This window comes from Staurois parvus, unplaced genomic scaffold (assembly GCF_062004578.1).
Source record: "Staurois parvus isolate SC_StPar_1 unplaced genomic scaffold, SC_StPar_1.0 ptg000549l, whole genome shotgun sequence".
NCBI lineage: Eukaryota > Metazoa > Chordata > Amphibia > Anura > Ranidae > Staurois > Staurois parvus.
Window position 1 is genome coordinate 1717458 of NW_028318345.1, and position 1153433 is coordinate 2870890.

At 40.4% G+C, this 1153433-nt stretch overlaps 3 protein-coding genes across 4 annotated transcripts; 1 reads left to right on the plus strand and 2 right to left on the minus strand.

The window, feature by feature from the left end:
* The first annotated feature begins 2770 nt into the window (after window positions 1-2770).
* SMC5 (structural maintenance of chromosomes 5) lies at window positions 2771-120519 on the plus strand. The gene is made up of 24 exons (XM_089691060.1): window positions 2771-3054; window positions 9174-9315; window positions 16745-16797; window positions 23876-24038; window positions 24577-24711; window positions 25987-26127; window positions 27875-28036; window positions 30999-31070; window positions 31422-31677; window positions 32380-32534; window positions 34360-34473; window positions 36477-36571; window positions 38172-38304; window positions 45841-46014; window positions 47960-48129; window positions 51614-51737; window positions 58833-58955; window positions 69367-69492; window positions 88837-88932; window positions 89285-89389; window positions 93188-93307; window positions 93970-94149; window positions 94230-94325; window positions 119485-120519. The coding sequence occupies exons 1-24, from the start codon at window positions 2942-2944 to the stop codon at window positions 119620-119622; spliced, it is 3186 nt and encodes a 1061-aa protein (XP_089547186.1). The 5' UTR covers window positions 2771-2941; the 3' UTR covers window positions 119623-120519.
* A 21556-nt stretch (window positions 120520-142075) lies between these two features.
* KLF9 (KLF transcription factor 9) lies at window positions 142076-158179 on the minus strand. Of its 2 annotated transcripts, XM_089691061.1 has the most exons (3): window positions 157134-158179; window positions 150666-150873; window positions 142076-144594 (listed from the first exon to the last, which is right to left on the minus strand). In XM_089691061.1, exons 1-3 carry the CDS (start codon window positions 157735-157737, stop codon window positions 144534-144536), a joined length of 873 nt encoding a protein of 290 aa, XP_089547187.1. In that variant the 5' UTR covers window positions 157738-158179; the 3' UTR covers window positions 142076-144533. The 2 variants fall into 2 exon arrangements, with proteins under 2 accessions (XP_089547187.1, XP_089547188.1); XM_089691062.1 differs by having other exon boundaries at window positions 142076-150873.
* A 208889-nt stretch (window positions 158180-367068) lies between these two features.
* Window positions 367069-867597, minus strand: TRPM3 (transient receptor potential cation channel subfamily M member 3). Its single transcript, XM_089691063.1, has 25 exons — window positions 867226-867597; window positions 610543-610622; window positions 602605-602809; window positions 600848-601061; window positions 593000-593124; window positions 582822-582993; window positions 554092-554266; window positions 530088-530211; window positions 521448-521520; window positions 518468-518568; window positions 518173-518307; window positions 507227-507277; window positions 486211-486351; window positions 482162-482191; window positions 452688-452977; window positions 444104-444332; window positions 439142-439309; window positions 428030-428167; window positions 414154-414282; window positions 405082-405333; window positions 400493-400667; window positions 377933-378083; window positions 374176-374375; window positions 369872-370004; window positions 367069-369240 (listed from the first exon to the last, which is right to left on the minus strand). The coding sequence occupies exons 1-25, from the start codon at window positions 867313-867315 to the stop codon at window positions 367800-367802; spliced, it is 5022 nt and encodes a 1673-aa protein (XP_089547189.1). The 5' UTR covers window positions 867316-867597; the 3' UTR covers window positions 367069-367799.
* Between the last annotated feature and the right edge of the window lie 285836 nt (window positions 867598-1153433).

Consider the following 1153433-nt stretch of genomic DNA (forward strand, 5'->3'; position numbering starts at 1 on the left):
GTGACTGGTATTAGAACATTGGTGCTTTCATCCAAACTATCTGAAAAAAAGTGTGTTAACCACTTGCCCTCCAGAGGATTTACTCCCCTTCCTGACCAGGACATTTTTTGCGCTATAAAAAAAAAAGACCGACAATTTTTTTTACTTTTTGCTATTAAACATTTCCAGTAAATACATTGAAAAAATCCAATGTCATCATAAATTTAGGCCAAAATGTATTCTGCGACATGTCTTTGCTAAAAAAAATCCCAATACGTGTAAATTAATTGGTTTACTTGAAAGTTATAGCGTCTACAATTGGCAGTACAGCTACTGGGATCATTTATTTAATTGTTTTTACTAGTAATGGCAGCGATCAGTGACTTATATCGGGACTGTGGGGGGCGTTCTGACACTGGGGGGAACTGATTTGGTGTCACTGACATCCCCAGTGACACCAATACAGTGATCAGTGCTAGAAAAAAAAAAAAAAGCACTGACACTGAACCATAACAGGCCACATGCCCTCAACATGAGAGGGGCCTTTGGGGCAGGGGGGGCTCCCCGCCCAAAGAACATTGTCTCCAAGGGCCTCTTCCCCACAACCCAGGCCGGGGGTTGTGGGGGTCTGCGGACAGGGAGCTTATCAGAATCTGAAAGCCCCCTTTAACAAGGGGGCCCCCAGATCCCAGCCCCCCCCATGTGAATGAGTATGGGGTACATGGTCCCGCTACTCATTCACAAAAAAACAAAAAGTGTAATGAGAAAAAAGAGAGGACACGGTATTTGACAAGTCCTTTGATTAAAAGAATAAAAGAAAGTCCGCCGCAGTAGATCCAACATCAATCATGATGTCCACCAACGACCCAAACTGTCCGGTGGTTTGACAGCTCTTAAATATGTAAGGGGCGGGGCCACCCAGGGATATCATCATTGATGTCACATGGGGTGGGGTCACCATGCTTGATGTCCCTGGGTGGCCCCACCCCTTACATATTTAAGAACTGTCAAATCATTGGAGCAGGCAGACGGCCAGGAGCCATTGTCGAAAGCGGAGCCTTTTTTTTTTTATTATTTTTTCGGGTCGGCGGACATCATGATTGACGTTGGATCTACTGCGGGGAACTTTCTTTTATTTTTTTCTTTTAATAAAAGACTTGTACTGTCTTTTTTCACACTACACTTTTTGTTTTTTTGTGAATGAGTAGCAGGACCATGTACCCCATACTCATTCACATAGAGGGGGAGAGGCAGGATCTGGGTGCCCCCTTGTTAAAGGGGGCTTCCAGATTCCTATAAGCCCCCTGCCCGCAGACCCCAACAACCACCGGCCAGGGTTGTGGGGAAGAGGTCCTTGTCCCCATCAACATGTGGACAAGGTGCTTTGGGGGGGGAGCCCCCTGCCCCAAAGCACCCACTCATGTTGAGGGCATGTGGCCTGGTATGGTTCAGGAGGGGACGCTTGCTCACCCCCCCCTTCCTGACCTGCCGGGCTGCATGCTCGGATAAGGGTTTGGTATGGATTTTGGGGGGGACCCCCACGCCATTTTTTTTTAATTTTGGCGTGGGAGTTCCCCTTAAAATCCATACCAGACCTGAAGGGTTTGGTATGGATGGGAGGAGGGACCCTACGCCGTTTTTTTTATTATGGTGCCGGTTTTTAAATGTAATTACCGCTCTTTTTTTTTTCTTCACTATAGCTCACAGAATCAGCTGTCACTTTCCCCCGACTAAAAGAGAAAGTTTCCTTTTAGTTTATTTCCCCAAGTTAAAAGAAACAATGTTTCATTTTAGTTTATTTCCCCAAGTTAAAAGAAACATTTCCTTTTAGATTATTTCCCCAAGTTAAAAGAAACAATGTTTCCTTTTAGTTTATTTCCCCAAGTTAAAAGAAACAATATTTCCTTTTAGTTTCTTAAAAGAAACAAAGCTTCCTTTAACTCCAGGGAAAGCAACAGCTAATTCTGCGAGCTATAGTGAAGAAAAAAAAAAGCCAGCAATCGCATCTAAAAATCAGCACCGACATACACTTCGTATTGCAAAAAAAATTTGTAAACCGAGGCATTATTTTCAATGGGTTTTCATTCATAAACTGAAAATGACGTTAACCGAGGCGTTTGTAAACCGAGGTACGCCTGTAATGGAAATCGCACTGCAAATTGCAAAAAATCATTGAAAATCTTCACAAGTAGCAATAAAGTCTTCTGAAGAATCGTGCTGAAATTGCACACAAATCGCAGAGGTTTGACCGATGGCTTACTGTTGTTATTGTCCATGTAATTTGAAAGGGTAAAAAAAAATATTTTTTTTTCTTTCAATAATCCACCCCAGTTTATGTAACTACTCTCCTTCATTCAGGACTGCAGTCCACTCCCAGAAGAATGTGAGGCAGTTGAGTCAGACACCAGCAAACACTGGGGGGGATTTACTAAAGCTAGTTCACTCAGAATCTTGTGCACCTGCATGGTAGCCAATCAGCTTCTAACCTCAGCTTGTTCAATCAAGTTTTAGCAATAAAACCTGGAAGCTGATTGGTTTCTATGCAGAAGTGCAGATTAGTAAATGAACCCCACTGTACACTTGTGGCCCCCTGTATAGGATCTCTCCTCTCAGTCTAATCTCCCGCCTCAGTCTATTCCTCGCTCTCACAGTACCCAATCCCAAAGCAGAGTTTTTAATCTCGCGAGAACACTCATTTTCCCGGCTTCCTCTCAGCTCTTCTTTAGAAATATCCAATGTGCGGTGTTGTTCTATACTTCCACCGCCAAATGACTCCTTAGTCTACACGACTATCTGGAAATTGCAGGCGGGCGGAAACTTTTGTTCTCATCTTTTACCGAAGGATTTAGGTGCCCTCATTAAAAATGGTCGCTCCTGTAGAATGACTATGAGTGACGTAGCAGGAAGCTGTGGGTAGTGAAAACATTGGGTAGTGAATGCTGGCTGGAGGTAGAGGGTTCTGATGGCGACCCAGCTGGGCAAAAGGAAATCGGACGGCACGAGACCAGGGCGGCATGACGAGAACAAGCATCATGTGGAGGGAGCCATCGTCAGGATCAAGATGGAGAACTTTCTGTATGTGTCCGGGTATTGTGCAGTGAGAGGTTCCATCAATGACACAGCTCTACATGGACTACTCTGTCCGCTCCGCATTCAAATGACGGCATGGCTGATTAAAGGGGAGCTCTAGGCAGCACATTCTTCTTCAGCCTGACCATACACTATACAATCTCATCTATGTAGTGTAAAGTCTGCCCAATCTGATCCTAATAGAATGGTTGGCTTTGTCGTCACATTGTAAAGTTTCACCATACACGGTCCAATCAACTTTAGAGTTACCAAAACTCTGTCATACGAGGACCCATCTAATCTATCCGATCACCCTGTATTCATTCAGACAGGCCCTTGTACTCTATAGTTTTTGGTAGATCTAAAGGAGATTGTACAATCAGATTGTAATGCATGGTGAGCTTTAACTCATTCCTGCCTGTGTAACACATATGTCTGGCAGCAAAAGGGTGGACTATAACGCCCACCCTCCAGACATATGAGTCACCGGGTGGCCGATCTGTCTATGTTGAGAGCACATTCACTGCTGTCAGTTATCTCAGTTGTCACTAACAATCAGTAGTTGGCAGGACTGGCTCCCAGTCATGTGACCATTGTGACAGCCAATTGTATTGGTCACATGATTGCTGATCCTCCGTGCCCCCCACCCCAGGCATTCAAAATCTTTTAAGCCAGTTGCACACGGATGTAATAATTTACTGTTGTTTATTTTTTTATTTATTTCAGGTACTTATATAGCGCCATCAATTTATGCAGCACTTTACACATATATATTGTACATTCACATCAGTCCCTAACCCTCAAGGGGTGTACAATCTAAGGTCCCCAAGTCACATTCATACATACACGTACTAGGGCCAATTTAGACAATTCACCTGCCAGCATGTCTTTGGAGTGTGGGAGGAAACCGGAGTACCCAGAGGAAACTCATGCAGGCACAGGGAGAACATGCAAACCCCAGGCAGGTGGTGCCGTGGTTGGGATTCAAGCTGATGACCCTAGTACTGCCAGGCGGAAGTGCTAACCACCTAGCCACTGTGCTGCCACTGTTGTTTAGGCATTATGCACACTGATCACAGCTGTATAAAGTTGCATTAAAAACATGAGAGTTTTCGCATCTTTTTTTAGCATTTTTGAATTAGTGTTTAGCTGTGTTTTTTCGTGTTGGTATTTGTTTTTTTAAAAAAAAATGGCTCAAAAATGCTGGTTTGCCACATTTTATAGCGTTTATCAGCAGAGCATTTTTACAGCTAAAAAACTCTAGAAGTCCTCATGCACACTGGACATTTTGCTGTTTTTGGCTTCTGACATTTTTTTTCTACAGCTAGTAAACCCCCCAGCATGTTATCCTATGTGTCCATACACGCATAGACTGTAATCAACGTTTTTTTTGCTGAAAAAAAAAAAACAGGACTAGTGAGTTTCTAGAGAAGTTTTTTAGCTGTAAAAATGCTCTAATGCTGAAAAATGTGGTAAAACGCCGCAAACTGTCGTTTTCGGATTTTTTTTTTTACAACAAAACGCAAACACAGGAAAACGCAGCTAAATGCTAATGCAAAAAACGCTTAAAAAAAGCTGAAACGCTCAATTTTTTAACGTGACTTCACACAGCAAACGTTACCAGCGTTATCAAAACGTCCAGTGTGCATGAAGGCAAAACCCACTAGTTATGGGATTTTTTTCTGCCAAAAAACGCTGATTAAAGCCTATGTGTGCATGGACACAGAACAATATGCTGGGAGTTTACTGGCTGTAGAAAAAAGCACCAAAAGCCAAAAAACAGCAGCTGTAAAAACATCCAGTGTGCATGAGGACTTGTACTCAGGATCTTGTTGATAGAAAGATCCTGGGCAAAATGTTCTGTAAAGACCTTGCATAAACGCCTAGAGGCGCTGGCACCATTGCCAGTATACATGCATATGCATATGTTTATGTATGTTTACAGTATGTATGCAGAAACATAAGCAAATGTGTTAACCTGCATATGCACATAAATGACTGCACTCAAACATAACATTTTCTAGTTTTCTTCTACAGCTCTGTACTTATTACTGTATCACTGATCTTTATACAGGTGTGTGCATTGTTCCATAGACAGCAATGCACCTGTGTCCAGATCAGTGAGACTACATTCACACCAGCAACATAGGCCAGTGTGAATTGTAGCAGCAGGAGTCTCCTGATTCCTGCTGTGGCTAGGTGTGGCTGCAGGCCCCATTCACTATAATGACAGGTCACTGGTGGCCACAGCTATTTGCAGCTCTCTACATAGCCAGCGATTACTTGATTGTACACAAAATGCATCCAGCAGCGATTTATCACAGGTAATCGCTGGCTGTGTGGACGGTCATGAATAGCTGCAGTTGCCAGTGGCCATCCATTATAGTGAAAAGGGCCAACAGCCACGTTGAGCCGCTCACAGCCGTAGCAGGAATCTGAAGATTCTTGCTGCTGAAATTCACACTGTCCTAAGTCGACGGTGTGAGTTTAGCCTTTTTTTTTTTTTTTTACTCCCATGTGCAAGAGACCTTAACTTTTTGGCACTGACAGTACACTCATATTTGGCCTTTCAGCGGGTGGGCCCTAACACTGAAAGGCTGCATATATGCTTATCAGAAAGTAAACACAGCTGTGCCGATAGCGCACTTCGGATTGCTACTTGCGATCAGGAGCTTTCTGGTCATGTGACCACCAATAAGGCAGTCACATTTATTTATTTTATTTCAGGTACATCTATTTTAAATTTAGGGCCCCATTATTATTATTATTTCAGGTACTTGTATAGCGCCATCAATTTATGCAGTGCTTTACATATACATTGTGCATTCACATCAGTCCCTAACCCTCAAGGAGCGTACAATCTAAGGTCCCTAACTCATATTCATACATACACATACTAGGGCCAATTTAGACAGGGTACAATTTACCAACCAGCATGTCTTTGGAGTGTGGGAGGAAACCAGAGTACCCGGAGGAAACCCACGCAGGCACAGGGAGAACATGCAAACTCCAGGCAGGTGGTGCCATGGTTGGGATAGAAACCAGCAACCCTAATACTGCCAGGCGGAAGTGCTAACCATTTAGCCACTGTGCTGCCCACATGATCATAAATCTCGACCAGCCCCTAAAGGGCCTGGTGGTGCTGGCACCAAGGGGTTAAGGAACACTCAGGTGGGTGGGAGGAGCTCCACCCAGAAGGGGAAGTTCAACTTTAAGGCCTCATCTGCGCTCCCTGTTAAGGATTTGCACCTTTGGAAAGTGGGTACCCTCCGTCCCCATAGTCTTCTGGGACACATGACAGGTCCCAGAAGACTATGGGAGCATTTATAAGGCACAGCACTGCTTACACATGTGTAGTGGACACCCATCTGTGAAGCCACAAGCTGTCATAGCCCACATATAAGTTGCTATCGCCAGGAAGAGAGGAAGGCTGGTGAAACCGGATGTGATGTGTACACAGCTGGATCGTGGGACAGGTGAGTGACTTTTTTTTAAAAGTCAGCAGCTACAGTTTTTTTTGCTGCTGACTTATTTTTTTACATTTTGACTGGAACTCTGCTTTACTGAAAATTGTAACGTGTCGTGACCTTTAAGGTGGTTATAATGGCCTGAGGGTTTTTTACCTTCATGCATTCTATGCGTGAAGGTAAAAAAACCTTCTGTGTGCAGCAGTCCCCCCAGATCCCCTAATGCTTACCTGAGCTCAATTGCAATCCAGTGATATGCACAAGAGCCGTGACTCTCCCTCCTCAATGGCTGAGACTGTCCCAGCCATTGAGCCAATGAGGAGAGAGGGGGTGGAGCCTAGTCGTGGCTGTGTGTGTGTGTGAATGGACACGCAGAGCATTGGCTCGGGAGCAAGCCTGCTTAGGTGCCCCCATAGCAAGCTGCTTTCTCTAGTGGCAATCGGCAGTTGGGAGGGGCCAGGGGACCCGAGACGAGGTGGATTAGCGCTGCTCTGGGTAAAACCACTGCACAGAGCAGGTAAGTATGACCTTTTTTTATTTTATTTTAAAGCCTTCCTTTAATATCACTTTAAGATAATCTGAGATTGCACAATAAGATTGTATAGTATATGGCCAACTTAAGCTGTTCGTAGGTAGAGTTAAAATATCTATTAGGTCTATATTGCTGTGTTCTCCTTGTTTACTTCTTTCCTGCACCAGAATCAGAGTTTATCTCCCCAAAATGATGGCCAGTCTCACTTTTGTCAGTTGTCACTGAGAGCCTCCACAGAAATGTCCCATGTGCTTGTGTTCTGTAGACATCTGTAAAATGCTAGATTTCCATTGAATTCTGTCATTTGGCAATAGTCATCAAGACAAAATGTAATCTCCCCAATGGGGTCACAGACTGCAAATAGATAACTGGCAATATTCTAATCCATGCCCACTCTAAAACTAGGGAGAAACTGTTGGCTGAAGCTCTGTCATGAGAGAATAACGGGGGCTGCCATTCTAGACCTTCTTTGAAAAATGCTATATGCCTGGCTGTTTCTGATTTCAGTATGTTTCAGTCACAGTCAAACATACAGTAAATAAGCATCAGACCTTTTCTCTATACACATTCCAGATCACCGACAGCTTTGGTGTCGGAGCATCAAAATAACAACCAAGGAACTAGTTTTCTCAAAGCAGAGTTTAGTAATGGCATCCTCCATTAACCTCCCATGACAGTGTCTTTTTAGTGACCAGTAGTGCTGACCATATATATTTTTTGTTTTTTTTCTTCATTGACCCACTAGGCTGAACAAAAAACACTAAGCAGATTCCTGCATCCATATGATTGAGGTTGATAAAGGAATGCTTGTTTGAGAGTATTCTGATAGCGGGGACTCTTCCAGTGTCAGAATACACTAATTGGATATGGCAAATGATGGTTGGTAAATTAAGCGTTGTATGTAGGGTTAGTCTGCTGACAGAGTAGCAACTCTAAGGTCCCATGCACACTGGGCATCAAAAACGCTGCTTTGAAGGATCGATTTGATTTTTTTTTGGCTTCTAAATGCCCTTCCATGTTAGCCTATGTGTCACTGCACATTTAGGTGTTTAGAGGCAGAAAAAAAAAATATCCCCTGTATGTTCAGGCAGAAAAAAACCCTGACGTGCATAAACTCTGTCGTATTTAGTGCTTGTGCATTCAGTCATTTCAGTGGCCAGAATAAATTCTTTTTTTGACCAATGGAGTGAATGAGCACTCAAACGCTTGACCGGCCTAAATGCATTTGCAAAATTCTGCTTTGGACGTGTTTTACGATGCTTTTCTCCTGCCAGGAGAGAAGGCATTCTGAAGAGCTGGGCAAACGCCCAATGTGCATGAGGCCTAGGGGTTCATCTACATAGGGTTTATGCAGGCATTTTAGATACCTGGTATGATTTCCTGGCGTTTTACTGAGCCTGGTGAGCTGCACATGCATAGAAGTTATTGGCTATATGCAGCTGTGTCTTGGAAGCGCCGATGCATAGCCAATATATTTTACAAAGCAAAACTTTCGTGGTTACATAGTTAGTCTGGCTGAAAAAAGACAAAAATCCATCCAGTTCAACCATTAAAAAAAAAAAAAAAAAAAAGTTGTAATCCTATACCCACAGTTGATCCAGAGGAAGGCAAAAAAAACCCCAGCAAAGCAGGATTCAATTTGCTCCTGCAGGGGAAAAAAATCCTTCCTTATCCTCCGAGAGGCAGTTGAATATTTCCTGGATCAACTTTACCTATAAATGTTAGTATCCAGTTATATTCTGTGTATCTAGGAAAGAATCCAGGCCTTTTATAAAGCAATCCACTGAGCTGGCCAGAACCAACTCTTGAGGGAGTCTATTCTACATTTTCAGTGGTTGCCTCATTGGCTAGTAAGGACCCTCTCACTGTACTGCTAAGTTTTGACCAAGATTGTACCGTTCATGCTGACTCAACATCTGAGCAAGATTAACTGCTTTTTGAAGAAATCCTAACTGCTTGGAATCAATTTGAGGGAGACGAAGAAAAATGAGCACGCCTGTAGATCTGGAAAATCTTAATTCTTATCTGTAGTATTTAGATACATTTGCTTTAACATAGTAATTTACATGTATTTATAAATATTGTTCTAGATGGTGTAATCTTTATTTGTTTTATCTTTTATGCAGTACATATGACTTGTGTGAGGTGTTTCCTGGTCCTCACTTAAACATGATTGTTGGTGCAAATGGAACAGGAAAGTCTAGCATCGTTTGTGCTATTTGTCTGGGATTGGCTGGAAAGACCTCCTTTATTGGCCGAGCCGATAAGGTAACATTAATTTGATTTACCATGTAGATTTTATACACATATATTGTATTAAGACCTTTCCACTCTGGTGTAGACTGCTATCATGAAAATATTCTATAGTGTTGTGCAAGAGGCTCGTCCAATCTGGCAAAAGTTGGATTAGTTCTGGAAGATAGGGGGTAGATCTATTAAACTAACTGCTTACAATTTGCTTCCATCTCAGATATGCCCTATCCCCTAGTGCAGTGGTCGGCAAGCCGCGGCTCTTTACACGCTTTAATGCGGCTCTTGTGTGCCGGGCGCCCGCTCCCCTCCCTCCTCTCGGGCGGCAGGGACTCTGCAGCGTGATCCAAAAAAAAAACAGCCAGGGCAGCGCGCTCAAATGCAATGATTGGCCAGTCTCGCTGCCACTCACATCCTGATAGCCAGCGATTGGCTGTCAGGATGTGTGTAGGCGGGGCAGCGTGACGAACGTGAGAGGAGCTAGGCTCCTCTCACAGTTCGCCCTGAAGACCGGAACGGCGTGGGAACACGGCGAGAGGAACGCGCGGAGCAAAGGTAAGTGAATTGACACAGGGGGGACTTGGCTTACTACTTGCTACTTACTTACTACTACTATATGAGGGATGAATTACTATGGGGGATGAATTACTATATGGGGGATGAATTACTATATGGGGGATGAATTACTATGGGGGATGAATTACTATATGGGGGATGAATTACTATATGGGGGATGAATTACTATATGGGGGATGAATTACTATATGGGGGATGAATTACTATAAGGGGGATGAATTACTATGGGGGATGAATTACTATGGGGGATGAATTACTATGGGGGATGAATTACTATATGGGGGATGAATTACTATATGGGGGATGAATTACTATGGGGGATGAATTACTATATGGGGGATGAATTACTATAGGGGGGATGAATTACTATAGGGGGGATGAATTACAATATGGGGGATGAATTACAATATGGGGGATGAATTACTATAGGGGGGATTAATTACTATAGGGGGGGTGAATTACTATGGGGGATTAATTACTATATGGGGGATGAATTACTATATGGGGGATGAATTACTATATGGGGGATGAATTACTATGGGGGATGAATTACTATATGGGGGATGAATTACTATGGGGGATGAATTACTATGGGGGATGAATTACTATATGGGGGATGAATTACTATGGGGGATGAATTACTATATGGGGGATGAATTACTATAAAAACTTATTGAAACTAAAAACAGTGTACCATGTATTTTCAGTTTTAAAAATGTGGCTCTCAAAATAAATTTCAATCGTGGTTTTGGCGAGATTTGGCTCAGTTGAAAAAAAAGGTTGCCCACCACTGCCCTAGTGAATCTCATTCTTACAATATGTGTATCTATTCAATGGGTTGTTGCATTGCACTAGAAAACTTCCACTGTACCCATCTCCCTGGTTAACTTGAAAATGGAATCCATTATGCTAATGACAAGATCTTTCATACATTAAATAACTCAATGACATTCTTTGACAACAAATGTGATTCTTGGTTTAAATATGACTACATCTTCCAAAGATTAGTTCTTCTCCTTCCCTCAGCTCCTCCTAATGTATATTTTTCTTTGCACCTATTGATGACTTATGATATTTTAGCTCATTACTTTGATTTTGTCATGCTCCATATTGGCATATTTGTTGTACCATTAAATGTTTTCAATATTGCTTACTGGATGTTACATATCATCTTTTCTAGGCTCTAGAATAAATAGCTTCATCGTTTTTGTTTTGTACTTTTGTGCTATTTTGAATTCTGACTTGTATCTATGCTGGTACTTCTGTACAGTTGTATTTTATTTTTATGCAAATCAATAACAAGTTTGTAAGCAAAAAAAAAAGAAAAACTCTATAGTGTTAATGTACTTGCCTTCCCTGCATTCAAACCCAACACCATACAGCCTGGAATTCCTCTGTTTCCACTTGAAGAGCAAGAACAAACGTACATGGAGTAATGCCCCCCCCCCCCCCCCACTCACTCGAATCATTCAGTTGGGTGTAATACGTTCCTCTACACCTGGAAGAAAGTTATTTGTTTGGTTGTCTGGCAGCGAGGGATAGCAGGGAAGATATATACTGAAATGCACATTGGGCGTTTTTAACGCTGCTGTTAGGGGCCTCTGTCTGTTGGGTTTTTTTTTTGCCTTTAAATAACCCTGCATGTTAGCCTATATGTGCATGCACACATAGGTATTTAGGCCCCATTCACATCTGAGTGCAGCATTTTTGTTCTTTTTTTTGCATGTTTGCAAATGTTTATGCGTGATTGGTTCAGGCGTTTTTGGGCTTTTGAGTTCTGGCGTTTTTGTATTAGCTAATAGAAAAAAGTTATCTGTGACATCAGTTGTTGCCATGCCAGAAATATGCTCTTGGTCGCGTGACAGCGCATGAAAATGCATGATTTGCGTGTTTCCATGTATGAAAACGTGCCAAAATTGCATCAATCTGCCCGAATGGAGCAACAAATATAGCTCCAAAACTTTTTTAAGCTTTAGGCTACTTGGAGTGGAGATGTGAACCATCTCCTTAGATCCTTAGAGCAATATTGATTTTTTTTTCCTCCCTGAGCGTAATAGAGCTTCACACTACAAAGTGCTGAGGTGTGAATGGGACCTTAGAGGCAGAAGAAAAAAATCCACTGCTAATGCGTCCAGGAGCAGCAGTGTTTTGGCAAAATAAACGTGTTAACATAAGGCATGTTTAGCACTTGAGTGTTAATTTCCATAGTCAGAATAAATGATTATGAAAATGAATTAATGCTAAGAGCTCGACATGCCTAAGCACGTTTGCAAGCATCTTTTCTGCCAAAATCCTGCTGCCAGGAGGAAAAGGAGACGGCCAAATGTCCGGTGTGCATGACGCCTAACATTTTTCTGAGAGGAAATGACATTGATGAATTACGTCAATGTGGATCTGTTTAAATAGAGAGATGAACTCATGCATGTTCAGATCCTGATTCGATCCCACCTGAGCTATCCTACAAGAAAGCTACAAACCACCAATCGTAAGCGGCCGAGGCATTCCCCACCCCACAGACGTATGTATACACTCCTTGTTTATGTGTTACTGCGGGTTGGGAAAAGCCTTGGCCACTTATGAGCCTTGGCCTGAGATTATCTCTACCAGTGATCGAGTATCTTCAGTGCTAATTGCAGTCTGGTTTTGAGTTGCAGATATTGAATGCCAGTTACCTATGGTTTTGTAGTTCTGAAGCAGATCACTCAGTGTGATCAATGTACAAGCTACCACAAGAGACTGTGATCTTCATGACGTGCTGGGACTAATACAGTTGCAAGAAAAAGTATGTGAACCCCTTGGGATTACGTGGAGTTTTGCATGAATTGGGCATAAAATGTGCTCTGAACGTCATCTAAGTCACAACAATAGAAGAACACAGTCTGCTGAACATAATACTACACAAACATTAGATGTTGCCATGGTTTAATTGCACATAACATGTAAACATTCACAGTGCAGGGAGGAAAAAATATGTGAACCTTTGGACTTAATAACTGGTTGACCCACCTTTGGCAGCAATAACCTCAACCAAATGGTTCCTGTAGTTGCAGATCAGACCTGCACAACTATCTGGAGTAATTTTGGACCACTCCTCTTCACAAAACTGTTTCAGTGTAGCAATATTCTTGGGATGTCTGGTGTGAATCGCTCTCTTAAGGTCATGCCACAGCATTTCAATGGGGTTGAGGTCAGGACTCTGACTGGGCCACTCCAGAAGGCGTATTCTGTGCTGTTGCAGCCATTGTTTTGTTTAATTACTTGTATGCTTTGGGTCATTGTCCTGTTGCATCACCCATCCTCTGCGGAGCTTCAGTTGGCGGACAGATGGTCGTACGTTTTCCTGCAAAATGTCTTGATAAACTTTGGAATTCATTTTCCCATCAATGACAACAATCCGTCCAGGCCCTGAGGCAGCAAAGCAGCCCCAAACCATGATGCTCCCTCCGCCATGTTTTACAGTGGGGATGAGGTTTTGATGTTGGTGTGCTGTGCCTTTTTTTCTCCACACATAGTGTTATGTGTTCTTCCCAAACAACTCAATCTTGGTTTCATCTGTCCTCAGTATATTTTGCCAGTAGTGCTGTGGAACATCCAGGTGCTCTTTTGCAAACTTCAAACGTGCTGCAATATTCTTTTTGGACAGCAATGGCTTCCTCCGTGGTGTCCTCCCATGTACTCCATTCTTGTTTAATGTTTTCCTTATTGTAGATGTGTCAACAAAAATGTTAGCATGTGCCAGAGATTTCTGTAGGTCTTTAGCTGACACTCTGGGATTCTTCTTTACCTCATTCAGCATTCTGCGTTGTGCACTTGCAGTCATTTTTACAGGACGACCACGCCTAGGGAGAGTAGCAACAGTGCTAATCTTTCTCCATTTGTAGACAGTCTGTCTTACCATGGACACATGAACATCAAGGCTTTTGGAGATGCTTTTGTAACCCTTTCCAGCTTCATGCAAGTCAACAATTCTTGATCGTAGGTCATCTGAGAGCCCTTTTCTGCGAGGCATGGTTCACATCAGACAGTGCTTCTTGAAACCAGTAAACCCAAAACAGGGGTGTGTTTTTTAAGGGCAGGACAGCTGTCAGCAACACATCCAATATCATCACACTGATTGGAGTCAAGGTTGGCTCACTCCTGGCTCCAATTAGCTCTGGGAGAAGTCATTAAGCTAGGGCCTCACAAACTTTTTCCTCCCTGCACTGTGAATGTTTACATGTTATGTGCAATTAAACCATGGCAACATCTAATGTTTGTGTAGTATTATGTTCAGCAGACTGTGTTCTTCTATTGTTGTGACTTAGATGACATTCAGAGCACATTTTATGCCCAATTCATGCAAAACTCCACGTAATCCCAAGGGGTTCACATACTTTTTCTTGCAACTGTATGTGCAATAGCTGTTGCAAGAAGCTGCTATTCAAATAACATACATAACACTAATGCAATATAGTAGCCAACAATTTATGTACCTGTCTTTTTTTTTTTTTCTCTGGATTTCTAAAGGATTGCTACATTTGTACAAATGGCTACATGCTGTAAGGACACAGTGCTACAGCAGTTTTCTATTGTGGTTCAGATTAAAGTCAAACAGTAGCTGATACTTAGTATCCGTTGTTCCTTGTTGAACAGAGCCCTGTGTGGCTGTTTCCCTTTGCATTAACTGGCTACAATACATGCTGCAAGCACACAGAGCTCTATGGCAGTTGTTCTTGGTGGAGGGAATTGAATTAAAGCATTGTAACATTTATTTTTTAAATACAAATATTTTATATTTGCTTTCTATGTGCAATGGTATTACAGACAGTGGCCCTGATTCTCCTCTTCTGTGATCCCTTGCTGGAGCTTTCAGCTCCTCCTCTTCTTTTGGGGCATGTCCTAGAGATTAATTTATTACCTAAATCATATCTAGCCCCAAGAAACATAATTTTAAAGCTGAATTCCAGGTATTCAGTCACTTTGTAAACTGTGAAGGCACCTTATGAGTTAAGTCCAAGGAGGTGCATGACAGGTTGCATCTGACAGGTTTATTGCTGTGCTGGAAAGACACTCCTGGGATCTGAGAGGAGATAAACACACAAAGCAGCTATACCCACCCCTCCCATCTGCTGTCTATTCACAGAAGTCTTTGTGTTTTGTGAATTAGTTCAATATAATACAAAGGCTTTTGTGATTGTGCAGTCATTGCAGCTACAGTATCTCTACTGTTGAAGATGCTCAGATCAGAAAGATCAGCATTGGGCTTTCAGAAATACAGTGATAGCTGTCTTCCAGGAGTACCATAGACCCGTGAGATATAAATAATAGAGATAAGGCCAGGAGATGTCATGCATCTTGTTGGACTTGACAAATAATGTGCCTTCACTTTTTACAAAGGAGCAAAATTTCTCTTTCAGCTTTCATGTATTGCAGCTTACCAATCGTAATATGTGGTGGCTGCATTAGTTGTTTTTATTTAGGCCTTTTCATTTATTTTCACCTAGTAATTCTGCCAATAACATTCTATGTTCTCGGATGAAAACACTTACTGATTGCACTGTATCTATGGAGGAGCAGTGTTATCATCCCAGAAGTTCACAAGATTGCAGCTTGCCGTCCTTCCCTTTTTTTTTTTTTTTTCTTCACTGCAATGCATTGCACTGCTTTGTATTAGTGTAAACTATGCCCTGGATAACCCGGATTTTGGGCTATCTAGAAGGAATCCATTCAAAAACACATCCCACTGCACTTGGTGTGAATGGGCCCTTACATAGAGTGGAGGTGTTTTTCAGTCAACAAAAGATGGCTGAGAAAACCGATGACATTCTTTTTAGTCCACAGGAAGTTGAAATGGCACATATTTTCTGACGGGATTGACAGGTATTTTTTTTTTTGTGCTTGTAGTCTGGGAGCTGACATTTACTTATGAGCATGTGACACTCAAATGTACACAACAAATAGGTCAAGGCCAAATAATATGGTACAGGTATTGGCTGATTTCCAGCTTCTGTAAAGGGTTTTTCTGATGTCTATTATTGATAAAGTTTGTAAGCGTAAAGGGGAACTAGAGTTCACTCTACTTGCCTCCCCTCCCGTGATACCTGCTAGCGATTTTTTTTTATTTTTTTTTATGAGGTTCTGCTTAAAGAATATGTTACTCCAACACTTCATATTCCTGATATGTGTCTGTTGTACCATGTTCTTTTATGGAAAAGTATCCTGTTCTCTCATGCAGGCAAAACATGGGCCTCATACAGGTGTACGCTTAGGTATGCCCGTGTGAAGAAGGCTTCAGAGAAGTTGAGCTCCTTCTGCACTGTTTTTATCTGATGTACCATTTAGGCAAGCTGAAGATCAGGCGGTGTGGGAGCCTGCTGCTAAACCCCACACCACACATTCCTATTTTCCATGACTATGATGGGCAACCTCGCTGGCAAATATGAACGTGCAGAGGTCAGGAATGTGGTGGGCCATGGGGCAGGTATGCGCAGGCACCTCTAGACACATGCTGCATTCTCCACCCTGTAACTCCCTCTAAATGGAGCCTTTGGTTGCCTGCTGCTATTCCTTGCTTCATCTTCTGAAAATGCTAGTTGTCTGGCTATCATGCGGATCCAGTGTCTAATACTTTCTTAGGCACTGATCTTGACCAATTATGCAGAGCAATTGGTTGTACTTGCTGATCTGGGAAAAGCATGCCGATTTAAAAAGCTAGCAATTTTAAAAGACTGTCAACAAAGACAGGCCCAAGACTTCTTTCATTACAGTTTTTCTTTCAAGTTTGAGCCTGATTGGTAGTTGTGGGAAAATAAATTAGTGTGATACAGATATGATGGTAATCACATTTTATTTTGGGAAAGAAAACTCCCTAAGCTCTTTTTTTATTTTGCAGGTTGGCTTTTATGTGAAGCGTGGATGTCAGAAAGGCATGGTGGAGCTCGAATTGTAAGATTTGTTTTTTTATAGATACATTTGGATGTGTGTTAATGCAGGGAACTCATATAGTCCAACATTACTTGGGTTTGAAGTGAACCTGTGAATAAATCATAAGTAATAAACCAACAGCAGCAGTTTAGATGTTTTAAACTGTCAGCAAATACTTGTTGATGCCAATAGATGCAGTCCAGTGTCACTGGAAAACTGGCATAAGGAAAAATAAAAGTACCTTTCTTACTTTAATACATAAGAATAGGCACCCCCACAGAACACAACAGTACAAATACCCCCAAAATAAAGAAGACAGTTCAAGGTAATAGGCATGGCAAGTTTTTTTGAAGTAGTAATTCTTTGTTACAAAATTTTGGAAAATGAAGTTAAAAAATAGTTTTAGTCACATTTTCATCAATAATTTTTTTTATTAAATTTATTCAAATTGTTTTCTTTTTTATTACAATTTTGTTTGCTTTTTCTCTCTCTCTCTCTCTCTCTCTCTCTCCCATAACAAAGCCTATTGGCTTTGCTGATCACTGCTCTAAGTGAATCTATTCTGACCAAAAAGTACATTGGGTTAGGTTACATCTTGGAGTGCCTGCTAATACTGCTTTAGTATTCAAATTGATCTAGATATCCCTTTGGAGACCATTGGATCCTATGCCTAGGGCTTTTTAACTGCCAATGTCAGAGCCTCTGTTGACCACTGATGGTTTAACACTTCATAGCGGAGTTATAGTGGCTGGGTAATAGCATCAGGAGGTGATAGGGCTTAATATTGACTTGAAAAGAAGATGAGATCCTGAGTATTACCTTGGCCTATGGTCCATTGAGTTCCACAAATGCATAGGGTTTGATCTGAAGATGAACATATGTAGCACCTTGGTAATGTTGCTGCCTTAGCCACTTTTTGTTGCAGTTCAGGCTTCTCTTAATGCCTAAAGCTGGGCATACACTACTGAAATTGTCGGCACCTCCCAGCTCGAAAAAAAAGTTGATTTTTAAATCAACTTTTGTTGGAGTCTGTCTGAAAATTTTTTGCCGAACAGCACTGCTCAGGTATTCAGCAACCTATAGAGCAGTGACTGCTGAATATATTAGCCTGGCAGGTGCTGTTTCTTTATACACAGTACTTGGTATGCATTGATTTCACTCATTAAGCCCCATGGCTGTGTGGTCAGCTTAACTTGCCTACAACAGTGGTTGTTATGATTCACATTTTTTCTGTTTATGTGAATCTTTTTTGACTGTTTCCTTCATGTACAAAGAAAAACATCACATCTGTGAGTTGCAGCCTTTCAAACTTGCTGTGGTAGAGGTGCAGTATTTGTGGGCTATTAAAATAAAACTTTTTTTTTTTTTTTCTTTGTTCATTTTTGATAGAGCAAGGGAGGGTTATAACTCCTGTCAGTTTTTTTTTTTTCACCATCTGTGTCCACAGCAGAGATTTCCATTCATGTCCTGTCCCATAGCCACACAGGAAGCGAGAGGAAATTCCTGCAAATTAAGGGAATTTCTTGGGGATCCCCAGGTCACTAAAACTAGTGTCCCTATTTGACATATTCCCTCTACTTTTCTGGGGACAACCCAAAATATGTGATTTTCTTTTAACTTCTTTTTGCTTTTAACCACTTGCTAACCGTGCTATAGCCGGTTGTCCAGTTCCGGGAGGGCATCAGATGACGTCCTCCCAGAATGCGCCCTCCCGTGCGACCCCATGGGCGCGCTCCTGGCGATCTCCATGATTGCTGTGTCCTAAGGACACAGCTGATCATGTGATGTGGTAAAAGGCCAATCACAGTGGGATCAGCTGTGTCCACTGACACAGCAGATCAGCAGTAAATGCCGTTGCCGGTTAACGGCTGCACTTTCCTCACACTGTCACAGCATGAGTAAAGTACTGCCAATAACCGGCAATTGTCAGAGGATGGATCGGCACCTGATGATCAGTGCCCACCAGTGCAGCCCACCTGTGCCCAGCACTGCCACCCACCCACCAGTGCTCAGCAGTGCCCTTAATCAGTGCTGCCCTTCAGTGCCGTCTATCAGTGCCCATCGTTGCATATCAGTGCCAGCTCATTAGTGCCACCTATCAGTGCAGCCTCATCAACGCACATCCGTGAAGGGGAAAAATTACCTGTTTGCAAAATTTTGTAATAGAAACAAAGAAAAACTTTTTTTTTTTAAATAATTTTTTGCTCCTTTTTTGTTTATAACGCAAAAAATAAAACACCCAGTGGGATTAAATACCACCAAAAGAAAGCTCTATTTGTGTGAAGAAAATGATAAAAATTTCATATGGGTACAGTGTTGCATGACCACGTAATTGTCATTCAAATTGCGACAGCGCTGAAAATTTGGCCTGGGCAGAAACGGGGTAGGCAAGTGGTTAATGATCATGGTAAACAGAACAAATAAGAGAAGGTGAATATCTGTAATGGGGACTCGAACAGCAATACAAACTGACAGGTGTTCTAATCCATCTCCAATCTATCCAAAACTAAAAAAAAGTTTTGCCTTTTTAAGACTGTTCGCTCACAGCTAGTTCAGAGCTTGGCAGTAACAACACTGGTTTCTATATAGTAATCATTGAAGTCCCTAAAGCAGGTGGGCATCTTAGTTCCACTGTTACTGTGGCATACTTTTTCTTGATTTGATGGCTATGCTGCGTTGATTACCAACCATCTATCTGGAGAGACTACCTTTTACTAACCACTGAGGCAGTCTCCTTTAACTCAGGAACACTGGCAAGGCTCAACAGTAACAGCAGGCATCTTGGAGTGTGGATTTTTACTTAAATTTCACTTTACGTTGAAATAGTATATTGTTTACAGATAAAACTCAATTCACTAAGCTGTAATTATTATTATTATACAGGATTTATATAGCGCTAACAGTTTGCTCAACGCTTTACAATAGAACGGGAGACAATACAGCAACAATACAGTTCAATACAAGAGGGAAAGGAGGACCCTGCTCCTTGGAGCTTACAATCTAGGAGTAATAGTAATTTTGCATAGAGACTGTTGTTTTCAACAAAGGAAATGGAAAAAAAAATATCTCATGGCTAGAAATAATCATTGTTATAGCAGACAACCTAGTTACAGTCAGAGTAATTGGAGAGGCATGTAGGTGTTGTATGATAAAATGGTGGTTACTGGAGAAGTGCATGAGTCCAGTGGAGGTCAATAGAAAGGTGTGTGGTCAAAGGGGCTGCTACTGGAAAGAAAAATATAGGTCTGGGGTGGCATGGGCTTTGAAGTTAGGGCCATCAGAATAGACACCTGCCTAGAAGAGAAAACTTCCTCTTCTCCCCATCTCTTTGTCATGTGTTATGGCAGGGGAGTCCTCATTTGGCACTCGAAGTACACCGTAGATCACTTGTTATGCCATTACCAAGGACAAAAGTCAGCAGTACATGTTTGCAACTCTCAGGTGCTAAGGGTCACAAGACCTGCTGCCACTCTGATAGGCCAGGAGGGGAGAGGGAGCTCAAAGCTAGATCTCCATCTCATTTCCTAGCTTTGTCATGTAGCGCTTACCCCGAAAGTAGCCACTGTGAATATGCCCAGGTCTCCCTTGCTAGTACAGAAGCTGCCGGCCACAAACACAGTTCCATGCACACCAATATTACTGGCTTAAGTTGCCAATACTTTATACAATTTCCCTGAAATGTAACTTTAACTCTGTAGTGCAAGGGTCTGCCTGATTGCTTACAAATTGAAAGTGTTTAGGTTTGACCTCATATTAAATGATTTTGTAAAAAACTATAAGAAAATTGTACAAGAAAATTGTATAATGTATGGCCAACCTTTAGCGTAGGATATAAACAATAATTATCTACCTGCACTTGTGCAATTTATTACCCCCTAGCTATCAAACACCCTCTAGTATCAATAACTTATAAATATTTTTGTATACTGCACTAATAAAAACTATTACCTTAATACATTATATGCAAATATAATCATCTTAGTGTCATAGTTAATCAATATACTCATACTCCACGTACCACAAATATCATGTGCTGCTTCCTTAAGCTGGCCATGGATGGATCGAATCTTGGCTGGTTTAGCAGGCTGATTGTACTGAAGTCAATTCATTAATCAACTATGGTAAAACTAGCCTGTTGGATTTTTGTTTTAATGCATTTACTGCCAGCAGCTGAAGCCACCAGCAGTTATCATTGTGTTTTGCTGGCAAGGAAGGCCCGCCGCTGGCAGAACACAAACACGCAATCAGTGTTGATGGGGGAATCAAGCAATTTTCTCCACGAGTGGAAGGGGAAAAAAAATTGCATAATCTTTGGGCTACTTTAAACTGCCATCCAGCTTCCGCACTTTTCAGTGAGGGAGACAAAAAAGATTGTCTAGACCAGAACTCCAGGGGAGTGCCCTCAAGCAATCTTTTTCTCCAGGACCTCAGTCCAGCACCAGCTGAGGCCCAAACTGAGGCTCTGGTCCCACACTAGCTGCCTCCCAGGGGCCACAGCCCCAGGAAAACTGGAACCCTCCTAGCAGAGGAAGAACTCTCTGCTGTGGCCTCCCAATGATTTTATCATTTCTCCAAACACCTTTTAGATGCTCCCTTCAAGGGTTTGGCTGAGGCATGATAAATGTTCATGACTTTGACTCTTACAAAACAAACATAAAAAGAACCAAGGTGCTCAACCACTGTGGACAATTAAAACAAATAAGTCCCTAGTTGAGATCCTACTTGGGAATAGGAGAAAAAAAGAAAATAGCACACAATATTTCAGTTCAAAGACTCGAAGAATTCCGGTGGTTTATGGAGCTGTGAGATTGCTGTTGTAACATGTAATGTTCATACTTGTGGACACATACCAAAGGGTTAAAATCAATCCAGAGCATAAGTTCAGAACAATCTCCACACTGTGCAGTTAGGATTGTAGAACACTTTCTCTAGCATCCGTGGTGTGCAGTATACACTGTGCATAAATTCAGAACACGGTGGGGATATATAGCAGAGGAGCACTGGTCCCGAACACTCAAACCTGCAGGTGCATGGTAATCTGCAATCCAAATTGAAGATGAAAGTAGCAGGGAATCCGGCTGGCTGAGACACCAGAACTGCCACGCTGGAGCAAGCAGATCAAAATTGCAGCACTGTGAAACCGTAAGTCTAGCAGACATTAATCCGGAGTCCCCAGCAGCCAAAAGCGTCTCTAGTCTCCAAATGACATAGACTGTGTCTCGAAACATGTAATCTTGAAGACCAGAGAAGATTGATGTCTGCTTGGAGACCTCCGGTTTCACAGTGCAGCAGTTCTGGTTCGCTCGCTTTGGCATGACAGTTCTGGTGTCTCATCTGACCGGAATTCCTTGGTGCTTCCGCATTCTCTTCGGATTGTAGATTAACATACGCTTGGGTCAGGTGTTCAGGACCAGTGCCCCTCTGCTATGTATCCCCACCGTGTTCTGAATTTACGCACAGTGTATACTGCATACAGCTGCTGCCACAGTAAGCGCTCTACAATCCTAACTGCACAGTGTGGAGTTTGTTCCTAACTTGTGCTGTGGATTTATTTTAACACTTTATTGACTCCTGAAAAACAATTCCTTTAACCACCGCCCGCCATATAGTAATATGATGGACGCAAGGTGGTTCTCTCGTTCTGGGAGGACGTCATATGATGTCCTCCCATTCTCACCGCGCATGTGCGGCTCCCAGAGCGCACAGCGATCGGTGGTGCGCTGTGTCCCTAGGACACAGCGGATCACCGATCCACGGAAAGAGCCGAAGATGTCAGCTCAGTCATGTGATCAGCTGTGTCCAATCACAGCTGATCACATGTAAACGGGGAAATGCCGTTTATCGGCATTTCTCTCTTCTCGAGCTGTCACGCTGAGGTGCTGAGGAGAGACGCTAATCGGCATTCCGCGGAGGGGACATCTACACTGATCATCAGAGCACTGATGATCAGTGTGCCTTGATGATCAGTGTAGCCCCATCAGTGCCAGCTGTCAGTGCTCATCAGTGCCAGTGCCTACCAGTGCACATCAATGCCACATATCAGTGCCCATCTGAGCTGCCTTTCAGTGTCACCCATCAGTGCCAGTCAGTGCCACCTAACACTGCCAGTCAGTGCCGCCTATCAGTGCTGTCTTTCAGTGCCCATCAGTGATGCCTGTCAATGCCCATCAGTGCCACCTACCAGTGCCTCCTCATCAGTGCCACCTATCAGTGCCCATCACTGCAGCCTCATTAGCGCACATCAGTGAAGGAGAAAAGTCATTTATTTACAAAAACTAAGAAAAAACTTTTTTTTTTCAAAATTTTCAGTGGTTTTTGGTTTAAGAAAAAATAAAAAACCCAGAGTTGATTAAATAGCAACAAAATAAAGCTCTATCTGTCACAAAAAATGATACAAATTTCATATGGGTACAGTGTTGCATGACCGCGCAATTATCATTCAAAGTGCAACAGCGCTGGAAATTGGCCTGGGCAGGAAGGGGGTATAAGTGCCCTGTAGGCTTGAGGTTAATATGTCAATGATATTTGGACAATTTGTTCCCAAGTTAGAACATTACATGTTAGAACAGAAAACGCATAACTTCATAAACCATGGGCAGCCTTTGAGTCTCTTTGTGCTGAGATATTGTATATAACTTTGACTCTTCCTGCCCTATATTTTGGATGCTTCTCTAAGAAGCACATAGGTGAAATCAAACACCCAGTTTAGAAAGCTCTGACCAGACAAAAATAATGGATCACTACTCCACTGGCTACAGTGAAGTCAACAACTAAATTTAGCCTAACTAAAGGAGGGCACTACCTCATTAACAGTAACTATAGGATAAGGCTTTCAACAGTTAAAGCTGAACTCCAAGGAAAATAAAAACCCTTGCAGTTGAGATCCCTCTGCACAGCAAGGGTTAAATACTAATTTTTGCCTTGGGTACCAGGACAAAGGACATTTTATATTGTTGGTGAATTGAGCATACAGTGTTATAAGTGCGTGTACTTTAAGGTACCCTTTAAATGTCATGTGCTTGTAAATGCATTTTTATTTATAAGGTCTATTCATAAAGCTAAGTTTTCGCTGTTCAATGAGTATTACTTGTTACACTAGGTACAAATCATCTGGGAATCTGATCCTAATGCGTGAAATTCAAGTATCAAATAACCAGTCAACATGGTACATCAATGGAAGGAGTGCCTCCTTAAAGTTGGTTGAAGAGCAGGTAGCTGCATTGAATATTCAAGTTGGAAATCTTTGTCAGTTTCTGCCACAGGTATGTAAATGATAACGAGGTGCCCTTGTGCAAAAAAAAAAATAAATCTTCAACTATGTCTATTCTAGGATGGTATATGCCTTGCATGATATTTTAGCAAAAGTGTTAACATTGATAATGCTTTGTGGATCTTGATAGGTCATTGAGAAAAAAGGTGGTAAATGGCAATTATATATGCATATGTTGATTTAAAAAAAAATTAATAAAGCAGAACCAAACCCAACGATTTATCTGTTTCCCAAAACCGGTAAATTGCAGACATGCAATGAATGATAACTGTCACAGCTGCTTTTATTATTTATTCAACCAAACTGTCAAGCCCTCAAATGGTTGGTGTCATAAGTGGTCACCTTAGTGCAGCATCATGATAACTGAAATAGAAGCTAAGATGGCAGTGCCCTTGGCTGTAAAGGAGAGGAGGGTTTTATTCTGCTTTAAGTTTATAATGACATTTTACCAGATATGTCTTTAATAAATAAATGGCTGTGGTCTGTGATTTCTTAATTGTGATTTTTATCAATGTTCATTTTTATTTTAGGATAAAGTTGGAGAATTTGCCAAGCTATCTAAAACTGAGCTCTTGGAAGCAACAGAGAAGTCTGTTGGACCTCCAGAAATGCACCGATTTCACTGTGAACTAAAAAACTGCAGAGAAAAGGAAAAAGAACTTGAGGTACTTTTTGAGCATGAGATATTTTATGTGGATACAAATGATACATACTAAATTTGCAGGCTTAGCTTGTTAGGCTTCAATTAAAGCGCAAGAAAAGAAAAAAGGAAGCCCCTTACACAACGGTAATTAACATCTCTTCCCACCCGACCAATTGTAATATGATGGCCAGACAGGAGGTCCCTCATTCTGGGTAGATGTCATATGACATACTCCCAATAATGTGCCTTGCATCGTGCTGTGGCTTGGTCTGTCACTGCGGTGTCTGGTGGATGACAGATCAGTGTACCTGACCACTGCTGGTACCATGTGATTGCTGGGACCAATCACAGCCGGTCATATGTCAATTGTACACAATGGATGGCTTCCATTCATAGCCATTCATTGTGTACTATTATGTTGCTTGCTGTAATTGGTCACAGTGATAACTTGCTACAGCCTGGGTCAATCACAGCCCATCTGTACCGTGTGATTAGCTGTGGCCAATCACTGCTAATCACAACAATGCACAATTTATGGATTCATGCACAACAAATGGTTGCCTGTAACAGTGATTATCACTGTTATAAGCGATCATGGTGTGTGTCTGTGCATGTGTAAAACAAAAAAAGAAAGGTAAACAAAATGTAATAAAAAAAGAACAATTGTAAAAAAATAAAAAAAAAATTGTAACAAAAAATTACTACTTCAAAAAACTTGCCATGCTTGCATTCAATGTAGAACCAACAGCATTGTAGATCAGCTGACAGGATCCACAGGTAATAAAACTATATTACAGGAGGGAATTTGTTACGTTAATGCTAGTGACAGACTGCATCATACAGTATGTCGTTTGTATATGTCCCAATAGTTCCAGTTTAAACTCCTAGTGAAAGCAGGATTAAAGTGTAAAGCTTAGATCCAGCTCTGCAGTCAGTCATGCTGAAATGGACTGTTTCTTAGTGGAGGAACTGTAGATGCACCTTTTAAAATGAGTGTCTATAGAAGGACTTACTGTAACAACAATTCCAATTCAGAGCAGCTCAGTAGAGACCTGAACAGGTTTTATTTAAATACCCAAAGCTTACTGAGGGTTTATATATACTTGTATGAGTTTTTGTTTTGTCCTTTCGTCTTCTTTCTGCAAATTCCCAGCAAAATGCCTGAAAATCCATGTAGTGTGAATGAGTCCAAGTCTTGTATCCTTGCAAAGCTTTTTTTAGATAGGGAAAACAATGTCTAAAATAGTGGCAATTTCAATAGCTCCCAATGACTTATGCAAATGTTTGAATTCTACAGAATAAATGTAAAGGCCATGAAGAGGTTTTGGAAAAATTGAAGCAAGGGAATGAACGTTATAAGCAGGATGTTGAGCGATATTATGAAAGGAAGCGTCACCTTGACAAAATCAAGATGCTGGAGAGGAAACGGCCTTGGGTGGTAAGATTCCCATTTGATTTAAATTTGTTGTTGACTGTGCTTTTCATACATGATTAAGAATATAAATGCATGAAATTGATTGTAGTCTTTTTGTCCTGTTGTACTGTGCTCAAAACTATACTTTGCCTTTATATTTTTAATTGGGGAACCTTATATTTAAGTGGGGAAACCTGTACTGGTGGCAACTATGTAAGATGGGTCTTCCCTCTTTTTAGAGAGGTTTTCTTATTAAAGTGGTTATAAAGCCTAAACAATTTTTACCTTAATGCATTCCTTGCATTAAGGTAAAAAATGTTTAGGCATCAAAATTCAGTATCCCCCCCCCCCCCCCTCCTCTACTCACCTGAGCCTGCATTCGATCCATCACTGTGCATGCCTGCAGCTCTTCTCTCCCCTTACTTATTGGTCTCACTGTTTTGCTGAGGCAGTGGGATCTGTCAATCAAAGCTAGTGCAAGGGAGTGGGTGGTGGGTTCGAGTCCTGCTGTCTGCGACAAGAGATGCAGACAGTGAGGCTCAGGAGTGAGCTTGCACCTAGTGTCCCCATAGAAAGTGGCTCTCTATGGGTGCTCTCAGAGGAGGGGAGGAGCCAGGTGCGCTGGCAGGGTACCCGAGAAGAGTAGGTTCGGGGCTCTCTGTGCAATTCCATTGCACAGAGCAGGTAAGTATAAACCTGTGTTTTTCTGTAAACAAAGCATTTACAATCCCTTTAAATCCTGCTGTGTTTCTGGGACAGGAAGTAAAAATAAACCGGACACAATAAAATAGAACTATAGGCAAAGCTTTTTTTTTCATTTGGAATAGAGCAAGGGAGGGTTATAACACTTGTCAGATTTTTTTTTTTTTTTTTTGCCATCGATGTCCCTTTGTGGAGATTTCCCTTTATTTCCTGTCCCATAACCAAATAGGAAGTGAGAGAAAATTCCTGCAAATTAAGGAAATTCCTTGAGGACCCCCAGGTCACCAGAACTAGTGTCCCCATTGGAAGATTTCCTCTCCTATTATTTTTCAGGGACAACACAAAATTTGGAATTTTCTTTTACTTTCAGTGATAATGGTAAACAGGACAAAGAAACAGGGTGAATCTCCCTAATGGGATGCAGACCGCAATAAAAACTGACAGGTGTTCTAATCCCTCTCCGCTCTGTCCAAAACTAAAAAAAAAAAAAAGTTTTGCCTTTAGTTATAGTTTAAAGTGTAATGCCACTAAAAAATGAAAATTTGACCATGATTGCTAGGTCACATAACATGAAATTTGATATTATCCATTTTGTGGATTGCTGATTGTCTAGATTAGAAACCGTAGTCTAAGCTAGACAATCAGCAGTCTCTTGTACTGTAAGCATTCCAGCAGAGCTCCAAGTAGCCCTGCCCTCATCCCTCCTGGTCATCCGCACCATGTTCTGCAACTAATGAGTCCCAGTAATGATGATCCTAAGGTGACAGGAGACATGCCTAGCAGCTACTATGGTAAACTAAACCCCGAAGGTTAAAGGTCACGTGACAGGCAGACTTTAAAAAAAAAATAAAAATATTAAGTGTATTCCAAAAATTTTAAAAAAATGTTGATTTTATACCATTGTGGGTGATAATTGTCTAGCGATGAATCAACTTTCCTTCCACTTTAACCTTGTTCTGTTTAAACAAACTATTTGACTTTAAAATTCACTAAATTTTTTTCTAAAATTCAAAATGTAAAATATATTGTGGTATATTTTAGGAATTAATGTCATACTTTCCCTCATAAGGAATATGAAGATTGCCGTCAACAATATGAAGAAGTGAAGCAAAAACGTGATAAGTTAAAAGAAGAGCTTAAGAGAAAACAAGAATCTCAAGCACCTCTTACGCAAAAAATCCAGCAGTATGATAAGCAGCACAAGCAAATTGATGGACGAATTAAAGAAAAAGTAAGTTCCAGTAGATGAGGAAGCTTACAAAAGTGGTAGCTTACAGAGTGCCCAAAGTCTTGGGATGGATGGGGGCATGGTGGTCTCCGTAGAGTTTCAGGGGCAGTAGGTGGGCACCTGGAGGTGCTTGTTATTTTTAACAACTGCCACTTCAGAGATGTTTCTCCCTCTGTTGATTTCCTTTGCAGTTAAGCTGTATTAAGTTTTTAGAAACATAAGCAAAATGTTTGCCTAGGAGCTGATACAACAATACACTGTTGTTATCTATATTCACCAGGAAAACATCTGTACAGCTTCCTGATGTAGTTTCGCTTATACAACTGCCTTACTTTCACTGGAAGGAATTTCAGTCCCTTGTTTAATGAGTGAGTTAATGGACCCTGAGGCATTCTCATTGGACAGTGGAATATTCCTGACAGGGCTTAGCCATTAAGGTAGCGCAAGTCTCAGTAGTGAAGTAAAATTAAATCAAAGAAGGGCACAGGAAGTAGCTTTTCTGGCTAATGAATGTGATAACAGACATCTTGTGAATTCTACTCTTAGGTAGGACTTTACCTTTTTTATAGCTTTAAAACAGAGCATTCAGGCCCCATTCATGTGTGGGTCATGTGAATGCTTGTTTTTCCATGCTTTTGTTGCGTGTTTTTACTTGAATGGACTGCCATGCATGTGACCAACATGCCAAAAGAAGCTCCTGCACCTTTTTGGGCGTTGAGCTTTGCATGTTTTTTTACCATGTTGTGGACTGTGTTTGAGGTGCCATTAACAATCAACAGCACCGCAAGCACGATGCAAACTTTTTGCATGTTCCAGGAATGTGCAGATGTGAGTACAGCCTTAAAGTATAGCTAAAGGAAAAACTTTTTTTGTTTTGGATAGATTGCCAGAGGGATTATAAACTAGTGATGCACCAATTAATGGGCTGAAAATAGGGTTATCAGCTTTTTGAACTTCAGTTCAAAAGCGCGTCCCATTGATTTCAGTGCAAAAATGCGTCCCATTGACTTGACTTCAATGCATACTCGCATCCCATTGACTTGACCTCAATGAATAATCTCATTCCATTGACTTCAATGCATAATCGCGTTCCATTGACTTCAATGCATAATCACGTCCCATCGACTTCAATGCATAATCACGTCCCATCGGCTTCAATGCATAATCACGTCCCATCGACTTCAATGCATAATTACGTCCCATCGACTTCAATGCATAATTACGTCCCATTGACTTCAATGCATAATCATGTCCCGTTGACTTCAATGCATAATCACGTCCCATCAACTTCAATGCATAATCACGTCCCATCGACTTCAATGCATAATCACGTCTCATCGACTTCAATGCATAATCACATCCCATCGACTTCAATGCATAATCACGTCCCATCGACTTCAATGCATAATCACGTCCCATCGACTTCAATGCATAATCACGTCCCATCGACTTCAATGCATAATCACGTCCCATTGACTTCAATGCATAATCACGTCCCATTGACTTCAATGCATAATCACGTCCCATTGACTTCAATGCATAATCACGTCCCATTGACTTCAATGCATAATCACGTCCCATTGACTTAAGTTCTAAAAAGCCACCCATTGACCTTCAATGTAAAAACGCAGCCCATTGACTTCAGTGACGTTAAATCCACCTTTTGAGTTTTTTGACTGCGCAGGATGGAAAATGTTTCTTCAACAAATTATGCTATAACTTTGAATGTGTTTTTTGTTCACGAAAAATTGCATATATTGTAATGAAACCTGTTTAAATACATCTGCTATTCCATTCAGACAACAGGTTTGGACAAAATTTTAAGGGTTTTTGAATGCGATTAGTTAAACTGGAACTTCAATCAATATTGACTATTTTTTAGGGGTGCACCGAAATTTTGGAGGCCGAAAACACTCCTATTGGCCATTGGCCAATATGAAAATAAGCCCCGATACAGGTGCCGAAAATAATCCTGCCCCCTCGGCGCCGCTGCCGCCACCCTCCGCCGCCACTCTCCGCCGCTCGGTGGTTCTCAGCCTTAATTGAGAAACCACCGAACGATCCTGGCACTGGAGATAGAGACAAGTGACGGAAAGATGACCTCCACTGATCTCTATGCCCTTGGAGGACTGGAGCGATGTCCGTTATGGCTCCTGCTCCTTGTTAACAAGGTTATTTTTTTATAAAGCACTAGATCAATGCTTTTTTTTTTTTTTTTATATAATGCTTTACATTGTGGAGGAGAGATGTGGGGTCTTATTGACCCCATATCTCTCCATAAAGACCTGTCACTATTTCTATGACAGGGGATGCATGCATTCCTTGTGATAGGAATAAAACTGATTAAATTTTTTTTTTTAAAGGGACAGTGTAAAAAAAAAAAAAAAAAAAAAAGGGAGTATTTGACACACAAGTTTTTTTGCCTGAATGCATAGAATGCATTCAAGTAAAAAAAATCTTGAAGCTTTAGATCTACTTTAACTCAATGATGGCCATAAAGAATGTTCTGACAAATGATTTTTTAGGAACATTTGAATGAAAATCTTACCTTGTGTGGCCACTTTTAAACTAAAAAAATAACTAAGTTGATTTAGGACAGCCTTTCTACACCTTCCCAACACAGTGGAACCCTTGAAATAACCTTTCGGTCTCGGGAACAACCGATGATACATTAGTGAGATGGTCAGTGGGAAGAATGCTCCTTACACTTGTGGTCACTAGAAAGATGTAACCCCTTGTAGATGGATAAAAAGATCATTGTCAGTGTCAGTGGGAACTTATCTGAGAGGTAAAAATTGCTCAAGGAACACCTAGCAACCTCTGGAGGTTGAGAAACCCTGATTGAAGACCTATACAGTTTGAAGATAGTTGAATGTGTTGTAATGGCTCATATCAAGATGACCAATTGCTAGTAGTAATTAAAGTTTATTATAACATTTTACAGAATGTTTTATTGTTTTAACAGGTGAGTGAAATTCGTGAAACTTCACAGAAGTGCAAACAGACACAAGAATTTTTGGAAAAGAAAGAAAAGCAGGTTTGTATTTTAATGCAGGTCTCTACGTATCACAAATGATGGGTGGGGCTCCCATGTCCTTGTTGCTATCCTGCTTCTAAAATTGTCGCGATACTTCTGTCCAGTTTAGGTTTTTATATACTATCTTGTTAATACTACCTCTTTGCTGTGTGTACAAAAAGTGTTGTGTACAAGTTGCCTATTTTCCAGATATTTGACCAACACAACTTTTTGCCTTTCTTGTTTAATGGAAAGTTTCATTTCACAGCTTTTTGTTTTATTACATAATTAAAGTGGCTTATCGTTTACATGAGTATTTCCTTTACTTGCTATTAGCTCATGTGGTTTGTTGTCTTTAATATTATGGAACAGATAGAAGATGTTCAACAAAAGCTGAGAATGAAGAGAGATGAAGAACAGGACCGACAGAAAAAGATTGTTAACATTCGTAAGATGATTGAAGATTGGCAAAATGAGTTGAGCTCAATGGGGAATCTAGAGGCATTTCAGCAGGAGATGGATGTGATTGGTCGTGAACTGACTCAAATTCAGGAAGAAAAAGCAAACACAGAAAATGAAATGAGTGACTTGCGTATGGAGAGGCAAAACATGGAGAGAGAAAAGAGAGGTGACCTTGGATTAGTTATTTCCATTTTTATGTGCTAAACATGAATATAATTTTTTTTTTCGCTTTCTTATTTCTACGTTAAGTGCATAACAGCAGTTTTACATGTTGGGTACCCATTTGCTTCCAATATCTCAAATGCTCATAGCTAAGACCAGCTATTTCAGAAAGCTTTGTCGTAAATACGTTGAGTATTTATCTTTGCTGAAATCATGTCAGTTAGGGCTCTTTCACACTGGCGGCAAGGGTCCAGTAAAAACAAGTGGCTGAGCTATGGTTTTACTGCCCCCAGCCACCCACTGGAATTCTAATATTACAGTTTGACAAAGCTTATACACATGCTGTGGCAATCTTAACTTGGACTGCAGAATTTGACAGACTGTCACCTGTCAGACTCGGCCATTGAGTTCAATGGGGCCACACCACAACTTCAAGCCAAATACTTTGCTTGCAGTTGCGTTGTGATCCTACATTGTAAAAAAATAAATAAATAAAAAAGGTAAAAACATTAAAAATGGATGAAGCCAGCAAATTAAACATAATCCATCATTCTGCTAAAACAGGGCACATACTGTGATTAATCTGTGATGCATTTAACCCCAAGCAGCACTTATTCATAGAGTAATGTTTTGTTTTTCTGTAGTTCTTTAAAATATATATATTTTTTCTTTTTTTTACATTAATACGCATTTTTACTTTTCACAGACAAAGGTAATCTTCTTAAGCAGCATGATAATTTACTGAATCTAAAAGAACAAAACCTGCAAAAGAAATTTTCAGACACTTACAATGCAGTTGTTTGGCTTAAAGAGAATAAAGATCGGTTCAAGAAACGTGTCTGTTTTCCCATTATGTTAGAGGTCAGTCCATTTCAGAAAATGTTTGCAATATACTTTCTCATGCTAAGCATCTCTGAGTAAAATCTACCAAGCTTTGTTCAGACAAGGGATTCAAGAAAAACCTTTTAACATCATAGTTCAGCCAAATGTGCAAGCAGTTCTGGAATTTTACCCTTAGAAGCATGATCACAACTTTTTAAAGTACTACTAAAAGCTCCTATGAAGTACCAGATCTGCTTTCTATGTCGCACACAAGCCTCGTAAATCAAAATCATCCTTTATCGTCTATCTCCTCTGACTTGATCAAATCCTCCTTATTGTGTCTCACATAGCCCCCTGCATGTCTTGGCTTATCAGAAAATGATAGGCACTGCTAGGTGTGACCAGCTGGATTGGCAAAATAAAGGCTTTTCAATGAGTAGTGATACCCCCCCCCCCCCCCCAAAAAATAACCCCTTTTTGGAAAGTAGACACTTCAAGGTATTTAGTAGGAGGCATGGTGAATTTTTAAAAGCCTACCCCCCCACCATTTATTTATTTATTTTTACATACTGTCACCAGTGCAGTGCCATGTCATCATGTGACTGGTGTTGCAGTGTTTTTTTTTACATACTATGACCTGAGCACTACAGTGTTACCATAGTGCCATAGTGCCAATGTAATGCTTTGAGGAGGTGATCAAGATTTTTTTTTTTCTTTTTTTCTTTTTTTCTTTTTTTTTTATAGTATGATTGCTTATTACAGTGATTATCACGGTAATAAGAAATAATTTTTAAGGATGGCATCCATTCATGTACTATTGTGTTAGCTGCGATTGGCCACAGCTATCACATGGTACAGGTCCGCTGTGATTGTCCCTGTCTGTACCATGTGATCACTGTGACCAATCACAGAGATAACAATGATCACAATTGTACACAATGAATGGCTATGAATGAAAGTTATTGTGTACATTTGATATGTGATCGCTGTGATTGGTCACAGCGATCACATGGTACCAGAGCTGGCCTGGTACAATTATCTGTCTTCCTCTGTGTCCTGTGGACAGATGCGGTGGCAGATCGCGGTTCTGCATGGCCTCTAGGATGTGCACAAAGTGCTCGCTCGACTGGGAGGACATCTACCTAGAAAAAGGAAGCTCCTGCCTGGCCTGCGATAGGCTGGGCAGGAGGTGGTTAAGTGCTGCAGTGCTTTTAAGTGCTTTTTTATTTAATAAGAGGCCATAGTTCTCTATGAAGAAAATCTTCACTACACACTTTATGTACAGGCACTGATGCTGTACTCAGGACAAACACAGAAAGCAATCGTTGGAGCATGATGCATATCTGCCCTTTCAAGCACCACTGAATGGTGGCTACATGTGGCTACAGGACTTTGCTATACTGTTTAATATTATCTAATTTAGGGGGACAAAACCCTTAGTTTTGTGCTTCCAAATTAAGAGAAGAAACAGAATTCATGTCTTGTGGAAAACATTGAAGGGGGAGAGCTTCTTGATAGTTGGGAGGGAGGGCTTCTTGATAGTTGAAGTAGCTTTTTTGGCTATACTTCTGTAGGTCATAGAAGTACAGTTTATTCTGCATTTCTGTGACCCATTTTCAGCTGACAGCTGAAACAACGGTGTTTGATCATTCAGTTCTCACTGCAATGTCGGTGGGGGACAGATGCAGCTTTGGATCGATGCTGCATTCGCCTAGGTGAGTATAAATGTGGGGGGTTTTTTTGTTGTTTTTTTTTTTTTGGAAACACTCAAGTGAATATACATTTTTCTTTTTAAATGAGCACTAGAGCATATGTGTTTGCAGTTGATAATTCACGACTATTTATTTATTTTTTCTCACTACAGATTAATGTGAAAAATAATAGGTATGCAAAATATGTGGAAAATCACATTTCAGTAAATGACATGAAAGCCTTTGTGTTTGAAAGCCAAGAGGATATGGAGGCTTTTTTGAAAGAGGTAAGTGTTTTTTTTTATGTTCGTCGTTGCTCTTGTACGTGATCATATGCTGCCCAAATAAATCCACAGTATTTGACTTATTAGTGACAGTTTTTTTTTTTAATTGTCTTGGAAAGGTTGACACCTCTGTCTGGTTTTATGTCCCATAAGTGAATCCTTTCCTTCACTTTTAGGCTTGGTGGCAATCATTGCATTGCTTTCAGTAGAGCATCTTTTACCCCCATCTTAAAGTGGCATTAAACCCAAAAGCAAACATTTATTATTTTGCACATTACCATTTCTTAGATGTGATGGCTGCATTATTTTTCTTTTTCTAGGATCTTTTTCTTCTATTTTCAGCTGGTGATCCCATTCACACCCCCCCCCATTACCCTTCCCTTCCCAGCACAAACGCCCCACCCATTCCTTCACAAGCCCCTCCACCCCCCTTTCAATCTTACAGGCTGAAACTACAGGAGTAGTGAGCAGGCTCTGGAGAAAAGGTGCAGAAGAAAAACATGCGGTCCAATAGAACCCAAACGCGTGACTTAAACCTGTCCCTCACTAAAATCATCAATCATAAATCAAGTGTGAAACATAAATGTCCATATAGTACCATCATACATGCTAATGGAAAGAGTAACACAATAATTTTCTCCTTATACGGGTGCTCCAGTGTTAGTGCAAGTGGTGAGTGTAAATCCTAAACAGCCAGCATGCCCGTTACACACTTGTTTTTTTTTACCTTCCTGCATTCTATGCAGTAAAGTAAAAAACCTGCATGCAGATTTCCCTGCAGCCCCCCTAAATACCTACCTGAACCTGATCTTGATCCAGCGATGTGCATGAGAGCTGAGGCTTTCTTGGCTCTTTCACTCATTGGCTCAGATACAACAGCAGGAGCCATTGGCTCCTGCTGCTTTCAATCAAAACTAGTGAAAAGAGAGCAGGGAGCGGAGCGGAGCCGAGCCCCACTCTGTATGTGTCTTATGGACATGGGAGCAAGCATGCAAGTGGCTTGCTATGGGGGCAATCTAAGGAGTTTGGGGGGAGCAAGGAGCTCTGGGGTGGGACCCAAGAAGAAGATGATTGGGGTTGCTTTGTGCAAAGCGAAAAACAATCCTTTAATATTACTTTAACCACTTGCCTACTGGGCACTTATACTCCCTTCCTGCCCAGGCCAATTTTCAGCGCTGTCGCACTTTGAATGACAATTGCGCAGTCATGCAACACTGTACCCATATGAAATTTGTATCATTTTTTTCATAAAAATAGCTTTCTTTTGGTGGTATTTATTCACCGCTGAGTGTTTTTTATTTTTTGTGCTATAAACAAAAAAATTTGAAAAAAAAAGTTTTTCTTTGTTTCTATTATAAAATTTTGCAAACAGGTAATTTTTCTCCTTCACTGATGTGCGTTGATGAGGCTGCACTGATAGGAAGCACTGATGAGGTGGCATGGATAGGCAGCACTGATGGGCACTGATAGGCAGCAATGATTGGTGACACTGGTAAGCTGGCACTGATGAGGCGGCAGTGATACTGCTGCACTGATATGCAACAATGATGGGTGGCACTGACTGGCTGCACTGATGGGTGGCACTGGTGGGTGGCACTGGTGGGCACAGGTGGGTACCGATCATCAGGGCCCTGATGATCGGTGCCAGTCCCTGCTTTGACAGTTGCCAGTTATCGGCAGTACTACAGCGTGAGGAAAGTGCAGCCGATAACCGGCAACTGCATTTACCGTTGATCTGCTTTGTCATTGGACACAGCTGATCACGTAGTAAAAGGACGCTGTGATTGGCCTTTTACCACATCACGTGATCAGCTGTGTCTACAGGACATGGTGATCATGGAGATTGCTGGCTGCACACCCCCAGGGGGACAACCATGCTGTAGCTGTCATTTGGCTATAGCGCAGTTGCCAAGTGGTTAAGATCTAGAAATACTATTTGGTGTGCATATTCATGTGGGAACATGTCTTTATTGCCTATTACTATTGACATTTTTATTTTTTTTTAGGTCCGTGACAATAAGAGATTAAGGGTAAATGCCGTATGTTCACCTTCAGAACACTTTGCAGACCGACTGCCAATGAAGCCAATCACAGAGTTACAGTGAGCTGCCATCTTTCTTTCCCTTTTAAAAAGCATCAAATGTGCTATATCTGTTATAACAAAGGCGCTTAAACCTTTTTCTTTAACATTAACCCACTCTGGGTGTTCTCTTTATTGGAAACCTGTTCTTGTAAGTGAAGGAATGATGTTCACCCAGTCCTAGTTTTTGTTTTTTTTTGTTTTTTTTTCCTTCTTCATTAATATTTTTCAAGAAAAATACATGCACAATAGGTTACAGTGGTTCTCAGTACATAGTTACAAAAAACGAGAAAAGTCTCCCAGCAATAAAGAAAAAACATTACAAACATACCATCAATAGGCATCGTGTAGTAGAAATCCAGAAATCGTCATATTAACACTGGTGTAACCCTGTTTAACAGACTGAATAGTACATAGTCCATAAATCTCACATCAGTAACAATATTATCACGTTAACCACTTCAATACTGGGCACTTTCACCCCCTTCCTGTTTGGGCCAATTTTCAGCCTTCAGTGCTGTCAAACTTGTCATGCAACACTGTACCCATATGACATTTTTATCTCTGTTTTGAGAAAGATAGAGCTTTCTTTTGGAGGTATTTAATCAGCGCTGGGGTTTTTTATTTTTTGCTAAACGAACAAAGTCTGAACTGATGAGGCTGCACTTATGGGTACTGATAAGGCTTCACTGATGGACACTGCTGGGGCTGCACTTATAATCGGCACTGATGATCAGTGACCTGATTACCAGTGTAAACAAATCACTGTCAGGATTGCCAGTTGTCAGTGATCCTTTCCTCACACAGTGAAAATGCTGAAGAAAGGAAAAGCCAATAACCAGCAATCTATTTACATTTGGTCCACTGCGATTGGACACAGCTGGTCACATGGTGAAGGGCCCTTTTATGCGATGCGCGTTCTGGAAGGACATCTATAGAAGCCCTCCCAGAACAAGAGATCACCCTGTAGTCGTCTTTCGGCTATAGCGCAGTAATGTGGACTTTAAAGCTGTGTAGATAAGAATATCAAAACATGACTTCGATTGTTAGAGTGTATATGGAATCAGAAAGAGATGTCCGCTGAAAACTGTGAAACCAGGTTGTAAATAAGGAATATAACAGAAGAAAGAGGGACAAAATAAGAAGAGAGAGAGTGAAGCCTGGTACACACGGGCCCAATATCAGCCGGTTCAACTTTTGTAGAACGGGCATGCCGGAAAAAAAAAAAATCTGATCGACATTTGGTCAGTGCTCACAGCCAATGCAAGCCCTGACTGGGGTGATCTGGGTAGTCTCCCTGTTACAACACAATAATTCAGCGGAGAGATCGCTGTACTAACATTGCATAGTTAGTATAGAGACCTCCTTGTGAACTCGTTTTTTTTTTTTTTTTTTTTTTTATTTTGTTCAGCCCGCTGAGCTGAGTGAAATCAAGCTCATAGTGTGTTCCAGGCTTAAAAGGGGAGAGAGTGTGGGGGGAGGGGTATGATCTTCCCTGCCAGACAATCCCAAACATCCCCAGGTGGTTTAATAGAGTATGAGGGAGGTATCTCTAACTAAATTCTTGATGCTATGTAATTTAACATGTGTTTTTTCTTTTCTGCTCTGACTCTTCCTACAGACAATATGGCTTTTTCTCTTACTTGAGAGAGCTGTTTGATGCTCCCCAGCCAGTGATGAATTACTTAGTCTCCCAGTATCAGGTGCATGAGGTTCCTGTGGGAACAGAAAAGACTCGACATTTGATAGAAAGAGTAAGTGGTGAGAAATTAATTTAAAGGTGCTTGCAATTTAGAGTGCATATAAAATACATTATATGACTTTGAATTCTGTCAAATTCTTTAACACTATACCTATATTCACCCTTTACTCAAATGTCACCTGTACCCTGTTCTGTTTTCTCAAGCAATACTTTTTTGAAATATACAAGCGTTAACAACTATTTACAAGCACATATATCTTTTACTGATACCTAATTATGGCTTCAGCTCAAAGAATTTATAGTAAACTGAAACTGATTTTGCCTTATTTCCTACATTTTATAATGTCAAAACAACCTAATTTAGTGACAAAATGCAGATCTTATTTTATTATCAGTAACCGATCTGTCTGTCTATGGCTAGTTATTGACTACTGTTACACTTACTGCTGAAAGGGATGTTTAGTAAGAAGCAGGGGAGGGAGGTGAGGAGAGGTGCAATAGCTACTTTAAGATATGTATACTTTTAAACAGATTTGGGTATGTTGCTCTGTTGCAATCAGTTCCTAACGCTCTAGTAAACCCAAAACCAAAAATGTATTTAGTTGCAGCTTATTACTTCTTACATGTGGTGGCTGCATTTATATACATATATTTTTTTTTTTATATAGACTGTTTCCTTTTATTCCAGTAAGTCTGTTATTTTTGAACTTTCTTTAACCACTTTACAACCGCTCTATAGCTGAATGACGGCTACAGCTCAGTTGTCCAGTTATGGGAGGGTGTCATATGACTTGCTCTCAGAAATCACCCCCTGCAGTGCTCACCCGACACTGTCAGTGATCACTGTGTCCTATGGACACAGCTGATCACATGACTAGGTAAAAGTCCAATCACAGCGGCCTTTTACCACGTGATCAGTTGTGTCCAATAACGCAGCAGATCACCGAGTAAATACAGTTGCTTGTTATCAGCTGCACTTTCACCACGCTGTCGCAGCGTGAGGAAATTACTGCCAATAACCGGCAGCTGTCACAGAGCAAAACAGCACTGATCATCAGGGCACTGATGATCAGTGCCCAGCAGTGCTGTCAGTGCCACCGATCAGTGTTGCCTATCAGTGCAGCCTCATCAACGCACATCAGTGAGGGAAAAAAATGACCTGTTTGCAAAATTGTGGTATCATATGGCTCCCTCTCAGAATGCGCCCCCCCCCCCCCGCAGAACGCACCTGGCGCTATCACAGCAGCCATTTACCACGTGATCAGCTGTGTCCAATGACACAGCAGATCACAAAGTAAATACAGTTGCCGGTTATCGGCAGCACTTTCCTCACGCTGTCACAGAATGAGGAAAGTACTGATGATAACCGGAAAATGTCACAGAGCAGATCTGCACTGATAATCAGTGCCCAGCTGGGCCCAGCAGTTGTGCCTAGCAGTGCTGCCAGTCAGTGCCGCCTATCAGTGCAGCATTATCAGTGCCCACCAGTGCCGCCTTATCGGTGCAGCCTATCAGTGCCCAACAGTGCTGCCTATCCATGCCACCTCATCAGTGCCCATCAGTGCTACCTATAAGTGCAGCCTCATCAACGCACATCAGTGAAGGAGAAAAATTACCTTTTTGCAAAATTTTATAATAGAAACAAAGAAAAACATTTTTTTTCCCAAATTTTTTGCTCTTTTTTTGTTTATAGTGCAAAAAAAATAAAACACCCAGTGGGGATTAAATACCACAAGCAGCTCTATTTTTGTGAAGAAAATGAAAAAAATTTCATATGGGTACAGTGTTGCATGACCGTGCAATTGTCATTCAAAGTGAAAGCTGTAAATTGGCGTGGGCACGAAGGGGGTAAAAGTGCCCAATAGGCAAGTGGTTAACAGCAGAGCAAGTTGTCCAGCAAAAGTGGCAGTTAGAGGCTGAGACAAACCAGTCAAGTGGAACTAAAACCGAACTTGTAAAAAGCTGTGAGTAAGCAGCTCTTTATTGCTGAAGAAACCTACTGTGTCTCTTTTGCAATACTGCCTATTTACCTACCTGTTTGCAGTCTTCCTTTGAATGTACACTGAGTTGCGCTGTAACGACTGACCCCCGTGCTCTCCCACCGGCTAATTAAGAGGCCAAAAACTCAGCACCTGGAAGTAGCCAGGGGGGTGATGACAGTGACTGACAAGGGATGCAGTCACATTGCTGCAGAGGTGAGTAGTGTGGGAGTTTAGTTACACTTTATCACTAACAGGAGTGTCTACTATGCTTGTCATTTATTCATTTATGTATCCCAAAAGGAAAAACTTACTGTTGCTGTATATGCTTAAAAAGTGTTAACTGGAGATCAGCTTTCATTTATTAGTTAAGATTGTCTAAATCTATTGTATCTGACAATACCCTCTCCCCAGACTGACAATGCAGCTGTCCAAGGGGGCTCTTTTGCTCCTCCATCTAAAATGGAGACACATGAAGAAAGAAGTGTATTACGGTGATAAACATTGCATTGATAAGCGGTTAAAAGTCCTTTCTTAAACTCTGTTCTTTCTATCCTGCCTTCATCTTCATTGTCATGGCTGTCTCTATACTTTATCAAACCATGGCTAGTTAAAGTCTCTAAATGAGATTTCACCAGTGGTGCAGCTGATTCTTAAATGTGTGTAGCAAACAGATGTGGCTTGAAATTTCAAATTGTAACAGTCTGCTTAAAACACCTGATCTCATGTTAGTACGCATGCGTAGGGCAGGAATTTGCTTCAGGTTTTGGACTGTGGAGCTTATGCGTATGAAAAATTTGAGCCACATGCTACTGGTGGTAGGACACCCATCTTCTGCAGAGGAGGAAACCTAGGGAATATACCGGGATGTCTCCCCCTGACAGTTAAGTATTGTTCTTTTTGTTTCCTCATACACTCAAATTCCTCATTGAGACCTTCCATGCTTGGTCCCCATCCTCTCGAAAGATCTGGCATTCAAGTCTTCCACATTCCCAGATAAGGCTTCTTTTGCATGAAGGTGTGTCCCTACTTTCCAGAGCAGAAGGATGTTTCTGAACTTTTGTGGATGCTTGGCCAACTTGCATCTCCAATGCATGGTGCAGAAGGTGGTATTCCAGGGCTCAAAACCGCAGTTTCACTCCCATTCCCCCCCAGTTTCTCAACCCCGACCTCCCTTTGTCACTACACAGCTTAGGGGACCTCCAGTGAGCACTTTTGGACCAGGATGTCATTGCCCCAGTTCCTGTGGCAGAACAGTTTCAATGATTTTACTCCAGCCTGTTCTCTGTTTCCAAGCCCGGAAGGAGAACTTACCTTACTTTGATCTCAAAACTCTAAATGTCTTTTTTTTTTTTTTTAAGCTCAGAAATTCTGCATGCCACCAAATTTGTCACTGACTCCCTTTACCAGGAAGAATTTCTAGCTACTATGGACATCAAGGACACAGGCCTGCATGTCCCCATCTTGTCAATGCCCCAAGGTACAGGTCCCAGTATTAGCCCTGGTGCTTTCTCGTAGTACCTCCATTGTAGAAAACTTAAGACAACCTTCTTTTGATGGGACAGTTGGCACAGGCTCTGTTTGGGTGATTCGAACAAATGACCCTAGTCCTGCCAGGCATAAATGCTAATCACTAGGTAGCTGAGTTATGTTTTTATGAGAGGAGAGGGGCTAGGGGGCTGCATTGCACGTGAGGACTGGGGCTCTGTGCTCTGTATAGGGTTAGGGAGCAGGGGGTTATACTGTGAATGTGAAGAGAAGGTAGGGGGCCTGTACTGTGTGAGAGAAGGGTTGCTATGGGGCTGTGCAGTGTCTGAGAAGAGGGGGCCAGGGGGCTATGTTTTATGTGAGGAGAGAGGGCATAGGAGCTGTACTGTGTCTGAGAAGAGAGGGCTGTATTGGGTGTGAGGAAAGGTCCAGGGGGCTTAGCCATATCTGAGGAGAGAGGACAGGGGAGCCGTATTGTGTGTAAGGAGAGTGGGCAGAGGGGATGTGTTGTGTGTAAAGAAAGGGACGGGGGGGCTTTTTGTATGAAGAAAGGCAGCAGACTAAATACACTCACCTGCCCCATCTTCTCACACACCATACAGTCCCCCTGCACCCCTCCACACATATAACACAGCCTCCTAGACCTCTCTCCTCAAACAGTACAGCCCCCCTGACTCCCTCTCTTCATACACTGTACAGCCCCTGGCTCTTTTGTTTGTGAGGGGATTGGGCATAATATCTTCTCATCACATAACAGCCCCCTGGTTTCCTCTCATTAGTCAATGCTTTAACCCCCCCTTCCCCAAACCACACACACACCTCACATGCAGTACAGCCCCCGGCCCTCTCTTTCTCACATACAGAACTGCCCTCCAACCCCTCTCCTCACACATGATAGAGCCCCTTGCCCCCTCTCCTCATACACTGCCTTAAAGTATTCATACCCCTTGAAATTTTCCACATTTTGTCATGTTACAACCAAAAACGTAAATGTATTTTATTGGGATTTTATGTGATAGACCAACACAAAGTGGCACATAATTGTGAAGTGAAAGGAAAATGATAAATGGTTTTCAAAATATTTTACAAATAAATATCTGAAAAATGTGACGTGCATTTGTATTCAGCCCCCCTAAGTCAATACTTTGAAGAATCACCTTTCTCTGCGATTACAGATGCAAGTCTTTTTGGGGATGTCTCTACCAGCTTTGCACATCTAGAGAGTAAAATTTTTGCCCATTCTTCTTTGCAAAATAGCTCAAGCTCTGTCAGAGTGGATGGAGAGTGTCTGAACAGCAATTTTCAAGTCTTGCCACCGATTCTCAATTGGATTCAGGTCTAGACTTTGACTGGGCCATTCTAACACATGAATATGCTTTGATCTAAACCATTCCATTGTAGCTCTGGCTGGATGTTTAGGGTCGTTGTCCTGCTGGAAGGTGAACCTCTGCTCCGTCTCAAGTCTTTTGCAGACTCTAACAGGTTTTCTTCTAAGATTGCCCTGTATTTGGCTCCATCCATATACCCATCAAGGATAAGTTCAGCTTTAGTAACATGTTACATGTTAGATCCATACTTTGGGTGTAACATGTTACAATGTAGCACCCCTGTTACCCCACCCCCAATGAACGTAAGCAAGGGTCTTCTCCCTGCCCTTGCTGTCACATTTTAAAAAAACTTTCTCCCCCAAAGAGCTGTCATTCATTCACAGATATCTGTGAATGATTGGACTACGAGTCCCATCTGGCACTGCTGAAGACATGTAGTTGACAATTTAATTTATTTCTCAATGCACTCACAATCCACTGAGTGTGCAGTTCTTTGCAGACTCTAATTTAAAAAAAAAATTAAAAAGAAAATTTTTTCTGTACCTGCAAAATCATGTGAATTTTATAATTTATTTATTTTACTAAAGGTTTACTTAGCCTTTAAAGCTGTTCACCCTTTTTCTGATCAGCTGTAGTGTACACATGCTGATTTTTTTTTTTTTTTTTTTTCGCTCAACCCAGAATGGCAATAAATGCCTAAAGTGGTAGTTTAACTCTGTACATGAACTCGTTCACTGTCTAGGAGATATTCACATTGGCAATAGCCGATGACCTCGTAGGACGGGAGTGATGTCATTGCGGTTTGGCCATTAAAACAGCCAGTGCCCACAAACCCGGAAGAAGACCAGGTGAAAATGGAAGCCCTGTCAGCAGTGATAGTGCACCGCTTCAAGGCTTTGAAAGGTAGGTTTGTCATGATGTGCTAGTATGTGGTGCATATGAGTACATTATGGCATAAACCTGCATGGGGACCAGTTTTTTTTTTTTTCACTACCGCTTTAAAGGAAATCATTCCTGAAAACAACATAGAGGTGGCCATTGCCAACATCTTTCTGCAAATTCTAGTTGGTGCTTTTTGCCTGATACAGTTTCCATTTAAATGAATATGTCATCAACATCCATGCTCAGCACTGCACAGTACAAGTCACAACCAGCTGACATGTTGGGTTTTGGCATATTTCTCTTGATTTCAATGGACTGTGCACCAGGGACACATGCAGGCAGAGGTGTGGATCCAGTTGAAAGTCATGTTGACAGTTGGGAGGAGGTTTGACAGGGAATGCTGGTGAGTCTTGACTCTGTTGATAAGGTTGTACCCCCTTATTCACAAATTGTCCTGCTTAACCCCCCTGGCGGTATTCCCGAGTGTAGCTCGGGGTAAAGTTTCAGTACCAAAAGCGGTAACCCCGAGCTACACTCGGGCTTACCAAGTGGCGCTGCTTTGGGATCTGTTCTTCACTTATGTTGTCCTGCGCTCCCGCGATGTCCCTCCTGCAGTGTCCCCGGCAATGTCCTCCAGGGGATGATGGCATCTGTCATCCGGGTTCCGTCCCCTGCGAGCGGCGGGACGTACGGGGGACGGAACGGCGGGAAAATTGAAAATGACAAAAAGTGACATTCACTAAATTCACTAAAATCACATAGTAAAACATTACTGTATAAAACCATTTCACATACATTTTGTCCTGAGTCCTTTGTCCTGTGCCCTGCCTGCATTTTTAAGGTTCTTTCTGCCTGGAAACTGAGAAATGTCCATGGTGTCCAAAAAACGTCCCTTTAGGTCAAAAGCGGTTTTAGACCAGCTAGAGAACAGCGATAGTAAATCAGAACCACTTGCAGAATTGAATGACAATGATTCATGGGGAAATTCGTCATCAGACACTGAAAAGGATTTTGCGAATTTGCTCAGTGATGTGCGAACTTGGCGCTATTTTTCAAATTTCAGTGTTTTTGGTTTGATTATATTATTGAATTAAATTTATTGAATTAAATTTATTATTATATTATTATTTTTTATGATTATTTATTAAATTATAATTTATGATTTCGTGTTTCAAATTGTAACATACCCGGGATGTTTACTAGACTCTTGTTTGGACAGATTTCAGTGAGTTATTCCTAAAAATTACAGGCCTACAATAAAAAAAATGCATATTTCCATGCAAAAAAATGTACCGCTTTGAGCACAGAAATATGGACATAATCAGACCGCTAGGGAGGTTAAAGTAGAATTCCGGGTAAACCTAACTAATCTAAAAACTGTCCCCTCCCTCCTCCTAACACCTATGCTGACTAACCTAAGAAAGAAAGAAAGAAAGAAAGAAAGAAAGAAAGAAAGAGATCTATCTATCTAGTTTCAGCTTGCTCATATCCAATCATCTGATCCTGTTGTCCTTTTTCAGTCAGTGAGGACTGTAGGTAGAGGAGGGAGCGCCGACTGTAGATGGGACATGGGAACCTACCAGAATTTCCAGCCATCATCAAGCGCTCTCTTCTTTGGCTGACACAGTGGAGCCATATCATGTGACCAGACCCAAGCACACCGAAGATAGGTAAGTATATACAACATATGTGCAGGAAACTAGCTGAGTCATCTACCTTTTATTCTACTTTCATTTTATTGCCTTATGTTTTGGTAATCAAACTTTCATAACTATATCATGGTCCATAAACGTTCCTAAAACCTCTTTCACATAAACCAATTTTTTTTAGATTAGATCATGTACAGTATATGTTAGTGGTTTTTGTAATACTTCTTTGTCAGTGATTACATTTATCCTTCTCAATTTTTAGGTAATAAGAGAGACTAAACTCCGCCAGTTGTACACAGCAGAAGAAAAGTACTCCACAAAGGTATCTGCGTATAGCAACAGTGTGATCTCAAGTAACAATCCTTTGAAGGAAGCCAGATTTCTCACAGTCACGGTGGATCCGGAGGAGAGGAGACAGGTTCTTGAACAATACAAGGTAAGAAACAGAGATTGTGTAGTGTAAAGTGGCAGTCTCTCCAAAAGTATGCTGTTTTGCAAATAAATGGTTATACCTTCAAATAACAGCATTTAAGAGTAACTCCACCTTTCTTGGGAAAAAAACAATCCCCTCTGGGTAATCAATGTACGTTTGAAAAGCTTTTCAACAAATTTTGTTGCAGATTCCTACCTTTTTTTTGCTCTGAAGGTATAGCTCATGTCTTGTGCAGGACTGATTCTAAATGTGACTAATTCATTAAAAGCTGCTAATGCACTTCCAGGGTTCTGATGCGAAAATTTGCAGTGTCTGCATCCCTTTAGAAGTATTTAACACTTAGAGAGTATCTCACCGAAAATGACATTTTTGTTGCAGGAGATGCCTAAAACTTGACTTGTATCTTTGTGCAAACTTTCTCAGTCAAACAGGAAATGACATTTCTGGGGGCGTTGTGTACACCAGCTGTTTACAGAAGGCCTCCAGGTTGCCATATTGCATTCAGTATATAGAAAATTACTGCAGATGCAGATTTGAAAAGGACAGGTAATTTTTTTAATAACAATAAATTACAACATGTCTTGTTTATCAATGATATATGCTATATTATATTTTTATTTGCTGTTTTTTTTCTACAAAAGTGGAGTTACCCTTTTGATAGTGATTATCCAAATGAATTGCCATATTTTGATTTGTTGACACTAGGCAGAAGCATTGAACCAGTAATCTTTGGCTGGGGATATTTCTAATAATTTATCCAGAGCAACCAGCATAGCACTGCGCTCACAACAGTCCTGTACAAACAATACTAACAAGCCATGTAACTACCTTTTATAAGGCCTCATGCACAATGGAGGTTTTGCTATCTCTCCTAGATGCCTTTCCTCTTGGCAGCAGAGTTTTGGCAGAAAAAATGCCATAATAATAATTTATTCTGGCCTTTTGAAATTAACGCCCAAGCGCTAAATGTACCTAGCCTTAGAGCACATTTAGACGCATTTACAGGTGTCAAGTGTTTTTTTTTCTGGCAAAATGCCGCTGCTCCTGGACACACTGAAAGTGTTTTGTTTTTTCCCCATGCCTATAAACTCCTCTAAACACCTATGTGAGCATGGACACATAGGCTAACATGCAGGGGCGTTTAGAGACAAAAAAAAAATGCCAGACGTCCCTGTTAAAAACATCTAGTGTGCATGAGCACTCAGGGGTAAGAGGTAAGGAAACTGCTAAAGTGTAGACACCTTGTTTTGTGTGCATGTATCTGTGTTTAGTCTTTATATGAATCCCTTGGGGCCTAGGCTGAGTATAGGCCCCAAGGGATGCCACTACATGCTACTGAGGTCCTGGCATTCAATTGCTGAATTGCAAAGCATGAAGTTTAATATCAGGAGAAATGGGGCTAAGTGCTAAAGGAATGTTTGTTCTTTTACATAGCCAGGCATGAAGCTGTGCTACAGTGAAATAGAAATTGACTTAATTACTGAGTTATCTGTATGGAACACAAGGTGATGAGGAGAGGGATAGGAGACTAGATTTTAGAGTGGGGTTTCACCATCATTGGGGAGAGTCTTACAATATATGTGGAAAGTGACAGCTATGACTGGCAAGACGAATGAAGCATGGAGGATGAAATAGTAGAACAAAAGTTAGAGAGACAAACATGGACTATATACGATAAAACATCAAGTCATTCTCAGTGGACCGATGTACCTGGATGTGTATTCATGTATTACCTGCAGGTGTCACTGTTGCTCTGATCGCTGCATGTGTATGTAAGCTGTTTGAAAAAGGATACACTTATTTATAGATGAAAGACTATTTGCTGCTTTATGAATAAACATAATAAAATCCTACTTTACTACTTAAGCACATGTTTGTTTATATGGTTTGTATGAAACCGCTATTACTTCACTATTTATTTATTTGCAACTTGTGATGGTAATTTTAGGAGATCGAGGAAAGGTGCTCAGTGTTAGACAACCAGATGCGTGAGCTAACTAATAGTCAGAAGTTGCTGGACAAAAGAGATAATGAACTGAGGTCACGGAAAAAAGAAATACTGGATATGAAAACCAAAAAGCGACAGCTAGAACAGAGAATTAGTACCAAATTTGATAGGTAAGTTAAGAAACTTTCATTTGTAGTGAAATGTCTATGTACACTGTGGTTTTTGAACTTACTATATGTTAACTAAATTTGAGCTCCCTGCAGAGCTATATTGTTTTTCCATAAGTCAAATGTGCTGCTTTGTTAGAGTGAATGTGGGAAATCAATTGACTAATCAGTACATTGTTGTCACAAATATATTGCCTACACAATGAATAAACGACTGAAGTAGTTTATTCATTGTCATAATAAAAATAAATGCTACATCTTTTTTTTTTCTCAGAAAAAAGGTGCAGAAACTCGCCCCCCTCCCCTAGGCCACGCTTGTCTCTGCCTCTAGAACCGCTCCCTTTAGAGAAAAGAGAACCAAGTATAATTTGGGGAGGCTAGCCCTTAGAGTTTTTGCAGTAAAAACAATAATAGACACACTACAGCAAGAATAGATTCCTCCAGCAACAACAGACAGTCTCCCCATATATCCAGCAAAGAGACATCCCCTTATATTTAACAAAGAGATGGCCTAATCCAGCAAGAAGACATCCCCATATATTCAGCAAAGAGATGGCCCAATACAGCAAGGAGACATCCCCATATATTCAGCAAAGAGATGGCCCAAAACAGCAAGGAGACATCCCCATATATTAAGTGTAGAGATTGCCCAATCCAGCAAAGGGACGGCCCCAGGCAGCACAGACCCACATCCAAGCAGCATTAACAGACCATGTTACTGCTTGGAGGATATTTCTCTCTTGCTGTGCCTTTTTGTTGCCCTGTGGGCTGTGTCTCCTTTGCTGTGCCATATTACCTCCCTGAGCAACATTCTCCCATGCCATACCATAAATAAAAAAAAAAAAATATTGTGGTGCCTGTTAAAAACCCTGTATTGGTGACCGTGCTGTAATCAACCTGAAGAATCTTCCAAAGGCAGTAGTAGCAGCGCTGTTATTAGTGCTGTGATACATTGTTATTATGTAGACTATTTCTCTGTACTATGTCCTATCATTGCCCCTTCTGTGCACTCAAGTTCTGCAATAAATGCATGCACATCGGGTTCCCTGTGATTAACCTGTGGGTGCTCTCTCTGCGCTCCTAGTCTGTCACACTGATTACTGCAATGATTAAAGCTAGGAAGTCTACTTCTTGCAAGATCTTCACACGTGAAAGGCATACTTGTCCTGGTATGAAAAAAAGATGTGTTGCATTACCCCTTTAAAAGTGACTAATATAATAGTGAAAGTCAAACCAAAAAGTGTGTTTTTGTGAAAATCAACAGAATAAAACCTTTACCATCTTGAAAAATAAGGGTACATTTACTTATTTTTCAAGATGATATTTGGTTTAGATTGTGGACGATTACAAAAACACTTCTTGATCAGTTTATGGCCTCTACTAAAATCATTTTTAAAGGGGGTAACAAAATATTTTTTTTTTTTTTTTTTTTTGATTATGGTGTATTCAGGTAATTGAAGTGTGATTTCCCAAGTGGTGCACATTTAATATATTGTTTTTGACTAGTGCAGACTTTCATTTGTGAAATACTTCTCCTAGTGCAAGTCTCAGGGCTTCCACCCTAGGAGATTTTCCATGGGATAAATTCTCTTTTACGCTGCTAGAACAGTGTTTGGCTCTTAGAAAGATCAAATGTTAGGTCTCTGCTGGTGCTTTCCCATTTTAAAGACCAGTGTTGTCTCAGTATTTAATAACTTGTTCTTGGAGTCCCCCATGTAGCTCCCCCTGTTTGCTCCCATCTGATCTAAATCTGGTACTCTCTGCAGTTCAAAAACCACCAATTGAACCTTTTAGAAACATCACCCTCTCTACACTTACCCACAAGGTGTTGTTTTATGTAGCCATTACCTCTGCAAGGAAAGTGTCTGAACTCGTGATCTTATCCTGCAAATACGTTTTTTTTCCCCTGGTTTTGTACAAGTACAAGGGGGTATTGAGATACAAGAAAGCCAGAAAATCATTCATCTCCATGTTTGGCCCCATGTTCATCAAAAAGAGATTACCCTCTATTGTTTGTAAATCGTTCAGGCTACAAGAGTCTGTTTCTCAGCTACTTCTGATCACAGATCCCCTGCTTGCCGTCCTGGATGGTCCCCACAAGGGAACACAAGCTTCTTGCTTGCTTGAGGTGGCTCAAACAGACCATTATTCAAGATTATGGTCTCAAGGATTGAGTTCCTTTAAGATAAACAAAGAAAAAACATTTTGTACTTGCCTTAACATCTTTTCCTTAGAGTTCATAGATGGACACAGGTCCTACCCCACTGTGTTAATGATCATACTCTCAATACTGCTTGCTACGAAACTGAGGCTTGCTGGTAGTATGGGCTATACACTCTTCCAGCTGATGCTCTCATATAATATATATTATGAAAAATAAAAAGGTGGGACCATAGTGCTTTCTATTTGTAAAACAATTTATTAGCGCCCAGATAAAAACACTTACAAGATGTAAGATACAAGCCAGCATAAAAAAGTATATCTCATTACATGGCTCACCACCCCACTCTCCCGGATGGTCATTAGATAAAATGTCTAGGACTCGGCTCCATCCACCCATATACGTTATGCCCCAGATTCAGGCTTCCTCAGTAGATAGGGGAGCCTGCCAATGTGGCGCCCTTAACCCCTTGAAAACGCGCTAAAGCCTAATGCCGGCTACAGTGCGGTTGTCCAGTTCTGGGAGGGTGTCAAATAATGTCCTCCCAGAATGCACCCTCCCGTAAAAGGCCAATCACAGCAGCCTTTTACCACGTGATCAGTTGTGTCCAATGACGCAGCAGATCACCGAGTAAATACAGTTTCCGGTTATCAGCTGCACTTTCCTCATGCTGTCACAGCGTGAGGAAAGTACTGCCGATATCCAGCTGCTTTCCAAGAGCAGAACGGCACTGATCATCAGGACACTGATGAGCAGTGCCACCCATCAGTGCTGCCTATCAGTGCTGCGTACCAGTGCAGCCTCATCAACGCACATCAGTGAGGCAAAAAAATTACCTGTTTGCAAAATTTTATAATAGAAAAAAAGAAAAACGTTTTTTCCAATTTTGCTACTTTTTTTGTTTTGTTTATAGTGCAAAAAATAAAACACCCAGTGGCGATTAAATACCACCAAAAGAAAGCTTTATTTGTGTGAATAAAATTTTAAAAATGTCATATGGGTACAATGTTGCATGACCGCACAATTGTCATTCAAAGTGTCAAAGCACTGAAAGCTGAAAATTGGCCTGGACAGGAAGGGGTAAAAGTGCCCAATAGGCAAGTGGTTAAATAACCCATGTATTTCTTTAGTGCTACCCCTGGAAATGACATAACACGGGGTGAGGGGGGTGCTGGAACATATTTACATTTTACAACTTAAAAATGTGTGCAACATGTAACATGATCCAAAGCTGAACTTTAACTTCAGCAGAGTTTTGTACTGTTTTCTCCAGAAAGCCTACATCTTAAATTAGTCAATAAAGGGTATTTCTGCTTTAAATATTAGCTTGAAACAGTTGGAGCAAGAAAATAATAATTTGGAAGAAGCTGAAGAACAAGCAAATGCCAAAATAAGAGAAGTTAACCTCCAGAAGGCAAAACTTGTTACAGAACTCACCAGATTAATTATGGTAAGCTTTTACTAGTTTTCAGTGATTGAGTTTACATATACTTTAATGTCAGTAGTCAGTTTTTATGTATGGGAGAAAAACTAAATTAGATTTTGTGGGAAAAAATTGAGAAATAATTTACAATATATGAAATATATACAACATATTTACCTGGTGGGGGGTTACCATATTTGTTTTTTCTGTTGCTTTGGATATATACAGTATTTAAAAAATAACTCTACTTTTGTTGAAAAAAACATTCCCCCTTGGTGTTTTATGTACAGTGGGTATAAAAAAGAATCGGCCCTCTTTAAAATGAATCACATTTTGTTGCTTTGCAGCCTGAAATGAAGACAGACAGTTTTTGTGTCTGTCTTCATTTCAGGTTGAAAAGCAATAAATGTGATTATTTTAAAGGGTGTTGATTCTTTTCTATACCCACTGTACATTGCAAGGATTTTAACAAACTTGGTTGCAGATTCCTCCATTTTGTTATTCTGAAGGAAGAGCTGTTTGTTTGTCTGTGTGTCCAGGTGCAGCGTGAATCTGTATGGGAGTGATTTTATAATTATCAATCAGCTGCTGCACAGGCAGGGCTCCAATGAGGAAATTTGCAGGGTCTGCATCCCTTTTGACGTGATTTCCATTTGGGATTATCTCACAAAAAAATTAATTTTTTTTGTTGCAGGGAATGCCAAAAGTACAAATTGTATCTAAAGCTGGCCAAACATTATACAATTTTCTTCTACAATTTCCTTTAGATTTACCTTCAACTGTATAGTGCAAGGGCCTGGCTGATTGAATACAAACTGAAAGTGTTTAGGTGTGACATCATAATATATGGTTTTGGTAAACCTAAAAGAAAATTGTACAAGAGGCATTCAAGTCAAACCAGGACTTTTAATTTTACAGGTATAAAAAGGGATGTTAGTGTGGCGGTACTACACACAGTAAATGGCAAGTGCTTCCTTTTACTGTTAGGTGGTGCACATGTCGCTAGCCAGTCCAGAGACCGTTATTCAAGATGGCAGATGGTGTTAGTGCATGCGGTGATGATGTTTATTATCAAAGGTGTAAAACCCGCAGATATCTACAAAAATTTTCAAGCACAGTGTGGTGATGAGACGCTCAGCCGCAGTAAGACATTTGAATGGTGTCAATTTTTCAAAGATGGCTGTACATCCATCAGTGAACCATGGTGGTTCCCAACATTCTCTACTCCGTGGTGCCTCTATCAATAGTGAATATTACTGTCATGTTCTGAGTGTTGTGCATACTCGTCTGTGGAAAAAATGGCCTGGTTTGATCACTAAGGGTGTCCTGTTTCTCCAGGACAATGTACGAGCTCATACTGCTCACTGCATTACTTGCACATTACAGCAACTTGGCTGGGAGGTATTGTCACATCTCCTTTACAGCCCAGACCTCGTCCCAAGTGATTTCCACCTGTTTAGACCCCTAAAAAGAGGTCAGCATTTCAGCGCTGATGACGAAGTGAAGCAGGGGAGTTATTATAAAAACTCAAAAGTCCCGATTTGACTTGAACGTCCCTCGTATAATGTATGGCCAGCCTTAGTGAGGGTTCTGAGAAAATCAGTAAGCCAATTACTAAAGCAGGAAATTACATTTTCGGGGATGTTCTGTTCACCATCTGTGTACAGAACGCCTCCATGTAGCCATATCGCATTGCATGTTACAGAAAATTACAGCGTTGCACATTGAAAAGCAAAGATAATTTTTATTAACATTCAATTACAATATTAATTGAGTTGCAGTTGTAAATGTGTGTGTATCTATATGTGTGTGTATATATATATATATATATATATATATAGTGAGGGATTAGCCCAGTAGCGGGTTGTGCTTGACCCCCTGAATGGGTCAGAACACCGTGAAAGAGGCTCAGCACGACAGCAGGATCTTGGTGAAAAGCTGTGCTTTATTTACAAGTCTGGTGAACACACGGTGCATATAGTCAAAACAGCAAAAAAAATACAAAGAGAAAATAGAACCTTGCCACACTGGGCGTCTCACTCCAAACACAGGTTTCCTATCTAGCTGTCTGAATACAGCCTACTGCTGCTCAGACACAGGGGGGTTTATTTACTAAAGCTGGAGAGTCCAAAATCAGACTCCCTTCTGCATAGAAACCAATCAGCTTCCAGGTTTCATTGCCAAAGCTTCATTGAACAAGCTGAGGTTAGAAGCTGATTGGTTTCTATGCAGAAGGGAGTCTGATTTTGGACTCTCCAGCTTTAGTAAATAAACCCCAGGGTGTTCACACAGTCTAAGATCACACAGATTATCTCTCACCACAGGATGGTTTTGGTTGCTTCCCAGTCTGTCCTGCACAGCAAACTGGTTCCAGGTTGGAGCATCTTTCCTAAGTAGCCTGGGAGTTTTATAGAACCCAGAGCCCTTAACTCGCTACACCTTAGCTCATTAGATCATCAGTGAGCCAGACAGGCTCACTACACAGCACCAAAGGAGAAACAGTCAGTGTAAAGCATGAACCTGGGACAAACATACCTCCCATCCTGGATACATCCCTTAGTTCTTCCTGACCTCCTGTCACAATAAATTATATATATATATATATACACACACACACAGTATATACACAGTTAGGTCCACATATATTTGGACAGAGGCACAATTTTATTTATTTTTTTTTCTTTCAGGTATTTACCAAAACATATTCAAGCTATAGTTATATAATGGATATGGGCTTAAAGTGCACACTCTCAGGTTCAATTTGAAGGTATGTACATGCAAATTGGAAGAAGGGTTTATGAATTACAGCTCTTAAGAGCAGACATCCCCCTTTTTCAAGGGACCAAAAGTAATTGGACAATTGAATCAAAAGCTGTTTCATGGTCATGTGTGGGCTACTGCTTTGTTATTTCTTCATCAATTAAGCAGGTAAAAGGTCTGGAGTTGATTCTAAGTGTGGTATTTGCATTTGGAATCTATTGCTGTGAACCTACATCATGCGTTCAAAGGAGCTGTCCATGCAAGTGAAACCGGCCATTGTAAGGCTTCATAAATGAAACAAATCCATCAGAGAGATAGCAGCAACATTAGAAGTGGCCACATCAGCAGTTTAGTACATTCTGAGGAAAGAAAAAGGCACTGGTAAGATCAGCAACATAAAAAGGCATGGACATCCACGGAAGACAACAGTGGTGGATGATCGCAGGATCCCCTCTATGGTAAAGAAAAACCCATTCACAACATCCAGACCAGTGAAGGACACTCTCCAGGAGGTGGGCATATCATTGTCAAAGTCTACAATCAAGAGAAGACTTCACAAGAGCAAATACAGAGGGTTCACCACAAGGTGCAAACCATTCATAAGCCTGAAGAATAGAAAAGCCAGATTAGACTTTGCCAAAAAACATCTAAAAGAGCCAGACCAGTTCTGGAAAAGCATTCTTTGGATGGATGAAACTAAGATTAATCTGCACCAGAATGATGGGAAGAAGTGTATAGAAGGCTTGGAACAGCTCATCCAAAGAGCACAACGTCATATGTAAAACATGGTAGAGGCAGTATGATGGCATGGGCATGCATAGCTTCCAGTGGCACTGGGTCATTGGTGTTTATTGATGATGTGACAGAAGACAGAAGCAGCCGGATGAATTCTGCAATGTTTTTAGAGATATACTGTCAGCCCAGATTCAGCCAAATGCAGCAAAGTTGATTGGACGGTTCTTCACAGTACAGATGGACAATGATCCAAAACACACTGCAAAAGCAACCCAAGAGCTTTTAAAGGAAAAGAAGTGGAATATTCTGCAATGGCCGAGTCAATCACCTGATCTCAACCTAATTGAGAATGCATTTCACTTGCTGAAGGCAAAACTAAAGGCAGAAAGACCCACAAACAAAGAACAACTGAAGACAGCTGCAGTTAGAGCCTGGAAAAGCATCAGAAAGCAGGAAACAGTCTTTGGTAATGTCCATGGGTTCCAAATGTTAGGCAGTCAATGCCAGTAAAGGATTCTCAACAAAATATCATAAATAATCATTTTATTTATGATTATATTCATTTGTCCAATTACTTTTGGTCCCTTGAAAAAAAAGGGGATAGCTACTCTCAAGAGCTGTAATTCCTAAACCCTTCCTCCAATTTGAATTTACATACCCTCAAATGAAACCTGAGAGTGTGCACTTTCAGCCCATATCCATCATATAACTGTTTTGGTAAATACCTGAAAAAAAACAAAATTGTGCCTGTGTCTAAATATATATGGACCTAACTGTATGTGTATGTATATATGTGTGTGTGTGTGTGTATTTATTATTTGCTAATTTTTTTTCTCATGAAAGTGGAGTTACCCTTTAAAAGTCTCCAGGGACTCATATGTTATATGTTCCATCATCCTTTCCCTGAATTTTACACAACATATTCTTATCTTAACCACTTGCCTACCGGGCACTTTCACCCCCTTCCTCCCAGGCCAATTTTCACCTTTCAGAGCTGTTGCATTTTAAATGACAATTGCACGGTCATGCAACACTGTACCCATATGAAATATTTTAAAACATTTTTTCACACAAATAGAGATTTATTTTAGTGGTATTTAATCACCACTGGGTTTTTTTACTTTTTGCACTGTAAACAAAAAAAAAAAGAACATTTTGAAAAAAATGCGTTTTTCTTTGTTTCTGTTATAACATTTTGCAAATAAATAATTTTTGGACACAAATTTAGGCCAAAATGTATGCTGCTACATCTCTTCGGTGAAAAGAACCCAAATCCGTGTTTTTTATTTAGTTGGTAGAAAAGTTATACAGTCCGCAAACTATGGTATATATCTAAAAATTGATAAATGCTAATATACTGCTGGCTGATTTAATTTCTTGAGGCCCAAAAATGCCAGGACAGTACAAACACCCCCAAAATGACCACTTTTGGTCATTCGTAAGAGGCATGGTGAGTTTTTTTGAAGTTGTAATTTTTTTATCATATTTTGAGGAAAGTGAAGAAATGAAAAAAAAAAGTTTTACAATTTTTTTTTTTAACATACTGTCGCCAATGCAGTACAGCGTCTTCATATAACTGGCGCGGCGGTGCTCAGTGACAGTGACTGACAACAGTAGAAAAAAAAAATTACAAATAATTTTTTTTTTATTACATTTTTTCAATTATTTTTTTCCTACTTCTATGACCAGAGCAATACAATGTTGCCATTGTAACATTGTACAACACTGGGCAAGTGATCAGAATTTTTTTTTTTATACACATTCTGATTGCTTATACCAACAAATTACATTGGTATAAGCAAGCATTTTTACTGAATGAAACTGATTAATTCAGTAGTTTTTGTTGTGATTGGCCATAGCTGATCACATGCTACAGATGGGCTGTGATTTTCCCACTCTGTACATGTGATCACTGTGACTAATCACATCTCGCAGATACATTTGTAAGCAGTGAATGGCATGAAAGGAAGCCAACTTTCGTGATCTGCTGTAATTGGTCACACACAGCAATAACATGATACTGGCAGTGGGCCATTGTAGTGATCTTTCATCGGCCGTGTCCCATAGACACAGCCGGTGACAGATTGTGCCGGAGTGTGGCCCGATCCTGGGAGGACATCATATGATGTCCTCCCAGGATAATAGGGTTCCTGCTCAGCCGTCATCGTACAATAGGCAGGGCGTCAAGGAGTTAATCATACAGTACAGGACTGGTAATTTGAGACCATGGGTTATAAGATGTTATCCTCAGCTGATTGGACTCCGGCAGCAACTTTTGCTGAGGCTGTTCCTAGAGCATATCCACATAATTCCTAGATTGTGAGCTCGAAGGAGCAGGGCCCTCCTTTCCCTCTTGTATTGAACTGTATTGTTACTGTATTGTCTCCTGTTATATTGTAAAGCGCTGAGCAAACTATCGGCGCTATATAAATCCTGTATAATAATAACTCCACCCACTCCATAATGCTTCTGTATGTTACTAGTTTTCTTAGGTAATGGACGTGTTCTCCTCCCAGAGAAGTATTTTTTTTTTTTGTTTTAAGCCATTGAAGTTTTTTCATCAAAATAGTCTACCTACTAGTCTAGACTGCTTTTTTTTGCCTTGCACTGCTAACAGTTTCACGATTGATTACACTGGGTGTGCACCTTGTAGGCACTACCCAGACCCCAGTTCATTTATAGAGGGCAGAGGTACACAACTCAAAGCTATGCAAAATAATAAAAATGAAGGTGTCCGAATTGAGCCTTTTTGACACGTAGGCAGCACCTCTGCCCAGATTAGTAGTGTCAGCTGCAGATGTAAGCAGATAGGTGTTTTTACTGCAGTACTACTTGGGACATGAATTGCTGACAGCAGCCACTGTTTTTATAGAAAAATATCCATACAATGTATACTCTGCTACAGGCCAAGGGATAAGAGGAGTGCCAAAGCTAACTCTCCCGCTCAACTCTTGGGTGTGCATGACCACTTTTGGCACCAGTGCTTGCTACTGCTACCCTCCTACTGCATGGATGCAAACCCTTGCACTGAATGCCAGTGCACAGACATGGTCTCTTGCATCTTTATTATTCAAATATGTGTTATCTGAGCCATGGAAGTTTGCAGCTCCATGCTAATTCATTTTATAGGGAATAGGATGGGTGGGAGACCAATGAGATTTGTTTTGTGTGCTTTGTTTGTAACAAGTAAACAACTTAATAAACACTATTTGATTAACTAAAAAAAAGGTTTTCTTAATGTATTCACTAAACCTAGCAAGGATTCTAAATTCTGATTAGGAAATGATGACCCAGAGGTTTAAAATGATCTTTTGGCCAAGCTCTAGACATTCGAATATTTACATATATTTAAGAACCAAAAAACAAGCCTGTAGCTGAAGGCACTATGGAAAATTCTTCTTCAAAGTTTACAACAGCACCAAGGTCTTCAGACTCAGTCAGTATCCTGCTATCCCCTCTCCAAGAACACCTACTTTGTGTTGACGTTAGAAGTTAGATGGATAAATGAATGAAAGAACAATTCTGCATCATCTATAGAGGTCAGCGATAGTGTCTTGCTTTATTTACATATAGATTCACATTTAGTTCCGTATGACCAAATATTTTACTTTTTTGTTTTCCCCCTAGAAATGTGTATTGCTAAGTAAAGAAAAAGTTGACCTATCTCTGCAAAGCATGACCATCTTGTGGGAAAAACAAAGGCTTGAAACTGTATGCAAAGAGGCCATATCCAGAATGAAGGAGCTGGAGGTAAATGTTTAAGGCAACATATGTTTTCAGAATTTCATACCAAAACTGTGTTTAATTCTAGCCTTGAGAAGTCACAACTATAGGTGCCTATGATCTCACATATATTCAACAGAACAGCTTAAATTGGGTTGGTTGAGGCTTATAGGCTATTGGAAGAGTCATAGCTCTCCAGAATAATGAATGTGTTAACCTAGGAATTATCCGTATGTTCTTACAAGTTGAAGACGAGAGATTTTACTTAAAACTCTTTTTTGTAGAATTTCTTTCTTTGATGCAGGAATGTGGGACAAACTAAGTGGAATTAATCTTGAAGCAGTTTCCTTATGTTTGCTATTGGGCACATCTACCTAGTACTTACCATTTTCTTAACAAGTGCCAGGTAAAGAAGAACTATACGCAAAACTTTTTCTTTCCATTTTGGATAGAGTAAGGGAGGGTTATAACCCCTGTTGTGTTTTTTGTTTTATTTGTTTTTTTGTTTTCTTTAAGCTATCTGTGTCCCATTTGGGAGATTTCCCTTCACTTCCTGTCTCCTAGCCAAAACAGAAAATGTGAGGAAATCCCTGCAAATTAAGGGAATCTCTTGGGGGCTCCCGGGTCACCAGAACTAATGTCCTTTATAGGAAGATTTCCCCTCCTATTACTGTTCTGAGGACAACCCAAAATTTGGAATTTTCTTTCACTTTAAATGGTAATTATAAATAGGACAAATAGAGAGGGTGATTCTCCCTAACAGGGGCAGAGGTAGCAATAAAAATCTGACAGGTGTTCTAATCCATCTCAACTCATTCCTGGAGAAAGTGACCTTTAAACATGTTCCGAAGTGCTGAGCTGGAAAATTATGTAAGGGAATATAGCTTCTGTAAACAGAATAGCTGGGGAATCATTTGATTTAAATTCTTAAACAAGCTGAGGGTCAAAGAAATGAAAGGGGCTCATGTGGCCCAAAGATCACCAGTTTGACATGCCTGCTGTAAATAAACAAAAAAGCATCTGCAGAGATCTTGGGATGCTTTGGTACAGCACCTCTGTTGAAAAAAAAAAAAAGGAATTACCTCTTTCAAACTACTTTGGTTTTAGAAGGCGACTTCAACCATTCTTCTTACCTTTTGTTGGACTATGATATGGGATTCTTACTTAGTCTCTTCCTGATGTCATCAACGCTGTATGCTTCCCATTCTGGGGGTTGAGTACTGTATACGATATTGTTACCTTATATTGTTTTTCTTATTTGAAATGAACTTGACTTCAGGTGGAAATTACTTACTGAAAAACAGAACAAACTTATTTTCAGGAACTGCTTTCAGGTAGCTTGCATATGGGTTTAGATTAAAAGAATACAAAGAATAGTTTGCTTGGCTTGGTAATCCATGCATCTTAACTGTACAGGACACAGGACTGTAGTCATAGATCATGGGTTAAATGAATGTTACCTTCAGGTGATTGGACACTGACAATAACCTGCTTGGGCAGTCTTTAGTGCATGCTCATGTAATCCCATGAATCTCATTTTTGCTAGTGTCATAAGGTGATGGATCTTTTCTTCTTTTTGGTGTGTTTTTTTTTTTTATCCATTCCTTTTGTTCTTCAGACACTATTATCATGGTTTGACTGCTTATCTAGAATTTCTGAGTTGGTGACCAATGTTGGTCTACCTTGTGGACCATAATGGTACCACCCTGTTGTAGGCACTGGATCCTACATTAAGTGATCACCTTGTTGCAATAAGTTTAGTTTGCTGCACGGTGATATACAGGTCCGTGGTCCAGGGCTATGGTTCCCAGACCCTGAAGACCCTTTTCGGATGGGCCACGTCTGGACCCCAACCTGGCCCAGTGACATGGGCAAGATAAGACAGGGTTTTCCTGTAATTTGGATTTCTGGCTATACACAATCTGTAGTGCTTAGTACACAAGCAGCTGCATGGGTGCAGTTATTGTGCCAATCTCTTCAGACGCCTGTGGTGTTATGGGTATATTTACATTTCATTTAAAATTTTGGTAGTATTTTTCCATCTGTACTTTGTCTCAGGTTGTCACGTATGCACCATTTACCTAAAACCCCTATATTGGCTGAAAATGTGCACACCATGTTTGCTGCACTTCCTCCCACCTTCTGCTTCAGAGACTGCCTAGGAACACGGTCAACTTCTGGGCTATAGCAGTTACAGCAGTCATCTGCACGTTTCTTACACCTCTCTACTGGAATTTTGGACTACTCTTTTTTTCACCAACTGCTCCAGGTCTCTCAGATTGGAAGCTTTCCTTTTCCCAGCTGCTGTTTTGAGTTCTATCTACAGGTGCTGTATGGGATTGAGATCTGGACTCATTGCTGGCCAGTTCAGTACTCTCCAGTGCTTTGTCGTAAACCATTTCTGGGTGCTTTTTGGTCGTTGTCCTGCTGTAAGACCCATGACCTCTGACAGAGACTCAACTTTCTGACACTTGGCCCTACTTTGCACCCCACAATTTTTTAGTAGTCTTCAGATTTCATAATGCCACGCACACGGTCAAGACATCCAGTGCCTGAAACAGCAAAGCAACCGCAAAACATCAGTAAATCTCCAACATGTTTGACTGTAGGGACTGTATTTTTTTCTTTAAAGGTCTCATTGCTTTCTATGAAAACAGTAGAATGATGGACTTTACCAAAAAATCTGTGAATTTGTTTTATCTGTCCACAGCACATTTTCCCAAAAGGATTTTAGCTTCCTCAGGTAAGTTTGGCAAACTCCAATCTGGCTTTTTTATGTTTCTTTGATCAATTTTTCTCTTTCGGCCACTTGGAGATTAGCTACAGTGCCATGGGCTGCAAATTTTTGACAGTGTTGTTCACAGTGGACAGAGGAACATTAAGATCTCTGGAGATGGACTTGTAACCTTGAGATTGTCCATGCTTTTCCACAATTTTTGTTCTCAAATCCTCCGACAATTCTTTGCTGCTTTTTCTCTTCTCCATGCTCCATATGGGGCACAGAGACACACAACAGAAGGTTGAGTCAATTTTTCACCATTTTACTTGGTTGTCAGTGTGATTTCTATATTGTCAGCACCTGCTAATTGATACAGGTGAGTTTAATTACAAATCACAGGAGCATCCTAAACTTGGAATGCAATTATTTCTTACAATTTTGAGAAGGTGCCAGTAATTTTGTTCAGTCCATTTTTGGAATTTTGGGTGGAATGTGTCAGATTTGGCTTTTTGTTTCTCCACTTTTTTTTGTGTCATACCAATACAAACAAAAGAAATAAACATGCAAATGCCAAAACCATGTGCAATTGCAATTTTTTGTGTGAAGTGGTGTATTATTTGACAGAAATGCAGTGGTGCCAATATTTTTGGCCATGACTGTGTATTTCAGACATGTAAAACCTCTTTTCTATGAATCAAGTCTGCAAGTATACCACCAGAGATCCCCCTCGCATAGCAATGGTGAATCATATGCACAAAGTTGTTGAGACAAAAGTTCAGAATAACACACACTCTTCTGACAAGAAATGCAACCCAATGCTCAGAGTGATAGCTGTTCTGTCGTCCAAGAGCAGGTTCCCATTATATCTGAAATAGGAAGCGTTCTGCACTTTTTTGATTTCAAGAGGCCAAAAATGCTACACTGCCTCTGTTCTCCCCAAATCTGTTCATGAATCAGAGATGGATCCTCATAACCTGTTTTGAGGATGAAATGGAGGAAAGCAAAGGGTGGTGCAGATATTGTAGCAAAAGCATACAATTTGTAACCCCTGCATTTTATAGGGTACATGCTATGACTTCATGCCAACTACTCTCCACCATCAACTCACTGATTGATGCAGCGCGAAATAGTCTTTGCCTAGAAGCACCTGTGTCTTTATAGCCCAAACTAGCTCCTATGGGCGCTAAGCAAATGGCAAAATCAAAGACTTTTTATGCCCGTGCTAATATAATGGAATGTGCATTATGAGGATGAGCCTATTCCTGAAAGGACACACAATTCTCAAGCTTTTTTTGCAAAGATTTATCCTATGGAAAAGGAATTTAAAGTGGATGTTAAGTCAAAATCCTACCTAAGGCTAAACCTACTCCCACCTCAATTCGGTATTTGTTTACACATTATCAGAATATTGGGACTTTTCTCCACGGTTTTTTTTGTGGACTTGATTTGGGACTATATGTTGATGTTTTTTACACTTTCTTTTCCTTTACTTATGTACATATTTGTAATCAATGCTGGTTTAACGGGGTAACTTATTTATGGTTATCTATACACAATTTATCTGATTGCTTTGCCAGCGGCATATTTTTCATTTTTTACTTTTTGCGCTGCTTTCTTGCCATTTTTTTAGACATATTGGCTGCCTTACAAAAACTTCAGTCCCAAGGGGTGGTTGTAGTAATTTAAGGTGGTTTTTATTCAAACATCCATTCCCAAGGCCAGCACTACTATTCAGACTTCCTGTGCACCTTGAATGTTTAAAAAAATTGCCAGCTCTGCTTCTTGCTGTTCTGGGGACCCAGGGCATCCATGTCACTGTATATCCATGGATGACTCCTCCGTAACAATGTTGTCCGTCAACATCCAAAGGACTATTCAGGTCCTTCAAATTTTTGGTTGGTTAATCTTAACCTAGGGAACTTATGAACAGAGGACTAGGTCTTGCAAATCTGAGATACAGATGCTTGGTGCTAGAAACTCAGACACCAATCGATTTAGAGGAATGAGAACTAATGGGGATAGGAGGAACTCTGTCCTAAAAGGTTTAAGCCCTGATAAGTTGTCTGATCCACCTGGCAATGGTGGAGCAGGAGGCAGGATGTCCTCTACAAGATGGAGGATTACAAAATGGAACTCAGTCTCCTGAATAGAAGCCATAGCTACTAGGTAGACCGCTCTGAAAAGAGAGGGGTGACTGTCAGTCACCGCTGTCTGCTTTGCTCCAGGCTCTGGAGTTTATCCCGACTTTAAAGTGACGTCAGCCAACAGCAGGCTTCAGACCACTGTCAGGTGAAAATGGGACCCAGGAGTATGGAACAAACTGCACTCCTGTGATTCACAGAAAGAGCTTTGGCTGTACTTATCCTTTTAACTTAGACATTTTAGTTGAGTAAATAGATCATATTCTATCTAGTTTACTATATCATGAGCAAAATGGTCGACATGTGGATAGTTTCAGATTGGATTCTTTTCTAAGTTGCATGGCACATAAAGAATTCAGTACCATACAGTTTGTTTTAATTCATTATAATTAAAAATCAGGTTGTGTAAAATGTTGGTTCAGATTAGGTTGCACACTGCTGCTTTTCTTATTAAAATATAGAATCATTAATGAACTTTAAGGATGTGGCGATCATAAAATAGCAGCAATACCTTGTATTATGCATTTTGCTAACCATTGAGAGTTTTATGTGTTTACATTTGAGGCGCATTAAATTGTTGATGCAAAGAGATTATAATTTCTAAACCAGTAGCCCAGGTATAGATTTCTGTTTTCATATTTAGCACATGGCACACTTGCATAGAGCAGTGTATTTTTCTATGCAAGCATTCAAAGCAGTCACACATTGATAAGCAAACCCACTTATATTTATGGCATTCAGTTTATACAGTTACTATAAACAACTGCAGATACACTTTTGGCCTTTCATTGAAGATGTTTCCTCTAGTGATAAATATTTATATATTAAATAAAATAATTAAAATGGGATTTGGTGACCATATAACTGTACATGGCTGCAAATTGCATTTAAAGGTCACAGAACTCTGACCATATACTAGTAGGTTTACAAACAAACATTCATATGAATATTCATACAAAATTTGTATTGGACTTGATGAATGTAGTTTGATAGCACTTCAATTTTATTAATAATAAAAGTAAGTTGTTGAACAGAAACCACATTCACTGTTAGAAACTTGTTTGCTTGAGAAAATGTTTCCATCCCGCTTCTTCGAATTTCCTCATCATTGTGCTTGAAACTGTCATCAATTTGACCCCACTAAAAAAATTTTAAATTGGAAGAAAGTTCCTGAAACACAAGTTTTCAAGTAAAATTCTTCTAGTCTAGTGTATGGCCTGCTTAAAGTGGTTCAAACATGAAAAGTGAAACATCCCCATAGTGTGCACTAGCCTGAATCCAAAGAACCTAATCTGGCCCCTGAAGAGACTTTTAGCGAACACCTCAGCCTCCCAGGAGATGGCCCTCTGGCCCCAGCACACATCGGGTGACTCAGGCTCAGCTTTTTGTTTTTCTCTATGAGCCTGTTAGAAGAGAGTGTATCCCCTTCCCTCCAATCATTAATCAGATTTCAGAGTGTTGTGTTCTAGCTCTGCAGTGTGTTAGGTCAGATCCTCCACCCCTGCTTTCTGCTGCTGAGAGAAGTATGTAAGACTGTAGACAATAGAGTGTTTGCAGATAAACAGGTACAACTTATGTAGGTGGATTTGTTTCATCTGTGTCTCACATGAAGCTAGTCTCTTCAGTAGCTAAAGATAAGGGTTTACAACCACTTTATCTACCTTTCGTCAAAATTACGTGAAGTCTGTTCAGTTAATTTTAGGCACTTTTTACACAAGCAAGCCAGGGACAGTAAGTAAAAACCACAACAATAAAGCAAAAGCAGGCCACCAAAGATGACACGAATTACTAATGTCATTAGCATATCTCCGACTCACTTGTATAAGTGTGGATACATAAACCCAAAGAACAACATACTAAGCAATATGATAGTGTGACAAGGACACCCCTATCTGAAAAAGAAGGTTTCTAGATGATCCACGCGGAGTAATATGAATTCAAAAAGAATTTTAACAATACTTTATTTGATCACATAGATCATAGGGAGGTTAAACATGAGCACGGTGTACAAATGAAAAAAATAAAATCATGTTAAAAAACACTTAGCGTCTTCAATTTAGGGTCATCTTAGCCACCAGAGCACCATATAAGGCAGAGTTGTATAATGATGAAATAGTTATCCTGGGTTTCCGTAGGTTTCCCGCTTTATATTTGAGTGAACCATGTATTCAGTGGGTGTGTTCCCAATATATGTCAGGGACCTCCTGGAATGTAAAAGCTGGAACACAAAAATACATAGTATATGTATAAAAATATGGAAACCAAATCACATCCAAAATTCACCAGGCCTCCCTCCACAATAGTCAATGGATACTGCTGTTACCTTCTCAATAGTGAGACTATCATACCCGCTTCTCAAGTGTAGGGACTTCCTGGATAGCCACCCCAAATGAAACAAGGTCCACAGTACCAAATGATTCTGAGGATGTATATAGAAAAGGATAATAAATGTATAGATCATGGGCATCAGGTGACCCCGAAAACAAAACACACACAAAATGTGGATATATTACCATCAATAAGGATCAAGAAGACTCCTGTCGACTTGAAATAAGATCAGGTCCTTGATGCTTCTTCAAAGATGCATATGGGGGTGAGGAACCAGGTATACACGATGCGTGGATTTCAAACACATATAATGTGTATGTAGCATATAGCAGGCCGTAGATACCTGAGTTTAATATACCCAATAAAGGGTTTCCAAAAATTGCTCAATTAGAGAAGGTTATTTGCGGTTTTATAAGGATGTGGCTATGTCACAGCAAAAAATACCTGAGTAGGATAGCGTATATATATATATATATATATGTAGATTCTCCTCCAAAGAGGATTTCCAAAAAATTCCCCGAGTATACAGGGTAAATTAGTCCCATGAAACATGCCCTATTAACACCATGTAGGCTCTGTAAATCTCAACAGCCGTAAGCTTTAAATAACTTGCCACCGGTGGAAGGTATGTTTCCCTGAGGGATTGCCGTTTGCGAACCGCTGTGATAGTAGCCCACTGGTAGTTCTCAGAGGGTCTAGGGCCTACCTAACAGGGAGCTGTGACACCGCCGTTCCTTCCCGCCTCGTGGGCACTGCACCCAGTGAAGACGCCGAGCGTAGTGACGTCAATACGTTGACGCGTTTCGTCCGCCAATCACCGCAGACTTCGTCAGAACGTTCTGACGAAGTCTGCGGTGATTGGCGGACGAAACGCGTCAACGTATTGACGTCACTACGCTCGGCGTCTTCACTGGGTGCGGTGCCCACGAGGCGGGAAGGAACGGCGGTGTCACAGCTCCCTGTTAGGTAGGCCCTAGACCCTCTGAGAACTACCAGTGGGCTACTATCACAGCGGTTCGCAAACGGCAATCCCTCAGGGAAACATACCTTCCATCGGTGGCAAGTTATTTAAAGCTTACGGCTGTTGAGATTTACAGAGCCTACATGGTGTTAATAGGGCATGTTTCATGGGCCTAATTTACCCTGTATACTCGGGGAATTTTTTGGAAATCCTCTTTGGAGGAGAATCTACATATATATATATATATATATATATATATACGCTATCCTACTCAGGTATTTTTTGCTGTGACATAGCCACATCCTTATAAAACCGCAAATAAACTTCTCTAATTGAGCAATTTTTGGAAACCCTTTATTGGGTATATTAAACTCAGGTATCTACGGCCTGCTATATGCTACATACACATTATATGTGTTTGAAATCCACGCATCGTGTATACCTGGTTCCTCACCCCCATATGCATCTTTGAAGAAGCATCAAGGACCTGATCTTATTTCAAGTCGACAGGAGTCTTCTTGATCCTTATTGATGGTAATATATCCACATTTTGTGTGTGTTTTGTTTTCGGGGTCACCTGATGCCCATGATCTATACATTTATTTTCTATATACATCCTCAGAATCATTTGGTACTGTGGACCTTGTTTCATTTGGGGTGGCTATCCAGGAAGTCCCTACACTTGAGAAGCGGGTATGATAGTCTCACTATTGAGAAGGTAACAGCAGTATCCATTGACTATTGTGGAGGGAGGTCTGGTGAATTTTGGATGTGATTTGGTTTCCATATTTTTATACATATACTATGTATTTTTGTGTTCCAGCTTTTACATTCCAGGAGGTCCCTGACATATATTGGGAACACACCCACTGAATACATGGTTCACTCAAATATAAAGCGGGAAACCTACGGAAACCCAGGATAACTATTTCATCATTATACAACTCTGCCTTATATGGTGCTCTGGTGGCTAAGATGACCCTAAATTGAAGACGCTAAGTGTTTTTTAACCTGATTTTATTTTTTTCATTTGTACACCGTGCTCATGTTTAACCTCCCTATGATCTATGTGATCAAATAAAGTATTGTTAAAATTCTTTTTGAATTCATATTACTCCGCGTGGATCATCTAGAAACCTTCTTTTTCAGATAGGGGTGTCCTTGTCACACTATCATATTGCTTAGACAGTAAGTAAAAAGCCTTTTGATCCATGTGTTTTACTGCCCATCCAAAAGCGAACACCTTGCCACTTGGAGCCTTGTATCGTGGTGTGTCAATTTTAACACCACGCACAGAGTTTGACAGGTGGCACTGCCTGTTAGACTTGTGGGTACAGTGTGGCCCCATTCACTGGCAGTCGCTGCACAGTCCAGTATATAAAATTGCACAGTCCATGAAAATTTGCTTTTTGGCAATTAAAAAAAAAAGGAAAAAAAAAAAAGGTATCAGGAGGTATCCCCTGCTAACATCCTTTTACCACCCACCACAGAACACTTTTCTGGAGGGCTATAAATGATAACACTAGTGTGAAAGGAGCGTTAGTGTTACGTATAAAGAGACCAGCTTGGTGTAAACAATGATGATGTCTGAGTGAATTCTTAAAAGAATAAGACTAGGGACACAAGTGTTTTTTATTAGCCCTTCTACTAAATTGCCAGCAGTAGTAATCACTACACATAGGAAACTCATGACTCCCTGTGGAATGTGGTTCACAAACAGAATGTTTTGCGATTAAAGCTGATCTTCAGGTTTCAGTTAACAAACTGGTCCAAGCAAACTGTTTCCTTTACTAACCATCGCAGCGACTGTGAGTCTCCGCTACATACTGTATACAGCACTGTGTTCTGGCAGTGGGCAGAGACCTTACCATCCTGCTCCCACAACAAAATTGAGTTGGGCTGAGCGCTGCTTAGCCATCCCCAGAACTCATATTTTATGAATGAATACAAAGATTCTTCTGGTTGGCTGAGGTGGAGTTTGTGATGTCATCAGACCATCCCTCCATTCATTCACAGAACATGGTACATGCTGCTTTTCACATTATCCAAGTAGTCTCCATTATAATTTGGTTTTTGTTAGCCCCTTAATTTTTTAGCTTGTAAAATTTTATCATCAGAAATGAAGATCCTGACTGTACCAAATTACAATGCCTTTTATATTCTGTGTATTGCTTTGACCCTCAGAAAAAATTTAAATAAACCCAGTATGACAAGTGTAACTCCCTCCAAAAAAATATTTTTTTTTACATGATAATTACAAATTTTAATATTTCTTGTCACCCTTACAAGAGTCAGTTTGTTACTGTGGATGGATGCAAGACCTCTCTTTTGGAAAATTGCAAAGACCTCTTGAGGAAGGCAAGACAAGCGTGTCAGCTTGGACCCAAAGATGAAGTTCCACAAGAATTTCAAACTGTGAGTACTGCTTTATTAAATATTTAGAGCTTATTATAAACTATGGCAAATAAATGAAGCTCAGACATAGAAGCATTACCTCAGTGCGATACAAGTATACAAACGCACAGGAACAACTCAAAATGGATTTATAAGACACCACATAGTTGTCTTAGGTAAAAGAAATCCTATGCCTTTTATTTATGTTTACACACTTACATGCAAGCAATTGACCTCATTTGTCAATGTCTGAAGCAAGAGCTATCTGATTGACAGCAATTGTTCATTTTCAGAACTTCTTTGGAAAAAGCCATTTGAAAGATTAAATCTGCTTGGGGTGTGACAATAAACACAGCTTGTATTTCAGACACTTTTATAAATGAGACCATGGGTAATTTATGGCAACTAACGTAATGGAAAAATATATATTTTAAATATATATATATTTTTTTGCCTTCTGCAAACAGTAGTTTACCTTAATTTATCAATCATACTGGGAAAAAATGACATCTATGATTTCCTTAACTGTGTGTGAGTGTATTGCCTTGGTTTCTGTGTTCCTGCATTTACACTCTTCCTTAGCAGTCATCATCTGTGAAAATATCAATGCTGCTATTTAGATACAGTAGAAGACAAATGTTTTATATGGTAGAAACATAAAGGCTGACATTGCTGACTTCCTTCTAAAAATGTTAGCTGCCTAGATGTCATTCTGACCTTGTAGTTTCCATGCCTTCTGTCAACTAGAACAAGCATACAAACAAGGGGTTCTGACCTTCATGATCATCTTACTTGTTCCTAGTCACTAATTCTAAGTAAAGCCAATGGATCAATACAGCAGCTAGATAAAAAAAACATTTTCAGAGTGACGTCAGCTCTGGTAGCTCCAACTTTACTTTTGAGATATTTCTTCAAACCATAAATTCTATTCTATTCTTAATGGGATTCAGATTTTACAGTGACTGCATTTTGATGTGTTTGTAATCATTTTTGAGGAAGATTTGCTCAATTATTTTCAAGCTTTATTTTATTTCTTTTGGGTTTTTTTTCAAAATGAAACATTTGCATCCTAAAGGTATAGTTATCTGCAAATCTCAAAAATGTTTCTGTAAAAGTCAAGCATGGCCTCTACCTTCTACATCCACCAAGCCTCCTCATTGTTATTGCCCAATAAAGTTATTTGGAGTAGGCCAAAATTAACTCTCATGGTAAAAGTTAATATTTGCTAATGCCTTGAATTACTATATATCAAGGTTTTCCATTTTGCCATGTGATTTTTCATAGAAACCAACTTCTGTCTATGTATGTTCTTCTCAGATGCTCAGTCCAAATTGCATAGGTTTAAGATAGATTTAGTCTAGATCTGTCTGGACAGAAACTTTAAAAACATTTAGATTTTATAGTGGCTTGCTGTCCCATTTTAGCTAAACAGAGATCTTCTATTCTACCAATACAAATGTTAAAAACTTTAAGACTGTGTAACAGACCACATCCTTGTTTCTTCAAGGATGTTCAGAACCGCTACAGTAATTTCCTTTGTTACCATTGAGCCAAGTTTCCAATCAACATTCGTAGGCACCTTTTTTCCTGGTGGTACAGACCCTTAAAACGTGGATCTTAAAAGCTGCAAAATATTTGCTATTGTTTAAGTTCTTATGTTTCATGGCTGCATTATTTTCCTTTTTTCTAACAAATTTCCTGTCCTAGGATGGAAATGCCTGGACACTGTACTATATCTTAGCTTTGTTGTTCTATTTTAGTTTTTTTGTCCTTCTCTGGACTCTTTCCTGTTCAAGGTCATCCTTCCTGAAGGTCGTTGACCAAAACTAGACCACATACTCAAGTTGTGGCCAAACTAAAGTTCTGTAAAGTGATAGAACTATAGTTTTATTTCTTGAGTAAATGCCCTTATTAATGCATGCTAATAATCTCCTAGCTAGAACTCCCAGATCCTTTTCCATCCTCGATTTCCCCTTATCCTCGATAGCTTGCATGCATATTTCTAACTCCCAATTGCATTACTTTATATTTTTGTAATGTTAAACCTCATCTGCCCTATAGCTGCCCACCCCTCTATTTTAACTAGGTCTTCTAAAGTTGCTATATCCTTTTGTGAAGTTATTGCCTTGCTTAGCTTTGTGCTGTTAGCAAACCCTGAAGTTAAACCATTTTTAATCAACCTCTATATCATTTATGAACAAGTTAAATAGTATTGGTCTCAGAGCAGAGCCCTGGGGTACCCTGCTCACAACTCTAGAACATTCAGAAAATATGCCTGTAATCACCACCCTCTTGTCACGCTCCTTTTAACCACATTTCTATCCAGGTATATACTGTACAGTATCATCAATACCAAAAGTCCTCAGTTTGTAAATTAAGCATTTCTGGGCTACTGTTTCAAATGCCTTTGTGAAATTTAGATACACTATGTCCAGCGCCTTCCTCTATCCAAATTACAGCTCATCTCCTCATAGAATGCTAATAGATTTGTCTGGAAAGAACAGTCTTTCATAAATCCATGTTTACTGCTAATGATACTGTTTTCATCAGCAAATTCTTGGATATGGTCCCTTATCACTTCTTCAAATAGCTTACACATTATTGATGTTAGGCTGATTAGTCTGTAGTTCCCAGGCATATGTGTATATTGGCTCTTTTTTGAATATTGATGCCACTTATGGTTTTCTCCAATATGCTGGTACCATTTCAATCAAGAAGTCACCATTTCCTGATTTGGACTAAAAGCACTTCTTCTCTCCTCAAGTACATAACATAAGGCAAACTGTTTTTAAGTTCACAGGAGGACACTGCTTTTATGGCAAGACCTCCAGGCATTTTTCCATACTTGCAGAATTGTACCTAGCCTCAGAAAAAAAAAAGTTGCAATATATTACCTTTTTGTTCTTGAGTTTAGATATACTTTTGATCAGGGGTAGGCAAGCTTAAAGAGGTGGAGATCTACCTGAACATCATGGGAGAAGTCATAGATCACCAGGCACAGTCAGGGCCAATCAAGACCAGCTACTTGCACCCCCCCAAACAAAAAAAAAAAAACTCCACTTGTAGTTCTACTTTTATACTTCACCGCTCCTAGCACAAATCCCCCTAAATCCCTCCTAGCAAAGCCCACTCCAGAGACCGCTTGTGCCGCCATAGAGAGGGACGGCTTGTGCCGCCATAGAGAGGGACGGCTTGTGCCGCCATAGAGAGGGACGGCTTGTGCCGCCATAGAGAGGGACGGCTTGTGCCGCCATAGAGAGGGACGGCTTGTGCCCCCATAGAGAGGGACGGCTTGTGCCGCCATAGAGAGGGACGGCTTGTGCCGCCATAGAGAGGGACGGCTTGTGCCCCCATAGAGAGGGACGGCTTGTGCCCCCATAGAGAGGGACGGCTTGTGCCCCCATAGAGAGGGACGGCTTGTGCCCCCATAGAGAGGGACGGCTTGTGCCCCCATAGAGAGGGACGGCTTGTGCCCCCACAGAGAGGGACGGCTTGTGCCCCCACAGAGAGGGAGAGAGAGAGACCGCTTTTCCCCCACAGAGAGAGACTGCTTGTGGCCCCCCAGAGAGAGAGAGAGAGATTGCTTAAAAATTAAAAGTTCTCCCTTGCATTGGGGCTGCAGAAGAGCCTGCAAGAGTGGAGGATCAGGCAATTATTAGTGCTCTCTCCTGGTTCTCCTCCTACCTATCCCAACGCTCCTTCAGCGTCACCTATAACACTACCACCTCCCCCTCCCTGTTAGAGTCCCCCAAGGCTCTGTCCTCGGACCCCTACTCTTCTTCATCTACACCTCCTCCCTTGGCAAACGAATCCACTCCCACGGCTTCAATTATCACCTCTATGCCGACGACACACACATTTACCTCTCCACCCCCCACCTCACCCCCTCACTCTCCGCCCGCATCGCCCACCTCGCCCACCTCCTGAACGACATATCAGACTGGATGTCACTCTATTTCCTCAAGTTAAACCTGTCCAAAACCAAGCTCCTGGTTTTCCCCCCAGCCCGCGCCCCCCCCATCCTCTCCATCACTACTAGCAACGCCACCATCATTCCCACCCCACACGCCAAAGTCCTGGGTGTCACCATGGACTCAAACCTTTCCTTCCAACCTCATTTCCAATCACTATCAAAGTCATGCAGGCTCCACCTCCGCAACATCTCCAAGATACGTACATTCCTCACCCCAGACACTACTAAACAACTCGTACACTCCATCATCTCACGCCTGGACTACTGCAACTCCCTTCTCACTGGCCTACCCAAACAAACGCTATCCCCACTCCAGTCTATCCTGAATTCAGCGGCGAGACTTATCCACCTCATCAACCGCTCCACATCTGCCTCCCCCCTCTGCCAATCCCTTCATTGGCTCCTGATTGCCCAACGCATTAAATTCAAATTACTAACTCTGACCTACAAAGCCATTCACAAATCCGCCCCAAACTACCTAACTGACCTGATACCCAAATACCACCCTACCCGCGCCCTTCGCTCCTCACAGGACCTCCTACTCTCTACCTCCCTGGTCTCCTGCAGTCGGGTGTGGGAGGAGGACTTCTCCAGGACTTCCCCCATCCTCTGGAACCCCCTACCCCAATCCATCAGACTGTCACCTACCCTCCTCACCTTCAGGCGCACCCTGAAAACCCATCTCTTCAGGGAAACCTACCCCACCCTCACCTAACAACTGACCTCCTCCACTTCTCCCACCACTCCATCCCCCACAGCCACTTCCTCCTGTACCACTTCCCCTCCCTCCTAGATTGTAAGCTCGAAAGAGCAGGGCCCTCGAACCCCTCGTGTATTGTATTGTTACCGTTTTGTCTCATGTTCTGTCCCCCTTGCTATTGTACAGCACTGAGCAAACCCTTTGGCGCTGTATAAATACTGTATAATAATAATAAAAAGTAAAACTGCTTTACCCAGTCCCTTAAACATAAAGGAGCAGTTGAACCATGCAGTGTGGACCTTTATTTTTCCTGGAGTTCAGCTCTAATATCCCTAAATCATAAAGGAATAACTTACATGGCTTTAAGCACTATCTTGAATGCGGAATAAGTGCTCTATCATATTTTTGGGGATTTGTGATGACGTGAATACCTTCTGTTTAAGGATAATTTACTCTGTTTTGCAGCAGTTAGGCGGAAGAATTCCTTAAAGCATATCTGTCAGACACATATGAGAAATATTGGAGCGGCCATTGCTGACTTTTGAAAGCACTTGTTCCCTGGCTGACTCATTTGCTTCCTCATTTTCTGTTGCTGATCCATAAGAAAGTATGCATATTAGGACTTCTGACTTCACTTGCTACATGCTTCTTGTGCTCTAACTCATCTCAGTTCTTTTTTTCCTTTCTCCTTCAGGAATTCAGAACAGGAAATTCTTTTTTGGCTAATTCATTACGTGACCTTTCAAATTCTGGTGTCTTTAAGGTATTTAGGGAAGCCACATACATCCTATTTCAATACATTACAGTATTTACTAAAACTGCCTTTTCTTTGATGTCCTCCTTTTACCATTCTTACCAAAACGCGGTGCTGAAAACCCGCAATCGCATGCCATGTTTAATATGCACTGCCCTTGCGAACTGCAGCAGATGTCAATGCAATGCGCATGTCATCCTAAACGCAAGTTGCAAACTCAGTGAAGTTGCCTGCAGTGCGTTTTTTAAAATACTGTATGCACTACTTTTGGTGTAATGCGGTGCGATTTCAGCCCATTCATAAGAATGGCTTTAAAATGCACTGCTCTCAAATCACACAGGAACGCGAGTGCATTCCTGTGCGTTTCCTGATGTGAACCAGTCTTTGTTTCTTGTGTTTGTAGAACACAATTTTTATACAGACACCACTGATGTGATTGAACATAAAACATAACATGAAAAAGGGGTTAAAGTAAGTGGCCATAGATGAAAACAATGTATAGGTAGATATCTGCTCAACCTGGATACAGTTTTGAAGCTCTGGAATCCACAATGATCCTTTTCCCCATGATGAAAACAGAATAAACGTGGTTATCTCCCGTTACATAAGGAGTACCTCCAAGGAGATCACAAAACATTTTTAATCGTACATCACAGGACACCGGATCAAGGACTAAAGCTGGCTATACACTGATCAAAATTTAGCTGGTTCAGCTCCACAGAAATCGATTGTTTGACCAACATTTGTTGTCAAAATGTGTCCTGGCAGGGGAATTTCCTCCATCTACCTCATTTTTGTAGATTGAACCCGCTGGCTGAATGAAGTAAAAATAAAAAAAGCTAACGGGACAGCATTAGTCCATGCCTATGCAGCTGCCTTCAGGTGTTTAGACAATGACAAACAAAGCTGTAAGGGCAGCCCGAATATAACTACTCTTACTCCCTACAAGCCACAGCTTTTTCAAGTGTCTTTTGTTGATCCATGTAGATGATTCTTTCTCTGCTCTGAGCGAAGAAACACATTTCGAGCTGTTATTTTTTCATCAAAACTCTTGCAGCAAGATTCCTAGCTAACTCTGCTTTCCCTTAGCAAATTTCTGTATTGGTTGACTCTTTAGCTGAGACTTGGGGGCTCATTCCCTGTCAGCAAGAAGATATGGGGCTGGCCTGTAAGGTTGCTTCAAGCACTGGATTCTGCATTAGGTGATCAGCTAGGCACGTAGTGGAACACGTTGAGTTAGGCACAGGGAGCTATAAAGAGCTATAAAGGCTCTGATCCATCCACAGGTGGAAGCCTGTCCCTGAAGACCCTTTAGGGGGTATGCCCACTAAAAAAGCAAAGATTTGGATGGGACTTGGTCTGTAACATCCACCCTTGGCTGCTGGGAAGATTTCAAGACTGGTGCAGTAAGCCAGGGCTACAGAGAGCTGTTGCTTCAGTCCCTAAGGGGTTACATGTGGATTTCTGGATGCAACTCTTACAGTCACAGCTAGATGCAGAAGTGGTTTGTGTGCTTTGAAACATTTTAATTTGGTGATGTTTTGTTTGCTATGGTCTTTATGCTGGGGTCGAATTATGTCTGAGTATCCACTTTTTTTTTCTATGTCACTAAACATGAGCGCAGTTGGTTTCTCCTCTGCTCCCTGCCTCACTACTGCCATCCTCTGCCATACAGCAATCCTCTTTCTTTCTGTCTCCAGTGAATGTTCACAGAAGGCTTAACCCTCTCTCCCCACAGTGTTGGCTGTGGGCTACCCTTTGTGGGATATCCCTTACTACACATGATTGTGGACACAAGAGAACTAGGTCAGCAGGGCTTGCCATCTCACACTTTGCTAATGGCTCCAGGGGGGTTGTGTCATCTCCCCAAAAGGCCCTGATTCTGTTATTCCTAACCTTTATCCCCAGTTTGAGTGCTCTTGTTTATCCAGAGAGGTGTCCTCAGATACTGTGTGTGAATTTATGGGTAGGCTTTCAGTTCTTTTATAAGCCCCAGATCGTATAAGTCACAAATGGGTCCCCCCACCATTTCCTCCTGAGACCATGTCTGCTTTTCAACTTACTGCTTGTTTCCTGACTAGGGGGAATGGTACCTTATCTGTTTCTGGATTCAGCACAGGAGGAGACCCAGTATGCTGATATTCTTCCCAAGCTAAAAGGCGAAGTTTACTTATGGTACAAAAAAAATTGTAAATGCACATGATTTGCAGTTAAAAAATGTGCGTTTTTTTCTACACAGAAGCCTGCAAAGCATTGTACTCATGATCAGTTGATCGCGGGTCCAATGTAGGACTCCTGCAGTCACTGCCTACAGCTTTCTGCCTGTACATCTGTATGGGTAGATAGTTACTGAGCTGCATAATGGACTAGAGGTCGCTGATCAGTGCACACGTAGTTCATTGAGAACTACAAGTCTATCTGCCTTTGTGGCAAACAAGACTAAGAGTTCATTCATTTACATATTGAACCTTAATGGTCCCAATTGAGCATATCCCTGCTTACAAGGACTCTGTAGATAAAAAGTTAGAAGTCCTCTTTTAGGCCTTCTTCTCCTTAGCTGGTCCAGCTATGCAACCTGCCAGTGCGACCATATTAGTCTGCCAGACTTTATCTGTCTAGGCCAAAAACATTAATTCTGATGGATCAATCTAGCCTCCATCACCTGGAACTCCTTCCATGGCCTTCCACTACTGTGTTGATGGATTAGCAGATATATATCCGCTCTTCCCCATCTAAAGCTCCTTTCTTGTCTGCTACGCAGGGTCAAGATGGAGGGCAATTCAGTGGTCCCCATTGCACTGAACTGACCCAAGGGTACATAGTACTCGGACACATGGTGGACTCCTTTTGGGGTTCTTTTGGGTCACACAGATCTTTTGTCCCAGGGGACGCTCCTCCAGTCTGTTTTTTGGCTGTTGATTTCATTGGCTTAGCAGTTGAGGCCCAGGTCCAGAGGGTTAGGGACCTGTTGGATTTAGTTATGATTATCAAAAATATATATCCCAGCGCCAAAAAGAAAATACTAAGTGAATATGCAGCTGTGCAACAGTGAAAAACACCAATAATAAACAACAAAACAGCGCAAAATCCAAAAACAAAAATTACATAAGTGAACAAAAACAAAATTAATAATAAGTGTCCATATAAAAATAAGTCCTTATTCCCATCAGAACCAGTAATAAATATTCAAAATGAGTAATAAATATTCAAAATGTGATAGGTGGAAGCACATTTTGAATATTTATTACTGGTTCTGATGGGAATAAGGACTTATTTTTATATGGACACTTATTATTAATTTTGTTTTTGTTCACTTATGTAATTTTTGTTTTTGGATTTTGCGCTGATTTGTTGTTGTTAGTTATGATTATGCTCTAATAGGCCAGGAAGTTGACTTTTCGCAAAGTTTACTAACTAACCTAGAAGCTTTTTTGTGTGATGTGAGGCTAGGTAGTTCCATCCCAGGAAGTACGTAATGATTTTCCTGTCTTTTCTTCAATGCAGCCTGGATCAGCATTTGGCCTTGTGTACCCTCAAGAGTCATATCCCGTCCCTACTCATTCTTTTCCAAATTCTTTTTTCATTAGTGAAAGCTTTTGTGCAGAGAGTTGCACGCATTTATCTCCCTGGACATTCTTCAGTGGCACTGTGGGATCTTTAGAAACTGTCCTCCAAGCTTTTAGGAATATTCCTTTGTCTACCCTTAATAATAAGGTTGCCTTCCACATTGTTATCACCTCTGCGAAGTGAGTCTGAGTTACTGGCTTTATTCTGTAAAGAGTTCTTCTTAGTGCCACACAGGGATAAAGTTTTCTTGCAGCCTACGGCCTTATTTTTTCCCAAGGTGGTTTCATCCTTTACCAGGACATTGTTCTTCCCTCCCTTTTTCCTGCTTCAACACATTCCATCTAGAATGGTACGTGCTGTGCAAGTCTTCCTCTCAACAACAGCTTCTTTTAGACAACTCATTTCTGAGGGTCTCTGTAGGGGTCATTCTGCTCTTAGTTTCACTATTGCAAGCTGGATTAGACAAGTCAGAATCAGAGTTTATAGTCTAAAAGGATAGGTTTTCACCCTTCCCTGTTAAAGCAGAACTTCACACAAAGGGGGAGTTCCGCTTTTCTGTCTCCTTTCCACTCCTCCTCTAACACCTTTGGACACAATTTTTATTTCTGCAGGGAATGGGTACCTAGTTTTGACAGGTATCCGTTCCCACTTCTGCTTGGATTGTCTAGGTCCAACATTTCCAAGCAGAAGTTTGGCCCTCCCCTCTCTTTCCCCTCAGCTTTATGGGACACATCACAGGTTCCAGAAAGCTGCTGGGCTATTCCCAAAGAGCAGCGTGGCTGGCATAGTAGAAAACTGGTTTTGAAGCTGCTAGGACTCGCCCACTTCCCATAGTAAAGATACTGGTGTCACGGACCCGGAGAACTATGAAGAAGTGGTTTGGGTGAGGAACGCCACTGGATTCCTGGACAGGTAAGTGTTTTTTTATGGGGGGCTGCTGAACATGCTCTTTAAATTCTTCCTGCCTGGCCATTTGCATTTCTGCGGCATTTCGGCGTGTGGGCTTTAACAGCGAGAGGCTGCATATATGTGTCCCAAACATAAACAATGCTGTGCTGACAGCGTGGTCCCGGCACAGATACCGGCGGGTAACGGAAAGCTCTCAGTACTACTACTTGCCATCGGGAGCTTGTTGAACATGTGTTCTCTGTGACAGCCAATGACGGCTGACATGATCAGAAACTTGGCGGGAAGGGGTTAGGGCAAAATCAACACAATCTGTTAGTGCTCCATGGGTTTTCAGCATCAGACATCTGTTTCCCTGATTTTCAAGGCTACTATCTGGTCTTTGTTCACACGTTTAGGTTTTACCAGCCAGATGTTCAGGCCACTTTTAATGTCCTTTCAGATGTAAGGTGCTTCAGGCTGCTATTTTTTTGACCTGTTATGTAGGCCTGTTTTTTGTTTTTTTTGCTGTGTTTTCAACCTCTTGATTGAACTATTTTTGTTTGTCCCATGGTCTAAGACTCTATTCCTGTGCCCTGTAATGTCTGATAAATTAAATTTCTTTAATGCAAGCACTTTTGTAATTTGGACCATCCGCTGTTGCCAACAAGCCATTTATGGCTATCCTACATAATCTGCTACAATATTCTGTGTCCTTTCAATGAATCTTCCATCAAAATGTAACTTTTAGAGTGGTAAGATAATTGTAGTACATTTGAGGTCAGGCACCTTAAAGGCATCATCTGTTATTAAAGGCTAAGTTCACCTTTTTGGACTAAATTTCACTTTTCATATTAAATAGAAGCCTTATCTAATGTCTTTTCTGTCCAAGCTATCCCAATGTGCTTATCTTTCACTTATCTTGTACATGATAGCTTTGAATTTTTCCATTTCTGTTTAAAATGTAAAATTTTGCCTTTTACTTTCATCACTTCCTGTAGATCATGTGACATTTCAGGAAGCATCATCTCCCATCATGATTTGCCTTAGCGCATCACAGAATAGGGTGTGTTTTCCACTCTACACCACCCCCCTCATTACTATACCACCTCTTGTTTTATTACCACCCACTTTACTACTTCTTCCCTTAAGGTGGTCATAAACTATAAAATCTGATTATACAATCTCCGTTAAACCTTCCATCAGCTATGGAGTGCAAGGGCCTGTCTGATTTAATACAAATTAAATATATTGTTCAGGTGGGTCCTTCTATTTCATAGAGATTGTGCAATCAGATTGCATAGTGTTTGGCCATCTTTATATAAGTACATAGGAGGAAGTGAACAGAGGTGTCAGGCCCTATTCACATGACAAATGTCCCACAGAAGCTCCAGTAGTGGAAGCGCACGGTTTTTGACCCATTTTCCCTACAACATGCATAGGGCAGCCCATTGATTGCAATGGGCTGCCCAACACATAGCAAAGTATCCCATGGGACATTTGGGCTTGTTGCAGTTTGCACGGTTGTTATTGTGTGTTTTGCTGCGTTTGTCGCTTGTTTGTTCTTGCAGTGTTTGCCTCTGTGTTTGGGATGCCATTAACAATTAATGGCACCAAAAAAGCAACTAGTTCATTTTAGGTGTATAAATGTGACCATACACTATACAATCTGATTGTACAATCTGCTTTAGATTTACCAAAACTATATAAAAAGGAAAGGCACACCTATCTGTCCAATCACTCTGTATCCAATCAGGCAGGCCCATGCACTACATAGCTGATGGTAGATTTAAAAGAGATTGTACAATCAGATTGTATGGTGAGTTTTACAGACTTCCAGGACACATTTCTGTTCTCAATACTGCAGCTCTGCTCCACAAAGGCTGTTCTCTGTTTGTTCAGCTCCTGTACACTCTGCCAAATGAACAATCTATGCAAGATGAAGGTACAAAATAATCACACTGGCTGTGTCTTCAGGGAAAACAGTGCTCAGTGAGTGCATTGGAGAGGTATAAAATTGCAGAGGTGGGCCGGAACAAGCTCTTGGAGGGGAGGGAAAGTGCAGGTTGTGTTCATGAGGTAAACTGCTGAACTCCTTCCTGAGTCTCTAAGGACTTTCCCAACCTAAGGGATGGGTAGCAGGAACTAATGAAGGAATTTTCTATTGAACAAACTGGAGGGTGGTGTAGGGCCTGTCCTAGGACATAGAGAAAGATTTTTCCTTTCTGCAGCAGAGGTACATTAATGGTAAATTGGTACATAGGGAAGCTGGAACTTGGGAAAAGAAAGGTGAACTTAGCCTTTAAATCTTCAGCTAAAGTGTCAGGCTCAAATATAGTAGTAGTACGTAAGGAGGAAATTACATTTTTCAAGTAAGCCTACACAGTTAATATAATAAATTACTAAATATTCAGATTCCATCATAAGTCCAGTCGTGATGGGTTCTCTTTAAATTAAAAGTAAACTACCATCCAGTCACACCAAGAAATTGGTACACAAAGCTATATTGGATTTTTCAGCAACGTTACCATCTTTTAGGTAAAGTTAGTCTTGGTAGTATGCACATCCCACATTTGGCTAAAAAAAAATACTCTGCTTTATTCTGCTTTTTTACTAGAGCAGACATTTCATTTTCATTGTCCTTTTTAAATAATTCATAAATATTTTATTATTTTAAATATTCATGTAAAGCATTCTCTCTTCTTGTTTTCCTGAAGCCCACCATTGGGAGTTTCAAAAATAGTTGCATTCGGTCCCTACACAAATGTATGTAACTGTGGTAAAGTGACATCAAGCTGTAAACCCAAGAAAAGGAGAGCACATTTTCTAAACAGAAATTGTATTTTTAAACAGCAAGCAGCAATATAGGCTTGGTATATGAAAATAGTCTTGTTTTGTGTGGTCTCTTGACAAAAGATTCAAATATAACCATAACATAAGTTTTAGCTTAGGGGGAAGCTACACCGTGTAAACAAGCATGTGGATATGATAGCTTGTGATAATATACATTCCAGTTAGATAAATGTGATAATTCATACTCATGATAGAAACAGTACTGCATCATTTTTTTTATCCACATGAATCTGTAATGTCATCTTCAATTTAGTTTTATGCTGATTATTATATTAAGCCCATAAACATTTTTTTCACGTAGGAAGCTCTGATGCCAATCATTAGTTCAGAATGAGTTTTGTGTAAACATCTATGGTCATATCTCCCTGGTTTTCACCTTAGGGCCCATTTACACAATTTGCATTGGCGTTGATTGCTCAATGCATGGTCAGTGCAATATCAATCTGAAATCGATTGTTTCCAATAGGCTTAGTTCACACTAATTCCTTGAAATATTATCTAGCACAGCACTGTTGGCTGTTAGTGTTATGATAGGAATGTGATTTGAGGAAGGGAGACCAGTTTTAAAATCTCATGTGCTTTTAGGCCCCATTCACACTGACTGTCCAATCAGACCATCCATAGTTCTTTATGGAGTGACGAGTGGCAGCAGATATGTGTCCGCTGACACCCGCAGGCATCTGATCCGATCTTGTACGCTAAAAACAGGCGGGTGGGGATCTTTTCCCCATCCGTCCGGCAGATTGGATGACAGTTGGATGGAAACAGACAGCTTGTCCATTTCCATCTGACCACCCCATAGAGAACCGCAGGCTGTGTCTGCTTTGCTTAGCGGAGCAGACAGACACTTGTCATCCGCCTGCTTAGCATTTCCATCCGACCACCCCATAGAGAACAGCAGGCTGTGCCTGTGTCCACTCTGCATAGCAGCGCAGACACAGAGCTGTAATCCGCCTGCTCTGCGGGGTTCAGCGGAGAGATCCTCTACTGAGCAGGTAGATCTTTTTGACAGAGTCTGCCCCGTCTGACAGGGGCCTTTATTGTCAAATCAGTTGGTTGGGAGTGGGCCTGTGACTACTCTGTTTTACTTAACTGCATTGGAGGAAAGTGAGATCACATGCCAAGCTAAGGCCTGTTTCACATGGGCTTCAGCTTGTATAAGAGCAGTGTCAACAGCAAGCTTTGACAGAGCATTTGCAGAGCTTTCAGGAAATTTTGTTGAAGCTTTTTAAAGCACCATTCAGCTCCATTTTGAAACTGTTACACACAAATCCTAACTGGAGTGTTTTTTGCCATTTTGAGAAAGCTGCTAGGCGACTTCAGCAGGCTTTCAACAAGCTTCTAGAAATGCAGGCGCATGCTAGCAGGTTATTTAAACTGGCGATTGGCACTTCCATTAGGTTCTATGTTCAGCATTTACAAACTGGAGCTGTATAATGCTTTAAAAGCTTCAATAGGCTTGAGTGGCCAGGGTTACCTGATTACGAAAGTGGTTGTACAGAATTACACATCTTTTTGGAATTTAGACATAAAATATATGTAAAACTAGGTATCTAGATTTTCTGTTGTTCTGCCTGAAGTGACTTCTTTGAAAGTCATTAAATACTTTTTGTACAAGCAGATAGATAAATCAGCTTTTGTAATCCACACACTAGGTAATACCACGTTAACTGATAAAAATTAAGAAAAAACAATTTTGTACATGGATGGTCAGTTACATGGATGCAAATTTTCTTGTAGGAGGGCTCCATTTTGTTTCCCACCTACACGAAAGTGAAAAAGTATTTGCCCTTCCTGAATTTTTATTTTTTTGCTTATTTGTCACACCTAAATGATTCAGATCAAACAATTTTTTTATTACACAAAGATAACTTGAATAAATAAAAAAATGCAGTTTTTAAATGCTGATTTAATTTATTAAGAGAAAATGCTGCCTGGCCCTATGTGAAAAAATAGTTCCCCCCCCCCCCTTTTGCTAAGCCACTAATGAACTGAGATTACCCAGGTATTTTTTGGAAAGTGGAGTTAAATTTCACTTGCCACGCCCAGACCTGATTCATGTCAGACCTATTGAATCAAGGAATTACTTAGTGTTACTAAACCCAGGACCCTGCATTCACTATATCTGGTCTCCCACAGTACAAACAACATGGAAATGCAATTATTTTAGCAAATATAAACTGCTAAATACCTTTTCTCATCAGCAGTTAGAGCAGTCTTGTGACTTCAGCAGAGCACTGGTTAAAGTTTGTAGGAGGAGTTTTCTTTCTGCTCTAGGAGGATGTGAAACCTCTGATCCTCTGTTTGGACAGTGCTGATTGGTCCTGTGCTGATCACATGCACCCTCCCAAGAAAAAAAAAAACCTCTAGCAATATACACCAAACTGAGCATATGTGCATGTGACAAAGGGCTCAGTCTGTATCAGGTGGTCATTTCAACAAGAGGAGGGGCAGAGAAGAAAGGATCAAACAGCCTTTTAACACAATGCAGGAGATTAACCCCTTAGGTTCCACAGTGAGTCTAACAAGCATGCTTCACTGCATATACAGACTGATTTTACTGTTGTGGGTTTAGTAACACTTTGAATAGAAAGTCTGACAAACTGAAGCATGCTAAAATATCTCAAAAAGCAACACATCATGTCGTGATCTAAAGGGATTCAAGAGCAGATGAGAAACAAAGTAATTGACTTGTATGAGCCTGGAAATGGTTATAAAGCCATTTCCAAGGCTTTGGGACTCCAGCGAACTGTGGTGAGAACCATTATCCACAAATGGAGAAAACTTGGAACAGTGGTGAGCCTTCCCAGGAGTGGCTGACCTACCAAAATTACTCTTTAGAGCACGATGACGGCTCATCCAGAAGGTCATAAACTAACCCAGAACAACATCTAAAGAACTGCAGGCCTCACTTGCCTCAGTTAAGGTTCGTGTTCATGATTCAACAATGGCCATGGGAGAGTTTCAAGGTGACAGCCACTGCTGACCAAAAAGAACACAAGGCTTGTATCGCGTTTGCCAAAAAACATCTTGATTATCCCCAAGACTTTTGGGAAAATATTCTGTGGACTGATAAGACAAAAGTTTAACTTTTTGGAAGGTGTGCATTCCATTACATCTGGAGTAAAACTAACACAGCATTTCATAAAAAGAACATCATACCAACAGTCAAACATGGTGGTGGTAGTGTGATGGCTCTGGGGCTGCTTTGCAGCTCAGGACCTGGATGACTTGCCATAATTGATGGAACCATGAATTCTGCACTCTACCAGAAAATCCTGAAGGAGAATGTCTGGCCATCAGTTTGTGACCTCAAGTACGCTTGGGTTATGCAGCAGAAGAATAATATGAAACGCACCAGAAAGTCCACCTCTGTATGGCTAAAAAGAAAAACAAAATTAAGGTTTTGGAGTGGCCTAATCAAAGTCCACACTTAAATCTGATTGAGATGCTGTGGCATGACCTATAACAGGTCATTCATGCTGGAAAACTCTCCAATGTGGCCAGATTAAAACAATTCTGCAGGAGTGGGCTAAAATTCCTCCTCAGCGATGTGAAAAAATCATTGCAATGCTTGATTGCAATTATTGTCACCAAGGGTGACACAGCCAGTTATTAGATTCAGTAGTTTCGTGGGAACCTTTTCCAATATGACTAAATACTTAATTTATGTCATCTTATGTGTAAAAAGCAGCCTACAATAGGTTGAATGTACAACTCGTCTGCTTAGAATGAGAATTGGTGAACACTATTATGGGAAATTTAGCCCCTCTGTCTCTCATCCTTCAAATGTGTCCAAACATTTTTTTAAATGAACATGATGGTGACATGTCCTCCTCGCTTTCCAGGGCATTGAAAGGCTTTTTCCATCCAAAAGTGGAGGCAGGTTACACAGGAGACTTCTGGAATGGGAGGCACTGTGGATTTTGCTGCTCCAGAATATTTCTTGTGGTGAATAACAAGTAGAGCATTAAAGTAGAACTAAAGGCAACACATTTTTCTTTTATGTTTTTTGCCCTCTGTATCCTTTGGGGAGATTTTACCTTCACTTCCTGGTCCATAGTAAAAAAACAAAGTGAGAGAAAATCCCACTAAAGTGAGAGTGGGCTGCATGATTGCACAATGAATGAAACCATCATCTGCAAAGCCTGGCAAAATAGACATTTCTCTTATAAAGGATCTGTCCTCTGTCATCCAACAGATGGTACAGGTTCTGCAGAGCTTCAGTTAGTTCCTGAACCTCAAGAAGTCACTGCTGGACCCATCTCATAGATTGGAGTACCTTCTTTCTAATGCAAGATCCCAGAGAAAGCCTTGATTTGTGGGTGCAGAGAGTCTTGGGTCTCATGGCGGTCACCTTCCAGGCTGTGCTATATGCTTAGTTTCACTCCAGACCGTTGCAGTTCAACATTCTGACCGCATGGGAAAAACAGACTTCTTGGACTGTACAATGCTTCTGAACCCCAAGGCCAGACTTCCTGATGTGGTGGATTTTCAATCTGGCGCTGTACTTCAGAAAACCTCTTCCTCCACATGTTCTGGATAGTTCTGCTGATGAAAGCTAGCCTGTTGGGCTTGGGAGCAATCCTGAACACCTTCTCTGTACAGGGAACTTGGCCATCGGAGGAGGCTTGTCTTCCAATCAACATTCTGGAGCTATTTGGTTGTCCCGAAAATGCTGGGCTCCTCTATGGCAAGGGTGGGCACCTGACCAAGACTACAGTCAAATCATGTCATAGCCATGGCATACTTCAATAATCAAGGAGACAACAAAAGCCATATCTGTCTTGGGAAAGCACACTTAATGCTTCATGCTTCTGGAACAGAAATGCAGCAACTGATAAGCACAGCTAAAGTCTTCCCCATGCAGTGGCCAGCAGGGAGGAATATGCTTGTCTAAAGGGATGTCAGGCATGTATTTTTTTTTTTTTAACTCAGGCTCATTACTTGTCATCACACTCTCTGCTATCATTGCTTGTAAATGGGAGGCTACAATGGGGAATGTTGATTTGTGCCTGTGTCTAAAATTTCATTCTGCTCTAAGGAATAGAATACAGATGGGGGTCTCTGGAACCATTCTAAGGTGTCTGTGGGTACTAAATATATATACTGTACAGCATTTTAAAGATACAGAATTAACCAATTGAGAAATGAAACTTACAACATATATGTAATTTTTTTTTTTTTTTTTTTGTTACTTATGCTTTAGGAATTGATGCTATTTTGCAGTCCCATAAACATTTTTGGGGCAGCATTTGAGGCCCTGTATATTTACCAACTTCACCGCCGCTGATTGTAGGATGAACAGCTTATCCTCCTAAAATTGAGAATTGAACACTATTGCTTTTTATTACTCAAATGCTTTCAAACTTTCAAATATGGTAACATATTTGTTTCATTTTTCATAAAATTAAGGTCTTTCCACCCAAGGGGGAGGGAAAGGTGGGTGTTTACATTGGAGGCTTCTGGAAAGGGAGGCACTGTGGATTTTTAAACTACTCCAGAATGCCTCTTTGGGTTAAATTATAGCTGGGACATTAAATCACATATATAGGAAGTGTAATTCATTTGAATGGGCTGCTGAACCCATGTTTCATGCAAAAAAAGGCGCATGCACCTTTTCCAAAACTCATCTGTAGGGAAACGGCATGGACCTTTTGACCATGCAGTTCCCGCACCCTCAATCACGCTGTAGGCTGAGATGCGTGGGGGAGCCATTCAGACTGAATGGCGGCTCCGCACATCTCACAAGAGCAGTGTGATTCAGCTGCGGGTGATTGTGGGTACGGGAACAGGTGTGATTCCTGAACCTGCCACTAGCCCGTAGCCTGCGGCTAGTGTGAACCAGGGCTCAGATGATCTCACGCTACAGACATACAGCTACAGACAAGAAGGGCCCTAGGCACAGTGGCATGTCAGGATCATTTTTTAGGAGAAAATTAAGGCAACAGGGTACTGCTTTGTCAAAATAACTCTTTCTTTATACTCCATGTTAAATAACAAATCTTCACGGTGTGTGTGTGTGTGTGTGTGTGTGTGTGTGTGTGTGTGTGTGTGTGTATAGGTCCAGTTAAATTTATGTGCATATATTTAGCTTCTTTACTGCTGTTAATGATGGCGTTGTACACATGATGGCAAACCATGATATTATATTTATTATTTGCATTTATTATTAAGACTACATTCTTTTTCTAACAAGCCTCTGTTGAGGCAAAGAAACAATAAATGGCATCAGCTGCCAGCATGTTTTTGCCCTTAACGAGTTCGGTCTTTCTACAACAAGATGGGAAATGTAAATTCTTACCTGTTTGCATGTATAATGAACATATGTTAAAATATATCTTCTTAGTTCATTGCTATTACTATAATGACATTGAGATAGTTCAGGTTAGAGATTGATTTTGCAGACACCTGATTTGTTCCACTTCTGTGATTTCAAATGTCGACTACAGTAAAAGCCATTTTTTGTTTCTTTTTAAAGAACTTTTTTTCCTTCTCTATGTTAAAACTGGCAGTATTCTTTCTTCAGTTTGTGTGGAACATTGTTCTGTTTGCACATGATATTATTACTCCACAACCAGCAAGTGTCATGATTATTTTATATTAAATAAGAGTTCTTTTCTTCTTTTGCAGGCCTTCCAGTCTCTTCCAAATACCCTGGATGAAATAGATGCTGCATTAAATGAAGAACGGTCCAGAGCCTCTTGCTTCATGGGCTTAAATGCTTCTGTATGTTGTCTAGTTTTTCTGATAGTACTTAACCCTCCCACGCTGTATTAAAGCTCAGTAATAATAAGCTAGGCAGCAGGAACAATATGTTTGAAATGCCAGAATTTGAATCTATTAGAATTTTAAGTAGAGTCTTTAAGAAAGAACAGAACATAATGTTCCCTTGCACCAAAAAATACTGTGCCTAACCTGGCAACTGTTGTTTACGTTGCCATGTGTCATTTCATCTTGCATCCAGTTCTAAAACACAGACCATAAAGCACTGTAAGCAATGTGTTGTGAAAAGTATCTTAATGTTTCCCTCTGTTTAGTAGTCCTTGACTGAATTATTTTTCATTCTTTATTTCAAAAGGTTGTGGAAGACTACACAAAACGAACTCAAGAAATAAAAGTCAAGACTGATGAGCTTAGCCAAAAGAAAAAAGAACTGGAAGACTACAAGCAAAAAATTTCAAAGGTAGAATCCTACAATTTTTACACTGCAATTGTTAAGAGTAATGCTGCTATTGCTTGGCGGCTTAAGCAAAGATTGACAATATTCTAAAGCAGATGTTTGTAAGTTTAAACATCCATAATCAGTCTCTTTAGATGGAAGTTTTAGACTATGTGCTCCTTGAAAATCTTTACCAATGAACAGTCTGACCTAATTTTTTTTTGCAATCCTTTTTCTACCTCTAAAGCAAAAAAAAAAAAAAAAAAAAGGGAAGTCAAGCAATGTGTAACTTAGTTAAACTATTTCCAGCATTTAGATAAAAAGAAAAGGTTTTAGTTGCATACACTTGTAAATATACTTCAAGCCACAGTACCATGGCATATCTGCAATTTTTAGTTTCTAACTCTAAATATATGAGCTCCTAACATGGGATATACAGTACGTATATAATGACATAGCATTGAGCAAGCTGAGGGCAGGCTTATCTTGGAAGTAGCCCCATTATTCTGAAAGGTAAGATCACATACTAGAAGCCCAGACGTGATCAAGGCAGTTAACGACTACCGGTGTGTGTCTGCCCCCTGTGTGTGGGTGGCTCACAGATAATGATGATGCAATTCACTAATTATAAAAAATAAGGGTTAATTACAGATAAGCTCAAAATCTGTTTGGAAAATTACTCTGAAAGAGTAAGGATTACTTCTACATGCTTAGACTTGGAGTTGTATTTGTAGGTTTAGATTTATTTTATATTTGTTTTGTATATTATATTCATATGGTCTAAAAATGATGTACACGAGCATGAATGACTTGTAGGTCTAATTGTAGAAGATTAGGCTACATTATTAAAACCAAGGAAACACTTTTTTTTCCTCCTCTTTATGTTTAATGGCACAGTGTATTTTGATTATTTTGTTTTTGCATTATTCTGTAGTCCTCGGGACCTAAATATCCATACTGTGCCAGTCTTAAAGGATAATTTCACCTTTGAGAACTTGTTACCTGTTCCACTTGTTTTTAGGGTGGAACATGTAACATGTTCCCACTCCCGGAGCCATTGCCTGCTCCGCTGTAATTTGTGACAGCTAGTGGGGGGGCCTGGCCACATCATTTATTCACAGAATTCTGTGAACGGGAAAACTACAAGTACTGACAGCCTTTGCAGCTGTCATCTGCTTGTTCTCAATTAACTACAGTGGCACTGTTGAGCACTGTGGAAGTTAATTCTCTCTTCCTGTCAGCATGTATCTGCCTGCCCGTATGAGGTACAATGACAAGTCTGCAGATGTTCTGCATGGCACCTGCGATCCGCTAATCATGGATGCAATGCTTTCTAGGCTGCAAATATTAAACAAAAAAAAATAAAAAAGATGATAATAAATGTACAAAAGATGTGCATTTATTATTATTTTATTTTTTTAAAGGTGAACTTCTCTTTTAAATGGTGCTTAAATGTATCTAAACCCCAAAATTTAATTTAATTTAGCGAGTACAGAAACTTTTTTCTTGCCAGAATTGAAGCAGCCTTGTCACACCATGTTAGCTAAAAATTAAAAGCAAAAATCTTATCTTTCCGGTGTAAACTGATAGTCTCATCATCTTCTATGTAATGGAGGTGAACAAAGACAGACATATTTGAATTCTATCCTGTGTGTCCACTATGGCTGCCTCCAAAAATACAGTGGGTAAATAACTTTAGACATGAAGGGACAGGAAGTATGCAATTCACAAGAATACATGGTATAAATAAATGGGAAAAGTTAAAAAGTGAAAACCATTGTGGCCAACTTATCTAGGAATTGGTAAGCTGCCATGTATAGCATTTGTGTTTGTGTTTCCACATCCACTAACAGTGAAAAGTAAAGGGGCTTAGTAATGTCACTATATTACGCTAATGAAAGCGGAATTCTAATTGATCACCATAGGTTATTGCATTCTCTTGTGAATTCTACTAGTCCTCAAGTATGTGGGCCCTTGCATATGGGAAGTAAGGTTTATCCATCACATCTTAACAGCTTGGATACATCTAACCACTTCAAAACCAGGCCAATTCTCACATACATGTAAAAATCTGCAAGAAAATTATTTGGAACCCCCAACAATATATATTTTCTGAAATCAAAGTCCATGGAGAATAAAATGGTGGATGTTAATTTTTTTTTTTAAGCCACACAAAATTTCCATAGCAGTTTATCAAAGGCAAAGTTTCAGCAAAAAATACATGGATACAGTGGACACAAACACAATAGAATACCCAATTTGTTTGTAAAATATAAGAGAAATTGGCTTGGTCAGATACGTTACAAACTGGTAACAGCTTGTAAACAAACAAATCAAAACTGGAATTGACAAATTCCTCATTGCGGATTTTGATGTCACAGAAGGGGAAGAAACAGTGGAAGTCGCTGCCTAAAAAGAATGCAACCACAATCCAGATATCACCACCACTTCCCAAGGGTGTATGTATACATATGTCGATCAGGAAGGCATTACAATGTATTTCCACTTCTGCAGTCAAATTGGGATTATGTCTTCTTTATATTAGTTTCTGTTCGCATACCATAACATGGAAAAATGTCTGCATAACTTTTTTGCTTGCTTAAAGAGCCTACTTATCTTTTCTTCAGTGCAATGTTAAGGAGGGGCTGTGGAGTTATGTTGACCATATTTAACCATATCTTCACTGTGCTGGCATATCTCATTATCAGTTTTAGTATGGATGAGCACACTGTCCTAACAAAGGGTTAAAGATCTTAAAGTGATTCTAAAGGTAAACTTGGGAAAAAAAACCGCAACATGCTATACTTACCTGCTTTGTGCAATGGTTTTGCATAGTGCAGCCCCGATCCTCTTCTTCTTGAGTCCCCCGCCTTCTTCTTGAGTCCCCCCTGCCAAATGCCTTCATAGCAAGCCACTTGCTCTGGGGGCACTTGTGTGTCTTGTTCCCGAGATGTCTCTAGGTGTCCATTGACACACAGAGTTGGCTCGGTACCACCCCCCCTTGCTCTCTCCTCACTGGTTGTGGTTGACAGCAGCAGGCGCCAATGACTTCTGCTGCTGCCTCTCTGTCCAATGAGGAGAGGGAGAGCCACTGCTTTTGTACACATTGCTGAATTGAGATCAGGCTCCGGTAAATATAAAGGGGGCTTCTCGTTGAAGGTTTTTTACCTTCATGCACAGCATGCATGAAGGTAAAAAAAACCCCAAAAACCTTGGACCTATAAATCCACTTTTAACGCTTAGCCTATAGAGTCCTATGTATAAACCTACTCAAAACAAACTAGAAAGGTAAGACATATTTTTTAATCATCTTTGGGTATACTGTGTGAATGGGAACACCTAATAAACTTTTATAGTAAGGGTTTCTCAGATTTGGCTGCAAAAGTAGAAAAAAACACTTTTTAAGTGCATGCATATAGCCCTAGTTTATCTTAAGAATGTGGCTGAATATGTCTACATGTACAGGAACAAAGAGGTAAATTCAGGGTTTATATGCATGCTGATGTGTGGACTGTGTTGGATGCAACAAATGTGAAAATCTTTGCAAGGTATGTACTTTCTACTTTATCTCCCTTTTGTCTACACAACATGGTTATCATAATCTGTTAGGTCACTCATATTCTCCGTTTTACTATATTTTCCACTGGTAATCTTCCATTAAGTATGCAGTCACACCTCTACAGGTCTGAATTTTTACTGGATCAATCCACCTTTGGGCCAATGCAGGCACAAATATGCATTAAACATTTGGGAGTTTCAGAAATCTCTTTTAGAACACTATTTTAGTTTATAGTTGTGTGACAAACGGACTTTTTTTTTAAGGTGAAACAAGACTGGCTCACACCTTTAAAGCAGTTGGTGGAGAAAATCAATGAACAGTTCAGCAGCTTCTTCAGTTCTATGCAGTGTGTAGGTGAAGTTGATCTTCATACTGAAAATGAGGTAAAGCTTTTGGCTTAGTTAAATAAATTACTAAGTATTGTCTTAATGATTAGGCTGTAATCATATTATTGGAATATGATATTTTAATGCTGGCGTTTATAGCACATTTGGATATACAGACCTATAGTTTATTGTTATGATTTCACTAGAGAGAAATTCATTGTCCTGCCCTTAGTAGATAAATTAGGTCCCTTTATTGTCTCTTTATTCCAAAAGTACATCAAAGTTTGTAAGCTGTTATATATGTATGGAAAAATGCATTAATCTAATTTTACCTGCTGATTGCAGAACTGTGATGTTTATGCTTTCATTAGGAAGATCCATGCACTTTGGGGTGAATTATATATGGATATCATCCAGTAGGGTTGAGTCCCCTTGTGAAAGTTAGGATCTGCCTTCATTATTACCTCTGACCTTGTTGATACAGTGAAAGTTTAATTACTTCTTCTCCTTGAGGGCCATTATATTGCTATTTCTATCCCACTGGAGCAAGCTAAGTTTAGGATGTTCATCTGTTATTTTGTTCTTATGAACATGATATGCTATTTATTTGACCAGGGGCCATTTTACTGTATCAGTTACTAAAAGATGTGTGAAATACTATTTTACATCAACATTGCTATAAAGTTATTATCTGTTTTTTAAATGTGGGTTCACAATAGGAGGACTATGATAAGTATGGCATAAGAATCCGCGTAAAGTTTAGAAGCAGCACACAACTTCATGAGTTGAACCCCCATCACCAGAGTGGAGGAGAGAGGAGTGTGTCCACAATGCTTTACCTTATGGCTCTTCAGGAACTCAACAGGTGCCCCTTCCGAGTGGTGGATGAAATAAACCAGGTAATGCACTAGTCACATTTTGAATGTCTTCGTACTGAAGTGGTGTTTTACTAACAAGATCAATCTTTATATTTTTCAAGGGCATGGATCCAGTGAATGAAAGAAGAGTGTTTGAAATGGTGGTGAGGACAGCCTGCAATAACAGTACTTCTCAATATTTCTTTATCACACCAAAGGTAATCATGATATACATGTGCACAATAGCAATGGACTTTGGATGCCCAACATCCATAATGAGAGCTTTTGATAAATATTTGTAGTCTACTAGTGATTGGTTGCAACCAGTTACATCGCTTCAAATCAAACAAAGTTTGTCTTGGTATGGTTTAAAAATGGTTTTTCTCTGCTGTCGGAACAGAATAGAAGTCTGATGGCATGTTTAACCACTTGAGCGCCGCAAGGTTTTACTTCCCTTCATGGCCAGGGAATTTCTTGCTATTCAGCACTGTGCTACTTTAACTGACAATTGCATGGTCATCAACACTGTACCCAAATTAAATTTATATTACTTTTTCTCTTACGTTCATTGACGGACACAGCCTCTCTTCATTTTTCATGACCAAATAGGGTTTTATAGCCTCACCTACAAGAGTAGGACACTAGGCAGAAAATAAAAAAGACTCGGCACCTCCTATGGGCAGTCCCATTTTGGCATAAAACCCCCTCTTTGCTATAGGCTCAAGTCAGTCACAAGCAGTGTCAACAGAGAAAACAACAATAGAGGGGTGGGTACTGTGTCCGTCAGTGAACTGCCTAGTGTCTTCAAGAGAATGAACATACTTTTTTATGCAGGGACTACTTGTCGCATAGCTTTCTCTTTATACTTTTTTTTTTTCTGTTTCTGTGGAGATCTTCCATCAAGAGTCGGGCTGGGCGATGGGTTGGATACTCTAGATCCAGTGGCCTCCCCAGTCTGACCAGCGTGCACAGACTGCTATCTCTGTGCTCAGTCGGCCGCAACAATGCCCCATCCTGGACCGGGGGCGGCTAGCGAGTTAAACATCTCATATGACCAGCCGCCTATAGTCTGTGTCACAGTGTTACCCTGGCCGATTGACCCCACTTTGGAGGAGGATCTGTCATGGGAGTCTTACCTGCACGCTCCAAAGGATTGATAAGTAGTTGCCCCCCTCTTCCTTCCCTGGAAGCTGTGTGGGGTGCTCCGGGTACTCCCTGGGGTGGTCGGTCCCCTCCTCCCATACAGGGCTGGGCTCCTGGACTACCCCCCTTCCCTGCTGTGATGGTTGGGTGTACTATGGTGGGGTGTTTCTCTGAGGCTACAGTGTTGCCTTAGATTGGGTTGCCCCCCTTCCCTTTCCTACCTAGGTTGCGGTACATCTCCTGTAAGTCTCTGCACCATACGGTCTGGCCTTCCCCAAAATCTAGCCCGGAGCTTTGCGGCCTATATGATTGGGTAGCGGCACCCTACCATTTTGCCTGTGCCCATGCTCTGTCCAGAGGCGGAGGTGCATGGGGCTGGCGCCATGGGCTGAGGGGTGGGACTCAGTGGGCACTATTCTGGTGAACGATCACGCCCCCATCTTTATTGTGGGCACTTTCCCTTCTCCACCTCCCAACCACGGCGAGTCCTGCTGTGTTGGCGCAGGTGGGGATTATGCTGCTGCATGATGTTATGCTTGTGTGCTGAATGTGCTGCATATGGTTGGTTGCTGAGGGTCTTCTGCAAGCCCTTGACCTTCTGAGCCAGCTGAAGGCATGGGGTGACCTGCAGGTTGCAGATTCCCAATCCCAGCTAGCAATCCTTTAGGCATACAAAAAAAATTAAAAATTACAGTAATGAAATCCGTTTTCGGCCAGTTACCCTAGCAAGTGAGTGTGGACAGTACAGTGGCTGGATGCTTTGTCCTTCTCGCTGGGATTACGCAGACGCTGGTGCCATGTACATTCTCATGGACCTAGTGTGTTTTCTGGGCTCCCCTTTCAGGTTATGTGTTTGAATCTCGCATATGACCTGCGTTTTTGTATTTCGCATATGACCTGCGGTTGGTTCTCTGCTGGCACTGCTTGGGGGGCTCAGGCTAGTTGGATAACTACTCTGTGATGTTGCCTATGTAGCAGCTTGGGATGGCGGATGCATTGCATCCAATTATGGCAATTGGTGGTGGGTCTTTGCCTGGTAGGGGTCATCTGGGCTTCCGTGGTGGTGGCGGTAAACCACACCAGGTTTGCTCTTGCCTGCTCGGCCCTGCAGCCAGTGTTGGCCTAAGCCCTAGTGCCACAGGCACTCACTGGGGGGACCTGGCTGTTGCCTCACGTCTACTGCAGAGTGGTATCCTCAGCCATTAAAGATTTCCCCTCCTTTAGGGTCCCTGTAGGTGCAGTGCGGGGTGGTAGCCTGTTTTTATCTTCTCTGTGGCTCTTCAGCAAGTGTGGCCACAACCCTGGTGTTCCAGACACTGCCCTCCTGGACTTTGGCCTGCGCTAAGCCTTGCCTAGTCGGTTCCCCAAGCGTATAGCGCACTATTGGACTATATGGTCCAGGGATTGATGCACGCCTGTGACGTGTCCCTCATGCAGTTCTTCACCTTTCCAGACTTGCCATTGCAGCTGCGGTGCTTTGGTGGGGTCCCTTGGCTAAGGGCTCCAAACCCTTACAACCGATTGGTGCCACGTGTTCCTGGCCCAGGAAGCCCTCCAAGTCACTGGCTGTGTCCTCATGGGCATGTAGGTTTGCCTCCTCCCATTTCTGTGGTAAGGGGTCCCTTTCGCTGGTTTCAGGTCCATGGACCATCCTCTTTCCTGTCAAGTGGGTCCACGGAGTTGTTCCCTTTGACTGTGAACTAGTATTCCTCTCGTTCCTGCCAGACAGAATTTGTTTCCAGGCTGTTAAGTTCCCAGGAAGGACAGGATTTGCTGTTCCAGGTTCTCAAGGATTTCCATGCCTGCATGCGGGTTTCAGAGTTCCATGTGGCCTCCGTTTGCTTAGGTTTGGCCTCTCTCCACTGGGAGATTGTCTGGCTGCCATAGATTTCTAGTGCACTTCCCTGCACATTCCTATCTGTTAGGGACAGCAGTGTTTCGTACATTTTACTTGGGGATGTGCGTTCTTACCTGGTGGCGCTTTTTTTTTTTGCCTGGTCATCCTCAGGTGCTTACCAAGGTCTTGGTCCCAATCCTTTTCTTGCTGGGACAACGAGGGATTGCAATGATCAATTACCTGGATAACCTGCCTCTACGTGTGAAAACTCGTTCGTCTCTGATGAACAGTGTGAAGATCTCCAAGCATTTCCTACAGGACTTTACTGGTATCCTGAACCTCAGGAGGTCTGTGTTGACCCCATCCAAGCGCTGGGAGTATCTGGGGCTGATGCTCGATTTAGAGCAGGCCGAGGTGTTCCTCTCATCAGACATAATCCAAAAGATCTGGTTGGCGATCTGGCGGCTCTTATCTGACAAGTGGCCCTCCCTACCTTGTTACATGCAGGCTTTAGATCTGATACTGGCTATGTTCAAGCAGTTCCGTATGCCCAGTTCCATACGGGAGTTACAGAAGGAACTCCTATCCACATGAAACAGGTCTGCCGCTTCTTCGGATAATTGGATTCCTCTGGAGCAGTTGACAAAGGCCTCTTTACACTGGTTGCGGTCTCCATCTCTACAGGCCGGGAAGTCCTTTGTTCCTATGCTGGACAGTAATCGAGACGGACACCAACCAATTAGGTTTGGAGGGTAGTATTTGCACTCGAGGTTGGCCCAAGACCTCTGGACACTGGAGGAAGCTTGACTACCGTTTGATGTCCTGGGGCTTTGAGTGATCGGGTTGGCCCTGGCTCACTGGACCAGCAGTGCTGGAGGCATCTCTCATCCTTATAGGTTCGGAACGATGTGTTCCGACTCTGTCCACTGTACACATTCTTGGTGTAGAATACTATCAGGCTGATTATCTCCGCTGTCTACGCTGGTTCAGAGGGAGTGGTCCCTGCACCCGGAGGTGTTCCATCAGCTCTGTCTTCGCTGGGGGGGTGCTGGATCTGGATCTTCTGGCATACTGCCTCAACCGGAAAGTTACGAATTCTGTGGCGAGAACGTTGGATCTTTTAATGGACGTGATGGATGCGCTGGTAGCACCGTGGGAGCAGTTCCGTCTTATCTACCCTTTTCTGCCTCTGAGGCTGATTCCTCATCAGCGGCACAGGAATGAAACCAAAGGAATCCTTGTCATTCTGATGTCCGTAGACTAGTTTTTGTCACGCGTGGTACACTAACGTGGTGCAGTTGGTGGCAGATGCTCCCTGGCAACTGTCCTAGAGACCGGTCTTACAGCCTGCATTACTGTTGCCGGCTTTTATAGCTTTTGCCTATTGAGAGCAAGGTTCTAAAGGACAGGGGGTTGTCTTGTGCGGTAGGGCGTGGCGTAACGCGTAGATGTGCTGTAGTGTCGTGGTGACGCACTTCTGATCCAGCGTCATCTTGCTACACCAGAGTGCCTCAGTACACCCATGTGAGGTGTTACAGGCTTTATCTGTCTGTGCTCAAAACGTGAGTTGTTACTTGGCGTTTTAATTTATAATAAATGAAGTATACAGTTTGCACTATGGAGGATCTCTGTGCTCTTATTTTATGGCCATCACTACCCCATGAGTATTAAAACCTAATAACAGTGGTACCTGTCCATGGAGGAGTAGTATATGGTGGAGGAGAGAGTACTGAAGAGTGTGGAGGAACCTTTCACTCGGAGAGAGCGTGCAGGGTCCAGGGGTGACCTGTAAGGCATTTTGGCCCCTGTGGGTCGCAGGGGGAAGGTGAGCGGGCATGCTAGCCACATAAGGATTATCACCTACCACCTGCACTGGCACAGAAGCATGTGTTCTCATTGTTCCTAGTGTGTTCAACAAAGTATAATTCACACTGAATATTGTGGACATTTTATTATCACTGCTACTATAACCACTGATAAGAGGAGACCTATACTCCATAGAGTGAATCACTGTGTCACGATATAGTTGAGTTGCAGATATTTAAGCTCAACACATAGTGCACCGCTCACGGTTAAAAGCCACCGTACCTGTTTTGGATGTATATTTGATATTTACTGAGCATTTTTGTTTGGGATTGACTTTTGAGAATATTTTAGCGCTACATCAATATTTAATCAATTGCATGTATAAATCCATCTGAAGGTGAGGATTGGATGTTAGCAGCTGTGTGTACTATTCACAATAGATCTAGCAGCGCAGGTGGATATATTATTTATTTAACCACTTCCTGTCCGGACACTTTTACCCCTTCCTGTCCAGGGCAATTTTTAGCTTTCAGCGCTATCACACTTTGAATGATAATTGCGCGGTCATGCAATACTGTACCCATATGAATTTTTTACCATTTTTTTGAGACAGATAAAGCTTTATTTTGGTGGTATTTATTCAACGCTGGGATTTTTATTTTTTTTTACTATGTAAATGAAAAAGTTCAAAAATTTTGAAAAAAAAGTGTTTTTTTAAATAAAATTTTGCAAATAAATAACATTTCATCATAAATCTTAGCCAAAATTTATTCCGTTATTTTTTTAGTAAAAAAAAAAAATCCAAATTAGTTTATAACCAAAAATTATAATTTTTAAACTTTTTTTTTACATTTTATTTTATTTTTTTTATATTATTTATTTTTTTTTTTTTTACATACTGTCACCGTAGCAGTACACTGTCATATGAATTTTTTACCATTTTTTTGAGACACATAAAGCTTTATTTTGGTGGTATTTATTCACCGCTGGGATTTTTATTTTTTTTGCTATGTAAATGAAAAAGTTCAAAAAGTTTAAAAAAAAGTGTTTTTTTTAATAAAATTTTGCAAATAAATAATATTTCATCATAAATCTTAGCCAAAATTTATTATTTTTTTAGTAAAAAATCCAAATTAGTTTATAACCAAAAATTATAATTTTTAAACATTTTTTTTTACATTTTATTTTATTTTTTTTATATTATTATTTTTTATTTTTATTTTTTTTTTTACATACTGTCACCCTAGCAGTACACTGTCACCATGGTGACACTGTACTACTTGTGGAGGGTGATGAAGATTTTTTTTTTACACTGATTTCTTTTACACCCATATAGGATGTAAAAGCAATCATTTCTCTTTCTCTCTGTCTGCATTCTTGCAGTCATTGAGAATTACTGAGTGAGCTGTGAGTGGTCACAGCTTGTCACATGGTACAAGGCTGTTGTGAATAGCCTTGTACCATGTGACCTCTGTGATCATTCACAGATTTCACACATAGTAAGCAATGATGTCACAAGTGACATCTTGCTTACTACTTTGCATGTGATCACTGATTCGCCAATCAGTGATCACATGATCGGGACCTCGTACAGAGGTCCCGTCCGATGATCGGTGTTTCACTGTGTCCGGAGGACACAGCGGGCACCGGATCGCGTTGGTGCGCGCTCCCAGTGAGCGCGCACAGCTAGAAAAGGCGGGTGCCGTTTATGAACGGCAACCCGACCCTGGACTGCCACCGCCCTGCCGTTTATAAACAGCAGGCGGACGGCAGGAGGTTAATAAGTGTATATTAATTGGTTTATGCGAAGGTTATAGCATCTACAAATGATGGTGTATATATACTAGAATTTACGCAGCTATAGACGCTATATTGTAATGTTGATGATCAGCGACTTATAATGAGACTGTGATAACATGACTGGCAATCTGGTGCTAACAGACACTAGCTGGGAGTGTCATTAACTGACACTGATGTTGTTTGTGACATTAATACAGTGATTAGTGATAATACTGTACACTGACACTGTACTAATCACACTGGCTGGGAAAGGGTTAGCATCTAGGGGCAATCAAGTGGTTACCTGTGTGCCTAACAAGTGTAATGTGTCTAATGTGTGCTGCTTTTACTTACTAATCTGGCTGTTTTTTCTCCCTGCTTTTCAGAGAGAAGAAACAGCCAGATCGCTGTTCCTATGTACACAGAGTTCTGTGTGTGTGTGTGTGTGTGTGTGTGTGTGTTTTTTTTTTTAAACAGAGAACTCTGTGTGATTGGACACAGCCAATCAGCAATGTTCAGCTGAAATCTGCTGCTAAACCCATGCTGTCCAATCACAGCATGGGTTGGAAGGGGGTGGCCACATTCACACACCAAACCCAGTGGAAGGGTGATCACGTACATGTACGTGACTCTGCCTGTACCCGCAACCCGACCGCCAGCCTGCTTGCAGTATATTTTCTGTGAGCTGTCGCCAGCTGGTTAAGTGAAGAATGTCAGGAAAAGGCAGGGTCACTGCCAATGCTGACTTGTTAAAGATGCATGCTCTGGGATTATCACCTTCCATATTATATCTTTACTTTGTTACTTAGTAGGTCACTGAGTATAATGCAGCATGAAAAGTGCCAGGACACCTGACATCAGCACTTGTGTTTCAGGGCAGTGACTCACTGAAAAGCTGGTGAAATGAGGCTTTTTGTGTCTGTTAATAACTCTTAATTTGTTTACGCTGAAATTAATTATTAATAGATTCATGTTTTAACCCATTTATGCTGGCCTCACATGTATATATGGGTTGTCACTGAGGAGACGGGAGGGGTTCTGAGGTGCCTCATGTGCAATGGCGTTTATGTTAGAGGTTTGCTTCAGCACAAAGACTGAGCTGTCACAAAACAGCTCCTTCTCTTGTATGTACGATAGGAAGATGGCAAACTCACCTCCCATACATGATTGGCTAGCACAGTGATCACTCAGGAAAACCCACTCTAAACTTTTCTTCACCTTCTGAATTGAGAAAATAAACACTGAATCTTTTTCTCCTAGTCAGAGGAAAAAAGTGATTATAATAATGTTACAAAAGCATGACTGGGGTTAGTATATTTTTTAGGTATGATAATAAAAGTGCATTATTGTTTCTAAGCCTTTCTAGAAACAATAGCAAAGATATAGTCCTGGAAGCTACAGGCCAGTCAGTCTAACATCAATAGTATGTAAACTGTTGGAGGGGATGATAAGAGATTATAACTAAGAGTTTGCACATGATATTAGTAGCATTAGTAATAATCAGCATGGATTTATGAAGGACCGTTCTTGCCAGACCAATCTGCTAACATTTTATGAGGAAGTGAGGTGTAATCTTGACAATGGAAGGCCTTTGGATGTGGTGTAAATTGATTTTTCAAAAGCATTTGATACAGTTCCACATAAATGCTTAATTTACAAATTGAGGTCTGTTGGCTTAGACCAGGGGTCTCCAGACTGCGGCCAGATGTGGCCCTTTGCTTGCTTTTATCTGACCCTTGGGGCATTTTTCCTTCCACTGATATGAAGCATCATTCCTCCCACTGACACCAACGATGGGGCGCTATTCCTCCCACTCACACCAACGATGGGGCGCTATTCCTCCCACTGACACCAACGATGGGGCGCTATTCCTCCCACTGACACCAACGATGGGGCGCTGTTCCTCCCACTGACACCAACGATGGGGCGCTGTTCCTCCCACTGACACCAGCGACTGGGCGCTGTTCCTCCCACTGACACCAGCGACTGGGCGCTGTTCCTCCCACTGACACCAGCGACTGGGCGCTGTTCCTCCCACTGACACCAGCGACTGGGCGCTGTTCCTCCCACTGACACCAGCGACTGGGCGCTGTTCCTCCCACTGACACCAGCGACTGGGCGCTGTTCCTCCCACTGACACCAGCGACTGGGCGCTGTTCCTCCCACTGACACCAGCGACTGGGCGCTGTTCCTCCCACTGACACCAGCGACTGGGCGCTGTTCCTCCCACTGACACCAGCGACTGGGCGCTGTTCCTCCCACTGACACCAGCGACTGGGCGCTGTTCCTCACACTGATACCAGCGACTGGGCGCTGTTCCTCACACTGACACCAGCAATGGGGCAGTATTCCTTCCACTGATACCAGAAATGGGGAACTAATTACCCCACTGACACGAACGATGGGGCACTGTTCTTCCCACTGACCACCAAACCTAGGGTATTGTTTACTCCCACTGATGCCAATGGGACTCCCACTGGCCACAATCTTGCCCTCCTAAAGTTTGAAGGGCAGTAAACTGGCACTTTGTTTCAAAAGTTTGGAGATCCCTAGCTTAGACCATAGTATATGCACCTGGATAAAAAAATGGTTACAGGGGTGAACACAAAGGGTAGTTATAAATAGCAAGTACTCAGAGTGGTCTGGAGTGGTAAGTGGGGTACCCCAGGGCTCTGTCCTGTTAAGTTATGCATAAATGATTAAACAAAAATGTGATGCGCTAACTCCTCAAATTGTGAAAACATAAACTCTAAAAGAAACATGCAGTGTCAGTCCAAAAAAAAGATTGCAAACATGAAATAGTATCAGTCCAATCCAACATATGTTGTGCTATCATCTAGCAATATTCAACGCCATGCTTGAATTGTGGCCCCACTCCCTGCTCACCTTGATGTTTGACATATAAATTATAATAGGCCAAACGCGCTTTTAGAAGGGCTATGTAGCCTCCAAATTTCTGATCCATATAGTGTTCCTTCTGTGTGCTATATCTTCATAGGACCTTTGGCTCCAAAACAGAAAATATACCATAGTGCAACACCATTTTTATAGAATTGCTAATTATACGCACTGAGATATGCTATCATATTAATGGAAAAAATGTGCTCCAAAGTGTAATAATCAAATGGTGGCATTTCTCCACCATGCCGACTAAACCATAGTGTTTCCCATCACCGAATTAGGTGCACCATACACTCACCTTCTTCCTTGACCTATCAAATAGGTCACAGACACTTAGGGATACTGAATGACTTCTGCTGATCCACTGCTGGCCTTTAGTGGCTATTTCCTTGACTCTGGCCCTTTAAGGGAACGAGCTCCAGGATATCCAATAGGATTATGTGGTATATGATCAGGGAGGAAATGAACAGATCATAGTGCAACCCCAAAAATCATACACTGCTTTATTTAATTAGAAATAAACTCACAAGGATATTAAAACTAGCATGACCATAGCTATCAATCAAAATGGTTCCTCACATCGCTCGGGCCGGAAGTGATGGCACCAGGCTCCGCCTGACGCGTTGAAACACTGATCATGTGACTTCTATTATTCATAAATGATATAGAGGTCGGCATCCAGAAAGTATTCACAGCACTTAACTTTTGCCACATTGTGTTATGTTACAGCCTTATTCCACAATGGATTAAATTCATTTTTTTCCTCAACATTCTACAAACAATACCCCATAATGACAACGTGAAAGAGGTTAGTTTTGAACTTTTATTAAAAATAAAAAAAAACGGGAAAAAAACACATGTACAGAAGTATTCACAGCCTTTGCTCAATACTTTGTTGAAGCACCTTTAGCACCATTATCAGCCTCAAGTCATTTTGTTCCTGCCACTGAAAAACATCCCCACAGCATGATGCTGCCACCACTGTGCTTCACTGTAGGGATGGTATTGGCCAGGTGGTGAGCAGTGCCTGGTTTCCTCCAGACATGACGCTTGGCATTCAGGCCAAAGAGTTCAATCTTTGTTTCATCAGACCAGAGAGTTTTGTTTCTCATGGTCTGAGAGTCCCTCATGTGCCTTTTGGCAAACTCCAAGAGGACTGGCATTGCCTTTTACTGAGGAGTGGCTTCCATCTGGCCTCTCTACCATACAGGCCTGATTGGTGGAGTGCTGCAGAGATGGTTGTTCTTCTGAAAGGTTCTCCTCTCTCCATTGAGAAACACTGGAGCTCTTTCAGAGTAACCATCGGGTGCTTGGTTACCTCCCTGGCTAAGGCCCTTCTCCCTCGATCGCTCATTTTGGCTAAGTGGCCCACTCTATGAAGATTCTTGGTGGTTCCAAACTTCTTCCATTTAAGAATGGTGGAGGCCACTGTGCTCATTGGGACCTTCAGTGCTGTAGAAATTTTTCTGTACCCTTCCCTAGATCTGTGGCTTGATACAATCTTGTCTTGGAGGTCTACGGACAATTCCTTGGACTTCATGGCCTGGTTTGTGCTCTGACATGCACTGTTAACTGTGGGACCTTATATAGACAGGTTTATGCCTTTCCTAATCATGTTCAATCAACTGAATTTCCCACAGGTGGACTCCGATCAAGTTGTGGAAACAGCTCAATTTTGAGTGTCATGGCAAAGGCTTTGAATACTTATGTACATGTGTTTTTTTTTAGTATTTTATTTTTAATGAATTGCAAAGATTTCAAACAAACCTCTTTCACGTTGTCATTATGGGGTATTGTTTGTAGAATGTTGAGGAAATAAATTAACTGAATCCATTTTGGAATTAGGCTGTAACATAAAATGTGGCAAAAGTTAAGCACTGTGAATACTTTCTGGATGCAATGTAGCTCAATTTCAGTAGTGTTTGCTGACGATACAAAGCTAAGCAGGGCAATAACTTCACAGCAGGATATAGAAGACTTACAAGCAGACCTCAATAAAATCATGGTGTGTGCAACTACATGGCAAATGAGGTTTAATGATGAAAAATGTAAAGTAATGCAATGGGGGGGGGGGGGCAAAAAATATGAAGGCAATTTACTCGCTAAGAGGAGAGCCATTGGGGGATTCAAGGATCGAAAAGAATCTGGGGGTCATAGTAGATCACAGGCTCAGCAATGGCATGCATAAAAAAGGTGATTTGCTCAAGAGATAAAACTATAATTCTACCACTTTACAAAACTCTGGTTTGCCAACATCTGGAGTATGTGTCCAGTTCTGGTCACCTATCCTTTGGAAGGATGTGCTGGAGCTGAAGAGTGTCCAGAGAAGGGCAACAAAGCTAATGAGGGGGCTGGAGGACCTCAGTTATGAGGAACGACTACAGATATTAAACTTGATCTCCCTGGAGAAGAGACACTAGAGAGGAGATATGCCTCAATGGTGATCTCAACATGGTGAGAAGCTTCAGGGAGGTTAAGAAAACACATGGTCACTCCATAATATTGGAGGAGAAGCGGTTTTACCCTGTCCCAAGAACAGAAAAACCTCTCTAGCAATACACACCAAACTGAGCATGTGCAGAGTGTCTCCACACCATATGTCTTATCAGAAGATAAGAGGGGGACACTGGAAGAAGGGGAGGATCAGAAAAGTCAGGCTCAAACAGCGTTTTTACACAATGCAGAGGATTAACCCCTTAGGTTCCACAGTGAGTATAACAAGCATGCTTTACTGCATATACAGACTGATTTCACTGTTGTGGGTTTAGTAACACTTTAACTTTGCTTATTGGATATGACACAGCACACGTCAGCATTACCAAAATCACATTTTATTTCAGTAAAAAAATAAAATAAAATAGTGTCCCTTTTTTGCTATGAATAAAACAAATTCTGGTTCTTCTTTCTACAACCTAAGCAGCCTAGATCACATGGTCAATGACAACCAAAAACATTAAAAAGATAGTAGTTCCTCTATGCTATTATGCTGCAAGCAAACATCTGAATGCACAGATAATATATATTAGGAAGAACATTCTCTTTCTATCCTTCTGGTCCTGAGACTTTTTCAGCAAGACAGATCACTATTACAATTAAGGAATGCATTGCTAACACAACCCTGCATTAGCCTGTTAATTGGACAATGAAGGAGCAGCAGGAGAATTATGAAATGTTTCATCTGCTTGACTGGCTATCCCCTTCTGCCAGCATTTTCCTCATAATTTTTTTTCACCTCACCTAATGGACTCCAAGTGCTGCTTCTCTCTCTCTCCCAGGATAAGTGCTTCTGTATAAGGGATTGTAAGAGGCAAATATCAAGTCAATGTAAGTACTTACAATGGCTGCATTTAAGCAGTACAGTTACCAGCTTATTAATGAATACAGAGCTCCTTTAAATTTGTGTATTTATATCTGCTGGAGTTCAGCCTTAATGTTAGAGAAGAAAATGCAGAATTGGGTGATCAACGCTACTACCTCTTTTAGTGGTAGTGGGACAATGTATTGTAAAATCTTGGATGAGAACCTTCTTCCCTCAGCCAGAAGACTGAAGTTGGGTTGTGGACTGTTCTTCCAGCATGACAATGACCCAAAACATACCACCAAGGCAACAAAGGAGTGGCTCAAGAAGGACATTAAGTTCATGGAGTGGCCTAGCCAGTCTCCAGACCTTAATCCTATAGAAAATGTATGCAGGGAGCTGAAGCTTCATGTTGCCAAGCGACAGCCAAGAAAAAGATTTAGAGAAGATCTGTAAAGAAGAGTGGACCAAAATCCCTCCTGAGATGTGTGCAAACCTGGAGACCAACTACAAGAAACGTCTTACCTCTGTGCTTGCCAACATGGGATTTGCCACCAAGTACTAAGTCATGTTTTGCTTTGGGATCAAATACTTATTTTACTCACTGAACTGCAACTCAATTTATAACATTTGTATTGTGGTTTTTCTGGATTTTTGGTTAATATTCTGTATCTATCATTTAAAATTCATCTATGATAAAAATTATTGACCCTTCATTACTTTGTAAGTGGGTAAACTTACAAAATCTGCAGGGGATCAAATAATAATTTTCCACACTGTATATGCACATTGCACTTTTAGATATTGTTCACACTATAGATTTTGTAGGGATTAAGAGGTAGTCGATCTGTTCACTTAATTCTGCATAATTTTGGTGGTATACATCAAACAGGATAGCAGCCACACTATATTTTTTTAACCCATTAGTGAGACTATGGCACAGTTCTGATTACTTTTCTTGCATTAGAGAAGTAATTATCTGCCTGATGTTCTGTTTAGTGTTTCTACAGAAGCCTTCAGGTGATCTGGAGAATATGTTAACCCGCCTTGAAATCTTGATGATACACCACCTCTTGTCCTATTAGAGTAGTCTAGTGTGAATAGTTCTCAGCAATCTTCTTTTTGAAGGGGAACAGCATATATATTTTTCTTCTTTTTTCTTGGAGAACAGATTGACAAATATTAACACCAGTACTTTCAGGAAACTAGTGGCTTAAAGGATACTGCCCGAGTTGTCAGAGCAAAATACACCTTATGGCACAGCTGGGTATGCTGTCCTTCCTGAGAGTTGTTTGTGGCAGAGCTTTCTTTAAAAGAGAAGTATGGTCTTGTACAAACAAACATTTATACTTGCCTAGGTGGATGCAGCATCTATCTGTTGCTACATTTGTTCTCTGCCGGCTCTACAGTGAGAACTGAGAAATCAAACACCGTTGATCGCTCAGTTCTTCTCTTTCTGCTCTGAGCAGAGAGCCATGACTGTCAATCTCTGTCGCCGATTCAGGATACTAGGTGGATCCTGACCATTTGCTTAGGATCTTTTCAGAAATGGCTTTGGCTATACTTCTCCTTTTTAACCACTTTACCACCACATCAATTCTGACACTTATCACATATACAGTGGGGAAAATAATTATTTGATCCACTGCAGATTTTGTAAGTTTGCCCACTTACAAAGAAATTAAGGGTTTATAATTTTTATCAAAGGTGAATATTAAATGATATAGACGGAATATCAACCAAAAAACACAATACAAATAAATTAAGTTGCCGTTTAGTGAGTAAAATAAGTATTTGATCCCCTACCAACCAACAATAATTCTGACTCCCACAGACAGGCTATGTGCTCCTGTGGTACACAGTCCTGTCAATTTACGAAGGTGCTCCTAACGACAACTCGTTATGTGTATAAAAGACACCTGTCCACAGAATCTCTTTCTTCCATTCAAACCTCACCACCATGGGCAAGACCAAAGAGCTGTCAAAGGACATCAGGGACAAGACTGTAGAACTGCACAAGGCTGGAATGGGCTACAAGACCATCAGCAAGAAGCTTCATGCGAAGGAGACAACTGTTGGAGTGATTATTCACAAGTGAAAGAAATACAAAATAAGCATCAATCACCCTCAGTCTGGAGCAAGATTTCGCTTAATGTGGTAAGGATTATCATGAGAAAATTGAGGGATCAGCCCAGAACTACAAGGGAGGAGCTTGTGAATGATTTCAAGGCAGTTGGGACCACAGTCACCAAACAAACCATAGATAACATAATACGCCATCATGGACTGAAATCTTGCAGTGTCCGCAATGTCCCCCTCCTCAAGAAAGCACATGTACTGGCCCACCTGAAGTTTGCTATTGAACATCTACATGATTCAGAGAAGGATTGGGAGAAAGTGCTGTGATCAGATGACACCAAAATTGAGCTCTTTGGCGTTAACCGACTCACCGTGTTTGGAGGAAACAAATCTAAGAATACCATCCCTGCAGTCAAGCACGGAGGTGGAAACCTTATGGTTTGGGGCTTTTTCTCTGCTAAAGGTGTAAGTGCTTCTGTGTAAAGGTTTGTAAGAGGCAAATATCAAGTCAATTTAAGTGCTTACAATTGCTGCATTTAAGCAGTACATTTATCAATCTATAAATGAATACATTTAAATGCTGCTTTAAATTTGTTTATTTTATATCTGCCTGGAGTTCAGCATTAAGGTCAGAGAGGAAAATGCAGAATTAAGTTATCAGTGCTACTACCTCTTTTAGCGGTAGTAGGCCAATGGACGGGGCCATGTATTGTAAAATCTTGGATGAGAACCTTCTTCCCTCAGCCAGAACACTGAAGATGGGTCATGGATGAGTCTTTCAGCAGACGTTGACCTAAAAAATACTGCCAAGGCAACAAAGGAGTGGCTCAAGATGAAGTACATTAAGGTCCTGGAGTGGCCTAGCCACCACTCCAGACCTTAATCCTATAGAAAATTTATGGAGGGAGCTGAAACTTTGAGTTGCCAAGCGACAACCAAGAAACAACAGATAAGTTCATCTTTGGAACATGTTACCCCATAGCCGCAGCCGCCCTTCCTCCCTCTGATAGTACGGGGAGAAGATTCCCCATACCATCTGTCAGATTTGAAAAACAGTGCGACTGTGCGGAGCTCCGCCCACATGACCACTTCACTCATTTACAGTGTTCTGTGAATGCGTGCCTACAAGTCCTGACAGCCTTAGCGCCTGTGGGCTTGTAGTTTTCAGTGAACTACCACAGTGTTGTGGAGTGCTGTGGTAATTCATTGAAGCTTCCTTGGCAGTATATCAGCTTGCTCGTACATCCCGTACAGCAAGCAGATATTCTGACAGGTCTGCAGGAGACCTGCATGGCATCAGTGATATACTGATCGCTGGTGCAATGCTTTACAGGCTCCTTTGGCCAAAAATAATAAATGCTTTTTTTGCAGGTAAAAATGTGCATTTATTATTTTTGTTCAAAAGGTGAACATATCCTTTAAGGATTTAATGAAGTTCTGTAAGGAAGAGTGGACCAAAAGCCCTCCTGAGATACAGTACATGAAAACATAGTAGCCAACTACAAGAAACGTCTTACCTCTGTACTTGCCAGCAAGGGTTTCTCCGCTAAGTACTAAGTCATGTTTTTCTTGGGGATCAAATACTTTTTACTCAATGAACTGTAACTCAATTTATAACATTTGTATTGTGTTTTTCCTCTGGATTTTTGATTGATATTGTGTCTCTATCATTTAAAATACACCTATGATAAACATTATAGACCCCTAATTTCTTTGCAAGTGGGCAAACTTACAAAATCTGCAGAGGATCAAATAATAATTTTCCCCACTGTACACTATATTGCCAAATGTATTGGGACACCCCTCCAAATCATTGGATTCAGGTTTCTGACTGCACACACGTGCACAAAGCAAGATCCATACACTTGGATGAGCGAGTTTGGGGTGGAAGAACTTGACTGACCTGCACAGAGTCCTAATCTCAACCTGACAGAACACCTTTGAGATGAATTGGAGTGGAAACTGCGAGCCAGGCCTTCTCGTCCGACATCAGTGCCTGACCTCACAAATGCACTTCTGGAAGAATGGTCAAACATTCCCATAGACACACTCCTAAATCTTGTGGACAGCCTTCCCAGAAGAGTTGAAGCTGTTATAGCTGCAAAGGATGGGCCAACTCAATATTAAACCTTACGGACTAAGACTGTAAAGCGCTGCACAAAGTGTTGGCACTATATAAATCCTGTATAATAATAACAGTAAGACTGGGATGCCTTTAAAGTTCATGTGCGTGTAAAGATTTTTACATACACTATATTGCTAAAAGTATCAGGATGCCTGCCTTTACTCGCACATGTGTAAAATTTTTCTTAAAGCTATTTTTTTCATTTTTCTTCAGTCAAGACTTCTCTACAAAGCTGCTAGAGCTAGATTCTGTAGTTCTAGTTATCTGGACATTGCCTCAGTGCTTCTCCTGTCTCTGACAAATCACTGTGTGAGTGGGAGAAATCAGGCTGAACATCTGGAGCTACCTCATCTGTTTGGTGCACCGGGCGCCATTAAAATACCAGCTTTCAACTGTAAAAGATTAAACCTGAGGGACTGAGCACTGATATGCTCCACTAGATGGAGTGTGTCACGTAAGTGATCTGTGCTCTTTCACACCGTTCGCCACCAAGGAAGCATCTCCCCACTGCTGCTCCTGCTTTGCAAAGATGTAGATCTTTGATTTTCAGTCCATTCCTGCTGCCTGACAGCTAAAACCTTTGGCTATCGGACCCTCCCCTGCTAGCAACAGTTGGGTTATCTGAGTTCCTGAGGCCTTGCTTTATACACTGAGCTTTACATTGCTTCACTGCCACTCGGATGCAACATGTCTCATTTTATAAACGGGGCAGTCTCACTGTTGTAGGTGCCCCCAGCTAACTTTCTACTAATGGCTCTATTGCTACTTACAGCCTGCCTACTGATTCGGCCAATGTCTGCAGCCTGGAACAGTGTTGTTCCTAGAGTCTCTCTGAAATTAAAGAATTAGCCTGTTGCTTCCACCAGTGCTTTAGGGCCCCTAACACCATCAAAACCTTCCCACTGATCCAAGCCTTCCTCTCTGGAGTTTGGAAACAGTCCAACAAGATGTTTGCTTCCCCAAATGCTCATTTGTTTTGTACCCGTTTAAGAGGACTTTGTTAAAATGTGGTCTGCCCTCACTATGGATCCGGCAGTATCCTGTCTTAACTACTGTTCTGGTAGAAGATACACCTGTCTTTTAGGACTACAATTATAAGTGGTTAAAAGCCCTCTCTATAGCTATGTTCTTGCTGGCAGGTCCTGCTCTTCATACTCTCTTAGCTGTGACTTTTGACTGTGCCAAACTCTGGCTGACTGGTCAAAGTCTATTAAAAGAGATCTAGTCACTGCTGTGGTTGATCCTTTGGTCATAGAATGTTTGTTGCAAATGGTTGTCCTGTTGCCCATCTCTCCTGCATTGGTTTTGTGTCAGCACACAGTCAGAGATCACTGTGGTTTAGGTGTTATACTGCATAACATACACCTCAACTGCATGCTCTGCATTGCCATCGAAGGACAGCATCTCTTCGGTACTACTCTGGGTGCCATTGATGGCAACAGCACCTGTCTTCCCTGGACAGAGTAGTCCTGCAGGGGCTTAAATATCAGAGAAGTCTTGTCTTCTAATCAACATCTTGAAGCTTTAGGAAGTTGGCAATTAGACTATCTGGAGGGTCATCAGATCGAGGTTAAGTGAGACAGTGGCATAAAAATAACCATCAGGGATGAACCAGAAGTTTTTGGTGTTTTTTACTGCATGTTTTGCTATTGACATATTGGTAATTATTTGAGAGTCTCATTTTTGTGTGCTGGCTCCTTTTTGTGGGTTTGGGCGATGTCGCTGTTCATGGTTTATATGGATCAGACGAGAAAGGTGAAGATGTGGGATGGATAATTTGACATACTGTATGCAGTAAAACTCCAGACAGACTGTCCATGGGCTCTTCCAGATCACCTGGATCTTCTGTCTCAATCACTGATTCACCATCCTGATTTACAATCTCTGGCTTTACCAGCATGGCCATGGAAACCCAGTTTATGAGAGGGGGTATCTCTGAATCGGTGATTCTTTACGATTTTAAAAGCTAGGATTACTGCTTTTTTTAAGGTCTATCATTGCACATGGAAGGCATACTTCACCACCAGTGAGTATTGTGGCTTCCACCCTAGTAGGTCCTCCATAGGATGAAACCTCTACTTCCTAATACTGGGTCTGGACCAGCATTTGGCTTTCAGCCTAATTAAGGGTCAAGTCTCTTTATCTTGCTGTGACAGTGGCAATCTCAGCCTCACACTGCACAGAAATGTTCCAGCTCAAGGGACAACAGTCTTAAGTGCCAGCAGATTGACAGTGATCATCACTGGGTTTAGTTAACTCTGCAGTTGACTCTTCACACACAGACAGTAACTGCTACCACGCTTTACACACAAACAGTAGTGACCACTACAAGTTTTAATGTACCTTTCGCAGTATTTGGCATAGCAGGTCTGACCTTTAAAGGATAAGTTCACCTTTTATAACATGCTACCTGTTACACCCATATTCAAGGATGTAACATGTTACAAATGGACCAATGGTTTACATCTTGTGGTGAACCTTCTGTATTCACTCTGATGAAGTCTTCTCTTGATTGTTGACTTTGACACACATACACCTACCTCCTGGAGAGTGTTCTTGATCTGGCCAACTGTTGTGAAGGGTGTTTTCTTCACCAGGGAAAGAATTCTTCGGTCATCCACCACAGTTGTTTTCCGTGGTCTTCCGGGTCTTTTGGTGTTGCTGAGCTCACCGGTGCCTTCCTTCTTTTTAAGAATGTTCCAAACAGTTGTTTTTTCAGCCTAATGAAGGCTTGCTTCACTGATAGTGACAGCTCTTTGGATCTCATCTTGAGAGATGACAGCAACAGATTCCAAATGCAAATAGCACACTTAACTCTGGACCTTTTATCTGCTCATTGTAATTGGGATAATGAGGGAATAACACACACCTGGCCATGGAACAACTGAGAAGCCAATTGTCCCATTACTTTTGGTCCCTTAACAAGTGGGAGGCACATATGCAAACTGTTGTAATTCCTACACCATTCACCTGATTTGGATGTAAATAACCTCAAATTAAAGCTGACAGTCTGCAGTTAAAGCAAATCTTGTTCGTTTCATTTCAAATCCATTGTGGTGGTGTATAGAGCCAAAAATGTTAGAATTGTGTCGATGTCCCAATATTTATGGACCTGACTGTAGCTGCAGACTTGGTTAGGTGGTTATGATACTCTGTTCTGATCAGACTTTCAGCAGATGCTCCATGGGCTTTTCTGGATCGTCCTGATCTTCTGTCTCAAGGACCAATTTGCCATCCTGATTCAGGTTTGCTGGCTTTAACGGCATGTCTGTTGAAGCCCTGGTCTTGGGCAACTCTGATTCAGTGATTCCCACAATACAAAAAAAAAAAAAAAAGGAAGTGTACTTCCCATAAGGTCTGTCATTGCACTTAGAAGGCATACTTTGCTTGGTGTAAGGATAGAAACTTTCACCCCTAAAAATTTAGTGAGCAAGATGTTATGCTTGGATCAGCATCAAGGAAGATCCTCGTGTAAGTGCTTGTGATCCTTTTCCCAGGGTGTCTCTCATGTGGTTCCCCCTGTGGTTTGTGTGATCTGAATGTAGTTCTCTTAGTGCTTCAGAAACTGCCTTTTGAGCCTATCGGGCATATTCCCCTTTGCACTGTAACTCACAAGGCTGTATTTCTTGTCATCATTACCTTTGCGAGGTGTGTCTGAGCTGTTGGCTTTGTCCTGGAAAGAATCCTTTTACAGAGAGAAAAGTGGTGTTAAAACTGAACTCCAAGAATTATGGTTTGCCTATTTATGTTGGCCAGGTGGACTTAATATAAGTATGCATATTTAATATCCTAAGGGCCTCTGGGGATGCCGTAAATCACTGTAGTAGTCTCACAGTATATATAGTGAGAGCCATGATCATCTGGGTTTTATGTGAGCAGCTTCCCTATTGCACATTGACCACTTGGGGCCACTGGCTTGGAACCCTGCGCATCCATGAAACATCTTGTATTTTTTTCTATTATTGAGCATAGCAGAGATTGTGATACCATCACTCCTTCTGTCTCCTCCTTGTCCAATCAGAGAATGTTTTGTATAGAGGGGAAAAATACATTCTATAAATAGTTGCGCGACCCCTGGTAGTCATAGTGTAGAGGGAAAGCTGCTCTCAGCTTTCACTGTATGTAGCACAGACTACTACAGTGATTTACAGCATCCCCAATGACCCTTTGGGTATCAGATATGCAGACTTTCATCAAGGCAAGCTGACCTCGTGTTAAGTATGCAAAAAATGTTAATTCTTGGAGTTAACGCCCAGAACCTTCTTTCTTCTTCAGGTAATTTTGGCCTTTCTCCTCAACCAGAACATTGTTTTTTCATCTCGGAGAGGTCCCCTTGATTGCCTGTCTCTTTGTTTTACCTGATGGTCCCTGTAAATTGGAGCTTGCTTCCTGTTCGTCCATTTCTCAGCAGCTGACAGATCATCATTCAGGCCTATGGTCATATAGGATCTTTTTCTACCCTTACTTGTCAAGATGTATTCTACTAGATCTGTGCTGCTTCTTGGGGTTTTTTTTGGCATCAGGCTATTTCCCAAAACTGAAAGTCTGTCACCTGGGCTCCTGTTTATAAGTTCTCATGTTTTACTAGGTGGTTGCTCAGGGCTTTTCCGGTGCCAGGTCTGGACGTAATGTCCTGCAGATGGCTCTTTAAATTGCAGGCAGTAACCAGTTCGGTTGGGTTTTTTTGTGGGCCTGTTAATTTTTTGCTGTTGTTTCCCACCTCTCAATTGGACTGCGTTTTGGACTTTACAACAGTCTCTAAATGCCTATGTCCCTCAATGAGAAAGATAAAGAATTTTTGTACTAATAATAAAAAAAGATTGCAACAGATAATAGACATATAGTACTTGCAGAGGAAAGAATACCACTTAATATAGACGGTGAAACGATTATGTGGCCCACCTCTCAAAAACAAATTTAGTTGTTGAAAGTATAAAATGGTCATATATCTGGGTGAAGATTTAACATTCCATGTGGCATCAGTGTAAACTACCAGCCAACGTTTATCAGAGAAAAAGCAATCGGTTACAAATTTGGGGCTGCTCTGTGCAAAACCTCCCAACAGAGCAGGTAAGTATGACACGTTTGTTATCTTAAAAAAAAAAAAAAAAGTTTACAATAACTTTAATAAGTCAGAGCCATTGTTACTTTTAGTGAAGCAAATGATATTACAAGAACCCAGTAACTGCTGAGGCACAATTAAAAATCAAAAATGGAACCACAGAAGGTGCATACAAGATATCACACGTGGCAAAATTGTGCTAAAAAAGGTCAGATGTATCCCAAAGGCAAAAAGAGCAATTGCCATGCTAAATTGTGTTGCTTCAAAGGTTTTCAGTATATTGATGCAGAATCTGATGTTGATTCAGGTCACTTGTTTGTTGAAATTGTAACCACTGCAATCTTCCTTTGTAAATGCACTCAAAAAGGATCTCCCTGATCATTTTTTCACAGAAAAATTAAGCAAATTAAGTTCAAACTGAACACAGGTACACAATGGAATTTAATACGTTTTGAATGTATTACAATAGATTCACATGCACGTTCGCAAAAACGGGGAAAAAAATGTACGTTGTGCTTTCTAGTGTAAACCGGGGCTAAGGCTGCTTTCACAATGATCCATTTTCTTCCGCTTTTTTTTTTTTTTTTTACGCAAAAACAGAAGGAAAATGCATGCATAAATGCTATGGAACTCCTCGCACTGTTAAGTTGCAGGTCTGTTCCATTTTTCAAAGGCCTGCTTGCTGCATTTTTGGTGCATGTTTGGTGTGTTAATAAAATTAAATGGATTCATGTGTTTTTGCAAATGAGCAGTGTGAAAGTATCCTAACCCCTGGTTCACACCTGTGTGGGTTTTGCTTTAACTTAGGAGCACTAGCAGTAGACTGTGACTCCTCAGGGGTAAGCTCATCAGTAAAGGATTTGAGCAGCTCAGCAGCAGACAATGGGGTTGATTTACTAAAACCAGAGAGTGCAAAATCTGTCCCTGCTGTGCATGGTAGCCAACCAGCTTATAACATCAGCTTGTTCAATTAAGCTTTGACAAAAAAAATGGAAGCTGATTGATTTCTATTCTGAGCTGCACCAGATTTTGCTCTCTCCAGTTTTGGTAAATCAGCCCCAGTTTCTGAGTTTCTGCTGCTGATGGCTCAGAAGGAACGGATTGAAAATCAAAGTTCCAGGTTGCTCTTTGCCAATAAGAGCAGCAAAGAGATGTTTCATTGATGCTGTATTGAGGGAAAGAGAGGAGCGAATGTGTGGCATTCTTTCCAGCAGAGCCATAGCAAAGCCACTGAGAAATGGAGAATAAATGCATGCAGCGACCATTAAAAAAAGGAGAGAGCCCCTGGTGCTTGGCCCGACAGGCCTACTAAGTGTGTCTTCAAAGAATACTGCTGGTATATAGTTAAGCGTAAACTTTTCTAGATTTCAGTGGCTCCAAGTTCTATTGCTCAAACCTGGTCAGGATTATCCACTCCATGTGTAGAAGATGACACACTGGGAAAGCGGTACATTGTAATACCTGTAGTTCTGTGAATTACCATAAGGAACATGGGAAGAAGGAAAATTTCTATTTGCAGTTTCTGTTTGTGTGTACCATATTGGTGGGACCAAATTACATGTTGCACCCTAAATAAGGGTGTAACATGCTCTAATGAGAATCGGGGCTAGGGACAAAATCACATTTATCTTCTGTGGTAGGAAGTGAGAAGATCCAAGACTGTGACAAACATTTTCTGTGATCTACATTATTGGCTAGTATTGATAATCAAAATAATCAGAACCATTCAGATCCAGGATTATGGGATTCTACAGCCTGGCTCCAGAGCACACAGTGTGATTTAAAAGTGGCTCATTTCACTACAGCAACAAATTGTTTTCTGCATCAAAGTTATCTACATAATTGGCTAATCACGATGATTATGTGATCAAGAACCACAAAGGACAGTTCCTATTCTTTTTTTTAGCCGAAGGCTGATAGTAGCAGCATGGTTCTACAGATGGGGGCTGGGGCGTGGCATTCTTCTCCTCAATACCATGTTGTAGGATTTTGATAAAACTTGCAGTACAGTGGCACTGTACTATCCCCTGGCAGATGCATGGTGGACCCACAGACTCTCCCAGATGCTCACTTTTAAACTGCTAACAAAAGAAGGAGGGGAGAAAAAAAGTCTTAAAACCCGAAATGAAGAGGAATGCGTGGAGATCAAAAGACAGGAAGTAGCTGTGATCAGTGGGAGTGGAGGCACAGAGTGTGAGCTGGGGCAGGGGGAACATCACCAAGCAGCATTGTACTCTTCTCCTGTTGTGTGCCATGGGTCAGAGACTTCCTGCCAAACAAACAGGGTGAAATGAAGAAAACATTGAGCTGGAAAAGTAGCATTGGTTGGCACAGTGCTACCAGTATGGGATGGGAGGAGCGCTGCCCAGTCCCGAGACTGGGGTTCATCAATCTCTGCTCTTCTGATTATAGCAAGATAGTGATCATACTGGACTGTGGCCAGTCTGGGTGCCGATCCCCATGTCTCTTGGCTTCACCAGTAAGAACTTGAGACCTCCAGCTGACCAATCTCAGCGGAGAAAACAACAACAATGTGTTTTGTATATTCACTGTTTTCCCACTAGATTAACTGGAGTCTCCTTACTGCTCATCCTGTACATGTTTCATAGGCAAAGTGAAAGTCAGAGGAAAAATATTTTGAGGGTCAGATCATGCCTGCTTGCCATACCATCCTCTGCTGGTTGTGTTTAGGTGCTGCAAGCATTCAGTGTAAGGTTCTCTGTGCAGAAGAGAATTTTATCTCTAAGGTCTTTCTCACCCTAACATCAATTAACCCTCACTCACCCTCCCTTCCCCAAGTCTGCACCTAAGCAGGAAAAATCTAGTAGCCTGTATGGAGCCCTGTGATTTCCTAAACAGGTCACCAACAATTTTAAATTCCTCTCATATTCCTCTCCAGTGTTTACACCTATCTGTAAAGAGAAGTCTTGCATCTAATAATTAGGAAGATCTTCTATTCAGTAAATTGATAGAGCTGAGCTTCTTTGAAAAATAAAACTGGGGAGAAGGGGCAGTTTGGCATCTCCGCCCTGGGCACTGGATAGCCTTATCTCCGCTCTGCTATTGATGAGCATTCTTACTGTAGTAGCTGCAATTTCAGAGGCATAAACTCTCTCCTGGCACCAACAATCCATTGGGAGGATATTCTTTTACAATTGCACGATCAGGAAGGCATGAGGGAGAAAGGTCCTTGTTCCTTTGCGCTATCTGTAGAGTAGGGAAATGGCCCTCATACATTTCCCCACACAGTAGAAATATTAGACTGAACATTGAAAATATACAGTAATAATTAGAATATTTAACACAAATGTCTCTATGAATGTTCACAATATTTTTTTTTCACACAGCTTCTTCAGAATCTTACTTATGCTGACAAGATGACTGTATTATTTGTCTACAATGGACCGTGCATGCTTGAACCCACAAAATGGAACTTAAAAGCTTTCCATCGAAGACGCCGAAGAGTAGCTATAGCGGCTGAGTGACCTTGGATTACCATCTTTATAGTAGATGTCGTCAGATAGCAAAAATGTCAAGTTTTTTTATACTTCAGGGCAGCACAGTATATTTGATATATGCTATGCATTTTTTTAAGGTTTAAAAAAGCACACCCTCTAAACTTGATGATTAGGTTTTAGGTAGAAGGTCACCTAAATGACAAATTTATACTTGCATCTTAGATTTCCTGACTCTCCAGCCTAAAAAGTCTAGTTATACAGCCAATATTTTTGATGCGTGGTTATATTCAATGGCCTAAATGTCTTGCAACACATGGGCAGAGGAAATTACAAGGGGAACAAGACTTTTGTAGCTTAGCATATCAGAACTCCAGCCCATACTTTTTTTTTTCTTTTAATTTCATTTGGAAAAGATTGAGTGTGTATCTTTGTCCTCATCTGGCTGTTTTGCTTGCACTTCTTTCCCTGTGAGATGGCAGGAAACATGTAGAAATCTCAAAGTAAGAGAAAAGCCAATCTCTTGATGAAAGTCGCTGGAATAGCTGTCTACCTTTGAAGAATATCCCTTCTATTTATCTACTATTAAAAATTAATACATTTTAGGTTTCCTATTACATTGGTCTTTGTGACATTTGTCCCCATGATTATTAGTGAGGATTGATCTCCCCAACACAATGTCAAAAATAAATAGTTAAAACATGTAAAACCCTTTCTCACTGCAACTAAAAATACATTTTTGTCTGGTGCTCTGCTTTATCTTATCCAGATTCATTATCAATGACCTAATTAGTTATTAGTTGAATGGCTACTTTAATAGTTTTAAGAAAAATGTACATTTATTTTTCAAATGTCTGTTGATGACTTCAAGAAAAATGCACTTCAGTACACAGACTTAAATAAATGCAAATATCACTTTATTGCCAATATTATTGCACTTGTTTCTTGTTTTACATATCTCTTCATTCTAAAAAAAGGAATTCTAAATGTTCTTTAACATACCGGTACCTTTATGAATAAAATAAATGTATTGTTACATATTATTTAATACATTTTTGATGACCATAATTACTTGACTAGAAATAAAAAGGTCACAGCATACACATGTAATTAAAAGCTGGTCTTGTGGCAAAATAAGAAGTTTGGACTATGCACTTTACTAAGATTTATGGTGAGTAGTATTCTTTTACTTCGAAATATGACAAAGACTCAGATATATTCATTGAACTAGAGTAAGTATATTATTTAGAGTTGAATAGTAGGGCCCTCTGTTCTCTTTGTAATGGAACAAACATGGTTTAGCTAGGATTGCTTATTAAGTTAAAGTGGTAGTAAACACTGCTTGGACTCTTGTACCCAGAGGTCAGATTATAATAAAGCTGACCTTGTAGGTACAAGGAATCTGTGCACCGTTTAGGAGATATTCACTGTCTCTACAGCTGGTGCACTTTGAAGGGACGGCATATTTATGCTGTCCCTTCACAGCTCTGTGCGCTTGTATGGGAGTGACGTCATTGTGGCTTGACCATTCAAACAGCCGGGTCCCGCAAACCCGGAGGGAAGACTGGGTGAAGCTGGAAGTCCTGTTAGCGGTGACAGTCCGCTGCTGGAAGGATTAGTTTTTAGGCAAGTCTTTCATAATGTGCTTGTATGTGATGCATACTGACACATGACATTGTCAGGCAGGGAAAAGCGTTTTTGTTTCGTCAGCCTTTACTACTGCTTAAAGTTTTGTAATTAAGAGGGCTATGCTTATGTTACTTCTGTACAGTGTTTTGAAGCAAGTGTCTGTTTTATGAGAATATGGTAGATTTGGAAAAGTCAACAGTATAGTTGACATTTTAGGACATTTGGACATATCTGTATGCCTTGTCTTGTTTGACTTGGTTTAGAGAGCACACCCACGATTTTAGGTCTGGGCTACTTTTACAGCTTAAATCTGGTGAGTGTATTGATGATTGGCACAATCTAACTTTGTCAGGCAAGATGAAAGTGGTATTGTGCCTAGACTCATTATAAAACCCTACTGCAACTAAAGAAAAATAATCCTTTTTTCTCTGCTCCATTTTAAAAACCGTCTTGGCACTTTTAGTTCTTTTTAAAGATTTGGTTGCAAAGTTTCAGGTTGCATTAGGTGATATTTTCAAGCAAGCAGCAAGACAGCATTACAGAGATTTCAACAATACCTGAACGTAATAAACCAAATATACTTCAGCACAATTATCACCTGTTGTTATACTCTCCTTATTCGACTGCCACTGGTACAATATACTATAATCTTCTCCACAACTTTATCCTTGACCTGTCTGGTCAATTATGTGCCACTTTGTGTTGGTCTGTCACATAAATTCCCAATAAAATACAGTTACGTTTTTGGTTGTAACATGACAAAATGTGGAAAATTTCAAAGGGTTTGAATACTTTGTCAGGGCACTGTATATCACAATCTAATAGTATCACAGTGCAGAGCAGTCATTGACCATCTTCAAAAGATGTCACATGCATTCTTTTGCTCTTACTCTTGGGGCTAAGGCTCTCCTTGAAGGCAAAACAGAAAAGTTATTTTTGTGCAGTACAAGCAGAAAACAGCTTTATTTGTGATAGAAGTACTACTCACAAGTGTACAGTCCATCCATGCATTCAGAAGGGGGCCAACTCCCCAGTGGTTCCCACCTTAACCCAATGCATTTCGAAGGCCCAGACACCATCAAGGTGTCTGGGATTTCGAAATGCGTTGGATTATGGTGGGAGCCAAGTTTCTGTGGAAGAAGGGGACCTTAACCTGTTGAATTCCATTTTGGATTGCCTGCCCCAACCAGGTGTTACCAGTGGGGAGTTGGCCCTGTTCTGAATGCATGGATAGACTGTACACTTGTGATTAGTACTTTTATCACGAGTAAAGCTCTTTTATGTTTGTACTGCACAAGGAGAATTTTCCTTTCTGTTTTGCCTTCAAGGAGAGCCTTAGCTCTCAGAGTAAGAGCAAAAGAACGGATGTGACAGTGCATCTTTTGGAGAGGCAGGTCAGTGCAACATCAAAGGAAGTAACACTGGTGAAAGCCTGAGGCTTGGTCAGTTAAATGCCTGTGATGTAGAGTGATCCAGAGAGAGGCTTGGAACTCAGGAAGCTGGGACAGTGTCATCCACCAATTGTTGAGGCTTGGAGCACACTAAGCTGGGGCTGCACTAATCCAAACAAGCTCAGTGTGGTCAGACGTTTGACATTTTTACTGTGGAACTGGTGTGCTATTTGACATAATGTTTTACAGGAAGTGTGTTTAACAGAGAAATCTAGGAAGAGCAGAACGAAGTTAAGACTGCTTCCAGATAGTAAACATTGTACTTGAGATATTTTTTTACATACAAGATTAGGTGGGCGAGACCTATTTGCTCCAGGTGGGAGAAAAGAGGATTAAGGAGCGCTGTCATTTTTCTGTCTATTATTGTCAATTTTGCCCAGAAACTGATAGGAGTTGGTCAGCAGCTCCAACTAGCATTTAGTGCGATTTACATTGTATACTATTGGACCCTTTACACTTATGCTTGTTGACACATTTGTGTGCGTTCAAGCAGCCCATTTATTTTGATATGAATGTAGACGCACCTTATCTCAGGAAAAGACAGTCGCAGCATTTTTAGCATTAAAGCTCATGTACGTTAAGAAGTTCAGTGCATCCAGAAAATATTCACAGCGCTTAACTTTTGCCACATTTTGTTATGTTACAGCCTTATTCCAAAATAGATTAAATTCGTTTTTTTCCTCAACACTCTACCTACAATACCTCATAATGACAATGTAAATGAATTTTGTTTTGAAATCTTTGCAATTTATTAAAAAGAAAAAATGAAAAAAAAAACATGTCCATAAGTATTCACAGCCTTTGCCATGACACTCAAAATTGAGCTCTGGTGAATCCTGTTCCCACTGATCATCCTGGAGCTGTTTCCACAACTTGATTGGAGTCCACCTGTGGAGAAATTCGGTGATTGGATATGATTAGGAAAGGTATAAACCTGTCTATATAAGGTCCCACAGTTAACAGTGCATGTCAGAGCACAAACCAAGCCATGAAGTCCAAGGAATTGTCCATAGGCCTCCAAGACATGATTGTATCAAGGCACAGATCTGGGGAAGGGTAGAGACAGAAATATTTCTGCAGCATTGAAGGTCCTAATGAACACAGTGGCCTCCATCATCCGTAAATGGAAGAAGTTTGGAACCACCAGGAATCTTCCTAGGGCGGGCCGCCTGGCCAAAATGAGTGATTGAGGGAAAAGAGCCTTATGCCGGCCATAGACGGTTTGAAAATCGGCCAATTTTCTCACTGTTAGTGGGTTAATTGGTCGGCCGGTTTTCGGGTTTTTTGCACATTTTTTTTTTCGGTCATGTTGGAAAATTTGCGGCCGATTTTGACGATCGGCCGATTTTCCCGGCAATGATGGGCAAATCAGCTGTTCTTTTTACCGATATAAAATCCGTGCATGAGCCGTGACCTGCAAGGGACAGAAGTTATGGGGTGAACTTTATGATTTTGTCAGCCGAATTTTTTTTTTTTTTTTTTTTTACCGATGGTAACGTCGGCCGAACGAACGATCAATTTTTCGTTTTTTTTTTTTCGAAAAATTGGCAGATGTTCGACCCGTCTATGGCCTGCATTAGCCAGGGAGGTAACCAAGCACCCAATGGTCACTCTGAAAGAGCTCCAGCATTTCTCTCTGGAGAGAGGAGAACCTTCCAGAAGAACAACCATCTCTGCAGCACTCCACCACTCAGGCCTATATGGTAGAGTGGCCAGACAGAAGCCACTCCTCAGTAAATGGCAAATGGCAGCCCACCTGGAGTTTCCAAAAAAGCACCTGAGGGAGTCTCAGACCATGAGAAACAAAACTCTGGTCTGGTGAAACAAAGATTGAACTCTTTGGCCTGAATGCCAAGCGTCATGTCTGGAGGAAACCAGGCACCGCTCACCACCTGGCCAATACCATCCTTACAGTGAAGCATGGTGGTGGCAGCGTCATGCTGTGGGGATGTTCTTCAGTGGCAGGAACTGGGAGACTAGTCAAGATCGAAGGAAAGATGAATGCAGCAATGTACAGAGACATCCTTGATGAAAACCTGTTTCAGGGCTCTCCGGACCTTAGATTAGGGCAATGGTTCATTTTTCAACAGGACAACGACCCTAAGCACACAGCCCACATAAGAAAGGAGTGGCTACAGGCCAACTATGTGAATGTCTTGGAGTGGCCCAGACGTCAACCCAATTGAACATCTCTGGAAAGATCTGAAAATGGCTTTGCACCAATGCTCCCCATCCAACCTGATGGAGCTTGAGAGGTACTGCAAAGAAGAACGGGTGAAATTCCCCAAAAATAGGTGTGCCAAGCTTGTAGCATCATACTCAAAATGACTTGAGGCTGTGATTGGTACTAAAGGTGCTTCAACAAAGTATTGAGCAAAGGTTGTGAAAACTTATGTACATATTTTTTTCATCATTTATTTTTAATAAATTGCAAAGATTTCAAAACTAACTTCTTTCGTGTTGTCATTATGGGGTATTGTTTGTAGAATGTTGAGGAAAAAAATGAATTGAATCCATTTTGGAATAAGGCTGTAACATTATTATTATTATACTGCAGTATTTATAAAGCGCCAATAGTTCGCCCAGCGCTGTACACTACAAAGGGTGACAGAACATGTGACAGAACAATACCAATACAATGCAAAACATGAGGGGATCGAGGGCCCTGCTCTTTCGAGCTTACAATCTAGGAGGGAGGGGATGGTGGCACAGGAGGAGATAGCTGTGGGGGATGGAGTGGTAGGAAGAGTGGAGGAGGTCGACAAGTTAGCAGGGGGTGGGGTAGGCTTCCCTGAAGAGATGGGTTTCCAGGGTGCGCCTAAAGGAGAGGAGAGAAGGTGATAATCTGATGGGTTGGGGCAGGGAGTTCCAGAGGATGGGTGACGGAGAAGTCCTGGAGGTGGGCATGGGAGGAGGAGACCAGGGAACTAGAGAGAAGGAGGTCTTGTGAGGAGCGGAGTGTGCGTGCTGGGCGGTACTTGGATATTAGGTCAGTGATGTAGTTCGGGGCAGTATGGTGGACAGCTTTGTACGTCAGTGTTAGGATTTTAAATTTGACATAACATAACAAAATGTGTCAAAAAGTTAAGCGCTGTGAATACTTTCTGGATGCACTGTACATGTGTGCTGGGATGCCATACTAAATAATGGTGCTATAATATTTTACCATCTGTAAAAGCTTAATAATAAGTTGCCCATTACAACTACATTTTTTATATCTCATTAGGACATAAAAACCTTATTGGTTCCGATTTTCCACCAGTTTTTTTGAAAATGAGTCAGTGTATGCAGCCTGTAGAAAATCTTTACTAGCAAAGCACACTATGTAGTGGTTGTTTTATTCAATTTTCATGAGGTCCTGAAGCGTCTTTTTGCTATTTTTTTTTTCTCTTTCCCATCAATTTCATGCACTAGTTACCACAATGTATGGTAACACACATTATCATGATGCAGTGCCATTTATCCTGATTGGCAGCCAACACACCTTCCTGGCAGATGTTTGTTGCATAGCACTGCAAAAATGCTACATGCACCTTATTTAATGCATTAAGCAGCTTGTTCAAATGAATAGGCTGCTTTAATGCAATGCAGCACAATGGTGTGAATGGGCCCTCAATAAAACACTTATATTAAAATATGTTGGTGAAGATTTTGATACATCTGAACATTTAGAGGATGCGATCTTCAGTGCACCCTGAAGACATACACTGCTCAAAAAAATTAAAGGAACACTTTGAAAACATATATTTCAATTAGGAAAAATACTATACTATATACTAATATGTACTGGGTGATAGGAACTTAAGGATGCCCCATCGTTTGATGGAAACTTAAATTATCAACCTACAGAGGACTGACTTCAAAGACACCCCCAAAATCAAAGTGAAAAAATGATGCAGCAGGCTAGTTCATTTTGCTGAAATCTCATTGTAGCAACTCAAAATGGCAGTCAGGGTTATTATCTAGCCTGTAGAGGTCTGTGCATCCCTCCGTGGATATGCCTCACCAGCCCATCACTGACCTACCACCAAAACGATGCTGAACAATATTACAAGCAGCGTAACATTCTCCACGGCTTCTCCAGACCCTTTCACGTCTGTCATGTGCTCAGGGTGAACCTGCTCTCATCTCTGAAAAGCACAGGGCACCAGTGGTGGAGGTCATTTTGTAGGGCTCAGGCAGTGCTCATCCTGTTCCTTCTTGCACAAAGAAGCAGATACCTGTCCTTCTGATGGGTTAAGGACCTTTTACGGCCCTGTCCAGCTCTCCTAGAGTAACTGTCTCCTGGAATCTCCTCCATTCTCTTGAGACTGTGCTGGGAGACCCAGCAAACTTTCTGGCAATGGCATGTATTGATGTGCCATCCTGGAGGAGTTGGACTGCCTGTGCAACCTCTGTAGGGTAAAGGGATCGCATCATGCTACCAGTAATGACATTGACCCTAGCCAAATGCAAAATGGTCAGAATAGATGAGTAGGGATAAAATTGTCAGTGGCCTCCACCTGTAAAACCATTCCTGTTTTGGGGGTTGTCTCAATGTTGCCCACCTAGTGCACCTGTTGTTAATTAACACCAAAGCAGCTGAAACTGATTAGCAACCCCCTCTGCTACTTAACTGGTCAGATCAATATCCCAGGAGTTTAATTGACTTGATGCTGTACTCTGATCAAAAAAGCGTTCCTTTAATTTTTTGTGCAGTGTACAAAACATATTTTATACTGTGTTTTGAGCAACCAATGTTCTGCCTTCGCAGTATATGGAAACTGCAGTTGCAGTTACATGTATAGCCTAGGTCAGGGGTATCCAACCTGTGACCCACGGGCTGCATGTGGCTGAAGATGACTATGAATGTGGCCCAACACAAAATTGTGAACTTGCTTAACCACCTCCCGCTCGCCATATAGTCTAATGACGGGCGCAAGGTGGTTCTCTCATTCTGAGAGGACGTCATATGACATCCTCCCATTCTCACTGCGCATGTGCGGCTCGGCACAGCAGATCGCCGATCATGGAAAGAGCCGAAGATGTCGGCTAGGTCATGTGATCAGCTGTGTCCAATCACAGCTGATCACATGTAAACACGGAAATGCCGGTTATCGGAATTTCTCTCCTCTCGAGCTCTCACGCTGACAGCTTGAGAGGAGAGGAGAGCCGGTAATCGGCTTTCTGCAGAGGGGACATGTACTGTACACTGATCATCAGGGCACTGATGATCAGTGTAGCCACAGCAGTGCCACCTGTCAAAGTCCATCAGTGCTAGCTGTCAGTGTCGATCAGTGCCATGTGCCAGTGCCACATCAATGCCACATATCAGTGCATACCAGTGCACATCAATGCCACATATCAGTGCCCATCTGAGCTGCCTTTCAGTTGCATTCGTCAGTGCCACCTATCAATGCCAATCAGTGCAACCTATCAGTGCCAGTCAGTGCTGCCTATCAGTGTGCATCAGTGCCAGTCAGTGCCACCTAACAGTGTCAGTCAGTGCTGCCTAACAGTGCCATATATCAGTGCCATGTATCAGTGCTGCCTTTCAGTGCCCATCAGTGATGCCTGTCAATGCCCATCAGTGCCACCTACCAGTGCCTCCTCATCAGTGCCACCTATCAGTATCCATCAGTGCAGCCTATCAGTGCCCATCACTGCAGCCTCATTAGCGCACATCAGTGAAGGAGAAAAATCACTTATTTACAAAATTTTATAACAAACACTAAGAAAAAACTTTTTTGTTTTCAAAATTTTCAGTGGTTTTTGGTTTGTTTAAGAAAAAATAAAAAACCCTGAGGTGATTAAATACCACCAAAAGACAGCTCTATCTGTCACAAAAAAAATGATAAAAAGTTCATATGGGTACAGTGTTGCATGATCGCGCAATTGTCATTCAAAGTGCAACAGCACTGAAAGCTGGAAATTGGCCTGGGCAGGAAGGGGGTATAAGTGCCCTGTAGGCTAGTAGTTAAAAAAAAATTTTTTTTTTTGGGGGGGGGGGATTTTTTGTTAAAATGCATTTAAACTTAGTCTAGAAACAAAGTCAAATTTTTCTTTGGCTGCACGTATTCACTAAGTTTTATCTTCCCATAGAAAATTATCCCACTCTTCACAATCACACCTTGTTAATGTCATTAGTTTTCGGAATCTTTGTGAGCAACCATTTTCAAGGATGAAGTAAATGAAGAGCAAAATTCGTACAAAAATATCTTGAGATTTCAAATCAGCTACAGTGATACCTCGGATCACGAACGCTTCTGTTCACGAACAACTCGGTTCGTGAACAGAAGAGTTTGCAAAAATTTGCTTTGGTTCGCGATCTCCACTTCGGTTGACGAACATGAGCTGCGGCCATCTTCCCTGCTCTGATATATGGCCCTGACTTCCTGTAGGCGAGATCGTGGTCACAGACAGACACTGAAAGTATACTGTGAAGATACAGTACTAAGAAGCTTTTTGGTGTGCTTTTTAGCACATACTGTACAGTACTGTACTGTACATCTCTGTGCATGCGTGCTGTAAAGCTTTTTTGTGTGCTTTTTTAGCACATACTGTACCGGACATCCAGTATAGCTCCAAAGAAAATTCAGAGCAAGCATGGTGGTAAGAAGAAAGTGCGGAGCGGTAATGAAGGTGAGAAGAATGTGCAGAGCAAGCATGTTGTTGTAAAGAAAGTGCAGAGCGGTAATGAAGGTGACAAGAATGTGCAGAGCAAGCATGTTGTTAAAAAGACAGTGCAGAGTGGTAGTGAAGGTAACCAGAAGCACCACCCCAACATAACTATAACGAACAAAGTGTTTAATCTGATGAACTATAACGTGGTCTCTCATTTCCGGAGGGTTATGCAGTGTAGGAAAAGACAATTGAGATTGGACGGATTTTTCACCAAAACTGAGCCTGCAGCTAAGAGACAAATAAGAAAGCGGAAACCCCTGAAGGAAATCTCCCCAATGTCCTTATGGAGGGGGACTCTCCCTCCAAATAATAAAAGCCTCCCCCCTGCCTTCCTGTTCTCCATGCCAGAAGATGTCTCAAGCAAGGTTAGTGTTCTCTCTCTTCATACCGTACTGTACTGTACTTTGTTTTATATTTTTGTGGTTCAAAAACAAAAAAGTTCACGGATTGACCTTATGGGAAAATTTCATTCGGTTGGCGACCAAATTAGGTTTGTGACCTCGTTGGTAGGGATCAGAATGGATTAACCTGATTTACAATGATCCCTATGGGAAAATTTGCCTTGGTTCACGACCAATTTGGTTTGCGACCAGAGTCGTGGAACGAATTAAGTTCATGAACCGAAGTATTACTGTATTGATTAGTTTAGTTTGATTGATTTGATTAGTTTATCAAAAACAGTGTCAAGTATCACACTCGTTTTATGTTGCCCGCTATTACTTTTATAATAAAAAGTATTACAAAAAAATTAAGTTTTATTACTAGATAGGTACATTATGTATATCAGTGATCATTAACTTGTGATCTGCCCGACTTTCTGCTCATCGGCTATTCTTAATGTTACAATTCTTTCATTGTGGCTCTGGAAAGTCAAAAGGTTTGAAACCCCTGGCCTATGTTGTCCTCTGGTTAATCGTTCATTATGCTTTTACCTTGATATTTATCTGTATTGCATGATACTTTCTCTATGGACTTTTGTAATACTTCCTACTTTACAGGACACACATTGGGGCTAGGAAAGCCAATACTCCTTTCTGACTGCCTAAAACACTTCTATGTCAGGCCTTCCGCAACTTATTGTATTGCCACTAAATAAAGACATTCGTGGATTTCAAGTGTTTGGTGAGTTCACCTATCTGCCGAAAGTTGTTTGCGGTGGGTGTCTGTGCTATTTTCAGAACAGGCATAGAGGTGTCAGGAAGTTTTAGTCACTACCTTCAACCTTGGTTTCATCAGACCAGAACACATTTTCCCACATGCATTTGGAAGACTTCAGATGTGTTTTTGCAAAATTTAACTGGGCTTGGATGCTTTTCTTCATCAGAAAAGGCTTTCATCTTGCCACTCTACCCCATAGCCCAGACATATGAAGAATACAGGAGATTGTTGTCACATTTACCACACAGCCAGTACTTGCCAGATATTCCTGCAGCTCCTTTAATGTTGCTGTAGACCTCTTGGTAGCCTCCCAGACCAGTTTTCTTCTTGTCTTTTCATCAATTTTGGAGGGACGTCCTCACTGTGTTCCATGGTATATCTAATTCCTTGGAAATTCTTTTGTACCCTTCTCCTGACTGATGCCTTTTAACAATGAGATCCCTCTGATGCTTTGGAAGCTCTCTGCGGACCATGGCTTTTGCTGTAGGATGAGACTAAGAAAATGTCAGGAAAGACCTACTAGAACAGCTGAACTTTATTTGGGGTTAATCAGAGGCACTTTAAATGATGGCAGGTATGTACTGACTCCTATTTAACATGATTTTGAATGTGGTTGCTTAATTCTGTACATAGCTACATCTCCAGTTATAAGAGGGTGTGCATATTTATGCAACCACATTATTTTAGTTTTTTATGTTTACTTCCCCCCCTAAAAGATTTCAGTTTGTTTTTCAATTGAGTTGTACAATTTAGGTCACATTAAATGTGGAAAAAGTTCTGACATTATTTGTCTTTGTCTCATTTTTTTTACATCACAGAAAACTGACATTTTTATATCCACTGTACCTTTGTATGAAGCCACTGACAATTATTCTCAACCCTAAACTTCTCTTTCTTATTTGGGACCCATTCACACTTGATGCAGTCGGAAGTCCAAACTGCAGGTTATCCTATGGGCATAGTTCACACCATTACAGTGCAGTGAAAAAGTACAGCAGACCATTTTTCTGCACTGCAAACGCAAATAATGCACCACAATGCATTGCAGTACACATAAAAGGCCAAAGAAAGAGGGGACCTCAGAGGACAAATGCAGATGAGAAAATGCTCATCAATTGCATGCAGACATGCATATATTCATGCAAATGTGCATGAAAAAACACGCAGTAGGTGTGAATGAACCCTTATTGCTAGGCTAGTCTATCAAAACATGTTATCCATTAGTTGCCTAGTACATTCCTAACATACATTTCAAAGTTGCCACTTTCTTATTTTCTTTTCAAGCGTCTAATGAAATGGCTTATGCAATACACACTCCAGTGTATTATTCAAATCTTTTTGTCTTCTTTAACCAAGAAAATTATCGGGACCCCATTATATGCCAGTTCTGTCTGTAGATTTATATTGCTTGTGAAATGTACTGTATAGCCAGTGTGAAGTGAAAGCAACTAGGAATGGATACATTTGAAATAATAAATAGTATATAGCTGTGGCATCTGCAAATTTAGGTGTCTGAACCAACGGTAAATGACCACTGCTCAGTTCTCCGGAATTCTCGGAGAACACAGTTCTCCTGTGAATGCTGTTTATGAAGCGGTGTAGATCAGTTTTCCGAACGAAGGGAGAACGGTCTACAAACGCTGGAAAACGGCTGCTTTTACTATAATCTCGCGAGATTACAGTAAAATCAGTTTACTAAACAGAGGTAAATTATCACTGCTTAGTTTGTGGTTCCTCCGATGCTCCAGCTCTGGGCTGGAGAATCTGGAGGGAGAACACAGATCTCCAGTGAAGGGCTGAACATGTTCTCTGCTGATCTCCTGAGTGTCATAAACTGTGAATGACCAGAGAATAGCTGCGATCCTCTGAATCTCAGCTATTCTCTGTGTCATAAACGGACACCTTAACCTCTTGCTGCTTAGAAGGCCCAGCTGTTCAAATTAATTCTGGGAATTACTATTGCCCACAGCTTCCTAATTTCTTTATTTACCAGGGAATCACGGTTTGTAAAAGTACTGTATATGTAAACCCAATTATTCACATCTCATTTATGCTTCAACATGTTAATGTCATTTTGAACATCGTCTTCAATATTATTAAATCTTTAGCTTTCATTAAAAGAATACCTAGTGAATCTGCCATGGAGGTCTTTCTTCAGGCACTTCCTCATACAGAGTGACAACTCTCTTTGCTGTCTCCTAATTGTTCTCCTGTATTGTCAATCTGAGAAATGCCATGCAGCTGTTGCTGTGTACATGCACATAAACAGGAAATTACTGCAAAGAGGTTGCAGGAGACCAGTAGCGCTAAGAATGCCATAAATGATTGGAAACATTTTTCAACTATGTTTTATTAAAGTCATATCAAATGCAGTTTTTTTTATAAATAACAAGCATGTTATACTTACCTGCTCTGTGCAGTGGTTTTGCACAGAGCAGCCCTGATCCTCCTCTTCTCAGGTCCTCCGCTGATGCTCTAGGATCCTCACTCCTGCCAGGTGCCCACAGAGCAAGTAGCTCTTCCTCCTCATTGGCTCACTGGCTGTGATTGACAGTAGTGGGAGCCAATGGTTCCAGCTGCGGTTTCAGCCAATGAAGAAAGAGAGTCCTCGCAGAGCCGAGACTCTTCTCAGGTCCTCTGCTGTTGCTGTAGGATCCTTGCTCCTGCCAGGTGCCCCCAGAGCAAGCAGTTTGCTATCACACACACAGAGCCATGGCATGGCCCTGCCCCCTCTTCCTCCTCATTGGCTCACTTGCTGTGATTGACAGTAGTGGAAGCCAATGGTTCCAGCTGCAGTTTCAGCCAATGAAGAGGGAGAGTCCCCACAGAGCTGAGACTCTTATGCACATCGCTAGATTGCAATGGCGTTCAGGTAAGTATTAGGGGAGGGGGCTAATGCACACAAGGTTTTTACATTCATGCATAGAATGCTTGGCGGTAAAAAACCTTGAGCCTTTATAACCACTTTAAAAGAAAAAACTGCAATTTTTATGATACTTTACCAAGTTTATGTAAGTAAACTTGCCTTCCTCAAAATATGTTGAAATTTTAACATTTGACAGGCCTGCTTTAGATCAGTGCTACTCAACCCCAGGCTGATATTTTGTTGTACACCAGTTCACCGTCGTTCATCCGCTCTCCTCCATTTACAGAGTGCTTTGCTTTTCGTTAAAGAATACTAAAGGTTCTGTGGGCAGCACAGTGGCTAAGTGGTTAGTACTTCCACCTACTAGCACTAGGGTAAATGGTTCAAATCTCAACTATGGCACTACCTGACAGGAGTTTGCATGTTCTCCCTGTACCTGCGTGGGTTTCCTCCGGGTACTCCAGTTTCCTCGCACACTCCGAAGAAATGCTGGTAGGTTAATTGGATCCTGTCTAAATTGGCCCTAGTATGTGTATGTATGAATGTGAGTTAGGGACCTTAGATTGTACACCCCTTGAGGGTTAGGGGCTGATGTGAATGTGAAATATATAGGTAAAGTGCAGCGTAAATTGACGGTGCTGTGTAAGTACCTGAAATAAATAATAGAAGACGGGGGGGGGGGGGCTTTACAGCCGCAGTTGCTGATCTTAAATCCCCCCCATAAGCTCTGGAAGATCACTGCTGTGGAAAATGTCCAACATCAGTGGAGGGAATATTTTTTCAGAACAGTGGTGTCAAACCAGCGGCCCTCCAGCTGTTCCCAAACTACAGGTCCCATGAGACATTGCAAGGATGACAGTTAAAAGCATGAATCCTAAGTTATGTACAATTGGTGGCAGCAACCTAATTCTGAGCACCTGGAAATCAATGTGCTTTTAAACACTTGCCCTCCAGAGGATTTACCCCCCTTCCTGACCAGACCGTTTTTTGTGATACGGTGCTGCATTACTTTAACTGACAATTGTGTGGTCATGTAATGCTGTACATAATTATATTTATGTCCTTTTTTCCCACTACTAGAGCTTTCTTTCGGTGGTATTTGATCACCTGTGCGTTTTTTTATTTTTTGTGCTATAAACAAAAAAAAAAACTATTCTGGAAAAAATATATTTTTTACTTTTTGCTATAAAACATATCCAGTAAAAAAAAATTAAAAATCAAATTTCTTCATAAATTTAGGCTAAAATGTATTCTGCTACATGTCTTTGCTAAAAAAAAATCCCAACATGTGTAAATTAATTGGTTGATGTGAAAGTTATAGAGTTTACAAATGGCGGTGTATATATATTTATACTGGAATTGTGTTTTTTTTTTTTTTTAATATACTAATAATGGTGGCGATCAGCGACTTATAGCAGGACTGCGGCGGGCATTCTGACACTGGGTGGGAACTGAGTAACTGCCACTAACATCCCATTGACACTAATACAGTGATCAGTGCTAATAAAAAGCACTGACACTGTACTAATGACACTGGGCAGGAAGGGGTTAGCATCTGGGGCGATCAAAGGGTTAACTGTGTGCTGTTTTATATCATGTGCTGTGAGTGTTTTACTAAGGGAACATGCTACTGTGTATTTCTCTGCACAGCAGAGAAATACACAGCAGCATGTCCTTGCTGGCAGGAGAGATCTGTGTGAGAGAGACCTGTGTTGTTTACACACAGTTCTCTCCCCTGTCAGTTTTACTCGGCGAGCGCCAGGTGCCGGCAGGGAATCTCCGTCCGGGACCCGGTGATTGACATCCCTAACCACCAATGGCGACATGGGCAGGATTGTGCGTGTGCGAGCCCCCTACTCATTAATACAAATCATGTTTATACGTGACTTTGCACAGCCCTGCCACCCTGTATCAGTAGTTCTACTATAGGGCAGCGGGAAAGCGGTTAATGAAGTTGTCAAGTAATAAAATCTCTTAGTAGCAAGGGAACCTAATTGTCTATGTAGCCCTACTAAAAAAATATTGGAAGCATTGACCCTGATTTACTATAGAAAGAGCAAGCTATTTTGTAAAAAATATCCAATCATGTGCAAGGAACATTAAAGACAAAAACGGTCTTTGCTTGAACATGGTTGGGTCATTGAAGTCAGCATGTTTACCACATTCCTTAATCTAAGTGAAAACTCACTTTGCAAAGAAAAAATGCACTTAGCTCAAGGAATGAGAAGAGAAAAATGTGTACAGCTGAGACGGCAGCAGTTAACTGAATCTTTTCTTTATAGAATAGCGGAGATGCTTACATTTTCTAGAAAAAATGATGCTTCAAATGCCCTCCAATGCTGCTCACATAACAAAAGGTGACCTCAGCTTGTCAAAAATGTGATCGTCCCCTTTAGCAGAGATCATGAAATAAAATGCTTTGCCTTTCTCTACCTGAGCAGCACTGGAGGAAGCATGGAACAGTTTTTTCTCCATTTATGGGAAGCATTTTAGCTTTGATGACTTCCTACCCACTTATGTAAGGCTGTTCACATGCATTTATGTTATTATTTCAGCATTAGCCTGCTTTAACCAAGCTGCTAGTGGTCATTGGGGTGGCCAGCATCAAGTCTTTTTAGTTTGGGAATACTAGCAACAGTAATTTATCACACCTTTAGTACTTTAACCGTTTACTTTTACATGAACTCATTGCTTTTTAGTACTTTAAGAAGCTCATCACTGTTAGAAGAGCCTTTTTCTACCTTTTTCCACTGGGGACTGCTTGAAATAATTTTCAGGTCTCAGGGAATCCCTGCTAAAAAAAAAAATCATATACTGTAACTATAGCACATCGAACATTAGCATATTCAGCAAGTTATAGATATAATAGAATGACGATTATGGCTTACCTAGTATATGTAACATCTTCCTGCACTAGACGAGCTTATTCTCTATAATGAACAATTGCCAGAAAGGGAACGCAGACTGTAAAAAAAAAGTGTAGAGTCCCTTTACATTGGTGGATGGTAGAAAAGTGCTAGCTTACATTGGAGGTGAATAGAAAATTGTTCCCTTATATTGGAGGACCACGAGAGAAGAAAAACCTTACACTGATGCTTCTTGGGAATATTGTCCTGTTACATTTGGGAAAAAGGAAAACATGTTTGTTACATTGGTGGTCAGTAAAAAAGGACCCTCTTATATTGATGGTCAGAAGGAAGACTGTCCCGTTGCATAAGGGGTCAAGGGAAAGAATGACCCATGCATTGGCAGTCAGTGAGAAAAGATCTTTACATTAATGGTCACTGGGAAGAATGGCATATTACACTGGGTGTCAGAGGAAAGAATATCTCCTTACATCGGTAGTCAGTAAAAGAAGGTCCTGTTTACAGACAGCTGAAAAAAAGTCAAAGGTTACTTGCCTGGATGAAGAGAGGCTCTACTGGTCTTGAGCCACGGTCTCTGCCAAGCCACGTCTGTGACAAAGCTATCCAGGCACTGTCAGATGGAAAATTAAATTGCCATTGCTCTGTCCTGATGACATGCATTTATAGTGCCTTGAAAAAGTATTCATGCCCCTTGAAATCTTCCACATTTTGTCATGTTACAACCAAAAACGTAAATGTATTTTTTGGGGATTATATGTGACAGATCGACACAAATTGACACATAATTGTGAAGTGGAAGGAAAATTAAAAATGATTTTAAAATTGTTTACAAATAAATATCTAAAACTTGTGGTGTGCATTTGTATTCAGCCCCCCCTCCCCGAGTCAATACTTTGTAGATACAGTTTTTGTAGCTGATGACTTTTAACGAACACAAAAACGGTTGGAACTCCACTTTAGGTCACCTAGATCTGAATGGGTGCCATTGAAAACAATGGTCTGCAACTTGTCATGCGGCTCTATGTGCCCAAAGTCGCATGACAAGGCGTGCAAGTGTGAATGGAGCCAGACAGGAAGTGTGTTACTGACCAGACCACCTGGGGAAAATATAAAAAAACAGACTAAAAACAGAAAACTAAGGCATCTACAATATATAAGAATTGATAGGTTACAATATGTTATTTTTTTGTTTTTGGGTTTAGATAAGACCAACTACATTTCACTGTAACACACCAAACAATGTTTTCCTTCCTCTTTTCTGATAGTTCCGCTTCTCTTTATTTTTTCTTTTATATTCCTGTTCCTAGGCAATTAGGATAATTATGTACTGAGCCTCCAGTCCACTTTGAAACTGTATTTATTTTATCTACACCTGAAAGATCATACAACAGTTTTTGATACACTTATCTTATGTTTTTTTCACAGTTTAATGAATTTTGAAAAACAGATTAAAGAAAATCTATGGTCACAACATACACTGTAATTTTATAACATCAGCACTGTAATAACAATACAAACAATAGTTATATTTGACAATCCAATATAATGTTACTTGAAAAATCTCCTTTCATGCTGTGAGTTCTGCCTGCCTGCTGGGCATCTCTTTCCACAACTTCCTGGATTCCCTGCATGCTTTGTAGCTTCTCCTCTGCTGTTTACTTTTAATTTCTAAGGACTACATGTCCCATGTTTCCTTGCTGAAACCCCTTCTCTTCAGAATGCAGGCTCTGTGAAATGTGTGACACAGCAGGGCCTAATTACAGAACATAGTGAATAAATGTCACAGAATTCAAGGAACTACATTTTTTGGGATCTTCACAAAGTAAGTTTACAGTCTTTATGTTGGTTCAGATTAACAGGAGTAGGCTGGAAATAACTGAAATACAATGTGGAAATAAATGTTTCTACATTTTGGCTATAGATATTGTTTGAATATTTTAAAATATGTAAAGTAGAAGTGTACCCAGACCAGTTAACATTGCTAAAACCACTAAGAAAAACCATTTTATGGGGTCAGTGTGTTTACCCAAGATTCACATCTTTCACATATTATTTGATTAGAAAATTGTTTGAATCTAGGGTATAATTTAAATTGTAGAGCCTTGCATGTCCACACTACAATATTTAATTATGGTCAAAATTTTGTTTTATGTGTAACTCCACCTTTTCCCATTTCTTTCCAACAAATTTAATACTGTAACAGCAAAAATTTGCCTATAAAGGTGGGTTAAAGTGTTACTAAACCCAGGACCCTACTAAACCCAGGAGCCTGCATTCAGTATATCTAGTCTCCCACAGTACACACAACATAGAACTGCAATTATTTTAGTAAATAGAAACTGCTAAATACACTGTTCAACAGGTAAAAAGTTTTGGGCATAAAATTAGCTAATCTTACATAATTTTGGGGTGCTGAAAACGAAAATGACCCTAAAAAATGTTGATTGGCTCTAGTTTCCATGATATATTCACCCATCTAATGACGTAAGCCATTCAAAATTATGATGCAACTTCAGCTGCATATTGCGCAATTGATACTGGTGACCAATAGAAAATTGCATGTATACTGAGATGATGCAATATTAGCCTTTAATTGCATCACTTCACTGCATAAAAGCTGCAGTATCTGTAGCTGATTGTAGTTCGACAGCGTCTTTACATTTCGTTTTATGCTTATATAGGCTACTCAGTAATGCCTCGAACTTGTGTGAATAAAGCAGATAATTTCTGCTATATCTGCGGTGAAATAACTTTTATCTCACAAAAAAGGAGGATAACAGGAATGATTAAGAAAGCCTACAACTTGTATTTTGGCTGCAAGATAGGAGACCAGGACAAGAGCTGGGCACCACATGTATGCTGCAATTCTTGTGGGACGGCACTGGAGCAATGGTTGAATGGAAAAAAGGCATCTATGCCTTTCGCTGTGCCAATGATTTGGAGAGAGTCAACAGATCATGTTAGTAATTGTTACTTTTGTATGGTGCCTCCAATTGTAAAAGGGCTAAATAAGAAGAAAAAGTTATCTGTGCACTATCCAAATATTCCATCGGCAATACGTCCAGTTCCTCATGGAGAGGGGCTACCAATTCCTAAAGCACCAGAATCCTTTGTGGTTGAGTCAAGTGAGGAAGAACCTGAAGCGTGTAGTCACGTGCAGTTGTAAGAGATAGCCCTTTCCTCGAATACAAGAGAAAAGCCAAGAGAAGCAAAACCGACACAAACTGAAGACAAAACTAGTGAGAATCCTAAGTATTAAAATGATTCAACTTAGCTTATGGCTATAATTTTTCTTGGTAATCCTATGCAATATATTATGCCATTTAGGCTTTGTTATGTAATCAATATCACTGGCTTTATATTTGTGGAAAGACATCTATCTATATAATTATTGTGCATTATGTAGTCATTACGCCTATAGTAGAAAACTTTCCGTTTACAGAAAAACTAGAGCCAATTGACAAATTTCATTGTTATATTTGAACTCAGAATGTGAAATTCATTAAGAAATGGATCCTTTTGTTTCCAAAACTGGCAAAAAATAAAAATTTGTTGAACAGTGATATCTGTGCTGATCACATGCACCCTCCCAAGAAAAAGAACTCTCTAGCAGTACACACCAAACTGAGCCGTGTTCTATCAGGAGATGAAATGGGGAATGTGGAAGAAGGGGAGGGTCAGAGAAGACAGGATTAAACATCCTTTTTACACAATGCAGAGGATTAACCCCTTAGGTTCCACAGTGAGTATAAGAAGCATGCTTCACTGCATATACAGACTGATTCTACTGTTGTGGGTTTAGTAACATCTTTAAGTATTGGCTGTGGTTAAAATAAGGTGTAATTTAATGATAAGGTGAAACCATTTGAAAAAAACACTTGAGTATTAACCAGCTGTAGACCTAGGCATTAATGGAAATCTCTAAGTCTATCTTCCACTCCTTTCCCTATTTTTCTTCATTTCCTGTTCTATCCTTTTTATGCCTTTCCTCTCTACTTGTTGAGTAAATGGGACTTTGCCTTCATGGCACTAACGATCAACAGGAACTTTTTTGATGATGTGTTTTATGTAGAAGAAAAAAACCTAGACTCCAGTTTTCACAAAACTTTATGCTGAATTGCTTCCCCAACCATTGTGCATTATATACATTGATTATTGTTTATTTTCATTCTGTATGTGAAATAACTATAACTCCCTATTTGGATTGATTTACAATGGCCCTATCATCTATTGCTTATTTAAAAATATTGAACGTAAAATGTAGCTTTTTTTTAAAGCATTCGTTGGGTAAAACTAGAAAGTGTATTTTTTGTTCTTTTTTGTCTTGAAATATGTAAAACGTTTACAAAAAAATGGAATAGAATACTAAAAAAGGAAGGCCCTTTTTTTTCTAAAAGCAATATTGCTTTTGGAACAAAAAGGGCCTTCCTATTTTAGGTAAGGTTAAAAGGTAAACCTCCAGTCAAAATTGAATATTAAAACAGAACTCAACTATATCCGAGCACCACAAACTGAAAACCCAATTTATTTCATTTTTAATATTCACAGCAAACCCACCCATCAATCCATGTCTCCATGCTTTATTTTGTTGTAATGTCACTTTGAAAAACGCCCCCTAGCATTTCTTGCTGTGCCCATCTTGGATAAGGGCAGATGATTCACGTAGCATTTACTTCCTGGAATCCATCTGCCTTATCTCTGGCTTGCAGGAGGGTGTGCTTAGTTGAGAAAGTCCATCCTCCAGATGAAAGAAAAAAAAAATGGCCATGAAGATTGCAGGGATGTATGACATCATTTTGGCCTAGGCCAGAAACCAGGAAGAAACTGAAGATGTGTAAAAATGGTTAAAACAAGTAAAAATAATATACCTTCCTATCTATTTAGTAATGCTAGCAGCATAAAAGATTAAATATAGATAATGCTGATTGCGAGTTTTTAGTTCCACTTCAAAATCTGTGCTGCATGCAGGGAGCAAAATCCATCTCCTGAGTAGTTATATTTTTCATCCAGACATTGCTGTACTTCAGTGGTTCACCAACCTCCTTTTGTCTGCTAGAACACCCTCCTGTATCACAGCCACCAATCCAATGTAAAGCTACTTTTAAAGTCTGACAGTGAAGATGCAAGTAGCAGAGCAAGAGGAAGTTACATGACAAAGGCTTCTGGAAGAACACTTCTACTGCTCTCAGATTGACCCCATATGAAGCTCTGTGGTTGTAACCCTTACATATACCCAATGCAGTGAATAGCCTCAGATAATACACAGAGTTGAAACCAATGTGCCTACATATGTTGTACCCCTGTTTATTTGCAGCATTCTCTTCTCTACATCAGTTCAGAGTCCAGAATTTATAAAGCTTGTCTGAACTTTAGGAAAATAGTGGGCAGAGAACTGAAATTATACAAAGTAGAGCTCAGTGAGAAGAGCTCTGAGAGCTGATTGAAGGGAAGGGATACATTACCCTTCACACAGCAAACAGAGCAGAGACTGTCAACCACAGGCTGTGTGCTTGAAGTCCCTCCCCTGTCACCATTTTTCGCTTGGTCCAGGAAAACGTGTCAGAAGTAATTCATGCTGATAGCAGTGGAATGAAGCAGCAGACAGAAATGATGCTTAGTGATTTGAGACAAGTACACCCTATAGAGGGGTATGCTTTGTTCATATTTCATGTCTGAGGTTTACAATCACTTTATGAGACCATTCACACCATTGCACTGCAGTAGCAGGTGTTACGGTGCAATATAGGTATATAAAGCCCAGATTTCCCTACTGATCACTACTGTGTCACCTTAAAGTTAACTACTTGTTATAAATGCTTCTTTAACAGAAGGACATTTGACAAAGCTGATTCATATTTGAATGGCATTTTTTATTGGAACAATTTATATACACTTGTACAAAATAGGGTTGTTCTACCATTTCATTAAACAATTCCATTTGCTTTCCAAAACCAAAAGACAGCAGAAATAACTTATGAAACTATACAAAAAACATTGTAAAAATTAAACAGTTGCAGAAATGACTATGCTAGAAAATTGCAAGTTATTGATCTGCATTTAACCTCGGTAATATCTTACCACTCTTTCAGAACTGGTGCTTGAGTAGCAACTATTCTGGAAGACTAGACGTAAGATGATTGGATCAAACAGAACTGGAATTTCCAACGAGTAATTCTTCATTATTTAATGTCCTTTACAATATCTGTTGTAGCAAAATCAATTATTCAAGTTTTTTTTTCAATTCTCAACAATACATAATGATCTTTTTTTTTACTATAGAGTGCTATAACAAAATTGTTAGATTCATGACATTTAAGGTTCATAACTCAGCAGTATGCTACAGATCACTGGCCACAAGAGCTCTGAAGGACCTCCAAGTTATGATATAACAATTTCCAAAGAAAACAGTTTTGCCAGTTAAGTTGGTGCTTTAAAATCATGTGAGGCCTCTAATTACAAGTTTCTGGCACTAAGTGGAGCACCAGTTTTCCCTTTTCTAAAAAGAAATCCTTGTTGCTGCAAAGCAAAATATAAAATAGTGAATTATCTTTGTGCCATACACAGTTAAAAATGTATTTGCTGCACCATGGTCCTGATTTTATTGCAGAATTCTATATGGATACTTTACACACATTTGTATTATGATAAGTGGAGTGTGCTGATAAGTCTTTAAAAATGAAATAAATGGGGTTTGTAGTTTTATTTATAGGAAAGGAAGGCAGGAAATCTTGTTCTCAACACTTTTTCTATGCTGGTTTGGCCAAAAGTAAGCTCATATAAAAATGTTGATATTAGGGTGCTCAATTAATAGTTTGACAGATGGAAAGGGATATAAAAACACATTTAGGAAATATCAGACATAACAGAACATACAGTAAATCCAAGATATAGCTGAACATGTTTAGAGCAGTGATCCAGGAAATGTAACTGGAAAGTTAAAGTTATGAGTTAAATACATTTACTTCCATACTGTCCTGTGTGAGATCTGTCCAAATTGTAAATGCGGAAGTACCTTTAAAACAATGCTTATTTTCCTGATGCCTTCTACTTCCAGGCCTTGCAATTTTGGAAATGGAACTAGTAACGTTTAGACTTCTATTGCTGCAATTAATTCCATATAAAAAGAAGCAACAAAAAGTAGGTAGGCTGAAAGCACTGAACTAGCAGTCCACGGCAATTTGGGCAGAAATTTAGTAGCCCTGGATCTCAGACAGCATGGAGGTAAGTGGATTTAAAACATTACACTTCTTGTTTTCCTTTACAATTATATTTCATGAGGCTCTCTTGTTTAACTCTTTGACGCTGAGAACACACAAATCTGCAGCCTCTCAGCAGCTGGGCCTTAGCGCCGAGGGGCCGCATATTTGCATACACAGTGTAAACAAAAGATAGGCCGAGAGTGCATGCCCTGCACGCTCCTGGCACATTTACCGATGCCTCACAGAAAGGTCCCGATCGCTACTTGTGGTTGGGAGCTTTCCGATCATGTGACTACCGTGACAGCCAATCATGGCGGTCACATGAACCCTAAACCCTGACCCGCCTCCTGGTGTCACAAACCCCTTAAAGGCCCGGGAGGCGCTGGCGCCAAGAAATATAATTATAAAAATGTCAAAACTCAGGCCTCCTATTTTTATTCAGGGATCATCAATTTTGTATATTTTATTTCTTTTGATAAAGCTGCACTAGACAAACATATTTGAAAAACATGAAACATGTCCAGCCAAATCTATTTTATAAATATATTTAGCCAATTAACCAACAAGATTTTGTTATACATTTAAAAAGTTATGGATTCATTTTTACCACCCCTTACTTGGTATAATTATTTTGTATTGAGAGATCTTAAAAGAACTTCCTTCAAGGCAGCGTCAATGTTTCTTTGAACTATATTTTGCCAGTTTTTTTTTACTTTTTAGCATTTATAAATTTCACTTTTATATAGCAACTGTCCATGTCAAACATTTTAAACTTATAAAGCAGTTATCTTGATGATCTTTATAAAGGCACCCTTTTGTATGTAGGTACCACAAGTGGAAAAATCCTATAAAGGTATAGATGGCAGATGATAGTGGCCAGTGATCACTGCTTATAAACTAAGGTATCCTATACAGTGGAGGTGATGGCCACAGCAGCCAAAGAGAGTATATAGGTCAACTTTGGAAACAAAATTAACAAACAGGATTGGATGTTTCTAACCTTCTTTACAGTGTAGTCTTGGTCTATAACCAGCATGATCACCAATATCATTCTAGAGACATCAATAGTCATCTTACATACATCTTATATTACAATTTTGTTTGTAATTCAGGGCCTGTGCATGGGGATGTAAAGATTTAGAATTGAAGGATTCTTATCACCTAGGGTCCTGGAAGACAAAACAATGATCAATAATTTATTTTCATCTCAAAAACATTTTAAATGCATGATAGGTTGATATAAGTCAACATCTCCACTCTCTATTGTAAAGACTACTCCTGTAATGTATTGATATTATCTAAAACATCCTTGGCATACTTCCTTCTATACAGTAAATATTGTCTCAGCAACCAAAGCCTAAACTTTTAGTTTAAATCAGCTAAATGCTTTCCAGGTGCATTAATAAAAAATGTGTGGGAAATCTTACATTTCGTTTTTTTTCTTACAAAGCAGCCACATCTTAAGTTGAAATACCTGTCACCTGTCAACATATTCTAAGAGAAGAACCATACCTCTCTGTGTAGAAACCAGTAGTCTCTCTACAGAGGTCTGACACCCCCAACCCCCCCCCCCCCCCCGCTTGCTGAGTGAAACCTAGAGTTCTCCAATCTGCAGGGAGCAGAGCTCTAGGTCTGACTCCGCATGGGTCTTGTCTAACCTCTGCAAGGAGATAAAGGAGATAACTGCTTCTACACACAGTACAAGGGTCTTACTCTACAGCAGGGGTCTCCAAACTATGGCCCTCCAGCTGTTGAAGCACTACAATTCCCATCATGCCTCTGCCTCTGGGAGTCTTGCCTGTGGCTGTCAGAGTCTTGAAAGGCCTCATGGAACTTGCAGTTCCTCAACACCTGGAGGGCCATAGTTTGGGGACCCCTGCTCTACAGCATGTTGGCAGGGGACAGACGTTTTTTTTTTACACCAGGCTGTGATTGCTGCATGCAACCACATCCCGAGTAAAAACTATACTATAAGACTATAAACTATAAGACTCTGTACACCTCTTGTTCTAATGCACCTAGAATGTATTTAGCTTATTTAATCCAAATGTTCGGTTGGGCTTTGGTATGAGTTTCCAAATTGCTAATTTTCTGTCAAGTCGAATGCCTATAGCAGCTAGCGCAAACCTAATCAAATTTGTGAAACACAGAAGAAAAAGAAAACCTTATGTGAAGTTGAGAAAAAGCAAAAAGTCCAATTAATTAAAAAATGCAAGTATACAGAAGGATGACTAGGCATTCACTGCCCAAAGTCACGTTCCTACAGTGATAATGACTAGAGGCTGTACTGTAGTTGAGAAAAAAAACTACTGTTGAATCATACGTATGGTTTGATTTCTTCTGCCACTCAAGGGCTAGGTTTGGTTACTTTCATGGAATGTTTACTACTGTTTGCCAGTCTTGTACTGAGCATTACGTACAGTTTATGTTAAAAAAAAAAAAAAAAAAAAAAAGCATGATGATGTAATTCTGTAGAACAGGAACATGCATGAGAAAATGTATTAGAATTCCTGAATCTGACATTATGGAGCATAAGCAGCCCCATTTGATTTAAAGCCACAGCAAAATGTTATAAAATGTTATAAAAATGTTGGTTTCAGAAGTGGTAAAGAAGACACATGCTTTGTAATTCAATCACAAAATAAACATTTCCTTAACGTCACTTAGACTAAAGTTCACTTATCTTAAAATTATAATGACTTAAATGATGTTTTTCTTTTGTACTTATAAGCTGAAACGTTGAAGCTCTATTTATACAACTTGTCATACTTAACCACTATAAATCCAATTTAAACCTGTAATATTTCTATACACCTTAAAGCAAGTCAGGACGCTGTAAATACAATGCTCAAAGATCTTATGTCAAATACTTAACAGACAAACATCATTTTATCTTGAAAAACAAATCTTATCTGCAACAATTACATACAGAATAAGGGGTGCTTGTGTTTGAACATGAATGCAAAAAACCCCACAAGTTTCTTTCTTTATTTCCATAAGTCACTGTATATAATTTGTGCTTGTTGATGACGTTAAGTTTTTTTTTTTTTTCTTTTCCTTCTGCTCGATGTGCAAAACCAGAAATGCTTGTAGTTGTCCTCATTTAGCCTTTTTAAAAGATCTCCCACTAAAACCACATGCTGCCCCTGGCAGTAAAACAGAAATCGTAAAACCAAACCATACAATATTTTTTTTAGGTTTTTTTTCCTTAATCTGGCTACCTTGACTGGAAGAATTACTCGGCTATACGGAATAAAGAATTGGGTGTTTCAAAAACTGAAACAGAGGTAGAAAGTGTATAATGTTATTTTTTCCTGACATTCCTGTTTCATAGTTTATTGAACTGTAGTGTTGTTGTTGATTTTTTTTCTTTTTCTTTTTCTTTTTTTTTTTTTTTTGCAACAGTTTTTATATGGCCTAATAACTAACAAAAGATTGCACACTGTATAATAATAATAATTTCTGATCAAGGATACACATTAAATAAAACAGAAAACAAAGTGCCTACTGTGCTGTACCTCAAATAGTTTCACCAGTAAACGAGAAGGATTATATTTTGATAATTTAGTTCTTTTTAAAATCTAATATGGCTCTAATTGCTTTTGAAAAACGAATTTTCAGTGCACAAGAAAAATGTTCTTTCCACTGCCCCTCTAACTACTGATATTTAAATTGTATTGATGGGGATAATAACCCTAAATTAAACACTTAAAATAAAGAGGTCATATTATTAATGCACAAATACATACATAAAAGCCTCCTGCATTAACAGAGTATATTTGCAAAAATAGGCTGTGCAGTGTCTAATGTTATCATCCAAGGCAGGCTGATGATAGGCTGACTGCAGTGCTGACTACAGGATTGGAAGTCAGCTGTGCAATCCAAAATAGCTCTGCCTGCAAACAGAAGACTAGCCCAACATATACAGGCATATTCAATAAGGCTGACCAAATAGCAAAGTGCAGTACCTCATAGTAGCAGTCTGAAGACATCTTTTAACCACTTACCACCCAGGCATACATGTAAAAATCACCATTTTTGCTAAAAAAAAAAAAAAAAAAATTACTTAGAACCCCCCCCCCCAAACATTATACATTTTTTTTAAGCAGCTGCACTAGAGAATAAAATGATGGGTGTTGCATTTTTATGTAATGTGGTATTTGTGCAGTGGTTTGGGGAAAAATACAATTTAATTAAAGTGCACACTAACACAATATTGTACCCAATTTTTAGGAAAATATAAAACATGATATTACACTGAGTAAATAGATACCAAACATGTCCGCTTTAAAATTGCATGCGTCCATGGAACAGCGCCAAATGATGGTACCTAAAAGTCTCCATAGGCAATGCTTTAAAGCCTTTAGAGGTTACCAGTTTACAGTTACACAGGAGGCCTGGACCTAAAATTAGTGCTCTTGCTCTGTCGTTTACAGCAATACCTCACATGAGTGGTGTGATCAGCATTTGGGCGGGAGCACAGGGAGACAGGAATTTTTTTAAAAAATTGTTATTTTATTTAAAACTTTTTTTTACTGTACCCTTTTTTTTATCAACTTTATCTCTATCACAAGGGAGAAACAACATCCTTTGCATAGCATGGTCCGTGACAGGTCCTCTTTATGAAGAGACCTGGTGTCTATTACACCCCCAGATGTCTCCTCTTGCCTCCAAAGCATCTAATCCAACCAAGATTGGTTCAATCAGATGCTTGTACAAGCTGGTAACAACTTGGAAACAATAAACCAAATTGAAGTGCTGGAATCCTCGTCACCTCTGGTTTCTAATCTCACATAGAGGGAGGAACAACATAAGTTCTTCTCTGTTCAGACCCAGGATTCCGCTGATTGGAGCAGTCCTGGGCTCCCAGAATGAACATGAGAGCCCAGAAAAGGCAGTGGTGGGAGGGGGGTGGTCTCTATAGCCACTCAAATCACTTCTACTATAAAGGGAATCGCCAGCTGAAAATGTGGATACTGGGATGATGCCTGCAGGTTCCGGCATCATCCCGGTATAACCACTGAAACCCTAGGACATCATATAACATCCTACAGGTGGCAAGTGGTTAACCATAAGAAATACAAAAATGTTCCCAGCATTCAGCAATATGATTTCAGTAAACTGCAATCCAACTTACTGCAACGGGTTACTGCAATTTGCAGACCTGTTCTTTGTCCTGCCTTGCAGAATATGCCATATTGTGACTGACTGTGGCTATTATTCAGAACTCATATATGATTAATCTTGTATTTTAGGTTTTCTGGTCCTTTAAATCTGAATTGTAACCTTTTTACCAGTAACTTGCATTTATCTGCGTGCATTAGACTCCATTAGATGCACTTCTAATGTACGATCCAGCTGGAAAAAAAAATCTGAAAGACACCAAATAAAATAGGCACTAAAGGCCTTTGAAAATTGTACAAAATGTTATAAAAAGGGAGACCCTTGGCACTTGCATGATTATAAAACTGTCCCAAGGGTAATTATAATATTTTATGAAGGGGGTCGGAACTACAGCTAATATTTTATCCCCGTGCATATATGTAATTGTTATAAAGGCTAAGTGAATCAGAAACATCATGTACAAAACCTGACTGGCCTTGTTAGTAATGCGTTGTGACATGGCATCCCTATAATTTAATTAGTAGGATAGCTATAAGGCAAATAGCTGATAGTGTGGAGTTACTCACAACAGTCCTTTCTACTATTTCAAAAAAGAATGATTGGAGTGCTTATACTAAGGAATGAACCTAACTTTTTAAGTACAGACACATAAATTTGTAAACCACCTGTCTGGCCAGATTCTGCATAGTTATCCCCCCTCACAACTGGAGAGGCCTACCACACCAATAAGCAGCCTCTCAGGTATGGAAAAAGTCTATAGGCGTCATGTGAAATAGGAAACATAAGGTGCAAAAAAGTCTTCATTCCATTTGGTGCTTCTGGCTACCAAATGAAGTTATGTAAACGTGAATTGAATAATTAGATCAAGAACCTAAATGACACAATTGTGAGGCATTTAAAAGAATGACACTTTCTGTCAGTCTGTACATGCAGAGTGCCGTCACACAATCAGAAAGTGCGATACTGTAGTGGATGCAGTGACAGACCATTTGCCTGGAATTGATCTAAAGACTCCTTGCAAGTTTGCACTGCCCAGTGTTTCAGTGCTTAGTCTCTTAAAGCACTGAAAAGATGGCATCGCTGCTGTCAAAAGCTGAATCAAACATTCTGGTTTTGCAAAAACTGTTCCTCGTTGCTATGTGAGATATAAAATGTGCATAGCAACCTACAGGTGTAATAAAATGACCCTCTGATATTATTCTAAACTTGCAGGGTAAAGGCATATGAGTTCTTTCAGAGTCTTCTGTGGAGCTGTGTGTCATTCTTCAACAGATGCACTCAAAGCAGACATAGAGATAGCCTGCTCAAAAGCTGGGTAAGGTGTGAATATATCCATGGAAGGACATTTATCTTAAGATACTGCAAACTATATACAGTATGATTACTGAGCATTGTGTCTCCCAATAACAGCTCTTTTTCATCAACCTACAACATGACAGGTAAAACAACAAGGCTTTCATCCTCTAAGAGTTCCAGTCCTTAGTGTACTTAAGTTCCATTGCTGTTCACCATGCTCCAAGGAATAAGGGATGGTGCTGGTCCTATAAAGTGCACCTTATAAGTCAAGTCAAACTAGGTGACTGATGAGGTCCATAATAGTGGGAGACTAGTATTCCATCAACAATAAAACACATATTTCAAGACATTGTAAGACAATAATCCACAAGAAACCAGGTTCAAGTATACTCTATACCTGCTCGCTTCATAAGATGTATATGTTCCAAATACCATACGGTTTCATCAAAAAAGAAACAAAAAAGTATTCCCTTATATTTGTAAGTACGTGTTCTCGTACTCCTTTCACAAATGTAAAGCTGATCCATTGTGGTTTCTATTTCATAAACACATATTCATGCCAGCGCAAGCACAAAAGATCTTACAGTCAAAACCGTGATGGTACAGATTACACCACTACAAAAAATACCTAGATTCGTGTGCCACCAAAAGAAACTGGGCAGCATTTTCCTTTAATATAACTGCTGCAGAAGCATGGATTTTAAAACTGCTACATTTCTTTTGAAAAGATGCAAGAAGATGATATGTACAGCAGCTGAAATTTTGTGTGACAGCTTTGTTGACTCAAAGATGCAGTATTCAGATAAAAGCTGAACTGGACCTCTTGGACCTTTTGATCATGCTGGGATGGAAATCTGTGTGGCGGCGGGCATGCTTGGTCAAGTGGTCACTCCTCATGAACCGCTTCTCGCACAAGGGACATCGAAACTGCTTCTCTCCTGTGTGGGTTCGGTAATGGCGGGTCAGCTCATCAGATCGAGAGAACTTTTTAAGGCAGTCTGGCCATGTGCATGGAAAAGGACGTTCACCTATGGGGGCAAAAAAGAATTACCTAAAAAAGAGAAAAAACAGAACCCACAGGAAATATATGTAAGCTGCAGATTTAAATTTTCTGTACCCTGAAATCTTATCAGGAAAATTGTGTAACTAAACAAAAGTTCAAAGGTGATAAAACTCAAAGGAAAAGGCCTTTGTTCTCACTAAAGAAGTAATTACTAACATAATCCTGAATAAAAATGTGTATAGTCTGTGTAAATTGAACACAAAAAAGTTGTCCAGAGGCTTGTTAAACTGTTTCCACTTACCCAAAAAGGGAGAGCTGTACTGTTGCAGCCCATCAAGATGGAAAACACTGATTTGATCATAAACTCATGAGTCAGGGAATGGGCTGATTCTTTCAGAGCCTATACACACATAGGTGTTTTGCTTTGTGACAGTTTACCATTAGTGTCTATGTCAACCATCTTTATTTTGCACCATTATTATTTACCATACAAGTTGTTGGAAATTCAAAAGCAACTTGAATCAGGTCAAATGCAGGCCAGGAAGATATCAACTACTAGTCAAATGCACCTGTCCTTCAATTCTGAATGATCTTAGGATCATGTCAAACTGATTGCAAAGGCAAGCTGTATTTGTCCTTTGACACCACTAAAAGCCAGTCAACACTGGCCCTTAAAGTACACCTGTCAGCTATTATTGTACAGGCAACTAGAGTTGCCACGTATTTCAGAAATCTTTGCACCATGAGAACTCCAAAAGGTCACCCACTCTAACCTACAAATGTTGCCACTTTTTTGTAATGCTCAAGGCTGGCTTGGCCCCCTGAAACTTCCTATTTGGTAAATTTGTTTTTGGCCTTGGGTCTTTAGTACCAAAACAGTACAAAGCCATCAAGTTCCCTAACGTGTCCCTAAACAATGAATGGTACCAAAAGCTTAACTCTCTTTATACCTACTCTATTAACCTGACATCCAATATGAGCTCTTTTACTCTTAGCCCCCTTGACCCAACACTTGACCCTCTTCCACCCCCCAATGCTAAAACTTTAAATGTATTTTAAGCATCAACTGTTTCTGATCATAGTCACTGGGAAAGAAGTGACATCGAACTGAAAATTCTAGTGTTGTCTTTAGAAGAGAAGATGACAGTTGTCTAAGAATTTCTACAAACTTTGGCAAGATTTCCTCTCACTGCTGAGTCTCCAGGACACATAGTGAAGTTGAATGTCCCCAATCAGATACAGATAGCAAAAATGAGAAGGGGGTTTACGTATTCCCTGCTTTATCAAAAGGAAAATGTTTTGGCTTTAGATATGCTTTAACCTAACACTTATGATAAGCTCTTAGCTCTAAACTTAAACCCCCCCCCAAAAAAAATATTTTATTTCCACCTTTATTGCCACTTGTGTATCAGTTGAGAAGAGTTCTACTCACTTCCTATCTGAACAGGAAGTGGTGAAAAATGTCTTTAATAAAGACACGAAAAAAACAGAGGGATGCTTAGAACTGTTTTTTGCTGTCTATGCATTCCTGTTTACCATTTATTGTACCATTAATGATAATGCTAGGCTTTGTTGACGATTGTTCATGACTTTTAGTGGCAAGAAAGAAATGGTAAAAAGAAGTACAGTCACGGAAGGATACTACCAAGCTGTGTTTGGTGGGGTTTTTTAAAAAAAAAATTTTTAACAGAAAGGCTCACTTTAACCCTTCATCTGACCTAACCCCAATATTATATCCTAACATTAAATAACCCCTTCTTCTGCATGCTTGTTCTATGCCAGACATGGACTCTTCAATGGGCGATAGCATAAAGTATGAAAGGTGGTCGGATGGCCTTCTAAGAAGTTTCAATGGCTGCAGATTAGAGCAGCACAATAAAGTTTCAGGGGTCCTGTGGCACTTTTGTAAATTTCTGAAGATACGTTCATATGGGAATTAAGACCAGTGCTTGTTTTATTAGTTTTATTTCATGACATATGTACTTCAGCTCCCCTAGAAGTTAAAGTAGCCAGAATTCTCCTTCCTTCAGTGACATCAGCCACTCTGAGAAAGAATGTTTTTTGTTTGGTACATACTGCTACAGATAAGCCTTCCATTCTATGGGTATTCTCTTCAACACATCCCTTAGAAAAAAGGTGTACTCACAAATGCTTTACAGGTTTAAGAGAAGTCCTTACATTTTACATAGTCCTTGGCTATATAAAGAGTTGCAAGCTACAAATAAGCTAAATCCTGTGTGAGTAGAAATAGCTTACAGTATAACAAAAGGCAAAACTTTTGTTTTTCAATTTTGGACAGAGCGGAGATGGATTAGAACACCTGTCAGTTGTTATTGCTGCCTGTGCCCTCGATAGGGAGTATCGCCCTCTATTTGTCCTGTTTACCATTATCAGTGAACGGGAAAGTAAAGAAAATCCAAAATTTGGGGTTGTTCCCAGAAAAGTAATAAGAGGAGAAATCTTCCAAATAGGGACACTAGTTCTGGGACCTGGGGATTCCCAAGAGATTCCCTTAATTTGCAGGGATTTCCTCTCACTTCCTGTTTTGGCAATGGCACATAAAGTGAAGGTGAATCTCCTCAATGGGACAGATGGCAAAAATAAAACTTACATGGGTTATAACCGTCCTTACGCTATCCAAAATAATAAAAAAAAAAACTTTTGCCTTTAGTTCTACTTTAACTCGTGATTTTCTTTCAGGGCAAGGTTCAAAAGGTGCATAACCCCTTGCTTAAGTAGCATGGGGCCAGAAATAGTGGGGTCAGGCCTAGGAATAACAAAATATTATATTTTTTTCCTTTGCAACACACATGCAAAAAATATTTTCTTCTATCAATAAAGACCTAATAAGATGGAAAGAGTGGATATTGCTTCATAAATGGGTGCATTTTGCTCCAGTGAGATGGGTCTTGTGAGAGCATACAGCTAGGAGATGTGCCCTAAAATCTATAAGTTCCATTTCTATGCATCAACACTGAAGCATGAGTTTGAATTATGGAAAGTAAGCACAGACTTAATCAATAAGATGCAAAGTACAATGACGTGCAGCCATCCACACTGGCCAATACGATTTCACCTTTCAGTTTAGACTGAAACTGAAAGCTGAAATCCTTTGTTGTTTTGAACGGTTGCTATGGCGTACTGCGCTTAAACGTGAAAAAAAAAACAGGACTGTTTTTGAACACCAGACAGGCCAAATACGTTTACTTATTTTATATGTCTCTGTAACAAAAGTATTTTATACAACAAATTATAGTATGTATGTCTATCTATCTATCTATCTCTCTATCTATCTATATATCTATCTCTATCTATCTATATATATATATTATAGCTGAAGAAATAAAAACATCCGACTGGCCATGGTAAAGCCTTGTGTTGCTTACTTTCATATATGCAAAAGGATCCCTTTTACCTGCTTCGAACACGTGGACATTAGTCAGAGCTCCATATACACTGCTGTAGATCAGTCATAAATTCCCACAGTTGTCCTGATCTCATGATGCAGCAGTCACCCACTTAAACACTCCATTTGTTCATGACTAGTGCTGTACAGTCGTGACTAAATCCAGACCCATCAATAATCCTCTTCCCTCTGCACATGACACATAGCTCACTCAGCATTGTAACCCAGTCCCATTATTTCACTGTTTAGAAATGTGAACCTATGATATAATTAGCACTCCATTGCTCAATCAGTTGCATCATTTTATAGATCAATATATGGTACTGGGACAAGTGACATCAAGTAACGGCTGGCAAGACTATATAATGGGACAGCTATATCAAAAGAGCACTAGATTTCACAGCCAGCCTTGTTCCTTAAAATAGCTATTCACAGCATGTACTCTAACATATTAATAGGATCAATGTGCAGATAGAAGTTGAAGAGCGCTGAATAAAATATTGAAGCAAACCATGTGATCATTGTAAAATATAACTGTATGATTAGTTAGCCAGATTCCCTCTAAATGCTCGGGATCACTAGTGAAGAGCTTGGGCTCAGGCTTGGTTTGGGATTGATCATCCCTTCTGACCACTTATGGAAGCCCTATACTTAAAAATCATTAACCTTTCTGGAATTTGCATGGTGCATTCTTCGGAAAAAAAAGTCTTTGTTTGCACCCACAGCTGTTTCATAACTTCTTCAGAGAAGCTGTTACAAGTGAGCAAGGCTGTACTTTTCCACTGACACACCCAGCCTTCACTCTTTCCTGACTGTAACCAATTAGGTCAATGAAAACAAAAGATTATTGCTCTGGGTTTCACTGGAATCCAGAAGAAATTCTTCCTAATCAGCAATTCTGTTTTTTTTTTTTTTACATGCCTTCAATAAAAGATCAGCCTAGAAAAGATCTAAACTACAATTTACACTGGCAAGTGTTGAGGCTAAAAGCTTTGTGGTGTCACCTCTAGCTCCGGGTTTCTCTATGCTACGTTTGGCAGGTTGGAGCAGGGTAACTGCAATGTCATCCAAACTGATTAAAATGCAAACAAGATGGAGCTTTCTAATCTCAACGCACAATTTGTATTTTTCTGTGTCATGCCATGAATCACCACACCCTTAATCCAAAAGACAGGACGGAATATAGATCAAGCTCTATCTTGCAATGTGAATCATAAAGGTTATTCTGATTCATGTCTTTTTACTGGTGCTGAGAACAGCAGCAAGGGAGAGAAACCAGACACAGCATGCCGATGCAGAGAAATGAGGATTTTTAGTGGCATCCTAAGAGACTTCACATCTAATAATGTATAGAAATGCTGTAAATAAAGTGCTGTAGTATTTAATGTCATTGTGATTCAGCTGCTGTTGGAGATAGAGTGTCTGGGAGATACACTGTATACTGTCTGAGCGCAGGCGGTGGAACAGCAGAAACACAATATCCTCAGTCAGTCTCAGTGGAAGAGGTAATATGAGGTCACCTACTTGGTATGGGAGTGCGGAAGCAGATAATGAAGAATGTGATTAGACAGTTCGTTCTTACCCCTGCTGGCTCTTAATCAAACAAGGAAAAAAACACAGAAAAATACAAAACTGCCAACACTGGAAAGGCTCCTAGAAATACTTACAAAACTGCTGAATCTAAAAATAGACTCTGCTTGGGAACATTTTGTTGACGTAAAGTCTCAGAATGATTTACCACCAGACTTTACCGGGACCGAACCAGCTAACCAGCTCAGTGCCTACAACACCGATAGATGCCCTTAGTCAACTAAAGTCAGCACTAAAATCGCTACGACGTATGTGGCATTTTCAGAAGAATGGGACTTATAGCCGAGTGCCTTGTTCGTGGCAACTGGTCATGGGTATGCACCTTCTGAGATCTCTATGTTTAGTGAAAGGCAACCCAACCCAGGTGTAGGTTGCTTGTTGTGTGACGTCATGCTGCAATACACGTGTAAGTGGTGGCTACCCACCGGTTGGCTGGGTTACAAATATAGGCGTAACCAAAGGGTGTTCCCCCGAATCCACGGGAACCACCTCCTTCAACCTCAGCAACACGTCGCTACAACTACGTTGCCAAAAGCAGCATGTATCACTGGAAGGAGACACAACTCCTTTGACTATCTTGGGTCATGGTGCCACCGGGGAGAGGATGGAGAACACCGAACATAGGACATCCTCCACATATTGTACTTGGACTCCGACACTTTTTTTTATTACTGCAGTATTCTCCGGCACTCATTTAGTAGAGAACAGAAGCTAGGATTAGGGGCACCAGCCTTCTGGTAACCTCAAATTTAGTGGAGATCTACCGGAGAGGGTGCTGAGTTATGTCATACAACAATATTGGAAGTACCCTACCATTTTCTAAACTATTTAGGTAGGAAAAATCACACATCTGTACCTTGAAATGATACACAGTCTTCTGGAAGAGCCATGTTCTCCACCTGCAAACATCAAGATGTCATCACACAAACCTGATGTGCCCTTGGACTGGAGACACCTGACTGCAGACCTCAAGGAGCCACCACTGCAGATTTTCATGAGGTCTATGCTCTGGTGTCCTCATTTGACATCTGTTTGGCAATAACAATGTGTCCTTGTTTAGCAATCTGTGAAAAGGCTGGCTAGATTGAAGGTGGTGCCACCATCTGATGGTCTACCCATGTTGTCTAGACAGGTGCTTCTCATTGAGGTGTCTGAATGTACAACCCCCATTGGTATTATCACTCCCCCCAACACAGTACCCCAACATTAAAGGAAAAAGGTGGTCTAGATGGCCACATGTCTCTGTCTGGTTGGTGTGTGTGGTAGTGGTGGTGGGTTGGGTTACTGACCTGTGTGCACTCTGTAATGGGCTTTAAGGTGGGAAGATTTGCCATAGACTTTGCCACAGCCGGCATAGGGACACCTGTGCCTCTTTTCACTAGTGGAGCCGGCGGGGCGTGGCGGGGAGCTGGGCGTGTCCGGGCTGGGTGGGCGTGGCGGCTGCTGTGTGGAGCCCGCTTCGGGGCTGTAGTCCGTCCGGCTGGGGGTCGTGCTGCTGCTACTGCTGTGGTAACTGTGGCCGGACTCTGTGGTCACGTCACTGTCCGAGCTGAGCTCCTCGTCGCTGTAGACCGGGGAGGGCAGGGGCCGGTACTTGTTTAACTCCAGCAGGCTCTTGGCTATGGTCAGCAGGGTGCAGTAGTCCTTCCAGGCTTCCCCGGGTCCCCCCTCGTGGTGCTCCTTAGTCAGAGGCTCGGGCATTGTCCGCAGGTGGTGCAGGCTGGCCTCAGGCTCGCTCATTCTCCTCAGGTGCTCGGCGGTGGCGGGGCTGGTGGCAGGTGTAGAGGGAATAGTAGTAGTAGGGGGCTCTTCCTGGTCAGCTGCTCTCGTGCGGTTGGAGATGGACACCAGACACTGAGCAGCCACGAAGTCCGTGTAGGCGACTGCTGTCATTGCCAACGCGGGGGGCGGCTAGAGAGGAGGCTGAGGAGAGCTCCAGCGACAAAGTCGTGTAGTGGTGTGGTGCAGCTAGCAGTGTGTGCTCCTCCTGAGCAGCACCCAGCCCCTCATCTTCATCAGACAGCACTAGTCTGGGACCTCCCCACTTCTACTACACAATGCCCCTCCTGTGTCTGCACCGCACTTCTCTACCTTCTTTCACAAAACTTGGGTGCCACAAGCAAGCCAGCCCACACGTGGCACCTACCGAGCCCGCGCCATTCTTGTCTGCCCCTGTCCGGCACAAGGGGCCACCACCAGGTGCTTTGTCTACTTCCCTGTCCCCACCACTGCACGCATCCTCCTCAATCATACACAGTCTGGGATGAAATCTCAGACAAAGCTGTATATGAGACACACTTTTTTTTCTCTCTCACTCACTCCCCCCGGCCCCCCTCCTCCTCCACCTTCCACTCTCAGGGTTCAGGCATTCTCCTGCCTCAGTAACAATTTAACAGAACCCCACGCGTCACAATGGGATGCGGCTCCCATAGGTTCTAGGAGAAGGGGACATTCTATTCTGTTTACCTCCGGCCCCTTCTCCCAATCAGGGCGCCCCCCCCCGGTCAGAGGCGGGGAGACAACTTCAGTCACGGCCAATCAGGTGCCTTCTACAGTTTCCAGCGTGCTACTCAGCCAGACGCACATACACACACATACAGACAGGCACACAGCTGGCTCTTAAAAGGGCGATCCTTCACCATCTGTTCTCTTCTCAGGGTGCTGCTCTGCTACAAGCTCGCTTTATCACCCACTCACCTGGAATTGCCTTTCCACTTGCCTGATCTCAGACGAAGTGAACTTGTGGAATGATGATTTTACTGCTAAGTGCTCTAAGGAAGTGGAAAACATCATCTCAAAGAGGAGTTTAATGTTTCTTCTGCAGGATTAGAAACAAAGTCTATCAAGTTTTTGGAAAGTTTCAGAAATTGATGAACCATACATTTGCACTTTCCATAATATTTCCATATTGCTCCTTGCTATTCCTAATACACACGCACACGTACACACACACACATGTCAAACTGGGACTTTTCATTTTACTGGTACAAAAATGGATGATGGCGTGGCCAGTGCCGGGACAATCTTGTCTATATTCCCATCACACACATTCCTGGAAACATGGCTCATTAACCACGCTATAGCCGAATGACAGCTACAACATGGTTGTACAGTTCTGGGAGGGCATCATATGACATCCTCCTGTGCGCCCACGCTATGGCCGAATGACAGCTACAACATGGTTGTCCAGGTCTGGGGGGGCATCATATGACATCCTCCCAGATCGCACCCACGCTATAGCCGAATGACAGCTACAACATGGTTGTCCAGTTCTGGGAGGGCATCATATGACATCCTCCCAGATCGCACCCTCCTGTGCGCCCACGTTCTAGCCGAATGACAGCTACAACATGGTTGTCCAGGTCTGGGAGGGCATCATATGACATCCTCCCAAATCGCACCCTCCTGTGCGCCCACGCTATAGCTGAATGACAGCTACAACATGGTTGTCCAGTTCTGGGAGGGCATCATATGACATCCTCCCAGATCGCACCCTCCTGTGCGCCCACGTTCTAGCCGAATGACAGCTACAACATGGTTGTCCAGGTCTGGGAGGGCATCATATGACATCCTCCCAAATCGCACCCTCCTGTGCGCCCACGCTATGGCCGAATGACAGCTACAACATGGTTGTCCAGTTCTGGGAGGGCATCATATGACATCCTCCCAGATCGCACCCTCCTGTGCGCCCACGTTCTAGCCGAATGACAGCTACAACATGGTTGTCCAGGTCTGGGAGGGCATCATATGACATCCTCCCAAATCGCACCCTCCTGTGCGCCCACGCTATAGCCGAATGACAGCTACAACATGGTTGTCCAGTTCTGGGAGGGCATCATATGACATCCTCCCAGATCGCACCCTCCTGTGCGCCCACGCTATAGCCGAATGACAGCTACAACATGGTTGTCCAGGTCTGGGGGGGCATCATATGACATCCTCCCAGATCGCACCCACGCTATAGCCGAATGACAGCTACAACATGGTTGTCCAGTTCTGGGAGGGCATCATATGACATCCTCCCAGATCGCACCCTCCTGTGCTCCCCCAGCGGCGTACACCCAGTGCTCTCCATGATCGCTGTGTCCTACGGACACAGCTGACCGCATGATAAGGTAAAAGGTCAATCACAGCGGCCTTTTACCACGCGATCAGCTGTGTCCAATGACACAGCAGATCACCGAGTAAATACAGTTGCCGGTTATTGGCAGCACTTTCCTCACATTGTCACAGCGGAAGGAAAGTACTGCCGATAACCGGCAAATGTCACAGAGCGGATCAGCACTGATCATCAGGGCACTGATGAGCAGTACCACCCAGCAGTGTTGCCCATCAGTGCCCATCATTGCTGCATATTAGTGCAGCATAATCAGTGCCTCCTCATCAATGTCCACCAGTGCTGCCTCATCAGTGCACCCTATCAGTGCCCATCAGTGTTGCCTAGCCATGCCACCTCATCAGTGCTACCTATCAGTGCAGCCTCATTAATGCACATCAGTGAAGGAGAAAAATTACCGGTTTGCAAAATTTTATAAAAACAAAGAAAAACTTTTTTTTTTACATTTTTAGCTCTTTCTTTTTGTTTGTTGTGTAAAAAAATAAAACACACAGCGGTGATTAAATACCACCAAAATAAAGCTGTATTTGTGTGAAACAAATGATAAAAATTTGTTATGGGTGCAGTGTTGCATGACCGCGCAATTGTCATTCAAAGCGTGAGTGCTGAAAGCTGAAAATTGGCTTGGGAACGAAGAGGGTAAAAGTGCTTGGTAGGCAAGTGGTTAATATCGGGTATTGTAGCGACTACCAGCTGGGACTGGAAATATCACAAGCAAACGTATATATTTGCCGTACACCACGTATCTCCAAATATGGTCCAAAGAAGTTTTTATTGCAAAAAGATCACATCACAGAAGGTGCAATGTTTTGGAGCTGCACAGGACCCCTTCATCAGGCATATGATGACATGTGATGATTACATAACTGATGAAGGGGTCCTGTGCAGCTCCAAAACGTTGCACTTTCTTCTGTGATGTGATCTTGTTGCAATAAAAACTTTTTTGGACCATATTTGAAGATCCATGGTGTTCTGGTGAACATGTATGTTTGCTAGCGCCGGGACAAGGTCATCTAGAGCCCAAGGTGAATGTGACAAATCGCACCCCCCCATGAGATGTATGAGCATTTTAAATCTGCAACCCCCCCCAAAAAGTAATCTGCATACTTACCCCCTAAGCATAAATTTCCCCTTTTTCCAGTACAACCCCCCCCAGCGCAAATCTTTGCCCCCATCCCCCTTAGCTCAAATCCTCTCTCTCCCCATATCCTCCTAGCTCAAATTCCTGCACCCCCAAAAAAATTCCCCCTAACGAAAAAGGACTCTACCACTCAAATTTCCCCCTACTAGTACAAATCTCCCCCAAAAAATTCCCTTCCTAGCACAAATTCCCTCCCCCCATCGTATCACCTTTTTTTAACACAAATCCCCCTCCAAGCACAAATCCTCTTTCCCCATCCCTCCTTCCCAACACAAATCACCACTCATAACACTTATCCCCATATTTTACCTTCTAGAACAATTCTTACCCCATGACATCCCTCAAATTCCCACTGCCAACGCAAATCTCCCCCCCCCTCAATCGCCTTGTGGTGCTCGCCCACCTCACATGATGATACCACAATGCCCAATGTGGTTACCCCTCCTGCCCACCTCTTGTCCCAGCCCTGTGCATGATGGTACTACATGCAGTAGTAAGTGGCAGGTGTGTCCTATTAGTGATAGGCGGCGCTCATATCATGGGCCAGTAGAGGCCGTTAATCAAGATGGCTTATTACAGTGCGTGCATGGAACAGCATGTGGTGATGAAGTTTCTTGTGAACGAAGGCGTAAAACCAGCGGATATCTACAGAAGACTTCAAGCACAGTACAGTGATGAGACGCTCAGCCGCAGTAAGACATTTGAATGGTGTAAACATTTCAAAGATGGCCGTACGTTCTTCAGAGACAATCCCGGCTGTGCTGGTTCCCAGCCCACAGCAGTCATTCCTGTGAACATTCTACACCTGATCCTAGATAATGGACACATAGCCTGTCGTAAAATAGCACAAGAGATGAATCTTTCTGTGGAAACAGTGAACACAACGATGACAAAATGAAGCAGGCTGTCCTAGGACAGTTCAGGCGTACTGACAAATCTTTCTATACCAAAGCTTTCCAGGCATTAGGTAAACGCAGGGATAAGTGTATAAATGTAGCAGGGGAGAATGTTGAAAAATAAATGCCATTTTCACTCCTTGAAATTTGTCCCTTTATTATATAAACTCAAAAGTCCCAGTTTGACTTTAATGCACCTCGTAGATAAACTGCACCTGCAAAGGTACAGTAGGTCCCAGTAGACCCAAGCCTCATCTTCAATCATGATATGTAGCAATCTTCAGCCTTTTTGAAAAAAAATAAATAAATGAAAGCTAGCAGCTACAAGAACTGTAGCTGTTGACTTTTAATAAAAAGATAACTGTTCAGGGATCCAGCGCCATGCTCACCTGAACCGGTTCTTTGCCGGTCTTCAGGTCTCCAGTGCAGGCATGTTTACTGTGGGCAGCCAGTTATGCTGCTTTCGGCTTTATAGCCAGATGCCCACTGCACATGTGCAAGCAGCACTGTGCTTTGTGAATGGTCCCGCAGCCTTTTGGGACCTGTGACGTGTTGCAGAAGATTGCAGGCAGTGGGGAGAACTTCCAGTGGATTCAACTGGAAGTGGGAGAAGGCACCTGTCAAAACTAGGTACCCCCTTCGCCCCAAAAAGTGCCAAAAACAGAAGAGGAGGACATAAAGCAGAACTTCTTCTTTAGGGTGACATTCCGCTTTAAGCTGACCATAGATGGATCGAAATTCCTATTAAACCAGCCACATTTCAGTCCATGTATGGGCTCTGAGGATGTGCAGAAGTTGATCTACCAATTGACTTCTTTACAACCACCCTGCTGGAAAATGTCATTATCGATCAGCGCTGCAAGCAATAGCCGGCAGCATTAATCATTGTATTCTGTTGGCGGAGAAGTCTAGTCACTGTCAGAATATGAAGATACAGCAGAAGGATTCCCACATCCACCTCTAATTTTTTGATGGGGGAATAAGGTCAGTTTTTTCCTTCAACCCGCTGGTTCAACAAAAAAAAAAACTGTATCATCTATGACCAGCTTTAGACAATGAAGGTTACAGCACTCAATAAAGATTTAAATTAAATTTAAATGAAATTTAAAGTGAAAGGAAAGAAAATCGCTCAGTTTCCCCCATCAACACAGTCAGTGTTGATGGGAGAATACCTCCCGCTGCACCATTGTTTTCTGACAGTGGGAGGTTTCCCTGCCAGCAGAATACGATTACTGCTGCCGGCTAGAGCTGGCAGTTGTGATCATACAAAAAAGCCTGACAGGATGGTTTTACTTTAGCTGATTGATAGATCAACTTCAGTACAACCAGCCTGCCCATAGATAGATCCAAATTCGGCCAGTTCCTGTGTGTTGTTGTGCACTGTATACAAATGCAGCATGTCTGTATTTTTACAGCACAGCTCACTGCACCACATGTCACCGCAGCGTGTCACAATGTGCTGCGGTGCCTTAAGTTGAATAGAGTGTCCTCTGTAAACTACAAGTTGCTGGAGCAGTAGCGTACACGGGGCTATGGATTCCTTGTATTACAGCACTGATTGGCCTAACACTGTTAAATAGAGTGAGTCACATGAAACAGATATACTGAATATAGACTATACCTTTTACAGTTATAATATCATTTATGTTATCATGATATCAAACTACAATGCCATTTTACATCTGCTGCAAAAATCCACTCTCCTGTTTATGATCTAATGTCTGTGTAATGCCTGGTCTGATAGCATATGCTGAGTTGGAGGCTTGTGTTTTGTTTTTTTCATAAAAGGCACGACACGTGTATTTTTAAACTGGTTTTCATGTTCTCAAATCATTTCTCTGCCTACAAAGCTAATGAGTAATCTACTGTATAAAATGATTCATCACATCTATTAATAACCTCAACTAAGTTAACTACATATAATAAAGTTGTCCACTCATAAGTGTGATAGTAACATTTCAGTAGTCCTCAATAGAGAAAAATCCACAATCTAGAGTTCAGTTTTATGAAAGCTTCTTCCATTCATTTTGGACATCATTAGACATCATTAGATTTCCAGGAGTTATGGAATTCACGGAACATTTCTCAGGTCAGACAACCTGTGCAGACATAAACTTTTTTTCTACTAAAAGAGGATGCAATCATTTTGAGAAAGAGAGAGGAAACCACCAAGTACGTCATGAATGTGCCATCACAGTTGAGGGAGGCATTGATGTAGATCAAGGAAACAGTAAAAGATTTGACTAAGAAGTGTTCCACAGTGAAACACCTCATTGAGTTTGGTACCAACCTAGGGCCCCAACGGGGACAGGTTGCCAGTCTGTGTCTTGGTGTAGAATACTGGATGGATGACTGTTGGATGAACTAGCTTCAAGACACTGGGACATTACTCAGGATTACTTTAGATCCCATTTTGCATCCAGGTAGTTATTTAAGAAGAAACACTGGTTAGCAGCTAAAAAAGGCAGTGGTATATGTACCATTACATGAGCAGTATTATTGAGGTGGGTTTTGAGCTACATGAAGAATGACTGGTCTGACAAGTGATTGATATTTTGAAAATGATACCTGTTTCAGTAGCTTCTGCCATCTTATCCCTATGATAGGACCTACTAAAATAAAACTAAACTTTCCCATCCTTTAGAGGCAGGAAAGCTGCTTTCTTAGCCTCTGTTTGGTTTGCAGTTGCCACGGTGCTACACATGTGGTCAGTTATAAAACCAGCCATTGAGGGCTTGACAGTTTAGTTTAGAGCACAAGCAACTGTGATAGTTATCATTCATGGCATGCTCAGAATGCAACTGTTTTGAGAAACAGTTAAATCGATTGGTTTTGTTCCACTTTAGAGGTATGGATCCAGACCATACACATGAAGACCAGGCAGTTTGATAGTAGGAAGGATATCATATCATAACTGCTGCAGTTGTGCATCACCTTTAGTGTAAGTCACCCACACCTGTCAGAGGATAAGGAAGCAGGAATGGGCTTCTACAAATGTCCTGGGTGGTGGCCCAGCAGTGGAAATTCGGTGGTAAATTCTATCTGCTCTATATATATAGCAGTCAGTTGGACCCAGATTGCTATGGCACAACTGTACATAGTCGCATCAGGCTATTCTGTACCAGTGCAACTGCTTGAGGAGAACATCTTCCTATTCTGCCAGCCGATGAACTGACAGAATACCACATCATATAGTTCATAATTTATATTAGGATCTGGGACACTGTATTGTTTGGAAGTGGTTTTTATAGACTTAAGGAACACTTCTGTCCCCAGCAGCCCATGTGGAACAGATGCTCCACAATTGTGAGGGACATGGGAAGGATTATGGCAGTGGTGGAGATTCTCCATACTTCTGTTGAATTACTCTGGCCAGTGATGAAAGTGTGTATGGGCACTGACTAGGTTTAGATTTAAGAGATTTCAAGTTTCATGTTGATTGTAGTTGTAAGGAATATAATTACCTAAATCTATGGTGGCGAAAGAACAATGCAAAAAGGTGAATGTAGCATAGCCTGTCATGAAAGTGAGAATGCCTTTGGGGAGCAAAGTGTGGTCTGCTGGAGTGTGGCATCCTTCTACATTGGTTACCTGGAGACTTCCAAAGACCTGAGAAACTGACCGCAAAAGGAGACTTCAAACTGCTTCTCTACTGTGTTAATGCTGAAATCCAAAAACACGTGTCTGTCACTGAGTAAAAAGGCTCCTGGTTGCAACTAAGGACCCTAAAGAAACCAGAGGGTGGCATATAAGAATGTCATTCTTTGGTAGGTTGAAGCAATGCTCCAGATAAATTATGAATCCTTAATTCCTGGTGTTTGCTCACCTCTAAGGAGCTTGGATTACTACTATGTCAGTAACAAAGATGGGACTGGGAGCAGTTGGTGAGGTGTACTTTTGGGCATTTGAATGCATTCAAGATGGTCCTAACAACACCGATATGCACTCTTTGTTAATCTGAAGTGCCCCAAAAAATCAGACTCCTCTTTTATGAAATCAGTGATCAGATCTCTGATAGCTGCACTGTGGCCTACCCAGTCCTGCTCCCATCATCAACTTATTGGTTACCAAATGCAATTGGTGCTCTCACTGGTCAAATTAGAGTCAAAGGAAGGGTAATCTGTAGGCCACAAATTAACCATTACAGTCCCAATGACTGTTACCATAAAACAGCAGACATGCTGCATTTTTCTGCCATGCACTGCATCACACATCACACCATCATATCTATGTGAACAGGGTGCATAGAAAACAATTGTGTTCTATGTGGTCTAGAGGTCATCTGTGTTTTTCCAGTGAGGAAAAATACAGGTCATTGCACATAGCGTGGACAAGCCCTTAAATTGTTGAGTTTAGTTCTGCTTAAGCTTGGGTTCACATATATGCGGTGCGGTATATCGCATGTGATTCGCACAGGAACCGCACCACATTCCTGTGCAAATCACATGCGATTTGTGTGCGATGCGATTGGAGCCATACATTTTGTATGGCTCTAATCGCAATGCACCCGCACCAAAGAGGTGCAGTACCCTTTTTTGGGTCTGCACTAGAATCGGATCGCATGGGTATTCACACCTATGCGATCTGATTGTGCACATCACACCGAATTTTGCGGACCGCTTTCGGGCTGTTGTTAAATTAACATACACACCCGCAGCGGTTTGCGTGAACGGGGTGTAATTCTGATGCGGTGCGGAATTCGCACAAAAAACGCTGCAAATTCTGCCCCACATCAGTGTGAACCAGGGCTTAGGTGAACTTTAATGCTGGGGGGTGGAGCAGCTATGGGGTGCGATTCGCATGAATGGGGTGCAATTCTGATGCAGTGCGGAATTCACAAAGAAAACGCTGCAAATTCCGCACCACATCAGTGTGAACCAGGGCTTAGGTGAGCTTTAATGCTGGGGGGTGGAGCAGCAACCGATCGCATGATCTCCCATCATTGACTAGAAAGTCGTTAGTTTTTCAAAACATTTCCAACATACCCGATTATTCAAAATTGACGGTTTCTCTAAAGCCGGCTGTTGCTGTGGCCTACTAATGGTACAAAATTCAAACAAAAATTCTCAGAAAAGATTTTCGAATGAAAATTCTTTCGGAATTCGACCCGTGTATGGCCGGCTTAAGGCCCACTTTTCCTGCATCTGCATATATAGTTAAATGAAGCTAGAATAAGATGGAGGTCATGGGTAGGTCAGTTTAGCCCTCGATGAAACACAGAAATTGGAACAACCACTTTGGACATATTTGGTGGCTGGATTTAATGCATAAGGCACCTTAACCTCTTCGCGCTGGCCGCACGCAATTGTGCGGCCTCCTGGCATCTGGGCCTAGACGCTGAGCATGTGCGTGCAATTAAGAAAATCATATGTGCTGAGAGTGTGCACCCTGTGCACTCCCAGCACACATGTCTGGTACTCATGGAAAGGTCCCGATCTCCTCTTTTGATCGGGACCTTTCCCGATCATGTGACCGCCGTGATGGCGAATCACGGTGGTCACATGACCCTAAAACCCCGCCCCGTCTCCCGGCTTCAGAAACCCTTAAAGGGTCGGGAGGCGCCGGCGCCAAGGGGTTAAAGGACAGTGGGCATCTTTATTGTAAGGTCATTAGCAGGGGCGGACTTACCATTTGGAAACTCGGGCACTGCCTGAGGGCTTGGGGTCAGTAGGGGGCCCCATGAGATGCCCCTGGTACTTTTTTCATAGGCTTTTTTGAGTTTGGGCAAGGACACAGGGGCCCCATGATCCTCTATTGCCCGGGGGCTTCATGAGTTGTCAGTCCACCCCTGGTCATTAATATAAGTTGAACTAGAGAGATAGAAAATATTGTGAACTTAGTATCTAGTCATCAAATATTACAATTGTCCTGAAACAGAATCTAGCAAATGAATTGAAATAACTGATCACTATGACTATCTTTTCCTTTTCATCTTCTTTAGTAACTTCTATTGTTACAATATTATACAGCTCATTTGCCTTTTAACAAAAAGTATTGTAGTTCTAGCACCACAACCCTCTGTCATAGAGAACAATACCATGTTTTGTTACCCTTCTCCCAGCTGAAGGTCTTTGAATTTACATTGCAATAATAGGATAGAGAGCTTTTGCTGAGTGACCAAGAAGGATCCTCAGAAAAAAAAAAGCCTGAAGGAATTACTAAATTTAGCTTATTTCTTATGCATATAATTAAAAACTGGATAAAGTCAGCTCAGGCGACAGGAGTAGACAGGCTTTTTCCCCGATTAACTGTTTGCAGCCTCTCAGCTTACCCAGGCTGTCTTGTCATCTCCCTTGCAGAAAGCCATGCAACTGCAAATTTTAAAGATTATTCATAAAACAGTCTGCTTCTCCTCTTGCATCTGTGCCTGCATTAAAAGAATTCCCATGAACTTTCCTGATTCATCAGGAAAAAAAAAAAAAAGTGTGTCTGATGTCTCATTGAGAACATGCCTTGTTTACAAGATGAGCTGTGACAGCGCCGCTTTAAGAAATTGTACCGCAGCAAGCAGCAGGGAAGTTCATCTGAGGACACAGATTCAGTTCTCAGAAATCCCCTCTGCTGGAACATGCAGTTCGCTGCTGCACATGAACACACTGCCCTGGATTTCAAACTGCATCCCGCCCTAAACTGTACAGGGACAAAATTGGGGAGCTGACAATGTGATCATAAAAAAAAAAAAGCCTTTGTTTCATGAGATCACCTATTTTTACAGATCACCCATTTTAACTGTCATTTAACTGTCATTTTCGGGATAGGGGCTTCTCTTGTGATGTCTGTTTGTGTTATGTTTTTTTTCAAATTTCAATTTCATTTAAAATAACCTCAGGTGGCCCCCCTTTGTATTGTCTCGCCGTGACCTTACTGGTCGTCCCATTCCGTTAAAACACAATGAATGTCTTCCGAATAAAAGGTAGTGATGATAATTTATTCACTGCTGAAGTAGGATTATTGCACGTAAAATCTCTGCATGAAATTAAAAAGCTGTTCCTTGAATGTCTCTCCATAAAATAACATGGATGCAAGAGGAGGGGGGGGGGGGGGGGGGGCAGACTAGCTGAAAATACAGAAGAAAAATGAGGGGTCATGCCCAGTTCTGTTTAATGACAACAGACGTTAACTGGAGTCAACACATGGCTGCCAGCCAAAGTGGCAAAATGTTAGCTGTCTCCAAGCATTTTCCTTGCTTAGATTCTATTAGAATGTTTCCAAGTGAGAGGATGAGGATGAAGATGGGAGCTGGGAGAGGTGCTGAAAAGAGCTCTGGATAAAATTGGAAGCAGCCTCTGCAGCTGCTGATTAGTAAGGGATGTTAGAATGGATTTCTCGAGTCAGACACAAAGAACATTCTTCATGCAGCAGTGTGCCACCTACTGATTTGCTTGGAGATAAATGCCCAACTACTAGGTAGGGCCAGTTTAGAGCACCTTATCCACGGGGCTTCTCAAATGCAGTTAAAAACTGCTGCAAAATATTTTCACAAAAAGGAGAATGTCTTCCCCCTTGCCAGAATGATCAGCTTAGTTTAAAGCTCTTTATTAGCTTCCATTTTCAGGGGAAGTCATCATTTTTTTATAGAGTAATTCTCTCCCTAGCTATCAGAGAAAAAAAAATATTCTCTGCATCTGAGAAAACTTGGCTTTTTAAAACAATAATAACTGAACAGTGGGGGAATGTACTTTTTGTGTTACGTCTATATTTGAGTATGTTATTACAGTGTTACTAAACCCACAACAGTAAAATCAGTCTGTATATGCAGTAAAACAGACTTGTTATACTCACTGTGGAACCTAAGGGGTTAATCCTCTGCATTGTGTAAAAGGGCTGTTCAACCCTGTCTTCTCTTATTCTCCCCTTCTTCCGCTGCCCCCCTCGTATCTCCTAAGACACTCTGCACATGCTCAGTTTGGTGTGTATTGCTAGAGAGGTTTTTTTTCTTTTCTAGGGAGAGTGCATGTGATCAGCACAGGGCCAATCAGCACTCTCCAGACAGAGGTCAGGAGTTCTGCATCCTCCTAGAGCAAAAAGAAATCTCCTCCTACAAGCTTTAACTAGTTCTCTGCTGAACACTGATAGAAGTCACAAGACTGCTATATAAGCTCTAATGAGCAGGGCCCACTGATTCCTTTTTAACCACATTGTATTGTAACTGTAATGTCTACCTTCAATTTGTAAAGCACTGTCCAGACAGAGGTCAGGGGTTCTGCATCCTCCTAGAGCAGAAAGAAAACTCCTCCTACAAGCTTTAACCAATGCTCTGCTGAACTCTGATAGATGTCACAAAGACTGCTATATAAGCTCTAATGAGCAGGGCCCTCTGTTTCTTCTTGTACCAAATTGTATTGTAACTGTAATGTGTACCTTCAATTTGTAAAGCACGGTCCAGACATAGGTTAGGGTTTCTGCATCCTCCTAAAGCAGAAAGAAAACGTCTCCTACAAGCTTTAACTAGAGCTCAGCTGGACACTGACAGAAGTCCCAGGACTGCTATATAAGCTCTAATGAGTAGGGCCCTCTGATTCTTCTTGTACCAAATTGTATTGTAACTGTAAGGTCTACCTTCAGTTTGTAAAGCACTGTCCAGACAGAGGTCAGGGATTCTGCATCCTCCTAGAGCAGAAAGAAAACTCCTCCTACAAGCTTTAACCAGAGCTTGGCTGGACACTGATAGAAGTCACAAGACTGCTATATGAGCTCTAATGAGCAGGGCCCTCTGATTCTTCTTGTACCAAATTGTATTGTAACTGTAATGTCTACCTTTAATTTGTAAAGCATTGTCCAGACAGAGGTCAGGGGTTCTGCATCCTCCTAGAGCAGAAAGAAATGATCAGGGCCCTCTGATTCCTCTTGTACCAAATTGTATTGTAACTGTAATGTCTACCTTCAATTTGTAAAGCGCTGTGCAAACTGTTGGCGCTATATTAATCCTGTATAATAATAATATACTGCTAATGAGAAAAGGTATTTAGCAGTTTATATTTACTAAAATAATTGCGTTTCCATGTTGTGTGTACTGTGGGAGACCAGATATAGTGAATGCAGGTCCTGGGTTTAGTAACACTTTAACACAAACTTGAAGCTGAGCTCCGACCAGGGGCAGACTGACAACTCATGGGGCCCCCGGGCAATAGGGGATCATGGGGCCCCTGTGTCCTTGCCCAAACTCAAAAAAGCCTATGAAAAAGGTACCAGGGGCATCTCATGCGGCCCCCTACAGACTCCGGGCCCTCGGGCAGTGCCCGAGTTTCCAAATGGTCAGTCCGCCCCTGGCTCCGACCTTACCTTCAGTTGTACACAGTTGTACAGGCTCCTTTCCTGTGCAGAAAATGCTTACTCTGATTTCACTTCACACTGTGCTTTAGAAGCTGCAGCAAGTCAGAGCCAGCCTGGCTAGAGGACATCCAGCATCACCTAGCACTTTCCTCCCTAGCCTTACTGTCCCCGACCCACCCCTTTAATTCATTAATCTTCAGTTTGTTCAATTATGGAAGCTCAGCATCACATGTCAGTGTTACCTGGGTCAGTGTGACTGCAAATACATCCTGCCTAGGAATGTCCCTCCTCCGCTCTGACACCCATTAATCAAAGCAATTTAATAATTGTATACCTCCTTCCAATAACCAACCTAATACTTGCATCAGAGCTGAGGGCTCTTGGGAGGAGTACTGAGATGGGGTGCTGTGATGTTTTCAGGAAGCTATGTTCAGCATTCTGCTGGCTCCTCCCACCAGTCATAATCTGCCCAGATTGCATAAAGAAGCACAGAGACCTAGTAATGATGTCAATGGGTCTAAAATAAGGTAAGAGATGAAAAAAGAAAGGTTTTAGTTTTTAAAAAATCATTAGCATGTTGACAAGAAGGGGAGAGAAGGAACCAGGGAATGCAAAGCCTATGCAGATTAACCACTTCCATTAACCACTTCCCGTCTGGCCCATGTACATAAACAGCTGGATGGGAGCAGTGCAGGAGCAGGTGGCCATTTATAAATGGCCCCCACATTCACTGCCTGTGCGCGCTCCCTCGAAGCACGCGGCACCGTGATCTGGAGGACACAGTGGAACACTGATCGCTGTACGTGTGAGGTCCCGATTCATGTGATCCCTGATTGGCCAATCAGAGATCACATGAATAGTAGTAAACAAGATGTCACTTCTGACATCATTGCTTACTACTTGTGAAATCTGGCTATTCACAACAGTCTTGTACCATGTGACAAGCTGTGACCAATCACAGTTCGCACATCATTTCTCAATGGCTGCAAGAATGCAGCCAGAGAGAAGGAGAAATGATTGCTTTTACAGCCTTTATGGGTGTAAAAGCAATCAGTGTAAAAAAAGAAAAACAATTCTCATCACCCCCCACAAGTAGTACAGTGTCACTATGGTGACACTGTACTGCTAGGGTGACAGTATGTTATAAAAAAAGATGAATACATTTTGGCCAAGCTTTATGAAGAAAGATTATTTATTTGCAAAACACTTTTTTTTCAAAACATTTGGACTTTTTCATTTATATAGCAAAAAAATCCCAGTGGCGAATAAATACCACCAAAATAAACTTTTATCTGTCTCAAAAAACTGCTAAACAAATCATATGGGTACAGTGTTGCATGACCGCGCAATTGTCATTCAAAGTGTGATAGCACTGAAAACTGAAAATTGGCTTGGACTGGAAGGGGGTGAAAGTGTCCAGACTTGAAGTGGTTAAACTTTAACTTTAAAGATTTATAATCAAAACAAAAAAAAATGTGTGTATGTTTATATCTTTAAATATACAGCAACTATGATCATCACGTATATTGGCCAATCAGTGATTACATGCAGAGTAGTAAGCAAGATGTCACTTCTGACATCATTGCTTACTACGTGTGAAATCTGTGAATGATCACAGAGGTCACATGGTACAAGTCTATTCACAACAGCCTTTTACCATGTGACAAGCTGTGACCAATCACAGCTCACACAGTATTTCTCAATGGCTGCAAGAATGCAGCCAGAGAGGAGAAATTATTGCTTTTATAGCCTTTATGGGTGTAAAAGCAATCAGTGTAAAAAAAAAATCTTCATCAACCCCCACAAGCAGTACAGTGTCACCATGATGACAATGTACTACTAGGGTGACAGAATGTAAAAAAACAAACAAAAAAACCCATAAATAATAATATAAAAAAATAAAATACAAAATTTTAAAAAAACATTTTTTTTAAATTATAATTTTTGGTTATAAACTTATTTGGGTTATTTTTTTTGTTACTAAAAAGATAACGGAATACATTTTGTCCAAGATTTATGATGAAATATTATTTATTTGCAAAGTTTGCAAAAGAAAAACACTTTTTTTTCAAAAGTTTTGGACATTTTCATTTTCATAGCAAAAAAATTAAAATCCCAGTGGCGAATAAATACCACCAAAATAAACTTTTATCTATCTCAAAAAAAGGCTAAAAAAATCATATGGGTACAGTGTTGCATGACCGCGCAATTTTCATTCAAAGTGTGATAGCACGAAAAACTGAAAATTGGCCTGGACAGGAAGGGGGTAACAGTACCTGGACTTGAAGTGGTTAAACTTAATTATAGGTGTTCGTGGTACAGTTTTAACGCTTGGAAAAAGCCTATCAAATGCCTTAAAAATGCACATAGGGCTTTTGAGGAGCGTTAAAAAAGCTTTCCAAACCCCTGTCTAACGCCTGTCAAACGCTATAGGTGCCTTTGGCAAGCACTAGAAATTAGTCAAGTGTGAACGAGCCCTTAGTGGAAGGGCCACAACTTAAAGTTACAGTGCATGGTATTGAATAAATTGCCTTTAGGGAGTGTAATTGAATTCTGCTCTTTTCTGGTAGCGTGGGACATTTTTCTACTGCAATGGGACATTCCCCAAGTGAATGTCATGTCATGTCGTCTGTCTTTGAACCTCTTGTGTAGAAAATGTTATTTCTATAGTCCTTCCCCTATAGGCTGAGCAAATCATTTTCGTGAATGTTTTCCAACAGTTTATTGTGGAATGTCTACAAGAGTCAATGCAACGTTTTAACGTAATATTCTCATTCAACCTGATAATAAAACATTCTACTAAGTGTAAACAACACACATATAAAAAGCGCTGCCTGGATAAATAATAAAAAAAATGACATAAACATAAATAACCATTAATCATAAGTACAATAAACTAGAGTGCCTCTGAGGACGCCCAGTGGGAGGGGCGAAACGCGTTAGTTGTGGACTTTGGTGACATCATTACCATCGTTGGAACACACAAGTGATATACTACCTTCCTATCCGGCATTGTTATGTTATTTTTTTCTCTGGAAACATGCGAGTGCAATATAAGTGTGTCTGCTTTTATTCAATAAACAGAGTTACACTATGTAGATGCCTCTCTCCATTCCTTATATGCACATACTCCATATCATGGCACCATGTTGGGATCATTGAGGATGACAAGCATCATTTAAATCAGGAGGACTACAAGAACCAGCATAACTCTGCTTGCCCCACCAAAGCGTGAATGACTCTTGTTTCCCTATAAGAGTCCATTACAATTGGTGAGTTAGTGGGCACACAAGTGGGGAGCACAGAGCACACATCACTTATTGGTTGTTATAGAAGCACTTGCACATATCAATTTCACATTAAGGACTTTATTTTCACACCAAGGACTTAGTTTATTGTACTTATGATTAATGATTATTTAAGTTTATGTCATGTTTTATTTTTTATCTGGGCAGCACTTTTCATATGTGTGTTGTTTATTTGAGAAGGTAGTACCTTATAGAAGAAGCAGCCTATTCATTTATTTTTTCAGTTAGTTATTGAACTATTGGGTGTGTATTGTTTGTCCTGAGCGCAGGTTATTTATCACTTCTTCTACTAAGTGTAGTACACCTGCTTACTAATATATAACCTACTATTGTACTTTTTTTTCTGGTTCTCTGAAACTAAGAGAGCTACTAATATGCAAATCAAATGCAACAATACAGAGCAGGGGTGGGCAGTTAATTTTTCCCAAGGGGCCACATGAGAAACTGGGACTGTTTTAAAGTTTTACTAAACCCATGACCCTGCATTCACTATATCTGGTCTTCTACAGTACACAGAACATGGAAATGCAATTATTTTAGTAAATATAAATGGCTAAATATCTTTTCTTATCAGCAGTATATAGCAGTCTTGTGACTTGTATCAGTGTCTGGCTGAGCACTGGTTAGATTGTAGGAGGAATTTTCATTCTCCTCCAACTGTCCTATGGGGCTGCATGACCTCTGTCCCCCTGTCTGAACTTTGCTGAATCACTCTGTGCTGATCACATGCACCTTTCAAAAAAAAAAGGAAAGCTCTCTAGCAATACACACCAAACTGAGCATGTGCAGAGTGCCTCCCAGGGCTCTGTACTATCAGTAGATGAAATGGGGACTGGGGAAGAAGTGGGGGATCAGAAAAGACAGGATCAAGTAGCCTTTTTACACAATGAGGATTAACCCCTTAAGTTCCACAGTGAGTACAACAAGCATGCTTTACTGCATAGACAGACTGATATTTACTGCTGTGGGTTTAGTAACACTTTCAAGGAGAAGTATTGTCAAAGCTCTTTTGGCCATATTTCTCCTGTGGATCACAGGAGTGCACTTCTGTGACCCATGTGACTCCAGTGAGGATTGGAGGGGCAAAACAGTGAGTCAGTGATTGACAGTTACTCTACATATAGAAGACCAAGAACTGAGTCTTTGATTGCTCAGTTCTAGGTGTAGAGCCAGCAGGGGACAGCTGCAGCAGATCAATGCTGCAGCCATCTAGGTGAGTATGAATGTTTATGGATGTCCCATACTTCTCTATTAAAGAAGATCTTCGGTCTGGAAAAAAGTCAACATCTACAAATACTGTAGCTGCTGACTTTTAATAAACATGCACTTGACAGGACAGGGATCCAGTGTGGTTCTCACACAGACCAGTTCTTTGCTGGGTCCCCGGCACCACCATCTTGGATGTGGGAAGCTAGGTGTGACTTTCTGCAGCTTCAAAGCTGGCTCTCCACCAGGGCTGGATCTAGCCTGTCTGATGTGGAGGGTGCAGTAAAAAATGTCAGGGGGCAGATGATGGGAGGTCAGTAGGGCAATGAACAGGTTGTCAGCAGAGCAGAGGATAGGATCAGCAGTTTGTAGGCCAGTGTACCGGGGCTATTCATTTTTAGGACCGCATACAGGGGTCAGCTGGGCAGTGTACAGTGGGTCAGCAGGGAATGCACAGGAATTGGTAAGGTAGTGTACTGGAAATCAGTAGGGCAGAGGACAGGGGTCACTGTGGCAGGGCAGAGAATAGGGGCTAATGCTGGCAGGGCAGAGGACAGGGGTCATCCCTGGCAGTGCAGTGAACAGGGGTTACTGCTGGCAGGAGAGAAGACAGGGGTCATTGCTGGCAGGGCAGAGGACAGGGGTCACTGCTGGCAGGAGAGAGGATAGGGGTCACCGCTGGAAGGATAGAGGACCCCCTGTCTCCCCTGTTGCCACTGAAAGGATAGAGGACAAGGGTCACCGCTGAAAGGATAGAGCACAGGGGCAAGAGAGAGGGCAGGGGTCACTGCTGGCAATTGAGAGGGAATGGGTTGTGCTGAAAGGAAAAAGAGGATAGGGGTCACCTCTAGAAGGTCAGAGTACAGGGGTCACCTCTGTCAGGATAGAGGACAGGAATCACCGCTGGAAGGAGGGAGAACAGGGGTCACTGCTGAAAGGATGTGGAACAGGGGTCACCGCTGGAAGGAGAGAGGGCAGGGGTCACCGCTCACAGGAGAGAGGACAGGGGTCAGCGCTGGAGGGATAGAGGACAAGGGTAACCGCTGGAAGGATAGAAGACAGGGGTCACTGCTGGAAGGAGAGAGGACAGGGGTCCTTGCTGAAAGAAAAGAGGACAGGGGTTACTGTTGAAAGTAGAGAGGACAGGGTCACAACTAGAAGGAGAGAGGACAGGGGTAACTGCTGGAAGGAGAGAGGACAGGGGTCATTGTTGGAAAGATAGGGCACAGAGGTCACTGCTGGAAGGATAGAGCACAGGGGTCACCGCTGGAAGGAGAGAAGACAGGGGTCACCATTGTAAGGAAATAGGGCAGAGGTCATGGCTGGAAAAGAGAGGATGGGGTCACTGCTGGAAGGAGAGAGGACAGGGGATTATGGCTGGAAAAGAGAGGACAGATGTAACTGCTGGAAGGAGAGAGGACCGGGTCACCGCTGGAAAGATAGGGCACAGGGGTCACCTCTGGAAGGATAGAGCACAGGGGTCACTGCTGGAAGGAGAGAGGGCAGGGGTCACCATTGTAAGGAAAGAGGGCAGGGGTTATGGCTGGAAAAGAGAGGACAAGGGTCACCATTGGAAAGATAGGGCACATAGGTCACTGCTGGAAGGATAGAGCACAAGGGTCACCACTGGAAAGAAAGGGCACAGGGGTCACCTCTAGAAGGATAGAGCAATAGGGGTCACCGCTGGAAGGAGAGAGGATAGGGGTCACATTGTAAGGAAAGAGGGCAGAGGTTATGACTGGAAAAGAGAGCACAGGGGTCACTGCAGGAAGGAGAGAAGGCAGGGGTCACCATTGTAAAGAAAGAGGGCAGGGGTCATGGCTGGAAAAGAGAGGACAGGGGTCACTGCTGCAAGGAGAAAGGACAGGAGTCACCGTTGGAAAGATAGGGCATATTATTATTATTATTATACAGGATTTATATAGCTCCAACAGTTTTCTCAGTACTTTACAATATAACGGGAGACAATACAGCAACAATACAGTTCAATACAAGAGGGATAGGAGGGCCCTGCTCCTTGGAGCTTACAATCTAGGAGATAGGTCACTGCTGGAAGGATAGGGCACAGGGGTCACTGCTAGAAGGATAGAGCACACGGGTTACCACTGGAAGGATTGAGCACTACTGGCAGGAGAGAGGACAGGGGTCATCTCTGGCAAGGCAGGGGTCACCGCTGGAAAGATAGAGCACAGGGGTCACCACTGGAAGCAGAGAGCACAGGGGTCACTGCTGGAAGGGGAGAGCACAAGGGTCAGCTCTGGAAGGATAGAGCACAGGGGTCAGCGCTGGAAGGATTGAGCACCACTGGCAGGAGAGAGGACAGGGGTCACCGCTGGCAGAGCAGAGGTCACCGCTGGAAAGATAGAGGACAGGGGTCACCAATGGAAGAAGAGAGCATTGGAGTCATCGCTAGAAGGAGAGAGGACATGTGTGACTGTTGGCAGGACACTCAGCATAACTCCCTTGTACATACACAGTCTGAGCACAGCCAGCAAGATCTCCTCCTTGGCTCTTCCTCACACACCACAGAGCTGAAATCCATCTCCCTTTCACTCAGCTAGGATCTGTGCAGCTGGTAACTAGGGCAGTGCTGCTGCTCTGACCAGGGAATTTCACAGGTCATAAGTGCAAAATAGTAGCCAGCTACACACTGTGCAGATTGTAGTTGAGTGAAAGAGAATCAGATTTCAGCTCTGTGTTATGTTGGAAAAAGCCAAGGAGGAGATCTTCGTGCCTGTGCTCAGACTTTGCATGTACAGTGTAGAAATGGGGGACGGCCGGGCACAGCGTGAGGTTTGAAGCGGGATTGTGACTTGTGATTGGTAAGCTTTGGGGGGGTCGCATCTGAAATATGGGGGAGCGTAGCCTATCCCAGCACCCCTCCTAGATCTGGCCATGCCCCCCACTACACAGCCTGCCAGGACCTGTGATGTGCCCCAGGAGGTTGTGGGCAAGAAGTGAGAAGAAGCAACTTCCACATGAATTGCCTACTCAATGGGGGCAGGTGCCTGTTGAAATTCTGACCTGGAGTGAAGAACCGGTTTATGGCTCCTGGAGTTTGCAGCATGCAGGCGTTAACACAAGGAGAACTTGACCAAGTAGCAGAGTAGCTGGACAGAGTTTTTGAGTGAGGATTTGTGGGAGGAAGCTGGCAGGATCAGAGATAGTGTAGTCATCCATGGCTGGATAGGGACAGCCAAAGCACCAGATGTGGCCCTGGGGCCGCAATTTGTCCAGGTCTGGTACGTAGGAAGCTTTAATGTATTTGTGACTGCCCTTTTCCAATGTATAATAAATAGCTGATTTGTATTGATTTAGGGGAACTGAACTTTTTCTGTTGCCATTTTAAGCTTCGGTGTCATAAAGGTCTTAAACTATATCTAAAATCTTCAATTGCGACACTGGCTGCTTTCATTGCGGGGCACTTCTGCTTTCCCGTACCAGAAATCTGCCTTTGAACAGCTATGCCAACAGCGCCCGGGCGCTCTGGGCCTTATATCCCTTCTTTATGCAGCTCTGAACAGACGCTCGTCGCATACTTCTCTTTCATATGTCGTTCAGTGGGAGCGTGACCTGAGAGTGGCTGTGGATCCGGAGGACTGGAATAAGGCTTGGTCATTCATAGCTAAATGCTCATTTAATACAACCACATTGGAGGCAGCCTATAAGGTATTGTTTCAGTGGTATTGGGTTCCGGCTCGGTTGGCCCGGGCTAACCCAGCCTGTAGTGATCAATGTTTTCGGGGTTGTGGCCATCGTGGAGATGTCTTGCACATCTGGTGGTCATGCCCGAGACTGTTTCGTTTTTGGTCTCGTGTGTTTGGCCTCCTTTTCACCTTGTTCCATCTCTCCATACGCCGGGATGCCCGGTGTGTCTTCCTTCATTGCCCCATACTGGGCCTCTTGATTTACCAGCAGAAGTTGGCTTCTTATTTGTTTTTATCGGCCACTAGAACAATTGCCCAGGCCTGGAAGAGTCCATTTGTCCCTCTTCAGGGGTTGCGGGATCGTATGACTACTATGATGCTCAACGAGCAGATGTTGAGTATCCGTAACGACTCCCACCGTAAATTTTTGAAAATATGGGAGCCGTGGTTGCAATATGCCTTTCCCACGCTCCCCCCGGCTAGTCTGGGTATGTAATGGCATTCGATATTGGCGCTCTTGGACCCCTGCTTTTTGCCCCCCCCCCCTTTTTTTTCCCCTTTCTCTCTCTCTCTGTTTTTGGTGTGACTGGACAGCTGCCTTTAGTTGTTAGAGTCAGTTGCATTAATGTTTTGTTCCTTATGTGCCATTGATAGCCCCTGCGTGGGCGTACCTTTTGCCCTGTTGGCGTTAGAGCACTGTTTTCCTTTTATTTTGCTTTTTTTTTTCTGTGCAATTGATAGCCCCTGTGTGGGCGAGTTTTATTGCCTCTGTTTTATGTTTAAAAAAGTAATAAAAACCATTGGAATATAAAATATATCTAAAATCAGTAACAAAAATTGACTGCAGATTACCAGTCCTTAGATGTTATGGGTTTGCAGCATTGTTGCCCAAGGACAGGGACTGTGTCAGGACTACATAGTACTGTGTTAGGTAGGTGGGAACAATGGTAACTAACAATAGTCCAGAGACAGAAAACACAGGAAGTCATCAGCTCACATCGGCTGGATGAACAGCATTTTTTTTGCACTTGTGGAACAGATATACTAAAACTCTTTCAATGGTTTATTTAATAGACCAAAAGGGAGCAAATAAAAGAAACTTAATGTTAGAATGTACACTTTAAAAGATAGTTACCACCATAAAAATTAATAGAAACAGAACAATGCGTGTGGTTGTTCCAGCAATAATAATCTTTCAATCACTTCATGGTAATTTTAATCCGCATCTGCAACTCCTAACACAAGAGACAAAGAGCCCCTCCAGAAATAGCTTCTGCTTGTTGCCCAGGAAAATATGCTGTTGGTCCCTCCTGGATAGCTTGCCACCAAGGGGATCCCGTAGACGGGAGGCAACCATCCTGATCCCCATGTCGGTGAGCTAAACAGCTTTTCATAGTGCTTTGCAGTATTTTGTGATGAGATTTTGTACTGTATAAACAAACTAGATCTAGGGTCAATAACAAAACAAGGATACCAGAAAGTATGTTTACCTCTAAAAGTATGAAGCCATGAAAAGCAGAATCACTCATTCTGCAGCTAACCTAGTATAAAATCAAAGTAACTTCAAGTCGTGAATGTTAGAATGCTTTAAAACATCCATAAGAGATTGGCAGGGCTGAGAAATCCAGTGCACAAATCTGGCCAATGGAGTCATGGAAAGAAAAAACTGATGGGTGATTCTAACAGGCGGCATCTGGCTGACAGTGAAATAAGGTGGATTACTCTTAGAAATGGTGTCACGCTCCACTACCAAAAAAGTGTAAATAAATAAATAATAATCCAGCTTCAAAAGTGTGCATATCGTTATATCTTTTTTCGTTATCGTTATCTCTTATTTTTTTTCTAAAGCCAGCCATACATGGGTCGAACTCCGAAAGAATTCCGAAAATCTTTTCTAAGATCAATCTCCCCTGATGACGCCACATGACCCGATGGCGTAACACGTAGGGGAGGGGCTCTGACGTCACACGCTTAAAGCAACATTACAGCAAGTATTTCAATATTGGAAAACTTTACTGTGGATTCAAATTTCAACATTTCAATGCGGTTTTAACTTGTAATACATGTGAGTGCACTACTATATTTAATACATTTTGCTTTAAAAAGGATAAGGCACTATATATTTTAGATTATATCTTTTTTATTACTTTCCATGGCCATTATACCTATGGAGAAAAATTCCTAAGGAAGCAAGGAGACCCCCTAGTGGGAAGAGGGATATGCCCATCCATCTATCTGGCTCCAGGAAAATCCATAAGGAAGCAAGGAGACCTCCTGCTGGAAAGATGGAACACTCCGTCCATCCATCCATTTATCCATCCATCCCAGGGAAAGAAGGATCATCCCATCCATTTACCACTTAGCCCCATTAAAGGGACACAAGTCTTTTATGACCTCACTGAACGGTCTGGTCATATACACCAGGTGAGAGCACAACCAGTCAAGGTGTATAACATTTTTATGATTGGTGAACTGCACAGTTAATCATTTTGTATCACAGCACTGGAAGAAATAACAAGGTCAAGGACTTAATAAGGACTGTTTATAGCAATAATATAATTGCAGAGATAACGATATGCACACTTTTGAAGCTGGCTTATTATTTATTTATTTACACTTTTTTGGTAGTGGAGCACAACACCATTTCTGATTTCATTTTTTATATGACACAGTGGTATGAGTATGTGTAGAGTGTAAGCGAACCACTAATTTTCACATATTTCTTTACACAATTTGATGATAATTTAATTTGATTATTGTATTGATTTTACCACACAGCATTGGTAATATTTAAATATTGTAGCATATACCATAGTAGCTCACAAGACCCCCACACTTCAGGGTGGATTACTCTATTGTCCAGTAACCATGTAAATAACTTACATGGACAAATGACGAGGCTGGTATTCTGAAAAAGGTACACATATAATGCTCAGCAAATACATATATATATGGTAATATTTGTACAATTTTAAAAATGAAAGCTGACATCTTACAGAATGCTGTGGCTTCCGGTGGCCCAGTTTTGAGAATTGTCAGTTGATATTCATGTTTCCATATATAATAGCAGGGTGTGGTGATCTACTTCTTGGATGATCCGAAGATGTAGCTGCACTGTTATCACTGTACAAAATCTTGCAATTTATCTAGGGAAAAGGTGCCAGGGTTCATGTCCCAATTTTGGCAGTAGATACATTTTTCGTGTTGTGCACCTTGAGATCTGATTTCAGTAGGGCCAGCTGGAAGGCTGCTTATGGAATGTAGCACTTTACCACTGTCATTGCATGTGGAGAATGCCTGCTGCTTGACACCGAGCACAGAGAAATGTTCTTATGTGTCCCATGTTGCTCTGGAAGTAATATTGTATAGAATAAATTCTCATTTCTCCTGAGTAAAGGGATACATTTTCATGCAACTGTTCAGACACTTCCCTGAATGGCAGTTACTGGTATCTTTCACAAAGCAGCCTTTTTAACATTGCAAAATCTAACAAGGCAGGCTCTGCAATGTATCAGACTGTGTAATATGGCAGTCTAACATGGTTAGATTCAGCATTTTCACTCAAAGAAAGAAAGGTATTTTAGGCATTTCCAAGCAAAAATTAGTGCAGGACTATAAAGAGGTAATACTGTACGTTGAGAGACTTTAACATAGTAGATGTTTGCCATGGCATTCTATGTAATAGTTTCTAGAATCTTTTTAACCCAGCAGTCTCTTGTAACATGGTGATCCCTTTAATACTTTGGCCTCTAACATAGCAGTCTCTTGTGACCTTACCACCTCCTTACCACCAAAAGGCTTTTAGGGACAGGTCAGATGGGATGACCTTTCTCCTCAGGGTTAGAATCTTAAAGAGTAGTAAGGATGTGAACAGATGTGCAACAATCACTTTTGAACAGTTTAGAGAGTTTATTCAGGCTAATAAAATCTAAGGAGAGAGGGATAGGCTCACAGAATACCCCCAAAATACAGCATGGACTCCAAAATACTGCTATAGGTCATACAGAAAGGACCTTTAAGGTGGGACTGGCACTCTGTATAGAAGGACAAACTGAATAGCAGCAAGACTCCTATTTACAGACACACAAGAAAAAGCTAGACTATCACCCTGTATTCATCAAGGTTTGAAGTAGTCTCCAAACTGCAGCCTGGGGGCTGAATGTAGCCCTTTGCTTGCTTTTACTTTGGCCCTTGTGACAATGTTTCATTCACTGACACCAACAATGGGGTATAATTCCCTCCACTCACACCAATGAAGGGGCAGATTCCTTCCAATGACACCAATGATGTGGCACAATTCCTTCCAATGACACCTACAATGAGGCACATATCCTCCCAATGACACCAATGATGGGGCACAATTCCTCCCAATAACATCAATGATGGGGCACAATTCTTCCCTATGACACCAATGATGGGGTATGATTTTCTCAATGACACCAGCAATTAACCACAATTCCTCCCAATGACAACAAAGATGGGGAACAATTCCTCCCAATAACACCAACGATGGGGCACAATACTTCCCAATGATACCAACAATGGGGTATGATTCTTCTCAATGACACCATCGATGGGGCCCAGTTCCACTCATTGACACCAAAGAAGGGGCATCAACTCCCACTGATGTCACATCAGACATTTTCTACTCTTACTGGCTGAAGTCTGAAGGACAGTAAACTGGCCCTTTGTTTAGAAAGTTTGGAGACCCCTGGTCTAAGCCATGCTTCCCATGGTACGTCCAGCAGCCACAGTTCTCCCTAATGCTCACATCCAAAGTTCAGTTTCATTCCTTCCGTGCAAACACCTCTGGCCAGGCAAAGCAAATTTCAGGCCCCAGCCTTGTGCCTGTCTTCAGAAAGCATATCTTCTCATCAGGCAGAAGGGCTGAGAGGTCAGGAACAACAGCACAAACCCTCCCCAGGCAAGGCCTGGGAAGCAAGAGAGCTTTCAGAAGGTTCGGCAAAATATTTATAACTTTCCCCAGCATGCACTGCTAGCAATAAACCTCATAGTGGTTGGCTAGGGGAATATACTGTATACGCATAACCCAGCATTATTGTTTCTTCTTGCTCTAATGCCAGAAATACTCCCCAACAGCAGGCAAAACAAATCAATAAAACTGAGCATAGGAAAGATGTGCAGAATTCAGAACTAACATTTACAGTCCTTGCTGATTACAGGCCAGGAGAACAAGATTCAAAGAGCTGCTCCTGCTTAATGCAGGATGGCTACATTTCTTTGATAGTAGTCGCATGACACTCCCTGTAATGTCATTTAAGGTTCCTGGTGAGTCTGTCTAACATAAAAGGCTCTTTAAAATGGCAGTCTCTTGAAAAAAGAGATCTCTTAACATGGCAGCCTTTATTGTGGGTTCCAGCATCAAGATGACCCAACTTTTAAATCCCACATGAAACTGAGAACTCAAAAGTTAACTCACTGTTATAGATTCTGAGATTTAAAAAGTGCCATTAGATTCTTAACTCTAGAATATTGCTAAATGCACATTTGAAATACATACATGCAGGGGCGGACTGACAACTCATGGGGCCCCCGGGCAATAGGGGATCATGGGGCCCCTGTGTCCCTGCTCAAACTCAAAAAAGCCTATGAAAAAGGTACCAGGGGCATCTCATGGGGCCACCTACTGACCCCGGGCCCTCAGGCAGTGCCCGAGTTTCCAAACGGTCAGTCCGCCCCTGCATACATGGTTACCTTCCAAAGTATTAGACATTTTCTGTGGACAGTTTTGGGTGCAGACATCCCTATCAGACAGCATAGACAGGTCTATGGTCTCCTCTGCAACTACAGCAGAAGCAGAACATACCTCCAGCTTGCTTACTAGATAATGAAGGAGAAGCAGTAATCTGATAGGGTTGTCTCTCTGTGTCCTTTGTGTTAACATTTTCACTGCAAACTCATGCTGAAGAGCACAACTGGCTACTAGTGATGGTCCCTCTCTGTCAGTTTAAGTGTTGATATACAAAGGGTATTACAGGAGGATATTAGCAAAAATTCTGGTACTAACACTATTTGCATTCATAAAATACTATGAATTGGTTTTAATTATTACATATTTGGTGTTTTTATTCCCTTCAAGTTTTATTTTTCTTCACTTAAACTTCTGCCATTTTTTTGAAAATATAGAAGGTGCATTTTTTAAATAAATATGCATAATAAAGTAGTATAAGAAATCATCTGCTGTATTTACATGTAGTTAGGCCTAGACCATATAGGCACTATTATCTTTCTATTTAAACTGTACTCACAGATATGTTTATATAGAAGTTTGGGTTTCTTCAACTGCAGTTCAAAAATTAAATCTGCTCTGCGCCAAAGTACACATGTTGACTGCCAATATTAGACGCTCACTCTTCCCACCTAGTGCTAAGCTTTCAAGGTTCACGTTACCCAGCCCATGTGCACAATTTATTAGGAGGTCTGAGAACAAGTGTTAGTGCTTATGTTTGTGGTCAGGAGAGAAAAAAGGCATTGATATAAGCTATAGCATTAGAAGATAATATATACATGTAACTGACATCTGTATCTTGTTTCTACAAAATATAGTATGCCATATTTTGGACATTTCTAGCAATGGAGACTTGGCTTTGAAACTCATTATTCTCCTTGCATATGTTATCTCACCATAAATTGCTAATTCATAGACAATGTTTAATGAGGATTACAGAGATGTTTGGAAGCTTGAGGCACTTTAACCACGGCTGCCTGCCGTTCATTTATTTGTTGGTACTGTGGTACCCTCAGGAATTTAGGCAGCAGATTACCGTGCCTGGCCAGGCTGGTAGGTGGTTTAGCAATCTAGAGATTAAAATGGACTGCAATACTGAGCCAGGGGTTTCACAGACAATAGTGAATAAACTAGCAGGAGTCATAATCAGCCAACCAAAGACATTGCCAGAGGACAGGACAGAAGGATTATGGTCAGATAATATTATGGGTAATAAGAGTCATGTGTTATTGCCAGAGAGGAAGACAAACAGGGATCCCCAAAGTCAGGGCTGAAGGAGTTCAAGTGAGGCTGGTACAAGCAAAGCCAGTAACAAAGCCAGTAACAAAATTAAATTTTAAAAATAGAAAAGAGTTTGAATAAACTTGCCAATGTTGAGTTGCCTGGCTTGATAAAAGAGCTCAACCAAGGATGTACATTGATTCCCACTTACGCAGGAGATTACTCAGCTGTGACAATGACCATGCAGGTGGACAGGACAACTCAACGAATACAGGGAATGCTGCTACATAAGGATGAACTTTACAGAGAGACTGCACTGTAGGTAGACAAAGCAAAGGGAAATGGAAGATTGGCTACAATAACTCTGAACAGAGCCATCCCAGGCTGAAGAAATTTTCTAAAAAGGTTTCTTTTTAATGCAGTTATGGCCTACTTTCTTTGAACTTAAAGAGAGCACTGGCTGAAAGGTAGGTTTAGCACATGCTACAATACCCATATGGGACAGCATAGTGTGCTTTATGATAACGGTGAACTTTTCCACCAAGTTTACTATATGGATCACTTACATATTTATACATGGTGATCATATCCCCGTTAAATTGGCCCTTTGCAAGTCAGAACACCTTCACTTCTGATAATCTATCCTCATAGTTGAGGGCCTCCATGACTTTTATTAGTTTGGTTGCCCTTTCTCCAGTTCTCTATTACCCTATTTGGAAAGTAATGCCCAAAACTGAACTACATAATCCAGCTGAGGTCTTACTAATGCTTTGTATAGGGGCAAATGTTTTCTCTTTCTCCCTGGAGTCTATACCTCTTTGATTACAAAAAAGTATCTTGCTAGCTTTAGAAATTTCAGCTTGACATTGCATGCTATTATTAAGACTATGATCTACAGTTGCAAGAAAAAGTATGTGAACCCCTTGGGATTACGTGGAGTTTTGCATGAATTGGGCATAAAATGTGCTCTGAAATTGAAATGCTGTGGCATGACCTTAAGAGAGCGATTCACACCAGACATCCCAAGAATATTGCTACACTGAAACAGTTTTGTGAAGAGGAGTGGTCCAAAATTACTCCAGATCGTTGTGCAGGTCTGATCTGCAACTACAGGAAACGTTTGGTTGAGGTTATTGCCGCCAAAGGAGGGTCAACCAGTTATTAAGTCCAAAGGTTCACATACTTTTTCCTCCCTGCACTGTGAATGTTTACATGTTATGTGCAATTAAACCATGGCAACATCTAATGTTTGTGTAGTATTATGTTCAGCAGACTGTGTTCTTCTATTGTTGCGACTTAGATGACGTTCAGAGCACATTTTATGCCCAATTCATGCAAAACTCCACGTAATCCCAAGGGGTTCACATACTTTTTCTTGCAACTGTATCAGAACACCCAAATGCTTCTCAACCATTGACTCCCTCAGGTGTACTCCACCTGGAATGTATAATGCCTGCATGTTTTTAGCTTCCAAGTGCATAACTTTATAGTTATCAACATTAAACCTCATGTGCCCCATAGTTGCCCAATGAAAAAATTCATATACTGTATGTAACAATATGTATTACCATGGGCCTTTATGAATTCTTAAATATGGCAACAAAATGATCGCAAACAATTATCCCTTAGGGCAGCACAGTGGCTAAATGGCTAGCACTTCCACCTTGCAGTACTAGGGTCATTGGTTCGAATCCCAAGCATGACACCACCTGCCTGGAGTTTGCATGTTCTCCCTGTGCCTGTGTGGGTTTCCTCTGGGTATTCCGGTTTCCACCCACACTCCAAAGACATGCTAGTAGGTGAATTGGATCCTGTCTAAATTGTTCCCAGTATGTTTACTGAGGTAAAACTTGACAGCATATAGAGCAGAGTTCTTAGAATGCTTTGTAATTCTGTGTTTTTACATAATAAATTAGATCAGGGCAACACAGTGGCTAAATGGTTAGCACTTCTGCCTGGCAGTACTAGGGTCTTTGGTTTGAATCCCAACCATGGCACCACCTGCCTGGAGTATGCATGTTCTCCCTGTGCCTGCATGGGTTTCCTCCAACAGTCTAAAGACATGCTGGTAGGTTAATTGGATCCTGTCTAAATTGGCCCTACTAAAAGTATGTATGTATGTAAGTTAGGGACCTTAGATTGTACGCCCCTTGAGGGTTAGGGACTGATATGAATGTACAATATATATGTAAAGCGCTGCGTAAATTGACAGCGCTAAATAAGTACCTATAATAAATAAATATGTAGGAAAGAATTATATCTTAGATTGTAAGCTCCAAGGAGCAGGGCCCTCCTAACCCTCTTGTATTGAACTGTATTGTTGCTGTATTGTCTCCTGGTATATTGTAAAGTGCTGAGCAAACTGTTGGTGCTATATAAATCCTGTATAATAATACTTGAAAACGGAGTTGCTCTGGGGCTAACAATCAAAGTATAACCCAACTTGGAAAATAAGTTACAGAACAAACATCTGAATTCGATTGATTGCTGTGAGGCTGACAGTTCATAGTAGATCAATACAGGTAAGTTCTGGTAATTGACAGGCCCTGGACCTCATAAATGTCACACAGTACACACAGTTTCTGACTCTCAGTCCTTACTCAGTGAGCTTTTGATCAGAGAGCACATAATCTGCATGTTCCCATCCAATTTCTGCTGTGTTCCATGAACATTGATTGATTTCCAGCCCCAGAAGTACAGTACAGTGTGTCTCTCAGTACTTTCTTGGAAAATAACAGCACAACACATTTCATCATCTGCAGGCAAACTGCATATCTAGACACAAATTTAAAGTACACTTCCTCCTCCTTTCAGTGACTTGACAGTTACCGAGAAATTCTACGTCTGCTGCTTAGTGTGGCCTTCGCAAAAATAGCCCGCTGTTCATTTTCCGGAAAAAGCATGACCTAGAGCCTTGTGTATTATTGCTGTTTCATTGTTTGCATTAAGTAGCAGGAAGGAGTGGGTAGTCAGTCACGCACAGTCAGAGGAGAGGGTGTGAGCAGAGGAGGGCAATGTGGGAGGGATCCTTGTGCGTGGATAGTGAGAACACAACCCACCCGCCTGTTCTGGTACTAAAGGGTAGGGTGATCAGGGAAAGGACTCAATGTACTTTTCTATGTACTTTAATAGTGGGCGTGCTGCATAATGGAAAGGCTTCAGGAAATGTTGTCTGCCTCCTCTGCATGTTTATCCTCCTGTTGATTCGAAGTCCCCTCTCCCTCCCTCTTCTTCTTTTTCCCTGTACTAATAACAGCTGCAGCGTGCTAAGAAAAAAACATTAGTCACAAGACTTCTCAGAATGAATACAGTGCTTATCACTTCTCATGTACTGAAGGGGGTGTGTGAGCAGCAGGTGTATGTTAGCACGAAGGGATAAAATGGACTTTTTTTGTGCGCGCTGCTAATATTTGCATGGCTTTTCCCTTCTGTACTTCTTGCCTATAGATTGACAAGGGATTTAAAGCGGAACTCCAGGATAAGTAAATATTCTTCCTGATCTGTCCAGTAATCAACCATGACACTTTTCTTTTATAATAAAAGAACCCAGCAGGCCCACCTACTACAGGCTGCAGAAAGTTACAGGAGAGGGTGGAGACAAGACCAATCACCCTGCAGGAGCAGAGAGAGCAGAATTGACAAGTCTTGTCTCCACCCCTCTCCTGCAGTTTTCTGTAGGCAGACTGCAGTGAATGGGCTTGCTTGGCTCCTCCCACATCTCTGTTCTCGGCACAAGTTATCTATTAGGTAATATCTGGGTTTGCAAATTTTTTTGGTGCACATTAAGTGGATTTATAATCTCCCTGGCTACTGAGGAATTTAGTCAAATAAAAGTTTCAGTGCTTTGATGACTTCCTACCCACTTATGTAAGACTGTTCACATACATTTATGTTATTATTTCAGCATTAGCCTGCTTTAACCCTTTGAGGACCAAGGGACGTATTTGTCCCATGTTTTTAATTGCCTGTATCATCTGATTAAGAACTTAAAACTCTTTTTTTTTTTTGGTTTGAGTCAAAATATTAGTTCTTATCAACAAATGGATCTAGCTTTTTGCCAATTATTTCATGAAATGGCTTAGTTAAAGCAACTGAACTGTACGAACTTTAAAGACAAAAAAATTGAGTCTCTTGGCGTTCCAAAATCTTACGGTCCTCAAAGGGTTAACCAAGCTGCTAGTGGTCATTGGGGTGGCCAGCATCAAGTCTTTTTAGTTAGGGAATACTAGCAACAGTAGTTTATCACACCTTTAGTACTTTAACCCTTTACTTTTACATTAACACACTGCTTTTTAGTACTTTAACAAGCTCATCATTGTTAGAAGAGCTTTTTTCTACCTTTTTCCACTGGGGACTGCTTGAAATAATTTTCAGGTCTCAGGGAATCCCTGCTAAAAAAACAATCATATACTGTAACTATAGCACATCGTACATTAGCATATTCAGCAAGTTATAGATATAATAGAATGACGATTATGGCTTACCTAGCATATGTAACATCTTCCTGCACTAGACGAGCTTATTCTCTATAATTATCTATAATAAACAATTGCCAGAAAAGGAATGCAGACTGTAAAAAAAAAGTGTAGAGTCCCTTTACATTGGTGGATGGTAGAAAAGTGCTAGCTTACATTGGAGGCAGGGGCGGACTGACAACTCATGGGGCCCCCAGGCAATAGGGGATCATGGGGCGCCTGTGTCCTTGCCCAAACTCAAAAAAGCCTATGAAAAAGGTACCAGGGGCATCTCATGGGGCCCCCTACTGACTCCGGCCCTCGGACAGTGCCTGAGTTTCCAAATGGTTAGACTGCCCCTGCTCCCTCCCCCTCTAAATAACTACTGGTATAAAAAACAAAATTCCAAATGCCCGTTTTACTTACCTGAAGCCATGGTGATGTGACAGTCTTTCTGTCTTGTTTTAAGCGTCTCTGCAAGCGTTAAACCAATTGGATCTATACGTTGGGTACCTTAGCCCCAGGAGGGTTCAATGAGGAAATAGAAATACACACGGTGCTTTTACCACTACACCCCAAAATCTTGATTGTATAGGTGGAGTGCTATACACACATCATACATGGTAGTTTTTTCGCCATCATTTCCATATCCCAGCTACATGTACATGTCCCACATACCCCTGTGCTATGGTTTATGATGATTTTTCATGAATTTGCAATTTTTCATTTTTTAGTGTTCTACTCAGCATGTGATTTTATGTTAACTTACTTAATATTTATCCTTAAATTATGTAACATGTGTCTGAGCACATTCTTTGCAGTGGTATCCCTACTTTTCCACTCTCCTTTTATAGTACTCTTCCTGCCCACCTCAGCTTGTTTCCCCCAATATCTTGATCACATAGGTGCAGCATTATATGTACCTATGTGTCATATTCAGCAGTAGCTTTTTGACATCATTCCCATATCCTATCTATATGTATATGTTTCACATACCCCTGTGCAATATTTTATGATGATTTTATATCTCTTGCGGCCATGTCCTGGATACAGACGCCGTTAATCGGCTCAAGCTCAGCCACATACCCAGGGGAGTTTCCTCTACTGCACTCATGTCTCCAGCTGTCATTCTGGCTTGCCCGGCGGTACCTACAGGATGGAGGAGAGTGGTCTTATACAGATGAGCTTTATTATATCTTTGTTCTTGTGAGTGTTTTTATACCTATCCATTAAATGTGACAACAATAATCTGCACTTAGTTTTTGGCACCTCCTTTTTTCTCTGCTCTATTTCTGTCTTGTTTTGTTTATTTCCTAGGGTCCTTCTTCAGGTGTTTGCTGCTTGCCTGCTTGATTTGGTCATTTTCTATTGGTAGAGGTGATACTTCCAGTGGCCGGGTCCTCTCTCATAGACTCCAGAGGAGAAGTCCTCACAGGGGCAGTAAGGAGATCAGTGCCCAAGAAGATAACTAGCAGGGAAAAATGTCTGGTTCCCAAGGCAGGAAATTAGCTTTTCTCATAGAGGAGACTTTGATCCACTATAGTGTGGAATGGCTTAGGAAGAGGTGTTTGGAATTAAGACTGAGCAGTAAGATAATTGATGCACAATGCATTCTTTACATTTCATTTTTGGCTGAGCTGAACTTTAAAGACAATGGGGGTTATTTACTATGAGGGTGCACATTCTGGTGTAGCTGTGCATAGAAACCAATCAGCTTCCAGGCTTTATTGCCAAAGCCTAATTGGCAAGCATGCACAGGTGCACCAGTTTTAGTAAATACCCCCTAATATCTACCCTTATTAGGTATAAGGGAAGCTGAAGAGGTTTCACTACTTACCTTACATCCCACTTGGGCAGGCTTCAACACCCTCCTTTTTTCCTTCTGGTGCTCCAGGCTGTAGGTGGTTCCTCAGCATCATCAAAAACATTGCACGACTTTTAACCCTGCAATGTACATGAAGAAGGCAGGTGTGCGTCTGTGATTGGAAGCATTATAGAGAGGAAGCTGTGTGAGAGTCACATGGATAGAGGAAGCCTATAGGAGCAAGGAGTATGGTAATAATTACTCCTGCACCTCTACAAGTTATCCCACTACGAGGGTAGATTTTGTCTAATTCCTGCAGATGGCTTTTAAAGAGAGCCTATTATTAATGAGTTATTACTGCAAGTCATCTTTGAACTGTTAGAACAAATTTCATCAGGAATTCTTGTAGCTGTGGTCTTCATGAGGAGTTCTTGGGGCATCCCCCAAGAGAAGTCAGACACAGAAGACCTGCTGAATCTTTGTATACCAGATTAGAATTTCTTACGGAAACGGAACACCTTCAATTCTGTACTACTAGATAGTCACTTACTTTATTCCCCGTGGTCTTCATTTAAAAATCTAAGGTAAAATATAACCTTTTATTTACATAATGGTTGCCATCTATTTTACTAGAAGGCTTATCTATCTATCCAAGTTGGGAGTTTGAGATTATAAAATGGCACCACTATCTGTTTTACCTTATTCTCCTCCTTGACCAGTCTTTGTCCTATGTTTTTTTTCAACCCCTAACTGTTAACAATATTAATTATTGATTATTCTCATTAGGACCTAGGCTGGCCATAGATGTTCCTCCATTACTAGAACTCTCATGCTTGGTGTTTTGTTAATAACTAATATATGAATAAAAGATTAATTTTCCATCAATTTTCTTTAAAAAAAAAAAAAAGGTTTGATTAGTGTAGTCACTCAGAATCCTTGGTTTTTGCTTATCGTTATTGCTTGACAATCACTGCGAGCATCACAAGCAACTACTGGTGGTCAAGAGTGATCTTGTGTGCCCCCAAATAACAGTTCACCTCAAGAAAAATTTTAGGCATGGTATATTTTACAGCTTGGAGCAATGTAACTATGTACAGTATATACTATACCTGACCTATGCTCTTGAAGCTGAAAATCACTGTAGTAGACACCCCTACGTGATCTTCACTTGCTTCTTGGTCCCATTCTGAGTGGCTGGGCTAATGCATTGTGAATACAGGAAGTCAGCTGTTCAGCATGGGAGCCATTCAGGGAATGCTTTGCATTTTTTTGAATGAATGCAAAGTATTCTCTGATTAAACGAGACAGAGAGTGTGATGTCACCTCCCTGCCTCTCCACCTTGTCCAACCAGAGAATGCTTTGCATTCATACAGAAAATGCAAAACATTCTCTGAATAGCACCTATGCTGAGAGACCAACCTTCTATATCCTTAATGCATCAGGCTGACCACACAGGACCCAGGAGCTAGTGAAGATCACTGAAGTAGCAGTGTTTACTCTAGTGATTTTCAGCTTTCAGGAGAATGGGACAGTATAGTATATATGTAGTTACATTGGTCTAGGCTTGACCAATGAAATTATGTAAAATTACACTATGCTTGGAATTATTCTTTAAACTAGTAAGTGGCTATTGTGATTAAACACAGACTGTAGTCAAGAAGGCCAAGTTTTACCCCCTCATTTCTAGGTTGGGCTTCTGTGTGACTATGGTGCAGATGGATAGACAACAGCTTTTTAAAATGTTCTGCTTTAATCTGCTGAACAGTTGGCAGCAACAAATGATAATTACAATAATGTTCAAACAGGTTCCAATGCAAGACACCTATTGGCACACACACAACATATCTTCAGCATTACAGAATACCACAATTTTGCAGTGTTCACATGAGCTGGATATTGGTGGCGTGGATTCTTTGGGGTTGTGCAACAAAACCCAGACAAGGTAGATATCCTAGCTTATCTGTTACTTCATCAGTGCACAGGTTTGAGCCTGTGAAGCTGGGGTGCTTTTTCACCTGGTCCAAGAACAACGGAGCTTGATCCAGAAGGTCCCTAAACAATCTTTATACTGCAATAAACCTGACTGTACCTGGCAATACAGGTTCTTCTTCCTACCTACTCCCACACTGTGGACTTCTAGACTGAGCCATCAGGGGATTTATAAAGCCTCCCTGTGTCTGGGGAGAACTCAGTGTTCAGTCATACGCTAGCTTTCCTAGAATGGGCCTTGAGTCCATGTACTCTCTGATGCCATGCCTGACTTCCCCAAAGAAGACAGGAAGTATTTCTCTAGAAAAACAATGCCAATTAACGACTAAAGACCAGTGGGGGAACCTAGTAGTGAAAGGTGAGAACTACTGTACTTGCCTAACACCTTGCTACAGGCAGCCAGAGATTGCTACATCTTGCTACAGGCAGCCCAAAAGCCATTTTCGTTATCTTTTTCCCATGCAGAAGACTCCAGGTACTCTCTTTCCACTTTGTGTCAGCTGAGACAAAGCTTGCTGGGCAGTTGGATGTTTGCTTAGTCTACACTACTCCATAAAATCAATCAATAGAGCACTCAGATGCACTCTAGCACAGTGCAGAAGTGCATTCTCACCTGAGTTTGAGAACCTAGTTTAATAGGAGGCAGTGGTGAGGTGTCAAGGTCCTACCTTTTCCCAGAGGTTATGTTACTCCATGTGCTAGCATCCATCTTGGATTTCTGCTGAGCATGATGGGAATCTTTTATGCCTTCAGGTCTCTGAGGTCCATCCCCCAGAGGGGTGTGGCTGAGTACATATAAGCCTGGGATCTGCACACACTCTTTGCACTTGTGTCTTGTGTCTTGGTCTTGCTACAGCTCTGTGTATACGCTCGTGACTCTTCTTGTATTCTGACTCGCCTTGTGACTAAGACCATTCTCGGTGTTTCCCTTTGATCTGACCTTCCGTTGCTGAACCCGGCCCGTGACCTGTGATTCTCTGTCTACTTTTCTGTACTGTTTTGTCCCGTTGTTATTGACCCGGCTTGTCTGACTACGCTATTGTCATTCTCACCAGCTACACGCCATTGGCCATTGGCGGCGGCCATTACCGCAGCTGGGGTGTCTCGGGGGCCACGACCTGGTCCCTGGTTGCGTCAAGTCCATCCCCACCATCAGGGGCCCTGGTGAAGGGCAGCCTGGGACTTAGACTCCGCGCCCTGAGGGACTTCAGTCTGTTGGTGGTGGTTGTCGTCAGCCAGTGCGTTACCCTGCCACTAGGCCTACCTGTCCGTTCCACAGCCCTGCCCTGACACTAGGCAATATGATGTCACCAGTTCTTCCTGGAAATTGATAGAAGCTGGGGTCTAAAGGAAATTAAAAAAACAAAATTTTCAAATTGTTTATTTTTCAGCTTTTATTTTGCTTTCTTTTATTTGGGTGAGGGATGTGGGGCTACTAGTAAAGCAGACACTGATTTTTAACGCAAAGTCCACTTTAATAACCTACTTTAATAGTTATTCAGAAGATGGCCTTTGACAATATCAAACAGCACATGTATGATAAACTTGTAGTTACTAATGTCTGTTTAGATGCCCCAGTTAATAAAACTAGGAAGTTAACATTTTTTCAGGCATATTCATCGTAAGGTTTGTATTCTTATCTGAAAATGTTAAACTGAATATCCCACCTACTTATATAACTTCAAGTGGAACTTCACCTAAAATGGAAAGTTCCACTTTTTCTCTTCTTCCCCCCTCTACTAGTTTTGAAAACCTTCTCTTTCTGGGAGCATATACTTCATTTTGACAAGTAATCATTCCCATCTCTGCTTGGACTGCCTCGGCAATTGGAATGGAAGTTCGCCCCCCCAACTACAACCCCCTGGGACATGCCACAGGTTGCAGGAGGCTTATTCACATAGTGAAGCTTGACAGCGGGAAGCCGGCTGTGAAGCCACAGGAAGTCACAGCTGGCTTCCCACAAGCAAGATGGCGGCACCTGGGTGAAGACAGAACTGGATTCATTGACTGGTAAGTGTGTGTTTATTAGAAGTCAGCACTTATAGTATTTTTTTTAGAAACCACTGTTGCTCCTTTTTAACAAAGTACCTACATTGGGAGGACTTGATGTGTGGAAAGATCACATAAGCCCCAACCAGACAGTGTTTCCCATGGAGTCCTTTTTATGTTTGAAAAGTGTGTGATCACAGTATTTGCAGGTGGTTTAGTATAATATGCTTATAAGTACTATAGCTAAGCATTCCTTTTAAACTGTTTTAGACTTTTTTTTTTTTTGCTTGGCATGACGTGAAAAATTTAAGGCCTGGTGTAATTGCCTGGTCTTTTTCTCAGTTGATGTAAGATAGTTGGCATGCATTGAAAATTGCTTTAAATATAAATCAGAGGCGGATATTGTTCTTGAAATATAAAAAAAATATGCTATTAATGCTATTGCTATAATATGCGATAATCTGCTATTAATGCTGTTAGCCATTTACCATATGCTGTAAATTGCCTTGTGCATATACTTTTTAGGAACATTAGTTACAAATTATTTTCAGCTTTGAAGCCCATGTCTAATACATGTTATCAGTGCAACAGCAATAATGATTGTCAGAGGGCAAAGTTCAAGTCCCTGTATAAGATTACCTTCTGAGAACTATGTGCCTGTTGGTAGGCCAGTGATACTTAATTCTTGGAATTTTAGCTGTGTGACTGTACAGAAAGAGTTTATATGCATACTTTAAATTTCTAATATGTACACGTTTTGCCGGTGTATTATGACTTGCAATCGTACATTTTTGGATCTTCTACATTAGTGATTCTGTTACAAGCTTATGTAATATAGTGACAGTGTGGTACCCTAGATTTGTGTCACCTAGATTTCTTACCTGCACGTAGTAAAAGGCTCCAGGATATGTACCTGTTAAGGAAAATTGACATTTTTTTTTCTTCAGATTCTGATAAGTTCTGGTCTCAGTTCTGAAACCCTGAGGCTTTGTAGAGATTTGGGTGGGATAAAGCTTCCAGTCCTAGGTCTCTGTTTTACTGTTTAGCCTCACTAGTTAGTCCGCTGTGCATAGGACTTCATATATGTTAGCTGACTGAGGCTAAGAGGCCTTCATATGCTATTAATTTTGGGGAATCCATTAGGGGGAACTTTGTTAGTCAGACGTAAATTTAAATAGTGGCTCAGACCGGCAGATGTTTTGTTTGTTTCATGCTATGGAAGGGCTGTACAAGCCTTCCTGCACTATGTTTGTTTATTGCCTTGCTGAATAAAGTGCAGGACAAATCTGCTTGGACTATTCCTGAGTGTCCTTTTCACATTTTTTAGTACGTTATATACAAGGCAGGGCAAAATTGGCAGCTACTCTGAACCTACTTGTACTTACACTAGGCCCAGGACCACTTCTAGCCCCAAACAAGCTTACATTGCCAAATGATCACCAGGTCTGCTAGGTCAGGAAAAGTTTGTATAAGATACTGCACATAGGCTGCATGTTGTGTTTTTCTAAGTATGAGTATTCGTTATGTTTTTTATTTTTTTTAAAGATATGTTTATTGAAGTTTTATGAGTTTTCCATAGCTTACAACAAACAGCTCAACAAGACTCACAAGGTCCAAAAACACCCCCAAACAAATCAACAAATGACCATACAGGGTCTCACAGGTCACATGAAACTGGGAACAGTGATACAGAAACTATAACAAATACATCTAAGAACAGGGTTATGCACTCTGGAATACAACACATAATATACATTGAGATCAAGAAAGTATTACTTAAACATCTGGATCTAGAAAGGTTAAGGTAAGGTAAGGGGACTAAGAATTCACCTGCCCCAAACTTTATTAATTAGTGCTCTCTTTTTCCTCAGTTCAAAGGTAAGCCTGTATAAAGGAAGGGCATCATTAATAAGTGTAAGCCATTGTGATATGGCTGGCAATGCGGGCCACTTCCAAGTAAGCAGGATCACCTTTTTGGCATAAAAAAACAACTCAACAATACTCAACAACTGCTTAGCATATTTAGCAAAATTCCCAGAAGACAAGTTTTAGGATCAAAAACACTGGGGAGGCCTAACACAGAAGAAATATAAGACCCCACATCTTTCTAAAACCATTGTACCAAAGGACACGACTAGAAGCAGTTCAAGAAGTCCACATCCCGGCCACAGCCCCTAAATCAGGTTGCCATAGGGTGTAACAAACTCAACAAAGCAAGCAAATTTTCAGACATTTCTATCCTGTTGATTTAATAATTGTCTGTAAACTTCAAGGAAGGCTTAGCTGTGCATTTTTGCCTAGCAGATACAGTATATCCACTTGTTGCAGATCAGCTTATCTCTAAGGTCTATGTCTATGCACAGATCCTTGCTGAGACATGTTGCTGCCACTATAAACAGTGTAGCTATACTGTACATGTGTGCGTTCATAAGTTATGCAGAAAGCAGGTGTTAATGCAGAGGTCAAACAGTTTGCCACAGCACAGTAATTCCAGCAGCAGGGCTGATCCAAGAGACACAGTCCTTGTAATTCTACAAGCAAGTTCAACACCCAGAAAATTCAATGCATGTGCAGCTTTCCAAACTGTAGAAAGATTTGCTTCTAATGGGTGAGATAAGATAAATGAGAATGTTGTGAGAATGAACGTGCAGAAAAAGAACATGTGTTTACTGAGGTAAAACTTGACAGCATATAGAGCAGAGTTCTTAGAATGCTTTGTAATTCTGTGTTTTTACATAATAAATTAGATCAGGGCAACACAGTGGCTAAATGGTTAGCACTTCTGCCTGGCAGTACTAGGGTCTTTGGTTTGAATCCCAACCATGGCACCACCTGCCTGGAGTTTGCATGTTCTCCCTGTGCCTGCATGGGTTTCCTCCAACAGTCTAAAGACATGCTGGTAGGTTAATTGGATCCTATCTAAATTGGCCCTGCTAAAAGTATGTATGAATGTAAGTTAAGGGACCTTAGCTTGTACACCCTGTGAGGGTTAGGGACTGATGTGAATGTACAATATATATGTAAAGCGCTGTGTAAATTGATGGCACTATATAAGTACTTATAATAAATAAATAATCAGATCAAGGTTTAGAAAACAACTTATCAAACCACTGATTTTTCTCCTTCTTTGCTTTAAGTGAACTCCTGTCACAATAGGTGCCTAGCACTTTCTTATCTAGTCAGCATTATTCTTCCTCCAAACATGGCGAGTCGAGTTAATGCCAAAGAGCATTAGGTCTCATCTGACCACAGCACTTTCTCCCAATCTTTCTCTGAATCATTTAGATGTTCATTGGCAAACTTCAGGTGGGCCTGTACATGTGCCTTCTTGAGGAGGGGGACCTTGCGGGTGCTGCAGCATTTCAATCCATGGCGGTGTATTATGTTACCAATGGTTTGTTTGGTGACTGTGGTCCCAACTGCCTTGAGATCATTCACAAGCTCCTCCTGTGTAGTTCTGGGCTCATTCCTTTCTTCTCTCATGATCATGCTTACCCCATGAGGCGAATTCTTGCATGGAGCTCCAGACCGAGGGCAATTGATGCTTATTTTGTATTTCTTCCATTTGTGAATAATCGTTCCAACAGTTGGCTCCTTCTCACCAAGATTCTTGCTGATGGTCTTGTAACCTATTCCAGGCTTGTGCAGGTCTACAGTCTTGTCCCTGATGTCCATTGACAGCTCTTTGGTCTAGTCTATGGTGGTGAGGTTTGAATGGAAGAAAGAGATTCTGTGGACAGGTGTCTATTATACACATAATGAGTTGTTGTTAGGAGCACCAAATTGACAGGATTAATCTGTGTATCACATGAGCACATAGCCAGTCTGTGGGAGCCAGAATTGTTGGTTGGTAGGGAATCAAATATTAATTTTACTCACTGAACTGCAACTCAATTTTCAACATTTGTATCATGCATTTTTTCTGGATATTTGGTTGTTATTCTGTCTCTATCATTTAAAATACACTTATGATAAAAATTATAGACCCTTCATTTCTTTGTAAGTGGGCAAACTTACAAAATCTGCAGGGGATCAAATAATTACTTTTCCCACTGTACATGCTATATTTCAAACAGCTTTATGCATTGACATGCCTCCATAGATCTATAGACCCAGTCTGACCAGAAAATAACAAACAAGTCATACTTACCTGCTCTGTGCAATGGTTTTGCACAGAGCAGTCCCTATCCTCCTCTTCTGGGGTTCCTCACCGGTGCTCTGGGCTCCACACCCCCACTGTGTCACAAGAGCAAGCCACTCTGGGGGCACTCTGGGGCACTCATGTGTGCTCGCTCCCAAGCCTTGCTCAAGATCCTCATCATTGGCTTTGATTGACAGCAGCGGGAGCCATTGTATCTGAGCCAACGAGGAGCAAGAGAGCCTCGCTCTCGTGCACATTGCTGGATAGAGATTGGGCTCAGGTGTGTATTTGAAGGGATTCAGGGATACTGCATGCAGAAGGTTTTTTACCTTGCTGCAAAGAATGCAGTAAGGTAAAAAAAATCTTCTGCCTTTACATCCACTTTAAGTTTAAAAAAGGACACTGGGATTTTATTTTTTTATCTGAATAACTTTTCTTTGCTTTATGGTAGATATAGTATCAATAAATATATAAAAATGTCATTTATACTTTTATTTGATGCAGATAAGACAGTATTTGCTCATAAATTAAATAAAAGTGCATCAAACAGAAAGTTTCTCCAGCCTGCTTAGTCTGTGCATGGCCAGTGCAGCATTAATCCTCCATTTCTCATTATAAACTGAAAAGATCCTAGCAACTCTGTGTAGCCAACAGCATCCTAGCAACCAGTAACTCCATGTAGCCAACAGCATCCTAGCAACCAGTGACACTCTGTGGCCAACAGGATCCTAGAAACCAGTGATTCTGTGTAGCCAACAGCATCCTAGCAACCAGTAACAGGTGTGTGTGTGTGTTTGTGTGTGTGGGGGAATTGATGGGAAATTGGGGTGAATAAAAGATGAATATACACTTTGGCTCCTCTCTGAGCACTCTACATTGACTCTGTATATGAACATAGAGTTGGGCCTAATTACCTCCAGTTTCCGTACCTATGAACTCCAGGTAATTATTTTTGAATTTGTCCCAAACTGCAGCCATTTGTGAAAGAGGTGCAAATCTGTTCATGCGTTGGATCTCTTAACAAAACTGTTGCAAGGCTTTCATGAATTCGGTGCAGGGACCATACCACCATAAACGCTGTGTAAAAGATTTATTGTAGCTAAAAGCATGGTAACTCTTAAATAGTTGTGTTACCAAGACACCATAATGAGCATGATTACAGTAACTAACTTCACTAAGCAGTTGAATTGACTTTAGACAGAAATCTATGTTCCAGGAAGAGAAGGGAGTTACCTGATAAACCTCATATTTTTTATGGGTTCTTCCTCCAGTCTGGTTTGTAAGGTTTTCTGAGTGAGTAATTGATCACAGGTGAGTTGTCATGACTACTGCGCTGAAAGCATAACACATTTCATATCAGACCAACAATGAGATGTAACCTTTTTTTTATTTGTAGTTTTTTTTATTATTATTCTGATATAGTAACAGAACTTTTCCTCTGTCTAGAGCAGGGGTCTGCAACCTTTAAGACATAAAGAGCCACTTGGACCCGTTTCCGAAGGGAAAAAAAGACTGGGAGCCGCAAAACCATTGCAACATTTAAAACAAATCCGACACCGCATGTATTGTTTCTTACCTTAATGCAGTGGTGGGCAACCTTTTTTTTCAACTGAGCCAAATCTCGCCAAAACCACGATTGAAATTTATTTTGAGAGCCACATTTTTAAAAATGAAAATACATCCCCCATATAGTAATTCATCCTCCATAGTAATTCATCCCCCATAGTAATTCATCCCCCATATAGTAATTCATCCCCCATAGTAATTCATCCCCCATATAGTAGTTCATCCCCCATAGTAATTCATCCCCCATATAGTAATTCATTCCCCATATAGTAATTCATTCCCCATATAGTAATTCATCCCCCATATAGTAATTCATCCCCCATATAGTAATTCATCCCCCATAGTAATTCATCCCCCATATAGTAATTCATCCCCCATATAGTAATTCATCCCCCCTATAGTAATTCATTCCCCATATTGTGTCAATTCACTTACCTTTGCTCCGCGCGTTCCTCTCGCCGTGTTCCCGCGCCGTTCCGGTCTTCAGGGCGGACTGTGAGAGGAGAGGAGTTCGTCACGCTGCCCCGCCTACATCCTGACAGCCAATGTTTGCCACGCTCCGCGGGCCGGATTAAAAGGTCCGCCGGGCCGTAGTTTGCCCATTGCTGGGCTAGCTGCAGAGTCCTGACTTTTGGGGCGGCCGCCCGAGAGGAGGGAGGGGAGCGGGCGCCCGGCACACAGAAGAGCCGCATTAAAATGTGTAAAGAGGCCGCATGTGGCTCGCGAGCCGCGGCTTGCCAACCACTGAGCTACGGCAACCCTATTGCCTGTCACCTGGTGGGCAGTGTGTTCCGGAGCCGCAGCAAAGGTGAAAAAGAGCCGCATGGGGCTCTGGAGCCGCGGGTTGCCGACACCCGGTCTAGAGATTCTTTTTTGTTGGAAACTCCTCTGGAGAAGATGATACACATCAATATTTTGTAAACGCTTTTATTTTTTGGTGATCGATTTTTTTCTGGTTATGCAGTCAGGGTCTTAGATAATGTATTCTTCCTGATGAGGGGTTCTTCCTTGTGAGCCCAGAGGGGAATAATTAGGTGGCACGCCGTCTGTGCCATGGCCAATTATGGATGTGACAAAATTACGCTAACTGTGGGAGAAGCCTTAAAACCTAAGACTGTGTACATGGTGTACATGGTAACACATGTCATGGGCTTTGTAACCGAAACACCTGCTTTTTTTTACTGTGCCACCTATTAGAGTCCTGACACTTACAAACCTCAACACAATAATTGGTAAACAATTAAATACTTCCATTATACAGGCTTTCCTGCACACATTCACATACCCAGTGACTACTTAGCAATCAGCAACTGTTGTACACTCTAGCATAATAAGTGCTGAGATCTGGACTATGTCATATGCAACCCAGTGTACAGAGTCAGTGGTATGAATATGTCATACACAGTCAAGCATATACAGTAAAATAGTCAGGGGCATGTCATACACAACCCATTGTAAAGAGTGCAGTGATCAGTTAAAGATGCCTATTAGATCCATGAATACAGCAATGATTGGTGTGCCAGTCATGCATTGCAGTAGGTACAGAGCAATAAGAACGTACAAATAATCACAAAAGAAAATGATGTTCCATTAAACAACAATTCTCCTATAAACAGTAATACAAACTGTAAAGTTCCCTACAGCAGTATGCATGCACCTAGCAAGAAACATGTGAGTGTTGAGTTGGCCAGGCAAACATCTAAGAATGATTCTGGGAGAGAAGGGGTTTTAGTGCCTGCCTCCAGCATACCTTGCCATACCATACCATGTCAGGCTTCTGCTATAGTAGATGTTTTTGAGCCTGCCCCCATCATTACCCTGCAGTGTTGTCACTCCTCAAGTCCAAGGACCAATGTCCCCTACCTACTATTTTCCCTCTCCATACAACACAGTCCACCATGTGACTCTCTCCACTTCTCAGAGCCTGTATCCAGCAGCTCTCTTTGATACTATAAAATAAATATTTTATAGTATCAAAATATACTACCAAATAAATATCACATTTAATGACAAACCTTTCTATAGTGGAGGATCGCGTTAACCTTGTACATCGGTCCACCACCAACCAACAAATTGAAGGCGAGAACAGTGATGTTAGGCAATTTTAACAGAGATGTGTTAAAAACACTGAGATTTTCTTTTTAGTAAAGGGGTATTTCCAACCTATAAGACACTAGGCAACCTTGGTAAATGATTTTAAACGTGCCTGTGTGGCCTGCAGTTTTGCAACTGAGGCCTTACAAAAGACCCCAGTGAAAAGAAGGGGAATAAAGATATAAATATATTTGGGTTTGTCAGTGTTTTCATGGTCCTGTTAAAAAAATATCCCTTACATAGTGTCAGGAATGGACTGGCCAGCAATAGTGGGGCTCACCTGCCTTGTGAGCTGCAGTACCAGGGCTGGCCAGAGGGTGCTCCCAGCAATCAGAGACTCAACCTTGCAGCCAGTCAAACACCTGGAACTAATTATACTGGTGTATTTAAGGGACATTCAGACCTGCAGACTCTGCCTTGGTGTTGTGTTTTTCCTGGGCCCTGCATCCTGCTCCTGTTCCTGTCTTGTTGCTGACCCGGCTTGATTCTGACCTCTGCTGACTTCTCCTGTTCTGATCCCCGGCTTGTGACCCCGACCATTCTCTGCCTGACCGCCTGTACCTACCTGCCTGTTAGTTGCTGTACCCTGCTCGTGACCTGACTATTCTCCGCTTGCTCCCCCTGTACCTACCTGCCCGATTGATATTGACCCGGCCTGCCTGACGACGCTTGCACTGTATGTACTGTTATCTGTGGGTGGTTTGGTTCGTTTGCACTGTGTTATGTTTTAGTATTGAACTGCGTTTATGTTTGTATTGTTAGTGTTAATAAATTGTTTATAACTTATCGGAAGTCTGCGTTTCCCTGCGTCAGTCACACACCTTTGGTCATACCCGGGAGCCCTGACAGATAGGCTGGCCATGATTGGGGGGTTATGTAAACATCAGGAAAAGGCATCTGACATTTCAAAATCCAGATCTATAGGTTCTGATAAAATTGAAGTGAGTAAAAAGGTGGCCATCTTATCTGAGTGTCAGTTGTTTGGCTGACATGATGTGTGTGAGGTTTTTGTGATGTATTTAAATGGTTATAGGAAACAGAAGCCTGCATGGCTTGTTGGTTATTGAAATATACCTTTCCCTGTCAAAGATTCTGATTTTCAGAATCATAATTTTTGGCTAAAAAGGAGAACTTAAAGTGGCATTCAAAGCTAGAACTAACTAAGCAAAGAACTGCTCCCACCCCCTTCTAACTCCTATAATAACTCCCTTTTAAAATGAAGGTGCATGTACATACCTACTCTCAGGGTGCTCCAGTACAGTTTCTTGATTTTTCCAGAGCAGGGGAAAGGAGAGAGCTCCAACAAAGGATGAAATGTCTGGGTAGTGAAGTCCCCTATAGGCTTACTATGGGGCATCTGTTGTCCCTCCTCTCCCTTGAGGCTGGCCACTGGGAGCTGATCATGTGAATGAACTGGAGCTCCCTGAGAATAGGCAAGTATGTGCATCTTCCTCCTACAGGTTGGTTTAGTATAGGTGTTAAAAGGGGTTGGGAGTAGCTTTAAACTTAGTTTTTTCTAGCCTGTAATTCCACTTTAAAAGCAAAAAGGCACAGGGATGTAATTTCCACAGTAATTGCAGTATTTGAAAAAAGCACTCACCCCAATTTCAGAGGTATCAACTTCCATAATAAAACGCTTTCATGGGTCTGAATGAACTATGATGGGGGTAAGGTTTCCACCTCATCCCTTTAAAATTGTACACATTAATTATAGTTTCTGGTGCCATGTTAATGCAGATAAGTCATTAAGTGAGTTTAATCACCACCTGAATCAGCCACAGAACCTGTGCAATTAATATGTGTTCGGTTTTAAAGGGATGAGGTGGCGACCCTAGATGTGAGTGATACAGAAAGATTTTTTTGATTTACTGAAAGTGTTGGCTGCCTCAGTGGACCAGTAGGAACAGTCAGCTCTCTGACTGGTAATTTATATAGGAGTTATAGGAAAAAAACTGGATGAATTTCTGATAGACATTTTCAAAGTCTAAAAAATGGTGGAGATCCTTCAAACTAAGTGTGTTAAGCCAATTTATGGATTGCCTTGATTTTGACTGCTGCACGACCAAACCTGTTTAGTTAGCGCCTAAAACATGGACACAGGACATAGACTTAAGGAGGGCAGGACTGTGGTCAGTGAGATTAGAAAATATAGAATAGTGCTCCATCATTGGTGTCAATGGAAGGAATACTGTCCCATCGTTGGTGTCATCGGAAGCCATCGTTGGTGTCAGTGTAGGAATATTGCATTGCTGTTGGTGTCAGTGGGAGGAATAGTGCCACTTTTCAGTGGAAGGAACAGTGCCTGAAGGGCCAGATAAAAGTAAGCAAATGGCCACATTCCAGCCCCCAAGCCACAGTGTAAGGGAATTCCCGTGAGACGGCTGGTGAATAGACGTGCACACGCACTGTGAAGATTGGCGCCAGACGGACTGTTTAAGAAGTGCCTCTGCATGTGCTGAGTGCTGACAGGTCTTCAGCTGCCCCGTGTCCTGTTTGTTCCTGTGTGATTCCTTTGTTGCTGACCTGGCTTGTTCCTCACCTGACTCTGATTGCTCTCCTGAATGATACTGGTTCCTGACTTCGGCTCTGCTCCTGACCTTGGCTTTCCTTCTGATTCTGTACCATGCTGCCCGACTGTTGATGACCCTGGCTGTTCCTATGACACTGCTCCTGTCTCTTACCTTCACTACCTGCCTTGCTCTGGTGCACGCCTGGCAATCTACAAGACCTGCTCTGCTTGTTACTACTGTGCCTGGATCAGAAGATCATCGGTCTTCCAAGGTCATCATCTGCAAGAGCTGCAAACAACAACTACTGGCGCTCTTGTTCCCCTGGGTCCTAGACTCCCTCTGTTCCAACTCCAGTGGGGGTCAGAGCTAGTGACACAAGTGAGGCCGACCTCGTCATTTCAGTCTCCCATCAGGTTCGTGACACACAGTTTGGAGAACACTGGTATGGAGGAAAGAAGGGAAAGGTAGATATGACTGAAACCTTTAAATACATCAAGAGTGAGATTAAAGTTCAGGAGGGCAGTATTTTCAATATGAAACCAAGATCAAGAACATGGGGGCATGACCTCAAACTAACAGGAGAACATTTCAAAATTAATTTTAGAAAGTATTGTTTTACTGAAATGGTAGTAGATTTTCAACATAGGTAGTGAGTCAGTCAACAGTAAGTGGATTTAAGCATACTTGGGTCAAACATAGACGAAAAAAGTTGAAAATAAAACAACAAAAAATGGGTCAGACTGCATGGGCCACTTGGTCTTTTTTCTGCCGCCATTCTTCTGTTTCAGGAGGACATGATGTACTGTAGATGAAACCCATGATTCCTAGGTAACTCAAAAAAAGATCGCATTTTGTTCACGTGTACTGCATAAACTTACATAAATAGTTTCTGCAAACTTCATTGACATAAATACAGTATATTAGTTCCTAGTGCTACATATTTAAGGGCCGGGGATCTTGGCTCCAAAAAGAGAGGTACATTTCATTTAAGCATGATGTCCCCCAAGTATCACATACTGTAACCCTATACATTATCCTCTGCGAAGGACTTAACCCTATCCCTCTTCCAATAATAACACCCACTCTACCCTTAAAGTGGTAGTAAAGTCTCGTTTATTTATGCCTACAGGTAAGCCTATAAGGCTTAATAAGGCTTACCTGTAGGTACAGCAAGTATCTCCTAAACATGCACTGTTTATGAGATATTTACTTTAGCAGTGCCAGTGATGTCACCAGCATATGCGCACTGTGCTGTCCATTTACAGAGCCATGCTGTGGTCAAGACTCCTGCGCCACATGCACAGGAGTGACATCATCATGGCTCGGCCAGTCAAACATCTGCAGCCAGCGAATCCAGAAGGAAAACCAAGTGAAGATGGAAGCCTCAGGGAGCCGTGAAAGCACTCCACTGGAGAGCTTCATTTTCAGGTAAGTCTTCATAATATGCTATAGTATGCGGTACATACTAGCACATTTTGTTTTTAACTTGCAAGGAGATTTTTGGGGTTTTTTTGGCGGGGGGTTTCTACTGCTTTGAAAGCAAAGTTCACCTTTAATTAAAAAATAAAAAATGCACATTGTTGCATTTAAAATATTTGCATTTATTATTTTTTAAAACAGGAGACTGCAAAGTATTGTATCAACGATCAGCAGATCGCGGGTGCAATTTCAGGCTCCTGCACACACTGCCTAAAGCTCTGTTGCTCATACCTCAGATTTTCTTTTTCAGAGCTGTAAGCAGTGTGAATGAACTACAAGTGTGCTGATCATTTAAACTACAAGTCCATCTTCATTCACATATACCTGCATCCAGGGGTGGACTGTCCATTCGAGCACTCGGGCACTGCCTGAGGGCCCGGGGTAAGTAGGGGGCCCCATGAAATGCCCCTGGTACCTTTTTATAGGCTTTTTTGGGTGTGCTTTGAGTGTGGGCAAGGACACAGGGGCCCCATGATCCCCTATTGCCCGGGGGCCCCATGAGTTGTCAGTCCGCCCCTGCCTGCATCCTATCTGTTTCGGTTTTTAAAGCGGAACTATGCTGCTTCTGACTACCACAAACCAAAAACTCTATTTAATTAATTTTTAATATTCAAAGCAAACTCACCCATCTGTCCATATCTATATGCTTTTTTTTTGCTGAGAAATCACTGAAACACACCTCCTAGCATTTTTGGCCATAGCCATCTTAAGTAAAGGCAGAAGATTCACGTAGCATTTACTTCATGGAATCCATCTGCCTTTAGCTCAGGCATACAGACAGGAGGGTGCACTTAGTTGAGAAAACCTCTGCTGAAGACTTCTGGGATACCAAAAAGTAACTGAAGAGATGTAAAAAAAATATATACTTTCTTATTTATCTACTAATGCTGGCAGCATATGGATTAAAAATAGTCAATGTTAATTGAGAGAGTGAAGTTCCACTTTAGGAAAAGCTATATGTTCAACTATGTCCTTAGAGGCCTGGTTCCTGAATGGGAGTATATGTGTTCAATCTAGTAAACTGATGTACTTGCAGAGTTCTAATGATGAAAATTTGCAGTCTGCATCCCTTTAGAAGTAAATAAAATGTATATATTTCTTGTTGCAGGGGATACCCAAAATCTGACTTTTCTCTTAGAGCAGACTTCTGGAGAAATCAGTGAGCCAATCACACAAGCAGGAAATGACATTTCTGGGGATGTTTTGCACACCAACTGTGTACAGAATGCCTTTCGGTTGCCATATTGCATTGAATTTTACAGAAAATTATGGCGGCTACAGATTGAAAAGGAGAGGTAATTTTAAATAACATTAAATGACAATATGGCTTGTGTAGCAATTGTACATGCTATATTGGTTTTTTATTTGCTATATTTTTTATTTACTAAAGTGGAGTTAACCTTTAAATGTATATTTTGTTCTTACCCAAGCCTTTAGATTAAAACCCCAATTTGAAAAGGACCCTTAACTGTTGATCTAATCCCTTTCCTTAATCTTAATTCTCCTAATACCTAACCTTATATATAATTATAACCTTAACTTTGACTCTGGGTCTTCCTGGAGCAAAGCCATGACAATGCATATTGCCTGGGTCTGTTATCCAGAAAAGTGAAGACCAAGGCTAATTTAAAGTTTTTAGGCATTTATAAAGCAAAAAATTCTCATCTGTGGGGGACGGTTGTTTTGGCGTTGACTATGATTGAAAAGCTGAGACCGAAGATTCTTAGGCTGCAACCCAGGTACAAAGTATTTCTGTAACCTGAGATACAGACCACTGCTAATCTGCCATCTGATACATGACGATTCGGCGACCTGTGGTGTAAGGTTCCCTGGTTAGGGTTTAGGAATGATGAATACATAAGATGCGCATTACCTAGATTAGACCATTTTTAGCTAAACTAGATGAGTTTGGTATTTGTTGTTGCCCATAAGACTGAATTGACATGCCTATTCAAAGACCTAGGTCCAGCAGGTTTACGGAGTGCAAAGACTGACGTATACCCCGGAGGATTAGAAGCCAGATTGACAGTAAAATGCAGAGGTGTAACTAGAACCTTCAGGGCCCAAGAGCAAGAAATCATGAAGTGCCCCCTGACCCCCTCTTCCTGAGCCTGGGGCCCTTCCCCCCTGCTCAGTGTTGCCAACCCCAGTGACTTTTTTTTTTTACTGACAAAGCATGAACAATTTACTGAGCACATTTTTTAATGACAATCTAAAATATGACAGAAACTGCTAATATAAACTAAGAAAATTGATATTCAAAAGCTAAATTCACCATTAAGGATAAACATATTATATGCACATATTTTTGCCCCCTTACATCCTTTAGAGTGCCCCCTTACATCAGTATCCCCAGAGTGCTCCTTAACATCTTCCAGAGTGCTCCTCACATCCTGCAGAGTGCCCCCTGACATCCTCCAGAGTAGTCCCTTTGTAGTAGTAAAGGGGCACTTTTAGGATTAAAGAGAGCATTCTGGTGGTACTAACTTATTACCACCAGAGTGCCCCCTTACATCCTCCTCCAGAATGCCCCCTTACATCCATCAATGTGCACCCTTACCTCCTCCTCCAGAGTGCCCCCTTACATCCACCAGCGTGCCCCCCTGACATCCTCATCCAGAGTGCCCCCTTAGTGCCTCCAGAGTGTTCCCTTAGTATTACTGTATTAAGGGGGCACCCTAGAGGATGTATGGGGACACACTGGAGAATGTAAAGGGGCACTCTGGAGGATGTAAAGGGGCACCCTGGAGGTAATAAGGGGGAACTCTGGAGGATGTAAAAGGGCACACTGGAGGATGTAAAGGGGCACTCTGGAGGTACTGAGGGAGCGCTCTGCAGAATGTAAAGGGGCACTCTGGAGGTAATAAGGGGGCACTCTGGAGGATGTAAGATAAGTAGACTGTACCTTCAGAATGCCCCCTGCAGAGAACCCTGATGAGCGATGGCTACTATTGATCCATGCCATGCAGACCAGCCTGTTCCCATCCTATTTCTTTCCTGCTCGCCCTCTCCCTGCCACATGCCCGACATTTGCTCAGTCCAGCTTGTAGTGTACAGTTGCAAGGAAAAGTATGTGACCCCCTTGGGATTATGTGGCGTTTTGCATGAATTGGGCATAAAATGTGCTCTGAACGTCATCTAAGTCACAACAATAGAAGAACACAGTCTGCTGAACATAATACTACACAAACATTAGATGTTGCCATGGTTTAATTGCACATAACATGTAAACATTCACAGTGCAGGGAGGAAAAATTATGTGAGGCCCTAGCTTAAAGACTTCTCCCAGAGCTAATTGGAGCCAGGAGTGAGCCAACCTTGACTCCAATCAGTGTGATGATATTGGATGTGTTGCTGACAGCTGTCCTGCCCTTAAAAAACACACACCTGTTTTGGGTTTACTGGTTTCAAGAAGCACTGTCTGATGTGAACCATGCCTCGCAGAAAAGAGCTCTCAGAGACCTACAATCAAGAATTGTTGACTTGCATGAAGTTGGAAAGGGTTACAAAAGTATCTCCAAAAGCCGTGATGTTCATGTGTCCACGGTAAGACAGACTGTCTACAAATGGAGAAAGTTTAGCACTGTTGCTACTCTCCCTAGGCGCAGAATGCTGCATGAGGTAAAGAAGAATCCCAGAGTGTCAGCTAAAGACCTACAGAAATCTCTGGCACATGCTAACATTTTTGTTGACACATCTACAATAAGGAAAACATTAAACAAGAATGGAGTACATGGGAGGACACCACGGAGGAAGCCATTGCTGTCCAAAAAGAATATTGCAGCACGTTTGAAGTTTGCAAAAGAGCACCTGGATGTTCCACAGCACTACTGGCAAAATATACTGTGGACAGATGAAACCAAGATTGAGTTGTTTGGGAAGAACACACAACACTATGTGTGGAGAAAAAAAGGCACAGCACACCAACATCAAAACCTCATCCCCACTGTAAAACATGGCGGAGGGAGCATCATGGTTTGGGGCTGCTTTGCTGCCTCAAGGCCTGGACGGATTGTTGTCATTGATGGGAAAATGAATTCCAGAGTTTATCAAGACATTTTGCAGGAAAACGTACGACCATCTGTCCGCCAACTGAAGCTCCGCAGAGGATGGGTGATGCAACAGGACAATGACCCAAAGCATACAAGTAATTCAACAAAACAATGGCTGCAACAGCACAGAATACGCCTTCTGGAGTGGCCCAGTCAGAGTTCTGACCTCAACCCGATTGAAATGCTGTGGCATGACCTTAAGAGAGCGATTCGCACCAGACATCCCAAGAATATTGCTACACTAAAACAGTTTTGTGAAGAGGAGTGGTCCAAAATTACTCCAGATCGTTGTGCAGGTCTGATCTGCAACTACAGGAAACGTTTGGTTGAGGTTATTGCTGCCAAAGGAGGGTCAACCAGTTATTAAGTCCAAAGGTTCACATACTTTTTCCTCCCTGCACTGTGAATGTTTACATATTATGTGCAATTAAACAATGGCAACATCTAATGTTTGTGTAGTATTATGTTCAGCAGACTGTGTTCTTCTATTGTTGTGACTTAGATGACGTTCAGAGCACATTTTATGCCCAATTCATGCAAAACTCCACGTAATCCCAAGGGGTTCACATACTTTTTCTTGCAACTGTATATTCCCATATTAACTCTACCGGTGGATTACTGCAGCTCCTTGACGGCATCGCTTCCTGCAGCAGGTGTCCTCCGTATTTACAGTGAATTGCAGGTAGGAGGGGGAGGAGAGGGAGGGGGACAGAGAGGGAGAGGGAGGGTAGACACTTCATGTCAGAGAGGGAGGGTAGAGATTTCAGATTAGCACGAGCGCCAGGACCGGAGTCCTGACACTGCATCCTCCTCCATTCATATCAACCCAGCAGCCTCTGCCATTATTTTCCTAGCCAGGGATCAGGCTTTTGCAATGCCAGAGCCGGACCCACCCCCTACCGCCTGAGCAATAGCAGCAGTTGGGCCCCCCACAGTGGCGGAACGCCAGGGCCTATTCGCAAGTGTGACATTTGTGACCCTGGTAGTTCCACCACTGGTAAAATGATTGCATATGGTGTGGATTTGTAGTCAGAACATGTTAGGCCAGAAAGTTGCCATTGTCAGAGCTGGCAGCAAATGGTGTCAGGATTTCTAAGATTCCTACAGGGACATTCCTGCTAAATCAGCTGGAATTTGAGTCCTGGGTAGCCCTGCAAGCATCAGCCAGCTCAACAAAAGTTGATTTAAATATAAACTGGCCTTGGTAGAAAATTATCAGCCGAACAGTGACATCACATCAGATGCATTCTTGTTCACGAATGCAGGCATCCACAGTGCTGCAGCTGCTGAATACAATAGCCAACAGTGGAGAGCCCTCTATCCATGCTGTTTGCGTGGCTGGGGAAATTGATTGATTTTCTCTCCTTCAGCCTGTGTGCTGAACAAGAGAAGATTGTGCTGTGTATGGCTAGCCTAAAGTGTATTTCCACTTTTTGCTGTCAGATTTGAGAAAACTCCACTTTCAGACTAAGAACATTTTCAGCATGTAAAGAAAATACCAGAGAAAATACCTGTCAAGTGTCCTGGTCCCTCACTGTGAGATGACCTGTAAGAATAAAATAATGTGTAGGGATCTGCTGCCCTTTACTGTTAGCTACTGATATCACAGTGTTATGTATAATTATGTATTAGCACTTCCTTTCTCTGGGAGGCTGACTTAGAAAAACCCCAGAAGGAAGAAGTGGAAAGGGAGAAAGGAAGTCTCTGGCACATATCCTGCCCATGGTGCTAAATTCAGGCCAGAGGCTATTATGCAAGTATTCCTAGAATTCAATAGTTTAACTGCAGCTGCCCATAGCTTCTTGACTGCGTTTCTGAATCCTTGTGATTATGTATGTACAGTTGTGGCCAAAATTATTCAACCCCCAATGCTGTAAAGGGGTTTAGGGACTATAGTGTACATTTGGAATTGTATTCAGAATCAAATCCTACAAGGACGTTGTAACTACCCAAATGCAACTAAAATGACATCAATTGTTTATGTAATACAGTAGTAAATGGTTCTTATGTGGTTTCTTCATTGCCACAATTATTCAACCCCTTAAAGACTACCACTCTGAAGAACAGAGGTTCATACAGGTGCTTTCCATCAGGTATTGAAAACACCTGTGGATGTCACCGAGCAGCAATCAAGCATAATAAGCACCAATTAGGCAGCTTTAAAATGACTGTGATACTCAGCTCCTTCTAGACATTTACTGGTGTGGTTACAAACATGGTGAAGGCAAGAGAATGGTCCAGGAAGACAAGAGAAGAGGTGATTTCTCTTCACAGGAAGGGCAATGGCTATAAGAAGATTGCAAAGATGTTAAACATACCAAGAGACACCTTAGGAAGCATCATTCGCAAATTCAAGGCAAAGGGCACTGTTGAAACGCTACCTGGTCGTGGCAGAAAGAAGATGCTGACTTCGACTGCTGTGCGCTACCTGAAGCGTAGAGTGGAGAGAAGTCCCCGTGTGACTGCTGAGGAACTGAGAAAAGATTTGTCAGATGTGGGTACAGAAGTTTCAGCCCAGACAATAAGACGCACACTGCGTAATGAAGGCCTCCGTGCCAGAACTCCCAGGCGTACCCCCTTGCTGTCTCCAAAGAATAAGAAGAGTCGACTGCAGTATGCCAAAAGCCATGTGGACAAACCACAAAAGTTGTGGGATAGTGTTCTGTGGACTGATGAAACAAAATTAGAACTGTTTGGGCCCATGGATCAACGCTATGTTTGGAGGAGGAAGAACAAGGCCTATGATGAAAAGAACACCTTGCCTACTGTGAAGCATGGTGGAGGGTCAATCATGCTTTGGGGCTGTTTTGCTTCTGCAGGTACAGGGAAGCTTCAGCGTGTGCAAGGTACCATGAATTCTCTTCAGTACCAGGAGATATTGGATGGAAACGTGATGCAGTCCGTCACACACCTGAGGCTTGGGAGACGTTGGACCTTTCAACAGGACAATGATCCCAAGCATACCTCCAAGTCCACTAGAGCATGGTTGCAGAGGAAAGGCTGGAACATTTTGGAGTGGCCATCGCAGTCACCAGACTTAAATCCGATTGAGAACCTCTGGTGGGACTTAAAGAAAGCAGTTGCAGTGCGCAAGCCTAAGAATGTGACTGAACTGGAGGCCTTTGCCCATGAAGAATGGGCGAAGATACCCGTAGATCGCTGCAAGACACTTGTGTCAAGCTATGCTTCACGTTTAAAAGCTGTTATAACTGTAAAAGGATGCTGTACTAAGTACTAAGATTGAATGTCACTTGGGGGTTGAATAAAACTGATAATGCTGTGAGCACAGAAAAGACATTTGTGGTTATTTCATTATAACTGTTATGTTATATTTGTCTGACCTACAAGTGCCTCTTTAATGTAAATGTAAGCAAGATGACTGAATGATCAAAAGCAATGTCAAACTGGCCAAAACACTCAATTTCAGTGGGGGTTGAATAATTTTGGCCACAACTGTATATTGTACATTCATATCAGTCCTTGCCCTCAAGGAGCTTACAATCTAATGTCCCAAACTCACATTCATAACTCACAAACTAGAGCAAATTTAGACAGGGACCAATTAACCTACAAGCATGTCTTTGGAGTGTGGGGGAAAACTGGAGTACCCAAATGAAACCCATGCAGGCACAGGGAGAACATGTAAACTCCATTCAGCTAGCTTTGTGGTTGGTATACAAATCAACTGCTCTAGTGCTGCCATCAGAAGCGCTAAATACTAAAGCACTCTGCTGCCCGACTACCCTCAAATCACTTAGAGATATGGAGATGATAGAGCTCAGGCTTGATGGCAGTGCCATAGATACCACAAAGGTTACACACAGGCAGTGACAATGAAATGTTTCTATTTCTTTGCCGCAACTTTTGCAATGAGTGATAGATGTGTGTGAGATCAGTACCAAGAACAGTACCGGGATAGAGCTCTAAGTGGCATGTGTGGTGCACTACCATTATTCAGTCTTTAAATTAGTAAGGCTGAGACATCCTGTGTAATTGTCCACCATGTGCATCTTTGTAAAGGCTGTGGTTTCACGGGCTGGAATGGAAATTAACATGAAACACAATGTAACAGTAAAGCAACAACTTTAAGTTAAAGTCAAGGGCAGCCTGAATGCTAATGATCACTTAACGTTTGAAGCAACGAAAACAGTACTCTGATTTTTATACATTCCAGATACCCTCAGCTTTGTTACCCTCTTTACACTTCTTCATACCCCAGCTCTGTTACCCTAAGTACTCCAGATAACCCCAATACTTTAACCTCACTTCATCCCTGATACCAACAGTGCTGTAACTGATCTACACACCACATACCCCCCAGTACGGTTTTTCACTATACACCCCCAGTTACTGCCCCAGCACTCCATCAAAACAATACCACCTTTTCTGTTTCTCGCTCTCCTCTTTACCCCCAGCACAGTAAGTCATGCAGAACCCCCACCCCTTTCCGCAACACTGTGGTGAGGACAGCTTCCCAGCATTGTAATGGGCAATGCCGTTCAGCACTGTGATGAGCACTGGTCTCCTGCACTGTGATGGGCACTGCTCCCCTGCAATGTTTCCCTGGAAAGTCAGGTAGATAGAAGGCGGTGCAGAAGAGAGAGAAGTAGGCAATGACCAGACCCACCAATAGGACTGGAGCTTTCTTAGACCCTCACCCAAGGCCATCGTGAGCTCAGAAGTGTCCCCAATCTGGACACTTCTGAGCTCACGATGGGGCATGGTTGGTGCTGGCCAGTGTCCTGGGAAAACTGGACTCCCTGCATCCAGAAACATAGAGCATACAGTTGCAGAAGTTATAAAGGGAGAGGGGAGAAGTCTGAGCAAAGAGGGACCCTACCCAACACTCTCTTGCAGAAAACAAAGCAATACAATACTAACAGGACCCTGTCCCTATGGCATGGGATACTTGGGGTAGTGGAGTGAATGGCCAAGGACACAAGGTGGATTTTTTATGGCTGGAAATGTAACAATACTATACTATTATTATCTTGAGGACATCATGGTGATGTGTATACATGTATCGCTACCCTCGTGAGGGCTGCTGTGTTGTGGGAACCCCTAAGCTCTGCACAGCCAGGCAACAGGCATTTATCACAATTTCATCAAGAGTTAGTGAACACTGTGAGCTTGCTTTTGTTATTTTATTAGGGGGATAAAACCTGGATAGGGAAATAGGGATTATGGAATGCCCAGTTTGGCTTTAATCAATGAAGGGGAGACAACTTCTATTCTATATACAGAAACAGATTTTCCTTGAAAGCCATCAGTCTTTGTGGATCAGAAGCAACAGCCCTTTACAGATGAACTAGCAGCCCCTTAAAATCAGCTTAGCTTCTTGTAACTACATACAGAGATGTCTCCTCTCCCCCTTTAGAACTGCTCCCAGCCTGCAGACACTACCAGCCCTCCTGGGACAAGGATAAAGGATTGAGCCCAGCGCTGTCCTTACACAGCTTGCTACATTTGGCAGTCTTTCCCCTTGTACATCCCAGGGCGTGCTGACGTACTCACTCTGTCCTCTTTTCTCCCACTGCTCCAGGTCTTAATCCCTTTTACGCTGCACTGCTAAATGTATCCTCTTGAGCCAGCCCGAGCCCAGCCTGGAGGCTTCCCCCCCCCCGCTCAGACCTAGGGGACCCCTCCTAGGCACTAACAGTCTCCTCAGCACTCCACCTTCCACCCGGCTTCCCCTGTCTATAGAATTCCTATTTATGGAATTGTCCACCACTCTACCAGGGCCTCCAAACCAGGGGTAGGCCAGACTACGATAAACATGCAGTTTAGGTCTCCACCCCTTCCTGCTTACCGACTTCTGGAAGGTTCTATGGTCCTCCAGAGCAGGGGTGGACTGACAACTCATGGGGTCCCTGGGCAATAGGGGATCATGGGGCCCCTGTGTCCTTGCCCAAGCTCAAAAAAGCCTATGAAAAAGGTACCAGGGGCATCTCAAGGGGCCCCCTACTGACCCCGGGCCCTTGGGCAGTGCCCAAGTTTCCAAATGGTCAGTCCGCCCCTGCTCCAGAGTCAGGAGGAGGTGATAGAACCAACGCTTGTTAAGTCATCCAGCTGACAGCAATAGTCAATCACAGACTCACTCAGTTACCATGAGTCCTACACAATGATTTTACCTGCAACACACTACACTATTCTAGTAGCACACTACAGGGTGCTACACATACACTGAGGGACAGTTACAAATGCCACCAATGGACCTACAGCTTGGGACACAGACATCGCTGGACAACTGCCTGAAAACTGTAGAGTGTACTGGCAAATCTGGGACAGTTGGTAAATATGTGTTTACTTTGCTCCTAAACCACTTTTTCACTAAACACAGTAAATCGCTTTATGTATATTTACAATGTTATAGTCTGAATAATAAAAGTCTATTCGCATGCTACAGACTTAATGCTCTTACCTAAACTGCTCAGTTTGAGTTGGCAAGAGGCTTTTTTATGAATACGTTTCCCATCTAATAAAATCCAGTAATATTTCAGCCTGGCTTTTCCAGGCTCAAATGTAATAATTCAAACCAGAAACAGAAGAAAGTAAAGAACCTTATAGGAAACTCTGCAGTGCACATATTCACCTCATTTGACCCAGGGCTTGCTTTCAGAAGGCTTGCTCATTACCTCACATGCACGGGGAGGATAAATGTCATCACATGTGCTTGTGTTGTGATCGCTTTACCTTAGATAACAAAACAGTCATAGTGTTTATTTCCTGTGTTTATACTTTATTTTAGTTCTACAGAAGTCTCAGTTGTACATTTACAGCACTCAAGGCTGAAGTCTGGGAAAATAAAAGTTAGTCATTTTGTTTCTTTAAGTGGACCTTATTGTTTTTCAGCACAATTTTAAAAGTGAAGGTTAGGTCAGGGCATTCTAAATCTTTAGTGTTAATAAATCCACAACTGTAAAATCAGTCTGTGTATGCAGTAAACCATGCTTGTTATACTCACTGTGGAACCTAAGGGGTTAATCCTCTGCATTGTGTTTGATCCTGTCTTCTCTGATCCTCCCCTTCTTCCACAGTCCCCAATCCATCTGCTGTTAGAACAAAGCAGTTTGGTGTATATTGCTAGAGAGTTTTTTTTTCTTTCTTTCTGATCAGCACAGGGCCAATCAGCGCTGTCCAAACAGAGGGTCAGTGGTCCTGCAGCCTCAAAGGACAATCAGGGGAGAATGAAAACTCCTCCTACAAGCTTTAGGCTCCATGTAAACAAGCCCACCCTGACTGCAACCATAACAGGAAACCGCAAATTGCTGCACAACTGCAGCAACCAAAAACTGCGATTTTGCTGTGGTTTTGCGGCGTTTTGCATTTTCCCGCGGTTGGCTGTCAAAACATTCCTATCCTGAACAGGAGGTTTAACCTCACCTAAACGCAGCAGCTCCTAAACTCTGCTAAAAGCCTATGTTTACATGGACACATGCTTTTATGGAGTTGAGTTTAGGAGCTTTGGCAAAAAAATGCCAAAAGCTCCTAAACTCGAGTGTAGGAGCTGCTCGTGTACATGAAGCCTTAACCAGTGCTCTGCTGGACACTGATAGAAGTCACAAGACGGCTCTAAGGGCTCATGTACACGGGGCTTTTGAAAAACTTTTCTGAATGCTGGAAACTGACTGCTAGAAAACGTAGGTTAAAAACGTCAGTTTAGACGTATTTACCTACCGCTTTTATGCGTGTTTGCGTTTAGAAGCGTTTTGAAAAGATAACCTCGGGAGACGCTCCCAAATGCCCAGAATGCACTGAAAAATAGTAAATAATTAACTATTTCAGACATTTTGTGAGAAGGGGACATACCCCGAAAGCTTGTCCTCAAAATTGTATGTTAGTGCAAATAAAAAAGTATCACGGACAGTAGACATTTTGTGAGAAATAGAGAGAGCAGAAGCAGAGAGAGCACTACTTTCTGATGGGTGTTGTGACTGTAGCAAAAGTGGCTGGTGAAACCTGCTTGGCACTGTGGGAGGAGCTACATAATGCTGTATTGCCTGTAATGCCTCTGGATGTATTCTGGGGTGCACACAACACTCCTTGTGCTTTTTTGCTGTGTTTTGATGTGTTCCAGTACAGTTCTGTGCAGAAACAATGCAGCACGTTCTACTATTTTTTCCTGGAACTGACTGCACTGGTGTACTAAATCCATTTTAATTCATGGAAAACTTTGTGCATGCATTTTTGATGAAGAAAAAAAGTCTCTGAACAGCATCTGGATATGGACCAGTGCAAAAATGTATTCAAATGCAAACGTACATAAACGCATTTACACGCGGTTACAACCATTTGGCATTTCAAACAGTGTTAAACTCTACACCTGAACCTTTCAAAAAAATGCCTGTAACCTCAACTGCCTGTAAACTACTGTACATGGATACACAGGAAGAGTTCAGGGGCTGCTGAAAAAAACGCACAACCTCTCCGAAGCTTCAGTTTAGCAGCTACAGTGTACATGAGTACTAACTGCTGATGAGAAAAGGTATTTAGCAGTTTATACTTGCTAAAATAATTGTATTTCCATGTTCTGCGGAAGACCAGATATAGTCAATGCAGGGTCCTGGGTTTAGTAATACTTTATTAGTATGTAGAAGAGGCCATAAAAGTGCACAAATGACCTGACATACCTACCTGTTTTAACCCCTTAGCGGCTCTCACAGCGGTCACATGACTGGAAGCCTGCACTGTTGGCTCATGATCAGAGGCCTTGACCATGGGTTGTCACTCTGTCAGCACACAATCTCCTGTTGGCGAGAACTTGTGCGGCAGCTGGGCGTTAAAACCCAACTTTTATGCTGACACATACTGTATATGGGTTACGCATTTGGCAAGACATGAGGATTCAATGCCAGGTCCTACAACTTTATCACATATATTAGAAGTTAGGGCTCGTTCACCCTAGCATTGGTCTCTGAAAACTGATACAGGAGCATCAGGCAGGCATTTTGGGAATCAAGAGGCGATACCGCTACCTCCGAAATACCTGCTTTTTTTTTAAAGCCAAACAGGGATTTTGAATAGTAATACTATACTGAAAGAGTATGCTCAATGCTTGGCTTGGCTCAATTGTTAGGGCTGCGTTTAGAGGTTGAACTGACCAAAAAATGAGACACGGGGATAGGCAGCTGCGGCATGCTTACAACTTCATCTGACCACTGTGTAATTTTAAGACGGGCATTTGGGGGGAGGTAAAACCGCCTCTGACCCGCAATGTAAATGAGCCCATAGGGTACCTTCAGCCTCATATATTGACATATTGGAGTTCAGGAGCTTTTAGAACATGGTACAGTGTTTCACTTGTAATTGACAGATACAGTCAGGTCTATAAATATTGGGACATCAACACAATTCTAACATTTTTGGCTCTATACACCACCACAATGGATTTGAAATGAAACGAACAAGATGTGCTTTAACTGCAGACTGTCAGCTTTAATTTGAGGGTATTTACATCCAAATCAGGTGAACGGTGTAGGAATTACAACAGTTTGCATATGTGCCGCCCACTTGTTAAGGGACCAAAAGTAATGGGACAGAATAATAATCATAAATCAAACTTTCACTTTTTAATACTTGGTTGCAAATCCTTTGCAGTCAATTACAGCCTGAAGTCTGGAACGCATAGATATCACCAGACACTGGGTTTCATCCCTGGTGATGTTCTGCCAGGCCTCTACTGCAACTGTCTTCAGTTCCTGCTTGTTCTTGGGGCATTTTCCCTTCAGTTTTGTCTTCAGCAAGTGAAATGCATGCTCAATTGGATTCAGGTCAGGTGATTGACTTGGCCATTGCATAACATTCCACTTCTTTCCCTTAAAAAAGTCTTTGGTTGCTTTTGCAGTATGCTTTGGGTCATTGTCCATCTGCACTGTGAAGCGGCGTCCAATGAGTTCTGAAGCATTTGGCTGAATATGAGCAGATAATATTGCCCGAAACACTTCAGAATTCATCCTGCTGCTTTTGTCAGCAGTCACATCATCAATAAATACAAGAGAACCAGTTCCATTGGCAGCCATACATGCCCACGCCATGACACTACCACCACCACGCTTCACTGATGAGGTGGTATGCTTAGGATCATGAGCAGTTCCTTTCCTTCTCCGTACTCTTCTCTTCCCATCACTCTGGTACAAGTTGATCTTGGTCTCATCTGTCCATAGGATGTTGTTCCAGAACTGTGAAGGCTTTTTTACATGTCGTTTGGCAAACTCTAATCTGGCCTTCCTGCTTTTGAGGCTCACCAATGGTTTACATCTTGTGGTGAACCCTCTGTATTCACTCTGGTGAAGTCTTCTCTTAATTGTTGACTTTGACACACATACACCTACTTCCTGGAGAGTGTTCTTGATCTGGCCAACTGTTGTGAAGGGTGTTTTCTTCACCAGGGAAAGAATTCTTCGGTCATCCACCACAGTTGTTTTCCGTGGTCTTCCGGGTCTTTTGGTGTTGCTGAGCTCACCGGTGCCTTCCTTCTTTTTAAGAATGTTCCAAACAGTTGTTTTGGCCACGCCTAATGTTTTTGCTATCTCTCTGATGGGTTTGTTTTGTTTTTCAGCCTAATGATGGCTTGCTTCACTGATAGTGACAGCTCTTTGGATCTCATCTTGAGAGTTGACAGCAACAGATTCCAAATTCAAATAGCACACTTAAAATGAACTCTGGACCTTTTATCTGCTCATTGTAATTGGGATAATGAGGGAATAACACACACCTGGCCATGGAACAGCTGAGAAGCCAATTGTCCCATTACTTTTGGTCCCTTAACAAGTGTGAGGCACATATGCAAACTGCTGTAATTCCTACACCGTTCACCTGATTTGGATGTAAATACCCTCAAATTAAAGCTGACAGTCTGCAGTTAAAGCACATCTTGTTCGTTTCTTTTCAAATCCATTGTGGTAGTGTATAGAGCCAAAAATGTTAGAATTGTGTCGATGTCCCAATATTTATGGACCTGACTGTACATAAAAAGAAATGTTTCATTAACTTTCCCAGGCTTATCATTAGTGCTGTACCTTTAAAACAGGGAAATATAAGATGACAGAAGGACTGCCATAGATTTCGCTCCTCCTCATCCTGCTACTCTGGCTGAAACTCACATTCCCAAGACAATCACACTTGAAAGCACACAAAAACAATTGTATAAGGATTTTCAGGAACCGTTGCGAAATCTAAAATTTGCCTAGCATTTGGACTTGGCAAGAAATGTGTAAATATTCAAAAAACAATCATAGGAAAATGTTTGACTTGCACATCTAGTCTCTACAAATAATGTTTACTCGGGGTTGTTCCCAGTTCCTAAGTGCACATAGAAACATATTTCTTCAAAGGCACTTTGACCATTTTCTTAGGAAACAGATATTGTACATTATTGGAACCTTGCTTTGAGTTAGGACGTCTTTACACAACACTCCTTCAACTGGGATTTAGCCTTGTGCTCTTATTTATAACTATTAGCATGATAGTTTTGGTGCTGTTGTGCATGCACAGGTAGGAGATTGAAAATGATCCATTGCAAGGGGTCACCCTCACACTGCAAGGGGTAACTGCTCATTTAGTCTATGTGAGAGAAGCAGCAATTTAACTTACCTTATCCTCTACTTCTGCAGAAGATGGTGCTCCCCCACACTCCAGTGGTGAACTGTGCCTCTGCATAATCACATCCAGTGATGACGTTAGGATCTTGGACTGCCAGAGTTTAGGGGAAAAGAAGCTGCAGGACTGGTCCAGCAGCATGGAATATGGAGTAAGTAAATCTTCTCTCTAACAATGTCCCTAGACCTAAACAAGCAATTTACTGGTAAGTTTCCCAAAGCTGAGCCTTAACTTTGGGCACTGATACTTCCTGGACAAGGGCTTATAGTTCAGGTTGAAAGTTTAGGGGTTAAAGCTGAACTCCAAGCAGGGGCGGACTGACCATTTGGAAACTCATCATTGTGTAGGACTCATGGTAACTGAGTGAGTCTGTGATTGACTATTGCAGGTCAGCTGGATGACTTAACAGGCGTTGGTTCTATCACCTCCTCCTGACTCTGGAGCAGGGGTGGACTGACCATTTGGAAACTCGGGCACTGCCCGAGGGCCTGGGGTCAGTAGGGGGCCCCATGAGATGCCCCTGGTACCTTTTTCATAGGCTTTTTGAGTTTGGGCAAGGACACAGGGACCCCATGATCCCCTATTGCCCGGGGGCCCCATGAGTTGTCAGTCCGCCCCTGACTCCAAGCATAAAAGACTCTAAATGCATTTTTTAAATGCAGGATCAGCTTCTTGCAGCACCTGTATGGTAGAGCTCAGACTGGAAGAGGGAGGAGCAGAACAAAGTGCCAATCAATTGTGCTCATATGTTAACAAATGTCAAACTGACTGGAGGAGAGAGCAGAGTGGCAGAGAGAAGCTTATTGATGTGCTGTTTCTCTTCATTCAGTTATAGGCTGGTAAAGGTGCAAGACATGCACTGCTCTAAGAATACCCTGATTAGTGGATGCAGCGATTAGCTGCAGCCACTGATTGACAAACACTTTCCAGCATGTCCCTTCAACAGAAATCAATCAAATGATGGACTCCTGTCAAGTGGGAACGGCCACACACTGATTGAAATTCAGCCTGTTCAGTAGGGACCGGACAAGTTTTTGTCAGTGTATAGCCAGCTATAAGTTTCAAAGGCTTGAATCTGCAAGCCAGGTGATCAGTGTGATAGCCAGGCAACTACCAGTTTTTGTAATAATAGTCTCTATATTACATAGTTACATAGACAGTCTGGCTGAAAAAAGACAAAAAATATATAATCCTACACCCACAGTTAATCCAGAGGAAGGCAAAAAGCCCAGCAAAGCAAGATCCAATTTTCTCCTGCAGGGGAAAAAATTCCTTCCTGATCCCCGGAGAGGCAATCGGATATTCCCTGGATCAACTTTACCTATAATGTTAGTATCCAGTTATATTCTGTGTATCTAATAAACAATCCAGGCCTTTTTTTAAAGCAATCCACTGAGCTGGGCAGAACTAACTCTTGAAGGGAGTCAATCCCACATTCTCACAGCTCTTACTGTGAAGAACCCTTTCCATGTTTGGAGATTAAATTTCTTTCCCTCCAGACGTAAGGAGTGCCCCCTTGTTCTCTGTGATGACCTCAGGGTGAATAGCTCTACACCAAGTTCACTATATGAACCACTGATGTATTTATACATGTTGACCATATCCCCCTTAATCTCCTCTTCTCAAGAGAGAATAAATTCAGTTCCTCTAATCTTTCCTCATAGCTGAGCTCCTCCATGCCTCGTATCAGTTTGGTTGCCCTTCTCTGTACTTTCTCCAGTTCCCCAATGTTGTTTTTCTGAATTGGTGCCCAAAACTGAACTGCATATTCCAGATGAGGTATTACTAATGATTTGTACAGGGGTAATATGATATCTCTCTCTCTGGAGTCTATACCTATTTTAATACAATTAGCAAAGGTTTCGTTAAGGCCTTATGCACACTTAATGTTTTCTTAACTCTCCTATAAGCCTTCCTCCTGGCAGCAGCATTTTTGACAAAAAAAGATGCCTGATGCTTGTAACAGTGTGTAACATGTTTAGGTGCATTTGGCTGCACCAAGTGTTTGGAGGTTAATTAATGTCAATGGTCAGAAAACTTATTTATTTTGGCCATTGAAAGTAATTAACACTTAAGCACTAAACGCACCTAGCATTAACGTGCGTTTAGATGCATTTACACACATCAAGCATTTTTTCTGCCAAAACTCTGCTGCTACTGGATGCACTGGTAGTGTTTTTTTTTTTCCCTGCCTCTAAACCCCCCAGCCTCTAAAACGTTATGTATGCATGAACACACAGGCTAACATGCAAGGGAGTTTAGAGGCAGGAAAGAAAATGCCAGACTCCCCTAGGAGCAGTTGTAAAAACATCCAGTGTGCATGAGGCCTTAATGATGAACACACTGCAGTCCTGAAGCCAAAGAGTTAACATGTGGCTCTGTAGCAAAAAAGGGGAATAATGTATCTGCTAACTAGATTTTTTTCAAAAGGGTTTTTAAAAGGGTTTTAAGCTGATTTAAAACATGAAGAACAACCCTAGTCACACATTCACATTTTAGATTGTAATTGAAAGGACTGTGTTCTCCAATAAAACATCATTAAAAAAAAGAAATAATAAAAATAATTTTTTGAAATGTGAAGACAGGTTTGAGAACAAAATCTCATTTTGGAGGAATGTGGCAATGTGTTTAAAAATATAGACCATTCTGAGTGAATGAATCTATGAATTGCTACGGCGCATTACAGGTCTAATCTGGGTTTATATAGCGCTATGATTTTATAGGCTTCCTGAGTGATTTGTCATCATAAAAGGCAATGCGAGTGTTAACTAGCAAAACAATGAACCTGGCTAGTAAAACTATAGATGTCTGTCCAATAACATATATTTTTATAATAAAACATATGTGTCATCTCTAGCACATGAAAAAAAGGATTAAAAATTGTTCAACCCTACATACAAAAATGTATGTACACGTTTCTCTGTGACTCACGACAAGCTAGACAGACAATATATATAAAAGATAAAATTAGATTTCCCTCCTGTATTATACTGTCATATTACCCTAAACATGGTGGCTTGAATAGGGGGCTGCTGTCATCCAAACTGTGAATAAAGTCTGAGTTTGAAAGTAGATATCTCAGAAATTTTAATTTGCAAAAATTAAATTAAAAAATATTCAAACAAAAACTTTATGTAGTTTCTTTTGGCAGTGTTAGATCCCTAGATATAAGCAATTTAACCAGTTCAGCTTTCAAACCTACATACCTCTCATGGACCAATTTTTACTTTTCTGCTCTGGACCCATTAAAAAAATGCTGACTTTGTAATTACTTTAGATAACAAAGTAACTCATAATGACAAAATTGTTTCTTTACAAATAAAATAAGGGCTTTTTTTTCCATTTTGTGTGTTTTAATTAAATTCCCCCAAAAAAACAAGAAATGTGGCAAACAATCTTTAAAGTGGTTCTAAATGCAGAAAGTTTTTTTCCCCTTAATGCATTCTATGAAGTAAGGTAAAAAAACTTTTTGCATGCAGTTCCCATCTCAGCTCCCCTTTTACTTACCTGAGTTCGATCTCGATTCAGCAATGTGCACAAGAGCAGAGGCTCTGTCTTCTCCTCCCCCTCATTGGCTCAATCACAGTCAGTGACGAGGGAGCGGGGATTAGAGCTGAGTCCCGCTGTCTGTGTCAATAAATACAGACAGTGAGGCTCGAGAGTAAGCTTGCATGAGTGCCCCCATAGCAAGTGGCTTCCTATCAGGGCAGTCAGCGGGGGGAGGAGCCAGGAGCAAAAGTGGGGGACCCTAGAAGAGGAGGATCAGAGCCGCTGTGTGCAAAACTATTGTTAGTATGACATGTTTGTTACATTTAGAATGACTTTAAATGTGGATGGTAAAACAATGAAAAAAAAAGAAAAAGTGGAAAAATATTAGCTAAGCAGAGAAGAGGAGGAAGGTGTTACTTAGACTTAACTAAGCATTAATTAGCATCATTTGACAGACAGGCCAAGAGTGTCTTGGATCGTCTCACCTCCAATGACCTCACACAGCGAATGAGGCTAGGAATCTCCTGGTTTGTAATGGCTCTTTATGCCAATGAGCATGCAAATGAGCACAATGCTCAATGGAATCGCCTCTCCTTATGGTAAAATGTGATACTGGATTGTGAAGAGAAGGTAAGGCACTTTTTTTTCAATACATTTTTATTGAATTTTTACACTTTGCAAATAGAATAAAAACCATGAAACAGAATAGAGTATTCACATTATGTGGTGCTTAAAATACAATATAAGTAAATGAAAAACCACATAGGGTTTTCTATTAGCACAATGGGAAAGGTTATACATTTGTAATAGAATACAGAGTGTGTGCAGTGTAAAGCTCCTACTCCTCGACCTCTCCGCGGCTTTCGACACGGTTGACCACCCCCTCCTCCTCAAAAAACTGCACTCTCTTGGCCTCAGAGACTCCGCTCTCTCCTGGCTCTCTTCCTATCGATCACAGCGCTCCTTCAGTGTTACCTATAACGCTACCACCTCTCCCTCACTCCCCCTCTCTGTTGGGGTCCCTCAAGGTTCTGTCCTAGGGTCCCTTCTCTTCTCCATCTACACCTCCTCCCTTGGCCAACTGATACACTCTCGCGGCTTCAACTACCATCTCTATGCCGATGACACGCAAATCTCTCTCTCTACCCCTCTCCTCGCCCCCCCAGTCTCCGCCCGAATCATTAGCCTACTGAATGACATATCGGATTGGATGTCACTCCACTTCCTCAAATTAAACCTTTCCAAAACCAAGCTCCTAGTTTCCCCCCCCAGCCCGCGCCCCCCCCCTCACTTCTCCATCACGTCCAACAACGCCACCATCAGTCCCACCCCGCAAGCCAGAGTACTAGGTGTCATCCTAGACTCCAACCTGTCTTTCCAACCCCAGGTCCAATCATTGATAAACTCATGTAGACTCCACCTCCGCAACATCTCCAAAATACGTCCGTTCCTAACCCCGGAAACTACTAAGCAACTCATTCACTCCCTTATCATATCACGACTCGACTACTGTAACTCCCTCCTCACTGGCTTACCTCACCTATCTCCGCTTCAGTCTATCCTGAATACTGAGGCCAGACTCATCCACCCTACTAACTACTCCATATCCACCACCCCCCACTGCCAATCCCTCCACTGGCTTCCGATTGCCCAACGGATAAAATTCAAAATGCTAACATTGACGTACAAAGCTGTTCATAACACTGCCTCAAATCTATCACCGACCTGATATCCAAATACCACCCTAAACGTACTCTCCGCTCCTCACAAGACCTCCTACTCTCTAGTTCCCTGGTATCTTCCTCCCATGCCCGTCTCCAGGACTTCTCCAGGGCTTCCCCCTTCCTCTGGAACTCCCTACCCAAATCCATCAGACTATCACCTACCCTCCTCTCCTTTAGATGCACCCTGAAGACCCATCTCTTCAGGGAAGCCTACCCCGCCCTCAGCTAATTGCCGATCTCCTCCACTCTTCCTACCACTCCATCCCCCACAGCTATTTCCTCCTGTACCACTATCCCCTCCCTCCTAGATTGTAAGCTCCAAGGAGCAGGGCCCTCGAACCCCTCGTGTATCGAATTGTATTGTTACTGTACTGTCTCGTGTACTGTCTCCCATTGTAATGTACAGCGCTGGTGCTATATAAATACTGTATAATAATAATAATAATAATAATAAATAAAGCCATTTTAAGATTTTGCAAACTGTTGTTGAATATGATTACTAATATCATTGCACCTTTCCTCTAGAACAGGGGTCTCCAAACTTTTGAAACAAAGGCTAGTTTACAGCCCTTCAAGCTTAAGGAGGTCTGGGCTGTGGTCAGTGGGAGTAAACAGTGCCATAGGCTTGGTGGGGACTCCAAACTTTTGAAACAAAGGGCTAATTTACAGCCCTTCAAGCTTTCAGGAGGTCTAGACTATGGTCAGTGGGAGTAAACAGTGCCATAAGCTTGGTGGGGACTCCAAACTTTTGAAACAAAGGGCTAGTTTACAGCCCTTCAAGATTTAGGAGGTCTGCATGGTCTGCACTGTGGTCAATGGAAGTAAACAGTGCCATAGGCTTGGTGGTGAGTGGGAGTAAAAATAATTGCATCATTGGTATCAGTGGGATAAATAGTGACCCACTGTTGGTGTCAGTGGTAGGATTAGTCTCCCATCATTGGTATCAGTGGGAAGAATAGTGCTCCATCATTGGTGTCAGTAGAAGGAATAGTGTTCCAAGAGCTGAATAAAGGCAAGCATCTACATCTGGCCTGTGGGCCACAGTTAGGAGACCACTGCTTTAGAACACCTTGGTACCAGTATACCATAGTGTTAAGTTTGATCCAGACATTAAATGGTGACCATAGAAAAATATATCATCCAATCACTAAATATAAATCACTAATATAACATTCAATCACTAAAAGATGAAACTCTTTCACCTTCTGACAGGCACATAAAAATGTGAAATATTTTCCAAGGATGGTACAGTATTCTAAAGTGTAAATACCACAGGGATCAGATGATGGTCATCTAATATCTGTGGGTACTCTTAAACCACTAATTTGGTGAACTTAATTGCCAATGGCCAGTCTTTGGTCAGCACAATATTTTTTTGAGCAGCCATTTGACATTGTTCAGGACTCAGGTTTCAGTGTAAGTGTCGCATGATAAACAAAACCCCAGCCTCAACAGGCTGAGACTAAATTGCCACTATTCTTCTACTAGAAAAGGAGTATGAAGCAATTTGAAGAAGGTGCAAAATGTTATAGAAAAACATTTATAGAAAATGTTTTGTCTTCATGTTTTTATCGCATGCATAGAACAGCCTATTCATTTGAATGGGCAGCTCTATGCATGACAAGCATGCTAAAGAAGCATGAGTGTAAAGCATGGTATGTTTTTACCACCCATTTAAGCGCATTTGTTGCTTGTTTTGCCATGCGCAAACATGCACTTTTTTGCTGTGCTTGGGGTGTCATTAACATTTTATGGCTCTGTAAGCGCAATGCACAGTTTTCTCACGTTCCAGGAATGCGCGTGGCTATGGGCACTTCTGTGTGTATTCCCGGAAATGTGCAGATGTGAATGCAATCTAAAGGCTGTTCAGTTTGTTTTAACTAACAGGCAAGCTCATGCTTCTATACATTGTAGTAAAACATATCTTAATATTAGAAAAAGACTCAAAGATGTTACTGTATTACTTTTGTAAAAGATCAAAAGGAAGCTGCCTTGTTTATTTCTATAAGTGGAAAAAAAATGAAGATTTTGTAACAAAAAACACAGACAGTTTGGAGGGAAGGCCCCATCCGTTAGGGTCAGCAAAGTACTGCTGTGAATCATCGTATACATTTATAGCTCACAGTAGCTGAGGATATAGATGGGCTAACACGCCTCCCATTGCACAACAGGAATACAGAACAGGGGGTGTGCTGAGCACTTGACAAAAATATTATACACAATAAACAAGCTGTGATGTTAATTGCAGCAGTTATGTCTGCCTATTCTGTCAGAAACTGCTCTTTAAGGATAAAGGAGGAATTTCTACCCACATGTTAGTAATTTTCTGCTCTGCAACGTAAACACACACACTCTCACATTCATTAGAATTAGAATATTAACCTGTGTTTGGCAACATACTTTTACTGCAATTCATGATAGTGTAATTTATAATGATCTGTTGCAAAACAGTTCATGTAGTTTATTCGCTTTGTGCAATGATTGTGTTCTAAGTTTGGCTATCTTACAGGAAATCCAGCATGCTGGAAAATAAAGAATGAGCGTGGGTGCCCAAAGAACTCATCTCTATCTGAACTTCCAGTTTGTTCTATTTCCTAGCTGCCATCTGGGTTATTCCTAGCCCTAAACAAGGACCACATAAACAAAGGGGATGGATGTCAGTGACCTCAGCACCCTTATATGGACACATGGCCATATTTATTCAATGTCAAGTTCCAATATATGCCCAAACTCATTTCCACTAGACAACACCAGGATCCTTTGGATGGGTGGATGGTAAGTGTGCTTGAGAGCATTTTATTATGTTCAGCTGATGCACCCTTAACCCTTTAGCTGTGTTAGAGTGTCAGGAATCCAGATATGACCAGAGATGTGTGGACTGACACAGGGAATATCAGGCCTCAGGAGTGATGTAAAATAATATAATTTATTTGTAAGACACACCAATATATAAATGCACAGCGCAAAGCAAAAACCAATTAACCAAAACATCCACCAAATATATACACGTGCAGAGTCAAATTGTAGTCAAGGCTAGTCGGGGTCATACACTGGAGATTGAGCATGGGGCGCTGGGAGCCAGACAGGACAAGGAGCGGATCACAGGAGCAGAGAGAGCAGGTTGGAAGGCAACCAGCTGAAATGAAGGGATAAGGAATAGAGATAAGGAGCTGGGTCTAGAAGTAGGTAACAGGAGCAGGTAGCAGGTTCAGGTTCACAGAATAACAGAAATACAGATGTCACAGGCACATGGGAACAAAACACCAAGGCACTGGTTACAGGCAGGGGCGGACTGACAACTCATGGGGCCCCTGGGCAATAGGGGATCATGGGACCCCTGTGTCCTTGCCCAAACTCAAAAAAGCCTATGAAAAAGGTACCAGGGGCATCTCATGGCGCCCCCTACTGACCCTGGGCCCTCGGGCAGTGCTCAAGTTTCCAAATGGTCAGTTCGCCCCTGGTTACAGGCATGATTGCTGTTTAAATACACCTCCTGCAATCAGCCTCAAGTGATGGCTTGATTGCAGGAGGTGAGATCCTGGCTGCTGAAAGGCACTCGCTGGTAAACCCCAGTACTGCAGCCCACAGAGCAGGTGAGCCACAGCACCACCAGCGGTGAGCCCTTTCCTGACACAGAGATTCTGTTAGAGAATCTCTAACAGTCCACAGTCCACATGTGTTTTTCTTCTGCTTTTCTGCTAACAGGATCTTTTATTTAGAGAAAAGACAGAGTTTAACCATAGATGCAGCTACACACTTATAAACACTGCCATCTACTTGCAAAGAATATACAGTATTTCGCTGAATATCTACACTGGTGTAGTTGTTGTACAAAAATACATGAATATTGTTTTCCAACAAGCTGCCAGGGATATTTTTGCATTTTTTGCACACCTTAAAATCAATGTTTTAGATTTGAAGATTAGTTAAAACCCCCAAACATTATTTATTTTCTAAGAGCAGCAACCCTGGAGAATAAAAAGATATTAATTGCAAATGTTTATGTTGCAAGACAATTGGTCAACCATGTATTAAACCTAAATTTTCAGTACAAAATACACTACAGTTAATTTTAGTGCACACAATGTATAATACTCAGCTTTTGGAAAAATTTAAAAGATGAGGTTGGTCCAAGAATAAGCAAAATTCCTATCCAGCACTTACCATAGACTCCACCCCTCGAGTAACCTATGGAACAGATTTTAAATAAGTCCCACTCAGATTTACCTATAGTGTTCTATGCCTAGTGTACTTGGGTCACATGGGTGAGCCTGTATGCTGCCTTGGAGTCTATCAGGTAAGAAAGGTTACAGTAAGTAATGGATCACATTTTTCCTTATTCCTGAGGGCTCCATGTCAGTATACAAGTGCGAAATAACTAGCAACATAGGAAGGTGCCAGTCAATTAATATTTAGTACATACAGTGTTGGAAGCCAAAACTGAACGCCCAAAATTTACAGTCGTTAAGGTGGCTGGTTCTACTCTATAATGTGTAGGAAAAGTGTGAGAAGTTGAGTAGGAGGCTGCCTTGCAGATCACATCCATTGAAACTGCAGCAGCTGAAGCCCAAGAAGTCGATACACTTCTGTTTGAGTGTGTGGCCACTCTAACTGGAGCATACAAGCCCTGATCTTCAAAATAATCATGTATCATCCAGACTATCCAAGTCACAATGGCCCTGGACAAAGCTTCTCTACCATAGTTTTTTTTCCTGTAGGGATCACAAATAGTCTTTCTTCATGATGGATCTTTTGCCTGAATGTATTGTCTCAATGTTTTGCCCAGGCTCAAGGCATGACACTGTAATTGCCCTTCATCCTCATAGGTGGGCAGGATTATTTTCTCATTAATATGGAGAGGATCAACTTCAAGACTACCCTTATCTGGAAAGAAGGCGATAAAGCCTTATGCACAACTTAGTGCCCTCCACTCAGAATGCCATCAAAAAGGCGGGCTGCAAGATTTTTGTCCACAATGAACTGACTTGTTTCTTCCAAAATTGAGGTGAAGCCAGAAAATGGAACACCAATGGTAGGTTGCACTTGGGAAAGGGGGATCTCCTTGGCAGTTTCAGATGATAGACTGCTATGAAAAATTGGACGATTAGCTTGTTCACGGCTCAGTGAGTAATGGTAAAGGCCAACAGTGCTGAGACTTGAGTCTTTAGGGTCCACAAAGCAAACCCTTACCCATGCCAAATTGTAAAAATTCTAACACTTTAAGAGTATGTGGAAATTCTGCCTGAAATCATGAGGTCTTTGAAAACCCAAAGAATACATAGGCAGCCTATTTCTTCTAGCTTCCTTCTTTCAACATCCATACCATGAGATGGAGGCAAGCAGGGCCTGGATGGTAAAGTGATCCTTGAGGAGATCTGGTGTCATTTGAAGTGGTATTGGATCTTGAACTGCTAACAACATTACCAGTGTAAATCATGGGTGCTTAGGAGAATGCAGTAATGCTGCTACCACCCAGAAATCTTGTGACACTAGCCTCTTCAAAAACCCGAGGATTATTGACACTGGTGGAAAGACACATGCTTGGTGGAAATTCCAAGGTGACACCAAGGAGACCACTGCTACCTCTTGCTGACACAGAAACCTCCTGTAAAAACAGGGGAGTTTGCAGTTTAGGGGTGATGCAAACAAGTTCACTTTTAACAAATCCTAATGGATCTGCAAGAAAACAGTTGCTGCTGGGACCCATTCGTTGTTGTCCAACTTGTGTCCAGACAAGCAATCTGTCTGTGTATTTAGGGATCCTGGCAGATAGGTTGCTGAGACATTTTGTAACCTGGCTTGAGCTAGCGACATGATGGGCCCCACCTCTATCAACAAGGAGAGACTCCTTGTTCTGTCTTGCCTCCTTATGTATGCTACTGCCGTTGTATTATCCATTCTCAGTATCACCAATTTCTCAGAAATCCATGGTATGAAAGCAAGGAGGGCACAGAATGCTGCTCTCAGCTTGTAAACATTTGACTCTATTCCCTTCCCCGGGAATGGCCAACAGCCCTTGACTGACTCCATGAGCACTGACCCCTCCAACCCATCGGTTGTTGTGAACACACAGAGAACCACAGTCAGTGGCAGTGAGTTTATGAGATTCAAGCTGCCTGAGAAGGGCGACTATGCCATAGAGCCTTTGACAATGGGAATAGCAGACACCATTGTCCCCATGATTCTGAGGAATTGGGAAGCTTTAAGATGTGAGGTCACCAAAGCTCCCCATACTCTGTTCCTGATGACAGACTCTGCAGGATGGGAGATGCCTATCCTCGCATTGTTTTGCATTGGTTTCAACTGACTTTTTTCAACCTTTATCAACCAACCGAAGCTGGTGAGGACTTGAATAGTTATGTCCCTTGTCTCCAGGAGATCTACTGGGGTACAGGCTAGAAGAAAAAATTGAGATAATGATGGATTCATATGTCCACTGAGAGCAACAAGACCACGACGGATACAAACATCCACGTAAAGGTACTGGGTGAAGTTAACCTCAAAGCTATAAATTGGTAATGGTTGTTTGCCATTGCAAAACACAGGTACTTTTGTAACTCAAACGCTATTGGAATGTTTAAGTGGGCATCTTTTAATGCGATGGACAAATGCCAATCTCATTAGTGCCTGTGTTATTGTTTGAAGTGCACCTTTACAATTGAATGATTTAGATCCTTTTGGTCTGTCATCTTTTGTACCCTGAACTTCTGTGCATCTGGAACCAGGATTATTGCTCCCTAAAATAAAAGTTTGTCAACTGACACTGGCACTGTTTTAGGAATTAAGTGGTCTGTAGAGAATCTGAAAAATCTCCATGTGTAGCCCTGCAAAATAATTAGCACTATCCAGGGTTTTGAGATTTTCTCCACTCCCAAAAAGCTACTAAAACCCTGCCCAAAAGCTACTAACTAAACTCCCCCCTCTGATGCTAAAGTGTTACTAAATCCATGATCCTGCATTCACTATTTCTGGTCTCCCACAGTACACAGAGCATAGAAATGCAATTATTTTTGTAAATATAAACTGGTAATCATTAGCAGAATATAGCAGTCTTGTGACTTCCATCAGTGTCCGACTGAGCACTGGTTAATCTTGTAGGAGAAGATTTAATTCTGCTTTGACTATCTTATGAGGCTACATAACCCCCGACTCTCTGTTTGGACAGTGCTGATTGGCCCTGCGGTGATCACATGCACCCTCCCAAAGAAAAAAAAAACTCTCTAGCAATATACACTAAACTGAGCATGTGCAGAGTGACTACTGGAGCTCTGTACTATTAGCAGATGGATTTGGGACAGTAGAAGAAGGGAAGGATCAGAGAAGATGAAATCAAACAGTCTTTTTACACAATGAGGGGGATTAACCCCTCAGGTTCCACAGTAAGTATAACAAGCATGCTTTACTGCAAATACAGACTGATTTTACTGTCATGGCTTTAGTAACACTTTAAGGCCACTGCTGCCAAATAGTAGACTGTCACGTACCTGGTAGAAGAGCCTGACACAATGAGGAAGGCCTCTCTTTCAGCTTTGACTCAGGACCCTTGATGGAGTAGACAGGTGGCGCAGGAGAACAGAGTGGCATGATTGTCTATTGGTCTTGCTAGCAGCAAGACTGGATGGACTATCAGGATCAAGCAGAGGAAGACCATCAATGGACTACAGCAGAGCAGGAGTTCCAGATGGACAGCAGCGAGCAGGAGGCAGGAGTAGGCTGGCACTGGTGACAGTGGAAAGGCACAGGCTGGTAGCAGACAGGCGGTGAGCAGGCACCAGTGGATTATAGGTGGGGGCTTGAAGCAGTCAGATGAATCATGTCATATGCAGACAGACAGATCAGATGCAGATACGTAGGCAGGAGTGAAGTCAGGGTACAAGCTGATTCGGCAACAGATCAGTGAGCACCCAAAAGGGGCACAGGCAGAAGCGAGGCCAGAGGCAAGCCATGGTCAATGCAGGTGAAGTTTAGGAGTAGTCAAGACAAACCAGGTTGGTAACAGCAGCCCTATGCAGAGTGACAGGTTTCAGGTATGCATGGGAATGCTGTAGATAAGACAGCACTGAAGCATAGCACAGGTTCAATTTAAATAGCCCGCTTGGTGCCAATGCAAGCAGCAGATAAACGTGCGTGAGCAATAGATGCACATGTGCGCACACAGATGCGCGCACGTGTGCATGAGCACCTGCACATTTCCTAAGTATATGCAAAAGAACATGAATTAGCCTGCACCTATGTACAGGACGCTGTTCAGAAGAGCCATCCTGTCTGCTGGTATGTCCATCCTGGCAGAGATTTTTGAGGTTGAGGTCTATACATCAGTCCAGCACATCTTTGATTCAGACTGTATCTTCAATAGTAAGGATTACATGCCTTATTAGCCTCACTAAGGCTACACCTGTAAGGGTGGTGAATCTAAAAGCTTTACCTCTTTTAAAGGATAGAGCTTATGGAGCTTATTATGCATGGAGGATTTCTCCTCTACAGAAGCTCATACATGCAAAATAATGTCCTTAAAGTGGAACTGCACTGCATCTGAGCATCATAAACCAAAAATGCTATATAATTCATCTTTAATATTCAAAGCAAACTCCTCCATCCATCCATCCATCCATGTCTCCATGCTTTATTTTGCTGAGAAATTATTTTGAAAAACACCCCTGGCATCTCTGGGCGTAGATGATTCATGTAGCAGTTACTTCCTGGAATTCATCTGCCCTTAGCTCAGGCATTCTCTGAGGTGAGAAACCTCCCTCCCCTCCTGAAGACTCCTGGGATGTATGACATCATTTTTCCTAGGCATGGAAACCAGGAAGTAAATGAAGAAATGCAAAAAAAAAGGTACACAAGTAAATATACTTTGCTATTTACTAGCAGCATAAGGATTAATAATAGTCAATAGTAATTTCCTCCATAAACAGAAGGCACTCTGAACTTTTCTTGAGATTCTTATAGTAACGCTTCTTTCTCTGCGGGGATTGTACTGGATCCTCCCACTGTAGGGCTTGTTCGATTACCAGGCTGCACCGCAGAGAAGTGAAAACTGTCTGAAACTTCCAACTCTTGTTGTTCATACTGTGCATCTTCCTCCAGGTCCGATGAGTATCTTTTAAAGGTAAGTTCAGCTGGCAGGGTACTGCTTGAAGGGTGAGGTGCCTGAGAAGAGGTTAAGGGCTCTGAGAATCCTGAAATCCTTTAAAGATTCTTTAGCCACTTCCTTATTTAAGGAAAAAAATGCTGGTTGTCCGAATCTGTAGCCCTAAAAGCTTCTATCAAAGAAGTATCACAGAGGGATTTACCTGAGAGGGCTATGTTTGAGCTCGTCTAGAAGGCATAACATATTGTCGCAAACAGGGGCGGACTGACAACTCATGGGGCCCCCGGGCAATAGGGGATTATGGGGCCCCTGTGTCCTTGCCCAAACTCAAAAAAACCTATGAAAAAGGTACCAGGGGCATCTCATGGGGCCCCCTACTGACCCCAGGCCCTTCGGCAGTGCCCGAGTTTCCAAATGGTCAGTCCGCCCCTGGTCGCAAACCTGTAGTATGTTAACAGAGGTTGAGGTGGCTCTGGACTGGTGACTTTCATCACGTCTTGCTGCTTGTGAGCCTGGGGAGACCTGGCTCTGGACCTGTCATTTTAGCCTTGATTGGCAGGGCTGCAAGACAGGAAAAGTGATTAGGCTACAAAACAGAGGTGCATCACTCCATACTTACCCATGTCCATTTGCTTATTTGCTACCATTTATACAAGGACTGATCTTTTTGAGAATTTGACTGATGCTTATTATTATTATTATACAGGATTTATATAGAGCCAACAGTTTGCGCAGTGCTTTACAATATAAGGGAGACAGTACAATTACAAAACATTTCAATACAGAAGGAATGTGAGGGCCCTGCTCATGGAGCTTACAATCTAAAGGATAGCTCAAGGAAGGCAACTGATAGCACACAGAAAAAAAAGGTCAACGTAAAAAGCTCGGTGGATAAAGGAAGGTAAAGGAGATTTAGGGGGAACGCACATGTATCACAGCCTACCCCTTCATAGTGACACTGAGGAAAAATAGTCTCCACACAACCAAGGCTCATTCCTCTTTAAAATAGGCACCATTACCTTCCTGTATCAACCAGCACAGTGATTCAGAAGACCCTTAAAAATGTCCACCATAAGGTTGTAATAGGAAGGACATGATCTTATTTGAGGTCACTTGTTGACTCACTGTACCAAATACCATTTAATTTCTCACCTGAAGGCAGGAACATTTGCTGCACAGAAAAGCTACCCTGCCCTCTTTATTTTTCGGAAGCTATGGGTACTGACGAAAACTATACTAAGCTGTGAAGGAATTTCTCAGTATATCCCATAATGACACAATATGAGTGCGGAAATTAACAAATTGCAAGGCTTTAGGTTGTGGTACAAGAAGTGCATAAAACATGTACACCAAATATATGAGGGACAAACAATTAAAATGTGTCAGTTACTTCAAAATTAATACAATCTCCTGAAGCATAGGTTCTTCCAATATCTGCAATTAAAACACACCTTCATGGCCCAGACCCATACACAAAGATTGAAGGTACAACGAAATCCAATGTTACTTGGTATTAACACAGGCTATTTCTAAAAAAGAGACTTTTTTCCATACTATTTGGACTGTTTTACAGTAAAATACATGCACAGACTAAAATACTGGCCAAAAAAGGGTGGGAGGAGGATCTGGGACACATAAATGAGTACTTATGAGAACAGACTTGCTGAACATGATTGATTATGCATTTATACTTACTGTTGCACAGGTTCCCATTAGTAAGCTACTACTATATAGAGTGCATAAAATATTAGCTCAAAAATAGCCACACACACACACTGTTACAGAATTGCCAAATCAGGTTAATAATACCATATTCTGGGAAAAATTTGCGTTTCAACACAGTAATTGTCTCCAAAATGTTGAAAAATTGTGTCATCTCTGGTTGGAGGTTTCAGGACTAGCTCCATATGCCCGTGTTTGTTTTTACAATTTCACTGATTTGGCCTATCTATACATATGTCTTAGCCCTAAATTCCCAATCATCATAGTAATTGTGTCAAATTCTTAGACTGGAAACATATAAATGTAAGGTGGTACTGGCACAGGGAAATTAAGTGATTGGAGGGGACTTGGAGGGGGGATTGAATAGTTGTAAACATAGTTAAGAAAGCATGAGAAGAATATGTAATTAGGAATAACATTTCAGAATGCCTTACTGTAGGGAGTGTAGAACCAGGGTAGGTTTAGCCAGAAAATGAACGAAGGGTAGATATGAGGATTGCATAGTGCCAGTAATACCACAGCTGTATCAAGGGTAGGGTAGGGTAAAGAGTTAAGTAGAGACGGGAAGTTGGAGAAAAGAAGGAAAAGGACGGGGAGGGGGGGACATAATTGTACAGGTGAGAGGCAGGTGGGGCCTCAGCAGTCATTTCAATAAGGTGGACCCTACACAATATTGGGTGAACAGTTGAAATCTGCAGGAAAATGGTGGATTTTCTGGGGTCACATAGCATGAATGTTTATTAGTTTGTATTGCCGTGAGTTTAGGAAATGAGAAATGGGATGGTTGATTTTCTAGGTTTTTGCAAACAATTGCTTGACTGCTTTAAATGCATGTTTTGGGTTTTAGGGAAGGAAACTGAAGAAACTATTTTACCAGCTTTTGTAAGACTGCAAAGGCAAGATTTGCCTCCCTTTGTATGATAAAAAATATTTTCATTTCCCTTTACATATCTCAGTTTTTTCATTCTCATTAAATTATGTACCCTTTTATAAAAACAGTGTTTAACAAGTACTTCCTGGTGTATCTTAGTTTGTCTCAAGTACTGCTTTACATGAGTATATTTAAACGCTGTAATCCTTTAATTAGATATAGCTAGTCTCCTAAGAGTTGTGTATGTTTTTAAATAATTAAATATACATTCTTAGGTTAGTCTTTATTATGATTTGTGTCAGCATTTTAAACAGCCATTATGAATTTACTTTAAGAAACAGAAATACCTCTAGTCTAGGGGATACCTAACATTAGTTGGGAAACTGCACCTTAGCTGGAACATAAGTTTTTTTACCTTCGAGGATCTATTTATTTGATGTTCACTGTTGCATGTGTATGCTATTTAGGGTACCTATAGACACAAGATATCAGTCTCAAATAATGTACAATGTTCATGAGATCAGGCATTTACACATGAAAGGTTATTTATAAAAACAATCTTTCATAGATGAAAATCTGCCTATAGGTCTGGAATTTGTTTCCTGTTTTTAGCTAGACTAATGAACATTTTGTAAGTTAACTACATGATGATGGAACAATTGTATGCATTACTAATGCACTACATGGCACATCAGTTTGCTAATAAACTGAATGACGACTCAAGGCAAAACAAAAATAATATTCAGCACATTTCTGCAATACATGCAGTTACCTATGTTTTATCCCATTTCAGAAGTTGCAAGTCCATAAACATACCTGTTGATCTGCCTGAAATTCAGTGCGAGTTTAAATTCCTGTTTGGGCTGACAACACAGTGCCTCTGCTGCGCTGAACTTTCAAGGAACACAGTGCTTTTGTGGTACTGACATTTTTAGCAATGTTCACAGCCATGCATAGTTCTATTCTGTTAGACCAGCCTTTCTCAACCAGGGTGCCCAGGCACCCTGTGGTGCCTTCAGACTTCTTCAGGGGTGACTTGGCAAAAAGCCCAAAAATTGTATAAAAGTCAGCAGGTGGATCAATCCTGCCTTTTGGTAGCACAAAGCCAAAGGTTTTCATTGTGCACTTTTATGACCTTCTAGCTGCCTGCATCCTAACAACCAATGACATCATCAGTTGATAAGGAGGACGTCAGGTGCATTCACATCATCCTTGTTTGGCCCTCCCCTGCCCCTCTCTGTCAGTATTGGGGTCACATTAGCAGATTGAGGGACAGAAAATGAGAGAGACATATTGGAATACTACTCAGTACCAGTGTGCAAAGTTTGCTTTGAAAGAATAAATCATCTCTAACATTGGGTGTACTGGATGTGTGTGGAATAGGTTTTCACACTTTAGATTGGGGTGCCTCGAGATTCTGCAGAATTTTAAAGGGTGCCTTGAGATTATCCATCATTTTAAAGGGTGCCTTGACTGAAAAAAGGTTGAGAAACACTGTGCTAGACTACAAAATACCCACATCATCTCCACAACGCAAGAGAGATGTTTTCTGTAGTCCAACAGAAGAGAACCCAGGTATGTCTGGTAACATAGTTTGGCATTTCAGTTCATCAGAGGCAGCATTTTCAGCGTTCTACAAAAAGTTATGATCTCACTAGATTTCTAGCAGGGTTTAACGTGTATTTTTCTGTATGTGCAGTATAAAATTGGGTAGTGTCCATGTATTGTGGAGGTAGCGTTCTCCCCCAGAGGTGCCACTGAGAAGATGCCCAGGTCCCCCTGATTTGTTCAGTTTCCAGGCCTGGACAGCAGCTCCAAGCACACCAACAACCACAGGCTCAGTCTAGGGGATGTATTTTTGTAAATTTATTGCAGTAGTTAACAGGAGAGAGTGAGGTGAGGGTGCAGGGTACTTGTACAGGTTACAAAATGCAAAATAAGTGCAGGAGGACAGATTCTCAATTACAACTACTGTAGCAGCAGGTTTTGTGGGAGGTAGGGTGGATAGCCAGTTAATCCAAGACCACTCAGCAGTCCCAGTCCTTTCAGCAACTTTTGACATAATTCCCGAAGTACATGCACACCTAAAATCCAGGCAAAGATCCTACTCGCAATGTCAAAAGACAGATGTCATTCTCCAGCTTCCAAGTAACACTCTTCAGAGATAAAAGGATGCTTCTCCAGCCCAACTTCATATGTAGTGCCCTTGAGCAAATGTCATTTAGTTCAGATTCATCCAGGCCCACAGCAGCCACATGCTCAGGTCTAGCAACAGCTATCAGTATAGGCTGTCTCCCAGAGACAACAGGCCCAGGAGATTGACCCTGCTGAACAGGCCTCCCAATCTCCTCTCCAGTCAATTTCTGGGTGCCCCCTCCCAGGGATTGGCTGAGGTCAGATGAATATTCATATCTTTAGTGGCTGATCCTCCTACTCTATTCTTTGGAGGCATCTTCCACAAGCAACGATCAACCACCAAACTTAGAGAAACCTGGCCAGACCTAGAAAATAGATTGCCACTCCACTAAGTACATCAGAGCTAAAAACTAAATTTACCTATCTAGAGCAGGGTACTACATAGATTCCATCTGGGCATCCCCCTTACTAACACCATTTTTAAAAAAAACTTTTTCCACCAGAAAATCATTAGTGATTTTGGAATGATTTTGTGAGCATTGTCAACCACAGTCTAGCACCTAGCTGTGTGTGTCCCATAAACATGAGCCCTTGGTTCAGGTCAATGTTTTGTCAGTAGACTGGGGAAGGATAAGGAGAGTGGTGTAGATGCTGCTTGCGTTGCAAAGGAAACTTTGTCAACTAGGGCAGGTTTTCTAACCTGGCCAATTGATTGGTGTCATTGAAAAACCTATTGACTGGCTGGCATGAGTGAGATTCATAGACTATGATTTTATACATATAGGTCGATAAAGGATAAAGCTGCTGCTAAGGATAAAGCTAAATAGGCTATGGGCATTTTATTGTTTCCAAAACATTCTGGTGCTTTGTAATATAGTTTGATTGGAGATGATTAGACTTCCTAAAGCACAAATGTATAATAGCTCAATAACTCTGACATACACAAACTTAACTATAAAATGACTTGCATGGGTATATGCAGTCTTCCTGTTTCTGGTGTGAAAGTGTAGTATCTGGTACTTATTGCCCGCTGTAGGCTAATGAAACATGTTGACCTATTATTTGGTCAGATAATCATATTAAGATGATAACCATTATATTTTAACAAAACACAAACGTAGAAATGAATGAATTCAACAATAGTTCATTCAGTAAAATAATTAGGTCTTTGTAGCATTTGTTACAAAGGGATCACTGTTGCATGCACTAGACACTAAAGCCGTGTGTCCTGCTGGATATTACAGAAGTAAACGGCAAAGACAGATTCATAGAAATAGCCCATTATTGAAAATGAACATGGGATGTTCACATGGGAGGGGCAACTAGTGAAAAAGTAACAACAGCAGTGTGTAAATTAATGCTGTCACATGGCGTACATGCTTATTAAAATCCAGCTTTTGAAATGTGTGATGTATGCAGAGGGTGAAAGGCTGTAGCATAATCATGGATGACAGGGTTTTATTAGTCATGGATACCAGCTGGTTGTGGCGTTGCCAGAGACAAGAAAGACTTTTACCCAACACACGCAAGATTGAAATCAAACTTTACAGAGTACCAGATTTCCATCAGGCTAACCTAAAGACAGAGAAGCTATGGGCAATAGGTAGTAAAGCCAGAAAAAAACAGCCAACAACATTTTATTTACCGCTGCTCACTGGTTACTGACTACAGTAGAGTGGTGTCACTCAAACTAGTCCTCCACTAGTTTTTAATTCCACCACTAACAAGTTATGCTTTCCAGATCTATTTTTAAAGGACAGCTGGTTATATTAGACTGCTTCTTTGTAACTGTAAATATAGGCTGTTGTGTAAGCTTTTTGGAAGGATGGAAAATTTGGCCAGTGGTGCTGTGGACAGTTTTAGTGGACAGCAGAGCAAAGGATTGAAAGTGTTAGTGGTTCTGAGAAATGTTGCCATAGTAAAAAAAAGCAGTATTTGTAAAAGCCATATTTGATAAGCCTGTGTACTTAAAGGATGCAAGGTCTCCTTGTGATCTGTTCATAAAAGCTGTTTGAGGGGAAGACCATAAAGGCCGCAATGCAAAAGGAATTATCTGTGGATGCTTGATCCAGCTTCCAAATTGTAGGGACTACAATTAAGCACACTAGCTGATGGAACTTTTTGGAAGAGAGTTCTGATGGTTTTTTGGATAAGGGTTCCACTGGAAGCTGGGCATAGATATCATATCTTCACCCACACTGGAAACAAACATTTCATATTTACAGAAAGCAGAATGTTAAATTGCAACACCTTAAAGCGGTATTAAACCCAAAAGCAACATTTAGGCTCCATGCACACTGGGCGTTTTTGAAGCCACTTCTAGGGGCGTCAGGCATTTTGTTTTCTGCCTTTAAACTCCTCCGTATGTTATCCTATGTGTCCATGCACACATCGGCTTTTAGCAGTGTTTTGTGGCAAAAAAGCTTAGTGGCAAGAAAAAAAACTCACTGCCTGTGCGCACTAGAGCAACGGCATTTTGGCAGAAAAATATGCTTGACACGCTTAAACACATGTAAATTATATAATTATTATATTGCAGCTTATAAATTCTTAGATGTGATGGCTGCATTAATTTTCTTTGAAGATGTATCAGGTACAGGCATGAGACAAACCATTTGACACTGCCAGAGATGCTTATAATGTATCAGTTACAGGGACAAGACAAATCATTTTCCACTGACAATGGTTCTTACAATGACCAGTTTTATTTATTTAGTTATGTAAAACCTTTCTCCCAAAAGGAAAGAAGAAAAACTCTTTCCTGTAACTGTTTATAAAATTTTAGCTGGAGTTTGGCTTCAGTTTGTTAGTGTATTTAAAGTGATTCTAAAGGTTGTAATTTTAAAAAAAGTAGATTAAAAAAAAATAAACGTGTTATACATACCTGCTCTGTGCAATGGTTTTGCACACAGCAGCCCCAATCATCTTCTTTTTGGGTCCCCTGTTGGCCTTCCTGGCTCCTCCCCCCTGGTGAGTAACCCCCATAGCAAATCTCTTGCTATGGGGGCACTCAAGCAGGCTCGCTCCCAAGCCGCACTCCTGTAAATGGACATTGTCCATTCACAAACAGAGCATGGCTCCACCCCCTACTCTTTCCTCATTGGTTCACTGGCTGTGATTGACAGCAGCAGGAGTCAATGACTCTTGCTGCTGTGTGAACCAATGAGAAGAGAGAGAGACCCAGAAGAGCCGTGACTCTCATGTACATCGCTGGCTCAAGATAAGGCTTAGATAAGTATAAGTGGAGCTGAGGCAGGGGCTGAACCCAGGTTTTTTTACCTTAATGCATAGAATGCATTAGGGTAAACAACGTTTGCCTTTAGAACCACTTTAAATATCCTAGTCCATCTAACACTCCCCTCCTCCCAAAATGACAATGCTGCTGTCCAAAAGTGCCCTTGTGCTCCTTCATTCAGAGTGGGGGCACTCTAAGGCTCCATGTACACAAGCCTACCCTGACCGCCAGCCACGAGAAAACGCAAATCGTGGCAAAACCGCGGTACTGCGGTTGTCACCTTTTTGCCGCAATTTGCGGTTTCCTGCGGTCGGCGGTCAAAACATTCCTATCCTGAACACGATTCTTCCGCGTTCAAGAGAGGGAGGTTTAACTTTACCTAAACACAGCAGCACCTAAACTCTGCTAAAAGCATATGTGTACATGGACTCATAAGCTTTTATGGAGTTGAGTTTAGGAGCTGTAAAAATATGCGAAATACTCCTAAACTCGAATTTCGGAGCTGCTCGTATACATGAAGCCTAATACAGGAGGAGTGTAACTTGCCAAATCACTAGGTGAAAAAAGGGAAAATAAACCTAAAAATAAAACTAATGCAGCCACCACGTCTAATGATTGGCAAGTTGCAAAATATTAAATTTTTGGTTTGGGTTTGATAACCCTCTATGCTTGAAATACTTTTTTCAACGCATGTTGAAAAAAGAATGAAAGATGTGCCTGTAAATTGTAAGACATCAGTATATATTCCCTGTTACTACAGAGAGGCACTGTATTTTCCTAATGCAAGGGACTGTGATTACATATTTATTGATGCTTGTGCTGGCAATATCTGTTTTACACATTCCAGAGGCAAATTCCAAGCATCAAAGGTTGGCATTGTATGTTACTGACACCAGAGGCTGGCATTTTTACTGATTCCAGAACCAGTCAGGACACAATGCAATAAACATTGTATCTAGGCCCTGCATTCCATATTTGCCTTAGGCATGTTTTGTTGGAGTGACTTTGTTCTCCTCCAGACATACTATTGTTAAAGAAAGTCTGGTATACTCTGGAGAACAATAAAATGATATCTAATACAAATCAAAAAAACAAACATGTTTTACACTTATTATGCATCACAACTGTGTAATAACTGTTATATTCGATACTCACCTTCTGTCTTGATGTTTTACTCATGATTACATACTTGCAATCATGTTTATGTTTGTGTTTCTGGAGCACCCATATTTGCCAGGCAGATGTTTATATCAGTGAATACCCTTGATAGTGTGAACCCCCCATTAACTGGTGTAATGCCCTCCAGGTAACTTGGATAGGGTTTTTGTGTTAGATAGAGGCTGAGTAGCAGCCTGGAATGAGTAAGCCTGGGAGTGGGGCAGGAGTTCAACTCAGGACAGGCTGGGAGGTTCTACAGGTCAGGGCTTCTGGAGCCCACCCACCTTTCCAGAAACCTGAGAATCTTCTGTAACAGGGGAGGAGGAGGGGAGGAAGATCTGCATGTTTGAGGGATCATGGCCAAGCCCCTGGCAGGAACATGGGCATGGTGACTAGGGCAACCCTCAAATATGAGAGAGCCTGGAGAGAGAGGGGAGTGAAGCATGGATTTAGAGAAGGCTGCAGTGTGGAGCCTGGGAGGGGGCCCCAGGGAAGCAGCCTACCTACAGACTGGTTGCTGAACGGGAGGATGCCCACTGCTTAACGTCTCTTAGGGAGGACATCCTGAACAGCAGGGAAGGAGCCAGCCCAGCAAAAGGCCTGAAAGCAGCTACCAATCCACCACACTGACAGAACCCACCACACTGACAGGACAGGATAGTGTGAGTATTCCTACACCCCCTGGGCCGGATAAGGGGAGAGGGCAGTTAGGTGCAATACCCAACTAGTCTTCACCTGGGACTGCTTAAGCGCAAGTTCTTGGGACCTCCTTGCTCAGGGATACCCTCAGCCCAGCTGAGTGAAGAGGAGGATTCATCCATGGTTTGAGGAAGTTCTACAGTTCCTTGGGCATCCCATATACCCCTAGACCCCATCCAAGTTGTTAACACCTTAATAAAAACAACTAAAAACCAGCTCAAGGACTGTTTACTGGCTCCGAGAATACAAGTGTGGAAAATGCATGTTGCCTGGCTGTGCAGGGCTTAGGGGGACCCAATCAAATTCACCAGCCCACATGAGGGTAGTGCTACAATGGCACTGAGCATGCTCTTTGGGCTTCCGAAAACATTCTTTAACAGAGTTTTCCCACCATAAGGGACTATTGGTAAGTGCTGAATAAAACAAAGAACATTGCAGTAGTAGCTTTTGTAAGTTGACAAACGGAAGAATGGTGATCCCAGGATTCCAGATCCTTAATCGATTAAGCCACCTATCATTTCTCTGGTATTTAGTACACGAGAGATCTTTATCTGCCCTTTTTCATTTTGTCTTTTTGCAAATATTATTCAAGAAAAGGCATGCATTTACAGTATATTACTATCCACGGACTGTGCACCATTGATTGGATGTTCAAGTAATAAAAATATTGGATATATAAAAATAACAAAAACAGATTACATCCACCCTCCTTAAATTTTTGGTGAAAGCCAAATTCAAAGGTTTTGGATATTACAGTGTGTGCAAAGGTCCCAACACTCAATTGATGACTTCTCTCAAATAAAGCAAAATAAGAAAAGGTAATCCAACACCATCACCAACTTTGAACACACTAACTGGAGCCCTGTTACTTAACATAATAAAGGTGAAAAAGTTTACATTAATGAACTATAATCACTGGTTTCCACCAAATATTGGAGAGTCCCATATTTTCTCAGATCCCCACTAGCTGACTCATATTTAGTACTGATTAGGGATCAGCTTTGGGTTTAAGTTGACCACGAGTTGACCCAAACTCAAATTGTTCACAGTTGAGGAAAATATCAAATGAATGTGATCATTCACCCCCAAAGCATTCGATTACCAATCATGCACTCCTTGTCCTTGTGGTCAGGTGGCTTAGAAGGACCAATAATTGGGGTTTTCTTAGGTGCCAGACCCTTCATTTTAAAAGTTAGGGTTCCCAGTAGCACTATGTCAGGGTGTGGAGATTTAGGCTAGGTTCACACGGATGCGGTATGAGTTTACCTTGTTTTCTACTGCGATTTAAGGAGCACCTCCAGTGAGTCCAATATGATTTTATGAGGTGGAATTTATGGTGTGTTCGATGAATGACAATCAAATTGAATTCAGACAGCTCTGCTGCTTAAAGTGACCAATCAGCACATCAGGTCAAATATTTTCATGAGGTACTGGGCTGAATGTTGGGGTATTTGGTATTATGCATTTGCTGCAACTTACCTTCACATGTCTACCTATCCACCATTTGTGGAAGCTGATTGCTATTATACCTTTGTAGCACCCTCCTAGGTAGGTGCTAGGATTTTTATAGTTAGGTTAAGCATAGTTGTGCTTTTCTGCTTAACAGAGAGACTGTTAGGGAAATCTAGCTGGGCTCTCTGCTTAACAGAGTGCTGTGATTGATTAGTCAGGTCTGTTCATAATGCTCAGGTGCTGCTGAGTTTGCCTTGAGTTCTGCCCGCTTTTAGGAAGCTATGAGAGCCTTCCAGAACCTGGGAGGGAACTAGGCAAATGAGCAGCATAAATATGAATGCAGCCCTGGCCAACTGCAGGGGAGGGCAGTCTCATTTCATGCTGGGAGTGGTATTTATGTTTTGTGAGCACATGGGTTCAGCATCTTCCCAGGAGAGGATTGCTCCAAGTCAGGCTGGAGGCAGGCTTGCCTTACCTGGCACTGACTGCCATGCGGGCTTCAGGTGGTCGACCTGGGGGCCTGAAGTTAGAGAGCTTGACACTTGTTCTACAGTAAGCTGACTGAGGGGGGCTGACTGCCAAAGCTCTGTCTGGTAACACGGGCCTCGTGAGTACAGACATTGAAGAATTTGTGGACTCTTTGTGTTTGCTACCATCCAGTTCTTGATAGTCAGCGTGGGTCTGGAAAGGAAAGGGAACACTGGCTTGTGTTCTGAAGAGCTTGTCCAGCTGTTGCTACTGCACAGAACTTTGCAAAAGATAACCAGAAGTCAGGACCCTAGCTGACCCTTTCTGTGCAATGACTTTAGTTTTTAGTGGGATTCATACATGTTTGCATCGGGGCAATGGTTTATTTAATAAAAGATTGTTGTAAGCATGTAAACTAGTCACATAACAAAATTTCAAGGCAGTTTGGGAATAACAACCCTTTTAAAGTGGCAGTAAAGTCTTCTTATTAACTCCTTCAGCTTCAGTGACATTCCCATATGTCTCTGGAATATGTGCCGTTATTTCGGACAGCTGCAGGCATCATCCCGGTACCGTTTTTAAGAGCTGACGGTCGGCTCTCTTGTAATAGCATTCGGAGCAGCTAACTAGCCACTTAGTCTTGGTGTGATTAAATGCTTTTAAGGGCCGAGGAGGTATCTGAGGTCTTAATGACACCAGATCTCTCCATAAAGAGTACCTCTCACATGCCTATTGCTCTCACAAGGGATGTTTACATTCCTTGTGACAGCAATAAAAGTGATCAAAAAAAATTTTTTTTAAGTGACATTGTTATAATAAAAAAATTAAAGTGCCCCCTCCCCCTGTGCTTGCAAACAGTGATCGTCCCACACATGTGAGGTATCATTGCGAATGTCAGATCATGGACAGTAATTCTAGCACCAGATCTACTCTGTAAATCTAAAATAGTAACCTATATTTTAAGGCGTCACCTATAGATAGCGAAATTTATGTTGTTTGCCGTTGTTGCATGGGCGTGCATAATTTTAAAGCATGACATGTTTGGTGTCTATTAACTTGGAGTAACATCATCTTTTAATTTTTTTTTAAATTGGGATATGTATTGTGTTCTTTTTGCATTAAAATTCAAAAAAGTGTAATTAAAAAAAATAATTACATTTGAAAAACCACTGCGCAAATACCATGTGACATAAAAACAATTGCAAAACCCACCACTTTATTCTCTCTGTGAGACAGAAAAGAGGATGAAAGCGAGAGAGAGAGAAGAGGATGAGAGAGAGAGAAGGGGGTGAGAGAGAGAAGGGGATGAGAGAAAGAGAAGGGGATGAGAGAGAGAAGAGGATGAGAGAGAGAGAAGGGGATGAGAGAGAGAAGAGGATGAGAGAGAGAGAAGGGGGTGAGAGAGAGAAGGGGGTGAGGGAGAGAGAGGGGTGAGAGAGAGAAGAGGGTGAGAGAAAAAGAGAGGGGGGGTGAGAGACTGGGGTGTGAGAGAGAAAAGGGGATGAGAGAGGGAGGAGTGAGAGAGAGAAGAGGGTGAGAGAAAAAGAGACTGGAGGTGAGAGAGAGGGGTGTGAGAGAGAGAGAGGGGGTGAGAGAGAGGGAGTGAGAGAGAGGAATGAGAGAGAGGGGGTTGAGAGAGGGGGGATAGAGGTGAGAGAGAGAGGGGAGGGTGAGAGGGGGGTAAGGATGAGAGGGGGGTGGATGATCAGTAAGTCTGTTACTCATAATTATGTCCCTGTCCCTCGATAATATGAAGTGCAGTGCTTCCCCCACCCACACACACAGGTGCCCCTCCCATTTAAATGAGCACACAACTCCCTCTTAGAACACATAGAGGGTCCCCTATTATGGTACAATGCACCCCCCCCTTCCCCAGAACACACACAGGGTGCCCTAATTCATAAAGTGAATACAGAGCCCCCCCACAAACACACACGTCTCCCCACAGCCTCTCTCAGGCTCTCACACTCCTGTTCTCTGCTTTCCATTCACGCACAGCTCTCCCCCCTTCCTCTCAATGTTACAAGTTCTCACCAGTCTGGGAAGTGTCTAGCTCCTCCTTGGGCTCTGTCAGTCTCTTTCTGTCCTCTCAGGACCATACCTGGAGCTTCTATCCCTCCCCTTCCTTCCAGAAGCCTGTCATGCGGCCCCCTACTGACCCCGAATGGCCGGTCCACTCTTTCGCACCATGTTCATAGGTGATGCATGTGTGATGGTATGTGGGGTGGAGGAGTGGGGAAATGACCTTAGGACATGCGGCCCAGGGGCCGGGCAGATGTCCGATTTTCTCTATGGCTAGTCTGGGCCTGGGTGTTTGCTAAAACAACTCACCAACTGGTTCTGTTTGTTGGGCAAAGACTTCTTGTGTAACAATTGAGACTGGCTCTGATGAAAAGGGGATCGCCCCTTGAAACATGTCAAATATACGAAACGAATTCCAAATATACAAAACAAATTCTGAAAACTAATCAATCTAACATAATGAAGATGATAAAACAAAATCATTAACTTAACAAATGAATCTGAAATTAAACAAATTTTTTTGTCCTGCACATCTCTAGTTTCAAGTGCCTAACATTAAAACAGCATTAAATCCCAAGACAAATATGTGATATACTGCAGTTTACCAATCATAGAAACATAGAAAAGTGACAGCAGAAAAAGACCGAGTGGTCCATTGAGTCTGCCTGTTTTTTTTGTTTTTTTAAATTTTGGGTTTTTTTTACCTTTTTTGTCTGAGTATAGATTTGTGCTTGTCCCAAGCATGTTTGAAGCTATTTACTGTTGACTGGCTTACTACCTAATCCTAAAAGGATAAGTTCCCCTTTACAAAAAAAAAAAAATTTACATTTTCTTGAGGTAAAAAATGTGCAATTATTATTTTTTTTTTGTTAGGAGACTGTAGAGCATTGCACTCACAATCAGCAGATCATGCAGTCCTGCAGGCTGCCTGTGTAGCTGTCTGCCCAGTAAGCTCTATGAACTACCTAGAGCGATCACCAGCGCCCTGGTAGTTCATTGAGAACTACAAGCTTGTACTTGTAGTTTTCACATTCACAGCATACTGTGAATGAATGGCGCAGCACTTTTTTGTAGATTGTGACAGCGAGCAAGATCCCCTACTTGCTGTCTAAATGGGGGATCGAAGGGGTCCAGAGGCTGGTGCATCTGTAACATACCATGAATATGGGTGTAACATGTAACAAAAGGTGAACGTATCCTTTAATTGTAGTGGCTTTGGACTTTGTGGTCCAGCCAGTAACACTTCCTGTTTTGGGTTTTCCACAAATCAGATTCCGTTTGACAGCAGCACTGTGCTAAGCTGAAGACAGGGTAGTGTTAGATGCACTAGCAGATTTAGATGAACTTAAAGTGGTTGTAAATTTGAAGGTTAAAGGTTCATTTAGTTTGTGGTGTGTTTCCATAGGGGTGTGGGGAGTTAAAGGAAGGATCAACACAGAGAAGGTTCTAAGACAGAGTAGGTAGTTTAAACTAATTAGGAGTTGAAGAAGGTGGGTCATTTGTGGAATGGGTAGTAGTAATCAAGGGAAAAGATGGTGATGAGGTGGTAAGGTTGGCTATGCTGATCTTAAAAGGGTCATAATATGTTATTCTGGAGACATTTGGGCCTAGGTTACAAAAGGTTTTCTTCCATACCTCAGCCATGTGCTGAGGGGTAAAGATATTTTTAATACTGCCAATTCCAGTACATTGGACATTCTGTTCATTTATGAAACTGCTAAGAGCCATCAGTGGGTGGGTTTGGGAACATTTTAAGGCTTTTGCCTCAAAAGGTGTTCTCTGATAACTGCAAAAAAGAAAGCGAAAGTTAATGTTGACCTACAACAATATACTTCTCACTAAATAGGCGCTCTGTCACTTTACAGTACTATTTATACTAACGTAGATACAACAATGTATTATTAATAAAATTAGTGCAAAAATATAAAGACAATTAAGAATAAAAAAAACAAAGATCAATATATGAAATATGGTGCAAAAAGTCCCAAAGTTGACAATATCAAACTGTGAATTAATCTGAATGATAAGTGCTCTCCAAGAAAATGACACCAGTGTGCCAACACTCTTTACCAGATGGAGAGATCTTAATAAACAGAGATCAGTTGTGCTTTGCTGCGATACAGCCACAATATTCCCAAGGGCAATTTGGATTTGATATGGATCCAGACAGATCAAAAGACCACAATATACAGAGATCAAATGCGCTTCGTGGTGACCCAGCTACTCAAGACTGCTATAGCTCCATTCATATAGCATATGAGGTAAGGACAGAAAAAGGGCAAACCCATAGTGCAGCAAATCTTAAAACCATCAAAATTAATCCACTCACTTGAGCTAAATGGGAAAATCGCAGTATGCAGAAACCAAGATGATGTCACAAGCCTAGACTCTGCCGGAACCGACTGGAAATTTAAAAATTTTAAAAAGTGACATTCACTAATACACTAAAATCTCATAGTAAAACATTACTGTATCAAACCATTTCACATACATTTTGTCCTTACTGCTTTGTCCTGTGCCCTGCCTGCATTTTTACTGTTCTTTCTGCCTGAAAACTGAGAAACGTCCATGGCATCCAAAAAGCGTCCCTTTATGTCAAAAGCGATTTTAGACCAGCTAGAGAACATCGATAGTAAATCAGGACCACTTGCAGAATTGAGTGATAATGATTTGTGGGTAAATTCGTCTTCAGACACTGAAAACGATTTTGCGACTAAGCTCAGTGATGTGCGAGCTTGGCACTATATTTCAAATTTCAGTGTTTTTGGTTTGATTATATTATTGAATTAAATGTATTATTATGTTACTATTTTTTATGATTATTTATTATATTATAATTTATGATTTCGTGCTTCAAATTTTATCATACCCTGGATGTTTACTAGACTCTTGTTCGGACAGATTTCAGTGAGTTCTTCCTAAAGATTACAGGCCTACAATAAAAAAACGACATATTTCCATGCTAAAAAATTTACCGCTTTCAGCACAGAAATATGGACATAATCATGCCACTAGGGAGGTTAAAAAACTGCTGATCTACTGGGATTTTCATGCACAACCGTCTCTAGGGTTTACAGAGAATGGTCTGAAAAAGAGAAAATATCCAGTAAGCGGCAGTTACATGGCTGAAAATGCCTTGTTGATGTCAGAGAAGAATGGGCAGACTGGTTGCTATGACATTCAGATGGTAGGGTCAGAATTTGGTGTAAACAACATGAAAGCATGGATCCATTCTGCCTTGTATCAATGGTTAAGGCTGGTGGTGTAATGGTGTGGGGGAGATTTTCTTGGGACTAGCAAGGTGTATCTAATAAAGTGGCCGGTGAGTGTAGATTAACATATAGGTGTCTTTACAATGCAGTCACTACATGTTTTAGGGTTTAGATACACTTTAAGTGTTAGGGGTTAAAGGTTAAGAGGCCAACTGAAGTTGCAGCAACACATTTCTATTTTTATTTAGCATAGAAACTCTTTTTTTTACAGTGGAAATCCAGTCTCAGACAGCTACTGTATATACATTCTTAGGGCAAAAATGTTACTTGCTGTCGTGGCTGTAAAATGTTCACATTGGTTTTATTTTCTGAATAATTCAGTCATTAGTATACACTGGATGAGAGCCACAGCTGTCATAAAGCAAAGTGATCTTGTCTTTTACCTCACCTTGTTCATTGTGTTCTGTTACAGGTTCATAGAATACAAGGTATTCTGTGAATGGACAAGAGGATAGGAGGTACAGATAGATGACAGAATCTCTTCACTATATGGGAGCCACAGCTAAAAGAGAAGTATGGGCTGTATAAAAAAAAACAAAACATTATACTCACCTAGGTGGATGCAGCATTGATCTGATGCTGTCTGTATCTATTACCTTCTGGCTCTGCACAGAGAACTGAGTGATCAAAGACAATGTTTGCTCAGTTCTCCCCCCTCCGCTCTAAGCAGAGAGCCAGGACTTTCAGTCTCTAGCTCTCTGTTCTGCCCCCCCAGTACTCACTGGAGCACTGGACTAAGGTGGAGGTTGAAGGGGCAGGCTCAGGCTCTTGGCGGATTGCTAAAAGGCTGAGCCAGGGGTTTGGGTGTATCCTGACCATATGGTCAGGATCCTTTCAGAGCCTTGACTGGCTCTGTGACGTTGGCCAAGAGCAGGCTTCTGCCCACTATCAGCTGAAAATGGGTCACAGAAGTGAAGAACTAATTTCACTTCTGTGATCCATAGGATTTTTTTGCCCTAAGAATGTGTATTATATATTACTGTTATTTTCTTTTAAATTCAGCCCTAGTGAGGCCCACAAGTAGAGCGGGCAGAGAAGAATCTCTGCCCTGTGTGTAAAAGCATAAAAATACACAAACTGAACTCTTCTCGTGGAGTAACAACTTGACAAAAGTTTGCTGCTCAGCCACTACTGTCAAGTTGTTACTCCAGGGGGAGTAATTGTTGTAATACAGCTTTAATGAAGGAGGGGTGCTGTTGCCCCCCAAATTGGTTATATGACCGTTTTTATATGCCTTTTTTTACCAACAATCAAAATGATATTGGACTCATTCATCCAGTTTTGGTCCGGTTATCGTTTCTGTATTTCTATGGTTTGTGATGCTGTTGGCTGCCTATTGAGGGAAGCATTGCTGTGTGGGAACTGCCTTGAGCTACTGAGCTTGTTTGAAGTTTTCCTTTTTCTGACTACATGTACAAGTCTAAATGTTCTCAGTGGCCCTTTGAATCCATGTTGGACTCTGAATGAAATAAAATTTTACAGTAAGGGATTTAAAATTTTCAGTTTTTAACCAGCTTCAATTTAAATTCATACTTGTTCTGAAACTTTGGTTTGATTTTATGGGCTTGTTCACACCAACTGCAGAGACCTTTGTTTTTTTCTGCAGCAGAAAACCACAGGTCCCTGCAAGACACACAGGAAACAATTGTTTCCTGTGTGTCTTGTTCACGCTAAAATGCAGGTGTTATGTCTGGTACAGAGCGGTGCGGGACTATGTAGCATGTATACAGTTTTCGTCACAGTTCTGAACAGCACCACTCTGCATTCACCCAATGTGACAGGAAGTGTGTGTGTGTGTGTGTGTGTGGGGGTGCTCTGTGTCTGTACTGTGTGCTTGCTGTCGGATGCTGATTGGAATCATGCTGCCGCTTGGGTCTGTGATGATGGAAGGGGGGATGTTGCTGATGCCGATGGTGGGGGACAGATGAAAGGACACTGATGGTGGGGGACAGATGAATGGGCACTTATGGCGGGGGGTCAGATGAGAGGACACTGATGGCGGGGGGACAGATGAGAGGACACTGATGGTGGGGGACAGATGAGAGGACACTGATGGTGGGGGACAGATGAGAGGACACTGATGGTGGGGGGACAGATGAGAGGACACTGATGGTGGGGGACAGATGAGAGGACACTGATGGTGGGGGGACAGATGAGAGGACACTGATGGTGGGGGGACAGATGAGAGGACACTGATGGTGGGGGACAGATGAGAGGACACTGATAATGGGGGGAGGCAGATAATGGGGGAGGGGGCAGATGAGGGGTCATTGGTGGGGAACAGATGACAGGGACACTGAGGGTGGGGAACACTGATGGTGGAGACTGATAAAGGGGCACTGAGTGCATAAGGGGGTATTGATGGTGGGGTCAGATGAGAGGACACTGATGGTGGAGGGACAGATAAGAAGACACTGATGGTGGGGGGGAGAGCAGATGAGGGGTCATTGATGATGGGGAACAATAAATAATAAAGTGCAGCGCTAGGATAAATATAATCACAGTAGAATCCAAATGTGGATCAGTCTATAAACCTAAGATAAATCCAGAAGTGGGCCGATATCGGTATTATGGTGCTTTGAAGAAATGGTAGGATTGCGCACTTACCAGATGCGCATAGATTATGCTCATTAATATATCCACCTCAGGGCACTTAGGTAGTGATGTATGGTAGGTGTATGTGGAACATCCGTCTATGAATTGGCAACACTGCGGTCAAAGGATGATGTCTGCTTAGCTCCAGAGGTCCCCTTTAGGATGGATAGGGTCAGCCATCTGTTTACAGGGATTCCCTTCCTCTGGATAGTGGGTCAGACTTGTACTCTCCACAGGTTCTGCAAGCTTAAAGGCTCATGGATGGATGGCTGTGTCATGGATTCTACTGTGATTATATTTATCCTAGCGCTGCACTTTATTATTTATTGTACGTTTTGAGGTTTCATTTGGTTACCTGAGTGTATCTGCTGCTATATGGGAGAGCGCTCACTTTTATTATTTCATTACTGATGGTGGGGAACAGATGAGGGGGCACTGAGGGTAGGGAACACTGATAGCGGGGACTGATAAGGGGGCACTGACGGTGGGGAAAAAATAAGGGGTTCCCTGAGGGTGGGGGACACTAATAGTGCGAGACAGATAAGGGGGCACTGATGGTGGGGTGAGATGAGGGGGACACTGATGGTGGGGGACGGATAAGGGGGCACTGATGGTGGGGAACAGATGAAGGCGATGCTGTTGGTGGGGGACAATGATGGCAGGAGAAAGATAAGATAATCATGTCCTAGTAAATCCTATTAAAAAAATATTACTTCTATAAAAGTCAGATTTTTCTTCTGCATGCAATAATCCATGACACTGGGCTTGCATATATGAAAGGACAGAGGGGTTTCTTAGAAAGTAGGATATGATTTTCTAATAATATAGTGTAACTATGGATGTGTGCCAGAAATGAAAGCAATCAGGGGAACGTGTCTAGAAAAAGATGATGTCTCAAGTCAGGTTTATGGCATTTTATTACAGACCAGTGTACACAGCGCACACTAAACAGTATGTTGTTCATATTCTCATCTTGTCTGTAAGAAATGTGCAACATCATTTATTGTGCCACATTCATGAATAAATAGTGGGCTTCTTTTATCAATATGTCTTTGGTTTCCTCTACCATAGTGTGCTAGGAGGAAGAAATAGAGAACTATTTTAAAAGCTGTTATTAAGCTTACACCTAATGCAGGTGGTCATGCACTATAGCTGGCTTCTGTGTTCTTCACCTATAGCAGCCCCCTTTCCCAACAGGCAAGCAGACCTACCGGTACTCGGTTAACCCCCAGGATATACACAATACTATAGTGCCTGGCTACCACACTGGGGCAGGCGCAAACTTAGCACAGCATACAGGCACTTGCGGATGGCAGACAAGCAGAGGGGTTCAACAACAGTCCAGGTAAAAGGCAGGCTAGATTCAGAGTAGTCAGGGTCAAATCCGAGTCAAAAGACAGGCAGAGTTCAGAGAATAGTAGATATACGATCCAAGGTCATAAATAGGGGAATCCAAACAGAAGAGCAGGGCAGACAGACAGGCAGCTTGAGTATTACACATGCTATCACAAGCATGAGACTGCAGGCTTGGGTGGTCTAATCCATTCACGCCGACTGTACGCAAATATGTGGCCCCACTGGACTGGGCTCTTTTTCGTGGGGGTCACATAATTGCGTACCTGTCTTTCTGCTGGGACTGTGTGCTCTCACTGAATGCCCAGGATCCTGAGACTGGGGTCTCAGTGAATGCCCAGGATCCTGTGGTAACGATCGGGACCCGGGACTCCAGATTCCGGGTCACCTGATCACTGTGATACACTCTGTTTGGCTATCACAGTGATCAGTCACTGTGAAGCCTGCCCCCGTGTTTTCTGTCTCTGGAGAAGAGAGATACATTGTATCTCTCTCTGTCCATTCAGATAGAGAAAAAAAAACAAGTGTGTAATAATAATAACAATATTATTAATAATAAAATAAAAAAATACCTAGATCAAGGTTTGATCTAGGTGAATGACAGGGTTAGTGCTTGGGTCAGGGTCAAAGGTCAGTGTCAAGGGTCAGGGTCAGTATTCTTTTTTTTTTTTTGGTTCGGATTTATTTTTTTTCAATGTTTAAATTCGTGTTAGTGCCAGTGTATTTTAGGCAGGATAAAAAAAGAAAAAATGTGCACTATCATTTCTGGGCCATACTACGGGTACAAACAAAAAGTAACATACACATATGTGGTATTGCTGCAATCATCAGGAGCAGGAGAAATGTATTTTTGGTTGTTCTTTAGTGGTAGGTTATAATATTAGCAAGAAATATACAGCTACATTTTTTTTAATTTTAATTTTTTACTATTTTGGGCCAGTTTTCCTTTGATAATTAAAAAAATCAGGAGATATCTATTACCATTCACTTCCAAATGAAAGCCCAACTTGTCCTGAAAACAAATTATAATTCACCTGGATGTAAAAAAGTAGTTGTGATGATATGTACGGTTTTACTAGCACATTTCAATGTTTCAAAATTGTGCTTAGGTATTAAGATTTGTTTTACCCTTAAGCGAGAAGGGGTTAAATCAGGTTTGTTCTCCACCCAGAGAGTGGCCACATCAATCACCTTGCAGGTGGACAGACAGACAGGGAGACTGTATCACAGCCAAAACCAAGATGCTGGAATGAGACCAGCAACTGTGATGGAGCAAGAACGTTAGACACTCCTGACAGCTATGAAGTTCACTGTGTCTGAATATCTGTTAAATAAAGGAGGCCTTCAGATGCCTCATGGTGATTAATATTAAAGAGAAGACGGTCGGGATCTTGTCAGAGCCTGAACTGGTTCTGTAACATCAGTCGACTGCGAGCCTTAGCCCACTGTTGGCTGAAAATGTGTCACAAGAGTGCAGTTTATTATAGGAAAAGTATAGCCAAAGAAGCACTTCTTTAAGTTCAAGCAGTCTCTCCTAATATGTTTTATCCCTAGACTTTTGACAATTTTTGTTGCTCCTCCCTGCACTCATTCGCTCTTATCAATATCTTTTTGTTAGTGAGGTAAGTGAGGTATTCAGAACTGGACCTCCTTCCTCCTGCTGGTGATCCCTCTAGTGATAACTAAAGATCTATATAGGGGAATCAGGACCTCTTTTCTCCTGCTGGTGATCTCGTTAGTGACAACTAAAGATAATTATAGGGGAATCAGGACCTCCTATCTCCTGCTAGTGATCTCTCTAGTGATAAATAAAGATCTATATACAGTGGGGATCGAAAGGTTGGGCACCCCAGCTAAAAATTTGTATTAATGTGCATAAAGAAGCCAAGGAAAGATATAAAAATCTCCAAAAGGCATCAAATTACAGATTAGACATTCTTATAATATGTCAACAAAAGTTAGATTTTATTTCCATCATTTACACTTTCAAAATAACAGAAAACAAAAAAATGAAAAATGGCGTCTGCAAAAGTTTGGGCACCCTGCAGAGTTTACAGCATGCACTGCTTACTTTGCCAAGCTGAGACCTGCCAGTGTCATGGATTGTTCTCAATCATCATTTGGGAAGACCAGGTGATGTCAATCTCAAAGGTTTTAAATGCCCAGACTCATCTGACCTTGCCCCAACAATCAGCACCATGGGTTCTTCTAAGCAGTTGTCTAGAAAAGTGAAACTGAAAATAGTTGACGCTCACAAAGCTGAGAGAAGGCTATAAGAAGATAGCAAAGCGTTTTCAGATGTCAATATCCTCTGTTTGGAATGTAATTAAGAAATGGCAGTCATCAGGAACAGTGGAAGTTAAAGCAAGATCTGGAAGACCAAGAAAAATATCAGACAGAACAGCTCGCAGGATTGTGAGAAAAACAATTCAAAACCCACGTTTGACTGCACGATCCCTCCAGAAAGATCTGGCAGACACTGGAGTTGTGGTACACTATTCCACTATAAAGAGATACTTGTACAAATATGGTCTTCATGGAAGAGTCATCAGAAGAAAACCTCTTCTACGTCCTCACCACAAAAATCATCGTTTGAAGTTTGCAAATGAACATATAGACAAGCCTGATGCATTTTGGAAACAAGTTCTGTGGACTGATGAGGTTAAAATTGAACTTCTTGGCCGGAATGAGCAAAGGTACGTTTGGAGAAGAAGGGGCACAGAATTTAATGAAAAGAACCTCTGTCCAACTGTTAAGCATGGGGTTGGATCAATCATGCTTTGGGGTTGTGTTGCAGCCAGTGGCACAGGGAACATCTCACGAGTAGAAGGAAAAATGGATTCAATAAAATTTCAGCAAATTTTGGATGGTAACTTGATGCCATCTGTGAAAAAACTGAAGGTAAAGAGAGGATGGCTTCTACAAAAGGATAATGATCCTAAACACACCTCGAAATCCACGGGGGATTACATCAAGAGGCGTAAACTGAAGGTTTTGCCATGGCCTTCACAATCTCCTGACCTCAACATAATTGAAAATCTATGGATAGACCTTAAAAGAGCAGTGCGTGACAGACAGCCCAGAAATTTCAAAGAACTGGAAGACTTTTGTAAGGAAGAATGGGCAAAGATACCTCAAACAAGAATTGAAAGACTCTTGGCTGGCTACAAAAAGCGTTTACAAGCTGTGATACTTGCCAAAGGGGGCAGTACAAGATATTAACTCTGCAGGGTGCCCAAACTTTTGCAGACGCCATTTTTTTGTTTTCTGTTATTTTGAAAGTGTAAATGATGGAAATAAAATCTAACTTTTGTTGACATATTATAAGAATATCTAATCTGTAATTTGATGCCTTTTGGAGATTTTTCCATCTTTCCTTGGCTTCTTTATGCACATTAATACACATTTTTAGCTGGGGTGCTCAAACTTTCGATCCCCACTGTAGGGGGAATCAGGACCTCCTTCCTCCTGGTGATCTTTCTAGTGATAACTAAAGATCTATATAGGGGGATTAGGACCTCCTTCCTCCTGCTGGTGATCCTGCTAGTGATAGCTAAAGATCTATATAGAGGAATCAGGACTTCCTTCCCCCTGCTGGTGATCCCTTTAGTGAAAACTAAAGATAATTATAGAGTAATCAGGACCTCCTTCCTCTGGCTGGTGACCCCTCTAGTGATATAAAGATCTATATAGAGGAATCAGGACCTCCTTCCTCCTGCTGGTGATCTCTCTAGTTATAATTAAAGATCTACATAGGGGAGTCAGGACCTCCTTCCTCTTGCTGGTGATCCTGCTAGTGATAGCTAAAGATCTATATAGGGGAATCAGGACCTCCTGCCTCCTCCTGGTGATCCCTCTAGTGATAACTAAAGATCTATAAATAGGAAACTGGACCTCCTTCCTCCTGCTTGTGATCCCTCTAGTGATAACCAAAGATCTATATAGGGGAATCAGGACCTCTTTTCTCCTGCTGGTGATCTCTCTAGTGACAACTAAAGATAATTATAGGGGAATCAGGACCTCCTACCTCCTGATGGTGATCTCTCTAGTGATAACTAAAGATATATATAGGGGAATCAGGACCTCCTTCCTCCTGCTGGTGATCTTTCTAGTGATATAAAGATCTATATAGAGGAATCAAGACCTCCTACCAGCTGCTGGTGACCCCTCTAGTGATATAAAGATCTATATAGAGTAATCAGGACCTCCTTCCTCCGGCTGGTGACCCCCTATAGTGATTTATAGATCTATATAGAGGAATCAGGACCTCCTTCCTCCTGCTGGTGACCCCTTTAGTAATATAAAGATCTATATAGAGGAATCGGAACCTCCTTTCTCCTGCTGGTGACCTCTCTAGTGATAACTAAAGATCTATGTAGGGGAATCAGGACCTCTTTTCTCCTGCTGGTGATCTCTCTAGTGACAACTAAAGATAATTATAGGGGAATGAGGACCTCCTTCCTCCTGCTGGTGATCTCTCTAGTGATAACTAAAGATCTATATAGGGGAAACAGGACCTCTTTTCTCCTGCTGGTGATCTCTCTAGTGATAACTAAAGATCTATATAGGGGAATTAGGACTTCCTTCCTACTGCTGGTGATCTCTCTAGTGATAATTAAAGATCTACATAGGGGAATCAGGACCTACTTCCTCTTGCTGTTGATCCTGCTAGTGATAGCTAAAGATCTATATAGGGGAATCAGGACCTCTTGCCTCCTGCTGGTGATCCCTCTAGTGATAACTAAAGATCTATATATAGGAATCAGGACCTCCCTCCTCCTTCTGGTGATCCCTCTAGTGATAACTAAAGATAATTAATGGGGGAATCAGGACCTCCTTCCTCCTGCTGGTGATCTCTCTAGTTATAACTAAAGATCTATATAGAAGAATCAGGACCTCCTTCCCCTTGCTGGTGATACCTCTAGTGATGCACCCCAGAATACTGTTTCCTTTCCCTACTGCAAGGCCACACTGTTTTCTCATTCTGCAATCATCTGAAATAAGCACCCACATCTTTTTCCTCTGTAGTTTTGGCCCACATTGTACCCCCGATATTGTTTATCAGAGCATTCTTTTTCATAAGTGCATTATTTTTGCGTATAGATACTGTGAACTGCAGTTTCCCCTGCTTTGATCAATCTTCCAGCAATGCCAAATCATAGACCATGTTTCAAACACCTTGTCTTCTCCCATGTGACAGCACTGATGTTTAATCAAGCCTCTGATTAAATAGTTTCTGACGTAATGCATAAGGCGAGATCTTTTTGATTGGAAGTGACACCAAAAGCTGGGAGGGGTGGTGGGAGGGGTTTTACCTGAGTCAAAAATCTCACCAAGGCTGTGGTGGTGTTCAATATCCCATATGCTGTTTTCCTTTGTGCATTAGGCTTACTATATGTGTACTGAACCCTATAAAACTGAACTGTTTATATCCTGTTTCCTTTGAGTAACTATGCTGCAGCAAAGAAATTAAAGGGTTACATCCAGACACCTGCCGTATACCCCAGAAGGTAAACAAATACTGCTGACCCCACTAATATGTTAGTTGAGGTTCTTTCACCAAAGGTGAGAATCAGTCTTTCTTTGGGAACTGGGTTTAAGAACTGGCATTATACTGTATGTGAAAAAGTGGTGTGGAGAAGACAACACACAGGTTCTGTGATAGTAGTCTGATACATTGGAAGAGTGGAGCATGTTGAACTTTTACAAAGACTGAATTCATTAATTATGTGATGCGCTGAGGAGTTTCAGATAATATTATACATATTTATGAAGATTGCATTATTCATTATGTAGCGCCATATAGTGGACATAGTTTGTTGTGTATAGTTAGAGGCTTGCTAGAAGCCTGGGTTTAGATGAAGGGTTACTTCAGGTTAGGCTGGAGGGCTCTACAGGTCAGTCTTCTGGTACCTCCCCTGCTCTACCACATTGGAGAAGCTTCTAGAAGTCAGTAGATGAGGTGAGGAGGAGATGAACTGCATATTTTTGGGAGTCTGACCAATCCCAAGTTTACAATCGAAACACACATGTTCCTGCGTTAAAAATGGCTGTGTGTGTAAGTGGGTGCTACAGCAACCGACGACTGGAACCGAACAGAATCAGCAAGGGGGAATGTCATCAGCACACCGAGGATCACCAATATGGGTCCAAAAGTTTTAATGAACGATCACGTAATTACAGCAAGGAAATGTTTCGGAGTCTTGTAGGACCCTTTCATCAGGCATGTGACCCATGAAGTGGTGAAATATTGCCTTGCTGTAACTATGTGATCGTTTATTAAAACGTTTGGACCCATATTGGTGATCCTCGGTGTGCTGGTGACATTCTCCCTTGCTGACCAATCCCAAGCACAAGGCCAGTCAATGTAGCAGACTGGCCCATAAATATGACAGAGCCTGGCCAGCAGGGGAGTTGGGTGGAAGACGGATATCTGAGGTGCTGCTGTGTCCCCTGGGAGGGGGTCTTGGAGAAGGGGGGTTCTTCCTCCAGGCTGGAGGTTGGAGGAAGGAAAAGCTGAAAGAGGGAGCTCCACTGCCCTGCAGCCCACCAGGGAAGGAGAGCCTGCATAGCTTGAAACAGAACCAGCACTGCAAAGGGCCTGAAAGCAGTTCTATCCATAACTTTAGGTCAAAGACAGTGTGAGTACCTCTACACCCCTAGGGTCTAAAGGTAGACATCTGCTGGATGCAGGTTCTTGGCAAGTCTTCAGGGGACAGTTTATTGCCTACCCAATCATTTTGAGTGCTATAACATAAGTATAAGTATATATATGAATTAAAGTGTACTTATTGCTGAACAAAACATAGGTTCACTTTATGGCTTCATGAACACTGACAATAATTTTAAACTCCCCTGGAAGCCAGCAGCATTTTGGCCAAAAAACTCCTGATGCTTGTAAAAGTGCGTACCGCCTTTACACGTGTTTACATACGTTTACCCTCATCAAGCGTTGGGCATTAATTGTATTGACCAGAATAAATAACTTATTCTGCCCATTGAAAAAATAAAAGCTCAAGTGCTAAATCTGCCTAGTGTTAACACATGTTTAGATGCGTTTAAACGCGTCAAGCATTTTTTCAACCAAAACTCTGCTGCACTAGGATGCCCTGGCAGAGGGTTTTTTTCTGCCATTAAACTCTCCTGACACAAAATGTTGCTAAAATCTTATGTTTGCATGAGCACATAGGATAACATGCAGGGGAGTTTAAAGGCAGTAAAAAAGGCCTAAATCTGGACTTTAGCCAAAAAGTTAATTTGCACAGATGAACTAAAGATATGAGAGCTCTTTTACCTGTCAAATGATTTGTATTCCTGTCCATCCAGTTCTGGGATATGCAGCAGTCTGGAATATAGTACTGCCCTGTTTGGCATGGAAGAGAACTTGATCTATGGCTTCTTTCACATCTGTACTTCTTTCTAGCTGTACTGCTTGTTTTTTGTTTTTTTTAATTCTGAAATTGATGAATGGTGATTGTAATTGTAGGGCCATGCCAAAACTACAATCCGAGTGTGTAGCGGTGCAGTCCCATTGAACTCAAGGGGTGAATGCTGCCTGTCAAACTCTGCACCTTGGGTTAAAAACGCCATGACTGCGAACCAAAGCCCTGTGGCTGCAGCATGTGAACAGCCCTGTCAAGCTGTATTATTACAATTTGGGTGGGCATCCAGAGGTTGGTAAAACTACTGCTCAGCCGCCTGTTTATCACCCCCCCCCCCCCATCTGAGAAAGCCCTTTATCTGAGTTCAAATTACTATGGGAACATACTATGGTATGGAGACTTTGTTATAACATAACAAAATAAAAAAATGCAAATTATACAAGGAAAAAGAGAAAAAATATATAGAGAACCACAAAGTCTTTATTCATACAAAAATTGCCTTCCAAGGTCACAGAAGACTTAAAACTGTTAAAATAAACACAGCCATTGGCATATCACCTTAAAACCCACTGGGAGGTGAACGTGGGGGAGCTGGATGATGAAATGTGGGAGGAGCTGTTGTCCTCAACTAAGATGGTTTCCCTGAGGTTGTCGGACCATCTTACTCAGCTATATATTATACATAGAACCCACCTGACACCAATTCGATTATCTAAATACAGGCCACAACATAGCCCACTTTGCCCTAAATGTGGGGACCCTGATAGTACTTTTTTTCATTTAATATGGTCCTGTCCCCTCATACAGGGTTACTGGTCTCAGGTGGTCTGGTTCCTCCATGACAAGATGGGCTCTCCTCTTACCCTTTGCCTTAAACAGTGCCTGCTCGGTCTTCTTCCTAGCTCAGAAACCAACAAATTTCAGACTCTTTTTTTTTCAAGAGACTCTATTTGTGGCTAGATTACTGCTTGCTTGTATGTGGTTGCAGGCGCTGTCGCCTACGTTTTCACAATGGGTAGCTGCGGAAAATAGCACTTTACCATATAAGAAGGAAATTTATATACACATAGCAGGCCTTGAAATTTCAACTCGCCTGCTCGCCAATGGCGAGTGGAAATTATGGTGGGGGCAAGTGTGTCGCCCAGGGGCTTATTTGCCGTGAGGCAAACAAGGCGTTTGCCTAGGGCAGCACTTTTTAGGGGGGCGGCGCAGCCCCTCTTTCCCATGGAAGGGACACTTAGTACAGGGGCGGGCTGCTGTGTCTTACCTGGGTCCACGACTCCGTGTCCCAGTCCCACATCGATCCGGTCCACGAGGTGCTGCTGAAGGAGGGATAGGGAGGTTGTCAGTGGGTCCGGTGTCTTCATTTCCCTGGATCGCGATGTGTGGGCGGGATGGCATGCTGACCCTGTCATCTTGCCACACCCCCAAGATCACTCAACAGCCTATGGCAGCTTGTCCCTCCCTCTGCAAGCTCTGCCTCCTCACCGATGATTGGGCGCCAGAACTGTAGCTCAGGAAAGACACACACGCGGCCAATCACCGGTGAGTAGGCGGAGCTTGGAGAGGAGGAGCTGAGCAGCAGCACGAACATCAAAGAAGTGAGGGAGCAGCCAGCGCAAGTGAAGAGGAGAGCAGCCAGAGAAGGAAGACAGCTAACCGGTAAGTGTCTGTGCCATGCAGATGGTGCTGCTGCTGGAGCCAGGTATACTGGCTGTGGATGGGAGAGGGAGGGAGGGAGCGAGCACAGGCTGAAGCAGGGGTCAACAAGGTAAGTATCATTGGTGTCAGTGGGAGGAATAGTGCCCCATCATTGGTGTCACTGATACCAATGATGGGGCACTATTCCTCCCCCCACTGACACCAACGATGGGGCAGTATTCCTCCCCCCACTGACACCAATGATGGGACACTATCCCCTCCCCCCCACTGACACCAATGATGGGGCACTATTTCCCCCCCCACTGACACCAATGATGGGTCACTATTCTGCCCCACCTAGCATCCCTCACACGAAAACCCCCTCAACGCTCCTCTCCTTCGACCTCGCCACTGTCCAGACCTCCACCCCACATTCCGCACACTAAAACCCCCTCAACACTCCACTCCTTTGACCCTGCTACCACGGAGGAGGTCACTAAGATCTTCTCTGAAGCTCGCCTTACCACCTGCCCCCTTGACCCTGTCCCCACACAACTCCTACGATCTCCCTCCTCCTCCATCCTACGCTCCCTCACTCACTCTCTCCCTCTCTACTGGCACATTCCCCTCCCCCCTGAAGCACGCGCACATCACTCCCATACTTAAAAAACCCTCCCTGGATCCCACCGACCTAAACAACCTTAGACCCATCTCCCTGCTGCCATTCTCATCCAAATTCCTTGAGCGCTTAGCCTATAATCGCGTAAGCTCCCACCTCACCAACAACAATCTCCTTGATCCCCTACAATCTGGCTTCTGTCCCCTACACTCCACCGAAACCGCCCTACTCAAGCTCACCAACGACCTGCTAACCACCAAAGCTAATGGCCACTACTCAGTGCTACTACACCTCGACCTCTCTGCGGCTTTCGACACAGTCGACCACCCCCTCCTCCTCAAAAAACTGTACTCTTTTGGCCTCAGAGACTCCGCTCTCTCCTGGCTCTCTTCCTATCTATCTCAACGCTCCTTCAGTGTTACCTATAACGCTGCCACCTCTCCCTCACTCCCCCTCTCTGTGTGGGTCCCCCAAGGTTCTGTCCTCGGGCCTCTTCTCTTCTCCATCTACACCTCCTCCCTTGGTCAACTGATACACTCCCATGGCTTCAACTACCATCTCTATGCTGATGACACTCAAATTTATCTCTCCACCCCTCGCCTCACCCCTTCAGTCTCCGCCCGAATCACTAGCCTTCTGAACGACATATCAGATTGGATGCCACTCCACTTCCTCAAATTAAACCTTGCCAAAACCGAGCCCCTAGTTTTCCCCCAACCCACGCTGCCCCCCCCCTCCGACCTCTCCATCACGACCAACAACGCCACCATCAGCCCCACCCCGCAAGCCAGAATACTAGGTGTCATTCTAGACTCCAATCTGTCTTTCCAGCCCCAGATCCAATCGCTGACAAATTCATGCAGACTCCACCTCCGCAACATCTCCAAATACATCCATTCCTAACTCCTGAAACTACAAAGCAACTCATTCACTCCCTTATCATCTCCCGACTTAACTACTGCAACTCCCTCTTCGCCGGCCTACCCCAACACAGGCTATCCCCGCTTCAGTCTATCCTAAATTCTGCGGCCAGACTCATCCACTTTACCAACCACTCCATATCCTCCACCCCCCTCTGCCAATCCCTCCACTGGCTTCCGAATGCTCAACGCATAAAATTCAAAATATTAACATTGACATACAAAGCTGTTCATAACACTGCCCCAAACTTTATCACCAACCTGATATCCATCTACCACCCAAAACGCACTCTCCGCTCCTCACAAGACCTCCTACTCTCCAGTTCCCTGGTCTCCTTCTCCCATGCACCTCTCCAGGACTTATCCAGGGCTTCCCCCATCCCCTGGAACTCACTACCCCAATCCATCAGACTGTCACCTTCCCTCCTCACCTTTACGCGCACCCTGAAAACCCATCTCTTCAGAGAAGCCTACCCCGCCCTCACCTAACTACTGATCTCCTCCGCTCTTCCCACCACTCCATCCCCAACAGCTATTTCCTCCTGTACCACTCTCCCCTCCCTCCTAGATTGTAAGGAGCAGGGCCCTCAAACCCCTCATGTATTGTATTGTTACTGTACTGTCTCGTGTACAGTCTCCCATTGTAATGTACAGCGCTGAGCAAACTGTTGGCGCTATATAAATACTGTATAATAATAATAATTCCCCCCCCACTGACACCAATGATTGGGCACTATTTCCCCCCCCCACACTGACACCAATGATGTACATGTGTATGTATGTACAAGTGTCTGTGCGTGTATTTCTGTGTATGTACATGTAACTGTGTGTATGGGTGTCTGTATGTGCCCGTGTGTGTATACATGTGTCTGTATGTGTGTGTGTACATGTGTCTCTGTGCGTGTGTGTACATGTGTCTCTGTTTGTGTGTATTTGTTGGTGGCGAGTAACACTTAAGGCCTGGCTAGTAGCTCAGGACTGGAAATTTTAAGCCCTGCACATATGATGCCCTGCTAAATATCACACGGTTTGGGATAAATGGCTTGACTACATTTACTTGTGACGAGGAAGAGGAGGAATGATTAATCTTTGTAAATCTATTATGTTAGTTGCTATTATGCTGGTCCTCCTTTCTTTGCCTGCGGCAAAGGCTCTACAGTCTGTATACTGCATTACTCGCTTGTCTAATTGACCTCTGTTTGTTTTCATTGAATATGTGATGTGGCTACATATCTGTTCCTATCAATAAAAAGTTTGCTTGATGTAAAAAAAAATAAAATAAACAAAGCCACACGTGAAACTACCCAACAAAACTAAATATATATATCTAAAAGAATGCAGTGCAAAGTGCATGCTTATCTATCTGTATTCATGGTTACGTAAGGTCACAGACATCCATCAGAGGCACTGTCCCACAATATAAGGATGAAAGATCTTACAGCTCAAAAATTAAAGATAATGCCGTCTAGATACACTTATGTATTAATATTATTAGCAAATAATAATGCATGGTTATATTCAAGGTGTATATTCTGTTGAGCTCTGTCACTCTGTTCTGTCCTTCTGTTGGCATGCTCCTTGTGCTCTTCTCTCCCCCAATCTGAACTCTGCTGTACAGACAAAGAGGCTGATACCAAGTCAAATTTAGGTACTTGTGCTGCTTGCATGTAAAAATTCCATAGCATAATGTTTAAAGTACAGCTAAATTCTCCTGTATGACAGTCTAAACAAGTCCGCAAACCAGGTACTATGTGATACACAACGCTCATAAAGCAAACAAAAACTTCTACTACTGTTGACTGACTGGGCCAAATCCTCCTTAGATTGTGTCTCATATGCAGGGCTGGTGCTAGATTATTTTTCGCCCCAGGCAAGACCAGCTACTTGCACCGCCCCCCTTTAATTATAATATGAGTATCCCTCTTTCCTCTCTCTCCTCCTCCCTGTGACAAGTTCTTCTCCCTCTAACTTTACCTCCCTTCAGTCTCCTGGATGCAGACTCAGCACTGATGCACAGGGTGAGACACGGGAGTATGCAGCCCGACTTCTTCAGGGATGAGGGATGGATGCTGCCAGCCGGGTACCGCCGTCTTCTTTTCCCCCTCCAGTGCAGAAGCTGGTCGAACCAGCAATGCTCTATACATTTCTTTTGTTCTTCCAGCTTTGCATCTATGGCCAGGTTAAAATGTGTTCACTCAGGCAGCAGAAAGGCATTTTTACAGCCCCCTGCATGGCGACCTATGACAATCAATGCTTTGCTTACCACCACCAAGTTAGTCACATGCAAGTTAAAGGGACCTGGCTGCTCCAGGGGTGAGGGATGGACACCACCAGCTTGGTGCCTGCACTGGCAACGCTCGCTGTCCTCCTCCTCTCCCCCGCCAGGCTCCAATGCAGAAGCTGGGTGGACCTGCAATGCTCCTAGTGACTGTCCCGGGACTTTGCTATAAGCAAGCATTTAACTGAATGAAATTGATTCATTCAGGATTTTTTGTTGTGATTAGCTGTGATTGGCCACAGCAAATCACATGACACAGATGTATTGTGATTGGCCCAGCCTGTGCATGTGATCACTGTGACCAATCACAGCTAGACACACTTGTATACAATGGATGGAATGAAAGGTAGCCATCCATTGTATACAACTGTCATGTAACCTGCTGTGATTGGTCACAGCAGGTGACGTGGTACTGGCAACAGGCCCGGTACACGGATCTGTCATCGGCCATGTCCAAGGTACACAGCCGATGACAGATTATGCCACAGTGCGGCCCTGCGGGAATGCACAATGCGTGATCCGGGAAGGACATCATATGATGCCCTACTGGAGGGACAAGAGGCTCGCCTAGCCATCATATTACTATAGGCCGAGCGGGAAGTGGTTCGATATCCAGTAAAAAAACTTTAAGCCAAAATTTATTCTGTGATGTGTCTTTGCTAAAAAAATACCAATACATGTAAATTAATTGGTTTTCGTGAATGTTATAGCATCTACATCCAGTATAGATACCGGAATTTTTTTTTTTATATACTAGTAATGGTGACGATCAGCGACTTATATCGGGGCTGCAGCGGGCATTCTGACACTGGGGGGAACTGACTAACTGTCACTGACATCCCCAGTGACACTAATACAGTGATCAGTGCTAATAAAAAGCACTGACACTGTACTAATGGCGCTGGGCAGGAAGGGGTTAACACGTGGATCGATCAAAGGGTTAACTGTGTGCTGTGTTGTTTTACTGTGTGCTGTGTGTGTGTTTCACTGTGTCAGCACATTGCTTTGTATTGCTCTGCTACACATTGTTTACATACAGGTCTCTTCCCTATCAGTGATACTCAGCGATCACCGGGTGGGGAATCACCGGCTGGGACCTGGTGGTTGACAGCTGAGGCCTCCAGTGGTGGCACGGGTTGGGCGCGTGTGCCCCCTACCCGGGTATGCAAAACCACACACACACACACATATATATTTATTACAGGTACTTATATAGCGCCGTCAATTTACTCAGCGCTTTACATATATATTGTACGTTCACATCAGTCCCTAACCCTCAAGGGGTGTACAATCTAAGGTCCCTAACTTACAAACTTACATTCATACATACACATACTGGGGCCAATTTAGACAGGATCCAATTAACTTACCAGCATGTCTTTTGGAGCACACTCCCCACCTTTTTATAAGTGATCATATTTCCTCTGTTCTCAGCTGCATAAGGAGCTGGTGAAGGAAACCGGAGTACCTGGAGGAAACCCACACAGGCACAGGGAGAACATGCAAACTCCAGGCAGGAGGTGCCATGGCTGGGATTTGAACCAACAACCCTAGTACTGTCAGGCAGAAGTGCTAACCATTTAGCCACTGTGCTGCCTATATATACAGTATATACATGATTTTGCACAGCCCTGCCGCCCTGTAGCAGTATTTCTGCTATAGGGTGGCAGTAAAGGGGTTAATTACACAGGCTCTGAGGCTGATTTAATGCAGATAAGGCACTAAGTGACTTTAATTACCACCTTAATCAGCCACAGAACCTGGGTAACTAATATGTGTTCGGTTTTAGAGGGATGAGGTGGCAACCCTAGTGTAGCTGGACGTGATTTTATTATTTTTTTGCGAATTCCTCTTATTGTTTTAATTTCTTTGTTTGAATTATTTGAATTCCCTTTATTGTTGTAATTTCGTTGTGGAATTTATTTGCAATGACAATGAATTAATCTAACTAATCTAATCAGTACATGCAGTATCACATATTGCATACTAAAGCTAAATTTAGTTTTGCTCAGCGATGATTTGAAAAACAAAGGTATTTCCAATGTCTTTGATAACACAGACCTAAGTATAGGAAAGTATGTCTACTATTTGTCCTAAAGCCTTCTCAATCCATCTAGGTCTTTGGGAAGCAGAGAGTTAAAAGCAACGTGGTTAGGAGACCCTGTGATTTGCCCTTGTTGTGGTACTTTCGCCTAGTGTTGTTGATCTTGTTTTACAGCAGCGATAGAAGGCTCGGCCCTGCCTGTTGTGATCAGGAACAGAATGTTCTCTTCCCTGAACTAAGACTGAACTTCTGCAACCTCAGTGTGTCACAGTAACCACAGAGGTACAACATACACTCTACAAACTAGACCAACATTTAAACACAGGCTCAGCTGCCTTCCTGCTGCACAGCCACTGTGAACTCTAATTACCCAAGTCTGCCTCTGCGTGTCACATAGAACAGAATGCAAACACTGAGAAAAGACAGATTAATAGGTTTATGTCTGCAATCATTTTGTATTGCACATGACTTCCCTGGAAAAGGCTTCTGTGTGTCATTGGAATTATACCTACTGAGCAAGGACATAACTAACAACAGAAAAAAAAAATAATGGAAAACTACACGCTATTCTAGGGGTATTTAAAAAAAAAAAAAAAAAAAAAAAAAAAAAGGCAACCTGTTGATCGCAAGCTCTCTGGCACTGGGCGCTTTCAGAAGTAGATTATAAAAACCTGGGGTGCACATGTGCTTCATGAAGGTTACGTAACTCTCCTAGAAGATGTAGATCGAAAGCAGCAGGATTCACAGTCTTAGCCCTAAGGAAGAAAGTAGATTTTTACCATCTATGCTTTTATTCTTCCAGCGCTGAAAAAATGAAGGCATTGAGAGATGTCACACAATGCTTGATGGTTCTCCTTTTCATTGTGGACAGTGCATTATGGAATTGTCTTCTAGTGAATTGCTGCTTTGTTGCAAAGTGCTTTTTATTGTTGTCCTATGTATGTACTGTGACAGTGTGAGGCCCTGCCGCTGTGAAAATCGTGGTAGAAAGGTCACAGGGTCCACATGTATGCAGAGTGCAGGACTCGAGAGCAGGGGTGTCAAACTCCATTTCATGGCGGGACGTATCAGCATTATGTTTGCCCTTAAAGGGCCGGTTGTATCTGTAAGACTAGATGTCCAGAGCACCCCACCCCAGGGGTGGACTGACATCTCCTGGGGCCCCCTGGGCAATAGGGGATCATGGGGCCCCTGTGTCTTCAGCCACACTCAAACCACACCCAAAAAAGCCTATGGAAGGTACTAGGGGCATCTTATGGGGCCCCCTACTGAACCTGGGCCCTCGGGCAGTGCCTGAGTGCCAAAATGTTCAGTCCGCCCCTGCCCCACCCCCCATTACATCAGATGTCAAGAATCCCACACCTTCCCTAACATCACCGTGCACCCTCTTTGGGGGCAGAGCTAGAAAGCAGAAAGTACAGGGTCTGGAGGAGGACCATGAGGAGGAGTGCAGTCAGTTACCAGAGTCTGCTGAACGCTGAGACCAGGGGAGTCAGAGAGAAGGGGGTGCTGCAGCTGCACTGAGAGGTGCAGGGTTTGGCAGAGGAGTTTTATTCTTCTCTCTGCTGCCGACTGCTGAGACAAGGTGGAGACAGAGACAAGAAGGTACCTGCAGGAGAGGTGCAAGGGCCACAGGAAATGGCCTTGAGGGCCGGATTCAGCCTGCGGGCCTTGTGTTTGACACCTGTGCTCTAGAGTATCGATTGTGAGCAGACAAAGCTGTTTTTATAGCTTTCTCTGGAGTTTGGTGATCCTGGATTGGGCTGGATAGTTTGGAGATTTTGAATTGCTTTGGAAGAGAAGAAATCTGACAACCCAGTGTCCAGAAATTGCTGAAGACCAGCAGGGTATAGTGATAGACTTGGCATTTGGAGACAGGCATGCTTCAGTTAGGAGACAGAGGTGGTCTTCTCAAGATACAGCACTCCATGTTAGAGGAGAGATTCTATGACAATAGGAATGAGCAGGCCTCCTGTCAGAAACCACAGGGCCCCATACCGCCAACCTGACAGGGCCTCCACCCCTCCCCCTTGCAAAAAAACTCACAGTTTACTATGCTTTAGTCATGAACACGGAGTCATCAGTACTGATCACTCATTGTGTTCATTCAGGAAAGGAAGGGGCTGGTAAATGTGACATATTTTCCGGACTCTCCCCAACTCTTCATCCTGAAGGATCCTATTGTGTGCTTACAGCTGACTGTGGGAAGTAGAGGAGGGAAGGTGGCAGTACTGTGGGGATGCGGGCACACAGGGGAACCTGAGAAGCAGGGGGAATTGTATGGTGCACAGGGAGGGTGATGGGTGCAGTGGGGGGGGGCAATTACTGGAACCACTCCCCTGTATGGCTCGCTCTGCAGCAGCTGAAAGCCAGCAGGAGGGAGAGGAGAAGAAGCCAACTTTCAGCTGCTGCAGAGAGAGCAACATAGGGGATCAGTTCCAGTAACTGCACCCCCCCCCCCCACTGTGCCGATCACTCTTTGTGCCCACATCTGATTCCCCCAGCTGCCTGGGCCCCTCTGCTGACCTGGACCCTGTACAGGGGGACCGGTGGTTCCCCCTTATCCATGGCCCTGGGACTGAGAGAGTCAAGGTGGCTAAGCAAGTCTAGGGGACTGAGAGAGCTGGGATGACTAGGCAAGTTCAGGGGTCTTAGGGAATATGGATGTCTTAGAGGAGTGGCAGGGGCGGACTGACCATTTGGAAACTCAGGCACTTCCCGAGGGCCCGGGGTCAGTAGGGGGCCCCATGAGATGCCCCTGGTACCTTTTTAATAGGCTTTTTTGAGTTTGTGCAAGGACACAGGGGCCCCATGATCCCCTATTGCCCGGGGGCCCCATGAGTTGTCACTCCACCCCTGTGAGTGAGAGAGCCTGGGGTGCCAGGAGATCCCCTATAGAGGGGCCAGGAGTGGGCCCATGGAGCAGGGTGCTGTAACTATAGGCTGAGCAAGACAGAAGTGTCCAGACAGCCAGGATAGCTGGGTGAGATGGTCTGAGGGACCAGTGAAAAGAGCAGTGGTACTGCTGAAGAGTGAGCTAGGTGGCTTAGCATTTTTCTTTTACCTTTTCTGGTGAAAATCCTCTGTGTGGGCAACTGTTCTGGTTGAAACTTTACCTTAAGGATGTTTAATAAAAGTGGGCTAGCAAGACATAAAAGCCACAGTTTGGACTGGTGTGGACTCACTAAAAATACTAGGTTTTTATTTATATATTGTTTTTGCCTGTTCTATTTGCTACCTGCAAAAGGTACGTGTTGTCGAATGGGGTCTTGTGTAATCAGAGTATAATTTTATGTAAGATCCTGCTGGAAGAAAGCTGGCCGCAAAATCCAGTGGTCTGTAGTGAGTCGCAACTAATATGCATATACACTATATTGCCAAAAGTATTGGACACCTGTCTTTACATGCACATAAACGTTAATGACATCCCAGTCTTAGTCCGTAGGGTTTAACCACTTCCAGTCCAGACACTTTTACCCCCTTCCTGTCCAGGCCAATTTTCAGCTTTCAGTGCTATCACACTTTGAATGACAATTGCGCGGTCATGCAACACTGTACCCATATGAATTTTTTAGCATTTTTTTGAGACTGATAAAGCTTTATTTTGGTGGTATTTATTCACCACTGGGATTTTTATTTTTTTTTGCTATGTAAATGAAAAAGTCCAAAAATTTTGAAAAAAAAGTGTTTTTCTTATAAAATTTTGGAGATAAATAATATTTCGTCATAAATCTTGGCCAAAATGTATTCCGTTATCTTTTTAGTAAAAAATAAATAAATAAATAAATAAGTTTATAACCAAAAATTATCATTTTTAAAAAATTTTTTTACATTTTTATTTTATTTTTTTAATATTATTATTTGTTTTTTTTTTTTAACATACTGTCACCCTAGCAGTACAGTGTCACCATGGTGACACTGTACTACTTGTGGGGGGTGATGAAGATTTTTTTTTTATTTTTTTTTTTTACACTGATTGCTTTTACACCCGTAAAGGCTGTAAAAACAATCATATCTCTTTCTCTCTGCCATGGTCAGAGCTTGTCACATGGTACAAGGCTGTTGTGAATAGCCTTGTACCATGTGACCTCTGTGACCATTCACAGATTTCACACGTAGTAAGCAATGATGTCAGAAGTGACATCTTGCTTACTACTCTGCATGTGATCACTGATTGGCCAATCAGTGATCACATGATCGAGACCTCACACAGAGGTCCTGTCCGAAGATCAGTGTTCCACTGTGTCCAGAGGACTCAGCGGGCACCGGATCGCGGTGCTGCGTGCTCCCAGGGAGCGCGCACAAGCAGGGGGTGGGGAGGCCGTTTATAAACAGCCACCCGACCCTGCACTGCCACTGTCCGGCCGTTTATATACATGAGCCGGACGGGAGGTGGTTAATATTGCGTTGGCCCACCCTTTGCAGTTATACAGCTTCAACTCTTCTGGGAAGGCTGTCCACAAGGTTTAGGAGTGTGTCTATGGAAATGTTTGACCATTCTTCCAGAAGCACATTGTTAGGTCAGGCATTGATGCCTGGCCTGCAGTCTCCACTCTAATTCATCCCAAAGGTGTTCTGTTGGGTTGAGGTCAGGACTCTGTGTAGGCCAGTCAAGTTCCTCCACCCCAAACTCACCCATGGGTTTATGGACCTTGCTTTGTGCACTGGTGTGCAATCATGTTGGAACAGGAAGGGGCCATTCCCAAACTGTTCCCACAAAGTTGGGAGCGTGAAATTGTCCAAAATGTGTTGGTTTGCTGCCGCCTTAAGAGTTCCTTTCACTGGAACTAAGGGGCCAAGCCCAACCCCTAAAAAACAACCCCACACCATGATCCCTCCTCCACCAACCTTACACTTGGCATAATGTAGTCAGGCAAGTATCTTTTCCTGGCAACCTCCTAACCTAGACATGTCCATTGGATTCCCAGACAGAGAAGCGTGATTCATCACTCCAGAGAACACGTCGTGGCTGAGTTTCTGTTGTTCCCAGTTGCTTCCACTTTGCTATAATACCACTAACAGTCAATCATGGAATATTTAGTAGCAAGGAAATTTCACGGATGGACTTATTGAACAGGTGGCAATGCTATCACGGTACCACGCTTGAGTTCATTGAGCTCCTGAGAGTGACCCATTCTTTCACAAATGTTTGTAGAAGCAGTCAGCATACCAAGGTGCTTGATTTTATATACCTGTGGCCATGGAGGTGATTGGCACACCTCAAGCTTTTGATTTGGCGGGGTGTCCCAATACTTTTGGCAATATAGTGTATGTCCATATGGGTTGCATATTATGTATTTGATCATTAATTCAGAATGACTGAAGACCAGGATTATTCTGCACCTGTGCCACCACTGCTGACTACATTTTGTGGATGTTTACATTTCCCCCTGGCCTGAATGAGCTGTTCACAGTGGTTGTGGAGCAGGAACAGAATGAGCTTAGTCCTTGGTTATTCTGAATAGCTGAACTTTGACTGTTGGAAGTAGGGATGAACAGCCGAACTTTTGCCGGTTCGTCCACCTGTTCAGTGGAAGCCAAGCATCATACATTGTATAGAAGCAGTATTTATAATTATGAATGCTTCCAGCTGTTAATGGCTCCTGAGAAAGCAGATGCTGGCACCGCTGCATCCCTAGCAACTTCTTCCATCAATGGTACTTTGACTTACATGGAATCCCCAGCCATATAAATAAAGAATCAGGGATAGCAGTGACATCACTGCCCATATATGGTCACTGGCCATATATGAGCAATGACATTGTTCATATGTGGCCATGTTTGCTCAAAGATGTCACTACTATCCCTAATCCTTCCCTTACAGTATATAAATAACAGCTTCAGGAGTTGTCATTTGGCGAGCAGTACCATTGTGTGAGTTGTTGGGTTTTTAATCATAGTGAGTTGGCATGTGGAGGGCATCATGATTGACAACAGACTTACAACAGGGGCCTTTTTTGGGGATTTTTAATTTTTTTTTAACAAAGGACTTGTTGGTGTGGAGGATGGGAGTGGGGGGGTTTGGTGGGCATGGGAGGATGCATGCTCATCCTTCCCCTTTCCTGGCCAGCAAGGCTTGTTGATTAGATTAAGGGTCTAGTTTAGATTTCTTAAACCCAAGACCTCCCAAATATCTTTTGATCCTACATTCTTGCTGTAGGATGTGCTACAGGAAAGGTGACATTTACAAAGACAAAATAAGGTTAACAATTTAAATATCTGTCAAATGATTTTTCAGTGCTGGCTTTTTTAAAAAAAGGGGGCTTTGGTGGGGTCTGTGTGCCTATTTTTTATATAGAAGAAAGAAAGGGAATGTAATTTGCAGGCAGTTTAAAACCATTTCCTTTGTAAATGTCAGTGCTTTAAAAAACAATCACTGCTCTGGGTCAGATAGAATTTATTTTAAAAATTGTTGCATTGGCTCTTGTTCCCCAGGGCAGTGCCCACACTTTATGCAATTTTTTTTAGGTTTAGCATCCAAACTTCTTTGAAGTTCACTGCACACTGCTCGAACCGAACCAAACAAATCCCTATTCTTCATCACCCAAAATTCATTTTAGGGGGGATTGTTTAGAAGTGAACCTAAGTTTTAAAGAAGAGAGAGCTTCTAGAAAGAAATATCTTGAGTAGTGTGTGGACATTCAGGAGAATTCATAAAGAGTGTCTACCACACTCTTTGGAATTTTGATGTGCCTCCTTATATCAAATGTCAGTGAAGGTGACAGATTCAGGTACCTGTTGGAAACAGGTACATGAATTTAGGAGAAGCACCACATGCAGAAGTGCACCCAGACTGGGATATTCATGCAGACACTTTATCCTCACTGCAGCTAAGGTCCATTCCTCCACTGCTACAGTCACAGAGACAGTGCAGCAGTGAGGAATCTCTAGCTGTGTGGGCAAAGCCTGATGAGAATTTAGAGACACTAGATCTTCATCAGGTCCTATCCTCTTGTGAATGACAACAAGCAGTGAGTGGATCTGTAGCCAATAGGAGGAGTATTTTGAACAAGCAGTGGGGAGGATCAAGTTGGGCTCTCCTGAGCAAGAAAAGAAAGTGCAGCACAAGAAGCTCGACACTACAAAAACTGGGTGTGGTTTTTATTGCACTGCATATTGGTCGTAGTCAAAGGGGGAGCAGAGTGCAGGGGTTCAGTAGTGAGTGATGCAGAGTTCAGAGGTCAATAGTAATTGATGCAAAGGTCAGGAGTAGGTGACGCAGAGTTCAGTGGTCAATAGTAAGTGATGCAAAGGTCAGGAGTAAGTGATGCAGAGTTCAGTGGTCAATAGTAAGTGACGTAGAGGTCAGGAGTAAGAGATGCAGAGTTCAGAGGTCAATATTAAGTGATGTAGAGGTCAGGAGTAAGTGATGCAGAGTTCAGAGGTCAATATTAAGTGATGTAGAGGTCAGGAGTAAGTGACGCAGACTTCAGAGGCCAATAGTAAGTGACATAGAGGTCAGGAGTAAGTGATGCAGAGTTCACAGGTCATAAGTAAGTGGCGTAGAGGTAAATAGTAAGCGATGTAACGTTCAGAGATCTGTAATAAGTGATGCAGAGTTTAGAGTTGCAGAGAGCTCCTGGTAAAGACCAATATGTAACCCAATTTTAAAAAATCCTAAGTAGAGCTCAGCAAATCCCCCAATAATCTATTCACAATATATGGAATATAAAGTATGAAAAAGAGATGAGGCTGCTGTAACCATTGATATATACTACATATACTTTAATAATACCCAAACTCTTAAAAACACCCCACTGTGAAATTGAAAGCCTCCAACTATATCTGCAAGATGTGCGAATGTCCAATCTTTTACTTCTGCCACTTGCCCGGCACCCAATCTCCATGAACACAAAATTCCACCAAAATTCGTGATGTGGAGGAGATTGGGCGCAGCAGGAACTGCAGGGGGAAAGGATTACATGAAACATTCCCTTTGGAACTACCGTCTCAGTTTCTCCATCAGGCTCCACAAAGTTTTCAGTGTCACCAGGTGTTAGGGGTTGCAGGCTATGGAGCCAACAGCATCTTTAACAACCAGTGATAGGTGGGGAGAGGAGGGGATATTAGCTGCAAGCCTGCTTCTCTGCTACCAGCATACAGAGAAGGTACTCTGCCTGTCCTTGTACGCCAACTTACACTTGGTCTTAATTACCTCCAATTTTGTTATCTGCAAGCTAGAGGTAATTATTTTTTAATTGAATTATATGGTTGTACTGCATGGACTTTTGTCTTTTTTTCAGCCAGACTAACTATGAATTTGGTGCAGTAATAGTTTCACTTTGTAAAAGTAGTGCTATTAAGAACAACCCAACCTGAATCTGCCATACTTGTCAGTAAAATTACTGAAACCGGAGGCAAGAATTTTTGAATCTAGCGCAGGCCATTTTAAAAAGCCATACCACCAGAAAAATGTAGTTATTGATTTCCACTAATTGTATTATGTTGTAATGTCTTCTTGAGAAATATTTTGATATTGAGCAGAGGATCACACATTTTTCATTTTACAAGAGCTATCTTAAACGGGGATCAATCCAAGGGCATGTCTTTACGTAATTATGTATACAAACTGGTATTTCTGTCTCAGTGGCTATTTACAGTAAGGACAGTGTTTTGTGTGTTTATGAACAAAAAGCTTTTGACAGATAATCATTTTCTATATGTTGCATAAAGATTAATACTGCATTTTTCAAATTCATGACCAAGGGACACAAGGTACATCACAAGGCTTCAGAGTCCAAGACAGCTCTTTCAAGTCTGTGGCTTACTGAAAACACACCTGACACTCTAAAGTGCCATGAAGTCTTTGTTCATTATAGGGAGAAGTAAATAGGGAAAAGGGCAGAGGATTCTGATAGAATGCTGTGGCAACACACATCAAAGATTACGTGAGTGAAGGGCATATGTTCTCAATGTCCACTTAAAAAACACACCCGCATTGAAGTGCGTCATTTTTTTCTCTGGAAGATATTTGAGTTGGAAGAGTGCAAATTCAGCATTTTTAGGTAAATGTCTTTGTAAGGGTGTAATGAGTGAAAGACTTTAAAGTATATCTAAACCCTCATTGGAAGGCATATGTTTTGACTAAGCACTGCCATGTCATTTTTTTTTCATTAAATTCTGTTTTTATACATTTTTTTTCAAATTATTTTGTTCCTCAGTATTTTTAATGGTCTCCAGTCTCTTTCAAACACTTCTTATCCACATGCACTTTATCCAGCATAAGCTGGATAGTGTATATGGACCATTGCTCTGGGGCACCTTCCTGATGAGCAATGGTGAACCATGCCTGTGCTGTGTGTAGAGCCCTGAGGAAGTCACATGACACTGTGACGCAACGCGTCGGCCCAACGTAGTGACACATTTCCAGAGTGGCGGCCATTTTGGTACACCTGTGTATACCCTTGTACACCCATGCAGATTATATCCAAAAGCGTGGGATTGGAGCCCTGAACTGTTACTAATTTTAATGTAAGTGCACTTTCTATTGTTTGTGACACTTGGTAATAAACATATTACGCAATGGAAGCTTGTGTTTTATGTTCCATATGAGTGGTTGGCGCAGCATTTAACCTTACTTGGAGAAGGAGCCAGTATTGAAGTGCTGATCCCTGGGGGGAGATTCATATACAAATCTGAGCAGTCGTTTGGAGTGATACTTACCTGGAGGATCTGTGAGAGGGATCCTAACAAACGCTTTGACTCGGAAGGGTCGAATCCTTAAGGTGAGAGGCTGATTCAGCCGCTGTTCGGATGATCTTCTGCTCAACTATCAAGTCACTTCTATATACAAATATCAGCACGAGTGTTTTGTGTTCACCTGAGTGTGATCATCTTTATTTTTGGACTTTATATACACAGAAATATATGTTGTTTGTGTGCAAGTGCACGTATTGATTTCACATATATGCACGTTTGGATTGTTTCACTTTATGGGGTTTATATATGTATTAATGCACATTGTTGATGAATGTGTGTATATATATATATATATATATATATATATATATATATATATTCATTTGCAATAAGCACGTATTATGTTTTAGTTGATATGATTATGTTCACTTTAGTGATCTAGGGCTAATCACATATATGTTTTATGTGCATGATTTTACATTAGTGGACACTTATTTCTTATTTATTCACTAGGTATTTTGGTTCACGTTTATTTTTATTTAAGCGAGTAGCGCAACATTGGTTCCACATGTTTATGCTGAAGATCATTGGTATATGATTTAATGTGAGCAGCTTCTTGGGATTAATTAATTAATTTTTTGCAAGGTATTCTGAGCGCAGGAGGTTCACACCATTATGGCCACTTGTAGTCTGCTCTATGGACTCAAGTGAAAGGATGATAACCCAGGAGCACAACAAAAAGACAAATGTCACCCTATAACAGGAAATTCCTTCATGGCAGGACTACCTAGAATTGTTTGAACAAAAACAGCATATTTAAAGCTTTTGAAAACATCTTTTGAAATTGCATTAACCCTTTCCCATTGATTGTGCACATATGGGGCCTATGAATTGGGTCTTCTTCTGTGGGGTCACATATACAGTATGCGTACCTGTGTTTGTGCTGAGAATACACTCCCAGCATGGAGACTGGGCTCTGGGAGACCCGGTTCCCGATCACCTGATCGCTGTGACATCCTCTGATTAGCTATCACAGTGATCAGTCACTGTACATTCTGCCTGTGTGTTTTCTCCTCTTGAATGGAGAAAAATATACCTAGTATCTTTTTTTCCTTGCTAGAAGAGAAAATGTAAACAAAAAACAGTGTGTGGTTAAAAAAAAAAAAAAAAAAAAAGATCAGGATTTGATTTAGGTCAATGTCTGGGTTAGGGTGGCTTCACACTGTCCTGCTACTGTTTGGGCAAGACACAAATATCCCACGGTTTTCGTGTGAGCTAGAAGCGCCTTTCCATAGACATTCTGTGGTTTTGGCGCTCTTTCAGAAAGCGCACCAAAGCTCCTGCATGCAGGAGTTTAAAACCGCAGGAAGTCTATGGGACAGTCAGGGGCGGACTGACCATTTGGAAACTCGGGCACTGCCCGAGGGCCCGAGGTCAGTAGGGGGCCCCATGAGATGCCCCTGCTACCTTTTTCATAGGCTTTTTTGAGCTTGGGCAAGGACACAGGGGCCCCATGAGTTGTCAGTCCACCCCTGGGGACAGTGCAGCTAACCCGCATGAAAATCGTAAAACCATGGGTTAGCTGCGATTTAGCCAAAGTGCAGCGGAGCAGTGTGATGCTGCCCTTAGAGTTAGGGTCAAAGTCAGGGTCTAAGGTCAGAGTAAAAGACTGGGGTCAAAAGTCATGGGCAGTGTATTTGAGGTAGGAATATACAGTAAATAATTATTCTTAATTAGCGTCAGTTAGTGTCAGTATTGGTGTTTTAAGTAGGATAAAAACGCAAAATGTACACTACTGTTTTTGTGCTCTACTATGGGTACAAACATTTTTATTTAATTTTTTTTACTATTTTGGGCTAGTTTTCTTTTGATAACAAAAAAAGAGATATCCATTATCATTTATCACCAAATGAAAGCCCAATTTGTACTGAAAAGAAACAAGGTATAATCCACCTGGATACACTAAGTAGTTGCAATAGTATGTACCGTTACTACCACATGTTGCAAAATTGTGTTTGGGCGACTTGTTTTACCTTCCTTATAAAGGGCTAAACATGTTAAAGCTTATATAAGGTTTCAGTAGTTGGGTTTAGATCTACCTTAACTAGTACTGAACCTACTTTCAATGCAACATTTAATAGGGTTTGTTACTTCCATGATGCTTGATAGGTGCATGTGTGATATAAGTAATAAAAGAGCTGAAACCTTTATAATAGAGATCTAATTATTAGAAATTCTGTATATAGCCCTACAGAACAGTGTACTATCCACATGTGTTTTCTGCTTCACTGCAACAAGGAAACAGGAAACTTTATTCAGAGAAAAGACATAGTACAGTACCATAGATGCAGCTACAAAATTATAAACACTGCCATCTACTGGCTGAAGAATATATCTCTACTGAATACTGAAGTAGTTGTTGCACAAAATACATGAACAGTGTATTCCAACATGAATGTACTCTCACTTGATTAATTTGTTGCAAAATAAAACAGAATATTCAAAAATGCTAAAACAGTAAAATGACATGATATAGGTCATAGCCATTTGAGAGTTGATATACATATGGACAGCACAGTGGCTAAATGGTTAGCACTTCTGCCTGGCAGTACTAGGGTTGTTGGTTTAAATCCCAGCCATGGCACCACCTGCCTGGAGTTTGCATTTTCTCCCTGTGCCTGCGTGGGTCTCCTTCGGATACTCCAGTTTCCTCCCACACTTCAAAAGACATGCTGGTAGGTTAATTGGAACCTGTCTAAATTGGCCCTAGTATGTGTAAATGTAAGTTAGGGACCTTAGATTGTATTCCCCTTGAGGGTTAGGGACTGATGTGAATGTACAATATAGATGTAAAGTGCTGTGTAAATTGACAGCGGTATATAGGTACCTGAAATAAATATATGCCTTCTTATATCACTTCCCAAGGTTACAAAGCTTTGTGTTATATGTTCCTCTAGTAGCAAAGTTACAAATTGTTAACATTGGTCATAGTTGCCTGCTTTATCACAGTTCTGGTATACTGTACTAATGATAATTGTTTTAATTATTTTTTTTATTACAGGTACTTATATAGTGCTGTCAATTTACGCAGTGCTATACATATATATTGAACATTCACATTAGTCCCTAACCCTCAAGGGGTGTACAATCTAAGGTCCCTAACTTACATTCATACATACACATATTAGGGCCAATTTAGACAGGAGTCAATTAACCTACCGACATGTAAGTGTGGGAGGAAACCAGAGTACCCAGAAGAAACCCACACAGGCACAGGGAGCACATGCAAACTCCAGGCAGGTGGTGCTGTGGTTGGGATTCAAACCAATGACCCTAGTACTGCCAGGTGGAAGTGCTAGCCATTTAGCCACTGTTTCTGCTGTTTAAATAAACTGAAAGATATGTGTTTCAGTGAATGGCTGGAGCACTTGCAGTGATGCTCCTTTTACTGTCCTACTAGACCTGTATGGCAAAAAATATAGGTCTTACTCCAACACTTTATGTAAGAGGATTGTACCTTTTATAGGGTCTCTTTGTCTCTGTGGACAAATGCGAATCTCCTGTGTATGGCCTGTCCTTCTCAACATGTCACAGCTGAGTATGTCTGAACAAGAAAAAAAATAGGATAGTATCTTTAAAGAGCAAAAAAGTCTTTCAGTGCTTCACTCTGTGTAAGCTGTGCTGTCAATCAACATAGCATAATGGATGGATTGGACACAGTAACTAAGCATGAGAGAGTGTCAAGTAATATGCTGCAAAAATACTGCTGTCTCTTTTGAAAGAAAAAAGTTAAAGTGCTTGTTGGTTGAATTTATTGGTTTTTGTTACTTTTTTATGTAGATTGGAGTTGTTCTTTAGGATAGATTTAAAGGGGGCAGATTAACAAACAGTTATGCAGGCACAATGTTTGCAAATTACAAAGATTAGAACATGGAACAGATGCTGCTTCTAATTACCAAAATGGGTGCAAGCCACTGTTTATTAGGAGCAGTCATTTCTTCTCACACAGCAAAGAGAATGGAGAGCTGGAGCTGGAACTGCAAGCTCCAATCTCATAGCTGACCCTGCCCCCCCCTCAACTTAGAACGGAGGAATGAGGAGGGTGTCAGCCCTGTGTAGTTTCTGCTCATGCTGTGTAATCACTGTAGAGGCAGAGAGAGGGAGCAGACAGCTCACATCCCATATCACAAGGTCACACAGGGGCAGGTGAATTCCTGAAATGCTTTTACAACTCTTCTAAACTTAGAACATTAAAGAGGAAATTTACCCAAAAAGTGAAGTTCTGCTTGTTTGCAACCCCCCCCCTCGTTACACATTGCAGTGCGGCTTGCACATGCACAGTAGGGAGCTGGAAGGTTTCATTGCTGGTTTCCCTTACCCAAGATGCCGGCTCCTGCACCTGAAGCCAATTGAAGAAACGGCTCGGGTGAGGACATTGCTGGATCCCTGGACAGGTAAGTGTCCTCATATTAAAAGTCAGCAGCTACAGGATTTGTTTTAAGCACATGCTGCTCCTAATAACAAACGGGACACAAGTCCCTTTGTTAATTTGGAGTGATCTGTTCTGTCTTCTGTGGCTGTCACAGGCACAGTATGCAGCAGAGAGAATAGAGTTGAAGCTATATGATCTCTCTGCCCTTTCCCACCCCCTGCTTAGCTCAAAGTGGAGGGAGGTGGAGGGTGTTAAAGTGTTACTAAACCCACAACAGTAAAATCAGTCTGTATATGCAGAAAAGCATGCTTGTTATACTCACTATGGAACCTAAGGGGTTAAACCTCTGCATTGTGTAAACAAAGGTTTGATCCTGTCTTTTCTGATCCTCCCCTTCTTCCAGTGTCCCTCTCTTATCTCCTGATAAGACATATCATGTGGAATCACTCGGCACATGCTCAGTTTGGTGTGTATTGCTAGAGAAGTTTTTTTTTTCTTGGCAGAGTGCATGTGATCAGCCCAGGGCCAATCAGCACTGTTCAGACAGAGGTCAGGGATTCTGCATCCTCTTAGAGCAGAAATGAAACTCCTCCTACAAGCTTTAATCAGTGCTCTGCTGGACACTGATAGAAGTCACAAGACTGCTCTAACTGCTGAGGACAAAATGTATTTATCAGTTTATATTTACTAACCTAAATGCATTTCCACATTCTGTGTACTGTGGGAGACCAGATATAGTGAATGCAGGCTCCTGGATTTAGTAACACTTTAACCTTGTTCAGTCTTTGCTCATGTAGTGAAATCAGTACATGGGCAGAGAGAGGAATGTGAGCTGACTGCTGGCAGCTCACGTTCCGTAGAAGGTGGGAATCTGCAGCAATTTTCCATACTGAAAACTGCTGTATTCCCTCTGTAAATCATATGCAGACTTGTGCTAGTTTTTGTTTCACTCTGAAATAGAAACTGGTTTAGGTGGTGCATATAGACCTGAAACAGGTCTGCTCTGTTAATGTGGAACATGCTACCTCTGACAATTTCCCGGAAATTAACTTTTTCATATTTACCTGCTCTGTGCAATGATTTTGCACAGAGCAACCCCAATCCTCTTCTTCTGGGGTCCCTCACTGTCACTCCTATCTTCTCTTGAGCAATTGCCTAATAGGGAGCTGGCTCCTATGGGGGCACTCGTGCAGGCTCCAGCCCGAGCCACATTGCCTGTGTCCATAGACACAGAAAGTGCTGCTTGGCCCTACCCCCCACTACTTATCACAGGATTTGATTGACAGTAGCAGAAGCCAATGGCTCCCATTGCTGCCTCTCTGTATAGTGAAGAAAGGGAGAGCGGAGAGAGCCATTGAATCGAGATCGAGCTAAGGTTAAATATAACGGGGGGGGGGGGGATGGCAGAGAGATCCTAATAACAGAAGGTTATTCACCTTAATGCAGAGAGTGCATTAAAGTGTTACTGAACCCCAGACCCTGCATCCACTATATCTGGTCTCCCACAGTACGCAAAACATGGAAATGCAATTATTTTAGTAAATATAAACTGCTACATACCTTTTTCTCATCAGTAGTTAGAGCAGTCTTGTGACTTCTATCAGTGTCCAGCTCAGCACTAGCTAAAGCTTTTAGGAGGAGTTTTCTTTCTGCTCTAGGAGTATGGAAATCCCCTAACCTCTGTCTGACCAGTGCTAATGGGCCCTGTGCTGATCACATGCACTCTCCCAAGAAAAAAAAACACTCTCTAGCAATACACACCAAACTGAGCATGTGCATGCCTATGGTTCATTCTGGAGATAAGCGTTGGCCGCTTGAAAAGGGGAGGAACAGAGAAGAAAGGATCAAACAGCCTTTTAGCACAATGCAGAGGATTAACCCCTTAGATTCCACAGTGAGTATAACAAGCATGCTTTACTGCATATACAGAGTGATTTTACTGTTGTGGGTTTAGTGACACTTTAAAAACAGAAAAATCAGCACATAGGACATAACTTACAGTAGGATGTGTCCTTTGTGTTGATTCCTCTTCCTTACTCCCAGTTCACATATATGCGGCCATGAGGGCTGCGTTTTGCACGAGCACGAGAGCCCATTCATTTGAATGGACTCCCGTGCCCGTGACACGCAGGGAAAAAGTCCCTGCACTTCTTTGGAAAATGCAGCCCGCACGGAAACCTCAGTTCCCAGTACGGTTGCGGTTTCTAGTGCGGGCGACGCACCATTAGAACTAATGACACCCGCCCGCGGGTCCGCATTGTTCTGTGTGGGTAGTGCGGCTGCACCGATTTACGTGCGAATCCGCAGCAGCACCACCTGCACAGATGTGAGCCTAGAGTCAACCTTAAGCCACTAGAACCACTTTATATCCCCAAAAAAAACAACACTCTCTATGTAAGCGATATGCATTGATAGGTTTTTATCAACATTTTCAGCTGTTGCACACAATCCTCTCTTCTGCAACTGATTTGTGAATGTCTGTCTTCATTGTAGCCACCTTATGCAATATCACTGTTGTAATGAGATAACCTGCAGTATCTGCATCAATTCAGGCAAACATTAGAGAGTTTCTCTGCAATACTTAACCTGGGTTCACACTGATGCGGTACGGATTTCGCAGCGTTTTCTGCGGGTGTGTATGTTAACCTCTTGGCGCCGGCCGCACACAAATGTGCAGCCTCTTGGCCTCTGGGCCTTGATGCCGAGCGGCCACACATTTGCGTGCAATTAAGAAAAACATACGTGCTCAGAGTGCGCGCCCTGCGTGCTCCCAGCACACATGTCTGGTACTCACGGAAAGGTCCCGATCTCCTCTTTCGATCAGGACCTTTCCTGATCATGTGTGATTCGCTATCACGGCGGTCACATGACCCTAAAACCCGCCCCACCTCCCAGCTTCTGAAACTCTTAAAGGGCCGGGAGGCGCTGGCGCCAAGGGGTTAAGTTAACAACACCCCAAAATCAGTCCGCAAAACCCGGTGCGATGTGCAGAATCGGATTGCATAGGTGTGAATACCCATGAGATCCGATTCTAGTGCAGACCCAAAAAAAGGGTCCTGCAAGTTTTTGGTGCGGTGAGGTTTGAACCATACAAAATGTATGGCTCCAATCGCACAGCACACAAATCGCATGTGATTTACACAGGAATGCGGTGCGGTTCCTGTGCGAATCACATGCAATATACCGCACCACATTAGTGTAAACCTAGCCTGAAACTCCTATCACAAGAGATACCTGAGATTTACCTTTATCTCATTGAAGACTTCAGAGAGAAAATCAGGAAGCCATTCATATAAGCAAAAACTGAGAATCGGGGAAGCAAGGGCACAGCATTGGAATTTAATAAAAGTTTAGAAAAATTACAAGGGCCAAACTAAAGCAAAAGTGTAGCTTATCTTGAAGGCAACGACCTAAAAGTTGTTACTTAATTAGTGATTGCAGCATTTTTTTGCTGTCTACAGCATTCATGCTTTTCAGGTGTACCCCGCAAACCCACAGCAGTAGAAACTCCATCCTTTACACACATATTTAGACTGAACTCAACTATGTTCCCAGCTGTATTAAAAAGAGAGACAGGAAATATACTTTACATTGCACTCCAGATTTTATTCTGTAATATTAATAGTAGACGCTTAAAATTTTTATGATGGGCCTTGTTTTAAAGGTCTGAACTGGTTCATAAATGGTTAAACATGCCCTATGCTGTTTTTCATGAAACAGTAAGTTTTGTGTTTTCATCTGTTCCCATTTAACATATTAGCAAGAGATAACACAAGTCCAGACCTTAGCTGACCTCTTTAGTGAAATGATTTTAGCTGCTAGCTGTACATGAAACCCAAGTGAGATTCATGTATGTCTATGTCAGGGACAATGGTTTATTTAATAGGGGATTGGCTTATAGAAGAATTCATTTAAACACTGTTTATATTTGAGACGCTCAATGCAGTTTAAAGCAAAACTTCACTTAAAAGTGAAAGTTCTGCTAATCCCCCTCTGCCCACCTCCCCACATACCATTCTTGGAAGATTCCCAAGTCCTCTATTTTCACCTAGGTGAGGATAGCAGAAGTTCAACACCCACCTCTAGGGTTGCCACCTCATCCCTTTAAACCCCAACACATATTAATTACACAGGTTCTGTGGCTGATGAAGATTTTAATTAAACTCACCAAGGCTGGCCATACACTATACAATTTTCTGTCCAATTTCTGTCCAATTTCCTTTAGATTTACCTTCAACTGTGTACTGCGAGGGCCTGCCTAATTGGATACAACTGAAAGTGTTGTTTAGGTTTGACCTCATGTTATATGGTTTTTGGTAAATCTAAAGCAAATTTCTCAAGAACTCTCTACTCTCTAAAGCATGCGCACATCACTCCCATACTTAAAAAGCCTTCCCTGGATCCCACCAACCTGAACAACTTAAGACCCATCTCCCTGCTGCCATTTACCTCTAAACTCCTAGAATGCTTAGTCTACAATCACCTGAGCTCCTACCTCACCGACAACAACCTTCTTGACCCTTTACAGTCTGGCTTTCGCTCTCTACACTCCACTGAAACTGCCCTACTAAAACTCACTAATGATCTACTAACTGCTAAAACCAATGGCCACTACTCCGTACTCTTACTACTTGACCTCTCTGCGACTTTACTGTTGACCACCCCCTCCTCCTCAAAAAACTCCACTGTCTTGGCCTCAGAGAGTCTGCTCTCTCCTGGTTCTCCTCCTACCTATCGCAGCGCTCCTTCAGTGTTGCCTATAACGCTGCCTCCTCCTCTTCACTCCCTCTTTCTGTAGGGGTCCCTCAAGGTTCTGTCCTTGGACCTCCTTCTCTTCTCCATCTACACCTCCTCCCTTGGTCACTTGATAAACTCCCATGGCTTTAAGTACCATCTCTATGCTGATGACACACAAATCTATCTTTCTACCCCTCACCTCACCCCTTCAGTCTTCTCTTGCATCACTAACCTACTAAGTGACATATCGGCATGGATGTCACTCCACTTCCTCAAACTCAATCTTTCCAAAACTGAGCTCTTAGTATTCCCCCAGCCCGTGCCCCCTCCCCTGACTTCTCTTCTTCTAAGATCAATAACACAACCATCAGTCCCTCCCCTCATGCCAGGGTACTAGGTGTAATCCTAGACTCCCATCTGTCTTTTCAGGCCCAAATCCAATCACTGTCTAAATCTTGTAGACTTCACCTCCACAACATCTCCAAGATACGCCCGTTCCTAACCTCGGAAACCACTAAGCAACTTATTCACTCCCTTGTTATATCTCACCTTGACTATTGTAACTCCCTCCTCATTGGCCTACCTCATCGCAGGCTATCCCCTCTTCAGTCTATCATGAATGCTGCTGCCACATTATCCACCTTACTAACCATTCAGTATCTGCCACCCCTCTCTGCCAATCCCTCCACTGGCTTCCCATTGCCCAATGGATAAAATTCAAAACATTAACAATAACGTATAAAGCCATTTATAACTCGGCCCCAAATTACATCACCGATCTTGTCTCTAAATATCACCCAAACCATACTCTCCGCTCCTCACAAGACCTCCTACTCTCTAGCTCCCTTGTCTCCTCCTCTCATGCTCATCTCCAGGACTTTTCCAGAGCTTCCCCCATACTCTGGAACTCTCTACCCCAATTTATCAGACTATCGCCTACTCTGCTCACTTTTAGGAGATCTCTGAAAACCTATCTCTTCAGGGAAGCCTATCCTGCCCTCAGCTAATAATGGAATCTTCTACTCTTCCAACCAGTCCATCCCCCACAGTTACTACCTTTTGTACCACTAGCCCCTCCCTCCTAGATTGTAAGCTCCAAGGAGCAGGGCCCTCCTATCCCTCTTGTATTGAACTGTATTGTTGCTGTATTGTCTCCCATTATATTGTAAAGCGCTGAGCAAACTGTTGGCGCTATATAAATCCTGTATAATAATAATAATGTATGGCCAGCCTTAGTGCCTTATCTGCATTAAATTAGCCTCAGAACCTGTGTAATGAATGTGTTCAGTTTTAAAGGGATGAGGTGGCAACCCTACCCCCCTCCCTGGCTGTAAATTCCTGGAACACATCCCAGGTCCCAGGAGGCTGCAGGAACAGTCAGAAAACCCAGCGTGTCTTACGCATGCTAAATGCAGAACTGGCTGTGAAACAGCAGGACATCAAAAGTGAAGGGATGGACGCCACTCACCCGACACCAGGAGTCCAATGTTGAGCCTCTGTGACCAAACCCCAGTGGGCGGGGTGAAACATGTCAGAGGGCTTGCCATGTATGGCTGCTGAGGCCATTCCTCAACAATGGACTCCTGGGGTCAGTTGAGCAACGTCCATACCTTCATTTGTATTGCCTGACACTAGAATCACTCGGACTCATGCTCCCTGCTTCTCACTTGCCAGTGGGGTGATCCTTTTCCTTCCATCCATAGCTTGGAGAGGTGCCGGAGGTCAGAAAAAAGTTAAAAAGACGCTGTCATTATAGGTCAGTGCTGGTTTTTAAATGTAGTTACTGGCTTTTTTTTTCCTTCACTATAGCTCAGAGAATCAGCTGTCACTTTCCCCCCAGCTAAAAGAAAGAAAGTTTCCTTTTAGTTTGTTTCCTGGAGTTAAAAGAAACAAAGTATCCTTTAGCTCCAGGGAAAGTGACAGCTAATTCTGTGAGTTATAGTGAGGAAAAAAAAAAGCCAGAAATTGCATTTAAAAATCGGCACCGACATACACTTCGTATTGCGAAAAAAATTTGTAAAAAATTCGTAAACCGAGACATTATTTTCCATGGAAAGTTTTATTATAAGCTTACCTGTAGGTAAAATAAAAAAAAAAAGAATGGATTTACTACCACTTTAAAAGCCAGCAGATACAGTATTTGTAGCTGCTAACTTTTAATTTTTATAATATGACTGTAGTTTCTCTTTAACCACCTTCCGCCCGCCCTATAGTACAATGACGGGCGCAAGGTGGTTCTCCCGTTCTGATAGGACGTCATATGACGTCCTACCATTCTCACTGCGCATGCGCGGCTCAGGGAGCGCGCAGCGCTGTGTCCCTTGGACACAGCGGATCACGGAAAGAGCCGAAGATGTCGTCTCGGTTATGTGATCAGCTGTGCCCAATCACAGCTGATCACATGTAAACACGGAAATGCCGGTTACCGGCATTTCTCTCCTCTTGAGCTGTCACGCTGACAGCTCGAGAGGAGAGGAGAGCCAGTAATCGGCTTTCCGCGGAGGGGACATGTACACTGATCATCAGGGTAGTGATGATCAGTGTGCCCTGATGATCAGTGTGGCCCCAGAAGTGCCACCTGTCAGTGCTCATCAATGCCACGTGCCAGTGCCACATCAATGCCACATATCAGTGCATACCAGTGCACATCAATGCCACATATCAGTGCCCATCTGAGCTGCCTTTCAATGTCACCCATCAGTGCCAATCAGTGCCACCTATCAGTGCTGCCAATCAGTGCCACCTATCAGTGCTGCCAATCAGTGCCACCTATCAGTGCCAGTCAGTGTTGCCTATCAGTGCCGCCTATCAGTGCCAGTCAGTGCCGCCTATCAGTGCCAGTCAGTGCCACCTAACAGTGCCAGTCAGTGCCGCCTAACAGTGCCAGTCAGTGCCGCCTATCAGTGCCAGTCAGTGCCGCCTATCAGTGCCATATATCAGTGTCATGTATCAGTGCTGCCTTTCAGTGCCCATCAGTGATGCCTGTCAATGCCCATCAGTGCAACCTACCAGTGCCTCCTCATCAGTGCCCATCAGTGCCACCTATCAGTGTCCATCAGTGCAGCCTATTAGTGCCCATCACTGCAGCCTCATTAGGGCACATCAGTGAAGGAGAAAAATCACTTATTTACAAAATTGTATAACAAAAACTAAGAAAAAACGTATTTTTTTTCAAAATTTTCAGTGGTTTTTGGTTTGTTTAAGAAAAAATAAAAATCCCAGAGGTGATTAAATACCACCAAAAGAAAGCTCTATCTGTCTCAAAAAAAGATAAAAATTTCATATGGGTACAGTGTTGCATGACCGCGCAATTGTCATTCAAAGTGTGACAGCGCTGAAAGCTGGAAATTGGCCTGGGCAGGAAGGGGGTAGAAGTGCCCGGTAGGCTAGTGGTTAAAGAGATACTGTAACTTTGCACATTCAGTGTCTCTTGATAGCCCCGAACCCAGTAAAAGATTTTTAATGATGCATGCTTCTTTGCCATTTACCACTGCAAGAATCCGCCCCGGGTAAGTTCCAGTTTTCCAACTTACCCGTGTGCAAGACAACACTGCCCCCCCCCTGTGTGTCAGGGATTGGCTGCCCCAGACCTGAGCATAGTCACATGGGGGAGGTCATATGCTCCCTCATTCCAACAGAGCGGGGGTTCTCACAGAGTTGGGCAGCGTGGATAGGCGAACATAATTTGCCAAGTGGGCTTTAAGAATAGCCGCCCTTTTTTAAAAAAACTATTTGTAATGGGGTTCCATGCTTTATCTGTTCACTGCAGTAATCTTACTGGTTCGAACGTATAACAATAATAATAATAATCCTAAAAACATGGTTTAGCCAGCAGGAGTAGACCTGTTGTAAAATTACATTTCAATCTCTAATTCAGGCAAATGGCTTAATACACAGATAAAATACATATTTGGCCCCTTTCACACAAGCAGACCGATGGAGTCTGCCTGTCTGTTTTTAAGGGGGACCCAATCAATCCATCCATAGACTTCTATCTGATTTGATCCTGTACACCAAAAACAGATGGATGGGGACAGGGGCGGACTGACCATTTGGAAACTCGGGCACTGCTGAGGGCCCGGGGTCAGTAGGGGGCCCCATGAGATGCCCCTGGTACCTTTTTCATAGGCGTTTTTGAGTTTGGGCAAGGACACAGGGGTCCCATGATCCCCTATTGCCCGGGGGCCCCATGAGTTGTCAGTCTGCCCCTGGATGGGGATCTGTTCCCCATCAGTCCAGCGGAACGGATCAGATGACAATTGGGTGAAAACAAGACAGGCGCCCTGTTGACATATGTACCTGGGTAATATGTGCTATTGTTTGTTTAGTGTTAGTGTTACCACTATAGAATATTCTTCTTAACCCCTCCCCCTCCCTTTTTTTTCTTTCCCTCTTTTCTTTTCGTTTCCTTCTCTCCTTTTGTTTGGAATATGGGAGTCATTGACTGCCATTGATATTCAGACTAAGTACAACTCTTGGTCAGGATGTTTGTTTGCTTTTATTGTTACACATTTCTTTTTTGCTGTTCTTTTGACCGATCAACACTTGCTTGTTGACATTATTGTCTATTCTGTATCACCAGAAAATGTTAATAAAAATTGATTATAAAAAAACCCAAAAAAACAAGACAGGTGGTCCGTTTCCACCCGAATGTCCCATTGAAATCAGTGGGCAGTGTCTGTGTCTGCTGTGCAGCAGCAGAGTGGACAGAGACCTGTCATCCACCTGATCCCCACTGATCCACTGATCCCCGCTGAGCAGGTGGATCATGCTGAGGGATCCTCCCTGTGTGAAAGGGGCCTAACACCCTGGTCACATCAAAGCTGATTTTGAAATCGTGTGACTTACAGTGAAGTCGCACGATTTCAAAATTGGGTGACCTACTGATTTCCTTGTGATTTGCATGACATCTGACCAGGGACGGACTGACAACTCATGGGGCTCCTGGGCAATAGGGGATCATGGGGCCCCTGTGTCTTTGCCCGAACTCAAAAAAGCCTATGAAAAAGGTAACGGGCATCTCATGGGGCCCCCTACTGACCCCGGGCCCTCCGACAGTGCCCGAGTTTCCAAATGGTCAGTTCCGCCCCTGCATCTGACACAGATGTGTATACAAATCGGAACCAAATTAGTGCATTTACTACTTTATAATTCGGTGCAGCTCTGACCAAGTCGGAACTGCACCGATATGACAGCTCTAATAGCGGACAATAGGATGTGACTTGGCATACGATTTGCAAGTCACTTGGCATGCAATTCGCATGCCAAGTCCAACCCAATGTGACCAGGGTGTTCGGTGTGTAGTTTTGCATGTCAAAGGGTTTAGTATTTCTACCAATTTAATCCCAAGGTTTACTCTGTTCCATAACACAGCACAATTGGGTGGATGACACCCTTTTCTCTATTAGGCCAGCCATAAATGAATTCAAATTCAGCTGGATCAGCAGGGACCAGCAACAGCCAGACATTCACCGCTCTCTGCTCAGAGTGCCTGTGAAAACTCAGCGGTTATGTGATCTCTGAGTTCTCACCCTTAGAGCCGGTGGGTCCGATGCTGCATCCACCTAGGTAAGTAAATGGGGAAAAAAAGCCCTATTTCTCTTTTAAAGCAGAACTTCACGCTCTTAATCAACATTGACTATTTTAATGCTTATGCTGCTAGCATTAGTAAATAGATAGAAAAGTATATCATATTTACTTGCTTTGAACTTTTTTTACATTTCTTCAGTTACATTCTGGTTTCCAGGCCTAGGAAATGATGTCATACATCCCAGGAGTCTTTAGGAAGGGAGGAGGGGTTTTCTCAACTAAGCACACCTTCCCATCTGTATGCCTGGGCTAAGGACAGATGGATTCCAGGAAGTAAATGCTACATGAATCATCTGCCCCTACTCAAGATGGGCACAGAAATGCTAGGGGATGTTTTTCAAAGTGTTTTCTCATCAAAATAAAGTATGGAGATATGGATGGAGGGGTTTGTTTGTTATAAATATTAAAAATTAATTAAATAGTATTTTGTGGTTTTGGTGCTCAGATGCAGTGTAGTTCCACTTTAACTTTCTTTCACTTCCCTGCTGCTCTGTTCAGCTGCTAGGAGCAAAAGGAACATACTTTATAGTTTACAGAGCCTACAGCTGGAGTGAGTCACATGGTCCTTCATACCTGGAAGTACTGTTGGGCTTTCAGCAATAAACAGAAGTAAATGCTGAGGAGGGATAGGTTGATAAAGCAAGCCAGTTGATTTGCTCTAAAGCTGGCCATATACGTATAGATTTTCATTCAATAATGTTAATTTCAAGAATATTCGTTTGATTTTCTAATCATTAGTGGGGTCAAATTGATGTTTGTTTTTGACCGCAATGACGGGAAAATTCGAAGGAAAACTTTTCTCGCTCGAATGAATTTTCAGCCAGTATATGTGATTATTGTTCAGAAATTACATTCATTTTAAACTCGAATGTTAAAAGCAAAAGACAATTTTCAAATGACATTCATTCGTTCATTGAATGTTCAAAGAAATTTTGTATGACTTTTCATACGAATATTCTCGTCCGAAAATCTACATGTGTATGGCCAGCTTAGGTTTGCAAAGCACAGGTTGGCTTTAAAGAGACGCTGTCACCAATTTTTACATTTGCAGATAAAAGCACATAAAATTCAAATATATTAAATTTTTGCTAGCAGCGTTTTTACTTTCTGTAACTTATTTTTTTAGTTACTAGCAATGTGGTTTTGAACTTTCTAGAACATTTTACTAGACAATTCCTAGCATAGCCCCCTTCCTCCTTGTGAGTTATACTGTAGCTTTTTCCTCCTCTGGGAGTGCCTAATTACTGAAAATTTTGCATAAACCCTCTGCATATTGCTACAAACCTTAGGACCCATTTAAACTAGCGGTTGGGGGCAGTAAAACTACATGGTTGAGCCACACTTTTACTGTCCCTAAGTTGCTCCCTGTTTAGCTGGAGAGGCAGCAGCCAGGAGTGTACATAGGCTGTGGCCACAATGCTTTGCTTTCAATAGGGCTGTGGTGCAACTGCACACAATGCACGTAGTTGCTGCATGGTAGTACAACATTTAGGGGGTGATACAATGCCTATTCATTGTCTGTTAAATGCTCTCTGAAGAGTGATGTGAACTCAGGAGGCTTTTACGAATAAATAGCATATATAAAATATGTTAGATGCAGATACAGTATAAGGCACGGGATCTCTTTAAAGGCTGGTTGAATAGTGCACACTAAATGGATTGACACACGTAAGGGGGATTTATTGAAGTTACAAAGAGTAACCGATTCCCTTATAATCATGATGGCCTTTCATTCAAGAAAGGATTTCTAGTACATTTACATGTGTAATTGTGACCCCTATACCCTCAAACCTGAGAAATCGAATGTCACTCTATGCAAACATGTCAGAGTGTTACTAAACCCAGGACCCTGTATTCACTATATCTGGTCTCCCACAGTACACACAACGTAGAAATGCAATTTTTTTTAGTAAATATAAACTGCTAAATACCTTTTCTCATCAGCAGTTAGAGCAGTCTTGTGACTTCTATCAGTGTTCAGCAGAGCACTGGTTAAAGCTTGTAGGAGGAGTTTTCATTCTGCTCTAGGAAGATGCAGGACCCCCGCCCTCTGTCTGACAGTGCTGATTGGCTCTGTGTTGATCACATGCATTCTCCCAAGAAAAAAAAAACCTCTATAGCAATACACATAAAAACTGAGCATGTGCAGAGTGACTCCACATGATATGTCTTATCAAGAGATAAGAGGGGGACAATGGAAGAAGGGGTGGATGAGAGAAGACAGGATCAAACAGTGTTTTTACACAATGCAGAGGATTAACCCCTTAGGTTCCACAGTGAGTATAACAAGCATGGTTTACTGCATATACAGATTTTACTGTTGTGAGTTTAGAAACACTTTACATCCTATACATACTTTGATAGGAGTATGCTTTATTCCTGCAGAACTACTTTGAAGAAACAAATCACATCTCATGATACATGTGTCTCATAAGGCCCCATGTACACAGGGCGTTTGCCCAGCTCTCTTAAATGCCCTTCCTCCTGCCACGAGTGTTTTGGCAGAAAAAAATGCTTGATGTGTTTTGGCACGTCAAGCGTTTTGGCATTATTTTATTTAATAATAATTAATTCTGGCCACTGAAATGAATTTACATGGTTGTAAACCTCACATGAAATATGAACAAAGCATTAAAAAAGCATAAAAGCTAAAATGTGTACTTGTCTTAATCCAGAGCAGTAAGTGTCATTTCTGTCTGCTGCCTTGTTCCTCTGCCAGCAGCATGCATCACTTCTGACAAGTTTTTCTGACACCAAAATAAACATGGTGACAGGGAGGCACCTCCAGTAGATTGACAGCCTCAGCTCTGTTTCTGTGAGATGTGTGGAAGGGGGTGTGTCTCAGCTCTCTGCCTCCTTTGTTCTGACTGCTCAGACAAGTTTTATAAATGTAGTACAACTTATGTAGATGGATTTGTTTCATCTCTGTGTATCACCTGGGGCTAGTCACTTCACTCGGTCTGTGTAAGGGTTTACAACCACTTTAATGCTAAACTCACTAAACTCACCTAGTATTAATGCGCTTTTGCACACACCAAGTATTTTTTGTGCCAAAATTCTACTGCTCCTGTTCGCACTGGCAGTGGGGTTTTTGTGCCTCTAAATGCCCGTGCATCTAAACACCAATGTATGGGCACATAGGCTAACATGGAAGGGTGTTTGGAGGCAGAAAAAAACAGGCCCCCTAAAACAGTGTTATTAATGCTCAGTGTGCATGAGGCCTATACTGTCCCATTGCTCAGGTTTTTTTATTTGTTTTGAAAGCTCTCCACTGATCCACTAACTGTTTTGTGATCTTCTTTAATCACTTCAACTCTGGAAGGTCCTTCATGACCAGGCCATTTTTTTACTATGTAGCACTGCACTGCTTTAACTGCTATTTGCACAGTCATGTAACACTCAAATGAAGATGAACGTAATGTAAATGAAATTTTTATAATTTTTTTTCACACAAATAGAGTTTTCATTTGGTGGTATTTGATTACTACTAAGTTTTATTATTTTTTATTATATAAATGAAAACAGACTGAACATTTTGAAAAAAAACAAAAACAATATTTTTTACTTTCTGCCATAAAACATGTCCTATAAATGAATAAAAAAAATCTAATTTCTTCATAAATTTAGGCCAAAATGTATTAAGTTACTTATCTTTGGTAAAAAAAAAATAGCAATAAGTGTATATTGATTGGTTTGCATGAGAGTTATAGTGTCTACAAATTATGGTGTATATATACTGGAATTTTTATTTATTTATTGATTGATTGATGCTACTAATGGCGGTGATCACGACCTACAGTGGGACTGTGATAGTGCATCGGGCAATCTGTCGGTAACTGACACTGGTGATACTAATACAGACACATTGACAGTGATCAGTAATAATATTATACACTGCCACTGTGCTAATAGCACTGGCTGGGAAGGGGATAATAACTTGGGATAATCAAAAGGGTTAAGTGTGTGCCTAATTTAAGTTTTAATGTGTGTATTGTATGCTGCTTTTTACTAAAAAATGTTTGTTCCAAAGAGATTGTTGCCTTTGTACCTGTGCATGTAGGTCGCTGTGCCTGTACGGGCCACCCATCTGCAGTACATTGTGGATGGGCATTAACCTCCCTGGCGGTATTCCTGAGTGTAGCTCGGGGTAAAGTTTCAGTACCACAAGCGGTAACCCCGAGCTACACTCGGGAATACTATGCGGCGCTGCTCCGGGATCCCTCGATCACTTACCTGGTCCTGTGTTCCCACGATGTCCCTCCTGCAGTGTCCCCGGCAATGTAATCCAGTGGATGCCGGCATCTGTCATCTGGGTTTCGTCCTCTGTGAGCATTGGGACGTATGGGGACAGAATGGCAGGAAATTTGATAATGACAATAAGTGACATTCACTAAAATCACTAAAATCACATAGTAAAACATTACTGTATCAAACCATTTCACATACATTTTGTCCTGAGTGCTTTGTCCTGTGCCCTGCCTGCATTTTTACTGTTCTTTCTGCCTGGAAACTGAGAAATGTCCATGGTGTCCAAAAAGCGTCCCTTTAGGTCAAAAGCGGTTTAGACCAGCTAGAGAACAGCGATAGTAAATTAGAACTACTTGCAGAATTGAGTGATAATGATTTGTGGGGAAATTCATCATCAGACACTGAAAATGATTTTGCGACTTTGCTCAGCGATGTGTGAACTTGGCGCTATATTTCAAATGTCATTGATTTTGGTTTGATTATATTATTGAATAAATTTATTATTATTATATTATTATTTTTTATGATTATTTATTAAATTATAGTTTATGATTTCGTGTTTCAAGTTTTATCATACCCGGGATGCTTACTAGACTCTTGTTCGGACAGATTTCAGTGAGTTATTCCTAACAATTACAGGCCTACAATAAAAAAAATACATATTTCCATGCAAAAAAATGTACCGCTTTGAGCACAGAAATATGGACATAATCAGAACGCTAGGGAGGTTAAGTGGTTAATGTTCAAAATATAAATTCTTACTTTAAGTTAGGTAAATAAAAATGCACACAGAAAATAATTGTACAGCATTATATAAAAAATACACTATAGAGGTATAGAAACTTAAAAGAGATTTATGCAGTGTAATGTAACCAGTTTGATAGACTAAAAACATATTGCTGTTGATTATATGATTGTGTAAAACATATTGCTGTTGATTATATGATCGTGTAAAACATATTGCTGTTGATTATATGATTGTGTAAAACATATTGCTGTGGATTATCTGATTGTGTAAGAAGCTGTTTATTCAGTTTTATGCAACATACATTGTAGCAGCAATGATCCTCATGAAACTAAATGCCAGAGGAAAAGAAAACATCAAGGATAAGGTTACAATGTTGTATAAAGTATTCTGAGAAATTACATTTCTAGAAGAGTATGACCTCAAATAATTCACAGTAGCTGTCATGTATATTCCACAGAAGTCAGAGAAATATGTTTCTAGAGATGATATAGGGATCAACCATAATTTATAACTTAAAGCGATTCTAAAGGTTCTTTTTTTTTTTTTTTAAATTGAATTTATTTGTAAAATAACATGCTCTACTTACTTCCTGTATGCAGTGGTTTTGCACAGAGCAGCCTGGATCTTCCTCTTCCTGAGTCCCCCCGCAGGCTCTCTTGGCAGGTGCCCCCACAGCAAGTAGTGTGCTATGGGAACACCCACTGTTCCGTGTGTCCATTCATACACGGAGCTGCGGCTTCACCCCACCCCCTCTCTCTCTCTTCATTGGCTGACTGGCTGTGATTGACAGCAGAGGGAGCCAATGGCTTCAGTTTGCTGTCTCAGCCAGTGAGGAGGCAGCGACCAGGAACAGCCGAGGCTGTCATTCACTTTGCTGGATCACAATGAGGCTCAGGTAAGTATTGAGGGGGCTGGGGGCACTGCTGCATACAGAAGGTTTTTTACCTTAGAATACATATAATGCATAGAATACACAAAGGTAAAAAACCTTCAGCCTTTACAACCACTTTAACTATATGACCACTGACAGGTAAAGTGAATAACATTGTCTATCTTGTTACAGTGGCATCTTAAAGCCAGTGAGATTTTATTAGGCAGCAAGTAAGCATGTTGTGTCTGAAGTTGATGTGTTGAAAGCAGAAAAAATGGACTTTGCAGTTAGTTTCATATGGGGCTGTATAGCCGCAGACCTGACAGGGTGCCCATGCTGAACTGTGTTCACAGTCAAAAGGGCCCACAATAGGCACATGAGCATCACAACTGGACTACAGAGCAATGGTAGAAGGTTGCCTGGTCTGACGAATCACATTTTCTTTTACATCATGTGGATATTTGGTTGCGTGTGCGTCACTTATCTGTGGAAGAGATAGCACCAGGATACAATATAGGAAGAAGGCAAGCTGGCAGTTGTCAATGTTCTGCTGGGAAATCTGGGGTCCTGCCATCCATGTGGATGTTAATTGACACGTACCACCTACTTAAAGTGTAAGTTCACCTTTGGAAGCATTAACCTGTTGTTAGGGTGGAACATGTTATATGTTCACCTAGCTTCCCCCCTCCCTCTGACAGATAGTATGGGGAGAAGTCTCCCTGTACTATCTGTCAAATTTGAAAACAGAGCGACCATGCGGGGCTCCACCCATATGGCTGCTTCATTCATTCACCGACTTCCGTTAATGAATGAACTACAAGTCCTAACAGACTTAGCGACTGTTGGCTTGTAGTGCTCAATGAACTACCACAGCACTGTGGAGCGGTGTGGTAATTCATGAAGCTTCCTGTCAGAATATCTGCTTGCTCGTACATCCTGTACCGCAAGCAGATATTCTGACAGGTCTGCAGGAGACCCGCATGACATCAGCAATCTACTGATCACTGGTGCAATGCTTTCCAGGCTCCTGTAGACAAAAAAAATAAATACACCTTCTGTTACCTGCAAAAAAATGTGCATTTATTATTTTTGTCTAAAAGGTGAACTTATACTTTAAACATCATTGTACACCCCTTCATGGAAACTCTATTCCCTGAAAACAGTGCCCTCTTTCAGCAGGATGATGCACCCTGCCACACTGCAAAATGGTTCAAAAATTGTTTGAGGAACACAACAACAAGCTTCAGGCGTTGATTTGAACTCCAAATTCTTCAGATCCATGGACAACCCTCCTTGCACATTGCAGGACCTAAAGGATCTGCTACTGACGGCTTGGTGCCAAATATCACAGCATATCTTCAGAGGTCTAGTGGTGTCCATGCCAAGATGGGCCAGGGCTGTTTTAGTAGTAAACATGGGGCTTACTCGATATTGGGTGGGTGGTCATAAAATAAAGTTTTATATATATATATATATATATAGATATATATATATATAGTAGACCCTTACACAGATGAATAAGGAGAAATGTATAATAGTGGAGTCAGGCTGTGGCTCCCTGAAACATTGGTGCAGCAGAGCTGTTAATGGCTATTAAGTCCCTGGTCACATCAAAGCCGATTTTGAAATCATGCGACTTACAGTGACATTGCACGATTTCAAAATCGGGTGACCTGCCGATTTCAGTTGCAATTTGCAAGACATCTGACTCAGATGTCTATGAAAATCGCAACAAAAGTAATGCATGCACTACTTTAAAAATGACCGCAAGCAGACAATAAGATGTGACTTGGCATATAATTTGCAAGTCACAGGACATGCAAATCGCATGCCAAGTTGGACCCGATATGAACGGGGGCTAACGCTATTATTATTTGTGGAAGCCTTTTGAGTGACAACTATACCTGTTACATTATTTATTTTGTGTGGAGCACACAATGAAGTGTGCTCAAGGTGGATGGAGGAATCTTCTCCACCAGGACATTTTATTCTGCCCCTTTCAGAATACACTGATGATAAGCTGTTGCTGCTGATTGACTGTGGCTACTGATCAAAAAACATTTTCTAGCATTGTTCATTCTACAGAAGTCCATCAAATGAGCAACTTCTGTCAAGCAGGGATGGCCACACTGATCAAAATTTGTCCAGTTCCAGAAGAATTTTAGTCAGTGTATGGCCAAAATTAGAGGGCATTTGCCTCACTGTGTAGAAAGTGTCTATGCCTTGGTTCACATATATGCAGCCATGCGGGGCACGTTTTGCACGGGCACGAGAGCCCATTCATTTGAATGGACTCCCGTGCCCCGGGACACGCAGGGAAGAAGTCCCTGCACTTCTCAGGAAACCTCAGCCTGCACGGGAAAGTCGGTTCCCAGTGTGGGTGTGATTTCAGTGTGGGCAGCATGCCATTAAAATTAATGGCACCAGCCCGCAGGTCTGCATTTCTCTGTGCGGGTGGTGCAGCTGCACAGATTTTTGTGCGGATCCGCAGCGGCACCACCCGCACATATGTGAACCTAGCCTATCACTTGCTGTTGCTTTGCCAAGACAGGAGGTAATATACCTCAATGGGGCATAGATGGTAAATAAACCCAAAAAACTGATGTGTTTTAGCCATTCCCTGCTATATTCAAAATAAAAAATTTGTTGGCACTACATATACATTAAAACCTTAAATAATGAGCTTTGCTCACTTCATATGGGAAGTATGAACCTTTTTTTACAAGTACAGTATAATGGCATCACATTGCAAGCATCACTATACATTATTTACATTGTATATGTCACCTGATGTCATACCCTTTAACTCAGCTTTGAAAACAGAGTGTGTCCTCGGATTGTCCCATGTGTTAAAGGTTGTTTGAGGACTGAGTTAAGTAAAACTGATGTGTTTTCCTAGGGAATGTTAAAGGATAAGTTTGCACAAAAATAGTAAATAAAATAATACATACACATTTTTTTGCAAGTAATAAAAATGTGCATTTATTATTTTTGACTGCCGGAGACTGTAAAGTATTGCACTAACGATTGGCAGATCTCTGATGCCATGTAAGCCTCCTGCAGATCTGTCAGTACATCTGCTTGCCTGTACGGGATGTACAAGCAAGCAGATATAATGATAGGAAGAATCAATGAACTACCACAGCACTTCACAGCATCGTGGTAGGTCATTGAGAACTACAAACCATCGGGACTTGTAATTCATTCTTTCACAGAACTCAGTGAATGAGTGAGGCAGCTGCGGGGGTGGAGCCTGCATGGGTGCGCTTTTTTAAAATACAGATAGCAAGTACATGTTACATGTTCCACCCTAAAAACGGGAGGAACATGTGACATGTTTCCAAAGGTGAACTTCTCCTTTAACCGCTTTCCTGCCACCCTATAGCAGACATACTGCTACAGGGTGGCAGGGGTGTGAAAAATCATGTATATACATGAGATTGTAAGCTCCAAGGAGCAGGGCCCTCCTATCCCTCTTGTATTGAACTGTATTGTTGCTGTATTGTCTCCCTTTATATTGTAAAGCGTTGAGCAAACTGTTGGCGCTATATAAATCCTGTATAATAATAATAATAATAATAATAATAAATGCAGGCAGAGCACCGGAATATGACCAGTAATCAGCTTCTTGCAGTCTCTGTACAGCAAAGGTGAGGTTTTAAGGGAATGCTAGCCTTACACTAGTCAAAAAGTCGTTCAAATGCGTTTTTAAAAAACAAACACACAGTCGTGCAAATTATATTTCCATTATGTAGTGACTGATTTTCGAACTATAATAAATAAATCAGGTTTTCATCCATTTTGTAAGATATATGCAGTACTAACAGTTCAATTTTTAACAGGCAAGAAACACAATGGCCTTCCAATTTATCGTCCATTTGGCAGAAGTTTTCCAAACATTTCCTTCGATTTTTTTGCCTCAAAAACATCATAACCGATTTTCTATTCGTGCCCATTAATTGGATGAAAAAATAAACTGTCCAAATGACAGATTTTTTTTGTCTAGTGTATGGGCACCATAAGTTGCAGAAAAGGGAGCCTATCAGTTCTTGCTTTCTGAAGGGAGAAGAAAGCAGAGTGACTTAGAGATGAGCTCATCACTGTACTGCTTCTCCTGTCACTGTCTGAGGTGGGTCCAGGATGACCTAGGCTCAGTGGAAGTGGGTTGAAAACTGATGGCAATTGGATCGACTTGAATATTGCGCATGTATGTATGTATGTATATATATATATATATATATATATATACACACACACACACAGTATAGGTGCTTTACTAGTAATGGCAGTGATCAGTGACTTACAGTGTGACTGTGATAGTGTAGAAGGCAATCTGGTGCTAACTGACATTGGCTGGGAGGGACACTAACTGACGCTCACATCTCAAGTGACACTAATACAGTGATCAGATATAATACTGTACTAATGACACTGGCTGAGAAGGGGGTAACATCTAGTTGCAATCAAAGTTAACTGTGTGCCTAACAAGTGTAATGTGTGTAATATGTGTTTTTGCTCACAGATCTGGCTGTTTTTTTCTCCCTTCTTGTCAGGGAGAAGAAACAGCTAGATCGCTGTTATGTTTCCAAAGTGTTCTGTGTGTTTGTGAACTCAGAACTTTGTGCTGTGATTGGACACAGCCAAACTTGTGTCCAATCATAGCATGGGTTAGCAGGGGGTTTGGGCATGTGCTCCCGAATCCCAGAAGCCAGGTGGAGATGTACAGGTACGTTGTCTAGCCTGGCTGTGCCGCCCACAGTACATGTACGGCAAGCAGGTAATGAAAGTTACTCCAGCAAACAGAAGACTGCAGGATGGGACCAAATACTGAGGGAAAGGAAGAACAGATTATTTACAAATGAAAAAGGGCCCATTCACTCCACTCACTGTGTAGTGACACATGGTAGAAATGTGTGACACCACAACATGTGGTAGAACACATTATGTGCATTTGTGTGCTACGGTGAAATGCATATTCTATATCACCTCAATGAATCTTCACATTGTATGAGTGTATCATAATGCATTCCCTGTGCAGCAGGTCTGGATCTAGGGGGGTGCTGGGGTGGGCTGTGCCCCCTAGGTCTCTGAGAGTGCATACACTGATCCATGAGCCAGTCAGAGGCAGGCAGTTGAGATAAGGGGGCACTCAGATGGGGACACCTGTTATAGGGGGCATTCTGATGTGGATCACTGATAATATTATGAGGACATTGGATGTTAGAGGGGCTCTATTAAGAACACTGCTGTAAGTGGGCACTCTGATGAGGACACCTGATGTAAGTGGGCACTCCGATGGGGACACCTGATGTAAGGGTCACTCTGATGGGGACCTGATGTAAGGCGCACTCTGATGGGGACCTGATGTAAGGCGCACTCTGATGGGGACGCCTGATGTAAGGGGGACTCTTATGGGGATCCTGATGTAAAGAGGCACTCTGATGAAGACCCTGATGTAAAGGGGCACTCTGATAGAGATACCTGATGCAAGGGGACACTCTGATAGAGATACCTGATGTAAGGGGACACTCTGATGGGAACCCTGATGCAAAAGGGGCCCTCTAATGGGTGACCCTAATATAAGAGGGTGCTCTGATGGGGACACCTGATGTAAGGGGAAACTCTGATGGAGGCCCTGATGTAACGGGACATTCTGATGGGGACCCTGATTTAAAGGGGCACTCTGATGAGGGACCCTGATATAAGGGGGTGCTGTGATCGGGACACGTGATGTAAGGAGCATTCTGATGGGGGATAACTAATCATATGTAAAAGGATACTCTGATGAGGACAATTGAGTAAAGGGAAGGGGGGAGGCACTATTAGGGACACTGGAGTAAGAGGACACTCTGATGGGGACACCTGATGTAGGGGGCATTCTGATGGGGATAACTGATCATATGTAAGGGGACACTCTGATAAGAACAATTGATGCAAGGGGGGGGGGAGCTCTATTGGGGACACTGATGTAAAGGACTCTGATAAATCATCTGATATAAGGAGCACAGGTTTTGTTTGATCACCCTAATCTAATGACAGCCTAATACATAATAGTGTTTCTCAAGTCATGGCACTGTGTGACAGACTGTCAGCGACTAACATACAGGGTGACATTATACCCCCTGACTTTTTTTTTTTACTGCACCTCCAGATCAGGTAGGCTAGAGCTGGCCCACCTAAAAATTGCAACCTGTACTATTTTTTCATTAAATGAGGTGGGTTGCTGCTCACTTGTTTTAAATGGGCTGCCTAAACCTTAAGGCATGAAACATTACTGCGTTAAATGACATGAAACACCAAGGCACCACATACCAGTGTAGTGGAAATAGGCCCTTAATAAGTGGAACATGTTTAAAATGACCAATACCTAATGCTTAAAGCCCAACTCTGGGAAAACAAAGTCTGAAAGATGGCTCTCCCCTACAGTTGTGACCAAAATTATTCAACCCCCACTGAAATTGAGTGTTTTGGCCAGTTTGACATTGCTTTTGATCATTCAGTCATCTTGCTTACATTTACATTAAAGAGGCACTTGTAGGTCAGACAAATATAACATAACAGTTATAATGAAATAACCACAAATGTCTTTTCTGTGCTCACAGCATTATCAGTTTTATTCAACCCCCAAGTGACATTCAATCTTAGTACTTAGTACAGCATCCTTTTACAGTTATAACAGCTTTTAAACGTGAAGCATAGCTTGACACAAGTGTCTTGCAGCGATCTACGGGTATCTTCGCCCATTCTTCATGGGCAAAGGCCTCCAGTTCAGTCACATTCTTAGGCTTGCGCACTGCAACTGCTTTCTTTAAGTCCCACCAGAGGTTCTCAATCGGATTTAAGTCTGGTGACTGCGATGGCCACTCCAAAATGTTCCAGCCTTTCCTCTGCAACCATGCTCTAGTGGACTTGGAGGTATGCTTGGGATCATTGTCCTGTTGAAAGGTCCAACGTCTCCCAAGCCTCAGGTGTGTGACGGACTGCATCACGTTTCCATCCAATATCTCCTGGTACTGAAGAGAATTCATGGTACCTTGCACACGCTGAAGCTTCCCTGTACCTGCAGAAGCAAAACAGCCCCAAAGCATGATTGACCCTCCACCATGCTTCACAGTAGGCAAGGTGTTCTTTTCATCATAGGCCTTGTTCTTCCTCCTCCAAACATAGCGTTGATCCATGGGCCCAAACAGTTCTAATTTTGTTTCATCAGTCCACAGAACACTATCCCACAACTTTTGTGGTTTGTCCACATGGCTTTTGGCATACTGCAGTCGACTCTTCTTATTCTTTGGAGACAGCAAGGGGGTACGCCTGGGAGTTCTGGCACGGAGGCCTTCATTACGCAGTGTGCGTCTTATTGTCTGGGCTGAAACTTCTGTACCCACATCTGACAAATCTTTTCTCAGTTCCTCAGCAGTCACACGGGGACTTCTCTCCACTCTACGCTTCAGGTAGCGCACAGCAGTCGAAGTCAGCATCTTCTTTCTGCCACGACCAGGTAGCGTTTCAACAGTGCCCTTTGCCTTGAATTTGCGAATGATGCTTCCTAAGGTGTCTCTTGGTATGTTTAACATCTTTGCAATCTTCTTATAGCCATTGCCCTTCCTGTGAAGAGAAATCACCTCTTCTCTTGTCTTCCTGGACCATTCTCTTGCCTTCACCATGTTTGTAACCACACCAGTAAATGTCTAGAAGGAGCTGAGTATCACAGTCATTTTAAAGCTGCCTAATTGGTGCTTATTATGCTTGATTGCTGCTCGGTGACATCCACAGGTGTTTTCAATACCTGATGGAAAGCACCTGTATGAACCTCTGTTCTTCAGAGTGGTAGTCTTTAAGGGGTTGAATAATTGTGGCAATGAAGAAACCACATAAGAACCATTTACTACTGTATTACATAAACAATTGATGTCATTTTAGTTGCATTTGGGTAGTTACAACGTCCTTGTAGGATTTGATTCTGAATACAATTCCAAATGTACACTATAGTCCCTAAACCCCTTTACAGCATTGGGGGTTGAATAATTTTGGTCACAACTGTATGTGGCAGTGGACTGTCTCCTGGTGACCTCATGTCCAATGCAAGGGTATGGACCTTTCATCGGTTTTGATGGTATTTATTGGAATTTACACTATAGCACACTGGAGAAGAGGCTGCAGGGATTGGTCTAGCAGCACTAAGGAGGTCACAGGAGCAGACAATCAAAACTGCAGTAAGTCAGTCCTCTAGACATACACAAGCAGTTGACCCTTGCAGTTTTGGCACAGCCCCACTGAAAGGGAATACGTTTAGGGTTTTTTTCAGCTTTAATAGCTTTTGCTAACAAGCTAGAATTGATGGCACATAGATAAATGTAATTGTAAAAATTGGATGAGATTGTACGAAACACTGACTGGATATGATGGAAGATTTTAATGAGCTGTAACAGATTGTAGAGCTGGTCACACAGGTTTCAATCCTATTTTTTAAACACTTTTTTTCTGCAAAACATTTTCTTTTTGTACCAGTCAACCTAAACCATAACGCGATTATACAATCCGCTATGTTAAGGTTGAAGGGAGAAAGAAAATATCTAACATGAAACCTTAGTAGGCTGTACTATTAGACTGGAATTAGGAATAATAGATTTCCTTAGTTTATAACATTCATATTGATTTATTTACTATGGTAAAGTAAAATAGACATTTAACAGTAAATAACCCATATGGACCAATTAGAGTTGATCTACTGATTAGTTTACTACAATCATTGACTACAATAAAATAACATTTGGTTAACTGAATAGTTAATTCTGGTCAGAAAACAGTGGGGGAGATGTACTAAAACTGGTACACACAGAATCTGGTGCCGCTGTGCATAGTAACCCATCAGCTTCTAGGTTTATTTGTCAAACCTTAATTGAACAAACTGAAGTTAGAAGCTGATTGGTTACCTTGAACAGCTGCACCAAATTCCATGGGCACCAGTTTTAGTAAGTCCCCCCTTTTCTCTTCTAATTTATTGTGCAGTTACAAGCATGCCTTCTAAATTTTCCATTTCTGATAATGGCACAGAGACCAAATACATGTAAATACCCATGTACCATGAACTTTCACTTCAGCCATTTTTTTTCTGGTCTGGATTGACTTGGAGGTGATTGGATGTAAAGGCATGAAAGTCCATTTAAAAACAGCTGCCTATAGAATAGTGTTTTTTTGACCTGAAGCATTTTCATTCTAAATAATCGTATGTTGAAAAAAAGCTCATAGGCAATCTACAGAACAACATGTAGTATAGGTAAAAGGGGATAACATGTTTTGTAAAACAAAGGTGCCATCTGTTTTAATACAAGAAAGCATGGCAATCACCACAATATCACAACAGGACAGTGAAATGTAATAGGTATTAAGGTGGTAGTAAACCGCAGGTAAAAAAAAAAATCCCCTGTAAGGAAATGTCATAAAGTGTTAGTATGCATTGCAACTTTAATGGCATCCCAGTCTTAGTCCGTAGGGTTTAATATTGAGTTGGCCCACCCTTTGCAGCTATAACAGCTTCAACTCTTCTAGGAAGGCTGTCCACAAGGTTTAGGAGTGTGTCTATGGGAATGTTTGACCATTCTTCCAGAAGTGCATTTGTGAGATCAGGCACTGATGTCGGACGAGAAGGCCTGGCTCACAGTCTCCACTCTAATTCGTCCCAAAGGTGTTCTATCGGGTTGAGATCAGGACTCTGTGTAGGCCAGTCAAGTTTTTCCACCCCAAATTCACTCATCTATGTCTTTATGGACCTTGCTTTGTGCACTGGAGCGCAGTCATGTTGGAACAGGAAGGGGCCATCCCCAAACTGTTTGCACAAAGTTGGGAGCATGAAATTGTCCAAAATGTCTTGGCATGCTGATGCCTTAGGAGTTCCCTTCACTGGAACTAAGGGGCCAAGCCCAACCACTGAAAAAGAACCCAATACCATAATCCCCCCTCCACCAAACAATGTAGTCAGGCAAGTACCATTCTCCTGGCAACCACCCAACCCAGGCACATACATTGGATTTCCAGACAGAGAAGCTTTATTTGTCACTCCAGAGAACACGTCTCCACTGCTCTAAAGTCCAGTGGTGGTGTGCTTTACACTACTGCATCCGTCGCTTTGCATTGCACTTGGTGATGTAAGGCTTGGATGCAGCTGCTCACCCATGGAAACCCATTCCATGAAGCTCTCTATGCACTCTTGTTGTGCTAAGCTGAAGGCCACACAATGTTTGGAGGTCTTTAGCTATTGATCCTGCAGACAGTTGGTGACTTCTGTGCACTGTGCTCTTCAGCATGCGCTGACCCCGCACTGTCATTTTACATGGCCTACCACTTCGTGGCTGAGTTTCTGTTGTTCCCAGTTGCTTCCATTTTGTTATAAAACCACTAACAGTTGACCGTGGAATATTTAGTAGTAAGAAAATTTCACGGATGGACTTATGGCACAGGTGGTAACCTATTACAGTACCACACTTGAATTCACTGAGCTCCCGAGAGTGACCTAGGCAGCAGAGTGGTTAAATGGGTAGTACTTCTGCCTGGCAGTAATAGAGTTGTTGGTATGAATCCCAACCATGGAACCACCTGCCTGTAGTTTGCATGTTCTCTCTATGCCTGCATGGGTTTCCTCCCACACTCCAAAGACATTCTGGTAGGTTGATTGGCACCTGTGTAAACTTGGCACTAGTATGTGTATGTATGAATGTGAGTTAGGGACCTTAAATTGTAAGCTCCTTGAGGTTTAGGGACTGATGTGAATGTACAATATATATGTAAAGTGCTGCGCAAATTGATGGCGCTATATAAGTACCTGTAATAAATGAATAATTACATTTTATACACCTGTGGCCATGGAGGTTATTGGAACACCTAGATCCAATGATTTGGAGGGGTGTCCCAATACTTTTGGCAATATAGTGTATGTGAAAGGTGTAAAAATATTAACGAACAAAGCAAACAAAAAAAAAATATTTTTTAATAGTTTATAAAATAGAAATGAACAAAAAAATAAGCAGGAAAATAATAATTAAATGGAGAAGGAGAAAAATGACTTAATTAGGGCTGATTGGAGTAAATTAAGAGTTAATAAGGGGTTAAACAGATGAATATTTAGGCCTCTTTCACATGGACGCTCTGCTTAGGTCTGCCTGACAACTGAAGGAGTCATCAGTTGTTAAGGACGTGGTGGCCCTACTCCTTAACAATCAGTCATTTCAAGCTTTTTTGGTTTTTACTGGCTTTTTTAAACTTTACATTTCAGCTGTTAGCTGTGAATCCTGCTGACAGCTGAAAGAACTGAGCCTGAAGGTAAGGGTTTCAGGTATCGGAGCATTTGCATGAGTACCGATACCTATGCAAATGCTTAGTATTGGCACTGATACTGATACCGGTATCGGAGCAACCCTAATATTCTGGCAGTATATACAGTACTCCTTATCAAAGTGTTAATTGCCTCAACAGTTGCTGAGTGTTAAGTAGTCCTGCACTATTTTAATAAAGTTCTCTTTTAAGGTAGGCTCAGAGAAAGTGTTAGCGCTCTGCCTATATTCTGTGTGCAGGCGTATGTAATGAAATAATTTACTTTTTAAAACTGGGTGTGTTGAGGTTTTTATGTGTCTTAGAAACTCTGACTTGTGGTAAAATAAAGGACTGGCATATGTGTGCTGTGCATACAGCAAGTAGACTCAGGTTCTATTTAAATATGCCTTTTTAAGCCCCTTTCACTGTTGGTGCAGTGCAGCTACACTCACTGTTCACAATGAAGTAGCACACCGCATAATTTTTTCATTTGGAATGCCCAGGAGTGCCCCAATCTTAGCAACCTTCCTACTGTGGCCCACTACACTGCAGAGGCAGGACAGGTAACAGGAGACACAGTGTACAGGTAGCTGTACTACAGCTGTGATACTCATGGATGGGTGGGGAACAGTATAGATCACAGTGCCCCCAGTAGTCACCAGTATAGATCTCTTTGTCTTTCAGCCCCTTTCCAAAGAGCCACACAGGGCCCCTTAGTTTAGTGCACCCCCAAGGAGCTACCACCCTCACCCCTGTCCCAAGCTAACCTTCTTTATCCCACTGACATGGGTGCCACTAACATAGCAGCATTTTTTCCTCCCACAGACTCAGATGTAGCACCAACACAAGGATATTTTTGGCCCACACTGATGCTGGGACATTTATTTTTTCACCACTGTTAGCTCCATATTGTGCATCTCTTTTAAGCTCTTCAATTTGATGTGGTGTAATACAAACATTTCGGTGCATGCCACAACCAATAAATATGCGGCAATATTCACAAAATCGAATTATTTTGTCTTAATACCATACCACTTTATTAATATGGTTTCAAATGTGGGTGTGCTTTTTTGGGTGCGTGATCAGTAAGCGTGGTCAGTAGGATGTCCACAGATTTATGTTGAAAATCTGATGACTTTACCTAATGTATGTCATTCTTCCTAACTGGTGGGCTATTTGGGAAAGTTGTGCTGCAATATAATATATGTGCACATATATTATATTACAGAGCAGGCCCCACTGGGTAACTGGGTTAATAAGGGTCTTAAATAGAAATCTTCACTGAGTTGGAGTTAGAATTAAAAAACTGTGTCCATATAGATATGACATCTGAAGAAAAAAAATAGTAAATCAAAATGGATTAAACTTCCAAAATGTGTGTGCTGGCATTTGGCTACATTCTATGTACAACAAAGGGAAGCTGAGGACTAAGATCAGACATGGGAGTTACTCAACCTATGTTCAGGGGTGTATTTACCACAAGGCAAACAAGGCACTTGCCTAGGGTGGCACTTTTCAGGGGGCAGCACCTCCCCCAGGAGGAGGATGGAAGAAGGGACACGCGCACCATGGGGACCAGGTGGTATCCGAGAAGGGCTGCTTGATGGTGTACCTAGAACCTGACTGTCATTCCCGGGGATGTCCGGAGCTGTGAAGATTGGTGTCTTTCTCTCTATTGCCGGGCTGGGGGGATGGAAGGCTCCCACAGGTGGGGGTGTTGTTGGTCAATGTCAGGCTCTCTCTGAGGAGGAAGGGGGGTGGTGTTGGTCAGTGTCCGTGGGGGGCAGACAATTTTTGTGTTTCCTAGGGCAGCACAAAGCCTAAATACACCACTGCCTATTGTACCACAGGAGGCAGTTTAAATAAGACTAAGGCGCCACTCAAACTAGTGAAATTTCTCCTGCGTCTGCTGCTGCAATGCAATGCACGACAGTGGAAATCACAATATTCTATATGGTGTCTGTTCACATCAATGCAGTATGGTGCAGTGCGATTTTAAAAATGTGCAAAAACAGAATACAGAAGCTCACTGAAAAACATATATTTATGCAGTAACACTAGTGTGAACCTAGGCAAGATCTATTTTGGAGTGGCACTATATGGATTAAAAACAGGAATTTTGACAGTGGTCAGAAGTGAGTTGATGCCACGCATCAGTTAAGTGTATTTCGCTGACCCATAGCATGGAAGATTAAGGATTTGTAGCTGAAAAGTTAATCTCTTCGCGTACATGTTAAGCAGAGTATGGGGGAGTGATATAAAGCACCAAATATTAATAGACTTAAAGTTGATAGTTCCTTGTAGAAACATGTACTTACTGGATAGGTCTAATTTCAGATCACTTAATGCAAAGTTCACTGTATGATTCATAAGCAAAGTGACTCCTCTAGACTACTGGGAGAATGTGGCATGATGTGCCCAGCCAGCCCAGTCCTTTCGGAGTGCCAAAACTGTGCTACCAATGGTGTGTGTCTCTTGCAAAGCCACACAGTCAGGGTGTTGTTTCCTTAGTGTAGTCTCCCTGCCCTAAACAGGAGTGTCCATTTACAGTTGAAGTTGCTAGATTGTAATCAGCCTAAGCATGATTGATAGTTCAACTTTCTCCTAAACTCTTGTTATTGTGTACTTCTGCCAGCTGCTGAAAAGTGACCTTGGTAGAAGCGTGTGCCACTGAAAAATTCTGAATGACAAAAGTATGCATCTTTGGCCAGCCACTAGGAGGTTTATTGCCATTGCTGTAGCCTGGGAGAAAGTATAAATATTGGAGGGTAATGTTGGAAAGTCACTCTTCCTCTAGGCCTCTGTGGGAAGCTGTATGTCTGATCCTTTTAGACCTTATGACTGAAGAGGGTGACCATGTGATTAGACAGAGGCCTAGGTTTGAGGCCTAGAAAGATGAGCAAGGGGATTGATGCACCATGAAGGAACTTCAGCCTAACTATGGCATTGGAAAAGCTTGATAGGTTCTTGGTTTTCAACAGAAATGTGGTGATCTCTACAAGGAGTTCATAGCAGAATTATTCCAGGAGCTGAATTCATAGAAGACAGCTATTTGTGAAGCCTCTAAGGAGGGCTGCCATTGGTGGGGAACAGCTCATACATATGTATATGTCCGGGTGTTGGTCCCCAACCAACCAGCTGTTGCCCGGTTCCACCACTGTGGGGATGGGGGAGGGGGGAGGAGGGCGCTACTTGCTGCCCACTGCTGGCAGACCTAGGCTATCTCCTCTCTGGAACAGTCACCTAACATCTGGCTACAGACGTTTTACCTCTCCACATGAGCCTGTTTTTAAATTCTGAGATGTGAGTTACTATTACCTTCCTATTAAATATTATTGCAGTATACACTTAGAGGCGCTGAGTTTCTTTTTAATAGTTTTGACTGCCATATCCACACAGCGAACCACCCTCAGTGGACTGCTCTTGGCTACAGAAAGACGGATAATGCCATGTTGGGAGACAGGAACTGGAGGAGAAAGTCAGCTGACCAACTGAAGGGCCAGTAGAGTGAAGGGGGAGGAGCTCTCCACTGTAGATGGAGACCCCATGTCAGGAGAGGTACAGTGGAGACTCAGACACATGAATGGAGCCAGGTAGTAAGTACCCAGGACTCAGGAGGCACATACAGTTCCGGTGATGCATACCTTTTGCTGAGTAATTTAAGAAATATTCCTGCTTTTGTGTTATAAATGCCTCTGACATTTAGCTGCCTATATGTAGAAAATAGTCATGATATCAAACTACCTGAGATAATTCAAAGCCAGGTGTCTGCAATTCCTATGGGGAAACAGCGTAAACTTTAGAATGCTATTCAGAGGGCATGTGGTTACATTTTGTGCCAGCGAACCTTATTAGCCAGGAATTTTTCATATGTAAAGTGCATCCTGTGATCTGGTATCACAGAAAAAATACAGATCTCTAATGTACAGACAATATAATGTGTATGCTAGCTATTGAGAGCAATACATTTTACATGTTATATCGAAAATACAATGAATTAAGTTCACCTTGGGGGACGGTTCACAGCAGGATTGCACAGGAACATATGCTGCATCCCCGTACAGTGCAAGTTTGAAGCTCTTTAATTTGAAATTGCACTGGAACGTGGTGAAAGTAGTGCATGCAAAACATTTAAAAAAAAAACTCACCGAATCAAATCTCACAGTGTGGGAAACACACCCTGAATGTGCGTGTGAACTAGCTCTTAATAGTATTTGTGACAGAAACAATGGAATAAACTACTCGCTATTAACTGGGATAGCAAAGTGGTTCTAAAAGTAAGACATTTTGCCTTAAAGTGGTTGTAAAGGCTGAAGGTTTTATACATTCATGCATTCCATGCATTAAGGTAAAAAAAACCTTCTTTGTGCAGCATCCCCGCCATCCCCCCCTAATACTCACTTAAGCCCCCTCTCAATCCAGCGATGTTGCTGTCCTGGAACTCCCTCCCTTAGTGGCTGAGACAGCAGGAACCATTGGCTCCCGCTGCTGTCAATCACAGCCAGTGAGCCAATGAGAAGAGAAGGAATGAGTCTGAGCTGCAGCTCCGTGTGTGAATGGACACAATAAGTAGCGGCTCAAAAGTACTCCTGCTCAGGTGCCCCCATACCAAGCTGTTTGCTATGGGTGCACCCAACAGGAGGCATGGGCCAGGAGTGCTGGCAGGGAACCTGAGAAAAGGAGGATTGGGGCTGCTCTGTGCAAAACCATTTCACAGAGCAGGGAAGTATGACATGTTTGGTATTTTAATAAAATGCCTTTAGTATCACTTTAATGCATTCCCTGCATTAAAGTGATATTAAACCTAAAGACAAACATTTTATTATATAGCAGCTTACCAATTCTTAAATGTGAAGACAGCATGAATTTTCTCTTTTAGGGCTCGTTCACACTTGGCTGTTTTACCAATGCTTGCCAAACGCCCCTATAGCGTTTGGCAAGCGTTGGTCCGGCGTTTGCGGAGCGTTTTTTAAAGCTTGGCAAACGTTCTGCAAACACCGCATGCACGGTTTAGCGGCAGTTGCTAGGCATTTGCCGAGCGTTAATAACGCCCCACAATGCCTATAATGCAGTTTGAGTGGTGTTACCGCTCCGCAAATGCCCCAAAACCGCAAATGCTGGCCATAATGTGCAGAATTGGCAGAGGCGTTTGGGAAGCGGTAAAAATGCCTCTCTGCCGCCTGCACACAACGCTAGTGTGAACGTAGCCTTAGGCTTTCTTTCCTTCTATGTTCACCTGGTGATCCAGCCAGGAAGTTGTTTTCCAAACGAACAAGCTCTCTTGTAGGTATATCAAGTACTGGCTTGAGACAAACACTGGCACGGGTGCTTACACTGATCAGTTTTTGTTCATTTATGTAAAACCCAAAAGGAACAAAACTATTTGCTGTAACTGATTAGAAAGTGTGAGCTGGAGTTTGGCTTCAATTTATTAGTGTATCTGCTAGTACATTTAACACTCCGCTCCACCCAGACTTACAACACTGCTGTCCAAAGATGTCCTTATGCTCCTTAATCCAGAGTGGGGCATCTAATACAGGATGGTGGTGGGATGGCCAGTGGGTGGATTTGGTTGGACAGCCAGTGGGCTAAAGCCTAAGGCTGTGTATGGGACCACAAATTCCCTGATGGCTGCCCTGGCTGTAAGAACTTCTTGTCCCTATTTTAGAGTCTGCCACATCTACAGTATGGGTGTCCTGTTCCCTAACCCCAGGAATTAGAGGTAATAAACTCTTTGATCGCTCTGAAAAAGCGACTGGTGCCTTCTGTACAGATTACTCCACTACTCTCAAGGTTCAGACCCTGAGGTTGATGCTAGATCACCTTGCCCCTGAGGTTCCTTGTATGCCCATGGGGGTCAAGGGGTGCTACATAATACATTTAGAGACCAAAGATCTCTTAAATTTTGTTTTGAGTCCACAGAAGAATATTCCAGCTCTGAATAGTTAAGCTTTTAAGCGGAGATATGCTAAAAGGGAGGCATCCCAGATCAGTGGGCAGAGGCATGGGTGTAGTAACAAATGTACTGTACATAGCAATCATATAAAGTAATCAAAAGCCATTAAGCAATATGTAACAAAGCAAAAGCCTAACAAAGAACTGAGTTATAAAGTCTGTCCTGTACTGTATTCCTCCCATAACGGAGGGTTGAATCAAACTTATATCCCAAACTTTAGAGAGCAATAAAGTCTGTGACAGAGAAAAAAATCTTGTGTAGCTGGCAGTGTCAATCCAATGTCCTCACAGAATAACAGTAAAACTAACTATAAAGTCTCTTAATAGGGGCAAAATAGGGACCACAACACCAGATTGGCAAGGTGCATTCAAACATAGGAAGTTGTGAGCTGTTCAGAGGTAGCAACATATCAAATATGATATTATTCCACATGCAGGATGAATGAGAGATGTCCAAATAGAATAAACTAGCTTCAGAGAACATCACACTAGTTTCCAAGAAGGCAGGAGAACTGCGCCATCTATGGGTAGCATGGGTAAAAAGGTGAACCAAAAAGGAGTGCTGGGCTAACAGAGGTATTTAGGTACCAAAGATAATATGCCATTTGTGGTGAAGAAGTATACAAAATTGTGCAGGGAAAAAAGACCAAAAGTGTCTGGGAGTATATGCTCTGTATAACACAGAGCTGAATCAGGGATCTGTATGTATTGTGAATTAGACAGTGCTATCAGAGTATCCAGCAGTATTGTAGTTTAGTAGACAAGAGGGCTTTTCTTTAGATCCCAGGAGAGAGATGGGATGCAGGATAGACATAAATGCAGAAAACTAAACTCACTGGAAGTTCAGAGTACAAAACCAGTATGTACAGCTTCATGGCAAATATATACAACCAATCTCGTGGGCATACACTCTTTGGTTTAATAATCAGATTGATGTGCAATTTGATCAAATTGATTGAATAAGCAAACTAATGTATAGGCAGAACTTCCCTTCCTAGCAATTTAGACATGACATAGATTGGATTCAATCAAACGGGTCTATCGACCGGCACAGAAAATTATTTTTATGTGATTACATGGTGAAAACAGAGATGTGATTGATAACTTGCTAAGTATCTTCCAATTATCTATTGAAATCTACTTTCCTATGTATGTCAAGTTGATCTAATGGGTTATTGACTATATATTAATTATTTCTATTGTGAGAGAGCAATTAGGAAAGAAAATGATCATTTATGTGTAGTCAGGTGCTAACTTTGGTATAATGGAAGCCAAGGGACACTGACAAGTGAAATTATGGATTAAGCATTTTCCCTCTAGTGCTCAGTATTCAGATGATTACATCACTTCCTGTCAGCAAAGAGAACCATCTTTTGTCATTTCCAGCAGAGGATCTTGGGACCTGTATTCTTGCTGCGACCCCGCATTGTACTCCTGAGTGCTATTTGAACTACACATCCCAGGAGGCTGGCCTAGCAAAGAGGATTGTGGGAGAATCTATATATTTGACTGCGATTGGTGGGCTTGGGCTCTTTGTGAAAGACTTTTGACAATGACGAGACAGCGGATCTGCATAGCTGTGATGCAAATCAGTAGACTAGGGTCCGCAGCTGATCACTCTGAAACTCTCACAGTGCATCTCCACACTCCCACAGCTGTTTCATCGTGCTGATAACTTGCCTAGTTATCATTCCTTGCTACACAGCTGGGACACTAGAGCCTGCACAGCATACTTTGTTCCTGCAAAGGCTGCAACCATGTCAGGACTGGTGAACAGGAAGAAGCCCAACCTCTTTCTGCTTTTCAACTGATTAGAGACACTGCATGCAGACATCTTTATACTTCAGCTTCAAAGGAACCTTTGCTATTAACACTCCAGTCGTTTATCTGCTTAACAGTACTGGTCTCTAAGTATCTCACATCCTTTACGGGCCCCACCATTGCTAGCAAAAGATAACTCTCCCCCCAAACTGGACCTGCCCCTCATACAGGTTGTACAGATTTATTTATCCATCTAAGAAAGCACTCTAAACTTGTGTTAAAGGGGTATTCTAATGACAACTAATTCAGTGTGCCAGAGGTCGCAGAGGGAGCTGTTGAGTTTCTAAGTCTCTCCCCCTTCAACCAGTGTTGCATATGAATGGTTTTCTTTCATTTACCCTGTCTTAATAGTTATACTTTGACATTGCTACTCTAGTGTTATACAACCACTAATACTTTGAGTTCAATAATTTTATGTCATTTTATTCTGAGCTATTCAGCTGTTAACCTTTGATTGCCAGCGTTTAATGTACAGTAACAGTGACTGCTGAAGAATTTACTTTTTTTTTAAAAATAAACTCTGTGCCAATATTCTTTATCACTAGTTTGTTTAGCATTAATTCTGTGCTTAAGTATGTCCAAACCTAGAGTATCAGAAGGGTCAAGAAGCTTGCAAGGTCAGAGCAAAAACTTGGGACAAGCATAATCTAGCGGCCCCCATGGGAGTAGCGCTACATATGGAAGCGTGTATGGCTACCAGTAAGCCTAGTAGTACCCTAGAAATACTCTTTAATTCTATGAATAGGGAAGGTGGTGGTGTGGTTTGGTAATCTATCCTACATTGCTTGGCTCATTAATCAATTATGGAGAGCTAAGGCCTGGGTCAGATCTAGACCTGGCTTTAAAGCAGGCATGCTGATGAACAGATTTTTAGCCATTTAGAGAGCCATGTGACGCTCATGACTCTTTGCCTTTGAATACATTTTAAAACATGGTAGAAGCAATGCACACATGCAACCCCCTCATATAAACAGACATGTATATTTCCCAATTTTCTAATTTCTGTTTTTCGTAACTGTCCCTGGAGCTATACTGTAGAACCGATACTAGTATTATAAGGGAGGTGTCTGCTTTCTTCATATGAGAAAGGATTTCCACATTAGTAATGGTTGTTGAGAATGAACTGGTCTTTTTTGCATACTGTTATAGTTAAGAGTATTCCTTTTTTAGAAATCAATGCTGTTCCTATTTGATGCTTCTCATACCTCCCAACTTTCTGAAATGATAAAGAAGGATACCCTTTAGCGCACAGCACACAAATGCAGCAACATAGAGGTTGGATAAAAATATTAGTGCAGCATAACACTTTTGTTGGAAAATAGTACATTTTGTATAGACATGTATACATGGAAGGACAGTTGGGAATTATGGTTTTTGTATCATATAAACAAATCAGTATGAATGTAGGAATATCTGATATCTCCTGGACCTGTAAGTTGATTGATCTACTAACAGCAAGCTTGTGCTCTCCTTAGGGGCAAAGTCTAAGAAAAAGCTGTTCCTAGCCAGTGATTTCCAGAAGGAGGTATGGGTTTTTCTATGTGATGTTCCAAGGCCAATGGTAAATTCTGGATAACAGCAGCAAACTAGAAATTGCATTCCGAATTGTAGACTGCAGGCGTTCTGGGCACACACCTAGGTTAAAAATGTCTCAAAAGCTCAAAAAGACAGACCTGACATTGAAGTCAGCCATGTGAACAGAGGTCTGGTGACAATCCATAGGATGTGAGCAGGGGCCTTCCATGCATATATTCACAAAGCAAGAACAGAAATTAGAAGAGCCAACCCTATTGCACCTTTCAACAATACTGGAGTCTGCTGCAGCTTAAATGTGTAAAAAAGATTATATGAGATGAATAAAGTAAATGTTAATCCTAAATAAATGAAATTTGGTTTGCTAAAGTACTGTGTATCATAGACGATTAGAAAGAAAGGTAGAGAAGGCGCCACTGAGTGCAGACTGTAAAACACTTTATTAAAAAATAGCTGAAAATACACTCACATTTTGGAAGGGTATATACAGGCACATCTATAGTGTATAGATATCTTCTGGGACTGGTATGGATATGCTGTGGGTGGAAATTTTCCAGAAGCTGGGTCCAGAGAAGACTGTGAGATGGAGCAGGGCTGGACTAGCACTGAATTTCCAGCAGCTGGGTCCAGAGCAGGCTGTGAGATGGAGCAGGGCTGGATTAGCACTGTGGAATGTGGTGGAACGCAGGCAGACCAGCTTCTACAAAAATTTCCACCCGCAGCGTATCCATACCAGTCCCGGAAGATATCTGTATACTACAGATGTACCTGTATATACCTTTCCAAACTGTGAGTGTATTTTCAGCTATTTTTTAATAATGTTTTACAGTCTGCACTCAGTGGCGCCTTCTCTACCTTTCTTTCTACATGTTATTTTGGAGATCTGCCTCTGCTCCACTCTGAAAGGCCTGTCAAGGTCCTACCTTTCTTCAGAGCTTGTGCATCTCCATGAGCTGGCATCGATCTTGGTTTTCTGCAAAGCATGGTGGGAACCTTTATGCCTTCAGGCTTCTGCGGCTCCTCCTCAGAAGGGTGTGGTTGAGCACATTTAAACCTGCTGTCTGCAAGTGAGCTCTGCACTTGTGTCCTGTATGTTGCCCTGTTGCAAGCTCTTGTGTTGTTTCCTTTGCTCTCCTGGTAACCGACTCGGCTTGGACAAGACTACTCTCTGCGTTAACCCTTTATCTGACCTCCCGTTGCTGAACCCGGCCCGTGACCTGAGTATTCTTTGCCTACCGTCTAGTACGGTCTGCTCCGTTGTTATTGACCCGGCTTGTCTGACTACTCTACTCGTGTTCCCATCTAGCTCCCACCAGCTGTACGCCATTGGCGGCAGTCGTTATCGCAGCTGGGGTCACTCGGGGGCCGCGACCTGGTCTCAGGCTGCGTCAAGTCCATCCCCACCATCAGGGGCCCTTGTGAATGGTAGCCTGGGGCTTAGACCCTGAGGGACTCTGGTCTGTGGGTAGTGGCTGTCGTCAGTCGCAGCGTGACCGTACCATAGGCCTGCCTGCCCATTCCAGCGTTCCTGCCCTGACATTACACAAGTGCCATGAATCCTGACGGTGCAGGTACGCCTTCAATCCCTATGTTACTCGCCAGACTTGACCAACAGGATCGCTTGTTGGATCAGTTCGCTCAGGCGTTGCAGGCTCTGCTTGCACGCACAGCGCACCTTACCCCTGGGGCTATTAGGTCAGTTGTTACTCCGGTGGACTCTCCCACTGTTGCTCCGGTTGTTGCACCTACCTCCGCATCTGTTGCGGAACCCGCGGTACCCAGAGGTATGACTGGTTGTGCCCCTCTTCCTCAGCGCTTTGGGGGGGAACCGAGTCAGTGTCGTGGTTTCCTTAACCAAGTGGGGATTTACTTTGAATTAATACCTCACGCTTTCCCTACTGAGAGGGCAAAGGTGGGCTTCCTAATCTCGCTGCTCTCTGATAGGGCCTTGGCCTGGGCTAATCCCTTATGGGAGAGGAATGACCCGGTGATTCACGTGTTTAGCCGTTTCGTTGCCTCCTTCCATACGGTATTCGACGTACCCGCTCGCTCAGCTTCTGCTGCCAAATTGCTCATGTCCATGCATCAGGGTTCACGAACCGTTGCCGAGTACGCCATCGAATTTCGTACTTTGGCGGCAGAGCTGGGTTGGAACAATGAGGCTCTAGTGGCTGCTTTCTCTCATGGTCTCTCTGATGCATTGAAGGACGAGATCGCAGCCAAAGAACTGCCTGTGGAGTTAGAGGCACTCATCTCCTTCCTAATCTTGATTGACACCAGGCTCAGAGAGAGGCCTTCATTTAAGGAGCGGCTGCGGAAGCCTCCTAACCGTTTGGCGCCTACGTTTTCTGTCCCACCCGTGCCTCCCTCTCCTCCCACGCCTCCTGGGGATGGTTTGTCTGGTAGTGAGCCCATGCAGCTGGGGTTTGCTCGCCTTTCCGACGGGGAGCGGGCCTCTCGGCGTCGGGAGGGTCGCTGCCTGTACTGTGGACTCGGGGGGCATTTTCGGCAGTCCTGTCCGGTCCGTCCGGGAAACGCCCGCACCTGAGATCCTGTCGGGGGCAGATCTTGGGTGGAGTTCCCTCGTCCCCGGTTTCCCGTAAAGATAAACCGCTTATCACCGTTGTCCTCTCTTGGGCAGGAGGCTCGGTGACGGCCCAGGCGCTGGTAGACTCTGGGGCTGGCGGTTTGTTTATGGACAGTTCGTTTGCGGCCCAGTACTCCATTCCTCTGCAGGCTCGAGAGACTCCATTGGTTCTCGAGGCGATAGATGGCAGGCCCTTGCAGCCATCGCAGGTTACCCACGAGACCCTGCCAGTGGAGGTAGCTATTGGGGCTGTTCACAGGGAATTGGCCTGTTTCCAGGTAATTTCTTCCCCGCACTACTCCGTGGTTTTGGGCTATCCCTGGCTTCAGAGGCACAATCCGACCTTTGATTGGCGATCGGCCGAGATTCTCTCATAGTCACCACGGTGTGGGGCTGGTTGCATCCGTGGTCCGGTTAAGGTGCTGTGCACCTCCTCGGACTCTGTGCTGCCCACTGAATATGGGGAGTACCTGGACGTGTTTGACAAGGTGCGCGCCGGTGCTCTGCCTCCTCTTCGTCCATACGATTGTGCCATAACCTTACAAACTGGTGCTACTCCTCCGCGTGGCAGGGTGTATCCTCTTTCGGTGGCAGAGAATCAGGCCATGGAGGAATACGTTGCGGATGCGCTTTCCCGGGGGCACATTCGCAAGTCTACGTCTCCAGCAGGAGCTGGGTTTTTTTTTGTGAAAAAGAAGGGAGGTGAGCTGAGACCCTGCATTGATTTTAGGGGTCTCAATCGGATCACGATTAAAAATGCTTATCCTATTCCGTTGATCACAGAGTTGTTTGACCGCCTCAAGGGAGCAACGGTCTTTACTAAGCTCGACCTTAGGGCTGCCTACAACCTTGTACGGATCAAGGAGGGCGATGAGTGGAAGACCGCGTTCAACACCAGAACCGGCCACTATGAATACCTGGTTATGCCCTTCGGGTTGTGTAACGCACCCGCGGTCTTTCAGGAGTTTATTAACGATGTCTTACGTGACTTGTTGCAGCAGTGCGTGATGGTTTACTTGGACGACATCCTGGTTTACTCTGCGTCTATGGAGACTCATATCCAGGATGTTAAGCGGGTGCTGCAACGGTTACGTGAAAACGAGCTTTTCTGTAAGCTCGAGAAGTGTGAATTTCACCAATCCCAGGTTGCCTTTTTAGGCTACATCATTTCCCCGGTGGGTTTTTCTATGGACCCTGAGAAGGTTTCAGCGGTTCTGCAGTGGCCTCGTCCCAGTGGTCTTCGGTCCATTCAGCGCTTTTTGGGATTTGCCAACTATTATCGGAAGTTTATCAGGAACTTTTCCACATTGGCAAAGCCTCTCTCAGATCTGACCAAGAAGGGCAGTAACCCTCACGAGTGGTCACCCGAGGCCATCTCAGCTTTCAAGGCTCTGAAAGCCGCCTTCACTTCGGCCCCAATTCTGTCTCATCCCAATCCTGGGTTGCCTTTTGTTCTCGAGGTTGATGCATCTGAGACAGGAGTAGGCGCCCTCTTGTCCCAGCGTCGGTCACCCGAGGGACCCCTACTTCCTTGTGGGTTCTACTCCAAGAAGCTTTCCTCTGCAGAGTGCAACTACCATATTGGAGACAGGGAGTTGTTGGCCATTATTCTGGCTCTCAAGGAATGGAGGCACCTGCTTGAGGGTTCTGTGGTCCCGGTCCTAGTTCTCACTGACCACAAGAACCTCACATATCTCTCGGAGGCTAAGAGGTTGACACCCCGTCAGGCCAGGTGGGCTCTGTTTTTGTCACGTTTTAACTATATGGTCTCTTACTTGCCTGATTCCAAGAATGTCAGGGCTGATGCCTTGTCGCGGCAATACTCTGAGCTGTCCAGGGAGGACACTGAGCCGACCTCGGTCATTCCTCCAAACCAGATCCTGGCTGCCATTCGTACCAACCTGACTTCTCCCCTTGGGGAGCAGATTTTGGCGGCTCAAACTAACGCTCCCCCTGAGAGACCTGCTGGAAGATGTTTTGTACCTGAGGGATTGCGTACCCGCTTGCTACGTACCTACCATAATTCCAAGACTGCCGGTCATCCTGGTAGGAACCAATTGTCCTGGGTCGTTTCTCAGTTATTCTGGTGGCCATCTCTCCGTTCTGACATCGCCTCATATGTAGCAGCTTGTTCGGTCTGTGCCCAGAATAAATCTCCTCGGCACCTTCCATTGGGCCTTCTGCAACCCATTCCCAATGGGGAGCGTCCCTGGTCACACCTGGGAATGGATTTTATTGTGGATCTTCCTGCGTCTCAAGGTCATACGGTCATTCTTATGGTGATCGATCGTTTTTCTAAGATGTGCCATTGCGTTCCATTCAAGAAATTGCCGACTGCACAGGAACTGGCTATGGTTTTCGCCAAGGAGATCTTTCGCTTGCACGGGTTGCCCAAGGTGATTGTCTCGGACCGTGGGAGCCAGTTTGTGTCCAGGTTCTGGCGCGCCTTCTGCTCCCAGTTGGGTATCGAGCTTTCCTTCTCTTCGGCCTACCACCCTCAGTCCAATGGGGCTGCGGAGCGTTCCAACCAGGCCCTGGAACAATTCCTTCGTTGCTATATATCGGATCATCAGGACAACTGGGTTGATCTCCTGCCATGGGCAGAGTTTGCGAGGAACTCGGCTGTCAACTCCTCCTCTGGGATGTCCCCCTTCATGGCCAACTATGGGTTCCAACCCGCTGTATTGCCTGAGTTGTTCTCTCCACAGGACATTCCGGCTGTGGATAACCACCTGGCTGCTCTGCGCTCCTCATGGGGGCAGATTCAGAGGTCCTTGAAGGACTCAGCACAGCGCCAGAAGCTCCAGGCTGATCGTAGACGGTTGCCCGCTCCCTCATACCAGGTCGGAGATCAGGTGTGGTTGTTCACTCGCAACCTCAAGCTTCGGGTGCCCGCACCAAAGCTGGCCCCCCGTTTTGTTGGTCCTTTCCGCATTCTTCGCAGGGTGAACCCGGTTGCCTATGCCCTTGCTCTTCCTCCTGGGATGCACATCTCCAATGTCTTCCACGTATCCCTGTTGAAACCTCTGATCTGTAATCGCTTTACTGCCTCTCCGCCTCGGCCTCGTCCTATCAGGGTCGACGGCCATGAGGAGTATGAGGTGAGACGCATCTTGGATTCTCGGTTGGTCCGCGGTCGGGTACAGTTTTTGGTCCATTGGCGTGGTTATGGTCCCGAGGAACGTTCCTGGGTTCCTTCCGCGGATGTTCATGCTCCTGCCCTCCTCCGCGCTTTTCACGCCCGATTTCCTCAGAAACCTTTTGTTGAGCCACGGAGGGGGAGGGGCCCTTGAGGAGGAGGTACTGTCAAGGTCCTACCTTTCTTCAGCAGATCTCTTGTGCATCTCCATGAGCTGGCATCCATCTTGGTTTTCTGCAAAGCATGGTGGGAACCTTTATGCCTTCAGGCTTCTGCGGCTCCTCCTCAGAAGGGTGTGGTTGAGCACATTTAAACCTGCTGTCTGCAAGTGTGCTCTGCACTTGTGTCCTGTATGTTGCCCTGTTGCAAGCTCTTGTGTTGTTTCCTTTGCTCTCCTGGTAACCGACTCGGCTTGGACAAGACTACTCTCTGCGTTAACCCTTTATCTGACCTCCCGTTGCTGAACCCGGCCCGTGACCTGAGTATTCTTTGCCTACCGTCTAGTACTGTCTGCTCCGTTGTTATTGACCCGGCTTGTCTGACTACTCTACTCGTGTTCCCATCTAGCTCCCACCAGCTGTACGCCATTGGCGGCAGTCGTTATCGCAGCTGGGGTCACTCGGGGGCCGCGACCTGGTCTCAGGCTGCGTCAAGTCCATCTCCACCATCAGGGGCCCTGGTGAAGGGTAGCCTGGGGCTTAGACTCCGCGCCCTGAGGGACTCTGGTCTGTAGGTAGTGGCTGTCGTCAGTTGCAGCGTGACCGTACCATAGGCCTGCCTGCCCATTCCAGCGTTCCTGCCCTGACAAGGCCAGCTTTAAAGTGTCTACTGTTCTGGAGCCCCTGAGGTTCCTCTGCCAGACTCAGCAGTGGATTTTCTCTTCCGCCCCCCCCTTCTCTCTCTCCCCTCATAGTGGGACTATGGACTAACCAGAGTACATCCATTTGCGCCAACACAATTCTATGTGTATGTGTAATAGACAATTGCCTATTGTTTTTAATAAAATAATGTTTTCACCTTTCCATCCTTTGTTGCATCTCATTTCTGCAGATCTCATGCAGCTCCTTTTTGCAGCCATGTCTTGTCTCCGACAGCCAGTGTGACAAAATAACAATGTAGAATTGGAAGAAAGAACATGGCCACTATAGAATAGGAAGTCCCTGAGCAAAAACTTTCATGACAGAATCACCTGGTATTATTTTAATGAAAGCTGTAGAATTAAAAAGATTGAACAAGACTTGAAATTCCATTAACATGTTAAAATTTAGCAGATTTTAGTGATTGGATTTACATCTAATGATGGCAAAATGTGTGGCTGATAACAGGAAAAAGTATCTTCTTTGATTTTGTTTCCATAGACACTGACCTTTGTCTAAAGGTAAATCCGACATGAGATACAGCTACAAGTAAACTTAATATTGTGTAAAATCCACTTGTCTTGAGAAATATTTAGTATTTTAGATAAACCATACACATTCTACATGGTACAGTAGATGAATTTAATGAAAACCCTCTTTGTGTTCAGCTAGCACAATAAGACTTATCTAAACTGAACCTGTTCTTCTATAGGAGTTTTGCATAGAAAGCAGTGCAGTGTGACAAAGCTTTTAGCCTGAGTTACTAGTTCTACTTCACAAATACACAACACCGCTGATCTGACAGTATATCAGTTTTTAGGGTGCTGGCAGTTTCTTGCTGCCGTATGAAATATTCATCAGAAAATACACCAACGTTTTCTATGGGTGATTTACAAAGACATGAAAGGGGAACAGTTAGCAAAGGATTTTATATGTTCTCATTTTGTTTTTCGATTCAGAACCTCATCAAACTTTTCTCCTTTTTTACCTACAAGTCTGACCACATATATAACTCTTATTCATATCTCTCTCTAAGGTCTCAAAATATCATTTTGTGATAAACCATCTTCTTTATGTAACAGGAGAACAAATAATTCACACCGTATGGATCAGGTCTATATTTTAAAAGAAAAAGCATAAACCTATGGTATTTTAATGAATACAAAAATATCTGCAGAACAGGTATATTTTACAAATAGCTTGGGATAGATCATAGGAATTACTTACTAAAGCAAAATTGCAATAATATATCCTACCATGCTCATAATTGTTATGTTTCATTTTATAGCTCACTATGTTTAAAGCCCAAATCTAGGACAATTTCAAATGATCCCTTGCTGTGCCCATACAGCATGGGGTAGTTGCTCAATTTGCCTAGGGAGGAAGAGAAAATGGAAAATTGTACCATACTTACTGTAATTTTCCTTTCCTGACACCAATCCATAGCAGCATACATGTGATATATCTCCGCCCCTGTTTCCACCCACAGAACCTGGGTATATCTATAAAAGTCTGACTGAGAGCAACCTCCCCCATTCTCCGTACAATCAAGATCAAACAAGGGAAGGTTTGTATGCTGCCATGGACTGGGTTCAGGAAAGGAAAACTACGGTAAGTATGGTACAATTTTCTATTTTCCTGACACCAACATGGCAGCATACATGTGATAAATAACTAGCTAAACAGGGAGAGCTAAACTGTATAATCAAACTACATTACAATAGACATGGAAGCCTAGACTACCATTCTGTTGAAGTCCATTGACATATAAACCCCTGGATCTTCCCTGTAGGGCCCGAGGCAGGTGCACTGTGGTAACTAGCCTGCTGCTTTGCAAAGGTCTTCATAGACACTTTGCATGCACTGCCCCAAATGTAGAGATGGAGCTGGCTGAATAAGCCTCTGCCATTTCTGGAGTCTCTTGCCTGGCTGCACTATCTTTTCAGGATGACCTTGACACTCCAAGATGACAAGGTTTACTGCAGCTTCCTCCTCTGAATTTGCCTGATGGAAACACGAGCAGCCTCCCAGAAGGATTTAAACTAGGAAGCAGTTTGAAGGTAGGCATCTTAGACACTTGGGACATCCAGCTTGTGTAGGTTATGTACCATCTGTGCCAGAAAGGATGGAACCACCAATTTGTAAAATGAAAACTGAAGCCATCTGCGGACAAAGGTGCTTGAGGGGCATATGCCCCAACTTGTTCAGAAGAAAGAAGATGTAGGACTCTGTAGCTTGAAGGTCCAAAACTCTTCCCCCTGAAGTTATTGAGGGACACTGCTTCGAGTGATGTCCTACTGAAGTCTCCTTTCTATTGGTGCAAACAGAGACCTGGCAAGGAAATCCAGTGCCAGAATAAAATCCCACAGGGGAAATGTTTTTCCTCTTCAGAGCAAAGTCTCAGGACCAACATCCTGAAACGCTCCCCTAGCAGCTCACATGCTTATTTTCCGTGATGAAGCTGAAATGGATGAAATTTGAGCCCTTACAGAATTAAGCTGAACCCCAAATCCAGATCTGTGTGAGGAAATTATAGCAACTGGGCGACCACTGGGTTGTTAAGATCAAAATCCTGCTCAGCTGCAAAGATTGTGAACTTGTTCCAGACTTTGGAGTAAATGGCATTTGTTCGCATCCTTCCTGAAACCCTGTAGGGTTTACCACTGAAAGAGGATGGTCCTAATCCTTCAATCCTTCCCTCTCAGTTTTCAATCCATCCTGGGCGAGGTGTTATGGAAACACTGGTAGCTGAAGTGCTTGGTCCAGACTCCAGTGGCAAAACCCAGACCTGCAGGCTAATCAGGCATGTTATCACAGTGAGACACTCAGACAACAGTCCCCCCTAGAACTTCATGACCAAAGGCAGTAGAGGAAAGCCATTTGCTAGGTAACTATTCCTTGACTGAGTAAGCGACCACTTCCTCCACCAATGGGTGAGGGTAGCATGAGATGCACCTTGTGAAAGGATGGTGATGCAAACAGGATCAACAGAGGGAGGCCCCATACTTGAGTGATATGGGCAAGATCTTTTTGATTAAAAACCCATTCATTGGGAACCAAGAACAGCTGGTGCCACAGCCCCTTTTGGCATCCTGGGCACCCACAGCCTCTAAAGGTTACATTCGGTCATGGACATGATAGTTCCACTTCCATTGGAACTTGCTGTTGAGTTTCCTTGATTTCTAAATGCATGACACTGCTGCTGTGTTAACATCATGCAGAATAACCAGTAAAGCCTGAATGTGAGGTGACAGCGCACATAATAACTGCAGGTGGCGATCCACCCTGTAGCACAGGCATCAAAGGTGACAATAGTCCCAGATAATGAACCTACCATAGGGGTTGAGTGATCCCCTGTCACACCCATACCCAGAGACTCACGCACATCTGAGGAGAAGCACTTTGAATCAGCTCAAGTGCCGACTTCTGTATTGCAGAAAAGTACTCTCTCGAGCATTGAACTGGGCTTCCATGTTGATAACTAGATGGGTCTGCTCCTACTGTTTTGACACCTACAATCCAACCAAAACTTCTCAGGCTGGCTGGATAATAATCCCTTTTGCAATAGTAGATGATCAGGGCTCCGGGCCAACAGTAGAATACCATCCAAGTAATGATGGATGCAAAGCACCCCATTTCCTCAGAGGGATTACACAGAGATTAGGACCTTCGCAAAGGTCATCTGTGAGGTGGAGAGCCAGGATGGAGGGTATGTAAACTGGAATTGTCAATCCCCCACTAAGACTCAGTTTCTTTAAATTCAGCACAAGTTGAATCTTCAGTCTTCTTTGTACAGACACAGAAGAGAATAAAGTCTGTGAGGGAGGACTTAGAATCCATGCCCTTAGTATTCATATTATTGATGCACTGAAAGAGGACATCCACCTCTAGAGCAGAAAATGTTACTCTGGTCTGGATGAAGAATAATTTTAGAGGGAGGTGTCTGAACCACCAAAAGTAACCGAGTCTTAACATGGAAGGCACCCACGGATCCCAAAAATGGACTTTACCATCTGTGTGCCGAATCAGCCACACTAGCCTGGGGGGGGGGGGGTTTCTCTCAACAAAACTCCTGTAGGGGTTGAAAGGCACGAAATGGACCATTGCTGTTCTTTCTTCAGAAAGGTGCCTTTGCACACTCTTTCACCAGCTCTTGAAGTTTCTCATTCTGGAGAAATAGTCTTGAGTCTTGAAATTTAATGTGGGTCAAACTAGCCGAGAGAACTCACCTGAGCATTGACCTCCTATGAAGAGGAAGGCCACACTAACCATTGACAGCTATTGAAATAGTGCTTAGCATAGGGATGCTGATTGGTATACAGAGCTGCCTGTCAAACATGAGCATTAGGGCTTCTTTGCATGTGCAGATAACGTAGCCACTGCTCTGAAAAGTGATCCCACGTAGTTGCTTTTCATAGGGCATTTAGCAGTTCATTTAGTATTGTCCATTGCTTTGCAGTGGAGTGCAGTGCTGTAACGTGTGTTACTGCAATGCATGTTAAGTCCCTTAGTATGTGACCGTGCCATTATCTTCAACAGAGAAGTGGCATTTTCCTCCTGGATAGGGTATAATTTTGCAGCTGCTTACTAATGAAAGACTTCATTCCACTATTGTCACTACTCTAGAAACAACCTCTTCATCCTTCCATTCATTGGGGAGAGTGGAAGGCTTTGCCTTGAAAACCTGAAGTATGTTCTGACTTCGAAAGGCAGTCATCTGGGTCATCCTGTTTTGGGCCTGCTACCCTAATGAATGCCTGGACCCAAGAGATACTTGAACCCTGCTTAGCCTTTTCAAGGAGGATGATTGACATTCTTCTACCTCTGGTGAAGCCAGGTGCAAGGCAAATGTGAATGGCTTGGATAAAGGTGCCTCCAGAGCCAGGAAATAAGATGTCTATGATGTACTTGGGGCCTCCTTGGTAAGGAGGGCTGTGGTGCCCTGTACTGCTGTGCAGGGCTGTATCCTTCATGTTGTGACCAGAGTCTGCTGGCATAAGTGGTTGGAGAACTCAGAGGATCATTAACTATTTGTCCATGAAGGACCATGACTTGCTGGTTTCAGCGGCAATATCATCAGACATGTTAGTCTGGTATTAGGTCCACGCCGCAGGCTCAGCACTCTATCCTTTGTCACTCTTAGAGCTCAGGGAAGCAGAGATGCCAACACTCACTGGGAACTTTGTGTGCACCCTGGGTGAGACCTGCCGGGCTGGAAGAGCCACTGGACTCATCATGCATTAGGACACTATAGAAACGCAGTCCAGATGTGTTCCAGATGCGTTTTTGCATGCGCATTTTTGACGCATTTTTGGCGTGTTCCAGTGCATTTTTGACACGTCCGAGTGCAGTTTTTATGCATTCCAGTGCAATTTTTTCCCCTCTCTATTACTTCAATTGAAATAGGGCCATGTGCATTCCAGTGCTTTTTTTGGTGCATTCCAGTGCGCCTTACTGCGTTCTAGTACAGTTCTGTGCAGAAAAAATGCAGCCTGTTCTACTTCTTTTTATGCAACTGGAACTCACTGGCACTGCAAGCACTGATGTGAACTATGACATTGACAGCCATATAACCTACTTTCTGTGCTTTTTGGATGCAGAAAAAGAGCAACTGAAACACATGTAGTGTGAAATGCCCCGTAAGCAAGAGCGGGCTGGGTTGTACCAGAAGGTGAAGGCCACGCACATGGAAAGGCACTCTTTTTCCTCTTCTTACTTACCACACTGATGGTCCCTACCTGAGCACATGGAGGAATATGAAAGAACAAACAGATCATGGACACGTGCCTGAATCATTTCCCTCCCCCTCTCATTCATCTGCAGCATAACCAAGGGAAAACAGAAGATGTTTCCAGTGAAAACCCACCTTGCACTTGTGTGAGCCTGGACATGCCATAACAAAGATGGTCGCCACAAGAGGCCCTCTGCACAGTGTATGTGTGGATGCCATAGCCATAACCGGAAACAGCCACAAATCCCGGACTGGATCATGTACACACGCTGACAAAAGAAAACCCCTCAAATCACTCCCACAAAGGAAAAATGACAAAATCTAATGAATGTAGAGGCAAGGGAGGAAGACAAAAATGGAAAGCACTAACCTGTTGGAGAAAAGAAAAAGTCAGCACTAACTCCAGCACCATGAATCTGCTCAGGTGTACAGAGAAACACAAGCAGCATGGACTGCAGCAAACAATCACCAGCTGAGGTGCAGCACATGAGGTTCTGACGTCTCTGGTTAGAGAACTCCTCAGCCCCAAAAGACCACCAGAAGGGGTTCCCCACCTTTTTGGTGCATTTAGAAACCTAGGATGCAGGACTGCACCTAGGAGAGGCTAAACCCAGGCGGACTCCGACTCAGTCAGCAGATAGGGACTTATCGCAACATCACGGTCTTGCAAGAGGAGATCTTGAGGACAAAAAGGAGAATGGGGGAGGTTGCTCTCAGTCAGACTTTTATTGATATACACAGGTCCTGTGGGTGGATATAGGGGCAGATATATAGCACATGTATGCTGCCATGTTCGTGTCAGGAAACATTTTTACCCTCCTGATCTTCCACTGCTCTAGCAGATGGTACTCCCCTAGGCTCTGGCGACGGACTGTCCCTTGCCCTAAACACATACAATGGAGGGCTATAGACCCTGCTATGGTCTTCATGACGTAATTCCCCATACCACTAGAGCAACCTTTCTCAACCTTTTTAACATTGAGGAACCTTTGCAATAACATTTCGGCTTCAGGGGACCCCTGCTAATAATTATTATATCTACAGCTCACAATTAGTAGTGATGGTCTGTAGGAAGAATGCTCCTTACATTTGCAGTCATTGTAAAGAATCCTCCATTACAGATAGCCAAATAGATAATAGGTGTCAGTGGTTAATCATCTAAGAGACAGAAATTGCTCAAGGACCCCTAGCAACCTCTGGAGGAACCCTAGGGTTCTACAGAACCCTGGTTGAGAAATCCTGCACTAGAGTGTGGAGGTGAAGACACTGAAGGAACTTGCCTAGCAGCTGGAAGGAGTGGAAGATTGGGTAAGTACATTTTCCTTTTGTGTTTCCCTAGACCTAAAGAAGCAATCTAAAAAAAATATATTTATTGAATTACCTGAGTTGAGTATGAATTTAATGCTTAGTTGCAATGGTCTAGCTTGAACCTATGTAGGTATGCTTATCTCGTACCTCACCGATCAAGGTGTTCGCTGCAAAATACTGTAGTAGCTGCTGCTACTACAGTGATAGCACCAGTCATCAGTTCCTGTGCCATGGAGCTGCCCCTCTGCAATGTAGCCACAGGGGGTTGCTCGCTAGGCATTTTGTTTAATACATACAAGGCATTCTCTGGTTGGAAAGGTGGAGATTGGGACATCACTGTCCAACTTGCCTATCCAGAGAACGCCATAGGGGAGATTTACTAAAACTGGAGAGTGCAAAATCTGGTGCAGCTCTGCATAGAAAACAATCAACTTCAAGGGTACTTTTTTCAAAGTTTAATTGAACACGCTGAAGTTAGAAACTGATTGGATGCCATTCGCAGCTGCACTAGATACTGAGTTCTCTAGTTCTAGTAAATCTCCCCCCATGTATTCACTGAAAAAAAATACTAGGCTTTCTTGGTGGCAGTGCTGAGCAATCAAGTGCCCCCTGTGGTTACTATGCAGCAGGGCAGTCTCTCAGCGCTGGACCAGGAAGACTGCTGCTCACTGTAGGAACTATGACCACTAGTGTGATTTACAGCTTACACAGGCATTGGTCTGGTATGGATACTTACATTTTTCATCCTTGACCTATGTACCTAAGCAAATAAATCAAAGTCAGCTTTAATGTTTAAAGTATTGGTGCTATCTAAAACTCAGAGATAATTCCCCTCTCTTTCTGTCTCAATGACAAGGTTTTTCAAACCGATAGTAAGGGATAATCTGCAACAGTCACATAGAAAAATGTGTTTTTTTTTCTAAGGAGAGCAGGAGAAGACTAGCACCCTGTAAGCTTTGTATTTCTGTTGGTGTCCTTGTTGCAGACAGAAGAAAAGAGTAAATAGGGCAGCACAGTGGCTAAATGGTTAGCCCTTCCCCCTGGCAGTACTAGGGTCGTTGGTTTGAATCCCAGCCATGGCACCACCTGCCTGGAGTTTGCACCTGTGCCTGCGTGTGTTTCCTCCGGGTACTCCGGTTTCCTCCTACACTTCAAAGACATGCTGGTAGGTTAATTGGATCCTTTCTAAATTGGCCCTAGTATGTGTATGGATAAATGTGAGTTAGGGACCTTAGATTGTACGCCCCTTGAGGGTTAGAGACTGATGTGAATGTACAATATATATATAAAGTGCTGTGTAAATTGACAGAGCTATATAAGTACCTGAAATAAACAACAAGATGACACAAAATTGAAGGTCTGACCTTCACATTATATAAAGAAAATCTAAGTTACTGTTTTGGATGGATGCAAGCCTACATCTCTCTAGGACTGTTTTTCTGGCCTGTGCAATTGTTCTTACAGCTCTACCCATCTCTTGGATCAATTTCTGGGGATCTTAGGATAGATTTAGATGTGCGTCTAAATCTCCCTTTCTGCTGAAGCCTGATCCATTTTCGAATCACTTTTCAGGGGCTACTGCAACCATGTCCATTGCACACAGTTGCAGGGGCGCTTGCTGCGCTTCCCCATTTGCTAGAGTTTGTAGCATTCTGGGAAATTTTACCACAGATTAGAATCAAAGCGTTGTGACTACGGCATGTAAACACCCCCATCTGCTGCCTCTTGCAGCTTAAGGGGGGGAGGAGTGGTTGATGAGTGGCAAAAACGCAGCTCAACTGTACATTTTTGCTGCACCCCCAGCCACACGCATAATGAAGCCTTAATCTTGTCATTTAATTCTCTATTTGCATATTTATTTTGCTTTATAGAGAATACAAAGGTAGCAATACCCTCAGCTGACAGCAATGTAAGATGTATACATATAAAGAACATCTGCCTTCACCAGATAAATCAAATTTCAGGTTTTTGTTGCATATACTGTTCAAGGGCAGTGCACATTTCCAGCAATAGAGCATATGATATATTATACATGTCCCAAATGTCCCAGATCCTGGTGTCCTCCTTATCCCAGGTCCTGGAGCCAAGTGCAGGAAAACTTGTTTAAGCACTTGGCTCCTGCTCTGGAAACAAGCTGTGGACAGTGATTTCCTGCCAACTGACTTAGCATAGTCCCTACAGAGAGGAGGAGGCAGAGAGAGAAATGGCATGTGACATAGACTGCTACAAGGTAAGTGCCCACTGAGCACCAATATACCCCTGCAGCCTCCACTGACCTCCATGTACCCCTCTGGCCTCCACTGACCACCAATGTACCTCTCCTGCTCCTACTGACTAGAAATGTACCCCTCCATCCCCCAATGATTATTACTGTATCCCTACTGCCTGAACTTACTTCCAGTGTATCCCTATGGCCCCTACTGACCACAGTGGTACCCCATCAGCCCTAACTGACTCTCACTGTACCTCAACAGCTCCTGCTAACTATCACAGTACCCTTTTGCCCCCCAATGTCCTCCAGTGTATCCTTTTGGGCCCCAGTGACCACCATGGTGTGCCCTCGACTCCTACTGACCTCTTATGTACTCCTTGGTGCCGCCACTGACAGCCGTCACCTCCCACTGCTACCAATGTTTTTTTCTCCAATGACCGCCATTGACCACTATGGTGTGCCCTCGACTCCCACTGACCTCTGATGTACTCCTTGGTGCCCCCACTGACAGCAGCGCATCCCTCACCTTCCAATATTTTTTCTTCAATGATCGCCACTGACCACTATGGTGTGCCCTTGATCCCCACTGACCTCTGATGTACTCCTTGGTGCCCCCACTGACAGCAGCGCATCCCTCACCTTCCAATATTTTTTCTTCAATGATCGCCACTGACCACTATGGTGTGCCCTTGATCCCCACTGACCTCTGATGTACTCCTTGGTGGCCCCACTGACAGCAGTGCACCCTCCACTGCTACCAATGTTTTTTTTTCCTCTGGCCACTAACAACAGGGCATTCTTTCTCTTGTCACCCTATAATTAGAAGTTTGTTACTGAGAAAATCACCTTTTCATGAAACTTGATGGTGAAAAACTTAATTGGAAAGCAAAGTAAGACTCCATTTAGATATCGGCAATTTGAATTTCAGACGGATTCTGCCCACAATTTCAAAACGTGCTGTTAAAATGTGAAATCACTCATCAGTGTGTTCAGGTGCCATTCATTTTAATGGCTCCTGAACACATGGGGGCACAATTTTTCATGTGACAAACACGCTGTGATTGCACAAACAAAATCATTTGATGCGTGTCGCCCAAAAGAAGTTCCAGGATGACTTTTGGGAGACACGCCCCGCAATTTTGTTTTGCACAATCACAGAGGATTTGTCGCACGAAGAATCGCACAGCAATTGTGGCAAAAACACCCTGTTTTCAGGTGCCATTGAAATGAATGCCACCTGAACACACCAGTGATCGATTTCACATTTTAACAGTGTGTTCTGAAATTGCGGGTAGAATCATGGCGATGCCGCCCACGATTCAAAGTACCAATATGTGAACAGCCTCTAAGGAACATACTCTGACACCAGAGAGGTGTGGCTGTGACTGAGCATTTTTATTAGTGTAAATGTAGCACCTGAACATGTGAGTGCATATGTGATTAGATGTTTGACAGCTTCAACTCTTCTGGGAAGGCTGTCCACAAGCTGTAGGAGTGTGTCTATGGGAATGTTTGACCATTCTTCCAGAAGCGCATTTGTGAGGTCAGGCACTGATGTCGGACTAGAAGGCCTGGCTCACAGTCTCTGCTCTAATTCATCCCAAAGGTGTTCTATCAGGTTGAGGTCAGGACTCTGTGCAGGCCAGTCAAGTTCCTCCACCCCAAACTCGCTCATCCATGTCTTTATGGACCTTGCTTTGTGCACTGGTGCCAGTCATGTTGGCATAGGAAGGGGCCACCCCCAAACTCTTTCCACAAAGTTGGGAGTATGAAATTGTCCAAAATGTCTTGCTATGCTGACGCTTTAAGAGTTCCCTTCACTGGAACTAAGGGGCCAAGCCCAACCCCTGAAAAACACCCCCACAGCATAATCCCCTCTCCACCAAACTTTACACTTGGCACAATGCAGTCAGGCAAGTGCCCTTCTCCTGGCAACAGCCAAACCCAGACACATCCATCGTATTGCCAGACAGAGAAATGTCTCCACTGCTCTAGAGTCCGTGGCTGCATGCTTTACACTACTGCATCCGACGCTTTGCATTGCACTTGGTGATGTACGGCTTGGATGCAGCTGCTCACCCATGGAAACCGATTCCATGAAGCTCTCTATGCACTGTTGTTGTGCTAATCTGAAGGCGACACACAGTTTGGAGGTCTTTAGCTATTGACTCTGCAGACAGTTTGCGACTTCTGTGCACTGTGTGCTTCAGCATGCGCTGACCCCTCTCTTTCATTTTACATGTCCTACCACTTAGTGGCTGAGTTGCTGTTCCCAGTTGCTTCCACTTTGTTTTAATACCGCTAACTGTTGACCGTGGAATATTTAGTAGCAAGGAAAACTCATGGATGGACTTATGGCCCGGGTGGCAACCTATCACAGTACCACGCTTGAATTCACTGAGCTCCTGAAAGCAACCCATTCTTTCACAAATGTTTGTAGAAGCAGTATGCATGCCTAGATGCTTGATTTTATATACCTGTGGCCATGGAGGTGTTTGGAACACCTGAATCCAGTGATTTGGAGGGGCGTCCCATACTTTTAGTGATATATATATATATATATATATATATATATATATATATATATATATATACACCGTAATACAGAGGGTTACAGCAGTGCAAATAAGATTAGGGATGGGCCAAAAAGTGATCACTTTGACCCAGTTGGCAGGCTGGAACATGTACGGCAATATATGCGGACTAAAAATCCCTCTTTATATAAACAAGCGTTTGGGTTAATAAATGACTACACCTCTTTAGTATCTCATGTGTTGTATATATGGAAGCTATTTAGGGAAATAAAGTGTTACTAAACCCACAACAGTAAAATCAGTCTATATGCAGTAAAGCATGCTTGTTATACTCACTGTGGAACCTAACGGGTTAATCTCCTGCATTGTGTTTGATCCTGTCTTCTCTGATCCTCCCCTTCTTCCGCAGTCCCCAAATCATCTGCTGATAGAAGAGAGCCTTGGAGGCAAGCTGCACATGATCAGTTTGGAGTGTGTTGCTAGAGAGTTCTTTTTTTCTTGGGAGAGTGCATGTGATCAGCACAGGGCCAGATCCAGACAGAGGGTCAAGGGTCCTGCAGCCTCATAGGACAATCATGGGGAGTATAAAAACTACTCCTAAGTAGTGCTCTGCAGGACACTGATAGAAGTCACAAGACTGATCTAACTGCTGATGAGAAAAGGTATTTAGCAGTTTATACTTACTAAAATAATTGCACTTCCATGTTCTGTGTACTGTGGGAGACCAGATATAGCGAATGCAGGGTCCTGGGTTTATTAACACTTTAATCGTATGTAGAAGAGGCCATAAAAATACACAAATTACCTAACATATCTACCTGTTTTAACTCTTTAGCGGCTCTCACAGTGGTTACATGATTGAGAGCCTGCACTGTTGGCTCATGATCAGAAGCCTTGACCATGGGTTGTCACTCTGTCAGCACACAACCTCCTGTTGCCGTGAACTTGTGTGGCAACTGGGCGTTAAAACCCACCTTTTATGCTGACACATACTGTATATGTATTGCTAGAGAGAGGAAGGTGCATGCGATTAGCACAGGGACAATCAGCGCTGTCTTGACAGAGAGTCAGGGTCATGCAGCCTCATAGGACACTCAGAGGATAACCAGTGCTCGGCCAAACACTGATAGAAATCACAAGACTGCTATATACTGCTGATGAGCAAAGGTATTTAGCAGGGTCATGGGTTTACTAACACTTTAGGATCACTGTGTTGTAACTCCTCCCTATTAGATATTAATTATTTTGGTGTTTTTTTTGGGGGGGGGGAGGGGGCACCTGGTTAGTTGCATATATAACTATTTTTACCCTGTGGTGCTGTTCAACTTTTTCTTATATACTGTGCACTGCTCAAAAAAGTTAAAGGAACACTTTGAAACACATCAGATCTCGATGGGGAAAATCTCATGCTGGATACCTATACTGATATGGAACGGTTAATGTGTTAGGAATGTAAGGATGACCCATTGTTTGATGGAGATAAAAATTATCAACCTACAGAGGACTGAATTCAAAGACACTCTGAAAATCAAAGGGAAAAAATTATGCAGCAGGCTAGTCCATTTTGCTGAAATTTCATTGCAGCAACTCAAAATGGTACTCAGTAGTTTGTATGGCCCCCATGTGCTTGTATGCATGCCTGACAATGTCAGGGCATGCTCCTAATGAGACGATGGACGGTGTCCTGGGTATTTCCTCCCAAATCTGGACCAGGGCATTACCGAGCTGCTGGACAGTCTGAGGTGCAACCTGGTGGTGTCGGATGGACTGAAACATAATATCCCAGAGGTTATAAATGATGAAAATATAGATGCCGCGCTCTATCAAGACCTATTACCTGTATATAGTATAAAAACTGTATTTGCATTAAATCTCTAATAGCTGCATGATCTCTTATGTGTAACCATACATGATTGTAATGTCAATAAATACTCAAACATGTGTTGATAATATTGAATAAATGAATTGAAAAAATATATATCCAAATTGGTGATAATAAAAAAATAAAATAAAAAAGAAACGTCTGTGCAAAATTATTCAAATTTGTGTCCTTCGATGATTAAATAAATAATCCAATTAATAAATAAATATCAAAAATAAAAATTGAAAAATGAGGAAAATACATAAAAGGTAAAAATACAATGAATTTTGTGCAAAAACTCAAAACAAACTTGGTGCAGAGTTCAGCAAGGATGAAATATCTGTGTGCTCTCCTTCCAATCAGCCTGAGGTGATGCAGGTGAAGGTTGCAGATAGAGGGCTACTATGTAAGCCTGAATGGTCATATGGATCTCTCCCTCCTCAGATCTTTCCTTGATCCAGCCCTTTAAGCATTCCTCATACGGATCATGTAAATAGAGAAAAGTGCATAGTGCTTTATCGTTGATAAAAATAAACACTTTAATATGTGCTCAATATGCGCTCACATTGATTAAAAACAATCTGCACTTTGTATAATAGCCGCTTAAAGCGGTGAAAACCAGCCTCTCGGGTGTGCTCGCATACACTATCGGTCGCCGTGTAAGGATGCGTGGTTTTGTCACTGCCCCTCCCCAACGTGTTTCTCCACAGGGATTCGTGGCTTCGTCCGCGGGATGTAGTACCAGATACCGGTCCTGCTGATGGCCACTCCTACGGCACTGTACAGCTCTCCTAGAGTAACTGCCTGTCTCCTGGAATCTCTTTCATGCTCTTGAGACTCTTGAGACTGTGCTGGGAGACACAGCAAACCTTCTGGCAATGGCACGTATTGATGTGCCATCCTGGAGTAGTTGGACTGCCTGTACAACCTCTGTAGGGTCCAGGTATCACCTTGTGCTACCAGTAGTGACACTGACCCTAGCCAAATGCAAAACTAGTGAAAAAGTCAGAAAAGATGAGTAGGGAAAAAAAGATAAATAGGAAAAAAAACACATTCTTCTAATCCTGAGTATGGGGATACCACATGTGATGGGAGGCATTCCGGTCCCCAGTCAGCTTTAAGGGTCAGGCAGTGGAACTTTTGGCTGCATTTTTGAGTTCCCCGGAGGGACGGGAGAGCCTAAGAAAACCTTGGAAGGCTGCGGGGAGGGGGGAGTCCCTTCCCACTTCTTTTAAAAGCCGTCCAGCAGCTAATTAGTTTTTAGGATTGTTTTTACATGAAAGCTGACCACCAGCACCGACTGCCAGCTGAAACAAAAGATACCAGGGTGATGCCTGTAGCTGCATAACCACTCAAAGTCCAGCGATGTACCAGTATGTTGCTGGTCCATATTGGGCATACAGTATATGTAACAGCAGAGAACATGGGCATATAATGAATCGGGACTGTGGACCAATAAGGCTGCAATTCATTCTTTTTTTTAATGCTGATGTTGAGGGTTAGGCCCAAAAAAGTCTTAAATTTGGAAGCCGTGATAGGTTTCCATGCACATTGTCTGGCAAGAGCTGAATGTTGGTGGGTGGCGATGTATTGTTGTTTGCATAAATTGCTTTGACCTGCAATCAATTCATATAAATCTTCAGTGAAAAACAGCAGAGGGGCTAAACGCTAGTGCTGGCAGTGAATGGGGCTGATCCTGCTAACACTGCATTTTTGGGGACAATAAGGAGGCACAGGTATAGTTCTGTTCATGATCAATATATTGATCTGTACAAACACTATATAGCGTGAGTGCGATAGTGTGCGGGCAATCTAATGCTAACTGTCCCTGGCTGGGTTGGGAGCTTACAGACCCTGTTGTCGCAAATGGCAGTAATATAGTGATAAGTGAAAAATTCTATATACTGACACTGTACTAATGGCATTGGCTGAGTCATGGGGTGATCAAAGGGTTAATAGGGGAGATCAAAGCGTTCTAAGTGCTAATCTAACATGTGAGTGTAAAATGTAGTGCTTTTACTCAGTGTCTTGTTCCCTCTTTTCTCCCTGGATGGCATAAGGGCGCACGCACACCTGGAAATAGAAAGTGACATACAATTAAGTCGTTTTGCCCAGAGCCGCCGCTCTCTCGCACTTTGTTGGCGGGCGGGTGGCAAGTAGTTAAAAAAAAAATTCTCTAATAATTTTAAATATTTTTTTATTTTTTTACTATTTTTTAAAAATACTTTCATTAGAGTAGTGCAATGTTACTATAGTAACATTGTACTACTCTGGGGGGTGATCAGGGATTTTTTTTTACGCTTTGCATTGCAGGAGCAATGAATATTACTGTTCTGCAATGCAAAGCTTGCTTTGAACTGTCATCAATGGGTTAAGTTCATGACAGTTCAAAATACAGTGATTGGTTCCAGCTGGTCACATGGTACAGGGTGCTGTGATTGGCCCCATGTGCCATGTGAGCGCTGTGGGCCAATCACAGCCCTCCAGGAACAGAAGCAAAGCTTTAATGAATTAGATTGATTCATAAAAGCTTTGTTGTCATTGTGATCGCATAGCGATCACATGATCACTGGGTCCCAATTACTGGGACTCGTGGGTGCGCAGCTCCCCCCTGTGTTGGTAAAGCACCACAAATGTATGGGTACATTACTGGTCCTGTAGCTGCTGCCCATCTGCAGTACATTTCCGGCAGGCGATCCTAAAGTGGTTAAGCAACTGTAGTATCAGGCTGCAACATAACAAATTTGAAAAAAGTGAAGGGGATCTGCATACTTTCTGAATGCACTGTTTAAACACTATTTGATATTTGCAATGTGAAATTTCCACTTATGTATTTTTTGTATTACAGTAGGTAACACTATACACATTGGTTATATTTGCATGCAACTGGTGTCTGACGCAGCTAAGCCAAAACTAACTTTTGTTTCCTGTTGAAGAGACAGCAGGAGAAGAAATGAGGGAGGAGGTAGTCACTGTCACAGGAAGACTTCAGAAATTGGAACACCTACTGCAAGTTGAAATCTGATGAAGTCTAGCTCTTCCCCACTCTGTCAACAAATACCTTGGCTTGAGATGGATTTTAAAATAACTTTAAATATCATAAACTGCAACTACATTTTAAATCCAGACATCTAGACACATTATACATATGACCAAAACAGATAAAATGTTGTTTTACCTGTATGACATTAGGTCCAAGAAAAAAACACACCCATGAAAACAAATCTTAACCACATCCTTTCTTTTATTGAAAAACAATTGTTACATAAAGTCCCGAAATGGCTACATCATTACTCATTTCTAAACACACAACCTAAAAGTGCATGGTGAATTCAGTAACTTATTTAAAGCCATTTCTCCGTAAAATAATCCTGTATTTACACAGAGATTCCATAAAGCAGTGTACAGCTTGCCACAGTCATTTGTTTTCACATACATTGAGCAATATAATACAAATGGCACAAGCTGCACTGTGGAATAACTGCATATGTACATCACATGTAGGAAATTGACACGAAGAATGGTTAGAAATTATTGTCAGGGGATGCCTTTAAGACATCCTTATTTTCCCTTTTCCGCAAAAGCTATTGGTCATTATACCATGTATAAATAAATTCCTAATAATAGTCTATGAAATCGTATTGCAAACACTGTTCCAGACAGCAGTAGCAGCAAAGGTTCTCCTCGTCTATGGCCTGGAGAACAAAACACGGACACCTTAAATCAGTATTTTATATTCAAAGTCTCAATACATGATGACTAGCGCACGCTGAAAGGTCAATGGCTCACTGAACATGCTGCCACATTAATCACCCACACACAACAGTTCTCTCTCTTAAATCCTTTTGCTGACATTTTATTGAGTTGCTATCAAGATTTTATCACAAAAGTACGATTGTAGAAAATATTTATAACAGTAACATGTATACAGAATAAAGTCCATATTTTTCCTTGTTTCAGTAGATGACAAAATACTGTTCTTTTTTCCAGTTTTTTAAGCTATTTGTTAAATATTCCTAAGTTTATATTAAAGGGCCAGATTTCCATACCTGGAGCTTGTAAGTCCACAGCCATTAAAGTAGCAACGGCGCACCTATCTATCACGTGTCCATCCATCTACAAAGCAAAATGTTTTTGGATATCCCTGGAGCATTGCATTTGAATTCTTAATGACTATGCCTGCCCAGTTGAAACAATGTTACCATGGTGTATGAAGCAAAAGTAAAATGCCTCGTAGCCCAAGATATCCCAAGGCACAAGCCTACTGTGTCTAATGCAAAATCCAGCTCTGAACTCAAGGGTGTTCGAGTAGTGAGGGGTTTTATCAGTATGCAAATCTCCATCTGGAAGAGAAATCCTAAATAGGCTTTTCAAAAAAAAAGTGTCATGCCACATAAACTAAAATACTTTCTGCTATTCTTGTATGCTGATTTTCTAAACAGCGGCTGTAATTCTCAGTCTTGAAGCTTTATAACTTTTAACTGGCGTTGCTACAGTTTGGCTATTTGGTGATAAGATGGATTTGTTTGTAAACTGTAGCATGTTATCTTATTCTAACTAAAAATATATGGATAGCAATTTAAAGTTTTCCAATATAGCGATTGAATAAATGATTCCATTAAGATACGGTTTTTCTTTTTTACCAATGTTCATGCAAGGTATAAAACAGGTAAATACACTAGCCAAAAAAAGCCACACATATAACACTGTACCACTGGAAGACCAGGCCTGTCTGTTTTTGTTTACATGTAACACTTAGTATTTTTTGCTAGAAAATTTAATAGAACCCCCAAAATATATGTATATTTTTAAAGCAGAGGCCATAGAGAATAAATTGGTTTTGCAATTTTTTTTATGTCACACAGTATTTGCGCAATTTAAAAAAAAAAATACACTTTTTTTATTTTAATGCAAAAAAACACAATACATAACCCAATTTATAAAAGATGATGTTAAGCATAATAAATAGATACCAAACATGCAATGCTTTAAAATTGTGCATGCCATTGCAACGGCGACAAACGACGTACATTTTAATATCCACAGGCAATGCTTTAAAAGCCTTAACAGGTTACTGCTTTAATTTTACAGAGAAGGTCTAGTGCTAGAATTACTGCTCATGATCTGACACTTGCGTTGATACCTCACATGTGTGGGGTGATTGCTGTTTGCGTGCATCTGGGGCCGGCATTTGTGTTCGTCTTTGCCTGCAAGCACAGGGGGATGGGGGCACTTAAATTTTTTTTTTTTACACTATCGGCTCAGAAAAAAAGAAATTGATCACTTTTATTGCTGTCACAAGTATGTAAAAATCCCCTCTGTGTTTAATTTACAAAGTGTGTAAACAATAAGCAATGTAAGCAATAGGCATGTACTCTTTATAGAGAGATCTGGGGTCTATTAGACCCCAAATCCTTCCTCAGCCCTTAAAAGCATTTAACCACACCAAGATTGGTGTGACTAAGTGCCTTTCTTTTTTAAAAATGGCGCCGTTTAGTTCTGAGTAAACAGGTAGTGATGTCAGGTCATCGCTTTCAGGTTACTATATAAGAGAGCTGAACAAAACCAATTCAGTCTTTGTTCAGCTCTGTGACCAGGTAGCACCGGCTGATTGATCGGGACTCTTGGAGGGACGAGAGATCCTGTTAAAGCTGGGGATGGAGGAGGAAGGGGGAAGGAGTCCTCTCCCGCTGTTTGTAATAGCAATTGAATGGCTAGTTAGCCGCTCTGATTGCTATTACAAGAGAGCCAACCGTCGGCTCTAAAAAAACATTACCGGGATGATGCCTGCAACTGTAGGCATCATCCCGGTACAACCACTCGAAGTCCACTGACATACCAGGCGACTGGTCGGCAAGTGGTTAAGGTGTACCTAAACCCGAACACCAGTACAAGTATGTTGTTCGTGTACTAATAATATATTTAATCCTTTCCTTCTTCAATTATTTATATCCGTGATCCTATGGGTAAGGTGTTGCACAAGCTCTTATTCCCACTGTAGTCAATGCAGTAAAGTAGTGTTGTTCAGTGACTGCTGGTGTGTGCACACATCAAGAGGAAGGTCATACAAGGACTCTACAGGATGTGCACAGTGCAGGGAGAGAAAAAAATAAGCAAAGAAAAGCAAATTTTTGTTTTTTAAACAAAAATGTTTTATTTACAGTGCTCTGCAAAACTGAATATTCTATTTTAGGGAATGTATAATTGCTTGTCCATCGATTGCACACTAGTTGATGATAGACAGCCAGTGGGCCTACCATGATCCCTTAGTATTCTTAGCTACATCTAGGTAGATCAATTTGTTTATATTTATCTAAAGGATGTAAGATTTGCTGTTTAGCCTTGTGGTGCCACCCATGGGATTGCCCACTGTTTACTTTGAAACTTTAGATCTGATTAAACATGATGTTTATTATTCACAAGTCTATCTTGTACCAATTCTGCTATGTTATGCCGGTCTTACAATGTTTAACTTACAGAATAGGTTAAAAACGTAAATCTGTATGTTACCTTGCCGACTAGGAAGAACATAGGGGCTCCAGCATGATTTCCCTTTATTTCTTGCTCTGTCCTAGATCCAACAAATAAGAAATCTCTTAGGCCCAACTCTGGTCTAAATTTTGTTGAATTTTGAATAAAATGATGAAGAGTTAGAACATCTGCTTTGTTTGTCTGTGTCCGCAATATGGAGTGGGGACACAGGCATTTAAAGCCTATTAATAGAATAAGAAAAAGTGCACCAATCCCAGAATGTGTCTCATGATTGACTTTACTTGTCAGGGTATGTGATAAAACAACCCAAAACTTTTCAGGGGTTCCAAGGGCTTTCCAAGGACATTGTAATGCAAAGGAGCTGGGATCTAGACAGTTAAGGATGATGTACTCACAAAAGCATTACATAAGAGAGCTGCCCGGAGATGGATCTATTTACATAGCAACAATCCGGCCAGCCAGCATCCTACCAATAAGAGATACAGCTTTCCTTAAGATTACCATAGTATTTAGGTGCTGGCAAAGGTTCTAAGCCTTCCTGCTCAAAATGACAAAAAAAATTGCCTGGAATTTAACTTCAAACCTATAATATTAATTATATATAATACTAATTATTTATATATATAGAATCCTATATGTAGAGGCTTGCAAAATAACTGCCCATCATTACATATAACTTTATTACATCTTCTTTCAGTCAATTGTAAACACTGTTTTCATATTTTGAGGCTAAGCTTTTCTCAACATTTTTAAAAGCTCAAGATGCAAAGTTGAGCTGTTTTAGTATAGTACAATGAAATAAATGCATTTATTTATTCCAGGTACTTATATAGCACTGTCAATTTATGCAGCACTTTACATCTATATTGTACATTCACATCAGTCTCTAACCCTCAAGTGATATACAATCTAAGGTCCCTAACTTACATTCATACACATACTAGGGCCAATTTAGACAGGATCCAATTAACCTAGCAGCATGTCTTTGGAGTGTGGGAGGAAACTGGAGTACCTGGAAGAAACCCATGCAGGCACAGGGAGATTATGCAAACTCCAGGCAGGTGGTGCTGTGGTTGGGATTTGAACCAACGACCCTAGTGCTGCCAGATGGAAGTGCTAACCATTTAGCCACTGTGCTGCCCCATAAAATAAATGATGAAAAGTGAATGGATAAGCAATTTAAAAGCAAAATAACCTTTGCATCGTTAAGTAGAAATAAACCCTAACTGAATGACATTCGTTTGCTAGAACACTGTATATCATAAATAAGGGCCAGATTTAAAACTAAGACTCTTTTTTTCTTATTATGCACCCTAGTGATGTTGATCTTCTGCAGTCCCCTTGCAGCAACCTCTTGTCTACATACATGCATTCCAGTGATGTCTGAATGACACTTATCAGAGTAGGTTTCCTGATAAGGACAACAATGGACCATGCTTGCATAATGTGCGTTGAAATGCCCAACTATAGTCTCCATGGAAGGCTCATGTGATAGGTGGCAACACAGAAGCACAACTGGAAGACAGGGAGAGAGCGTTGCCACCCTAAGTTGCAGATTTATAAATATTGAAATTGATTTTGAAATTACAATAATATATTAAACTTGAACTCTAGCTTTTATTTGCATATATTCCTCAATAGCCACAAACAGGATAAATCCTCTTTGTGTGAACAAGAATGCCTTTGCAAACCCATATACCTTGTAAAGATAGTGGTAACATCATCATCACTGTGGTGCACATAGCGTGTGCAGAGAGCCAGCAGGTCCTCCCACTAGCTGTTGCCAGCAGAAACAAGGGAGAGGATAACACACCAGTCACTCTGCACAAAAACTGAGCAGATGGTCTTCGTATTGTATTTAGCCAATATTTGCTAATCCTAGAGTCCAGCTTTAAAGCTATATGATGTGATAGCAATTGGGTTTACATATACATGAAAGGAAAGTTAATTTTCAAGCTCCTATTGATTAAAAATAATATGATGCCTGGGTGTAAGTAATTCAGTAAATTCTTTTTACAGAATTCACCAATCAAAGCGAACTATTCAACTATAAGTATTCAATTATGCAGAAGAGACATGCAATGTCTCTTTTGCAATAAAATAAATCTACCTGCATGCTTGCAGTCTTTCTTAGAATATATACTGAGCTGCTCATGTGCAGCTCAGTATACATTCTGTCACTGTTCCAGAATTCAATTAAATCGATCCGCACTGCCACCATCACTTTAAAATCTTTGTTTTAATAAATCGACCACAGTAAAAACATCACAGATACAAAGGTTGGCGCGTTTCGGCTTAACAAGCCTTAGTCACAACCCATACATTCTGACACTGTGCCTGTGTGATGGGATAACACACAGGCACTCCTGCCTGCACAGGAGTTACGTCATCCCACGCAAGCTGATCAAGATGACCAAAGACCAGCAAACATAAGAATCCGGGGAGAAGATTCCAGCATGGGCAAGGAACCTCAAAGGCATCAGACCATTGGAACTAAGGTAAGTATCTTGGATTTTAATTATTGTTTTAATATTTTCCCCTTAATGTAAATATGAGGAAAATTAGTTGAGGCCATCACAGCTTTATATATAGGAAAACCAATTCAAATAAAATTTACATTGAAGAAGTGGAGAAATAGTATTTCTGTCCTTTATAAACAGGACACCCATACACCACTCAGTGTTTCCAAGCAAATGGCAATATAAGAATTGCATCATGCAAGGAATAGGCCATCTAAGGGTTACTTTGGGATGATAACAAATACTTTTTTATGATAACTTCATATTGCAATCAGAGATCTTACAACTTGCCAGCAAATACAGATCAATCCCTATTGTATGGGGAAAAGAGAATAAGACCCTCACCATGTGTGTTGTTCACCCTTCGGTCCAAGGAAAACCCAGGAGCTGATAACACTGGAAAAGAAAAGTAATCTCTTCCTGACCCCACAAGGGCAGTCTGATTATTTGCTGAATCAAAATATTCCCTTATCTGGTGCTGGAAACAGGTAAACTCCCCAATTACAATGGTTTGCAGAGTACTTTACCCATAAGGCTCCATAAAATTTATGGTGCATGGTGAGAAGGTCACAGACACAGATAAATTGAAGTATCAAAATACAGATGTCTGATACACTAATTTATGGTAAATAGACCGAATCACTTTGCACGACATTCCACTAAAATGAAGGAGGTCTGCAGCATCTGTCCTTATCAATGTTCCAGTCTTCCTTTTCCTGAATCCCTCCTCTCTGCTGGTTCCTTGGAAAGTACATTTGGGTAGGCCTGTATTTCCATGGCAAACACTTAACTGACTGTATATACAGTAAATATATATTTTAAAGAAGTTCTGTATTTCTGTTTCCAATTTACATAAAAATACAACAAAATGATGCTAAAAAAACTCCTTTACTTTCTGTTACAGTATCATATACCCTGAGTTATATAAGATTAGAATCTGGAATAAGTACTAGATCTACATTCATATATTTTCTCTTCTGTATGGTAATAGTACAGACTGACCACTAGGAGCTATGTTGTTCTGTATGTCTGGATTGTAATTTTTAGTGTATATAAACTATTTGCTTATCTGAGATTGAGGGCTGACACCGACACTGAGTGCTCTTCAAGTTGAAAAGTCCACGGGTCTAAGTAGGGGCACCCTTATGTACAAATTTTGGATGTGTTAATTGACTGTATAGCTAGTGAGTGTTGGATTATGGGGGCCAGATGGAACACTGTATGTCTCCTCACCTAGAAGTACTAGGTGTCTTCTACACACCTGACAGGCAATTAAATAAACCTGTACATTATGATGTTGATATGAAGTGGCATGGGTGGGTGAGTGGTCCCATTTATCTGAATATATAATTTTCTATAATATATAATATTGATATCTTTATTAGAAACTTCATAAAAAAATATCTAAATAGAACATAGAATCATAGCCATTTATTTATTATTATATACATTTGCATGGACTATGACCTGCTAAATGAAAAGGTCGTGCGTTATAGCAGAAACATTACTAAGCCTTGCATTAAAAGTACTAAAGCAGCATTTCTCAAAAAAAGTCACTTTCTTTAGACTTCCAGGTTAATAACATAATCACACTAATTATTTCTCCTTCAAACTATGTGCAAGAGTTGGTGTTAGTTTACTTGTATACATACCTGTATGTATGCATCAGTTCTGACACCTGCCTAGCTGTGTGAACTGGATTATTGCTTATTTCTCCTATCCTTTCCTTATCATTCATTCAGCACAGATGCATTCTTGAAAACATTCCTGATTGCTTAAAAACATTGGTCTGCAAGTATAAAAATAATTACACTTCTAAATGGACAAATGTCCATTTAGAAAAATGATACTTATGTAAGAATATTTGCAACTTCTACGTCTACAGAACACAATTACCGGTAGTTTAATATCTCAACTCTTAGGAGTGGAAGTTGTTCCATATTCTCCCAGAATGGTGATATAATTTAGACCCACTGGGGGAGTTTTACTGAAGCTGGATTACTCAGAAGCTCTTACACCTGTGCATGGTAGCCAATCGGCTTCTAACCTCAGTTTGTTCAATTAAGCTTTAGCAATAAAACCTGTCAGCTGATTGGTTTCTATACAGAAGTGCACAAGAATCTGAGTTAACCAGCATTAGTAAATAAACCCCATTTTGTTGCACTGCCACTAATTTTGAATGGCACCCTGATGTACATGCATGGTAAGGCACTACAATGCATTGCGGTTCCCTGCATTGAAAAAAATAGTGCAGGATCAATTTTAGGATCATTGTGGTGTGTTGACATCTCATTGAAGTAAATTGGCTGCCTTACAGCAATGCACATTAACATCTGATAAACTGCACTGCATTGGACCACACAGGTTTTGAAGATGTCTTCAAAGAACACCTCAAATAAGTACTACCTACCTACAGTATGACAAAGCAGTGCACCCTACTACATTTAGGAAAACTGCCATCTTACTGTGAATAAAACTTGCTTTTTGCTTGCACATGATTGGATGATAGAAGTCAGCAAAGCTTCATTTGATTCACTAAGCTAAGGGAAAATTCCCTTGGGAAGTAAACAGCATATTAGCCATCAATTCCAAAAACTCAGCTCCCAAGGTGCACTGTAAGTCTTTGATGCTCTACATCTAAATAGACTGTGAAATCTGTTAACATGATATAGCAGAAATGGCCAGCATTAGTGCAAATAAGTATATTTAGAAAGGTACACAAAACAATTACGTGCAAAGAGCAGTACTATAAACCACTAGATCCAAATGATATTTCTTAGTTGTGGGTTATGGTTTACCATACCTTTAATGCAAAGTGCTCTTTTGTTTTTTAGATAAGCAACATATTTCTGAGAATGTCAGGTACTACATAATGGAAATGAAACCCTGCCATGTCTTTATCAGTATCTGTGTTCACATTTGGGAAATCTTCAGCTGCTCATGGACCCTAAATATTTAGTTTATGAAAAAATATAATCAATTCTTAAACCAATATTACACTAAATTATATTAAGAATAATATTAGATAATACTCCTTATAACGTCTTCATAAAAATAGGTACATTTTAAAATATTTAACTGTTTAGGAATCTAAATTTTAAACATTCTCATGAATACTTTTGACACTTCTTCTTGATATCAGCATTATGGTTCTATTATGGTTGTTACATTGCTGAATTTTGAATAAATGCACAACAATCAGTTTTTTGCCTACATGGTTGTTGAGAATGTCTTGGCTCTAAAACGGAGTTTGAGGTGAGGGAATTGCTCAGTACGGGAATTGAACAAGGATATTACACATAATTTACATACGTCCTTCTCAGATGGTGGATGGTGGGAGGTCACAGAGACACAATGCAAAGCATGCTGGTAAGCAAGGTCAGTAATAACATATGTCTGACTGAGACAACCCAAGGACATTTTTAGTAGTGGCTGACCAGTGGGTAACATTTGCTTACGACTACCCATCTCAAGTCTATGGATTGCCATGAAGCTCTTTAGAGACCCCAGAAAATTAAATGGCAACAAATGACCCTCCAACATTTTATCAAGCACTTACTAAACTCCAGACATTTACTGCCACCCCCCCCCCCCAGATCATTATTGACCCTTAAATAGTCCCATTGACCCTTGGGGATCAATATTAACTACTTTGGCAAACCTTGGTGAAAAATGAGTGAAAATCTTCCCATTGTTGCCTCCAGCAGCAGCAAAAATCTGACAGATGTTCTATTATCTATTTATTTTTTTATTCTATCAAAGACTAAAACAACTACAAAAACTATTTTACCTGCACGAACGAAATTACCAACAATGCATTCTATTTCTCAGTGACAGGAGATGAATATCACCAATGTAGTTGAGCCTTAGTTGATTCCAAGGCATGGTGTATACTATCAATTTGTGAAGGCATGTTCAAATCACAACTGCAAAGGATGCAAACATCTCTTCCTGAGAAAAAAAAAATCTTATCAAACAAATACAAAAACACATTTCTGGCACTATGCAATTACATAATAGCATTATTTGATGTAAGGGACTAGGAAATCTGATTACCCACTGCAGTGCAGTGCTATAATTGTATGTTTATGATAATATATTAAATCTTTTGAACAGGGCAGTTTCAACATCAAAACATATTTTACAGATTGTGGATTCACCCCAAGGACAAATGAGGTAAACACATGAACTTGGCTTCTTGTTTATATCCTTTCCTTATCTTAATTAATAGTAACATTATGTGGCTTAAACAATTTCTGGGTCTTACTGTCTTCATTCAAGAGGGAGTTAAATCTATTTATTGTTTTCTATCACTGAAACCTGGCCTGAATAGAAAACTGAATGCTATGTTCACTGTGATTTGGGACCCTGCTTATGGTGATTTCCAAGTTTCAAATTAATAATATGATGTTAATGTTCTGTATTATAACAATTTATTATGAATATGTTGATTTATTATTACTATCACTCTAATATAAGGCTGTCATTTTTCTCTCTTTTTTCTTTCCTATGGATTTAAGAAGGCCAGACACATGAAAGCACCCTTTAGCTATATTGTGGTCATTTCAAATCTCATAAAATTGTTTTCCAGTTCATCTAGTGTATTAACAAGGAATCTCTCTTTGGGCGCAATACTCTAGATAAATTATTAAATCAGGCTTTTAGTGGGAGTGACTGTGTTGTAAACTGATTGGAGTGGATGACAGTTAGGTGGACTAGCAGGGTAGGGAAATGTTGAAAGAGACATTAGCGGCATCGTAATGTTCACTCATAATTCAAACAAAACCTAGACTATGCAGTGCTTAAGCACAGCAGGTGTCAATGAATGACTATAGTATGTGCATTACTGACCCTGTTCCATTTACCTAGAGAAAAAAAAGTGACTTTAATATGTCACCATAGACCGCGCCATTCTTGTTCCTGTTTTCTCTAGTTAATTATAATTAGTCCCCATAATCTTCTTTTGCTTGCCTATTCATGTAAGCTGAAAATTTAATAACATTTTGTGACCTTTGTTTCCATTGGCCATGATCAGATTAGTCCTTGCAAACTTGCAGGCTGCACAGGGCCTCTACTATATATGTGGGAGTGGGAAAGTTGAGACTTTGAGGTTTTGTAATGTTTCATTTTTTTCATGGACATCCCACTAAATATATTAGAAATAGCTATGTTTTACAGGTGTCAACACTATGTTAAATGTCAGAAAAGTGTTTCTTACAAAATATGTTTTTCAAAGGTCAAGTCAGTCAGTAGAGGCCAATGAACCACAAATGTTTTATTGTAAAAATAAAGCAGCTAGGAGGCAATGTTTAAAAAATGCTGAGTAATTAGTTATTTAGTATCATTTTGGTCCAGATTAAAGCAAATTTGTATCAGTTAATATATGTACATGTGCATTTATCTGCTGCAACATTTTCCATTTTCAGAATGCTTCAAAAGGTTTCATTTCGAGGCTATAGTTCACTGTCAAGTCTTATCTTATTAAAGTACAATAAATGTCTTTTTAGACTGGTTTAAAGAATAACCACACTGTCAGTGTTGTCAGTTATCTTCTTCTCTGAAATGAACTGTGTGATGGCAGTTGTTTGAGCCATACTGTATGTTACGCCTCAAAGGTATTAGAACTGCTGTACGCTTGGGGATATCGACAACTACAGACAGCCTTATAGAAAATCTAATTATAGCAAAACATTATGTAGCCAAAATGTATGGATAATAAGAAAAGAATTGGTTTTAAAAAGTAAATTTATTTGAAGAAGCACAATATGCCATATTTTGTAGCCATCTCAGTTTGAAATGTTTTGCACAGCAAATTTTATCAGGTAAACCATTCTTTACATTGAAATGTACATAATGGAGCTGTTTTTCAATATGAGCAGGCAAATAATTGCCATGTTTGCATGGACTACATTGCTGGACAATGTGATTAAACGGGCCAAAATTAAAAATATTTTGATTTGATGTGTGCTTTTTATTTTACAATTAAATGAATTTATGAAGGGGTCTGAGAGTTTATAAAAGTAACCCTTTTTGAAAATGAGTAATAAGGGGTACCCCATAATAATTTTCTTAAGATGACTAGATATCTGCTGGTCCCTGTATCATAAAGAGGGCTTACTTCCCCACATCCCTTTTGGGGGACAGGATGTGAGAATGAAGCCTTTGTCTACGTGAAGGAGAAGGCGCATGCTTGCTGCATACCTGGAATAAGTCAGGTATAAATTGTAGGAGGAACCGTACATTATTTTTTCCAATGTTTTTAATGCCACTGTGAAAGGTTTAAGTCTAACAGCATTTAAATTCGTAACAGCATTTGCAATTTTAAGACATCTCCCAAGCATGTTGTTTAAAGGATTTGTGTTTTTCTCAAATATTGGCTTTGAATCTACCTAATAAAGCCCTCTCTTTGCCGAATAGCCTTTGGTGTGTACATAAATAGGTGCCCCATGGTAGTGCCTAGCTCACCATGCCCTTTTTGACAATAGCTTGCCTACTATTCTTAAAAATGTCAAGAATTGAATCACAACATTTGCATACCTGGGACAACAATAGTGTCTCAACTAAGTTTGGGTTCAGTAAAGTGCAAAAAGTGTGAAGTCCAGGTTCACTGAGCCTCAAACCACATTATGCTTTGGTTCAGAGAACTTGAACTTTGGATTCGGGCATAATTGCTCATTCTTATTCATTGACAATAAGAATGGCAAGGGAAGATAACACATAAAATGCAATAACCCTATATTGACAAAAAAAACCCGAAACAAACCAAGCTTTCAAATTAAATTAAAATTTACTGTAAGCCAAAATACTGGTTTAAATGGCCCTTGATGCTGGTCCACCATGGTCCTGCCTACACATGCATTTGGATACCATGGGAAATATTGATATCCATAGCAGACTTTGGCCACAGAGGAAAAGATTGGTGAGGTTGCTGTCCTACTTCCAAACTGTCCTTTGTATGTCAGCATGTTTATTCAGGTCTTTGACACCATTTTATCCTTTTGGACCCTCCCCTTCCATAAATAAATTTTCACTTGGAGATCAACTAGTATGATATTATCCTAAATAATGAGTACCAGAAATTAATTTCATTTATATAAATTGTGATATATATATATATATGTGTGTATATATACACGTGTTTGTGTGTGTGTGTGTGTATATATATATATATATATATATATATATATATATATATATATACCAACACCAACCCCTGCCCTTCTTAATAGTTTCCCTTAAGCTGATAACATTTCTGGACTAACCTCCTATTCCCTTTACATTTTCCCTAAGAATGTCCTAAAAGTTATTTCCCAGCCCAGCTAAAATGTATTTTGTCTTGCCAGTAAAGCTTTAAAGAGAGAATGAAAGGGAGAGAATTTATTGCCAATGCACACTAATAAGGACCCTATTTGCCCTCCTGGTAAGTGTAAAGTCTCTTTTTTAATCATACAGACAGACAGATGTTTAACAAAAAATCCAGTCCTGCTGCATAAGTGATCAAAAGTTAAGGTAATATTGCTGCTAAGCTATCAAACGTGTGGGAGGCCACTATTCATGCTTTTGGTCACCACTCTGTTGGATTCAAGTCTGTAACTTGTATTTTCAGGTTGAAAAGTACTGTAATTGGCACTTATAAGTTGCATACCTATCACATTATCACAGTACATAGCTGTGAATCCTCTGCTTTAAAAGTAGCCATATCAAATACAAAATAATTTTCAAAGTGGCTACTGCCTAGCTGGAATTTCTATACTGAGCTGCTTTGCTAGATCAGTAACAGCCATTGTGGTGTCCATGAGGTAGCACAGCCCTAGTGGAGTTATGACAATAGTAAATCAGTCCCAGTATTTTTGATCTTAGCAAAATAGAATATTTAATAAACTATCAGAATTATAGCATTATCTCAGGTATTGTTGACTTTAAACAAAGTCCTTTATGAACAGCATCAGTATGAAGAAAACAAGAAATCTATATGTGCAAAAAGTTTGAATGTAGTGCAGAGACATGGAGTTTCTCATGCTGGTATTTGTTATAACACAAATTACCTATTGTAATAAAAATAACTATAATTGGAAGGCAAATTTTAGTTAAAGTGATACTAAGCCCTATTTTTATTTGTAAAAAATGTATTGTGGAAGTCCAGACTTACTTTAATATGTGCCTTTTTTTTCTCCTGGACAGTCCCTAAACCACTGCCCCTTCCCCCTCATATTTGCATGTGTTTTCTTTAACTAGGCATCTGCTAAAGAGACACCCGCGCATGCAATCAAGCTCCCACCTGGGGCTGTGTGTGTCAATGCAAACACACATTACCTGCAAAGCCACACCTCTACTCCCTCCTCCTATACAGCTTCAGGAGCCAATCGTTCCCCTGCTTTCACTGTTACATCCTACAACTAGAGTGCTCACAGAGCAGCGCGGCTCTTGGAGGACCCAGAGGCAGTGGCATGGACAGCAGATAAGTGTTTGGGGACAGGTGACGTTGTAAATGTATTGTGTGAGTGTTTTTTTACCTTAATGCTGTGAATTCATTAAGGTAATACACTATTAGGCTTTCATACTACTTTATAATTCCATTACAATGCTAATGAGAAAAACAAATTAGTCATATGCTAATAATATTGGAATCTAGTTCTACAACTTGCATTTCATTTTTCAGTGCTTGTGCTTGTCATGTAACTGTGAGAGAATTAATTATTATTGTTCGTTACTAAAGAGCAGCTGAAATTCTTCATAGGCATTTCAGTAATCTAACTTACAAGGCACTAAAGGTACTGTTTATTTTAATTCAGGTGTGTATTCACTCAATGTCAAGTTTATTCCTATTCCAAACCCATGGGCTTTGAAATATGGGATTGCCCCCTCCCCCTTTCTTTTGCAGCTTTTACAGCCTCCACTAAGCAGTCTTTCCACAAGATTTTGGAGTGTGGTTGTGGGAATTAGTGTCCATTCAGCCCTACACATTTGTGTGGTCAGATGCTAATTTTGGACAAGAAGACCTGGCTGTCAATCAGAGTTTCATTTCATCCCAAAGTTGTTTAATTAGGTTGAGGCAAGAGCTCTTTGCAGGAAACTTCTTCCACACCAAATGTTTCAATCCACATCTTTATGAACCTGACTTTTGCATGTCACAGTCATGCTTAAAGAGAAAAGGACTTTCTCCAAACTTTTGTAATGTCATTGTCTAACATTTCGTTGTATGCTGCTGCATTAACAGAACACTTCACTGGAAACACTTGAACTTAATATTTTGGAGGTGTGTTCACATACTGTACATTGGCCCATAGAATGTTTTCAAGGCAGTCAGATTTCCACAAGCGTTCGGCTACATGGTACAATTAGTAAACCAATAAAGTGGACTAATGCACCTTATTATTTTCAAAGGATCTTCAAAACATGATTTACTGCATATGAAACCATGATCTAGGCATTGTATTATTTTTGGATAGCCAGCAGTTCCTGTCAAGTTTTTTTTTTCATTTCTATGCCTACTCTCTTTAAAAAATTCTACATCCCAAATCTCACATCCATAATCTTTACAACTGGTCTTTCTCTCAAAATTTAGGGCGTAAGAAGAATCCTGTATATGCTACCTTGGAGCTAGTGTACATGGGCCTTAGGCAACTTAACATGCAGATAAATGGCTTGCATTTGACATCAATTTCAGATCAGGTCAAGGTTAGTTTAAATCAGTTTGGTATGTGTTTGAGTCATATTCACATTGACTTGTATAGAAAATTACGAGTAAACAAGTACAATGCATGGTAAAATCAACAAAAAATGTAAGCTATTCTATGAAATCAAAGTCAAACACTGCATTTTACATAAATTAAAATAATTTACAAACTGATGTCAAAATCAAAACTCAAACACTATCCCTTCAATTTCCAGCAGTTTCCGTTGCCATCCTCAGATGTCAAAAGTATATAAAGCTAAGCTCTGACATTTGGAAAAGAAGAAAAAAAACAGGACAAAGTATAGAAACCCTAGGCTGCAAAAATAACACCAACCTCATGTATCACGACTACACACCTGTCGCCTTTAGTGTCTGTAAAAGCCTTTAAGCCAGCCTGATCAAAAATCTAAAGATAACTACAGTAATCCTAATAAACAAAAATCATGGATTTAATCTTTCTTTCTGGCAATATTGTGTGCCATAATAGGAAACCTTCACTCACTTACTTCAGATCGTATAAGTACATACAAACAGACAGGTGCTTTGCTGTCATTCTTGTAACTACTGTGCGTTAACTATAAGTTTTACATTTTTTTAAGTCAGTCATAATAGGTTACCGCATGTCCAGATGTAATTGGTTTGTGACCTTTACTTCTCTGTACACGCCACTATGCATGTGATAGTAAACTGAGATTACTTCACTATTATTATAACCCATGGTTCCTCAGAATGAAATGCATAACTCACCTGGCTATTCAACTGCCCCAAAAATTACCAACATGGTGATTGCTCTTTACATAACCATTAAACCTAGACATCATCGGTCCTCACAAAGGAAATCTTTTCCTAACTGCCTTCCATAGCTAGACAGAATATATTATACTACATAATGTATTAGAAGGCAATGTAACACAAATACGTGACCTCATAGAACTGGGCTTTTTTCCCTAGGGCCTGTGTACCTGTCTTTCTGCTGGGAGTGCGCTGCACAGCGCACTCCCATCACAAAGACTGCGATATCACTGAGAGCCCCGGGTCCTTTTCTAACGATCTGGACCTGGCACTCCCGATTCCGGGTCACATTATCGCTGTGATAGCCTCTGATTGGCTATCACAGTGATCAGTCACTGTACAGCCTGGCCCCTTGTGGGTTTTTTTCTCTCTATGAATGGAGGAGAGAGATACGTTGTATCTCTCTAACTCCTGGCATAGAGGGAAAAAAAATGTTTGTAAAAAAAAGAAAGATAAATATTAAAAAATAAAAGAAAAAAAGAAAGAAAAAATACCTAGATCAAGGCTTGATCTAGTTCAGTGCCAGGGTAAATGTTTGGGTCAAGATCAGGGTCAAAGGTCAAGGTAAAAATGTCAGGGTCAAAGGTCAGGATTTAAAAATTTGGTGTCAGTGTGTCTTAGGTAAAAAAAAAAACAAAACAAAATGTGTCTAGTCTGTACTACGGGTACAAATAACATACATATATGGTAGCGCTGCGATCATCAAGAGCTGGAAAATTTATTTTGGGTTTTTATTTGATGGTAGGTTATGGTAGTAACAAGAAACACACAGCTAAATTTAAAAACATTATTTTTTTTACTATTTTGGGCCAGTTTTCCTTTGATAATAAAAAAATCAGGAAATATCCATTACCATTTACCACCAAATGAAAGAAAAATGTATCCTGAAAAAAAAAACAAGGTATAATTCACCTGGATGCAGGGGAGGACTGACAACTCATGGGGCCCCTGGGCAATAGGGGATCATGGGGCCCCTGTGTGCTCGCCCACACTCAAACCACACCCAAAAAAGAATATTAAAGGTACCAGGGGCTTCTCATGGGGCACCTTACTGACCCCGGCCCTCGGGCAGTGCCCGAGTTTCCGAATGGTCAGTCCACCCCTGCCTGGATGTACAAAGTAGTTGTGATGATATGTACGGCTTTACTAACACATGTCAACATTGCAAATTTGTGCTTAGACATTTAGATTTGTTTTACCCTTAGGCATGAAGGGGTTAAGCTAGCACACTTAACACTTCTTCTGTCTAGTGTCAGTAGCCCTGTCTAACTGACAGTATCTGATCCCTAGGCATCTAGGAATATGTGACACTTAGATCCAAGGAATTATAATTATGTTCTCTCCATCACTTTTGTAATGTGAGCAGCTTTGTAAGGTCTAAGTGAGGAAACTTAAATGAGACACATTGCTTATTTACTTGTTCTGTTAGTTTGCATTGCCATAAATACTGTATATTCTAAAATGATTATTCACATGCACCAAATAAATTAAATTACCATTCCATGCTAAATGTTTAAGCCATTTACCTTCACTTTGATTTTGTTCTGGATACCTTTTTTTATAATGTACAGTAAATTCATGCACTGACCAACTTCCAACTACTGTGTAGTACAGTAAGGGACATTTTAACAATATGCTTGACAGTAACATTATCCCCTTAAGATTGTTATGACTTCTTTTCTATTAATTACTTTGGCAACAAGTTCCATTTTTATCATTCAGGCTAGGCAGCAACCCTTCTTAGTAGGCCTTGCATGGTCTATAGGTTTTATTTGTAATCTATAAGAAACTTTATCACTAGTTTATCCATGTTCTACCTTGGAGTGAACAAGAACCTTGAGAACACTGTCAATCTTTTGCACCTATGGGTAAAGAATGGGCTTAAGGTGTGTGTCTACAAACTCCACCTATGTAAATCAGGCCCAGAGTAGAGTAAACAAAAGACTTTTATGTATTTTAAAAAAGTAAACACATTTTTCCATTTCTTTCTTTTTTTTTAATGCAATGAATCTGAAGTTTAAAGGTTAACTACCCTGGCAGTGATCTTAGAACATGGAAGATTAAAAAACCAAAATCACAGAAACAAAACAGTGAGGTTAAGCATATCACACTCCTCTCACAAACATGTATCGTCATATTATCACCACTGCTTTTAAAGCATGCGTTTACTTAGGCAACTGTATTGACAACACATGGTAAAAAAATAAATATATTACATTAAGCCATGGAATTACATTCATCCTGAGCTTTCTTGACTGTACTAGAATGCCCATGAAAGACAAACTGTTTATTTGGATATATACATATGTAAGATAAAACTTTATGCTGTTAGCAATACAAAAGGCAATTTTTAATTTTTTTCTTTTTGTTTTGGAAAAAACAGAATTGTCGCGTGGCACTGGAAGCTAATACAGAACAAGCAGGCCATTAATCATGCTGCAATTATGTTGTCATGTTTGCTCTTCTGACATGATAGAATGAAGTGTTGTTGGCAGGACAGGATTCAGACCTGAGATCTCCTGTTGTGGAATACACTAAACAGGACAATAGAGGCTTTTTAACAAAGAGTAAACACAGGAGATATCAAGTACATTATATATGTGCTTCAAATGCTAAAGTCCTTCTGTGCTGTGCAAATTTCTTAACTTACACCAGTAATCAAGGGAGATATACCGTTTTGTGAAATCGAGACACTTTCATAAAAACCCTTGGAAAAGAGGCTTAAATGTTTGTACAATTTAAAATGCATATGAATCACATTCTATTGCAGACTCAACTATTAGGTACTGAAATTATACTGAAAAGAGTTTTTGGACAGGTTTAGTAAAGTGATTGCTTGACATGTATCAGTGGTGGCTTTTTCACTTAATGATTCACATGGTGAGGTCACTGTATGGTGATAGAAAATATTGTGGGTTTTTACATTTTTTTTCCCTTTTCAATATGTACAAAATAGTTTTAGAACTTGTTGTTATGTTTGCTTTCAAAGCTACGAAAGGCTGCTGTTCTTGAAAGTCGACGCATAGACAAAGTATCTCCTCTGCTTTCAGGTCTGGATGACTTACTCCTTTGGAATGGATTTCTAAGGCTTGAAGAAGTACGCTGTCTGTCTAGTTTATCACTTATTGAATAGCTCTTCTTTGTGTGTCCATACATTGTACTGGGTTCCTCTGCAGAATAACTGTTTGCCCTTTCAATCTTTGGGAAAGTTAAATTATTGAAGATCGTTCTTGATGATGAACTTTCTTGGGAAGTTGTGCATTTGTTTTTCCCATCTGCATCAGGTTCCTCATTGTCTGAGCTGGGATGACTAAGCTCAGCTTCTCTCTCTGGATGGCAGCAGCTAAGGTCTTCTACTTTTTCTTGAACACATCCTGGAGATGTGGACCTTTCGGCAGTTGCTTGGGGTGTATTGCTAACACACCTGGTATCTATACAGTCTGTGATACTTGTATATTCTGCAGTCTTTACTGGTACACCAAGATTGCTATAATAACTTCTAGAGGGTGAAAATATAAAACTCTGTGATTTTACTATAGGCGTTTCTTCTAGGATGAAGGGAGCTGTAGCTAGAAAACGGCTGCTTTTAGAGCGTTCTAGTGTATGATACATTGGAGGGTCTGTATCCCAGGTATTTTGGCCACATGGCATGCTTGTGGTTTCTGAAATATATCCAAGGGTGTCCGTTGTTGTGCCTTCCTCATAGCTAGGATTTCTGCTGCAGCTTTTCCCCACACAGTGACTGGAAGAACTACAGCCCCGACTTATAAAAGCTGAATCTGCAAAGTTATCACTGCAACCTACATTCATTGAGCTTTCTCCACAGTCTATGCCAAACTGTGCCTCATCCATTGCTGAAACATATATGTCTATGCAAGAAGAAGGCCTCCTTGAGTCTGGAGCTACTGACAAAGAGTTTAATGGGGACGGGGGAGGTTTTATATCCTTAGATATAGAGTGGGAACTTATAGCACGGTGTAGGCTTAAAGTTCTTTCCTTAAAGAAACCATCAAATTTTTCTAACCCAGTTTTGTCCTTTAAATTTGTTGCATAAAATGACTGACTTCTCATTCGTGGCATAAGGGTGGGTGATGTAGGGGATAATGGTTCTTCACCAACAGGGTCTATAATTTCATGCAATTTATAGGCATTCCCTTCTTGACTATTAAAGCTGCTCTGTCTAACTATATAGGCAGCATCAGTACAATCTGAGGAAGTTCTAGACCTTGTTTTATTGTTCTCTACTCTTTCCACTCCTGTGAATTTTTCTAACGCTGTAGTCATTCTTCCCAGCAACTCCTCAAGCTGAGCAAGTCTTATATCTACTGTTTGGAGAGATGCCTTCATAAAATGTTCCCTTTCATTGACCTCTTCAAGGCGCATAGCCATATTTTCCACTCTGAAAAAGAAAACAGTATATATATATATATATATATATAAAACTTTTTTTAACCACTACAGCATATGAAACTGTTTTTGTTATACAAAACACTCTTTCTTTCTTTAGAAATGCACATTCTCTTTTTCTGCGTATATGCTTTGAACTAGCTTTCTAGATTGTTAAATGTGGGTTTGGATTTAAAAATTTTACTCTGATCAGGGCAGGCAGTTTTAAAATACAGCCAAAGATTAGGCCAAGAGTTAATTAAACTTGTAATGCAAGCAGAGGTAAATTCAGATAGGTGAGCAAAGATAGGTTGGGTTCATAATGAGAGAAGGATCAGGAATTTTAGATATTGATACAAATACACAATTTATATTTGCCATTCTGTAACACTATAATTTGAAATCATTACATATTTATAAAGTGAACAAAAAACTGACTTAGAAGCAACCTGTAAAAATATTTGTAATAATTACCTGCCCAGTAAGTTGTTACTCCAATCTTCACTCAATTGCACGGCTATGGCCAATGGTATTTGATACTTCAGTGTCTGAACTAAGTCAGTTTTTTCCCAGATGATAGGTTTGTGGCATGATTTCTGTAATTTTAGGTATTTTTAAGAAGCAATAGGAAACCACATACTCACCTTTCTGCTGTGACTCTTATTCTTTCATCATTAGAAGAGTTAAACCGGTCGTCTTTTTCTCGGAAATACTCTTCTATACACTGTTCTTCAAAATCATGTACTTTTTTTAGTTCATCTTCTGTTATAAATAACTCTGTTGAGGGATTAAGCACAAATAGAGTATTATGTTGATCTATAGAAATCTTCTGCTATACTGATAATGTCCATTTTTTGGTTTTTTTTTATACAAGTCTTTAACACAATAGTAAGTATCTTTATTTGAGCCACGACTAAAATTTTCAGATCCCTTTGCGCTAGCTAAAAATATAATTTTCACAGTTGCTTGCACTATGAACTGAACTGTAAAGTCATCAAATGGCTTGTGCCATAACTGATCACATGTGCAGCACCGTGGCAACTGCATATCCAACAGAGGCTAAAATGGCAGCTTCCTTGGTTGTTAAGGATTGGAGGGTTTAGTTCCACTTTAACTGCCTAACAGGTTTCCTAACTTACCCAAACTAGTAAGCAATACACACCTATCTATTACGGGACATTGGAGTATATGAAATTCTGGAGGAATTCATGCAGAACGTTTTTTTCCCGGGAGATAGGTGTTGAGGACCTTCAGATCCAGAATAGGGCAGATGCCTCCTTTTGCCTAGTGGATGGTAAAAAGGGTTGGATAGAAACCCTGGAACCTCTCTTTTTCAGGACAAAACTGATGATACCCTGCAAAATGAGCAACTATAAAGCAGCTTGAAGGTGTCAATTGTTGCAGGGAAGCTGGCAAGTTTGACAACATGAAGCGGGCTTGAACTAGACCCTGAAATCCCAGTTTGTAACCTCTGAATACCTGGATATACCTGTGGAGGAAAACCCAGTGTTTAAAGTCTTTGTGGACTCGCTGCAAACCCCCCAAACTGTTAGCTGATTGTAAGCTGGTAAGGCCCACAGGGCCGCTGTATGTTTGTAAAACTATTAGTTTTGTTTTTTACATTTTAGAATGGGGTGCCTTAAGATTGTGCAGAATTTTAAAGGATGCCATGACTGAATAAAGGTTGAGAAACACTGTTCTAGAACCTAGAGCATTTATTGCAGTATGTGTGGGATGAGAAATCTCTAAGGGCTTCCATTTTACACTGGACTCAGGAAGATTCTCTTTGACCCTTGCCACTCAGGTTTTATATTATAAATAAAGTAAATAGTGTTCAGAGATATAGAGAGATCTTACATCTTCTGGTACTTATTTGATCATAATGATTAATTTATATGTTGTCCTAGAAAAACCTGATCATAATATACACTAAGAAGCACAGACGGCTTCACGGAAGAGTGAAGACAAGGTCAGAATGACAATTATCTGAGAAATATTCTCTCACTGTGCCATGTGTGACACCTGGCACTCCGATCCTGCACAAATGTAATCCCCTGACACAGAAAAGGGATTCTTCCTGTTTGGAGATTATTCAATTTACTGATGTACGATGACAAATGATTAAAGTTACTTTCTCTTCTGAGCGATCCTCTTATTTTATTACACAATTTGTCTATTATGCTATAATAATATTACTTTGTTAAGGGAGTGCTGACTTGCACATGAGGTTCTAAATGCTATGAATTAACAAATTAAAATCTTTAAATGCTGACAGTACACATTTTCCTTTTGATTTTTAGAGGGTGGATATCAGAAAACAGAATTTTAACTTATGATTTTTTAATGGCCCTGTTTAATGTATGTTCAGTTTGTACACGTTTTAGGGTATTATTGTAAAGTCCTGACGCTTGATATGCAAATACTTATTCTAGGTGGGTGACTAACATTTAATGAAGGAAGTACTAAGACGATAGCCTCAAAATGTAGTATGTAAGCAATGGCAACATAATGTATCTCTGTTCTGACAGATACCCTTTACTTTTGCTTTTATTAAGCATTATTTTAGTGATGTCAAAATATAATTTACATATGTTAATTTGTAGTGCAGCCATGAACCATGATCACATAATTGGAGATGATTTTCACTTAGTGGTCTGAAAAAGGCTAATCTATTTATGGTCAGTTTACACTATAACAAAGTAGAAATTTAATAGCAGGGAAATAATTTATAGATGCCTGGAGTTCACCCTTGCCAATACACCTGCCCCCCCACCGCTACCCCATTTCTGTTTTAGGGAATCAATTCCTCGTTCACGTTGCAAAAACAATGCAGGACAGTGCTTTGCAACACCAACTGTTGGAGTTGTTGAGTTGTGAATTTGTCCATTCCCCAAGGAAGTGAAAATACTGGTATGTTCATAATCCTCTCCATAAGCTGATATGAACACACTCCCCCAAAATATGTTGCCTAAACAGACTGCACAAAGTTGTTAATTACTTGCAAAGTTTGACTTTGTAGGTCAGCAGCTAAGACCACACTTCCATCCCTAGCTATTCCCCATAGTTGCTGATGTATGCAGATGCCTGTCACAGGAAGGGTAGGGGTTTTGTTTGTGATGTGGAATGTAATTGACAGATTGACTCCACTTGATGTATGCTGTATGAGAGGCAAGACAGTGGTGCACAATGGGGCAATAACTGGGATTGAAGGAGAGATTTTGCTCACTGACTTTGCTTAAATAAACTGTTGAAATGCTCAATAGTTCATATTTGCAATGGTTTCTTCAAACATTTGCAAAGGAAAGTGCTGTTTTAAGTACTACAAATAAGTCCTGTTTTCAGCTTTGTATGAAAAAGGAAACTACAGGGCCCAAGACCAAGGGGAGGGACTACACTGCAGCACTCTACTGTGACAGGTTAAAGTTGATCTAAACCAGGGGCAGACTGACCATTTGGAAACTCGGGCACTGCCCGAGGGCACGGGGTCAGTAAGGGGCCCCCATGAGATGCCCCTGGTACCTTTTTCATAGACTTTTTTGAGTTTGGGCAAGGACACAGGCCCCATGATCCCCTATTGCCCGGGGGCCCCATGAGTTGTCAGTCTGCCCCTGATCTAAACCCTAATTGAATAACATTTAATTTGCTACAGCATTGTGAATTACAAACATTTGCCTGTTGTTGTTTTTTAAAATACTATTTACACCATTTTATTATTTTTGCAATTTATTGCCACTGACTTTTTCCTGCACACGCTCACTTCAGGGTTGGCTGCACATCATTACTTTGGAAATGCTTCCAGATGGTGACAACAGCGGAGCATGCTTGTGCAATGCTTGTAAGCAAAGCTGCTTGTTGTCTCTGTTAGGTGTGCATGTGACAGGATGGCAATACAGGAGCAAAGTTGGGAGATGGCTGGCATCCCAGATTAGGAAGTGTCTGAACAAGGACCTTCATGATTGAATCACCAGGTGCTACTTATTAAAACTGCATATACAACTAGATTGAAGACACGTTTTTAAAAAACATTAACATGCTGAGATTTTATTGAGTGGATTTGGATCTATTTTAAGATGGAAACCAATGATGCTTCACTCTAGTCCTCAAAGACCTACTAGCAATGCATATTCAGTAATTATTTAGATGTATTAGTGAAATAGCCTGCATGAAACTCTACCTCACCTGTGAGTTTGTGTAGAGAACTGTAAAACCTGCACTGGCAGTGAAACTTCAGGGATGCGTTGGCAGTCCATAATGCAGTGCATGCTAATGTACAAAATATGTACAACATATCACGCTAACACATTGCAATGGATCACGATAGTGTGGAGGGACTGATAAACAATACTAGGTTATATGAAACCAAAAGATTTTACACGGTGTAGTGTTTGGATGGGAAGTAATGGTCTAGTAGGCAAAGACCCATATACAGTATATAAAGTTTTTTTCATGTTTGATTGGTGTATTTTAAATCCATAACAGATAGCTGTCATTACAGTTAGCACCAAAGGCATTGCAAATTATTGATCAGTCAAGGGAAGAGGGGGGTGATTGTAGAACTCTACTGGGTATAATTTTATGTCAGTGTTGCATTCACGGAGATTTTCTTTTAGTCACTTTTTATATTTTTATGACATGATTTTGCTGTAACCTTTTAGATTGCTTTTGTTGCCGGTCAAAGTAGAAGTAAAAGCATATCCCTGTGTCCCAAAACGTGGATAGCAGGCTTGTCCTCATTCCAATCAAGGGGCTAGTAAATGTAAAGAGGCAAAGATCGCTGCTACTCCCGAGTAGCCTAGGTGAATAAACAATACCGAGAGTCCTCAGCCTACATGTCTTCACTAGTCATAGTCATTATGTTTTTGCTGCAGTCATACAGGATGAATGCATTCACATATAATGCTATGTACATACACAAAATAAATATTTTTTTTTGTAGTGTAAGCCTTACTTAATCCATAGTCTCTGTCTTCTTGGTCACTTTCGTGCTTTCTCCAGCGACAGCACAGGTGCTTACATATCATAGTGAAATGGCTAAAAATAATCAAAGGAGGAGGCAAGACAGGCCTTTCATGAAATGTCATTATCAACTGGTATCTCTGGAACTTCCAAACTTGGTTTGATATGGACTTGACTTCAAAGAATGTGTTGCTGCAAAGAAAAACATCAGAACCAACTGAAATGATTACTCAAGGCCAAGTGTACCAAAACTATTGGGACATTCACAACTGTTTTCAGATTATTTATAAACATATTTTAAAGTGCAAAAGAGGCCGAATAAATGAACTTCTAACAAACAATCTAATTTATTTTTTAAGGAAGTTGAGAATGGCAGGACAATGACAAGAATGATTTCTGATTGCTTGCTGTGGGTTACTGCACTCTTACTATGTTATCAACAAGGCTTTTACTAAAAAATTAATCTCTCTTGCTACACGGCATGTGTGGATAAAGTATACCACCAACCAAAAATGTTTTTGTTAGTAGCTTGTAGTGCTCCTGCTCCATCACTGCTGCTGGTCTCATTCCATAATCCTTGGTTTGGTTGTGATACCTTGTCTGTCTGTCCACCTGCAAGGTGATTGATGTGGCCATTCTCTGGGTGGAGACGAAAACCTAATTTAAGCCAGGCAAGCCTGCAGTCTCATGCTTGTGATAGCGTGTGTAATATGTGATCAAGCTCCTTGTCTGTCTATCCGGCTCTGCTGCTTGGTTTCCGCTTTTTATGATCTCTAGTGGGATATCGACTATTCTATGAACTCTGCCTCCCTTTTGACTCGGATTTGACCCTGACTACCCTGAATCTTGCCTGCCGTGTACCTAGACTGTCATTGAAGCCATCTGTATGTTTGCCAACCGCAAGTACCTGTTTGCTGTGCTCTGTGTGCGCCTGCCCCAGCATGGTAGCCAAGCACTATAGCATTGTGAATAAGTCCTGGGAGCAACCGAGTACTGGTAGTTCCACTTGCCTTATGGGAAAGAGGGCTGCTATTGATAAAGAACACAGAAGGCAGCTATAGTGCCTAACCACCTGCGTTAGGGCAAGCATGACAGTTTTCTTTTCACATTTGGACAGAGTAACCTAAAATGTCTGTAAGATTTTTATTGCTGTCTGAGGAATCGTTGGGGAGACTCCCCCCTGCACACACTACCTGTTCTGGTTACAATGCAGTCACCAAATAGGAAGTAAGGGAAACTCTGCAATGGGAACACAGCAATAAAATCTAACAAGTATTCTAGCCTTCGCTAATTAACTAAAAAGTGTTTTTTCATTGCTGTCTTTGTCCCTTTATGGAAATTTTCCCTCATTTCCTGCTTTGGTGACAATATTGCAATCAGGACAGAACATGAGTGGAAATCTCCCAAACAGGGTCTTGAACAGCCGTAAAATTTCCCAAACCTTCACCAACTCTTTCCAAAGCTAAAACATGTTTTGGCTGGAAATACTTTTTAAAGGAAACCTCTTGAGAGGAATATGAAGCTGAGCTCCATCTGCAAATGATAGTTGCATTGATCCTTTGGCTCTGGGGATTTCTGATTCATTGACCTTGAACAAGTATGCAGATCAGAAAATCTGATTTTGCTTAAGTTTCATTTCCTGCATACTTGTTCTTGTTCATTGACCCAGAAAGCACTAAGGCCAGAGACAGCCAAGTGATTAGAATTATCAGAATTGGCAAGCAATGGCAGCTTTTATTTTTCTTTAAGACAACATTCTTTTAAAAAAATATAAGGCCTATGTGTAAACACTCATATTCCTCCATAACTGACCACATAAACCAAAGAAAATAGCCCTGTTCTCATGATGCAGTAGGAGTCCCCTCTATGGTTTACTGTATACCAACGGCAAGTCACTTGAGCATTGTCAGAACTGCAGGGATACAATTTGGCTGTTCATGCACAATCAATGCACTAGCATCCATGCGTACATTTGAATAAATCAGGCAAAAGTTCGAAAACTTTGTATTTTTTGTTTCAACATTTACCTTTCATAAGAGAATATCCTATATATTTCCATTGGAATAGAGTTCTTTAATGTGTTATTTCAATAAATCAATTCAAAAGAAAAACATTACAAATACCTTATACAAAATAAGAAGCAAATATGCACCAAATAGCAACGTAACTAAAGCCATAGCAACCTACATGGGCTGCTCTGAGGCCCCGCTACGGAGGTAGTCTAATGTCTTCATTCCAGAAGAGCTGAGGTCAGGTGCATGACAATATCATTCTTTAAGAACATGTTGTTGAATTATTTTGGATCCCCCTATCTGTGAGTAGATTTACATTCTTTAGAGCGGAGGTCACTAAACCAAGCTTGCAATCTACCATTAGATTGTGGCCAGTTGACTGGTAGATCGTGGTCTGGGCTTGCTGACTCACCATTCCAGAGCATCAAACAGAGTCCTGAATGCAGGAATTTTGGTGCGCTTTCAGAAAGTGCACCACACCTCCAGGATATATTAGAAGTCTATGGCAAAGCACAGCTAACCCAGGAAAGTCACATATGTACTGCGCTGCACCCTCCGTGCAGGTAAAGTGCAGCACATTGTGTGAAAACAGTCTTCTAGAGGTCTCAGAACAGTAAGGGGGTTCATTTACATTTGCAGTTTGGGGGTGGTAAAAAACCATAGTTTACCACTCCTGTCCGAACCGCACCCCCTTTAACTGAAGTGACCAGGGGTGTACACATGCTGCAGCAGGAGTTATACACCCTTTCATGGTTGGTGGGTGTAGCACCTGCCAAGCATGATCCATTCAAGTGAATGAGACCACTCTGCAAGTGTCCTGCAACAACCTTGTGCAGTACAGCAAACAAGGAGTTAAAGCAGGCAGCATGTTTCTTTCTCACCACCTGCTTTAAGCCCTTGGACCCCGTAGAAGCATGCAGTTGTGGGGTTCTTGCAGAGTGGCTCCTCTTTACTTGAATGGGTCACAATTGGCAGGCGGGGGGTTTAACGCCTGCTGTGGCATGTGCACACCTTTGGCTGCTGTCTCACATATACACTATGAGGGTGCAGCGCAGTGCATATGTGACTTTCCTGGGCGGTAAAACTGTGACTCATCTGCAGGATTTTAAGCCCCCCCCATCCCACACACACACTCACACTTTATGTGTGAACGAGCCCTAAGGTTGCCTCTGCCGAATGCAACTAAGGGCTCATTTACAAGTACAGTTAGCATTGCTGCTCCTCTGAAAAGTGATCTGAATCTGTTTGACAGGTGGTGAGGAGTCGATATGTAGCCTCCTCACCACCTGATTTAAAGCCTTGATTTCTGTGCAATGCACGCGACTGCGACATAGTAGTACCCCAAAGAACCCCCCCCCCCCATGTTGAGTGCCTGTGGATTGGTATGGTTCAAGGGGGGGGGGGGCACTCACTTGTATTGCTAATTTTGATATGATAACAGAAGAAAATAACACATTGGTGCTAATTTATTAATGGGAAATAATCAGATACAGAATAATTGTTTTGATGTAGATTTGGAAAATTAAAGCAATGGTATGAATTCTTGCTATAGCACTAGTGGCTTTCTTTATCTCCTATATGTTGCTACTGACCACATTGTGGCAATGCTTTCAGTAAAGTATGGTTTAAGCACATTTTGGTAGAAATGTTTTTTTCACTTGTACTTCATTGTGAGTTTACATCCATTGCCACTTTTATTGTTAGTTTAGGACTGGGTTCAGAGAGTGACAAACTTACTTGAACACAGCTATCAGAAGGTTTACCAAAAGAATATTAGCAACTAAGAGGTAACAGGCCATGATTGCTGGGACAATCCACGCTCCAGTTTTGCATGGAGGAAGCTGCACTATTTTGCCATCTTCTGTTGTCTCATTGTATCCACAGGGTGCTATTAAGAAAAGGAATAGATTCATATCAGAAAACACATTTCTGGGGTAGAAAGTCCCAAATTTATAGCAAGACTCTCATGCTTTATTCATGTAGAATGGTCACTTCAGAAAAACAATAGCCACTGCAGTCTGCTTACTGGAATGCATGCTAAAGGCATCAAATACATTGGGAATTTCCAAGTAGATAGCAATGTGTCCCACTCTGCACTTAACAAGTCTTCATGCTTACTTGTAGGGTGCTGCATATTTATTTCTAGGAAACCTATTCTAGACATCTATGTTACCTTAGTGTGACCTTTTATGAATGCGCTCTCAGGATTTAACTTCTCATTTATTCTAAAGGAGAATAAAAGCACCTTTGCTTACCTGGTCATCCGATATTACAGGAAGAAGACGCTGCAGGCACCAGTCTAGCAGCATGGTAGAGTGGGGATCTGATAAGTAAATCTTTTCTAAGCCCAATATACCTAAATGAGTAGTTAACTCTTGCTTTGTGGGTGCAGCCCGACTGCAAGGGAGAATTTTCACATTTCCCAGAGTTGGGCTTTAAGTGACTTTAATTATAATCCCGTCACACATCTGGCCTCAAAAAATGACTTCTGTAGTCTCACATAAATATAACCCATATCTCCTTCATTTTGGGCAACTTTTGCTGGGATCTATTTCTTTTTCTCGCTACTGCAGAAAAGGGTTTCAGTTAAAAATTGTGAATTGTGTAACTGGCAGTCACAGTAAAAAGTCATGAATGAAATATAGCTGTCTACAAAACCTTATCTTTTATTGGAGTGATTTAATGTGATGTATCTCAGGAGTGAAATTTTTGTTCCTACAGTAATTTATTGTTCCTTAAAATGCTATATAAGTGGTTGATCCGTTTATTAGACATGGACATAAAACGCACAGATACATATAGTTGCCCTTCTGGAATGTTATGCTTTTCTGTAAATTTTAACAATAATTCTTTCTAACCAAGTGATTATTTTAGTAACTGGACATTGATTTTCTTTGGAGGCCAATTCATACTTGTAGTGGTTGATCTTGGTCATTACACCATCTATTTAACAGCAATGTGTACTAGTCATGTAATATTGCAGTATATGGTGAAATATATATACAGTATATACTAAATATACAGCATGTATATATACGAACAATTTTTCAGTAAAGATCCCCATTAAAAAAACTATGGGATCAGGTTACTAAAGAATACAGTATTTTCCTTACTAAGCATTATTTGCTGATTGTTATAGCTAAAAAATTTTGTTTTCCATTTACTAAGCATTTTTCTTATGTATTAAAATGTATAGCAAATAAACGATCATGTCAGTTTTTTAATGTCTTATTTCTATGTAAAAGTCAATTTGCTAACATTTTTTGCATGCCATTTTTTACTCCTTAAATACCATTGGATTCTAACTAACTCAGTTGTTGTATTTTCTCCACTCCTCCACTCCTCATTCAGAAGAGTGGAGAAAATACAGCAAGCTAGGGTAGAAATATAATAACTTTACATGAATAAAAATGCTCATTCATGAAAAGGTTCTAAAAATACATACATAGCTAATTATTGCTAAAATTAAAGATTTCACACCTATGCAATATGATTAGAGATGAGCGAATCGAACCTGGCGAAGTGGAATTAGTTTCGAATATCAGGAAAAATTCGTTTCGCATCGAATCCGAATTTTAGCAAACTTCGGGTGCACGAATCGAATTTTTCCCGATCAGCCGGCAAAAGTGTCACTGCAGAGAGCTCCGCTATTTCTGACAGTTCTGACAGTTCATTTACAGCGGTTGAAACATTGTATCTATTTGTTTCCATTTAGGATACAGATGTTTTTATTCGGAAATAAATAGATACAATGTTTCAACCGCTGTAAATGTGAAGGAACTGTCAGAGAACTGTCAGAAATAGCGGAGCTCTCTGCAGATACACTTTTTGCTGTACTGGAATTCTTCTTCTTTTCATTCTTCTTCTTCTTTTCATTCTTCTTCTTCTTCTTCTTTTCATTCTTCTTTTCATTCTTCTTCTTTTCATTCTTCTTCTTCTTCTTTTCATTCTTCTTCTTCTTCTTTTCATTCTTCTTTTCATTCTTCTTCTTTTCATTCTTCTTCTTCTTCTTTTCATTCTTCTTCTTCTTTTCATTCTTCTTCTTCTTCTTTTCATTCTTCTTTTCATTCTTCTTCTTCTTCTTTTCATTCTTCTTCTTCTTCTTTTCATTCTTCTTTTCATTCTTCTCATTCTTCTTTTCATTCTTCTTTTCATTCTTCTTCTCATTCTTCTTTTCATTCTTCTTCTTCTTTTCATTCTTCTTTTCATTCTTCTTCTTCTTTTCATTCTTCTTCTTCTTCTTTTCATTCTTCTTATTCTTCTTTTCATTCTTCTTTTCATTCTTCTTCTTCTTCTTTTCATTCTTCTTCTTCTTCTTTTCATTCTTCTTTTCATTCTTCTTCTTCTTTTCATTCTTCTTCTTCTTCTTTTCATTCTTCTTTTCATTCTTCTTTTCATTCTTCTTCTTCTTCTTTTCATTCTTCTTCTTCTTCTTTTCATTCTTCTTTTCATTCTTCTTCTTCTTTTCATTCTTCTTCTTCTTCTTTTCATTCTTCTTTTCATTCTTCTCATTCTTCTTTTCATTCTTCTTTTCATTCTTCTTCTCATTCTTCTTTTCATTCTTCTTCTTCTTCTTTTCATTCTTCTTTTCATTCTTCTCATTCTTCTTTTCATTCTTCTTCTTCTTCTTTTCATTCTTCTTCTTTTCATTCTTCTTTTCATTCTTCTTCTTCTTCTTTTCATTCTTCTTTTCATTCTTCTTCTTCTTCTTCTTTGTCGTGCCCCGTGACTGCCCAAATGAGTGAAGTGTGCGGTGATTCTAAGATCGACGGCACTCATCTGCATGTCATACTGACTGACAGTATTATTTCTCTTCCCCAGCAGACTCCAAGGGCATTTAAATTAAAGGTACAGTGTTCTGCACTAATATAAAGGCTCTCTGAAGCCTAGAAACCCTTTTAATAAGTTAAATTCGCTGCGAATAAATTCGCATCGAATCGAATTTCTCCCGCAAATTCGGCGAATCAGCCGAATCGAATTTTTGAATAATTCGCTCATCTCTAAATATGATGGTAGGATACAATAATAAATTCAGTTAAAATAACTCATACAGCTTAGTGAATTGACTTAATGTTCTTGGAGTGCATGGCAATTACATCACTATGGCTCTGTTTGTAATTTTCAATTATCATATCTATGCAAGAAGAAGATTCCAATGTTCTTTCATGATAGGGAATGTCAAAGTCACTTTCAGCACATGAACAATGAGCAGGTCTCCAGATCCTCTGTAGTACCTTCAACCCCTGTAGTCACTGCAACCCCCATACCAATCATAAATCTGCTATGCAGTCACTTGCAGTGAATGAGCCCTTCTTAAAGAAGTATGGCTAAAGCTCTTCTGGCCATACTTCTCCTGTGGGCCAAAGGATTTCACATACTTCTGTTCTCCTGTGACCCAGATTCAAATGACAATGGGCTAAAGTCCACGAGTGTATACCATTACCAGTCTCCGCACTTTCCACTTGTTTTCTTGTACAGGACTAATTATTTTTGGATTTTAAAACATTCACCAAAATCATATTGTTCGAAAATATTTCTTTTTTTTTTAGCCTAACGCCTGGCCCATGGTTCATAGTCTGTAACATTTCAGTCCATGGAATACTTTTATTCTGTATTGTCAAACTCCCATCTACATTAGATGGAAAGCCCATTATGTTTTGCTGTAGAGCAGCCACTTCCCACAAAATTAGTTTTTTTTTCCTTAATTCTACTTTAAATTTTCTTTACAGCTCACTATGAAAATTCTTCAATGCAGTACTGCAGCACAGTTAGGCTGTTGACCTAAATTTTCTCTACTGCAGTTAAGAAAATCAGCTATGTTATCTCCCGACCAACTGATTGTGATTAGTGATGGGGCAGAACCTGACAAGGTCATCTCCTCGCTCTTCTACTGCAGGCATGCCCCTTACTCGCACATGTGAATACAAGACATCTCAACTGCTGACCTGTCTCTCAGTCTGAGTGGTACTGTACAGGGGATTTCAATACAATACAGTACACTGCAATCAAGTATAGTAAAATTCAGGTATTTATACTAGTTTTATTAAAATACATTTTGGTTTTTTTTTAACTGCATACGTTTGTGTTTTTGATATCTGCCTGGTCTTAATCTTAAACTTTATATTCTCAATTATTTCCTGTTTTTTTTACTTTTTTTTTTTCATCATATCCTTCATTCTCAGAACAATGGAAGAAATCCATGACTTGGTGTGTTGCAATCGCAAACATAATGTTCTTTCTTCAGAATGAAAGGTTTCATCTTTGGTCTCACTCACTAAAGCACTTGGAAGTCTAGGATGCATTGAATTATTTAATTTTCTCCTAGCTTTTCTAGCATGATGGACAAGCTGTATTTTCATGCTGTTGTCCCCATGGTACAAGGTCCATTATGCATTATTGTTGAGTTACCACAGCCCAGAAAATATCTATTTTAATTTTTTTTAATGTTTTTATTTAGTTTGTTAGCCTCCCTGCCTGTACATAATTTGATGTCCATGAAAATGTTATGGTTGTGTGCTGCTGTAAGCATAACAAAATTTATAAAATAATTACTGCTGGAGTTTCCTTTTTCAAAATGCTCTTTCCTTGTAATTTTTAGAGATGTGCACACATGTAGATATATAGTGCATTCATAAAGTATTCAGATTGCCTTTACTGTTTTCAATTTTGTTATGTTGCAGCCTGATACTAAAGTTGTTTAACCAGTTCCAGATCACCCACCCAGAATGTGCTGCGAAGAAGTGGCCTGTGTAGGGACAGTGACATAGTTGTATGTCACGGCCCTTTTCCAGGTGTACGCACCCCCCCACCATCCTCCTGCTATCATTTTCTGCAGGAGCAGTTCATCAGCAGAACCCATCCAATTATTTTGTCTGGAACGCTGCTGATCGCTTGCAGCAAATGAAAACGCAGTCATGTGCCTGTATTTATAAATACAGGCTTTGGATTTAGCTGGTTCTTCTCTTCCAAGACCAAAAAAGAAGAGAGAGACACACTGTGAGTAAAATCAGCACCCTTTGCACCCATACACATTAGATGGACACATTTAACCCTTTGATCACCCTCAGTTAACCCTTTCATCACCCTGTCACCCAGCCGGAGCCATTAGTGTAGTGTCAGTGTATAGTATTTTTCACTGATCATGAGAGGCATTTTCCTGATGTCCTCTCTGGTACCCCAACCCAAAGGTCACCTCAGAGAAGATGTTGTGTCTGTAGCAGACACAGAATAAGACCAGACATCTGCTTCTTCTGTCCCTCCTGTCCTGGCCAACCTGGTCTTTTAATCAAGGACTGCTTCCATTGCTACCACACACTAGTGGTGTATTAGTTTAGGGTACAGTACAGCACAATCTAGGGCACACAATTCACACACAAATGTCTCAAAAGATGTTAGTCAGGAAACTGTCTATCGCATTTTGAGAGACCCTAAAATTAAAGGCAGGAAAGTTTATGGTTCTAATACGTTGCAAAAAAAAAGTAAAAAAAATAACAATAACAAAAATTTTTTTTTGGTTTTATTCAGTTAATGTTTTTTTCATTACTGTGTTTCATTGTTACCCGGTTCTGTTTGCTTGCAGGAATGCAGGGTGGATCACTCCTATGCTTTAGTATTTTTTTTTTATTTTTTGGCACAGATTTCAGTAAAAAAAAAAGTTATTTTTTGAGTTAATGTTCTACTGTTACTGTGTGTTATTGCTAACCATTGTTTTCTTTGCAGGAATGCCAATCAGTTGCAGAACTAATCTGTTTATTCTGACAGCAGCATGGTGTTGCTCTCAGAATACATACTTCAATGCTTGCAGCACTGCAGGAGGAGATGTGTCATCCACAGTTAAAAAAAAATGTATATACACTGGCATGAGGGGTATGCTCAGTATATACAGTGAAGGAAATAAGTATTTGATCCCCTGCTGATTTTGAATGCTTGTCCACTCACAAAGAAATGGTCAGTCTAAAAATTGAATGGTAGGTGTATTGTAACACTGAGAGAATCGCAACAAAAAAATTCAAAAGAAATGCATGTCTAATAAATTATGCACTGATTTGCATGTTCATGAGGGAATTAAGTATTTGATCAACTTCACAAAACATGACTTAGTACTTGGTGGGAAATCCCTTGTTGGCAATCAAAGAGGTCAGATGTTTCCTGTAGTTGGCCACCAGGTTTGCACACACCTCAGGAGGGATTTTGGCCCACTCCTCTTGGCAGATCCTCTCCAAGTCATTAAGGTTTGGCGGCTGACGTTTGACAACTCAAACTTTCAGCTCCCTCCACAGATTTTCAATCGGATTAAGGTCTGGAGACTGGCTAGGCCACTCCAGGACCTTAATGTGCTTCTTCTTGAGCCACTCCTTTGTTGCCTTGGCCATGTATTTTGGGTCATTGTTATGCTGAAACACCCATCCATGACCCATTTTCAATACCCTGGCTGAGGGAAGAAGGTTCTCACCCAAGATTTGATGGTACATTGCCCCATCCATCGTCCCTTTGATGCGGTGCAGTTGTCCTGTCCCCTTAGCAGAAAAACACCCCCAAAGCAGAATGTTGCCACCACCATGTTTGACAGTTGGGATGGTGTTCTTGGGGTCATAGGCAGCATTCCTCCGCCTCCAAACACGGCGAGTTGAGTTGATGCCACAAAGCTTGATTTTGGTCTCATCTGACCACAACGCTTTCAACCCTTTCTCCTCTGCATCATTCAGATGTTCAGTGGCAAACTTCAGACGGGCCTGGACATGTGGTTTCTTGAGCAGGAAGCACTGCAGAATTACAATTTTTGTCGGCGTAGTGTGTTACCAATTGTTTTCTTGGTGACTGTAGTCCCAGCTGCCTGGAGATCATTGACAAGATACTCACGTGTAGTTTTGGGATGATTCCTCACTGTTCTCATGATCATTGACACTCCACGAGGTGAGATCTTGCATGGTGCACCAAACCTAGGGAGACTGACAGTTGTTTTGCGTTTCTTCCATTTGCGAATGATTGCACCAACTGTTGTCACCTTCTCACCAAGCTGCTTGGCGATAGTTTTGTAGCCCAGTCTAGCCTTGTGTAGGTCTACAATCTTCTCCCTGACATCCTTGGACAGCTGTTTGGTCTTTGCCATGGTGGAGAGTTTGGAATCTGATTGTTTGATTGCTCCTGTGGACAGGTGTCTTTTATACAGGTAACAAAATGAGACTAGCAGCACTCCGTTTAAGAGACTGCTTCTAATTTCAGCTTGTTACCTGTATGAAAGACACCTGATAGCCAGAAATCCTGCTGAATGATAGGGGATCAAGTACTTGTAAATCAGTGCATAAGTTGTTAGACACGCATTTCTTTTGAATTTTTTGTTGCTATTCTGTCTCTCAGTGTTACAATACACCTACCATTCGATTTTTAGACTGATCATTTCTTTCTGAGTGGGCAAACATTCAAAATCAGCAAGGGATCAAATACTTATTTCCTTCAATGTATCTTTATCACTTTTTTGGCAGAAACTTCTGCATCCACATCGATCGATGTTAAATGGAAGAAGCTGCTAACTTATTTTTTTGCATTTAGCCTACGGGCTGAACAAAAAGAGAACTTTGCATGCATGCTCAACAGTAGACGTGGTTGGATGCAGGGTCTTAGATTTGAATGGTGAGCATACCACACACTTTTTCTGGCAGAGATTTCTTCTTTTTTTCATTCAGCCCACAGGCAGCATGAAAATAGAACATTACATGTATGCCCAACAAGGACCAGCATTATAAAAATTTCATTTGGGTACAATGTTGCATGACTGAGCAATTGCCAGTTAAATACATATAGCACTGAATAGCAAAACATGCTCTGGTCATGAAGGAAGGAAATCAAGTGGTTAAATACATTTTTTTCTTATTAATCTACATTCAGTACTCCATAATGAGAAAATGAAAACAGAATTTTAGAAATGTTTGCAAATTTATGAAAAAGGAAAAACTGAAATATCACATTGTCTTGCCAGGGATGTTGAATTCCTATCGCCCGACGCCTGGGACATGTAGTTCTAGGCGCCGGCCAGGTAATTTTTATTTTCACTGTCACGAAGTGCCTGCTCCTCTTCTGCCACCCCCCACCCCCCCCCCTGGTGCTTGTGTCTCCCCTGTGTCCCCTCACCCTCTTCTCATCCTGTTGCAGCCTTTGAAGTTAGGCTGCACAGGATGAGAAGTGTCACCTCTCCCCCCCTGCCTCTTGTCACCTCCTCACATTCTGATGCATCCTTTGAAGACAGACTGCGCAGGATGGGAGGAAAGTGACCCCCAGCCGGGGGTTCCGGCGTGGTGGGCGACCTGTCTCTGCGCACCCCCGGCGGCCGCAGAGCCGGCACGTGGCTTCCCGTGCTCTGCGCCTGCTGGAGACAAAGGACGCGCTCCCGAAAGCGCGGCCAGAGTCAGGGGGCGTGCCTCGTTGCCCCGGCAACCCAACGCTGGGCCGGCCGTTGCCAGGGCAACAGGGAAGCATCCTGCACCAGCTTAAGAAGGCCAGCACGGGACCCAGGTGGGTGCGTGTGCTTGTTCCCTGCTCGGGACAGGGTGCTGTGCGGGGTCTGAGCTGAGGTCAGACCCCACAGCCGAGACCCTGTTGAGTCCCTGTGAGCCTGCTGTGTCCCTGGCAAGCTGACCGCCCTGTTGGTCCCCTGCTCTTGAGAGAAGCTCTGTGTGGGGTCTGAGCTGAGGCCAGACCCCACAGCCAGGACCCCTGCTGAGTCCCTGTAGGCCTGCTAGTTGTCCCAGGAAATCTGACTGCTGTGAGGGTCTTTGACCGCTGCTGTCCCTGGAAAGCTGACCGCTGTGAGGGTCCCTGTCTGCTGATCGCTGTTGTCCCTGGAAAGCTGACTGCTGTGAGGGTCCCTGTCTGCTGATCGCTACTATTCCTGGAAAGCTGACCGCTGTGAGGGTCCCTGTCTGCTGATCACTGCTGTTCCTGGAAAGCTGACTGCTGTGAGGGTCCCTGTCTGCTGACTGCTGCTGTCCCTGGAAAGCTGACTGCTGTGAGGGTCCCTGTCCGCTGACGGCTGCTCTCCCTGGAAAGCTGACCGCTGTGAGGGTCCCTGTTTACTGACTGCTGCCGTCCCTGAAACCGTGAGTGTTCCTGCACATTGTGTGCTGGTTTCCCCTGGAAACTACCTGCCGTGAGTGCCCATACTAGCCGCATGCAGCAGAGTGTGCAACTGTCCCTATTGTGTGCCCTATTGCCCTTGCCCATACAGAATTAATGTGTCACTAAGCCTGGACTGCCCCATTGTACGCCCATATTCCCCTTGCCTGGGCTGCCCCCATTGAATATCCAGACTATTGCTTGCTTGAACTGCCCCTGTTGTGTACCCGGATTATTATCGCCTGGACTCCTCCCTCTCCTCCCCCCTCTTTGGGTACCTGGATGCTACCTTCCTGCCCTGATTGAGTGCCTTCCATAGTTCAATAAAGCTTTGTGTGTTTACCATCTTCTTTGTGTTTTCTGTCCTGCCTATGCTTCCGTCACATTTACCTTCAGCCCTGCTGCGGGCAGTCTCCTGGGCTCCACTTGCCCATCTGTGGGCCTGGGACTGGCTCACCACCAGTGGCTAGAGGGCAGGGAGGAGAGGACACGTCCGCTCCCCTCTCCTTCTTGTCCTGACCCAGAAGTAGCGTTATGATATCACTTCGGGGTCCCTGTTGTGAGATTCCCGGCAATTGAGGCCGGGAAAGAATGTAATGCAGTGTGATGTGCACTGCATTACATTCAGGGATGCAGAGGGGAAGGAAACATCCAGGATCTTTTAGACCTTGGATGTCTCAATAAAGAGAACCTGTCACCAAAAAAAATCATCACATAGGGGACATTGTCCCCTATGTGATGAAAAAAAAATTAGGTAAAAAAAAATTTTTTTTCTCTAATTGTAAAAAATGAAAGTTACACCCGAGCAAATAACACCCCCCCAAAAAAAAGACCCCCCCCACGTATGTACAAACGTAAAAGTACACGCTGGGGTGCCTATGCATTAAAACGTCGATTGCGATACACGTGTTACATATCGCCGCTCACGTCAGAATGAGAACAATAATTCTAGCACCAGTTCTCCTCTGTGACACTATACTAATGGCCTAGCTTTAAAAGCATCACCTATAGAAAATATAGGGTACTGAAGTTTGTCGCCATTTCACGAGTGCACGCAAATTTAAGGTTGAACAAGATGAATATCTATTTATTCGATGCAACCTCGTCTTTTATATTGTACAAAAATATAGAGTAATTTATTGCTTTTTTTTGTGCCCTAAAGTTAACTAACTTGTATTATTTACTGAAATTTTGTGGTAATATCATGTGACATAAAAAATTGGAACTACCACTATTTTATTCTCTAGGGGTTTCTTTCAGAAAATATATCATGTTTGGGGGTTTTATGTAATCTTCAGGCCTAAAATTATTTTTTTTAATCTTGTGCAAAAAACGCAAAAACGGCTCTGGCAGTGAAAGGGATCAAGGATAAGCCTGACACTCCCCTTTCCTGACAAGCACCCAATCAGTGCTCATTACACTGCATGGTGTCTCTCCCTGCTAGTCCCCGGGTGCAGTGCTAGAGACAGGCAGGGAGCGGAGGAGGACATAAACAGCGCAATGTTAAAAATATTAAATGTTTAACCATAAAGCTCCTTTTGTTTTTAAATATCACCTCCGATTTATATATGGTTTTGGTTAAAAAATGTTTTTTTTTTACTGAACAAGTGTATTGTCATGAGGGACAAGTAGATTGGAGCACCGATTTAGTACCTTGGACAAGTATTTTTTTCAAAAATTTCCACACCCCTGCATGCATATCCAGACTCTTTGCAATAGGAAACATGAAAGCTCCCAGAGTTTGCAAAAGCTCTTTTGCAAGCTCCAAGCGGGGTTTAAAAGATAAGTTCACCTTAATAAAATGCAGGTAAAAAAATGTGCATTTGTTATTTTTTTGTGTTAGAAGCCTGTAAAGCATTACACCAGCGATTAGCAGATTGCTGGTACCATGCAGGTCTCCTGCACACTGTCAGTGTATTTGCTTGCTTGTACATTCCATACGGGCAAGCCGATACTTGCTGAAGGGAAGACTGAATGAACTACCATGGCGCTCATGATGCTATGGTAGTTCATTGAGGACTGCAAGCTGACAGCCGCTAAAGCTGTTGAGATTTGTAGTCTATTCATTCACAGAACACTGTGAATCAATTATGCAGCCATATGGACTGCGTTGTTTTTGAAAACTGCCAGCTAGTATGGGGAACCTCTCCCCGTACTTCTGTCACTATATGCAAATTTGTTGGTTCCTGTGGTGAGCTGTTCCCTCTAAGACAAGGGCTAACTTCCCATCCGAGTGCCCTGGACGAATTTGGTCCAGTTTAACCCTTTGGCCGCCTTCCATTCTCAGCTGTTTAATGCTTGATTGTCTGTTACCAGTTTTCATCTGGTGAGTGTACATCCGAGAGAGGTGGTGGATTCTTTTGTGTGATCATCAGCAAATTTGCACTCTGCACCTTAATTATACTGCGCCTTATGGTTTCATGGACAATTGCTTCCATTTATGAATATTTGACTATATAAATAGCACGTTTAACAACAGACATTGATGCAGAATTTTATCCTATTTATATATCTCAGATTTTATATGTTTATTGTATTATCATTTACTACTGCACTTTACTTCACGGATCACCACGGACATTATTGTATTTAGATTCTGCCCGTGATACACTTTATTGTTTGGCATTTGCTTTTTGAGCTGTTTAGCTGATATTTTCATGCTTTTACTTGATGCACTTTACTGTTTAACTGAGCTCATTGCATTTATGATGCACTTTACCTTATTGTTTGATTTTTAGATTTCGCATTTACTAATGTGACATTTAAGTTTTACCTTTTTCACATATTTGCAAACATTTTTAAAATTCTGTTTTCACTTTTTCATTATGGGGTACTGTGTGTAGATTAATAAGAAAAAAATGAATTTAAACAACTGTAGTATCAGGCTGCAACATAACAAAATTGAAAAATATGAAGGGAGTCTGAATACTTTATGAATGCACTGTATATTCAGGTAGATGTATGTTGTATTATGTTTGTTATATTCCAATACAGAGAATTTAATACTATGCTTTCCATTAAACCAGGGCTTAAAATATCAAGTCCTGAGGTACTAGCCAGGCCTTAGATTTACTCTCCACCAACAAACACACACAAACAGAGACACCTGTACACACACACACAGACATGTACATACACACACACACACACATACACACACAGAAACATGGGCACACATGCACAGAGACACATGTACACACATACAGACACATGTATACACACACAGGCACGTACAGACACACATACACACAGATACATGTACATACACAGAAATACACACACACATGTACATACATACGCAGACCCATGTACACACAGACACATGTACGTACATACACACAAACACACACACACACATGTACATGCACACACACACACACACACACACACATGTACACACACACAGACACGTGTAAACACACACATACATGTACATACATGCAGACAAACACACACACATACACCCCCCCCATAAAAAGTTGCCTTACTTCGTTGTTCACTCACAGATCCGGGTAGTGCACTCTAGGGGGAGGCAGAGAGCACAGCACACACTCCTTGCTTTGCTTTCACTGCGCTCAGCTATTGAGCAGTCTGACGGCTCCCAGTGCCAATGACAGATGCAGCCTGAGATCCGAGCCTGCTCAGCAAGATGGCCCCACCATAATTTCCACTCGCCATTGGCGAGCAGGTGAGTGGAAATTTCAAGCCCTGCATTAAATTATATAGATTTATTTTCTTCACGCTGATATTTTACGTTAATCTGCTTTTTACTGATTTTCCAGCTGAGAAGTGACACTGCTATACTCTTAATCATAGGCAATATTATGTACAATCAATAAATAGGTTCAACATATACAAGTAAACTGTTGTAAAGCTTATTTGAGCACAGTATAAAACGTGCCTGTTCTGTCTACATTATTTCAGTGAGCACAGTTACAGCATGTTCTGTCTACTAGCTTTGTTTGAGATCAGTTCCCCTTTTCATGTGATGACATAAAGGTTCATAAAGGATGTTCACAAAGGAAGACATTTATTGCCATGTTTAACATGTAGTTTGATCAGATCACGTGATATAATGTGACCTGATTGCATTCATACTGCAATGATGTATTTTATTGGGAATAAGGAATTCAAGCTTTCAGGCTATGTTTATATGAAAGTCATAGCAGGTCAGAACACTTTATTTATTACATAGGATAAGGGATGATGAAAGTGAAACAGGTAGCATACCATATTTGAACTGTAAATTTCTCAAGTTCATGTATTTTACATATGTTCTTCTAATACAAAACATCTTTTCCAATTTAATTTGTAAAAAATGTACTTATTTTTATGAATATTATAAGTAAAGGTAGATTTTCGTTGCAGTACTGGGGTCCTAGTTTTGTTAGCTTCAAAAATTCTATTTGCACTAACTTATGTTCTGATTTTGCCTAGGTTTCCTCCAGGCACTCTTCTTTCTTCCAAGAATTCAAATACATAGCAGTATTATAAATTACTTTCACCCAAACTAGCATGTGAATAAGGACATTAGATTGTAACCTCTTCTGGGACCAGGAATTTAGGGAGAGGTCTCTCTAAGTACTCTGTCATACTGCATAGATCAACATGGGCTCAATGCAAGGGCGCATAGAAAACAATTTGTGCCCTCTTAACACCACAATGCTATGTTGAGGTGGGTAGTGGTGCATTGTGTAAAAATCCATGTTGTATTTTTTGCGTAGCGCAACTCTCTTCACCAAATTGTGTAAATCAGTGCATACACTTGAATGAAATGTCATTTTGTGATACTTTAATAAAGTTACAAAAAATAATAAATATAAAGTATATAAATATAATAAAGTATATAAATATAATAGCTTGATACAAAACACTACTGGCAATTCTAAGGCTTATGGGGCCATTACATTCAGCATATGCACAAGAAAGTACTATATGTTAAATTGAATTTGACGTAATGAAAATTGCTTTAGGACATCTTCCACACTTTTGGAAACATTTTTAGATAGTCAAATTAGATGTTATGTTGATTGCACCACATCCAATATACTATGCAAGACATAACGGAATTGATTTCATGGCCCGAAAATATTGCATATCATATTATATATTGCCACTGCTTCAGGTCTCAACCCTTCTAGACTAATAATTTAAACTTTAGTAAAATTAAGGAACAATTTGGCATTGTCAAATCCTCCAACCTGTATATACATAGGGGAAAGAGGTGCTGTGTGTCCTCTTATCCAAATAATGAAGTGTATGGACAAAATATTGTATTTTTTCCTACCTGTCACTTTTCTAGGTGTGCCCCTTATGATAAAGTAAATTACCAAACCAGCAACTGATCCATTTTGGTAATAAGCACTAATGTTTGTATACATTACATAGATATGATACAATTTAAAGAAAAATTATCACCAGAACTTGAAAACAACCAGTTGAATTCATCAGGTGACCCAGAGCACATAGCACCTGATTCTGTTAAGAGCTGTACTGTGGTTGGACAATGAAATACTTTTTTTTTATTTCTGTAAGTGCTAGCTGTAGCTTCACCCCATGCGGAAACCCAAATTATGGGTCTTCTCATGGGAAGAGTTACAGCCAGCACCCTCTCTTGGTTCACATCCCTTGAATCCTAACAGCTGCAGTGAGTAGTTGCATTAGACACAGACCCATAGTGATTCTTTCCCTGCCAGAGACAGACTTTTACGGGCACAGAGAGACTGGATCTCAGATTCCATCAGAAAGAAGAAGGCAGTTAAATCCCGGAGGTGCTGAACTGGGATGAGGAGCTGCAGATAAAAGAAGACAGACTTGGCAGACAGACAGTGATGGGGTGGATAAGGGGCAGAGCAACATGCAGAGCAGAGGGGACCTAGCCAGCTGCTGTTCTGTCATACCAGCATAATGTAACAAAAATGGAAATTAAAGTTTTGCATCACTACTAAGGGTAAACTGTATTCTAATAAAAGTCAGAAGGACAATCCAAAAAATAGTCAGTGCATTTAGGGGGTCCAAGAACACCTTCATCATCAAGGCTTGATTGATAACAGTGTGAATAGACTAGAAATGAACTGGATGTTTAATGTTATTTTTTTCCCAGTGTGATTGCAAGCACAGGTATTGTGAGGATCTGGTTTGGCAGCAAATACTTTGTCCCCTGTGGGGCAGGATGGGGAAACCTTTTATGGTGAAACTCCTTTTTGAATAGCAATAGGATTGTTAAGGTAAATGAACTGCATTCACCCTAACAATCCAGACATGTGCAAATTGTTTCTAAGTGGGAGAATTACTAAAACTGGGTGAATCTGGTGCAACTGAGTGTAGAATCTGGTGCAACTGTACATAGTAGCCAATCAGCTTCTAATTTCAGCCTGTTCAATTCAGCTGGCAATAAAACCTGATAGCTGAATGGTTTCTATGCAGAGTTGCACCAGATTTTGTGCCCTCCAGTTTTAGTAAAGTATCCATGTGCATGGTTGGGTTGGTATTTGAAGCAAGCAGCTGTTCACTGGGCTAGGTGAACATTCTACTCCTTTACTAAGTTAACCACAAAGACCAATTTCATAGGATCAGAAAGCTATTGAAATATTAATATTCCTCTTTCAGATGCAGATTACTTTACCTATAGAGCAGATCTCAAAGCTCTAAAAATGTTTTCATTTCAGATAACAGAATTACAAGCAGAGAGAGAGTGGGGCTGAGACCACATGTCTCCTTGGAAGAACTGTTGCTATTCCAGACTAGATGCAGGGGTGATTAGGCAAGTGTTCCTATATGTTAATAGTATATTTATTGCTTATAGCTTCTGAGTGTTTATATGTATATATTTTTAATGACTGGTGAAAGAAGTACTATCTGTTCCCTTGTTGTTATCTCACGTATAATATACCAGATAGTTCGGGTTGTGACCTGGTGCGTGTGTTGCATGTTAGTAGGTGAACCTGTTTATTACAATAGAGTTTATATGCAGCTCCTTTTCTTGTTCAAACATTTTATTAACAATTAAACAATGTGACAAGGACAGGTAGACATTACCAATGTACACTGGGCTTTGTACTGATTACAAGAGATAAAAAGTAAAAGACGCAGCACCAATGTCATTACATTTCAGATAGTGACATATGATTAGAAATTATTAACAAAAGATGTTGCAAATTTGACCAGTCAGGGTAATGGCTAACTGGAACATTATAGGGGGATGGGGAAATGTAGAGGAGGGTCAAACAATGCAGCTCCTTTTCATCTAGTTGACCCTGTCCCTTCTAGTCCGAAGGGCTCAGCAACCAGCTGAACCTGTTTATTACAATAGAGTTTATATGCAGCTCCTTTTCATCTAGTTGACCTTGTCCCTTCTAGTCTAGTTTTAGCTCAGGGCTCAGCAACCAGCTTAGACTAGAGCATCTGATGGCCACTTGGTAGTTACAGAGCTGGTTGCATGACATATTAGCCGCTACTAGGGACTGAGCACAGAGTAGATAGGCTGACCCTGAGTTCCAGTGTCACACCACAGTTTCTGCTGGTGAGAAGATACATTCCAGGCTGGCTGGACAATGGCTGTAGTGTCTTTCGATCACCGCAGATCTTGTCTTCAGGTCTCTGACACCTAGACAGACTCTGCATCGTGATTATCCTCAGGGGCTCCTACAACTGGATTTTTGCTGCAACATCCAGTTCTGGAAGTATCTTTATTAATAACTATGTATACACAGGCATTTGTGCACAATTCCACCAGGACTCTTGCGGGGCCCTTTGCTAATAATACCTGTTTGTACATTGGATGCATCTACTATTATTAATATTTTCTAATAAAGCTTGTATTATTTCCACACTGGTATGCATCTATATACTTATGGTTAATGTTATATTCTGGTTGCAGTAGTTCCTCTGCTCCCAAATATTTCAATTAGAATACTGGTTAATTTCTCAGGAAGGGAATCCCCTCTGTTCACAGAGGCCCTGTCCTGGGTGGAGGCACTGCCAGCTTTATTAGAAAACTACTCTTCCACTTAGCAAAAGTTCTGTTTCTCTTATTTACCTACAGGTTTAGTGAAATATCCTGTTTGGAGAGGACCATTTCTCATATTACTCCAAAAGAGGGCTACAATAATATATCGATAAATAAGCATGAATGCAACAGTTAGGAATACTGTCCAAGATGCCACATCAGTTACTTGGTAGGTGTGATGGGTAAAACGTAAGGTGTTGCAGATCATAATGATCTGCAAGTGAATGTAGCTGTGTAATATTTAGTGCAGCTTTGCTGTTTGTAATCTCTTGAACATAAACATACATGAGGATTGTGGTTTTAATTACATTTTATCAGACTCATTTACATAGGAATACAAGGTAATCATGTTGTACAAATTGCAGTAGGCTGCGGCAAGCAGATCTCATCATTTTTATTATCTGACACTGAAATAATATTGCTTGGTATGACTTTGCATAATCTTACTTATTATTAAATTAGCTCATATGAATACAGTATGTTTCAGTCCAAACAAATGGAAAGTTAGCCTGGTTGCTACAAAGGGGATGTAAAACTATATGCTGTTACAAAATCATGCCTGATAAGTTAAGGCGCACATAAAGTTGAGATTTCAGGAAATCTTCCTAAGTTTTGACTTTTCTAGATACAACATAAATCTCAAAATATTCATTCTTCAACATAAAAAAATCTTATTTTATTTTTTTTACTGTATTTTAAAAAGTAGCTAGAATGGATACATGTTTATGACAATAGAGCAATTGGTGTCGATTCTGTGAATGTGGACTGTATTAATTCATCCCTGTTGTAAAATTCTGGATTGTGGGGCTAATCAGTCAAAATAATAACAGGGTATTTCAGATTCCCTATAGCATTCTCTTCCCTCATAGACTATTACTGTAAAAAAAAAAAATGATTTACTGATGTGTAAAGTGATATAAGAGGAGGTGAAGTGAGGTTACAAATTGATTCGATATACCTGGAAGTGGGGTGAAGTGAACCTGTGTTCATCTCAATTATTTATTATTACAACGGGAAGGAGTTATGTCCTCTGTCACATGTTTAATAATATCCTTTGAGAAGATTTCACTAGCAGATTAGTGGTAAGGGTTTGTTCTACTATATGACATAACACACCTAAATCCTGAGCTGGAAGCATTTAACAGAGAGATCTTGGATTTCTTACTAAAACAAGGATACAGAAAAAAAATCAATGACGTGTTTTAGATATCTGAGGTCTTATTGAATGTATATAAAAGGCTCAACTGAAGATGAGATTACAATCAATATAATTTTATAGCTGTCATAAATAACTCTATAGGAATCCTTTTATATTTGGTGCTCTTGGACACAATTGGGGTTTAACTGGCACTATAACTTTAATCATGTGAAGTGGTATGTCTGCATAGCTGATGATGAGTTTTCATACGACATTTTACTCCATTTCTGCATATTTTGCATGAATTAACATATGGAAATAGAAAAAAGCAGTATAGGTATCAGAAGAAAAATGGGGTATTATCAGAAGTGCAGTTACAGGGATTTTTGTGCGAATAATTCACAGTAATTTTACCATTCTTTTTTTTTAATACATTTTTTGGCCATGACTATTATAACATCACATATGTAAAAACAGTGAATGGGGAGAAGATAGTCCAACAAACACATTACACCTACCCACCTAAGCCATGTAGGTCCAGATGGTAACTAATGTAAATAGCAGTGCATTTCCTGCACCTCATCATAGTTAATTTGTGTAAATTACAAAGGCCATGTGCCTAAAAGCCTGACCTAAAGTATGTTCTCACCTGAGAACCCTCTTGTATTGCTGTCCATGAGGCACTTTGTTAGGCTGTACTGAATACCAGACATGTCACCACAGCAGACGGTATTACAAAAGGTGCTGTATAAGATTCTGAACTGATGTACCAAACAGTCAAAAGATGTATGTGTTTTACAATTGTGTCATATTTGTTGCAATTATTTGACCTGCATTGGATAATGAACAGTGTAATAAAGAAAGTGACATGAAACAATATCCCAATTTTTCACAAACAATCCATACACATCTACTACCTAAAGTTATTGTAAACCTACATTTTTGATTTATTTTATTTAAAAATTATTATTTTATTTAAAAATAACAAACATGTCATACTTATCTTTGCACCTTGATCCTCCTCAGCTTGGGTCCCCTGCTGGCACTCCTGGCTCCTTTTCACTGCTTAGTGACCCCATAGCAAGACGCTTACTCTGGGGACACTCTTGCATACTTGCTCCCGAGCACCGCTCTGTGTCTCCATTGACACACAGAACACAGCTCGGCCTGCCCCCCCTGCCTCTCCTCATTGGCTGTAATTGACAGTAGAGAAGCCAATTGCTCTGATCCAGTGAGGAGAGAAAGAGTTGAGAGAGCCACTGATCTTGTGTACATCGCTGAATCAAGATTGGGCTTAGGTAAGAATAAGTGGGGCTGGGAAGAGAGCAGACCATGGAAGGTTTTTGACCTTATTGCATAGAATGCATTAAGGTCAAAAACCTTCTAGCTTTACACCCACTTTAATGAACTTGCAATCCATTTTTCAATAAATAATTTCTTACAGTTTTTTTGCCTCCTTGTAATACAGTCCTTGTCCTGACATGAGTGTTTAAAGCAAAAGATGTATAGTATTAGTGACTTCTATTTCAAATGAATTCAAGTGTTCCTGTTAAACTCTTCAAATGAGTTCTGAAGTCATATTTGCTTACATTGTTTTTTAAAAATGTAATCCCTTCTCCAAGAGGTGCATTTCACAAACTTAACACATCATTATAGGAATCCTTATTTTTATTAACCACTTGCCCTCCAGAGGATTTACCCCCCATTCCTGACCAGACCATTTTTTGCATTACGGTGCTGCGTTACTTTAACTGACAATTATGTGGTCATGCAATGCTGCTCCCAAATAAAATTTACGTCCTTTTTTTCCCCACAAATCGAGCTTTCTTTTGGTGGTAATTGATCACCTGTGCGGTTTTTATTTTTTGCGCTATAAACAAAAAAAGACTGACAATTTTGAGAAAAAAACTATATTGTTGACTATGCTATGTCCAGTAAAAAAAATTAAAAAATCTAATTTCATCATAAATTTAGGCCAAAATGCATTCTGCTAAAAAAAATCCCAATACGTGTAAATTAATTGGTTTACGTGAAAGTTATAGCATTTACAAATGGCGGTATATATATTGGAATTTTTTTTTTTTACTAGTAATTGCAGCGATCATCAACTTGTAGCGAGACTGCGGTGGGACTGCGGCGGGCATTCTGACACTGGGGGGAACTGACTTGGTGTCACTGACATCCCCAGTGACACCAATACAGTGATCAGTGCTAATAAAAAGCACTGCCACTGTACTAATGGCACTGGGCAGGAAGGGGTTAACATGTGGGGTGCTCAAAGGGTTATCTGTGTGCTGTGTATGTGCTTTACACTGCAAGCACACTGCTTTGTATGGCTCTGCTATGCTATGCAGAGCCATACAAAACAGTGTGCAGGAGCTGACAGGGGAGAGATCTGTGTTGTTTATACACAGGTCTCTCCCCCATCGGTAATACTCAGCGATCACCGGGTTCCGGTGAGCAATCACCATCTGAGACCCGGTGATTGACAGCTGAGGCTGTGTGTGCCCCCTATGTATATATGCGTGAATGTGCGCACTCGTGCCGCTCTGTAGCAGTATTTCTGCTGTAGGGCATCGCAGAAGAGGTTAAAAAAAACACTGCTATTTACAGCTACGTCCAATGAAATTTGAAACACCCACTCATATGGCTGAAGAAAAAGAGCCTTATCTTTATGTTCATGCTTTGTGAACTGAGCTTAATGTGTGTTTACATCTTTTTCGATATTATCTCATTTATATGCTTAGGAATTGCATGAATGGGTTTCTGCATAGTATTTAAATTGGTATGGTCATGAGAGCTGGTGCTTACACTCAGTAGGAGGCTTGGGCAGAGCTATTGCAGCTCTAACCAGTATGATCCTACAACAGTAAACCACTGCTAGGGTGATTTATTCCTGATTCATTACAGCTGCATTTCACTGGAATTTTCTCATAATTACAGACACCTTCAACAGTATTTCATTTTGTGTATGCACAACAGCTGACTTTCCACTTCACTTGTATAGGATCCCCAGCACACAACTAAATAAAAGACAAAGCCGTCTCAATTGGACTAAGAAACTGTTTAGAAACACTTTAGCACCAATCCCCCCCAAAAAAAATCACATTTTACAGTCTTGACTGTTGCTATATTCAGCAATACAATAGTGTTCTTTGGATCTGAATTAAATCACGGACCAAATGGGGGGCCTCAGATACCTTCGGGTACCTATTGGATTTTACAGGTGCTGTAGCTTTTTTTTGCCATGGAAACTGTGAGCTTTCCCTTTGGATTTCCATGAGGAGCAGCCCATGAAAATCAGAAGACACAGCAAACACTAAGATATTGGGAAAACATGCTGCTGAAGTGAACTATTGCAGTATAGGGTCAGGATACAACACTTCTGGCTTGTGATTGGTGATGTAAGTGGTGCTTATTCCATGATTACCAAACAAAAGTTTCGCTGGCCATAGATGGATCAAAAATCAGCCGGTTCAGTATATGTGAGCTGAATTTTGTTTCATCTTTGACTGTTCCTGTTCAAGAGAAGTCAGTCTAATGGTTGGCTTCTCTGGAATGGGAATTTTTGAAAATTTTCCTTAGATCAGCGCTGCAGACAATTAGCTCCAGCACAGCTCATTGTAGTCTAACAGCAGAGAAGTCCCTGCTGTCAGAATACAATAGCACAGCAAGGGGATTCTTTTGTCTACCTCAAATGTGTGGATGGAGGAATTCAATCATTAGTTTTGATTAGCAGGCTGATCATAAGAAAAAAAAATCCATCTTTGGCCTTTGGTAGCGTTATTACATGTGTTTGGTGAAAGAGTTTGATTTCCATGGCCAAATATTTGTTCATGACATATATTGCCCAGGACTGATTTTCAAACATTCTTACTCACTTTGTTTAAGAAGATAAAAATGGGCCTTCCATTAATGTACCCACATCACAGAGAAAGATTTTTTCTATTTGGACCATGACAAAAAAGAATTCTTTGTTTCTACAGCTGTAAATCGGTGAATACTGAATAGGTAGTTAAAGAATCATAAAAAACATGCTTACGGTCTATCTGGTCAGCAAACACTTCACCATAGATCATCCAGTAGGGCATGTAAAAAATGTTCTTTGCCAATTTCCATGAGGGCTCCTCACTGGGAAAGAGGATGGCTTGCCTTGCCACACCAAAACTCATTAGCACCACTAACATAATGATCACAAAGTACATCATGTCAATCATCTGCACAAGTGAGGATACAGAAAGAGAAAAAGGAAAAAGATTAGGAAAAAGGATAGATAATGTTTGACAGTAGATAAAAGGTATCTTATGCACTGCCAAAAATAATAATAAAACAATACTGCAACTGCAAGCTCCCAAAAGTGTTCCCACACAAATCAATAACAAATACAAGATAAAAAGATAGTGCTGCACTTCTCAATATAAAACAATAGATAAGATAAAAACATCCACCAGAGGGTCTAACACATAAACCAACAATTGCTAGTGGGCCAATCAAACAAATGAAAAAATAAATATTTAAATAATACATGTATCTTATAAAAAGGCAACTAATTCACTTAATAATTGGTAAATAAATACCCTGCTGACCCTCTAACACATAACTAAGTAATAAAAATAACACATATATAGTAGTGCATATAACATGTTGAGAATGTCTCGCTAATACATAACTAAAAGTGCTAATATCACAAAGTTCACAAATTACGTGAAACCCGATAAATCAATAGACATCCAACCGATCAACTAGTACAAGCCGTATAAAACAAAATAACCACAAATAAAAATAATTGGATTACATATAGTTTCTAATAACCACCAATCTTAAGTGATATAAATGATCTGCTTTAAGAAACATAAGTTGAATATAAAAATATACCCGGCTACTTCTCCAACCCCAAGCCCAAAGGTTGCTGAAACGCTAAGGAGTAGACAGTGATAGTGAAAGTCCAATGTGATCATATAAACAAGTCCCAAAACGTATCCAACAACATTCAGAAATATAACTTAATTGTAGATCTTCCACTTGTTACACCTCTGTGTCCACCACCACCACCAGGCATGCATGCTTACCTTCACAAGTTGACCTATAAATACTACAGGTCAATATGCGCTCTGTCAAAATAGGATACAATAATTGAATGCTATAGGGCTTATTTTATAGCATTTCATTATTGTATCTTATTTTGTTTTTTTAATGTTGTCATAATCAAGTTGTTGCTTCATAATTAGTGGCTTTTAACCCTGTGGATAGCTCTCAGTGGAAAAACACTCCCTTCAGCACCATGGGGGAGTAATTAGATAGAGAAGGGTTAACTGTTCCTTCCAAGACCAGAGACAGTGTCACGTCAACCCTACTGCCAGCCCGGGCTCACCTTCCCCCAGCCTGCTCACACTGTGTTCACCTGTGTGCCTTGTCGGTCCGGGACTCACAGGCGCCGGTAGTTTTACTGCTACTGGCTATCGACACAACTATCAGCAGCTTCTGCTTGTCCTTCTTTTCTTCTCCTGTGTGCAAACTCTGGTTCAGCCAACAGGGATGGATGGACCAGAATGGCAGAGACAGAAAGCTTATTGTGACATTGGGAACATGTAAGTGCCTTGGATTCTATTATATTTGTCTCAATTAAAGAAGTTTTTCTGCTAGGGGAGTGGTTTCCTTGTTTTTCTTTTCTCTTGCTCCCTACATGGGATCAGAGCGACTTACATAGGATCAGGGCACCTTACATGGGATCAGGGCACATGGGATCAAAGCACCTTAAATGGGATCATGGCACATAGGATCAGAGCTCCTTACATGGGATCATGGCACATGGGATCAGAACACCTTTTATGGGATCAGAGCACCTTACATAGGATCAGGGCACCTTACATGGAATCAGAGTACTGTACATGGGATCAGGGCACAATGAATCAGAGCACCTTACATAGGATCAGGGCACATGGGACCACAGAACCTTACATGGGATCAGGGTACCGTTTGTGGGATCAGGGCATATGAGATCAGAGCACCTTACAAGGGATCAGGGTACCGTAAATGGAATCAGGGGACCTTACCTGGGATCAGAGCACCTTACAAGGGATCAGGGTACCGTAAATGGAATCAGGGCACCTTACCTGGGATCAGAGCACGTTACAAGGGATCAGGGTACCGTAAATGGAATCAGGGCACCTTACATGGGATCGGGGCACCTTACCTGGTATCAGATACCCGGCATCAGAACACCTTACCTGGGATCAGAGCACCTTACAAGGGATCAGGGTACCTTAAATGGAATCAGGGCACCTTACATGGGATTGGGGAACCTTACCTGGTATCAGATACCTGGCATCAGAACACCTTACATGGGATCAGAGCACATTACAAGGAATCAGGGTACTGTACATGGGATCAGGGCACCTTACATAGTATCAGAGCACCTTACATGGGATCAGGATTCATGGATTCAGAGCATATTTGATCAGAGCACATGAGATCAGGGCACATGGCATCACAGCACATGGGATCACAGCACATGGAACCAGGGCACCTTACACGAGATCAGGGCAAATGGCAGGACAGTGGTCTCCTTCATTTGCAGAGCTAAGCAGGGACGTAGCTGTGATGAGTTCTCTTCTGCCATGGTGTTCCCTGCTAGCCACTCCTCCAAGTCTCCCTTCCTATCCATCCCAGGTGATGTCACATACAAGCACTCGGGATGGACAGGAGGGGAGGAGGGGCCAGTGGGGAGCAGTGCTGCACAGCTACACAAGCAGAGCCGCTTGCCTGTGTAGCTGGGCATGTGTCAACATAAGGGATGCAATTTGCCCATCACCTGCTTGTGACTGTCAGGAAGATTGCTGCTGAACCCCTGGGGACCTCTCGCAGAACCCCAGTTGAAAAACAATCGGCAAGATTGATACCATCATGCTGTGTTATAAAGCATTTCTTGGGTGTATTCAGATTCCATGGATTGGTGTTATCCCCCACAAGCAGAGGGACAAGTTTACTTTACTGTTGGGTGAGATAAGCCTCAGGTCCACCTGGGAGGAAAAATATTATCCTGCTCAAAAGCTTATCAAATCAGCAGTCAGGATATTAAAGATGGCCTGGACATTTAGACTAGACATTTAGACTAGAGTTTGGAGTACCGCTAGCCAAACAAAACTACTATATAAATGTTGTTTATATATAAAAAGGTACAGAATTGGTGAAATAGCTAGTTAAAACACAGTCTTATTGTTCAAAAAAATTAATATGGTGAGCAGTAAAACAGTCACCTTTACTAGTAGTAATTGTTATCTAGGTAATTTCTGTTTTAATGAGTGCTTGGAATATCTATGATGTCTAATAGGAAACATTCAACTTTTAGTTATGGCAGCAAGGAAATGGCAGAATGTGTGGTAGTGCATCTATTGATTAGACAATTGTGTATACAGTTCTAAAAAATGCTAAACATTGCAATGTTTACACAACAGGCCCTATAAAAGCATCCTAAGACATAATGAACTAAGACAGGCTGTACATATTTTTGGAAATGTAATTTTTGTTACTGCTATGTTGTACAATTCCAGTTTTAGCACATTTGTGATGTTACCCTTTAACAACAATTCTATCCCAGTAAACTGTATATATTGCAAAGTTTTTAACAAATATAGTTTCAAAGTAGAACCTTTCCCTGTTCTGAAGAAACCGATTCTTGCCTCAGTGAGTCCTTTCTAGAAAAAAGAAAGTCTGTAGGAATGGTAAGGTCTGCCCTTGTCATCACCTGAAGATCATGGTGTTGTGATATGAAAAGGAGCATAATTTACATCCCATAATAGCCAGAATGTCCCAGATAAATTAAATACTTATTACTTTATGTCTCCATTTTGACATATATACAGGCGTGCCTCGGTTTACGAATTTAATGCATTTTCCAGGATGTTTCGTATTGCGAAAAATTTATAAACTGAAATGCAGTTTCCCATAGGAATGCATTGAAAACCGATTAATCTGTTCCAGAGGTAAGAAAAAAGTAAAAAAAAAGTCTTTTATCTATTCAAAACTCTTTAAAGTGCACTTTAAATGCATAAATACTGTACAGGGACATGATTAAAAATTTCCAAAATGGCTCCAAAACTCGATGCAAAAACCGCTCCAACACCTCCACACTCGATGCCATGTGCTACCCACAGACTCCATCATGCATGGGGCCGGCACTATAAACCTCCCAGGTGCAATTCATCCTGGAGAAACTTGCTTCGTATTGCGAAAAAAAATTTGTAAATGCATTGAAAACCAATTAATTTGTTCCAGAGGTCAGAAAAAAGTAAAAAAGAAAGTCTTATCTGTTCAAAACTCTTTGTAAAGTACACTTTAAAGGCACTGGGCTGGTGCTATAAACCTCCCAGGTGCAATGCATCCTGGGGAAACTTGCTTCGTATTGCGAAACAAATTAGCAAACCGAGGCATTATTTTCAATGGATTTTTCATTCGTAAACCGAAAATTACGTTAACTGAGGCGTTTGTAAACTGAGGTACGCCTGTATACTTTTGGGAAAAGCAGTGAGTCAATCATGCAAGCAAACACAGGAACATGTTTTTTATTTTCCAAATAGTTTTTTAGCACAGGTTGAGTGATCGCATTGATATTATGCATTATTGTTGACTTACCATTTTGCCAATCATCATAACATATGGACCAAGATACTTGTTGACACCAAAAATATCAAGCAAGCGTATGTACCAGTAGATGATGTTTACACAGTATATCACTCTCCCGTAGCTGCTGTAAGGTTGCTCTTGTAAGCGAAACACCATTCCAATAGAGAAGAGAAGGATGGAGATGAGATCTGTCACATTCCAGTATTCCTGCAACCAAACCTTAAACTTCTGTAACAGCTTCCCTGGTTCAGACATTAAGATCTGTGTGGAAACACAGCACATGACTACAATTAATACTTGGGACGACAGGAAAGTTATGTCTGATATTATACGTAGTCTATAAACACTATCTACAAACATGCTATTCAGGAGAAAGATCACTAATAAAATGCCATTTATAGCATCAAGGTTCAGCCTCTCAGTAAATATTATAATAATAGTAATAATAATAATAACAATAATAAATAATATAATATTTTTGGTCATTTCTTTCAGAATTTCCCAAGGTGGAATTAATTAGCACTCTTTTAAATTAAATATTTTTTTATTATTCATTAAAATCAGGCAGCGCACAACATGAATGGGACCAAGCAAAACAATTACAGTTTACAATAATACAGAGTATCATTTTGTCAGACTCTAGATACAGAATCATGGATACAGTGTAAACACATCATAAGCAGATAATATACATAAATTATAAGTAAGTATTCTGCAAAATACAACAAATTGCATGTCAGTAACAATACCATTCTTGTCGGTAATGGCACCTTATGTAAATTAAATTACAGGAGTAAGCCCAACCCCAGTAATGACATGTAAAAGTTGTTTTTAAGAGGTCGCATGCACTGGGTATTAAGAGTGGGGCTATATTATCATGTTTAACCTTTTTTTGGATACTCTAAAATGATTATTTTGTGAAACTAGTAGGACTGTTAGGAATTATTCAATAGTTTCCTTTTTTCTCTTTGTTAAACTTTACTGGAACGCCTATACTGTGATATTGTGCAGCTTTTCACTGTACTATTTTTGTTTTTCTTTGTTGTTGTAACTATATTTGTAAAACCAAATAAAAATGTATTATGGAAAAAAAAGGGTGGGGCTAGTGCCCTTATGAGAAAAGAGAGTTAAGCTTGGTACACACTAGCAATTTTTTTTGTGTTCAACCCAGTGGGCTGAATGAAAAAAAAACTGCAGAGCACAGGATGAGCCACTGTACTAACAATCCCATGGCAGTACAGTGATCTCCACCTGCTGAGCTATTGCGTTCTGAAAGGGGAAAGGCCCACAGCCAGAACACACCAGTCAGCACTCTCAGCCATTGACTGAGAGCACTGATCGGATGCCAATTGGCAAATCTTCAGTAAAAGCCGGCCGAATGTTGGCCAGTTTTTACTGAAACGCCCAATGCCACCCAACATTTGGACCCTGTGTACTAGGCTTAAGAGATCGAAATTAGGAAGGGATGGGGAGTCTGCCAGGTAGAAAATCCTTCCCCTTACTGCAGGAGGGTGCCAATGCCTGAAAATACATTTGCTTAGAGCCTAAGCTCCTCTTCTGGTACATTAAATATGTACTTGGTGTAAGAAGGACAAACCTTTTAGGACAAGAAAACATGATTAAACTAGTAGTGCATCAAACACCAGGCAAAGGTATTGTTCACTGTGGTACTGTTAGATATTGCACCAATTCATTTGGGATTCTAAGGGTGAGGCAAATTTGCTCAAAGTTGGGGTTACTTTAGGGATTAAGGTTAAAATGTATGCATAGCCAAAACCATTTCTTTTTTAAAGCTTTGTATAGAGAAAATAAGGGTTAACCCCACTGTCAGTAAGAATTTTTCTTTCCCAGTGGAGAAGCTTCCAATCCCAGAGATGCAGCTGTAGAAAGTTGTCATCTGTCAGAATACAAAGTTGCAGCAGGGGGGAGTCTGTCAGGTTTTTTTTTGTTCAACCACTGGTTGAAAGAAAAAAAAACTTTTCATATATACCCTGCTTTAAGAAACTTGCACAGTTCAGGACTAGAATTAAGTAAGAGTGCTGTAATTAGGAATAAGGAGAACATATCTGGGTTCAGTTCAAGGCAGGTTTGTGAATATTACTAAAATTAGGGTGCTGAATCCAAACCCCACTGTGGCCATTTTCTAGGATAATAGGCAAAGGATTGGCAAACAAATGGCATGGGGGCTGGGCACTGCCCTGTGGGAAAAAAAAGCAAATAAAATCTGTTTGGTAGGGAGCAGTGATTTTAATAATGCTTAAAGCTAATCATTAAAATGCAAAATTCCTTTACATATTATGTCTTAGGGACACCCTACCTGTGATGTGGTGCATTTGTATATTGTATATAACCTACAGGAAAACCGAAATTCACAAAGAAGAATGACATTTAAATTGTTGGTAAATAACAACTCCCATCCATTTTGTTCTGTTTGTAAACAAGGGAGTTGAGGATTGCCTTCATCTATGCCACTGGTATACAGTACATGTTATTGGAGGGACCCCCCACAGAGAAAAAAAAGCATGGGTTTCCCCCTAAAAATACATACCAGACCTTTATCCTTGAACAGGGTCTAGTATGGATGTCAAGCAGCACCCCATGTAAAAATAAAACTGTGTGGGGTCCTGCCAAAATCTCCATACCAGACCTTTATCTGATAGCCATGCAGCCTGGCAGGCTAGGAAGAGGGTGCACTCTCCCCTCCTGAACCATACCAGGCCACATCCCCACATGGGGATGTACTTTTCCAAGGGGGGACCTGGGAAGGCACCATGCACCATGTGGATGACAAAGGCCTCTTTCCCACAGCCCTGCTGATTGTAGGAGTCTGCATGTAAAGGGCTTATGGGAATCTGGAAGACCCCTTTGACATAAGGGCCTGGTGTGAATATTGGGGCACCAATTACCTTTTTTATTTTTTACACAATCACGACCCCTTTGTTTATATTCCCTTGTCAGCCGGCATTACCGAGGTGACAACTGATTGGTTTGAAAGGGGATGATACATGGTTGTTAGGAAGCTGCCTGCTGACAGTGTCCTAACAACTAGCCTGAGGAGACGCTGTCACATTTAGCAGCGGTAGTAATACAGCTGTTAAGTGTTTCACCACTCGCTGTCACTGGAGGTTTCAACATGACTGTATACCAAATTAGTTTGGCTGTTTTCTAAGCCTCCGAGCAAGCAAAATGTGATCTAAATTTTGGTTTTAACCGATTTGGCAGCTTATCCCTAGTTGGTACAAGTAGAATAGTAAGGTAGATCTGGTTTGAGGGCTCATTGAATACTTTTACATAGACTGCAAAAACACACCAGGAAAGAACATCATTAATTGATTATATAGCAAAAGTAGCACTGATTACTGATTACAGGTACTGCATACCTGATAGAGTGCATATAGCATGATGACAACATTACTACTAGTTGTGAGGCAGCTGCTTAGTATTGTCAGAATAAAACTGCTGTCACTGGCAGGATCTCAGGTAAGAAACTTTGCAACAGATACATACATAAAGGCTTTGCTAAAGAAAACTCTATACATTGAGACATGATGTCAAACACACTGAGATATGGTATAGCTTTTGGGTTTACAAACACAGAAAAGATATATTTTTCCATGTTAGACTAATGACCTAATACAAAGTGCATTTTTCTATTTGCTTTTTAGGTTTATAAACCGTTTAAGACAACAGTTGCTGGACTGGAAAAAGTAAAAAGTAAAGTACACTTTTCATTAGGCCATTAGTCTAAAATGGAAAAAGATATCTTTTCTGAATTTTTGACACTTGGAATGTGCCATTTATAGGCTACACACTCAAGCCAACTACCTGTTCAGAATTCACAACCCCATTGTATGGGCCTTCATTGTAATATCTGATAATAAACAACTTTCTATTTTGGATATGAATTAATAATGACTCTAAGCACAATAATGCTTGTCTGTCATAAAACTCTACAATTGAAAAATAAATTTTTCCATTTTGTAATTTTTGTCTTTAAAATGTAATTTGCTTTGACATACATCACTACACAACAATTCCTTTGTGGGACCCAGGCTCTGTCTAACTCCTTTGCCCAACAGCTGTCCCCAGCTGTCCCACCTTTAAGTGCAGATTTTCAAAGGCAAAAATGAACACTAAAATGACAGGTGTGTATTTATTTTATTATTATTATTATTTGCTGATAATTTCTCCTTGCATTTTACTAGCAAACGTGTGCTTGACTTTTTGCATGTATGAAAGCACAAATCCAGGCAAATGAAATCAGTTAGGTAACCTCCAATGCAGTGAGTCAATGTTCATCTGGGATTTATACAGTATAAACCAAACAGATACAGATTTTGCAATCAGGTGGAACCACTGCTTGAAGTGACATTAAAGTGGCAGCAAATACAAGTAGCACCCTCCTAGATCGGTTCTAGGAGTAGATATATTTAGTTCTGGCTCCCAGTATCCAGTGAAGCTGCATTTTGTTGTTAGGTAAATTTGTCTTGTCTCACTGCAATCAGCGTGGCTGCAATTTTGTGTTCGACCAATTCATAAACAAAACAAAAAAAGGTAGCGTATCTGGCTGCTCATCCCTATATGAATGCATATACCCAAAGAACCCCCAGTGGGACTTTAATGCAGCGATAGGATTATACATATATTGAAGGAGACATTTTGTTAAAAAAGATTTTTGTCAACTTTATTACATACAAATTTCCATTATAGTATTAAATACATAATTTCTAAAAAGAATATTGCTCTGACAATATTGTTACAAGAGAACTCTTAATACAAGAATATGAAACTAAACAGAAAAGAGAAAAAACACACCGACGCGTTTCAATCATTTCACATTCTAGCCTCTTCCTCAGGGACATGAGAGACAAAGGGCTTTCTAGTGAAAATATAAGCAATCATAAATGAGTATACCAAAAAAATAAATGGATAAATAATCAAAAAAATAATTTTATCACATAACGAAAAACATTTTTCACTTACAAAAACATATGTCAGAGCAAAAAAGGGATGACTTCCAAAATGGGAGGCTGGACACCATGTTCCTGTGGGGTGCATCATCCAAGAGGACAAGAGTGGTCAGATGTAAGTCACCAGACAACAAGGACTGACAGAGGGGCATCAAAATCCCCTCTGTCAGTCGGGGGATTTTTTCTCTTTTCTGAGTGGTTTCATATTCTTGTATTAAGAGTTCTCTTGTAACAATATTGTCAGAGCAATATTCTTTTTAGAAACTATGTATTTAATACTATAACGGAAATTTGTATGTAATAAAGTTGACAAAAGTCTTTTTTAACAAAATGTCTCCTTCAATACATGTATGATCCTATTGCTGCATTAAAGTCCCTCTGGGGGTTCTTTGGGTATATAGACCAATTTAGTTCTAGCTTACTGTAGTCAGTGCAGCTGCATGGTTTTCGTCTTGCTGTGTCTCATAGGCTGCAGATTTAATTACACTCTCTCTCTGTATCTCCAGAGCTATATGCACAATTCTGGAACATGTGGAGTAATGTAAATGGGCAGCATGAATATTTTTTCTGTTCCAGCCAATCTTGGTGGGCAGTGTGGACCCAAACTAATGTGGTGCGGGACACTGCAAGTAATTCGCACAGGAATCGCACTGCGTTCCTGTGCAAATTACATGTAATGTGTGTGCGGTGTGATTTGAGCCATCCTTTTTCTATGGCTCAAATTGCATCGCATCCACACCAAAAAGGTGCAAGACCCTTTTTCTACCAGCACCTGAATCCCATCACATGGATGTTCTCGCCCATGCAATGCAATTTCTGGCAACTGCATTGCGTTTTGCGATCTGTTTTGGGGTGTCATTAATTTATCATTGACACCTGCACCAGATCGCATGAACGTCATGCAATTGCAATGCAGTGTGGGAAACGCACAAGATTTGCAGTGTTTCCTGCACCCCTTGGTGTGAACCAGGGCTCATGGTATAAACAGTCTGAGATCTAGAGCAGCCTTGTCTTGTTCTGGAGAAAGGAAGTCCAGCCTGGAGGGCTCTCTGACCTCCCAGGCAACCCTGCCATGTACTTTCTGTTTGTGAGGCCTTAGCTGGGCTAGCTGAGAGGCTTGGAAGCTGAGGACTGTCTCTTGTATGATCTGGTCTGGGGCCACTGGCAGACATTCGAAGGAGGCATCCATTCTCCTGAGGGCTCTGTGAGTACAGACTGTGTGAGAGATCTTAGAGACTGGGCTGCTGCTACCCATTTGGTGCTAGAAAGTCAGCTGATAATGCTGGAAAAGAGAATACTGGCTGGTACCCCGGAGAGCTTAGTCTGTCTGGTTCTGTGCTAAAGGCAGGGACGGACTGACAACTCATGGGGCCCCCGGGCAATAGGGGATCATGGGGCCCCTGTGTCCTCTCCCACACTCAAACCACACCCAAAAAAGCCTATGAAAGGTACCAGGGACATCTCATGGTGCCCCCTACTGACCCCGGGCCCTCGGGAAGTGCCCAAGTTCCCCAATGGTCAGTCCGCCCCTGGTTAAAGGAATTCTGATCAAGTTGCTTAAAGGAAGAAGGTAGTGCCTTAATCTGCTTCAGCTAAGCCAAGTCCAACATTGCCCCTCCAAGGACTGTGCTTAAAGTGCTGCAGAAGACGTTTATCATATAATATAAATATATATGTACAATATATGTTTATATACTGTAGATATATTATATATTTACAATAAATACAATTGTACATAGTTCTTTTTGGAGCATCCCATTCATCCCCAATCCCTATCCAAGTTATCACAAAAACTAAAATAACAAAAAAACAAAAAAACAAAACAAAAAGAAAACCCCTGAACTGTTTACTGAGCCAAAAGAGTGACTGTATTTGTATGCCTGGCTGTGGGACAAAACGATGTGAAAATACCTCAGGGATCTATCAAACTGCTGGCTCCTACAGGGGTACTTCTAAATATATATGGTTGATTTACAAGGAATGGCATTGCAAGTATCTTGGCTTGTTATTTAAAGTAGTTGTACAGGAGAAGGTTTTTTTTTACCTTAATGCATTCTCTGCATTACGGTAAAAAACCTTCTGTGTACCACTCCCCCCCCTGACTCCCCTAAACACTTACCTGAGTCTGATCTTGATCCAGCGCTGTGTCCAAGAGCGGTGTCTCTCTCCTCTCCTTCCTCACTGGACATGGAGCCAGCAGCAGTAGCCATTACCAGGTAGCTTGCTATGGGGGCACTCAACAAGGAGTAGCCAGGAGTGCCTAAGGGGAAGCCCAGAAGGGGAGGATTTGGGCTGCTCTGTGCAAAACCATTGCACAGAGCAGGCAGGTATAACATGTTTATTATTTATAAAAAAAATATGTTTACAATCAATTTAGGAGGCTCATATACATGAAGTTAAATAAAAAAAATTTAAACTGGGGAAAAGTGACATAAAAGCTTTTTTTTTCTAAAATAAGAAACATGTCTATACATACCTGCTGTATGCAGTGATTTTGTACAGAGCAGCCCCGATCCTCTTCTTTTCGGGTTCTCCTGGCTCCTCCTTCTTGGCAGCGCCCCCAGCAAAAGCTGTTTTTCCTTGGGGCACCGCTGCATGCTCATCCCCGAGCTGCTGTTGTATACATCCATAAGACACATAGAGCCACAGCTTGCCCCCCCCAGTCTCTCCTCATTGGCTTACTGGCTGTGATTGACAGCCAATGGACTGTCTCAGTCAATGAAGAGGAAGAGTCCACAGACAGCAGAGGCTGTTGAGAACATCGCTGGATCAAAGGGGACTCGGGTAAGGACTGGGGGGGGGGGCTGGGGAAGCTGCTGCACACAGAAAGGTTTTACCTTCATGCATAAAATACCTGAAGGTAAAAAACCTTGAGCCTTTAGAACCACTTTGAACATATGTATTTTTTTTAAAGCAAGGCATTCAAATAGCTATTATCACATGCAAGGTTCAGTCCAATAACCGGTAGCAGCCAATTGGACTTCTGTTTACTGTATTCAGGATACTTGTTGGGTGATCTTTAGTTGCTTTCCTATATCACTTTGCAGATAATGTCTTATTTTTGTCTGTCTTTGTCTTTTTTAAAAAGTAATTTACCTTGAAGCCATATAGTCTTCACTTTCTAACCATCACTGGGAATATGTGAGGGAGGTTCCTTATTTTTTTTTTTTTTCAAACACTTTTATAAATAATGTGAAACAGGCATATTGGTATATTTTAAACCAGGTTGCATTGGCTCTGTATTCAACCTGTCTGACTGCATTTGCTGAATTTGTTGTGCTTGGAGAAAATGAATGCCTGTAAATGCAAATAAGAACTTTCAGGACAACCATTCTATAGCTAAGATAGTGAGTGAGTGCAGGAAGTCCTAAACAGGTATCATTGATAAAATCAATGAATTATCATCTTCAAAGAGCAACTGTCAAAATACAGACTGGGACTGTCATTTGTCATTTTCTGTTACTAATACATTGCATGTAATTGAATTGCATTGGATTGAACTAGATTTATGCATGGATGGTAAATGCACTTAATAATTATGTAAATAACCCATTAGTCATTTGATCGGCAGCTGATCTTTCATTACTTGATAAATATGCTCCAGAGTATTTTAACTATATTAGATATTTGATCAGCTTTATAAAGCACAGCTAGATAACTCAATCCTCAGTGTATTGTGCAACAAAATGAGCTTTTCTAGCCATGCTTGTTGATCATCCCTCCTTCAGTATCTCACTAAGGCGGTATTAGTTCATAGCAGAAATAATAATGCAGCTCCTTTTATGAGATTTAAGAGACCTCTAGTGGCTAGTTTGCAAACTTCCACGTATGTTTTTTCAGGCAGAAGTTTCATGTTGCTATAAAATGACAGCTTAAAAACACTCTTACAGAAATTAGTTTGCCATGAGCTGGAATATTTAAAAAAAAAATCATCACTCAGTCAAGCCCCCATGATAAAGTCACAGATAAACATAACATTCAAGTAGATGTATATAGAAAATAACACCTACACATAATATTAAATGTAATAATAACATTATAGTGTATGTTGGCAATGATACAAAACTCATAATTGTAAATAAAGTGTGCTTGGAATGACACCATGTTTTACCTCTCTCACTTTTTCTATTCCCAGTGTAAAGATGTATGAAATAACAATCCATTCCTGCATTGAGGGCCAGCGATCCATTTTTACTAATACAATATAATTGAAGAGCATAAGATAACCCATATAAGCCATCTGTATAAAGAGAAACATAACAGAATTACAAAAAAAACCATATCAAAATACAAGGCTGTTTTACATGCTATCCTTTTTTTCTCCCTATGATAATTTTGACTTCAAATTGTTTAGTGTGCCAAAATAAATATTATATGGAGTAAATTCATTATTTTAAGTAGACAGAGGGTGTTTGATGCAGGGGGAAGGAGTGTAACTAATCCTTTTGATGAATATCTGGTGCTAAACACATCTTGGTCTTAGATTATAAAGGACAATTTTATTAAGGTGGGTCCCCGTCAAGGTCAAGGAACAGCTGTAGGTGTAGAGCTGCCACCCATCGACATAAGTCTCTCATGCTTAATGGCAAACTTGGCCCTGCTGTAACCCCTTCTAAGCCCTACCAAAGCTCATCAAAAATTCTCCACTCCCTGCGGGATGGGAATTAATTTATATCTGCCTGCCATGTGATAGTGCTTAGTACAAATCACTAGGCAGTTCCCTAAATGGGTGGGAGAGGACTGAATGTACTGTACACGAGCCTATGTAAAGTTAGCCTTTCAAAAGGTTGTAACCATCAGCATTGGATCTTCTTAGATTCTGGCAAGGTTTTGAAAAGAATTTTGGTTAAAGCTGAAGGTAATGGCATGCACCTTACTTTAGCACAAACAGAAGCACAGAAACTGTTAGATTGTAAGCTCCAAGGAGCAGGGACCTCCTAACCCTCTTGTATTGAACTGTATTGTTGCTGTAATTGTCTCACTTTATATTGTAAAGCTCTGAGCAAACTGTTGGCTCTAGATAAATCCTGTATAATAAAAATAATAATAACTCCAAAAATGCAGACAGATCCAGCGGTGCAGCAATTAAAGCGGACCTGTTCATCATGCAAAAGGGAATTTAGTGTTACGTTTAACCCCTAAAATATGATTCTCCAGCTCCCATTTTTTTTAAATTGGTTTCTATAGCAATCTCCAAAACACTGACAAATTTAAAAAATAATAATGTTGTAACACATTGTCGCCTTTTTGGTTAGAAAGAGACTAACGCACACACCTGTCAGCATGTGAGGTAAACTGGCAAAAAGTAAACATTTTCTGGGGGGATAAAAAAAGGGAGCAAAAAACTATAAATTCTGCTGCCTCGATCACACAAAAATCTTGTGATTTCACCTGTCTGCCAGTACTAGACGGTGATCTGATACGTTAAAAAAGAACAAAAAATGTAATATTGCATAGGAGAACCAGAAACTGCCTCATTGAAAACAAAACAAAACAGCTATTTGCATTAAATAAGACATCTAACTGTGTTCAGGCTCTTTACTGCCACATGTACAGCAAGTATTATACATACTGTGTGGGGGGTTTGGGAATTAAGTACTGGTTCCAGCGCTCAAGACCGCAAAGTTGACCAGTTTGCCACATTAATGTTGAAACAGTAGAATATAGTTACATTAAACATTAAATTAAAAAAAATAATAATATTGAGAATTAAAAACAAAAAAAATTTAAGGGGTTTTTTTTAACTGTGGGTATAGGATTATAACTTTTTTTTTTAATGGTTGAACTTGATGTACTTTTGTCTTTTTCAGCCAGACTAACTATGTAACTACCCAGTGCCATCTCATTAATGAGGGTTTCTCAGGTATCAACCTTCTAAAACTGCTGATTTCCTGGCTGTCTGTGGTTTAAACCGTTTCTTAAATGTAAAGTCACAGTGAAGTCATAGCTAGTTTTTTTTCAGAAGGAGAGGTTAATAATGACAGCTTCCATATTTCCTCAGTAAAGGTTTTCTTTAAGCACTTTGCATCTCACACCTGTTCATCCCTTATGGACCAGAGTGATTTTTACAATTCTGCTCTGAACCTGTTTATTCATCAATACCTTTGCCATTATTTAAGATAACAAGATAATACATATACATATTGTTTTTTAAGGGCAAACAAGGCTTTCTGTTCTTGAATATTGTCTTGCAACAATGATTTTAGACAATTAGAAATGAAAACAAATCTAAACAAAACACACTTTCTCTTTTTTTACCAGTGTTAGTTTAAAAATAAATAGTGTTACTGAACATAAAATGTGTGCATTGTATTCTGTAATTTGTCCTGTTTAAAAAGTGTTGCTAAACCCACAACAGTAAAATCAGTCTGTATATGCAGTAAAGCATGCTTGTTATACTCACTGTGGAATATAAGGGGTTACTCCTCTGCACTGAGTAAAAATGCTAGTTTAACTATCTTCTCTGATCCTCCCCTTCTTCCTGTGCCCCCCTCTTATTTCCTGATAAGACATATTATGTGGAGCCACTCTACACATGCTCACTTTGGTGTGTATTGCTAGAGAGTTTTTTTTTTCTTGGGAGAGTGCATGTGACCAGCGCAGGGCCAATCAGCACTGTCCAGACAGAGGGTCAGGGGTTATGCATGCTCTTGGAGCAAAATGAAACCTCCTCCTACAAACGTTAACAAGTGCTCTGCTGGACACTGATGGAAGTCACAAGACTGCTCTAACTGCTGAGGAAAAAAGTATTTGGCAGTTTATATTTACTAAAATAATTGCATTTCCATGTTCTGTATACTGTGGGAGGCTGGATATAGTGAATGCAGGGTCCTGGGTTTAGTAACACTTTTTGAGTACATTATGAGTACATTATGAGTTATTTACAAATTAATTCTAGTGTTTTTTTCTTTCAATTTTGCACATTTTTAAATGGAAAATGTGTAAATATATGTTAAATGTGTAGAAATGTATCATTAGTTAATAAAAAAAACAAAAAATCAGCAGGGAAATAATAGTTGATGAGAGAAGGAAACACGATTTAATTAGGGCTGATTAGAGTAAACTAAGGGCTAATAGGGGTTAATAGTGTTTCACTTATCAGGTTGCTTTAACTGACATCAAATGCAGATCTAAGTTAATTCCTTTGATCTGCAGATGAATGAGCAAAAAGAAACAAATGTCACAATTTGTAACTTTGTATAATCATGGTCTGGAGCAGTGTTGTTTGTAAACATTGTCAGGCTGCTTTTTTGACAACTACAGCAGCCAGCTTCTCCTCTTAACTGCTTCCCGTCCGCCCGTCCCCAATGTACTACGGTCAGGCGTCAGCTACAGGCAAAGTGACATACCCGTATGTCGCTCTAGCTGTACTAACACAGGGGGGGTGCTGCATTCCCCCCCGTAATTGCTGTGTCCAGCAGACACAGCAGAATGAAGGTCCCAGTGAACAGGTGAATCGCTATGCGATCACATGATCACAATGTAAGCAAAGCTGTTATGAATCAATCTCATTCATAATGGCTCTGCTTCTCTTCCTAGTGAGCTGTGATTGGCCAACAGATGTCATATGATACATGGTGCCAATCACAGCACCCTGTACCATGTAATCAGCTCCAGCCAATCACAGATCACTATCTTGAGCTGTGTATAACCTGACAGTTCATGAATAAGTTAGGTTCATGACAGCAAGCTTTGCATTGCAGGAGAAATTATGTAACATTGTACTATTCTGATAAAAGTATTTAAAAAAAAATATTTTAAAAATGAAAAAAAAAAAAATATTGAGAATTAAAAAAAAAAATTTGAGTGGTTATACCGGGATAATGCTTGCAGCTACAGGCATCATCCTGGTATCGTTTTTTTCAGCTGGCGGTTGATTTTCATGTAAAAGCAATCCTAGTGGCCAATTAGCTGCTGAATTGTTTTTACGAGCAGTGGGAAGGGACATCTCCCCCCCCCTCCTGCTGCCTTGCTCAGTTTTCTTGGGCTCTCCTGTCCCACAGGGGAATCCAAAAATGCAGCCAGCAGAACCGCTGGCTGACCATAGAAGTGATAAGAGACCAGAATGGCTTAAATCATCTCTATAGTCTAAGAAATCGGAAGCTACAAGCATTTCATCACTTCAGTTTTGCAGGATATAAACAGCGCCATTTGTAAATTGGGAAAGCATCTGATCACACTGATCTTGGTGAGATCAGGTGATGTAAAGGCAGAGGAGATATCTAGAGTCTGATAGACCCCAGATTTCCCAAAAAAGAATACCTGTCAATGCCTATTGCAGTCAGTGGGCATATTTACATTCCCTGTGATAGCAATAAAAGTGATACAAAAAAAAAGAAAAGGACGGTGTAAAAATAATAAAAAAATCAAAATGTCTAAAAAAAAAGCACTCTTGCCCTCCTGTGCACACGTACCTGTGTGCACAAGCGTTGACCCCGTGCCGGCATGTAAACAGCGATTGCACCATGCATGTGAGGTATCGGCATGAATGTAAGATCAAGGGCATTAATTCTAGCACTAGACCTCCTGTTTAAATGTAAATTGGTGACATGTGAATGCTTTTAAAGTGTCGCCTATCTATAATAAAAATGTATGTACTTTGTTGCCATTGCACGGGCATACGCAATTTTAAAGCATTACATGTTTAGTATCTATTTGCTCAGCATAACATCATCTTTTATAAGTTATCAAGCAATTGGGCAATGTGTTGTGTTTTTGTGCATTAAAATTCTAAAAAGTGTATTTTGCCCAAAAGATTTGCGTTTGAAAAATCGCTGAGCAAATACTGTGAGACGGAAAACATTTCAACACCCACTAGGGCCTCTGCTTTAAAAAAATATATAATTTTGGGGGGTTCAAAGTAATTCAAAGTAGGTTCAAAGTAATTTGGGGGTTCAAAGTAAAAAAGTTTTTTCATGTGAACAAAAAATGTCAGAAAAGGCTTGGTCTTCAAGAATGGGTGATGTGTGGCATACTGTAAGCTTCTAATGTTGGCCCTGAAATGCCAGGATAGTAGAAGCAACCCCTCCAAATCACTCCTTTTTGGAAAGTAGACACTCCAAGGTATTTGCTAAGAGGCATGGTGAGTATTTTGCAGATCTCATTTGTTACCACATGTTTTTGGAAAACGAAGAGAGAAAACAAAAATGTATTTTTTCTTTTCTTTTTCAAAACCCTGTGACAAAAATGATATCTGTAAAATACTCACCATGCCTCTTATCAAATTCCTTGTGGTGTCTACTCTCCAAAAAAGGGTCATTTGGTGGGGTGTTTGTACTATCCTGGCATTTTAGATCCTCTGAAACTGTAATAGGTGGTGGGGAAGTGATATGAAGATATATGCCCTTTGAAAGCCTGGAGGTGGTCATTGGATTTTCGGGGCATGTATGTAGCTAGGCTGCCAAAAAGTCTCTCACATGTGGTATCTCCATACTCGGGAGAAGTAGAAAAATGTGTTTTGAGGTGTTATTCTACATATACCCATGGCATGCATGAGAAATATATCATTAAAGTGACAACGTTTTATACATGTATTGAGATTTTTTTTTACTAAAGACATTTAGCAGAATACATTTTGGCCTAAATTTATGACTAACTTTGAGTTTATTGGATATTTTGTATAACCAAAATTTTTTCAAAATGTTTGGTCTTTTTTTGTTTATAGCACAAAAAGTTAAAATTGCAGAGGCGATCAAATACCACCAAAAGAAATCTCTATTTGTGTGTAAAAAAACATAAATTTAATTTGGGTACAGTATTGCACAACAGCGTAATTACCAGTTGAAATAGCGCAGTGCTGAACAGCAAAAAATGGCCTGGTCATAAAGGGGGGTAATTCTTCTGGAGGGCAAGTGGTTAATATAATATAATGCTGGATATGATTAATCAAAGCTGTCAAATACTGTGCACTGGGAGGGGGATCCCAGAAGCAGGGCAAGGAGACTGAAAGTACTACACATGCACTGTGTACAATGATGACTTTTTTTGGGTGTGTGTAGCATGCCCAAAGTCTGCAACTAGGTAAATAATTTTCACATACATAGAGTCAGCATATGGTTTATTCCCAGCGTAGCTTTCTGCTATCTTTTGTGTAGCTTACTTCCCTCCAAAGAATGCATTAGGCTCAGTTCACTACAATGTGTACATTTTAAATTGTGTTTAACCAGAGAGATAATTTTGTGAACTATATTTTATGTACAAAATACTATACAAAAATAATTCTTTTTATGACCATGCAGTAAATTCAGACAATATACCTGCTAAAGCCTTTAGTGACATAATTTACATATGTAAAAATGAACAATCCTCCCTGACCTGGGCATCAACTTCGCTTCTTCCTTCCAGAATCTGTATAAATGTAACTATCCTTCCCTCTATCTCAGAAGACCTAGAAAATTGGTCTCAGTTGCCCACTTACATGGTTTAGGAGGTTACATTCTATTAATATTAATGTTCTCCCAATGATTTTATATCTTTTCAGAATGATTCCAATGGATAACTTGAAATCCAATTCACTTTTTTTTTCCAAATGAAATTGTTAAAATTCAACTGGGGTAATAAACAGTCTAGAGTTAATAAGCAGATGCTATAAACCCCTAAATGCCAAGGAGTACTGGGAATGCAAGGTCTCATAAAATACTTTCATGCTGCACAATTATCTAATAACTTTCCACTCTTTGAACCCTCATCCCTAATGGAGCACAAGTGAATCACAAATGGATCTGACTACAATGACATAATTTGAATATCTGTGCAGGAATCTGGGCAGGATGAAACCCATACCACCACAGTATATTATATGTTATGCTTACCATATATAGAATAATAGGAACATGACTGAGGTAAGAAGATGGAATTGGCAGAATGGTATAAATTATACTAATTATACTAAGGCATCTAAATCATTTATAAATACTTCAATATTGAAGAAAATTACAAGGTCCTATTAAAGTGGAACTTTACCCATAACAACTTGATTTAAAAAAATGTTCTTTTTCAAGGAACATATATTCCACATTATTAAGTTTGCTACCATAATTAATGTGTGCTGTAAATTGCCCCCAGCATTGTTCCTGTTTCTCCTTGCTGGAGGCTGCCATTTTGCTGAAGCCCAGAGGCTCTGAGCAGCAGTAAACCTTTAGGCTGTCAACAGATCGACCTCTTCAGTTTTGGCACAGTGCTGAAATGTAGAGAGCAGCTGAGCATGTGCAGATCAGGGTGAGACAGTGTTTTATTGGATGTTAACCAGTATAGGCACTTATTTTTAATGTTTTACATAGCCAAACCTGCAAAAGAGGGCAGCATGAAGAGATCTAGCAGGACTTAATTTCTTGACTAAAGTTCCATTTTTAGATAGTATATGGCTCTATCTTGATTAGACTCCTTTGTGTTTGATGCTTCACTCAAATGCTTTTCATTATGCAGATCAGAAGGCATGTTATACCATATATGGTGATCTTGCCCCAAAGCTAGTTGATTCTGGATCCAAATATATAATTTTGTATGTTCCCTTACCCAAATAAATCTTAGCAAGCCCCCATCTGAAGCATTGCTAAAAGGTTTATTGATTTAGAGGTTTAGAATACTGAATGATGCAGGAGGCTGATATTCTTAAAATGTTACTAAACCCAGGACCCTTAATTCACTATATCTAGTCTCCCACAGTACACAGAACATAGTAATGTAATTATTTTAGTAAATATAAATGGCTAAATAACTTTTCCCATCAACAGTGTATGACAGTCTTTTTACTTCTATCAGTGTCCAGCTGAGCATTGGCTAAAGCTTATAAGAGGAGTTTTCATTCTGCTCTAACTGTCCAGTGAGGCTGCATGACCCATGATCCTTTGTCTGGACAGTGCTTATAGGCCCTGTGCTGATCACATGCACTCTCCCCCCCAAAAAAAAAAATCTCTAGCAAAACACTCTAAACTGAGCATGTGTTGAGTGACTCCTAAAGCTCTGTACTATCAGCAGATAGATTGAAGACAGTAGAAGAAGGGGAAGATCAGAGAAGACAGGATCAAACAGCATTTTTACACAATGCAGAGGATTAACCCATTCAGTTCCACAGTGAGCACAACAAGCATGCTTACCTGCATACTCCATAGGAAGATCATGGGAGACACTGTCTATTCCATTTGATTTTGTGAAAGCAAATCTCTCCTGGTAAATGATCAATGAAAAGTTATCTTTAGTGCTGGATGGAGACCTCTGGGACCCATGGAATCAATATCTTTCAGGAACATAAGGATGTGAGTAGGTAGTTGGCTGCAGGGGTGGACTGACCATTTGGAAACTCGGGCACTACCAAAGGGCACGGGGTCAGTAGGGGGCCCCATGACATGCCTCTGGTACCTTTTTCATAGGCTTTTTTGAGTTTGGGCAAGGACACAGGGGCCCCATGATCCCCTATTTCCCGGGGGCCCCATGAGTTGTCGGTCCGCCCCTTGTTGGCTGTGTGAGATGGAAATCCCATCCCTGACCCAACTCTGATTTTCCCTTTTTTTTTTCTTTTTTTTTTATATAGTACCTACCCTTTCTCTTAACCCTGTTCCTTCTATATATCTAGTAGGTTCAATACATAATAATTCCCTTTGTTCCTCTTACATTCTATCTTTCCTTCAGGGTGTGGTGCTATGTAACTCTGTGGAGTTGATTTACTAAAGACATATAGAGCGTTCACTTTGCAAGGGAAGTAACATTTTGCTTACTTCCATCACTCAATCATGTGCAAGCAAAAATACTTCTTTCTTCATTTGTCTTTCCTGTGATTGGGTATACTTGCAAAGTGAAATTGCATCACATTCACTAAACTCTGGGGGAAATTCCCTTGCAAAATATAGCTTCTGTTGCAAAGCAAACAGCCTACATGCCTTTAGAAAATCAACCCCTGTATGTCTGCCATAGAAGGATGAGAGAAAATGGCTTGTGGAGTCTATTGGTGATCAACTAATTGACCTACGTATTATTACCGTGGAGATACACAGGCTATACAAAATGTTTGTGAGCAGGTTTTCATTGCTTTACTGTTACTAATCATAAAAAGAATGCTGGAAAATGTAACAACACTGGATTTAAATATTGACACTGGTAGATAAAACAGGGCAGCACGGTGGCTAAATGGTTAGCACTTCCGCCTGGCAGTACTAGGGTCGCTGGTTCGAATCCCAACCACGGCACCTCCTGCCTGGTGTTTGCATGTTCTCCCTGTGCCTGCATGGGTTTCCTCTGGGATCTCCGGTTTCCTCCCACACTCCAAAGACATGCTGGTAGGTTAATTGGCTCCTGTCTAAATTGGCCCTAGTATATGTATGTATGAATGTAAGTTAGGGACTTTAGATTGCACGCTCCTTGAGGGTTAGGGACTGATGTGAATGTACAATATATGTGTAAAGCACTGTGTAAATAGATAATACAATATACAGTTGTGACCAAAATTATTCAACCCCCACTGAAATTGAGTGTTTTGGCCAGTTTGACATTGCTTTTGATCATTCAGTCATCTTGCTTACATTTACATTAAAGAGGCACTTGTAGGTCAGACAAATATAACATAACAGTTATAATGAAATAACCACAAATGTCTTTTCTGTGCTCACAGCATTATCAGTTTTATTCAACCCCCAAGTGACATTCAATCTTAGTACTTAGTACAGCATCCTTTTACAGTTATAACAGCTTTTAAACGTGAAGCATAGCTTGACACAAGTGTCTTGCAGCGATCTACGGGTATCTTCGCCCATTCTTCATGGGCAAAGGCCTCCAGTTCAGTCACATTCTTAGGCTTGCGCACTGCAACTGCTTTCTTTAAGTCCCACCAGAGGTTCTCAATCGGATTTAAGTCTGGTGACTGCGATGGCCACTCCAAAATGTTCCAGCCTTTCCTCTGCAACCATGCTCTAGTGGACTTGGAGGTATGCTTGGGATCATTGTCCTGTTGAAAGGTCCAACGTCTCCCAAGCCTCAGGTGTGTGACGGACTGCATCACGTTTCCATCCAATATCTCCTGGTACTGAAGAGAATTCATGGTACCTTGCACACGCTGAAGCTTCCCTGTACCTGCAGAAGCAAAACAGCCCCAAAGCATGATTGACCCTCCACCATGCTTCACAGTAGGCAAGGTGTTCTTTTCATCATAGGCCTTGTTCTTCCTCCTCCAAACATAGCGTTGATCCATGGGCCCAAACAGTTCTAATTTTGTTTCATCAGTCCACAGAACACTATCCCACAACTTTTGTGGTTTGTCCACATGGCTTTTGGCATACTGCAGTCGACTCTTCTTATTCTTTGGAGACAGCAAGGGGGTACGCCTGGGAGTTCTGGCACGGAGGCCTTCATTACGCAGTGTGCGTCTTATTGTCTGGGCTGAAACTTCTGTACCCACATCTGACAAATCTTTTCTCAGTTCCTCAGCAGTCACACGGGGACTTCTCTCCACTCTACGCTTCAGGTAGCGCACAGCAGTCGAAGTCAGCATCTTCTTTCTGCCACGACCAGGTAGCGTTTCAACAGTGCCCTTTGCCTTGAATTTGCGAATGATGCTTCCTAAGGTGTCTCTTGGTATGTTTAACATCTTTGCAATCTTCTTATAGCCATTGCCCTTCCTGTGAAGAGAAATCACCTCTTCTCTTGTCTTCCTGGACCATTCTCTTGCCTTCACCATGTTTGTAACCACACCAGTAAATGTCTAGAAGGAGCTGAGTATCACAGTCATTTTAAAGCTGCCTAATTGGTGCTTATTATGCTTGATTGCTGCTCGGTGACATCCACAGGTGTTTTCAATACCTGATGGAAAGCACCTGTATGAACCTCTGTTCTTCAGAGTGGTAGTCTTTAAGGGGTTGAATAATTGTGGCAATGAAGAAACCACATAAGAACCATTTACTACTGTATTACATAAACAATTGATGTCATTTTAGTTGCATTTGGGTAGTTACAACGTCCTTGTAGGATTTGATTCTGAATACAATTCCAAATGTACACTATAGTCCCTAAACCCCTTTACAGCATTGGGGGTTGAATAATTTTGGTCACAACTGTATATATATATATATATAAGTACCTGAAATAAATAATAACTAAATAAAAATTGTTGGAAATACTGATTTGTTGGGGCTTCCAGTTGGCCAATGCATATAGAGTCTCATTTCTTTTCTTTTTTTGCAGTTTCTGTATTGTAAAACGATTAAGTATGCAACAGGAAGAGTGAGTTCCCTTAGTACTGGCCAGGTAAGTTCATTTTCCTTTTATAAAATATCAGTTTTTCATGCAATTAATACTTTAGGCCTTGCTTACACAGGTTTCAGCTAGTAATAAAGCAGTGCATACAACATGTTTTGCAAAGCATTTGAATTTCCAGAAGGGAATGTTAAATAAAGATCTAAATGGGAGTGCTGACTGTCACTTTAAGTAGTTCAAGACATTGGACATGCTGCACATGCCCAACAATAGTCTTCATAGTACACAGGACATGTGTAGCACATCCAGTGCTTCTGCCCTGCTGCTAGGAACCCCCCTCTCAAAACATGTTGTACTTGCTTGCTCTATGCAATAGATTTGCACAGTATGACCTCAAACCTCCTGTTTTGGGGTCCCCAGTTGACACTTTTCAAACCTCCTCTTCTTGGTGCACCCCCATAGGAAGCTGCTTCCTATGGGGGCACACCTGCAGACTCACTCCCAAGCCACGCATCCTGTGTCCATAGACACACACAGCATGGGTTGGCCCTGCCCCCTGATCTCTGCTCACAGAATCTGATTGACAGAAGCAGCCTCCCACTGTGAGGTCTCAGGTAAGTTTAAGGTAGGTTTGGGAGGGTGGGAGTACAAGAACAGGGACATAATTTACCTAAATGTGGGGAATGCAGTATGGTAAAAAAAATGTGCAGCCTTTACAACCACATTAAAGCAGCCTGACAAGTAGAAAAAGTTTTTTTTTTAATGAAATGTATATCTATTTAACCCCTTATTAACCATCAGGTTACTCTAATCAGCCCTAATTAACTACCTATTCTCCTTCTACATTCAACTATTATTTTACTGCAAATTTTTTTGTTTGTTTCTATTTTATTCATCTTCAATATTTAACCTTTTTAGTTTTTGTTTGTTTTGTTCATTAATATTTTTACACATTTAACTTATGTTTACAGCTTTCATATTTAAAAAAGTGCAACATTGGAAAAAAAAAAAAAACCTTATTTCATTTGTAAACAACTTTGAAATGCTTTGTAAAAGAATCATAATTTTAGTGTCATTTTAACCAGAACTAATTTTCAGAATAAAATGTGCACTTTTTATCTGTATCATAGTTACATAGTCTGGCTGAAAAAAAAGTCCATCTAGTTCAACCATAGGAAAAAAAAAGTTATAATCCTATACCCACAGTTGATCTAGAGGAAGTAAAAAGAAAAACCCAGCAAAGCAAGATCCAATTTGCTCCTGCAGTAACACTATTTATTTTGAAACTAACACTGGTTGGGAAACGGAAAAGTGCTTTTGTTTAGTTTTGTTACATATTATTGTCTAAAGCCTGCAAAAAGAAATCATTGTTGCAAGAGAATATCATGAAACGAAAGCCTTGTTTTTCCTTTCCCAAAAAAAAATTGCCTTGTTATCTGAAGTAATGATAATTTTATTGCAGAATAAACAGGTGCGTAGCAGAAATGTAAAAATTGTTCTGGTCCATAGGAGGTGAACAGTTGTGAGAGGGAAGTGGTTAAGGTGCTAGAAGGCTTCAGCAGGCTTTCAAAAAACTTCAAGAAGTGCTGAAGAGCACTGAATACTGCTGGCAGTATAGTAATAGTGACGATAGGCACTCCTATTGGCACTCCAAAAAGTTGCTGAATGCTAAACGCTTCAACAAAGCTGCTTGAAGTTTGTTGGAAGCTTTGAAAATGCTTGCTGCACACACTGCTTTTGTACAAGCTGAAGCCTGTGTGAACAAAACTTTATTGTGGCATACACAAGTAAAAAAAAAATATTAGTATGGCAATAATCTGAGCATTTATACCTATGTGAACTAAAACAACTGAAAGTCTTTAACCTCCCTAGCGGTCTGATAATGTCCATATTTCTGTGCTCAAAGCGGTACATTTTTTTGCATGGAAATATGTATTTTTTTTATTGTAGGCCTGTAATTATTAGGAATAACTCACTAAAATCTGTCCGAACGAGAGTCTAGTAAACATCCCGGGTATGTTAAAATTTGAAACACGAAATCATAAATTATAATTTAATAAATAATCATAAAAAATAATAATATAATAATAATAAATTTAATTCAACAATATAATCAAACCAAAAACACTGAAATTTGAAATATAGCACCAAGTTCGCACATCGCTGAGCAAAGTCGCAAAATCGTTTTCAGTGTCTGATGACGAATTTCCCCACGAATCATTATCACTCAATTCTGCAAGTGGTTCTGATTTACTATTGCTGTTCTCTAGCTGGTCTAAAACCACTTTTGACATAAAGGGATGCTTTTTGGACCCCATGGACTTTCCTCAGTTTCCAGGCAGAAAGAACAGTAAAAATGCAGGCAGGGCACAGGACAAAGCAGTAGGGACAAAATGTATGTGAAATGGTTTTATACAGCAATGTTTTACTATGTTATTTTAGTGAATTTAGTGAATGTCACTTTTTGTCATTTTCAAATTTCACTCTAGTTCTGTCCCCTTACGTCCCGACGTCGCAGGGAACGGAACCCAGAAGACAGATGTCGGCATCCGATGGAGGACATTACAGGGGACACTGCAAGAGAGGACAAGGTAAGAGGAGAACAGATCCCGGAGCAGCGCCGCATGGTAAGCCCGAGTGTAGCTCGGGGTTAATGCTTGTGGTGCTGAAACTTTACCCCGAGCTACACTCGGGACTACCGCCAGGGAGGTTAATAAGCAAGCACTACCTACTACTGAGTATTTATCCCTGCTGCTACTGTACTGAAGTACTAATAATAATAGTGTAAGCAATCATAGGAAACTTACTGTATAAAACCAGAATTTAACTATAGGTGCATTGTAAAATTCATAGATCTTCCTTCCCAAGGGTATAAGCCGGTGTCTTGGATGTTCATCATCATCTTTCTTTCTGGATGAATCCCCATTACCTCTGGCCAACATTGCCTGTAAAAGAGTAGATTTGATTTGTTACTTAGAAGGTGCAGTAGTAATATGTTCTATGTTACAAATGTTCCTGCCTTCATTTTCTTTCCAGGTAAAGTTGAGCTATTGTAGAGTTTTAAAAATTGTCTGCATTTCTATTGTACTTTTTGCATTAAAGTATAACTAAAGGCATTTTTTGTTCATTTTGGATAGAGGGGAGATGGAGTGAAACCCCTGTCTGATTGCATTGCTGTCTGTGCCACAGTTAGAGAGATTCATCCTCTCTATTTGTCCTTTTAATCGTTATCATTGAAAGTGAAAGTAAACGAAAATCACAAATTTTGGGTTGACACCAGACCAGGAATAGAGGGGAAATCTTCTGGTGACAACCAGGGATTCCCTCACTTTCTGTTGTGGCTATGGGACAGCTATTGAAGGAATATCTCCCCAATGGAACACAGATAGCAAAAAACAAAACTAAAAATGTAAAAACTGTCAGGGGTTACAACCCTCCCTTAGTCCTGGTTCACACTGGTGTGACTTTTCATGTAATTTGACAGTTTAAAATTGCATGGCAAGTTGCACCATATTGTCCACAATGGAACCATTCAAATCGATGTGATGCCAACTCCGTCGGAGTTGCACGGGTTTTGAAAGTAGTTCCTGCACCACTTTTTGTGATTTCAGTTGTGAAATGCATAGACACCTGTGCATGAAGTCGCACAGATGTCTTCCAAGTCACACCTAGGGTCGCACTGACATGCATGAAGTCGCACGATGTCAAGTCGGATCCAGTGTGAACCAGAGCTTATTCTATCCAAAATGAAGAAAAAAAATGTTTGCCTTTAGTTCTACTTTAATAGTATATTTTTACATCTGTGAGATAAGTGTTACACACAAAAAGGTTTCTTCACTGTCACTTACTGGTTATAAGCAGTTCTAAATTTGTCTGTGAAATTATTTAATCTTTTGAGGCCTTGTAATGCCTTCTAAAAACTGCCCAGAACAGATACCGTCAGCTAGATGTATGCCACCTTACTTAAAGCAAATGCTGGTGGCTCTTCTAAGCCCACAGTCTGAACAGAATTTTACTGGGGCAGGGTACATTTCAGAAACATTCATTATGCATCATAACTCCCAACTGTCTTTCATTTTGAGGGACTGTCCCTTTTTTTAAGACCAAGTCCCCCTGCCCCTTCTGCAGCTTTAGATGTCTTCTTTTTGGTCTAAGGTGTACATCTCTATACAAAATGTATAATTTTACTACTAAAACTGTTATGATGCACTTAGCTTTTTAGTCAACCTCTATATTACTGCATTTGTAATTTTGAAAAGCCAATATAAAGGAAAAATTATGGTCAAAAAAAGCATTTGTGTGGTTTAGCCATCAATTTTGTGCTCCATGTAACCGGGGCTGTGGCAGGTACATGCTCTTTGCCTACATAATAGGGTTGATTTACTAAAACTGGAGAGTACAAAAGTTGGTTGGTGTAGCTCTGCATAGAAACCAATCAGCTTCCATTTTTTTAAACAATGCTTAATTGAAATAGAAAAAGTCAGAAGCTGATTGGCTACTGTGGACAGTTGCACCAGATTTTGCACTCTCTAGTTTTAGTAAATCAGCCCCATTGCATGCTAAAAGATGTCCCTCTTTATCATCTCAGAAAGTTGGAAAGTATGGTGTATATCTCCTTCACACAGAAGAATTGCAGTCAACATTAACATTTACAGCAAATTTGCTTCAGGAAGGTATGCCACAAACACCAAAACAATTTGTAGTAAAAACAAAGAGCATCAAAGAGTGTCAAAGAATACACAAGTTATGTAAAGAAAGCTAACTGGGGTTACATACATAAAAGAGAAGATCCAAGCAATGCAAACCTGGGGAAACTTGCAGACAAACATCCAGACAAATACGGGGACAGAGAAGTTAAGAAAAGAGGGTATACCTCCTTTGTATGCATTCCTCCAGCTTCAACATATGAGGTACTGTGTAGACTAACTGTTCTTTGCGCCTCTGTGATTCAATTTTGCCTTTTTTTGGACCAATAAAACATGTAAAAATATTTTTTACATTGGTAATGCTGGTTCTATAATGCTATAATTGCAAATAATGATACCAACTGGATCATCACTTGCAACACTTTGTGCAGGGAATGTTGTGTGAATTCTACCATAGAACATAGAAACAGTCCTTCCACTGCACAAAAATTGGTTTTCCCAAGACAGGACATGACATTTTGATGTCAAAACACATATTTTTAAAAGCAAGTTTAGGGATAACTCCAAAAATGTTGACAGAGTGAGGAAGAGTTAACATTTCTGTCTGTGACCTAATTGGAGAGAATTTTGGTGACAACTATGCAAGAAACAGCAAAAAAAAACCCCCACCATTATCAGAAGTTCTAAACCTTTCCTATTGTGCTAAAAACACATTTTTTGTGTCCCCATTCAAGAGATTTTCCGTAATTGTTGAAATCTGCCCATGAGACATAAAAATTCAACAGAAGTCATAATTATTCCCTATTCTATCCAAAACTAAAAAAATGTTTTTAATGGAACTGGGTTGTAATTTCTCTTCGCCAATAACATACTGTTGTCTAATATCAGTATTGTGCTATCTTTTAGCATGTAGTGCCCTAAGTTATCTGTAAGCAGTGATTGTAAAAACGTTATTGATGTTTATTGACAAGCAGGAATGCAGCCTTGTCAGTGATTAAATATATTGTGTGTGCAATAAAGAGTAAAATTACTTTGTCGCTTCTTGTGAAAAGCTTTTAGTCATGAAAAAGGATGGTAAGATTTGCTGGATGTATTCTACTTTCCACTTAAGGAGTCTATCGTATTGTTCAGTTGAATTTTCATCTTTGCACATTTCCTGTCTGTTTTGGTTTGTTGTGCTGGTTTTGATCAATGTAGAATAACACTAATCATGACTTTATAATTGAAGAATTTCACAGTAAACATTAAACCCATTGTTTTGTCTTTATTTTGTTCTAAACTGAAATTTCTGACAAGTATTATTCTGTAGAAATGAGCATTGTGTCTTGCTGAAAAGAGTCCATGCATTTCATTAATTTTAATTACTGCCTGACACATCCTTAATATAACAGAATTTAAATTTCAAATCAGCTGGAGACTACTTTCAAAGCATTGTCCTTATTTCCACCTAATTTACGACATTAAATAAAAACATCATTTTCCAGGGTCTGCTGTAAAGTGCAGGATCATGAGACAAACCATGCAAATTGCAATGACACTTCAAGATGTCTTGGATGTAGAAATCGCTTGGGGTTAGTGTAAAGTCGATGAAAAACACAAAGGCTGTAGGCACAGAGATCATGTACCATCTACAGCAACAGTGCCTTTGGTTTAAAATAATTGTGCAATATTCTCTTTTTGACTGCAGTTCACAGTATCTATAAACCATCTAAAATAAACAGTAAAAAGGAATTGCCTACTTTAAACAAACAAGGTCTTAAGTGTTTAAAAGTTCCTGTGGCCTAGGGTAACCAATAAGATTTTCCCATTTTGTACTGAGACCTGGAATATACCCAAGCTGCAGTCTACTCACGTTATAAACACAAAGAAAGGTGTCATACATGTGTAAGGTAAACCAGATTCCTAGCACCAGAAAACCAGTACGAGCTTATTCTCATATTTGTGCACACATGCTTATAAGTCTAAGTAAAGAAACAATGTTAGACGCAGGGGCGGACTGACCATTTGGAAACTCGGGCACTGCCCGAGGGCCCGGGGTCAGTAGGGGGCCCCATGAGATGCCCCTGATACCTTTTTCATAGGCTTTTTTGAGTTTGGGCAAGGACACAGGGGCCCCATGATCCCCTATTGCCCAGGGGCCCCATGAGTTGTCAGTCCACCCCTGGTTAGACGTGCTATTCCAGTTCATCATGCTTGCTCGCAATTATTGTGTGCACTTGATGCCCAGTGGCCTATTTAAACTGGTCTGTCACCATGAGCAGATGCTGAATGGTGTTCAGCTTGTACCTGTAATCCTGAGAACTGATCCACTGAACCAGATTACCTGCGTATAACCTTTCTTTCTCTTGGAGTTTGCCCTTGCTACTGTCCTAACCTTGTTCATCTGATCACTCAACCTCGGCATCTGACCTCAGCCTGTTTACTGGACTTGTCTTTGCCTGCTGATTCTGTACTGCACCACCCAGCTGTTACTGACCTTGGCCTTCTTCTTAGACTTGCTCTATCTACTGGCTTGGTCCCTTGTTGCCCGGCTGTCGCTGGTTGCTAACTGCATACAGGCTCTGCTACTATCTCCTGCTCTGGTTCCAAGCTGCTTCAGCATCCTGTCCTGTAGATTGCGATACCCAGCTTCATCCACCTAAAGAGCAGACTTCGCCAGCCAGCTACTCCAGCACTTGTGCCACTCTTTGCCCTCACATTCTCTGTCTCTACCTTCAAAAAGGTTTGGGCATGTGGTGCAAGAGAGGGCTCCACAACATTCCAGTTATCACCAGGTGCATGATAACATGCTTAAGGGATTTAAGCAATTATTAAATATAAGTAATTACAGTTCAATGAACTATAGAACCATAATCTTTTTTTGATTGAAATGGCATACTATCAATCCTTTCTGTGCTGTTTTCCTGAAAAAGTTGGATATTGGTGCTCATTATCATATTTAATACAACTATGCCTAGTCAAAGAACTGTATCACACAACCTTTCACCTGTAGCTTGTGCATAAGGTAAACTGTGGCTGTTGATCCCTGTGAAAATGGTAGAGTAATGGAGTGACCTTTTGAGGTTGCTACCTGAAGGAGTCTCAATCAGGGTCAATATTAGCAAAAAGTGGAATATGTTTTATAAAAGTATTTTTGCCAAATTGATTTTTTATTTCCTGCATTTCACATTCTTAAAGCAGGTTTTGCATTTCCATAGAACTAATTGAAGCAAACAAAAGCCTGTCAGCGGGCCAGTAGGCCAGTAAGCTACCATTTCCATAGGGACCAAGATTCACAGGTTACCTTAAGCATGCACCACAGATGGAAACTTGTTTAGAGTGTATGAAGTACAACAGGAGGAACCTGTCCAGGTTTTATATAGTATGTAATCCACAATAATAACAAGAAAATATACACTCACCGGCCACTTTATTATTATTAGTTACACCAGTTTATTTGCTTGGTAACACAAATTGCTAATCAGCCAATCACGTGGCAGTAACTCAATGCATTTAGCTATCTAGATGTGTTGAAGATGACTTTCTGAAGTTCAAACCGAGCATCAGAATGGGGAAGAAAAAGAATGTAAGTGACTTTGAACATGACATGGTTGTTGGTGACTAACAGGCTGGTCTGTGTATTTAAAAAACTGCTGATCTACTGGGCTTTTCATGCACAACCATCTCTAGGGTTTACAGATAATGGTCCAAAAAAGAGAAAATATCCAGTGAGCGGCAGTTGTGTGGATGCAAATGCCTTGTTGATAGAGAATGGGCAGACTGGTTCGAGATGATAGAAAGGCAACAGTAACTCATGAAAATATGGACCAATATCTCTGAGGACTGTTTCCAACACCTTGTTGAATCATTCCACGAAGAATTAGGGCAGTTCTGAAGGCAAAGGGGGGGGGGTCCAACCTGGTACTAGCAAGGTGTACCAAGTACAGTGGCCAGTGAGTGTATATGTCAATAGAGACTGGTTTACACCAGTCACAAGATTAGAGATAAGGGTAAATGTTGCCAGTGGATAAACCATCAGCAATAATATCAGAATAAAACCTGAATAGAATTTCTATCCTTTCCTTCTATTACAAACACAAATCAATAAGGTTTTTGCTTTCTAGTTCACCATGGGGGTCTCACTAATAGTATAGTTTCTGTCTTTCTTATTGTACATAAACTCATGTCATAACTGTAATATTTGTAATGCAGAATAATTATAAACTAAATTACTGCTTTTTTATTAATGTTGAAAGCCCTTTCGATGTGGAAGCCATACACACCAACAAGTTCCCCAATTAGATCCCTTTGGCTCCACTGCTTTAACCTTATCCATAGTGGTTTAGAGTTCTTGTGGCTTGATCACATTTTTACAGTAAAATGTTTTTTGCCTTTTTGTACTTAAAGGATAAGTTCATCTTTCCACCCTATCCAACCACTTCCCCCTCGGTCTACGCTGCACTTACAGTGGGCAAAATAATTATTTGATCCCCGGCAGATTTTGTAAGTTTGCACACTTACAAAATCTTAATACGGCTACAATCACCTCACACTTACAAAGAAATGAAGGGTCTACAATTTTTATCATAGGTGTATTTGAAATGATAGAGACAAAATAACAACCAAAAATCCAGAAAAACACATGATAAAAAATTATATAAATTGAGTTGCAGCTCAGTGAGTAAAATAAGTATTTGATTCCCAAGCAAAACACGACTTAGTACTCGGTGGAGAAACCCTTGTTGGTAAGCACAGAGGTAAGACGTTTCTTGTAGTTGGTTACCAGGTTTGCACACATCTCAGGAGGGATTTTGGTCCACTCTTCTTTACAGATCTTCTCTAAATCCTTAAGGTTTCTTGGCTTTCGCTTGGCAACTCAAAGTTGCAGCTCCATAAATTTTCTATAGGGTTAAGGTCTGGAGACTGGCTTGAGCACTCCATGACCTTAATGTGCTTCTTCTTGAGCCACTCCTTTGTTGCCTTGGCAGTATATTTTGGGTCATTGTCATGCTGAAGGACCCATCCATGACCCATCTTCAGTGTTCTGGTTGAGGGAAGCTGTTTCTAATCCCAGATTTTACAATACATAGCCCCTTCCATTGGCCCCTCAATGTGGCAAAGTTAGCCTGTACCATTAGCAGAGAAACAGCACCAAAACATAATGTTTCCACCTATGTGCTTGACTGTAGGGATGAGGTTCTTAGGGTCACAGTCAGCATTTTTCTTCCTCCAAACATAACGAGTCGAGTTAATGCCAAAGAGCTCAATTTTGGTCTCATCTGACCACAGCACTTTCTCCCAATCCTTCTCTGAATCATTTAGATGTTCATTGGCAAACTTCAGATGGACCTGTACATGTGCCTTCTTGAGGAGGGGGACGTTGCGGGTGCTGCAGGATTTCAATCTATGTTGGCATATTGTGTTATCAATGGTTTGTTTGGTGACTGTGGTCCCAACTGCCTTGAGATAATTCACAAGTTCCTCCTGTGTAGTTCTGGGCTGATTCCTCACTTTTATCATGATCATCCTTACCCCATGAGTCCAAATCTTCCATAGAGCTCCAGACTGAGGATGATTGATGGTTATTTTGTATTTATTCAATTTGCGATTAATTGCTTCAACAGTTGTCTTCTTCTCACCAAACTTCTTGCTGATGGTCTTGTAGCCCATTCCAGCCTTGTGCAGGTCTATAATCTTTTCCTTGATGTCCTCTAACAGCTCTTTGATCTTGCCCATGGTGATGGTGAGGTTTGAAAGAAAGAAAGAGATTCTGTAGACAGGTGTCTTTTATACACATAACGAGTTGTCATTAGGAGCACCTTTTTTAAATTGACAGGACTAATCTGTGTATCACATAAGCATATAGCTAGTCTGTGGGAGCCAGAATTATTGTTGATTGGTAGGGGATTGATTACTTATTTTACTCACTGAACTGCAACTCAATTTATAACATCTGTATCGTGTTTTATCTGGATTTCTGGTTGATAGTCTGCCTCTATCATTTAAAATACACTTATGATAAAAATTATAGAGCCTCCATTACTTTGTAAGTAGGCAAACTTACAAAATCTGCATCAAATAATTATTTTCCCCACTGTACCTCTGTGGGCGATTAGCTATCAGTGGCCATGAAGCTGGTCCAGAGGTTCTGGAGTTTTAAAGCCCTGCTCTTTTTCTCTTTCCTTCCTTGGGATCCCTGGGAAGGATCACAGCAATTGTGATTGGTCACATTCTGGCACATGACCACTTTGGTCAATTGGAATAGCTCTGATCTGTCCCAGAAGTCCTAACAAAAGTGTACAGTGTTTGTTCACTTTTTCATTTTTTGTGAACAGGTGATCGTACACTTTAACTCCTTCCCATCGGCCGTATGCATATATGCAGCCTCTCATTGGGTGGGCCTTAATGCCAAGAGGCAGCATATAAGTGTGCCTAAAGACAAACAGAGCTGTGTCGTGAGTGCATGCCCTGCACAGTTACTAGCAACTAACAGAAAGCTCCCGATCTCTACTTGTGTTCAGGAGCTATCTGATCATGTGGTCACTGTGACAGCCAATCACGGCGGCCACATGATCAGAAAATCCATCTCACCTCTCGGCATCTGAAACCCCTTAAAGGGCAGGGAGGTGCTGGAACCAAGGGGGTACTGTTTGAAGAGGGGTAAGGAGATTACAAAATAGCTTCCAATAAAGGTTTTCTATGGCTTTCCAAAACAAATGTGGTGATGATGTTCTCATCACCCAAAGACAGTTGGATGTGAAATGCTACCTCATCTCTGCAGGACTCTGGTTCCCCCTTTAAGGCTGAATCTATATTTATGGTATGCAAGCTTGAATAGAAACATAAATTTGGGTACAGGTTCCTGTTCCTAATTGTGTCAATCCAGAGAAAGGAAAAACAGACCTGTTAGCATAGAACTATCACTCAGTTTGCTTTGAGAGTTAAATAAAATGGACGTGAAGTTTCAAGGATTGGCATTGTCAGTATAGTCTTTCTAGACATCTCAATAAAATCATATGGCCTAGAATCATGTAGCCTTAGACATACCTGTTTTGCTTTGTTTGTAAATGTCTGGAGAGAATATCCAATTTGTCACTTTATTATATAACATATATGTTCTATCATGGGAAGTGTCCTAAAAAGCATGTTAAAAACACAAACCTATACTCCTTGCATAGTGATGAAAACTGCTGCTGATCACTTGTGGATATACTACTTCCAGCTCATTCTAGTCCAAAAAAATAGATAGGGCCTGGGATTCCATCTCTGCAATTCCTGCAAAATGCTTTTGGACCTCTACCAGTTACTTCTATCTACTGGGGTCAATAGAGACCTCATCATGCATAGCAATAGTAATAGAACACTATTTAGATAAACAGAGCTAATCAAGTGTGTGGAATGTCTTTATCATGCTGCATACGTAAAAGTGTCACTCCCGTTGGGTTTCATTTACATTAAATCTGCTGAGGTCTTGTTGTGAAACATGTGCATGTCTCTTTAAACAACCTTCAACACTTGATGAAGACCTGTGGCCTTCCAGGTGTTCTGGAACTACAAGTCCCACGAGGCATTGCAAGGCTGGCAGTTACAAGCATGACTCCCAAAGGCAGAGGCATGATGGGACTTGTAGTTCTACAGCAGCTGGAGGGCGACAAGCTGAGCACCCATGACTTACATCAATGGATGCAATGGGGTTGATTTCCTCAAGGCAAATAGGCTGTTCACTTTGCAACAGAATTTTCCCTTAAAAGTGAAGCTCTGCTGACTTCCATTACCCAATCATGTACAAGCAAAAATACTATTTTTTTTAAATTTTTCTTACACATGACTGAGTGTTCCTTTCAAAATGAATTAGCACCACTTTCACAAAGCTAAGAGAACATTACTTTGTAAAATAAAAATTCCCTTTCCAAAGTGAATAGTCTATTTCCATTTAATAAATCAACGTCTATGTAACTCTTTGAATATCAAGTTGTTTCATTCAGAAATTGGTAGCATGAGGCACACATGAGAGGTTGTTAACTTGTAGCATTTATTATATCAAACCTAAATGTACTCACAAACAAAATGAACAAACAGTCTGGTCTGCATTCCACTTACATTCAGTACCTCCAACCACTACAGAATGCATACCACTGTTGAAAGTAGTGGCTATGGACTGCGGTGACTGGACTGTGTGTCCATAATGGTTACTGGTATACTACAGTAGTCATGTAGATTTTATTGCATACAAAGCTGCAAAGCACACTGTTTATGAGCACAATTTTAATTTCTATAATACAATGCTTCACACAATTCCAGGACATGCTCTCTGTTTTGTTATATGCTTTCATTAGCTAGCTTAGAATTACACCAATTTCATCATCCAAATACTTTTTTAAAGAACCCTCATATGGTGAAGGATGGGAAAAGATAGAGATAAGAATGCAAAGTGAATGAGTTATCTAAATTGGAACACTAGATGTGGGGAGTGAAGGAGTGGTAAAAGCAAAAAAGCAAAAAAAAGAAAAAAAGAATCTGTCCATCCTGCTCACCCTCTGGACAAGACCATGGGTCCCAAGTACTTACAGCATCTAATTTTGTCTTGAAGTCCACCATTCTTTCCTGGATTGTTTCGTCAGGTGGGCGACTCCACACCCTCACCACTCCCTGCATAAAAAAGTTTGGTTTTAAACCGCCCATCCCTTTAAATAGGATTAATATCGTCCTTCATATATCTGTAGGCAGTTGCCTACATGAACATCAAAGCTTCATTTGTCCAGTGAAAAATTCAGCCAATGAAGCAATATAAAAATAAATTTTGGAAGCTACAGTTGATTGATGAAAAAATAAATAAATATTGACTAAACCTGGTTGCCGGAGAAGGCTATATGATTAAAAATAACTGTGCAACTTCGTCATCAGGTAAGTTATCCAAGTTTTAAAAAGTATCAAAAATATGTAACATATCTAAATAACTGAATAAAATATTGAAAATATTAGTAAAGTCAAGAACAATGCATGAAAGGGAATGAATTCAAGACACAGACACCAGAGGAGTCATTGTTAGAAGCATACATGACAGTTCATTTTGCGTGAACCAGAACGGGGTATTAGTAAAGTTAAAAGTGTTTAAGGAGAGAGGTGAAGGACTGAGCAGGATGGCTGAGTGTGGATGGGATGTTACACAGAGGTAAGATGGCTGCACAAGACACATGAAATTGCAATATTCAGTTGATCATTAATAACCCTATATTGCATTTCTAGGGTTTATATACTCTGAAGAGAGATCAGCATTACAAGGCTCAATCATACCGTTAGCTCCATGTCATCGTCTTCTTTCTCTTTTACAGTCTTGTCTGGTTCTTCTACTTCCTTTTCTTGCAGTTCCAATTCATTTGCTTGGGACATGTATGGCATCTCATCTTTGTTTTTGAACTCTAAGCTAAGGATTGAAGGTGGCAGAAGAATTCCTAGAATCACCTAAAGAAGCAATAATAGGATACTATCAGAAGCAGCATTATATGCGTTAAGTGTTGTAGTTACACATACAGCAGTTCTGGTAGTCATCTATTATACATTGTATTTCATTATAGACACATTGGATGGGGAAGTTGATACAGCTGATATTAAAATGCAAATGCATATCATAGATTTAAGGGATTGGAAAACAGCTTTGTGAATTAAGCCTTTAGGAACTGAATTTTTTAAATCCTGTTTTATAGTGTGTCCTTCTGTTGGCAGAACTACTGTCATACTGGAGTGGTATCAAAATTGGAAATTTAGTATTTTTTTTACATTTTTTTTTCTAAGTTGACATGCTTTTAAACCATTTTACATATTTTACTACTTATTTAAATTTTTTGTTTATAAATCACCACGTAATGTTATGACCCATGACACAGGTTTTCACTCTGGTTTTTCTAAAGAAAAAGAACAGCAGCAAACATTTACTTTGAGTATCTCTCTATCTCTAGCTGAAGGTCAGGGTCATACAGAGAGGGGTAAATTTCTTTCCTGTCAATAAATATATCCAGGTGGAATTTTGGATCCCTATACAACATAGACTATTCTATAGGTGTCATTATCTCTATATATTATCAACAAATCATCTGAAACTTTTTTTATGGAACTTTGAATATGCCTCCAATAGTGTCACATACAACAAAATACAGATGTTAAAATGATCACAATTTTATTACACTTGATAGCTGCATAAAGAGCTTATAAAAGCGCATAATCACACTCACAAAAGTAGAGAAATATTTGCATTAAAGGATCAGTTCACCTTTTGTAACATGTTACACCCATATTTAGGGTGTAACTTGTAACATGTTACAGATGCACCAGCCTCCGCACCCCCCAATCCCCTGTCTTAACAGTGAGTGGGGGATTTTTTCTCCCTATTCACTGTCACAAGCTAAAAAAAACAACAGTCATGTGGAGCTTTGCCCGCCTGGCTGCGTCATACATTCACAGTGTTCTGTGAATGTGAAAACTACAAGTCCCAACAGCTTTTCCGTCTGTCCGCTCAATGAACTACTAAGGTGCTGTTGAGCACTCTGGGTAGTTCATTGAGCTTTCTTTCAGAGTGTACCTCCCTGTCCATATCGGAGGTTATTGATGAATTTGAGAGAGTAGCAGATGTAATAGTAGATCCTACATAACGCAGTGTCTGAATATTAGGATTTTGGTATGATTTTGGTATGTTTGGCAAAATGCGTTCCCTTGTCTATTCCATGGTGTGTGTCCTTGGTTCCCCCCTGGGCTGAGAGGACTTGTTAACTGCCTTTTTGTCCCCTTCCATCCCCGAAATTGTGTATGAGTTGGTAGACTGGTTAATGATTATAATCTCAAAAAAACTTTTTTATACATACATGAGACAGGAAGAGTCCAGAATAACTGGAGGATTACATGAAATGCATAGAATTCGGTCCTTGGTGAGAATATTTATGTACTTTATATATGATTATGCACTTTTATAAGCCCTTTGGGCAAATTTTTATACTATCATTTGTGATAAAATTGTAATAATTTTTAACATTTGTGCTTAGTTGTATGTGTCACTGTTGGAGGCATATTTACAGTCCGATAAAAAAATTTCCAGATTATTTGTTGTTAATGTCTCTCCTCTGACTTATTCAGATGCATGTAATCTGAGCTACAGTGATTCAGCTCTGTAAAGAATTTTTTCAGTCAAGGACAGTTTGGTAAACACACAAAAAACGGTTTAAATCCCCATCTGCCAACCAACAAAAGTAAATTTAAAAAATGTATGTGCAATAATTTAAATTTACCTGACTAAAAAAATCTAAGAATTTTTTTTTTCCTGAATCTAATACCATTTTCATACATTCTACAACATTTCTTTTAATGCACAGATAACTTGACAGGTTAAATTATCTTAGCTGTCTTAAAATAATTATGTTATTACATAGTTAGTTTGGCTGAAAAAAGACAAAAGTCCATCCAGTTGAACCATAACAAAAAAAGTTATAATCCAACACCTACAGTTGACAGAGGAAGACAAAAAACCCAGCAAAGCATGATCCAATTTGCTCCTGCAGGGGAAAAAATTCCTTCCTGATCCCCCGAGATATCGGATATCGGATAATCGGATATTCCCTGGATCAACTTTATCTATAAATGTTAGTAACCAGTTATATTCTGTGTATCTAAGAAAAAGGTCTTTTTTAAAGCAATCCACTGAGCTGGCCAGAACCAACTCTTGAGGGAGTCTATTCCACATTTTCACAGCTCTTACTGTGAAAAAACTTTTCCGTATTTGGAGATTAAATCTCTTTTCCTCCATACATGCCCCCTTGTCCTCTGTGATGACCTCAAGGTGAATAACTCTACACCGAGTTCACTATATGAACCACTGATGTGGTTATACATGTTGATCATATCCTCCCTTAATCTCCTCCTCTCAAGAGAGAAAAAATTTAGTTCCTCTAATCTTTCCTCCATGCCTCTTATCAGTTTGGTTTCCCTTCTCTGTACTTTCTCCAGTTCCCCAATGTTCTTTTTGTGAATTGTTGCCCAAAATTGAACTGCATATTCCAGATGAGGTCTTCCTAATGATTTGTACAGGGGTAATATGATATCTCTCTTTCTGGAGTCTAGACCTCTTTTAATACAAGAGAGGATTTTGCTCACTTTAGAAACCGCAGCTTGGCATTGCGTGCCATTATTATGCTTGTGATCTACCATTAAACCCAGATCCTTCTCCACCATTGCTTCCCCCAGTTGTATTAAAAAGTAAATGTTCCAACACTGAACCTTTCAGTACAACACTAACAACCCTAGACCATTCAGAGTATGAATCATTAACCACTACTCTTTGAATACGATCTTTTAGCCAGTTTTCTATCCATTTACTTACTGATTTTTCCAAGCCTGTAGACTTTACCTTACACAGTACCCGTGTGTTGGGAACTGTGTCAAATGCTTTTGCAAAATCTAAGTATACCACGTCCACAGCCACCCCTCTGTCCAAGGTTTTGCTCACCTCCTCATATAAAGAAATTGGATTTGTTTAACAACTTCTGTCTTTCATGAATCCATGCTATCTGTTGCTTAAAATATTTTTTTCCCTCAAGAACTCATCTATGTGGTCTTTTATTAAATTCTCCAGTACCTTCCCAGCTATAGCTTTTTTAAATATAGGCACCACATTGGCCTTACGCCAATCCAGTGGTACTATGCCAGTCATTAAAGAGGCCCTAAAAATGAGAAAGAATGGATTTGAAATGACAGAGTTCAATTCTTTAAGGACACGTGGGTGTATGCCATCCGGTCCATGGGCTTTATTCACCTTTATTCTGTCTAAATATTTCTTGATCATATCAGTTGTGAGCCAATGTGGATCATCTGGAGCTGAGTCAATACCATGCCCATTGTGGACAAGAGCTCCCCCATACTCCTTTGTATACAAAGAGCTGAAGAAGGTATTTAATAAATTTGCCTTCTCTTTGTCCCCAGTCACCCACTCTAGATTATTTTGTAAAGGGCCTACATGCTTGGATCTGACCTTTTTACTGTTAATATATTTGAAGAATTTTTTGGGGTTTGTCCTGCTATCTTTTCCAATCTGTCGTTCGTTTTCAATTTTTGCGGCCTTTATTTCCTTTTTGCATATTCTGTTATATTCTTTGTAATGTATAAACATTGATATTGTTCCTTCATTTTTATATTTAATAAAAGCTCTTTACTTATTATCTATAACTTTTTAAAATGTGACCGTAAGCCACATAGGTTTGATTTTTTACCTTTTAAACTTATTGCTCATAGGAATATATTTTGCACTGTGTTCACATACAGTCTTTTTGAAGAACTACCATTTCTGTGTTGTGTTCATTGATGCCAATATTCCCTCCCAGTCTAAGTATTGGAGAGCAGCATCTTAGAGTTATTATATATGTCAAATACATATTTGTGATCTTTACTTAAAAAATAAGGGTTGATAAGAGAATGCCTTAATCATTACCTTAACAAGTCATGTTTCTACTGACATTTTTAAAAATTTAGAGTAAAATTAAAACTGATTGGTTTGTATAAAGGACGTCCGATCAGCTTCACTCCAAACAATCTACTTTATTGAACCAAGATAAAACCAATACAGACAGTGGAAATACAACGGAGGACCAGCAGGAAAATGTGTTTCACGCTAAAGACAGCGCTTATTCATTATGAGGTAATGAATAAACTCTATCTTTATCATGAAATGCGTTTACCTGCCAGTCCCCCACTGTATTTCCACTATCTGTATTGGTTTTATCTTGGTTCAATAAAGTGGATTGTTTGGAGTGCAGCCAATCAGACATCCTTTGTTCTCTCTATGCAGCACACAAGCTGGACTAGCACCTACAGGAGAATTTGTGCTTGGCGATTGGGAGTCTCTCTACCTTGAGCAGTGGTAAACATATATGGGTGGTTTGTATATGTGGCAATTCTGTTTTTCTCTTGTACCAACATACATTATAAAAATATTATGTATTGCTGTTTGTCTTTCAGGATTAACGTTTCTTAATATTAGCTAATTTAATCTTTGTTTTTAACTCTGTTGTCTGAGTCTTATTTATATTATCTTACATTTTAGGATTACCATTTTCTTTCAAAAATAATCCTCTATATTCGGAATATATAAATTTGGGGTAAGTAATTTATTAGCATGGAAGTTGTGGATGTACAGAGTGAGTGTTTGTCATTAAATTATTAAAATGTCCTTGAAAAAATAAATGGCTTTACTTTATAGTCACCTTACTTGACACCAACCTTTAGACCAGAATTTTTACGCATTCGCAGCCTACCCATCCACATATCTGTCAGAAGCATTTGGCTGCATGTGTGAGCAATGAAGTCCCGATGCTTGGCTGCTACAGCAAGCTGCAGGCATGTGGCATTGCTCCAGTTCTTTAGCTCGTAGGTCAACAGTTTCATTGCCAGCTGCTCATCCTGCTTGTATGACTGGTCCAATAACTCAACAGCCAGCTGCCCAAACTCTCTGAAACATAAAAATAAGTCTTATTTACTGCATTTTACAATGAATGTATCTTTTTTTCCACTGTGGAGCTACATAATCTCATTTGTCAAGGTGTCTTAGGTAAAGAAGTACCCGTCTACAGCAAGCAGTCAGATTAAACACTATACTGAAAAATGACAGTTAAAAAAAATAAGATTTCAAATCTGATTGGCTGCTGTGGAATATAATGAAAACATACTAAAAAGACTTCCTACTGAATGTTTTGGATACCTGTGTTTAAGATTTTAAAAACTTAGAGCTAAACTCAAATCTAAATAAAAATATGTAATACATATATGAGAGTTGTTTTACCTGCCAAAGGATTTGTATTTCAGTCTATGCAGTCCTGAGATTTACATGTCTTTGCCACATGACACAGCCCTGTCTGCTAGAGGAGGAGATCTGATTGTTTTCTACTGCAGGTTCATTTTACTTACAGGTCTCCTTCCCACACCCAACCTGTAACTGAACATCAAAAGGAGAAGCAGCACACTGATAAGCGTATCTTTTTTTTCACTCCTATCAGCTTTGTCTTTGCACCTAATTTGCTCCTTGTTCTGCTTCCCACTCCAAAGTTGTGAGCTCTGCTGTATGGACTGTACAGTAGACTGGTTGAGGCTGATACCAAGCCAAATTCAGGTACTAAACTGCTTGCATTTAAAAGAAAAGTGAAAAATAAGGCCAGTGAAAGGACTTATCTGCAATTCCCCAAACATTTCCATGTATCCAAATATTGTAGAACTTCAGAAAATCAACTACATATGTTGAAATTGAAATACATATACTATATGTGAACTGTTTTGCCTACCAAATCAATTTTTCATTCTGTTTGGAAATTCTTGTAATTCAGTCACTCTGCTGAACAGCCCAGGCAAGTCTTAGACTTTACTGGAAGCTTATTCCTTATTGCAAATTAGTGAGAGCTGCCTCTCCCTCTCCCAGTGAGGCTGTACAGAGGAGTACTGAAGGCTGATATCAAGAGGTACAGTCAGGACCATAAATATTGGGACATCAACACAATTCTAACATGTTTGGCTCTATACACCACCACAATGGATTTGAAATGAAATGAACAAGATGTGCTTTAACTGCAGACTGTCAGCTTTAATTTGAGGGTATTTACATCCAAATCAGGTGAAAGGTGTAGGAATTACAACAGTTTGCATACGTGCTTCCCACTTGTTAAGGGACTAAAAGTTATGGGACAGAATAATAATCATAAATCAAACTTTCACTTTTTAATACTTGGTTGCAAATCCTTTGCAGTCAATTACAGCCTGAAGTCTGGAACACAGACATCACCAGACGCTGGGTTTCATCCCTGGTGATGCTCTGCCAGGCCTCTACTGCAACTGTCTTCAGTTCCTGCTTGTTCTTGGGGCATTTTCCCTTCAGTTTTGTCTTCAGCAAGTGAAATGCATGCTCAATCGGATTCAGGTCAGGTGATTGACTTGGCCATTGCATAACATTCCACTTCTTTCCCTTAAAAAACTCTTTGGTTGCTTTTGCAGTATGCTTTGGGTCATTGTCCATCTGCACTGTGAAGCGGCGTCCAATGAGTTCTGAAGCATTTGGCTGAATATGAGCAGATAATATTGCCCGAAACACTTCAGAATTCATCCTGCTGCTTTTGTCAGCAGTCACATCATCAATAAATACAAGAGAACCAGTTATATTGGCAGCCATACATGCCCACGCCATGACACTACCACCATGCTTCACTGATGAGGTGGTATGCTTAGGATCATGAGCAGTTCCTTTCCTTCTCCATACTCTTCTCTTCCCATCACTCTGGTACAAGTTGATCTTGGTCTCATCTGTCCATAGTATGTTGTTCCAGAACTGTGAGGGCTTTTTTAGATGTCGTTTGGCAAACTCTAATCTGGCCTTCCTGTTTTTGAGGCTCACCAATGGTTTACATCTTGTGGTGAACCCTCTGTATTCACTCTGGTGAAGTCTTCTCTTGATTGTTGACTTTGACACACATACACCTACCTCCTGGAGAGTGTTCTTGATCTGGCCAACTGTTGTGAAGGGTGTTTTCTTCACCAGGGAAAGAATTCTTCGGTCATCCACCACAGTTGTTTTCCGTGGTCTTCCGGGTCTTTTGGTGTTGCTGAGCTCACCGGTGCCTTCCTTCTTTTTAAGAATGTTCCAAACAGTTGTTTTGGCCATGCCTAATGTTTTTGCTATCTCTCTCATGGGTTTGTTTTGTTTTTTCAGCCTAATGATGGCTTGCTTCACTGATAGTGACAGCTCTTTGGATCTCATCTTAAGAGTTGACAGCAACAGATTCCAAATGCAAATAGCACACTTGAAATGAACTCTGGACCTTTTATCTGCTCATTGTAATTGAGATAATGAGGGAATAACACACACCTGGCCATGGAACAGCTGAGGAGCCAATTGTCCCATTACTTTTGGTCCCTTAACAAGTGGGAGGCACATATGCAAACTGTTGTAATTCCTATACCGTTCACCTGATTTGGATGTAAATACCCTCAAATTAAAGCTCACAGTCTGCAGTTAAAGCACATCTTGTTCGTTTCATTTCAAATCCATTGTGGTGGTATATAGAGCCAAAAATGTTAGAATTGTGTCGATGTCCCAATATTTATGGACCTGACTGTATATAAAGGTGCTCATGCTAGTTTTATATAACATACAATTGATGATTTTGAATGGATTCATAACTGAATTAATTTGATTTCTAATATTGGCATGAAGCTCAGTTCTACAGCAAAATAATGCAGGATGTGTATATATTTAATATTTGTGACTATGTGTGATGAGAAAACAGAAAAAGTTTGGTTTGTAGGTTGTTCAAACAAATGAAAGAATCTGCAAACTTTGAACATAGCACCCATCCATATTGAAGTCAAAGGTAACCAAATCTTATAATTTGTTTCTGGGCTTTTTTAGGCCAATTTGCAATTGATTGTTAAAAAGGGGCATGGGCAGCTTGGCACTGAAATTAAGGACATGTACCAATGCAAAAAAAAACAAAACAAAAAACGAAAACATTCAGCAGGGAGTCTTATATGAGGCTTAAAGGGCAACAAAATAAATACAAAAATACAAAATGTAAATAACATGCTTGGGGCTGCTTTAACATGGTATTCAAGTTAATTTTACAAAAAACACTGATAGGCAGAGTTTTTATAACATAAAAATGTCATAAATGCCTCTTCCGGCTCGTTAGTGGTAATATAATCTGAACCACGCATGTACAGCTCGGATCACATTTACAGCACCCTTGCTGTACTGTGATTCCCATACACATGCATGGGAGTGTAGTAATTGTGGCTTGACCATTCAAGAGGCCAAAGAGACAGAACCTGGAACGAAGACCAGGTGAAGACAAAAGCATGGAGAACCAGGGGGAGCAGTGAGAGTGCAGTGTTGGAGGGCTACATTTGACAGGTAAGTTTGCCATACTGTGCTAGTATGCAATGTAAAATTCTCCAGAAAATGACATTTGCTGGCTAGCTTTATTAGCTTTATTAGTTTGTAAAACAATCCAAGACATTTATCCTATATAGACAACTTGTGTATGTAGGTTGATGGAAAAAACACAGGCTTCTCCAGAATCGATATCAGACCCTTATTCAGGCATGCAGCCTGTCTGACCAGAAACGAGAGGGGGACAATGAGGTGAGCATATGCCCTCCCCCCTCCTGAATGGGAAGAGCATCTTGCCAGGTGTCTGATGGGGAGGGGAGGCTGAAAGCCTCTTTTAAGATAAAAGGGCCCCCAAATATCTGACCCCTATGTTAATGAGTACAACTCATCACTCATTCCCCCAAAAATTACAAAGTGAATAAACACAAACACACACTGTTAGAAAGTACTTTGTCAATTACAGCAAGGAGCAGTATTGTTGTGCATGGGTTGGCATGTTTATGTTGGCAGGTCATCGAGATGTTGCCAAATCATGCCATACTAGATGCCTACCCAGAAACGTAGCATGGCTGGCCATGCAATCATACCAGTCCACGTGCCCTCAACATGGACAGGGTACCTTTCCAGGGTAGTCCCTCTGGCAAGGCACCATGTCCTCATGCTGGTGGGGAAAAGGGCCTCATCCCCACATCCCAGCCCAATGCATGTGTTGGTTTAAATGGGAAAACTTAACAGAATATGGAATCGCCCTTTAAGGTAACATTAAGGTGTAAGGTTTGTTAAGTATTCAGGAAAAAAAGGAAAATACCATATAAATACACCAACACCTTGGAAAATTCCTATGTTTAAAAAACAACAAAAAAGTCTTATGGTGTAGATCCCTCATCAATCATGAAGAATAACACCCCAGCAACAAAACACAATGACCCATGCAGGACAATCCTGCTCTTAACAGACCCAGACTGCGTATAACACATCTCCAGCTGGTTCCTGAATTTCAACAAACCTGCTAGTGATGCTGACTGAAGAAACTGTCCACATATGGTCATGACAAAGTATGGTCAATGACACTATCCGGGATTCCAACTGGCTTTTTTCAAATGTAAAACAAGTCAGCGGACATTCTGGAAAGTCATTCATTTTTTTTGGGCGGTACTGTTGCCACCACTAAACAAATCACTGCTGACTGCAGCAGTAGTTTCACAGTGGGCCACATCTGGCCATTTAGTTTGCCAGTTTGGTGAAACTGGAAACGTTAGAGTTTGGGTCAAACTCTTCATTGACTTGATCTGGAAGCTTGTCCCTAGTACCTACTGTATGGACTAGGTAGATAGGTGATCACTTTAATGCTAGATGTACATATGTTTAGGTAATCAGTGAAGGAAACAGTTTGGCTATTTAATAAACAATATGAATGCAAATAAAAGAAACAAACATCATGTTGAATTTTTGACAAATGTTTTATCTTAGCCGAGCAGCTGAGACAGTTATAACTTACTCAGATAAATTGTATTCTCACAGATTGAAAATGGAACATCACTGTATACACTGTCTTATAAAATAATCATTATATTTAATATGTTAAAAAAGTGTTATAATTAATTATCCTTTAAATTAATAGAATTTAGAGAGATGCATTTTCTTAATACATAAAGGTTAATAAACAAAAAGTTTGTGCATAGCTGCCCTGCATGAGGCAAGGTGATCATTTAGGGCTCATTCACAAGTGCAGCAGGTGGTGGTGCCACCTAATGCAACTAATACAGTTCAATGGGGCTGCACTGGATCAGCACTGCAACTCCCTTCAATGCATGCAATTGCGGTGTGCTAGTAATATAGCAATTGAGTGAATGGCTGTACCTTTAGTGTTCATGCTGATGGTTGGGGGAAGTAAAACCCCTGCTTAATCTCCAAGTTTTACCACCCCCACCTCATGTGTGAACGAGCCATTAGGGTGGTATCTTGTGCTTTCTCACTTTGCTCTTGGCTCCTTACTGTCTTCTTACTGGTTTGCGTGTTTGAAAAATAGAACAAGGACTACAATTTGCTGTTTTCTTAGTTCCCGTGCTATCAAAAGTGACATAGAGAATAATTATTGATTATGGCTAGAGGCCATATGATGGGGGTCTGTGGGTGAGAGCTTATCCGAATATGGAAACCTAATTTAATAATAAGAGGGCCCCCAGATATGCCCCCTTACATGAATGAGTATGGGGTACATAGTACCATTACTTCATACGTATTTAAAAAAAAAAGTTGTGAGCTAGAAATAAAGATACCCATACATCTGACAAGTCCTTTCTCAAAAAAGTCCCCAAAAGAGTCCCTCATCGAAAATCCATCAACATTCACGATGCCTGCCACATGATGGCTCACTAAAAAGAAGAATCTGATGACCTGGAGCACATGACCAATCTCAACAATACACATAGCTCAATGAACTGTTATTAGCTATAAAAGGGAAGGGGTAAGGATAGTGGTGACATCCTTGACTAAATATAACCTTACTTGGGTAGTGGTGCCCCTGCTATCCCTGCCCCTTTGCTTAAAAGTAGCCGGGATTCTATGTGACATCACTGGTTCCTTGGGATGCTGCAGATGTAAGCACCTGTGGATTCCTTAGGAACTAGTAAAAGCGGGAAGCTGTCATATATAGAAGTGGTAGAAATATCGCTTCTATATAATTCATGGCTTCCACTGAACAGGTACAATATGGTTTTGGAGAATCAAGCATACAATATTCCCCCGAACAGGGTTGATGATGAGAGGAGAGAAGCTCCCTCCCTTCTTCTGTGGCAAATGAAGCCAGAAGCGATTAGGATTTTGACGTTTGGTTTGTTATTCACAAGCCCTTACGGGCTAGGCAAGCATATGATCAAACTGATCTCAATAGGAAGGTCAGAGTGAGAACAATAATTCTAGTGCCACACCTTCTGTTTAACTCTAAGCTGGTAAACTGTAAAGACTTTTAAAGTGTTATTATTAATAATCTTTCTGCGATATGGTGATAAGGTAGGTAATCACAAAAAACAAAATGTGTAAAAACCTATACAAATACACCTGAATTGAAACACCAGCCAGCTGCCATACAAAAAAAACCCTATAAACACCACAATATATGCAGATCCTAAGTGTAAAGCATTCTTATTAGGTACAGCACTAGTCATCAGTGAAACAGTAGCAATAAGACAATCATGACTTTTATTAGTGTTTCTATTTTTCCAGATTAGAGATGATTTCTTTTACCAGTTTTATTTTATTTTTTTGTATTTTATTGTTTTATAAATGTCAGTTCTTTGCAAGTGTTCCACTGGGCTGGAGTATATATGACTTTGGGCTGCTGCATCAGACATCCCCTTAATAAAGTCCTGTGTGATGAAACACATCGGAGACAGAGCCTGATGCTATTAGCAGAGTAGGTAGTGTGTATATTTCTAGGTTCTGTACGTGGGTGGGAGCTGAGTGGCCAGCAGCCAACATATGACTTATGCAGGCCATAGACGGGTCCAAAATCGGCTGATTTTTCGGCCGAAAAAAAAAGTGGCCGATTTTCGCATCATTAGTGGGTTAATTGGTCGGCGGTTTGCCACTTTTTTTATCGGTAAAGTTGGCAAAAAATCAGCCGATTTTGCCGATCGGTCGATTTTCCCGACAATGATGGGCAAATCGGCTGATCATTTTACCGATAAAAAATCTGCACATGAGCCGTGACCTGCAAGAAGAAGAAAAAGAAGAAAAAGGAAGAGGACGAAGAAAAAGAAGAATTCCAGTCCGCTATTATATTCGACATGAAAAAGTATTGCGGTTGCAACAAAGTATCTATTTGTATCTGAATAAAAACATCTGTATCTGAAATGGATACAATGGATACATTGTCGCAACTGCAATACTTTTTCATGTCAAATATAATAGCGGAGCTCTCTGCAAGGGACAGAAGTAATTAAATGCCGGCCGTAGACGGGACAAAAATCGGCCGATTTTTTTTCACCATTGGTGGTAACGTCGGCCTATTGAACGACCGTTTTTTTTTTTTTTTTAAACGGCCGGTTTTTGACCCGTCTATGGCCTGCATTAGGTTCCTGCTAGTGTTGATAGAAGTTCACAGTTTCCTTTTGTTAGAGCAGTTACATTATATATATATACTTTCCAAACTATGTCTGATCTTCTCCCTTGAGGCTGTTCACTTTCTTTAACAAGATTGGCATGCACATCTACTGAGTGTATTTCCTAAGTCTAGTGAAGGGAGCACTGCTGGTCAAGATTGTGTCTTTCAAGAATCACTGGGTGTGTATTTGTCAAAAAGGATTTGCATGAACTTTATATATTTCTAAGTATTTGGTGGGACATTTTGGAGCACTTGGATACTGTTATATGATTTTTTGGTCAGATGCACAAAAAACCTAATTTTTATTCACTTATTTGCATTATGATTTTTTCTTTTCTTCTGACAAACAGTAAGTGCACTGTCTCTTTAAATATATCAACAAAATATTCAAAAGTGCTCAAATGCTTGATAAAATAAATAAATTAACGAATGAATAAAAATAGTAAATTCAATAATTTATCAAATTGATATAAATACTGATAAAAATAATTATAAAGTGTGCATGTGCCAAATATACAAAATTATGTGCAAAACATTTCAAATGACAGGTTAGGCATCTATTTACTCAGTGTAACATCATCTTTTATATTTTATTTAAAAAATGGGAATTATATTGTGTTTGTATGCACTTTAAATTTCTTCTTGAAAAACAATCTGTGAGAATAGCGTGTGGCATAATAAATTACAACAACCACTATTTCATTTTCCTGGGCCTTTGTTTTCAAAAAATATATAATGTTTTTTGGGGGGGGGCCTAAGGATAATGCTGAAATTCACTGCATTATTCACATATATTGTGAGAGAAAGCATTCCTACTAAATTATACAGACCTGGAGTTGTGATTGAGTTCCTGTGAAATGTCATCAACCATGTCATTTTCAGATGCTTCATGTGCCATTGCTTTGCAGAGCTTGCAAGCCACTAGAGCCTTGGCCATTGCTTCCTCTCCATGTTGCCAAAAGAACAAAGCCATCTTCTGTCTTTTCATTAGTACTGCCCATACCATGAGCTCATGAAAGGGGAAAGGGAAATGATTTATTTCAGGATCATCTAAATCAATGTCCACCTCCTCCTCTTTCTTCTTTGTAGTATTTCTTCCTCTCCTCATTGGAATATCATCCTATTACAAACATCATATTTAGATAGACAGCTTATAACAGTATTAGACAAAGCAATGTGTTACTAAATAACAAAATAGTTTTCTTCAAATTAACAACTTGTATTATATATTATCTGGATGTGAGTTTAAGCTTAAAGCTGAATACCAAGAATTAAGCTACTTTGTAAAATCTGCAGGCATACTATGACTTAAAGAGACACTGAAACTTTGTTTTTAAAAAAAAACCCAAACATCATACTTACCTGCTTTGCACAGTAGTTTTCAACAGAACAGCCCCGATCCTCTTCTTTTTGGGTCTCCGTTGGCATTCCTGGCTCCTCCCCCTAGAGCAGTGCCCCCAGAGAAAGCTGCTCACAGTGGGGGCACTGCTCTGTCCCCAAGCTGCTGCTTTCTGTGTCCATAAGGCCCCCACTCTTTCCTCATTGGCTCACTTGCTGACTGAGCTCCCGCTGCTGTCTCAGTCAATGAGGAGGAAGAGTCCTCAGACAGCAGAGGCTTTCAAGAATGTTGCTGGATTGGAGGGGGCTTAGGTAAGGATTCGAGGGGGGTTGGGAGGGGGGTGCTGCACATAGAAGGTTTGTTACCTGCATGCATAGAATGCATGAAGGTAAAAAACCTTGAGCCTTTAGAACCACTTTAAGTCCAGCTAGGTTCCTGCCGCCTTGTAGACTTATCTCTATTATTCATATTTGACAGGTTTATTGTGCTCCAGGAAGATAACCTCTGGAGCTCCGACACTGGTCGCTGTGGTCTCACTTGGTCTGTCAAGAGCAGAGTCGCTGGAACTGCTATGCCTGCCCCTCCCCTCTTTATGCCCATTCACAGAAGCTTTTGTATTATGTGAACTCAATTACAAAATACAAAGGCTTCTGTGAAGGGACAGCAGTGGGGAGGGGCAGGTCTAGCTGCTCTGTGTGCTTCTCTCCTCTCACAGCTGGAGTGTATCCTCCAGAAGTGCAACAAACCTGTCACATGTAAGTAATAGAGATAAGTCCCAGAGGTGACATGCATCTAATTGGACTTAATTCATACTGTACCTGTACTTTTTGTAAAATTTCTGGCTTCCTTGAATTCAGCTTTAACTGTTTGCGTTCAAGCTAGGTGTGTAAAGGTACAGAGATAAAATTCATAACTGGGAGTTGTTTTACTTTTACTATTTTTGTCTATTCAGTTCTGAGATTTACACAGCTCTGCCATACAGCATAGCCATGACTAGCAGAGCAGGGGACCTGATGTTTCTCTGTTGCAGTTAAGTAATAAATAAACATTTACAGGTCTTTCCCCTGCACACAACCCTTGACTGGATAGTGAAATGAGAAGCAGGACACCAATTACTGTACATAGTTAAAAAAGACACATGCCCATCTAGTACAACCAATATAAACAAAAATAAATACATAGAACAGCCAAGTCTTTATAAACCATGGTCCAATTTGCTCCAACGGGGGAAAAATAAATGTCTTCCAGGTACCTCAGAAGGTACTTGGATATTTTCTGGATCAACAATATCTGGTAGTATTACATGTAAATTTCAATATCCAGTTGTTTTTGTTTGCACATTTAAGAATGCATACACATCTTTTTTTTAAAAAAAAAGCATTCTACTGAGCTGGCCAGAACTAGTTCTTGAGAGAGTCTATTCCACATTTTCACAGCTCTTACTGTGAAGAATCATTTCTGTATATGAATGTTAAATATCTTTTCCTCCAGATGTAAAAAGTGCCCCATGTTGTTGTAATGACCTGAAAGTAAATAAATCTACACCAAGTTCACTATATGGACCGCTTATGTATTACTACACGGTGATCATACCCCCTCTTGATCGACTCTTCTCAAGACAAAATAAATTCAGTTCAACTAGTTTGCTTGCCCTTCTCTGCACTTTCTCCAGTTCTCCAATATCCTTTGGATTTTGCTTGCTTTAGAAACTGCAGCTTAGTATATTGTTAAGTCTATGATCTACCAGAATGCCGAGATCCTTCTTGATAGTTGACTCTCCCAGTTGTACTCATCTTAGAATGTACTGTATGACGCATGCATGTTTTTCCTATTTGCCACATAGTTACCCAATTAAACTGTGCATTCATGTCTGCTTCTAAGTTAGAGACATACTGTTACTATACTTATCTGCTACATAGCTAAGTGTTATCTGCAAACACTAAAATGGTACCTTTCATCCCAAACTCTATATTATTTATACAAGTGAAAATAAGTAAAAAAATAAGGGTCCCAACATTGAACTAAGAAGCTAATTTGTTTGTTGCTATGCTCTCACTTTCTAGCAGCAGGTTCGTGCAGATTTGTTGGCAGCATAAAAGTACTGTAGCACACCTGATTGGCTCCTTGCACTGTTTCTCCCTCTTCAAGAGTTCTGCTATACAGGGGATTGCAAAAGGATGATACCAAGACAAAGTCAGGTACTTACACCACTTGCATTAAAAAAAATCGTATTAATGAATAATGAGCAATAATTTGTTTATTTTATATCTGCTTAAAGCTCAGCTTTAAAGACCTCAAAGTCCATCTACAGTTGTGTGTTTTTCATTCTGTGGGGAACATTTTATATACATATATTTTTTCTCACTTAGTCACAAGTGAGAATAAAATATTGATTATTAGGTTTTTTTTATGTTTATGTTAAATTTATATTTATCAGGCTCCAATAGCCTTTTACATACCTAGTTCAATACCTCCAATTTAAACACAGTTTTTGAAAAAGAGTTGAAAAAGTCAGATAAGTTACTCTTTTTTTTCCACTCTCTATCTGCCTGTGCAGTTGTAGTCACTGGAAGGTATAGGAAGGAGAGACAGCCTGAGGACAAACAGCTTTTGCTCTGCCCTTACTCTGCTCTGTGAATTCTTTGTCAGAGATTCACCCTGTATTCAGTGTTAAGTTACAAAGAAATGCCTTTAAACATGTATTGAAATATATACTAAATTAATTACAACATTCATAAAATTAAAAAATAAACATGACCCAATACTATTGTACAGTGCTCAAAAAAAATAAAGGAACACTTTTTAATCAGAGTATAGCATCACGTCATTTAAACTCCTGGGATATTGATCTAATCAGTTAAGTAGCAGAGGGGTTATTAATCAGTTTCAGCTACTTTGGTGTTACTGAAATTAACAACAGGTGCTCTAGAAGGACAACATTGAGACGTGGAGGTTGAGGTCACTGACATTTTTTTCCCTACTCATCTTTTCTGACTGTGTTTCACTAGTTTTGCATTTGGCTAGGGTTAGTTTCACTACTGGTAGCATGAGGCGATAGGTTGCACAGACAGTTCAACTCCTCCAGGATGGCACATCAATACGTGCCATTGGCAGAATGTTTGCTGTGTTTCCCAGCACAGTCTCAAGAGCATGGAGGAGATTTCAGGAGACAGGTAGTTACTTTAAGGAGAGATGGACAGGGCCATAGAAGATTCTTAACCCATCAGCAGCACCGTTATCTACTCCTTTGTGCAAGGAGGAACAGGATGTGCACTGCCTGAGCCCTACAAAATGACCTCCAGCAGGCCACTGGTTTGAATGTCTCTGACCAAACAATCAGAAACAGACTTCATGAGGGTGGCCTGAGGGCCCACCATCCTTTAGTGGGCCCTGTGTTCACTGCCCAGCACTATAGAGCTTGATTGGCATTTGTCATTGAACACCAGAAATGGCAGGTCCACCACTGGCACCCTGTGCTTTTCACAGATGAGAGCAGGTTCACCCTGAGCACATGTGACAGATGTGAAAGGGTGTGGAGAAGCCTTGGAGAATGTTATGCTGCCTGTAACATCGTTCAACATGACCATTTTGGTGGTGGGTCAGTGATGGTCTGTGAAGGCATATCCATGGAGGGATTCACATACCTCTACAGGCTAGACAGTGGCGCCCTGACTGCCATTAGGATGGAATCCTTGGATCCATTGTCAGACCCTATGCTGGTGCAGTGGGTCCTGGGTTCCTCCTGGTGCATGATAATGCCCGGCCTCATGTGGCAAGAGTATGCAGACAGTTCCTGAAGAATGAAGGAATTGATACCATTGAATGACCCCCCACACTCACCTGGCCTAAATCCAATAGAACACCTCTGGGATATCATGTTTCAATCCATCCGACACCACCAGGTTGTACCTCAGACTGTCCAGGAGCTCAGTGATGCCCTGTTCTAGATCTGGGAGGAAATACCCCAGGACACCATACATCGTCTCATTAAGAGCATGCCCCGACATTTTCAGGCATGCATACAAGCACATGGGGGCCATATAAACTACTGAGTACCATTCTGAGTTGCTGTAATGAAATTTCAGCAAAATGGACTAGCCTGCTGCATCATTTTTTCACTTTGATTTTCGAAGTGTCTTTGAATTCAGTCTTCGGTAGGTTGATAATTTTCATTTCCATCAAACAATGGGTCATCCTTACATTCCTAACACATTACCCAGTCCATATCAGTATAGCTATCCAGCATGATATTTTTCCCCATTGAGATCTGATGTGTTTTCAAAGTGTTCCTTTAATTTTTTGGAGCAGTGTAGTTCTCATATACATAAGGAGTAAAACTAGCCGGATAACAATTTGTTTTGGAAAAAACAGCTTAGGGCTGTGTCCAACTCCATTTAAATGACCAAAAATCAAAATATGTTGTTATGTGATTCCTGGTAAAGGGGAGGAAGAGAGCTCACAGTGGCAGACCACTCTCTTCAGCAGACAACGTGTCCAAATTCCTTTATCTTGCTATGTGATCAGTAAAATATTTTATCTCTTTAATTACTAATTATCTATCCCAGCAAAAATGTTAACATAGTTTTAAAGTGGAACTTCACTCTCTCATTCAACATTAACTATTTTTAATCCTTAGTATTAGTAAATAGATAGTAAGGTATATTATATTAACTTGTTTTAAATTTTTTGATTTTACATTTTTTCAGTCACTTTCTGGTTTCCAGGCCCGGGCAAATGATTTCATATATCCCAGGAGTCTTTAGGAAGGGAGGAGGGGCTTTCTCAGCTAAGCACACTCTTTTGCCTGCATGCCAGAGGTAAGGGCATATCGATTCCAGGAAGTAAATGTTACATGAATTATCTGCCCTTACTCAAGATGGTCGCAGCCAGAAATGCTAGTGGGGTGTTTTTCAAAGTGATTTCTCAGCAAACTAAAACATGGAGACATAGATGGATGGGGAGTTTTCTTTGAATATTATAAATGAATGAAATAGCGTTTGTGGTTTGTGGTGTTCAGATGCAATATAGTTCCGCTTTAAGAGAACATCTGAGGTTAGTTCTGCTTTAAGCAACATTTTAAAATGACTACTATTGCTTTATTACTATAGTTAAATTGGTATAATTAACATATATCTAAATTCAAAAAAGTAATAATTTTTGCAATTAGTTTTTTTTAATTTCTTTCTAATTACACAATTAGTTGACAATGACTACTATTACAAATTAATAAGGAATGTTATGAAGACCACATTGTTAGGCATCTTGCAAATTAAATGTATTCAGAATGAAACTTTGGTAAGACAATTAAGAAATCTTCAGACTCCCTCAGAAAATAACCTGAAGCTTTATTGCAAGTACTGATTGAGTATATGGTTAATAAGGCTTTTAACTTTCAAAATATAATAATTATTATTATTATTATTAAGTAAAAAAATCCTGAAAAGCATAAGTACTATTTATTGTTATCTATAGCTCACATGCATAATTGCAAAGAAAATTCACAGATGGTTATTTCAATTACTTAGCTTCATTAAAATGCTGTCAATTTTGTCTCAGCTTAGTCTATCATCAAAAAAAAAAAATCAAATATAGACAAATACGTTTGACCAGCTACACGAGTACAAAATACATTTTGTGTAAATAATTATTTTTTATTCTTTATTTTTTAGTTTTAAGATATATACTCAATCGTATACTCAATCATCAGAGCACTTACAATTCCATTAGGTATTAGTATATAATTATTTGTTGAATAGCAAAGAAATGAGAGTTACACCAAAAATAAGAATGCAAAATAGAAACTGGACAGGATTTACAAACTGGATTTGAAAACAGGCAGTTGTCTATAAGCAACAATTTGTATTCCATGGTATTACCTAATGGAATTGTAAATGCTCTGATGATTGAGTATACGATTGAGTATATATCTTACAACTAAAAAAAAGAATAAAAAATAATTATTTACACAAAATGTATTTTGTACTCATGTAGCTGGTCAAATGTATTTGTCTATGTTTGATTTTGTTTTTCTAATGATATATGAAAAATAATGGTATGCTTGAAAATGGTTTATTGGTGTGGTCACCCAGGGCAAATGCACAACATGGTAAACATAAGGCTACTTTCACACTGCTCAGTTGCACAAATGCAATAAAAATGCATATGCATTTTTGCAGCGTTTTTACCATGAGTTTTTGATGCATTTTGCACCTGTGAAAAATGAATATGTGACTCAAAATGCACCAAAAATGCAACCATGGGTATGTTTTTGATACGTTTTTGCCACATTTTTGATGAGATTCCATTCATTTCAATGGTGAGGTGCATTTTTGGTGGACCAAAAATGCACCAAAAATGCAACTTGCAGGACTTTGCAAAATACAACAGACCCAGTGTAAAACATTCCATAGGATTTAAATGTCATGCGTTTTTCTTCCGCTTTTTTGAATGCAAAAATGGAAGAAAAACTTAGTGTGAAAGCAGCCTAACAATATGCATATTTTATAATCCCGCGTATAGAATCAAGAATTATTCATTAAATAAAGTGACATTAAACCCTCATTCTTTTAACCAGTTTCCGCAGATTATTTAATCACTTGTAGCCTATTTACACATTGTATCTTTTAACCTTTAACTATGTTCCATTTTAAGCTAGAGCCATGGCCACTGCAACATGTTTCCTGTTTTAGGGTAGATTCTTTCTCTTTGCAGTGTCCTATTAGCCACCTTTACATGCAGGGACTAGAGTTGTGTCTCTCTACACTGTGTGCATCAACAGAAACACACGTCTTCATAGCCTAGGATGGCAAGGCACTCATAGAATCATAGAAAAGTGATGGCAGAAAAAGACCGAGTGGTCCATCGAGTCTCCATGCTTTTTCCTCCTCCAAGCTAAAAGACTGGCTCAATACTGTACTGCCCACTGTTAACTCTTGCATCTCTAGACTGGAAGTCCAGGGAAGATGCAATGAGAGTGCAAGAGCCAGCAGCAAGAATTTTATCAAATAGTAGTTTACAGAGAATGTTTATGTTATTGTACTCAATGTGTTAAGCTAAAAAACTGCTGAGGGTTTAATACTACTTTACCACTTCAATACCAGACACTTTTACCCCCTTCCTGTCCAGGCCAGTTTTCATCATGGTCACACTTTGAATGACAATTGCACGGTTATGCAACACTGAACTCATATGAAATTTATGTAATTTTGTTCACACAAATAAAACTTTCTTTCAGTGGTATTTTATCACCAATGTTTTTTTTTATTTTTTGCTAAATAAACAAAAAAACCCTGAAAATTTTGAAAAGAAAACACGTTTCTTCATTTCTGTTAATACATTTTGCAAATAAATAATCATTCTTCATATATTTAGGCCAAAATATATACTGTTTCATTTCTTTGGTGAAAATAACCCAAATCAGTGCATATTATTTAGTCTGGAGAAAAGTTATACAAAAAAAATGTAATAATTTATGAATGCTGCATTTATGAGTCTTTTAAATTACATACACAGTTCTTAACATTAAATTTTTCCTATACCCAGTTTCTAAACCCACAATCTTTTAATCCTGGGGGATAGTTTAAGTTTGAAATTGAAATCAGAGGGGAAACTGGAGATGATAAACCAGACATTTTAAGTAGTTAAATAAAGATCTTTAAATAGATTTTAAATGAAGTACTTTTCAATGTCTACATTTTTATAATATTCAAGAACATTGGGCTCCAGTCACAAAAGCAGATTGCATGCGGTATGTAGGTGTTTTCCCAAATACCACATGCAATCCTGAAAATGTCAGTTCACTATTGCTTTATGCAGTATTTACTGCAAAAAGCAAAAATGCTCGCTAATACCACATAAAACAGGCGTTAAAGTCAATTCACAAAAGGAAATAAATAATTAAATGCATGCGGTAAATAAGTAGTGGTCCCGGTATGCAATAGCTAAGGAACTCGCAGCAACCAGCATCCTTAACAACCATTAAACTACATGGTTGTTAAGGAGCAAGCGGCCATCGCATCCTTAACAACTGATGAGTCATCAGCTGTTAGTGGGGTTCTTTGCTGACAGCTGAATGTAAAGAAAATAATTTAAATATTCTTCCTGTGTTTATTTACACTGCACTTTTTTGGTGAATGAGTAGGGGTACTTTATATACTCATTCAAATGAGGAGCTTGGATCTGGGGCCCCCCTTTTTAAAAGAGGCTTCAAGATTCTGATAAGCCCCTCCATCTGCAGACCCCCAAAACCACTGGCCAGGGTTGTGGGGAAGATGCCCTTGTCCTCATCAACATGGAGACAAGGTCTTCAGGGTGGGAAGCCCCCCTACCCCAAAGTACCCCCCCATGCTAAGGGTATGTGGCTTGGTATGGTTTAAGGGCGGCACTCACTCGTTTCCCTCTTTCCTGACCTGCTGCGCTGCATGCTAGGATAAGGGTCTGGCATAGATTTTTTGGGGGGGCCTATGCCGTTTTTTAAAATTATGACTTGGGGTTCCCCTTAAAATCCATACTGAACCGGTGGGGCAATTCTCTTCTTTACATTCAGCTGTCAGCTGATAACTCATTGGTTGCTAAGGATGTGGCAGCTGCCAGCTCCTTAACAACCATGTTTTTTACTGATTGTTAAGGATGCCGGTGGCTGCCCACACCCTAGCAACCAGCTATTTACTCTGTTTTTAAGGACGCTGGCTACCGCAGGAGTTAAATTACCACAGGCTTTTATTACTAAAATACTGCATGACTTCATAAAATAGTGAATGCAGTATTTTTTTTAGCGTTTTTTAGTGAATTGAAAAAGACCTTTTTGAAAAAATGTTGTGCGGTGTCTTATCACATAGTTGGCTGCGGTAAGATACTGCTTTGTGCACAGAGCCCAGTGTATTAAAAAAAGGACTTTTTCAATATCACATTAACAATGTCATTCCAAAATTCCTGCACAGGCAGGTTTTAAAATAATAGTAGTATGTTTGGGAGACGCCTCTTGATCACTGCTACCCAACCCATTAAATTCAGAGGTGATGTGATTCCATTGCTGGAACAAGCCCTAGATTTTTGGATTACCTCTGAACTCTTAGACTTTAAACAGTTCTGATAGATTATTGAAATTCTTGTTTCTTTAATGTATATTACTGTGATCCTTTATGCCATGGATTCATACCTACTAATGTCTCAGAGCAGTTTTACACATGCCACTTAAAGGACTTTAGTGTGATCCTTTATGCCATGAATTCAGACCTACTAATGTCTCAGAGCAGTTTTACACATGCCACTTAAAGGACTTTAGTGTGATCCTTTATGCCATGGATTCAGACCTACTAATGTCTCAGAGCAGTTTTACACATGCCACTTAAAGGACTTTAGTGTGATCCTTTATGCCATGGATTCATACCTACTAATGTCTCAGAGCAGTTTTACACATCTCACTTAAAGGACTTTAGTGTGATCCTTTATGCCATGAATTCAGACCTACTAATGTCTCAGAGCAGTTTTACACATGCCACTTAAAGGACTTTAGTGTGATCCTTTATGCCATGGATTCAGACCTACTAATGTCTCAGAGCAGTTTTACACATGCCACTTAAAGGACTTTAGTGTGATCCTTTATGCCATGGATTCAGACCTATTAATGTCTCAGAGCAGTTTTACACATCTCACTTAAAGGACTTTAGTGTGATCCTTTATGCCATGGATTCATACCTATTAATGTCTCAGAGCAGTTTTACACATGCCACTTAAAGGACTTTAGTGTATATTAGGAATTATCTAAGGGCTGATCATTTCAAAGCTCAAAACGATAAACAGGTTTTTTTTTTTTACTAATAGCTCACCCCTTGTTATTATGAGTCATGAAGTTATGCTTTTATAGAAATAGCTTTATTCACCTTGATCCTAATTTCACATCACTGTCACAACTTAAGCAATGCCTATATTTAGATGAAGGCTTACAGAGGTAAAAAAAAATCCATGCCCATAATGCGAATGAAAGTTAAACTCAATGCAAGCAGCTATATATACATTTGAAATACTCTCTCTTTCAAATGTTTCTTGTTTTCTGCTGCAAATGTTACTAGTTACACACATATTCCACATTGCACAATCAGACAGGTGACACCTGCAGATTAATTTATATTCCTGATTTAGCAACTCAATCTCTCAACCTAGAAATGATGTTGGGTGAGCTCCGAACTCATCTTTAGCTGGACCTTACACTTGTGCTTTTTTTTTTTACTCTGATGAATGGAGGAGTGAATCAGTTGTTTATTTGAGCTTCAAGCAGAATCATTTGTTTATATGAGCTGCAGGACAGGAATGACCCACCAACAGTTCATCAGAGTAAAAAGAGAGTTCAAGTTCAGAGGTGTCCGTTTATGACACACAGAATAGCTGAGATTCAGAGGATCACAGCTATTCTCTGGTCATTCACAGTTTATAACACTCAGGAGAATATGTTCAGCCCTTCTCTGGAGATCTGTGTTCTCCCTCCAGATTCTCCAGCCCAGAGCTGGAGAATCGGAGGGACCGAAAACTAAGCAGAGATAATTTACCTCTGTTTAGTAAACTGATCTTTTATTGTAATCTCGCGAGATTATAGTAAAATGAGCCATTTTCCAGAGTTTGTAGACCGTTCTCCAGCGTTTGGAGATCGTTCTCCCTTCGTTCGGAGAACTGCTTCATAAACAGCATTCACAGGAGAACTGTGTTCTCCGAGAATGCCGGAGAACTGAGCAGCGATCTATTACCGCTGGTTCATAAACAGACACCAGAGTTCCTCTAAAGATATGTTCTGAGGATGCTCAAGTTCATCCCTAAGTACCACTGTACCTTTAGCTTTCTCATTAGACAATAATCCACATCATCATGACCTCTCTCCAGTGAGTAGAGAAATGACCCAGGAAGCAGTACTACTAACCAAAAGGTGTGAATAATCAAAAGTGGCTGGCCAAAAGTAAAATCCTTTTGGAGTTAGGGCAGTATACATATATGTATTTCAACCATATACCTAGCTCGGGATTTTACAATAATGAATCAGTTACACAAAGTGAATGAAATAATAAAAAAAATACAGTACATAAAAATGCAGTGATATAAAAAAAATGGGTCTTGCTGCGCTACTGACCTACACTCAAATGCATGAAAACATCATTTTCATATTATCATCTTATTAAAATGTGTTCTTATGAAAAATAATATTCTGAAGTTATGTACATATATACATCACTCAGAAAATACATATTCAATAAATTAACATATTTTAGAAAAAAAAGCCCAAAATATTGTGAACAGTCCCAGAAGTTCAGAATGTTTTTCTGATTTATATTCATAATTCTGGAATATGAATTTGCTTGTAAGAACACATTTTTACATTATAATAATATGGCATTTATGTTTTCATGCATTTAAGTGTGGGTCGGTAGTGCTACACTATTGTGTGTAGTAGCTACACTTATACTTGTGCATTTCCTTACAGTTACATTAACCACAAATCTGGACACTTTCACCCCCTTCCTGTCCAGGCCAATTTTCAGCTTTCACTGCTATCACACTTTGAATGACAATTGCGCTGTCATGCAACACTGTACCCATATGAATTTCTTTAGCATTTTTTTGAGACAGATAAAACTTTATTTTGGTGGTATTTATTCACCACTGGGATTTTTATTTTTTTGCTATCTAAATGAAAAACTCCAAACATTTTGAAAAAAAAAAGTGTTTTTCTTATACAATTTTGCAAATAAATAATCTTTCTTCATAAATCTTGGCCAAAATGTATTCAGCTATTTTTTTAGTAAAAAAAATAACCCAAATTAGTTTATAACCAAAAATTATAATTTAAACATTTTTTCTTACATTCTTATTTTTTTTTTATATTATTTTTTTTTTTTAACATACTGTCAGACCCTAGAAGTACAGTGTCATCATAGTGCTTGTGGGAGGTGATGAAGATTTTTTTTTTTACACTGATTGCTTTCACACCCACAAAGGCTGTAAAAGCAATAATTTCTCCTTCTCTCTGGCTGCATTCTTGCAGCCATTGAGAAATACTGTGAGAGCTGTGAATGGTTACAGCTTGTCACATGGCACAAGGCTGTTGTGAATAGCCTTGTACCATGTGACCTCTGTGATCATTCACAGGTTTCACTAGTAGTAAGCAATGATGTCAGAGGTGACATCTTGCTTACTACTATTCATGTGATCACTAAGTGATCCCATGATTGGGATCTAACACATGATTGGGACCTCACAGAGAGGTCTCGTACAGTGATCGGTGTTCCTCCTAGGAAGCGTGCACAGGCAGGGAAGCGGGGAGGATGTTTATAAAGGGCCACCCACTCCTGCACTGATCTCGTCTGGCCCATGTATAGAAAATGGCTGGACGGGAGCAGAGCAGGAGCGGGTGGCTGTTTATAGACGTCCTCCCCGCTGAAGTGGTTAATTAATAAAAATGTTGTGAACTCTTAGCAAAGGCACGTGTATAGACTTTATTTTTGTATATGTAGTTCTGAAATTTAGTATGAATGCTAAATATGAAGATCTTGCGTAATTAGTTTAGTAAATCAGTAAGGATCAGTTTTCCTTTCCCTGATGCTTTTGTGTTTTTTGAATAAAATATTTGCAAAGCCATTTGTCCAGTGAATCTGCATGTACATTTGTTCTGCAGAAAAAGGGCTAAACAAATGTTCTTTAGCCTCATTTCTCTTCTAAATGAATGTTCTATTATTATGGGCAGTAGTAAAACACAACACTGTGGCCACTAAATGGAGCCGAGTAGCATAGGAAATACAACTATTTTTCTGACAAGTGATACAGTTTAACAGTTCTGGAGATGGCTAGAGGAAATTAGCAAATACATATATCAAATGGATACTTTTTTTGCTTATTTGTGAATTCCCTCTAGCATTCTGTAGAATTAATTCACAATTTTAGATTCACTGGACGAATAGCTATTTTGAATTTTTAAAAAGAGACCACTCTGTGTTTCCTTAGCTTCCCCTGTTTCTAGCACTGACTCTCTCTTTACTGGCTGTACGTCTATTATATATCAGTATTTGTCTCTGCCATGTATTCCTTTCATCTCAATTGTTTCTCCTGTTTATGTCTCTGCTCTATCCTGCTTTCACCTTTCATTACAGTTGTGCAGAGTCCAAAAAATAAAATGCAATTAAAACAAACATTAAAGCTGACTATAGATGGATCAAAAATTGGCTGATTCAGCAAGGAGCAACTACATTTTAATTCATCTATGGCATTCCTGCTTTAGAGAAGTCAATGAAAGTATCACCTTCTCTAGAATGGGAATGTGTGAAAATTTTCATTCCATCACCACATGCAGCCAATCAGCTGCAGTGCTGATCAATGTATTCTCACAGCAACTGCTGTCACAATACAATATTACAATCGCACAGCAAGGAGGAGTCCTCCATCCACCTCAATTCTGTGGCTGGGCAATCATTTCTTGTTCAGCCCGCTGTCTGATAAAAATAAAAAAGATTAATCTATGACCAGCTAAAGGGCACATTCACACCATTAACGGTACCCAAATGCACCTCCAAAATGCAACCTATCATATTTTTATGTGTGTTGCTGTGCATTTCAGCCCAATAAATTATAATGAGATATTTAACGTGTTACTAAACCCAAGACCCTGCATTAACTATATCTCGTCTCCCACAGTACACATGGAAATGCAATTATTTTAGTAAATATAAACTGCTAAATACCTTTTCTCATCAGCAGTTAGAGCAGTCTTGTGACTTCTATCAGTGTTCAGCAGAGCATAAGTTAAAGCTTGTAGGAGGAGTTTTCTTTCTGCTCTAGGAGGATGCAGATCCCCTGACCTCTGTCTGGACAGTGATGTTTGGCCCTGTGCTGATCACATGCACTCGCCCAAGAAAAAAAAAACCTCTCTAGCAATGCACACTAAACTGAGCATGTCAGAATGGCTATGGTTCTGTCTGTCTTATCAGGAGATAAGAAGTGAACATTTGAACAAGAGGAGGAGCAAAGAAGTCAGGATCAAATGGCCTTTTTACACAATGCAGATTATTAACCCCTTAGGTTCCATAGTGAGTATAACACGCATGCTTTACTGCATATACAGACTGATTTTACTGTTGTGGGTTTAGTAACACTTTAAATCCCCACATCACGTATCAACACATGCAATTCAGCACTCAGCATTGCGGTGTACATGGGCTTCGAAATGTCTATGCAAGTGTGAGGACATGACTGATGTCCTTCTGGGATGCCCCTCCTAGTTCCTCCTTTCTTACTTGTAAACTTTATTTTGTTATAAATGTTGCTGGATGGCAGCTGGAACAAAGGTAGACTGCAACACCAATGTATGGCTCTTCTTCCAACAACAGCGTAAAGTCAAGCACCCCTTAACTTTGTCTGCAGATCCTGGGTCTAACATCAACAATATTTACATCAGAATGCAGCTATTGGGATTGATTTACTAAGGGCCAGGTCACACTACATGCATTTCAGTGTGCTTGTTTTCTGCATCCAAAATGCACAGAAAGTAGGTTATATGGCTGTCAATGTCATAGTCACATCAGTGCTTGCAGTTCCACTGCGTTCAGGTAGCAGAAAAAAAAGTAGAACAGGCTACATTTTTCCTGCACAGAATTGTACTGAAATGCGGTAAAACACATCAAAAACACACTAAAATGCACCAAAAATGCACTGGAACACAAATGTCCCTATTTACATTGAAGAAAAAGAGGGGAAAAAATTAACGGGAATGCATAAAAAATGCACCAGAAGTGTGTCAAAAATGCATAAAAAACCACAGGTATGCACAGAAAAACGTGTCAAAAACACGCATGTGGAAACGCATCTGGACTGCATTTCTGTGATGTGAACCAGCCCTTCAGGAGTAGAACATTTTCATTTTGCAAAGTGAATTTTCACTTAGCTTACCAAAGGAGAGGAAGCTGGACTAACTTCAATTGTCTGCCAGAAAAAACCTTGCTTTTTTCATTTATTTTCTTTTCCACATTGTTAGTAAACTCAATATTCATTTACTAAGCTAACCAAAGGTTCCCTTTGCAAAGTGTTGTAGTGTTGTACAGTGGAAAGGGTTAGGAGTACAGGGCTGAGAGACATTTTATGATTTGTAATGGATAATTTGTGGAGCTTGGTAGGCAGCTTTATCATCATAAGGACCTTTTGAAAGGTCCTTATGAAATTGCAAAGGAATGTAGAAGGGGAAAAGTGCCACTTCTTAGATGTTCAGAATTATCTGTATTTATTTTTAGCAAGATACGCCAATGCCTTAAAAGGACTTCTGTAGTTCACTTCTTCAGGGCATGAAATTACAAAAGATTGGACCCTGGACCTGGGATGAGAACACAGCGAAAAAAAAATCATGATAAATCACAGGTTTCCAGCAACGTGGACTGCCTCACTTTATCCAAAATTGTACTCCAACAAAAATATCAAGAGCTATGGAGACACAAGAGATGGTATGGTGCAATCAGAGACTCCGCTCTCTCCTGGCTCTTGTCCTACCTATCACAACGCTCCTTTAGCATTACTTATAATGCTACCACCTCCCCCTCACTCCCCCTCTCTGTCGGGGTCCCTCAAGACTCTGTCCTCGGGCCCCTTCTCTTCTACACCTCGTCCCTTGGCCAACTCTCACGGCTTCAACAACCATCTCTATGCCGAAGACACATAAATCTATCTCTTGACCCCTCGCCTCACCCCCTCAGTCTCCGCCCGAATCACTAGCCTACTGAATGACATATCAGATTGGATGTCGCTCCACTTCCTTAAACTGAACCTCTCCAAAACCGAGCCCCTAGTTTTCCCCCCAGCCCACCCCCCCCCCCGACTTCTCCATCACATCCAACAATGCCACCATCAGGCCCACCCTGCAGGCCAGAGTACTTGGTGTCATTCTTGACTCCAATCTATCCTTCCAGCCCAAAGTGCAGTCGCTAACAAACTCATGCAGACTCCACCTCCGCAACATCGCCAAAATCCGCACGTTCCTAACCCCAGAAACCACTAAACAACTCATCCACTCCCTCATTTCATGACTCGATTACTGCAACTCCCTCCTCATTGGCCTGCCTCACCACAGGCTATCCCCACTTCAGTCGATCCTGAATACGGCAGCCAGACTCATCCACCTTACCAACCGCTCCGTTTCCGCCACCCCCCTCTGCCAATCCCTCCACTGGCTTCCGATTGTCCAACGGATCAAATTCAAAATGTTAACACTGACATACAAAGCTGTCCATAACACTGCCCTAAACTACTTCACCGACCTGATATCCAAATACCATCCAAAACGCACTCTCTGCTCCTCACAAGACCTCCTTCTCTCTAGTTCCCTGGTCTCCTCCTCCCATGCCCGCCTCCAGGACTTCTGCACGGCATCGCCTATCCTCTGGAACTCCCTACCCCAATCCATCAGACTATCACCTACTCTCCTCTCCTTTAGGCGCACCTTGAAAACCCATCTCTTCAGGGAAGCCTACCTCACCCCCTGCTAATTGCTGATCTCCTCCACTCTTCCTACCACTCCATCCCCCACAGCCATGTCCTCCTGTACCACTATCCCCTCCCTCCTAGATTGTAAGCTCCAAGGAGCAGGGCCCTCGAACCCCTCGTGTATCACACTGTATTGTTATTGTACTGTCTCATGTATCGTCTCCCACTGTAATGTACAGCGCTGAGCGAACTATTGGCGCTATATAAATACTGTATAATAATAATATTAATAATCACCAAAATGTTTCTCAGCTGATTACTAAATCTATCTCTAAACAGGGAATGGACGATCATTTCTTAACAGCACAGCCCTAACTGGAAACACTTGTTAATACTTTACTAGCTTTGGAAAAAGCAATTAATTACTCATTCAGTTATCAAATCCTATATTAGGGCCATATCTGAAGTTCATGAGTCTATTATCTTCAGAGCCTCACTAAAAGCAGCTCGCTCTCAAAGAAAATGCAGGGTCTAACCAGTTAGAGACTCTGGATGTTACACATGCCCCCAAAAAGTCATCATTGTACACAGGGCCTGTGTAATACATCCACTCTTTCTGCCCTGCTTCCAGGACCCCCCTGTCCCAGTACTCAGTAATTCAGCTCTGATTATTCAAAGCAGCATTGCCAAGTACACAGAGAAAGTTCTGACAGCTGGAACTGTCAAATTAAAGCAGTCTGGCAATATTTTCAACAACATTGCTCAAAAGAAACAATGTTTAATTTTGTATCTGTTTATTCATCTACAGATCAAAGGGATGAACTTCGATCTGCCGATGAAGTCAGGTAAAGCAACTTGACAAGTAAAATAGTTTGTTTTTCTTTTTTAACTCCTCCACCCTATAGTAGACCTACTGCTACAGGGTGTCAGGGCTGCAAAAAATCATGTATATATACGTGATTTGCACTTCTGGGTAGGGGTCGCGCGTGCCCTACCCACGCTGCTATTCGTGGCCACGGCTGTCAATCACCGGGTCCCGGTCGGTGATTACCCACCGGTGTCCAGTAATTATCGAGCATCTCTGACAGGAAGGAGGACTGTTTTGTTTACTCCCTTTCAGCAAGGGCACACTGCTTTGCTTGGCTGTGCACAGCCCTACCTGCGCCCTACCTGTGCTGCCATTGGCAGCTACAGATGTCAATCACCGGATCGCTAAGTAACACTGACAGGGGAGAGACCTGTGTATAAACAACACAGGTCTCTCTCCTGCCAGCAAGAACATGCTGCTGTGTATTTATCTGCACAGTAGAGAAATACACAGCAGCATGTTTCCCTAGTAAAACACACACAGCACATAATGTAAAGTAGCACACAGTTAACCTTTTGATCGGCCCATATGTTAACCCTTTCCTGCCCAGTGTCATTAGTACAGTGCCAGTGATTTTTATTAGCACTGATCAATGTATTAGTGTTACTTGGGATGTCAGTGACAGTTAGTCAGTTCCCACCCAGTGTCAGAATGCCCATCGCAGTCCCACAGTCCAGCTATAAGTCACTGATTACTAGTATAATAAAAGTTGAAATTCCAGTATATATACCGCCATTTCTAGACGCTATAAATTTCATGTAACAGAATACATTTTGGCCTAAATTTCTGACAAAATTGTATATGTTTTATAGCAAAAAGTCAAAAGGTTTTTTTTTTTCAAAATTGTGGGCCTTTTTATGTTTATAGCGCAAAAAATAAAATAGAGGTGATCAAATACCACCAAAAGAAAGCTCTATTTGTGGGGACAAAAGGACGTATATTTCAATTATACACAGCATTGCATGACCACACAATTGTCAGTTAAAGTAATGCAGGGCCATATTGCAAAAAATGGCCTGTTCAGGAAGGGGGGGTAAATCCTCTGGAGGGCAAGTGGTTAATTAAATGTTCCTCTGTTTAACCCCTTTTACTCTATTAACCCTCATTTTACTCTAATTAACTCCTTATTCTCCTTCTCCAGTCAAATATTACCTGCTGATTTTTTTTTGTTAGTTTCTATTTTATTAACTAATAACATTTACTTTTTTTTTGTTTTCGTTTGTTTTGTTCATTAATATTTTTACACCTTTAGCCTGGTTCACATATATGCGGTGTGGTATATCGCATGTGATTCGCACAGGAACCGCACCGAATTCCTGTGCAAATCACATGCAAATTGTGTGCGGTGCGATTTGAGCCATACATTTTGTATGGCTCAAACCACACTGCATCCGCACCAAAAAGGTGCAAGACTAGAATTGGACCGCATGGGTATTCACACTGATGCGATCCGATTCTGCACATTGCACCGCGTTTTGTGAACCAATTTCAGGGTGTTGTTAACTTAACATACACACCTGCAGCGGCTAGCATGAACAGGGTGTGACTGTGATGTGGTGCAGAAATTGCACACAAAGCAGTGCAAATTCCATACTGCATCAGTGTGTACCCAGGCTGAACATATATTTACAAATTTCACTAACAAATTTAAATAACTTTGCAATGAAATCGCAATTGTACCACAATCATAATTGTACTCTAATTTTTAAATAGGACAAATTACAAAAAAAAAATTTGCACTAACACTATTTATTTTTAAACTAACACTGCTCAAAAAAAAGTGCATTTTGTTACATTTAATTATTTAAGCATTGCAAAAAAAAATTTGTTGCAAGACAATATTCATGAAAGGAAATCCTTGTTTTTTCTTAAAAAAAAACAATATATGTATCACATTAATGACAAAGTTATTGGTGAATAAACAGGTCCATAGCAGAAATGTTAAAATTTCTCTGGTCCATACAGGGTGAACAGGTGTGGGAGGGGAAGTGATTAAAAAAAATCACACCTTCTTATATTAGGAAAGATGGACTGCAAGAAAAGCATAATGTCAGCTGACAAAGGTCCTCTTAAACATTTATCAAATCCCCATGGAAAAGTGGATGTGGCTGTGAAAAACTTTTTAACTGAAGGAGATTTTAGATATAACATTAATATACAAGGCATTCCTGAGTCAGTCCAGCCAGAAGAGCTTGCATCTTTGGTGGAAGACTTTTTAAAGCATATACTGGAAAATCAACCTTTTACAAAATCAGATATTTGCAGAGATGTGGTAGACCATTGTTGATTATACCCAACAAGGGAAACCATCTGTAGGATTTATGTCCACAGAATTAAACTACCATGATTAAAGCTTAAGAAAAGAGTAAATTATATATAATAACTCAAAACTGCATATTTTCTAAAGGACAAGGAAAATACTAAAACTTATTAGTCATCTCTTACAAGACAAACAGCTCATATGCAGATGAATATTTCAATTGTCATTGTTGCCAAACTATAATTTATAATTAAAGAAAGAGAATGTTTAGCAGAAAACTTACAGCCAGCCAAACCCATGAACGAAGGCTGAAAGAATGGAATGTTACTAGTATCCTCCCAAAAATGTAAAGTAGAGACTATGGAGGTTGATAAGGAATAATTCATTAACCAATATCAAAGGAACATTATCAATTTTAGCCATGAGGGAAATCCATGGATTAAAAAGCTAACGCTTTAAATTTATAAGGGAGGGTTTTATTTTTTAGCAGAAGGCAATGCAGTCTCATCCATTCTCCATTCTCTACTGTTAAAGTGTTACTAAACCCACAACAGTAAAATCAATTTGTATATGCGGTAAAGCATGCTTGACATACTCACTGTGGAACCTAAGGGGCTAATCCTCTGCATTGTGTAAAAATGCTGTTTGATCCTGACTTCCCTGATCCTCCCCTTCTCCCAGTGCCCCCTCTTATCTCCTGATAAGACATATCATGTGGAGACACTCTGCACATGCTCAGTTTGGTGTGAATTGCTAGAGGTTTTTTCTTTCTTGAGAGAGTGCATGTGATCAGCACAGAACCAATCAGCACTGTCCAGACAGAGGTCAGGGGTTCTGCATCCTGCTACAGCAGAATGAAAACTCCTCCTACAAGCTTTAACATGTGCTCTGCTGAACACTGAGAGAAGACACAAGACTGCTGTAACTGCTGATGAGAAAAGGCATTTAGCAGTTTATATTTACTAAAATTATTGCATTTCCATGTTCTGTGTATTGCAGGGTCCTGGGTTTAGTAACATTTTACAAGCACTTGCTTTCTGAAGTTCTTGATAATGTTTGTTTTAGTCTGTGTTTTACTCATATTTTTTTCACAATATTCAGTCATTATTACATTATTAAATCACGTGTTCTTCCAGTTTTTAGCCTATATTTTAGTGTATGTGTTTTTCACTTTTATATTGGGGAAATATCATCTTTAAAGAGACCCTGTCACCACCTGGTACTCCTTAAATTAATGACAGGCAGGGAATTTGTTCCCAAAGCACTTGAAATGGAAATGTTGCCTGCTGCAGAAATGTGCCCCTTATTAGCAGAAACATCTGTATTGACATTTTTCAGTACAACTGACACTTCTAGGAGTGTCAGGAGCATTCCAGGCCTGCATAGCCACTTCACGAACCTTCAGTCATCAAAACTCCAATATGATCAGCCCTAAAAGCTATGTTTTCCTCATGCTGTTGACACCATTGCAGGGTTTCTAAAAAATGAAAATAATTCTAAAAATACTCTTGATACACATGTTCTGGCTGCCAGACTTCAGTTTGAAAAGTATCAGGTGGTGACAGGGTCTCTTTAAAAATTTTGCTGTATATTTAGAATGAGTCAATATTTACACTATGCACTTTAAAGTATATATCAAACCAAAAACATTTTCTTTTTTTTTCACTTAGAACTGGGAAGGATTAGGACCTCTGTTGGTTTTTTACCTGACAGGAAGAGAGGGAAAATCTAAAAAAAGTACACAGACAGAAATGGAAATCTGACAGAGGTTCTTGCCTGCCCTTCACTACCACAAAATGCATTCTAATTTCTGTCTGGGTTGCTGTTAGGGTGTTCACCTGACTTCTTGTCTGAGAAAACATTGTCAGCAGGACTGGAAATGAAAATAGAAATATATATCTAATGGAACCCCAAATATAGTGAATGCTAAGGTGCTAAGAAAAAAAGTTTAGGTTGAACATACATTTTAATGAGACTCTGTCTCTATCTCATGTCTATAAAAATAAACACCTCTAGTTAAAGTACTCACATATGCATAAGCAAGGCTGCATTTGTTTCAAAGTTCTTCAAGGAAAGTTAACTCTATGCCCCAGATCATGATCAAATACTATTTATTTAGAAAGACTTTTATTTGACCTCAGGAAAGGAAAAATTATATAAACAACAATAACACCGCTTCCTCACAGCTGAGCTGGCCAGAACCAACTCTTGAGGGAGTCTATTCCACATTTTCACAGCTCTCACTGTGAAGAAACCTTTCCATATTTGGAGATTACAATTGTGGCCATTCGCAGCCATGGCTGTGATTACCCGCCGGTGCCCGGTGATTACCGAGCATCTCCAACGGGGAGGAGGACTGTTTTGATTACTAACAGTTCTCCTCTTTTTCAGCTAGGGTACACTGCTTTGGATGGCTGTGCACACCACAGCTATCCAAAGCAGTGTGTTTACAGTGAAGCACACTGACACAGCTCCCTAGTAAAACACTCTCTGCACACAGTTAACCCTTTGATCGCCCCTCATTTTAACCCCTTCCTGCCCAGTTCCATTAGTACAGGGTCAGTGCATTTATTAGCACTGATCACTGTATTGTTGTCACTAGGGATGTCAGTGACACCAAGCCAGTTCCCCCCAGTGTCAGAATGCCCACCACAGTCCCACTATAAGTCGCTGATTGCCACCATAACTAGTAAAAAAAAAATTCCAGTATATATACCGCCATTTGTAAACGCTATAACTTTCACGTAAACCAATTAATTTACATGTATTGGGATTGTTTTTAGCAAAGACATGTAGCAGAATACATATTGACCGAAATTTATGACAAAATTAGATTTTTTATATATTTTTACTAGACATGTTTATTAGCGAAAAGTCAAATATATTGTTTTTTTCAAAATTGTTGGTCTTTTTTGTTTACAGCGCAAAAAATAAAAAATGCTGAGGTGATCAAATACCACGGAAAGAATGCTCTATTTGTGGGAAAAAGGGACATCAATTTCATTTGGGTGCAGCATTGCATGACCGCGCAATTGTCAGTTAAAGTAACGCAGCACCGTATCGTAAAAAATGGTCCAGTCAGGAAGGGGGGTAAATCCTCTGGAGGGCAAGTGGTTAAGGGTGTCCATAATTTCCACAAAACAACATCAAGGTAGCATAAAAAAAATCAATTTTATTTGTAAATATAAAAAGTACTTACAGTGCATATTCCCATTAATAATGCAAAGTAAAGCACTCCCAATTTCGTGCCATAGTTATCACAGATGCAGACTACCCTTTTCCAAACCACTATGTAAAGTAAATATTTCAGAACATAAAAGATAAGTTCACCTTTTAATAAAAATAATAAATGTAAATTTTTTTTGGAGATAAAAAAATGTGCATTTATTGTTTTTGGTCGCAGGAACCTGTAAAGCATTGAACCAGCGATCAGCAGATCACTGGTGCCATTCAGGTCTTCTGCAGATCTGTCAGTATATCTGCTTGCCCGTACGAGATGCAAGAGCAAGCAAATTTACTGACATTTATATTCAAAGTGGGGGTTTGGCGGGGAGAGGGGGGCCAGTGCTTTTATAACATGTTACCCTGATGAGTGTAGCATGTAACATGTTATGAGAGGTGAACTTATCCTTTAATCCTCTGTGTTGTAGAACTGATCACAAGTGGAATGGCAGTAACTGATGCATTTCATGAACAGCTGAGTTTTATTAGACACATTTGAGGAACAAATATGTAACACCATGTGCCAGTGCATGCTTGGTCATGGAGACTGAACGGAACACACTGTGCTGTGGATATCTTAGCCCTGGATGTGCAACATAATGTATGGTGGACCAGCCAAAACTCGAAGGAACTATTAAGCCCTCATGTAAAAAAAGTATCAAGCACTGTTTTATTCAGTATTAAACAGTTTTTTAAATTTTTGCTTTTAATAGAGATTTTGCAAATGTTTAATTTTGGCGAAAGGAATACATATTAAACTCACAGGTCCATAACACTTGTCATAGGTTTAGACTATATCTGTGTAACTCAAACAGTCTTTCAGCATATTAAAAAGGTCAAGATTGGTAATTTCAGATATTCTGATAATGCCCCAGGTTTTTTCATAATAAATAATCAGAAATCAGAAATAGTAAAATCTATCATCTCTGAATACTAAATCCTTAACTACTTAAATATGACCCTATCAAAAATTAAATTAGAGAGGTATTTAAGGAATTTTATTAAATCAATCAAAAAGTCTTTTCTAGTGAAATCAGTGAAATGCTTGGTTAGAGGGACCTGAATTAATTATAAAGCAAGACAAAAAAAATACATGAAACATGAAAAACATGATTTGTTAACACACTTATATAGACTCAAAGTTACATAAAGATTGCTTCATTTTATGTCTGCAAAAGACTTATATTCTGGGGAGGAGAACACAGCTGACCACAGAGTGAGGTAATGGACCAATCACAGCAGCCCTTTACCATGTGATCAGCTGTGGCCAGGCAGTATTTTAGTAGTGATTTTATTAACGACTGCAGTAAACAGACTTGCCATTATTGGCAGTCTTTTCCTCAAGTTCTGTGACAGAATGAGGAAAGGAAAGCCGGTAACTGGCAATTCTCACAGGTACATTTATACTGATAATCAGGACACTGATCATCGGTGCCCTGTTTATCACTGCAGTCCAATCAGTGCTCGTCAATGCGGCCCTTCGGTGCAAATCAGTGCTGCCTATCAGTGCCACCCATCAGTGCCGCCTATCAGTGCTCATAAGTGCTGCCTATCAGTGCCACCCATCAGTGTTGACTATCAGTGGCACCTATCAGTACAGCCTCATCAGTGTCTCCTAATCAGTGCTCATCAGTGCCACCTCACCAGTGCCCATCAGTGTTGTATCATCAGTGCCCATCAGTGCAGTCTCATCAATACCCATCAGTGAAGAAGAAACAGTTTCTAACAAAAGTTAACCACTTGCCCTCCTGAGGACCTACCCCCCTTCCTGACCAGGCCATTTTTTGCGTTACGGTGCTGCGTTACAATTGCGAAGTCATGCAATGCTGCACCCAAATTAAATTTACGTCCCCTTTCCCCACAAATTGAGTTTTCTTTCGGTGGTATTTGATTGCCTGTGTGTTTTTTATTTTTTGTGCTATAAAAATTAAAATGACTTTTTCAACAATTTTGAGAAAAAAACAATATTTTTTACTTTTTGCTATTAAACATGTCCAGTAAAAAATTTAAAAAATCACATTTTGTCATAAATTTAGGCCAAAATGTATTCTGCTACATGTCTTTGCTTAAAAAAATCCCAATACATGTAAAATAATTGGTTTAGGTGAAAGTTATAACGTTTACAAATGGCAGTATAGATACAGGAATTTTTTTTTTACTAGTAATGGCAGCAATCAGCGACTTACAGCGGGACTGCGGCAGACATTCTGACACTCGGGGGAACTGACTTGGTGTCAGTGACATCCACAGTGACACCAATACAGTGATCAGTGCTAAAAAAAGCACTGACACTGTACTAATGGCACTGGGCAGGAAGGGGTTAACATGAGGGGTGATCAAAGGGTTAACTGTGTGCAGAGAGTGTTTTACTAGGGGGCTGTGTCAGTGTGTTTCACTGTAAGCACACTGCTTTGGATAGCTGTGCTGTGCACAGCCATCCAAAGCATTGTGCCCTAGCTGAAAGGGAGGAGAACTGTTAGTAAACAAAACAGTCCTCCTCCCCGTCGGAGATGCTCAGTAATCACCGGGCATCTGCGAGTAATGGCTGTGTGGTTAGGGCGCGCACACCCCCTACCCAGAAATGCAAAATCACGTATATACAGTATACGTGATTTTGCGCACCCCTTCTGCCCTGTAGCATTATATCTGCTATAGGGCGGTGGGAAAGCGGTTAAGAGAAAAAGTTTTTTTTTCTAAATCTTCAGTCTTTTTTTTGTTTGTTTAGCAAAAAATAAACATCCAAGTGGTGATTAAATACCACAAAAAGGAAGCTCTATCTATCTAAAAAAAATCCTACAAATTTAATTGGGGTACAGTGTTGCATGGCCACACAATTGTCATTTAAAGTACAACAGCACTGAAAGCTTCAAATTGGCCTGGGCAGGAAGGGGGTGAAAGTGTCCAGTAGGCAAGTGGTTAACCGCATCCTGCCCACCATATTGGCAAATAATGGGCGGGCAGGGGCTCTCTTGTTCTGGAAGGATGTCATATCGCTCAGAGACAGCGCATCACCGTTCAAGGTAAAGAGCCATTGGCAGCGGCTTTTTACCATGCGATTGGCTGTGTCCAATCACAGCTGGTCACAAATGTAAACACGAAACTCACTGTTACCATCTTCCTCTCCTCACACACAGATCCTGTATAAAGAGAGGAATCTTCTAACAGTAAGTTACTAGTCTAAACTGTACAGTGCTTAAACAATACACAGTACCCCATCACAGTGCCCATCAATAGTGTTACCAGTGCCCATCAGTCTACCTGTCACCCATCAGTGCACCTGTTGCCCATCAGTGTACCTGTCACCCATCAGTGCACCTGTCACCCATCAGTGTACCTGTCATTACATCAGTGTACCTGTCGCCCATCATTGCCCATCAGCAGTGTACCTGTCACCCATCAGTGCCCAACAGCAGTGCACCTGTCGCTCACCAGTGCCAATCAGCAGTGCATCTGTCACACATGGTCCATCAGTACCTCCATCAGCAGAGTACCCATCACATAGTCACCATCACCAGAGTACCCATCACACAGTTGCCCATCAGCAGTGTACCAGTCACACAGCCACCATTAGCACAGAACCCTTCACACAGCCACCATTAGCACAGTACCCTTCACACAGCCACCATTAGCACAGTACCCAACATACAGCTACCATCACCAGTGTACCCGTCCTACAGCCACCATCAGCAGTCTACCTGTCCCAGTGCCACTAGAGCCAGCCATGTAAAAAAACTTTTACACTAGTGAGTAGGTGTTCAAAATCTTCATTATGATGGATGAGAGCAGCAGGGAGCTCTCAACGTCCGATTCCGATTCAGTTTATGAACCCATTGAATGAAGTGGATCAGCGACCAAATTGGAGGAGGAAATGGTCCCCCCCTAAAGGGATATGGCGCTCTGAAAACTAGGCAGCCATCAGCAGAGCCATACACCACAGTGATGAATCACCAAAAGCCAATGGCGCTAGACCCATGGCCCAGTACCAGCACTGTAATATCCCATCAGATCCCACAAATCAGAGCCCAAACATACTTCCCAGATGGTCTTGCCAACCCATTATGGCTGCCCTCCAACTCTGGATCAGTAAGTATTCCCCCTTTAACCGCACAGCCAGAAATTGATTTTTTTTATTTATTTTTGCCCCGCAGTTTACTTCATTTCATTGTGGACCAGACAACCCTTTTTGCCCAACAATATATTATTAACATCCTATGACCGTCCATTTGAATGGAGACATCTTACATTGGAGGAGTTTAAGTTATTTTTGGGCCTCACCCTTAACATGGGGCCTACAAAAAAAATGAAGGACATGTCCTTTTATTCTGCTGTAATACCTAGTCCATACTAAAAGATGATCATGCGTTTCCTTAATTTCAGTAACAATACCTAGTGCCCTCCCCCGAGATCATCGCAACTATGACAAATTATACAAAATTCGTCAACTTCTTAATTTTTTCCCCAAAGATTTGCTGATCTTTATGACCTTGACCAAAACATATGTGTGGGAATCAAGCAATACATTCCAATCAAAAGGACCAGATATAGAGTAATGCTCTACAGGCTTTGTGAAAGAGCCACTGAATATTTGTATGCGTTCCGCCTGTATAAATGCAAATATTCCCAGCTCTAGCACCCTTAGTGCCCAACCTAAATCGGCACAAGTGGAAAAACTGTCTGGGATCTGGCTTTCCCACTTTTCCAAAAGGGTTATCACATCTACCTAGACAATTTCTATTCCAGTCTGCCCCATTTCCAACACCTGTACCGTGAGAAAACCTTGGCCTGCGGTACCTCCCGAAAAAACAGGAGGGGCTTCCCACAAAGTCTAGTGAACACCAGGCTACAAAGGGGGGAATCAGCAAGTCTAAGAAATGATGAAGTGCTAGCACTGAAGTGGAAGGATAAGAGAGATGTTTACATCCTTCCCACCATCCACAATGATATCTCGGTGGAAATTCCCAGAAAAATTCTCATTCAAAAGCCTGCGTGCATCCAAGCATGTGTTCCGATTCTGTGAGCAGACTTCATACCATTTTCCTGAGAGTATTCCACCAATTGAAGCAAGCTGAAGACACCAAAAAATATGTTGGGTATGCAGCAAAGGGGGAGTTAGAAGAGACACCAGTTTTCATTGTCCCCAGTGTCCCTCCCAACCAGGCCCATGCATTGGAGACTGCTTCTGACGTTCCAATTATTGGCACAGCTGAGAGGGGAGAGATCTGTGTGTAAGTAAACAACAAAGATCTCTCTCCTGTCAGCATGGACGTGCTGCTTTGTATCTCTCTGCACAGCAGAAAAATACAAAGCAGCAGGTCTTCCAAGTAAAACACCACGCAATGCACACAGTAAAACACACACAGCACACAGTTAACCCTTTGATCACCCCAGATGTTAACCCCTTCCTGCTCAGTTTCATTAGTACAGTGTCAGTGCTTTTTATTAGCACTGACCACTGTATTAGTATCACTGGAGATGTCAGTGACAGTTAGTCAGTTCCCACCCATTGTCAGAATGCCCGCCGCAATCCTGCAGTCCCGCTAAGTCACTGATCGCCACCATTAATAGTATATATATATATAAAAAAAAATTATTAAAATTCCAGTATATTTACCACCATTTGTAGATGCTAGAACTTTCACATAAACCAATCAATATACACTTATTGGGATTTTTTTTGCAGCAAAGACATGTAGCAGAATACATTTTGGTCTACATTTATGAAGACATTTCATTTTTTTAATTTTTGTATTGGATATGTATCATAGCAAAAAGTCAAAAATATTGTTTTTTTTTTAATTGTCAGGTTTTTGTTGTTTATAGCACAAAAAATAAAAACCACAGAGGTAATCAAATATTCCTGAAAAAAAAGCTATATTTGTGGGAACAAAATTACATACATTTTATTTATGTACAGCGTTGCATGACTGCGCAATTGTCAAAGTACTACAGCACCATATCACAAAAAATGGCCTGGTAAGGAAGGGGGGTAAATTCTCTGCAAGGCAAGTGGTAGGAATGAAAGCATTATTAGGTTTGGTCAACACAGTTGCATGACAGTATTATTTTTCCATTATATCATTATATTTCCATCCATAATATTTCATTAGAAAAGAAGGTAGGGGTTATTATCTTTAATACTGGAAAGTTAAAAGAACTTAGAGACTGTACTTACCTCCATTCCTAATAACTTCAGTGCTTTTGGCTGTTTAGGAAATAATAATAAAGAAATTATGCAAACATGGAAAACATATTTGGATCCAGTCTAACATGACCATAGAAATATATTATTACCTTCCTCAATGTTTCAAATCAACTGTTTATATTTCAGTACAACCTGGTAGTTAGGTATGACAGTGCATTACTTTGCCCCCACAATATATTTTGGCCCACCACATTGTCCTACCAATTTGTCTTGCATCTTTTTTGAATAGCCCTTCAAACCTATGTCAATTTCCAGAAATCAATCTGCAATGTGTATTGCAGAGCTATTGAAGACTTTACTGTCATCATCAAAAAGTTCAGAACTTTCTGTAATTTTTAGGGCCCACACTTCCCAGAAAGCTGCTGCTTACTACACTGCAGTGGTTTTGTGTTGGCAGCTGTCCATGCCGACTTCAGTGAGCTGGTAGTAAATGGCAATGTGATATGCTTTTCAGTGCAGTGCAGTGATGTTTCTGCAAGCATAATAAAATCAGTAAAATGTTGATGCCCATGTGAATGTAGCCTAAAATGTTTAAAAAAAACCTTGCATCTAGTCTGGGGTTGTGATGTTGCTCGGTATTGGTGTTCTCGGACCCCTGCTCTTGGTCTTGTTATCTTTTTCTTTTTGTACTCCTCTTTCCTTTTCTTTTTCTGTTTGTTTTTTGTGTGGCAGTGGATAGCTGCCTTTAGTTTGAGTTACTGTCAGTGTTATACTAATGTTTTTGTCATTTATGTGCAATTGATAGCCCCTGCGTGGGCGCACCTTTTGCTCTGTTGGTGTTAGAGTACTGTTTTTTAATTTTTTTTTATGTGCAATTGATAGGCGTGTTTTGTTGCTCCTGTCTTAAACTGTTTATAAATTAACAAAAGCATTGAAATACAAAAAAATAAACGTAAAGGCACATGAATGTGTGTATGCGTATACAGTCAGGTCCATAAATATTGGGACATTGACACAATTCTAACATTTTTGGCTCTATACACCACCACAATGGATTTGAAATGAAACGATCAAGATGTGCTTTAACTGCAGACTGTCAGCTTTAATTTGAAGGTATTTACATCCAAATCAGGTGAACGGTGTAGGAATTACAACAGTTTGCATATGCACCTCCCACTTGTTAAGGGACCAAAAGTAATGGGACAATTGGCTTCTCAGCTGTTCCATGGCCAGGTGTGTGTTATTCCCTCATTATCCCGATTACAATGAGCAGATAAAAGGTCCAGAGTTAATTTCAAGTGTGCTATTTGCATTTGGAATCTGTTGCTGTCAACTCTCAAGATGAGATCGAAAGAGCTGTCACTATCAGTAAAGCAAGCCATCATTGGGCTGAAAAAACAAAACAAACCCATCAGAGAGATAGCAAAAACATTAGGCGTGGCCAAAACAACTGTTTGGAACATTCTTAAAAAGAAGGAACGCACCGGGAAGCTCAGCAACACCAAAAGACCCGGAAGACCACGGAAAACAACGGTGGTGGATGACCAAAGAATTCTTTCCCTGGTGAAGAAAACACCCTTCACAACAGTTGGCCAGATCAAGAACACTCTCCAGGAGGTAGGTGTATGTGTGTCAAAGTCAACAATCAAGAGAAGACTTCACCAGAGTGAATACAGAGGGTTCACCACAAGATGTAAACCATTGGTGAGCCTCAAAACAGGAAAGCCAGATTAGAGTTTGCCAAACGACATCTAAAAAAGCCTTCACAGTTCTGGAACAACATCCTATGGACAGATGAGACCAAGATCAACTTGTACCAGAGTGATGGGAAGAGAAGAGTATGGAGAAGGAAAGGAACTGCTCATGATCCTAAGCATACCACCTCATCAGTGAAGCATGGTGGTGGTAGTGTCATGGCGTGGGCATGTATGGCTGCCAATGGAACTGGTTCTCTTGTATTTATTGATGATGTGACTACTGACAAAAGCAGCAGGATGAATTCTGAAGTGTTTCGGGCAATATTATCTGCTCATATTCAGCCAAATGCTTCAGAACTCATTGGACGCCGCTTCACAGTGCAGATGGACAATGACCCAAAGCATACTGCAAAAGCAACCAAAGAGTTTTTTAAGGGAAAGAAGTGGAATGTTATGCAATGGCCAAGTCAATCACCTGACCTGAATCCGATTGAGCATGCATTTCACTTGCTGAAGACAAAACTGAAGGGAAAATGACCCAAGAACAAGCAGGAACTGAAGACAATTGCAGTAGAGGCCTGGCAGAGCATCACCAGGGATGAAACCCAGCATCTGGTGATGTCTATGCATTCCAGACTTCAGGCTGTAATTGACTGAAAGGGATTTGCAACCAAGTATTAAAAAGTGAAAGTTTGATTTATGATTATTATTCTGTCCCATTACTTTTGGTCCCTTAACAAGTGGGAGGCACATATTCAAACTGTTGTAATTCCTACACCGTTCACCTGATTTGGATGTAAATACCCTCAAATTAAAGCTGTCAGTCTGCAGTTAAAGCACATCTTATTTGTTTCATTTAAAATCCATTGTGGTGGTGTATAGAGCCAAAAATGTTAGAATTGTGTCAATGTCCCAATATTTATGGGCCTGACTGTACATGCATAAAAATATTCATCTTCTTCTAATTGGCAGCATTTGCAATATACATGCATATGCATGCCTATTACATGTGTATGTGCATAAATTGTGGCACTCAAATGTAACATTTTCTATTTTTATTTTATGGCTCTTTGCACTGTATCACTGATCTTTAAGCACATTTGAGGAACAATACTGTAACTAAAGAGTATTGTTATACAGGCAAAAATGAGTGAGGTGGCCTAGCTGTTCATAAGAAGTGAAATTTTATAATGCAAAATGATTTAATGGGCTCATAAAATGTATAAAAGGTAATCAGTACACGTTAATATGGTATGGGAGCTGGGGATACTGAGTTATTGCTGAAAAAGGTGGCAACAGCTAATGATTTATATTGTCTTCTGATTTCTTCAATCCTTTGATTCCCAAAGGTAAAACTATTCTTAAGACTGTAGAAATGGTTTAATACAGATGTTTTTTTCACTGTTTTATTTCATCTGGTGCTAATACTTGTTATGTTGGGAACAATGTAAACCTGTTTAAACAATAGGTAGACTTAAGTTTATGCAGTGCTATTTCCGATAATATATTGCATAGTAAAGGTACTCATCCTTTATCACACACATGTTCAAGTGCTGCTTTCACAGCTTTGGAGTAAGAAAGAAATATAGCATTTTAAGATGAATGACAAAAATATTTGATGTCTGTCATTGAAATCTTTTGAAATAATGGAAAATGCATGTCGTTCAAGTCTAAAACCCTTTTAAAAATAGCACTTAATGGTTAAAATAGGGAAAATTGTAACCATGGTGGCTGTTTTTTGAGCAAGGCTGAATTATTATTCTCTCATTTTTATATCTCACTGTCATGTTAAAACAACAAGGTATGTTTTAAAATGATTTTGTTTATTTTGTGGAGCATAGTTTTTGAGAATAAAGAGAATTTTTATGACTCTTGCCCACAGTATCACAGCAATGTAAAGTACTATATAGACACAGCACACAGACTCATATAAAACTTTTTGATCCAGAGTATGGTGAACCCTCTGTTGCCATAGCAGTTCTACCAGTGCCTTTTCTAACAGAAAATATAAAAAACATTTGCTATGGTTATTTTCTCTTTTACTTCACACTAGTATGTAAGATGTTCACAAAATATATACACTGTATGAAATTAGAAGGCAACAGGACCTCTAACATCATCCACACCATAAGGTAAAACATACTTTACCTTCTTGATAAACATTCTAATGCACAGTTATTGAAATAGTATTTAAATACCAGGATATTTTGCTGAGGAAGGTAGAGAAAATTTCCTGAGCAGAGAATTTTGTACTTTTAGGAATAGGCCATGCTGCAGGATTTGGAACTCACAGCAGGAACACAATGTATATCACAACCTTTGTAGAAAATCAATGCTTTCATTTATTACAATTTATAATGATGATATAAAATTATTACTTACTCGTTTGGGTCCAAATAAATTGTGATAAAGGGTTCTAAATCTTTTTCTGGTGTAATTGCAACGGTAGGCTCCACCCATGAGGTACTCAATAACGAGACCAATATCGATCAGGCTTATCCTGTAATCTGGAGGTAGATTTCCCTGTGGGAAAGGCACACACACAACAATGGAGGAACACGCACACAAAACAGGAGGTAACAATGTTTATCAAAATACATTTAAACAATCGTTAAAGTAAATTAAATTATTAATGAATTGAAATGTATGGAAACAAATGAAAGATATTAGGCTATGTAATTCACCTTAAAATAGATCCAACCGAAACCTGGATATTCTCGCTTGGAAAGAAGACATAAATGAAATAAGAAGATGCAACAATCGATGAACATCACAGATGATATAAAATTTAAATCCGGAACATCTAGCACGCAGATACCCTCAAAAGGCTAGCATGGATTCTAGAAAACGTTAATGGTTTGAGAGGGGCTCGGTATACCGTCAAAGAAAAAAAAAATCAAAGTATCAAGAGTTCTTCGAAATGACATGTTTATATATAGCCTGATATGATCTATGAGGGGTTTCCTGAAAGTAAAATACTTTTTTTTTCCAATATAATGACATTAAAAATAATTTTAATTATAATTAAATGGCTCCTAAAACATTTGTGCTATTTGTGCATAAAAGTAGGTTACTGAGTCAGCTATATGTTCAAATGATAACCCTTTCCCACTTTATAACACTGTCTATCTACTGTCTACAACATATTTTTAAAATATTACTTGGCTTACTGCAGTGACACTAAATTAAATATGCAGCATGTTTTGTTAGAAAATGAATTGCCAACAAATTGTGAAATACGTAATTACAAAAACTCCATTGTACAGCAGTGCACATGGGAACCTTAGCCCATGCAATGTAAACTCATGAGTATTTTTGCCATCCTGAAAGGTCAGGTGCTGTGTACAGTCACCTATAGACAAGAATGGCTGTACAGGTCTCTACTCGGGTATATGCCACTGCTGGAATTTCAGCTGCCCATGTGCAAGTGACCTATTACTTTCAAAATCATCCTTCTGATAAGATTACTGTATCAAGTATTGAATGTCATTATACAAGTAGAAAACTATACTATAATGAGTATTTGGCATTTTTAGATTGCAAGCTCGAAAGAGCAGGGCCCTTGACCCCCTCGTGTTTTGTTTTGTTACTGTATTGTCTCATCTTCTGTCCCCCACTATAATTTACAGCGCTGAGCAAACCTTTTAGCGCTATTTAAATACTGTATAATAATAATAATTTTTACATTTATTCTAGTGAACCTATGCCTTTTTATAGATGTGCAACTATCAATAATTGTTTTTTTTCAATCAGGGGCTTCTGTAAAGTAAATCCATAAGTTAAAAATGCCTAATATTTTAACTGATTTATTTACAATTTTACTGGACTAATCACCAATAAATACAAATTTTGTGTTGCGACACACAATTGTTTTTCACTGTATATCTACTTTGCTTCCAGCAAATTTGTCTTAAATCAGGTGCAAGGTGCCTCTTAACAGCCATTTGACTGATTCAATGGAGAGGTCCCCATGTTTCCTCATGTGTAGAAAAAGGATGTATTGGCTGCCTCATGTCAGCTGACAGAGTAATGGTTAGCAATGAACAACTTGCACCTGTGCCAAGAGACAGTGCTAGGAACAAAATTAATTTGTAGGCAGTAAGGGAAATCCCTTCATCTTGCTCAGTACAGCCCCAGTGTACATGTATACAAAGCAGGAATAAGATCTGTGTACTAAAAGTGCTCAGCTTAAGCTTACCTTTCCACTATGAATCTTCATTCAAGCTCTTCCAAAAATTTCCTGTGCAGGAAATGACTACTGCCAACTGCTAAAAAGTCCTTTTTCTCTTTTTTACTACATATAGCACATATATAGTACACTTGTGCTATATGTTCTGACAACACAATATCAATACCACTTACACAACTGTGATGTGGAAGTTCACAGTTATATAGAAAACACACACAAACTGACACATACCAGGGCTGAACACAGCATGAGCCTTTTTTAACACTTGAAATGAGCAGGGATTAGCAATATTGTTAGATATGCATTACAACATATCTTCAATATATGGACCACCTCTCACAACAGAACACAAAAACCCAAGGAAGATTTTCACATCTAAACAGCAGCCCTCGACATAACATTCATAATTTAACTATGATCTGAAAAACATAAATTAAAAAATGAGTGGCTAGGCCAAATACATTTATTGTATGCTGCTCAGAAGATTCAAATAGGCTAGAAAATATGAGTTACCATCTTTTCCGATTTTCCTAAAATTTTGAAACATTTACTAAGCACTGTGTAGTGCATATGTTTTTGTACCACACACACATAGGGCAGCCCATTCATTTCAATAGGCTGCCCTACATGTGTAAAATGCAGCAAAGTAGCTCATGCACCTTTTTCAGCTTTGAGCTATGTGCATTTGTAACCACGCATTTTTCAGCATTTAATGTGGGATTTTTTGTGCAAAATACATCTATAATTTTTGCTGTATTTGGGTGCCATTAATAATAAACGGCCCTGCAAATGCAATGCATGTTTTTGCGTATTTCGAAAACATGCAGCCTTACGTTCTCATCCTATTTCACATTTGTAGTAAAGCTTTTGTTAAAAAAGAAGGAAGACTTTCTAATGAATCTACTGGTAACCTAAAAAAATTCAATAGAGCCTCTGTAGATTACTGTCAGATACTAAAGGTCTGATTGACAAAAACTAATGCACCTATGCAAGCAAATCAATCCTGCCCAAACAAGGAAATTAATCTACTGGTAACCTAAAAAAATGCATTAGAGCCCCTGTAGATTACCATCAGACACGAAAGGTCTTATTGACCAAAACTAATGCACCTATGCGAGCAAATAAATCCTGCCAAAACAAGAAAATTAATCTACTGGTAACCTAAAGAAATGCAATAGAGCCTCTGTAGATTACCATCAGACACGAAAAGTCTGATTGACCAAAACTAATGCACCTATGCGAGCAAATCAATTCTGCCCAAACAAGGAAACAAAGTCCTTACAATATTTACTATGTAGAGTCCCCTATATGTACTCTATATGTAGGAGTTGTCAGGTTGTCTGGATGCCCCCCCCTCCTGCCTTTGTCTTTGTAGCTGTCCTGGGACCCGTCACATATGTAAAAATTGCAAAAGTTCTATGCACCTTCTGAGGAAGTCCCGCTATTGCACATAATGCATAAAAGGGTGGAGCCTGATTCTGATGACATCGTCATGCTGCAAGTGCTGCTACTGAAGATTCATTGAGGTGAGTGTTTCTCTATGTATTTTCCCTGGATGTGACTTCGCAGGATGGATTATTTTTGATGATGTCCTTATTTACATTTCTGTTGTAAGTGTTTTTAATCCCTTACTTTAATTCAATAAAATAATTTAGAGAGCACTATGAGGTTTTTCTCTTCCATGTATTTTTATACATGTTGATACAAGCTGAGTTGGCGATTTCTATCTGGATGATTAAGGGAGGAGACCAGGCCATACTATTAGCCCCTACAGGGGAAACAAGCTATATTGACCTCATATTACCTCATAAGTCATATCACTAAGGTGAGCAAATTGAATATTTTTGCAGTATACAGCGTGAGATTTGGAGAGGAAAGCATGGTTGGATTCACTTGGAATGGAACTTGATTAATTTTGAATTGCAGCTCATACACTTTTTAGGTACATTGTTGGCTGCTATTTCAGCACTTTATGATTAGTATTAATAGTTTTTTTCATATTTTACTCAAGTTAAGTATTGATTTGTTGATGTACTGATATGAATACAAACAATTTTAGTACTTAATTTTGAATATTAGTTTAGGGGTCGTGGTCTTGCTGGTACTCTGGTGCATATGTTTTGGGCTTGCCCTGGTCTTTCTTTGATCTGGTGTAAAGTTTCTGAGGTGGCCTCGGCCTTGGCGGATACTCCGGTGAATTTGTCATTACAGAATTGTTTATTGGGATCTCCCATTTTGGGGATCCCAATCAACATAATGAGGCTAATTCATACTATCTGTGTCTCTACCCTATGGGCCATTGCTCTTCATTGGAAGTCACCAGCGGTGCGTTTGTCTTCTGTTTTGCGTAGAATTGATAGATAGGATTGCTGGATAGGATGCAGTTATTCAACAGAAAATGGGATGTTTGGAAGACATTTCGGCATTTATTGTTAGAATGATGGGTTATCATGGATTTATCGGCATTGTATCTTTGTTGGTTGTGTAGTTGTTCAGTATATCTTACTGCCTATCTCATTCATGTACTTGAACATTCTTTTTCTATGATTCGACTTTATAAGACATTTTTTTTACTTATGTGCCTTTTTCTTGATGTATGCTATACTTCATGAAGTGGTACTGTTGTTGTTGTCTATCTCTTAATAAAAACGTTTGTAAACAAAAGATTTTGAGTATCAGATTGCATTCTGAAATGTGCTCATTATATTTACATTATGTATTATGTAGCTATGTGATCATTTGCACAAAGCTGAATTGGGTAGTGCCTTACTATTAGGTTATTGAGTAGCAAACATAAGAAGTTCTTCCAGCTCTTGTTCATTAGTAGATGAGGGCATTTGTGTATACAGAATAACAAAGACTTTTGTAGTTACACAATAAAAATATGCTTCTGAATAGAGTATGCTAGGTGGTGAATTCTAGTCATTGTAATGAAATTTAAGAAATCATCAGCTCTCTCTAAACTACACTACAGAGGTATTATTTCCCACATAAAATATCTTACCATGTTACAAATTACAAATATTTTTGATATTTGTTGTATATTCATATGAAAACAATGCACCGATTGTATTTTCCCTCTGTGGGAAAAGTAACAATCGTGGGAATACAATGGCCTGCTGAAGTTAGTAGATACATTTCATAGTTTTCACAGTCTGCTTTATGCAAGAAAACTTTCATAGCATTCTTAGATGAATAGTTTCTGCAGATTATCAGAGCAGATATATTCTAAATGACAATGGTAAAGTGAAAAAAAAACAGACAAATATAAATTTGTTGCTTTTTTGCCACATATATAGTTTTGATTTTTTGTTTCCCTTTCATATAATGAGACCTTTCTAGTTCTTTTCATTAAAGTTGACCTTTTAATTTATAGTAGACTTGTAGTGAATTCCAAACAAACACCAAATATGCTTACAATTTTTCCCTCTCCCTTCTGCTACCTGGACTGGCTAACCTGTGTTAAAAAGATCTTTAAACATGCATTTTTCTAGTTTGCTCCAGTTCAGTGAACAGCAGATGCAGGGGAGAGGAGGGAGCCTATAAGTGATGTCATGGCTTTCAGAATTCCCAGCTGCTGTTCCCTCCTCTCCCCTCCATTCACCGCTCACTGACACAGTGGATTGCATGACTAGACTGGAGGGGACCAAAATAAGTAAATATACACATATTATTTTACACAGGTTAGGCAGGATAGGTGGGTGGGAGGACATTTTTAAGCATAGTTAGGCCCCTTTCACATGGGATGGAATCCACTGAGATCAGCAGGGGATCTGTGAGCTGATCTCCTGCTGATCAGAGCAGATCAGGCAGATGACATGTTTGTGTCCACTCAGTTATGCAGAGCAGATATGGAGCAAGCTCGCTCTGCTTTTTGGACCGACTGCCCTTTGGTCCAATCCGCCTAGACAGAGGGGGATGGATTCCCTTCTGTTTTTTTTTTTAAGTGAACCAGATAGGATTGGAGGTAGGTGGGTGTAAAAGGACACCAATCCATTTACACCCACCGGTCAACAGGGGTGAACAGACCATGAAAAACTAACAGGCAGACCTGATTGGACCCTTCATGTGAAATGGGGCTTAAGTGTTAGATAGGGTCATATTCAACTAAACTTAAAAACATATTGACCTTATTATTTATAAATAAAAAGTATGTCGCTATATTTCCTTTATTTAAATGTATCTTCAACATACAGTGTTGAGGTGTATACCAAGCACATTTGTTTCTAGTTTAGAAACATTTGCAAGAGGGTCACAGTGTTGTAGCCTTTCCTTATGCTGCTAAAAAGAATATGTTTTATTTCTCTTTGTGTTGCAGTTAGATAATTCCTCTCATTTCCTGTCTTTAGGTAAAACAGTGTCAGCAGAACAGGAAGTGAGAGTAAAGTTCTCTGCGCCCCAGATAGCATTGGGGGCTTTGGAAAATCTATAAAAAAAGGTTTTGGCTTGACATACACTTTAGGTCTGCTGCTTTTTTTATGCAGTTGTAAGTGCTGTAAACTGTTATCATAGCTCACGTTCTTCCATTTTTGTCAAGTAAACTGCTAAAGTCTCATCCACCTTACTAACCGCTCCGTATCCACCACCCCCCTCTGGCAATCCCTCCACTGGCTTCCAATTGCCCAATGGATAAAATTCAAAATACTAACATTGACGTATAAAGCTGTTCATAACACTGCCCCAAACTACATCACCGATCTGGTGTCCAAATACCACCCAAAACAAACTCTCCGATCCTCACAAGACCTCCTACTCTCTAGTTCCCTGGTCTCCTCCTCCCATGCCCATCTCCAGGACTTCTTCAGGGCTTCCCCCATCCTCTGGAACTCCCTACCCCAATCCATCAGACTATCACCTACTCTCCTCACCTTTAGACGCACCCTGAAAACCTATCTCTTCAGGGAAGCCTACCCCGCCCTCAGCTAATTACTGAACTCCTCCACTCTTCCTACCACTCCATCCCCCACAGCTATTTCCTCCTGTACCACTCTCCCCTCCCTCCTAGATTGTAAGCTCCAAGGAGCAGGGCTCTCGAACCCCTAATATATTGAATTGTATTGTTACTGTACTGTCTCGTGTACTGTCTCCCATTATAATGTACAGCACTGAGCAAACTATTGGCGCTATATAAATCCTGTATAATAATAATAATAATAATAATAATAATAAAAAAGTAATGTTTACACCCAAAATTAGCTTAAAACCTAAAACTGGTCTTTCTTTTATAAAGCATTATCCTCCCATATGATAATAATTTGTGAAATGTTACTATCAGCTTGCAGTATACTGTGTTGTACTGAAGTCTGATGGTTCAATCCCTTTAAGAAACACATCACGGGTATTTGTTTGCAAGGTCAATTGGGAATAATACAAGCCTAGTCTGTTCTTTTGTTTCAGCCTGCAAATTGCAGATCATACCAGCAGATGGGGCTCACTAGCTATCCTTTTGTTCAGTACAATTTGTCCTTAGTGTGTGCTGCCTTATCCTTTAGAAAATATTTCACTAATCTATGAGAAGTGTGACCATTTGAAACATGTTAAACAACATGGAAATCTAACTAGTTTATTTCCACTATAAAAATAAACTGCTACTGCTAAATACAAATATTGAGGTTGGGTTTAAGTTTTCATTTGTTTCTAAAATGATATTTATTTTATTTCAGGTACTTATATAGCGCCGTCTATTTACGCAGCGCTTTACACACATATATATATTGTACATTCACATCAGTCCCTAACCCTCAAGGGGTGTACAATATAAGGTCCCTAACTCACATTCATACATATACATACATACTAGGGACAATTTAGACATGAGCCAATTAACCTACCAGCATGTCTTTGGAGTGTGGAAGGAAACCGGAGTACCCGGAGGAAACCCACACAGGCACAGGGAGAACATGCAAACTCCAGGCAGGTGGTGCTGTGGCTGGGATTCGAACCAATGACCCTAGTACTGCCAGTTGGAACCATTTAGCCACTGTGTTGCACATCCTTTTCATCTTTGTTTTAAACAGGTTCAAAGAAATTGATGATAATAAAAATAATATATATGTATATAATATTTATACAAGACAGCAGGAAATAAAGATTTATCGTTACTTCCTGTTGAGCTGTATCAACAAGATGAATCAGGTTTAAAAGCAGCAGCATTTTTGTGGGTTATTACTTCGTTTGGCCCCATAATGGAGATATCTGCACAGGGGCAGACTGACAACTCATGGGGCCCCCGGGCAATAGGGGATCATGGGGCCTCTGTGTCCATGCCCAAACTCAAAAAAGCCTATGAAAAAGGTACCAGGGGCATCTCATGGGGCCCTGGGCCCTCGGGCAGTGCCGGAGTTTCCAAATGGTCAGTCCGCCCCTGTATCCACACATTACTTGCATCTAAAATAGCTACCACAGAGACTGGTAATAAAGGGAATCTAAGGGATGAAGTCTGAGTTTGTTGTGACACAGGGTTTGCAGCAAATATTACCTGATCACAGTTCACAAAACAAGTGAACCAAATAGCTCGATTTGGCCTGTTGGCCCATGTGAACTCTTGGCTGCTACTGTGTATGGAAGACATTCACTTTGTGGTAGTATTACTACTGCTTCTCATTGAGAATTTCCTGCTGGGTGAGCTGCAAGGGCCCTTGGCTTCTAGGACACAATTAATTACAACTTATTTGGTTGCTGTGATACTGGCTGTTGTAAACAGGGATCCTGGGTGATTTTATTGACCAAAAATGACATCACCCAGGATCCCCTGCCTTTTTCTTTGTATATGCTGGGTTGGGGAATTTCCTCAGCAGCAAAAGTCCATTGGGAATGCATCATCTCCAGTGATTGACTTGTTTTTCTTTGTGGATCTACACTGACTGATGTGGATCTACATTGGTGGATGACATGGTTGACAACAGATTTTCACAGTAGAACTTTTTTTAAATAAAATACTTTGTCAAATGTTTATTATTATTTACATTGTATCTTTTTATTTTGTGAATGAGTAACCTCTTATTTATTCATGTAGGGGGGAATGGGTAATTGGTCCCCCATTCCAGATTCCGATAAGTACCCCTACGAGCCCCCCATATCCACCAGGCCAGGGATGCGTGGAAAAGGCCCTTGTATGCATCAACAATGGGACAAGGATCTATTCTGAGGAAGTGGGGGGGGGGCCCTGGCAAGGTACCCTCTCTATGTTAACCCCTTCAGGATGGAGGGTAAAACAAACCTTAATGCCCAGACCCAATTTTGCAACTTCGACCTGTGTTAGCAAAACTGTACTGTACATATGGTCGCAACTACTTAGTGTATCCAGGTGAATTATACCTTGTTTTTTTTCAGCACAAATTGGGCTTTCATTTGGTGGTAAATTGCAATGGGTATCGCCTGATTATTTTATTTTATTTTTTATACTGACCCAAAACAGTAATTTCTTGCTATTACCATAATTTACTACCAAAGAACAACTCAAAATATATTATCCTGCTTTTGATGATTGCAGTGATACCACATACAGTATGTGCATGTTATTATAGTGTGTGCATAGTGGGCATTTTGCTTTATTTTTATCATACCTAAACCATACTGAAGTTGACACTGACTGACACTGATACTAATTTTAAAAATGCTTTTTTTAAAAATCCTACCTAAACGATACTGACCCTAACACTAGCCTTCACACTGGCTTAGGTCAAACCATGATCTAGCTATCTTTTTTTTTTATTTTTTAATCTTCTTTTTACACAATTTTGTTTCTTTACATTGTTTTCCCCTGGCAAGGGGAGAAAGGTACAATGTATCTTTCTGTCTATATAGAAGAGAAAGAAAACACATTGGCAGGCTGCACAATGACTGATCATTGGAGGAGATCAGGGGACCAGAAGTCTTGGTTCCCTATCATTAGTACGAAACCCAGGGCTCTTTGTAAAAGCCTGGTGTCTATGCTGGGAGCGGGTTGTGAAGCTAAACCCAACTTCAAGAGCATTGGTCATCAGAATAAGTGGAAAGAGTGCTGTCTGTTAGTTCTCTACAAACACACACACACACAGTAAAAAACATACGTAAAGTATAACACAACCTATTATACCCCCAATTACAACTTAATAGTCAATCAGGGCCATTTGTGTATTAAAGCCTCTCTTGCCGCTATGAAACTACATCGTCCTTAAAGATGGCATCCTGGCATGCATCAAGATACACTGTTATATATATAAGGGAACACCACGGCCAGGCCCGCCACCCCCCACATCTCACCTCACCAACCTGTCTAAGACACGGGTATAATGGCGGAAGACTCCAACATCAACTTCCATTTAATGCTTACAGAGCCCTCTATTTGGCACATGGCCACATTGCCAAGAATCCCACAGACAACAATAGTTCTTCCATTATGTAGATCAAATATCAACAAAAATATCCACAAAAAAGGGACAAATCAGCGCTGAAAATAAAGCTACCAAACGAACATATTAGCCATTGAGAAGTATTAAAAAAACAGAAAAATAAAACAAATATTGTGTGGGGTGTGGGATGGACACAGTTCACAACCATCGCACCTAGGGGTGAATGGGTAAGAAGAAGAAAATAAAACATCCTCCCCTCCCTCCTCTGTTGCCCCATACCTCTTCAATCTCCCCCAGGCACCAAAAACCAACAAATCCAATATACAATAATTACATTTATTAATATTTATGTAAAGAAATCACACCAAAAATATAAATATCATAAACACCAAGAGTACATAGTTAAAAAATGGGAGGCACAGAGATACTCCCAGGGCCTATCAATGCTGAAAATGGAACTAACACATGGTGAAGTGGTGAGCCATTGGACTCACCAAGTCCACTTTACCAATGTCTTTGACATGGCCACAAATACATTCCTAATGCTAGTGCTTAATTTTGCATACATAAGACCTCCTGCTCTCCAGTTCCCTTGTTACCTCCTCCCACACTTGTGTCCAAGACTTCTCCAGAGCCTCTCCCATCCTCCGGAACTCCCTGCCCCAGTATGTCCGGTCAGCTCCTACCCTGTCCGCCTTTAGGCGATCCTGGAAAATTAATGTATTAAATGTGAACTGAGTTCACCTCCATCAGATCATCCCCTGCAGCTATTACCTTTTGTACCACCTCCCCCTCCCTTTAGATTGTAAGCTCCATGAGAGGGGCCCCCTTATTCCTTCCGTATTGAACTGTATTGTGATGGTATTGTTCCCCCGTTATATTGTAAAGCGCTGTGTAAACTGTTGGCATTATATAAATCTTGTATTATAATAATAATATATAAACAATACCAATAGTTTGACAAGATATGAAATGCCGTGAAGTCATAACTTTACCATTCTGTAGGATAAAATAAAAAATGTACAAAACCAACACTCCCTACAAGGAAAAGTACCCATGGGGAAGGTTTCGCATAAAACATCTTTAGAGTCAGATTGATAGTGACTTGATACAATCATATCTTGAATGGAAGTATTCCTAGCAGTAGGATCAACAAACTCTCCCAGGGTATCATCATTCTTCAAGCTATGCCAATACTTTTTAAAGATACTTCCAATATCTTCCAATTGATTGGTAAAAGTTGTAATAATTCTTGTCCTATGGGCTAAATTTGTTTTCTCACCTCGTTTTAATTAACTTTTACTATAACCTATATCTAAAAACCGGTCTCTAAGCTTGGAAGCTCCCTCCTCGGAATCCATATTTTATAAAAGTATATGTACTTTTAAAATCACAATTTACTCTCTCCGTTTTCATATATATACACAGAGCTCAGCATAAATGAGTACACCCCAACAGATTTGGCAGAAAACCTTTACTTTACTTTCAGAATCAACATTTTCTATGGCTCATTATACTACAAAATACTTGTCACAAATTAATTAAATTTAAAAAAATGAATACACCCCAATGAAAGTCTTAGGAGCAAAGCTAAATTTTAGACAACAAAATCCTAATTAACAAGAATTTAACTACAGGTGAGTCTAATTATTCATTAAACAGGTATCCAGCAGATAGTTAATTATAAAAGGGTGTTACTTAACAAAGAAAACCCCTTCCCATTTCATGCTGTCAGTTAGCTAAAGAAGTAGAAAGCCAAACTGGGGTGATTGTTTCCTGTGACACAATACGGTGTACACTGCAGAGGAATGGCATGCATGGGTGTCATCCATGAAGGAAGCCTCTCCTAAAGCCCATACACAAAAAAGCCTGCCTAGAATATACCAGGGCCTATGCTATAAAAGAAGACTACTGGGACTCTGTACTCTGGAGTAATGAGACCAAGATAAATGTGTCTGGAACTGATGGCTTCAAAATTGTATGGCATCGCAAAGGTGAGGAGTAGATCTATCCACAAAGAAAAATGCATGGTGCCTACAGTGAAACATTATGGTGGCAGTGTCTTTCTGTGAGGCTGCATGAGTGTTGGGGAGCTGCAAGGCCACTCTTGCATTTCTGAAGAAGAACAGGGCAAAAGTGATTCAGTGGCCAAGTATGTCTCCTGATCTGAACCCAATCAACCACTTATGGAGAATTCTGAAGAGACAAGTTGAGCATCACTCTCCATCCAGAATCTAGGCTCTAAAAGAGGTTGTTCTTGAAGAATGGAAAAAAATACATGTTGCAATACGTTGCCAAGTTGTTCATTCCATGCCTAGAAGACGTGGTGCTGTCCTTACAAGTGTTCTTGTGTTCATTGAGATATTGATTAAAATCTTACTTTTCAAAAGGGGTTTACTCATTTATGCTGAGCACTATATATATATATATATATATATATATATATATACAGACTGTATATAGACATTATAGGTCCTAGCCCTTCCTCACTATCCACATCTGAACAATAATGTTTGGCTGGGTTCAAATGAAAATATAACTAAAGCCCAAACTTTTTTCTTTAAGGCAATATTAAACCCAAATGCAAACATTTATTATATTACAACTTACCAATTCTTAGGTGTGATGGTTACATTCATTTTATTTTTTTTAGATTGCTTTCTTCTATTTTCATGTGGTGATCCAAACAGTAAGTCTATTGTTTTCAAAAGTACAAGCTCTCTGGCAGAATGTATCAATGTACATGGATGAGGCAAACCATTTAACACTGGTGGGGTTGATTTAAATGGTCAGCTTTTATTTATTCATGTAAAACCTTGCTGCAACTGATTATAAAGTGTGAGGTGAGGTTTGGCCTTAATTTGTTACTGATATAAATCTGCTAATACAAGTATAACTACAGTCCCCCCCCAGACTGACAATGCTGCTTTCTGCTGTGCCATCTGTGCTCCTTCATCCAGAGTGGGGGCACTCTAATACAGGAGGTATGTTACTGGCCAGATCATTAGATGAAAACAGCCTAAAAAGAAAATAAATGCAGCCATCATATTATAATATATTACATTTTTGGTTTGGGGTTTAATAAATGCAGCCATCACATCTAAATATATTACAATTTTGGTTTTGGGTTTAGCACGGATTTAAGTTTTGTATATAGTGGGGAAGGTTTCACAACCCTGCAAGGATTTTACTGTCTATTTTCCTTGAGTGGAGATTTACCATTTAGCCTTTCCTTTTGTCCTAGTAACCAGGGTAAATCTTGCAATGGGGGCACTTGTAGCAGTATTAACTGCCAAAGAGAGGATTTCCTTCCTTCATTTTTTCTCATGTTTCCTGGTTACAAAACAGAAATTAAAGGGAAACTTCACCAATGGGATGCAGGGATGCAGGCACAAAAAAAGCAGATCCAAACAGTCATTAAAAATTATATATATACTGTATATATATAAAACTGTAACTATATATACGCACTTGGTAGAAATATTATGGTGCATACATAGTCTACTACAAGTTTTTTTTTGTTTTTTGTGTAACACCAATACTTTCTTATTTCTTATATCTATTCATATTAATGTTACTATTTGCAAGAAGATATTATCACTGCCAAAGGGCTATTTTTTCAGTTCACGCTTTCCTATACCCATTTTAGTTTTTCCTATTCAACTATATTTATGCACTGATTTCCTGCGTAGGGATGAAGACAGCGTTATTGATAGTAAATGGAAATGTATTAGTCACATGGTTTATAAAATGTAAAGATATTTTGTCAGATCCCCTGATAATTAGGTTAAAAATGCTTCATGTAACCAACTAGTGGAAAAGAGAAGTGCAAGCAATGTAAAAATCTCCTTTGACTATAATGTTGCCAAGCAACATGGATTGCACCTCTGGATACAAAACACTAACAACATTGTTAACCAGGGACCACACATTCTGAACAGCTCCAGAAAGCATGAAAAATGCTAGGAACATGTCGATATGCATTACTTACACATCAATATCACCTCTTGCTCATAAAGAGTAAAAGAGAATTACGGAAAATGTCGGAAATGGTTCAGTGTCCACCAGCAAGAAAACAGTGGTGTCTGTATTGATGACCAATATGTCTTCAGACTACACCAATGCACTATAATTGTGTCCTCACTAGATGGGAAACCTCCAAGGTTTTTAGCTGATAAATTGAGTCAAGGGATTTGTATAAAGTAACTAAGCAAACTGAGATACACCATGCATGATGGCAGGAAACACCATTAGGTTAGATTTAACTGTGGTGAAGGCTTGTAGTATGGAGGCAGCAGTGGAAACTACATTAGACATAATGGCCTGTGAAAGAGCTTCATTACTAACATTTGCCAGCAACACAGGATACTAGTTTGTGAGTGCATTAAAGATTTCCCATAGGTAAAGAACACACAATGCTTTGCTCATTTACACTGTTATTACAACTACTGTACATTCATGTTCCACTGGCATTCCCTAGTAAATGTACTATATACTATCAGTATAATCAACTTTCAAGTGACTGTAATATTTTTGAAATTTTATAACAGCAGCCATACAGCTCTGAGAGTAATATTGCAAGTGCCCAGTGAAAGGTCTTATGACAAGAACCGCCATGCCATACTAGACGCGAGTAATGGGATATTTACTTTTCAGCTTGTTTACAGTATACTCACACCACAATTTCTAACGATTTCATTAGTGTACTAACCACTAAGCTACCAAAAGGAGGGTTTAAACTCATCCTTTTCTACATTTTTATTATCCCCATAGGAATAAATGAGCGCTTAAACTGTACTTCAAAAACAGAACTTGTTAGGCATTTTTAGTATGGTCATCCTTAAAATGGGTCAGAGAGGATATGTTTGGCCAGACACCTAAAACTCAACTTTTTCACAGTGGAGTTAAAGATCAGTTTGCCAAAAAATAATTTAGCAGCTAATGATCACATTGACTTTAATTTACAAAATAAGTTTGCAAAGAATTCATATGGGTATTGACAATTTAGAGATGCCCACTGCCACAATGATTGTGGTCATGGCTTGATGACATTTCCACTCACAACTCAAAAATAATTACAATACAGTTTTGTCATCAAATATGTTTTTAGACCCGACCCCAATCTTGGTGTATTGGAGGTCACAAAATCATCTACACAATCCACAATGTGTAATGGACTCCAAACCTTTAGGTGAAGGCAACAGGTTCACAGAGGTCACCTGTGGCCATCTTGTGTTTAAAACCTCATCTAATTAAAAGATCTGAATGTAATTCCCATATTTTTATACTGAAAGCAGCTTAGATATATGCTGTTATTTCAGCAAACCCACATTCTATGTGTATTGCTAGGTTCTGGAATGGATGAAAACCATCTATTGTCAAGTTATTTATCAGTAAATGTCTGAATTTTTAATTCTGTAGATCCATGTGTCAGAGCACATCATTTACATATTAATTGTTTCAGACATCTTTTCAGATCATTTGAAAAACTTATTTAAAAATAGTTATACATATTAAGAACAATTTTTAACTGTATGTATAGCCATTTTTGTAATAGGGTGAAGAAGGATTGGAACATCTGTCAAGTTTTTATTGGTGTCTGTGTCCTGGCTGGGCAGACTCACCCTCTTTATTTGTCCTGGCTACCATTATCACCGAGACAGAAATGATAGGAAATCCAAAAGTTTAACATTGTCACTAAAACAAGAGGTGTGGCTAAATTTTGCTATAGGGATACCTGTCCCAGTGACAACTGTCAATGTGAGTAATTACTCTCACTGTGCAGAGATTTCCTGTCACTTCTTGTATCTGCAGGCAGAAAGTGAATGGGAATTGCACAATTGTGACAAAGCAAGCAAAAAATAAATTGATAGGGGTTTTAGCCCTTACCCACACCATATAAAACTAACAAAGGTCTTGGCTATACATACACTTTAATAATCATCATCAATGCCTTTGTGACCATATTTGTTCTGTGACTGTGCCAGTGGTCTCCTCAGTCTAGTTAATATGGATTTTTTCCAACACCTCCTCTTCATAAAGTGGCTACAACACAGACATGATCAGTGTAGGACATATCCTAAAATATTTTAACCTATTACTTCTACCCAAAATGAAACATTGTGTCTGGGGGAAGTTTTTGTTCAAATCAACTATTGCTGCATTGTATAGAGAGCTTCCAAAAATGTCTTGTTGTTTGAATGTATGTTTTCCAGATATATATGGATTTGTCAAATTATATTTGGCATGGTGTTTACTTCTGATATTATCTGTAACATACACATTGAAAATATATGGTTATTTATAAGGGTTATTTATAAAGCTGTAGCAAAACAAAACATGCCCCAGAACTTTCTAATTTTCTTTTTTTTTTTGTACCTTTACCTGCATCAATTTCTATTGCTAAAAAATAATGTCTTTATAATGATGGGGTCTACAGAAATGTTCCTACTTTTGGATGGATGATCTATGTTAAGAATAGGCCAGTATTTGCTTGGTATGGCAGTCTAGTATACGTGTGTAAATCACAATATTGACTTGACAAAATTGTACATACTTTGGCAGGTAAAAGGTTAACATATACTGTATGTATTTACATTATGCTTCCTAGCTGTTTGCATGTAGCCCCCAACATAACACTTAAAGTAGAACCATAGGCAAAACTTTTTTTTTCATTTTGGATAGAGTAAGGGAGGGTTATAACCCCTGTCCGATTTCTTTTCACCATCTGTGCCCCATTGTGGAGATTTACCCTCTAAACCCTAAATGTAACCTATCATTACAATAACCCTCTAGCTCACAACCTCCCTCTTAATATAGAGTATTTACATTACTGGCTTCAGAAGAGTGGATACTGATCTAACGGCTGGAGGCAGCATAATTCTGGCCAACAAGAAGGAGGCACCCAGTGGAATCTTACAATACACAAGCAGAAGCAGCAATCTGAATAAGGGAGCAAAGCCTCTTAGAGACACCCTGCCCTCCTTGAAAAATTGTACCACAGAATCAAACTAAACCAGTACAGAGTCCATGAAAAGAGAACTGCTACAATAAAAGAAGGCGGTCAAGCAAGTTCAATGATCCAGTCAATGTAATTGTTGTGCATTATAGGCAGCTACTGTCCACAGTTGTAAAGGGAGTTATTAGGAGGCATGAGGCTGCAAAAATCATCACTCTAAAGCATGATCATCATTGTAAAGGAAGTTATATTTTTGGTCATAAGACACTAAAGTCCACCAAACTGAAGCATTTTTTTTTTTTATAAAGGTGGTATGTAGTAACAATGGCCACCAATATAAATCTAAAGGGAGATTGGTTTTATTAAGGAAGGTATGCTGACCACCAAACAAAGAAACATTTTATTAGGGTCACCATTGACCAACGATATATAGGAGGCTTTTATTAAGGGGACATAAAGCTGACACTTAAAATGTAATTGTGATTTTTAGAGGAGCAAAATAGTCAGCAAATGACCACACATTTAAAAAACTGTATTATTAAGAGAGTATATTTCTGCCTAATATTTGGATTAGGGGAAAGAGGGGTCCTATCAGAATTGTGCTATGGAATTCTATGATTTCAAGTTACTCCTCTAACTATAGTTGTTTTAAAAGTAAGATGTTCCTGGTAGCTTGCAGAGTTTTGAGCCATACACTTGTTTTCCAGAAGAACAGATTTAGGATATCACAGTTGGTAGGGACCAATGAAATGATAATTTCTGAAAAATCAACCCCCCCGCTATGTATTACTTTTGTGGCTGTGTTCTGCCGGATGATGGAGATTTCAGACTGCAAGCTTTTTTACTCTAAACTTAAACACCATAATTAACTAATAGCTTCCTATAATTTATTAAAAATTGATATCTCAGCTTTCTCGTACTAATCTTAGCCTGTATTAATCATGCAGAAGACAAAACCCAAAACGTGAAAGTGAATGTGCCTCCCGACAAACTTATTTAAAAAAACCTTCCCTTTTTCCTGCTTTATAAATGACCCTTTTTGGCATTATTAACATTTATACAACACTTAACAAACAATAATATTTGTTTTTATCAGTATCTGATTTGTGAACATTACAGTTTTTTAAGCACTGGCTGATTTGGTAAGTAAAAGTAAGTATGCACTTCAGTCAGTTAATGCCAGTTTATGCCAGAATATAGCATACTACTGATTTCTTAATGGGCATTGTGTATTATACATTACAAAATACACATTTATCATAATATATTACATTCTGTGGCAAAAAGGCTTGTAAATCTCACAAATCTTTCCAGTTTATCTTAACTTACTAACAAGATGTTTTTGCAAAAAGCATCTATAGTCACTAAAAAACAAAATTCTACAAATATTTTTGATGGTGCATGTGTGAGAACAACACACAGTGATATGTATCGAGAATATTATCAGGGTAGAAAAAAAAAGAAAGTGTCCATATTTTGTCATTAGCTTATTTAACACCATTGATGTTATTATTTTAATGGCCATCACTATCTATTATATGCTTTACCAAGCTGAAGTCATAAAGCTACCAAGCTGAGTAGGCCATTAAAGAATTAATTTTTGCCTAGAGGATTCCTGTACAGCTCAGTGAAATATAAAATCCTTCCTATTTTGAGCTTGACCCAGTAGCAATTTTCTGCGACACATTCATATAAGATGCCAAATGTACTGGAAATGGCTCTTAGTTTGAATATTTCATGATGATGTTTGAAAATGTTATATAATGTGATGAAGAAGTCCTTATTGACCTAAAGTACTATGGTTTTGTGACTATATAGTTATAACAGCCAGTTGAAGAAAGGGACCCCCTATAAGGCTTGGGAGTTTAAAGGCTTGAATATATACCAAAAGAGTTTTTTTTTATAAAAAAAAGTACAAACTTTTTATTTTCTCAAAGAATAGTTTTAGCACATAGACATACCATACAATACATCATCCAAAGTCATAGTACAGCATCAACATCAGAATATGAATTACATGATAAGGATACCCAGTACATATGTCCACATGACAACATCATAACAGGAGGAAAAAAGGCCTTCGACGCCCAAGAATAACTGCCCAGGGGGAAGAGAGCAAGAAGCTTACCATATATAATGCTCCCCAGTGTATGCAGGAGAACCCTGCAGCGTATAAAAACCGTGTATACCGTCTCACAGAGACGAGGATTATCAGAGGATGAGAGACGACTCCCCATTATGGTGTCCGTTTATGACACAGAGAATAGCTGCGATTCAGAGGATTGCAGCTATTCTCTGGTCATTCACAGTTTATGACACTCAGGAGATCAGCAGAGAACATGTTCAGCCCTTCACTGGAGATCTGTGTTCTCCCTCCAGATTCTCCAGCCCAGAGCTGGAGAATCAGAGGAACCGCAAACTAAGCAGCAATAATTTACCTCTGCTTAGTAAACTGATCTCTTACTGTAATCTTATAGATTATTATAGATTATAGTAAAATCAGCTGTTTTCCAGCATTTGTAGACTGTTCTCCCTTTGTTCGGAGAACTGATCTACACCGCTTCATAAAAGGCATTCACAGGAGAACTGTGTTCTCCGAGAATTCCGAAGAACTGAGCAGCGATCATTTACTGCTGGTTCATAAACGGACACCTATATAGGGACCTAGATAGAGCAGTAATGACATCCACCAGTGCACTCCTGGAATCCAAGATGGTGTCTGAACGCCGGACCCATGTTGCCCTTGCATGGACGTCACTAGGGACCACCCCCGGAACGCTGGTGCATGGCTCTGCCCTGCCCTAGTTTTTTGAAGCACCATGTCTTATAATGGAGTTTAATAATTCAACAATTTTTTCTGCACTTTCATGTATTGTAAGTATATCTACAGATTATAAATTGTTAAATATCATATTGAATTTAAAATTTTTTTCAAACAAATATATGTTCAATCTTGTAGATGATGTCACCCATATGCAGAGTGAAGTCATTCCAAAACATGTTGGATCATTTAGAATATTATCTCTGTAATCATGTATACAAACAGTGATATTACATTATATTTTTATGGCCAGTCAAACACAGTCATACTGAGTATCCTTATCATGTAATTCATATTCTGATGTTGATGCTGTACTATGACTTTGGATGATGTATTGTATCGTATGTCTATGTGTTAAAACAATTCTTTGACAAAATAAAAAGTTTGTACTTTTATTTTTAAAAAACTCTTTTGGTATATATTCAAGCTTTTAAAGTCCCAAGCCTTATAGGGGTCCATTTCTTCACCTGTTTTGCAATTTTGGGTGGCTCATAATCAGGAGTTTCTTTCCCTATTTGTATAACCACCAATTGATTCATTGATTGATAAGTACAATGCTCTATTGTTACTTTGCAGTAAAAATAAAATTGCTTGATATGTTATTGGTATAGATATTTGTGATATATAAGACGTTCTGGGTTAGGGTCCCACTGCCATTTCATCACTGCTAATGAGCTATTTAGGCTATATTTATGGAAAGACACAATGCTGATAATACATGTCATGTGCACCATTAGCATTGGCTTTACTTACAACAAGATGGTGGTATGTTGTCATTAGGAGCACACTTAGCCAAACATCTGCCTCTTGACTCTTATTACGTCTATGCCATCATTTTAATTATAATGTAGGCTATATCTGTGTAATTGTAGGAAGTTTGTAATTAGAGTAAAAATGAAAGAGTGACAAACATCTTGATACATACAATGAAAACACTTGAAAATAATGTTGATTGAGATGAGTGTTCTGAATTGAGGTGTCAAACAAAAGAGATACATAGAAACATAAATCACATCAGAAAAGCTCATGCAAAACAGGGAGTTTCTAAGATCTATTAACAAATACCAACATTACCTTGATCAGGAGCTAATGCTTACCTTTTTGACATCTCTGACCAAATGGTATAATGTATTTGATGGTCCATGTCTCTGAAATACAGTACAATTAGAAAATAAATGAACAAAGGAGGAAATAGGTGATAGAAACACCATATACTGAAATACCTGACTGGTCCAATCTACTGAATACTTTTGCACATAGTCAGCAGCAGTTCTGGTAAACCATTATTAGAGTTGGAACATGAACATGAATTATATGCAGAACTACTTCAAAGATTCACTCTTCACAAAAAATAAATAAATACATAAATAAACAAATAAATAAAAGCAGAAGAGATATGGACATGTTAAAACATACAAGGCACATACACATTATCATTAAAATTCAAGTAGGACTGTACTTCATTGCAATAGGATGAAGATTGCAATTTTGAAAAGAGATCTACAGTATCTATTAAGGACAGAAGTAACGCACTTTGAAAAAGTAAAGCTGGGTACATGCGTATCGAAAATTCAGCTGGTTCAACAAGAACTGGCCAATTTTCAATCCATGTGTAGCCCCTTCTGTTCAAAAGAAGCCAATCGCTACACCAACTCAATAATTCACTATAACCACTGGCTGAACAGTAGTATATTCTGATAGTGTTGTCCAGTGGCGGACTGACCATTTGGAAAATCGGGCACTGCCCGAGGGCCCGGGGTCAGTAGGGGGCCCCATGAGATATATATATATATATATATATATATATATATATATATATATATATATATATATATATTGTATGTAAAGAAAAACACTATTAAGCTGATAGTTTTCTGCTGTATGTGGGTTATATCAGTATTATGTACATCAATTTTATTGGCTTCATGTATAATTTCTCTGCAAAGCAATCAACAACAAGTCTGCTCTTGCTTTTATGATGAAAATTAGAATTCCTCAATATGTATGAATCAGAGATTATTATAATGATATACCCCTAGGGAAATGTACAAGGTACTCACAGTCTAGAGCATCAGTAAATTCTAACATATTCTGTTAGATTTCTGGGGCTGTCACATTTACATAAACAGAAAAGGAAAAGAAAATGCATTCTACCAATACATTTCTGAACTGGAAAATTAAACTTCTATATTTGTAACATCAACCAAGCATTTCTTTTGCTGCAGTGAATCTGTGAAGAGGTCAATATCAGGTAACAATGATTTGACCATTGCTACGGGTTTGGTACTGTTTTTATGTTGTTAATGTGTGTAAAAATTGTACATCAACCTTTTTTTAATGAAATAATCTAATAGAAAGAAGGCAAATAAGCCCACAAATGATTTACTTTGTAAACAGTTCATTGTGAAAATATGTTTTATACTGAGAAAGTTCCAGTAACTTATGGGTGCAAATTAGAGATGAGCGAATTTTTCAAAAATTCGATTCGGCTGATTCGGCGAATTCCAGGAAGAAATTCGATTCGATGCGAATTAATTCGCTACGAAGTTAACTTATAAAAAGGGTTTCTAGGCTTCAGAGAGCCTTTAAATTAGTGCAGAACACTGTACCTTTAATTTAAATGCCCTTGGAGATGAGGAAGGAGAAGGAGAAGGATGAGAAGAAGGAGAAGGAGAAGGATGAGAAGAAGGAGAAGGATGAGAAGAAGGAGAAGGAGAAGGAGAAGGAGGAGAAGGAGAAGGATGAGAAGAAGAAGGAGAAGGATGAGAAGAAGGAGAAGGAGAAGGATGAGAAGAAGGAGAAGGAGAAGGATGAGAAGAAGGAGAAGGATGAGAAGAAGGAGAAGGATGAGAAGAAGGATGAGAAGAAGGATGAGAATAAGGAGAAGGATGAGAAGAAGGACAGTTCTGTGACAGTTTCTGTCTATTTCTGACAGTTCTGTGACATTCACTCCATACAGCGGTTTCAACCGCTGTATGGAGGGAATGTCCCAGAACTGTCAGAAATAGTCTATTTCTGACAGTTCTGGGACATGTATGGAGTGAATGTCCCAGAACTGTCAGAAATAGTCTATTTCTGACAGTTGTGGGACATTCCCTCCATACAGCGGTTTCAACCGCTGTATGGAGGGAATGTCCCAGAACTGTCATAAATAGTCTATTTCTGACAGTTCTGGGACATTCACTCCATACAGCGGTTTCAACCGCTGTATGGAGGGAATGTCCCAGAACTGTCATAAATAGTCTATTTCTGACAGTTCTGGGACATTCACTCCATACAGCGGTTTCAACCGCTGTATGGAGGGAATGTCCCAGAACTGTCAGAAATAGTCTATTTCTGACAGTTGTGGGACATTCCCTCCATACAGCGGTTTCAACCGCTGTATGGAGGGAATGTCCCAGAACTGTCATAAATAGTCTATTTCTGACAGTTCTGGGACATTCACTCCATACAGCGGTTGAAACATTGTATCTATTTGTTTCCATAAATGGATCCATTTATGGAAACAAATAGATACAATGTTTCAACCGCTGTATGGAGGGAATGTCCCAGAACTGTCATAAATAGTCTATTACTGACAGTTGTGGGACATTCACTCCATACAGCGGTTTCAACCGCTGTATGGAGGGAATGTCCCAGAACTGTCAGAAATAGTCTATTTCTGACAGTTGTGGGACATTCACTCCATACAGCGGTTTCAACCGCTGTATGGAGGGAATGTCCCAGAACTGTCATAAATAGTCTATTTCTGACAGTTCTGGGACATTCACTCCATACAGCGGTTGAAACATTGTATCTATTTGTTTCCATAAATGGATCCATTTATGGAAACAAATAGATACAATGTTTCAACCGCTGTATGGAGGGAATGTCCCAGAACTGTCATAAATAGTCTATTTCTGACAGTTGTGGGACATTCACTCCATACAGCGGTTTCAACCGCTGTATGGAGGGAATGTCCCAGAACTGTCATAAATAGTCTATTTCTGACAGTTCTGGGACATTCACTCCATACAGCGGTTGAAACATTGTATCTATTTGTTTCCATAAATGGATCCATTTATGGAAACAAATAGATACAATGTTTCAACCGCTGTATGGAGGGAATGTCCCAGAACTGTCATAAATAGTCTATTTCTGACAGTTCTGGGACATTCACTCCATACAGCGGTTTCAACCGCTGTATGGAGGGAATGTCCCAGAACTGTCATAAATAGTCTATTTCTGACAGTTCTGGGACATTCACTCCATACAGCGGTTGAAACATTGTATCTATTTGTTTCCATAAATGGATCCATTTATGGAAACAAATAGATACAATGTTTCAACCGCTGTATGGAGGGAATGTCCCAGAACTGTCATAAATAGTCTATTTCTGACAGTTCTGGGACATTCACTCCATACAGCGGTTTCAACCGCTGTATGGAGGGAATGTCCCAGAACTGTCAGAAATAGTCTATTTCTGACAGTTGTGGGACATTCCCTCCATACAGCAGTTTCAACCGCTATATGGAGGGAATGTCCCAGAACTGTCATAAATAGTCTATTTCTGACAGTTCTGGGACATTCACTCCATACAGCGGTTGAAACATTGTATCTATTTGTTTCCATAAATGGATCCATTTATGGAAACAAATAGATACAATGTTTCAACCGCTGTATGGAGGGAATGTCCCAGAACTGTCATAAATAGTCTATTTCTGACAGTTGTGGGACATTCACTCCATACAGCGGTTTCAACCGCTGTATGGAGGGAATGTCCCAGAACTGTCATAAATAGTCTATTTCTGACAGTTGTGGGACATTCACTCCATACAGCGGTTTCAACCGCTGTATGGAGGGAATGTCCCAGAACTATCATAAATAGTCTATTTCTGACAGTTCTGGGACATTCACTCCATACAGCGGTTGAAACATTGTATCTATTTGTTTCCATAAATGGATCCATTTATGGAAACAAATAGATACAATGTTTCAACCGCTGTATGGAGGGAATGTCCCAGAACTGTCATAAATAGTCTATTTCTGACAGTTGTGGGACATTCACTCCATACAGCGGTTTCAACCGCTGTATGGAGGGAATGTCCCAGAACTGTCAGAAATAGTCTATTTCTGACAGTTGTGGGACATTCCCTCCATACAGCGGTTTCAACCGCTGTATGGAGGGAATGTCCCACAACTGTCATAAATAGTCTATTTCTGACAGTTCTGGGACATTCACTCCATACAGCGGTTGAAACATTGTATCTATTTGTTTCCATAAATGGATCCATTTATGGAAACAAATAGATACAATGTTTCAACCGCTGTATGGAGGGAATGTCCCAGAAATGTCATAAATAGTCTATTTCTGACAGTTGTGGGACATTCACTCCATACAGCGGTTTCAACTGCTGTATGGAGGGAATGTCCCAGAACTGTCATAAATAGTCTATTTCTGACAGTTCTGGGACATTCACTCCATACAGCGGTTGAAACATTGTATCTATTTGTTTCCATAAATGACATTCTGCAGATACACTTAGAGGAGCTCTGCAGATACACTTTTTGCCGGCTTGGAATTATTCTTATTTTCATCCTACTTCTTCTTCTTCTTCTTCTTCTTCATCCTCATCCTCATCCTCTTCTTCTTCTTCTGAGGATGAGGATGAAGAAGAAGAAGAAGTAGGATGAAAATAAGATTAATTCCAAGCCGGCAAAAAGTGTATGTGCAGAGCTCCTCTAAGTGTATCTGCAGAGCTCCTCTAAGTGTATCTGCAGAATAGAGGAACTCTGCACATACACTTTTTGCCGGCTTGGAATTATTCTTATTTTCATCCTACTTCTTCTTCTTCTTCTTCTTCTTCTTCTTCATCCTCATCCTCTTCTTCTTCTTCTGAGGATGAGGATGAAGAAGAAGAAGATGAAGAAGTAGGATGAAAATAAGATTAATTCCAAGCCGGCAAAAAGTGTATGTGCAGAGCTCCTCTAAGTGTATCTGCAGAGCTCCTCTAAGTGTATCTGCAGAATAGAGGAACTCTGCACATACACTTTTTGCCGGCTTGGAATTATTCTTATTTTCATCCTACTTCTTCTTCTTCTTCTTCTTCATCCTCATCCTCTTCTTCTTCTTCTGAGGATGAGGATGAAGAAGAAGAAGTAGGATGAAAATAAGATTAATTCCAAGCCGGCAAAAAGTGTATGTGCAGAGCTCCTCTAAGTGTATCTGCAGAGCTCGTCTAAGTGTATCTGCAGAATAGAGGAACTCTGCACATACACTTTTTGCCGGCTTGGAATTATTCTTATTTTCATCCTACTTCTTCTTCTTCTTCTTCATCCTCATCCTCTTCTTCTTCTTCTGAGGATGAGGATGAAGAAGAAGAAGAAGAAGAAGAAGAAGAAGAAGTAGGATGAAAATAAGATTAATTCCAAGCCGGCAAAAAGTGTATGTGCAGAGTTCCTCTAAGTGTATCTGCAGAGCTCCTCTAAGTGTATCTGCAGAATAGAGGAGCTCTGCAGATACACTTTTTGCCGGCTTGGAATTATTCTTATTTTCATCCTACTTCTTCTTCTTCTTCTTCTTCTTCTTCATCCTCATCCTCTTCTTCTTCTTCTGAGGATGAGGATGAGGATGAAGAAGTAGAAGAAGAAGAAGAAGTAGGATGAAAATAAGAATTCCAAACCGGCAAAAAGTGTATGTGCAGAGTTCCTCTATTTCTGACAGCTCTCTGACAGCTTCTTCACATGTACAGCGGTTGAAACATCTGTATCCTAAATGGAAACTAATAGATACAATGTTTCAACCGCTGTACATGTGTTCCTTCTGTCAGAGAACTGTCAGAAATAGCGGAGCTCTCTGCAGGGACACTTTTGCCGGCTGATCGGGAAAAATCCGATTCGCGCACCCGAAGTAGGCAAATATTCGGATTCGACGCGAATCGAATTTTTCCTGAAATTCGTATCGAATTCCGGTTCGCCTGGTTCGATTCGCTCATTTCTAGTGCAAATAATTACCAAGAAATTGTCTGTCCCTGGAAGTAGGACCCTTTGAGCCTTAAAATGGATGCTAGGTCTAATACTTATCACCTTCTACACAGCACTGGAAATTATTTGCTAAAGGAGTAGAGATTATTTACTTGGAAAAGTGAGTACTAACTTTGCAGAAAGAATGCTGACTTAACTTAGTAAATAATGTAAAGCTGTGTTGAATGATCAATTCACGCACAAGCAAAGATCCAGTTCTTTTTATTATTATATTTCCCTTGCACATTATTGGGTATTCAGTGAAAATATAGATACACAATATAGATAGAAAATATAGATACACAACTCTGCAAGCTTAAAATCACTTTTCAAAGTAAGCAATTTCTATTCCCTTTGCAAGTTGAATTATTTATTTGCAATGATAATTTACATGCCCTAAATAGAGATCAAAATTTAGGATTCATTTAGATAATATCCTTTAAAGAGGCTGTGCCACTTTAAAGAGTAAAGACAAAAGAAAGAATACAGTGCAGCACTTATAAAATAGATATCAAAAAGGATTCCCATCAAGTTCTCTGCCCCACGGATCTCACTTGGGGACATCTGGCATAAGACCCCAGCCCAATGGGTTTTCCCATAGGATATGTAGTTCATCTAACCCTTAAGGGGAAGGAACATCTGGTGGGCAGGGACACTCGAAGCCCACACAAGAAACATAAGAAACATTATCAAAACAGCAAGTATCACAAAAAGTTTCAATATCCTACCAGCACATGTGATTTGTTTACTGATGCCATGAGTAATATCAATGGACAAGAGTCAACTGGTACATTGATAGGGGTAAATAGTCATAAGGAATCCATTCTCCCTAGTATGTGAGATCTATGTGAAGACCCTAGTCTAAGCGTGGAGAATAATGTGAATGGGATAGTCAGTGGTGTGAGAATTGAGCACTTAAGCCCCCTCTCCCTCTTCTATGTTTCAGGCAATTTCCCCCAATTCCTCTTTTTTAGAGAGGAGTCTGCCTACAGGGGCATCAAAAGATAGAAAAGACCTGGCAAATTTGAAGAGGAAGGAGAGGTGGCACAAAGAAGAGGGAAGGTATAAATCAGAACCTTGGCCCTATTAAGATTTTCAATTTGTCTACCACTGAATTAAGTGAAGTAGAAATTTTGTACCCCCTAACTCCCCAAATTTATTTGAGCGTTATATTCTCATCATCGTGGATCTTATCAGGTTCACACACAATTTGGTGCTCAAAAGATATTATTCTATAAGAGAAATTAAGAAAACTAATAGTGGAGAGGTTGTGCTTTGTGAACAGGATACCAGTAGTGTCACTTTGGACAAGGAGGTTCTGGCAATGTTGGAGGAGCTGTGGTCGGAGGGGCTAAGTGAAGAAGGTGAGACTGTTCCTTGGCTTCTTGAGTGGTGTCGACAAGTAAGTAGGGGACCAAAACAGCATACACCCTTTAGACCTAAGTCAGAAATCTACCCTTAATGGGCTAAAGGGAACTACATATCGTCATTTTATTAATTGGTTTACGCTGAATTCAAAGCTATCTGCCAAAAGTCCAGAGAGGACTAAACTTCATATATGTCCCTTGAGGAGAAAAAGATCTTGTAAAGCTTGAACAATACCTTGCATATTGTTATCAGGCAAGAATGGGGGGTGGATTGGTGATCCAAGGTGCACAAAAAATATTCTCATCATCCTGCCAGACCTATAATTGCACACATTCTTACTAGCAATTTGGGCAGCTATCTTGATCACTTTCTTCAGGACGTAGTGGTGCAACTTCCATCCTTTGTCAGAAACTCTGAGCATATGTTAGAGATCTTGTCCAATTACCAGTGGCAGAAATGCTATAAGTGGGTCTTGCTTGATGTTTTGTTTCTTTGTACACCTCCATCAACCATCAATATGGTCTTCTGGCAGTCCAAAAGACAACAGCTTGCATCTCTGTAATTTTATTATACAATGTATAGAGTTCACACTCACTCAAAATTACTTCTACAAATATCCATTCCCCTTAGCTTTATTGCCCTTCTCCGGACTCTCTCCAGTTCCAGCACATCCTTCCTAAGGAATGGTGACCAGAACTTGACAACATACTCAAGATGTGGCCAAACCAAAGTTTTGTAAAGTGATAGATTTTGTCTCTTGAGGAAATACCCTTTTTAATACACGCTAATATTTTGCTTGCTTCATTTGCTGCAGCTTGGCATTGCATGGCATTGCTGAGCCTATGATCTAATAGGAACCCCAGCAGGAGGACATTATCTCAGCATACAAGATACAGTTGTGTTCAAAATTATAGCAGTGTGTTGAAAAAAGTGAATAAAGCTCAAAATCCTTCTAATAGCTTTTATTTCCATACACACAAATGCATTTGGAACACTACACATTCTATTCCAAATCAAAACAGGAAGAAAAATATATCAAATTTGTGTTGTTCCTCTAAAAAAATTGAAGAAAGTGAATATTAAACTGTTCAAAAAAATAGCAGTGTTTGTATTCTTCTTTACAAACTCAAACATTCACTATATAAACTGAAAAATGTTTGAAGATTTTGCTTTCTTTTGAATCACATAATTAATATTTAGTTGTATAAGCACTGTTTCTGAGAACTGCTGTACATCTGTGTTGCATGTAAGCAACCAACTTCTGGCACCTGTGAACAGGTATTCCAGCCCAGGATGATTGGACTACATTCCACAGTTCTTCTCTATTTCTTGGTTTTGCCTCAGAAACTGCATTTTTGATGTCACCCCACAAGTTTTCTATTGGATTAAGATCCGGGGATTGGGCTGGCCACTCCATAACGTCAATCTTGTTGGTCTGGAACCAAGATGTTGCACGTTTACTGGTGTGTTTGGGGTCGTTGTCTTGTTGGAACACCCATTTCCTCTTCAGGGCATTTCCTCTTCAGCAAAAGGCAGCATGACCTCTTCAAGTATTCTGATGTATTCAAACTGATGAGTATGAGAAACATCCCCATATCATGATGCTTGCGCAACCATGCTTCATTGTCTTCACAGTGTACTGTGGCTTGAATTCAGTGTTTGGGGGTCGTCTGACAAACTGTCTGCGGCCACTAGACCCAAAAAGAACAATCTTACTTTCATCAGTCCACAAAATGTTGCGCCATTTCTCTTTAGGCCAGTCAATGTGCTCTTTGGCAAATTGTAACCTCTTCAGCACATGTCTTTTTTTCAACAGTGGGACTTTGCGGGGGCTTCATGCAGATAGCTTGGCTTCACATAGGCGTCTTCTAATTGTAACAGTACTCACAGGTAACTTTAGACCTTCTTTGATCTTCCTGGAGCTGAATGTTGGCTGAGTCCTTGCCATTTTGGCTATTCTTCTATCCATTCGAATGGTAGTTTTTCGCTTTCTTCCACGTCTTTCAGGTTTTGGTTGCCATTTTAAAGCATTTGCGATCATTTTAGCTGAGCAGCCTATCATTTTCTGCACTTCTTTATATGTTTTCCCCTCTCCAATCAACTTTTTAATCAAGGTACGCTGTTTTTATGAACAATGTCTGGAACGACCCATTTTCCTCAGAATTTCAGAGAGAAATGCGCTGTAACTAGCATGTACAACATTTGCTGCCTTCCTTCCTTAAATAAGGGCAATAATTGCCACCTGTTTTTCAAAGAATGACTGACCTCACTAATAGAACTCCACACTGCTATTATTTTGAACATTCCCCTTTCAATTAGTGATTCAATTACACAGAATCAGCAGCATGCATGTCATGACTGTTGGGTATGTTGGATTTCTATTACTCTACTACACCTGCTAGTAAATTATTTGCCATGTAGAAATATCATTTCTACCAAAAACAGTGATTGATCAGGTTAGTGATGTCTGACTGCTATTATTTTGAACACAACTGTACAATCGGTGTGGAGGCACAGAAATCGCAGAAGACACAGGTCATAGGAACTCAGGAACTCCAGAAGACTGAAACACTCAGGAACTGGGACCTGCAACTAGGAATGAAGCTTATTGTTCAGGCAACAGATGTTGGTCTAACACAAGCTACTGTATATTAATCAGCAGGACAGATACAGAGATGCCTATAACTTCCAGTTCTGTGCGACAACAATGTAGGAACTGACTGCATGCTTATAGAAATATAGTGAACAGATTGATTTTGGATGTTTTTAGAGGTGCAGGTAACAGATCAGTTCTTCAGCTGACTTGTGAAACTCTTTCATTGTGGCTTAAGCAAGCTGCTTACATGCTGTCCAGCCACTGCACAATATGTGTTTATATTTTCTTTCAAATAATATTAGCCTTGTAAAAGGGCAAAACGTATCAAGATTTCAAAACAGACTTCACTGGGGTTCAATGCAGACTTTGGGTTTTGAGGACCTTGACAAACTCCCCATAAATCGATCCTGGGCAGATTCACTCATTCCTATTCGTCTCAATACATGGAAGTGGATGGGATTAGTAGTTTACACAAGAATGATACGCTTGTTTTTTTTTGTTTTCTGTTTAGTTACAAGGACACTGCATTTCTAGCAATATCAGCAGATATTTCCTGTATGTATTAAAATGTTAGCCTAAAAATTTAAATAAATGCATTTACCACAGCTATGGACTGGTAAGCCGCATTAAACTAAAAATTTTTCTTGGGTTTAGCTATCCTTTACAATTTTATCCGAAGCACAAAATGTTAAATTATGTAGTGTTTACCATGTTGCTTATATTCACTGTAATCCACAAAGTAATGAATATCACACAATATGGCTGATTTACTAAAGGATCAGAGCACATTTTTTGTTTTTTATCGATATTTAAACTTAACGCTGTGAATGTGGTGAAAATTGACTTTGCAAAGAATTCCCAATCACATGCAAGGAAAATCTAAAATGTTGATGACTGGATAATTCAAGGTAGCAGAGCTTCTCAATTATTAAGCTAAGGGAAACTTCCCTTGAAAAGTGAAAGTTTACTTTGTTAAGTAAATAGCCAATATTTCTTTAGTAAATCAACCTCAAGGTGGCATTGGTTAAAAGTATGAAAAACCTTTTACAGGATGAAGTATTGTTTTTATTTTTTTACCGTATTGTACAGCTCCTCCAATCTAGAGATGGTGAGGAAACGGTGCATGCTAACTCCATTTTCAATAAGTAGTTTCACAAAATCAACTCTATCCAATACCAGTGCATCTAGCATTGCTTGCTCCAAGGATCCCACCTAAGCAATTTAAAGCAGAGAACAAAAATGAAAACACCTACAAATTGTACTGAGAACTTTGTAATCTTTTTAGTTTTGAAAACAAAATTATATGATTTCCAGCAATGTAAGGTTTGTATTACTTTATCTAAGCAAACATTATTATGTAACATTTATGTACCGGCCACTGTTGTCCGTAAATGAAGATCTGACTCCGAGCAATGTCCACTCTGTTCCAGGCTAATGCCAGACTCAGTTGATCAGGAGCAGAAGCATTGGCACCTGTTTCATGAGGGATTAGAAATAAAAATAATAATTAGAATGGGTATGGCTCATTTGGACTGTATAATGGCAACCTCTTTTGCCAAAGTTTTCACAGTTTTTGGAATCTCAGAAAGTAATAGCTTATAATAAACTAAGTTTACTTTAATACATATGTGATTGCCATAGAATTGGTAGGTATATAGCCCTTATGGAGAAATATACTGCCTACAGCCAGCATGTGATGCATGATTTCTGCACTTCTGAAATGCAATTAGTCTAGGGATCACCTACTGTAACATAATAATCCAATGGCCCTACTCAAAAAAACTGAAAATTATTTCATCAAGGATATTAGGTGAAATACTGGGTTCCTTCTGCAATACTTGAATTTGCCCAGGCTCTATTGCTTTACATTTGTTTAAATACTGTACATGCATTGCACATTTGGTTGCTTATAGTTATCTTGGTTTATTACAGTCAAGCTGTCATGGTTGGAAACACAAATCCATCTGTTATTACACTCTTACTGTGATGCTATTTAAAAAGCATTCGATATTAAAGGATAAGTCGAATTAGCAGTAAAAGGCATTACATGAATAATATACAATTTCATAAATAAGTAACAAATAGAACATTCTCTGCTTTCTTGGCTTCACATTATATAGTACATGCTGCAAGAAATAACCATTTTGTTTGGTAGCAACAGTATTTTTTTTATTAGGGATGTTTTTTAACTACTTGCCCTCTAGAAGATTTACCCCCCTTCATGACCAGATCATTTTTCACTATGAAAAAAAAATCCAGATAAGTGTATATTAATTGGTTTGCATGAAAATTATAGTGTCTACAAACAATGGCATAGATACTGTTTTTTTTAATACTAGTAATGACAGCGATAAGCTACTTATAGTGGGACTGTGATAGTACGGCGGGCATTCTAACACTAACTGACACTGTGTGCGTACTGACTAACCGCCACTGACATCTCCAGTGACACCAATACAGTGATCAGTGCTAAGAAAAAGCACTGTTACTGTACTAATGACACTGGGCAGGAAGGGGTTACCATCTGTGACGATCAAAGCATTAACTGTGTGCAAGGAAGTGTTATTGCATGTGTACTGTGTGCTGTTTTCCTAGGGGATATGCTGGTTTATATTTCCTGCTTTGCAGGGAGATATAAACCAGCACATCCCCACTGACAGGAGAAAGATCTGTGTTGTTTACATACACAGATCTCTCTCCTGTCACTTGATCCACCGTTGGCTGGATCCTGACCATGAATTGCTGGCCGAGACGCGGTGATTGACATGTAAGGGATCCAATGACAGTGCAGGTAGGCGCCCGTGCTTGCTTAGGAAAGCAGAATCACATAATATACCTTTATGGGTTAGGTTAATATCTGGTTCTCTGCAACAGAGAATGTGCTTAGTGAACTGGTTGGAAATAGGGCTTGTGAATAAGGTCTCTGTGTGTTCTGCGAATGGAGTATTTGAGCCAGAGTTTCATTCATGCTGGTTAATGGACTCCTGGGAGTGGGCCAATCACAAGTTGATTTACAGCAGCTGTACAATCAATATAAGAGAGTATCTTGTGATCGGATCTAGTAGGGTATGAGTAAGAGCTGATAGTGTGAAACACGTCACCATTATACTCCCTCTCTGTGTCAATGCCAGCCTGATGTTTTGGTCTTTATGAGCACAATAAAGTGGATTGAATTGGAGTGCAATCTTTTGGATGTCTTCTATTGTTTCTATGGGCTTTTAACTTTCATCCAAAGACCAAAAACAAAGGTGCAAACAAGAATGGAAAAACATGTCAGTGTGCTGATGGTCAAGTACAACTGTTTTGATGCCTGTTGGGGTAGTATTCTAAAATGAATTGGAAAGCACATTTTAATGCATGCACAATTGTTATACCACATGTGCACAAGTGTGAATGCTCTCTAACAATTTCCATTTTGTGTAGTCTAATTGTATCATGGTCCTATCTGATGTTACAGTCTGTGCAGTCCATTGGACCTGTACAGACTGTAACAGCAGACCTAATGTGATCAGTAATTAGCTCTCAGTTAGAGATTTGGTCTGACACACCCTTTGCTTTCACTGCAATAAACGTGTATGAGGATGCTTGATGTGTATGAGGGATGTGTCTGTTACTCATCCAGGCCAACACAGAGGAATAGAGAGAACAGAAAGCAGCATTATCATTAAGAATAAAATGTATTAAAGGCATTTCCAATCAAAAATCAATTACAAATAATAACTTGGGGGTATAAGACTATAAGACGTTAAAAAGGAAAACAGTTTAATTGAGCTCTGCATTGAAAACGTCAATGGATAGTTGGTGTCAGTTTGAACAAATGATGAGAAGTTTAGCTGAAAACTTCAATTAACTTTTTTTTTTAAGTCATCCTTCTGTATCCAGGACTACTGCATGCAATTCCTTTTGCCTTCATTTTTCCATACATGTCCAAAATATTTAGATTTCAATAGTTTTTGTTGAACAGTTTTTTTTTTCAAATTAACAGATATAACAAATGAACAATAGTCATATCACAAAAGGTCAGTTTCAACACAACTCAAAAGAACATGGGTAGGTTCAAAATATTTACCCACAAATATTTTTGTCTTGCTTAATGTTCTTGCTTTTATGTTGTTGTTAATGTACTTGTAACATACAGTAAAAATAAACTTTAGCTGACATTTGTAAGCATGTACCAAGGGCATCTAATGTTTTCTTTGTTAATGAACACATTTGTATATAAATAATCTATTATTATAACACATGACAATATTAATAATGCATGAGGACATTGACTGCAATGGATATAAACATCTGAGATACTGACCTTCCAATTGAATGGAATGATTATTATAAATGTGGGACATAATTACCTTTAAGCAAAGCTGTGAGGATTGCTAAATCAATATCTTGATGACCTTCTGATCCCATCCTGAACACTGTAATCTGGAGTTTGGAAAATGAAAAAACAATAAAATAGACATTATTATATTGTAATGTTGCAAATATCTTGTCATCTTAGGTCACCTTAGTCACCTAAGAATTGTTCTAGAAAAAATGTAATTCATCATAGATGGTTTTTAATTACCAATGGATTCTTTATTCTTAATTTTCATAAATACAATCTTTTTTTCTCCAATTTATCTTAAAATATATCTAATACACAGCTGTGCCTTCTGCTTTCTCTGCTCATTTAGTTATATTTGAACAATGTTGAATATAAAATGACAAAAATATAAATTTGTGCATATGTTTCACCAGATTACAAAGACAATTGTTGCAAAATAGATTTGCAAAGATTTTCAAATATACCAAACCCAGTTCAATTATGTCTTTTCAAAGGAACTATATTTTTGCTTCACTTCACCTATATTTTTATGTTCTGACTACCTTTTACATTTTTAACATGGCTGGTTAACATTGCATCTATCTTGAAGTTGACATTTTGTGGTATAGTTGCATGAAGGAATTACTTAGTCAATCTTGTCCCATTTTGTCAATTTAATTGCAAACAAAATCTACACTTCTACAATCCTCGGTTTTGTACTACCTGAATCAGTTTGAGAACTATATAATTTTATAATAATTTAATTAAATATATTAAATTTACATTAATTATATGTCAGGTGATTGAAATAAAACATTGGAACCTATGTTGCACATCATTTGAACTTTGAACCAAACTTAAAAGGTTTCTTCCCTAATAGGAAATCATTTCAGTGAACAATATGTAAAACTGAAAATATGTGCCAATTTATTCCTGGGTCAGTACGTTCCAATGTCCTTCCCTCCTTTTTAACACATTATACAAAACCTTTCTTAATTAACGACTGTCTTTCCCTCCCAACATTTTGGCTCTGTATCTCATTACTCATAATCACATCATCCCACATAGTTAATCTTTGCAGTGACACTCTTGATATCTGGCCATGCTGTGCTGAAAATGGTAATTCTAAAGAAAATTCCACCTGATACTCTTAGTTAGGTAACCTGCAATCCATGTTAAGAACAATCTCAAGGTTATTTACTAAAGTGAAGTGACGTGAAGCTATTATTGTTTTAAATATATTTAGGAGCAGTTTTCCTAATTTGCCCTCTGATTGGCTAGAACTTTAAAGTGAACCACATTAAATCTTATTAATTTAACTTATTTTTTAATTAAAAAAATTCAAACATCGCTATTTTATTTCCATCTGCTAACACTCTTTTAGATCATGAGACCATGTCAGAATCAAACTGACACTCCCTTTCAAGTGATAAAATGATATACAAAACTCCAGCAGGTGTCTGCACACCATGGTCCCGTTTGCAGACCCTTATATCAATACTAAGGCAATAGTGACAAAGTGATCTGAGGAAGGCACTACAGCATGTGACAGGGGACTTGGGCATCTGACACTCCTGGAAGCAGGTTACGGCAGGTGTAGACAGTTTTTAAGGCCATTCACACCAACTGCTTGCATTCGTTGACAGCCACTGGTGTGCTCTGTAAAGGTATGATATGTCGTAATCACTCATTGCACTGTTTAGTTTTTTTTATTCTATTTTAACCACTTCCATATAGGGCACTTTTACCCCCTTCCTGCCCAGGCCAATTTTCAGCTTTCAGCATTCTCACACTTTGAATGACAATTGCGCGGTCATAAAACACTGTACCCAAACTACAATTTTATCATTTTTTTCACACAACTAGAGATTTCTTTTGGTGGTATTTAATCACCACTGGGGTTTTTATTTTTTGCCAAGTTAAAAAAAGACAGAAAATTTTGAAAAAAAAAACCCCACGTTTTTCTTTGTTTCTGTTATAAAAGTTTGCAAATAAATAATTGTTCTTCATAAATTTAGGTCAAGATGTATTCTGCTACATGTCTTTGGTGAAAATAACCCAAATTAGTATTTATTATTTAGTCTGTAGTTATAAAGTTCTGTAGCTATAAAGCTATGGGATATATCTGAAAATTGATCAATCCTGAAGTACTGACAGCCAATCTAATTTCTTTAAGTCCAAGAATGTCAGAACAGTACAGATATCCCCTTTTTGCAAAGTAGACAGTCAGACATATTTCATAACAGGCATGGTGAGTTTTTTGATGTTGTAATTTTTTTGTCTTTTTTTTTTGGAAAATTAAGAAATTAAAAAATAATTTTCACTATTTTTTTTTACATACTGTCACCAGTGCAGTACAGCATCATCATATAACTGGTATGGCAGTGATCAGGGACACTGACAGGTGACAGTACGGAAAAAAAATTGATACATTTTTTTCAAAAATTTTAAATGTTTGTTTTTATTTTTAATTTTTATTACATTTCTTTTTTTGAGATTTTTTTTTCATATTTCACTATGACCAAAGTAGTATAATGTTACCATAGTAACATTGTACTATTTTGGGGAAGTGATCAGTATTTTTTTTTTTCTTTACACAATTTGCTTATAGCAAAGAATTACTTTGTTATAAGCAAGCATTTACCTGAATGAAATCGATTCATTCAGGGTTTTTTTTTTTTTTATTAGCTGTGACTTGGCCATGGCTAATCACATGACACAGCTGGGACATGACACCTTGTGCATGTGATCACTGTGACCATTCACAGCTAGACACACTTGTATACAATGGATGGCATGAACGGAAGCCATCCGTTGTATACAACTGTTATGTGACCTGCTGTGATTGGTTACAGCAGGTCACATGGTACTGTCAACAGGGCCGGTACACAGATCTATCATCGGCCGTGTCCGAGGTACACGGCCGGTGACAGATCGCGCCACAGTGCGGCCCTGCGGGCATGCGCAAATGCGCGATCTGGAAAGGATGCCATATGGCGTCCACCCGGAGGGACGAGCTGTCAACGGGTTAATACTACAAATTTATATTTCATTAATCTTTATGCAACTATGCACGCTGTTCTGAAAAAAAAAGGTACATGTTCTACATGTTTTCTGCTCACACCACTGCAGTGTGATGGTATGAACTGAACTAAATAAACAGAAGGTAAATTGCCTTGTTTATGCATTTGGCCAGTTTGGGCAATGCTACCCAGCTCAGCCAAACGCATATGGTGTAAATGGTGTAAATGGGCCCTTAGGAGAAGTTGTCCAAATCACACCTGCTGAGTACAACGCAAAGAATCTTAGGAGAATCCTAATGAGATCCTTTGCACTGCAAAAACAGTCGAGCACACATGTGCACAGTGGTCTTAACTTGTTTACACCCAATGTTTGCATGACTATACTGAAATCTTCTTCATATGGACTAATGTAAATGTTTCAGTGTTTTAAGTAAAATGATGTGTTGCCGAATATGTTTGCATTAAAAAAATGTTAACACTAATAAATATATTAAATTGCATTATCCAGCTAAAGTTTTCCGTTAACAAATAATATCAGCCCTCTATAAACAGAGACAACTAGTCAGAGAAACAAGGCTGTGCAAAATTCTCTGGATCCATACCATATTGCATATTCTAAAATTCATAAATTATACTAATAAATAAACATAAAGCAAAAAAGTCCTATGCCCTGTACATAAAGCACATTGGTTTTCTGACATTTATTTAAAATGTATAAATGTAGCCACCCTGCCCTAAGCAGAAGTTTCCCCAGTCTATATTTAATACTGCTGGGCTGTAGTCAGCTTAAGCTCTAGTTGATAGTTCTGCTTTCTTTAGGTTTTTCCGAAGGTCGGTGTTATTGTTTGCATCTGCCAGCTGTCCAGGAGTGTCCCTGGCAATAGTGTAAGAGGATACAATAACCTAACTTATGAATTTTTTATGTTTCCCTGGCAAACCACTAAGAAGTTTATTGCCAAAGGTGCCTGCTGAGGAAGGACATAAATATACTGTATGTGAGTGACCTTGGAAAGCTCTCTCATCTCCCCTGCTCTGCCTGAGGAGGGTGTGTTGTTGTGTGTTCCTGTCCTCCCAAGCCTGCTACCTGGGAAACCAGTGCTGTGCTACAGAGAGGCCCAAGCTTGGGGTCTGAGGCTTTCTGATGGAGGGCATATCCAAGCAAAGTGGAACAGGAAGATTATTATAGGAAAATTATTATCTGGATTGAAGCACTATAAGGCTAGGTTAACACTAGCCCATGCTAGTGTTCTGGTTGCGGGTGCGGGAATCATATCGGTTTCCATGCTTGCAACCACCCGCAGCTGAATCATGCTGCTTTTGCAAGATACATGTGGCTACCATTCATTTTGAATGGCAACCCCCATGCATCTCAGCCCGCAGTGCGATCGCAGGTGTAGGAACCGCAGGGAAACTGGATGGTCAAAAAGACCATGCCTTTTCCCTGTGGCCACATTTTTAAAAAGGTGCATGCGCCTGTTTTGTGCCGGACGTGCAGCACAGCAGCCCATTCGAATGAATGGGCTGCCATGTCTGAGCAAACGTGGGCCTCACAGCCTGCACGGCCCGTACTAGTGTGAAACAGGCCTAAGTGAAACTTAGCCTCCTGAAGAGTGTCTGTAAAACTTAGGCAGAAGCTATGGGCAGTGGAAGAAACTTTTGTGGCTTATCCCTGCAGTATGTAGTGCTAAAGCTGCTCTGCAATCTGAAGAGTGCAAAGTGCCAGTCTTTGTAGATTTGTTCTTTTTGGGTATCCTGTATCCTAATTCCTCTCCATGAGTTTTTGGTCCTATAGTAAACTCTGTAAAACGTCCTAAGCTGACTGGCGCACAGTGTCTTCCAACCCACAAAAAGTCAAGGATTTCCCCATGAGGTTAAAGGATAGCACCATAGAAACACCAGGGTGTTCATAAGAAAACATACCTTAAAGAGCAGGTATCAAAAGAAAATTATTGTAAATGCTTATCCTTGCTTGTTTTAAAGGTGCAGACTCATGGTCTCTTAGTCCGATAATAGTTGCATTAGCTAGTGAGCCACTGGCTGAACAATTTTTCTATGCCCCCAGGAATTGAAACCTGGATCAAGATAAGAGGCTTGCCATTTGTAACTTTAAATATAAGTTAGCAATAGCAGCTTCTGATTTTATATTAATGTCCCACTATTACAGGACTAAACTACAGTGCACTACAAATATTGGGGCTTTAGCTGAGTTCATGGGTTTATAAGTGTTGCTCTATATATAATGATTAAGTTTACAGGCTTATATCTTAGTGCACATGTTTGCTTGACCAAGTATATTGTATCAGCACACCAATATGGCACTTTGAAAATTCAAATTTATATTTAAATTTATAAAGGTTCTTTCTCATCTTCACTAATTTATCCTCTATTATGGTCAGTTTCTACCTATAACAATTATTCTGATAGACTACTAGGGGAAAGTTTGATTATTATATACACACCTTGCAACCTTCTGAGATGCAAAGAGGGACACCTATTAGTCTAGGATATTTAGCCAATGGAAAGGCTGTTGTGAAATCCCCAATCGCACAGATTATGAAGAATTAAAATGACTCTGTCATGAGGGAAGTATAGGAATTGCTATTACTGGTCTCCTTCTGATAATAGTAGTTCCCTGGCTGTGCCTGACTAAGATACCAGAAAAGTATACCTTAAAGGAGTGTCAGACCTTCCTATTTCCATACTTATTTCAGATCAGCTACTCAGAAAGTTTTGAAGCCAAAGCATCAACATCCAGGGAACTAACATTTCCAAAGAATAGATAATCAATTGAAGCCTCCACAGGGGCAGACTGACAACTCATGGGGCCCTCAGGCATTAGGGGATCATGGGGCCCCTGTGTCCTTCCTCAAACTCAAAAAAGCCTATGAAAAAGGTACCAGGGGCATCTCATGGGGCCCCCTACTGACCCCGGGCTCTCGGGCAGTGCCCGAGTTTCCAAATGGTCAGTCCGCCCCTGAGCCTCCATTATCCTCTAATGACAATGTCCGTTTAACATACAAAATTGAATATTTAAGCATTTAAAACCTTTGTTTTCTTCCTTATAATAACATTTAAAACAAATCAATACAATAATTTGAAAAGTAGCTAAAAAGTCTAGTGCAATTTATATATTTTTGGTAACTAAATAGTGCAATTCTTTATATAAATCTTTACACTATAGCTAAAAGTGAGACAATGAGATTTATTTTTAAGAGGGGGACAGTCCTAACTAAGGGACAGTTGGAAGTTATAAATACATACACCCCTTAATGGTTCTTTTTACTTTGACTTGAAGCAAATGCCCTTCCTTGCCCCCTTAAAACAACTGCCCTGTAGGTATGTCATATTAACACCTTCTAGTTTATTTCACATTGAGAGTATGTTGTTACAATGCTATGGCCTGACACAGGAATGAATCCAGTTATTAGATTTTGAGGCTGTGTTATTAATCAATAAAGCTCTGAGACCTTGCGAGACATATTGTTCTACAAATCCTCCCTATTCTCAATGAAGCACAAAGCATTCACTTAAACATATTTGTTTTATTGGAAAAAGTAAAGGCCATAGCTATAAAATCCCCAGTGATTTTTCATCAGGACAGCGATGTTTGTAGAGGACTATAGGTCTAAATAAAGACAGATTAGTGATTTTGAAACGTCCTGCACAATCAATAGCATACAGTATGTGCAGACAAGTATTGACAGTGATTTCAGCTCATTTGTAAGGACTTTATAAGAGCAGTGATTGATGTGCAATTTGAAATGAAGGCACATTCCAATGCAAATAGTCAGTTTGAAATAAATGTAAGTTAAAGTAAAACAACTTTCCAAAATAACAAGTTGCCACAAAAAGCTGAACTTATTTTTGGCAATTGAAAATTAAGTTATTCAATGTATTGAATTAAAATTGTAGTAAAGCCTAAACATATTTTACCCTAATGATTCCTTGCATTAAGTTAAAAAAAGTTTTCAGTATGTGTATCGCCCCCTCACTGCCATTATACTTGCCCGATAGTGATCTTCATCCAGTACTGTGCCTATCTGCAGAGGCTCTTTCCTCTTCTTCCAGCTTTAACAGGATTTGCTGAGAGCATCAGGAGCCACTCCTGCTGCTATCAGTCAAATCCTGTGATGAGGAAGTGGGGGAAAGGGTTGAGCCTGGCTGTCTGCATCTATAAATACAGGCAGTGTGGCTCGGTAGCAAGCCTGCATGTGTGCCACAATAGGCAGTGGCTTCCTATGGTGGAACACCAGGAGGAGGAGGAGCCAGGAGTGCTGGCAGGGGATTACACAGGGCATTGTAAATGGCAGGTAAGTATACCATGTTTGTTATTTGAAAAAAAAGATTTTACAAATGCTTTAAGGCTTATGATAAACTAATACGTTTCTTGAAAGAAAAGCTGACCTCCCTCTGAAAATGAAACTTATTTGGCTGTTATGCTTACCAGTTTGCTCCAATCCTTTGACTCGCTGACCCAGAACAAGTACAGTATGTACTGTAAGTAAGTCAGAAGTCTTTATCCCAATACTTTTCAGTGGCTCAAAGTATTCACATTATAAATTAGCATGTCATCACTAAAAAAGGAGCATTTAGTAATAGCAGCCTTCATGTTTCTCTTGAGAGAAGTATGAAGCTACCATTGCTTTGCTCCTTAAAATACACCAGTTATCTGACTGTTACACTTACTCTCTGGCTACCATACTTTGAGTTAAATGCCCAGAACAAGTATGCAGATCAGGAAGTCAGAAAAACAATACGAGCCTCAACTGTATACTTGTTCCAGGTCACTAACTAAAAGTATTTTTAAAATTTGGTTGGTATTAATACCAGGCATTTATCATTTTCGGAATCAGTAAAAATCTTTTCAGTGACAGCGTCCATGTTTCAACCATAACAAGTCTCATTAGAAATCTGCCCTCTAAATGGCAAATACGGAGGGATGTTTTACATCAATGACAAAGAAAAAGCATAAAGGGGGGTCTGTCACAATGTAAAACAAATGCCTTTCTTGTTCTTCGCTTGGACACTAATTCTCGGGTAGTAAAGGCTGAAGCATTGAGAATTTTAATTTCACTGGAACTGCAGTGCAGCCCAGGAGTCAGAGAAGAGGGTTTTCTATCTGAGACCAATAGGTCACACACAGATCACAATTACTGTCCACTTCTCTTTGCAGGCCAATGACCCAGAAAGCAATAAAGCCAGAGACTGGCATATAATATGCATTTGCAGGCATAGGGTAAGCAATGACAATCTATTTCCTCTTGAGGACAATCCTGAGCAAACTTCCCTTTCACATATCATCTACCTACTGTATAATGACCAACCATTAGTTTAATGTATTCAGTAAAGAAACCATAATAATTAGATTATACTGTTTCATACATTCTTCAGCTAGGTTCATAGCTACACCACACAGCAACAACATTTACAGTGGATCCACCACTAAATTTAGCAAAATCAGTTGTCACCATAGACTATACATTTTGGGAATCTAAAACCAGATAATGTCATTGTTGTATACAGACACATATATGCTTATTCAATGTGTCAAAGTATTATCATATATTTTACTTAGAATTACATGTTATTTCTAATAAACACGGCTACATATTTAGTGGTAGCATCCATGATCTATAAATAAAGCCCTAATTTCATCTGCTTACCAGCTCCTTTTTTTTCATACACTCCATAAGAATTATAAAAAGATGCTGGGCCTGGGTTCGTGTATAAGTGAAGGTCTTCTGGATAGTAACTAAAAGTTGGTCTCTTAAGGATTCATTGATAAGGCTGAAAAGAGAAATACAGTGCATTATAATATTCCTAAGGTTATATCTGGTGTGCTAGAATGTAGGATGTCAAAAAGAGTATTTATATCTGGATATAGTTGTGTATGTGTATATATATATATATATATATATATATTTTTTTTATATAGATTGCATCTGTCCTTTAGGTTACAAGGTGTCAATGTTAGTGTGTTTATATATATATATATATATATATATATATATACATTCACTAAATATAGACAATGTGTAGCTTTAAGGACAGATGCAATCTTAAAGGCAACAACACAGTCTCCTTCTTCTCAAATAGTCATCAGATACATAGGTATGGGGACCTTATGATTACATCAGATGCATACAAACGGAGATCTTAGGGTGAGTTCAGCTACATACGTGGGGAGACCTTACAGTAACAACAGATACATACATAAGAGGATCTTACAGTAACCTCAGATGCATATGTAGGGAGATCTTTCAATAACATCAGATGCAAGCATAGGGAGATCTTACGATGACATTGGACATCAGATATCTAGGTTGGGATATTTTGGTACTGGAGACTGCACAGTTACAGACTTGGACAGTTTACAGCATACTGCTAGTTCTTCTACTGTGGCATAAAGCGCACATGCTTGGCAAAACGTATTATTTGCCATCTACAGAATGTCTTTGGAGATAGCCAATTATACTGTACTGCTGGTATGGAAACATTTTGGTATGTCACAGTAAAAGTGCTGCTGTCAGTGCTTAACTCTCTGTAGTCCAGCAAAATGTAACTTAGATGCAACAAACATGCAGAGTTAAATAAAAATACTTTTTTTATGTCTCTTCTCTATTTAATCCCTATATAAACCTAGTACGCCATAACAAAATTATTTTCTCTTAGCGACATTTTTATTTGTTGTGAAATTAATTTTTTATTGTTGTGTAAAAACAGTGTGGGATTTACTAAAACTGGTGCACACAGAATACAGTGCAGTTGCAATCAGCTTCTAATTTCAGCGTGCTTAATTAATCTTTCACAATAAAACCTGGAAGCTGATTTGCTACTATGTACAGCTGCACCAGGTTCTGTGTGCATCAGTTTTACTAAATCACCCCCAATTTGTTTTTCAAAGCTCTTAATTAATTTTTGCATAATCTCATGCTTATGCAACTTCATGCTTCACGCTTATACCAGAAACAAAATTTTGATGTCTTGGTAATCATGCTAAATTGTTGAATAAAATTTGTACTTTATATCTACAGTAACATCAGAAGTTTTAAAATTATTACACTCCACACTGGAAAAAAATGATTTATTTTACCTACTTTTGTACTTTAAAAATTAGAGACAAAATAAAATAAGTCCAGGAAGTTAATATAACAAATAAACCTTTATTTATTTTCTCCCAAAAAACAACAAAGTATAAAATAAGATATGTATTATTTCTAAATCATAAGCAATGACAATTGTGAATCATCACATGGCATAACAATTGCAGGTGCCATAGTTTTATGCTATAGATCCTCTGCTTTCAGAAAAAATATATTGTTTTGGAGGTTTTAATTAAATTTACATGTCAAATAGTTCACATTTTAGCAGGCATGTGAAAAAACAAACAAAATGGTCCTACAGTAAATGTGTTAAAAGTGGTAAATCACATTGGAACCTTCAAGGTATTGATTTGCTGCTGCTCTTTGTCCTGCTGAAAAACTGATCCTAGTCTAACCTTATGTTAGAGAATATCTGTCACTAATGTTTACTGGTTGAAAAAGTAGTTAACATGGAGAGGAGAAGACGTAAGCCGGGAGAGACAAAGGTAAGGTGAGGTAAGTATTCATCCCTATTATATTCAAATAGATCTGTCTTTCTCAAATAGGCTACCTCTAGAGGTTGCTAGGTATATATTGAGCTATTAGTAATTTATGACCATCAGTTAAGTTCCCAGTGACACCAATAGTGTTTTTATCCATCGGAAAAGAGGGTATTCTTACCACTGGCCATAAATGTTAGAAGCATTCTTTCCAATGACCATCATGCTGATGTCCCATGAGTTGTAGATAAAATATTCATTATCAGGGGTTCCCTTAGATCAGAAAAGTATTTTAAGAGTTCTTTTGTGTTAAAAACAAAAGTTTGAGAAAGGCTGCCATAGATCCCTCTTAAAAGCCTCACAACTAGTATTAAAGGAAATCAGCATGTAGAAAAAGCAGGCTGCTATTTATAACCTCCTTCTAGAAAATGCTAGCTGCCTGTCTGACTTCGTCTCCATTATCTTCCAAATCACAGACCCAGAGATAGTGTGCAGCAAGTGAAGTCAGACTGAATTTGGGACTCCTCATCTGTTTACTTGGTCCCTGTCTGTGAAAGAATTGATGTAATTAGTTCATAATGACCGCCAAACAAGTAATATTTTTAGAAGGAGGTATGAAATGGCAGTGTGCTATTTCTTACAGCATGGGCTTCCTTTACTATCAGAATGTGTTTAGTTACATTGTATGTAAAGAATGTTTTATCAAAAAGGATACATACTGTTGTCTATAGGTTCAACCCACAAAAATAATGCCCACTCTATGCACTAAGTATATACCAAAGGCAGTTCTGAATCTTGTAGGAAGCCATTGGACCCTTTGCTTTTACAAGTTATTTAGGTCCAAGTATCGATTGTCCTGGTGTCACTAGGGTTTTAGTGTCCATTGCTGCTGAAACAGAATAATGGGAAATAGGGATGAGCAGAATTGCCCTGGGTTCAGCTGGAGTAGGGTTTGGCAAAAGTCATACCCCACTGAAATTGGAAGCCGAATCTGTCAAATTAAAAACACCCATTTTTTGGGTTTATTGGCAAGAGTGTAAAAAAATAGCAAGGGGGGTGGCGTAAGGGATTTCCGGTAAGATGAATTGTGAATAGAAATTCGCATGCGCATAGAAATGGCCGGAGATGAGTGGTCGGTTGTGCTCATGCTCATGGAAATGCGCGATCGCGCACACGAACGTGCACACGCACGGCGAAGATTGGCGCCAGACGGGCTATTTAAAGAGTGCCTCTGCCCATGATAGGTGCTGACTGGTCTTCAGCTCCCCCATGTCCTGCTTGTTCCTGTGTGATTCCTTTGTTCCTGACCCGGCTTGTTCCTGACTTGACTCTGATTGCTCTCCTGATTGATACTGGTTCCTGACTTAGGCTCTGCTCCTGACCTTGGCTTTCCTTCTGATTCTGTATCAGATGACCCTGGCTATTCCTATGACACTGCTCCTGTCTCTTACCCTCGCTACCTGCCTTGCTCTGGTGCACACCTGGCGATCTACAAAACCCGCTCTGCTTGTTACTACTGTGCCTGAATCAGAAGATCATCAGTCTTCCAAGATCATCATCTGCAAGAGCTGCAAACAACATCTACTGGCGCTCTTGTCCCCCTGGTCCCTAGACTCCCTCTGTTCCAACTCCAGTGGGGTCAGGGCTAGTGACACAAGTGAGGCCGACCTCATTTCAGTCTCTCATCAGGTACGTGACAATAGGAAACATGTACCAGTGCAAAAAAATAGTCCATTCACCTAGGAGCAGTGATATTTTTATATGCTTAATGTGAAATATTAAATATGCCCAATTCCTTTCAATAACATGCTTGGGAGTGCCCTAATCCTGACTGTGAAGGGGGGCATCTCTGTGATGTACAGAAAGTGCTACAGCAGCACTGACATTTACAAAGGAAAAACAGATGAGGTGGGTCCCTTTCAGAGCGTTTGTGCCCAGGAAGCGCATCGGAGAGGAGTCTACGTACTGATGTCACGCCGCCGAGTCCATGCGATGGTCCAGTGGCCATCTTTGTGAGTGTTTGTTTTGGCTTTGATTTTTATGCTTCACATAGCTGCTTTGTTATTTTAATAAAATACCTCACTATCTGCTGTTGTCTCTGGGCTCTGTTATGTGAGCTCTTCCCTAGGATGCGCCACTTTTGGATCGATCACTGACTGGTGCAGGGGAGGTTCATTTCCAAGAATGCCCATATAAGAGCCCATTCTGTAGTGGATGTCATCTGGGTATTTCTCTATTTCCGGCAGTGGAAACTTCTGGGGGGATTTCCATACAGAGCCTGTTTATCTCTTGCTTCTGCTCTTCCCTAGGATGCGCAACTTTTGGATCGATCACTGACCGGTGCAGGGGAGGTTCATTTCTAAGAATGCCCATATAAGAGCCGATTCTCTAGTGGATGTCATCTGGGTATTTCTTTATTTCCTGCAGTGGAAACTTTTGGAGGGATTTCCATACAGAGACTGATTCATTCTTGCTTCTGGCGAGTGCATAGTGGTGGAGGATTGTCACAGAAGTCACTTTACATCGCTGATCACCATTGATTCACACATCATTGTTTTACAATGCTATATTGGACTTCATGATATTGAATAACATTCACATATTTGTTTTTTTTTCATATACTAGCTCCGCACCTTTATTTATGAAGCATGCAACCTGGCTGGTCAGAAAAAATAGGGAAAAGCAATGCAGCCCTCCCCTCCACCAAACAATACCATGCCACATGCATGAAAAGCATCTTTACCCTATGGTGATGAGGACAAAAGCATCTTTCCCAAAACCCTGGCCAGGTTTTGTGGGGGTCTGCAGGTGCAGGGCTTATCAAAATCTGGAAGTCCCCTTTAATGATAAGGGAACCCCCCTATTATATGAATGAGTATGGGGTACATAGTATGAGGTACATAGTGACCTAGAAATAAAGACATCCAAAGATTTGACAAGTCCTTTATTAAAAAAATAGGAATAAAAAAATAAGAAAATAAGACTTAGTGCATGCAACAAATCCCAATGGTACCACTAACCAAATGACTGCTCCTCAAGCTGTCATCAACTATGTATTTAAGGGAGGGGACAGGGATAGTGGTGACATCATTGTCCAAAGATGGTCAGTGGCCAAAGCTGTTTGGACTACTGAACCATTGGGTTGAGTTGTCATCAGAGCGGGGGGGCTCCAATGGGGACACACCTGGTACTCTGTTCACTTTGGGGAGATTTCCTGTCATTCCCTGTTGTTTTTCTAGGACAGACCTACCTTTTACTTTACAATTTTACCCTAACCTATACTCTCTTCTTATGTTTTCTAAACTAGGAACAAGGTTTCTAATCCTTTTCTACATGTAGTCTGAAATGGTGCCCCTGGGCCCTGTTTGTGTTCTTATGTAGACTATATGGCTTGAAATTAAAGGATAAGTTCACCTTTGGGAACATGTTACAAGTTCCACCCATTTTTAGGGTGGAACATGTAACATGTTTCCATAGCTGCAGCCGTGCCTGCCACCCCCCCTCCCTCAGATACACTATATTGCCCAAGTATTGGGAAACCCCTCCAAATCATTGGATTCAGGTGTTCCAATCACCTCCATTACCACAGGTGTATAAAATCAAACAACTAGGCATGCAGACTGCTTCTACAAACATTTGTGAAAAAATGGGTCGCTCTCAGGAGCTCAATGAATTCAAGTGTGGTGCTGTGATAGGTTGCCACCTGTGCTATAATTCCGTCCGTGAAATTTTCTTGCTACTAAATATTCCATGGTTAACTGTTAGTGGTAGTAAAACAAAGTGGAAGCAACTGGAAACAACAGCAACTCAGCCGCAAAGTGGTAGGCCATGTAAAATGACAGAGCAGGGTCAGCACATGCTGAAGTGCACAGTGCGCAGAAGTCACCAACTGTCTGCAGAGTCAATAGGTAAAGACCTCCAAGCATTGTATGGCCTTCAGATTATCACAACAGTGCGTACAGAGCTTCATGGAATGGGTTTCCATGTTCGAGCAGCTGCTTCAAAGTCTTACATCACCAAGTGCAATGCAAAGTGTCGGATGCAGTGGTGTAAAGCACGCTGCCACTGGACTCTAGAGCAGTGGAGACGTGATCACTGTAGTGATTAATCACTCTTCTCTGTCTGGCAATCTGATGGACATGTCTGTATTTGCTTATAGCCAGGAGAACGGTACTTGCCGGACTGCATTGTTCCAAGTGTAAAGTTTGGTGGAGGGGGGATTATGGTGTGGGGTTGTTTTTCAGGGGTTGGGCTTGGCCTCTTAATTCCAGTGAATAGAACCCTTAAGGCGTCAGCATACCAAGACATTTTGCTAATTTTCATACTCCTAACTTTGGGGATGGCCCCTTCTTGTTCCAACATGACTGTGCACCAGTGCAAAAAAGCAAGGTCCATAAAAACATGGATGAGTGAGTTTGAGGTGGAGGAACTTGACTGGCCTGCACCTCAACCGAGTAGAACACCTTTGGAATTAATTAGAATGGAGACTGTGTGCCAGGCCTTTTCATCCAACATCAGTGCCTGACCTCACAAGTGCTCTTCTGGACAAACATTCCCATAGACACATTCCTAAACCTTGTGGACAGCCTTCCCAGAAGAGTTGAATCTGTTATAGGTGCAAAGGGTGGGCCAACTCAATATTGAACCCTATGGACTAAAATCAAGATGCCATTAAAGTTCATGTGCGTGTAAAGGCAGGCATCCCAATACTTTTGACAGTATAGTGTATATACTATTGTCAGATTTGAAAAGAGCGCAGCCGTGCAGAGCTCAACCCACACGGCTGTGTCACTCATTTACAGTGTTCTGTGAATGAATGCCTATAGGTCCCGGCAGCCTTAGCCGCTGTGGCAGTGTAGTTTTGAATGAACTACCATGGTGCTATGGAGCGCCGTGGTAGTTCATTGAAGCTTCCTCTCAGTATATCTGCTTGCTCGTACATCCTGTATAGCAAGCAGATATTCTGACAGATCTGCAGGAGACCTGCATGGCATCAGCAATCTACTGATCACTGGTGCAATGCCTTCCAGGCTACTGCAGACAAAAATAATAAATGCACATTTTTTACCTGCAAACAAATGTGTATTTACTATTTTTGTCAAAAAGGTGAACTTATCCTTTAAATAAAATCATACTCTTTAAAAAAAGTAGAATTAGAATTAGTAAAATTAGGGAAATTTAATTAATCAAATTATTCCTGGGCTCAAAGCCCCATAGGTATCAGAACTATGCAGAAAGGCTGAAATCCTGATTTTTATTAATTGTTGGGAATTCCATGTTGATAGAATGTATACGTATATAGTGAAGCTGGTGTTCATTAAATAAATGCTTTTGGGTGGATTTACCCTTTAAAAGAATCAGATGCTTTCTGTATAATGTTCCAGCAACATGTATAGATCTAGATTAATTCTGTCCTGATGCTCATAAAAGAACTTCATGGCAGTTATAAAACAAAGAATTCTGTAAATGCAATGCTTTTATGTTTAAGCAGATTTATTAGCATAAATGAGACGCTAATCTGCTCTAATGAAAGGAGTTAACTCATGTTTATATTTTGGATTGAAAAAAATAAAAGTCAGCAGCTACAAAAACTGTAGCTGATGTTTAAAATACAGACACTTACCTGTCCCTTGGTCCAGCAGTGTCCTCACCATGGCTGGTTTCACTGGCCGTCTTCTCTCCCCAGCACCGGCATCTTCAGTATGAGAACCCGGATTCACATCCGGGTGCCCACCACTGCGCATGCACGAGAAGCGATGCGCTTTGTGAATGACTCTGTAGTCTTCTGGGACCTGTCACGTATCCCAAAAAACTACGGAGAGAGAGGGGGGACGACAACGTCCGCTTCCGATTGCCTAGGCGATTGCAGCGGAAGTGGCAGTGGGTACCTGTCAAATTCGGATACCCGCTCCCCCCGGCTCCCCAAAGGTGCCAATCCTTAATGGGGAGTGGGGAACAGAGGCTTAAAGCGGAACTTCCCCTTTTGGGTGGAACTCCACTTCAAGTAACATTTTGCTAGTTTATAATTTACAGTGGAGCAAAACTGCATAAGGAACACTCCTTGTACTTTGGGCTTTAAATTAGACACATGCATATTCTTCAGTTCTATACCCCACAATAAAATAATTCACTTTGGATTCACTTCTAAATTATAAAGAAACAGAATTGGATGCATATTTCTTGATACCCTTATCCAAAAGTCTTGCATTGGCCCCCATTCCAGTCTGGACTGGGTTCACACAGGAGCAGTGGGGAAACTGCATGTGAATCGCATTCCTGTTCAAATTGTATGCTATTCTTTGCAGTGCAATTTGCGTCCATTAGAGCAAATCGCACTGCAAAATATCGGTGATCGGTATCGGCAAGTACTTGACCGAAAGTATCGGTACTCATACTCACTGCTAAAAAATGGTGCATCCCTACTAGTTGTTACATAATGCTGAATGTTATTGCCACAAACACATTATTTAGTATGCCAAAGAGCAGTAACCCATTGAAATAATCTAGTACTAATCTTTCAGTAATTTGGATAATGGATAATATCATTAGCACTTTGGTCTCTGCATCACCTTATTGAGCCGTGCCGTAATCAATAGGTCAATGCAAATATCAGTGATTTTAGTTAGGTGCAGTAACCTATAGCACTCAGATTTTATTTCAGATGAGAAAAACATAATTTTGTCTTGGTCGCTTTGCAACTTTCTGTTAAATCTTAAAGAAAACCTGTCATACGAGAAATATAGAGGCTGCTGTTGTAAGGTTACCAGTAGTCCCCTTTTCCTGGGGACAGTTGCACATGTGGAGGCTGCTCCAGCACTGCCATTTTGGATTGATGCTTGTGGAGTGTCACTTGAGGTTTAACCTGCGCAACGCAATGTTTTCTCTGGCTCCTGGGGACAATGCTAGGGATGACCGCAAAAGGGGAGGGAGAAGAAGTCAGATGCCGGATGTGGGGGATACCAGGTGAAACGGTTGAGATATAATCTATTTTAAACATATGGTGCAGCTGCAGTGATTACCCTGCAGTCTGTTCCTTACTTAATCCTGACTCCAGAGCTCTGTCTGTTACTCACCCCTGACCCCTGTGCTCAATGCATTACTTAATCCTGACCCCTGCACTCTGTGTATTATTTAAGTCTACCCCTTGAACTCTGCATTACTTAATCCTGTCCTCTGCACTTTGTGGGTTACTAAAGCCTGAGCCCTAACCTCTGTGCATTACTTAATCCTGACCCATGTACCCTGTACGCTATTTAATCCTGAACCTTAATCTCTGTGTTACTTAATCATAACCCATGAACTCTGTGTGTTACCAAACCCTGAATTCTGCACTTTTTGGGTTATTCAATCCTTAACCCTAACCTCTGTGTGTTACTTAACCCTGACCCATGTACTTTCTGCGTTACTTAATCCTAATCCCTAAACTCTCTGTGCTACTTATTCTTGACCCATGAACTCTGTGTGTTAATTAAAGTGGTTCTAAAGCCCGGACATTTTTTACCTTAACCACTTCCAGTCCGGACACTTTCACCCCCTTCCTGTCCAGGCCAATTTTCAGCTTTCAGTGCTATCACACTTTGAATGACAATTGCGCGGTCATGCAACACTGTACCCATATTAATTGTTTAGCATTTTTTTTAGACAGATAAAACTTTATTTTGGTGGTATTTATTTACCACTGGGATTTTAATTTTTTTTATATAAATAAAAAAGTCCAAACATTTTTTAAAAAAGTGTTTTTCTTATAAAATTTTGCAAATAAATAATCTTTCTTCATAAATCTTAGCCAAAATGTATTCATCTACATTTTTAGTAAAAAAAAAAAAACTCAAATTAGTTTAGAACCAAAAATTATAATTTTTCAAAACTTTTTTTTACATTTTTATTTTATTTTTTTATATTATTATTTATGATTTTTTTTTATATACTGTCGCCCTAGCAGTACAGTGTCACCATAGTGACACTGTACTACTTGTGGGGGGTGATGAAGATTTTTTTAAATTTTTTTACACTGATTGCTTTTACACCCATAAAGACTGTACATGCAATCATTTCTCTTTCTCTCTGGCTGCATTCCTTCCGCCATTGAGAAATACTGTGCGAGCTGTGATTGGTCACAGCTTGTCACATGGTACAAGGCTGTTGTGACTAGCCTTGTACCATGTGACCTCCATGATCATTCACAGATTTTACAAGTAGTAAGCAATGATGTCGGGAAGTGACATCTTGTTTACTACTATTCTTGTGATCACTGATTGGCCAATTAGTAATCACATAAATTGGGACCTCACACAGAGGTCCGATACAGTTATCTGTGTCCTAGGGAGCGTGCACAGGCAATGGATGTGGGGGGACATTTAGAAACGTCCACCCTCATTGGCAGCGCTCCCATCCGGTCGTTTATCGACATGGGCCAGACAGGAAGAGATTAATACATTCTCTGCATTAAGGTAAGAAATGTCCCTATATTTGATTTGCCCTCACCCCCAATATACTTACTAGTCTGATCTTGATCCAGTACTCTGCAGTGGCTCTTTCCACTCTCTCTAATCACGGAAGCAGCAGTGAGAGCCATTGTCCCCTGCTACTGTCAATCAAATCCTGTGAGCATAGAGCAGGGGTGGGTCCAAGCTGTGCTGTGTGTGTCCATAGACGCATATAGCCTGCAGGTGTGCCCCCATAGGAAGCGGGTTCCTATTGTGGCGCACCAAACAGAGGAGGAGCTCAGAATGCTGGTGGGGGACCAGAGAAAAGGAGGTACGGGGCAGCTCTGTGCAACACTGACACAAAGAGCAAGTAGGTATAACATGCTTGTTATTTTAATTAAAAAATTAAGCATTGCAATCACCTAATCACATAATCCTGATCTCGAAACTCTCTTTGCTTAACTCAATTCTGGCTCCAGAACCTTGTGTGCTTCTTAATCCCGACCCCCGAACTGTGTGCATTATTTAATCCTGACCCTTGAACTCTCTGCATTACCTTATATTGACCCTTTAACCCCATGCATTAGTTAATCCTGACTCCTGCACTCTGTGAGTTACTTAATCCTGAGACTCAAACTCTCTCTGTTACTTTATCATGACCCCTGAATTCTGTGCATTACCTAATCCTGACCTCTACACTTGGTGGGTTATTTAATCCTGATCCCCAAACTCTTTGCTTTACTTAATGCTGACCCATGAATGCTGTGCGTTACCTAATCCTGACCTTTGCTCTCTGTGGGCTATTTAGTACTGAACTCTAAACTCTCTGTGTTACTGAATCCTGACCCCTGAACTCTGTGTGCCACTTAATCCTGACCTCTGAACTTTGTGTGTTACCTAAACCTGAGCCCTAAACTCTCTGAGTTACGTAATCCTGACGATTGAACTCTGTGTGTTACCTAATCCTGACCCCTGCACTCTATGATTTACACTCTCTTGACCCATAGCTACATTCCCCTTTAAGCCCCACCCACTGTTATACTGATTGGGCTACACCCACAATTGGTTGCAGCATGCTACGCGCACCATGTCATTCTCCTTCTCATGGTGCCTGAGGTATTTTGTATTTATACTTCAAATGACTGCCTCTTGATCTAAAAGTCTGTGATCAAATGTTTCAGATCTTGTTAAAAAAGAGGGGTGAGGTTTCGTGAGTGTGGCTACAAATGGGTGTTGTGCTTTTTTGGGCATGGCTAAAAGTAGGCATGGTCAGTAGGGTGTCCTGGGTTTCATTTTAAAAACCTGGTAACCTTATGCTGTTGTTGCTGTAGTCACCTTGCCCTGAGAAGTACTGCTAGGCTATAAACAGACACTGATAGTTCTACAGTCACCTGGTCTTTTTTACAATGTTATTAAAGGCAGATTTTCTTTTTATTAAAATAACAAACATGTTATACTCTTTTTTTGGTCCCACACTGGCAATCCTGGTCATCCTCTTCTTTGCGTGTCCCCAGTGCAAGCCATTTGCTATGGGGACAAACACTGCACGCTCACTCCCGACCTGTGTGTCTATGGAGCTGTGTTCCATAGACACACACGCCTGGACTTAGCCCCACCTCCCACTTCCTATTAACCACAATTGATTGGCAGCAGCAAGAGCCAATGGCTCCTGCTTCTGTTTGAGTCCCTGTGTGAAGAGGAAAAGAGGGGAGAAAAAATGTAGCCGTGCACAGCGCTGATCTCTTCATCTCTTCTCCCCTCTTTTCCCCTTCACACAGGGAAGGGGGAGCACAGGGAACTTAAAAACATTGTTACCTTAATGCAAGCAATAAATTAAGTTAATAAATGTTTTTAGGTTTAATATCACTTTAAGATCAGTTTTTTTGTTTTGCTTGCTGCTGTAGAGTGTTCCTGGCTTTAGAGTAAGAGGATCATATAATTCTGGATTATGAATACTTATGTCTCCACTGTCCAAGCCCTAGGAGGTCCTTACCTTTGAAGACTGCATTATTTTTCTTGGAGTCTGCTGCATCCTTTGGGTAGCCTGATCTCTAACCCACTCTCACATGAGTTTTTGGTGGTTAATAAACTTTTTTTTTTTTCTTCTAGGGACTGGTGCCCATCTGTCTGCTTCCCACTATAAGTCAAGAACTCTACTCTCAAGACCACTGATGAGTTTTCGGTTATAGAGCCTTAATCATAGCTGTGATTAAGTTTGAATGACTGAATGACTTTTGCTCTGGCACTGGATGAGCCTCAAAGTCAGAGAAATAGAATGCTTTTAGTTGATTGTGAAAAAGATGATTGTCTGGCTATCTAGTTGATACACCAGCTTCAATGTTATATTCTTTTGTGCCTTCAGCAAGAGGTGTAGGCAGTGGTGTCTCTAGGAGGTTGCGGGCCGCACCATCACAGGGGGTGCAGGAGCAGGATGCCAGCAGAGCTTCTGGGCTCTGTGTAGGTCCTGGCCAGTTACTGGGGTGATCCTGGATTCCTGGGAGAAGTGACAGCTGCCCCCGGTGTAGCGGTAAAATGAGTGTCCCGGACCTGTGAAGATATGTATCCCCTGCAGAAACTGAGCATGTGCCGGTTTCAGGCCGAAGAAGCTTATCGCCGATCTCCGACTTTAGCACAGAGCTGCCACAGTTAACCCCTTACAGTCTGCAAACTGCTGAAGCTGATCCTGTGGATCACTATGGGTTGCAAGATCAGTTAACCCCGTATAGGTTAAACCTATAGTGATTCGCGGGATCAGCTTCAGCAGTTTGCAGCCTGTAAGGAGTTAACTTTGGCAGATCTGTGCTAAAGTTGGAGATCAGCTTCTTTGGCCTGAAACCGGCACATGTGCAGTTGCTTCAGGGGATACATATCTTCACGGGTCGGGATACTCATTTTATCGCTTCACCGGCACCGCTCCTTCCTCTCTGGAGGGATGACACCACGTGTTACCGCACATCTGGGAACACACTGCTTTAGAGCATACAGTACTTAGCAATTGGGTACATTCACAAAGTTAACTTACAGGATAAGGCAATTTTCTTTTTCTAAAGTTTCATTTTTTCAACTGAATTCAATGAGATTTAAAGCTTGCAGTCATATGGCTAAAACAAAGATCCTTATCGTTGTGCTAACTTCTGTGATTTGAGTAATTTTATCAGTAAGATATCATTTCTCCCTCCAGCTTCATGAGATATTTTTTTTTCCTCCAGGTTCAAGGATGCTAAAGGCTGTTGATTCTTAGTGCCGCCTGGCTGTGTGGCAATGCAAGCACAGTGCACAGGCGGGTGCATAACATCCACTGGAGAGGAATATTACTATATGCATATACTGTGTTGGTTGAGACTATCCCAATTCAAAAAAATTACTAAGATTTGTATTGACAAAGTGACATACCTGTAGATCTAAATACAATTTTATGACCTTTTTAATAATAATGCTGAGCATCTACACTCATTTTGCATGTGTGGAAGAAGCACAGTACCACTTCGCTGGCCCTGTAAGCTGGGTGGAATGATTTTCATCTCTTGCATTTATGTACACTGCACATCCATTGTTCTGTACACTGAGAGTAATTGTCAGTATTTTTTGTACTGTATGTGTACATGTTAAAAAGGATGATTTATTTTCTGTCTGCGGGATGCAATTTACATGATCTACTTTTAATTTTAGTTTCATCCAATTTTACATGAAGATAATACAGAAATGATAATCTGTAAATTGCAGGGTATTTTCCATGTGAGGGGCATCTTTCCATGTACACATTTTTTTCTCTGAATGTGCTATATTTTTCTGCACTCTGAAGGGCATGTTTCTGCATGAGAATGGATTAACAACAGATTATCTTTAAAATGGGCACTAAAATATGAGGTTTAAGATTTAGTTTTTTTGTGGCCCTAATCAGAGTGTCTTTATTAAGCTTTGAGTGGTGTATCTTGCATCTTCTAAACCGGAGCCTGAAAAGTGAGCCATTGCTGTGGTTTTATTTACACACTGTGGAAATATATTTGCATCAATATTAGCAATTCTCATAGGGTTGTATTTATAAAAAATTGCAAAGCATTTTGCTCAGTAAACGTTTGTAGCACTCACCTAGTTAGCTAGGGGGAGCTAAAGTTTCAATTGTTAGTCAAAGGCTGAGCAGCACCCTGGTGCAACAGTCAGAGGGATCACATTTTGGTCAGGGCTTAGAGGCTCTGCAGACTGGCTCTCTGAGACTTTCCCCTGCACTAGAATTTTGGAGAAAGTTCTAGAAGCAGTGGGTGAAGGTAAGGAGTGGCTAGTCTGCACTCTCAAGGGATCTTGGCCAATCCCCAACAAGAGGCTTGGCAAGGGGCCAGGACAGCCTTTAAGAGTGACCAAGCCTGTTTAGCAACAGGAGAGTTCAAGTGGAAGATGGAGAAGTGAGGCTGGAGAGCAGGAGCATCGGAGGGGGCCCAGATGGAGAGGGGCTTACCTACCAGCAGAGAACCTTGGAGGGAGGAAAGTTCAGGACTTTGCCTGCCCCCAGAATGAGGACCACCTGTGCAGCAGCCCAGCTAGAAGGCCTGGTAACAGCCACCGACCCAGCAGCTGCATAGCAGAAGGACTAAGTGAGTAGACCTTCACCCCCTGACATAGTAAGGGGAAAGAGGCACTCTAGTTTGAAACTGGATTAGCTTTCTTATGCATGACTGTCTCACACTGCAGTGGCAGGCACTGGATCCCATGCCCAGGGATTCACACAGTACAGCTGGATGAGGAGAAGATTCATCTGGGGTCTGGGGTGTTACTACAGGAGATGCTGACTAGCTCTCCAGAAGAGACATTTTTGCTCATTTTTTAGATTTGTATATAGTTCCAGGGAGTTTGTTCTTTGTCACCATTCCCTTGGGCATCCCATACACCCTTTACCCCATCCAAGTTCAATCCCTTAATAAAACTTCAAAACAAAGCTCAAGGACAGGTTACTGTCTCCTGGATGCAAGACTGAATGAAGTAAATGCATGTTGCCTGACTGTGCAGGACTTTAGGGGGACCCAGACTTCAGTGACTCCTAAGGGGGTAGTGCAACAAGTGCATGGGGTATAAGCAAATGTTATTAAGCTATTTTCTGTGCTGGTTGAAAATTTTCAGTGATTTAAAATGGAAAATACTACATTTGGCTACTAGAAAGAGCTACTAGAAAGTATTATAGGAACGTCCCACAATATTTAGTGAAATCTAGTGGCCAAATGCATTACTGTTCTATTTAAATCAATGAAAATCATTTGACCAGCATAAAATAGCCTAACATTTCTTTTTTGCCCCTTTTATACAAAAATAACGTACAAGCACTTTCACAGGGGGTGAATTGCTATGCAAATTTTTAATGAATACAACCCTTAGAGTTGGAGGGTGCTAACCTTTGTTACTTGAACTGTGCTACCTGTGTTTATGCCAAAACCTATACCTTATGTTGTATTTTGCCTTAGAGTTTGGTATATCTGGGATGGGATGATACTGATTCATAATGTAATTCCACTTCTACTGTAATGATAAGTCATAAGAAGTGATGACTCATTTATTTTGCTGTATTTCTGAAAAGATGGGATAGTATGTTTCTTTGCTTTTCTATCTATATAATTTTCTTTCCCATGAAGTGATTTTCCATGGAAATGTTATTTGCAGTTGTAATGTGATTTAAAAAGGCAAATGATTAAACTAATTGTTTTTTGATAGAGTGCCTGTCTTAAAACAGGTCACATAAACATTCCAGATTGTTTGCAATTGGTGGATCTAATATTATATCATCTGACACATTATCTTCATGCTGAGAGCAATCAGATTATACCTTTAATTAACAGTTTCATCCATAAATTTCAATACCTTGTAATAAAAGCCAAAATAATTGACATTTGTACTGCATTTTTACTGAATGGTTCATATTTGTACTTTGTCATACTGCATATGATGAAGGTTTTCTGCTTATTTTTCAGAGACTGTATTTTCTTATAGAGATGGCTAAGATATTAGCCTAATTAAGTTAAACCTTTCCCCATATAAATAGTTTTTGCTACATGCAGTGGTTTGTAGGATAAATCTTGATATATTGTATGTTCCCCTTGGAAGACAGTTTAGTCATTTCCATATTATTTGAAGGAACTTTTTAAACCACTGCTTAGACCTACCTAAATTGACCAACACAGATGGAAATACCTTCTTTAAATATATTACTCTTATGTTTTGCTATTCAAGAAAATTTGCTGATTTGTGCATTCTTGTATGTATGTGTTTTGCTTGGCTATTAGCTAGACACACCTTGACCCATGCAAAGAGATATAAAACAGAAAACGTCTTTTATTAGACTACTCTATGTGTTCTCATGTAAAAGAACTTGATAAGTTTTTTTTTTATTAAATTTGCTGAGCTATTGTCCAAAACCATTTAAAAAATGTAGATATCGAAAAGATTACTAATAACACACAAGCTAGATAAATATTAAGAAGAAATGAGAGGAGCAGTGAATGATTATGCTTCAGAAAATTACAGGGCTGTGTTTCTTTTGAAATTACCAAGGACGTCTATGTGGTTATTTTAATGTGGCTAAACAGCTTTGTATTTTTGAAGAATTAATGTGCCTACTTGATGTTTTGGTGCATAAGGATTAAACTGTATTGCATTTGGAAATTCTTGTGTACCAAAATAATGCCTTCAATTTTCAAATTATTCTTGCATTTGGTCTACCCTGCCATTAACCTCGACTATTCAATTTTGTCATGCAATTAAGCTTTTAGTATTCCTATCTTCATTTAAATGAGGTATAAGAGTGACATTGGAATCATGGTGGGTTACAATGAAATGATATCCAACCAAATTAGTTCTAGTCTGAATTCACTTCTATAGCTGCTTTGAAAATGGAGAAGGGTTGGGTGCCTAGGTAATATCAACCCTTGCTTAAAGCGGACCTCTAGATAAAATGGTATATCTAACTTTGGATAGAATGGTGTAGGACTTAAAATCTATCAGGTTTTTAATGCTGTGTGTATTCTTATTTGGTAGATTTAGTGTCACTTTCTGTCCTGGTGATTGTGGTCATGTGTAACATTTTACAGATGTCCATGGAACAGGATTAGTGGAAACATCTCCTAATCTGAACCAATGTTCTTGTGATGGCTGTCAAAGATAGGATTTACCTTCATTAAGGGGAGATTTCCTTTGTGGTTGTGTCTACATGGGTAACAATAAAATCTTACAGCATTCGCTGCTCTGTTTTTTTTTTTAAGTTTTGCTTTAGGTTCTGAAGCCAGAAAGTGTTGCCTAGTGTGCTCATTAGCATGGTGACCTTGAAATAAATTATAGGCTAAAGTCTAATGTCTACAGCCTCTTGGATGAGGATAATTTTTTGGACACATGGTCCAAGCTCAAAGGTAAAATAGAGAATATTCCCTATTTCCAGACTCTTATTTAAAACAGCATTTTTCTGAAATTTCTGTATGCCTACCCGAGTGGAGCAAATTTAGGAAACTCCTTCATCTTTCTAATAGCAGTTTACATGTCATTCATTCTGCTGATTCACTGACCCGGTGTTATTTGCTGACATCACCCTGCCAACAGCAGACTCACTCTGTCAGTTCTAATTTACTCCCATCACAGGAGGTGATAAGGGAGATTTCTGCAGAAGTCAGCCTTTTTAAATTGATAAATTCATTTTTTTTAACACAAAGACCCAGTGCAGTGCTAAAGCATGTTTGTGTTTTCAAATAGAGTTTGTATTATCACTCAAATATTTATAAGGAATTTACAGATTTCCAGTGATATTTTTTTTAGATGTCTTACTATTTGGATACATGCTTTCAAAATTAATTTTATGGCGAGGGCATCACAGACTTTATCATTAGGGAAAAATAATTGTGTTAAGGAGGCATATTTAGAAGTGACATCCTCTTAAAGAGTAACTCCACTTTTGCTGAGAAGGAAACATTTTCCCTTGGGTGATCAATGTACAATACAAGGATTTTAACAAACTGTTGCAGACACCTACTTTTTGATAATCCGAAGAAATAACTGTTTGTTTGTCTATGTCCATTTTCAGAGTGCATCTGTATGGGAGCTGCTGCACCTGCAGTGTTCTAATGAGGAAAGTGGCATGGTCTGCATCATTTTAGACGTGATTTCCCTTTAGGAGCTTCTCACCAAAAATGACATTCTTGTTGCAGGGGATGCCAAAAATCTGACTTGTATCTCAGTGCAGACTTCTGGGAAAATCAGTAAGCCAGTCACACAAGAAGAAAATTACATTTTTGGGGGTGCTCGATACACCAACTGTGTATAGAATACCTCCAGGCTGCCATATTACATTGCATTTTACAGAAAATTACAGATTGAAACGGAAAAGTCATTTTTAATAATGTTCAATTACAATATGACTTGTGTCGCAATACTATACACTATATTATTATTTATTTTATTTGATATTGTTTCTTCCTATGAAAGTGGAGTTACACTTGCAAAGAAGACTTTCACCAAGGATGATATTCAACAGTTAATATTCAACATTGAAATAATCTCTAGCTTTATGTGCACTAGCTGTTTAGTTTTTTTTAAATGTAAGGTACAGCAATACCCCAGCTTTAAAAGAGCCAATGAGGAATGGACATTTTAGAAAATCTGAATCTCTGGTCTTAAATTATGACAGAGTAGCTTTATCATTCCGGGATATATGAGAGCACTGTATTTAGCTGTGTTACGATCCTGTTAAAGCAGAATGTGTAAGGCTGTAAGGCCTCTCTGGAAATTGACCTGTCTCCTGCCTCAGATCAGGACTGATAACTGGCATGCTGAGGCTGATTTACAAGAGGAGATGAAAATCGTCTCTCAATAAATTATGTGAATATTCAATGAAAGCATTACTAAAGGCAATGTTTAAAATTATAATAATAAACACGTTATCCTTACCTGCACTGTGCAATGGCATTGCACACATTGGCCCCAAATCTCCTCTTCTGGGGACCCATGCTGATGCTGTCTACTCCTCCCCTTCAGTGTCTGCCCCTATAGCAAGTGCTTGCTACGGGGGCAAAAGTGGGATCTCACTCCCAAGCCAGGCTCTGTGTGTCTATAGACACACATATTGCGGCTGAGCCCTGCTCCCTTCTCACTGGATTTGTTTGACAGCAGCAGGAACCAATGGCTCCCTCTGATGCCTCCATGTCCAGTGAGGAGAAAAAGAGAGAGCAGGCACACTGCTGGATTGAGATCGGGCTCAAGTAAGTATTTGGGGGGGCTGGGGAGGAGCTAATTTTTAGGTTTTTTACCTTAAAGTGGTTGTAAAGGCTGAAGGTTTTTACCTTCATGCAAAAAACCTTCAGTATGCAGTTTTCCCCACAGTACCCCGCTTAAAGTGGTTGTAAAGGCTGAAGGTTTTTTACCTTCATGCAAAACACCTTCAGTATGCAGCACCTCCTGCAGCACCCCTTAATACTTACCAGAGCCCAATTACAATCCAGCAATGTGCACAAGAGCAGCTGCTGTCCTGGCTTTCTACCTCCTCATTGAATGCCCTTGCTGTCAATCACAGCCAATGTGGAGGGAGCAGGGGTGGAGCCGAGCCCTGTTCTGTGTGTCTTATGAACACACAATGCTGGCTCAGGAGCTAGCATGCATGAGTGCCTCCATAGCAAGCTGCTTGCTCAAGGGGCACTCAGGAAGGGGAGTTGCCCAGAGCACCAGCAGGGGACCGGAGAAGAAGAGGATTATAGCTTCTCTATGGAAAACCCTTGCACAGAATAGGTAGGTATGAATTTTTAAAAAATTATTTGCCTTCAATGTCACTTTAATGGAAAACATGCATTAAGGTAAAAAAAAAATGTCTTACATGGTTAGATAGTTAAAAAAAATATACACACAATTTATTGAGTGATGATTCTCAACTGCTCTAATAAATTGGCCAAACTCTTTGGATTGCTGCAATCTTTAATTACAGAACCTTTGAAATTTTACAATGTTTTGAGTGCCTGTTACAATCTGTGCTGACGGTCTTTGGGCTTATGCATATGCCATTTTTGAGATCAGGTTTGTATACTTCTGAGATCAGGCAGAAATCATTTACAGGTGCAATCATTTGAGTTGCAGCTGACCTCCTTCCAACCTGCATTTGACCTGCTTCAAGTGGATTTTGCATTCCTATAGACATGTATGAAAATGCAAAACTCATGAACAATACATCAGTACAGACCCTTGTCAGATTTAAGCTCAGGCAGAAGCTTTAGAGTCACATACTGGTCAGATGCTTTTGCTCTGACAGAAAGCATATGCAAGTTAATCGTAGAAACTGGGGATTTTTGCTTTTAACGTTCTTTTCAACTGAATGCAAGTTGTTAATGACATCAGTTTGTTGACGGGTGGCAAACGATAGGGGTTGATGAATGAATTACGATGGATTAGGCTCAATTTACAAAGCAATTACACCAAGATAATGATCTTTATTCTCATAAAAATGACTGGTGATTTCAGATGCGTCCAATGCGAATTGAAAATGACATTTGCGTGACTAAAAATGTAGGGCCTTATTTTAGTGTTAAACCTCTGCAAACTGAGCCTATTGTATGTAATAGCTAGAGGGGGTCATGTCTACACAGCCTTAACATTATGTCACCAAAAAGTTGTGTTTCCTTTTAGAAGCCCAGACTTTATGAGGCTTTATTTTTTTCTTTAAAATTGTGCATCCCATAAAAAAAAAATCTTACATAAGTAAACTGTTTATAGTGCAAGTTTCCTAATAACTTTTAATAATGCCAATTATTTTTCTTGTCTATATCCTATTGTCTGTACAATGGTGTACACTTTTCATTTGTACAACACCACATGAGATAATGCCACTATATAGATTATTATTAATATTATTATTATTATTATTATTATTATTCACAATGATATTAATACTTAAACTAAACATGAATAAAAAGTTGACATTGTCATGAAACGACTTTTTGAAAAATCTCTCTATTTGGCAGGCATTTATGCTTAACTACTCTCAAGAATGCCTGCCTTTCCATTTGTATTTCAATGCACTTTATTCCTTTGAATCTTCTTTGCTGTATCTTCGTTTTCACCTGTGAAGTGTTTTGACATTTAGAATTTGGTTTAATGTCAGCAGAAAACTCTTCTTTTCACAGCAAATTTCTTACAGCTTTACTTCTACTATAGTGAAAAACTGACAGCATAAGTATTTCTCAGGCCTAAAAGAATAGAAAAGGAATACACTCTGTGCAAAATATAATAAAATGTTTCTGCTGGTGGAACACAAATACCATGTAATAATTTTTGTTATGAATTTTGATTTGAATGAATTCTGTATTTTTGGTGTGACACAAGGTTGAAGGGCTTCAAAAATAACAATTGGATAACAAGTTGCTATATAGCACAAGGTTTTCTCTTATTAAATAATAATCCAATTATATACACTGTGTATTATACCACAAATATTTAATGTAAGGTAAGTAATGATAAAATGTAAAGTTACTGTGACAATAAAGTGGTATTAAATCCAAAACCAAAAATGTAATATATTGCAGTCTACCGATTCTTAGATGTAGTGACTACAAGGGTTTTCTGTTTTCTCCTGGTGATCTGCCCAGTAACATACCTCCTGTATTAGAGTGCCCTCACTCTACGTGAATGAGCACCTTTGGACCTTTCCTCTTGGAGGAGGGGAGTGTTAGCTGTACTAGCAAATTTAAATACATTAACAAATTGAAGACAATCTTTAGCTCAGACTTTATAATCAGTTATAGAAAACATTTTTTTGTTGTTTTTAAGGTGAAAAAGTTTTTTCATAAATAAATAAAAAATGATCATTGTAAGCACCTCACCAGTTTTAAATGGTTTGTCTTATCTCTGTAACTGCTACATCTGCAAGACAGCTTGTTCTTTTGAAACACAACAGGCTTACTGGCTTAGTGGCTGGGTCACTAGGTGAATAAAAGGGAAATAAAGTCTAAAAGCTAATGCAGCCACCACAACTAAGAATTGATAAGCTGTATTATAATAAATGTTGGCTTTTGGGTTTAATACTGCTTTAATATTGCAAACTAAATATAGAAATGCTTTGAATTATCATCAGCATTTCAGTTAATACCCCAGTATGCTTGAGTTTAGGAGCATTTAATCAATTGTATCCTCTCTTCTGCTGCAATATCCCAGAATTATTATCCCTCTCTTGTTCTAAACAATTGTAGAAAGGGAATAAAAATTAAGCCTTCTTAAAACAGAAGATATCTGCATCAAAAATTAAGAAGCTAAGTGGTTTATTCCTCATTCTGGGATAGCTGGTAGAACCATGCAAATTCTTTATTTGCTTCTAGACCAGCTGTGCACCCAGAACTACTGCATTATACCACAGATGCAGCCTAATATTATAGAACCATTTATTCCATGCTGGGAATCAAATATATGATTCACAATGCTACTTCAAAGATTTATTGTGACACAGTAATATTCTCTTCAGTAAAGGGAGAAGCAGGCTGACTTTCCTTCCTTTTATTACTGGCTTAGACCAGGATAAAGGAAGGCTTGTGAAAAAATCTGTAGCTTGAAATGTCTGTTTTTTCCAGCATCATAGAATGACCTGAATGCCAATCCTGACTTGTGCTAACTAATAGTATACAGTAGTTATATAAATACTACACATTTCATTTTACATAGATAATATGTGTATACATTTTAAGTGAATTTCCACTTTAAGTCAATTATATACATTGGAAGAATTTTTATCAAACTTCACTGAAGACTGTTCATGCTATGTAGTTACTGACATGCATTTTAGTCGTTTCCTACAAATAGGAGAGTCTGCCTGCTAAATTCAAATAATAAGAGGCAAACTGCTGGGAAAAGCAGTGAGTCAATTACAACAAGCAGGGAATTAAATTTTGGGGGGAGTTTTATCAAAAAGGGAGCAAAAAACCGCAAGTGAATGGCACTAAATTGAATTAGATATTTATTTTTATCTAACATTGAATTACAAAATGGCTTGTGTTGGAAATATACAGTATATGTTACGGTACATATTTTTTTTTAAATAAAGGCAAATGTTTCCTATTGGCATAATAATTCAACTCAGGCATTTTTCCACTGTTTCACTTACATTATGCTATGGTTTTTTTTTACATGCCTTTTTTTTTATAAATGTTGATTCTGTCTTAATGACTTACTTGCATGTATACAGATAAACTACTGGTCTGGTGGCACTAATTTAATGTACAATATTTCATAAATACTGTAACAGATGTAATCAATGTTATTTTGGTCATATATGGGCAGCACAGTGGCTAAATGGTTAGCACTTCCACCTGGCAGTACTAGGGTTGATGGTTCGAATCCCAGCCACGGCACCTCCTGCCTGGAGTTTGCATGTTCTCCCTGTGCCTGTGTGGGCGCTCTGGTTTCCTCCCACACTCCAAAGACATGCTGCTAGGTTAATTGGCTCCTGTCTAAATTGCCCCTAGTATGTATGTGTATGTATGAATGTAAGTTAGGGATCTTAGATTGTATGCCCCTTGAGGGTTAGGGACTGCTGTGAATGTACAATATATATATATATATATGTAAAGCGCTGTGTAAATTGACGGGGCTATACAAGTACCTGAAATAAATAAATAATATATATATTACATAAATATATCACAAGTTAGAATATCTGCCTACCCTCCTTCTTCTGAATATTTATGACCAAAGGCAAGAATATCAGATGCACGTCCGCTTCCATCACACACCACAACAGGAACTGGTGGGCTGTCACGAAGATATTCCAGGACAATCGATATCACATTTGGCCCACCTTCCACAATAAGAGCCACCACTGGTACTCCTTGACCAATTCCTGTAAAAGCACAACAATAGCCATGTCCCCAACATGACATAAATAGATTATTTAATTCCTGTTGTATATCAAACGATAAATCGTATACTGATAAAAATTCTGAAAGTCATATATATATATATTTGCATTTATTTACTCTTTAATATCCTAATCATTTATTTCATGAAAACCTTTCATGAGAAAAATATGAAGGAGACCATTAATGACATCTTATTTGACAATGCTGCTTGTCTGGTTCTTATGCTAACTCTCTGGCTTCAATGTGATAGGTTTAATTTACTAAAACAGGATTTTTGTCCTACCTGTAAAATCCTTTTCTTGAAGTACACTATCAGAAACAGACACTTTAGGTCTTAGACCACTGTATTCAGTTGATTGATTACTAGCAAACTAAGCTGTAAGGGGAGGCTTGTATACGCCCTTCCACTCTTAGCAAGCTTCATTTTATTTAACAAGCAATAATAGGATCATGCAAAACACAAGGGAGGGGGCCTGTTTCCTGCAATGTACTCCAAGAAAAGGATTTTATGTGTTATCCTAACCATACATTACAGGATATAGGCTATTTAAGACAAATGGGACATCCAAAAGCAGTCCAACTGAGGGGTGGGCAACATAAGACAAACAGCAACAAGCCATGTAACAAATGAGTCAAGGAAGATCTCATTGGAACTTAGAGAGCAGCTTTGAGCACTCTACAATCAAAACTAGCATCAGATCTGGTCTGAACATACACCTGGTAAACCTAACAATTTTGTGAACCAAAGAAAAAGTGGCCTCCTTGGAAATCTGGCAAATAGACGCCTGATGCTGAAAAGCCCATGAAAAATCAACAGGTCTGGAAATGGACGCTGGCAGGAAAGGGTGGAGCCATATCCTTTAAATAATAGATTCAAATTATGAAACAACTTATCCACCTGGAAGGCTGATAGGTTCAAATGGTGTGTTTTGCAAACCCAAAAGAATCAATTTGGGATCCCATGGAGCCACTGGAAAATGCACATTGGGAGCAATATGAGCGACACCCCATATAATTGCTTTCACCAAAGAATGAGAGGCAATCGGTCTTTGGAAAATAATGGTTAAGGCCAAAACTTGATCTTTGAGGGTATTCAAGACTAGACTGAAGAAATAACAGATATGAAGAACTTCCTGGGATGGAAGTTGCTGGTGGCACACCAGAAGTAAGGTTTCTAAATACCATGATAGATTTTCTGAGAAGTCAATTTCCTAGCCTTTAGGAGCATAGGAATGACCAAGTCTAGTAGGCTCTGTCCCTCAAAAACAGGGCTTCAAAAGCCAAGCTGTTAAAGCCATCAACTGTGCAGAATGGTAAGCTGCTCATTAGGAGAGAAGATCCTAACGATCCAGGAGGGCCCAAGTCACTAGAGCATCCACTGCGAAGGCCCAAGGCTGCTTTTTCCTGGTAACAGGAACCAGATTCGTAGCTAGGGGTTGGGCAGGGGGGTACATATGTACCCGGGCGCCAAGGTACAGGGGAGCCAAAATGAGGCTTACAATCAGGGGCGTATTTGCTGTGAGAGTCAGATCTGGAATGTGACATTCTTCCCAAGTGAGGATCAGGCCTGCTTCTGTTGAGCTGCATGACTTATGACACCCAATGCTTGATGCAATAGCCAACTGAATCCTGGTCGGGTAATCTTGCAGCCAAGAGGTCCAGTATTGAAGGGACAACTTAGTTTCCCTTATCTCCAGAATATTCATCAGTAGCTGAGCTTTCTTCCATGACCAGGTCCCCTGCACTGAGAGGACATCCATGACCTCTTCCCAGCCCAATAGTCTGGCATTCATCGTGGACATCCCCTAAATCGAAGGGGAAAGTATTTCCCTGAGTCCAGCACTGGCATGGAGATCCACTATGCCAGAGCAAGTCTTGCTGGTCAGGTGCAGAGAACAATGCAGAGAATAGGCCTGCTTGTCCTACCCTGCTGGAATGTTGCAACAGTCTGGGGTAAAGTTGGATGTAAGGGACTACTTCAAAGGAGAAAAGTGCAAAAACTAATGGTTCAGCAGTTTCTGGACTGGTGGAAGGAAGACCTTGCCCAGGGCTGTATCCAAGGTTAGACCCAGGTACTTCAGGCAATGTGTCAAATATAGCACTGATTTGTGAAAATGTAAGATCCATCTTGATCTCTCTGGGGTCTGCACTGTGCCTGAGTTAACTGCTCCCTCAGCAGTGGACTGTAAAGATATATCACAATGGGGGTGCACTGAGAGTGTAGCAGAGTGAGAACAGGAGCTTGCACCTTGGTGAAGACCAGAGGGGCAATGGACAGGCCAAAGGGAATGGAAACAAACCGGTAATGCCGTGTGCAAGAGCAAAATGCAGATAGAGTTGATGTTCCAGAAAGTTGGGGATATGGAAACAAGTATCCTTTATGTCTAGAAAGGACAAAAAATCTCCCAGTGAAGGGAAGCAATGACTGGGATAGCAGAATCAATATGGATTTTTGAACAGATTTGAGTAGAAACCTGTAATCTGAAACCTGTAACCTTCCTGTTCTAGAAGGAAGGTTATGGCCCATTGAGACAGACATTGTTCAAAACATAGTTGTTCAAACATAGTATCTGAAAATTCTTCTTTGGACAAATGAGAGGTGAGGGAGGGTGCACCACAAGGGGATAAGTAGGCTTTCAAGGAAGGTAGTGCCTCAGTTTGGGGACAACAGTCCTGGCTCTTAAAATCAGCTCTGTTGGAGACCCTCCCTGAGTTGTTGTTAGAGATAACACATCCTGTGATTCGTATGTGTGGTGAGTGATATCCCACTAGGGGTACTCACAACTGTCACTGCAGAGTAGGAAGGGTTAAGCATTCTGTGTCCAGTCACTGTAGACACCCAAGCATGTCTGATAGATCGCTGTGCTATATGCAGGTAGGGAGGCAAGCAGCAGCGGACCTGGGCTGCATGCTGTATACTTGAAAATGATTAAAAAATATGGAGTATGCCTGATGAGAAAAAGGCTGCTTAGGCAAGATAGCTCTCTCATTTCGGGTCGCTCTAGACCCTTCAAGGAATGGAGAGACAGCACACAGGATCCAAATAGGGCAGGGCCCTAACACACCACTGATCACTGTTGTTTCTCCAAGTCAGCCAAGTGAAATTTGGGGAACCTAGCCCCATTCAGATCTTTGCCTCCTTGTGAGCATGCCTCCTATGAGGACTTTAGAGACAGAGATCAGAATTCCACCCACAGCTGGACCATGTCCCTGGATCTGAGAGCCTAGTGCCCCAAGCACATTACATGCTGGCCCCACATCTTACTTTTTGGTTGGATCCAGGTACAGTCCACCATAGTTCACCTCAGGAGTCAAACAACACTAAAGCTGCAAGACAAGCCACAGTGGCTGTGTTGCAGCAAAGGAATATTGCTAGAAGTATACCTTAAAAAAAAAAAGCAAAAATAGGGAAAATAAAAAGAAGTCCACATCTCCCAAGAGAAGTTTTTCTTCACCTAAGAAAAACAGAAGCTTGCTTGGAGTGAGAGGGGTTACAGGCTGTCCACACAGCTTTGTTGCCCAGTGTTCAATCACCTGATTGGCAGCTTCAGAACCCAATGGTCTAAGACTTAAAATCATGTGTCCTGTAATGTATGATTAGGAAAGGAATAGTGTATGTTCAGTTAGCAAAATTAATGTTTCCTTAGCTTGGTAAACCAATTGCAGCTATGTTCATGACCATTAAGCAATCATGTGGCAGCAAAAAACCCTAATTTTTCTAATTTCCTTCATACATTGGGTATTCAAAGTGATCACAGGTTCACATTATTTGCTAACATTCACTTTGCTAAGTGAACAACCACACTGAGTCACCTGGAACAAATATATAGAAAATTACACAGTTACATAGTTACATAGTCAGTCTGGTTGAAAAAAGACAAGTCCAACCAACAGAAAAAAAAAACACACACATATAGAAAAAACTCAATAAAGCATTATCCAAATTGCTCCAATGGGGGAAAAATCCTTTCTGATCCCCCAAGAGGCAATCAAATATTCCCTGGGTCAACTTTGCCTATAAATATTAGTATCCAGTTATATTATATTATGCATTTAGTAAAGAATCCAGGCCTTTCTTAAAACAATCTTCTGAGCTGGCCATAATCAGCTCTTGAGGGAGCCTAGTCCACATTTTCATAGCTCTTACTGCCATATTTGGAGATTACATTTCTTTTCTTCCAGCTGTAAAGAGTGCCTCTTGCCCTCTGTGATGACCTTAACGTGAATAACTCTAAATGAAGTTCACTATGTGGACCTATGTATTTATACATATTGATCATACCCCTCTTCTCAAGAGAGAATAAATTCAGTTCCTCTAATCTGTCCTCATAGCTGAGCTCCTATATGGCTCCTATTAGTTTGGTTAACCTTCTGTGCACTTTCTCCAGTTCCCCAATATCTTTTTTGTGAACTGGTCCTTAAAACTGAAGTGCATATTCCAGTTGAGGTATTACTAATGATTTGTACAGGGGTAAAATGATATATCTCTCGCTGCAGTACATACCTCTTTTAATACAAAAAAGGATTTTGCTCACTTTGGAAACCTCAGCTTGACATTGCATGCCATTATTAAGCCTATTATCTATCAGAACACCCAGAACCATCTCCACCATTTATTCCCCCAGTTGTACTCCCCCTTGTGTGTATGATACATGAATAATTTTAGCCCCCAAGTGCATAACTCTACATTTATCAACTTTTAACCTCTTTTGCCACTTAGTTGCCCAATTACACAGTGCATTGAAGTTGGCTTGTAAGTTGGAGACATCCTGTAAGGATATCGTTCCACTGCATAGCTTGGTGTCATCAGTTTCAAAGACTGAAATGGCACTTTTAATCCCAGACCCTATATCATGTATATTAAAAAGTAGGTGTCCCAACACTGAACCTTGGAGTATACCACTAATAACCTTAGACCATTCAGAGTATCAATCATTAACCACTACTTTCTGAATATGGTCTTTTAGCCAGTTTTCTATCCATTTACAAACACATTTTTCCAAGCCTGTAGACTTTACTTTACACATTAGCCGTGCATGGGGAACTGTGTCAAACGCTTTTGCAAAATCCAAGTATACTACGTCCACAGCCACTCCTTTGTCTAAGGTTTTGCTTGCCTCCTCAAAAAAAGAAATCAGGTTTGTTTGACAACTTCTGTCTTTCATGAATTCATGCTGACTATCGCTTAATTCATTTTTCTAGCAAAAACCCATCTGTGTGATCTTTTATTAAATTATCCAGTAACTTCTCAACTATAGAAGTTAAATTAACAGGTCTACAGTTACTTGTTAAAGACTTTGACTCTTTTTTAAATATAGGCACCACATTGTCATTATGCCAATCCAGTGGTAATGCCAGTCATTAAAGAGTCCCTTAAAATTAGAAATAATGTCTTAGAAAAGACAGTGCTCAATTCTTTTAGGACCCTTAGATGTATGCCATCCGGTCCAGGAGCTATATTCACCTTTATTCTGTCCAAATATTTCTGAATCATATCAATTATGAGCCATTGTGGTTCATTTGGGGTTATGTCAATATCATCCTCATTATGCACATGAGCTCCCCCATTCTCCTTTGTATACACAGAGCTGAAGAAAGTATTTAATAAATGTGCCTTCTCTTTGTCCCCAGTCACTCACTGGAGATCATTTTGTAAAGGACCTACATGCTCAGACCTGACCTTTTTACCATTCATATATTTGAAGAATTTTTGGGGGTTTGTCCTACTCTCTTTTGACCTTGGACATTAATGACTTTCCTTGACTTTCATACCAGGTAGCTTTAATTTCATTAGGAGGGCAGCATGTTTACTGTAATTATAACAATGTTTCATTGTACGTAACTCAGTTGTTGGTATTAATCATTCCAACTTGGCCCACTAGAGGATATGACAAATTTTAATGCAGAGAACTCCCCAGGTATCCTAAAATTCTGATAGATGGTATATTGTCACTGAGCTAACACTTTGATTGTAAATTACAATAGAATAACAGTAATATGGTTTGCTAAATGAGTTCTGTATACAGAGTAAAGGCAAATTTGCATAAATGCATTTCATTAACATGTGGTTCCTTCCTCCCATATGCTGAATTAAATTTTTTTTATGCATGAAGATGAATAATGTTTACACAGACATGAAAACTAAAGTAATTGATTCTGATTGGTTGTATTTGCTGGCAGCCATATGAAGATAGTGTATAGGTAGTTATAAATGATTGTTTCACATGTAATCACCCCATCATGTTAAATTGCGTAATTTGTAAAGACTGGCACTGGGGTAGTATACACAAAACATCAATTAGATATTTGTGTTTGGCTGTTTTTTGTAGCTTAACTCCAGACAGTTTTCCATTTTTTGATATGTAAGTGGTAAACTTTTAAACTAATCCAGGAAGTAAGGGAAAATGTTCCCAGTATGGGTGTAGATAACAATACTCAATTATATAAAATTTAATTACTGTTCATGTCTACAATTACAGCAAGACAATCAGTGCAAAGAGACAGCAATAAAAACTTGACAACAATCCCATCTCATTCCCATTCTATTGAAAACAAGTTTTGACTGATTTTTGGCTTTATTAATGTTATAGTTGTGATTTATGGAATCCTAGTCAGATGACTACATCAAATAATAAATATTTCCCCCAAATTCCTAGCATTTAATTGTTTTATAATACACTTTGATAAGCAATAATCACTTTACTAGGTCTTATATGCATTTACTGAATCATCTGTGCATTGTGATTGGCTATAGGGGCAGTGTGACAAATGACTGTTTGTGCTATAAGGAAACTCATTCAGGTAAAACAGATGCAAATGGGATGCTCTAACTTATAGAAGTCAGCCAGGTTTCATGCATCATCTGAACATAAAATCTGATCTGTAGACAAGAGATTTAGAGCACATTTGCTGCTTGCTTTTTCTTGCAATTTTCATCAGTTAGCTGATGTTGATGTTTCATTTGGATGATCAGCTCATTGGTTTCTATAGGCAACAGCTTAAAGTGGTTGTAAACCTCAGACATGCAATATAAACAAAGTATATCCCTCTATGGTGTGTACTTGTGTCATTCCAGAACACTAAGTGAAATTTCTGTCTGCTGCCTCATTCCTCTGCTATCAGCATGAGTCACTTCTGATGAGTTTTCCTGACACCAAGAGAAAAATGGTAACAGGGAGGGATTTCCAGCAAATAACAGCCTCAGCTCTGTTCCTGTGTGCTCTGTGGAGGGGGTGTGTCTCATGCCTCCAATCAACTCTCAGAACTCTCCTCGCTGAGCTCTGCAGAGTGTAACTTTAGTTCTCTGCCCCCTTTTTCTGAACTCTCAGACAAGCTTTAAAATTCAACACTTTGAACAGATGTAGAGAAGAGAAAACTGCAGATAGACAGGTGCAACTTATGTAGAAGGATTTGTTATATCTTTGTGTATCACTTGAGGCCAGTCACTTCTCTGGGTATATGTAAGGGTTTACAACCATTTTAATTTTCTTTTCCATCTTCATAAATCACTTTGGGCTCAAAATGGGTTTTACATAAATGTCACATGTACAGATAATAAAAGTGTGCTAGGATTTGTACTTCATGGTCGACTGCCACAATTCCTGTTCTAGCACAATTTGAAAGAATGGGTTATGTTTTCTAGATATGTGTTATACATGACCCTGTGCCATTTGGTGTGAAGAAATATATGATACTTATCTCTGTCTACTGTCTTAGAGTGACAGCTTTCCAAATTACCTCTGCTCAAATGAAAAAGCCCACAAACAAGTTGCAATTTAGAAAGGAAACAATGTATTATGTATTAGTTTCATGAACTAATATAATGAGATACAAGTCTGATGCTAAAATTATCATACTTCAAAAATATCTGTAAACATTTATGACAGTAATCGCACAGCCAAATATTACAGTATCAAGAAATGATTCAAAACATTGCAGAAGTGAATAAGTCCAGACATTCTTTATTCACTAATTCAATAATTTTAATACATCCAAAACTTTGTAGAAGTAAACATTTTACGGATATTTATTTTTTTTAGAAGCATCAGGTAGACATACTTTGAGATGGCTAATGATGGAATGATGGTTGAGTTAGATGTCAGTAATGACAGTTGAACGTCCCTTTGCCTTCCCAGCCCCCTTCATATATTCTCAGGCATAGGATGACAAAGGGAAGCCCACGGGTCACATGACTTCCGTTAATAAAGCAATGGCCATCTGTTAAATGATGAATGCATGTTTATAATGAATGAAACATAAAAATATTCTTAACAGGTTTGGTAATATTTAAACAACAGATGAAATTTATTCATCTCACAGTCTGTTAAAAAAAAAATTTTTATTACTGGGTGTGATATGCTAAAGAAGTAAGGAATTTTCACCATGAAAAAAGAATATTTACTTAGCTAAGGGAATATGGATCAAGGGAAATTAAAAAATACAAGATTGTATGTTTGAAGGCCAATCTTCACCTTATTTTCTTATTTGATAAGTTATGCAAATATTCTTTTAGTAAAATAACCCAAATGTTTTATGTTACTCCCTTTTTGTTTTTTTAACCAGAAGTGGAAAAAAGATTCAAAGGTGTTCCAGTTCAATGTGAAATTGTATTCTTCTAATTATTACCTATAGTTTAGAACAGTGGCTAAATGGCTAGCACTTCCACCTGGCAGTACTAGGGTTGTCAATTCGAATCCCAGCCACGACACCACCTGCCTAGAGTTTGCATGTTCTCCCTGTGCCTGCATTGGTTTCCTCCCACACTCCAAAGACATGCTGGTAAGATAATTGGCTCCTGCCTAAATTGGCCCTAGTATGTGTATGTATGAATGTAAGTTAGGGACCTTAGATTGTTATCCACTTGAGGGTTGGGGACTGATGTGAATGTGCAATATATATACAAAGCACTGCGTAAATTGATGGCGCTATATAAGAACCTGTAATAAATAAAATAATAAGTTAATTTTGGCATTAAAAAATCAGTTCACGATGTTGAGGTGGAGCCTAACCCTGGCGGCTGACGAGAGCCCGATGTAGGAGCTCTCGGGCAAGCTCCTTCACCCACCTCCCCAAACCCCTACCTGTGATGTGGAGCTGCGGTGCGGTGGTCCCCCTTGGATGGATGGAGGAACCCTGCGGGAGAGCTGAGTTGTGAGAAGGGATCCGGCTCCGGTGCTCGGGGTGAAGGTGTGTCGGGCAGCGGGGAGACAAGGTGGAGCGGTGCAGACACGTGACCGGCCGCTAAGCACCACTGGGAAACCAGGAAGCCGGCCGGTGTTTGGTGCAGAGAGAGAGGAGCTGATCGGCTTGTGGATCTACCCCTTGGTGCACGGCTGCAGACCCAATACCTGGTCCCCTGTTATAGCGCCGATAGTCTGGTGCCCTGCTAATAGGCTCACTGCTCGGAGCTCTGCATCCTAGCCCAGTGCTCAGAATCCTGTCAGCCGGTTTCTACCTGGAGCTCTGTCTGCCGGCTTGTTGGCTGGGATCTTGACCGTTGCTGGACTGCTGGGGGCTGTGCTGGTCGGTCCGTTGTTTGGGGCCCTGCTGGTTGGCCCATTGCTCTGAGTCCTGCTTCTGAAGGAGGAGAGACACGGGGGATTGGAGAGAGAAAGGAGGAGGATTCTTTTTGGAGGAACCCCTAAAATGATCACACTGCCCAGCTGAAGGACAGAGAGGAATGCTGGTTGGGCCCCGAGAAGAAGAGAGACACGAGCAGGGTGAGTGACTCTGACCGAGTCTCAACAAAATTATGTGCTTCCTGTGGGCTGTTGGGAGAGGCAGTGTGTGAGAGAAGAGAGGGGAGCCCCTTGAGTGGGAAATATAAAATAGTGAAAAGGAGAAGAGGAAAAACGAATAAAAAGCTGGAAAATCAAATGAGTGGATAAGTAGTGACGTATATATTAATAGTTATCTCTCCTTAACCCCCGAGCCAATAAAGAAGAATAAGAGCAATAGAAGAATGAAAAATAAAAGTACAAAAGGAAGTGGGCTAAAAGGGACTCAGACTGGCACTATTAAAAAATACACTTCCCAGGGAAATATAACCCCAGAAAGGACTCAGGGCAAAAGTGGAAAAGGTGAAGTAGATCTAAGCCTGGAAAGTAGCCCTAGACTATCACTAGGCCTTGACATTAGCAGCCAACAAATATCTGCTAATACAGAGATGGAGACAGAGCTACAAATACCAAACAAAAAAGAAATGGCAGAAATGTTCAAAGATCTGGAGAAAACAATAAAACAAGAAATTGTAAATATTCGAAATGATTTGGGTCACCTTTTGGTGAGAGTGGAAGAAACGGAGGAAAAAGTCAAAAACCAGTCCCAAACTATTGCCGAATTGGAAAAAGAAATAATTAATATGAGGAAAGCACAAGAAAAATTGTTTTATAAGGCTGAGATACAAGAAAATAGGAATAGGAGGAGAAATATTAGGATACGTGGAGTCCCAGAGAATTCTAAAGGAGAAAATTTGCAAGAGATGGTCTGTAAAATATTAAATTCCATAATGGACAGTACTAATATGGAAAAAACTAAAATAGAAGGAATCTCTAGACAAGGAAAAATCCAAGGAAATTCGGGAAAAGATAGGCCACGAGATATACTTGTCAAATTTTGTGAATTCCTAGATAAAGATAAAATTTGGAAGAGGATAAAGGGAAAAGCAGTAATTATGTATGAAGGAAAGGACTTACAGATATATGCGGACTTGTCACCAGAGACTTTATGGAGAAGGAGAACCCTTAGACCTCTATTGGAAAGATTGAAAGAACAAAAGGTGCAATATAGATGGGGGACCCCTGAGTGCCTAATAGGATGGAGAAATGGAAATACAGCATATCTTAGGTTCCCAGAAGATTTGAAAAATTTTTGCGACAGACTCAATCTACAAAGAATGGAGATTCCTGGCTGGGAAGAAGAACACTGGGAAATTAGAACGAAAAGAAAAGAGGACTGGCAACTGGTTGGTGGGGGGGGGCGGAGGGGGGGAGGGGGAGAGGGAGAGAGATAGTGTTTTTTTTTTTTTTTTTTTTTTTTTTTTCTCTCTCTCTCTCTCTCCGCCTTGTCCCTTCCGCCCTCAAACCACTGTTATTGAGATATTTTGGTAGGATTTAGGGGTTAAGGGGGAGGGGGGGAAGGGGCGGAATGCTGTCCAGGGCTGGAGTTTTTCCCCTATAGATTAAATCAAAAGTGGATAGTATTACCACAAATGATTGGTAGGCAATCAACAGGCCTAAAAAGAGGGGAGGGGGAGGAAGGGGGGTGGGATGGGAAAATGGGTGGGAGGGGGGAGGGGAGGGGAGTTGGGTGGGACGGGAGCTGGGTGGGAGGGAGGGGAGGAGGTATTGGGTTAATACTCTGCATGACAGAAGGGACAAAGAGGAAGAGGCAATCTAGAAGAGAGATGGAGTTAATAGGGAAAGATGGAAGAAATACAGTTTATAACTTATAATGTGAATGGGCTGAGTTGTCCAGGGAAGAGATTTAGGTTGTTTAATGAGTTACATCATAGGGCGACGTCAGTGGTATTTTTACAGGAGACGCATTTTGAGATAGAGGCAAACGTGAAATTAAAATCCAAATACTACCCAATATGGTACTATGCAGATTCTCCAATAAAAAGAGCAAAAGGGGTTGCAATAGGTTTGGCAAAGAATATGAGATTTGAGCTGCAGGATAGAAGAACCGACCCGGAGGGGAGGTTTTTATTCCTAAAAGGTAGACTTCAGGGGATAGAGTGTACTTTAGCCAATATATACTGCCCTAATAGAAACCCGGAGATATATATGAAGGGTCTGTTGAAAAAATTAATGGAATTCAAAAAAGGGCGTTTGATAGTAGCTGGAGACCTAAATTTCTGTATGGACCCACAAAGGGATAATACCTCTTCTGTGCAGAGAGAGGGGAGTAGGTCTCTGAGAGTTTTGAAGAAAGTGATGCATGAATGTCAACTAGTGGACACCTGGAGAATAACGCATATGAAAGACAGAGACTATACCTTCTTCTCTAATGCACATGAGATATATTCGAGACTAGATTACATCTTAATAGACCATCAACTTATAGATCACCTGGTTAAAATTGACATAGAGACAAGGACGTTCTCGGATCATGCTCCGGTCGTAATGAAAATGGAATGGGGAAGAAGGTGGACTGGAGGATTAGGGTGGAGGTTAAATGAGGTTCTTCTTCTGGATGAGGAGGTAGTTCAGAAAATCGAGAAAGAGATTAAGGTATACTTTAAGGAGAACGAATCAGAGGAAGTATCGATAGCCACAGTCTGGGAAAGCCATAAGGTATTCATAAGAGGAATCTTGATAGCGGCAGGAGCAAGGAAGAAAAAGGAAAGAAGAGAGAGGGTCAGTGGGATATTAAAAGAAATATTGGATTTAGAGCAGATACATAAGAAGAAAATAACAAAAGATACAAGACAGAAGTTATTGGATAAAAAAGATGAACTAGAGAGATTGATGGATGAGGAGAAGAGAAGAGTATACAACAGGGTTTTGAATGAGAGATATAGATGGGGAGACAGACCAGGAAGATATTTAATGAGAGCTTTGAATAAAAAGAAAAATAGGAACTATATAGAAAAGATAAAAAGCTCAAAGGGGGAGTTGGTCCACTCAAATAAAGAGATTATTAAAGTGTTTACGGAGTATTACAAAAAGTTATATAATATTAGTCCCCAAGGCCCTCTAAAACAAACTCAAGAGGTAATTAACAAAAAAAAGATGACATACTTAAAAAATGCGGGATTACCAAAACTAAGTGAAGCACAGTTGAACTCCCTAGACGCAGAAATTTCCCAGGAAGAAATCAAAACAGCATTAAAAAGCACAGGGGGGGGAAAAAGCCCAGGCCCGGATGGTTATACAGTTAAGTACTATAAGAAATTTAGTGAAGTACTGTTACCCAAACTGGAGAAATATATGAATGCTCTGGGAGGTGGGATGGAAGTGAGGAGAGAATCCCTACAGGCCCATGTAGTGCTTATTCATAAGGAGGGAAAAGATCCATCTCAGTGCTCCAGCTACAGACCTATCTCATTATTGAACACTGACACTAAACTGTATGCAAAGGTGTTAGCAAACAGGTTGAGGGACTTGATGCCTGAATGGATACATGGAGATCAGGTGGGCTTTGTACCGGGGAGAGAAGGTAGAGATAACGGCTTGAGAACCCTCATGCTTATTCAGAAAAGTAGAAAAGGGAAAGCCCCGGTAGTGCTCTTGTCAATTGATGCAGAGAAAGCATTTGATAGAGTGGACTGGGGCTTTATGATGGACAACTTAAAAGTGCTGGGGATAGGCGATAGAATGCGAGAGTGGATAAGTAAATTATATAGGGAGCCTACTGCAATCATCACGGTAAATGGGGAGAGATCAGAACCCATTGGAATGTCCAATGGTACAAGACAAGGCTGCCCACTATCCCCCCTGCTATATGTATTGTCACTCGAACCTTTGTTGTCAACAATAAGAAATAGCGGATCGGTAAAGGGAATTCAGATAGAATCTATAGAACACAGAGTAGCGGCCTTTGCGGACGACTTATTGTTCTATGTGGGGAACCCCCGAATAACTCTCCCAAATATAATGAAGATTCTGAAGGAGTACGGTGAACTATCAAATTTAAAAATTAATCCAACGAAAACAGAGATCCTGAATATTAATATATCAAAGAACGAAAAAGAAAAACTACAAAAAGAATTCCCCTTTATATGGAGAGAAAAAGAGATAAAATACTTAGGAATAAAACTCACTGCCTCATCTAAGCACCTGTATAGATTAAACTATATCTCTTTGATAAATGAGATCAGGGAAGATCTAAAAAGACTGGAAGGAGGAAATCCATCCTGGATAGGACGTATAAACTTAGTCAAAATGGTAATTATGCCTAAAATACTGTATAGATTTCAAATGGTACCAATTAAAATCCCAGAAGCCTTCTTTAAGATAATGAAAAAAATGTTAACAAGATACATATGGAAGAATAAAAAACCTAGAATAGCATATGAAACATTGAGCAGGACTAAAGAGAAAGGGGGATTGGGTCTACCAGATGTCAAGAGATACTATAAAGCAGTGGTCTTAGCAAGAATATATGACTGGACATTTAACCATAAGGGGAAAAGTTGGGTAACAATTGAAAACGATCTTAGTGGCACTAGATTGAACCAGACGATATGGGTTCCACCACAGTTTAGGGGAATTAAAGAAAGCACAAGTATCTACACTCTAAATGTTCTTAGGATATGGGATAATTTACACAAAAACATGAAATGGGAATTTAATTCTATATTAATGCCTCTCACAAATACTGATTACTTTCCTCCGGGAAAAAATAAGATATCGGGGAGATGGTTTAGAAAGGAGGATACCCAACTGAGAGATGTTTTGGTGGGGGGGGAATTGAGACCACTTAAAGATTTAATGGAGAATAAGGGAGATATTTTTATTAGAATAGATGAGTGGAAATATCATCAATTGAAATGTTTTATTGGAAATCTTCCGAAACCCTTGAGAGTAAAACAGGAGTGGAATATGTTTGAAAGGTTGTTAGAGACACGAAGAGATGGGAAGCACGGTGTTTCAAAAGTGTATAGAATACTCACAGAATTAGACACAAACACAAAGTTAATCTTTATCACAAAATGGGAAAGAGATATGGGAGTTGGGTTTGACGAAGATAGACAGAAAAAGATGTTTAGATTGATACACGATAATGTGAGTATGAGAGAGGTTGAGGTTAATTATAAGTGTGTGACACGATGGCACATTACACCGAGTGTAGAGCACAAGATGAATGGGGAGGACTCAGATAAGTGTTGGAGAGGGTGTGGAGAGATGGGCACGGTGTTTCACATATGGTGGGAATGTCCGAAAATCCAGGCTTTTTGGAAGATAATAGTCAAATTGATTAAAGAAATAACTGAAATTGACATAGGGTTAGACCCAACGACGTGCCTCCTACACAATGTAGAGACATCAGTAAATAAATATAAAGACTCAGGTATTTGGTATTTCTTGAATGCGGCGAAAGGGTTGATACCCAAGTTTTGGCGGAGGGCTGAGGTACCAAAGGAGGAAGACTGGATTAATAGAGTAAACCAGATAGGTAGAATGGAAAGATCATATCATATGCAGGAAGATAAGATGAGAGTTTATTTCAGGAGATGGGAAAAATGGGAAAGAGCAGGATTGAAAGAGAAATATAGGAAAATATGAACCAGGATGTTAGCAAAAAAAAAAAAAAAAATTTAATAAGCCTCAAGAGAGTAGAATGGGATAGAGTCTGCAGAGGGGGAGGAGGGGGGAGGAGCGGTGGGAAGGGGGGATAGTGGGATGGGAAAGAAAAGAGTTTTTAGTAAGGGATAGATAGAAATGTTAGAAATGTTTATTTGTATGAAAATTTTTTTCCCTTTTTGGGTTTTTGTAATAATATGAAAAATTTAATAAATATCTAAATTAAAAAAAAAAAAAAAAAAATAAAAAATCAGTTCACATTGATCACAAATAATTTTCTTTTAGAGCAAGTTAATAATTTTATTTAAGCAAATGGATTATTGCCTTTGGGGCTATAATTACAGTACTTGGTTGCCATATTGATTTATTTGATCTGATTAAAGGTTAGGTTACATGGATGCTCAAGAGTCCACTTTTCAACTAAAATTCACTGTACTTGCTATTTGATGTTCTCCAACTAACATGGAATCTGTGCTCTCCCATAATTGTTTTTGAAACAGAAACTGTAAATAGTATTCTAGTATCACTTTACCAGCTGAGGTTTATACTGTTAAGTAAGTTAATGTGCATCCTGTGATCCTGGCCCAAAGGGGTTTACTAAAGTGAACTGCAGTTTCATGTCAAGTTCATGCATCCAGTTATTTGCAGGGAAACTTCTGCCTGTCTTTGAATGTTTGAAGAAAACACAGGAGCATTTCAGTTCACTTTAGTTAAAGTGTAGGGCAAAAGTATTTGAACAATACAAAAAATATGTATTCAGTACATCTTTCCAATGCATACACATTTCCCTGTGTTTTGCATATTTAAAATGTTCTAATTCTGCATGAATACATGTTGAACCTGCCAAAAATCCAGTAAACTTGTAAGCTCCCCGGCTCTCTATATCTGCTGCACCCATATACCAAGCAGTGTTACCTTTTATGCCCACATTACCTCTGTATGCTACAGAACATCTAATCCATGTTCTGGAAATAAGGAAAGCATGAGGTGTTCTATAGTCCTTTCTGTTCTAGGGTGAACATTTTGCTTCTCCTTAGATACAGTCTGGAGGGTAAGCCTTGTTAACTACAATGTGTTACTGGCTGAATCACTAAGTAAAATTAAAGTGACACTAAATTCTGGTTTAAAAAAAAGAAAATTATTTCCAAGTCTATATTCTTAACTCAGAAACATTTCTTATTCTAATGCTCTGACCCTCTCCAAATTTCTAAACTCCTATTTTTTACTGCTTTGATCTGACTTCCAGTTAGAGGGTGGCTACAGTCATTCTCCATGGTTTCATCATATATAGGAACATAGCCACCCACCATTACTCGCTCCCAATATGAACTAGGGACTATGAACTATGGTCTATGGGAATTCTATGGGCACTCTACGGCTAAGCTCCAGTTGAAGTGAAACGCGCAAGTGCAGCAGGTGGATTTTCTCTGTATCAGGTGATAGCAATCAATGTACCTCGGACTCTTTAAAGTTGAATGGCTCCATTATTGTTACTTTGCCTTTGATGTTAATTCGAGCCAACAGCCTTTGGTCTGGTGAGCTGTGAGGGGAGCCTTGCAATGAAGTAGTTGGGATTTATTGCATATAGGCTATGGGATCTGTAGTGTGCATACAGCAGTGCTCGTGACTGCAACTAATATGCACTGCTTGTTCTAAACAAATGGAAGTGAGGTAGGAAAGGTGCTTGAGCTCATAAGGATGTTACAAGGAGTGAGAAAAACACAAAAATAAATAGGGCCATTAAGCAGTGAATATGTATGGATTATTTTTGTAGAAAATTTATTTAATTGTGTGTCACTTTAAAGTGATATTAAAGGCATTTAAAAAAAATAACAAACATGTTATACTTACCTGCTTTGTGCAGTGGTTTGCACACAGCAGCCTCAATCCTCCTCTTCTAGGGTCAGCCGCCAGTGCTCCTGGCTGCTCCCTCCTGCAGAGTGCCCCCAGAGCAAGCAGCTTGTTATAGGGGCACCCAAGCAAGCTCGATCCCCAGCCTCTGCTCTGCATGTCCTTTCACACAGAGCATGGCGTGGCCCCACCCCTGCCCTGCCCCACCCTGCCCCCGCTCTCTCCTCATTGGATTACTGGCTGTAACTGTCAATAGTGGGATCTAATAGCTTGCGCTGCTGTCTCAGCCAATGAGGAGGGAGTTTCCCGAGAGAGACACTGCTCTCGTGCACATTGCTGGATCCAGTGGGTGCTCAGGTAAGTATTGGGGGGGTTGTTGCAGACAGAAAGTTTTTTACCTTCATGCATAGAATGCATAATGGTAAGAACCTTCAGCCTTTACAACCACTTTAAGGAAAAAAAGCTTGAAAAAAGACCTAATGTAGCCACCACATTTAATGAATGGTAACCTGCAATATGTGAAAGATTTGTTCTTTCATTTAGATACACCTTAATTAGCCCAAGAGAGTGTAATACATTCCCACACTGCTATGTGACATAATGAGAGAGCTTTTGGGGTTAAAAGTGACTAAACAGTATTAAAATACACAATGCATGATTCTAATTTCAGAAATTGTGTATTCATTAGTAGTTTAGCATTACTTTTATTTTGGGAAGCAAATATTTTCTACTTTTTGTTTTAAAAAAAATCAGTCTTGAGGCATTGTTGTGATTTATAAAAGTATGAAAGCAGGCAATTGGAAGTGAAAAAAGTGACATAAACCTAAAGTCACTTCAAACATCCAGTCATGTTCAGGGGCAGTGAAAATAAAGGACCAATATTACCATATAATCTCTGGCAAATGACACTGGTGCATCAGTATCTGAAAGTACAGCAGTATAGTCACAATATTTAATAATGACTTCAACAGTCTTGAAAAGCATAGTATACAAACACAAATAACTTACATAAACTATTCAGAGCTTTCCCTTTAAAAATACATAAATAGTTATATACATTATACCCAAATAGCATAAAATAGAGATTTTAGCTGGCATCCTTCTTATGCCAATATGGCTGTAGGGTTTACTCCCCTAGCTGTGTCATGAAATTCTTAAATTTTAGTGCTAGAGGGAAAGCCCTTCATCCTCAAGAAGTTTAGTGCAAATCCATGTCTGAAGCCATTCTGGGATCCTTAACAATATCCTGCAGCTAAAAAATGATAGACACTTTCCCATATCTCCTAGCATTAAAATGGCTAGATTTCATAAAACAAGCAGAAAATGTTGCAGCCATAAATACAGTGCCAGAAGCATTTTTTAGACCCATGGTTAATATTTATGACTATTTCCAGCTTTAAAATATAAATAATACACAGAATAGAATAAAAAATACATATAAAAGTTTGCAGATAAGTAGAAGAGGAAAGATATAAATAAAACTTTATGGGGCTGATTTATAAAGCCGAACCACGGTCAAACATCTGCTTGAACAATACTCCCGCAAATTTATAAAACTCTTTGCTTCCCTTGCACTAGTATTCTGAATAGGCTTTGAAAGGTCAAATAATAATAAGACATGCAGAGAACCATCTGAAGAACACCACATGCTCCTTGGCATGCTCTGCATCTTATGAATAAAATGTTAAATGCAGATACAGTGTGGAGTGATCACTGCAATGTCCTGCATATAGTGGATATCCACTCTTTGTTATAAATCGGTCCCTAAAGTTCTTTACCTGTTAAAACAAAGACTTTTATCCAAAATCGGAGTAATCTGGAAATAAGTTTAGATATATTGGTATTTCTGAATTGCCATTAAAAAAATATCCAGAAAACTGGACATGATACCCAAAATACTGAAAAAGGTTTAACCACTTCCAGACCGGACACTTTTACCCCCTTCCTGACCAGGGCAATTTTCAGCTTTTATATTATTATTTATTTTATTATTCTTTTTTTTTTTTACATACTGTCACCCTAGCAGTACAGTGTCACCATGGTGACAAACTTCAAACTTTTTTCGAACATGCAAGAATCTTTAAACTGATATTTTGGCCTTTACTTGAGATGAGTGACATTTTATATATATATATATATATACAGTAGTATGCATACACTGTATATACCTATACTATATGAAAAATACATGTGTATGTATAAATATTTTTGCTTGATTCCAGTTTATCTGTGCAGTACGAAATCAGCACTACGGCTAGAAAGTATTCCATTTTTTTTAAAGCTAACTCTTGTTGTTCCACTGATAATTTGGAACATATTTAATTTTTCATAGCTCTTCTTTAAACCATTAGAAGACCCTTACTATTATATACGCTAACCATTAAAAATACTACATAGATCTGAAATTCAAATAAACATTAATCCTTATCTGAAATATTTAAAAGCCCCATTATTGGTAATGGTTTAGGTATTAGATTATTAATTTATAAAGTAAATTTGAGCTTTTGAGCACATAGTGAGCAACATATAATCAGAAGCTTTTAACTAGAACTAACCTTGTTACATTTCCTTATCCAGGCAGCACAGTTTTTATGTAGCGATAAGTATCAGTGAGTTTATGACCTTGACTTTGACTTGTTATTGTGACGGTAATTTGCATTAACTCAAATAGATGCTTTTATGTCAAATGATAGTTGTATTAGTAATTTCCATATATTTGCCTTGATGTAAGGCGGCAGAGCTTTTGAATTCAGCATCAACAGATGTAAATATGGTTCAATTACTTCAATTTCTTTCTTGGATCACTCCTTGGATAAGCAATTCCTAATGTGAAATGTACAAGATAGCCTGTTAACTAGAGTAGGTTCCAATTTTTGTCCTTTTTACCTTTTACAATATACACTGATGAATTAGCGCCACAGAGTGTGGTCGTTTTTTGCTTCTGTGGTGTTTGAGCTTTAGAAACATTTTTCCTGTACATGGAACCCTTGAGAACAGTGACTGGGTCTGATTCCTAGCTAGATTGTATCCATAATCCCTCCCTAAAATGTCCTTATCTTTAATAATATAAATCCACTCTCATGTATTAGCCATGTACTATTTATAATCATGTTGATTTTATTTCATTTAATGTGATAGCTTGGCAAGTAACTTATAATTCTTAACTTTCACACTACTTAATAGCAGTGTGCACATGTTAACTGGATTTTAAAAATAATCAGTTCTTTTTACATAGAGACATTGCATTGTTCAACATAAAGGAAATCATTTTGGCTAAAATTGATTTATTACCACCAGCAATAATTTTGAATGGTATGTGGCACCGCCTTGTACTGTTGGTGGCAGTGTGTCAGGAATGGACTTGCCAGTAATGGTGGGACTCACCTGCCTTGTGGGCTGCAGTACCAGGGCTGGCCAGCGGGTGCTCTCAGCAATCAGAGACTCAACCCTGCAGTCAGCCAAACACCTGAAGCTGATTACGGAGGTGTATTTAAGGGATGGCCAGACCTGCAGTCTGGGCCTTGGTGTGTGTTTTTCCATGGGCCCCTGTATCTGGTTACCTGCATTCCTGTTCCTGTTCCTGCCTGACTGACTTGTTGCCGACCCTGCTTGATCCTCACCTCTGCTGACTTCTCCTATTTGATCCCTGGCTTGTGACCCCGACCATTCTCTGCCTGACCCCCTGTACCTACCTGCCCGTTAGTTGCTGTACCCGGCTTGTGACCTGACTACTCTCTGCCTGCTCCTCCTGTTCCTACCTGCCCGATTGTTATTGACCCGGCCTGCCTGACTACGCTTGCATTGTATGTATTGTTATCTGTGGGTGGTTTGGTTTGGTTCATTTGCACCTTGTTTATGTTTTAGTATTGCACTGCGCTTTGTATTGTTAGTATTAATAAATTATATTGTTTATAACATATCTGAAGCCTGCGTTTCCCTGCGTCAGTTCACATACCTCTGGTCATACCCGGAGCCCTGACACAGTGTCTTTCATGCTGTACCAAGTTGTTAAATAAGATTCAAGCTCTAGTTCACATAATCTGCAAACACGGAAGTCAACTAGAGATTGCTCTCCATCTTGTGCTGTTGTGCATGCAGATCCAGTATCATCACCTCCAGTCCAATCTGAACAGAATACACATATTCAAAGATCTTGTGCAGCCTTTAGTCGGTTGCTGCAGGCATTTTTGGAGGAGTATACCCACCCGCTTTTTAAGATTGCCCTCTGATCATCTAAACCTAATCTTGTTCTCACTGGAGGAAATAGAAGAATGACCCTGGCTCTATATCACGGCATTCTTCTTCCTTATTATTGATGAATTTTACTTTTTTAATATTCTCAGTTTACTAGGTATTCTGAGCACATGACAAAGCTTTGTTTTACTTTGAATGTATTTTCTATGTTCCCCTCTATTTATAATTTTACTTGTAATATTTTTGGAGTATTGCTTTGTCACTTGATTCTAGTGGAATAAATCATATCCCCAGCTCTCAGCATTCAACTCATGTCAAAGCCCTAGCTGCTATGCCTGGGCCAGGGTGGCGGGGGATATCCCTTCTGGAGTCTTGCATGTTGACAGCTTGGATAAGTGGAATCAATGCTTACCCTATCCATTCAAAATAAAAAAAATAGATGGAGCTCTACTTTAAAACAATTATAAACATTAATAACATTTGAAATATGCAATAGCAGTACAAAAAAGGTAGCCTTTAGTGTTTGCGGTCATTTTGTGTATCTGTTATTGGGTTAAGGTGCCTTTTCAGTAGGCAAACACCAACTTGTAGCATGAAAGATTATCCTCCTCCTCTCCTTTTGCCTTGGAATTGGTTACTACGCCTGTCCATCAATATTAAAAATCAATAGGGATGCAAAGAGTTGGGAAGAAGAATCAACTACAACACCCTTGGTTTTGGAGGTTTTCAGATGCTTCAGAAGATATTGTGGTTGATTTACTAAAACTGGAAAGTGCAAAATCTGGTTCAGCTGTACATGGTAACCAATCAGCTTAAGCGTTGACAAAACCCCCCCCTGGAAGTCAATTGTTTTTAATGCGGAGCCACACCAGATTATGCACTCTCTGGTTTTAGTAAATCAACTCCATTGCGAGGTACAGGGGTTGGACAAAAATATGGAAACACTATGTGATTTTTTTCAGATGTGAAAGTGATGCCATCTTTCAGTTTGGAAGCGCAAGTGATGGTGCCTCTGTGACTGAAGTTGTCAATTTATTTGCCGTGTCGCAAGGTACAGTATCAAATGTTATGAAAGCATACACAGTTTCCAGGAAAACATCATCTGATAAGCATAAGCACGGTCGATATGGTCAACTGACCGATAAAGACAAAAGGATATTGCAGATAATTGTGACTCGGAATAAGAAAACAAGTGCTGCAAAAGTGACTGCAGAGTTCAATCTCAGTCTTCACAGGACTAAAATTGAGCTCTGCAGTCTCTTTTGTAGCAGTTGTTTTTTATTCTGGGTCAAAATCCTGCGCAATGTAATTTTGTCTTTTTTGTCAGTTGACCATGTCGACTGGGCTTATGTTCATCAATGTTTTCACGGAAACTGAATATTCCATCATAACTTTTGATACTGTACCTGGCAACATGGCAACTAAATTGGTAACTTCGCTCACAGAGGCGCCAGCTAAGCGGGCATTCTTTGAAACTCAGTAAGCTCTGACATGACTCCGCATTACTAGCAGCACACGCAGTGATTGACGAAAGTGAGGATTCCCACCTGTTAGCTTAGTGTCTCATCACACAGCGGAAGCAAAATAATTTGTTTTGACTTTGCCCAGTTTTGGAATGCAAATCAGTCATCCTCTGATGCTTGCAGGCATGGGGGTGTTTCCATATTTTTGTCTAACCCCCATGCATGCAAGCATCAGAGGATGACTGATATGCATTCCAAAACTGGGCAAAGTCAAAACAAATTTAAATTATTAAGCACAAGTCATCTACAGTTGAATGCTCCTGAACTATTTATTTCCATAATGGCCATATAACTTGAAAAATAAGTGACAACTTTTAAAATAAAGTAAATTAAGGAAAATATTTTAGCTGCTACTTGCCTATTATAGACTTTTTGGGTTCTGAAATAGCAGTTATACATTTTATTATACAGTTTAAAAGGAACTGAAAACTCTCATCATTAATGAGATAATCATTCCTTGTAGCCTGTCTGGCACAGCAATAAGAATTAATTGTTGAATTCTGGATTTGACATAGCGTGAAATGCTTGTATGAAAAGAAATGGCTAATTTGATAAATAAGCTTACTTATCTGGTATCCACCAGTGTCTGCTGAAGGAGATACAGCCTTGTATTTCAAATTCATAAATTAGTGCTTTGTAGCATTTTCTTGATAGGGCAATTGTTTAATTACTTTATACATTTCAGTTCTCTTGACCCAAACTCACATTGTAGAACATATCTATACCTCAATATCCATACAGAACATATACACAGATGTAGCAAATTATCCGTAAAATACAAAATGACAAAAATCATGTTATTACGGCTTTTCATTGTAACTAATAAAAGAAAAGAGAAAAAGGCATATAAACAGGCATTATCAGTAAAGACTTTTTTAGCACTACTAATGGAATGTGCTAAATTGAATGAAAAAGAGCTTTTCCCAACTTCTGCATTCCCCAAATCACACATAAATTTTTTTTTTAATAATAATAACATATTTTGATATGACTCTTTACATTAAAGTATTCCCTTATGAATAAACTTTCAAAAGATGACATATTGCCTAAAGTAGGATAAATACATGGAAACTGTTTACCTGTAACTGTGTGTTGTGATCAAAGATTTCAACAGCAAGAGCGGCTGACAAATAGTTTTATAAAGTGGTCATGGTAAATTTAAGGAAGTAGGGGGCAGGGTTGTTGACCCCAAATTTGTTTATGTGTTTGGACTGCAGCCATAAATGCTAGTGACAGGTCAAATGTTTTATGTACATGTCACTATGACATCATTAAACTGTCCCTTAGTCCATAGACTTAGTTTGCATCAACAATGCTGTATTAGGGATAATATACACATGTACTGTATTTGTTTATACCAGCTAAATGGTTAGCAATTCTGCCTGGCAGTACTAGGGTCGTTGGTTCGTATTCCAACCTTGGCACCACCCGCCTGGAGTTTGCATGTTCTCCCTGTCCCTGCATGGGTTTCCTCCAGATATTTTAGTTTCCTCCCACCCTCCAAAGACATGCTGGTAGGTTAATTGTATCCTGTCTAAATTGGCCCTAGTATGTGTATGTATGAATGTAAGTTAGGGACCTTTGAGGGGTAGGGACTGATGTGAATGTACAATATATATGTAAAGCGCTGTGTAAATTGATGGCACTATACAAGTACCTTTAATAAATAAATAAATAAATAAACATATTGTCTTTGCATACAAGTCAGTGGAAATTCAAAAGCAGCTCAAAGCAGCCCCAAACAGCTAGGAAGAAGGCCAGATATTTGGGTGTCCCAGTAAGGGAGATTTCAGATTTTGATAAGCCCCCTGTCCACAAACCCCCACAACCACTATGCCAAGTTTATATGGAACAAGTTCCTGTTTGAGGACATGTGGATGGGTATGGCTCAAAAGGGGGTGCTGCTCATTTTCCCTGGCATGCTCAGATAAGAGTCTAGTATGGGTATTGAAGGGGAGGGATTCCTTGCTATTTTCTTAGTTTTTTTTGCATGGGTCCCCTATGAGATCCATACAAAATCCTTGTAAATGTCAGTTTTAATGTAGTTAATACAGATGCCTCAGTTTACAGGCAGGCAAGAGGCATCCCCCAAGCATGTTAAAGGTATTTTGCATTTCTAGTTTTGCCCTTTAAGCATTTAAAAATACTGCTCCCCACCAAAAAGAATTTAAGTTTTTGATACATGTCCCCCAGGGCACTACCTATTCCCTATGCCCGTTATTTGGCAATCCCTTGCCTAATAGACTAGAAAATGGCATTAGAGATTTCCAAGATTCGGCTTCCATTGATTTCAATAGGGTACACAATTTACATCTAAACTTAGGTATGTTCAGCTCATCACTAGCTTTGATGACTGTTTGCTAGTCTATGATCTATCCAGAGAAAACGCAACGTCCTTATTGTAAAATCCTTTAAACAATACAAAACATTGTTCTTTGTTGTTTTTCATGCTTATTTTTATTTATCACAGCCTGCTTTCAACTATATGGTTGTGTACTGCATTTTTATTAATCAGTGCAGCACGCTGAAAATCAAGTGAAAATATCACAACCTTATTCTGGCTATTTTTACAAAGCTGCCTGAAAAGTAATGGTAAAATATCGAAAGTAGCCTATAAAAATCTTAGTTTACTGTAGTCAGACCAAGAAAATGTGGCTGGTGTGAGTCACTGCACATTTTATTGTTATACCAAATTAGTCAGAGTTTTAAACAGTTAACATAACTGGAATTTGTAATCATTGCTAAGACAATTTTATTCAAGGACGGACATATAAAGAAATGATGAATAATATCTTGTCTCTCCCCGCTCCAGACCATCCTGAACTCAGCGGCCAGACTCATCCACCTCACCACCCGCTCCACCTCTGCCACCCCCCTCTGCCTCTCCCTCCACTGGCTCCCGATTGCCCAACGCATCAAATTTAAACTTCTAACCCTGACCTACAAAGCCATTCATAACACTGCCCCTGACTACCTCACCAACCTGATCCCCAAGTACCACCCTACCCGTACCCTTCGCTCCTCACAGGACCTCCTTCTATCCTGCTCCCTGGTCTCCTCCTCCCATGCAGGACTTCTCCAGGTCCTTCCCTATCCTCTGGAACTCACTGCCCCAATCCATCCGACTGTCGCCTTCCCTCCCCACATTCAGGCGCTCCCTCAAAACCCATCTCTTCAGGGAAGCCTACCCCACCCTCACCTAACGGCCATTCTCCCTCATTCCTCCCACCACTTCATCCCCCTCAGCCACTTCATTCCCCTCAGCCACTTCCTATTGTTCCACTACCCCCTCCCTCCTAGATTGTAAGCTTGAAAGAGTAGGGCCCTCTTACCCCTCGTACGCTGTCTGTTTTTGTTGTACTGTGCCATGTATTATCCCCCCTATTGTACAGCGCTGAGCAAACCTTTTGGCGCTATATAAACTCGATGTAATAATAATAATAATATCTTCCATTCTACTTGCATTAGGAAAGATAATGAAAACGACAGAACTTTAAATGATCTTGACTCTATTAGGGATATTGTAGGCATACAATATACCTTTTAGGCAGGGTTTTTTTCAGCGGGAATGCAGGGGAATGCAGTTTCAGCACTTCCAGCACTAAATGTATGTAATAGCAAGAGGTGCTGGGGTGTACTGGAGGGTCTATTGATTCTGGCTGCTGTGGGATCTATTAATGCTGGAGGGGATTGATTTTTGTGGAGGGTCTATTATTGTTAGTGGAGTATCTATTGTTGCTAGGGGTACATCTTATGTTGCTGGGGGTCAATTGTTGCTGGGAGGGATCTACTGTTATGGGAGGGATCTATTATTGCTGACTGCTGGAGGGTCTAATATTGCTGGTTGCAGGGGATCTATTTTAAATATTTTCTTCTTATAATTAACAAATAACATACAAATTATTTAGCACCACAAAATGATACTGGTTTCTGTATTCTTTAAATGGATGATACTGAGAGTTGGGTAGGAGGTGGAACCAAGGAACAATGCGCCAAGGGGCAGAGGCAAGGAGTAACTTGGAAAGGGAGAGTTCCTGCACCTATTCTCTGAGAAAAAATGCCCTGCTTATAGGAATATGATGTTCACAAGTTCTAATATGCCAAACTACCATTTATATTCAATGTTTCTTTTATACACAATGTAGATTGCCAGAAGCAGAGAAAACTCATTACATCTTATTCTAATAACTTCTTCCTTCTGCACACAATGAAAAATGGACCCCTGCTACTCACCCTACCATTTGCTAAAAAGGAATCCTCCAGTCCACCTTTATCTTTCTCTCCCATTCCCTGCTCTTAAGCAACAGAGGTTTCCCAATATGCATTTAAATTATTTTAAATAATTTGATTCTCGGCACATATTAAAAAAAACAATGAATGTACTTGTGCATCTGTAAATTGTATTTTGTAACTTGTGATAGTGTCTGAATTTGACATAGTATCAGAGTCTTTACAGTAGAACTGTAGGCTGGCAGATGGAATGGGCAGCGTTAGGGGTCAATCTGATGTAGTGAATACACACATGCTGACAAGAAGCAAGTTGAGGGGAAAACAAGGCATATGTTTATTAGTCTACTGTTGAGCCTTCTTGGTTCCAACACAGCCTGCTTACATGAAGGTAACATAACTATATTACTAAAAGGATATCTAAACTCAAGAACCAAAGTGGGATATATTGCAGCCTACCAGTCCTTAGATGTGGTGGCTGCATCAGTTTTTATCTTTCAGCCTAATTAAATTTTTACCTAGTACAGAAAATACCTATTGATCGTGTCAGAAATGCATTTTCCTTGTCAACTAAATGGAAAGCACAAACAATGTTATATTTCCCTCTGTAAGCTATTAATTCCCCCCCCCCACTCATGTAGATAAGGAGAGGAAGACATGGTTGAAGTCCAGCTTGGATGGCAACCATGGCTCCCTTCATAGGCATAGCGTAGAGTGACTGAGCTGGATCACCAAGTACAAAGAAAAAAAGTCTAAGGAAATAAACGAATGCAGTCACTTCAAGGAAAGACTGGTAAGCAACAACATGTTTGTTTAGCGATTTACATATGATTTGATTGCTGTAGAAGAAAGCCAGGTCACCATTATGGCTCTTCTATCCAGCAGGGTTGTGTAAATAACTGGACTGCATGGTCCGAAATACAAATCCTTTGGCAGGTAAAATGGATTTCATATATGTATTTCACCTGAATTTTTAAAAGATAGCTGCACATTTGACCAAAAACATATCTTAGTTACAAGGCCATAACAGGTGGCCTTCCTAGCTATATAAAAGAGTCTGCGTAGCCCCAGAAATGACCCTTTGTATTCTGTAGCTAATGCTTACAGCTGTCATCAGCAATGCTTTTTAACAGTTTTGGACGGTAAATGCAACCCTCATACCAGTGTGTGGGCCACTTCTTGTTAGATATTATTTTCTGAGTCACCATGAAGCAGACAGTTATTTTTTATAATAATGGCCAATCCAAGTCTGCCTAATACCTGATGTTCTAAGTTAAAAGTACAGCAAATTTAACAGCAATGAAAATTGGTTTGGATCAATACATTTGTTGACAGTTTTAACAACCCAGGATAGTCCAAAGATTTAAAGGTTTTGCTTTAGACACTTCAGTGGAAATGTAAATGGCAAAGTGAACATTTACCTGACAGTTGAGAAAAGAAAACAATGACATCAAACAGTGTTGCCATGCTAACAATTTCAGCCAATTGCTTACTTGTATTAATTTTTTGCAGAGATATGTGCTTTTCCAGTTGCCTCCTTAGTTTGACTTCGGCTCCATACTTGCCGGTGGTCCCATTATCAGCAAGAATGAAATGTGAATGCATACTGTTAAGTACTGTCAGCTTGCTCATGGGGTTAGACATGGTTTGATACGGTCGCACCACCTTTAAGAATCAGTATAATGAGTAATGTTAGTAAAAGAGGAAATAAATATAAATATTTAGTATAAAATACATCACACCATCCTAAACATGTTCTGCATAGTAGTAAAATCTAAATAATGCATTACTGTAGGGTTTCCATAATTTTTAAGCAAGTTGTAATACATATTCCCTTCAGTGTTTTTAGTTTTTATGGTTTCTTCCTTTTTACGATCCTAAGGCTGCCATGATCTCACTTATTACCATAAAATAACATAATCTAATACACTTAGGGTAACAATAACTGTTGTAATGGTAAACAAAGCCTTAACTATGTTTGTAATGAAACAAAAGTCTACTGTTTATGTGATTATATACCAATGGAAGAAGCCATTTCATAAATCTTGTATTACATACAATGTCTGGGTCAATCTACCTACATCTATTCACTAAATCATTGCCTGGATACTAGTAAGCATCAATGAGTCAGGGATATGGCTGTTTCAACCGCACAGGTACTTAGCTTTGTAACATGGTCCCTAAAGGTGATGCTCCTTTTAACAACCCCTTTCAGATTACACAGAACCCGTTGTGTGATATCTCTGAAGAGTTTACACCATTCCTTCTGCACAAAAACAGCATTATCAAAACTCTATCTAAAGTAATTATGGGTTTTATAAAGGTTTATTTAATACATTGAAAAGTGAATTGCAAGTTATTCTAGCACATAGTTAATATTTGAATATAAACGTTTGTGATATGAGAGTAGTGGAATCTGCTTAGTGCACCATGCACTTGATCTATGATTACTGCATTGGAATTATTCAGGAATACCCATCGACTATAATTCTATTCAGAAAAATTGCAGTTAATATTTGATCACTGACATCTGTAGACTGCATATCTTGTGATTTTTTGGGGGGAAGATTCTAAACTTCTAGGAGACGATCACAAGCATATTCAAAATTTGGAAATTGTAAATGTCCCTGTAGGTGTTTGAGAACAGACAGATAATTCAAAAACCATCCTTCGTGAGGGATATACAGTATTTGCCTGTCTATGGACACCTCTACATTCATCACCAGTTAATGTTGTTTGTACATTTTGTGATTGTGGCTCCTGGTTTCTGATAGATAAAAGAAGAATTTACCATTCAAGTGACCATTCAAGTATACTTATGCATACTCAGCAACTTGCAGAAACTTTCTAAGCCTGTCCATGTTTCCCTACTGCTGGGAATTGCCACTTCTGCCCTGAAAAGAACCCAGTATTTTCAGGTATATGACACATCTTTCCTTTCATAAACCAATGTTTATTTCCTGGTGGCTAGCTGCCAGGGATAGGTAATGTATGGTAGTAGTCAAGGGATGTGCCATGCCAAATGCAGAAATTAGCTTCCAGACACTAAGCCATTCATTCAGTAAATCTGCATGTACATTAATTTTGGGCAAAAATTACTGTTTTTTTCTGTTCTTAACTAAGTTTTTCATTATGTGCAGTAGCAAATTACCACATTATGGCCACTAGATGGAGATGAGGAGCATAGGAAATACATATGGCTTTGCAACAAAATATACAATCTAACAAATCTATAGAATATTAGAGGGAATTAGCAAATAAATGTAAGCATTGGTTACTTGTATTTGTTCATTCTCTGTAGCAACACACAGGGGTTGATTTCTTAAAACTGGACAGTGCAAAATCTGGTGTAGCTCTAAATAAAAACCAATCAGCTTTCAGGTTTTATGGCCAAAGCTTAATTGAACAAGCTAAAAGCTGATTGGCTACCATGCACAGCTGCACCAGATTTTTCACTCTCCAGTTATGTAAAATCCATATTTAAAGAGCCTAGTTTTGATTTTAGGGAGCACCCTTCGATTAAATCCAAGTGTCTAGTAAGGATTTTGGAAATCCCCAAAGCAGATTTTTTTGTTTTAATGGTTCACTTTAATAAATACTAAAATCACTGCTCCCCGCAAAACAGAATTTATTTATTTGCATTCATTTATGGTCCCCACTGTAATGTCCAGCCATTTTTGCCAACTTATAACTTTAGTGTGCTTCAGATTCAGCATTCGAACTTGTGATTGTTGAACATCTCTAGAACCAAACCTGGGTAGTCTCAGGCCATTCCTACATATAACAGAAATTACTCAAGGGCAACATTTTAAACTATGAGAGCTCAAATAACTAGAGTTTTTTCCTGGTATACAGTAATTTTTTGTATTGCTGTTAAAACATACCAATTACTAGGTTTTAGAACTTCTTTGCCCCAAATGTTTATATTTTCCAAAAAGTTTAAAAGGAGAATACTTTGAAGTCAGTTGTACCGATCTAGATTATTATTGAAACATGAGTTACCAGATTCATAGGCTTAATTTAGGTAGCAAATTGAAAAAAAATTGTGTTTAATAACAATTTTGCTTATCACAGATATTTAGCTCCACTAGATTGCACAATTTACTGCACTAGATTGAGGACTACGTAAATTTATTTTCTGGATTCAGAAAAAAATTGATTGATACATTGTTCACATTTTTAATGCCTGTATTATTGTCAAAACTATAAAGACAAGAGGTATTTGTGGATGCTTTACTAAAAAAAAAAAAAAAAAAACCCAGAATCCTAGGTAAAAGACATATCTAAGATATTACAGGAGTTTAGATCTGCTACGTATACAGTTTATTTAAATTTGCATCTCTTTTTATCTCAACTATAGCATGCACTACTGCTGTAAATATGCAAATAGAGCAATACTATTGATTCTTTAAGAAGTCCCTCTAAGACACCGTAGTTTTGGCTGGCTGGCAAAGCAATACTTCCAGTCATTAAAGAAGCTCTGAAAAAGAAATTTAAGGTTATAGTGGCTGTTATGCAGATAGATTCACAGCTGCACATATACTGATAGAAAGTACTGGCAGTGCCCTGAGTAACAATAACATTAACATGAAGCTTTTTGCATAAACTGTTGACCTCATTTACACTACTTCCTTCACTTGGTTGTTGAACAGTGACAAAAATAAGGTGGAAAATGAAAGCTGTTGACCATGAAGTGAAAGATCACATTTTATCTGTGTCCATTTTAGGCTATCCTTCTTTACATCAGCTGTCTTCCCTGCTCCATGATTTTAAAATCATCTCTTCCCTGCTGAAAATTTTCAATGTCTCCACTACCTTTTTAAAACCTCCCTTATATCCTTCTTGCATACTGCCACCATACAAAAATACTGTATTTTTTCCACACTTGTCCATACCCATCTTCCTCGTCTATAACCTTTTCTCCATGCCTCCTACCCCTCTGTAACATATTGCCTTCTTCCATATGCTTTTTTCCCCTGACTTCTCTCTCCCTTTTATCTCCTCCTTCCATATTCTTTGCTCCTCGACCTTAAAGTTCTAATAAAAAAGCTTTAGGTCATATACAATAAGTAATGATCATGCCAGAAACAGAACTAATTGGTAAGTAAATGATTGTGCAAAATGTGGAGCGTTAGTGTGTAATAAAGCTCAGGAATAGGGATGAGCTGAACATACCTAGTTTTGATTCAAGGCAGGTTCATAAAACATGAGTAAAGTTTGGGTGACAAATCTAAACCTCACTGAAGTCAACAGGAACCAAATGTTCAAAAACAGTAATGGCCTATTTCTAGTCTAATAAGCAAGTGATTATCAAACAAGGCATAGAGGGCAGGGTACTTCCCTAGGGAACATGTGCCAAACAGAAAAAAAATTGTTTGAAAATTCAATTTGTCAAGAAGCAGCAATTTTTAAAAATGAAAAATTCCTTTAACTACTTCCCTACTGGGCCTCTTCTGACATTTCTCTTCTACATATATAATATTTTTTATTAGAAACTGATTTAGAACCCCCAAATATTATATATTAGCAGAAGCATATTTAGGCTCTTAACAAAATAATCTAGAGTGGGTGATTGGGAACAAAGAAAAGGCAAATTTATTAAATACCTTCTTCAGCTCTGTGTATACAAAGGAGCACGGGGGGAGCTCTTGTCCATAAAGGGCATGGTATTGTCACAGCTCCAGATGACCCACATTGGCTAACAATTGATATGATCCAGAAATATTTAGACAGAACAAAGGTGAATAAAGCTCCTGGACTAGATGGAATGCACCCACGGGTTTAAAGAATTGAGCTCTGTCATTTCAAAGCCATTGATTCCAATTTTTAGGGACTCTTTAATGACTGGCATAGTACCACTGGACTGGAGTAAGCCCAATGTGGTGCCTATAGTTAAATAGGGGTCAAAATCTTTACCAAGTAATTATAGACCTGTTAGTTTACCTTCCATAGTTGGGAAGATACTGGAGAGTTTAATAAAAGACCACATAGATGAGTTCTTGCTGGAAAAAAATATTTTAAACAACAGATAGCATGGATTCAGGAAAGACAGAAGTTGTCAAGTAAATCTGATTTCTTTTTATGAGGGGGTGAGCAAAAATCTTGGTGCACGTGGTATACTTGGATTTTGCAAAGCGTTTGACACAGTTCCCCACACACAGCTAATGTGTAGGGTAAAGTCTACAGGCTTGGAAAAATCAGTAAGTAAATGGATAGAAAACTGGCTAAAATATCATATTCAGAGAATAGGGGTTAATGATTCATACTCTGAATGGTCTAGGGTTGTTAGTGGTGTACCCCAAGGTTCAGTGTTGGAACCCTTACTTTTTAATGTATTTATAAATGATATAGGGTATGGGATTATAAATACCGTTTCAGTCTTTGCAGATGACACCAAGCTTTCCAGTTGAATAATGTGCTTACAGGATGTCTCCAACTCACAAGCCGACCTCAATGCTCATTTTAATTGGGCAACTACGTGGCAAAAGAGGTTTAATGTTGATAAAATGTTAAGTTATTCACTTGGGGGCTAAGAATATGCATGCATCATACATACTAGGAGAGTACAACTGGGGGAAGCAATGGTGGAGAAGGATCTGGGAGTTCTGGTAGATAACAAACTTGATAATGGCATGCAATGCCAAGCTGTGGTTGAAAAGCGAGCACAATCCTCTCTTGTATTAAAAGAGGTATAGACTCCAGAGAGAGAGATTTCATATTACCCCTGTACAAATCATTAGTAATACCTCATCTGGAATATGCAGTTCCGTTTTGGGCACCAATTCACAAAAAGAATATTGGGGAACTGGAGAAGGTGCACTATAATTGTTTTTGTTTTCTTTTTTTATGGTTGAACTGGATGGACTTTTGTCTTTTCTTCAGCCAGACTAATAGGTAACTATACTGTATGTAAGCAGAGGCCCTAGAGAATAAAATGGTGGGTGTTGCAATTTTTTATGCCACATGGTATTTGCGCAGTGATTTTCTAAACAGATTTTGTTCGGAAATAATTCAATTTAATGCATACAAATACAATATAATACCCATTTTTTGGTAAAATTTAAACGATGCTGTTATGCAAATAGATACTTAACATATCAAGCTTGGGTCTATTAGACCTTAAAGTGATTCTAAAGGTTTACATTTTTTTTAAAATAACAAACATGTCTATACTTACCTGCTATGTGCAGGGGTTTTGCACAGAGCAGCCCAGATCATCCTCTTCTCGAGTTCCCCACCAGCCCTTCTGGTCCCTCCCTCCTGTCAGGTGCCCCCACAGCAAGCAGCTTGCTATGGTGGCACCAGCTGCTCTGTGTGTCCATTTACACATGGAGCCGCAGCTTGGCCTCGCTCCTCTCTCTTCTCATTGGCTCACTGGTTGTGATTGACAGCAGTGTGAGCCAATGTCTCAGCCAATGAGAAGAGGGAGTACCGTGTACTCCAGTGCACATCACAGGATCGAAAGGGGGCTTAGGTGAGTATTAGGGGGGGCTTGGGGGGGATGCTGCACGCAGAAGGTTTTTTACCTTCATGCATAGAATGCATGAAGGTAAAAAAACCTTGAGCCTTTAGAACTGCTTTAAAAGCAGCTGATCAAATCAAGATTGGTTGGGTTGATCAGTAATGGCTTGTTTACATCCTGGCAGAACTGAAGTGACAAAATCCTCATTGCTTCTGGTTTCCTATACCATGGAGATGATCAGGGAAGTTTAAGTCCTCGGTCATTTCCATGTTAAGCTGGGGGAACTGCCAGTTTCAGTCCCGGGCTTTCCCTACCCACTGGATGGTAGTGGGTGCCCCCTCCCACCACAAGAAAAAGCAACCAATGACTCTTTAACTGCTCACATCATTATACATTATTCAGTATAGCTGGTCAAAAATTTTGATACTGGGATGATGCTTCTGTTACAACCACACTGAAAATCCAAGAAGTCTGGAAGCCCCCGCCTGCACTCTAAATGAGTAAAAAGTACAAAGTACCCTAACTCATTCAGGCAAAAAAGGGAAAAGTAAATAAACATGCTTACAACAAGTACTTTATTTATAAGAGAAAAAGCAAAAAAACTAAGAAACAAAAAAGCTTCACTATGTAAATCCATCATCAATTACATTATCCAGAAATCCAGATGCATATCAATCATATAGAACAATGCCTGACACCTGCCAAAACAAGAAAAAACATGCTGACTGGCTGACGCTGCCGATCCCTGACTGATGAAGGGTGCCGAATGACTTTTCCAGGAGCCTTGCCGGTCTATGTAAACAAAGGAATGACATAATTGACACAATATGGTGTTTGGCTACTGTAGAACTTTAGGATCATCCCTATTCAGGAAAAGAATAGTTGTAAGAAACGTGTGTTTCACTCCCCAGGGAATTTGGATAACTGCTTTTCCATGCATCCAAGCCAACAGAAATTGAAAAACAGCTTGATGCAGCTTAGAAAATGTTAAATAGTAGCTTGAAAGAAAGTCAGAAATGGGTCAGAAGGATGTTTAAATTAACTCAGAAGTATCTCAAACTAATCTCACAGGAAAGCTGAATGTGCCTGAAAACATGCTGCATCCATCTATTAACACAAATAGGCTGATTGAAGGAATTGAGAATTGCCACACAATAAATGTGTGAATATTTGCTTCAATTATCCAATCATGTGCAGATGAAATAAGTAAACAGGCAATTTCTTTTCACATGATTGGATAATTGAACTAATCTTTCACACAATTTATTGTAAAGTTATAGGAAATAACAATATAGAAAATGTTTGTCTGATTATTTCAACAAGATGAACACAAGCAGAAAAGAAAATACAAATTGACCTAGCATGCTCATGCTTTGGCTGTCTTCTCCAACCTATGTACTTCTCTAACAGCCCTTAAAATGCAACAGGGAATCCTATTGCCTATAATGAAGGTTCAAGTAGCACAAACTCTCATATCATTTTGCAAAATAGAGGTCTCTGGGGTCTTGGGGTTTCTTCATATTTATGCATGGAAGTGTCTCTAAAACTGCACACACAAGTTACAATCAACATCTATTCAATCTTCAAGCCTGTCAGCTAAATGCATTCAGTCTATGATTATTCAGGCAGGACCTTGCATTACATAGTAGTTGGTAGACCTGAAGTAGATCATACAGATTGTAGAATCTATGGTGAGCTTTAGGGTTCCAAGGACTAGTGTATTGGATTAGCAAAGACCACAGATTTGCTTTAACCCTTTGCTGCTAAATCCCCCACCTTAAAAAGGATCTAAATGTTTAGAGGGGAGACTGGCTTTCAGATCTTGTGACTGCAGTAATTGGCTGTCACAGCAGTCACGTGATCGGAAACTCCCAATCGCAAGTATGCATCGAGAGAAGCCTGTGATATTGTAGTTACTGTGCTGAGAGCATGCAGCAAGAGTGCTGTCAACACAGAAAAGCTGTTCCCTATGGATGCATATATACAGCCACTCAGCACTAAAGCCCACTTGTTCAGCAGCTGTGTATATGGGTAAGGCCAGTGGGAACAGGTTCAGAACTCCCATACTACTTTGCTCAAAAAAATCACTTTGAAAACACATCAGATCTCAATGAGGAAAAATATCATGCTGGATATCTATACTGATATGGACTGGGTAATATGTTAGGAACGTAAGGATGCCCCATCGTTTGATAGAAATGAAAATCATCAACCTACAGAGAACTGAATTCAAAGCCCCCCCAAAAATCAAAGTGCAAAAATTATGCAACAGGCTATTCCGTTTTACTGAAATTTCATTGCAGCAACTCAAAATGGTACTCAGTAGTTTGTATGGCCCCCCACGTGCTTGTATGCATGCCTGACAACATACTCCTAATGTGACAACGGATGGTGTCCTGGGGTATTTCCTCCCAGATCTGGACCAGGGCATCACTGAGCTCCTGGACAGTCTGAGGTGCAACCCGACAGCGTCGGATGATATCCCAGAGGTGTTCTATTGGATTTAGGTCAGGTGAGTGTGGGGGCCATTCAATGGTATCAATTCCTCCAGGAACAGCCTGCATTATTGTTCACCAGGAGGAACCCAGGACCCAATGCACCAGTGTAAAGTCTTACAATGAGTCCAACGATTTCATCCCAATACCTATTGGCAGTCAGGGTGCCATTGTCTAGCCTGTAGAGGTCTGTGCGCCCCTCCATGGATATGCCTCCCCAGACCATCACTGACCCACCTCCAAAATGGTCATGCTGACTGATGTTGCAGACAGCATAATGTTTTCCATAGCTTCTCCAGACCCTTTCATGTCTGTCACATGTGTTCAGGATGAACCTGCTTTCATCTGTGAAAAACACAGGACACCAGTGGCGGACCTGCCAATTCTGGTGTTCAATGCCAATAGAGCTCTATGGTGCTGTGCAGTGAGCACAGGGTCCACTAGAGGACATCGGGCCCTCAGGTCACCCTCATGAAGTCTGTTTCTGATTGTTTGGTCAGAGACATTCACACCAGTGGCCTGCTGGAGGTCATTTTGTAGGGTTCTGGCAGTGCTCATCCTGTTCCTCCTTGCACAAAGGAGCAGATACCTGCCCTGCTGATGGGTTAAGGACCTTCTACGGCCCTGTCTAGCTCTCCTAGAGTAACTGCCTGTCTCCTGGAATCTCCTCCATGCTCTTGAGACACAGCAAACCTTCTGGCAATGGCCCGTATTGATGTGCCATCCTGGAGGAGTTGGAATGCCTGTGAAACCTCTGTAGGGTCTAGGTATCGCCTCATTCTACCAGTAGCGACACTGACCCTAACCAAATACAAAACTAATGAAAAACAGTCAGAAAAGATGAGTAGGGAAAAAAATGTCAGTGGCCTTCACCTGTAAAACCATTCCTGTTTTGGGGGTCATCTCATTGTTGCCCATCTAGTGCACCTGTTGTTAATTTCATTAACACCAAAGCAGCTGAATCTGATTAACAACCCCCTCTGCTACTTAACTGACCAGATCATTATCCCAGGAGTTTAACTGACTTGATGCTATACTCTGATTAAAAAGTGTTCCTTTAATTTTTTAATACTGTACTGTAGGTTATATTAAGACTTTTGAAACAATATGAGTTAGAGTTGCTTGATCTAGAGTTGGTTTTCCTTCACATTGCATGGATAGGTGTATACTAAAGACTGCAATGACAATTGCTAGGTGGCACTCCAACACAGAGGTCCCTCTAAGGCGCCTCAAGTGAATACAGATAAGGAAAGGGAAAAAACAACGGTACCAAACCATGGTTTAGAAGTTCAAAAGCATTTAATCCTATAAGTCAATGCACTTTGGGGGTAACAATGTTCAGGGCTTCAAGTGCTGATCAGCTATTAAAGACCCACTCTGTTATTTATGCCATATATAATATATAAATATTTTTGATTGCATAAACCTGTGATGCGGCACTCTTGTTTTCCTTATTCTCTCCATTATAAGAAATTCATCAACATTCCTTCAGTAACTTATACCTCTTTTGCCATTAATTTTACCATGAAATAATTGAAAAGCTGGCATATTCTTTTTAATTTACATGTAATTTAAGCACTGATTCGTGATGATGAATTCTTTTAATTGGTAGACTCCAGGAATTGTTTTTACACTAGAATGTGTATAAATACAAGAAAGTGAAAATAATTATGACGTGCAATTATAAGAACATTATAGTAGAAGAACAACTTACGTCTTTGCCAATAAGGTCCTCTTGATTTTCTACTATTCCCCAAGGGGCAATACCAATTGTGCAGATCTTTCCTCTAGACTTTGATGCGTGATCTTTTAAAGAATCACCAACATGGCGAATGACACCTAAAAAAATGTATTCATATTAAATCACATAATGTATTGTAAGTAACATAACTGAAACATTTTGAACTTTTATCTAATGTCATTTCTTATACAATTTAATACATTGCTTTCAAAATACAAGTCAAGCTGTTTGCTGTGTATCGTCAAGCATGATTAACCTTTTTTAAATTTGAAATTACTGTTTAAACATCCTTTTTAACAGTTCTGTCTAGGAATGACTTAAAATAACACTATTTTCCACATTGACATATATATACAACTAAAGTTGTTTTTTTTTTAAGAGTATGGAATGGGAAGTCATTTTTTAGACAGTAAACACCAAAGCAGCTGTTCCCATTGGATGATTTCCCATGTATTTCTGCTAATGTGACAACTGTAAAATTCTAGATTTCCCATCATTTTCTGTTCCAGTGAGCAATAAAAACCTGAAGAGTTGTAACGCTTCCACATTCTATCCAAAACTGACTTGCTGTATCTGTCTTTCTGATAATTAAATTCTCTACCACCAATGTCTGCCTAACCTTGATTGTATCCTTGCCCCCTTGCTTACCAGAGCAGTCAATCCACTGGCAGCTAGGGGAGAAGTGCATGCAAAGAAACAAACAGAGGGCGCACGGGCCTAGTGCATTACCTTTTAAAAGATCATTTATTGTGTAAATAAGTGGTAATATACTCACAAAGGAACAAATGTCAAGGGCACTTCATATAAAGTAAAGCAAGGTCTAGTCACACTGGATGATATCTGTAATGGGACTCCTAGACCTCCAAATGGCTGACGCGTATCAAGGACTTGCCCCTTCCTCAGAGTCTATCATTGGCTTTGTGAGTATATTACCACTTATTTATACAATAAATGATCTTTTAAAAGGTAATGCACTAGGCCCGTGCTCCCGCTTTGTGTTTCTTTGCATGCAGTACTTTTGATCCCCCTGGTCCGTTGAGGGCAGCAAGGTGTGCAGTTTCTAGGCATCATACTTGTGGTTCTAACCTTTGTGGAGTCCATCCTCCAGCGCAGGAGTATATGCTTATGCCATTCTTTGTTAGCTAGGGGAGGAAGCCTGCTCCAGCCGTACCATCCCTGAGCTGATATCCCGAACATCATGCAACTTGGCAAATATATTTGGGCGTACCAATGCAGGACTAGCCTCGGCTCTTCCCTATACCCCTTCTAACTAACCCAGCTACCAACTTCTGGCTCCTGTACCTCTATATCCCCACACCCCTCCCCGCCGTGCCTCAGCTAGCGCCTGCTGGGTAATGTCCAAGCTCCTTTCCAGGTTGCGGATGCGTCGCAGTGTTGCCACCTGATTCTCTAGATCCAAGATCTGGGTTTCCAGAGAAACAACAAGCTTACATCTTGCACAGCAGTATTCACCCTCGAATGGTTTATCAAGGAGCACATACATGGATCAAGATGTGCATTGGGTTGCATCACCAATCCTACCCACTACTGTAATGTTATTATTATTATTTTTTAATCCTATATATAATTTGCTGGTAAACCTTCTTAATTAATCTTGATCTGATCAGTATCTGTTTTTTTTAACTAATTTAGTATGCCAATTTGCTCCAACTTACTCCCAGTACTTTATGTTAATCCAAACTACTACTAGTATGTCAAATTGATTCAAATTACTCCCAATCCACCCAGTTACTCATAGTGCTCCAAATTATTGCTGGTACTCCAAGTTACTCAAAAATGCTCCAAGTATTCCGAGTTACCCCCAGTTACTCCCAGTACGCCAAGGTACTCAAAAATACTCCCAGTATTACAATAGTAATCCTAGTCCTCCAGGTTACCCCAAATTACTCCCAGTACTCAAGTTACTCCAAGTTACTCCCAGTACTTCAAAATATTCTCAGTACTCCAGTTTACCCTAAAATGCTCCCAAGAACTCCAAGTTACTCCAAGTCCCTCAGAGTACTCCATGTTACTCCAAAATACTCCCAGTACTCCAAGTTACTGCAAAGTCACTTCCCAGTATGCCAAGGTACTCCTAGTCCTCCTAGTCCTCCAAGTTACCCCAGGTTACTCCCAGTACTTCAAACTATTCCTAGTACTGCAAGTTACTCCAAAAATCAAATACTCCCAAGTACTCTGAGTTATTCCCAATTACTCCAAGTTACTCCCAAATACTCTGAGTTACTTCCAATTACTCCAAAATACTTCCAAGTGCTCTTAGTTACTCCAAATTACCCCTAGTACTCAAGATGATCCAAGGTATTTCTCAAAGTACCCCTGTTCCCCTGCAGCTGGTCCTATCAATGTATCCCACTCCCTCACTCACAACGTGCCTGCAGCTCCTGTCAGTGTGCCAGAGCTCCTCCTGTCAGTCAGTGTGTCTCGTGACCTTCTTCAGAGCCTCCTCTCAGCATGTCCTGCATCCCCTGCTGGCCCTTTTACTAGTATCAGTGTCCCACACCCTCCTGCCTGCATGTTCGGACTCCCTCTCAGCTTACCAGCTTCTCCACTCTCCATCCAGCACCATCACTCTCCTCCTGCAGTGGAGATTAGCTTAGCCTTTCCTATGCCAAGAAACATGGTCTGTCTTCCTCCTACCTTCTGCCTCTCAGCATAGTCCGCTTCCCTCCTAGTGTCCACCTCTCAGCGTGGTCTGCCTTCCTCCTACCATCCACCTCTCAGTGTGGTCTGCCTTCCTCCCAGCAGCCGCCTCTCCTTCCTCCTAGCATCCACCTCAACTTTTTGAAACTGTGAACAATACTACAAGATATTAAATGGGATCCGATCCTAGAAACATTGAACATGAAGGAAGAATGGGGGTATTAACCTCTTCCCTGCTGCCCTATAGTAGAACTATACATACATGATTTGCATTTCTGGATAGGGGGCGCTTGCGCCACCCTACTTGCACTGCCATTGGCGGCTATGGATGTCAATCACTGGGATCCAGCTGGAGATTCCCCACCGGCACTCGGTGATCGCCATGTGAAACTGATAGGGGAGAGACCTGTGTGTAAACAACACAGGTCTCTCTCCTGCCAGCAAAGACATGCTGCCATATATTTCTCTGCACAGCAGAAAAATACACAGCAGCATGTTTCCCTAGTAAAACATACACAGCACATCATGTAAACACACACAGCACACTGTTAACCCTTTGATCAGCCCAGATGTTAACCCTTTCCTGCCCAGTGTCATTAGTACAGTGCCAGTGCTTTTCATTAGCACTGACCACTGTATTAATGTAATTGGGATGTCAGTGGCAGTTAGTCAGTTCCCACACAGTGTCAGAATGCATGCTGCAGTTCCGCAGTCCCGCTATAAGTCGCTGATTGCTGCCATTACTAGTATATAAAAAAAATTCCAATACATATAGCACCATTCGTGAATGCTATAACTTTCACGTAAACCAATTAATTTACATGTATTGGGATTTTTTTTTAGCAAGGATATGTAGAACAAAACATTTTGGCCTAAATTGTTTTTACTGGATATGTTTTATAGCAAAAAGTAAAAAAAATTGAGTTTTTTTTTCAAAATTGTCGGACTTTTTTGTTTATAGCTCAAAAAATAAAAACAGCACAGGTGATCAAATACCACAAAAAGAAAGCTCTATTTGTAGGAAAAAAGGACTAAAATTTTATTTATGTACAGCGTTGCATGACCACGCAATTGTCAGTTAAAAAAACGCAGTGCCATATCGTAAAAAATGACCTGGTCAGGAAGGGGGGTAAATCCTCTGAAGGGCAGATGGTTAAATAAAGGTATCATCCAGTGTATTCCAATGGGCAATAAATATGAAAGAGTGAAGGTTAAGCCAGGGTGGCTAAACTGTAATGTAAAAAGAAATATTAAAGAGAAAAAAATGTCCTTTAAAAAATATAAGGCAGAGGGGTCATTGTCGGCATTCCAACACTACAAGGAATGCAATAAGAAATGGAAGAATGCAGTCAGAAGAGTAAAAAAAATCCCAAAATATTTTTTAATTTTTTAAATATATTAACAGTAAAAATGCGAGGTCAGAACATATTGTTCCCATAAAAGATGACACAGGGAAGTTGGTTACAAATGAGAAGGCAACTGTACTAAATCATTCTTCTCCTCAGTTTTTACAAAGGAAATGGAGGGGTATGGTAGTAAAGACTGCATCATTAGTAATGCATCAGAAAACATACCCTTGTGGCTAACAGAAGCCAATGTCTGAAAAAGACTTGAAAAGCTTAATGCAAATACATCACCAGGACCAGATGGCTTACACCTGAGAGTCCTCAAAAAACCCAGCCAGGTTATAGCCATACCATTATTCCTAATTTTTATGGACAGTATACTGACAGGAATGGTACCAGCTGATTGGCGAAGAGCCAATGTTGTTCCAATATTTAAAAAAGGTCAGATATATATTCCTGGAAACTACAGGCCAGTCAGACTAACATCGATAGTATGTAAACTTTTGGAGGGGACAATAAGGGACGAAATACAAAAATTTGCTGAGAAAAAACTAAATAATTAGTAATAATCAGCATGGCTTTATAAAGGGTCATTCTTGCCAAACCAATCTGTTAACATTCTTCGAGGAAGTTAGTTGCCGTCTAGATAAAGGAAGATCGGTGGATGTAGTATATCTGGATTTTGCAAAAGCATTTGATACAGTCTCTCATAAATGCCTAATTTACAAACTGAGGCCTGTAGGCATGGACCATAGGGTTTGTACATGGATAGAAAACTGGTTACAGGGGTGCACCCAAAGGGTGGTGATAAATAGCGTTTACTCAGACTGGTCTGGAGTGGTAAGTGAGGTACCCCAAGGCTCTGTACTGGAACCAATTCTGTTTAATTTATTCACAAATGATATAGAGGCTGGCATAACTAGCTCAACCCCAATGTTTGCAGATGATGTAAAGTAGGGCATTAACTTTACAACAGGATACAGAAACTCTGCAAGAAGACCTCAATAAAAATTAAGAGGTGGGCAGATACCTTGCAAATGAGGTTTATTGTTGAAAAATTGGGGGATAAAAATATGAATAGCTTGGTATGCTAATAAATTTTATCACCTACTACACTATGGGTATGTCCTTGTCTTGACTCCCCTGGGGAGCATCAATTTTCAGCCACTCATCCATCTACTGGACAAGGGGCGTGCTGTAAGGAGAAGTCCGCAAGCCACCTACTGAGGGAACAAACAGGAGCACCCAGGAATCCTGAAGGGAGGTTATCGCCTTACAGACCTTTTCCTAACGTTCCAGAGGGGAACCTATGTTTAACAAACGCTCATTTATCTGTGCGTTCTGGTGAGTGCACATTTCTTCTGCACCATTCCGCACAACGCCTGAATATCAGGATAATACGAATTAAAGGAGAGCACTTGAAGTCACATTATTAACTGCTGCATGGACTAATTTCTTTACTTACTGTATTGATATATGTATCAGTTCCTCATTTACTCATAGCGCTGCTTTTTTATGATATACTGGTTTTCTAGGGTGTTTGGTTACCTTATGTTCAGCGGCTATTCATTTTCCTATAGGGGCGCTCGTTTATAACTCTTTTACTATATAAAAATATGAATGCAAGTTACTTGCTAGGGGGAACCTCTGGGGGAGTCCAGGACAGAAAAAGATCTGGGGGTCCTTGTAGACAACAGACTCAGCAATGCCAGCAGAATATTAGCATGGATTGAAAAGAGAATTTACTCAAGAGATAAAACTATAATCGTGCCACTTTATAAAACTCTGGTTTAGCCACATCTGGAGTATGCCGTCCATTTCTGGTCACCAGTCCTTGGGAAAGATGGACTGGAGTCCAAAGAAGGGCAACAAAGTTAATAAGGGGTCTGGAGGACTTCAGTCATGAGTAATGACTACTAATATTAAACATGTTCTTCTTGGAGAAGAGACACTTGAGAGGGGATGTGATAGTGATATACTACACTGTTCACCTTTTTACAAAAAAATAAATAAATAAATGCACATTATTTTTGCAGGTAAAAAAAATGTGCATTTATTATTTTTTATTTCTGGAGCCTCTAAAGCATTGCACCAGTGATCAGTATATCGCTAGTGCTATGCAGGTCTCCTGCTGACCTGTCAGCAAATCTGTTTGCTTGTATGGGATCTACGGGCAAGCAGATTTGCTGACAGGAAGAATCAATGAAATACCACGACGATTCACAGTTCCATGGTAGTTCATTGAGAACAACAAGCCGAGAGCTGCAACGACTGTCGGGAAGTGTAGTTCATTCACAGAATACTGTGAATGAATGACGTGGCTGGGTGTGTGGAGCCCCCCGTGGCAGCATTTTTTAAAATTGTGACAACCAGCATGGAGGAGAAGATCCCCCGCTAGCTGTCACAAGGTGGAGCAGGGAGGAGCGGGGGCTGGTCCATTCATAACCGAATATGGGTGTAATATGTAACATGTTATGAAAGGTGAACTTATCCTTTACTGGTCGTTTTGGCATAAATAATAAACTATTCAATTTCAGGGAGTGTAAGAAGACACATGCCACTCATTGAAATTGGAGGAGAAGCTGTTTAATCCTAAACTGAGTAGGGTTTGTTTCACTGTCAGAGCGGTAAGGATGTGGAACTTGCTTCCACAATCGATGGTGTCAGCTGAAAGTATTGATAGTTTCAATAAACTCTTGGATGGGCTTCTTAGAGAATGCAGTATACAGGGATATGAGTTTTACCATGAACACACACCCACATGGGCTGAACTGGATGGACTGGTGTCTTTAACCACTTGCCTACCGGTCACTTTTACCCTCTTCCTGCCCAGGCCAATATTCAGATTTCGGTGCTATTGCACTTTAAATGACAATTGCACGTGTCAAGAAACACTACCCATATGAAATTTTTATCATTTTTTTTCACACAAAGAGAGCTTTCTTTTGATGGTATTTAATTGCCACTGGTGTTTTTATTTTTGCACTATAAGCAAAAAATTTGAAAAAAAAAGTTTTTCTTTGTATCTACTATAGAATTTTGCAAACAGGTAATTTTTCAGCTTCACTGATGTGCGTTGATGAGACTGCACTGATAGGCAACACTGATGGGCACTGATGAGGTGGCACGGATAGGCAGCACTGTTGAGCACTGATGAGGTGGCATTGATGAGGAGGCACTGATGAGGTATTCAGGGTGTAACATGTAACATGTTACTGCTGCAGCTGCTCTGAAGCCACTTGTTACTCTATGGGAACACAGCAGCTGTACGAACACAGCCACAGGTTCTAATCTGACAGGTGTGGGTGAGTGGCCCTGAATGTACACTGTTTGTGTTCAGGACCATACACATGCACCCACATACCTGTCAAATTAAAACCTGTAGCTGGGTTCATACAACTGCTTCCTCCGCAGAATGTAACATAGGCTAACTGAACATAGCTCCAGGTGGCTCCAGCCATATAAACAAAGCACTGATTTACACTGTACAAGCCGCAGTGCCCATGTGAATGAGCCCCAAGACTTAATTTACACACAGAGTTTTACTTATTAACTCAATACAGTTTTATCTTTTAGATTTAGCAGAAATTTTGTTGTGTTTCTACCTGATAGTAATGATTTTAGTGTATTTTTTGCAAGAATATAATTTGATATTTTTTGGAGGGAGGGGAGGGAAGCCCTGTCAGGTAGGCTGCACGTGGCCCTATGATTTCCAACAGTAGCCCAGGAACGCAGGAATATTGTTTTTAGGGCCTGGACTGGGCCTCAAGAGGTTAAAGGTGCAGTATATCATAAAGGGAGATTTTTTTTTTACCAGTATTGACTCCACCAGTGAATATCCAAGCTCCTGTTGTCATGGCAGCTTTGATTAGGCCTTTCCCGAAGACCTGTTTTAGTTTTGGCTGGAGCTCAAAGTTTTGGAGGCCTCCGTGAACAGATATGAGGAGCTTTGGCAGTTCTAGCTGCCACTCTTTCGTCATAAGATGCAGCAGCAGATCAGGCTTGGTGTCAAACGAAACACGTACGTACTGTAAACAGGCAGAAACAAACAAGGTTGTAATATAAATTATTGCTTAAATGAATTACATGCATTTTCAGAAAATATGTTGTAACAACACGATGTAGACATTTTTTACCATATCATCCAGCTCTGTATTAAGTAATTTGTCTCATGGTTTGTAAATAAGTCAGTATAGAGTTGAATTAAAGACGTCATGTTTTACACTTTGCTATGAAATCATCTAAAATAATACGAACAATAATATTGATTTCAACAATAGCGTTTTATATTATATATATATATATATATATATATATATATATACTGTATATGGTTATTATAACCCAGAAGCTGAAGGAGGGTTAAATCCCTTCTTATCCCTACATGGTGGGACAAAATCAGATGGGATATTCCCATGACAACTGAAAAATGCCACTGAGTTATAAATCTGTAAATAGGCACATACTACGCATTAGTATTTATGCAGGTGATAGCTATAATAATGATTATTACATTCACTGTAGCTGGGGTGACCTGTATTCACAAGTGCCACACAGTATAAGATGAATTTGATGCCTAAAAACCTGCCTCGTGTAGAACAATGACCAAGTTCCTTGTCTGAAGCCAGAACTTGGTCAGAACTATTTATTTCTCTTGAAAGTTGCTTAATATAATACATGGTTATGCATACGTGACTTACATGTTCTGGTCATAATTTATAAAGCTTTGCCAGCCATGGCAGGCATGACTGTGCATAATGGGATTAATTTGCTAAAGGTTTTTTACTTAACAAAGTGTATGTTCAAATTGCAAAATGAATGTTGGTAAATACGGCGGGCTTGTGATCACCCTGTACAAAAGAAATTAAAACATGCATATGATTAGGTTTTCAAAATTAAAACAAGTTTATCCTTTTTTCCAGTTTCACTTTGTAAAGAGAATAATCACATTACTACGTGAATAGCCTCTGCTCCTTTTGTAAATTAAATGCAGCCTATAAGGCTTATCCAATTTTGCTTTGGAAATCAAGGCATGTGAGCTTAGAACTAAGACTTGTCTTTGTTTGACTTTCTACTTCTTCTTGGACTAGTTTATCTTTTTATATTAATCCCTGTGGGGTTGGTGCTGTATGTATCAAAATAAGAATGTATAATTTATGAGCCTGGAAGTCCACATTATAGGGATGACCAAATCTTTATAAATAATGTACAGATGTCTCAAACATGAGAATATATTCAATACGACCCTTTTGTCTACCAATTATCTATTTTGAAGATATCTGGAATTATTAATTATATAATATTATATTATGGTCAAATCTAGACACATTCACCTGCCTAGGTTTGGTTATAGCATAGGTGTCAGTGGTTGACAGGTTTCTGAATTTGCAGCTTTTGTGCTTGTTTAAAATATAAAAGACAATGTTACTTCATTTCCAAATCATTGTAGTTCTAAACATCTGATATGGAATGTGCAAAGTGTTACTCATGATGTGAGACAAGATGAAGTGGATTTGTGCAGGCAGACTTTCACTGTGCAGAGAGATTCAAGAACAAACAATTCAAATGTACCATGGCCTTATTGGAGTGCCCCCCTCCTTGGAATTCAATGGTGCCAAAGGCATCAGTGGGGCTCAGCTGTGTATGTTTTCCGATTGACCACTTCTCTGACTGAACATCATTACGTCCCAGTCTGCCTTCATTCTTCTCATTCTGGATGATTGATATGCTTGGCGTCAGCCCAACATGCTGGCCTATGAGCCGCCCACAACAACACCTACAGAACAAATAAAACAATACACTTAGTGTTTTACAATGACAGCACAGCATTCTGCAGAATGCAGAAAAGATGATCATGTTTCCCAGGACAGTGTCAGTGCTGTGTAATGCAGTCACACTATGCAGAGTAGTTGGCAAGATTTTAGATGTAAAATTTTGTCTGTTTTTGCTGGGATTAAACTTCATTTGTGCCCTTTTCAAATGTATTAAAATGGTGCAGTTTCATGAAAATACAGATGTTCTCATTCATGCTGCAGTTCTGATAACAGCTTATTGCATTTTGGACTTGTATTGTTATTTAGCCAAACCTGGTTGGAAATTTGGTAGACCACAGGTGTCTCCAATAGATTTTCAATCACCTCCTTTTCCAGTGACAACAGTAAAGTTTTAGATCACTTTGTGACATTGATTGCCAGGACAAAAGGGAGGGTGCATTTCAATGGACATGGATGTAGCAATAAACACTTTGTAAATACTCTATCGCCTCCCTACTACTCACTTGTTTGTAGGCAGATGCAGTCTGTTTTGTTCACTGTAAGTGGGGCTTGACCAAGTTGTACCACAGTCTGGAGAGGAAGTCCAAGGGAAACATGGTTTCTCCATGGTTTCCTGGGTCAGTGGAGCAGTGCTCCAGTTGGCTACTCTATAGCCATGAGATTCTTGGTGGCCATCTTGGGTCAGCAAGGTCTATTTAAGTCCCTGCCCATGGGTTTTGGCACATTTTTGTGAGAGACTAGTGTAGGGAGAGAGACCCCCACTTGTTAAGTAACTAGTGGTAGGGAATGGTTCCAGACAAAAAGAGACAGCTAGGGACTCACTATCCTGGAAAGAAGCCTCCACTCTTGGGACTGGACTGGCCAGGCTGCACTCCATCCTCTGAAACAGACGCTGTCGACATCTCTACTCAGCGGCATCTTTGACTACATTGTACTGTGAGTTATTTCCCTAAACAGCGCTCTTCCGCTAGGGTGTTTATAACTATGGCATTCTGCTCAATACAAGTTCCAAGTTTACTGCAACTGGATTCTGTGTGTATTCACTTCCTGCACCACACTGCACATCCCCACAAGTTCGTTTCCTAATATTCAGGAAAATTCCCACAGCAATTACATCTCCCTGCAATGGTCTCACTTGGAATACTTGTGCAGTGTTGGGTCACATGTTTCTTTCTAGATTTTTTGAAAGAATACACAGAGGATTCAGCCAGATTAGAAACGTTGTTTGGGTTAGTTTACTGCTTGACAGAATCTGAAGTTGGACTCCTAGAAAACTTTCTCTGTCAAGGTCCTGCAAAGCCACAAAAAGTCATCAATCATCAAAGTACATTGGTTTTCCTCACGAACTATCAATGATGGATTTCCATAAAGTACATTTACTTCAGTTACAAGCTAAATTGTCAGTGAGGTGTCATATTTAAAGGAAAAATGTACTAAAGAAATATGAATGATGTCATCCCTAATATCTGTTAGGCGCCTGTTTGTCATGCTGATTCAGTGGCATTGATTTACTAAAGGCAAATAGACTTCTCTTTTCAAGGTAATTTTGCTCAGAGCTTAGTGAATCCGATCATATGCAAACAAAAAGTTCTATAAAATATTTGTGCAGCGCTAATAAAGTGCATCAAAAATGGTTTTGTGTGCATAAACATTAATGCAACAAATAAATATGTATTACTAAATATTTATATGTTGTATATTTCTATGCACATGATATCATTTTTTGATGCACTTTATTATTGTTGCACACATTTTTTTTATTGCGTTCACTTTATTAGGCTTGTTACCTTTAGTGCCAGCGGCTCCTACTTCTAAGCGCTCACTGTTTTTTTTTTTAATTTGTTTTGAAACAAAAAAAAAGCTGTTTTTATTTTCCTTGCACATGATTGGTATTCTTTGCAATGTGAACTTTCTCCACATTCTCTAAGCTCTGGGGAAACTTTCCTTGCAAAGTGAATGGTCCATATGTTTTTAGTAAATCAACCCAGGTGTCTTCAGTACTTACTAAGTAACTGACCCACAACAAGTATGCAGATAATGTAATTTGCTTTCATTTTGACTTTGGTTGCTGTAGACGTGTTCCAGCTCAATGACTAAAGTTTTGACAACTACCCAGACAGCTAGCATTTTGAGAAGGAAGTCAGAAATGGCAGCCCAAAAACTTCTCTCTGTACTAGTTCCCTTTAGACATCAAATTTTATTACTATATCTGTACTTGTGCTGAACAAAAGAACCTCCTGGCCAGGGGCGGACTGACAACTCATGGGGCCCTCGGGCAATAGGGGATCATGGGGCCCCTGTGTCCTTTCCCACACTCAAACCACACCCAAAAAAGCCTATGAAAGGTACCAGGGACATCTCATGGGGTCACCTACTGCCCCCGAACCCTCGGGCAGTGCCTGAGTTCCCCAATGGTCAGTCCGCCCCTGCTCCTGGCTCATGCTTACCACCTGCAGGCAGCAAGTAATTCACCACTTGCAAAGTGAGGGGGCTCTATTCACAAAGTAGTATCTATCGCTTTAAGAACTGCAGTAAAATACATCTTAGCAGTTTTCAAAATATTTTTTTGCAATTCGCTAAAAAATGCTACTAAAATACTGCATGAGCTATTTTATTAAGTGATGTGATATTTTAATAGTGAAAGCTAGTAGTATTTTAATGCCGGCAGTGTTAAGGAGCTGGCGTCTGCTGGCCACACGCGCGCCCTACCTGCGCCACCATTCGCAGCTGCGGCTCTCAATCACCGGGTCCTGGCCGGTGATTACCCGCTGGTGCCCGGTGATTAAAGAGCATCTCCAATGGGCAGGAAGACTGTTTTGTTTACTAACAGTTTTCCCTGTCAGCTCGGGCACACTGCTTTGGATGGCTGTGCACAGCACAGCTATCCAAAGCAGTATGCTTACAGTGAAGCACACTGACACGACCCCTAGTAAAACACTCCCTACACACAGCTAATCTTTTGATCATCCCTCGTGTTAACCCCTTCCTGCCCAGTGCCATTACTACAGTGCCAGTGCTTTTTTTTAGCACTGATTACTGTATTGGAGTCACTGGGGATAACACCAAGTCAGTTCCCCCCAGTGTCAGAATGTCCACTGCACTACCGCAGTCCTGCTATAAGTCGCTGATCGCTGCCATTACTAGTAAAAAAGACTAAAATTCCAGTATCTATACCGCCATTTGTAAACGCTATAACTTTCACATAAACCAATTAATTTACACGTATTGGGATTTTTTTAGCAACTTTTTTTACTGAACATGTTTAATAGCAAAAAGTCCAAAAGATTTTTTTTCTCTAAATTGTCGGTCTTTTTTTTTATAGCGCAAAAAATAAAAAACGCACAGGCGATCAACTACCACCAAAAGAAAGCCCAATTTGTGGGAAAAAAGGATGTAAACTTAATTTGGGTGCAGCGTTGCATAACCACACAATTGTCAGTTAAAGTAACGCAAAAAATGGCCTGGTCAGGAAGGGGGGGGGGGGGGGAGGGTAAATCCTCAGGAGGGCAAGTGGTTAAAGAGCAGGCAGCCCCTGAGTCCTTAATTACCTTGAGTCATCTGCTGTCAATGTGGTTCCCCGCGGACAGCAAAATGTAAACAAAAGAATGTGCGGGGATCCCTCTTAGATCGCTAGCAGGCCCTTCAGATCTGGTATGGATTTTGAGAGGAACCATAAGCCAAAAAACCATAAGCCAAAATTAGAAAAAAAAAATGGTGTGGGCTCCCCCCCGAAACCCATACCAGACCCTTATCTGAACATGCAACCATGGGGCCTCCCATTGTTCGGCGGGAGCCTAGTGCAGGTGCAGTTCGAGGTTTTTATTTTATTTGATCTACTTCAGGGAACTTTTTTTTTGGTGAGGGGGGGTTTGAATAAAGGATTGATTTTCCACCTCCTGTAACTCCACAACCATCAGGCCAGGGTTGTGGGTAAGGGGCAATTGTCCTCAACAACATGAGCACAAGGTGCCTTGGGGGAGAGTCCTCCCTCCCCCTAAGCACTTCCCCCATGTTGAGGGCATGTGGCCTGGTATGGTTCGGGGGTGCTTGCTCGTCCCCCCCTTTCCAGGCCTTCTGGGCTGCATGCTCTGATAGGGGCTGGTATGTATTTTTGAGGCAACCCCAGGCCATTTTTTTTTCATTTGGTGTGGGGTTCCCCTCAAAATCCAAACTAGACCCAAAGGACTTGGTATAAATTGGGGGGAACCCGGCAATTCTTTTGACAGCAGATGAGTCATAGTTCTTAAGGGTGCGGCAGCTGCCAGCTCCCTAACAATCATAATATTTACTGGTTCATAAGGACATCGGTGGATGCCGGCTCCTTAACAACCAGCTAAAATATGTTTACTGCATATTTTATTTATTTCAGTGAATTGACTATAATGGCATTTTATGGAGTATTTACCAAGTGTTTTGCTTTCTACCTCATAAAGGGTTAGTGAATTGACATTTTCAGCATTTCAAATTTGGGAAAAATGCGTCAGTCACCTAAATACCGCATGTGATCTGCTTTAGTGATAGAGCTCAGACTTTTTAATTTCTGAGATGCACTGATCTTATATGTGCACTTTTGCCATCTAGTGGTTTAAATATATACTGAAGGACAGGCAAATCATTTCTCTGATATCTTTATATCTCAGAGATTGATACAGGGCTTGGGAAAATATTTTCTTCTAGACCTTATAGTGATTTGATATCTTGCACTTTATTTTTACTGTCTGTATCTTTACAAATCTGACTTGTCTTTTGGATGAAGCTTCATCATCTGCCATCTTCTTGAATTATGCCTGCATTATGAATTTGCCTAAGCCCTGTCTATTGTAACCTCAAACCTTTTATTGCATATGTTCTTTGCCCGTCAAGTTGGCACTTCTAGTAACCTATTTGTATTTCAGTTGTTAAAAGTAAGGCAAATTTGGGGAGTACAATCTAGGAATGTTTCACTTAGAAAAACTATACTTGCTTGCATAAGTAGCTGGTGCTTTTTTTTTTACACATGCTTGTTGATAAATTCTGCCAACAGATAAAAAACATAATAGCTAAAACACAATAGACTAAATATTTAACAAAAGTTCATGCTTTAGGAATACATAGCACAGATTACAACTTGCCAAAATCCCATCTCTTTTGTAATAATTGGATCTCCTACTGAATCAGAATAGTTTGTTATATCACAATTGTAATTCAAATGTAGCAAAATGAATTTACATTGTTAAATTTACAACACTGTTTTTAAATATTGCTTTATTTATTTTAGGACAGAAATTTGGAGCATGTGATGATGATCATAGTAAATGCATTTAAAGTGGTTGTAAACCTCTGAAATGAAAAAGAAACAAAACATATCCTTCTTTAACGGGAGCCTCCAAACTTTCTAAACAAAGGGCCAGTTTATTGTCCTTCAGACTTTAGGGGGGCTGGACTGAGGCCAGTGGGAATGGAAAATCTCCTCGCATTAATAAGGTAAACCTTGCCATGTTTGGTATTAGGTGGAGGAATAGCTCTCCATTGTTGGTGCCAATGGCAGAAATGGTGTCCCATTGTTGTCATTTGGCAGAATAGTCTCATATCAGTGGAAGGAAAAGTGTCCCAAGGGTTGGATAAAAGCAAGCAAAGAGCCACATCTGGCCCCCGGGCCTCAATTCGGAGACCACTGTTCTATAGTGTGTACTTGCCTCAATCCAAAGTACCTAATGTAGTTCTTATGTGTGCTCTCTCTGCTATCTGCATGTGTCACTTATGCTGACACAGAATCCTGGGAGACAACCCTGCCCCCCCTCCCCATTCAGCACACTGCAGGTGATTGACAGCCTCAGCTATACATCTTTCACATGAGACTGTGTAGACGGGGGTTGTCAGATTACACCCAGTTTCCTGCTCTCTGCTGTGCATTGTGTGCATCAGATCCCTGTTCCCTGCCTTCTGAAGCCCAGAAATGCTGTGTAAAATATGGGCTTTAGGAAACTGTAGAGGAGAAAGGGCTACAGATAAACAGGTGCAACTTGTAGAAGGATTTGTTTCATCTCTATGTATCACCTGAGGCTAGTCACTTGAGCAGGTTTATGTGATTCTTTGCAAACATTTTAAAAATCTTTCATCTGCCTTATAGTAGAACTCCAGACAAATAAATGCAATATATAATATGGTTGAAATACATACACTGCTTTACCTGCCAAAGGTCAGCCATTATTGTAATACACACACCTTGCTAATCAGAAATACCACTCTGATACTTCCAAGCTCTGCTTTGCAGCTCCCTGCTCACAATAATACATAAGACACAACATGTACAATAAACAAATTGTAATAAAAACATGCAAACAAAAACATAGCAAGAAAGCCCACAAGAACAACATTATTATATAATATTCTTAAGACTAATAAAAAATATCAATCTCAGCTTGTTCAGCAAGTAATACTCCTATGCTATAACACAAGCCTTATATAAAAATACAGCTTACTACAGAGTCACTCAAAATATAATTATAAAAAATATTACCATAGTAGCCTATCTCAGATAAATTCCATTGGGACAACCTGAGGTGCATTTAACCATACCAGCCACATTTTTTCAAATCTAATAGGGCATCCTCTTTTTTGATATGCCAATTTTTCCAAGCAGAGAGAAGTAGTTACCTACTTAATCCAATCATCCACTGTGGGAGAAACTGGCAAAAGCCATTTTCTAGCCATTACATTTCTTGCCGCAACAGAAAGCAACAGAAAGGGTTGAAGAAATTCAACCCACCCCACAGTGGGGTGAGAGGAATTTGAATATCATACACAGTAATAAATATAGCCACTGTTTCTCACCAATATCTAAACAATTTTGGGCAATGCCACAACATATGAACCAGATCGCCTGGAGACATCTAGGACAAAGAGGAGAGTCTCTATATCTGATTTTATGTAATCACTTGGGTGTCCTATATCTTCCATGTAGAATATTTAGCTGTGTCATCCTACTGGAAATAGATAAAGATGTGTAAGGGACATTTTGTAGAAAAAATCTCATTGATCTTCAGGTTGGACATATAAGACACATCACCTCTTTTAGAGGAAACATTAAGTACCCTAAGCAACTCTGTTGGGGAATATAATGTAAGACAACTCCACTTCTTGTGGGCATTCATAACATGCCAAACTTGGAAGTATTCAAAAAAGCTGGTTCTAGGAATTTGAAACTCATCTTGTAATTGTTGAAAAGATTTCAAAACATTATACTTAAAAAGCTCATAAACATATCTTATGTCTTTAGATTCCCACTGTTCAGAGGTACCAAAGTTGATGACCTCCAACAAAGTATCGTGTAAGTAAGTATTTGTGTAAATCAGAAAATATGGCTGAACAGATCTACAAATCTCTTGGCAGGTAAAAAAGCCAACATATACTGTATGTATGTATTGTTTACCAGTGCACTTAACCATTTTCCTGGAGTCTCACTTTGACAAAGGGCAAATCCCATCTTTTATGACACCTTTTAAGTGCGGGACAAAAATGGGAATTATACCACAACCCTTGATCTGCAACTGTCTCCCATATCAGGCCTCTCATGTTCATATTAGAGTAAAATGTAAGTATTTTATTGGGGAATCTCTGTAAGGCTGGTAAGAAGCTTTTAGTTCTGGCATGTGAAGACAAGGCTTAGGGATTTTGGAAAGGGAAGACAAAAGAAGCAGAAAAAGACTAAAACTCTTGTGTGATAGTCCTGTTTTTTTTTAATACCTCTTCTTACCTATGGGGGTCTTTGGTGCTGGGTATAATATGCACACATTCTCTCTTGTGAAATGCTCTTTCGATCCATGATTTCTGGGCCTACAGAAATGAAAAAGAAATAAAACATGAGCATTTTAAGGTGAAGTAACAGCGCAGAAGCAGAAAATAAAAGTTATATGCATAGAAACAGAAAAAGCCTACTTATCTTAAAGTGATTGTAAAGGCTCAAGGTGTTTTACCTTCATGCATTCTATGCATGAAGGTAAAAAACCTTCTTTATGCAACAGACTTCCCCAGCTAAGCCCCCTCTCAATCCACTGGATGTCTCGGCTATCTCAGGACTCTCTTTTTTCATTAGCTGAGGCAGCAATCATTGGCTCCCATTGATGTCAATCACAGCCGGTGAGCCAATGAGAAGAGAGAGAGAGCAAGGCTTAACTGTGGCTCCATGTTTGAAGCAGTGGGTGCCCCCATAGCAAGCTGCATGCTGTGGGGGCACCCAACAGGAGGGAGGGGCAGGAGAGCCTGTGGGGGACCCGAGAAAAGGAGGATCCGGGCTGCAAAACCACTGCACACAGGAGGTAAGTATAGACATGTTTGTTCTTTATAGAGAAAAAAATGTAAGCCTTTAGTATCACTTTAAATGATAATTCCATAAAAAAATGTATAAAACATATTGTTTGACTAGTCTTTCTAGTCGTGATGTATTATGTACAATCAGGGACACTATTATCTCCCTACTACAGACAGTTCTTTAGAAATGGATTCATTACAATACTATAATGCACATGATGATAAATGCAGCTCTTTGTAACCTTTATCTTTCCCTACATTAAGGAAAAAAGATAAGTAGGTAAGGATATTCAACGTTGTGTTGTTAAGTGTTATCTGCACACCAGGACTTTTTCAACATTGTGTTGTTAAGTGTTGCTTGTTTAGGACTTTTTCAGTAACTTTTTTGTACTTCTATACCTCACAACATACACCTTTTCGTAAAAAAAAAAATAAAAAAAAATTTATATATATATATATATATATATATATATATACATACATATATAAAAAACCTATATATTCTGCATAATCTGGTTTGTATCTTAACATATGAAATTTGCTGTTATAAATAATTATTTAAAGTTCAGATGTATAGTTTGTGCAGTCATTGCTTGCTCGCTGCTTTTTTCAGACCTATGTACAGAGTATGAGGTCATCTAACAGACATCCCCTGAAGTAGAACTTTCACAAAAGATGGCATATAAACAATCATGCAGTGCAAATTAGAATTTGAATATAGTAAATGCAGACTCCCCAATTTAACAATCATTTTCAGAAAAACCACTGGCAAGACCTGCATCGGTAAATACAAATGAAAAGTAAGTAAAATAAAGTTTTCCAAAAGTCTAGTAATTGACATAGAGGAAACTCAAGAAAACTGAAGTTGAAAGGGTATGTCAGGTATATGTTTCAGAATTTGTTCCATTTACCTATGTTTCACCAGAAAATATTTGTTTTTGTGCTAGGCAAGAAACATTTACAAGAGTCATTTTCTGCAATCTTACTTTTATTTGGCCCTAGGCATTCTAGACCTTCTGAGGCAATGAAGGGAGATATGAATTTTCTCTTGAGAAACTATTGTTCAATTCCCTTATTAATACCAGTACATACTACAAGCAATGCTATGTGTTAATTGAAAGAAACACAGACTGTGTTATACAAGGGAATTGCTAATCAATATGTCCATGATTAATATGTTCTTAACATTATTGCTTTGGAAATGTGTTCCTTTACAGCACCCATAAAACTACTTGTCTTTTTATATGTTCTCTCTGATATACAATTTTTACAATGCTGAACTAAAATTAGAAAGCAGCCCAGGCATTTAATATTTGCTAGCCCACAGATTTACTCAATGTACCAGCATTAATTAGGAAAGGCAATTTGGTAATGATTTTTACTGAAGGGCAAGTGTGACACAGTGTTTAGTGCTATAAACATATTTACTACAAATATTAAAAAATCCACACTACAAAAAGGACTATCACTGCTAAATTACTGACATACCAAAAAAATAACAATTCAAGCTTCTTTTCACTCAGCACTTAGTGCTATAACTAAAATTAATGTACAAATGACATTTAATAATGATACTCGGGGGTTGATTTACTAAAATCAAATAGACTTTGCTCTTTGCACTTTATTTTTTTTTTGCTCTTTGTTCCAGAACTTTGTAAATGAGCAAAAGCTCTGCTGACATCCATCATCCAATCATATGCAAGCAAAAATGCTGATTTTTTATTTTCCTTGCATGTGTTTGGGTATTCTTTCCAAAGTGAAGCTGTCCCTCATTTACTAAGCTTTGTAGCAACTGCACTTTGCAAAGTGCACAGTCTATTTGCCTTTAGTAAATCAACCCCATAATGACACAAAAAATAGTGCAAATTTCTAACCAAGTGCAAACACAGTGCATATAATATGCAAATAGGCAAACAAGTAAGTGAATATCTAGATTTATAACATGATTAGTCTCCTCTTCACACAAAGGGAAAGGTAACAAAAGTAAACACCATTCACAATCCTCAAGAATGTGAACAATTCTAAAGCATAAAGATGTTCTCTTATTCCTTCTACTGGTAATATTCAGATCTGCCCCCACAGCTATCTCAATTAAATACACACTCTCCAGAGGGAGTTGACCAGTCAAATGAATAATCTGGTCTAACAGCACTTGTGATTAATCCTGGTCTTTCTCATCACAGGAAATAACAGTTCTGTATTCTCATTGAGATAAATCAAGAGCCGAAGAAATTTTCATTGTGTATCAACATTTATTAAACATTTTTTGAAAAGCAAGGAACACATAAACACACTCAGGGGAAATAGTGCTTAGATATGTATGTGGGGAATTTGGTGGGGTAAGACGATTTTTGCTAGAAGGAGAGGTTTGGGGAGGCAGGAAGATTTATGCTGGGAGGGGAAATTAGGTGGGATTTGTGTCAGGTGGGGGGATGTAGGTGGGTGAAGGGAATAGGAGGGTTTGTGCTAGAAGAAGGGAGAATTTTTGCTGTGGGCATGATTTTGGAAGAGAAGAGGATTTGTACTAAAAAAGAGTAATGGGGGAGGGGGGATTTGTGCTAGAGGGTGGATGTAGAGGGGATCTGTGCTGGGGGAATTTGGAGAGGAATGGGATTTGTACTAGAATAAAAGGGGTATTTGGGAGGGGGGTTAGAGTATTTATGCAGGAAAGGGAAGAGGAGTTATGCTACAAAAGAGTGATGGGAGGATTTGTGCTATCAGGGGGACAGGGTTTGTGTTAAGAGGGGAAATTGGAGGGGGTATTTATGCTGGAAGGTGATTTGCTTTTGAAGGGTGAATTGTTGGGGATTTGGCAGAGTGATTAAGCAGGGAATGAGAGAGGATTTATGCTGGAAAGAGGGATGAGGGGAATTTGTGCTAGAATTAGATAATTGTGGTAGAAAGAGGAAAAGATTTGTGTTGGGAGGGGGAATTGAAGGGGGGATTTGGAGAGGCGGAAGAGAATTTAAGGGGAATAATCATGCTGGGAGGGGAAAATGGGATGGAGAAATCCATGCTAGAAGAGAGGAGAGGATTTGTGCTGGAAGGGGGTTTGGGAGGAAGAGGATTTGTGCTGGGAGGGGTAAGTGTGCAAATTAGTGCTGGATTATTATTATTTTTTTTTGGGGGGGGTGAGAGCATGTATTTCTTCTGAAAGGGTAAAGAGAGGGAGGGTATTGCTTGTGGGTAGAATGTTGCAGTCTCCTGACCCTACACTATTTGTTACACACTCCTGACTCCTGCACTCTTTTCATTCTGTACTCCTGACCCCTATTATTCATTACACACATCCTGGACACCTGCACTCTGTATAAAGTACACGCACAACGTTTTACAAAATGCACATACAGTACATTAAAGCAAGTTATGTTTTTAACTTGTTTTAAAGTATGTGCATGTTATTGTTTAGGAAATAGGTCTTGATGACCCCCCCATATAACTATTTGTATTTTTTATGCTGTGTGGGAGATTAAAAATGTTCTGTGACCTATACTGCAGATAGGAGACTTTACAGTTTTTCCTGAGGAAGCAGGTGTGGTGCCCAAGAAAAGAGTTGAACCTTGTTACCCCAAGTAAAACTCTGCATAACAACAGAACATCTGAGAAAAAAATGTAATACCTATTTATATTTTTATGTAATTGCAGTACTGGGGGTGTTTGTAAAAAAATGCTTTAAGTAAGTGTTCAGCAACATGTGTGCAACAGTATTTTCTGAATATATTTTTTAAAGTGGTAGTAAACTTGAGTTAAAAAAAAAATCTTCTCCCTGCAAGGTAAAGTCAGAATGTGCTAGCATGCATATTATCTTAGAATGAAGCCCTCCAGCAGTGTGCTTTCACCTGACAAGGCTTCTATCTTCACCCAGTCTTTCTTCCGGGCTTCTGGGCTCTGGTTGCTTGACTGTCCAAGCCATGATCAAGTCACTCCCGTGCACGCATGTGGGAGTCTCTGCCATGGTCTCTGCCATGGTGCAGAGCTCTAAAGGAAAGGCACAAGCATGCTATTCCTTCAGAGTGCATGCGCCATGACGTCACCGGCTGCAGGGACACTGAATATATCCTAAACAGTCACGTTTAGGAGATACTCCTTGTATCTACAGGTAAGCTTTATTATAAGCTTACCTGTAGGTACATGTATCCAGGGGGAGTGTTCTCCCACTTTAAAGGGTACCAACATATGACAATATGACATACAATTGACAAGTTGTATTGCTTCCTTTAAAGTCCTATAGTTGTGTTAGGATCTTTTGTGGTATGGACTGAATTGTTTGTGGAAGTGGTTCCCCTAAATTTACTACAAATTTAATATAATCCTTCCTGGATTAACTAAAATGTTGATGGCAATTGGGGAGCACAGTTTGCCATCTTCACCCTGGGCACTGAATGACCTTGTCTCGGCAATGGTTTTTGCATACACTTGATTGCTTCTTTGCACATTATATGCATTGTGTTTGCACATGGTTAGACTCTTTTTGTCCTATTGTTAGTGATATTTAGTATAATTAATTATTGTCATCTGTACATTAGTTATAGTTCTAAGTGCTGGGTGATATATTGTTATTTATTGTTACCTGTTTTTTGGTTATTTTCATCAGTTACTCATTTAACACTTATAGCACATTAGATATATTTATAGCACTAAACACTGTGTCACACAAATTCATTATAGTGTTGCGAAGGCATTCTTTGATATTCACATAGCAACAACACTTTTAGTGTTTTATTTTAGAGCAGTTTTCTCATGAATGCTTGCATTCAAATGTAAAAAAGGAACTGTAAAACCAGTTAAGTAAATGCCATAGCGATTGCTGTGCCGGCAGTATCACAGTGCACATGCACAGATCTGCATGATGTGGCAATGGCAAGCAGGCATTTTATAGACTGCTGCCAGAGCTGATTTTAGACACTGTCAAGCCCAGGCCTAACATACTATGTGTGGGTTTTTCCCATCTTTTCATTCCCACAAGATAAAATAGCATGATGATACCATTTAGAATGATAGCAAGAGTAAGTTACTGGCTTTCTGGAACTGAGGCCTTGTTCACATACAGATGAAACTCGAAAAATTAGAATATCGTGCAAAAGTTCATTTATTTCAGTAATGCAACTTAAAAGGTGAAACTAATATATGAGATAGACTCATTACATGCAAAGCAAGATAGTTCAAGTCGTGATTTGTCATAATTGTGATGATTATGGCTTACAGCTCATGAAAACCCCAAATCCACAATCTCAGAAAATTAGAATATTGTGAAAAGGTGCAATATTCTAGGCTCAAAGTGTCCCACTCTAATCAGCTAATTAAGCCATAACACTTGCAAAGGGTTCCTGAGCCTTTAAATGGTCTCTCAGTCTGCTTCAGTAGGAATCACAATCATGGGAAAGACTGCTGACCTGACAGTTGTGCAGAAAACCATCATTGACACTCTCCATAAGGAGGGAAAGCCTCAAAAGGTAATTGCAAAAGAAGTTGGATGTTCCCAAAGTGCTGTATCAAATCATATTAATAGAAAGTTATGTGGAAGGAAAAAGTGTGGAAGAAAAAGGTGCACAAGCAGCAGGGATGACTGCAGCCTGGAGAGGATTGTTAGGAAAAGGCCATTCAAAAGTGTTGGGGACTTTCACAAGGAGTGGACTCGAATGTTTCATTCCTCTTGTCAAGATGCTCCCGAACAACAAACAATGTCAGAAGCGTCTTACCTGGGCTAAAGAAAAACATTTCACAGACCTGGTCTGTTGCTCAGTGGTCCAAAGTCCTCTTTTCTGATGAGAGCAACTTTTGCAACTCATTTGGAAACCAAGGACCCAGAGTATGGAGGAAGAATGGAGAGGCACACACTGCAAGATGCTTGAAGTCCAGTGTGAAGTTTCCACAGTCTGTGTTGATTTGGGGAGCCATGTCATCTGCTGGTGTTGGTCCACTGTGCTTCATTAAGTCCAGGGTCAACGCAGCCGTCTACCAGGAGATTTTGGAGCACTTCATGCTTCCTTCCGCAGATGAGCTTTATGGGGATGCTGACTTCATTTTCCAGCAGAGCTTGGCACCTGCCCACACTACCAAAAGCACCAAAACCTGGTTCAATGACTTTGAGATTACTGTGCTTGATTGGCCAGCAAACTCGCCTGACCTGAACCCCATAGAGAATCTATGGGGCATTGCCAAGAGAAAGATAAGAGACTTGAGACCGAACAATGCAAGAGCTGAAGGACGCTATTGAAGCATCCTGGTCTTCCATAACACCTCAGCAGTGCCACAGGCTGATAGCTTCCATGCCATGCCGCATTGAGGCAGTAATTGCTGCAAAAGGGGCCCAAACCAAGTACTGAGTACATATGCATGCTTATACTTTTCAGAGGTCCAATATTGTTCTATGTACAATCCTTGTTTTATTGATTGCATGTAATATTCGAATTTTCTGAGATTGTGGATTTGGGGTTTTCATGAGCTGTAAGCCATAATCATTACAATTATGACAAATCACAGCTTGAACTATCTTGCTTTGCATGTAATGAGCCATATATTAGTTTCACCTTTTAAGTTGCATTACTGAAATAAATGAACTTTTGCACCTATGCATACACCCATATGAAGGGCCATCTTTTTCCGCTTGGAATACACAGGTGTTCCATGCATCCAGGTGCAGGCAGTCCCATGTCTATTGGGATGCAGTGATTGCACAGTTCCAATTTGTAGGCGGGTGCATGTCCCTGAACATAGACAAAGTGCATTCAGGGGGGTGCACCCACATAGCTGTCAAATTGGAACCAGCTATGAATGGGACTGCCTGCCCATGGATGCATAGAATACTTGTGCATCCCATGTGAGCAAAGACAGCCCTTCACAAGGATGTACTCATTTTCCAAAGTTAACAGCCTCTACTCTTCTTAGAAAATCAAGGCCAATATCTGCTAATTCAGTATGATGTCACAAAGCTGCATTCTAATTTCTAAGCTTCTGATAATGTCACAGAGCCCAAAAGCCTGTTCATACCCTGGCATTGCCTTTTGGGCTCATTGCAATATCCAAAAAACTGTGAAGAAGGAATCCCTGCTAATAATTTGATAGAAATCTGAACCAGTTCCATAATGTGAAATGCTCATTTGGATGTTTCTTCGATTTTTCCATTACTGACATATTTCAATGCAGATGAAGGCACACATTTTACTGCCATTTCAGGTAAGTCCCTTTACAATATAAAACTGATGCATGTGAAATAACTACTTTTTAGAATGTACAGAAGGAGATGCATTTAATATGGTATCATTTTGTAACTCATGGTAACCAATCAGATCCCAGTTTAAAGTAAAAGATCAACTTTCATTGGCTATCAGTTCCTTCACAAACTGAGGCTGGTTTACTAAAAGAATTGAGATAGTAAGACTAATTTAAGCCCTCAACTCAACCAAATTAATCAACTGTGGACAATATTTTTAAACTGTTGGAGAACGTAAATCCACTTTCAAACCAGATCCAGATTTGATTATACCACTTTATTGTACAATGGGAAAAGTAACATAGAACAACTAATCAGTGGGTATTTTACATTCTTCTAAATCTTCTAAACGAGTGGTGGTCAGTTTTCTTGATATGAGGCGCCTCAAGTGCAACACCACACATAATATTGAGTGAATAGTCAGAGACAGCAGACACACAAAATGATATGGTCAGAGCCTGAAGACAAGATACAAGAGATGGTCAGAAACTGTGTTTATACTGTCAGAGACTGTGAACATGCTTAGAGTTACTGGAGTCTGGGGACATACTGCATGACAATGCCATTGCTTGAAGACATATTACATGAGACTGCTAGAAATCACTGCTATGAAAGGGCAATAGGGAAACACAGATTTGTGTGTGCAAGAGATCTGAGAGCTGCAAAAGAGTGTTAAAGGGCCACATGCTGCCCCAGGCCACAGGTTGGGCACTAAGGCTCTAAACGAATCAAAAAGAAGCTGTAATTTGTTTTGTTTAGAGTTATTTATTCCCCCACAGCCAGTATACACATATATGTATATATATATATATATATATATATATATATATATATATATACCCTCCCCTGCAGTGGTTGATTTTTCAGCAGCTCTTGTGGACCCCCCTTGGCACCAGTGCTTGCACTGCCAGGCAGCTGTCTGTGACTTTGGGCAGTAAGACCAACTGGACCCCAGCACTGGGCTTAGTGCTGTTTAAATGAACATCTGTATGTGTATGCACACACAAACACAGCATATAATGATGACGTGCAGAAGAAGGTGTTCATCTTTATGGAGGAGAGGCAGTACCTGGTGTGTGAGTGTGTGTGTGTGCAGTGTATATGTGTGCCTTTATGTATGTGTACAGCTATTTGCACAAGTAGTTTACGACTTTAGTGCTGCTAGGTGGAAGGGTTAACCACTTAGCCATTGTGCATACATCAACATTTTACTGAGGACGAAAGAAAAATGTGACAGAAATAACTCTAATAAGACCAGCACTGTAACTGCTCACTAAGGAATGAAGTGACCATTCACAAAGACATGTGGCATGTCAGAAACCCCAGGATACTAAGTCAGTGTATGCACAGGTATTTATCATTGGAATATCCACATTAAAATTTAAAACTGTTAATATTGTTTAGACAGACCCAATAAATTCGAAAAAAATACATTTTAATATTGGGCTTTATCTTCCTAGTGGTAATCCCGAGTGTGGCTCGGAGTTAATTTTACAGTACCAAAAGCGGTAACCCTGAGCCACACTCGGGATTACACTTTAGTGCTTGTCCAGCTATCCCCCGATCCTTACCTTGTCCTGCGATCCCCCGATGTCTTCCTGCTGTATCCTAAAGCTATGTCCTCCAGCCGATGCCGGCATCCGTCTTCCGGGTTCCCTTCCCTGCGAGCGTAGGGGGGTGGACCCGGCGGGAGATTCAAAAGGTAAAAACATGACATACACATAATACATTGTAATCTGTTAGGATTACATTATTGTATCAAACCATGTCACCTAAATTTTGTCCCTATTGCTTTGTCCAGTGCCCTGCCTGCACATTTACTGTTCTTTCTGCCTGGAAACTTGAGAATGTCCATGGCATCCAAAGCGTGTCCCTTTAGGTCAAAAGCGGTTTTAGACCAGCTAGAGAACAGCAATAGTGAATTAGAATCACTTGCAGAATTGAGCGATAGTGTGGGGAAATTCATTATCAGATACTGAAAGTGACAACAGCGATGATTCTGTGACTGAGCTAAGTGACGTGCGAACTTGGCGCTCTATTTCAAATGTCATTGTTTTTTATTGGTTTGATTACATTATTGCATTAAATTTATTATATTATTATTTTTTATAATTATTTATTATATTGTAATTTCTGATTTTGTGTTTTAAACTTTATCATACCTGGGATGTTTACCAGACTCTTGTTTGAACAGATTTAAGTGAGTTATTCCTAAGAATTACAAGCCTACAATATAAAACAACAAATTTCCATGAAAAACAATGTGCCGCTTTGACATTCAAAAAAATTGATATAATTAGACCACCAGGGAGGTTAATAACATAAAGCTGGCATATCTTTAGATTCTAAAGTAAGCACTCTGCTGAAAAGTTTTAGTACATACGCTATCATTTCAATATTGCCTGTGTCCACACATATGTGAACATTGCGGGCACATAATAAACATTATGAAGATAGAGTGTAACAGTTCACGCATTGATTGATGTACATCCCTTAACAAATTAGGGCCAATGCTTGGAAAGTATAGCTACACTTTATGTCAGTGATATATCAAAGCATATGGTAGCTTTGCTGCAGGCAGGAAAACAACAACTTTTGCAGTCAAACTTTCTGGGTGGGAGGAACCTGCTTCATGCACATTAATTCTTGACTGTAGGCCTTCAATCTACATTAAATTCTATGGGGTTGGTTTACTAAAGAATGTCTGGCCACAGTCTGCAAAAAGAATGTCCACTTAGCCTAGTGAATAAGGTGAAGCTGTGTTTACTTTAATCATACAGTCATATGTAAGCAATGATACTTTTCTAAAATTTATTTGACACATTATTGGATATTCAAAGTGAACATAACTTTACTCAGTGAACATTTTCTAGTTCTTCTATATGTGCAGCATGTATCCATTACTGGACTTTGGGTTTGGTTTACTAAAGGTGTAGAGCATGTTCTCTTTGTAAAGTGTATGTTCACTTAGCTTGATGAATGAGGTGAAGCAGTGTACACTTTAATAATTCAACCGTATGCAAACAAAAATTTTTTTGTTTTCTTTTTCAAGTTTACCTTTAAAAACATTGGGTATTTGGAGTACACCTAGATTTACCTTATTTACTAAGCCAAGGGAACATACAGTTTCCAAAGTAGCCCTGATTTATTGTATTTTTTTAGTCCCAAATCCAGTACTACATAAATGCTACCTATATAGTGTTGATATACTAAATCAGCCCTGATGTCTTCTTTGCTAGCTTAGTGAATAAAGCATATATGCATTCACATCCATCCAATCATGTGCAGGCAAAGGAAATGTTTTCTTTTTCTTTATGTAATAATTGGGTATTAAATGTTAAAGCAAATTTACCATATGTGTTAAGCTAAGTAAACATTCCCTATTCCTTTAGTAAATCAACCCCTTGATGTGCAGTGATTATGAATTAGAGGGCTTTTTCTTCTTTCTGAAATGTTATATTTTAATATGCTTTTTTTATCCACACATCAGTACAAGAAATTATGTGCTGAGAAGAGGCACTTGTATTTCACAGGCCTACGTGGTAAAAGGGAACAAAAATTGGCCTTTTTAAAACCAGTGAACTTATTTATACACTTATATACATCAAAACTAAAGAATAAAACAGTTCAAAGTAGAGCACTTGGATTATGATTCAAAAGAACAGCCTGTTTTGAAAATACATTTCCTTTTTGAATAATCAGATGAATATTGCTATTCAAACTGTTTACCTTTCTATGTAGGGATGGTTATGTTAAAGAATCTATAATGCACCTGAAAGTTCTACTTTTGGTACCTAAGAACTGGAAACAGAATTTTGATTATAAGTCATTGAAATCTTTTAGACGACTTTGATTTCTATTTGTCCTGAAAACAATCACTGGAATGATTGACTGCAGCAGTCTCCCAGTCATTTTTGCAATGTCCAGTGTCAGAGTGATGAACAGATTGCCATCTTTTCCTAAGAAAAGGGAAACAATCAAGCACTGGTTCAAGAATCAAGAACCTCTCTGACAAGCTTAAGCTTCTCTTTGATCAACTCCTTGCTTGACTGATGCAATTACTTAATGGTTGAAACTGACTTTTTGATGGCCAGACAAAAGTTTTCCATTTGTAAGCAGCTTTTTACATGTAACTAGTAGTGCACTTCAGTATTATTACTTGTATTTCAATTGTGCTAAACATTATTATGCTATAAATGTTTTGTCACATTTTTTTTTTCTTCGGTGTTTTTGTTGGGAGCTCCTTACAAACTAAGTATAACTTTCAGGATGCAGGTCATACATTCTGTAAAGTACAGCCATGCAAAAGCATGCTAACCCTTAATGACTTTTTCATCACAATTCCTAGATCTTTGCAGACATTTTTGAACAATACTATATGATTCATCGAGCAAAATCACAGCTGGGATAATCGTGGCTTAAGTAAGGGATTGAACTTGCAGCCTAGACAAGAACAGGCACATATCAGCCTCTACAACACTATGCAACAAGTCATTGGGTCCCTTCTGTTTGCTCTCTATTCCAGGACTATACAGACCAAATGTCAAGGCGTTGCTTTGCTGATATCCACAGTTTTTATTTTGTTTCCCAGCCACTAGTTGTTTGTTTGGTATAATCAGGAAACATGTTAGTAACCCATATACTATCCTTCTAATGGGAAGTAAAGCTGAATATAGCCTTTAGTTTAAGTCAGTCAAATACATTCCAGGTGCATCATAACCAAATGTGTTCAATGCCTTACAGTTTGCTTTATTTCTAAAACAACTTCAGAATAAGTAGAAAAGTCTGTCCCCTGGCAGTATCTGCAGAGCGTGGAACCTTGCTTTTTTTGTGTGAAAGCAGTGGTCCCATCGTAGAGGTCTGACATGCCCCCTATTGAGCCAAACCAGTAGTCCTGGTCCCTGTTGACTGGAGAGCTCTAGCTCTGACTCAGTAGGGGGTGCATTGGACCTTTGAAAAGAGATCGCTGCTTCCCCACAGACAACAACAGTCCAACTCTGTAGCTACTGGCAAGAACAAGGCTGTTTCCATCAGACTATAGTTGTTTTGTAAAGAAAACAAACTGTAGGACATTGAAAATCTTTGGTTTGAATGCACCTGGAATGTGTTTAGCTGATTTAAATTGAACTTTCAGCTGTGCTTTAACAAAAGATAAATGATAATGTTCTTATGTTTACCACATTTGGAAACATAACGAAGAAAAAATGGCAGTTACAGGTGTTGGAACAAACCACAGAACTCCAACAGAAGTGCTTATAATGATCAGCTTTTCTTCATATGGTTAAACCTTCATTTCCAAAAGAAAAAAAAACAATACTTTGCTTAAACTGCTTAAACATATTCAGGAATTAGGCTTAGTTTGTTTGTTTCTTACTTAAAGTCAGTTTAAATCTACATGTTAACCTGTTCTTGTTAGCATAACACATATACGCGGCATCACAGAAGTGGCCCACATATACACTATATTGCCAAAAGTATTGGGACGCCTGCCTTTACACGCACATGAACTTTAATGGCATCCCAGTCTTAGTCCGTAGGGTTCAATCCTGAGTTGTGCCACCTTTTGCAGGTATAACAGCTTCAACTCTTATGGGAAGACTGTCCAAGAGGTTTAGGAGTGTGTCTATGAGAATGTTTGACCTTTCTCCCAGAAGTGCATTTCTGACGTCAGGCACTGATGTCGGACGAGAAGGCCAGGTTTGCAGTCTCCACTCTAATTCATCCCAAAAGTGTTCTATCGGGTTGAGGTCAGGACTCTGTGCAGGCCAGTCAAGTTCCTCCACCCCAAACTCGCTCATCCATGTCTTTATGAACCTTGCTTTGTGCACTGGTGTCCAGTCATGTTGGAACAGAACGGGGCCATCACCAAACTGTTCTCACAAAGTTGGGAGCATGAAATTGTCCAAAATGTCTTGGTATGCTGATGCCTTAAGAGTTCCGTTCGCTGCAACTAAGGCTGTGTGCTTCAGCATGCGCTGACCCCGCTCTGTCATTTTACATGGCCTACCACATTGTGGCTGAGTTGCTATTGTTCCCAGTTGCTTCCACTTTGTTATATGACCACTAACAGTTGGCAGTGGAATATTTAGTAGCAAGGAAATTGCACTTATTGCACAGGTGGCAACGTATCACGGTACAATGCTTGAATTCACTGAGCTCATGAGAGCGACCCATTCATTCACAAATGTTTGTAGAAGCAGTCTGCATGCATAGGTGCTTGATTTTATATACCTGTGGCCATGTTGGTGATTGGAACACCTGAATACAATGATTCGGAGGGGTGTCCCAATACTTTTGGCAATACAGTATAATGCATGTGTACCTGAGTTTGTGCTGGAAGTATGCTCAGTCCTGTTCCCCCAGCACCAAGACTGAACTGTTACTGACAGCTCTGGGTCTTATATGAATGATAGCAAATCACAGTGATCACTGTGAATGAAACCTGCCCCTCTACTGTTTCTCCCCCACAAGGAGAGAAAGATACATTGCATCTTTATTTCCTCCTAGAGGAAGACTCTTAAAATAAAGTTTTCTGAAACATAAATAAAGATAGGATAGTCAAAATGATAGCCAAAATAGTCAAAAGTCAAAATGTTCACTATTGTTCTTGGGCTCTACTATGGGTACAAGCAACAAACAATTTACACATATGTGATATTGCCATGAGTATCAGGAGTAGGAGAATTTATTTTGGGTTGTTCTTTGGTGGTGGTGATGACAAGAAATAAACAACACCAGTTTAAAAAAATTTTGCTATTTTTGGCCAGATATTTTTTTTAATTACATATTTCTTTAAATAAAAGAAAAAAATATCAAGGGTAATCCAATAACATTTACCAACAAATTAAGGTGTCCTGAACAAATCACCTTGATACATTAAAGCAATTCTAAAGGCATAGTTTTAATTTTTTTTAAAATAACAACCATGTTATACTTACCTGCTCTGTGCAATGGCACAGAGCAGCCCCTATCTTCCTCTTCCCAGGTCATCTGCTGGTGCTACTGGCCCCTCCCTCCTGCCCTGTGCCCCCATAGCAAGCCGCTTGCTCTGGGAACACTTGTACATGCTCACTCCTAAGCAGGGTTTATGTGTCCATAGACATACAGAGCATGGCTCAGTCCTGCCTCCCCTTGCTGGCTGTAATTGACAGCAGCGGGAAACAATAGCTCCCACTGCTTCCTCTCTGTTCAAGGAGGACAGATAATGCATTGATGTTAAAAACCTTCTGTTTGTAGAACTACTTTACGCAGTTGCAAACATATATACAGTTTTATTAATACATACCAAAGTTGTAAAACTGTGTTCAGGCATTAAGGTTTGTTTTTACCTTTATCATTAAGGAGGTTAATCAATTAATTAATCAATTAATCAACACAGTGTACAGGGTGACAACATTGCTAGGTGATGTCACAACAGAATGAACAGAATTGTCACCAGGTCACAGGAAGTGGAAACACAATGGATGTACTGGCAGCATGAACAGGTAATAAAACTGTTATGGGGGCAACTGAAAAACAAAAACTGTTTTGTTCATGCTAATGATGGACTACTTCATATACATTGTATCTCATTTCTGACTTTCCCCATCGTTCCACTTTAAGGCATGCTAAATTGAAGGCCTTTTTAGCTTACTGTGCCATACATACTATTACATCTTGAAAAAACTGGGTCAATATTTATTACAACTCTTTAAACAATGCAGCATGGATACTTTATCTTCACTTAATAAAAGTGAATAAGAAACCTGAACACACATCCTTTGTTGTATTAGCTTATTTCAGCATGCATCCCATCTCCTCCCAGGACTAAGCAAACAACGGTTTTAGAATACAAATATTTGATAATGGTTTATTGCGATGTTTTCAATTTTATATTTTTACTATTTTTCCTAATTGTCCTAGAAAATTTAGGCTTGAATATTTGAGATTAAACTGAATTAAAAAGTAACGCATATCAGCATTTACATTTTAATTTTGATTGTGCTACCATCCAACTTAAAAAATTAATAACAATAATTTTCTTCACAAATTATTTGAAAGATGGGGATTCATTTTGTTGAATTTAAAAATTAAATAAACTAATCAATAATAAAATAAAAGGAACAATCATGAATATTCATGATGCCACATTCTGCTGGCATGCATATGAATATTTGCCTGGGGAGCTTACAACGTCAAAAAAATGTAAGTCCTAAATTACTGCTAATATATGCATTTGTGTATTTAGCTATTCTGTGCATTAGCCATGCAAGTCCTTCTAAGACAACTCTCTGGCAGCTACTGGCAGACTTTTCTTTGAGGAATTTGAGAAAAGCCAATATTTATGTTTAAGCTACTAAAATTACAATTTCATTCTGCAGTTGCTGTGATTTTCTAAAGTTGTCAAAAATTAAATTTTGTTACTTTCTTGTAATATGTATAGAAAACTTTTCTTGCTTTTCCCAGAAGTCTACACTGAGCTTAAATTCCAGGCAGCAACTGTAATAGTGGTGTAACTTTTGGTGAGATATTATCTAAGGCTTACCTACACGTAAAGAAATACAGGCACTAAATATTTACATATGACAACTGTGGATATTGTGCAGGTGGTTCTTGTAAAGGCTAACCCTCATATTTATTAAATGGCCAGAGAAAAAACAAGGTAAAACTCCTAAAACGATGGTGTTGTTTTTCCTCATCAGGCTCCTCATAAAACTACCTTACCATACCTGCTGTTCTCTATTAAAATCCATGGATCAGACAGCATTACCATTCATATCAAATGCAATGAGTGAACAAATTGAATTAATAAGGTGAAAAAAAATAAATTGAATAGTCAATGGAGGATTTTTTTATTAAATTTAAGCTTTTAATAAATCCTTCCATGGAGTTCAGTGCATAAAGAGAACCTTCACTGCCCTAGAAACAAGAAAAAAAACCCCGCAATACAGCTACAAAAATTTACATACAAGAAAAATATAGACGACAGAATCTCCTAGTCACCTGCTAAGGTTAAAGGATACAGTATGCAACAGGGGCATCCTGAAGTTAAGCTGCATGGAAGAACTGTAAATGGAGGAATTTATCTACGTATATGTAGATATGTACACCTACATCGATGTTTTACGTTCTTATTATATTTCATATTTTATATGTAACATATATATTTACTATATTTCCACCTGTACATATATTTAAAAAGCATTAGATTGGAAATATTGAAGCATTAATTATTGTATTAAATTGATCACATAAGTTTCATCTCACAGATCAAGTGTTAAGTATAGCTATGTCCCAATGTATATATATATAACCATCAGTACATAGATAAATCACATGGAGTAAGTGGGCATGATTTTGTTGGTGAAGAAAATTAACATTTTTTGCCATTTCGTGACCATGACCTTAGTAAATCAAGTTCAGAAAGTAACTTGTGCTGGGAAATAACTAAAACTTAAATAAGTATGAACATTCCTGACATAGTTCATTCATCCAAAATATATATATATATATTTTTACAATACTTACTAAAAAATCATGCTTTAAGAACATCTGATAATCGTTATTGTTTAAACATTATTGGTTGATACATTTTTATCTGCAAGTTAACAAAATGTGCAGGTCTACAAAGTTAGGGCCTACTTAAACGTTCCATTGTGGTTAAATAGATCAACAAACTAATCATTACTTTTTTTGGATTTATATGATTAGTAGTTTACTTATTGTATTTGCAAAACAGCTAAAGTAGTTGTTATTCATAATAGTTTAGCAATTGGGAAATAATCTGACAGTTTGAACATCTTACTTTTACCCTACAGATATGAATCATAATTGTAAAGACTGTGAACTATGATGATGTGCTAATCTATGCACTAACATTAAGAGCACATTTTCATACACAGAAAAAAATTATCCTGTTTTTTATGTTGCAAGTTTATCCTTTACAATCGATTGTATCTCATGTAATACTTAGATGTATTTTGTCAGAATGCTTAGCATTACTAGATGAAGCTGTGTTCATTGCAATCATCCCTATGCAAGGCAATATTTACTTTTTTTCATGAAGTCCCTTTTATATGATTGGACACTCACAGTATACAGAACTTCACCTTGTTTACTAAGCTAAGAGAGTATTCACATTGCTAAGTGAACTATCTCCACTCCTATAGACAATCGCCCTTAGTGGGTATGTAAGGTGTAAAGATATGTTAAGTGGCCTCATTGATAAACTAACATTAATATAACATTTAGTGATCATTTTAAATGTCAGATTTCAGTATTTTAAAGTTAAATTTAAACAAGTTTCTTAGTTAGCATCAGACAATGGGGTTTATTTACTAGAGGAAGATGTGTTCATTGCAATTATTCAATCCTATGCAAGGCAATATCTTTTTTTTTTCATTAAGACCCTTGTATATGATTGGACATTCACAGTAAACAGAACTTCACCTAAGCTAACAAAGCATTCACCTTGCCAAGTGAACTATCACCACTTCTATAGTCAATCGCCCTTAGTGGGTATGTAGGGTGTAAAGGTATGTTAAGTGGCTTCATTGATAAACTAAAACACTATAAAGTTAAGTGATCATTTTAAATTTCAGATTTCAGTATTTTAAAGTTAAATTTAAACATGTTTCTTATATTGCAAGGTTATTCTTCACAATGGATTGTATCTCATGTAATACCTAATTGTGTTTTGTCTTTGTCAGAATGGTTAGCATCAGACAATGGGATTGATTCACTAGAGGAAGCTGTGCTCATTGCAATCATCCAATCCTGTGCAAGGCAATATCTTCTTTTCTTTTTTTTTCATGAAGTCCCTTTTATATGATTAGGCATTCACAGTAAACAGAGATTCACCCTAAGAGAGCATTCACATTGTTAAGTGAACATTTACCTTTAGTGAGTATGTAGGGTGTAAAGATATGTTAAAATGGTCTCATTGGTAAACTAACTCAAGTCAAGTGATCATTTTACATTTTATTTTTTAGTATTTTAAAGTTAGTCTTTTTGTTTTTTTTTGCTGCTTAAATAAGCTATTTTTGCAGTTTTGTGTTAAAACTAATTTAATCTACTATTCTGTAGCCAAAAGACAACTTTCTGTTTAGCAAGAGTAAGTGTTTAAAAAAAAAAAAGAACAATTTTACCTGAATTGCATGCACAGTGAGCACCAAAGGCAGTCAGTCCTCTGAAGTGTGTGGCGTCCATGGTACTTTGTTGCTGACCGTTATTCAAATAACGCGACCGCCCACCGCACAAGCCACTCCATCCTCGCTGAACTGATGGCAGACTCTACCCAGCACCTGAGCCCATTAGCTACTTGGAATGTACTGCTGTGGGATTAGCCTCATTAAAAGTTCCAAAGACATTCACGGCAGACCCCAAGTACACTGCATGATTTGAACATCTAATCTGACGCCAAAAGAAAAACAAATCCCCTGAGAGCTTGGATTTAACTGGCACAAGCCCTGACAGGCTGCTTTTTTTTTTTTCTTTTGGTCCAGAAAAGAAAGCATGTGAAAGTGTGATAAGGTGTACTGGCCTCTGAAAGCTTAGCTGAAAAAAGCAAATTCTTCAAAAGGCACAGTGTGCTAAAGAGCCGAGGAATCTGCACACACAAGAGTATTGTTAATCTGCAAAGAATGAATCCAGTGTGTTTACAGCAAACCAGTTGGGGTACTTTACATCCTCCACAGTGCAGCAACCACTAACATTGTTGCTGTTCACTGGCACTGGTTAAAAGACAAGGACATGGAAACTGCACAGTTGCTGAGATATTGAAAACATTCAAATGCTAAGCCCCAGACATATACTGAGGATCTGAATGAATCGTTTGCTTATATTAGCAGCGTCCATAAGTGTAGTAAAAGGTTTGAAAGAATAGGATGTTAGATGACAGCTTACATGTTAAGAGCCAAACTTTATATTGCTGTCGGAGTCCTTATTAGGGAGACCGTGTATCATTTCCCATCTATCTGATGGGCATAAAACAGAAACAAAAATCTCTCATCTCCTGTCTATTTCTTAGATATGAAAACAATATTAAACCCAAAAGCAAACATTTATTATTGCAGCTTACCAATTCTTAGTTGTGATGGCTGAATTTGTTTTCTTTTTTTTTTCTTTTTATTCCTTCTTTTTTCTATTTTCATCTGGAGATCCAGCCAATAAGTGTGTTGTTTGTCAAAAGCACAAGCTCTCCCGCAGAATGTATCTGTTTACCTGGATGAGACAAACCCTTTAACACTGGCAGGGGTGGTTGCAATGATCAGCTTTCATTTAACCACTTTGCGCCGGTGCCTCCCGACCCTTTAAGAGTTTCAGAAGCCGGGAGGTGGGCAGAGTTTTAGGGTCATGTGACCACCGTGATTCGCCATCATGGCTGTCACGTGATCAGAAAAGGTCACGATCGCAAGGGGAGATCAGGAACTCTCCGTGAGTCACGTGCTCTCAGCGCATAAGTACTTTCTAATGGCACGCAAATATGCGGCCGCTCGGCATCAAAGCCCGGATATTTGCGTGCGCTCGGTGTCAAGGGGTTAATTATGTAAAATCTTCATTCCAAAAGGAAAAAAACTGCTTGCTGTAACTGATGCTGGAGTTTGGCTTCAATGAGTTAATGTATTGAAATCTGCTAGTACATCTAACACTCCCCTCCCCCCGAAACTGAGAATGCTGCTGACTGCTGTGCCTCCTATGCTCATTCCTCCAGAGTGGGGGCACTCTAATATAGGAGGTGTGATACTGGCCAGATCACCAGATAAAAACAGAGGGGAAAAAAAGACACAGAAAAGAAAACTGACAGAACCACCACATCTAATGATTGGTAAGCTGCAATATAAATGTTTGCTTTTGGGTGTAATACCATTTTTGGTTTTGGGTTTCATACTGGTTTAACATTCATAAAGTGCATAGGAAGTGGTTTATATCCTCAATGGTGACACCTTTTTCAAACCTGACACAAAAATCCAAAATGAACAGATAGCTTTTGAAAACTGATGCTTTTCAACTTTATCCAAAACCCCCCCCCCAAAAAAACAAAACTGTTGCTGGAGATGGGCTTTAAAGGACATAATCACAATTAGTGAAGTTTAAAGTATAGTAACACTATAAAAAAGTTATAAAAAGTTATAAAATGCTTTTCTGTTGGTCTGCAGTCATGTGTTTCTGGACAGTTTGATGTGCATTTCTTCACATTTTTGCACGTGTTTATGTGAGTTTTTCTGCATAGGTCTTATTTTTCAAAGGCATGTTTCCTCTGACCTAATTGTTGTGAGTGAGAGGGGTTTGTTCACATGTCCGTCCATACCCTGCATTTATGTGGCAATTATTCAGCATTTTTAAAGCCTTCTAACCACCATTCAATGTTTTCCATTAACCACTTGCCCACCAGAGGATTTACCCCCTTCCTGATCAGGCTATTTTTTGCGATACTACGCGGCGCTATTTTAACTGACAATTGCGTGGTCATGCAACATTGTACATAATTTAAATTTATGTCCTTTTTTCTCCAAAAATAGAGCTTTCCTTCAGTGGTATTTGATCACCTATGCGTTTTTTATTTTTTTGCGCTATAAACAAAAAAAGACCAAAAATTTTGAAAAAAAACCTCAATATTTTTGTCTTTTTGGTATAAAACCCATCCAGTAAAAAATTAAAAATAAAATTTCTTCATAAATTTAGGCCAAAATGTATTCTGCTAAATGTCTTTGCTACAAAAAAATCTCAATACGTGTAAATTAATTGGTTTACGTGAATGTTATAGCGTCTACAAATGGCGGTGTATATACTGGAATTTTTATTTTTATTTATTTTTTACTAGTAATGGCAGCGATCAGTAATTTATTGCAGGACTGTGGTGGGCATTTTGACACTAGGGGGGGCTGACTAACTGTCACTGACATCTCCAGTGACTCTAATACAGTGATCAGTGCTAATAAATAGCATTGACACTGTACTAATGACACTGGGCAGCAAGGGGTTAACATCTGGGGCGATCAAAGGGTTAATTGTGTGCTGTGTGTCTTTTACATAGTGTGCTGTGTGTGATTTACTAGGGAGTCAAGCTGCACAGCTAAGCAATACAAAGCGGCCTGTTCATGTTGACAGGGGAGTTCCGTCCGAGAATCGGCGTCCAGGACCTGGTGATAGACATGCAGAGGAGCCAATTGTGGCACGGATAGGGAGCGTGTGCACACATGGCCCCTCCCCAGAAACTGAAAATCACGTATACATACATGATTTTGTGCATCTCTGCCACTCTGTAGCAGTACTTCTGCTATAGGGCGGTTAGAAAGCAGTTAATATTACAATGGCACCATACAGTGATGTTCGGACAGGAGTGGTAACATTGTTCTGAGTGTCATGTACAAATTAAGCAGCATGTTGCATTCATGAAGCATCAACACTTGACGGCTGCCTCCATTTTCAATACCAATGCTCTGTAACTGCACCTTAACAGCACCTATAGCATTTATGCCGTGTTAGTGAAGTATTTATAAAGTGTTAGCTGGGAGCTGGGGTTGAGGCAGTGGAGGTTCCTGTATCCCAGAATGCACTGGGAAATAATAGAGAACTAGGGCAGAGCAGCTCCAGTCTCTTCCTACTTGTACAGAACAGCTGTGTAGTCCAACTAGCAGAAAAAAAAACACAGAAATGCCTGCTATAACCCCACAACTTAACACCTCAAAGCAAATCATTTCCACTTAATCACTTACCCTTTAAAGCACAGTTCCACCAAAAAGTAGAATCTCCACTTATGAACCATCCGTTCCCCTCCACTGCCACACTTGGCACCTTTTGGTTGGAGGGGAGCAGATACCTGGTTTTGACCAGGTACCTAGTTCGGCCGCCCTCCTTCCCCCTGCAGCCGATTTGCGCATGTGCCGTAGGAAAACGGCTGCCAGTTTGTCTTAGTCAAGATACCTGGTGCAGATACTCCTCCTGCCCACGCAGCCCGATTTGCGCACGTGCAGTAGGAAACAGTTGCCAGTTTGTCTTAGTCAAGATGGCGGCGCCAGTGTCCAACAGCCAATGAAAGAATCATCTTGGGCTGAGGACACCGCTGGATCCTTGGACAGGTAAGTGGCCTAATATTAAAAGTCAGCAGCTACAGTATAGCCATTGAGGATTCATTCTTCATAATGAACACCTATGTGAACGGGCCCTAAAGTTCCAACAAGAAGCTGCACCACTCAGATTCATATGAAACTGCTTCTCACTCAGGTCTGGTTACTGCATTAGGTGCCAACTTGTCTTGCTCAGCATGTGTAGCAAAAAGTGAAAGCAGAGCTGCACACCATAGGTTCAGTTCAGTGTAGTTGGCTTCCAAAACACAGTAGCTGCCTCAGGCCATGCCCCTCTGAAATTCCACTCCTGACATACCCTCTACTAATAAGCCCAATTGGGGTGAAATGCATCAGAGGGGTGTGGCCTAATGCAAGCCAAGGATGATGCAGTTTTCTTTCCTGCAACCACAGTGTTGATGGGGGAATCCCTCCCACAGTGCTCCCGGCTGGAAGAACACAATGATTATTGCTAGTGGCTATAGTCGTATGCAAAAAATAGAACAGGCTGGTTACACTGAAGTCGATCAATGGGTCGAATTTAGGACAACCAGCCTGCCCATACATGGATGGATTCTCAGCGAGTCCCAGATAAACAAGCTGAGATTTGATCCATCTATGGCCAGCTTAAGGCAGGCTGTGGAAACGAGCTACACTGAATAAAGGATATGGTGTGTGGCTCTGTTACCACTTTTTGCTAAAAATGCAAACATTTTGCATTTCAACACACATCTCTCATTTTGACAAGGCATACTTTCATTTGACAAGGTGGGGGGTATTGATGTTAAGAGCATTACTGCTGTTCAAGTCATATCAATATACCCTACTTAATGACTTAATGGCATGTGAAGATTGCAGGAGGCTGCTGTGGTACATGAGCCAAAGATTATTATATACAACCTCACATATACGTTTTTAATGCAGGAAGAGAGCTGTGTACACATCTTGGTGTTCACTGTGCTCGCTATGACTAAATCCCACTAATTTAACCATGTCAAAACCCTCCCAATCCTATTCAGCTTTCCATGAACAAAAGGTGGCATTCCTAGGTCTGGTAGACAGTGGCTAGCATTTCTGCACATGCCATGAAGGCATGCATAATCCATCTTAGCTCAAGAAGAAAGTGTGCATAATGTTTTCACCTTGGGTGCAAGGGTGATATGTTACAACAATGCCTCATCGTCTTGGCCCATGCTGCCCACCTTGCTAGTGCTGCTGCTGCAGTCTCTACTACATCTGTGGCAGCAGCAGGGCCAGTCCAGATGGGCCTTGGCGGAGAAGCTAGGCTTCATTGTGCTGATGCTGTGCCATTTACCTGAGCACTTTGCTCGTTAGGTCACTGTGCACCTTGTACTAGAATGGGCAGCTCCGCTGCTTTCCCAGAATTTGGCCCAGCCAGGAGGCCAAACTGAACACAAGGATTTTGGCTGCAAAACAATGCTTCCTATGTGTTTTGAAGCAAAAGGGTTAGTGTGTATAACTATATCAGAAAAGACAAATTCCATCCATTGTATGTTACAATAAAAGCAGTTTCATTCTCAAACTGGTTGACATTACTAGGAGGCCTTTGTTGGTACCAATTGCTGACAGTAGTAATGGGTCCTATTTGTCCCAGTGTCTGAGATAACTGCAACACAGCAACTAGTTAAATTTATAGTAAGCCTTCCATGGAAAAAGACAGAATTAATGGAAGAATCTTGTTACTATGGGACAGTGCTGTCAGTTCTGATTTCACCCCTTTTGTGAGTAAGGGCCAGTGAAAGCTTATGTACTACTGATGAGAATGCAGTGGTAAAATAACATTAAAAGGCAACATACTGACAGAATTACCAGGTATGCTGATTTCTTCTTTCTTCACTATTACCCCAATATTTTGCACTGCTAATAAACTCTTGCAGCATTGTGTCAAAACCATTGCCACTATGTTGGCACATTTTGCAATCATTAAAGATGTTTTGTCATGGGATCCTACACACACTCTTATTAGTTCTGCCTCTGACTACATCCCTAGTACCATTCCCATTCTCAGATCCACTGATTTACAAAAGTTCCAAGGTATGCTGATAAAGTATGCATGTAATGCTATGGGTTGAATCTGTTCATCTGTTCATCTCTCAATGGCCAAGGGTGATTGCCTTATTTTACTGCAGTGGGAAATGTAATTGTGGGATACAGAAACAATTCGATCCAGCCCTCCAACAAAAAAGAGAAAAACAGGAGGCACCAGTCTAAGTGCAGTAATGAGGTGCTGTATTTAATAATATAGGATTAAAAACACTCACAAAAGGAAAGAAAATGACAAGCTCATCTGTGTAGGGGGATGTGGCTACTCCTCTCTGTCCTGCAGGTACCACTAGTCATACACCTAGGGTGCCATGGACAAGCCTGTGTCCTTTGCCTATGTTTCTGGCAGGGGCGCACTGGCAACTCATGGGGCCCCCAGGCAATAGGGGGTCATGGGGCCCCTGTGTCTTTGCCCACAATCAAACCACACCCAAAACAGCCTATGAAAGGTACCAGGGGTATCTCATGGGGCCCCCTACCGACCCCGGGCCCTCGGGTGGTGCCCGAGTGCCGGAATGGTCAGTCCGCCCCTGGTTCCTGGTATCTTCTGTGTTCCACATCTAGCCCTCCGCCTCTTTCGGTGACGTCACTTCCGCCTGTGTATTCCACGCTGGTCAGCGTGGACTCTTCCTGGTCCAGATGACATTGGACTTCCTCTGCTGCACCCCATGACATCCGGGTTGTCTCCCAAACAGCATATATGGCTCCACACTGTTCCAGCTTAACTCCATGGCACCCTAGGTGTATGACCGCCAGTAGCTGCAGGACGGAGAGACGTGGCCACGTCCCCCTACACAGATGAGCTTGTAATTTTCTTGCCTCTTGTGAGTGTTTTTAATCCTATATTATTAAATACAGCACCTCATTACTGCAGTTAGACAGGCGCATCCTGTTTTTCTCTTTTTTGTCTTTGCATGTAGAGTAGGCTTTGCTCTATAGCATGGCTGCTGCAATTTGACACTTAGTGCCCCAGAGACTTTTTAAAGACATGGTTATGTCTATGGACATTATATGATTGATTTTTTTAACAGTGTTAATTTATATTTAACCCGTGCCTGAGTTATACATTTAAAAGTACATATACATTCATCGTTTGGCTTGCAGGAATCTTACACTTTGTTCATAATCCATACTGTATTATTTTAGAATAACCTCACCTCTGTGCGCCAGAATTTCTCCTTTATAATCCTCTACCTTTCTGTTTTTCTGCACCCCTGAGGAGATTGCCCTTGTCTAAAACCACCAGTACTCACAATGGCTGTCTCCATTCAGTCTCCAACCCTTATATACACATCAAGCTCCTTGTTCTGTTATTAGTAGAGATGAGCGAATTATTCAAAAATTCGATTCGGCTGATTCGCCGAATTTGCGGGAGAAATTAGATTCGATGCAAATTTATTCGCTGCGAATTTAACTTATTAAAAGGGTTTCTAGGCTTCAGAGAGCCTTTATATTAGTGCAGAACACTGTACCTTTAATTTAAATGCCCTTGGAGTCTGCTGGGGAAGAGAAATAATACTGTCAGTCAGTATGACATGCAGATGAGTGCCGTCGATCTTAGAATCACCGCACACTTCACTCATTTGGGCAGTCACGGGGCACGACGAAGAAGAAGAAGAAGAAGAATGAAAAGAAGAATGAAAAGAAGAAGAATGAAAAGAAGAAGAAGAAGAATGAAAAGAAGAATGAAAAGAAGAAGAAGAAGGATGAAAAGAAGAAGAAGAAGAATGAAAAGAAGAAGAAGAATGAAAAGAAGAATGAGAAGAAGAATGAAAAGAAGAATGAAAAGAAGAATGAGAAGAATGAAAAGAAGAATGAGAAGAAGAAGAATGAAAAGAAGAATGAGAAGAAGAATGAAAAGAAGAATGAGAAGAATGAAAAGAAGAATGAAAAGAAGAAGAAGAAGAATGAAAAGAAGAAGAAGAAGAATGAAAAGAAGAATGAAAAGAAGAAGAGGAAGAATGAAAAGAAGAAGAAGAATGAAAAGAAGAATGAGAAGAAGAATGAAAAGAAGAATGAAAAGATGAATGAGAAGAATGAAAAGAAGAATGAAAAGAAGAAGAAGAAGAATGAAAAGAAGAATGAGAAGAAGAATGAAAAGAAGAAGAAGAATGAAAAGAAGAATGAAAAGAAGAAGAAGAAGAATGAAAAGAAGAAGAACGAAAAGAAGAATGAAAAGAAGAAGAATGAAAAGAAGAATGAAAAGAAGAAGAAGAAGAAGAATGAAAAGAAGAAGAAGAAGAATGAAAAGAAGAATGAAAAGAAGAAGAAGAAGAATGAAAAGAAGAAGAAGAAGAATGAAAAGAAGAATGAAAAGAAGAAGAAGAAGAAGAATGAAAAGAAGAAGAAGAATGAAAAGAAGAATGAAAAGAAGAAGAAGAAGAATGAAAAGAAGAAGAAGAAGAATGAAAAGAAGAATGAAAAGAAGAAGAAGAAGAATGAAAAGAAGAATGAAAAGAAGAAGAATGAAAAGAAGAAGAAGAAGAATGAAAAGAAGAATGAGAAGAATGAAAAGAAGAATGAAAAGAAGAAGAAGAAGAATGAAAAGAAGAAGAAGAAGAATGAAAAAAAGAATGAAAAGAAGAAGAATGAAAAGAAGAAGAAGAAGAATGAAAAGAAGAATGAGAAGAAGAATGAAAAGAAGAATGAGAAGAATGAAAAGAAGAATGAAAAGAAGAAGAAGAAGAATGAAAAGAAGAAGAAGAAGAATGAAAAGAAGAATGAAAAGAAGAAGAAGAAGAATGAAAAGAAGAAGAAGAAGAAGAATGAAAAGAAGAATGAAAAGAAGAATAAGAAGAATGAAAAGAAGAAGAAGAAGAATGAAAAGAAGAATGAGAAGAAGAATGAAAAGAAGAATGAAAAGAAGAATGAGAAGAATGAAAAGAAGAATGAAAAGAAGAAGAATGAAAAGAAGAAGAAGAATGAAAAGAAGAATGAAAAGAAGAAGAAGAAGAATGAAAAGAAGAAGAAGAAGAATGAAAAGAAGAAGAAAAAGAATGAAAAGAAGAATGAAAAGAAGAAGAAGAAGAATGAAAAGAAGAAGAAGAATGAAAAGAAGAAGAAGAATGAAAAGAAGAAGAAGAATGAAAAGAAGAAGAATTCCAGTACAGCAAAAAGTGTATCTGCAGAGAGCTCCGCTATTTCTGACAGTTCTCTGACAGTTCCTTCACATTTACAGCGGTTGAAACATTGTATCTATTTGTTTCCGAATAAAAACATCTGTATCCTAAATGGAAACAAATAGATACAATGTTTCAACCGCTGTAAATGTGAAGGAACTGTCAGAGAACTGTCAGAAATAGCGGAGCTCTCTGCAGTGACACTTTTTGCCGGCTGATCGGGGAAAATTCGATTCGTGCATCCGAAGTTTGCTAAAATTCGGATTCGGTGCGAATCGAATTTTTCCTAATATTCGAAACGAATTCCACTTCGCCAAGTTCGATTCGCTCATCTCTAGTTATGAGGATGCGATTATCCACAGAGGACTTTCCACTTTCTCCTATCAGTATCAAGCTTTCCTCTGTTTGTTCTAATGTATGCAGGCACTGGGAGAAATTTGATGTTTTCTTAAAGAAGAGACCCAACTTACGATCTTTCACACAGGCCCACTGTATTCATAAAATGCATACAGTAAAATGTATAGCAACTTTGAGAGAGTTGGCTGTTTCCTGTAAATTTGGTGCTCTAACAGACAAAATAATTAGAGGCTGACAGGTAGAAAAAAATCAGCATGCATTAGAGAAGGATTTCTCTTGGATCATGATTTAACTCTAGCAAAGGCTATTATAATTTCAAGCCAAACGGAAACTGACAAAAACCCTCAATACGATAGAAAGGTACAACAAGGGATGCATCTAAACTGCGATGCAGAGCTGCACATGCACAGGACAAGTACTACGCTGTGTGCCCTGCAATAGATGCATGGTGCCATAAAATGGGACACCAAAATCTGCTGTGCTTCTACTGTTAAACAGAATTGCGCACATAGATAGATAGATAGATAGATAGATAGATAGATAGATAGATACTGTAGATAAATACTGTAGATAGATAGATAGATAGATAGATAGATAGATAGATAGATAGATCGATCGATCGATAGATAGATAGATAGATAGATAGATAGATAGATAGATAGATAGATACTATAGATAGATACTGTAGATAGATAGATAGATAGATAGATAGATAGATAGATAGATAGATACTGTAGATAAATACTGTAGATAGATAGATAGATAGATAGATAGATAGATAGATAGATAGATAGATAGATACTGTAGTAAATACTGTAGATAGATAGATGGATAGATAGATAGATAGATAGATAGATAGATAGATAGACAGACAGACAGACAGACAGACAGACAGACAGACAGACAGATAGATAGATAGATAGATAGATAGATAGATAGATAGATAGATAGATAGATAGATAGATACTGTAGATAGATAGATAGATAGATAGATAGATAGATAGATAGATAGATAGATAGATACTGTAGATAAATACTGTAGATAGATAGATACTGTAGATAAATACTGTAGATAGATAGATAGATAGACAGATAGATAGATAGATACTGTAGATAAATACTGTAGATAGATAGATAGATAGATAGATAGATAGATAGATAGATAGATAGATATTGTAGTAAATACTGTAGATAGATAGATAGATAGATAGATAGATAGATAGATAGATAGATAGATAGATAGTCAGTTCCATTCCACATAAACTTTTGTTTATTAACTATTACTACTGCTAACAAGAGATACTCCATTATCCTGATGTTTGATTCAGGACCTGTTGACCCAATCCTTACTGAGTTAGGGTCTCGTTCACATGGGGCGATCTGATCCATACCAGCACAGAGATGCACAAGTGTTGTGTACAGTCCCTTAGCTTTCAATTGGGACACAGCTGCTGCACGGACACAGCTCCCAATGTGACATCTGTGTGGGTGCGGGCACACAGCAGGAACATACCAAGGGTGAGTTTGGGGATATGCATCTGCGCTCACCCGCACCCACACAAATGCAGCCACTGTGTCCTAATACACATGAATGGGACTTCCTGTGCAGGAATGCACAGTACACCTGTGCATCCCCATGCTGGTAGAACATCACCCTGCACAGGGCACGGATGAAATCATCCTGTGTGAACAAGCCCATAATCTACCAGGAGTATGTTGCAAATCTACCGCTTGCTGAATCTATTCTGGATCTGGTTAATTATCTTAGAGACCCTATAACTGTTCTCAGTTGTCTGCCAGGGACTGTAACATTTAATTCAACTAGTGTGCAATGGGACCTTTTGCACACAGTCCTTTTACAGAGGAACCTGTGGATTGCTGATTTGCTATAACTTTATTGGAATATTACAGTAAATGGCTAGAAACTACATTTATCTCAAACAGAACATCTGCTACTGTAATTACATTTCTGTCTTCAGATCCATCACTAGATACAGAAAATGGACAGAGATCTCCTTGGGGTAAACAAGTGCAGGACACTCTTGTCAGATGTAGCAGGTGCCTCAATAGCTGTTGGGGGGAGAATTTTGCTCTCTCCTCCCTCCATTAGTATCCTACTGTGGGTGGGAGAGAGCAGGTGCCCATTAGGAACACACATCAGTCTCAACGCAATGCCACTGGGGAGTGGGCACACTGCCCTTCCTCCTGTCTTCCCTGTCATCTGAGTTGGAGAGAAGGAGAAGCTGCTTTCATTACTGGTGGGTACTGTGCTGAGACTAAGGTGTGAACAGTGAGTACACAGAGGATGGGGGGGGGGAAACTCACCCCTAGACCTATCCTCTCCTTCCTAGAACACCCTATAAGCCTCCTATCTCACTTAGGGCCCATTCACATGGGCAGACGGGTGGAGCAAGCAGTTAAGCCATGATTTTACTGCCCCTCTATTTGAACAAGGACATTCAGCTGTTCATGGTTATACACATGCTGCATCTGTGATGCTTTGCTTGACAGCAAAAATTAAACAGCATGTCGCATTCTAGAGCAACAAGTTTTAAAACCATCTGCTGTAAGACAGGAAGTGGATTAAGCATGCAAAGATGACAGAGGTACCATGTAAATTGCCATCGACGCAGGTGGATCTAACAGGGGTCTGTAGGAGGCTCAGGAAGCATAAACTTTCTTGTGCCTAGTAAATCTCTACAGAATAAAAAAGGGGATCTGGTTAAAAAATAAAATATAAAGTGCCCAGAAAATGATGACCATGATCACAATACTAAACATAACAAATGTCCAAACAAATTTAATAGTCCATCAAAAAGTCCCATAAAGTTTTATACCACAAAAGTGTATTACCTTATGTTTTATTAAATTTTCATCCTTTTATTACTACACTATGAGGCTCTCTGTTTCTATGTTTCTTGTGAGCCAAATGTATCTCTGAGAACAGTGCCTGGAGATTATTTATGAAAAGAGAATTTGACTGCTCAGTGCATGGGGGTCAAAATAATCTGGCAAGGAGCTTGTGTTGCTAGTTTTCATGGAAAAGGTCAAATCTGGGTGAATATTTCTGCACAGAAGGCTTTTCTTTGTTCTCATTAAGAGTTTGAAGGTGTTCATGCTTCTATTACTATAATTGCCAATAATTCACATATTGGGACTTTTTGATGGACTGTAATATATGTTTGGATATTTTTCACGTATAGTATTGTGATCACAGTCATTATTTTCTGGGTATTTTATTTTAATTTTTCATATTTTTTGTTTGTTTTTCAAATGTGACACTTTGAAATTTAGAGTTTAAAATTGTTTAGTGCTGCACTTTTTGCATATATGTATGGTTTAATTTGATATCAACAAATTGTGCAAGCAGCTTTCTTACAGTTTGACAGTCTAAGCACCAGAAATATTGGAGTTTCTATATGCACTAGTCCATTGAAGTTATGCCAGCTGCAGTTGCTCCTGTGAAAATAAAGTAAAGGAAAACAATCCTCACCACAGACAAGACCTCCACAGATACAATGAGCGAGTCTGCAGAGACAATTGCAGCAAGGTGTAGTAAAAGTAATTGAGTCATTGAGTCCCGGACACAGAAGAAGTGGTGGGAAGTGCAATCAATGGTTTGGGCAGAAACACTGCCCAGCCGCTCAGTGAAAGACAGAACTAAACTCAAGAAATTAAATAAACAGGAGAGTAGACCAAAGTCACCCTAAAGTCTAAAGCAATGCTCAGCCGGTTTAGACTGAAAATAAAAATAGGTTCTTTTCTCTAGCAGTGTCTCACTGACAAAATGCAGATTTCAGAGATGGGGTCAGGTGAAACTGTCAAAGCTCTGGTTCCGACATTCAGCAGGAAGTCCCAAGAAAACTGGCCTGACCTGAATAGTGGAGTTCTGTGCCATTGGAACACCCATGGGATGTCACTGCTTACCACAGGACTGTTGTGGAGAGGACATCAGTATACAGACTGAAAAGCTCTGTGCTCGAAGGCTACTGGCAGAGACTTCCAAGATTTTTAACATCTGACATGAAGCTGTTGATAGTAGAAAATCTTCCAATTTAATCAAAACATCTAGCAGAGAGGATGAAAACATCCATTATCCTGACACTAAGCGTACATGTGCAGGTGTTAAGATAGGATGGGTTATAGCCTTCAGAGAGTGGTCTTCAGTTTCTATGTACCTAGTGTTCATTCCTCAGTTCACTAGTGGCTACTTAGGGAATGTCCCATGCCCACATCCCTTGGTCTTCTTCATGCCTTTCTAACCTTCTGGGTCCCTATCTCACAAGGCTATATTGGTGTGGCTCTCAAGCCTTCAAGTATGTCACTTTGACAACTGAGATTATAGCAGTATCTCAACCTTACAATGCAAGGCAGGTCAGCAATGAAAAAGTTCCTGTGGTGCTTTCCTACTCAGTCTGTCACACACCAACTTTATGTTGAGGACAACTGCAGTTTGCTTCCTCTAGATTCGAAGTGGTACGCCATGGTAGCCAGGAGGGGAGATTCTTGCAGCACTTCGGGATCTTACACTTACAAAGCCCTGAACAAAAAGGTCAGGAAGTCACTCAGATATTTAATAACACTCTTAGCATACACCACCAATGCTCCTCCCAAGCTTATCGATTGATCAGGCATTAAATATTTCTAACTGGACTGACCAAATCAATTAGACTATAATATGGGAGAAACTGACATATCAACATCGTAAGTCAAGTCATACATGAAAATATGGCGTAGCTGGCTAGATTAACCGGATCTGGCTCCTCCACAACTAATTATGGATAGATTACTGCAAGTGTGAGCTGATGTAGAACTAGGGGGTTATTGCCTGTCAAGATACCTACGTGGATGAGTGGGCTTTGATATATTGCTCATTACAACATAGATGGGAGTATTGCGGTCAATTGGTTGCAGTAATGTGTATATGATACACTTCATGCATAGAAAACATTAACAGACACATAGCTAAGCTGACTAAAGCTCACTACAAGGTCCCGAAAATGTTTAAAAAATATTGCATCCCTTCATGTTTATGGAAAGGAAAATAATACTACCAATAATTATTTAAAATACTTGATTTTGTTCATGCTTTTATCTGCATTTTTTTTAAAGATGACGACAGCAGCACTAAAAACAACATTAGTCTTGAAGACTAATTTTGCTCCTAGAGCTCCTGGCAAAAACGTACATGGCGCTTTTCTGTTGGGACCATAGATAAGAAATCTATCAGCCAAGACTGGCTTTAATTTTTTACATCAAATACAGAATATGTAAGGTATTTCACAATAAACATCTTGACATTGTGCCAGACCCACACGATTTCTATCACACATTTTGTGCACATACTGTACTATGAATATGGGATTCAGCAGTTAGGCATCATGAATACATGAACTAGTTGTCAATAGGAATGAGCTTCTGATTTGAAGCAAAGTAGATTTTGGTCCAAACTTTGCACTTTTTGGCATTCTGAGGATGTGAGAATTAAACAGGGAGATTACCGATCTGCTGTGCTAAACTATTGGCTGCAGGAGTAGGCGATACATTTAGTAATGGTATTACTGCCTTTTTGCATGGGGTAACACCTTACAGACCCGAGGGGTCTGGTATGGTTTTTGAGAGGGAAACCTGTGCTTTTTTTTGGCATGGGGTTCCCCCTGAAAATCCGTACCAAACCCTCATCAGGTTTGGTTTTACATTTTCCTGCTGGACTTTTCTTTTTTTTTTTAACCGCATGGAGGCCCTGCAAGGGTGCCACTTGTTTTTTTTCATAAGGAAAACTAAGCTGGCAGGTGTCTTGTCACCAGCAATTTTAATGGTGTTGTTTTCTTTATAACTGTCATTTTTGCGGTAATACATTTGGGGGGATTTACTAAAACTGGAGCACTCAGTATCTGGTGCAGTTCTGCATGGTAACCAGTCAGCTTATAACTTCAGCTTGTTCAATTAAGCTTTGACAGTAATCCAAGAAGCTGATTGGTTACCATTGCCAGATGCACCAGATTCTATGTGCAGCAGTTTTAGTAATTCTTCTCCATTACATACTTTGTACAGGTGCACCACTTCCCAGGCAGATTTAGGGCATCCCCCAATGGTACTTAAAGGAAATGGGTATTTTTGATGATTCACTTTAAGCCAAATGGTACGTTTTTTAACATTTTCATTGCATTAGTACATGTCCCTCGAGTCAGCACCCAGCCCCACTGTACATCCCCTTATTTATCACCTCTTAGGCTAAATGAGCAGTAAAGCCTTGCTGGGGGATGGGAACCCACAGCAAAGGTTAATGCTTTTCATCTCTGGAGTTCAGCTTTAAAAACCATTTGATAGCTGCTGACCTTCCAGAGTTAAAAAATGACCTTGTTTAAGAATCAGTGTGCTGCCTGTAGGAAAGCTTGCCGATTGTGTTGTGTAGCGCTTGTTAGATAACAGGCTGTGTTTCTTAAACCTTGTGGAATCTGATTACACAGTACATTCCATTACTGTTGCCACAGCAGGCTCTTGTAACAAGGCTTGTTGATTATTACTTACACATTGTTTCCATGTGATTTATTGAAGGATTTCATTTAATACAGATTAGGGCTTTTATTAAGCTGTGGATAATTGAAGCCTCAAAGCTTCATTAGCTGACGTTCAATGAAATGAATTCATATTGGTCTTAACATGTTAGGCTTGGGTTAAAATGATTGGCTCACATAGCTCACCTTTTCCACTAGCTCACTATAAAAAAAAAATGTAAAAACACCTTCTAATTCTCTGTAAAAAACAAACAAACAAAAAGAAAGCAGAAATAATGTAATACCCGTAGCACCTATTACCTTCTCTAGCCAGAAAAGCCAGTTATATAAACCACTAATACTAGTTGCAGTTTGCTATGATCACCTGAAATTATTTCACCCTACCCTTAGGCAGGCCATGCATGATTAATTTTCTTTAGTTCAATTAACGGTTTGAAGGAGAGAAAATTAATCGATTCGCCATCCACACATTGAAGATGGATGGAGGAATCCCTCCCACAGATCTATTGTATTCTGATAGCGGGGAGCCTTTACCACCATGAAAATACATTCATCAACACTGCTGGCATCACTGATTGAGTGAAACTTTTTCAACAGGCTGGTTGTACTGAAGTTGATTGAGAAGTCGGCTTCTGTACACCTAGCCTGCCCATAAATGGATCTAAATGTATCCTGTTCATCAGGGACCTGCTGAATTTTGATCCATCTATTGCTGCCTTAAGAGTTAGGCCATACCTCTGTACAATAACAGCTCCTTGATAGATAATAAGGACAGTTGAAGTAGTTGAAGAGGTTTCTACCAAAGGTTATAGCAGTCACCTTTTTAATATTTTAAACTGGTTAACAGTTTGACTATAAAAAAAGGAAACAATATACATTTACTGTATAATTCTAAATAAGGAAGAGAAATGAGTGTGATTTGTACTAGCAATGCCAAATTACACTAACCTCCACTCACTCTCATACACTGTTCTTCTGGTACTCACAGAGGTACTCACGTTGCATAAATTAGAACAAAAAGCAATTTTTACATTTTGGATAGAGTAAGAGAGGGTTATAACCCCAGTCAGTTTTTTTCCATCTGTATACCATTGGGGAGATTTCCATTCACTTCCTGTCCCATATCCAAAACAGAAAGTGAGAGGAAATAACTCCAAAAAATTCTGGGGTGTCACCAAGGTCACCAAATGTCTCCATTGGAAGATTTCCCTCTATTACACAAAGGTATTCTAGTTCCTCTCCACTCTATCCAAAACTAAAAAAAGTTTTGCCTGTAGTTATGCTTTAAAAGTGAACTCCAGACAAAAAGCTAAATGTGTAGTTGAAATACATATATGTGAGCTGACGTATCTGTAAAATGATGTATTTTTATCCATCCAGTTCTGAAATGTACACAGCCCTTCCAGAAAGCACAGCCATGCTTGGAAAAGTGGGGACCTGATCAGGGGTGGACTGACCATTTGGAAACTCGGTCACTGCCCGAGGGCCCGGGGTCAGTAGGGGGCCCCATGAGATGCCTCTGGTACCTTTTTCATAGGCTTTTTTGAGTTTGGGCAAGGACACAGGGGCCCCATGATCCCCTATTGCCCGGGGGCCCCATGAGTTGTCAGTCCGCCCCTGGACCTGATATTTCTCTGCTTCAGTTAAGTAATATTTACGGTCTTGATCCTCCTCCAACTTGTGATTGGACAACGAAAAGAGAAACAGTAGACTGATGACTTCATAACTCTATCAATCTGTTATCACCTTTTATCAGCATACTCCTTGTAGCACAACTGATAGACATCTTGTGCTGCTGCCCCCTCTCCTGGTCTGTCCTATGCTGTATAAAGGACAGCAAGCAGCTGATAGTAAGCCAAATTCAGGTACAGTGCCTTGAAAAAGTATCCATACCAGGGGCGGACTGACCATTTGAGCACTCAGGCACTGCCCGAGGGCCCGGGGTCAGTAGGGGGCCCCATGAAATGCCCCTAGTACCTTTTATAGGCTTTTTTGGGTGTACTTTGAGTGTGGGCAAGGACACAGGGGCCCCATGATCCCCTATTGCCCGAGGGCCCCATGAGCTGTCAGTCTGCCCCTGATCCATACCCCTTGAAATGTTCCACATTTTGTCATGTTACAACCAAAAACGTAAATGTATTTTATTGGGATTTTATGTGATAGACCAACACAAAGTGACATATAATTGTAAAGTGGAAGGAAAATTATAAATGGTTTTCAAAATGTTTAACAAATAAATATCTGAAAAGTTTTGCATGCATGAGTCAATACCTTGTAGATCCACCTTTCGCTGCAATTACAGCTGCAGGTCTTTTTGGGTATGTCTCTATCAGCTTTGCACATCTAGAGAGTAACATTTTTGGCCATTCTTCTTTGCAAAATAGCTCAAGCTCTGTCAGATTGGATGGGGAGTGTCTGTGAACAGCAATTTTCAAGTATTGCCACAGATTCTCAATTGGATTTAGGTCTGGACTTTGACTGGGCCATTCTAACACATGAATATTCTTTGATCTAAACCAGGGGTGACAAACTGGCCACCCTCCAGCTGTTGTGAAACTACAAATCCCATCATGCCTCTGCCATTGGGAGTCATGCTTGTAACTGTCAATCTTGCAATGCCTCATGGGAATTGTAGTCTGGCAACAGCTGGAGGGCCGCCAGTTTGACACCCCTGATCTAAACCATTCCATTGTACCTTTGGCTGTATGTTTAGGGACATTGTCCTGCTGGAAGGTGAACATTTGCCCCAGTCTCAAGTCTTTTGCAGACTCTAACAGGTTTTCTTCTAAGGTTGCCTTGTATTTGGCTCCATCCATCTTCCCATCAACTCTGACCAGCTTTCCTGTCCCTGCTGAAGAAAAGCATCCCCACAACATGATGCTTCCACCACCATGTTTTCACGATGGTGTGTTCAGGGAGATGTGCAGTGTTAGTTTTCTGCCACACATATCATTTTGCTTTTAGGCCAAAAAGTTAAATTTTGGTCTCATCTGACCCGAGCACCTTCTTCCACATGTTTGCTGTGTCCCCCACATGGCTTCTTGCAAACTGCAAATGGGACTTCTTATGGCTTTCTTTAGTTCTCCAATAAACCTCTGAGGGCTTCACAGAACAGCTGTATTTATACTGAGATTAAATTACACACAAATGCATGCCACACTTTTCAGATATTTATTTGTAAAATTTTGAAAATCATTTATCTTTTTCACAATTTTTCACAATTTTTTACAATCATGTGAACTTTGTGTTGGTTTATCACATAAAATCCCAATAAAATACGTTTTTAGTTGTAACATGACAAAATGTGTAAAATTTCAAGGGGTATGAAAACTTTTAAAGGCACTGTACTTACACCACTTGCATAAAAAGATACATTTAACAATTTATTAATAACTATAAAGTTGAATTAATTTGTGTCTTATATCTACCTAGAGCTGAGCTTTAAAGCCTTTAAAGGACTTTGGAACATGTTACATGTTCCACCCATTTTTAGGATGGAACAAGTAACATGTTCCCATAGCCACAGCAGCGCCTGCTGCCCCTCCTCCTTCTGACAGCTAGTACAGGGAGAAGTTTCCTCATACTATCTGTCAGATTTGAAAACAGAACAGCCGTGCAGGGCTCCTCCCACACGCCCACGTCACTCATTCACAGAGTTCTGTGAATGACTGCCTACAAGTCCCGGCAGCCTTTGCGGCTGTCAGCTTGTAGTTTTCAATGAACTACCACACCGCTGTGAAGCGGTGTGGTAATTAGTTCAAGCTTCCTGTCAGTATATCTGCTTGCTCGTACATCACGTACAGCTAGCGGATATTCTGACAGGTCAGCAGGAGACCTGCATGGCATCAGCGATCTACTGATTGCTGGTTCAATGCTTTCCATGCTTCTGTAGACAAAAATAATAAATGCACATTTTTTTTTTACCTGCAAAAAAATGTGAATTTATTATTTTTGTCCAAAAGGTGAACTTATCCTTTAAATCAGAGCATCTGTAGAATAGAGGCACAGAGGTGGTATATACATAGCATTCAAAACATCCAGCACTATTTAGTGATGTTGTTTGGTGAAGCTACTGTACTTAGTGTACTATTAAGGCAAAATAGTCATCCTATTTTAATCACTTTCAATTGCTTCCACCATGTACACTATCTTTGCTTTAACTTTAAAAAATATTTTTGTTTCACGGTTCATTTTCTTGTTTTTTCAGTTTCATACAAACCTATGAGAGTCAGAACAATCTTGTAAATCTAATTCTATAAGTCTCAAGGCTGCTCTATTTTCCATAATATTTCCTCAAACAGTACAATAAAAAGGATTTACTGTACAGTGGTTTACCTGTGATTCCATGCAGCTTAAAGCAGGCTCTAGGGCACAGACACATTCAAAAATTCATAGTGCTCCAGCAAGCATATATGACCTACATTCAGTGTTGCTGGAAACTGGTATGGCATATTAAATTTTCATTGGTCATCAGTCCACAACACCAAGGAACACCCTTTGTGTCTGTTTATGTGTCAAGAACTCCAGGAAGAAACATTTTGAAAATGCAAGTGCCAATTTAAAAGTACAGTGTTTGTGTATTCTCAAGGCATTATGCTTTGAGAGCAACAAAAAAGTAACCTTTTCTACGTGTAGCACTGTCAACTGAACTCAACAGTACATCTAATTCATGTATGTTGAATTGTTATTCAGCTACACTATAAATGGAGAAATAAAGCTATCACATTTTAGGGGAACATGTGCATGTTTGCATCATAAATAAAATATATTGATATTCAGGACATAAATGTCACCTGGCACATATGTGCCTCTTCCTTGCACTCTTTAATACCGAAGATGTTATAGCAATAAAAAAAATCTACGTTTCTTCTCTGCAAAAAACAAAGTAAGCAGTGTCCTTGAAAAGACCACTCCCTCCATCCCCAGCTTAGCATCACATCATCTATGTAAATGTCCCAGCAGCTTACTCTACCTGGAAATCTCTGTGGCACTCTAGAAAAGGCTGATTCCATCCTCCCCCAACTCAGTATACTTTCAGGAAATAGTGCTGTGCTTCCAACCCTGGTTCAGTAGCACAGTTCACCTGGCATCTGGTTGTATGGGCTATATGGGAACAAACATTCCCTAGACAAAGCAACCATTCTATGGTCTTTGTCTTTTTCTTTGTAATTCTTATGTGAGATGGAGGGATACTACATTGATTGTTATATTACTAAAGGTTGTAACTAGAGATACAACTTTCAAAACCTACTGCTCTCCTGATTTGCAATTAGTGGCACCTAATGTTGAACTTGAAGTGATGGAGAGCATATCATCGTGTCCAGGGGCGGACTGACAACTCATGGGGCCCCCGGGCAATAGGGGATCAAGGGGCCCCTGTGTCCTTGCCCAAACTCAAAAAAGCCTATGAAAAAGGTACCAGGGGCATCTCATGGGGCCCCCTACTGACCCCGGGCCCTCGGGCAGTGCCCAAATTTCCAAATGGTCAGTCCACCCCTGATCGTGTCCTATATATGTCAATGTAATATTTTAATGAATATATTGTGTAGAGAGTTAAGCATTATTGTCATTAGCATATGCAGAGACATTTTGTAACTTTGTAAGTTGACTTGTTTAAGACTTTTTCATTCCCTTCTGACTTTCTGTTTGGCGCCATTGTGTCCAGGTACATCCACAGGTTCCGAACATGGGTTCTGACAAGCATTTATTCTAACTACATCCGGCTATTAGAGCCAGAAGCTTGTATACTCAGTCTCTGAGGACATGGAACTCACTGTGACTACCAGCAATACCAAGATGCACCTTCCTCCCTATGCACTGTTGGGACTGATCCTGTTTGTTTCTTAGTTGATACTCCATCATAGCAGATATCCCAATAATCTAGTGGAATGTCAGGGGATTGTGTGACCCAGTAAAATGTACCATGGTCTTTTCCATATTGCATAAATATCAGCCTGCCATTATTTGCTTACAAGAGACTCACTTAAAGCATGATGTGCTCAATTGTATGTCTTATCGTTGGGTGGGATATGTCTGCCACTCAATTCACACCTCCTTCTGGTGCACCGCCAGCTTGGCTTTGAGGTTTTGGCACGTGAACTAGACAATGTGGGCAGATATATCTGTTGAGTTTTCAAGTTCCTTGCATCCCTGCATTTGTGTATATCCCTTCTTCCTTCTCCACCATGGTCTTTAGTCAATTAGTCTGCTTTCTCCTTGACAAACCTGATCTACCTCTTTTGCTCATGGGTGATTTTAATGGCTATATCTGTCCTAGGCTAGATAAACATCCACTGCTGGCAGAAGACCCTCATTATAGAGGCACTGCCTTGAGTAGGTTTGTGAGTGAAGTGGGATGGTTGAACCTATGGAGATGTAGAAACCCAGAGGAACATCAATTCTCTTGTTTTTTCAAAACCTGTATTTCCCTTTCTAGGATTAATCAGTGTTTGGTCTTTGCTAACTGTGCTGCTCTGGTTTCCAAAATACAGTATGCCACTAGATCTGTCTCTGATCATACCCCCCCTGGTTGTGTGGCTCACCGTCCACCCTACACCATTTTACAGAAAGTCTCTTCAAAACTCAACCCTTTTTGTCTTAAATTGCTCCACGACCCAGAGGCAGTTGAATCTAACATTGCAACTACTTCCTCTGGGATTCAGATTTTAGAGACCCTTTACTATGTTGGGATGCTTTCAAATGCTATCTTAGGGGTCTATTTAATTCAGAAATAAAGGCGGTGCAAACTGCAACCAGGGAACATGAGCGAGAAGTTATATGGAAGGTTGGTGAAATTGAGCGTCAATATATTTTGGACCCCTCTCTGGCGCATTAGATGACGTGGTTGGAAGCTCAAAAAGTGCTTCAACAACTACATCTTACAGTGATGGAGAGGAAATTTACAAACACACAGTAGCTGCTACTACGTGTTTTTTTTAACAGAAACAGGCTCTAGTCTCAGTATCTACTATTGTAGTTCTAATCTTTAGGAAAGGTTTATAACACTTGATGCCATGCCAAGCAGGTATGTAACAGAGTTTACATTACAGCACCTCACAAGAGCAGAAGTTTTATTAATATCTGATAATAAATTCAGAAATGCAGCTTAACAATTTTCATATAATGTTTTATTAAAAGACAGGAAAAATGGTGCAAGACACACATTATAGCAGAGGAATGCCACAAAACAGGCAAAAAGCTACAGTAAAACAAAGGGACTAAAAGTAAATACTTAAGCAAAGTTTGCTTGGTCTTTGGTTCTGTGCATAGTCCAATTTGTATGCAGAGTAAGTCTATTCTGATATTGTATAACACAGTGTATGGTCACCACCTCTTATAAATGGCAAATGCAGCCATATTTCTTGCTCCCTGCAGAGGGCAGGGGCGGACTGACCATTTGGAAACTCGGGCACTGCCCGAGGGCCTGGGGTCAGTAGGGGGCACCATGAGATGCCCCTGAGATGCCCCTGGTACCTTTTTCATAGGCTTTTTTGAGTTTGGGCAAGGACACAGGGGCCCCATGATCCCCTATTGCAGTAGGAGGCCCCATGAGATGCCCCTGGTACTTTTTTCAGAGGATTTTTTGAGTTTGGGCAAGGACACAGGGGCCCCATGATCCCCTATTACCCGGGGGCCCCATGAGTTGTCAGTCCACCCCTGGCAGAGGGTGTTTACAGAATTAACATAATAATTTAAAGGGTCTGAGGGGTGTTGATGTATGTTATTATGCTCCAGAGGGCACACCCTTAATACTAGTTTTTTTAAGTACATTTATATATTTCTTTATAACATGGTAAAATTACAATTCATTACAGCCCAAATATGATATGGATATTATGTGCATCTTGGGAGGGCTAATGTGTGCTGGACCTTGTGGCATGGGCGAGCTTAATATCTAACTGATTCCTATGCATTAGGTTAGCCACTTTTTATAAAGTTATCTCCATTGTAGCACACATTATGGGTTATGAATAGCGTTTGACTCTGTTTCAATTTTAGGTCATATCAAAACAGACTCATAGATGCTCTATATTTTCAAGAGTTGTTCTGCAGATGATTTTCAAGCTGGCCATTTTATGACAGGGCCTAACTAGAAGTCTTTTGAAGTCCTGCTAATAGAGATTTAATAACACCCCTGCATTCCAACTGACTTTCACGTTTTTTGGTCTTAAAAGATAAATTCACCTTTGGGAACAGGTTACACGTTCTACCCATTATTTGGGTGGAACATGCAACATGTTCCTGATCCTTTTACAGAACAGCGCTGCCATGCGAGGCTCCACCCACACAGCCGTGTCATTCATTTACAGTCTTCTGTGAATGAATGGACTACACGTCCTGACAGCCTTAGCGGCTATGAGCTTGTAGTCCTCAATGAACTACCACAGTGCTGTGAGCTCTGTGGTAGTTCATTAATTTTTCCAATCAGGAGTATCAGCTTGCTCGTACAGTATGTACAAGCAAGCAGATACATTGACAGTCTGCAGGAGACATGCATGGCATCAGCGATCTGCTGATTGCTGGTGCAATGCTTTCCAGCCTCCTAACACAAAAAATAAAAAATGCACATTTTTTTACCTGCAAACAAATGTGCATTTATTATTTTTTGTGGAAAGATGAACTGATCCTTTAAGCTGAACTGTGTTCTAGTGGGGGTCTTATGTATCACCTTCTTCAGATCCCCACCACAAACATGAGATTTTAATCTGAACATTTTTGTCACTGACTTGCACATTTTGGGAAAGGCAACACTGTGTTCAGTACGACCCCCAATTCTCATTAGACATGTTTTATCATCAAAGTGTAATTATAGTAGACTATGTTATGGTTGTGTAACAGCTTCAGCTGTTATTAGAGTATTAAAAGCAAATGAAGGCCAGTGTGCAAATACACAACATCTTGTACATCACAAATAGTGGTAACTTATTAATTTGTGCATCTGTTTGCAGGTGATCATTAAAGCACTAACTAGCGAAGATACAAATGCTTTGCAGGAAAAGACAGTTGGATCCAATGAAACAACTCTCAAGAAATATTTGTAAAGCCACTGTTTCAACACCCACCTTTTCCATCCACAAATTAAATTTTGTCCACTGCACATCATCATTATTATTATTATATTATTATACAGAATTTATATAGCACCAACAGTTTTTGCAGCGCTTTATAAAGTGAGAGCAAACAGTACAGTTACAATACAATTGAATACAAAAGGAATTAGAGGGTCGTGCTCATTAGAGCTTACAATCTAAAAGGGGAGGGTCAAGTGATACAAAAGGCAATAACTGTGGGGGATAAGCTGATGGAGAAAATACATGTACAGTTGTTAGGTGGGGGCAGGATAGGTTTCTCTGAAGAGAAACGTTTTCAGGGATCGTCTAAAAGTGGACAGAGTAGGAGATAGTCGATCAGATTGGTAGGGTATTCCATAGGATGGAGAAGTCCTGTAGGCAAGCACGGGAGGAGGAGACAAGGGAACTAGAGAGCAGGAGGTCTTGGGAGGAATGGAGAGTACGATTTGGTTGGTATTTTGAGACTAGGTTAGTGATGTAGCTGGGGGCCGAGTTATGGGTGGCTTTGTAAGTTGTTAGTATTTTGAATTTAAATCATTAAGTGAGTGTCAGCCAATGGTGGGAATGGAATAGAGGGGTGACAGACACTGAATGGTTGGTAAGGTGGATGATTCTGGTAGCAGCTTTCATGATGGACTGGAGGGGGATAGCCTATGTAAAGGTAAGCCAATGAGGAGGGAGTTGCAGTAGTCAAGGTGAGAGATAACCTTGGAGTGAATTAGGAGCTTTATGGTGTCATTGGTTAGCAAGGGGTGTATTTTGAAAATATTATGGAGGTTGAGACGGCAAGCTTTGGAAAGTGATTGGATCTGGTGCTGAAAGGAGAGTTCAGTGTCCAGAAATACACCTAGCACCCTGGCATGCAGGGACGGGTTGATGGTTGTGCCATTGATCTTGACAGAGAAGTCAGGGGAATGGGCACGGGGGGAGGAAATATTAGGAGCCTGGTTTTGGATTGATTGAGTTTAAAGAAATGGTGTGACATCCAGGCTGATATTTCGGTCAGTAAGTTAGTGATATGTGAGGAGACTGATGTTATGAGCTGAGGGGTAGAGAGGTAGATTTGGGTGTCATCAGTGTAAAAATTATATTGAAAGCCATGGGAGGTTACCAACTGACCCACCAAGAAGGTGTAGATTGAGAATAGGAGAGGTCCAAGAACAGAACCTTAGGAGACCCAAATGGAAAAAGGAAGAGGAGAGGAGGAAGTAGAATTGTAAGTGACACTGAAGGTGCAGAGGGATAGGTAAGATGTGAACCAATGAAGAGCACAGTCACAGATACCAAGAGAGTAAAGGTTTTTGAGGAGGAGGGGGTGGTCAACCATACCAAAGGCAGTCAAGAGGTCCAGAAGTAGGAGTACAGAATAGTGTCCATTGGTTTTTGCTGTTAGTAAATCATTTGTATCTTTTATGAGAGCAGTTTCTGTAGAGTGTTGAGGGCGAAATCCAGACTGAAGGGGATCAAGAAGGTTATTCTTGATGAGGTGGTCGCTCAGTTGGTTATAGACCAGGTGTTCAAGGAGTTTGGAGGAAAAGGGGAGCAAGGAGATGAGGCATAGGTAGTAAGATTTTTGGGTTCCAAGGAAGGCTTTTTAAGTATAGGGGTGACTAGTGCATGTTTTAGAGTGTTGGGAAAGGTGCCAGAAGAGAGGGAGGGATTGAAGATGTGAGCTAGAGAGTGTAGGATAGAGCCAGAGGGTGACCATAGTATTTGAGAGGGAATAGGGTCCAGGGGACAAGTGGTTAGGTGGGCATTAGAAAGAGGTTTATCAACCTCGTCTGTAGTAGCAGGGTTGAATAAGGGTAGTGTTGAGTGTACCTGTGGACATGGGGTGTTAAGTGGAGTTATATGTAGAGTGGAGATTTTAGTACGAATTTCATTAAAAGTTAAACTAGGCCTATACTTTGATAAGTCACTTATTTAGTCATTAAAATCAATAAACTTTTAGTGATCTAAGTAATATCTCAAATAGCAAGGATTTGGATACTTGTTCCTTGCCCTTTAGAATTACAGCTCAAGATAATGTTGTTTTTATTTACTTTTATAAAGGACTTGACAAACAGTTCATAAGTATAGGAAGTGAAAGCAAAGCTCAATACATTGACCCAACTACAGTATATTTATCAAATCTATTACAATAAATGTACGGCTTTTACAAATCACTAATCATTGTACTGGCACAAATATCACCTGAATAATACCTAGACCAGGGGGTCCAGCCTTTTGACATTCCTGGGCCACATTGGAGGAAGAGGAATTGTCTTGGGTAACATATAAAATCCCCTAACAATAAGGATAACTAATGAACAGAAAACGTTAGGCAGATCACAAGCTAACAATCACTGATACACTTCATTTTTTTGTAATATTTTTTATTATAAAAATAAAGAAGGGCAACATAAAACTAGGGCACCAAGTGACACTGTTCTTGAGAAACTAACGCATCAATATCTGGTTAAATGGATGTAGTAGCAATTCTCAATGACGTTCCAAGCTGCTCATCAGATATTTTGGTTCTAATTTTGCCCTTTGTGTGCTCCATCCTTGAAAATAGTTGCACACAAATATAACATTTATAAACGTTCAGTAAAGAGACATTGTCAAATCTTTCTTCGTTCACATGTGTTCACTACGTATAAACGCACTTTTACAACCCCCCCCAAAAAAATTAAACATTTTAAAGTAAATTTACGATTTTGTGTTGGATCTCATTCATAGCCATCTTGGGCCATATGTGGCCCATGGACAGTGGGTTGGACACCCGTGATCTAGTTATTTAATAAAGAGATTACGTGCATATGTAAGCCGTGTACCGGGGTGGGCTCCCCAGGATACAGTGAAGTCAAGAACAAGGAATACAACCCCAACACCAGCTTTTGTCACAACAGAATTTTACTTAGATGTGGCAAATAAACACAACCACAAATGCTGGAAACATACAATAAATTTACATACACCCAGCCCAAAGGCTGAGACCCTTGTGCTGCACAGCACAGCGCCTTCTGATGGATGAAGGTAGAAAGTGAAGTAATTTACCTACTGGCGGGCACAACTAAGCTGCCACACCTTACCTGTTATTACCCTAAAAGAGCAAGATTCAGTGTATGGGTGTATGGTATGGGCTAGCCTGCGGTGCAGCACAACAGCTTACAATCTTACACAAATCTACAGTATTCCCTCTCCCATAACTGGTCCTGTAGCACGTGCCTGAGTATTCCTTCTGAGCAAAACACCAGTCTGGCTTGAGTTTGTAGGATTTTATCAGCTCTCCAATGTGAAATGTCACTTTAAGTTGTGGAGTCCTTCCAATGATCAGTAACAACACTTGTGGCCTGACACAAACAGAGACCCTAACTAACTAACTATAGGCCTGGACTCAGTCTATAGGCGCCAACACTGAAATGAGGTGCGTGCACGATCTTACCGACCCGGGTCTGCTTTTCATCCACTGGTGACTCTGAACAGAACAAATGTCTCTCCAACAAGCATGCGGTCTCGCCGTATATGTTGCTTAGTTCCTCTGCTCTCATCAGCATTCCTGGCAGCAATCTCATCAGCAATCCTGGCAGCAATCTCATCAGCTTCCTGGCAGCAATCTCATCAGCTTCACTTAGCTGCAGCTCTGGTTACGGAGGGATGCTTTCACACCTAGATGTCATCAGATTCTCAACTCACAGTGCCCCTTATTCACCATGCTCCAAAAACATGTCTCTCTCTCCCCCCCCCTCTCTCTCTCTCTCTCTCTCTCTCTCTCTCTGAAAAACTCCACCTCTTCATGAATATAGAAATATCTATGCAGTCTGAGGCTGTTAGAAAAACAGTGACATCTTGTGGCTAAACTGCAGAATGTCAGTCAAAACATTTAATTTACTCCACACAAGCAGTATTCAAACAATGAGAGCTGTTTCCCCATCTCACACATAGATTTCAAAAGACAATATTCATCAAAACAAAAACTAGGACAAAATATTCAATGAATGCTGTCAGTTTCTCTATATATTTGTTTAGTAATGGATTTTTACTTTAGCAGTTTACATGTTAACATTAAAAAGGCTTTATTATCTTTGATAGTGAATGTTTTTTTAAGTGGGATATAGTGTGCTTGCAGTGGTAGACACTACTTGCAGACGGCCCCCGTACAAGCTATTACTCATGGGGTTTTCCTTACCATTTGTTAGTGTTTCTTAATGTATGCCCTCTTGTCATGGTGCCACCTGGACAATCTGCCTCACTGTAACCTGCAGTAAATTGTGCATCCAAGCACAGCTGAGCAATTTGTCTGTTTCCTGCCATTTCTCAACAACCAGATTCATTCATTAAATTTGATTACAACATACTATTTTATGAATATATATATAGATTGTACGCTCCTTGAGGGTTAGGGACTGATGTGTATGTACAATATATATGTAGAGCGCTGAGTAACTTCATAGCGCTATATAAATACCTAAAAAAAATAAATAAATAATAAAAATATATATGCAGTATATAGTATATGACAATATATATTTTCCTTGATAATTGCACTTATGCACTCGCTGTTTTTGCTTAATAATCTTGCATATAGTTAAAATACATCCCATATCCATCCCAATATAATACTTTAAATTGTCCATAAATTGTCTACATGGCTTGATTATCCACAGATACTGTTCGAAACATATACTACACTGTAGAAAATCGTAGGCGTGTGATGTATCCACCTGTCTATTGTGCACTAATATGTGTTTTCACCAATCTTGTCTATAATCATTATACAGGTACTTCAAATAAATTTATTGGTTTCCCCTGGAGTGATTGTGGATGAAGGAATACAGTAGGGTTAGCCATTGTATACACATGGGATGACTAATGTGAGTGCCTAAATTGGTCTACTGGACTAGAAAGATGAGCTTGTTTAGCAATGTCACTTCTAATACATTACAGCGGTAAAGAACAGCTATGCAGCCCATTTCCCACAGATATCTTCAAAGCTCTATAGTCTGCCATTTGAACCATTGTTTAATTACCTTTGGCACAAGCTTGAACAGCTGCCAAAAGCAGAGCATATTAATTGCCTATTTCTATATTAACCTCCAATGTGTGCCTTTGATGTATAATTTCTAAGGAGCTTGTCCATCGAGAAAACAAAATAATTATGAATTGCTTAGATATTCACATTTTATTTCAGTCTGTTTCAAATATCTAAATTCTGCATTCAAATCCAGTGGGAAATTCTTTCTTCTGTATCACAGTCTCCACAACTGCATTACCAATTACCACTAGATTCAATTTCATGTGTCACAGTGAGCTGTAGACTTTTAAAGTTTCTGCAGTGTTCACCAAATATTGCATAGACAAATGGTGTATCACTACCTAGTATGGTGACTATTTAAAAAGACAAAGAGGAATGTGTATAGTGCAGTTAGACATAGGAGACAATCAGATGTACATTGCACAGACATGACTACAGTAAACTAAAAATCTCATTGGATTTGCATTACATTTCCATTCTCTCTACTCTTTAGTGCCTTAGATGAAGACATTGGAATGCCTTTTTATTTTGAGATGGATGAGTGTGTTTATACACACAAAGTATTATTGTGCAGATCTGTCAAGTGTTAGAAATGCACCACGCACCCAATATTTGAAAAATGGATGTAGGCACAAAATAGCTTTGGTGCGCTGTGAGCTTCTGATGAAGGCAAACTGCCAGGTACGATGCTCTATATATAGAGCAACAATGATGAGCATCAAAGGAATCACACGAAGAGGGGATGCAAACTGTTCCTCTGCACAGGGACACCCTGTAGATTTGTATGAAAAAGAAATAACCCCTACAGAGCTTGGCCTGATTCATTATTGGATGCCATTTATCTTAAGACATATAAACACCCATTGGAGCAAATTTAGCAATATAGCCCAATATATTGCAAACATAGTTTGGCACAGGCATGTTTGTTAGTGGAGAAGAAGAAATATATTTATGATAGTGATACACTAATACCCCTTTTTGATCAGCGAGTATGAGTACTGATACTTTTGGTCAAGTACTTGCAGATACCGAGTACTGATTTGCATTAATACAAAATGTATGGATGCAAATGGAACTTCAAAGAATAGCATGCGATTTGAACAGGAATGCGGTGCGATTCCTGTCCAAATGGCATGTGGTTTCCCCACTGTTTCTGTGTTTACACAGGAAATCCCAGCAGCTTTGTCTCCTCTCTGATTGGTCAGCACAGTCATGGTGCTGACCAATTAGAAGTCGTCTAGCCCGTACTGTCATCCCTGCAAGGAGAGGAGAGAAAGCCGCTTCACAGGTCTGGGGATTTGAAATCCCTGCGGCTTTCTCTGCTCTCCTTGCAGGGGTGACAATATGGGCTAAATGGATTCTGATTGGTCAGCACTGTGATGGTGCTGAGCAATCAAAAGCTGTCTAGCAAGTACTGTCATGCCTGCACTGAAAGGAGAGAAAGCCGTGGGGATTTCAAATTCTCAGCTTTTCCTTCTGTGACAGCATAGGATCGGTGCAGAGAGGTTTCACTCACCACTCCTATGTCACCTCAGCCTATGACAAGCCTGGGTTTACATAAGAGCAGTGGGGAAATCGCATGCAATTTGGACTGGAATTGCACCGCATTCCGGTTAAATTGCATGCTATTCTTCGTGGTGCAATTTGCTTCCATACATTAGGTATCGGGTGTATTTATACTCGTGAAATTACTCGCTATTAGCTCCGGTATCCGTGGATCCCTAATTTATGAATATCGTGCAACAAAGAAAAACAGATGTAATTCCAATTCAGATGTTCCCTTTTATCTCATGGTGAATGGCAATATAAAAAAAAAAATCAATATTATGTTGAAAACTGATGAGTTATTTATTCATTCAAAACTATTTCAGCTTTTAGTAAACTAACTTGCAATTTCCTATATAACTTCATGGTGACATTTCTGATTTTGAGTTCCAGAGTTTGCATTCTCCCTCTTCCTGGGCAGATTTTTAAAAAATACATTTTATGCTATGATCAAAGCAATATGAAAAACATGAACTCCCTCCCTAGAAGTGTAGGGGGAGCCCTGAAGCTGTGTATTTGCATATCTAAATACACTATATTGCCAAAAGTATTGGGACACCCCTCCAAATCGTTGGATTTAGGTGTTCCAATCACCTCCATGGCCACAGGTGTATAAAATCAAGCACCTAGGCATGCAGACTGCTTTTACAAACATTTGTGAAATAATAGGTCACTCTCAGGAGCTCAGTGAATGCAAGAGTGGTACTGTGATATGTTGCCAAATGTGCGATAAGTCCCTTGTTGAAATTTCCTTGCTACTAAATATTCCACGGCCACTGTTAGTGGTAATATAACAAAGTGGGAGCAATTGGGAACAACAGCAACTCAGCCACAAAGTGGTAGGCCACGTAAAATGACAGAGCGGGGTCAGCACATGCTGAAGAGCACAGTGCGCAGAAGTCGCCAACTGTCTGTAGAGTCAATAGCTCAAGACCTACAAACTTCATGTGACATTCAGATTAGCATGAAAACAGAGCTTTATGGAATGGGTTTTCATGGCCAGGCAGTTATATCCAAGCCTTATATCACCAAGTGCAATGCAAAGCATCGGATGCAGTGATGTAAAGCACACCACCACTGGACAGTGGAGACGTGTTCTCTGGAGTTGCAAATCCCACTTCTCTGTCTGGCAATCTGATGGATGTGTCTGGGTTTGGTGGTTTCCAGGAGAACAGTACTTACCTGACTGCATTTTGCCAAGTGTAAAGTTTGGTGGAGGGAGGATTATGGTGTGTGATTGTTTTTCAGGGGTTGGGCTTGACCCCTTAGTTCCAGTGAAGGGAACTCTTAAAGCGTCAGCATGCCAAGACATTTTGGACAATTTGATGCTCCCAATTTTGTAGGAACAGTTTGGGGATGGCCCCTTCCTGTTCCAACATGTGCACCAGTGCACAAAGCAAGGTCCATAAAGACATGGATGAGCGAATTTGGTGTGGAGGAACTTGAATGGCCTGCACAGAGTCCTGACCTCAACCCGATAGAAGACTTTTGGGATGAATTAGAGGGGATGTTTCCTGATTATGCCAAACAAACAACTAGTGACTGGGAAAAAAATAAAAACTGTGGATATCAGCAAAGCAACGCCTTGACATTTGGTCTGTATAGTCCTGAAATAGAGAGCAAACAGAAGGGACCCAGTGACTTGTTGAATAGTGTTGTAGAGGCTGATCTCAACCCAATAGAACACCTTTGGGATGAATTAGAGCGGAGACTGCTAGCCAGGCCTTCTTGTCCGACATCAGTGCCTGACCTCACAAATGCGCTTCTGGAAGAATGGTCAAACATTCCCATTGACACAGTCCTAAACCTTGTGGACAGCCTTCCTAGAAGAGTTGAAGCTGTTATAGCTGCAAAGGGTGGGCCAACTCAATATTGAACCCTGCGGACTAAGACTGGGATGCCATTAAAGTTCATATGCGTGTAAAGGCAGACGTGCCAATACTTTTGAAAATATAGTGTATGTAAAATCCTTTTCTTTTTATCTAAGTGCATAGCAATGTGCTGTTGGTTGTATTTTCCTGTTGCCTGCCCACTGTTGCATTCTTCAAATAAAAATGACAGAACAAGAAAATATATACTACTGCTGTATATTGTGACTGGGAGTGTCTTCATGCAAACTTTAAGAAGGCACCATATGTGCAAAATTATAAATGGGTACTAACAGAAATAAAGTTTAAATATAGCATTAAACCTTTCAATTATATCAAATATCATACATTCTCCAAAAACCCTTATAATTTGCCTAATGTTAGGAGAGCATCTGTTCAGGGTGCAGTGCCAGGCAGTACAGTGATAATCTTGGTTTTAAAAGGAAAAAATTACACAACACATTCAAACCAAAATAAGGCTTGCCTGCTCGATACTGTCAATTGGTATTGTAATGTTAAGAGGCAGTGTAATTTTTTTCTTCATTCGGTTAATGAACCGAAGACATAATGTTTCAGTGATAGCACACTACAAGTAATGGCTCTACAAGAAATTGGTCTTCGGCTCCCTCATGTGGAACAAATATTCCTCGTATTACAAAATAATCTCATGAGGTAAGCAGAACGCGTACAATGTCAAGTGACATGTTCTCACTGAGAACTCTTTTTTCACATGCTTCTGGCATTGAATATAGCTAGGTAACTGAATATGTGGGCAAGCTATGAGCTTAAATCAAGGCTGTGTGGTTACACTGAGTTTCACTGATTTCCTGCAGTTATTATTATAAATGTATTATTTAAACAAATATAAAATCAGCTGTATCTGTGCAAATTATAGCTATAAAGCAGTTCTTTCCTTTGCCAATGTTTACAGAAACTGCTGCCAAATATGAAATATTCAGCATATATACAACTCACTGATTCATAGTCAGTAAACAAAAACGCTGCTCCAATCTGTCTCCGGAGACCTACTTATTTCCCGTTGGGTACCTGCACAGCATAGGGAAGGTGGAATCAGACTGTGAAACATACACGCCTCCCAGCTATCCCTCAGTTGGAGGGACTGTCCCCCTTTTGGAACCAAATCCTTCTGTCCCTCTTTCTTCCACATTTGTCCCTCTTTTTTACCTGATATATTGACCGCTATAAAAATTAACTATTTACCTACAAAAAGTGTTATATTACATCAGACATTTTTTCCAACCTCTAAATTATTGCATTTTGTATTTTACAAAAGTCTGCATAAAGTAAAAATTTGGGGTTGAAAAAAAAAACAATTGTGTGGGTTTATCCAATCATATTTTGCATTCTAAGTCTTTATAGTGTGTGTAATTATGAGTGTGGCATGGGTGTGCGCTTTGCTTCCATACTTTGTGCTGCTAGGTGTCCCTTTTTCCCATCTCATAGAGTTGGAAGGTCTGAATCATAGTCCGCATGTCAAAGGTGCTTTTGAGCTTCCTGTGATCGTATGTTCCTGTATCCTGCAAAAATCAGCAGCTAGAAGGAATGGTTGGAAATTAGGTTTTAGCTACTGAATGTTTACAAAACTGGCAATTAACAGGTCACGTACAACCAGCATAAAAAAGTAAACAATATAGCAGACTACGGCTGTGTGATATAGGTAAGCAGAGCTTTGTTTCTCAGAGAATAGGTGCAGGTACTCCCCCTTTTCTGAGTCACCCCTTATCTCTGCCCTCAACTCACCTCTGAGCACCATTCCTTGGTTCCACCCCTCAATGCTGGAGGTGCTAGAACTGCGTTCCCCTGCATTCCTGCTGAATAAAAGCCCTGCAGGTAAGTATACATATGGGGAGGGAATGGGTGTAGAGATGTCATCTGTCAACCTGCGGAGAAGTTGTTACTTGTTACTTGTTACTACCATGACCTACCACCAAATAACAACCCAAAATAAATTTTACAGCTCTTGATGATCGTAGCGATACCATACATATGTATATACATATTTGTTGTTTGTACCTGTACTACAGCACAGAAACAATAGTGCGCATTTTGTTTTTTTTTACCTAAAACACACTGACACTAACTGACACTGATACCAATAAAAAAAAATGCTGACCTGTGACCCTGACCTTTGCCCCTGACCTTTGACCCAAACACTAACCCTGGCATTGAACTAGATCAAACCTTGAGCTTGGTATTTTTTCTTTATTGTTTATTAATATTTCTTTATTTATCTTTTTTTTCCCTCTATGCAAGGAGAGAGATACAATGTATCTCTCTCCTCCATTCAGAGAGCAAAAAAACCAAGGGGGTCAGGCTTCACAGTGACTGATCACTGTGATAGCTAATCAGAAGCTATCACAGCGATCATGTACCCTGGAATTCGGAGTCCCAGGTTCCGACTGTTAAAACGGGACATGGGGCTCTCAGTGACATCCCAGTCTTTGTGCTTGGAGTGTGCTGTGCGGCCCAGTTCTGCCAGGCCGCTTATTTTTGTGATTTAGGCACCAAGGGGATAAAGAGATCTGCACCTAAGTACCTAAGGAGAGTATCTTGGAAGACACAGACACCATAGTGGAAAGGAGAAGTGAGAGATATCCCATTACAAGTACACAGAAAGCAGTGTGTCTACCAGAGGGACACCTGCTGGAAACAACCCATGCAATATTTTACCTTAAATGTATTGTAGATCAAAGCACTAAGGTGAGCACAGTGATGAATGGGACGATGGTATAACACTTATGGTTACAAATAGAACATTTAAGTCACTAAGAGAAAATGTTCATGGACTTTTTACACTGAGCTTTATTTGATAGAATCACAGACTGTTTACATAGATTGTCATTTTTCTACTTTATAATTAAGTATTTAGTGACTTCATATTTGTAGATTTCACCTATAGGATTGTTAATATATTCATTTTAGAGAGTCATGCACTAGTATTGCACTTTTTCATATTTTATTATTTATGACTATATATGTAGCACTATCCCCTTAGAGGTCACTGAATTATTTTCAGGCTCCCTGTCACTCTTGACCCCACTCTGAAAGCCCAACCCTGCTGACACCAATGTAACTTTCTGGCCAGGATAAACTCTCTTATTATTACCAGAAATAGACTCACACACAATTTTGTGAACTGATATTTTGTTTATATTGGAGTTGAATGTAAGGACAGTAAAATAGCATAAAGTAATATGTGTGCAAATAATAACAGTTATCACTCTTTGTAGCTTCAAGCAAAAGTCAACACACACAGCAAAAATGTCAATCAGTTCTGGCTGTCCTGCAATTCAGAATGGCGATGGCAGCGATCAGCTATTCCACCCTTTTTTCCACTCTCACACTCTTTGGCTTCTTCCGGTCCTCCAGCGTTTCTCACAGTCATCTCCTCGCAACTCTCCTTCCAGCTCCTCCAACTCACTTCCTGTCTCCGGGTTCCCAGGCTTCTGTATATATCTGCCTCTGCCCACATGCCAGCTCCTCTGGAAAATGTAGTCTCTTAATTCACTGTCTCCCAGCAAGGTCCTGCGGTTCAGCCTACAAAATCCACAAAGCTTTTCACCAGTGTGTGTGTGCAACTGAGTTGCAGGACACTGCCAACTTGTGTCTCTTTTAACATCCTGTAATCTGAGTTATAGCAGGGTGTTACATATATATTTGAACATTGCGCTTTATTCACTGACATTGCACTAGATTATTTTTAGGCAGTGCAGCACTTTTTTTTAACATACTCTAGTGTGCCATGCATGTGCGGGAGTGACGTCATCCCACTCTGGCCAATTAAAATGGCTGAAGACCATCACCTAGAAGGACCTGGGGAGAACATTACATCGCTTGCAAGAGACCTTGAAGCATCAGACCATGGCAGCTAAAATTAGTATTTGTGCCTTTAGTTCTACTTTAGGAAACTGGGCACTTGCACATTTCATTGTGTGTCTGAGGCTTGAGAATCACAAATAACTCCAGGAAATCTCATGGGACTTGGACTTGTGGAAATGTCACAAGACTTGCATACTCATCTGTAACCCTATTTTTGGGTGAAACACAGAGGTTTGGAGCACTGCTGGAGATCTAGTTAAGTTTATGGGGGGGGGGGGCAGCTTGGCGCTCGGAGCGGATGGCCACACACTGACAGAGCTCCGGGACCCACACTTCTTCACAGCCTACAGGTCAGTCTCAAGCTGCCAGATAATGGGCAAACTGTCCACGCCAGCACCACACACCGCTCACATAGCATTACTACCGACTCGACTGCTTGCCACATCCTGGCAATCTTCAGATAACAGACCCCCAGGCGCAGCACCTCAGTGAGCAAGATGGCGGTGGCCTGCCACAAGGAGAACAGCAATGAAGACACCACAAAAGCACCTGAGGAATGGGTAAGAGACAGAGAGCAAGCAGACCAGCCCCTCACTCTTTCTGATATGACTGCTATAGCTGCGGACATTAAAGGCTCTCTCACTGAGCTATCAGTGACTTAAAAAGCTGAGCAGGCTAGAGGACTTATCCCACTCTCAACATCTTATCACTATGAACAGAAATTTGGAAGACTTAGACAACAGGGGCAGAAGGAACAACATAAGAGTAAGAGGAGTCCCTGAGTCTGTGCTTCCTGATCAAATTAAAGCAGCCTTGCAAAAGATCTTTAATGGGGTACTTGAAAGGGTATTGAAGTTGATCGAGAACACAGATCTCTACGCCCCAGAATTGCAGAGATAACATATGCTGTCTCCAGCTTTCAGTTGAAAGAGGATATCCTCTCTAAGGCCAGACACAGTGATTTCATAATGTTTAATGAGGACGCCATTAAGCTCTTTCAGGATATTTCACCAATCACCTTAAACATTCAGAGAGCACAATGTCCATTGTTAGAGGCTCTGAGAGATAAAGGAATCAATTATAGATGGAAAATCCCCTTTGCACTACACGCTGTAATAAGTGGCAAACACCATTTCCTCAGGTCACCGAAGGAACTGGGGGAATTTTGCTCTGCTGTAGAAACAATTGAGTACTGACGTGATACTTTTTTTATTTGCCCTAACATACAAAACAATAACATATACACATACCTCCAACTCTGCAGACTTACCTTGTCACTCACCGAATAAGACACCCCATAAGAAAGGAAGAGCTGACAAATCCTCTTCATCTGGATCTACTTTTTCCTCACCGAGATCAAAACTGCCCAGAGTTAGAGAGGACTCCTGAAGCTAAACCCAGAACAGGTTCAATTAACCTTTATACCCTTCTCTTTTTTTCCCCTCTTGGGACCTTACAAGTTGATGTAGACATCTGCATCTATAGAACACTACAGTTTTGCCATAATGTTGTTCAAATTGTTCGCTTTACATCTAATTGATGGGTTATAGTTCCCTGCATCAATTTTAGTCATCTACTGTTGATTCCAGCTGACCATCTTTACACTCAAGAAAATATACTGGCTACCCTTCGTTGTCCAACTAAGACTTTAGATCTACCTAGGTACTTGGTTGCATATCTGTTACTGCAGCTGCTACGATAACTGTTTACACCGGGTTAACCTCCCTGGCGGTATGATTATTTCAGATTTTTGGCGCTGAAAGCGGTACCATTATTTTGCATGGAAATTTGGCGTTTTATATTGTAGGCTTACCAATTGTTAGATGTGATGGCTGTATTAATTTCCTTTTTTTAGGCTTCATCTGGTTATCCAGCCAGCAAGGCTCTTCTTTTTCACAGCACAAACTCTCCAGCAGAATGTATCAGTTTAAATGGATGAGACATGATATTTAACCTCCCTAGCGATCTGATTATGTCCATATTTCTGTGCTCAAAGCGGTACATTTTTTGCATGGAAATATGTATTTTTTTTATTGTAGTCCTGTAATTCTTAGGAATAACTCACTGAAATCTGTCTGAACAAGAGTCTAGTAAACATATCGGGTAGGATAAAACTTGAAACACAAAATCATAAATTATAATTTAATAAATAATCATAAAAAATAATAATATAATAATAAATTTAATTCAATAATATAATCAAAACCAAAAACACTGAAATTTGAAATATAGCGCCAAGTTCACACATCACTGAGCAAAGTCGCAAAATCGTTTTCGGTTTCTGATGACGAATTTCCCCACGAATCATTATCACTCAATTCTGCAAGTGGTTCTAATTTACTATCGCTGTTCTCTAGCTGGTCTAAAACCGCTTTTGACCTAAAGGGACGCTTTTTGGACGCAATGGACATTTCTCAGTTTCCAGGTAGAAAGAACAGTAAAAATGAAGGCAGGGCACAGGACAAAGCATTTGGGACAAAATGTATGTGAAATGGTTTGGTACAGTAATGTTTTACTATGTGATTTTAGTGATTTTTGTGAATGTCACTTTTCGTCATTTTCGAATTTCCCGCCATTCTGTCCCACATACGTCCCGACGCTCACAGGGGACGGAACCCAGATGACAGATGCCGGCATCCGCCGGATTACATTGCCGGGGACACTGCAGGAGGGACATTACGGGAGCTTAGGACAAGGTAAGTGATCGAGGGATCATGGAGCAGCGCCGCATGGTATTCCCGAGTGTAGCTCGGGGTTACTGCTTGTGGTACTGAAACTTTACCCCGAGCTACACTTGGGAATACCGCCAGGGAGGTTAAACAGGATAGCATATATGTCTATTACATTTCCATTTATATATAATATTGTTCTTATTGCAATATATATACTGTATATATATATATAGATCTTGCCTTTAGAGTGCTATTACATCTCTATTAACATGCCAGCTGGGGACTCTGTTACTAAAAGATTAGGAGGGGAGGGAGTTATTCCAGAAGACACCATCTATGCACTCATTGTGTAGTCGGATGCACTTTTTCACATCTGCTCATTGCGGGTTGCGTGGTGGCCAGGAGAGAGGTGTCCTCCTCCCTCTCAGACAATAGCTCTGTTTTGTCTCTGCCCTGTACTCCTGATGTCTTCCCACTGAGATATTGATATCTTTATTATCTGATACTGAGGATGTTTGTTACTTAACAAGTTATGACCAATACCAATTGAGTACAACACTGGCGGTCCTATTCATTCTTATTCGAAAATTGAAAGTACGCCCATCTTTATGTTTGAGGTCAAATTATCAGTGCAAATTTCTTTCCACGGTTTAATAATATGCTGGCAAATAGCTTTCATACTACAGATAATTGAATACAATCTTCCCTACCAACTTATGTAGTAGTTACGACTAAAAGATTATATAACAGTTTGCACTACCCATTATAGAACTTTGTTAGAACTTATAGAATAAGTGATAAAAATATGTAACTGTTAATATCGGCTGTGGAGTGGTGGGATTCTGCTTATTTTCATGTTTTACAGAATAATTTTGCAGTGAATTGACATATCCCAGTGAACTCAATGTGCAGTTAGTTCACATAGGATGTGAGGCACTCCCACTCTCCCCACAAATAACTTGTAGACTATTAACATCTATTATAGCTGAAACCATCATTGATCTTAATCTACAGTTTGTATACCTTAGGATACTTTCTCAGGAAATACAGTACAAATATCAAAGGTATTGTTACACATCTCTTCCACGCCTTCCTTCTTTTCTTCTTCTTCCCCCCCCCCTTTTTTTTAATTCTTATGAACTAGCTACTATCTAGTTGTACAATGGCTTATACTTCACTTGGAAACAAGCCTTTCCTGATTTCGCATAATGTTAGGAGACTAAACATCCCAGAGAAAAGATCATCCCTTCTAAGAGAACTTAAAGTCAAACCTAAGATAGTTTACCTACAGGAAACATACTTTAAAACACATAACATTCCCAAACTCTACAATAGACATTATACAAAAGCTTTTCATTCAACAAGCACTCTAGCTAAAACCAAAGGAGTATCCATATTGCTCAGCAGGGAATCTGATTTTTCTATATCAGACCAATTAATAGACCCGGAAGGCAGATATCTCTTGCTTAAGGGATCTTTAAATGTCAGACCTACAATGCTTGCCAATGTTTACTTCCAGAATTCAGCCCATATAACTTTCTACCAAAAAATTGTGGATGAATTAAAATGGTTTGCCAGGGGATTTATCATTTTAGGAGGAGACTTCAATATACCCCTTAATCCACTCCAAGATACATCATCCGGCAAAACATGTGCTTCGTACAAAACTTTAAAGAGAATTAAGTTTATGCTACGTTCCCTTACACTAGTGGATTCCTGGAGGTCTTTACACCCATCAGATAGAGATTACACATTTTATTCATCTCCATGTGAAAGATACTCTAGGATAGATTATCTCTTTATTTCTCAGAGAGATCTCCCTACCCTAACTGAGGCTAAAATAGGAATACAATCTTTCTCTGATCACGCTCCTATCTCTTTAACACTAGAAAATTCAGACAGACTTCTTAAAAACTTTAACTGGAGATTGAATCCAACTTTACTGACCGACCCCACCGTGCATGATAACATCAAACAGGTTATCAAGGATTACTTTATTTCAAATGCATCTGCTGATCTCTCCCCATTGACCATATGGGAAGCCCATAAATGTGTGGTAAGGGGAAAACTAATAAAATGGGGTTCCAAATGAAAAAAGGAATCAGAAAAGCTCCTGAATGAGCTCTCTGCCAAAAGTTTTCATCTCAAATTACTGCATAAACTTTCCCTTTCAACACAAGCAGCAGTGGAATTGTTAAATTGCCTTAAAAAAACATTATAGATCAAAAATCCAAATGCGCTTTATTCTTTAAAAAACATACAGTGAAGGAAATAAGGCTCTAATGATGAATTTACCACTTTTGTCCCCATGTTCATAATAGATACTGTATCTATTACAAACATGGGGACAAAAGCGGTACATTCGTCACTAGAGCCTTAAAAGACTCTAAAATGTTAGAAAACATATTCTCCACTAACACTGAGGATGGTAAATGAGTCCATTCTTCTGATAAAATTGCCACACAATTTCACAACTTCTACTCTAAACTTTATAACTTACTCACCCCACATAAACCACCTACATTACTAGGTAAAAGAGACCAAATAATAAAAAATATTAAAAATAAAGGATTTCTTAAAACAGAGCAAAATTCCTTCATTCCCCCAGACTGCCATCAGTGACTTAGAGCAAGACTTCACAGAAAATTAATGTGTCTGCCATCAAAGATTTAATATCAGGGAAAAGCCCAGACCCTGATGGTCTGACAACCCAATATTACAAAGCTTTTTCAGAACTACTAAAAAGCCCACTGGTTTAAACATTAAACTCTTTATCTTCACAAAAACATACATCTGAAACCTTCCTCCTGGCACACATTACCATGATACCTAAACCCAATAAAGATCCTATGGATTGCTGCAGCTATAGGCCGATTTCTCTCCTCAACATTGATTTGAAACTATTAGCTAAGTTGCTTGCAAATCGCCTTCGGCCTTGGTTGGGAAAGATAATTGGACTTGAACAAATGGGTTTCATGCTAGGAAGGGAGGCTTGAGACCACATTATCAAAGCTGTTAATTTGATTCATAGAGCTAAACAGGAAAATATAGAAGGACTTCTTTTATCTACTGATGCTGAAGACTTTTAATAGGGTTGCATGGAACTACATGTTTGCCACATGCTCCCATATAGGCTTGAAACAGAAAATGCTTTCATGGATATAGTTCTCCCACCGCTCAAATTAAAATAAACGGTACCTTCAGACAAAATTATTATCAAGAAAAGTATACGACTAGGCTGTCCCTTATCCCCAGTACTTTTTATTTTAGCATTAGAACCTTTAATTTGCACAATCAATCAAAACAACTCCTTTCAGGGATTCTCCATATCCAGGAGAATGTATAAGATTGCTGCTTAAGCTGATGATTTGTTATTTTTCCTGTTGTAACCACAAACATCAATACCTAACTTAATGCACACCTTTCACATTTTCAGCTATTTATCCAACTTCAAAATTAATGTTGGTAAATCAGAGGCACTTAATTTGACGCTCTCACAGAAAAATCTTAAATCCACACAACAGAATTGTTCTTTCCGATGAGAACAAAAAGCCATGAAATATATGGGTATATGGCTCACCCCCATGCTAGAGAACCTTTACACTCCCAATTTCATCTCACTTCTGAGAAATATTGAACAAGATCTTAAAAATTGGAATAACAAAAATTTCTCCTGGTTTGGCAGAGTAGCTATTATAAAAATGACCATCTTGCCGAGATTGCAACACTGCGTACATGCTTTACCTATTAAATTGCCATCTAGTTTTTTTCAAACCATTACTACACATTTTAAGGCAATTTGTTTGGGCCCACAAATAACCATGCATACACTTCTATTTGATCACTAGATCTAAGCAGGCGAGAGGAATGGTCCTGCCGGACTTCAAACTATACTACTATGCTATACATTTGGCTAGAGTGTTGGACTGGCATTGCCATGCTAAAAATGAAGATTGGATTGCATTAGAAGATTCCTCCATCTCTCTACCGATCCAGTTTTTACCATGGATAGGTAATCTTTTTATCATAAACAAATAGTTCAACACCCTACAATTGGTGCCACTTTAGAGATTTTTCACAAAATTTTAAGATCCTGGGATATAGCAAGTGTACCAGGTCCCTTAACACCTATTGCCAGTAATCCTGAATTTCCACCGGGCCTATTTACAAATATTATACCACAGACATCCAAGGGTCTACCTCTATTAGCTACATATTGGATCTTGGCAAATGGTATGCTATCCAGGGATGAACTACACGATATTAGCAATGGAAACTTGATACCTTTCTAGACCTACCTTCAAATGCATGACTTTATCCAGAACCATAAATAAAACATGTCCTTTTCCAAGGCTCTTACTCAGTTAGAAAAAATATGTCTTAAGGGAATTGAGAGGAAGAAAACTACATCCCTAGCTTACTCATGGCTTCTAACAAAAGCCAATGAGAAGCCAGCTAACTTTAAACAGTTTTGGGAAAGGTCATTAGACACAACTTTCACAGATACACAATGGCTAAATGCTTGTTTTTTAACTCATAAATGTTCCCTCAGTACGAGATTGCAAGAGTCGTCATATAAATTACTTACACATTGGTATGCTACACCTGACAGAGTTCATAAATGGTGTCCCCAGAGCTCAGTTATATGTTGGCGATGTGGTAGTGAAAAAGGTACTCTCCTACACATATGGTGGCACTGCCCTCTAATTGCACCCTTTTGGGATGATATCCGAGCCCTTATTTTAAAAATTACTGAAATGGATCTCAACTTAGATGCTGCCTGCTGTCTGTTACACATCTCCTCATTCTCTTACAAACGTTACAAGAACTCCCTTACAAAACACCTCCTCAAAGCCACCAAATCTCTTATTCCCAAACTTTGGAAAACAAAGGGAACACCTACTATTAAAAATTGGCTGCAGGAAGTGGACAAGATTCACCACATGGAAGAAACTCTGACCATGACAACCGACCACCTGTCTAAATATCACAAAAATCTGGAATACATGGTTTCTTTTCACTTACTCTGACAAATACAAAAAATACATGTCTCCATGATCAACCTATACTTTAACACACAGAACACTAGATGAAGTATCTATATTTCCAATGTTCTTCTTTGGGAGGAAGGGGGGATAAAAGAAAGAATAATTTTTTTTACTTTTTTTTTTTCTTCTCTCTCTCTTCTCTCCCTTATCTGTTACTATTAACTTCTTCTTACTCCTTAACCTTCCTTTCTTATCCTTCTTTATGCATGTTGTCACTACACAATTTATTAAAGATTGGTTCATACAAGAGATAATGCAATACATTATGTTCGAAATCTTTTGTACCTTGAGTTCAGTTAAATTTTCTAATTCTATTATGCTCCTTGTTAACTATGCAAACTCTCTCAATGTAAATTGCTTTTTGAGACCAAACCTTTTCTATGTTATTATGTTGGTAAAATTTCTAATTTTTTTTTTCTATAAAAATCTAATTGTTAAAAAAAAAGGTTTTGTGAGGCAACCCCAAAATGTCAGATGACTTGATGTTCACGGGATTGAGGGTGGGTTGGTGGGAGTAAATAAATATTACAAATAAACATTATTTACTTGGCACACATTTTATGCAGATTATTTTGCTTTGTTTGGTTCTGTCCCTGTGAAGATATTGTGACATAATCCAGATAATTTTTATGTTGATTGATTTTATTTTATATTGTTAGGGGAAGGTAATGTTTGCCAGCTAGAAAAGTCTGCTTCCATTACACACAGATTAACAAATGGTGAATCCAAGACTGGTTATATCAGAAACCTTATAAAACCACTTAGAATAAAAATGCCAACATTTCTTAAATAAATACCAATATGAACTTGCCAAACAGGTTTAACAGAAAGTGTGGCAAAAAGTAATGTCTTCGTTATTAATCATATCTGCCACTGTTAGTATTTAATATTAGTCAATATGTTGATGGGTAATGATAGAAAAATATGCATTGTATTAATAGATGATACAGATAGACAAATGATAGAACAGAATAGATAAATGACATACAGCTATCATAACTACATCCAGGACAAACCACAGGAAACAAACAGGGAAAGAGGTGATAGACAAAATGGCAAATTAGTAGAGGAAAGAGATGGCAATACTTTGAAGAACAGGCGTCTGTGGGTCAATTAAAGCACAAAGTTTCTATCTTGCTGTTAATATGCTACTTCAGGAAATGTGAATGGATTATGTGCTCTAGGATCAGATCCAGATTTAGTGCCCTAGGCTGAGTTTCAATGCAATGTTTTGCCTTTTTTATTTCTACTGTCCAAAATCACAGCATTCCAGAATTATGTACATACAAAAACCTGTAATAAAATAACATTCTACATAAATATTAAGTGAGAAAGCATGCCACATGCTTTGGAAATTGCGTGATGGCCCAAAAAGTGTATTTAGAACCCTATATAGAAAATGAAATGAAAACAAATCGTCAAATGTGGTCTTACATTTTTACTGACATTAATGAGAAACAAGTGAACTTTTTGAAGAACTGTGCAAAGACAAAGTAGTGCACACATTGCTAATTATGCATAGAAAACTGTTAAACTGATTCAGTGCCCAGGCTATTGAAATGAAAACATTTATATATTTTTAAATTTTAAAGCAGAACTCAAAAAGAAGCCAAAAATAACAACATAAAAGTGAATAGCCCATTAAAAGATAAAATAACAAAATCAGCTCATGTTGCAATATTCATCTTCAATCCAGAGATTTCCTCTGCAGTACTTTTTCTGCCACTAGATGTGTTCAATCTGATGGCCAGCATCATTCAACTCACATCGTCTGAGCCCAGGCTCAGAACCTGAACTTGTCCTGAACCTCCCCACCCCCTTCCCCAGCTTATGATTGGAAATTGAAAAAAAGAAGTAGCACAGTGAGGATCTCACCTCTCTGTCATTCTGCTTTCTCTTTCTATCAGCATGCTTCTTGTTGGCACATGAACTGATCAGCTCATTGTTTTGCTTCTTCTTATCACACTTCAGTCCTGCTATATTAGGCTCAAATTCAGATACTTTCACTGCTTGCATTTAATAGTATATTTAACAGTGCATTAATGATTACAGAGCTGCAATAATTTGTGACTTTTATATCCACCTACAGCGTAGCTTTGACACAAAATAAAATAACTTTAAAACAAAGCCTTGATTTCTTCTGCAGCTGTAGGCACTGTGGATTGATTTGTTTTCAAATTTCACAGCAGTTTCTAAAAGTTTCACAGCAGTTTCTAAAAATCCTCTCCCATTATATTCTGTGGCAACAGAAACTTGGCAGCCTGCCAGCCTTCTATGTAAACAAGCAGCAGATGTATGTAAGCTGTTGGAAACAGGCTGAAACCAGACTTTAAAGGTAATTTACTTTACAGTGTCTGCAGCTACAAATATACAGTAAATGGCAGTTTGTTTTAAAGTTTTTTTACAACTAGCTAAGAATATGTAAGCATTTTAACCACTTGCTGACTGCCAACGGTACATTTACTGCTGGTGGCCAGCTCGCACAGGCACTGCAAAATATCAGTACGTCACGGTGAACCCCCTGATTTAGAGGTGTGCCAAATGCCCCCTGCTGATCTGTGCTCTGATTAAACACAGTGTGGTTTGTAAGCAGGCTCCAGCCAATAATTTTGGCTGTATACCTGCTGATTGTCTGTGGCAAATCACAGTACATATATCCATGTGTTTGTAAACACAACGCACAGGATCTAGCTGGATTTCTTCTGCTCTCAGTTCCCATCAGAAGTGTGAGCAAGGAGAGACCCAGCCAGAGACTCTGAGTAAAAGCAGCACACATACACTTTGCTAGGCACACAATTAACTCCTTGCTTGCAATCCTGATCACCACGGTCACACAGCAAGTGTCATTAGTATTATTAGTGGTTATTGTATTACCTTCACTAGGAACACCAGTGTCAGTCAGTTAGAAGCCCTTCCAGCCAGTATCAGTTAGCGCCAGATTGCGATTGCCCGCCACACTATTAGAAATTACACTATAAGTCGCTGAGTACCGCCATCACCATCACCAGTATAGTGTCTGTACAGATCAGTATTTTTTGACCATGATCAGAACCATACTAGCATCCCCAATAGTATAGTGTCCCCAAAATGCAGTGTTAGACTGGGATCAGACCGGATCACTGCCAGCACTAACATTTAGCCTGCCTCCCCCAGTGTCAGTCTATGTTTTCTGATCACTTCCATTTCTGATACATCTGCAAAACCACAGTGTTAGCAAGATAAGGCTTGATCTCTGCTAGCACTAACAATCTATTTTATTTCTAGTGCACAAGCAGTCCCTGATTGCTAGCCAGGAGCTCTTTTTCCTATAGGCGTCAATAGGTACCTGTAAAGTTAGTGCATAAAAAGTAAAAAAAAAAAATACACTAGTTAGGATGCATACAGAACTCTGAGAATGACAGTTGAGAGCAAAGGGGAGGCCTCACTGCCAGAATCAGGCTCAGAATATGAACCTGTAGAAAGCAGAGGCACCCTCACAGCTAGCTGGGGTGATGGAGAAGAGGCCCTTACTAAAACCAGGCATCCCAACCCCATTTTTCTGAAATGCTAAAAACACGTAATTATGCTCAAGTGCAGCAGAACACAAGTACTAGTGCTGCACTACTTTTTGGTGATCTGGCAAGCACCAGCAGCATGGTAGATCCTGGCCTTTTAGACACCAGCACTGCGGTATTTCATTGTGAAGCTGCATGTGCTAGCAGTGCTGTATAAGTTGGTGAGGTGGCTAGCACTCATAGCATAATACAACCAGAACCACCAAGAATTCAAGCAAAGACCCATAGAGCCCATAGTAACCTTCCAGAGGTGAGTTCAAACCCTGATTAGCTGCCCCTAGATTCAGCAGCACCCATTATCCATCCATCCACAGCCCAGCCCTGGGTTCAGGTGGAAACAGCTAACTTAACAATGCCCCTTGACTTTTTTGAGCTGTTTTTCACTGAAGACCTCTATAATTTGATTGTGGACCAAAGTAATGTTTATGCCCAACAGTACATTGCTGCCAACTCAAATTCATACCTTTGCAGGCCATTCAAGTGGAAACCTATAACGGTTCCTGAACGTAAAACGTTTTTGTGCTCAATCCTTAACCACTTGCCCTCCAGAGGATTTATCCCCCTTCCTGACCAGGCCATTTTTTATGATACTGCGCTACGTTACTTTAACTGACAATTGCGCAGTTATGCCATGCTGTACATAAATAAAATTTATGTCCTTTTTTTTACCACAAATAGAGCTTTCTTTCGGTGGTATTTGGTCACCTGTGCGTTTTTTTTTTTTACGCTATAAACAAAAAAAGACCAACAATTTTGAAAACAAAACAATATTTTTGACATTTTGCTATAAACCATATCCAGTAAAAAAATTGTGAAAATATAATGTCTTCATAAATTTAGGCCAAAATATATTCTGCTACCTGTCTTTGCTAAAAAACATCCCAGTACATGTAAAATAATTGGTTTAAGGGAAAGTTTAAGTGTCTACAAATGGGGGTATATGTACTGGAATTTAATTTTTTTTTTTATACTAGTAATGACGGCGGTCAGCGATTTATAGTGGGACTGTGGTGGACATTCTGAAACCGGGGGGGGGACTAACTAACTGCCACTGACGTCCCAATGACACTAATACAGTGATCAGTGCTAATAAAAAGCACTGACACTGTACTAATGGCACTGGGCAGGAAGGGGTTAACATCTGGGGTAAGAGGGCCGCAGGCTTTACATACTGCTTTAGAATGTATGAGTGAAAAGACAGTCAAGTGGACCTCCAGAGATGCCCAGTCTACATGTGGAGCAGTGGTAAGATAGTGGGGGACAAGAACATTATGTGTATGCCCAACATTAGAAGAATGAGTGGATGTGCCGCGGAAGCTTCTAACATTGGGCATACACTTTTTATGGCAGAGATTTCTTCATCTACATCGATTGATGTGAATGGAGGAATCTATTAGGTTCTTATTTTTCATTCAGCCCAGAAAAAAAAAAAGAACATTACATGTATGCCCAATATTAGGAGTGTGGCAGAAACTCCTAGTGCTGGCTATACATGTAATGTCTTTATAGGCCCCTTAAATGCCAGGACAGTTCAAACACCCCCAAAACGACCTACTTTTTGGAAAGTAGAAACCCCACGGTATTTGCTGAGAGGCATGTTGAGCCCATGGAAGATTTTGTTTTTTGCCACAAGTTTTTGAAACTTGGCTTATATATATATATATATATATATATATATATATACACAAAGTTGTCACTTTAATTTGATGATTCTCACACTGCCATGGGTATACATGGAATTACACCACAAAACACATTCTGCTATTTCTCCTGAACATGGGGAAACCACATAACTTGTGCATTTGATTTCCTGACTATCTTTAACAGTTTTAGAGGCCCCTTATTTTCTTTTTTCATTTTTAAAAATCTTGTAACAAATATGAGATCTGCATAATGCTCACCGTAACTCTTTCAAAAATACCTTCTAGTGTCTTTTTTCCAAAAGGGGTCATTTGGGGGCTGTTTGTACTATCCTGGTATTTTAGGGCCTCTAAAACTGTTATAGGTAGTCAGGAAATCAAATGTGCAAGTTATGCCCCTTGACAGCCTGAAGGTGGTCATTGGATTTTAAAATCTTCCATGGACTTAACATGCCTCTCAGCCAATAACTTAGAGTGTCTATTTTCCACAAAGGAATCATTTTGGGGCTATTTTTACTATCCTGGCATTTTAGGGCCTCCAAAATTGTGATAGGTAGTCAGGAATTCAAATGCGCAAGTTATGCTCTATGAAGGTGCTCATTGGATTTTGGGCTCCCATACGTGGCTAGGCTCCCAAACCATTTCACACATGTAGTATCCCCATACTCGGGAGAAGTAGCAGAATGTGTCTTGGGGTGTAATTTAATCTATACCTATGACGTGTGTGAGAAATATCTCAGCAAAGTGACAATATTTTTTTTTCATTTTCCAAAAACTTGTAGCAAAAAAACAAGATCTTCAAAAGACTCAACATGCCTCTCAGCAAATACCTTGGAGTGTCTACTTTACATAAAGGGGCTATTTATGGGGTGTTTATACTGTTCTGGCATTTTAGGGCCTCTGAAAATGTGATAGGTAGTCAGAAATTCCAATTCATAATTAACTCCCCTTGACAGCCTAAAAGTGGTCATCAGATTTTGGGCCCCTGTACTTGGCTAGGCTGCCAAAAAATCCCTCACATGTGGTGTACCCATACCCAGGAGAATGGCATGTGTGTGAAATAACTCATTAAAGAGACAGCTTTGTGTAAAAATAAAATAATTTTTATTTTTCTCATTTTCCAAAAACTTTTGGCAAAAAATAAAATTTTCCATAGGCTCAGCCATTACCTTGGGATGTCTACATTCCAAAAAGAGGTCATTTGGGGAGTGTTTCTACTGTCCTGGCATTTTAGCACCTCAAGAATCGATAGGCAGTCAGAAAGTCAGAGCTGCTTAAAAGCTGCATAAATTCCAGCATATACTTTATACTATAAATTGTAGACGCTAAAACCTTTACACAAAATATTTAATAAACACTTTTGGTATTTTTTTTAACAAAGATATGTAGCAGAATACATTTTGTTCTAAATGTATGAAGACATTGTATTTTATTGGATGTGATTTCTAACAGAAAATAGAAAATATTGTTGTTCAATATTTTTTTTTTTCATTTCCATTCAATTTTTCATTTATTAAAAAATACACAGTGGTGATACATTACCACCATAGAAAAGCTCTATTTGTGTGAAAAAATAATATAAATTTTGTGTGGGTACAGTGCTGCATGATAGAGCAAGTGCCACTTAAAGTAGCACCGTGCTAAAAATAAAAAAATGCCCTGGTTGAAGGGGGGGGGGGGGTAAAACCTTCCGATAATATCCATAGCCTGGCTACAAGAGCACTTTAAAGCTGAACTAACCAAGTGTAGAATTTAAAGTGACACAAAACAATATTGTTATTCTCCAAAAATAATCCATATACATCCACTACTTAATGGCCCTGGAGAGGGTGGTTATATTCCTACATACAGTGGGACCATGGAGAACATATGTAGCCACCCTCCACAGGAACATTTAGAAAAGGCTTAGAGCAATAGAATGTACTTTTTGAGTTAAGAATACATACTTAAATAGATTTGTAATTTTTTTAAAGCAGAGTTTAGTGTCACTTTAAAGGATAAGGAAAATAATAAGTGCACATTTTTGCAGGTAAAAAAAAAATGTGCATTTATTATTTTTTGTTGTAGGAGCCTGGAAGGCATTGCACCAGTGATCAGCAGATCGCTGATGCCATGCAGGTCTCCCGCAGATCTGTCAAAGTATCTGCCTGCTCGTACCTCGTATAGGCAAGCCGATACTTATTGAAAGAAAGAATCAATGAACTACCACAGTGCTCATTGAGAACTACAAGCTGACAGCCGCTAAGGCTGTCGGGACTTGTAGTTTCTCATTCACAGAACACTGTAAATGGATGACAAGGCTGGGTGAGCAGAGCCCCACACAGCCGCGTTTTGTTTTTTAAATTTTGACAGCTAGCAGGGGGAGAACATCCCCTGCTAGCTGTGAAAACAGGTGATCGGGGGGACGGGGGGGGGGGGAATGGTCATTTCATAACATATTACATGTTACACTCTGAATATGGGTGTAACATGTTAAGAAAGGTAAACTTATCCTTTAACATGAAGATAAAAGGAAGTATTGTGTAATTTTTTTCATAATTAACACAATCTGAATCTTCAACTGGACAGGGCGGTTTTGTAGGTGGCAGAATTGGTGTTTGTAAAGTGCAAAAGTATGTTTTTTTTTACTATTTCTTTTAGTATGCATGAGAGATGCATGAGTGTCTGAATGAGTCACTATATGACTGTTAGAGAAGAGCTTCAGGTTCAGCCCAATGCAGGGTTTGGCCCAAATTGTGCATGTTCAGTAATTGCAAACTGAATAAAAAATGTTTTTCTTTTTCTGCAGCAGGAGGTCATTTTTTTTTTGGTTGCATTACTACCACCATAGTTCATGCTGTGCATGCTGAACAGCATCATTGATTGCAATAATTTCACCTGCTGCTGGCATCTTAGCGTCCACTGTCCTACTGCCTGCCAGCTTGTAAACAAGTCAGTGGGCATCCCAAGAGACATCATCAAATAAGGTCATGAGCAGGGGTGGGCAAACTTTTTGACTTGAGGGCCGCAATGGGTTCATATATTGGACCCGGGGGCCGGACCAAGAGTAGATGAATGATGTGTATGTGTCATCCATAGTAAGTATAGTAATATTCCCCCATAGTAAGCATAGTAATTAATCCCCCATATAGTAATTCATCCCCCATAGTAATTCATCCCCCATATAGTAATTAATCCCCCATATAGTAATTCATCCCCCATAGTAATTCATCCCCCATATAGTAATTCATCCCCCATAGTAATTCATCCCCCATATAGTAATTCACCCCCCATAGTAATTCATCCCCCATATAGTAATTCATCCCCCATAGTAATTCATCCCCCATATAGTAATTCATCCCCCATAGTAATTCATCCCCCATAGTAATTCATCCCCCATATAGTAATTCATCCCCCATATAGTAATTCATCCCCCCTATAGTAATTCATCCCCCCTATAGTAATTCATTCCCCATATTAATTCATCCCCCATAGTACTATTCCCCCCCAAGTAGTAAGCCAAGTCCCCCCTGTGTCAATTTACTTACCTTTGCTCCGCGCGTTCCTCTCACCGTGTTCCCGCGCCGTTCCGGTCTTCAGGTCGGACTGTGAGAGGAGCCTAGCTCCCCTCATGTTCGTCACGCTGCCCCGCCTACACACATCCTGACAGCCAATGTATCCCGCACCGTTCCGGTCTTCAGGGCGGACTGTGAGAGGAGCTTAGCTGTCACGCTGCCCTGCCTACACACATCCTGACAGCCAATGTATCACGCTCCGCGGGCCGGATCAAAAGGTCCGCCGGGCCGTAGTTTGCCCATTGCTGGTCATGACTATGTTTGGTCAATCATGTCAAAACAGCTCCCTGCCCCTTTGTTTATGTTCAGCCAGTACCTGTCAGCTGCAACAGCTCTTGACATTGTTTCTTTTCATGGGTTGTAGGTAATCATAATTCATTAAGATCTGCATCACTGGCTGACAATGGATTTATATTGTGGGACTTTTTCTGTTATTTTTTTTAATTGGACTTAAAAGGACTTTGTCAAAGGTGTCTATATGTTTAGTTAGGCTGTATTTTTTTGTGAATGAGTAACCAGGGGTACTGTGTTCTCATTACTCATTAATGTAGGGGAGACCGGTATCTGGGGGCTCAATTATTTTAAAGGAGGTTTGTGAATTTCAATAAGTCTCCTCCTGCCCACAGACTCCCACATCCACCAGGTCAGGGGTTGGAGGAAGATACACTGTGGATGCTGATGTTGGCACCAAGCAGAACAGTAAGGCAATACCCAGCACCATGTTCTAAGAAAATGGTGAATGTTGTATTCCTATAAAGCTTTCAGTTGGCTGTCATCCCTCTGCCTAAGGACATTTCCACTCCTGACTGGTTATTGGAAAGAGCGTCAGGGAGAAAAAGAGGGAACATTTATGCAAAGTAGATAAAGCTTACTAGTGTCAATGATTTGCGTGGTGAATTGCACTAGCACTAGTTCTTAGCAAGAAAGCTACCATGGTCTGAGATAAATGGATTTGCTAAGTTTTACTGACATTTATGTACATTTTTTATAACATTTAGTACACATAAATTGAAGAGATATGGATAATTTCAGCTTGGATACATGTGTTCACCAATCAGGTAAAATAAATGATAAAATGACAAGATAGCATTATATGTATATTTCAAACAGAACTAGATTTAGTTTTTAAAAGGGGACAATAGGTCTTTCAGGTCACAATGATACATTTTTTTTAAGAAATAGACCTAATAATTTGCATTCAATCATTTCCATCTGAATTACATATACAATTATCCAGCAGATGTGCAGTTATCCCAAGGGTTAGGCTGAGAGCAATTCAGACTCTTTATGGCATGTAAAAGCTTCCAAGCTTTTGGGTATTCCATCCAATGTGCATTGAATGTTAATGTGGAATGGTTTTCTAGGAATAGCAATTTCTAGAATACCAACTAGGAATATGCACATCAGTATTTATGCAAATAATTTTACCCTTATTAAAATTCCTAGGTGATATATTTTCAGGCATGTTGTTCCGTAACGACATTTCACTTTCAATAAATTGTTTGAATGTGTATTGAAAGGGTGCTATCTAGGCCTGGGTTTCCATTGTGCATCCATTTAAAATGCATCAAGGAGAAAATATTCTTAATGTATTATACAGGTGAAACTCAAAAAATTAGAATATCATGCAAAAGGTCATTTATTTCAGTAATGCAACTTAAAAGGTGAAACTATTATATGAGATAGACTCATTACATGCAAAGCAAGATAGTTCAAGCCGTGATTTGTCATAATTGTGATGATTATGGCTTACAGCTCATGAAAACCCCAAATCCACAATCTCAGAAAATTAGAATATTACATGCAATCAATAAAACAAGGATTGTACATAGAACAATATCGGACCTCTGAAAAGTATAAGCATGCATATGTACTCAGTACTTGGTTTGGGCCCCTTTTGCAGCAATTACTGCCTCAATGCGGCGTGGCATGGAAGCTATCAGCCTGTGGCACTGCTGAGGTGTTATGGAAGACCAGGATGCTTCAATAGCGGCCTTCAGCTCTTTTGCATTGTTCGGTCTCATGTCTCTCATCTTTCTCTTGGCAATGCCCCATAGATTCTCTATGGGGTTCAGGTCAGGCGAGTTTGCTGGCCAATCAAGTACAGTAATCCCACGGTCATTGAACCAGGTTTTTGTGCTTTTGGCAGTGTGGGCAGGTGCCAAGACCTGCTGGAAAATGAAGTCAGCATCCCCATAAAGCTCATCTGCGGAAGGAAGCATGAAGTGCTCCAAAATCTCCTGGTAGACGGCTGCATTGACCCTGGACTTAATGAAGCACAGTGGACCAACACCAGCAGATGACATGGCTCCCCAAATCAACACAGACTGTGGAAACTTCACACTGGACTTCAAGCATCTTGCAGTGTGTGCCTCTCCATTCTTCCTCCATACTCTGGGTCCTTGGTTCCCAAATGAGATGCAAAAGTTGCTCTCATCAGAAAAGAGGACTTTGGACCACTGAGCAACAGACCAGGTCTGTTTTTCTTTAGCCCAGGTAAGACGATTCTGACGTTGTTTGTTGTTCAAGAGCGGCTTGACAAGAGGAATACGACATTTGAAGCCCATGTCCAGGATCCGTCTGTGTGTGGTGGCTCTTGATGCACTGACTCCAGCCTCAGTCCACTCCTTTTGAAAGTCCCCAACACTCTTGAATGGCCTTTTCCTGATAATCCTCTCCAGGCTGCGGTCATCCCTGTTGCTTGTGCAACTATTTCTTCCACACTTTTCCCTTCCACATAACTTTCTATTAATGTGCTTTGATACAGCACTTTGGGAACATGCAACTTCTTTTGCAATTACCTTTTGAGGCTTTCCCTCCTTTTTCTGCACAACTTTCAGGTCAGCAGTCTTTTCCATGATTGTGATTCCTACTGAACCAGTCTGAGAGACCATTTAAAGGGTCAGGAACCCTTTGCAGGTGTTATGGCTTAATTAGCTGATTAGAGTGGGACACTTTGAGCCTAGAATATTGCACCTTTTCACAATATTCTAATTTTCTGCGATTGTGGATTTGGGGTTTTCATGAGCTGTAAGCCATAATCATCACAAATATGACAAATCACGGCTTGAACTATCTTGCTTTGCATGTAATGAGTCTATCTCATATATTAGTTTCACCTTTTAAGTTGCATTACTGAAATAAATGAACTTTTGCATGATATTCTAATTTTTTGAGTTTCACCTGTACAACTATGTTTCCACCTGTTCTAGCAAATAAATATAGTAATAATTTCAAAGGTCAAGGAAGCAAACTAAGCATTAATGTTTTGCCCTTTGCACTAGAACTTTAAGTGGAACTTCAACCAATAGGGGAAGTTATGCTCTTCCTCCTACTCTCCCCTCCTCTGCCACATTTGGAATATATTTTTAGGGGGGGAGGAGCAGGTACCTAGTTTTGTAAGGTACCAGCTCCCACTTCTGGTCAGATCCCCCAGAAGGTCTCCCCTCAACATGCAACCTTCTGTGACACATACATTCACAAAGTTCAGCATTGCTCATGCATGTGCAGTGGGAAGTCGGCTGTGAAGCCACAAGGAGGCACAATCATCTGCCCACAGTTAACATGCCCACACGGGGGACCCAAAGATCAGTGAAGAACTGGCCTGGGTGAGGCTGGCCTGGGATCCTTGGACAGGTGAATATTTGTTTATTAAAAATCAGCAGTTACAGTTTTTATAGCTGCTGACTTTTAATTTTTGCAGAACTAAATGAAGATCCTCTTTAATATGCAGTATAATACTATGATCAAGAAACAGGGTATCCATTTGTTATGTTCTAACTTAAATATGCCATTTTGACACCTTTATCATTCAGACATTCTATTAAATACATTTTTTGAGAAGCACTCCCTTCTGCAGAGCTAAGAGGTATCCTAGTATCCTAGCAACCAGTGACCATGTGTAAATGACAGTGACATAGCAATTGAGGAGTGGGGGGGGGGGGGGTAGGGTAAGGTGCAAACAATGATGTATACTGTACACAAAGGGGTTGATTTACTAAAACTGGAGAGTGCAAAATGTGGTGCAGATTTTTGTTTTGTCAAAGTTTTAATTTTGCACTCGCCAGTTTTAGTAAATCAACCCCTATATGTATTACTTTGTTAACTTACTTTGACACTAAATTATATCCCTGTTCTTCAAAAATAATCCATACACATTCACTACTTAATAGCCATGCAATCTATTTTTTTTAATTATTAAATTGTTTCTTACTTTGTGTTTCTGCCTCCTTGTAACATAAATCAATGTTTAGATACACAAGCTGAAGTTAGAAGCTGATTGACTACCATGCACAGCTGCACCAGATTTTGCACTCTCCAGTTTTAGTAAATCCACCCCATTGAGTCTTCACTCTGAGCACTGGCCTGTGTTTGTACGTCAACATAGAGCTGGTTGCAATTACCTCTATTTTCCTTATCTGCGAGCTGGTGGTAATCCTTTTTAAAATTCTTACCAAAACTTTTGCAGGGCTTTCATGAATTGGCGCAGGATGTTTTAAAGAGACCATACCACTGTAAATGTGTCACAAATGCTTTAGTGAATCACACCTAATCCTTTACCTTCAAAGGAATTTAACCCCTATTTATCTTTGCAAAGTTGTTATCAGTAGCCCAGATTTCTCCATAACCAAAGCTAATATGATTGGTAGGCACTCTGCAAATGGCTCTCTTTAAAATATCTTCCATGTTTATATGCTACACTGATGATTTGCTGAAAAATGAACCTATAAAATGAATAAAACAATGACAATGAAACAAGGATATGCTGTTGCCCAGGAAAACAATTTCAGAGCAGCAAAATGCTATTTATTGCTTATCCCCAGAAGTCTCTGAACATGGTGTATATCAGTTATTTGTAGCAGCAAACAAAAATGTTCAGCACTTGTAACCTCAAATGGAAAATAGCATTGCTGCAATCTAGTTTCACCCAGATGAACACAGAAATGCATATAGTATGACATGAATTGTTTTACTATAGGAATGTGTAATTGTACTGTGTACAATACATCATAAAAGGTATTTTACTGCATAATTCTTCAATTTTGTTCATTCTTATTCACAAATTGTATCAGAGATGTCATGAAAAATTCCTGCAGTATATTTGGTTATGATTAAGAGTATTCTGCAGAAAGTCCCCATTAAGCACACATTCACAAAATACACCCACCATAGACTAAAAATTTGTCCCCTGCTTCAAATCCTACCATAGCAGTTGCTGTGAATGAAATGAGAGTTCAGTGGGTAGAACTAACTAGAGCAATTGGCATAAAATCAAGCACAATAAACATGGTTAGGCCTATATTGGATCTCTAGTTGATAGAATCAGCTGCAAGATTTATGTTGATATATGAATGGCCATTGTGTATGTCAATATTTCAGCAAGAATTGCAAATCATTCTAATTCCCTGTCCAGAAGAGTTTTCTGGTTTACATTAATTAAAAAGACAATTTAGGCCACACTACTGCTTTCTTCCATTTAATGTACATTTAATTTTCCATCTATATCCACCTTCTCCTAGAAACATTCTATATTTTATGTGTTTCAACCTAGCATAGGGTTTACTTGTAGCAGTAGGGAAACTCTGAGAGATGGGGATATATACTGTTAGCCCCCCTAGCGGTCTGATTATGTCAGTATTTCTGTGCTCAAAGAGGTACATTTTTTTGCACGGAAATATGTTGTTTTTTTATTGTAGGCCTGTAATTCTTAGGAATAACTCACTGAAATCTGTTCGAACAAGAGTCTAGTAAACATTCCGGGTATGATAAAATTTGAAACACGAAATCATAAATTATAATATAATGAATAATCATAAAAAATAAAAATATAATAATCATAAATGTAATTCAATAATATAATCAAACCGAAAACACTGAAATTTTAAATATAGCGCCAAGTTCGCACATCACTGATCTTAGTCGCAAAATCGTTTTCAGTGTCTGAAGACAAATTTCCCCACAAATCATTATCACTCAATTCTGCAAGTGGTTCTAATTTACTATCGCTGTTCTCTAGCTGGTCTAAAACCGCTTTTGACCTAAAAGGATGCTTTTTGGACGCCATGGATGTTTCTCAGTTTCCAGGCACAAAGTAAAAATGCAGGCAGGGCACAGGACAAAGCACTAGGGACAAAATGTATGTGAAATGCTTTGATACAGTAATGTTATACTATGAGATTTTAGTGTATTGAGTGTATTGAGTGAATGTCACATTTTAAATTTTTTTAATTTCCCTCCGGTTCCATCCCCCGTACGTCCCGACGTTCGCAGGGAAAGGAGCCCAGAAGACGGATGCCGACATCGGCTGGAGGAGATGGCTGGGGATGCTTCAAGGGGGACATCGCGAGAGCGAAGGACAAGGTAAGTGCTGGAGGGAATCCCTGAGCAACGCTGCAGTATAATCCCGAGTGTAGCTTGTGGTTACCGCTTCTGGTACTGAAGGTTAACCCCGAGCTACACTCGGAAATACTGGTGGGGGGGTTAATGGAAATGTACTGTATGTGTAAAATCACATTCTCTATCATGGTTGGATCTAGGGGGGTTCTGGGGTGGGCTATGCCCCCCAGATTTTAGTTGTGCCCCCCCAAAGTCAATTGCCTCCCCCCCCAAACACCCTGCCTACCCGCTGAACCATACTGCAGACAGCTGCCCTCTCCTTGCAGCTTTGTAAATGTACTGCCCAGTTAAATCAATGATCTGGTCAGCAGGGAGCCCAGCGAGGTGATGAAGGCTGCCTGTACCACTCCCTTGCCCTCCTGTGGACGAGGAACTCTGCAGCCTGTGCCCAGGCTGTGTGTAGTGCAGGGATAGGAGAAAGAGCTCTGCAGAGTGCCCTGCCAGTAGTGACCCCTGTCATCTGCCCTACCAGCAGTGACCCCTGTCCTCTGCCCTACCAGCAGTGACCCCTGTCATCTGCCCTACCAGCAGTGACCCCTGTCGTCTGGCCTACCAGCAGTGACCCCTGTCATCTGCCCTGCCAGCAGTGACCCCTGTCCTTTGCCCTGACAGCAGTGACCCTGTCATCTGCCCTGCCAGCAGTGACCCCTGCCCTCTGCCCTGTCAGCAGTGACCCCTGTCCTCTGCCCTGTCAACAGTGACCCCTGTCCTCTGCCCTGTCAGCAGTGACCCCTGTCCTCTGCCCTGCCAGCTGTGACCTCTGTCATCTGCCCTGCCAGCAGTGATCACTGTCCTCAGCTCTGTTGTCTCCTATACACTGCCCTACAAACTAATGGCCTCTGTACACTGCCCTACATAATGCGGACCCTAGCCTTTGCCCTGCTGACCCCTTGTATAATGCCCTGCTGATCTTCCATCCTCTGCCACCTTCACATTGTTTACTGCACCTCCACATCAGACAGGCTACATCTGGCCCTGGTTTCTAACAATCTCACATTCTAACATTAACTCCCTAATGCAGTATTAAACCCAAAAGCAAAAATGTATTATATTGCAGCTTACCAAAGATTAGATGTGGTGGCTGCATCAGTTTTATTTTATTTACCCTTTTTCCCTCTGTTTTTACCTGGTGATTTGGTCTGCAATATGCCTCCTGTATTAGTGAGATACCATTCTGGAAGAATGAGCACAGGGGGCACCACAGACAGCACCAATATCAGTCTGGGGAGGAGGGGAGTGTTAAATGTATTAGCAGATTTTGAACCACTAAGACCTCTTTTACACGGACATTCTGATTGGGTCTGCCTGTCTGTTTTTCAGGTAGACACGATCAGTTTGTTTACACCAACCTACATACAATTAAATCTGCCAAAAACAGATGGATGAGGATCTTTTCCCTGTCCATCCAATGGAATGGATCGGATGGCAATTGGGTGTAAACAGACAGGAAGTCCATTTACATCTGACTGCTCATAGAGGAGGGCAGGCTCTGCATAAGTGGAGATCCCCTGATGAGCAATCGGAACATAGCTGGAGTCTGCCCCGTGTGAAAGAGACCTGACAAACTGAGACCAAACTCGAACTCATACTTTATAAGTTGCAGCAAACAGTTTTTTACCTTTTGGGATAAAGGGTTTACACGGATAAATAAAAGCTGATCATTTTATGCCCCCTTGTCAGTGTTAACCTCCCTGGCGGTATTCCCGAGTGTAGCTCGGGGTAAAGTTTCAGTACCACAAGCGGTAACCCCGAGCTACACTCGGGCTTACCATGCGGCGCTGCTCCGGGATCTGTTCTTCTCTTACCTTGTCCTGCGCTCCCGCGATGCCCCCCCTGCAGTGTCCCCTGTAATGTCCTCCGGCAGATGCCGGCATCTGTTTTCTGGGTTCCGTTCCCTGTGACGTCGGGACGTACGGGGACGGAATGGCGGGAAATTTAAAAATGTGAAAAAGTGACATTCACTAAATACACTAAAATCACATAGTAAAACATTACTGTATCAAACCATTTCACATACATTTTGTCCCGAGTGCTTTGTCCTGTGCCCTGCCTGCATTTTTACTGTTCTTTCTGCCTGGAAACTGAGAAACGTCCATGGCGTTCAAAAAGCTTCCCTTTAGTTCAAAATCAGTTTTAGACCAGCTAGAGAACAGCGATAGTAAATCAGAACTACTTGCAGAATTGAGTGATAATGATTTGTGGGGAAATTCGTCATCAGACACTGAAAACGATTTTGCGACTTTGCTCAGTGATGTGCGAACTTGGCGCTATATTTCAAATTTCAGTGTTTTTGGTTTGATTATATTGTTGAATTAAATTTATTATTATTATTTTTTATGATTATTTATTGAATTATAATTTATGATTTTGTGTTTCACATTTTAACATACCCGGGATGTTTACTAGACTCTTGTTCGGACAGATTTCAGTGAGTTATTCCTAAAAATTACAGGACTACAATAAAAAAAATACATATTTCCATGCAAAAAATGTACCGCTTTGAGCACAGAAATATGGACATAATCAGATCGCTAGGGAGGTTAAATATCACGTCTCATCCATTTAAACTGATACATTCTGCTGGAGAGTTTGTGCTGTGAAAAAGAAGAGCCTTGCTGGCTGGATAACCAGATGAAGCCTAAAAAAAGGAAATTAATACAGCCATCACATCTAACAATTGATAAGCTGCAATATAATGAATGTTTGCTTTTGGATTTAATGCTGCTTTAAAAAATGTAACACAACAATATGCAACACACAAATTATCCTTCTTCCCATAATCTACCAGCCTAAAAAACATCAAGGTTTTTCGACCCTATTAAACCAAAGAAATATAATACTCATTAAAAACTGGGCATGTATATCTTAAAAAAACGGATGATGGCTATATGATGCTACTGATTTCTCTATATTTCAAGTGATGTATGCTGTGTTTATTGATAGAGATTGTGATTTTACATCTGAGGACAAACTATATTTGTATTCAAACTGATGACCTCAGTGCTACAAGACAGAAATGCTAACCACTATGCCACTATACCATCTTTCTTTCTCTTAAGTCCATTTTTTAACTGAAGCAAAAAAAAATCATGAAATGTTTTGGAGTCACACATTACTTTTTCATTCCACATGTAACAGCACCTGTTTGTATTACTCCAATTTGCAATTTTGTGTGAGTAACCAAGTAACTGATAACCAAATACTTCTTTGTATACTATATGTACTTAGGGTGCTCAAGTAATACCACATCTTCATACAATGGCATAAATGTGTGGCCAAATTCTCCTAACTCATCTGAGTACATGTGGTAACCAAATCATAAAAATGTATTATTCATGTATAAAAATAGGATACAAAAAAATGTAGCCACCTTGCAAAGCAACCAGCTAGATCTCAATTTTCACTTTTTCTTTGCCTTAGATTTTACTAGTGACTCCTACTGGATTTTTATTGATAGATAAATGACATTTGAAAAGATTGAAAACAGAGGGTCCCATTTATCAGAATGTATGAGTGAAATCCCATGTTTTCAATGATGCCTGTATCAGCCAGATAGGCCTCTAATTAGCCCGTATAGCACTGGGGGACTTGGATAATGAAAAGGATAATCTGATTGGTTGCTCTTATCAATATAATGAGACAGGTATTTAGTTAGAAACTTGGATACAAATGTAAAGGTAATCAGCCACAGAAAACAAAATGCACTTTATCTGGTGCAAATTATATTAGCTAGATTAAATATTTTAGTCAATAAACTATTCTGTATACCACAGGGGAAAATAAGCTTGGTGTCTTGCATTACAGATGGTCACATATACATACTTAAGGCCCATTTACACCATTTGAGCTGGGATGCACTGAGCAACATTGCCCAGTGCTGTACTATTGCAAAAACAAGCCAATTTGCTTTGTTTCCTATGGTGTCAGTTCACATCACTGTGTTGCAGAGGTGTGCACTGAAATAAGTACTGTTGGCAATACTTTTTGCAGCAGGAGTTGTGGTGGAAATCACCACATCCCAATGTGCGAATAGAACTTAACACCTTAGTTTTTGTTTTTTGTTTTTTCAGAAAAAGGATGGTACTTACATTTGATAAGAAGCATCCCTTGTGCTGGTAACTGCTGTTTTAGTTGAAATCTTATGTCCTCTGCACCTCCCATGCCCTACAGTGGTAATCGTCCGGTGCTGTGGGGTTAATACAGTCACTGTACTAGTCATAGACGATTGTAAAGAATGCCAGCTAAGTCTGTTCTTTCCTTCTCCATTCATAGAAGCTGTACTATAGCTTCCATCAATAAAAAGCATTCTTTGAATGGAGGATTGGTGGACCAATTAAAGATCTGTCTCCTCCATTCATAGAGCCTTTGTTGATGGAAGCTATAGTACAGCTTCTATAGATTGAGGAGGGGGCAAAAACGGTGGGCATAGTTGGCATGTTTAACAACAGGTCCAGTGGCTGTATTAAACCCTGCAGCAGGGAATGAGGGGGCAGGAGATTTCAACTAAGAAAGCAACCACAGTCTCTTGTGTTAATTTAAAAACAAACAAACTTAAGCTTTAACTGCTTCCAGAAACACTGCTACAGGGCGGCACGGATGTGCAAACTCACGTGTATATACCTGATTTTGCATTTCCGGGTAGGGGGTGTGTGGCCACGGCTGTCAATCACCGGGTCCTGGCCAGTGATTACTCGCCGGCTCCCAGTGATTTCCGAGGATCTCCGACGGGGCGGAGAACTGTTTTGTTTACTAACAGTTCTCCTTCCTGTCAGCTCGGGCACACTGCTTTGGATGGCTGTGCACAGTACAGCCATCCAAAGCAGTGTGATTACAGTGAAGCACACTGACGCTGCCCGCTAGTAAAACACTCCCAGCACACAGTTAACCTTTTGACCCCCCTCATGTTAACCCTTTCCTGCCCAGTTGCATTAGTACAGTGTCAGTGCTTTTTTTTAGCACTGATCGCTGTATTGGTATCACTGGGGATGTCAGTGACACCAAGTCAGTTGCCACCAGTGTCAGAATGTCCACCGCGGTCCTGCAGTCCCGCTATAAGTCGCTGATCACTGCCATTACTAGTAAAAAAAGATCCCAGTATAGATACCACCATTTGTAAATGCTATAACTTTCACTTATACCAATTAACTTACACATATTGGGATTTTCTTTTTAGCAAATACATGTAGCATAATACATTTTGGCCTAAATTTATGACGAAATTTGATTTGTAAAATTTTTTTACTGGACATGCTTAATAGCAAAAAGTAAAAAATATTGTTTTTTTTCTCAAAATTGTCGGTCTTTTTTTAATTAAAATAAAATAAAAAATACACAGGCAAACAAATACCGCTGAAAAAAGCTCAATTCGTGGGGAAAAAAAGGACATTAATTTCATTTGGGTGCAGCATTGCATGACCACACAATTGTCAGTTAAAGTAAATGGCCTGGTCAGGAAGGGAGGTAAATCCTCAGGAGGGCCAGTGGTTAATCAACTGTCACTTTGTATGACATTACAGTAATATCATCAAAGGATCAATTCACATTTAAAAAACCTGACAGTTATTTTTAGTCTAACGATATTTTAAAATCAGTCACATGGATAAAATAAGGATCTATACCCTTGTGCTTAGGTTTTGTGAATTACTGGGACTCGTGGGAGACGTATGATGGCTGCCAATGCAAGATGCATGGCTTTGTCAGACTTTTTCGTCCTGGAACTAGCATGTTATAAATAAGTGTTTGAAGGTGTCAGAATTATTGTGCTTATCTTTATACTTGTTCTGCATTCGCTTTTCAGGCTGTATTGAAGTCTAAGTATCAGAATGACAGTCAGGGAACCAGCATTCTGTATGAAGAGTTCAGTAATAGCAGCCTCTATGAATCTATCATGACAGTGTTCCTTTAAGCAACATGCATCATTTTTTCCTAGCTTACAGACTTCTCTACATGAACACTACTTTTCTCATAATGGAGTTAACATTAGTAATTGTCCTGTGTACCCACCATGCACTAGGCAGATTCCAAATCATATACAGTACGTATTACAGATGTATACAATATAATTTGTGTACTTAAAACAGTAGGCGAGCTTAGCTCAGACAGCTATGAAAGTTATATAAGAGACACGTTGGTATTTTTCCGTGGTCTTTAAATTAAATTGTGTGCTGTGGCCTCAGTGCATCTCCAAACATTATGAATTTATGTGTGTGTTCAGCTTTACAGTATTAAAACAATTTGTCTATAAAATATAGAGCATTATGACAGAAAAACATCAATCCAGAATTAATTTACTTATACAAATACAGCAAGTGAAGTTTTTCAAAGCATGCTGCATGCCAGCACCTTGTTAATAGACACTGATAAAACAAAGAGAGACTTCCAATAAATACTTCATAGTATGAAATGAAATATGAATGCAATTGAATTAAAAATGAAGTGCTGCAGTTACAATGTATCTACATAAATAAATTATTGAAACAGGAACAGCTGTAAGCTTTCTTACAGTGAAAGTCCATAACAGAAACATCAAAATTATAGCCACGTATTAAAATCTTAAATTCTTCAACCAATGAAAAAGTCAAGATTACATGTCCAGAAGCATCGAGGTAAGTGCACACAAAGGTGTTAAATCATTGTTAGGTTGTGTTATTCATTTTGCATTTAGGTTGGAAAAAGTTATTAATTCTTCATCCAATTTTTGATGTTTGTTTCAGTCTGCATGTCAATTTGTAGCTGGTTTTGGACATTGGACACAATAAAATAAACATTCCCAGTAAACTAGAATTCTTAATTCAGCACTTGCAGTTTACACTTTTAAATGTTGCTGGCTCCTGCTCTCTTGGTGCCGCTTTCATGAACTTTCAGTCCTCACAGGAAAGAGCTAATCTATTGGCTTGGAGGAGGGAGGAGGAGTAGTGAAGTGCCTTGCTATCCTGGGCTATGGGGTTGTGTGTTTCTATTGATGCACACAGTTTACAGTAGAGAGACACAAATCTAGTCTCTGCATGCAGGAGTGGCTCCATAGGAATCTACAAGAGAAAGAAGCCACTCTGAAACAGGAAACCTGGGGCAGCGGTCATTGCATCAGATTAAATTGGAACATAGGCAAGGATTAAAAGATAAAGAACTTTCATGCTCAGTAAGTGATTAAATCAGCTGCTGAAAGTACTTAGGATTTAATATCATTTTAAACATTATACTAGAGTCTTTCATGCTTACAAAAATACGCATTTACATTACTTACTTCTTCACAGTATTGTGTTTGTTACTAAAGTCAAAATGCACTTTAAAGCCGAAGCAAGGGTATCCACCTACATTCAAAAAAAGTACATATATTAGTACTTTTTTTACTTCCCAAAAGATATAATTCTGTTCACCTGGTCTTGTGATCTAGGCATCCCTGGCAGACAGCATAACAGAGCCCAGTTCTCTCTGAGATCTCTGAGATCTCTGAAGACTGCACTTTAAAGGATAAGTTCACCTTTTGATCAAAAACAATAAACGTACATTTTATTGCAGATACAAAAATGAACATTTATTATATTTGGTTGCATGAGCCTGTAAAGCATTGCACCAGCCATCAGCAGATCGCTGGTGCCATGCAGATCTCCTGCAGACTTGTCAGTATATTTGCTTACCCATACAAGATGTACAAGACTGACAGAAGGATTCAATGAACAACCACGGCGCTGTGGAGAGCCGTGGTAGTTCATTGAATCTTCCTGTCAGATATACTGTCAGGACTTGTAGTCCATTCATTCACAGAACACTGTGAATGAATGACATGGCCATGTGGGCAGAGCCCTAGATGGACGTTATTTTTAAAAACTGACAGCTACTATGGGGAACTTCTACCCATACTTCTGTCACAGGAAGGGGGGGGAGCAAGCAGTGGCTGCAGCATTGGGAACATGTTACATGTTTCACCCCCAAAACAGGTGTAATATGTAGCGTGTTCCCGAAAGTGAACTTATCCTTTAGTACCTGGTCACACCGGGAATCGAAATCGCACCTGAAATCACATCTAATGAATGTGAATGTCAGTATCTTAATAAGTGCAATTCACTGCAGCACATTTTCTAAAGTAGTTCTTGCATTACTCTTTCTGTAGTTTTGTTGAGATTTCATATACATAGAATATAATGGAAACCGCACTGCAAATTGCAAGAAATCGTTGAAAATCTTCACAAGTAGCAAAAAAGTCTTCAGAAATCGCACCAGAAATCACACTGAAATTGCATACAAATTTCACTATTTTAAATCGCAGCGATGTGACTGGTGACTTAATGATGTTCGTATAGTAAGAGGGGTAGCAGTATGCAATGCATTGGAACATTAATGGCCTACAGTGCTGCCCCTCCTTCTCCAGCTTAAGTTCTGGCTTCTGTATAAATACCAAGCAAATTACAGGTAATGATTAATCCTTTCACTGAAATCCACAAAAGGGTCATAATGGAGCAGAAATGCTTACAGCAGGGCGGCTCAATAGTCTTTACATCAGTAGAAATTTCTCAGGCTGTGAGCTCATGGTCACTGAAGCAACCAGGAGCCTTCAGTCAAACTGTGCCTTTGGCTGTTTTAATTCAATATTGGATATACATCCATGGCGCCTTTTACTGCTCCGCCAATGCTGCTGACACTTTGTTGCTGCTGAATTTTGTTAACATCACCAGCCATTAAATAGGCTCCCTATTTTCTTGTCAGCTTTATTTCAGCATAGAGAATGGGTGAGATCAATGAACATTACTTTGTTCTCTCTCTTCTCTCTTTCATCTCTTACTGCCTGTAACTGAATCAGAAAGTGCTAAATATATATGAATAATAATTTGTTTTATAATCGTGCTACTGTATATAATATATATATGCATAGATATAATATTTTATATTCTGACATGTCAAAAGGGAAGGTCATAAACAGTGTTTTTATGTTGAATTACGTGTTATGTAGATAGAGCTCCCCTTTATACAGTGAGTGTTTATGAGTATAGTTTGATTTTGCTAAGTTTTACCTTGGAGGATGTACTGGTGGTGGTCAGGGGCGGACTGACAACTCATGGGTCTCCGGGCAATAGGGGATCATGGGGACCCTGTGTCCTTGCTCAAACTCAAAAAAGCCTATGAAAAAGATACCAGAGGAATCTCATAGGGCCCTCTACTGACCCCGGGCCCTCGGGCAGTGCTCGAGCTTCCAAATGGTCAGTGGTGGTGGTGCATCCCTGAAGTTCACCCCTCCTGGATACTTGGAGAGTGTAGGTAGGCAACCATGCAATGAGGGTGTGGTCATGTGATTATGTGGAATGCGTATAATGATTGGCATAGTGTGCAATGTGCCCTAGTGTACATGGACGCACTTTTTAAAGAGGATCCATATTTTATTTTTGATCCCCACTCTCCTGAACTAGTTTTCTGAAGAAGTGTCAAGTGTTGATGATGGTCTTAGAGTAACCCCTCATGCACACTGGATGTTTAAATAACGCTGGTAACGTTAGCTGTGTAACGGCCCATTCAAAATATTAGTTTTTCAGCTTTTTTTAGTGTGTTTGCATTAGTTTTTAGCGGCATTTTGCCATGATTAGCAGCGTTTTGCCACATTTGTGGTTTTTAGAGTTTTTTTGGTGAAAAAAAGTTAAAAAATGGCAGTTTTACCACATTTTACTGCATTTTACCACATTTTGCTGTGTTTTTCAGCGTTAGTGCGTTTTTACAGCTAAAAAACTCCTCTAGAAACCCACTAGTTCTGGGTTCCCTGCCAAAAAACGTCCCAGTCACAAAACGTTGATTACAGTCTATGTGTGCATGGACACATAGGATAACATGCTGGGGAGTTTACTAGCTGTAGAAAAAAATGTCAAAAGCCAAAAACAGCAGATGTAAAAACGTCAAGTGTGCATGAGGACTTATAGGGGTAGCAGTGTGCAATGCAATGCTTGAGTAACACCTACCTCTTGCTGGATGGATTATTATCCCATGGACTTTGTATTATACAAAAAACCTTGGATGGTGCATTACACTTACTGATGTTTTACTGATGGTGCCTACTATATGGGACTTTGCATTTTCAAGTCACTATAAATATGTCTGTAAGCAAAAAACTAGTTGAGTACAGTTCAAGTTTCATCCAGGCTTGCTTGTGAGAAGATACAAAAATAAAATATTTTTATTATCCCCTATCGGATGTAACAGTGTCGCCAGTCATTACAGGTGTACAGTTAGTTACATACTTACATAGTTAGTCCGGCTGAAAAAAGACAAAAGTCCATAGAAATAAAAAAAAAAGTTATAATCCGATACCCACAGTTGATCCAGAGGAAGGCAAAAAAAACCCCCAGCAAAGCATGATCCAATTTGCACCTGCTGGGAACAAAAACATTCCTTCCTGATCCCCCGAGAGGCAATCGGATATTCCCTGGATCAACTTAAATCATTGCAAGTTATAGCATTTACATTTCACAGTAAAAATAAGGTCCTGATATAATATTAGTATATGAAGATACAACTTGGCATCAATGCAATCGACTGATGTGTCTGTAGTGATATATATTTATCAGTACAAAATAAAGATGAAATATCATGGTTACATTATAAATTCCAATAAAGTTGATAATATCTATAACTCTGTCTCTTCCTCTCCAGTACCTCTTTCTTTAGGGATCCCTCAAGGTTCTGTCCTTGGACCCCTTCTCTTCTCTATCTACACCTCCTTCTTAGTCACTTGGCAAACTTCCATGGCTTTAAGTACCATCTCTATGCTGATGACACACAAATCTATCTTCCTACTCCTCGCCTCACCCCTTCAGTCTCCTCTTCCATTACTAACCTACTAAGTGACATATCAGCATGGATGTCACTCCACTTCCTCAAACTAAATCTTTTCAAAACTCAACTCATGCTATTCACTCCAGCCCGTGCCCCCTCCCCTGACTTCTCCATCAAGACCAATAATACAGCCTTCAGTCCCTCCCCTCATGCCAGGGTATTAGATAAAATCCTGGACTCCCATTTGTCCTTTCAGCTCCAAATCCAATCATTGTCCAAATCTTGTAGTCTTCACCTCCGCAACATCTCCAAGAAAGGCCCCTTTTTTTAACCACTGAAACCACTAAGCAATTTATTCACTCTCTTGTTATCTCTCGCCTTGACTATTGTAACTCCCTCCTCATTGGTCTTCCTAATCGCAGGCTCTTCACTCTATCATGAATGCTGCTGCCAGACTCATCCACCTTACTAACCGTTCCATATCTACCATCCCTCTCTGCCAATCCCTCCACTGGCTTCCCATTGCCCAATGAATAAAATTCAAAACATTAGCAATAACATATACAGCCATTTATAACTTGACCACGACCTCCTGCTCTCTAGCTCCCTTGTCTCCTCCTCCCATGCTCATATCCAGGACTTCTTCAGAGCCTCCCCCATCCTCTGGAACTCTCTTCCCCAATCTATCTGACTATCACGTACTCTGACTACTTTTAGGTGATCTCTGATCTCTTTAGGGAAGCCTATCCTGCCTTCAGCTAAAAAACGAATATTCTATTTCTCCTATCAGTTCATCCCTCTCTGCCAATCCCTCCACTGGCTTCCCATTGCCCAACAAATAAAATTCAAAATATTAGCAATCACATATAATACCATTTATAACTCTGCCCAAAATTAAATCACCAATCTTGTCTCCAAATATCACCCACGACCTCCTGCTCTCTAGTTCCCTTGTCTCCTCCTCCCATGCTCATCTCCAGGACTTCTCCAGAGCCTCCCCCATCCTCTGGAACTCTCTACCCGAATATCAGACTATGGCTTATTCTGTCCACTGTTAGGCGATCTATGAAAACCTATCTCTTCAGGGAAGCCTATCCTGCCCTCAGCTAATAATAGAATCTTCTTTTCCTCCTACCAGTCCATCCCCTACAGTTATTACCTTATGTACCACTAGCCCCTCCCTCTTAGATTGTAAGCTCCAAGGAGCAGAGCCCTCCTAACCCCCTTGTATTGAACTGTATTGTCTCCCTTTATATTGTAAAGCACTGAGCAAACTGTTGGCACTATATAAATCCTGTATATGCTATTTTAAAATAGTAACATTATTCCCTTGTCAGCAAGAATTCTTCCCTCAATTACCTTAGTGTGATATTTTGAAATATTTCATACATATCCAAATCTTTTCCAAATCTCAACGTTCTGTAGTTTTATATATAAAATGCCTTTTTACTAGCGGTGGATGCAACAATAGTAACATGTACTGTATATATAAATGGATGAAATTTAGATTAATATATGTTATGAACCATAGGTGTTAGCATGTTTGTCACAATCCCTGCTTCAGAACCACAGAACAATATACAGGAAAACAGCTAAAGGAAATGTACTTTATTTTGATTCTTGATTATCTTTGATTCAATGCCAATTATGTATGCAATCATATATACTGGTATAATAAAGATGCATCAGTGCAAGTGAATTTTGTCTCCTGGGAAAAATTATGTCAAGTGAGGCTAGCCACATGAGATTGTCTTTGCACAGGGTTTGAGACTCAAGAAAAGCACCTGAATTCGCTTTAAAGTGAACTGGGTGCCTCTTTAAATGAACAGTTTATAGTTCCCAAAAACAAATTTCATTGGCCTTGAAGCTTGATTTAGTTTATTCTTAAAGGGAAACTGTGCCAAATAAATACTAGCAATTATGAACTCAGCGCTCACACAGAAGATGGAAATAATTATTATATGAAATAAATTATGCCAGAATGTGAACAAAATTAAATAATAATAAATAATATTAAATAAGAGGGAGTAAAATAAATAAAAGGAATTAAACCAGTCCACGGATGGATGGATGGGGGGCAAGATTCCGGGTGGAATCGGTATGTTCAGGATGCAGCATCCAGCAAGTCCATCCGATGGATGTGCAGGTAAAAGGACCGTGGAAGCTGTAGAATACATAAGCAGACTGGCAACTCCTCGCAAGGACAGGGAGATCCCACAGTGGTATGCAAAAGAATGACAAGCAGAGTGCCAGATCAGTGTAGATAAAAGCAGTAGCACTTTATTATAAAGAAACTTACATCTTAAAATCCCTCAGCAAGTGTGGCAGATGAAAGACACCGGAGCCAGGGACATCAGAAGAGTAGATCCGATGAACTATGCATGGCCCGGGAGGAAACCCGCAGCAATGGATGAACGGCGTCTCTAAGTGCCTTCCTGCCGATAGTAGGGAGAAGTGACAGCACCTGTCACTTCTCCCTACTATCAGCGGGAAGGCATTCAGAGACGCCATTCATCCATCGCTGCTGGTCTCCTCCCGGGCCATGCATAGTTAATCAGATCTGCTCTTCTGATGTCCCTGGCTCCGGTGTCTTTCACTTGCCACACTCAGTGAGGGATTTTAAGATGTAAGTTTCTTTATAATAAAGTACTACTGCTTTTATCTACACTGACCTGGCACCCTGCTTGTCGTTTTTTCCAAAAGAAATACTAGGACCGCCTTCCTGAACTGCTTCTTTACATACATGTTTCAGACAAGTGATCGGCAGTACTGCAGCCAATGAATCAGCTGAAGAACAAGGTCACTAGCATTTTCAGGAGGAGAGAGGAGCAACCACAGCCACCATATTTCCCTCAGTACAGGTTTCCCTCAGAGTACCCCTTTGAATTTTTATCATAGCATACCCGCTTACCGAACTCATTGTTAGTTTATAAATGCACCCATTCTCACTTCAAACATATATTCCTGGGGTAGATAGTTCCACTAAATAATTTCAAGGAGAACAATAGTTCACAAAGTATGTCCCCACCTTCCCTTTCCTCCCTGAAGCCTATCTCATATGTATTAAAAAAAGCACTGCATAATTTTGATTTCATAGCTTATTCATTTTGTTCCTCAGTGGTGGGGATTGATGGCCCTTTCTCTTGGACTGAACTGCATTACATAATGAGATGCAAGTGCCACTCAGTTCAGGAGTTATTTTGAGTCCAGGATGCATTGATGATGTAACCCACATGGGGTAATTGACAGCCTGGCATCCCAAGAAGATGGCTGGATAATGCTGTGGGTTATTCAGCCCTGGAGCAAAGTGGCATCTGGGACCAGGAACAGTGAACCTGTGGGGTCATCATCATGGAGGAGCTGAGTATTATATGGAAAGCAGCTGTTTTTAATGCAAGAGGTTTGGGGCATTACAATTTTAATTAAAATCTAAAACTAGAGTTTCATGTAAGTAAACATTTAATTTAAGTCAATTGTGCTGTGCTAGGGAGCCATCACTGCTCCCCAATAGAAACAATACAGCAAAAGTCCATTGTCACTCTAGGACAGAAAGTGTGCAACTGGCAGGATCACAAGCACAGGAGGACTGACCATTTGGAAACTTGGGCCCGAGGTCAGTAGGGGGCCCCATGAGATGCCCCTGGTAACTTTTTCATAGGCTTTTTTGAGTTTGGACAAGGACACAGGGGCCCCATGATCCCCTATTGCCCGGGGGCCCCATGAGTTGTCAGTCCGCCCCTGATCACAAGATGAGAATAAATAAAGAAAACCCTGAAAAAATAAAATAAATGAATTTACTACATCTAAGGATTAGTACACTGCAATCAGGACCAGTGCTAGACTATTTTGTGCTCTAAGTAAGACCAGCTACTTTCACCCCCCCCCAAAAAAAATACAAATAAAACTGTACAAATTGCCCCCCTTCCTGCACATACTCTCTCCCACTTTAACCCTGCACCCCTCTTCCTGTATACATTGACCTTCTTCTTACACACACTGCCCCCCTGTTTCCCCTGCACACGCTGCCCCCCTTTAATGCTACACCCCCCTTCTTGCACACACTGTGCCCTTTAACCCTACACCCCCCTTCCTCCACACACCACCCCCATTCCTGCACACACTGTTCCCTTTAACCTTACACCCCCTCCTACAAACACTGTGCCCTTTAACCCTACACCCCCCTTCCTGCACACACTGTGCCCTTTAAGCTTACATCCCCTTCCTGCAAACACTGTACCTTTTAACCCTACATGTCCCTTCCTGCATACACTGCCCCCTTTCACCCCACCCCCTTCCTGTACACATTTCCCCCCTTAACCGTACACCCCCCTTCTGGTACGCAGTGCCCCCCTTAACCTTACACCCCCCTTCCTGTATACACTGCCCCCCGTTAACCACACACACCCCTTTCTGTACACACTGCCCCCCTTAACCCTACACCCCCCTTCCTTTATACACTGCCCCCCTTCTTGCACACACTGTGTCCTTTAACTCTACACCCTTTTCCTGCACACACTACCCCCCTTCCTGCACACACTGTGCCCTTTAACCCTACACCCCCCTTCCTGTATACACTGCCCCCATAGACTATACCCCCCTGTGATGTGTGTTGCCCCCTCATTGAACTGACCTGAGCCGCCTCACCAGACACAGCGAGCAGTGCATGGCTGGAATACCTGGTCTGTTCATCCCCAATCAGTCCCACCAACCAGTTCAGTACTTCCATGGTTTCACCTGGCAGCTGAGTTTGTCCACCTGATCCTACAGTATTGGGTTCTTGCACTGCAGGCCGGTGATGGACCAGGAGAGAGACCCCACCAGGCACAGCTGCTTCTCCAGCTGCCTCTCCATCCTGTGCCTGAACTCCTCCATCTCGGCTTTCAGCCCCTGCTTGGTCACCCATAATGGATATTCCCTCTCCTCCTCTGGTACACTCCTGCAGACCGGCCACACCAATGCCTCCACCCTGCATTCCATGCTGGCGGACGATGACAGGCGGCAATTGGGGCTTTGAGCTGACTTCAGCTGCAGCGAATGGCAATCACCATTATCCAGTGAAATACCTTGTCTGCTGCCAGGATCTCAGCTCACTTTTGCAGTGTGAAGGTGCACCGGTGTATGCAGGGAAGGGATGGTGGCTCTAGTGGTGACGTCCACCTAGGATGACGAGGTGATGGAAGAATGTAGCACTGACAGTGGCTGTGCCATAGGTGGCAGTGCTCCCTAGGAAGCTGCCTAGTTCTCCTAGCGGTAACCCTGGCTGCAATATATCACATTTTGTTCTTGGGTTTAGATACAGTTTTATATTTTGTATTTTATAAGTTTACAATTTAAAAGACTGACAAATGTGATCTCCTCCATTAAATGTTCTTGCAAGAGACCAGGATGGTTGTAATACCACCCAATGTGAGTAAGTGGAAAGTATGAATACAATGTGAAAAGCTCCGGTAAACTACACAGGAGGTACTTCCAACTATTGTTGGTATGGACTATTTAATGATTACTTGCATAAAAACCAAACAGATGCTGAGACTGATTTACTAATGCAGTTAAGAATCATCATACAATAAATTGTGTGAATATTCACTTCAATTATCCAATCAATTATACAAATGATGAAAGTAAACAGGAATCTGCTTTTTAGATATTTGGATAATTAAAATAAATATTTACCCAATATATTGTTTTCAAGTTATTTAAGTAAATTAGCCTGATTATGTTGTATAAAACATTATTATAACATACTGTAAAAATAGTGATAATGAAAAAACTATACCAGCTATATTATATAGTTTTGTTCGCTTCATAAACAACTGGTATTTGCCAATATTTCCAGATGGAGTAACAGAACCAAACTGCACTCTCCTGTGATGTGGTGTGAGTCCAAATTAGATATGTCAAAAAATCTCCTGAAAATGTCTTAATCAAATTTAATATAAACCTGTGCCTGCCATTGCCTTAGTTTAGGACATTCACTTTTGCCTGTTATAAAAGTTTAGGACTTATTTGATAAAACAATGAAAAGGGCAAAGACCTTTAACCCATGGCATACCAAATGTCAACATTCAACAGCTTGCTTCTTTTATGGAAAAAGTGTTTAGCATACTAGTCTAAAGCACATCTAAACCCAAGAACAAAAATGTTATATATTGCAGCTTACCAGTTCATTGGTGTGATGACTGCAGTAATTTCTTTATACTTTATTTCTTTTATTTTCACCTGGTGATTCTGTAACACACTTACTGTATTGTATCTATAGATAAGAAAAGTTGTTACCCAAGGAGAGGACTACAGAAGCCTCCCCCTCTTTTCTATAACATGTGTAATTGAAGAGACTGAAGCACAAGTAGGGAGCCCAAGGAGTGATCAGTTGACAAGATTTCTGGCTAGATCAACAGGTGTTTCTGCATTTATTAAACACATATAACAACACACTTCCAATGGTATATTTAACAGACTGAATGGGACCTTAAAAAAGTTTATTGATAGATTTTTTATATACTTTAAATGTTTTAACCAAGCATTCCATTCCATTGTGTCCACACCTTTATATTAGTCACAATTAAGTTTTAGGACATTTATTTATTTAGTGAATGGGCAGCTCTCTCATCAATTACACAATAGAGATGATGTTTTAAGGCAGGCCATAGACAACGTGATTTTCTTTCCTGCAACCAAGGTCAGTGTTGATGGGGGAATGCCTTCCATTGAGCTACTGTGTTCACCTGGCAGGGGGGAGTGGGGGGGGATCCCTGCTGAGAGAACACAGTGATTATTGTTAGCAGATATAGCCCCTGGCAATAATCACATGAGAAATCTGACATGCTGGTTGTACACAAGTCCTGCAACAATCAAATTGGGTATAATCAGCTTCCCAAAGGTAGTTTGAATCTCAGCCAATCCCTGCTGAATGGCTGATATTTGAACCATCTATGGCCAGTTTAAGATTGAAAAAAATGAGAACAAAACTGGAGTTGTTGTCTATAGTTCACCAATTCATAAAATGATCGATGAGATGGATCTGATATTTTCTACTTGCAACTACTCAAATATTTTGTTCCTTTTGATCTCTCCAATTCAAATGCATTTGTTAAATTCATCAGTTTCAGTGACTAATCTGCTCATCTTCACTGTCACTGTAGTATTGCTGAACCCTATTTTGAATTTCTACTGACCTCTGTCCAACAGGAATAGCCAACAATGGGTATACTAACAAAAGAGAATAGCCCTAAGCTTCTAAAACATAAATGGAAGTACCATTTCAAGAGGAAACCACTAAAGTAATCCTAGTACAGTTATTATTCTGTTATAGTTTATTTAGGTACAATGTGGGTAGCGTACAAAAACAACAAATGTAATTTCCCAGTTGGTGCACATTGCTGCACTCTTAATTTTTTACCATGGCCCAGCAGGCTGAAAATGACATTAAGGAAAAGTGTTGTAAACCTCAATGTTTCATTTTCAATTATGTAAAAATAGTGGATTAGCATAATCAGATTATTTTTTTTATCATGTAAATTCTTATAAATGAATAAAATTCCATTTTAACCATTTTTTTATTCACAGCTCATATGCAGCTCATGTTATTACAAAGATAATATCTCATTAATCTTCCACCTGTCTGTGACAAATGGAAACATTTCTAAAATGTCATAATGATCCTCCTCGCTTTAGCAGATGTTACAGAAATTAGTTTACCTTTTAGAAGTGTGACTTCTCTAAATTAAGTAGGTCATTTTCTATTAAAAACAAAATGCAACAAACTCCAGAAGTTTCAACCATGTTAGCTAGGAATATCACAAACAATGAATTAATCTTTTTTTTAAAAAACTGCTTTGCCAATGGCTCATTAAAAAAAACATCATTTGTTTCTGGGCCACTAGTGGAACTATGCCGTCTTTTACGTTTTGCATTAACTCCACTTACATTTTTAAAACCTAATAAACCTGGTGGACTCTCTTTTCCCATTAAAGCAGTGGTTCTCAACCTGTGGGTCGTGACCCCTTTGGGGGTCGAACGACCCTTTCGCAGGGGTTGCCTAAGACCATCGGAAAACACATATTTCCAATGTGTAAAGAGCAGCTACTGTGTAGGAAACAGCTGCTTTGTTGAAAGCAGCTACTCTGTTAAAAGCAGCTACTGTGTTGAAGGCAGCAGTATTGAAGGTAAAACGACACTTGATGAATTATAATTACTGGGTAAATAATTTTATGGTTGGGGGTCACCACAACATGAGGAACTATATTAAAGGGCTGCGGAATTACGGAGGTTGAGAATCACTGCAATAAAGTTATCACAAGGGAAGCTGTTTGAAAAAGGATTTTGATGTTGCATAGAAGGTATTGACTTAATGCCTTTCAGATGTACAGAATGCAACTGGAAAGTGGTAATGTGTTGGCAGCCAAATAAATCAAAACTAGTACTTTGTCAGGTCATATTTGAAATATCTCTGCAAGATTGGCCTGATTCTTGCAAGCAATGTACCTGATTGCAATATAATTTGCAAGAAACTGTCAAATATAAAACCATGTAGTAGTCCACAAGAGGGCAATGAGATTTGCTTCCAACCATTTAGAAATACTATACTGAAAAAAAAAATTTTCATTCTTGTTGGAAAATTTTCTTTATAAATTAACAATCATCATTCCTTTATCTATTGAGGACAATGAAATGAGAACCTATGCCACATCCAGATGGTACTGGAAAGCTATGCGGAGATGAGCTTCAGATTTGGGTTGAACATAATTTTGACCCAAACTCGTCATAAGCAGTACAACAAAATGGCAAACAAAAGTGTAAATTTCGATCTTTAACGACCAATAACAAACAATGCACTTCCAAGCTCCTGAACTGTGGTCAGGTGGTTTATAAAGGCCAACCATGGGTATTTTCCTATGTTTCAGCCCCCTTCTTATAAAAGTCAATGTTCCCAACAACCTTTTGTTAGTTTGTGTTGGAAGAGAAAAGCAGTAGATGGGGACAAATCACAGAGTGTTTTTAAGGAGAGACAGTTTCTGCCATCTTGTACAATGCTGCCGAAACGTGCTATATTTAAAGCCAATGTGTGTTGGGAACATTTGGAGTAGATAGGGACAGATCACACAGCATTTGAGAGTGATTTCCACCATCCTATAAAGTGCTGCTGAAAAATGCTATATTTACAGACCACGTGCTTGGAGAGAGTTTCTGCCATCCTTTACAGTGCAACTGAAAAGTGAGATATATACAATCAGTGTGTGTTATGAACACTTGGAATAGATATGGAGAGATCACACAGTGTATGCAGGATGAGATTGTTTCTCCAATCCTATACAAGGCTGCTGAAAAGTGCTATATTTAGAGTCAGTGTATGTTGGGAGCACATGGAGTAGATAAAGATAGCTGACATAGTGTTTGCAGAAAGAGATAGTTTTCACCATCCTATGAAGTGCTGCTGGAAATTGCTATATTTACGGTCTGTGTGCTCGAGGACCCATATAGTAGATAAGGATAGATCACACTATTTGCAGTGAGAAACAGTTTCACACAATCTATGAAGTGTTGCTAAAAAGTCCTAACTTTACAGTCAGTGTGTGTTAGGGACATGTGGAGTAGATGGGGATTAATCACACAGTGAATTTAATGAGGGATAGTTTCTGCAATCCTACACAGTGCTAAAAAATGTTCTATACCCTGTCTTGCATTTTGCCACATTACAATGAATTACAGTGTGGTGGACTACACATAGGAATGAGTTTTGGGTTTGGGTCAGCCATTAGTGTGACCTGAACCTAAACTGCAGTTCACCAAACAAGGTGAACTAAATGGCCACATAATTGAGTAAGTATACCTTGTTGCTTAGTCACATAAAAAATTGGATAGCAAATAAACACACACATAGAAAAATATTCTATAAAAAAAAATATAAATTTTGACTTCATAATGTTTATTTACAGTATTTTTCTTTTTTTTCTGTGATATAATTACACTCTAATGTTGAACTTTTGATTACAAGTTGTCAGTTGTCTATTATTTTCAGAATTCAGCTGGGAAAAGTACTTACATGCTATGTATAGAGTCAGTGCAATATTTTGCTGCATTTTCTTTCAGTGAAATAATACATTCTAATGACAATTTTTTTTTAAATTAATCAGTGATGCCCAATGTCACCTCTTTCCAAAATACAGCCTAGTAAAAGTGCTTAAATGCTCCGTATGGAGTCATTGCAATATTTTGCTGGCTTTCTTCTGTGATTTTTTTTTAATTGTAAGCTGCTTTCATTTTTAAAATGCAGCCTGGTAAAAGTGCTTATATATTTTGAAATATTGCTCTGACCTTTTCTGTGAAATAACACTCTCTAATGCTGATGTCCTGATTCAAAGATTCCTGATATCTGCCCTTTCCAAATTGTTACCATGTAAAAGTGATTAAATACTGTGTGAATGAAGTCAGTGCAATATGTTGCTGGTTCTATGAATAATACATTCATTTTTTTCTGTGAAATAATTACACTCTATAGTGATTTTTTTTAAAATCCCTCTGCAAAACTGCCTAAATATTGTGCAATGGCTCCCACTTGCGAGAGTGAGGCGAGAACCAACACTGCTGTGGATGGGCACAATGCTGGAGCAATATTTTAATTGATCTGCGTTAAATCTCTTATGTATGTGTTAATTATAATTTCATAATCTCTTTTAAAGTGTTTTATGAGTGAGACGTCCAACATTCATGCCCTCCATGTTGTCAGAAGAACCCAGGGATGCTGTTGAAGTCAATTCCAAAAGCTTTATAACATCAGAGAACTATGTGCAGATAACACCAAAAGAATTCCTTGTAACCATGCACTTCCCTGCAAGGTCAGTGCCTGAGCTGACAGCCTTATCTTACAAGGTACCCATTAAAAATCAAATAAAAAAATGTCAATAATAAAAAATTAAAGGGGGTGCTTTGGTGCTCACAACCATTGCACAAAAGTGAGCAGCGATCAGGCACTGTGTCAACAACAAGTGTGGAAAAAAAGCTGCCTTGTGGGAGTGCAGTCAGCCCTTGCCCTATGGCTTTCTGCCTGCAGCTACTGTATGTCTGCAGTGTGGTGAAGACAGGCACCAGAAGAAGAGGAAAATGGTGCAATTGCTGCACTCTAAAATAAGGTGACTGCTAGGCACCCATTATGAATGAGTAGTATGTGCCTTTTGCTGCCAGCAATTCTCATTGAGGTGCTGGTTCTACCAATCTCTGTGGTGTAGAGTTATGTGTTTCCTCATACAGCAGCACTTAAAGCCCACACTGCAGAGCTTTTTTTATTTGCAGCACTTGCATACTGTTCTGATAGTAGCCAATTTCTACCAAGAACATATTTTATATCCACAATTTGAGTATTTTGAGAATTGTGGATAAAGGGATAGGAGGGGATTCAGGGAATGTGGTATTGTGTTTTTTATGTGTTTTTGTAGAATATGCTTTGACATTTTGTTAAACTTTTAGGGCAATGCAGTATGGTACTGCAAAACAAAAAGGCACTCACAGACTATCAAACTGTTGTGTCACTGGTCAATTTGTAGAAAGTTGAGGGCTTAAGCTTTATTTTTGTAAGAATACACTTTCCTATAGCTTTCAGATCTGTTGTGGCTTCAATTTTCACCAGTCAATTCTGGTTAGATGAGTGAGAAGGTCCTGGTATACACAAGATGAAACCCGGTTGAATAACAGGGAGTATGTAGATTACCTTTTGGGAAGTGCTCACCTGATTCGATTAATATAATGTTATATCTGGTGAGCCGTTGTTTATAATATCGTATAAAGTTTTAAATACATGGCGATCCTTTTTTAATAATAAAATGTGAGTGTAATACTAGTAGATTAGCATTCTAATTGAGAGAAACTAAACTATGGAGATGTTCCTTTCTTTTTAAATGTTGTTCCTAATTCATGGACCAAGGAGAGTGGTGAAGAAGTGCAATGGGAGCTCCTAACCTGAGAGGAGTGATAGATCTGATGAGATTTACTCCTCTTTGGGGAAAGCGCCAAATGACCTACTTTTCTACAAGAAAACTAATATAATAATTCAATAAATTCTGTTGAGTGTTTTTGAGATAAACCTAGGGCACATGTTGGAAGAATTTGGTGGATTGTACAACAGATTTTTAGTTTACTGGAATTTCTTTATAGTTAGAAGCTAGTGCTGATATCTGTATTTGTATGATATTTGGAATCACTGGGGTGTGTTTTCTATTGGTAACTGGTGGTGTTATAATTATTCACAGGGGGGGGAAGCTCACAGTACAGTCTGTGTTATTAAAGATATAATATGTGCTTAAAATGTCACCTGTACCCATTGTACAGTCTACTATGACAGCTTGGCTAGTGTAGTGGAGTTATACAGGGGCACTAAAATATATGATATGATGTACAATACTGCATACAAAGTATTTGTTTTCTCACAAAAAAAGCGTGGTGGGTACCAACACTTTCATAATCTACCAACTTGTCCTCAGCGAGCACAAACCACTACATGCTGTACATGTTTTTAATATTATTTATACAAATTTCCTTTGTGCATCTCTGCTTTGTTTCACCGATAACACAGTGCAAAAGTTCAACAGTAGCCATCAAAATAATTAGAGACACTTGCCTTCTTACAACAAATTATGCCAATTAGCTTAGCATATTAAATTATAGATTGTTCAAGCATCTTGTAATATAAATGGCTATGACAGTAAATATTAAAATATACATAAATTCATAGCATGCTATAATTCTTTCACATGCTTAGAAATATATAGTACTCTGAATGTAAAAATGTGTCATAATAACTAGATATATTTTCGGGTAATAACCATTTTTAGAGCCAATAACGTTATCATTTCAACATTATTTTCTACCCCATAATCCACATTTGGCATTAGGTGCTGAAATAAAATGTAAAAAACGAAATGGTGCCAAGAAGAATACTATCAGCAAGTTGGACATGAATAGTATATATACAGGAAGAGACAATGACAAGGAGAATCCCCCTACAATCTCTCTCTGTGCTGTTAACACATTGAAATTAATGCCTCTAGCAAAAGAAACTATATCATATTTTGTTGCGTTAAAACACTGCTAGTTCCACAATACCAAATTACTTTTTTTGTGAATGTTGACAGTCAATATATTCAGTTAAATCTAAAATGTATGATAATTTGTAGACATTTAAATATTTTCATAGATCAACTCTGCCACCTGCAAGTATACTCTTCTGATGGGATCAAAAATTGCAATCATATAATTGTAGAGCAGTGCTACAAATGACCATGCTGCCCTAAGTCTTGTCTCTTTACAGGAGAAGACTGATTATGAACCTCAAACCAAATGTGGTCCCTACATGTCTGCATAACCAACATTAACAACATTGTGCAAAGGATCCTAAAAAAAGCAAGTGTTGGCATTCCTGACCCTTTTAAAATTGTGGGTGGGAATTATATTCTTATGAAGTCTACAGAATTTTTGTCCTTTATATATTTCACCAGGAAACATTATGAAGCACACTGAAATAATGGGGCTGATTCACTCAAGGAAAATAGGCTGTTCATTTTGCTATAGAAGATTAATTTTCCCCAGAGCTTAGTGAATGCGAAGAAATTTCACTTTGCAAAGAATACTCAGCCACAGGCAAGAAAAAAAAACCAATATGTTTGCTTGCACAATTGGACGATGGAAGTCAACAGAGCTCCACCTCATTCACTAAGCTCAGAGGATGTTCCCTTGCAAAGTGCAACTTCCCTTGAATAATGAACAGTCCAATTGCCTTTAGTAAGTCATTCTCCAAGTTTTTTTTTTTTCAGTAATTACTAGAGATGTGTATAACTAAACAATTTTTCTTGTTTAGCTTTCACTCATAAGTAATCAATTTTGTTTCATCTTATTTGTTATGTTAGAATGATTAATTTTTGGAACGAGTCATTATTTCGGGAAAGTATATATTCATTGGTCTGAATCGATTTGTATTTTTGGAAGTTCTATTATTCTTTTGCTATTTTAGAAGATTAGCTATATTCATTTTAATGTAATTATTTCATACATATTAATTCATTATGTCATTAAGTTGAATTAATTTCCCCATCCCCAACTGACTTTGTTTGCTAGGCCATGCACATGCAAATTAAGTGAATTGCCTCTCAAGTTCAACCCCTATAAATAAGAATCCTATTAGAATATTCATGTTACACTCAATAGTATAAAGACGAATGGAACAAAATCAGTTCAGATCATTCGTTATGTTGTTATCTTATTTCGGATACTTCAAACATTAACAAAAGGCCCAAACTGTTGCATCATGTTATCCGAATAAAACAAATCAATATGAATTTATTCATTGTTTTCATTATAATTTAGTTTAGATTAGTTGAAATTCATTACTATTGTGATTCAGAGATTCAGATACATCTGCAGTCTCCAAATAATGCAAATTTTGTCCAAATTTTGATTAGTAATGAAAAAAAAAACCAGCACATCTAGTAATTATGGTGACCCTGTTACTGTGACAAAATCTGGGATGCTGTGTTCCTGTTAACTTTGATCAAACCAGTCCATGCCTTGCTTTAACTCTGAGTATCAATTTGACATACTGTATATCTGATGATTTGGCTATCCTGGTCATTTTCACCATCCAGTTTCCCCTCCACATTGAATGCCTGGTCTAGTTAATGCTATTGACAACAAACCTAATTTTCCTGTTTTACATTCATACTACTATCCAAATTGTGGAATTGCAAACCAATGATTCCATTTTGCTTCTGAATCTTGTCTTTTATAGATAAAAGGTCTCTAACAAGAAAGGTAATAAAAACCTTTGTCTGACAATTATAAATGCTATTGACAAAAAAAGAAAATGTTCACAGGATTACAAACTTAAAAAATAATCATATACTTTTTCACATTATGTGGTCAACCACTGATCTCACAAAGAAAAATACAAACTTCTGATGGTCAGCTCCATGTGAAGCAGTTTTGGACATTTACCCAATCCTCATTCATGGTCTGAGTCTGCAGATTATCTTTGCCACTGAAGTCCAAGAGTTAGACATGGCAGCTAATTCAGAAACAGAGGACATTTGGCAGTCTTCTTAGAAGAAAGTATATCACACAGAGAACATTTACATTTTGTGCTTAAAAACTGCTATATCTGCTTTGAAGAATAAAAATAATTGCTGGAATAAGAAATTTATCGCCAACTTTGATTTACACCAACCACACGTTCCTTGAAATTCGGGGAACAGTCACACACCATTCTTTTTCTAATTAATTTCTCACATAACAACATCCAAAATCCATAATAAACAGATGTGGTGTCTATTATGGTCTCCAAACAAGTCAATATAAACATCCCAGATTTTGACTTGCATGAACAACATTTTCTGCTCCAAGAAATTATATTTTATTAAAGTAACCTTAGCCCATCTAACTTTTACTAGTCAAAGACATTAAACATCTCATCTGATTTTCAAATTATTTCAAATTTGTTTCTCTAATGAAATTATTTGTTCTAGGTCAATCTGATTGTTTCAAAGCAGTAATGAGCTCCTAAGATACTATAAATTCAGTACTATGACCTTCATTATATATATACTTGCTTCTTTTTGAAGGTGTAGTGCATTTGGTACTGATCTTCAATAAATATTGACTTCCAGTTAACCAACAGCTACGTTGTGAATGTTCTAAGTACTCTTACATAGCAATAAGATCCCTGGCACATTCAATTAAACGTGTGATTATATTCTCCAAGTGAAAAAAGAATGGGCACTTTAGCAATCTCAAAATAAGAAATGCGTTATTGCACAAACGGGAAGCAGGGTTAGGTGTAGAATCGGGATGGTCTCAAACACCAGACTAAGCTCTATTCCCTTCTTAATCTCTCATCTCTGATAAAGTCTCTGTGATCCTTCTGAAAACAAACTTTACTGTCTGGATATCCACAGAGTTTTAGCTCCTTGGCGATTGAACTTAAACTATAATCACTGTTAATTTGGCATAAAATTTTGATTTAGTGCTAGTCATAGTCTTTTGAATAAAATGCCATGTTAGTTTTAGTCGTACTTTAGTCATCCAAACTGTTTTAGCTTTAACAGTATATTAGTGGACTAAAATCTCCAGTACATTTTAGTTGACTAAAATCTTCAGTATCATAACAAAAAAAAAATATTATTTTTTGACAAGCAAAAGTACAACTTTAAAATATAAAAAAAAAGACCCCAAAGATTGTGTCATGGAAATTTTGTATTGTTGGTCGAACTTTAAATGTGTCATGTATTCGTGTTATTCATATGTCTCTCGTGTGGCTTAATTAAAGCTCTGAAGGCTGCAATTGGGCCATGCGCATGTACAATGTATGTATTACAGTACTCGGCTTGGTAATGGATGAGATGGCAGATCTGCGCTTATAGACCGGCGTGTATACCACCACGGCATTCCATGCGAATGCCGCTGTCAGTAGACCGTGGGCCTGTATCCACATATCAGCAGCATGGTACCACGTGGGCTTCATAACGCAATGCGCAAGCGGTGTGAACTCCACGTGTAGGCTTATGCATATCTTACAACCCATTACCAACTTGAAACTGTATCTGGGATGGATGTGTTTTAATAAAGATCGTATCGGGCCCATCCAGGTACAGACTGATATTTTTAGAGAGTGCTTGTACAGAGAATGTACATACCAATAGAAGATAGTAGGACAGGAAATATGACCTCAGATGGCTCATAGGGGGGAAGGGGAGGAAGTCTGCTGACCTCAGAAGGTTCATGGGGGAGGACCAGTGATAGATAATAGCAAAGGCTATGCTCCAATTGGAGTGTACATCCTCTGTATAAGCAATCCCCATTGTATTGTTCGGTGGGAGGGATTGACTTTATTCATGTGGGGGGGCATGTGTGTATTCTTAATAAAACAGAGAGCTGAGCCTAAAATCAGCCCCTTATGTGAGTTGCAACCAGCCTTAGAGTGTCGTGTGATCATTCCAGGGTAACGGAGCTCCATCACCCACAAATTCAACAGAACCAAAGTATTTGGATGGGCAGGAATCGTGTAGTTTGGCTGCAGTCGTGGTAAGCGAGATTCGCACAGCTTTATGGGGGATTTCTGCGCATCCAACTGCGAGTACTCACGGTAAGGAGAAATTCGTTAAAGCGAATTTCCAAGACAGTTTGGCGAGCCTGGTGGATACTAACGCGTATTCTTGCGTAGCTAACCTAGAACGAGGGGGGAATGGCCATCATGAACTAGCAAAAAGTATGCCGGCACATTTCAGGTCTCTCTGCCATTAAGAGGATCGCTTTTTGCGTGTTCGTGTGGCTGATTTCGCTCTCTGTTAGCTAACAAGAAATACCGCTTAACAAGGACCTCGTTTTTTGTCCTAAACTCTTGATTTGTGGGTGAAAAGACGAGGGTTTGTCTCTGCTGAGAGCAGCAGGGGGGGTGGGTTTTGGTTGGCTGGATTTGGTCAAGTTTAAAAATCTTCCAACCAAAAATTAAACGGGTATATGTTTTAGTGGGTAAAAGTTGTTGCATAGTGTTAGGTAAGTATTTGTGGGCTGTAGGTACTGTGGTAATTGCTCTACCCCCCTCCACGTGAGGTAATTATTACAGTGCTGAAAGGTTTAGGTTAATTGTTAACTGTTGTAAGATCTCTGTGTGTATGTGATCTGTACAATGTTTTGTGGTATTACTGCTCCCAGCAAGCATGCAGCAGGGGGTCCTTTTTGTTACATGTACATGTTAGTGTGATATGTTGGTGTTTTATGTCCGTTCTGTGATTGTGCCCAAATTGTGTTGTATGTGTACTTCATATTGTTGTGTAATTGTCCAGTGTATGTTCTGTCCAAACGTCTGTTTTATGTAAGAGGCAATTTTGAGGCTAGAGGCTGCCGTGTGCTTCCCTGTGGGGGGCCATTCTAGCGTTACCATGTGCTTCCCTGTGGGGGGTCATTCTAGTATCTGCCATGTGCTCCTCTGTGGGGGGTCATCTTCTTGACAAACCACATGGACTCCTTTTGTTTGGTGGCCATTTTGTTGACTACCAAATGTGCAGTAATCTCTATGCAATGTGCATGAAGTTTCCTATATGCATTTGACCCATATTGTGTTTTTAATCCAAATTTTTTACAGTTTCATTTGTTTGCTTTTAGCTTTAAATTTGCGTATTGCCAGCCAATTTAAAGTGTATTAAGCGAGTTTTCCCTTCACGTGTTCCACATTTAATGAGCGCGGTGTAGTCTGGGTTTTTGCACATAGATTTCTTGTATAGTGATTATGTTTTTCTTGTGTTTTTCCTGTTAAAAGTAGTTCCTTATTGTAAAGCGGGTTTGTTTTAAGCTGCTGTGTCGCGTGTTTCACGTCCAGCAGACTTTTTGTGTAAACGGTTCTAGGTGGTTGCAGTAAAGATTGCGTGTATAACGTGGATCGTTTAGCGGTGCTGATAGGAGTGATTTTTGAGTCAGCAACAAGGTTACTTTTGGCGCAGTTTTTCGGTTTACCTCGGTGTAATTGTTTTACTGTGAAACGTCCCGTGTTTTTCATAAGGATCCACTTTGTCCTTTTTAACAGTTTTTCAGGTTGAAAAAGGGTTTTTCTGTGTGTATTAGGAAAGTTTTTTTCTTTTTACACAAATTTCCTAAAGGTCAGTTAGCAGGTTTCTGCCCAACCAGTGACCCCTAAGTAACATCCAAGAACCCCTCTTTTTGTTTTGACTTGTGTTAGCTACTGTGTGCAGGGAGAGAAAAGCCACTTTCATCATTGTGCGGTGTGGCCTGCCAAACACAGTGGGTGATGAGAACCACATAAATTGCGCTGTGTGAGTGGGCGGTCCAGGGAAGTATAACACTTAGCCTGGTTACCACAAACACTTCGGGTGGTCAGGATCACACAAATTGCGCTGTGGGAGTGGGAGGTGTGCTCTCAGTCTGACCGCCACTTGATGCGCTTCGGGTGATCGATAAGTATCACATAAATTACGCTGTGCTGGGAAAGTGGTGGAATCAGGCCTCTCGGTAGGATCCCACCGAGTGCTCCAGGGGGTAAACAGGTACCCGGACGCGGGATATATACCAGTGACTAGTCACGATGGGCAGTAGTCAGTCCATGAAGAGAGAGGGGGAACCAGCCCTCTTCAGGGTAAGGACAGCTGCACAACTGATGAAGGTGAGTTTGGGGGGGAAGTCTACAGAACCCCTCAAAAGGTGGAATAAATGGTCGAAGGGTACCAGATGGGAAATTCCCCGGGAAGGTACATTTGACGCATGGAGGTGGGAAAAATTCATCTCTGAATTTGGACCACGGATGCAGGCGTCAGAACTAGAGATCGCACAGCTATGGCTTCACAGGTCAATCCGATTAGGGAAGCAAGGCATACATAAACTGGTGTCTGTCCGGAAGAACCAGGTGATGTATACCTGGCCTCCAGAGGGAATAAAACAGGAGGATCCAGTGTCAGAGGTGGAGGAAGCTCTTTCAGGGCTGACTCTACTAAGGCAGGCAGGATCAGGGTCTACTGGGGTCCCCCAACAACCAACAGTGGCTGAGATAAGTATAACTGCACCTGTCTCTTCTGTTAGTGACGTCACTCTTGACATACCTTCTGTGTCTTCTGTCTCTATGCCTCAGCCTCTGCCTCTACCTCTCCCTTCTCCCTGCTTCACCCCAGCTCCTTCTGTTTCCAACTATGAAGCCTACTCAACAACCGATTTGCAGACTATCTGTGAATCAAGGGGAATAGACACCCGGTTAAAAAAAACAGGGCGGATTGCATCAAAGCGCTACGAACCACTGATCAGACCCCTGCCCCCCAGCTATACCCTGATCTGAGGGACCTCAAACCTGAAGGTGCAGTAAGCGAGGTGGTTAATCTAAGCCCACCGATGATGCTGGGTCAGCCCTTGCACTCTTCCCGGACCGAGGCCTATCCAGTCAGGGTGCAGCAATTTGAAGGTCCTCCCAATGCACGGGGGGAACGGACTTTAGGGGAACGGGTAGTTTGGCATGTCCCCTTCACCCCGGCAGAGATCCGCACTATTCTGGCTGAGCTCCCGGACTATCGAGTCAATCCGAGAGGATTTGCTCGAATGTTTGGACAAAACCAGTTCAGCTATGGTATGAGCGGGTCAGATTGTGCACAGATCCTACGGGCAAAGGTGGGCATGGAAGTGGCCAGTACAGTGATTGCAGGGTGCTCTATAACCACGCATGAGGAGATGACTTCAGGGGGCAAAGAGTTCTGTACACAGCTAAAGGCAAAGCTTCCAGAAATGTATGGTGCTACCTCTACTACGGACATGATGAAGCTCACCCAGGGTCCTAATGAGGAAAGCGCCTGCTTCTGGCGCCGTCTCAAGCAGACGGCACTGGATGCGGATCTGGAAGTTGGACCTGATGCTCCAACTGAAGGGGTAAAGGTGACCGCGACGCACATTCTGTTGCGGGCCAAATTTTTGGAAGGCATCAATATTAAAATTCGGGAAAGGCTGGTTCTGGCCCGACCCGAATATAATGAGATGTCTATCCCTGCTATCCTTTCCACTCTTGCGGCAATAGAGAGGGAAATGGATAGAAGAAAACAAGACAAGGCCAAAGTTCTTATGTCCCAGACCCCACACGAAAAACCAAGGGATCTGGGTCACAGGAAGGATAGGCCCCCACCCAGGTGCTTCCAGTGCCACCAAACGGGGCACATGAGGAGGAGCTGTCCCCAATTACCTAAAGGTCGGTGGCAGTTCATTCCTGATGAGTCCCCCGCCCCTATGACCACCATGGTAAGTAACTCCTATGAATCCTCATAGGAAGTTGGCAAATCGGTGTCGGCCCAGATCCATCTTTTTCTCGAGGAATTAAAATATCCCCTCCCTTGCCTCATCGACACCGGTGCAGCCAGAACAGTCTTGCGAAAACAGGACATCCAAGGCAAGGTACCCCTCTCAGGGGCAAACACACCGACGGTAGGTCTCACAGGTCAAACAGTGTCTCTACAGTCCACCAAACCACTCCATTTCAGGTTAGGTCTGCACACTGAGGCTGTCAGGTCAGTGCTGGTCTCAGATGACGTCCCCATCAATCTTTTGGGAGCGGACATCTTGTCAGACATTCAAGCTGTCATTGAGTTCACCCCATCGGGTGTTGTGGTGAGTAGTGCCCTGTCGGAAGAAAGACTGTGCACATTGTTGGCCCTACCTTATCTCACCGAGGCTACATATTGTCTGGAGTTGGACGTATTGGCTGAAGTTGACCCCAAAGTTTGGGCAGCAGATAAATATGATGTGGGTCTCTTGCCGGTACCTCCAACTACAGTCAACATCAGACCAGGAAGCGTGTTACCACAACTACCACAATATCCTTTAAGTGTAGCTCAAATGGACAGCCTAAAAACCCAGATCGACCATTATCTACAGATAAAGGTCCTCACCCCAACCCAGTCGCCATGTAACACACCATTATTCCCAGTAGCAAAAAAGACAGCACCTGGTCAACCGACCACCTACCGGCTGGTACATGACCTGAGAGCGGTAAACAAAATCATCATCAGTGATGCCCCTTTGGTGCCCAATCCACACACCCTGCTGGCAACCGTACCACCCAATGCAAAATTTTTTACCGTCATTGATCTGTCAAACGCGTTTTTCTCGGTACCCCTGGATCCCCAGTGTCAGTACCTTTTTGCCTTCTCCTTCCAGGGCCGACAACTTACCTGGACCCGTCTCCCCCAGGGAGCAGTAACCAGTCCCTCGGAATACAGCTGCAAGCTGAAAATCGTGTTAGATCAGTGGACCCCAATGAATCCAGAGGTGGTGTTGTTACAGTATGTTGATGACTTGCTCCTCTGCTGTCCCACTAAAAAGGATTGTTATCAACATACTGTTTCATTACTCAACCATCTGGCGTCAACGGGCAACAAGGCCAGCAAGGAGAAATTACAACTCTGCCAGGAAAAAGTCATCTTCTTGGGGCATTGTATTTCTCAGGGCACCAGGCACCTAACAACCCAAAGAGTGCAGACATTGCAAGACCTAAAGAGACCCAAAAACCACCGTCAGCTGAGAGCCGTCCTCGGCCTTATCAACTACTGCAGAGATTGGGTCCCCAACATCTCGGACAAACTTGGTCCCCTGTATGAGCTGACATCCAAAACACCATTTCAAATGTCAGATGACGACTGGTCAACTCTTCAAGATTTGACTCAGGAACTCTCAATAGCACCAGCCCTAGGTCTACCCAACTATGACCTACCTTTCTACCTTTTCTGTCATGAAAGTCAGGGCCATGCAACCGGAGTACTAACCCAACTTCACGGAACCAAATACCGCCCCATCATGTACCTATCGACCGCTCTGGACCCAGTCATCAAAGGGTCCCCGGGTTGTGTGAGGGCAGTGGCTGCTTGTGCTGTCCTTGTCCAAAAAGTGGGTGACATCGTTTTGGATTCACCCCTCACACTCTACACTCCGCACTCGGTGCAAGAGATCCTAAACCAGGTCCAAACTAAACATCTCTCTGCAGCAAGATTGACCAAATACGAGGTAGCCCTCCTAACTCCTACTAACCTCTCTATCAAACGATGCACTATTCTTAACCCAGCTTCTCTTCTTCCTGTGTTGGAAGACGAGAAAGGGGGGGAGGACAACAACGACGGTGCTGAATTTTGCAACCCGACTAACAATACTAACACCTCTTCTACTAACATGTCTTCTTTGTCCACTACTAACCTCTCTTCCAAAGGACACAACTGCATTTCTTTGATGGAACTGGAGTCAGCGGCGATCAGCCCAGTGAAGGAAACGCCAATATCGGAAGCGAAAAATCTTTTTGTCGATGGGTCCAGGTACTACACCCAAGACGGTAAGCCACACACTGGTTACGCGGTCACGACGGAAAGTGACGTTGTGGAAAAGGGCTCTCTGAACGCACATATGTCAGCTCAGGAAGCTGAGCTGTGGGCACTGGCCAGGGCATGTGAGTTACATGAAGGTCAGAGGATTAATGTTTATACGGATTCGAGGTACGCGTTTGGTATTGCACATGACTTTGGTCCCATCTGGAAAGCGAGGGGATTTCTCACAAGTTCAGGTAAACCGGTGAAGCATGCAGAACTGATTGACAGGTTGTTCATTGCCTTCGGCCTGCCACGGGAGATTGCTGTTCTTAAGGTGAAAGCTCATACCACTGAGACTAGTGTGGAGGCATGTGGAAACGCTTTGGCAGATCGGTCCGCAAAGGCCGGTGCACTGGTTCAGGAAACGGGGGTTCTGATGCTGGCCATCCCTTCAGAGGTTTCATTAGACGAGTTTAAAAAACTGCAATCACAGGCGGGTTTGCAGGAGAAGGCTAGATGGACAGCAGCAGGAGCCTCCCAAGGGTCGAATGACATTTGGTGCCTGAACAAAAGATGGTGTTTGCCAAAGTCCCTTTTCCCCATGATGGCCCACTTGGCTCACTACCCTGGGCACCAATCTAAGACGGCTATGTGTGCGTTGGTAGACGAGCATTGGATTGCACCTGGGTTCAGTACTGCTGCAGCTACCTTTGCAGCTTCTTGCCTAGTCTGTGCCCTACACAACCCTGGCAGAACGGTAGTAATACCCCAAAGGCACTCACCAAAACCTGAACGCCCCTTCCAACGCATCCAGATCGATTACATCTCGTTACCAAAGAGTGGGCCGTACGAATACGCCTTGGTCTGTGTAGATATGTTTTCAGGCTGGCCTGAAGCGTGGCCCGTCACATGTGCCAACGCTAGTACCACGGCGAAGAAAATCCTGTCTGAGGTTGTGTGCCGCTGGGGTCTACCTGAAACCATCGAGTCCGATAGGGGGTCACACTTCACTGGACAGATCTTTGCAGAGGTATGTAAAGCCCTTCACATCAACCAAGGGCTACACACCCCGTATCACCCCGAGAGTAGCGGTAAGGTTGAACGTCTCAACGGAATCCTTAAAAACAGGATCTCCAAAATCATGGCCGATACCAAAAAACCTTGGCCTGAGTGTCTCCCCATTGCCCTCTATTCCATCCGGAATGCCCCTCGGCAACCACATGGGCTGTCACCCTACGAGGTGTTGTTTGGGGGACCTCCCAAAACAGGGTTGTACTTTCCTCAACAGTTGTCGTCTTTGCATTCACAGCTTACAGGTTATGTGCAATCTCTGCAACGGGAGCTGCAGAAGATACACCATCGGGTTCGCGAATCGCTCCCCGATCCAAATACAATAACAGGTGTTCTTTCTATTGAGCCAGGTGATTGGGTCGTCCTAAAGAAACATCAAAGAACCGGACTCGAGCCACGGTTCACCGGACCATACCAAGTCCAGCTGACGACACCTACCTCACTCAAACTCGAGGGACGAGACAACTGGGTGCACGCAAGCCACTGCAAGAAGCTTTTCAGCTACACCAGAGAATGAGGGGTGTCATTTTCCTTTTTCTTTTTGTTTGTATGTCATACATGTGTGTGAACGGAGGAAAAGACGGCAGATACCCCAACTTTTTATTTAAAATGCACCTGCGTTTAGCCAGAACCGCCAACAAAACCAACTGTTGGGTATGCTCTAAGCCCCCACCCAGTCATCACATGTCCGCAATGGCCGCTGTTCATGCCCTATATGACATCCGCGTCGGCATGAAAAAGCAAGGGACCCCTGGTCAGCCCCCACGTAGACATTTGTCGGTAGAACTTAATGACACATTTTTAGCAGGTAACATCAGTTTCAGCACCAATATTAGCTCTAGCTCCTGTAGGGCCCTCACCAGTCCATTATGGGTAACTGGGCAGCTAGGCAGCCCTCAGGTGTGCTTTAACATCAGCTTTGGCACAGGTAACAAGTTTGTTGGGACTACCACCTGCGAGGGAGGTATAACTGTCAATCTGACTAACCAGACTTCCTTTCTGAGTAACCACACTGACCGACCAGACCACGTGTGTTGGAAGGACGGATGTGATGTGCAGACTGAGGGAGCAATCCCCCAGTCTGTGCAACTGTTGCTCAGTACCAGAGGCCGAACGAGGAACTCCTCCTGTTCTGCTCTGACAGGTCCATACTATTTTCTGTGTGGTTCGGCAGCCTATAGAACATTTCCCCAGAACGCGAAAGGTTCGTGTGCCCTCATAAAGCTAGTCCCCGCATCCTATGTAGTGATGGACCATGAAGAGTTGATGGTCCACAAGAAGGTAAGGATGGCAGGGAGAGTTCGCAGGGAGCTGTTCTCTGAGGGCGACCAGGCATGGGCTTGGTTCCCCTCATGGACAGGATGGGGAATAGAACTTATGAAGCGCCTGAACAATTTTTCTGTCATCGTGGATAGTATGTTTAACGAGACCGTAGAGGCTGTCAGAGAAATTGCCCAAGAACAACGGCAGATGGGAATTTTAGTGCTTCAGGAGAAGATGGCCCTTGATTATCTTTTAGCCGCCAAAGGGGGGTTCTGTGAGTTCATCGGAGAGGATTGTTGTACTTGGATAGAAGACACCGATGACAAGGTCCAGGCCCATATGGACAAAGTTAGTGAACTACAGGGAAAAGCTAGAGCTATAGCTAGTGAGGGTTGGAATCCGTTCAAGGGTTTGGGAGGATTGGGAGATTTCCTGTTCTCCATCGGATCTTGGTTGAAGGAAGTGGGAGTGTATATCCTGATGCTTCTCTTTTTCATCTGCCTTTTATATGCCGCGGTGAGATGTTCCTGTTGCCTCATCGACCGTGTAAACCAAGCTCGGGCAGACGACCACATCTCCATGCCCGCTCCTGGGATCCCACTCCAACCACTGATCGGAGGAAGACCTCACCAACCATCCACCTTCTCTACAGATTACGTCCTGGCTTCCCTCTAATTTATCTCTCTGAAGACCACATTCTCCAAGACCTTCAAGCAAGCTTCAAGCCTCATCATTGTTTGTGTCTGCGATTTGGAAAACTGTCTGGGTCGAGACCAGCCTTGTGTGGCCCCGTCTGCAGGGGCAATTTGAGAATCTATTGCTGGATCTCCCCAGACCACCGTGGGATCACAAGCTTTATTCATACCACAAGTCTGTTTGTGGTTTTTGCAAGAGCCTTCCTGTAGTGAAGGTTCCAACGCTCTTGAGGATCATCGCTTCAATCAAGCCTGTTTGCGTCGAGTCTGCGTCGGGTCTTGTTGTTTCAGGTACCCCGTGGAGCTTTATTCTCAGGGACAACTACAGGAACTCTTTGAAGTTTGAGACTACACCCATCAAGCTGAAGAAGATCAAGAAGGGACACGAGGAGAATATGATAAAACAGGAGGGAATGTCATGGAAATTTTGTATTGTTGGTCGAACTTTAAATGTGTCATGTATTCGTGTTATTCATATGTCTCTCGTGTGGCTTAATTAAAGCTCTGAAGGCTGCAATTGGGCCATGCGCATGTACAATGTATGTATTACAGTACTCGGCTTGGTAATGGATGAGATGGCAGATCTGCGCTTATAGACCGGCGTGTATACCACCACGGCATTCCATGCGAATGCCGCTGTCAGTAGACCGTGGGCCTGTATCCACATATCAGCAGCATGGTACCACGTGGGCTTCATAACGCAATGCGCAAGCGGTGTGAACTCCACGTGTAGGCTTATGCATATCTTACAACCCATTACCAACTTGAAACTGTATCTGGGATGGATGTGTTTTAATAAAGATCGTATCGGGCCCATCCAGGTACAGACTGATATTTTTAGAGAGTGCTTGTACAGAGAATGTACATACCAATAGAAGATAGTAGGACAGGAAATATGACCTCAGATGGCTCATAGGGGGGAAGGGGAGGAAGTCTGCTGACCTCAGAAGGTTCATGGGGGAGGACCAGTGATAGATAATAGCAAAGGCTATGCTCCAATTGGAGTGTACATCCTCTGTATAAGCAATCCCCATTGTATTGTTCGGTGGGAGGGATTGACTTTATTCATGTGGGGGGGCATGTGTGTATTCTTAATAAAACAGAGAGCTGAGCCTAAAATCAGCCCCTTATGTGAGTTGCAACCAGCCTTAGAGTGTCGTGTGATCATTCCAGGGTAACGGAGCTCCATCACCCACAAATTCAACAGAACCAAAGTATTTGGATGGGCAGGAATCGTGTAGTTTGGCTGCAGTCGTGGTAAGCGAGATTCGCACAGCTTTATGGGGGATTTCTGCGCATCCAACTGCGAGTACTCACGGTAAGGAGAAATTCGTTAAAGCGAATTTCCAAGACAATTGTAAATTCTATTGGCTGTGATTCCATTGCACATTTTACCTGAAAATAAAAACTTCAACAGTTCTCTGGTAACAATGAAAGCAAGTATCAAGTAATATTATAAATAAAACCAAGTTTCGTAAGCAAGCAAAATATTGCTTTTTGACCACTGTTAATTTTGACGTCAAATTTTGATTAGTTTTAACCACCTGCCCTGCTGAGGATACACCCCCCTTCCTAACCAGGCCATTTTTTGCGTTAACTGACAATTGCGAGGTCACGCACTGCTACACCCAAATGAAATTGATTTACTTTTTTCCTACGAATTGAGCTTTCATTCGGTGGTATTTGATCGCCTGTGCGTTTTTTTTTTTTTGCGCTATAAAAAAAAGAAAATTTTGAGAAAAAACAATATTTTTTACTTTTTGCCATTAAACAGGTTCAGTAAAAAAAATTTTAAAATCAAATTCATCATAAATTTAAGCCAAAATGTATTCTGCTGCATGTCAGTGCTAAAAAAAAATCCCAATACATGTATTGGTTTACGTCAAAGTTATAGCGTTTACCAATGGCGGTATGGAAACTGGAATTTTTGTTTTTTAATTTTTACTAGTAATTGCGGTGATCAGCAACTTATAGTGGGACTGCGGTTCCCCTCATTCTGACACTGGGGGAAACTGACTTGGTGTCACTGACATCCCCACTGACACCAATACAGTGGTCAGTACTAAAAAAAAAGGGCACTGGGCAGGAAGGGGTTAACATGAGGGGCGATCAAAGGGTTAACTGTGTGCTGTTTCACAGTAAGCTGTGTGTGCTTCACCATAATCACACTGCTTTGCATGGCTGTGCTGTCATGTCACTGATAATTAAAGTTTGTACATATTATACTGATAACTTGGTTTCCCTAACATGTAGCCAGGCTATGAATGTTCAAATATGTACATAAGTGCATACATTCTTATTAACTGGTAAAAAGGACATAAAATAAATCCTCAAAGATCTTCATAGATGCAGACACTGTGGAGCAATCCACACTCCAATCCAAGCTCAAACTACAAACAGTGAAGTTGTTCAAGTCTGCAATTGTTATCTCCCTCTCCCACTACACACATTTTTTAAGTTAAGTAGGGGAATGCTAGAACCTCTGGCAGATTTTTATTGTCTGTTTTTCTGAATATTTTCTCTCACATCGTGTCTAGTAAAAGGTTGTCTCCAGAACAGAAAGTGAGGGGAAATCTCCCCAATAGAGCCATGGATAGAAGTAAAACTTGGCAGGGGTTTTAAACTTTCCTCATTCTATCCAAAACCGAATAACAATTTTGGGGTATAGATACACTGTAATGATTAGTAATCTGGTAGGCTTCCAAGTCAGTTTTGAGAGAGGTAGCTGCAATAACCAGAGAAAGTGAAAATAATACAGAGAAGCTTTGACTGCAAAATTTGAGGATAACTTACTCCAGAATGCATGCAGCTACAAAGATCATTGAGGTCTTGTATTTATTGCTAGTTAAAGCAATGCAGTCACTTTATTGGAATAATCCCAGTAATGCTGTCCTGCAATAGAAGACTGAGTATGTTTCTGTAGGTGGGGCATTGTGCAGCTTATTCTAGGAAAGGACAGAATCACTTTAAGAGCAAAAAATATTTGAATTTCAAAAATCTGGCAACAGCTTTACTTTAAATATACAAAAGATTTAATATCCTAAAAGTTGGTATGTAATTATTTGATTGGACATAGAAAGTGCCTCTTTTCTACCTATGTGTACAGACTTGGAAAGACTAGACTTCTGTTCTTTTTCCCACTATTAGATTGAACGTGACACATGCTCCGTGAGGAATAGAACAAGCCTAAAGGTTTTCTGGATTGTCATGTCCAATATGTTATGTAGCCCTCACATTCTTTGATCACTCAGCCCAGATTTATGTATAAAATGTGTTTAATAGCTTAGTAATTGCTAATAATGATACATGTAAGTCTACATTATATAAACTATAATTTACTATAGAACAAATCACTTTGATTATAGTAATCAATACTACTAAGTACAGTAATACATTCTTTGTGTTGTTAAAGAGAAACTGTCATTTTGCCTATTTAGGGCAAACTGGCAATGTTTTCTGACAGCCCAATTTCCCCAACAAGTGCACTTATGAATCCATGCTCCTTCGCTGCCTCTCTGCTCCAAATGTCCACCCGGAGTAGACTCCAGAATTGAATGATGTTACAGCTTACCTGGTTGGATGGTATCATCACCCCTTTGCCATGTGACATAAGCCTGGAAACTGGCTGCCCTGGCCTAAGTGACATCACATTCTTCTTCATATCAAAAATCCCTGTTACATTACAGAATGTGGAGACATCTAGGGAACAGGGGCGGACTGACAACTCAATATATTATGGTATCATGCAGGGGCGGACTGACAACTCATGGGGCCCCCGGGCAATAGGGGATCATGGGGCACCTGTCCTTGCCAAAACTCAAAAAAGCCTATGAAAAAGGTACCAGGGGCATCTCATGGGGCCCCCTACTGGCCCCGGGCCCTCGGGCAGTGCCCGAGTTTCCAAATGGTCAGTCCGCCCCTGCTAGGGAACATAAATTTGTGAGTGTATCTTGCTGGGGGACTGGGCTATCAGTAGACACTGTAATTTTGCCCTAAATTGGTATAGTGGCAGTGTCTTTTTAAATGATTTTTTAAAATATAAATCTGGTCACTGAGTATGAAGTTTGAATGCAGGTAACTTTTGGACACTTCACATGTCAAATGTATGTCACTTGACAATTCAACTATGAGCTCGGAAAACAATAATCACAACTTTGATTTAAGCTTTTAATTATACCTGTATTGGGTTTTTAAATATACCCCCCACAGTGAAAAAAAAGGTATTCATTTAGGACATTTACCCTGGGTACAAAAGATGGTGTAGGCCTAATACTACACAACAGGCAATAAATGCTATAATCTAAAGCATTCTCAAACAAAATAGGGGAAGGTGAGATGACCCTAGTAGGGATAGGGACAAATGGTAAATGTTAGTTTCTTCCCTAGTAAAATATATAACACATGCCCGTTCCAGTGATTAAATAACACACAAACACACATAATATTTAGTCATCTTGTTATTCAGTTTATTATTTTTAGATGTGGATCATTTGTTTGTTGTAGGTATACTAGCACATATTACTTGTCTTTTTTTTAATTAATTAATTAATTAATTTATTTATTTATTTTTTTGAATCAATCATACATGATCAAAGAAAATAATGGATTCTTATTGAAAACAGAATAAAAAATTATCATAAACCTACCATACCTGTCACTATTGCATTGGATAAAGAATACATTTTCTGCTTCACCTGATTGATATTCAGTTTGATCCAATCAGAAGGCAGTGTCACACAGTGCCTGTGCTTTTATACTGTATATTCAGTGAATAGTTCAATGAACCCTAATATTCCCAAATGTACAGAGAGAACACAATATTCTATATATGATATAAAGAAAGGTTCAAAGGTAATGTAATGGCTTTGTATGCATACATAATTCCAGGTGTTACCCTAATAATCTATAATTCTGTACTAGTTGATCCACTTAATCAAGTTGTTGTAGCAGTGTGTAAAGGTATTTAGAAAACAATGGGATTGGTTTTCAAAAAAGGTAGAGGCAGCTCCCTTTGCAAAAATAATGTTAGTGAATGAGGTGAAGCTGTGTTCACTTTAAATACCTAAGCATGTGCTAGAACAAATGCAGTTATTTTAGTTTCCCTTTCCTATCAGGGAGTATTGATGGTAGACACAGCTTCACCTTTTTAATTTTAATAAATCAACACTAACACTCATGGAATTTCAGAGATTGAATGAATTACATTTGCTGCTTTCGTGCATATATTATTTTTGTACATGTAACCTGTGAGAGCGTTTGCTTGTGGTTCTCTGATCTTCCTGTTCAGTTATCTGAATATTGCTACTTTTAATTGTGAAGGGTGTAAATTAAAAAAAAAAATATTCTATGGTGAACATTATAATATTATTTATGGACCCTTTCGGGTGATTTACTAAAACTGTAGAGTGCAAAATCTGGTGCAGCTCTGCGCAGAAGCCAATCGGCTTCCAGTTTTTTTAATTGTCATAGCTTGACTGAACAACTGACGTTAGGGGCTAATTGTCTACCATGCACAGCAACACCAGATTTTGCGCTCTCCAGTTTAAGTAAACTAACCCCTTTTTGTTTGGTGCCGGAGGCACAGTATAGAGTGCCTGCAGGGTGCCCACTGTGGAGTAAGTTGTCTTTACAATTTAAACTTTCACAGTCTGCACATTAAGGATTGCAAGGAAGTCAGCTCCATGATTTGTGGCTAGTAAACAAAAGCCTGTAGTTAATAAACTGTTTATAGTTGGTTTGGAACATTGAAACAGTTGGTTTGCAGTGTTGGACATCTCTTTAGGGAAACTTTTTCAATATATAAATCCTGAAAGGTGTCTGTTTAGCTCACTCTCAGACACCACCAGATTTAAATCATTGCGCCTATGTGATCATACATGATACCAGGGGCGGACTGACCATTTGGAAACTCGGGCACTGCCCGAAGGCCCGGGGTCAGTAGGGGGCCCCATGAGATTACCCTGGTAACTTTTTCATAGGCTTTTTTGAGTTTTGGCAAGGACACAGGTGCCCCATGATCCCCTATTGCCCGGGGCCCCCATGAGTTGTCGGTCCGCCCCTGCATGATACCATAATATATAAAATGGGAGCTGCTATTATTAACCAACTGTAACTTATAATCAAAAATGTAATAAATTAAATATAAATTTAACCCCAAATAATAGCGCTACCCTCAAACATATAAATAATAATAAATCAATAAATCCACTACAACATATGTGCATTAATTAAAATAAAGTATAAGAATCAAGAATCCTCATAGAGTCCATTCAGAAAAGTCCATACATCAATAATGAATATGATCCTCAGTAAATGAAGCTATGAAGTCTTCCATCACACAGTGTAAACTCCAGTGCTTTAACACCCCATCAAATTGCACACTCACCAAAAGCTGGTGAATAACCAGCATATCATTGTTATCCAACACTCCACAGCTAAGCTCCAGCTTATAGATATCCAAAGCACTCCATATAGTACATGTAGGTAGAAAAAACACTCGCCATAGTGCAATAACGTTTGTACAAATTTATTCAAATAAACCCCCCATAAAACCGCACTCACATTGAATCAAAAAATTCAAGCATTTGTTAATATATAAGAGCATCCAACTCTAGCCACAGCATCTCGCCAGCCTGTCTGCAACCAAGATGGTGTTGTTGTGATCACGTGGTCCGGACACATGGGTTGGTATGCGTGGTGACGTCACTGGTTAACCACATAACGCGTTTCGTCATACGACTTTGTCTGAAACATGTTAAGGCGTGGTTAACCAGTGATGTCACCATGCACGCCAACCCACGTGTCCGGACCACGTGATCACAAGTGTATCTATGGCCAACATTTAAAGCTATATATTACTTTTAGCTTTGTATTTCAATTATTACTAGCATACTCCTATCAATCTGAATAATCTTTTGTTTGTAAACTTACTTTGTGCAGTTCCCCACACATTTACATCCCGTAGGGGCAAGCAGATATAGACCTACATGGCACCAGCAATCTGCTGATTGCTGGTGAAATTCTTTACAGGCTCCTGCAACCAAAAATAATAAATGCACATTTATATACCTGCAACAAAATGTGCACTTATTATTTTGGGAAAAAGGTGAACTTATCCTTTAACACTGTAAGTATGTGGTGAGAGAATGTGAAATCAAAAGAGCTCAGAGGCTTGCCTTGTAGGCCATTCATGTGGCCAACAAATACAGTAGCATATTTTTTTATTTTGGGTAGTGTTTGTGTTTTAAAGTGTTTAAAAAACCCTTACATATATCCAGTGAAATTACTGGCCTCAGATAATACTCCTCTTAAATAACTTGTATCTGTTTATTTGCAGCCATTTGTCCTGTACAGTGAACTGACTGGACTCAGGTAATACACAGAGAAGAAAAAAAATCAACCTACATAAGTTGTATCAATTTAACTGCAGCCATTTGCCCTGTACAGTGAAATGACTGGCCTCAGGTAATACACAGAGAAGAAACAAATCATACATAAGTTGTATCTGTTTATCTGGGGCCATTTGTCCTGTACAGTCTTGTAAAACTCAGAGATAAAATGGTTTTCCATAGCCCAGCAGAGCAAGAGCTGAAGAGCTGAGGTAAGGGACAAACCCCTTTCAAGTAGCACACAGGAAGGAGGCAGAACTGAGGATATAAATCACAGGCTGTTTGATGGAGCTCTCCTTCTCAGAGTAAACACTCTGGAAAAACGTGCTTCCAGTAATGTGTTACATTCAGGAACACTAGGTCACCAGAAAAAAAAGGAAAAAGGCCTGATGCAGCCACTGAATGTTAATTCCATTAAAAGTGCCGTCTCCTTTACACTCTGCCTTTCTATAGCTGGCCTATAACTCTTTACTCATGCCAACATGACAATATTTTATAAAATGTTATTATATTACAGAACAGCTCTAAGCATAAGACAGCAAACTTTCAACACAAACTGATCAAGCAAAGAACCAATATAATCATACAGATTTCAAACATAAATGGCAAAGTATCTTATTAAATTCATGTTAATTATTTTGCTGCTGTTATATATATTTTGACTTCCAGCCAGGTTCAATGCACTGAATAAGATTATTAGAAAATCGTGTTATTTAAAAACTGTCTAAGTTGTCTATTTTTTTCTACATTTCTGGGTGAATAAATACATTCAGCTGCTTTAAAAAACAGTTCTGGGTTTATTTTCTCTCATAACAATGAATGTCAAGATTTTTCAACATATCTCCATTTTTTCCTCATTTTTCACAGCAGAAACATTTTTAAAAATGAACACCTGCCAACAGGGGTGAAAATGTTTTCTAAAGCCTTATCTTCCCAGGCCAAAATGGTATTCTGACCTAGACTCAATCTATCAGTAAGGGGAAAAACACATCATATCAGGCTTTGCATCGGCACTGTAGCAGCGTTGGGTTAGTCTTTTGTTTTAAAAAGTTTTGGCACACATTAAAATTTTGTACATATTTTCTTATTTTTTTATGATTGTGGCTAAATATGGCTAAGAAAAATTACAATTGCTTGCTTACTAGTATTTACCGTTTAAATATTGTCAACCAGTTGGTGGTGTTCTATACTGTTTATAAAAAGTTTGCCAGGCCAATTTTACTCTAATAGGCCTAGGATAAATTATACACACAGAGGAGTGAGACTGGCTCATCTTCTTTTCTTTGCTCCATATGGCTCTATATACATTTTCAATTACAGAGTGGCAGCCTAAAAGCAAATATCTGCTGTTGTCTTCTCTCTTTGGAAAACCTAAACTGCTCTGTGACACCAGCATCATGGGTGTACACTCTGTTAAATGTTATTTAAAGAATATTTTATATACATAATGAAATCAATTAAAATGTAATTTTAAAAATGTATGCATAACTTCTTTCTTTTATTTATTATTTTAAATGTCCCTTTAAGGTAAAAGGTCCTTTCATTCTTTGCCATACACAAACCAGGTGGCACATTTAATTCACTACATATGCTAGTGCTGCTGTTTCATCCACAATATCTCCTGAATTATTAGTTGAGTAGCCTTAAACTGGAGTTACTTCCTGACTCCTTTTTACTTTTGGCCTTTAAAATCTCATACTGAGATCTTCAGTCTCTAACCAGTTGCAAAATCTGGGCATTCTACACAAGCCCAAAACATTTGTCATCATTGTACCCCCCCTTGTCTCTGTACAAAGCAATTCAGCTCTGATTAATGACAGTTGCATTGCCCAGCACACAGAGAAGGTCTAAGCAACTGGAGCTATCAAAAAAAAAAAAACAGTCTGACAATGTTTATCAACAACATTGCTCAGCCATGAGTACAGAAAGATATAAAAAACATTGTTTCATGTTCTATCTTTCTGTTTATTTATCTACAGATCAAAAGGCTGAACTTTCATCTGTCAATGAAGTCAGTTAAAGCAACCTGACAAGTAAAAAAAAAAGTTGTGTTTTTTTTTTTTTTTAAATTAAATGTTCTTCTGTTTAACCCCTTAATAACTCTTAGTTTACTCTAATTAGCCTTAAATAACAAATTCTCCTTCTCCATTCAATTATAATTTCTCTGCTGATTTTTTTTTGTTTGCTAATTAATATTTTTACACCTTTATCATATATTTACACGTATCACATTGAAAAAAAGTGCAAGATTGAAAGAAAAAAAACACTTTACTTCATTTGTAAATAACATTGCAATGCTTTGCACCAGAATCATAATTTATGTGCAGTATTACAATTTATTTTTATGCTAACACTTCTCAAAAAAGAAAAAAGTGAGTTTTATTTAGTTTCGTTATGTTTAATTGTCTAAAGTTTGCGGAAAAAAAATCATTGTTACAATACAAAATTCACAAAAAAGAAAGCCTTGTTTGTACTAAAAAATGCAATTCCTCTATAACACTCATTTCATTCCATTAGGTCAGTTAACATTCCGAGATAACACACATTACCGGAAAAAAACTTGGTTTAATTACAAATTAATATAATATATATAACGGCATTGCAAGCCACAAAGTCATGGAAAATTACCTTTCAATTTCAGTCTTCAGGCCTCTAATCCATAATTAAAGGTAAGTAAGTAATGTGAAATGTAAAGGTAGCAGAGTATGAAAATTATGATCCAAGTTCATGGAGGTGATAATCCATATTTTTATTTTTATTTTTTAATGTTTTTTTTTAAATAAAAAGTACATTTTACTAAGGATAGCAACCCAGCACATAATGCATATGGGCTGACATTCTCATAATAAAAGGGCTGCAAGTGTATAGGCTCTTTAGCATTCGGATGGTGCTTAGAGAGGGTCCCCTTCAAAACACAGGTATGATGATGAAGGGCACTGATTTTCTCAACAGTACCAGTGACTCAGAAAATTTGCATAAGATATAGATAACATTTTATTGTATATTAATATTTTCTGCCCAGCTCTGGATTTTCTGTTTGTTTCAACACACATGCAATAAAAATTTGGGATAGCAAAATGACCTATGTCCTCATTCTTGGGTCCCCAGCCCAGAATAAGGTAAATTTGTAGATTAATTTAGTAAAAATAATAAATACATCTGTCTTCATGTACTAGCATCATATTTTGTGGATATTTGCACAGGGAGCTAAACATTGTATGTTTGCATTTCAGGGCTCAGCTCACCTGGCTATCCATGCTGACTGCTGATGGGTCAGATGAAAATCGAATAATTTATAACTGGTCCAGAAAGCTGTTGGTCATATTATCATGGTGTAGATACCTTAGTTTGAACTTTGGTAAATCTTTATTCAATTTTAATAAAGTCTGTTCTTCACTTCATCAAAATAAATTAAATTTGCCTTTTTATCTGGTGACTTCCAGTCACCAAGCATGATGGAAATTTTTGCTCCGGAGGGCAACACTGGGGAAGGAGGAGACCCATAGTGGGCTATTAAAACAGTGGGTGAACTGGTGAGGGGTGCAAAACACCATTTTATTAGGTCATCAAATGGATCTGTTTAGATATATGGATCTAACCATTGACCTACATTAAAAATCAGATTGCCACAGACTGGTCTTAAATCAAAATTGGTTATATTCAAACCAGTTTTCTAACTACCAGTAATAAGGTGTGAGAACACTGCTGAAGGAAATATTATTCAGTGTCAATATTCATTAGAAAGATTCCCAGCAATATATTACAATCATTTTTTTTTGTAGTGACTTGTCACTGTCTAAATTTAAATGCACAAATGATTTTGAAGGCATGGTGCTACATGTTTGTCTTTGAAAATAGCCATGAATAACTGTAAGATGAATTCTATAATATAAAATAGAGATGGTTACTCTATGCAAGCATCCAAAAATCAAAATAATCTATGTTTTAGAGATTATTCTTAAAAAGGATCTGTCAACTGAACAGATCCTGCAGCTGAAATATATACTGTTTTTGACACATATGACTCATGTAGAGGCGTTTCTTTGCATAAAAGCAGAAACAGTAGGTGACTATTCACCTCCTCCTCCTTTTCCTCCAGACACTTCTTTCTTAGTCAAGGGTGTTTGCCTGATATGGGGTCTCTCACTTACGCCAACAGGGGCTGATTTGCTCTGACTTGTAAGTTGAGGTGCATACAATTTTTTAAACTTTATGCAAATTTACTGTAATTCTCCTCCCTCTCCAAGCACTACTTTGCCTGTAAAGCTTTAATTATTCAAAATGATGTCCCTCTGCCAGCTCACCAGGGGTCATCATCAAGATTTATGAAAATCCAAGTTCCTTTTTTATACATTAACTATATCCAGAAAGTTTATCTTTTATACTATTATAAAATATATTATTCATGAGGTATAAATGAAGCTTGTGTTCTTTAAACTTAAAGAAGAAAACCAAATGTCTATGTTATGCTAATCATGACTTTGTGTGCAGGAGTCTTATCTCCCCAACTACTTCACTCTTTAAATTTATCCCATTTATCATTGACTCTAGCAGGTATAAATAAGTTCTCATTTGGTGTTGTTGATGATGACAGCTAACAGCAAAGTTTTCTTTTTTTCAGTAATTAATATTGGAATAAAAATAACAGTGATAAACTCTTAATAAACAAAGTATGGTAAGTGGTATTAAAATGTGTCTATTTTTAAAATGAAGCCACACCTTACACATGATTATCAGCATTTAATTAAGGATGAGTGAAATTGTTTCTCCAAATTAAGGTGGTTTTTGATGGTTTTAAAGGATGCAATAGTTATTACTGGCTCCTAATGGTTGGGAAAGCTAGAACTGTTCTTATACTGAAGAACACAATAAACTCAATGCTAATCATAACCTTAATGCTAACCCTAAAGCTAATTTTAATCCTAATACTAACACTAAAGCTAACTATTTGTTTATTAACACATTTATCACCATGTCAGTGCTACAATAAAAAAAAAAGTGGTAGCATTAATTTAGGGTTAACGATAGGGTTTGTGTAAGCTTGTGGTTAGTGTTAGGGATGGCTTTGTTTATCAGCAATGTGTATTAACAAAGCCATTGATCATCTTGCCATGCTGTAAGAATGATCACATAGTCTCCTTAGAAAAGATGAACTGCGGTTTATTTTGGTAAAATAATTCAGCTCATCCCTATTCAAAAGTGATCCATACATGGTAGTGTCTAGAGATCTGAATCCATATTTAAATATAGTGGATGCTAGCCCAAAAATACTGGATGTCTACACTTGTTCTGCCTCTTTTATGTACTGGCCAAAAGCTTTGGCTTTGGACTGGTATGAGATGGAGGTATGTGAATTGGTGTCACCAAGCTTTTTAAGGGTCTCGATCTTTTGATGGACTTCTGCAGTGTGCACAGAGTTTAGAATAATTGGTTTCTGTAGCTGCAAACCTAGGTGTTATGAAGTTCCAGACCCATTGATACAAACCTGACTTTGTAGAACCTCAGATAGCAAAATAAACAGCTGCTAAATGCCCCCCTAACTGAGAAAAAATATCAAACATAATAACTTTTTTAGTTGAATTTAGTTGAGTTGAGGAGAAATCTTTCCACTAGAGATACAGATGGCCATAAAACCTGACAGAGGCTCTATTTCCTCTCCACTCTATCCAAACAAAATTAAATGTTCTGGATAGAACTGTGATGTACTGTAAGTGGTTTGGTAGGACTGCTGAAGTCCTATTTTGCCATGTCACAATGCTCTATGGAATAGCAGTAAATTGTGAGCAAATTTGGGTGTGGGCTGATATATAAAGCTGTATCAAGCTTAAAGCATACCTAAAACAAAAGAAACATGTAGAGATTACACAAAACAACCAGCCCTCCTTTGTACTACGTAATGACGATAGGTCCATGGATATGCACACTGAGTGTCTGTGGTATAACAGCAATTATAGCAATAGTAAATGAATGGTAGAGGGGTGGATGAAGAATGGATGATGGATGAATGAAGAGTGGATGGATGAATGAAGAGTGGATGGATGGATTAACAGATGGAACATGGTTTACCTCTGCATCTCCTGTGAGATCTGGGCAGGGACGGCCTGGCGAGGGGGGCAGGCTGGCATTCCTTATGCAAAGTACGCATTACGGCGCTAAGTACATCACACTTTCAACACGGCAACAAGGGAACGTCCCAACATCCTCTCATAATCTCTTCTCTGATCTCCAGGTAACCACTGCTTCCATCGCCCTCTGAAACTTTCTGCTCTAACTGCAACTGACAACTGCCTCCTGTTGCCCCTGGTAACCACTGCTTCCACTATTCTCTCAATTGCTAAGCTACTTTGCATGCCTGAAATTAACTGCATTGTTAGATTTTTCTGTTTTCCTTGTAACTATTGTGTATACTTGCCTGTATGAAGTGAACCTAGCCTCATAGTGCCTTAGCTGATATCAAACACCTTGCCTTATCTTGTGTCCATCCTGCTTGCAATTTGTTAATGGCAAAACACATCCCCCATGTGTCATTTATTAGCTCTTAATTGAAGGATTGCCTAACCCCCCCCCTGTCCATCCAAGTATAAATTTAGTACAGTCCTGGGGACGGACTGGCGAGGGGGACAGGCTAGCATTCCTTACGCAAAGTACGCATTACGGTGCTAAGTACATCACACTTTCAACACGGCACTTTAACTAAGGCAAGTACAAACAATAGTGCTCCACCTCAAGTAGATTGCATGTGCTCTTCCCTCTTACCTCTTTCCGTCTGCCTTCCTATGTTATTTCTACTCTATCCAGCATGCTCTTGCTAACTCTCTTTGTTGCTATAATGCCATCTCTTCTCAAACTCTCTCTTGTTTACCCCTCCTCCCCACCACACAACCTGTACATATCACCTTCACTTCTGCCCTCTCAATATCACTGCACTTATCTCCTGCTCTCTCTTGGTCCACATATTGTCACCACTACAAAAGCACTGCAGCATTTGCCCTCATATAAATCTCGCTCCAACCTCACCTCCCTCACCCTCCTATTACTACTAACTTCTGGAGACATTGCCCCAAACCCTGGCCCTCCACCATCAAACTCCAACCCACAGAAGCAGCAGCCTCCCCTCTCTGGCCGCAGCCGCAACCCTCACTCTCTCATTTCAATTCCCCTGCTTCCACGCACCAACCCCTCCCTCCTATGTGCCCTCTGGAATGCCCGCTCAGCCTCTAACAAACTCTCTACTATCAATGACCTCTTCCTCTCTCACTCCCTCAACCTTCTTGCTATTACTGAAACCTGGCTCCAGGATTCCGACTCTGTCTCCTCAGCTGCACTCTCCCATGGTGGCCTCCTCTGGACTCACTCGCCCAGACCCAGCGGACAAAAATGGGGCGGAGTCGGACTTCTTCTTTCCCCACAAAGCACGTTCCAGGTTCTTCCTGCTCCTCCATCTCTGTCCCTCTGCACATTTGAAGTGCACTGTATTCGTCTCTTTTCTCCTGTTTGTCTGAGAATTGCTGTCATCTATCGACCCCCGGGCCCAGTTTCACGCTTTCTCAATGACTTTTCAGCATGGCTACCATACTTTCTCTCCTCTGAGGTGCCTGCCATCATCCTCGGTGACTTTAACATCCCAGTCAATGTTCACACCCTGCCACCTCTCAACTACTCAACCTAACTTCCTCTTTTAACCTAACACAATGTTCACAATCCACAACCCACTCCAATGACAACACCCTTGACCTTGTATTCACCCACCTATGCACTCCCTCTAACCTCTCTAACATCCTCTCTCTGATCACAACTTTATCAGCTTCACACTCTTCCTGCCTCCTACCTCCCATGCCACCAACCAGCAAACCGTTACCTGTAGAAACCTCCATCACCTCAGCCCTGACCTTCTCCACTCCGCTACTGAGCGCCTCTATGATGAAATTGCACCCCTCTCCTGCCCACAGCTGGCCACATCTGCCTACAACAGCTATCTATCATCCTCCCTGGATGCTCTTGCTCCTCTTTCTACATGCAGAACCAGGCCTCGCCTGTTAAAACCCTGGCAAACAGATGACACCAGAAGTCTCAAGAGACGCAGCCGCACTCTTGAGAGAGTGTAGCGTAAAAGTAAATCCCGGGAAAACGTTACCCTCTACAAATCCGCTCTTCTGGAATACAACTCCAGCCTCCACGCTGCTAAGCAAACCTACTATAACACTCTCATCAAGACCCTTTCATCCAATCCTCGTCAACTCTTTTCTACCCTTAATTCCTTACTCCAACCCCCACTGCCTCCACCCACCAACTTACTTACTGCACAGGAGATTGCTAGTCACTTCAAGAAGAAGATCGACACATTTTGTGATGAGATCTCCAGTGTCAAGCTTCCTCCTCTAACCAACATACCAGGCCCAACACCAAACTCTACACTCTCCTCCTTCAACCCTGTTACCACCAAGGAAGTTACCGAACTCCTTTCCAAGGCCCACTTCACCACCTGTCCCCCGAATCCTGTCCCCTCACGACTGTCGCAGCCTCCTTCCTGCTCTATCCTAAACTCTCTAACCCACATTTTCAACCTCTCACTCTCCATGGGCACCTTTCCCTCCCCACTTAAACATGCACTGGTTACTCCTATCCTCAAAAAACCCTCGCTGGACCCCACCTGTTTGAATAACTTAAGACCCATCTCCCTGCTCCCGTTTGCCTCCAAGCTTCTCGAGCACCTTGTTCACAACTGTATGAACTGCTACCTCACCAACAACAACCTTCTTGATCCCCGACAATCTGGCTTCCACCCACAACATTCCACAGAAACTGCCCTACTAAAACTCACTAATGACCTACTAACTGCTAAAACCAATGGCCATTACTCCATACTCATACTCCTTGACCTTTCCGCTGCCTTGACACAGTCGATCACCCGCTCCTCCTCAGTAAACTCCACTCCATCGGCCTCCGTGACTCTGCTCTCTCCTGGTTCTCCTCTTACCTTTCTCAGTGCACTTTCAGTATCACATACAACTCCTCCTCCTCTGCTCCGCTTCCTCTTTCTGTTGGGGTACCCCAAGGTTCTGTCCTTGGGCCCCTCCTTTTCTCTCTCTATACCTCCTTCCTGGGCCAACTGATAACCTTCCATGGCTTCCAATACCAACTCTATGCTAATGACACCCAGATCTATCTCTCCACTCCCCAGCTCACCCCCTCAATATCCTCACGTATCACAAATCTACTAAGTGACATATCAGCAGGGATGTCACATCACTACCTTAAACTCAATCTTTCAAAAACTGAGCTTAATATTTCCTCCTCCCCAATCCCCCACTCATGACTTTACCATTAAGATCAACAACACAACCATTGGTCCTTCCCCTCATGCCAGGGTGCTAGGCGTAATCCTAGACTCTGACCTCTCCTTTGGACCCCACATCCACTCACTGGCTAAATCCTGCCGCCTCAACCTTTCCAACATCCGCCCCTTCCTGACCAATGACACCACAAAACAACTTATCTACGCCTTGGTTATATCCCACCTCGATTACTGCAACTCCCTCCTCACTGGTCTACCATTACACAGGCTATCCCTCCTCCAGTCTATTATAAATGCTGCTGCTAGACTCATACACCTTACTAACCGATCAGCGACTGCTGCCCTTCTCTGCCAATCCCTCCACTGGTTTCCACTAACCCAGCGTATAAAAAATTCAAAATACTAACCACAGCTTACAAAGCCATCCACAACACTGCTCCTAGCTACATAACCAACCTCATCCACCCACTCCTCCCATGATATCCTCTTCTCTAGCTCCCTCATCACCTCCTCCCATGCTCGCTTCCAGGACTTCTCCAGAGCCTCTCCCATCCTCTGGAACTCCCTACCACAGCATGTCCGGTCAGCCCCCACCCTGTCTGCCTTTAGGTGATCTTTGAAAACTCACTTCTTCAGGGAAGCCTACCCCACCTCTACCTAAGAACTGTACTTGAATCACCTCCATCAGATCATCCCCCGCTGTTATCACCTTTTTGTATCACCTCCCCCTTCCTTTAGATTGTAAGCTCCACGAGCAGGGCCCTCACATTCCTTCTGTACTGAAATGTATTGAAATTGTACTGTCTCCCTTATATTGTAAAGCGCTGCGCAAACTGTTGGCGCTATATAAATCCTGTATAATAATAATAATAATAATAATAATAAAACAGGAAATAGCAAAAAGCGGGGAGCTGAGGTTAATACCAAGCAAAAAAAAAACCTTTATTGAAAGCAGCACACTGACATGTCAAAAATCACCAATATGCCAGTAGATAGTATCACAGCAGGTTATGACACTAGAGCCAATCAGCTGAAGGTACACGGCAATGGAGAGCATGCCAGACATGCAGCAGCAGGGGCTCCAAAGCGCCAGCTGGTAGTATGGAAAGAAAGAGCCAGGAGTGTCTTCAGCTACACTGGTGAAGATGAGATAACTGTCAAAAGCCCATTTTCTATTTTGGATAGAGTACAGATTTTTTTTTTCTGCCATTTGTGTGTCATTGGGATGATGTTCCTCTACTACCTATCCTGATAAGTGAGAAGAAATCTCTAAAAAGTGAGCAAAATTCCCTCTTAAACTATTGTAATGGGAACAACACTTTGAGTGTACCCATTGGAAGATTTTCCATTTCTTCTTTTCCTATGGCAACATTTTGGATCTTTCCCTCACTTTTAGCCTAGGCGATGGTTATTGTAACAAATGGAGAAAGTGAATCTCCCTATGTCACAATGAAAACTATCTGCCATTTAGTATGTAGAGCACTGCCATAGCGCTATATTTTAATACAGACATTAGCAATTCAATCTAAGGGATATTCATAAATATTCAAAGCATGTGTTTTACCAAAACTTTGCTATTTCACCAAAATGTATATTCTCTTGTCTGCATCTCCACATTATGATGCCTTTTCACTTTACATATTTTTATTTTTATTACTATTATATAGATTTTATATAGCGCCAACAGTTTGCTCAGCACTTTACAATATAACGGGAGACAATACAGCAACAATACAGTTCAATACAAGAGGGTTAGGAGGGCCCTGATCCATTACCACTATTTTTTCAGTTGCGAGATACAAAGTAACCTTGCACACTGGATATTCACAGAACCATGGAATGTTTTTATTCTACCTTTTCTCACCCACAGCTTCACCACTTTCAGCTATATACAGTCAATATGGAGCTATACTATCATACCATCACCATATTACAGGGACATTTAAGAGAAAAAATACCTCATGACTTTGCATTTACCACAAAGTTGTTGAATGCAAAGTGGGGTGTGTAGAAAGCCAAGTGCATCTGTAAGTGAAATATCTATTTTTCACATTTTTATAAATACAGCCTTTGACTTGGCTGATAACTAGCTGAGTCATACTGTTTGGCAGATAGATAATAAAACTGACAAACAGCTGCTGTTAAGTGTAAAAACTCAACCCACTGTGATAGCTGGCAGAAAAAGCCTGAATTCCCAGTTCACTTGGATTATATATACAGTCAGGTGAGTAATACGTAAATCTAAGCCCAATTTTGGATTTTGCATATACAGTATATATGAGTGTTATTGAACCTGAATTTTTGGCAGCAGCATGAAATAAGAGTGCCAGAAGAACCCTGGTCAGGCTTTTTTTTCTACTTTGCGTTTGAAGAATAATATTTTGAAACACAAGATCCTGTGTTGCAATACATGTCTGACAAAGGGGTGAATGGCAGACTTTTATTTGAAATAATTATTTTATTATCGCTTTTCTTATATATGAATGCTAGGCAGATATAAAAGACTCAAATTAAAGTAGTAGTTAAATCTTGTACAAAGAAATTGTTCCCCTCCATGTTCTATCACATGACAGATTTAACTGTAAAATGGATCCCACCAGTGGCATGCTGTCACCGCTTGCAGGGCTTCCATCTTTGCCTGGTTTTCCTTCCAGCTTTGCATGTGCACAGGAGTCATGATCCCAGCACAGGTCTGTGAATGAACAGCATTCTCAAGTGTGCCGTCCATTCAGAGTGCATTATGCATGTGCTAGTGACGTCACCGGCTGCTACGAATGTGAATGTCTCCTAAACCGTGCAGAGATATTCACTGTACCTACTAGTCATGTAATCATAAATACACCATTAAATGTGTTTTTTTTTTTTAAAACAAGCAGTGTAAGCACCTAATCCAGCATCAGCCTCTTTCAGTACCTGTACAGTAGGACTGGAGCGTGAGATGGAGAAGCAACACAGATTAAAAGAGTTTATCTACGCTAACACTTTCTTTTTTACTAACACTGATCAAAGTAGATGATGTGCATTTTTTTAGGTGTATTACATTCATTGTTTATGGATTTCATAAATAATTAAATAATGTGTACAAGACATTGTTACCAAAATAAAAAAAATAAAGCACTGTGCAAACTTCTGGCACTATATAAATTCTGAATACTTCTACTGCTACTACTAATAGTACCAAAAGAAAGCCTTGTTTGTTCTGAAATAACTATTTGGGGCTGATTTACTAAAACTGTAACTAAACTTTACTAAAACTAAAATTGTAGAGTTCAAAATCTGCTGCAGCTCTGTATAGAAACTAATCTGCTTCCATGTTTTCTGTTAAAGCTTAATTGAACAAACTGAAGTTATAAGCTGATTGGCTTCCATGCATAGCTGCAGCGGATTTTGCACTCTACAGTTTTAGCACAGTAAGGGTTCAATGTACACAGGGCGTTTGGAAAACTCTTCTGACCACTGGAAACTGACTGCTAGATACGTAGGTTAAAAAAAGTAAGTTTAGCAGAGTTTGCATACCTCATTTATGTGCGTTTAGCCACGTTTTATGTGCGTTTGGAAGCATTTGGAAGCATTTTTAAAAGATAACCTCAGGAGACCTTCCCAAATGCCCAGAATGCACTGAAAATAGTAAATAATTAACTATTTCAAACATTTTGAGAGGAATAGAGAGAGCAGAAGCAGAGAGAGCAGTATGTGTTGAGATTACCTATCTTTTCTGGTTGTATTCACTATGGATACCATCATGAGCATAATGCGGCACGTTCTACTGTTATTTCCTTAATTTGAAACCTGGAACTGACTGCACTGGTGTACTAGGTCCATTTGAAAACATGGAAAACACTTTGCATGCATTTTTGATGAAGAAAAAAAGCTCTGGACAGCATCTGGATACGGACCTGTCAAAAAACTTGTCTAAACGCAAACACTTGTAAACGCGGTTAACCACGTTTACAAGCGTTTACATGCATTTACAAGCATTTGGCTTTTGAAACCCTGGTAAAATCTACTCCTGACTGCAATTTTGGTGCATTCAAGAAAACGACTGTAAACTCAACTGCCTGTAAATTACTGTAAATGACTAAGTGTACATGGATACATAGGAAAACATAAAGGAGAGTTCAGGGGCTGCTGAAAAAAAAAATGCTCAACAGCTCCTGGATGTTAGTTTAGCACCTGCAGTGTACATGAGCCCTTAATGAACTCCTATATGTATTACTTTCAGGGGCGGACTGACCATTTGGAAACTCAGGCACTGCCCGAGGGCCCGGAGTCAGTAGGGGGCCCCATGAGATGCCCCTGGTACCTTTTTCATAGGCTTTTTTGAGTTTGGGCAAGGACACAGGGGCCCCATGATCCCCTATTGCCCGGGGGCCCCATGAGTTGTCAGTCCGCCCCTGAATACTTTGTTTTCTTAATATGATACTAAATGATATCCTTGTTCTCCAAAAATAATCCATATACATACACTACTTAAATTGGTAGTAAAGACCCCTTGGTTATTTTTACATACAGGTAAGCTTATAATAAAGCTTACCTGTAGGTAAAATGAATATCTCCTAAATGTGTTTCTTTTAGGAGATATTCGCTCTTTTGGCAGCTGGTGACATCACCTCCTCATCAGCTGTGCGGTGACCTGGGACTCCTGCACGCATGCGCAGCAGTGACATTATCGCGGCTCAGCCATTCAAGCTGCCAGGGCCTGCAAACCTAGAAAGAAGACCAGGTGAAGATGGAAGCCTTGTCAGTGGTGACAGCACACCGCTGTAGGTATTCATTCTTAGGTAAGTATTTCATAATGTGCTAGTATGAGATGCATACTAGCACATTATGCCATTGCCTTTCAGAGGATTTTTTTTTAAATGTTGCAGTTTACTAATTCTTTAATAGCCCTGCAATCTATTTTTCATGAAATTGTTTCTTACTGTGTTTTTCTGCCTCCTTGTAACATCCTTCCATCCTTGTAACATCCACACCTCTCCTTTTCTCCCTCACTTCCATATGGTTGGAACTAGTAGTATACATTAGTTGTGGTCATGTACATTGTTTTATGCACACTACACATTTCATAGTCAATAGCCCGTCTGGGGAATGAGCAAGAGAGGGTGGCTACATTCCTGGACACAGCGGGACTATGGAAAACAAACATAGCCACCCTCTAATAGGAGGTCAGAAAGTCAGATCACAGAGCAAAAAAGACAAAAAGGAGATTTGTAACAGGGTGAGAGCAATACAAGGTACTACATACACTTTTTTTTTCAAATCAGAGCTTACTGTCACTTTATGTAATTACAAAGTTACTACTTGATTAAGACATCCATAGCAGAAACATAAAATGTGCTCTAGCCCACAGGGGATGTACAGGTATGAAAGCTGAAATGGGTAAATAGTACCTCAGTACTAGCCTCTTATAGTTCTCTGCACAGAATGATACAGGTTCAGAAGGATGTTGTCTTATATTAATGTGGAAGTCCACACAGAAACAGTTCATAAGACAAATCTGTTGTCTTATATTAATGGGGACGGATGATGGACGAGTATATATTTATAAATGTACTTTTCCCGTAGCAACTAGTCCAACAGTTCTTTTCCAGAGAGATACATTTAATCAGCTCAGCGACAGTTCATAAAACAGAGGTACAAAAAAGGCAGATGACAGGGTATCTAGAATATTCATGCAACCACCAGAAACCCCCACCACAGAGGACTCACCCTGGTGCCACAACTCAACCAAAAGAACCCTCCCCAATATACCCACTCCTCCCATTCAGCACAATGACAAGCACCCTGACCGGCCACCCCCAGGAGCCCCCCCAGATCCCCTGGGTGACAGGCAACACCTCCCCCAAGCCCGGACAGCCGCAGCCACAACTCCAATCAAAGCTGTCCAGATACCTCCCAAACCACATTCCAACCAGATAAACGAGCTACCCCTTGAAGAATGCCATCCACCACACCCAACACTCTTCCCCATGCCACCAGATAGCAGATGCCAACCAAGTCCCCTCAAGTCCGACCAAGCCATCCGCACTCTACTACCCCTGCAAGCTCGCAAATCACCTCCCCTGAAATGAAACAAGTGTGGCCCCCAAGTGCCAAGGTGTGCATAAAATTAAGATAGCAAAGAATCCTTGGCTATCCTTTTGTTGTGCAAAATACATCTAGCTCAGTCCTATGCTGGCCTGCTCAATAACGTGAGAATACACCACATACAGTATATATATATATATATATATATACAGTATATATATATATATATATATATATATAATTACAAGATCCTACAAAGGAGAGGGGTAACACCACAAACCCATCAGATGTTACATGATTGCACAGTACAGGCAGGCAGGAGGAAAGAGATGAGGGCTGACCTCAATAAGTATATTGCTGCCCCTTTTCTGCCCAGTCAGAGGCTACAGCAGCTCTTGACCAAGCTTTATTGTTTTAACTGCAGTAGAGAAAAGTGAGGTCAGATCCTGGAAGTGCTGTTTAACATGAATGTGTGCATTAGAAAACTGTCAGAAAAGCATTACAAATGTCTTGGCTGTTAAAACAACTCACACCTATTTCAGCTATACATGTTTATTCTAACTGCCACCAAGATTTCAGTGTCAGTTCACACTGCACATCGCATGTGATTCGCACAGGAATTGCACTGCATTCCTGTGCAAACCACATGCAATTTCTGTGCAGAAAAATTTGAGCCGTACATTTTGTATGGCTCAAATTAGACAGCATTTGCACCAAATTGTGCAGAATTTTTTTCTGTCCGCATCAAAATAGGATGCGATCCTATAGGAACACCCATGAGATCTGATTTTGCTAATCGCACAGTGATTTTCAAACCAATTTTGGGGTGTCATTAACTTATAAATCTGTTTGCATAAACGGGGTGAGATTTTGATGCGGTGTGGGAATCGCACAGAAACCTGTGTGAATTTCGCACCAAATCAGTGTGAATCAAACCCATAAAACAATGTAAAAATAAATGCATGTAGAGGAGCAAACTAACCCAGAGATGGTCACAGCTGTATTGTATTTATCAAAATTTGGCAATACTAAAATAACATAAATGAAGCATAGGCTCAAACATTTTAGCTGTAGAGGTTGCTTAGATATATTTTGAACTGAGCTTTAGTTACAGTGTGGTCATTTTGTTCCATGACTTCAACAAAGTCAGAATCAAATTCAGTTTTTATCATTTAAAGTAAAGCTGTTAGATGTATGGCAAAACGATAAATTGAACAGGATGTTCAATTACTTTGTGGTCATGTTTATAGGATCACAGGGAATCCGAATCAAATAAACCTTTACTATCATTAAAAGCAAAGCTGCTGCATATGTTTAATTCACATTATTGCAGATCGGTACATTTTAAATGTATCTTGCCTTTGCCCAGTGATCAGCAGTTGAAAATAAGTAGCTTCCATAACATATTATTTTAATATCTAATTAATATCTAATAACCCTGTTCTCTGCCTGGACACTTGATTTACTAAAGAAATAAGGGTTCCAAAAATAAATGCTCAGTGATCTTAGTACACTAAAGTGGTTGTAAACCCTTACATATATCCAGTGAAGTGACTGGCCTCAGGTGATACACAGAGATGAAGCAAACCCTTCTACAGAAGTTGTACTAATTTATTTACAGCCATTTATCCTGTACATCCTTGTAAAACTCAGCTATGAAAAAATATTTTTCATAGACTCACAAACCAGGGGGTGGAGAGCTGCAGTTACACACTGTACAGGAGCTCTGTGAGCCTATTGGAGGGAGGAGACCCCCCCTTTATACAGCACACAGGAACAGAGCTGAGGCTGTCAATCAGCTGGAAGTCCCTCCCCTGTCACTTTTTTTTTCTTGGTGTCAGTAAAACTTGTCAGAAGTGATTCATGCTGATAACAGAGAACATAACAGCAGAGAGAAATCTCACTGTGCTATGGAGAGAGGAGAGGAATATGCTTTGTTCAGATTTCATGTCTGAGGTTTACAACCACTTTAAGGTGAACATAAGATAATTTTGAACACCCAATCATGTGCAAACGTGTTCAAGCACATGACTGTGTGACTGCAGTGAACACAGCTTCACCTCATTATTAAGCTCAGGGAACATTTACTGCTCCTTTAGTAAATCAATGTATTTTTTTTTCTGTTTTTTTGCCTTCCTCTGGATCAACTGTGTAGGTGTAGGAATATAACTTTTTTTTTCTTTTTTTTTAATGGTTGAATTGAATGGACTTTTGTCTTTTTTCAGCCAGACTAACTATGTAACTATGTAATTATGTAACAGCTATCTCTTGAAATACTTTTGTATTACACTGGAACATTTAATATCTGCTATACAAGCTAAGTACAAAATGTCGGCATATCTAGCATTTATGTCTGAGCGTTTGCGAGTGTTTTCATTTTATGTGAGCTTGATAAGTGTTTAATGGGCAATTTTCAAGTATTTTAAAACATATTGTGGTGGCTCCTGGAACTTAGAAAGCACGTAAGCACATTTAGCTAGGTTTAGAAGCATTTTATGGACATTTTAGGAGAGATTTTTATGTGTGTTTTTATACACTACAGCGAAAGGTAAGATCACTTGAATAATGTTGCAAAATGCAGGAGATTTTCTAAACACCCCTAAGCATTAGACTAGAGTGTGAATATTTCCTATTAAAAAATTAAAAATATTCATGTCGAAACATTTTGCCAGCATTTCCAAACAGCTACAAAGTGCTTGGAAATGCTGGTTTTGCAAACTGTCCCTAGCACAAACTTGTTGAAGACATGTTCCTTGATTTAATTAGTGAACTGCTGCATGTAAGAGCTTTTGTTTTGGGAATTTTATTTTTCTTTAGACCTGATTCGCACCAATTAAAAAATCGCATGACAAGTCACACCCTATTTGCGGCAATGAAACTGTTCAAATCGTTGCGACTTAATTAGCAGTGCCTTTGAAAAAGTTTCCTGCACTTCTTTCCTCTGCTTTCATTGCAATTTGAATTGCTCTTCTGTTAAATAAAGTTGCAAGCCTCAATGAAAGTGCAAATCAAAATCGCACTGAACAGTGGCTTCGAAATCGCACTGAACAATGGCTTCGAAATCGCACTGAAGTAGTGCAAATTCAAAGTCACACTGGTGTGAACCAGGGCATAAAGTTACACCATCCCTAGATTTAAAAAAAAAATGTAAAAATAAAACTTTAATGAAGTTTTCTCTGCAGTTAACCTGTTCTGCCACCCGCGCCACTTTGTTGAAGAGTCATCTGCATCTAACACTGGAACACAGCAGTGACCAGGGGCGGACTGACCATTTGGAAACTCGGGCACTGACCGAGGGTCCGGAGTCAGTAAAGGGCCCCATGAGATGCCCCTGGTACCTTTTTCATAGGCTTTTTTGAGTTTGGGCAAGGACACAGGGGCCCCATGATCCCCTATTGCCTGGGGGCCCCATGAGTTGTCAGTCCCCCCCTGGCAGTGACATAGAGGCCAGAGAAAAGAGCCAGGGACCAGGCATACCCTAAAGTGTGCTGGATGCTGAAGATTTTTTACCAAGCTGAAAAATTAAAAAATGGTATTTGGCTCCTTTTGGTCATTTAGATATCTACTTGACCTTTGGAGGATTTATCCCCCCCTTCCTGACCAGGCCATTTTTTGCTATACAGCACTGCGTTAATTTAACTGACAATTGCGCAGTCATGCAATGCTGTATACAAATTTATGTCATTTTTTCCCCACAAAAAGAGCTTTCTTTTGGTGGTATTTGATCATCACTGGACTATTTATTTGTTGTGTCCAATAAAAAATGTAAAAAACAAAACTTCATAAATGTAGGCCAATATGCATTGTGCTACATATTTATGGTCAAAAAAATCCCACTAAGCATATATTGATTGGTTTGTGCAAACGTTATAGCATCACAAACTATGAAATACAGTTGTGCTCAAACGTTTGCATACCCTGGCAGAAATCGTGAAATTTTGGCATTGATATTGAAAAACCAAGAAATTCTGCTTCTACTAAACTGGTAATTTTTCCAGGAATATCCTGTATAATGTGCTCAGTGGCTTCCAGATATATTACTAGGGCCTAGTGGATGTAACCATAACACAAGGCAGGGGATGAATGTGACTGACACTCCCAGAAGTGTGTCAAGTGTGAAGATCCTGCTGGTTGTTCTGCTCTGTAAGAATGAAGATTCCAGAAACAAGCAGAGGGAGAGAGCTACATGAGAGAAAGGCAGAGCCATTGCTAACAGCGGAGTGAGCAGTGAGGGATATCAGACCAGACCATACCTTAAAGAGGCCTCCAGTTTACCACTGAGAGTGTTATCTCTAAATGCGCTTATTGATTGCGCATCTGGTGAGTGCACAATCTTTACACGTTTGGTCACATCACCACCTTACTGGATTAGACCACTAGTTATTGGAAATCTTCATGATCTTCCATGCACTTGATCTTCCAGGATCTTCCACACACTTATTTTGGACTATATGTTTTGATTACTGTTCTCCAGAATTTATATATGCACTTTTGGTCACGGATTAGTGACAAAGTTATTTTGACACATTGAATTACTGATATGCACTTTATCATGAGTCACTTTTACAGATATTTTCATTTTATGTTTGTATTGATATATTTTACACATGTGGTTATGTTTAATATAGCGCTGCACCCTGTTTTATATTGAAAATATGACTGATCATGCCAAAAAATGCTCTTTTATTGAAGATTGATGATCATATGAAGCCATTTATTATCAAATAGTTGTTTGGTTCCTTTTCAAATCATAATGATAACAGAAATCACCCAAATGGCCATGATCAAAAGTTTACATACCCTGGAATGTTTGGCCTTGGTACAGACAAGCAAGGTGACACACACGGGTTAAAATACTAATTAGAGGTTAATCTCCCACATCTGTGGCTTTTTAAATTGCAATTAGTGTCATTTTATAAATAGTCAATGAGTTTGTTAGCTCTTACATGGAAGCACTAACTAGGCTAGATACTGAGCCATGGGGATCAGAAAAGAACTGTCAAAAGTCCTGCGTAACAAGGTAATGGAACTTTATAAGGATGGAAAAGGACATAAAAAGATGTCCAAAGCATTGAATATGCCAGTCATTACTTCGACTAAGAAGAGACCTCTTGATACCAAGCCATGTACAGGTAGACCAAGAAAGATTGCAGCCATAACTGCAACAGTGCTTAAAATATACACTATCATTGTACTAATGACACTGGCTGGGAAGCTTCAAAGCAATCAAAGGGTTAACTGTGTGGCTAACCAGTGTTTTTGTGTTTACTTTTAGGTGTTTTTACTAAGGGATGTGTTGGATTTTATTCCCTGCTTTGCAGGGAAACTAAGTCCAGCACATCCCCACTGACAGGACGGAGCTCTGCACTGTTTACAGGAAGTGACCTCACAGGACAAAAAATATCACTTTCAGAGCAATTGTCTGATAATCTGATCATTAGTACACAGCTTTGAGAACCAACCACAACAGTTCATTCTAAAATATCTGAAGGAACAAGCACGCAAATTTTCTCGTACAATACCAGAATTAACAATTTTCCATTAATACAGTATTCTTTCCTAAAAAATCAAGTGACCAAGACCATGCATGCAAAGAAATGAAAAAATAAATTTTAATACAATACATCACAATACATTACATCACTTCTGAAGTTGTATTCTGTCCTACGAGAATTTTCGTAACTTTAGTAGCCTAATGCAAAATAAAAACAAAACAGATGATCATGCAATCTCCTAGATTGTAAGCTTGAAAGACCAGGGCCCTCAATCCCCTCATGTTTTGCATTGTATTGGTATTGTTCTGTCACATGTGCTGTCCCCCTTTGTAATGTACAGCGCTGAGTGAACTATTGGCGCTTTATAAATACTGTATAATAATAATAATAATAATCATGCATCTGATATTCTCATTGTGTGTGCTAGGCTTTAATTGTATGTTGTTACTTGTTTGTAGACAGGGAGTTTTGTTAAATAATTTAATCTATCAACAGGGTTACTTTTGGATTTAAAGACAGTATATATATTTGTTTTACCAATCCGAGAAATAAATATATAATAAAAAATAATAATTAATAAAAAAATTATATATATATATACAGTTGTGTCCAAAATTATTCAACCCCCAATGCTGTAAAGGGGTTTAGGGACTATAGTGTACATTTGGAATTGTATTCAGAATCAAATCCTACAAGGACGTTGTAACTACCCAAATGCAACTAAAATGACATCAATTGTTTATGTAATACAGTAGTAAATGGTTCTTATGTGGTTTCTTCATTGCCACAATTATTCAACCCCTTAAAGACTACCACTCTGAAGAACAGAGGTTCATACAGGTGCTTTCCATCAGGTATTGAAAACACCTGTGGATGTCACCGAGCAGCAATCAAGCATAATAAGCACCAATTAGGCAGCTTTAAAATGACTGTGATACTCAGCTCCTTCTAGACATTTACTGGTGTGGTTACAAACATGGTGAAGGCAAGAGAATGGTCCAGGAAGACAAGAGAAGAGGTGATTTCTCTTCACAGGAAGGGCAATGGCTATAAGAAGATTGCAAAGATGTTAAACATACCAAGAGACACCTTAGGAAGCATCATTCGCAAATTCAAGGCAAAGGGCACTGTTGAAACGCTACCTGGTCGTGGCAGAAAGAAGATGCTGACTTCGACTGCTGTGCGCTACCTGAAGCGTAGAGTGGAGAGAAGTCCCCGTGTGACTGCTGAGGAACTGAGAAAAGATTTGTCAGATGTGGGTACAGAAGTTTCAGCCCAGACAATAAGACGCACACTGCGTAATGAAGGCCTCCGTGCCAGAACTCCCAGGCGTACCCCCTTGCTGTCTCCAAAGAATAAGAAGAGTCGACTGCAGTATGCCAAAAGCCATGTGGACAAACCACAAAAGTTGTGGGATAGTGTTCTGTGGACTGATGAAACAAAATTAGAACTGTTTGGGCCCATGGATCAACGCTATGTTTGGAGGAGGAAGAACAAGGCCTATGATGAAAAGAACACCTTGCCTACTGTGAAGCATGGTGGAGGGTCAATCATGCTTTGGGGCTGTTTTGCTTCTGCAGGTACAGGGAAGCTTCAGCGTGTGCAAGGTACCATGAATTCTCTTCAGTACCAGGAGATATTGGATGGAAACGTGATGCAGTCCGTCACACACCTGAGGCTTGGGAGACGTTGGACCTTTCAACAGGACAATGATCCCAAGCATACCTCCAAGTCCACTAGAGCATGGTTGCAGAGGAAAGGCTGGAACATTTTGGAGTGGCCATCGCAGTCACCAGACTTAAATCCGATTGAGAACCTCTGGTGGGACTTAAAGAAAGCAGTTGCAGTGCGCAAGCCTAAGAATGTGACTGAACTGGAGGCCTTTGCCCATGAAGAATGGGCGAAGATACCCGTAGATCGCTGCAAGACACTTGTGTCAAGCTATGCTTCACGTTTAAAAGCTGTTATAACTGTAAAAGGATGCTGTACTAAGTACTAAGATTGAATGTCACTTGGGGGTTGAATAAAACTGATAATGCTGTGAGCACAGAAAAGACATTTGTGGTTATTTCATTATAACTGTTATGTTATATTTGTCTGACCTACAAGTGCCTCTTTAATGTAAATGTAAGCAAGATGACTGAATGATCAAAAGCAATGTCAAACTGGCCAAAACACTCAATTTCAGTGGGGGTTGAATAATTTTGGACACAACTGTATATACCAATAGAAAACAATATATTAATATTATTATTAATATATTAACAAATATTACATATGGTTATATGTTAGTCCTTTTATATGAACCTTTTATATGAATCCTATCCTATTTCTTACTGTAGAAACTGTAAAAATGTACAGTATATAAAATAAAAGAACAGGAATATAAAGCAAATGGCATGCTGCGTTTGTAGTGTACACATTTTGGGATGCTTGTCTTCATGCTGTTAGACAAAAAGAGAGAACTAGTAGCACTAAACTGTAGACTGATGTATAGTTGTGCAAAAAAGGTCAAATATACTATAGAAATATTAGTACCTGCAGCAGTACAGAGAACTAATGACAAATCTGTAAGAGCAGTGAGAGTAGGAACAGGACCTGCAGCAATGCACACGTGACCCCATTCTACTGTAATCACTTTCATCTTCCCTGCTACTTCTCCTCTCCTACCTAGATCATACTTGCATCCCCAGCTCCATGGTAAACCATAAAGCCTAGCTACAGGGTGGTGGGGGCTACAACTGTGCCTATGAGGTCAAAGAGTTGATTGACATCTGTTTCTCCTTCCTACTTATTAGCTGTCATACTGAAATCTGTACAGAATAAAGGAGAATATATTTTTTTCTTTTCTCTCTCCTGTTCTATCACTTGCTCTTGAGCCTCTAGCAGACTTATAAAGATTACAAAGATTGGAAACGGTAAAACTGTACTCATTCTGTAAAAAAGCTTTAGCAAGATAGGTTGCTTCTGTATTAGAAATGTTCTCTAGGCTGGTGATGCTTTAAAGCTGAAGTGTAGTTATTTTTTTTTTTTTTGCTACAGCTACGGTTACATAACCAATTTGTAATAAATCATGTCCCACGTCCTGCATGATGGTTCCTGTAGAAAGCTTCTCTCCAGTGATGCCCAATCCTATTCACAGCACTGAACCTCTTGTGCTGTAGGGGTAAATAGCTTTGGGTCTAACAATGACGTATACTGAAGAAGTTCCAGACAGGTGCCCACCGTTTTGTCCTCTCCTCTACTGACAAAAATCAGTATACCATTTGTTAATTAAAAAAAAGTCTTTACAATCACTTAAAAAAAACCCTAAACTACAGATTTAATTTACTCCTCTTACGGTTGTTACTGATATGGTCTAAAATGGGGCTTTAGGGCTGACGTATGAAAACTGATTGCAAGTTAAAACAGAGCTGTTGCTTTTATTAGCTGATCAGAATGTACTGATTTTTTTTACCTGTGCTGGCAAAACTGAACAAAATTTAAGATTAGAAAAAGAACACAAGGTACACTCACAATAATGGGATCTATGGAAGACGAAGCTATTCAGGAACACATTTCAACATTTTACAATGGAGGATTAATCTCTAACAGATGAGTAAATACATAGGCAGAATAATCGAAAGACTGGAAGTACCATGTAATAGTTTGTCCCTGGCCCTAATAAGAATTCATCTCCATAGATTAGTCGCGCTAACCTCACTCCTATCCAAGTGCAGAAATAATGACCAACTAAGAAATATTAAACTTACCGGTAAATGCCCAGCATAAAAACACTAACAAATACATTTATGAATTTGCTATAAAAATATTACATATACTTATTTATGTTATATTCATATACCTGAGTTTGACTTATCTTAATACCTTGAAATGCTCTGTAAGGAGCACCGACACTGCAAGAGAGTGGGGCAGGGAGGTGACCTAGCGGAGTTCCACTCACTCTGTAAAAAAAATAAAAGCCAGCAGCTACAAAAACTGTAGCTGCTGACTTTTAAAAAACAGCCACTCACCTGTCCCACGATCCCGCGTTGCCCCAGCTGCAGCCCGTTTCACTGGTCATCCTGTCACTTCTGACATCATTGCTTACTACATGTGAAATCTGTGAATGATCACAGAGGTCACATGGTACAAGGCTATTCACAACAGCCTTGTACCATGTGACAAGCTGTGACCAATCACAGCTCACACAGTAATTCTCAATGGCTGCAAGAATGCAACCAGAGAGAAGGAGAAATTATTGCTTTTAAAGCCTTTATGGGTGTAAAATGGAATCAGTGTAAAAAAAAAAAATTTCCATCACCCCGCACAAGTAGTACAGTGTCACCATGGTGACAATGTACTGCTAGGGTGACAGTATGTAAAAAAAAACAAAACATAAATAATAATATAAATAGATAAAATAAAAATGTAAAACATGTTTAAAAATTATAATTTTTGGTTATAAACTAATTTGGGTTATTTTTTTTTTTTACTAAAAAGATAACGGAATAGATTTTGGCCAAGATTTATGATGAAATATTATTTATTTTCAAAATTGTATGAGAAAAAATCTTTTTTTCAAAATTTTTGAACATTTTCATTTACATAGCAAAAAAAATAAAAATCCCAGTGGTGAATAAATACCACCAAAATAAAGCTTTATCTGTCTCACAAAAATGCTAAAAAATTCATATGGGTACAGTGTTGCATGACTGCACAATTGTCATTCAAACTGTGATAGCGCTGAAAGCTGAAAATTGGCCTGGACAGGAAGGGGGTAAAAGTGTCTGGACTGGAAGTGGTTAATGGGGTGCGGGGGACCAATCTTTAAAGGGGAACTTTCCCTTTTGGGTGGAACTCCGCTTTAACAGAGAAAAGTCAGATCATTGGGCCAGCTGTGCTATGTAGCAGAGCTGTATAAATTCCAGGAAAGAGTGGACAGAAATCTATAGCATTTTGAAGGTAAAACAGATTTTTTTTTAAGCGTTACTAAATTCCAGATTCCTGCATTCACTATATCTGGTCTCCCACAGAACATAGAAGTGTAATTAGTTTAGTAAATATAAACTGCTAAATACCTTTTCTCATCAGCAGTTAAAGCAGTCTCATGACTTCAGCAGAGCACTGGTTAAAGCTTGTAGGAGGAGTTTTCTTTCTGCTCTAGGAGGATGTGAAACCCCTGACTTCTGCTGATTGGCCATGTGCTGATCACATGCACTCTCCAAAGAAAAAAAAGACCTCTCTAGCAATACACGCTAAACTGAGCATGTGTATGTGACTACGGATTCAGTCTGTCTTATCAGGTGGTAATTTCAACAAGAGGAGGGACAGAGAAGACAGGATCAAACAGCCTTGTTACACAATGCAGAGGACTAACCCCTTAGGTTTCACAGTGAGTATAACAAGCATGTTTTAAATACATACAGGTTAGTACATTTTAAACATGCTATTTACAAAATAACATGTCTTAGGCCCTGTTCCCACATACTAAAGTAACCTGCATTTTACTGGAAGAATGAAAGTCACCAAAAGGACACATAGAAAATGACTGTTATCTATGTGCCCCGCTCACAGCACAACACTGGTGTCATATGCATTGTGTTGCAATACAACACCCATAAATGCATGTGAATGCTTGTAAATGCATATCAGCACAAATCAACACAAGTTTATAGAGAAAAAAATGCTTTTTATTATGTTGTCCCTTACAAGGACCCATAAGGCAGCCATCTAAGAGGGGAAGTAGAGAGGGTGCTTTGGAAAGCTGGCTAGTAAAGTCTTTCAGTGGCAGGACTTACAGAAATATATGAAATATATTCTGCCTTCCTCCAGCATCTCTTGATGTTTTATACTTAATCTGAATAATTTTAGTACCTTCAAAGTCCTAATTATTTTTTTTTTTCTGGAGGGATCTTGCTAATGTATATCAAAGTAGTAACACTAGTCCTCCCACCTATCAAGAAAGGAAGTGTGGAGAAATCTCTCTAATAGGGAAACAGACAGAATTAAAATTTGACAAAGGCTCTAGTTTTTTTCAGAATGAAGTGTAAAAATAGGCTTTACATTAAAAAGAAAAGAATAACCAATAGAATTTGTTTGGCAACACAAACTGATTTGACTTTAACTCCATCCGATTGTACATTATCACTGCTCATGGGGTTGCCTCGTTAAAAAAGCTTGCAGTCAATTCTAGGAAGGGCAGTTTTGGGGATCTGGAAGAACGCTTGTAGTATGCTTCCAGCATTGTTGAAAAATAGGACAACTGATACAAAAAAAGATATATTATGAAATATTAGAGGGATCAACTAATGTTGTTTAGGTTGCCTGACATACAGCTAGTGAGTAAAATAGGACCATCTCTTTAATCAGTAGGGAGTTTGTGTTCAGTTTTCTTACTAAATTATTTAAACGTTTTCACTGTTCAAAGCAAACAGAGCACAGGATGTGTACACAGGGAAAACAATTACTATGATATTCATGCAATAAAGATGTATATAATGAATAATACAAAGAGGTATAAATATAGAAAAAACAACTTCAATAACAATACATTAATAACATAACATTGTTTTTGTACTTCTTATCCTTTCTCCAAGGAAGAAAACAGCATTAGATATATTATGCAGAAGTGAGAGCTTCAGACATGTCATTTTGTTTTTTCAGGTTTCGTGTCATTTACTGACAGGCAGCATGGTCAAGTAAAAGGATATAACGAGTACCATATTCTAATAGGGAAAATGTACTTACTGGTAGCATGTTTCAAAAGGTAGTAGTTACTGAGAGGTTATAATTTCCCAGAGTTGATGCAAGTGGCATTTATTCAAAGTCAAAATAATTCTTAAAGTGTAAGTAAACCCTAAGGTCTCATGTAAACTGCTGCTCCTAAATATGAGTTTAGGAGCTTTTGGCGAATCCCTGAACTCAACTCAATAAAAGCTTATGTGTCCATGTACACATAGGCTTTTACCAGAGTTTAGGAGCAGCAGCGTTTAGGGGCAGTTAAACGTTCCTCTTCTGAATGCAGAATAATCATGTTCAGGAGAGAAATGCTTTGGCCAAAAAACACTAAACGCAGCAAAAACGCATGTGAATGGGGCTAAACATGTCTAAATGCCCCTAAACAGTAGCCAAGTTCAGCACTTGGTCGTTTATTATTATATTATTATTATTATACAGTATTTATAAAGCGCCAATAGTTCGCTCAGCGCTGTACATTATAAAGGGGGACAGAACATGTGACAGAACAATACCAATACAATGCAAAACATGAGGGGATCGAGGGCCCTGCTCTTTCAAGCTTACAATCTAGGAGGGAGGGGATGGTGGCACAGGAGGAGATAGCTGTGGAAAATGGAAAATACTCTGGCCAATCAAATGAATAAATGTCCAAGCGCTAAATGTGGCTAAACATGGGTAAATTCGGCTAAACGTGGGTAAACGCGGCTAAACGTGGTGTCGCGTTTACACGCGTTTTTGGCGCATTTAGCATTTTTCTGCTGCCAGGAGAGTTTAACGACTAAGGGAGCTCATGTGTACATGAGGCCTTAATGTATTTTGCAGTATTTTTGGCAGCATGCCTCACTGTATACAGATTTGAAAAGCAAATCATTTTTCGTGAACCTGTTTCAAAGTTTCCTACTTTTTTTGAATTTCATGGAGATCATTCCATTACCAGAACTTCCTATTATAGGCTGACAACACTAAGTGGCTGCCTTGCAATTATCAGCTTGCCTTGGGTGGCCCTGCAGTTGGATGTTTGGTAGCCTATCAGGATGTGCATGCCACCTGCAGACCTGATAGGAAGCTCAATGGCCTGATAGTCAGCAGACGTTGTCAGCTTGCAGCAGGAAGTGCTGTTACTGGAGGGATTTCCAGGTAAAAAACTTAAAAATAATTATCTGCTTAAAGTGGAACTTCACTCTCTCAATCAACATTAACTATTCTGAATCCTTATGCTGTTAGCATTAGTAAATAAATAGGAGTATATATTATATGTTTTATTATTATTATTATTATTATTATTATACAGTACAGGATTTATATAGCGCCAACAGTTTATTCAATATAAAGGGGGAGAGTACAATTACAATACAGTTCAATACAGAAGGAATAAGAAGGGCCCTGCTCATGGAGCTTATAATTTAAAGGGAGGGGGAGCTGGCACAAAAGATAATAGCTGCAGGGGATGATCTGATATGTACTTGTTTTAAACTGTTTTTTACATTTTAGTTACTTCCTAGTTTTCATGTCTAGGCAAATTATGTCATTTATGCCAGGAGTCTTCAGGAGGGGAGGAGGGTTTTCTCAGGTAGTGCCTGCATGCCTGAGCTAAGGGCAGATGGATTCCACGAAGTAAATGCTACATGAATCATCTGCCCTTGCAGTTTTTCTAAGTGATTTCTCAGCTAAATAAAGCATGGAGACATGGATGGATGAGTCAGTTTACTTTGAAAATTAAAAAATACTTAATTATTGCTTTCAGTCTGTGTTGCTCAGATACAGTGTAGATCTGCTTTAAGAAACCATATGCACTCATTAGGCAGCCCGGAGGGCGTGTAAACTTGTCAAATCAACTGTTGTCTTTCTGATGCAAGTTTGACAGCCATCTGATGACTTCCAGAACCACCAGAACATGCTGCCTAACTTGCCCCTCCCCATTTTATCCTGGGTTCTGCTGTCCCACCCCCCAGCCCTGAACAGGTATGGGGACTGTCACTGGGTACACCAGAGGGGGATCAGCGAACATCCATTCACCAATCCTCCTTCCAGGGAATAAACCCAGAAGCGCCATGTAGTACATCACTTCTGAGTTCAGAACTGTCATTCCACAGCTACTATGACTGGGGAAGCAGCACATCCAGCACTTGTTCAGGGGAGACAATATGGAGGTAGCAACAAAGTTAAGTACAAAAAAAATATAAAGACACCTCAATCTCACCGTGAGCAACAGTATGAGTGTTCCCAAAGAGAATAGTATTTTGTGACATTTGGAATTTGCTGGCCCATGATTTCTAAAAAGACAGAAATAATATGGGAACTGAATAAAGGAGGACACCTTAATTGTACTAGATGAAGTAGTCCCCATTTATTTTGAAAGCTTTCATTAAACACACAGATCCCTTTTGTAATAATTAAGTTCAGCTATTCCATAGAATTGTATATTTAGTACCCTTTAAACCAAATTCCACCACGTATTAGAAAATAAATACTTCTGAATACAGCTGTTAATTTAATATAAACTAATTAAGGTATGTTTACCAATGATAAATAAAACATTTAGATAATGTGTTCCCACCTGTAGGCAATACAGCAATAGAATACCTAATGAATGTTTCATGGCTCAAAAGCAGCTTCTATTATGTCATGTAATGACGTCATACTCATTCTTGCACTATTTATTTTTTCACTCGATTTCCCCTTCACCACCGAATCCCCCCCACAGAGCTATTGTGTTGTGTTCTCCCAGGGAGCTGCCTCTGCCAGGAGAACACAGTAATTATTGCTAGCGGCTATAGCCACTGGCAATGATCTCATATAAAAATCAACTTGCTGCTCTGAGATTCGAACCATCTATGGCCGGCTTTATTAATGACAGCACCAATTGCATGAAGGAGGTTTGTGCATGCTTCTTGCAGGTCTAATAGGCAGCCCAACAACCAACTGAAGGCATGTGCAAGGCGGGCTGACATTGCTACAAATCAGAAGGCAGGGGCTTAGCATTGCCCGCATGCACCAGGAATTACTGGTACTTGCAGCACCTCCAAGTAAGAGTTCTTTTACACCAGGAGCATTGGAACTGCTGTGGGCACTTTTGCCCAGTGCGTGCCAAGGCAAAAAACCTTGATCACTATGAAGACAGTTCAATACATTTGACTGCTGTGGTGTGTGTTGAAAAAACATTTTGCATCCACTGCATTGCACTGCACTGCAACCAACAGTACTTAATGAAATGTCATTTTTGACATTTTAATAAAGTTCTAGCCAGAAAAAAGTAAACAGTGCAATGTGATGGGATCAGCGCACCAACATTGTTTCCTCCCAACACACACTTGCTGTCCCAAGAAACTTTGCAACAGAATTACAAAACATATTTACAAAAACTATGTACAGTGATATTAATACAAAAACCACTGAACATACAGTAGATTATGGGTTTACATAGACTTTTAAACGCTGATAAAATGTTAATAAGATGTAATTTATCCAATGCATTTTTCAGGTCCATATCCCCTACTGTATCCAAAGTGCCAGCTGAAAAAGAGACAGCAGGCCATAGTTATTGTATGTAAAAAATGCTTACATTTATTCTGTGCCACCTGTCTGAATAACCCTTAACACTCTTACTAGGAACAGAAAGGTAGATATTATTATGGGCTAAACCCACCATCAAATCAAATAACCAGTAAATAGAAAAATTATATTTTTACACAGCCAAACATTCCTTTGTCCTTATGCATGTAACATATAGCAGTGATGCTAATTAACAAAAATGTTGTTTTTACCATTTTTATAAGTGTGCTTAGACATTATTGGGTATGGTTCTAAAAAATAAAATAAAGTTGCTGAACAAAGCACTTGCAGGTAACATTTTGGCCAGATATCATACTTTTGTTCTAATCACAGAAATGTCAACATCCTCCTGACCTTTAGTTGTGTGGCAAATGAAAAGCCAAAGTAAAGGCTATTTCAAGGAAGAAAGGAAGTCAGTAGTTATTCATTGTCAAAAAGTAATTTTGAAGACTGATAACTAGTAGGAAAATATAGCTAGATTGCTATACAAATGTGAAAAATTCAACTGTGTAGATTGCATTCAGCCATCATGCATGATGAGTCTCAGATGATCTAACGTGTGATTTCTTTAGCCTGAAGCTCTAGGAACTCCTCTGATAAGGTCCATAAGCATTTGTGAAATTTCTATTTATGAAAATTCCTTAAATGATCACTAGTAATCCTAAAATACTTCCTTATGCCCTTACAGTCACTAGAATGCTTTGCATATATATATATATATATATATATATATATATATATAAAATATACAGGGAGCACAATATCCTAAGAAAACATGCACGTATATGTGTCTGTGTATAGGTGTATGCCAAATAAACTATGCAACATTCTACCAAGGGCCATGGATAAGGGGGTACCACCAGTCCTCCTGAATGGGGCTCCGACCAGCAGGGGGGCCCAGGCAGCTGGGTGAATCACATATTTGCAGGGAGGGTGATTGTCACGGCGAGAGGGGGGAGGGGAAATTACTTGAACCAATCCCCTGTATGGCTCTCTCTGCAGCAGCTGAAAGCTGGCTTCATTTACTCTCCCTCCCACTGGCTTTCGGCTGATGCAGAGAGAGCCATACAGGGGATTGGTTCAAGTAATTGCCCCCCGCCACACCCATCACCCTCCCTGTGCACAATACATTTCCCCCTGCTGCCCAGGCCACCCCACCACTGCAGTGCTTTTGTCTTCCCTCCTCTCCTTCCCACCAACAGCTGCAAGCACACAATAGGATCCTTCAGGATGGAGAGTGCCATATGTGGCAGTGTCACATTTACCAGCCCTTTCTTTTCCTGAATGAACACAATGAGTGATCGGTAGCGCTCACTCACTGTATTCATTCCTTGCTGAAGCATAGTAAACTGTTTTTTGGGGGGGAAGGGGGGCCCTGTCAGGTTGGCAGTATGGGGCCCTGTTATTTCTAACAGCAGCACTGGTTCTACCCATATGGGCTTAAATATGTGCTATAGCAGCATTATTTTCTGCTGTAGAATCTAATCTACTGCTAAACCTGCTAGTTCCTGCACCCAAAAGGCTAAGTATGATAATTTAGGGGCTAAAGTGTATATAAAGCCAAAATTGTATTTTTTTGCTTTGTTTTGGATAAAGTAAGTACCAACAAGTTTTAGGTTTGCATACACTGTGCTTTAGATTTAGAGATCAGGTTAGGCTAAGGCAGGGGCGGACTGACCATTTGGGAACTCAGGCACTGCCCGAGGGCCTGGGGTCAGTAGGGGGCCCTATGAGATGCCCCTGGTACCTTTTTATAGGCTTTTTGGGTGTGGTTTGAGTGTGGGCCAGGACACATGGGCCCCATGATCCCCTGTTGCCCAGGGGGCCCCATGAGTTGTCAGTCCACCCCTGGGCTAAGGTTAGAATCAAGAGATAAGGCTTATAAGTTAAGAGTAAAAGTTAAAGTCCAATGGAACCTTCAGTTTAAATCAGCTAAATGCATTCTGGGTGCATCAAATCAAAATGTGTTCATGATGATTGAGTTTGTTTTCTTCCTACAGCATCCACAGCTTGAACAGAAAAGTTGGTCTTCTAACAGCAGCTTGCTAGCTCTGCAAAGGTGTAACACCCTCTACTACACCCCCTGTTGATTGGAGAGCTCTGGTTCTGACTCAGCAAAGGGCATGTCAAACCTCTACAAAGAGATTACAGCTTGCATGTATAGAACAAGATTGTTCTCTACAGCATGCTGGCAGGGAACAGGCTTTGCAGCCAATTGAAAGGTGTGTAGATATAACAGAGATAACAGCTCCTTTTTTCATATTTCAGATCTGGTAAGCTTCTGTTTGCCTGGAAAATTTTATTACACTTCTTGTCCACTAACAGCACCTCGATGTACATGAGCCCTATAAACGGTGTGCTTTACCTTCTGAGTTTTTCCATTATTATTATTATTATACAGGATTTGTATAGTGCCAACAGTTTGCTCAGCGCTTTACAAAATAAAGGGAGACAATACAGCAACAATACAGTTCAATGCAAGAGGGTTAGGAGGACCCTGCTCCTTGGAGCTTACAATCTAAGAGGGAGGGGCTAGTGGTACAAAAGGTAATAACTGTGGGGGATGGACTGGTAGGAGGAAAAGAAGATTCTATTATTAGCTGAGGGCAGGATAGGCTTCCCTGAAGAGATAGGTTTTCATAGATCGCCTAACAGTGGACAGAATAAGCCATAGTCTGATATTCGGGTAGAGGGTTCCAGAGGATGGGGGAGGCTCTGGAGAAGTCCTGGAGATGAGCATGGGAGGAGGAGACAAGGGAACTAGAGAGCAGGAGGTGATGGGTGATATTTGGAGACAAGATTGGTGATTTCATTTTGGGCAGAGTTATAAATGGTATTATATGTGATTGCTAATATTTTGAATTTTATTTGTTGGGCAATGGGAAGCCAGTGGAGGGATTGACAGAGAGGGACGGCAGATATGGAACGGTTAGTAAGGTGGATGAGTCTATTAAATCTATTAAATAGCTTACAAATTTTTAGCCTGTTGTCAGATATTTAACATTAAAATTAATAGGTAGACTGTAATCCAAATTATGTCTTTAGTACATATATAGGCTGTACTCTCTGTAATGCTTGTAGTGAATGGACATACTGCATCCTCAATATTGCCCAGTATCAGTGGTTTTCTGTGGTGTGTATGCACAGATGTTCTTGATCAGCCAAGACCAGCAGACTACACAAACCAATGACAGGCTGACAGGTGCCATGGCTGTTTGCATGTAATCGCACAGTGGTGACATGCAACTAGAGACAGGTGAGTGACCCTGAACGTGTATGTTCTGCTAGCAGATACAAAGCGCAGGCATCTAAAGGCACTTGACTTCTCTTTGCTACAGCTAAATACCAGCAATTCCTGGTAGTGAAAGCTTTCCGAGCACCTCTGCCTCACACAGATTTCTACTGATCAACAAGGCAGGCTGTGAATGCAATAGGTCAATAGGAATCTGAGGATGTGGAAGTAGTGGGCAAGAACCCATATTTACATGTTAGATTTGGAGCTTTGCCATTGCAGAGCAGCCAAGTATTCAGCCATAGCAAAGGGGAATGAGAGCTTCTACAGGAACAGTATGAGCAGGAACATCTAGATATCTGCACTTGATTCCTGAGACCAGTTCTCTTTTTATTTTTCCTTTTCTATTTTTAAGTGGTAGAGTTTTTTAAATCCTGTCTCTGGGTGAATTTTTTCCTCCCAGCACATAGTTGGGTTGATTTACTAAAGTAAAGTGCAAGTGCAGTTGCTCCAGAGTTTAATAAATGAGGTAAAGTTTCTCTTTGCAAATAATACCCAATCATGTACAAGAAAAAATAAAAAAACTGCATTTTGCTTGCACATGATTGGATAATGGAAGTCAGCAGAGCTTTTGCTCATTTACTAAGCTCTGGAGCAACTGCTCTTGCAGAATACAACTGCACTTTGCACAGTATATTTGCCTTTAGTAAATCAACCCCAGTGTCTACATTGAATGAAAACCTGTATTCTCAGTAACTTGTCTAATGTATGAATAGACTACATTCTTAGTGATATTGCTGAAATATTGTGCTACACTGTATTGGATGGCCAGAGGATCATACTTAGTGATGTTGCAGCATTATAGTGTATGATCAGAGCCTATACTCAATGCTGTTGATGCTCTCCAATGAGTACAATGCTACATTTTCAGTGATTAATTTGATTTTAATGAATGGGCTGGCAACATTTTCAGTTTTGTGATTGGACAGGCTGCATTTTTATCAATATTGCACATCTCTGTAATTATGAACCTTCCTGCATAATGGCTACACTCTGTTGTAAGCAATTGCTCTGAAATATGCTTGTTTCCTTTAGGCATAGCATTCCCCTGTAATGTAGCCACTTTTACAGTAAGTCAAATATGTACTTATAGACACTTTTTGCTAATAGGGCTCTTGCCTGTAATATGCTTCTCTGTGAAACAAAGTATCTTTTTTTTATCATCCTTCCAAACTCTTCTAAACCTGCTGCATGTTAAATCTGTTTGAGTGTTATAGCTGTAGTAAACATGCAATCCCTGCTGAGTTGAACTTTTCCATACAGCATATAGATAGGCTGGCTGTGGGGTGTAGGATTTACTAAGTTTTGCTTACCTAAAGTAGTCTAACATTTCGCTATGATCAAGGGTGTATTTAGCACAAGGCACACAAGGCATTTGCCTAGGGTAGCATTTTTAGGGGGGCAGCACTGCTCCCAAAAGAAGGGGAATATGTGGCATCAGGACCAAATGGGATCCAAGAAAGGCTGTGGGCTGCTTGATGGTGTATGCAGAGCCCAACTGGAGTTCCTGGGGATGGCCAGATCTGTAAAGGTGAGTGTCTTTCCCTCTATTGCTGGGGGGTGGTGGTGTTAGTGGAAGACTCTAGTGGGTGGGATGGGGCAGGGGTGTTCTTGGTCATTGTCAGGCTCTCTCCGTGAGGGGGGGGGGGGGTTGGGCCATGTTGGTCGGTGTCAGGCTCTTTCCGTCAAGGATGGGGGGGTGTTCAATTTATGTATTGCCTAGGGCAGCACAAAACCTAAATACATCACTGGCTATGATAATGGTTTCCCCAATCTATAAACATCTATAAACACATCAGTTTGAAAGTCTAACACTTAAGTCTTACACTTAAAACATAAATACAGCCAAAACTTACAAATCGTATTTAAAAATTGTAAAAATAACCTAGTTCTAAAAAAAAGTACGTTTTTAGCTTTAAAATATATAGTGATACAGTGTTTAGAAGAGTACAAATATTATTATATAATACATCATGGAATATACCGTATCTTCTCTTAAATGACTCACTTCATCTCTGTAAATTATGGTGACAGTTACACTATTAAATCAAGCCGAATCCTTTTCTTACTACCCGCTGCTTGAGAATCAATAAACATACTATTTCAGAGCAGAAACTCACTTATCACATACTGTACAGGAAAAAAGGAAATGTGTGGGAAGCTTATGTATATGTATGATGATATTAAAGGATTTCATCTGTGATGAAATTATAGTTGTCTGTTCAGAAAAGGCCAGAAGGTGGTTAACTGTGGTAGGAAGCTGAAAACACAGCCATAACCATGTGCTTTTTTAATATTAAAGTGACTCTATTGCAAGAAAAAAAAGGTTTCAAAACAATTTGCCTGAGAATGAATCTACTCTTGCTTCTATTGCCCCAAACATCACTTCATTGATGAGGAGTCACCACTCCCCAAGGTCTTTTTTCTAGCTAAGTTTTAAGTCAGGATAGCTATAAAGTTAAGCTCCAGTCAAACAATTAGATGCTCAGTTTTATTACATTAATGGATGATGTATTACACATACCCAGTTTTAGACATGTGCATTACATTTTGATTTGTTTTTTGGTTGAAAATGTAATTTACGGGGATGTGGTTGTATACAAATTTCCAATTGGACATACAGTATTAGCGAATGTCAACAATCTGAAAAAAGTTATAATGAAATTAACAAATGCATTTATTTCATTCAGATGATGTTACTTGATGATAGTAGTTTGAGCCCATGGGAAAATGCATTACATTTTTGAATTTGTTCAATAATTTGGATCCGGATAACAAATGAATTTAAATTTTGCTCCATTCGTTGATTTACCTGCACATGAGTCGATATTGTCCAACCAGATCATGCCATATCTCTTGGTGGGTTGGTCCAAAAATATCAAATCTTTCAGATTTTAATCTGTCCGATTTGATAATATATTGAATATACCACAATATTCAGGAAAAACTGCATTTATTTTTTTAATCCACCGGGATCAATGAATATACGGAACAAATGTCGAAAGATATGAGATGAATTCCAAAAACAATTTGGGTCAACATAACAAACATGATGAAACAAAATTCTTCTATGAGCGAATGCATCTGAAATGAAATGCAACGAAAATTTCCAGCGTGCATATCACTACCCAGCTTTTATTTGAGTCTATCTGTCTGAAAATGTACTAGTGATGTAACTTTTCACGGCTGCAGTTAAGCAAAAGAGTCTAGTCATCTCTTGCCTCCATCTTGTGACTGGACAGTAAAAAAGAATTATAAGAATGATGAACATACCTCACTGCTCTCTACTCCTGTTAGCATGTTCCTTGTTAACACATTTTTCTGATTGGCTCTTAGTGCTGTCCCTCACATTGCAAATCTGAGATCTACTGAAGCAGGAATTACATGAGGCTAAAGCTAAGTCTAATGCAGGTATTTACACTAGCAAAATAAAAAATGAACGCAATGGTTTCTTAGTTAATACATACCTGCATTAATTTGTGATTTATCATATCTATCTGGAGTCCAGCTATAAAGACCTTTTGTTTTATTAGCACATGATAATTAGCATATACTGTTTCACCTTGATGCTTTTTGTATGTAGTATAGAATATAAATTACATGATAATAATGTATAGTAAAGTAAAGTAGAAAAGGCAAGGAATGATTAACATACTGAAAACTGACTTAATTTTTTGGATGGTGCTGGCAAATCATTCTCTAATTATCTTACTTATTCAGGAATTCCCCTGATAAGATCTTTGAATTCCTAGTTGTGCCTATCTGGCAGGACATTCAAAGTGGATATCACACTCTCTGTTAAATGTATTACTTAATTTAAATAATGGAATTGTTGGAACTAGACTACAGCCAGAGTGGGGGACTAAGATGGATACATTTGTTCAAGTGTTGAGTTTTCAGAAGACACAAAAGACTGATGGCTGATTCAACCCACCAGCCGGATGTATGCATGTTTTCAGGACACACTTGACTCAATCCAGCCTCAATTCAGGCATTTTAATTTGTCTCATCCTGACTGCATTACAAAACACTGTTCAAGCACTGGAAGGGGGAGTCTTTTCCTGTGAAACACACTGATTGTATCTTGTTATAAATGATAAAGGCAGGTGAGAAAGCAATACAAGCTTTTTAGATCATGGTTCTGTGTGCAACAACATCACTCCAGACATTAAATGATCCAAAAAAGCCATACTATAGAATTTCTTACATATAATAGGCCATTCAAAATCTCTGGGAAATGAGATAAAAATACTTATTCAACTCCTAGCTTGAAATGTTAGGTCTATACTGCCTTGTGACAAGTTCCTTCTTCAAAACCTTTGCTTAAAACCTGCCATGGCATTTTACCTTTTTTTTTAACCAAAATAAACAAACAGACAAACAAAAACTGTCCAACACTTGTCCCTGTCACTTACGAATTATCTTTATAATCTACCAGTGAGTCAAATGAAGTAGTCATTTTTTGGATATTGAGTTCCTGTATTTTTTCTGTGGATATCAAGTATAATCAAACAGCCCATATACTATAGAATGTACAATATTTACCAGAACTGACGTCTGCTTTTAAGAAGTTTATACTGGGGGCTTATAACCACACACTTAGTGTGTTGTTTAACCACTTGTCCTCCAGAGTATTTACTCCCCTCCTGAACATGCCATTTTTTGCGATACAATGCTGTGTTATTTTAACTGACAATTGCACGGTCATTCAACGCTGTACACCAATGAAATTTATGTCATTTTTGTTCCCCACCTATTGGTGGGGAACAAAAATGACATAAATTTCATGCAAGTGGTCTCTACTCCTGTCAGCATGTTCCTTGTTAACACATTTTTCTGATTGGCTCTTAGTGCTGTCCCTCATGTTGAAAATCTGAGATCTACTGAAGCAGGAATTACATGAGGCTAAAGCTAAGTCTAATGCAGGTATTTACACTAGCAAAATAAAAAATGAATGCAATGGTTTCTTAGTTAATACATACCTGCATTAATTTGTGATTTATCATATCTATCTGGAGTCCAGCTATAAAGACCTTTTGTTTTATTAGCACATGATAATTAGCATATACTGTTTCACCTTGATGCTTCTTGTATGTAGTATAGAATATAAATTACATGATAATAATGTACAGTAAAGTAAAGTAGAAAAGGCAAGGAATGATTAAGGTACTGAAAACTGACTTAATTTTTTGGATGGTGCTGGCAAATCATTCTCTAATTATCTTACTTAGTCAGGAATTCCCCTGATAAGATCTTTGAATTCCTAGTTGTGCCTATCTGGGAAGACATTCAAAGTGGATATCATAGGCCGTGGTATTTTATCACCACTGCATTTTTAATTTTTTTGCGCTATAAACAAAAAAACCCAGACAATTTTTGCTGAAAAACATATCTTGTAAAAAAAATAAAATTTTTTCATAAATTTAGGTCAAAATGTATTCTGCTACAAATGGTGATATATACTGTAGATAAATACTGTATATTTATTGTTATTCATTTCCCCTAGCATTTTCCCCACAGCCTTTCTTTATAGCTGTCTTTCAAAATGTCTGTACCTTTGAATAGGCTTTTTTTAAAATTAATTTATGATATGTGATATTTAGGGAGAAAAAAAAAACCCCAGTGAGAAATGATCATGTGTCCTCACATGTAGTATCTTCTTTGATGCCAGGATTTATGGTCATGGGGTATAAAGCAGTAAAGTTACCCTGTGAGTATATTACTGAAGTCTGTTCTTGCTTTTAGGGGTGAAGAAAATAAATGTTGAATTTAAGGCAATAGGACATGTCTTACTGCCTTACATTTAGCTCCAGGATGGCTCTAATAGTCCATAGACAGGTATCCTGCCTGTAGGTCACAGTCTGTGGCAGATGCAATCAGGATCTTTTATGCCTGATATTTTTAAACAATCAGTTTGAGGATGTCAAGAATATATTGCAGCTAGAGATACAATTTCATGATAAATTGCCTTAGGTCATTTTAAATTGTAGTTAAACTTTGCTTTCATATTCACAAGCTCATATATACTTCTCAGCTATTCACTGGAAAAATGTTTAAAGCTATCTATCTATCTATCTATCTATCTATATATATATATTCACAGTGTGTTTTACTCACTCAGCTTAATATGAATGACTTGGAATGGCTACATAAAGTTGCAATCACAATATTTAAAATATAATGACAAAACATTGGGAAAATCGAAACTGCAAAAGTAAAAAAGAATGATTGCACACAAAGGAACACAAAATTTGACAAGGACAAACCTCTCTAGAAGCATAATGTGTAATAAAAATTAGCTATTAGACATATTGTAAAAAAATACAAAATGGACAGGGTAGGTCACTTTCAATAATGTGCTGTCTGCAATTTGTCTTGTCCTAAAAGAGTAAAAAGGAAGTCAGGATAGAGGTAAATTCTCATTGCAATGTTTATTCTTTCTGAGCTTTAAAGTACATTCAAGTAAACATTTATTATAATGCAGTTTAGCAATCCTTAGATGTGGTGGTTGCATTTGTTTTCTTTTTTAATTTTTTCTTTCCCTTTATTTGCATCTTGTAATCCTGCCACTAATACATTGGGAGTTATTTACTAAAGCTGGAGACTGCAAAATCTGCTGCAACTCTGCACAGAAACCTTTCCAGGTTTTGGTGTCCGTTTATGACACACACAATAGCTGCAATTCAGAGGATCTCAGCTACTCTCTGGTCATTCACAGTTTATGACACTCAGGAGAATATGTTCAGCCCTTCTCTGGAGATCTGTGTTCTCCCTCCAGATTCTTCAGCCCAGAGCTGGAGAATTGGAGGGACCGCAAACTAAGCAGAGATAAATTACCTCTGCTTAGTAAACTGATCTTTTACCGTAATCTCGCGAGATTATAGTAAAATCAGCCGTTTTCCAGCGTTTCTCCCTGCGTTTCGAGAACTGATCTACACCACTTTATAAACGGCATTCACAGGAGAACTGTGTTCTCCTGAGAATGCCGGAGAACTGAGCAGCAATCTATTACTGCTGGTTCATAAACGGACACCTTTATTGCCAAAGCTTAATTGAACTCGTTGAAGTTAGAAGTTGATTGACTACCATGCACAGCTGCACCTGATTCTGAGTGCACAAGTTTTAGTAAATCCCCCCCAGTTGCTGTCTTAGGGTGACAACGCTTACTCACTGTTCTGCATCTATGAAGGAAAAGTTTTGTGACTCTAAGACAGGGTTACAGAACATATTCACCTCTCATATTCTTCATAACATGAGGGGAGTTCTGAAAAAAGAGCTGGTAGCTATGTTAACTGGTAACAGTTAGCAGAGGCTAAATGAACAAGAAGTTATCAATTGACCAGATTTCTGGCAGAATTTAATTGTCCTTTCTTAACTTCTCAAATAAATGAAACATTACATACACTTTAACCTAATTGATTGATCATACATTATATTGCCAAAAAGTATTAGGATGCCTGCCTTTACACACACATGAACCTTAATGGCATCCCAGTCTTAGTCCGTAGGGTTCAGTAATGAGTTGGCCCACCCTTTGCAGCTATAACAGCTTCAACTCTTCTGGGAAGGATGTCCACAAGGTTTAGGAGTGTGTCTATGGGAATATTTGACCATTCTTTCAGAAGCGCAATTGTGTGGTCAGGCACTGATGTCGGACAAGAAGGCCTGGCTCACAGTCTCTGCTCTAATTCATCCCAAAGATGTTCCATGGGGTTGTGCAGGCCAGTGTAGGCCAGTCAAGTTCTTCCACCCCAAACTCACTCATCCATGTCTTTATGGGCCTTGCTTTGTGCTTCGGTGCGCAGTCATGTTGGAACAGGAAGGGAAGTACTGTTTTCCTTGCAACCGCCAAACCCAGACATGTCCATTGGATTGCCAGACAGAGAAGCATGATTTGAAACTACAGAGAACACGTCTCCAGTGCTCTAGAGTCCAGTGGCAGTGTGCTTTACACCACTGCATATGACGCTTTGAATTGCACTTGGTGATATAAGGCTTGGATGCAGCTGCTCAGCTGTGGAAACCCATTCCATGAAGCTCTCTACGCACTGTTTTTGTGCTAATCTGAAGGCCACATGAAGTTTGGAGGTCTTTATCTATTAACTTTGCAGACAGTTGGCGACTTCTGTGCACTGTGCTGACCCCGCTCTGTCATTTTACATGGCCTACCACTTTTGAATATTTAGTAGGAAGGAAATTTCACGGATGGACTTATTGCACGGGTGGCAACCTATCACGGTACCACACTTGAATTCACTGAGCTACTGAGAGCGACCCATTCTTTCACAAATGTTTGTAGAAGCAGTCTACATGCCCAGTTGCTTGATTTTATACACCTGTGGCCATGGAAGTGATTGGAACACCTGAATCTAATGATTTGGAAGGGTGTCCCAATACTTTTGGCAATATATTGTATATTTTATCTAAAATCCAAAACATAACCTTTTGCTAGAATCACATCATAATAAGACTGTCTCTGCTGTAAAAAATGTACCAGCTGAGATTGCAACCCTTATACTGTACTGCAGGTGGAAAATGTTATCACCCAAGTTTAAATGTTTTAATTAAAAATGCTTTGCTCATTTTCTGATTGCAGAGATATGCTTGATCCTAAATCTGTCTGCCTTTCATAGTCATAAGCACTCCTTAGAGATACAAACACAAGTGATGTAATGTCCATTTGTATGTGTGGAATTGGCTGATCATTTGTACCTCAACACTTGTCGACTCCAAATAGAATGTTTATCAGTAGTGCACAACTAAGTAATAGTGTGAAAAGTTGCTTTTCATCAATCGGAACAATTCTATATCATTGCTGATTAGCTAATACTACATATTACACATTCCTTGTTAACCTAATATGTTAATGCAGAATAAAAATTTCACATTTTATGGCATGTAAAGTTTATACAGAAACAGGGTGGGCAGCCTCTTGTACCCAATCACGTACAAGGATAGTTAAAAAAAAACAGTATTTTTGCTAGCACATGGTTAGATGATGGATGTAAACAGAGTTTCACCGCAATCAAAAGGGAAAATTCCCTTGCAAAACGAACAACCTTTTTGACTTTAGTAAATCAAGTTATTGCATTTTTCTTTCTGTCTTTAGGACTTTGATATTTAGATCCATGCAATATGCTGTTGCTTAAGATGCACTAATGGAGGAGATTTACTAAAACGGGAGCAATCAAAATCTGGTGCAGCTGTGCATAGTAACCAATCAAGCTTTTAAATTAAGTTTGTTCAATTAAGCTTTGACAATAAAACCTGAAAGCTGATGGTTTCTATGCAGAACCGCAACAGAGTTTGCATACTCTAGTTTTAGTAAATCTCCCCCAATGTGTTTAATCTCAATGACACATTTAAATTGTTTTCAAATGATGCAACCTGAGCTTATTTAATGTTTTTTTTATGACAAGGAACTATAATATTGCTATAATTTCAAAATTCTTTATCACTAAAAATGAATTTTGCATGCCAACTACTTTTATCATATTGTATGCAGTCTGCTGAGAGTCCTCAGCTGTGCAAATCCTGTGATCTAATTAAATAATGTTTGACTCAATAGGAAATAAGGTCTGGCACTTAAAATGAGAAAGTATTTCCTGTCTCTGGAACTGCTCCTATAGCCTCAGGACTTATTATAGAGACTTTAATACATTTTCTTACATTTATTTTATTCAATGGAATGTATGAAGTGGTTGGTGACCACCACTGGAAGCCTGCATTCAGTGTCAGAGGAGTGGGGGTATGTGTGCCCATAGCGGAGCAATATGTCTTGCAATATAAGTATATATAACCACTTCCATACAGGGTACTTTTACCCCCTTCCTGCCCAGGCCAATTTTCAGGTTTCAGTGCTCTCACACTTTGAATGACAATTGCGCAATCATACTACACTGTACCCAAAACTACAATTTTATAATTTTCTTCACACAACTAGAGCTTTCTTTTGGTGGTATTTAATCACCGCTGGGGTTTTTATTTTTTGCTAAATTAACAAAAAAAGACCGAAAATTTTCAAAATTTTCTGTTATAAAAGTTTGCAAATAAATAATTGCTCTTCATAAATTTAGGCCAAGATGTATTCTGCTGCATGTCTTTGGTGAAAATAACCCAATGTATTATTATTATTATTTAGTCTGTATTACTTAGGTATTATTTAGGATGTATTATTTAGTCTGTAGGAAAGTTATAGAGTTCACAAGCTATAGGATATATCTGAAAAATTGATCAATCCTGAAGTACTGACAGAAATCTAATTTCTTGAGGTCCAAGAATGTCAGAACAGTACAGATTTCCCAAAAATGACCCCTTTATGCAGAGTAGACAGTTCGACGTATTTCATAAGAGGCATGGTGAGTTTTTTGAAGTTGTAATTTTTTTGTCATAATTTTTCGGAAAATACAGAAATTAAAAAAAATTATTTTCACTATTTTTTTTTACATACTGTCACCAGTGCAGTACAGCGTCATCATATAACTGGCATGGTGGTGATCAGGGACACTGACTGGTGACAGTACAAAAAAAAAATTTGATAATTTTTTAAACTTTTTTTACATTTTTTTTTATTATTTTTAATATTTTATAAAAATTTTTCTCTTTTTTAAGATTTTCTTTTCATATTTCACTATGACCAAAGTAGTATAATGTTACCATAGTAACATTGTACTACTTTGGGGAAGTGATAGGTATTTTTTTTGTTGTTTTGTTTACACAATTTGCTTTGGCAAAAAATTACTTTTCTATAAGCAAGCATTTACCTGAATGAAATCGATTCATTCAGGGGGTTTTTTGTGCTTAGCTGTGATTTGGCAACTGCTAATCACATGACACAGCTGGGCTGTGATTGGCCCAGCTTGTGCATGTGATCAATGTGACCATTCACAGCTAGACACACTTGTATACAATGGATGGCATGAAAGGAAGCCATCCATTGTATACAACTGTCATGTGACCTGCTGTGATTGGTCACAGCAGGTCACATGGTACTGGCAACAGGATCGGTATACAGATCTCTCATCGGCCGTGTCCGAGGTACATGGCCAGTGACAGATCGCACCGCAACACGGCATGCGCAATTCGCGTTCCTGAAAGGATGCCATATGGCGTCCACCCGGAGGGACGAGCTGTTCGCCTGGCCGGCATCTTGCTATAGGCCGGGAGGCAACTGGTTAAGGCACCGGTCTCATACTAAGGCTAATGTAATAGAACGCATAAGGAGCAGCTTGAGCAGCCTGGAAACACCTAGCAAATATTTCCAAACACCTCAAACAACATCAAAACACCTGAGAAATGTAGGTAGTTGAAAGATTTGTATACAAGTTTATCAACCCAACATGAAATCAAACCACTTTTGTGTGGACTGAAGTATAAGGGCAATTAAATCTGAAAAATTCATCTTATTTGATTCTCCTGAATATCTGCATGTATACTTGACTAATATGCAGAGAATCATGCTTTTATGTTTAGTATATTTTTTATTGTCATATGCATGTACAAAAGAAAGAGAGCAAGAACAATCAGCTGATCGGAATAAAAGTGCATGACATAGCCATAAGTTCAAAAACATCCGAGTCTAAACATACTTTATACTGTATATCATGTCTTGACCTGTATACAAAACCATGAAGTAAAAGAAAAAAAATATTCCCAAAAAACTGTAGTGCCAGTTCAATGAAAAGTAAGAATATGGATCAGTAATACATGTTCTTGTTAACAGAATATTCCAAGAATAGGCCACACTCAGATAAAAAAAAAACTCTGCAGTCCAATTACCCCCTCCATCAGATAGTGTACAGATATAGAAGAGCTCGCATTAGAAGGGGAGTGCGTGACCAGATGGAAAAGGGAGAATAAAAGAGAAGGGGGAGTTAGGAAACAGAGACTTAAAAGATGATGATCTAGACACTGCAAATTTCCCCTCCCAAAACCAGTATAAGAATGGATCCCATTTTGGTCCTGGATTACCACTCATAGAAAAGATGCAACATTTAATGAGTATCTAAAATGATTCCATATGGCGTGAGTTTATATGCCTCTGAAGTGCCATTTTCCCAAGAGACCATTTGTTCCATATGAAATATAGAATCAATTTCACATTTCCATTCAGTAACAGGGGGGTATGTGGTTAATGGCAATGTCTAGAGATAATAGCTGTCGCTGAATTGAGGAAATGGTGCTAAAGTTATTTTTTGCTTTTTGCTCATGACTTGAAGAACATTAGGAATGGTATCACCCACAAGCTTTTGGTATAATTGCAGGATTTTTTCCCAGAAGGAAACAGTTAGTGAACAGGTACCCCAGATATGGGTCATTGTACCCAGAGTCCTCGGGCACCTCCAACATTCATTCAGTATAAAGGGATCTATAGCATGTAGCAATGTAAGGCAATGATACCACCTAGACAAGAGTTTATAATTGCATTCTTGTGATAAAATGACATAATTTTATCCCACTCTAAATAATCTGGTGTAACACTGAATTCCTCCTACCATTTGGAAAGGAAATGTGGAGCAGCAAGAAAAGATTCCTGGAATAGAAGCTGATATAGTAGAGATAAAGAGTGGTCTGGTTTGTATTGTTGCATAAGTAAAGCCTCAAAGTCCATGTATCATTTGAAGAGTAGGTCTGATGTCTGGACAGACTGGAAGTAATGTTGTAATTGACAGTATGCCAGCCAGAATGGTAGGAGTGCAGAGAGAGGGGGAAGTTTCCTCCCACATAGTATGTGAGGCTAAAGGGTTCCATCATCTCTAGTCCATGACAAGAAGTGAGAGGTGTGCAAGGCCGGAGGAATGTAGCACTGCCAAATAGAGGCATCAGGGGGCTAGGTTTAGTAGAAAGGAGGCCTCATGCATACATAAGAATTCCATGCATTGAGTGTAGCCAAGATTAAGATTAGCAGTGAACTGGGAGGCCTATGTGCAGGAGCCATCCAAGATAGTGACATGAGGTCTGGCAGTTCACCTTTCAGATTGGTCAATAGCTTGGAAGATCTACTGTGATGCCAATCTATTCTGCATAATATTAAAGATGCATAGAGATAAAGAGACAAGTTAGGCAGAGCTACACCACTCCTGTTTTTGGGCAACGATAAAATGGAACTTTTAATTCTGGGGGCAGTTTGTGGTCCCAGATAAACGTATGCATGGCAGTATTGAGGCAAGTGAAGAATCCAACAGGTGGGGAAGGCAATACCTTTTTAAATACATTTTTTACAGCAATTTAGGTAAGATGTCAATTTTAACTATATTTATGTGTCTAAACCAGGGCAAGTTGGGTTTATCATATGATTGTAGACCAGAATTGTTTGTAATAATGGATTGAATTTTAAGTCCACAACAGAGGCTAAGGACATCTGTATGTGTACACCCAAATACTGTACATTATAGACACTCTCTGCAACTTAAAAGGGAAATTCCATTTCGAACAGGATATTTCTCAAGAAGAAAGAGAGATATTTAAAGCTTCAGTCTTGTCATAATTGACATTAAAGTGGAACTTTAGTCAGAAAATGTAATCCTACTACAGTAGGTCACTTTATGCAAGCCCCTTTTGCAGCTATAGTTATGTAAAACATAAAAAAAAGTGCCTATACTATTTAAAATCCAGATGTACGCTCTCTCACTCTGCACATGCTCAGTTGCTCTCTATTTTTCAGCACTGTGCCTAAAATCAAAGCCACTAGAGGCCAAACTGCTGACAACCTAAATATTTACTGCTGCTCAGGGGCTCTGAGCTTCAGCAAAACGGCAGTCTACAGCAATTTACCGCACACACTAATTTTGGTAGCATAATTAATAATGTGCAATGTATGTTCCTTGCTAGAGTACATTATTTTCATCAAGTTGTTATGGGTAAAGTTCCACTTTAAAGTTACTGACGCGCATGAAGGCTTAGAATTTGTGTATAATGGATGGAATAGAAACGTGTGAGTTTATGACATACAGCAGGAAGAATCATGTTTTTAGGGAACTAAGCAGTCATGGTTCATGGATTGTATTATTATATGCAGATTGGACAAAGCTACATGCATATATTCAAGAGAAAAAGATTGCAATGAGCTTATTCGCTGATTTTCCTGGTTTTAAAACTGATTTGAGCCTCACCATTGTATGATATATATTTTCAATTATGAATGCTCTGCTAGGACTGCTTCTTAAATATCTTTTTTTTATAAGGTTAGGAATGAGAAGAGCGTGCATAATGTGATAAACCTAAAGGCCTTGTACACAGTGCTACAGTCTGTAAAACAGTTTTGCACATAGAAAGCATTTATAAAGCACTTAGAAAGATTTTTCCAAGCTTCAAGTGGCTTTGTTTGAACATTTTACTAACTAACTTCAGCTCCAATTTAAGGATGGTAAGCACAAATCGTGAAAGCGCTGATTGTCACCTTACACAAGTTAGTTTTCACTACTTGTTGAAAGCCTGGTGACAGCATGTTTAAAGTGAAAGCTCATGTGTAGAATGCCTTACAGTAAGTTTGAGGTCGCATAGGCTTCTTCTTATGGACACATAGCTAAATAGCGATATGTATGGAAGAATTTTCACAGCAACCAACAAAATTCAAACAGTGTTCAAACATTCTTAAAATCTGCAGAATTCAGTCTTTATCTGCTTAATTCTTGTAATAACAAAGTCAAGATGAGGATGACAACCCAAGAGCCTACAATGGCGGCACCAATATTTCTATCTGTACAGGTTCCCTCCCTACCCTGCATTTTTCAAATCAGACTGTACCTTTAAAATAAGATTGTGAATACTTAGCTATCCTGCTCCCAGTACTGCCAACCACTTCTTTGACTGAGAAACCTTTATGTGAAGTCTGCAGAGAAACTGATAGTTCTTACTGTGTTGATCTCCTGGGTGCACCACAACCCTCACTGGTCCCCCCTGCTAACCTCTATGTCAGTGTTTCTCAACCTTTTTTTAGTCAAGGCACCCTTTAAAATTATAGACAGTCTTGAGTCACCCCATTCTAAAATGTAAAAAACTATTCTAATATTTTTGTATAATGCAGCAACATCCACACATGTAGGACACCCAACATTAGAGGTGATTTATTCTTTCAAAGCAAATACACTTCAGCACACTAGTACTGACTAGTATTCCAATGTTTCTCTTCTCCCTCAGTTTTTCTCCATCACTGAGTTAATGTGACCCCAGCACTGACAGAGAAGGGCAGGGGATGATAAAACTAGGATGTTGTGCAGGTGGCTGACAACCTCCTTATCAACTGATGATGTTATTGGCTGTCAGGACTCCTGCGTCGAGAAGGTCGTAATGGTGCCTGTGTGCCAGAAATGAACACCTGTGGCTTGTATAACAAAAAGGCAGGCGTGTTCCACCCACTGGCTTGTATACAAGTGTTGGGCAACTTTTGGACATTTTGCCAAGGCACCCCTGAAGAAACCTGAAGGCACCCCAGGGTGCCTGGGCACCCTGGTTGAGAAATGTTGCTCTATGTCACTGCAAAAGAGAGTAGTGACAAAAAGTGAAGAATGTGGAATGGCTATGTGCTGTGGGGGATCTAGAAGATCAACACGCCCTGAAGTTTTGGATTCCTTGTTGACTTCACATGAAGATCTCTCAGGATCAGAATGGTGTTTACTGGAGAACACGGCAGAAAAGGTGAATGTTCATCCTTTTTTACTGGTACAGCTCAATTTTAAACATTTATTATAGCAAAAGGGTTGCTTCTTGTAGGCTTTTATTTAAGAGCTTTTCCTCACTACTCTATCCAGTATTTACTTTTCGGTTTATGAAAATGTCCAGTAAAAAAAATTCAAATATTGAGCTCAGTCTCCTATCACCATCTGTGTTTACGACTGGGTAGATTGTACTTCTAATTTGTACTGTAGATAAAACAAAATGTAAAAGAGATCTCCCCAGAGTGAAATTAAATTCCACCTTTGACATCTGTTACTGGAACTGGTGGTCCCACTGAAACATTTCCAGTCAAAGGTCACAGACCCTAAAAGTTAAAACTAGAAGAAAAAAATGGGGCTGGCACTCTAGGTGTACGGTATTGATCACCTATACTGCATTTGCAAAGAAAATGCTTTGCTAATTTACTATTTGCCCTATTCTAACTGCATGTAATATAACAGATTGGAAAAACAATTTACTGAACAATGACTTTGTGGGGTAATTATCTGCAGTTTTATGTCATATTGCTCTGAAATAGATTTGCTGCACATTAACATGTTACTTTTAGAACATTACAAAATGTGTTTTAGAGAAACGTTTAAACATACATTCACAAGCTACACTTAATCAGGTTATATCTATCAAGGTTAAAGTCCCCTTGTATAAACTAGTTATATAAATGATATACGTGTAAGCACTTTTATGTCCTTTGCCAATTTTACACCTCTCTTGCTAGACCTGAATTTCACAGCAGTGTTTCTCAATGCTATCACAGTATGTACAGTACACCTCTATAAATGCCAGGCATCCCCTTGGGTACAAAATACTTCCATTTGATATTTACTCCCAGTATGTCCTATATATAAATGTTTTCCATAATATATCTTTTACTAACAATTGACCAAAATATGGCTTCAGGTTTCTATTTTATAGGATTTTAAATTTGCTAGTGTAGCATTACCCTCTTAGGAATTGCTGATGAATTTGGGTCCCCTATGGTCCTGTTCATCCAGTCAGGTAGCATTTTCCACACAAGCTTTTATCCATAGACAGAAATCAGGCCTTGAGCATTGGTTTTGCTATTTTATTGAGGGGATTAAACTTGGATGGGGTAAGGGTTGTATAGGATGCCCAAGGGAACCGAAATCTGAGGACAACTTCCTGAACTATTCACAGCTTCTTTTCTCCGACATAGTCTCTGTTGGAGTGCTAGCCAGCAGCTCCAGTTGTACTTCCCCAGACCCTAGATGAACTCCCTTTCACCCAGCAATCTGTAGACTTTCTTCCTGAGCAGGGGATCTGGCTCCTGTTCCTCTAAATGGGTAACAGTCACTAGTAGAGAGCTAATCTGGTTTCCCACCAGTGTGCACTTTCCCCTATCCAACCAGGGGATGCAGGTGTACTCACTCATATCCTCTCCTATACCGCTTGCGGAATGACTGCTGCTACCAGGCCTATCAGATAGGCTGCTCCTTCCCTGCCATACAGGTGATCCTCTCTCAGAGGGCCAGTGAGTCCTGAGTTTTCATTCTTTCCAGCTCCAGTATCACAGGTAGGCCCCATCTCACCAGGCCTCCTAGCAGCCTTCCTCTACCAGCCTCACATCTTCCTGCTTCCCACTCCCCCCCACCAACACACTCCTGGTATTGATTAGGCTCTTACACTTTTTAAGGGAGCCCAGCCCCTTGCCAAGCCAACTGTTGGAGATTGGATGATGTTCCTCAAAAGGGCAGCCAACCACTCCTCAAATCCATCCACTGCCTCCAAGGCCCTCCTCCAAAAGCCTTAGAGCAGAGGGAAATTCCAGAGGGGCTGGCCTTCAGAATCTCTTAGTCCTGACCAGACTAACCATTAGGGTCTAGCTCCCCCTAGCTAAACTAGGAGTGTGCTACACTAGAAACCACGATTTTACAAGCTGAAGTTTTGCCTGAGACTTTTTATATCAGAAAAATTATTATTAATTTAGGTGGTTGTGAACCCTTATATATACCCAGTGATACACACAGATTAAACAAATCCTCTTACATAAGTTGTACCTGTTTATCTGAAGCCTACTCTTCTCTACATCCATTAAAAGTGCAGAATTTATAAAGCTTGTCTGAGAGTTCAGAAAAAAGGGGGCGGAGAGCTGAAGTTACACATTGCAGAGCTCAGTGAGAGTTTATTGGAGGGAAGTGACAAATCCTCCTCCACACAGGAACAGAGTTGAGGCTGTCCTAGAGGTCCCTTCTCTGTCACCATTTTTCTCTTGGTGTCAGGAAACTTGTCAGAAGTGACTTGTGATAGCAGAGGAATGAGGAATCAGACAAAAATGACACTTAGTGCTCTTAATTGAGACAAGGAGACACTATAGAGGGATATGATTTGTTCTTATTTAAAATCTGAGGTTTACAACCACTTTAAGAGTTACTGTGGTAGGTTTAGCCTAAAGAGTCAAGGTTGTATTGCTTATTCCAGGAAAAGTGACAATGTCTCTGTAAAGGTTCTCTCACCATCTACCTGTCCCAAGCATTTTAAACTCTCCAGCCATTCTTTCCTCCATCACAGCTGTCACAAAATAGACTGCACTTTTGGGTATAGTGGGCCACCTGCCATGATACAGTGCTTAGGCCTAGCAGTCAATTGCTATGTCCAAAGACCATCACATGGCGCAGGTGAAAAGTCACCACTCCCATTATGCTCCAACACCAGCCTACACTGTGTAATTTTGGTAGTGGCTGTGACAAAGGAAGGAGAGGTAGGGGTCAATAGGTAAGGGGAAGAGCCGGCAATAAGAGGGTGGGAGCTGGGGCACTTTACACAGACACTGTCACTTTCTGCCTAGTAAACAAAGTGAATGTCACTTTAATTTTGTAGCTAGATATTCATGCCTAAGCATCTACTTGTAACATATATCATGAAATATCATACAAGACTGTTGCCTGGTGGTATAGGATACCACTGACATTGGCAAGAATTTTCCCACAATTAGGGGCGGACTGACAACTCATGGGGCCCCCGGGCAATAGGAAATAATGGGGCCCCTGTGTCCTCTCCCACACTCAAACCACACCCAAAAAAGCCTATGAAAGGTACCAGGGGCATCTCATGGGGCCCCCTACTGACCCTGGGCCCTCGGGCAGTACCCGAGTGACTAAATGGTCAGTCCGCCCCTGCCCACAACTGAACCCACCTAGGCTCCCTCCTCCCTACCTTTTAGTACTGCCCTGTATTCTAACCTTTTTGGCAAAAGATTTCCGCAATCATTGAGCAAGTCACAGGCTTTGGCTTGCCAGATGACCTCACTGTCTTCCTTTTTCATCTTACGCCCATGTCTATTCCTTCCTATTTCCTTTGTGGTCTTCAGTGGCATTGGCATTTCGACACAATTATTGTTTATATTGATTTGTATGTAGTTTATATATTGAACTTATGCCGTATACTTTTTTAATATTCAGGCATGCTGCCTTATCTGGTTTGCTCACCTGCCCCCAGGAATAGGCATTCTGCCCATTAGCCTCACTTGTTTCTCCCCTGAGTTGGTGGATCTCCATCATATTGGTGAGCTTATGGTATATTATGTATTAAGTTTAGTATATTTTCTCTGTTTTTGAGCTGTATGTAATAATACTGTGTTTTACGATTTATGACTATTTAGCTCCCCTCACCTCCTGGGGAAGCAGGGTTCCCAGTGAAATGCATCGAGACATTGCATTCATCTGCATGTCAACCCAAGTACAGGCAGAAGTTATAGGACACCACTGTCTTATTGTACCTGTTTTTCTTACCTGATGCATATGGCTTGATTATAACAATGCTTTTAAATGCCTTTAATTGTATTAATAGAATACGTACCTTAAAAGTTTGTATTTTTTCCTCCCCTTTTTTTGTACATGTCTTGGAAGAGATATAAAAAGTCTTTGCTACTTCATCTCTTAACTGCAGATAAGACCTGAATTTCGAGTAACTGGAAAAAAAATCAACCTCCCTGGCACTCAAGCAATGGTTGACAGGGTAAATGATATTCAGATTATGGAAGACCTTACAGCGGCCCTCAGAGAGAATGCTGAAGACAAGACTAAGAATGGTTCTACTGTGAGGAATTGAAATCCTCATCCCAATACAAAAGTTGTAATGAAAAGAGATAAATGTGCCCCCTACTCCTTATTCACCCCCCCCCTTTTTTTCTTTCTCAGGATGGAGCCCCCCCCCCTTTTTTTCTCTCTTCTCCCTACTATTTTAATCTCTTTTATTCTCCTTGCCCCCATCAAGATGGGGGGTATGCTCTCTGTTATAAATAATTTTTAAAAACTTGGCAGGTTTCACCAGAAGTCCAATGTTGCTCATTTTACTTTTCTGTGTAAGATCTGTGTAATGATATACAGTAAGTCTGTATTTTTTATTGTACAATATTTTGTGTATATTGTGACAGCATATAACTTGTGTATCTTTAGTGGTTATGATGAACCTTTCTGATTAAATAGAAAATGTTAATAAAAATAAATAAATACACATTTTTCTTTTTAAATTTGGATAGAGCAGGAGGGCTAAAACCATGCCAGACAATATCACAGACAATGTCTGTGTTTCTGCTGGGGAGGTACTCTTTCACTTCTATTAGTGATCAATGCCCCCGGGAAGTTAAGGGAGATCTTCCAAACAGAAGCATGGTCAGCAATTAAAATCATACAGATGTTCTAGTCCTTACCAATTCTGTTTCTAGAAAAAAAAGTGTTTATATTGCTGTCTGTGTCCTTCACTTTCTGTCCTGAAAACCACTGTCAATGCAGCAGAAAGTATGGGGAGAGCTCCCTTTTGGGAACATTAACAGCAAAATGAAAAAAGGAATGGCAGATGTTCTTTTCCTTCCACAATCTGTTCAAATAAAAAACATTGTTTAGCTGCATTTCTCACACACGAGCTGTACAAGTGAACACGCAACATTTGTAGCTGACTACAACATGTAGTGTGCAGGCATTGTACAAATCTAAAATAATCATGATATAAACTGTTACATAAACAATGCATGTATGTTGTTTCTGGTTTGCATGTATTTTGCTTTCATGCATCTATAATTGCTTTAACTTTGTTTATTTTATACATTTTGCTTTTAGTGTGCATGGTGAGTCACTGAAAACAATGATGTATGTCTTTTCTGAAAACTGCCCACTAAACTACAGCTCACTAAACTACAGTCCACTAAAATGCAGTATCACCACAGAACAAAATGGGCCTTTCGTGTGTTTTAAAATGCAGTGTTACCAATGCCAGTTTGTGTTTTTTGTAGTCAGCAGTTTTGAGTTCTGTATTCAGGTCTCTCACAACCTTACTAGTACCTTTTGCACCCCCCCCCCAACTGTCTCAGATTCCACAAGACTGCCCCAAGATTTTAACATGATCCTGGTGTCCCACTGATCCAGTCGGTGTCACAAAGTTGGCTACTGGAACTCTTGTTCCAGCATCCGGCTCCAGCTTTAAGCAGGTGTAGGGATCTCCTGCCTCAGAGTCTTTAGTAGATGTGTTAATTGTGTTTAGAGCTGATTCAACAGGCCCTGAACAAGCACAAAAAAATAGGTTTAGAATCAATACAATAAGACATAACTAGCATTTTTTAATTATCTGGCTCAGATTCCACAATAAAAAACATATTCATTCAGATATGTCTCTGATATAGTTACAGGCAAGGTTATATGTGTCATCCCCTCTCCTCCAGGCTATTGTATGAATACATTTATAGAAAGCTGCAGAGCATTTCTGCTTAAAGCAATAGGTTAAATCAGTCTTGACATATAAAAAAACTGTTAAGTTGAACAGTGAAATAATAGATACAATACTGTGGTATTAAAAGTAAATATTATCAATATGGAACCTTCAAAATTTACAAAACAACATATAGACCTTACAGTTCAAACCAACCTTAAGAAATCACACACCAGATATAGAAAAAAAATTAATATGTATAATTTTTAAAGTCGAAGTCTAGCCAAACATCTTTTAGTTGTTTTTTTTTTGTTTGTTTTTTAGTTGTTTCTTTTAGTTTTTAGATTTTTTACTGTTTATTACTGTTTTTTTTACAAAATTACTGTTTGTGTACTCCCAGATCTTGTCTTTTGGATCTGTGTCAGATGAACAAGTGAGTGAAGGTTAACTCCTCAATGTGGACACAGACACCATGGGGGAGATTTACTGACAGTGGTGGAAACAGAATCTGGTGCAGCAGAATATAGTTACCAATCAGCTTCTAGGTTTTATTGTCAACACTTAATTGAACAAGCTGAAGTTAGAAGTTAATTGGTTACTATGCACAGCTGCACAACATTCTGTGTGCATCAGTTTGAGTAAATTTGCCCCTATGGGTCCATTTATATTACTTTTCAAACTTCTGATATCTTGAGGGCCTGAATGCATGTTCGTTCACCAACCAAAAATACACCTGACTTATGTTTTTCCAAGGCACCTTAAAGCAACTTATGTGTTTATTATTACATGTGTGGTGCAGTACCAGAGTATTAAGTGTGTTTGTTTTGTCTGAGCATGTCTGCTGGGGTGCCACTGAAAATGAATGGCAAGATTGTGCCTTTACATACACTTTAAATTTGTTTTTTCAAGAGCCAGCATTAAAGAGGAAGGCAGGTATAATGTGATAAAGTATGCCGCAACAGACAGACAGTACAATTGTGTTGCCCTAGAGTGGCCTAAGGTAGGTTAATAAGTCTACTAGCATCTCATGTTAGAAAAACATCATATCCTTGAGAAACAGCCTAATTGGAAGTGAAACGATCTGAACAGTGAATGCTATGCTGATTTGACATTTAATGACATTTTAGGCAATTGGCTCTCAATGTGGTTGCATTTTAATAAAAGTCTCAAACTTTAAAAATAAAAAATAACCTATAGAGTTTACAAGGGCAAGGCTATAGAAACGACAAAGTAGCTCCCAAACTGTAGGAGAGGGTTGCCTTTAAGCATTCCAATCATGTTAAATTACCCATTTTACTTCAAAGTCAATGCAGTTGCAAGGCAATAGTGTGCCCAGGGCACATATCTCATTAGAGTCCTTTTTATAAAAGATGTAATCCTGATTTAGTTACTTTTAGCTCACAAAAACTAAAAGTTTTATTTTGAATAAACACTTTTACTTGCCTAACTCCAATATAATGTTTAAATGGCTCTTTAAATGGCACACAGATACACAGACAAGTCTGCAGGAGACCTGCATGGCACCAACGATCTGCTAATTGCTGGTGCAATGCTTTAGAGGCTCCAGAAACAAAAAATAGTAAACACACTTTTTTATACCTGCAAACAAATTGCATTTATTATTGTTTGCTAAAAGGTGAACTTATCCTTAAAACACCTTAACTCTACCTCCCAGGCATTGAAGCCCATTGAAAGGCCTGTCGGGAGGTAGAATAGCTTCTATATCATGTGGCCATTGTGATTGGCTCTTACAGTGGTCCCGTAATAGGAAGCCCATCCAGCTGGCTCCCGATCAAAAGCAATAAGAGAGAGCTGTCAGTGATAGCTCATTCAATGTGCTGGAAGTGCTTAGTGAGTATGCTCTCAGTTCAAACTTTAATGGATACATACAGTATGTGCGGTGGCTGATCATTAAAGACCACTTTTCATTTATGCGAAACACAGTTTGCAAGAGGATAGTAGTCCCAAGCAACATTCACTTTGGGCTCAAAATCTCTTTTAGCAAGTTTACTAGGAACGCACATCATGATTACATTGTCCTCATTTCATTTCCTATCATATACTTAATGTGAAAGAAGAAGGAGGAGGAAGTGAGCAGTTCTTCAAAAGCTGTCTACTTGTAAGCCTGCAGTGACGCTTCTTAGATTGAGTGTCACTCAGTATGGTGTAGGCTCCTGGATCTCATAATTGATCTAATGCACAAAGGCAAGAACGTTTAATTAGAATTTTGCAAAGAGTTAATTTCTTTTTGTGAAAGTATAGCTAGTCTTTAGGTCCCCTTCAGACCTATGCATGGTAAGCTACCTCAACAGATGTTAACACATTTTGTTCGGTGGTACATTGCAGTGCCATTCATTTATAGTAGCAACCCAATGCACAAGTACATTAGGTGCCAACAGACATGTATTGCAGCACACCACCACACATGTGCCCTGTGTTGTGGAGTGCTGTGTTAAAAAAAGGTGCAGGCATGGTTTTTCTTCCATTACTGTGCATTGGCAACCGATTATTGATGAACTAGCTGCCATAATGTAACGCACATTAACGTACAAAATATTGTACATTATTGTATAACACCCCAATAGAAGGACAGTGTGAAGGAGGTCTTAATAGTTTGATCTTGTTAAGGTCTCAGACATTTTTGTTTTTTATGAGCAATAATCTTCCTTCCCTCCTCCTGAAAACAGGAATTTTGTAGCTGTAACTTGTAATGAACTTCAAAAGAGCCTCTTAGTTTAATTAAAACACAAATAGATGCCAGCTCCAGGGCTGTAAACAGCTAATTAGACTTGGCAGGATGTCTATTTTGCAGGAACCATGGAAAACACTTTCCTCTGCCCTATCGTAAAATAATAATAACTCAATCAAGCAGTCACACATGACCTGTAAGGTCATTAGAGCTCTGAGAATGCAGAGTGTGCCATAAAACATCTATTCCACATGTAACAATTCCATATACAATTCATAGAATTCAACAGGAACAGGGCACATTAATATTAAGCATATATTTGAATAGGGAACATCATACTGAACAAATCAAGGTCATACGTTATGCTATGTTAGCCCATAAGAAAGGAGAGGAAGCAGTCTCTTCCTTCCTGGGTGACAAAGGTATGCTGTCTTTGGTATCCCTGAGTTCAAAATATAATTCTGAATAATAATCTGCTAGTTGCTAGAATACCACCTACAGGTATTGGAAGTTGTTAATATTAGTATGAAACTGTAGTTGGGACTTGGTCATAAATTTAATGACCTCTCAACACCCGTCCCTTAAACTGGATTATTGGTCAGATGGTATCTGTCCACACCTCCTTGATATCATAAAGGACTGACGGAACTTGTGAAGGGGGAGCTCTTGTTTAACATCAACCAAGAAACATCTTAACAGACTTGAGAGCCAAAGCAACATTTACGCTCGGACAATTGGACTAAAAACAACGACTTTGCAAGTATTCTGCCTTCTTAACTCCTTTCTTCTATTTCTCTGTTGCTTTATTGTTCTCTTTATGTCTTTCTAACATCCCTTTCTGTAAATATTTAAATTGCACCATTTTGACCTTTTTAGTAATAAACCCCACTTTGAAAAGTGTTGAAACTGTCTCTAAAGCTTTTAGCAAACTAAAGACTCCCTGTCTCTTGAAAAGTGCTACTGTATGTAATAATCCTCTGAATATACTTGTCTGTGGTGACAGTGTGTGTTACAGATGTTTATTGTTCACATTTGTTCTTGCTAATATTGTGAAGGGTTGATAGGCCCAAAGCTATCCGGTGGCAGTTTGGAGTTTGAAGAGGTAATTGCGTAATTAACCTAACCCAGCGACAATCGCTCTCAGGCTGCTGGCACCTAGATTGTGGTCCCGCAAGCTGGAAAATCTTTGTGCAGGGTGCAGCTGAGAGTGGCATTATTACGCAAGTGACAGTGCAGTGTGAGATTGGCTGGTCCTTTGTCACGAGTTGGTGAGAAGGGCAGGGGTCAGGCACGGTGTTGCATCACAATTGTCACTAAATGCCATTCCTCTGCTAGGGATATCTTTTTTAGCATTGTGAGACTACTACATGTGTGTTAGGAATCTGCGTCATTTTTGCATATTCTAAAGACACTTTCATATATGCTTGGTTGTATTGAAATGTAAATGTAGGCCAGCACTATCTACATCAATCATATGCAGTGGAAAGGAAATCAATTTTAATCCCTGCAGGTGAGTCTGTTTTGCAATTGGACATGACCTTCTAAGCTCTCACGCACACTGCATGTTTTGATAATGCTGGTAACGTTAGCTGTGTAAAATCACGTTAAAAACTTGAGTTTTTCAGCTTTTTTAGTGTTTTTGCACTAGCATTTAGCGTTGTTTTGCCGAGATTAGCGGCGTTTGCCGCGTTTGCATTTTTTTGTGGTTTTTAGTGTTTTTTTGACCAAAAAATATTTTTTTGGTTAAAAAAGTCCAACAACGCTGGTTGCGGCATTTTACCTTGTTTTTTTAGCGTTAGAGAATTTTTACAGCTAAAAACTCCTCTAGAAACCCACTAGTCCTATTTTTTTTCCAGCCAAAAAACCCTGATTACAGTCTATGTGTGCATGGACGCATAGGATAATATGCTGGGGGGTTTACTGGCTGTAGAAAAAAACATCAAAAGCCAAAAACAGCCTCTGTAAAAACATCAAGTGTGCATGAGGACTAATTTCTGGTCCCATCAGCTGACACCACCTCCCTTACTCCTGGCTTTTGCTGCAGCTCATACTGGCACTGTAATCTCCAGCCTGTTTTTTTTTTTCTTCCTGCAGTTAATTTTTATACTTCACAGTTATACTTCTCAAAAACTTATCACATGGCAAAATTGGTAGCCAATAAATTTAAATGGATGGTATAGTGTTTTGCAAAATAATCCTTTATTATTTTTAGGACTAAAAAATATATATTTTTCTAGTAATGTAAATATGAATTCAGATAAGTATTTACTTCCTACTTGGAGCTAAAAAGGTGGCGCTCTAGGCTACTTTCTTGTTTTTATCAAGCTGAAGTTATAGCATTGCTGTAAATAACCTGTAGAAACCCTTTTAGTATGAGTGCTATATATTTATCCCACTTATTATATGAGAAGGGTCCCAAATTCAATTGTAGGAGTTTGTGACTTATATAAGTTATAACCAATTAAACTTTCCTTCACTAGGTAATGGATACTGTCAATATCCATACTGTATTTGGGATCTGATACTCTAAAGTGATTTTGAGACAGGTAAAGTATGAACATTCACTTTTTGTAAATATTACTGACAAAGCTGGAATATTTACAAGAGGTTTAAGGAACTTTTCAGTTGCAGAAAGTTATGCATTAGAAACCACTTCAATTGAGACATGACTTAGTTAGGGGACCTATACGAAACGGGCCATAGATAGAGCTAAGGCTATTGTCGGTTCAGTAGGAAGGTTTTATGAAATGGTTTGTCAGTAATGCAATGTATATAAAAAAAGGTGAAGTTTACAAACTATGGTGTCTAATACAGTTTTCACAATTCAGCTGTTTAGAAATGTGATTCAAATAAATAGCTAGTGTTAGATTAAGTAAAATATATACATACATCAAAAATTCACATAATTAATATACAAATCATATGTATCCAATAAAGACTAGAATAATAAAGAATAAAGAAAAGTGCTCAATAGTGAACCATTGCCAGAAGTAAATATATTGAATAAACATATATGAAACAGTCCTTATAAGGGATATAGAACAGTGGTGAATAATAGAAGATCATTCCAATATAACCACCAACGTGAGAATTGCACCACCGTGATATCAAATTGGAGGTTTACCAGATTCTTTGACCCCTTAATTATAGGGGGTCAATACACGCCTGATATATATATATATATATATATATAATTCCGTCTAGATTCATATGTCTCAGATCATAGCATAGTAAATTATAAGGCAACCATAGACCATCAGTCAGCCGAAACAACTGTAAAATGGCGATTCTTACATGATGACATCAGAAGGGAGGCTCCGCTCGATGCGTTTCGTCATAAGCAGATGTCTTCCAGGGCTCTTCTATTATTCCCCACAGAATAAGGGACTGTTCTAGATACCTTATAAGGACTGTATAACACTTTTCTGTTTTATTCTTTATTGGACACATATGATTTGTATATTATTTATGTGAATTTTTGCTGTATGTAAATATTTCACTTAGCGGAACACTACCTACTTATTTGATTTGTGATTTAGAGGGGATATCCTCTTGGTGTGTTTGCTTCTTTGTACACAATTTGGTTTGGGTATTTGCACGATTTAACCATTTAATATTATAAATGTGATTGCCAGTACGAAATGTAATGTACAATAAGTGCTGTACAGGGAGACCACTTAGGAAAATAAGTGCTGAACATTTTTGTGAGGGTCAAAGATATAATTTAAAAATCTGGGGACACTCTACTGACTATGCCCAATTTTTAACCACACCCACAAAATTGTACCCTCAAAACAATTGGTCACAGACCTTTGGAACAAGTGGCAGACATTCTAGGTGTAAAGACAAAATAAACAGATTTCAAATAAAAGGCACCGAGATATTCATGCATAGTTAGGAGGGACACCTTGAAGATATCTAGAAGGAAAATGCAATGTGCTTAGTACACCATCTTCTGAACAATATGGCGAGTGCAGAGAACCACTTGCCAAACAACTAGAGGCAAGGCCAACAAAGTGGGTTTCACTTTACTGTGCATGGCTTGTAGCATGGAAGAAAATTAGGCCCCAGAACTCTGCCTCTTCTTGTTTCCCCTATCATCCAGCACTCTGCACAACCTCATACAGTAGGTAGGCTGTTTGTAAAAAAGCTTAAGGGCAACATAAAGCAGCCAGGCTTTATCAGTAAAAAACTATTTCAAACATACCAGCTTGCTGCAGAAAAAGACCCACCCAAAGTCTTTTACCTTGCAGAAGCAGTCTGTGTTCGGAATGAACCAGGAGCTCATCCCTACTAACCACTAAGCTTCTGTGCTGCTGATGCTAGACAGCCTACAGAGTCCCAATCCTGTGGGCTGCTATATGCTGGAAGTATAGTCAACAGAATCTGTTGGATTTTCCATAGCATTGAATTTATACACACTTTGGCTGGCAGAGCATGCTGGGAAATGAAGTGCCAAGACAACTTGCAATCTACCTCCGTCTGTGTTAATTTAACACGACTACTGTTGTTGTGGTTGTTGTGTCCACAAGTGACAGAAACAGGTCATTTGAGATTGACAAGCTGATTTGGTTGGAAGAAGCACTTTTTTCAGATTGTGTCTAATATATATTTTTTGGGTTTTTTTTTTTGCATTTTATCTTGGAGGCAGCAGTGAATTTTGCTTTGCAAAAGTGATGCTCACTTGTGTCTCTGTTAACAGCAACTAAGGTTTTCAGTATTTCTTTAGTAAATGCTCCTTTATTTCTGATGTGTTTGCTAAAGGAGTTGGGAATCCGTAGCAACTCACAAAGCAGCTGTTAAATGTAAATACTTTCCAGACTAGAGTGTGCAATGTTTAATTAGAGATGAGTGAAGAATGAACAATTAGCACTGCCAGTTATTTGGCAGAGTGGACTCCATTTTTGTTCCAACAGGTCAATATTTAAAAGTGTTACTAAACCCAGTCAAAATCAGTCTGTATATATAATAAAGCATGCTTACTATACTCACTGTGGAACCTAAGGGGTTAATCCTCTGCATTGTGTAAAAAGGATGTTTGATTCTGACTTCTCTGATCCTCTCCTTCTTCTACTGCCCTCAATCCATCTGCTGATAGAACAGAGCCTTGGGGGCAAGCTGCACATGCTCAGTTTGGTGTGTATTGCTAGAGTTTTTTTCTTCTTGGGAGGGTGCATGTGATCAGCACAGGACCAATCAGCACTGTCCAGATAGAGGGTCAGGGGTCCTGCAGCCTCATAGGACGATCAGGGGAGAATGAAAACTCCTTATACAAGTTTTAACCAGTGCTCTGCTGGACACTAATAGAAGTCACAAGACTGCTCTAACTGCTGATGAGAAAAGGTTTTTAGCAGTTTATATTTACTAAAATAATTGCATTTCCATGTTCTTTGTTCTGTGGGAGACTGGATATAGTGAATGCAGAGTCCTGGGTTTAGTAACACTTTAATTTGCAAGGTGTTACTAATGAACTAGTAAAAAACTAGTCTAAATGACTAATGTGATCAAAAGTGATGTAGCGCTGCTATCTAAAAACAACATATCAAGATATATGCAATGTAAAATAAAGCAATAATAGATCCCCTGATGAAGTAATGTGATGATGACGCAACGCATCCGGCATAACTGGAGGCAAATGGAATAGGAAGTGAAGCACACGGAAGTTTTTATGTGATCTCTGATTGTGAAAGCACATTTTTATCCTGATGAGTGCAATATTTTAAATAACTGTGAATAATTTTAAAAGTTTAATGCACCATATGAGGCGTTCTTTTCATGCATGAACTAGATGATGCAGCTTATCTAAGGTAGAAGGGGTGCTTCTAATACATCTGGGCATTGATTCAAAAGGAGAAGAGGGAAATGATGTGACTATAAGGAGTTAAGGAGAGAGACGGAGATATTTTGTACACACACTATTATTAAAGAAAATTGGAATTGAGAGATTTGGGAGTACGTAGGTGGCACAAGATTGCACAAAGTGGATCTTAAGCACTTTTAGAACCATTGGTGTTGGTCACATATATGACATATGGACTGATTTATCCAAGCAATTTACTGATTTACTCTATATATATTGGTATGGACTTATTTATTTAAGCACTTTATTTGCTCACGGGAATATGTAATTTAATAAGAAAGATTTGTTTATTACATTATTTTACATTGCATATATTTTGATATAATATAGAAATATGTATAGACAAGCGCTCCACAGGATGCGAATAATATCACATAAAAAAGCAGACCGTAATTCCTTACTCCAATCTAATGTGCCAAAAATAAATCATATACCATAATATAATATGTTATAACCCGTGAAAACAAAAATCTTCAATGCTATTACATACATGACTTATATCTATAATTACTATTATATGTGCTTACATAAGTGTCCATGCAATATTATCAATCTATTTTTCAATATTTTTAAACATCAATAAATAAATGTACAAATTAGCTCATATTCAATTATGCAATCTTCATAAATATTCGTGCTTCTTGTTAAAGCACCATCACACTGTGAAAAATCCACCACTAGCCAAATTAAATAAACTCACCAGAGCTCTATGCTGGTAATGTTAGAAACCAGCTAATGAGCAGTGGCTCTGGGAGTAACGATCTGCAGCTATGCCGACAGCCTGTTCACCTCTATGGATAAACCCTCATATATATATATACCATATGAAAGGAAGAGAAGAGGAAACTTCATAGCATAAAACCATAAAAGAATTTTTATTCCATATAGAGACCATAATAGGTGTTACAATTGCCTATTCAGAACCAGAAGGTCAGCCTCAATTATAGTGAATCAGACCACTCTAGGAAACTCAAATGAATGTTTAGTATAATTACCAAACAATAGGACTTGTTAACTGGGGACTTCCTAAACGCCATATCACCATGAACCTTGCACTCAGTTTATATGAAGAAAGATTGCAGTTAATATATTACAAAAGTTTGGCATACAGTTGCAAGAAAAAGTATGCGAACCCCTTGGGATTACGTGGAGTTTTGCATGAATTGGGCATAAAATGTGCTGTGAACATCATCTAAGTCACAACAATAGAACACAGTCTGCTGAACATAATACTACACAAACATTAGATGTTGCCATGGTTTAATAGCACATAACATGTAAACATTCACAGTGCAGGGAGGAAAAAGTATGTGAACCTTTGGACTTAATAACTGGTTGACCCTCCTTTGGCAGCAATAACTTCAACCAATTTTGGACCACTCCTCTTCACAAAACTGTTTCAGTGTAGTAATATTCTTGGCATGTCTGGTGTGAATCGCTCTCTTAAGGTCATGCCACAGCATTTCAATTGGGTTGAGGTCAGGACTCTGACTGGGCCACTCCAGAAGGCGTATTCTGTGCTGTTGCAGCCATTGTTTTGTTGAATTACTTGTATGCTTTGGGTCATTGTCCTGTTGCATCACCCATCCTCTGCGGAGCTTCAGTTGGCGGACAGATGGTCATACGTTTTCCTGCAAAATGTCTTGATAAACTCTGGAATTCATTTTCCCATCAATGACAACAATCCATCCAGGCCCAGAGGCAGCAAAGCAGCCCCAAACCATGATGCTCCCTCCGCCATGTTTTACAGTGGGGATGAGGTTTTGATGTTGGTGTGCTTTGCCTTTTTTTCTCCACACATAGTGTTGTGTGTTCTTCACAAACAGCTCAATCTTGGTTTCATCTGTCCACAGTATATTTTGCCAGTAGTGCTGTGGAACATTCAAGTGCTCTTTTGCAAACTTCAAACGTGCTGCAATATTCTTTTTGGACAGCAATGGCTTCCTCCGTGGTGTCCTCCCATGTACTCCATTCTTGTTTAATGTTTTCCTTATTGTAGATGTGTCAACAAAAATGTTAGCATGTGCCAGAGATTTCTGTAGGTCTTTAGCTGACACTCTGGGATTCGTCTTTACCTCATGCAGCATTCTGCGCTGTGCTCTTGCAGTCATTTTTACAGGATGACCACGCCTAGGGAGAGTAGCAACAGTGCTAAACTTTCTCCATTTGTAGTCTGTCTTACCGTGGACACATGAACATCAAGGCTTTTGGAGATACTTTTGTAACCCTTTCCAGCTTCACGCAAGTCAACAATTCTTGATCGTAGGTCTTCTGAGAGCTCTTTTCTGCGAGGCATGGTTCACATCAGACAGTGCTTCTTGAAACCAGTAAACCCAAAACAGGTGTGTGTTTTTTAAGGGCAGGACAGCTGTCAGCAACACATCCAATATCATCACACTGATTGGAGTCAAGGTTGGCTCACTCCTGGCTCCAATTAGCTCTGGGGAAAGTCATTAAGCTAGGGCCTCACATACTTTTTCCTCCCTGCACTGTGAATGTTTACATGTTATATGCAATTAAACCATGGCAACATCTAATGTTTGTGTAGTATTATGTTCAGCAGACTGTGTTCTTCTATTGTTGTGACTTAGATGACGTTCAGAGCACATTTTATGCCCAATTCATGCAAAACTCCACGTAATCCCAAGGGGTTCACATACTTTTTCTTGCAACTGTGTATCTATACTGAAATATTATCAAAGGCATGGGTATATACTGACACACTAAGGTCCATTTAATAAAGTTGGATACTGCATATCACTCAACTGAAGATTATTAAGTCATAAGGATATATGAGATGGTTTGTGATTTGGGTAAAATATATAATATCAAAATAAAGATGCAGCAACACATGTGTCTATATCATGATGTGGAGAGAGGTGCCATATATCACATGATGGACTGGAATTAAGCGTACAAGATCAAACTGAATACCATAACAAATTATGGAATTATTCTACAGAGATCTGCCATTTTCAGGACCGAGATCAGACATCAAAAAATGTATATATAATATATATGGACCTTATTAAAAAGATATCGGGAAAAGTTATTTTCTTACCTCAACAGGACACCTAAATTTTATCATACTTCAGATAAAAGATGAGTCATCATTAAGGTCACTATTTCATTCATGGTACATGACTGCCCCCAGTGCACAGGTAAAGAACGTCCAAATTACACAGAATTCTAACCGTCCTATCATCAAGCCCCTTGGGAGGTCTTTCAGAACAATGGACTTATACCATATATATATGCAAGACCCTCAAGAAGAGAGACCACATGCTATACATGACACATGCTATATGCTACACATGCTACAGACTCTAAGACTCTACACTCGGCCTAATTTTGAAATGTTCTGCTAAGAACTTTCTGCTGCTAAGAACTTCCTGCTGCTATATATTTTTGAAAAACTTAATTTTTTTTTTAGAAGAAGACTTTCGCCAAAGAAGAGATTCTCTGCTGCTGATCCCAATTTTTGTTCCTGACTGACGAGAGACATTTTATTTTTACCAACCACATCCCACTGGAAGACCTCAGATAACATAATTCTGGGAGTGGTGAGAACTGTATCAGAACATCGTAACTTTTATATATATTTAAACTTACTAAAGCTTTTAATCATATTTCATTGTGTTGGTTAGAGTAATATTGCGCATATCTATATAATTTGCATGGTGTACGGAGGTTAACTGGGTAATAATAATAATAATTGATCAAACTTTTTGGGTACTGATATATTGTGTACTAACATATTTGAAGTATTTTGCTCTGCATTTTATCAGGTATCCTTTCCTATTTCCCTACTGCCGTGGGAAATTGGAAATTATATCTGGAGCACTAATCATTTAATACTAACCCCTCTAAAATAGTTTTTACATTGTGGTGATAGACATATATTGTGTTTTTATACCATAGAGGGTAGTGTGATATATTTTGACTGTGCGTAAGGAAATACCCATCACCAGTAGTTTTGTTTGTATTAATATATTTTATTTATTTATTTATCAATAAGGAAAATTTTGTGTATATGGTAAGAAATCACATTGGTGAAAAGAACTCAAGGAAAATTTTAGCGTGGTGATCAAATTATTAAGGTGTCCATATCGTTAGAATATTAATTATTTGCCATATTTAACGGCTGTAGGGACTGCAATATATTGATTAAGGGAATCGGACACCGCCCTATTTATTTAGATTAAATTATCTCATAAACCACCACAATATATATTTTGATGTGTTGTTTTTAGATAGGAGCACTTTTTATCACATTATTGCACATTCATGTGGGAACATATATTGATGTCAATTGCAGCGTTTATTTATTGATACCGCACACTAAACAGTTGGCACTGGAGTTTTCATTATTTTATTAGTCTAAATGACTGCTTACCAGTTCACTGTTTTGATTGCAGAGTGGCAGCAATCCCACCAATATACTCTATGGGGTTGATTTTCTAAAAGACTAGAGACTGCTAATTGGCTGAGTGTGTTTTTACAATGCAAAGTAAACTTTCATCTGATTTAGGAAATAAGGTAAAGCTATGTTCACATGCTTTTACACCATTGAGCATTCAAAGTGGACATCTTCACCTTATTAGCTAAACTATGTGAACATACACTTTGTAAAGAATGCATTCAGCTGGATAAGTGAACAGCCTGTATTCTTTTAGTAAATTAACCTCTATATCTTCCTATTAGGCAACTTTTGTCAAAGCCTCAGGGATTCTCACGCCATACTTCTCTGCATTGTTAAATGCAGTATCCCCATTGGAATCTGCTGAGTGGTTTGAGGTTACTCAGTGGACAGAAAGCCCACATTCCCTATGGAATTCCTGTTTGAAACAAAGCATATTGCCACTTTGAACCAGCCATCCTATGCTTACATGGCTCTTCTGTCTTATAGAATTAACTGTCCCTTAATAGGTCATCAGATCTCCCTACAATTGATATAACACCATCAATAAAAATAAATGCCTTAATAAGCAAGTTCATAAATGGTCCCTTTCCAATTATACACACATTGGAGGAGTCTATGAATGTGCCGCACATGAAGCACAGGCTTAGTAGTAATCATCTAACATGTAAGCAAAATGAGCCACAACTACCTGATAATTCAACAATATAATGGCAAAACTAAGGATCTCTTCATACATAGAAAAGAAATATATGAAAAAAATATCTGACAATGGCACAGTGTTCACCTGCATACATTTCGTAAACATCAAGAAACAGTTAAAAAAAATCTCTGCAATATTTATAGCCATCAGTTTCTTTTGAAGTAACCACTTTGTACTAATCCATTGATGTTGCAGTACGTTAAATTTTATGGCACTCATATAGATATGTGACATTACATGTTATGTTTTATTGAGAAATACTACAACAGACAGGTAAATCAGCCTTCTTCTTTGAGGAGAAGATTTTTTTTCTTCCTTTCTGTGTTAGGTTTATAGCAATATAGTGTAACTCTTACATGGTAATGCTTATATCCTTTATACGTTTAGTAAACCAACTGCTTACATACTTCACACCATTAATTTACCTTTTTCTCCAACAGATCCCATACCAGATGCAGAAATCACATCATCACATGCACAGCATAATTATGTTGTGGCTCAGCACCTTTGATGACATTATCATAATGAAAGTTGTTACCTTCCACAGGCATTCCTATTTATAGAGATGCTTCCATTGCTTCACTTATAGCTAAGGCCATGGGAAACCTACTCAGTTGCAATAAGGGAGGGGCTCGGATTCCTTAAACAGATGTCAGAAATGACAGATTTGCCTCTTACAGACACTTAGGGTCATATCACACATCTTGAAATTGCCAACAATTCTTCAGGATCTCTAATAGACCACTTGCCAGTTGATGTTGAATCTCTCTCTCGCTAGCCAGGTCAACAAGTTGTCCATAGAGGTATTCCCATGTGACACTTCTGTTTGAAGGACCAGCTACAGCAGGTCCCCAAGCAGTGGGGTCCACCTGGTTTCGGCTTAGGTAGACCATAGTATGCCTTGCTCCTGTCAGTAGCTCTGCATCCTGGGGGGTTCAGGGATTGAAGCCCTTCCGCTTCAGAGGCTAGTCCTGTTTTCTACCCTTCATGCACTTTTTGTATACTGTGATTTAACGGTTCACTTTATTTGTTCGCAGGGGGTCAATTTAGCACTGCTATGATTGGTAAAAATGACATGGCTGATAACTATACAGGTATACAGGTGCCCATAGGCACAGGTCAAATGGTAAATCTGACCCTGTGGTTATTACTGTGTAGCTTGAACTGCTAAAATGTCCCCATTCATTTTGCTTGTTAAGATTTTTAGAAAGTTTTCTATGTTTTAATAAATTAACTTACACAATAATATTTATTTTCCTAGCTGTACTTGATTTTATTGGGTACAAACCATGGCAATAAAAATGGAAGGTCATAACTACAGATTATAGGACCTCGTAACTAAATGTTGATGTTGCTTCTTTCCACTTGCCACCAACTCTTCTTAAACAACCCATCTTTGGAGCTTCCATTAGTAGATATGAGGTTCAGGCTTGCTGCTACCATGGATTAGCAAATTTAGTGAATCATGAAGTTTTGGCCAAACATTTTGTAGGTTTTGTAATGCATAGCATTTACTGTCAGTCACAAAAGTCAATAATTTGAAGCAATAGAAAACTTGCTCCATCTTCTATAAACAAGTGGGCTCAGTGTGTCAGTGTGTGTTGGAGCTTTTGGGGGCCGTATATAGTATGATTTTTTTGTTTTATTTCTTATTTTTAATTTCGACAATGAAATGCATCCTCATAGCAGTACCCATCTTCCTGTGCCTTTTTTTTTACAATATCTTGCTTATTAGCCCTACAAATTGGCAGAATTAAATATCAAGATTACCCCCCCAGGTGCCTTCAAAGGGGCTTGCTGCAAAGTTCATGCACGATTATTTAAACTGTTCATGAACCAAACCCAGGCAAATTCACGCATCTCTAGCAATCAGTGCCAGTGTACCGACTACATGTGTGCGATTCGTTTCGTTATGAATTGGAATTTGGAGGAATTTTTCATTATTCGGAGGTTCGGATATATGCGAATCTCTGAATCTCAATAATAATGAATTTCAACGAACAAGAATGAAATTGTAATGAAAACAACGAGTTAATTCATTAGTTTCATGCATTTGTAACTTCAGAGGGCTTTGTAAGTACAATAATATGTGTCACGCTCTGTACTGTTATGATTGGCCAACGTCGCAAGCAAACAAATGTGTCCTAAAGGACAGGAGAAAAGAACTCTGACATGCTCAACAATAAGGAATATCTGGATGTGAAAGACTACTTTTAAAAACTGCATTATTGTCGGGGGTGTTGATCATAGCAGTGTCAAACATTTGCAGAAGTGAGGCATGATCAAGAGTCCTGTCCCTTGAACCCATAAGAGCTGACTCTGTAAATACGATGTTCTGCCACAACAAGCTATCTATTATTCTTATTTTATTGTATTTTGATATGTTCCACTAGTTTCCCTCCCCTTTTTGCTGTTATATAATATAGTCTTCAGCTATGCTGTACCAGCCTCCCCATGATTTTTGTTAATTTGTTTTACCACTGCAGAGATATGGTTAGGAAAGTCATTGCCTCCTTACAATTCAAAAGACTGGACTAATATTATTTGTACCATACTGTACTGTACTGTCTTCTTCATAAAGAGTTCAACTGTCTGTGGATATTATCCAGTCTGCAATTACCATATTTTCTGCACAGACTGGGTCTGGAGAAGTATGTCATTACATATAGTGCCATTTAAAACAGAACACACTACATATGTATTTGAATAGCTATTCACATGGAAAAAACATATTTCAATGGTGAGTAACTATGGACAAAAAAGGAGGGAATAGAAAGAAAATAATACAAATATAAACATAAGAGACTAATTGTTATGTACGATTACCTGGGAGAATTGTATTTTATAACCTAGAGAAAAGGCAGCATTCATGATTAAGAAACATGCTAATGTTTAATGTCAAATCTCCATTGCCATTCACTATGTGCACAAAAGAGGGGAGTAACATAAAACAAAATAATAGCTAACAGTGCTGAGGAGGAGTAATAAGGGAAGACTTGGAAGAAAATATAGGGAATATAGCCGTAATATGATACTTTATGAACATTATCCAAGAATACGGTGCTATACATTTCTTGCACTGGGGCATTACACCAATTCTGATGGAGATAGGGTTGACAAAGTTAAATGAATTCACTTTTATGCCATGAGTTTAAAATTTTGCTGACCTCCTTTTCACAAGAAAATGAATCTTACTGTAGTGCTTTGAAACTCCCAATTAGTTTTTTAAGCTGTCCCAGATACAAAGAATGTCATTACCATCCAACAGCTTATGCAAAATTGTTACAGTTTATTAAACAATCATTTAATTCTTGTTTGGCCAGTGAATATACAGTATTACGGAATAAGCTGTGCAGTATTAGCTTCTAAATAATGCCTTTTATACTTATATGTGCCATTTTAGAAAGCTGAATTGATTGCAACAAAACAGCTCACATTTACACTTCAGATAGTCTCCAACTTTTAGTGAGTTATCCAGCTTATCGAAAGTAGTGTTTAAAAAAGACATTTCCTGAGTTCAACCAAAAAATAAAGTACCCTTTATTAATTTAGTTTATCACCTCTGCACTCTTGTCAGCTCTATAACATTCTCATTGTAAATTGGAGCTTAATAGGAATGAGGTTTGGGTTTGCCACTACCAAGTGTTCAATGGAAATCCTGCATATCAAGATTCACAGTCACTGTGAATTTATGTGCAGATTCACACAGAAGAATTTAAAAAACAAAACATAAAAATATAATCCACTGCGTAACCTTTAAACTATAGCCAGTGGCTTCGAATGGCAAATCAGGGAGCTTTTAATTAAGCCATCCCTTTCATTATAATAGGGGGCACAGAGCAGCCATAGTGTCAGTGAATTGGTACTGTTGCAAGTGTGACATTTTGGGGTTGTTAGCTCAATGGTAGTGCTTTCCAGACACTTCAGTCCACTCAAAAAGTGTTCTTTAAGGCTTACTGGCAAACGTTTATTTATACAATGGAAAAAGTTCATAAAGAGAATAGGTTTCCCACACAAGGGTTTCCGCCATCAACATAAACAACTTCAGCCTTGTGGCTTTCTCAGGCCTGTTGTCTTGGTTTTCCAGACCATCAAACACAGCACCTCAGTGCTTCTGTACACACTCTCTTCTGCACTGTGCAGACATACAGTGAATAAAGCTCAAAATCCTTCTAATAGCTTTTATTTCCATACACACAAAATGCATTTGGAACACTACACATTCTATTCCAAATCAAAACATGAAGAAAAATACCGTATTTTTCGCTCCATAAGACGCACTTTTTTCCCCCAAAAAAAGGGGGGAAAATGTCAGTGCGTCTTATGGAGCGAATATGGAGTGGCCGGTCTGGTTTTTCCACCGCGGCCGTGTCAGAATACCGGGCCGGCCGCTCAGCTCTGCAGCGGGACCTTATGGAGATGACTGCTGACCTTTGGGGAGGTGGGAGCGGGTACCTGAATTTGACAGGTACCCGCTCTTACTTCTATGTTCTTTGATCTTACCTGTTCCTCTATCCAGCGGCGCGCTGTCTTCCGGCTTCTGTAGTGTGGGCACTGGGCATGACAGCCTGGGTGCCAAGTGCGCATGCGCAAGAAGCGGTGCTTTTTGTGAATGGTAAGGCGGTATCTGGGACACATGACAGATCCCAGAAGCCGCCGGACCAATCACAAAGCGCAAGTGCTTCTCGCTCATGCGCACTGGGTACCCGGCTGTCATGCCGAGCGCCATTACAGAAGCCGGGAAGACAGCGCGCGGCTGGATCGAGGAACAGGTAAGATCAAACAAAAACTCTGCGGAAGTAAGAGCGGGTACCTGTCAAATTCAGGTACCCGCTCCCCACCTTCCCAAAGGTCAGCAGTCATCTGTACTGTCCGCAGTCTCTGGTCATCCCTGTGCTGTCCGCAGTCTCTGGTCATCCCTGTGCTGTCCGCAGTCTCTGGTCATCCCTGTGCTGTCCGCAGTCTCTGGTCATCCCTGTGCTGTCCGCAGTCTCTGGTCATCTCCTGTACTGTGTCTGCAGTCCATTAGTTCAGAATTTTTTTTTCCTGTTTTCTGCCTCTAAAACCTAGGTGCGTCTTATGGTCAGGTGCGTCTTATGGAGCGAAAAATACGGTATATCAAATTTGTGTTGTTCTTCTAAAAAAAAATTAAGAAAAGTGAATATTAGACTGTTCAAAAAAATAGCAGTGTTTGTATTCTTCTTTACAAACTCAAACATTCACTATATAAACTGAAAAATGTTTGAAGATTTTGCTTTCCTTTGAATCACCTAATTAATATTTAGTTGTATAAGCACTGTTTCTGAGAACTGCTGTACATCTGTGTTGCATGGAGTCAACCAACTTCTGACACCTGTGAACAGGTATTCCAGCCCAGGATGATTGGACTACATTCCACAATTCCTCTCTATTTCTTGGTTTTGCCTCAGAAACTGCATTTTTGATGTCACCCTACAAGTTTTCTATTGAATGAAGATCCGGGGATTGGGCTGGCCACTCCATAACGTCAATCTTGTTGGTCTGGAACCAAGATGTTGCACATTTACTGGTGTGTTTGGGGTCGTTGTCTTGTTGGAACACTAATTGCAAGGGCATTTCCTCTTCAGCATAAGGCAGCATGACCTCTTCAAGTATTTTGATGTATTCAAACTGATCCATGATCCCTGGTATGCGATAAATAGGCCCAACACCGTAGTATGAGAAACATCCTCATATCATGATGCTTGCGCAACCATGCTTCACTGTCTTCACAGTGTACTGTGGCTTGAATTCAGTGTTTGAGGGTCGTCTGACAAACTGTCTCCGGCCACTAGACCCAAAAAGAACAATCTTACTTTCATCAGTCCACAAAATGTTGCGCCATTTCTCTTTAGGCCAGTCAATGTGCTCTTTGGAATTGTAACCTCTTCAGCACATGTCTTTTTTTCAACAGTGGGACTTTGCGGGGGCTTCTTGCAGATAGCTTGGCTTCACATAGGCGTCTTCTAATTGTAACAGTACTCACAGGTAACTTTAGACCTTCTTTGATCTTCCTGGAGGTGATTGTTGGCTGAGTCCTTGCCATTTTGGCTATTCTTCTATCCATTCAAATGGTAGTTTTTCGCTTTCTTCCACGTCTTTCAGGTTTTGGTTGCCATTTTAAAGCATTTGCGATCATTTTAACTGAGCAGCCTATCATTTTCTGCACTTCTTTATAGGTTTTCCTCTCTCCAATCAACTTTTTAATCAAGGTACGCTGTTCTTCTGAACAATGTCTGGAACAACCCATTTTCCTCAGAATTTCAGAGAGAAATGCACTGTAACCAGCATGTACAACATTTGCTGGCTTCCTTCCTTAAATAAGGGCAATAATTGCCACCTATTTTTCAAAGAATGAATGACCTCACTAATAGAACTTCACACTGCTATTATTTTGAACATGCTCCTTTCAATTAGGGATTCAATTACACAGAATCAGCAGCATGCATGTCATGACTGTTGGGTCTGTTGGATTTCTATTACTCTGTTACACCTAGTAAATTATTTGCCATGTAGAAATATCATTTCTGCCAAAAACAGTGATTGATCAGGTTAGTGATGTCTGACTGCTATTATTTTGAACACAACTGTATTTGCTCTGGCTGCCCCGTGAAGCCTCTCTGACTCCTGGGGAAGGATTGGGGTCCTCCTGTCCCCTACACAGAGACCTCCTGTCTCTCAAGTGGAGTCCTGAACTGTTATTAGGTCCTAAATTATAAGAGCTGTGAAAAGCTGTCTACTCAGCCTGCTGGTTACTGGCAAGAGGAAGAAGGGTCTGCTGTACACCGGAGGATTGATGAATATAGTGTGTATTTATTGATCCATAGGACACACAAAACACCAGGACATGAATACAGGACCTGTTAATGCGTTTCACACGATCTCGTGCTTAAGCATAACAAAGGTTACTGGCAAGACCCGGACACTACATTAGAGACTCCTTACCTCCCAAAGCACTTCAGAGTCTCCCAGCTCCAGCCTCTGATTTGGGAACTTCAAAACCCAGGGAAAGATTAAAAAAACACGTTTCTCTGCTCAGAACTGACATTCTGGATCCCTGAACTCTACATATGTGCAAAACCTGTGTCACTTTCTCCTACGTTTTCACAGCGGCAGGGCCTTACACTGCCACACAAGGAAAGCATATGGGAAACTGACAAACTGCATAGGGAGAGATTAGAGTCTGTTAGTAGATTATTTAATTTTATTTTGTAGTTGATTTTAAAACAGTGGTCACCTTTAGCTGCTGGCCTGTGTCCCTTTTGCTGAAAGGCTTCCCTTTAAAAAAAAAGGGGGGGGGGGTTGTTTCTGGGTAGTAGTAGTTTAGGGGTTGCATTTATTATTAGGGAATTTATTTTTTTTATTTTACGTTGATAAGGCCTTTTTTGGTTTGTGGTGCCATTCTCTTGTTTCTGTCCTTGGAGTCACCTTTCGTTTGCAGCACTGCATGATTTGAAAGGAAAACAAGTACAAGAACAATGTGCACCTCAACCACCTTTCTTTATTTTATTCATATTCATGGCCCACTCATCCCCATATATAAAATAAAAGTTAGGCATGTCCAAGTTAGATCTATACTGTATATTCCTAATTTTAACTGTCCTACTGCTGGACAATCTTACACCAGCCTGTAAGCTTTTTCTCTAACATACAGTATTTAGGCCATTTCTCCCTAATCAAAAATGTTGTGTTTCTAGCCAATTTTATATCAATGCTATATCATCTGTTGTCTCTTAAGGGCTCATGTACACTGCAGCTATTAAACTCACGTTTAGGAGCTGATCAGCGTTTTTTTTAGCAGCCCCTGAACTCACCCTAATGTTTTCCTATGTGTCCATGTACACATCTTCGTTTACAGTCATTTACAGGCATTTGAGTTTACAGTCGTTTTTTTGAACAAACTTGCGCTCAGACGTCCATTTAATCAGCGTTTCAAGCGCAAAACACTTGTAAACGTGACTAAATGCGGATAAATGCTGCAAATCGCATTTATAAGCATTTGCGTTTAAAATTGTTTTTAACTCTTCCAGTTCCCAGTGCTGTCCAGAACCTTTTTTCATCATGAAAAATGCATGCAAAGCATTTTCAAGGTGCTCAGATGGACAAAACACTGAACACAGGATGTTCCTACCAAGCTTGTCACACATCGTAATGACCAATTCCCCCCTCAGACCTCTCCCACCCTTGGAAACACAAGATATGTTAATGCCCATTCACACCTCAAATTCCTCATGAAGACCCCCTGCCAGATGACCTTAATGACTCACTCCAACAGACACCTTTCCACGCTTGGAAAAAAAAGAAATGTTAATGAGCAACTCACACCTATTTATCTAAACATATCCTGCTGTCTCTGCTTCTACTGTGTGTATTTCTCTGAAACAGTCTGAAATAGTTAATAATTTACCACTTTTCAGTGTATTCTGGGCATTTGGTAGGTTTTCCTGTGCTTATCTTTAAAAAACGCTTCTAAACGCAAACGTGCATAAACGCGTTATGCTAAACAGACGTTTTTTAACCTACGTTTTCCAGGAGTCAGTTTCCATCGTTCATAAACGTCCCATGTTACTTACTGCCAGTTTAATAGAAATTGGCCAGTGTTAGAACAGTTTTCTGATAGTCACCATGAACTATTGGACAATTTCTATCTGCTGGTCTATTACTGGTTGATGAAAAAACATGTGTTTTTGCTAAAGCTACCCTAAAAAAATCATTTTTTTCACCCTGAAATTAATCAGATTGAGGTGCTGCTGCTGTATGTACTGCTCTGTAACACCACATACAGCTTGTTAACCACTTGTCCTCCTGAGGATTTACCCCCCTTAATGACCAGGCCTCTTTTTGCTACTCGGCGCTGCACTAATTCAACTGATAATTGCGCGGTCATGCAATGCTGCTTCCAAACAAAATTTACGTCCTTTTTTTCACACAAATAGAGCTTTCTTTCGGTGGTATTTGATCACCTGTGCGCTTTTTATTTTTCACGCTATAAACAAAAATGTTTTTGTCTGCTACATGTTTTTGGTAAAAAAAATCCCAATAAGTGTATATTGATTGCTTTGTGTGAAAGTTATAGCGTCTACAAACTATGGTATAGATACTGCAATTTACGCCGTTTGTTTGCTATACACCGCTGTGCTAGTTTAACGGACAATTGCACGGTCATGCAATACGGTACATAAATTAAATCTACATCCTTTTTTTTCCACAAATTGAGCTTTCTTTCGGTGGTATTTGATCGTCTGTGCATTTTTTATTTTTTGCGCTATAAAAAAAAGGCTGACAATTTTGAGGAAAAAAAAACAATATTTTGGACTTTTTGCTATAAAACATGTCCAGTAAAAAAAAAAAAAAAAAATCAAATTTAGTCATAAATTTCTGCCAAAATGCATTCTGTGACATGTCTCTGCTACAAAAAACCCCAATACGTGTAAATTAATTGGTTTACATGAAAGTTATAGTGTTTACAAATGGCGGGAAAGATACTGGGATTTTAAATTTTTTTTTATACTAATAATGGCAGCGATCAGCGACTTATGGCAGTGATCAGTGACTTATGGCGGGACTGCGGGACTGCGGTGGACATTCTGACACTGGGGGGGAACTGACTTGGGGTCACTGACATCCCCAGTGACACCAATACAGTGATCAGTGCAAAAAAAACCCACTGACACTGTACTAATGGCACTGGGGAGGAAGGGGTTAACTTTATTATTCAGTGAAAGGGTTAACTGTGTGAGGGGAGTGTTTTACTAGGGGGCGGGGGTGTGTACTGCAGGGAACACTGCTGATTGGGACAGATAAACTCTTCTCTCCTGATCAGCGTGTCAGGAGCTGTCAGGGAACTGACAGAAAGCACAGCTACTGCAGCTGTGCTCTCTGTCACTGATTGCCGCTAATCGCCGGGACATAGCCGGTAATGACCGGCTGTGACCCGGCGACTGACATCCGTGGCCATGATCAGTGGGACAGGTAGGGCGGCTGCACGCCTCGCACGCACCCCCTACCTGTTTTAAAAACACACATTTTAAAATGTGGTTTTGCCCAGCCGTGCCGCCCTGCTGCCGTATTTCTACAGTGGCTGGGCGGCATGTGGTTAAGTATTGACAATAAAACCTGGAAGCCGATTGGTTTCTATGCACCAGGTTTTGCACTCTCCAGTTTTAGTAAATAACCCCCTAAGTTCAGGTTAGTGAAATTTTGAACAATAATTCCTGGCAATACAAGTCAGACAGATTCACACATCACTATTACTTAAAACTAAACTGTATATTCTAGGTGAGGAAAGGTTTTATATCTCTCTCTCTCACTTTCTGTCTGTCTCTCTCTCTAATGAATCTGCCAAATACAAGAAACAATCTTGGTTGCTATATAGTGGAATGCTATGATAGACTGACATTGTACACAGTTATTAATGTATAACTGTACTCACATTTGGAAACAATCTTGATATAGAAATAGAAAATAGATAATATAGAAATAGATTTCAGGCAAATATACTAGCAGTCTTTATAAGTAAATTTAAAGTTGATGTAAACCATAGATGAATGGTGTTTACTAAAGCATGGTGCATCATAAACAACTGCCACTTTTTGCAATAGTGAGCAAGAACAATTGAATATAGGGTTGTTATCCTATAACAGGAAGTGTCTGGACATGAACATGGTTAAGTGTTATACTAATGAAAGCTTCAGATTCAGAAATATTGTAAACAAGTTTAGAAGATGGGTAAGGATTTAAACGTGTTTAGCGATTGGATGCATCTATTTTAGTGACTTGTCAAAGACTACATAACTGAAAAAAGGGCATACATATATAAAATCATCAATAATCAGGAAATTATGTATTTGATAGGAGTTCCTTTTATATGAATTTGTAAGGGAAATACATATTTTGATATCTTGTATTAGTCAAATATTTTGTATTAGTAAAGTCATTGCTATAAACTAGCACCTCCTAACCTTTTCTAAGCTCCCAGGAGATTCAGAGAATCACATAACATCTGCTATATGTTTCTCTTTGCTTCATAAGACAAGGGAGCAAACATATTTGTGTTCATTTGTTCTAGCTCACATTTCATTATGAAAAAGGTTAAGTTTCTCATCAAGCATAATGAAGATTATTAACACGCCCAAGTACAAACAATAATGACTGCAAATGTAATTTGCCACAATGATAGTATTGCATAGTAAGAAAACTCTACTGACATTGTTTCATGACTGAAATACTTATAACAGTATTCTCACCTAGGTGGATGCAGCATCGATCCAATGCTGCATCTGTCCCCCGCTGCCTCTGCAGTGAGAACTGTGTAATCAAACACCACTGATCGCTCAGTTCTCCCCTTCACTCTGAGCAGAGAGCTGTGACTTTCAGTCCCTGAAAGCCTCTCTGCTCTGCTTCTCCCAGCGGGATCCTTTCAGAGCTTGGAACGGCTGAGTGACATCAACTGACAGCAGACTTTAGCCCTCTGTTAGCTGATAACAGGTCACAGAGGTACAGAACGAACTGCACTCATGTGACCTACAGGAGAAGAATGGTCAAAATAGCTTTGGCTATACATCTCCTTTAAAGCCCAATTTCAGGCAAAACCTTTTTTTCTAATTTGTGAAAGACAATAAATAGCTAAAACCCATATTAGATTCCATTTTAGACTGTGAGTCCATTGGGGAGATCTCCCCATTTATTTTCTGTGTGATCATCAAAACAGGAAGTATGTGCAGGTAGGTTAGTAGCCTCACCAATTTTTTATCCCTTGTATCAGTGCTGGATACCTTTCTCTAACTTACTTTGTGGTCATCAAGTCAGAAAGTGAGGTAAGGGGGCACCAAAAGCCAAAACAAAAATTGATACTGATATCTAGAGGTAACCTACCACTTTATCCAAAACTGTACACATTTTTTAGCAGGATTTGGCAGACAGCTAAGAAGGCCAACCTATTTGGTAGGGAAGGATTTCTCCCTACTGAAAAATAAAACGAAAAGGGCTGAAAATGTTTTTTCATGTACAAAACATCATGTGGCTGAAACCTGTACAGTGTAATATAAGAATGATGTCTCGAAATAAGGAAACCAAAAGAACCAAAAAAACAAAGAATAATTAGGAATAAACCACACAGCCACAAAAGGTAACAAAAAAGTATTACATTTATTGTGTAGAAAGATTAAAAACATCTTAATATTGTCAATTACTGGTATGCCTTATGATCCTAAGAAGGACAAATGTCTCACCCTGTATATACTACCCCTAGCAGACTAGAACCAGTTCTCAATAGACTTAACAGTTTGTATATATTTGTTCATACAGTATTACTGTCTTCATTGTACAGAGGCTCTATTTCTGTAAGATGTAAAAAGTCCTCCCAATGCATTTAACAGTTGATCGCTTCCTTGGGAGACCTAACAAAGAATAACATGGTAAAAATATTGCAGAATGCTATGTGCTGTCAGGGAGGAGTGGCAATCCCATAGTGACCATGCACCAGATTTAGAAAAAAGATGTAGTAGGCAAAATCAGACCCTAAGCAGTGGGCCATTTCTAAATGACCATAAATATAAGACTAAATCTTATTGTATACAACGCTACACTACAATAATAAAAATAACTAACTATCCTCCAAAAAGTGTTCATAAATGTAAAATGTCCTATGATTCTCTTTATTGTCTAGAGGGCCAGCAGTAGGAGGCAGACTGGATGTTCCTTAGCAAATGAATTAATTAAGATTGTGGCTCTATACCTAATAAATATGTAAACCCAACATTTCATATTCCTGATGGGTGCCTACTGTACTTGTATAAAAGAAGTATCCTGTTCCCTTTGCATTGCTTCCTTTGTATGAAATAACTGATGTTTCTGCCAGTCCCTCTGATTCTCTATTAAAAATTGACCACACTGGGAAGGAGAGCACAGTGCTGTCAGTTTTCAAGCTGTGTTGGTAATGCTGCCTGCTCTCCTCCAATGATCAGATATCCCCACTGCACAGCCATTCATTGTATCAGTGCTCTGCTGTTTCTCCTCCCTGAGCTCCTTATGCAGCTCAAAACAGTGGGTATGCGCTCACTTATAAAAACAGGAAAAAAGTCTTGTTTTAATATTTTTTATAAGTATACTTGAATGTTTTGCCTTTCATTTCTATTTTAAACTGATTGGTTGTTTTACAAAGTAAATGTTTATATATACTTTAAATATATATTTATTTAAGATTTTTTAAGATTCCAGATAAATCAAAATGGGCATCGTTTTCTACTGCAGGCTATAAAATTACATACTATTTTTATTTCCAGTCCTGAGAAGCATAACTACTAATTCAACTGATAATGTCTAACCCTTAACCACAAATAAAAAATAAAACATATGTTAAATACATTGAGAAGACCTCAAACATTATTATATAATGTAATTAAGACAAAATATTTGCATTTGATCTTTTATTCATGATTCTACATGTAAACGCAAAGCATAAAAAACGTAAGGAGCTATAGTTAGACAGCAGCAGTTTAATTTTGCAGTCAATATATGAAAACAGAGAACACACACTCCATAAGGTTATTCAGTTTGGCTAATTTAAAAAGAATAACACACTGTAATATAGCAGAATCCCACAAAGAAACATTTTGGTGATATGTTTGACAGAAATAAGAAAACTAATATCTCCGACTGAAGCTTACAAATGAAACTGCCTCATTTTGCAGCAGGGAAAAACTAATTTTCTAGGAAGTAACATAGAATTCAGTGTTTATCAGAGTGGGCTAAAGCTCAATTGTAGAGCAAAGCTTTCTGATGTAATCACAGCTGCCAAGTCTCTGTCCCCACAATGTCTTCCTTTATCAAGCAGCTGGACCAAGCACGGATTACCCAAGCTAATGATTACGTACCATATTGCCAACAGTGCATATTATCTGGCCCAGACCAGCAAGAAATAAACTACTAGACAGAATATGGTAAACATCCAACTATTTCAAAGACGAGTACAACATCACATTATTATATTTATTATCAAAGGGAATATGTGATTATTTCTCAACAATTATGTTCTCATTCTAAATATACTTACTGTATATAGCATTGACTGTAAATAAGTTTTAACCCAGATTTAAAGAAGATACAGCACTAGAGGCCAGCAAAGAATGGCAGCCTTACAATCTGATAGCAGCACACTGTTCAACAGAGGAACGCAAGAGTCAAATCAGATTAGGAGAGATTACTGAAACATTTTTTATACTTGCTTGCACAGACATCTCTATGAATCTGCCATGGCTTCACATTAGTTACAGCACTCTTGAAAACAGGTCAGCACTTTTTATGTAGGGAATTCAACCATCAATTATACAACTTTGTTAAAAATACCTTTGCAGTAGATGTACAATGTTTAGAAGAGTTTTCACTAAACTCGGGAGCATATGTGGAACCATATATCATGCTCTTGAGTTTGTGGGACTTTTTCAGTAGGGCATTGTTCAAAGTGTAGCGCCCAAGAGCAACCATCTGAAATCATCGTCCAAAGATTGAATCAAATTTTTACTTGGCTGTTGGAAATAAGTCTTCCATTTATGAATGCTGAAAACCACAGGTCTAGGCACATACCTACTTACTAAATGCAACCCTTCCTAAATAACAAGGAAGGGCAAGGCCACGTGAACACACATCTTTTTTATTGCATAAACCTAAGTAAACCAAGAAGTTGTATTTTATACAGACATGTGTTTGGGGCAACATGTTGAACTCTTTTTTAGGGTCTTTTATGGTTTAAGAATTTTTACTGAAAGTTGGTCCAGCTGTTTTCACTTGACAAAAGCTACACTTCTGTATGTAATTTTGCTGCTAATGGCTAAATAATGATTGGCATTTTCACTGCTAAAGCATGTTGTAAGTTGCAGTTGTTATTATAATTTTTATTACCAAATTAATATATTCTTTAGGGTCCATTCACACCATTGTGTTGTGGTAATGAGTGCATAACTATGTGTTGGTGCGCCATTGGCACCCAAACGCACCTTCACAATGCACCACATGGTAATGCCAAACTGTTGCAGTGAGCTGTGCTAACATAAAATTTAGCAGGTAGTAGTTTTGTGATCTGTTGTGGATCATTAGGTAGCCCATATGAATGGACTGGCTTAATGCAACCCATGTTGATGCACAACATAATGCACATTATTGACGTCATTAAATGTTCCGCAATTCATCAGCCTAGTGTGAATGGACCTCTATGTAAAATGAAATAGGTTACCAGGTCCCCCTGATTTTGAAATCTACCATGTCTCAGCGATACTATCCTCTTGGAATGGTTTCCTCACCTAATCCTGAAGGCTTCAGTCATTGCTGAGCAGTACTTATCCTCAGTAGATTTAAGAGCTTTGCTCTGGGGTCATACTAATTGTTATCGATCTTTGTCCAAACTCTCTCCTTTAACTATAGCATCACTCCAAGTGTGGTACTGTCAATGAGCACATTACTCGTTATCTTCTGTCCTGAGCCCACTTATTCCTCTTTTTGATAGTTCAGTGCTCCCTGATAGCAGACAAGTGCCAGTCTATGGTACTTACAACAGGTGCTCCAGGCCCTTAGCATGCTCATTGTACACTCCTATTCAGGCATTTTTGTGAGTTCTCCTGCTGCAGCATCCTCCTCTCTGAATTGGTTGACGGAAAATCGATTGTCGACCTACTGTAAGTCCTTACACTCAACTGGTAATGTACATAGATCTTTGTCAGAATATGAGCACCTTTGCCTTTTATCAGAGATACTCTGCCACACACTATCCAAAATATACAAAATAATTCTGGCCCACACCCATAATACTCCCACTGTATACACCCCATCTCCCCATATTGCCTTATTGTCTATCTTACCAGGTACAATTAAATCACACAAAGCAAGATTTTTTCTGTCAACAGCTCTTCAACTTATTTCTAAATTCTGGAAATCCACCACATGCTCTACTCTATCCCTGTAGGTAGACGCAATTAATGACACTATGTTGATGGAAGAAATGCAAGCTAGAGAAGCAGAAACATGGGACAATTTAATTCGCCTTTGGTATATTTGGATTCACTATTCAGCTTCTGACAAATTGCAGCATAGACTCCAAAAATAATTATGGTCTCCCCTCCCTTGACTGTATAGTTTTTCTATACACAGTTAATGGGTAAATTGGGATAGAAAAACTTGTGCCCTTTTACATTTTACTTTTTACATTTTGCTTTATTATTCAAAATTTTCCTTGCCTTTTTCACCTTTCCTTTTCCCCCCTTTTCTATATCATTACTGTTTTTTTAATCACTATTAGATGTCACCCATCTTTTTCATTTTTCATGTAACTCAAGAAGGGGCTGACAGTCCCAGTTCCACTTCCCTCATGAGGTGGCCACCTGTATCTGCAATCATTCTTATGTTTCATCTTGTGACTGTTTGCCTTCTTTACTCTGTGCTTTTGTGAAATTGCAATTGTCAATGTTGCACAAATTAAGTTTTTTTCTTTTTTTATTTGTGGATACTGTTATGCTGTATTTACAATTCTTTTCTTTCTGAGATTTACTTCTCATGTTATTATGAAAAATTATAATCATGCTAATAAAGACATATTCAACATAAAATGAAATAGGTGTGGAAAATTTATTACACTCAGCTTGAGTCTGATTTAGTATAAGCACAGTGCCATTTACAGAGAGACCGTAGGCACCCAATGATTATTAAAACATCACCTAATTGCAATCAAAATACATGGAGGGCTTTACCTAAAACCATTTAAATGCTGGCATGGTAAACTCTGCTAATAAAAATGTGGTGATCACAAAATGTTGAGGATGGGTGGGAACTTACCTGGTTGTTTGGGGTGGCCTCAGGTTAGTGATTCCACCCCTTGAACAGACAAATACATTTCCAGCTTTTTCTACCCAGAAGGCAACTCAGCATATAAAGAGCTCCTTGTTGCCTAATAATTAACAGAAAGGGTTTGAAAGGGGAGGGGGTTATAATGCAACACACCACTCTTTAATGATTGACAGCAGTAGGGGGTTCCTTGTTTTTGGCGTAAGAGACCCTCATTCTGCTTGATTTGGATCAAATGGTTGAAAATATTAACACTTTCTATACTCAAAGATGATATTCGTGACTTATTAAAGTGTACTGCAATTGTTAGATTCTAACTTTATTTGGAAAAAAGTGGAAAGAACATTAAAATTAACTCAGCTGGCTACATTAACGTTTCTTGTACATGGGATAATAATGAGTCAAATTAGACCATTTAAATTTGTAGCCTAAAAAGACTTTAACAGTTTAGATATATTTATTCAGATATCTAATTTAGATTGAACGAAAAATCTAGTTTTGTTTATCAGTGCTAGAGGATCGTCAAACATGTCCTTTTCTGATTTGGCTTTACTTTCAATTCAAGTCAGTTAAGATAAATTTAAGCCCAATTACAGAATACATTTTAAAGAAGATCTTGCATTCTGCAACAACTAAACCCTATATAGTAGCCCCCTCCCTTACACCTACTTTAAACCCTGGCTTCTGGCCTGTTCACTTAGGTATGGGTGAAAGCATTCAGCATCTTAGCAGGTCCTAGGAAAGCAAAATCTCATGAGAATTTGCCCCCGAATGCAAGTGCATGTAGACAGGAAATAATTATTGAACAAAATTATTTAAATTGTTTACAGTTACAGTGGGGCAAAAAAGTATTTAGTCAGCCACCAATTGTGCAAGTTCTCCCACTTAAAAAGATGAGAGAGGCCTGTAATTGGCATCATAGGTAGACCTCAACTATGAGAGACAAAATGAGAAAAAAAATCCAGACAATCACATTGGCTGATTTGGAAAGAATTTATTTGCAAATTATGGTGGCAAATAAGTATTTGGTCACCTACAAACAAGCAAGATTTCTGGCTCTCACAGACCTGTACCTTCTTCTTTAAGAGGCTCCTCTGTCCTGCACTCATTACCTGTATCAATGGCACCTGTTTGAACTTGTTATCAGTATAAAAGACACCTGTCCACAACCTCAAACAGTCACACTCCAAACTCCACTATGATGAAGACCAAAGAGCTGTCGAAGGACACCAGAAACAATATTGTAGACCTGCACCAGGCTGGGAAGACTGAATCTGCAATAGGCAAGTAGCTTGGTGTGAACAAATCAACTGTGGGAGCAATAATTAGCAATAATTGGTGGCTGACTAAATACTTTTTTGCCCAACTGTATACAGTGAATATAACTATAGCATTAATCAGATGAAAATATGATATCATTTCACCTTGTTTATTGCTATTCAATATGCATAGCATGAAGCAGGTGCATAGTCTGCACAACCCTTTCTCCATTTTCTGCACTGTCCATATTGAAGACTGGGCAGTTAAGGGATTTCAACTTCTCTTTTTTTCCAGCCTCTGCTATTCCAAAGTCTTCCGGTCAACAAATATTCTACTAGTGGGCCAATCACCAGTCCTCAAAACAGGGCCATAAACAGTCACTATTTATCTTCCCTTCTGCCTCAAACTGTTACCAGACCACAAGAATCTTGGGCCTGTGATAAAATTCTCAGGCTGCCATTAGTACAGGATAACAGTAAGAATTAGAATAAAGCACAATTTTCCTAAAGCATTTTTTAGAACACCAACACTCAATGAAGCGAATAAACATGTAAAGGGCAACAAGTACAAGAAGCACAAGCAAAAAATCTGATGCAACAAGCAAAAGATTAAAAAGCAACTAATACATTTACACTATCTACTGATCTGGTAGTTTAAATTAACACATAAAATCCCTTTCTCTTAGATAAAATTGTCATTTAAAAAACTTGGGTAATGGAAAACACTTCTAGATAGAGATGTAAACAACCGAAAAAATTATTTCGGTTTGGTTTCATTTGTTAAGTAAATCATTTTATTTTGTCATGTTCATTATGTTAGAAATATTCATTTTTGGAATGATCCATTATTTTGGGAGAATCTATATTCTTTGATCCAAATTGATTCTTATTTTCGAAAATTCTGTTATTCTTTTGCAAAATTAGCTTAATTTGTTTTAATGTAATTAATACTTATGTATACATTGGTAATGTTATTAAATTGAATTAATTTCCCCTTTCTCAACTGTCTTAGATTGTTGGGCTGTGCACACATAAATTAAACGAATTGTCTCTCTAGTTCAACCTCAATACCAAAAAAATATTAGAACATTCACGCTATGCTCACTAGAATAAAAACAAATGGAACCGAATCAATTCCGATCATTCATTATATCGTTACGTTATTTCAGATGCTTCAAACACTAACAAAAAGCCCAAATTATCACATCACGCCATTCAAATTAAACAAATGAAAATTAATGAATTTGTTGCTTTAATTGTTATTTATGTTGGATTTGTTGAAATTCGTTACTGTTTTAATTTGGAATTAAACAAACTCTACGTGTCTACTTCAAAACTGATCATGATGTATGGCTGATGTATTTTTACCTACAATGGTCTTTATAAAGAAATTGAACTGGCAAATATTTCCTACTGTTAGGTGCAGAAGACAACAAAATCAACTTGCATTTCTATTGGACAATAATTAGTCCCAGTGTTTGGTTCAGCCTGATCCTCATTTCAATATCTTGATGAACATCATTCCTGGACATTTTGCCATTGACAGTTGATACTGTGCATAGTAGCCAATCAGCTTCTATCTTCAGTTTGTTCAAATAAGCTGTAACAAAAAAAACCTGGAAGATGATTGGTTTCTATGCAGAGCTGCACCAGCTTTAGCACTCTTTAGTCTTAGTAAATTAACCCCTGACTGTCGTATCTACATGAAACTATTTCAAAACTAATTTTTGTAAATGATAGATTTTGCTACCCCTATATATCTGAGATTAAATAAGAGTGAAAGCAATCCAAACAGGATTTAAAGAGACCCTATCACCATTTAAAAAAAAAATTAAAGACGCATGATGTTTCATTTGCCTTTTTGGATTTGTCTCTAAGCTGTCTCCTGATCTGATGCTGTTTTGAGTTAACGCATAACATTCCTCTGGTCTGGATAGCCTAATATTTTTTGTTTAATAGATCCACTTGATCTATCTATCTATCTATCGATCTATCTATCTATCTATCTATCTATCTATCTATCTATCTATCCTTCCCCCTCTCTCTCTATTGTGTGTGTATATATATATATATATATATATATATATATATATATATAGTGCTGGTCTGCCTTTGAAGAACCAAAGACAAGACATTTGTATTATTATAAACCATTGTGCATGATTTCAGTTTAAATACGCATGACGTCAGCCTTTTGTAGTTGGATATTTGAAATGTTATAAAGCCAGTTTAAATGAGTTCTTTTAAGCTGCTGCCTATTGTAATGAAAAGTCAATGCCTTTGTGTAACAAGACTGCTTTAGTTATATAAGCCTTTTCCTTATTTTCTTCCTTTCTGGTCTACCAGCTTATCTGACTCCCACAATCTTGTCACCTGTTAAGGTGACTGTTTTCTTCGGTGCTTCTCATCCTCATAAGTTGCATCTGTCTCACATTCCTTTTTAGTCCACAGGGAGCACACACTTTATGTAATACTCTGTGGTAGAATACTGAATGAGGTACAACATTTATGGTACGATAATTAGAAACAAGATAGCCGTAAATAAATTGTGCTTGACCCTTAGGATCTGTTGTAAAAGACAGCATGAAGCTAGACAAATTCTAACAATAAACAATGTTTAATTACTTAATTGGTAGCACTAAACTATCTACTTTTCTCAAAGACATTTAGCTATCACCTTATGTAGTTTTTTGTCTTCCAATTGCAATTTATTTTCTCTATGAGTGCTGAGAGTTTACATGTTGCCTTTGTTTTAGGGAGTGATAAATGGATTGTTTCTTACCAAACTTGATCCATCTAATTTGAAATCAAAGGGTTGGGGAGGGGTATAGTTTTCTTTTTTTTCCCCATTTATTGTAACTGGATAGACCACGGTGGATGAGAATTGACAGCATCAAAACATTTTTAATGACATATTCCTGAATTGTCACTTTTCCTAACATATTATGGTATGCATAGTTTCCAACATGAAGCCACTAATGCATGGCGCGTTATTGCATGGTAAATTGTGAGTTACTTTGCCGTATATTTAAAAAGGCACTTCAGTAGCAGGCATCACACCAACACTTTAGCACACCACCAAGCACAGTCATCCTGTTGTGGTCCACTGCATAATAAAAAAAGGTTATGTACATTCTTGAGTCATTGCTATGGAGAGACATTTTTCTTCTAGTAATAAAACATTAGCAAGACAAATTTGTATGTGTGAAAGATTGCTGCAATTTTATCTGTAATTACTTTTAGGCCTAATAATAACAGTGTGTAGGCGTTATTGGTGAGCCAATGGTGGAAGGAACCAGTGAGCGTTGTAACCCTGAAAGCTGATTTGGGGGTTACAATAGTATCTTTTGCAATAAGCATTGAGCTGCTTGTTGTCTTTGCAGTCCTCTGTCCTCATGTTTGGAAAATGTCCCTGCTTTTGTTTCCAACTCACAGTTGTAAATAGTGTTTTTTTCCACTTTCATTTGCTTTAAGAAGATCTTTCAAGATGAGATTGATGTTGCTTGAACATGTGCAGTCCACTACAAAGTTTGCACTGTCCCTAGTAAAGGTTGGGTGGTTGTTTGCTAGCTAAAACCATTATGGCAGCAGGATTTCTCTTGTATTTACAATTACTTTCTTTGGATCAGCTTCTGCCAATGTTTACAGCAACATTTTATTGCTCTCCTTATTTATCAGCACCTAGGACATCCAGGACAGAAGAGATATGCTAGGGGCATTTAATCTTATAGTCAATATTTCACAAAATAGAAAGATGGTTCTTACCACAGCCTCAACCAGCAGGTCCAAATGTTAAGATTATCTCCAATAAACTGTTACAGTTCCATTTGTTTACAAAACAGTATGTATTATGTGTTCCTATCTAACCCAGAGAAATGGCTGAGTTGCTGCATGTCAGCATTAATTAGAATTAGTTATAGGCATGTACAGCGAAACAACTAACATATCATGCCTCTGATGCCAATACCAAGCTTTGGGTAAACAGACTAGGGATGAGCTGAATGAGCCTGGGTTTGATTTGAGGCAGGTTCACAGAACATAACTAAAGTTTGGGTGCCGAATCTGAACCCTATGAAAGTCAATGCTAAAAAAACTGTAAAGGTCATTTTCTATAATAGGCAAGGGATTGTAAAACAAATGGCATGGGGGCTAGACATTGCCCTGGGGAACAAAAAAAAAAAAAATAAAGGTTAAAAATTCAGTTTTATGGGGAGCAGAAACGTTAATGCTTTAAGTGAAACATTACCTGCATAGAACACAATGAAGGGATATAAATAATGTCCACATTGACGCTAAACAGGAATGCACTTTATCTTCAATTTATCATAGCTACTGAGACTTTAGCATAAACATACACCGTAAGTGTGCATTTTTTGCAAATGATTTACTCTTATCCATTACTTCTCTGTACACCATCCTGCCCAACCTGTTCAAAACCCTTAAAAAATTTGCTGACATATCGGGACTTCAACACAAATTGGAAGCACTAAACATTAAACTATATGTGAATCCTTACCTTGTAAAACAATTCATTCAGGTTAAAATAGAAATGAAAGGCAAAACATTTGTGTATATATACAGTATATATATATATATATATATATATATATATATACACACATTGATCACATAATCTCAATTTTCAGTGATATAAGGGGCTTAAAGTGCTAGGGATGGAGAAACAGCAGAAGACCGATCTTCCTAGTGAATATCTGTGCAGAGGGGAGCATGGCAGCAAACATCACTGGATTGAAGGCTGGTTGTGCACCCAGCACAGCTAGAAAACTGACCATGCTGAGATAGATGTGCTCTCACTCCTAGGCTGGACAGTTTGAAATAGGAAAGCAGAGGGGATTTCACACAAAAGAAGCAATACAAAGAGAACAGTATACTTGTTAATACAAGTACATGGTACAGCAGGCACATGTCAGGAATAATAAATGTTGGAGGGACATATTCTTTAACTTAACAGAATCTACGCTTGAGATCTTAGGATGCAATTCCCCTTCTCTTGGCAACCTCATGCCTTATAATACCTGAAACTCAGTTCAAATACAGCTATATTTTTTGAAGCAAACTACACCACACTTTTCACAAAATTGTAAGTTCTATATAGTTTTGTTATAATTTCAACTCCTGATATCAATAGATTTCTATTTAGTATATTAAAGTACATTTGGAACTCTATGGGGTGCAGGTTTGAGTGCCAGAAGTAGCATGCCCCAAAGAGTCGGGTGGTTTGAGAGTCACGAATCCCTGGAAATATTACCAGACAGTCCAATTAACGCAACTGTTAGAAATCTATACCAGTTATTGTAGACCAGACTAAATACACATAAAAAAGCATCTGAAGAATACATTCTTAAAATCAATAACACTTAAATCCCTACACACTCCTTTGCTTAACAACCCAGCATCCCTTTTGGACTTGCAACCACAGCAGATTCAATGAGGGATTGATAAAGGTGTATAAGGTATTAAAAACATTTTCTCAATCAAAAAGGCTGTTCTGTTATGGATGTCAAGGGGGATCCCATGTGACCTTTAGGATCTGATATGCATTTTAAGGGGGGAACCCAAGCAAAAAAGCAAGAAAAAAAGCATGAGGTCCTTCCTCAAAAAATCCATACCAGACTCTTATCTGAGCATTCAGCCTGGCTGGCCAGGAAAGGGGAGGCAAGCTTGTGCCCACCTTCCCCGAGTCCAAATGCCCCCCAAATGGGGAGGGGGAACATTCATTAACCCATGTTGATGAAGACAAGGGACTTTTCCGCACAATGTAGTCAATCATGTCATCCAGTGATGCAAATCCGCATCATTCACAATGAACAATGCCTGGTGCTCACTGTAAGAAAAAACTTTGCTGACTAACAAACATATTGAATCCTGTCTCTGACTCACCATGAATGACATCTTCTGGGGTCCCCTTTAAAGTAAATATAGGGGCTGGAACTCCTGGGTGATGCAATTGACTAACATGGCAATATTTGTTTAGTGGTGTCATGCCATCCCCGACTTTGTTTACATGGTCTGAGATTGGTGGTCTGGGCAGAAAATGTATAGATCCGAGGTATGTTACTGCTTGTTAAAGATGTGATGGGTGCCTACACCCACTGCTTTCTTAGCACCCATTGATAGGAAGAAAGCTGTCCTGTCATATATAGTAGTGGTGTCCTTACTGCTGCTCAATATGACATTCAGCTAACTCTGAACTAGCAAAAAGTCTGCTGGTTGGATGAATGCCAGAGCAGCCAATGTTCGGTCCAAACCTTGAACTCATCTCTAAAACAGACCTGCCTCTCGTCCTTTATTGCAGTAAGGTAGTTGACCCAGTGTTGGTTGAAGGCATTAGCATCTAGTCGTTTGTTTTTGTTGACATCTCCTGCTACCCTTTAATTGCTTTCTTGAAAGCATAAAAAGTGAATAACATTCGGAATGAAGTGTGTGCAGTTGCCAATAAACGTAGTTTTGTTAAACTCCTGTTGTGAAGAGAGCTTTTTGCTTAAAGATTTCAGTTTCTTTTCTTTCCCTAATGTGTTGCCTGACAGAATCAATATAGTATGTATTTCCCAAACATCCACTTTACCCATCCCCCATTTTATATCTTTATGAATGGCATAAGACAGAGTAACAATTATTGATCTTTAGACTAAAAAAAAATTTTCATCTATAACATTTATTTGGAAACACATTTTTTTAAGGCAGTTTTCAGTTTTAATTAATCTATTTCCACCATTCTAAATATTCTAAAAATATAAAATTACTTAAACTAAAAAAATAATTGTAAAACTACCAGCATGATACTGCTGTAGTTTTTGATGCGTGCTCACAGGCCATTACAAAATCTGAAAGGAGATCACATGCACTACAAACGTTCTTTAGAGGATGACTTTGAGCCAGAAACACATTATAGATTGTGTAGGTCGTGATGAGGCTGGGTGATATAACAACCCTCCAAGCAACCTGCTGCATAGATGTACAGGTTTCCGATTTCCTAATGTTAGTATTGGTGCTATATCATCATACATACTGTACACCCACTGCTCTGTAGTTATGCCCTAGTAAACAGTATGTCATAGTATAGCAATCTTGTTTTTTTGAGATCCTCAGTTTGGTAGCACCACAAGGTTTGGACTTGGGGGTACAGAGCTACAGTTACAGATGTCAATTACACATCGACCTGCTGGTGAATTCTGCATTGTGACATATTTACAAGATACGGATAAGGATATTTTATCATTATTCCTAAACATGTATGAGAAAGAACAATAAACAGTACTCTGGTCCTGATAACAGTAATAAAAACAAAATCAACAAACTCACGATAAATAACAATATATAATAAATCTTAGCAGCAATTTGTTAAAGAAACACACAATATCAGCAAATATTTAATAAAGTTATAATATTATCAGTCATAATAAACAACAAATTACATCATGATAACAATAATACCATGAAGCAATCAGTGGTATAGCAAATCATCTAATGCCATGCTGAATTTATCAGGCTCACTGCAGCAGGGCAAAACTATCCCTCAACCTTGAGTCCTGGCGCCAGTGTAACATCCCTCTGACCTCAGGGGGTAGGGGTACAACATTTATAAGCAGGGTGAATTGAATCCCTCATGATGTCCAACGCCTCTTTCCCTGCTACTATAAATTTCACTGAGATCAGTAGTCTACTGCCACTAATCATTTGTGGAAAATACTCTCTAGCATGCACCTACAAAATGGAATAAAGAATGAAGTGCCAAGACTAGTGATTTCTTCTCAAAAAATAAAGGTGTTGGTTTCTTTACTATACTGTTTATATCAGTACTCCAAGTGAGATTATCAGAAATATACAACCCTAGATATTTTAAAGCATGAGACCATCTCTATAACTGAACCCCCAATATGAAGAGGAGGAGTGGTACTATTTTATCTAAAGTCTACAATCATCTTCTTTACTTCCTCTAGATTAATCAGTTGCCCACTGCCGCATGTACTGTACATATAATGTGACAAGTCAGCATCTCTCCCCCAGATCACGTATATATACCTGATCCGGCATTTCTGAATAGGGGGTGTGCTTGTGGCCACTGCCCCATTTGTGCTGTCAATCACTCCAGCACAAATTGATCTGCTGATCTGCTTAGCGAATAACAGTACAAAGCCTGGTGTTTACTAAGAACACAGGGCTCTGTACAGAGAACAGCGAGGTGTCTGTTTTTTTTCTCCCTGCAAAGGGAGAAGAAACAAACATATTGCTTAGTCAAAGCAGCACACATTACACATTGTTAGGCACACAGTTAACCCCCTGATTGCCCCTGGGGCTGTTAACCCCTACCCAGCCAGTGTCATTTGTACACTGACAGTGTACAGTATTAGCACTGATCACAGTGTTACTGTCAATAGTGATGTCAGTGTCAGTTATTCAGTTCCCACCCAGTGTCAGTTAGTGTAAGATTTCCCACTGCACAATTACAGTCATACTATAATTCGCTCATCACTGCCGTTACTAGTATAAAACAAATAATACAAATTCCAGTATATATACCATTGTTTGTAGATGTTGTACCTTTCATAGAAACCAAATCAATATACAAATATTGGGATTTGTTTTTTTACCAAAGACATGTAGCAGAATACAAGTTGGCCTAAATTTATATTTTTTATTGGGTGTGTTTTATAGCAGAAAAAGAAAATAGTTTTTTCCAAAATTTCCAGTCTTTTTTCATTTACATAATAAAAAAAATAAAAAACCCAGTGGTGATCAAAATCCACAAAATGAAAGCTCTACTTGTGTGAAAGGAAATGTAATTTGGGCACAGTGTTGCATGACCGCGCAATTGCCCATTTAATTAGCGCAGTGCCGAATAGCAAAAAAATTACCTGGTAATGAAGGAAGTAAAATCTTCTGGAGCTTAAGTGGTTAATCGAAAGATTTATTATTTTGCACCAGACCTCCAGTTTCTCCACCTCTTTTTGCGGGTATAAGGACAACCAAAACTACTTATTTTCTTAAAGTGCAGGGTCATCTTTCAATGAATGACCCCTGTAGCATATTTTAGGGGCATTAGTAGCATCACAGGCTACGCCACCGGAGATGTAGAATGTCCTGGTGATTCATCTTTCCCTGATGCTCTCAAATGTAATACTCATTTTAAAGATTCCAATAATATCTCTGGCTCTAGGTTTACCCTATGTTTAGTCACAGGGTGACTGAAGGAGGTCTCTGCAGGAAGTTAAAGGATAAGTTTGCCTTTCCTAACATGTTAAATGTTACCCCCATTTTCAGGGTGTAACCTGTAACATGATAATGATGCAGCAGCCCCTACACCTCCCCCCCTTCCTGTGTCCCCATTGTTAAGACAGTGGGCTGGGGATTTTCTTCCTGCTTCTGCTGTCACAATTTTAGAAAAACGCAGCCATGCGGGCCTCTGCCAACCTATCCGTATCATTCACTCACAGAGTTCTGTGAAAGGGAGAAATAAAACTACTAGTTTTTAATGAACTACCAGGGCACTGGTGAGTGGTCTGGGTAGTTCATTGATGCCTCACGTCATTCAGTAACTGCCTGCCTGCATGAGGTATGGGCAGACAGCTACATTGACAGTCTGAGGGAGCCCGAGATTGCAATGCTTTCCAAGCTCCTAATAAAAAATATAAATGCAAATTTATATTTTTTTACCTGAAAAAGATGTGCATGCATTTTTATTTCTACAAAGGTGAACTTATCCTTCAAGCCTTGTAAGACTGCAATAATGTTCCAGACAGGATCCTTTGAGGCTGGGAATATCAGTGGTCAGAGGTGCCGATGGATATCTTTAATATTTCACTTTCTCAAGCATCTGTTTCTACATGCTTTAAAGCTGCATCACAACCAAAACCAAAAATGTAATATATTTTAGATTACCAATCCATAGATGTGGTGGCTGCATTCGTTTTCTTTTCTTTGGCTCCTTTCCCTCTATTTTCACTTGGTGATCTGGCCAGTAACACTCATTCTGTATTACAGTTCCCCCACTCTGGATGGAGCTGCAAAGGGGTGCATTTGGACAACAGCATTGTCAGCTGGAGGGGGGGGGATGTTAGATGTACTAGCAGATTGAAATACACTAACAAATTGAAGCCAAACTCCAGCTCACACTTTATAATTGGTTACAGCAGTTTTTTTTGCCTTTTGTGACAACGGTTTTACATAAATAACTACAAGATGATCATTGTAAGTGCCCTTGCAATGTTAAATGGTTTGTCTCATTTCTGTAACTGATACATTCTGCTGGAAAGCTTGTTCTCTTGAAAAGCAACAGACTTACTGGCTTGATCACCCGGTGAAAATAGAAGAAAGAAAGCCTGAAAAAGAAAATGTATGCAACCATCACATCAAAGAAGTGGTAAGCTGCAATATAGTAAATGTTTACTTTGGGATTTAAAAATGCTTTAGACAACTACTAATATCCCTATCTTGAGGAGGTATAATTTATCATGCTAAATGATTATTGTCCATTAGCTTTGATTACAATAATTATGAAATACTTTAAAAGACTGGTTATGGCACAGATAAAGAAGAATATTGATTTTAGAGCAGACCCCCACCGGTATGCATACAGGCAGATCTGCTCTACTGCAGATGTTATTTCATGGTTGATTCAATAGGCAATCACTAATTTGGAGTGCAAGGACACTTATGTTATACTGCTTTTTTTGGATATTAGTTTAGCTTTTAACATTATTGTCCCACACACTTTGATTGGAAAACTTCCACCCACACCTACCTCCCACACACCCCTCCCTTCCTTCCTTCCATCCATCACTTCTTTCCTTCCACCTACACCTCCCTTCCTTCCTTCCATCCACTCCTTCCTTCCATCCGCCCCTCCTTTCCTCCCTCCCTTCCTTCCACCCACCCTTTCTTCCTTCCACTCACCCCTTCCTTCCACCCACCCTTTCTTCCTTCCACTCACCCCTTCCTTCCACCCACCCACCCGTCCTTCCTTCCACCCACCCACCCGTCCTTCCTTCCACCCACCCCTTCCTCCCTTCTTTCCTTCCACCCACCTCTCCCTTCCTTCTTTCCATCCACCCCTTCCTTCCTTCCATCCACCCCTTCCTTCCTTCCATTCACCCCTTCCTTACACCCACCCCTCTCTTCCTCCCTTCCTTCCTTCCTTCCTTCCTTCCTTCCACCCCTCCTTTCCTTGCTTCCACCCACCCCTTCCTTCCCCCCACCCTCCTTTCTATCCTTTCACCCACCTATTCTTTCCACCCACACCTCCCTCCCTCCCTTCCTTCCTTCCTTCCTTTCTTCCTTCCTTCCTTCCTTCCTTCTTCCCACTCCTCCCTTCCTTCCTCCCATCCACCCCTTCCTTCCTTCCACCCACCCCTCCCTTCCTTCTTTCCACCCACTCCTTCCTTCCACTCACCCCTCTCTTCCTTCCTTCCATTCACCCCTTCCTTCTACTCACCCCTTCCTTCCACCAACTCTTTATTCCTTCCACCCATCCCTCCCTCCCTTCCACCCACCCCTTCCTTCTACCCACTCCTTCCTTCCTTCCACCCACTCCTCCCTTCTTTCCTTCCACCCACCCACCCCTCCCTTCTTTCCTTCCATCCACCCCTCCCTCCCTTCCTTCCTTCCTACCTACCACCCTTCCTTCCTTCATTCCACCCACCCCTCCTTCTTTCGTTCCACCCACTCCTCCCTTCCTTCCTTCCATCCACCCCTTCCTTCCTTCCTTCCAACCACCCCTCCCTTCCTTCCTTTCATCCACCCTCCCTTCCTTCCTTCTACCCACCCTTCCTTCCACTCGCCCCTCCCTTCCTTCCTTCCATCCACCCCTTCCTTCCACTCACCCATTTCTTCCTTCCTCTCACCCCTTCCTTCCTTTCACCCACCCTTTCTTCCTTCCACGCACCCACCCCTCCCTCCCTTCCTTCCACCCACCCCTTCCTTCTACCCACTCCTTCCTTCTTTCAAACTACCCCTTCCTTCCTACCACACCTCCTTCCCTTTCTTCCATCCATCCCCTTCCTTCCACCCACCTCTTTCTCCCTCCCTTCCTTCCATCCACCAACCCCTCCCTTCTTTTATTCCACCCATCCACCCCTCCCTTCTTTCCTTCCATCCACCCCTTCCTTCCTTCCTTCCTCCCACCCTTCCTTTCTTCCACCCACCCCTCCCTTCATTCCTTCCTTCCATCCACCCCTTCCTTCCTTCCTTCCTTCCTTCCACCCACCCCTTCCTTCCACCCACCCCTCCTTTCCTTCCTTCATTCTACCCCTCCCTTCCTTTCTTCCACCCACCCACCCACCCCTCCCTTCCTTCCACCCACTCACCCCTTCCTCCCTCCCTTCCACCCCTCCCTTCCATCCTTCCTTCAAGGGGGAGAAGTTGTTCGTGGTGGTGGTAAAAATGCAGCTCAGCTGTGAGTTGAAACCCCCCCCCCCCAGAAAAAAAAATATCTACAGCCCTGACTTGCATTAAATAATAGAGACATTTAACCTTCAACATTAGACAATAAAAACTTGCCATAAACTAGAGAGCACAGTAAATAATGTACTAATAAAATATAATTGTCAGCAAGGAATCTGTGTATTAGATACACAGTATCCTTTGTTATGAGAGGCAATATGAACTATTTTTGTTCTCTTTGTGTTTATTGTATATCTAATTTAACTAAAAATAGCCCACTGTGTTAAATTCTTTAGATGCTGCAAAGCCATAAACACAACTAATCCCTAGTAGACCAGTTAATTCTAATATATATGAATACAGATTACAAGGGTTTTAAAAATGCCACCAGATAACCAGTTTAAAAACATGTAACAATTAATTTTTATTTTTTCTCAGACATCGAAGGAGTGATTAATGTAAAAAAACAAACAGTAACCATTAATTACACCAATTTTTGACTACACACATTTATTAATGCATCTACAGGATATTGCTATACTATGACATACTGTTTACTAGGGCGTAACTACAGAGCAGTGGGTGTACAGTGGGGCAAACAAGTATTTAGTCAGCCACCAATTGTGCAAGTTCTCCCACTTAAAAAGATGAGAGAGGCCTGTAATTGGCATCATAGGTAGACCCCAACTATGAGAGACAAAATGAGAAAAAAAATCCAGACAATCACATTGGCTGATTTGGAAAGAATGTATTTGCAAATTATGGTGGAAAATAAGTATTTGGTCACCTACAAACAAGCAAGATTTCTGGCTCTCACAGACCTGTACCTTCTTCTTTAAGAGGCTCCTCTGTCCTGCACTCATTACCTGTATCAATTGCCTTTGTTTGAACTTGTTATCAGTATAAAAGACACCTGTCCACAACCTCAAACAGTCACACTCCAAACTCCACTATGCTGAAGATCAAAGAGTTGTCGAAGGACACCAGAAACAAAATTGTAGACCTGCACCAGGCTGGGAAGACTGAATCTGCAATAGGCAAGCAGCTTGGTGTGAACAAATAAACTGTGGGAGCAATAATTAGAAAATGGAAGACATACAAGACCACTGATAATCTCCCTCGATCTGGGGCTCCACGCAAGATCTCACCCCGTGGGGTCAAAATGATCACAAGAATGGTGAGCAAAAATCCCAGGACCACACGGAGGACCTAGTGAATGACCTGCAGAGAGCTGGGACCAACGTAACAAAGGCTACCATCAGTAACACACTACGCCGCCAGGGACTCAGATCCTACAGTGCCAGACGTGTCCCCCTGCTTAAGCCAGTACATGTCCGGGCCCATCTGAAGTTTGCTAGAGAGCATTTGGATGATCCAGAAGAGGATTGGGAGAATGTCATATGGTCAGATGAAACCAAAATAGAACTGTTTGGTAGAAACACAACTCATCGTGTTTGGAGGAGAGAGAATGCTGAGTTGCATCCAAAGAACACCATACCTACTGTGAAGCATGGGGGTGGCAACATCATGCTTTGGGGCTGTTTCTCCGCAAAGGGACCAGGACGACTGATCCATGTACAGGACAGAATGAATGGGGCCATGTATCGTGAGATTTTGAGTGCAAACCTCCTTCCATCAGCAAGGGCATTGAAGATAAAATGTGGCTGGGTCTTCCAACATGACAATGATCTCAAACATACCGCCTGGGCAACAAAGGAGTGGCTTCGTAAGAAGCATTTTAAGGTTCTGGAGTGGCCTAGCCAGTCTCCAGATCTCAACCCCATAGAAAACCTTTGGAGGGAGTTGAAAGTCCGTGTTGCCCAGCGACAGCCCCAAAACATCACTGCTCTAGAGGAGATCTGCATGGAGGAATGGGCCAACATACCAGCAACAGTGTGTGACAACCTTGTGAAGACTTACAGGAAATGTTTGAGCTCTGTCATTGCCAACAAAGGATATATAACAAAGTATTGAGATGAACTTTTGATATTGACCAAATACTTATTTTCCACCATAATTTGCAAATAAATTCTTTCCAAATCAGCCAATGTGATTGTCTGGATTTTTTTTCTCATTTTGTCTCTCATAGTTGAGGTCTACCTATGATGCCAATTACAGGCCTCTCTCATCTTTTTAAGTGGAAGAACTTGCACAATTGATGCAAAAATCTCTATTTGTGTGAAAAAATTATATAAATTTATTTGGTTAGTGTTGCATGACTGCACAATTGACAAAGTGACGAAGTGCTGAACAGCCTGGTTACGAAGGAGGTAAAACCTCCCAGAGCTTAAGTGATTAATAAGAGGCGTAAGATGGTTAGATAGTATTTTGAAATATAGGTGAATATTGACATTTATCAGGGATATTGGGCAGTCACTGCCGCATAAGGTAGGATCTTAGCTAGGTTTGGGCAAAACTGCAATATGAGATTCCAAGGCCAGTGTAGGTAAGCCCATATAAGATGACATAGCAATAGCATTTAAGGTTTTAGTAAGAAACTCGGTAAAGGAATCCCAAAAAATTGTATAAAAGCAGAGACTAAAACCAGCTTTGTTAAGTTTTAGTTTATGAAGAAGTTCAGACAGCATTTTCTTTTCAAAGACCTTTAGTGGTGAGGGTAGCTGGCAGTATGTAAGTCATTTCTTTTACAGGCAACTTTTAGTCTGACAGTAGCATATGTTTAAACAGTGAATCAGGAATGTAATGGAATGTGGCTATTAAAGGAAACCCTTTCTGAGAAAATCACAGAGGTTGCCTTAATCAACTCTTTGTTCTGTTTATGCTAGTGCCTTAGCTGATGATGCTCTAGCCTCAGGCATTTTGAGTCAGTGACCAAATACAAACTATGTACATAAGGCTTCTGAAAACTATACTTTTCCTGCATTATAAAGGTAAAAGCACTATCTATGCCATTACTACAAAATATTAATGCCTATCAGCATTGCTAGTTGCATCATCTGGTTGGAGAATGTCTTGTATTTTCCTGTGTAGCAGTGATTTTCTGGAGCAGCCATTTTTGTGTAGCCTAAAGTGTAGCATAGAAAAAGCTTTCATCTTGTTTCCTTCCTCTATGTCATAGTTTCTAAACTCATGAGACTTCAGATACAAACAGATATCAGTGCAGTTTGAGTGGTGATCAGAACGTTTGACAGCAACATACAGTTCATCACCTGACCAGCATACCATGCTGGCTATTGGTATAACAGTCAGCAATGCAATGGACAAGCTTTGCACATTAGAGACATACCAAACAATAGTTTTACATGTTTAGCCTATTTTAGATTGTAGATTGTACTGTTAAAATGTTATTTTTTTTCAAAGCATGGTCTACATTAGGCTGGGCCTTAATGGCTAAGAATGAGAGTTAGAGGACAGATTAATTTGTAGTCTAATTTTATCTACAAGCTGTCATCTTTCTCTCCTCTATTTGCCAGCAACCTTCCTAATAGTATAGGCAATCAACTTATATTGCATGTCAGTATATTTATTTTATTTATTTTCATGGTCAATCTCAATTACTGAGGTGATTGATTGAGCTACAACTTCCCTTGCCAATTAAAGTGATTTATGTTATGGAAATCAGCTAAGGCTGTTTGGAATTACAACCATTTGCAAGCTTATTAAATCTTTGTGTCAATTAACTGGCTCCGCCTTTATAAACCTGACTGTTAAATATATTTATGTGCCTATAAACACATTTAATCATGAGACATTTTGTAATCTTTAAACATTAAGTACTATGTGTCCTATGCATTACTATAATTCTAGACTTTTTCAGGAAACCAATCTTCTGCATTTTTATGAACCGAAGTTAAAATCACAGGATAATCTCCATCACGTCAGAGTTTCAGAATAACCTTACATCTCAAAAACTTTATAGCATCTAAGACCAAAATCAATTTTCATTTTAATATTTCAGTTTTCAGGCTAAACAGAGAACAAATGGGAAAATACAATACCATTAAATATAATGGAAAATATATGACAGTTCTTTAATTGTGGCCAGGATATGGATATTCAAGTACCTACAGTACATATTCTTAACAAGTACTGAACGAGCTTTGAACCAAACACTTACTGACCTCTGTAGCTTAGGTCACTTAGGAGAAATTCACCTCATAATTCACAGCAAAAGTACCAAAGTCATCCAAGCTGGTCCCTCAGGCAGCTCTCCTAACCCGATTTGAACTACCAGCAGTGACTCAGCAGCCTTCTAGCCTTCTAATTTGTAATGTAAGCATAGATCGGGTGGTCGGGGTAGAGGGAAAAGGGTAAGATGAGATGTTGAGGGATATTAATTTCAGTGCTTGTCCCACTCCACAGTGACTTCAGCTACAGAAGTCAATAAAGGTGTGTTTTAAGGCTCATTTACCGCTTGTTAAAGTGTAACTAAACCTCAAAACAAAAAGGAAATACTATTGCAGTTTACCTGTCCTTAGATGTAGTGGCTGCATTCGTTTTTTTTTTTTTTTCCAAATGATCATACCACAAATGCGGTGTCCTCATAACTTCCTATGAGCTTAATACTGGCCATACATGGATTGAAATCCGTCCAGTTCAGCAGGGACCGACCGAGATTCGATCCATGTATCGGCAGGCTGATTGTTGATCGACTTTAGTACAACCATCCCGTCAGATTTTTTGACACTTGATTATTGCCAGTGGCTATAGCCGCTAGCAGTAACCATTGTGTTCTGCCTGCCGAAAAGGCACCCCGCACACAAACACAACAGAACTGCAGGATGCATTCACAGTACAGTCAGTGTTGATGGGGGAATCGAGTAATCTATGGACTGCTTAACACAACGTGCAAACAACCTGATCTTTCTTCCATCAGCTCTTATGTAATGAATATGAGCAAAAGCTGACTAGTTTGAAGACCAGCCTCAGTGGCAACCATATCCTAACCTCTTCCCACCAGCAGTCACGGCCGCCTTTAATATTGATTGGACCCTGGGCAAACATTTTCTTGGGTCCCCTATCTGCTCATGCAATTTTGCTCTCCACCCCAACATCCAAAAAAACAAACACACACATAGACTTATCTCAAAAAACTTTAATGAAGTAACATAAAGAACACCCACCGATTGGTCCAGGCTTAATGATTGGCTGCTGGAGGTTACTGCACATCCTTACTGCTCACTGACAGGTTGCTAGAGGTTACTGCACATCATCACTGCTCAGTAACTGGTTGCTAGAGAATACTGCAGATCATTACTGCTCAACCATTGGTTGGTAGAGGTTTCTGCACATCATTACCGCTCACTGATTGGTTCCTAGAAGTTACTGCACATCATTACCACTCACTGATTAGTTCCTAGAAGTTACTGCACATCATTACCACTCACTGATTGGTTATTAGAGGTTACTGCAAATGATTACTGTTCACTGATTGGTTCTTAGAGTTTACTGCACATCCTCACCATTCATTGATTGGTTGCTAGAGGTTACTGCACATCATTACTGCTCACTAATTGGTTGTTAGAGGTTACTGCACATCATTACTGCTCAGTGATGGAGAAATGATTTCATGTAATGAGAAACAAATAACAATAAAAATAATAATAATAAATCATTGGGGGATGCCACTGTAAAGTTTCCGGAATCATAATTATGCTTCTATGTGAGACCCCCAATACATGACCTGCCCCCCTACCCCCATTGTAATAACACGCTGTTAGTTAGATGGCAATTATTGTTGCTGTCACTGATAGTTGGAGGGCAGGTCAATATTGCGGTGTGTGATGCTGCTGTTGGGGTAGAGATGGCTGGTTGACAGGATGCAGTTTGGGGTGATGGTGGTAGCTTTGGGGTGATGGGATGCCAGCAGTGGAGTGCAGGAGGGATGAGGATGATGATGATAGGGAGTAGGGTGATAGGATGCCAGAAGCAGGGTACAGGAGGGATGAGGATGATGATGACTGGAGGTAGGGTGATAGGATGCCAGAGGTGGGGTACATAAGGGATGAGGATGATGATGACTGGAAGTAGGGTGATAGGATGCCAGAGGTGGGGTACAGGAGGGATGAGGATAATGATGATAGGGGGTAGGGCGATAGGATGCCAGTAGTGGAGTACAGGAGCGATGATAATGATGATGACAGCAGGTAGGGTGGTAGGAAGCTGGTAGTGGGGTACCAGGAGGGATGAGGATGATGATGACAGGGGGTAGAGTGGTAGGAAGCTGGCAATGGGGTACGTGGGGGGATGATGACAGGGGGTGGGGTGATAAGAAGCTGGCAGTGGGGAACCAGGAGGGATGAAGATGATGATGATATGGAGTAGGGTGGTAAGAAGCTGGTATTGGGGTACCAGGAGGGATGAAGATGATGATAATGCTGACAGGGGGTAGGGTGGTAGGAAACTGGCAGTGGGTACAGGGAGGAGGGTGATGAAAAGGGGTGGGGTGGTAAGCAGCTTTAAGTGAGGTACCAGGAGGGATGAAGATAAAGATGATGATGAAAGGCAGTAGGGTGGTAGGCAGCTGGCAGTGGGGTACAGGGGGGTGAAGATGAGGATGATGATGACAGGAGTGGGGTGGTAGGAATCTGGCAGTCGGGATACAGGGAGGTGAAGATTAGGATGATGATGATAAGGGGTAGGATGCTAGGCAGAGCGTGAATTTAGATGAGAATGATGATGACAAGGGGTAGGATACCAGGTACAGGGGGATAAATATGAGAATAATGATAAGGGGTAGGATGCCAGGTAGAGGGAAGATGAAAATGATAAGGAGTAGGATGCCATGTACAGGGGGATGATGATTAGGATAATGATGATGGCATGGGGTCAGTAGATTGCATCATCTGTTGGTGGAATGGCATACATATCTTCAGAACTGTGACGTCACTGGTGGCCTGCAGCAGTGTTTTTGGGGCACCTTTGGTCAGGGGTTGACGTCACAGGGTGCTGTCAGTGTCAGGTGGATGACATCATGCTGTACCTTGAGGCTCCGGTGGACCTGCATTTCGGTGAGCGACAGCTCATGCAAATCCTACATTTATCTGAACAGACCAGCCTGACTGAAGTCCATCCTGGAGAGCAGATCAGGGAGTTGTAGTGGACATCTTCCGGGTGGGCTCTTCACAAGGCAGGAAATCTGAGGAGAGGGGGAGGAGCCAGAGGAGTGGATGAATGGGGCCATCCTGGGCCCTCGGGCAGTGCCTGAACGGCTGTCCACCCCTGGTTGGGAAAACTATTTGCAGGACGGACAGCTGCTTTGGGCCTCACAACATTGACTGGGCCTGGGGCAGCTGCTCCTCTTGCCCCGTGTTAAAGACAGCCCTCCGATAGTTCATAGTTATGTGGTCTCATGGAAGTGGGTCTTTATACGTGTGGCTGCATATAAGCATACATGTTTTTGTACTGGTATTGTGCCACACAGTGCACTCCCAGCACAGAGACCGGGCTCTCCCCGAGAGCCCCGGATCTCGCACTAACAATTGGGACCCGAGACTCCCAGTTCCCAGTCACCTGATTTCTGCGATAGCCTCCACACTCAGCAGCAATCACCACAGGTACTCTCTGGCTCTGCAAAATAACTGCAGAGCCAGAGAGAATAACTGCAGCCACCGGCGACCTGTCATTATAGTGAATAGGGATGATGACCGCACCTAGCACCTCAGAAAAAATCAGAAGATTCTTGCCGCTAAATTTGAACTAGGCTTTATTGCTGGTATGAATGTAACCTTAGAGATATAGACTCATTCTCCTGGTTAGAGTCTGGTTAAATCTTATAGAGATTCAGTAGCTTCTTGTATGCTTAATGTCATACAAGGTAGAATACCCTAGGGCAGACCTCACACTTTTTTTTTTAACATTAAGTAGACCTTAGTAAATTCACTATATACACAAACCATATAATTAAAAAAAACCCACATTCATATTTTATATTTAAAAAACAGTAGGTTGAGATGATGCCATCATTCAGCTGCATGGAGGAGAAATTGTTTCCTTATTCAGTTATTTCCCAGTGATCAGGCTGAAAGTCACAAGGAGAGAGGCTACGGTAGGGGCTGATCTGTATCATGGCTGAGAACTACAAAACACCAGGATTTACATGAGTGCAGCATTTCTGGGCTAGCATCTCATTTCCGGAAATACATACTGAGCCTGGATAAGGTCTGAAAAAAGATGACTCCATCTTTCTGTTTGGAAAAACAGAAGGAGCAATGTTAGAAGTATCACTGTGATCTCTGTCAGATGTAATAAATTAAGTATTCCACTTACATAATACTTAGCATGCATCCATTTACCATGCAAAAATATATCTGATACTAGGTCCACTGTAAGAAACAGCCCCATGTGGACAAATGTAGTAGATTAAAAGGGAGCAAAACTTCAATGACAGATTCTGTAGGGTTCACTCATGACTAGCAGTGCATAACTATAGAGATATTTAACATTGTTTACAGGTATCATCAAGCAAACTTATGTGCTCCTAATGTATTGATTATTCATCATATGCTTGTATGATATGTTACTTGGTAACATAATTTTCAAGATGACATAATTGTATTTTTTAACAGACTGTTTGCTCTATATGCAGCTGCTAAAGGGAATTTATTGATCGTTCCTGGTTTTTAAAAACTACTGTTATTCCTTTTCTCTGTAATTCATCCAAAACTACCATTGCAGAAACCCAAGAGAATTGATACAAGCGGAGACATAACCCTTGGGTGTCTCAGTGGATTTGTAGCTGGCTAAAGATCAATATGAAAGTAATGTTACAAATGGGGTTCATTTGGAACAAAGGCCAGTCATTAGTGGTGTACCACAAGGCTTTGTACTAGGTCTTGTTCCATTTAATATGTTTGGAAGTGATGTAACTAAAGATTTGGTATGTAAAGTATGTTTTTTTTTTTTGCTGACGAAGGTGTGATATAGGGTTGATATTCCTGGAGGTGCTTGTAACATGGAATATTGCTGGAAGATTGGTCAAAGCAGTGGAAACTGCAGGACAATGTTTTTAAATGTAAAATATTGCATCTAGGGAAAAAATCTCTTGATAGAGTACAATATTAGGGGGTACAGTGTTGTCAAGACCTGAGGAGGAAAAATAATTGGGGGTACTCAGATGAATTCAAAATAAGCAAATAGTATGGCTAAGCAGTGGATATAATTTCAGAGTGTATCACTAAAGGCATACCTCCCAACCATTCTGGATTTGATGTGAATTCCTGCAAAGTGAGGAAAATCCTGGGGAAAACCCCAAGATAATCCTGCTATTTCTCATTAAGTCATAAAGTGAACAAAAATGTGTTCTTAAAGGAATTATGCTCGGAGGAGTATTTAGGAGAAACGTAATTGCTGAGGGGGGGGGGGGGGGGTAGTCGGTTTGGGAGGGGAAATCATGCAGACACTTTTACAGGTGTTTGATCTTTTTTTTTTTTTCAGCCTATAAACGCACCTGTTTGTCTATGTGACCATGCACAGATAGGCATTTACAGGCATATTAGAAGAGAAGTGTTTAGAGGCTGAAAAAAAAAACCACATGAGCATTCAAGAGTAGCAATTAAGCAGAAAAAAATGCTTGACACATCTAAATGCCTGTAAACGTGTGTAAATGTGCCGAAATGATTGAAACAACATTGAAATCTTGAGCATTCATTCCAATGACCAGAATAAATTAATATTCTGACTAATGGGATGAATGAATGCCCACACCCTCTACGCATCAAAACACACCTAAACACATGGGCAAAACATGGCTTTAGATGTGTTAATTCAGCTGTTTTTTTTCTGCCAGAAGCAAAGGCATTCAGAGGAACTGGGCAAGCGCCTAGTGTGCAAATTTGTGTTAGAATGTGGGGGGATAGGGGTTGGGAGGGGATTTGTGCTAGAAGTAGGAGAGGATTTGAAATGGGGGAAAATTGTGCTGGGGGTGATTTGTACAGGAAGGAAGGATGCGGAGAGGGCACAGAGATTTGGTAGGGGAAGTGAATATGGGGGGGGGGGGTTGTACTAAAGGAAAAGATGATTTGTGCTGAGAGGAGGTTTCAGGGGGGTAGGATTTGAGTTGTGAGGGAGGATATGTCAGGGTGGAAAGATGTGTGCTGGAAGGCAAGATCTTTGCTGGGAGAGGGGATTGGGGAGTTGAATCTTTACTAGGAGGGGGATTTAGGGGTAGGATTTAAATCTGCCTACCCAGCTAGTCTGTGAGGTAGTTTGTTTGAAATGGTGGAGAGCAACTGGTACAACACCAAAATGCCACCTCTTTATTTGATGTTTTGCATATGTAGCACCCTCCTAGATAGGTGCTAGGTTAGGTAAATTTAGTTCCTCTGTGATCAGTGGAGCTGCTTATGATTCCTCTGGTCTACTCTGAATTTCACAGGCTGTGGGTTTGACTATGCACTTGCACTTATTTCAAAAGACTTTATTTATTCATGTACTATACTGTTTGCACTTGCACACTTATATATGTTTTTGCACAATATTGATGGATTGATTAGAGTGGCACTAAGTATTTATATACACCCCATTTTTATCTATTTATTAGTCACATCTAATTAAGTTTTTTATTGATTGATATCAGCCATATATTAAGGTTTTTGATTTATTTATAATTATTCATTTTTTATTGATTTACAAGTCACAGTGATTTACAATTGATTTTTTATTCACTAGCTATAGTGATTTATGGATTTCGTTTAGGTTTCAATATATATATTTATTAGAATGAGAGTAGATTGGATCTAATTACATATATACAGAATTAGGAGCGCGGCACTATAAATATACTTTTATTACTGAATAAACACTAGCAAGTGAGTCTGTGTAAGTGCCAGCGCACCAAGCACATTATACCAGTAGATAACTATTTATAACCCACTGAATGCCTCATTCATAATAGCTCACAAGTATTCACTATTTATAGCTGTGGGTTTGACTACTTTCCCCTGCCTTCTTGATGGTTCTGGAAAGTAGTGAGCTGGGAAAGTCATATTCAGTCTGAATATTTTATGTGGGCCCAGCCAATCCCTAGAGGAGGGTGCCCAGTAGGAGGCTGAAAGGGAGCATTAATAGCTTGAAGCCTGGAGCAGAGGGGCTCCGATCCAGGAGGAGAGAATTTCAGAGTGAAAGGCTGCTGCCCTTTTGGGCAGTCCAGATGTGCTTCCTAATTGCCCTTCAGGGTCCCTGCTGTGCTAGCCCGAGGCTTATTCTACTGAACTTTACTGGAGCTGATTGAGGATTTGTCTGGGGATAGGGTCTGAAGAACCCATAGGAGACATGTCAGGGTGATATTGGAATGGGGCATGTAAATACCCAAGCACATTTATGAGTACAGAACAATGTGTGACATTTCGGTGACTGTGTGCCAGGCATTTCTAATGATGCCCCTGTGTAGTTCAGTCTACCATTTGCTCCTGCAAGGACTGTACTAAGAATCTTAAGAAGGAGACAAGTGTCCACAAATTACTACTTAACGCTGCTGGAGTATCCCACAGTTACCCCGCACCCATCCAAGTTCAGGTTTAATAAAGCATCATACCCTAGATAAATTACTGAGCCAGAAGAGTGAATGAGACTGTGTGCCTGGATGTGAATACACTAGCTTGGGAAAAAACCTTAAGGCCATTCAGAGGGACCTTACTGGGGTGAGTCCTACACATACATGTGTTTTCAAAAACAGATCTTGTAATGAAGTAATCTGGGGGGGTTTTTACGGTATTTAGAAAATGTATCATTTGGTGAATGTGGAAAATTTCTGAGAGGAGCATTTGAAAATTTCAGAGAAATTATTCTGAAGTCTGAACTGCCCTATGATCAAGGAATTGTCCTATGTGGTATAAACTTGTGTCCATCCACCAGTTGAAGGTTGCAACCACAGTGGAAATGCTGGGTTATTAAAATGCTGAGCCACTGGAGTATGTGAGGATTGGAGAGCAAATAGTTTGCAAGAGGTGTCTCATGAGTGTAGGAAGTTCAAGAGTGTGGGGCACGAAATTGCATATATGGGATGAGGAATACCTGTATGAGATTTAATGTTTATCTAGTCTATTTTATAAGCAGTGGAGAAAATTTGTGACAGTTGGGTTAGTTGGGCTGCAGTGTAATATTTCTGGAGTTTCAGGACCCCTGATCTGAGGACATACAGCATATTGAGGGCACATCCTCAAGCCCTAAAAAAGTTAAGGATATGAATTTGGACTTTTTTAGGTCCAGGGAAGGGATGTTCATGGGTGTTCCAAAATAATACAAAGTCAGCAATTCTAACCATACATAAAAGAGAGTACATAGACCATATTTCCATTTCTTACGTCAACTTTGCAAAGACCAAGGTGTAATTTGAATTATGCAGTTATGTCTGAAGTAAGTTTGATTTCCAAGTAGGCCAGAATATCAGGGTGTTAGGAAAAGGGAAAGTGATCTTTAAGATGTTGTGATGGTAGAGTCAGGTAAATTGATGCTTAAAAAAACCTTCACTTTATCTTAAAAATTACAGCAATGGCTTGGAAAAGTTTAGTAATGGCAATCTATATATTCACTAAGTAATGATGCCATTTTCTCCACCTAGTCCAACCAGCTATTACTTTACATTTATTCAGAAAATGCAAACAATTCTCTGTATGGCACCTGTGCTGAGTTCTTTCATTTCTGATTTTAAGCATTCAGGGATTGGCCACTTCCGCATCAGAGCATTTTTTTTTCATTTTTTTGCGCACATTTAAAAAATTAATTTGTATCCATAAAATGACCTAAATCCCCAGATCAGTATATATTTTCTGAAAGCAGAGACCCTTTAGAATAAAATGAGGATAGTTGCAATGTTTTATGTTGCATGACATTGCAATAAATGACAAGGATAGGCCAAGTAAATATATACCAAATATATAGGTTTTAAAATTTTGTGCGCCAGTGATATTGCAAAAAAATACGGTACCCAAAAATCTAAAAGTCTTTACAGATCAGTTTAGAGTTAACTGTGAGCTCTGGTGCTAGAATTATTGTTCTTACTCCGACATGCACGTGTTCCCATATGTGTGGTGCGACTGCAATTAATATACACGCGAATGGTAAATGTGGTCCTTGGTTCTAGGTAAGAGCGGGAGAGGCTGGGAACTGAGTAAGGGGGGGGGGGGGGGATGTCTGGGACACTGCACCGGCCATACTGTGAAACAGATCAGCAGCTAACTAGTTAAGGATTTTAAATATTGTTTTAAGAAAAACATTTCAATAATGCATTTACAGAGAAGATATTACAAAACTGACATGTAGCAACAGTAAAATAAATGGGAGCAAGGGAAAAGTACCTAACAATGTTCACCTGTTGTTTGGTGTCTTGCAGAGTCTTATGCTTGCAGAAGTCCAATCTGAGGTATCAGAGTCACTCACCCTGATAAATGACTTTAGAATTCCATCATAGTTTCTATGCAGATAAAATCTGCAGCTGCCAATTGCAGCCATCTTGTTGGGTCCCTGAACGGGGAGTTTAGAAAATGAACATAACCAATCACAGGATCTGAGGGCTGTGCTAAAGGGGTTGGAATAGGTCTAGTCTTACATGTAATATAGTATAATGACAGCAATAACAGGAACTCTCTAAAAGATATAGAACAGCTATGTGATGTATATTTGTATACATACGTGTATATATATATATATGTATACATGCACACACAGAAACATGTATGTATATAAGCATTAAAGTGAATAAAGTAGTTCACTATCTATCCTTCCTCTTTGTGTCCTTAAATGAACAGATATCCAGCTAATCTTGCTTGTATACTTATGGGTACGATTTCAATTTCAAGACATTATTGCTTGCAGCTGCGGCTAGAAGGCCTATAACTGAACAAACATGCATCTATAGTCTGAGTAGCTGGCTGAACTGCTCCTGACACAGGCTTCCCACAGACAATTCTATAATGGCTTCCTCAGTGGTGTACCTGATTTACTATGTCTTAAAGAAAATGTGTCATAACACAATAAAGCAGGCACTGCTGTCCTCTTATTCTGAAAATGCTTTTTGCATTGTGCTTTGCTTTTCATAGCATCTTATTGAGCACAAATGATGACTCAGAAATATTGAAACAAGAGGGTCAGCATAACATCCAGGGAGGTAATATTTTCAGAAGAAGATGAGCAATGGTGGTCCTCATATTTCTCCTAGGAAAGATTTACTTCACACTGAACCTGTGCTTCAACTATACAGGACACAGTACCAAGGAATGGTCAAAGCACCAAGTTTAAATTGAAGTGGTTGTAAAAGCAGAAGGGTTTCTTTACCTTACTGCATTCTATGCATTAGGATGAAAAACCTTCTGCATGTAGCTTCCCCCACAACCTCCCTATATACTTACCTGAGCCGTTCTTATTCCAGCAATGTGCACAGGAACCAAGCCTCTCCCGACTCTCTTGCTCCTAATTGGCTCAGATACAACAGCACGAGCCATTGACTCCCTCTGCTGTCAGTCATAGCCAGTGACAAAGATCAGGGGGGTGGGTCTGAACCACTTCTGTGTGCTTTATGTACAAATAGGGCAGGGCTTGGGATCAGCATGCATAAGTGCCCCTACAGCAAGTGGCTTGCTCTAGGGGCACTTGGTGGGGGGTGGAGCCCAGACCTCTGGCGGGGGACCCCTGAAAAGGAGGATCAGGACTGCTCAGTGCAAAACCATTGCACAGAGCAGGTAAGTATAACATGTTTGTTATCTTAATTTAAGAAACAGGCTTTACAATTACTTTAATTTCACTCACCAGAGTTCCTTATACTTACCTTTCCCTTTCTCTCCTGCTGCTCCATTCAGCCAACAGAAGCAAGGTGAAGAAATCTATTGTAACTTCCAAATCATGATTTGGCACTTACTTAAAGCTAAGGACTCTCTCCCCATGCCCATGTGATGTGGCTGGGTGCCCAAGCAGCCAATAGCCAAGCACAACTGCTGACACATAGGAGGAAGGGGAGTGTGCCACATGCTCTCCAATACCCAGGTATACCAGATAAGTCACCTTGCCGTCTTTGGTGAATGGAGAATTGTAGGAGTGTAGGAAATGCAAGTATAAGCAGCTGGTAGGCATTAAAATGGATCTGCTGCTTTGGCCTTGATCCCTATAATGTCACTCTTCTAATATCAGTCACTTAACGCTTGGGATCATGCTCCAGGACAGAAATTTAGTTTGTAGGTTAGGAGTTCACACTTTTTAGATCTTACTAGTTGCAAACTTGTACTAGGCCAGAGACTTACTAGGCAATGAAGCCAGAATCAGAATGACAACTCTACAGTCTGTACCTTTAAAAAGAAAGACAGCAGTGGCAGATTCTTTTAACTATGTAAAAGGAAAAAATGGAACCCGGCCTTTGATCTTCTATATATCTTTTCTTTTCTGGCTTACAGAGGAATGGCAATGGGGCTAACATATTTTGGCTGATGTGGCCTTACTCATAGCTATGAGTAAGGCCACATTGACTGAAACATATTAGTGTTTCTGCTGTGCCTTGTATGTAGGTTGGAGAAGAAATACATATAGAAGATCACAGACCAGGTTAAATTTTTCTCCTTTTGTTTGGTTGATTGAGAGGCTGACAGGAGCCTGAATGAACATTGGTATTCCCTGCAGTTGATAAATGATCTATGGATGGAGGAGGTAGAGTGCTTATATCCCCGTTGTTTGACTTTCAACAAGATGTTTTCTTGACAAGAAGGTTCCTAGGCTCACAGAAAGCATAACTTTTAAATAACTTTTTTTTAGTAACACTAATTGAATTGAATGCTGTGTTTTGCTCATCAAGAAAAGGAATGACAGTTTTAATTGGATTTATGAAAGTGGTGCATCATTGCTCTCTGCAATAAAGAATCTATTATAACTTTAACTTTTATTACAGACAACCAATACACTGTGGTATATTGTGCAGCAAGAAGCTCAATGCATGACGATTATTCAATGTATTTAGTGAATTAGAGAACACTTTGGTTTTAAAAAAAAAAATATATATATATATATATATATATATATATAGAGGAGGAAGAGACAGTGTTTTTATTGTTAACATTTCGAAGATGCTCAGTCTATCTTTCTCAAGAATGAGCTTCATCGAAACATTGACAATAAAAATCTTTCTCCTCTGCAAGACCTGTGAGTGCCTCTAAACCAATTTTGGTTTTAATGGATTTCATTGTGGGTTAGCACCTGGGCATTTACTTCAAACCTAGCATGGTTATCCTTGTAACTACAGTATGTACTGTATATATATACAGTGGTGTATTTATGTTTTGTGCTGCCCTAGGCAACACAAAAATCGTCTGCACCCACGGACAACACAACCCCCCTTCCCCCTCCCGCAGAGAGAGACTGACATTGACCAACAACACCCCTGCCCCTCACCCGGGAAAGCCTTCCATTACCCCCTGCCTGGCAATAGAGAGGCGTTCATCTTCACAACTCCGGACATCCCCGGAAAAGAGAGTCAGGCTCTACATACACCATGAAGCAGCCAGCAGCCTCTCTCAGATCCCACCTGGTTCCCATGGTGCACGTGTCCCTTTTTCATTCCTTCTTCTGGGGGAAAGTGCTGCCCCCCTAAAAAATGCCGCCCTAGGCAAGAGCCTTGTGGTACATACGCCCATATATATACATATATATCTATATATATATATATATATATAAATACATTTTTCTAATAGCAGATCTGTTTTTGACCAACATGCAAATTAACTGATCACTAAAGCCACTCTGTTGCCAAACAAAATTGACAGCACACGAAAGATAAAAAGAAGAGTAGTAATACTTGTCCCTGGAACACATTAGTGGTATAGTGAATGGCAGGTTGAACCCATTGTCAATGGGAGAGAAAGTGATGGGGAATGAAATATTTTACAGTTGTTACTGTAACAGAACATGAAGAGAAATCTGTCAGTGGGAACACCTATCTTGATGGCAACAATCTAAGAGGGGATTTCCCCTCACTTTGCCGAATTTTTTCTCACTTCCTGTTGGATTGAAGTCAAGGTAAATCTCAATAATGGGACTCCAATACTTAACTGGGGTTTTAGCCCATTCTTTCTGTATTAACAACCAGTTTTTGATATGTTTAAGATTTAAATGGTACTTATTTTGTCTTTAAAATTTGATCTGATAGAAATTAGTGTAATATGACTCATAAATTCCCTGACATGTCCAAAGCATGTATATAATGAATGGTGGGTTTAGACGCAGTTCATATCTACTTACATAAATTTAACAGAAACTATTAATGCCAGTGACCATAGAGACAAATAATGGTATTGACATTATAAATCAGATTCAGAGGTCAGATAAGAGTCCCATAGGGATTCCTAGTACACAGCATTGCACAAGTATTAAACTGACATTTCTAATTCATTGAGCTTAAGATTTCCTTCTGGCCACCACAGCACTTATCACTTCCTCTACTCAGCCAGGTAAGATACAGACTAGAAAAGTCAAGCAAGTGAGAAGATTTTAGAACTTTAATAAAGACAGCTAGGGAAACTGTGCATTTTCCCAGTCAATCATAACAATCTAAAACTATAATATTGTTTCTTTTTTTTTTTGGACAGCTATTTTTGGTTCCAGCAGATGTTCCCATTGGCATGATGGGTTTTTTTAAGCTGAAAAAACGACAATATTTCTCAGCATGCAGTTCTTTTTGCATGTGGGTTGCTCATGCCTCATGATACATTCCTAAACTCTACCTGAACTTTGTGAGCTGCCTAAAAACCTTTCTACTCCATTTCTAAAATGTTTACTGCTATAAGACACACAAAGTTAATATCATAAACAACAAAATGGACATCAGCTTCTTAACTGCTTCTGCGCCACCCTATAGCAAAAATACTGCTAGAGGGTGGCACTGGTACACAAAATCATGTATATACACGTGATTTTGTAGTTTTGGGTAGGAACCATTCACTGCTTCGGCTGTCAATCACTGGGTCCCAGCTGGTGATTCTCCGCCGGCACCCAGCGATCTCCGAGTATTACCGATGGGGGAGATACCTGTGTATAAACAACACAGATCTCTCCCCTGTCAGCTCCTACACACTGCTTTGTATGGCTATGCATACAGTGGAAAGCACACACACAGTACACAGCGAAACAGCACTCAGCACACAGTTAACCCTTTGATCACCCCAGATGTGAACCCCTTCCTGTCCAGTGCCATTAGTACAGTGTCAGTGCGTTTTAATTGCACTGATCACTGTATTAGTGTCACTGGGGATGTCAGTGACACCAAGTCAGTTCCCCCCCAGTGTCAGAATGCCCACTTCAGACCCGCTAGAAGTTGCTGATTGCTGCCATTAGTAGTAAAAAAAAAAAATTCCAGTATATATACTGCCATTTGTAAATGCTATAACTTTCACGTAAACCAATTAATTTGCGTGTATTAGGGTACTTTTTGCAAAGACATGTAGCAGAATACATTTTGGCTTAAATTTAATGCAAAATTAAATTTTTAAAATATTTTTACTGAACATGTTTACTAGCAAAAAGAAAGAAACTTTTTTTTTCACAATTGTAGGTCTTTTTTTATAGCGTAAAAAATTAAAAACGCACAGGTGATCAAATACCACCAAAAGAAAGCTCTATTTGTGGGATAAAAGGACATACATTTCATTTGAGTGCTACTTTGCATGACCGCGCAATTGTCAGTTAAATAACGCAGTGCCATATCGCAAAAAATGGCCTGGTCAGGAAGGGGGGTAAATCCTCTGGAGGGCAAGTGCTTTTTAAACATGCTCCTCTGTATGTATGTAGCAGTGTGTATTCGTCCTATTTTTAACAAAAGCAATTCTTTGCAAAGAGCTTTAACACAGTTATATCTTAAGGATGAAAAAAAGTATTATGGACAATGGTCAGCTGTGCTGTTGCAATAGTGCACTAATACAACTACAATCAACTTTTGCAAAGAGCTATAATTCATTATAATGCCTCTCTATTCATCTTTTACTCCAGAGTCTTTGTGACATAAAAATCTGGGGATTAGTGATTATCAAGTATGTGTGTTGTAGTACTTGGAAAGCATGCTAACAGATTTATTTTTTTGGCAGTGATATCTTTGTAACATATCCTGTTAATTAAATATCCAGCCTAGCAATGTGAATTAGAGCACTAGTGAGCCGAAGTAAATCATTATGATGAATGGCAATTGCATAGGAAGAATGAAACTGAACGGCCAATGAAACTCTACTTAAAATTCATTAATATGAATGATCTTCACCATAATAGATCAGTAGGCAGTCTTCATATAGCCCACAGGTAAAAACAATTTTTCATGGATATTTTAACAAAAGGAGTCACTAGGTGATAGAAAATATCTAGCAGTACACATATATGACAAGCTAAATGTGCAAACCAAATACTTTCCATGTGGCTGAAATTAAAGGACTTGATTTAATAAAGCGGGAGCATGGAAACTCTGGTGCAGCTCTGCATAGAAACCAATCAGCTTCCAGGTTTTATTGTCAAAGATTAATTGATCAAGCTAAAGTCAGAAGCTGATTGGCTACCATACACAGCTGCACTAGATTTTGCACTCCCCACTTTTAATCAATCCTAAAGTGTATGTAAAGTTTAACAATACATTTCTTTTATTTTCTGCCTTTTTGTTAAATATATTTGAAAGTGTAAAATAGCTGTTCATCCGACTAAAAATCTTGTGAGCTTCCCTGTGCTCTCTGCCTGTGGACTCTTATCAGTCAGCATTGTTTCCCACTATCTATGTGGACTACAGAACACCTCTCCTATTAAGAGAAAAACGTGTTATATAGTCCTAACACAGTCCATGTCTTATGGTAACCTCCCCATGGGTTGTAGGATAGGATGTGTGCTAATGGAAGGATTACCAGGGTACAATAAATGGAAAAAAAATGCTGAAAAATGATAACCTATGCAGCCCCATCTAAGCTGCAATACTATTATTTTTTGTCCTTGGGTTTAGATACACTTTAGCAACTTTACATAAAGCCCAACTGAACATTTGTTTTAAGGTCTCAAGACACGGGGTGTCTGTTTAAGCTCTTCTGAACAGGAGAACTTCTGGCAGGAAAAAGCCACTTAAAAAACATGGAAAAAGCCAAGTATTGCAAATACGATTAGGCACATCTGGTGTTTGAGCGTTAATGCATTCTTTTGGCCACATTGTTAATTTATCGTGGCCATTGAAATGCGTTAACATCCAACACTAGACATGTCTAGCATTTATTCACCTTTAGACATGTATAAACGCATAGGCGCGGCCTGAATTTTTTTCTCCTCTTCATCTCCTCTCCTGAACACGTCTTTGGTGGTGAGAGGTTTTCTGCCTCTTATAGACTTGAATACGCTTATGTGTGCATGGACACATATGCTTAAACACAGGTGCTTTTACAGGTTGAAAAAAAAAAGCTCAACACCTGTAATAGTGGCATTTTTTTAAGCTCCGTGTGCATGAGGCCTACACCAACTGAATACATTCCATGTGCATTAAAACAAATTGTGTGACAAGTCTTACATTTTGTTTTATCATTCTTACAGTTAATTCTTTAGAAAGCAGCTACAGCCTAACTAGAAAAGCCTGTCTTCTGCCAGCATTCTATAAAGGAGGACCCCTGTTTCCTATGGGAAAACAATGGTATAGCTACAGAATTCTGGCACACACTTGCTATGTAATTTCTCCAAACATCAGGAAACATGAGCTTTTCTGACTGCAAAGTTATAGGTTTAAATATTTTTAAACAGCATGCTGGAACAACTCTTTTTTTCTTTATACAAACAAAAGCAGTGATCCTTCCCTTAGTGTCTGGAGTCAATCTGTTCCCCTTACAGAAAGAAATGGTAATGATAGAAGTGACCAGCACTCTCAAAATAATAAATTCAATATCGTCTCTGTATAACTGAAAATCAGACAGCATCCATCCATCAACTTCTTCCTGTGAATCCAATCTTCCCATACAGTGATCTCCAAAATAAGAAATATATTGTAGTATACTCAATACACCATGCTTCAAATCCTGTCCAATGTGCTCACATTTATAATAAAAAACCGTATGTGTATTTGTTCACCAGTGTTCTTCGTTATCTACCCTTACCCTTGATATACTTGTTGTATATCCAATCAATTATTTTCAGATTCACTTCAACTATGTGTCTCCTTGTGTCTGGTACTTCAATGGCCTTCTCACATGAAGATCCACACGATTTCACACAAAACACAAAATACCAATATAGTGCAATACTGTTTTTTAAAAATCTCTCCCATATAGAAACCCAAACACATTATAATATATTAACCTCCCTAGCGGTCTGATTATGTCAGTATTTCTGTGCTCAAAGCAGTACATTTTTTTGCATGGAAATATTTTGTTTTTTTATTGTAGGCTGTAATTTTTAGGAATACCTCACTGAAATCTGTCCGAACAAGAGTCTAGTAAACATCCTGGGTATGATAAAATTTGAAACACTAAATCATAAATTATAATATAATAAATAATCATAAAAAATAATAATATAATAATAATACATTTAATTCAATAATATAATCAAACCAAAAACACTGAAATTTGAAATATAGCGCCAAGTTCGCACATCACTGAGCTTAGTCGCAAAATTGTTTTCAGTGTCTGATGATGAATTTCCTCACGAATCATTATCACTCAATTCAGCAAGTGGTTCTAATTTACCATCTCTGTTCTCTAGCTGGTCTAAAACGCTTTTGACGTAAAGGGACGCTTTTTGGACACCATGGACTTTTCTCAGTTTCCAGGCAGAAAGAACAGTAAAAATGCAGGCAGGGCACAGGACAAAGCACTAGAGACAAAATATATGTGAAATGCTTTGATACAGTAATGTTTTACTATGTGATTTTAGTGTATTGAGTGAATGTCACTTTTAACATTTTTGAATTTCCCGCCGGTTCCGTCCCCTGTACGTCCCCTGTACATCCCAATGCTATGGTTATGGTTACGCATGAGATCGTGTGAAACATGTTAACAGGTCCTGTATTCATGTCCTGGTGTTTTGTGTGTCCTATGGATCAATAAATATACACTATATTCATCTATCCTCCGTTGTGCGGCTGACCCTTCTTCCTATTGCATCGTGTGTGGTGGCGAGCCAGAGCCTGCACCTGTTGTGGATTGATCTGGATTGTTTGCCTGAATGGTATACCTTTTGTTCTTTGGATTAATCCCAAGTGTAGCTCGGGGTTACCGCTTTTGGTACTGAAAGTTTACCCCAAGCTACACTCAGGAATACCGCCAGGGAGGTTAATGATGCATCCCATTAATACCCATAGAAGGATCTACCAAGTGTATCATCTCGCCAAAGACATTCCAAGCTTCTTACCGAACTTCCAATAAACTGTGCTTTTAATAAACCATTCTACCTTCTTCCTGCTCTTTGCCAGTATAACTTGTGTGGATGGTCCCCAAAAAAAACAAAGACGAATATAGTGTGCTATTGCTTAAAATCAACACATGAAAATAACTCACATTTCCATACCACCAAAATAGTGCACATCCCTTCAAATGATACAGATCCACCTCATACCAGTGTTTAATAGTTTGGTAAAAAGTGAGCGCCTTCTCTTACCTGCAAGAACAATATACTATCTTTACAAAAATATGTATCTGCTATAAAATATGGATTTCTAATCGACCATATGGTGTACCAACATGAAAAGAAAAAATGTTAGCTGCCCTTGTACATTTTGTTGATTTTATCCATTTTTACAATAAATATACTATACTATGAGAAATTTATCCTGATTCTTGATAACCTTGGATTATGGAGAAAATTTGTAAGACCATTGAGAAGATATACACTGATGTTCCAAACTCTTGAGGACACAAACCGCATTAGACCTTCTTTTAATTAAGAGGTCATGGATGGTCGGTGAGTGCAATGTATTGGCATATGGTGATGGAGCACAAAGGATCTGCATGAAGCAATATATTGGTCACCAGAAGATTATACACTGGTTTTGATCCAGAATTTGGTGTGGGACTTTTGTTTTTGGACTTGTTGATCTATATCACTTTAGGTTTTGAATTTATACCACAGTCAGAACATTGTATAGCATGTTTGTGTAGCGCCATACCTTACATCAATATTTGGTCACAAAAGTTTATTAATGTCACTCCATGCACCTTACCAGATCAGTGCCTTTCAAATCACTTTCTACCAACCTCTTCCACTTTCAACAGCCTCCTTCTTAACTCCAACTCCTCTCCTGGGTTTCCATGCAAGAGATATCATACAGAGGCCATAGTGCAATAAATCCTTATAAAGCCATATATTTCTGAAATCTAGCACTTACAAACATTCAGTATAAAAAACGCCTGTAACCACTTTCAAAATGGCTGCTGTGACACTTCCAGCGTACGTGATTGTGTCAATTCTGGCACCTGACGTCACTTCCGACCGGTTTCGTTATCAAGACTTCTTCTAGTTTTGATGACGAAACTGGTCAAAAGTGACTTCAGAGATGCCTGAGTTGATGCAATCACGTGCGCTGGAAGTGTCGCAGCAGCCATTTTGGAAGTGGTTACAGACGTTTTTTACATTGAATGTCTGTAAGTGCATAGTTTTTAATAAATGTATGGTTTTATAAGGATTTATTGCACTATTATATTGCATTTTGACCTCTGTATGATATCTCTTGCATGGGAACCCTGGAGGGAAGCTGGAGTTAAGAAGTGGACTGTTAAAGGTGGAGGAGTTTGGTGGAAAGTGATTTTAAAGGCATTGATCTGGTAAGGTGCATGGAGTGAAACTAATAAACACTTGTATGTGGTGGATCTGTATCATTTAAAGGGATATGCACTAATTTGGTGGTATGGAAATGTGAGTGGTTTTATTTTCAAATGTTGTTTATAAGCACTATATTAGTCTTTGTTTTTCTGGGGACCAATCACACAAGTCACTCTGGCAAAGAGCAGGAAGAAAGTGGAATGGTTTAATAAAAGCACAGTTTATTGGAAGCTCGGGAAGGAGCTTGGAGTGTCTCCGGTGAGATGATACACTTGGTCGATCCTTCTATGGGTATTAATGGGAATGCACCATTATTATATATTATAATGTGTTTGGGTTTTTATCTGGGAGAGATTTAAAAAAAAACAGTATTGCACTATATTAGTAATTTGAATTTTGGGTGAAATCATTTGGATCTTCATATGAGATGACCATTGAAGTACCAGACACAAGGAGACACAGAGTTGAAGTGAATCGGAAAATAATTGATTGGATATTCACCAAGTATATGAAGGGTAAGGGTAGATAAAGAAGAACATTGGTGAACAAATACACTTTTTTTATTATAAATGTGAGCACATTGGACAGAATTTGAAGCATGGTGTATTGCTCATACTACAATATATTATATATTTTTTTGGAGATCACTGTATGGGAAGATTGGTTTTACAGAAAGAAGTTGATGGATGTATGACATCTGATTTTCAGTTATACAGAGACAATACTGAACTTATTATTTTGAGAGCGTTAGTCACTTCTATCAAAGCTATAGGTTTGACTCAGCATGGGTCGTATCTAAACGCTACTGAGAAACAGTTGTTTCCACATATGCACTGGGCACATTACATTGCTTCACGTGTAGTTGTGAAGTGCTTGGAGCACTTCCCCATTTGCTAGATTGGGTCGGAGTTGAGATTTGCTGACTGCGATAGGAGCAATCCTTATTGCCACAGATGCAAAGTAAAGCATTGCAGCAATGGCATATGAACACCCCTTTCCGCTGACTTTGCAGCTTGAAGGGGGAACTTTTTAATGCTTCTCAATGAGTTTAAATGAGTCCTTGAACACTGCATTAAATAATATGTAAACCCAACACTTCATATTCCTGATATGTGCCTGCTGTACCATGTGCTTGAATGAAAAAGTATCCTGTTCTCTTCGTATTGTTTCCTTTGTGTGCAATCCCTGGTGTTTCTGCCAGTCCCTCTGCTTTTCTTTTAAAAACTGACAATACTAGGCATGAGTGCACAGCATTGTCAGTTCACTACCTCCAATGATCAGACTTATCCTGACACCCCGTTTCCTGGCACAGCCTATAACTGGGAAGATCAGTGTGCTGCTGTTTCTCCTCTTCCAGCTCTTATGCAGCTAAGAACAGTGAGAATGTGATCACTTCTAAAAAAAATGAGGCAAAAAAGTGTATACTCTTTTTATATCTATACACAAATGTTTTGCCTATTTTAAACTGAATGGGTTGTTTTACAAGGAGAGGGTTTACATATACATTAAATAAAACCTGTTATGAAGAAGATACCTAGACTGCCATTTGTTATTTCCTTCTGAAAATGTTGATTGCCTGACTGTTCTGGTGATTCTGTGACTTTAATTTCTTTTTGGTCACTGAATTCATATAAAAACAGATAAAGAGTACTAACCTCACTGACTGCATACTAATTCTGGGTTGGTTTGTCAATCAGAGGATCAGCATGACAGCCAGTCAATTAACAAAGAGATCAGAAAGAACAGCTGATGTATTTTCCCCACGGCATGTTTCTTTTGAATTATGTAGTTAAGTAAATGCGTTCATATCTTATTGCTGTCATAGCTCTATAACTCAAACCGTAAAACGTCAAGCCGCTGTGTGGCCCGCTGATGTGTGTGAGTTGTTTCTTCCACCAATGCACTACTAAGCAAGGATTAGTCATTGTAGTGCTGTAATGATAGATGGGTGATATACTAATTGATTTGTTGGTTCAGTGCTTTGTGTATGCATCTTTGAGCAGAAGTCATTCAACTGTTGATAACAGACAGGACATAAAAGCCCACTGGGTAACAGTTGCTGCTAAAGAAAATAATACATATACAAATCATAACAAGAAAAAAAAATTAATGTTCACAACATGTCTTTAAGTGTACGACCTTGCATGAAAATATGTTAAATAGTTTATCAATGTAATCTTACTAATGTGTGATATATTTGGAAAACTTTGCAGTCCGTTCATAGTGGCCTTATTGTCATATTTCTATGTCTTCATTATTGAAAACACAACTCTATTTAATCAAACAAATGCAATTGATTTATTTGTAAGATTTTAGATTGCCTGACGGGACATTATTGTACAACGCAACAAGAAATAGACATACAGTACTCTTAGGCATGGGCTGAACAAACTTAACATATTCTATGGATTTTGTATGATGGAGCTTTACATGTATGAGCATGTATGATCACATAACATCTGTGAGAGTGACAGTGCTATAAGTTAGCTGGAGTTGTGGTGAGTTTAAATTTGGGGAATTCTGGAGGTAGGCCCCTTTAGAATGACCTTTGCCTAATTCAGGGAAGCATTTGCGCCCATTTCGGTAACATTATCGACAGAGGTGACAAATTCAGGTAATTCTATTACTTCCACTTTAAACACCTGTCACAATGGCTGTGGTAGATTCTCCAATAATTTTTTCTGCTAAAGATTAGGAAACTGGTGACAAGTAAGTCCAGCTCTGAACTGTCATGTAGAGGTACACGAGTGCTCTGAATGGAACATGTCTGTGCTGGGATGCTGTCATTAACGTGGGGATGCTAAAGATGGCCCCATTCAGAGAGAGATTCAGAGATTCCCTGGCTGAAAACTATATGTAAAAAAGGGGTTGGGGATAGTGGTGATATCAAATATAGCAATGACAATATTTAAGAAATGATTTCAGTCACTTAGTGGGCTTTACATTTGACAACGGACAGCAGTGAGCAGTTTCAAAAGGCATTATTTAACTGAATAGTGGCTTTAGATGTGCTCACTCCCGTGGGCTGTTAATTGAAAGCAAGGCAGACTTGATTGGAACTTATTTCCCTCTTCCCTATCAGACACATCCCACTGCTACTACTACTCTTAGGCCATGTGTCTATGAGTGCAACGGGTGGAATGGTGGGGAGGGAGGGAGCACACTGAGGAAGGAGTATCCAGTATGAGCATTCCATCCTCAGTGCTGGGCTCCAACAGATTCATGTACCTGTCTCTGAAAGGTACATGACTCGAGCACAAGCAGAAGTGTTCATAGTTTATTTTTATCAAGTAACATAATAAAAGTAAATGAACAGAAGAGAAATCCAAATCAAATCAATATTTGGTGTGACCACTCTTTACCTTCAACATCAGCAAATCTTCAATTCCTTGCATACACTTGCACACAGTTTTTGAAGGAACTTGGCAAGTAGGTTGTTCCAAACATCTTGGAGAACTAACCACAGATCTTCTGTGGATGTAGGCTACCTCAAATCCTTCTGTCTCTTCATAATTCCAGACAGACTCGATTGTGTTGAGATCAAGGCTATGTGTGGAGCAAAACCATAACTTCCAGGACTCCACATTCTTCTTTGCACTGAAGATAGTTCTTAATGACATTGGCTGTATGTTTGGGGATGTTGTCGTGCTGCTGAATACATTTGGGGCAATCACATGCCTCCCTGATGGTATGGCATGATGGATAACTATCTGCCTCTATTTCTCACCATTGAGGACACCATTGATCCTGACCAAATCTCCAACTCCTTTTGTGGAAATGCAGCCCCAAACTTGCAGGGAACTTCCACCGTGCCTCACTGTTGCCTGCAGACACTCATTATTTTACAGTTCTTCAGCCTTGCCTTTTGCTACAGCCAAATATTTCAAATTTTGACTCATCAGTCCAAAGCACCTGCTGCCATTTATTTGCACCCCAGTATGTTTTCATGTATATTTGAGTTTCTTAGCCATGTTTCCATGTCATATGCACCTGCCTTAGACTTTTGCACAGTACAGTATACTAGTTTACAATATGCTGTAGCATGGTGTAAATTGCTTAAATGTTCATCTAATGACCAGATGACAAAATGGGGAGGGGGCTCACTGTGCACTTCTGAAAACTAGCAAGTGCTACCTGATGGTAAAATTTGATAAAAGCATAGTCAAGCCTAGTGGCTAATTTACGTGTACCTAAAGAGCAGTACATTGTGAAAAACGAGTGATTCTGCACTGCTGAGTGGCAAGTGTTTGCGTACAGCTGCCTCTGTAAATCAATGGAAGGCTATACACTTGTAATCTCACATATGATCATTTACTTGTGAACGGGGCCAAAGAGTGGCCCTGGATGCAAACTGTGTGAGACCGGGGGTGCCCATCCATCCCTATTTGCAAGTAAATGCTTGAATATGTGGTTACCAACAGTGAACAGCTGAAGCCGCTTTTGCTAGTATTGATTTGTACAGGCGTATGAAAAACATATCACTCCTGGCTACAGATAGATGCTTATTTTCCAGAGTGTACGGCTCTCTGAACCCATGTGAATGAGCCCTTAAAAAAAGATCAGTAGCTGAAAAGCAGTAATGTAAAACACAAAGCAGATTGCATAGGGTAATGACTGCTACAGGTGAAAATCTGCAGTTTCTTTAAAACCTAATTCTAATAAAAACCTTTCTTTTTAGTTTTTAATATAGTGGATAAGCATAAGAACTTTTGTTCTTTTTATTTAAGTCTGTGTGTTCTTGATGTGGGGTTGATTTACTAAAGCTTCCAAGTCTTATTGTGAAGGTTTAATTGAACAAGATGAAGTTAGAAGCTGACTGGTTACTAAACACAGCTGCACCAGATTCTGCACTAGTTTTAGTAAATTTCCCCCAGAGAGCAATAAAAACCTCTCCCTATTCTACTAAATAAGCTTTTGTTGCTGTCTCTGATCCCTACTATTGATAAGGCTGAAACAGTACAAGTAACAATGAATAAGTAGTAAAAGTTTAGGATTATTAGATTTTTAATTAAAGGGTAAGTCCATCCAAAACTGACTTTAGTTACATGTGGAGTTAGATGTCCTTGGCTTCCTTTATGTCTTGCTATTCCAGTAGCAAGATCTCCTTGCCCCAATAATAGACTTCCTTTCTACCTGGAAGTTCTGGATGTTCCCATCCACCTTTGTATATTCCAGCTCCTCTTGTTGAATTCTATACAGTAAAACACATAAGATAAAAAAATCCAACAGGGAGAGTGGACACTTCTCATAATATATGGAGTGTGTGTAAAAACCCAAGAATAGAAATTAGTGAATTCTCCAGGGTTCTGTTCATGTTTGGCAAATCTTGCTCAAAGTTCCATTGAAACAAGTCTTCCTATTCAATTCTTTCCCTACACAGACTTGTCAGCTCTGCCCAAAAGATCCAGTGCACACTAACAATATTGGTGGTGTAAGCTCACCTTTTTGTAAAAATTAATTACATTAAATTATTGGCTCTTGTAAATCAGAAAATATGGTTACACAATGCATTATAGGTTGTTCCTTATTTCTGGTGATAAACTGCAAAGTTTTCAAGCCAAAAATTCACTTTTTACAAACTTTGAAAATTCCAGAGATTCACGGCAAATCCATGGTAGTAGCATGCCTGAACCTCATCCATACCAAGGAATTCAATTGCAAAGGAGTTCCCAACAGATATAAGAAACTATCAAGTGGCTTAACTCTGGCATCTACCAAAACTGAAACCCATTTTCCTTGGGTTATCCCTTTACATTTTCATACATAACCAATTTTTTTACACTTGAATCTACACCAAATGGAAAATATAGTCATTCTCACAACCTTGAAGACCATCAGTTTTATAGTCTTATTGTTAAAACATTAGAACAAAGATGAAGGTGTCAATAACTATTTACCCATCAAAGCATTGTCACAAGTTTCCTGCACCTGATATATTTAGATGAGGTCCAACAAATGTCAGCAAGTATTTAAACTGACTATTCATCTTCTTAATAAGGAAAGAGTATCAGGTGTGATGTCCCCAAAGGGAGTAAGAAAAGAGAATAGAGTCCAAAAACTCAAGACTTAGTCTCTCCTCTTCTCTTCATGTCCCTGCAAAGGTGACAAGAGTTGCTAGCTGGCAGAAAGGTGCAATGACTGGGCTGTTTGCAATAGAACCCCATAGAAGTCTTTGGGATTCTACTTTGCTTTGTCTCTGGGACCCAGGCCCAGCATTCAGGGACAGTGATGCCGGTCTCTTCTAACCAGCTATCCCCACACATACCAGCAAATTAGCATCTGAAACAGGAAGTCTCCCAACACTAATAATGTATTTGCTACTCTCTTTAGCAGATGTGACATGTGGAAGTCACAAATAAGTTACTAGTGATGAGAGACTTCCTGTGTTGGGAGCTGATTGGTTGTATCTGTGAAGATCACAAACGTTAGAGATGATCAGCAATGCTGTGAGCGAGGTCTGCTCTGGGGGTAGTGTAGAGTCTTTGGGAGAACCCAAAATGGAGCCAGTACTTGATGCATGCACAAGAAACAAAAAGCAGAGGCAAGAAGAAAATACCATTGCGTCGTTACAACCTATGTTGACATTTTGATGCAGACCATCTGCATTCACAAAAGCCAAACCCATCAGGAAGGACATCAAGAGTGGTCCCAGCAGCAGAAGTGTTGTGGTGGATCATGACTTTTTAGCTTTTTGGTCTTTTCACCACCACCTTCCATCATCCCCGTCTCACAACACATGCCCACTAACCCCTGCTCCCACCACTGTGTCTATCTGATCCCTATTCCCCCCACCCTCGCTCCCACTTGCACATGCCCCCACTTCACTAACCACTGCACCAGTTCTCTCTTCTGCGCTAGCTGCCACTGCATGGGCGCATGCCTCACAATTCTGACACTGCAGCAATACGCATCTTCCATATTTAGCTCATTCTACAAATGGGGACACATTGTTAAATGTATTAACAAATGATTTAAACAGTAAAGAAGAGTCAAAATCTATTTATACTTCAAATTGCTGGCTACATATCACATTCCATGCTTTTGGAGGCATAGTCTGTAAAAAGATAATGGCGCTGACATTTTCACTAGATTTTAATGTTTACAGCTCTACTAAATTCAGTGGTGTTTTGATGAATACCTTTGCATTAGAAAATGTAAACTTCAAAATACTTTAGATTTATCCTTTGGTCATGACTGTTGGGTTTTTTACTGGCAAATAATTATTTGTAGACCTAAAATTTAGCTTTAGACGTCCGCCTAAATAAACCAGGCCACATACTGATACTGATTAGAAGACAGTTCTTACATTACATTCATACTAACTTACTAGATATACTGTATGTAATGATATATAAGCAGCCTATAATGAATATTGCTGAAAATTATATAGTACCACACTGAATTCGTATTTCTGATATGAACTGCTTTCCATAGGGTCCCCAAATGCTACCAGATCTTTATTTATATCCAACTATGACAAACATTAAGGAACATGGGCATGGGTAGACCTCGGGGGCATGTACCCTAGGTCTGCTGCCAGTTTTCCCAAACCTAGTGAGTCCCAGGCAGAATACAGGCATTGGTAGAGGCTGAGTGATCTACTGCCAGCTTTGCCAGTCACCACTGACCACCAATGGAAGGGCCAATTCATCACTGACTTCTAATGTAGATGTGCTCATCACAATTGGCCATCAATTTAAAGGTGCATTTTCCCACTAACCATCATTGTAAAGGGGACTTACTCCACTGGCCACTAAAATAAGACACCATTTTACTATTAACCACAAATGAAAGAGGACACTACTCTGACCACCAATGTAAGGAGACACTTTATCACTAGCTAGTAACATAAGTAGGTACTTATCAACTGACCGCCAAGGTAAGAAGGCTCTTCTCCATTGACCATCAACACTTGTTCCAGGTCATTGATTAAAACTCAATGGTCAGGACAACTACCACTTAAACATAACCCCTTACATAAGCTTTAAACCTTCAGCCCTAAAAATGTTTTTGCACTTTGTTTATGCCAAAAGGAATCAGGCTCCTACCAAAAGGAACCAAACAACCAAGAAAAAATGCAATCTTCCATGACAGACCTAGTCATCTTCCAAGAGCTACATGTTTTGTTAATGTCCAGCTGTTTGAACACAAATGCAAAACTTTGCTTCTGCTGATGACTGCAGATGCAGAAAATGCCCAACTGTACAGAACCTACTGTATTTACCATGGGTATCCTTCATACTGTAGCATGCCATAATGCAAAATATAGCTTGAGAAAGAATTGTGAAGTTAACCACAGAGTTAAAGCGTTTCTAACCATATCACTTCATAAAATATTACATAAACGAAAACTGATGATGACAAGCTATATTCTTTTTCCAAGTTTTAACAAGTTCATAAACTTGAATATGATAGGTTATAGCATCCAAATAAATATAAAACATGTTAATACATAAGGATTTCCTTTCAAGTCTTCCCATAGCAAATAGTAATCATTCTCTTCATGATTATAATGTATACTGCTTTCTCTCCAGTTCTAGTGACAGATGTTTTACACATATTAGCAAGCAGACTCCACAGTATAACACTCAAAGAGGTGATACTTCCAAGTTAACCTGTTTTTTTAAAGGTTCAGTGCTCATTAGTAAATATGTGAGGGTAGAATCCTATTGACCAAAACCAATCATTCTATATATGTTCCTATTGCTTATTTAGGGAATGTCTTTACTACTCTATTTCAGCTTGCATGTCATAATTTTCTCCACTCTTAATTCCTCAGCGTGATCGTCCCCTGGAATAGCCTCTTGTCATTACTGTGCTGACATCTGTCAGAGACCTGGCATACTCTAAGTTTGTCTGGCTGCTGTTCTGAAGATCTGAGGCTTATCAGAAAACATCTCATGAAGACCTGCCCCTCTATAGCACTGATAGAAATTCCTATATCATTAGAAATACCAGCCAGGCATATTGATCTACTGTGAAAAGCACTACACACTAAATTGAATGATTTATACCTAATGTGTCAGATGTTAAACAGAAACATAATTATACACTGACAGCATAGAAAAATGTTAAATGGGTCACTAGCTGCAAGGAATATGGTGATATACTGTGTTCTTATGATAAACAAATGGTTTATACTGTGCACCCTTTATTTACATATATTATAGATATTCTTGAATGAAAAGTTTCAAATCTTTTTTTTTGTTTCATCCTGAATATTGTTTTTTTGTTGGTTTGTGCTAGAATAAACTATTTTTATAACAGACTTCCATTTTCTAGCATTGTTAAATATTTAATGACATGCAAGTTTGTGGTACACAGGCACACCATTATGTTCTGTTACAAATGGAAGTGGGTCTTGACAGTAAGATGTATTACACCACAATTCTAAGGTTGGTGAAAAGCAAAGATAAAATGAAATGGTTTCACTGGCATGGTCTATGGCTTTTATTGTCACCTTTGCTCCTGTGTAATAAAATATACTTTTCATCAATTTCCATTATTTTTCCATATGTCATACAAGATTAACTCTTAGAATAAGAAGTAACCCTTTCTTTACGGGAGGAAATATCACACATCTGATGCTCTCTGGTCTCCTGGGGTGATACAGTGACCTAAGAAATAAGCGTTATATCAAGCGTGACAGTCTTTTGTTCTCTGAAAATGGATCCTCTAACTATCCCTCTGTGACATATGTCCCAAAGCAATAAAGAAATACTTCTGGTTTTCAAATCATTTAGCTGCAGCTTTAGACTTGGATTAATCAGAGATCTAAATACATTGGTTCTATGACTCAGGGAGAGCAGCTATCAGATAGAAACACAAGAGCATTGTTCTCTCTTTTACGCCAGTTTTAACCCTACTTGCAAATGCCCAAACTGACTGAAAAGCAAATTATCTGCTACATGCCTACAGATACACAGTAGCCTGTCATGCTGAAGAAGAGAAATAAAGTTAGCACAAGACAGAGTAAAAGCAGTTATATGGTAATATTTTAAATACTCATAATGACTGTCAGCATCCTTGAGCATTCATACCTTTAGAAGTCTAACAGAAGGCAGAAAGGCAGCATGGCACAGCTTCCGAATGGTCCAGTTTAGAGGCCGGGGTGCATCAATCTGACTCATGACCCTTTGCAATATTCCACTGGGAAAATAAACCTTAAGAGATATCTAAAGAACAAAAGAGCCCTTGCGATTCTGACATCCCATGCTCATCAACATGTCCATTCCAGCTTTGTAGCAATTCCGTGCAGTTGATGCTCCCTGGAACTTGGAAGGCTGGAAAAGTGGATTTTCTTTAGCTCCTGATCCTCCTTAAAAAAAATCAACCTCCTTTCTTTAAGCAGCAGTGCTCATGCATACCAAATGTGCCTGAATGGTTCCAATCAGCCTGCTGCTCAGGGGAGGGTTGCACTCTTTTAGAGGAGAGGGGTAGCCTGCATAAAACAAGGAATCTACCTTTCTCCATCTCCTGTGTCTCTCCTTCACCCCCCTCCTCCTCTCCTTCACTGTTTCCAGTTACACATGCTGTTTGTTCCACTACACACACATGCCATTTATTCTGACTGCATTAAACTCTATCTGGCAAGCTCTTTATTTGTTTTCATATCTCTACTTGTTTCACAGTGTGACATGGCTAAGACCCATTAAGGCTGTAAAATGGGCTATGTATTGCATCTCATTAAGCTGCTGAACCTCAGTGCAAATATCACATGCATGAATCATGGCCACCAAGACTAGATACCTACACATCAGTATCGATCTATCTATCTATCTATCTATCTATCTATCTATCTATCTATCTATCTATCTATCTATCTATCTATCACATAAGCTGTGACATCCATCCCTGAAAATAAGCATGTATCTGCCTTGTATTACTTCATATTTCACATTAATTCTGAGTTGCTGTCATCATAATATATTATGTGTAAGGGCTTCCTCATTAATGTATAGTCTATATTTGAATGTATAATTTAAAAGATTTCCATATGTTAGTTAATTGTCTATTTACACCTAGCTGACAGGCATATAGTTATGTTTTAAAATAACTGCCTGCCAGCACGGCAAAGATCAAGTAGAATCTACTTAATAGTTAACAGTAAGAGCCCATGTGTTCTTGTCAGGATGGCAGCATATGTGTGCCATTAATATGGGTTTGCTTACAAACAACTATATGTATATAAACACACACATACCAATATACTGTATATACAGTATATGCGTATATGTATATATTAATCCCAACAGGTGCCATGTTGGATTTCTATCTTGTCAGCAATTACCACAGTGCGGCAATAACATTATATGGATGCAGTAGTAATTCAGTGCTGTTGGTAATGCATCATACAACTTGCAAAGGGTATTGATGCATAGTCCGTTCTGTGAATATTGTGTTCATGTCTGTCCCAAAAGTGTTTCATAACATTCTATGAAATTACCATAATGGGAATATGGTGGAACTTAAGGTGAAACAGGCTTAGCAATAAATTCATTGGGAATCCAGATCTAACGTTCCTTAACTCATTGAAAATTGTTATTTATTATTTTTGTAAAAGAAAACAGGAAATGCATTCTGGTGGTGTTCCTCCCTTATACTGCACACAGTCCAGAACACAATGCTTTGTACCTTCCAGTTTTGGACTTTGTATGCCACAATTGCATTGGAATGTTAATTTTGTGAGCAGAAAAATGCTTCACCAGTTTCCTGATTTTCATCTATCATCCAATCAACAGTCTGGGGCTGTTTTTTTTAGCAAGCTGTGCTATTGCTGCCAAGAAGTTTAAAGACCTAGCGATGCTGCCTGGTTGCATAGATGAGAAGTCTAGATGAACAGAATTAGAAATGCTATGGCTGGTAAAATATTTCAGATGAAATGTATAATATTTCACCCTCTTGAGAGCAGCCCACCTGGGATAATACTTTTCTTCTGGTTAAAGGGGTCTTGTCTCCTACATGGTCCTGAATGTTCCTATTTACACTACACATGCACTCCATGGCCCCATTCATTCCTATGGGTAAGTTGTACTTTTGTGGAGCTACTGTACTCATGGTGGCCTCAAGTTAGTATATTGTAGTATTTGTTCATTTTGAATGCCCCAGCACATAGCCAAGAAGCACCTATGCTACAATGAATTACTGAGCACCTCAATACATGCTGTACTAAAAAATGCAGAAGGAACTAAAATGTGTGCCTTGGGGTGCATTACAACCCATCCGTTTTAAATGAGCTACATAAAGCAGCTTGCTATAACAAGCCTAAAGGCACAAACATGCACATTCTGCAGCACAATACATTTAGGTGTGAATAAGGCATCATTCTGATTAGCTAGGGTACACTTAAAGTCGGTGTACATATAATTAAAAGGTAGATATCTGCAATGTTAAAGGGAACATTTCAATATACATCTACCTCTTACTTTGAAGTTCACCTGAGAAGAAGCAATATACTTGCTGTCATGTGACTGTGCCTATAGCCTGTAGACTCAGAATTGTATATATACAGCATGAGACCGTCTAAAGCTCAATACTGTATACCTGTTACAATTTTTCTGTAACATCTTCTTGAGATTCACTTAAGGCATAGTCATACAGGAGACTTCCTGATGAAATACAGATTGATTAGATAGTTTAGCTAGCTCCTCATAATACCTAGTTTTTACAAATGTAGTTTGTATTTTGGAGTGAGATTTTGTGATGTTTCTGCTTTGCTGTTCACTGTTCTCTGGAGGGCCTGCTGGAGAGGAAGCAACACCTGAGGACCTGCAAAGAAAATATTTCCCTGCTTCTACAGCATTATTTCTGTGGATCTGTCCTTTTCCCCCTCTCCTACCCCACTAGTCATAAGATCATCAATCATCAGGGTGCAGTTCTCACATGAGCATACCTGGGAACTTCTTAAAATCCAATGAACCTAAGATTGGGGGTGAAGCAAGGGAAGGCATATTTGCAGCACATGAGGCTTTCCCTTGTCTGTACTGCCCCAAAATAGAGGTATTGCTTGTGTTGCACTTTCCGCACCACAGTGAATTGAAGGATTTAACAGCAGTAGACATAGTATACTATGAGAAACTAAAGGGCTAACAGTGTCGACAGTGTCAGTGGAGGGAAAAATGGTCCTTGCATCAGTGGGGTTACCTTGAGAACACATAAAAGCACAGACGCTGCTGGTATCACCATAAGAAAGCAGTCTCCTGTGCCGGGGGTGTCAGTGGATGGAAAAATGCCACTATATCTATTGTACTAATTTTGGGAGACTTCTAGTCACTTGTCTGGATTTTGTGTCTAAAAAGAATGATGTCTCAGTGTGTGATGCTGAAAAGGAAACTATACCTGTGTGGTTAGTGGTAAGTGGGGTGTTGGGAGTGATGGTAAAAGAAACAGGGCTGCAATTAATAGGGGAGGAGGGAAAATTAAAGTAGAAGGGGTTTTTGGAATAGTGGGTGGAGGGGATGGGAGGGGTGTGTGTATGTGTGTGAGAACATGAGTGTTACAATAAGGGGGCAGAATGGAGATGCAAGGGAGGATACGAAAAGGATGAAGGAGGAAGATAGAGGGGTGATAGATGTAGAGACAATGAGGCATTTCAATGGTATGTGTAGGTAATAGGTGGGCACGGAAGAAGGCAATCAGCCAGCAGTTCGACAGTTCCAAAGTACTTACATGACAAAGCAAAGTTCTGCTCCTCTACCAAGATGGCTGCCTCCACACTGAGGCACAGTGCAGAAAAGGCATGGAAAGTCAGTAATGGGGCAATTATCAGCCCCAGGAAGACCACAGGCAATACAGGCAATTATTCCTTTGCCCTCAGTCTGCCTTTTTCTGAATAGCTTCCTCATTATAGTTTTTTGTATAACTCAGAGTGGGAAAAGGAATAAACAGTATCCATGAAATGTGAAGAAAACTATGGCATTTTCTATTTTTTATATTATTTGTGTATGTAAATATTTTACAAAACATTGTTTTCTTATATATGTAGTGCTACTATCTCCAGTGTCATGTAAGGCAACCACCAAGTGGTCTGAATTAAGTTAAGTTCCTAGACACATTCTCAGGGCTGGATCATTGGTTTGTGGTGGGTAAGGATGAGCTGAACTGCCCTGGGTTCGGTTTGAGCAGGGTTCGGTAAATTACAAAGACATTTGCATGTCAAACCCAAACCCCAATGAAATCAATTGGAGCCAAATTTGTCAAATTAAAAATTCCTATTTAATAGGCAATGGGGTGTAAAAAAATAACAGGGGTGGGGATGGTCGCTGCCCTGGTGAACGTGTACCAAAGAAAAAAAACTAAAAAAATTATTCAGCCAGGAGCAGTGTTTTATTTAATACTTAAAGTTAAACATGAAAAATTCCTTTGAAGAACATGCATGTAGAGAGAAGGGGGGGGGGGTTATGGCCTAATCCTGCCTGTGAATGGGCACATCTCTGTGATGTACAGTAAGTCCTGCAGCAGCACTAACATTTACAAAGGTAAAGAGTGTCTAAAATTGCCGGCAAATGACATGTCATGATAAAATAAAAAAAAAAACACAGCACATAAACCCTTCAAAGGTCTGCTTTGTAAATGTTGCTGTAGCTGTAGCTGTAGCACATTGTTGGCAATTGGCAAGAATTTAAAAAAAAATCTGCAGTGTCTCCCTCAAAATGCATACCAGACCCTTTGAGTCTGGTATGGATTTAAAGGGGGTACTTCACAAAAAAAGGTCCCCCAGGAAAACATATCAGACCCTTCAAATCCAGTATGGATTTTAAGGTGACGCCATGCAAAAAAACAAACAAAAAAATGCATGACGTCCTCCTAAAAATTCATAACAGACCTTTAATCCAAGCATGCAGCCTGACTGGCTAGGTGCGTGCAGTCCCCCCTCCTAAACCATACGAGAACACATGCCCTCAACATAGTGGTACTCTGGCAAAGCACCTTGTCACTATCTTGATGAGGACAAGGGCTTCATCCTCACAACTCTGGTTGGCAGTTGTAGGCATCTGCAGGCATGGGCTTTAACTGTTCTAGAAGTCACCTTTAATAATAAAGCCCCCCCCAGATACTGCCCCCCAAATGAATGAGTATTGGGTACATAGTACCCTTACTCATTCACAAATAAAAATGAGTAATTTAGAAATAAAGACACCCAAACATTTGACAAGTCCTTAATGAAGAAAAATAAAACTACAAAAAAAGTATCTTGTCATAAATCCATCATAAATCAAGATGCTGACTGGATAAAAAAAACCCAATGACTCACCACACAAGTCCAATCCTGAAGTACTCACAGCAGAATGACAGCTTCCCATGGAAGTGGTGGGGATGGTGGTGACATCATTGACCAACTATGCTCATGGCCATAGCTGGTCAATGTCATTGCCAAATATGGCCAGTGGCAGTTTTGTTGCTGAACAATCAAAAGGAACACTGAGGAAACCAGATACCTGAAGACATAGCCATAAGTTCTCTATACAGTAACTCATCTGTACAACTACCTCCAAGGCCAGTTATGTAAATCAGCTTCTTGAGTGCAGGCCTTCTACACAAATAAGAGGGAAATCAATAAAGCAATAAAGGCACATTTTTGGTATTATGGTCTATTTAACATGACCCATGACCAAATTATGGAAAGCTATGCACCATTTTCGGAACCAGTACTGACATGTGTGCCAAATTCAGATAATTCCTATAACCACCACTTTTAGAATGTGTCGCTATGGCTGCAACAGATTCTAAAAAATGACTGCCAGTTTGCAGGTAAGCAAACCGCAGAATTTAATACCAACATCAATGTACAGCTAAGCATATGTGCTCTTCCCGACCGGCCGTTGTATATAAACGGCCGGACGGTGGCACTGCAGGGTCGGGTGGCCGTCTATAAACGGCCTCCCCGCACCCTGCTTGTGCGCGCTCCCTGGGAGCACGCAGCACCGCGATCCGGTGCCCGCTGTGTCCTCCTGACACAGTGAAACACCGATCGTCGGACGGGACCTCTGTACGAGGTACCGATCATGTGATCACTGATTGGCCAATCAGTGATCACATGCAAAGTAGTAAGCAAGATGTCACTTCTGACATCATTGCTTACTATGTGTGAAATCTGTGAATGATCACAGAGGTCACATGGTACAAGGCTATTCACAAAAGCCTTGTACCATGTGACAAGCTGTGACCAATCACAGCTCACTCAGTTCTTCTCAATGAGTGCATGAATGCACACAGAGAGAAAGAGAAATGATTGCTTTTACATCCTATATGGGTGTAAAAGCAATCAGTGTAAAAAAAAAAAAAAAATCTTCATCACCCCTCACAAGTAGTACAGTGTCACCATGGTGACACTGTACTGCTAGGGTGACAGTATGTAAAAAAAAAAAAAATAATAAAAAATAATAATATAAAAAAATAAAATAAAAATGTAAAAAAAAATGTTTAAAAATTATAATTTTTGCTTATAAACTAATTTGGATTTTTTTTTTTTTACTAAAAAGATAACGGAATAAATTTTGGCTAAGATTCATGATGAAATATTATTTATTTGCAAAATTTTATAAAAAAAACACTTTTTTTCAAAATTTTTGGACATTTCATTTACAGAGCAAAAAAAATACAAATCCCAGTGGTGAAAAATACCACCAAAATAAAGCTTTATCTATCTCAAAAAAATGGTAAAAAATTCATTTGGGTACAGTGTTGCATGACCGCGCAATTGTCATTCAAAGTGTGATAGCGCTAAAAGCTGAAAATTGCCCTGGTCAGGAAGGGGGTAAAAGTGTCCGGTCTGGAAGTGGTTAAAGCTGTCAGTGATGTGAATACTTCCCACACAGGGCATATAGGGTGGACAGGATGCTGATGTCCACCAGCTTCCTAGCAACCCATGACTCATCACAGCCCCTTTCAGTTGCTGGCTGGACGATTCCCTGGCTGACAGCTGAAAATAAACAAAGGGAGGGGTTCTGACTTCATTGTCCAACTATGGCATGGCCATACTTGGGTAATGACACCAGCCAGCATCCTAGCTCCTTACTGTTTACTTTTAGCTGTCACATCCTGAGCTGAATGAGGCTAGGGATAAGTAATCTGTTACTAGGATGCTGTTGGCTGCAGAGCGAAAAGTGTCCTAGCTAGCAAGGGGCTAAGTATGCTCTGTGGATAGAGTGTTCATGGTATGGACACTCCAGCCTCAGTGCCACACTCCTTCATGTGACAGATTTATGTACCTGTTCTGGATAAGTACATGAATTTGTCACCCACACCAACATTTGTTGCACTGTGAGGGAGCTGTGAGGGAATTCTAAAAGGTATCTACAACATTCTTGCTGAATTCCTAAGACAATAAGGATGAGCAGCACAGGATCTCCAAACTGTAGGTCAGCAGGGAGGTCCTAGTGCTTTCTCCTGTGTCTAGTGCAGCTGCACTTGATGTGGTCTTTCCTCCTGTTCTTGGAAATCTCTATTTGCAGTTGCAGCACTGCACACCTCCCAACAAGATCCCAGCAGGGAAATATCTTTCATTTTTAGCTCACTCTGGACAGGGTCTAGAGTAAAATAAAACTCTCAGCTTCACCTAGAGCAGAGCCTAGAAGAAAGAAAACTCTGTAAGGTTGTGGCAAATATTTAGCACCAACTCCTCACTAATTGCTTGTGGAAGATAAATGTTCATAAGTGAGCTATTGATTCTTCCCATTCAGACTACCGAAGCCTCCTCAACACTAGCAGGCAGGAGCAATCAATAACCCGAACACAGGAACATCTGCAGAGCGCTGAAAAAGTAAACAAAGCTTAAGCTAGCTGCAGCCTAGCTGTGTCTCACAGACAAACAAAAAAACAATAATTATTTTTTGCAACTATATACTGTATGTGCATGGTGACAGCTAAAATTGCAGGTTGTGCTACCTGCTGTGCTTCCTGCTTATAAAAATTGTTGTTCTGTATGTGCAAACTCACAAGTTAGGTCTGACTAACTGAAAATAATGACAGCCAAATTTATTTTGGTTGGAAATCTACAAATCTGCATAAAAAATAATTTGAGACATTGTACATGATACAACATTCATATACACATATACAATATGGAATGTTTACTGAAAGTGTAATATAGTTCCCTTTTAATAATAAATGCCCCAAACTTCTGCGGTAATCACATTTTCCTAAGTTCATTTGATTAAAACAACAGTTATGACAGTTTTCTTAACACCAGTTTCTGACTCACTAAAGTATTCAAAGCCCAGTGCTGTGAAATATAGTAACTATTACAGCTGAACAGACCACAGAAGGTCAAATGACCCAACTGATTTTCTTAGAAACACCAGCCTCTCTGACCTTTGTCAGAGTTTCTCGGATTGCCATGGTTGACCTGTTAGTGAAAGAGCCCTCTTTCATGTCTCGGTGGAGATTTAGTCATGTGAGAAGCAGGGCCATCACTGAATGGGCACAGTAAAGGGTGAACGTACATAGATTGGTGTCCAAAGGTATAAAGTTTTCATTACAGGCAAATAAAAGCGAAATTCAAGGGTCAAGTTAACACCAAACTTCATCCTCTTCAAAAAATGGTGGTTTAACCTGATATGGACCTTAGGTGTATGAGGTAGAGCCTAATAAAAGTACAGTATTTTAAATACCTTGGACATACCTTATGACCCGGTCCTCCTCCTCTGCTGCAGCTGTTCTGCTGGAATAACTGGCAAGACCTGGCTGTCATTTTGACAGTAAGTACCTGCTCCATGTCCCTAGAGCCACTGCCATGGCTCATGCATAAAGAATGCTAATACACAATGTTTTCAAGCATTAATGGTAAAAGCGTAATATTATTGCTAAGACATATTTGGAATAATACTTTTATGTACACATCACTAGAGCTTAAAGTGATGCTAAACTCTTCATTTTAAGCACTTTCAGCAGCTGATTAAATCACTTACTGAGTGCGCAGCTTCTATATGTTTTAATCTTTGACTACGATCCTATTAAGGCTGGTGCTATGACTGCTGTCCCAAGTGTCCTGTTTCAGCGTGGTTCCTTTCTTTTGCAGTATCCTGTGGAGCTACGCTTGCATGAGAATACTATCAATATAAATAATCAACTCCCATAGCCTAGGATAGCAAGCCACTCACTTCTACAAGCTAACTGGCTCGGGACCACTCTATCCACTGTTAATGGTTTCCTGTAAAGACTGCAAGTTCAGAGAAGCAGCACTGAGAAAGCATGAGCCAAAAGCATTGAAAGGTATAAATGCAAGTACCTGGGGTAAGAGTTTTAACAAATATTTCACTGGGGAATATTTTTTTATCATGCTCAGCATGTTAAGCTTAAAAAACCATAAGGGTTTAATACTTCAGCGAACTCTCTGAATTCTCACACTTAGAGCCGGCGGGGGTCAGATGCAGCATTGGACCTATGCTGAATCCACTTAGGTAAGTGTGATAAAGTTAAAGTAGCAACAGTTTAAAAATAAAGTTTTTTATTTTTTAAAACAATTGTTTCTTTTTGACACATTATTAAACTCTTCCCGACCACCCTACAGAAGACATACTGCTACAGGGCGGCACGGGTGTGCACAATCACATATATATATGTGATTGTATATGTGATTGCAATCCCAGGTAGGGGGCCCTACGTGCTCCGCCATTTGCGGGCATGGCTGTCAATCACTGGGTCCCGAACGGTGATTACTTGCCAGCGCCTGGTGATTTCCGAGGTTCTCCAACGGGGAGGAGAGTTGTTTCGTTTACTAACAGTTCTCCTCCCTGTCAGCTCGGGCACACTGCTTTGGATGGCTGTGCATAGCACACTCATCCAAAGCAGTGTGATTACAGTGAAGCACACTGATACCTCCCCCTAGTAAAACACTCCCAGCAGACAGTAAACCCTTTGATCGCCCCTCATGTTAACCCCTTCCTGCCCAGTGCCATTAGTACAGTGTCAGTGCTTTTTTTTTTAATACTGATCACTGTATTGATGTCACTGGGGATGTCATTGACACCAAGTCAGTTCCCCCAGTGTCAGAATGTCCACCGCAGTCCCGCAGTCCCGCAGTCCCGCAGTCCCACAGTCCTGCTATAAGGTGCTGATCGCCACCATTCCTAGATTGTAAGCTCCAAGGAGCAGGGCCCTCCTATCCCTCTTGTATTGAACTGTATTGTTGCTGTATTGTCTCCCGTTATATTGTAAAGCGCTGAGCAAACTGTTGGCGCTAAATAACTCCTGTATAATAATAATAGCTAGTATAAAAAAAAAATCCAGTATATATACTGCCATTTGTAAACGCTATAACTTTTACGTAAACCAATTAATTTACACGTATTGGAATTTTGTTTAGTAAAGACATGTAGCAGAATACATTTTGGCCTAAATTTATGATGAAATTTGATTTTTAAAATTTTTTTACTGGACATGTTTAATAGCAAAAAGTCAAAAATATAGTTTTTATTTCTCAAAAATGTCGGTCTTTTTCTTTGTAGCGAAAAAAAAACAAAACACAGGCGATCAAATACCAATTTGATCAATTTGTGGGAAAAAAGGATGTAAATTTAATTTGGGTGCAGCATTGCATGACCGCGCAATTGTCAGTTAAAGTAACACAAAAAATGGCCTGGTCAGGAAGGGGAGTAAATCCTCAGGAGGGCAAGTGGTTAAATTAATTCTAATCAGTCCATGTTAACTATTTGCTCCACCTTTATTACTTGTTAGTAATATTTTTAGCTGAAGAAAATCATTCAAATGTAAAAAGATTTTAAATTGTAAATAACTTTACCATGCACTCTATCGCACTCCCCCAGCACAGAGACTGAGCTGTTGGCAACAAGAGTTGGTCTTACAGTCTTATAACCAATCACAGTGAATGCTAGTGTTAGAATCTGCCATTGTACTATTTCTCCTACTGCAAGATCCATTTTTTAAATTGTTCTCCCCTGGCTAATAGAGAAATCTGCATTTTAAAAAAAAATCTGTTGAAAAAAGTTAGCGTAAAATAGTTTGATGAGGACTTGTTAGCGCCAGTGTCAGTGTATTGTAGGTAGGAAAATAAAGTATAAAATGAAGCCTGCGCAGTGGACTATAGTTAATATATAGATCAGCTGGCTGCTGCTAGCAATACCACAAGTGTATATGCAAACAAAATGTGTGAATACAAGTATAAATAAATGCTGTGCTGCCACTTGTGATTAAATGTGCTACACTCCGTTCGTGATGGTGGCCATGAATAAATGTGACCTTTATATAATATATACACATAAAAACTTAAAGTGTACCCCTTCGTGTATCCCTATGGCAGGGGGAAATATGACATTCCTACAGTATATATCATGCGTGCTTAGACCAATGCTTTAAGCCTGTGCTATATTAGTGAGGTAATGTGCAAATAGTGAAACAGTCATGAACACCAATGCTCCCAAATTAAACTGATATCAGTCAAAACATAATAATATTAATATACATTAAAGAAAAAACAAAGTGTTTTGCATTTAGTGAACGTGTCAATGTCACTGTGTTCAAGAAGACTTTGCATGGCAGAAACTTCAGTGAATGTATGAAAGTATAGAATGATAATGTTTATTATTATTATTATACAGTATTTATATAGCGCCAATGGGTATGCTCAGCGCTGTACAGTAGCAGGGGGGACAGAACATGAGACAAGACAGTAACAATACAATACACGAGGGGTTCGAGGGCTCTGCTCTTTCGAGCTTACAACCTAGGAGGGAGGGGAAGGTGGCACAGGAGGAGATGGCTGTGGGGGATGGAGTGGCGGGAGGAGTGGAGGAGGTTAGTTGTTAGGTGAGGTTGGGTGTTAATGAGGTTGGGGTAGGCTTCCCTGAAGAGGAGGATTTTCAGGGTGCGCCTGAAGGTGAGGAGGGTAGGCGACAGTCTGATGGATTGGGGTAGGGAGTTCCAGAGGATGGGGGAAGTCCTGGAGAAGTCCTGCAATCAAGCGTGGGAGGAGGAGACCAGGGAGCTAGAGAGTAGGAGGTCCTGTGAGGAGCAGAGGGCAAAGGTAGGGTAGTATTTGGGTATCAGGTCAGTTATGTAGATTGGAGCGGCATTGTGAATGGCTTTGTAGGTCAGAGTTAGCAGTTTGAATTTGATGCGTTGGGCAATCGGGAGCCAATGAAGGGATTGGCAGAGGTGTTTATTACAAACAATGTTACAATAAAAGCAAACCAGTGGGTTCAATGGAGTAAATTCCAACACAATAGTATATAGTGTACATACAAAACATACACACAGTGCAAATATCCTGACAGTCTGTACTACATCAACTGAACAATGTGCTAACAGCTCAAAGGATCACAGTGATGTCCAGACAAATCCAATGCGTTTCGGAACTCATGTTTCCTTCTTCAGGGAATAAACATGTCAGGTCTAAAACATAACAGCGTATCAGTTAAATGTGAACATGGTACATAATATCACTTTAAAATTGCATACTAGAAAGGTGGTTACTCAGACAGTTACGAGTTGCACCACATCACATAGTAGATAACAGATATTCATAAAGAATTGAATGGGGATGCTCTCCTAGTGGACACGCCAGGGGCCGGACAAGCAAAGACACACTGAAGAACCATCCACCAGCGAAGACTGCATGGCAGAGGCCAATGAGGGAATCTATCAATAATAATATAATCAATCAGATGGTGGAAGGGAGTCCCACATCCTTACCGCCCTGACAGTGAAAAACCACTTACGCAGTTTGAGGCTAAAGCGCTTCTCCAATTTCATTGAGTAGCCTTGTATCTTCCTATACTCCTTGAGACAGAATACTTTTTCCTTATGGCAGAACCACCATTGAGGTATTTGTATATCGCTATCATATCACTTCTCAAGCGTCTCTTCTCCAGGGAAAATAAGTTTAATTTGTGTAGCTTTTCCTCGTAACTTTGTTGCCCTTCTCTGGACTCTCTCCAGCTCTTGCACATTCTTTCTGAGGACTGGGGACCAGAACTGGACAGCATACTCCAGATGCGGTCAAACCAGAGTTTTTTACAGTGGTAGAATTATAGTTTTATCTCTGGAGTAGATTCCCTTTTTTATGCATGCTAATATTCTGTTAGCTTTGCTTGTTGCAGCTTGGCATTGCATGCCATTGAGTCTGTCATCTACTATGACCCCCAGATCTTTCTCCATCCTGGATTCCCCCAGAGGTTCTCCCCCTAGCATGTAATTGGCATTCATATTTTTATCCCCCAAGTGCATTACTTTACATTTTTCAACATTAAACCTCATTTGCCATGTATCTGCCCACCCCTTAATTTTATTGTGGTCTTCTTGTAAGGTTTTTATATCCTGACGCTATTATCCTACTTAGTTTTGTATCATCAGCAAACACTGAGACTGAGCTATTTATATCAACCTTTATATAATTTCTGAAAAAATGAAAAAGATTTAGACCCAGGACGGAGCCATGGGGTACCCCACTTACTACTCCAGACCAGTCTGACTAATTGCTATTGATCACCACCCATTGGACGAGCGCTTGTAACCAATTTTCTATCCAATTACAAACCCTATAGTCCAAGCTTACAGACCTCAGTTTGTAAATTAAGTGTTTATGGGGGACACCACATCCACTGCCTGTACTTTATCTAGATGGCAGCTCACTTCCTCATGAAATGTTAACAGGTTGGTTTGGCAAGAACGACCTTTCGTAAAGCCATGCTGATTACAACTAATTATGCTAATTTCCTTGGCAAACTCTTGGATATAGTCCCTTATCATCACCTATAGTAAATATATTTAAATACTATTGATGTTAGACTGACTGGCCTGTAGTTTCCAGGAATGCATCTCTTTTTTAAATATTGGTACCATGTTGGCTCTTCGCCAATCAGCCGGTACTGTTCCTGTTAGTATGCTGTTAATAAAAATTAGGAACAATGGTCTGGCAATAATCTGACTTAGTTCTTTGAGGACTCTCAGGTGTAACCCAGGTCCCAGTGATTTATTTGCGTTCAGCTTTTCAAGTGCAAATTATATAAAGGCAGAACTTCATGCAAAAATAACAAGACAAAAATCAACAGCCCATAACAAAACCAAATTTTGCTGCAGTATTCACATTCAAGCCAGAGATTTCCCCTGCAAGATATTTTTCTGCCACTAGATGTCCTCAGTTTGATGGTTAACATCATTCTATTCATTCCTCTGATCTGAGTCTAGGTCACCCTGGACCCAGTTCCAGCCTGTGATCAAACAGTTACAGGAGAAGCAGCAAAATGATGAGCTCTTCCTTCTGTTACTCTGCCCTCCTTCTGCCTGTATGCTTACTGTCAGCACATTAACTGATTGGGCCCCTTTTACTCTTTTTTCCTCTCACACTCCAGCTTTGCTATAAAGGGACTGAAAGAGGCTGATACCTGAGCAAATTCATGTACAGTACTTATGCAGTGCCCTCTTAGTTAGCTAGGGGGAGCTAGAGTACTGATTGTTAGAGAGGAGGGCTGAGTAGCAGCCTGGGTGTAATAGCTACAAATTCTGGTCAGGGTTGAGAGGAGCTGCACGCCAGCCCCTCTGGAATTCCCCCCTGCTCTAGAGCTCTGGAGGAAGGTCTAGAAGCAGTGCGTGGATCAAATAAGTGGCTGGCCTGAACTCTTGAAGGATCCTGGCCAATCTCTGACTAGAGGCTTGGAAAGGGGCTGGGGCAACCTTTAAGAGTTTCTGAGCCTGCTCAACAGTAGGAGAGGTGGAGAGGAGAGGTGGAAGAGAGAGAAGGATGTGAGGCTGGATGCAGGAGCCTGTGAGGGGGCCTAGATGGAGAGGGGCTCACTTGCAGGCATAGGACCTTAAAAGGTGGAATGCTTGGACTCCACTGGCCCCCTGAGAGAGAACCACCTGTGTGGCAGGGAAGGAGCAGCCAAGCTAAAAGGCATGGTAGCAGCCACCGACCCACCGACTGCACAGGAGAGGCACCAAGTGACTAAAACTGCAATCCCTGGGTCAATAAGGGGAAAGGATCATTCTGTTGGGGAGCTGAATTTGCTGTCTTACCCAAAACCATTTCACACTGCAGTGGCAGGCAATGGATCCCCTGCTCAGGGATTCCCCCAGTATAGCTGGATGAGGAAAGGAGTCATCTGGGTCCTGGGACTGTACTATAGGAGAGGATGGCTAGCTCTCCAGAAAACTTGTACATAGTTGCTAAGGTGTTTGCCCTCAATTGCCACTTCCCTTGGGCATATACAGCCCTGGCAAAAAGTTTTGAGAATGACACAAATATTAATTTGCACAAAGTCTGCTGCTTCAGTGTTTTTAGGTTTTTTTTGTCAGATGTTACTTTGGTATACTGAAGTATAGTTACAAGTATTTCATAAGTGTAAAAGGCTTTTATTGACAATTACATTAAGTTTATGCAAAGAGTCACAATTTGACCCTTCTTTTTCTGCAATTCACCCTGGCATGCTGTCAGTCAACCTCTGGGCCACATCCTGACTGATGGCAGCCCATTCTTGCATAATCAATGCTTGGAGTTTGTCAGAATATGTGGGGGGTTTTTTTGTTCACCCGCCTCTTGAGGATTGACCACAAGTTCTCAATGGCATTAAGTTCTGGGGAGTTTCCTGGCTATGGACTCGAAATTTCGATGTTTTGTTCCCTCAGCTAATTAGTTATCACTTTTGCCTTATGGCAAGGTGCTCCATCATGCTGAAAAAGGCATTGTTTGTCACCAAACTGTTCTTGAATGGTTGGGAGAAGTTTTTTACCATTCTTTATTCATGGCTGTGTTCTTGGGAAAAACTATGCGTGAGCCAACTCCCTTGGCTGAGAAGCAACACCACAAATGAATGGTCTCAGGATGCTTTACTATTGGCATGACACAGGACTGAAGGTATCGCTCAACTTCTCAGTCTTCTCCGAACAAGTTTTTTTCTGGATACCCCAAACAATTGATAAGGGGATTCATCAGAGAAAATTACTTTACCCCGGTCCTCAGCAGTCCAATCCCTATATCTTTTGCAGAATTCTTAGTCTGCCCCTGATGTTTTTCCTGAAGAGAAGTGGTTTCTTTGCTGCCCTTTTTGACACTAGGCCATCCTACAAAAGTCTTTGCCTCACTGTGTGTGCAGATGCACTCACACCTGCCAGCTGCCATTCCTGAACAAGCTCTGCACTGGTGGTGCCCCGATCCCACAGCTGAATCACTTTAGGATATGGTCCTGGTACTTGATGGACTTTCTTAGGCACCCTGAAGCCTTCTTCACAACAAGTGAACCTCTCTCCTTGAAGTTCTTGATGATCCAATAAATGGTTGATTTAGGTGAAATCTTAGTAGCAGCAATATACTTGCGTGTGATTTCCCTTTTTGTACAAAGCAATTGTGACTGCATGTATTCCATGCAGGTAAATTAATATTTGTGTCATTCTCAAAACTTTTGGCCAGGGCTGTACCCTTTACCTCATCCAAGTTCTAAAACCCATAATAAAACTTCAAAACAAAGCTCAAGGACTGGTTTCTGTCTCCTCGTGCAAGTCTGAGTTAAGGAAATGCATGATGCCTGGCTGTGCAGGACTATAAGGGGACCCAAATCTTCAGAAACTGCTGCGGGGGTAGTGCAAAACTTACACTGCTTGCATTTAAAAAACACATTTAGTGATTTAGTAATAATCACAGAGCTGCATACTTTAATTTTTTCTGCCTAGATATCAACTTTAACCCTTTCTCTGTAACCAGCATATGTCATACATCAGTGGCAGCAATGTGGTGGGAAAGAGTGTCTACAAAAACTTCTGACTCCTGTGAATGAGGAAGCAAAGTTTGTTTCTGTTTCACAGACACACTAAATTTTAAGACTTGGCACTTTCAGCATCTAAAAAAAAAGGGTAAAATATGCCCTAAAATTATGCCCTAAAATTAACTTTGGAACCAAAATTTTGTGTTTGAAAAATCATTGAACTAATATTTTATTAAACTACCAGTGTTTTATTCTCCAGGATCTTTGCTTTCAGCAAATATATAATGTTATAAAGGTTTTAAGTAATCTTCTGGCCTAAAATTAATTTTTTAAACGTGTGCAAAAAAATTCCTCAAAAAACAGTTCTGGCAGCAAAAGGCAACTATGGCCTATTTTTAATTCATTTTTATTACTGATACCCTTTGTCTTTTGTATTTTACCCTATAAGCATCCTATTTTAATCCCTAAATTGCTAAATTATATAGCAGGCTAGGTCCACACTTCCAGTTTGCAGAAAGCACTACAGTACATTTAACATGGTTTCCAATGGATCTAGTTCCAGGGACTTTTTTTCAAAGGTCGGGGACCTTTTCCCACAGCAGAGTGCACTTTGGGTGTAATAGACTACAATGGACCCAAAGGTGTTCTGCTTTTAATGTGCTTTGTGCTTGTGGTTTTTTTTTTTCATAATAGCAAAGTATAACAGTCCTGTTGATGTAGTGAGACTTTGATGTCACCTTGATGCAACTCGACACTCTCTGGCACTTAAGTAGCATCAAAGTCACATCAAAGTCACATCACAGTATTGCAGGAACCTTTATGTATCCAAAGTTGTATATTAGGATTATGGCTAAGGGCTAGAGTTAGGGGCTAGAGTTAGAATTAAGCGCTAGGGTTAGGGTTAAATTTAAGGGTTAGGATTAAGGGCTAGGGTTAGATATTAAGGCTAGGGTTAGGGGCTAGGGTTAGGGTTAGATATTAGCGTTATGGGCTACCTTTACCATTAGCCCTAACATTTAACCCTAGCCCTTAATCTTAACCTTACCCCTAATCCCTATCCCTTAACCTTAACTCTAACATGTGACTTTGGACACATAAAGGTTTCTGCACTACTCTGATCCAAGTTTGATGGCACTTGAGTGCCAGAGAGTATAAAGTCGCATAAAAGTCATACATGACCAGAGCTGTCTTACTTTCTTATTAGCCCCAAAAAACACAAAACGCATTACACAAAGTCAAAAACACATGTTCAAAAATGCAAAACGTGCCAACAATGCATAAACCACAACCTGTATAGATGTGAACCTAGCCATAGCAAAATCTAAATATATCATCCTTACTTCAAAAATAATCTTGCTAATTAGACACAACCCAGCTTTCATAAACCTATGCTGGTTCTCTATTATTGGTTTACATTCTACACCATCCTTTAGAACACCATAAATACTTGTGCAGAGCATAATTCCGATATTTTGGTTTGTAGCTTCCTGCTTCCAGCTGCTTAAAGAGAAGACTTTAGTCACATTTCCTTTTTGGCCCTGACCTCCCAAGCACCACCATCTTTACTATTCTGGCTCTACTATCTTCTCTACCCAACCTCTGGTAGAGCCCTGTGGCACATCTACACCTGAACATGGTAGTTTCTGTTGAATACACAGACATGGCGAGGCGGGGTTCAGTTTTAGCCTCGTGTGCATAAGCAGATGTACCACAGTACTCTGCTGGGACTCAAAACCCTGTGGCACATCTGCACACACAATATATATATATATATATATATAAATATTTTTGTACCACTTTCATCTAGGACTTTCGTCTAGGATTCACACATTTTCCTAATTGAATCCCATTAGAAAAAAGTTAGAAACTTACGTGAAATTGTGTTGATGTGAAAAAATGTATAAATATACAAACTAATTTAGTTAAACTATTTATAGGGGATAAAGTAGTAGATTTAAATTGAATATGAATCAACATTCTGCAATTGACATCAATTATAAATTTGCTTTTATTTTGTAAACTGTAGTAGAAAGGTAAGGATCAGCTGCTATGCTGCAACACATATTTTTAGACCAAATATCCTTTTTCAAAAGACTGTCTAGCTGTAACTTGAAAAATGTATGAAATAATGAAGATGTATACTGTATGTCTTATGTAGTATAAAGATTTCTGCTGATGTGTAATATGTCAGAAATTCCCAAGAGAAAATCTAATGTCATAGTGAATTGTAATGCTGTTTTCACTTAAGAGGTCTCATGAATTAATGTATCTAGTGCCATGGCCTGTTCTGGGTGACTGGTATGAAAAATCAATACACTGAAAACAGGGATGAGCATACCAATCTTCATGGATCAAGATCTGACTTGTAGCAGGCTGATTCTCAGAAATGATCTATAAATGTAATTGACCCCTCTACCAGTTCACCAGAGAAAAGGACAGAAACGTACCTCCTTTTTCATCTGTACAACCCCTTCAGGCCTCTATATAGATATTAAAGTATAACTAAAGGCAAAACTTTTTTTTTTTTGTTTTGGATAGGAGGGAGAGGGATTAGAACACCTGTCAGTTTATTATTGCTGTCTCTGTCCCTGTTAGGGAGATTCACCCTCTCTATTGTCCGGTTTACCATTATCATTGAAAGTGAAAGTAAAATGGAAACCCACATTTTGGGTTGTCCCAAGAAAAGTAATAGAGGGGACATCTTCCAATGGAACACTGGGGGTGGCAAGAGATTCCCTAATTTAGTCGGGATTTCCTCTCACTTCCTGCTTTGGCTATGAGACAGGAAGTGAAGGCAAATCTCCCCACTAGAATAAAGATGGCAAAAATAAATCTAACTAGGGTTATAACCCTCCTTACTTTATCCAAAATGAAAAAAAAAAGTTTTGTCTATTGTTCTACTTTAAGCACTAGTATGCTAAGGGGACCTGTAATTTTATTTTGGGCCAATTTTACAAACACTTGCCTAATGCAGATGGGAATCTGGGCTGCATTCAACATAGCAGGGGCATGTGTTATGGTAGAAAAATCTGAGGTATAAGAGTGGATTAGTGGACCTGATTGATGTGACCAGGATTGCAGAAACAAATCACCATTGCAAATGGAGTGGATTTTTAAATATTTACTCATCAAACACCATCAATGCCTCAGGCACCTAGACATTCTTGTAATCAATATTATGTAGAATTACAAAGAGTTGAAGATAAATGAATGCATTTTTTAGCAAAATAAATTTATTCCCCGGTTAGTACCCTCCACTGGGAGGTAAGAGGTGCCACATTCCTAGTGTCAATATATAATATAAAATTAGTAAAAATAGCTAAAACACCATGCATATAGTTGATAGCTACATAAAACAAACAACACTTAACATTTGATAATGCATCATTCACACTAGGGAGAGATACAGCTGTGTTCCCCTTAGAGGTTAAATTCCAACACGTATCAATACTTTAAGAATCTTCTTCAGGGGGATATGATGCAAAAGAAATTTCCAAGAGATAAAAATATATCTATAAATACCATACAATAAGTGAGTCTCATATATATTATATACAAATAATAACAAGACAGCAAATTTCAAAGATAATGAAAAATTTTAAGAAAAAACACGTACAAAATCAATCTTCCATACAGGGCCAAATTTCATCACAGACTGTAGGGAGTATATGGTATTTATGGATATGCTTTTATCTCTTAGAAATTTGTTCTGCATCATATCCCCCTAAAGTATTGAAACACATTGGGGTCTTTCCTCTAAGGGGAATACAGATGTATCTCTCCCTGTTTTAAATGATACAGTATCAAATGTTAAGTGTTGTTTGTTTTATGTAGCTATTAACTATATGCATGGTGTTTTAGCTATTTTTACTAATTTGGAATAAAATTTAAAAGTTTTTTTATATTTCATGGTCTCAATGACTTTGGTGCCTATTTATTTTGCTTCTATACTGATATAGTAGTGCATTTTTTAACCACTTCAAAAGCAGACACTTTTAACCCCCTCCTGCCCAGGACAATTTTCAGCTTTCAGCACTGTCACACTTTGAATGACAATTGTGCGGTCATGCAACATTGTACTCAAATTAAATTTTTATAATTTTTTTCACACAAATAGAGATTTTGGTGGTATTTAATCACCACTGGGGCTTTTATTTTTTGCTAAATAAATGAAAAAATGTCAACAATTTTGGGAAAGAAAGCCACATTTTCCTTAATTTCTGTTATAAAATTTTGCAAGTAAATAATTGTTCTTCATACATTTAGGCCAAAATGTATTCTGCTACATTTCTTTGGTGAAAATAACCCAAATCAATGTATCTACCAATTTAGTCTGTAGGAAAGGTATACAGTAGAGCCCACAAACTATGGTATATATATATTTGAAAATTGATCAATCCTGATGTACTGACAGCCTATCTCATTTCTTGAGGCCCAAAAATGCCAGGACTATGCAAATACCCTCCAAATGACCCCTTTTTGGAATGTAGACAGTCCAATGTATTTAATAAGATGCACGGTGTGTTTTTTGAAGTTTTCATTTTTGGAAAATAAAAAAGTAACACTTTTTTTTTAACATACTGTTACCAGTGAGGTACATCATCATATTACTGGTGTGGTGGTGAGCAGGGACACTGGTGACAGTATGTAAAAATGTAACAAAACAAAGCAACAAATCCCTATACAGTACACCAAGCAGCATCTGTCCTTGTCCAAGTGTCACATCAACATCTGTACCAGTGACATATCAACATCTGTGCCAGTGTCACATCAACATCTATACCAGTGCACAAAACATCTGCCACAGTGTACTAGTGTCCAATCAACATCTGTCACAGTATACCAGTGTCACGTCAACATCTTTACCAGTGCACAAAACATCTGTCACAGTGTACTAGTGTCCAATCAACATCTGTCACAGTATACCAGTGTCACATCAACATCTTTACCAGTGCACAAAACATCTGTCACAGTGTACTAGTGTCCAATCAACATCTGTTACAGTATACCAGTGTCACATCAACATCTGTACCGGTGCACAAAAGCAACTGCAATAGTGTTCCATTGCAACATCAACATCTGTCGGTGTCTACCGGTGGATGATCAACATTTGTCACAATGTACAAGTGTACAAAAACATCTGATAGTGTACCAGTGTCCCACTAATAATAAATAAAAAAATTAGAGTGCCCCTGTCCCACCAATTGCACCATACATGTGAGGTATTGTTGATTTACTAAAGGCAAATAGACTGTGCACTTTGGATACTACAGTTGCACTCTGCAAGAGCAGTTGCACCAGAGCTTAGTAAATGGGCAGAAGCTCTGCTGACTTCCATCATCCAATCATGTACAAGCAAATGTGCTTTTTTTCAATTCTCATTGCACATGATGGGGTATTCCTTGCAAAGTGAATCTTTATCTCATTTACAAAGCTCTGAAGTAATTGCACTTGCAGAGTGCAACTGCATCTTGTATGGTGCACAGCCTATCTGCTTTTAGTAAATCAACCCCTAAGTCTTCTCCCTACACCCATTGTGAGTAAAGAGCAGGTGGCAGGGTCAAACCGTGCTGTGTGTGTCTACGGGCTCACATTGTCCAGCTTAGAAGCTTGTTCACACAAGTGCCCCCATTGCACATAGCTTGTTGTGGGGCCACCTGGAGGAAGAAGGAGCTGACGTGCAGGGGACTCCAGAAGAGAAGGTAAGGGACTGCTTTTGAGCAGGTAAAATTTTTATTTTTTTTTTATTTTAAATAATAATATGATTTAAATATTACTTTAAAAGTGATCATGTGCTTTTCCATTGCAGAGCAAAGTAACAGGTTCAATTTAATGCCCTGTCTCTGCAGCTGCACAAGTAAAGTAAGATTTGTGTCACTCAGGGCTGAGGACTCTCCCCGCCCCCATGTTACAGCTTGGTCCAGTCATTATGTACAAACCCACAGTCACAGGGACACTGTCACATACTTTTTTATTGCCAGGAGTGTTGGGCATTTTCTTTTCACATGAATGCTGAGGAAAAAGCTGGGTTAACAAAGGAAAGAAGACAGTTGAGCAAACTGCTTTATCCTACATGGGTTAGGTTAAGAAGTAATGTTAGATTCCAGGCAAACAGCTAACTGCACAGGCAAAACACATATCTGTGAACTGTTTTACCTTCCTTTTGCATTCAGACTGTGTTTCATGAATGCATGCAAACTTGTGCAAAAATGCACAATTTTGCGCATGTTTACAAAGTGCACAAAAACCGCCCATCACACTTTTCAGTGCCATTCATTTTTAATGGCATCCCAAAGGCAGCAAAACAGACGTGCTTTGTGCACGAAAATAGTCAGCAAAACGTGTCTTTTTTTTCCAAATATGATTTGCTACTAGTGGGCGGATGGGGGGGGGGTAAACTTTTGTGGGGAGGCCTTGGCAGGGAGCAAACTTTAAAGAGTAATTCCACTTTTGTTGAGAAAAAAACAATCCCCTCTGGGTGATCAATGTGTATTGCAAAGATTTAAACAAACTTTGTGGCAGATTTCTCCTACTTAAGTAATAGCTGTTTGTTCCACTTTGTGTCTTTGCATACTTATTCGAAATGGGAATGGATTTTTCATTACTAATCAGCTAATGCACTTGCTGCATTCTAATAAGGAACGTTGCAGGGTCTGCATTCCTTTAGAAGTGATTAACCCCTTGGAACCATCTCACAAAATTTTTTAATTTTTTAACAGAGGATGCCTAAAATCTGACTTGTATCTTAGTGCAGACTTCTGGGAAAATCAGTGAACCAACTTATATTCCTGTGGGTGTATGGAATGCCTCCAGGTTGCCATGTTGCATTGAATTTTACAGAAATTTACAGCATTACAGACAGAAAAGGAAAGGTAATTTTTAATAACTTTCAATTAAATGATGGCTTGTGTAGCCATGATATATAGGAGATAGTATAAAAACGCTTCAAGACTATTTTTGTAGCACGCCAACAGTACAAGGCTGCATTCACAGTCACAGGGAGCACCGACCTTCATATGTAAATGTGCCAAAAGACATTGTCCTGTGTACATCAGGAGCTGTGCAACTGTTGCTATCCTGACTACATGCATTACCCCGTATGCTATTTCATTATGGACAGCAAGTTAGAACAAAGAGCAAATGTGAAATTCTGCATGAAACCTAAACACCTAAGTTTCATCACCGGTAATGATCCTCGACGTGAAAGGTGGGTCATCCATGGCACTCTGACGGAGTTCTTGGCAGACTTTGACTCAGTGTTCTTTCTGCTCCTGGGGCAGCAGGCTGGGCACGAACCTGGCAACAACACGTGAGGATTGCCTGGACTGGTCCGTATGACACACCAATAATGACAGCAATGTTGGGGATTGTTCTACGACGATCATTATGCACAAGTTGTTGAATGTTGTTGACATGTTTGGGGGTTGAAGGTCTTTCTGATCTCTCGTTGTCTTCCAGTGATGTTCTTCCACTCTTGAAGTGCGCGTGCCACTCAAAACAACTTGAACGACTCATTGTCAAATGTTTCTGTGGTAGATTTGCCCAGTTTCCTGCAGAATTTCATGTTTGCTTTTTCTGTAACTTGCTGTCCATGATGAAATAGGAGATATGGTAACGCACATGGTCAGAATAGCATCAGTTGCACAGTTCCCAATGCACACTGGACAATGTCTTTTGGTACACTGACTTTGGCACACTACCATGTGTTGGCGTGTTACAAAACTAATCTCAAAACTTTTTGACACCAACTTATAACAATATAATTTTTTTCTGTGTTTACCACAAAAGTGGAGTTACCCTTTAATGATTTTAATACCCACATAACTGGATTCAATGGTGTTGTTTATATTGTACTATATAGTATGCTATGGTGAAGATTGTTACTGATAATGAAAGTGATGGTAATCTACCATTTTAGAGTTGTTCTCGGAGCATGAGGAAAAATCTTTCAACTGTGACAACTGTCAGAAAGGAGAGTTCCCCTTAATTTGAAGATATTTCCTATCACTTTATGTTGTATCCCGGGGACAGGAAATGAAAAGAAATCTCATCTACTTGACACAGGCAGCAACAAATAAACTGACAGGGTCTAGAGTAGCTAGTAGAGTAGCTTTTCCCTGCTCTATCCAAAATGAAGAAAATTTTTTGTGCTAGACATACACATTAAGCCCAAAAAAGGAAAATACATATGCATGATCATGGTGTAAATATAATGTTTGTACCTTCAGGGATCAGCCACAATATGTAAATGACCTTCACCTGTAAATCTGACAACCAATATAATTAGTTGTTAGCATATGAGTCATGGCTGCTCTCTGTGGAGAAGAAAGGATGGAGCTATGTGAATTTCAGTATCCCAGCATTTGGAGGATCTGTTCTTTCCTATTATTGCTGCAGATCACAAACGTTTTATATACATGACTCTATGTAGTGGTGAAGGTAAGAAGATGTGTGACTCAGAGGTGCCTCCTGTGAAAGAAAGAGGAGGATGGGAAACCATACAGACATAATTAAATTTTAAAGATGTGAACTCAATTACTAATATTTCATATAATGTTAAGCATGTTATGAAATTTCAAATGTCATTTTAATTGTTTTAAAATGTAGCTTTCATTAAAATAATACCTAGTAAACATGCCATAAAGGCCATTGTGCAGACACTTCCAGTTTTGGGTGACAAATGTTTTCCAATTGTCGCATGCACCCCTATTGGAAATTATAAGCTGACAAACACTGGGGAAGATTTACTAAAACTGAAGTCCAAAGAATCTGGTGCAGCTTCTAAATTCAGCTTGTTCAATGAAGCTTTGACAATAACACCTAGTAGCTGATCAGAGGCATAACTAGAACCTTCAGGGCCCCAGTGCAAGAAACCATGAAGGGGGACTACTGCATACTTTGGTGTAAGAGGGAAATCTGATGTAAGGTGGACTTTTGTCACCAGAGCCCCCCTCCACCTTACATAACAGTCCACAGCGTTCCCATTTACATCAGAGTTCCCGTTTACATCAGTCTCCACAGAGTTCTCCCGTACACTGCAAGGAGGAATCCTGCAGACTTTGATATAAAGGGGATCAAATGTAGGGGGGACTCTAATGACCACAGTGACCCACCCCATAGACTTTGGGTGGCCAGGCTGGAGCTTTCACACTGATCTAACCTCCTTCATTGCTTGTGTGCAGGGCAGGCTCAGTCATCATCATCTTCTCTTCTTCTCCCAGTGCTCCCACTACCCCTCCTTATATTACCTTTCCATTCAGTGTAGTTTGTCATCTCTAGCACAAGAAACATTTATCCCATACAGTATTTGTGGTTTTGGGTGCCATATTGTTGAAGACCAACTTCGCTATGTGTGTATGTGCAGACTTCAACAAAATGGCTTCAGCAGTGGAGACATCGGTTTGGCGGGGACTGAGCTTCTGGTGATGGAGAGCTGAGGGAGAGATTTCCTGTCCAGGTCTGTATCCGGAGTGCGGCTCCACAGATGTTGTATAGGATTTTCATCGGAGCAACTCTCCTCCTTTCTATAGATCTCACCGTGCCCACATCGGCTCCCAAGCCTGCCCGAACCGAAGCATCATTTGGCTTTCTTGGGCTCCCCCCACAGTGGCGGACTGCCAGGTCTCAGTCGCAAGTACGACCTGTGTGACCCTGATAGTTCCGCCACTGTAGCTAATTGGTTACTATGCACAGCTGTGCCAAAAAAGACTTTACAGCCAAGACCCAGCTGGAGCAAAAAAGCAAAAGCTTGTGTCTGCTACTGCAGCCATGAGATTGTGGTTACTCCCGCTCTCTGGAGGTACTAGTTAACTGTAAACTAGATTTGAACACTATCTGTCCAAACAAAGGGTTACACATTTTGAAACTGGCTTCCTGCATTGTATTTTAATGAAGGATAGCTATAGCCTGTGTGGGGACAGAGGAAATCTAATACTCTCTTAGAATTCTTATAATCAGCTATGACACCTTCTCTTTAGAAACATCTAAAGGTTAGATTTTTGGCTATTATATTTGACTTCAAAGCACATTAACACATGAAAAAACTCCCAATAACACAATTTCTACAACAAAAGTGTGTGTTGCAAAGGTGTGACTAGGCACTAAAGCTCTTTTTTATCTAAAATGCCTGGGCTCATAACAGTACCTAAGTACTGCCATCCTGTGGTGCCAGAAAATGCCTGCGTTTGGCTTCAAATTTATCTCAATGTTCTGTGGATGGCCTTGGAATTGGGACCCAGGCTATACACAGGCCTTGCCTTAAAATTAAGATTAAGATCTTGCCATTCTTGATGCTGCACCTCACGTTTTTTTCTTTTGGCTCCTAAATGCCAGCTCAGCTGAGAAATTACAAGGCAATTTCAGTTCTTCTGTGTTGATTAAACAAAGATAAGCTAACTCTGTGCACATACCTTTATAAAAGATATAAAAGATATGCCTTCTGTGTATCTGTGTTTACTGGCTACCATCTTGGAGGGAAAAAAACCTTTCAAGGTGTAATAACATATATATATATATATATATATATATATATATATGTCTTCTGCTTAATTTTAAAAAAATAATTCAAGTGATCAAGTGAAAACATCCCAATGAAGTATCAACGCTATTCAGCAAACACTGTAACTGTGTTAAGGTCTAAACATTTACCCTTATTGTCATGGTCTGATTTTTTTTTTCATTCTACTGAAAACATATTTACAAAGTTTAGATGTTATCTGTTAAATTGTGTAGTCCTTTAACAAACCATTATCTTACTAAATCAGATGCACTAGTCTGTGGTTACAGTTTGTGATTAGAGTAGTTAATAGTATCTGAAATACATCTGCGTTATAGACTTCCAACCTTGTCAGCTGTGTGAATAATTATATAAAACAACTTCTTTAGATGAAATCTTATGTCAGCTCATGGGGTTACTATTTCTTTAATGGTCCCACTGCAGGTTTCATTATATACTATATTTAGACTGTGGAAAATGAATAAAGCCCATGTGACTACTCCGATTTTATAAGTTTTTCTCATTGTAGATGCTCTTAATATATTTGCAGTTGTTCGCTATTTTGATGAAATTCACTATTTTGTTGAATATCCTAAAATTGCTTGTAAAATAATTCTTTCTTCTCTACTTGATACATACACTATATTGCCAAACGTATTGGGACACCTCTCCAAATCACTGGATTCAGGTGTTCCAATCACCTCCATAACCACAGGTGTATAAAATCAAGCACCGAGCCATAAAGACTGCTTCTACAAACATTTGTGAAAGAATGGGTCGCTCTCAGGAACTCAGTAAATTCAAGTGTAGTACCTTGATATGTTTCTACCTCTGCAATAAGTCCATCTGTGAAATTTCCTTGCTACTAAATATTCCATTGCCGACTGTTTGTGGTATTATAACAAAGTGGAAGCAACTGTGAAGAACAGCAACTCAGCCATTAAGTGGAAGGACACGTATAATGACAGAGCGGGGTCAGCGCATGCTAAAGAGCACAGTGCGCAGAAGTCACCAATTGTCTGCACAGTCAATAGCTAAAGACCTCCAAGCTTCATATAGTCTTCAGATTAGCAGTGCATAGAGAGCTTCATGGAATGCGTTTCCATGGCTGAGCAGCTCCATCCAAGCCTTACATCACCAAGTGCCATGCAAAGTGTTGGATACAGTGGTGTAAATCACACCGCCACTGGACTCTAGAGCAGTCGGGATGTGTTCTCTGGAGTGAAGAATCACACTTCTCTGTCTGGTAATCCGATGGATGTATCTGGGTTTTGCAGATGCCGGGAGAATGGTACTTACCTGACTGCATTATGCCAAGTGTAAAGTTTGGTGGAGGGGGGATTATGGTGTTGGGTTTTTTTTTCAGGGGTTGGACTTGGCTTCTTAGTTCCAGTAAAGGGAACTCTTAAGGCGTCAGCATACCAAGACATTTTGGACAATTTCATGTTCCCAACTTTGTGGGAACAGTTTGGGGATGTCCCCTTCCTGTTCCAACATAACTGCACACCAGTGCACAAAGCAAGGTCCATAAAGACATGGATGAGCGAGTTTGGGGTGGAAGAACTTGACTGGCCTGCACAGAGTCCTGACATCAACCTGACAGAACACCTTTGGAATGAATTAGAGCAGAGATTGTGAGCCGGGCCTTCTCGTCCAACATCAGTGCCTGACATCACACATGTGCTTCTGGAAGAATGGTCAAACATTACCATAGACACACTCCTAAACCTCGTGGACAGCCTTCCCAGAAGAGCTGAAGCTGTGAAGCTGTTATAGCTGCAAAGGGTGGGCCAACTCAATACTCAATTGAAACCTACAGACTAAGACTGGGATGCCATTAAAGTTCACGTGCGTGTAAAGGCAGGTTTCCCAATACATTTGGCAATATAGTGTACTTACTGTGTATATATATATATATATATATATGTATATATATATAAATATACAGTATATATTGAGCCTGGAGAATCTTTTCACAACAACTTTTGTGAATATTCACTCCAACTATCCAATCAAGTGAAAAGGAAATTTCCTTTGTCATCTACACATGATTGGGTATTTAAAGTGAAAAAGAATTTGCATTACACCTGATTGGATGATTGAAGAGAGCAATCAACACACTTTTAGTATTGGTGTAAGGATTCTCAAATCTTTTAGTAAATCAGCCCACCTGCTTTTCATGTGATTAAATGTTTTTTAGTAAAATAAGTTCATTGGTTTAATTGAGTTTTGAGAGGATGAGGGCCTCTTATTCTGAAAAAAATCTGCACTTGTTTCAGGATCTGTATGGTTTTCACACATTAAATATAGGTATTGTCATATTCATATTGTAAATGTAAAAATCCACTGACATGCAAAGAACATTACTCGAAAGCTACTCATCAGTGATTGGAAGCAGAAAGGTATCAAAAAAAATTTCGGAAGAAATTCCTTCAGTAGGCCTAAATTTAGATAGCCAGAATGCAAACTCTTTTCCTGGCACATTCATGATATCACACAAATGTCGACTTCACCTCCTGCTCATCCCTCCAGGATGTTTATTTGAAAACTGAGTCCCACTCTACAGAGATATTTCTTTTCTTCTGTCTCCAGGATGAAGTCTACCGACTTACCCCAGTAATTCTTTGGTGCTGTATATTTTGAGCCTCCAACAAGGTTCCCCTGAATGCTGGTTATTTCAATGGTGTTAGACCTTCTAACTGTTTTGACTGTCAGAATGCTCATACCTCTGTAAGCCGTGTACCGGGGTGGGCTCCCCAGGATACAGGGAAGTTACGAACGAGGAAAGGAAACCCAACACCAGCTTTTTCCACAACAGAATTTTACTTAGATGTGGCAAATAAACACAACCACAAATGCTGAGAACATACAATAAATTTACATACACCCAGCCCAAAGGCTGAGACCCTTGTGCTGCACAGCATGGCGCCTCCTGATGGATGAAGGTAGAAGGTGTAGTAATTGACCTACTGGCGGGCACAACTAAGCTGCCACACCTTACCCGTATTACCCTAAAAGAGCAGGAATCAGTGTATGGGTGTACGGTATGGGCTAGCCTGCGGTGGAGCACAACAGCTTACAATCTTACACAAATCTACAGTATTCCCCCTCCCATAACTGGTCCTGTAGCACGTGCCTGAGTATTCCTTCTGAGTAAAACGCCAGTCTGACTTGAGTTTGTGGGATGTTATCAGCTCTCCAATGTGAAATGTCACTTTAAGTTATGGAGTCCTTCCAATGATCAGTAATAACACTTGTGCCCTGACACAAACAGAGACCCTAACTAACTAACTATAGGCCTGGTCTCAGTCTCTAGGCGCCAACACTGAAATGAGGTGCGTGCACGATCTTACCGACCCGGGTCTGCTTTGCATCCGCTGGTGACTCTGAACAGAACAAATGTCTCTCCAACAAGCATGCGGTATCGCAGTGTATGTTGCTTTGTTCCTCTGCTCTCATCAGCATTCCTGGCATCAATCTTCCTTTCTCTGAACAGGATCAGGGTCTTGGACACGATCAGCTTCACTTAGCTGCAGCTCTGGTTACTGAGGGATGTTCTCACACCTGGATGCCATCAGATTCTCTGCTCACACGGCTCCTGCATTCACCATCCTCCAAAACATGGCTGCTGTCTCTCTCCTTCCTGTTCTCTAAACTCTGTGTAAAAAACCCCACCTCTTCATGAATATAGAAATATTTATGCAGTCTGAGGCTGTGTTAGGAAAACAGTGGCATCTTGTGGCTAAACTGCAGAATGTCACTCCAGAACATTTAATTTACTCCACACAATAATTTACTGCACACAAACAGTGTTCAAACAATGAGAGCTGTTTCCCCATCTTACACCTCAGTTGTGATGGACTGTTTTCCAGCATAGGAGTTAAGCTGTGATCTATCCTGTACAGTCTATGCCACTCATTCCTGATTCATATTTCCATACCTTTTGGGGATGCTATGAATGGTGGGGGTGTATCCTCATTGAAATACTGGGCCTGCCTTAAGGCACAGTAGTGACACTATTCACCTTGCTTGTTATTCTCCAATCACCATCTTCTCAGGCAGCAGAAAAACCCAAAAGTGTGATTGAAAGCATGCAGTGCATTCCAGCCAGTCAGCTAGATCCATGCTGCATGCAGTAACAGCAAAATCAACCCTTCAACCCTTCTTTCAAACGGAGGTGGTGTAGAATACCATATCACAACCATTCACTATCGACACCCAAGACAAAGCTATTTCCAAACTAACTGATAGGACGTTGGGGCACATAAACCAGGATAGGTGACTTACAAAACAGTTACCATTCCAACAACGTGAGACAATGGTCAAGAAAGGTAAAAGTCAGGCAGAAAAGTCAGAAGAACCTGGTGCAGTTATCAAAGGATGAATGGAAGTCCTTTTGTGCATGCATCCATTCCTGTACAATAGGAGTTCAGTTATTTTGCTATCACTAGGGCTGGCTGGATAACTCTACAGATGAATGGCTGTTAAAGACAATAAGTCAGGACCTTAGCTGATCTTTCTAGCCACCCGAAAAAATACCTTCATCTACAAAAATATTGCAGAACAGCAGGACAAGAATAGCATCCTATTTCAGTACCTCCATGACTTTCTGACAGGGTGTACAATTATTCAGTGTCCATCGACTTAACGTGATATTAAATCCTCACTTTTTATAAGAACTTCCAGCAGTTGGTTTACTCACTGAGTACATAACCTTTTCATATTTTAATCCATACCTATGTTCCTGTTTAAGCTGGTTCCATGATAACTGCTTAACCGCTTCTCCATTGGGGGAAAGATACTGGTAGTCAGACAATGGGTGAAGGAGGTCTTCTCAAGTTATACTCTGCAGTCCTCAAAGTGCATCACACTTACTAGAGATGCAAGCCTGACTAGTAGGGGGGCACACTGCTGAGGAGATATAACACAGGGTAGATGTAAGCTTGATGTTTCTCAGGTTGTTTTGAATATACTGGAAGGCAGGGCAGCATCCTGTGCCCTTCACACCTTGACCATGTGGTCAAGGGGCAAGCCATGTCCCTATACAGTATATTGACAAAAGAACAGTTGTAGTGTACATCAGGAAAAACAGAGAAAATTGCAGCAGAACTCTGCTGAGTGAGTTGCTTCTAATCATAAAGTGAGAACAAACCAATCTAAGGCAAATCTTTATGCTGCATGCATGATTCGAGAACACGCTGACCTAACAAAGAAGACTTTGTTTTTCTGAGGCCTCCCTGTAACTTTGTTTTTAACCTTTGATCCTACTGTTACTTTTTGGTTTCCTTTAACAGACTAAACTGTGCAGCAGAAGTGGCAGAGGGTTGAGACCGACCATTTAACACCGACAGGGGGGCTTATAATTGTCAGACTCTAATTATTTACTTAATCCCAAAAAGGAAAAAATCTGGGTGGATAAAACACCAGTCTCCCTGCACAAAGGGAGGGCAACAGTGGCTTGTCTTAATTATAGCAAACTCCTGCACAGAGCAAAGTTTCATGCTGCATTACTGCACAGATCCAGAAGCAATACACACATCAAACCAAAATCTAATTAAGAATACACATGCCTATTGTATTTAGACAATATTTGCTAATATGGGAGTTGATAATCACTTGCCTACTTGGTACTTTCACCACCTTTGCGCCCAGGGCAATTTTCAGCTTTCAGCACTGTCGCACAATGAATGACAATTGTGTGATCATGCAACATCATACCCATATGACATTTTTATTGTTTTTGTTCACACAAACAGAGCTTTCTTTTGGTGGTATTTAATCACCACTGGGGTTGTTATTTTTGCTAAACAAACAAAGAAATACAGACAATTTTGAAATAAAATGTTTTCTTAGTGTCTATTGTAAAATTTAGCAAACTAGTAATTATTTTCCATCACTGATCTGCGCCGATGAGGCTGCACTGATGGGCACTGATAGGCAGCACTGATACGAAATGATAGGCTGCACTGATGGGCACTGATGAGGTGGCCGTGATAGGCAGCACTGATGGGCACTGATAGGCTGCACTGATGAGGCGGCAATGATGAGGTGGCAATGGTGGGCATTGATGAAGATGCACTGGTTAGGCTGCACTGATATGCAGCACTAATTAGCACTGATAGGTGGTAATGATGGGCACTGATAGGTGGCACTATGGGCACTAATAGGCAGCACTGAAAGGCACTAATAGGCAGTATTGAAGGGCACTGATAGACAGCAATGATAGGTAGCACCAACTGGCAGCAATGATGGGCACTAATTGGCAGCACTGATGGAAACTGACTGGCAGCATCGATGGGCACCAATTGGCAGAAGTAATGGGCATTAACTGGCATTACTGCTGGACACCGCTGAGTACTGATTGGCAGCACTTCTGGGCACTGATTGGCAGCACTTCTGGGCACTGATTGGCAATGATAGGCAGCACTGATGGGCACTGTTGGACTGCACTGATAATCAGTGCCCTGATTATCAGTGTAGATGTCTCCTCTCACAATTGCTGGTTATTGGCAGTACTTTCCTCATGCTGTCATAGCGTGAGGAAAGTGCTGCCGATAACCGGCAAGTGCGTTTACATCGTGATCAACTGTGATTGGACACAGCTGATCACATGTGACATGTCACTTTATAGCGACATGTGATCAGCTGTGTCGAAAGGACACAGCAGTCACAGAGAGTGCCAGATGTGCAATGCAGTGGGTGCACAGGGGGCACGGGTCTGGGAGGATGTCATATGACTATCCCTGAAGTTAAACAAACCACTTGTGTGCAGCAGTCACCCCAGCCCCCTCTAATATTTACACGATCTCCATCGAGATCCAGCAATGTGCAGAAGAGCCTCAACTCTCCGGGGACTCTCCCTCCTCATTGGCTGTCAATCACAGACAGTGAGCTAATAAGGAGAGAGAGGGGGCAGGGCACAGCTGAAGCTCTCTGTTTGAATATCTTTTATATTTGTGTGTACGTTTACTGGAGAAAATTCACGCAGAGCAGTGGCTCGGGAGCAAGCCTGTTTGGGTGCTCCTATAGCAAGCTGCTTGCTCTCGAGGCACTCGGCAGAAGGGAGGAGCCAGGAGTGCTGGAGGGGGAACCCGAAAAGAGGATGGGGGCTACTCTGTGCAAAACCACTGTACAGAGCAGGGAAGTATGACATGTTTCTTATTTTTAAAATAAATTGCCTTTAATATCACTTTAACTTTAAATGGGCAGTCATTTCAGTAAGTGTACTATACACAGGGGCGGACTGACAACTCATAGGGCCCTGGGCAATAGGGGATCATGGGGCCCCTGAGTCCTTGCCCAAACTAAAAAAAGCCTATGAAAAAGATAGCAGGGGCATCTCATGGGGTCCCCTACTGACCCCGGGCCCTCGGGCAGTGCCCAAGTTTCCAAATGGTCAATCCGCCCCTGACTATACATGAAAAGTACTAGGTTAACTTAAAGATGTACAGTTCTTGACCTATTGCAGTTGTAGCATGATGAAAGATTTCTTAGACCAGATAAAAATTTTTGTCACACAAAAGCTCTTAGTATGACTTAATTTTATCAACTGATCAATAGTTTATTGTGTTATTTGTTCTTCTTATAGTACTCAGCAGCACAAAGATTATTGTAAGAAATACTGTGGTCTTCATCATCTATAAGCAGCACAAAAGTGGACACACTCAACAGACCTTTAATCAAGAAAAAATGATTTTTGAATTACTGTATCAGATTTATAAGACAACTATATAGTAATGTAATAATTACGATATCAAAGAAATTTCCTTGGTGGCTATGCAATGGAGAAGACTGCAACAACGACCAGTGGAGAAATAAAATGATTCATAAAGGCAGAGAGCTCTTTCCCAATGCACAGCCCAAATTCAGCTAATACAATTGACTCAAGTATGAATATGAATATATGTTGAGCATAGGAAAGATCTTTCAAAGATTGCTAATGAACAACCATGTTTCCTTTAAAGGGCCAAAGGGAAAACATGATTAGAATTGATTTGTCGATCCAGAAGACTGTGAAGTTATATTTGAAGGTTGCTCTTAGGATCATAATGAGCATGCACTGCTAACAGCTAATCAGAACAAATATATTCAGTAGGTATGTATGTCAAATAGCCTATAGCTGTTATTTTACAGGCATCTTCAAAATGTCTAATATTTACTCACATGGGATTTTTATCATAAACATTATGAATACTACAGGACAGGATGACTCAATTTATCTTTTCCCAAGAGGCACCCCTCTAAAAAGTGTCAAATTCATCATTCATTTATAATATAGCCTTCAGCATGACTGTAACCATAACAACCTATGTTTTATAGATTGAATTTAGGACTGCTGTTTTACCACTACTTACAGTACATATTACTTTCTGGAAAACTGGGGAAAAAAAATAGAACAAGATAAGATAGTTGGCTTTTCCTCGATACTTTATCTAGTACAGGAGGTTCTACTTCTACAATAATCAGAGCACTCAGAGGGAAATTCAGGAATCGTGACAGCGTGAAATGCTTTGAAGTAAGCCCTGTCAAGTGCTAGTGAGATTACCTCTTGTAGAAGTGCCTGTTGTCAGCAAGTACAGGCTCTTGGTCTGCTTTAATGGGTGATGTTGGTCTAGTTTCATTTAGAAATGACAATTAAGGAAAAACACAATAGCATATCACTATAAACTTTAACAGATGCTAGATCATGTAATTTTGCTATTAGGAATATCATTTATCATAGTTCAAGAGTATTTCGCCTGAGTTTTCAATTCAGGTTGGAAAATTAAAATATGTTAACCTATCTTCTTTTAGAGAACTATTCCATTGGCATGAATTAAAATTTCTCTTTCGGTTTCTTATTTTTTTTTTGTATGATTAATATAAAATGACAGCATGCTGGAAGCTTTCTTTGACATACTGTACATTTTTGGCTCATTATGGCTTATTATTTTTTCATTTTTACAAGTATTTATATAGCACCAACAATTTATGCAGCTCTTTACACACAGGGGTTAGACAAAAAAAAATGGAAACACATTACATGATTTGCAGGTGTTAAAGTGACTGCAGAGCTCAAGATCAGTCTTCACAGGACTGAGATTGAGCTCTGCAGTCACTTTTGCAGCAGTTGTTTTTATTTCAGGTCACAATCCTGCGCAATGTCCTTTTGTCTCTTTAGGTCAGTCAACCATGTGAATGTTGCTTATGCTTATCAGATGACGTTTTCCCGGAAACTGTATGTACTGTCATTACCGCGACATGGCAAATCAATTGGCAACTTCAGCCACAGAGGCACCAGCTAAGCGGGCACCAACAATTTGCCCTCTTTGAAGTTCAGTAAGCTCTGACACAACACATATTACTAGCAGTGCATGCAGTGAATGAAGAAAGTGAGGCTTCCCACCTGCTAGCTGGGTGTCTCATCACACAGCAGAAGCAAAAGAGTATTAAATTACTTCCTCTTTCAACATGAAACATGTCGTCACTTTCACACCTGCAAATCATGTAGTGGTTCCATGTTTTGTCTAACCCATGTATATATTGTACAATTGTATCAGGGGGCTTACAGTCTAAGGTCCCTAACTCACATGCATACATACATACACATACTGTACTAGGGCCAAATTGGATAGGAGCCAATTAACCTAGCAGAATGTCTTTGGCATGCGGGAGAACACCCACACAAGCACAGAGGAAACATGCAGGTAGTGTTGTGCTTGGGATCCTAACCAATGACCCGAATGCTGATAGGCAAAAGTGCTAACCACTTAGCCACTGTGCCACAATATAGCTCAGGTTTTAACTGTACATTTCATGATCATCAATTCATCATACAATTAGAAGAAAACACACCTATTCCAAATATATGCAGTTCTGAAGCAGATATGCCTTGAGTAAGGGAAAATCCAATACCCATTCTGCTAGCTAAATACAGTATGTCGTTTCATTATGTACACTTGTGTTCAAAATAATAGCAGTCAGACTCCCCAACCTGATCAATCACTGTTTTTGGTAGAAATTATATTTCTACATGGCTAAAAATCTACTAGCAGGTGTAGTAGAGTAATAGAAATCCAACAGACCCAACAGTCATGACATGCATGCTGCTGATTCTGTGTAATTGAATCACCAATTGAAAGGGGCATGTTCAAAATAATAGCAGTGTGGAGTTTTATTAGTGAGGTCATTCATTCTTTGAAAAACAGGTGGCCATTATTGCGCTTATTTAAGGAAGGAAGGCAGCAAATGTTGTACATGCTGGTTACAGTGCATTTCTCTCTGAAATTCTGAGGAAAATGGGTCGTTCCGGACATTGTCCAGAAGAACAGCGTACCTTGATTAAAAAGTTGATTGGAAAGGGGACAACATATATAGAAGTGCAGAAAATGATAGGCTGCTCAGCTAAAATGATCGCAAATGCTTTAAAATGGCAACCAAAACCTGAAAGACATGGAAGAAAGCGAAAAACTACCATTCGAATGGATAGAAGAATAGCCAAAATGGCAAGGACTCAGCCAACAATCAGCTCCAGGAAGATCAAAGAAGGTGTAAAGTTACCTGTGAGTACTGTTACAATTAGAAGACGCCTATGTGAAGCCAAGCTATCTGCAAGAAGCCCCCGCAAAGTCCCACTGTTGAAAAAAACACATGTGCTGAAGAGGTTACAATTTGCCAAAGAGCACATTGACTGGCCTAAAGAGAAATGGCGCAACATTTTGTGGACTGATGAAAGTAAGATTGTTCTTTTTGGGTCTAGTGCCTGGAGACAGTTTGTCAGACGGCCCCCAAACACTGAATTCAAGTCACAGTACACTGTGAAGACAGTGAAGCATGGTTGCGCAAGCATCATGATATGGGGATGTTTCTCATACTACGGTGTTGGGCCTATTTATCACATACCAGGGATCATGGATCAGTTTGAATACATCAGAATACTTGTAAAAATAAAGCGAGCGCTTCTGAATCCTGTAAAAAAGCTGCTAGCATGAGGAAACCTCTATAACCCTTGAACATGTGAATATATAAAAATGCAGCGCTAAAACAATAATAAAGGAATGATCAAATTATATATTAAAATACAAATAAAAGTGAATGTGACAAAGGGCGCAAACTGATGCACTAATTGTGTGACCGTGATGATGTCTTAATGAAGACAAAAATAAATAAATGAATATTGTCGTATCAATACAATATATCACACAGATAAAAATGACATGAGTCCATCAAGTGCATCAACCTGCCACACCGACATCACCCAAAGCTGCCACAGCCAGGCATACTGAGCCGGCGGCCATCTTTATTTTTTGGAAATTGGATATTCAAATGGCAATTTTCCCTGCATGCATTTACATCTACTGAGGTTAATATTTCCAGCCATTGTTTATATATATATATACTCTATGGAATAAATATATCAAATTACTACACTATATGAGCCTTTTGTTCTGGTGGCTCTGTCTGAGCCTCATAAGGTGGATTCCTTTCGGATGGTTTACATACCTGATGCTGAGTGTTAGCCTCATCTGTGAGCGGTTCCCATTATCTGAGAGGGTCCAATAAGAGGTCTGGAGAATACCCCTGGACGGTATGAGTGTCGTTTGAAGACCACGTATTCATCGGGTCCTAGATGGTCACCAGTACCTTTATACTTCATGCGTATATATTATATACGTCCGGTGAGTGCAAGCACACCCTTTATTATTATCTTTCATGGAAGTCACAAGCAACTGATTATCTGATGGAAGCTGAATGGGATTGATCGCCAATTTCCTATTTGAATTCCTGACGCACTTGATGGACTCATGTCATTTTTATCTGTGTGATATATTGTATTGATACGACAATATTCATTTATTTATATATTTATTTATTTTTTTCTTCATTAAGACGTCATCACGGTCACACAATTAATGCATCAGTTTGCGCCCTTTGTCACATTCACTTTTATTTGTATTTTAATATATAATTTGATCATTCCTTTATTATCGTTTAACGCTGCATTTTTATATATTCACATCAGAATACTTGAAGAGGTCATGCTGCCTTATGCTGAAGAGGAAATGCCCTTGAAATGGGTGTTCCAACAAGACAACGACCCCAAACACACCAGTAAATGTGCAACATCTTGGTTCCAGACCAACAAGATTGACGTTATGGAGTGGGCAGCCCAATCCCCGGATCTTAATCCAACAGAAAACTTGTGGGGTGACATAAAAAATGCAGTTTCTGAGGCAAAACCAAGAAATAGAGAAGAACTGTGGAATGTAGTCAAGTCATCCTGGGCTGGAATACCTGTTCACAGGTGCCAGAAGTTGGTTGACTCCATGCAACACAGATGTACAGCAGTTCTCAGAAACAGTGCTTATACAACTAAATATTAATTAAGTGATTCAAAGGAAAGCAAAATCTTCAAACATTTTTCAGTTTATATAGTGAATGTTTGAGTTTGTAAAGAAGAATACAAACACTGCTATTTTTTTGAACAGTCTAATATTCACTTTTCTTCAATTTATTTAGAAAAACAACACAAATTTGATATATTTTTCTTCATGTTTTGATTTGGAATAGAATGTGTAGTGTTCCCAATGCATTTGTGTGTATGGAAATAAAAGCTATTAGAAGGATTTTGAGCTTTATTCACTTTTTTCAACACACTGCTATTATTTTGAACACAACTGTAGGTGAATATTCTGTTCCATAATGCCAGTCAATAATTCACTTTAGGGAACTTGCACAAATCTGTCCAAAGAAGCACTCAGCTCTCAAAGTGCATAATGGAAACTCCCCTTTCACATTAAAATGGACAGCTGCCGGAGTTCGTTATCACTCCGGCAGCTGTCTGTTCCTGATTTTGGGAGGGGGCAGTGTGGTGCGCAATTTAGTACATCATACAGCTCCTTTTTTTGTACAAACTTTATATGAAGCATACAAAAGTACACTTCATTCATGGTGGCTGTACAGCAGTGCGATGCACTGTGCTGCTATACAGTGCCATGCAGTTCTGTACAGTGCGCTGAAAAATTTTTTTAGCGCAGAATGCTGCACTGCAGCTCTGAGCTGAATTGTAGTGTGAATGGGAGACACAGAAAACAACTGTTGACATTTGTGACAGCCGTTTTACAATGCAGTAAAATGCCTGTCAACGCAATGTGTGAATTCACCCTTACGCTCCCCCAGAAAGGAAATACTTGCTGAAAAAAAGCATAGACACCTCCCTCTCATCCACTACTGTTGGGATCAAACAAAGATCCTATTTTTTTTATGTTGCAGCAGTTATAGGGCAGGAATCACTGCTCTTTGTTATGTCATGGGCCTAACAGTATACTTACCTAATAGGTGCTATCTTACTAAGAAGGATTCCATATGGGTTGTAATGGCACACAAGGAACATCCTTTGAAGCAGAGGCATGGATCTGCTGCATCTCTGCACAGAACACCTACCCAGTCCACTACAAGTTCTGATTGACAAAAAAACAATCTGCTCACTCATTTCCCTTCATTATATACCCTACAAAGTATTATGTTGTTAAAGTTTATCTTTGTAATTTGCACTTCACATGAATTAATAGCGCACATTGTAGCACAAATCATGGGATTAAATTGAGTACAAAAGTACCCCCTTGAATAAGATAATGCTGCTCCCTAGCCTGGGCAACTTAGATCACATGATCTCTGGTTACTGCTGCAGAGAGTTTAAAGTTATAATAAAGGCAATTAAAGAAAAAAAAGCACCCACTCCTGGCCCCTCCCCCCACCTAGTGCCCCCAAAGCAAGCAGCTTGCTATGGGGGCACCCAAGCAGGCTCGCTCCCAAGCTGCAAGCTTCAAACATATGTAGTTTGGATGCATTTTGAACCACCTCCAATTTGCATGACTTGTGAAATAATATTGGTTTCTATTGTGCCTGTTCATATATATGCTGTATACCGGCAGTGTGGATTCAGTGCAATTTTCAAAAGAGTCCTGGTCAGTTGTCACTATACACAGGTCATGTTCTATCAGTTGCAGAGGAGTACAGAGGAGACATTGAGGGTCTGATAGATTCTGGATGTCTAATAAATAGAACCTGTCACTTATGTGCTATCACAAATGGGCTTTTGGTCTCCTATGTGATAGTGATAAAGTAATTTAAATACAAAATTAAAAAGCTTTAAACATTTATATAGACACATAAAAATAGAGCCTCCCTCATCCCCTCAACACACATATACCAAAACCCATGGGTCAGGAGACCTACGTAGAAAAATGGCAATTGCCCTACACATATTATATATCACCATGCACACTGGAGTGAGGGCAAAACATTTAGCACCAGAGCTCCTGTGCAACTCTAAACTGATGATCTGTTGGGGCTTTTAAAATGTTGCTTATGAAAAAAATATAGGGTATTAAAAGTTTTCACCATTTCACGGGTGCACCAATTTTAAGTTTTGACGTGTTTGGTATCTATTTACTTGGCACAACTTTATATTTTAGATTGTACCGGAAAATTGGATAATAAATTGCATTTATGTGCCCAAGTGTATTTTTTTACTGATATGTGGTGTTTTATAAACCACTGTACCAATATCGTGTAACATAGAAAATGGAAATAACATTTTATTCTCTAGAATGTCTACTTTCAGAAAATATGTAAAGTTTGGGGCGTTTTAAGTAATCTTCAGGCCTAAAATGATTTTTAAAACAAGTAAACAAAAAATTAAAAAAAAAGCGTTGGGACTCCAGATCCCTAACACTGTCCCCTCTCTCCTACCAGGTGCAGCATGCCCATATCCAGTGGGGAAAAACGGGGAATACACAACGGGGGGGGGGGGCCTGGCCCTGCTTACATGGAACAACCATGCAGGACAAGATTTAGGACTAACTAGGCAGAAAAGCCTGGATAACATGACAATCTCAAAGAATGCACCTGTTAAAGCTAGTGGGCAATTGTAGACCCCAGATTTCAAACCCCTATGAGTTTATTTACTGATACTTAATTCTAATAGATTGCAATGTGCATCACATAAAATTAGTATGCACAATATGGTATTAAAAACTGATGGACCTAAAAACAAGACATGAAAGTGCTGTTACTCATAATAATGTTAAGTCAAGTGAAGAAGAATATAAATCTTGTAACTATAATTCTCCCTGAATGTGAACCTTTGCTTTTTTCCCTGTTACATTATGGTGGGCAGGCTGTTTCATACCAGCATAGCATAGATGAGGATGGCTTATTCCATTTTTTTGATTCTGTGATCACTCAAAATCTCTCTAATACATTATTGAAAATTGACTTTTTTTGCTTTGGCTGATGCAATTTTGCTTTACGTAAGAAAATAAACTAAGACAGAATAAACCAGTATCAAAGTCTGGAGAAAACAATAGCACAAATTGGCCTATAAATGGAATGTATAGTGGGCTTGTGTATATTTTCTGTTTAGCCCCTTCACACCACCTCCCAACAACCGTTTAAGTGGGCTTTAAGGTCAGGAGGTAACGCAGTATCTCTATCACATGACTGCTGTGATTGGCTCTCAAAATAGTCACGTGATCAGAAGCCAATCAAAATGAGTGGGAACTGTTGGAGGCAGATTGGTTAATGTGCTGGGAGGGCACAGTGAGCCTGCTCTCACCACAGAAACTAATTTTTTGTGCTAGAAAGGCTGTTTTGAATATTTTGTACTCTTATTTTCAGACAGCAGGTGTGCCTCCAGACTTCCTTTCATATGTTTTTCAGACTGCTATCTTAAAAAGAAATAATACCTATTTTACAGGACTCAAAAGTTCAAAATAGTGACAATCCCTTTTCCTGCCTGTTCAGACTAAGTGCAAAATTTCTATCAGAGAAAGTAGGAAGGCAAACCGCTTCTGCTATGATCTAACTTCAGAAATCCCAAAATACACAGGGAATCTAGGGTGTTTTAGACTTAGACAATATTTGCTTAGCCAACAGTTCAGCATTAATTTGTCTGCAGATTTTGAGTAATATACTATAGATGTATATCCTTGATTTTAATGATTGAGACTCAGGTAAAAATAAAGAAAAGGCATCTGCCTTGTTTCCCTACACCACCAGTTACCTCATTCATGTAGGTTCAATTACTTACACCATATTTAACTGAAACCACTGGCAGAATTAACATCAGAGCAGTTGTGAAAATGGATGTAGGAATTGCATAGGTGTAGCACTACCTTCTTAGGAGTCGCTAGAAGATTTGGGACCCCCTATAGTCTTGCACAGCCAGGCAACATGCATATTCATACAGGCATGCATTGAAAGTCAGAGATCAGTCCTTGAGCTTTGATTTTGTTGTTTTATTTAGGGCATTTGAACTGGGATAGGGTTAGCTGTGTACTGGATGCCCAAGGGAACTTATGAACTGAGGGCAGCTTTTTACAAGCCTTCACTGCAACACATTCTTTGTTGGAGAGCTATCCAGCATCTGATTAATGTACTACCCCCGACCCTAGATTAACTCTTCTTCTTCACCCAGCAATCTGGAGGTATCCTTGAACAGGGGATCTGGTGCCTGATACTTTAAAAGTGAACACTACCAAGTAGGTAGCAAATCTGGTTTCCCACCAGAGTCCACCTTTCCTTACCCGCCCAAGGGATGTAGGGGGACTCACTCAGATTCTCTCCTGTACCACTGGTGGGTTGGTAGCTGCTACCAGGCCTCTCAGCCGGGCTGTTCCTTCCCTGCCATATAGGTGGTCCTCACTCTGAGGGCCAGTGAAAGTCTGAGCTTTCTTCCTTTCCAGCTCCAGGCCTGCAGGTAAGCCCCTTCCCACTGAGCCTCCTCGCAGCCTCCTGCCTTCAGCCTCACATCTTCCTCACTGTCTACCACCCAAACTCTCCTGCAGCTGAGCAGGCTCCAACAATTTTAAGGGTGTCTCAGCCCTTTGCCAAGCCTTCCGTTGGGGATTACCTAAGATCCCTCAAGAGTGCAAACCGGTCACTTCTCAGATCCAACCACTACCTCTAGGCCTTCTTCCAAAGCCCTAAAACAGGGGGAAATTCTAGAGGGGGCATCCTGAAGAGCTGGGCTGCTGCTCAGCCCTGTCTAACCATTAGAGTCTAGCTCTTCTTAGATACCTAGGAAGGGGCTACACAGGGTTCGCACTTATTCAGATTGTGGGCCTCCAGAGTGTTTATGTGAGTGGAGAAAGCTGCGGTTGCAGTTTTCTCTGGGTTTTGTAATCCCAGATTGAGGTCTGAAACTTGAAGGCTTCAAAGTGTCTTGGGAGGAAGAAAGCCTTCAAATCTGTGTCTAGGTCTTGCTGGAGACCTGCAGGTTGTGTACAGGTGTCTTTATTCATTATAAGCAAGACTTGGTGGGAGCCAGGTGGGAGGTGTGCGCCTGTTTAAAGACAGGTGTGTGTTTCTGTCTGCAAAATAAAGCATAGCACCTCCTGCGCTTAACTGTGGTGGTCTGATTCCAGAACTTGTTATACATTTATAATAACTTTTTATAATGATAAAAACCCCAGTGGTGATTAAATATCACCAAAAGAAAGCTCTATTTGTCTCAAAAAATTAATACAATTTAGTTTGGTTACAGTGTTGCATGACCACGCAATTGTCATTCAAAGTGCGACAGCGCTGAAAGCTGAAAATTAGCCTGGACAGGAAGGGAGGGTAAAAGTGCCCAGTAGGCAAGTGGTTAAGGATTTGTAGTTTAATCCATCTATGGACATGAACTGTTTTTAATGATTGCCTTTTTTTCTGATGGGCCTTATTTTTTGCTTACAAGCTCTTACATATACATTTTAAACATTTTTGTTTTATTTTTTTCTTTGGACTCCCAGGTAGTGTCATTGTTTTAAAATGGTGCTGAAGGAAATAACTGCTAAACCATATGTAACTGCTAAGGCACCTGGGACTCTTGTGGTTAAAAGATAAAACTTACCTAAAATCATTGTGATATGAGAAATCCTAAACAGAAAATTAAGGCACGCTAAAAAAACAAGGTAATATTGACTGAGAGGCCACTTTAGCATATGCTAAGCACATTTTATGGTACCTTAAATGCTATCTCAGTTTGATGAATTGGAGCTATTACATCTGGTTACACACTTAAGTGTCATTCCACATATATACATGTATTGTTTTAATACGACAAGGTATAAGTTAAAATTTCCCTTTCAAATTTGCTGAGTGTCAAGCACCTACTTGAATAACAGAAGATTTTTTTTATTACTAATTTAAACAAAGGCATGTAGGTTAGTCAATGTAAAATGAAATACATTTACAAACTTTTGATCAAACACTCCCGCTTTTAGGGCTGCTTCATGCCAGATGCATTTCAGTACATATTTAACCTTCTAAGGGTAAAACAAATCTAAATGCCTAAGCACAATTTTGCAACGTTGACATGTGATAGTAAATCCGTACATATCATCACAGCTACTTTGTGTATCCAGGAGAATTATACCTTGTTTTTTTCAGGACAAATTGGGCTTTCATTTGGTGGTAAATGGTAATGGATAGCTCCTGATTTTTTAGTAATATCAAAGGAAAACTGGTCCAAAATAGTAAAAAAAAAAATTATTTTTTTAAATTTAGCTGTGTGTTTCTTGTTACTGCCATAACCTACCACCAAAAAACAACCCAAAATACATTTTCCAGCTCTTAACAATTGCAGCGACACCATATATGTGTAGGTTATTTGTTGTTTGTGCCTGTAGTACATCCCAGAAACAATAGTGCACATTTTTTTTTTTTTACCTAAATCACACTGAATAAAATAAAAGAAAAAAAATATTGACCGTTTGACCTTGACCTTTGACCCTGAACTTGGCCCAAAAACGTACCCTGGCACTGAACTAGATCAAACCTTGATCTAGGTATTTTTTCCTTTATTGTATTTTTAAATATTTATTTATTGATCTTCTCTTTTTTTTTTTAACAAACATTTTTTTTTCTCTATGCCAGGAGTTAGAGAGATACAATGTATTTCTCGCCTCCATTCATAGAGAAAAAAAAAAGTTGGGGTTCTATTTCACACCAGTGCAGTGATTTCCAGTGCATTCAGCAAAAGCACAACTTGCTGCATCCAAAACTCATGAAAACACATGTAAATACATGTAAACGCACCGGAAAGCACATTGTCCTGAATAAAAATAAAAATTTTCAAGTGCCAACATAAAAAAAGTCGAAAAAAACACTAGCGAATTGATATTGCATCAAAAATGTGTGTAAACACGTATGCAATAATGCATCCAGAATACATAAATTGTGGTGTAACCAAACCCTTACAATTCTGATGATTAAGTTACTGGTAAATATTATGTAATATGAGCAGCCTCAATGTGTCAGGGAACTTAATGTAAGATTGTATGCCGAAAATATTTTCTGTTAGCAGACTATAACTAATTTTATCGCTTTGCTTAATCAGATTAGGTTGTAAAGGTTGTTTATCCACATCCATGGTGCAGTAAGATATCATTTTTCTTCATTTGGATTATGTTGCATTTATAATATAAGGGATGCAATCTTAAACTGGCTATGTATGTAGCAATGTGATTGTATAATCTGTGTATGATCTCCCCAATGCCCCCTTTCGCACTGCTACAATTCAGTTTCCCCACAGTACTTTCCAATAGACTTCTCACAGTTTGGGCATTTTTGGTGCATTTCCTGAAAGCATACCAAAGATGCAGCATGCAGGATGTTTGGTGCGCTTTGAGAAAGCATGGGTAGCCCACATGAAAACTGCTGGTACACAGCACTGCACCCGTGCTGTAGGGAAATCACACCAGAGCAGTGTGAAGGTAATATTACTTTTGCCAAAACTATGCCTAATTAAAAAAAACTATTCAATCTGTATGTGATAAGATAGGACCTTGTAGCATATAGATGCTACAGTAAGGTTGTAACAGATATGCTCTGTTACATCAAAGTTAAATTAAATTAGGGTAAATTGACATAATTAAAATGTGAATATTACTAATTTACTCTGTGTATTTATATGTGCATTACATTAATTTTATATTTTGGCCCATGCTAGACTAATTGTATTCAACAGAATAGAATTTACTTTGATGCTAAAGTGTTTGTTATCACAATATTTCACATTTCTGATATGTGTCTGTGTTACCATGTACTTGTAAGAAAAAGTATCCTGTACTCTTTGCATTACTTCTTTTGTGGGAAATATCTGGCGAATCTGCCAGTCCCCCTGCTTTATAATTTCAAACTGACCACACCAGGGTATGCGTGGTCAGTTTGCTTTCTTTGCATTCTACTTAGGAGCACAACTTCTTTGCACTCCAGTGGCCATACGTCTGCGGACAGGTTCCCCTGCACAGCTTTTCACTGAAATGATCAATGTACTACTGTTTCCCTGCCTGCTCAGCTCTTCATTGGGAAGATTAATGTGCTGCTGTTTCTCTGTCTCTTGCTGCCACACCCTCTGCTGTCTCCACTCCCACCTCTCCAAGCAAGTCCCTTTTGCAGCTGGGAACAAAGGTCATGTGAAAAAGGTTTTAAAATGAATAGGTTTTAAAAAAAGCTCTATTTTAAACTGAATTGATTTTTTACAAGGTAAGGGTTCACATATACTTATAGACAATGCAATGAACCAGTTCCCACCAAGCCTATTGTAATATGATGGTCAGGAAGGTATAAACAATTAATACCTTCCTTTCATGCCATTCACTGTGTACAATTGTGTTGCTAGCTGTGATTAGTCACAGTGATAACATGGTACAGACAGGGCCAATCACAGCCCATCTGTACCATGTGACTAGCTGTGGCCAATTACAGCTAATCACAACAATACTTACTGAATGAATCAATTTCATTCAGTAAAATGCTTGCTTTTAGCAATGAAACTCACTGCTTTAAGCAATCATAATGTGTAAAAAAAAATTCTGATCACTTCGCAGAGTAGTACAATGTTACTATGTCAACTATGTATTGCTCTGGTCACAGTTTGTAAAAAAAAAATCATTAAAAAAAAGAAAAACAATTTAATAAAAAACTAAATAAATGAAAACATTGAAAAATAAATAATTTTTTTTAGTGTCATAAAGTAGTGCTGTGCATATATCTCTATAACCTCATATATGAATTAAAGCATCCAAACCATGTGATTATGGAACAACGGTGAACACACGGAATACAACTTAAAAGTCCATAATGTGTGCTTGATCCGTGCCTTTATAATTTGTTCACAAATCATATGCTCTTTATTGCTTATATCCGTATATATTCCTATAGGTGCTCCTCCACCAGAGACATTCATATATACTCTCACCTCCTTTTATGACCCAAATTGCATAGGTCAAATACCGCCTTTCCCTTTTTACCAGGGTAGGTATACTACATAGATGACTCCACTTTCCTCCTCACTCTGCTGCATGACATATCTTTTGTGTGTGGTAACACATGTAACTGTCAGCAGCACTGGTATACACAGGAACTTGCTTGTTGCATTGAAGTTTTATTTGTACATATTTTTTTTTTCATACTGTCACCAGTTAGTGTCCCTGATCACTGTTATGTGATAACTTTGTACTGCACTGGTGAAAGTATCATTTAAACAAACTGTGAAAAATGTTTTTTTTAATTTCTTCATTTTCTAAAAAAATGCCAAAAAATTACAACTTCAAAAAACACGCCATGCCTCTTACTAAATACCTTGCACTGTCTACTTTCCAGAAAGGGGTCATTAGGGGGATAGTTTAGCTTGGCATTTTTGAGTCTCAAGAAATAAGATCAGGCTGTCAGTACATCAGGATTGATCAATTTTCAGATATAAGCAATAGTTTGTGGATTCTATAACTTTCCTACAGACTAAATAATATACAGCGATTCAGCCTTTTCAACAAATAAATGTAGTAGAATACATTTTGACCTACTTTTATAAAGAACAATCATTTATTTGCACCATTTTATAACAGAAACAAAGACATTTTTTTTGTTTTCTAAATTTTAAGTCTTTTTTTTCTCTTTTATTTAGAAAAAAAACTAGTGGTAATTAAATACCACCAAAAGAAAGCTCTATTTGTATTAAAAAAATGATAACATTTTCATTTGGATTCAGTGTTGCATGACTGTGCAATTGTTAATCAAACTGTGACAGCGCTGAAAGCTGAAAATTGGCCTGGGCAGGAAGGGGGTAAAAGAGGTAGATTTGTTAAAGAGGTAGATTGGTTAAAGAGGTAGATTTTTTTTTAGCAAGAGCTGCCTGATAAAGAAAAAGGAGGTACTTCCTATAGCATCAAGCAAACAGGTTTATTCTAAGACTCTAATTGGAAACTATAGATAATTGCTCCATTTTTTCCAGTTTTTATACATATACCCCAGAAGGTCAACAAATAAAGCGAAGATCCTGCTGTCTGTGCTGTTGAACGCTGCTCTGTTGTAAACAAATCTTCAGCTGAAGTGTTTTTTTTAAACTGACACTTCCGTGAGTGTCAGTCTGTTGTATCCTGTAGTGACGTTCAGATTGGCTAAAGAACCACTGAGTGCAGAGAGGGACACACCAAAGGTAAAGCTTTGTTCCTGAACTTTATGTAAGTGAAAGAATCATTTTAATCAGGGATTTTACTGTACCAGTGGGTTTAATGTTGCTGTAAACAATGATGATGATGTATATCCTACTCAGATTAAAGTAAACTGAGAAGGCTTTACGATGTTAGCACCTCTGCAGTGTTTCCTGGATTACCTCTTTATTGAATGATTTTACTCTTTAATACAGTGCTTATTATTTTATTATCAACACATTATTTTATCTTTATTTAGTTATTTTGATTATATGCAATTTTGCTTCTCCTAAGTTAGAAGAAAATATTAGTTTGTTGAAAACTTTTATGTATTTCTGCATTAATACAGCTGCTGCGTCACCCCCATTGGCAATGACATTTAGGTGTTTCACCAACAGACAAAGCAGTAAATGGATTTATGTACAGATATGAAACACTGTGTCATAAATCACTGTTCCACCTACTGTCTACACTGTGCATTTTCTGAGATTTGAACTAGATTTCAATTTCTCTTGTTATAGACAAGTAAAACAAAGTAGCATCTGTCCAAGGCTCTGTTAAATAAATTGTGAGGAAATGTGTTTATAGTAGTAGGGGCTGAGGTTGGGACTGGGTGTATCATCACAGTAATCTTTAATCTATATTCTGCTGGTATATATTAAACTGCTGTGTGTTTTCAGACAGTATTGTGAATTGCCCATTGTATGAGAAATCCCACTGCATGTGTTGTTAATAAACACTTGCATGAAGGTCTGGAAAAAATGTAAAAAAAAGGATGCAGGACAGACTGTTAAAAAAGAACACAAGTCCGCTTACATCCACCTGTCCATAGAGCTGCATGGAGCTTCAGATCAGGTCTACCTGAAAAACTGACAGGAAAATCTGATCGGAAAGCCCATGTGAAATGTCCCTATTATTTTTCAAGTTGACCTTTGAAGTTGAATATTCCCAATGCTAGCAATTTTCACTTTAACTGCCACAAATGTAATCACAGTCATACTAAGACTTCATTGAAGCAAGCCCATACAGTATTAGTCTCAGAAGGGATGTTCTATAGTGCATATATCAGAGAGCCTCTAATAATGGGGGCACAGCCCTGAAAACACATTAGCCTGTCATACACCTCTGGGTTGCCCAGTGTTGGGAGATGTGGAGTAGATCCCTTCTGAGGGACACAGGTAGTGTGGACCAGCATAGATCTTATATGCAATTTATGTATATTCATCTTGTTTCTACCTGTCTATTCTGTTTTAAATCATACAATAAATATATTTCATGAGGACAAGGTGCTTTAGCATTTCTTATGTTTGTTACATGTTTATCCAAATACAAAAGTATTGAAACAACTATACATTTTCTTTAAGACTGTGAATACTTCTTGACTTTTATTGCATTTTGGTGATTGATTGATAAGTAAGCATGACTAAATCTCCCAGGGAGCCCATAGCAAAATCTGGAGTTCAAAACATCATCCTCAAATCACACTGATATCATCCAAATCTGTTCATTGTTGTCTCATTACAATACCTTGATTTCCAGCTGGATAGATATGGTTTTTCTGCAACTAAAAGCCATAATATTTAGTATCTGCCTGAAAAGATTTATGCAGAAGCTGACTTACAAAAACTGAACAAAATGTGTATGTGTTACTCACAACTACCCATCACAAGTTGCTGTCATTTCTTATATTTATTTAATAACTGGGCTGTTAATTCTAATGTTGCAGAATCCAACTGCCATTCTTCAAATGAGGGAATTACAGATAGAAACTGAAGCACTGAAATGGGCAACACAGTTATAAAATAAATATACTATAATGTAATATTATAATAGAATATGTTAAAAATATGTTCACCTCTTTTAAGAGCCACTTGGTCCCATAGAAATTATGATCAGGTATAACCTTTATTTAAAGGCAAGTACTTAAGGGGACAGCATACCCTAAGGGAAACTTGGGACACAGCTCTAACACTGCTTAGCTTTCACAATACCAGCATTTCTCAACCATTTTTTCATTCATGGCACCCTTTAATAGTAGGCACAATCCAAGGCATTCAAGTCTAAAATGTAAAAAGCTTAAATCTTACTAATCAATAGGGAACATGAGCCTGAGACAATGCACTCAACTGCCTTGATGCAATTAACTTCACATCAAATGTCCCCCTTTACATCAGAGGTTCCAATATCACATCAGAGATCCCCCTGTCATATATAAGCCCCCCTTCCCAACAGAGGCCCCCATGACATCATAGGTAACTCCATTACACCAGAGTCCCCCATATGTATCAGAGGCCCCCATGACATCATAGGTAACTCCATTACACCAGAGTCCCCCCATATACATCAGAGCCCCCCTTCATATCAGAGCCTCCCCATCATCACACAGTCCTCCTATAAAAAAAGCCAGTCATACAGTTCCCTCTTTACACCAGAGTCCTACATTTTGGCTCCAGTAGTGCAGCGGAGGGTGGAAGGTAGAGGAGGTCTGGTGTAGGAAAATTTCCATCTTCTCCTGAATGCTGGAGGTGGCCTAAATGCCATCTGTCCTGAAGTAGTATCATGTATTGCCATGGAGTTGGTGAGTTAGCTGGCCCACCAACAGCATTGCAACTCATGACGCTGATCCAGGGCAAGCCAGGGGTTATGGGACCCAAAGGGAACACAGATGGCATCCTGGCTGGAAAACACTGCTCTATACTGTACTTCAATGGCTCATAGAAATTTAAGACTTTCATCTCATGCTGAACCAGACTTGACTCAGGGCAACTTCTTAGGGTGTAATATGCTTTCCTCATCATTAAACCAGTAGTCTGAAACATCCAGAAGTCTGAAATATACATTCTGGATGAATATCCTCTAAACGTTTATTAGGTGGAATTAGATGTGGTTTACCCTACACCTACTCTCATTAATAGGGACTATTCTGACAAATAAAATGAAACAGAAATCAGTCAAGATTGTGCCTAATTTAACTCATTTACTGAAAAACTGTTTTTTTTAAAACATTATCATTATTGCTTCTGTTTAAGAGTAAAGATGCTGATTAACAAGCAGAACACTTTGGGTTGAGCAGGTATGGATTTTTGGGGGTGCATTTAGGATGATTTAGTTTGTTTCATTTTAGAGCCCATTTGTAAAAAGTTTCCCTCATGATTCACACAACTTTCAAACTTTCACAAAAAAGAGTCACACAATTGCCTAAATGGATTCAATAAAAAAAAGTGAATCCTGAGTGAAAGTTGGGTGCATCTCGGCTGACAATATATATATATATATATAGTGTTTTTTGTATTTGATTGTTTTTTGTATACTGTCACATTAGTATTTTTAATATGACTCTTTTTACTGTTGTTTTTTTACATCTTGTGAGGCAAAAATATAAAAAAATTAGGTTAATATGGGGCTTTTGGGAAGATCCTTATTACACACATATAACACACAATATTACAATTTCTTCTATGCTAGTTCTAATCGGGAGCAATCCAGAGCTTCTGAAAAGCTCCTAATTATACACAAGATAATAGACAACATGTTTTGTAACCAGCACAAGAGATCTATAATATCATGGAAGAATGGTTTCTTTTGGTTTGCAGTTCTACCCTAAAGCATGTTATAATATTACCTTATTAATATTACCTCCATATTTTGTGCACATGGGTTTACTGACTGTATTAAATTATGGAAGCGATTAATTGATTCGGTATATACAACCTGTTGGTGGTTTTTTTAAATCTAGGTTAAAACGAACATTTTCCTGTATCTTACTCAGTAAATATCTCTGCACAGTGGGACAATGAATACATTAAGCTATGAAACCTGTGATAAATTGCTTGCTTCATGGTGACAAGATTTATTGCAGCCTGGTAGTCACATTAGATCTTCTCTTCACTAACAGTCATTCTGAAACTCCAAACTAGTCATATAATTAAAGGGCAAAATTAAACAGAGAGTATTAACTCTGGTGCTCACCATCATGTTCAGGAAAACACAAACACAACCTTCAGAATAATTGTATCTAATTGCTTTTTTAATACTGTATTAATATTTATAGTGTATCCCCTATTTTCTGCATACATTTTTTTCTGTTATTTTCAGGTTTTTTATACCTGTGCATTAAATAATTGAAAAAAGTAGCTGTCATAAAAATTTGTGTTATTTACTGCAAGTTACAGTGGCTAAATGGTTAGCACTTCTGCCTGGCAGTACTAGGGTTATTGGTTCGAATCCCAGCCATGGCACCACCTGCCTGGAGTTTGCATGTTCTCCCTGTGCCTGTGTGGGATTCCTCCAGGTACTCTGGTTTCCTCCCACACTCCAAAGACATGCTGGTCGGTTAATTGGATCCTGTATAAATTGGCCCTAATATGTGTATGAATGAAAGTAAGTGGGACTGATGTGAATGTACAATATATATGTGTAAAGTGTTGCGTAAATTGACGGCACTATATAAGTACCTGAAATAAATAAATAATCAGTAGGCAGCACATTGTTTTTTATCTGTCACTCACAGAGGCTGATATTTGCCTGGGTAGCCAGCTTTGTCTGCAATGCCTCCACATTCACACTGCTTAGCACTTAGTAAGTCTAATGGTGGCCATACATGTTTTATTTTTTTTCTCCAATAGACGTGCGATTCGATAAAAATCATTGAATCAGCAAACAATCAAATAACCAGATCTTCAATTCTGATTGATTTAGCTTTGGTTTTGATCAGATCCGATCAAACTAGCCAGGTCAGAAAATTATGGATCGTTTTCTATTAATTGGCAGCACTGAGATGATTGGTCATGAATTTGATCATATTTCAATTTATCAGATTATGAGAATGTATTGAGAAAACAGAGATACGATCGATAACTTATACTCATACCTTCCAATTATTGATTGGAATTCATTTCGCTATGTGTGGAATATTAATTGATTGGGTTGCTGACTATAGATCAATTATTTCTATGGGCAGAGTTTGATTGAAAAATAAATTGAACATTTATCGAAGTGTATATGGCCACAATCTTCTTTAAATTTACAGCCAAATTTGTGGGCAACAATATCTTGGGTTCCATTTAATTAACTTAATTTTATCAAAAGCAGTTGGGAAGCACATATTCGCATCTAGGTTTTGTGAATGCACATATGCAAATCCACCGTATACCTGAATGATAAGGCAAGCATACAGCTGCAAATAATTTGAAACCTTTTCACCGTGACTGTAACCAGTAAGTACTATTACTATTCTTTCTTATAACTAAGAAAGTTATATGGTACTTCAGTAAGAAATAGAATCTTCTAAATTGAATTATGATCAAAGCATTTCTGCAGCCTAAATTTGGCAATCCAGCAGAGCACTGTATCTAGGCTAAAATAAATCTGAATAATTTGGAGCGTTAATATGCAATCAGGATGTAACATTGTTCCACACCATTATTGATATAAAATATCTCAATATCTCGATGATCATAAACAGCATATACAGCTGTATATGTTTTGTAATTACATTTCTTAATATACATTATGCAGCTGTTGTTCATAGTTTATAGATGAGATGCTATGTATACATACCATGAGAAGAAACACATAGGTAAATCCTGGACCGTAGGCTATATAGAATATTTTATGAAAATTTTGAAGATTGATTTTTACTTAAACTCCAGAGTTAAATGAAACTTTGATTAATTAATGCGTTTATTAAATATTAAACCCTGATTCTGCCCTTAGGCTAGGTTCACAATTTCATGGTTCTTCAACTTGTGTTACAGCCGGGTGGCCAATGCATTTAGAATGGTCTTGTACATTTCACTGAACTGCAATAAAATGCACCTATTTTACAATGCATTCCAGCCTATTCATTCAGAATAAGCTGTGAAATGAAGTGTACTTTAACACAAGAAATGGGCTCTTAGGGAAGTGATGCAATGGAGCTTCATGTGACTATGACTTAGAGTTTCAATCACAGGGGATTAAAAAGGCTTAATCACAAGTAACCTATGAAGGTACAGTAATTCAGGAATGGTGTTTTCAAGGTACTGTAAGTAACTTATAATATTGTTCTATTTACTTTTGCGCTTTGCAGATATACTGATTTAATAGGCCACGTGACTGGCTTGCAAATATCCAAGGGTACACAATGTTTTGGAGGGACACAGTAGTTGGAAGATTGGGAGGGAGGCGTCTGTATGTCAAGAGAGAGGGTAAGTAGAAGAGGGGGAGGGATGTGCCTGTATGTCAAAAGAGATTTGATAGTGTATATGAGAGATGACATTACAAATAGGGCTAGTGATAAGGAGGAGTCTTTGTGACTGGTGCTTCAAAGGAGAAACAAATGGTATATAAATTGTAGCAGTATGCTATAGGCCCCCTAACCTTAAGAACTGGGGGGGGGGCACATCTCCTTCCACAGTTAGAAGGGGCGGGAAGGCAGGCCAATGTTATAATTATGGATGATTAAATTATCCAGATTGAGCAAATGAAACTGTACACTCAACTAAAGTCCATCATTTCTTGAACATAACGCAGGACATGTTAATGAGTCAAATGCTGAAGACCACAACTAGAAATAATGCTCTACTGGAACCTCTAATTTCAAATCACATAGTGATGATTAGTATTGGATAATTTAGGTAACAGTGATCCCAGAGTAATTACATTTGCAATATATTATAACAAAGTTAGACTCAAGAAAAGAATAAGAACACTAGATTTCAAAAGAGCTAACTTTACTAAGCTGCAATTCATACTACATGATACTAAATGGGATCAAATTCTTGCAACAAATAACACTGAACAAAAGTGGAAATGCTTAAAACAAAACAAAATAAACAACAGCAATTGGCAGTGCATTCCACTGGGCAACAAAAATTAAACATATTCTCCTTGGAGAAGAGACACATAAGCGGGGATATTTACATATTATTTATTACAGGTATTTATATAGTGCCCGTCAACTTACACAATGCTTTACATATTTATTACTTATTCACATCATTTGATCACAATAGAGAAATCTTTAAATGGTGACTCTAGCATTGGGAAGAAACTATTTAATGTAAGGTCTCAGTAGAATGCGCGTGACCACGCAAGGAAGTTGAATAAGAAATAAATCTTAAACGGCATATGAGGTTCTTTACTATTAGAGTAGTAAGGATGTGGAACTATAGTTGGTGGTGTCAGCGGAGTGTAGATATATTTAAAAAAAAAACAAAAAACAATGGGATGTGTTTTTTTGTGCACGCAATGTATAGGGATATGGAAAGTGGTAGCGACATGAACATACACACACATTGAACTGGATAGACCAGTGTCTTTATTCGATTTTACTGACTGTAACTAACGTTTTCAATATAATGCCTAATCTATAGTTAATGTTTTTTTTGTGTAGATATACAGTATGTATGAAATAGGTCACTTATTGATAATTTTATTGTGTTTTATTGTTTAAAGTCCATCTTGGGGATAATCTTAACCACCCTCTAAATGCTCTTTTTACTGATCTAAAGCCACTAACGCTTCAGTCTCAATCCTTCTCATCTACTCTGTTTACATCTGGTGGAGTCCTTCTTCAGGTATACACATCTCTGCCTGCATGATGTAAACACTTCCTTTAGGTGAGGGCTTTTCAAGATCCAGAAAAGGAGTGATGTCAATGAGATGGTAGGGTACTGGTAGGGTTGTTTCAACGAAACAACTGCAGTGAAGGGTTAGCTATCTCCCTGGCACCCAGAAACAGCACCGGTGAGAGACCTTGACAGTGTAGGTAGGTGCGTATAAATTGCTTCACCAGGTAAGAACAACAAATACTTTTGCAAGATGGGTTATATAGGAGGGAGGAGGATTTTATTTTGCTCAGAGAAGTGCTTTAAAAAAATAATTATATGTAAAGTTTACAATTAAAGTATGTGTAAAGACAAACTTTTTTTATTTTATTTTAGTTTTGGATAGATTGGAGCAAGGTTAGAACCTCTGTCAGGCTGTCATGGCTGTCTGGGTGTCTGCTAGAGAAACTTACTCACTCTTTTGTCTTGGAGACTATTGTCACTGGGTATAATGAGAAAAAGCTACATTTTAAGTTGCTATCAGAAAAGATATAGATGGTAAATCCTCCAATATGGACACTTGTTCCAGTGACAACAGTCTAATCTATATTAGACTAGATTTATATCACTTTGGAGATATTTCCTCACTTTCTGCTGTGTTTACAGGCGAGGAAGTGAAGGGAAATATTTTAAAGGGGCACAGAAGGCAATACAAGAGATGGGGTTTTAACCATTACTTCTCCAACCAATATTAAAAAAAAGATTTGTCTTAAAACATGCCTTAACTGTGCACATGGGGGAAGTTCTGCATTCTCTTTTGCAGTGCTATGCAAGAATTGTACTTTACTGCTCTTTTCACAGTGCAAGTCTGAGTCAGCTGATTCAGTGATACTGATGTACCATGTGGGGTCCATTTATTAAAGTTTTCATCCATGACTACATATATGGTTTTACCCATGTTTCACACATTTTCACAGAGTATGATATATAGACCCCTGTGTGTGACTGCTATTCTATCTCAACACGCTTTAAACATTGAATACAATGGCAGCCCATATGTTGGTCTTATGACAGGTACATTTTGAGACACCACCCACACACCAAATTACTTCAAATTATGTACTCAATGAAAATACACTTCACTTTCTTTAAGGTTACCGATACTAAAGTGTGCGACATATTGCATCTCTTAACGATGAAGGTCATAAAGGGGTTTTCCACTTTTTACAGTAAATGTAAACAAAAACAACAAAACAGCTACCTCTTGTACTCTATGGTGAATATTTTTTCAGTAAGGCAATTCAAAGAGCTATAATGATGTGAAAAGTGCAACACCCCAGAGAAATAATCATCACTTTCATCAGTGCATTAATATAAAATATGAATTTTGATTGTTTATGTTGAGTCACCATTTTTTTCTTTACTCGATAAAACTGAATGAATTCTATATTATGTGATCCATCAGGAAGAAAAATTAAAGGAAGAACTTCAGTATGTACAACAGCAAACTAAAACAACCATTTCCACCCATGATTCTGTGGAACCCTAGGGTTCCTCCAGAGATTACTGGGGGTTCCTTGAGCTGTGATTGAGTGACCTTTCATTTAATGGTGTCTGCATAGTTCCAGTACCAACACCACTTGAGAAAGCCAGCTACATGACACCTGTGACCTTCTTGAGCTGTCTGGAAAGGTGCTTTCACACTACCCCACTGTGGTTTGCCCATGCATTGTACCCAGGCTTTCCAAAAGACTCCCATCAGATCAGGCACAAAAAATGTCCAATCTAATAATCTATGGGAAAGTGTGGGTAACCAGCATGAAAACTGAGGGTACCTTGCACTGCACCCCTGCTGTGGGGAAACCACCTCCACCTCAGCACGTCATGTATAAATGATTTCTTAGACATATGGTGCACCTTTATGAGAAAAATATGAACAATATTTTGAATGAATGAATGAATAATAAGAAAAACTGTCTCCTAAACCATCGTCTGCTCATTATTGGGACTACAAAAGACCTAAACGTATGCAGATGTTAATAAATGCATTAACATTTGCATAATAAGTTTAGTTCTATAGTAGTGGCCATAACGGAAAAGATGTAGACTATTATTATTATACAGTATTTATATAGCGCCAACGGTTTGATCAGCGCTGTACATTACAATGGGAGATAGTACACGAGACAGTACAGTATCAATACAATTCGATACACGAGGGGTTCGAGGGCCCTGCTCCTTGGAGCTTACAATCTAGGAGGGAGGGGATAGTGGTACAGGAGGAAATAGCTGTGGAGGATGGAGTGGTAAGAAGCGTGGAGGAGATCGGCAATTAGCTGAGGGCAGGGTAGGCTTCCCTGAAGAGATGGGTCTTCAGGGTGCGTCTAAAGGAGAGGAGGGTAGGTGATATTCTGATGGATTGGGGTAGGGAGTTCCAGAGGATGGGGGAAGCCCTGGAGAAGTCCTGGAGATGGGCATGGGAGGAGGAGACCAGGGAACTAGAGAGTAGGAAGTCTTGTGAGGAGCGGAGAGAACGTTTAGGGTGGTATTTGGATATCAGGTCGGTGATGTAGTTTGGGGCAGTATTATGAACAGCTTTGTACGTCAATGTTAGCATTTTTAATTTCATCTATTGGGCAATCGGAAGCCAGTGGAGGGATTGGCAGAGGGGGGTGGCGGATACGGAGCGGTTAGTAAGGTGGATGAATCTGGCCACAGTATTCAGGATAGACTGAAGTGGGGATAGCCTGTGGTGAGGTAAGCCGGTCAAGAGGGAGTTACAGTAGTCGAGTCGTGATATCATAAGGGAGTAAATGATTTGCTTAGTAGTTTCCAGGGTTAGGAACGGACGTATTTTGGAGATGTTGCGGAGGTGGAGTCTACATGAGTTTGTCAGTGATTGGACCTGGGATTGCAAAGACAGGTTGGAGTCTAGGATGACACCTAGTACTCTGGCTTGCGGGGTGGGACTGATGGTGGCATTGTTGGACATGATGGAGAAGTCAGGAGGGGTGCGGGCTGGGGGGAAATCTAGGAGCTTGGTTTTGGAAAGGTTTAGTTTGAGGAAGTGGAGTGACATCCAATCCGATATGTCGTGCAGTAGGCTAGTGATTTGGGCGAAGACTGAAGGGGTGAGGCGAGGGGTAGAGAGATAGATTTGCGTGTCATCGGCATAGAGATGGTAGTTGAAGCCGTGAGAGTGTATCAGTTGACCAGACGATGATTATGTGCATTTAACAAAGTACCCGGGTAGACTTCAAACAATACTGAACCTTGTAGCTCGATTTTTTGCATTTTGGGATTTTGAAACTGAAAAAGCAATTAGGTGATATTGATAGATTTAACCTTCATTACTGTTTATCTAAAGTGTAAAATGAATAGATTTAATGTTTTATTTTCTACATAATTTGCTCAAACTAAAATGTTAATCTCTGACAGGAATACATGGATACAATAACATTCCAAGAAATACACACTGCCTAATACTGAGATCTGTAAGCTTTCTTTATATATCAGTACTTGTTACCATTAATCTATACCTTAGGGTGGTATTTATCTACTGTGTAGAGTTAAACTGTACCGTATCTGATCTCTGAAGATAAAAGCAGGAAATAATTGGATTTAGGAATTAAATGTTATCCCTTATCTTCATTCTAGAGATTACACATATAGTATATATATACTGTTCAGCAGGTATTTTAACTCTATTGTTGGTGAATAAAATGCACTTGTTCCCTCCTGACAGGTAATCTCGTCCTAATACTCAATGACACTTGCCAAGCAGTAAACAATAATGTCCCTATATACAGTTAAGGGTCACTGTTAATGAAGCTTATACGCATATAATCCTCTGATCTGTTAGCGAGAATTTAGAACTGTGTAGCTTTGGAAGTTTAACATTTTGGCCTGCTAATAGGTTTCACTGGCATTATGATTTTATCCCACATGAACCCCTTAACAGGAAACATAGTTTGTGCTTAGTGCATGTATGGAGAAATGACTTACCTCTTCTATGAAATGACACTGGGGTTTACAACTGTGTCTACACTGTAGCCAACAATTGTTAGTCCAAGGAAGAGTTTGTCTATGGTGCCAAGGGCTAGAAAGTGCTGGAGGTTATTTACTAAAATTGGAGTGTTCAAATCTGGTGCAGCTCTGCATAGAAACCAATTAGCTTCCAGGTTGTATTTCCAAAGCTTAATTGAACAAGCTGAAGTTGGAAGGTGATTGGCTACCATGCACAGCTGCACCAGATTCTGAGTGCATCAGTTTTAGTAAATCTCCCTTAGTCACACTTTACTTTATTTCTAACCCTTGCCAAACGCCCCGATAGCGTTTGACAGGCATTAGAAAGGCGCATGGGAAGCGTTTTTAACGCTCCTCAAACGCCCCCCAAATGCTCCTAAAATGCCCTATGCGCGGTTTTGAGGCCATTGATAGGCATTTGCCAAGTGTTAAAACTGCACCACAAACTCATATAATGAAGTTAAATGGTATTAATGCTCCTCAACTGCCTCGCAACCGTGTTGCAACCGCACCGCATACGCCTGCCAGGCATTTGTGGAGCAACACCATAGACTTGAATGGGAGGCTTCAACTCCTCTTGACTCGACACGAGGTGTCAGTTTTGCCGCAACGAGGCGCGATGCTAGCGCTTCCGTGTGAAAAGCGCTGTGTGCTGCCATGTGCAGAATTTTCACAGGCATTTGAGAAGCGTTAAAAACGCTTCCCAAACGCCTGCTGACAAAGCTTGTGTGAACATAGCCTTACTGCGTTTCTCAGTGGTTATCTGTACTGCAGTACAATATCGGTTTGATGCTCACACTTTGAAAGTGTTCAGCGCTAATAGGGGTTTATTTACTGAAGCTGGAGAGTGCACAATCAGGCTCACTTCTGCATAGAAAGCAATCAGCTTCCAGGTTTTATTGCCAAAGCTTAAGTGAACAAGCTGAGGTTAGAAGCTGATTGGTTTCTATGCAGAAGTGAGGCAGATTTTGCATTTTCCAGCTTTAGTAAATAAAACCCCCAGTGTTGAGTGGAATCTAGGCAGTATTTTACTGTACATAAAAAGCATACATTTTATTTTATAGTTTAGCCTATTTGAAATAACATTGAAATACTATCAAAGTTATGCACAAATGAAAAAATGCATTTTCCTTTTTTATGAACTGCAAAATAACAAAATGTAAAAAAAAACTAAATATTAATGACAAAAAGATGGACAAAAACTGAAAATAGAGGCAGGGTTTTTTCTTCTCAGACAATAGGTGCAGGAACTGAGCCATGACCCCCCACAACCCCCCAACAAACACACAAACACAACATCAAATAGTAGGTGGAGTGCAGAGTAAAGGGGTGCACTACATACAGAGTGCAGGGTTCTGGAGTGGATTGTGTTCAGAGTGCAGAGTTCAGGGGTGCATTAGACACAGAGTGCAGAGTTCAGGAGTGTGCTACCTACAGAATGCAGAGTTCAGGGATGTGCTACATACAGAGGGCAGAGTTCAGGGGTGCACTACATACAGAATGCAGAGTGTCCTCATATTCTTCCCCCCTCCTTAAAAGCTCCACCATCTTCCACATGTCTTACTTTTGTTGCCGTAATAAGTGAAAACACCCAGCTGGCTCTGGTACCTCCCCACACACTATAGCCGGCTCAGCCTCTCTCACTTGCAGGGAGGTCATCCAGCAAATGCATCAGCATCTGGGCACCAAAGAAAAAATGGAAATTACAAAGGGTGCAGCCTACCAAGCTCCCCCTCCCGCCCATGACTGCATCCCTTGTCCCTATCCTGCACTTGGGATTTGGGGTTTGCTCAGGACATCTGATCTCTGGGAGCCACTGAGAGACAAGCTATCACTTGTAAACACAGAAGCCGGACTGCACCCTTTACTCTTGCTGAATGCAGCCACAAATGTCTAAAGATGGGCAAAAGTGAGATATTATTTAACAAAAGTAGTTTGTAAGTATTGAGGCTTGGTGCTGCCCCTGTAAATTACATTCCTATGCTTATGGAGCTTATGGAGCAAATGTATCTTCTAGACCAGTGTTTCTCAACCTTTCTTCACTCAAAGCACCCTTTAAAATTATGGACAATCTCAAGGCACCCTATACAATAATGGACAGCCTTGAGGCACCCCATTCTAAAATGTTAAAAAACTATTCCAATAGTGCATCAACATCCACACATGTAGGACACCCAACGTTAGAGGTGATTTATACTTCCAAATCAAATACACTTTTGTACACTGGTACTGACGAGTATTCCTGTGTTTCTCTTCTCCCTAAGTTTTTCTCCATCACTTAGCTAATGTGATCTCAGTGATGATGAAGAGAGGCAGGGGAGAGTCAAACAAGAATGCTGTGCAGATGACCAACATCCTCCTTATCAACTGATGATGTCATTGGTTGTTGGGATGTCGGCGGCTAGAAGGTTGTAATGGTGCACAATAAAAACCTGTGGCTTTGTGTAACTAAAAGGTAGGCTTTATCCACCACTGGCTTGTAGCAGATAGGCCTTCAACACCATATGTCTTCCACAGGTTTGACATTACACCTTCATCCATGTAAATCAAATGATTAAAGAATAGTTCCAGGCATCGGCATGTTATACATAGCATGAATACCATTCAGAGAATGCTTTGCATCCCCTGAATAAATGTAAACTGTTCTCTGAATAGACGAGGTGGAAAGACAGGGGCAGTGACATCATGCAAAGTATTCCTTGAAGGTGCTTGCGCTGAGCAGCCAACCTCCTGTGTTCACAAGGCATCAAGCCAGCTGCTCAGCATGGAAAGCAAGTTGAGATCAGTGAAGTAGTGGTGTCTTTATTGGCCAGGTATGTCACATATATTGTTATGTTGGTCCAAGCTCAGCCAATGTTGCTATTTATAACATGCAGACACCTAGAATTATTCTTTATTAACTATGCAGGCTCCATGACACCAAGGGAATGGATTATGTAACTAGAACAGGGTGGTTCAACTTCCATTGTGTTCTAGGACAATCAACATCAGCCTTAACACATTCCAAAGAAATTGGTTTAAGGCGACTGTTCTACCTGTGTGGATTTAAATACTGGATTATGTTCCTGACAATCAGGAGAACTGGCTTGGATAAGCGGTGAAAAGTCTTGAACATTACATACCAAGCCAAGCTGAATGTGACTATTAAGGAAATGGAGAATACTGTTTCTTTTCATTTAGCATTTGCCTAAACTAGTAAGATAGGAACATTGCTCTGAAGAAATGTACAGTACATAAATAGCAAACTGTTTATTTTCCTGTTATCTTGCTCAGCAACTGTTACAGAGGCTGTGATATAGTGACTGTGCAATACTCAAGTAAATAGTGCTGCTCCACTTTTTCAGTAATTTCTGCGGCTTCACATACTAACAATGAGATTCTCTCACAACACAAAAACACTCAAGAGTATCTGATGAAGGCTGCTATCTTCTGACTGCTAGTTTCATGTCAGTGGCATCATGTGCACTTTAGTGCCCTCAAATTAGTATATTCAGTGTTCTTCCACAATAATTTTTTCAGCTAGTTTTCTGTTGTATGGGATAAAAAGGTAGCCACTGGTTAAAAAAGTGCAACTGAACAGTACTATAAAATCTTCAAATAATGAACACCTGAAATGTTATGATTTGTTATTTTTATTGGAAGAGGAAGCGTCACACCTTCAGCAAGCAGGAAAACACAAATTAACTTCCATTAAACAGAAACACATATTATCCCATAGCCACTAAATAAGAGAGCTAAATTAGTATTAGAGCTCTTTCACACCCAATGTGGAGAGTGGTACCTTTGGAAAAGAGCAATCCATGATATATCACCCCCTCACTGCTTGATTTAACCCATTAATGCCGCATTACTGTGATACAATCAAGTGCATTGCATTGAACCTAATGGGTAAGTTTGACATACGGTGGCACTTGGCAAACTTTGCACCCCGAGGTAAAAATGATGTGACCATGAAACAAAGCTTTGCATGTGAACAGCCCTGTCTGGCTGTTCTTTCAGAGTTTGGGTGAGCAGTAAAAACGAGCAGCTGAGCAACACTTCTACATCCCCTTGACCACCCATATGAAAAAAGCTTTAATGTTGACAGGTACTATATTGCACATAAATATGCCCAATGCAAAGTAAAACAGCATATAATAAAATAACAATGTATTGCACCGCCCGTTTGCACACCGGTGGGCATGATTAATGCAGAGCATAGCATGCGCCCCCTGCTGTACAGTAAATAGGCCCTTACAGTTAGGAATACCAATTCATTGAAATCACTCCTTTAATCCCTATAATGAATTGTGATTGTAGTGAATATTTTAGCTTACAACGATAATATCATGATATTGATCTGTACTCTATAGGACTGTGAGGGCGTGCTTCCCTCACAGTTTTAAAAATGAACATATCCACACAGAAATGTAAACCCAGAAGAACAGGAGAACAGTTTATAGGATGATTAGGAAGAGGCACATGGTGGTTGTGGCTAAATTGGTGGAGAGGTGGCATAATACACAGTAAAAAGTAAGGGGTGCCAAGAGTAATGTCCAGGATGCTAGAGAAGTGATACTATACAGACAAAATATACTGAGAATTACACCTAGTAAACAAAATATTAGTGGTACAGAACAGCATACATGCATACATATTTAGAATATATACAGAGAATTACTCCCGATGAGAAGCAATACCGTCTCATGTTTGCATAAAAAGCATTAGAAACTAACAAAAACAGAAAATTATGTACTGTACATAGTGTATAACAAAACAAGTAGCATTATGTAATGTTCATATGGAAATATTGTCCAAGTTTTACAAACACTACCCAAAACAGCAAAATACACATTAATGATGTAGCCAGGTGCCAGCTATATCATTATGCCATTCAGGGACATTTACAGATGATACTATGGTTAATTCTTTTCCTGCTAGTGCCCAGTACTGTGATTGCTACATCACTTCCTGTTAGAAGAGTGGATCCAGTTCTTCTGACAGCAAAGGATCTGGGGACCTGTAGTCCTATAGCCAATACATCCTGTATTCCTTAGTGCTGATTGAACTACAATTACCAGAGAGCTGCTGAACAAGAAAGATGCTGGGAAAGCAGATATATCCTACATCAAGGAACTGGCTCACTTTCTTGGCATGGGACTCAGAGCGGAACACAGGGGGGCACTAATTGATATGCGCATGTACCCATACATGCACAAATGCGAGCAGAACGAACTGGAATAGCATGTCTATTGCTTCATTGCTCAGATGTATGAGCACATAAGCAATGCATGCAAATATGAGCATAAGCTTGTACTGGTTCCTCCAGAGACAATGTAAGGTAAACCAGATAACTAGCACCAAATAAACAGTACAGGCTTATGGTCATATTCGTATGCATTGCTTATGTGCTCATATATCTGAGAGAAGAAGCAATAGATATGCCGTTCCAGTCCATGATGCTCACGTTGCAAATGGCACGTGCACATACCAATTAGCGTGCAAACTTGGTGCCAAATGGCCAATTCAAACTGGTCTGTCATTATGAGCAATTGCTGAATGGTCTCCAGCTTGTTGCCATGTTCCTAAGACCTGATCTGCTGTACCTGCTTCCCTGTGCATGACTTGTAAGGCTTGCCCTTGAACTTCACTTCTGCTCCTGCCTAAACTCTGTTCACCTGATTATTGTTCGGCCCGTTTTCTGGACTTGCCTTTGCCTGCTGTTTCTGTACTGCTTTTCCTGGCTGTTACTGACCTTGGCCTGCCTTCTGAACTTGTTCTGCTTGCCAATTTGGTCCCTCTCTGCCTGGTCGTTGCTGACTGCTGCCTGTCTCCTGGTCATATTTCTGATTCTGCTCTGGTGCCAAGCTGCTCCTGCCTTCTGAGGACTGAGACTACCAGCTCTACCCACCAACAGAATGGACACTGCCAGCCAGCTACTCCAGAACTCATGCCACTCTTTGCTCTCACACTCTCTGTCTCCATCTTCAAGAGTGTTGGGCAGGAGGTGCAAGAAATGCCTCCACAACATTTCACTCTTCACGAGGTATGTAATAGGCAGATTGCTGGCCTACTGGCTGTGGGACTATGCACATCAGTTTAATACAGAGTTGATGCCGATTGCCACAGCGGGATTTCATTAGTTTCTCTGGATCGGGACTGTCCGGTCTTCACACAGACATCATTGCTTGCCATCCTGACAGGCAGTCATTCGGGAACTCTTGAGCATCCCTGCAAACAGCCAAGGGCCTGGGCAAGAACTCTCATGCATAAGAGGCTGTGCTATCCATAGAGTTGGTGAGCAGATGGATGCCCAGTCTTTTTCTGTCATCACTCTAGAGACACTGCATGCAGTCACCTTTACACCTCAGTCACCAGAAGACTTTTGCTTTGAGAAGTACCACAGCTTATCTGTTGAACTTCATTGAATTACCAGTATTCACTAATGTCTGTGGGCCCCAACATTGCTAGCAGAAGGCAGTGGATACTATCATATTAGGAACTTTAAACATTGCAGGACTCAAGTTGCAATTTCTAGGTGAAGGCACCCTTTCTCTTCTAAGGCCATTGTTATTCAATTTACGGTATTTATATCCATTTATGCAAGAGTATACATTTACATAACTCTTTGCATGCCCTGTTGCCACAAGGGCAGTACGGAGGGAGTTAATAAATCAGCTAGCTTTTTTTTTCCGCATCTTGCTGCTGGTTTTGCAATTAAATAGTTTAAGCTCAACTTTACACTTTAAAAACATGTTAAACATTGCTAACTGATTATTCTTATTTCAACAGTGTTCTGCTTTTATGTGTTAACTGGGGTTGTATATCCCACACCCATTATTCCTGTAGCCTACTCTTTTGAACATGTCTAATATAGAGGTGTTACTGAAGAATTGTGACTCTTGCATTAGTAACCTATAATGTTGAAATATGTCTGAACCCAAAGTGTTAGAGGTGTTAGGAGGCTTGCAAGGGCAGGGCAACCACTGGGGACAAGCATTATCAAGCGGCCCCTGTGGGAGTAGCACTGCTCTGCATTTTACCCTTGATTTTAGGGTAAGCTAATATGGCTGTCCATCTATTTGTAGCTATTGCTGTACAAAAGACAAAACAAAATCTGTTTGGTGCTTTCCCCTTTGTGAATGGAGATGTAGTTTTAGCATTTATTTTTATTTTCTCTGAAATTACAAAGTTCAATCAGTAGTAAACTGTAATAAAAATTAAAAAAAAATTGGCCCCCCTGCAGGCTCATGTCATAATGTGCTACAGTTGCAAGAAAAAGTATGTGAACCCCTTGGGATTACGTGGAGTTTTGCATGAATTGGGCATAAAATGTGCTCTGAACGTCATCTAAGTCACAACAATAGAAGAACACAGTCTGCTGAACATAATACTACACAAACATTAGATGTTGCCATGGTTTAATTGCACATAACATGTAAGCATTCACAGTGCAGGGAGGAAAAAGTATGTGAACCTTTGGACTTAATAACTGGTTGACCCTCCTTTGGCAGCAATAACCTCAACCAAACGTTTCCTGTAGTTGCAGATCAGACCTGCACAACGATCTGAAGTAATTTTGGACCACTCCTCTTCACAAAACTGTTTCAGTGTAGCAATATTCTTGGGATGTCTGGTGTGAATCGCTCTCTTAAGGTCATGCCACAGCATTTCAATCGGGTAGAGGTCAGGACTCTGACTGGGCCACTCCAGAAGGCGTATTCTGTGCTGTTGCAGCCATTGTTTTGTTGAATTACTTGTATGCTTTGGGTCATTGTCCTGTTGCATCACCCATCCTCTGCAGAGCTTCAGTTGGCAGACAGATGGTTGTATGTTTTCCTGCAAAATGTCTTGATAAACTCTGTAATTCATTTTCCCATCAATGACAACAATCCGTCCAGGCCCTGAGGCAGCAAAGCAGCCCCAAACCATGATGCTCCCTCCGCCATGTTTTACAGTGGGGATGAGGTTTTGATGTTGGTGTGCTGTGCCTTTTTTTCTCCACACATAGTGTGGTGTGTTCTTCCCAAACAACTCAATCTTGGTTTCATCTGTCCACAGTATATTTTGCCAGTAGTGCTGTGGAACATCCAGGTGCTCTTTTGCAAACTTCAAACGTGCTGCAATATTCTTTTTGGACAGCAATGGCTTCCTCCGTGGTGTCCTCCCATGTACTCCATTCTTGTTTAATGTTTTCCTTATTGTAGATGTGTCAACAAAAATGTTAGCATGTGTGAGAGATTTCTGTAGGTCTTTAGCTGACACTCTGGGATTCTTCTTTACCTCATGCAGCATTCTGCGTTGTGCTCTTGCAGTCATTTTTACAGGACGACCGCGCCTAGGGAGAGTAGCAACAGTTCTAAACTTTCTCCATTTGTAGACAGTCTGTCTTACCGTGGACACATGAACATCAAGGCTTTTGGAGATACTTTTGTAACCCTTTCCAGCTTCATGCAAGTCAACAATTCTTGATCGTAGGTCTTCTGAGAGTTCTTTTCTGCGAGGCATGGTTCACATCAGACAGTACTTCTTGAAATCAGTAAACCCAAAACAGGTGTGTGTTTTTTAAGGGCAGGACAGCTGTCAGCAACACATTCAATATCATCACACTGATTGGAGTCAAGGTTGGCGCACTCCTGGCTCTAATTAGCTCTGGGAGAAGTCATTAGGCTAGGGAGTCACATACTTTTTCCTCCCTGCACTGTGAATGTTTACATGTTACGTGCAATTAAACCATGGCAACATCTAATGTTTGTGTAGTATTATGTTGAGCCGACTGTGTTCTTCTATTTTTGAGACTTAGATGACATTCAGAGCACATTTTATGCCCAATTCATGCAAAACTCCACGTAATCCCAAGGGGTTCACATACTTTTTCTTGCAACTGTATGTACAGCATATGACAGACTTACCTAAATAACAGGTCCCTCCAGCAGTGCAGTCGCTGCTGACAGAGATGACATCTTCACCGAGTCTTCCTTCCAGGTTTGGCTCCAACCATTTGAATAGCTGAGCCATGATGATGTTACTTCCACACATGAACGCATTCGTTATGGTCACTGTACCTACAGGTAAGCCTCATTATAGGCTTACCCGTAGGTACAAAATAAAAATCAAGGTTTATGACTGATTTTAAGTATTTTGTTTGTCCTAAACCCATGCCATTTTTACCTTAACTACTTCCCGACTGCGCTAGAGCCAAAAGATGGCTACAGCATGATAGGCTGGTTCTGTAAAGGAGTCCATTGACATCCTCCCAGAACCCCCCCCCCCCCCCACCATGCATGATCTGTGAATTCTGTGTCCTTCAGACACAGCTGATCACGTGTCCAAGTAAAGGGCCAATCAGCGCTGCCTTTTACATGTGACCAGCTGTGTCCAATCACAGCTGATCACAGTGTAACTAGAAAATGCCAGTTATCGGCAGTCTTATCCTCACGCTGACAGCGCATGAAAAGAGGAGATCCGGTAAGCGGCATTTCTCAGTGGGACATCTACATTGATCATCACAGCACTGATCATCAGTGCCCTGATGATCAGTGTACCCCCTTCAGTGCAGTCAATAGTGCCCATCAGTGCCCATCTCTGCTGGCTTTCAGTGCCCATCTGGGCTAGTTATCAGTGCCCATCTATGCTGGCTTTCAGTGCCCATCGGTGCTGGCTATCAGTGCCTCATCAGTGATGCCTGTCAGTGCCCATCAGTGTTGCCTATCAATGCCCATCAGTGCCGCCTATCAGTGCCCATCAGTGTCATCCATCAGTGCTGTATATCAGTGCAGCCTCATAAGTGCCTCCTCATCAATGCCCATCTCTACAGCCTATCAGTGCCCATCAGTGCAGCCTGATCAGCACACATCAGTGAATTAGAAAAATCACTTATTTACAAAACTTTATAACAGAAACAAAGAAAAACTTTTTTTTGCAAAATTGTATTATTTTTTTGTTTGTTTAGAAAAAAAATAAAAACTCCAGTGGTAATTAAATACCACCAAAAGAATATTATATTTGTCTCAAAAAATGTATAAACTTTACTTTGGGTACAGTGTTTCATAACCGAGCAATTGTCATTCAAATTGCAACAGTGCTAAAAGCTGAAAATTAGCCTGGGCAGGAAGGGGGTAAAAGTGCGTGGTATCCAATGGTTAATGCATTCCCTGCATTAAGTTAAAAAATGTCCCAGTAGTTGTATCATTACTGCAGAAGCAATGCTCTCTGTTTCTCTCCTCACAAGACACAGAGGCAGCAGCGAGACCCATTGGCTCCTGATGCTGTCAATCAAATCCTGTGAGGAAGGAGCAAGGGGTGGGGCTAAGTCACACTGTGTGTGTCTATGAACGCATACAGCTTGGGTCAGGAGTGAGACTGTATGTGCACCCCCATAGAAAGTGGCTTGATATGGGGGCATACACAAAGGAGCAGGGCTCTGTGCAATGCCATTGCACAGAGCAGGTAAGTATAATATGTTTATTATTTTAGAAAAAAATACTTTCACAACCACTTTAAAAATAAAATGTGTATCCTTAAAATAAAAGTGTTGGTGGTCACAGTGTTAAAATATTGTGGATCTGATAAAGACACTTCACTGTAAACATCCCTGAGAAAGCCTCAGTTCTATATTAGGTAATAATGACAGTGTGTCCTTCACAAACTTCGGTTCCCACATCTATCCTTGGTTTGTATAAAACATAACTTTCAATGGTAATATTTATCGAAAAAGATGTATGCACTGCCCTCTTATCAACTCCTAATATTTGCTTATTAATATCTTGTTGTACAAAAGATGGACAAGACACCAGTCCACTATATGAGTCATATCTTATCAAGCATTCCATTTCTTACAGTATTTAGTCTATGATATAGGGGATGTTTAGCTCAGTCATACTGTTTTTTTTAGTGATTCATGCCAGTCTGAACTGTGAATAGAGTCATGCCGGTCCACTTTTATTAAACAAGAAAAAGAAAAGTTCAAAACAGCAATTGCCCATGCAGGGGACTGCCATCAAAACTGGAACAGAAAATGCTGAGCCACCTGACTCCTTTGTTCAGCAGCATTGCTGATCTTCTCACTGGTCCCACCAAGCATATCACCCAGCTCTCCTGCTTCTCTTGGCTCACTCAGCCTACAGTTATAACACCCTCAGTCCACAACACAATAGGGTTTACTCGCTGCTCCCTGCAGCACAGGTCCACTCTCTGACTACTCAATAGGGGTTCTCCAGACACCCTGGGCTTTGTCATTCCTCTGAGATGTATGGATACCATTAGCACTTTGGACTCACCTGGTTGACCTGGGTTTTCCATCCTCAGTCTTCCAGACTTGTGTGGCCACCTCAACTCTCTCCAATGGACAAGGAATCTCTCCAAGAATACAGGCTCTTAAGTAGAACACCTTTGTCTCCTGGCAGGAACACATGTCCCTCCTGGGTGGAGCACACAGCTCTCTCCTAACTGGGCCCTGTGCTATGGCCAGTTCCCTGCTTTTAATGAGTGTGCAAACATTATTATTATTATTATTATTATACAGGACTTATAACAGTTTGCTCAGCACTTTACATTATAGTGGGAGACAATACAGTAACAATACAGTTCAATACAAGAGGGATTAGAGGGTCCTGCTCCTTGGAGCTTACAATCTAGGATGGAGGGGATAGTGGTAAAAGAGGTAATTAGCTGTGGGGGATGGAGTGGTAGAAGGAGTAGTTGATTCCAGTGTTAGCTGGGGTCGGGGGAGGCTTCCCTGAAGAGATGGGTTTTCAGAGTGCGTCTAAAGGTGAGCAGAGTAGGAGGTAGCTTGATAGCTTGGGGTAGGGAGTTCCAGAGGATGGGTGAAGCCCTTGAGAAATCCTGGAGACGAGCATTGGAGGAGGAGACAAGGGAGCTAGAGAGCAGGAGGTCTTTCGAGGAGCGGAGAGTACGGTTTGGGTGGTATTTAGAGACAAGGTCGGTGATGTAATTAGGGGCAGTGTTATGAAAGGCTTTATACGTCAGTGTTAGTGTTTTGAATTTTATCCGTTGGGCAATTGGGAGCCAGTGGAGCGATTGGCAGAGAGGGGTGTCATATATAGAGCAGTTCGTAAAGTGAATGAGTCTGGCAGCAGCATTCATGATGGACTGTAGTGGGGATAGCCTGCGATGAGGTAGGCCAGTGAGGAGGGAGTTACCGTAGTCAAGGCATGATATAATAAGGGAGTGAAAGAGTTGCTTAGTGGTTTCCAAGGTTAGGAACGGTCGTATCTTGGAGATGTTGCGGAGGTGAAGTCTACATGAGTTTGTCAGTGATTGGACCTGGGGCTGAAAGGACAGATTGGAGTCTAGGATTACACCTAGTACCCTGCTGTGAGGGGTGGGGCTGATGGTATTGTTGTTGATCTTGATGGAGAAGTCAGGGGACGGGCATAGGCTGGGGGGAATATTCAGCTCAGTTTTGGAAAGGTTGAGTTTGAGGAAGTGGAGTGACATCCAGTCCGATATGTCACTTAGTAGGCTGGTGATGCGATTGGAGACTGAGGGGGTGAGGTGAGGGGTAGAGAGATAGATTTGTGTGTCGTCGGCATAGAGATGGTAGTTGAAGCCGTGGGAGTTTATCAATTGGCCAAGGGAGGAGGTGTAGATGGAGAAGAGGAGGGGTCCGAGGACAGAGCCTTGAGGGACCCCGACAGAGAGAGAGAGTGAAGGGGAGGAGGCAGCGTTATAGGTAACAATGAAGGAGCGCTGCGATAGATAGGAGGAGAACCAGGAGAGAGCGGAGTCTCTGAGGCCAAGAGAGTGCAGTTTTTTGAGGAGGAGGGGGTGGTCAACCATGTCAAAAGCCGCAGAGAGGTCAAGTAGTAGGAGTATAGTATAGTGGCTATTGGTTTTTGCGGTTAGTAGGTCATTGGTGAGTTTGAGTAGGGCAAACATGGGCACTTACACAACCTGCAGGTCTCCAATAATTGCTGGAGACTTTTTATCACCAAAACCTCTTCGAATTCTTTAAGCCTCTGACCTTGATCCAGAATTACAAAACCTGGAGAACACAGACAGATCAGTCTTCTCCATTCAGAAACAATATTTTGGAGCTTTGTGCTCAGCCTTAATGTGAATCCTCTGTGTTTTCTGCCTAGCCTCACACAGTGGCAGAGTCTAGCACTGTCACAAGTCATATACAGAACTTAACTACCTTTTCCTATATACTTTATATCTATAGGGAAGGGAAGTGGACATGACGATAAACACACTGGTTACCTGCCCTCACTATATAGTACTATTTCTTCCTAAACTAGCAAATTATATTTGTTTAAATACGCAAACCTGACCCAAACTCACCATGTTTTGCCACAACAGTAACTTCATCAGGAAGACCAAAATAACAAAGTACAAAAAGATCTCAAACAAGCAAACACAGCTGCCAAATATTTCCTGGAATTAATATCATCCCAGTATCAACAACCATTGGTTGTAAATCCCACCTCGTAACTCCCAGCCAATGAGGATATTTACATTGGAAGAGGTGCTTTCAATTCCTTCCTCCATTCATTGTTAGTCACAAGAGGGATGTGCCAATTCTCACTTTGTTGAAGTTCATTGGTGCCCAGCAGAAGGGAGCCTATGATATGTTCCTGAATGAGAGGAACATGGTGCTCACTGCCATCTCATTTTTCTCTCTTACATGTCTGCCTGGATGCATTCATGAATCACACCTGAATTCCTGAGTTGTACAAATCACCCTAAATTATATAGAATGTGTGTACATATTCAGGCCAGGCTAACATTTTAAATCATTGATTATCCTGATTCGATCCCACTGTACCTAAAATCCCTCCTCTCATTTGTTGTGTTTTGGGCCCTGTAAAAGGAAAATCTTTTTTGTAAACTCATAATAAAATAGAAAGAAGCACATTTTTATTCTTTAGCAAAAGAGACAACACTAGACAACTTTCTAGGAAAGATGCACAACACTAGATGGCTCTCACTGATTTATGGCTGGGATTACACCTCTCTACATAGCACAGTGTCTAAGTATCCCTGTTATTAGTAAAGGGGATGTGTGATACTTATGTGCCCTCAATCACATATGCTGTCTGTTCTGAGAGAGGAATCATTCCTCACTTTGGTATGTACATGAAAGTCATTTTTTCTACATCAACATGTAGTCATCCATGCTTTATGAATGAATTTCAGAATGATTCATTATGTATGCTTCCTATTTTCAAATCATACACCGTTTGCTCCATTTTATGTAACTCATTTTTGATGTTTACAGATTAAAGGCGGCATCTCCCTTTTACTTCCATAGTAATAGACTGCAATACAAAATGTGGTTTGTACTTCTAGTGACATTGACCATATTTAAACTGTGAATTCCCTACCAAATAAATATGAGTGGTTATAAAATATTAATAATTTCCTAAAGCATTATTCTGTTACTGGTAGACAGATTTCCCCAGCTGGGTTGTCCTTGTTTTAAAGAAACGTCCTAATGTCAAACTTGCAAACATTTATAGTCCCATTGCAGTAAAAAGAGATTTAAAATATGTTAACAGTGCATTTATTACTGAAGATGAGCAAATGAATCTGTAATGTTGAAGAACTGACCCAGATCAGGGTCAAGTATTCTTGCCTATTCAACATACGCTCAAGTATCACCCAAACTGATGGACCCAACTCTTTCCTCTTTGCTTACATAAAAACTAAAAAGAATATATATATATATATATATATATATATATATATATATATATACTTGTAACACCAAGATGTGGCCACACTCTTTTTTTAATTAATCCACCAGAAGAAGCAAAATTGTCATTGTTTCAAAGTTTCAAATAGGACAGTATACCAGAAAAAGCTTTGAATCTAGTTCCTAATTTCCAAATATCCTAATACCAATTTCCTATTTTCACCCAATATGATCAATGGCCATATACTTTACCTGTGAAATTGCGTGGCCTTTGTCAATGATATTAATAGTATTTCAATGATCATATTCTTAATTGCATTTATGCCTTGCAGTGCAGTCTTTAAGTTTCTTTGTGCTCTCTCTCACATAACAGAGACCACAGGAATATCTAATATAGATCACATAACTTGAGTGACATGTTTGATAATATTTAGTAGGTAGTGTATGTCCTTTAGGAGATGATTAAAACTCTCATTATACTGTAGCTGTACCTTGCATAAAATTTAGACATGGAAAAGAACCTTCATGTGCCGGACCCAAAAGGCGAGCTGAAATGGATCAAAATACTTTACAAATGTGGGGGCTTAACATGGATTTTGATCTGCATTTATTCGTATGATTTGGATGATTGCTATGAAAAATGTTGAATTATCAGATTAAAAATGTTTTGGATAATATTTGATGTCAGTATGTTAATGTATGAAGTTTCTTCTGTGGCTGTTGTTTGAGCAAGACCAGTAATGTAAGGATTAAAACCAGTGAGGCAGTAGTTCTGGTGAACACAGATTTAAGGCAATAAACAAAGATATTTGAGGAACAGAAAACAGACTTGAGGCAATATCCGAGTCCCCATACCCCTTTTATGGCCAATAACTTTCATATAAGCCTTCAAAATGGGTACTTTTGAATTTACAAGTTCGAGTCCCATAGACCTGCATTGGAGTTTGAATATTCATTAGATTTGAACATTCAACCTCCTTCAGTGGAGGTAAGGGTTGATTAAGTGGAGGATAGCCAGTATTTGACGATATTTCCTGGGACAGCCTATATGTTTATATATTAGTTCGTCCCACTTTAACTAGTTGCCGACCGCAGATAGCCGAATGACGGCTGCACTGCGGTCGGCCAGTTTTGGGTGGACGTCATATGACGTCCTCCCAGAACGCGCTCTCCTGCGTGCCCCAGGGGGTGCGCACCCGGCGATCTCCGTGATCGCTGTGTCCTACGGACACAGCTGATCACGTGATGTGGTAAAAGGCCAATCACAGCGGCCTTTTACCACGTGATCAGCGGTGTCCAATGACACGCTGATCACAGGGAAATGCAAGTGCCGGTTCTCGGCTGCACTTTCCTCACGCTGTCAGATCGTGAGGAAAGTACTGCCGAGAACCGGCAGTTGTCAGAGCGAGGATCGGCACCGATCATCAGGGCACTGATGATCAGTGCCCTGATGATCGGTGCCCAGCAGTGCCACCCGCACGTTCCGCCCACCTGTGCCCAGCAGTGCGCCCACTAGCTCCGCCCACCTGTGACCAGCAGATCACCCACCTGCGCCCAGCAGTGCACCCACCTGTGCCCAGCAGTGCACCCACCTGTGCCACTCTGCAGTGTCACACACCTGTGCCCAGCAGTGCCACCCACCTGTGCCCAGCAGTGCCACCCACCTGTGCCCACCCACCTGTGACCACCAGTGCCACCCACCTGTGCCCACCCACCAGTGCTGCCCACCAGTGCCACCCACCAGTGCAGCCCAGCAGTGCTGCCAGTCAGTGCCACCAGTCAGTGCCCAGCGGTTGTGCCAGTCAGTGCCCAGCAGTGATGCCAGTCAGTGCCGTCTATCGGTACCCATCATCAGTGTCACCTATCAGTGCCGCCTATCAGTGCTGCATATTAGTGCCGCCTATCCGTGACACCTTATTAGTGCTGCCTATCAGTGCCGCCTATCCGTGCCACCTCATTAGTACTGCCTATCAGTGCCCTTTAGTGCTGCCTATCAGTGCCCATCAGTGCCACCTATCAGTGCCCATCAGTGCTGCCTCATCAACGCACAGCAGTGAAGGAGAACAATTACCTGTATGAAAAATTTTATAATAGAAACAAAGAAACTTTTTTTTTTCAAATTTTTTGCACTTTTTTATTTATAGCACAAAAAGTAAAGCGCCCAGTGACGATTAAATACCACCAAAAGAAAGCTCTATTTGTGAGAAAAAAATGATCAAAATTTCATATGGGTACAATGTTGCATGACCGCGCAATTGTCAATCAAAGTGCGGCAGCGCTGAAAGCTGAGAATTGGCCTGGTAAATAAGGGGGTATAAGTGCCTGGTAGGCAAGTGGTTAAAGTGTAATTCACTATATCCTTCCACTAAGAAAGCTTTGGAGGGGTAGACGAGAGACACTTCTGCAAGATAAGTTTATGGGCAATATACAGGGCTCAGGTCCATAATAGGATATAATACCTCCTCCGGAATAATACCTAAGAGAGCATACTTAGGATCAAGTGGGACCTTAATAGAGCAAATACTGTTAAGTGTATGGAAAACTGCAGCCCACTAGCAATGAAGTTTTGGCAATGCCGCAGCATATGAATTAGAGACCCTGTGTTTACCTTGCAATGTGGCAATTAGGTGAGTCAGGTATACCCCATAGGTGGAGGCGTTGTGGTGTGTAGTGAACCCTGTGCAATATAAATAACTGCATTAAGCATTGAAATGGGGAAAGGGATACCATAGGGATAAGTTCTAATGCCTTTTGCCTTCCTCAAAGGGACCCACGTCTTCCTCCACCTATTACTACACTTCAAGTGTATCTGTGCAATGAAGGTTGTGTGCAAAGCAGAGTACAGATACCAGATTAAAACTTTTTTCTGGTACAGGATGTGGACATCCCCAATTTAAATATACTTAAGTGATTGAGTGATTGTATTTCAACTCCACAGAAGCAGTCTGACAGTGCAGAGCATGGCGCAGCTGAAGATATTAACAAGACAATTTATGCGATAATTGATATTTCTCCACTAAAATGCCAAAATTTAGAAGAACATCTGTTTTATATCATTGGTATAAGTGAGTAATGCCTGCTTGCCGCCAAGTATCAAAACATTTGAATTTGGCTAGCTCAGGAAGGCTCAGATTATTCCTGATTGGCATAAACTGTGTATACCCTTCAAGAGATGTTTGATTCCTAACAGATTCCCACAGACGGTGAAACATGTAAAATGTTGGAAACTTACATTAAACCTGAAAATGACCCAAAACCAAGAATTCCACTAAGGGGACCTCAGAAAATTGGGACAATATGATACATTGGATGGGAACCGACATATTAATAGTTTGCCACCCATAGATATGTTGGAGTGGGGAGTCCAGGTAATACAATTTAGCATTAGGGATCGCCCACCCCCACTTTCTTTTGGAAGTTGAAGCATGGTAAGTTTTTTTCTATCGTGCCCTCTTTTCGAGATTAGTTCCTGAAATACTGTATTGATAATTCGGAATATTCGTTGTGGGACCCATACTGGGCAATTATGTAACAAGTATAATAATTGTGGCATCCATATAATCTAATTACATTTGCTCTGCCAATGACTGTCAAATTTAATTTACACCAGGTTCTTTCTGTCTGTTTTAACTGGATCAATAGAGGGTTAATATTTAGGGAAAGATAGTCTGTAGCTCTAGGTGTAATTTGGACTCCTAAATATTTGAACGAGACTACAGAAATTAAATTTGCTGTGAGAGGCAAGTCACCAAGTAATGGGTCAAGCAGCATGAAGACCGACATCTCAATAAATTGTGAACCCAGAAAAGAAGCCTTATACTGAGATAAATGACATGGTTGCAAGCAATGAGGAAAACGTATCCCCCCAAAACAGAAAGGTATGATCTGCATATAGGGATACTTTGTCCTCCCCCAGCTTTCTACGAAAACCCACTATATTGTCTAATTGTGGCTGCCAGTGGCTCCAAGGCCAGGGCAAAAAGGAGGGGTGACAAGGGACACCCCTGCCAAGTGCTCCGCTGAAGTTGAAATATGTTGGACACTTGTCTATTTCCTTGAACCTTTGCAGTAGGAGAAGAATAATGGAGCTTAATCCAGCTCGTGAAGCGTGGACTAAAGTCAAATTTTTGTAGCATGTGCCATAGGAAATTTCATAGAATGCTTTCAAAGGCTTTAGTCACATCAAGTGACAGGATGTCTCTAATTCCTATATGTTCTGTGGAAATCTGGAGGTTAAGAAACAATTTTCTAATGTTAATCGCAGTTGCCCTGCTTGGCCAGCCAAGCAGGAATTGGGATAAGGCACCATGGTTTCTTTTTCTCTTATGTTATCCATCCGTGATACACTGGAGAGAGATTGATACAGGAGGAAGGAGACCCCTGGAGGGGAAAAAGGGAGATATCTATCCATCTATCCATTCCTGACAAGCATCAGTCACATTCACTGCAGAGACCCCAGGTGGATTAAGATCCAATTACAACCATTTATTTGCCATTCAGAAAACCCCATACTGGAGGATTATTTCATCAGTCCTGTAAGGACAAAAAGCCAGTTTTGCCTATTTAGTTAGGCAAAACGTAAGGTGAGCGCATATTAAGACCACACTGTACTTGGATTGTGGAAGTAGTATTTCACCATTGCAATTTACATTGGAAGAGGACTTTTTATGTGCACATATTTATTGATTTCTGCTCACCATTAGATTTCACAAATGATCACAAGCACAGTTATGTTTTATAATTTTTATATGATGTTATAGGCAATAGATGATCAATTCCTGCATCATATATTATATTTTATATGTTATATTTTATTGTGTAATTTTAATTTATTGATTTTGTTTATCAATTGATTTGGAAATCATAACACAAACTATTACAGTTAATTTATATAGGAGCGCGGCACTATTAGTATATTTATCTTTTAGTCACAGAACACTGTATAATGAGTTGGTGTGAGTGCCAGCGAACCACAGGTGTATTACATTTTGTTCGTCACTTTATATAGACAATCAATTGGAATATTTTAGACTCTCATCATAGTAGCTCACAAGTATATATATAACTTTCAAGAAATAATATGCACCCATACAAAACTGAGAGGCATGTACACAAATGTCAGGAGCCTGGCTAACAAAATGGAAGAACTGGAACTGCTGATACAAGAGGAGGACTTCGACTTCATGAGAATATCAGAAACTTGTTTTGACATCTCACTTGACTGGTTAACAACTATCCTTGTATCAGAGGGACAGGGAGGGTAGAAAGGGGAGGACAGTTATACCTGTATGTCAAGCATGATTTGCTAGTGAATGAGAGGGATGATATTCCAAATGGGGCAAGGGGGATGTGGAGTCCCTATGGGTAGAATTCAAAGAGAAGAAATAAGAGGCAACTTTTAAGTGGGTTAGGCTACAGGCCCCCTAATATGAAGGACGAGGAGGAGTTGAATCTCCTATCTCAGTTAGAAATGGCTCTGAGGCAGGGCAATGTCATCATAACGGGAGACTTCAACTACCCAGATATTGACTGGGCAGAAGGAACAGTCCACTCATTTAATGCTGACCATTTCTTAAATGTTTTACAGGACAAATTCATATGCCAATTGGTGAATGCCCCAACTAGAAAGAATGCATTGCTAGATCTAATAATTACAAATAACATGGATTTGATTGCAGATGTGTAAATATGGGACAACTTGGAAACCAGTGATCACAGGATAATTACATTCAGCATAATCATAAGGAAAGGAGACACGGGGGGTAGTACAAGAACACTAAGGTTCAAAAGAGCCAACTTTTCTAAACTACGCTCAGTGCTACAAAATGTTAAACTACAAGATATTAAATGGGACCAAATCCTAGAAACAATGAACATGGAGAAAGAATTGGATTACTTTAGGAACATAATAAATAGAGGTATCATACAGTGTATTCCAATGGGCAACACATATAAAAGAGCTAAGATTAAACCTGGGCAGCTAAACTTTAATGTAAAAAAATGAAAAAAATGGCCTTTAAAAATATATACGATAGAGGGGATATTGTCAGCATTCCGATACTACAATGAATGCAATATGAAATGTAAGAATGCAATCAGTGTACTGAAGATAGACTACGGGAGACACATAGTGGAGGAGAGTAAAAACAAAACCCAACATTTTTTTTAATATATTAACCTCCTTGGCGGTATGATTCTTTCCGATTTTTTGTGCTGAAAGCGGTACCATTTTTTTGCATGGAAATATGTAGTTTTTTATTGTAGGCTGTAATTCTTAGGAATAACTCACTGAAATCTGTCAGAGCAAGAGTCTATTAAACATTCCGGATATGATAAAATTTGAAACACGAAATCATAATTATAATTTAATAAATAATCATAAAAAATAATAATATAATAATAATAAATTTAATTCAATAATATAATCAAACCAAAAACACTGAAATTTGAAATACAGAGGCAAATTTGCACATCGCTGAGCAAAGTCGCAAAATTGTTTTCAGTGTCTGATGACGAATTTCCCCACGAATCATTATCACTCAATTCTGCAAGTGGTTCTGATTTACTATCGCTGTTCTAAAACCACTTTTGACCTAAAGGGACGCTTTTTGGACACCATGGACTTTTCTAAGTTTCCAGGCAGAAAGAACATTCAAAATGCAGGCAGGGCACAGGACAAAGCAGTAGGGACAAAATGTATGTGAAATGCATTGAAATAGCAATGACAGCAAAAATGACTTTTTTAAAAAATTCAAATTTCCCACCGGTTCCGGCGCCCGTACGTCCCGACGTCACAGGGACCGGAACACAGAAGCCGGACGCCGGCATCGGCCGGAGGAGATGGCCGGGGACGCTGGAGGGGACAGATCGCGGGAGCGAAGGACAAGTTAAGTGCTGCAGGGACCCCCAGAGAACGCCGCATAGTAAGCCCGAGTGTAGCTCGGGGTTACCACTTTCGGTATAGAAATTTTACCCCGAGCTACACTCGGGAACACCGCTAAGGAGGTTAATAGTAAAAAATCAAGGTGAGAACATATTGGTCCCATAAAGAATGATGAAGTTGGTTACAAATGACAAAGAGAAGGCAACTGTACTAAATACATTCTTCTCAGTTTTTTTACTAAGGAAAAGGAGGGGTATAGTAATCAAGATTGTATCATTAGTAATGCATCAGAGTGTACCCTTGTGGCTAACAGAAGCCAGTGTCCAAAAAAGTCTTGGAAAACACAAATCAATCATCAGGACCAGATGGCTTACACCCGAGAGTCCTCAAATAACTCAGTCAGGTTATAGCTATACTGCTATTCCAAATTTTTATGGACAGCATACTGACAGGAATGGTACCAGTGGATTGGTGAAGGGCCAACTTGGTACCAATATTTAAAAAAGGGTAGAGACATATTCCTGGAAACTATAGGCCAGTCAGGCTAACATCGATAGTATGTAAACTACTGGATGGGGATGATAAGGGACTATATTCAAGAAAACAGTATCATTAGCATTAAGCAGCATGGCTTTATGAAAGATCATTCTTGCCAAACCAATCTGTTAACATTCTATGAGGATGTGAGCTGCCATCTAGATAAGGGAAGGCCTATGGATGTGGTGTACCTGGATTTTGCAAAAGCATTCGATACAGTCCCCCATAAACATTTAATTTACAAACTAAGGTCTGTAGGCATAGACCATAGGGTTTTATATGGATAGAAAATTGGTTACAGGGGCCAAAGGGTGCTGATAAATAGCATGTACTCTGTCCTGGAACCAATTCAGTTTAATTTAGTCATAAATGATATAGAAGTTGGCTCAATCTCCAGAGAAAGGAAATAAAGTTAATAAGGGGACTGGAGGACATCACTTACAAAGAATGTCTACAAACACTAAACGGATTCTCCCTGCAGAAGAAAAGCTTGAGAGGAGATATGATAACAAAATACAAATACCTCAGTGGTGATTCTAACATAGGAAATAAACTATTCAGTCTCAGAGAGTATAAAAGACATGGTGTAACTCAATGAAATTGGAGGGGAAGTGGTTTAGCCTTAAACTGTGATTTTCACTGTCAGGGAGGTGAGAATGGGGAACTCACTTCTACAACCCATGGTGTCAGCAGGAAGTATTGATGGGTTCAAAAAACTCTCAGATGTGCATCTTAGTGAACACACTATGCAGAGATATGGGATATGATTTTTGACATTAACACACACATGTTGAACTGGATGGACTGGTGTCTTTATTCAACCTTACCAATTATGTAACTATGTAACATTCTAGCCACATGGGCATGCCCATGACATGACCCAGGCTATTCCATATGACCCAAATTCCCATCATAAAGCTGTGGGAGAGCTTTGTTTTCTCATATTTAACTCTGGATAGATGACTTCACAGACTAAGTAGCCTAGTGTGGGATTGATTAACCACCTGCCCTCCTGAGGATTTAGGATTAAGCACTTGCCCTTCCTCACCAGGCAATTTTTTGCATTATGGTGCTGTAATACTTTAACTGACAATTGAGCAGTCATGCATTGCTGCACCTAAATGAACTTTATGTCTTTTTTTTCCCACAAGCTGAGCTTTCTTTTGGTGATATTTGATCTCCTGTGCGTTTTTTATTTTTTGCGTTATAAGAAAAAAAAGGTCGACAATTTTCAGAAAAAAACAATATTTTTCTTTTTGCTATTAAACATGTCCAGTAAAAAAAAATCAAATTTTGTCATAAATTTAGGCCAAAATGTATTCTGCTACATGTCTTTGCTAAAAAAAAAAATCTGAATACGTGTAAATTAATTGGTTTACGTGAAAGTTATAGCATTTACAAATGGCGGTATAGTTACTGGAATTTTTTTCTCTTAATACTAATGGCGGTGATCAGTGACTTATAGCGGAACTGTGGGACTACGGCAGACATTCTGACACTGGGGGGAACTGACTTGGTGTCACTGATATCCCCAGTGACACCAATACAGTGATCAGTGCTAAAAAAAGCACTGACACAGTACTAATGACACTGGGCAGGAAGGGGTTAGCATGAGGGGTAATCAAAGGGTTAACTGTGTGCAGGGAGTGTTTAACTAGGGGGCCTTGTCAGTGTGCTTCACTGTAAGCACACTGCTTTGGATGGCTGTGCTGAGCACAGCCATCCAAAGCAGTGTGCTCGAGCTGACAGGGAGGAAAACTGTTAGTAAACAACAGTCCTCTTCCCCGTCAGAAATACTCGGTAATCACGGGCTCGCGTGTGCCCCCTACCTGGTAATGCAAAATCACATATATATATATGTGATTGTGCGCACCCGTGCCGCCCTGTAGCAGTATTTCTGTTATAGGGCGATTGGGAAGTGGTTAAAACAGAAGACTTGTGTGAACTATTTTCTTACACTGTGTCTTTTGAAGAACGTTTGTTCTTCAAAAATATTGGAGCAGCTAATATTGATTTGATTTGAAAGATTCAAGCTACATGACTGTTGCCATCTGTTTCAATAATTTTTAATGAAAATGTTTGCATAGAAAAAAAATCAACAAACAATAAGTATTGTAAGTTAAGTATAGTGCATAATACAAAATGTGGGTGTGAGTAGCATACATAGGGGCTGATTTACTAAAGCTGGAGAGTGGAAAATCTTGTGCAGCTGTGCATGGTAGCCAGTCAGCTTCTAACCTCAGATTGTTCAATTAATCTTTGACAATAAAACCTGGAAGCTGATCGTGGGTGCAATGATCTGCAGGCTCCTTAGAAAAAAAAATGCAACTTTTTTTATCTGCAAAAAAATGTACATTTATTATTTTTTTCAAAAGGTAAACTTAGTCTTTAAGAAGAAAGTGTCATGGTACTTGATTAGTGAAAAACCTGTGTCCATCTTGTGCAATAAAAGCACTAAATTCAAAAAGGTATGGACCCCATAGGGCACATTACCATTTTAAAAATTTTACAGACTCACTCTTAGCTTTTCAATGAGTCTTCAGACTCTCAGAAGAGCTGTCTGCCCGTACCATGTACGGGCAGGCAGTTACTTGAGAGCCGGAAGATAAATAGACTACGACAGCTCTCACTAACACCCTCTTAGTTCATTGAGAACCACAAGCTGTCAACCGCAGCAAACTGTGAATGAATGATGCAGCTATGTGTGCAGAGCCCCGCACAGCCTGGCTTTTTTCAAAAAGGGACAGCGGGTGGGGGATCAAAGACAAAGGATGCAGATGCTGAAACATGTTACATGTTACACGCTAAAAATGGGTGGAACATGTAACCTGTTCCAAAAGTGTATGAGTACTGAACCACCAAGCTAGGTTAGTCTAGCAGATGTAATGGTGAAAGTCAGAAGCTTGGTCTGATCTTTAATGTAGTCAGGAGGTTGGGGATTTATAAGGGCTCCATATCAGGGGCGTACTGACAACTCATGGGGCCCCCGGGCAATAGGGGTACATGGGGCCCCTGTGTGCTCGCCCACACTCAAACCACACTGAAAAAAGCCTATGAAAGGTACCAGGGGCATCTCACGGGGCCCCTTACTGGCAACGGGCCTTCAGGCAGTGCTCGAGTTTCCTAATGGTCAGTCTGCCCCTGCTCCATATGCATTTCTTAAAAATGCCCTTTTTACAGAACAGCAAGTTTTAGACCCTTATATAGTACCTTTTAATTCCATGGCAGTCCTTCCAAATGTGCACTCTACAACAACTAAAACATACAGTAGTTCCAAGTTTCCCTGAGTAAACTTTGCCATTGAGCCATTTTGTCTGTCAGAAACATGGTGCCAACTGTCTGGTGTTGTCTGGCTATTGCGTGTAGGCATAGGTGTGCACATTCCTATGAAAAGCAAAGCGGACAGACAGCATATACATCACTGATAACATGTACAAGCATGTCCCTGAGCAGAATTGCATGCACATTCACTGCCACTAAGTGGCCTAATTAGACTACAATTCTACACTAGCCCTTTGCTGAATGGTCTTCAGTCTTTTTCCTGCTACTGAGTTCCTGATACACATTTTGATCCCATTTCCAACTCAGCTGCCTTTGTGAACTTGCTCTTAGTTTATCCTGTTTGCTCATGTTTTCTGTCAACTTCCGCTACCGGCCTCAACTTGGACTACTGACTACGGATTCGCCCAGTGAATCTGTACCTTGTTGCTTGTTTGTTGCCAAATTATATCTGTTATTTACTCTGATTCTGCTCATGTACTGGTGCACTTCCACTTCTGTGGCTGAACACCAGTCCACTAAACTGTCAGGCAGTCAGTTGTTTGACCTCTTTTTCATGTAGCATTTGGCACTTGTGTTAGCATATTACTTTTATAGTTCCTAATCTACAGCACTTTTTGTTGTCCTGTAACTCTGCACAAGCAGAGCTAATTTCCATCTTAATTTCAGGCCTGCTCCATCTTGGTCTGATAACTATCACTGACACAAGTTATTTCCCTGATTTCTCCCTAGCCTGTTGGGAGTCTATTTTATTTTTCTGCACCTCTTGCACTCTCTAAAGGTGGATTCTTGCTCTCTGCACACCCAAGAAGGGCAACACATCCAAAGAGGACTGCTGTGTACTCCTATCTACACTCAACTAACAATTTTCTTTTACATTGACTGGAACACAAATGTGTATACTGCTGTTTGTATCCAGTAGCTGTATCTACTGTCACTCTGTAACTGGTACAGCAATCATCTTCTTCCCTAAGAAGTCCCAGAGTGGTCAAAATACGAATATGCCACATAGTTTATAGGATGCTGACATACCGGACTTGCAGTTGCTAAGCAACCTTTTCTGCAAGTGCTTGAAGGCAGTCTGTTATGGGTAATGGGTAATGGATAATTTATAATAAGCCTTGTTTGTTTTTTCATGCAAACGTTTGCAAGTTCTTTTTTTTAGACAGTGCTTCTTTTCATTATTTCTAGTGGTAAGGCTTTATTTCCCTCCTCTTTTAGCAGTCCATTCTTTTGTAGTGGATTCTATAAAAAGCATATACCCCATCATTTGGGGACCTTTAAATTGTCAGACACCAGTTTGACAAGACTTCTGAGACAAGGCTGTTGACTCAATTTACATAAAACATAAAGCATGCAAAATACGCATTACCATGCAACATGACAATCAGAGATTCTATTGTCTGATCCTAATTTCTGTACAGGTCAGCTAAATATACTGCGTGAACATTATTTTTTTTGTAAATTCGCAACTAAGCATTATTTGTGTTTGTGAATAAAACATTTTTGGAGAAAATCCTCACTAGATACAGTAGTCAAAAGGGTAACCTTCCAACTCCAGGCAGATTTATAAAAAAAAAAAGAAGTTATGTATTCATATGCTGTGTACATGCGCTCAAAAGGAACGTGCAAAAAGGAATAGATAGAGAAGGTGTTGATCGTCAGTTTGTTGCTGCTTCTTCACTGTCCAGTCATAGACTTGGGGAAGCGAGGTGTTTTACTTACCTTTAGTAGAAGAAGTCATGTCACTCCTGTCACAGGTAACTCTCCTGTCTGGCAAATCTTTGTAAATGTCAGGACTGGATCAAGAGAAATGCTTTACCTTTTGACAGGAAGGAGACCTTCCATAAATGTCTTTCAATATTGCATTAAGCTATTTTCTGGTATGTTATCTTTCTTTAAGATAACTGTTTCATGTCAGTGAATTGAGCCATGCGTTTGATAGGCAGCCTTTGTTCCAGGAGTGAATGCAGGATGCTGCAGGCAAAAAACACCATGAGAATATTATAGTTGGTGCTCCTGGACTTTCAGAAAATCTATCCAGGAAAATACCTGATAGCCTTAAAGTGGTATTAAACCCCAAAGCAAATATTAATTATATTGCAGCTTACCAATTCTTAGATGTGATGGCTGTATTAGTTTTCTTTTTAAAGCTTTTTTTCCTTTTGTTTTTCACCAGGTGATGCTGCCAGTAAGTTTGTTGTTTTTAAACCGAACAACCTGCACCTGCAGATGTAGCAGTTATAACGTTGAGAAAAAAAATGTAATACTGAAAGGGGTGTTTACAGTGATCAGTTTTTATTTATTTATGCAAATTCTTTATCTAAAAGGGGAAAAAACCTGTTTGCTGAAACTTCCTGTAAAATGTGCCCTGGAGTTTGGCTTCAATTTATTAGTGTATCTAATTCTGCTAGTGCATTTAACACTCTCCCCCCTCAGACTGACAATACTGTTGTTAAATACTTTTTAGTTCTTCTGCAGTACTTTACTGTATATAATGTTTTTGTGCCAGAGCATTTTATTTTTTGTTCCAAATACAGTCAAGAAATATTGTACTTCTTACTTAAACTACTCGAGTGAACTGGTCATCTGGTCAAATTAAGCCAAAACATGTATTAAGCCTGCATCTCAAAACATTTTATAGCAGAACTGCAGGATCTGGAGCAGGGGCGGACTGACAACTCATGGGGCCCCCGGGCAATAGGGGATCATGGGGCCCCTGTGTCCTCGCCCACACTCAAACCACACCCAAAAAAGCCTATGAAAGGTACCAGGGACATCTCATGGGGCCCCCTACTGACCCCGGGCCCTCGGGTAGTGCCCCTGATCTGGAGCAATATACTGTAGAGAATGAAACTATTCAAGGAGGGTGAAACATTTTTCTCACCTGCTGAGTGGATTCTTTATAAAAAAAACAAATCATTTTCAGAAAGTAGAGTTGGTGTCACAGCAGTCGTTGACCCATCATGTCAGCAGACAAATGCATCTTCTAAAGAGGGCAGGGGCACAGAAGCTAAGGAGCCACCTGGTATTCAGTCATTTTTCTAGCAAGAAGTGATTAACTTTAATTTGAAATTGCTCCCAGGAAGCAGTTCCTTAGTTTTTCAATGCAGAAATGCAGTATAGTTCAGTCTTACTTAACCAGGGTTCTGTGGAACAATAGCATTCCTTCAAAAGTTGCTAGGGGAAACTTGAGCAGTGAGCAGTATTGAATTAATATCCTCTCTACACTAACAATCAATTGAGGGTGGTACTTTTAAACTGATTTCCAATGTAAGGGTTCTTTCTACACCAATGTAAGGGTTCCTTCTACACTGACCACCAATGTAAGGGGGCCCGTCTTCACTGACCTCTAATTTGAAAAGGGACCTTCTCTACTGACCAGCAATGTATGGAGGTACGTCTCCATCAACTTATGTAAAAAGAACACTATAATCTTTACTATTTGTGTGTCTTTGGTGGCACTTATTAATACCTTATTTATATTTCATATTTATTCAAAAATAGTGTTGTTGTATAGAGATTCTTTCCAAGCCTAAAATACACCATGTTTGCTGATCATGGATGTAGGCAAAAAAGTGCCAAGGCAAAGCATGTTCACTTTCAGGAGGATTTCAAGACAAAAGGTACATCTTTTGCAGCACTACTTGAGAACATGTCTAGATATTTCTGATAGGATCATTTGGATAGCACTTTTAAATTTTTTTTAAATTGAAGTCTACTTTAAGTGTAGCGCAAAGGAACTTATTATGTGAATGGAAGAAACCAGGTTGGTGCAGTGTAGGTGAAAATGTATACTTTAATTATCGAATAGCTTTCCGAGATAGGACTATATAGTGTTGCATTAATTTCTTCACAACTTTTTTTTAACCAAATGCTGTGATAGCATAAATCCTACTTTTTGGTAACTTGTAACTAAGCTCCCTGACTTTATAAAACTATGTACTGTTTAAATGTGAATTGTGATCAAAACTGGAATTTTGGATGAAAGCCATCAATTATTATTTGCTTTATTAAGTGAGACAAGATCATGTCCTACATTTTTACATCATTTTTACTTAATGAATATCTTAGCAGACACAAGCAGAACATTGTGTGTCAGAGATAAAGCAGATTTACTTTTTCTTTATTGATCTTCTTTCATTCAAAAGAAATCTATAATCCACATTTTAAAGGATTGTACTGCAGACTGTAATAAAATCCATTTAATTGCATATTTGTGTGTCTATCACATGAAATTAAACAATATTATGCCTGTCTTCTTCTCTGCTGTAATCTTTATACACAAAAGCTTATACAGATGAACTAATTATAATCAGATAACATTATGGCATTCCTTACAAATTGCAATGTGAAAAGGTAAAGTGGGTAGTGAACGAATTAACAAGTAATTATGTAAATTCAGTGCCTCCCAAATAAGAGGCTAATCCAGTCTAGATCTTCTGTAAATTCGTTTCCTGATTTTTGTTCTTTATTTTAGAAATACCTAAACTAATGTGCAGTACCAGAATCAGGGCAAGTTCACTTGTTAGTAAATTACAATGAAATCGCTTGGCATATATCTGCAGTACAGCATTGCAATGCAAATATTCCTGTGACATCAGGAAAACAACAGGCATTCAGGAGGCACCAGTATCACCTTCCAAAGCAATTTACTATGCAACAAAGTCTCAGGCTCGGTTCAGACTAGCCGACTCCAAAGTTGCTAGATTTTCAGTGCAACTTTAGAGTCTGATTTTGATATGACTTTGAAGTGGCTTTAAAACACTTCTACACTCTCTGGCACTGAAGCCATATCAATGTTGGATCAAAGTAGTGCAGGAACCTCTTCTGAAGTTACAGCCACTTCAGTAGTGTCAATTGGAATGGCTCTCATAGGGATACATGGCATTCCACATGTCTTGTGACTTTGCGTCTCACAAGTCAGATCCTAAGTCTCAGAATTGTGAACCAAGCTGTACAGTTAAAGTATAAGTGCACTTTGCTCCTCCCTCCGACAAAACAGATCTTCTAATCCACAAATGAATGCTTACTGAGATTCAACAACCAGCAGCTTCCTGTGTCTGTTGACATCCAGCTGCCCAAGCCCCCTCTTTGCTAGCTGCACCTGAACAATAGAACCCTGTAGTAGTCTACAGGGCTGGTCTCCCTAAATCTCTGGGACTATGAGTCCCTTGTGTCTGTTGACATCCAGCTGCTCAAGCCCTCTTTCTGCTGGTTGCACCTGCACTGCACAACCCTGTAGTAGTCTACAGTGCTGGTCTCCCTAAATCTCTGGGCCTGGGAGTCTATGGGGCTCTACTGTACAGGTACAGCCAGAAAAGAGTGGACTTGAGGAACTGGATGTCAAAAACAACAGGTGGCTGGGGGTATCAGATCTCAGTAAGCATGCATTTCTGGAGGGGAAGGGTAGAATCCACTAGGTCAAGGGAGAGGGGCAAAAAGAATGTGATATGCTGTACTCCCCTCATAGAAATGCCCAACACTTCAGCCTGGGATGGAGCTACAGAAAACACAAACAAGATATAAAAATAAACTTTTATTTTCCAATCACAGCACATATCTGAACTAGACCAAGAGCTAGAGCTACTAACACCTGGTTTCCTGAATGGGGGTGATGGTTTAGCAATGATTTTAAATTGAGGTAATAGTCATTCTTTAATGACTACAGTGGTGTCATCTTCCCAGCCTGCTGACTGGACAGAACAGAAGATGATTGATGAGTTTACCTCTCTTCTCTCTCCTCCTATCAGCATATTCTTCATCAGTATGTTTCTTGTCTGCATATTTGCAGCATCATACCTAATTGGATCTTAGGGTTGCCACTTCCTCTCCCATTTTTGAGAATACTGAGCAGAGAATTGTATGTGGATGATACCAAGTTAAATTCAGATGCTTCAACTCATTACTTTATTTAAAAACACATTACTGCATTAATTTGTGGATTTTACATATGCCTAAAGTTCAACTTTCATATTTGTTAATATGTAAACTGTAGAAGCAATGATTAAGCCAGGCAGAGTTTAGGTAAAGCCTTTGCATAGGGGCTGCTGACAGACAATTTGGATTGCACCATCTTCTGGATAGGTGGCAGGCAGATGCAGGCATGATTAGAACTGAATGAAAACAGATATTGGAAACTAGGCACTTTAAAAAAAGGAAAGTTGATAGCTTATTAAGTTGTAGGAATGTCATTTAGTATGTTTTATAATACCGCCAAATGTCTAGAGCCAGTGTTTGCAGCCAAACAGTAAGAAATTAGCTGAAAAGCTGCTGGCTATGGAAGTAAAGGACCACCAATTGCCTACAGAATTCTATAATACCGCCAAATGTCTAGAGCCAGTGTTTGCAGCCAAACAGTAAGAAATTAGCTGAAAAGCTGCTGGCTCTGGAAGTAAAGGATCACCAATTTCCTACAGAAATTTTGTTAAATGGTTCCTTACATTGGTGCTGGATGCCACTGATTTTCCCCAAAATATGCATTAGCATACTGTAAAGAATTATCAACCACATTAATTAAAATAAGCATGTTAAGGCTACCATGCTTTTTCAATTCCTGGTTATCAATTGAGAACAGTTCTGGCAGCAGGAATCACTAAGGGCATCTGGTTTATACAACCCACAACCTTGGACCTTATAGTCATTACATGGGATACACTACCATATCACTTTAGTTCTGCCACTGCACATCGCTACTCTAATGCAAACATTTTACTTTCCAAATGCAATATTGTATTAGCTTGCTTCTATTTACATTGATTTGGACTGCAAGTAATCAACTTAACTAGCCTTGTTAAAAATAAAAATAAAAAACAAGTGTGCTCTTTTATCTCCTTCTCTGTAATTTCTTTATTAACTGTCTAGGCCTGTTTATTAATCAAATTGTTTTATAATCCAAAAGAGCCAAGGGATCTTTGATTTTTCAAAGAAATCAGAAGTCAAATGGTTTCTATAGAGTGTAAAAAATATGCTACACTGTAAGGTAACAAAAATAAAAAGTATGAAGATTTAATAAAGTGAACTTTTGCTTTGCGAACATGGGGCAAAGCAACAAGCTTCTTTAAGGTGGTTATACCGGCAATATGTATTTAAATAGTCTTTCTGTGCTTAGTGTACCCACATATCAGATGCTGCATATTTCACTCTCTGAATACAGATAAATGTGAATCTGAAAATACTTATCGGTGTGCTTTCAGTTTGTACCTTTACAGCAATGTATATATACTAATAATTAATAATTAAATAAATCAGCTTCAATTGCTTGTGAACATGCTCAAAACAGTGACAAAAAAGATTGTGCTTTTATTATCACACAAAATAAATAAATGGACCATCAGCACACCAAAACAGAATTCAAATATTACTCAGAAATATCAAAGAAGAACAGGAGCCCTCAGAGTGCAAAACCAACATAAAAATTGCCTTTATTCAATAGAAGACAGGTACTTACAATATGGAAACAGATACTAGCATGAAACCCTGTGCCTCCGGCAGTCAGAGGGCATGCTGAAACCACAAATTAAGCCCCACCCAATGCATTTAGTTGACAGTGAACAACGTACCCTGACCGAAAAAAAATTGTATTTCAAATAAAATGCTTAAGGAATAAGTTTGGATGTTGGACTTCTTAAAGATGGCTGCTGCATTAGAAGGATTCTTCAGTAATGGAGGCTATGAGCGGGTATATAATAACATTTACATTTTTCACTTTCATCTGCCTCCCAACCCCAAAATGTGCACCTCCTCCCTTTTCCCCTGAGAACACACAGTACGTACAGATTCCTGGGAGGTTGGAGGACTGACTGCCTGACCAAAGAGGCATAGTTGGCAAGTGCATAACTGTCATGCTGGTTAATGATTTGTCCTGAAGTGTATTAAAAAACACAAATATAATTGGCTTATGATTGATTTTAAAGTGTATGAAATCAATTTCTGAAAGTTTACTTACACCCCTCCCTTCCCACTCCCATCCCCATCCCCCACAAGCTAATCTGATCCACCCTCCCCCTTCCCCTTTGGCATTCTTCGGAAATGTTTACATGCAACTTGTCTCCTAGCCCCATAAAAGTTTAAGGGGTTCTTATTGCTACTGCACAGGCAGCACGACCTGAGCCCAGCATTTAGTGACAGTGCTGCTGATCTCCTCTAAACTGCAGTGGTCCTACTAAAGGAAATTTTTCATTGCTAATAACTTATTTTTGGCTCAATTAAGATAATTATGTGACAAAGATAAGCTGTAAATAAGTTATCAGTGAGAGAAAAGTTTTTATGCTGGAAGCTGATTGCCATGGCCTTTTGGAAATTTATGCAAGTTAGTGGAAACAGCAGCACCGTCACTAAATGCTAGGTCCACCTTAGGGGTTGTGTAGCATTTTTAACAGATGCACTCCAGTCTTGTTCCTATGGGAGGTGGACTGGTGGATACTTTTGAGATTACTGGTTACTTTATACAGAAGCACCTCCATAATTTCTAAGCCGTTCATTCATGCTTTTTCAGTCTTATGAAGTGGATATAGATAGACCTTTGGTATATCTCTTGGCCAAGCACACAGCACAATTGTTTACACGAAACAAGGATGCCTAAATCCATGTATTGAATGGTTAATCTTCAACTTACAATATGGGGGTTGTTCTTTGTAAAAAATAGTTTCATATTTCTGGTAAATAATACATTTTTGTTACTGCAGGCCCTGGTTAGGACCTGCATGGGATAGCTATCAGTTAGCTATGTCTCTGGTTGCTCATGCGTCTATTTTTTAGCAGGTTCAAGTCATTACACATTTTGTTGAACATATTTTTGGTCAATACCGACACTCACTCCTAAAGAAGTGGACCACATTGTCTCATAAAAGCGTTGACATTGACTCCCATTTTGCTATGTGTAGAGTGTTTTAATAACGTAACTCAATTTTCAACAATCTATAAACAGAGTTACTAATACAATTGATGCAAATGTATAGCGTGTAAAACAAAGATGTAAAGAAGTGGTTATGAACAGCAGTTAAGTAAAAATATAACATATACATTTGTTTCACTCTGAAGTTAAGGCATCCATGTCAGCACTCAAAGGTCAACATTAAGTCTAGAGATATGTTACCTTGAATATTATATGTTATGGTCTAATATAGTCTTAGTAGAGTTTTTCTGCATGACTGCAGTCTCCTGTTATACAATACCTCCTGGCTTTTCACTGATTGGTGTTTGAGGTGACATGAGGCAAACTTGTCCAGGCAAATCTAAATAATCAGGTGAGGATAAGAAAACTAAGAAGGATTTTCAGAGTGTGTGGTGGTCAGAAATTGGAGATCAGTCTCAGTTGCCTATTCTCCTGTAGCAAAGCCTATTCCCAGCTATGTTCTATATGTGTCCTCTCCTTGCAAGTGGCCAACCCAGACACAGTTGATTCCATGAGACTGCTATGTGCACCTCTCAGTGTTTTGTGCTACTTTGTTTAAAAAAACACAAACAAATGCTACAACAGTACTTGCTGTACTGCAAGCACAATTACTTTATTCTGCTACTGAAGGTTGTGGTGAGGGTGAAGTTTAAGATCCCAGCAGTTGTAAATCCCAAGCTATTTTTGTAGGCCTGTGTGCATTTCTAGGGTGCCCTGGTAAGAAGAAAAAGCTGTGGGCCTGGTCAACCTGAAGCTGTAGAGAAATGAAGGAGTCAGCACAGTGTTGTGATGTGGATTGCATTTGAACATCCAAATGTAATGAACTCCATTTGTGGGCAGATCAAAAAGATTATCTCACAAGAGTTAGAGTAGTAATTTAGGAACAGGTGAAGCACCACTGCCTGTTTACAGATGTCAAAATACAAAAAGGCCATGAGTTCTGGCGAGAGGTAGGGGGTTGATAACCATGTGTTTTGGATGTCAGAATCTAAAATGGTCCTTAGACACAAAAGGTGAAGTATGAAAATATAGAAGCCTAATTATATATTTGTGTGGTTATGTGTTTTATGGGTTACAAATGTAATACTTGTAGGCTGCTAGGAAGAACTTAGTCTAGTTTAGTATAGTGTGTTCTCCTGCTTAACAGCAGACTGATAGTTAAAACATGGCAGTTTCTCTGCTTAACAGAAAAATATGATTATTTAGTTAGAGATCCTGTGTGGCTCACAGTGCTGCTGCTGCTGCTGCTATGGTTGATTCTTCTGTATCCAGGAGACCTTGGTAGGTTCTAGGCAAACGAGAGTGAATCATGTAGATCAGCAGCATGAATATGGATGCAGTTTCAGCCAATTACAGGAGGTGGTGCCTCTGAGAATGCTGGATACTAGTATTTATATTCAGTGAGCACATGAATCTGGGTTCTTCCTCTTCCTGTGAGAAGAGAGTTCCAGCCATGGGAGGTGGCTGGCTTCCTAGCTGATGCTACCAGGAGGCCACGGTTGGGTGACCTGAATGCTAGAATACTGAAACCCAGGGTGCTTCTGAGAGCTGACTGAGGGGAATGTCTACAGATCCTGTCTGATATCATGGAAGACGGTGATCTGCAGCAAAGACCTTGTGAGTACAGACTGTTCTATATGGTTGCTGGGAATTATGCTGTTTAACTCCCCCCCCCTCAAGATTTATATAGTCAGCTGCTGGGTGTAAGCTAGAGGGGACACTGGCTGGTAACCAGAAGAGCAATTGCCCACTATATCTGCATATCTACAGAGGGACTTTTCTCCCTTTTTGTGCAGTCTGCTACACAGTTCCACTTTGAGAAATCTGTCCTCAATTGTGCATAGTTTGACTAAAAACATTGTACCATATCCCTTCCCTATCTCAGTTCCAAAAAAATAAATATAACTACAACCCCTAGACTGATCATTGGAGTAACAAATGGAAGTTGTGTGCACCTGATTAAGGAAATGCAGTGTGCTTGGCTGTGGGAGGAAGTCTAGGGAAAAGCCTGGGCAAAACACAAGCGGCTCCTGCGGGGGTAGCGCTACACACTGTTACCTTTCCCACAGGAGGAAAGAGCAAAGTGATGACCTCATTGGTCTTCTGTACGCTCCATGTTGTCCACTCAAGTCCAGAGATGAGCAGGTGAGCAATTGACAAGGCTTTATTGCCTAAATGTAATAAATAATCTCCTGTATTACAGCAAACACGATAATATGCTTACCCTTATTCACCTGTCCCCTACAGCCTTCCTCTCATCATCCCTAGTTTTTCCTTCCATTCCTCTCCTCCTCTCCCTCCTCCTTCTTCCGCCCCTTCCTTCTTATAGAGAGGTTGGCATAATGTACATTTTTGTTGCATTAGTTGCATCAAAAACTGTCAATACATGCTATATTACATTGTGTTCATACTCACTCTTCCACTAGAGCATTTGTTTTATGTAGACTGCAAAAATCATGGTTGATCCTACTGTTCACTATCCCTCCCTCCTTGTCTGTATCCCCACTGTAGCCTGAGTTGTGTAGACCAGCTGTTGACATCTACTGATCATGCTCCAGTCTCAGTTCCCTTCTAAGCTTCCTCCTTTTTCTTATCTGTGCAGCCCATGTGCCTATAGAGTCACACAGGTGGCAGTGTACACGTTAGTAAACAACGCTCTGCTCCCTCCTTCCTCCTCCATGTTCTGATGGAGGCTTCACCTGCCTGCTAGACACAGGGTGGAGATATGTAGCACAGCCTGTGACTGGCAAAATTTCCTCCCTCTCTCTCTCTCTCTCTCTCCCTCTATATATATATATATATAAATATATATTTAAATATATTTTGAAATTATATATATATATATATATATATATATGTACTGCATGTTGAAATGCGGTTTTTATTACAAAATATAAGAAAATATTGTCTTAAAAATACAAATCTACATTTTTGGAATGCATTTACAGATATATGTAAAAGTATATGTTAAAATTACTTTTTTATATGTTAAAACACATCTGAAGAATATAACATGCAGTAATATATATATATATTTAAATATATTGACTATGACCAAAATTGTAGCATTTCAAATATATATCAATATATTTGGGAAGAATATATTTTTAAAATATATTTCAAATATATTTTTCTTCCATATGGGGAGCATCAGGGTGGGAGGCCTGAGCAGTAGAGCTGCAAAGAGAGCCAGGAGGCTGAATATTGTTCTTTTCCGTATTGATGATGGAAACCTGTAAGTTAAGCAACCCCCAGCTTACACTTTTTTTTATGTCATGTGACCAGCACAGCACCAATTAAGGCTGTACAGATGCATGTTCGTACATCAGCAGAGTACTAGCAACTCCTCCATCAGAACCTTCCATGAGAACAGGAAAGACCTGGGAAACATTATGTAACCTCTGAACAGAAATGATTAGCATGATCTTTATACATAAATAGAAGGGCTGATGGCAAGCAATCATTGTATGCTTAGTATCACTTTAACTATGAAACACCTGGCTGTTAAATATTCTATTTTTTCATGCACTAAAATAAAATTATAGTGCTCAGCTCAACCTCTCACCATGGTTCTTCAAATCCTGTAATACTGAAACGAAGGTAGATTATGAGATCTTAAAAAAAAAAGAAACCTTATGTAAATGACTATGTGATATGAAGCAGAGATTTCTGTTTCATAATTATGATAATCTATGTTGCACTCTAGGGATTGTCCAGGTTTTCATAGCCAGCTTTTTCCTAACCTATGTCATCTGTATACAGCTATCAGAATTAAAGAGAAGGTGCAGGGAGCTTTGATCATGGTGACAGCTGGTAAGACAGGTGGTGTTTAATGAGTTTGCAACCTGACAGTACCAGCCTCAGCTTCTGCACAGACAATCCATGACTACACAATACATGGCACATGTAGGGATACTTTCAGCTTAACTTCTAAAGTGAAGCTTCCTTAATTCCCCAAAGGATCAGAATAATATGGCAAATTTCACGTTTAAGTTAAAACTCCATCACACTCATTTTTATGATCTGTAAACATCTAAATATATGTGTAGTGTTTACAATATATGCAAGGAAAGGGCAGAAATACAATAAATAGTACACAGCTTCTTACAGAAACTCTGAAATTCTTGTATGTTACAGGTGACTGAAATTCTTTTCTGAACTGTTGATATTTTTCTTCCAATATTGATGATAATTTTAATAATGCATACAAACATGGTACTCTTTTTATTTGAAACACATCCTATCCAATATTTATTAGCTTGTGTACAACTCTCTGGGGGAGATTTACTAAAACCGGTGCACACAGAATTTGGTGCAGATGTGCATAATGACCAATCAGCTTCCAGGTTTTATTGTCAAAGCTTAACTGAACAAGCTGAAGTTAGAAGCTGATTGGTTACTATACACTGCTGCATCAGATCCTGTGTGCACCAGTTTTAGTAAATCTTCCCCTTTGTGTATCCCAGATTCAAACATTTGTACACAGGCTCTGCTTTCTGCTCAGTAATGCTATACGATGTGGTTTTTTACACCACGGTTGCAGTGGGTGCACCTTGGCATGCGATTTGCATGCCATGCGACTTGCAAATCATATGCCAAGTCGCACTCTATTGTCCGCAATTACAGCGGTCAAATTGATGAGGTTCTGACTTGGTCACAGATTTATAAAGTAGTACATGTGCTACATTTGGTGTGATTTGCATAGACATCTGTGTCAGATGTTTTACAAATCGCACCTTAAATTGGCATATCCTCTGACTTTGAAATCGTGCGACTTACAGTGAAAGTCGGGCTTGATGTGACCGGGGTGTAAAAGTTCTTCATTCTCAGTTCAAGTTTCAAACTCGTCTGACTCCATGGGGCTGATTTACGAAAGGAGTTGATGTTGTTCACCTAGCAAAAAACTTAAAGGAGAATTAGGGCTAAAGCTCTTTTAGCCATACTTCTCCTGGAGATCACAGGAGCACACTTCATTCTGCAGTCCTGTGACCTATATTCAGAAAACAGCAGGCTAAAGCTTGCTGTCTGCTGACATCGCTGCGCCAGTTCAGGCTCTGGAGAGATCCTGACTTTAAAGGATAAGTTGACCTTTGGGAACACATTATATGTTCCACCCATTTTTAGGTTGGAACCTGTAATGTGTTCCCACTGCTTCAGCCACTGTCAGATCCCCCTTTCCTGTGGCAGCAGTATGGGAGAAGTTCCCCATTCTAGCTGTCAGTCTTTGAAATCAGCACAGTAGTGTGGGGCTCCGCCCACACAGCCACATCATTCATTCACAGAGTTCTGTGAATGATTGAACTAAAAGTACTGACAGCCTTTACGGATACAGTGGGGCAAAAAAGTATTTAGTCAGCAACCAAGTGTGCAAGTTCTCCCACTTAAAAAGATGAGAGAGGCCTGTAATTGGCATCATAGGTAGACCTCAACTATGAGAGACAAAATGAGAAAAAAAATCCAGACAATCACATTGGCTGATTTGGAAAGACTTTATTGCAAATTGTGGTGGAAAATAAGTATTTGGTCACCTACAAACAAGCAAGGTTTCTGGCTCTCACAGACCTGTACCTTCTTCTTTAAGAGGCTCCTCTGTCCTGCACTCATTACCTGTATCAATGGCACCTGTTTGAACTTGTTATCAGTATAAAAGACACCTGTCCACAACCTCAAACAGTCACACTCCAAACTCCACTATGGTGAAGACCAGAGAGCTGTCGAAGGACACCAGAAACAAAATTGTAGACCTGCACCAGGCTGGGAAGACTGAATCTGCAATAGGCAAGCAGCTTGGTGTGAACAAATCAACTGTGGGAGCAATAATTAGAAAATGGAAGACATACAACACCACTGATAATCTCCCTCGATCTGGGGCTCCACGCAAGATCTCACCCCGTGGGGTCAAAATGATCACAAGAACGGTGAGCAAAAATCTCAGGACCACACGGGGGGACCTAGTGCATGACCTGCAGAGAGCTGGGACCAATGTAACAAAGGCTACCATCAGTAACACACTACGCCGCCAGGGACTCAGGTCCTGCAGTGCCAGACGTGTCCCCCTGCTTAAGCCAGTACATGTCTGGGCCCATCTGAAGTTTGCTAGAGAGCATTTAGATGAGCCAGAAGAGGATTGGGAGAATGTCATATGGTCAGATGAAACCAAAATAGAACTGTTTGGTAGAAACACAACTCATCGTGTTTGGAGGAGAGAGAATGCTGAGTTGCATCCAAAGAACACCATACCTACTGTGAAGCATGGGGGTGGCAACATCATGCTTTGGGGCTGTTTCTCCGCAAAGGAACCAGGACAACTGATCCATGTACAGGACAGAATGAATGGGGCCATGTATCGTGAGATTTTGAGTGCAAACCTCCTTCCATCAGCAAGGGCATTGAAGATGAAACGTGGCTGGGACTTCCAACATGACAATGATCCCAAACATACCGGCAACGAAGGAGTGGCTTTGTAAGAAGCATTTCAAGGTCCTGGAGTGGCCTAGCCAGTCTCCAGATCTCAACCCCATAGAAAACCTTTGGAGGGAGTTGAAAGTCTGTGTTGCCCAGCGACAGCCCCAAAACTTCACTGCTCTAGAGGAGATCTGCATGGAGGAATGGGCCAACATACCAGCAACAGTGTGTGCCAACCTTGTGCAGACTTACAGGAAACGTTTGACCTCTGTCATTGCCAACAAAGGATATATAACAAAGTATTGAGATGAACTTTTGATATTGACCAAATACTTATTTTCCACCATAATTTGCAAATAAATTCTTTCCAAATCAGCCAATGTGATTGTCTGGATTTGTTTTCTCATTTTGTCTCTCATAGTTGAGGTCTACCTATGATGCCAATTACAGGCCTCTCTCATCTTTTTAAGTGGGAGAAATTGCACAATTGGTGGCTGACTAAATACTTTTTTGCCCCACTGTATATTTCTCAAAGAACTACCACAGCGTTGTGGAGCACTGTGGTAGTTCATTCAGTCTTCCTGTCAGTGTTAAACTGTCTGCTTGTACGAGGTACAAGCACACATATTAAACTGACAGTCTGCTGGAGACCTGCATGGCACCAGCAATCTGCTGATCGCTGGTGCAATGCTTTACAGGCTCCAAATAAATAGATGCAAATTATTTTGCCTGCAAAAAAATGTGCATTCATATATAATTTGTTTTTAAGTGAACCTATCCTTTAAAGTCAGGATCCACCCAGAATCCTGATCAGCAACTACACTATATTACCAAAGGTATTGGTACACTCCTTCAAATCATTGGATTCGGGTGTTCCAGTCACCTCCATGGCCACAGGCATATAAAATCAAGCACCTAGGCATGCAGACTGCTTCTACAAACATTTGTGAAAGAATGGGTCGCTCTCAGGAGCTCAGTGAATTCAAGCATGGTACTGTGATAGGTTGCCACCTGAGCAATAAGTCCATCCGTGAAATGTCCTTGCTACTAAATATTCCACGGTCAACTGTTAGTGGCATTATAACAAAGTGGAAGCAACTGGGAACAACAGCAACTCAGCCATGAAGTGGGGTCAGTGCATGCTAAAGATCACAGAAGACCCCATCTGCCTGCAGAGTCAATAGCTAAAGACCTCCAAACTCCATGAGGCCTTCAGATTAGCACAACAAAAGTGCATAGAGAGTTTCATGGAATGGGTTTCCATGTCCGAGCAGCTGCATCCAAACCTAACATTACCAAGTGCAATGCAAAGCTTCGGATGCAGTGGTGTAAAGCACGCTTCCACTGGACGCTAGAGCAGTGGAGACATGTTCTCTGGAGTGACAAACCCTGCTTCTCTGTCTGGCAATCTGATTGACGTGTCTGCGTTTGGCAGTTGCCAGGAGAACAGTGCTTACCTGACTGCATTGTGCCAAGGGTAAATTTTGGTGGAGGAGGGATTATGTTGTGGGGTGGTTTTTCAGGGGTTACAGTGAAGGGAACTCTGAAAGCGTCAGCATACCAAGACATTTTGGACAATTTCATGCTCCCAACTTTGTGAGATCAATTTGGGATGGCATGTTTCAACATGTGCACATTCACCAGTGCACAAAGCAAGGTCTATAAAGACATGGATGAGTGAGTTTGCAGTGGAGAAACTTGATTGGCCTGCACAAAGTCCTAATCTCAACCCGATCAGAACACCTTTGGGATGAATTAGAGTGAAGACTGCAAGCCAGGCCTTCTCATCCAACTTCAGTGCCCAATCTCACAAATGTGCTTCTGGAAGAATGGTCAAACATTCTCATAGACAAACTCCTAAACTTTGTGGACAGCCTTCCCAGAAATGTTGAAGTTGTTATAGCTGAAAAGGGTGGGCCAACTCAATATTGAACCTTACGGACTAAGACTGGGATGCCATTAAAGTTCATATGTGTGTAAAGGCAAGAGTCCCAATACTTTTGGCAATATAGTATAGCTCAGCCTCTCAGCAAGCTCCCTACCCCTCTACAGCCCGGTGCTCCAGTGAACATTGGACTGCAGGGCAGGGAGGTGGTGACTCACCACTCTCTGCTCGCTGAAGTCTGAGAACTGATCGATCAGCTATCTTTAATTGCTCAGTTCTCAGTGCAGAGGCGGTAGGGTACAGATACAGATTCCATCTAGGTGAGTATAAATGTCTGTTATTTTATTTTTTTTTTATTTTTTAATCCCAAACTTCTCTTTTAGGCTGCGTTCACTTTGAATACCCAGTCATGTAAAATCTTTTTTAATTTTAATTTACTAACATTAATTTTGCAAAGAGAATGTGCACTTTTCAAAGTTAACATTATCTTTGTGAACTGCCTTGCTTTTGTAAATCAACTTAATTGAAACTGTGTCATCTCTGTGTGGCTGATATCTCCACACCAGCAAATCAAGATGGCTAAATTACTGTAGTGAAATACAGACCTTCAAAACTGTATATTTATTACATAATATGTGAAAATACTAAAAATTGTCTTAAGGGAAATATTATAATAATAGCTCCAAATATGTACACACTGAAAATATGCTCTAGCATGTCTTTAAAATAGAATTAATTGCAAAGCTTTTCTTTATTTTGGATACAGTAAGGGAGGGTCAGTTTTTTGTCATCTGTGTCCCATAGGGGAGATTTACCTTCACTTCCTTTACTACAGCCCTAACAGGAAGTGAGAGGAAATCTCTCCAAAGTAAAGGAATCCCAGGGTGTCACCAGAGTGAACAGAACAATTGTTCCCATTGGAAGATTTCCCCTCTATTGCTGTTCTGCTGTCAACCTATATTTGAGATTTTCTTTACTTTCATTTTTGAAGATAATAGTAAACAGGACAAATAGAGAGGGTGAATCTCCCTAGCGGGGATACAGACAGCAATAAAACCTGACAGATGTTCTAATTTCTCTCCACTCTATCCAACACTAAAAAAAAGTTTTGCCTTTGGTTACACTTTAATGTATACACATGTTGGAAATAAATTCATTGTATCCAGCTCTAATACAATAAATCAATGTGCTCCCTGAATTCAGCACATAAACTAGAATTTTAGACTGAATGACTAGCAATATACTGTATTTCTGGACTGTAGGTGGAATTGGACAAAATATGGAATAACAATTAGGACTAGCTGGGTAGATCTGCATGGTTTGTTTTAGCTTCCCATGATCAAACAATTCATCCTGTCCTCTTTGTGTTAGCAACTGTTCAGCTGGCATACTATGTAACCATTTCTTTTTTTTTTTCTGTAATGTTTTATGCAACAGTTGTGCCCTACAAAAGACGGTTGTCTCATGTTCTCATCCCAGCCCACTCAAGTCTTCATACCAAAATAAGTGAAATTAAGCCATTCAAAATTTACAAACGTAAAAGGCTAATACCTAATTTCTAAACTTTGTACAGTAAGTACCTGAATTTAATTTTGATCTGTGCTGTACAAAGACCGCAAGAGACTAATACTGAGTGACGGAGGAAGAAGCAGCAGCACAGTTCATATGCTGACAAGGAGCATGCTGATAGAAATAGAAAGCAGAGTGACCAATAATTTAGCTTAGCACAATTATTCTTCCTATTTAATATCCAGTTAAAAGCTGAGAGCGAGGCCATGACAACCTGACAACCTAGCCTTGGCGCCATTCCACTAGGATGACAGAGGACATCTAGTGACAGAAAAGAAGTACTGAGGGGGACAACACTGGAGAACGGGTAAGAAGTACACTGAAAGTTTTTGTATCCTTTTCTTTCCAGTAGGTTTCATTGAGTCTTCCAAGAAAAAAGAACACTGCCAATATAGAAAGTAGTTACATTCTCCAAAATTACCAATATGTTATTTTCATATTGTTATTTGGTAACAATAAAGTGATGGAAATCTGCGCACAAGAATATAGCATAGTCTGTGTGTCTCCACAGTTATGATATGTAAGTAAATCAGGTGACCTTCAATGGACTACAAATACCACAGCTCTTAAGGTAAAAGAGTATGTAAGTGAAACAAAGGAAATTAGAAGGTAACAAACCCACTTGGTATAAAGAAAAGAATGGGGTTAAAAAAGGGGTGGGTTTAGAAACAAAGATGAAACAAAGATGAAATCAGATGAGGGTCAGGAAGGGGGTTTCCACCTCACAAAGGCAACTACCTACTCACCTCCTTGTGCCCCGGAAAGGTACTGAATACATGGGTCCTTTTTTTTCTTTTAATGGGCTATTCATTTTTTTGACAGGAGTTTTTTTTTTTAAATTCAATCTTTGGTGATCTTTGGTGATACCCAAACATGGTCTTTGAGACTGATGTATGCAGAAAACCATACCCTATCTTGGTGAGCTTACCCACCCACCAAAGTTTTTACTGTGTGGATATATAATGGTAATGTATTTCTAGGCAGCAGCACCCTCTTCATCCATTTAAATTTGAAAACTTTCAGTTGTGCCTGGTGTTCCATTTTAATAAGACGTACTTCAAAGGGCCAGTAAACTTAGAGGAAAGCCATTTTTATACCTTACTGTTGTTTTAATCAGCATGTTCTGCAAGGTTTTTAAATCCCTTTACAGAAATCATCAGAAATAATTTTGATTGGCATATGCTTAGCAACCAAGTATATGTAGGTGCGTGACCTATAAATAGTGACTCAAAGCTTTGTCAAGTAAAGTGATTCAGATTAAATCTGTAAGATTAAAACCATATCAGCAGAATAATAGCTATTATGTGATATATACAATGAATACAAAATCATTGTCCAAGAAACAATAATAAAATGTTAATAAATTAATACCGTATATATTGACACTTAAAAGTCACACTTTCACTCTTGAAAGTCCAAAAATGTAAATTATGAATCCTCTTTAGTGTCAGTGAATCTTCCCAAATATTTCTTCAGTATAATAATTCCAAAATATAATCCATTTTCGCTGTATACCTCTAGCTTTTATTTCATTTTTTGGAGGTATACGACGAAAATTGATCATATTTTGGTGTTATTACACTGAAGAAATATTTGGAAAGATTCACTGACACTAAAGAGGATTCATTATTTACATATTATGTGATATAGTCTATTCATTATTAAATTAAATAAAAAACAAAAAAAAAACTCTCGACATCAATCTATAGTATGAATCTAACAATGCATTGCCCACAGAATGCCATATTTGACCAAAATGGCCTTGGGAAAGACAGGTTCATCATGAACAAATTAGCCACTTGCGGGAAATGAGTGTACTGTCTGCTAGCAATTTGACTGCACTTACAGATTGCGAAGTGCTAAAATGTTGTCAACAGTGGATACTGGAGTGACAAAGCACATCATTTCATCCTTGCAAGTTGACATATGTCTCATCACATTTGTCCAGGCAAATCAAATTGTGGTACAGTTATAGATTTTGCTATTCTCTTCCAATATAAACTTAGTATGTCATCTGAGAATTAGACTATTTAAATCTTATATAGTTACATAGGTTAAACAAAAACACAGATCAACAAAAAGTAATAATAATAATAATAATAGTAAATAGAATACCTCCATGTACAGAACCCTATACCCACAGATGATCCAGAAGAAGGATAAAAAAACACATATAAAGCATGGTTCATATTGCTCCAACAGGAGAAAAACCCTAAGTAAACTGAATATTCATTGGTTCAACAATCTTTGGTGTTAACAATTAAAATATTAATATCTCATTATATTCTTTGCATTTAGAAATACATTCAGCTTTAAAAAAAAACAACAACAAAAAAAAAAAATCTACTAAGCAGGCTGGAGGCAGCCTATTCCACATTTTGACAGCTGTTAAAAAAGCCTTTCAGTATGCAGAGGTTAAACTTCTTTCCTCCAGATATAAGGAGTACCCACTTTTCGCTTTTGTAAGCCAGAGTTCAGTGTTACTTTTATCACTAGATTTCTATCCATTTACAGACTGAATTTCCTAAGCCTGTAGATTTTAACTTACACATTAACTTTGTGGGGGAAACTGAATCAAACACTTTTGCAAAGTCCAAGAATTTTGCATTTTCATCTTTATCTGAGCTTTTTAACAACGTGATACTGAAGACACTATTACATATTTGTCTTGAAAATATTAAGAAAATCTAATTGGTGTTTGATATGACATTTCACATATGTGGAACCCTTACTGTCTGAAACAGTGAGAGAAAAGGCAAACAAAAGACATTACAGCTAAAGATAGAAGTACATCCAGTATTGTAACAGTTCCATACAGTCTATTTAATCTTGAGTCCAAAACTGAAATCCAGTGTCACTCCATATCAAATTATATGAGTCTTGCCATAGCAAACAAATACAGTGCATCCTCCTAGTAAATATATATTTATTAAAGGACTCTTCTGTAAATCTTCCCATAAGTTAAGTCAGCAATAAAGCAAAGTCACTGGTTACCACCCTGTTGTATGACAATTTTAGGGATCTGCATAAAATCCTTAGCAAAGAATGCAGTAGTGTTTTTACTGATACACCAGCCAGAATACATACAATAAATCCCAGTTCTAATCATCAAGAGAATAGTGAAAGGAGAGAAAAAGTTTAAAACAATCTGTGACTCCACTGGAGAGATTCCACTTCAGTTCCTCTTAGGAAGAACATTTCTCCACTGGGGAAATAAAGTACAACAAAACACTTCTTTTTGAGTAACTCGGGGAGGGGTTGGAACATCCGTCATGGTATTACAAAGGCCTGTATCTTCCTGTTCCAGGGACGACAACTTTACTTATTTTTTAACTTTCTGTCACAAGGACAGAAAATGATAGAAAATGATTTCACAAGAAAAATAAATTAATAAAATAAAACAAAAAAAGAAGTGTTAACTGTTGCTGCTTCTACAATTCTTTCCAAAACTAACAAAAACGGTTGAAATCAAAACTTGTGAGCTGCTAAACCACTTATTGTGTGCCAAATACAATTACTAATTAATGGATTGCCTGCACCTAACACATACTCATACCAATGTGCCTAATAAATTATAAATGCTGGATAGTGCCGTGCTCCACTGTTACCAATATGTTACAAATAATAAATACATATATACGTGCCCAAATAACAATTTGTGCAATTTTCATATAAATCCACTATAAAAAGTAAAAATGTCCATATAATAACACACAGAAATGTTCATATATAAGTCTTCAAATATGTTGTGTTCACTTGAAATATATAAATTCTGTGCTTCTTAATTCACCTCTTCTGTGAATATGCTTTTTAAATATGTGCACCCCCACCACTTGTGCTCTCACCTCAATTATATGACCAAACCATTAAGTGAGGTCATATATAAATATTCAATTTTCTCCTGAATTTTGGCAGTGGTGAAATCCTATGTGTAACCAGCTGGTGTCAGTGATTTCACCACTGACAACATTCAGGAGAAAATATTTTTGCACAAAGCGCTTTCTGTACAGAGATCATGTGAGTGTACTACTTTTTATCAATAAATGGTTAAGGATAAAGCACTATGATCTGGTTACTTTTTTGACATATCCACTGTGGGAGGAGAGCCAATTGATGAGTAAAAGAGATCCCATTCAGCAGGACACCATCCCATCCACATTTTGTCCAATTAAAGGGACACAAGCTTTATATGATCCCACTTAACGGTTTGGTCATATATTTAAGGTGAGAGCCCAATTGGTGGGGGTGCACGTATTTAAAAAGCATATTCACATAAGAGGTGAATTAAGAAACACTGAATTTATATATTTCAAGTGAACACCAAATTTTTGAAGAATTATATATGGACATTTCTGTTTGTTATTATATGGACATTTTTGCTTTTTATAGATTTATATGAATATTGCACAAATTGTTATTTGGGCACGTATATATGTATTTATTATTTGAAACATATTGGTAACAGTGGAGCGCGGCACTATCTGGCATTTATAACAAAAATGGTTGGATTTGAACTGTAAGTTGTCATTGCTTATCCCTCATTTTGAAATTGCTAGTTGCTTGGTTTCAGGATGATTCAACTTTACTTTAGTGTGTTTTGGGTTACATGCAAAACTAATTTTCACATTGACTTTCAATTATCTCTAGCCTACCCCCATATATCTGAATGATCTTGAAGTTTGAAAGCCTACATTTTGAAGAATACTAAAAATGTACTTATATTATGTGACCAGGGGCGGACTGACAACTCATGGGGCCCCCGGGCAGTAGGGGATCATGGGGCCCCTGTGTCCTTGCCCAAACTCAAAAAAGCCTATGAAAAAGGTACCAGGGGCATCTCATGGGGCCCCCTACTGACCCCAGGCCCTCGGGCGGTGCCCGAGTTTCCAAATGGTCAGTCGACCCCTGTATGTGACTATGTCTTGTGAATATACACACAGAGTCTGCCTTCTGAACTACAACTATACTGCAGGGATGCTGGGAGGAGGGTTTCAGGAGGCATAGTTGGTAGGAAACACACCAAATGTGACAACATCACTGCTTCCAGGCAGCAAAGTACCCTTGAATACGTTGTCCTTAGAATTTAAAAGTTACCCTAACGAGTGAGCAAAGGAGAAACCACAAAGCATGCAGGGAAACCAGGAAGTTGTGGAAAGAGATGACCAGCAGACAAGCAGAATTCACAACACAAAAGGAACTTTTTCAAGTAAGCTTATATTGGATTGTCAAGAATAACTTTAATTCGCATTGCTATTACAATGCTGATGTTGTTAAATTAAAGCCTACGTTTACCTAAAACAAAAAAATAATTGCAAGGGAATTTTCTTACCTTTAGTGAGATGTGTCTCTTGTCCTCCTTTCACCAAAATCTTCCTCCTTCGGTACCCCCTACCCCACCACCAATATCTTTCAGTGTGGTAGGGTTTAATAAAACTAAGGGGCTGTGACAGGTAATCTTCAAGAAAGCCTAACTATGCCCATCCTTACTGCCAGGCTACTCTTTTTTTTTTAGAAGCTGTACTACAGTTTCCATGAATGAAGCATGACCTATGAAGACAGGGGGCAAACCTATCAACCATCCACCTGTCATCCATTCATAGATTCTGTTTCAGTCATGGAAGCTGTAGTAATAAAATTTATGAATAGAGCAGCTGGGCAGAAGGGCCAAGCAAACACTCTTGATGAGTCTGTTACAGCCCCTATTTATTGTTAAATGACAATTTACTGTAATCTCTGCCTCTGCTGACTGTTATCAGTAACCAATGTTTCCAGTTGTTTCTGTGGACTACTGATCACCGCCCAATGTTATGGAGATAACGAGAAGGGGAAAGTGTTCTGTAGTTCTCACACTTTCTTTTCTTGGGTGGCAACCCAGCCACTCAATAGATACAGTAGGGTGAGTGAGTGTTGTCACCCAATGACAGAAGTGTGTTACTGAATTAGCTTCAAAATATCCCTTGGTAAAAATAAAGCAAAAATTCCTGCAACAAAATTAAAATTAATGTAGCCATTTCAGCTGTTTTATTTCAATGCATTATTGCTTCTTTTACAATATTTTACCTAGAATACCTTTTATGACCGCAGTCTGTGACATTGTGCAGTAATAAGCTCTCTTCATTACTAGCACTGTACTAAGATGACAAACTGTCCATAGGCAATTAGTTTATAGATCAGAAAGCCGCTGAACAATCCACTGTGCCTTTTGTACACATTCATATAGATTTTGATAAAAAGTTGTCAGGTTACTCAAGCAATCTATGAAAGGCGTACTAAAGAAAAATGATATTGGAACTCAGTGACTGCTATGATATAAACATAACTGATTGCTACATACTTAATGTATTTTTTATCGTATGGTTTTACTGCTTGGTTTTTCACTAACACTCAATGCAACTAGAAATTACTCAAATTAAAATTAAATATTGAAGTTTATACATTATTCAATCCAGCAGGAATCTAAGTGAATGTGCTCCTCTTAATCATGCTCTCTCAGCATCGTGACTCTTCTGTCGCCAAAAGCTTTATTGCATTTTCCAAAGAAACAGTTCTATGTAAATCATTATTACCTAATAGAAAATAAACAGTGGGAGTTTTTATATCTTTTAATATCTGTTTTCATTCTCTTGATTGAGCGTTTAAAGGTATCAACAAATTATCAATAAATCACCAGATTCCTGGAAGACCATAATCCTGCCTCCGGAAGATTTTTTCACAGTGCCGTTTATTATTTTTCCATTGTCAGTGTCATATTATTTGGCAAGGGCTAGAACTCAGCTAGTTAGATACCTTAATAGGTTTAAGAGATTTATTGTTATATATCCACTTTAAGAGTCAGACACTCCAATCCTTTACTAAAGGAAGTTATAACAAGCATAGGTACAATGTTTTTATAATATTAAAAATAATTAAACATAACGCACAACTATTTGCCAAAATCCGTATCTATCACATCCCAATTAGCCATGTTCCTTCTTCCAATTCATTTTTATTGTGATATGAAATATTGCAATTTATTAAGTGCTCCACAACAACAGCTGTCCTTGTGCTGTAAAATTTTTTTTAAAGATGTATAGTTTTTGTCATTAAAATCAATACACATGAGTTGTCTTACCTTGGCAAATAGTTTGTTTCATCCATGTTCAGAAATCCAGGAAGAGCACTGTTCTTACAATAATGTGTGTATATATATGTATATATATATATATATATATATATATATATATATGGACAACATATTTACAAATTTATCAAGATTTGATAATGTTTTGGCAAGTATATAACAACTGATTTCTTTATTAATCAGTTTTTGGTCACATACGAACCACTGAATGTTTAATATCAATGTGAATGATTTTGTAGTGTAACTTGGCACATAGGCAGCATCATTATCCCTTTCTTTACTATTATGGGCAAATATGTGGTAACATGTAGTCCTTGGTAGCATTGGGCACCCAACAGTCCTTACCATGGGCGGAGCTTCAATCTTTTAGGGGTCCTGGGAGTAACCCAACCTGGCATGGGTGGAGTAAAGTTCCATCCTTTGCCCTTTCCTACCCCTTACAGAGCTTACTGCATTGTTCCATGCCCAGATGCAGTCCCCTGTGGCACAGATTAACTGAAGTCCATGCAAAGAATAAAGGTTTTCCTCTTTATTGATAAATTAAGCAATACAAACCACCATAGTACATATGGTGGCGCATGGTTTGAACAAGGTTATGAATGTCTCTAAATGCAGCAGTGTCTAGATCAGTGTTTCTCAACTGGGGTGCCATTTGGGTTTCCCCAGGCTGCCATGAGTATTTCACTGGATTAGCAAAGTGCATTGCCGTGGTGCTGGTGGACTGGCCACCAGCACCATAATAGCCAATGATGCTTTACGGCAAGATGAACAGCATCATTCATAGCTATAGTGTTGACCTCACCTGGGGCAGGTCCTCTGCCATACTGTTGAAGCCAATGGTTAGGGCTCTGATGTGAAGAGAGGAAAATGTAATTGAAGGACTGTGTGATGGAGGGACTGTGTGATAGGGCAGCGAGGCTCTGTGACTCTGATATGAAGAAGGGACTCTGGGGGGATTCTGATGTGATGGGGGTTCTCATGTATAGAGGGGCCACTAATATGATGCAGGGCCTCTGATGTGGTGAGGGTACCTCTGATATAGGTGTCCGTTTATGACACAGAGAATAGCTGCGATTCAACAGATCTCAGCTATTCTCTGGTCATTCACAGTTTATGACACTCAGGAGATCATGTCAGCCCTTCTCTGGAGATCTGTGTTCTCCCTCCAGATTCTCCAGCCCAGAGCTGGAGAATCAGAGGGACCGCAAACTAAGCAGCGATAATTTACCTCTGTTTAGTAAACTGATCTTTTACTGTAATCTCACGAGATTATAGTAAAATCAGAGTTTCAGAGTTTGTAGACCGTTCTCCAGCGTTTGGAGACCGTTCTCCCTTCGTTCGGAGAACTGCTTCATAAACTGCATTCACAGGAGAACTGTGTTCTCCGAGAATGCTGGAGAACTGAGCAGCGATCTATTACCTCTGGTTCATAAATGGACACCATAATGAGGGATCCTGTGACATGAAGGGGGGCTCTGATGTGATGAGGGGACCTCTGATGTAAAGTGTTGATTCCTGATGTGAAGTTAACTTCATCATTAGCAGTTGTGTGATTGTTCCAGGCTCAGGTTTCCCATTGATAAATAATGTTTATGTTTTTTACATTTTACTAGGATGCCTAAAGATTTTGAAAACTTTTCAAGAGCGCCATAACTGAAAATGATGAGAAATGCTGATCTAGATTATAGCAATAGGAAAGCAGAGCTGAAACTGGCACACAGAGCCGGGGGAAAACCTACCTCAGCATTCCTCCTGATGAGGAATGCAACATTACATACTCCCTTAATGGAGAAGTCTGTATGCTTTCCTCTCCAAGGGGACAGCCTACATAAAATGTCCCATTGACTACATCCTTCTAAATCAAAGCCCTTACCCTAGATAATAGTGCCCTCTTTAAGGGAACCATCCAGCAACTGACCCAGTAGCCACCTCCCGGAGCCAAAAGATACATTTTTATATCTGATCCTGCTGAGTACTACTTACAAACAGGGTCTCATTCCTAAGTACCCAGGGGTCAGCTGACAACTAAAGGGCTCCTTACAATATCAGTCACCAAGATATGACCTCTGCGATCAGGGGTGGTGCTAGGTTCAGCACCCCCAAAAATTATCCAAGCACCCCCAAAGCACCCTCAAAATTCACATGGCAGTTCTTGTATGTGTCAGTGTATTTTTTTTTATTTTCTTGTACCCTCAAATCCTCTAATAATGCCAGGAAGCTGGGGACTCTTTTTTTTCTGTGGATGGATACAGTTGCTCCAGTTTCATAATGTGATAACTTTTAGTGAGTCCCGGCAGGCAGGTTTCAGAGGTGGATTGATACACAGCCTCTCTGCTGCCTCCTCAGCCAATAGGAGAGCGCTGAACCCGCCCCCTTCTCTAGCCCACCTGATTTGAGTTCTAGAGAGGAGATGTTGGCAGCTGGATGGCAGGGGAGAGAGAAGAGAGGAGAGAACACAGCCCTGCCCAGTCTGTTACAGGGGAAGGAATTGAAGAGCTTCTTCAGCTCTTGGCTGCAGTGATATACAGTGAGTTTATTTCCCCACACTGGGTCTAGAGATGGTTCTTACAGATACTCTGACAGGGAGAAAAGAATGCAGGATGTCTGTGTGTTTTATCCATCCATCCCTCTGCTTTGCAGTTGAATTTCCTCCATCCAGCCAGCCCAGGTGCAGTGTACAGCCTGTCAATGACATGAATGGTTGTATGCTGCTGTATTCCTTTATACAGTGGTGCAATCATAAACACAAGTACAGCAGCATACAATTATTCATGTCATTGACAGGCTGTACACTGCACCTGGGCTGCCTGGATGGAGGGAATCCACCTGTGTGAAAGAGCCCTGAATCTCAATAAAAGTAGCCTGAACTTTCCCTCTGTACTATCTGTCCCTCTTCATGTCATGCAATATATTCAAGAGAATCAGCCCATTCACAGCTGAGTGCTCCATGTATCACACTCCTGAACTCTGTATGTATTACAGCCTGAAATCTGCATTCTTTAAGTAGTATCTTGAGCCCTGCATTCTATACGTGGTACACTCCTGAGCCCTGCACCCTGTATGTAACACACTCCTGAGCCCTGCACTCTGTACGTAGTACCCTCCTGAGCCCTGCACTCTGTACTTAGTACCATTCTGAGCCCTGCACTCTGTACTTAGTACCCTCCTGAGCCCTGCACTCTGTACATAGTACCTTCCTGAGCCCTGCACTCTGTACATAACACACTCTTGAGCCCTGCACTATGAACGTAACACACTCCTGAGCCCTGCACTCTGTACATAACACTCCTGAGCCCTGCACTCTGTAATTAGTACTCTCCTGAGCCCTGCACTCTGTACATAGTACCATCCTTAGCCTTGCACTCTGCACTTAGTACCCTCCTGAGCCCTGCACTCTGCACTTAGTACCTTCTGAACCCTGCATTCTGTAAGTAGCACACTCCTGAACCCTGCACTCTGTATGTAGCATCCTCCTGAGCCCTGCACTCTGTACTTGATACACTCCTGAGCCCTGCACTCTATACTTAATACACTCCTGTGTCCTGCACTCTGTACTTAGTATACTCTTGAGCCCTGCACTTTGTACATAGTACACTCCTGAGCCCTGCACTCTGTATGTAGCATCCTATTGAACTCTGCACCCTGTACGCCGCATCCTCCTAAACTCTGCACTCTGTATGTCGCATCCTCCTGCAACTTGCACTCTGTACGTCACATCCTCCTGCACTCTGTACGTTGCATCCTCCTGCACTCTGTACATAGTATCCACCTGCACCCTGCACTCTCTACGTAGCATCCTCCTAAACCCTGCAGTCTGTACATAGTGCACTTCTGAAACATGCATTGTGCAAGTAGCATGCTCCTCAGCCCCGCACTCTGTACATAGCGAACTTCTGAAATATGCACTGAGCATATAGCATGCTCCTCAAACCTGCACTCTGTAAGTAGCACACTGCACAGTCTTCAACCCTTCACTCTATACAAAGCACAATCCTGAACCCTGCACTCTGTGCATAGCATACCCCGAACTCTGCACCATTTGTGTAACGCACTCCTGGTTTTTACCGATGCCCCTTTAAGACCCTTCCATCAATTGATGTGACATGCTCCCCCCTCAGTGGGGGAAAGGGGGTCATATGTATTTAGGTGGTAGTGTGGTGGAGATCCTGCACATATTCTTTGAGAAAAATACCCTGACCACTAGTATACAAGGGAACTGAACAGAATACAGAGGCACACTGACCCCCAGTATGCAGGGCAACTTGCTACCAGTATACAGAGGACATACTGAATCAAATAAAACAACTACCGCATGACCAAAAAACAATCTCAGAAGCACTACCCATAGAATCTTTTTAGCTGGTTGCAGCTAGCAGTTGCAGCTAGCATTGATATGTGTTCTCACGCCCAATGTGAATCAATAAAAGATAAAAATGCAGCTCAACCCTACACTCCCTCTATAAAATTGTACAAATAGGCTTATAAATGCAATAGTAAAACTTGTATATGAATATCCAATACAAATCATCCAATGTATTATATATGTAATATATATGTAATATAGTAGTATATGTAATATAGTAGTGATGGTGTCATCCTCTCTGCAAAAATAGTTTGAGAAATTGAAGAGTTCCAATGTACAAACAATGATGAAACCCCCTATTTACAATAATAATAGCAGAGGTGCAAACCAACCAGTGTATTAGAACAAAGTAGTGATGGTGTCACCTTCTCTACAAAAGTTAAGAAATATTGCAGAGCTGCAATGTGCAAATAGTGGTGAAACCCCCTATATATATATATATATATATATATATATATATATTTATAATAAATGTAAAATCGATGTACATATTGTACATATATTATTATGGTATAAAGGGTGTTTCACCACTAATTGCACATTGCAGCTTTGCAATATGTCCTTACTTTTGCAGAGAGGGTGACATCATCACTATTTTGTTCTAATACACTGGTTGGTTTGCACCTCTGCTATTATTATTGTAAATAGGGGGTTTCACCATTGTTTGTAAATTTGAACTCTTCAATTTCTCAAAAAGTGTTTGTAGAGAGGGTGACACCATCACTACTATATTGGTTGATTTGCACTGGATATTCATATATAGGTTTTGCTATTGCACTTATAAGTCCATTTGTACAGTTTTATAGAGGAAATGTAGGGTTGTGTTGCATGTTTTTTCTTTTTATTCATATACAGAGGAGGGGCCAACTGATTGCTGTACTGCTGGAGGTTTATTATTGTGCAATTTTGGCGGTTTATTTTTGTGCAATGTTGGGGGTTAATTGTGGTGATGTGCTGTGGCTTATTTATCATGCAATGTTGGGGGCTAATGATTGTGCAATGTTGAAGGTTAATTGTGCAATGGTGGTGGGGTTTACTTACTGTGCCATGCTGAGAGTTAAGTATTGAACCCTGGTTAATTACTGTACTGTGCTGTGCTAGGGGTTAATTACCATGTCCTACTGTGGTTAATTATTGTGAAGTACTGAGAGATAATTATTTTTCTGTGCTGGGGTTACTGCTGAATTTGACACACGCTGGGGAGGTTTTTTTTTACCCTAGCTGGGCTTATTTTAATCCTCAGTTCACCCCCAGGTCTTATTTGATCTAAACAAAGGGGGGAAAAGTGTTATACTACAAACCATAGACCATGAAAAACATTCACTTGCTGACCTCGCCCACTTGTTGGTCACTCCCATTTTGGTCACTCCCACTCGTGCATGGTAGCATTCGCATGCCGCATTAGCACCTCCACTTATACTTCAACCCCCAGCATAGCACCCCCCTAAAAAAAATTGTCTGGAGCCATCCCTGTTTGCGAGGGCAATATCTATTGGAGGCCAAGGGCTATTAACACGATTGTTCTGTGGATACTAATTTATCCTGCACTCCCCTACACTTTCTACAGCTCTAAATCTTCAGCACCGTGGACAAAGCCACTTTCTGTCCCCCTAGACCTCCTATCTTGTGTTACTCTGTTTTTCTTACTGGCTGGGCCTAATAGCATAACAAATGCCATAAACACATAAAGCAGACTGGAAGTGAAGTGACTGAAAGAGACAGCGTACCCACTCCGCATCAATACATCTAGAACTGACATCTGGAAGAATAGGGCAGTCTGTTTACCTACTTTCATATCAATCCAGTTCATTTTGTACAGACCAAACTGTGTTGGGACAGCAACAATGAGGACCTGCCCATAGTGCACTATTAGGAATAGAAGCAGTCTGTGAACTTTTGTTATACATAGTAATGTGTTCCTGATGGATGTAAAGATGGCTGTATGCTGTCCCTGGCAGGCCCGTTTACATGAGCCATTGTGTGTGTTGCATGTCATTTGAACTATGTATTTTGGGGTTTTATTAATTTTCTTTTTTTTAGTTTACTTTCCATAGGGCCTTGTTTCATTTGGGTCAAAACAGAGCACTAACTCGTCATTGACAATCCATTCTTAGAGCTGTCTTCTGTTAGTAGCACACTGCTGCATGATTTGACAAAATAAAAGGAGCGTAAGAGTACCCATAGATAAAATAAAAGTTAAGCTAGCCACACATAGATTGAAATGTATCCGGTGCAGCAAGGAATGTCTGAATTTCAATCCACGTATGGGCAGGGAAGTTGTATAGACGTTGATCTACCGAATGACTTCTGTACAACTGTCCTGTTGGTTTTTCCCTGCTCGATCTGTGCTGCAGGCTATGCGTCGATTATCCAGGATCAGATGGTCCAAGCACTGAATGATCACAGGAATGACTGCTGTGGGCTGGGAACACCACAGCTGGGATTGCCATTGATGGATGTATCTTTGAAATGTTTACACCATTCAACTGTCTTACTGCGGCTGAGCATCTCATCAGCGTATTGTGAACAAAGACTTCTGTAGATATCCAAGGGTTTACCACCTTCATTGACAAGAAACTTCATCACCACACGCTGCTCCATGCACGCACTGACAATGTTGTCTGCCACCTTAATTAATGGTCTCTGGACTGGCCCGCAACATGTGTGCTGCCTCTCAGTAATAGGAAACACTTGCTACTTACTAATGCATGTAGTACCACCAAGCTAGCATCCCTTTTATACCTGTAAAATTAAAAGCCCTGGTTTGACTTGAATGCCCCACATATATATATTGTGGCATGGGGGATGATTAGCTCTAGTGGTAGATGCTTTCCAAGTGAGTCCACGTTAGTCAGAAACTCTTTTTTCAGGGCTTGGTAGCCCACTTTTATTAAAAGGCAAGAAACAAAAACACAAAAGTCCAAAATAAGCTTTCCCACACAGGGGTTCTTCTCCAGTTGTAAATAGAAATGAAAAATTACCAAGCTTCCTGGCTACTCCTTATCAGCCCTGCTGGTTAGCAGTACCTATGCTAATATGGGTCTCCCAGACCCCTGGCTAGTCCCGACACACAGTCTTGGACTCCTTTAATGCACACAGCCTTGAGCCCTTTAACGCACACAGCCTTGAGCCCTTTAATGCACACAGCCTTGAGCCCTTTAACGCACACAGCCTTGAGCCCTTTAATGCACACAGCCTTGAGCCCTTTAACGTACACAGCCTTGACCCCCTTTAACGCACACAGCCTTGAGCCCTTTAACGCACACAGCCTTGAGCCCTTTAATGCACACAGCCTTGAGCCCTTGTGATACACACAGCATCTGTCTCACACAGAGACTCTCAATGGCAGCCACTGCTCCAACTGCACTCCACTCCCCCTTGCAACTCTCAGCAAACCATCATTATATGGGCTGTGAGTACCGGGGCCCACACCCTGATGGTTGACTTCAAACTCTAGACACTGAATTGGAGATTTCATCCTTCCCAAGGCACTTTGAAATCTCCAAACTACGGAGCCCCATCCAGAAATATCAAAATCTAGAGAAACCTGCAACAGCAGTTTTCTCCACTAAAAATCTACACTCCGCAGTTCTGTAGTTCGCACATGTGCAAACCCTGTGTCCATTACCAGACAACTTCTACCTGCTTTTATATTGTGACAGGGCCATGCGCTGTTACAATACATATATATACACATGCACACTCACCGGCCACTTTATTAGGTACAGCATACTAGTGCCATGATCATTAGGTACACCACCACCAGCCTGAACTGTTGATACAAGGCAGGATGGATCCATGCTTTCATGTTGTTCATGCCAAATTCTGACCTTACCATCTGAATGTCGCAACAGCCAGTCTGCCCATTCTCCTCTGACTTTGACATCAGCAAGGTATTTTTCTCCACACAACTGCCGCTCACTGGATATTTTCTCTTTTTTGGACCATTCTCTGTAAACCCTAGAGATGGTTGTGTGTGAGAATCCCAGTGGATCAGCAGTTTTTGAAATACTCAGACCAGCCTGTCTGGCAACAGCAACCATGCCACGTTCAAAGCCACTTAAATCCCCTTTCTTCCCCATTCTGATGCACAGTTTGAAATTCAGCAAGACATCTTCACCACGTCTAGATGCCTAAATGCATTGAGTTGCTGTCATGTGATTGCCTGATTAGCAATTTTTGTTACTAAGTAATTGAATAGGTGTACATAATAAAGTGGCCAGTGATTGTGTGTATGTATGTATATATGTGTATATATATACAGGTGAAACTCGAAAAATTTGAATATCGTGCAAAAGTTAATTTATTTCAGTAATGCAACTTAAAAGGTGAAACTAATATATGAGAGAGACTCATTACATGCAAAGCAATATAGTTCAAGCCGTGATTTGTCATAATTGTGATGATTATGGCTCACAGCTCATGAAAACCCCAAATCCACAATCTCATAAAATTAGAATATTGTGAAAAGGTGCAATATTCTAGGCTCAAAGTGTCCCACTCTAATCAGCTAATTAAGCCATAACACCTGCAAAGGGTTCCTGAGCCTTTAAATGGTCTCTCAGTCTGGTTCAGTAGGAATCACAATCATGGGAAAGACTGCTGACCTGACAGTGGTGCAGAAAACCATCATTGACACCCTCCATAAGGAAGGAAAGCCTCAAAAGGTAATTGAAAAAGAAGTTGAATGTTCCCAAAGTGCTGTATCAAAGCACATTAATAGAAAGTTATGTGGAAGGGAAAAGTGTGGAAGAAAAAGGTGCACAAGCAGCAGGGATGACAGCAGCCTGGAGAGGATTGTCAGGAAAAGGCCATTCAAAAGTGTTGGGACTTTCACAAGGAGTGGACTGAGGCTGGAGTTAGTGCATCAAGAGCCACCACACACAGATGGATCCTGGACATGGGCTTCAAATGTCGTATTCCTCTTGTCAAGCTGCTCCTGAACAACAAACAACGTCAGAAGCGTCTTACCTGGGCTAAAGAAAAACAGACCTGGTCTGTTGTTCAGTGGTCCAAAGTCCTCTTTTCTGATGAGAGCAACTTTTGCATCTCATTTGGAAACCAAGGACCCAGAGTATGGAGGAAGAATGGAGAGGCACACACTGCAAGATGCTTGAAGTCCAGTGTGAAGTTTCCACAGTCTGTGTGGATTTGGGGAGCCATGTAATCTGCTAGTGTTGGTCCACTGTGCTTCATTAAGTCCAGGGTCAACACAGCCATCTACCAGGAGATTTTGGAGCACTTCATGCTTCTTTCCGCAGACAAGCTTTATGGGGATGCTGACTTCATTTTCCAGCAGGACTTGGCACCTGCACACACTGCCAAAAGCACCAAAACTTGGTTCAATGACCGTGGGATTACTGTGCTTGATTGGCCAGCAAACTTGCCTGACCTGAACCCCATAGAGAATCTATGGGGCATTGCCAAGAGAAAGATGAGAAACATGAGACCGAACAATGCAGAAGAGCTGAAGGCCGCTATTAAAGCATCCTGGTCTTCCATAACACCTCAGCAGTGCCACAGGCTGATAGCTTCCATGCCACACCACATTGAGGCAGTAATTTCTGCAAAAGGGGCCCAAACCAAGTACTGAGTACCTATGCATGCTTATACTTTTCAGAGGTCCGATATTGTTCTATGTACAATCCTTGTTTTATTGATTGCATGTAATATGCTAATTTTATGAGATTGTAGATTTGGGGTTTTCATGAGCTGTAAGCCATAATCATCACAATTATGACAAATCATGGCTTGAACTATCTTGCTTTGCATGTAATGAGCCTATCTCATATATTAGTTTCACCTTTTAAGTTGCATTACTGAAATAAATGAACTTTTGCACGATATTCAAATTTTTCGAGTTTCACCTGTATATATATATATATATATATATATATATATATATATATATATATATATATATAAACTATATTGCCAAAACTATTGGGACACCCCTCCAAATCTGTGAATTCAGGTGTTCCAATCACCTCCATGGCGACGTGTATAAAATCAAGCACCCAGGCATGCAGACGGCTTCTACAAACATTCACGAAAGAATGGATTGGTCCCAGAAGCTCAGTGAACTTAAGCATGGTACTGTGATAGGTTTCCACCTGTGCGAAGGTCCATCCATGAAATTTCCTACTAAATATTGCACTATCAAACGTTAGAGGTATTATGACAAAGTGGAAGCAACTGTGAACAACAGCAACTCAGCCACAAAGTGGTAGGCCACATAAAATGACAGCGCGGGGTCAGCGCATGCTGAAGCGCACAGTGCGCAGAAGTCGCTAACTGCCTGCAGAGTCAGAAGCTAAAGACCTCCAAACTTTATGTAGCCTTCTGATTAGCACAACAACAGTGCATAGAGAGCTTCATGGAATGGGTTTACATGGCCGAGTAGCTGCATCCAAGCCTTACATCACCAAGTGCAATGCAAAGCATTGGATGCAGTGGTGTAAAGCACATCACCACTGAAATCTAGAGCAGTGGAGACTTGTTCTCTGGAGTGATGAATCAGTATGGATGAGTCCGGGTTTGGCGGTTGCCAGGAGAACAATACTTGCCTGACTGCATTGTGCCAAGTGTAAAGTTTGGTGGCGTGGGGATTATAGTGTGGGGTTGTTTTTCAGGGGTTGGGCTTGGCCCCTTAGTTCCAGTAAAGGGAACTCTTAAGGTGTTGACATACCAAGACATTTTGGACAATTTCATGCTCCCAACTTTGTGGGAACAGTTTGGGGATGTCCCCTTCCTGTTCCAACATGACTATGCACCAGTGCACAAAGCAAGGTCCATAAAGACATGGATGAGCGAGTTTGGGGTGGAGGAACTTGACTGACCTGCACAGAGTCCTGACCTCAACCCGACAGAACATCTTTGGGATGAATTAGAGCAGAAACTGTGAGCCAGGCCTTCTCATCCGACATCAGTGTCTGACCCACAAATGCACTTCTGGAAGAATGGTCAAATATTCCCATAGACACACTCCTAAACCTTGTGAACAGCCTTCCCAGAAGAGTTGAAGCTGTTATAGCTGCAAAGGGTGGGCCAACTCAATATTGAACCCTACGAACTAAGACTAGGATGCCATTAACGTTTATGTGCATGTAAAGGCAGGCATCCCAATACTTTTGGCAATATAGTGTATATATAATTGACATCCTTGGCCTGGTTTACTAACAGAATGAATATTGTGTGAATACAACCCAATACATTTTACAGAAAATGTCACCAGGTAATTTCACACAGGCAACATTTTGTGACATTGTGTTAATTATTGAATTCTTCTTTACAAATAAGGTTTGCAAGCTAACCAAAACTTAGAGATTCTGTTATAAAGTGTACATAAATGAAAAGCTCTGAAAGCACATCTTGTCAGTGCTGATTTGAAACTCAGTGCTTACATTGCCTGTGGCATGTTCTGTACTATTTTCAATAAGAAAAACAATTGTGTTTATTGCATATGCAGAAAAATTGCATAACGTATCTGTGCATCTCTCTAATGCCTACCCTTCTTAGTAGGCGCAACATATATAACTATTTCACACAATATAATATTATGTCTTCTTTAGGTTATTTGAAAACTAACAATGCTAGCTGGATTTTCCCCTCTGTTAATTATTTACTAAAATATAAAAGAACATGCAGAGCAGGCCTGTTTTCATTACTTCCTTGTGATTTTCAGCTGGGTACCCCGATTCTCTCCCTTTTATTTCTCTTTAAAATTTCTGCTCTATGGTTCTTTTTAGATCCTGGCTACAGCTAAATTAAAACTTCTCTTTTTTCTTCAGAGTAAAACAAAACTTACATAATGTAATTCTGTTTATCGCTGTAAGAACTCTAGTAATAAGGAGCAATGACCACCACTGAAGCCATTTTATAACAGTAAGTATGCCTAATTAAGCTACCGGTATATAGAAGAAAGCTGACACTTTTTTGATGCTTTATCAGTTCAGATACTTCAGAAAACAAAAAAATAATTAAAAAATAAATATATATATATATATATATTTTTTTTTCCTTTTTTTCTGAGGTCTAAAAATTATAATACTATAAATTAATTTAAAAAGTAGATTTACTGTATAATGTTCCAAAAACCTATTGTGCATATAATATCCAATCTAATTTTTAATCAGTCTGTTAAGAGAAAAAAATCCATACATTATGAAGTGTACACTGTATAAATTCAGAAATTTACTAAAAATAACAGCTTCTCTTTTCTAGTTGATATGCCCAACATCATTTTTAAGAAAAGTGAAGGTGTGAGATTGGTTGTGCAAGACATGACAAAATGTCAGAACCAATACTCAGAAAAAATTCAAGTATGATTTTCTACAGAATAATACTTGGGAAGATGCCAGACTCTAGCAGCTCCCTTGAAACTTTCTTAAAATTAAGAAAAAAAAAAAAACTTCAAGCACATATAAAATGCACAAATTAACTCATCCTTAATTTTGTTTTTTCCAATGCAAGAGTAAGTGTTTTAATCTAACTAAGCTGTACATTTATTAAAGGGAGATAAGACGCAATTTATTTATTTATTTATTTATCGAGTTTATATAGCACCAAAGGGTTTGCTCAGCGCTGTACAACAGAGGGGGGGACAATACATGAAACAGTACAGTAACATCAAACAGCACACAAGGGGTAAGAGGGCCCTACTCTTTCGAGCTTACAATCTAGGAGGGAGGGGGTAGAGGTACAGGAGGAAATGGCTGTGGGGGATGGAGTGGTAGGAGGAGGGAGGGGCAGCGGCTGTTAGGTGAGGGTGGGGTAGGCTTCCCTGAAGAGGTGGGTTTTCAGGGAGCGCCTGAAGGTGAGGAGGGAAGGTGACAGTCTGATGGATTGGGGTAGTGATTTCCAGAGGATGGGGGAGGACCTGGAGAAGTCTTGCAGTCGTGCGTGGGAGGAGGAGACCAGGGAGCAAGATAGAAGGAGGTCCTGTGAAGAGCGAAGGGTACGGGTAGGGTGGTATCTGGGAATCAGGTCGGTGAGGTAGTTAGGGGCAGTGTTGTGAATGGCCTTATAGGTCAGAGTGAGCAGTTTGAATTTAATGTGGGGAGCCAGTGGAGGGAGAGGCAGAGGGGGGTGGCAGAGGTGGAGCGGCTGGTGAGGTGGATGAGTCTGGCAGCTGAGTTCAGGATGGTCTGAAGCGGGGAGAGTTTGCACTGGGGTAGGCCGGTGAGGAGGGAGTTGCAGTAGTCAAGGCGTGAGATAATCAGGGAGTGTACGAGTAGTTTAGTGGTGTCTGGGGTGAGGAAGGCACGTATCTTGGTGATGTTCCGGAGGTGGAGCCTGCATGTGTTTGTAAGTGATTTGACATGAGGTTGAAAGGAAAGGTTTGAGTCCAGAATGACGCCAAGGACTTTGGCTTGCTGGGCGGGATTGATGGTGGTGTTGTTGGTAGTGATGGAAAGGATGGGGGGGGGGGCGCTGGAAGGGGGAAAGGCGAGAAGCTCGGTTTTGGAGAGGTTGAGCTTGAGGAAATGGAGCGACATCCAGTCAGAGATGTCGTTTAGGAGGTGAGTGATGCGGGCGGAGAATGTGGGGGTGAGGTGAGGGGTGGATAGGTAGATTTGAGTATCATCAGCGTAGAGGTGGTAGTTGAAGCCGTGGGAGTGTATGAGTTTGCCAAGGGAGGAGGTGTAGATGGAGAAGAGAAGGGGTCCAAGGACAGAGCCCTGGGGGACCCCGACAGAGAGGGGGAGGGAATGGGAGGTGGCACCGTTGTAGGAAACGCTGAAGGAGCGTTGGGATAGATAGGACGAGAACCAGGAGAGAGCGGTGTCTCTGATGCCAAGGGAGAGTAGTTTATTAAGGAGGAAGGGGTGGTCGACTGTGTCAAAGGCCACGGAGAGGTCTAGGAGAAGGAGGACAGAGTAGTCGCCTTTGGCTTTGGCGGTTAGTAGATCGTTGGTGATTTTGAGGAGGGCAGTTTCGGTGGAGTGTAGGGGACGGAAGCCGGACTGTAGTGGGTCAAGGAGGTTGTTGTCAGTTAGGTGGGCGCTTAGGCGATCGTAGACCAAGCGCTCAAGGAGCTTGGAAGTGAGTGGCAGCAGGGAAATTGGTCTGAGGTTGTTGAGGTCAGTGGGGTCCAGGGAGGGCTTTTTGAGTATGGGGGTGATGTGCGCATGTTTTAGGGGGGAGGGGAAGATGCCAGTAGAGAGGGAGAGATTGAAAATGTGGGTAAGAGAGCGGATGAGGGAAGAGGGGGGTGACCGGAGGAGTTGAGAGGGGATAGGGTCCAGGGGGCAAGTAGTGAGGCGGGCTTCTGAGAAGACTCTGGTGACTTCCTCAGTGGTAGTAGGGCTGAAGGAGTGCAGTGATGGGGGGGTTGCGGTAGGTAGGGCCTTCAGTGTGGTGGGGGGCAGTGCCGTTGCGAGGTCAGAGGAGGGGAGAGATGAGGGGGTGATGGAAGGGGGGAGGCTAGATGGGGAGGTAGATTGCAAGTTGACTATGTCCTTGCGGATTGCGTCAATCTTGTTGTGGAGATGAGTGGCAATCTCGTGGGCGGTAAGTGAGGTACTGAGTGGAGGAGGGGGGGGAGAGAGCAGGGAGTTGAAGGTGGAGAAGAGTCGGCGAGGGCAGGTGGAGAGGGTGTTGATCAGGTCAACGAAGTAGGCCTGTTTGGCGGCGTGGATGGAGGAGATGTAGGTGAGGGGACCTGGTTTTGCGCCATAGTCTCTCCAGCGCACGACTGCGACGTTTGAGGCATTTAGTATGGTCGTTCTGCCATGGTTGGAGCGGTCTGGGTTTGATGTTGCGTGTGGTTAGGGGTGCCAGAGAGTCTAGGGTAGCTGATAGTGAGTCGTTGTATGCGGTGGTGGCTAGGTCAGGACATGACAGTGGAAGGATGCTGTCGTGTAAGCGGTCGGCAGCCCAGTGGAGGGGGGTCGGGTGCAGGTTGCGGAGGTTGCGGCTGGTGATGGTTTGGTGCACGGGGGGGAATTAGGGGAAGGGGAGATGGAGAACGTGAGGAGGTGGTGGTCGGAGAGAGGGAAGGGGGTGTTAGTGAAGTGGTTAAGGGTACAGAGGTGGGAGAAGACGAGGTCCAGGGTGTTCCCATTGATGTGGGTGGAGGATTGAGTGTGTTGTGTGAGCGCGAAGGAGGAGGTTAGGTGGAGGAGTTGGGAGGTAGCTGGGGTGTTGTCGTTGATGGGGATGTTGAAGCTCAGAGGAGAGGAAGAAGGGAAGCCAGGCGGCGAAGTCATCCAGGAAGCGGGCTATGGATCCGGGGGGCCTGTAGATCACTGCGATCCTTAGGGGGGTGGGTGAGAAGAGCCGGATGCAGTGAGCCTCGAAGGAGGAGAAGGTTAGGGAGGGGGGGTTAGGGAGGACCTGGAAGGTGCTCAGCGGTGATAGGAGCAGGCCGACACCACCACCTTTGTGACCGCCCAGTCTAGGTGAATGGGACCAGATGAGACCTCCATGGGAGAGTGCCGCAGGGGAGGTAGAGTCAGTGGCCTGTACCCAGGTTTCGGTGATGGCTAGGAGGTTGAGGGAGCGGGAGATAAAGAGGTCATGGATGGCAGTTAATTTGTTGCAAACCGAACGGGCGTTCAGAAGTGCAACCGAGAGAGGGGGGATGGATGCGGGGAGGAGGTGCACAGGTATGAGGTTGAGGGGGTTGCGGCGGCTGGCGGGAGCAGGGGGGTCCCTGGAGGGGGGGTTCCTGGGGGGGGAGAGGTGGTGAGGGGCCAGGGTTCGGGGAGATGTCCCCAGCGGATAGGAGAAGGAGAAGGGTGAGGAGGGTGGCATGGGAATGGGAGGTGCAGGAGCGTGTGGGTCTGGTAGTGGTGGCACGTGGGTCGACCGGGGAGTGGAGTACCAGGAGGAGGTGGTGAGTGCCGTAGTGGGGAGAGGGCAGAAGTGAAGGGGCAATGTAGAGCAGTTTTGGGGGGGAGGGCGGGTAGAGGGAGGCGATTTTTGGGATGGAGGAGAGGAAAACGAGGAGGAGAAGTGCAGGTGGCATGCTGGGGTGAGTGCAGTGCTGTTCAGGTCAGGGGAGGTGAAGGGATATGGGTTAGGGCGAGGTGATGTGGAGAGTCTGTATCACCGTGGAGGAGTCCACTAGAGTCCTTCTGTAGGGGGAGAGTGGGAGTAAAGTCCAGCAGCTGGCTGGCTGCAATCTGTGGGTGCAGTATGCTGGCGTCCGAGGGGTCTTCAGTGGGTCCGGTGGATCTGCGAGTGGAGGGGTCGTAGGGTGCGATGTCTGGGGGCGTTGGTAGGCACGGCGTCTGGTGATGCTGGCGGCTCGGTGACTGGAGATTCGCTGGGTGGTACGGGTCCGGGAGATTCGCTGGGCGACGTCTCGATTCGCTGGGTGGTCCGGGTGTTGGGTGTCCAGAGGTGGTAGCTGGGTGCCCGGTAGTTGGGTGCTGGGTGTCCAGGGGTGGTAGCTGGGAGCCTGGTAGCTGGGTGTCCAGGGGTGGTGGCCGGGAGCCTGGTAGCTGGGTGCTGGGTGTCCAGGGGTGGTAGCTGGGTGACCGGTAGCTGGGTGTCCAGGGGTGTTAGCTGGGTGCCCGGTAGCTAGGTGCAGGGTGTCCAGGGGTGGGTCCAGAGCCGATGTATGGGTTGGGCAGCGGAGCAGCGATCAGTGGGCCTGAGCTGGTTCCTGGTGGTCAGGGATGGACACAGGGCTAGTGAGGAGGGCCCTGCGGAGGCTGGCAAGTCTGTGGGGATCGGTGGTGGCAGCTTACCCGTTCTGGTGGTGCTGTCGTGCAGGTATCCTGGGGTGGTCCTGGGCTGCTGTCAGCTTGGTGGTCCTTGCAAGGCAGATCTTTGGTGAGGTGGTTGTTGTCGCCTTGCGTCAGGTTGCTGTGGCCCTGGAGACGCAATAGTGCCTATCACACTTATCTCTGCCGTGAAGTAGTTTACCTTGCTGAGCTGAGGAGCAGTGATGATGCTCTCTGCTTCTCCTCCTAGCTGAATAAGAAGCAGTCATTTAAGTTTATACAAACAGCCAATTTAATAAAGATTCCTATAAATCACCTCTCTCTCTGCTTCTCCGCCTTTGTTTATTTCACCTGCATTCAATATACTGTATATATATATACAGTATATCAATATATGGTATATATATATATATATATATATATATATATATATATATAAACACTATATTGCCAAAAGTATTGGGACATCCCTCCAGATCATTAGATTCAGGTGTTCCAGTCACCTCCATAGCCACAGGTGTATAAAATCAAGCACCTAGGCATGCAGACTGCTTCTACAAACATTTGAGAAAGAACGGGTCACTCTCAGGAGCTCAGTGAATTCAAGTGTGGTACCGTGATAGGTTGACACCTGTGTAATAAGTCCATCCATGACATTTCCTTGCTGCTAAATATTCCACTGTCAACTGTTAGTGGTAATATAACAAAGTGAAAGCAACTGGGAACAACAGCAACTCAGCCACAAGCTGTATATTACCAAGTGCAATGCTAAGTGTCGGATGCAGTGGTGTAAAGCACACCACCACTGGACTCTAGAGCAGTGAAGACGTGTTCTCTAGCGTGACGATTCACGCTTCTCTGTTTGGCAATCCAATGGACTGCATTGTGCCAAGTGTAACGTTTGGTGGAGGGCCGATTATGGTGTGGGGTTGTTTTTCAGGGGTTGTGCTTGGCCCCTTAGTTCCAGTAAAGGCAACTCTTAAGGCATCAGCATACCAAGACATTTTGGACAATTTCATGCTCCCAACTTTGTGGGAACAGTTTGGGGATGGCCCCTTCCTGTTCCAACATGACTCCGCACCAGTGCACAAAGAAAGGTCCATAAAGACATGAATGAGTGAGTTTGGGGTGGAGGAAATTGACTGGTCTGCACAGAGTCCTGACTTCAACCTGATAGAACACCTTTGGGATGAATTAGAGCGGAGACTGTGAGCCAGGCCTTCTTGTTCGACATCAGTGCCTGATCTCACAAATGCACTTCTGGAAGAATGGTCAAACATTCCCATAGACACTCTCCTAAACCTTGTGGACAGCCTTCCCAGAATAGTTGAAGCTGTTATAGTGGGCCAACTCAATATTAAACCCTAAGACTGGGATGCCATTAAAGTTCATGTGCATGTAAAGGCAGGCGTCCCAATACTTTTGGCAATACTTTTGGCAATGTAGTGTATATATATATATACTGTATACACACACACACTCACTGGCCACTTTATTAGGTACACCTTGCTGGTGCCAAGAAAATATCCCTCACACCATTACACCACCACCACCAGCCTGAACCGTTGATACAAGGCAGGATGGATCCATGCTTTCATGTTGTTTCTGACCCTACCATCTGAATGTCACAGCAAGCAGTCTGCCTATTCTCCTATGACTTCAACAAGGCATTTTTGTCTGCTGCTCACTGGATATTTTCTCTTTTTTTGACATTCTCTGTAAACCCCAGAGATGGTTGTGCATGAAAATTCCAGTAAGTTATCAGTTCTTGAAATAGTCCGACCAGCCTGTATGGCACCAACAACCATACCATGTTCAAAGTCACTTAAATCCCCTTTCTTCTCCATTCTGATGCGCAGTTTGAACTTCAGCAAGTCATCTTCACCACACCTACATGCCTAAATGCATTGAGTTGCTGCCATGTGATTGGCTGCTTAGCAGTTTGTGTTACCAAGCAATTGAACAGGTGTACATAATAAAGTGGCCGGTGAGTGCAAATATATAATTTTATTTATTTTTTTAATTGCTAGGGGTATGATCTCTGAGTTCTCAAAATATCTCACTAGATCAAGGGTACAACTCTCTATTCTCCTCATCTTGTGAGGCTGTATTCTGCATATCACATTCCATTGGAGAAGAGAAGTAACAGTGTTAATAAACATGTTCTTCCTGACAGCTTTTTATATGGTGTACAACAGAAATGTGAACTGGGGAAAGAGAAGCAGCACAAGGAGCCAATCAGTTGTGCTGCAGTGTTCATGTGCTAAAAAGCAACTTACTGATTAGAGGAGCAGAGTGACAAAAAGATGAGCTCATCAATGTGATGCTCCACTTTCACTGGTAAGTCACAAGCTGGGGGAAGGAAAAGACCTGCAAGTCTTACCTAACTACATCAGAGAAAACTCAAGTCTCCTCTCCTGTCAGACAAGGTTGTGTCATGTGGCAGTGTTATGTAAATCTCAGATTTGGAAAGACAGAAAAACAAATCATTGCTTTGGCAGATAAAACAGCTCTCATGTTTTTCAGTCAGGTGTCAGAAACACAATCATTAATCCCAGCAAAGTGTCAAATCTGTGAGTAAGAGGATAAATTGAGATTCATGCTAAGGTCAGGTCAGTTTCATAGGTTCAGAAGCAGACTAGGTTGTCAATGGTAAAATTAAGAAGCAGTCCTTAAAACAGCAAGCTGAATGCTGTGATGGCAACCTTCACATTGATTAGTTCTTAAAAATAGCTGGGTTAACCAATCAGAGTGCATGCTAACATGTGCCAATGTATTCAAACAAACAAATGTGAATGCATTTGTATATGCACTCAACTTGGCATAGCAAGCATTCCTCTTGTGAAGTAGTAGGTTCACTGTTTAAAACCACTTGCCTACCGGGCACATATACAGCAACTTAGGCTGTTCTAAGATGCAATTACCCTGTTTCACTTATTTTAGTGCACGAAGCAAAGCAAAGTAAAAATTCGCAAAAAATACCCAAGGGTGTTTGATGAAAATAAAAAAAAGTGATTGGATAATAAACTAGTTCAAGACTGTGGGTGTGCTACACACGCACCAAAAAAGTCATAATAGCGGCGCACAGGAATTGTGTAGCATGTCCAGTCCTTCTGCCCTGCAGTCAGGACCCTGCCCTTCTCATTAACCAGCAATCCTCAGCTCAGATTAATCAAAACTGAGATTGCTATGTATACAGTTCAGACCAAGATATAAAGTAAGTCTAGGTTCACATATGTGCGAGTAGTGCCTCTGCAAAAATCTGTGCAGCCGCACCACCCACACAGATGAATGCAGACCCGCGGGCAGGTGCCATTAATTCTAATGGCACGCCACCCGCACTGGAAATCGCAACCGTACTGGAAACCTCGGTTCCCGTGCGGGCTGCTTTTTCAGATTTCCTGACTGCGTGTCCCGAGGCACGGGAGTCCATTAGAATGAATGGGCTCTCGTGCCCGCGCAAAACGCAGATATGTGAACCAGGGGTTACAGTGTTAAAGAACTTCGATCTGCAGATGGTGTTAATTAACCAATTTCCGCCTGCCCACAGTACTTTTACTGTGAACGGGTGGTGAAGCCAGGCTCAGCAATGTATAAATACGTTGCCTGGCAGATGCACACTGGACACAGTGGATGATGATTCCCAGCACTTGGACACTTGGACACATTGTGATCATGTGATAAACATGATCACAATGTCAACAAAGCTGTTATGAATTAATTTTATTCATAACAACTGTGCTTCCTATAGTGATGTTGTGATTGGCCCACAGCTATCATATGATACCTTGGCCATTCACAGCACCTTTTACCCATGTGATTCACTGTAGCCAACCACAGAATGTCAACAATAAGCACAGCTTTTATGAATTCATGAATGGAATCCATTCATGACAGTTCAAATAATTGCTGTTACAATGATAATCATAGTAACAGCAATCACAGTGTAAGAAAAAAACAAAAACAAAAATGAATCTCCTTCTGTATAGAGTCTGACAAATTTGGCTACATAAACTGGAGGGGCCTAGAAATAGGATAATTTGGGAAGTATAAACATTTCAATCGCTACAATTGTGCCAAGGAAAGAGATGAGGTAATTAAAAGAGTCAACAGGTGTAAACTAGGGTGTGGTTGCCATCATCCCTATTTTTCTAACAGAGAGATTTGTACCTTACCTTTGGTGGGATTTTTAAGGCAACCTTAGAATATATAGACCAAACAATTTAAAAAAAAGATTTTATTTGACACATCAATACATATTTCCCCAATAGAATAGAACAATTATTGACAAGATATTTGCTTGACAATATTAGTAATTATTGCATTGGAAAATTAGCGTTATCTCTTGAAGCTGATATTCATCTTGCAACCTCAATTGAGGGAACTACAAGTGCACAAGTAGGTAGTAATGATGCACAGTAACCTATAACAGCCAATCAGTGAGTGGTAAGGATGTGCAGTAACCTCTAGCAACCAATCAGTGAGCGGTAATTATGTGCAATAACCTCTAGCAACTAATCAGTGAGCCGTAGTGTGTAACATTTAGCAACCAGTCAGTGAGCAGTAATGATATGCTGTAACCTCTGGCAACCAGTCACAATCACTGCCAGATCCGCTGCAGTAAACTGATTTTGAGTCTAGCTGGCTTGTCTCAGAGCAGGTGAAGAGAGAAATTGCATGGGGGGGGGGGGGGGGGGAAGAAAATGTTTGCCCAGGGTCCAATCAATATTAAAGATGGCCTTGAGTATAGGTAGTACTGGGTGAGGCTAGTCTATAAAGCTGTGCAGAAGATTGAAATCTGTGTTCTGGCAGCAATTATTAAGTATCCTGTGTCCTTTCCACCCTCCTTTCTTTTCCTCTTTGCAGTCTGCAAATAAATTGCTCTCTAAAATGACTGGTGCCAATTGTAAACTTTACTCTTGGAAAAGAACCAACACTGAGATGAATGAACCTGAGAATTCTTTGCCAATAGGTGTGCTTAGAGCATATGTCCTATTACTCATCTAGATGTTGGTCCTTTTTTAATTTAAAAACATTACAATCCCATAAATATAAGTGTACGAAAAAATATATGTAAAGCACAGACAACAATGCGCATAAACAAACAGCATTAATCCAAGGATAAACAACAAAAGCTAAAATTAAAATGCTCTACATTTTCACTACCACAGGCAAGCAACAGATAGGTCAGTCATCTATTTGACAAACTGCACTCCATCAAAGACAAATTACATCTACTTTCTGCTATGTCACTTTAAAATGTCCACCCTGTTGCTGAACTCAATATGTTGTCATTGTTTTTTTGAAATCCCTGCACAGTGGCATCCACTGGGGAACAGAGTAGTAGAAAGTTTTTCACTTCACTCTGGTCTGATACTATTTGACACTACCACAAAGGATTGTGGGAATGGGCAAGGTTGGGTGAAAACTCTTCAGTGCAATAATGCTTGAAGGGACTATACGCTGTAGAAAATTTGTGATAAAAAGCATTGTAAGTAAAGAATCTAGCTATTGTTATATAGTATGCTTACATGGACAGCAATATGAAACAATTGATTCTTAAGGAAACAGGTATCCTTTTTGTATATGTGTTTTTACTTATTATGGCCATGACTATGAAAAAGTTGTAAAGATATTTTTTTTAGTCAGGTAAGTATTTCATATTAATATTTAATTTTTAAGCTTTCAACCAACAGGTTAAATTCTGGCATCATTTTCACATATTCCAGGATGTCTTTTATTACTTTATGGAAAAAACCTTGCATTTGCACGGATCAATAGCTTGATGCTGAATTTGCACACGTAAACGAATGAGACTGAATAGTGACTCGTCACTATCTCTCTAAAAAAACAAAAAACAAAAACATGCTCTGTGACATGTCACCAGTATCACTGGTGCACTTTGTATTAAACTCACTCATGAGCTGGAGTAATATCACCCCTGTCTGGCCAATGAAAGTTACTGGCGATTGAGACCTGGAAGCTGGCTGGCCAAAGATGTCAGAGGCCGGTGGGGAACTCTGGGACGTTGCATGGCTGGAAAATAGGTAAGTATATTATTTTAACAAGCTTTAATACAAGTCCATACTGGTCTATATAGCTGCAGGAATTGTGGAGTATTTTATCCTTAAAATTAACAGCATAAGCACTTTTTCTTTTACTTTCAGTAGTTCAACTCATTCTGCTGCCCCCACCCCTAGCAGTGTCTTGGCAGTCTGCTAGCCATCTAATCTCCAACTTAAACACAGAACAGATTCGCCGGAAAAGGAGAGTACAGGGAGATATAGCTTCTTAAAGAACCAACTTAGGTGACTTCACTGCTTCTTTCATGAATTTTAAGTATCCCTTGCTCCACAGAATCTGCAGTTACAGAGACCAGTGAGGGCCAGTACAGGCAGTACCTCTAGGAGTCATGTCTGTACATCTAGAGGATTGGTCCAGATTGTAGCATTTTGGCTATAGCCTCCTACATGTTTTAGGGGTGAGTGTGCACATGCTAGCTATCATATGTACGTTCATTAGTGTGCATTAGCATGCACCCTTAATGCTGGTTGTACAAAAAGACCAAGGAGGGTATTTAACCTTCTTCTTTCATGGTGGTCAGTGCTGTGAGTTCTTGCTAACTGTCTTGTTTGTGTAATTACCATTGTTCTGCCTTGCTTGTTATTGATCTGGATTGCCTGACTCTACATGTAATCCCTGCCTCCATTGCAGACTCTGCTTGTTCCTGTTACTCTGTTGTCTGCTGCCTGCCTTGACTGCTGCCTGGAAACTGACTACTCTCTTGCCTGACACCTGCTCCAAAATTTGCTAGGACACTCACTACTCTTGCTTGCTGCCTACCTTGGCCTCCATATAAACCCTGACCATAGCACCATTATTTTTACTCCACAGTGTAGCCACCCAGATCCTGCAACAATGCAGTGGGATGATCCTGAGGGCTGTGACCTGGTGACAGCTTGCAACAAAGCAGCCTGGGGGTTACTAGGTTCATTGGCCCATCACATTGTGGTGTTCTCTGCTGAAGAAAAAAGTCCTGTTTAGACTTTGTGCCTAAGATGAGCCTGTGCCACCTGCCAAGGGTGTCAACTACAACAGGGCATAAACAAGTTTTGTCAGAAGCATTGAATGCTGGTGTTGTGCCACAGGGACTTCCCCCAGACGAAGCTACGCAGTCCCTGTGGCGCAACACGTTGGGGAGGGGCAGTGACATCACCGCACATCTGATACGGCGAGTACTGACGGCGTGGGGTACACACCCTCTGGCCAGACCTTCACCGCAGGCAGCGGTTGTTTGCTATACAAAGCGCTATTGATATTTTGAACACGTGAGTGTAATGTGAAAGTGAATTAAAATCTGAATTTGTCTCTGGGATAAGGCACCATATATTCTTTTCTCTTTGCATGCATTTGGCTGTTACAACAAGGAGTGGATCAAAGGAGGGATCACCCCTCACAGGCATACAAGCTACTTGCAAGGCTGCAGGATTGAAGCACATATTAGAAGGAGAGAGTGGATCAAAGGAGGGATCATCCCTCACAGACACACAGGATAATTATAAAGCTGCAGGATTGAAGCAAACCATATGTTGGAAGGAGAGTATGATTTGATTTGATTTGACTTGAACACTATAGCACTTTCTTTTTGCACTTGGGACTTTTTATTTATACCTTTTGGATTTTTTGGACTTTATATATTATTTTTATCATGAATTATTATTTGATTTATTAATTGGCACATATATAGGAGTATTTACAATTTTTTAAAGGTATCATCAATTGTTGATTTATTTATATTATTTTTCAAGCACTGAGCACTTTTTTAATTAGTATTAGAGCGCGGTAATTATTGAATTAATTGATATCAAATGCATACCTGTAGAGAGTGAGTAAGATTAAAAAAGAAAATAAATAATAATGATAATAAATAAATATAGATGGTATATATACAGTATAAATTATACTGTATATATACAGTATATATACACAAATCAAAATTTTGTCTGAGCCTACCTTAAAGAACTTCATTATTTGCAAACTACAAAGCAACAAGCAGCTATTGATAAAATAAACACTTTGGTCATTATTATGTAATACACAACATAGAGTGTGTATGGAGTAGGCAACCTTTGAGAGGTCTAAATGAACAAGATGGAAGAGAACACAGATCACCAGGATGCAGCATGGTTTTGCTTTTTTAAGGAGATAACCTAGCAAGATCCTTTTTAAAAGTGAGGACGGTTTTAAGAAACAAAGATATAAAATATATGCAGATTTCACTATAAACATATAAACGTACTATTCTAACTTTTGTGAGAAACTTGACTTTCATTTACATTTTTTTTAATGTCTGGACAGTGAGTTGCCTGGCTGATTTAAGGTTTGGCCTGGCTGCCTGGCTGGAATGTGTGCTGGCCTGGTCTTGATGACTGGTGTTCTGGCCTGGTTTGCCAATTTGATTTCTTACCTGGCTAGCTGATTTGAGTTCTGGCCTGGCTAACTGGCTGGGCCCAGTTCTGACTGGCTGGCTAGCTGAGCTGAGTTCTGGTTTGGTTGGCTGGGTTGGGTCCTTTCATGGGTGGCTGGGTTGGGCTCTGCTAGCCAGGCTGGGTTAGGCCTATTAGAAGAGTACACATTATGGTCAGGATACTGTAGGGGATCAGGAGTAAGTAATATAGAATTTAGAAGTCAGTAGTAAGTAATGCAGAGTTCACAGGCTAGTAGTTTGTAATGCATATTTCAAAGGCTGGTAGTATGTAATGCAGAGTTCAGAGGTTATTAATATGTAACACAGAGGTCAGAGGTAAGTAGTACGTAACAGAGCGCTCAGAGGTAAGCAGTATGTAACACTGAATTCTGGGGTCAGGCATATGTAATGTAGATTTCAGAGGCCATTAGAATGCAAAGCAGAAGTCAGGAATAACATAGAATCCAGTAGTATTTAACACAGAGTTCAGAGGACAGTATTATGTAATGCACAATCCAGGGGTCAGTAGTAGCAAGTTACACAGAGTACTGGGGCCAGTAGTATTTAGCATACAGTACAGAAGTCAGTCGTATGTAACGCACAGTGCAGAGGTCAGGAGTTGTAGCGCAGAGTGCAGGGTAAAGAGTAAGTAACACAGATGGCAGAGGTCAACAGTAAATTATACAGAGTTCAGAGGTCAGTAGTATGTTATCCAGAGTTCAGAGGCCAGTAGCATGTACAACACAGTGCAGAGGTCTGCATTAACTAATGCTGAATTCAGAGATCTGTAGACATGTGTGATTTGGATGGTTGAGATTCATTTTTTTGGATGAAAATATCCATTTTTGGGATTTGGACATATCCACATTTTCAAATAGTAACGAATCTCAATGAATCCGAGAAAGTTATAATAAAACTTTTGTGACCCTTAGGTCTGGTATAGATTTTTAGGGGAACCCAATGCCAAAATTTGTATTAAACAAAAGGCGTACCGGACCCTTATCAAAACATGCAGTCTGGCAGACCAGGAAAGGGGGAGGGGAGAGTGAGCGCCCCCTTCTGAACCATACTAGGTCACATTCCCTAAACATGGGGGGGTGCTTTGGGGGAGAGGGGCTGACAGCACATTTGATATTCTCTTAACAAAATCAATTTAAAAAGATGAGAGATAAAATATACGTAGAACTTAAGTAAGGAAGAAGGAAGTATGTCAAACAGCTTAGCAGAAGTCATTGTAAATATATTTTAACCCTGACTACTAGATCATGGCACCAGGGCAGCACAATAAACACCAATGGGCCATGTGTAGGCCACAGGATGCAGGTTTAACGCCAGGGATTTAGATTATACGTTACTTATCTAAAGCCAATATACAGTGTGTGTGTATGTGTGTATATACAGTCAGGTCCATAAATATTGGGACATCGACACAATTCTAAAATTTTTGGCTCTATACACCACCACAATAAATTTGAAATGAAATGAACAAGATGTGCTTTAACTACAGACTGTCAGCTTTAATTTGAGGGTATTTACATCCAAATCAGGTGAACGGTGTAGGAATTACAACAGTTTGCATATGTGCCTCCCACTTGTTAAGGGACCAAAAGTAATGGGACAATTGGCTTCTCAGCTGTTCCATGGCCAGGTGTGTGTTATTCCCTCATTATCCCAATTACAATGAGCAGATAAAAGGTCCAGAGTTCATTTCAAGCGTGCTATTTGCATTTGGAATCTGTTGCTGTCAACTCTCAAGATGAGATCCAAAGAGCTGTCACTATCAGTGAAGCAAGCCATCATTAGGCTGAAAAAACAAAACAAACCCATCAGAGAGACAGCAAAAACATTAGGCGTGGCCAAAACAACTGTTTGGAACATTCTTAAAAAGAAGGAACGCACCGGTGAGCTCAGCAACACCAAAAGACCCGGAAGACCACGGAAAACAACTGTGATGGATGACAGAAGAATTCTTTCCCTGGTGAAGAAAATTCCCTTCACAACAGTTGGCCAGATCAAGAACACTCTCCAGGAGGTAGGTGTATGTGTGTCAAAGTCAACAATCAAGAGAAGACTTCACCAGAGTGAATACAGAGGGTTCACCACAAGATGGAAACCATTGGTGAACCTCAAAAACAGGAAGGCCAGATTAGAGTTTGCCAAACGACATCTAAAAAGGCCTTCACAGTTCTGGAACAACATCCTATGGACAGATGAGACCAAGATCAACTTGTACCAGAGTGATGGGAAGAGAAGAGTATGGAGAAGGAAAAGAACTGCTCATGATCCTAAGCATACCACCTCATCAGTGAAGCATGGTGGTGGTAGTGTCATGGCGTGGGCATGTATGGCTGCCAATGGAACTGGTTCTCTTGTATTTATTGATGATGTGACTGCTGACAAAAGCAGCAGGATGAATTCTGAAGTGTTTCGGGCAATATTATCTGCTCATATTCAGCCAAATGCTTCACAACTCATTGGACGCCACTTCACAGTGCAGATGGACAATGACCCAAAGCATACTGCAAAAGCAACCAAAGAGTTTTTTTAAGAGAAAGAAGTGGAATGTTATGCAATGGCCAAGTCAATCACCTGACCTGAATCCGATTGAGCGTGCATTTCACTTGCTGAAGACAAAACTGAAGGGAAAATGCCCCAAGAACAAGCAGGAACTGAAGACAGTTGGAGTAGAGGCCTGGCAGAGCATCACCAGGGATGAAACCCAGCGTCTGGTGATGTCTATGCATTCCAGACTTCAGGCTGTAATTGACTGCAAAGGATTTACAACCAAGAATTAAAAAGTGAAAGTTTGATTTATGATTACTATTCTGTCCCATTACTTTTGGTCCATTAACAAGTGGGAGGCACATATGCAAACTGTTGTAATTCCTACACCGTTCACCTGATTTAGATGTAAATACCCTCAAATTAAAGCTGACAGTCTGCAGTTAAAGCACATCTTGTTCGTTTCATTTCAAATCCATTGTGGTGGTGTATAGAGCCATACATTTTAGAATTGTGTTGATGTCCCAATATTTATGGACCTGACTGTATATGAGATATATATATATATATATATATATATATATATATATATGAAAAAAATCCATATATTTATCTTTAAAATACATCACATTCATGTGGAGTAAAGGAGTTTAATGTCAGCTGCAGCCAGTAGAATACAATCTTTTTCTGTTTGTAATTAATGTTTCATCATTGCTCTCTTTTCAGTTTTTCTAGATGTCTCCAGAGACATCTGCTGGTGAATAAAATACGAGCAGATCTGGCAATGTCTGTATCTCAAGCCTGCACCTGCACATTCTACTTTACCGTGTATGCCTATATTCAGTTTTGCTAAGGAGACTGAGCTCTCAAAACTGTTACCAAATAACATTTCCACCTTTGATCCAAATAGAACAAAACAGTTCCACTCTATCTGCATGTGTGTTGGAAACATTTAATATGTTGAGAGTGTACATTGCTATCTCTCAGTACTAACAATTTTCAATTTCTTTGAACTGTAGGTTATTGCACACATTACTGTTCTGTTCTGCATTATCAAATAAAGTGGTGGTTGATAATAACCACTAAACATCACAAGACCTATTGCACAAGCCCTCCTGTTTTTGCACATCTTCCAAATGCTAAAGATTGACAGTTACCGAGTTACTGATGTACAGAATTCCATATGGACCATTATGGATAGCAATCTAACCACAATAAAATGTGTTATATAATTTATTGATATTCAACTTTAAAATACTAATACATATAAAATTGCATGTTATGAAACTGCATACATGTTATTGCTCTCTGCCTTCATCCAACATTCATTTAAAAATAGGCTTAATGAAGCTGCTGCAGTCCATTTTACAAGAAAACAAAAAAAGTATTTATCTTAGCCTAAATATTACCAAGACGTATAATATGTATACATTTTCTATTCAGATAAAATTGCACAATTTTAAATGTAACTGTCTGGTACATTATGTGTAACTGTGAAGTAAACAATAATTTACTTCTAGTCTCAAGTTTGGACACAAATTTCATCTTATGACTCTTATGTCACAAAGCCATCACATTTCCAGGTGCCATTGCACAAAGCTGCTGTTTAATATGTGTACAGTAGTGGTGGAAAATACATTATTGATGAGGCCAGGCCAGTGTAAAATGGTTTTGCAACCTGAACTAAATATTATGTACAAAGCTCCTGAATAGTGCAGGGTCATTTGGTTCAGACAAACAAGCCAATAACTCCAGGTAACTGAAAAAACTGATGTAAAGTGTTATTACCCTCTTTGTAGATCAAATAATTACTTTTTTTAGGGTTAGTCATGATACAGCCAAAGAAGCATAGGTTTAGATAATACACTGCTCAAAACAATTAAAGGAACACTTTAAAAACACATCAGATCTCAATGGGGAAAAATATCATACTGGATATCTATACTGATATAGACTGGGTTAGGAACATAAATATGCCCCATCGTTTGATGGAAATGAAAACTATCAACTTACAGAGGACTGAATTCAAAGACACCCAGAAAATCAACGTGAAAAAATGATGCAGCAGGCTAGTCCATTTTGCTGAAATTTCATTGCAGCAACTCAAAATGGTATTCAGTAGTTTGTATTGGCCCCCACGTGCTCATATGCATGCCTGACAACATCGGGGCATGCTCCTAATGAGACAACAGATGGTGTCCTGGGGTATTTCCTCCCAGATCTGGACCAGGGCATCACCAAGCTCCAAGACAGTCTGAGGTGCAACCTAGCGACGTCGGATAGACCAAAACATATTATCCCACAGGTTTTTTTTTTAATTTAGGTCAGGCGAGCGTGGAGGCCATTCAATGGTATCAATTTCTTCATCCTCCAGGAACTGTGTGCGAGTATGAGTGTGAGTGCGAGTGTGCGCCACATGAGGCCGGGCATTGTCACGCACCATTGCACCAGTGTAGGATCTGACAATAGGTCCAAGGATTTCATCCCGAAAGCTAATGTCAGTCAGGGTGCCATTGTCTAGCCTGTAGAGGTCTATGCATCCCTCCATAGATATGCCTCCCCAGACCACCACTGACCCACATCAAAACGGTTATACTGAACGATGTTACAGGCAGCATAACATTCTCCACGGCTTCTCCAGACCCTTTCATGTCTGTCACATGTGCTCAGGGTGAACCTGCTCTCATTTTTGAAAAGCACAGGGCGCCAGTGGCGGACCTGCCATTTCTGGAGTTCAATGGCAAATAGCCCCCTGTCATACTACCTTTTTTCAGGATTTGAAGGGTTTTTCTAAATGTAAAAAGTGTACAGTATGTCAAATTAATATTTGCTCACGGAAAGGAATTACGGTCTTTGTATCCACTGTTACATCCAGGAATAATTCTATCATACCTTTTGTTACCTGTACCACCTCTAATGTTGTTTACCTCTTACAATGCCCATGTGGCCTTCAATATATTGGAAGGACTACTCTCCAAATTAGATTTGGGGAACACGTGGGTAATATTAAAAGAAGATTTAAATGGCATAGTGTTTCTAGAGACTATGCTAAATTTCATAATAAACACTCTACTGGTACTCTATTTCTGGGAACTGACAGATTTATGCCACATTGGAGAGGTAGTGCCACTAGGAGAGAAATTGAGGCTTGAAACCAAGTGGATATATAGCGTCAAGTGCTATGAACTATATGGACTGAATGTAGATTGGGACATTAATGATTTTATTAATAGTGCCTAACCTGCATTTATGTCCTTGGCATCATGTGACATCCTGTTGTATGTTCTTTGTATCATTCTTCATCTATCTATTTTAATACATTCAAATTTTTCTGTGCGAAGTAATTGTAATCATGTAATTATGGCATTTTTGTGTGTATATTTTATATTTCTAATTAACTTTAATTTATAATTTTTACTGGTTTTACTATTTTTTGGTAAACTATTTACTGTATTATGGTTTAGAGCATATTACATGGCTAAAATGGATTCCATTCCAAATCGAGGCTTGGTCTTTCCATTCCAAATCGAGGCTTGAAGTTTGTTTTCGGTTTCTATATATGGTTGAAGTTGTCTCTGTTCCAAATCGAGGCTTGGTTTTTCTCTATTTATGCGTGATGACAGAAGGCAGTTCCCTAGCCCCGATAGACGTTTGCTGATGATGAAACTTATTGGGCAGAGCCTCCTTCTGATTGCTCTGTCATTGCTCTGTCCCCCATTTTGGAAGCTGTATTTGAATGCTGATATTCCTTCTATGTTTTGTAAGTAGGATTTTACTTGCGCAATAAAGGCACATTTGTTTTTACTGCGCTATGAGAGGCATGTTTTATTTTACATGACACTGTCTTGGCTTTATATGAGAATGACTTACTGTTCTAAGTGGAATCTGGGTCCCGGTTACAACATAGAGGTTCGGATGGAGTTAGATCTATATAGAGCCTTATTAGACCTTCTCATCTGGTAAGCCTCCATTTTACACATATGGTGGTGGTCTGTTCATGGTGGTGATTTTTTGGATGAAAAGATCAGCACTATTAAGATTGGAAGCTCCACGAGCAGGGCCCTCGTATTCCTTCTGTACTGAAATGTATTGTAATTGTACTGTCTCCCTTATATTGTAAAGCGCTGCGCAAACTGTTGGTGCTATATAAATCCTGTATAATAATAATATTGCATTCAAGAAATGCATGTTCTTTTTCACGAAGTGAAAGTTGTCATTCATGTGGACTTTGAACATTGTATTGCTCCTTATATGGATCATATAAGATATCACTTATATGCATTAATTTACACATTGTACTGTGTATGTATAGTTGTTTACATTAATTTAATGAAATGTGTTTCTTTCACACTTAGCCCAACATTTAATTGCTATTTAAAATTTACTAAGGGAGGATGTCCTCTTAAAGTGTCTGCAGCTCTGTAAATTGTGAAAGTGGGGAATTTGCGCAGTTGAACCTATTCTGTTTTGTTCAATGGCAAATGCCAATCGAGCTCTATGGTGCCGGGCAGTGAGCACAGGGCCCACTAGATGACTTTGGGCTCTCAGGCCACCCTCATGAAGTCTGTTTCTGATTGTTTGGTCAGAGACATTCACACCAGTGGCCTGCTGGAGGTCATTTTGTAGGGCTCTGATAGTGCTCATCCTGTTGCTCCTTGCACAAAAGAGCAGATACCTGTCCAAAAGCTGCCCACAGTTAGGATTCCAGCACCGGAAATCTGGAGGCTAGTGAAAAACTAGCCCAGGTGAGGACTATGCTGGATCCTTGGGCAGGAAAGTGTCCATTTATTAAAAGCCAGCGGCTTCAAGATTTGTAGCTGCTGACTTTTACTTTATTTTTTTTACAAACTGAACCTCCTCCTTAAGCACAGAGTGCACTATCCAGAAGTATCAGGAACAAGGTCTCCAACAAGCCTATAATTTATTGGTGGCAACAGCATAGATACTGAGTGTGTGTGTATGCTGTGCTGTTATTGTTTATGGTTGTTATCTGTGTATCTATTAAGAAACTTGTGATAATTTACCAGCATGCTAGTCAATTTCCAATGACAGACATAATGGCACTCATACCTTCTGTGCCCTTTCTTTTGACAGATTATATTAATAAGAATCTGCTGTAATCATAGTGCAGAGGCAGTGTGTGGAAGTGTGCCTGCGTACACTCCTAGTGACAGTAGATAAACTGATTTGGTTCCTCAGCACAGGCAGAGTTAGTTTACCGACATCTGAGTACTCTCTGCTCATACCTCTGCACTCAGCCTCTGTACTGTCAGAAATGGCAAAATAGCAAAGTGCAGGGCACAAGTTCTCCAGGCAGCTGATGAAGCCCTAATGATGGCAAGGCAAAGCAAGGGGAAGTTGAAGCAGCTTCTGCTGTCACAGCTGAGAATTCCTGTGACAACACCACAAGTGTTGGATGTGGAAGATAACTTTAGAACTGTTTATTCACAAATGGGAAAACTAATTTGTAAGGTAAAAGGAACTTTAGTAAGTGCTATTTTCAAACATTTTAATGATATACTGTATTCGGTATGAAAAAATATAGCCTAGTGACAACATTACTTAATATATAAATGGTTATACTTCTTATATCAGTAGTTTTGTGTAAAGGTATCCTCCAAATGTGATTATGCAAAGCTGAGACAGGGATGCCATATCCCTTTAAAAAACCTTTATTTGTCTTGAAAATACTTGAAGAACTCACCATTATTCAGTAATATTAGCCTATGTTAACATACTGCATGTTGGAGGTAGTGGTGGTAATGATGGATCATAGAAACCTTCAAACATTTTATATATGACGGTTTAAACGTTATGTCTTTGAACTCCATCCCCAAAAATATATTTAATGACTTTTATTGATGTCAACTGATAAGAGATGTGACAGTACATATATATGCCTCTCTGTGTTATGCATCAAAAGTAATAAAGTGGTAAGCCTAATATACTGTATATCTTAGTTGTGCTAGTCCGAGGAAATACATGTAGATATATTCAAATATGGATTTTGGGCTAAAATTCTCTTTTGTGGGATGCATAATATATGCAAAGATGAGCAAAAAGGATCAAGTGCAGTAGTACTTGGGAAGTAAGGTAAAATTAATAAAAATCAATAAAAGAATCAGTGATTTGCTATTGGAAAAAGTCAAATGTTAAAGTAATCAGATTAAACTACTGTATTATTGGTAATATAATAAACACAAACAATGTTTATTACATATGGATTGGAAAACCCAGATATTGGGTCATACAGGAGCAAATGTGACTTGAATGCAAAATGCAAGCAAATCTGGGCTTTTTATAACTATGAGAAAAACATTCAATGGCCATCTAGCAGCAAAATATTGGTACCTATACACTAAACTAATAGTTTAGGTGGGAACAATTTAGATCTGGTGCATGTTTAATACAGAAGATTCTCATATACCCAGAATCTGGCTTTGATATTTTTGAAAACCCTGCTTTACCACAGTGATGTGCATTAGCCAAATGTTCCACTAGGTGTCAGTGTGACATGTATTTTTTGGACCTCAATCACACTGACACACTATTGTGTTTAGTTTTAGAAGAAGTCATCTGCAAAGTTTAAACAACTTTTATACCTCTCAGATAACTTTTTCCTATGTTTAGATATCCCTTATTAAAGCAGGATTAGCCACATTCAGGAGTGTTGAGTCACATGTACTGTCTAATCGCATTGTGGACACACAAAATTCTATTTTGTTATAAGGCAGCTAAACTGACAGCACCTAAATGCAGGTAAACATACAGTGTGAATGGCAGCACAGAAAAATAATTACATGCATTTTTTATGCATTTCATTTTAAATGTAGGTTTCGTATAAACGCAGTGTGAATGAACCCTACAGAGCACAAATGGCTGAATTACTAAATGATTTTTCATGTTAGTCTGTGTTTACTTCAAATACTCTATCAAAACCAAGATAAGTAAGAATTTTCCCTGTTGCCTTGTATTGAAAGTCAAAATGGGCTACTTTTTTTTAGCAAATAGGCCCCATAATGTTTAGGTGAAGGAAGGAAAAGAATCATAAATGGAATCCATAGAAGAATCCATATTGGTATTGTGTCTATCAGGGGCGGACTGACAACTCATGGGGCCCCTGGGCAATAGGGGATCATGGGGCCCATGTATCCTTGCCCACACTCAAAAAAGCCTATAAAAAAGGTACCAGGGGCATTTCAAGGGGCCCCCTACTGACCTCGGGCCCTCGGGCAGTGCCCCAGTGCTCGAATGGTCAGTCCACCCCTGGTGTCTATGTGCCTATATAGTCTATGCTGATTATATTCAAATTTTTTGAAAGTTGGTTTATGTGGTGGTTGTAAAACAGAATTTTGTATCATTTATTGTTCATAGTTCAGAGAACTCTATATAGGGTCCTTATCTCCTTTTCATTGAAAACAATACAAGGTTACAAATTCAAATGTTAAAGTAAATGTAAAGCCTCACCTTGTAAAACAACCCATTTGATTTAAAATAGAAATAAAAGGTTAAACATTTATATAAACATATAAAAAAAATCATAAATAACCTTTTTACCCTGTTTTATAAGTGATCACATACCCTCTGTTCTCAGCAACTTATGGAGCTCAGAGATGAGAAACAGCAGTACACTGGTCTTCTCACTGAATGGTTGTGCAAATTCGGACTAAATGTACGTATTTGGAGATTCAGATGTATCCGAATTACAATAGTAACAAATTTAAACTAATCTGAAATAATGAAACAAAATGTCGTCCGAAATTCAAAACAAATTCCAGATACAAACATTTTGCTGACTATTGCTGTTTCCCCTCAACGACTATGTGCATTAGTGTTAGAATAAAGCTGTCTTCCAAAATCAAATTTTGAAAAAACTGAATAAAACAGAATAGAATAGAAAAAATAGAATAGAATAAAATAGAAAGAATACAGCTGTTTGAATTTAGAAAGGAATAAAATAAAACAGAAATGAATAGAACAGAAAAGAATAGAACAAAATAGAACAGAAAATAAAGGAATAGAATAGAAAAAAGTAGAATAAAACAGAATACAAAATAAAGGAATAGAATAGAAAAAATAGCATACAATACAATAAATATAACCGTCTCCCGAAATTAGAATTTTGAACAGAATAGAACCAGCTATTCACAATGAATTTGGATTGATCCAATATTTTCAATTCAAATTTGTTTAAAATTCTATTAGAATACTTCGAATCCATTGGAAAATGTTGAATCTGGTCAAAAATAAAATAAATGAAATTAAACTAAACTAATTTCATTACGAATGCAATGAAACAAAATTAGAAACTAGTAACAAATCGATCCACAATGAAACAAATTTTTTCATTCTGCACATGCCTAAAACTGACCACGCTGTTCTCTCATGACTAGTGTGGTCAGTTTGGAATGGGAAAGCAGACGGACTGGCATATATACATAACCCATGGTACCTTGCTGTCTGCCGGTAGTGATTTCTGTACTGAATAAATGGGGAAGGGGAGAGAGGCACCCAAGGAAACATAGAATGTAGTATGTCACTTTATTTGAAAAATCGTTAAAATCGTGATATTGCACTCACAAGGGTGACGTGTTTGCAGGAATGTCATTATGGCAGAAGTACATAACTGCAGGCAGATGGATGGCTTGAGCCGCTGAGAGCTGGATAGTAAGGCAGCCACTGGAGGTGCAGAGAGAATGGGAGTGGGATGCAAAGCCAGGAGCATAGCAAGAAGTGCAGGAGCTTCAGCCACTGTGTGCTTTAATGAATCAGTGGATCGGCGGATCACTGGATTTGAAGCTTTGCTGGAAAAGACTGCTGTGCAGGAAACAGGGGCGGACTGACCATTTGGAAACTCGGGCACTGCCCAAGGGCCCGGGGTCAGTAGGGGGCCCCATGAGGTGCCTCTGGTACCTTTTTCATAGGCTTTTTTGAGTTTGGGCAAGGACACAGGGGCCCCATGATCCCCTATTGCCTGGGGGCCCCATGAGTTGTCAGTCCGCCCCTGGCTGGAAAGGATGAGCAGCCTGGTAACACCACCAAGAGAGTGAGTGTATGTGGTTCTAGGGAACGAGTTTTCAGCCTGATGATTTCTGTACTGACTCCATCTGCTCCCAGCACCTCTGTAGTTCAGAAGGCAGGGTCTGTGAAATGTGTGACACATCAGTGCCTACTTACAGGACCTGAATACATGTCACAGAATTCAAGGAAGTAAATGTGTAGAGATCGCAAAGTAAATATATAAATCTCAAGATAATTCAAATAAGTAGGAGAAGGCTGGAAATAATTGAAATACAATGTGGAAATGAATATAGTGTATAGTTTTACATTTTGACCATAGATATGTTTTGAGCAAGCATGCATTTCTACTACCACGGTAATTCCATTTTCATCAATGTTATTTCAATGTAACCATTGTGTGAAGTAGCACTGGCAAAACCAGCTTAAACCTCTAGTACCCTATCTCCATTTCAAATTCAGCTGTACTGAAGTAATATAACTCTAGTTGCTTGTCATGATGATTAACTCCGTTTAAAAGTACAGCTACAAGCCTTACGACCTTTATCTACCTCCTGTTGATTTCTCATTATAGTCTCTAAGTCCACCAAAAACATAAAATCAGTTTTGGGAAGACTTAGATGCCAAAGGACAACTTCACTTTTAAAAGCGGGTGTTCAAATGTTTCTCCACACCCTGCAGAGTGTCACTGTATGGCCCTGCTCAGTGATGCACTGGCTTTAAAAAAAAAAGCCATCCATGTCTAGCTCATACTGCGCCTGATCGCCACTTGCTCCATTCATTCCTATGTCAGGAACAGCACTAAAATTGGAATAGTCCTTTAACCGCTTCCCAACCGCCCTATAGAACTACTGCTACAGGGCATCAGGACTGCGCAAAATCACGTATATATACGTGATTTTGGATTTCCGAGTAGGGGGCGCGCGCCGCTGGTTGGAGGCTTCAGCTGTCGATCACCGGTTTCCGGCCAGAGATTCCCCTCTGGCACCTAACAATCGCCGAGTATCACTGACAGGGGAGAGGTCTGTATGTAAACAATATAAATCTCTCCCCTGTCAGCTTCAGCAAACTGCTTTGTATTGCTTTGCACAGCATGCTTACACTGTAAAACACACGCAGCATACACAGTTAACCCTTTGATTGCCCCAGATGTTAATCCCTTCCTGCCCAGTGTCATTAGTACAGTGTCAGTGCTTTTTATTAGCACTGATTACTGTATTAGTGTCACTGAGGTGTCAATGACAGTTAGTCAGTTCCGCCCAGTGTCAGAATGCCTGCCGCAGTCCCGCAGTCCTGCTATGAGTCACTAATTGCCGCCATTACTAGTATTTAAAATGAAACAAATTCCAGTATATATACCACCACATGTAGACTCTATAACTTTCATGTAAACCAATTAATTTATATGTATTGGGATTTTTTTTTAGCAAAGACATGTAGCAGAATACATTTTGGCCTAAATGTATGACAAAATTGGATTTAAATTTTTTTTTACTGGGCATGTTTAATAGCAAAAAGTCAAAAATATTGTTTTTTTTTCTCAAAATTGTTAGTCTTTTCATCGATCAAATACCACCAAAAGAAAGCTCCATTTGTGGGGAAAAAGGACATAAATTTAATTTGGGTGTCATGTTGCATGACCACGCAATTATCAGTTAAGTAACATAGCCTCGTATCGCAATGACCTGGTCAGGAAGGGGGGTAAATCTTCTGGAAGGCAAGTGGTTAAAGAAAATTGTGAGTTTTTAAAGACATTCTCCAGACAGACACTATTAGATGATTTAGATCTCTCAGCTTATTAGCTTCTGGGGGTTTAAGGTCTTTTCCTGTGATCAGTTTTGCTCAAATGGGCTGGAAAGGGATGTCACAGACACCCATTTGTTAATATATATGACAGGATGCATCTTGACTAGCTGTCTAAATCAGCAAAGTTGGCCATAGATATGGACTGAGACTTCCATCTGTCCTCCACTTTCCTGTAGAATTAATAAAAGACTCTATGAGTTAAGGATAACACGATTTTCCTGAATATTGTTATATGAAAGAAAGACCTAACAGTGTAATATTGTAAAAGAGACTGATCCAATAAATGCCTGTTAAAGCACAAGGCATGTGGTCTGTGAACTTTGTACATCCTGGGAGACCTCTTTAAAATATTCTTGAAATATATTTATATGACCAGTTTCAAACACATATTACTATTACTATAAGTACTTTATGAGAAGGTAACTGCTGCTCTGTGAAAATGATATGGTCTTGCTTAAATAAAATGCCAAGTCAGCATAATCATTTTCTTTACGAAATCAGTGTAGCACATGTAGTCACCCTGCCATAAGAAGAATGGACTAGTAAATTTAGTTCTGCAGGGTGGTAATCTGCCAGAGATCATTTGTAGCATTTCACTTAGCTTTCCCTTAAGATTAGTGTTGTTGCTGTTCCAGGCAGTTATCAGTGGCACCTTTGGCAATAGACAGGGGATCTGCATGAATCATAAGTTGTGAATAATTATGTCCCCACTAGGAGGTTTATAGCCAGTGGTGCATGCTGGGGGAAGATATAACTATTTGGGAAGTGGAACTATTGTATTTATTTTATTTCAGGTACTTATATAGCGCTGTCAATTTACACAGTGTTTTACTTATATATATTGTATATTCATATCAGTCCCTAACCCTCAAGGATTGTACAATCTAAGGTCGCTAACTTACATTCGTACATACACATACTAGGGCCAAATTAGACAGGATACAATTAACCTACCAGCATGTCTTTGGAGTGTGGGAGGAAACTGGAGGAAACCCATGCAGGCACAGGGAGAACATGCAAACTCCAGGCAGGTGGTGCCGTGATTGGGATTCAAACCAATAACCCTAGTGCTGCCAGGCAGAAGTGCTAACCATTTTGCCACTGTGCTACCCCTTGGTGAATCTTCTTTCTCCCTGGGCTGCAGCTTGGGGAAGGTGTGTGCAGCTTGCAAGGCCAGAAGCCTGTTTGGTCACAAACAAAAACAAGGATTTCCCAGCCAGCCTGCCCTGTTTGGGCCTAGCACAAATCCTCAAGCTGTCCTACACCCAAGTTAGAGAGCCAGGGGAAGACGTCCTGCTGGAAGGGGGTGAAGTCTGACCCTTGGAAAATCCTGGTACTCCCTTGGAGGGAATGCATGAAAATACAAACTGCCTAGCTGTGGAGCTCTAAGAACAGTGTGGTTGGTAATTGCCTGATGGTTCTTTTTTATTTGTAAAACACTATGGTCCTTGTTCTCTTCCACTGTAACAACAGGAATGTAGCAGTGTGTGGAAAGCCGGTTGCTTGAGGTTTCTGAAGCTTTAACTCTCTCTCCTAAATATAACATCTGGAAAAGACAATAAGTCACTGGTGCCCGACATTATTTCACTCCTCCACTACAGTCATGGAGCCACCCTGGAGTAATGGCAGCCCTGCCCTGTGCTGGGGGTTCTTTCCTGTTGCTGGTTGGGGGGCTCTAAACACGTCTCTGCATTTTCCCTGCATTGACAAGGAAGTGGTGCTGAAAGACCTCCTTCTGTCATGCACAGGTCTGCAGAGGGAGCAGGGAACTATTTAATATCTATCAACTGCCATTGATAGTGAGCCCTGTTCTGACAAATGTCTGAACGGGGGAGTATTTCCATTCAGGCCACCAGCCCAACAATATACTTTTTTTTGGCCCAAGGCATAAATTCCCCTTGTCTCTCAGGCTAGTCCTACTCTGAGTTGGCAGGTGGCAACAGAAAGCCTCATTTACAAACTTACAGACTGTGATAACTTTTCCCTTTATTACTTTACAGTTACATTTAGGAGGATGGGGGTGCTGAAATTTCTCTGCAGTTCAGGATATATTAACTACCTATTTTGTTTTTATTGCTAAGCAGTCTGTTAAGTTGAAAAGAGGTCCTGTAACTAAAGCACAGGGCAGTTGTACTTTATCTGTCGCAGTCCTTACAGGGTCGCCCATGTTTTGTGGAGGGTGCTGTTGTGAATTGGTGAAGGGCACAATCATTCAGTCATAGGAAAATAAGGATCCTAACTAACACGCCTTAGTATACTGATAACCTTGTCCTTCTTTCACATACAACAACAGGCATCACAAGCTGACATTTCAGGACAATGCAGTATTCCTTTTTCAATCTCTCTGCCTTGAAAAAGGCATCCTGCGAGGTCCTGCAAGTTGGCGTTTGATGCCTGTTGCCATTTGTGAGTAAAGGGAATGAAAAGGAAAACATTTCCAGATGTATGTGCCTTGCGAGCTGCTTTGGAAGCCTGTTAGTAAACAGCTGCCAGCAATCCAACACATTCCCATACAGTGTCTGTAAATTCCAAATAATCTAAAACGAGTGCAGTGCTGCTCCAATTTTTCCCTCACCTTGATACTTAGATCCACAGCCTATTAGTATCAAAAAATATACAGTATCCTCTCCTCTGGTCACTCTCCAGTCCTCTCCTCCACTCAGCCACATACAAAAGTCAGAAAAATCACAGAAGAAGAAATTCATGCAACACAGAGATGTTTATTTAGGGAACAAATAGGCCTTTTTGCACATTTTTTGTTTTATTCTTTGTTTCCGTTTTATGAAAATTGGAGTAGTGCTGCTATAATTGTAAAGAGAAAAATATATTTTTATTAAAATAAACCTTAAACGTACCTGCTGTGTGCAACACTCTTTTCTATTGCACCACCATAGGAATCCACTTCCTATGGTGTAACACTTGTTGGCTCATTCTCAAGCCGGGCTGTGTGTGTCCATAGACACACACAGCTTGGTTTGGCTCAGGATTTGATTGAGAGCAGCAAAAACCAATGGCTCCTGCTGCTGTCTCTGTGCCTAAGAGGTTGGAGAGAGTGAACCAGCACTGCTGTAGAATGGTTGACAGTCACAGCGCTGGATCAATACAGGCCTTAGGTAAAAACATTTTGTGGGGGAGCTGAGATAGCAATACATCCACTGGGACATTTTTTATCTTAATGCAGGGAATGCAATAAAGTAAACAACATGTTGCCTTTCCAACCACTTTAAAGAACAAGAGTATCCCTATACCAAGTTGTGCTGGTGAAGATCTTTATTGCTTTGTAAGTAAAGCAGACCCCATGCTGCCTTCAGTAGCGTCATCTAGCAGTACTTTATACTATGGACTCAAATGACACAAGGTGCAGAGCGTATACATTGTGTGTGGCATTATCATTCATGGCTACCTAGGGTATCATAATCTATAAATACAGCTCGGCAAATCATCTCTTGTGAGAAAGTTATTTCATTAAAAGCTAGCTGACAGCTTTAGTTAACAGCAGCAGTATGGCTAACAGGTTTAGCTGTTATACTTTAGCTGTTCACAGATACTGTCATTGATGTTTGAAAATATATTTCTCGAAGTATCTGTGTTGCTGCATTTACTAAATGCTTTCAGAGTATATTTGGCAGTTATTCCAATTTTAGACAGAGACCACTAGAGGCCACTAGCTGCATTTATTACAGATGTTATACTAACAGCAGCAAACACACAATTAAAATGCTTGGGCAGTAAATATGCAAAGATTGTGGAAACGTTAAAAGGACTGAAACAAAATGCTACTAAAATAGTCACATAATATGAGACCTGGAAATTTTATTAACACCAACATACCTATCAGTGACAATTGCCAATGCTTGTTTGTCCATTTCTCTTTTAATTCCTTATTGTCAAATGTCCTGTCACCAGTGAGGACTGCATCCCAGGAATACCCACCGCACAACTCCATCTACACTACCAGGAGCACTAGTAAAGATCAAATACTTTTGTGTTGTACTAATTTGCTTCTGTCGCTCGGACCCCCACCCTCAGTTGACTACTTTCTCTTACATTATGATCCCTTGTCTACCTACTTGACATTTCCACTGGCTTCTGAATATGGTCCCGTCCACTGTTTCCATTACACCTGCACTAGTTATGCCCAGCTACTGTTTAATCAGCATTTCCCTGCTATCTAATACAGTGCATGCTAGAATTAGTGTTAAAGGAGAAGTATATCTAAAGCTCTTTTGGCTATACTTCTGCTGTGGGTCACAAGAGTGAAAATAGAGTGATGCGAGCTAAGGAGCTCACATCCAAAGAGGTCCCAAAACAGAACACACTGCAGCATGAAAAAATACAAAGATGACAATGTTGTCAAGTGTTATAATAACACACAGGTGCTAGCAACAATGTGGATATAGCAGCAGAAAGAAATTAATTGAAGCCAGCATAATTGTTTGAATGATCCACAGGGAGTCAATATGGACAGTCAGTCTAGGGCCAAATAAATTAATATCTATTTCGGTCTGTTTAAGCTAAAGCCTCCTTAGATAGTAGCAGTACTTAAACATGAACAGATATGGGTCCCACATAGGGTATTGAAATCTAAAATCCATGGCCAGCATTTAGCATCAGGGGCAGTACAGTGGCTAAATGAGTAGCATTTCCGCCTGGCAGCACTAGGGTCATTGGTTCAAATCCCAACCATGGCACCACCTGTCTGGAGTTTGTATGTTCTCCCTGTGCATGCATGTTTTCTCCCACACTCCAAAGACATGCTGGTAGGTCAATTAGCACCTGTCTAAATTTACCCTAGTATGTGTATGTATGAATGTCAGTTAGAAACCATAGTATGCTCCTTGAGGGTTAGGAATTGATGCAAAATATTTATATATTCTGTCCTTTGACCCCTTCTCTTCTCCATCTACACCTCCTCCCTTGGTCACTTGATAAACTCCCATGGCTTCAACTATCATCTCTATGCTAATGACAGACAAATCTATCTTTCTGCTCCTCACCTCACCCCTTCAGTCTCCTCGCGCATTACTAACCTACTAAGTGACATATCGGCATGGATGTCACTCCACTTCCTGAAACTCAATATTTCTAAAACTGAGCTCTTAGTATTCCCCCCAGCCCGTGCCCGCTCCCCTGACTTCTCCATCAAGATCAATAATACAACCATCAGTCCCTCCCCTCATGCCAGGGTACTAGGTGTAATCCTAGACTCCCATCTGTCCTTTCAGCCCCAGATCCAATCACTATCCACATCTTGTAGACTTCACCTCCATAACAACTCCAAGATACGCCCGTTTTTAACCACCGAAACCACCAAGCAACTTATTCACTCCCTTGTTATCTCTCGCCTTGACTATTGTAACTCCCTCGTCATTGGCCTACCAAATCACAGGCTATCCCCTCTTCCATTTATCATGAATGCTGCTGCCAGACTCATCTACCTTACCAACTGTTCCATGTCTGTCATCCCCTTCTGCCAATCCCTCCACTGGCTTTCCATTGCCCAACAAATAAAATTCAAAACATTAACAATAATAATTCTGCCCCCAATTACCTCACCAATCTTGTTTCAAATATCACCTGAACCATCCTCTCCACTCCTCCCTTGACCTCCTGCTCTCTAGCTCCCTTGTCTCCTCCTCCCATGCTTGTCTCCAGGACTACTCCAGAACCTCCCCCATCCTCTGGATCTCTACCCCAATCTAACCAACTATTGCCTACTCTTCTCACTTTTAGGTGATCTCTGAAAACCTATCTCTTCAGGGAAGCCTATCCTGCCTTCAGCTAATAACCATATCTTCTATTTTCTCATCAGTTCAACCCTTACAGTTATTACCTTTTGTATCACTAGCCCCTCCCTCTTAGATTGTAAGCTCCAAGGAGCAGGGCCCTCTTAACCCTCTTGTATTAAACTGTATTGTTGTCGTATTACTTCCCTTTATATTGTAAAGCTTTGAATAAACTGTTGGCGTTATATAAATCCTCTATAATAATAATATGTAAAGGGCTACATAAATTGGCGGTGCTATATAAATCCAAAGTCCATAAACAGCTGAGCATACCGAGATTTGGCCATGTAGTGAATCTGCAATGACAGGAAAACTAGCTATCTAAATTCTGTGTCAAGCACACAGCATTATATTGAACCTATTTTTGTAAAACTAATACAATTTGTATTTTTTTGTTCTTGTTTGGGACCTCTTTTGATGTAAGTTCCCTAGCTCGCATCACTCTATTTTGTCCTTAAATGTTTAGATCCTGAGAACACCACCCTTAAGTTTGGCAGTTAATCTTGTTGTATGCATCTTGAAGTGGTTTCCTGTTGTCTTTATGTGGGGAATCTAATGAATGCAACATAGCCCAAACCTCATCAGAAGATGCTCCTGCTCTGTGCTTTTGTACTCTCCATTTTTTTCAGCATGTTGTCATTAGGGGGGAGAAATGTACATATGCAGATATTACTGTTACTGTAAGGTCCACATTAATGTCTATTTTGCAATATAATCTATCTCAGCAGGCTTTCACAAACGTAGAAAATGTAACTCATTAAGCAAGCTAGTTCAGGTTGGATGGTAAAATGTGCTTATCAACACATAGATCGCCTGTCAAGTATTCACTATGTAGAGCTGACAGCATGACAGAGGTGTGTGCATATCAGGAATTACTGCCATTGGATGAAGTCTTATAAAACAAGTTTGTAAAAATCTCATGGTAGGCAAGATATAATTTTAATATAACTTGGTATACATGTAAGAGTATTTGTACATGTTTCATATTTCTTAAACACATCAAACAGAAAAATACTTAATTCAATAAGCTACACTAACAAACAAATAAAAAAACATGTATTATTTACAACAAAGTGTACTACAATCATTTTCTTATGGAACTTTGTAACTAAATGCATTTTTTAGATTATTAGTTCATTGTTGGCAGTCAACACATTATAATCTGGAATGTTATAATTAACAATCCCTGCCATATACTGGACCACCCATTAAATCCATTAATCTGCTAACTATTAACTATATTTTGCATGAGTATAAATAACAATTTCCTAATTAAAACAATTTCCTTGGTAATTACAAATGCGTGTTCACCCTGGAGAGTATAAGTATTCTATTTTAAATCTCATCGTAATACAAGTATCAACATATCGAATTTACAATTGCTTGGATTTATAATTTTATAACATTTTTCTGTGTTCTGTTATTACATGTTAGCATAACACTCATAATTAGTACACAATTCATAATTTAACAGTATTGAAATTAACAGTATTAAATTACATTTCTTTTAGCAAGATTTCAACAAGGACGCAGGAAAAGTTTTTCTTGATATCTACAGAACAGAAAGTGGTAAGGCACTGCAAAAAAAGTTAGCTTAAATGAAGGCAATCTATAAAATTTATTGAGAAATATATTTCGCTTAACAACATTTGAGTCTTGATCAGGGGCGGACTGACCATTTGGAAACTTGGGCACTGCCCGAGGTCCCGGGGTCAGTAGGGGGCCCCATGAGATGCCCCTGGTACCTTTTTCATAGGCTTTTTTGAGTTTGGGCAAGGACACAGGGGCCCCATGATCCCCTATTGCCCGGGGCCCCATGAGTTGTCAGTCCGCCCCTGGTCTTAATATAAAGTTGGCGGGTATCTATATCAGCTATAGAATTATCAAACCCCTTCTTGTACTCCTTCATAGTTAGAAAATATGGCTAACATTTCTTTTAGATGCAGGTTTGTCAGTTATTGTGCTCCATAAATCAGCTTTATTCCCAGCTCAGATTGTGTTTATGCTTGTGGAGTACATCACAACCCTTTAAAGACCTGTGTTATCCTGCTGGCCAGTATCTCTGCAAATGGGGTCTCATGAACTCTACTCTCTGTACTCCCTCTACACTCTACTCCCTTGCAGCTCCCACCTTGCCTCATCTGGCACTGAAACTAGCTGTGTCGGCAACTCAGGGGAACAGACTTCATTTTGGCCATTGCTTTCATGCATTCAAAACATGAAATCATGATAGAGCTTCTGACAGTGTTAGCCGCATGCCATCTATACACATCAAGCTGATTTGTCTACTTTGATTTCAGGTAAAATAATGCAGAGAATCCAGTTTCATTTTCTAACATTATTCAGAGATTCATACCTCCATCATTTGGTTTCCATACCTCCACCTCTCATACCTTCTTTCTTATTAAAATCAATAGCTCTTAGTGGGGCTTTTTTCTCAGAGAATAGGTGCAGGAATTCCCCCCTTCCAAATCCCCCTGTGTCTCTGCCCCCTGTTCCTTTGTTCCACCCTTTACCCACCTCCCCGTACTGCCCCTTTCAGAGAATACAAAACCAAGTATCATTTTTATTCTAATTCGTATGGAATTTGTTAAATATAACAAGAAAAGCAATAAGATAGATCCCTTGTAGCAAGCAACAACAGCCCCCCCCCCACCCCCCAACAATAGACCCTCCAGCAGCCAGCAAAAATAGACCCATGCCTCATGACTAAATCCCTCCCAGCAAGGATTGAAGCCCCCCCCCCAGCAACATAAGACAAATCCCATGCAACAATAGATCTCACATCAGCAACAATAGACCCCACCACAAAAATAAATCCCTTTCAGCAACAATAGATCCCCAGCCACCAGTATTAATAGACCCTCCAGCACACCCCAGCACCCCTTGCCAATAGATACAATCAGTGCTGGTGGTGCCAGAACTTCATTCCCCCTGAAAAATATCTATTTTGTGACATCACAGACATTTAGAAGTTTGATCTTTAATAATTGCACTTTTTAATGACTGTTTGGAGTTTATCTACTAAAGCTGGAGAGTGCAAAATTAGGCTCACTTCTGCATAGAAACCAATCAGCTTGTAACTTCAGCCTTATGAATTAAGCTTTGGCAATAACACGTGGAAGCTGATTGGTTTCTATGTATAGTTGCACCAGATTTTGCACTCTCCAGTTTTAATAAATACCCCCATTTATGTCATGCTGTCTGTAATAGACACTATTTGTTTCAAACACTGTACGAATGATTTGAGATATCAGTTACAACAATCCAAGGAAGTATCTGTAGTGCATATTTTAAATATACTCTGCTCAAAAAAATTAAAGGAACAATTTTTAATCAGAGTATAAAATCAAGTCAGTTAAACTCCTGGGATATTGATCTGGTCAGTTAAGTAGCAGAGGGGGTTGTTAATCAGTTTCAGCTGCTTTGGTGTTAATGAAATTAACAACAGGTTCACTAGATGGGCAACAATGAGATGTCCCCCAAAACAGGAATGGTTTTACAGGTGGAGGCCACTGACATTTTTTCCCTACTCAACTTTTCTGACTGTTTTTCACTAGTTTTGCATTTGGCTAGGGTCAGTGTCACTACTGGTAGCATGAGGCAATACATGGACCCTACAGAGGTTGCACAGGCAGTCCAACTCCTCCAGAATGGCACATCAATATGTGCCAATGCCAGGAAGTTTTCTGTGTCTCCCAGCACAGTCTCAAGAGCATGGAGGAGATTACAGGAGACAGGCAATTACCCTAGGAGAGCTGGACATGGTCCTTAACCCATCAGCAGGACCAGTATCTGCTCCTTTGTGCAAGGGAGAACAAGATGAGCACTGCCAGAGCCCTACAAAATGACCTCCAGTAGGCCATTGGTGTGAATTTTTCTGACTAAACAATCAGAAATAGACTTCATTAGGGTGGCCTGAGGACCCGACGTCCTCTAGTTGGCCCTGTGCTCACTGTCCGGCACCATAGAGCTTGATTGGCATTTGCCATTGAACACCACAATTCGCAGGTCCACCACTGGCATGATTTTCACAGATGACAGCAGATACACCCTGAGCACATGTGACAGATGTGAAAGGGTCTGGAGAAGCCGTGGAGAACGTTATGCTGCCTGTGACATAATTCAGCATGACCGTTTTGGTGGTGGGCTAGTGATGGTCTGGCGACCCATTGTCAGACCCTACGCTGGTGCAGTGGGTCCTGGGTTCCTCCTGGTACACGACAATGCCTGGCCTCATGCGAGAGTATGCAGGCAGTACCTGAAGAATGAAGGAATTGATACCATAGAATGGCTCACCTGACTTAAATCTAGTAGAACACCTCTGGGATGTCATGTTTTGGCCCATCTGACGCCGCTAGGTTGCACCTCAGACTGTCCAGGAGCTCAGTAATGCCCTGGTCCAGATCTGGGAGGAAATACCCCAGGGCACCATCCGTCGTCTCATTAGGAGCATGCCCAGTGGTGTATTTTGGTTTGTGCTGCCCTAGGCAAGACTAAAATCGGGCACCCCCTCCCCGCATCTAAATTTGTCCCACCCTTTTATCTGCAAACCCCACCCCTTCCTCTTTAGGCTCCACCTCTTCCTATTAGTGCTCCACCCACTGACAATGATGGGGCGCTATTCCTCCCACTGACACCAATGATGGGGTACAATTCCTCCCGCTGACACTAATGATGGGGCACTAGTCCTCCCACTGACACTAGTGATGGGGCACTATTCATCCCACTGACACCAATGATGGGGCACTATTCCTCCCACTGACACCAATGATGGTGTCCCATCATTAGTGTCAGTGTGTGAGGAATAGTGCCCCATCATTGGTGTCAGTGGGATTAATAGTGCCCCATCATTAGTGTCAGTGGGAGGACTAGTGCCCCATCATTAGTGTCAGCGGGAGGAATTGTACCCCATCATTGGTGTCAGTGGGAGGAATAGTGCCCCATCATTGGTTTCAGTGGGAGGAGTAGTGCCCCATCATTGGTGTCAGTGGGAGGAATAGTGCCCCATTGATGGTGTCAGTGGGAGGAATAGTGCCCCATCATTGGTGTCAGTGGGAGGAATAGTGCCCCATCATTGGTGTCAGTGGGAGGAATCGTGCCCCATCATTGGTGTTAGTGGGAGGAATAGTGCCCCATCATTGGTGTCAGTGAGAGAAACAGTGCCCCATCATTGGTGTCAGTGGGAGGAATAGTGCCCCATCATTGGTGTCAGTGGGAGGAATGGTGCCCCATCATTGGTGTCAGTGGGAGGAATCATGCCCCATCATTGGTGTGAGAGGAATAGTGCCCCATCATTGGATCAGTGGGAGGAATAGTGCCCCATCATTGGTATCAGTGGGAGGAATAGTGCCCCATCATTGGTGTCAGTGGGAGGCACAGAGGCCCACTTCGGACAAGTGAGGGGCAGTGGGACAGGAGGAGCGCAGAGGGACAGGTGAGGGGTAGTGGGACAGGAGGAGCTCAGAGGGACAGGTAGGGGGCAGCATGACGGGGGGCATGGGACAGGATCAGGGCAGTGGTACAGGAGAAGCGCAGTGGGTCAGGAGAAGCGCAGAAGGATAGGTGAGGGAAAGTGGGACAGGAGGAGCGCAGAGGGACAGGTGGGGGGCAGCGTGACAGGGGTCATGGGAAAGGATCGGGGCAGTGGGACATGAGGAGCGCAAAGGGACAGGTGAGGGGCAGTGGGACAAGAGGAGCACAAAGGGACAGGTGAGGGGCAGTGGGACAGGAGGAGCACAGAGGGACAGGTGAGAGGCAGTGGGACAGGAGGAGCACAGAGGGACAGGTGAGGGGCAGTGGGACAGGAGGAGCGTAGAGGGACAGATTGGGGGCAGCGTGATGGGGGGGCATGGGACAGGATTGGGGCAGTGGGACAGGTGAGGTGCAGTGGGACAGGAGGAGCACAGTGGGGCAGGTGAGGGGCAGTGGGACAGGAGGAGAGCAGAGGGACAGATGGGGGCAGCATGACAGGGGGGCATGGGACAGGATCAGGGCAGCGGGACAGGAGTAGCACAGAGTGACAGGTTAGGGGCAGATGGACAGGAGGAGCGTAGAGGGACAGGTGATGGGCAGATGGACAGGAGGAGCATAGAGGGACAGGTGAGGGGCAGATGGACAGGAGGAGCGCAAAGTGACAGGTGAGGGGCAGATGGACAGGAGGAGCGCAGAGGGACAGGTGAGGGGCAAATAGACAGGAGGAGCGCAGAGGGACAGGTGAGGGGCAGATGGACAGGAGGAGCGCAGAGGGACAGGTGGGGGGCAGATGGACAGGAGGAGCTCAGAGGGACAGGTGGGGGGCAGATGGACAGGAGGAGCGCAGAAGGACAGGTGGGGGGCAGATGGACAGGAGGAGCGCAGAGGGACAAGTGAGGGGCAGATGGACAGGAGGACGCAGAGGGACAGGTGAGGGGCAGATGGACAGGAGGAGCGCAGAGGGACAGGTGGGGGGCAGATGGACAGGAGGAGCGCAGAGGGACAGGTGGGGGGCAGATGGACAGGAGGAGCGCAGAGGGACAGGTGGGGGGCAGATGGACAGGAGGAGCGCAGAGGGACAGGTGGGGGGCAGTGGGGACAGAAGGGTGGTAGTGGGGACAGATGGGTGGTAGTGGGACAATGTGGGGAACAGGAGGGGGAAGTGGAGCAGGTGTGGGGCAGGGTGACATGTGGGAGCAGGGGGCAGTGTGATGGATGGGGGGGCAGTGTATCAGGGGACAGTGAGACAGGACCGAGGGACCACCAGTCCTCCAAGCACTTACCTGTCCAGCAGCGGCTCCTCCAGATGGTGTCAGGATCACCAGGTGCCTGTGTCCCTTCTCCCCCAGGATCTCCGGTGGTGTCGGCGGCTGCAAAGGAGCGGGTGGGCTCCGCCCCCCTGCCCTCGTCCTCTTCTGCTTCCTCCTTCTGGCCTTCCTGCACATTCCGGCACTTACAGCGGGCCCCGCCCCTCATGCGCTCCGAGCACACACCGGGGATCCGCCCACCACTCCTCTCTCCTCTGCAGGCGGTGACATGCGCAGATGCGTCAGGGGGACAGATCTTGCTGCTACACCGGTCCCTCAGCCATGGCGGCCCTGCCCCTGTCCCTTTCCTATGGAAGTGTCCCTTCCGTGGGAAAGGGGGGGCGGCACTGCCCCCCTGAAAAGTGCTGCCCTAGGCAAATGCCTAGTTTGCCTCGCGGCAAATACGCCCCTGAGCATGCCCTGACATACAAACTACTGAGTACCATTTTGAGTTGCTGCAATGAAATTTCAGCAAAATGGAATAGCCTGCTCCTAACACATTACACAGTTCATATCAGTATAGATATCCAGCATGATATGTTTCCCCATAAGGATTTGATGTGTTTTCAAAGTGTTCATTTAATTTTTTTGAGCATTGTACAAACTTCAGGGTGCATTCGTAACACTTTGCATAGCATTTTGGCTGGTCTAAGAGCACAACAGCAACTTCTTCATTTGTGTAGGTCTCTCTAATTGCATTTCCACTTGGCTCAATCTGGCTTATTTAGCTGTGTGTATAATTCACATTTTACTCATTCAGCCCCGTAAACAGCCTTAATCAGTGGCATAAAGGTTAGTGTGATAAACATGCAAAAATTGGAAATAGTTAATATAAACTCCAAAGACATGCTGGTAGGTTAATTGGCTCCTTTCTAAATTGGCCCTAATATGTGTATGTATAAATGTGATTTAAGGACTTTAGATTGTATGCTCCTTGAGGGTTAGGGACTGATGTGAATGTACAATATACAGTTGCAAGAAAAAGTATGTGAACCCCTTGGGATTACGTGGAGTTTTGCATGAATTGGGCATAAAATGTGCTCTGAACGTCATCTAAGTCACAACAATAGAAGAACACAGTCTGCTGAACATAATACTACACAAACATTAGATGTTGCCATGGTTTAATTGCACATAACATGTAAACATTCACAGTGCGGGGAGGAAAAAGTATGTGAGGCCCTAGCTTAATGACTTCTCCCAGAGCTAATTGGAGCCAGGAGTGAGCCAACCTTGACTCCAATCAGTGTGATGATATTGGATGTGTTGCTGACAGCTGTCCTGCCTTTAAAAAACACACACCTGTTTTGGGTTTACTGGTTTCAAGAAGCACTGTCTGATGTGAACCATGCCTCGCAGAAAAGAGCTCTTAGAAGACCTACAATCAAGAATTGTTGACTTGCATGAAGCTGGAAAGGGTTACAAAAGTATCTCCAAAAGCCTTGATGTTCATGTGTCCACGGTAAGATAGACTGTCTACAAATGGAGAAAGTTTAGCACTGTTGCTACTCTCCCTAGGCGTGGTCGTCCTGTAAAAATGACTGCAAGAGCACAGCGCAGAATGCTGCATGAGGTAAAGAAGAATCCCAGAGTGTCAGCTAAAGACCTACAGAAATCTCTGGCACATGCTAACATTTTTGTTGACACATCTACAATAAGGAAAACATTAAACAAGAACGGAGTACATGGGAGGACACCACGGAGGAAGCCATTGCTGTCCAAAAAGAATATTGCAGCACGTTTGAGGTTTGCAAAAGAGCACCTGGATGTTCCACAGCACTACTGGCAAAATATACTGTGGACAGATGAAACCAAGATTGAGTTGTTTGGGAAGAACACACAACACTATGTGTGGAGAAAAAAAGGCTCAGCACACCAACATCAAAACCTCATCCCCACTGTAAAACATGGCGGAGGGAGCATCATGGTTTGGGGCTGCTTTGCTGCCTCAGGGCCTGGACGGATTGTTGTCATTGATGGGAAAATGAATTCCAGAGTTTATCAAGACATTTTGCAGGAAAACGTACGACCATCTGTCCGCCAACTGAAGCTCTGCAGAGGATGGGTGATGCAACAGGACAATGACCCAAAGCATACAAGTAATTCAACAAAACAATGGCTGCAACAGCACAGAATACGCCTTCTGGAGTGGCCCAGTCAGAGTTCTGACCTCAACCCGATTGAAATGCTGTGGCATGACCTTAAGAGAGAGATTAACTCCAGACATCCCAAGAATATTGCTACACTGAAACAGTTTTGTGAAGAGGAGTGGTCCAAAATGACTCCAGATCGTTGTGCAGGTCTGATCTGCAACTACAGGAAACGTTTGGTTGAGGTTATTGCTGCCAAAGGAGGGTCAACCAGTTATTAAGTCCAAAGGTTCACATACTTTTCCTCCCTGCACTGTGAATGTTTACATGTTATGTGCAATTAAACCATGGCAACATCTAATGTTTGTGTAGTATTATGTTCAGCAGACTGTGTTCTTCTATTGTTGTGACTTAGATGACGTTCAGAGCACATTTTATGCCCAATTCATGCAAAACTCCACGTAATCCCAAGGGGTTCACATACTTTTTCTTGCAACTGTATGTATGTAAAGTGCTGCATAAATTGACGGTGCTATATAAGTACCTGAAATAAATACATTTCTATGTAATCATTTATATTTACTTTCCCTGAATATTATACATGAATTAAATTGTTTAGTTAAAGAAGAGGTATACATTCAAGTTAAAATAAAACTATAGTCAAGATCAAAATCAACTGCTAACACACACAATAGAGTATGTGCGCTTGTTTTCTTTCTTTCTGTGAACTCCAGCAATCTCTACACAATGAATGTTATCCTTACGGAGAAGAGGTGGCAACTTTCTCTACACAAAGGAAGTATATGATCAAAGTGTATTGTCAGCGCCATCACTAATGGCTGCTATGTTGCTCAAAACCTACAGAAGTAATACACTGTTTGAAGCAGGCTTCTTTTTCTGGTAAAGACAGATAGCCTTCATTTTATATAATTAGATTTTTTTTTCACCAAGTGTAAAAAAAAACAAAATGTGGACAGGGCTAAATAGCTTTGTATTAAAGTGGGTGTAAAGGCTGAAGGTTTTTTACCATCATGCATTCTATTCTATTCTGGGTGCTGCTCTCCCTACAGCCCCCCCCTCCCACAATACTCACCAGAGTACCCTCTCAATCCAGTATTGTGCACAGGAGCTTAGGCTGTCCTAGGTCTCTCTCACCTCATTGGCTGAGACACGGCAGTGGGAGCCATTTGTTCCCACTGCTGCCAATCCAGCCATTGAGTCAATGAGGTGAGGGCAGGAGCAGGGCTTAGCAACGGCTCTATGTGTCTTATGGATGCATAGAGTGGGGCTCAGGAGCAAACACGCACTAGTGCCACCCTAGCAAGCGGCTTGCTGTTGGGGGCACTTGTCAAGGGGGAGGAACCTGGAGTGCTGGCAGGGGACCCGGGAAGTAGAGGATTGGAGCTGCTCTGTGCAAAACCACTGCACAGAGCAGATGAATATAACATATTTGTTACTTTTTTAAAAAGAACCCAACCCCTTAAAATCACTTTAAAGAAACTTGGCATGAGCAATAGCTTGCCATTGCATAATGGCAGGAGCTTGCCAAACTTGTTTGAAATTTGGAAAACATTAAAGGATTAGTTCACCTTTTAAAAAGAAAAATATACATGCACATCTTTTTGCAGGTAAAAAATGTGCATTTATTATTTTTTTCTAGGACCCTGTAAAGCACTGTACCCACAATCAGCAGAGCGCAGGTGCAATCTCAGGCTCCTGAAGACTGTGAGTGTAGCTGTTTGCTTGTATCTCGTAAAAGCAGGCAGTTACTGAATGACAAGAAGCATCAATTAACTACCCAGAGTGCTCATCAGCGCCCTGGTAGTTCATTGAGTAGTAGTTCTCCCATTCACAGAATAAGAACGATGTGGGCAGGACGCATTTTAAAAAACAATTGTGACAACAGGTGCAGGGAGAAGATCCCCAGACCACTATTACAATGGAGGCTTAGAGAGAGAGGGTGCAGGTCCTGCCCGTTTAGTAACATGTTACATCCTAGATGTGGCTGCAACATGTTATGAAAGTTAAATTTTAATTCAGAGGCAAATCTTACTGAAGTTTGTAGTGGACAATTCTTGCTTAATACTGGCCATTGGGCTAATGACTGCTCATTAATGCTTATGCGCCACAGCTGAGCTGTGATGCCATGAGTTGCACTGTGGAAAAATGCAGCATGTTTTGTGCAGAAAAACAGTGGTCACCGCATAAAGTGTGAATTACACCACATAAAGTGACCACTGACCTCAAATCAACCACAAAATAAGATTAGAGACCAAAAGCCTCAATGATAAAAACAAAAAAGCAACAAGGGTTGATTGCCCAAAGAGTCAGCAATCAGAATTAAAGTACAGTTTCCTAGCTGACTCCCTATATGCAGTTTGTCGGCTTTACACTAGCTTCCAGGTCACTGACACTATGGTTGATCTGTGCTCCAACTCCCCCATTTATAGTGAGGGGGTTTGCTTATCCAAAAGCTCCCTTTTTGTTCCGTCCAAGCCTGCTAGCCATAGTCCAAAGGCTATGAAGTGCATTATGAATTAAAAAGGTTCTCTCAGGTGAATCCGCACATAAATTAGTTGGGACCACAAATCTCAAACTCGCAGGATTTGCCTTCAACCCATGGTAGTGACAAACAGAAACTTCATCTCTATTTCTGAGTCACTGATCTGACACAAGAATCATATAAGGAGTTTCAACTGCATGCTTGACATTAGTATTTTCAGAACAAAATCAACATTGACCACTCTTATATTTCACTTTTAACTGGTGTACTTTAACATATTTAATAATTTATTTTGTACTTTTTTTGAACATTTTATTTTAGTGACACCCAATAGGAGGTTATATTACCCATTATAAGCAGAAGCTGTTGCGAGAATGCTTAAACTGGAACTTTCATTCATTTTAAAGTGACCCTGTCATAAGACAAATTTGAAGCTACCGTTGCTGACCTCTCCTTGGAGAATGTTAGTTCTTTGGCTGCCAAGATGTTGTTTTGGCTTTAATGCTTTCTAAGCCTTCAACATGGATCAGGTATATAAGGAATTCTGTTAACTGGGGCACAGCAAGGAGAGTTTTTTGGCTAACAAAGGTAATAGTAGATACACTATATTGCCAAAAGTATTGGTACACTCCTCCAAATCATTGGATTCAGGTGTTCAATCACCTCCATGGCCACAGGTGTATAAAATCAAGCACCTAGTCATGCAGATTACTTCTACAAATATTTGTGAAAGAATTGGTCACTCTCAGGAGCTCAGTGAATTCAAGTGTGGTACCGTGATAGGTTGCCTCCTGTGCAATAAGTCTATCTGTGAAATTTTCTTGCTACTAAACATTCCACGGTCAATTGTTAGTGGTATTATAACAAAGTGGAAGCAATTGGGAACAACAGCAACTCAGCCACGAAATGGTAGGCCATGTAAAATCATCGTGGGGTCAGCACATGCTGAAGCGCACAGTGGGCAGAAGTTGCTAACTGTCTAAGTCAGTAGCTAAAGACCTCCAAACTTCATGTGGCCTTCATATTAGCACAACAACAGTGCATAGAGAGCTTCATGGAATGGGTTTCAATGGCCGAGCAGCTGCATCCAAGCCTTATATCACCAAGTGCAATGCAAAGCATCGGATGCAGCGGTGTAAAGTACACCCAATAAAATAAAGTGCAGCGCTAAATGTTCTCGATATGTCATAAATTGTCCACACAAACAATACAAGCATACATAAACAGTTCATAAAATGAGATCCACTTGTTAAAGCAGAAATACCAAGACTTGTGGTAGGAACAAATGATAGGAATGCGCACTCACCGGACGCGCATGAATAAAGCGCATGTAATCAGTATCCACCGAGATCACTTAGGCAGGCGGAATGGGTGAGCTTCCAGGATAAATCATCTAGTCTTGGTGATGTGTGGTTAAACTGCTAGGTCCAGAGGTCCCCTTAAGGTTGGACGGGTGCACAGCCTGGATACAGGGCTCCCTCCCTCTGGTGGTGGTGGATCATAAAGGGTGTCCTGAAAATGAATAGGCTCCAAAGGGAACCAAAGGACAAATGTCCATAGTGTAGTATTTCCAATGTTTTATTTGTGCAAAAATATGTAAAGAACATGGTAATATACACTACAAGTATCATAAATGGTATGCAGAGTAATACTAACCCCTCAATTAAGATGGCCGCCGGGCCTCCTCGTGGCTCCAGGCGGCTCTGACGTCATGCTCTGATGGCTCCTCCTTAGGCCTTTCATGCAGAGCACATCATCAGAGGGGAGGCCAACAGTAGCATGACAGACCTCCAGTGAATTTATGGGCTAGTGCGGCGATCGCGTGTGCGCATGTCAGTGCCGCCATCTTGTTGAAGTCCGTGAAGCGCGCATGCTCGACTCAGCGGGCGCCATTTTGCCATAGGAAAAATAGATGTATCATTTCCCTGTTAGAAGAAGATGTAAGCACTGTTCCTGTCAGCCACAGAGGGTGAAACAAATCCTCAGTTGTCAGAGGGAGAAGTTCAGTGTGACAGATGCGAATAAGTAAACAATAGAAGCACATCTTTCAATACTAATTGTGACTATATAGGAAAGTAACAATTGAAAATAAAAGTTGTATGCTAAACAACTATGGCAAAAGGGCAATAGGATCACCAGCCAAATGGTAAATAATAATAAAATGACAATAACATAATGTGCAGATGAAAATAAAAAAGGGGGGAATAATATATAGTATAAACCCATAAATAATAAATAAAATCACAGATAATATGTGGCAAATAAATAAGAGATTCATCAGCCAAATACATGTTAGTGATACAATAGTAATACCATATTGTACAAATAAATAGGTAAATGATATATAATGAACCCAGACATGATAAATATAGTGCCAGATAATCCTAAAAATTATGTATAAAACCAAGAAGGATAATAAATATAAATTAAAAGTCCATATGGTATAAACGTCAATTATCCATAAAATGTATATAAAACCCTCAAAAATGAAAACTAATGCTAAGTAATAAAACACAAAGAATGTGTGTATCTAACTGTTAGCAATAAAACAATTAACATCAATCTCGATGTTGTGACCTAAAGGATGTAGAGTACAAAGCTCATACACCCATCTGGTTTCTGCTTGAGAGACTGCCCTTGTTTTATTCATACCTCTCCAATGAGGAGTAATAATATCAATAGCTGTGAATTTGAGAGAGGTAGGGTCTTTGTTATGATGAATTCTATAGTGGTTGGATAAAGACTACTCCCTATATCCTTTTTTGATGTTAGAGACATGTTCCCGTAATCTCCTAGTAGTTTGCCCTACATATTGTTTCTGGCATGGGCATTGGAGTAAGTATACAACATACTTGCTGTAACAGGAAATTAAGCTTTTTATGGTATAAGTTTTGCCAGTCACATGTGAAGTAAATGAGTCAACCCTGCGTTTTCTGCTGTTGTTACATGTGCATATGACACAATTTTTACAAGGACTGAAACCTTTCCGGAACACTATTTCTGGTTTTCCTGGTAAGAGCCTACCTAAGATAGGATCAGTTAAAAAAATATCCCAGTTCTTTTTAATTATTCTGCTGATGGATCTATGTTGTAGTGAGAAAGTGGTAATGAATGGACAAACTTTAGTTTGTGTTGGTCTAGGATTTTCCTGCAACATGGCATTTCTGTCTGATTGGGCAACACTATCCATAGTCTTCATTAAAATGTTGTCATATCCTTTTTCTAAGAATCTGTTTTTCAAAACCGTAGCTTGGGAATAGTACATATCTAAATCAGTGCAGTTCCGTCTGATTCTTGTGAATTGGCCCTTTGGTATGTTAGCCAACCAAGTCGGGTGATGACAACTATTAATGGGGATATAACTATTGTGATCACTTACCTTAACAAATGATTTGGTAATAATCCTTCCATCTATATTCATAAGTGTCAAATCAAGAAAATTAATTTCTGTTTCACTGTAAGAATACGCTAAACTGATGTTAAGCGTATTGTTATTTAGAGTGCCAAAAAAGTTAACTAATGATTCCTCATTACCATTCCATAGAAGGAGGACATCATCTATATATCGTTTGTAGAGTAGTAGTTCCGGCCAGTCTCTGGCATAGATGATGTCCTCCTCCCATCTTGCCATAAAGAGATTGGCGAGGCTGGGGGCAAATGTAGCCCCCATAGCTACTCCTTTGAGTTGCAAATAATAGGTCTTGTTGAACCAGAAATAATTGTTTTCCATAGCATATTCTAATAGGTTCAAAATAAAATCTTTCTGTATCAGGGGCAAATTGCTGTAATGTGTCAAATAAAAACTTGCGGCCTCCATGCCATCACAATGATTGACATTTGTGTACAGTGAGGCAACATCTGCCGTTACCAAATATGTGTCTGGAGATATTCACATATCCCTAACCAAGTTCAGTACCTGTTTAGTATCTTTAAGATAAGATGGTGTTTGTACAACCAACGGTTGTAAAAAGAAATCAACATATTCTCCGATTCTGGAGCAGAGAGACCCAATTCCACTTACTATCGGACGACCCAGTGGTCTGATCGGGTCCTTGTGAATTTTTGGTAAAATATATAGGATAGGAGGTTTAGGTGCAGTAGGGATCAGAAAGGCTTTCTCTTTCTCGTTCAGGATCTTGTTCTCAAAACCAAAATTGATGATGTTCTTGAGAGTGTTTTTATAGCCTATAAGGGGGTCCTTGTTTAATGGGGTATATATGGTTCGGTCGCTTAGAATGTTCTGAACCTCTGTTATGTAGTCAATTTTATTGAGGACCACTACCCCTCCCCCTTTGTCCTCTGGTCTAATCACCAGATCCTTCTTTTCCAACAGTGATTTCATGGCCATAATGTCTCCTGATCCATCATAGGGCCGTCTGACTGATAGATTACCCAAATCTTTGAGAACTTTATCCCTGAATACATTAACGTACGAGTGTGTTTGTGGAGGTGGGTTATAGGTAGAGGTGTTGCGTAGATTGGAATGTGTATAGTTATCCTGTGCCATTTGATTTGTGGTTAGATTTGTTGGTAAAAAATCTTTTTAGTGACAATTGACTAGCACATTTATGTATGTCTACATAGACTTGTAACTTGTTTAATTTATTGGCAGGGGCGTATTTAAGTCCCTTATCCAATAGTCATAGTTCCTCTTGAGTCAAGTCTACATTGCTGAGGTTAAATAACCCTTTCCCACTATGTCCTCCTTTTCTTGTTTACGTCTGTGTATCCTCCTCCCTCCTCTCTTTCCTCTGTAGTGTTTCTTCGTTTTCTTATTCTGCCTTCCCCTAAAAAAGGCTGTCGGGGATTGTTGTTATCATGATAATTGTTATTCCTTCTAGGGGTGACTGGAGCTGCATCTCGTGCATGAGGTAGATAACCTCTAGACGGGCCCTGCCAATTTGGTCTGTTTTGAGATAGGTATGGCCGCTTATTGTAGTGACGTGGAGATGCATAATTGTTGTTTGCCATTACATCGCCCCGAGGAGTGCTATGATACTGAGAACCATTTCGAAAATGTCTATGAGGAGTGTTGTGGTAGGTTGATGTGTTCCTATTGGGATGCCAGCGAGAATCCCTGGAACCAATGTTCTCATCCTGGAGAGGTCCAAATCTATTGGATGTAGTGATATTAAAGTGTTGAGTTCTATTATTGTTTTGTTTATTGAATGTTGCTCGAGGTCTAGGTCTCGACATTGAGGGTTTGGGAGTTGAGATAGCAGATACCTGAGGGGTCGCTTTTGTCTTTTGCCAATCAAATACTGATTGTTCAGAATAATCCTTATGATCTCTCTGGTATTTTTTCTTTTTCTTTAGTTTTTGTTCTTTCTCGACCCCTTCCATGTGTAATTTCAGTCTATCTGATTAGCTTTTATAGTTATCATTATCTTTGAATGGCATAAGTTTTTCTCGTACAAAATTAATTTCTTTATCTAAATGAGCCAGTTTCTTCTTTTTCCTCGTAATCAAAAACTTAAGATGATCTATACCAGCTGAATTAAAAAATTGGTACCACTCTAAATGGCCAGTCAGGGGGGACGTCCCAACATAGTGATCTGGGTACCATCTGTTCCTTGATATATTTTACTGGGGAACGAGATATCCCATAATGTCGTAATTTCTGATGTGGTAAGATTTTTTAAATGCTAAAAGAGACCTTTAAGGTCATCCGTGTCTTTATCAATGGTAAAAAAATCTTCGGGTATATCTGATCTGGATGATCTCAGGTCAAATATATCTCCCATATTGATGTTCAATCAAGGTAATATAAAAAATATATAATATAGATGATATATAAATTAATCAAAAAGGAGCCACTACCAACTAGAAACTGGATATGTACAAATCAATAAAAATAATAAAAGTGAGCGCTCTCATGTCAGCAGCCAATGCACTAAAGGTAATCACAGCAAACCTTATAGAACAACCAATAAAATAAAGTGCAGCGCTAAATGTTCTCGATATGTCATAAATTGTCCACACAAACAATACAAGCATACATAAACAGTTCATAAAATGAGATCCACTTGTTATAGCAGAAATACCAAGACTTGTGGCAGGAACAAATGATAGGAATGCGCACTCACCGGACGCGCATTAATAATGCACATGTAATCAGTATCCACCGAGATCACTTAGGCAGGCGGAATGGGTGAGCTTCCAGGATAAATCATCTAGTCTTGGTGATGTGTGGTACACCACCATTGGACTCTGGAGCACCACTGGACTCTAGAGCAGTAGAGAAGTGTTCTATAGAGTGACAAATCACGCTTTTCTGTCTGGCAATCCAATGCATGTGTGTAGGTTTTGCAGTTGTCAGGAGAACGGTATTTGACTGACTGCATTGTGCCAAGTGTAAAGTTTGGTAGAGAGGGGATTATGGTGTGGGGCTATTTTTCAGGGTTGGGCTTTACACCTTAGTTCCAGGGAAGGGAACTCTTAAGGTGTCAGCATACCAAGACATTTTAGACAATTTCATGCTCCCAACTTTGTGGAAACAGTTTAGGGATGGCTCCTTCCTGCTCCAACATGACTGCGTACCAGTGTACAAAGCAAGGTCCATAAAGACATGAACGAGCGAGTTTGGGGTAGAGGACCCTGACTGGCCTGCACAGAGTCCTAACCTCATGTTTAATTGCTTTCTTTAACGTCCTCCAAATGTTGCAGTTTGGCAGTTGGTATTGTTTGTGCACTAAAACTTACCGTATTTTTCGCTCCATAAGACACACTTTTTCCCCCCCAAAAAAGGGGGGAAAATGTCAGTGCGTCTTATGGAGCGAATATAAAGCGGCCGGTCCGGTATTTTTGCGGCCACCATGTCAGAATACCGGGCCGGCCACTCAGCTGTTGTCTCCTGCAGGGCCTTACCTGTTCCTCGCTCCAGCGCTGCACAGTCTTCCCGTGCTGGCTTCTGTGACAGCCGGGTGCCCACTGCGCATGTGCTGCGCTTTGTGAATGATCCGGTGTCTTCTGGGACACATGAAAGGTCCCAGAAGGCGCCGGGCCATTCACAAAGCGCAGCGCTTCTCGCACATGCGCAGTGGGCACCCGGCTGTCACAGAAGCCGGCCCGGGAAGAAGAGGGAAGGACAACTCCGCGGAAGTGGGAGCGGGTACCTGTCAAATTCAGGTACCCGCTCCCCCTCCCTCCCCAAAGGTCAGCAGTCTCTGGTCATTCCCTTCACTGTCTGCAGTCTCTGGTCATTCCCTGCACTGTCTGCAGTCTCTGGTCATCTCCTGCACTGTGTCCGCAGTCTCTGGTCATCTCCTGTACTGTCCGCAGTCTCTGGTCATCTCCTGCACTGTGTCCGCAGTCTCTGGTCATCTCCTGTACTATGTGCGCAGTCTCTGGTCATCTCCTGTACTGTGTCTGCAGTCTCTGGTCATCTCCTGTACTGTGTCCGCAGTCTCTGGTCATCTCCTGTACTATGTCCGCAGTCTCTGGTCATCTCCTGTACTGTGTCCGCAGTCTCTGGTCATCTCCTATAGTATGTCTGCAGTCTCTGGTCATCTCCTGTACCGTGTCCGCAGTCTCTGGTCATCTCCTGTACTGTGTCCGCAGTCTCTGGTCATCTCCTGTACTGTCCGCAGTCTCTGGTCATCTCCTGTACTGTCCGCAGTCTCTGGTCATCTCCTGTACTGTGTCCGCAGTCTGTGGTCATCTCCTGTACTGTGTCCGCAGTCTCTGGTCATCTCCTGTACTGTGTCCGCAGTCTCTGGTCATCCCCTGTACTGTGTCTGCAGTCCATTGGTTCAGAATATTTTTTTTTTCTTGTTTTTCACCTCTAAAACCTAGGTGCGTCTTATGGTCAGGTGCGTCTTATGGAGCGAAAAATACGGTAAGTGCAATTTCAAAAAGAGAAGGTAGCACTGCGCCAGGTAGGCTCATCACTCCCACACTCCATAATCCTTCAGTGTGTGTGCTGGACTAATTTTCACACCTGGATTATGATTAAGTGCTGAGTTTAGTGAGAAACACGTGAACCTTTTTTTCCCCCACTGGCATACAGTATGTTGTTTTTAAGCTGCTTTTCTACACAATAAAGTGAAAATGTGCTTCAGTGTGGCTTCCCTGACTTTCCTTTGATCTAATTGCAATCATAGTTTGATAACAATAGTGTGTTTGTTCCATTATTTGGATCCTAAATACCCATATGAGATTAAAAAAGCTATTAATGAGATGAACACCCATACAGAAGAGATGCCTTTGGCTATTGGCTTTTAAAATACATAATAAAGCTGAACTCAAGGGACACTATTTTTCCTGCAGTTCAGCTTTAACCATTGAGCGTATGGAATTTTGGTTAATGTATTTGTTCTACAGGAGAAACAAGAAAAAATAGAGAAGTTAAACACAGAACCTGCAATTGATACCAAGAAACATATATACAGTACTGTCAATTGTTTGAACTTCCTAACCTTTCCTGTGCACCAACCTACAAATGTCACCGTAGTCGAGAATTTCTAATAATGACTTCCTACGCTCAGTGCTACGGAGCAGAATTGTATTAAACATAAATGAAAGACTGGTATACCAACTGCCTTTCAAAGAAACATCCTCATGAAAGCAATGTTTCCTCTTTGCTGACACCAACACTCATGATTGCATCTCTGGAAGCCATTAGTGTTTCAGTTTTCAATCGCTATACTCCTTTCTGTTTGCTGAAGAATACACAATAATCATTACACACTGCACTTTTCTGAACTCTTAGACATAGAATTCTGGTTCAACCATTCATATTTCCTGCAACTCTGTTGTACATGATGCTCTTTTCTATATTTTAATCATTAATGGGATATTTTTTATATTAGTTTTTTTTCGTACACAGCTTTACATTAAACCTCAATTTTATTTTTGGGGATTTTCAAAAACACTGTTTTTATATTTATGTTTGAATTTGTTTTACTGTGTCTTCTCAAGAGCCTTACAGTTATGGCTGTCAATACCTCCTTAACCATTTGCCCTCCAGGAGATTTTACCCCATTCCTGCCCAGGACATTTTTTGCTATATCACACTGCATTAACTGACAATTGTGCGGTCATACAACACTGTACCCACATGAAATGTATATAATTTTTTCACACAAATAGAGCTTTCTTTTGCTGGTATTTGATTGCCACTGGGGGTTTTATTTGTTTGCGCTATAAACGAAAAAAGCCAACAATTTTGAAAAAAAAAAATATTTTTTACTTTCTGTTATAAAACATATCCAATAAAAATGTAAAACATCAAATTTCTTTATAAATTTAGGCCAAAATGTATTCTGCTACATTTTTTTTATATATTGATTGGTTTACACGAAAGTTATAGCGTCTACAAACTACGGCCTATATACTGGAATTTAAAAAAAATATATATTTATTTTTATACTAGTAATGGTGGAGATCAGTGACTTATAGTGGGGCTGTAATAGTATGGTGGTCAGTCTGACACTAACTGACATTTTGTGGGAACCAGTGACACTTATACACTGTTCAGTGCTAATAATATACACTGGCACTGTACTAATGACACTGATGTAACTGTGCTAACAAGAATGCTCTAGATATGAGGATGTATGCTCCAACAGGCCCAACAGCCAATAAGGCAAAAAGTAAAGTGCAGTAGTCATTATACTAATATACATATATACAATTAAACTTACTCTACAGTATAAGGTGATGCAAGAGCACAACTGAAGTGCAAGGTGCATGAAACATTTCCATATTTATGTAGCATAAAAACAATATTTAAAAATTGCAGCTTACTTTTTTAGATGCTCCATTCTGAACCCTCAGGTAAGGTAAAATCTTACATAGTTTTGTTTGTGAGGGGGGTGGGCAATTGTGTTTGCCTTAACTAACCCTATCTGTACTGTGAAAGTAGATCTTCATTATTAGTTGTAAATAGATTTGAACAATCTGTCCTAACAATGGGTTTTACGGTTCAGAGGCTAGGCTTTTTGCAATATATGTTAGTAAGAAGAAACTTGGGACAGACTCGCTAACATTGTTCCAAAATCCTTGCAGTCAGCCACAATACCTCCTCCTGAGAAACATGTAAAAGGTAAGAAATATAAAAAAAAATAGGGAACACATAACAAACATATAACATTGTTCAAAAATCTTTGCAGTCGTCTCTGACACCTTATCCTTAGAAACATCTAAAAGGTAAGCAATTAAAAAAATCATGCTGTGTGAATGGGAACACATAAGAAACACATAGTGGTGTTTTCTCAGATTTGACCGCAAAAGTGCAAATACAGTTTAAAAAAAATTCTGAAAATGTAAATTAAAATTGTTAAAAATAGATTTGTTACAACGTTCACAAGTTGCTTGAATTATTATGGGTTTGAGAATCAAATAAAGGCTAGCCATCCAATTTATCCTCCACCCTCTTCCTTCACTATGCTTCTCTTCCTGACATGTTACTTCAATAAACAGAAAGGGCTGAAATATTGCTGTGGCTGTACCTTTAGCAAGCAGCAAAGGACACAGCTGCAGAAACCTCTATCAATATGAACATCATCATAGTCACCAGCATTCTGACAAGTTAAACATGTCAAAACTCATAAAAATAGCCAGCTCTGTATAAAAATAGCATTGGGGTCTGACAAAATGTCCCGTTTGCAGTGGAACCCCATTTTTTTCAGCCTGCTAAATGAGCCGTGGTGTTAACTTTTGGAATTTGCTAGACAGATAAAGGTGTAAGTTAATGGTATTGGAAAGGAAAGAAAATGCTCTGAGGATTACCCTTTTCCATTTGACATTCTATCAGATAACCTGACAAGAAGAGATTGACAGGAGTGTAGGTGGAGGCCATTGATTCCACGGTCCTCCAGATCATTATTCTGGTCTAGCCACCACATAAGGCCTTTGCCATTTTCAAGAAAAGGTACTTGACAACAGGAGACTATTATTTTTAAATCCTCAAACTGCTTTCTTTTCTTCAATATTGACTTTCATGATGTGTCATGTTTAAGTCAAATAGCTGTTGTCATGGTGTGACAATGAGGGAACTGATATGAAATAATAATATTCTTTATATTCAAGCACTGGAAGCCACATCAAGGCAAAGGTTAAAAATGTTTGCATCTTTTTTCCTGCTGTGTCAATATTTTATGATGACGTCTCAACAATCTCTGAACAGACGCTCACATGTGCATTTTTTTTTAAATACTATAAATAACAAGATCTGTTGATCTGTCGATATTACAAACTAGTAAGTTTTAAAATGGTTTACACTTTTAATGGAATGATAACGTTTACTATATAACAGTATTGTAGTCTCATAGTAGACAGTATGGAAAACAAGTAGCTGGCAACTCAGAAAGCTTTTCAACTCAGCCACTCCTTGTTGAACCAACTGAGATTCGAACTATCTATGGCTGGCTTGCATTTCAGTGTTCTTCCTTCAATGATCATTATCATCATGATTAGAGATGAGTGAATTATTCAAAAATTCGATTCGGCTGATTCGCCGAATTTGCGGAATAAATTTGATTCGATGCGAATTTATTCGCTGCGAATTTAACTTATTAAAAGGGTTTCTAGGCTTCAGAGAGCCTTTATATTAGTGCAGAACACTGTACCTTTAATTTAAATGCCCTTGGAGTCTGCTGGGGAAGAGAAATAATACTGTCAGTCAGTATGACATGCAGATGAGTGCCGTCGATCTTAGAATCACCACACACTTCACTCATTTGGGCAGTCACGGGGCACGACGAAGAAGATGAAGAAGAAGATGAAGAAGAAGAAGAAGATGAAGAAGAAGAAGAAGAAGATGAAGAAGATGAAGAAGATGAAGAAGAAGAAGAAGAAGATGAAGAAGAAGATGATGAAGAAGATGATGATGAAGAAGATGATGAAGAAGAAGAAGATGAAGAAGAAGAAGATGAAGAAGAAGAAGATGAAGAAGAAGAAGAAGAAGAAGAGGATGAGGAAGAAGAAGAAGAGGATGAGGATGAAGAAGAAGAAGAAGATGAAGAAGAAGATGAGGATGAAGAAGAAGAAGAAGAAGATGATGAAGAAGATGATGAAGAAGAAGATGATGAAGAAGAAGATGATGAAGAAGAAGAAGAGGATGAGGATGAAGAAGAAGAAGAAGATGAAGAAGAAGATGAGGATGAAGAAGAAGAAGAAGAAGAAGATGATGAAGAAGATGATGAAGAAGAAGATGATGAAGAAGAAGATGATGAAGAAGAAGAAGATGAAGAAGAAGAAGAAGATGAAGAAGAAGAAGAAGAAGATGAAGAAGAAGAAGAAGATGAGGAAGAAGAAGAAGAGGATGAGGATGAAGAAGAAGAAGAAGATGAGGATGAAGAAGAAGAAGAAGAAGATGAGGATGAAGAAGAAGAAGAAGATGAGGATGAAGAAGAAGAAGAAGAAGAAGAAGAAGATGAGGATGAAGAAGAAGAAGAAGAAGAGAATGAGGATGAAGAAGAAGAAGAAGAAGAAGAGGATGAGGAAGAAGAAGAAGAGGATGAGGATGGAGAAGAAGAAGAAGAAGAAGAAGAAGCAGAAGAAGAAGAAGAAGATGAGGATGAAGAAGAAGAAGAAGATGAAGAAGAAGATGATGAAGAAGATGATGATGAAGAAGATGATGAAGAAGAAGATGATGAAGAAGAAGAAGATGAAGAAGAAGAAGATGAAGAAGAAGAAGATGAAGAAGAAGAAGAAGAAGAAGAAGAAGATGAAGAAGATGAAGAAGAAGATGAAGAAGAAGAAGATGAGGATGAAGAAGAAGAAGAAGAAGAAGATGAGGATGAAGAAGAAGAAGAAGATGAGGATGAAGAAGAAGAAGAAGATGAGGATGAAGAAGAAGAAGAAGATGAGGATGAAGAAGAAGAAGAAGAAGAAGAGAATGAGGATGAAGAAGAAGAAGAAGAGGAAGAGGATGAGGATGAAGAAGAAGAAGAAGAGGATGAGGATGAAGAAGAAGAAGAAGAAGAAGAAGAGGATGAGGATGAGGATGAAGAAGAAGAAGTAGGATGAAAATAAGAAGAATTCCAGTACAGCAAAAAGTGTATCTGCAGAGAGCTCCGCTATTTCTGACAGTTCTCTGACAGTTCCTTCACATTTACAGCGGTTGAAACATTGTATCTATTTGTTTCCGAATAAAAACATCTGTATCCTAAATGGAAACAAATAGATACAATGTTTCAACCGCTGTAAATGTGAAGGAACTGTCAGAGAACTGTCAGAAATAGCGGAGCTCTCTGCAGGGACACTTTTTGCCGGCTGTAGAAGGGATGAAAATCGGCCGATCGGGAAAAATTCGATTCGTGCATCCGAAGTTTGCTAATTTTCGGATTCGGTGCGAATCGAATTTTTCCTAATATTCAAAACGAATTCCACTTCGCCAAGTTCGATTCGCTCATCTCTAATCATGATAATCACACTGCACAGGTGCTGGGATTCAAAGCACCTGTACTGTATAAGTGTGTGGCTATCATCATGATGATAATGATAATCCAGGGGCGGACTGACCATTTGAAAACTCGGGCACTGCCCGAGGGCCCGGGGTCAGTAGGGGGCCCCATGAGATGCCCCTGGTACCTTTTTCATAGGCTTTTTTCAGTTTGGGCAAGGACACAGGGGCCCCATGATCCCCTATTGCCCGGGGGCCCCATGAGTTGTCAGTCCGCCCCTGTGATGATCACATTTGACTGCTCCCTGCAATAGATCTGGAAATAGGCACAGGTCAGGGCATAGGGAAAGGTGTGTGCTGTCATGTCAGCAGACTGTATGTTTCCTGTGACTTCTGTCAGAGTCTCAGAGACGGGGATCCCTCTGTCACCTGTCACTTCCAGTTTCAGCCACCTGCCCCCAGCCCCAGCCTAAGTCTACCAGTGCATATTAGATGGAAGTCATCCGTATAAGCCCTATATGCCAATCTGTAAAAAGAGAGACATTGTTGTCAGGTGAGTCCTAGTCTGCTGGAGAGAGGTGTTCGAGAATTGGGCACTTTTTATGCATGGTGGAGAGATTGAATTTACTTGAGAAGTTTATCAAACTGTTGCAGGATGGGCTAATCTTTATTTGAGAACTGGAGCACTTTTCATTCAAGGTGGAGAGATTGAACTTTCAAGTGTATTTAGAACTGTGGCAGGATGGATTACTTTTTATTTGTTATACATCTGTCACTTTGGTTTTTACAGTGGTGCTTATTTAAGACTTATGGATTATTATCCCCTTTGTGGCATATTTTAAATGCTTGTCATAAAATAACCTTTTTTATATAATTGATTTGTTTGTATTCACTTATGGTTGTCTTCAAAGTCCCATAAAAAGGCGGAAAAAACAAGGTTTCAATATAATGTAAAAGGGATGGTGGCAACCTTTCCCAATAACTGATAAAGGAAAATGTATTTAATAATATTTTGAGTATATTAAATTGAAAGCTGCAGCGATATTGCACATTGTAGTAATATTTTTTGAATATTATATATGGAGTGTTGTATGTCTGTAGCACTGAGTTGAGGGATTATATTTTCATATTTATGCTCTACTTTAGCTATGATGTCCATGCACATTATGATGTTTAGAGTCATATTTTACAGCAGCAATTAGGGGCATAAAAAAAGCCCCAAACTTGCATTCAGAAAGGAGCTTACTGGCATCATTTACACATGTATGGCCATAAATGTGCAAATATTCTACCCAATAGAAGAGTTTACATGCATACACTTCTAAAAACCATACAACTGTAACCATGCAAAAATTTGCAAAATTGCACACCCAAATTAGCATTTTTATATTGGGTTTTCCAGCTGACCTCAGCAGAAAGGTCCCGCCTACATAGGAGCATTTTAATATGCCCATGTACATGAGGCCTTAAAAATGAAAGTCTAGAAATGTATTTTTTTCAAAGTGTTCAACAGGTCATGCTTTGTATTAATTTTGTTCTATTATTCTTGTTTCTTATAATAAAGAACATTAAATTGTTAAATCCCAATTTAAATTGCACATCATTTTATCTCTGTATAGTCCTGTATTCCCAGATGGTATTATTTACAGGTGATTTTGGCTTGTAATTCCTCTAAAGTACCTTTTTCTCTTCTGTCCTCCCACTTCAGCCCACTGTTCTGGCATAGATGAAAAATGGTACATATGTCATTATAGACACATGTGAGAACAACACTGCTTTTAGAGTAATTTGCTATGTTTAGTACAGAAACTTTCTATATTTAGCACTTGCTATTATTTAAAAAAAAAAACATTGAAGAGCAGCTATACAATCACCACACTAATAACAATAAATGTATACCTACTAACAGTGCAGCACTCCTTAATATAAATTACCAAATGAAGACTCAAAAAGTGCATAAAAACAACAACCTGCATAAATTACACAATAATCATAAGTCATGTGCAGAAAAAAAAGAAAAAAGTAAAAAACGTGAAAACAATCCAACACATCGAAAAATTAGGTTGTAAGTGAAATATTGTGAGAACAGTCCTATATATTATCCAGTTAGGTTAGACCATCTAATTAAATTGTAAGTGTCCAGAAAACACACCACCACAATTCATGTGCCACAAGTAAGGGTAAATCTTCCACAGTATCGGAAATCTTCCACCATGGACTGCCACCAAAGAATACCACTCATGTGCCAAATCGGAAATCCCCAAACCTGATGAGATGGACCCCTTAAAATAATCAAGGTGGTCTATTTTTTATTTTTTTATCATCTGAACGCAGACTATTTCAGCCAATGTGCCCATGTATACTTCTAGATTCATATTTTAGAGCTTACTGACATTATTTACACACATACATGCATAAACACTTATTAACACAGGTAAATGTGTGTGTATGCGCTTAAAGAAGCATTTTATACACTGGGTTTTTCTGGCAGCTCCTGGCAGAAAGATCTAGCGTAGATGGGAGTAATACACCTGTGTTCATGAAGCCATTTAATTTTGCATAGATGAAAAATGGGTTGTGTTTGACCAGGTTTGCAAGTATGTGCTCATTACAGAGTACACAGGTCTTACTCTGCTGCTTATTAACTATACAGTCATATTCAGCATCTGCTGTAACAGGAAAATGGAAGTAAGCCTATATAAATAGAAATTGTAGCTTCAGGCTAGGTTCACATCTATGCAAGTTGTGATTGATGCATTTTTCCAGTGTGCTTTGCATTTTTGAACATGTGTTTTTGATGCATTTTTGGCGTATTTTTATGCATTTATGGGGCAGCACAGTGGCTATATGGTTAGCACTTCCGCCTGGCAGTACTCGGGTCGCTGGTTCAAATCCCAGCCACGGCACCACCTGCCTGGAGTTTGCATGTTCTCCCCGTGCCTGCGTGGGTTTCCTCCGGGTACTCTGGTTTCCTCCAACACACCAAAAGACATGTTGGTAGGTGAATTGGATCCTGTCTAAATTGGCCCTTGTATGTGTATGTATGAATGAATGTAAGTTAGGGACCTTAGATTGTACACCCCTTGAGGGTTAGGGAGTGATGTGAATGTACAATATATATGAAAAGCGCTGCGTAAATTGATGGTGCTATATAAGTACCTGAAATAATAATAATAATAATGCATTTATACTCAAGTAGCATCAACTTTGCATCAAAACTCATCAAAGTAGTGCAGGAACCTTTATGTGTCCAAAGTCCCATGTTAAGGGTTAGGGTTAAATGTTAGGAATAGGGTTAACATTTAACCCTAACCCTTACATTTAACCTCACCCTAACATCTAACCCTAGCCTTTAACCCTTACATTTAACCTCACCCTGACATTTAACCCTAACCCTTACATTTAACCTCACCCTAACATCTAACCCTAGCCTTTAACCCTTACATTTAACCTCACCCTGACATTTAACCCTAACCCTTACATTTAACCTCACCCTAACATCTAACCCTAGCCTTTAACCCTTACATTTAACCTCACCCTGACATTTAACCCTAACCCTAGTCCTTAACCCTAACCCTAGCTCTTAACCCTAACCCTAACATGTGACTTTGGACACAGAGAGTGTAAAGTCACATCAATGTTACATCAAAGTTCCACTACATGAACAGAACTGTCATACTTTCCTAATAGCAAAAAAAACTCTTCAAAATGCAAAATGTATCAAAAAATGAAACATTTGCATTCTTAGTGTGGCTCCATTGAAATCTATTACACAGAAAACGCAATCTGCTGCAGGAAAAAAAGTCCCTGAACAATTCCAAAAATCCACATAAGTGTGAACCTACGGTCAATGTCTATCTGGCTGCACATCTATTTCTGTGACTTTAATTGGGCTTTAATATGTTTTATACCTTCTGCCAAAATAGGGTGACACATTCTCAAAACATATTTGGTAACATCAATTTCAATATAAGTTTCTGTACTACATATCTTTCCCCACAGCCATTACTAATGGCAACATTTCTAAGGCTGTTTAACAACTGAGATCTGACACCTGGTTCTGACCCTGAATCTGACACCTGATTCTGATACTTGTCTTACTTCTGACACTGATTCCTGATTACTCCTGACTCTTATACTTGACTGACTCCTGACAAGTTTGGCTGTGGTTTGATGGATTATTGATGATATTGAATATGACTTACAGTATATGGTTTTAATAAATATAATGAGAAGTTTAAAGGGAAACTGGAAATGGAACAAAATGGACAAAGAAGGTGGTTGAAGTGGGGGAGGAGGGGGTTGTTTGAACAGTATCTAGCAACTCTGTCTGCTGGCTCTGACACCGCAATCTGACATGCATCTCTGATACTTGATTTTGACTCTTATGCTGACCACACATAGAAAATCATTCGAAAAAAGAAACTGTTGGATTTATAAAGATCTGTCAAACGTGCTTGTAGATGTAGATTTTTTCAAACCTTTTTTGATCGAATCCACTAATAATATTTGGAAAATCAGTTGTTCAGGCTCAAATAATCCAACAAGATGGTTCATTTTTTTGCCATAACATTTTGCATTTCAATAACGGATATGAAACTATTAACGTTTCAAAAGTCAAACGAGCAAGTGTATTGAATGCTTTTTTGTACAATTTTCTAACCGTCTATGGCCAGCATAACACCTGACTCCGACTCCCGAAGAATTGGACGATGGTTTGATTGATTATTGGTGAGATAGTTTGCTGGATTTCTGATAGCAGACTGAAGGAAGGGCATAAAAGAAAATTAAATACTGTATGCCCTAAAAATGGACAATGTAGATACAGCTTGTAAAGAGGGGGCTGAAGAGAATTGGACACCTTTGAAACTGTTTTACACATGGCAGGGTGTAAATATTACACAGTGTCCTACAGTTTTGATGATGCTTCCTAAACATAGGAATCTATGTCTATAAAGTAAATGAGTGGTCAGGATAATGTCATTAATGGACAGCAGGCAGTGGAACCAGGCATACAGAGGAACCTGCAAGCTCTTTGGTATTATAGTTGATAGCTCAGGTATGTCTTCTCTAACCCTTGTTCATTATTGTTGACTCATATCACATAAAGGGTAGTTTCACTGAAAATTGTGAAAATTATGTCTTAGCGCACTCTTCCAGATTTGTAGGGCTGATGTATAATTGGCTTTTCTGCCACTGCCAACAGATCACTAGCAGTAGTCCCTCATAATATCCCTAATGGGTATTATTAATTGGCCTGGAAATCTTCAGATTCTCAATTGCTAGATGAGAACAGCTATGGATTAATGGCTTAATTGTCTGGCCAGGCAGGGAGCTGCAGTGGGAGTGAAACAGTGAATGCTTTACAAAAGAACTAATTTTCACACTGCTTCTGTCTTAGTAATCAAAATTCTGGTAGGAGACCATAGTATCTACCTAACCTCCTGAATGCAAGTGGACCAATGGGGTCTATTTAGTAAAGCTGGAGATTGCAAAATCAGTCTCGCTTCTGCATAGAAACCATCCGATTCTAACCTCAGCTTGGTCAATTAATCTTTGACAATGAAACCTGGAAGCTGATTGGTTTCTATGCAGAAGCAAGCCTGATTTTGCACTTTCCAGCTTTAGTAAATAAACCCCAATGTGTCAAAAGACTTGCATTTCCTTATTATCCACTTTACTACCACACTATAGCCGAATGCTACAGTGCAGCGGTCCAGTTCTGCGATGTCCTCCCAGAATGTGCCCCCTGCATGCCCCCAGCGGCATGCACCTGGTGCTGTCTGTGATTGCTGTGTCCTTTGGACACAGCTGATCACATGACATGTTACAAGGCCAATCATAGTGGCCTTTTGTCATGTGAACAGCTGTGTCCAATCACAGCTGACCGCTATGTAAAAAATATTTGCTGGTTATCGGCAGTACTTTCCTCACGCTGTCATGAGGAAAGTAATGCCGGTAACCGGCAACCTTTAAATCAGACATCTTCACTGGTAATCAAGGCACTGATTATCAATGCAACCCCAAAAGTGCCCAACATTGCTGCCCAACAGTGCCTAGCAGTGTTGTCCTTGAGCCAAGGTCAGAATGGAAAGAAACAGTAAGAATGGGCAGGTATGGTAAGAATTGGCAGTGATGATAAGAAGTAAGAGGACAGAACAGGTAGGGGTGTTAAGAATGGATAGCAACAGTAAGAACTGGTAGCGATGGTAAAAATGGGCAAGGATGGTAATAAAAGGCAGGGGTATTAAGAATGGACGTGTGGGTAAAATGGCAGAAATGGAGAAACTGATTGCGATGGCACTTGACACCCATACTAAATTCTCCCATATTTGGGCCTGCTGGACTCACTTCATAACTACCCCTACATATCAGTCCCTCATGGACCAATCTGTCTGATTTAGTTCAGTCCTCCTGTTGGTGATACTCCATTACACTAGATCCTACTGTCAGGAATGGACTTGCCAGTAATGGTGGGACTCACCTGCCTTGTGGGCTGCAGTACCAGGGCTGGCCAGCGGGTGCTCTCAGCAATCAGAGACTCAACCCTGCAGTCAGCCAAACACCTGAAGCTGATTATGGAGGTGTATTTAAGGGATGGCCAGACCTGCAGTCTGGGCCTTGGTGTGTGTTTTTCTATGGGCCCCTGTATCTTGTTACCTGCATTCCTGTTCCTGTTCCTGTTCCTGCCTGACTGACTCGTTGCCGACCCTGCCTGATCCTGACCTCTGCTGACTTCTCCTGTTTGATCCCTGGCTTGTGACCCCGACCATTCTCTGCCTGACCCCCTGTACCTACCTGCCCGTTAGTTGCTGTACACGGCTCGTGACCTGACTACTCTCTGCCTGCTTCTCCTGTTCCTACCTGCCCGATTGTTATTGACCCGGCCTGCCTGACTACGCTTGCATTGTATGTATTGTTATCTGTGGGTGGCTTGGTTTGGTTCGTTTGCACTTTGTTTATGTTTTAGTATTGCACTGCGTTTTGTATTGTTAGTATTAATAAATTATATTGTTTATAACATATCTGAAGCCTGCGTTTCCCTGCGTCAGTTCACATACCTCTGGTCATAGCCGGAGCCCTGACACCTACAATGGGCGTTGATCTCCCCCTCAGTGTTTTATCCCCACCTACGTGACTTTGGTGATAGTTTAATTCTTGACCTTTTCCTCGCTTGACGCCCAGTATTGCCGATAGTACAAACTCCGCTCGTTCCCCCCCCCCCTTTTTTTTTACGTCACCCTTCCCCTGCGTTCCCTTCCCCCCCTTTCCCCTCCCCTCACCCCCCCCCCCTTTTTCTTCTCTCTCTTCTTCTTCTCTTTCTCTCTCTTTTTCTCTCCTCTTTCCCTCTTGTTATATGCTCTGATAGTTTTGGATAATACTCAAGAGAACACTAGGCATGCTAATATCTTACTCTTCCTACTTTCATCAGCGGCCCTCACGACAATCTAAGTTTGCTTTCAGATACCTCTATTGTCATAAGTTTATGGCCTTGCCTTGAGCACAGGTGCCGTGTTTATCCTCCCTCCCTCTACAGCTCTGCATTGCGAAGTACACGCATAGGAGGTTCGACACAGCAACATTCCAAATCGCATTACAATAACGCCTGAGTACTACAAGCATAACCTTGTCGTAGCCTAGTATAACAACGTTGCATATATTTTTGCATTCGATTTCTTGTTTTTTTTTCATTGTATGCATTGCCGAATGTCTTATTTATGCATCATTTGCATGTCTTTTGTACCATTTTGCACTACATCAATAAACGTTTTTGGTGAAAAAAAAAAAAAGAATGGACAGTGATAGTAAAAAATTTAGCAAAGGTAAGAATAGTAATGGTAAGCAGGAATGATACAAATGGGCAAGGATATTAAAAATTAACAGTGCTGGTATACACAGGCAGGAACGGTATAAACAGGCAAGAAGGATATAACAGGCAGCGTTAGTAAGACCTAGCAGAGATAGTGAGACATAGATGAAGGGGTCAGAACCAGTGAGACCAAATCTAAACCTCTAAGACAAATATAAATCCAAAAAGAGCTTTCAGGGCACTTTTATGTTCAGGGCAGGTATACATATGAAGCTGTAAAGAACAGAAAGCTAATCTGGAAATATGCTGTTTACATTGATGTACATGTATATGTGCTTCCTCATAGCAACAAAAGCTCATACAATGAATAGAGCTTTTCTGGAAGCAACCAATGCATGCACATTGTAATCAATATCTTATACAATTCTTTAGTTTAGTATTGTGGCATTATATGTACTACTTGTAACATTCAAATTTTGCTTACTCCTTGCTAACTTCAAGCACAACTGGGTTCCTTCTAAATTCTCAAATGTTCATCACTCCTGTTAAGACATTATGGAAAAGGCCATCCATACCATGGAGACCAAAAGTACAGTAATAGTAGCATAGATACCATTGTTGCTGTGTCTGCATATGGTTGCCAATCCTACCCACTCTATATTTGTGCAGTTACACTACCAGTTGCCTTTACTAATCAAATAACTACCACAGTATAAATGCAAACTAATACATACTGTATGCAATACACACATCCAGTTAATTCAACCTATACACTTATTAGTTCAAAATGGATTCTGTTAGTACCAAAAAGGTAAGCAACTCTAAGTTCTTGGGCAAGCAAGGTAACTCAGTACATCTGACCCCCCCCCCCAAACTGCCATCAGGCATTATTTATCAGAGGTACTGTAAGTTGAAAACATACATTTATCTTGTATTAAAAACAGTACATATATTTAGAAATACATTGCAGCTTACATAGCTAAAAAGGTGTAAGCCTGTTAATAAGTGCTTTTTGTTCCCCTCTTAAATATAAAACCACATTAAGAGAAGCAAAGAACAACAACCAGATGCTGATTAATTTACTACACAGGTGGAAGCCAACATTATGCAGGAATAACTTTGCATGCATAGCCAAACCTCATCAATTTTAATATATGTTGGTTTCATAGGCTGAGTCAGATGCCAACAAGAGCTTGAGTAATCATAAAACTGATGTCAGTGTCCTTTCTAGATGTGTGCAAAAGAAGTAGCATGTAGCACAAAGACTCTGAGGTCACTGAGCAGCATGGTTTCTCATTAGTGAAGTACAATTTATCCTCTGAGATTTACTTATTATTTCTAAAATTGCCTAACTCCAGAATTAAATGTGATCGCTTCCTCTTTTGCCTTCCCTATTTAATAGAAAACTATTAGTCTAGATTTTCCAAATTACTCTGTGGAATATGATAGCAATAGCTGAAGGTACTGGATTCTTAAAGGGCTACTAAACTTAGCAGAAGAGTAGCAAAACTATTTTAAACTATAGAGGCAAATAGCCAAAAAATAACCCGTCAAAGGGTTTCTCTACAGCCTTGTGTGATGTTTCTACCTCTCCCAAACTGCACACCCAGGAAGATCACTTTACTACTTCCTGAATGACTTTACTACGTTTTAGTTTAGTATTACTGCCTCCTGGACCACTCAATTCTAACTGGGCAAAGTGATGATAAACAAGCTGGAGCTTTCACATAAGAAGCTGAATTACTGACCAAACATATTAGTGTCTGTGCACAGAGATGTGTAAATCACAAGAATACCCTACAATATCCTAAAACTTGGGGGAATTAACTATCTCTAATGTTTGCTATTTGACCTCACAACTTCAACATATGGCTGGTTGGCGATCCTTGGACCTTACAGACCCACTGCAAAGACTGTGTTCCTATGGGGCACCCTGATTTCCAGTCTATCAGTCATGTGCACTGTAGATGTATTGCATAATGACCAGAATTACCCAGCTTCCAGAGTCTGGATAAAAAGTAAAAAACTCAAGCTCTATGAGGACTACTCACCCATATGAGATGATTCTAATCATCCCAAACTTCAGAAACTTGAGGGGTTTGACTTTCGTCATAAACACTGTACAATATCCATCAGCTGTGCTGTGCCCAAGTTCTTAGACAACTCCAAAGCCTTGCAGAAAAACATGGAATTCCAATCTAAGAGTTCTTTCAGCACCTGCAACTGTGCCATGCTTTGATGTCTCAGCCAAAGCTCTGAAAGTGGGCCTATAGTGCAGCAGGGTGTGATCATTCTTTCCCTACCATGTAAAAGATGACGGGAAATGCAAGTAGGATCACAGTCAGACACAAAATGGCCAGATATCCTATTTGTAATTCCTATAGTATCTACACCTCCAACCCCAAAACTCACCAAGCTCTTCATTCTGCATTGTTCTTACCACACTCCTCAAACCATACATCACTGATGTTGTAGGGACTTGCCACTGTGTGATAGGTGTGAAACAGAACCAGACACCCTGATATGTATACTTTGGAAGTTCTCAACACTATCTTGTTATTGGAAGAGTGTTATTGACACTATGATTAATGTATTTCAAATAAATGTAGCTGCTGATCCAAAATGTACATCCTGGGCTTACTAGCATTACACTTCCCACACCTATACAATGATTAGTGTGTTATTTATTGTTATAAAACTAGAAGTCCAGAAAGGGATCTCCCAAAAACCTCCACTCTCAGCCAATGACAATAGTTTATTAATATTGTAGTCCAGAGAGAACAACCCACTTCCCAGCATAGATTATGCCTAGATAAATGTATGAAACATTGGAGGAAGTGGTTGGGGACCTTGGGTCTAGCATCTTCCCAGCTAGTCTTGCTTAGATTACTAATCTAGATATAATAGAATAATTGTAACTTGCATGGGGTTACAAAATTTGGTGAAATACAACACACACAAAAACAAGGAAGTTTTTTTTATACCAAAATGTCTTTATTTTAATTATTTTGAGATGTACATCTACACATTGGGGTTGATTTACTAAAACTGGAGAGTGCAAAATCTGGTGCAGCTCTGCATGGTAGCCAATCAGCTTCTAACTTCGACTTATTCAATTAAGCTTTGACAAAAAAAAAAACTGGAAGCTGATTGGTTTCTCTGCAGAACTGCACCAGATTTTGCATGCTCCAGTTTTAGTAAGTCAACCCCAATGTCTTGCATACAGAGTTAGTGCCTGTGCTGTTGACAACAGGCATGTTGTAAAACAATATTATTGTTTTAGGATTTTTTTTTATATCACTCTCCGTCTCCCCAAATATACACATATAGAACCTTAATTGTTAATGATTGTATACCCCAGTTGTTGTACAACTAAGGAGGTTCTTATGGGGTGGGGAGGGTAGCTGGGCATTTGTTTGTTGGTTTGTGTATTTGTGCATTGTGAAAAACAATTGCTTAACCATTTGACCTCTGAAAGGTTTTACTCCCTTTATGGCCAGGCATTTTTTGCTATTAACACATATAGAGCTTTCTTTTGGTGGTAATGACCACCACTGGGTTTGTAAAGTTTTATTATATAAATAAAAAAGACCAAAAAAATTAGAAAAAAAATATTTTCTACTTTCTGTTACAAAACATATCCAATAAAACAATCAAAAAAGCAATTTTTGTCATACATTTTTTTCATAAATTCAGGCCAAAAATGTCTGCTACATGTCATTGATAAAAAGAAATCCCAATAAGTGTATATTAATCAGTTTGTTTGAAAGTTAAAGGGTCTACAAACCATGGTATATATATATATATATTTGAAAATTGATCAATCCTGATGTACTAATGTACTAATTTCTTGAGGCCCTAAAATGACAGGACAGTTTAAGCTGTATTTTTTTTTTTGGAAAATGAAGAAATGAAATAAAATTTTCTTTTTCTTTTCTTTTTTTAACATACTGTCACCAGTGCAGTACAGCACACCCCCAAACTATACCATAATGTATAGTGACACCAGTGCAGTACAGCAACCCCCAAACTATACCATAGGTATAGTGCCACTGTACTACTTTGTGGGGGGCGATGAAGAATTTTTTTTACACTGTTATTGCATATAACAGTAAATTTCACTGTTATAAGCAATAATGTTAACTGTTAAGCTGTCATGAATGGGTTAACATTCATTTCAGCTTAGTTACTGCTGCCTTTCTCTGATTGGCTACAGCTAATCACATGGTACAGGTAGTCAGGCACCATGTGATAGCTGTGAGACAATCATGGCTTCACGACACTAAGCAAGCAGTTATGAATGGAAAACAGTCGTGACTGTTTCATTTACATTGTAATCATGTGATCGCTATGACCAATCAGAGCAATCACATGATACCCCACCTGCTCATAGTGGCCAGGTACTTATAACGGTAATCCAGGTCACAGGAGGGCACCCATGCACAGGCGACATACATGTATGTGACTGTGCCTGTTCCTTTCTGCCTATGCCATGTCAGTAAATTTCACTTCAGGAGTTTGGCAGCCTTTCCTATTGTCACCCCTCATCACTGTAGTGTGATTCCAGGCAAAGTGGGAACAAACATCTTGAATCTTGATGGGGGTAGGGAGATTCTGCGTCTTCTTCTGCTTTAGTTCTATATTTTCCTTTGCAAAAGATGAATACTACTTTGCTTCTAAGCACAGTCACAAAGATGTAAACATTGACATATAAATGAATATAGAATTTCACAAAAAGGGACATGCCTGCATTTTATGCACTTATTGTTTCCCTTGTAGAAGAGCACATTGTTAGCACACTGCGTTGTGTGTGATCAGACATTTACAAATCTGCCACCCATTCAAACATCTGCTGATAAATTATGTGCCATGTGTAGCAGCTGAACTTTTCTATGCAGAATAAAACATGCCCAGCTGTAGAGTCACAACACTATTGACTAGTAAAGCAACAAAAAAAAAAAACAAGAGAAGGAATCCTGTTTTTAGGTCATTGGCTAATTCGCTTCTGGAAAGTTCCCAGCTTCCTTGCACAAATGTATTATTTATTATTGAGCTCTCACACATAAACACTCAGAACAGCTAAGAAGCCTGCCCGTACATCATACAAGCTGTCTTGTATTTGTCCTGTATATAGAAGAACTTCAGTTAATATTATAAACCATTGTGAAGTTACAGAATATCAGGGGGGCATGTATATAAAACATACATTTGCCTGTAAATGTTTTATAGTATAGAGTAAGATGCTGCTGGAGCCTCAAAAGCAAGTATTACTTAGATTAGGAGTGTTTTCTTTTTGTTATTGTACTGTTTCATACATGCAAGAAGGGGAAGCTATCTGCTTTCCCCACCATCATAGTCCTTGATGCCACACTTACCTGTATACTGGGGCTGATAAAAAAGCCCAAAGCTCATCAGCATTGGAGAAAACAGAAAGAGCTCACTGCTCTTTTGCTATGAGATACCAGCCCACATACTGGCACACCAGGTTATCACTGTCCTTGTGTGGTGTGGGAACAAATTTGTGTTTCATCATTCCTTTTTTTTTTAATCACTTTTTTAATTTTTTTAGCTCCTAAGAAATGAGAGATTTGCAGGTCAACTGGAGGTAATGGAGTCAAATTACAAGTTTAAGAAAATGTTACCAAGGGTTACTCAGAGGACCTTAAAAAAGCCATTGGGATTGCTGGAGGAGAGAAAGCCAGGATGCACCTCTCACACCACTTAACTAGGCAAAGAGCCTAATCCGGTTTAAACCTTGGTATATACTGTATACAGGCAACATATTGGACAACAACATATATGCCCAGCTCTATACAATTCCTTTTTGTAATAGTTGTCTTAATATAAATTGCTTATTATGTTGCCCAGGGCTTACTTTCTCAGAAAATAAGCACAGGTACTCCTCCCTTCTCAATCACCCCTTGTCTCTGTCCCCTACCCACCTCCAAGAACCATGCCTTGGTTCCATCCCTACCCACCTCCCACTATCATTTTGCAGCACTAAGTAATTTGTATGGAATTTGCAAATGATAACAAGGAAAGCAGTAAAATAGATTCCCTGCAGCCAGCAACTATAGATCCCTCCAGCAACAACAGACCTCCGCAAAATTAAACCACCAGCAGCAACAGATCCACCCAAGCAACAGTAGACCCCCCACCAGCAACACTAGATCTCTCGGCAGCTAGCTTCAATAGACCTCTCCCTCAACATTCATTTTACTTTGAGAAGTTGATGTAGGACTCACCAGACATGAGGACTTTTGGTGCAGCTGGAGAGTTTTTACATTTTTTAGAGAGTTTTTATATTTGTTAGAGAGTTTTTACATATTTTGACCAAAATAAAAATTGAATTCCTTAGGATTTTTGTGTTCTTTGGTCATTGGGTAGAATGTTAAAGCAAACATTTAAATTGCTTAGCAGCCAACTTGCTAGATGACTAGTTTAGGCAAAACTAACAAGCTGTGTTTGAACATTATGCAACTGTACAGTAAATGCATTTCTTGTTTTAGAATTATTGTTACTGTAAGCAACCAAGTATTATATGGGCATGAACTGGGACAAAGCTTCGGTAACCAATTTATAGTGTCCCTGCTTTTTTACTTTGTAGATGTGGCACCCTCTTAGGTAGGTTGCTAGGATGTTAGGGAAATGTAGTTCTTTTTGGCTCCTACATAATCATTGGAGCAGCTGTTGATTTCTTTGGGCTGTTCTGGATCTCACAGGCTGCAGGTTTGATTGCTCCCCCCGGCATTCCAGATGTTTCTAGAACACAGAGGTCTTGAAGATTCAGATGACAAGCCTGAATATTTATTATGCTGTAGCCAATCCTTGGGGAGGCATGCCCAGAATATGGCTGGAGAGACACATAAATAGTCTGAATCTTGAGCAACCCTGGTCTAGACCTGCTGGAGGAATCCCCAGCCTCAGGGCCTCTGCCCCTCTGAGGCAGATTGATGAAGCTTGCTGCATGCTCTTCGAGGTCCCAGCTGTGGCATATCTGGGGGGCCTGTTGCTAAATCTTTTTGGGGCTAAGGATTTAGTCAGGAGAACTCACTGAAGATTGTCTGATGGAAACTGAAAAGTGCATAGCTGTCCTCTGGCATTGTGAGCATTAACCTCTTCCTCACTGAAAAGTGTCCATTGGATGCTGGGATACTTTACAATTTAATAAATTGGTATCTGGGATAATGAGTTAGGCCAATGTGCTCTTGTTTAATTTTTTCTGCAGTTATATCTGATTTCCTCCTGTTGTACAGTATATGGAAGAAGCAAGGCTTGGCCTATCCACCAGAATTTTGCATACATCTCGGTTCCACTATACATCTCTGGCTCCAGCTCTCCATTCCCATGGGCAGGAGCTTTTGACATAATTACTTTGTGTGCACTAACCTGAGCTTAAAATTCTAGTGACTGTGTGCTGTTTTCCTTTGAGTGAAAGTGACAGTGGCAGCCCTAACTGAGATGGCTCTTACAGGGTCTCAGTTCTAGTGATCCTCTTTGCTCTTGACATAAGAACTATTCAGAGAAGCCAAGCCTAGTAAAGTGTGTCTTCCTGCTACTATTCAATGTTCCTGGAGTATCCCATATCAACCCACATTCTCTGCTACTGTTTCAAGTTCCTACAAGCAATACATACAGAAAAAGTCATCCCGTAGACTGTTTAATGAGCTTCAGTAAATAGACTTTTGCTCTGTGACTAGCTGCTCTGTGTACTAGCTTGAAAAAGAAAAAGTTAAACTCAGTGACTCCCGCAGGGGTAGTGCTACAGACATGCTGATGTTGATGATGATGATCCTTCCAGCCATTAACTGTGAAAGGAAAATAGACACACCCTCCATCATCAGTGTTACATTGTCCACCACAGAAGAAACCTTCTCTTGCTTTGGCTGGGTGGAAGTGACATGTGGTCCATAGATTATTGATCTCCGGAGGTGAGCATGGAGGTGGTCCATAGGTCATGGACCTATGGAGGTGACTCCTAGAGTGGTGAGCAGGACAGTGAACAACCTACTTGCTTTGCAAGTCCTAGGCACAGTAGAATGGAGCATGTACTTAGGCGGGATGTGCTTGTTTATTCTTGGGTGGATTCCTCTTCAAGGTCGACAACCAGTGTAGTGAAAGTACATGTTGTCAAGCTATAAAGCTATAGTAACATATCAAATCAATTAAGCACTGCTCCACCTCTAAAGCCTGCTCGGTTTACTTGAGAATTGCTGGTGCTCAACAAGGTTCTTGTCAGCCTGTATTGCATACACAGAGCTAAGAAAAAGCAAACATCCAATCATAGCTGACTGTGATTACCACAAAGTAGTTTGATGATATAAATGCTGTGCTGCTCACTGTTCTCTTTGCTGGAGGGGACCTGTACCTGAGGAATCCTCCTGTTTCTGCTTATTCCACTTCTCTGACTGCATCTTTATCATTACCAAACCAGTAAAAGGACCAGCAGTCATCAAGGAGACAGATCTGATATATAAAAGCAAAGCATTGCTCTTATAACAAGATAGCCATCTCCAGTCAAAGACACAATACAGAACAAGATCTGGCAAGAAGGTAATAGACATAAAATCAGCTGCAGTGCCCTGCAGAACAGATATACTGTAGGCAATCTAAACCAAGCACACAAGGTTTGCCATACAATGTCATTTTCAATGACACCTGCAATATTATCCTGTGGTATGAACACAGGTTTGGACTGTCCCCCTCATTTCCCCAGGGGATGGGAGGGTCCTTCGGAGAGATCTAGCTCTCTACAAACACAGCACAGCTGCTATAGGCTATAATTGAAAGCTCATTAGGCCCAATAACTATAATGATGTTTCACACATGTTCCAGTGCTGACCCTCTTCCCAGTATGTGACTAGGCCTGTCTGTGCAGAGGACATTATTATATAAAAAAGATTGCCCACCTACCCTCTTCCTCCACTTAGTGGAATGTAAAACCATTGCAATTAGCACGATGCATGAATTGCGGTCGATTTGACATTTGAAGATACAGGAATCAGGTTTGATCTGAGGTCTGAAGGCGTTTGAAATGGGGATGATCTAAGATCTGAAGCTGCAGGGGTGATCTGAGGTCTATGGCATGCTATTGTTCATGGCATGCTGTTCTCTATTGCTCATAAATTGACACCTAAAGTGGTATTAAACCCAAAAGCAAATATTTATTTTATTGCAGCTTACCAATTCATAGATGTGGTGGTTGCATATGTTTTCATTTTTAGGTTTCTTTCCCTTATTTTCACCTGGTGATCTGGCAAGTAAGTCTGATGTTTTTTTTAAAAAAAAGAAAGCTCTGTTGCAGATGTAGCAGTTAGAGAGATGAGACAAACTATTTACCACTGACAGGGTTGCTTACAACCATGTAAGGCTTGGTTCACACTAGCTGACTCCAAAGTTGAGTGATTTCCCGTGTGACTTCGGAGTACGACTTTGATCCAAATTTAGACTCTATAGATCTAAGTCACACGAAAAGTAACTGCGACTTTAAGTAGCACCTAATTGAACGGGTGCCATTGAAAAAAATGGGCTGCAACTTGTCATATGACTTTAAAGTTCAAAATTGCATAACAAGTTGCACAAGAGTAAATGAAGCCTTGCGGTGTTGATGAAGGGAATGAGTCATGGGGCAGGGAAAGAGTCCTCAGTCCTGTGTAAGCTCCGACTGAGATTGACTCAAAGATTACCCTGGACTTTTTACCTCACTCCTGGCAAAGAACAGAGTGGCAGAAAAAGGGTAGAAATAAAATGATGTTAGGGCTGACTCTAAAGTGAACCATCTGCCTTGCCCTGCATCTGCAAAGCACAGATTCAATTTAAGACATCAGGGAGTTCTCATAAAAGAGGTGGTTAAATCCTCTTGTCTCTAAGATCTTTCCGAATTCAGCTCCCTCTGTGACAACATGTTTAGCGCGACAGATGTTCTGTTAATTCAAGCTGTAGTATGAATGTAGGCAATTATTTGCCAACCACTGGGTGTTAAGAAATTCAAGGGCTTAATGGGCACTCTTAGACATAATTGGACTTATTCAATAAAAAGTACTTATTCTAAAGAGCTAATTCTTAATACAATCCTGTCATGTCTCCATTAAATCCAGCCAGATGCTCCCTGTAACAGAAGAATAAAATATTTACCCCTCTAGTGCGTGGTGAATGATATCTCCACTATCTTTGTGAGCTCCGAGCAACACCTTTGGGTGTGTGGGACAACACTGGATGCCATGTTTTCTCCCTATGGCAACTATGTCTCTACAGGAGAGAGAGATTCCTCTCACTTTGTCTTGGTGACAATGATTTTTGACCAAACAGGAAGTGAGAGAAAATCTGCAAATGGGACAATACTGTATATAAAAATATGGCAGGAGCTTTAGACTTCCCTTTCTGTACTAAGAAAAATCATATTTGTTTCTGTCTAACCCTTCCTCACTCTTTTTAAAGCTAAAAAAAAAAAGAAAATAATATAATGGCCACAACAGCTGTGCAGACCTAGGTCAAGCCTATGTCCCTGCACATACTTTTCAGCGCCCTACACGCCATACCCCTTTCCTGCATATACTACCCACCGCCATACACTCTGTACCCCTTTCCTGCACATACTACCCACTCTGCACTGTACATTCTCTATCACATTCTGCATTATGTAAGTCATATCAGACTCTATTTAACCACACCCCGTTGAAACCATGCCCAATATTTAGCGCAATTTAAACCACGCACACTTTTGCAGCTATATATATATATATATATATATATATATATCTGCTATATATATATATATATATATATATATATATATATATATATATACAGTCAGGTCCATAAATATTGGGACATCGACACAATTTTCACATTTTTGGCTCTATAAACCACCACAATGGATTTGAAATTAAATGAACAAGATGTGCTTTAACTGCAGACTGTCTGCTTTAATTTGAGGGTATTTACATCCAAATCAGGTGAACGGTGTAGGAATTACAACAGTTTGAATATGTGCCTCCCACTTGTTAAGGGACCAAAAGTAATGGGACAATTGGCTTCTCAGCTGTTCCATGGCCAGGTGTGTGTTATTCCCTGATTATCCCAATTACAATGAGCATATAAAAAGGTCCAGAGTTCATTTCAAGTGTGCTATTTGCAATCTGTTGCTGTCAACTCTCAAGATGAGATCCAAAGAGCTGTCACTATCAGTGAAGCAAGCCATCATTAGGCTGAAAACACAAAACAAACCCATCAGAGAAATAGCAAAAACATTAGGCGTGGCCAAAACAACTGTTTGGAACATTCTTAACAAGAAGGAACGCACCAGTGAGCTCAGCAACACCAAAAGACACGGAAGACCATGGAAAACAACTGTGCTGGATGACTGAAGAATTCTTTCCCTGGTGAAGAAAACACCCTTCACAACAGTTGGCCAGATCAAGAACACTCTCCAGGAGGTAGATGTATGTGTGTCAAAGTCAACAATCAAGAGGAGACTTCACCAGTGTGAATACAGAGGGTTCACCACAAGATGTAAACCATTGGTGAGCCTCAAAAACAGGAAGGCCAGATTAGAGTTTGCCAAATGACATCTAAAAAAGCCTTCACAGTTCTGGAACAACATCCTATGGACAGATGAGACCAAGATCAACTTGTACCAGAGTGATCAGAAGAGAAGAGTATGGAGAAGGAAAGGAACTGCTCATGATCCTAAGCATACCACCTCATCAGTGAAGCATGGTGGTGGTAGTGTCATGGCGTGGGCATGTATGGCTACCAATGGAACTGGTTCTCTTGTATTTATTGATGATGTGACTGCTGACAAAAGCAGCAGGATGAATTCTGAAGTGTTTCGGGCAATATTATCTGCTCCTATTCAGCCAAATGCTTCAGAACTCATTGGACGCCGCTTCACAGTGCAGATGGACAATGACCCAAAGCATACTGCAAAAGCAACCAAAGAGTTTTTTAAGGGAAAGAAGTGGAATGTTATGCAATGGCCAAGTCAATCACCTGACCTGAATCGGATTGAGCATGCATTTCACTTGCTGAAGACAAAACTGAAGGGAAAATACCCCAAGAACAAGCAGGAACTGAAGACAGTTGCAGTAGAGGCCTGGCAGAGCATCACCAGGGATGAAACCCAGAGTCTGGTGATGTCTATGCGTTCCAGACTTCAGGCTGTAATTGACTGCAAAGGATTTGCAACCAAGTATTAAAAAGTGAAAGTTTGATTTATGATTATTATTCTGTCCCATTTCTTTTGGTCCCTTAACAAGCGGGAGGCACATATGCAAACTGTTGTAATTCCTACACCGTTCACCTGATTTGGATGTAAATACCCTCAAATTAAAGCTGACAGTCTGCAGTTAAAGCACATCTTGTTCCTTTCATTTCAAATCCATTTTGGTGGTGTATAGAGCCAAAAATATAAGAATTGTGTCAATGTCCCAATATTTATGGACCTGACTGTATATATATATATATAGAGAGAGAGAGAGAGAGAGAGAGAGAGAGAGAGAGAGAGGGAACTTTTGTCAGGTTTTTATTGCTGTCTGTGTCTCTATTCATCCTAGTGATCATCCACTAAAAGTGGTTGGAGAATCCAAAGTTTTGAGTGTTCACCAGAAAAGGAAATCCCCTGCGGTGTCCCACAGATGTTTCTGTCTGTGATGTTCTGTCAGTTATATCTTATGGCCTAACTATAGATGAATGATTCTTTTATGTGCATGGGAAGGAAGCTGTCATGTTGTACAAATGAGGCATGATCCATGGGTTGTTTTGCCTGCTTTGAAATCACAAAGGGAAACATCAATTTGGCATGAGAGACAACTGTAGATGTGTTCTGATATTACAGAAAAAAATATTCAATTGTAACAGCTCAGTAAGATATCCAATGGCAACCAACACACAGATCAAAAAATCAATTAGCATATCCATTACCAGCCTCTACAGCAGAAAGAGAATTGTGGCCCACAAACTTTCTCCTATAACCCGTGCCTGGAACATGGGCGGACTGACAACCAATGGGGCCCCCGGCAATAGGGGATCATGGGGCTCCTGTGTCCTTGCCCAAACTCAAAAAGCCTATGAAAAAGGTACCAGGGGCATCTCATGGGGCCCCCTACTGACCCTGGACCCTCGGGCAGTGCCCGAGTTTCCAAATGGTCAGTTCGCCCCTGGCCTGGAAGCGCTAAGAAAGATCACAAAAGAACTCCAGCCTCTTCTGCAAAGGGATGAAAAGACTTCCCATGTAAATATTCCAGAACCACCTTTTTTTCTGCATAATAACAGTCACCCAATATAAAAGTTATTTCAAGATCTCAGTGGTAAATGTAATATCTTCATGCATGCAGAAAATATGGATTACCTTTATACATATCTGAACACTACCATCATACTACTGATAGGATACCAGTACAAGGATCACGAGGATCTCTATGGCGGTGAGATGGTTCAAAACCTGTGCCACTTAATGAAGCTGCACACATTCCCAATAAACAACAACTAAGCAGCTATAGCTGCAACCCATTTCTGCATCAGAGGTAACAATATAAGTCAGGGCTTAAAATTTCAAGTCTAGACCTACTAGCCAGGCACAAACCTTACTCTCCATCAGTTGCCCCACCCAACCTTGCCCAGGTCTGCCTCCAACCCCACTCCTGGCCTGTCCCCCAACCCCGCCCCAAGCCCTGCCCCCAACCACGCCCCTTAAAGCTTATGAAATTACATTTTTCTTTAGAATAAAGAGTCCAAAATATAGAAAAACTGCAATTATAACATAGCTTTATGTATTTAAAAAGACCATATACTAGATATGCTGGATACATGACAGATGTCAATTGGAAAGTGAGGACAATATTCCAGATACATATCAGCATACTGCAATGCATCCATCATTAGATGGGAGATCAATCAATAAAGTGTTCAAAGGTTACTTTTTTGTAACTATGTATTTAAGAGATCAGACACTGGATACATGACAGATGCATATTGGAAACTGAGGAGCAGATTGCCAAATACATAAGAGTATACAGCAATAAATGCATAATTAGAGGGGGGAATCAGATCATTGAAGTGGTCACAGGTTACTTTTTTGTAAATATGTATTTAAGAAATCACACACTGACTGGATACATGATAGATACATATTGAAAATTGAGCAGCATATTGCCAGAAACAGCAATACATCCATCATCAGAGGGGAGACCAACCATAACAGAGTTTACAGGTTATTTTTTTGTAACTTTGTATTTAAGAGATCACACACTGCATACATGACAGCTGTCAATTGGGAAGTGAGGAGCATACTGCCAGATGCAGCAATATATCCATAATGAGAGGGAAAATCAAAACAACAGAGTGCTCACAGGTCCTTTTTGGTAACAATGTATTTAAGAGATCTGACACTGGATACATGACAGCTGGCAATTGGGAAATGAGGAGCATACTGCCGGCTACATATCAGTATACAGCACTACATCCATCATCAGAGAGGAGATCAGAGCAATGAAGTTCTCACAGGTTACTTTTTTTGTAAATATGTACTTAAGAGATCTGACACTGGATACATGACAGCCGTCAATTGGAAAGTGAGTAGAATACTACCAGATACAGCAATCCATCCATAACAAGATCAAGTGCTTTCAGATCTTTTTGTAACAATGTTTTAAAGATATCTGACACTAGCTACATGACAGCTGTCAATTGAGAAGTGAGGAGCATACTGCCGGCTACATATCAGTATACAGCAATACATCATCATTAGAGGGGAGATCAGATCAATAAAGTGCTTACAGGTTACTTTTTTTGTAAATATGTATTTAAGAGATCAGGCATTGGATGCATGGCAGCTGGCAATTGGAAAGTGGGGATCATATTGCCTGATACAGCAATCCATCCATATAAAAAGGTAAGATCAAGTGCTCACATATCTTTTTTGCAAGTATGTATTGAAGAGGATCTGACACTGGCTGTCATTTGGGAAGTGAGGAGCATACTGGCGGCTACAAATCAGTATACAGCACTCCATCATCAGAGAGGAGATTAGATCAATTAAGTTGTCATGGGTTACTTTTTTGTAAATATGTACTTAAGAGATCAGGCACTGGATACATGACAGCTGTCAATTGGGAAGTGAGGAGCAAATCAGTATAGAGCACTGCATCCATCATCAGAGGGGAGATCAATCAATGACAGATGAGTTTGCCCATGCCATGCAATGTATGCTATAGGGCAGTATCCCTGGGCAGGGACATGCCCCACCTACCTGCTCGGCTCACTGTCCACCCTTGGCTGACAATCAGTCTTCCCAGGCTGGCCTTGGTCCCAGCTCTCCCCTGGGTGATCAGCCAGTAAACCCCTGTATCTTAATGAGCCCGGATCCCAGCCTCGCGGATGCTATGCCCAAAAAAAGTCCCACTGGCACAGAGGAAATTTTTAGCAGCCGGTGCTCCCCATCCCCAACACAAGGATGGCCACCTCCAACCTACCGGATCCCGTGCACACCCTGCAATGGCCACCGATGCCCTCCTGCTTGGCATGGTCTTCCTGTGCTTGATTCGTCACCTCCCACTCCGAGCTGCAGCTCAGTCACCGGCCTCAGGATTTATGAATGAAGCTCAGAGAGGAGGCCCTGCCCACCAGGCACATGTGACTCTCGCCAGGCTGCGGGCAGAGGAGGTGGTGGTGGTGGTGCGAGATAGCGGGAGAAGGGGAGCTGTGCACTTGAAGGCACACACCGAGCTCTCCTCAGGGTGAAACTTTCTAGACTCTGCCTGTCTCCTGTCTTGTGCAGAGTGTCAGCACACACTCGCCCCCACATTATTTTCACTCACCAAATGCGAGCAGGTGAGTGGAAATTTCAAGGCCTGATATAAGTGATCTCAAGATCACAGCAGGGGCGGACTGACCATTTGGAAACTCGGGCACTGCCCGAGGGCCCGGGGTCAGTAGGGAGCCCCATGAGATGCCCCTGGTACCATTTTCGTAGGCTTTTTTGGGTTTGGGCAAGGATACAGGGGCCCCATGATCCAATATTGCCCAGGGGCCCCATGAGTTGTCAGTCCACCCCTGGATCACAGCATTGATGGGAAACTTCAAATCACAGAAATAAAGGTTGGAATAAGAATGTTCATTCATAAATCACTCCCTAATTAGGAACATGATTTTTATGTGTGACTATAGTTACGTAAATGCCAAAAGTCCCAGATTTGATGTCTGTCTTAGGTGCTACTGGTCCCAATGATAGTATTGATCGAGGATGCATCTTGAAATCACTACATCACTCTCTTTTGAGTTTCTTAGCATGCTCTGTGACTAAAAAAACAGAATTAAATGAGGGGATTTTCGATGCAAAGGGGGCAGTTCCTGCATAATTAGACGTGGGACCATTCAATAAAAGGCATGATCTGGGCTTGACCACTTGAAAAGTGTCTTTGGCCAAAGCAAGACTGTTCAGAAGGTAAGCATCTTAAGTGTGGGCAGAAGTGACACTGTTCTGAGGACAAATATGTTGGTAGGTATGTGATTATAAAAGGTATGGATTCTGACAACAAAGCATGTTTTCTTTTAGGCTTCCAATCAAAGGTATATATCAACTTTCCAAATAGATTTTCATGCTCACCAGCTTACATTAATGCAAGAAGTGACACTTATTTCCAGAATCTCCTTAAAACAATATTTGTAAGCTAGAGTTGCAATCATCATTTGTGAACTGTAAAATAGTGAACACAAAGGCAGAGGAGAATAAACAAACCAATATATAACAAATAACCAATGACCACAGGGTGTTATTTAATATTATTTCTAATGTTGTTTAAGTTTAACAACTAAGGACTGCCACTTTTATTACAAAATACATTCAGTTCTCGTAATGTAGCATTCTCAGGGAATGTCTGCCTTGGAGTAAACAGTGTCAATGTTGATAAGGTTTTCATTTGAAAGGTTATTACAGTTTGAAGAGATCCCAAGCACATCTGAAATATTACTAAGGGAAGTGACCTTTGCAGAAAAGCCTCAAGTAGTATTTGTTAGTTCTAGGTAATATGTGTAGATATATTATACATAGCAAAATTCATTTTTATATAAAAAGCCCTTTGCCTCCAAACTAGTATTTATTTTATATTTAATTTAACATATACATATAGCTTAATGATACAAACAAGCAGAAGTTTATGCTGCAGTACTATAATAAATATAGATAAGATGTTGTATAATCAAAACAGCAGACAGCTTTGTGCTTTTAAATTCAACCCTAGATAGGGAACCTTTTTTGGTTACCTTTTTGAACACTTTTTTTAATATAAATTGGGAATGGGGGCTTTGATTTTTTAGAATAATATTTATTTAAAAGACGGTATGGAATTTAGTTGATTGCACGCTACTTACACTGTACTAAATTAAAAAGCTTAAGTAGTGAGTTGCACATAAACTATTTAGTTAACAAAGGTGGCACCATGTGACCAGGTCCTGACAAAGCTACGTATGTGGCGTAACGCGTAGAAGCGACGTGGTGACGTGTGACGCACTTCCGGTCCAGCGCCATCTTAGTACACCAGAGAGTTCTCAGTACACCCATGTGAGGTGACACAAGCGATTTGTACTACTGCTGACATGTGAGTTTGTACTTGGCAGTTTTCTTCTTTTTTATTAAATTTTACATACAGTGTTGCACTATGGAGGATCTCTGTTTTTCTATTGTATGACTCCCAAACGTCATGAGTACATACGAGTATATATATTGCTACCTGGCCATGGAGGAATAGTGGAAGGTGGAGGAGAGTTCACTGAAGGTTGTGGAGTCAGTCCTTGGCTGCAGAGATCGTGTAGGATCCTGGGTGATCCGTAAGGCTTTTTGGCCCCTGTGGGTCACAGGGGGAAGGTGATCGGGCATGCCTGCCATATAGGAGTATTACTCACTACCTGCAGCGGCACAGGAGCATACTGTTTATCATTGTTTGTGTGTGCTGTTGATACACAAGATAGACACCGGATACTGTGGACATTTATATCACTGTTACTTATATATATCACCTATTTAAGGTGACCCACATCCCTGCATAGGGAATCACTGTGTGTCATGGCAATATTGGATCGATCACTTGGATATATATATGTGTTTGAGTTATACTGCACTAATCACCTATAAATGTCACAAGTATAAGTTTGGTTGACTGTATATTGATATTAATATTGTGGAAGCAGTGTTGTACCTAACCAAAGGGTCATAATTATAACAATAACGCTACATCACTATCATACTAGTTTACCATGTGAGCTGATGGCTCCGTGTCCATAAGCACCTAGCTAATGTTTTAAAAGAAAGACCAATTTTCCAGGTCCCCTAATTGAAACACCTGCCTCAAACTGAATGGCCAACAGGCTATTAACAACATAGCAGGGATGTCTTCTTCTTATAGGAATATCTGCCTTCATGCTGTTAAGAGGGTCTAAGCAGGTATGCATTAAAAGATCAGGCTGACTAACATCAAAGCGCACAGTTCACCAGCTGAAATATAGCTGTATCAATGATCAAAACAGAATCAATCTAGTTTACCAAAATATATCTCTGCTGTACAAACTGACATATTATACTGTATTTTTTTTACAAATTTAGCAAAAACACAATCCCTGGAATTCATAAAGAGAGTCTAAGACACTCTTTAAAATTTGAATGTGCTTCCACATGACAAGTGTCGGTCTGGGCAACAGATTCATGTACCTACTTAAAGGAAAAAAGATGAGAAGCCCCACTCCAAGAAATAAAAAAAAAGAAAAAGACCAGCGCTGAGGGAACTCCAGCTTATGTTCAATAATAACCCCACAATGTGCCTCATAAGGGTTATAATTATTCCAAAATAATTCATACATTAATGTATGAATTATTTTGGAATAAATTATACCCCTTATGAGGCACATTGTGGAGTCATTATTGAATATACGCCAAAGTTCCCTCAACACTGGTCTTTTTTTGGAAATTGTTTACCACTCTACCCAGTGTGTTACTAGCAGCCGAAGGCAAGTGGCTTCCATATCTCTGAGTTTTCAGCACTTTGGATTTTCTGCTTTCATCACACTCCAAGAAAAACAACCCAGGTGAAGGAAAGAGAAAAGCGATCTTCACCGCTGAGGCAAATTATTTATTTTTTCAATGATTTGAACTCTAAAGCCTGGTAAATTACGAACATATCGAACAAATGATTGTCCAGTTTTTATTTGCATTCTAGTCTCAAAAAGAAAATGTAATAATTAATAAAGTTAAAAACATTCTCATTAGAAAGAATACAACTTTGGAAGTGATGTCATGTGCTGTATTGTACTGTAACCATTCATTTCCAAGCATGCATGATCTTGGTCACTCAATTGTTTTGTACAAATACTATACTAGTTACATGAAAATTACATGAAAATCATTCTTTGTATTATCTTAGAGACTTTTTCGTGCTTGTCCCTTCAGATACGTTTACATGAGCTGTCACGATCAGCTCTCAAAAGCTGTCTACTAACAATCAGACTATCAGATGATAGTGGTTTTTTTTTCATCTGATTTTCTTATCGAGTGTACTAGGCATTAGGCACTGAGTATTGGAAGCATGTTGTCGCCTAAAATGTTTTGCTAAGTTTGTGTTCTTGCCAGTGTTAATGTTGGAGATACGGTCTTGTATTCTATAACAAAGGCATCTTGTGGTTCTACCCACATATTGAACATTGCTAGAAATGCATGCTACAACATACACTACTGTTCAAACATTTTAGGCAGGTGTAAAAAAAATGCTGCAAATTAAAGTGGTTCTAAGTTCTGGGTGTTTTTCTAACCTTAGTGCATTCCCAGCATTAAAACAGATTCAAAAACTGTAGCTGCTGACTTTTGAAAAACAGCCATTCACATGTCCCATGATGTCCTCCCTGCAGCCCATTTCACCAGCCGTCTGGTGTTCCAGGTGTCGGCATCTTCAGTGTGGGCACCTGCCTGTGACAGCTTGCGGCTTTACAGCTGGGTGCCCACTGCACATGCGCGAGCACTGCTGCACTCCCTGAATGGTCCCATAGTCTTCTGGGACCTGTCATGTGTCCCAGAAGACTATGGGGAGGGAGCATAGGAGAACAACTTCCGCTTCCAATCGCCTAGGCGATCGCAGCAGAAGTGGGAGTGGGTAGCTCTCAAGTTCGGGTACCTGTTCCCCCAGGCTCCCCAAAGGTGCCAATCCTTACTAGGGAGTGGAGATTCAGTCTTTAAAGCAGAACTTCCCCTTTTGGGTGGAGCTCCACTTTAAGGTAAAAAAACAACCCTCTAACCATTTCCCTCCCCCCTCTCTAAACACTTACCTGAGCCTTTCAGAGATTCTGCGCAGTGCCCAGCTGTAGTTTTTTTCTCCTCTCTTCCTCTTCTTACAGGCAGCAGAAGGAGCCATTGACAATCAAATGCTGTGAGGAGGGACCAGGGGTGGGGTCAAACTTAGCTTTGTGTGTCTATGGACACAGGCAGAGTGGCTCAAGAGTGAGCCTGCAGGTGTATCCCCATAGCAAGTAGTTTGCTGTGGGGACACACAGAGAAGAGGAGAAGCCTGGAGTTCCAGTGGGAGACCTAGAAGGGGAGATTCATGGCTGTTCTGTTCAAAACCATTGCACAAAGCAGGTAAGTGTAACATGCTGTTATTTTAATTGAAAAAAATTGTTTTTATCAATTAAAAAAATGGAAGTAAATGAACAGAAGAGAAATCAAAATCAAACCAATATTTAGTGTGACCATCCTTTGCCTTCAAAACAGCATCTTTTCTTTTAAGTACACTTCCAGACAGTTTTTCTTTAAATTCTTTATTTAAAGGCATGCGTAACAATTTAATTGAAACAAGGTACTGAGTTACATTGCAGTACTCTTATGCAACAGCTAAGATGTGGATGGCTCATACACAAATTGAGGCCATCAATTGCATATAAAATGAAAGCAAGGAGACATGAAGGGAAATGTATACCCTCAATAAGCAAATAGCACGTGGGTGGTATTTGAGTAGTGTGGATGAAGCAATACAGGATGTCAGAAAAACCTTACAAGACTTTAACAACAGTGTTGGCACTTGCACACAGTTTTTGAAGGAAATCGGCAGATAGGTTGTTCCAAAAAGCTTGGAGAACTAATCACAGATCCTCTGTGAATGTAGACTGCCTTGGATCATTCTATCTTTTCATATAATCCCAGATAGGCTCAATGATGTTGAGATAAGGGCTCTGTGGGGGCCAAATCATCACTTCCAGGACTCTCTGTTCTTCTTTAACCTGAAAATAGTTCTTGATGACATTGGCTGCATGTTTGGGGTTATTGTTATGCTTTGGAGAATAAATTTGGGGCCTATTACACACATCCCGGATAGTATGGCATGATGGATAAGCATCTGCCTGTATTTCTCAACATCGAGGACACCATTGACCAAATCTCCAACTCCATTTGCAGAAACGCAACCCCAAACTCGCTACAAACTAGTCAAATATTTGATATTTTGACTCGTCAGTCTAGAGCACCTGCATCCCAGTTACTATATTTTTGTGCATAGCTGAGTTGCTTAGCCTTGTTTACACATTGAAGATATGGCTTTTTGGCTGCAATTCTTCTATGAAGGCAACGTTTTCCTAGACTTCTGCGGACAGTAGATGGGTGTACCTGGGTCCCACTGGTTTCTGCCACCTCTGTGCTGAGAGCATTGCTGGACATCTTCTGATGTCAATTAGAAGTAAGCACATTGGGGTTGATATACTAAAGGCAAATAGGTTGTGCACTGCAAGTTCACTCCAAGTGCACTTGGAAGTGCATTGCATGTGCACTGAAAGTGCAGTTGCTCTAGATCTGAGGGGAATTTGCAAGGACATTAAAAAAACTGCATTTTTGCTTGCGCATGAATGGATGAAAGAAATCAGCAGAGCTTCACCTCATTTCAGAGCTTCCAACTAGACCTAAAGTAACTGCACTTGCAGTGCACTTGCAGTGCACAGTATGTTTAATTTTAGTAAATCAACCCCAATGCAGCTTTCATCTGCTGCATTAGGTTGCCAAGGCCGACCACTGCATCTACGGTTCTCAGCGGTGCCCTGCTTCTTCAAAAGAGCTTGAAAAAGCACATCTTGAAGCATCAGTCTGCTTTGAAATTATTGCCTGGGATAGACCTTGCTGATGCAGTATAACTACCTTGTGTCTTGTCGCTGTTCTCAGTCTTGCTATAGTGTATGATCTTTGACATAAAATTATCTTCCACAAACTCACCTTAGTAGCAGAGTTTGGCTGTTCCTCATCCAGTTTTAAGCCTCCTACACAGCTGTATCTGTTTCAGGTAATGACTGTGATTTAACCTACATATGAAATTGATCAATATTAGCACCTGCTTGGTGTAATTGGTTAATCATACACCTAACTCTAATTTTGCAAAATCCCTGACTTTGTGCAAGTGTAAGAACTGATGCTGGTCTCACCAAATATTGATTTTTTTCCTGCCTAAGTGAATAACATTGATTATCTTGTTATTATGGCATATGAAAGTTGGTGGGGTATATTAGGCGGTGAGTGAATATGCTTTCTTTGAAGTTATGTTAATAGCAGAAAAAAAATGTCATTCCATTTTGTTGTGTATTGGACTGCATAGCTGCAGACCAGTTAGTGTGCCCACTGACCTGTGTCTACAGCCAAAAGCTCCTACAATGGACCTGAGAGTATCATGATTGTACCACAGCACAATGGAAGAAGGTGGCCTCGTCTGATGATTCAAATTTTCTTTTATATCATGTGCATGGCTGGGGGGGGGGGGGGGTATGCATTACTTACCTGGGAAAGAGATGGCACTAGGATGCAGTATGGGAAAAAGGCAAACCAACAGAGGCAGTGTGATGTTTTGAGCAATGTTCTGCTGGGAAACCTTGAGTCCTGTCATTCATGAGAATCTTATTTGACATGTACCACCTACCTAAACATTTTTTCTGACTAAGTAAACCCCTTCGTGGAAACAGTATTCCCTAATGGCAGTGGCCTCTTTTAGCAGGATAATGCACTCTGCTACACTGAAAAAATGGTTAAAAAAATGGATTGAAGAACACAACAAGCCTGAGATGTAGACTTCCTAAATTTTCCAGATCTCAAGCCAATTGTGCACCTGTGAGATATGGTGGAAAAACAAGTCCGATCCATGGAGGTCCCGCTACACCTCTACAGTACTTGCTACAAACAGCTTAGTGTCAGATACCACAGCATACCTTCTGAGGGGTGGTGGCATCCATGCCTCGACGTGTCAGGGCAGTGTTAGTGGCAAAAGGGAGACATACTCAATATTAGGTTGGTGGTCATAAAGTTATTGTAGACTGGGTGTATATTTACACTGATCAGCCATAATATTATGACCTAAGTAATTTGAATAACATTGATTAGCTTGTGACAATGGCATGTAAACTTTGTGTCCCTTAAATTGAAAACTGAAAATAAATGAGCAAGCCAAACAATGTGAGGGAGTTTGACTAGGGCCAAAGTTGTATGGCTAGGTCACTGGTTCAGAGCAACTCCAAAACTAAAATTGAAGCTCCTGGAATGTTCCTGGTCTGCAGTGGTCATGGCCTACCAAAAGTGGTCCAAAGAAGGAAAACTGGTGAACTAGATACAAGATCATGGGCAGCCAAGGCTGAGGTGGGAAGCAAAGGCTGGTCTATGTAGTCCAGTGGTCGGCAAGCCGCGGCTCGCGAGCCACATGCGGCTCTTTACATGCTTTAATGCGGCTCTTGTGTGCCGGGCGCTCGCTCCCCTCCCTCCTCTCGGGCGGCAGGGACTTTGCAGCGTGATCCAAAAAAAAAACAGCCAGGGCAGCGCGCTCAAATGCAATGATTGCCCAGTCTCGCTGCCACTCACATCCTGATAGCCAGTGATTGGCTGTCAGGATGTGTGTAGGCGGGGCAGCGTGACAAACGTGAGAGGAGCTAGGCTCCTCTCACAGTCCGCCCTGAAGACCGGAACGGCGCGGGAACACGGCGAGAGGAACGCGCGGAGCAAAGGTAAGTGAATTGACACAGGGGGGACTTGGCTTACTACTTGCTACTTACTTACTACTACTATATAAGGGATGAATTAATATGGGGGATGAATTACTATAGGGGGGATGAATTACTATAAGGGGGATGAATTACTATATGGGGGATGAATTACTATGGGGGATGAATTACTATATGGGGGATGAATTACTATATGGGGAATGAATTACTATATGGAGGATGAATTACTATGGGGGATGAATTACTATAAAAACTTATTGAAACTAAAAACAGTGTACCATCCTATGTATTTTCAGTTTTAAAAATGTGGCTCTCAAAATAAATTTCAATCGTGGTTTTGGCGAGATTTGGCTCAGTTGAAAAAAAAGGTTGCCCACCACTGATGTAGTCCAATCCAAAAGAAGAGCTACTGTTGCTCAAATTGCTGAAAAGTTAATTCTGGTTCCCAAAGAAAGTTGTCAGAATATACAGTGTTTCGCAGATTGTTGTATATGGGGGTGTGTGACCATAGACTGGTCAGAATGCTCATGCTGACCCGTGTCCACAGCCATAAGTTTCTACAATGTGCAGGTGAGTATCAGAACTGGACCACAGAGCAATGGAAGAAGGTGTCTTCAAGGTGTTGATCTCAGTCCAATCGAGCATCTGTGGTATGTGCTGAAATAACAAGTTCAATTCATGGAGGCCCCACCTCACAACTTACAGGACTTAAAGTATCTGCTACTGAAAGCTTGATGTCAGCTACCATAGCATACCTTCAGAAGACTAGTGGGGTCCATGCCTTAACAGATTAGGGCTGTTATGGTGGCAAAAGTGGGACCTACTAAGTATTTGGTGAGTGGTCATTCATGTTATCGCTGTGTGGTGTGCTCGGGTGAGAGAGAGAGTGTGCGTGTGTGTTTGTATGCAGGATATATATATATATATATATATATATATATACCGTATTTTTCGCTCCATAAGACGCACCTGACCATAAGACGCACCTAGGTTTTAGAGGCAAAAAACAAGAAAAAAAAATATTCTGAACCAATGGACTGCAGACACAGTACAGGAGATGACCAGAGACTGCGGACACAGTACAGGAGATGACCAGAGACTGCGGACACAGTACAGGAGATGACCAGAGACTGCGGACACAGTGCAGGAGATGACCAGAGACTGCGGACACAGTGCAGGAGATGACCAGAGACTGCGGACACAGTGCAGGAGATGACCAGAGACTGCGGACACAGTGCAGGGGATGACCAGAGACTGTAGACAGTGCAGGGGATGACCAGAGACTGCAGACAGTGCAGGGGATGACCAGAGACTGCAGACAGTGCAGGGGATGACCAGAGACTGCAGACAGTCCAGGGGATGACCAGAGACTGCAGACAGTCCAGGGGATGACCAAGAGACTGCAGACAGTACAGGGGATGACCAAGAGACTGCAGACAGTACAGGGGATGACCAAGAGACTGCAGACAGTCCAGGGGGTGACCAAGAGACTGCAGACAGTCCAGGGGGTGACCAAGAGACTGCAGACAGTCCAGGGGGTGACCAAGAGACTGCAGACAGTCCAGGGGGTGACCAAGAGACTGCAGACAGTCCAGGGGGTGACCAAGAGACTGCAGACAGTCCAGGGGGTGACCAGAGACTGCAGACAGTGCAGGGGATGACCAGAGACTGCAGACAGTGCAGTGGGTGACCAGAGACTGCAGACAGTGCATGGGATGACCAGAGACTGCAGACAGTGCAGGGGATGAACAGAGACTGCTGACCTTTGGGGAGGGAGGGGGAGCGGGTACCTGAATTTGACAGGTACCCGCTCCCACTTCCGCGGAGTTGTCCTTCTGTCTCCTTCCCGGGCCGGCTTCTGTGACAGCCGGGTGCCCTCTGCGCATGTGCGAGAAGCGCTGCGCTTTGTGAATGGCCCGGCGCCTTCTGGGACCTGTCATGTGTCCCAGAAGACACTGGATCATTCACAAAGCGCAGCACATGCGCAGTGGGCACCCGGCTGTCACAGAAGCCAGCGCGGGAAGACTGTGCAGCGCTGGAGCGAGGAACAGGTAAGGCCCTGCAGGAGAGAACAGCTGAGCGGCCGGCCCGGTATTCTGACATGGTGGCGGCAGAAATACCGGACCGGCCGCTTTATATTCGCTCCATAAGACGCACTGACATTTTCCCCCCTTTTTTTGGGGGAATAAAGTGCGTCTTATGGAGCGAAAAATACGGTATATATATATTTTTTTTTTTTTTTTTTGCATGTCCCCCTCTTTCTTACTTTTAATGATAAATGTTTCTTATCTTTACAACAAAATCTTTTTTAGGCTTACCATTGGAATAGTGATTTTAGAATATGTCTAAACCACTCTATTGTAGTTATACAGTGGACAGGAAAAGGAGTTTAAATACTTCATAAATTAACACATTCCCTGTTTTTCAGTCTTTCACTTTGCATATAGCCTAATTTGTTTTTGGCTATTCATTTGTGGATCTGAAATAAGGAGTTTTATAAAGGTCAAAAAAAGCTTTGCCCAAAACAGCAGCCATATTATAGCTTCCTAATTTCCTGCTTCCAACATCATTAGCTGTGCAGTGAACCTGGGACACCTAGCATATTAAAACAGTGGGGTGAACCTAGGACACAAGAATATTAAAATACTTCTTGCACTTGTTATGGTCTACTGCTTTGTGTCAGTCATCCATGGGGGTGTTGTTTGTCTGTAAGACATTTTATTCCTGAAATTACACTTCTGTGATAGTAAATTAAACAATGTATTTAGAAAATGCATTTTAACAGTGTAAAAACATATTAAATTTTATAATAACGTATTTATTCTGAATTTACAAATGTAAGAGCCTGTCTAGTCTAAAGTGTCATTTTAGATGTAGGTGGAGCATGAGTTTTTAAATATTATATACTCCAACACAGAGATCTCCTTGACATAAGTTCTGACTGTGTTACTGAGCATTTAAGAAATGTGAGCATTACTGCCTGTGCATGCAAACAACATTTAAGAGTGAAATTGGGAACTCTTTAAAATGGAGGCAGCAGATTTGCAGACCAAGTAAATTAAAGCTAAACTCTAGGCTGCTGTTAAATGTGCACTGCTCAAAAAAAATTAAAGAAACACTTTTTAATCAGAGTATAGCATCAAGTCAATTAAACTCCTGGGATATTGATCTGGTCAGTTAAGTAGCAGAGGGGGTTATTAATCAGTTTCAGCTGCTTTGGTGGTAATGAAATTAACAACAGGTGCACTAGATGGGCAACAATGAGACAACCCCCAAACAGGAATGGTTTTACAGGTGGATGCCACTGACATTGTTTTCCCCACTCATCTTTTCATTGTTTTTCACTGTTTTTGCATTTAGCTAGGGTCAGTGTCACTACTGGTAGCATGAGGCAATACTTGGATCCTACAGAGGTTGCACAGGTAGTCCAACTCCTCCAGGATGGCACATCAATATGTGCCCTTGACAGAAGGTTTGCTGTGTCTTCCAGCACAGTCTCAAGAGCATGGTGGAGATTCCAGGAGACAGGCAGTTACTCTAGGAGAGCTGGAAAGGCCATAAAAGATCCTTAACCCATCAGCAGAATCTGCTCCTTTGTGCAAGGATGAACAGGATGAGCACTGCCAGAGCCCTACAAAATGACCTCCAGCAGGCACTGGTGTGAATGTCTCTGACCAAACAATCAGAAACATACTTCATGAGGGTGGCTTGAGGGCCCGACATCCTCTAGTGGGCCCTGTGCTCACTGTCCGGCACCATAGAGCTCGATTGACATTTGCCATTGAACACCAGAATTAGCTGGTCCGCCACTGGCACCCTGTGCTTTTCACAGATGAGAGCAGGTTCAGCCTGAGCACATGTGACAGACATGAAAGGGTCTGGAAAAGCCATGGAATACATTATGATGCCTGTAACATCATTCAGCATGACCGTTTTGGTGGTGGGTCAGTGATGGTCTGGAGAGACATATCCATGGAGGGATGCATAGACTTCTACAGGCTAGACAAAGGCATCCTGACTGCCATTAGGAATCGGGGTGAAATACTTGGACCCATTGTCAGACCCTACGCTGGTCCCGGGTTCCTCCTGGTGCATGACAATGCCCGGCCTCATGTAGCAAGAGTGTGCAGGCAGTTCCTGGATCATTGATACCATTGAATGGCCATTACACTCACCTGACTTAAATTCAGTAGAACACCTCTGGGATATCATGTTTCCGTCCGTTCGATGCTGCCAGATTGCACCTCAGATGATCTAGGAGCTCAGCCCTGGTCCAGATCTAGGAAGAAATGTCTTTGAATTCAGTCCTCTGTAGGTTGATAATTTTTATTTCCATCAAATGATGGGGCATCCTTGTGTTCCTAACACATTACCCAGTCTGTATCAGTATAGATATCCAGCACAATAATTTTCCCCATTGAGATCTGATGTGTTTTCAAAGTGTTCCTTTAATTTTTTTTGAGCAATGTAACTCTGTAGTGAGGTCCCTTTCACACTACATGGGTTAAATGTTTGTTTGGCTAGAGGGAAAGGAACAAGTAGAAATACTTACCTTGCTCATGTAGGCCGCTTCCTCGTTGTGTAACTAGTCCCCCAAAGCTGCTTCGCTTCGCTCCTTGGCCAGCTGCAGATCTCTGATGTCATCACATATAATGCAGGACTAGCAATCCTACATTGTAAGGGAGGGCAGTGAAGAACCTGGTCAGTACATTGGAATGCATAAGAGAGCACTGGCTGCTGGGGAAGCAAGGATTAAGGTAAGTATTTGAGCTTATTCCTTCCTTCCCCCCAGTTAAACCAGCATTTACTCTATGCAGCGCATGGAAAACCTCTGTGCATGATTACATTTAAAAGTAGTCTGTAATTGGGGTTTAAGAGATGAGCTGTCACTAATAGAGTCCCCAAGAGATCTAAGGGTCCTCATGTTGATGGGAACAAAGGCTTCTTTCTCACATCCCTGGCCCTTTGGATGCAGTAGTCTTAACGGAATCTGGAAGCTCTCTTTAAACTAAATAGGCCCCCAGATATCTGGTCCTCCTGCCTAGGTGAATGAGCAAGGGGTACATAGTAGTAAATAAACATACACCTCTTCAACAAATTTAAATAAAATAAAAATATATACAAATTCTCACAATGTAACTCATGTCATCCAGGAGAAGTCGATCCATTCCATTGTCATTATTATGAATAACACAAATTTCATGTTAATGTGTTTGGCAAAGTTTGAACAACTAGAATTGAAGTCAAACTCCCTTGATCCGAGCCCAAAGCTTATCCCTAGTCACATATCCTATTAGCAGTTGGACAGAGCTGGGAATTATCCTGTGCTGTAAGCAGATGCTTAAGTTTGACCACTTAGATTTAGACTCAGTAGTCACTAGAAACAGGGAAGGAATCTGTAGTGATAAACAGTAAGTTTCTATTTCTTCAATACCTTTTGACAACAATAATAATAATTTTTTAGGGAAAAATGCACTTTCAGTAATATTTTTTAAGTAATAAAAAGAAGAGTTTTCAGAATGCAAAATAATTTCTATGTAAGGAATTTGTTTTGTAATAGTTAAATCATTTTTGTGATCATGAAATGTATTCTGTATTCAAAAGCTAATACTGCATTGTGTTACAAATATTCTGCTTACAACCAGCATCTCATATTTATCCAAGTGCAGTTCGGAGGCCATGGGAATCAAAAGTGAGCAGCTGCATTATTTAACACAAAAATGGAAAGTATTCAATGGGCTCTGCTACTCTTTACCACCTACTGAAGCAAGTAGGCATTCTTCTCTGCAGGCTGAGTTATAAGCCATTTCCCTCAAGGCAAAAATAACACATTATCGATCCCTTCTGGACGAATAGATTTATTAACATTGAATGTTTGTCACTGGGTAGAAGCAGCCCAGGGGCTTATGCAGTAAACAAAACTTTGGACCTTTTGCAATTTAATTTCAAACTGTTGGTACTGATTGAGTTTTGATCAAGGAAACTGTTGGAGTTTTGATCAGGGAAACTTTATAAAGCTATCGTTCTCAATAAAGCCAATATAAATGTGAAAAACTGTGAATGAAATAATTTGATCAGTATGGGCTAATTTGTAGGTGGGCAGTATACTTGTGAGTGTCTGGACAACAGGAAACAACCCTCTTAGAAAGGCATAGGCTGCGCACACATTATAACACAAACTTTACTTCACTTTATATGTTTTTTACATCAATCATGATTCACATAAAGTACAAAATCTAAAGAGCCAATATTACATAGATGGCAGGCAAGGAACCTAGGACCAGCCCCTGGCTCAGACTCTCAGCAATCTACTGAGCCTGAGCCAGCTGCTCCTGTCTCCTCCACAGCCCAGTGCTCCAGTGAGCACTGGGGGGGACAGAGCAGGGAGTTGGAAACTAACAGTCACGGCTCTTTGCTCAGAGCTGAGGGGGAGAACTGAGCAATCATGGTCTTTGATCATCCAGGTCTCTATGCAGAGCCAGCGGGAGACAGAAGCAGTATTAGATCAATGCAGCATCTGCCTTGGTAAGTTTTTTTTCCTAAAGCCCATACTTCTCTTTTAAACAATAGACCAGCATCAAAATCTTTGTTTAGTCAATGGCCCAGGATGTAGTAAAGCAAAAAAGTAAAGTAAAAAACATGAAGTAGTATAGTGATCCTGACATCAGCAAATGTAGGCTGCGCAACTATGTACCTAATCGTAATAAGTAAATAGGGAATAGAAACTCTATAAATAAGTAAATAAGGAACAACAGAGTGCCATATTTGATTCCAAGACCTATGGTGGGCTAGGCACATGATGTTCTGAACCTCAACAATTTAATTTTAATTATTATTTTACTTTAGGTACATTTTAATAAAGTTATACAGGGAGCACTATGCAAGTGTATTTGTTTTTTCTGAGGTCTGGTGATCCATGAGACTTAGTGATGGTTAATCCTTTGAAGTGCAGCCTTGCCTCTGAGCCAAATGGTCATAGTGTTTATAAGTGAAAACAGACATTCAATGATTTATAGTTTTATTTTATTCTAATTTTTAAGGTGAGCAGTTTGGAGTATCATGAAGTGGTTGGGTGTACCGTGTGAATTTTGGAAGCACAAGCACAGTTAAATATGCTGGGATATTATATGGACTTATATGGTGCTTTGGATTTACACAGTATTTGTTTTGACACTAATAGAGGAATTTGTTTATTGAAGAACGGTTTTACATCACTGTAGGTATTCACGTTGTTTTAATTTTATAATTATCAACACCTATTTGTATTATGTATGCACTGGTGTAATATCACAATTTTATATCACTGTATATTCACAGACACTGTCTTGAGTGTATTATTGCACTGCACTGGGAGTTGGCATTTATTTGTATCATTTTCTTTTCTAGTATAGTGATCTTCCTGGCTGCGCGTTGTGACAGTAAAAGTGTCAATTACAACAGCGGCTATACTGATTTACTAATCCTTTGGCAGGTAATTAGTAGCTTGTTGCTTAAATGTCTATCTTAAAATAGAACTATTGACATAAATGACATGCTGAAGTCTGTTGACAGCATATAAACCAACAGTTTGTTTTTCTGAGTGCTCCCCCCTTTAGCAGCATACTTGCTGACCATGCTTGGGTCCTTGTCTTTCACAGAAAACATTTTAATTTGCTGAAACAAAATTCAATATTTTGGGTATATAGCTTTAAATCTCAATTGAAGGCATATGTTGAATTCCAGACAGCATAGAAAACTGCTGCTGTGTGTGAGCAATGGTCTCTTTGCAGCAGTCTGTCATGCACTCTTAACTCCAGCACCAAACCACCCCACCCTGCAAGCTGAATGACAGCTAGAGCTGTGCATTAAGCAAATCTCATGCTGATTGCACAGCTCTAGCCGTGATTCAGTGATAGGGAAGTGACATGTCAGACTGCTTCACAGAAACCACTGCTCACATAGTAGGATGTGAAAACTTTAACAAGCAGTAAGACATTTAACAATATCAATTTTTCTGCACCATCTAGTTATCTCTAGAATTTACTTTCAGATTTCAATTGGACTTTAAAATGAACCTGTCAGCCATTATAAACGGTTAGAGAACAGACTTTTACCTGCATAAAATGTACAGAAAAAAAAAAATATATATATATCTATATATATATCTATATATATATATATATATATATATATATATACATATGTGTGTGTGTATAGATAGATACTGTGTATATATATATATATATATATACACTGCTCAAAGAAATTAAAGGAACACTTTGAAAACCAAAGTAGCTGAAACTGATTAACAACCCCCTCTGTTACTTAACTGACCAGATCAATGTGATTCTGGATGAATGGTCAAACACTCCCATAGACACACTCCTAAACCTTTTGGACAGCCTTCCCAGAAGAGTTGAAGCTGCTATAGCTGCAAAGTATGGACCAACTCAATATTGAACCCTAGAGACTAAGACTAGGATGCCATTGAAGTTCATGTGCGTGTAAAGGCAGGCATTCCAATACTTTTTGCAATATAGTGTATTTTACATGGCCTACCACTTCCTGGCTGAGTTGGTGTTGCTCCCAGTTGCTTCCACTTTGTTATAATACCACTAACAGTTGACAGTGGAATATTTAGTAGAAAGGAAAGTTCACAGATGGACTTATTGCACAGGTGGTAACCTACCACGATACCACGCTTGAATTCACTGAGCTCCTGAGCACGACCCATTCTGTCTCAAATGTTTGTAGAAGCAGTTCGCATGCCTTAATTTTATATATATATATATATATATATATATATATATATATATATATATATATATATGCAATGTCATTCTGCCAAAGTCAATATGGTTGATCTATCATGTTCACTATACAAAGTTAATATTCACATAGTTTTGGTAATGGCAATTGGTTGTACCCTCAACAGAACACTTGCACACTGAGATGCAAAATTGTAATCTTTATTTATTGAAATAGTCAGGATTTTTTCTGGGCTCTACCCTCCACCCCGTGGTACATATAAATAAGGGAAAGGCTGGGTCCGAAAGAGGCCGGAGCTGAGAGGACCGCATACGAAAAGTCTTAAGGGTCCACACGCAAGGATGTAACCAGCAGCCAATGCTTCCACAAGTGAACCTACAAGTAATGGACTCTGCCAGCAATGAACTTCTACCTGTTGAGGTATGGGGGGCAGCCTAGGGATGTTAGCTAGGGACTTATGCACTGTTGCGCTATGTTGATGCTAAAGTTACCAGTAAAGTTATGTAAACCATTTCCCGAGCCTGGTCTGAAGTTATTCTAAAGGGATGTATGGCAGTAGTGGCATATCACAACAGGGCCTGTATACTCAAATGTGGTGAAGTGGAGAACATACTGTTGCTAAGGGCAAGTGAATGTATTGACTGCCAGACAGTGGGAGTACAGTGTCGGCATAGTTGACAGGTCTCATGTATGGTGGGGGGAGCTATCCACTGCCTTCCTCCTGAGCTATCGGTACCCCAGTAACTGGGACCACAGTCGGAGACCCTAGGGGCCTAGCCACAGGTACAGGAGGAGTTAATCAAGTCATGCACGCAAGTGGGTTCTTACGGGTACACGTAGAACCTCAGGTTATCACTGGGAGTTAGGTGATAGAGTACCTGATCTGGTGGAATGGGACATTGCTCCATGGTGTTCCTTTTTAAATATTGTTTTCCAAATGGGTGTATCATGGTACTGTGTGACATGTACAGTAAAGCTGCAGGTTATATTACAAATGCACTGGGGGAGGGCGGGGGTATGGCTTGCTTCTAATTCAGGGTGCCACCTTAAAGTTGACTCCATATGAACACAGCCCTGCCTTGTCCTTGGCACTAGTGAATGCGTACATCCAAAGAGTCAGGAAGAGAGAGAGAGAAAAGGTCCCATGTGCATGGACAAAGTTGTCCTGCCTACATGTGTTTCACACTAGGCACAAAAAGTGTCAGAATAGAATTTGTTCATGCTGGCTATTTTAATAAAGAATATAATTTTGCATCTCATTGTGCTGTGTTCCTGTTGATGGTATAACTTAATGCTAGCATAGCTTAGTACAGAGATTTCTAAACTTCTTTGGCCTACTGCCCCTTTTCAGAAAAATGATTAAGTGTCCCCCTGGAATTCTACTTCCTTTAAGAAAACAAACAGTGACAAATGAATGTACTGTATCTATATTTCTACCTGCAACCTATGGGAAAATTGAAAGGAGATATAGTGACCTAATCCTCCGCTGCTTTCCGTGCAAGACTAGTCCCTTCAGTTCCTGCACCCCATGCCTTGAGTCCTGACATCATCAAGCCCAGAGCAGCATCCATAGCCCTTCTCTGGACATGAGAACACCAGAAAAAGTCCAGCGATGGATCGTGGGGGAGAATCATTGGCTGAAGGGGAGCAGAGGTTTGAGTAAGGATAAGGGTTTCTCCTCTACCCTGGACAAAATGAGCACTTAACTTACTGTCACGCTAGAAGGGAATTTTTTTTTCTGCCTGGAGTTGGCTTTAAGGCGTGTCCACTAATTGGTTATATCTTGCATTTTGTGTTTTGATTTGAAAAATAAAGTCATCACTTTAATTCTAGGTTACACAACAGAGGAAAGATGTATGAACAGTTTTGCAAACTTTTCTTCTCTTCTCTTCTTTCTTTATGCTTCCAGCACCTTCTAATTTTTATCCTCCCCAATTGCACCTGAAGCTACTACCGCCAACCTGGATCATCCCGGCACCCCCCAGGAGGCAGTATCACCCACTTTGGGAAGCATTGGCTTAGTAAATGAGATGAAGGTGTGTTTACTTCAGTCGTCCAGATATGTGCAAGCAACATGTTATCCCTTTAGAAAATCAAGCAATAATTTGATGCTGAGTTACATAAATTACGGTAAATGCTGACCTGTCCACATATGATAAAAATCAACAATAATAAGTTCATATAAATAATATAGTGTTACGGGGTTACTAACAAATCTTGCGTTCTATTGGTTTATTTTTCATAAGTAAACTTAGTGAACATATAGAACATATGTACTAAGGTCACTTATTTATTCTCCCTGTTACTTAAAGGTCTTGCTGCCTCATGGAGAGACTGCTCAGGAATTTAGCAGTTCAATCCCTTGGATTATAAAGCTTATTAAAAGAGTGCTTGGACAGGAGTGCATGGCCCCAACACTGGCAGAATGAGAGCCCCAACTCCAGCAGACTGTGTTTAACCCTCCACTGAGTACCTCTAGTGATATAGTTAGGATCGTAAAAGCCCAGATAGGCTATACAGTTGTTGTTTATAGCCATTTATTACTGTGTTTGATATTGTTGTTAAGTTGTTTTGCTATTGTCACATTGCCAAAAATTGTTTTCTGCAGGGCATTTATTAAAGCCCACTTTAGGATACTGGTGTGTTAGTGAGTTTGGGTCTGGTTCATGGCAGGTCACCACCAAAGGACTGCAGAAGTACACATCTATCCACTGCCTTCTTAAGAGGTACAACTACACTTAAAGTGGTTGTAAAGGCTCAAGGTATTTTTAGATAGAATGCATGAAGGTAAAAAAAGTTAAAAAAACCTTCTGTGTGCAGCAACCCACCCCTCTCAGCCCCCCTAATACTTACTAGAGTCCTATCGTGATACAACGGTGTGCATGAGAGCTTTGTCTCTCCAGGGAGTCTCCCTGCTAATTGGTGAGACAGCAGATTGGCTCCCACTGCTGTCAATCAGTGAGCCAATTAGGAGAGAGGGGCGGAGCTGAGCTACAGCTCTATGCATGAATGGACATGCAGAGCAGAGCCTTGAGGGAGGGGCCAGAAGCACCAGCACGGGACCCGAGGAGAGGAGGATTGGGGCTGCTCTGTGTAAAACCATTGCACAGTGTAGGTAAGTATGACAATGTTTGTTATTCTTGTTTTTGCCTTTAATTGCCTTTAATATCACTTTAATAAGAAAAAAGTTAAGTGCAGTAAACCCTACCAACAAATCAAAAATTGCATTGATCTTATTATAGTGAACCAGATCAAACCATCTGCAATAAGATATTCTAAACATCATCACTGCATTTGTACTGCTTTTAGAATTAAACCTCTTTATGTAACAAAAATACACTTACACAGATAGCTATGTAACATCGCAAAGCATAATCAGATGAAAATGAAGATGACTTTAGTGTCTGTTTTTACCTAATTATAAAATTATACCTAACTACCAAATAGTTTTTCTTTAAGCTGAGTGTAAAGGTGAATTTATTTTTTCTTTGTAAAGTGCTATTCCTTTCTGTGTTTTCCCTTTTCATTTGCGTTCTGATTTCCCTCATTAAACAGATATGTGGGAGGATATTGTATAGCAGTTGTGTGTATATCATTTCACTGTAAGCTGTAATGTACTCTTAGTATATCTCTCCAGTATATTCCATGCTGACTTTAGGATGTCACTGACCCTGATTTCAAACACCTGCACAGTTGAACGATGTTAGAATAGTAACTATGCCCTGTAGCATAGTACTAGTGTGTAACACATAGCGTTTGCCAAGTACTCCCTGCCATATGTTAGCTTTCTACATTAACTACAAACGTCTGAATATTTATCACAATCATCTGTACGTGTACATGTTTCAAGAGACCTTTTACATTTCTGAAGGATAAAATAGGCCCATGGAGGTGTATTGCACTGTATGTAATAAACAGTATAAGGTGGTATTTTAAATGTAATAAACATGTGGAACCAATGTAGCGCTACTCGCTTAAATTAAGATAAACATGTGAACCGAAATACTTAGTGGATAAATATCAAATAAATAAAATAAGTGTCCACTAAAGTGAAATCATGCACATAAAACATATATGTGATTAAATCTAAATTACTAAAGTGAAAATAATCATATCAACTAAAAAGTAATACGTGCTTTTTGCAAATGAATATATATATATATACACATACTTTAACAATGTGCATTAACATATATATATATACCCCATAAAGTGAAAAGGTCTAAACGTGCAAATATGTGAACTCAATACGTGCACCTGCACACAAAACAACATATATTTCCGTGTATATAAAGTCCAAATGAAGATGATCACACTCGTGAACAGAAAACAAAAAAAAAAAAAAACTTGTGCTGGTATTTGTATATAGAAGTGAGTTGATAGTTGAGCAGAAGATCATCCGAACAGCGGCTGAATCAGCCTCCCACCTTAAGGATTCGACCCTTGCGAGTCAAAACGTTTACTAGGATCCCTCTCACAGATCCTCCAGGTAAGTATCACTCCAAACGACTGCTCACACTGTATATGAATCTCCCCCCAGGGATCAGCACTTCAATAATGGCTCCTTCTCCAAGTAAGGTTAAATGCTGCGCCAACCACTCATATGGAACATAAAACACAAGCTTCCATTGTGTAATATGTTTATTACCAAGTGTCATAAACAATAGAAAGCGCAGTTACATTTAAAACAGTAACAATTCAGGGCTCCAACCACACGCTTTTGGATATAATCTGCATGGGTGTACAAGGGTGTACAAAGGTGTACCAAAATGGCCACCACGCCGGAAATGCGTCACTACGTTGGGCCAACGCGTTGCGTCACAGTATCATGTGACTTCCTCAGGGCACTACAAACGTCTGCATTTTTATCACAATCATCTGTATGTGTACATGTTTCAAGAGACCTTTTACATTTCTGAAGGATAAAATAGGCCCATGGAGGTGTATTGCACTGTATGTAATAAACAGTATAAGGTGGTATTTTAAATGTAATATAAGGGATTTGCTCACTCATCCTATGAGCTGTACTGTATTTCTTGAATGCCACTGCCAGAGATTCTGTGTTCTCTGGGTACAATGAACTTCTAGCCTTTAATATCTAACCCAATTGCATTACAAAGGTTTCTCACTGCTGGTGAACTCACAGTTGTCTTTATGGTAAGCTTACGGTATTGACAGAAAGCTGAAATGAAGCAGAGTAGTCAGTTAACTTCATCAATGCATTACATAAGTGGAAAGTGGAAAGGTTAAAGAAAACCTTTTCAGAGAAAAACATGAAAGGTCCAACTGCTATAATATAAAGGGTTAGTTCCCTCATTCACATAAAAATGAAAAGGTAAAGTAACTCAAAACAGGCTCCCCACCTCTCTGTTCCTCAGTGCATGTACCGTATATGATCCCAATCATCTACTGCCCTCTCTAGCTGGTATCATCGTCTATCACTTTAAAACTTCACCAAACAGCATTGAAGGCTGCTCAGCAGCATACTACTTGCAATGGTGAATGCTCATTGGTCAGTTTTGGTTAAGTGATCTCTTCTTTGTATTGGGACACCATCCTGGAAAAAAAGGAGCTTCCAACAATTTTCATTCATCTGTGCAGTCATGTGGCCAGTACTGACCAATAGGAATTTACCATTGCAAGAAATATGCTGCTAAACAGCCTCCAGCACTGTTTAGAGAAGTTTTAGAGTGCTGGACCATTATACCAGTTGCAGAGGATGGCAGAGGATGGGAAAACAAATATGGCACATGCGCTGAGGACTGGAGGGGGAGTGTTTAGAGTTAGTTTAGTTTTTATTTTTCTGTGAAAAAGATTAACTAATTCCTTAAAGCTGATCTCCACACTGATTAAAAAACATCAACTCATGCAGATATCTGTCCATAAACCAATAAGTGAATTTTTAAAAGCAACATGTGTAAGTACCTGAATTTGACTATGAATAAGCCCCTGTAAAGCAGGGCTCAAACTGGGAGAAAGAGAAGCAAAGCAAAGAGCCAATAAGGTGTGCTGCAGTGCTCATGTGCTTACAAGAAACATACTGATATGAGAAGAGACAACATAATTATGTGTAATTTCAGCAACCCTATTGAAACAAACAGCTCACTTGCGAACTTCTTCCTTAAGTCTCACACAAGGCTCCATTACTATGGTTTGCACTTAGAACCCATGCACACCATTACACTGTAGTAAAGTGCGCATTACTGCAAGGCACGGTAACATGCATCATGTGTGTTGGTGCAGTCCCACTCATTCATTCACTAACATGCATTGCAGTGCACTGCCACAAATGTTGCATGCACAATTTTATGTCTGTTGTGGTGCACTAGGCAGCTCACTCAAATTAATGGGCTGCCCTAACACAATATACTTTAACAAGTGAATCAATGTGCATTAAAGTGTTGTTGAATCCAGTTAAAGAAATTCACATAGATCTTCATTTTTGTTCATAAAGAATTGATATAAATAGGTTATATATCAAAAGAAGTTGCCTATATAACTTATTGCAGAGTGCATGTGCTGTGATCACATAACATCGCTATATCTTTCCCTACTGCACTGCATTATCTGGAGGAGCAATGCTAAATACTGTGAGAAAGCTATTTTCCTTTCCGCCACCACCCCACATGATCAAGAATCATCTAGCAGGGGTGGATCTGCTTGAGGGCTTGTTTATTGGCAGCATGTGACCACACCAGCATCAACTGGCGCTATGTGGGCATGGGAGGACACTACAGAGGTCTTCCCATGCCCACAGAGCATTGATTGGTGCTGTTATGGTCACATGCTGTCAATGAACATACCTTCAAGCAGATCCTCCCTTGCTACATCTAGAGGGGGCAAATCTGCTTGAGGGCATGTTCATGGGCAACATGTGACCACAACAGCACCATCTGGCACTGTATGGGCACAGGAAGACCTCTGCAGTGTCCATCCATGCCCACGCAGTGCATATTGGTGCTGTTTTAGTCATATGCTGCCAATGGACATACCCTCAAGCAGATCCACCCTGCTAGATGATGTTTGATCATGCGGGGAAGCGGGAGGAGGGAGAAAGTGTGGTCTCTCAGTCTTGGTGCTGGAGCTGCCCCTGAACTTACAAGAAGAGCCACATGAGGCCACTTCAAGAGAAAAAGACAGCAAAGGGATTTCTCTGGCTTTACATGGACACATATGCAGTGAGTGTGACAATGCTAAAGCCAAGAAATTGAATGCTACTAGGCTGGCCCCTGTGTCTAGGAAGTGAAGACAAATGGCAGGAGCAACCGGGTATTTACAGAAAGGGAGAAGGTACGCAAATGAAAGTTGCTGCTAATATACAATACCTAGTTTTATATGTAGCACCCTCCTAGACAGGGCAGGGATTAGCTAGGTTTAGTGCTGACTCACTGTGTTTAGTGGAACTGTGTGTGTTTTTGGTTAGATACATTTAGCTTGCCTCACTGTAACCAGTGTGGCTGGCTCATTGTATTTAGTGCAGCTAATTAATGAGGTCAGTTCAGTGTTCTCAGTTGCTGCTAGTCTGATAGCTCTCTCTGATTTCCAGACAGCTGTAGAATTCTCTGGAACATAGGTGTGGAGCTATGAAGATGACAGTATGAATATTTATGCAGTCCTGGCCAATTCCAGGGAGTAGGGCCCTGAAGGCATGCCGGGTAACTGCATAAATGCTCTAAGAGACTGAGTTTCTGGGTCTTTTCCTGCTAAGGATCTTTTCAGCCTGGAGGGCTGCTGACCTCTAGGGCAACACTGCTGTGTGCTTGCTATTCATGAGACATCAGGTGGGCGACCTGAGGGCCTAGATGCTGAGGCTACCAACAGCTGACTAAGGGACTGTCTAATGAAGATCCAGTCTGGTATCACTGTAGGAAAGTGTTGTTTGGAAGTTGGAAGGAGGGAACCAGCTTTCCCTGGACATTTTGTAAGTATAGATATGCATATACAGTGTCGTGCAGTACTCTGTATCAAATAAACATCCTCTAAATACTTATCATAAAGTGCACTGTGTCACTCAAAACTAAAAATAATCAAGAAAAAAATATTTTTTTAATATATTATAAAATGGTGTCTTATCCACGTGCCCCAAAACACTTAAAATTTTCTTAATGCAACTGTGGTCTTACCAAATGGTTTCTTCTCCTATATTAAGTGCAATAATACTGTGAAATATATTAGTCTATACACATTCCTTTCCAAAAAATATCCATATGTGCATAAATATTATGCATATTTACCAACCATAAAACAACACTTATATGGTTACTATCTTTGCGCCACACCTTATCAATAAAGATTCAAATTATAATGTCCACATGTGCTCAATTATCCATATGTCCACAGTGCATTCCTTGTTATATTCAAAGTGTCCAATGCATACGAAGCTTTAGAGATTATTCTTATTAAAACTCAATCTCTTATCACCAGTATTATTTGATATATCCTTTATTCAAACTGCATCTCCCCATTACCACAAAACGTATGCTCTCACCTTCAGAGTAGACCCAACGTTACATTAGATCATATGCACCTTCCACTATAATCAGGGTTCTTATATCACAGCATCGATCCCCACTTCAATCACCAGATGAATTACAACCCAGATCCTTCCTCCATGATGTTTCAGACCAGGGCAACAGAAAGCTCAGAAAAAGGAAGAATATATAGTGTTCTCTGTTTCCACTTAAATATTGTATTAAAAAACTGTATGTACTTAGCTTAAAAACTGCACTCCACATCAGTGCACTGTGGTAACAGGCATATAGGTATGTAATCCTCAAAAAAATGGCTGTTTACACACTTCCTGGTAGTGTCATAATCTCACCAGCTCTAACCAATGCGTTGGGTCAATCATATGACTTCTTCAGGGGTTTGACTATAATAAGGAATGCACTGTGGGCATATGGATAATTGAGCACATGTGGACATTATATTTTGAATCTTTATTGATAAAGTGTGGTACAAAGATAGTAATAATATAAGTGTAATTTTATGGTTGGTACATGTGGATAATATTTCTGTATGGATATTTTTTGGAGAGGAATGTGTATAGACTAGTATATTGCACAGTATTATTGCACTTAATATACAGTGAAGGAAATAAGTATTTGATCCCCTGCTGATTTTGAATGTGTGCCCACTCACAAAGAAATGATCAGTCTAAAAATCGAATGGTAGGTGTATTGTAACACTGAGAGACAGAATAGCAACAAAAAATTAAAAAAAAAATGCAGGGGATCACATACTTATTTCCTTCACTGTATGAGAAGAAACCATTAGATAAGACCACAGTTGCATTAAGAAAAGTTAATATTTAAAGTGGTAAATATGGATTTTTTTGGTACACGTGGATAAGACACAATTTTTTGATATATAAAAAAAAATCTATTTTTTAGTTTTGAGTGATGACATGGAGAACTATATGATAAGTGCTTAGTGGGTGTTTATTTGATAGAGTACTGCACGGCACTATTTATACATATTTTTACTTTTTTAACTTGTGGGAACACATGAGTGTGCAGCAGTATATAAAGGGTATAAGCATTCACAGAGATCTTAGAGACGTTTGGGCTGCTGCCACCCCACACCTCTTGTGCTAGAGAGTCAGCTGTGTGTTTGCTGGTGCCCTAAAGAGCTTAGTCTAACTATTTCTCTGTGAAAAGACTCTTTTTGCTCTAAAGAAAGAAGCCTGTATGCTTTTAACTGTGTCTACTACAAACCAAATCCACAGTTTGCTATATGCAAGGACTTCTGCTTCAGCTTTACAGAAAGGAGTTCACTGTCCTTAATTTGTACAAAGTTTCTGTTTTTGGAGTATCCCACTCATTTTCCTCAATCCTATCCAAGTTCTCTAAAAATAAAAAACAACAAAAACAACTCCCCTAGACTGGCTATTCAGGAAACAAGTGACTGTGTTCATGTGCCTGGCTGAGAGACAATCCACTGGGGAAGAACCTGAGCAAATTTCCAGCGGCTCCCATGGGAGTAAGCAATACATTACTTTTATATATAAATATACTTATAATGTTTTTGAGTTTAGGGACACCTTAACATGCGTGCCTTTCATGCACTGCAGCAAACCAGACTGGTTTAACCACTTCCCGTCCGGCCCATGTACATAAACGTCCAGACGGGAGCAGTGCAGAAGCGGGTTGCCATTTATAACCGGTGCCCGCATTTACACTCCCTGGGAGCGCGCGGCACAGTGATCCGGTGCACAGGACCTCTTTGTGAGGTCCTGATTCATGTGATCATTGATTGGCCAATCAGTGATCACATGAATAATAGTAAGCAAGAGGTCACTTCTGACATCATTGCTTACTATGTGTCAAATCTGTGAATGATCACAGAGGTCACATGGTACAAGGCTATTCACAAAAGCCTTGTACCATGTGACAAGCTGTGACCAATCCCAGCTCTCACAGTATTTCTCAATGGCTGCAAGTATGCAGTCAGAGAGAAGGAGAAATGATTGCTTTTACAGCCTTTATGGGTGTAAAAGTAATCAGTGAAAAAAAAAAGAATCTTGATCACCCCCCACAAGTAGTATCATGTCACTATGTTCGCTAGGGTGACAGTGTGTTAAAAAAACCCATAAATAATAATAATATAAAAAAATAAAATTAAAATGTAACAACATTTTTGAAAAAATATAATTTTTGGTTATAAACTAGTTTGGGTTCTTTTTTTACTAAAAAGATAGCTGAATAAATTTTGGCCAAGATCTATGAAAAAACAAAATTTTATAAGAAAAACACTTTTTTTCAAAATGTTTGGACTTTTTCATTTATATAGCAAACAAAAATAAAAATCCCAGTGGTGAATAAATACCACCAAAATAAAGTTTTATCTGTCTCAAAAAAATGCAAATTCAACAAACAAATTCATATGGGTACAGTGTTGCATGACCGCGCAATTGCCATTCAAAGTGTGATAGTACTGAAAGCTGAAAATTGGCCTGGACAGGAAGGGGGTGAAAGTGTCTAGACTTGAAGTGGTTAAACAGTCCCTAATAGCCTAATGCCTGACCTTTTCTTCACAAACTTTAGTGCCAGTTCACATATATGCGGATTGGATGCGGTTTGAACTGTATCCAATCCGTACAATATGTGCAATAACATTGATTTCTATGGTCCCTGTTCACATATGTCCGGTGCACTGGCGGTGCGGATTCAGTGTGGTTTGAAAAAGAGTCCTGTACGATTTCTGAGCAGTGCCATCAGGTTCAGGTGAGGATTACAGGCTATTGACTTCTATGGGAACCATTTCTAAAATGCACATGTGTGAACAGGATAACATTCTGACCTAATCCTGTCCTGATCCTGATGTAAACCTGACATGAACCGTTGAACAACTACTGTGTCAATTAGCTGTGAAACCTGAGCTTTAATCCACACTGCACATGTGTAAATCAGCTCTTAATAATTGTGTGTCAGATTTTTCTTGTTGCTCTCATTTCATACTGTTGGATAACAACCTACTGACATTTACCATTCTCTACTCTTCTCTACCAGAAACTTCCATAATTTAGATCTCCACTTTCTTTTTCTCTGTATATCCTTCTTACCATGTTCTCTTGCACCAGGCCCGGACTGGCCATAGGGCACATAGGGCATTTGCCCGGTGGGCCGGGGACACATGTACAGGAACATGATGTGGGGCTGGAGCACAATGCTACGCGGATGCTCAGCTGCCTCTAATCTGGAGCCTGTTCTGCTCCTAGGTCTCTCTGTGGCACGGCTGCTCAGTCCCTCCAATATGGCCGATGGAGCAGAGGGAAGGAGCTAGTGGTCAGCTGACCTGTGGGCCACCCATGACTATGAAAGGGGAGGAGCTGGAGGAGACCCCATCGCCTGATACCACAGACACTACAGAGAGCCGGCCTGGACTGAAGAAAAAGTAAGTGCCAGCTTGCCACTGCCAGTGAGTGAGCATTTACTGTTGGAAAATACTATAAGACACTTTGTATAGACTCAGACTGAGAGTCACATCAGAGTTAAACTGAGTCTATACAAATTGTCTTACAGTTTTTTTCTGACAGTAAATGTTCATCATGAGAGGATGCTTGGGTATCTAGCTCCGTGTCTATCATTTTGCCTTCTGACATAACATGTTGTTCTCTGTCTGTTCAGTATCACTCACTTTGTGAGAGGGAGACAGTTCTTGCCAAGAACAGTCTTTCTATCTCTCTCACAATGTCAGTGAACGTCTTGGACCCAACATGGTGTCCTTCATTAAGGCCCAGTTCATACTGCCATAATGTGGCATATCGCATGTGATTCGCACTGCATTCCTGTGCAAATCACATGCAATTTTTACAGCAATGTGATTTGAGCCTATTCATTTTGTATGGGTCAAACTGCACCACATCTGCACCAAAATGGTGCAGGAAACTTTTTCTGCCACACCGGAATCGGATTGCATGGATGTTCACACCCATATGCGATCCGATTCTGCAAATCACACTGCGTTTTGAGAACCAATTTTGGGGTGTCGTTAACATAAACACCCGCAGTGGTTCACATGAACAGAGTGCGATTTTGATGCAGTGCTAGAAATGCACAGAAATCAGCAAATTACGCACCGCATCGGTGTGAACCAGGCCTCTGTAGCAAGGTGACTGGGCTGTAGCAAGGTGGATTGGGCTGTCTCTTTGCTTGACTGGGCTGTCTTTTTGCTGGATTGGGATGCCTCATTGCTGAACTGGGTTGTCTCTTTGCTGGATTAGGAATGCCTCTTTGCTGGATTGGGCATGATTCTTTGCTGGACTGGGCATGTCTCTTTACTATATGGGGATGTCTCTTTGCTGGCTCATGATGTCTCTTTGCTGGATGGGGATGTCTCTTTGCTGGATTGGGCCATCTCTTTGTTAAATATATAGGAGGCACTAGAATTAGAGAGAAGGGGGGGGGCATGACTACAACTGGCACTGTGATAGGGGGCTGTGATTGTTAGGGGCACTGTAATGTAAAGGGGCACTGTGATATAAAGGGAACTGCAGCGTAAAGGGGCACTGCAATCAATACAGTACCCCTTTACAGTGCAGTCCCCTTTATAACATAGTGGCCCTTTAATTACAGTGTGGAGGACCGACTCTGTGAATATTGCATCACAAACCACCCCCTATTCCCCCATCCCCCCCAGTCCCTGGAGAAATTGGCTGCTCAGTATAAAATGCCTGGGCCTATTTTTTGTCCCAGTCTGGGCCTGTCTTGCACTGATCCTGAGAAAGCAACCACTCACTGCATTAACACCTCAGTAGCCCCTTTTACCAATACCAACCCATGGCATATAAACTATAAACTATGGCACATCAAACATGTTGACTTTTTGAAAAGGTTTTCCAAGGTGGCTGAACACTAAGAGAAAAAGTATGTTACTAATGAAGACTTTATGTCATATAAAATACTGTACAAGAGTGTTCTCAAATCTCTTAAGCAGTCATGCATTTCCTCTCTTATATTCAAACAATCCGAAGTAGCTTTCCATTAACTTTGATTCCCTTCCCTGTACTTCTTGTTTCACTTCTTGCTTATTATTTAAATAATCTGTCATGTATTTCACTTTAAAAATAGCATGAATTGACTTCACAAAAAAACAAAACAAACCCAAAAGCTCATCTGTCCAAAACCCTTCCTCTAGTCTTTTCTTCAATGCGATTTACTCCCTTGACTGAATAAAAGGCTTTCTTCTTTAGCTTCCAAGAATTAACACCTATTCCTTTCCATTTTATTGGTCATCTCTTTTTATCCTTCACTTCTCCCTATTGGGGTTTTTCTTCACTTATTTAAACAAGCAGCAACCGCCTCTATACCTACAAAACCCTTTCTTTTATAATCCTCCACACATCTCATTCCTCCCCTTCTCCTTCAAACTACTCAGGTGATACATTCACTCTGAAATGAGAGTTTGCAGAACTAGTTATTTTTTCCAGTTCAATTACCTCCAATGTGGATTCTTCCTAAATCCCTGTCTAAAAAAAAGTGCCATTACCAATGTTGCACATCTAAAATGTACTTCTTCATATTTATTCTTCTCAACCATTCCTCAGCCTTTGGTGGTGCTGTTGGTTTAAATTATTGTGATAGTGGGGGTGCGTGGCCGGCAGCAGAGGTACATGGCCAAAGTGTAGCTGAGCTCCAGGACAGCAGGATTCCCTGAAGTGGCCCACAGCAACACAAAGCACCCCTGAGCACACAGAGAAGAAATGGAAGAGGTGGGGAAGTGGCAGCTGTGATGGGGAAGAGGAAAAGTAGGGAAGGTCCCAGCAAATTGGGTGAGTTTCATAGCCCAGCGGGAACGCTGACTAAACAAGATGGTGCTAGCCCCTCACCACAACACAGAATACCACAGCAGGCTTCATGCTCTGGAGAGGGTGAGGGACACTCTGCAAGCTGAAATCAACAGGCCACTTAACAAAGGAGAAGATTATCTACAACATATGGACATGTAAGTGATTCAGTACAAGACTGTGATGATATGCTGGAAAATAATACATATGAAGATCAACTCAATGCCTTTCCTACAACAGGCTAACCTATTGTAGATTCCACACTTAAAGAGTTGCTGTTGTTTCTGAGAGGAGCACTGCAAAAATATATGCTGAATTTCATGCAACAATCTAAAATGGAGATGTATGCATTGAGGGAAAGAATGGACTATATAGAAAGTAAAATGGGTGATTTCACAGAGGCACATAATGAACTAGTGGATGCCCACTTTGATCTGGAGGATGAAATCAAAAATCCTAAACATAAAGTGGCTGACCTCAGGACAGGTCAAGAAGCAACAATGTGAAATTCAGGGGAACACCTGAAAATGTCAAATCTACAGATCTGAAACAGTTTCTCAAACGTATAATAGTAGAACTGCTACCCACAATGCCACAGCAAGAGCTAGTGATTGACAGGGCTCATAGGCTACCATAGCCATCACATATACCTGAGAAACTGCCCAGAGATGTACTGTAATTGCCAAAATTAATTTGTTTCATGTAAAAGTTCAATTGATGCAGTTTGCACGTATTCACTCACCACTACCAGATTCATATACAGGTATTATATTGTATTCTGACCTCTCCCTAGCAACTATCAGGCTCGGAAAAATTTAAACTCAATTATCAAAATCCTCCACAACCATAATATAACTTATAAGTGGGGTTTCCTACCAAGCTACTGGTGGACAGGAATGATACCTCCTACTCAATTTCTACTATAGAAGATGGCCTGAAAATTCCTAAATCATGGGGTTTAATACTCAATAATGATGGCAATTTCATTGGAAAAATCTTCCCAGCAATGGCAAATAAGATGGATGAATACTTTTCTTTCTTACTCAGAAAGGATCTAGCAATAAGCAGTTCTACCTTTGTTCATTATTATATTATTATCTAGTTTCAAATACACAGCTTCTATATCATCTCAGGTTTTGAGGTGAACTATATGTTCTACCTTTGTTTGGATAACTGTTTGTGGTTTTATTTACCCCTAAACATGTTAATGTACATGAAAGTTTCCTGAATACTCTATTTTTTACTTTCTATATTTTTATCTTTCCTTTTTTTTTTGTTACAATAGTGTTGTAACGAAACCTAATCTTTACATGTTTTCCAAGGATCACTATGTCTCCTCAATTCGCAAAATATATGTGTTCAATGATAGTCTCACTGGTTATCAATGGCTAACAACTACATTGGAATGCTACATTTATGCATCTGGACTTTGCTATATTATAGGTCTTACATTTTTGTCATTAAATGTGAAAGGCCTCAATAGCCCTACAAAAGGAAGACTCTATGGATGGATGTCCTGAAGCTTGGATGTGACATTGTATGTACTCAAGAATTTCATTTTGCAGTGAATAAGGACCAAAATTCACATATAAAAAATGTCTACATATATTTATGTCCAACAACAGAAAGAAGAGGAGAGTAATTACAACAATCAAAGACTCTGTCTCCTTTCAACTCATCAATCTACATACTGACAATTAAAGAAGATATATAGTTTTGATAGCAGCCATTGAAAATGTAACATATATACGACTGTGAACATATATGCTCCTAATAAGAATCCTCACCAATATATACAGACAGTATTAGAGAAAATGAATAGGTTAAAAAAAGAATATATTGTTATCTGCAGGGACTTTAATGCCCCCATGGACCCTAATATAGACACCATTAAAAAATCTCATACTAACAGATTTGGTTTAAATAATGTGTTTTCCCAGGAAGATCTACATGATCCATTGAGATGTCTCCACTCTATGGAAAGGGATTACACGTTCATTTTGAATGTTCACAAAACCTATTAAAGGTTTGATTATTTCATTACAGACAAATTCCTCTTGCAAAAGGTAGTTAATACTAAGATACATGCAATATCTTGGGCTCATAATGCACCAATTACAATTTAATTTATGATGGGACAGCAATGCACAAATTACACCTTATGGAGAAATAAGATGTACTGTATATACTCTCCCAAGAAAAATATTTGTCTGTAATCAAAAACAGACTAAAATATTTGTTTGTGAACAATGACGGTGACTCACTTAATTGTGTCAATTTGTGGTGTGCTCATAAAGCCTATATCAGGGGCATACTCATCTAAATGGCCTCTAGGGACAAAAAAAAAAAAAGAAAACTTGTGCCTTAAACATATTACTAAAGAATATAGCTAACATAGAAGAAAAACATAAACCTTCTACTGATCTAACATTATTACAACAACTTAATAACTGTAGAAAGCAACTGAGAGCCTTATTGATAGCAGACCATAATAGATATCTAAAAAAATTTAAATTAAATTACTACTCGCAAAATAACAACGCAGGTAAATTATTATCAACTGCGCCAATGCCAGAGTAAAAATAAAATTAATAAATTAATCCACCATAGTTCTGGAAAGGTTTTCTTTAACCCCAAGAAATAGCAGACACCTTTTCAGATTATTATGAATCATTCTATAACCTTAAAGATGACACTTATACCATCCAGCCTACGTTAACGCTAACCTTACATAAAGTCAACCTTCAAAAAAATGACTGTCTTAACTTCAGAAACCAATCTCCCTGGAAGAAACAACTGAGATAATTAAATCCTTACCAAATAACAAAGCCCCTGGCATAGATGGACTTTCAGGTGAATATTACAAAGCATTCAACTGAGACTTTCGCAACATATTTAACAAAATTGTTTAATTTTGTTGCAAACACCAATAAATTCCTTAAAGAAATGCTGGAGGCTGTTATAATCATCCTCCCCAAAACAGGAAAGGACCCCTCAGCTCCCTTAAACTATAGACCCATATTTTTATTAAGTTCTGATATTAAAATCTATGCAAAGACCATTGCAAACCATTTAATGGTTATTACATCTTATCTGATAAATCCTGACCAGGTAGGATTTGTTACAAGGTGTCAAGCTCTGAATGGAACCAGAAGGATGATCAACTTAATTCAATATGCAGAGAATAGTTGAACACCTTCCCTGCTTCCAGCCTTTGATGCAGAGAAGGCATTCGACAGAGTACATTGGGACTACCTGGCTGCAACACTAACAAAATTTGGGTTCTCAGGTTTTATTCACTTGGCTATCATGTCTCTTTACAAGAAACCAACAGCTAGAGTATACACATCTAGCATTATATCTAAGAGCTTCACCTTGTCAAATGGTACCAGACAAGGATGCCCATTATCCCTGATAATATTTTCATTAGCAATAGAACCATTAGCAGAGTCCATCCATTCAAACGCTAACATTACAGGCATAAATATTGGTCAATATGAGCAAAAAATAGGATTATTTGCTGATGACATCATACTTTCATTATCTAATCCAGAACCATCGGTAGATGAGCTTCAGAAAACCCTGGACGACTATGGAAAGGTGTCATACTAAAAGATTAATCAAACTAAATGCTATGTACTACTCATGAATATGCTTAAAAATATTATTGATTATATTATCCAATTTTCAGAATTGTAGAAACTGGAATGGTAAAAAACCTAGAGTTGCATTTTCAACTCTATTGACTCCCAAATCCAAGGCAGGTATGGGACTACCAATTATTAGAAATTATTACTTTGCCTCCTTATTAGACTAAATGCAATACTAGTTTTCATCTCCTGAAGATAAATTATGGTCAGCAATTGAACTGGAAAATACTCTGGGATATGACATGTTTGCTTTGTTAATTGCTAAATATACACTTCATAAGATAATATTACCTCATTTCTTATCCATAAGATCTACATGAATAGCTTGGAAACATATTTTATCTAAGACTAAAGGTGAAACTAAGATAACAAAAGTGATTGTCCTATTGAGGACTGTAGAATATTGTAGAACTTGCCTCAAGGTGGATGATCGGATTCTACAAGGTTTTCAATATTATAATTGCTTACCTGTAGATTATAAGATTAAAACGAATAATAAAATCAATAAACAGGCATGTTTAAAAAAGTTTAACACTGATAATAGTATACAAATACCTGAAGAAACCTGGCAGTTTCTCACCAATAGTAATGCGCAAAAGAAAAAGGAATATCCTTCTTTTTATGGTATACTTTCCCGTTACCCATAAAACCTTAAAAGTACAAACATGCATAAATGGGAACACAAATCACAAACTTTTTTTTGGAGTCAATGGCAACAGGCCATCTCAACTACTGGGAAAGCCTCTTCATGCACAAAACACTGGGATAACACACAGAAAATACTAAACAGATCTCAAAAATGTATCCGTCTGTTTCACCTACATGCTGGAGATGTATTGAACAATCTGGTATATTATGTCATATCCTTTGGAATTGTAAAAATGTACATGGTTTTTAGCAGACTATATCTTCTTTTATAGCGAGCCTCACTAGTACCGTATATACTCGAGTATAAGCCAACCCGAATATAAGCCGAGGTACCTAATTTTACTACAAAAAACTGGGAAAAACTATTGACTCGAGTATAAGCCGAGGGTGGGAACACCAGTGGGAAGAATCGTGCCTCATCATTGGTGTCAGTGGGAGGAATAGTGCTCCATCATTGGTGTCAGTGGGAGGAATAGTGCCCCATCATTGGTATCAGTGGGAGGAATAGTGCCCCATCATTGGTGTCAGTGGGAGGAATAGTGCCCCATCATTGGTATCAGTAGGAGGAATAGTGCCCCATCATTGGTGTCAGTGGGAGGAATAGCGCCCCATCATTGGTGTCAGTGGGAGGAATAGCGCCCCATCATTGGTGTCAGTGGGAGGAATAGCGCCCCATCATTGGTGTCAGTGGGAGGAATAGTGCCCCATCATTGGTGTCAGTGGGAGGAATAGTGCCCCATCATTGGTATCAGTGGCAGGAATAGTGCCCCATCATTAGTATCAGTGGGGGGAATAGCACCCCATTATTGGTGTCAGTGGAATAGTGCCCCATCTTTGGTGTCAGTGGGAGGAATAGTGTCCCATCATTGGTGTCAGTGGGAGGAATAGTATCCCATCATTGGTGTCAGTGGGGGGGTGGAGGAATAGTGCCCCATCGTTGGTGTCAGTGGGGGGGAGGAAAAGTGCCCCATCATTGGTGTCAGTGGGGGGGAGGAATAGTATCCCATGATTGGTGTCAGTGGGGGGTGGAATAGTGCTCCAGGATTGGTGTCAGTGGGGGGTGGAATAGTGCCCCATCATTGGTGTCAGTGGGGGAGGGAATAGTGCCCCATCGTTGGTGTCAGTGGGAGGAATAATGCCCCATCATTGGTATCAGTGACACCAATGATGGGGCACTATTCCTCCCACTGACACTTGCTGACCCCTGTTCCAGTATGGTGCTGCTGCAGCCAGCATATGTGTTTGCAGCAGCACCTAAGAACGGCACACTTACCTGCATCTCCTTCACCCGATTTTCGCGGGGCCGCTCAACTCCACCTCCTCGCCGGTGATTGGCCGCCTGTGTGCCTTCCCTGAGCTACAGTTCTGGCGGCCAATCACCAGTGAGAAGGCGGAGCCGAGCAGCCGCACGAACATCCAGTGGACGAACCGAATGAAGGAGCAGCCGCGCTTCCTGGACCGGATCGTCGTGGGACCGGAGCCAGGTAAGAGACAGCAGCCCCCTGCAGATGTTGACTCGAGTATAAGCCGAGGGGGCCGTTTTTCAGCACAAAAAATGTGCTGAAAAACTCGGCTTATACTCGAGTATATACGGTAATTTATTGGGAACAACTCCTTCTATAGCTCTTTCAGGAATTAATTTAAATACATACCCTCCACAATATAGAATAGTAGTGACACATATTCTTATAGCTGCGAAACTCATATTAGCTAACCTCTGGAAAAGCCCAGATGCATTGAACTTATCTAATGTAATTGTTAGAGTAAGTACACAAGCTCATTATGAGTTAATGCTAGCACATAAGAACTACACTGTAGAAAAATTTAAGAAAAACTGGCATATTTGGATTTCCCACCCTAAAGCCTGTGCTTATTTAAAAACATATAGTCATTGTTAATGTCTGCAGATTGAAAGTGTAATTCTAATGAGGAGCTATTATACCAAGACACTTAAATAGTGTCCTTCCTACAATTCCCCTTTCTTTCTCGCTCCCCATCCTTGTTCTTCTACAGAAGTGATCATTAATAAGTGTATTAGCATGCCCTGTTTACAGTCTGATTCCTCTAAGGGGTAATTAGGGTGCAGTATAATATATGCTAATAATGTATTGTAAGATATTGTTGAATATGTTTACTTTGCCTAATATATGAATAACCAAACATTTAGACATTCGGTTTGCTTAATTGGTTTACTGATGTTACTTCTTTGTAATATTTGTGATAGTCATTAATAAAAAAATGACAGTTTAAAAAAAAAAGTATTGTGATAGTGGGACTGATCTAAAAGCCTAAAAAGCCTTTTACTCCTGTTCCTCTCCTCTAAGGGGGTGTCTTTTCCATCCTGTCTCTGACTTGTATATGAACGCTTTCACTCCCCCAAGTCCTGCACATTAACATCCTTATCTACATCCTCTCACTGTATGTGACCTGCCCATTAACCCCTTCATTGCTTTTTCCCATTGTGTATGACCTGTACAATGATAATGTGCCAAAAGAAAGCTCTCTCAGTCTTAAAAATAATAAAAAATTTTGGGGGTATAGTGTCACATGATCAAGTAATTGTCAGTTAAGCAATTAACCATAGCAATAAGATATGTTCTTTTGCTGTCAATCAGTGTCCTCTGCTATGATAAATAAGGTGCAACTGGTCACTTGAAACAGTTTACTGCAGTAAACCACCACAAAAAAAAATAAAAATTGGGCCCCTTCAGGTTTAAGTCATAATGTAATAGTATACACGGCATACTAGCACATTATGACAGACTTACCAGGACACGGAGCCCTCCATAACAGTGCTGTCATGGCTCTCAGATGCATCCATCTTCACCCAGTCTTCCTTCCAGGTTCATGGCTGTATGAATGGCTGGGGATTCAATTACATCACGTCATGGAGCTCTGAAGTAATGGCACGGTTATGCAGTCCCTTTAGAGTGCATGTGCCAATGACATCACTAGTTGCATGGTGTGTGAATATCTCTTAAATAGTGCTGATTTAGGAAATATTCTCTGTACCTACAGGTAAGCCTTATTATAGGCTTACCTGTAGGTACAACTTTAAAAGTGGACTTTACTTCCTCTTTAAGAACACCCAAAAAGTAGTATCTGAATGAGCACAGGATAAATGACTATGTCCAACCTAATCTCTCTTCTGCACTTAACTACTTCTCCTTAAGAATCACATCAATGTGAACTACCTTGACTGAATATCTCCAGTGGAAGACATTCCTGCAAGAATACTGGGCAATACTAAGGGGCTTACAGGTACCCCATGGTACTGGTTAACCTCCCAAAAGTAAGTGATTGCTTAACCCTTGCTAAAAATGCAATACCATAACATCCTATTTGTGTGCATTTGTATGGCATATGCTGGAACAGAAGATAATTACAGCACATCAGGTAATTACAATATAATACATTATAATCTTTCTGAAACACCCAAGGTGTGTTATACTGCTTGCAAAAGCACTTCACTTACTAAAACATCCAGTGGCATTTATCATACAACAAAACAGTGTACTTCTGAACAGGGGCGGACTGACCATTCAGAAACTCGGGCACTGCCGGAGGGCCTGGGGTCAGTAGGGGGCCCCATGAGATGCCCATGGTACCTTTTTCATAGGCTTTTTTGAGTTTGGGCAAGCACACAGGGGCCCCATGATCCCCTATTGCCCGGGGGCCCCATTAATTGTCAGTCCGTATGCAAAGTTGTGTGTGGATGTGTGTGTTTTGCCTTTCATTTCATAAGAATATTCAAATTAAATGATACAAAGTCATGCAAATGACATACAATTAGGCTCTACACACAAAGCTTAGACTCTAGCATAAGGATGCCTATTTTCAAAAAGTTGAGAATTATTTTGGGCTGAGCCCAATGAGATTTGAAAATTACACTAACATGACCAACATAAAAATCTTTATCCTTTGTGAGTTGAGTCATTATCATTATAGATAGCAAAAGTAATTATTTTGGACCTAAAACTGGTCTAGTTATATATAATTGTAACAGAACACAATAGATACAATTAAGCTGCTGCCTGATCATTGGAAATTCATTTTGCCATCATATTAAATCTTGTAATATGTATTATTTAATATCTCCTGTTTTTCTTGTGGCCACTATACAAAGTAAAGTTGGTCCAGTTTCCCATTTTTTCCAGAAACATCACTTGCTGGGCATAAGAACCAATACAGTTACTTAGATAATAGATTATAGCTAATAAATCACTGTCTGGAAACACTAACAGATAATGTAAAGCATTTAATTAAATATCCAACTAAGAAAGAAACATTGTAAAAGTCTTGTATTAGCAGCAACACTGACTTTAATACATTTTATTATGTTACATTATAAGGAACCTACATCACAGAAAAAAGGTCAGGATTTAGTCAGGCTTACAGTAAATGTAATGACTCCAGGGGAAAGGTGTTTAAATTCTTGTTTCTGAGTGTTCATTATGTTGAACTTTGTACTCTGGACCAAAAATAATAGGATTACAACTATTTTATCTTATAAAAACTAAAATGTATCAAATATAAAACTGAAATGGAACTTTCCCATGAGATAATGCAAGCAAATATTAAACCCTAATATACTAAAGCTGAAGTTTAAAGCAGTATTAAATCCAAAATGAAAAGAGTAATATATTGCAGTTTACGAAGCATTAGCTCTGGTGGCTGTATTCGTTTTCTTTTTTTAGGCTTTTTTACCTCTGTTTTTACCTGGTGATCTGGACAGTAACTCACCTCCTGAGTGCCCCCACTCTGGATGAAAGAGCACAGGGGGAACCTTTGGACAGCAGCACTGTTAGTCTGTGGGGAGTGGAGTGTTAGATTTCAACAGATTTCAACTAGCAGATTTCAATGCACTAAAAAATTTAAGCCAAACTCCAGCTAACACTTTATAAGCAGTTACAGCAAATATTTTTTCTCCTTTTTGGATAAAGAATTTACATAAATAAATAAATGCTGATTAGTGTAAGTACCCTTGTCAGTGTTAAATGGTTTGTTTCAACCCTGTAACTGCAAGACAGCTTGTTCTTTTGAAAAACAACAGACTTACTGGTTGGATCACTAGATGAAAATAGAAGGAAAAAAGCCTAAAAATAGAAACAAATACAGCTATCACATCTAAGAATTGGTAAGCTGCATTATAATAAAAGTTTGTTTTGGGGTTTAATACTGGTTTGATCTGCTTTTCTTTTGCTTTCGCCAGTTCCTTGCTATTTGTTTTTGTCTTTTAATAAAAACCTTTCTTTTTACATTGCATACCTTATTTTGGACCAAGTGATGTCATTGCTGGATATTTGCACTTCCCTAGGTAGTGCAGTTGTATCATGGCTGACAGGAAGATTCAGCAGGGTGCTGTACATAGCTTCCTTACAACATCACAACACCCTTCCTTGTACTCGTTTCATAAGTCCTCCACTTTGATGACAGAAGTGGGTTGGCTCTTGGGAGGAGTTATGCAAATATCAAAATGCTTTGATGGGTGAGTGTCAGTCTGGAGAAGTGTGAGTACCTTCACAGACTGCATTTGCCTGTAACACTGAAAAGTGATGCTGAGCCAGGGTATCCCAGGGAAAAAATTGCTAGATGATGTTGGATGCTCTCCAGCAAGAAAATGAGGCAGGGCCTTATCTGACTTGCTGCAGCTTTTAGTGCACACTATACAAAGTTGACACAGTTCCCCATATACGGCTAATGTGTAAGGTAAAGTCTACGGGCTTGGAAAAATGCATATGTAAATGGGTAGAAAACTGGCTAAAAGATCGTATTCAGAGAGTAGTGGTTAATGATTCATACTCTGAATGGTCTAGGGTTGTCAGTGGTGTACCCCAAGGTTCAGTGTTGGGACCCTTACTTTTTAATTATAAACAATATAGGGTCTGAGATTAAGAATACCATTTCAGTCTTTGCAGATGACACCAAGCTGTGCAGTGAAATAACGTCCTTACAGGATGTCTCCAACTTACAAGCCGACCTCAATGCACTGTTTAATTGGGCAACTATGTGGCAAATGAGGTTTAATGTTGATAAACGAAAGGTTCTGCACTTGGGGGCTAAGAATATGCATACATCATACATACTAGGGGAGTACAACTGGGGGAATCAATGGTGTAGAAGGATCTGGGAGTTCTAGTAGATCACAAGCTTAATAATGGCATGCAATGCCAAGCTGCAGTTTCTAAAGCGAGACAAATACTCTCTTGTATTAATAGAGGTACAGGTGTCCGTTTATGAACCAGCGGTAATAGATCGCTGCTCAGTTCTCCGGCATTCTCGGAGAACTCCTGTGAATGCAGTTTATGAAGCAGTTCTCCGAACGAAGGGAGAACGGTCTCCAAACGCTGGAGAACGGTCTACAAACTCTGGAAAATGGCTCATTTTACTATAATCTTGCGAAGTTACAGTAAAATATCAGTTTACTAAACAGAGGTAAATTATCTCTGCTTAGTTTTCGGTCCCTCTGATTCTCCAGCTCTGGGCTGGAGAATCTGGAGGGAGAACACAGATCTCCAGAGAAGGGCTGACATGATCTCCTGAGTGTCATAAACTGTGAATGACAAGAGAATAGCTGAGATCTGTTGAATCGCAGCTATTCTCTGTGTCATAAACGGACACCATAGACTCCAGAGAGAGATATATCATATTACCCCTGTACAAATCATTAGTAACACCTCATCTGGAATATGCAGTTCAATTTTGTGCACCAATTTACAAAAAGAACATTGGGGAAGTTGAGAAAGTACAGAGAAGGGCATCCAAACTGATACGAGGCATGGAGGAGCTCAGCTATGAGGAAAGATTAGAGGAACTAAATTTATTCTCTCTTGAGAAGAGGAGATTAAGGGGGGATATGATCAACATGTATAAATACATCAGTGGTTCATATAGTGAACTCAGTGTAGAGCTATTCACCCTGAGGTCATCACAGAGGACAAGGGGGCACTCTTTACATCTGGAGGAAAAGAAATATAATCTCTAAACACAGAAAGGTTACTTCACAGTGAGAGCTGTGAAAATGTGGAATAGACTCCCTCAAGAGTTGGTTCTGGCCAGCTCAGTGGATTGTTTCAAAAAAGGCCTGGATTCTTTCTTAGATACACAGAATATAACTGGATCAGGGGCGGACTGACCATTTGGAAACTGGGGCACTGCCCGAGGGTCTGGGGTCAGTAGGGGGCCCCATGAGATGTCCCTGGTACCTTTTTTATAGGCTTTTTTGAGTTTGGGCAAGGACACAGGGGCCCCATGATCCCCTATTGCCCGTGGGCTCCATGAGTTGTCAGTCCGCCCCTGAATTGGATACTAACATTTATAGGTAAAGTTGATCCAGGGAATATCCGATTGCCTCTCAGGAAGGACTTTTTTTTCCCAGCAGGAGCAAATTGGATCATGCTTTGCTGGGGGTTTTTTGCCTTCTTCTGGACAACTGTGAGTATAGATTTATAACTTTTTTTTCTATGGTTGAACTGGATGGACTTTTTTCAGCCAGACTAACTATGTAACTATGTAACTATATGTAGCTTAAAGTAAGCAGTGATAACAGAATAAGAAATTTAATTAAACGACAGGAACATGTACAACTATGAGAAGAAGTAATTAGGGCTGGAGTTCAGCCTAAAAGTAGAAAAAAGATTCCAGGCAGGAGATTGTATTAAACAAGGACCTGTGGGAATTAAATAATAATTTATAGGTGAGATGATTGTAGATCATTAGTGTACCTACAACAACTACTATGCAAACCTCTTCAGTAAGATATCCTCAAAATCTATGTATGTGTGCCCATATTCTTCATGACTACTGCTAACTTGCATCCCATGCAGAAGCAGAGCAGGGAAAGGTTCTGATGTTTCCTGCACATTCACATCACTACTAATATGTATCCATATTCTGCATTAGTGAGTACAATCAAACTCCACATCTTCACTACATAAGGTCTCTTTAATAATACTTTATGATGAACGCTGCATAAATGTTTGCTGTGGTGCCTACCTAAGCCATTATTTAAATTATAGATTATGCTGTCATGTCCGCAGTGTTTGATTAACTTTCTAATGACATTTTGACTTTATGTCAACACACAGCCTCCAGAGTGTACTGGAGCATTACCCTTAGAGATATTTGTTATTAACATCACTCACGCTTGCATTGCAAGATTCAGTGATCTTATATACAGCGCTCAAAAGTTTAACAATGATATGGATATTAAATACAGACATCAAAAGTCATGACTAGATAGCAGCTTTAATTAAAATATTTCTTAGAATAAAATATATCAGAATAGTGAGATGGACTGTGCCACATATTTTAAAGGAAAAAAAATGAAATAGAAAAAGCATCACAGCGCAAACCAATCTGCCAAGTGCTCTCATGTGGAGCTGTCTGACATGCTTCAGTCTCTCTAGACTGTACAAAGCTTTATTCCCTATTTCCAAGATCTACTTTATTACCTGTTCTCCCAATTACTTCATGCCATCCTTTTTTCACAACTAAATACACATTTGAAATACATATGTGGAAGTGATTTTACCAGGCAAAATATTTGTATTTCTGTCAACCCTGTCCTGGGATTTGCACAGCTCTGTCACACAGTACAGTCAGGCTAGTAAGCAAACTTTTTTTGCCCTGCAGGTGTGTTTCTTTATGCAAAGCAGGCAGATCATGACTAGTGGATGGGGCCAGCAGGGTGCTGTGCATAAAAACATGGGCTGCTGAACTTCCATGATTGAAAGAACAGAAATCCAATGAATTAAAAGTATAGGCTAGGGACAGTAAGGCTAGGGTATACATTGTGACATAATGCTGGATATTGAATCGACCAGGAAATCTGGCATGCTTTTTCCTACAGCTTCTAATGCACACTGTTAGAAGCTTGTTCTTCTGCTGTCTACAAGTCACCTCAACCAGAAAGTGCCCCTGAAACCAGTAACTGCAACATATATTGTCTGTGTTATAAATTTACATTGTTACCCTAAAAGTCCCATCAGCAATTTTCACTATTTGCATTTATACACTCTTGTTTAATGACCTCCCTGCCAACGTTAATGGAAAAGGACTTTGGACGTGAACTTTCAGATGAAAAGTGGGAAACAATCCAGTTTTCAAAACATAAAGGTTGTGTAAATATGAACTCACAAGAACATGGATACAAAGTCTGTACTAGGTGGAAGAGAGCCCCCTCCTTACTCCACAGAATTTGCTTAAATGCACTGGATCACTGTTGGAGATGTGAAAGGGAAGAAGGGAATATGATCCATATCTGGTCAAATTGTCCTGTAATACAGTCCTTTTGGGAGAGGGGACATTGTATAATTGCAAATATTTTACCTATTTCCTAGGCTTTTTCCAATCCCCTCAATTCCTCCTACATCATTCGCTGACAATGGGAAATCGCTACCCGAAATCCTTGTACAAAATCAATGCAGTACAAACGTGCATTCTTGTACACTGACAAAAACAGCACATTAAAATAGTCAATGTAAACACATCATTGATTGTCCTTTATGTAACTTCTGATGTGAGGACCAATATACAGGAGAGGACAGTTTAACAGGCCTAGGAGGAAATGATTGATGGTTAACAGAGGCCAAGGGGGCTGAATATAGTCTGCTGGCTTTCTCAACTCCCCCCCTTCACATTCTTGGATCTGAGTTTACCCAATTCTTGCCGCCCTCCCCCCCCTTTTCCCTGTCCTCCCAACTTATCTCCACTTTTTATTCTTACTATAGTGTTACTTTTTTTCTTCTTTACCCTCCACGATTTTCAGTGGTTACTTTTTAAATGGCACTTCAAATTATAGTAACATGCCTAAAAACAAATATTAATTTCAAATGGAATAATGCATTTTTTTTTTACAAAAGTCCAACTCTACCTAGTTCTAGGTATGTTTAAATCTAAAATCCTGACAAAATTAATGAAAAAAACTATTAATAACCACCTAAATACCAGAGAATGCACTAGAAATTAGTAATCCAATAAAAGTACACTGTGTTTTGCTTCACACTGAGGTAAGCAGTTTTTAGATGTATAAATGGTAATTAACCTGTCATATACAGTGTAACAAAAGTTCTACAGTATATTTAAAATAAATTGCTAAAATCAACTACTTGCTGAGTACTCCACTCAACTCATTATCAAATGTTTCTATTTAATAAAATGATTTAGTTAGTTGAATTTTTGAACTTTGTTTAACTTATGTTAAATACTATTTTGTTTTTTTTTACCTACCAGAGATTATACATATTTCCCATATCTTTTATTACCCAAGTTTCAAAACTGAAGACAAACAACTGGTTGTTTAAACCTATTTGAATATTATTTACATAACTTATACTTAATGGATAATTGATGGATAATAAGTGAATATAAGTATATACCAGTGTATGTACAGAAGTGTATTTTTTTAAACGTGAATCTGACATCACACCTTGCCATAAATACCGTAACCATATTTACAAAGTATACCAAATGTTGTGCAGCAGTTGTTTATTCCTTTAACTTATATTGTTTAGAAGAGAAACATGGAGGTTTCCTTTCTTCTGTATTCAGAGTATAATAAGGCTTTTCAAATCTGCACGTTTGTTTGTATTTAAGCCAGAGAATAGCGCAAATGCCAGGTAACTAGTATTTTCTGCAAGAGGTCAACAATGGCAGTCTCATATTTCTTCCATGACAGTGTTCATTTAACTATTCATTTTGTTCTGAAGATGCTTACCACATTTGTTACTAATATCATAACAATGTACTGGGCTGGTCACTGCAGTATGTAGAGATCAAGTAATTTGAGTTAACTGAAGAGATAGACATATCTTTTTTTTTATAATAGCTTACATTTCTTTCCTATCATGGTATAACCAACATGATACCACCATATTCAACCAATAGACCTAACAGACCTCAAAAAATGTACTAGGAATTTTGTCACATCCACAGAGCCACCAAATTAGAACCTTTATTTGTTAATTAGGCTAAGCGCCCATTATATACTGTTCTAAATGGGTAAAAGCTGTACTGATAATTTTTGTAGAAAGCTTCTATTCGCATTCTCTTAAAAGCCAATTATTGTTATTATTAATCAGGAATAGGTTTGACTCTTGGATGAAAGTTCTTACCTGACCCAAGTCTTTGTTAAAGGATGGTGAGAATAGGAGACGTAGAGGGTGAACATGTTCTACTGCAATCAGCATGAAGTAGACATGAAGTGAACCAGCACTGTTCAATTCCTATATTTCCAGATACTTTAAAACTTCTCAATCTGCTTCAGAAATATACCTGTCATTTGGTCAGACTGCAAATGTAAGCTTTGCCAGCTCTATCTGGCAAGTGTATGTTCTTTAGTCATTAATGAAGTGTCAGAGTTCTGAGTGTTAGTCTACTTTCTTGCAATAACCAAGAAGAATCCATTAAGTCTTTAGGTGTGTGTGCCACAAGGTACTGACAGCTGACAAGCTAGAAGCAATTCACAGATGTAGGAACTAGAAGCAATGTGTTAAATATATCCGAGACAGAGGAAACGCAGGTAACAGAATTAGCCATCACTAAGGAATAGCTTTTTTCCACTTTGGGGAATTAAAGCCTGAGTCATGTAGTAAAACAGTTTAAGGTATCACTACTGTAAATGTTGTATAGAACAAAATTATAATTGTAAGTTTTAAAATCTCTTAAACTAACCTTTTTTTTACCACTTCAGCTCTAAAATTTGTTTAATCATAGTTTATGGCAGTTTATCACATTACTCTGTCACTTTACTGATCTTACTTTATTTTCATCATTTGTTAATACAGTTTCACATTATCAGACTGAATTAATACCGTAGTTATTTATAAATTATGGAGAAATAAACTGTAAACAAGGTTATTAAATTTGGAATCATATATAGTAAAACATAGGTTTGGCCCCAAATGGGTACATTTAAAGATATGTGAACTTTTACTGGTTTGGATTTAATATTCTGTACCACTTTGCCTCCATTTGTACATCTTTATGACATTTTTTGGTTATTTCATGATCCTTGTATGCTCTTCTAGTTCCCATAGCACCTAAAAGCCTTTTGAAGTAGAAAGTCAGGAGGGATGATGTAGTCAAACACCACCCCTACATAACAGAGCACCAAAAAAAACTCAACTAGCACCAAAAGGTGAAGGTGTTGAAATGGGACTTCCACTTCTGTCCTGTTTCTGTCACAGACTATTTACTCTGTGATGCTTCTTTCAGAACCTTTCTGTGCTGTCCTTCATCTCTCCTTCCAGGGAGGATCCTTTTAGTTTTGCTCACTTTTTCAGTAAAACAAAACTCTAATCAAACGTAATCACAATTGGCTTGACAAATTCCTAGTGACCATTAGAGTCTTGTCAGCATGGTAAAAGGTACCATCAAAGACTGTTTACATGTTATAAGCAGGGGCGGACTGACAACTCATGGGGTCCCCAGGCAATAAGGGATCATGGGGCCCCTGTGTCCTTGCCCAAACTCAAAAAATCCTATGCAAAAGGTACCAGGGGCATCTCATGGGGCCCCCTACTGACCCCGGGCCCTCGGGCAGTGCCCGAGTTTCCAAATGGTCAGTCTGCCCCTGGTTACAAGACAGCTAAAATGTTATAAGATACCATCAGAGCCTGCTGAGGCCATCATGTTCTTCTGACATGTTACAAGATACCATTACAGATTGCCAAAAATGTTAAGAGAGAGCATCAAAGACTGTTAACATCCTACAAGAGACTACCATCTACAAGGAGTCAGATTTACTATTAAGGCCTCAAGCACACAGGACTTTTTAGCAGCAGCTCCTAGGGGCCTCTAAACTCCCCTGCGTGTTAGTCTATATGTCCATGCACACATGGATTTATAGCAACGGTTAGTAGCAGGAGAGTTTAGAGGCAGGAAAAAACCCTCCTCCAGTGTGTCAAGGAGCAGAAGTGTTTGGGCAGAAAAAATTATTGATGTTTGTAAACGCTTCTAAACGCATGTTAACACTAGTTTAGCGCTTCCGCATTAATTAATTTCAATGGCAAGAATAAATTATTTATTTTAGCCAATGAAATGAATTAACTGCCAAGCGCTTGATGCCTGTAAACATGCCGAAACGCTTGTTCTTTTTCAAGTGTAAAGCATTTTTTTCTGCAAAAATTCTGCTGGCGTCTAGGACAGGTAAAAAAAATCCTGTGTGCATGAAACCTTACTATGCCCTACCTGACAGCAAATTAGCTGTCAGTATCCAGGCACTGTGGTGAATTTCACTAATTTTAGCACAACTTAGTTTCCAAAGCAGGCATGCACAATAGGATACTCACTATGTGTCCATATAGTGCTCCAGTTAATGATCTGTTAAGACTGCTTTAACACTTTAATGCTCAATTAGCACTAATATTGTTCAAGTATGTTGTTGATTGTAGGTGGAATGCTCACTCTTTAGTGCACACTAAAATGTTTTTGTAACTGGGAACACAAGTTTTAATAAAAGGTGATGACACAAACACACACACGCAGAACATGGCAGCTAAAGGCTGTAGCATGTCCCAGGAGGGGATACATTCAGCACCTTACTTACAAATAATTGGCTGTGCATGTGTTGGAGCCACATAGGAGCATCAAGAACAGCTGCACCATCAACTCTACCCTACCCTGACACAAACCAGCCTTTTTGTTGGCTGCACCAGTCAGGATGTTTTCATGCACATGCATATGCACAGAATGGGTAATAAAGTAAAAGCAGCCTATTTCTAAAGTATCTCTTGTTTTCAAATTATGCCTCAGGTCTTTTTCATCTTACAAGAAGCAATCTAGCAGCTTGAATCAATTAATGTTCCTTACAGACCTTGTATTAGAAATAGAATAGAAACCTGACTTTGCATTGTTTAAATTGTCTATTTTAGGCTGGAAAAAAAAATAAAAAAATTAAATATATATATATATATATATATATATATATATATATAATCTACTGATAGTATTTCTTGGGTAATTATAATAAACAGCCACTGGGGATGCTGAGGTAATCACAGGTTAATAAAAACAGCGTAGTTGTAAGGCCCTCATTGCTGAAAACACCTTCATTCAGTTTACTCAGCTACAATTTTTCAAAGACAAGATCTTAAAGTAATCAACAATAGCAGCCTTATAATGTTTAAAATATATTTTCAGATATAATACACTAATGTGTGTGTGTATATCTTAAAATAACACCTACTGTATATACACTGCAGCCAATGAAATTTCAATTAAACTATTGGTCAGAAAGCATTTGCGTCGACATTAATCATATAGTTAGTTTCCATGGATTCTAACCCTCATCTACAATCCTTACACTATTAAAATTGTGCATACAAAATAGGACAATTAGATCAACTTAAAGTTATAAATGGCAATTAACAACAATAACTGTATCTTTACAGAATTAAAGTATATGTAATTTTTTACACGGAACCTCTTTTATCCGCTCCTTTTGGGTTTGTTAAATATTCCATTAAAAGCATTTTGTTAGATATGTGTAATACATGCAAAAAAATCCTGCCAGAGCTAAAGCATGTTTGTGCTTTTTTCCACTGCTAACAGCTAGCATTGTTCATTGCCCTCTCTCTTTGGACTGCTGAACATCTCCCCACTGTACTATAAAGAATAGGAGGGGGGGATTTTGAACTCCTAACACACTTTCTGTTCTAGGGCAACTCTGCTCCTCTGTAGATACAGTACAGTAAGTGAGCATTGTTACCCTGGGACAGTAAATGTATAACTTGCAGGATCTTTGGGTGAAATAAGGAAAAAGCCAAGAAAAAAAATGCAATCAACACATCTAAGGACTAGTAGGCTGCAAACATACTGTACACAAAATTTATTCTTGGTTTTAGACACACTTCTATACATAACCCTCAAGTTTGGCCTTATATTTATTGTAAGGCCCCTGACATTTACAGAAATGCTTCATTTGTTTTTTTTTTTCCGTGTATTTGTGTGTTTCTTGAAGCATAGCATTACCATTGGGGCTGCGATAATTAAATGGTTAAACAGCCTTGATGAGTAGTTTTACTTACAGAAATTCACCGAGACAAGTAATTGCTTTGAATTTCACTGATAAACGGGAATCAATTGCTTATCCATAGCTATGCTTATAGCTTTCATCATTTACAGATCAGATAATCTCAGATACGTTGTTGCTGTCATGGGAACTAATCTGTGCCACACGTTATGCATTTCACTCCTGGCTACAGTGACTGACAAGTTAAATTTAAAAATAATGCCTTATTTTCCTTGCAACTGTCATCTGTCAAAGTGTCCCCCAGCTAAAGTGAAGAGAAAACAGAGAAAAAAAACATTTTGCAAATAAAATTCAATATTAATTCCCCTAGTGAAACAGTTTAATGGTTTTTGGTGGCTTACTGAATTTCAATGCATTTTAATTGTATGGAAAAGACTTTTGAAAAGGAAGAAAATTCAGTATATATGGTTTACAAAAGGGGTTGCATAATTTATTTTCCATATCTTCAATCTTTTACACTGATAGGCTTAAATAGCTGTCCAGTTTTATTCTAGTAGTTTGAGGTGACTTCTGTCATATCTCTTCTTTTTTATAAATTAACTGGTAAAGATTTATCTACTGAAGTTCCTGAGTTTAAAATGTAGCCAGGTGCTTGGCTAAGAATGAAGAGTGAGAGAAACACTGGCTGCAGCTGCTCTCTGTAGCTGCTGCCCTGCAGTGCTGAATTGGTTAACAGCAAGTGGAGGTAGCTGCTGAGTAGGAAGAGTTCAATAGACTCAGTCAAGCAGCACTGCACTGTGGGAACTGTAGTCCAAAGGAGAGAGACTCTACTAAAATCAAGAGCTTTTGAACTGCATTTCCTAGAGAGAGATTGCCAGCAGCAATTTCTCAAGCTGTACAGGACACAGCTTCCTCTTGCCATAAGGGAGACCAGAGAGTGCACATCACTGTTCAAGGTGCACCACCACTGCTGCATATGACGGGGATCCAGAGTGCTGAGTTTGGGGTGCAGACAGCCCAAGTCAACTGGGTGCAAAGCAGAGAGTGGACTAACCCTTGTGTGTGACCAGATGGTGACCTGCAATATCGCTGGGATTGGTGAACTGTTGCTGTGGGGATTTACTCTTTGCTGTTAGAGAGAATTAACCCTTTAGGGTATCTAGTAGCTTTATTGCTGCCTGCAAGCTTGACTGGGACTATTCTCATGTGTACCAACAGTATAACTGGGCCCCAGTGCTAGCCGACTAAAGAGTTAGGACTAAAGATTGTCCTTTTGCACCTGTTACGCAGAGACCTTCACTTCTCTTGGGTGACATTGCACCATATCCTAGCCATTCTCCTAGAGTGCACTCTAGACTAGTTACAGTATTATTCACATTGCAGTTAATGCTTATTTGCACTGTTTATTGTTAAGATTGCCGATCCACGAGGTAATCTCAGTCTACTGGTACAGAACGCTATTCCACATTACCTTGGCATAGTGAATATCAGGTCTAGGGGACTGTGTCTAAACCTACTGTTCTGGGTGCTCATTTATGCTCACACCACCATTTACTGTATTCTAACCGGTACCAAAACCCATACCAATACAATCAGTTAAATTACCACCAAGTTAACGGTATCTATCCTTGTGTTCCTATAAGTGCTTGCGGTAACTTTCACTACACCAGGTGTCTCAGAGGGGCTGAATTTGTTCTTAGAGATGAACAAACAACAGAGAATACAAATTACCAAGCATCTCCTTCTGGGGTAGCGCTACAATATTAAAAGTGAACCCATGCTATGTACTCCTTTTATAGTAACACACAAGTATCCCTTTCCTTTTGCTCTATATCTTGCTCACTTTCTAGTCATCCACCCTTTGTTCTATATCCAAATATTTTCTTGTAGTTTTCCATTAGGAATGAGTGAATTGCCTGGGTTTGATTTGCAGTGGTTTGTTGAACTATGTGTGCAATCCACAAAAGTTGAACTTAAAATTTAACCCTATTAAAGTCTACGGGGTGAATTTTGATAATACATTCGCCCATTTTCAAGGATAATCCCTTGGAGATGCCTTTACACTTTCTCTGCCAGAGCCCTTTTTGCATTTTTTTGCACACATGTTTAGAAAATATGTTAGGCCTAAAGATTAAAACCCCCCACCATTATACTGTATATTCTCTGAAAGCAGGCAACCTGGGGAATAAAATGATGGTAAGTGCAATGTTTCATGTCACCCGATATTTGTGCAATGGTTTATCAAGTACAAAATTTCAATAAAAAATATACTACAACTAAAGTTAATTTTAGGGCCTAATTTTAATTACCTAATTTTATGGTAAAACATAAAGGATAAAGTTGCACTGAGTAAAAAGATATCCAACATGTCAAGTTTTACTGTAAATCTGCATTTGCCTGCAAAATCATGCAAATGTCAGTAATCTTTTTTTTTTCATAGGCAATGCTTTAAAATCCCCCACAGGTCACCAGTTTGGCGCTAATCATACAAAATGGGCCTAAAATTATTGCTCTCAGTCTGGCATTTGTGGCAATTTGTAACATGCATTGCAAGCAATGCTTTTGTACATAGGTGCCCCATGGGTGCATTTAAATGTACATGTACATAGGGGTGGGGCTCCCCACTATAACATCATAAGAGTCTCAAAAGGATAAGGTGTGCAGCAGGGGACTTCGAAAAGCACTTGTTTGGTAAGAAAAAGAGGATCCCTCTTAAAATGTTGTGATGGGGCGATGTGTACATGCTTCTGCATGAGGTAGCATAGCTTGAAGTAGCATGTTTGTCAACAGAAACAAAATGTGTCAGCATCAGAACCCAAATAGAGAATGGAATATGGAATGACTATGAGGTATATGTGGCTAATAAAATAAGGAAAATAATAATAACAACTGTGATTTATAATATGCTTCTCACAATTACGTAAAATATTACTTTCCATGTTAAAACACAAAATTGCCACCCCAGGGGTGAAAAGTGAAAATCCCAAGTGGAAGAACAAACAGATTTAAATTAGGATAATAATATGGTAACATCATTCATTACTGACCCCGCTGTTTTCGTACAGTGAATAGAACATATGAAGAAACTGTACACTGATGTATTGTACAGTGACCTCACTGAAAAGCAAAATTTAATGAAACATTTATTTAGGCCATTAAACCAACCAATGTAGACACAAATGTTTCATTGAAAGCAATAAGATATTTTAAGCCCCAGGCAAATACCTATCGAGCACAATAGTAAATCTAGCACAGCTTGCAGCATGTCTAGCACATCTTGATCACAGGAGCTTCAGCTATGCCTTGCCTCTTTCTGCATGACCTTTTACAGTTTTCTTCATCTTCTATGATGTGCAGGTTAGGAGCGATTCCCAATTACTTCTGAAGTTTCTATTTCGCCCATAACTTTACTGCCTGACACTTCATATCTTAACTTTGGGTATATTCAAAACTTTTCGAAGCAATCAGAAAATGAACCAGTGCTTTCACGTTTACCAAGGACATGTAATATTTTGTGTCAAGATTTCTACAACTTTGAACCAACACAGTTTAAGAAACCTACACCCTCAAGTTGCCTTGAGGGTGATGGACATAACCTGTATAAAAAATCAAAATGAAATAATGTCCATAGCAATTTCTTTTCTTTTTACCTGTCTCTGCTAGCATATCCTGTCAGAATGATAAGACATTGAGGCTCTCATCTTTGCAATTTTGTTGGGTTAAATTCCCATTTATTGGAATGCACGAGCATTAGGTTTGATCGCGGGGCTCTCTAAATCCACTATATCACTAGTGATGACCAGTGACAGACAAGGTCAGAAGATGTACTAAAGGTCAGGATTGGAAGCAGGCAGAAGAAAAGTCCGAATAAAGTCCAAATCATTTACAGAAAGCAACCCAAACAGAGTAGCCAGACAGATATCACACAGACAGAATATTTGATCAGGCACAACAGGAACATTTGAAGGTCCATTTAAAAGCAAAGTTCACCCTTTGTAAAAAAAATAAAATAACAAATGCACATCTATTTGCAGGTAAAAAAAATGTGCATTTATTATTTTTTTACTCTGCAGATCATGGGTGCAATGCCAGCCTACTGGAGACTCTCAGTCAGCTGTCTACCAGTATCTCCCATATGGGCAGTCAGTTGCCAAAGTTGCCCATAGTTAAAAATCTAGGAAGAATCAATGAACTAAGAGAGCACTCACCAGTGCCCTCACAGTTCATTAAGAGCTACAAGCCATCTGCCGCAATGGAAGACAGTGATTGTAGTTTATTTATTCACAGGGAACTGTGAATAAAGGAAGCAGCCATGGCAGCAGAGCCCCACACAGCTGCACTGTTTTTTAACTGTCACAGCGGGTGCAGGGAGAAGGTCCCCTGCCCACTGTCACAGTGAGGGATGGAGGGGCGTGGGCAGGTGATCTTTGGTAACATGGTATACCCCTAATATGGGTATAACATTTAACATGTTACCAAAGGTGAACTTATCTTTCAAGCTCTCCTGATGAAGCATGCTTTAGCAAGGCCTAAACTACAATACAAAAGTTCAAGACATCGTTACAGCTTGTAGATGATTTTTTTTGTTCTCTTTTTTTTAACAGGAATATTAACATTAATAATTTAGTCCTCAATGTGTCTTAAAGGTAACCTTTTAAAAGACAAGACAGGAAGATGTTGATGACTTACTTCTGAAAAAATGCTAGATGCATGGCTATCATACTGAATCTTTGCCTTCAATGTGTACCTAAAAACTGACCCAGAACAATCATGCACAGCCAAGGAAGAAGGTAAACAATGCATTCCAATGCATTCCTCATATTTCTTTTGACTGGTACCATTTAACTGTAGCTTAAGCTGCTCGAATCATGGAGATTTTTTTCGTCATGACAGAGGAGGGAAAGGACTACAGAATACTTCCTCTTCTCCTCTTTCCAGTAAGGAATAAGGAAAGGTGTTGTGTAGTCCACAGAAAAAAACTGTGAATAATGTAACTGATAAGAGGAGAGCACAGGCAGTACTGGAAATTATCAACTAACATGAATTCTATCAGGAACATCTAATTTTACATTGAACAGATATAACAAAATAAAGTTTAATGGTGTTTTCAAGGGGAATTCAATATCAAGAAAAAAGTGTATATTGCAGCTCACCAGTCCTTAAAATAAATAGATAGTGCAGTGCTACCCTCATGAGGGCAGCTGTATTGTGGAAACCCTAAGTTCTGCACAGCCTGGCAAAAGGCATTTTTCAAACTTTCATCCACAGTCAGTGAACAGTCTGTGAGCTTGGTTTTGTTGGAAAAATAACTTGCCCAGTTTGGCTTGCATCAATGAAGGGGGGGCAACTTCCACCCTATGTACAGAAACAGATCTTAGGCTATTCTTTCTTTGAAAGCATCAGTCTTTGTGGATAAGTAGCAACAGCCCTTTATGGGGGGATCCCTCCCAGGCACCAACAGTCTCCTCAGCACTCCATCTTCCACCCGGCTCTTCCTGTCAGCCTGACTCTCCCATATTTATGGGCCAGTCCACCACTCTATCGGGGCCACCAAACCTGGGATTGGCCAGACTCCCACAAACATGCAGATTAGGTCTCCTCTTCTTCCTGCTTAATGACTTCTGGAAGGTTATATGGTCCTCCAGAGTCAGTAGGAGGCAATAGAGCCACAGCCTGTTAAGTACAATGATTTTACCTGCAACACACTACCCTATTCTAGTAGCACACTAGAGGATGCTACAGTAGATAGATAGATAGATAGATAGATAGGTAGATAGATAGATAGATAATACTTTATCGTCATTGTAAACATACAATGAAACTTATCAAGGTACTCTTTACAGCAACAATTTAGAAAAACATTTCTAAACACACATACATATTCCTAACACAAGCTCACATATCCATTCCTAAATATAACACAATTATTAAATATTTTTTTAAAAATAAAAATTTCACATAAAATTCCTGAACCGGTGGCGGGTTTATAGTACAGCCCTAGGGAATTTACGTCAAATGATTAGTGTGTGTTTTGATTGTCCTATATATGCTATATACTTGTCCTATATACTTTTTTTTAATCAGCTGACATACATTGTGTCCAAATTTGGTAAATCTGTACCTATAATCCGCTGTGCTGTTTTTACCACACGAGACAGGCACATCTTATCCTCCACCCTGCAGCTAGCATACCACACTACAGCACAGTGGAGAAGAAAACTTTCAATAGCACAATGGTAGCAATTGTCTGGAAGCCTTAAACTCAAGCCTATTTCAATCTCCTAAAGAAAAACAGTCTCTGCTCTGTTTTTTATACTAGAAAACAAGTAGTTTGAGACCATGACAACTCCCTTGTAATATACATCCCAAAAAATGTATTTGTGTCCACCCTTTCCACCTCCTCACCACCTCCAACTAAAGTGGTATCATCAGCAAACTTCACTATCTGCTGGAAGATAGGTTGCCAACTGTGAGAAGGTACCACTCACAGAACAGGATGCTGCCTTGGATGTCCCCGAAACTCGCGCACCGGAAGTGACGTCAGTGGAGCACAGAAACTGGCAGATGGAGGCTGATGGATGGACAGAGAAGCCAGAGTGCCTGGGGCAGACCACAACAAGACTTGGTTGCTATGACGATGTGTTTCGCACAGATACAGTTGTGTCCAAAATTATTCAACCCCCAATGCTGTAAAGGGGTTTAGGGACTATAGTGTACATTTGGAATTGTATTCAGAATCAAATCCTACAAGGACGTTGTAACTACCCAAATGCAACTAAAATGACATCAATTGTTTATGTAATACAGTAGTAAATGGTTCTTATGTGGTTTCTTCATTGCCACAATTATTCAACCCCTTAAAGACTACCACTCTGAAGAACAGAGGTTCATACAGGTGCTTTCCATCAGGTATTGAAAACACCTGTGGATGTCACCGAGCAGCAATCAAGCATAATAAGCACCAATTAGGCAGCTTTAAAATGACTGTGATACTCAGCTCCTTCTAGACATTTACTGGTGTGGTTACAAACATGGTGAAGGCAAGAGAATGGTCCAGGAAGACAAGAGAAGAGGTGATTTCTCTTCACAGGAAGGGCAATGGCTATAAGAAGATTGCAAAGATGTTAAACATACCAAGAGACACCTTAGGAAGCATCATTCGCAAATTCAAGGCAAAGGGCACTGTTGAAACGCTACCTGGTCGTGGCAGAAAGAAGATGCTGACTTCGACTGCTGTGCGCTACCTGAAGCGTAGAGTGGAGAGAAGTCCCCGTGTGACTGCTGAGGAACTGAGAAAAGATTTGTCAGATGTGGGTACAGAAGTTTCAGCCCAGACAATAAGACGCACACTGCGTAATGAAGGCCTCCGTGCCAGAACTCCCAGGCGTACCCCCTTGCTGTCTCCAAAGAATAAGAAGAGTCGACTGCAGTATGCCAAAAGCCATGTGGACAAACCACAAAAGTTGTGGGATAGTGTTCTGTGGACTGATGAAACAAAATTAGAACTGTTTGGGCCCATGGATCAACGCTATGTTTGGAGGAGGAAGAACAAGGCCTATGATGAAAAGAACACCTTGCCTACTGTGAAGCATGGTGGAGGGTCAATCATGCTTTGGGGCTGTTTTGCTTCTGCAGGTACAGGGAAGCTTCAGCGTGTGCAAGGTACCATGAATTCTCTTCAGTACCAGGAGATATTGGATGGAAACGTGATGCAGTCCGTCACACACCTGAGGCTTGGGAGACGTTGGACCTTTCAACAGGACAATGATCCCAAGCATACCTCCAAGTCCACTAGAGCATGGTTGCAGAGGAAAGGCTGGAACATTTTGGAGTGGCCATCGCAGTCACCAGACTTAAATCCGATTGAGAACCTCTGGTGGGACTTAAAGAAAGCAGTTGCAGTGCGCAAGCCTAAGAATGTGACTGAACTGGAGGCCTTTGCCCATGAAGAATGGGCGAAGATACCCGTAGATCGCTGCAAGACACTTGTGTCAAGCTATGCTTCACGTTTAAAAGCTGTTATAACTGTAAAAGGATGCTGTACTAAGTACTAAGATTGAATGTCACTTGGGGGTTGAATAAAACTGATAATGCTGTGAGCACAGAAAAGACATTTGTGGTTATTTCATTATAACTGTTATGTTATATTTGTCTGACCTACAAGTGCCTCTTTAATGTAAATGTAAGCAAGATGACCGAATGATCAAAAGCAATGTCAAACTGGCCAAAACACTCAATTTCAGTGGGGGTTGAATAATTTTGGACACAACTGTATGTGCTTTGTCAAAGTCATTCAGCAACCAGGGAGGACTGCGGTTATAAAGAAGACAATGGGGCGGTACTATGGCAGGGCAAGTTAGCAGTTAAAGGAACCTACCCTCAATATAAATCAAGCCCATTTGTAAACCAATTTTATAAACTGTCACCAACATACTATGAATACGTATGCAACTGTTAATAAGATATTTCTATCACAACAAAAAAGTAAACAACAAGATATTTAAAAACTAATTGGTGTGTCATGATTTCAGAAATAAAATATGCATTAATTCTGTAAACAAACTGGTCAAAGACACATAAGAAATATTGATTATACCCAATTAGAGAATTCTATATATTAACAAGTTGTACATACTGAAACATATACAATAACTTATATTATGCAGGTTACTTCAGGGTCCTCATTCAACCGATCTGGTGTCATAGTGCCTAATTTAAATATCCAAAAGGTTTCCCTTCTACATAGAAGGGAAAATCTTTCACCAACAGTTAAAACTCTTTTGTCAATACATTCTATTGCTAAAACTTCCATTTTCTTTTCTGTGGTATTGAAAATGACAAGGGACACTATGGTGGTCGTCATCTTCCGTCATCCAATGCCCTAAGCTTTTCGTCATCGACGTCCTCACGGATGCTTCTATTTAACCATTTTTGGTTGTGGATTTACTTGGTGATGAATTATTTTGGACATTATTGATTATTTGAACCTTTGGACTTTTTCGCTTTTGCTGCATTTTATTTTGTTTCTTATTGTTTTATTTATTTTTTTGTTACACTTTTGTATGTATTTAAGCGGAACCTATTTTTTTTAAGTTTTGTATATCCTATAAGTTTATAGGCTAGGTTTTGCAGCTTACTGTTTTATATAATTTCCGTGGCGCTGGTTCTTTATTTATACATAATAGTATGATATACCTGATCTCCTATTCTCACCATTTGAGGTCTGTTTCTTAGGAAATCCCTAATCCATGACCACAGCAGTATAAAACCGCACAAAGCATTTAAGTTTTTTGCCAGTTTGTCCGGGAGTACGGCGTTAAATGCTGAGCAAAAATCAATGAATAACATTGATTTCTGGGCTAATGATACCCTTCAGCACTGTGTATGTGACTTTCTCTATGCTTACTTTTATTTATATTTTGTCATTGTATTAAATGTTAATATTTTCAGATTAGCAACTAAAGGCAGGGTAGATAACATATGACAATGACTCTACTGTTTATGACAAGATTTCAGTCACACAGGTAGGGATGAGCTCCATGTTTCTCTTCTTTAGAGGTTGGCAATTCGAAGTCTCACAGCACATTGCAAATGAACAAAAAAACCTAAACTCTGGTCAGGTGGCCTGTGATGGTTTGTTACTAAAGTTCCAACTTATATCCCATGCTATAATAGGCTGTTCTCACAGCATACATTTAGTGTGTGGAAGTTAGTGGGAGTACAGTTAGTGGGAGGAACAGTTGATTTTTTTTTAGGAAAAAAATTTTGTAGTGTAGTGTGCTTCTACAGTGGTATACACTTCTGCCATATACAGTACTATATTCATTGTTCATTGTATATTGCCACTGATACATTGTTGTGAATTGCAGTTTGTAGAGCTAGGGAAAGTGTAGTGTAACCCACCCTCATTCACTATTATTTGAAGAGATTGTCCTTTTTAGACCTTGATAAGGGTCTGATATAGATGTTTATGGGGGACGCCAGACAGCATAAAACAAGTAGGGGTTCCCCCTAGAAATACATACTGACCGTTATCCTTGATGAGGGTCTAATATAAATAAAGGTAAATATATAAATATAAATGTCAAGGAGGAACTCTGTGCAAAAAACAGGAAAAAAAAGTAGGGCCCTCCAAATTCCATACTCTTATCCAAACATGCAGCTTGGCAGGCTTGGAAATGGGGGGGGGGGGGTAGCTCCATACAGAGTTACAAGCCCTCAATATTGGAAGGGTACTTTTCTGGAAGCGGGGCTGACAAAGCACCCATGTCAATTAGACCTTCACCACGACCCATTTGCTTCGTCTATACCAAACTCTCATCTAGAATAAGGCTTCCAATGCCCTTTGACAATTATTTGCCTCAAATGGCCATAACTGGTTTCTAAAATTTGGCTCCCATATATATAGTTCATTTTGCCTCTAGCATGATTGTATTAAAATGGAATTTCAGCCAACTGGTTCTTATTTTTTTTAACATCATTAACTTCAATAGGAACGTTTTCCAAATACAGGTAATTTGGATACAGTTTGAAAATGTATTTTCTTTCATGGAATCTTTTTTTTCTTTTTCTTTTTCTTTTTTTTGAGTCTGTAAAGAAGAAAATATTCTGGAAAAAGAATGCACATTTTAAAGTAACATTTTAAAACATAAGCTAAGCTAATTTGTGTCATATTTTCAATGAATCGCACATTCTAATTAGTTTGAATTTTGAGGAAGAGGTTCTTATTTTTATCTTGCTGGATAGAAGAGCTGCCTTACACCTGATAACAAGCAAGTGATCTTCTACAGTTTCTCAAACACTTAAAACCTACTGTGTATTCAATCCAAAGCCAAGAATAAGCTTTAGAGGAGATGGGGGAAAAAAACTAATTATTTTGCAAAGGGAGCATTATGTTACCTAGGGGCTTTCAACAACGATTTTTCTACTCAAAGGATGAATGTCTACAATCATTGCCTGCAAAGCAATATGTATAGAGATCACTGCGGTCATTTTTTTGAACTACGTGAAGCAGACTGACTGTATGATATTCACAGATGGGTGCTAAGTTATATTCTCAAATTCAGAAAGTGAAAATTAACCAAAAACCATAGAGGCATATTTGTATAACATGATTCCCAAAGCTATCAAAGCCAATTACAAGATATGTGCTATAATATGTTTCATAACAAACCCGTCTGCCCAAATTATTGATTAAAGAAAACCTGTTACTAACCTGAAAAATTGAAACTGAGCATTAAATAGAAAAAACGCATTAGTGGAGATCAGCTACCATAAAAAACATAAGTTAAATTGTGTAGAAATAAAGGCAAATGGCCTACATGCATATTAACTTTTCCTGCAAAAGCCAGTTTTGACCCAATGGATTCCAGGTTCCCAAACCTTCTTAGTAGTCAATGTAGCTTTATAAAAGATACTAAAACAAAAACAAAAACAGAAAATGTTTCTGGACACCACTTTCAATGTACACACTCCATGTGTTTGGACACAACAGTTTCAGGCTAATGTCAGCTCTTCCTTGGGTATAACAAGTCTAACAATGGTCTCAAAGTATCTTCCTTAAATGTATCATGATCCACATGAAATAAAACCACATATTAACCATTTAATTTTCATCACTGCATATATTACCATGTCAAAATACTGTATGCTTCCAATCTCATCACTACTTATAGAAATTCTATTTGAATCAAGAGGAAATAAATATTCCAATACCTTACAAACTAAAAGCTAAGAGAATATTATCATACGGAGCCACAATTCAGATTAAAAACATTATAAAACCTATAACACAACTGCAATAAAATAACTGAAGAAGAAACTTTGTTCTTTGTTAATCATTATACCAACAATCTGAAAACAAAATAACAATAATGTAATAAACTAGTTTTTATTAATAATACTTGTTTTTTAAAAAAAAAACATGATCAAAGTCAGCGTTCAACCCTGGGGTTGTATTGCATCTAGTTTATGTGTCCATTGGACCTCTTTCTGTTTCAGTTTCAGTACCCTATCCCCACCTGGTCTCAAAAGAGGTACATAATCATATATTTTAATTTGACTACTGTATGGGACTTCCCCACAAAGTGTCTGGTCATTGGCAAGCTATTTGTTCTTTAACCTTTTGAGTGGTTTCCCCCACATAGATGAAACAGCATGGACACTTGATAATATAGATTACATATTACATTTGACAAGTAAAATATTTATTAATTTTGATCCTATAACCCCTATGTGGATGAGAAAAGATCTGCCTTTGATTATATTCGAGCAGTGGATACAATTTAAACAGGGAAAGCACCCCATGCTTTTAGAGCCAAAAAACATTTCCTTTTCTTTTTTCTGGTTTGAAAATCAGGTCTAGACCCCCACTTCAGATTTTGTTTTGTCTCTTCTAAGATATTGTATTGGTAAATTCAGAAATTCAGGTATGTCAGAATAGTTTTCCCTTGAGGGCCAATTCACACTATATGTGTTTCAGTGTGCTTTTTTCTGCATCCAAAACAAACAGAAAGTAGGTTATATGGTTGTCAATGTCATAGTTCACATCAGTGCTTCAAGTTCCAGTGCATTCTGGTTGCAGAAAAAGAGTAGAACAGGCTGCATTATTCCTGCACAGAACTGTACTGGAATGCAATGAAACACATCAAAAATGCACTGAAACGCACTGGAATGTAACAAAAGGCATCAGAAACACACTGGAACGCACATGACCCTATTTAAATTGAAGAAAAAGAGAGTGGGAAAAAGTGAACTGGAACACATCAAAAGCACACTGGAAAGCATTGAAAAATGCACCGTAGCATGCCAAAAACACATAAAAAAATGAACATGCAGAAACACATCCGCAACGCATCTGGACTGCATTTGTATGGTGTGAACTGACCCTGAAACATGACAATGGAATAAAAACTATCCAAGTAAGGATGAAAGTGTGTTAATTTGGCCATTCATAGATCGAAATTCAGCTAATTCAGCAGGGAAGAATTGAATTTCAATCCATGTATAGACAGGCTGGTTGTTCAGAAGTTGATCTACTGATCAACTTCTTACAACCAGTCTGTAGATATTTTTTCTCTGAATCAGTACTACAGGCTATAGCCGGAAGCGCAGATCAGTATATTCTGATGGCAGGGAAGTCTCCCTGCTGTCAGGATTTCCATAGCTCAGTGGGAAGGATTCCACCTATATATGTCGAATGTGTGGATGGGGGAATCGTGTAATAGTTTTTTGTCCAACCCACTGGTTGAATAGAAAATAAAAGATTAATCCTATGGGCTGCATTACAAATCGTATACATTTTTCTACCTCATCAAAGCTCATGTTTAACCTCTCCTCCTCCCTTTCAATGTTAGATATCTCTAGGATACCCCCATGTCACAAGCTTCTCCTCATATCCTGTCTGCCATTTATTATTATCACTGACTATCTTTCTTACTCATTTCAATTGACTCTGTAAAGCCCAGAATAAAGACCCAGGATTGTCTTGATATGATAATGTGGACTCTATGTTCCTCATAATCAGAGTGGAGCCTTAGGTGAAATTATATCTTACAGCTGTTAACAAAGTTAGAAAACTGCCCAGGTTTCTCAAGAACTAGTCTGGCAAGAGCACTTTGGCTTCCAAGTTGCTGCAGCTAGTATCTATAGTAGCCAATTGAATCAACTGGGAGATGTGCAGGGAAAATTTCTGAACCTACCACTTCAGTTAGTGCAGTTTTTCTGCAACAGTTGGGCCTGCATAGCATCCATCTAACCCAAATAGTATGATCAGCAACAAGCTGTGGTCTGGTCAGCAGACAATCCAATTAGCAAAAGTCTATACCAGCAAAGGTCAAATCAAGCAACAATCCAAATCAGGTAGTCAGTAACAAGCAGAGGTCAGGTCAAGCAGGTCAGGTGCAGGAGTCGACAATGCCAGTGTAGGGTACTGGGTTTAAATAATGCGCCAATCACATCGCTGTGAGATGAGAGGAGTTGGTATGAGTTCAGCTGCATTTGTTGTTAAAAGTAGATGTAACATGGGCAGCACAGTGGCTAAGTGGTTAGCACTTTCACCTAGCAGCAGTATGGTCATCTATTCAAATCCCAGCCATGGTACTACCTGCTTGGAATTTACATGTTCTCTCTGTGCCTGTGTGGGTTTCCTCCGGGGACTCCAGTTTCCTCCCTTACCCCAAAGACATGCTGGTAGGTTAATTGGTTCCTGTCTAAATTGGCCCTAGTATGTGTAGGTCTGGATGTTAGGGAGCCTACATTGCAATCGTTTTGAGGGCAGGGACTAATGTGAATGTATAATATATGTAAAGTACAATGTAAACTGACAGAGCTATATAAGTACCTGTAAAAAAAAAAAAAAAAATAAGTGCAGTGGGAGACTGGGAGCAACATTGCAGGCTGTGAGGAGAAAGAAATTATTGGAGCATTATTCCATTGGGGCATAAACTGACTGGTCCTAACACTCTTTAATGCTGGCTTCTCTTCTGTTGATTTGTATGCAGTAACATACCACAATGCACATGTGTAGAGTTGTCCTAAAAGTAAGCAACTTCTCTAGGAATATGGCCTATATCCTTGCATTATGACACTTCTCTGGCTGCAGTCTTCCAGCAGTGTGCTAAGTGTGTCTTCACTGTGAAAGACTTCTAACAGTAAGCAACCTCTATGGGAATATGGACAATTTTTCTGCATTATGACACCTTTCTGGCTGCTATCTTCCAGCAGTGTGCTAAGTTTGTCTCCATAATATCCCGTCAAAAAACTTCTCTGGGAATATGGCCTACCTTTCTGCATTATGACACCACTCTGACTACTGCCTTCCAACAGTATACTAACTTTATTTCCACAATGTCACTTTAAAAAATGTATCATGGACAGCCTTATTTTTCACATGCTCTAAATGTTATGCGGAAAAGCATGTAGCGTTAGAAGCTCAGGTGCTATTCAACTATGCTCTATTAAATACTGTACTTTGGAGCTCTCACCATGATGACATAGTAATTAAAAAGTTAGAACAAACACTGTGAATTAAAACAACTTTATCTGTATTTATTTCCTTACCATTTTCTAATTTATTCATGAAGAAGCAAAAAATCCCAAGGCTCTTCCATCTTCTTTATCCTATGCCAGGACCTCCTCTTTATTAAAAATCCAACTAGGGTTACATTTTGGCAGGAAAAGTCTTTACTTTAAAGCTTCAGAATTAATTAATCTTGTAGAGATTTATTGCAGTAAATTCGATCATGGGATTTTACTAAATCCCCAATCTGTGAGGTTAGTTATTTTACGCACTCAATAAGAAGCAGGGAGCCCAGAGTTTTGTTTCCAAGCTCCTAAAGCAACTTCTTATGTTGAAGTGATAAATAGACATGTTCATTTTGTTTCCTTTTTCATTTTCGGAGATTCGGATGTATACAAATCTTTGAATGGACACAGTAAGGAATGTAAACAAATTAAAAAATATATAACCAATTGAATGTATTTGTTCCATTCGGATGATGTCACATGATAGAAAGGAAAATTAATAAAATTTTTGAATTAAATCGATAATTTAGATTTGGATAATGAATGGGTCCGAATTTCGTTCCATCTGTTAATTTGGATGCACATGAAGCCAGTCGATATTGTCCAATCAGCTCATTCCATTGCATTTGTTGGGTTGGACTAGCATTCAAAAATATCAAATCCTTCTGCAAACTTTTTCAAATCCACCTGGACCAATAAATATACAAAACAAATGGCGAGGATAAGAAACAAACCGGGTCAACATAACGTATGACAAAATAAAAATCTTCAATGAACTAATGCATCTAAATGAAACAAAAATGTTTTTAAATTTGGCCGTGTAAATGTCTAGTGATAAACACTGTTAAAAACAATTGATGGGGTCCAATCTCTTATGAACCCCTACATATAGATTTCCCATCCCATATGCCATCATGGATTGATACCAAATACTGTAGAGTAGGGGTATATGTTATTTTTAGCAAACAGTGGTTAAAAAAAAAAAAAGACAGCAGATAGAACCTGGTCAAATCAGATTGCAGAAACAAGTTGGCAAACTAAAAGTCGAGCACATTTGTAATTTACTCATCTATATAAACAAATACAGCCATAGTCTATAATGCATAGTGAATGAAAAAAAGACATTTCAAAAGTATACTGTGACAACGGTAACTGGCCAGAAATAGCTAAACTTTTTGACTGAAGTTCTGTTTGTGGTATGATGATGGACTACATGCAGCTGAATATCACAGAAGGTATAGCTTAGTGCTAAAGATTGTGCTGTCTCAGCAGTATTGTATGCAACAACATTAAACCTGGACAGTCATTTCTTATTTTAACGCATGTTTACATTTAAACATTTTTAACACTGTTTTGTTTTTTTGCATTAAACTGAACAATATGCAAATCTATTCACTGCTAAGGTGTCTACATATGCTGGCAGTTGCAGTCAAGTTACAATTTTGAGCCTGATGCTGTGTATTTTACTGCTATAATGCATAAATGTAAAAAAAAAAGGTTCTATTTGAATTAAAAGATAAAAGTAGCTGTACCAGCAAAAATAATAGATATGTCACTGCTCCAGGGGCAAACTGACAACTCATGGGACCCCCGGGCAATAGGGGATCATGGGGCCCCTGTGTCCTTGCCCAAACTCAAAAAAGCCTATGAAAAAGGTACCAGGCAGGGGCGGACTGACAACTCATGGGGCCCTTGGGCAATAGGGGATCATGGGGCCCCTGTGTCCTTGCCCAAACTCAAAAAAGCCTATGAAAAAGGTACCAGGGGCATCTCATGGGGCCCCCTACTGACCCCAGGCCCTCGAGGCAGTGCCCGAGTTTCAAAATGGTCCATCCGTCCCTGCACTGCTCTAAGTCTTTCATGTGCCATCCCATTGGCTCTTTCTCTGCTTCAGACGCTCATCCCTCAAGGAGCACATTCTACTCCGACTATCCGCAGCAAAAAAAACCCGGTACACACTCTGCAAGTATCAACCAATTTTCAAAGTGAAAGTAAAGGCTTCAGCTGCAGTCCCTGCCCATTGGCCATGTCCCTTGGAAGCATTTCTCCCTGAGTAGGTTTAGTCATAGAGGTCTATGGGGCCAATGGGTGAAGACTGCAGCTGAAGCTTTTACTGTAAATTTGAGACTTGATTGATACATTAAGAGTGTGGCCCAGGATTTTGTACTATTGTTCCTTAAAAAAATTATATTGTGCCACTCCCTTGTTGTGCAGCAAAATATGATAATAATAAACTTTATTTTATTTAGCGCCTTTAAAGGTAGCTTCTTAAAGCGCTTTACAAAGAAAACACAAGAAATACACAGTATAAAGCAAAGGAAAAAAGACAATTAAGTTATAGTTTGTTTAAAGAAAAACGTTTTCAGATTTGATTTAATGAGTTTAGAGAAGATGACTCTCTGATGTTCCTTGGAAGTGAATTCCAGAGATTTGGAGCATAGCATAAGAAGGCCCCGTCTTCCATCAAGTGTAGATGAGTAAAGGGGATACACAGAAGACTAGAATTTGAGGAGCAGAGCTTACGAAGGGGGGAGTAAGTAGATAAAAGTTCAGACAGATAATGGGGTACCAAACCATGAAGAGCCTTATAGGTGAGCAAGAGGATCTTAAAGTCTATGCGAAACCTGATGGGTAGCCAGTGCAAGGACTCAAGGATAGGGGAACTATGGTCACTTGTACCCAGGGGCGGACTGACAACTCATGGGGCCCCCGGGCAATAGGGGATCATGGGGCCCCTGTGTCCTTGCCCAAACTCAAAAAAGCCTATGAAAAAGGTACCAGGGGCATCTCATGGGGCCCCCTACTGACCCTGGGCCCTCGGGCAGTGCCCGAGTTTCCAAATGGTCAGTCCGCCCCTGCTTGTACCCGACGTAGTGAGGAAACAAAAGATAATACAGCTCGGTGCAATGTGTTATGAAGATCTCCAATGGCCAGGGTCAGTGTAATATTTACTATTTCTGGGGCTCTGAAGCTGTTATTAGAAGCAGTAACTTGTGCAGATCTGGAGACTAGAGATGAGTGGGTTAATTTAGGTGAAAATTATTTTTCTGTAAAATTAGCAATTTCCACAAAGTGGAAGCTCTCAGTTTCATTAATTTAGCTGCTTAAGCTACATTTGCTGGAAAAAGAAAATCTACTTACTTTGCTCATTCCTACTGAGAACTGGAGTGGCTTTTTTTCTGTGTCAGACAATATATGCAGTAATGGCGAATCTAACACATATCTCTCTTGTCTTTAGTTTAGTGCAGCCCCCAGCATCTGATAAAGAGTAAGGCTGGCCATACATTATACAATTATCTGGAGATTTTTGGTTTAGATTTACCAAAAACCATATAATAGGAGGACAAACCTAAACAACACTTTCAGTTGTATCCAATTAGGCAGGCCCTTGCACTACACAGTTGAAGGCAAATCTAAAGGAAATTGGGCAGAAAATTGGAAGATAATTGTATAATGTATGGCCAGCCTAAGAGTGCACTTGCCCTAGACAGTGAATACAGCTACCCACTGCACAGGTGTTTAGGATTCTCTTTTTTGCTGTTGCAGAGCCTGTGGGAGATTTAGTATTAATGTTTATAGTATAGGTGTTTAATAAAATAATTATACATATAACATACATTATATATGGTTAATTAAATCCTGTCTGGATTAAAGGTAAACATATTTTCAGCAGTACTGCATCAGTGTTCACCTAATAATTATACATTTTTCTTCTTTCCCAGCAGGGCATAACTGTAACCTCAGCCTGGGGCATGGAAATGCTACTTATCATGATTTATATCAAAAAGACTGTGGGAGACGGCTGGCAGAGGTAAATGACCCTGGAGCATACGTGAAGCGAAAAAGAAGTTTTACTGTGCTAAACACAAAAAATGTCAAAATAAAATAGCTTTCTTCATCTTTCATGCAGAGAGGATTGTGGCAAATGTTGTTTTTCTTGTCAGATTTCTGTTCTAATCAAGAAGCAGCTGAACACACAGTGTAGAACTGATGTTGATCAGAAAATCAGCAAGCAACAGACAGGGAAGAAACAAGCAATTTTGAATTTACATGTATGACACTCTGCTAAAACAGGTATTCTTATTAAATGATTAGGTCGCAGAGATTTCCTCTCACTTACTTCCACAGTAATGAAGGGACAGGAAGAGAGGGGATGTCTTCCCAACAGGGGCACAGACAGAGAGAAAAACCTGACAAAGGTTTAAGGCTCAGTTCACACTCTCAGTGCTACTTGCTTGCAACTTTTGGGATTTAACTTTGCAGTCTATGGCACTCCAGTTGCATCAAAGTCGCACAAAAGTAGTGCAGGAACCTTTTTATTTGTTACTGTGACTTATGTCACTTTGACTAAGACAGCACATTAAGAAATGAATGTGTTTGACTTGTCATGGAACTATGTATGTCGCAAGTCACGTGATAAATCGCAGCAGTAAACTGGGGTAAGTCCTTTACAATTCCAAAGCAAAACAAAGACATTTTACCTCTAACATAACCTACAAGGGATTGACCGTAAAATAAATGTTTACAGACGTTACAAATATTTTGCTAATAAATAGACTGTTTAAAAAATTGTTATGCCTCTTTTTTATATAGTTTTTTTTTTCTAATTTACTATGATAGTCACTGACTGACTATATTAATGGAACATGCAATTTCTTGCATTCAGTATCAGAAATTGATTCAATGTTTTTGGGACTTTATATCACCTGTGATTTATGGTATACATTCCGTGAAAGTAATTTTTTATATATCCATCTTCCCCATGGCATAAAAGACCTACAGTATACAAGGATGAGGAGTTGTAACCATATTAAAAAAAAAACAGCGTGGGGCCCCCAGATATTCATACCAGACCCTTATCCTCGAAGAGAATCTGGTATGTATCTTAAAGAACATGTAAACCCAACATTTCATATTCCTGATATGTGCCTGCTGCATCATGTACTTGTAAGAAAAAGTATCCTGTTCTCTTTGTATCACTTCCTTTGTGTGAAATCCCTGCTGTTCCTGCCAGTCCCTCTGCTTTCCTATTAGAAAATTGACTACACTAGGCATGAGAGCACAGCATGGTCAGTTCTCTAGTTGTGCTGGGAACTCAGTGTGCTTTCCTCCAATGATCATACTTCTGCTGACAATCCTCCCCCTGCACAGCCATTTACTGGAAAGATCAGTGTGATGCGGTTTCTCCTCTCCTAGCTCTTATGCAAGTGAGAAAAGAGGGTAGTCACTTATATTCACTTATAAAAAGGGAACAAGGTATTTCGAATGTTTTTATATCTATGCAAAAATGTTTTACCTTTCATTTCTATTTTAAACTAAATAAGTTATTTTACAAGGTGAGGGTTTACAATCACTTTAAGGAAAAAACCCCCACACAGAGAAACAAAAAAAGATGTGGGTCCCTTCCAAAATCTAGCACACTGACTTTTCCTCTTCTGAACCATACCAGGCTGCAAGCACACCCTCCTGTCTGCATGCCTGAGCTAAGGGTAGAAGGATTCTATGGAAGTAAATGTTACATGAATCGTCTGCCTTTACTCAAGATGGTTGCGGCCAGAAATGCTGGGGGATGTTTTTCAGCCTGATTTCTCAGCAAAATAAAGTATGGATACATGGATGTTTGGGCAAGTTTGCTTTGAATATTAACCACTTGAGCTCCTGAGGATTTACCCCCCTTAATGACCAGGCCTCTTTTTGCTACTCGGCGCTGCACTAATTCAACTGATAATTGCGCGGTCATGCAATGCTGCACCCAAACGAAATTTACGTCCTTTTTTTCACACAAATAGAGTTTTCTTTCGGTGTAATTTGATCACCTGTGCGCTTTTTATTTTTCACGCTATAAACAAAAAAAGGCCAAAAATTTTGAAGAAAAACAATATTTTTTACTTTCAGCTATTAAAAAATATAGTAAACTCAAAGATGGTTATAAATTTAGGCCAAAATGTATTCTGCTACATGTTTTTGGTAAAAAAAATCCCAATAAGTGTATATTGATTGCTTTGTGTGAAAGTTATAGCGTCTACAACTATGGTATAGATACTGCAATTTACACCATTTTTCTGCTATACAGCGCTGCGCTAGTTTAACGGACAATTGCGCGGTCATGCAATACGGTACATAAATTAAATTTACATCCTTTTTTTCCCACAAATTGAGCTTTCTTTCGGTGGTATTTGATCGCCTGTGCGGTTTTTATTTTTTGCGCTATAGAAAAAAAGGCTGACAATTTTGAGGAAAAAAAAACAATATTTTGGACTTTTTGCTATAAAACATGTCCAGTAAAAAAAAATGCAAAAATCAAATTTAGTCATAAATTTCTGCCAAAATGCATTCTGCGACATGTCTTTGCTAAAAAAAAATCCCAATACGTGTAAATTAATTGGTTTACGTGAAAGTTATAGCGTTTACAAATGGCGGGAAAGATACTGTAATTTTAAATTTTTATTTATATTAATAATGGCGCTGATCAGCGACATATGGCGGCAATCAGCGACATATGGCGGTGACCAGCGACTTATGGCAGGACTGCGGGACTGCGGCGGACATTTTGACACTGGGGGGGGAACTGACTTGGGGTCACTGACATCCCCAGTGACACCAATACAGTGATCAGTGAAAAAAACCCACTGAAACTGTACTAATGTCACTGGGGAGGAAGGGGTTAACATTTTTAGAATTTGCTGTGTAAGGGGAGTGTTTTACTAGGGGGCGGGGGTGTGTACTGGACGGGGGGAGGGAGGGGGGAGCTGATCGAGGGAGAGAAACTCTGCAGCTTCTCACAAGCTGTCAGAGAACTGACACAGAACAGGGCTGTGTGTAAACAATGCAGCCCTGCTCTGTGTCAGCGATCACCGTCAATCACGGGAAACCGGCCAGTAAAAACCGGCCGTGACCCGGCGGCTGACACCCGCTGCTGACACCTGCGGGACAGGTAGGGCAGGCGCGTGCCCCGCGCGCGCCCCCTACCTGTTTTGAAGGCAGCCATTTTAAAACGTGCTTTTGCCTACGAGTGCCGCCCTGCCGCTGTTTATATGCGGTGGCTGGGCGGCAAGTGGTTAAAAATGAATTACATATCATTTTTGGTTTGTGGTGCTCAGATGCAGTAAAGTTCTGCTTTTATGCTGTAATTCATTAGACATCAGTCAACTAACTTGTTATATTTCTATGCTCCCACAAACTTACCACCTTGTTCCAACATTTTCATTATGCACCTATACATTTTAACACCAGGCTATTATAACAATATACTGTAATCTCTGACACCTCTGTAGAGCTTCTAATACAGTTTTAGATGAATCTGACCTTGCAGAACGCGATATAGACCTTTATTATAATTTGCTGTTTTAGAGAAAGAATCTGACTTTGCAGATGGTTTAAAATGACCTAATATCACTGTAATTTTTCTTATTGGATCAACTCCAGTCAAATGTTGTATAGGCATACATGGCACACCTTGTATAGCTCCATATCTATGCCTATAATGCAAATGTTATAAGTTATTATTTATTTAATGAATATTGGAAATTGACAACATTTCTAAAGCTCACACATATTTAAATGTTTTACTGTATTTGCATTAACCATACCACACCCATATTCACAACAAACAATCTTTCATAAAATACATTGTAAGTTGACTGAAAACTAAAGTTTAGACCAAAATCTCATGGCACTTGTTCATTTCATATTTTTCTTTACACTGTAATGTAATGCAGGCTTTGCTGAATCTTACAAATCAGTTAAATGATTATTCATGCATTACATAAGTTCATTTATGAATATATGCATGTAATTACTATGTAAATGTTAATTTGGCTTCCTATTAATTTTCCAGCCACAATTCTTTGATGTACGTGCCTAATGTCTTCTTTCAAGCTTGTGTGATATGCACCATACTGTATTCAGCAGAAAACCATATGTTTACTGGATAGCAGAATAAAGGAAGACTAAGATGAGGGAAATATGTAGGCTGCCATTGCTGACCTTCATCTAAAATTCATGTTGCCTGACTGTCCAGAATCAGCATGCAACAAGTAAATTCACAGGGATGTCATAGCTCCTGATTAGCATGCTTGTCTCAGTGAGAAACAGCTGAAGCCATAGGAGTAGCATGACAGCCAGGCAACTTACATTTAGAAAGACAGGTCAATTGCAACCTACCTTCAGTTCAGGTTTTTCTTTAAAGTCCAATTTTAGGAAAAAATGGTGTGTCTGAAGATCCAGTGCCTCTCCAGAAAATAAAAGCCTGTAATCCAGTGCTGCAATTCCTGTCCACAGCCAAAAGGCCCTGTTATACCCCTTGTTGTTACACCACAATGCCTCTGCAGTCTTTTGGAGCCTGAAAGAACTCTAACACTGGATGCCCAATGACCATGCCACCTAGACAAAGACCTGAACACCTAAAGAAAAACCCTCCCACTCTGCAGTGTAGAAAAGAGAAGACTCAGGTCTTAGCATGCTACATGACCAAAGACTGAGTTTAGTAAAAGGGACTTTTAGGTAGCTTTTTTAACTCAGTGATTATTTGGAGGTGAGGTAAGAGCAGTGACCCTCAAACTACAGCCCATTAATTGCCATATATCAGCCCCTACAATGAGAAGGGCTTGCATGCAGCATGAACTTTACAGGAGGGGGGATCTGTATTCAGGAGGAAATCTGAAAGAAGGGGAAACTCTACCAGGGGAATGGGTACTTGGGGGGGGGGGGGGTACCTGTACATGGTGGTGGGTTCTAGATTGTGGGGATCTGTACTGGGAGAGATCTGTACATGAAGAGGAAATTCAGGAGGAATGAGATCTGTACTGGGGGTAAATCCTTACTAGGGGATAGTTCTATACTGGAGGGAGATCTATAGGTGGGGTATCTGCACTGGAAGGAGCTGTACTGGGGGAACAATCTGTACTGCGTGTGTTTGTGTGGGGGGGGACTGATTATGGGGGAAAGGGCCTGGTGGGGGGGATCTCTACTAAGCCAGGCTCAATGGAGGGGAGCTGTACTAAGGAGGTTGCACTGGTAGGCAGAGATCTGTACTGGGGAAGCTGTATTGGTGGGAAATGGGAAGATTTGAGCTGATGGGAGCTTTGCTGGTGGAGTAGGTCTGTACTAGAAGAAAATCTGTATTGTGGGGTTAGATCTGTCTGGAGAAAACTATCATGTGGGAGGGGACCTGTGGGGGAAGAAATGTACTGGAGGAAAATCTATACTGCGGGAACTGGGGTGGGGGGGATTTATACTGGGGAAGGGATTTTTACTAGTGGTAGGGAGGGATCTGTACTGTTGAGCTCACCATTTACCTACTTTCCTCTATGTGCATGAGGCTGAACCCACCAGAAGAAAAAATATCTACAGTCCTGACCCACAGCTTCCTGTTCCAGCTATGACATTATTGTATAACTATATGGGCATACTCTTTCTCATCAAATAGGTCATTTTATCTGGTGAAAATCCATTGCATGGGGTGCACACATGGTGGTGGATAGGAAGATTGAACATTACATTAGTGATTTTGAGATTGCACTTGCACAGTTTATGTGAGCACAGTCAGGAGTTGGTCAAGTGTTTCTCTTGTTTTTTCTATATAATACTACACTATGGGATTGATTTACTAAAGGCAAATGTACTGTGCACTATAAAAAAAAAAACAGTTGCACTCTGCAAGAGCAGTTGTTCCTGAGCTTAGTAAATGAGCAGAAGCTCTGCTGACTTCCATCCTCCAATCAAATGCAAGCAAAAAATGCTGGGTTTTTTAATTTTACTTGCATGTGATTGGGTATTCCTCACAAAATTAAGCTCTGGAGCAGCTAAACTTGCAGAGTGCAACTGCACTTTACAAAGTGCACAGTCTATTTGCCTTTAGTAAATCAATCCCATTGAGTGTGTTTCATTGCTTTAATGAACTATTGATTGGAAGATAGAATTTTGGAAACTTTGGTGGCTGAGGGAGTAATGAGACACCTAGTGGCAGTTTTCATTATTGACATGAACCATTGGTATATAGCAGTGGCCACTAAATGGCGGACTGCGGTCTGTGAACGGCTCCAGCAGCACTGCTCCTGTCTGTCCTTAAGGTAGGGTGTGGTCTTACAGGGGCACTCTGATGGGCACATTGAATGTTCAGGGGCACTCTGATGGGCACAACATAGAATGTGCCCATCTGAGTTCCCCTTAACATAACATGTGCCCATCAGAGTGCCCCTTAACATAACATGTACCCATCAGAGGGCCCCTTAATATAAATGTGCCCATCAGCATGCCCCTATTTTATGTTAAGGGGCACTCTGATGGGTACATTTTATGTTAAGGGGAACTCTGACGGGCACATTTTATGTTAAGGGGAATTCTGACAGCACATTTAATGTTAAGGTGAACTCTGATGGGCACAACATAGAATGTGCCCATCAGAGTGCCCCTTAACATAAAATGTATCCATCAGAGTGCCCCTTAATATAAATGTGCCCATCAGAGTGCCCCTTAACATAGAATGTGCCTATCAGTATGCCCCTTATTTTATGATTGGCACATTTTATGTTAAGGGGTACTTTGATGGGCACATTTATATTAAGGGGCACTCTGATAGATATATTTTATGTTAAGGGGCACTCTGACAGGCCCATTTTATGTTAAGGGGGCACAAATGGGCACATACTGTTTAAAGGGGCACTCTGATGGGCACATGTGATGGAAAGGGGCACTCTGATAGGGAATATGATGTAAAGGGGCACTCTGATGGAGAAATATGATAGAAAGGGGTACTTTGAGTGTAATCCAAGATGGCGACCGGAGCAACACAAGATCCCAGAGCTCCGTTGCCCCACTGCCCCACTGCCTAATCCGCTGCCATCTGGGCGGCAGTGGACACTACAGGGGCCCCGGAGCACCTGCAGCCCCTGATGAATCAATCTGGGAGGGGTGCCAAGAAATTTGGGCCCCCTCCGAAATCGCGACCTACTGCGACCTATGAAGCCGCGGCCTCACGTGAAATCATGGGCCGAATCGTGACGCCGCTGCCGGATCGCGACGCCACTGCTCCGTCCCTCGGCTCCTGCTCTCTGACACGCTGTGAGGTGGTCTTCCCCATGCAGCCCCTGGCCCTCTCCATTGGCTTCGGGGGCCACATCAGGCAGACAGCAGCCTAACAGCGCTCCAGGGACCACAGCAGGCAGACAGCAGCCAAGCAACACTCCAGTGACCACAGCAGGCCACCACCACCAGAACGGGTAAGCCGCCACCACCGGAACGGCTCCCCGGCTCCCCACCGTGTGCTACACAGCCGCCCCCTGTGCCCCGCCACCGCACAGCCCCATCACGTGAGCCTGCCACGTGACCTACAGCACCCACAGATGCCGGGCCCTACAACACCCACAGGCGTCGGACCCTACTGCTCCCACTGACGCCGGGCCCTATAGCACCCACAAGCGCTGGCCCACAGCACCTACAAGCACCAGCCCACAGCACCTACAAACGCCAGCCCACAACACCCTCAGATGCCAGGCCCTACTGCACCTACCGACGCCTAGCCTACAGCACCTACAGATGTCGGCCTAGAGACGCTGGGCCCTACAGCACCTCCAGACGCCGGGCCCTACAGCACCCCCAGACACCGGGCCCCACAGCACCTCCAGATGCCGGGCCCTACAGAACCCCCAGACGCTGTGCCCTACAGCACCTCCAGATGCTGTGCCCTACAACACCTCCAGATGCCGTGCCCTACAGCACCTCCAGACGCTGTGCCCTACAGCACCTCCAGACGCCGTGCCCTTCAGCACCTCCAGACGCCGTGCCCTTCAGCACCTCCAGACGCTGTGCCCTTTGCCCTTCAGCACCTCCAGATGCCGTGCCCTACAGCACCTCCAGGCACCGGCTTACAGCACCCCCAGACTGCCGTGACTAGCCAGCAGCAGACCCAGCTGCCCACCACTTTCCCTCCCCTCCCACAGATGAACTCCTCCGCCACTGCGCGACAGACTCTCCGCATCCATACGCCCTGATGTGAAACCTTTCACCTCCCTCAACTGATCAGCACTCCGCTCACCCTCCTAATATGCCACCTGTACTCCTCCTCCTCGTACTTCTCTCCTCCATTCACAAAATCTTCTCCCTCTACCCCCCTACTCCCCCAAAACAACTATACATCGGACCCTCACTACTTCCCTCTCCCCACTACGGCTCTCACCAACTCCTCCTGATACTCCACTCTCCCACCGACCCACACGCCACCACTAACAGACTCTCACGCTCTTGCACATCCCGCTCCCATGCCACCTTTCTCACCCTCCCTCTCCTTCTTACCGCCGGGAATATCTCCCCAAACCCTGGCCCCGCACCACCTCACTCACCCACTAGGCACCCTCCTACTCCCACAAACCGCCGCAACCCCCTGAACCTTATACCTGTCCCCCTTCTCCCCGCATCCACCCCTCCACTCTCGGTTGCACTCCTGAATGCCCTATCGGTTTGCAACAAGCTCACCACCATCCATGACCTCTTTATCTCCCACTCCCTCAACCTCCTAGCGGTCACCGAAACCTGGATCCAAGCCACTGACTCCACCTCCCCTGCGGCACTCTCCTATGGAGGTCTCGTCTGGTCCCATTCACCCAGACCGAGCGGTCGTAGAGGTGGTGGGGTTGGCATGCTGTTGTCACCGCTGAGCACCTTCCAGGTCCTTCCAAACCCCCCTCCCTATCCTTCTCCCCCTTTGAGGCCACCCCTCTGAGGATAGCAGTAATCTATCGGCCTCCTGGACCCGTATCCCGCTTCCTTGACCACTTTTTTGCCTGGCTGCCCTTCTTCCTCCCCTCTGAGCTACCCACCATCATCCTTGGTGACTTCAATATCCCTATCAATGTCAACAACCCGGCTACATCCCAACTCCTCCACTTAACCTCTTCTTTTGCACTCGCACAGTGCACACAGTCCTCCACCCACACCGACGGGAACACCCTGGACCTCGTTTTCTCTCATCTCTGCACCCCCAACACCCCTTTCCCTCTCTCTGACCACAACCTCATTACGTTCTCCATCTCCCCGTCCTCTAACACCTTCCCCCCCAAACGTCAAACCATCACCAGCCGTAATCTCCGCAACCTGAACCCAGCCCCTTTCCACTCTGCAGCTGACCGTCTGTACGACAGTATCCTCCCACTGTCATGCCCTGACCCGGCCACTGCTGCGTTTAACAACTCACTATCAGCTGCCTTAGACTCCTTAGCACCCCTAACCACACGTAGCATTAGACCCTGACCGCTCCAACCCTGGCAGAATGACCACACTAAAAATCTTAAACGACACAGTCGCATGCATGAGCGACTATGGCGCAAAACCAGATCCCCTCGAGCATTCTCCCTCTACAAATCCGCCTTCCTCACCTACACCTCCTTCCTCCACGCCGCCAAACAAGACTGCTTCGTAACCCTCATCAACACCCTCTCCTCCAGTCCTCGCCGGCTCTTCTCCACTTTCAACTCCCTACTCTCTCCCCCCCACCCCCACCCAGTACCTCACTCACCACGAGATTACCAATCACTTCCAAAATAAGATCGACGCAATCCGTAAGGACATCGCCAATGCTCAACCTACCTCCCCACCTGGCCTCCCTCACACCATAACCCCACCAACTCTCCCCTCCTCTGACGACGCTACCGCCCTGCCTACACCATATCTAACATCCCGCACACTAGAACCTCCCCAACACTCCGCTCCTTCAGCCTTCCCACCACTGAGGAGGTCACCAAGGTCTTCTCAGAAGCCCACCTCACCACTTGCCCCCTTGACCCCGCCCCCACAAAACTCCTCCGGGCACCCTCCTCCTCCATCCTATGCTCCCTCACCCACATCTTCAATCTCTCCCTCTCTACTGGCGCATTCCCCTCCCCCCTAAAGCAAGCGCACATCACCCCCATACTCGAAAAACCCTCTCTGGACCCCACCGACCTGAACAACCTTAGATCCATCTCCCTGCTGCCATTTACTTCCAAGCTCCTTGACCGCTTAGTCTACAATCGCCTAAGCGCCCACCTCACTGACAACAACCTCCTCGATCCACTACAGTCTGGCTTCCGTCCCCTACTCAAAATCACTAATGACCTGCTAACCACCAAAGCTAATGGCCACTACTCAGTCCTTTTACTCCTTGACCTCTCCGCGGCCTCCGACACAGTTGACCACCCCCTCCTCCTTAATAAACTACACTCCCTTGGCATCAGAGATCCCGCTCTCTCCTGGCTCTCCTCCTACCTATCCCAACGCTCCTTCAGCATAACCTATAACGCTACCACCTCCTCCTCTCTCCCCCTCTCTGTTGGGGTCCCCCAAGGCTTTGTCCTCGGGCCCCTTCTCTTCTCCATCTACAACTCCTCCCTCGGCAAACTGATACACTCCCACGGCTTCAACTATCACCTCTACGTCGATGACATGCAAATTTACCTCTCACCCCCCCAGTGTCCGCCCATATCACCCACCTGCTGAAAGACATAGACTGGATGTCGCTCCATTTCCTCAAACTGAACCTTTCCAAAACTGAGCTCCTAATCTTCCCCCCAGCCCGTGCCCCCCCCCACCCTCTTCATCATGACCAACAACGCCACCATCAGTCCCACCCCGCAAGCTAAAGTCCTAGGTGTCACTCTAGACTCAAACCTGTCCTTCCAACCCCATGTCCAATCGTTGACAAACTCATGCAGGCTCCACCTCCGCAACATCTCCAAAATACGTACGTTCCTAACCCCAGACACTACTGAACAACTCGTTCACTCCCTCATTATTTCACGTCTGTACTACTGCAACTCCCTTCTCACCGGCCTACCTCATCACAGATTATCCCCGCTTCAGCCTATCCTGAACTCAGCGGCCAGACTCATCCACCTTACCAACCGCTCCTCTTCTGCCACCCCCCTCTGTCACTCCCTCCACTGGCTCCCGATTGCCCAACGCATTAAATTCAAACTACTAACACTGACATACAAAGCCATTCACAACGCTGCCCCAAACTACCTCACCGACCTGATACCCAAATACCACCCAACCCGTAATCTTCGTTCCTCACAAGACCTCCTACTTTCTAGCTCCCTGGTCTCCACCTCCCACGCCCGACTGCAGGACTTCTCCAGGACTTCCCCCATCCTCTGGAACTCACTACTCCAATCCATCAGACTGTCACCTACCCTCCTCACCTTTAGGCGCACCCTGAAAACCCTTTCAAATCTCTTCAGGGAAGCCTACCCCACCCTCACCTAACAGCCGATCTCTTCCACTCCTCCTACCACTCCATCCCCCACAGCCACTTCCTCCTGTACCACTTTCCCCTCCCTCCTAGATTGTAAGCTCGAAAGAGCAGGGCCCTCGAACCCCTCATGTATTGTTTTGTTACTGTATTGTCTCATGTTTTGTCCCCCACTATA

What these genes read in the sequence shown, in the direction of transcription:
- KLF9 (XM_089691061.1), bottom strand. Translation starts at nt 157,737, where the DNA reads ATGACAGCAGTCGCCTACACGGACTTCGTGGCTGCTCAGTGTCTGGTG. An exon ending in CCATTACAGAGTGCACACAG is followed by an intron (nt 150,874 to 157,133) that starts GTCAGTAACCCA and finishes TTGCCCCCATAG; the next exon opens with GTGAACGTCCTTTTCCATGC. An exon ending in ATGATCAAAAGGTCCAAGAG is followed by an intron (nt 144,595 to 150,665) that starts GTCCAGTTCAGC and finishes TTTGTCTTCCAG; the next exon opens with GACCCTAGGTGATAAGAATC.
- TRPM3 (XM_089691063.1), bottom strand. Translation starts at nt 867,315, where the DNA reads ATGAGTCAGATTGATGCACCCCGGCCTCTAAACTGGACCATTCGGAAG. An exon ending in TCTGCAAAAAATTAATACAA is followed by an intron (nt 554,267 to 582,821) that starts GTAAGCAATTGG and finishes GTGCTTTTACAG; the next exon opens with GAATTGGTCAAGGAGTACCA. An exon ending in ACGATGACATGGAGCTAACG is followed by an intron (nt 428,168 to 439,141) that starts GTATGATTGAGC and finishes ACTCTTTTACAG; the next exon opens with GCAATGTTGGCCAGAGGTAA.
- SMC5 (XM_089691060.1), top strand. Translation starts at nt 2,942, where the DNA reads ATGGCGACCCAGCTGGGCAAAAGGAAATCGGACGGCACGAGACCAGGG. An exon ending in TTATTGGCCGAGCCGATAAG is followed by an intron (nt 9,316 to 16,744) that starts GTAACATTAATT and finishes TTTATTTTGCAG; the next exon opens with GTTGGCTTTTATGTGAAGCG. An exon ending in ATTTCTTTATCACACCAAAG is followed by an intron (nt 94,326 to 119,484) that starts GTAATCATGATA and finishes TTTTTCACACAG; the next exon opens with CTTCTTCAGAATCTTACTTA.